The sequence below is a fragment of the Sus scrofa genome, chromosome 8 (assembly GCF_000003025.6).
Source record: "Sus scrofa isolate TJ Tabasco breed Duroc chromosome 8, Sscrofa11.1, whole genome shotgun sequence".
Classification (NCBI taxonomy): Eukaryota; Metazoa; Chordata; class Mammalia; order Artiodactyla; family Suidae; genus Sus; species Sus scrofa.
Genome location: NC_010450.4, coordinates 136,946,886 through 137,880,222, shown reverse-complemented (window position 1 = coordinate 137,880,222; position 933,337 = coordinate 136,946,886). Strand labels below are relative to the sequence as shown.

The following is a 933,337-nucleotide window of genomic DNA, read 5'->3' as shown; positions in this document are numbered from 1 at the left end:
TTAATCTAGCTTGAAACTAGAATATGAGCTGCATTCACTTCATTAACTGCAAATAGACAACATCCTCCAGATTCTTCAAACTTACAACAGATGTACCAGAGTTACTCTAAAATTCTAGAATATATATTTCTTTCATTACTAAAATAATGTACATAGTTCTCTTCTGTGAACAAATATCCATCAAAGTTTGCTAGTAGCAATAAAACACTAATACGCTTCCTAAACTAATGTGATGCTGTATAAAATCTAGCAAAAGTTAACCACAGGCTTTCTGCTGGAGGAGGAAATTACAAGATTTACAGTATTTGTAAATGTGATCAGATTATATTTTGCCCTCTTAAAACTGAAAACTAATACATGTAAGCTGATCAATCAAAAAACATTTTAGACACCTTCATGGCCATAATATAGGCTGTTCTAATTTTTAAAAAAATAAACTAATAAACTGCCTCTGAGCAGTAAACAAGGGTTAATGGTATTTAGATACTCAAGTTCACAGAGACACCCAGATCTTGCATTCAGTAAGGATTTATTAGAAAAAACAAATACTGAATAATTTATGATTTAAAGTGGTTAGAATGAAAGTCAGGAAAAGTATAAGCAAATCCTTTCTTTTCTAACCATTTAAATTATAGGAGGTTTAAACCTTACATACTTTTGCCAAAATAGTAATTATCCATAGATGACAGATGCTGCTCCCTACTTAATGGAGGGTCTCAAATTTTACTCTGCATCTCATTGGGAAAGAAATATAAGAATTTAAAATAGAATTAACTTGGGGAAAGGCATCAGTGCTGCAACTCTTAGCACCAAATGTTTTTTCTTGGAGCACCAAATGCTTTAAGGAAAACATTCCAAGTATCAAAGTTTTCAGATAGATAAATATTTATGGATCAAATCCATAAAGAACAGACATTGTTATGAAATATATATAGATGCCTTCAAAACTTTCTTTCCAGGCAGAGTAGACACATAAGTTAGGAGTCATTTCCCACTTAATTGTTTTTGCAACCTTATGCGACACAAATGGATTGTGGATAAAGACTTAACTCGTTTATTCACAGAAAGTAGATCTTGACTGACACTGTGTCCAAAAAATTAAACAGTAGCTGTTTCTCTCTATAAAATATAAAATGTTATTAAGCTTATAGAAATGGCTTTATTTTAACCTTTTATTTTCTTAGTTGGAAGGTGTAGAGGTTTTCAACTGAGTCCTCTGGCGAGAAAACAGTACTCCTTCAAGCAAATTCTTTTGTGTGTTCGTGAGCACAAGCAAAGAAAATCAGAGCCTAGCTCGGTTCATATCTTTAAGTGCAATAAAATTCCATCTGTCTTTCAACTTAATGAATGATACGTTTTTAGGCTACACATAGACCGCTGCCACTCCCTCTTCAGTGAGTTCTTCATAGTGGTAGGAGAACTGGAACTCCACTGGCATTACCATGTACAGAAAGCTGTTTTGCCATTTACGGGCAGAGGTCTAGTTCCCTTGCTTGTGTAGCAAAATAGAAGTGCCATACAAATGCCATATGACACCAGACAAATTCAAAGCAGCTACCAAAGCAACAGCCTGGGCTTCTGCGGTATCATGATGCTCTTGAGCTGAGGAGGGTGCGGCAGTGATCAGAAATGAAGCACCCGCTTAGGAACGCAGCAGGAGGCCCGGCCCCAGAGGCGCCACAGAGCAACGGTCCACAAGAGCTCGGTGGGTAGATATTTGGTTTCCCAGGCGCACTTGCACATGCGGCTGATTACAGTATCACTTGAGAACATCAGGGACAAGTTGCCACTGGATACACTTCTGTCCCTGAAACTAACCAAGACAACTAAATATTCAACCAAACCAGGCTTGAGTTGATGTGGGCTTAAAGAAAATGAGAGCCAAGGCACAGGTAAAATTTTATTTATGAATAGGTAAACACATGACTGTGGATCCAGCCAGCCAGTGATATAAATAAACTTGAGCCAAGGATTCAAGCGAGAGGATACACATGGCTATATCTATAGAGAGCTATATAGAAAAATCGGTGCGTGAGTAAGGCTTCTTGGAGCAGTGCCACAAATCCGGACACCAACCATCCGAATCACTGCGTCCTTTGAAATTTCCATTGCGAGCACAATGGGGGCAATTACACCGGCTGCTCCCCACCGCTGTTTCCGTCTCGTGCACTCACATGCCCGCCAAACATGCAATGTCCGCCTTCTCCCTTCCAGTGTGATGGTTGTTGAACTTATTTTTAGTGTCATTTGATAAGCCTCTGTGCGCACAGAGAGACATCCCACTGACCCAGCCACTGGTCATTGTCTATACCAGTTCCCATCAAAGCAGGCGCGCTGTGTCAGGTCTCCAGTCGAATATCCATTTCGCCTCTGAAGGACAGTATCGAAAGTGACTGGATCCTCTGAGCTTTTTCCTTCGGCTGCTGCCTCCGTCCTCCCCCACAGTGCTTCCGCTCCCGCTAACACAATTTGGCACCGTCGACGTGACACGAGGGTGGCTCTTCTTCAAAAAAATGATCATACGTACATTTTCGCTATTTTGCGGTGATCGACCCGCCTGAAAATTTAATTTCCAAATTGATGGGGGGAGTGCTTTGTTCTCCCTCTAGGACTCACAACCAAGGTGGGGTGCCCCTCAAACTCCGAGCAATGCTCATACAGTAATAGGTCATTCAATGTCAAAAGGCATAAAAAAGATGAGCAAAATCTTCACAGGCTGCTGCTTGCTGTTGCCTTTAATTATATTAATTAAACTTTGAAATTTTCATGCAAAGAGAGTTGCTGGCTTGTGACGCTGAAGAGCCTTTGGAGACTTGGGGGAAGAAAGACCCTGAGCGGAAGCTTTGTGGTTCCTGCTTCCTTTGCATCAAAAGCAAAATAAACTCCTGGCTTCGCTTAGAGCTCTTACTGCTTTGCGCACTCCTGAGCCCCAAACAGAGAAAGAGGGGCAAGTGCGCCCCTCACAGGGACAGGTCCCCAAGTCACGAGTCCCTTAATTCCACCCAAGGTCTCTGGCTGGAGGCTGCTTCCGTGGAATAATGCGCTATCAAGTTCCTCCTTTTCCCAGGGGCGTGATGAAGGAGAGGTGGCTTCAAACACTCAAGGGCAAAATCTCGCTCGCTCCCGGCATCCTGCCCAATTCCGCCAGGCGTGCGCCTCCTCCGTGTTAGGGGGACACGGTTTCCCAGTCACAAGCTCCCCGTGAGGCACACGGTGAGAGGGACGCGGACGGATTTCGCGCCGACAGAGCTGCGAGGCAACAGCCTCCTCTATCTGCTCGGCCTGGTGGCAAAGATCACACGCCGCCGGGGCGAACCGGCTTGCCGTGTAAAACCCAGTGCCGCGTTTTCACGTGGAACACCCCGTTCTCCACGGCAGGCCCGCCGTCGCCGTCGTTTCGCGGTCCCTATTTTGAGCTCATCCACACGCTTCTGGTTTTGCTTTCTCCTCTTCTACACATTCAGACAGACTCTCTTGCATAAACCACGGCATGGAGTTAACCGTGCTCCTCTTTGTGGCCAGTGTCCTGAATCAGGCGGTGCCCCTGGGTTTCATCAACGCCCATGTAGATGGCAGAACAAGTGTTTGAAAAGGTCTGGTGTAAAGCAAAGCAGAAGAAGGCAGAGGAAACATTTCCTGACTGAGAGGAACAGAGCTGCTCTTCCAACAACTTCTAAATGCGCTGGTTTTCATCTGGATGGAAACCGGCCTTGTAGATGGACCTTCTTCATACCTCTTGGTCTTCCAGATTCGCTTTATTGGGAAGGAACCCGGGAGAAGTTTATGCAGCGGCCCTAGGAAAGACACAAATCCTTATTGAAATACTGCAGTAATTATTGAAGAGAAAAGCATCAGAACACATAGTCTTCCCACTATTACATAATAAATTATTAACCAAGGTCAGGTCAATGTCACGATGAGACATGAGGGCCTAAGTGTCCTTCCTTGGGTCAAGGCATGGTGGTTGCTTCAGGTCTTTTCCACAGCAGGTTCATCTACACAATGGCAACGGGACAAGGAGAGTGAAGAAAACACTTGGGAAAACAGAGCCGTGTTGTCGCCACGTAAAGAGCAGCACTACTATCCTAAAAATAAAAACAGCAAAGCCAGGACCTGTATGTTCCTAGAATGAATGAAAACGAAAGCATTCCTTCATGCAATCTGGCACTTTTGAAACCAAGATAAATTGGGTGCTTGTCAAATGGGTGCAGGAGGAGTGTATTTAAGTAGCAAGAGACCGAGGAGGAGAAGAAGGGAGAAAGGGAAGAAATGCCACCTCAGCTCTTTGGGACTCCGTGCCACAACACGCTTCGCCAAGAGGCTCATTCGCAAACCTGTCTGCTGCCACAACCACTCGCCACCACTAGGTGGTCCTGCGAACGGCGACTTTATTCGCATTCCACGCTTCCAAGGAGAGTTCGCCATGCCAACCTCTGCGCAGTTGGACGAAGCTTGTGGAAACACACTGTGTCACACGTAATTATAGCTAATCCAAGAATTATTTGAAAATAAAATTTCCAACGAGTCACAAAAGATCCCGTTCTTCTCTCCCTTTGGTAGGACACTGGTGACATCTTGTACTGTATAAATCATGTCCAGGTTCCTTAATAGGCCAAAAGCTAGCATACTGCTTTCTAATTTAGGGTCCAGATCATCGCTCTGCCGAGACCTGCCTCTTTCTTAGAGTACCTGTCCTCTAACTTGATACTTTAAAACTTCTCTTTATTTCCCTCCAGACACGAACAATAAGATTGCCTTTAACACCCCGTACATCCAATGTACACGCACCTTCAAAAGGAACAACTGGGGAAAGAGCCTGAAACATAAAAACAAGATTTTGGGAGTTCCCGTCGTGGCGCAGTGCTTAACGAATCTGACCAGGAACCATGAGGTTGCGGGTTCGGTCCCTGCCCTTGCTCAGTGGGTTAACGATCCGGCGTTGCCGTGAGCTGTGGTGTAGGTCGCAGACGCGGCTCGGATCCCGCGTTGCTGTGGCTCTGGCGTAGGCCGGTGGCTACAGCTCTGATTCGACCCCTAGCCTCGGAACCTCCATATGCCGCGGGAGCAGCCCAAGAAATAGCAAAAAGACCAAAAAAAAAAAAAAAAAAAAAAAGATTTTGGTCCATTTTCCTCTCAAAAATAACTGATTAACAAATCTATAAATTTCTGACATTAGAGAAGAGACAGAAAAGTAAAAAAGCAAACTAGTTTGCATTTGTTTTTGCCTAAAAAGCAAATATTCACCAAATTATCTGTCTTCTAAATAATTCTGGCAGCAACATTATTATTACAACTGTCAATTTTATTACTTACATTGTGCCTAATTTTTATAAATAATAGCCATGCAAATGGAAGGGGAGAAGAGCATGGAGACAATTACCTTAGAATGAGGTCAAAATTCCTTGGTAATGCAGTGGGCACAGGTCACACTCAGACTGTGTCTTTGCTATCTAGAACCTTCAAACAAGGTTTTTAGAATAAATACTAAGTGAAAAGATGCTCTTCTCCAAATGAGGTAAGAATGGCATCAAGTGCCAAGGAAACATTTTAAAACGATGTGTCCTTTTACAAAAAGTTTTTTTCCGGGGGCAGTAGGAAAATGACATAATTAATAAATATTTGAGCAGAGCAGTAGATCAGTCCTTCTGAGCCACAGCAGTGTGATCATATAACTCTACGCATGATGAGAAATGGATGTTAACGATGCATATTAAGCAGTGATGAATATTAAACATATCATCTTCTGACAATTTTCCAGGATCGGACACGTGCATGAGGAGTGACGTTACGATGGCAAAGAGATGAATTAATGGCATCTTCACTGAGATATGGGATAACGTTCTGTTCTACAGAAATTTAGAAGTTGGAAACTTAGAGAAAAGGTTCTGTTCAAAAGCCACCTCCTCTGTTGAGCATTTCCCAGCTCTCTCAGTCAGAGGGCTCGTCCCCACAACAGCATCTCTACCGCAGCCGAGCTACACTACACCAAACAGGACAACTGTCTGCTGCAGCATCCGAAGGAACGATGAGAGTGGTTAAATCTGAGAGCTCCAAAGCCTAAGCAGGCGTCCCAGCCCTGCTGCTGCTTCATTGTGTGAGCATGAGCGACTTGCGATTTTTCATCAGTAAACTGAGTATGTGAGTGCCTGTTGGGCTCAGTGGGTAAAAGACCCAACATCATCTCTGTGAAGATGCGGGTCGGATCCCTCACCTCGCTCAGCGGGTTTAGGCTCCAGCGCTGCTGCAAGCTGTGGCACAGGTCCCAGATGCGGCTGAGATGTGGCTGTGGCGTAGGCCAGCAACTGCAGCTCCAATTCGACCCCCCAGCCAGGGAACTTACATATGCCGCAGGTGTGGCTGTAAAAAGAAATTAAAAAAATAAAATCGGTATTAAAATTGGGCTTATTCTTAAGACTGTTATAAAGATTCTGTTAATATACATCTAGAAAGCACTTAGAACAGTCCCTGGCACACAGTAAACTCCCCATTAAAAAACAGTTATTGGAGTTCTCGTCACGGCTGTGGTTAAGGAATCTGACTAGGAACAATGAGGTTGCGGGTTCGATTCCTGACCTCTCTCAGCGGGTTAAGGATCCAGCATTGCGGTGAGCTGTGGTGTAGGTCACAGACGTGGCTCGGATCTGGCATTGCTGTGGCTGTGGTGTAGGCCGGCGGCTATAGCTCCAACTGGACCCCTAGCCTGGGAACCTCCATCTGCTGTGGGTGTGGCCCTAGAAAACACAAAAAGACACACACACACACACAAAAACATTTATTATCCATTTCCCCTCTACAATGTCACTGCAGTGTCTGACATAGAGTTTCTAAGTCGAATACTCACTTAGAAACAAGTGGATGGATAGATTGGGTATAAAAAATGAATACATAATAACTAGACCTTCACTGGGGGAGAAGCCATACCTTAAAAATGGGAAGATTTAGAAAAAAGTATGACTTGAGAGAGGATAAAAGGGATTACAAAGGGAAAAAAACCACAATGATGGAAAAAGACAGAACATTACATAGTGAAAACAGAAGCGAGTAGTTCTAAAGAGACAGAAAAAGAATAATCAAAAAAAAAAAAAAGAAAGAAAGAAAGAAACTACTGGCCAAGGACATTTTCACTTAGTAGTCCATCAGGCATCTCACTCCTAGGACGTAATTTCATGCTAAATGCTACCATCCACTTACCAGAATATTCTGAAGTCAAGGCAACATATCCTGGTTGCAAGTGGCTGCTATGAGGAGTCCGTGGCCCTTCAAATACTATTCAACACCTCCTTACAAAACCCATCAATATAATGGTAGTTATGCTTAAGGTCAAGAATGTTTGGGCTGCTGTTGATATCATGGCAAGTAGTCTATGCCAGAACACTGCACGGCAACTGCTATTCGCAGGCAATGTGACATGACAAGGCTTCAGGTCTGCCATATCCTCATGCGCATAGTGCCCATACAATGAAGGTATGTCACCAAGGTAACAAGCGAAGCGACAGAAAACAGCTTGAGCATGACAGCTCGTTACTGACTAGCACAGAATGGAAAATATTAGCAACTAGTGTATTTTTCTGAGAATATTTCACTTTAATGGCAAAGAACACAAAAGTTATGAAAAGTTTTTAAAAGTGAATCAAATGGCTTAATAAGTAACTATTCGATGTAACCTAAATACATAGAAATATACATAGAAACAGAATTGTAATACTTTATTCTCTATATAGAGGTTAATACTAGTCTCTGGTAACAGAATTATACAGTAACCACTAAAATTGTATAACAATGCTAAACAAATGAACACAAGATTTCTGCTGGCTAAATGTGTAAATGCTAGTTAAATGTGTAACATTATGCTTGTTATATTTTACAAAGTAATTCAAGAAATTTGAATACAGGGTCGTGGCTCAGCGGAAATGAATCTGACTAGGAACCACAAGGTTGTGGGTTCAATCCCTGGCCTCGCTCAGCGGGTTAAGGATCCGGCCTTGTCATGACCTGTGGTGTAGGTCACAGACGTGGCTCGGATCTGGTGTGGCTGTGGCTGTGGCCAGAGGCTATAGCTCTGATTAGACCCCTAGCCTGGAAACCTCCATGTGCCATAGGTGCGGCCCTCAAAAAGACAAAAGAATTAAAAAAAAAAAAAAGAAATTTGAATACAGGTGGCATATGTGTTTAGGGAGTAATACAACATGTAGTATTACATTATAAATCATAATTATTAATAAAGACAAATAATACTAATTTTCTGCACTTTTTTAATTAAAGAAATTTTTTTTTCTTTTTATGGCTGCACCTGCAGCATAGGGAAGCTCCCAGGCTAGGGGTCAAATTCCAGCTGCACCTGAGGCCTATGCCACAGCCACAGTAATGCAGATCTGAGTCGCATCTATGACCTACACTGCAGCCTGCAGCAATGCCCAATCCCTAACCCACTGAGTGAGGCTGGGGATTGAACCTGCATCCTCACGGATGCTATGTTGGCCTCTTAACCCACTGAGCCAGAACAGGACCCCTTGTATATTTTTAATTTTTAATAAAATATTTTTTAAAAATAATTTTCTTTACTTAAAATCATGCTCTAATCATGCATCTAAATTATGGATAAAATCAAAGTATATTCTTTCATAATGCTTTAGGTAACACCCATATTGTTTATTCAATTAGGCAATCACTACAAACAATTTGAACTTGATATCATGCCTTATAAGTCACTAGGTCATAAATTTCAACAATAACAACACATAGTTAATATAAAATGGAGCCAAATTAGTATCTTAGGAATGTATTGGTTTAAAAATGAACTATGAGTACATTCCATTCTTCCGCCTTGGGATTACAGAATTCTTCAGATGCAACGAAGTAATTGTTAAATTTATTCATTTTGCATGACGTAAGAAATTACGAGTAAGATTTCTTACACATTAAAAAAAATAAGGTTAGGTAGAACAATGGAATTTAACTACTGACTCTAGGTGGTAGCCAAATACATTTAAGGTACATTCATTTCAAAACTGTGATAATTCAGACAATGACTGACCAGGTTATAGTTTACCTTCTCAGTATATTTAACAAGCAGTTAGGGCAATTAACTATAAACAAGATTACTATGGACATGGTTGCCAACTTAAAATAAGTTCTAGAATATTAGAAAGTCATTTATATATTAAGAATTGACACCACTGTATTATGATCTTGGTATGACATTCTATTTGCCTATTAAACATTCTGGCTTAAAAAGGATAAAACCTCCTCCCTTTAAACGTCTACTGTCTTATGCAGCCTTATCCTGAGCACGTTACCTAATTAGTGAGCTTCTGTGGCAAGAAAAGAACTCTCATGCATTGCTAGTGAAAGTATAGCCTGGCAAAAACCACAGAGTAAAAAAACGTATGTAATAATAGTCTTTGAAGGCTTACATTCCTTGACTCAGTAATTTCATTTTGGGAATTTGGCCCAATAAAGTAGCTAGACAAAGATTTCAAAATATTTACCATGGGAGTTTTATAATATGAAAAATATAATCAGTCAATTTATATTTATTTCTGTCTAACAATCAGAGAATAGTTCAGTAAATTATGATTCATCTATTTAAGTGTTATGCAGCAATTGAAATAGAAACATTTTAAAAAATTTTAAGATGTAAGGAAATGATAAGTAAAAAAAAAAAAAATCTCAACTTGTACAGCTATATAATCAGGCAATGTATGTCTAAAGAGCAAAAGACAAGACTAAGAGATTATTCCAACCTGCTATGAGTAGTTGAACTGGCTATGGCTTCTTACATTCTATTTTACACCTTTTCTGTATATTCATATATTTGATAGTTTAAAAATCAGTTTTCAAAGAGCAAATTCTATCAGCAGTAATTGAAGAATTCAATCAGGGATCCTTTCTAAACATGTATATTTATATATTTTTATTACTCAATGAGTTTATTACATTAATAGTTGTACAATGATCATCATCATCCAATTTGAAATCCTGTATTTATGTTTTTTAAAGTCAGTCCAGGAACCTGTTGACTACTTACCCCCAGGAATCACCACCAACTATCAACTACGGCAAAGTTTTTCAACATTCAGTGTTGCCACAGGTCAACTCATCTACTCCTGTCTAGGCTGTCTTTTGCAGTTAATACCCTGGTGAAGACGCGTGGATGCAGTTCTTCCCAAGGGTGCAGGAGGGTGGCAGAAGCCTATGCTTAATAAACTTTATAATCCAGTCCATTTTCATTTTTATGGTACACAATCCTGTTTCCATAAGATGTCTGTTCAAGCGTCTGTCTAGGTCACAATTAGCAATCTAAGTTTTTAAAATGTGGTGTGTGTTGTGTGTACATGGGCACACAAGGCCCACCTCAAGCCCTGTACACACTGGAGTTGACTATATTTAAATACTTAAATAAGGGAAATCTAATTTTCATACAACATCAAACTTTCTAAAGACATGCACAGTATCTAGGAGATATATACATATATATCTTTCTATATACATAGTATCTCCATTTGATCAACAACATAGACTATACCTCAGACACTTCTCAATAATAATTTTGGAATCCTTTCTTTCCAGGTCAGTGGGCAAAGCATTTTTGAAAGTGAGGTTACAAGTGAAAGCTGGCCATCAATTTCTCTAGGTCACTTTTTTTTATGCTGTAGTCCACGAAGTCCTGTGGGTTCTATAAGGTACCTCAGGGGCCACTATGGCTGGAATGGTGCACAAGAACGGAGCAAGCAGGCACCTGCAAGCTCTCAATCCTAATTGGAAGCAAGAAGCTGCACTTTCATTTACCCTTTAACACACAATTTAGTATAATATTTTCTTTTTGTTTACACTCAAAATGTACTTTGATAACTATTATTCAAACTATTCATACCAAGCCAGATCACCAGCAAACTGTCAATATACCTGGATTTTGTTTCTTTGTTTCTTTCATTCTTTTTTTTTTTTTTTTTTTTTTTTTTTTGTCTTTTTTAGGGCCACACCTGCAGCTTTTGGAGGTTTCCAGGCTAATGATCAAATTCGAGCTGTAGCCACCAGCCACAGCCACAGCCACAGCCACGCCAGATCCAAGTCGCATCTGCGACCTACACTACAGCTCATGGCAACGCTGGATCCTTAACCCACTTAGGGAGGCCAGGGATTGAACCTGCGTTCTCATGGATTCACTTCCACTGAGCCACGACAGGAACTCCCAGATTTAGTTTCTTTACTTCTCTTTTGAAATGCCTTTCTAAATAAACTTATGACAAGATTATAGCATTATTCCTTCAACTTTTGGCCATATCAAGAGCCCACATGAATTCTGGTCATACATGGAGAATTTTGTATTTTGGAAAACTGCTATTAAGGACGCTGATAGCAAGAGATCAATTCTTGGAGTTCAGAGCTGGCTAGAAAAATTTGTCTTTTCATAAGCTTGTGTGTTTCCTATTTATTATATAATAGCAATTATATAAGACATTCTTTCTGTGCCTTGACTTTCAAAAAGCTCAGATTTACATCATGTTCTAAAAATACTGCTACTCATAGTATACACATTTTCTTGTATAGCAGCTCTATCTTAACTTTGGTCCATGATTATTAAGTTTTATGGTTTTTCTCAGTTTTATGGTTTTATGTTTTTCTCAGTATTTCTTTACAAGTAGATCAGGTACAAGTAAATGTAAACTGATCTATATTTCTTTCTTAATTCTCAACTTTCTTAATCATAAAGGCTTGGCATTCATCTTAATCTTCAAAGCCCTCCAACAAATATATTACCTCAACCTCTACCTGTACAAAAGACCATATCATGTCTAATTCCCTTCTTTGTTGCCCTTTCTTATTCTGATAGGACTTAATGAAGTACCAGTCAAATAGGTGACGTCCAATGATGACTCATTTGAACTTCATCTTAACTGAGTCAACACAGATAATATGAACTTGAAGCTTACAGACACAAGCGTGTTGAAATCACACCCTTCCAAAAACCCCAAAAGTCCTTCTGCAAGAATAAATCCCCTAGGTCTAAAGACTGAAAGCTTAACTTCATTTTCCTTGACTCCTAGGAAAAATAAGTAGAGCGTGATTCTTTATAAACTAGAAATGTATTTATACCCCAGTTCATCTCTTAAGCAGAGATCTTGCGGAGGCTTTGCTTCATTACTCACATTCCCTCAGTATAAGAAGGAACAGAATGTACCAAAGACAAACCACAAACAGAACGCTGGTCATAACAAAGGCTAAAGTCACAATTAGGATCAACTTCACTTAAGTGATTTTTGGGCAACACCAAGTATCTACTGAGTAAGAAGTTCATTGACATTTCATCGTTGTCAGCCCTTTATCTTGGATTTCATAAGGAGGAGTGGAAAGTTGATGCCCCCAATAAAAAAGTCCAGTCCTATCACTGTTCTTCAGTTAACTAAACCAAAAGATAAAACTAGACAAGAGTAGGAAACAATGCATTTGCTATTGTTTAAGTATATAGACCCCAACTTTGTTGCAATATCTGAAAATTGATTTTGCTATTCCTTTTCACTGTGACCAGTAAGAGCAGCATTAACCAGAGCAAGTGTTACATTCCCCATCTCGTGAGCATTAAAATTCTGCTGGCATTAACACCTGCAACTTCCTTTACTAGCTATCTGCACAGGATATATTTCAGTGCTATAACTGTTATAGTTTCATGCTCACCGCATAAATATCCACTGACAAGCGGAAGCATACAACTGCACTTTAGTTTAGACTTTTCAAACACAGATAGATGATTTATTTATATCTCCACTTCTAAAGAGAATTTACTAAACCTTCATGCTTTGTGCAGCAGTAAACAGTGATTCAAACTTAAAATTGCATACAAAGCACAGATACACAAAGAAATAAATACAAGACAATTCAAGACATCCAGGAAATCACAAATATCAGGAAAGAAGGTTGACTTGAGAACACAATAGTTTCTCAGAGTGAAGATTTCCTGTAGCAACCAGAGGTACAGAGTGAAGCAGGGCATATCTCTCTCCACCAACCCCCTCTCTATTTGAATGTCAGAACTTCCTGAAAAGCTTACTTCATTTTCTGTTTAGTAACTGGGCAAGTGAATAGTCCTTACATTTTTACTAATAGGAAGAATAGGACTACATTCAACTCAGCTATACACACACACACACACACACACACATACACACACACACACGTATGGAGAGAGAAACAGAAAAATATATCTATATACCCACATGTACATAACATATATATATAAAAGAATCTGTGTTATCCTCTGCTTTAAAAAACTGATAGATTTCAGGCTGAAATATAAGTTCCATATACTATTTCTAATGGAGGCTCAACCTACAAATGTCTCATTTTACAGTAGAAACAACACACCACATGGATATTCAGTTGATCTCATGAAGGGAAGTACTAAGTTTGCTTGATAAATTCACCTTCGAAAGTTTTTTCTTCTTAATTCTGTTATGGTACTTGCAAAATTTTAGTGATTCTACGCATTCTGTTGGCATTTGTTTTGCAAATATCTATGTATCTTTATTTTCCTTGATATTCAGGCATACAGTTGGCAGTTAATGAAACATCTAGCCCATACCTAATAATAGTAAGATATGAAAACTAAAGTAGCCTTCATTAAGTGCAAGGCTGAACTGCCAAAAGCTGAGGACACAGCAGGAAAGCTGAGAGATCTCCAGAGAGAGAAAGAGTACATGACATTTTCCTTGAGAGCAAAGTAGTAGTGAACTGAAGGCTAGGGAGAAAATTGAGAGGGCAGTGAAATAATTCCTCTTTTCAAAGACATATTCAATCTTTCCTAGGGGAAAGGAAGCAGCCCATTGAAGGTTTGAAGGTTTGGGGAATGGCAAGGGGAATGAGAAAATAAACCTGAGGGACTTAAACCACATGGCAGAGCAGAACTGGGAGCAGAATGGAGAAAGATCCCCCTAAGACTCATGGAGCCTTCTGAGAGTGCAAGGAATAGGGCCAGTCAAAGGCTATTGGAGGAGAATTAATATGGAAACAAGTCTCTTAAGGTACAGAAAGTAGTGGTTGGTGGGGATAGGGGAAGTGTGGTCCTGGCAGAAGGAAGGCAAAGAGAACTCCCCTCTATAAAGGAAAGAGCTATAATGGAGAGAGACAGGGAGAGGCAGAGGATGAGGAGGAGTGGGGGGGGGGAGAGGGGGAGAGGGGGAGAGGGAGAGAGGGAGAGAGGGAGAGAGGGAGAGAGAGAGGGAGAGGGAGGGAGAGAGAGGGAGAGAGAGGGAGAGAGAGGGAGGGAGAGAGAGAGAGAGAGGGAGAGGGAGAGGGAGAGGGAGAGGGAGAGGGAGAGGGAGAGGGAGAGAGAGAGAGAGAGAGAGAGAGAATGAATTCTGCTAAAAGGAAATCCCTGATCCTGTCCTCAAATTTTTGGAAGGCAGTAGTAAACTAAAAATAGCCAAGGATAACAAACTGAGACCCAGCCCAACTACAGATTAGCAACATGACAAAGGAAGTATATGTATATTTCTAGAGGTAGATATAATTTAGGTTAGTCTATTTTTTTTATGTCAGGGTCCAGCATAAAATCACATATTATGGTACACACAAAAAAGCAGGACAAGAATGACTTTAGTCAATGGGAAAGTACAGTTAATATAGGCAAACCTACAGTTAAGAGTTAAGGACTTATGATAAACGTATTAAAAGTTCTAATGAGAAGGGTGCACAAAAATACACCCTGCATGTATAAAAATATGGGGAATTTCAGGAGGAATATGGAAACTCTCAGTGAGAAAAAAAAATGGAAAAACTGGAGATAAAAAAAGCAATATCAGAGCTAAAGAATGTTTTTGATTCATGTAAAAATAGGCTAGATGTGGCTGAAGAAAAACCCACTGAATCTGAAGATAGGAGACTAGAAATTGTTCAAACTAAAAAAAAGAGGAGAAAATAACTAAAGGGAATCAGAGATCAGTGGAACAATATCTTACGGTCTGTCACATGAGGAATTAGTGTCTCAGAAGATATAACAAAGAATGGGGAAGAAAAATTTGAAAAAAAAAAAAAGGCTAAGAATTCCCTAGAATTGATGAAAGGCATAAACCTACAGAACAAAAAAACATAGTGACTTTCAATCACAGAAATACACAGAAAACCTTATCAGGGAACTAAAAAAACCTAGGAAAACCAAAGAGTATCATAAGAGTATATCCCTCTGTCCCTCATCATCCCCGAGCCAAAGACATTCTATACAGAGAACACAACTATAAGAATGACAGCTAACTTTTTATCGGAAACAATGGAAAGCACAAGACAATGGAACTATCTGAAATGCTAAATGAGGAGGAAAAAAGTCAACCTAAACTTCCACATCCAGAGAAAAACCATTCAAGGATATAAGCAAAGTAGACATTTTAAGACCAGCAAAACTTGACATAATTTATCAGCAACAGATTTCAACAACCACGGGTAGTAAATAAAGTTCTTGTAAATAAAGGAAAAGACACTAGATGGAAGCCTAGATGTGCAGGAAGAAATAGAAGCAGGAATAAATATAAGCATAAACATGAAATATAAATATATAAAAGAATTAAAATTTCTTTATGACGCTATTAACTACTTAAAGCAAAAATAATTATCAGGAGTTCCCATCATGGCTCAGTGGTTAACAAACCCAACTAGTATCCTTGAAGACTCGGGTTCAATCCCTGCCCTCACTCAGTGGGTTAAGGATCCGGCACTGCCACAAGCTATGGTGTAGGTCAGAGACACGGCTCAGATCCTGTGTTGCTGTTGTTATGGCTGTGGCGTAGACTGGCAGCTACAGGTTCAATTCAACCTCTAGCTTAGAAAACTCCACATGCCATGGGTATGGCCCCATAAAGACAAAAAAAAAAATCATATATTTTTTGAATCATTACTCAATTCATAACTTATGTAGAAGTACAACATACGATAATAAGAGCTCATAGAAATAGACGGGGGAGTGGAAGATAGCCATGGTAATGTTTATATATTATTTTAAACTAGTATACTATTATTTGCTTATAGAATGTGTAAAGTTTAAGAAGCATATCATTATCTCTAGAGCAACCACTGAAAACCAGTACAGAGATAAGAGCTTAAAAAGATAATACAGAGGATGGAACAGATTATTGAAACAATACTGTATTAATCCAAAAGAGGACAGAAAAGTAGAAACAGAAGAACGAAGAATGGGTAAGACGATTAGAAATAAAATACAGTACACACATAAACTGAAACAAATGAACCAGATATATAACCACATTTACAAAAGGACTATTTCAAGTGACAGTATTTTGTTTGCATACCAACAACAGAATATCATCTCAGGATAAACAGACTGGCAAAAAATGTTTTATTTCATTCATTAGTTTTAGTTTTACTAATACTATATTATCATTAATTTGTAGCTAAATATATTATAGGATAGAGCAAATAAGTATTTTAATATTGGTAAGGCCAAGATTTTTCATGTAAGGGAAAAGAGGTACAAGTATAAATTCAAAAATATTCAATAAGATACCTTAATGCTAAATTAGAGTTGGAAAATATATCATGAACGCATGATTTTTGTTCAAAACTATTGAATTTGCTAGTTTTGCATGCTGAAAACACTTAGAACCAATGAAAACCCAATAACAATTAGCACCCCTACTATCCAAATATGTTCTTTAAATACCATTCTACCAAGAGTATAGAAGGCTCCTTGGAGTTAAGTGATTTATTCCAGAAAATGTAAAAGGTGAGCCTGGGACATACCATGTCAAAACGAAAGACATTTATCAAAGATGAATATGGGCTGTGTGAAAAATAGATAGTTATCAACATGATGAATTGGGCTTTTACAGCATAGTTTATCTGATCATGATGGCTAATTGAAAACTCAATCCATATCTGAGTTACGTATTTAGGTAAGTGTTAGACAAATCCAAATGAAAAGTGTATCACATCACTATTCTTCAATCCGGGGGTGAACAGAATAAATTTATGCACTCAGTCTGGATGAACAATGCATGAAAATCTTAACTTGTACCTACCTGAGTATCTCTAGACTTAAAATTTTAACTTCGGTTGTTAACATCACAGAGCAAAACTTTTACATGCAATGCATATCTTTTTCCTAAAAAATTAGACATTGAAATCATTCATTTGTCCTATCAATCTGAAACTGCTTTCTGACATATCTAAAGAGAAAGCATGAATGCCTATACATTATTATCACTGAAAAACATTTACTGGGGGACTTTGCCTATGTACGCAATCTTAGAAATACAATGATTTATCTCTAGCTAAGTTTAGTCTCTAAGAATTAAATCCTCACTTTTAGGACTCTAAAACAGTCTGTTGCCCCAGTTAAAAAATTAATAACTAAAAATGTGTTGATGAATTCAGCCTGCATGTGATTCATATAGATTTTCACTTGCTATCTCTACTTAAAACTATTCACATATCTTTGGTTATTTGTTAGCTAAATTCCCAGCTAATTTAAGACTAAGGGCAATCATTTAACAAGATCTTTCAAAGGAAAACAAATGTTAAAAACTTCACTTAAAATTAATACTTTAGGAGTTCCCGTCATGGCGCAGTGGTTAACGAATCTGACTAGAAACCATGAGGTTGCGGGTTCGATCCCTGGCCTTGCTCAGTGGCTTGTGGATCCAGGCATTGCCATGAGCTGTGGTGTAGGTCATAGACGCGGCTGGGATCTTGCGTTGCTGTGGCTGTGGTGTAGGCCAGTGGCTACGGTTCCGATTCGACCCCTAGCCTGGGAACCTCCATGTGCCGTGGGAGTGGCCCTAGAAAAGGCAGAAAGACAAATAATAATAATAATACTTTATGGAAAATAACCAGCTAAAGATACCTTAAAGAAATATACAGTTTTTTAAAGCTTCACTTTAGGGAAACTATACATTATAGATTAGAAATTTAAAATTTTACTAAAAATCTCCCTAAAGCTTTAGCTGGAAAATTAGTTATTGAGATGCTGTTTTCCTGCAGCACAGCAAATACGTAGTGAATTCATTCTAGGCGTTCAGTCCTAATAGAAGACGTATGCATGTATTCAACTTCCAGATAACAAATTCATGCGTTAGGTGTATTTTATTACAATTAGGAAAAACCATTTTAACCGATCACGAAGTCATTTTATATTTAATAATGATATCCAAATCCCCGAAGTCAGGATTGGATTTAATTCTGAATATTTATTACAGACTAGTATTTAGATGTATGATATGAAATGATATATGCTTTTCTAAAACACAAAAGTAATGTAGATTAAAATTCTTCACATTTCACTTCTACCATCTAAACTGCTAGCGCAGCAGCCAAATGATTACATTTATTGCTAAATTTATACTAGGGAGAACAAAACTTCAAGCAGCATCTTAAATTGTTTATACTAAAATTAGGTCGGTAACAGTGTGAAGACTCCCCCTGCTTTTATGTGCAGATGCAACTCTGAACTCGCCTTTCATATATAGCCACAGGGATTTATATTATCACAAAGATATATGCCCCTGTGACCCAGATAGCATTTAACTTATCAATGAGGATACAATGGCACTTAGTGGGAATCCCTTATTCATGCTATGAAAAGAGACTAAACATGAATTTTGTCCTTTGATCAATACAGGATACATTCCTAGGTGAAACAATGTATTAGCTAACAAGAAGGACTCTTAAAATAATTGAGTTAATATTAAACCATCTCTAGAGATTATAATTAATCCCCCTCAAATGGAAAGAATAAACTTTCAAGGTTTAAACATTTATACATAAATGAGCAAAGGGATACATTCAAATAAGTAAACAAACATGATTGTTTGTTTAGTATACTAATTACATAGTCATATGTAATAAGTTACTTCTATACAAGGACAGTCACTTCTTCATCCACAGAACTCAAAAATGCTGAAGATTTGTACATTTAAGAGTCAAATAACTAAAAGTGATTGGGCTTTGATTATTTAATTTCCATTTGATTGTCTATATATAATTATTCAACATAAATCCCAGAGCTGGAAACTAGAGTTTAGGTCTGTCTGCAACTCAAGTACTGGTCTAGTGTTGGTGCAAATAGATGATTAATGGACGGATGGATAGACCGGTGGGTGGGTAGACAGATAGATAAACAAATAAAGAATATATAGAGATAGATATGGATATAAAAAGTCAACTTTCAGTTAGCTTAGAAAAGCAAATTCAGATACATTCTAAACCAAAATGATTTTCTAAACCAAAAATAATATAATTAGCCTAATATCTTATCCTACTACCAAAAAAATACAATTAGATTCCAGAGGATAGCAAAGTTTGTTCAGCAATATTAACTCCTCTACTTTTTAACAAAAATATCTTAAGTATTGACTTAAACGCTCCATCTTCTTCCTAGACTCTAAGTTCCATGATTGTTTTTTCACTACTGTTTTGCAAATGCCTAAGATGGTGTTTACCCTGCAGCTTAAGTGTTTAAAAGCATTGGCTGAATGAATGCTAACTACTGGGTTCGAAATACCAAATTTGATCCATGCAGCGAACATCTCTTGGAAAACACGTAATTGACATTAATATATTCAAATGAATATTGAGATGACTCAACCTACACAATGACTGGCAAGCTATAAAATAAGAGTGGTTCACATGCCTCAACATACAAACACAAAACTATGAAACTACACTTCAGTTTTTGCTAAACGACTGGTGATCAAGCAATAGTGGCAGTCGTTCCACAGCAAAAGTCTTCCTGGTTGATTCTGGGACGTGGGTACCACGCAGCTCTGAGGTCTCTTTTTCTGTATTTCAGCCCAACGGTGAGACATAACAGGGAAACGGCTGAACTGGAGGAGAGGACTGCTCTAAGCTGGACAACAGGGAGGCATCAGGGAGGAACGGAACTTAAGGCCAGTTTTAATGGAGAGCAGATGGTGGGAAGTGAGGTCTGCTTCATGCCCGAAACCACCAGCAGACAGAGAGGATAAGACTCTGTATTCCAAGTCCATTACGCTTCTTAGATCCACATAGGACACATGTTTGACAAGCAGGACGTGGTCATTACGAGTAACCTAACCACATGAAAACATTTTATGAAGTAGTGAAACATTAAATCAGTGCCCAATTAATTAATTGATTTTGTGGGTGTTTATTTTCCTTTTATGGCTGAATTTCCTGTCAAAGAAATCAATATTTGAGAAACACGATGTCTGTTCACACAAGAGGCAGAGCACTTTTGCTATCCCTCCGGGTGTCAATAAAATTCCAGAGACCAAGTTACACATCCGGAGGGATTACTCACACCATTAAATTTGAAAACAATATGCACAATTCATGCAGTTTCCCAAAATACACACTTTTAAAACCTCTCTTAAAATTGACGGCATTTGCTGACGAATGTGAAAGCTTAACATTCAGTTCATACTGGACTCTATCAACAAAGATTTAGGCTTAAAAAGAATGAAAAGTCTTGAGAGGAATAAAACATAACTTGCTAAATCAATTTCAGTTACTACTTATTTGAAAAGTTAGTGAGATAAGTCTTCAATCTACAATGATTATTGGAGTTGTTCTTTCTTTGTAAGAGATTATTAGAAAGTATTCATTCTATGGCAGGACTGCACACAGAACAATCTTCAGAGTCAGAAACATCAAAAGAAAAGGTAAGAAGCTGCCTTTTGCAACTGCCAAAAACCCTCATGTTCCTCAAGCTCGCTTTCTTTACGTTCATTCCCTGACACACTTTTAAAATATGACACTGAAAATTCAATTGCACCACCTGGCCCCTTGAAAATGTCTTTGGACTGAGACAAAAGGGAGGTGCAGGCAGTCAGGCATCACTCAGCACCCAGTGAGGGCTGTGCTGAGCCGTCCTCCTCCGACCCAGCACCCTATCATCAGAGACAGCGAGGCTATGTGGGCTGACAATGCAATGTGTTGTCTACATGGCATCCCTGAGAAAAATCCAACTGCAGCAGCACGTTTTTAGATTCAAATATGAAAGACTGGTCATTTGAAATACAGATCATTGCATTTTTTTCCATCAAAGTCAACATCTGTCTTTGGCACTCAGAGAAGACTGAATGAATAAAATATTACTGTATTGGCAAACCCCAAACGTGGACCACTGCACCAGCAGTTTTATTCAGTCTCTTCCGACAACATCGATGCACCTTGCAGAAAGCAAGCCAGATGTTCCCTCTATTTGGTGCTATTAAAAGTCGTTTTACAGACTTAAATTATATTCACTGTTCCTCTTTTTTTTTTTTCCCAAATGATGATGGCATTGAAGCCTCTGATAATGAAGAAAACATATTTTTATGTGGGTTTTTTGGTACTTCTAGCTTTAAATACACAACTTAACATATGTTTAAAACAGAGCATATGGAAATCAGAAAAAAGCAAATCGAAATCCAGGCACAAATATTTCTTTATAGTAATCTCAAACCAGGCAGGTTATTGAGACTCAGAACTAACAAAAATACAATCTCTTTGCCATAATTATACTAACTTTCTGAACCTAAAATGTCCACAGTTATAGCTTATTGTTCAGGCTCTACAACATTCATTCCCAAATTTTAGTAGGAGTATATCAAGAGAATCCTCTTCATGTGGCTTGGGGTCACTTCTCACTGAACGACATTAAAAACAACACCTTTAGAGATCAGCCAGTGAATAAATTAATTCGCAGCAAGCAGTACTACCAGTGTAACTACTTCCTTCCATCTCTCCGCTGAGCTGCATTATTGCAGAGGCGGTGTCCACGAACAAGTCAGTGTTGGGCAAAGAAAAACAACATTCAGCCGTCTTCTAGACAGGAATGTTTAAAGCATTTTTCTCTTGTTGCTTTTCACTTCTATGGGAAAAAGAGAGGTTTCACCTAACAAAATGATCCTACAAATTATTTACCACCTGTCGCTGTGTTCTTAAACAATCACTTCAACATCCAATGTTCCTTTTACCTTGGGAGAACCGCAGACCTAAATCTGATTCAAACTGATAGCTTTGCAGCACTTTCAAGGTGGAAAAAGATCTGCTGAATTATAACACTGATTGATATGTGTTGACCAAAGCGACCACTATTTTAAATGGGAATTTGAATTCAATTCATTTAAGAATTAATAATCTATTAGTTTGCGGTATAGCAGAAACTGACAGCCCATTGTAAATCAACTATAATAAATTTTTTAAAAGAATTAATCATCTATTTATGATTCATATTTTCTTGCACAAGTTTTTGAGAGGATTTAGTTAACCAGAATATTTGCTGCCAAAACATAGCAATCTTAATTATGTCTACTGAAAAAAAGGTTTATTAAACCATGTTATCAATGACATAGGGATACGTCTAACTTGACGTCAGGAGGTTGTAGTTCTAACCTTACCGTTTGACAAGTCGTATGTCAACTTCCATCAAGGGGCTGTTTTAGTTTATGTGGGTTCAAACAGGAGGGAGACTGTTGCCATACTGAAGCAAATAGAGAGATCTGATTTGGGGCTTAGAAATAAAAATGAGGATTTATAAAAATCTGTAAAGACTTGCATGTGAAAATAACTATTTTCTTTTAAAAATATATAAATTTCATCAAATGTGGAGACAGCCAGACAGAACATGTCCGTCGATATTTTTAAATGAACTAACAAGTCCAGCTGTGTTTCCTACACGGAAAGCTGCTATGAGCTTCCCATAGCCTATTACCTACATTTTTTTATCTTTGCATTCCTATGCCAAGCAAAATGCCTCCGTTAGAAGCAGCTACCACCTGTTTACAAAGGGAAAAAATGAGTGGAAAAGTAAAAGCAAAAATCCCAACCTGTCCTTATCCCACTTCACCCCTCTTATCACACAAGCAAAGAGGACCTAGCAAGTGTTGACGAAGAGGTGCAGGAAGGAGGAGCCTCGCGCGTTTCTGCTGAGGGGTATGTGAAACAGCGCACTCTGGAAGAGGGAACGGTAGTTCCTTAAAAATTACAGAATTATCATATGATTCAGCAATTCCACATCTGAGGATACACCCCGAAGAACTGATGGCAGAGAGTCAAACAGATATTTGTACACCTGTGCTGACAGCCGCACGATTCCCAACAGTCGAAAGGTGGAAACAACCCAGACGACCACCCACACGTGAAAGAACAAAGGAATGCGGTACATACACCTAGGCTATCAGTCAGGCTCGAATCGAAGGACACTCACTCATGCTGCCACATGCGCGAGCTGCAAAAATGCTGTGCTACGTGAACTAAACTGACAAAAAGGACAGTGTTGCATGATTCCACTTTTACGTGGTACGCAGCACAGTGAAATTTATAGAGACAGAAAAACAAATATCGGCCTGGAGTGAAAGATCTGTCATGGGCACACCTGTGTCTTCGGTCACTGCTGCGGTGTGAGTTTGATGCCTGGACCAATCCCTGGCGCAGGAACGTCCGCATGTTGCGGATGCGGCTCAGAAATAAGGAAGTGTTACTGGATGGGAATATAGGTAAAATGCTCAACTCTACGAAACTTAGGTCCAGGGGGAATTCGGCAATTAAATACTTTATAAACCAAATCTGAAAAACATTATGAAAAGGATTCTACAATTTTCAAAAGGAACTTACATGAAAGAGACCTTACCTATTTGAGACCGTAGACCGTGAACTCAGATCTCCAGTGCTTGCACACAACAAGCTAACATGTGAGGAGAGGCACGGATTAACCACATTAAATCCTGACACTTCACATACCTTCCATCCAGGGGGGACTCTTTTCAATAACATGCTCGTATTTCTCCGCTCCTAAACTGAGTTGTCTGCACATGTTCTCATATCCCAGACAGAGCTTTTAATGATGATTATCGATTACTATACCAGGATGTAGTCCAGCCACGTCCTTAGGGCATTCTGGGGAATGGGAAGCTGCTTCTTCCCACGTTAAACGCGTCCAGACGGCAGTGTTTGTCTCTCAGTTCTCTCGTTCTCTTCCTTGCAACTCTTACCTCTCACTACTGTGACGTATCCATTTTTTTTCAGCACCCCACCACCGCCTCAATTCTATGGTACAGCTCTGAGTTTGCCACGGGCATGAAAAGCAAGTAATCAAATCCACTAAAACTAAGTATCAGATAAATAATAATAGTGTAAATGAACTAGGACTCTTGTTACCTATTTTTACTCATTGGAAGATTATTTACCTATTTCCATTACAGCTCTAGAGTATGTTTTCGCTATGAAGGTTGCTGGTCTATAATGTATATCCTTTGAAATAAAATAATCTCACAAAGATTCTGCAGAATAAATTCAGTACACTGATTATTTATTCAACATAGAGCCACACTTTTCCTACATGTGACTGTAACATTCTTAAGTCTTGATTTCAACACATTTACCAAAATAGAGTCCAATTCAAGCCGTCTACCAAAGCTAATCAACAAAACCAAACTGACATTATGTATATTCACTATCACAGGAGTGCACACATATTCAAGTTGTACAGAATTTTTCTCGACTTGAAAATTTTGCAAATGTGCTTTGGTGTACTTCCTTATTTAAATGCTTGTTTTTAACTTCTTTGGCATATCATGAGCTAGAAGTCAATAGCTATTGTATATGTACACATATATATAAAGATGCATATATACACACACTTTTAAGAAAAAGCAAATGAACAGAGTTAACTTTATAAGCTTGAAGTCAGAGAAAACCAGCTGCAAATATTTTATGCTATTCTAAATTGCACTTGTGCCAACAGTGAATAAAATAAATGTGCTAGGATCTCTCTCATTCTCTCTCTCTCTCTTTCTCCCTCTCTCTCTCTCCACTTTCAGATAAATGCCAGTCATTTGGCCAGGGCTGTACTCACAGAAGGTACAGCAGGCACAGATGGTACTAATGCATAAATGTAATCTAGCAAAAGAATGCCAACGCCAACCCAGAAAAGGTTCCAAATAACTGCAGTGCACTTGCAGGAAGTCTGTGATTGGCAAGGTTAAAGCTGCAACTGTGAGAGCTCACTATTTGTTCCCAGATCAACAATCGATATTCTTGAGCAAATGAGCATGTTTAATTTGTTTTATTTACCATAAGTGTATTAATTCAGACGGTGTTTAGATAAGTGATACATCCTTAGAAATAACACTCAATGAAGATAACCTAATTGCTGCAACTGTCTGAACACACTCACAAATTCATGCGCATCTGAGTATCTGCAGACTCTTTCCCACCCATTCTCTATTTCCTTACCTCGTTTTGTTTCCTTTTTGCTTGGTAAAATGGTATGTTATCATAACACTATGCAACAACATAAAAATAATAATGACACAACTTTAAAGCAGGATGGACATTAGTATTTACACAGCATGACTGCAACTATATTTTAAAAACGCGTTCAGAGAATTTCTCAGGTAATACTTTCTTCCATGGTTTCAGTTTGTGTGATATGCATAACAAGAGACTTTCTTCTTTGTTCTGAAATTTCTGCAATGTTTCTTTAATAAGTATGTATGTATTTGTTTTGTAATAACAAAAAGTTAAAAGAAAACGTACCACCTTCGTTATCTACATATTTTTATCCCATCTTATTGTGCACCTGCACACAACAAAAATCAATTCCTGGAAAAAGCTCGATCGCCGTTACGGTTCTGAGTTTTCTCTCAGGTGTAAAGTGTGGTACGAGGAAAGCATGTGCGAAAAAACGGAACAGAAGTTCTGGGACAAGGGCACGGTGAATGGCCGTCCGAGCTTCTGAACGAGAAGAAAGCTGTGGCCCAACACGCAGGCGCTTTCTTCCGTCTTCAGAAACCGAGTCCACCGGGCGAGGGTCCCTTGATGGGGAGCAATGTCTCTTTTCCAGTTTACTGTCCTCATTCACAAAGTGGGGACAACACCAGCGCGACCTCCAGGACTCGGCGGGAGAAGGACGCGCAGGCCCAGGAGGTTCGACGCCTGGCGCGGGACGAAGGCACACACATGCCGAGGGTCGTGCGTTCCCACCCGTCCCGCTGCCCGACAGGCGAACCGACGAGAGCCTGGGGCCCAGGGCTGTGGCAAAATAAAACTGTGAAGCAGATTTGGGGGCAAGAATAAAAGCTTTCATCGGGCCAGGGCCAAAGCAAAGACGGATCACGGAGGAGACCCCCGTCGTCTCCGCGAGGCCTCGGCTGAGCGCCGAGGACGGCCTCGCGCCACCCCACCGGGACGGCACCTCGGCGGGGCTGGCCACCGCTGGGGACAGGCCGGCGTGCGACGTGTGCTCCTAAAGCTGAAGCACGGGCCCTGCCCCGATGCGGAGACGGCTGAACCTGTCCGTTCCTTGCGGAGAAAGGCACCGCCAGGGCCGATCAGGACAAGCAGCCTTTCCTGAGGCCGACTCCGCTCGGCCCGCACAAAGCGGCCTGGGTCTCAGCGACCACCGCCGCCGCGCCTCCCTTCGTTTCCACCTTTACCGGGATGGAACTTGCTGGACGAGAAGCGCCATTCCCCAAACCACTCGCTCACCGGCGGGGGCGCGTCGAGGCCACAACTGCGAACACGAAGTCGTGGCGAGGAGTGCGGGCGCCACGTCCAGGAAGAAACCCGGAACCCAAAAAAGCAGCTCAAAGGCCAGCTGGGCGGGAGAAGGGGACCGAAACTGAAGGAAATGCCAGCAGCAGCAGCAGCTAGGGCGCTAGGGCGAAAGGCAGGTCCAACTTAACATGAGGAAGCCAAGTGGGAAGCAAAGAGCGAGAGAGCTCACTGGCAGCCACGCCTCGGGTGCCTGAGGAACGCGGCCCGCGGAGGGAAGAAAGCCTTCCTTCTCTTGGCTGCACAAAGTATCATGTGAAGAAACTTTTTACGATGCTTACAACGCAAAGGACCTGGCTGCCTAAGGCACTGGGAGGTGAGGCTGTGCCGGCAACTTGCTTGGGAAGGAACACTTGCTGTTGCCCATCCACCGCATTAGCAGGTGGTGCCTCTCCCCTGCTGTCCAGCTGCTACATGGCCAAACTGAAGAGGGACACCTGAGTTAACGAACCCTCAGCAGATGACGTAGTTTCTAGTAGGATCTGTCTTCGTAAATAATAAATGCCTGTTCAAAACAAGCACACAAAAGAAAACAAACAAAACACACCAGCAACTGCGACTCCCTTCTAAACTTGAAAGAAAATGGGGTTGAACAGAATTGGACACACGCACAACCGACTACAGGTCACCTCTTCTGACACTAAGATACGACCCACAGTCCCAGACGCAGGAAACCGCCCCGTGGCTGCCACCATCGTTTTCACGCTGCGCCTTAAAGGCGTTCACTGTCTCGGTCGTCACGCTCGGAGTAGTACTACGGATGACCTACTACTTACTTAGGCGCGGGTGCATCCTTTTTGCTGGATATCTAATTCACCTCTATTCAGATAAATTTTTACATGACTCAATGCCATTTAACCGCTATGTTCAGGTCTTCCGTCATCAAAACCTGGCTCCTCGTTCCAAACTATCACCGTCCTCTTTCCTAAATCAGCACGAGTAGCGCCACAGTCATCTTTCCTACCCACAGATTCCCCTCAGCCAACTCAACCAACCTGAGTGCGGAAATATTTGAAAAAAATTCCAGAAAGTTCCAAAAAACAGAACTTGAATTTGACATGCACTGGTAACCATTTACATAGCACTTTCAGGCACCAGGTATAATAAGTAATCTAAGACGATTTAAAATATACAGGAGGAAGTGTGTGGGTTATACACAAATACTACTACTATTTTACCGAAGGAACTAGAGCCGCTGCAGATTTTGGTGTCTGCAGGGGTGGAGGGTCCTGTGGAACCAACCCTCTGTGGATGCTGGATACCAAGGGACTTTAAAATCCTGCTTCGAGGATTCCCACACAAGAAGTTTCCCCTCAATCTCACATCCCAAACCTAAATAAGCTGCCAAAATGTTCTCAACAAATTCTATAAAAGTTTTGTTTCCTTTTAAGATATTTATTTCCTCATAAACATTCAGGTATAACTGCTGATGGAAGGAAGAGTGAACTATTTCAACAGTATTCAAGCTGGTCTCAGGGACTAAAGAATGATGCAAAAAGAAATAAAAATCCCTTATTAAACCTAAAAGATTGCAAAGGAGAAAAGAACTAACATGAAATAATCAGGAAGAAATTAATTTTAAAATTATTGCACAATATTAAAGTAATTCACTTTAAGTCTGGTTATTTATTGCACTCTGGATTATAATGAGTTTTGCACTTACAATCATTCCTCCTAGCACTATATAAGAACGAGAATTCTTCTTTTTTTTTTTTTCTTTTTAGGGCCAAACCCGCAGCATATGGAGGTTACCAGGCTAGGGGGCGAGTCAGAGCTACAGCTGCTGGCCTACAGCACAGCCACAGCAACTCAGGATCAGAGTCACGTCCGCCACCTACACCACAGCTCACAGCAACACTGGATCCTTAACCCACTGAGCAAGGCGAGGAATCGAACCTACAACCTCATGGTTCCTACTCAGACTCATTTCCCACTGCGCCATGATGGGAACTCCAAGAATTATCCTTATATTTTCCATTTTTATATCTCTTGCACAATTCTAGACACAAAGTCAGCAAGTTACGAGTAATTTGACTATGCATTCATTCAATCATTTGGAGACATTTCTTATTTTAATCTTTGTCACAAAGAAAAAAAAGTATTCTTGATTTTTTTTGCTTTATTCTTAAGAAATTAATAAAGGAATGAGCCCTAATTTTATACATTTTGAAATCATCTATAAATTTAATTAAGCTTTTAATTCAGCTATAAAGAATGGGAGTCAATCACCATGGTCTCAATAGTGGCGTTAAGAAAACAAGGTGCCCATTCCCGTTTCTTAATGAGGCAAATTACCAGCAACTGGACAACCTCAAAGGATTCAGATTTGGCTCAATTAGAGTCCCTGAAAATCCATCTCATAGAACCATTTAAAAGAGCACAAAATAAGGCAGAAGAAGAAATTCTCTGGAAGACCATTTGCAATATCCATAAAAGTTTAGGCTCGGGCAGCCAGTTTCTGGTTCTCTGCATTTGGATGTATTTCCACTGAAATTCTCACTAAGGTACGTTTACAGAAAATTGTCTGTCTGTGAGTGACGTTTCTGCCTCTCACTTGAGCCACTTCCTCCCAACTCTACTTTGCAACTCCTGTCCACCCTGACAGAGATACTGCCTGGACTGTGCTGTCTTCCAACAACAGATTTCTATTTCGTCATCGAAACCAGAAATAGAGAAGTCATCAAATGCTGTGTGTCACTGCCAAGTACAACCTGAGCAATCAAGTATCCACTGAGTCAAATATTGGTACCGGGCATCAACCCTGCTACCTAGTACTGTGCTGCTGTCTTAAAAATGCCCTGGCTCCCACGCAGACTCATCTCCCGCTGCGCCATGATGGGAGCTCCCAGAGTTATTCTTACATTTTCCACTTTTCTATCTTCGTTGCTTTTCGGTGAAAACGAGAACTGATATTTCGCCATCTGGTTACTATCGCATTGCACTTTTCATTGATAAATGATGGCCTATCTAGTGCTTACTTTCAGGAGTTTGCTGTTTCAACTCTTTGTAGGCTTTCCCGAGGCCGGTTCTCAACACCACCACTGCCCATTTAGACAGAGACGCTGAGGAGGAGAGCGCGCTGAACGAAATGGAAGCTCTCTTGCTAAGTCTGAAGGCGGAGTGTCGCTCACCTCCGCGTTTGAATCAAGCTAATTAAAACCTGCCAGAGGCTCCGCAGAGCCCACCATCACCGGCAGTGCTCCCCACACAAACGACAAAGGGTCTCCCTCCAGAGGGTCCCCTGCGAGCCGCCGAACAGTAATGGGAAAGCAGGACAGAGAAGAGAGCTCTAGAATTCAAGCTCATTAACCATCTCCAAAACGCTGCTGCATGCGCGCCAAGCCCTCTGTAAGCAATTCGGTCCCCACAGAAAAATCTAAATAATGCTGAAAAAGGAGTACAGTACCTGAAGTACTGCCGCTGTGTAATCCATGGTGGTTAATACGCTGTATTATGTGTGGGAATAATTACTACTGTTAGACTCATTAAAAACCACTAAATCACAAGACCATTTTAAACTGCTGCAGCGGGAGGAGAAAAATGTTCAGATTTTCACAGTATCGCCTTCTGGCACCACACCAAAAAAATGATGTACTGCCCTACTTGGGAGAAAAAATGTGAACGCGAGTTCTTGTACTTAGTGTACATTTCTAATTTGTGTGACAAATAAAGGATATTTCTTTCAGCCTTCAGAATTAAAAAGCACTACCCTAGGCCTGTCATAATATAAAAGCAAGCCACTGGGCCTAAGCCGTAGCCCATATGGTTGTTACACATGCAGTTGTGAGTTTGGTACAGCGAGCTTTGTGTTGGCAATTTTAATTTCAATAGCCTATTAATCTTTTAAATACATTAAGCATGTCCATCCCTGCTGCCAGAGTCTCCTGCCTCTTTGATTCTCCTTCCTTCTAGCCTAGGGTTTTCTCCCTAGAGCTTGAGGTTTCAGCAAACAGCAACTCCTGCCAACAGGAGGGAAAGAAGTTCACTTAAAATTACAGAATGGTTTGGTAACTGCCTCGTGACGCTGCAATTTTCGCTGCATAGACTTTGTAAAATCAAGCATAAGTGCTTTTCAAACAGATAATTCTTGTTTGTTTGGTTTTTTTTCAAATGTTACCCGAATTATTTATTTCACTCATGAATCTAGGCTTCGTTTCAAGCACCGGTCCACACTAAGCGACCTCGATGGTGCACGAGGGTCTCTCGCCCCCCGTCCCCACAGAGAACCGCCCACCGACGGCAAAGGGGAGGAACCGCACAGGCGGGGGTGCCCTGCTCGACGGAAGCCAGCTTCGCACAGTCTTATGCACCGAAGTCCAGTATGGAACTCCCTCTTTTGAGGAGTATACCCCGGAGTTTCTTTATAGAGCAGTAGTTAACCTAAATATGGAAATAATCAAAATCCCCACTTCCATTTCAGCTTCCAGATTTTTAAAAAATGAATGTTACCGGCGTAGAGTTGACTTAAGTTGTATTCGTTTCAGGGGTACAGCAAAGGAAATCCGTTATGCACACACCCCATTTCTGATTCTGTTCCCCGCACAGGTTATTACACAGTATCGAGTAGATCACCTGTGCTACAGCGGAGGTCCAGATTTTTAAGTCAACCATCAGCTGCCTTAAATCATTTTATCGGAAGAAATGCACTGATTTCCTATGTACTCTTACTAACAGCTAAAATATTTGTTCACATTTATTGAGCATTTACTCTATGCCAAGCAATGTCCTAAGGGTTTCACACGTGGGAACTCACACAGTCTTCACCAAAATGAAGCCGCGTGTTGATGTGACATAAAACAATGCCAGGGAAGCAACTTCATGCTTTCTGCCTTCGTAAACCTACTATCTACCAGTCAGAGATCCTCAATGCCAGCTGGCACCAAGGTACTCAGTTTCATCAGATCCCCGGGCATCACAGCCATTTGGCACCACGCTAGAAGTTCAGCTGTCATTCCTATGACAGCGGTAAAAGCACCACAGAGTCAAAAAGGTCTGAATTCCACCAACTAGAACCTAAACTAAATTTATTTTGGTCATCACAGATAGGCCCTACGTTAATATATTTTTTTCTTACACATTACTATATGCCCCAGATTTGTCCACTAAAAATTTTAGCCATAAAAATTTTTAAAGCTGAGAGCAGGGAAAGAGCAGAACATAGGAAGTGGTCAAAGGCAGAGAATGACACTGAGGAACAGACACTACCAACTGCGAAAATATAGTAAGTATGGTAAAAATAATATCAGCAACTATTTAATAAGAACTTTCTGGGGTTCAGTCACTGGGCTATGTGCTTTACTATCTCACTTAGGAACCCTGTATGCTAAGTGCTATTATCACATCATTTTCACGCTAAGTATTAAAAAAGGAAAGCCTAAGAATCTCCTTAAGGGCCCAGAGTTAACAGTACGATTGGGGTAGAACCTAGGAATCCTAAATTAGGTCGTGTGCCCCTGAAAACTGACTAAGATGAAGGTGTGTGTGCAGAACGTTTGCTGGGGGGGGGGTGCTTTCAGAAACACGCCCTATTTCTGTGAAGAAAAGTGAGAACTGGTTTCGTGCTGCATTTTCAACAGAAGCCTCAACCGATCCCGGGGGCTCTCGGGAGCTCCGAGGTGCTGAAGCTTTGCTCTCCTCCGCGCAGTCAGTCACCGACGGGCAGCCCATTCTGCTCCTGCTGAACCTTCAAAGGAAACATCGCTCTAAAGAGCTCTCACGACCGTCAGGAAAAGAAGAGAATGAGGGTCATAGGCACCAAACCCTCCCTGCTGTTGTGTTTGAACTGAAGGCTTTCTTCTTTTTTTTTCTTTTTTTTTTTTTTTTTAGGGTAATGCTCCTTGAAGATCTACACCAGAGAGTGTCTGTCTTATCAGAGGAAGGCCTGGTCCTAAAACTTGAGAATCTAGACATCTTATAAAACAAAACGGGCACCAGGCTTTATCTCTACTCAGGAAAGTGAAAAAACTTATAGAGCCACAAAGACAATGTTCCAAATTGCTATGAGTTTCTTCTGGGTGTAAAGGCCTACTCACTCTACCAGGAACAAATAGGAACCAACTATAATTAATCACTGAATCGTAAGCCCTACTTCTCAGCCAGGTGGGGCTGATTTAGGACCATCGAGAATAGCTACCCTAAAGCAAAGCAGTTCTTTCCATTAGAAATGTTCTCCTCTCTCCAAATTCTAGGCCAAGTGGATTATTTGCATTTACTGTACTTTATTTTTATTTCATTTAAAAATTATATTGAATTTGATGTATGACATTATATAAGTTGCAACTGTACAAAGTAGTGATTCACAATTTTTAAAGGTTTTACTCCACTTACAGTCGTAATAAAATATTGGCTGTATTGCCGGCATTCTACGATATATCCTTGCAGCTTGTTTTATTTCTAGCAGTTTGCACCTCTTCTTCTTCGGCCCCATGTTGCCCCTTCCTTCTCCCCACTGCAACCAACAATTGTTTTCTATTTCTGTGAGTCTGCTTCTTTTTTGATATATTCACAGTTTGTTTGTTTTTGAGATTCCACATATAATTGACATCAAGATTTGACAACAGAATTTTTCTTTCTCAGAATTATTTCACTTAAGCCTAAGGCCCTCCACATCCATCCATGTGGCTGCAAATGGCAAAAATTCTGTTTGTAGCTGAGTAGCATTCCCTTGTATGCAAACACCATTTCTTCTTTACCCATCCATCTGCTGATGGTCACTTAGGCTGCATCCACATCTTGGCAACTGTAAATCATGCTGCTACGAATACTGGGGTGCATTATGTTTTGGAAATAGTTTGGGGTTTTTTGGGGGGATATATACGCAGGAGTGGAATTGCCGGATCATATATGGTAGTTCTATTTTCAGTTTTTTGAGAAACTTCCACACTGTTTTGCACAGTGGCTGCACCAATTTACGGTAGATGAAGGTTCCCTTTGCTCTACATCCTCACCCGCATTTGTTACCTGCGTCCTCTTTGAGGACAGCCATTCTGACAGGTGTGAAGGGATAGCTCATTGCGGTTTTGACTGGCATTTCCCTGATGCTTAGCAATGTTGAGCATCCTTTTGGGTGCTCGTGGGCCATCTGCATTTCCTCTTTGGAAAAATGTCTACTCAGCTTTTGCCCATTTTTTCATTGGGTTGTTTGGGGGGGGTTGATATTAAGTTTTATGAGGTATTTATATATGTTGGCTATTAACCCTTTATCAGTCATATCATTTGGAAATATTTTCTGCCATTCAGTAGGCTATTTATTTTGTCAGTGGTTTCCACTGCTGTGCAAAAGCTTTTAAGTATAATCAGGTCCTATTTGTCTATTTTTAAATCCCCTTTGCTTGAGGAGACAGATCCAAAAAAATAATTCTCAGATTTGTGTCAAAGAGAGTCTGCTGTTTTCCTCCAGGAGTTTAGGGTTTCTGGTCCTACATTTACATCCTTAATCAATTGTGAGTTTCTTTTTGTATACAGTGCTAGAGAATTTTCTCGTTTCTTTCTTTTACATGTGGCTGCCCACATTTCTCTTATTTTAAACTGGCATACGTACAGAGGGAAGAAAGTGCTCATAAGCAAACGATGAAATTAAAGAAAAAACAGGGATCGCGCTGCTCTGCACTGCTACCTCCTCTCATAACCGCAGCCGCTCCTGCACGTTGGCTCCATCAGGTAAATCTGATGGCGCGGCCTACTCACAACGAGGACTAGCCCGCTACGACCACCACTCATGTTCTGAGTGTCACAGAGACTAGATAGCGAGGCGGGCTCATAACACCAACACCAGCATAAAAATGTGTTGTTTCGCTCCGGCAGAGCATTTTCTAACCTACAGCTTCTGATCACCTTCTACTGTGGGCGACGTCAAAAACACTTATGACACAAGCAGAAATCTGTGTTTCCTTTGCCACAGACAATAAATCTTTAGTGTCTTCTCCTGATACGCATCACTCCACTTGCTCTCAAGAGGCACTGTCTTGCCTCCCCTCACCTAACAAGGTCACTTTTGAGTGATGATACAACTTATTGCAAAAGTGTACAGGCAGGCACAGTCACTGTTACCTACTGTTAAGTATCTGGTCAGAAAATATTACAAAACTCTAAAAAAGGTTGCTTTCCAAACTTAATGCATTCATAAATACAGATCTGAATAAGCCCATCTAAAAATAGATTTCTGCCCTGTCCCCTCTGTTCACTATTGCTATAAAGTTGTACTTTATCTAAAAGGTAGATATTAGATAAATTAATTTTAGTACAGAGAAATCTTTTTATCAAGAGATAATTTGGGAACAAAAAAAAAATTGCTAGTTGATGGCATTCACCTCTAGCTTACAAAACCGAAGCTTTTTCTCAATTCATGAGAAAAATAGTAGCAAAAACATGAAAAGCGGAATTTTTTTTTTAACCCTGATTAGCCTTTCTCAGCCAGGGTTCCCCGAGTGCATGAAGACCTTTGGGCATCTATTGTGTGTGACAAACTAACCTCTCACCCGAGCCGTCTGCTAGTTGTGTAGTATCTTTAGGAGAATGAGGAAATAATTCAAAAATAATTCTTTAAATGACTTTCTCTGTTCTCTGATTCGCATAAAAAGCCTCAGTTTAAAAATGCTGTTAAAAAAGTTCAGAGAGGTTAACCAACTTGCTCAGGGCCAATCTGTTGGTAAATTCAAAAGCTGGTATTTGAACCTGGTCATCTGACAAAGAGCTGGGGAGATCACATGATGAATACCAGGGCATGCGTTATTCCAAACTGCAGGCATGACATTTTGTTTTCTTAAAGTGCCAGATTAAGACACACAAAAATTCAGAAGCGCATTTTAGATGGCTTCTCCTAAGTAAAATAAACCAAAACATATGAGTATGAGCAGAGTCTTAAGCAAAAGAAAGATAATACACGTCTAAAAATATAATAATATTACGATCATTTAAAATCTGATGGAGGTCCTTTCCATTTTGATAATTTAATGAATATCCTGGGTTTTATAAAAAGATGAAAGGGAGGGAGGGAGGGAGGAAATTGTCCTTGGAAATAACTCAAACTTTTAAACTGAAACAAAGTTTTTAATACAGGAGTTACAATACCTTCTGTACCTGATTTATCCTGTATAGGTTTGATCGTCATCCTTTTATGAGTCAGCACTACTATGCCTTTCTCTGATTTCTCCTCTCGCTCCCTGATACGTCTAGCAGGATGAAGAGAGACTCTACATCTGTTGACCATGCTTTATGTTCAGAAAGTATGATCCCTTAATAGACGCCTGGATAGTATTTAAAAATCCTTTCCATATGAGTGACAGGATGAAAATGCTCCCATTTAGGTATAAAATGTATTTGAACATCATGAGAAAAAAGGAAAGATAGAGGACACAGGTGTCCAGAAAAAGGATGAGAGCACAGGAGCTAAGATGGGTTTGGTATATTCTCATGTGCGCTTACATGTCTGGGATGACTAAGAGCTGTCTGTTAAATAGAGGATGACAGGTAGTAATTATTCTAATGCACTACATTGTATACTAAACAAGGATGGCTGGGATAAAGTGTCAAATGCAGGTCATTAATGATGACAAGGGCTGGATTCAGCTGCAGCAGCTGTCACCGTCCCAGGTGGGCGACCACACTGCCATCATTCCTATCTCCATGGAGGTCCTTCCTGGGAAAGTGCAAGCCAGTCCTGCAGGTTAAAAAGCAGCAGTAATAATATATACAGGAACATGCACATAAAATCTCAGTGTCTCAGGCACCAAGAATTTACTTCTTGGTAGCTGACAGCTTTACGAGTCACTAAGTTCAGTGTAATGTAAATGAACACCATGATATCATCAAACTCTGAGTTTAAACTTGACGACCTGCCAGCTGTTCAACCCCAGTTAACATCCTACATGCCGAATGGAGAATCTACCTTTTATGAGGACGACAGTGAAGAATGAATACACCATTGCCAGCATGCTGAATGTATGGGATGCCTGGAGTTCCCATTATGGCTCAGTGGGTTAAGGACCCAACATGTCTCTTTGAAGATATGCGTTCAATCCCCAGCCTTGCTCAATGGGTTAAGGATCCAGTGTTGCCCCAATCTGTGGCATAGGCCAGCAGCTGCAGCTCTGATTCGCCCCCCAGCCTGGGAGCTTCCATATGCCACAAGCGAGGCTGTAAAAGGAAAAAAAAAAAAAAAATAGAATGTATGGGATACATTTCGATTCTCTCCTAAATAACTCTGGTTGGTCAAATCTAAATTGCTTTCCGTTAGGGAACAAGTATCATTCCCACAAAGTTTTGCTGGAAGTACCTACATTTACAAATAGTATACTTTATGAATTATGGGTCCAATATTTTAAAAATAAGGCAAATAGCGGATGGCTATATCTGAAATTTGGGGATTAGGGAGGGGCTAGGACAGGTTTCCTATCAGTGCTGCCCTTTTTAAATACGCACAATTCCAACTAAATCTATAAAACTACTTGAAAACGTCCATTCTTAAGAAACCCCCACTCAATACTCATTATTTTATTCAGTATCTGTCCACATTCTTTTGAACTAAATAGTCATCCTAAGACTCTCCGCTGGATTATCAGTTTTAGAAACAGCCGTAAAAACAGCCAAACATACCTTTATCGTATATTCATTCCTACTCTTCCCTGGTCTGCAGAAGACTTCAGTTGCTCCTCTTTGCACCAGTCCTTTCCCAACATCCAATACCATCGTTCGCATCATGCCTTAACCCTCTATTTTCCCATCCGGTGGTCCACAAGAACCCACAGACCCTCATCTTCCAGTTCATCCCTCATTAAATCTATGAAACGCCTGCTGCGTTAGGAGAACGAAGGTCTGTATCTCGTAGCTACACCTCTTGAAAGAATAAGCTGCTGAAAAGAGCTGGAGCAAGTTCACAGCTTCAGAATTTTATAAGCCAAAGCTCACACTTCTTCTTCTCCCTCTTTCCCCCATTCTCTCTGCTGACCCACTCTCCAATGGAGATTATTCAAACAGTACTTCAGTTTTGGTATATTCCATGTTATCAAAAACAGTGGAGAACTGGAAGATAAGAATATATGCCAAGGAGAGGTTAGGATGCTAATTCTAATTTTAAAAAAGTAAAAGAGGCTCATTCTGACCCACAGGAAATAAAATTTCCAGTATTAACAGTAGGAGAGAAACAGTCCCCTCTGTCTCTGGAACACAGTTTGGTTCATCTAAGGAGCCTCTCCAGTCTTCACGTCCAGTCTGATCTTTCAATTTCCTCAAAACCAATATTTCTAACTTTCTACTGAGCATTTCCAACTTTTCCTTCAAGCTCAATTCCATGACCCCACGGGTGCGCCCTCTCCTCCTCCCTGCCCCACACTCAGCTCCTCCTAGTAACCAAGTCCTGTTAGAGGCTCTCTTTCAACCCGTATTTCCCCTTCCTATGGAATCCCACTGTCCCTTGCTCTGGCCGAGGCCCTCACTCTGTGGTTCCTGCTTTAGTTCGGCCTTCTGTCCTTTCCTTTAATCTATCACGAAACTAACACTCTTGTACAAATGTCTTCAGGAAGTCCTAACACAGAACTAGAAAACTAAATTCAATGAAATGTTTTGTCTACCGGGACAAAAGTTTAAAAGCTTGAGAAGCGGCGCAGTGAAGTACTTGCTGGCTCCTGACTGCTAATATACCAGACCTTTCAGAAGCGATGTGACACAGATTTGGTCCGCATGGTTTCGCCACAGAGCTTGGAAGTAACTAAAGCAAACAGCTGAGCCACGGTCCTGGACCAAATGTAAACTCTTCTGCCTTCTCTATCTGTACAGACTCTTCTTGGTTAATTTAAATCTTTCTTTCTCTGTAAACTGTCATCTTACTTCCTCCTCTGAAGGGCTTTTTCCGGATAACTCAAATAGCAATTAATGTCTAGCCCATTCATATGGAAATTAATAAGGTGACACTTTTGCTACATCTCTTGTTACTTCCTTAAATTGGTATTTAAATATTTAAATGTTATTTTATTTTCTATATATGTATTCTGGGTCCTTTGAATAGATTAAAAATTTATTGAAGGCTATGTACTAAATATTTTGGAGTCTCAAAGGTTGCTTAAAAATACTGGGTGCTCAAGAAAAAAATATTAATCCTAATTATAGCTCATTTTTTAAAACTACCAATTGCTTGATGTGGAATTATAATTGTGGATATATATACCTGTATGAATTTATATACATATTTATACCATTCTTTGCTGTATTAATATATACTACAGATTATCTGTAATACCTTTGTTATGTGTTACTAAAAATTAATGTAAAGCTAAAATATTAATACTTCAAAATACAGTACTTATCGAAAGCAGCACTATCAAAGATTTCAAGACCACGCAACAGTAGAAAACCTGATTAGAAATTAGAACCATCATTGTACATGTGGCTTTATTTTCTCCTTTTGTTTTTAAACTGAATTTTGCTTGCTCTGCCTTCAATTATAATTTTTGAGGCTTTACTTTATCCTCTACCCCAAACAAACATACATTTTTAGATGGTAGGGACCATTAAGTCATCATTAAAACTTTAAAAATATTTCTCTTAATTCAGATAAAAGAGTTTATTGACAAGATTACAGTTCATTTTCCTTTCAGTCTAATTTTACTGAACATTTCAACCAAATACTTAGAAAAGACAAAAGTAAAAAATGTGTTTAAATGTGTTTTCCAGCACACCAAAGAGAAAAAGTCTAGCATCAATACTTCTTTAATTCAAAGAGATAGTTACCTGCAGTCTTCTAGAAGGAATAATTTCATTAATGTTATTAATGATTCCAGTGTTTTCCCTGTTTCTTATTCCTAAAAAATTTTCAGAAACAAATCAGGAAATGTTTATAAAGGATTGGAAGAACTGTTTCCTATAAATAAAATAGCTTAAGCTTTAAAACATAGTTTAGGGAGTTCCCGTCATGGCTCAGCAGAAATGAATCTGACTAGCATCCATGAGAATGTAGGTTCGATCCCTGGCCTGGCTCAGTGGGTTAAGGATCCGGTGTTGCTGTGAGCTGTGCTGTAGGTCACAGACGCGGCTCGGATCCCATGTTGCTGTTGCTGTGGCGTAGGCTGGTGGCTGTAGCTCCGATTTGACCCCTAGCCTGGGACCCTCCATATGCCGTGGGTGTGGCCCCAAAAGACAAAAGACAGAAAAAAAGGGGGGGGGATATTGTTTATATGGATATTGTTCTTATGCCTTCAGTTAAATAGTCTTATCATTACTATCCATTTTGATATGAGTATTTCTATATGAGAGCGTGCGCACAGAACGATACCTTGGAAATAAGGGAGACCCTGTCCCTTACAATTGGGTAAAGAGGTATTTTCTCAGCAAAATAACAACAGCAGTAATAACCTCAGCATGCCATGACATGAAAGTTTTTCAAGATGCCTCATCAAAAACAGGATCAAAACCAGTTTTACTATGAGGAAACCCTGTCTCCCCATGGGAAGTGGGTGGAACAGAAGAACCACTTACACTGGAGGCCACTGACCTGCAGCTGTTCAACCTGCAGCTCTAACTACACAACACCCCAGGGATTGCTCTGAAAAGTAGTGACTGGCCGCCCATTTGCTTCAATTTTCACGAATGTATCTGCGAAGACACTTGGAAAACCATTTCAGTGGGCTTTTTGGGATGATCTGGGGCACACTGTGTGTAGCGAGGACAAGGGATGCACTTGACAAGTGCCACCAGTTGCTCCATAGATCAAAATGAGAGCTCAAGCAAGAAAGATAGATGAAGGAAACAAACAATAAACTCAAAACCTAACTGAAGCTGCAAATGATGATGAAATAGTCTGAAAACTAGATTTTAAGAAGGATTCTGAACAATAAATTATACGACTGTGCCAACAGTATCCTAAACAAAAAAATGACGGCCTTTCTATAGCGAATGTGCGAATGTGCGTTTTGATATGAAGCACTCTTGGAAAACATAACTTGGACCTGTGTCTCAGTCTCTGGGTGGGACTCTCCTTTTTAGTCTGATTTCATAGATTAGAAATAACAATTGATTTTAAAAGCTTGATACTGAGTAACCTGTCAATATGTTTTCTACCACTAATTTTATTTCATTTCTTTTTTAAAGGAAAATATATGTTTCCTAATTGTTCCTAAGCCTTGGCCCCTGCATAATATCTGTAGGTGTCATAAAACAAATCCACAGATAATTTTCTGACCCCAATATTTACAAAAATGTGATTGAATACTTAATACTTAAAGTTTTGAATATTTTGTACTTAAATAGTCCTAGTGATTCCTATGCTATTTAAATAGTTGATCAGTAGTTTTCCATTCTATGTCAGATTTTGCAGTGTAATTTCATTAACATAACTTTCTCAATCTAGTGCATAGGCCTATAAATTACAACTAAAACACTGAATTCTAAATGCAGTACATTTTCTATATAATTGGCCAATTAATTTTACAAGATAAAGCAGACATTAAACGGTACACTAAATTTTCCTATAACCTACTTAAAGTTCAAACAAACTGAATACCACTCACTCACCACCTCTATGGCTGATGCTGGCAACTTACCTGTTCTTTCTTATCCTCAGTTTCCTCATCCATAAAAAGGGAATAAGGAAAGTGAGTTGTTTTGAGATTAGAGCACATATGTAAGATCACTAGCGCAGTGCCTGGCACATGGCTGATCTATGCTTCATGCTGGTGTCTCATGTGTTAATAATGGCGGCAACGCAACTTCCACAGAATTTACACTCTTAACCTTTTCGTTAAGTATGTGCTTCAGGCTGTGACTTTCTCCGCTGGCCATTACAGTTTTGGATCCTGACACTGTCCCAACATCAGTGCAATTATCCAGGGCGTGTGTTACATTCGGATTGGGATCCTTCCTGCTTTCTGATCTTCTCTGGTTGTGAAAGTGTAGTTAAACACTACTGTGTTTCCAAGTCTTGCCAGATCCTTGAATCTCCCAGGAACATGTTGCCGTTTCTATCCACACTATATTTATAATGAAATATTTCTGATATACATTGAAAATATTAAAAGTCTAATATTTGTGGTTAAAATAATATTAATTCAGAATTTGTCTCTCTACAAATAACATCTAAAAATACTTTTATCTAACTGATCAAGAGTAACATAATTCTAATACAAGAATAAAGTTATGATCAAGCCATTGTCCTCAGAGGTTTAAGTTAGAAGCATCCAAAGGCTAAAGGTCACTACCAATGTCATCTGTCATGTAATCAGCTATAGGGAAAAAGACCACTTAATAAATGGAGTGTATGTAGCCGATTTAAACTAAAGCGATTAATTTTCATTTGACATTTGTTCCACTATTGTTAGCCCAAGTTGGAAAATCAATTTCAGAATGACCCAATGGGAGAACAGTTCCAAGCAGCCATACATATTTAATGACAGGAACACATGAGCACTGCACTGCTTATAAGAGTATTAAATAAAAGAAACTTTGTGTTTAAATTATTTTGCAGTTGTGACACAAGGCAGAAAAGTGCCACATTTCAAAATGACAATGGAATTAACCCAGTATCACACGTTAGTATCATCACTTCCCTTCCTTTGGAAACAAGCAGCAAAAAACAGGCATACAGCGACAGAACACTGGCATAACGTTTAAGTATATTTCGCTCTCTCAAATCTGTACCCTCTTAACTTTCTCCCATGGGCAGTTATTCTTTAAGGTACTTAAAGCATAATCGTATGAAATATCCATTATAGATCTAGACTGCAGCGTTGTTACAGTCATTCAAGCGTGTTTCCGAATGCTGAGGGATGTGTGTCATTTAAAAATTCTTTCAGTGGCCTGTAAAATGTTTCTGTTTATCAATTATTCACAGCCTCATGAACTGTCTCATTACTAAAAAAGTATGAATTAATGTAAACAGATTTGCACACAATGGACCAAACATCCTACCTCCATAAATTCTTTCCTTCCTCAAGACCATTAAAGCCCAGCGCCTGAGAGGCAGTGCCCAAGACCTGCCTGGAGTTATCCTAGCGCACATCACAGGCAAGGCGCCGTCTTTATGGAGCACAGATAAAAAGACAAGATTAGAGTTAGATAAAAAGACAAGATTTTGAGAATTCAAAGCTATCCTTGTGATCATTTATTCCCTAAATACAAAGGAGAAAACTGAGGACCAGAGGGATGAGGAAATTTGTGCCAGGTTTCAAGCTCATCAATGACAGCACAGAGATCCCACTTCTTTCCACTCAATGTCGTGGTCTTTTCAATATGCTACCAAGGGCTTTAGGAATGGCTGTAATTCTGCCTTCCTCTCATGACTTAACCGTCCTCATAACTTCATCCCAGTTTCCTGCTCCAGCCTAGAAAACGACTTGCAGTTCCGGGGAAATACGAACTATTCCATCCCTCTTGTGCCTTTAAGCCTGTTCTTCCTTTCGGAGCCCAGGCTTTAGGTGCTGGCGGAAGCTGCAGTAGGAGAAGGTGCTTACCTCACCCCGGAGGGCCTTTCTGATGCGACAGGTCCTTATTCCACCCAGCTCAGGAATTTTCTGTGGCATGTAGTACTGCCATTTCTAGACATTATCTTCCATTTATGGGTGAATGCAAAATTAAATTATTTTTAAAATCACACACAGAAATAATAGGTTAATACGCATGCATTCTGAGTACATTTGCCCCTCTGCCCTCAGGATCTGTGGGGCACTGAGGACACCACAATATATTCACGTTCGAGTCCTTCATACAAAATTGTCCTTCCTACCTACACTCTCCACATCTGCAAGCTCAACCACTCGCAGGGTGAATTTCAACTGTACATGCTAAAGTAATGTATCAATACAGACACATACAAAATCGATCACTTTGGCTGTAAGAGAACCAGATTCAAAACTGGAAATTTAAAACGTACTCTTCTACCTGTAATAAAAGCCCTAATGCACTCAGTTTTTGATTGAACAGGGGAATAAAGTGCTGTGCTGGCCAACAGTGGCATGGCATGCTGGGGCACTCCCTAAACTGGAAATAGATCAAACCTGGGTTTGAATCTAGGCTCTGTCCTTTTCAGCAATGCAACCTTGGTAAATTCACTAAATGGCTCCGAGTCTCATTCTTTGTCTGTAAATGGGAATAAAATGACACCTGTCTTTGCACTAAAAGTTGAACCTACCTGACTGAACATACCTAAGACATAGCAGGTGCTCAAAGCCTGATAGCTGAATTTGCACTCTAAATTTTTCCCATGAGGAGAAAGCATTCCCTCTTTCCCAAAACCATGAGTGTGCTCTGCGGTCACCCCCCCCCATCAGACATGTAAATATCGCCCCCGACATGACATGCGCACCTGAGCATATGAATGAATATGTGCATTCATGTGCATCCATATTGCAGGTCTGAGCTTCAGTTATCTTTCTAAATACTCCAAGACTCCTGATAAATCAGGAAAAATGTGTGAAGCCATGACTTTCTGACTTTTGTTTTTAGCTAATGAACCTAAGTTGGTGTTCCAAAAAGCGGGGGCGGGGGGGTTCTATTAGAAAAAGATGTTATTTTATCCAAGAAACCACTTGACCACTTAACAATCCATCAGATCTACTGAAAATTAGAAAATTCATAATTTTCATGTGAATCTTTTTGCAAGTCAAAATAAAAGACTATATATAAAGATAAAAAACATTGGTACAGGGCTAAGCTATACAGAAAAACACATACTATCTTCACTCCTGTCCCAAATTTATTTGAGATACTTTTAAGAGCCTAATTCTAATTTTATTTGATGTTATTACCCAGTTCCAAAGCTTTACTGGCTCTCCACTGCTTATGAATTAAATCTAAACTCTTGATACCTGCAGATTTTCACATTGTCTCTCCAATAATTAGTGACTGCATGCAAAACTAAATAGGCAGATACACAAATACTATTTTATTTTCATGTTTTGTCCAGTTTACATCTATGGCTAATCAGAAAAGGAAGAAAATGCTGCTGTAGAGAGTAAACATAATATATCTCAGAGGCAAATTTGTGATTTTAAATTTGTAGACAACCATATTCGAGTCACTGGCTATAACTTGCTACTGAAATTCAGTTGACAGTCATCAGAAGTAAGATATATGTGTAAAAACTAATTTAGTGTGTTGTATATTTTCATTACAGATCTTTTCATGTTGTCCATATACAGAGGGAATTTGAAATGTAATTCTGAGATCATAAGTCTGAAGCTTTAAGCCTCATCCACTTTTTAATATTTCCCCTGGAGGAACTGCAAGCTAGTTTTCCATAGCCTCCATAGACAAAATATTTATAATATGATACAGTGAACTGCAATTTCACATTGGAAAGTACCATGGAATAACAACATAGATTGAATAGTGAAGGGAGATAAACCCAACAAACAGGAGTGGAGTATCCAGAGTGGGGAGAAAAAAAAGGATTTAAAGGAAAGACTGCTTGGTCATTTCAAGGTTCAGTTTGTTTAATTCCAAATGATAAGTGCTGCAATAGCGGAGTATAGAACCGTACAAGCATATAGCTTGTACTTTATTATTTAAATAAACCCTTAATTCTCCTATCGCCTGCAAGTTTATCAGAGGAATCCTCTCCTCTTTCTTCATTTCTTTTTCCTTTTTATTTGCTCCTTTTCCCCTTTCTGCTTCTGATCTTCCCTCTTTCTATTTTAGCCCATAATCTGACACTTCCTCTTCAGCGAAGTATTTTGTATGCTGGTAAACATGAAAGTAATATTACTCAGATTTACCGCTGTAGCTACACCTAGGAATTTTATTTGGATTTATTGTTACTTGTCTATAATTCCTAACTGCCCTACAGTAACTGTCAAAAGGTGAAGGCCTGAATATTAACCCAGGGAAATCTCTGAAAGATGTAAATGAAAATATTTATGTAACATACACACACACACACACACACAAACATATACTCTTCTCTCCCTCCCAAACCTCTTATCTTATAAAAGAGAATCGGATGCCAAAGCATGAACGGTGTATTAGGGGCTTAACTTCAATATTAATAACTCAGACTTAAACTCCTGGCAATTAATTAAGATTAATGACAGAAGTCACCCCCTTCTCCCCAATGTAACGCTTCCTCCCATCTCTTCAATTCCCCACTCCACTGACCCTTCCATGCTCATTTCAGGCTGTGAAAACCTGAGGGCCTGAAATTTTGATCCTGTTATCTGCTGCCTTTTGTATCTGAGATTAACGAAGAAGACATTAGCAAATTTACAACCAACAGCTCAGACAGCTGCCCCACTTTAAGCAGTTAATGGAAAAGGAACTAATCTAGTTAAGAGCATAGGACTAGTTCATAAATCTGGATTCAGAGGACAGATAAAGCCATCACACTTCTGGAGAGTAGGAACTGAATTCAATCGTCAGCCTCTTGTCAGTGTTTGTTGGGAAAAGCCAGCATTTCTATAAACTGGACTAATGAGACACTCAGAGCTGGCATAAGCCACATGTGGGCCTGCATAAAAGAGGATAATGCAAGAGACGGACATATAATGCATGATTTCACCGAGATAAATACACCCCTCACAAGAATTCCAATCACTGAAAACATCTCTTGGATCAAATACGAAACAAAGATTAAATCTGTTTTAGAAAAAAAAATAAGAAGAATGCAACTGCAAGCAAGAGAATAATAAACATATCCTAATAAAGAGAATGAATAAAAATGATAAGCCTTCATCTATTCAGAATTCGACCTAAGGGAAAATGATTGTGTCATGCTCCTATAACTCAGAAAATGTCCAAGAGATTTAACTGTAAATTAAAAATTAATCATCATCCCCAAATGATAACTCGTAGCTCCATATAAATAGCATCTTTATACTATTTATCAGCATCCTCAGTCATATATTTATAAGAGATAACTCAAATTTGTCAAATTGAGAATTGCTCTCATGTCTTATTTTTCTCAGTAGCTTAGTTTCAGGGTAGAATCATGAAGATAAAATTATGAGTCCTGATAATGAAAAACTATCAAGTTCTGCAAAGTCAAAATGCTCTATCTCTTAAGAATCAGTAGTCTGCTGCATGAATTTATCAATAGCTCGTTTTTGCTTCTAATCAAATTATAACTATAACAAAGCCAAAAGTACTATTAGTACACAAAATTCCACTCATCGTCTCAGTATCTTGTGGGCATCACAGGGAAGACTGATCTGCTGGCCAAGGACATCACGCCCAGACTTAGACAGGTCAGGTCTTGAGTCTTCCCGCTGAGTTGAGGGACGCGTGAGGTCTGCTGGAGCTCAGCTGGGTGCATCAGAGGAAGGGTAGTCAGAACAGCTGAGAGCAGAGTTGGAATGTGAAAGCCAGACAGAAGGAACGCGCTAGCCCAGTTAACAAAGATCACGTGGCGACAGGAGGCCACCCAAAAGGAGGGCTCGTCTGAGCTTCCAGAGAAATGCAAGTGGGGCTGAGGAGGAGGACGGCTGGTCCAAAGTGACGTGCGTAAGGAGGACAGCAGAGCAGCCAAAGTCCCCGCGCCCTTTAGAGACAGGAGGATGGGGGAAGCATCAGACTGGGGCTAGGCCTTGGGAATCAGCCCACGTTAGGAGACAGGAGAGGCAGAGAAACGAAGGCCTTAGAGACAGACTCAGAAAGTAATCGCTCTTTACCTTCGACCGCTTATCTGCACGTCGTGCAGATCGATGCAATACTGGAGGTTTTTAAAAATTTGTATGGCCACACCCATGGCACATGAAAGCTCCTCGGCCAGGGATTGAATCCAAGCCATGGCTGTCATCTCTGCAGCAGCTGTGGCAACACCAGGTCCTATAACCCACTGTGCCAGGCTGGACCGAACCCTCACCTCTACAGCAACCCAATCCACTGCAGTGGGATCCTTAACCCCCTACGCCATGGCAGGGACTCCCTATTTGAATTTTGCTATTAAAGCATAGTTTTGTAGATTTATTAACTCTGTGAGACAATTGAGATTGGACATGATATAATATGCTACAGGGATGTGTGTGTAATTACAATCCAAAATGTGCTTAATACTGGGCAGGCTTATGAAAAAATATATAATAAATATTATTTTCAGTATACTAACCTTCTTTTGAAAAAGCATTATGGGAATCTAAAGTTTAGGAAATCAGAATCCCATTTTTCCCACATTTTCTAAGTGAAAAGAAGCTAAAGGAGAGATAAGCAGTATATAAGTAACTAAAATTATTTTGAAATAGCAAAGAGACTGAAAAACGATCCCAACTTCAGTAATTGGGAAAAAAAAAAAAAGGATTAAGAAAAGTTCTTGTAACCCTTTCAAATAAAAAAGTTAATTTTTAATCCAAAGTCAGATAAATAAAATGGTAAATAAGTGAGGGTCCACTGGCATTCTTAAACAGAATTTGTTGCAAAGTTTGAACAGTAAATAATTTTTTACACCTCACAGTTACAACAGTTTCAAACTTCACAAATGTTAGAGGCTATGATTTGATTCAGAGTGGAACTGATGGCGCACATAAGTAAAAATTAAGTGATGCAATTTCAAAGATGATTTTCTTAGGAACTACAAGTGTATATAATAAAAATCACAGTGTTTCATTGAGAGATAAAAAAGGAAATGAAAGCTATTGAACCGAAAAGTCACTTATTTCTCCTTAGAAGAATATATTTAGGTAGCATGTTAGTATATATTCACTTTTAAGAAGAGCTTCCTACTCAGGGCAATTTCCTTCACTGAGTTATGAAGGTTTCCTTAAACTAAACTGAGAAATGGGAGTCTGGCAGACAGGAAGGCACCATCACTATCACTCTGCTACAGAATAAACTCTCTACAAAGTAATGCACTTTGTTCCCTCCTTGGACCGTGTCCTTTGAGCTCTAAATTGAAAACTGGGTATTTAACATATGCAAAATAATAAAGATTTTTATCAAGCATTAGAAATTGTAAAGTGCTTATTTAAATTTAAATTTAATCTCCTGAAATGAAAAGTACATAAAGACTGTACAAAAAGTACTCAAAAACAGAAAAACAAAACTGTAAAAATTCCGTCTTCACCGACATGTCAGCTCTCCACTGGATGAGGTAATTAATCAAAGCGGTATATGGAGCCTAAGAAAATAATGTCCTTAGACCACCAGTGTTAACGCTCAGTGTTTTAAAGCGTGTGCCAAAGGTCTTTCGTTCAGTGTACCAAAGGTCACTGATGCCAAAAAAAAGTTTATCTCTAAACTCAGTGCATGAATCTGAGAAGAGGGTACATACACTAATTTTTTTCATCTCTTGATTATCAAAAGGTTGCTGATCCATTTTAACCAAGAAATACCTCTACCTAAACTTATAAATTAATATATAACATATATATCATATGCCCCTACAGACAAGTTACTTTGGGTCAGAGAGGTAAGAAGTCAATTAAAGTTCTATGTATACTTTCTTTGAAAAGCATACATCTTTTTTAGTAATTTAAATGATTAAAATTTGCATATTCTGTACTTCACTTTAGGGAACCAAACTGAGTCGACGCTTTTGCCAGCATATATACATAATTAAGAGATGGTTTTATTTAAGCTACGACATGGCATCAAAGCAGCATGCTATTTCATGAATTTGTGATTTTCCACTGAAACAGACATTAGCTGATGATATACACACGGAGAAAATATGTTCTATAGGACTATACACACATATATTTATATTAAACATATTACACACACACATATGAATCAGACAGTGGAATTGTAGTAAAAATGGCATGTTTGTGACGTGAGCTACGCTAGTAAAATTTTGTCTTTCAAATAGGTATAAACCAGGACTTCCCGTCGTGGCTCAGCAGAAACGAATCTGGATCCATGAGGATGCAGGTTCGATCCCTGGCCTCGCTCAGTGGGTGAGGGACCCACCATCGCCATGAGCTCTAGTGTAGCTCACAGACCAGCTCGGATCCCACGCTGCCGTTGCCGTTGCTGTGGTGTAGGTCAGCGACTACGGCTGCAATTCGACCCTTAGCCTGGGAACCTCCATATGCCTCGGATGCAGCCCTAAAAAGACCCAAAAAAAGTATGTATAAACCAAAGTTAATTTCTTCTTCTAAGTTAAACTGGATATTTAAGGTATTTTAAGGTTATCCCGAAATATAAAGAGATACTAAGAATGAGAGGTACTGGTGGTAACACAAAGGATAGAAAATCCAGCGGCAGTCTTTTCCAGGGATGTCACATCATAACTGGCCTAAAGGACCATATACGCTTTCAGCGCTTATAAAATATAATCAGTCACTACAATTTTTTAAATTTTTGACAATTTTGTCTACTCTTTCATTAAGTATAAAAAAGGAAAAGTATGAAAGTACTTGAGGCATTTTGTGTTCAACAGGACTGACTCAGGCTAAAATAAAAGGCTATCTCACAGCCCTAAACCTACTACGAAGTTTGGCCGTATGACACAAAATATTTAGGTAGGAACTAAAAACTAAGTTTAAGAACGCAGTCATTAGCAGCAGAATTCCAAGCACTGAGCACATTTGACTTATCAAAGCATCTGAGCGAAGGTTTCAATCTGCTCAGAAACACCTGCAAGTGGCTTACGTTTCACACGTGATGGGGAATTTAAGGGCAGGGTAGCAAAAAATCTCGGCTTGCCAGATGCTTCTTCAATCAGCAGATGAAGTGGCTTAATAGCATAGAGCACCGGGTGGTTTGTAAACATGACACAGGGTTCAGAGTGATCCTTGGGAAGGTAAGAGTTACTGAAGAGGCCACCAGTGCAGCGGGTGAGGCCTGTTTGTTTCCAGCAAGAGAATTCGGAAGCCAGAATGGCAGAAAAGAGCAATAAATCTAGAACCGGAGATGACAGCCAGAGGTCCAGCCTGAATCCGTTGTCAATGAGATTATCAGGCTTCTCTGGTGCCTTTTAAATCATTTGTTTTTATGGCCACATTGCAGGCATGCAGTTCCCGGGCCAGGGATTGAACCTGTGCCACAGTAGTGATAACTCAGAATCCTTAACCAGCTCAGCCATCAGGAGACTCCTCTGGGGTCTTTTAAATGAACCTGTACTACTTATGTTCTAAGACTGGGGTTTTGTGTTTGTTTTATAGATTTTTTTAAAAATCAGAGTACTCAGAGTTCCCGTCGTGGCGCAGTGGTTAACGAATCCGACTAGGAACCGTGAGGTTGAGGATTCGATCCCTGGCCTCGCTCAGTGGGTTAAGGATCCGGTGTTGCCATGAGTTGTGGTGTGGGTTGCAGACGAGGCTCGGATCTGGCATGGCTGTGGCTGTGGATGTGGTGTAGGCAGGTGGCTACAGCTCCGATTCGACCCCTAGCCTGTGAATCTCCATATGCTGTGGAAGCGGCCCTAGAATAGGCAAAAAGACAAAAAAATAAAAATAAAAATCAGAGTACTAACACTGAATTCTGTCATAATAAACATTTTTTAAAAACAGCTACCATCAGTCATCTTAAAAAATGAAAGTATCTGCATCCTTAATAGATGTCCTCTCCATACAGTGAGTGTGGCTTCACTGGAAACTCACTCTGCGCTTACCTGGCCAGCGACTGAGGAAAAACCTTTCCACAGGCCAGCATCACTTCCCACCACCCAGCTCCACCTCCCCCTACCCAGAGGAACCTCCTGCAACTCCCTTTCCTTTATCGGAGTGGTGGCACCGCTATTTGCTCAAGCCAAGAAGCCTAAATATTATTAACGACAACAGTTTTCATGACCATAGAATCTGTATTCCGTACCATACCCTGGAGCTTTATATGTCAGGCTAATATTTGCACCAAACCGGTTATGCCATAGATGTTTACGTGCCCAGTTAGGAGTTTTTGCCATGTTCCCAGCAAAAATTATCCAAATCCTTAATTTTAGGGGTGGCTGAATCCAGGAGCCTGAGAGGGAAGCTTCCTCCAAAGGCAAAACGCTTCCATTGACGCATCATTCTTCTGACTTTTAATATCCAACTCTAGGCATGAGGCCCTTATCAATGGAAAAGCAAAGGCAATGCAATGTTCTAAATTCTGTCTTCCTAAGAAATTACACACATCTGGAAACCAATCTCATTCTATTTCATCTGCACATAATAAAAAAGCGCCGTACGTTTCAAAACAAAGGAACGGCGAGTGAACGTGGGCGTTCCTACCGCCAGGATTGTTTTACTGCCCTGCTTAAGTTTCTGCCTGCTTCGGGCACCCGAGGGACTGCGGTCTGAAGGTGAACACAACCTCCACGACAGACAGGAAGCTCCCTGGAGATGCCGCTGCCTTGTGGGACAACTCCAAAGCCAGTGCTGCGCTTTCTTCCTCGCTTTGCCGCTTCTCTGGCGCTTGTCGAATAAAAAAGGGGAACGCATGGTAATGCATCATTTATAAATTACCTTGTTGTTGCAAAACAAAACGCCGCTTTGAAAACCAAACGCACGCCTGCTGCGAACTGCAGCATGTTTGATGGAGGCCCTTCAAAAGAGTCCAGGGCTTAACGGGGGTGTTTATGCGGAGCCTCGGATCTGTACCTGCTGTCCCCCGTCACTCCTGGAGACGTGGCGGCAGATGTTGCGGCGTTCAGGCGTCTCTGAAGTGGCTTCCAGCCCTCCTCTCGCCACCGCAGCAGAGTCAGGCGCATTAGATCTCGCTATTTGTGCCCGAGGCAAGTTGGGGAGCGCAGCTGCGGCCACCCCCACTCCCGCCTTTGGTGTTTCAGGCCTCCAGGCAGCGCCCGTGGGACCGAAACGGTTCTGCGGCTCCCGGCGACCTCCGCTGACAATCGCGCCTCTCGCTGCGGCCGCGGACGCGCTGCCGCCGCCGCCAACAGATGTCGGCGGCGACCTGCGAGCTCACACCTGCACGCGCGGCCCCAACCGCGCGCCTGCCGCCGAAACCTCGAGGGCTCCGGGGGCGGCAGCCCCGGCGAAGCCCCGCGCCCGGCCGCGCGCAGGGGCAGGCGGCGCCGAGAGCCGGCGGGAGCGACAGGTGCCTCGCGCCGCTTCGACCCTTGGTGCCTGAACTTCAGGGCCCTGATCAAGGGCCTCGAGTCAGCAGTGGATTCTGCAGAGGAGCCGCGCGGCCTCTGAGCCATAAAAGGAGAGCATTTGGCTCGAAATCCAGCGTGACGGGACTTGCAGAGTAAACGTGCGTGACTCCGGGTTTAGTTCTACACACGCTGATTTGTTTATCACAACTAAACTCTCGAGAGGCAGAATCTGCAGTAAACAATTTATAAATAAATGACAAGATCGGTTTCCAAGGTAGAAAACATGCTGTTGACGAGGCAGAGGTTGTGCAGTTTGGAACCTTCTGCCACAACCCGAGGACTGTTGTGCCTACGGGTCTCTCAGGCAACATCGTTTGCTGCCTTTTTAAAAAATTAGTATATACGAAAGAGCGTGACTATGACTCCCTTTAAAATACAGAAATGAAAAAGGCTCATTTGTTCTTGACAATATAAAACAAAGTGCATCCAAGTCCAGGATCAGAACATGCTTCCAAAAGTCGTCTTATCTCTACAACGCACAGACTGCTTCAAACACACACCCACCCCTTCTTTACACACACCTTTCATAAGAAGCATACTCGACGGCTAACACACATAAGTGTTTACAAGCACAGGAAAGTAACAATTATGTGCAAAATTTATATACCACCTTACATGCTGATGAATGAGGAAGTTTCTTTTCAAAAGAATTGGCCTTGGACAGCTAACATGCCTTCCAATAAATTATTTGTGATGCAGAGACAACGCTTTTTGGTGGAAATCAATATTAATACATAGAGATACCATATATCTATATATACATAAACATAGGTGTGTGTATAGAGAGAGAGAGGAGAAAGAACGCAAATATATATGAAATCTCTCATGAGTCATCTGCGTAGTCTAAGATTTTGAAGTAGTTGCTTCGAGTATTGACTGGTCTCAGAGGAGTGACCCTGAACACACTTTTTTTTACTTTTCCTTATGCCTTAAAGCCCAGTGACTGGTAAGCGTGGTTACCTAAAGCTATCAAGATAAACCTCCAAGCTAGTTTTCTCATTCAATGTTTATGCCCTGGCTTGCCTAAAATAATTAGCAGACACTGCTACTTGGACCTCTTAGACTCCTAAATTTATTTACTTATTTGTTTTTGTCTTTTTAGGGCCACACCCACGGCATATGGAGGTTCCCAGGCTAGGGGATGAATCAGAGCTGTAGCCGCCAGCCTACACCATAGCCACAGCAATGTCAGATCCGAGCCAGCCTCTCTTCGACCTACACCACAGCTCAGGGCAACGCCGGATCCTTAACCCACCAAGAGCGAGGCCAGGGATCGAACCAGCAACCTCATGGTTCCTAGTCAGACTCATTTCTGCTGCACCATGATGGGAACGCCATTAGACTCCTCATTTAAATTCTCTACTCCATGTTAATCTGATGACAGAAACCACGTCTATATAGACTCAATTGGTAAAAACTATGCACAGAGTCCAGGCAGTTTAATTGCTGAGGGCGAAACTAACTAGCCACAATAAAGAGAAGGTAACAGTGAGCCATGGTCTCTTCATGCATAGACAAGAGCATTACCAAAGCAAATCAACCCATCCCAATATCATCCATCAAAACTAACTGGGCCAAATTGGCCTAAAGCTCTTATTCTCTTTCGGCCTCTGTGTCCTCAATTTCTTATTAGGTAAATTAAGTTTCTTAAATGAAAGGTACTCCAAAGCAACAAAAGTACTGGAATTTTAAAAATATTACATATTTACTTTTCCTTATGCCTTAAAGCCTTATTTTATTTTTTAAAATAAAATTTGTGGGATGTGGGACTGTCAGTACAGATTATGCTAAGCACTATGCCAATGCGGTTTTATTTAGACAAATTATTAAACATTACTTTTAGATAATAATATTTGATGTATTCCAGTTTATTATAAAACCTTTTAAATAAAATCCACGAAACATTTTTATGATTAAGTGTCCTCTGATTGGTGCAGACTGTTTGGAGCTAAAGTCCCACAGAGTCACATGGGCTGGCCTTACCAATAGCGATACTTATTGTGCTCATAACGAGAAGAACAGAGCAACTGAAAGCTTCATTCAGAAGCAGCCCAAAGAAAATTAGCTGTATATGAGAAATGCAAAAACTGGATAAGAAGTCAGCAACTGTGAAAGTGAAAGCACAGTGGAGACAGATGTGTTTGAGAAGAGGTGAATTCAGTGAAAGAACGATGGAAGAAAGATGGACAGAAAGGGGTGGGAAGGGAAGGAGGAAAACATTCTGGCATGTTCTGGAGGCCACGCAGCTGAAGCAGGAGGATGGCTTCCTAAAACATAATGTAAACATATTAAAAATGCCAGGCCTTTGTATTTATTTCTGGCTGAGCCCGCAGTGCATAGAAGTTCCCAGGCCAGGGATCGAACCCATGCCACAGCAGTGACTCAGGCTGCTTCAGCGACAATGCCGGATCTTTAAGCCCCTGTGCCACCACAGCACGCCATCAGATGCCCTAATAATGTAGAGAACACTGACTCTGCCAAAGTATTAAAATGATTCTTGCTGTGTAATCCTGCCATTAAATCTCTGGGAAAAAATACAGGTTACCGTTATGTGTGTGGGTGCGACGGGAAGTTTCTACTGGAATTAATTCCGTCCCATGAGGAGCATCCGGTAGATGAGGTGGGGCTGACAGAGACACGGATGTTCTCAATCGTCTCGTGAAGCACGAAAAATGTGGGGTGGGAAATGAAAAAGAGAGGCGGGCAAAGCCTTCCCAGGTGGTCTAAACACAAAAAAGCTGTCTGCTGAAAACTACAGCATACGGTTACAGTCTAAAAAATAATAAATATTATAAAGGATCATAGCAAAAATCAGAAGCAAAGGAACAAATCATGGCTTCTATTGTCAAATAATTTCGCATCATTGGTTTGGCTGGATGAGGGAATACCTCAATATACATTATACCTTAAATTCAGCAAACTAACAATATTTATTATATACCCTTGTGAGTAAGATAGTATATACACCGAGTTTATACTATTGGGGGGCTACTGGCTCTACCATATTAACATCCATGAACTGTGTGCAGGGTCAACCCGTGTATGGAAGACTTGCATGGGGTACCCCATGGAGGTTTCAACAGTGGCTTGAAATAAAGTGACAAAAACTTGCAGTTGACAGATTTTAGAAGGAATAAAGCTATCAAGAATAGGTACTATGAAGAAAGATCAGTGCTTGCTCTGGCAGCACACACACTAAAATTACAGAGAGAGATGACGTCAGGCTATGTCAGGCACACAGAGTCATATATCTGATGGAAAAACATATCAATTAATTGAACCAACAATTGATATTTAGTAAGCTTAAAGTCCCGCATTTAAATAAAAACAAAGTATTAAGAAATAATAAATCACATGTATTAAGTGAAGAGTGAAAAAACTGAAATTTTGGTTAATAACACACAATAAAGTTTTACTATATTTTATCTACATTTTTGAAATATGAAATCTTTGGAAACTGCAAGTTTTGTGTTAAGTTTGTGACCAAAATTCATTTGGAAGCAAAACCTGACCTGAACTAACTTGAGGGCACTTACGGTCTAAATTTATCCACTTGCAGTAATTAATATTATCAATAGCAGACTGTCTCAATAATGAGTTCAGGAGATGATGCTTTACATAGTATATGATGTTTTCAACTACATCAGATTCCTAAATCTGAAAAATTCTGAATTTTGAAACAATTTAACCTCAAGTAGAATAAAAGGCTTTAGGATTATACTAGACAGAAGTGTGACCAAATTACTAAAAACAAAGGAAATCTTGGTCAAATTAATGGGAGCGTTATTCTTCAATTGTGGAAAAAGTAAATAATGCTTTACCCTGCTGGGACACCGTACAGAGTGTTCTAGCACTGTAATTTAAGAATGTCAGCTTTACTTGGTATCTAGCAAAGTGCTTAGTACATACTAGACGCTAGATAGATATTTATTGAATGAATGAAAGAATAAGTATAATGCATTATTCAAAAGCACAAATATCTCAGTTTACCCAAACTCAAAGATTTTTTCACTTCTCTTCCCAAGCTACAATTCTGGTGTTAGTTCCCAAGCTCTATACTACCTTGTACTCCACAAATCACTCTTTCAGAGATTTTCCTTGTGATGCTTCATCTGTAGAAATACTCATTCCACCTAATTCCATCTCATGAAACCCTACCCTTATTCAAAGACAGAAGACCTAGTTTTTAAATTTTTTTGTCTTTTTAGGGCTGCACCTGCCGACACATGGAAGTTCCCAGGCTAGGGTTCGAATTGAAGCTGCAGCTGGCAGTCCACACCAGAGCCACAGGAACGTGGGATCCAAGCTGTGTCTGTGACCTACACCACAGCTCACATAAACACTGGATCCTTAACCCACTGAGCAAGGCCAGGGATCGAACCTGCATCCTCATGGATACTATCAGGGTCTGTTACTGTTGAGCCATGACGGGAACTCCAAGACCTTTATTTTTTAATACGCAGTCCCAAATTCCTCCAGGAAGAGTTAATCTCTCTTCCTCCATGCACTCAAGAGTACTTGACACCTACCTACAGCCCAGATCACATTCTGGAACAGAATTTATTTTTCTATGTGTCTTGTTTCCCAAAGTAGGTTTCTTAAGGGAAAAGGCTATAGTTTGTACCCACCCCTCAGTATTACCTCATGCCATTACTTGTGGATATTTATAATCGAGAAATTACTGAATTAAGTAAAAATTAGTATGAATGATAAAAGGCCAAAACACCAAATTTTAATTATGAGAGTTAAAGGAAATAATAGAAAGTATTGACAAGAGGATGGATGGAACCACCGTCTATTTTTGCTAATACGTCCGTCATCACTGGCACTACCTCCAACACTTAAAAAGAGGGAAATTATTCAACAAATGAGCTAATGTCGAACTTGGGAGAGAGAAAACTAAGATGATGCGTGAAAACAATTCTAAAACCTCCACAGTGAAAGTCTAAATTATTGCAGAACAGTGTTGGTATGCGCTGTTCTAGGAGCAGAACTCCAGATCATGCGTAAATTTAAACAGAGGCATAAATTTCATTAAATATAAGAACTTTCTATTAACCACAGTGGTTTGGTAATGAAAGAGGCTGCTTCATACACCACCTGGTTCTCTCTACCTATCACCCCAGCAAAGGGTAAATGTTCTGCTGGGAGTATTCCAGGAATATTTTCTCAAATTGGCTTTCTAAATGGTTGAACTCAGATGTTTTAAAAATTACCTCCATCTCATAGAAATAAAATCTAAAGATTTCGATGTTTTGGTCTTTTAAACACAAAACTGGAGTCACAGAACACTAAATGTAGCTTGGCAATAAAAAAAATAGGTATTAATCTTATCAATTATTTCATCCTTAAAAAAAAAAATTACCCCATCAGACCTGAACAACCTAAAGTCCTTTCAAGCTGAACGAGCCTCATCCATTTGTCAAAAGAGAAGGATGATCACACCGACACACGAGGAAGCAAAACGAGCTCTGTTACGACTGCTGCCAGTGTTGCAGCCGAGACCAAGCTGCCGTCATGAGCTGTGAAATGGTCTTAAACTATTTTCCTCATATAGATACAACAGGACATGGTGCTGATCTAGGAAAGAAATGATAAAACTACAACGATTCTAGCCAAGTTTCCCAAGACAAAAAAGCTTCAGATAGGCTTCCCTGAGAAGGAAAACGCACGCATGCGGAAGCGTGTGCACATATGTGCGTGTTCTTGGCGACACACGGGAGTGCACTCACCACCGCAGATGCCACACCGTGTTCCGACTGCGGCGGTGCCTACACTCAAGGGATCCGGCTGAACCGTCTCGGAGGCCGCCGCGATTCGCGCATACCTGCGGCAACCGAGGCAGCCGAGGCGCCGCTGCGGCCCGGGCCCCGGGGCTGGTGGGCGTCAGGAGGGCTGCCTACCCCCAGCCTGTCCTCCCCCGTCCCCGGGCCAAACTCAGGACGCCACGACGGGACTGGTAGAGCCTGGGCATGGCCGACCTTCCTTTCCGCGTGTCCCTTGAACATCGACCAGGGTGTTCAACCCCGCTGAAGACAGGGTCTCAGGGCAGGTCACGATGGACAGAGCTCCCGCGAAAGAGGCCAGCCTTGCCAGGGCCCACGGGCGTTCCTTCCTCGGCCATTCCCTGGGATCCTCAGACCTGAGCAGCCAGGGTCTCCCCAGCCCATCCCCACATACAAACCTCGTCTCCTTCCTGAGGCCGCATCAAGGACACCCGGTCGTACTGCCTCCTCAGCAAAGCCCAGAGTGCGTCCAGCCGACCCTGAAGGGAAACGTGACCTGTAAATTCCCAGGGCAGGCACTCAACCTGTTTCTCGAATAAAGGAGCTCCAATGATGACGGTGAGGCCTTCTCCTCCAGTTTACTTGCAGTGAACTCATTTTGAATATGTTTAGAAATGTAAAAGCACACATAATCTAAGACTCAAGCTCGCTACGAATTACAAACACTTTTCTAAATAAACTTAGAAAGTATGTGAATATCATCTAGAGTCTCCTTACTGGTGAACCGTCCACCTAGGATACATTAAAGCCTTCAATAATATTAGAGAAAAAACTACATAGACAGACCACGATGGGAGATAATATGAGAAAGGGCATGTGCATATATATATATATACACGATTGGTTCACTTTGTGTTCCCTTCTTTCATAAATTAAACTACTAAGCAAATAAGTAATAACAAAAATGGGATTTCCCACTGCTAAGAACGTATTCAGTTGTGAGAAGGAAAATTGAATGGCTGCTGTTTGACGGCCCCTGCTCCTCCTTCAGACAGTAGCGGGTGGGGCGAGGAGACAGAGAGGGTTACAGTTTCTCTAGGAAGCTGCAGTCGAGTCACACAAAGCTTAGACAGTCACCTTAATTGGCGTGTACCACTTTGTCTGAGGAGGCTGGTGTGTGGGTTTGGCGCGAGGTGGTCTAGGCCTGACGGGTTCCTCTGGTTCTTCAGGAATCTTCACGACAGCATTTTTGGCCTTCTCCAGTCTTGCACCTTCCTCAGTAGATCCCTTATCACCCCAACGAACCTTTCAAACAAAGAGAAATAGTGGAATCAGACACACACAAGCTCTTCCTTACTCGTTCTCTGACTCACCACCTCAGAGTCAAAAGGTGAGGAAGTATCACAACTCCAAATTCCTCTTCTGACACTCGGCAGGTTTCTCCCCCTCCTTACGCATTTCATATCAAATCCTAGAAATAAAGGCCCTTCGTAAAAAAAAAAAATCTGGCATCAATTAAATTTGATGCAATCATTTCTCCATTGTCGCAAATAAGGAGCTCATAAGTGGTTTCTATACGAAACGCGTGCAGTGTGTAGCGCTCTTCTTTAAATTAGGCACGTGGGCTCCAACCACACACAAACCCATGTACACGGATGGCACTGGGGGAAAGAGAGGAGAACCACGACCTCAAGCAGGACCCGCTGAAGGGTTACTGAGCACCCAGCTGCAGGCAACCCTCACAAAAATGCAAGGAGGTAGACACCGTGTCTTTTGCTTCCAGATGAGGAAAAGGACACACAGGTTTAAGGACGAGCCCAAAGCCACAGAACTAGTAAGTGACAAAACAGGGAGGTGAACATACGAGTCTGAAATGAGTCATAAGTTTCAAATTAGATTTGAATTTTACCAATATATTTTATACAAAGGAGTTAATTGTTCCTTCCAAACTTCCCATCACGTTTGACTAAGTCAAAAAGTATGATTTAACCATTTAGCCTCTGGAAGCAAAATAACTATGTATGTTTATCGCCCTTTTGTCAAGCTCGACTGGGTAATTTTCAGTCCTCTGCTCTACTCGTACAAATGTGGCTGTTTGACTATCAGTTTCCCATTGAGAAAGGCCAATCTGAGAAGACGCTGCTTTGAAGAGAAAAATCTAGGGACATCAGAGAATTCCACAAATTTTAGGGCATTGTCTTCTCTGAAAACTCTGGAGATTGAAAAGCCACAAGGTCAAGTGATGTTTTCTTTATTTTTCCATGAAAATTGGCTAAATTGGAGTTAGTTTTTTTCAAGTGTGGGCATGTGAAGAGGATGTGCCCCCTGGAGGAAGGTTCCCTCCAACCAGGAGTCGTCGCGGAGTCTAAAAACCAAGGGCACCGCCAAAGAAGACAAGGGGCGGCGAAGCTCTAAAAGGAAGAGGACAGCCTGCCCCGGGCACACGTGACTCGCGGAGTTAAGGAATCTCTCCAAGGAAAAAACGATGAGATGCTTTTAAACGCATCTTAACGACCTGAAGCAGTGGGTAGGAACACAGAGGATACTGTGCCCAGAAACATCTACTCATAGCGATTTGACAAGGCTTACTTGGGTGTTTTTACCTTTTTACTACAGTTTTAGCCTAGGTTTTCCATTTCAAGTGGACCCTGTTGAGTCATTAGAGTGTATCTGTATCTTTCAGAGTGACCAGTGGCACTAGACGGTTCTTTACGAGGTTGTTCAAACTGTTTTAAACGCCATGAAACCTTCAGAGCTGGATAGCTGCCTTTCTTTCCGGAGAAATGACCTCCTCTTTCAAATCTTTACCTAGATACACTAAAACTTTAAAAATCTTTAGATATACCTAATTGAACTAAAAAACTCCAAAACCAAGACACACCTCCTGAAGTTGCAAAGTCTCCGTTTTGAGCGGAAAAAAACAAAAGATGATACCTAGTCAAATAAGCCTATGAATAGCGTAACTCAGAGTAGGAATACAAGTAGGTACAATTGAGGTCCACTCAGAAAGCAGTGATTTTTAAGTTCGATTTTAACTGGCCCAGCCTTCACAGTTGGTATCAGAGCTGACGGTAATGGCATCCTTCCTCCAAGGGTCACTGGCACCATTCTTAGACATCGAACACAGAACTGCTGAGCTAGAGGTGGGACCCAACATGGCACTTCTGGGGACTCGGCTCTCAAAGGACTGAACGTGTGATATGCACTTGCTGAAGTCTAAAGAAAATGCACTAAATAAATCCATTAGTGTTAGTTTATGAAGTACCTGCTTCATCATTATCACCGTCACGACAAGCAATACGACAAGCAATTCTCACTCAAAGTCTAAAAGTAGGAAACACTTTATAGAGTTTTCCTAAAACTTTTAAAAGCCATTAAATATACATACACAGTTATATGTATAAATTTTATTTTTTTAGTTTGAGATCGTCAAAAAGGAAAAAAGAATAACAAGAGTAGATTGCCAAAGGCAGCCTGAACAGAATTACTATATCTGACTTTTTATGACTAAAAAAGTAAATAAACAAAAGCAAACCTGATAGCTAAATTCTTCCAATTCTACTTGGCTTTCAAGATCAACAGTAAAATTCCATAATTTCCAGAGCATATGTGGATGACTTAGAAGGTTGTATCATAAAGGAGCAATTTCAGAATTGAGAAAAGAAGCAAACACAGCCTCCCACCGAGCTGGCAGAAACCATTTAAAGTCTTTGGGTGTGCGGGTCAGCTGTGCTAACAGGTGTCATTAACACCAGCTCAGTTCCAGCCTCTGAAAACTGCCGTTACCATAGTGTTTAAATATTTAACGTGAAGAAGGGGTAAGGAAAAATTTATAGGTAAAATCCCTGTACTGGCTTAAAATAAATATTTAGTTATGAAGATTTATCCTTTAATTCAGATGTGCTCATAATTTCTGTAATTCTGTTTACTTTTCCCAGTTTAAGTTATTTCTTAAGGAAGGCACTTTCCAGGTTTGAAAAGATGGTTTTAAAACAGGTTTTGTTTTCTATTTTTCTTCTCCAAGTTTAAAAAAGTTGATGTTTGAATGACACTTCATTCTCAGTTTATTTTTTATCATACAGTTTTGTGTATTATGTTTCCCTCTGTGATGCCCAGATTTACTTTCTCATTTTTTCCCTGATTCTCATTGCCTACTTCCTGCCCACTAATGGAATACTCCATAAAATGCTGCCAAATTATCCATGGCTAAAACGGACTCCAATTTATTAAAAGTAGGTGAGTTCTTCCCATAAACTTTTTACAGCTAAAAAGGGCAATATAATTTCACATTAATTAAGAGTAAATATCTAAAAACACAAATAAATTTCAATTAAATTTAACTTAAAACTTAAAGGGAAAGAGTCAATAACTCTTTAATGGGAGTTACTCAAGCATGTTCATGAGCCCTTGGCTTTTTTTTTTCTTGGACAAATTCCAACACTGTTCCTTTTCACGCAGGACCCATTCAGGAGCTCAACACGTGCTTTTCGCTGCTGTAGAATGAGATCTTTGGAACACTAGAATATCGGAGTAACAAGAGTCTGCCACAATTCTTCATGTTTTTATCGAGAACTAATGTATCCAAACCTCACTGTCACGTGGTATCTTATATGTGAGGATTTCAAAATGGAATTAAGTTTATTTATTATTCCGAACAGAAGCCAGTACCTGCTCATGGTCTAATAAGTTAGGAACAAACAGGGAAATATATAGCACAAATTGAAAATCACTGCATCTAGAGAAGCTGCTAAAATGTTCCGCAGTTTCCTATCCAGCACTTTCCCCCCTGCATACATTTTTACACATAGATTTTGGAACGAGACTAAATACACTAAAAATAAGCTGTGACAGATCATATTTGGATATTCACATGTAACAATTTTATTTATAAGACTATTTTTCATATTTGTAGGACATCCAATCCGCTCTTTCCCCACCCCTCCAAGCCTATGATAACAAAAGCAAAGGGAAGGAAAATGACCTTCCTTCCATATGGAGCAGCAAGAGCTAGCCTAGCCAGGTTCTCTCAGACTGCCTGATACTCCCGGTTACGCCCATGCCAATACATAGGCAGTGTCTTCTCCAAAAGACAAATTCAAAGGCACCTGCCTTTTCCACGACTTACTGGCAGTGAGGTACCTGCCGCAGAGGATATTTAAGCAATAAAGCGGCAAGCTCTTAGGAAAATGTGCAGTATCTTAAGATCTAATGTGGTCAAGGAAATGAGAGTCGCTGTCAGATGATTTGAATAACCACGTCATTCAATGACACGTAATGACAGCCATGTTTAGTCTGGGCTTCTTTTGAAGAATACTGAAATTTATTCTGAAAATGGGAAACTCTCCTTGGGAATCTGAATTTTATTCAAACGTATCAAAAGAGAAAATTGCAACAGTTGCGAGGTTGTTAATTAGCAATTTTTGCTGGCAGTACAGGACAAAGCGGACACGGCAGTGGGAGACATGCCATGATTGTGAGACACATAAAAACTCTTTCTTATCAATACGTAAACTAAAAGAATAACTAATGAGACGGAAATTCCAGTCAATATATCAGTGAGAAAATTCCTCCGCTTGCTTTTTGGGGCGGGAGGCTGGCCTGTCTCTACTGCTGCGAAGAGCTCAGTGCTGACCATGTTTGCTTATTATTTATTTATTTATTTTATTTATTTCTTTGTCTTTTTTTTGCTATTTCTTGGGCCGCTCCCGCGGCATATGGAGATTCCCAGGCTAGGGGTTGAATCGGAGCCGTAGCTGCCAAGCCTACGCCAGAGCCACAGCAACGCGGGATCCGAGCCGCGTCTGCGACCTACACCACAGCTCACGGCAACGCCGGATCCTCAACCCACTGAGCAAGGGCAGGGACCGAACCCGCAACCTCATGGTTCCCAGTCGGATTCGCCAACCACTGTGCCACGACGGGAACTCCCTGCTTATTATTAATTAATCTATCATTCTGAAAAATATTCCTGTGGTGGTAACAAGACGTCATTTGATCTTCAAGACACAATCTTAAATTCAATTTTAATCCACACTTTTTGCCAATCTAAAAATTCAGTACCTTCTATAAATGACATTTAATATTAATTACGATCATTCCTAAGTGGTAACTAAAAGCTGTTTTGTTTTGTTTTTTTTAAAAAAAAAAAGCCTTAAATGTTCTTCCTCTACATTTGTGATAGGGTCATATTCATACTATTGAATATTTTTAACATTTTTCTCCTCAAACTGTACTCAACTCTTGGATCTTTTCAAAGGCGAGCACTGTTGCAACCTTAAGGAGCTGGCTTCTTCAAAGTTGTTCTCTGCAGTAATTTTTTCCAAAACAGAGGGAAAAACCCATCTTTGTTTTGCCTCTTAGAATTCGGACATCTTATCAATGCAATTCTCTGACTAATGAAGTCAGTGCTTCTTGAATAGCTTTGAAATGGCTATGGGATTATTTCATAAGGGGGGAGGGGAACTTGTCTAGAAAAAGACTTAGTGTTAAGTAAAAAATGGACGATATTAGAATATTCAGTTGTGAAAAGTACAGTTTCCATGACTCAATAGTTCTAGAAATACATCTTCCAGATCAGTGGGTTCTTTTTTTTTTTTTTTCTTTTTTTAAGATACCAACCTCCATTCTTTTAATTCCTCCAACCCCTCGGCCACCATAATAGGAAGCATCCACGGTTGGCCATTTCTTGGTAGGCAGAGGTTCTTCTTCCTCCTATGTAGATACACATTTTTAAAATGAGTTAAATTAATTTCTTAACATGTTACTTAGACCTGGCTCACATTTAAACATTCTTCTGAATAATGCCACTCACAGGGAATAGATGCAGTAAGAATTACTTATGCCGCATACAGAGGTACTTTCGCTGACATCCGCACATTTCAAGTCAAGTCCGACAGAAAATGAGAACTCCTTCCGCGCCACAATTTTAGGAATCGACCTTATTTTGCTAGGTTACTAGAAGGTGCTCCTTAACCATGAGCATCACTTCCTTTTTTCAGGTTTATTCATCACTTCATATTTAAAAAGATAAAATGTTAAATTAGGACCATCTTGTGATAATCCTTTAAAGCATCCACCTATGTATAAATTTGAACTCTGCAAAATGTGCACTAAAAAGCCAGGTAGTTGAGAAGCTTTGAAAATGCATGAGGGCGTATTTCCTGTTGCTAACACAATTTTGGCTAACTGAGTAATATTAAATAATCGTTTTGAAGAGAGTCATGATATCTTTAAACTGCCAGCTTGGATCTTCCAACTTTTTGTACGTGACATCAGAACCGCGGATATATCACTATAAAAAGAAAATTAAACCGCTATGTACTATTGCTCTTGATGGCCAGTCTACGTTTATCAATGTGTAAAGATCTCAGTCCTCCAGCACATGAAAGAAATCATGTGAAGACAAAAAAATGACAGCTGATTTTCATAAATTCCAAAGCCAATAGCTAGTAACAATGTAATTGATCAAATTTGGGGATAATGTCTAAATACAGAAGAGAAAAACCCACCCACATCACCTATTAGGCACTCAATTTACCTCTTTTGGTGCAGGAGGTGGTGGTGGAGGAGGATCCTTGATAACCTGTACAAAAAACACAAACAAATGTAGACACTTCAGTGGCACAGGGAGGAGGCAGTAGGATATGCAGAAATAAATGGATTAATAATTAGATTAGTAGAATATTGTGGTGGTGAAACTAGCCTCCCAATACATATGCCTCCCACTCCTTTGAATCTGGGCTTATTTGTAACTAGCTTTGGACCAGCTAGCAACTACTAGGTGTTTCCGACTAACTAGCTAACTCACCTGTACATTCATTCCTTTTATCTCTATGATATAGATACATTATAGCTTTATTTTTCAGGTGAGTAACAGAACAAAAATTGTCAAATACTTTGCACCAAGTGGTTCTTCTAATGTCAAAATGCAAACATTTCTCAGTAGATTACAGTACCTCCCCTCGATGGAGTAAGAATCTACAAGCAAAGTCTTCCTACTACGATTCATTGATTTTTTCACAAACTGACAATACAAATGTTAGCTTGTCTCAGATGAGATATCAGGGAAATTAACGTATTCTCTTTCCCCAGCCCTTAACCTAGAAACACATGATCTTTTAGCCAAGATTCTTTTCCTGTGAAGCATCACTCAAGATGTTAGTTCAGGAAATGTGATATGGTTAATTTTTTATGTGGGAGGAATACAGACTGAGATCTAATTTAAATGACCTTTACTGATACTGGGTATCTGAACTTTCACACCATCATGACAGAAAAATCACTGACCAAGGGCCAGTAGTTTCTGATAATTCAGGTACACATCCAAGTCTCTATGTTAAGATGGAAATTTGTCTGAAAATATAACTGCTTCACATCATCTAAGGTCAAATACTGCAATTATGTTATTAAAAATTTTAAATGTTAAAACAATAGTAGCTTTGAAAATGAATATCATCAAAGAGTTACTGCTACTGTTCAGATATATTCATAGTATCATGAATATATTTTTTTAAAAGCCGCTTATGTTTTAGAGGTATATACTGAAATATTTCCGGTTTAAAATATATAATCCTGATTATTTTCATCAAAATAATTTGGGGTGGGGGGGTGAATAGCGCTATAGATGAAACAAGATTAGCCATAAATTGAGAATCACCAAGCTGAGTGAAGAAGGCATGGGGAATTCATTATTTTACTCTTTTTCTTTGCATATGTTAGAAATTTTCCGTAATGAAAGGGTTTTTTTTTTAATTGTTACTGATAATGTTCAGAGAATTGACTCATAATTTTCTTTATGTGTATTACTTTCATAATTCTAATTCTAGTTTAGATCTAAACCTCAGGGGGAAAAAATACACAAACAGTAACTACAATCACTTAGATACAACTAGGCAGTAATTTAATCTGAGTCGCAAACTCACTCACTGTAGCAAATCAAACTTTTGAATGCTACAAGAAATGCTGTCATTCCTATTTAACCCTTCTATTTAACTCAGCTTTATTTCATCAATAAACATAAAATTCCAGTTCTTTTTAGTAATTTTGAAGAATAAAAATTTGTGAATTTTTACAGTTAGCCCGGAAATAAATGCCAGGAGATGATTAACACTGAAAAGAATCCTGTAGTGATATAACGGTTATAAAGTTACAGGGCCGTTCCTTTTACGAAAAGGAAGCACTCATGTCATTATCAATCTGCCCGTTCAAAATCAGTCGATGAAAACCAGATCTATCAATAGTTCACACTCAGGGTCAACACCAACCTAATCGTTTCCCTTGAAAAGCCAGCTCTTCTTCCTATTTCCATTTCTTTCAAGTAAATCACTCTTTCTTTAAAGTTGCAGCCGTAAACTTGTCTCATAATCTACCAATTATTCTCTCTTCTAAGTGACTTCACCAAAATCATTCACCATGTCCAATACTTTGAAATATTCCTCTCTCTCTCTCCCCCGACTCTCTCCCCATTTCCTGTATTTCCCTCTCCTCTTTCCCACACCGTGAATTCCTCAGTTTCCCAAAGCAGTCCAGACCCCCTTCATACGCATAGATGCTGCTTTGTTCTCGCCTAGCATTGATCACAACTGACAGCTTTATCTAACTCCCGGTCTAACTATAATTTCTATGAGGATGTATTTCATGTCTGCTTTGCCCTGCCTGTATTCCCAGGACTCAGTAAAGTGTCTAGCACAAAAGAGAAGTTAGGAAGAGAGAAAAAGCAGATGAGAGAAAGAAAAAAAAAAAGAGGAAGAGATACAGAGGAGGAGGAAAATAAGAAGGGGAAAGAGGCAGGAGAAGGGAAGAAGGAACAAAGGAAAGAAGAAAGGAAGCAAGGAGGAGGAAGGGGCGGCAGAAGGAGGGAGGGAAGAGAGGAAGGCCAAAGGAAGAAGGAAGGTTCCTTGCCCTCCATCCCCACTCCCATCACCTAAAATCATGAACTCAGGATTCTCTGGACCTTAACAACACCTCCTACAATATTTTTCAACTTCTCCAATGCACATCCAACCAAAACGTCATTCTTCTGAAGAATTCCCACCTAGCTGTAGTCCAACAATGTTTGAATTCCTGCAATAAAGAGAAATTCACTACTTCACGAAGGAATGTGTTCCACTGGCAAAGAACTCACATCATCTGAAAAGGTTTCCCCCAAAGGAAGCCAAAGCCTCCTTCTCCGTAGTTTCCCCTCTTTAGCCCTGGTCCTGGAGTATGGAAACACACACACACACACACACAACTATGTTTAATTCCAGAAGAGAGCAGTTCCTACTTTTGATAATGACCACATATCTATTAAGCCTACTCATTTGGAAGCTGAAACATCACAACTGTCTTTCACGTAAGGATCTGAGTTATTGGGTCATCCTGGTCAGTTTCTTTAGCACATATTCATTGATCAATATCTCAAAGTGTGGTTTCTGGAATGATAAATAACATGTATTCTAATTCAATACATGGTGCTCAGGCAAAACAGATCCACCTCAGCAGTCCTCGCTCTCATCCTATGCCCTTCATTGATAGCATATTGATAACACTGACTGATAGCCGATAATTACCAGAGCTTTATGCTGGCATCCATGTCTGCCTGCTTTACTTGCAGCCGCACTAGACATCCAGCTTGTTTCTCTCTCTCTACCGCATCCTTCATGCTAACCTGCATAGCTAGGTCAATATGTTTCTAACGAAGTTTAACTGATCATTTCTCCAGTCAAAATAGATTAAAGTGTTCACTGACCACAGCTGGAAATCAAGGAATTACCGAACTTTTGGAAGACCCTTACACATCATGCTTCCACTCAGTTTTGCAAATTACCATGAGGTGTTCTCTAGAGTTTTCTCACTAGAAAAGGCCTCACTGAGTATAACGTACTCATTTTCATACCCTTTTGAAGACTTCAAATTTACCCTGCTTATTACCTGTACATCTTGCATATAAATTTCTGAGGCCAAAAACAGCATCCCTAAGCCTGTTCTACATTATCTGCTCCTGAGAATTACCGAACATCCCCCTCCGTAACACTTTGTTTTGTTTTGCTTTTTAGAGCCACAGTCTTGCATATGGAGGTTCTCAGAGCTACAGCTGCCGGCCTACACTATGGCCACAGCAACACGGGACCTGAGCCGCATCTGCAACCTACACCATAGCTCAGGGCAATGCCAGAACCTTAACTCACTGAGCAGCAAGGCCAGGGATTGAACACTCATTCTCATGGATACCAGTCAGGCTTGTTACCACTGAGCCACAAGGGGAACTTCCTGCCTTATCAAAGACCATTCATCTCTTATCATAAGCCACAGCCTGGAAAACAAAAGGTTTATATCTACACATTCACCTCTTATGTTCTCATTGTCCAAATACCTCAGCATTGGTACAGTTCAGCCCAGCACCCTATCTTAAACCTCCCTGCATGCAAACCTCTGCTCCAAGCTGACTGAAGAGCCCTTTGCTGCCCCAAAGAAAACAACCATCTCCACGTCAGGTACATCCAGCCTTCACAGAGTAGTCCACCAACGTTCCTTTGCTTTATCTAAAAACTTTAAAACTTCTAAAAACACACGTTGCTGCCCAGTTGAACCATTCATGCTTTATTAACTTGGGATAATATGTTTATTTTGGAATTTTTCAAACACCTCTCAAAAGTGTAGATTTCTTAGGGGCCATAGCATCTCTCCCTCCTTATAAACATCACAGTGCCTAATAAAGCACTCTGCAAATAACGGATCCTAAAAATATGGTTAAAAGTGAGCTGAAGGAACTAGCTGAGAATGTTCACAAAGGCTCATAGCCAACCTCTAAATTTACAAGAAAAATACGGAGGAAAAAGATATAAATGATAACTGATAGAGATGGAGTTCCATGAAGCTAAAATTTGCTAGTTCCAAAGAAAATGAAATATCAAATTTCTCTTTCAACCAACAATGTCAGAGAGCTAATCAACTCAAAGGCAGATGGGGAAATATAAGACCACGCTAAGTTTCTGCATCTGGCAAAAAGATGTGATTCACTGGAGGTCCTTCCCAAAATGAAAATTCTAATAGAATGATAAAGCAAGACACATATCACAGTATTTCCACCAGGTCTTTTGCTTCTGTGCTTTTACATAATTAAGAAGGCCATATGTCTACAGGCATTTGTGTTCACCTTACTCCAGAAAAGAACATTAGGGTTTGTTTTTCCAATAATGTGTAATTAATCTTATGCGTGACTAAATGCATGGCTTATTACAAATTTAAATGGATTGTGAAATCCTGGCAAGTATATTTCCTACATTGTTAAAAAGGAAAACAAAACCCTTAAAAGTCTACATAACCAAATTGTGACCTAGTAGATTAAGAGACACAACCACCACCACAACAAGTAAGAGCACCTTCAGAAACCCAGCAGAGCTAAGGCTCATCTGTGCGTTGTTAATACTGCTAACAACTACCGCCCGTTATTGGTGCTACCATATGCCACACACTCTAAGTCTCTCTCACTTTCCTAACAGTCCTGTGACGTCACCATGTTTATCTCCATTTTAAACAGGAGGAGAGGGAGGCTCCAGCTTCAGCAGCTTGTCCGAGGACACACAAAGAGAACAACCAGAATCAGGGTTCAGACCGAGGGCCCAGCTCATCTCCCTCCCACGAGTGAGTTCAACGTGTGCCACATCACTTTGTTTTAAGTAAGGCTTCGTATTGCAAAGGGAAGGGCCTCAGAAGAAAAGGCTAAAGCTTTGGTGAGTAGTCAGTCTGTTACTTGTTGGGAGGCCTGGGTGGGTGAATGACTGGATTCATGGGTGATGGCCGGATGGATGGATGGATGGGTAGGTAGGTAGAGACAGATACGGGTCAATATTTACAGTAACCGTGTGAGGCAGATGTGACCTCCCCAGTTTATGGAGACATAACATATTCATTCATATGCCCAACATCACTGCCCTAGGAATGCCAGAAAAGGAAATAAGTTGTGGGCGGGGGGAACGTTTCAAAATAGCCCTCTCTCCATTCTACCACAAGCCTCGAAAGTAGGAAAGGAAGGTGAAAACAATCTGAAGCCGCTCATCCCAAAAGCCAAAAAATGGCAAAAATCTGTGTCACTAATATCCCTACCTTTTAGTAAAACTAGTGCAAGAGAAAAGGAAATTTGACTATTGGTCCAAATACATGAGAAACCCATTCTTGTATTAAATAGTGCAAGAACACATTCATCTCAGAAAAGCATGTATTCATAGGCACCATATTTTATGGGAATTTGCAGATTTTAAAAGGCATAATATTGCCTAGTTGCCAGAATTTTTCCACTTAGCATCCTTCAGCTCAGCACTGAAAATTCTGGAAAACACTTTCACCACTTTATGAACCATATGCAGAGTTTGATTTTTCTCCAATTTTTTTTTCATTTGTTATTATCATCATCAGGGAGGATTACATCTCATCTACTTAGCTGCTAGAGTGAAGATTTCAGTTTGGAGGAGAGCCGATTGCTTAAAAAAAAAAGAAGTTAGCTGCTTCAGGCAACAGTCCTTTTGATCTGCTCATTAACACTTTTCAAATGTTCGAGTGATGTGGGCATTCTTTGCGCTAGAAAATGTCAGCACTGGAGCCTGCAGCCAGCTTGATGCAATCATATGTTCCGATATTCAGAAAAAAGTGAAAAGAACTGTCAACAGCGAACTGCCTTGGATTAAAAAAAAAAAAGATACTGTACAATGACTGTAGATCAAGTAGTATTTCAGAACTGATTCTTGCCAGGGACAAAAACAAATGCCCAATTTATCAGCAATGTCATCAAAGAGCCTAAGAGCCCACAGACTCCTAGAGAAATTGTTCTTGGTGCGTCTACAAAACTTGTTTAAAGTATACATGGGACTTCCTTTCAATCTTCCTTGTCTTTTTTGATAAGATCGGAGCACAAGTATAGTCCCTTTCTTCTCAAGGGCATGAAAACAAAGTTCTGACTTTCGCATTTGGGACGTCCTTTTCTGAATCCCACGAAGCTAGATCAGTCCCAGACACGGGCAGGGTTAGCGTACCTCCCTTCCCTCTCCTCCTCCACAGACTCATCAATGTTCAAAGAGTCTGCGCTGAACACATAAATAACTGGTGGCAAGTCTGGACAATAGATACAATTCTGGAGTTCCCGTCGTGGCTCAGCGGGAACCAATCTGACTAGTATCCACTTGGATGCGGGTCCGATCCCTGCCTCGCTCAGTGGGTTAAAGAGCCGGTGTTGCCGTGAGCTGTGGTGTAGGTCGCAGTCGTAGCTCGGATCCGGCGTTGCTGTGGCTGTGGTGCTGTGGCTGTTGCTGTGGCAGCTACAGCTCTGATCTGATCCCTTGCCTGGGAACCTCCACAGGCCACAGGTGTGGCCCTTAAGAGACAAATAAATAAACAAACAAACCAATATAATTTCAAGCGCCCAATGAAGATTAGGAAGAACAACGTGAGGGTGTGTTCTCTCGGCCTTAGGCAAAGGTGCTGCTGTCAGAGCCAACACAGGAGACGGGCGAGAGTCTGGCACCCTGTTTCGTAAAAGATGCTCTGCCGGAAAAGATCACCGTGGAGGGGCCCCTGACATCACACTCCACTCCAAGGAGGCAAGCAAACATAGATCATTCTAATTAATGGTGCAAGGAAGGCATATTAAAATTGAAATTACGTCTGTTTTATTGTGCACTCCGAAAAAAAAAAAAACCAGGCTGCTCTCAAAGTAACCCAACAAGGGCACCAAGAGCCCTCCTCAACAATAAAAAACAAGTGCGGTGTAGAAGCATTATTACTGTTCAGAAAGAGCCGCACAGCTGTCGCTGGCTAAGGATATGATTCTACAGAGCCCCGATCAGATACATCCTCATCGCGAAAGCACCACTTACTTATAAGGAAATTGGGCTTTAAAAAGATAACTTTTTAAAATGGTTTTTAACATTAAGATTTATGAGCTTTATGTAATGTCTCAAATGCACTAAGGCAAAACGAGCTTGCAGTTCTCCCTTGCGGATGGAGAACTTTGGCCAAGGACGCGGGAGCAAAGTGAACATTTATCATCTCCAGCATATTCAGATATTTATTCGCAGCTGTATAACACACATGCTAATTGACAACACTCCAGAAAGCCTTTGTTTGCCACCTCATTAGCCTTACATCTGTAATTCTGCAGAATGTCTGGTTACTCCAAATGATGCAGCTAGAGGACTGTCAGTTCTGCCATCCTGAGAGTAAAACATCTGCCGTAAATTCAACATAGCTTCTAAGCTAAACAATGATGAAAACATCCAAATCTTCCAACAACTCACTAGTGAGTCAATACATGATTTTTCTCTCTCTATTTTTTTGGGGGGCCACACCTGCGGCATACAGAGTTTCCCAGGCTAGGGGTCAAATCGGAGCTACAGCTACTGGCCTACACCACAGCCAAAGCAACACCAGATCCAAGCCACATCTGCGACCTACATCACAGCTCATGGCAATCCACTGAGCAAGGGATCGAGCCTGTGTCCTCATGGATACTAGTTGGGTTCTTCACTGCTGAGCCATGATGGGAACTCCAATACATGATTTTGTTTTTAAATCTCTCCTGCCCCCTCTTTTAATTGAAGAGAAAAGGAAGGCTGCTGCTGCTGTTTTCGTTACAGAAAAGCAGTTGTAAAGGATGGACTGAGGCTACTCAATGAGTGGGATATGAGCTCCTAAACAGATGGTGATAAATATCTTCACACGAAAATGACAACCTTCCCTCACGGAGGAGTTTGTAAACACAACACTCTCTAACTCACTCCTGGCAGTGCCTAAAGATTCCAGCTTTGCATGAGGGTTCCTTTATCATTCTCATTATTATTATTACAAACGTCCTCGAAAGATCACTGGTTTAGATCCTATTTGTTAGGGAAAGCCGGGGCACACAGAGGACTCAAATCTGCATTTTAAATGTTATCATGTCTCTCTTTTACCTTTGAATGTACTCATTAAAATGAAGAGAGAATTGAAAGTTACAAGAGTCTGATAGTAAAGGTAAATCTGTGGTGGCCAGAGACTCTACTGCAGGGTTTTTCCCCAACCTTTTTTATTCTACGTCCTGCTCTAGCAATCTGGGTGAGCCTATGAACCCCTTCCCAGAAAAAATAAGCTACATTAAAATACACAAGGTTAAAAGGAATTCAATTATACTGAAATATAAAAACAAAGAAACCAAATCTGTGATACCAGAATACCACGTGCTTCTTTATGAATTCATTAAGAAACAGAATAGTAAGCCAAGGGACCATCATAATCTTTTGCAGTTGACTTGTAATGCTGTATTCGTCTTAGTTTCAGGTGTACAGCATAGTGATTCAATACTTTTTGCTTTTCAGGGCTGCATCTGCAGCATATGGAAACTCCCAGGTTTAGTGGTTGGGTCAGAGCTGCAGCTGCTGGCCTGCACCACAGCCACACCAGATACTCAACCCACCAAGCAAGGCCAGGGATCAAACCCACACCCTCATGGATATTAGTCAGGTGTGTTACAGCTGAGCCACAAGGGAACTCGTGATTGAACATTTTCATTCCATACAAAGTTCTAACAACATTACGGCCCATTTTCTCTGTACTACATATTATATCCCCATGACTAATTTATTTTATAACTAGTAGTTTGGACCTTTTAATCCCCTCACATATTTCACCCACCTCCCCAACTCCCTCCCCTCTGGCAACCCCTGATTTTTTCTCTGGTTTTTGTTTGTTTGTTTTTGTCTTTCTAGGGCCGCACCTGCGGCATATGGAGGTTCCCAGGCTAGGGGTCCAATCGGAGCTACAGCTGCCGGCCTACAGCACAGCCGCAGCGATGCCAGATCCTTAACCCACTGAGCGAGGCCAGGGATTGAACCCGAATCCTCGTGGATACTAGTCGGGTTCATTAACCGCTGAGTCACGATGGGAACTCCCTGTTCTCCGTATTAGTATCTGCTTCTGCTTTTTGCTCCTTTGTTTTCTACAGTGCACCGTGCTGTGTGTCGGAATATGAATGGGATTGTACTGGCCTCTTCCAGCAAATAACAAGGAGTGACATCCCAAGGAAACTGACCATGGATCCTTGCTGTCAATAGGTTCTAATAATACATTCGCCTTGGATACTTGCGAAGATTAGAAACCCGTTTCTTCAACAAAATGCCTTGTTGCTCTGAAAGCAGTCAATAAATTCTACTCAGTTTATAAAGCATTATGCATATTTACAGTTACTCAAAACGAAACAGAATGGTAATTCTAATTTTAAAGAATGCACATGGATTTTAACTGCCATGGAGGCTTTGTAAATATTCTGAAGACTATTTCATTATCTCCCATCTTACAACCTCTTGCACTCACTCCATAAACACTGATGTAATGACTTGATCTGAAAACACATCACATGAGATTTCTCCAAATCATTAGCCTGAGCAGTGATTCCAAACCTTGGCGAGTATCAGAATCATTTCGGGAATCTATTCGTTTCTTAATGCTGCTGTGTCGCAAATTACCACAAACTCAGTAGTTGAAAACGACCGAATTTTTTTTTTTTTTAAAGTTCTGGGTGCCAAGAGTCCAAATTGAGAACTACAGAGCTAAAATCAGCTGTTGGCAGACCCTGTCATTCACAGGTGCCCAGGGTGTCTCTGCTCCTTGCACCTTCCAGCCTCTGGTTGCGACCGGCGTCCCTGCCTGGTACCGGCCGGCATCACGCCAATCTTCGCCTCCACCACTGCGCTGCCTTCCCCTGCCCGGGGGTCTTCTCTCCTCTGCCTCCCTCTTACAAGGACACTTGTGCCGGCCTGTGGGGCCCACTTACGTCATCCTGGATCGTCTCCCTATTTCAAGAGCCCTAGTTTAATCGTATTGGTGAAGCCCTTTTTGCCATAAAAGATACCATCCATGGTTTCAAGGAGCTAAGACCTCCTCTCGAGGGTCTGTCGGGCAGCCTGGGCGTGTCTCATCCAGCCATCCTCTCCCCTCGAGAGAAGCGCCGCGAGTGGGAATCGGGCAGCTGCTGCCCTGAGGGCTGTCCAGGTACGAGGAGCAGAAAAGAAACGGAGAACCACCGCCCAAGAGAGAAGCCACTCTGTCATCTCTGAGCCACTAATGAGACGTGGGTGAAATTTTAATCTCTAAACAAGGAATGGCTAAATTATTTCGCAAGATACTTTAAAAACATATGAAATGACTGAATGAAGAACGAGTGACAGACATTGGCGCCTCCAGCTCGGGGTTTTTTTCCTCCAGGATTTCTACCTTGATAAGACCTTCTGAGCATGCCATTCTCAAGGAGGGGCTGCTGACATGATGCAAATGTGCCCGAAAACGGACGCTTTAAGCTGTTGAGTCATATTTCAGGTAGGAGGTGAAATACTGGCCCCAAGACTTAAAAGACAAGCAAAAGAAGTTTGCCCAAGAGCAAAGCTGAGATGAATGCATTCCATTGCCCCTTAAAAAGCAGAATTACTGGTAACAATAGGCAAAGAGCAAAGGGATTCCTAAACAAGTTAATGCTGCTAAGAACTGTTTCATGAACCACATTCTGACGTGAGCAGGGCAGAAATACAGTCTCTAAGCATAATGAAGTGGACCCCCTGCCGCTGAACCACCCCCCTCTGGTGCCCTCGGGAGCTCTGTGTTCACGAGGTTAGGTCTCCTCGCCCCGTTTTCAAACCGCCGCCTCCTCTCTCCCAGGCGCACAGAGCTTCCGTGCGCACTCGACACAGCTCAGGCCGGGTCCTCTTTATGTTAAAGGCTGCACTCCACCTACAGCTGCTACAAAACACTGGCTCTGTTCCTCGTCTGGCATAATACATCTCTGCAGCCTCTTGCCCGAGGGCAGTCTGCACCCACTCCCCACCCCAGGCGGTGCCCCCCGCCCCCGCCCCGCCACATCCAAGGCCCACTCTCTGCCACTGGCCTTGCGTTTCAATTATTGACGGAACTCAGCTGGATGGTTTAACCCCCACCAGGACCAGACCCAGCACCACACCAAGCCAGCAAAACTTCTTTTAGGGGATTACACTGATCAAATCTTTCCAGTGGCTTCTTATCATCCCTGGGGTGAGTACAAATGTCCTCAAAGACACAGGAGTGGCCCCCTTTCCCTGACACGCTAGGCCTCAGCCTGGCCCTTCCAGAAGCGTGCCTGAGTAACTCATGTCAGTCCACACGCTTCAGGGGACAGCCCCTCTTCAACTGCGGTGTCTCACTACATTCAAAACTCGGTTGGGAGTCAGCAGCCCGGCTCCACTTCCCTGAAACAACCCCTTAACTCTGGCAAAACCCTCTTCCTTTGTGCTCCTCACACATCTTGCTACCGGGACACACGCCTCCATTTATAAGCTTCAACCTCCGTCCACACTTCGCCCACGGTTCTGGGCTTCACAGGAAAACGTGCTAATCACGTAATGATTATATAATCGTCGTTGCCGTGTCCCCAGCTCCTGGCACAGTTCTGGCACATGTGACAGTGCTAAGGGCTGAATGCAGAATGCCGCCTCTACCATCTCCCTGGGGTTTCTTGGGGATTTTTGTTTGTTTGTCTTTTTTGTCTTTTCCAGGGCTACACCCACGGCATATGGAGGTCCCCAGGCTGGGGGTCTAATCGGAGCTGTTGCCACCGGCCTACACCACAGTTCACAGCAACGCTGGATCCTTAACCCACTGAGCAAGCCCAGGGACTGAACCCGCAATCTCATGGTTCCTCGTTGGGTTGGTTAACCACTGCTCCACGACAGGAACTCCCCGTCTCCCTGTTTTTAAACTTACTTTAGGAACCATTTGCTAGGGTTCATTTATTCCTAGACCTAAAGACAAGCTCGTTCTCAGGGCTGGCTGCTCTTCAGTCTATTTCTAAGTGTAAAATAAAGACGGTTCTCTCTAGGAAGTAAACGCTCCAGAAATGAGTAAGCACATGCTGTTTCTGAGAAGAGGAAGCCCTTCTGACTTCCTGGAGATACACCTTCATGCTGCCCCAGGGTGCCTCGCACAAAGAAGCACGCCTGATTTGATTCGCCACCGGCAGGGACAGGGACGGGAGGGCTCTACGCTCACCGCCTGGCCACCGAATCCTTTTCTGCAACATCCAGCATGAGGGTGGAGACGTCACTGAGCGCGTCCGGCGCCTCCCGGAGAAGCTCGCTGCAGTCTTCCACAGCCGCCTTTTATTTTTTTGACTGTTTAACTATAGCTGACTTAGGACATGCTGTCCCTTTCGGCCATCCGGCGTGGAGATCCAGTCACACGTATATACACACTCTTTCTGCCACATTCCCCTCCCCCGCGTTCCATCACAGGTGACTAGGTACAGTCCCTGTGCTGTACAGCAGGACGTGTCTTTGTGAAAAATCAAAATGCTTTGACACTTTCGAGCCCTCTGATCAATATTAAATGAAACTGCAAAATAATGCAAGAAGGAAATCTGCCACGGTGAAGTTTAAATTAAAAAAAAAAAAAAAAAAAAAAAAACAAGGACCATGGATCACATGAAGGTGCCTTTTTGCTCTTTAACTTGAGACTCAAGAATGCTCGCTCGCCTAAAAATCACCCTAAGATAATCAAGATTACAACAGGAAACTGAGCAGAAATTGCTACGGCAGGAAACTGATTAGTTCAGCAAAGAGATAGCACACTTCTTGTCTCCACTGGTGTCGCAGTTAATTCTGTGCCTCCTCCCTGGGCCAACTGCTCTGAGATAAAGGACTGCAAAGTTGCCTCATGGAAGCAGACTGAAACGCAATGCAGGAGTAAAACAAAGCACTGCCTGAAGTTGCAAGAAAGTCGAAATCAATGAACAAAGGTAAGGAGAAGAAAACACAGTCACGTAAAACACTAGTGACCTACAGGTGACAGCATTCCATACAATGTGCTGGGAAGAAAAGGCGTGCTATCAAAAGAAGGTGGGATTCCCTTTCCTATGAAGTCTGGACAGTCCAAGTTGCATTGCTTGAAATGTGCTCATGTTTATTACTCAACCTTCCACCCTGTGGTAGGAAGAATCACAGTTCTGTAACCATGTCCACACCCTAATTCCTTGGAACTGTGACGAAATTGCCTTAAAGGGCCAGAGACTTTGCTAGGATCCTGAGATGGGAGATTATCCTGGATTATTCAGATGCGTCCAACCTAATCACGTGGTCCCTTTCCCAGGGGTTCAGAGTCAGAGGGACCAGTGATTACAGAGAAATGGTCGCAAAGACGCAAGCTGGCCGGCTTCAAAGGAGGAGAAGGGGCCCGTGCAGCAAGGAACAGCGGTGGCCTCTAGGAGATGGAGGAGGCGAGAGAGCAGATTCTCTCAACAGCAGGAGAGAGGAATGCAGCCCTATCGACACCTGAATTTAGCCCAGTGGGACCCATGCTGGAGGCGATTACGTAGCAGTTTACACTGGTGTGGCTCTAAGCTACCAGATGTGCGGCAGTCTGTTACGGTCGCAACAAAAAGGTTATACACACCCGGATGCTTTCAGGTCTTCCTCACAGTCGAAAAATGACACAACCTAAAACCAACTGTCATAACATCAAAGTGACTGTTTAACAAATATCCTAACATTTGCACAAGACTTCTTGCTTTTTTTATTGAAGTCTAGTTAATTTACAGTGTTGTGTTAGCGTCCCGTGTACAGCAAAGTGACTCAGTTTCTCATACATTTATTCTCTTTCATCTTCTTTTCCAATGTGCTTTTATCACAGGATATTGACTATAGTTCCCTGTGCTGTGCAAGAGGACCTTGCTGTCGATATGCTCCTTATATACCGGTTTGTATCCACTAATCCCAAACTCCCATTTCATCCCTTTCCCACCCTCTCTCTTCGTGGCAAGCACAAGTCTGTTCTCCTTGACGTGACTTATTTCAAAAATGTTTTTTCCAAGAGGCAAAGAGAGAAGGTCCTAAAATAGCAGAGCTTTCAAAGAGGTAACGAAACATTCGATAAACGCTAAAAAAATCAAAACCAAAAAACCCTGACCGATTACCAACCTCTCTCAATTAATCCGGCAGAACACATCAACTCACGTGAAGTTCTTTTGCACTGGAGCAGAAAACCCTTCATCCCATAACCTCTCCTACCTTCTTCTCCCCTTCTTCCCCCAAACCTGATTGCAAAGTGTCTTCTGGATGAATAAATGTTCATAATAAACATTCTCTGGAATGCATGAATGGAATTTTATTATAGTGATAAAAATTGTTAAAATTCACTTTGCTAATTGAGACTCTGCTGTTGCACAATGTGGCACTGACTCACACTTCAGCCTGACTTTATACCTCAGTGTTGTAGGTCTGCAAGTCTTTCTTACTCACCACTTTGCAGCAAAGGGGCCAAAACCACCACATCAAACCGATACCCAGGAGTAGCAGTAACACCAAAATAGCGATGACGGCTGCAATCCCATTAGACTAGAGGAAGCAGAAAACAAAAGCAAGGCAGTCAGCAAAGTTAAGGATCAAATCCCAAACACACTTTTTTTTTAAGGAAACAGCAGAAAGTAATACAGAAAGCAACAAAATGTCAAACCGGATTTCAACTGCATTTCTTTAAATTCTTTAAATTGTATAAATTACCTTATATCCTATTTATATGATATTCCTTTTTATTACACTTATATATTAAATATACTATAATTTATTTGTATTAAATTCCCTTACATTTATTTCACATATACTATGTTAAGACAGGCCACAATAAATATGAAATCTTCCAAAGTGTTTTGAATTATGCCTTGAAGAAACATAAGGCAAGCAAAACCACAATTTGGAGCTGTTCGCATGGTCCCTGCGGCCCTGTCTGTCTCTGGGGAGGATTCTTCTGGTTACAAGCATGATTACCTCCAGGCAGCACTTCCCCAGACTTTGCGAAAACGGAACACTATTTGTTTGTGTGTTCAAATGACAGGACAAGATGAATATCAAAAATCACCAAGCAGGTGACGATGCAGCAACAACGGTTCTCGGCAAGTGGAACGTGTGCGGCCGGGTAAATGCAACCTCACACCTTCACAGGTCAGATCTCTGAGGGCAGCTCGAGTGCCACCCACACGAGAACCACGCTGGGGTTTTCACCTCCTAACGCCCAGCTCCTCCGGCCCAAAGACTCTGCCCTGCTCTGGGCTCTGCTGCCAAGGCCCAACCCTCTTCGTCTACCGGCTCCCTGTTCATCCTACAGGGCTTAGCTTAAGTCCCTTCCTGGGGAAGCCTTCCTTGTACCTCCAGCTAGAAAATGCCCCTCTTCGCCATAAGGGCATGGTTCTCTGTTCTTTAACCTTTAGCATTTATCACGGTCTCTTGATGGGTGTCTGCGCATATTTATTTATGCTGAGATGCCATTATTTACCTCATTTGCCTTTTTCACATTCACTGTGAGCTCTAGGAAGGCAGGGCCCACGTCCGACTTCCCTACCCAGGCAGACCGCGCTTGGTATCTCCCTCTGTTTACTAAGCGCATGGGCACAGCCACAGCCACAGCAGATCCGAGCCACGTCTTTGACCTACACTGCAGCTCCTGGCGATCCTTAATCCGCTGGGCGAGGTGAGCGACCAAACTGCATCCTCATGTACACTAGCTGGGTTCTTAACCCGCTGAGCCACAATGGGAACGTCTCAGTTTTCAAAGACATTGATTGCTATCCGCTGTAACTGCTATAATTACTTTCAGTTTTAATAAATTTACTAAAAATAACTTTAAAATAATTCTCAGAGCAGTATAGAGTATAAAACATTCATTAATTTCAGAAATTTTTAGGAAAAGATTAAGAAGCAAGTATACATGAACAATTACAGCGGTGCTTTGATTTCTAACTTTGCATCTGGATATAAGAGGGAAAAATCATACAAGCTATTTCTACAGCTACGTTAGGCTGCAAATGAACCAAAACAGACACCACCAAAATATCGCCCAGAATCCTTGATTACTTCATTTATTTTTCAGAAGACAATGAAAATAACTACAGAAACTTCACATACACACAACCTTCATAGAGCTCTACTGTTTGCTAGTAGAGCATTCTTAAGGCACTCAAAGATGCTCTCACATGACAATTACCATAAGGAATTTAAAATATGAGAAATAAAAAGACATGCACTCATCTAGAATTTCTTGATGTACGTTTGCTGAAATGAACATGTAATCTCAACATGCGATAACTGATAAAGCCTAAACATCTACATCAGTGTCTTACACAAGAAAGTTGTGTGTGTGAGTGTGTGTGTGAGTGAGAGAGAGAGAAGATAAATACTTTAAGAGAATTTCCAGGAAAATATTTAAATGTTCTGCCCTCAAAACCAAAGAAAGTAATTCAGAGCACACATCAGGCTACTGAAGAAAATACTGGAGTTCCCGCCATGGCGCAGTGGTTAGCGAATCCAACTAGGAACCATGAGGTTGCGGGTTCGGTCCCTGCCCTTGCTCAGCGGGTTAACGATCCGGCGTTGCTGTGAGCTGTGGTGTAGGTTGCAGACGCGGCTCGGATCCCGTGTTGCTGTGGCTCTGGCGTAGGCTGGTGGCTACAGCTCCGATTGGACCCCTAGCCTGGGAACCTCCATATGCCGCGGGAGCGGCCCAAGAAATAGCAAAAAAAAAAAAAGAAAATACTCAATAGCGCACCTTTCTGTACAGAATTCTAAACATTCACGAGCAACTCCTGCAACTCTCCACAGGCTTGACCACGCTAAGCTCTAAAATCTAGACAACTAAGAGCACGGCAGGAAGAGAATGTCGAAGAAATACATGGCAGCTCTGACGTGCTGCGGGAGAAATGTCGTCAAATGTATAAATTCATGATTCCCCTCCAAAGACAAGGCCCCCCGGCCAGTGCCCGGCCACGCGTGCTCAGCAGTCCTCGCCAGGCCTTTCCCACGTGAGGCCCACGCCACAGCATCCTTGGAACCGGCTCGCCATTCGCCCCGCTGCACGACTTTCAAGGGGTCCCATCGACCTTCGTCCTCCCCTTTCTTAGAACTCAAGGCCTGTGTTCAGAAATAAGGATGCGAAACTGGAGGGTGTAAATACACTAAAAGCCCTAGGGTTAGTTTTCTCTTTCTACAAATGTTTCATGAGCAGGAAATTCAGAAAATCACACTGACAGAAGTTAAAATGGATGAGCTGGCCACGACAGGCGGTTAAAATTCTTGGGTTTTCTTTCCAAAAATGCCCCTGTTAGGAACATCAACAAAACATTACGCACGTCCAGAGGCAGACATACATTTTGCATGACGATATTACCAATTCAACGGATTCTTAAGACTAGTCTACAAGAAAACTGAATATGAAAATACGTGGAGTTCCCACTCTGGCTCAGCGGTTAAGAACCCAACAGTGTCCATGAGAATACAGGTTTGATTCTTGGCCTCTCTCAGTGGGTTAAGGATCTGGCATTGCCTCAAGTTGTGGCGTGGGCCACAGATGTGGCTCAGATCCACTGTTGCTGTGGCCTGTGGTGTAGCCCAGCGGCTGCAACTTTGATTCGACCCATAGTTTGGGGCCTTATATATGCCACAGGTATGGTGATAAAAAGAAAAAAAAGAGAGAGAGGGAGAAAAGAAAAGAAAATACATACTTTCTAAAGATCTAGAGACCTAATCTTTATTTAAGCTAAGTATGATGGAAACAGGTCAGAGGAAGCGAAGAATTTAATGCAACCCAACTTGCCACAAACACAGCCCTGGATGCCCTGGTCCCAGACATTGGCTCACTTAACTGGATACAAATCTAAGCTTTCCCAGTTCCTTTGTTTTGATTTGCCAGAGCTGTTATCAGAGCATGAAAGACTTCAGCCTTGAAGGGGAAATAATTTTATTGTTCCCATCACTTTATAAACAAATTAAGGAAAGGTTAAAAACACACACTGCAGTCCCATGAGAAGACACCATGCTGCAGACTGCAGACTTCGAGTCAGGTGAAACTTCAGCGTGCCCGCTGGGGCTCAGTGATTAACGAACCCGACTAGTAACCATGAGGTTGCCGGTTCAATCCCTGGCCTCACTCAGTGGGTTAAGGATCTGATGCTGTGAGCTGTGGCGTAGGTCACAGACGTGGCTCAGATCCCAAGTTGCTGTGGCTGTGGTATAGCCCAGCAGCTGCAACTCCGACTGGACCCCTAGCCTTGGAACCTCCATCTGCTGTGGGTGCAGCCCTAAAAAGACAAAAAAGACCAAAAAAAGAAAAAAAAAAAAAGAATCAGGTGAAACTAGATATGATTACTCACAGATCTGAATCAGAGGTGGCCCTAACAGCCTCTCACTTCTGTTTAGGCATGCGGCTTTTCCACACCCAAAAGCTGCAAAGTTACCATACTGGACAAATCTTCATGAAGCCACAGGTTATGTGGAAAGAGGAACAAATAATCATAAATGAGAGGCGTCTAGAAGGCGAGCACATGGAAACAGGCCGAGAGGGGACCAGCCTTGCCTGGGGTTCTGAGCAAATCTGAGAAAGCCCAGAAGGGAGTGTGGGTGGAAGGCGTGGCTTCTCCAAGAACAAGAAAAAATAACTTTGGCTGGAACACAGACTTGGAGAGGACTTTGTAGTACCTGAAGCAGCTGAAGAAATGTACAAAACACAAATTTCTAGAAAGCATTAGTCGCCTTTACTGCAGAAAGAGCCAGTTGCTGGATGAACGTCTGTCTGTTAGGTGACCTTCCAATCGGCCATTTCTAACTCTCACTCTGAACAAGGACCGTGTTCAGACGTCTACCAAACAAAGCCAGCTGAGGAGTCCAGTTAAAAACGGTTTCCAGACGTTGATCAAGGCTTGAAGCCAAAATCCTTTTAAGGGTTAACCGAGGACTACTAGAACCCTGAGCTTGATTTTAGGGTCAGAAGAATGTATTTTCTGGGCATCCTGCACCCATTCAGTTTTTGAACTTCATCTGCATCTAATTTCCTTTTTCTCATTAAAAACAAGTGACAACATACAATCAAAAACTTTACTCCACCAAATATAACTGAAATTCCAGCTAACAGAACATCAGAATTATAAAAACACATCAGTCCTACTGCACTTGCAAAATAACTGTAGGAAAAGAGGAATCACTTAAAAATTTCAAAATTGCATGAAAAGTATGTTGCAATCTACCTAGAAAATAATTAATCACAGCACCACATCAGAATAAAACTGACAAAGAAAAGGGGAACTAGGTCTTCACGATTCTGTTCCCATAAATTTGAGCTAGGGGAAGAATAAATGGTCCTGGAATAAGTGATGATTTCATTTACTGGATTCTTTTGAAATATTCCATATCGGGAATTAGTAAACCATGGCCCAAAGGCCAAATCAGCTCATCTATTTCATAAGAAGCCGGGCAAACTAAAAAAAAAAATTTTTACATTGTTACATAGCTGAAAATAATTGAAAGGAAAATGTATCACATGAAATTCAAAGTTCAGTATCCACACCTTTTTGAACAAAGCCACATGCATTTGTTTGTATGTCTACAGTTGCCTTTGTGCTACAGTGACAAAGCTGAGTTGTGTCACTAGATAGCCCCCAAAGCCTGAAATAATTACTACCTGACCTTTTACAGAAAAGAATTTGCCAACCTCCGTCTCATACAAACCAAATTAGGACCTGGTCACGAACGGCAGCTCACGCAAGTATTCGGGCTTGGGGAAGACAGACTTGGGTTCAATTCTCAACTCTAGTGTTTCCTGGACTTTGAAACCGAGCAAGCAATTTAATCTCCACGGCTTCTAGGCTCCACGTCTCCCCTTTCTGGGGGCAGTGAAGGCCGAAAGCAGCCAATATTCTGCTCATCAAGCCCTGTACCGGGCTGAGGGCCGGGTCCACCCACTAGAAGACGCACATCTAATGCGTTTGCATAAATGCGCGCTAAGGATTGAAGGTGGGAGTTCCCTCTGTGGCGTGGTGAGTTAAGAATCCAAACTACAGCAGCTCCGGTCCCTGCAGAGGCTCGGTTTCGATTGCCGGCCCAGGGCAGTGGGTTAAAGGATCCAGTGTTGCCGCGTGGCTTGGATTCAATCCCTAGCCCAGGAACTTCAGTATGCCGCGAGTACGGCCATAAAAAATAATAATAATAAACAAACAAATAAATAAAAAGATTGTTCCTTAGCTTCCTCCTCTGTGAAATTAAGGTGATAGTAATAACCTCTTCTTGAGGGGTGAGAACTAAGTGAAAATGCTTTTAGCGCATGTTCAGGGCTTAGCACAGGGTCTGGCACTTAGTTCATGCTCAGAAAACCTATGCCCTTAGTATATTATGCCAAAAGAACTGGTAGAGCAGTGGTTCCAAGGGGAGGGAAAGCCCTTTCGCTGACTCTTTTTTAAGCAGAGACACATCTGGGAGCTCCTCTGAGACAGACAGAGAGAAAGGGCCGCCTGAATCCAAACGCTCCTCAGACTCTAATCCTCAATCGCTAAATTCTAGACCTTAGTTTTCTCACTTTTAAACGGAATGTGCAGGTACCTCTCCCACTCCTTCAGCCAGTCACCGTGGAGCACCTGCCTTGTGTCAGGACCAGGCACCAGGACGGAGGCAGTGAGCAAGGCACAGGCTGCCGAGAGAGACGGAGGAGTAAACAGGAAATTACAGCCCAGTGACATAAGTGCCTAAATAGGACTGAGCCCGGATGCTCTTGGACAAAAGAGGGACTTCTTTATTTATGGGATTGCCACAAGGATTAATCAGGTGCAAATGTAATGGTGTTTTATTTTGTTTGGCTTTCAAATGCCTGTGAAGAGCCAAAAGCGTCACACTACATGAGTAAGCTCACCAACTGCATCTCTCTAACGACCACATCGAATATGCCTGAAAGGCTGGGTATCACCTAAACACAACGCCTGGCGTTTATCGTAATGTTACCCACTGTCCTCATCTCTTCTTAACAGAGATGCAACGCACACACCGGCAGGTACGTTCCCATCAGCTCCAGTCTATTACCTATAAAGCGGTGATAATACTCCCGCACATCAGAGGTATTTGAGTTTGAATCAAAATAATGGTTATAGCTAATGAGAAAGAAAAAGAATTATCCCACGGTGACAGAGGTCAAATCATTATGCTGTACACACTAAACGTGCACCGTGCTATATGTCAACGATCTCTCGATGAAACTACAAGGGAAAAAACCCTCCAGCCCTTTGTCTCAGGAGAGCTGAGCTCGGTCTCCCGCGAACACCGTGTGAACGAAGAGATTTTCTTTCCTTTTTTTCATTTCAACACTGACACCTCTGTGTACGGAAGCTGAGGAACCACAGACCTGTAGGAAGAACGCTAAACTCTTTTTTTTTTGCGGGAGGCGGTTAGCGGGGGCTATTGATAATCTGGTCTAAAATTTCTATTTGCAAGCTTTCCTTCCACTATTCTATTTCTTTTACTCCAGCCAAATATATATCTACTCTCAGTCTCCTTCTTTTGAGGGGGGGCGTACCCGCAGCATATGCAGAAGTTCTTGGGCCAGAGATCAAACCCACGTCACAGCAGCAATCCAGGCCGCTGCTGTGACACTGTCAGATACTTCACCTGCTGCACCAAAAGGGACCTGCACAAGTTCTTTTTTAATGAATAGTTTATTAACGTATAGTTGCTTTACAATATCATGTTAATTTCAGGTCTCCCATTGAAACTGAGTCAGAATAGTGACTTAGTGTTTTTGCAGATTATATTCCGTTACAGGTTATTACGAGATAATAGGTATAGTTCCCTGTGCTGTATAGTAAATCCTTGTTGCTTATCTATTTTATATGCAGTGGTTTATGTCTTTTAATCCCACATCCCTACTTTATCATTCCCCTACAATTTCTGCTTGCTATTTATCTGTAAAATGCTCTTCCCTCCTCTCTCCTTTTAAGACGCAGTTTATCTTGGTTCCTCCATCAATTCAAAACTTTTCTCTGGTTTTTCTTCCTTTCTTGCTCTACCTCCTGAAAGCTCCTTTTTTTTTTTTCCATTAAAAATCATATGGACTTGGGTTGACTCTTTCATTCCAAATGACTCCCAAGTGTGCCTCTCCAGTCCCTACCTCTGTCTCCAACTCCAGACTTGTGTATTCAGTAGTCTTTCTGACATTCTACGGAGGTGATAAATGGACATCTTTCACTCAGTATTCCAAAAGAGACCTTACCTTTTCCCCAAAACTGCTCTACCTGATAACAACTCATCTATCTGGTCGCTCAGGTGAAAAAGCTTACAACTACCCTTATGGGCTTCTTCTCACACCCACATCTAACCTGTCTAGGTGTCCCATAAACTCCACCTTCAAAATATTTTCAGATCTAACCACTCCTCGCTGTCTCTGCTGCTCTCTCCCTAGTGGAGCCAACCTCCCGGCTCCTAGATTACTGAAATAGCGACCTCACTGGTCTCCAGGTCTCCACTTTGGGCCCTAACCTGCAACGTCTATTTCTGCCCAGCAGCCAGAATGATCCTTTGAGAACACTGTCATACCATTCCACCTTCTACTGGCCCCTTGTCTCACTCAGCAGAAAAGCTCCGATTTTCTTCCGATGACTCACAAAGCCCTTCCTCCCCTCTCTCCTCTCGTCTCAGGACCTGTCTTCCCTCCGCGACTCCACCCGGCACTCGGCCACCCTGCTCCTCCAAGACCAGCCAGATCCGGTCCTGCCTTAGGCGGGTGCCACCCCCCCTGCATGAACTCTTCCCCTGCGTGGCCTTCAGGGTTCACTTCCTCACTGTCCTCAAGTCTTGGCTCAATCTCTCCTCAAGGAAGAGGATTTTGAGCCTTCGTGGAATATTACAACCTGCCTCCCCACTCCCTCATCTCGTCTGACACAACGCAGGCCCCTTTTTCTGAAATCGCCTTCCTCTTAAACACCTCAAGCTCCCCGGAGACCGTGCGAGATCTAGAAAGACCTCCTCTTTCTAGGAAGCAGCTACCTGTAAATTCCAGATGAGTCATTCAACTTTGGCATCCCCGCTTGTTGAAACTGCGTGGGTTGGGGACCCAAAGATTTGTTTCCCTGTTTGTGTGGCAGAGAGGTGAGAAAGGACGCCTGGAGGAGCAGATCGGGAAGGAGGACAGAGAAAGAGCACGAAGGGGGACGGAGAAAGAGCGGGAGGAGGACGGAGAAAGAGCGCGAAGGGGGACGGAGAAAGAGCACGAAGGGGGACGGAGAAAGAGCGCGAAGGGGGACGGAGAAAGAGCGGGAGGAGGACGGAGAAAGAGCACGAAGGGGGACGGAGAAAGAGCGCGAAGGGGGACGGAGAAAGAGCGCGAAGGGGGACGGAGAAAGAGCGGGAGGAGGACGGAGAAAGAGCGGGAGGAGGACGGAGAAAGAGCGCGAAGGGGGACGGAGAAAGAGCGGGAAGAGGATGGAGAAAGAGCGCGAAGGGGGACGGAGAAAGAGCGGGAGGAGGACGGAGAAAGAGCGGGAGGAGGACGGAGAAAGAGCGCGAAGGGGGACGGAGAAAGAGCGGGAGGAGGACGGAGAAAGAGCGGGAGGAGGACGGAGAAAGAGCGGGAGGAGGACGGAGAAAGAGCGCGAAGGGAGACGGAGAAAGAGCGGGAAGAGGACGGAGAAAGAGCGGGAGGAGGACGGCGAAAGAGCGCGAAGGGAGACGGAGAAAGAGCGCGAAGGGGGACGGAGAAAGAGCGGGAGGAGGACGGAGAAAGAGCGGGAAGAGGACGGAGAAAGAGCGCGAAGGGGGACGGAGAAAGAGCGCGAAGGAGGACGGAGAAAGAGCGCGAAGGGGGACGGAGAAAGAGCGCGAAGGGGGACGGAGAAAGAGCGCGAAGGGGGACGGAGAAAGAGCGCGAAGGGGGACGGAGAAAGAGCGCGAAGGGGGACGGAGAAAGAGCGGGAGGAGGACGGAGAAAGAGCACGAAGGGGGACGGAGAAAGAGCGCGAAGGGGGACGGAGAAAGAGCGCGAAGGGGGACGGAGAAAGAGCGCGAAGGGGGACGGAGAAAGAGCGGGAGGAGGACGGAGAAAGAGCGGGAGGAGGACGGAGAAAGAGCGCGAAGGGAGACGGAGAAAGAGCGCGAAGGGGGACGGAGAAAGAGCGGGAGGAGGACGGAGAAAGAGCGGGAAGAGGACGGAGAAAGAGCGCGAAGGGGGACGGAGAAAGAGCGCGAAGGAGGACGGAGAAAGAGCGCGAAGGAGGACGGAGAAAGAGCGCGAAGGGGGACGGAGAAAGAGCGCGAAGGGGGACGGAGAAAGAGCGGGAGGAGGACGGAGAAAGAGCGCGAAGGAGGACGGAGAAAGAGAGCGAAGGAGGACGGAGAAAGAGCGCGAAGGAGGACGGAGAAAGAGCGCGAAGGGGGACGGAGAAAGAGCGCGAAGGGGGACGGAGAAAGAGCGCGAAGGGGGACGGAGAAAGAGCGGGAGGAGGACGGAGAAAGAGCGCGAAGGAGGACGGAGAAAGAGCGCGAAGGAGGACGGAGAAAGAGCGCGAAGGGGGACGGAGAAAGAGCGCGAAGGGGGACGGAGAAAGAGCGGGAGGAGGACGGAGAAAGAGCGCGAAGGAGGACGGAGAAAGAGCGCGAAGGGGGACGGAGAAAGAGCGCGAAGGGGGACGGAGAAAGAGCGGGAGGAGGACGGAGAAAGAGCGGGAGGAGGACGGAGAAAGAGCGCGAAGGAGGACGGAGAAAGAGCGCGAAGGAGGACGGAGAAAGAGCGCGAAGGGGGACGGAGAAAGAGCGCGAAGGGGGACGGAGAAAGAGCGGGAGGAGGACGGAGAAAGAGCGCGAAGGAGGACGGAGAAAGAGCGCGAAGGGGGACGGAGAAAGAGCGCGAAGGGGGACGGAGAAAGAGCGCGAAGGGGGACGGAGAAAGAGCGGGAGGAGGACGGAGAAAGAGCGCGAAGGAGGACGGAGAAAGAGAGCGAAGGAGGACGGAGAAAGAGCGCGAAGGAGGACGGAGAAAGAGCGCGAAGGGGGACGGAGAAAGAGCGCGAAGGGGGACGGAGAAAGAGCGCGAAGGGGGACGGAGAAAGAGCGGGAGGAGGACGGAGAAAGAGCGGGAGGAGAACGGAGAAAGAGCGCGAAGGAGGACGGAGAAAGAGCGCGAAGGAGGACGGAGAAAGAGCGCGAAGGGGGACGGAGAAAGAGCGGGAGGAGGACGGAGAAAGAGCGCGAAGGAGGACGGAGAAAGAGCGCGAAGGGGGACGGAGAAAGAGCGCGCCACACTGGGAAGCTACCCGCAAGCCTCTGTAAGCTCACCCACATCCTGAGGGCCAGGAACTGCCACCTCCACAAAACCTACCAACTGCAACGTGCAATGAAGACTAAAAGGAGGAGAAAAAAAAGAACACCTAGCTGCTTTCAAACTCAAAACAGGTGTTGATAACGAGTTATCTGGGGAATCCAATAGCGACCCAAGAGTCCATGTGGATGTTTCCTTTCCCTGCAGTGTTTTCCTACAGCAGGAGACAAACGATCCTTTATACAGATAATATTCGGCTGCTTTGTTCTGATTTCTGGAGGAAGGCAGTCTCAAATAAAAAGATCAAAATATGAAACCGTGAAACCGTAAGATGTGGGAAAATGTTTAGGTTTGGGATTTTTTTTGTTTGGATTTCTACGTTTTTTACAAAGAAAATGTACTCCTAAGAACATGGCTATGTGATCAGTTCCTTTTAGTGCTTTGTGTTTTCATGTTCAATAATCTAATATCATGACTTTCCGTAAACCAAAAAAACTAACTACAAGGAAAACACTGTCTTATCAATGGAGTTTACATTCCAAAATACCCAATCTTCTCAACTAAATTACCGTTTCAGTGCAGTTTCCAACCAAGATATTATCAAGCTACCAAAATCAAATTCCTTCCTCACATGAGAAAGCCCCAACATTAAAACGGACACAACAATAAGCCTGCTCATTAAGATGCACTAGTAATTTCAAACACACGCATGTCTTAGATACTCTAACGCAAGCTTCATTGACAGAAAGATATTACTTTCATTTACATAGTTAATGTTTAAAAAAAGGCTTCATTCGGAAATCATTCTCCTACCTTATTTTGATTTTAAACATGACTTTCAGTTTTATAAATATCGAAACAAAATGTACACTCTCTTAAAAAATTCCTTTTAAAGAAGACGAAAGCAAAAAACAACCTAAAATAAACGTTTTCTTCTAATGGTCTCCACTGTTACTGCTTCTACCTTCTTCATCGTGGTACATGCAACAACACTGAAGATACAGAAAGTATTTCTGGAAAGGATTATTTTTAAAGGGTAACTTTATCAAACAGTGACTTACACATTCTGTGGCCGTGACAATTAGTGAGCTTGAGATGACAGACTTCCCTCCGTTAAAACTCACCGAAACATCAAGAGTTCTAAAAGAAAATGGAGAAACAATAATTTAAAATAAATTAAAAACTAGGGCATTGTGGGAGATTCACATTTCCTTAAATAATTCAAAATTATTAGCCAGGACATCTGCTAAAAAGTTTTTGATGCATTATCCCAGCTTTTTTCTTTCTTTGTTCCAGTCATTATTCAGGAGCCACAGGCAAATTCCTTAAGTGATTTAACTATTCCTAAAAGAAGCATTAACATAAATAGAAACTGGAAGAAATTTCTATTGTGGCCATTATTTTAGTTTAAAATAATAAATTTTTAGAAAAAATATAATGAAAAAAAATCCTTAATCCAGAGAAATGCTGAGATTGTTTCTAGTTCACAAAAAATCCTTTGATCTCTGTCTCTAGATATTACCGTTATCACAAGATCATTGTTTAAGAATATAAAGACGGAGGGAGTTCCCACTGTGGCGCAGCAGAAACGAATCCAACTAGTATCCATGAGGATGAGGTTGGATCCCTGGCCTCGCTCAGTGGGTCGGGGATCCAGCGCTGCCGTGAGCTGTGGTGTAGGTCGCAGATGTGGCTCGGTTCCCCTGTTGTTGCCGTGGTTGTTCCATAGGTGGGTGGCTACAGCTCTAATTTAACCCCTAGCCTGGGAACCTGCATATGCCGTAGGTGCAGCCCTAAAAAGAAAAAAAAAAAAATATATATATATATATATACATATATGTATATAATGGAAATAACAAGCCATTCAAAGTGAAAAAATAGAGAAAATGATAATGAAAGACAGATAAACTGAAGGAGGAAAAAAGAATTTGATCCACAAATTTGTAGGCAATTTTGTTATGATGTCAGGGTTTTAAAATATCCTGACAAAGGTAGAAAAAAGATAGAAAAATTTTTGTCTGTGGCTAAGAAATATCATAATTAAAATACAGTTCTCATTTTGAAAATATGATTTCAAATTATAACACCACTAAAATAATTAAAATCTCATTAATTCAGATTCTAGTAATTCATTATTTGGGATCAGTTGGTAATTTTTTTTCAAGTTCTAAAAATAAATAAAAGGGAAAAACATGACAAGAAGGAGATTTTAAAGTATTAAGGAAACAGCTCTTTTCCAAAGTTTACCAAGTATATCACCATATAATAATCAGTATACCAACAAATCTGTTCATTAAACTGAAAGAAGGCAACATTTTGTTAACCTAGCTTCCATACAATGCCATGCTCAATGCTCACAAAATATCCTAAATTCCAAGAACTCATAGCAAGAAATTTTGCCTTAATTCCTCTGAATGAGCAGCATTTTATTAAATTTAGATTTCTTCTCTATTCCATGAATTGTGTGCCATGTACTGCTATGGAGAGTTAGAATAAAACAGAAACAGTCTCAAGCCACCGGTAAGATTTTCAATGATGATGCTAGAGAGAAGGTAGAAATGGTATTTAGTCTCTGCCATGTGCTGGATGCTGTCCTGGGCATTTTATGGGTATCACGGCATTGAATCCTTACAAGAACGCTTCAAGTAAGCAGTGTCACAGTTTTACAGCTGAGGGACGTAAGGCACAGAGATGTTAACTACCTTACCCAAAGGCCAAGTGGTAACGCCAGGATTCTCACAAATTTTGAATTCTTTGCATCATCCCACAGAGGTCTGAAGAAATGAACGTCCTTGATGCGTTTTGTTTTTTTTCCTTCAGTGTGATATTTATTTTGGATTCTTACAGGGCTAAAGCCACCAGGAGAGATATGCCTAGCACACTTCTAGCTAAACTCTTCTTCAAAATTCAGGAGCGCGCCTATTATAAAATATCACTCTTATAAAACGTTCCCTTCAAAACATCTCATTTTTAAAAAAATCCAGAAAAGAACAAGAAATTGGAGTATTTATAAAATATCACCTTAACTGAACTTCTGAACTAGCCCAACACTGGAGGCCAAGTGGCCTATTTAAGAAAGAAAACTTAAGCCTACTTGCTTATTCTGCAGAACTGAGTGTCTTGTTTTGTTTTGTTTTTTTGAAGACTAAGCATAACTGAATCCAAAACTAACCTTTCCTCTACTTTAAAGCACGTGCTGAAAGCACAGGACACGGAGGGCATGGTTTTAGTTTGGGGGGAAGATTATCTGATTCCAGATAATGTGTGATTGTTGCAGGTAATCACTGACTCAACTTCAAAGGGGTCAGTAGACACTGACCAAAGTTGTTTCTCAACCGGCTTGCAGAACGGTTCTGCAAGCAATGCAGGAAACACACAGTGTGTTTAATGCTGCTCCAAAGGGAGTAAGAACAGAAGAGACACTGACAACAAAGTTCGGCTGTAGTGTGCGGATGAGATCCCCCGGCAGCCGAAAGCAACCACGTGGTTCCCAAACCTCAGGCTCCAGGGATGAAGCTGGCATCAAATAAAACGGAGTTAAGTCTCCACAAACGGGGAGAGGGACCTGACGATTTTTTTGATACATGGACTCAACTGGAACAGTACGATCTTCACCTTTCTGAGAGCAGCAGTGCATGATCAAAACACTAACAGCAACAACAGTGCTGACAAGGATGGGGTCTCTCCGTTCGCTACTGAGAGCCAAACGCGTGGACTCGTCTTCTCGTGTGCTTCTCACAACAACCCACCTAGGGAGACCCTAGCATCATCTCCATCCTACGAATAAGGGACCCGAACCTTAAAAAGGTAACTTGCCCGAATACTGGGACTTGCCTGACTCTGGAGTCAAAGTGCTTTCCCTTCTACTGCGTTTACCAGATCCCCGATAAATGCTTTGGGGGCTTATGTCCAAGCTCCTCTCATGGGCGTGAGCTTTGTGTCACTCCCCCAGCGTCACACCTTCAGTGTTTTCCTATATTCACAAACGTGTCTCTCGTGGTAACTACAATGGCACTTACTGTCTGCTAAGACATTCATTTGTGACCACATATGCATATTTTATCTGTATATATGTTTGCTGGGAAATCTTTTCAAAAGTGTTGCAAACATGAAAAACCCACTCTAAAAGTTCTTCCTGCTTTAAAATTTTGTTGTTTCTTTAGAAAAACAGCTTTGAAAGCACTGATATGCTATTAGCACTGTTATGAGCTTATCCTTTCTCCAAAGCTCTGCTGGTCCATTGCTGGCACACAGTTTGATAAAACCATCTCACCCTCAAACTCATTACCTTAACCTTACTTTGCCCCAAGACTCAAATATATGGATAGCATATTTTGTCTATTTTATGTGACTTCCATCAGTGTCTACGGACTTCTCATTCTGATCGCTATGTAACTTGTACCACTGGTTAGTATATTTACAACAGTAGAACCCATACTCTCAGTTCAGAAGCTTTATGATGGACAAAAATGTATTAAAGCCATGTTATTTTCACTTCATTCCATACATAAGTGAGAGGTGAGTAAAAAGTTCATCTTTTTTTGTCCCAAGAATGAAGTAAAACTGAAAAGGGGGCTACACTGAACCCACGTGTTGGGGAATCGGGAGTTCTAGGTTTGAACTCTGGTCACTACACTCTCAATCCCGCATCTTCAACCTGTAAAATGGAGATAAATGCACCCCTTTCAAGGTGTTTGGGGAGGAGAGCTTGATGAAATAATGTACATAAAATGTCCAACACGGTGCCTGGACCACAGTAGGTGCTCTGTAATTTCCTGTAATATCTGACTGTTTTTCTAACACATTATCCAGACTATCAAGGTGCTTTTGCATAAATACTTTAGATCCAAGTTAAAAAGCAACACGGATAATATAGAAGAATGTACTGCAGCAATGAAATAACTGCCTAATACTTTTCTGTTTAATTTCAAGAATTTCCATTCTACTTAATTTCATTAAAAATAGAGAGAGAGCTAAACTGTTCCAAAGATGTCTGGCATATAATGTCAAGAAGGTGCATGTAGAGAAATTTTTCAAAGCTGTTTCCTTCCTGTTACAAAATGTTATCTTGATAAAACCCAGCCCTACAACTGTGTTGAGCTCTGTGTTTGAACCTAACACTTAAAACCACACTCCAAATTGCTTTATGAATGTTTGCCAGTAAGTTCAATCAATCACTCAATCAGTCTATTACTAATTACACTAATATTTATAAATTGCTTATAATAGGCCAAGGAGGCCGATGCAGTAATAAAACACAGCATTACAATGTAACTGAAAGGAAGCCACATAAGCAATTAGGCCAGAATGGGCTATTAACTGAAACAGGTGTAAGCACAGAGGTACAAGAGGACAGACCGGGACACACGATCCTCTCAGCCCCGCACAGGGGCATCAGCAAAGACTTCCCGCAGGAAGCCGCCTTTGCCATGAATCCTAAAGAATGATCGGGAGGTAGTTTGGAAAAGAGATCCCAACGGGACCCAAGAGGACGCAGCGCTCTCTGACAGGCTGGAAGGGCAGCGGAAGGCCCGCAAAGCCATTCGCCGTGGCAGCAGCGCAGACGGCGAGAGTACATGACTTGAGGCTGAAGAGGATCACAGAAGAAGGGTCGTACGGAACCCGGGATGCTACATTTCGATATTTGGGATTAGTCCGACGAGTTTTTAAGCCCGGTAGAAGCACGGCCAGCGCTGTGTTTTACGAACCTCACGCCCGCTGCGTCGCAGAGCAGGGGCTGCAGGAGCAGCCTTCTGCAGCAGCGGACCAGGGAAGACGGTCTCCGTGTCTCACTGCTGCGAGGAACACACTTCGGTGCAGCCCCTCTGAGGAACAGTACGGAGGTTCCTCAAAGTTTAAGAACGGAACTACCACGCGGTCTAGTTAGTCCACGTCTGGGTATCATCGGAAGCACACAAACACACTAACTCAAAAAGGTATGTGCACCCCGATGTTCACTGTGGCATTATGTACAAACGCCGAGACATGAAAGCAACCCAGGTGCCCCCTGAGGGATGACGAAAGGCTAAAGACGCAGTACACACGGGCAGGGGGACACTGCCCAGCCACAAAAATAGGGAATCCTGCCATGTGCGACAGCACGATGGACTCTGAGGCTCCCAAGTGAAATACGTCCGATGGAGAAAGATGTACGATTTCACTCATGTGCGGAATAAAACAAAAACAGACACATGGATCCAGAGAGGAGACTGACGGCTACCAAGGGGGGAGGGAGGGAGAACAGCTAAGAGGTCACCTGCTAGTTAGCAGGTGGAGACCAGACTTGGGCGGAGCACGCGCTAGTGTACGCAGAGATCAAGACGCCACACTGCACACATGACGCTTATACAATGTCACCAGCCAGCGCGACCTCTACACAAATTCTTTCACAACACTTTCTCGGTGTATTTCAAATAAGAACCAAAGTAGAACTGAAGCAAACAATGTCAACGAGGAGAGTGTGAAAACAAAAAGGCGGAGACAGGAAGGAGTCAGCATAAGCCGGACGTGGAGAGTGACCGGACGCGGGAGGCAAAGAAGAGCGGGTAGTTAAAGATGACTTCGACGCTTCTGCCTTGCACAGGAAGGTGGGTGACCTCACACCGGGAACGTGAGAAGAACAGACTGGAACAGACGTATACGAGTTTAACTTGGGAACTTCGGTTCAAGGTGGTGGAAATCCAAGTGAGTGAGCTGACCTGTGGGTGGCAGACACTGGCACGGTGGGTTTAAAGCCAAGGGAAAGATCCTGCTGGGAGGTTCGGAGCTCGGGAGCAAGAAAAGGAGGCCTTCGAGAAGATGAGTTTATGGGTCAGGGGCTCGGCCACGGTGAAAACTGAGAATTAAGGCTGTGAGAAGAGGAGCTTGAAGCGAGGCCGTCTGAGGAGAAACAGCAGGGGGGCGAGACTCGCAAGTCATGACCGCCGGGGAGAAGCTGCTTCTGACACCGGCCGGGGTCATGCTGCCGATTATTCCGGGTGGCCAAGGAAAGTAGGCTCAGCGCTGAGGACTCTTTCAACTTCCTTTTCTATACACTGGTTCTTCCTTGCTTAGAACTGCTTACCAATACCTGCATCTGCTCTTTGCTCCATCCTCAGAGCGTTTTTTAAAATACACGGATACAAGAAACCTAAACAACTTAAAAGAGACTGCTTGCAGTTCGTGTTAACATCAAGCTGGTACTCAATTAACAGTAATAAAACCTGGAGTTCCCGTCATGGCGCAGTGGCTAACAACTCCCACCGGAAACCATGAGGTGGCGGGTTCGATCCCTGGCCTCGCGCAGTGGGTTAAGGATCCGGCGTTGCGGTGAGCTATGTGTAGGTCGCAGATGCGGCCTGGATCTGGCGTTGCTGTGACTGTGGTGTAGGCCAGCGGCTACTGCTCTGATTCGACCCCTAGCCTGGGAAACTACACATGCTGAGGGTACGGCCCCAAAAAGACAAAAAAAAAAGTAATAAAACTAAATTCAAGTGTACTTGGAGTTGCCTTGTGGTGCAGCAGCCTAAGTACCTGGCATTGTCACTACAGCAGTTCAGGTTGCTGCTGGGGTGGGGGTTCAATCCCTAGCCCGGGAACTTCCACAGGCTGCCAGCAAGGCCAAAATACATACATACATACATACGTACGTACGTACATAAATTCAAGTGTACTAAATTCATTCCGCCTAAGAAATGATTAAATAGCATTGTGGTATTTAATCAGGTAAGTAAAATTCAATGTGCTAATGGTCACAGTGCTTTATCTGATGTTCAAAGATGTGTGACAATTCCAAAGCAAGAGGCCAGCTCCCCGCCACACGGCAAGGTTGCTGTGATCTGAGAATCCTCATACTCCATGCCATACGGCTGACACTTCAATCCACAGGAACCGATCTGCAGAATATTCATTTGCTGCTGCCTTTATGCACAGCCAACCAAAGACTGCCACTTTATGATCCATTAAAAAAGATGAAAAAATTAAACAAAATTGTGAAAGACATTTGATGGAAGTAATAAATAATTTACCTCCAATTTGCACATACTGAAAATTAAACTGACAACTACTCAAAAAGTTATTAAAATTATGGTGACTTAAGATATTTTGAAATCAAGTGCTACCATTGAATACTCTGCAGAGCTTTTTAAAAGTTAGCTTTATACATAATAAATTATGACTTAAAATAATGCTTCATATTTGTGAAGAAGGATTCCACTTCTACTTATGAATATATGTAAATTAATATTTGTCTAAGGACATTTTCTTCAAAGAGGTTAAAGGATAAAATAATTGAATAAAATAATTTCTTTTTGAGACATCTCTATATATGAATATAACGAACACAAATATTGCAGTCAGGAAGACTGTTAGATTTCAGAAGGAAAAAAGCTATATCAGAGATGTACTGGACATTACACCTAAAGCTGTATTGCAAATGTTTTCAGAATTACACTAAAAATAACCCCTTTTTAACTGCTTTGTATATTTTTAAAAGATAAAAAAAGGGTACTTTGAAATTACCACTCAACTTCTAGTGCCTTCCATCCAAAAATGTCAAATGTCTTAATAATAGTAAAAACTGTAATAACAGAAAATTTAGAAGCAGATATAGAAGATGTAAATACACATTTAAGGAAATATCTTCCATATCATCGCACTGCTGTCCCTCTTTGAACACTTTCAGCTACCAAAACACTCACTAAATGCTTCTAATTGGTACAAAAATCTCCCTACAGTTTGAGCTGAAATGGCCCCTCTTTACCTTCTACTCTTTCTCTTGTTCTTGGAGCAAAAAGAAGTCAAATCTATCTTTCACACGACAGACCTGATGTTTAAAGAGAGCTGATGTGTCATACCTGAGTCATATCTTTTTCAGTGTTTTCACTGTAACCTGTTTAACATTTTCATAATTGTCAACATTTTCTTGGCCACCCCTAGATGTATTTGAATTAACTGTGGTTCCTCTTACAATTTCCAAAGCTGAATGTAATATTTAGGATGGATATGTAGTTCAGATTAGGTGCACTTATCACATTTATAAGTATAATCAGAAAGCAATACACCATGTGAACAAAAAGATAAATATTCCACCACTGGGGGAGGGGTGTAGAGAAATATTACAAACTGAGAGGTCCTCAGCCTTAACCCACTTCACTAAGATTCTAATGTTTATATTCAAAATATATAATTAATTTCCTGGTATCCATGATAAAAAAAATCAAGTCTCATTCCTCATAAGGAAAAGACCAACGCTGTAATTGCATCCTCTGCTACTAAGATAATGGTTCTTGGGGCTGCGCAGAGAAACAGACAGATGATATCTGGCCAGCATGTGGCCTAATGCTCCCAGAATGGGGGCTGGGTTCTCTTGCAGACACTCACCCAGGGTCAAGGGGCTATCCAGGCTGTAGCTTGGTGTCCCCCGCAGTCCGATGTCTTGGCAACAGGAAGGAAACCCAGCGACTGACCCATTCGCATCTGAAACGTCTGCTATCGGGCCTGAGGGCTGTGGATGCTACCAAGTTGCCCATCCTCGGGTAACCCCACCACAAGAAGCTCACCTCTGGCCATGGCTTTGCCCAGCACCAGGGGTTATGTGGAAGGACACAAGCAAGGCCAAGGTGGCTGATCTCAAAGGTCACACAGCTCAGGTCCTACGTCAGACCACCGAGCCCAGATGGGGCCCTGCAGCTGTGATGTGGCTTCGATTTGGACCCTGGACAAGGGATGACGTGGGAGAAGACAGTGTGGCCAGAAGCAGCCTCATCCAGCAAGTCATCCGTTGAGAACCAGCTCATCTCCTCAGTTTTTGTTCATCCTCTTTTTAAGTTTTTCTACTAAAGTCATGTCTCCCTCTCAAAAAAAAAAAAAAAAAAAAATCTGCTAAGTTCACCTAACCATACATAACAGGTATACAGTTTAAGTGTTCATATGAGAAGCTATGCTCAAGGCAGAATTTGTCCAACCAAGAAAGGGAAGCAGAACGAATCAATTTTATTCCAGGCAAAGTGAATTATATAAAAAATAACAATGTTGAGGAGAATAAAAAGACTTTATGGCCACATGCTCATCTCAATGATCTTTCAGTATCAGCCGCATAGAATTTTCCACATACACTGACGTCCCACCACTTCTTACTCAAAACACTCTGTCAACTGTCTTTCTACACTGCCTTTTAAGAGAACTAATATTATCAGTTTCCTCTGATTTAGATATTTATCTCATATTTGCCAGAAGATTCTGGCCAATGTTTTTGAAAGCACATTTAACTATACCATATGCCTCCTTAAATCATCTCTATCAAACAAGCTGTAGGATAAGGCTCTGGTTCATTCTGTTCTGTTTTTCTTTCTTCACAATGTGTTTATGTATATTTACCCAATTTGCTCTGTTCTTCTTGCCAAATTACAGGTTTGAGATCTCAACTATTGCAGAGCAGCTGTGCTATTGTTGATGTCTCACTAAACAAGGGTCAGGGAATAAGCCCATTTTGCAAGAACTGGTGACACCTGCACATGACACCAGGAGGTGACTGCCCTCGAATGGGCGGGACCTACAGAACTTCACAGGGTCTTTCCCATTCAAACGTCAGACATTTGGGTACAAAGGAACCACTGGCAGAAATTAACTCCCAAACCATCTGCAGATTTTTCTAGGTAAGATGATTTATTTAACCATGTTTTTTAAAATTAAATTGTGTCCAATGGAAAAAAAACAGAAAAGAACCATCTCAGTGCCGCCACCTTTACACTCCTTCTGTTTAACAACTGAGATTTGTTCATTTTAGTCTCAACTTCTATAACAAAGAAACGTATTAATTAGCGATGCTGCTCAGAGGAAGTACTCCAAAGACCCATTCCGACAATGCCACAGGCAGTGACATACTGGGTAAGATGCGCCCGGGTATTTTAACTTTTCTTGATTCCACGATGTCGATTTCCAAAGGCACACTTATGCTCCAGCTCTTTTCCTACATTCTCGGTTCCCATCTCCAAGTAAACATCGTCTTAGGAAGCCTTTTTCAAACCCAAATCCACGCGCCCTGGCTTTTTCAACGAATAAATCCTCAAAGAAGATGTAATTCAGGAAAAACAACATAAAGATGAGAAAGGAACTGAAGGAGCACGCTAATGAGATGAGGCACAAGCCCGTGGATCCAGCTCTGAGACTGTGCATCTGGCTTTGAGGCTGTCTGTCTAGGGTTCCTGCACCAGCATGTTAATTATTTAAGTGAGAGAACAGGGGGGACCATCACCACATCTGTCACCCTCACACAGGAAAACCCTCATTCATGGTGGGCCAGATGTGTTTATTTGAAACATAGACTAACTAGCTACTTAATGGGTTTGAGTCCTTAGCCAAAAGCTAATTAGACAAACATATTAAGCATCAGTCACCTCACAAGGCTAAACTGTTTCAGTTGTGTTGATTTTAATCCAATCTCATAAGAGAGTGCATCACCTACAAAGCATCTGAAGGAACATCCCAGGCAAAGGAAAGGTCCAAACTACTCTTTGTGTACTTAGTGGAGCAAACAATGTCGCCAAATGTCCCGAACTTCAACACATGAAATCTTCCCAAACTCTGTCTCAGCAGTAGCATGTGCTTGATACCAGGGGCGGGGAACAAAAGTAATTAGACAGGTCTCCCTGCCATATTCTCAGCTTGCTTATGGGTGAAAAGGTAACGTCAAAAGCCATACAAATGACAGCTTCTCATGCATGATATTTACTATGCTTATGTGATTTTTAAAAACCACATCTCCTGAGCGTTTAGCCAATCTACAAATCACTAAAGAATATCGGTGCTCTCTATGGCAGTCTATTCAAAAGGAAACTATGCCTCAAGGCAAATTCTAGGAAAAACAAATTCAGTGTCAGACGTAACAGGCAACTGCATTTTACAACAACTTTGAAGAAGAAAGTTAGCTACCTTCCTTAACTAGTCATTACTACGAAAAAACCAAGATAATTTTCTGCTCTCTCAAATGGCACGATCCCCAAAACGGAATTCTGGTCATCTTTCCCCTATCTGATAGATCCAAAAATCAAATGCACTCTTTTAGCTCTTTATATAAATAGTATCTCAAAATGTTCGAGAAAAAAGGTATTATTTTTCATGGAACAAACGGTTAGTGAACCTACTGTGTGTCCAGCATTGTTCTAGGTGCTAGAGATACAACAGGACACAAAACAAAATTCACCCTAGCAGGAAGGAGACACAATTTTTAAAAACAAACAAACAAATGCTTTCGAAGGAAAGTAAACCATGAAAAGAGAATCGAGTGTGCTCCACTCAAGGGAGGGGGAAGACGGTGTGATTAGATAGGGAAGGCCTTTCTGAGAAGTTGACATCTGAACAAAACTTGAAGCAGCTGAAAGAGTGAGACATGAGGGGAGGACCACTTCAAGCAGAGAACAGCAAATGCAAAAAAAAAAACAAAACAAAAAAACAAAAAACAGCTGGCGTTCCTTGCAGCACTATTCACAATAGCTAAGACATGGAAACAACCTAAACGTCCATCCACAGACGAATGGATAAAGAAGATGTGGTACATTTACACAATAGAATACTACTCAGCCATAAAAAAGAATGAAATAATGCCGTTTGCAGCAACATGGATGCAACTAGAGACTCTCATACTAAGTGAAGTCAGAAAGACAAATACCATGTGATATCATTTATATGTGAAATCTAAAATATGATACAAATGAACCTATCTCCAAAACAGAAACAGACTCATAGACATAGAGAACAGACTTGTGGTCCCCAAGGGGAGGGGAGGGAGTGAGATGGACTGGGATTTGGGGTTACTAGATCAAACTGTTACATTTAGAATGGATGGGCAATGAGGTCCTACTCTATAGCATGAGGAGCTATATCCAATCTCTTGGAACAGAACATGATGGAAATAATTTTAAAAGATAATCTATCTATGTATCTATGTATCTACATGTATCTATCTGTCTAACTGAGTCACTTTGCTGTGCCGCAGAAATTGGCACAGCATAGTAAATCAACTACACTTTAATAAAAAATAAAAGTTAAAAAAACACTGGGGTAAGAATGAACTCACTTGGTTAACAACAAAGAGGCCAGGGTGACCAATACAGATGGGGCAAAAAGAAGATGAAGCCAGAGACATAATGAGGGCCAGACCCTGTAGAGCCTTATAGAGACTGCAGTGCTTACACTTTCACCCTGACTGTCACAAGAAACTCAATATTGGGAATTTTAAGTGGAAGAGCAACATAAAATGATCTTTTAATGGCATCACTTTTGCCGAGGACAAAAGCAGAAAGCCCAGGTGAGAAGCTTAGTCTAGGATGTGGTGGGGAAGGATCGGATTCTGAACATAGTCTGAAATCAGAGCTGAGGTGGGCCGCATATAGTAGATCAATAGGGACTCAAAGGTTTTCACCTGAACAACAGAAAGGACAGACATTGCACAAAAATAAACTCAAAATGGCTGAAAGACTTAAACATAAGACAAGACACCATCCAACTCCTGGAAGAGAACATAGGCAAAACACTCTCTGACACCAACCTCATGAGTATTTGCTCAGGTCAGTCTCCCAAAGCAACAGAAATTAGAGCAAAAATAAACCCATGGGACCTCATCAAACTGAAAAGCTTTTGCACAGCAAAGGAAACCCAAAAGAAAACAAAAAGACAACTTACAGAATGGGAGAAAATAGTTTCAAATGATGCAACTGACAAGGGCTTAATCTCTAGAATATATAAACAACTTATACAACCCAACAGCAAAAAAACCAATCAATCAATGGAAAAATGGGCAAAAGACCTGAATAGACTGTTCTCCAAAGAAGATATACAGACGGCCAACAAGCACATGAAAAAATGCCCAACATCGCTGATTATAAGAGAAATGCAAATCAAAACTACCATGAGATACCACCTCACACCAGTCAGAATGGCCATCATTAATAAATCCACAAATAACAAGTGCTGGAGGGGGTGTGGAGAAAAGGGAACCCTCCTGCACTGCTGGTGGGAATGGAAACTGGTACAGCCACTATGGAGAACAGTCTGGAGATACCTTAGAAATCTATACATAGAACTTCCATATGACCCCGCGATCCCACTCTTGGGCATCTATCTGGACAAAACTCTACTTAAAAGAGACACGTGCACCCGCATGTTCATTGCAGCACTATTCACAATAGCCAAGACATGGAAACAACCCAAATGTCCATCGACAGATGATTGGATTCGGAAGTTGTGGTATATATACACAATGGAATACAACTCAGCCATAAAAAAGAACGACATAATGCCTTTTGCAGCAACATGGATGGAACTAGAGACTCTCATACTGAGTGAAATGAGCCAGAAAGACAAAGACAAATACCATATGATATCACTTATAACTGGAGTCTAATATACAGCACAAACGAACATCTCCTCAGAAAAGAAAATCATGGACTTGGAGAAGAGACTTGTGGCTGCCTGATGGGAGGGGGAGGGAGTGGGAGGGATCGGGAGCTTGGGCTTATCAGACACAACTTAGAATGGATTTACAAGGAGATCCTGCTGAGTAGCATTGAGAACTATGTCTAGATACTCATATTGCAACAGAACAAGGGTGGGGGAAAAAATGTATACATGTAAGGATAACTTGATCCCTTTGCTGTACAGTGGGAAAAAAAAATAAATTAAAAAAAAATTTTGCAAGTAGGAAGCTGGGAAAAAAAAAAGAAAGGACAGACTTGCCAATGACTCAGATAGAGAAGACAGCTCTGAAAGCAGGTAGGAGGGAACAATCAGGAGAATCAGTATGGAATTATAGATTCAATAAAACAAGACCAAACTTTAAGTCAATAGATGTATCATTGCTAATACGAGACATCATTACTCAGAAAGCCATTGAGTCCCCACTGTGTCCCTGGGATAAAAATGGCTCTGAGCAAAATGGACCTGCCTCAAATTCCAAGGCCAGACTAATTTAGCCATAGGCATGTTATCAGTTAACACTAGATTATGACATGACACAGGAGGTGAATACTTTTTTTATAGAAAGCGTCAGACAGTCTTGCTTTTTTCAGTTACATTATGCAGCTCTTTTCAATCAATTTAAAATAGCTGACATCACTCTAATTTACTTGGCTGATCGGAAGTGATGTCCAGGAGAGACCCTGAATATTTAAGCATCTACGAAAGTTTAAGTGCTTAAGTCCATTTCAAACTACTGATTTTCTTAGGTTCCGCAAAGGAAAATACTACCTTTGCTCTGCGCCAATCCAGACTTCGGATTGGGAGTTTACGCATTTCCGTTTCCTCTGCTCTGGGTGCGAGATCACTGCAAAGTGAGTCCTGAAGACTGAACCCTACGCATTATCCTAAGCACAGTGCGTCCCTCCCTGGACAAGAGAGCAGTGGAGCTCTTTGCAATCACTTCCTTCTTTAGAAAGAGGGCAGAGGAAAACTCGAAAATGGGAATATTAAGTGCTGGTGAATTATCTGTGAACAGGTGCTTAAAAAGAAGAGCCCTTATCCAAAGGAAATAGCTCTTATCTTTGCTAGATACCTTCATTGATTACTGCCACACCAAAGCACATGAGATACAACCCTTAACAGGACTGGGATACAAATTAAAGCACAAATATTTCCTAGCCTTACTGAGCCATGTTCCTTTTGCTCCTTAATCTTAATATTTAAATACTCTAGTAATTATAATTAGTCAAAATCCCACTTTGAAACTCATGCATTTCTGTGCATACCTGTGTGTATGTAAATTCAATACTCCAAAGTTCCAAAGAACATCTATGGTTCTTATTATTTCAACACAGACAACAGTTCTCAAATCTATTCAAATAAATATTTTTAGAGCCTTTTAATCAATATTTAAGAAACAAGATGTAACACACTTTACTATTTTCAACCTAAGAATATGTATAAAGTACTAACCAGAATGATTTGCCTTAAGATTGGTAATTTCATGTTCAATCTTTATATCCGGAAGAGATAAAATAAAACAAATGTGTATTTTATCACCATTACCTAATAACTTGTAGCTAAAAAGTTCTTAAATCTGGGAGTTCCCGTCGTGGCGCAGTGGTTAATGAATCTGACTAGGAACCATGAGGTTGCGGGTTCAGTCCCTGCCCTTGCTCAGTGGGTTAAGGATCCAGCGTTGCCGTGAGCTGTGGTGTAGGTTGCAGACACGGCTTGGATCCCGAGTTGCTGTGGCTCTGGCGTAGGCCGGTGGCTGCAGCTCCGATTCGACCCCTAGCCTGGGAATCTCCATATGCCGCGGGAGCAGCCCAAAGAAATAGCAAAAAGACAAAGACACACACACACACACACACACACACACAAAGTTCTTAAATCTTTTAATGAGGTACTTACTCTCCAACTTCATGCAGGGTAGGTGCAGGACAAAGCATGGAATTATGTTCCACACTCACTGGCATTACACCTAGAAAATACAGTGCCACTGAATTAATAAATGGTTTTAGGTATGTCACAGTTTCATTAATAATATTAGGAGATGCAACAATCAGAGTTCAAGCGTGGAACTTTAGCTATATTATCACGGAAAACCAAAAAGATACTCATATAAAGAAAGAGGAGGAGTTCCCGTCGTGGCGCAGTGGAAATGAATCCAACTAGGAACCATGAGGTTGCGGGCTTGTTGATCCCTGGCCTTGCTCAGTGGGTTAAGGATCCAGTGTTGCTGTGAGCTGTGGTGTAGATCACAGATGTGGCTCGGATCTGACGTGGCTGTGGCTGTGGGGTAGGCCAGCAGCTGTAGCTCCCATTCGACCCCTAGCCTGGGAACCTCCATATGCTGCGGGAGTGGCCCTAGAAAAGACAAAAAAAAAAAAAAGAAAGAGGAGAAGGAATACAGAAATGTAAAATAGAAAGAGATAACATGTCTCATTGATATATTTATGAATTATGAATTACGGTTGTTGTATTTTTGGGGTTTTTCTTGTCTTTTGTCCTTTTTTAGGGCTGCACCCACCCTGCGGCATATGGAGGTTCCCAGCCTAGGGGTCAGAGCCAGAGCCACAGCAACGCCAGATCCGAGCTGTGTCTGTGACCTACACCACAGCTCACGGCAACGCCGGATCCTTAACCCACTGAGCAAGGCCAGGGATCGAACTTGCAACCTCAAGGGTCCTAGTCGGATTCATTTCCGCTACGCCAAGATGGGAATTCCAAATTATGGTGTTTTGACTTAAGTTCACATGTCATTTGGAGATACTATAAAATTATCACCTTCTCCTGCTCAATTTTCCCAATAAGTTAGATTTTCAAGAATAAATGATATTTTTAAAATCAATATAAAAATGGTATAGAAAACTGTCCAAAGGATAATAAATTTATTTCAAGGGTTTAATAAAATAATTGCATCTATAATACATAAATAATTTTATAAAGCTGAATGATTAAATTGCCCTGGTAATTTTAATAATAAATGAGAAAAGTTATCTAGATTATAAATATTTAGAAAAGTTATATAATCAAAAGGAGACCCTTAGAATGCAAATGATGAAAATACAATCTAGCTAAATTTATTTGAGGGTTTTCTTTAATAAACTTAATCCCATGTAGCTAGGTGTAAAATATATTTATGTTATAATCAACTCAAATATGTAATCAGGAGGAATTGGGTAAAGTGAATGCTTAGACAAATCGCTGAATAAAAACACAAATTACTCTGTCCTCTTCAACTGCAGAATCTACTAGGAAGAGAGTTCGTAACAAACAGAGAGGAATTAACGATGGCATGTCCTATGCTGAGAGCCTCGCCCCTTTACCTCAGCCAACACTTGCTGAGCAGTTACAGTCTGTGGAGCCGGGTTTAGAACCATCCGGTAAACAATAAAATTGTAGATGAACCTCTCACAAAATAATTCCACCAGAGTTCAGCTTCTGCCTTACAGTTCAAAATTTTAGAAGACAATATAATCATCAATTATAAGAAAACATCTTGGACCCAAAGTGCTCAGAAATACTAAGATCTATTTTTAAAAGAGGAGTTTTTCTGAGACTGAAGAAAAATAAGCAATACTCATCTTCTGCTTTTTCACTAGCCAAGCTAGGGAACACTAAAAACTAATTCCAGAAATACGACAATTCGCAGCAAACACTGTGCTGGGGGGCGGGGTCGGGGGCACTGGAGAAAAACCGGTAAGGCCAAACACCTATCTTCGGGAAGCTGGCTGACAAATTCTTGGGAAATTAGATAAAGAAAACAAGTGACAATAAAATGAGGCAATAAGTAGTAGAGTAGTCCAAGATAGATCTTCAGGCAACAATAACAAGAAACAGTTTTCAGACGGAATTAAATCAGGCGGTGGATACCGCCCATACAGAGTGCAATCGGGCAAAGCGAGTTCGACTCTCGGCCCTGCCCATAATTAGGTTGTTTGGCTCTTTCAGCCACAAGGTCATCATCTGTATAATGAGACTACTTAGGGGAGGGTCCAGCATTTAGTAAGTTATAAACAAATGTTGCCATTATTAAATAACTGTTAAATAATTAGTGTTGTTACTCCTTTCTTTCCTCTCTGATTAAAAACCACGGCCAGTTGGTCCAAGCTGGGGAAAGGAGGAAAACACGTGAGGCTGACACGCTGTGCAGACATCAAAGCGACGCTGAGGCGACCGACACCTACTCTTGGTGTAGGTTTCATTAACGGTGTAGGTACAGAGGACGCTGCCCTTCCGACTGCCCAAGCTGAACCCTCTTCCGTTCAAAACAATTTGAAATTCCTCTAGAAGTAAAAGGAAAAATAAATTGAATCAATGCTTAGTAAAAAACAACCACCAAAAAAAAAAAACAACTTGAAGCAAAAGTTTCCACGTACAAAGAATGAATTTCTTAATACTATTCAGCCAAATAATAACCTTGAAGAGACGGTTCTACCTGCTTTCTTAGATCCTCCAGGGAAATACAGGGAGACACCAGTTGCTACCATGCAGAAATGCATTATTTTATCTTTTAAACAAAGCATTTTCCAACAGTGACCAAGATAGTAGAACTGAAGCTAAGAGGTCAGTCCCAAGCATCCTATAAAAAACTCGCCCATCCCGAGGACAACAGCCACAGGAAAGAAAACTCTTTGGTTTCCTCTCCTCTCAGGCACGGAGGAGCGGGGTGCAAAACGCTGAATTTGCTGCCGTCTACGAACGCTAGCCAGGGCTCGGTGACGGCCTCTTCCCAGCCGAACCCCGGATTCGTCTTCCGAAGGACCCAGACTCACCATCTTCAGCGGCCCCGCGTTCTGGACTAATCACACCCTAGAGCCAGTCGCTGAAGGAAGGGGACGTGACCTGTCTCTACGCACGAGGCGCCGTCGCTGAATGTCAGGGAGTGAAATAATACGCTGGAAGGACAGGGAGCCCATCAAGGCTCTTGACTGACAAGGAAGGGCTCGCTGCCCAGCAAAGGTACGTCAACTATTTTAACAGTAATTCACTTCCGGTCCTCTCAGCGACGGCCCATCTAAGACAAGCCAACATGGACACAGCAGTTAACTCTAGGAGAAACACCACCGTGTTTTTCCTTATAAATTATTTATTTATTTATTTATGGTCTTTTTTTGCCTTCTTCTAGGGCCGCTCCGCGGCATATGGAGGTTCCCAGGCTAGGGATTGAATCAGAGCTGTAGCCGTCGGCCTACACCACAGCCACAGCCACCCCAGATCCGAGCCATGTCTGTGGCCTACACCACCGCTCACGGCCACGCCGGGGGATCCTTAACCCACTGAGCGAGGCAAGGGATCGAACCTACAACCTCATGGTTCCTAGTCAGGTTCATTAACCACTGAGCCACAATGGGGACTCCCTTTTTCTTATAGATTAAAGCAAAGTGCAGGTGAAACTTAAAATGTGACTCAGTAAAAAGAAGATGAGCTTCAGGAGTCAGAGAGGCAAGAGTCTAAAAGCACCTGCCTCTGTGTCAGTTCCCTATCTATGAATGCGAGATTATAAAACGGTCTGACACTGCTGTTACGGGGACTAGGTAAAATATAAACTCGGAGAGCCCCATCCTGCTCTGGAATGTTCGAAAGCACTATTCCTCTTAAACATCTCAGTTGCCATAAGGGGGGGGTCAAAAAGGTGCAGGCCTTCATCCCAGGTGTTGCGGTTGGGAAGCGTTGCAGAAAACTGCAAAGCACGTCTCCTTCCCCGCCAGACCCGGTACCCTCCCTTTTTAAAGGCAAGTCGGGTTACAACGAACTCCAGGTCCGACTTGAAGAAGACACAGAATAGGCCAGAGAGAATCTTTGGGTTGGAGGGCATGAAAGTGCTAAAACCTGAGTCTGTTTTTAGCACCAGCTGCCGAAGCCACCTGCTTCTCTCCTGCCAGCCACCCATAAATCGCTTCTTTATGAGTCCTGAGCTGCCAGGTACTGGACTTTGGCCGGGTGATCATGGCACGATACACCAATGTCCACAGAAGCATGACTATTTGTACAATCAGACAAAAGAGAAAACTTCCTGTCTTATTTTACTTGTCATAGGAAAGGTCTCAAACATGAACTAAATTAAATATACAGAAGATTTTAAAAGCCTGTCACACAATATGTTCATTATTTAAAATAACACTCCAATCTTAAAAATTTGAATTTAAAATAGAAATATTTCAAGGAATTATTTAAAAATTCTTTCAGAAAAAGATGCCAAAAAAATTAATTTTGCTATTCTCTTTCCAACTTGAGTTTCAAATCATATATTTTAACTAGGAAAAAAAAAGTACAATTTCCAACAAGGTATTTTTAAATTCTAATCACTTACCCCCCACACAGACACTTGAGGGCCGCAATTCCAGGATTTCAGTGCATGACTGAGCTAGTATCTAAAAAGGAAAAAGGGGGAATTATACAATTACTAATAACCTTGTGGCCCTCCCCTTAATTTCAATAGAAGGCAGAGAAAATTTATTAACCATCGCATATTCAGGCACCAAGCTCTTAGGAAATTTCCATGTCCGTCTTTCAGTATATATTCTAAGATAGCACTATAGGAATCTTTATTTGATTAGAGTAAATACAGATAAGCACAGACAAAGTAGGTCGTTGCCTCAAAGTCTGTTCGCCTTGGATATGAAAAGATAACTAAAATTTCCTGATGGCCGTAAAAGCAATGCTGACTTTCCCATCAGGCAAAAAACAAGACAGCAAATCAGACCTTCTGCTTAATTATGCTAATTTGATGTTTTCTATTAAAAGGCTCAATACAATATCAATAAATAAACACTTCTTTATTTGATTCTGGCATTTCTATTCAATTTCTCTGCCTCAATTCCCATGGATGCTAATCCTCTTTACATGCATCAAACATTACACTTGCAGAACACAGGCTCCTTGTATGAGCCAAATATTATTCGCAAAAACACAGGCTCTGTACTCCAGCATTCCCAGAGCACAAGAATAGAGTGGCTCTTCTAAGCTTGTTCCGAGAAACAGAAACCACCATACAAGGCACAGGCTACAAGTGAAAAACAACGATGATGAACTAAGCTGCTCCTAATGGACTCCACAATCCTGCCTTTATTTTTAGAACTGCTCTGCACTGCATCAACAAAGTCAGACAAGCTCCAGAAGATCTTTGAACGACATTCCTGTCTTGACGGAAGCTGAAGACAAATGATGTACAGTAGTTTCTAGCATCTCCTGCTCAAAACTAAAACAGGAAGGAAGGACTGTAGCCGGAAATAGAAACGCTTCCTGTGCTTTCTTTAATAACAGTGGGAATATAAATTGTCAGACTCTAAAAATCAGCTGGGTCAAATCAGGGAATTTCTGTTGCTGAATATGCATCTTCGAAAGAAGGAATCATTCGCCGTTTTTCAGATCACTTCCCAGTGAATCCACTTTTGCGTGGTGATTCGGGGGAAAAGGAGTACAATTTTACATCTGAGAAATTCCAAGTGAGCTCTATTTAAACTCGATGTGACCGAAGAGATTCCGCAGTTTCCCGAAGGCGTAGTCTAGGTCTGCTAGTCTACCTCTGATGCTCAACACTCGCTTCTCTGGAGCGTGACTATGTTTGTTCAAGTAAGAACTGGGGACCACTGTCAAAGGTTAATGTGCCCTTTCGGAAGGGAAGCATCTCAAATAACTCACATCTTTAAATATTTTGACATAATTCAGATAACAAGACTCCGAAGGGAAGAGAATACAAGAGTGGTGCCAAAGAAATACGAAGCCAAAAGCATTCCAACTAACAAACTGGGGCTTTAGCTTTGAAGGATTTGAGACAAACGTGAGAACTGAGCCAGGAAAATGCAAAGTCCACGGAAAACACGAAGCCCCCAAATCTATTTCATCTGCCAGCAGTTCTGAAAGAATCTATTTTAGAATAAATCCCATGAAGGAGACTGACGGTATGTTACAGCTTACAATCCTTTTATTATTTTAGGCACACCACTGTTGGCATTACAGAAAAACGTTTCAAACATCAAGAAAAATAGGAGAGAAGTTTATAGACTGAGTCGACTGGAAATAGAAAACGTTTTTTAAAAATTCCTTAGAATAAGGCAGATCAAGAAATTACAAAGAGAGTTTCCAAAAGTCATGTCAAAGACTATGCCACCCAGAATGACCTGTGTGGGTTTCCGAAATTATGTTGATTTTCCCTCTCCTACCAGAATTGGCCCTGATTAAATCAGATCTCAAAATATTAAGACAAATGTCTGCATACTGACTTCTTCTTTCGATTTGGTGTATTCCATCAAAACACTTCTAAACTGATAGTTCCAATAGCAAGAGCAAATGATCGGTTCTTACGGACCGACTCAACACCGGAGGATAAATACCTCCAAGGAACTTGGTGGTCTGTCTACTGCTCTGAAGCCAGACCCTATCTAGCCCCTGGTAGGTCTTTCGATTTTCAAGAAATAGTTCAGGATAATTTGGAAACTTCCCTTGTATTCAAGTCTGAGGTTAAAGAAATCAAATTACCTTCAGCGGAGATTAAGAATAACTAAAGGTTAGTGGCATCTTGCAGTAACGTGTAGAATATACGTTTATACATAAAATACACTTAATTAGTTTAACATTTGTACTTATCTTAACAAAATGAGTTTCACCGGATGAGTTACTGAGTGAAAAAGTGACTCCAATAACACATTAATTGAAAGACAAAGTGTTTGGACCCCGAGTCACAAAACTGGCATCACCGCGTGACATAATCCAGTTGAATCCCCCTCAGAACATTATGTACCTTTCTCCAGGTTTATTTGGAATTTTTTACTCCTTAGGACCTTACATTCTATTATTTGAGTGTTTGAATCACCTCCTCAACGAGAGGACTGACTCTCTGAGTACAGACATGGGATCACATCACACTGAGCAAGTCTCCCAGGACTCACATGCTCTGTACATGCAGTACAGCCACCAAGGGCTGGGAGAATACAGGCCAAATGCATGAGTTAATGGCAGTATTAAAAATGTCTACTAGTAAGCAAAGCAACAACCCTAAAAGGACTAAAATAAAGCAGAATAAAGTTAATTTATGTGAAAAAAAAAACACCTGGCCTTTCAATAAATTGCAAAGGATGGAAATCCAGAGACGCATAATTTGAAATGAAGTCCGCCAAAGCCATTTTCACAGAAAAAATAATAAGAGAGGAAGAGAATATGAGCGAGGTGAGAAGAGAAAGGAAATGCGGTTTTAGAGAATGAAAATCTGTTCTAAGTTTGGTTTTTCCATCTAGAGTTTTTACCATGTTGCTACACGAAGAAAAACTAGCAGTCGCGGTGATTTCATGTGTGTAGGCAAATAGTTTACATCATTAAATTTCTAAATGATCATTTCTATAAGTAAAAAGTAGTTTATAATCTACTCTCACCAAGTAATTGCACAAGTTCAAATGTTCAAGATATCAAAATGGATCTATTACATTAAAACTGTCATCACTAAATGACAACTGACAGAGAGGCCAATTATTTCAAACACTAGCTAATTTTTACCAAATTAAGTACTGTTATTGATTGATTGAACATTGGATCAGGTGTCCTATCTATTGTAATTGATGCATTATCTTTCATACCCTGCACTTTCATCATTTGTACAACAGAGGATCTTGCAAGGATGTTTCTTCAAATATGTGTTGCCATCTGTCTTCATTAAGTCTCAGTATAAACAGAAAATAGTTTCCAATAAAGGTCAGCCTTAGCTGACATCAGAGAGAGCTAAGAGCACCACAGAACAAATTTAAAGACAAGGCAAATGCTATTAATAAAACCAGGGCACTTTTAAGTCATGGACACAACTAGATGCAAAATTGCATCATTTGAGATTTTGTGGTCCATTTACATATGTGTATATGTGTACATATGTGTGTGTGTGTATAATTTGCAAATAACTTGATGATCACTATAAGAAAAGTATACTACTGAAGCATCTGTTCACCTGAATAATAATAGTATTAAGAAATATTTACAAATTTTAAAATGTGTACATTACTACCTAATCCCTACTCTCAAATCCTCAAATGTTAGTAAGGATGATAAAAGCCAAACTTTCTAAAATTTTAATACCAATACCAGTAGTCAAAAACCCAAAGGAATTTTTAACAATAATAATAATTACCATTTGGGGGGGCACTTATTATGTTCTAGGAACTGGGCTAAGCACTTTACCTGAATTTCTTCAATTAATCCTTCCAAGTCGTAAGAGTACATAGTATTTTTATTCCCATTTTATAGATGAGAAAATTGAGGCTTGGGGAGATTTTTTTTTTTTTTAGGTTGTCCTGGAACAACTAGCTTTTTAAACAGCAGAGCCAGATCTCCCTCGGTTTGACTGAATCCAAAGCCCATTCTTCTAATCAGTGCTCTCTGGCCGCCTCCAGGCCTGTGGTAAACGGTCTACCCATTACAAAACCTAGTACTCAACAAACTAGCGAAACTCAGTTACCTGTTTTGCCTGGATGCCTTTTATACTATCAAAAAACAATCTCACGTGGACTTATTTCTTATTTTCAAAGCTTATGTCACGAGGCTTTCATTTTTTATTGGACTATTTATAGGTTTGTTTTAAAATGCCCAACACCACTGATTTGCATAAATTCAAATTTTAGCTCAGCTTATGAATGAGTAATATACAGGACCTCCAAGTGCTTAGGGCCTCTCTCTTTTTATTTTTCACCATTGTCTTAGTTTATCACGGCTTTCTTTCTCAGATTTGGTTTGTGCAGATGCAACACCTGCACTTTTTACTCCTTAGCACCACCCAGAAGCTAAAGGACAAGCAGGCCACACGGGCACAACAAGCAACCAGAGGCCCTGATGCAGGGATGGGACGGAGCAAGCACTCGGGAACTAAAACTATGCTCTGAAAAATGAATTTGTGCTTTCATCTTAGAACATATTCTTTTCCATAAACACGAGGATGTCCGTGGTATTTAGGTTTCACAATTCAAAAACTCTAGAATTTACCCGAGTCCTGGGAACAGAAAGGACATTTAGAGACAGGAGGCAGAAATTTTGTTCTGCTTTTTGCTGTTTTTTTCTGGATGTGGAGGTAACTTCAGGCAAATTTTTTTTTTTAATTGACTGAGGCTTTATCCCTCCCTTCTCATGTCTCACCTGGGATGCTAAACACACACTCTTTTTCTAAACACAGTCACAATCCAGCTTTGACCTTGCTCCCCAAATACTCCATTTCAACACAGTTGTTCTCAGATCATGAACTCATTCATACTAATGGGAACGGATGACCTTTCAAACCACCTGGACAGGATTATCTATTTTTGAAGCCATGAAATTCACTATTCATGGAAATTCAGGCAGCACAACCATTAGCAAAGCAAGAAATGCAAGTGGCGTGAGAGCAAACGTTTTCTAAACTGGGAGGCCACCGCTGGAAAACAGGCTCTGCCTGCAGGTCTTCCGAGGGAGGTCTAGCCCTCGGCTGTTGTTCCTCTTAGTTTCCTTTCCTCCTATGCTTGTGAACGACAAAGTCTTTAACGTCTTCAGCCTACAGTTGTACCCACGGGGCACAGGTTGGATAGGAGATAAAAGGGTGAACTTCCAGGAGGGAGAGACCTCAGCAGAGTAGCTGACGGAACACACACGACACCCGCAAGATCATGTTTATACATGTACAAATCTGTAAGAGCAAAGCTGCTTTACGAGTTCCCGTCATCGCTCAAAGGAAACAAATCCGACTAGGAACCAGGAGGTGGCGGGCTCGATCCCTCGCCTCGCTCAGTAGGTTACGGATTCAGCGTGGCTGTGAGCTGTGGTGTAAGTCACAGACGCAGCTCGGATCTGGTGTTGCTGTGGTCTGGTGTAGGCCGGCGCCTACAGCTCTGATCAGACCCCTAGCCTGGGAAGCTCCACATGCCGCGGGTGCGGCCCTAAAAGGACAAAAAAAAGAAAAGAAGTTGAATTATATATAATTCTAAATTCTGCTACTTTGTATAAAAGGTCTACATTCTAGCACGTTGTCATAAATGGTAAATTAAATGCCTAAAGATGGTTTTGTATATTTAATCTTTATGACAACATTCATTGTTCTTTCTCACTATCAAAACTTTGTCCTAGTTAAAATATATTTGTCTTGAATGCCTCTTTTAAAATGTATGATAAAAAGCCTGCCGTACACTCTCCTAAGAAAGTGAAAATCCAGGTATTTCCCCTTCTCTGGGTTGTTTGGGATAAAACTGAAGAGGAAGAGCATTCATCCTTACAAATTACAAGTACTTATTTTCTGTTGCTTCTATGCTCGTATACAGTTTTGATACTGTGGAGTTCCCATCGTGGCGCAGTGGAAACAGATCCAACTAGGAACCATGAGGTGGTGGCTTTGATCCCTGGCCTCTCTCAGTGGGTTAAGGATCCAGTGTTGCTGTGAGCTGTGCTGTAGGTCACAGAATGGCTTGGATCTGGCGTTGCCGTGGCTCTGGCATAGGCCGGCAGCTACAGCTCTGATTAGACCCTGGCCTGGAAACCTCCATATGCCTCGGGTGCGGCCCTGAAAAAGACAAAAAGACAAAAAAAAAAAAAAAAAAAACACCAATTTTGATGTTATTGTACTCTTCCGATCATGAGGATGCTCTGACTAGTTGGGTGAACTCTCTAAACATGAGTTTCATGGAACTTCTCTACTTGCCAAGGGCGCCGAGTAAAGTAAGATAAGGCTGTTTATGCCTCCCTCTGCGATAGTTTTGGTTTGCAGGAAGCCCGGATGCAGCCTTAGGAGTCCGCTCTGACCTCACTGCCCACGGGCCTCTGTGAGAGTACAGCTGTTTGGCAGGATGTGAAAGCACATTCCATTGTGTTGTCCTTCTCTGAAGTTCGCCTTGAGTGAAGTATCAGAAAGATGTCTCACCCCAGATGCTCCGGGCATGTTCCAAATTAATCTGGATTGAGTCTGCATCCAGTGTCCTGTGGTCAGGCTGCAGGATCCCACTAAAGGCCAAATTTGCACACAGAGCAAAAGTGGCAGATACGCACTTGGAGCCAGAATTGGCACAATTTGTGGGGGTGTGAGAACCACTGCTAAGTCAGACACACAACTCTCCCAAGAATCTCTGATTACAAAGCAATTCCTTATCCTCTCTGTCCACAGGGTTAGGATTACATCTTTATAATTATTAAATAATAACCAAGTAAAGTGACAATATTACCAAGGAACCATCCACAGCAGAAATAACCAGACAACATCAGACTTGACGTCTTTCTTAGATATTTGAAGACACATATGAAACCACGTTTTGATTGAGATCGTGTAAGTTCTGAACACATTTACCTAATGGACATGTTACGATAACAAATATGGAATGTGTGGGAAGTAGTAAAAGCCATATCATGGCCTGAAAAAAAACTGCATACAATGGATATAGCTGTGGCCTTTTTCTTCTGGTATTGAAAATAAATGGGATGAATTTGTGGAAAAATGCAGTTGGGATACATCCAAGATAAAATTTAGCAAAGGATTAGTTAAGAGGAGGGGATGAAGTCAAGATATGATTTAGCACCTAAAATGCCTTTGAAACAAGTAAAATTTGGGAAAAATATCTAAGTCTTATGCTTTGAAGATCAAGCATCAAACAAACAAAAATTCACTTCCTACAACTAATATAAACAAAGACAGATTTTAAAATCTATATTTTTTTCCAATTTCTAAATGGCAATGGAAAAGCTATTGTATTTGGAAAACAGAATAGAGCCCATTCCAGGAAAAAATTAGGTAAATACTTTTTAAATGAATAATAATACTTCATATTCAAAACCAATCTAATATAAAAAGTGTATAACAATATGTTATCAAGAGCAACTGCTCAATCAATGTTTGAGTCACTTGAAAAAGTAACTATAAAACTTTGCAATAAAAAGCACAAGCATTTTGACTCTAAGAGATATGTAAATAACAATGAAGAGTTATGCATATTTAGGATTACAGAGCTTAATGAGAGGCTACTTGAATTAATCAACTCACATCTTTGGTCCACATAATGAAAGGAAAACTGATTTGGATGGGGGGTTTGGTAATCAAGGCACTGAGCCAAATGCAAAAAAAAAAAAAAAGAAAAAGAAAAAGAAAAATAAGTAACAGTAACAACATGAAAAGAAACAAATATGCATCTTCTCTTAAAAAGAGGGCTGGAGTTCCCGTCGTGGCGCAGTGGTTAACAAATCCGACTAGGAACCATGAGGTTGAGGGTTCGGTCCCTGCCCTTGCTCAGTGGGTTAACGATCCGGCGTTGCCGTGAGCTCTGGTGTAGGCTGCAGACGCGGCTCGGATCCTGCGTTGCTGTGGCTCTGGTGTAGGCTGGTGGCTGCAGCTCCGATTCGACCCCTAGCCTGGGAACCTCCATATGCCGCGGGAGCGGCCCAAGAAATAGCAAAAAGACCAAAAAAAAAAAAAAAAAGAGGGCTAATTCTAGATAGGAAATGTGAAAAGAGAAAAAGGATATTAAATCTCGTTGAATAGTTTCCTCTGTGACTTCCTTTCTTAAGGTCAATTCTGAAGAAAAAGATTTTCCCCAAAAATGCATCATTTCTTCACACTTAAAAAATTCAATATGCTACCCAAACATCTCCAACAGTTTAAAAACTTTATTCAAAATTCAAAATATTCATTCTAGCAACGACTGTCTAACACTGACTTTGGGTATGTAACATCACCCACACCAGAACACTGCAGATAATCCACAAGTACCCTCGGAGTATCTTCAACAAATAGGAACTGCTAATACCCATGACACGCGTACAGCATGTCAGAAAGTATCAGTAAGACTCAGAAAGCCTAAAAAGGCAGGCTCACTCTTTTCTGACTCACTGAGAAGCTTTCAGCACTACAGGAGTCCGTCCCGAATAGGACGGAGTCCAAGTTTAAATTTCCTAAGGAAAAATCACTCACCAGCATTAAAGCACTAAGCCCTAAAATAAAGCTTTAGTAATTAGCCTCACATATGCATAAAATAAGCAGTTAAAACAACTGGAAACATGTTTCTCACCATCTTTTCTTATTTGCTTTTTACCTTACAATATTCAGATATATGATTTTTATTTTTTCTCTAGCTGCCAAACATCCCTCCCAAACATATTTTTTTCTAAGAGGTAATACTTCAGTGAAAAACAACTGTAATTTGTAATCACATGCTTTGGTTGTGCTCATTTAAAAAAAAAAAAAATGCTTGGAGCTTCAAAACACCAGTTGCTCAATACAGCATGTTCTGCACAGACCCATTTCTAAATATGGATTTTTCTCTTCCTTTGCAAATAAGTGAGTAGTATAACCACAAGCGACAAATTCTAAACAAATTTTTACTTTAATAAATCTAGGGAAGAATGTCAGTTATAATCATTGCCTTTTACGCTTCTTAGCTCTAAACATAACAATGAGAAGTTCTGACTACACTGCTGGTGAAATTATGCCCACACCACAAACTGCGAAACAAAACCCAAACGACATTTAAGTTTCTCCACATCTTACAACTGCAGTTTTCAAAAGAAATCACATGAGCAGGTCTTCTTTTCTCACTATAATATAGAAATAGGCCCGCAAACGGATTGTGATATGAAGCAAACGTTTGTATGCCTCTACTTTTTCTTTCTTTTGTTTAGTACAAACTCAGAATAATCATTTAATGCTTTCTTAAAGGATGAACAGACTTTCTATAAAAATTGCATTCAAATGACTGGATAATATAATAGTAAATGTATTATTTGATTCAAAATCTAAAGAAATTGAGTCCCAACATGTTTTTTACTTTGATGCAAATATTTCATACTAGTCTTACTAATTCACTCTCTTTGTTTCATTAACCGAAACATGAAAGAGACCTGCCAAGCATGGTAAGTCTATATTTGTTCTATTTGATTTTTCAAAAATCCAAAGTGGCAAATAAAATATTTCCCTATGCAACAAGAATAGAAAAAAAAAAAAAAAGCTTTATCGGTTCTTTTGATTTTACAAACATATATGCCTAAAAATTGTGATTTAAGAGCAGTCAAGGGTACCACATCCATCCTTGTAACCTAATCCCAGAAAAGTGGCTTGAACACAGTAAGATTCAAAAATAACAAAGCGACTGACAAGGGATTAATCTCCAAAATATACAAACATCTCACACAGCTTTATGCCAAAAAACTCAATTAAAAAATGGTCAGGAGTTCCCATCATGGTGCAGCAGAAATGAATCCGACTAGGAACCATGAGGTTTCAGGTTCGATCCCCTGGCCTCACTCAGGGGGTCAAGGATCCGGTGTTGCCATGAGCTGTGGTGTAGATCGCAGACTCGGCTTGGTCCTACGATGCTGCGGCTGTGGCGTAGGCTGGCAGCTACAGCTCTGATTAGACCCCTAGCCTGGGAACCTCCATATGCCGTGAGAAGCAGCCCTAGAAAAGGCAAAAAGACAAAAAAAAAAAAAAATATATATATATATATATATATACACACATACATATCTATATGCTTCCAGGAGTTCCCATCGTGGCGCAGTGGAAATGAATCCGACTAGAAACCATGAGGTTGTGGGTTCGATCCCTGGCCCTCGCACAGTGGGTTAAGGATCCGGCGTGGCTATGAGCCGTGGTGTAGGTCGCAGACTCGGCTCTAATCTGATGTTGCTGTGGCTCTGGCGCAGGTCATCAGCTGTAGCTCCAATTCGACCCCTAGCCTGGGAACCTCTGTATGCTGCAAGTGAGGCTCTAAAAAGAAAAAAAAAAAAAAAAAAAAAAAAATACACACACACACACACACACACACACACACACACACACGCTTCCAAATAAATTAGGAATTACTACCTGGGGGAAAATGAGATAAAACTAAGAAATTACGTATTCACCCATTATTATATACACCACTGTTACATTTAATCATACATCTTAACCATTTTACCCCCCTTTTCAGTGTCCTCCTACTCAACAGAATTTGCTTTTTCAGAAACAGGGGAACCTCTAAAGGTCGTCTCCTTTTGCAGCCTAACAGATTCACGTTCAGAAGAAACAGCAGGCACTTAATTTTGGCTATGTAACCTGATGGTACCACTGTAGTTGTCTCACAAAATACCACAAAGTTGTAACTATTTATCTGAAGTGGATTTGATTTCCTCAAACTACAATCCCAACAAAGTAAAGAAAAAGGAAAGGATAACGCTATCGCTGAGGCAAGTTATCACGCAAATGCAAACAGACCCTTGGACCGTGGACGTCAAGATTACGAAATTTCATCAGGTTAGATGAGTACTTTAAAGCAAATTTCCTATTTGTATTTTTGAGTTCATTGGAATTCAGAAGTAATAGAGCGCCTTATTAGAATATGTCAAAATGCTTTAAGCGTATTTGAGCATAGTGGACTGTCGTCGCTATCTTACCCGGAATTTTTTCACCTCCTTGTATGTCCACGAACTGTGTTCACCTTTCTGCCGGGGAACCTGCGCTCCGCGCCGTGTGGCCCTCGAGGGGCTCTCAGGCATGACAGCTCCTCCCTCGCCACCTTGCTCCTGGCCTCTCATCATGGGGCTGAGCGTGTCACTCCGACTGGGCCAAACACGCCTGTTGGCCGTAAGTGTTACTGGAATGTGCACTCGACCCATCGAGTCCTTCGGAGGCCTTACCTGGGACCGAGTACATGACGCCCAGACAGAGCAGCTCTCTCCCCCAGGGGGCCCGCTCACCGAGGCCCCGGAAGCCGAACCCCTCGGCGATCGCTTTCACCCGGCCCGCGAGGGGACAAGCGCGGAATGAGGCTACGAGGCCTACAGGCCCACCGCAGGCGGACCGGAGGCCTCAGACCACGGACGGGCGCCCCGGATGCGCCTGTGCTGTGCCTGAAGCCATCTCCTCCTCCGGACCCACCGGGTGAGGGCGCTCAGCCAGTGACTCTCCTTCCCTCTTCAGCGAACACGAACTTGGTTTTTGTCACTTGTGACCGGAAGTCTTAGAGTGGGACACAGAGAGTGAGACCAAAGCACCATGGAATCAGAAGTCAACAGAAAATATTTTCTGGCAGAAAAAAAGGGGGCATGGATTTTACTTATTCGTTCATTGATAAAGAGGAATGAGGCAGTGACGGCTCGCCCGGCGTGGTGACGGGCACTCGGCAAAGAGGAGGAGGAGGGAGACGTGGCCCCTACCTTCCTGCCACTGGTGTGAAAGTTGTGGCAACGCGGTGCCTCCTCTGCACTCGGTACCGAAGAGCCGCAGACAAACACACAATCCCGGAGACGACGACCAGAGCGGGCCTTACGTCGCAGCCAGTCCTTCTTAAAAGGAGTCCTAGAAACTGCCTTCCAAATCTAAGCTGTACCAGGTTTGCGGGGTTGGTTTGTTTGTTTTGCTTTTTAGGGCCGAACCCGCTACATTTGGAAGTTCCCAGGCTAGGAGTTGAATCAGGGCTGTAGCTGCCGGCCTGCAGCACAGGATCTGAGCCACATCTGCGACCTACACCACAGCTCAGGGCAATGCCAACCCTTAACCCACTGAGCCAGGCCAGGGATCGAACCCACACCCTCGTGGATACTAGTCAGACGTGTTTTCTGCTGTACCACAACGGGAACACCCCAGGACTTGGTTTGTTTTGTTTTGTTTTCTGTGAATATATCTCTATAGTTAGCGCGGACTTTAGGTTTTTCATCATCCATGATTTTATAAATAGAGATTTCCACAACTAAGCCGTCAGCATTCATAGCAGAACCTGCCCAAAGCATCTAAGCTAAGGTCTTATCAGAATGCTTATTAAGCATCCTTTTCTATGAAAATGATTTTCCTGTAGAGAAAATGATTTTGCAATGTCTTCTTGTTCCATTAAACCATAGTTTAGACACCTTTCTTAGATCCTCTTAAAAAATAAAAAATAAAAATAAACAATGATGGATATGACTAAAAAAACAACTTGGCCCTGAAGGTTAAATGAAGCTTGTGTTTCCAGAACTATGAATAAAGTCACCTTTTGTCTTTCGAAATGTACACTACACCTTTTCCCTTTGTAAACAATCTAGGACAGTTTTATCTACATTTTCTACACGTATGGGTGGCCATTCCCTTCCTGTTTCTGCTCCTCTACTTCCTCATTAGGCACTTAGGAGCCGGCACTTACTGCCGTCGCCTGGGATGCGGCGTCCTTAATTCTTTTGGATCAGGGTCATTTATAAAACCAGCTTCATAACCGATTCATCTCTTCTGCTTAAGACTTTCTGAGGTACTTTACCCCCAAAAAATGTATGCAAATAACTGCAAAGACAAAACATCCCAAGGCCTTGTTTTTAGGGGAAAAGGGGGGGAGTGGGTTTCCATGGATCATTTTTGTTTTCATTATTTCCCAACTATTCACGAGTCGTGCTTTTGCTTCACGTTTGATGGGCTCCTCCCAGCACCACCTTACCCAAAAGGCTGCACCAGAAAGCACGTGGTACTCCCAGGTTCTATCCATTTTTTAAGGCTTCCCTTTTTATTTCTAGTTGCACCGCCATCACCATTTTAACAGCTAGTATTTGCCGGAGCCTTCAGAGCTTAGCTCAGCAAGAGCAGAGTTTTATACCTAGAGGTTCAGCCCCATCCTGTTCCTGACAGAATTCTGACCAGGGCGGAGAATGTACCAATCAGGTGCCTCCCCTGCAGTCCCGGGCCCAGCTTTACTGTGAAAGCCCCTCAGCCCCGGGGCTGGAGAGAAGCCCTAAGGAAAGATGGCCCACTGGGGACGTGGTTCCCCTTAACAAAGGAACAGTTCGACTCCCAACCTCTGGCCGGCATCGCGAGTTCCGGCACAATTGCGGCCCTTTTCTGAATGGAGGTCCTGAAATTCTTTGTTGCTTTTGTCATGGGCCTGCGGACTCACCTTTGCTAGCTGTTGGCTGGGTGCTGCCCCAAGGCCCAAGGATTTGGAACTGGGCCCAGCCAAATACTTGACTGTGGGCAGCTGCACCATCTAGAAATCCTTGCTGTTTTACCCCGCTTGCTTTACCAGATCCTTGCACACATCCAAACCGTCCCCTCGGAACCGAAGTCATTGACCCACTGGAAGGCCAGGCCTCTCTCGCGCGAACTGCTCTGCAGAAGGATCAACAACCCCGTCCTGCAGGTCCTAGCTCCCTGCCACTCCCCGCTTCTTACCACACGAAGACCTCACCTGAGTGAGGTCCTTCTTAACCATTACCTCATTCAAACCCCGAGCAGCAGGCACACCTTCATCCTCCCTGACTGATGAGACTGTGTGCTGCAGGACGCACCCACCAGCTCACAGGCCAGGCGGTGGCAGAGCCGGAGCCCCTCCAGTCCTCCCTTCCCCACCTCAGTCACCTTCGCGGTATGAGGTTTCCTTCCACCACGTCTCACGAGCGTTTTTGCAAGGCTTCTAACACAGCCTTCCACCCACCCGATAATCCCACATTCTACTATAAGAACATTCTATCTGGGAGCTCCCGTCGTGGCGCAGGGGAAACAAATGCGACCAGGAACCATGAGGTTGAGGGTGTGCCCCCTGGCCTCGCTCAGTGGGTCAAGGATCCGGAGCTGCCATGAGCTGTCGTGTAGGTCGCAGACGCGGCTCGGATTATGCACTGCTGTGGCTGTGGTGTAGACCAGCAGCTGTAGCTCCGATTAGACCCCTGGCCTGGGAACCTCCATATGCTACAGGTGCGGCCCTCAAAAACCAAAAAAAAGGAGCATTCTTCCTGAATGCTCACTGCTCTGTGATAATTCCCATGCCCGAAGGTGACCTTCCCCAGCGGCCCCACGACTCACACAGTAAGTGTCAATTCACCAGCCAGACATCTGAGGGTCTCCGTCCTTGGGATGCAGCCCCCACTGCTCTCCAAGCCAAAAGCCAAACCGTCCTGTGCCTCAGGCACTGGGCCCGAGCTGCTTCTGAAGTTCTGTGCTTCTTGTCTTTAATGCCCACCACCAAAAGCTTCCCGTGACTTCCCGTAACGAAACTGCTTCCACCCGCTGTCAGCTTCACTCCAGCCATGTTGGCATTTCAACACAAGCAGTGTTGCAGGGTTCCTCTTTATCGCATAGGGCGATGACCCACTGAAATTTCCCTTTTCCAAATTCCCACGTCTTGCCAAGTGTCACCATGTTCCAAACCTCAAATCGTCATTTTTGGGCCCCTTTAGAACACAGAATTTGTCATGTTTAAGTTTGTGTACCCTCTTCCAAGCCTAACACAAGGCCCTAAGCATAGTGAGAGCTCAGTAAATGAATAGCGAAAGAATCCATTACATGACGGGAAAAGAAGGGTGAAAAATATCAAAAGTCTTTCATTAGTACCTACCTCCTTGATATAATAATTTCTAAACTTTCATATGTGCAAATTATGACTAGAAGTTAACCCAATACTATAAAAAAAAGTTACATACCATGTTTGCCTGGGTGGAAATCTAGAAATTTTGAAATAACAATATTTGTCTCTAAATTAAAACAGAACATTAAGATGATTTACTGAATCAAATGAATTTTAGAAAAGGTATTATTAACATGCAAAATCTTCCTAACAAAGGCCTTTTGCAGTCCTTTGATTTTTGAAGTTATAAAAGATAGAACTACTACAGCATGTCTCCTTTTCTTTTTTATTTATTTATTTTTGTCTTTTTGCCTTTTTCTAGGGTCCCACTAGCAGCATATGGAGGTTCCCAGGCTAGGGGTCGAATCGGAGCTGCAGGCACTGGCCTACACCATGGCCACAGCAACGCCAGATCCAAGCCACATCTGTGACCTACACCACAGCTCACGGCAACACCGGATCTTTGACCCACTCAGCGAGGCCAGGGATCAAACCCTCAACCTCGTGGTTACCAGTCGGATTCGTTAACCACTGAGCCACAACAGGAACTCCCTTTTCTTTTTTTAAAATACAAGAAGAAAAGCTCCAAAATGAAACACTTATCCCTGCTGATTAAGAAGCTGATTCCAAACAAACTGTGCTGGAGTCTCCTGTGACACAAGAGTTAAGCCTCAGGTCACTGCTGTGGTTTGGGTTCAAGCCTGGCCCAGGAATTTTCTTGTGCCCAGGCAAAAAATAAACAAACAAACAAACAACGTCTTTACAAACTGTGATCTCACACAAGGGGACTCCAGGTTCCTGGGTTTAGTGGCAGGGGAGGGAGGACAAGGAAAACAAGAAAGCCAGGCCATCCATTTGCCTCAACAAAGATGAACGTCAAGGAAACTAAGGCACTGACGATTCATACAGCCAGGTGCGGTTAAATAAATTCTAGCAGGAACAATAACTTATCACTCAGCGTAGCAAGTACTTTGCCTTCAGAGTACCGAAAACCCTGGAGATGTAAGTTTTCTGATTTCTTCCATTTGCTTAGCTTTGTGTAAATACATTCCTCGGGACAATTTTGCCCATTAGTTTCGTAAACCATAAAGAATAGAGATGCTTGCTCTTCTTTCTGCCTCACCCTGAAATAGATTCACCGTACTTGTTTTAAACACCCTATGTTATTTTTTAAGATAAAGTAATGCTTTGTAAGTATAAAGAGCAATTCAAATTTGAGGCAGAAATACACCTTTCGTACATCACCAGAGGTGAGGCTATCTTGAAGAGAGAGAAAGTGCTTGATTGAGTGCCTTAAATTTCTATGAAGCAAGCAGAAATCCCAAGCTACCATCATGTCGATAAACATCTCAACCATTAGTGGAGTTCCCCTGTGGCCCAGCAGGTTAAGTATCCAGTGTCACTGCACCCTACAATGGCCCAGGGTTGCTGCTGTGGTTAAGGTTCAATCCCTGGCTAGAGAACTTTCACATGCCACAGGCACAGCCAAAAAAAGGAAGAAAAAAAGACAAAAGAATCTCAACCATTAGGGAGATCAGCTTTTTTTTCCTTTTGTCTTTTTAGGGCCCCACCTGAGGCCTATGGCTAGGGGTCGAATTGGAGCTACACCTGCTGGCCTGGGCCACAGCCACAGCCATGTGGGATCCAAGCCATGTCTGCGACCTACACCACAGCTCACAGCAACACTGGATCCTTAACCCACTGAGCAAGGCCAGGGATCGAACCTGCGTCCTCATAGAAGCTGGTCAGATTTGTTTCTGCTGAGCCACGACGGGACCTCCAGGGGGATGAGCTTTGAGTGTAACGGCTCCATTTGTGTACTGGCCGCCTCTGCCAGGTTACTGCCAGGATTTCCCCAGAGGCTGCCTCCCTGAGAGGAACCTACTCCTCCTTTTGCGACAAAATAGCTGCAGTTTAACCATAATGAGAAATTACCTATAGCCATCAGCCCCCTCCAGATGAAACTCAAGAGGCTTTGTTCATAATTTGTGGCTCAAATAACCCAAATTTTTCTACTTTCATGCTAAATCTTTCAACGTAACCTACTTGACCTCAAGTCCCTCAAGAACTTCAGGCTAGAAACACTGCAGTTAGAAATTCCATCCTAAAGTTTCCTTAAAACAAATTTTAAAAATTTGTATTGAAACTGAACAAATGAATATAATAAAACAGCAACAACTTTATCTCCTCCAATAATCAACTATCAATTTATTGAAGGAGAAATCTGTAGCCATAACCTACAAAAAGAGAGTTTTCAAAAGCCAATTAGTCACATGGAGAATCTTGAACTAAACTTTTTGTACAGAGAAAAAAAATTCCAGAGGGAAAACCCACAGAGGTCTCTTCTCCTTCCCAGTTTAACTACAAAAATAACTGCAAATCCCCAAGTACAGTAAAATTCTATTTAAAATACAACACGCTGATTTGTTTTTTCATAGGGTCAAATTATCTTCCCTTGTGCACTGTCAGCACGTTTCCCTATATTTTAAAACAAATCACAGTTTAAAGTATGCACCTTGAATCTAGCTATAAAAATATATACTACGTTTTTTACATTTAATTTTTTCCTAAATCTAAACACATGAAAGGAATCTCCCAAAATAACCGAAGTTCTGTTACATTTTGCACTTACGTCTGGCTCGTCCACTAGTCCTACTGATATGTGACAGAATCGAATGGCATGGTTTTCTCTGAAAAGCTCCATGGATTATGGGGAAAAAAGCCTACATGCTTCCAAAAATGAATTCAGTAAATACTACTCTGTGTTTCTGAAAAACATGATCTTCAAAAAGAAATGTTCAATGCCAGAACCAAATGTCAGAAAAAAAAACTGAGACTTTTTTCCCCCTTCAATAAATACCTAGATTCAAGGAAAAGCTTTGGCTTGGAGAATATATGTTATTCGCTTCCATTTTAGGATGTTGTTTACCGAAATATCATAAATACTTAATAGCAACTGTTCCTAGTGCTTCTAGCAAAAGGCAGTAAAACGAAACATAAACCTCAGCTGTGAAAGCCCAGGAGTCTTGCTTCGCATTTCATCACCGCACTTCCCCATACCCTTTTTAGGATGGCCCAGATTCTAATGATCAAGAGGCAGCTCAACTGAATTCCAAACAGAAATATTATGAGCTCCAGTGAAACTATTAATCATTAAAATGGAAAGAACAACAACAGCACTCAAAGACTCAGCCGCTGGTTCAAGCTGCTGACTGATAGCTCAGAAATACCGTATTTGGAGGAAGAGGTAATCGCACATTCCAATCCAAATTTTTATTTTACATTTCTGTAAAGCCTGTAAAACTTTCAGGATATCAAGAGAGTGAGGAACTCCATGCTCAAAGGGTGCTCTGACAATGTTTATGAAACTCTGCCACTTGACACCACAAGCCCAGGCTCACAGAGTTCAGTTTGCAAGAATTATCACCAAGTCTTACCAAGGAAATCCAGGTCTTTAGAATTTCCCTGCTTGTGCAAATCTTAAACAAACTCCTCAACCTCCTTCTTGAAGATAATGACCCCCTGAACAGGATATCAAGATCACCTCCCACAGTTTAAAACACACCTACAATGACGAGCCTTTCCCGCCCCCGGAGAAATACTCACAGAATTAATTATTCCTTTAAGAGCTTGAAATCCACCCGTGACAGGGAAAACCTGTTCCTTGGAATCGGCAATTCTTTCGAGCTTTAGGAAGAGGAGGAGAATTTAATTCAGGGGTGGCTGAGACACACAACACTTGATACACTGCATGACATTTCAGGGGCCTTCATCTGAGAAAGCACTTCACTGTCAGCACTGGGAGGTGCTGGTAAGAGTGTCACCGTCAAGGGCTGCGACAGAGGGAACTGAGATCGAGGCCAGGCCCTTTACAGTGGCCTCAAGTTCCAACCTGGAGATAGCAGAACTCTGCCAGCTGTCAGTGTCATGAGGCACAGGAGTCCCAGGCAGACTCGACCAAACACTCAAATGAAAAACCGTTTTGTGAATGGGAAAAGAATTTAATCAATAAACCTGCAAAAAAAAGCGGGGTTTTGTCAGGAAAATCGTTAAAAATTTCTCCTACACGGGCTTTCCAAATCCCTGCACTTCTAAGAACTGGATTTTCCATCAAACTAAAACATCTGAACAAGATTTGTCATGATAGTCTTGACAACTGAGTTGAAGAAGAATATTCGTATTATTTTAATCCAGAAGTTTTTCCTATATTAGTTCCTTCTAACCAAATAAGTGTCCAAGAAAGTTAGTTTTGTTTTCAGTAATGAAACCTCCTAGAATCAGATATGATTATAGCACAGATCTCAACACATCTGCCCTTTTTTTTTCCTCTTTGGATGCCGTGGACGCCAATGAGGTTCGTTGACCACTGAGCCACGATGGGAACTCCATTTTTTTCCTCTTTTTATGGCCTCACCTGCAGCATATGGAACTTCCCAGGCTAGGAGCCAAATTGGAGTTGCAGCTGCAGGCCTACACCACAAGCCACAGCCATGGGGGATCTGAACTGCATCTGCAACCTATACAGCAGCTTGTGGCAACATCAGATCCTTAAGCCACAGAGCAAGGCCAGGGATCAAACCTGCATCCTCCACGGAGACCATGACAGGTTCTTAACCCACTGAGCCACAAAGGGAACTCCCTGGCCTTTTTTTTTTTTTTTTTTTTTTAAGAGATGCACCTGTAGAATACAGAAGTTCCCGGGCTGGGGGTCAAATGGGAACTGCAGCTGCCGGCCTACACCACAGCCACAGCAACACCAGATCTGAGCGGCATCTGCAACCTATATTGCAGCTCATGGCAACACTGGATCTTTAACCCACTGAGAGGGGCCAGGGATTGAACCCGCATCCTCATGGATACTAGAGGGGTTTGTAACCCACTGAGCCACAACAGAACTCCTCACTGACCATTTCTATAGAAAATCTTTAACAAGTTTTAATAAGTGTTTTAGTAAGTCATCACTGAAGAAAGTTTGATAAACTCTCAAGACAATTAGGTGATTTAGAGTAAAGTTTGCAATTCTGCTGCACTTACCTGAGCTTGTTCGAAGTCAAGGACACCAACACAATAAACTCTGGCCCCCAGTGACCTGGATATCTTTGCCTATTAGGAGAAAGAGAGGGAGAGAGGGAAGCAGAGAGAATTATTCAAATCTCGAACTACAGCACGCAGAGACAAACAGCAGAGTGCACTGGGCTGTAAAGAGCAGATTCGGCTCAACACTCACCTCCTTCTCTGCGTACGATGGCACCAGACCGTCCAACTTACCGTCTGTCAGAGCAATTATGATACTGGAGGTTTTCAAACCTCCTGCTTTCTCAATTTGTTCATTTGCCTGAAAATGAAGAAGAATTGTCCAACTCACAAGTTAATCTAAATTTTAACCAACACATTCAATCAACCTAAGATTATAAGACCAACAAATCAAAATATTACAGACTGGTCTTTAAGACACAGTATTTTGTGTTAAACATCTTAATTTGAAACATAGTCACATTATAGAGTAGTTACTATTGGGTTTAAATGACAAGGACCTTTTTTTTTGTCTTGGTTGACTATAACCACAGAGAAAACGTGGTTTTCTGAATATAACCGCAAAAAAAATGTGAGATTTCTTAAAAGGCAAAATACCATCCAAACTTTACTTATCACCATGGCAAATGTTCGCTGTCTGTCTTATGCCTAGAACTGAAAGCATTTTTTAAATTTTAAGATAAACATGTAATGAAGTCCGTGCGTTTTACTAGAGTTAAAATTTATTTCATTACAGAGTAAGAAAACATTCTCTCCCAAACACGCAAACAGAAAAGAACCTACTAGCTTTAGGCCTTCATGGATGTACGTCTCTCCCACGGGACTGACCCGCTTTAGATTGTCCAAGCCTTCACTGATTTTGCCTCTGAAAATAATATATTATAAAATTACATAAAAGAAAAACAAGGAAAGACCACAAGAAGCAGGTCTCAAAAAACACGGCAATTTTGCAATTCAGGATCATTTCATAAGAAGTAAAGGAAAGAACATGGGCTTTCAAGGCAGGTAGCTCCTCATTTGCTCTGTCATTTTGATGAGTATTTAATCGTGTCTGTATTTCAACCATAAAAATTAAAAGGACTCACAATGAGAAATAACTTGGAAAAGCTAAGCACAGTCCAGGCATTTTGAGCTAAGAACAGATATCTTCTATCTTATTTGTTTTACTAAATTCTAAGGAGTAAAACTTTTCCTTCATTTAAAAAAAAACCCAAGAATTGAATAGTTCAACTTAAGTGAAAAACATATTTCTGAAACACTCACCCTACCTCCATACAAGTTGGAAATTTTCTTTGTAATCTGTAAATTCCTAAAGCACATTATTTACCCCTTAATTACGGAAATTAATACGTCCTACTTTTGTCCCGCTCCGCCCCCCCCGCCCCCGAGTAGTGAATCTCATGATCGAGTCACTTCCGCGGCATCTTCTCACCCGGCCAGACACCAGCTCCTCCTCTAGCATATGTAGGAACTAATGCCTATTTGATGAACAAATCAAAGAATAAATGACTGGATGGATGGGTGGATGCTAATGGATTCTTGAGAAACAAAGAATCTGAATATAAAAGAGGCAAAACCATAAGAATAATCTTTCGTCACGACTAACCAGTTGTCCCAGTAGAGTATATATAAGCGACGTATGAATACAATATTAAGAGCTATTTCGTGTATAAGTTAAAGACTTATTTTTCAGGTTTTTTAAATATGGGTTCCAGAGCTCCTTTGGAAATAGAGAAACCACAAGGATCTTGAGATAAATAGAACCATGTCGCAAAAACAATCCAAAATAAACTCACATCTCCTTTTTAAAAACTATAATTTAAAAGATCAGAAGAGAATAAAATACCCGGGAATACACCTGACCAAGGAGGTAAAGGACTTATACGCCGAGAACTATAAAACATTCATCAAGGAAATTAAAGAAATGGAAAGATATTCCACGCTCCTGGGGTGAAAAAATCAATATTGTAAAAATGGCCATACCACCCAAAGCAATCTGCAGATTCAATGCAATCCCCATCAACTTACCCATGACATTTTTCACAGAACTAGAACAAACAATCCAAACATTTATGTGGAACCACGAAAGACCCAGAATTGCAAAGGCAATTCTGAGGAACAAAAACCAAGCAGGAGGCATCTCTCTCACAGACCCCAAGCCATATTATAACGCCATAGTCATCAAGACAGTGTGGTACTGGTACCAAAACAGACAGACAGACCAACGGAACAGAAGAGAGAGCCCAGAAATAAACCCAGACACCTATGGTCAATTAGTCTTTGACAAAGGAGGCAAGAGTATAAAATGGGAAAAAGAAAGTCTATTCAGCAAGCATTGCTGGGAAACCTGGACAGCGGCATGCAAAGCAATGAAACTAGAACACACCCTCACACCATGCACACAAATAAACTCAAAATGGCTGAAAGACTTAAATATAAGACAAGACACCATCCAACTCCTGGAAGAGAAGAATATAGGCAAAACACTCTCTGACACCAACCTTACAAAGGTTTTCTCAGGTCAGTCTCCCAAAGCAAAGCAACAGAAATAAAAGCAACAGTAAACCAATGGGACCTCATCAAACTGACAGGCTTTTGCACAACGAAGGAAACCAAAAAGAAAAACAAAAAGACAACTTACAAAATGGGAGAAAATCATTTCAAATGATGCAACGGACAAGGGCCTCTCTAAAATATACAAACAACTTATAAAACTCAACAGCAAAAAAGCCAATCACCCAATGGAAAAATGGGCAAAGGACCTGAATAGACAGTTCTCCAAGGAAGATATACAGATGGCCAACAAGCACATGAAACAATGCTCAACATCGCTGATTACTAGAGAAATGCAAATCAAAACTATCACAAGATACCACCTCGCCTCAGTCAGAATGGCCATCATTAAGAAGTCCACAAATAACAAGTGCTGGAGGGGGTGTGGAGAAAAGGGAACCCTCCTACACTGTTGGTGGGTGTCTAAGCTGGCACAACCACTATGGAGAAGAGTATGGAGGTACCTTAGAAAACTGTATATAGAACTACCATATGACCCAGCAGTCCCACTCTTGGGCATATATCTGGACAAAACTCTCCTTAAAAAAGACACATGCACCTGCATGTTCATTGTAGCACTATTCACAATAGCCAAGACATGGAATCAATGCAAATGTTCACTGATAGATGATTGGATTAGGTAGATGTGCTATATATACACAATGAAATACTCCTCAGCCATAAAAAAGAACAAAATAATGCCATTTGCAGCAACACGGAATGGAAGTAGAGACTCTCATCCTGAGTGAAGTCAGAAAGAGAAAGACAAATACCATATGATATCACTTATATCTGGAATCTAATATATGGCACAAAGGAACCTTTCCACAGAAAAGAAAATCATGGACTTGGAGAATAGACTTGTGGTTGCCAAGGGGGAAGGGGAGGGACTGGGAGGGACTGGGAGCTTGGGGTAAACAGATGCAGAATGTTGCCTTTGGGGTGGATTAGCAATGGGATCCTGCTGTGTAGCACTGGGAACTCTGTCTAGTCACTTACGATGGAGCCTGATAATGTGAGAAAAAAGAATGTATACATGTAAGTGTAACTGGGTCACCAGGCTGTACAGTAGAAAAACATATATATATACACAAATAAATTATTAAAAAAATAAGAAGAGAGAATTGAATATATTATTTTCAGAATTTTAGTTTTTAAATAGGAGCAAAAAAAATCCTTTCTAAATAAATGTTTGCTATTACTTAAAACAGTAAACAGAAGTATAATGCTTTAAATAAAACATGGAGAGCATCCCTACTACTGGGGAAGATAGAGGGAGGAGTTACTGCAAAATGTATATTATTTGAACATCAAGGAACTTACAGGGGTCACACACAAAATTATATACATGTATATATACACACACATATATATTATATATCGTATATCATTAAGACAGATGTCAAAAATAGTAAAAAATATATATATTTTGTTATCCTACAGTATTGTGTGTCAAATGAAATAAGTCATTTACCAGAGCCTCATTCACATTTTAAAAGTTACTTATTGATTCTATTTTGATATTGTAATGAAAATTATTATTAGACAAGTTCTCTATCTCAAGAAGTTTTCAGGAAACACAAGACAGCTTTCAAAACATGCTCCTCCCCGATTCTGTCGGCTCTACCAACCACACTGACTGGCTCTTTTAATCCTTGGTTTAAAATCTACCCATGCTGAACCCGTCTCCACCTTCAGCACACTCTCTGTCTCAGGTGCCCCAAACTCATCCCTGTTCAACTTTTACTACAATGCATACTTTTGTTTCTTAAAACATTCCACTTTAAAATAATTAAATATTTTCGCTTTTCAACTAGACTGGACGTCTACAGTGGACTATCAACAGAGCTATTATTTACAATGTATCCCCAAGCTCTGCACTTATTATTTACTGTAATGACTTTTATGAAGCAAGGGTTCAATAAATTTTTCAATAGGAAGAAAATTCATAATTCCAAAGATGATGGAATAAATTACATAATTTATAGACTTGTTTTATCTAAATATTTATGTTTTAATATCTACAGAAACAACTTGAAACTGATTGTCTGAATGCAGATAAAAACGAAATATTTGGGGCTTCCCAGAAATGAGTGGCAGCGTGTCCTCAAGCATTCCTGTTTGCTGCCAAAAGAGAAATGAAAAAGACAACTGAAACTCAGCTTTACACGGACAGATTTTGTATGGCAAAAACCGCCTCCTCCGTTCAGTGCAGATTCGGCCCAGCCTCCTTCTGCGGACCAGACACCACCAGGAAAAGACTCTAAGCTGAAGGGACCTGCCAAACGTGGGATGCAGAGTGTTTGGGAAGGCAGGCCTCCGCTGCGTCTTTCATCGGAAGAAGCCAACCACCTCTTGCTTTTCCATCCACGCCCACACCTGCCCGCCGTGACATTCTCAGTTGCCCTGAAGTGCACCACTGCTTTCGCAGCTTCAGGATCCCAAGAGGGAACACATCCTCGCCCACATCCAGTAACATCCACACACACACACGTCCTCGTCTGTCACTTTTCAGCAGAACCACATACTCTGTCAGCCTCCCTCCATCGAGTGTCACAAAATGGGAGAAGGGAAACCAAAACAAGATGCTGCCTGCGAAAGATCCTAAGCAACTAACAATAAATTAAGCTTCTGTAGCAGTAAATGGTCAACGGGAGGAAAACAAAATCACGGGGTAGGTAAAAACAGAGCCCATCGTCTACACTGCAACCTAAAAAACGCTGAAGGAAACCAGGGGCAAATGGTAAAAATAAAAGGAGGAAGACGAACGCGTCGTGAACATCAGCTCCGATGCATCTTAGAAGATCAGTTTCACTGCCCTGAATTTGGCTTCAACGTTACGTCTTTCAACCACAAGGCACAGAAATACAGTAACTACTTCTGGTGTTTGTTGTGAAGCTGTCGTCAAGGATGCTGCTACCGTGACACACGCGAAACCCCCTATGCGGTCACATGGCAGGAGTTTCTCTGGCATCCCAGAGTCTTTGCTCCGCACTTCCTCCTTTCTGCTAACTACAGCCATGCAAGCTGTTTCTCGCCTGACTCGCAGGAACCCCACGGTAAATTTCCTACTCATTTAGAAAATTCTGCTAAGTCCATACGGTTGTCCTCTTTTCCGAGATCTTGACTTTTCTTTGTAAAAGTTAGTCATTTTCTGCAATGTCATGACATTCTGTACAGCTCGGAGTACTTTCTGGGAAGAGACAATTTAAATAAAGTGGGATGTGAAACCTCTGTTTTGTTGCTGTTCTTGAGCACTGGGGACCAAAATCTATCATCAACCCTTTCTTCTCGACTTTATGTTGACTGAAAAGAGGCGGGTGTGGTGCTTGGGGGAGACAAAAACACACAGACTCATTTTTTTAATCTATAAAATTAACGCTCTCAGCTCTGCTGGTGTCTCTCAAGTTTCTCCGCTGAATAAGGAAAAGAAGAGATAAAAAGGGAAGAGGAAGGATAAGAAGATAAGAAAAGGGAAGGGAAGGAAATAGCAACTACAACTACTGTGCCCTGGGCCACATCAATAGCTTTCCTCCATCCATAGAACACTTGCGACTGTGGCAAGGTTGAATGTCATAAACTAAAGATACATTTTATAAAGAGCGACATAATAAAGTGGTTGGCAGAAAATCCTGACTTGACCAACTATCACAATCGAGCTACACTTTTAAATGCCTTCTATTTATGACCAATGATGTGCATTTGTACAATATATCTGTTTGTTTGTTTGTTGCTTTTTAGGGCTGCATCTATGGCAGATGGAAGTTCCCAGGCTAGGGGCCCAACTGGAGCTGCAACAGCAGGCCACAGGCACGGCAAGGCAGGATCCAGCTGCATCTGTGACGTACATCACGGCTCACGACAACACCAGATTCTAAACCCACTGAGCAAGACCAGGGATCAAACCCGCATCCTCACGGCTACTAGTCAGGTTCGTTACCACTGAGCCACACTGGGGACTCGCATCTATGTATTTACCTTGAGCTTTTCAATGCGCATCATCTTAAGTTTCCAGATTTCAAAGCTCTTTCCAGGCTTCAGTCCGTCGACCTACATACACATCTGCTGGGCACCTGCCACACGGGAACACTGATCCTACACTCACACTTGCTCCACGGCTACCCCCACACCCATCTCCACGGATGCAGAACGGATACGAGAGAAGACAGACAGGCAGGGACAGAGGAGTGAGAAGTACCCACGCAAACTGCTTCATCACAGCTTCTCCCCTGAACGGCCGGGCTGCTCTTCTAGAAAACCTAAAAGGGGGGCAGCCTGGATGTGAGGTGACAGACGGCACAGGGGATAATAAGACTCTGGGCTCTGAAGCCAGGCTGCTCCTTCAACTCATCTGATCTCTGCAACCTTCAGTTGTTTCATGTGAAGCAAAGGCAACACTCCCCCTAACTCCACAGGGCCACGGGACACTTCGAAGCGGTTAATGCACCCAACGCACCGTACACGGTGAGTGTCACGCAGCTATTGGTTGTTGTTATTTCACCACGTGATGTGTCAGGGGCTGAACAAGGCCCTCTGCCAGCCAGCCCTCAGGCCTTTAATTACGCAGCGCGGCGGCATCCACCTACGAACGCAACACACACGTCAAGCAGGGGGCCTTGGCCACCTTCCTTCCCAGCGCTGACACTCACGAGTCTCGGAAACTGCGTGACTTTGGTACGTCACGTAGCCCCTCCGAACCTCCACTTCTCCCGTCTGAAAGCAGGGGTATGGATAGTACTTCTGGTGTTATGAAAATCAAAGGGGCCATGACATTACATAGTTAGTCCACTGCACGGCACCTGAGGCTTCAATTCTCCACACCAGCCACTCACATCAATTCGCTGAACTCCCATCTCTTAACCACACAGGAGAAGGCACGCGTGAGTTACCAGCTTGGTCTGTGACCGTTTGTAAGCCTCACTTGAGAACCTCCCTTCACTGGTCCCTCATAAGACACACAGAATTTTAATGCTTTATATTAAGTCAGACAAACGCTAAATCATACGTGCAAGTGTTCAGTACTGCTCTGGAATGAGTGCCAACCATCTTAAACTGTACTTCTTCAAAGCACAATTAAAAAACATCGTAGGAAAACTACCGTCACTGCCAATAAAGAAAACTTCAATTCTCAAATTCCTACATACTGGCTAATTCTTACGACCTCGTGAGTGTGAATGTAATAATACTATCCAAAATCACGGCAGTAAAGGAAGACGTGCCTTCTAGTCGGACCTGGCTCAAGAAGGAAATAACGGCAATGTTAAAATAATAAAAGTAAAAGAAAAGTACTGATGTTCGTAAATAAACAGTTTCAATTTATACAAAAGAATAAGAGGAATGGGAGCAAAAGGCTAATAATAAATAATCAAAGTAAATAACACCTGTCATTCAAAATTTGCCGAGATGGGTCATGGGTTCACCAAAATCTAAAGACCGAATTACCAAACTAATTTATTTTGTTACACACAGGTTTGTTTTGTTTTCAGATGGCATATTTATTGCTGAAAAATATTCATATTTCACATTTCAGTATTATGATTACTTTCCAGACAATCTCAACTGCAACCTCTATCGACTCCTTCCAGCTCCCTGTGCCCACTCTCCCACCAAGAGATGGAATTTGGTCCCCAGCTCCCTGAATCTGGCCCAGCCCTGTTACTGCCTGGCACTAGAATAAGAAGTGATGTTCTCAGATGTCTGAGTCCAAGCCTTGAGAGAACCGGAGACTTTCTGTATCGTATAACACGTGCTCTCGGGATGCTCTCAGAAGACGCTGTGGAAAGCCTAGGCCACACGCAGAAGAAGCTAACAGCTCGAGGTGCGGTCCGGAGCCAGTCTCAATGATGACAGCACCAGGTCACATCACACAGGCCACAGACACCTTCCATCTGAGCCATCGACCCACAGAACCATGAGAGGGAACAAAAGGTTCTAGGTCTGGGTGCTTTTACCATCACTGTGCCAGCTCCAGGCCCAAAAAGCCTTAATGAAGCTAGGGCATCTCCTCTGCTGTGGCCTTGGCAGCTAGCTGCCGTGTAACAACTCCGACTACCCGGAGACCACTATGGTAGGAGGAAACCCAACCTGGCCGTGCGCAGAAGCCACACGCAAGAGAATAAAGACTCCAGACAACAGCCAGCACCAGCACCAGCACCAGCACCAACTTGCCAACCACGAGAGAGAGGTTATTTCAACTCTTCTCGCCACGCCACCTTCCTCGATGACAACATGCGAAGCAGAAGAACTGTGCCCATTCAAGGCACAGTATCAGGCGAGACAATACATTGTATTCACACCACTAATCTGGGGGTAGTTTATTACGCAGAAATAGATCACCAAGATAGAACTGTGCCTAGTAAAAGCGAGAGGGCCCTGAGGAGATTCGCAGTAAAGACTAGAAGGGCAGTGAGCAAATTTGTTAGTGGGGTTCAGCTTCATGTTCACGTTCATGTCTGATGCATTCTATTGGTTAAAGTAAGGCACAGGCCCATCCCAGATTTTTATCTGTGTGTGTGTACACACACTTATATACAGATATATATGTTATACATACTACGTATATAATCATATACACACATGTATGCACATATGCATGGATGCATTTTGCGTTTCATTGGAAGTTACAGAAGAACAATCGATCACAAAAGCTAAAAGCTTCACACATCCATGCGACCAGACGCCAAGTCAGAAAACTGCATAAACATAAATGTTGCAGGTATTTATATGATAGGTCAGTTCTGTTCTTTGTCCTTAGCAGATTATCAGCTAGAGTTATTAGTTCTTGAAATCAATAAAAACTGCAAACAAAATATAGGAATCCACAAGAAGTTTACAATGATTAGCCAGTTACACAACACCCAGCACCATTTAATGTCTCTCTGATAAGGTAAAACACAGTAGACGGAGTAGAATCTGAAACAAAACAGTGTTCTCCAGATTGTTATTCCTGTCTATGCACAGTGACTCCCGATTTATACTCCACCTCGCACTGCACGTTACCAGCGCGATGACAAGTACAGCATTTAGGAGAACGTCTGACACACAGCAAGTGTTCAACGAGCTTTCCTGCCCTCACTGTCTCCTTCCAGTAATACACCACAATATTAATCAGCCTGGCAAAGCTAGAAAAAAATTACAGGAGGGAAAATCTGTTCATTCACTCAAACATGCCCACTCTAGCTGTCCACTTCCTAGCGTCACTATACGCTGCTTCATTCATTCACGCCAACATGCCCACTCTAGCTGTCCACTTCCTTGTGTCATTATACGCTGCTACACAACATACTATAGGAAGGATAAATTGAAAAACAATTGTTCCCTACTGACTCTTCAACTTAAAATGTTTTAAAAGTTTCAAAAGAGTGAAAGATGATTTTCCGGGCACAAGTATTGCTGATATGTTCTATGACCTTAGCAACTTGTACTTTATATAAAAACTCGCTTACTGTTTATTTCGCATGTCATTCTAAGGCCAATATATGCCAAGGTCTCTGTGGTCCAGAGCCCAGACCCATGAATCCCAGGCAATGGTCCTAGATTCGAAAACACCTGCTTAAAATGCTCCACGCAGTCTGGCGTGTGAAACGTCGTCTCCAGCTCAGTCTACACTTACCGAAGTGTGGCCCACGGACCAGACCTTAAGTCCACGCCTGCTGCACTGCACGTAGTTTCACTCCATATGCCCGCCAACGTCTCAGTGGGCCTTGGGAAACCGACCTCTGCGTCTTCCCAGCTCAGTGCGCCAGGTGTGTCTCCCAAGCACGGGTGACAATGCAGTTAATTTTCCAGAACGTGCGCATAAACCTGTGACACTTGATGGGACCCTTCACTGCAAGTAACGACTCACGTGCCCGCACCTGGAGTCCCGGTTGCTGCCCTGCCCAGACCTCTCGGGACGAGCACAGTGTGTGGCCAAAGCCCACGTTTCGAAACAGGGGTAATTCCTTCCCTAATAGAATCAAAACAACAGCAATTACGGCCACTTCCTCTCACTATGGCTCTGGCCTACAGACTGGAGTAAATTTAGAGGATGACTACATGCCTTTGCACGAGGACAAATTCTGACTAATTATGCAAACCAGGGAAGGAGGAACAGAAAATCTGCGGCAGTGCGACGGTTAAGTGCGTCCTGGCCCCACGACAAATAGCACACTATTGCTGAAATAAAACGGACCAACCTAAGTGTATGGGCCTAAAAAGCTGAAGGCTCTGCCAAGCCTGGACCTCACTGCTCAGCCAATAATGTTGCTGGCAACGGAGGGCCCATCTGCCGGACTCTCTTCCATCATAAAACCAAAAAAAGTTAATTTGTGTGTGTGTGTGTGTGTGTGTGTGTATTTATCATCCTTCACAGAGGTTCCTGCGACCTCCTTTTCTCAATCAGTATCTCTCACATATATTTTCCACGGGACACACGTGGATTTCCAACTTTTTTTTCTTTTTTGGCTTCCCTGCGGCATAGGGAGTTCTGGGCCAGGGATCAGATCTGAGCCTCAGCTGTGACCTACGCTGCAGCTGTGGCAGCTCTGGATCCTTTAACCCACTGTGCCAGGCCAAGGATGGAACCTGCGTTGGTGCTGCACCGACACCACAGAACCTGCTGCACCGCCGCAGGGAGTCCTCCAACTCCATTCGATGCACATGCTCTCATTTAATAACAGCAGCATCGGTTAAGGGGTACTTCAGGTGAATGCAGTCGTCACCACTGTGAACGGCGCTGCAGGGCTTAATTTTGCACACATACCTATATCTTCCACACTGGGGCTGATATTTCAGTAGGACAGAGTCCTAAAATGTGGGAATTTCTGATAGGAAGCTCCTAAAGTTTTACAGACACCGACAGATTTCCCAGTGAAATGAATGAACCAATTTATAAATTACCAACTCTTATGAAAGATTACAAGTAAATTTTTAATTTAAAGAAATTAGAAGAAATCCTTTTAAATAATAGAAGTATGTATAGTATTTACACTTTCATGTAAATTTATTCTAATGACTTCTCTTTAATTTTCTACAAGTTTGTCTAAGGAAGGCTTTTCCTAGTAATTGATTATTTTTCTCAGGTCAAACAATTAGATGACTTTTCAACTTGGGGACAAGTAATAGAAAAAAAGAGTTGAAAATGTCTGTAATTGATCTGTAACTGCAGGAATGAGAAAATTAGCAAATATAAGTCATGATTTAACACTTCTCAAGGAGAGAAAATAAGTGACAGCAGCTAATAACCCAGGTTCTAGAGCCAGACCAACCCAATCATTCATTCGACCAGTATCTACTGAGCATCTGCTCTGTGCCAAGTGCTGTTCTAGGTGCTACGTATACGGGTGAACAAAACACAGGCGACCCTTCTGCTCTCGTGCAGTTTACATTAGGATTCTGGAGATAAAATAAATGGATTAATTAACAGAAAAACTTCACAAAGTCATAACCAAATAGAGTATGATGAGCCATTCCTGGGGAAGTGAGGCAGGATTCCTTTAGACGTGATGGCCAGGCAAGCCTCTCAGAGGAAGGGATGCGAGGATGAGGCCTCAGTAAAAAGAATGAGGTAAGCCACAGGGAAAGAAAGAGCAAAAATGCTAGTGTGGAAACAAGCGTGGCCTGTTTAGGGCATGGAGAGGGGGCCAGGGGGCAAGACTGTGGCACAGGATGTGGTTGGAGAGGACTGGTGGCCATCGGGCAGGGCTTTTCGGCTACTGGGAGCCACGTGCTTTCTAGCCTAAGCCATCGGGTCACCTTCAGCATGAGAACAGCATGACCTACTCCACTCTGTAAGAGACCATTCGGGCCAATACACTGCGGACCACTGACGGCCGTGTCCTTGGACACGCTACGTGAGCCTTCTCACCCCAGCTTCCTCACGGATGACGCTGAGATAACAGGGTCTATGACACGGGCTCCGCGTGAGGATTGAGAGAAGTGACGCGGGCAAAGCATTTTGCACACTATCCAGCACATAATAATGGTTCACTAAATGTTTTCAACGAAATCGCTTTACATGATTAAGATGACACTGAACAGAACTAAGCATAATTCACTTCTCTCAATTAGGTCACATAAGAACTAAAATACCCTTTAAAATCAGTCCTGATTCAAATGCTCTCACATTGAGAGGCTGGACGTTTCCAAACTGAATCAGCACTTGGCGCTTTCCTCTTACCTGACCCTGTAGCACAGCCCTGGGCTATCTGGGTGATTGTGTACGCCCCACTCCCACACGCAGGCAGGCGATTATTCATCCCTGTGCTACTCCCGGAGCCCGCAATGCTAACACATCGCAGGTGAGGTAGCCAAGGCAGGGAGGTCGGTGGGTGGACTAACGGATATGGGAAGGATAAAGATGACGGGGCAAGAGAAAAGGAGAGGGTTTCAAAATAATGAAGTCTTAAATCAGGAGGATGGAAAATGTATGGCTGACCATTTCTTGTGTCATTTTTTCTTATTCTATTCGTGAATTATGCAGCATCAGATTTCATGCTGAAACCTTAACAGAAGATACAGCCCTACCATGGGGACTTACTGCCTTCCAAGCTTGCCCCATTTCTACTGAAAATACTTAGCAACCCTCCAAGAAACAGAAAGAAGTACTTCTCATATCTATCAAGGTGCTAAAGAATCATGAGTAACAGCACCAACGTCGTGAAACCCACTGTGTTTGATCTTTGTGTCTTTCATGCACTCAGATCGAGCTGAGTTTGTATGTAGAGCTTCCCTTTCTAGTCTTTGAAACAAGCATCCCCAATAGCTGTGCAAACATTTGTTCGGTGATCTTGCATCTAAATATGCAAATGGCTTCTACACACTTAAAAGTGAGCAATGGATGAAAAGTGGCCTTATATCCAAACAGAGAAGACCACAGAAATTGGAAAAGTTACAGATGTCATTAAATAAAAATAGTAAAAGAACAACTAGGTTCAAAAAATAATATCCTTTAGTGGAGACTGTTCTGTGATACACAAAATATGTTTTTGTTTTTGTTTTTTTTTTTGCATTGGCTTATTTTCAGGACTTACAAGGCTTTTAAGAAATCATGGTAGATTATGTTTGCAGTTTATAGACATTAAAACTGACAGACTGAGTAGATGATTCACCCCAAATCTCTAAACTGGTAAGTGGCAAAACCAGAATTCTAACCCAGGCCTTCTCGGTGTACTTTCCGCCACCCCAAAATAATGCAACATGCCAAACTGTGCAATTTGTTAAAACTGAACTTATCTCCATTTAAAAAGAGACAGAGGAGCCAACATGTAAAAAATAAGTTGCAGGTAGCATTATTAAAATTCCTCCTGCAGTATTACAAATCTTTTCAAGTGGACAATATCCCTTTATACAAGCATGATTCCTCCCTGACCATTAAAATACCACACACTCCCCGGCTGCAGAAGATAAGAGTAACCACAACAAAGCTCTCATCTCCTGAATACATACGTGCCAGACTCTGTCCTACATTCTCCACATTCAATTCTTACAGCAAAACCTTAGGAGGTAGTAGTATCAGCAGCAGCAGCAGCGTCCTCATCATTACGGAGACGGGACAAGTGCGGCAGAAGGAGCTGAAGCAACTGGTCCCTGACCATTTGGCCAGTTAATTGGCTCAGTGACTTTAGCGTCAACATTATGCTGCCTCTTAAAACAGAGGCCCCTTTATCCCATTCTAACCTCTCTCCCATCAGATCCAACCATAAGGGAAGAATCCCTAATTGAGATTAACGATTTAAACCCCTTCCACGCACGTCTAAGCAGTATCAACCCTGCGGACCACTGACTGTACTTCATCAAAACGATGGAGGACACACATATAAAGTACCCAGCAGAGGAGCTCCCATCGTGGCTCAGCAATAATGAATCTGACTATTATCCATGAGGATGTGGGTTCGATCCCTGGCCTCGCTCCGTGGGTTAAGAATCCCGCATTGCTAAGAACTGTGGTGTAGGTCACAGACGCGGCTCAGATCCTGCATGGCTGTGGCTGTGGCTGTGGTGCAGGCCAGCAGCTACAGCTCCGATTTGATCCCTAGCCTGGGAACGTCCTTATGCCACGGGTGTGGCCCTAAAATAGCCTAAATAAATAAATAAATAAAGTACCTAAGAGAGAACCCAGCCCAGTGTATGCAGGTGACAATTACAGCGTCTTCTCTGTGCCTGGCATCACAGAGGATCGCTTTTCTCTGCACAGGTGCTCCAGAAACGTTAACGTGGGTTTTTTTTCCCCAACGGATGGGCTGGATCAAAAGCTGTTTCTTTCAAAATTAAGCTGGGCAATGGAGAAAACTCCTTTCCATGAAGGCAAGGAATGCCATATGCATGGGTTTCAGAAGCTGTTGTGTGGGGGTCCCTAGGGACTCTGCTGCTGCTCTGGCCCTTGATGAGACCCTGGGGCACGCGAGAGACGATGGACGGAAGGATCAGTGGGACAGCGGAGGTCAAGAGCTGGACTCCCCGCCTACAGAGAGATTCCCCTCCCGGAAAAGGAAAACTTGAAGCACAGATAAATTAAGTTTGATTTTCCACATCCATTCTGCGGATTTTAAATACGTCATCTCCCTGAGGCCTTTTAAATACTATGCATTTTAAAGAAAAAACACTTTACTCAAAGAAACCGTACACGCACAATTTTTCAGAAATCCACATATTATGCAAAACAAGGCACAACAGCCACCCTTGCAACTTCAGTCTGGAGAAGTTTGATTTCAGATCCACTAACCCATTCATTCATTCAACACGAACTGAGTGAGAACTGCCCTGCATACTTGGTGTTCAATGACGCAGACACCGAGAGGAAGGAGAAAACCTCCCTTCCCTTCGGGAAAGCGACCACTCTTCAGAGCATGTCAGGAACCACCTCCAACCTGCTGCAATGATGGCTTCAAATGGCACAGAAATATAAAACGCCGTGACCATGGTTTGGGGGAAAAGCACATAGGTATGAACTGATGGATCCGTGTGTATACACTGAAAGCGAGGTCCTTTACAACGGCAAACCTGTTCAGCATCAGCGTACCTCCGAGGACGAGGTCTGTTCAATCCAGTAATTTATCCAAATCGACCCCTATCTTTCATCTCTCTAATGTTCTTCAAATTCCTAGTTGATTAATATACTACAGCTGAACAAGAAAGATGTAGAACTACTTACAGTAACAGAGAGGGGGAAAGATGGGAAGTAGTAAACACACAGCTAAGGAGAGAGCTGGGTTTCACTGTAAATTCCACAGCCGATATGAATGATATTGATTTTCAGGTTATCTGCTCGTTTATATTATTCATACCTCCTCTCCCCTCTATTAGTGAAGAGAACTAAATTGTCTCTGCACTTGCTTGATTCCACTGAGAGGCCCAAATCACCACTTGGAAGTATCAATCATGCCTTTAAGATTAGTCTCTACTAAAAGCCTGCGGCCAAATGATAATGCACTAACCTGTCTCCAGTTAATGGCAAAATAATGGTTGCTTGAGAAGAAAACACAATGAAAGATAATCTCATTTGAGGGCTGCAAAATAAGAAAAGAGGCAGTTAAAACATTTGTAAAAGAAATATTGATACAATACAGATGTGGAGCTGGGGAGTCTCACTGAAAAGCAGTCTCATTGAATGGTCCAGGCTCCTTTCAAATGGAACTGCCTAAGCAGATCCAGTAACTCTGCTCAACATCACTGCAGAAGTCACTGGGATTTAGTCGGGGCTTCTCAGCCCTCAAGCACTGCTCCCTGACCCACAGGGCCCTCTCGGAAGAGCAGCACGAGCAACACGAATTCCAGGCCAATGTAAAATTCTCTTGTAGAAGGTGCTTCTTCCTTTGGCGTTCTCCTTTATCTCCTTCTAGGAGGCCCGTCCCTTTCAGGGTGTTTCGCATTAGCAGTTTCAGGACTAGAGAAGAGCCGGTTTGATTTAATTGCCACAACCATGAACAGAGTTCATACACAAGTTAGCCTGAAATAAGAGCACCTAAAGGGCGTCATGGACAATGGGAAAGAGACGAACAAACCCCACTCTGACTAGACATTTTCAAATTTTTCAAGTCTCAACATCACACTTCCAGGGGGCAACAGCTGTGCTGGTTAGCCACATCTTTAGGCTTTAGGCCTTGACCTCACAGAATGGGTCTTGTTTCCAAGCCGCTCTATGCAGCTCTTACCAAGACCTGAAACTGAAGATGTGAAACCGAGATCTCTAAACCGAGGCTCAGAGTGATGTCAAAGGGTTGCACACACTTGAAAAGTCATCCTCGCCCCCGACGATGCTCTGCTGGCGAGTAACTGAGCACACCAACGTGGGCCAGGGAACGGGGGGTTATCTTAAAATGCCGCCTTGCACACCAGACCAAAGGAGGGCCCTACTTCCTGAAAGGGGACTGAAATGACCCACTGCTTCCAAGCAAAACCTATGGGACCCTGCACCCTCTTGGATGAAAGCAGAAAATTTATAAACAACGGTCTCCTCCGCCTTTGACATTTAAACAGATAGGGCCTCGTTTATCTTCCTTTCTTAGACAAGTTTACCTCCGACTCTGTCCAGAAATGACTGTTAGGCTTGGCTTCTTGAGCAGGAGCCTGATGATTGAACATGGACAAGCATACATTTTTATAGGGATAAGCTCCCTGCTGCCAATAACGGAAAGCAAGGATTGCCTAGGCCTCCACAGATTGTTTGAAGTTACTTGCAACATGACTTTCAAAATGTTTTGATCATCCAAGCCTGTTTTACAGAAAACATTTGGGCTAACAAGACTGAAAGAAGCAATATTTAATGATACGGCTCCTTTTCATGTCCTTTCCATTATCTTGATAAACTTGCATTTGCTCAGTGCATTTTCTTCCTCCCTTTAAAAAAAAAAAAAAGGAAAAAGGAAAAAGGGGGGAAAAAAAAAGGCCTAAAGAGCCTAGTGTCCTAGGGTTATTTTTAAAGGATACCACTAATTCCTAGTTACCTCTAAATAACAGAGGAAGCTGGATTTCATAGCAGTTATGCTTTTTATAGGAGAGAAACCAATTTTTCCTAGTAAAGCTTATTGCATATATAGAACAGTTAAATTTTAAACCAGCCACACACCCACACATTGTGTAAACACAAGTCGGTTCTTTAAACACACACAAGTGCCTTTTCTGGTGGTGGGTTATTAACACATGTTCATTTGAAGTTTACCAACACTTTTTTTTTTAATAAGGACTTCAACAATACTAAGAATTGTGTGGAAAGGAAAATATATTATGGATACTATTAGCATAAAATTTTTAATGTGATAAATTATGAGAAAGCATAACTGAAGTTCAAAACAGATGAAAATTCAGAAAGGAAAAGACATTTGGAAATTGTATTTGAAGAGACTTCCCCAGAGCCTGAGCCAAGTTTCTGGGATCCAGATGAAATAAGCCCTCAACTACTGAAGGGCTGTCCTAATAACAGCATGTGTGTGATAAGACCTTGAGGCACTTTTTAAAAAATCACCATTTCAGCAACGGCTTTCCCTGCGAATGATTTCCAAAAAGGGGTACCCTTCCTCCCCTTTGCTCTACTTCGCTCTACCTCCAACTCTACTGCTTAGGAAAGGCAAGTGGGAGAAATACCTCACAAATCTCTCTGTAAGTTGATGGACAAAATTGTAAATTTCAATCCAGTTATTGGCCACACTCCCAGACCTGAAAAAGGAAATCGAACTGATCAGAAAAAGAGCGCGTTTGCATGGGGGTAGCCTGACCTCTTCTTCAAGCACAGTAACAGTATCCAAAGCTGAAACTCAGATGCCACCACAGTCTAGGAAGTCAACCCATCTTCAGGGACCACCTGCCTGCTAACTGTCCGGAGGAGGTTCCCAGCTCTTCGAAATAAACACAGCCTTCCTGGGATGGAAATGCAACCACACTGGGTGTGCTGACCTTGGTCTTTGCCTAGCTAAGATGAAAGCTGTGCTCGGGAGAAAAACCAAGCAAACTTGAGCCAGTGTGAGGCAATGAGGCCAAGGGGGGCTGAGAAAGAGTCTTGTCTGCGTTCCAGGGTGGCAGAAGGCTACCCCAAGTGGCCGCACTCCGCGGTCTCAAGAAGCCCCCTGACCGGTCAGCAGTGACTGCCCATCTCCCTAGAGAGCCTAGGGGCTGGGCATCCTCCCCTCACCCCGCACACATCCGAACGCGCTCGCCTCTCGCACAGCAACAGCCCCAGGGCACGGGGCACCCCTCCCCGGGTCGCGCACACACACCTCAACTTCGCCAGCCACGGCTCCCCACCCAGTGCCACGCTCCCCAGAAGCACTCACTTGTCCAGGACGAAGTAGAGATCAAAAGCTCCACTGCAGGACGGCTGCTCCTGGGCGCTCACCAGCGCCCCAGGACCGCTGAGAGCCAGCAGCCACAGCCCCGGGACCAGCCAGCTCCCGGGACGGCGGGCTGGGAACGGCCCCGCCACCATCCTGCGGCCGGGGGCCTGCAGCTCCCTCGGGCTCCGAGCCCCCTCGGCGCGACCCCGGCGGGACGCTAGGGTGGCAGGAGGGACCGGGACGCACCCCGGGGTGGGGGGGCTGTGGGCAGCGGGGGCGCCGGCGCCTGGGTCCGCGGGACCCACTCCCGGCCCGAGGAGGAGGGAGGGAGGGACGGAGGGAGGGAGGTCCTAGGAGGACAAAGGGAGGCTCGCCGCCGCGGCCGCCGCCGGAACTCTCGACGAGCCCCGGGGCAGAGCGAGCGGTCCGCCCGCGATTCCCGAGCGCTGCTGCCCACGCTCAGGGCCCACGGCGGCGGCTCCCCGGGCGAGCTGCTCCCGGCCCGCGGGCCAGCCTCCAGCGGCCGCCGGGAGCGCGGACTCCGGGGGCCGCGCGCGGCGGGACGGGGGCCCGGGGCCCGCTGCGTCCGCGTGGCCGTCCTCCGGCGGGCGGCCCGGCTGCCTTCGGCGCCCCCGCCTCTCTTGCCGTCCTCCGCTCTGGCGGCGCGCAGCCGGGCGGGCCCCGGCAGAGGAGGAGGCCGAGCGGCCCCGGGGCTGCTGGCTCCGGAGAAGCCGCCCACACCAGGCCGGCAGCGGCAGCGGCAGCCGGCCGGTCCCCGCGGGGGCCCGAGCCCAGGCCCGCGAGCCGCACACGCACACTCGTGGGTTCGTGCAGAGTTAAGACGACGAACGCTCGCCGGCTTTCGGGAAGCGGAAAAGTCGCTTCGGAAAACAAACGTCCTCTGCAAAGTGCACGGCCCCTGGCGCCGCCGGCCCGGCCTGCTGCAGCAGCTGCGCGGAGCCCTGGGCGCCGTCGGAGACTGAACTCCGAGCTGTCCCGACCGAGGTGACGGCCCTCGCTCTGCCCCACCCCTCCCTAAGGGAGGCAGCTTCCTCTTTTTTTCTTTTTCTTTTTCAAGTGTATAAACCTACTTTGTAGTTTCATCTCAACGAGCCTAGAAAAGGGGGGGCGGGGGGGAACGGGGTGAGGGTGGTGATGCTTCAGGAGAAAGGAAAAGTTGTAGCACAAACTATTTCACCCCACTGTCATTCACCTCAAGCGCCAGATAGTAAGCACGTCATCTTGGAGCCAGCTCGGCCACCCTTGCCAAACTTGTGACTTCAAACTTGCATCCGAATTCTCCGCTTGCTCCCTGCCCCCTCCTTCCCGCCCCTCCCCCATCCCACCTCCGCCTGGGACTTCGGCCTCCCCCCTTGTGGAAACCGGCTTTCAGAACCTAAGGATCTCCGTGGTACACACACCACGGACTAACAGTAACATGAAGTGTCGCCTCCTCTTTCTCCTTGGAATTAAATCAGTGCTTTATGATAAAAAAGTTCATATCGTGCTTAAGCCCATATGGTCTTAGCAACTGAATCGGTTGTCATGTGTACTTAACTTTTCACTCCCGTTATTTCTGACACAGCACCAGACTCACAAGCTCTTTGAGGGCAGAAACCTGTCACTTTAACAAAGGTGTACTGAGTACCTACTTCGTGCTAGGCAATGTGCTAGGACCTAGAGTTTGAGCACGGCGAGCCCTGGTTTCCATGAAGCTTGTAGTCTGGTTGAGGAGGAAAAACAGACAAAAACATATGAGTAAATGTTCGTATTAGAAGGGAGTTTTCAATTCAGAGGTTTAAAATATGCTGATATGGTAGAGGACAACTGACCGGAGAGCCCACACAAGGAAGACAGCCCCTCCGAGAGTTAGAAGAGGACACATTCCCAGCTACTGCATCTTTCCACGTGCGTTATGGAAAGATAACACATCCAAGAACCACAAAGAAAAACAACGTGGTTAAGTTTTGTAAGAAAGAGGAAGGAAGAGAGGTAGGCAGAGGCTAGATTAGGTCCTTTGTAAACTCGGATAAAGAATTCAGATACTTTATATTGTATGACTAGAGCCCATTAAAAGAATTTAACCCCAGTGGTGGGGAAAGGCATAAATTGGTATTATCTGTGTTTTTCAAAAATCTTTCTGGCTGATACAATGAATTTGGAGGCAACGAGAATGAAAAGAGGAAGACCAGCGAGACAGCTGCAATATCAGGGCACAATAAAATGGTACCTTGGGAGTTCCCATTTTGGCTCAGCAGGTTAAAGGATCTGGTGTTGCCCTGAACTGTGGTGTAGGTTGTAGACACGGCTCGGATCCCGCGTCGCTATGGCTGTGGGGTAGGCCAGCAGCTACAGCTCTGATTTGACCCCTAGCCTGGGGACCTCCATATGCCACGGATGCAGCCCTAAAAAGACAAAAGACCAAAAAAAAAAAAAAAAAAGGTACCTTGGACCATCCTCCTATAGTGGCTAAACCAAGAGACACGAATGGATGGCAGCTTCCATAAATACCGATGGATCCCCACTTAGAAATGTCTGCTACTTAGAGGAGGAAATGGATCCACCACTTCTTTTCTGATAAGGTAAGAGGGTACTGATGGGGCCAGGGGCTGAGTGAGTGGAGGATGACAAACGCCTTTGCTGGAAAGAACTGCACATCCTCCATTGTTTCTACAACAAAATAAACCAGGAAGTCCAATGAGAGGAATGGCTGTTACGAGCATTCTGATTCTGCCCTCCTTGTCCCATCTTAAGGTCCAGAAACTCTGATTCCTCTATGGCCATCAGGCCTCCAGGGCAGTGCCACCTCTCATTTCAAATTTGGTCCCCACTATGGATACATTAATCTCTTGGACTTCCCAGAGCAACACCGAGACAGGCTGGCATTTTCAGGAAACTTGTATTAACAGCGTGTTAAAGTCCCCCCCTCCAAGGTTTTTATTATTTACTACTGGTTAAAACAGCTCTCCATTTTCAACTTTAGTTTTAAAGACAGAATCCAAAATAGCATATCCCTTTAGCAATACCGTAGCGGTACACGACTGAACAAAATCAGGGGGGCGGGATCTGAAATCTGCTAAAAAGTAATGACAAGTGGCTTCAAGTTAGGAGGGACAGAAGGTAAGGAAATAGAGACACGTTGCTAACCATGAACTCTGTCCTCATGATGAGGCATTTTAAACTCATATGTACTGGCTTCCTTTCCCCCAAGCTTCTTGACTCACTTCCTGCTCAACTTCTGGGCCCCCACGAACTAGTCTGAGTCTATCCTGTGCGAGGCCCAAATGAAAGCAAAATACCTTGGGCCTAAAACTGGTTCTTGCTCAAAATCCCTAGGCCCTCCTCGACTTCTCTCATTCAGTTCTTTCCTGACCAGTCAGCAGGTGGTGACTGACAGACGACCGTATATTACCTTTCTTTTGTTTGTTTGAGTAATTAATTCAGCCCAGTTCTGAACTTTTATCATTTCACTCATTTGCTCAAATAAGTTCTTCGGTAAAGCAGGGACGTGGCCGCACCTGGCCCAGACCAATGATTCATCAAATCACTTGCATCTACCAAAAATCAGTGGGACGATCATTCATTACAGAGGCAACCAACAGTCCTGATCTGTCCCAGACTAAGGGGAGTCCAGGGACATGGGACTCCTGGTGCTGAAACCGAGGCAGCCTCGAGGAGGCTCTTGGTTGCTCTATGTCCAGCAATAGTGAGGAAGGTGAAAGGAAGGGCAGACCTGGGGATCTCAACAAGCCATGAAAAAGGAGCAGACACAACAGCAGCACTTCTCCCTCCGCCTCAGGTGGGAGGACTCTCGGGTATTATGTCAGCTGGACACCAGCCAGGTAGGGCTTCAATGTGATTTCTGTTCCGAGACAAAAAAGCTGGAACAACAGTTGACTTTCTCTTTTAAATCAAGAGCAGGATAGGGAATGTAGATTTTTATGCAGAGGGAGCAGTTAGACAATTATTTAAACAAATATAAAATATTTCTATTGGCGTTCCCATTGTGGCTCAGGTGGTTAAGAACTGGACTAGTATCCATGAGGATGCAGGTTCGATCCCCTGGCCTTACTCACTGGGTTAAGGATCCGATGTTGCCGCAAGCTCTGGCATAAGTCACAGACGTGGCCAGGATCCGGTGTTGCCCTGGCTGTGGCATAGCTCAGCAGCGGCCCTCCATATGCGTAGGTACGGGCCTAAAAAGAAAAAACATCTTTTATCAAATCGTCTGCATTTCTGCTGAAGTATCTTACTTCATAATCCACAGAAGCCCCTACTCATTGAAAGTTATTCAAACCAAACTTCTTGTTCAACATTAGAACTTACCACCTTATTACATAAAATATGCTAATAAATCCCTATTTTAAACTCAGTTTAATGCAGTTAGAATAGCTTGACCTTGACACCTAATGACTGAAAGTTTCTACTAGACTCTCTATCCTTGGCCATCTCTTGTACCCACAGAGCTTCTCTGGTCTTCATGCTAAATTTTATGTAATTATTTATTTCCTGATTTTTATTTAGAAAATATTTATTGATACCTACTATGTATCTGGTAATATTCTCAGCATAAAACTTATACCCTCTGCTGTCAGGAGTTCATCGTTCCAATATTCTATCATTAATTTATTTCTATCTCCCCCCAGCCCCAACAAAGAGAGGAGACAAATAAGCAACAATAAACACATGAAAATAAAAATAAATGTATTCTTTATGTGTAAAAACTCATATAATCTATATAATTTACAAGTAGATAACTTTGTGTGACATCCACAATGACAAACATGACTCTCTTGCAAGTAAAGCACCACACTGGAAGTGATTCATGTTCGCATTAGGTGTGGAGTGATTCATTATATGATAACTACCATGATTCAGCAGGAGGAAGTAAATCTACCTATAGATGACAAAGCTCATATATAAACTTGTACCAGTGTAGTCATTAAAGAACTAGATTCCCCAACGTCTGAACGCGTTCCCGAGAGTAAACAAAATGCTTTTGGAAGATTCAGTTACTTCGATTTAATATCTCAATGTATGACCACAGGGGATGTCAACCAATGACGGAAAATAATTACCAACATCCGCATTTGGGATAGGGTGTGTTTTAAATCCATTTCCCAGAAACAGACCTGGGACTCTGGGGTTTTCCTGCAGGAGGTGCTGGGTCATGCTCTTAGGACCAAGGGAAGCAGAAATGGCCAGAGGGAGAGTGGAACCCTGACACAATTGCAAAGGAAGCTTCAGCCAACCCTGGTGGTAGTTCTGGGGCTGGACTGGCCTTTCTTAGTTGTCCTGAATTGAATGAGCCAGTGGGCCAGGGTTTGGGGTCTCCTCCATGGAGCAATCATTCAACGTGGGCTGCCCCTTTAGAGAACGCATGGCCTTGGGTAGGGCAGCTTCCTCTGGCTTAGGGCAATAACAAGGAGGAACTCAGTGATGAGCTGGCAGCTCTCCAGCACTCCTGGCTGTGGGCAATGCATGCCTCAGTCCTGGAGGAGGAAGCTAGATGCAACCACCGCATCCAGAACATCCACGAGAAGCTAGCCACCTGGCAGCTCGTTTGATGGAAGTCTTACATGCCATGTCAGACCTACACAAACCAGTGCAGGCTCAGATGGGCATCCTGGAATGATGAAGTCCTGTGAAGGCATCCCGTCCTCTCACGCCCTCCAAAGTAGACCTGGGCAAGTTTCTCAATTCCTAGTGAAATTGTTCCAATAATATTCCATCTTCCCTTCTTCCCACACACCTCAATGTGATCCATTTTCCTGAAGTGCAAAACCAATCACACCTGTCATCTACCTAACAACTGCCAGTGAGACATCATCTCCTCCGTGAGACCTAAGCCCCTCGGCGACATCACAATTCGCTCGATACCCTCCCTCTAACAAGCTGAGCCCCTCATGGACTCCGTGGTCCAGAGAAACCAAGGATAGTTGTGGTGCTCCCCCCAGGCACACAATTACACCTTTGGGACTGACGTCACCTTGTAGCCCCGTTTCCCTGACGCCAAGTTCTTCCTCTTCCCTTCCACTCTGTTACTGACCAATTCAGGCCAAAAGCCTGAGCTGGGGCCAAGCAAACGGTGTTTTGGGGGAAGGGAGCCATAGCAACGCAGGGCGGAGGGTCAGGCTGGCATGGAACACCGAGCCAGAAGGGCGAGGGAGAGATCCACACGGGCGGGCAGGGGCCAGCGGAGGAGTCAAAGACCAGGCGGGGGAGGCGGGGGAGTGAGTGAGTGTGTGTGTGCAGAGGGGGCACAGCCCAACGTGAAGTTTCTGAGCCTTAAGTGAGGGGAGGACGGCCACTGCGGAGTAGTTGGAACCTACACAGAGACTTTCACGCAGGGAGGCGGCCCCAGCGCAGGGGGTCAGAGCAGGAACAGGGAGGAAGAGAGTCTTGAAGCTGGAGGAGAAGCTGTCCAGAGTGTTGGAGCCTGCGGCGGGGGGGTGGGGTGGGGGGAAGACAAGGCATCACAGGGCCGCGCGTAAGAGCCCGAGCCGTGTGAAAAGGAATTCTGCACAGGGGAGCCAGCCTGGCGCGCGGCGGAGCCCAAGCAGGGCAGGAAAGGCACCTGGCCTGGGTTACTGAAACCCAAGGAACACTTCGGGGGTCTGCCCTGGGGTCACCCCCACAGGGTACCAGAGCCCAGAGGGGTTCTAGAAAATGCCCAGCCAGGGTGGCAGCCAAGTACAGGGTGTCAGGGTGGGGGCGGCAGGTGGACACGAAGGCCTCCCCTCCTGCAGGACGAGGGCCCCGGGGAGGTTAAGGCGATGAGAAGGCCGTTACGGACAGGGGAGAAATGCATTAAGTAACATAGATGACTCACTACCAGAGAAGGAGGTTTACAAATAAAGAAACGCGAAAGAAGTTATTCTTCTCCCAGGCCCCTGATGCGTCTTGACACAACCTGACTCGAAAGCCAGTTTTCCAGTTCTAGTCCTTTTGCCATTTGTGAGCGGGCGACTGCGGGCAGTAGAAGACAACGGAGACCAAAGTTGCCTGAAAGGCGGACCCTGAATGGACTCACTCAACACCGATCCACCTCCCGCGGCGTGTCCTTCCGCATATGCTAGAAAGAGCTTCAAGCGGACACGTCCTCAACTCCCGCATGGGCTCTCCGCCTAGTTTCGAATCCACCCACACGGGCTCACGCCAGACGTGAAATCCGGGTTCCATGCGGAGACAGGCAGGTGCGTCGCGTCCCGTGGCTGCGCAGGTGCTCGGGGCAGCCTCTGGGCTCCTTACGTTCTCCTCCTCCCGCATCTCACAGAGCAGGCAGCTCCCTCACCGCCGGCGCTGGAGCGTGTCTGGGGGGAGCTGGGCCTTCGCGATCCTTCTTCAGCAATCCAGATGACTCCGAGAGCTGTTTACACTGCTACGTAAACCCCCTCCATTCAGAGCAGCTGGACCAGATTCTGCTTTCAAAGACAATGACAAGCTCTGACCACCCATAATCACTGTGAACCTGACATTAGTGACTTTGCAGTATTTACTTACAATCATGATCAAAGGTTACAAATTGAAGAAAAGAAATATAAGAAATTGAGGGGGGGTTGTTTGTTTGTTTGTCTTTTTAGGGCTGCACCCGTGGCATATGGAGGTTCCCAGGCTTGGGGTCAAATCGGAACTGTAGCCACAGGCCTACACCACAGCCACAGCAATGCCAGATCTGACCCGCCTCTGCGACCTACACCACACCTCACGGCAACGCGGCTCCTTAACCCACTGAGCGAGGCCAGGGATCAAACCTGCATCCACATGGATGCTCGTCAGATTCGTCCTGCTGAGCCATGGCAGGAACTCCTGAAACTGAATTTTTAAACTATCCATTGTACTCGTGTTATTACTCCTCTCCTTCATAAACTCAGATATACTGAAGGGAAAAGGGAAATTAGATTTTTTTTAAAGAAGATCTTTCAAAAGTGGTTTACAATTCTCAAAATTTTACACACACACACACAAATTTCTCTATAATCCAATCAAAACTTTTTAAAATCTCCTACCCTTATATCACCCCTCCCACCCTCCCTCTCCCCGCTGGTAACCGCAACCTTGTTCTCTTGAATCTGTGACTCTGCTTTTTGTTTTATTCGCTAGAGAGCTGTATTTTTTTTTTTTTTTGTCTTTTTTTTTTTGCTATTTCTTTGGGCTGCTCCTGCGGCATATGGAGGTTCCCAGGCTAGGGGTCTAATCACAGCTGTAGCTGCCAGCCTACGCCAGAGCCACAGCAACGCAGGATCCAAGCTGCGTCTGCAACCTACACCACAGCTCACGGCAACGCCGGATCGTTAACCCACTGAGCAAGGGCAGGGACCGAACCCGCAACCTCATGGTTCCTAGTCGGATTCGTTAACCACTGCGCCACGACGGGAACTCCCTGTATTTTTTTAGATTCCACATATAAACAATATCATACAGTATTTGTCTTTCTCTGTCTTAGTTCACTTAGCATAGGATTGAAAATTGTCAAGCACTACAGGATTTAAAGAATCTTTCATTCAATAAAAAAGCAACCTGCATAGTAAGCAAATTGATAGGTTTTTACATAGTGAAAAAAATTTCTTTTCTCTTTTTACTGTCACACTTGCTGCATATGGACACTCCCAGGCTGGGGTCAAACTGGAGCTGCATCTGCAATCTACACCACAGTCACCGCCACGCAGAATCCTTAACCCACTGAGCAGGGCCAGGGATAGAACCTGCATCCTCATAGAGACTGCACAGGATTTCCAAAACGAAAATTTTAGTGAAAAAAAGACCCAAACTACCTCTTTGAGGACTCGTAAGGCAAGGACAAATCTTTTTAGACTTCCTAAGAACATGGAAGAAGGATTTCTTTTTCTTTTTTGCTTTTTAGGGCCACATGTGTGGCATATGGAAGGTTCCAGGCTATGGTGGAACTGGAGCTGCTGCTGCGCCTACGCCACAGCTCATAGCGATACCAGATCCTTAACCCACTGAGTGAGCCCGGGGTCGAACTCACGTCCTCACTGATAACTAGTCGGGTTCGTTACGACTGAGTGGCAACCCGAACTCCCCGGGAGCAGGGATTTTAAGTAACAAAACTCAAAGAATGGAAGTTGTTGTATATAGAAACAGACAACTCATAAGGGAGACGAAACAAGTTAAAGCAAAGAAGTTTCCCCCAAAGAAACGAGTAAGAGAGACCAGACTATCCTGTGGACGACAGTCAAAGGACTCCAAGGACGACGTCTCCGGCCCATCCATTCAGTGGAGGGAACTCAAGTTTGGCCGTCCTTGTTCCCGCGCCCGAAACCCACAGCGAAGAAGGGGTCCCATCCCCACATCTCCACCGTTTTCAAAAAGAAAAAAAAAAAAAACTCTCTTCTAAGCTAAGCACTATATTTAAAGACTGTAGGCAATATGAAAAAGAAACTTTTTTTCCCTCTTTCAAACGTGTTTATATAACATTTTAAACAGCCACATTGTTTCTGCTCCAAGATATTTAAACTTTGGTATAAACTATTTTTTTAAGATAAAAAAAGTTTTAAATGTAATTTTTCTATTTGGAGCGCCTACCATAAGTACTACAATTAAAAAGATTTTTCATATTTTGGAGTCCTTGCGTTTCTCATGGAAACCGCTTGATTAGTGCATATCCAACTTCATTTTAACAGCACATATGGCACATAGATTATCTATCCCAGTTTTCTTGGGAAGTTCTTTGAAAGGAGCAGTAGGAAAGTTGTCAATCCCCAAATGGCCAATGGGTTTCATATGGAGCAAATTTGGCAAAAATACCCACTTGAGTTCACCAACGCGAGGCCATTAGTGCCTGGGGATATTTTTTAAAGTTTAGTAAACCAGAGGTTTGCGTTTGAACCTGATCTTTAGGCAGAGTTAACACTTGCTCATCAACTAAAGGGAGTCTCAATTTGAAGAAATTCATTTTTACAATTTTTTGAAGTCTATTTATCAAACAAATATTTAACGCCTCCTCTCTGCAAAGCACTGATCTAAGCTCTCGGGAAGACAGAGTGTATTAAGAGATACTCCGGTGAGATAGTCTAGTTATTGAAATGAGATCATTAAACGACCAGGATACCAAGTTTAAAATGACATGATGGGGGGGTAACAGGAAACACAGAGTGAGAAATTACTCATAGCTGGAAAGATCAGGCTCCGTAGAGGACAGAGCGTTTAATCTGCTTTTCGAGAGGTGGGTAGTGCTTTTAAGATTAGCACAGGTAAGGGAAGAAAAATCTGCAGGAAGCGAAGGCACAACCAGCTTCCATCCGAAGGTGGGGGTGCTGAAAAGACGGCATCAGGAATTAGGTCGGGCGGAAGAGCAAGCGTGTGTATTTTTGAGGTACGACCTTCTTTACTTGTTTCATAGGCTCAGTATTGCGTTTTCATCATGTCTTCTATTGTCCTTTCTCCAGAAAGCTGTCATCCTGCTCTTCACAAGGAGTAGGACTCCATGACGCCCTGAAGTGAACAGTAAGGAACCTCCGTGGGGAAGGTGCTGGCGGAAGAGCAGGTGTCCCTGAGCCCCACTCCCGCCTGCCCGCCAGGGGACAGACGCAGGGAGGAGCGGGTGTGCAGAGGCCGCGAGAGTCACAGGAGAGAAACCTCCTGTCCCTGGAGCCCTGAGAGCATGAAGGGCGAGGGAGACGGTAAAGCTCCCCAGGCTGAGGACGGCCCGAACTGTGGGTCTTGGGTCCATGCTGCCCACCATGGGTTTTTGCAAATAAAGTGTTATTGAACACAGCCTTGCCCGTTTGCTTTCACAGCAGCTACTTTTGTGCTTCCGTCGCAGAGCTGAGCAACCGAGACAGAGACGGCTCACAAGCCTACGTTAGGGCCCTCGAGCCTAAAGTATTTACCATCCAGCCTTTAATGAAAAAGTTTGCCAACCTTTGCATTGATGAAAACTTTCAGCACAGGAACACTTTCGTGGAACAAAGTAGAGGCAGTAACACATTTAAACACCACAGGAGTTCAAACAGAGCTTTGCTTTTAGAAGGATGACCAGGGTGCTGCTGCGGCAAGAAAGGGGAGACTGAGGAGCTGAGAACACTTAAAACTATAATCCAAATAGATACGATTTGGTATTCCTTTAATTTCCTGTTTCTCTTGTGTTCAGCAGAATACCAAAGCTTATGTTGATTCAAAACTGTAAAGAAGTTAACGGTCAAATCAGAAGAATGACGCCTTTTTTTGTCTTTTTTTTGGGGGGGGGTTGCGCCCGAGGCATATGGAGGTTCCCAGCCTAGGGGTCTAATCGGAGCTGCAGCCGCCAGCCTAAGCCACAGCCACAGCAACACGGGATCCGAGCCGCGTCTGTGACCTACACCACAACTCACAGCAACACTGGATCCTTAATCCACTGAGCAAGGCCAGGGATCGAACCTGCATCCTCATGGATACTAGTCAGATTCGTTTCTGCCGAGCCTATGACAGGAACTCTAAGAATGACAATTTTAAGACTGAGACGGTAAAGGATTTCTATGCCTCGGAAAAATACGTGTAGTTGGGAAGTAAGTTCTGCCTGGGAAAAGGTGGGAGACTGGGCAGCTGTGCACAGACTGTGGGTGAGCGGGCTCGGAGGAAACAGTCCGTGGGAAATCCCATTACTGGTGTAGAGTCTCAGAGGCCTTGATGATAGACAGCAAGCCCGCCTTTTCTAAATCGCAGTCTTCAATTCCACCCACAGAGTTTACCCCAGGGAAGAAGTAAATGTGGTTATAGTAGCAGAGCCCAACCTGAACGAGGGAAAGACAAGAGGAAACATCATGCTACAGAGTCTCAGAGAAACTCGCAAGAGACTGTGACGGCACTGACGGAGGGAACGAGAGTCTAATCTGGAAGGTCCACGTTCCAATTTCAAACTCCCAGAAAAGAAGGTCTTGTATGGACCCAGCTTGGATCCAGCGTCCACTCCTGACTGAAACTCAGGTTCAGAGGCAGGAACATGCAACCGACACGCGGCAGACAGGGCGCCCTCCACCCTCTGGGGTGAGGACATTGCCTGGAGATGGCGCACTAGGGAGACACCCTAAAAGGGGTCCTCCACTAGAGGGTAGCCCCTCTTCTATAAAGGGAGTCATCAAGGGAGCAAGGTCCACTTTACAAAAATTCTACTTAGAGCCAAAGTCTTTGGGACACTTTAGTTTCATGGAGTACAAAACCCGTATTGTTTACACTGACCATACGCCCATCTCTTTTCTGTCCAAAAGATTTTTCTCACATGAAGCTCAATTAGACAAAGAAAAGACTGAAAATGACTTCTATAAAATTAATTTTTAAACAATTATAGTGAACATTTTGATTGATAATCTAACCAGCGATTAAAGAGAAAGAAAATGCAGTGCATGGTTCAACCAACAAGCTTCTGTTTTTGAAACTCTGACCTTGACAAATTTGCATTTTAAAGACATTCTTTAATGATTCCCCTTCTGTGGCACAAATGCTGAATATAAACCAAGGGAGCATGAGTAGGCGCAAACATCAGTATGTAAAGGATATTGCAGATAAATGCATTGCACCTTGAGGTGATTAGTTTAAAACTCATTGAATTTCAAGTCTTTGAATTAATGCCTTTTTTGTTCATACATGATATAGTACAAGAAGAATCATGTGGCAGTCAAAAAAATAAGCTAACAAAGTTGATATCTTCACCATTCATCATATCCTTGACACTTCTAACAAAATGGTTTTCCACCCTGAATTGACAGTCAAAACAGAAGGACTTCACATAGAATTTTAAACTGCATTCGTGTTAGATGGTATCAAAACACAACAGCAAACTCATGAGATCAAACAAATAATTTCTCTTTTCCCTGATGCAGACTTAAGAAGTATATCATCCCTTTTAACTAGCAATTTTTCTTACAAGAGACTCTTGTAAGAGGTAAAGTGCATTGACATTCTTCATACATTACTAGAGCCTGGGATTGAAACTGAAAGCAAGTTCTATAGGGAAACAAGGAAAAAAATGTTTCGAAGTCTCCTTGCTGTGGCTTACTGAGAAAGTTAATAGTGCAGACTAAAAATGTGTAGATCGGTATAAAACTAATTTCTGGGAGTTCCCATCATGACTCAGTGGTTATGAACCCAACTAGCATCAATGAGGACGCAGGTTCAATCCCTGGCCACACTCAGTGGGTTAAGAATCCAGATTTGGCGTTGCCTTGACCTGCGTTGTAGGTCGCAGACACAGGCAGGGATCTGGGGTGGCCGTGGCTGTGGTGGAGGCTGCCAGCTGTAGATCCGATTTGACCCATCGCCTAAGAACTTCCATATGCCATGGGTGAGGCCCTAAAAAGCAAAAAACAAACAAGTTTCTGAAGAAATATGGCAAAATGTTTTCAGTCAGGCTTTTACTAAAAGTGATGAGCCCTTCCACTTCCAGAGAATGGGGTGGATAAACCTTGTGACTGTGCCTGTGTTATGGGCTCTCTCTACTAAAAAGACCCTCACTAGCAAAATACATATTCAATATTTTTATCCTAATGATTCATGAGAAAGATGCGGATTTGGAGGGGGTATTTACCCTTTCCAGAGAGATGTCCACCCACCTCTTTCTAATTTATTTAACTATTGCGAACTTGCAGACTTATTGATCCCATATTTATATGCAGATATCTTTCTGAAACATTTGTCTGTGAGCACACATATGGAGATTAATCACCTTGCCTGTATGAACCTTCAAACCAGCCTCAAGTAATGGGTCTTCCTTTCTCACCTGTGCCTTTGATGTTGGCATGCTCAAGATTAAACATTCATTTCATCCAACCTTCCTTCCTTCTCTACAGGACTCTGCATTTGGAGCTTGATATCATCTGGATGAGAAAACTGAGGCACAGACAGTCAAGACTTAGCAGGTACACTGAAGAGTCTTTTGATGGGAACCCTCTGTGGTTTTCCTTCCACTATGCCTTGGCCCTTGCTCTGCAAGGTCTTCCCATCAAAGGGCACAGCTTGTCAAGCCACTTCCTCTGCACAGGTCTAGACGTACTCCTCCCTGACCTGCTCCTACCTCACTCATCCTTTATAAATCACCTCTCCATTGGACCATTCGCTTTGAATATTTTTTATCTGTTTCCTACTGGGAACCCACATGGTATATAGATCACCCCTCAACAGCACTCTCCACCTCTCTCCCAACCTCCATCCCATTCTCACTGCCGCCAGGCTCCATCCCAACTGCTCTCTCACTTGTTCCCATTAAAGAACTCATTCCTATAATTCTTGCTCTAAACAAGTTCGTCAAGCTTTCCTCATAAAAACAAAAGAATCTGGTAAAAAAAAAAATTCACACTAATATATGCAACACTAATAAATACTTAATGTATTACCTTTCCTTCTACCCCATCTCCAAGCTCAGCAACAATATTTGCATTTTTGCATTAATCTCAAAGAATAACTATCTAATGGCAGAATGCCAGGCATCTGTTGTAGTGGTTTAGGGTCAGCTCTTTTTACCATGTAGGCTCACAGGTCTCTAGTTAAGGAGAAGAGTTGTTGGCTAGGGCTGAATTTCAATGCTATTTTTGTAGCATCAAATTCACTCCCTCCCTATGCTGAATCTGGCTGGTGATAAAAGCATCAATAGGTAAAAATTGATAAATAATATATTAATATTAAATAAGAGTAAAAAAGTATTCTTTAGATGGAAAGTTCCAAGAGGGCTTTCTATGTAAGACGACTGTGTGTGTGGTCTCCAGTTCTAATCACATGGGCAATTTGCTTAATCAAAAAATTTTTTCCAGGACCTCCCATTATGTCTCAACGGTAATAAACCCAACTAGTATACGTAAGGACACAGGTTCGCTCCCTGGCCACACTCGGTGGGTTGAGGATCAGGCTTTGCTGTGGCTGTGGCATAGGCCTGCAGTTGCAGTTTCCACCACTAGCCTGGAAACTTCCATATGCCATGGGTGGGGCCCTAAAAGGCAAAAAAAAAAAAAAAAAAAAAAAAAAAAAAATTTCAATGAGATCACATAGTCAAATAATTTTCAATGAACATATTATTTGTTATTCCATGTAATTACTCATTTTTTCCTATTTGATATGAATGCAAGAAGTCTTATGCACATTTCAACTAAATAAAATTACATTTAAAAATATAAAACTAAACACTTCCTGTGGACTTTAATAGACACATTAGAGAGGATTGAAGATTGGATTGTCTGTACATTATCGAATAATAACCCAAATAAAAATATGCTTCCAGACATGTACAGATGGCTGTTTTATAATCACTGAAACTTTAAAAATGGTGAAATATGGCCGGCCTTTAGGCTTCCTGGATGAAGTCTATTGCAGGATGACTTAGCATCTGAGGATCCAGAGGATGTATAACAAGTGTTATCACCAAAACAGTGTTGGATAAAGTCTTCAGCCGAGCAGAAGTAAGAAAGCAGCCTGGGGCCTTGGGAACCTTCTGTCTGGCCTGTGGCACCGCTCTCTGCCACAGTATCTAGTCTGTACAGAAACCTTATTTTAATTTCACTTGGGATCCATATGTTTATGCCGACCTTTCCTTGCAAAGATGACTTTTTTTCCCACATTTTGCTATTTTCTGCTTTCCAAGCATGTGGGTATTTTTTAAAATTCTTTTGGTTTTGTTGAAGTGACATTTCACTAGCAAAGACAAACAAAGCTTCTAACATAAGGGTAGTGATTAAAAGCATTTGATGGCATCTTAAACGCACACATAATACAAAGAATGACATAGGCTGTGCGTTCTCTATTCTGACACTGGCACCTACGCTTCCAGTGCCATGTGTGTTTAATCCAATAATCATCTTTAGCTTCATTCTTAGCAAAATGAACTCAAGCTCATTTTAATGAATTGCTGGGTTCTCTTTGAAGAATATTCAAAAACCATATGGATACATCACTCGTTTTTAATCCCTGCACAAACTGAGTTTTTCCAGTTGTCATCTGAAATACGTACTTCGCATCAAGAAGGCATGACTGGAATGTGGCCTGATGCAAGTGAAGGCTTTCACCTGCCCAACTGCACTAAAAGATCGCTGAAGAGTACATGTCACCAGACGGCCTGCATGAAGCCAGAGCACTCGATTCTGTCAGGGCAGTTTCAGCACCACCCAGAGAGGAAGGTGACTTGGCCACCCGACATGGACACTCTGGCTGCTTGGCAAATATTGCCTTACAGCATGGTGGGGGACAGCATGTGTCACAATTTGATGATATCAGCCATTAAAATCATCCCGCGGCTGTGCTCTGACTGCAGTTTCTACCAACCAATTTGAATTTCCATGGAAACACTGTTTTTACTGGGAAGAGAATATGCAAACCAGGTGATAGGTGGTATTTTAACTCATTTGGCAGTTGTACTTTTCACAGGAAACTAACAAATGGTTACAGTGAGTTGTAAAATAGGTGCCTAGGACACAGAGATGGCCTGTATCTTGCTTCCATAGCTCTGCCAGCGTTTAAGCCACTCATACACTTTCTTTTTTTACCACCTTGCCTCTTTCATGCCTCCTAACAAAACCAACTGAAAGGTGTTATCTATTTCACAGGGGAATTACGAAAATAAACTGAAAGACTATAAATTAAAGTGATGCTACTAAAATTGTAACTACACAATTTTTATAATTGAAATTAGTGCCTGGTACTCAGTAAATCCCTCGGATTTATTTGTATATTACCTTGTTTCACAAAGAAGGTAAGTCAAAAAAAAAGATTACTTAGGAAATATATCTCTCTTTTCCTTCCTTGCTAGACTTGACACTGTTTCTTTTAACATGGTCCTTTAAAGTTAAACACAAAGGCAAAATATAACTGTCCCTCAGAAGTTTTACTCTGTCTACCCCTCACTCACCTACATAAAAAGAGAGTTTTTTAATACTCTGTGTGTGTGTGTGTCCTGAGAGCCAGATATTTATTCCTGTCCTTACTCTGAGTTTATTTTTCTTCTATTTTTCAAAAACACTGTCATAATATTAGTTAAGCTTTATCGAGTACTCTATTGCATAGTTAAACACATTATCACATTTGTGTGCAAAGTAACCCTCAGATGTAGCTATTATTCCCTGAACTCACTGGGAGCTTGATCCTATTTTCCACGTTTTCATTTACCAAGGAGAGAGCTGGAGGGCAGAAAATTTAAGCACCATGGCCAAGGTCACAGAGCTCAGAGACAGAGAAGGTGAAATCTGAATCCAGGTATGTTTGACTCCATGGCGCTCTACTGATTGTTTTTTGTTTGTTTGTTTTTGGGTGTTTTGTTTTGTTTTGGTCTTTTTGGCATTTCTTGGGCCGCTCCCGAAGCATATGGAGGTTCCCAGGCTAGGGGTCCAATCGGAGCTGTAGCCACCGGGCTACGCCAGGGCCACAGCAACATGGGATCCAAGCTGCGTCTGCGACCTACACCACAGCTCACGTCAACGCCAGATCCTTATTAACCCACTGAGCAAGGCCAGGAATTGAACCAGCAACCTCATGGTTCCTAGTCGGATTCGTTAACCACTGCGCCACGACGGGAACTCCAAGTTTCGCCTTTTTATTATGGCATCTCGTACCCACATCCATTCTCAGCTCTATCGAGAATATCTCTACGAGCAAAACGTCTTTCTCTCAACCAGGTAAGCCCCAGGCTTCTGCCTGGGGAGGAGAAGGAACATCGGGGAATGGCCAGTGTGTGACAACACTGTCCACTTGTTTTTCTGCCGCCAGCCGCCCTGCATTCTCAGCTTCAGAAGCAGTGGTGGTTGCAGCTTAGGAGCATCTCCAGGGTTGAGCAGCTTTAATTTGCCTTTTGGTGGGCTTGAGTTTCAACTCTCCCAGATCTGCGAAATCAGTTACCACCTATCCAACTGCTTGGCAGCCTCCAATTACCCGTTGTTCCAAAAATGTCCTACAATGTTACGGGAGTAACTGAGAGGTGAGGCTTTAGATCCGCGAGAGCCCGCTCGACCAATGAGAACACACTTGCCCAAGTGTTCTCAGCATCCTGGCCTTCTCCAAAGCTATCTAGGGAATGGGAATGTCGATTGAGAGAGGAAATGGTAGACTCTCCAATTTCCACTTGAGTCTGTGATTAAATAACCTCATGTGAAAGATGACTTGTAAGAACACGGTCCTGTCACTATTTCACGGAGACTCTGCTCGCTGCCTGCTAACACTCCCTCTCCCTGAGCCGTCGATGCTTCTGTCAGTGTGTCCCCAGTGTCAAGCATGTGCCTGACCAAAAACTGGTGCTCAGTGAACGTTTGCCAGAAGAATGAACACAAAGACCTATCCCTCAGATAGAGGTTTAGTTCGGTTCAGCAAGAGGCTGCACCCACGGCACATGGAAGTTCCCAGGCCAGGGATCGCTCCTGATCGATCCTTAACCCACTGCACCAGGCTGGAGATCAAACCTGCACCCCAGAGTGACCTGGGCTGCAACAGAGATGACACCGGATCCTTAGCTCACTGTCCCACAGCGGTAACTCCAGCAAGAACGTTTTAGAGTTTAAGAAACAGACTCACAGACAGAGAGAACAGACTTGTGGTTGCCAAGGGAGAGGGGCCTTGGGAGAGGGACGGAGTGGGAGTTGGGGTTAGCGGATACAAACTATTGTGTATAGAATGGATAAACAGCAGGTTCTACTGTTAGCACAGGGAGCTATATTCAATATCCTGTGACAAACCGTAATGGAAAAGAATCTGAAAAGGAATGTAAACACGTGTGACCGAATCACTGTGCTGTGCAGCAGAAATCAACACAACATTGTAAATCCACCACACTTCGACTTTTAAAAAGTATTGGGGAAAAAGAAAGCTTTCGGGTTTATTGTTATTGTGTTTTAAAATAGAATTATACTGCATCAACGCTGGCTTCCTGATTACAGAGAACAGCAGTGAAATCCTCATGCGAAACCTCCTGGCACTTCCTACTCACAAGTGTTGCAAAAATATGAATTTTTCTTAAGATATTCTACCTATTGTCTACTCTGTATAGAAACTGGAAATTTAAAAGGAAAAATATTCATGTATATAAGTTTCATGTTTGAATCTCATCCTCAAAATCAAGATGTTCAGGAACTAAATATTACTTGCATTGTTCTAACCACTAAATTTCTGCTGAGGCAGAAGGTCCCTGAAGAAACGAAACAAACTCAGTGCATCTTCGTGATTCCCCTCTCGCCTTTTCGGGGTGCGTCTGCCATGGGCGGGACTTCCTCACCCAAGGGATTTACATCCGCAGAAAGAGTGGAGCACGGACAGGTGGGACCTGGCCCCAGTGTCATGTCCGCATGGCAGGGACCAACCCTCTGGTCTGCACAGGGAAGACGGGCTTAAGACGAAGGACAGCGGGAACGGAAAATGCCACCGAAAACTTGACTGACGTCTCAGAAATACCATCCCACCTTTTCTGGTTGCAATCCCATGGGTTGATCCACTTCAATTTTTATTCTAACACATCCTTGCCCAAACTCTTTTCTTACCCTTCCACAAGCTCTCTGCAGCCCCCTCCCGCATTCCCCAGTGGCTTATTTCGCCTGGGCCAGGCTGTTTGTTTGTTTCTCACAGTTGTCCTGCTGCCAAGAGGGTGGGATGACCAGGCTGAGCCAAGCTCTCCGATAATGTCACTCCTGGCAGGAAGAGGGACTCGCAGCAGCAACACATTTGCGCCTTCCTCACATTCCGGACACGCCCAGGAATCACGCGGGACCCACGCATGCAAAACTGGCTCTGTTTCATTCATCTGGCAGCCAAGACCCACAAACCAGATCTGGTCTCCAGCAACAGCAGTGGCAACATCAATAGCAAAATGGGTTTTGATCCATATTCCACAAACACGAAAGTTCGTTTTTTATTTGCTTTGACAAGTACTCCTGCAAGCAGTGTTTCTGGAGACCACCTCCAACCATGATTTGTGCTGAGAACCTGACTTTTACGAATCGTAACAATAATAACATCTGACCTACAGTGAGTACCGTTCTGAGTTTAGGCTAAATGCTTTACAGAAACGATCTCACTAAATCCACATCACAATCTCATCTCCATTGTATGATAAAGAAACAGGATTACAGAGAGTAGTTACTTTACTTGCCTAAGGTCATATAACATAAATACGAAATCCGAATTAATCGAGAATTTTATCAGAACCTGAATTCTTAACTACTACCATATTTGACAAATCAAATTGATATAAGAATTTACAAGAAACCTGTAACTTAAAATATAGGACCAAAAATTAAGCATCATTAGGAAAAGAGAAATTTGGACTTACGTTAACTGTTCTAGGTTAAAACATTTATTTTTCAATTAAAATATTGGCAGAGATACATAATTAACACCGGAATGTATCCTGAAGAAAGCAAGAGTGAATAATGGGTCCATTTTGTTTAACTTTAGAGACAGGCTCATAACTACCCTAATGGTGAAACCATTAACCAGAAAACCAACCCACACCAAACAAGCCAAACAAAAACCTATCATTCCATTTCCACCTCTACTCCTTTTCATGATTTTCTTCTCCTGGTACCTGGATATAAAAATACACAGAAATATACATTTATTTATCTTCATATTATTGGTTTTGGTTTGGGTTTTTTTGGGGGGATTGTCTTTTCAGGGCTGCACTTGTGGCATACAGAAGTGTCCAGGCTAGGGGTCCAATTGGAGCTGCAGCTGCTAGCCTACACCATAGCCACAGCAACGCAGGATCCGAGACGCATCTGCAACCTACACCACAGCTCATGGCAATGCCGGACCCTTAACCCACTGAGCGAGGACAGGGATTAAACCTGCAACCTCATGGATACTAGTTGGGTTCATTCCCACGGGCACGATGGGAACTCATTTCTTCATGTTAGGAAAAGACAGCCTGAAATAGGAGAACCACCACTAAACCTGGACCTAGAGACTACATTTAGTGCAAATTCATCCACTTACCAGTTCTGAAAATATGGTAGACATGGTTCCTCATCTCTCGGCCTTAAAGAAACATTCTACAGCATAAGGGGGCTGGATTGAATACCATGATAGGTTCTTTCCAGCTTGAATATTCTATCCTATTAGTTACGTAGCTCATGTTACAAATATTCCTTTTCTGAACTAGCAGACGCAGAGGAAGCTCTTCAAGAAAAATATAAAACTAAAAATAATTAAGAACCTCTTATTACAGATTGAGCCCCAGATTCCATATTTCTAAAAGCTGAGTAATGCCATCCTCTCAGCCGTGCCCCCGGGACCTCCCTCTCAAATACCACCCGCCTCTCTTTGTCTTCCTGCCGCTTACTGTTGTCCCTTCTCGTTCTCGTCTCACATGTAATTTACTCCACGAAGTTCTCCCTGACGCCCTCGGGAGGAAGATAAATGCACCCTCTGTGTAACCCAGTTCTCTGCACATTTCCCAATAGTGACTTTTCACAATTTTTTGTAATTGCTTATGAATTGATTCGCCTTCAAATAATATCATAATCTTGAACTGAGAATCTGTCTCTTTTTCTCATCAGCACCTACAACAGTTGCTGACACATGATAGTTCCTCAATAAATGTTGCTTAAAATGTTCTCTAGTCCAGGAGTTCCCGTCGTGGTGCAGTGGAAAGGAATCCGACTGGGAACCATGAGGTTGCAGGTTCGATCCCTGGCCTGGCTCAGAGGGTTAAGCATCCGGTGTTGCCGTGAGCTGTGGTGTAGGTCGCAGACACGGGTCAGATCCCGCGTTGCTGTGGCTGTGGTGTAGGCCGGCAGCTGCAGCTCCGATTAGACCCCTAGCCTGGGAACCTCCTTGCGAGTGTGGCCCTAAAAAGACAAAAGACCAAAAAAAAAAAAAATTTCTCTAGTCCAATTTCCTCACTTTACAGACAAAAACCTGGAGCTCCTCGACATGAATGCTAGACTTCCAGGACAGAGTTCTTTACCACACGGCACTGTCACTCAAACTCATCTGACGTCTATGTTATACATTATCATAGTAACTTTAAGTACAGGTGAGGAGGACGGCAACGATATTACGGCACGCAGATAAGATAAGATACACATGGAGTTAAGAAAAGTCTTGCCATAGATAAAGGCAATCAGAAAAACATTTAAGTTGCTAACTGGTAAATTAGATATGATCAAAGAAATTGCTGACAGGTCCTCAGCTGTTAAATCAGATCACAGGCATGACCAATTAAAGATATAAATATTTAATCCCAGGACCTGGCAAAAAAAAACAAGGCAAAGTCCAGAGTTATCAGATTTAGAGGGGATGAGAAAGTTGAAAACTTTAATAGATGGACAAGAATGATTTGCGCACGCGCGCACACACGCACTTGCGCGCACACACACACAGACCCACCACGCATATGTAGGAGTTCTTAAGGTTTTAAACATGTCCACAGATGTACTTGGGCAGCGTACAAAAACATTTTGCCTAAACACCAAAGTAATAAAAATTTAATTACTTATTCGTACAAGGCAACTATGACTCAGACAGCAGATACATGATTTTATTCCTACCTCTAACTCTGACTCGGTGCATCGGCTCCAGGACTGACCCCCCGAGCCCTCTGCAGGCAGCATAGCACCCAGTGTCCCGCTCATTGACACGGAGCTGCCCACAGTGCCCCCGAAAACCGAAGGGGGAGAAAGGCATGGGGCGAGGGGTGATGAGAGTAAGACGGACGCTGAGAGAAAAGACAGAGAGACCAGAAACGAGGGGCCAGCAAACAGCCCCTTCCTCATCCTTTATCTCCCTGTCTTTTCGGGGCGGGAGCAGTTAGTCACCTGGAGTCCGTGAGGAAAGGAGCATGGGAATAAAACCCACGCTCCCAGGACGACAAAGGCAAAGAGCAAAGGCCTGCTGAATGTCACTTGAAAAGATCCTACGATTCAATGCGGTTTGATAGAACAGAACAATCGCTGAAAAGACGCGATTTATGTCTATCGTCAACCAAGTCAAGCTCACCAAGAAGTTAAAAATAAGCCGTGGACCAGGCCCTCAGCCCCGTCCAGCACTCGCACGTACGCATCGCTGACCGCACGACCACCTGCCCCTCCCAACGCGGATACTAACGTTAAGGAGCAGTTGGGGATGTGACGAAAGGAGACTTCTCGCCTGTTCCTACCTAAAATCTTTCTTCTTTTCCTATTTGCAAAGGGTTGAAAAGTGAAAAGGGAACATATCTTTCCCTGGAAACCCTCCAGCTATTTTGTTACAAAGTGTACCCTACCCTCCGATGTACAAATCCCACACTCACCAGGACATGTCAGCAAAAGTCTGTGTGAGCGCACGTATATGTGGAATCTAATATACGGCACGAATGAGCCTTTCCACAGAAAAGAAAGTCTGGACGCGGAGAACAGACGTGTGGTGGCCGAGGGAGAGGGACTGGGAGCTGGGGGTTCACAGACGCAGACTGTTGCCTTTGGAGTGGATAAGCGATGCGATCCTGCTGTGTCGCACTGGGAACTCTGGTCACTTGAGATGGAGCCTGATCACGGGAGAAAAAGAATGTGTACACGTATGCGTGACTGGGTGCAGTAGAAAACTGACAGAAAACTGTAAATCAGCCATAATGGAAAAGACAAAAACTGCTACAGAAAAATTAAAAGCAGAGGGCTCATGGGAATTCCCTTGTGGCTCAGTGGTTAGCGAATCCAACGAGGATCCATGAGCATGCGGGTTCAATCCCCGGGCCTTGCTCAGTGGGTTAAGGATCCAGCGTTGCTGTGAGCTGTGGTGTAGGCTGCAGACCTGACTTAGATCTAGCGTTGCTGGGGCTCTGGCGTAGGCCAGAGGCCGTAGCTCCGATTTGACCCTAGCCCGGGCACTTCCATATGCTGCAGGTGCTGCCCTAAAAAGGCCCCCCCCAAAAAAAAGCAAAGGGCTCATATTAAAATAGAGCAAAAATGCCTTCCCCATTGGAGGAATACGTCTTATAAATATTTAGAATATTATGAAATAATTTATCTGTTGAAATTTAGATATTATTTATAAAAACAGGACTCGTGCAAACAGTGCTGGAAAAATAAAGATGGAATTTTTTTTCTAGATCTTGACTGACTTTACTGAGGTATAACTGACACGACACACGGCACTTTTTGGCGACGAGTTGCTAACCGCAGTGTGCACCTGTGAGCGCCGTCTGACAGATGCACACGCCCATTAAACCACCTCGCCGTGCGGATGGTGATCAGCGCACCCTCCACACTGCCCGTGGGCTCCTGGCCTCTCTGTCCCCAGTTTCTCACTTCCCCTCTCGCTTCCAAAAACAGCCTGATTTCTGTCAATATAGATCAGTTTGTATAGCATTTTTAAAAAATTATATCCTCTCTTTGGTGTATAGACGTGTGGTTGGTTTCTGAGTATGGGTCTTATATCTACAGCTACCTTGCTAAGTGTTCTTATTTATTCTAATACAATGTCGCTAGATTCTTCAGAATTTGCTATGAAGTTAATCATCCCATATTCCATCAATGATGGTTTGCTTTAAGAAGATGGAACTTCAATTGGAATTTTTTCAAGTATCAAATGTCTCATTTTAAAATATGTTGCAGTTTCTTTTTTTGAGATAATACGTGTGTTTATTATAAAAATCAACTTTTCTGCATATGTGAAATTTTCATAATAAAAGTTGGTATGTTGTAGTTTCAACAAGGCAAAACGGAACATCGAAACTGGAGAAGACAAAGGAAGATCTTTTAGACACCTTAAGGAAAAGAAAACCATCAGAATTATTAAGTAACTGAAAGCTGAAGAACTCCACCACAGTGGTTAACGAACCTGACTAGGAACCGTGGGGTTGCGGGGTTCGGTCCCTGGCCTTGCTCAGTGGGTTGAGGATCTGGCATTGCCGTGAGCTGTGGTGTAGGTTGCAGACACGGCTCGGATCCCGTGTTGCTGTGGCTGTGGCGTAGGCCAGCGGCTACAGCTCGGATTGGACCCCTGGCCTGGGAACCTCCTTATGCCGTGGGAGCGGCCCTAGAAAAGGCAAAAAGACAAAAAAAAAGAACTCCACCAATGTATCTGTCTAAGACTTTTTTAACCTTTAATCATCTCTCCAACTACAACTTAACATTAATATAAGTTATGAGCTATAGGCTGTTGTGTGGTTAGTTACGTGTAAATATGAAGGCCCTGGTGGTGGGGTGAGACCGGACTTCTCTAAGGCAAGGCTATCCCGCCTCGCCTCACCTGACCTTCTGTTCCTGGTCAACTGCCAAACCCGAACAGCTTTTCTCTCCAACTCTTCTCTGCGTCCCTCTGCTTCAGATTCCCCCACAGCTGGGCTGAGGGTAGTTTTTCTTTTTGCATTTGTGGAAAACTATACTAAATGAAAGGTACTGCTCCATCTCACTGTCATTTTATAAAACTCTCAGGTTCCAAGATTTTTCTCTAAAATTCCCTTAAGAAAAAGAAATCTTTAGATAACAAGAGATCACTCCTTCACCAGGAGTAGGTATGGGAAGAAATTATAACCCAAGGGAGAAAAAGTGATAAAAGACAACTGCTTATAGTGGCGTTTGGAGAAAATTATGTAAATATTTATGCAAAGACAGCTTTGCACAACACACCGAGCTGCATCAGAACCGCTTGTGCCAGTGCACAGGCAGCCTCACAGTTGGATCAACAGCCTGAAAAGCAGATGTGCCAATTTCCTGTATTTGATTATGATGATTCCTAATTATGCCAAAGCTGCGGCAATGTCCTTCCCTAGAATGACTCTTAATTTTGTTTTGCTAAACCACATGCACAACCTGCTTTGGATGTGTAATTCATTGTCACGTTAAGTCGATGGACACTCATTTGTTTGCCCAGTAGTTCTGAGGACAATGGCTCACAAGGATGCTGTCTTCTTTTTTGAACGTGTCATCCTCAAGCACACAGGGGTAAAAAGAAAGAAAATATGCCTCATGATGAAGCCCTTTCCACTGCAGTCTGTAATAAAGGGAACACCAGCAGACGGTGGTCCTTGAAAGGGCAATTTTCTCGCTTTACTTGTGTTTAGCTTTACAATCAACAAAAACTCGGCACCCCTTACGATTAGGCATGGCCTATGAGCCGCAGCAACCAGTCTGGTAATAACCAGATGTCAAAACTAGCAAACAGTTTGACCACTGAGGTGCTGAGAACTAACGGTACGATGGCTGGCGGGGGTGGAACGCAAAACATAGTCAGAGAGCCTTTCATGAGCCTGAACTTTCACAGCACACCTGGAGGAGTGTTTGCCAACCCAGACTTCGACAGGTACCCTCTTGCACACTTCTGACCCCACGACTGATAGTCACACTTGCATCGCCATTTAAAAAGTGTGTTTTTCGCTTATAAGCCTTTATTTATCCTGCACTACAATTCTGAGGTCAGTGTTGTCATGACCCTCATTTTAGATGAAGCTATAAGTACGGAGAAGTTAAATTACATGTTCAGAGAAGTAGAACCAGGACTTAAAGGCCAAACTGTACATAAACCAACACTTATTTATTAAGTACCTACCTATTAGACTTGATCCTTATGAAAAATAGCGACAGAGGGAGAGCCTGAGTTTGGCCCCTTCCTACCTCAAACTTTTAACACACTATAACTGTGGCTCTCTCCCTCTGGGAATCTAGTGGCTTCCTGTTTCTCTCCGTGTGAAGAATAGACTTAGGCTCCTCTATCTCAGGTTCTGGATCTTTCTGTCCAGTCTTCTCTCAAATCATACCTCACATACCTTTTTACAAACCTAATCCAGATTCACTCACTGCGGAAACACTTTGAGGATTAATTGTGATTTGCGCTACAGTGTAATCTTCTGAAGAAGGAGGCTTGTGTTTTCTCACTCTGCCCTTCCAGCAGAATACGGAGTGGTGCCTGGAACGCTGCCGGTGAGCCTGTGGCCTCAGTGAACATGTGCAAGTGAACATGGCTGTGGTCCTCGCTTAAACTCAGGAAGGAACTATCTACCTGTCATAAGCTGGGCTCTCCAAACGCAGAGTATCAGATGACGACTCAATGTGCGGTCTTTCATGGGGAAGATGCTCTCCGGAAGCAGCATGAAGGAGGAGGAAGAATAAGTCAGGGAGGAGGAAGGCCGAAATGAGGTTTCACAATCCAGTGTGCTTTCTAGGAGGGAGTTGGTCGCGTTTCCTAGAACACTCACAGAACTGTCCACCGAGACACCGAGGCGGGCGCGTTTGTCTCTGGGCTCTGCGGCAGGTGGGCCGCCCTGGCGATGCTAATACCCCTACGCTGCCGAGAAGCACAAGCAGGTTTGCACAGCTCTGGAGAAGGCCCCGAGAAGTAGAAAGATACAGGACAGTAGATGCTTTCGACATGAGGCAAGTCTGAGTTTACAGCAAACTAAACCTGGTAGCAGCAGCTAAAATTAGACATGGGCAGAGAGGATGTGAAACAAAGAACCAAAGCATCTGCTCTCCAACACAAAAGAAAATAGAGGTTCGTGATATTTCTTCTTCTAAAAGCTAAACGAGGAGGATTTCTGGAAATACTACTAAACCCGAAGGATTTCTGGAATTCTAGTAATTTGGGAAGATCATCTTCCGATGACTAAAAGAATCAAATGTCTCAAGCCCTGCAACTTCTCTTTCACTCAACAAAGTGGAAAAACACCTGAACATCAGCTCAAATGTAGAGATGCCACAAGCTGAATGATAATATTCTTAAACCATATGTTCACATAGGAAAGAGAAGTCCAGAGTTACATGGTTAAATTAACTTCCACATGAATACTGTGATAAGAATTTAGAAATAATTAAGATTTAAAATCTAAAATAATTTGTGGGAATGCAATCAGGTATAGCTTTTTATTCAAGACTGAGAACTTGTGACATATTGTTACCAAGGGAACAAGTAAGCAAGTGCTGCTCAAGCTGAATCTGTACATTTACCGTCTCAAAGTCTGAGGACATGATCTGGGAGGGCTCAGAGGTGGAAGAGGGCACAGCTAACAGACATAGATGCTACATACACACACAGTGGATGTGTATACACGCACAGAGATATTAAATATATATATATATAAAATACATTCCGGATCATCTGGATGACCACGTTATGATGGAGATACCCAAAACACAGAATTTTCTTTCATATTTAAAATTCAGGAGTTCCCTGGTGGCTCAGTGGGTTAAGGATCTGACAGTATCACTGCTATGACATTGATCACTGCAATGGCACAGATTCAATCCCTGGCCCAGGAACTTACGAATGCTGTGAGTATGGCCCAAAAAAAGGAAAGAAAAAGAAATAAAATTTAAACATTCAAATCCTATTTGAATAACAAGGATTAAGCTAACAAGTAAAAAAAAAAAAAAGCCATGAAGTTAATATTTTTGACAAGTGAAACTCATATTATGTTATGGCGTGCACTAAAAAGTGTTTATGGTTTACATGGAGAGAAGTGATAGAAAAATGAGCCATCTCATCTCAAATATGCTGTGGTATAAGCACTCTCAATTCCACAAAACCTGCTCCAGAGAAATGTGTACCAGTAATTCAGTCTTAGCAAAATAATGTCATCTGTTGTATTAAATTAATGTTACTGGTTTTCTAATTTTGTTCATATTTGATTGGTAAATTTGCTTTTATTAATATAAGAATGCTATGCATAGAGAATTTAGCCCCAACATTTGTTTTAATTAGTTAAGAATCATTATAATAAAATAATTCAATTCCTTTTAGAAGGAATCCTCACATTACGTAGAAACTCTGAGAAAGGCTGAGTTAGTCTGTAATATGCACCCAGGACCAATGCCTCTATAAGATTTTACAAAAGCCTCAGAGGGTTAAAATAGATTTGTATTGTTTGAGCAACTATTAAATCCATAACCATTATATATAAAATGTTGAATGCTACAGGAATAATAAAATGAGAGGAGTCAAAGTATAGCTGCAAGGAAACCAGTACCTAGCTGGGAAAATACATCACTGCTGTCCTAATTGGCACTACAGTTAGTGCATTATACTTGCTAAATAAAAGGTGAGGGAAAAACTCCTAAGAGGCAGACAATGACGTCGGCTTGGTCGAAAAGGGGATTTCATAAACAAGATGAAATTCGGAGTAGGCCTAGATGGTGAAAAGAATGGGAATTTGGAAAACAGAGAAAAGCTTTCTAGGCAGAATGCTAGCACAGGAATGAGAAATTGGAAGAGTTTATCCCTGGAGCACTAGATAAATTATTTCACAAAATGGAAGTATATTTTTAAGAATAATGGCAGGTAAGATTAGAAAGGTAAATAGGGGTCATATTTAAGAGAATTGAGAATTACAACATTGTAATTGGAAAGTTCAAGCTCTGGACAATGGATAGGCAGGCAGAAAATGTGGGGCAGGTGATGGGGCAAGGATTGTTTTCAAAATACTAGAACAATGTCGGTGACGGCCAAAGAAAAAATAGGCCATTTTTTAGCTCAGCTTCAAATTTTCCAAACCTCTAAATGAATTAAAGTCATAAAAGAGTGTCCTTAAATCAAAGAAGCCAATATAAAATCTCTTGGAGAAAGATGCTATCTCTTAGGCCTTAAATCATGTCTATAATGTTTTATATACAATGTCAGACATGCAGTTCAAATTAAAGAAGAATAAGAGAAAACAACCATCTGATAAAACACAATAAAAACATGAGCAAATAAAATGAGGGCCACAGAGATGTCAGCAATAACTTTAAAATAACTATGCTTGATATGTTAAAGAAAATAAAAGAATTTTGACAGAGACCTAAAATTCATTTTTAAACAAAATACATTCTAGGAGTTCCCATTGTAGCTCAGCAGGTTAAGAACCCACCATAGTCTCCATGAGGATGTAGGTTCGATCCCTGGCCTTGATCTGGGGGTTAAGGATCTGGCACTGCCACAAGCTGCAGCATAGGTCACAGATGTGGCTCATTTCTGGCATTGCTGTGGCTGTTCCAATTCAGCCCTTATCCTAGGAACTTCCATATGCCACAGGTGTGGCCCTAAAAAAGAAAAAAAAAATACATTTTAAAAAAGAAAAATGCAATAACCAAAATTAGGAGCTTTATGCAGGGATTTATGAGCAGATTAGGTAAGTTAAAGAGCTGGTTAATGAACATGAAGGTGAGTCAAAGAAAAAGATTCTGACAAAATATAAGGAGACAAAAGTATGGAAAATAAGAGAATAAAATGATAAATACAAGAGTTCCCACTGTGGCTCAGTGGTAAAGAACCCAACTAGTATCTATGAGGACATGGGTTCTATCCCTAGTCCTGCTCAGTGGGTTAAGGATCCAGCATTATTGCCATGAGTGTGGTGTAGACACTCCACACTGGTACAGACATGGCTCAGAGCCTGCACTGCTGTGGCTGTGGCATAGGCTGGCAGCTGCAGCTCCAATTCAACCCCTAGCCTGGGAACTTCCATATGCTGCAGTGTGACCCTAAAAAGACAAAAAAAAAAATGATAAAGACATAGAAGAATCATTGAAGAAAAATCTAACGTATGTATAATTGGAGAAATAAGAAGGCAAAAAGAGAGAAAATTGTGAGAGATGAATAGAAATGATGGAAGCCAGAAGGCTATGGAATACTTTTAAACTGCTGAAAGAAAATAACTGTCAACTTGGAATTTGCCACTGAAGGAAAATATCTTCCTAAAACTAAGGAGAAATAAAGCTTTCCTAAGACAAATATCAAGAGAGAATCTGTTGATCTCAAACAGAAATTCTAAATAGTGTTCTTCAAGCAGGAGAAATATGATCCCAGGTAAGTTTAGAGACTCAAGAAGAAAATGAGAGAAAAAAAAAAAGATAATTGTGTGGGTGATTCTAAATATTGACTGTTTAAACAATAACAATAATGTTTTGTGAACTTTAAAATTTACCAAAAATTAGAATAGGTGGCAAAAATAGCATAATAATCATGAGAGTGATGAATGGAGTTCAAGTGAGTTAAGGTCATCCAGAAACAGAAAAAAGCACTAATTTACATAGCTTTGATCATTTAAGGATGCACGCCTTAATCTCTAGTTTAACCACTAAGAGAATAGTAAAAAGTGAAAGGATTATCAAATAATATAAGGGAAATTAGAAAAAAAATTTAAATACTGAATAAATTTAAAGAAGAAAAATGATGAAAGGAAAAACAGATGAGTTGGGATGAACAGACAGCACATAGAAATATGGAAAATTTCAATGCAAATATATCAGTAACTGCATTAAATGTGAATGGCTTAAATGTCCCATTTAAAAAGCAAAGATTGTTAGGGTAGATTAAAAAAACAAAACTCAACTATTTGCCCTCTACAAGAGAAACAAGCAGGAGTTCCCGTTGAAGCACAGTGGAAAGGAATCTGACTACTATCAATGAGGAAGCAGGTTCAATCCCTGGCATCGTTGGATCCCTGGCCCAGCATTGCCATGAGCTATGGTGGAGGTCGCAGGTGTGGCTTGGACCCCACATTGCTGTAAACTGGCAGCTATAGCTCCAATTCCATCCCTGGCTGGAGAGCTTCCATATGCCAAGGGTATGGCCCTAAAAAGCCAAAAAAAAAAAAGAAAGAAAAAAAGAAAAAGCAAATATAAAGATTTAGAAAGATTGAAAATAAAATAAGAAGTTGCTGGGTAGTGCAGTAGTACAGTGGGTTAAGAATGCAGTGTTATCACTGCAGGAGCTGGGGTTACTGCTGTGGTTCTATCCTGGCCCAGGAATTTCCTCATGCCACAGGCATCGCCAAAAAAATGAAAAGAAAAAAGTAAAGAAAAACAGGTAAACTGCAAACATTAACCAAAATAAAGCTGGTATAGCCATATTAATATCAAAGTAAACACACTTAAAGGCACAAAGCATAACTGGGCTCAAGGAACATTTCATAGGGACTAAAGTCTCAATCACAGGAAGATACAACCATTCTAAATACGAAAAACAAAAAACAAGAGAATCAAAAGAAGAAATAAATAAGTCTACTTCCATAGGAGGATATTACAATATACTTCTTTGAGAAACTGACAGAATAAGCAGAAAAAGATTAGTAAAGATATGGAAGATTTTATCAATATGGTTAACAAGTACAACCCAATGTCATGTAATAAGTAGACACTGCATCTAATAATTGCAAAATAATGTAATTTTTGGATGCCTACAGGACACTGACAAAAACAATATAATTTTTGGATGCCTACAGGACATTGACCATATGCTGGGCTGTAAGTTGAAATTGCGTATAAAATACAGTGGAAATAAACTAAAACCAATTTAAAATTCCCTGTATTTGAAAATACACTTTAATAGATACAGATCTGAATAATCAAGCAGTCAAAGAAGAAATGACAATCTTAGGAGTTCCCGTCGTGGCGCAGTGGTTAGCGAATCCGACTGGTAACCATGAGGTTGCGGGTTCAGTCCCCGCCCTTGCTCAGTGGGTTAACGATCCGGTGTTGCCGTGAGCTGTGGTGTAGGTTGCAGACGCGGCTCGGGTCCCGCGTTGCTGTGGCTCTGGCGTAGGCCGCTGGCTACAGCTCTGATTCGACCCCTAGCCTGGGAACCTCCATATGCCGCGGGAGCGGCCCTAGAAATGGCAAAAAGACAAAAAAATAAATAAATAAATAAAATAAAATAAAAAGAAATGACAATCTTAAAGTTAGAAGTTATTTTAAATGCATGACCATAAAATGCTAGTTATCAAAGTTTGTGGGATTCTGCTAAAGCCAAGATTATGACCTTAAATAAACATATAAAACTAAACAAGACTGAAATTCAATTTTCTAAGCATCCATTTCAATCAAGAGAAAAACAGCCTAAAGGAGACAGGGGAAAAAAGAAGAAAGTAAGACATATAAGCAAAAAAAATAATGAAATGGGAACAAAAATAAAAGGATCACACAAGTCAAAAGCAGGTCTTTAAAAATAAGGCACAGATTTGGCCAACAGCAAAAGGTAGGAAATTGGGGATAAATACATTATCTTTAAGTGACCTATAATAGTAACAACACCAAAGATCTGTCTTCCTCTTTTTAATCCTGAAATTTGATCCTCTTGCTTCCAGTCTAAGCAACCTCCTTCAGTCTCTCTCTCCATCTCACTAGTGCCAGGGAGATGATGCACATGCTTCTTGAGCGGAGGGATTAATGCTGCCTACATGTAAGAATAACTTCTCCTGAGGGTCACGGGGATCCCTCCCTCTACACACGAAAATCACACTACCTGACCTAAGTTTCTTCAAGGATTCAGAGAATTATTCAATCTCCACCAGAAGTTACTGCTCTTTCAGCAGATAAGCCCTAGTCTAGACTATGAAGTTTGACCTCAGACTTCTGCTCTGACACATCTTGTTTCCACTTTCCATTCGGTATAACATGTTGCCTTTGGCCTCTAGTCTTCCAGATCTTCAGCAGATTAAGAACCATTCATCTTTGCCGTTATATAAAACCATGGAGAGCTTACTTGGGTAGAGTGACGCCATAACCATCTCCACTTCAAGCTGCTGTTTGCTGCCCCTAAAACTCAGGCTTTCCTTCTTCAAGGTTCTGAGACTATTCTGTGAGGCTATAGTGAATCGCACTGCCCACTCGCCACTAAGCAGCCCTCCCGACCCAGCTTCACAGTCCTCATGCAGGCACTTATAACTACATGTTCACGGGAAAGGCTGAACGGAGAAGGATTCTTAAGGCTCTCAAAATATTACAAAAATAGGCCCCACCTGCAAAAGTTTAACACAGCTATCCTCATACTACCTGCTAATCTAGGCTTCACCTTATGATGCTCAGGTTTGGGCAGGGGTACAGCTCATTTAGACTATAACAACTAAACTGAAAGGAAAATGTTGAAAACCCCAAAAGATGTCCTATTTGTTGCTTTCACCCAGGAATAGCCTTACCCCCAAATTATCATTATGAGGTTTTTTTCAATTCCCCCAATAAGGTAGCTGGGGAAAAAACACATCTGGGCATGGGTTCAAATTCTAGCTCTGTCTTGCATCTGCTGCATTACGTCCAGCAGGTCCATTAACTTCTCTGTGCCCATTTCCTCATACATTAATAGGTAAAATAAAATCTCTACCTATAAGATATTTGTGAGGATTTGATGAAGTATATACACAAGTAGCCTAACAAGGTCCTACCACAGAATAAAGAAACGCACAAGAAACGTAATTGTTAATTATTTTAATGTTAGCATCCTTTTCTTCTATTCAATTGTCACCGTTCTCACCCCCCCTTTCTCCTCCCTTCTAGTCACTTTCTTATTCTGTCTCAGAGCATTTCTATCAGGGGAAAAAGAAAAAGATAAGCTATTCTGGATGAGCAATACCTGTTTATTTCTTATAGTTTGTCTTTGTATTTTAAAAGAGGGAATTAAGTCACTAATAAAGAAACTTTAGGCATGAACACGAGAGCTATGATGCAAACCCGCCAGGTAGTCTGTTAAAGACCTTACTTTAACAACTTTCCCGAGGGCCACCTATCTTTCGAGCACTTTTTTTCCTTCTCTGATGGGAGATTTTCCCTGGCTTGCTTCTCTCTGAGTCATCTCCCACTCCCAGTCTTGTTCATATGACAAACCACCCTATGGTTAATGAATCACCTCTATTTCCTGCCTTATCATTTGCTTTTTTCCCCCTTATACTTCCCAGAGGGAAAACAAGTGGGGGGGGGGGGAGCCATCTAGGACCAGAAAATTGGATGCCTATGGAAATTCAATGCCTTAAGTACCTCTGGATCAAGTTTCAACCCAAATGGTAAAATACCTCTTTCCTCACTTCTCCCTATGTCAGAATACACAATGCTAACCTGTTCTCTTCTTTAGAGTCTTCAATTAAAACCTTGGGTACAAACCCTTATGTTTGTTTAGTGATACATGGCCTACATTGGGAATACTTCGGGAAATGCAAGCTTAAACAGAAGTGGGGTGAAGAAAAAGAAGAAAGGAAGGAAGGAAAGTATGAGACAAAAGGGAAACCAGTAAAAAGGAGGAAAGGGGATGATGAGGGTATAGAAAAAGAGAGAAGTAGAAGAAGAAAGGAAATCAGGAAAGATGAGTGAAAAACGGAAAATGAAAAGTAAAAACTAGACTTACAGTATCCAGTTCCAGGTATAAGAATTTTGGAAGTCATGACTCTGTTCCAACAACAAGTAAAAAGTTAAATAGACTGAAAAATCAACACCTCTTCTTAGATCGATAAGCGATGGGAGGACACAGGGAAAACTCTGCCCTAAGACTGGACAGACAGACAGGTGAACACAGAGACTCATGACTTAACTAGAACAGAAACTCACAAGTAGAAACCACCATGGGAACAACTGCCGGGGTAGGTAAACCTGAGCTGTAACTGATGGACTGTTGGAGGCTCAATGAGGAAGTTAAAACTTCAAAGGGACCCAGTCATAGGAAGAGGCCCCCAAATATTGGGAGTTACCCACAGAAGGAGATCAAGTTCTCACAGTAAATATCGGAGAAAAATCCTCTTGTGTTTCTGGCAAGGGGAGGGGAAAAGGAAACACTTTGAAATATGTCAGAGCACAAGCTGGGTGGCAGGGGAGGCTATGCGATATCTTCAAGACCCACACCCTCGAAGGTGAACCACAAACAAGAGGACAACCGATGGCATAGGTTCTACCCCAGTGAGGGGTCCAAGCCTCATACTGGCTCCCCAGCCAGGGGTCCCACATCAGGAAGATGAGGACCCAGAATGAGTGTCACTGAAAGCCAGGGAGACTTGCTCATGGGAGAGCTGGGGAGCAATAGGCAGAGAGACTCTGCTCTTAGAGGGCACGCACACAATCTAACATACTCTGAGACCCAGTACAGAGGCAGTAATTTGAACGGACCCTGGGTCAGACACAGTTGTGATCTTAGGGAGCCTTTCAGAGAGGCAGGAAGCAAGGGAACTCCTGCTGGGGATGTAGAGGTCAGCAGCAACTATCTTAGGGAGCTCATTCTACCACAAGGGCACTGGTGACAGCAAACACAATTTGGGGGTCTTCCCTCTTAGCCTATCAGCCCCAGGGACTTGCCTACCAACCAGCTAGTTGGTACTACTCCCAGAACTCCCAAAGCCAAGAAGCCAGGTATGTGGAGACGCAGCCTGACCCACCAGCGGGCCGGCAGCCTCTGCATGAGTTAATGCCTGTCAACCAACAGGCCAAGGGCAAGCCACACCTACCAGCATATCTGCAATACTCAGCCTCACCACAATAAAAGGGCCCATGCAGCCCACATAGGGACATCCCTAGAGCATACAGCTCCGGTGACCAGAGTGTGATGTGCTTCTGTGTTCCATTAAAAAATAACATACATAAAGCCATTTCTCCAAGGCTGTGAAATGTAAGAGACTTAACTAACACAGAAAGATGAAAACAGAGAATTAGGCAAAATAAGGTGAAGGAGGAACATGCTCCAAATTAAGTAAGAAGAAGAAACTCCAGAAGAAGAAATGGGTGCAGAGGCCATAAGCAACCTACTTGGTAAAGAGTTCAAGGTAAAGATAGTAAAGATGCTCAATAATCTTGGGAGAAGAATTTTAACAAAGAGTTAGAAAATAAAAAGAACCACCAAAAAGAGTTGAGGAATACAATAACTAAAATAAAAATATACCAGAATGAATCAAAAGTGGATGAGGTGATACAGAGGAACGGATCAGTGAACTGGAAGACAGAGTAGTAGAAATCACCCAAGCTAAGAGAAAAAAAAGAAAAAGGAGTTTTTACAAAACAAGAAAAATTAAAGCAACCCCTGTAACAACATCAAGGATACTAACATTCACACTGTAGGAAACTCAGAAGGAGGAGAGAGAGAGAGAAAGGGCCAGAGAATTTCGTCAAAGAAATTAACAGGCAAAAACTTCCCTTATCTCGGGAAGGAAATAGATGTCCGGGTCCGGGAAGTACCGAGAGGCCGAAACAAGATGAACCCAAGGAGGCAGATACTAGCGTACACTGTAAGTAAAACGGCAAACATTAAAGACAAAAAGGAAATTTTAAAAGCAACAAGTGAAAAGCAATTTGTTATATACAAAGGAACTATCTTAAGATAATCAGGTAGACTTCTTAGCCGAAATTTTGAAGGCCAGTGGGAGTGGTATGATACATCCAAGGTGACGAAAGGAAAAAATCCTACAATCAAGAATACCCTGCCTGGTAAGGGTATCATTTGGATTTGAAGAAGAGATGAAGAGTCTTACAGACGAGCAAAAGCTAAAAAGAACTAAGCATCACTAAACCACCTTCACAAGAAAAGCTAAAGGGGTTTTTCCAAGTGAAAAAGAAAAGATCGCAACTGAATTTGAAATTTACAAGAGAAAATGTTCATTGGTAAAGACAAATACCCACTTAATGAAGCAGGAAGACTAAATACAAAATAGAAAATTACCTACATTCAAAATGAGCAGCTAAGGAAGACCCAAAAGGAAAATATGCACAACATCACGTTAAAAACGATAAACACAGAGGGTAGTTAAAAGACATAGTTGTTAAACTGCATTCAAATTTCAGACATCATCAACTTAAAATGATCTTATATAAATATACATAGGTTGCTATATATAAATATCATGGTAACCGTAAAAAAATTTATAATAGGTACACAAAAAAAGAAAAATAAATCTAAATATAACACTGAAGGCAGTCATTAAATCACAAGGGAAGGGAGAAAAAGAAGAAAAAGGGGGGAAAAAAAGAAGCATAAAACTACAAGAATCAGTTAACAAAATGGCAGTAAGTACATAACTATAAATAATTAACTTTAAATGTAAATAGACTAAATACTCCAATCAAAAGACAGATTCATATATATGCTGCCTACAAGAGACTCACTTCAGCTTTATAAAGCTATAAAAACTGAAAGAAGTTATAGAAAATGTTATTCCACGTAAATGAAAATGAAAAGAAATCTGGGGAAGTAATACTTATACAAGACAAACTAGATTTAAAACAAAGACTGGGAGAGAAGACAAAGACAATACATGATGATAAAGGAATCAATCCAACAAGAATATACAACAATTATAAAAACATGTGCAACCAATATAGGAGCACCTAAATACATAAAGCAAATTTTAAAAGACATAAAGGGAGAGATTTATAGTAACACAACAATACTAGGGGACTTGGGAGTTCCCGTCACACCTCAGTGGTAAATGAATCCAACTAGGAACCATGAGGTTGCAGGTTTGATCCCTGGCCTCGCTCAGTGGGTTAAGGATCCGGTGTTGCCGTGAGCTGTGGTGTAGGTTGCAGATGCGGCTCAGATCCCACGTTGCTGTGGCTCTGGCGTAGTCCGGTGGCTACAGCTCCGATTAGACCCCTAGCCTGGGAACCTCCATATGCCTCGGGAGAGGCCCTAGAAAAGGCAAAAAAAAAAAAAAAAATAGTAGGGGACTTTAACACCCCACTTACCTCAATGGACAGATCAGCCAGACAGAAAATAAATAAGAAAACATTGATCTTAAATGACATATCAAATTGGATGGAATACATTACATTGTATCCAAAAGCAGCAAAATACACATTCTTTTCAAGTGCACATGGAACACTCTACAGGATAAATCACATGCTAGGCCACAAAACACATTTCAGTGAACTTAGGAATACTGAAATCACATCCAGCCTCTTTTTAACTCATAATGCTATGGGACCAGAAATCAACTACAAGGGAAAAACTGCAAAAAAAAAAAAAAAAAAAAAAAACACAAAGACATGGAGGCCAAACAATATGCTACTAAACAACCAAAGTGTTGATGAAGAAATTAAATAGAAAATTTTAAAAAATACCTGGAGATAAATGAAAGCGCAGCAATGCAAAATCAATGGGATGCAACAGGGAAGTATATAGTTATACAAGACTGCCTCTGGAAACAAACAAAAACTTAGTGGGGAAAAAAAAAAAAAAAAAAAAAAAACAAACTAACGTTATACCTAACCTAAATAGAAAAATAACAAACAAAACCCAGAATTAGTAGAAGGAAAGTAAAAACAAAGATCAGAGCAGAAATAAATGAAATAGAGACTAAAAATAAAGAGGATCCGGAAGTTCCCATTGTGGCTCAGCAGGTTATGATACAGGTCCTACTTGTATCCATGAGGATGCAGGTTTGATCCCTGGCCTCGCTCAGTGGGTTAAGGATCCAATGTTGCCATGAGCTTGGTGTAGGTCGCAGATGCAACTTGGATCCCACATTGCTGTGGCTGTGGCATAGGCTGGCAGCTGCAGCTCCAATTTGACCCCTAGCCTGAAAACTTCCATATGCTGCAGGTGTGGCCCTAAAAAGCAAAAATGAAAATGAAAATAAATAGAGAAGATCAATGAAACCAAGAACTGATTGTTTGAAAAGATAAAACTGATAAACCTTTAGCCAGACTGGGAAAGACAAAATGAGAGAGAGCCCAAACAAATAAAATGAGAAGTGACAAGGAATACATTACAATACATCACAAAAAAACAAAGGATCATAAGAGATTACTACAAATTATTATATTCCAATAAAGTGGAGAATCTAGGGGGGGAAATGGATATATTCCTAGAAACATGCACTCTCCCAAGACTAAAATAAGGGTAAAATATGAACAGAAGGATTGCCAGGAATAAATTTAAATAGGCAATAACAATAATAATAAAGACTTCCAAAGAACAAAAGCCCAAGACCAGAGAGCTTCACAGATCAATTCTATCAATCATTTAAATAATAGTTAATATCTATCTTTCTCAAACTAGTCCAAAAATCTGAATAGGAAGGAACACTTCTGAACTCATTCTAGAAGGCATCACCCTGAAGCCAAATCCAGATAAGCACATCACGAAAAAAGAAAATTGCAAGCTAATATCACTGATGACCACATGTGCAAAAATTCTCAAAAATATTAGCAAATTGAATTCAATGATATATTAAATGAGCAATACATTATGATCAAGTGGGATTTATCCAAAGAATGCAAGGATAATTCAATATTCACAAATCAGTCAATGTGATAAACCACATTAACAAACTGATGCATAAAAATCATATTATTATTTAAATAGAGGTAGAAAAACCTTTTTCCAAAAATCAAAATCCATTTATGATAAAAATTCTCAACAAACTGGGTATACAGGGAAGCACATATCAGCATAACAAAGGCCATATATGACAAACTTACAACTAAAATGACCCTCAGTAACATAAAGTTGAAACAATTTTATCTAAGGTCGGGATATAAGACAATAAAGCCCACTCTCTCCACTTTTATTCAACGCAGTATTGGAAATCCTAGCCACAGCAATCAGATAAGAAAAAGAAATAAAAGAGGCCCAAAGTGGAAAGGAAGAAGTAAAACTGTCACTGTTTGCAGATGACATGACACTATATACAGAAAACCTAAATGAATTCAGTAAAGTTGCAAGATGCAAAAAATACACAGAAATATGTTGAGTTCCTATACACTAATACTGTATTATCAGGAAATTAAGAAACCAACCCAATTTACATTCACATCAAAGAGAATAAAATACCTAGGACTAAAACTAAGGAGGTAAAAAGAATGTATTAAAAAAAACTCTAAAAACCTAATGAATGAAATTGAAAATGACACAAACAATGGAAAGATATAACATTCTCATGGACTGAAAATATTAATGTTGTTAAAATGTCCAGAGCACCCACGATCATCTACAGTTTCAATGCAATCCTTATCAAAAATGGCATTTTTCACAGAACTAGAACAAATAATCCTAAAACTTGAATGGAATCACAAAAGACTGCAAATAGCCCACTTTAAATATAAAGACACATACAAATTAAATGGATAGAGAAAATATGTCAGACTAATACTAAACAAAAGAAGCAGGAATACCTATATACATTTCATACAGCAAACTTCAAAGCAAGGACGGTTCTCAGGGATAAAGAAGGGTACTACGTAATCATAAAAGATGAAATTCTCCAATAATACTCACTAACCTTTAACACGTTTGCACCTAACAACATGGAATCAAACTATGTGAGGCAAAAAGTAATAAAACGGCCAAGAAAAATAGGTAAAATAACTATCAGGAGTTCCCACTGTGGCACAATGGGATCAGTGGTGTCTTGGGAGCACTGGGATACAGGTTTGATCCCCAGCCCAGCACAGTGGGTTGGGGATCCAGTGCTGCTGCAGCTGTGGTTTGGGTCACACCTGCAGCTCAGATCTGATGCCTGGCCTGGGAACTCTGTATGCCAAATAAATAAATAAATATCATACTTACAGACTTCAAAACCCGCTATCAGAAATGGACAGATCCAGCAGGCAGAAAATCAGTAAGTGCACAGTTAAACTCAGCAATCCTATAAATCAGTAGACATCTATAGACTATACTTCATTCAGCAACAGCAGAATATACATTCTCCCTAACTTCACATGGAACATTAAACAAGATAGAGCATGCTTTGGGTGACAAAACCAGTTAACAAATTTAAAAGAGCAGAAATCATGCAATGTTTCCTCTCAGATCATAATGGAATTAAGTTAGAAATCAGTAACAGAAAGATCACTGAAAAACCCCAAAATACATGGATATTAAACCACACACTCCTAAATAACAAACAGGTCAAATTATCTCAAGATAAATTTAAAATATTTTGCATTAAAGGTAAATAAAAGCAGAAAATTTATGGGATGCAACAAAAGCAGTGTTTAGATGGAAATTTATAGTGCTGAATTAATACAGTAGAAAAGTAGGAAAATATAAAATTAGTATTCTAATTTTCCACTTAGGAAACTAGAAAGAGAAGAGCAAATTAAATTGGAAGTAAACAGAAGAAAAGAAACAATAAGAAGTAGAAGAGACATCAATGAAATTGATGATAGGAAATCAATAGAGAGAATCAACAAAACCAAAAGTTAGTTCTGTGAAAAAATAAATAAAATCAATAAGCCTCTAGCCAGGCAAAGACAAAAAGAGAGTGGAACCAAATTGCTTAAATCAGAACGAAAAGCGGGAATATTACTACAGACCCTATAGACATTAGAAAGATAATAAAGGAATAATATGAACAACTCTATGCACACAAATTTGATAACCTAGATGAAAGAGACTAAATCCCTGAAAGACACAATTTGCTAAAACTCACAAAAGAAGAAATAGACAATATGGATATGCCTATACCTATTAAAGAAATTGAATCAGTAACTATTAACCCTCTAAATGTAGAGCACCAGGCCCATATGGGCTCACTGCTAAATTTTATAAAAAATTCAAGGAATAGGAGTTCCCATTGTGGCTCAGTGGTTAATGAATCTGACTAGGAACCATGAGGTTGCAGGTTCAATCCCTGGCCTCGCCCAGTGGATTAAGGATCCGGCATTGCCATGAGCTATAGTGTAGGTTGTGGAGGCAGCTCCGATCCTGCGTTGCTGGGCTCTGGTGAAGGCTGGTGGCTACAGCTCTGGTTAGACGCCGAGCCTGGGAAACTTCATATGCCATGGGTGCAGCCCTAGAAAATACAAAAAAAAAAAAAAATTAAGGAATAAATGATACCACTTCTCTATAATCACTTCCAAAAAATACGGAGAGAATATTTTTTAATAAATTCTTGAGTCTGGTATCACTCTAATAACAGACATAACAAGAAAACTATAAACCATAACACTAGTGAACATAGGTACAAAAGTTCTCAATAAAATATTAGCCAATTAAATACAACAATGTATAAAAAGAATTATACACCACAGTCAAGTATGCTTTCCCCCAGGTATGCAAGTCTGGTTCAATATTCCAGCATCAATGAATGTAATACATCACATAAGCAGGATGAAAAAGAAAAGTCATATGATAATATCAATAGGTATATTAAAAGTATTTGACAAAATCCAGCATAAATTCATGATAGAATTTCTTAGTAAACTGGGAACAGAGGAAAACTTCCTCAAATTATTTTAAAAATGCATGAAAACTTACAACTAACATCATACATAATGGTGAGAAACTTGAAGCTTTCTAAGATAAGGTACAAGACAGAGATGTTCCCTCTCACCTCTCTCTCTCAACATCATACTGGAAGTTTTAGCTAATGCAGTAAGACAAGACAAGTAAAGAAATACAGATTGGAAAGGAAGACGTGGTTGTCTATGTAGAAAATCAAACAATCAACCAAAAATGCCTCTCTTGTAACTAATAATTGATCATAGCTTTCCTATATACCACAATGAACAAGTGGAATTTTAAATTAAAACCTTAATACCGTTTACATTAACACCCCCAACCATGAAATACTTAGGCATAAATCTTATAAAATATATACAACAATTATATGAAGAAAACTATAAAACTTTGCTGAATGAAGTCAAAGAACTAAACAAAGGAAGAGCTATCCCATGTTCATGAATAAGAAAACTCAATATTGTCAAGATTCACTTCTTCCCAACTTAATCTATAGATTCGATACAATCTCAATCAAAATCACTGAAAGTTATTTGGGGCATAATAAGAAATTAATTCTAAAGTTTATCTGTAGAGGTAAAAGACCTAGAATAGCCAACACAGTGTTGAAGGAGAAGAATACAGTTAGAGGACTAACACTACCTGCCTTCAACCAGACCCAATCAGAACTAAAAAACTGCATGTGCTGTACAAAGGGCCTCCATCTAAAAAAGCCGGTCTGAGAGTGAAGCCAAACACAGAAGAGAGGAAAGTAAAAAAATTTTTTTAAAAGGTGAGTTCCTGATAACATTACTTAAGGCTTGAACTTAGCAGTTACATGAACTAACAATGTGATAAAAAGATTTTTTGGTTTGTTTTTTAGTTTTTGCTTAAGCTGGGTTGAGTTGGATTTTCAGTCATTAGCTACTGATGGAATCTTACCTAATAAGGCTTTCATTTTAATCAACAAATACTATTAGGTGCTAGAGATACAACAGTAAAGAAGGCACTATTTCTAACTTCAAAGAGTTTAGGATCTAGATGAAGAGGGGAGCAAGTAAATGGTATGTTAAGCGCTGAGACAGGAAAAAGTGAGGAAGCTATTTGAATACATACACTTTCTGGATAACACCGCTTCTCCGCATCAGGTAAAGACTAGATTATCACCAAGGTATTCATTTTATACGAGGTGGTGAAAACTGGATGGAGTTTAACCCCAACCTTAACCCTGTTCAAACTTGGTAGAAAGGCCTTTTTAACTCTGGGAGCGTCAGTGGCCCAGACATCGACCAGGATTCAGAATCCAAGTTCCCTACTGATGGGAAAGTATTGATGAAGCAACTACTCACCAAGGGCCAGGACCCATTTGGCAGAGTAGCCTCAAAACAGTGAGTTTTACGTAGGAGAACCTCAAGACAGTTTTCTCATTATATACCCACAGTGTTCTGTAAGTCCCTTCAAACAGAAGATTTAGGAATACCACAGGGGAAAAAAAAGAAAAAAAGGGAGAGAAAATCATTTAAGTTTCACATTCTAACCTTTATCAAGTTCAAATTTCCCCCTTTCATATATCACTGAGGGGGAAGAGGGAGCTTAACACAAAGTTACAGTAATCAAAAATGTGGTATTTGTGAAATAATAGACAAATAGACCAATGGAACAGAATAGAGACCAGAAATAGACCCATAGAAATAGAGTCAACTGATCTTTGACAAAGTAGAAAAGACAATATAATGGAATAAAGATAATCTCTTCAACAAATGGTGCTGATACAACTAGCTAGCCCTGTGGAAAAAAATGAATCTAGCCACAGCTTACACCCTTAACAAAATTACCTCAAAATGGATCACAGACCTAAATGTAAAATGCAAAACTATGAAAATTCTATAAGATAACATACGAGAAACCCTTGACGACCATAGGTAGGGTAATGACTTTTTAGATTCAACACCAAAGGCATGATCCATGAAAGAAATTATTAATAATCTAGACTTTGCAAAATTAAAACCTCTGCTCTGTATAAGACAACGCCAAGGGAATGAGATGACAAGCCACAGAGGCTGTTATCCCAAATACACAGAGAACCCTTAAAATTCAGCAATGAGACAACCCAATGTAAAAATGAGCCAAAGATTTCAACAGACACCGCATCAAAAAAAGATATACAGATGGCAAATAAGCACATTAAAAATGCTCCACACCATATGTTATTAGGGAAGTACAAATTAAAATGAGATACCACTACACACTTATTGGAATGGCCAAAATCTGGAAAACTGACAACACCAAAAGCTGACAATGGGGTGAAGCAACAGAGGTTCACTGCTGAAGAGAATGCAAAATAGTACAGCCACTTGAGAAGACAATTTTGTGATTTCTTACGAAACTAACTATGCTTCTTGATATTTGTCCAAAGGAGTTGAAACTGTCTACACAAAAACCTGCACGTAGATTCATAGAAGCTCTATTCATAACTGCTAAAACTTGGAAGCAACCAAGTTGTCTCTCAGCAGGTAAATGGATAAATAATCTACGGTACCTCCAGACAATGAGCTGTTATTCAATGCTAAAAAGGAAATGAGCGATCAAGCTATGCATACACATAGAGGAACTTTAAATGCTTACGACTAAGTGAGAGAAGCCAATCTGAAAAGGCTACATGCTGTTTAATCCCAACTATGTGATATTCCGGAAAAGGCAAAGTATGGAGACAATAAAAATATCAGAGGGTTGGGGGGGAAGGATGAGTAGGTGGAGCACGGAGGATTTTTAATGCACTGGAAATACTCTGTATGATACTAGTATGATGGATCCATGTCATTACATATTTGTCCAAACCCATAAAAGGCACAACAGCTAGAGTGAACTTTAATGTAAACTATGGGCTTTGGATAACTATGATGTATCAGTACAGGTGTACCATCTGGTGAGGGATACTGACAAAGGGGGAGGCTGTGCGCATGCAGGGGCATCGGTATATGGAAAAGCTCTGCGCTTTCCTCTCGATTTTGCTGTGGACCTAAAACTGCTCTAAAAAATACAATCTTAATAAAAATAAAGTTAAAAAATCAAGCTAGAGAAAGCGGGATATAATTAACACCGTGGTGAAGAATACCAGTTATAGGTCAGAGTGGCCACCATCAAAAAGTCTACAAACAGCAAATGTTGGCAAGTGGGTGGAGAAAAGAGAGCCCTCCTGCACTGCTGGTGGGAAGGTAAGTTGGCACAGCCACTCTGGAGAACAGTACGGAGGCTCCTCAGAGAACTGAAAATAGAACCACCATATGATCCAGCAATCCCACTCTTGAGCATACACCCAGACAAAATTGTAATTTAAAAAGGTGAAAAGGTACATGAACCTCTAGGTTCATAACAGCAGTATTCACAACAGCCAAGACATGGAAACAACCTGTTCTTTTTTTTTTTTTTTTTTTTTTTTTTTTTTGCCTTTTAGGGCCACACCAGTAGCATATGGAAGTTCCCAGGCTAGGGATCAACTCAAAATTACAGCTGTCCGCCTTTGCCTCAGCCACAGCAATGCCAGATCCAAGCCACATTTGCCACCTACGCCACAGCTCACAGCAACACTGGATCTCCGACCCACTGAGTGAGGCCAGGGATTGAACCTGCATTCTCATGGATACTACTCGAATTCATTCCCACCGCACCAAAAGAGGAACTCCCCTAAAAGTTCATTGACAGGAGAATGGATAAAGAAGATGTGGTACATGTGTATAATGGAATACTACTCATCCATAAAAAATAATGCCATTTGCAGTAACCTTGATGGACCTAGAGATTGTTATACTAAGTAAGTAAATCAGAAAGAGAAAGACAAATACCATATAGTATCACTGACATGTGGACTCTAAAATATGACCAGAATGAACCTACCTATGAAACAGAAAGCAACTCAAAACACAGAGCATAGACTTGTGGTTGCCAAGGGGGAGGGAGCTGGGGATAGGAGGCTGGGTTAGTCCAGGTAAGCTACTATACATAGCTATATGTAGATAAGCAACAAAGTCCTACTGTACGACCCAGGCAACTACATTCAACGTCCTACGATAAACCATAATGGAAAAAAATCTTTAAAGAATGTTTCTATGCATAAATCAATCACTTTGCTGTGCAGCAGAAATTAACACATTGTAAATCAACTATATTTCAATTTAAAATTTTTTTAAAAAAAAAAAGAGTACCGGTTATAGAGTTTCACTGATTTCATTCACACTGCAGCTTCACCACTCACTAGTTACACAACCTGGGGCAAAGGAGTTAACTTCTCAGTGCCTCAGTTTCTTTAAAATGAGGATAACAGTAGTACTTACTTAATAGGGTTGTTGTGATTAATTAGGTAACGTAGGAAAAGCACCGTGAACAATTCCTGGAACATGGTGAGTGCTCAGAAAGTGTAGCTGTGGTTACTATTAGTTGGAATATTAGGGTCATAACAGTAATAGTCCGATTCTTTAAATTATCCATATTTAGAATTTCTGCCAACACCTGAGTATCTACAAATCCAATAATTAGAAAAACTTTTACTAGAGATGTCCAATATATTTGTCAGTGATATTGAATGTTACTATCTCACTAAGAATGTGCTAATGAAAATTCAGCAAAACAAGTCTTTTCACAACTTGTACAAATGTGCTGCAAACACCCAGGGAAAAAAAAAATCTAACCACATTTTGTACTGGATTTAGTGTATCTATTTTAGAATATCTAGGCACCATCCTAGAGGCAGGACCTCCCATTTAAAAATACTAGGAGGGGTGGAGGAGATTCAAGAGCCCATGCGTTAAATGTGCTTCCATTTTTTTCACAGAGAGCTGACCCTAAATTCCAGCATGTGTGTATAACTGTCTCAGATACCTACAAGTAAACAAAGCAGATAACTAGTCCTGCCTATTGAACCAACATAAAAGTTCCGATCAAAAAGATCTCTTCATCAGATGTTCACATATTCAAAAGTGTACCACATCCCATAATGTGTTGACATGTTTACCATGATTTGCTAAGAAGCAGGGAAGACTTTTTTCCACTTAACAGGAGGCTGCTACAATCAGGCTCCTGAAGGGTTTAGCGGTCCAAGCAGGTGAGTGACAAACGTGATTACCACCAACACGAGATGGAGTTAGAGCCGCTTCTTCTCCAAGTGCCCCTTCCCTATAAAATATCTCACATTAAATTGCCAAAATGATGAACTTCAGAAAATACTCACAGCCCAGTGGCACTCACATTTTCAAGTTATTATTAACAACCAGTCGGACACCTAATCCTGCCTTTTTCTTTGTGTAACTGGAAGATCCAAGTGCCTCCTTTTCATCATCTCCTGATACTGTCGTCTTACAGGAGCTGAGGTAAGACAGAAGAACTCAAAAAATGGAAGACAATGTATATGATATTATAGGAAAGGAAACGAGCTGCAGTTAAGAGACCGTGGTTTTCCATTTAAAAAATGGAAAAGAAAAAAGATCTTTCACGTGAGTCGAACTCTGCATTAGCTCTTCACCCATGTGCTACCTCTTATCGTCTTCTCGACCGGGGACAGAAAGGCAACCTCTAAGACTACCCTCGACGAAAATCTCGAGGGATAACCTTCCTCGTGGGCCGAAGAACAAAAAAATCTGAAATCTTGAGGAGCAAATACTTCCGCCAGAGAGTCTTCAGTAGGTCTGGTAAATGCATTATCTTTATCACAGTATTTTTATATACGTTCTCTCTGTAAAAGGAGCATGAAGCTCTCAGGCAACAAAAGTCAGGTTTGCTAAAATGCACCTTTTCATTTTTCTACTGATGGTTTTCCGCATAGCTTTCAAGTTCACTCTGATGGAAAGCCTCATCTTCCTAACTCAAGGTGGCTCAGTCATTTCCAGACATACCGCAATCTCTTTCGGTTTAATGATCTATTATCTCACGCTTTTCTCCTTGTCCTCTCTGCCCAGAGAGTCGAAGTTTTACGAGGCCCACACTCTGTCTCTAGTATCAGGCCAGGAACGTCTATGAAGCATGCGAGCCTCCATTCTCACTAGCCAACGCTGTGTTCGGTTCATTTTGCCTTTGAGCACTGCTTTGTCTCTTGATGTCTGTCCTAACTTGGGAGCCTAGTCTATCCTGTCATTGCCTCTAGTTAGCAGTGGATAAGCCTCTTTCCCCGTAGGATTACTGGTCTACCCCTCGCCCGAGTCTCCCCCACTAGGGTCGTCTTCGGCGGGTCAATGCACCACTCAGGAATACTGCTGCCCTGTGAGCTTCTCCGTAACTCGCATCCTGAAGGCTATACCCTGGGGCAACACCACTCTCGCATCTGCTGTGAGATCCCCACACACTCGACTGAACTTTCTCCCCCGCCCCCCCACGAGGTTTAGACTCCAAAGAATGGAAATAAGCAGGGCCCTTTCTGTTGCCACCAAAGCTCCAGCAGGTCCCTCTTAGATAGCACTCTCCCCATCGACTAATTGGACTTTCATCCCCTTTAAGTGACCTAAAGATCCTCTGATTCTACATCCTACATCTTTGCCAACTCACGAATACTAACAGTTATTGAGTCAAGGGAAGTTACGCAAAAAATGTGCATGCACCTTAAAGTTTGGGGTAAAGGAGAAATTTTGTTCGCAATTACTTGGTTAGAAGGCTAGAGAGTATGGTAGGCTGAATAATGGCCCAGCAAGATGTCTAGGTCCTAATTCCTAGAATCTGTGGCCTTACACATCAAAAGGGACTCAGTACACATGATTAATTTAGGCATCTTGAGACGAGAAATTTTCACGGATTATCCAGGTAAATCTGGTGTCATCATAGGGTCCTTAGAAGAAGACAGCAGGAGATGGAAGGGAAAGTGGAGGATGTAAAGACAGAGGTAGGACGGTGATTGTGAGTCAAGGCATGTACGCAACCACTAGAAGCTGGAAGAGGCAAGGAAACAGATTCACCTCTCAGAGCCTCCATCAGGAAATCCACGCCAACAACAACTTTGCCCAACCCTCAAGACTCATTTTGTACTTCAGACTTCCAGGACCATAAAACAATAAATATGTGTTGTTTCAAATCACTAAATTTATGGTAATTTGTTATAGCAGGAACTACAAAATCAATACAAAAGGTATGAATCAAAAATCAATACATTACTACCACTTCAAAAACAATTTGGCAACTTATTATAAAGTTAAACATGTATTTGCTATAGGATCCAGCAATTCCATTCCTAGGTACTTGCCCAAGAGAGTCTTAAGTTTTCATAGGTGTGCATTTTTATTCATGACAGCCCCAATGAGATAACAGCCCATACGTCCATCGATGGGTGGGTGGATAGACAAAATTATGATATATTCATACAGGGGAGGACCACGACCCAGCAAGAAAGAGAAATGAACTACAGACGTTCACAGCAACACGCATGAGCCCCTAAGCAGTACGCAGGCCGAAGCCGGGAAGAAAATGTACACACGATACAATCCTACTTTGATGAGTTCTACAAAAGGAAAATTAACCTATCGTGACAGAAATCACACCAGTGGCTGCTGAGGGATACGGGGGCACTGCCTGTAAAGGACCATGAGGTGGAGCCAAGAAAACGGTCTACGTTCTGATTGCGTGGTGGACACACGGTTGTGAAAGGGAAACAAAACTCATCAAATTGTCCTGACAAACCAATGGCTCTTGTTCAAGACGAAAAAACGTGAAGGACATTAGTCTACACGACAGGATTAAATTCACATGGATTCTAAATGTTTCCACCTGATCTCCAGGAAAAAACACGGAGAAGTTCCCATCATTGCTCAGGAGAAACGAATCTGACTCGCATCCCTGAGGACACAGGTTCTGTCCAGGTCTCGCTCAGTGGGTTAAGGATCCCGCGTGGCTGTGGCTGTGGTAGAGGCCGGTGGCTACAGCTCCGATTGGACCCCCAGCCTGGGAACCTCCATAGGCCGAGGGAGCGGCCCTAGAAAAGGCAAAAAGACAAAAAAAAAAGGGGGGGGGGAAGCACTGGAAAATTACTGGATAAACAAATATTTACCTGACAATTTATAAGTAGTAAAATAACAACTTAGGGTATTATTCAAATTATAACAAAGAGTTGGTTTTTTTAGGAGAGATACTGTTCCTTTGAGAAAGCCTATATTTTAGGTTGAATCATGTGTACGGCACCACTGTGTAAGTTAAAATTTTTTTAAATATCAGAAATTTCATATGATTCAACCTAATGAAAAGGTACTTTTTCAACCCACTCCACTTCACTGCCCACTATTAAAAAATGACTGAGATATTTTCTTTTTTCTTATGAAGTAAAAAATGATATTCTTGGTGAACAACCTCTTTCAATGCACACTTTAAAAGTTAGACCATAATGATTGTTCTTGTTTTATTCTCTGTCAATTGAGTTTCAAATATAGTATATGTTTTTTAAAGTATTTTTACATACAAGATGCTGTCGGTTTAAAACACCCTGCATATATTTACATCCCAAATCAGTGTCACTTCATCATATGTTCCCAAAGTGGTGTGTTTCTTCTGTGATGCATGAAAAAAAAGAGCAAAAACAGGGTATTCTTAAGCAAACAGACTTTGCCAAGCTGCTCTGCAGAGCTCACTAAAGTGCATGTTTTTGAGTACTTCAGGTATTTATAACTACCTAAAAGCAATCGAGAGATAAGTTATAAGCCAATTCAGGTCCTTCCTTTAAGGCTTCCTGCCTTTAGTTACTGACAAAAATAGTGGTCCTGTTATGTCTGGAAACTGCTGTCCTACGAGTGACTTGGGGTGACAGACATAAGATGAGAATCTATTGTAAAAATAAAAATTTAAACTCAGAACATATATGCTATCTACTTCTATTTGGTAGTAGCAGCCCAAATGGACCCGGGTGAGGCGCGTTCTCGGGGAGACTCGTAACGCTTCTGTCGTCTTGCTTTCTCTATCGACGGGCTTAAAAAGAAAAGAATTTAGACAGACTCTTTCAATCCTTTTGGAAGAACATATCCTGAAAGCATTAGTCCTAGGAATCTATTTCCCTTGGCTAAAAGGAGCCAAAGGAAAGTTTGCAATCAGGAAAAAAAAAATCCGTAAAAGAAAAATACAAAATGATGCATCCTATCAACGTGGGGGGTTTAGGGCTTGGGGGAAAGCCCTATTAAATTCTGCTTTTCATTATTAGAACAATACCCTCATTGCTGAAAATGAAACAAAGATTGGTATACCACCCAGCATGTATTTTCCCCCTGAATATTCAGGAAATATCCAAAATATGTTCTCTTCCATTCTTAAATTCAAAAAAAAAAAAAAAAAAAAGAAGAAGAAGAAGAAGAAAAGAAAAGAAAAAAGAAACAAAAAGAAAAGGAAGAAAACAGCATTACTTTTTTTTTTTCTGAGAAGATTTTCATCTTTGGGAACTCTAGACAGTATTTCATAGAATTTTCAGTGTTTCTCATCAAAGCAATGGATTCCTTTTTCACACATATCAAGCCTCTCCCTTTCTTCTTATTCCCAATATTTAATCATACTTCTTTCCCCATCAAGCCCAAACTAACAAATTCGCTACAACTCCAAGTTAGCAAAAGATACAATGCTCCAGAGTGTTTTCATATGTTTGCTGGTATAGCCAAGGCCGCATATAATCCAATACCGAAAAAACTATGCTTGGGAATAAGGAGACATATTTCAAATACTTCTTTTTTTAAATGAAAATAAAACCCTCTTGAATTGTTTGTTTCTCCTTAAACAGCCTTACTTTTAACCTTCTGTTTGCCAGATGGTGGAACTGAATATCCACTTAATATGAATATGGTCCCTAGATAGGTTAGATTAAGCCCTAACAAGAAGAAAAACAGGAACGCCATATCTCTACGCTTTCAAAAAAGTATGCTTTTTATTTTCTCCTCATTTGTCTGACTCTGAGACAGTGAATACTGATTATAAAAGACACACTGGTGCACCCAGCTTCAGTCCATTTTATCCATCTGGGTAGAGAAAGTATGACAGGCGTGCGTGGGTGTGGATGTGTGTTGTGAGAATGTATAAGCAGGAATCCAGGCTTGAGAGCGCGAGAAAGTGAGAGCGAGAAAATGGACTGTGAAAATTTAAGTCTACCCCAAATCCTGATTAACAAGTCTGTTATTTAATCTTCATTTATCTTAACTCATTTTGTAGTCAAGGCACATGGGCATCATTTTTCTCAAGGAAGCTTTCTCTGATTAGAAATGCAGAACCAATAGAACTGTGGGCTATTATCTGATATGCTTCCCTGGTCTTTGTTTTCGGATGCCTGTCTGTAAATACAGATGCAAATGGGAAGCTCTCAGGTGTAGTACCTAAAACAGGGTAGAGGAGGCAAAACGGTAACACCAGTAGTGGAAACAGATTAAACCCAGAGCTGCCAACTCCCTCTTCAGTGCTTTGCCTGCAGACGCTGATATTTCCTTTGAACTAGACTTGTTTTTTATGGAAATACAGTTGATTTACAATGCTGCATTAGTTTCAGGGGTACAACACAGTGATGCAGTTATACATACAGATACACACTCTTTTTCAGTTTCTTTTCCATCATAGGTTATTACACAATATTGAGTATAGCTCCTGTGCTATCCAGTTGGGCCTTGTTTTCACCTATTTTATATATATATACATATATTTGCGTGTGTGTAACACTAATTCCAAACTCATAATTTATCTCCCCCATCTGCCCTGCTATTCCCTTTAGTTACCATAAGTCTGTTTTCTATCTCTGTGAATCTATTTCTGTTTTGTAAATAAGTTCATTTGCATCAATTTTTTATATTCCATATATAGTGATATTATATAATATTTGTCTTTTTCAGACTTACTTCACTTCATATGATCATCTCTAGGTCCATCCATGTTGCTACAAATGGCATTATTTCATTATTTTTATGGCTGAGAAATATTCCACTGTGTATATATATACCGCATATTTATTCATTCATTTGGCAACGGACATTTAGGTTGCTTCTGTGTCTTGGCTACTGTAAATAGAGCTGCTCTGAACACTGGGGTGCATGTATCTTTTCAAATTAGAGTTTTGTCTGGATATATGCCCAGGAGTGGGATTGAACTAGACCTTTTTTTGGTTTATTAACTTGGCCCTTTTAATGCTTTTCTCCTCTAAACTACCATTGTTGGCCCTCCCTTGGTTTGTCCCTTGATTTACCTTTAATCTTCCACTTACTTTACTTTCTCCAATTTCTTGCCCTCTAAATTTTTTTCTTCTTAAGTTCATATTATCATTTATATCAGTGACTACAACTTTTCTTAATATTTCTTTTTACAAATTCTAAGCTTTCTTTTTCTCTATAAATGCATATTTGTTAAAATCTCATGACTAATGGGTAACTAGGGGAAGTAAATGACCTTGCCAGATTCTGCTTGGATTCACCCACTTCTCATTGAAGGGAAGTACGTGAAGCTAATTAGCTATAAAAAATACTCATGGAGAGGAAAACACCATTTGTTAACCAAAAGCCCAGGGTGACACTTACAAATTTATGTACTGATAGGCAAAAGGTTTTTTACAAAATTCTTCTCATTAACATTATCTCATTTAATTCTCACAGCGAAACACTATTATGGGCTCATTTTATAAGGGAAGAACCAAGACTTAGAGAAGTTAAGCCCTTGCTCAGAATCACACAGGCAGCAGGTGGAAGAGCAGGACCTGAGCCCAGGCTCTGCGTCTTCAAATCCCATACTTTTCTCACCAGAAAACCTTGGGAAGAGCAGCACAGGTCTTAAAAATAGAAGCCTACTATGTATACAGGTTAAACTAAGGACGATTTCTATAAAATACGGGCTTTAAGGCAACACCTTTACTTTTTGCATAAATTACGTTTCATTAACATCAACCCCCCCCCATTGCTTTTATTTTTTCTTGTCTTTCGTCTTTTTAGGGCCACACCCATGGCATATGGAGGGTCCCAGGCTAGGGGTCGAATAGGAGCTGTAGCCACCGGTCTACACCACAGCCACAGCCACGTGGGATCCGAGCCACGTTAGTCATCTACACCACAGCTCACGGCAACAGCTTATCCTTAACCCACTGAGCAAGGCTAGGGATGGAACCCGAGTCCTCACAGATACGAGTCGGGTTCCTTAACCACTGAACCACAAGGGGAACTCCCCCTCCCCTTATTTTAGATGTCAGCTGATCTACAAGCCAAATCAGGGTTGGTTTCTATTTGGGTAGATACAGTTTTATGTGGAGAAGTACCCTCGCTTCTTTGTTCACACACTGTCTAGGGCTGTCTTTGGATTGAAAAACTGCAACAGGGACCAAAGGATCCAGAAAGCCTAAAATGTGCATTATCTAGACCTTTTCAAAAAAATGTTTTTGACCCTTGTCTTAGAGTTTTTTAAAAAAATCCTTTAAATTCTTTACGTGACTGAGACTAGATCAGAGCCAGCAAAGCATGATTTCCTCGGAAGTAGGCTATGTCAATGTGCAGCTGTCAAAGTCACCATTCAAGTTGCTTGTGAATAACCTCAAGGGCCAGTCACGCTACGGCTGACTTATTCTATCGTAGGTTACTCTTGATTAGTGACTGAGAGTCAACAGCACGGGTTGGGGTCCAGTTAGTTGAGATACATAAACTCAAATCACAAAAATACTCTGTAGTTAGCAGGTGTTCGGCAGGGATTTTTCTAATATTGGCCAGGCTTCCTCCAATGAGGATTCCTTGATTTGATTAAGAAAGAATAATGTTGAGAAATGTTTCTGTTTCACAAAGATGAAATCTGTTAGATGCTCACTGCCTTGTCTCAGTAGTAACTAAACAATATGATGTGACAGATGTTTGAGAAACTCATGTACTAATTATACATCTCCATTTTTAACTTCTCGACTCAGGAAACTCTTGGTCCTGAGAAGCTGCTTTTTTATCTCTGATGGCCACCCAAGGATAGGTAATAAGAATATTCAGTTTAAAAAGCTAGAAATTAACCCATGAACATTATTTCCCCCTTAGATAACAATTTACGAATGAGTGTTATTAAATTCATTTTGGAAATTCTACTTGCTTCAAGAACTTCTCTCTGGGAAACGAGTTTCATAAAGTCACTCTCTGCTGAATCTGTTAATTAAAAATCCCTTTGGGTTTTAGCTCTGTTTTGCCTCTTTTGAGAGAGTTACCCAGTGTACACATACAGAACAAAACCCTTCAGGATTTTGCAAGTTTGAGCTCAACTGTCTCTCCAGCTTTGCCATTGGGCATCGGCGTTTGCATCTTTCTAGTCTACACGTCCATGGCAGCATTGTCACTCTTCTTGGTTGTTGCAGATGTCTTAGCGTCTAGGGCTTCTTTTCCATCACATTCTTGAAGACAGTGATCAGACCTAGAAACAGCATGCCCATCTGCATCCTGATTTTCTGTAAGAGGAGGGATACTGTGTTTCACTTTGTTTCCCTACCTTCCTGGTGGTTGTCAGAACTTTCTTAGCCTTTAATAGCCTCGAAACTGTCCTCAGAGAAGATGCTACAATGATCCCTGAGTTATAATGGGCAGATACAAAACCATTACTCCGCAAGTATAGTTTGGATCATTTTCTTCTGAAATGCACTGGCTCATTATCTTACCCTGTCCTCCCTGAGATTCATGTGTCAGTTTTCAGTTCACTAACATAGTTCACGCGGTCTTCCTGCAGCTTCTCCCCATCTGCTTAGAATTTTATTGATGAAACGAGCATGGGGTTATTGGCAAATCTGGGAATTTCATTGTGAATACTTACTTTTCCATATTGTTCATAAATATGTTAATAAGTCCAGCCTCTGAGCGAATCCTAATATTAAAAGGTTGAATAGTTCACTAAAATAAAATAATTCATGGAGACAAATTAAACTCTGTATTTGTTATTCCAGTGCAAGAGATGATGTTTCTCTTTTTTTTTTTTTTTTTTTTTTTTTTTTTTTTTGTCTTTTTGCCTTTTCTAGGGCCACTCCTGAGGCATATGGAGGTTTCCAGCCTAGGGGTCAAATCGGAGCTGTAGCCACCGGCCTACGCCAGAGCCACAGCAACGCGGGATTCCCAGCCGCATCTGCAACCTACACCACAGCACATGGCAACGCCGGATCCTTAACCCCCTGAGCAAGCCCAGGGATCAAACCTGCAACCTCATGGTTCCTAGTCAGATTCGTTAACCACTGAGCCATGACGAGACCTCCAAGAGATGGTTTTGAATCAATGTGATTTAGAAGACAGATGAATTAAACCAACTGCTATAGAAGGTGACACAATATTTAAGGAGACCCTTAACTATTCATGGTGAAACCCGGTGGGAAACTACTACCCCCCTTAAGAAAACACAAATAATGGTCCAAGCCAGTCACATGGACGAGTCTGCGGTGTCCTCCAAAGCAAATAAAAATTGTGAAGCCTTCGCCAAGGGAATGCAGAAGAAGGCATCTTTTAAATCTAATACAGTGGCCCAGCCTGCATCTGTGAGAGGAGGGTGCAGGGTTGGGCACCCGGATGTGACGGGGCCAGTGCCTCATTTACCAGCTGTAGGTCTTGCATGAGGCGCCGACCCCGTCAGGCTTTTGCACGCCTGGTACAGGGGCTGCTGCATCCGATGAACAGTCGCTGTTCTTCTAGGGTTCTTATAATTGGGATAAGTCCCCGCCATGCCTCGGGTCTCAGAGGATAGTGCTTTTGGCAAGGAAACATAACTCGGACTGTTTTGCCTCGGGGATTTGGAGCTGCCTCCTTCACTCGCACAGGCGGTAGCCAGAGAGTTGGCGAACTGCTTACGGTATTCCGTCCGTGGCCGACATTCTGCTCCGGGCGGACGCTGGAGAACAACCTCGGGTAACTTTCAGTTACACACGGACCAAGGAAACGGCCTACAAACACTGCACGGCCAGCAGAGACATCCGAAAAATCATACAGGTTAGATATTTTAATCAAGTGCATCAAATATGGGATCAATGTATGCGCATCACTCCTTTTATTATTTAACCCAGCCCGCATCTATTTGCTGGGAGCAAAATAAACCCTACGTCTGATTGGGGGACGACCCCCATCCTCGACTGAGCTAAAAGCTTTAGGCTATTTAGCAACAGAGCATTGTTTACAAATCATCCAGGTCACACACAATCCCGACAAGACTCCCAGGTGGCCCGGAACGGACTGGGGATCTAATCCTGGCGAGTACACTGCTAGCCCTGAACGAACTTACTGGATGTGAGGAACTAATCTGGGGCCGTGGCTGCCCCAGGATGGGTAGGGCGCTGCTCTGGGACTGGCTTTTGCTCATGGCAACCCTATGAAAACTCTGAGCCAAACGCCAGCCGACCCTCCCTTTACCTGCTAAATGGACCAGATCAGCGTTCCACGGGTGTGAGCCCTCAGCAACGACATTCACGCCTTCACTAGGAACCACTGACCTAATGCTGCAGGTGGAAGCCTTAACTGATTTTACTCCACAAGCTCTTAATGATACTGCAGAAGCTATTTCTACCCTAAATATGGAACAACAACAAATAAGAGAAGTAGTGCTACAAAACCGAATGGCCTTAGATATACTCACTGCAGCTCAAGGAGGTAGCTGTGCTATGATAAAATCCGAATATTGTGTCTATATTCCTGATTATTCAGACAATGTGTCTGATGCCCGGCTAGATCTCCAGCAGCAGATTCATAAACTGTCCCACCCAGCTCCGGCGTTTGGAGCTGCCTCTGGAACGGGCTGACCCCTCCTCCTGGTGGAAACACTTGCTCCCCACAATCTTCATGTGCCCACGATCCTTTCATTCGGACCCTGTATAATTAACTGTATTTCTCGCTTCATTACGTCCCGATTAGAAGCTATCAGCCTTCAGATGGTGATAGAAGGGGTGCCCAGTGCAATGCCCTGAAGCCCACTCGACCGTCCCATGAGTGGAGACCTAACTGCTTTCCCCTGACGATGCCCCTCGTCAGCAGGAAGCAGTCAGAGCAGTCGTCGCCCACTGCCCCCCGCCCCAGGATTAGAGTCGCCAACTCAAGGGGGAGGACTGAGGCAGGATAACAACTCAGGTCGTCAGTGGAGGAGCAGGGGCTGCGATGCCGTCTTTGATGTGCAATGATGAACGTGTGCGGCTTAAGGGCTCCAGGGAGTAGCATCTCCACAGGCCTTGTTTACTGCAGGGAGTGGACCTGCACCCAGAGGGACATTAATCCCTAAGCCCCTGTGCCTCAATCTTTGGGAAGAGAAGGGCAAAGAAACCATGAGACTTAGGGGACATTTCCACCCCTAAGACGCCTATTGGACAAGGACTGATATTGGTAACTGGGCGAGGCCAATGGGAGAAAACCACATCTCTCCGGACCCCATGTTGGTACCCCCATCTTTAAGGGATAAAAACCTCCATAGAACAATAGAGGGGGGACTCTCATCTCTCCGGACCCCGTGTTGGTACCCCCATCTTTAAGGGATAAAAACCTCCATAGAACAATAGAGGGGGGACTCTCCTTCCCAACTGTCCTGGGTGCTGTTTGCTTTCCCGTAATAAACACTTTGCTTGCTTGCAGGAAAAAGAAAAGGAAGGAAGGAAGGAGAGAAAAGAGAGAAAAGAGAGAAAAGAGAGAGAGAGAGAGAGAGAGAGAGAGAGAGAAAGAGAGAAAGAGAGAAAGAGAGAAAGAAAGAAAGAAAGAAAGAGAAAGAAAGAAAGAAAGAAAGAAAACACAAATAAGAGAAAGTCTCCCCAGTGAGTCTCCTACTGGAGAGTCCCTTACTCATGAGCCATCACCAGAACATAAGACATGGATGCTATTTCCCGCAGCATCAAGGGACAATTGTGAACACCAAATCTTTTCCTTAATATCCATGAGCATGACAGACAATGGACTAAAACGCTTCAACAAGGTTTTATTTAAGGCAGGAGGGCAGCAACATCACAAATACACAGGAAGAAACTGAATCTAGAGAATCTGACCATAAATGATGAATTTTTCTTTTCCTGGAGCATAAGTTGCTCATCCTACCTGGATTCTGGCTGGCCTCAGTGCCCACCCTAGGGATGGTCTACGTTCCCTTTCAATACCATTCAGGAGGATACAGATTTTGTATCTAGGAGTCTCTGACTTCACTCTTGTAAAGGAAGTCACTACACGATAACCACCATGTTGAAGTCACAAATGTTTGGTTTGTACTAGAAACACACACACAAGAGAAAGAGGAGAGACTTCCTTACAAGGACCAATTTACACTATTAAGAATGAATGTCAGTACACAATTATTACTGCAGTACTACACACGAGTAGTTTAAAGCCAGTACAACATAAAGGACATCTGGACCGGCCGGGTCAACAGAGTGGTGGATAGATGGACGGAGGTAAAGACGCCCACACACCTGGCTGCTCTGGAATTGGGCAGGACTCAAAGCAACATCATCTGTGAAAAACCAAACAGTTGTTCAGCTGGACCAGGTCAACAGTTCCAGGACTTACTGATGGGATGAATTTAGCAATTGGTTGCTCTCTTTTGACTATGTTGAATATTTCCTGGGTAACACCCACAGCAGAGCCCTGTGCCCCACCCCTTCAGTTCACCCTGGTGTCAGCCGAAGCCACGGCGGACAGATTCCGTGCCTACGGCAAGCATCCCCAGCCGCCTCAAGTCCCTGCTCTGTACACGACCTTCCTTCGCTCTGCCCACACGAGAGCAGCCCAGAAGGTGGGGGCAGTTCATTCTGCCAAGGGCAACCATCCACTGAGGAGCAGGGCCACTAGGCAGAGGACCTGGCCCCTGGGTCTCCCGTCCTCTGGAGGAACAGTTCTGAGGGCATATTCTCCACTGGTCCTCACAGGAGAACCGGGACCCAGGGGCAAAGAGCGGGAATACCGACACTGTCTGTCGCCTTGCCCTCCTTCCTGCCCCAGCCTCCTAGAGTCTAGCCAGACCCCCAACCCAACCCCCAGTCGAATAAGCCAGCAGCACCCTTGTCACAATCTCTGCTTTAAGGGAACCCAAGGGATCTCGGTATCTGTCTATCAGAGTCATCCACACACTTGTCATCGAACAGTCCATTTTAATACACGGAAAATAAAAGGCAATGGTTTGCATCTATTAATCCCAGACTCTTGGAGTGGATAAGCAGTGAGGTCCTGCTGAACAGAACAGGGAACTATACCCAGTCACTTGTGATGGAACATGATGGGGGATAAGGTGAGGGGAAAAAAAAAAAAAAATATATATATATATATATATATATATATATATATGACTGGGTCACTTTGACAGAATACTGCAAAGCAACCATAATGGAGAAAATAAAAATCATAAACAAGGAAACCAAAGGCAACCCGTCATCGTAGCCCTCAGCAAAGTCAACCACAGGTAGCCCAAACGTTATGAACAAATCGAAGTAACTACTGTCCACTAAGGATGCTAAAATGAATAACTTTTGTGAGGAAGTAAAATCATAGAAGAATGACTAAAAGCATGTTGCAGTTCGAACAAAGTGGCGAAATACATGCCCGATTTCGTAAAAGACCGAGCTGGAGACGTAAGGTTTGTGGAAGAGGAAGTACACGCGTAACAAGAAGTCAGCACCACACTGCCGTTTTTAAGCAAACTGAACCAAAAGGAAAGGAAACTTCAAACTGTTTCTATGACTTGAAGACAGAACAATGCTGGACTGGGAATAACAGATAGCACTCTTCTTTTTGTAACCATGTTCTGAACTAAGAGAAAACAAATGGAAATCGAAATATCGCTTTTATTACTCAAGACTGGCTTACAGGCCAGGGACTTTCCTTATCCTTAGTCATTCGACCACAGGGAATAATCTGCCACCTGAGTAGAGAGGCCTGCCCTGCAAAGCTTACCCCGGGAGGAGTCAAACTGTGTGTGTGTGTGCTTTCTGTGCAGCTAGATTCCCAAGAGAAATGAGAGCTGAGAAGAACAAATTCACTTGCCCAGCTTCTCCTTCCAAACTCATCAGATAAATCACGCTCTCCTCTCTAAGGGGACAGGAAGGGCACAGACAGAGGACAAGACCCTCACACGAACCGAACACCTTCCATGTGGAATGAGACCTCAGGAGTGGGGAGAAAGCAAAACGTCTCCCTCCAGCATGTGCTGGAAGAAGCGCCTCTGGATCTGTCGCCAGCTGAGACACCATGCCACATCCCACAGCCCCTGCCATCTCTACGGGCAAAGCACCTCTACCTTCTCTGAGGGGGGAAGTGTCTATTTGTTAAAGTGAATTTGAACATAACATGGGAGACCACAAAATAATTACAGGCCACCATTAGCTCAAGAGTTTCTTTTTTAATTCTTTCACTTGAACTGGAGTTCCTGGGCAGCCAGAAATGCAAGGAGTGCCAAGGATAACTCTCAACCAAATGGGGACAGTCGCTGGAAAAAGTCTTGGCTTCCTGTATTTTATTTTATTTTATATTATTTTATTTATTTATTTATTTTCAGGCCACACACACGGCATATGGGAGTTCCCAGGCTAGGGGCTGAATTGGAGCTGTAGCCATTCACCTGCACTACAGCCACAGAAACATGGGATGCAGGCTGCATCTGCCACTTACACCACAGCTCATGGCAACGCCTGATCCTTAACCTACTAAGTGGGGCCAGGGATCGACCTGCATCCTCATGGATGCCGGTCAGATTTGTTGCCACTGCGCCACGACAGGAACTCCGGCTTCCTATATTTTAGAGAAAAAGTGTATTGTTTTACCTGATTCCACAAGGTCCTCCAGCAGGGTTGGGCTTTAGTCACCCAGCAATAACCGGTTCAATAATATACCCAATATCCAAAAAACTCATCTTTGATTTTTGACCAATAGTTAATATTATCCAGTTTGAATAATGACCATTCAAAGATAATTCAGAAATAATCTTGGCTATGAATCTTGGTTACTAAGAAATGAAAGGTAACATGAAGTGTCTCTAGAAGTCACTCTCATTTACACTGGAGGAAGATGGCCAGGAGTCATGAACAGTTCATAGGCACTTAAAATTCTGGGCGTTACCTTGTGGTTCAGTGGTTAACGAACCCAACTAGTATCCATGAGGATGCAGGTTCAGTCCCTGCCCTTGATCAGTGGGGTTGAGGATCCACCATTGCCGTGAGCTATGGTGTAGATCGCAGATGCGGCTCGGATCCGGCGTTGCTGTAGCTGTGGTGTAGGCTGGCAGCTACAGCTCCAATTCAGCCCCTAGCCTGGGAACCTCCATATGCCGTGAGTGCAGCCCTAGAAAAGACAAAAAACAAAACAAAACAAAAAAGCTCAATTAAATCTACTATTATTAGATTTTCTTGTTTTCTTTCCAGTCGGGTTTGTTAAGCACTGCGCCACAACGGGAACTCCATCCTTTTTGTATAAGATTTACAGTGAGTTTAGAGAATATATCTTCTTAGCAGAACAGTCAACAGAATGAAAAAGAGTCGTTTCTAGCCCAATTAGCAAACTCCAGATTATCTGCCACAGATTCCTTGCTGGGACATGGGACAAGAATGCATGTAAACGTCATTCCTCTGACCTTGCCATTGCAGGCCTGTTAATTATCCGTTGCCACATAATGAATCACTCTGAAACCTCGGGGTTACAGCACCGCCAGCTATTGGTCAGCTCACAGTTGCTGAGGGTCGGGATGTGGGCGTGGCTTGGTGGCGCCTGCGGCTCAGGGTCTCTTATGAGGCTGCAACTGCACGATCATGGGAGAAAAAAGAATGTACACATGTATGTGTAACTGGGTCACCATGTCGTACAGTAGAAAAAAATAATGTATTGGGGAAACTTTAAAAAAAAGGCTGCAGTCCAGGCATTAGCCAGGGAAACAGCCATCACAAGGCTTATCTGAATGAGTTCTCGGCCCGTTCATTGGATTGTTGGTGGAATTCTCCTGGCTGTAGGACTGAGGGTCTCAGCTCTTCGCTGGCTGTTGGCCAGAGGTTACCCTTAGCGTCTTGCCACATGGCTTCTGTGCAGGGCAGCTCATGACATGGCAGCTGGCCTCATCAGAGGAGCAAGCCAAGAAGGCCAGAAAGAGACAGTGATGCCAAGTCGGTCTTTTTAAAACGAATCTAGGAAGAGACAGCATCGCTTTTGCTGGGTTCTATTTATTAGACGGAATGACTTGGCAAGGCCCTCACTCCAAGGAAGAGGGTCGGGCAAGGATACAATTCCGGGGGGCAAGCGTCACCTTAGAAACCTGCCCGCAACAACCGGAGGGGTACTGCTGTCTCGGCTGCATCGCTACGATCCCGAGAGTCATCTAAGAGTTTCGCCGCTCAGCTGAAGAAGGCACAGCTCCTTGGTGGAACATCTGGCTTATCTGCCATCCCCGTGCGCAGGCGAAGCCTTACTCCCCTTGGTTACTGTGGGTGTGACTACTGGTTAGTCATCAGTACCTGAGGAACCACCAGGACTGATCATCGGTTCAACTCACTATTTTCTGTATTCACTCTTCTCTCATTACTCAGAAAGAGGCAAACCTAACTATAATTTTAAAATCCATATGCAGATATAAAAAGGACAAAGCTTTTCTCTACATATCGAAATAATTTTTTTAAATCCTATATTTTCACGCTTTTTTCAAGTTTTTCATAGTTACAACTTTTTGGCATGTCATTATGAATTCACAGGCTTTCACACAATCCACATGTCAATTAAATTAATTATATTATGTTTGGAAGTTCAGATTTTCAAGACTTGAACTTTATTAGTTTCTTTCTCCTTTTAGTCTTCAGCCCATGACATTCATAAACATTTTTTGCTCTCTAATGAAACTATGTGGCTTTTTGTTTGGCCATGCCTGTGGCATGGGGAAGTTCCAGAGGCAGAGATCAAGCCCACGTCGCAGCAATGACCCATGCTGCAGCAACGACACCACCAGATTCTCAACCCACTGAGCCAGAAGGGAATTCCAAGAAAACTACACATTTTAAACCTGCTGTTTCCAATCCTTTTTTCTGCTTTAAGACTGAAACAGCAACTGTGTGAGTTGTGATTCCCCTCAGTGGTAAAGAGTGTTAGAAACAAAATTTTAAGCATTAGAGGTTCATACACTTGTGCAGTTGTAGGAAAAGGGCTAATACTATTATTAAGTTTTAGAGAAAATATGGAAAAAGTTTTTTTTCGAGTCAAGTCACAAACTGACTTTTCTAACATCATGTGTAACATTATGCTGTGATATCCCACTTTTTTAAAATGAGACTTTGCAAACCACTAAGAAGTATGGTTACACGAAAGGCAGTCAGGTAAGCAAACTCCACCTCTTTCCTATAAAGGAAACGAAGAAGTTCCTGGTTTAGTGTAAGCAACCAGGTCTCAGAACAGTAAAAACGCAAACTCATTTCCAGTTCGTCAACGCCGCTGGGCACTCTTTATGTGCACCTCTCTGTTTCTCCTAGTTTTATGCATTCCATTTTTTTCTCCATCTTTTGGCAGTTTCTCAGTGATCTATTATATACCATCTTTGCAGTCTAAACCCGTCTGTTGAAGAAGTATTTTAAATGAAGAAAGAAGTCCATCTGGCACTTCCCCAACCCCACAAACCACTGCCGGTATCGCAGAGGCCCCGCCAGCCCTTCCCCTGAACAGAGACGCACACACCTTCCTCTTTCCGTAACGTCTGCCACCACCTCATCCTCATTCTACACCTTAAAAGATGTGCACTGTTAGAGGAGCAGGAGCTAGAACGAAACCAAAGTGCGCATGTGTGTAATGTTTTTACATATTTTCTTGGTCAAACCTTGCTATGCCCCTCTTCTCTTGCTGCTTCCCACTCCAGTGGGTAGGAAAATGAAATACTCACTTGAACAGTCATCAGCACAACTGGGCTATGCACCACAATTCTGGGCGATGACATGGGAGTTGTCAAGTTTTCATGCAGGCGAATCTTTGTCTTAGAGCACTCTTCCTGAGGAGTTTCACTAAGACGACAATGAGATGGTGGTAACTCCAATAGTACTGTGACAACATAATTAGGCTCTTACCTCTGGCAAATTGGGATGGGATTCGTGTGACAGAGGATCACCAGTTTATGCAACATCTCTGAGTTTTGAGAGGCGAAGGGACAGTGGCAATGATAAGACCTGTGGAGATGTTAGGGTTGTTATGCCATCGAAGTGAAGGAAGAAAATCAAAAGTCATAGCATGGCGCCATTGACTCAAAACAGTGTAAAAGCCACTGGTGAGTTACAGCAGTATTTACAGAGACCCTTCTCTTCAGCAGTCAGAAGACAGACCATGCTAAAATCAGGCTATGGATCTCACTAGGAAAGTAACCATTGCAAATAAAAGTTGAATTTACGATCCCCTGGCAAGGCCTTTTGCTAAATTCATGGCCCCAACGGGGAAGAAGAGGACCTAAAATCCTGAACAAGAAAAGCTAGGTTTATACAGATAAGAATCTTGAGTCACTAAATCCTCTAAAACTCTGTAGCAAAAGCAACTCTCTGCTCCTTGGCAGAGAACCACAGTCTTGCCTTTCCCTGAGACTCTGAAAAGTCCTCACCTAAAGCAGACGACTCCCAAAGTGATGTCTGCACGCCTCTAGATCACGCCTCAAATGTCCCACTTCTCCTCATGTCTTCTGGATGAGTGGTTCTCAAACTCAGCTTGCATCCACATCACCTGGAGTACTTCAAAACTGAGGATTTTTGAGCTCTCGCCCCCAGAGTTTCTAAGGCAGAAGGTCTAGGATGAGACCCGGGAGTTTGCATTGCTAACAAATTCCCAAGCGATGCTAAAGTTGCTGGTCTGGAGACCACACTCTCCGAACTAGTATTTTAGAACAATAATCAGGAACAACTCTAGGTCCAGTCTAAGTTAGGGAAGCACTACCGCTGCTGGAAAGAAAGAGGTTGTTTACCAAAAAAGCCACAGCACCTGAATAATTTATTACCATAGCAACCAAGAAAATGTGCCCAAGAATGGATCTGGGCGTCCAGAATCTAAAGCAGACATAAAGCAGCTTTGAGTCTTGAGTTCTGATCTGCACTCTCTCAGGACTCAGGACCCTGGAAATGAAGGTACCCTGACCCAATCCTAACAGCTGCGGGGACAGCTCTAATGTGATGATAGGGCCTACCGTCCATGAAACAGAATCGCCTCCGAAACGTGTTTACGATGGAGTCAAAAGGCTCAGAGAGATGGGTATGTTTCAGTGGGTCTTTTAGGTATGACCAGAGACCCTCAGCTCTGCTCCTCAGGAAGACACAAAGGAAACGCCCATTGTTAATGCAATAAGGAAGCACCCGCGTCCTTGCGTACAGGTGGCTACCCTCTTTCACTTCCTACTTTCCATGGGGACGACGGAATTCCAAAACTGGAGAGACCAGGTGGTAGCACTGAACTTCCTGAAGCAAGATGGACATAGCGAGCAAAGCCGGAATGGCAATGAGGGGCCCTCATGCACAGAAACCGTGTGGCAATAACTACTATACCCTGGAGTTCCAAGAGGCAAACGTGACAGACAATGTGGGTATTGCCTGTATAACCACCAAAGATGACGAGCAAGTAAGCAGAAGGTTGGTATCAGTCACTACAATGAAATGTCATGACTCTTCACCCAGTTCTTGGACCCATAGGCCATTGGTCAAAGGGGATTCAGCCTCCCTGAGGAAGGACCTTCACGCTACAAGTGTGTACAACCATACGTGTACAATACGTGTACAACAATACATGTACAACAAGTACTGTACAGCAATACTCCCCAGAGTGACCTACAATCACTTATGAGAAATTCTACACTGATAAACATGTGATACCCACACAGTTACAGGGCTGTTGGATACAAAGATGAGATAATACTAATACGATGCTAATATTTTATGAAAGAAGGAAATACATCAACACTGGACCCCCTACCTTACCCTATACAGAATCATCCAGACAGAACATGGAATGACCCCTTAATGGTAAAGCCAATTGCTACCTGGGGTGGCACCCTGCCACACTGGTGCTGTCCTTCCAGATGGGCTGTCTGCTTTAAACAACGGCCATTATATGGTGCTAAATTCACTACCAAGAAGTGGAAGCAGGAACGCCCTCTCACACCGTTATTCCTTGGAGTTCCAAGAGGCAGGCTTGACAATGTGGGGATGGCCTGTTCAACCACAAAAGATGACGACAAGTGAGCAGAAGCCTGGTGCCACTGACTACAATGAAATGTCACGACTCTTCACTCAGTTCTAAGATTCTGGCCAGTTCTCAGACCCGCAGTTGTTCCTAGTGACTCCTTTGAGGGACTCTGTGCTTCCCATTCCCCAATTTAAGACTCTGCAGAACTAGAATGCCTGATTCCCTGGGGTGGCCCTTTCTACTAGGAAATTCGGTGAGTTCTCCAACAAACGTAAAGCTGCAGCTGCCACCTCATTGGTTCAGGCAGAGGAAAGTCCCTGTTCTGTCCGATTATCAATCATGATACTGGCTGAGATCACAGAAGAATGTCTGGAATTCTCTGAAGCGCCTGTTAGTGCCCGTTGCCTGATGATAACCACAAACAGAAACAGTGGAAAATTACAGCAACCGCATCGGACGAAGGCATAGTAGCTAGGGGCTCAGACCCCTCATGGTTGAAGGTTTGGGGTTCTTGAGTGAGCTGTCGTGCATGGGTGAGGAGAACCTACATGTGTGATAGAGCAGGAACACCAACGAATTTCCGTTACAACCACGGTGTAAACTATAGAAGTGGGTTCTGTAATTTGTCACACAAACCCTCTTTTTGAAGCTGTGACCAGCCACAAATCTGAAGAATCAGTGATAGAACAAATTCATCATGAGCCATGAGTGTATCTAAGTGGTGTCAGGAAACAGACTGAAGCAGAACCGCTGAGGCCCCAGCCATACCCCTCAGCCTTTACCACGTGTGCATGCCAGCCTGACCTGCAATACTGGACCTTTGGCTCTTTGCATGAGGGCTTTCTTTGGCCATCAAAGCTTGCTCTGCCTCCACATGCAGCACAGTTCTTGAATATTAATGCCCCATAAGGCCAACCTCCAATAATGACCACTGGACACACTCTGCAAATATTCAAATTCCCTTGAACCACATGACTCTGAGGCTCATGTTCTACTGCTAAAAATCACATCTTAAGCTGTTTGCTAATTCTCTCTTTCCTGGGTTTCTTCCTTTCCCAGTCTCCCTTCCACACTCCCTACCAGCATTTCCGCAGATCCTCTCCCAAATACGTGTGCGCTCAAATACTTACTTCTGCTTCGGGAGCTGGGGGGGAATGCCCTTTGATACATACAAATATACAGAGTGGGAAGGGAAGCGCTCCTCCCCTTTTCCACTTGGAATTCCGGCACATAATCAGCTAAGCTGCCCATCATCACAGGATATGACAGAGATTAGAAACTGTGACGTGACACTTAGGCACAAGAAAAGGGGCCACAAAAATAACACCCTCTGAGTCTTTCTCTGTGAAGTGTGTGAGACATTTAGAAATTCTGAGGCGATGACTGATTGCAGAGCCAGAAGGCCTGCCAGGGTGAGAGGAGAAATGAGGGTGGCGTCAACCATGGAGCTGCTGAGGACCAGCGATGCCAGGCGTTCAGGTGGAGCCGCTTCAGTAAGTGGGAGAGCACAGGGCCACACCTAGCGACCAGACTCCTGCAAGCGATTCCACAAGGGTGTCTGTGGATGAGGGGTGTTGCCTAGAACCCAGGGAAACACAGTCTCTTTCCCCATGACCACAGAAACACACAAGGCCTCTTAAATCCAGCTATCCTTCAACTAGGATAGCAGAGGAGTGATAAAAATTGAACCGTGGGTGTCTGAATAGTTCTATAAACAGGGCTGTTTAAAATCAAGAGACTGAGTTCATTTTAACTGACCTTTTTTTTTTTAAACTTTTTAGGACCACACCCACGGCCTATGGAGGGTCTCAGGCTAAGGGTCGAATAGGAGCTGTAGCTTCCAGCCTACACCACAACCACAGCAACGCCAGATTCGAGCCGCATCTATGACCTACACCACAGCTCGTGGCAATGCCGGATCCTTAACCCAGTGAGCGAGGCCAGGGATCAAACCCGTGTCCTCATGGATACTAGTCAGGTTCGTTAACTTCTGAGCCACAACAGGAACTCCTTAAATGACAATTTTAAATGCTGCGACAGCCACATCAACACCGTCCAGCTAGGGGGACCTCAAGGGGAAGATTTTACATTAATGTCACCCCTCTATGTATAGATTAATGTCTTCAAAGAATAACTGAATTCACACTTTTCCTCATTTAGTAAGGGCGAAACGTTTTTGGTACATATTTTAAAATACAATTAAAACAATATAATACCCTGGAGTGCATCGAGAAGTATATGCTTACACTTACACTTTCTGGAGGTGTGAAGAGAGGGAAAACCAAGCAGAGCAGCACCGCAGGCTGCACAGACAGGACGGTCCTTGGATGCTGTACCCCCCTGAGACCAGGAAAGAGGTGAGGCTGTGTGTTACAGGATGCTGGGCCTTGGGGAACCGGAAGGAGCCAAAAGGCCAAAAGGCAATTAGCAACTGTCCCTGTCTCTCCTCCTTCTCTCGGGAAACGCTGTCCTTTCACTTCTCCCGTACCTGTCCTATGTCTCCTCTTAACAACTTGTAATTCAGCCACTCCGAACCAAAATTCAATTAAGAAAGATAACCTCACACAAAGCGAAGCTTTAAACAACTTAGACCTGAAGAAGTCCATTTAGATGAAGAAGTATTTTGTGTTTTACAACTCTGTGAGGGAGTTCCTGTAGTGGCTTAGTGGTTAATGAACCCAACTAGTATCCATGAGGTTGCGGGTTCGATCCCTGGCCTCACTCCGTGGGTTAAGGACCAGCGTTGCCCTGAGCTGTGGTGTAGGTCACACACGAGGCTTGGATCCTGTGTTGCTGTGGCTGTGGTGTAGGCTGGCAGCTGCAGCTCCGATTGGACCCCAGCCTGGGAACCTCCATACGCCCTAAAAAGACAAAAGAAAAAAATTAAAAAAAAAACAAAACTCTGTGCAATGGATTCTAACACAGAAATTGAACATGAGAACCGTGAGGAGTTCGGAGGTTACCTTGTCCACACAACTGTAAACCTGAGCTTTAAACCTACATCAGGGTGGGTCAGAGATGCCTTCAATCGCGACTCTATAGAGCGCTGTGCAAACCGCCACATAAGCAAGGGTGCTATTACTGGAATCTAAGACAGAGGAGGCACTACCACATTTAACGTTGCTTTTACAGATTCAGTCTGATAACTAGTGTGGGAACAAGGAAAGTGAGAATTGGGCCTTACGTACGGCTGGGAAGTAGGAGAGATGCTGACGAGGAGGCAGTCGGGGGCATCACTAAGGCCTCTGCCAAGGAAAACAGCAAAGTCAAGTCATTCGAGTCCAGTTTGGGTACCAGATGGACTCGTACTTCAATCCAGTTCTGCCATCTGCTACCTGTGCAATCTTGAGCAACTTATTCAACCTTTCTGAGAATTAACCGAATGTCCTGAAGATTAACTGAGACCAGATGAAGTTTAAGGAACATCATAGATGCCCAATAACTATTCATTTTCCCACGCCATTCACACCCTCTGCCCAAATCGCGGAGAGGGAAAGGCTGCCGTCTCAAGTACAGCCTGACTCTATCCGCCTCAGGAAGTGGAATGACTTACTGGACTGGTAGATTTGGGAAGAATGAACTGGAACGTTGTTAGCTCCGCTCCTTCCTGCTGCTTCCCAGGATCCTGTTGCCAGTGGCCTTCTATTGGGAACCTGCCACCTGCGACTTCTTTAGAGACAGACTCTGTCCCTACAGTGAAGCTCCCCCTAGTCCAGCATTATCTGTTCCCAGGCAATTCTACTGACCCTGGGCTCAGTTAGCAGAGGCATTTAGCTTTTGCATGATTGATTTACCTTCTTTAGGCAGCAAGGTTCTATTTTGGCCTACAGCAGCATTCCTTTGTATTATATATATCAGGTTGGGTTTTTTTGTTTTTTTGAAATTGGTTATTGAAGACTGCTATTTAGTAAGTTCCTAAAGAATCCCGGCACTTATTTTAAGTAGGATAAGAGCCATACGATTTACTCAAGAAGTCTTGGTTTTTACATTCTTTGACCCAGAAATTTCATCTAAAATAATTTAAATATAGAATACTATGCAGATATTAAATATAATACTGTAAGCTTCAAATTCTTAACAGATAAAATAAGAGGCCAGATTTACTCTCCCAATTTTAACAACATGGACTAATTGTTGTGAAGAAACAATTTTCAGACGTGGACTAAGAAGCGGCACAGGACTCTGATCCCTCGAGGATCAGAAACAAATTGAGTCTTGCATTTACATGAGCTTACTGCTTGGAGACAGTTTCCAGTCCACAGAACAGAAAGGAAGAATTCAACCAAAATCATCAGTACTGCCTAGTTTAGAAGAAAAGAGATCGCATTCAAGGCAGCTATAATATTCAGGGCAAGGTCATGAAAAAGAAGGAGCTCCATATGGAAAGAGCTCCGTGGCTCTGCAGACGGATCCCACTGAGTCTTTAGGGGAGTGCTGGTCTGCACATGTCTAAGAAAGAACTACACACGGTCATGGGGAAAATACCTAAAATCTATTTGTCTAGGTACCTAGACAAAACAATTCTGGAACTCACGTAAGGCTGGAAACAGTTTATCTTCCCATCAGTCAGAGTGGAAAGATCTCAGGATACATGGTCACCAGTCAGAATCCTCAGAAGGGCATCGCCTTAGTAGTGGAGCTAAAATAGTCCCAGACTAAGAGTTCTCTACGCTGACATACAAATATTAAACCTTGAAAAAGTACAACTGATTAACTGTGGACATGAAAAAAAATCTAAGATTACTTAAGAGAATAAGTAATCCATCAACCAACAACATAAATTCACAATCAGGTATCTAATCAAAAATTGCAAGACATACACATAACCAAGAAAATATGGCTCATAACCAGAATAAAAATCAAAATATACAAACACACAGAAAAATTACATAAATGATGAAACTAGCACCCAAGGATACTTAAAAAATAAATTCCACATATTCAAGAAGGTAATAGAAAATATGACCATGACGAGGAAATAAGTAGGAGTGAGTTATTTTTTAAAAACTGGACCTCTAGAGATTTATAATACTATAACTGAAAAAGAAAAAGGAAGACAACGAAATGGGACCAAGAGCAAATTAAACACCGGAGAAGAACATATGAGTGAATTTGAAGACATAACAATATCAACTTTCCAAAACACAAGACAGAAGGAAAAAAGTACTGAAAAATAAGTGGGCATAGCATTAGTAATCTAGTCAAACTTACAAGTGGTTAGAACCCCAAAAGGAGAGTGGGGTGGAGACAGAATACAATATTTGAAAAAATAACAGACAAAAATTTTCCAAATTTGATTAAAATAGTAAACTCACAAATCTAAGTGAATGAATCTCAAGCAAGACAAACTTGAAAAAAAATGCCAGGACATACAATAATCAAATTGCTGAAACGATCAATTCAATAAATACAAAAAAAAAAAGAATAGCTGATTAAATTCAATATCCATTTCTGATAGAATTCTCCATAAACTACAGATAGAAAGGAATTTCCTCAATCTATAACTCTTTAAAAAAATATCTATCACCAAGAGAATACTCAATGGTGAATGATTATTTTACCTGCACTTTTTGAAAAAAGCAAGGATGAGCACTCTCAGCATTTTCATTCAACACTGCCCTGAAGGTCTAGCCAGTGACACAAGGAAAACGACAATAATCATAACAACAACAAAGTCACGAATTAGAAGAAAATTCTCTCTTTTATCATAAAGGACAAGTGGTCTATGTAGAAAATCCCACAGAATCTACAAAAACCTACTAATTCTAATAAAGGAGCAAAGCAAAATCACAGGATATCAGGTTAACCTACATATGGTGATTTTATTTCCATATCTTAGCAATACACATTCAGAAATTAGGTATTGTCAATTGTTTAAATTTTTACAATTTATTTTTTCCTCCCAAATAAATATTCACCTGCACTTAATTTTCTATTCATCATTTTGTATTCTTATTCTTAATGAAATTCTCCAAAATTTTATAAGCTTCAGGCCCCTGGGTCCTTCCCTAACACAAATGTAGGGTCTACATAAATAATGTCTTATTGGGTACCACTATAATGTGGTGCACCCTTAAGAAACAATTAAATTTAGGGAGTTCCCATCATGGCTCAGTGGTTAATGAACCTGACTAGTATCCATGAGGATGCAGGTTTGATCCCTGGCTTTGCTCGGTGGGTTAAGGATCCGGCCTTGCCATGAGCTGTGGTATAGGTCCCAGACATGGCTCAGATCCCACATTGCTGTGGCTCTTCCTTAGGCTGGCAGCTACAGCTCCTATTCGACCCCCAGCCTGGGAACCTCCATATGACGTGGGAGTGGCCCTAAAAAGACAAAAAAAAAAAAAAAAAAAAAAGGAAAGAAATAAATTTATTAATGCAACATTCTGTATGCTTCCTTCCAAAAGAAAAGTTCTGAATTATCAATGAGATCATAGATGGAAAGCACTCTGCAAAGTAGTAAAACACTATATATCAACGCAAACTGTTATCTTTATCATCCTTTTAAATATAAGAAGCTGGAGCTCTTAACATTTGTTTGATAACTATTTTTGACCTTCTGGTAAGTGTATGACACTCCTGGGGCTGTGGACGGTATAAAGATAAAATACATCCAATACTTGCCCTCAGGGAGCTCAAAATCTCCAGTAGGAAAATACTGCAACTGAACACAAAGTTAAGACATAAACTCTCTGTGAAGTGCTATGAACTGAGTTATGTCCTTCCAGTATTTATGTTGAAGCCACAACCCCCAATGTGATGGTATTTGGAGAAGAGGTTTGAGGAGGTAATGAGGTTTAGATGAGATCATGAGGACAGGACCCTCCCGATGGGATTAGTGCACTTATCGAAAGAGACCCCGGAGAGCTTACTCTCCCTGCCCCCCAAGTGAAGAAGGAGCCGTCTGCAAGCCAAGGAGAGAGTTCTTACCAGAATCCAACCATCTGGCACCCTGATCGCCAACTTCCAGCCACCAGAAATGTAAGAAAATGAAGTCACGTGGTTTAAACCACCCAGTTGATGGTATTTTGTTATGTCTACCAAGGTCAACTAGTACAGTGAGCAAATTTCAACATTTTAAAGATTATAGTCCACATTTTAAAGTGAAAATTACAATCCAACACACACACGCACTCAAAGGTTTCATAAAATAATACTTACACTTATATGCTCTATACACTTTCTCATAGTTTTCTGTTCTGTTCTATCTCATTTTGTAACATGCTGGTTACAACTTCATTAATTTGTTTCATCATCTCCTAATAAATCACATCCTGTCATTTGAAAAATGTGACCATTTTATCCTATGGGGTGTGTACTAAAACTCCATAAATAGAACCTACGCAGAAATCTCCCTTAGCTCTAATAAAAATTGTTCTGAACTCGACTGAGTGAAAGAGACGACACTGAAATCCTAACAGACCCTGTCTCCCAATTATCCATATGCATGTTATTAGAGCTAAGACTTCAGCTGTCCTCCTCCGTGCATACCTGTTCGAGAGTGCTCCCACACCCGTGTGTCTATACATTAAAATTGATTGCTTTTGCACAGTGACAACTGCAATGAAAGCTCCCTGCAGGGACTCACAGGAGTCGGAGGGAAGGGGTTATTTCAGTGGTTCTTCACCATCCGAGAATTGCACTGAGCCACCAGAGCTTTCTGACAGGACTTGGCAAGCTTTGCATTATATTCAAGATTGTTTATTCTATTGGAAAATTAGTCACAAAGGGGTTTGGCTCTTTTCTAAAGTATGTTGTGTGTGTGTGTTTGCAGGCGTGTGCAGGCGTGTGTGTGCATGTGCACATATGTGCATATAAGTGAATATATAAATATTTTATATAGAGATATTTTCTTAATTCTTTAATGGCAACATTTGTACCTGAGTTATTACTATAATGACAAATAATTATTTACTTAGAAAATACATCCCGTTGAGGGAATAATGCTGAGATTCAACCTTCTAACCACAGCGTCTGTCTCTGCTTAGACTGCAGTTTTCAGAATCACCTCTGCATGCCTTAGATGAGCCACGAGAATAGGTACAGTCGTTGTGCAAGTAGAAAATATGTTTTAGAATACAAGAATATTAATAGGTTCTATTGTTCCAGCAGGTGAACACAAGGTTTACCCCATTCATTTCTCTCTTCTCCACTGTTTCCTCGGCCAGAGCTCACTAGGAGATTCGCTCCCTTGGTCACTTCAGGAATGGGTAAGATCGGACTGGAGGAAGGCCATGGCCAGGAGTTTTAGGGCATCCAAGAAGTGTCTCTGCGGTAACTCCTGACATCAGGCACAACAGTCTGTGATAAAAATCAGTTGCTTTCAAGCCCCCAGCGGTTTAACCAGGCCACAGTACCAGGTAGATTAGCTACAGAAATATCCAGTGAAGTCAGAGTTGGGGGACAAATGGAATGGGGGATAAGAGTATGTGGAAATCCAGAATTACAGATATACTGACTGCCAACTGTCATTCGGACCTGTGCCCAATTTATGCCAATTTGGTGCCAATTTATGCACTGCACCTACTAGGTGACTGATCACAATAACTGTACCCAATGATTTCCTCATTCAGCATAGAACTAATACAATTAGTATTAGTACTATGCATTTTCAAGTTCCCAAATCTCTAATTTTTTTCCTCTCCGTAGATTATTCTTCCTGTAATACGTATTTTCCGTACATTTCAGTCTTCCATGTCCTGCCTTTTCCAGTGTGATTCTCTGGGGCCTCTTCGATGCTGTTCACTGTGACTGTGAGGTCTCCCTGCCTTTGGGGCAGACCCGCTCCATCTCTCAAGATCAAGCTCAGATGCTCCTCCTTCTGCGAAGCCTCCTCTGGCCAACACTCCCTACCTCATTCCACGGCCACGGGGCCCTCGGGGTCTTTCGGTTTTTCTCTTCCTTCTCATCTGTTAGAGCATAACCTCGCTGAGGGCTAAGACGGTTTCACATTTATAGTCTGTCCTCAGTGTCTCTTCCAGAATCTGGTTCTAGGGCACTGAGTTGACGAAGCGATTGCTGGATCCGCTGATGTGTCTGTCCTGCTTAACATGTCGGCTGCTCCTGGGAGCCCTGCTTTGTGACGAAGCACTTTCTCTGTCCGTTCTGAGTCTTCCGAAACACATTTATTCCAAGTTCACGAGGGTAGTTTGAACTTCTTCCCCACCCCCACCCCGCCAAAAAAGAAAGGAAGCATCACGACCTAGATTCGCTCGAGCATCACTCCTGGAAGTGGCTGATACTGTTCCCTGGAGCCTGCCTGCGTGACGCCGTCCCCCCAAGGGTCGGAGCAGGCGATCCCGCGCTCTCATCAGCACTATTGCTTCTGTCTTATTGAAGGATTTCTCTGGTAGAGCAGATACAGCTAACAAGTTCTCGTCTACGATAAACCTAGGGTCACAACATGTCGCCGCTTCTGCTAAGTGTGAGGATGCGGTCTCTCTAAAGCTAGATACCTCCGCCGGAAAATTAAAAAACTTAATTGTCAATGGTCTCAGACCTGGCATTATTTCTTAAGTAACTGGAGCCCAGTGAGAGGAGGATCCCTTGTTTCTAAGTGCTGATCTTCTGCGTGTTTGTCCACTCTGCCACAGCTGCAAGCAGAAACAGTGTTCCTGCACCTTCTGTTTTTTTATTATTTTCTCCAGGCAGAAATTTGGAACTATTTCAACTACGTGGAACGATGTGGTGAAAATCAATCATAACATCCTTTTATCTCCCTTGGAATTCAAAGACAAGGTTTACATATATAATTCCTAAACAAAGGAAGCTTTCAAGAAAGGGTTCATTTTGTTTGTTTTTTGTCTTTTTAGGGCTACTCCTGTGGCATATGGAGGTTCCCAGGCTAGGGGTCAAATCAGAGCTGTTGCTGCCAGCCTGCACCACAGCCACAGCAAGGCCAAATCCCAGCCACGTCTGCAACCTACGCCACAGCTCACGGCAATGCCAGATCCCTGATCCACTGAGTGAGGCCAGGGACTGAACCCTCAACCTTGTGGTTCCTAGTCGGATTCGTTTCCGCTGTGCCACCATGGGAACTCCAAGAAGGGGTTCATTTTACTTTCAGTTCAGTGACGAAACTTTTCAAAAAAAAGCCCAGCAACCTTGAGCCACCTTTTTAAAGAGAAATAGTGAGAATTACCAGTCTTATTATCTGTACCCATGGGAATGAAAAGTTATCACTACCGGGCAGCATACCAGGGATTGGGGGCCCATTTGGGGATTTTTCCATAGGGTCCCTGTAACATAACCCCATTGACTCTTCCTACAGAAAGTCTAAGTTCTCCAGTTTCCCAGAGAAACACTCCTTCCAGACAATTTTCACCTATAGGTAAGAAGAGGTTTATCCTCCAGCCCCGATGTCTGAGAGCGAGCCTACAAGACAGGCAGTTCCCACACCTGCTCTCCTGGGAGTTGCTACCGTATCCTAGAGCTCCCTGATCCTTAACCTTGACCTCCTCTGGAATGGCTCTGCACGTCCAGGTCCGAGGCATCCAGTTTCTCCTCCCGACCTTCTGCTAACGTCCTTAACATCTCTTCGTGATTATACCTTGGATCTCAGACCAAACGTGGAGGCAGCTTCTTGGTCCTGCCAGCTCCATTCTCACTTCCCTCCCCAAAGCCCTCAAATTGCCATTGCTGCCACCACAGAGTTGTTAGGTTGAATATTAGGTAGAAGACTATTTCAAAAACCTAAACAGAAATGAAGACCTGGACTGAGGCTTAGTGAAAACGAGAGGTTCGCATTTCAGAAGCACCTGAGTTACAAATGAACTGGTGATTAACTGGGGTGATAGAAAGAGAAGAAGTTATTAGACAGAACTGGAAATCAGACTGCTCTTCTAGCGACCAGTTACTGCTTGAAGGGGGGGGGGTGCGCGTGTGTGTATTATCATGGGGAGTCACAGGGAAAAAGCCAAAGGGAACCAAGCGAAATTTCTGATACTGGACCACGTTTGACCTATAAAATCGTCTATTTCACTCGATTTAAACTTAAAAGAATCAGACCCCGAAGCAGTTGTGTGCACTGCTGACAGTCTCACTGGCGCGTATCCCGACCTTCCTTCTAGGTTGTGTGTACGGAGAAATACCCAGTGGGAAGCAGTCCAAGCCTCCTCAGGTCTCGAAACCAGCAAATCTACAGAGGCTTTCTTTTTAATAGTAATAATGCTGGATCAGAGCACTTCCGCAAAGACTACAGCACATTATCCTCCCAGTAATACCCCCGGGAAGATGACATCCTCATCACACATACGGAAACAGGCTCAAAGCGGCTGAAGGGCCTGTCTGATGACACATGGAGAGCAACGACCTCGAAGGACCCTCGCCGCTGGTCTGCTCTTCTTTCCGGTTTGGGTGGATTCCCTACCTAGGAAACAGAAAATAGACTGGGTGTGCTTCCCACCAGCTATGCCTAAACCAGCAGTAACACAAACAAGGCCAACTTTCATTCTCTAAATTGTGATCATTTCTGGCCTCAAAAGTTACTGAAATGACCACGCCCTCTCTGGTCTGGAGTGTTTACACCTGCAGACGGTCTGTCACATTTCCTCCTGAGGAACCTGGCTGCCCAGAAGACCGCGGAAGAGCCTCCGAGTAAAGTACTTCTCCTCTTCTCCTGCCCAAATCTGCCCTTCCTCGTGTGAGCTGCTTTGCCCTGATGACTGCTGTCTGGAGAACGCGCCCAGTGTGTTGTCTTTGTTTCAGAGAAGAGGCCTGCAGAAGACTTCAGCTTTTCATTTGAAAAATAAATAAATGCCCTTGAAGAAGGATGACTGTATTCCCCCAGGCCTCTTTCATCAGTATGAGCCTCACGAAATGCAGAGTTCAGTGGTGAGATTCAAGGTTAGAAGCAGAAGACCACACAGACTTGGAGAAGCCTTAAAACCAAGAGAGGAAAACTCGGTTTATTAGTTCTACTAGTTACAGAATGAACAGCATATTGTATGTGCTGTGTTAGAGGTATGTTATGAATAACAAAAGCCCTGGAGCATTTACATATTTGTTTTCAGCAATCCTGGCAGTTGGATTTCACCATTCTACGCCTCTTTGCCAGAATCACTAAACACTGGCACATATGGCATCTGAAGTACCATATGCCATAGAAAATGTTAGCTGATGCCTATACTTCTATATTATATTTTTATTTCAGATTTTTGCAGTTTGAACAAAGAATAGTAGAAAAAACAAAATATTGGACAAGCAGTAAACAGTAAAGTGAAAAAAATGCCTTCAGAGAAAGCAAATAAAGGAAATGAATCTACCGCGAGTTAACATGGCTACATGATAATGAATCGGATTCGGGAAGTAATTCTTTTGCGTGAATAAATTTAGCAAGCCTTTTAACTATTATTTAGGAGTTAAAGGCTGCAACATAAATAGTGAGAGTTGACATATTTTTATCTTATTCTTTCTGACATTTCTTGCTAAAATCATAGTCTCCATTGGATTGAAGTTAATTAACAGGAAGCCTACAGTTAGTGACATCTAAATCCAGGTTAAAACAGACAAATTCAAACACCAGGAATTATTTTGCAGTATTTATTTAGATTCTTGACTGAAATGTTCAGCCAGCATCTCGGTTTTTTGGTTTTGTTTTTGTTCTTAGACACAGGAAGACTCTAAAGTGAAAATCTGTATAATTGAATATTTGGCTCTCTCAGAACAGAGAAACAAACAAAAACCCTATGGCCAACTGCAATATTGTGACTTATAAGAACTACGTGTATTTGGTCATTCGGATGTGGCCAGAATTTACTTCTAATATATATTTGCTCTTCCTTCACTGTTTGGGGCTCACCGCTCCCAAGTCCCTCGGAATTTCCTGAGCAATAACAGCAATAGGAGCTTCTTTTGTTATAACATTTGGTCTCTTGTCCTCAGTTTCTAAAAGCCTGCTTCCGAGCCATCAAGGTGAGACATTATTCATAAGAAGCCCTTTCCACCACAACCGAGAGTGAATCAAACACCGACAGCCACTGAGTTCCTCAATCCTGCTTATGCAATGAAGCTCCTTTAAAAACGCAAAGAGGGTCTGGAGAGATTCCAGGCTGGGCAACCAGAACACTTCCACGGGCCACGATTCCAGGTCCCAAGCTCCGTGAGAACAGAAGCTCCTTTGTTTGGGACCTTGCCCTGTGGATCTCTTCATCTGGCTGTTGATCTGTATTCTTTAACGTCCTTTGTCATAAAATGGTAATCTAGTAAGTCAAATGTTTCTCGGACTTCTGTAAGCTGGCAAATTCACTGGACTCGAAGAAGGTGGCATGGGAACCTCTGATTTATAGCCAGGCTGTAAGAGTGAAGGGTAAAACCCTGGACTTGCCATTGGCATCCCGAGCTGGAGGGACCAATGAAATCTCCAGTATGTAGCAAATGGGTCAGAATCACAGGCAACAACCAAGACTTGGCCTCTGCAGTGTAGCACGGTCTTGTCGGACTGAGCCCTTTACCTGTGGACTCTGATGCTATCTTCTGCTGGCATCTGAGAACTGGATCCAGGAACCCACAAGACCAAACTTTACCAATAAGAAAAACATCAAAATAGCTGGATCGCTCTGGTACGTAGCAGGTAAGTGATGGTCCAACGGGTATGAGTTGGTAAATATATTAATCCTAGGAGAAAACTGCTCATTCACAACTGTCCAAAGGCATGCAACTCTTTTTAATAGTCTACAAAACAGGACACAAAATTCTTAGACTGAAATTGGTCTGGAAAAGGCAAGTTATCCAAAACTGCGGAAACTGATCAAAAAATTAGGCTACCTGATCCCGGTTAAATGAAGGAATTTAAAGGATCAAGGGGAGAGAGGACAAGATGGTGAAGGAGTGGGGGACACGCCTGCCCTCTCCCACAAACACAACAAAAAAAGCACATCTACAGAATAAATGACTCGCACAGAACAGCAACCAATCGCTGGCAAAGGAACCTAAACTCCAATAACGGCAAGAAATTCGTGACATTACTGGGCAGAACGGGAGAAAAGAGGAGAGTGAGAGAAGGTGAATCCGAGCGGGACGGGCGCTCCCGAAAGGGAACTGCGGAGGAGAAAGGGATCCCGCACCCTGGAAAGTCACCTACCGGGCGAAAGATCAAACGAACCGGAGGAATCTCCAGATGCAGAGAAGAGTGTAGCAGTAAGTTGGAGTACGGAAAAGCCGATCAAGAACCGAACGGACCGTCTGAACTACGGGCACAGTCACCAAAAATTGAGACGCCTGGGGGGGCTGGGCACCGAACCCTCACCTCCGAAGGTTAGTCCCCGAGAAAGGGCCAGGGGACACCTGGGTGGGGGCTGGGCACTGAATCCTCGGCTCCAGAGGTTAGTCCCCAGGAAAGGGACGGGGGACGCCTGGATGGGGGCTGGGCACCGAGATCTCGGCTCCAGAGGTTAGACCCTGAGAATGGGGTGGGGCAGAGCGGAAACTGCTTGGGAGGTCTAGAAACCATTTGACGGGGCAGAGACTGCCTGGGAGACTAGAAAACAAAGCTGTCGCAGAGGGAGGGAACAATACTCTAGGGGCAGGGAAGTGGAAAGCCGGCCTCAGAGGGAACCTGGGAGAAGAGCCTGGTCTGCGCCCGTGCTGGGGAGGGGAGAGAAGAAGGGGTGGGTCCCCACAGAATACTCCCCACGCCACAGCAAGCTTACAGGCCCGCTAGCTAGCAGAAAGCTGTGCTTCCCAGTGCATCCCCTCCCCCCACCCCCACCACGCACTATGCTCTCACGGACCTGGGGCTGCCTGCCATCCAGGAGGGCTGGCCTCAACAATTGCCTGAAGCCTACCACCGCAGGGGCTGTCCCTGCACAGGCCTGCTTGCCCTTTGAAGGGGCTACACTTCCGCAGAGCAGCACCAAACACCACCAGCCCCCGAGAAAAGGCCTGCAGCCCAAAAGCTAGAACAAGCCTAGCCAGGCCGTGAATAGATCAGCCTAATTCTTGGACGGTTTTTCTGAGTCGGGCTGCCCCGGGGAGGAGCCTCTTGGGTTTCCAACGGCCCTGCTACCCGCCCAAGCCCCCAGGGGGTGCCCTAGTCGATCAGCTGCATAGGACTGCCAGCTCCAGGCAGGACCCCCTGCAGCCCAGAAAAGCTGCAACAAGCCTGGCCGAGTCGGGAAAAGCTCTCAGATGGTTTTTCTGAGTCAGGCTGCCCAGGGAGGAGCCTCTTGGGTCTCCAACGGCCCTGCTACCCGCCCAAGCCCCCAGGGGGTGCCCCACTCCCTCGGAATAGCTGCTCAGCACCACCCGCCCCCTGGAAGAGCCCCTGCAGCCCAGAAAAGCTGTAACAAGCTCGGCCAGACTGTGAAAAGATCCGCCTACATTCTCAGGCTGTCCTTCTGAGTTGGGCTGCCCTAGGGAAGAGCCTCTTAGGTTCTCAGTGACCCAGATAGCTGCTCCAGCCCCCAGGGGGTGCTGCACTCCTGAGGAACAGCTGCCCAACACCGCCAACCCCCTGCAAGAACCCCACAGCCTAAAAACACCAGAGCAAGCTCTGCATGACCAAGTGAAATCTGCTACCATCGTGGGGTGGACCTCCCAGCCCTGTCTGCCCTCAGGAAGTCCTCCCTTTGCTTCAAAGAAACACTGTAAGCCCCATCAACACTCCAGAAAAGCCACACTGCCTCAAAAAAGATTGACCAACAATGCCAGCCCTCAGGAAATATTCCACGGCAGTGACAAGGCAAACACTGCCCGATCACGGAGAGTACAACTCCCTCAGGAGAAAGAAAACAACAAGCAAGATGAAGAAGCTGAGAAACCACCCCCAGTCAAACCAACAGGAGAACTCACCTAAAACAGTCAACAATGAAACAGATCTCGGCAGTCTGACAGACCTGGAGTTCAAAAGAGAAATAGTGAAAATACTGAAGGAATTAAGAGAAGATATGAACAGTAATGCAGATACCCTCAGAAAGGAACTAGAAAATATAAGGAGGAGCCAAGAAAAACTAGAACATTCATTTGCAGAGATGCAAACTGAACTAGGGGCAGTAAAAACCAGAATGAATAATGCAGAAGAACAAATCAGTGATATGGAAGATAGAATAATGGAAATCACTCAATCCGGTCAACAGACAGAAAACCGAATCAAAAAACTGGAAAGCAATATAAGAGACCTATGGGATAATATAAAGCGGGCCAATCTACACATAATAGGAATTTCAGAAGGAGTAGAAAAAGATAAGGGGATGGAAAATATATTTGAAGAAATTATCGCTGGAAACTTCCCAAATCTAAAGGATACTGGGTTCAAGATACAAGAAGCACAGAGGGCCCCAAACAAACTGAACCCAAACAGACCCACACCAAGACACATCATAATAAAAATGGCAAAAGTTAGTGATAAAGAGAGGATCCTAAAGGCAGCAAGAGAAAAACAGAATGTTGCCTACAACGGAACCCCCATAAGAATATCAGCTGATTTCTCTACAGAAACACTACAGGCCAGGAGGGAATGGCAAGAGATATTTAAAGTGCTAAAAGGAAAAAATATGCAACCTAGAATACTCTATCCAGTAAGAATATCATTTAAAATAGAAGGGGAAATAAAAATTTTTCCCAACAAACAACAACTTAAAGAATACAGCAACACAAAACCCAGGTTAAAGGAAATATTGAAAGGGCTTCTCTAAACCAAAAAGAAAGGAAGGAAAGGGAAGAAAAAAGAAAAGAAAAAAAAAAAAAAAGAAGAAGAGGAAGAACTAGGACTGAGGTAACCGCAGAGAGCAGTCACTCAAATGAGCCAGCATACAGATTTAATCATGAACATGCTTCAAACAAAATAAAATTAAAAAGAAAAAAATAAAAAAGAGTCATCAAAACCATAAAATGTGGGCAAGGGATGTTAGGAAGTAAATAACCCTTTTTGTTTGTTTGTATGTCTCTCTTCTTAATTTTAATATAGTAATGAAGTGTTTGAACTTACAGGACCATCAGGCTAAAACACACAATTATGGGAAGGGGTTAGCATACTTAAAAAACAGGGCAACCACAAGCCAAAACCAAATATTGCATTTGCAAAAAATGAAAAAAAAATACACTCAAGCAGATAATAACAGGAGACCATCCAACCAAAAAAAGAAAGGAAGAATGGAGAACCATAGAATCAACTGGAACACGAGGTTCAAATGGCAATAAATAATCATCTATCAATTATCACCTTAAATGTCAATGGGCTGAATGCCCCAATCAAAAGACACAGAGTGGCTGAGTGGATAAAAAAGCAAAAACCTTCAATATGCTGCCTACAAGAAACTCACCTTAGGACAAAAGATACATATAGATTGAAAGTGAAAGGGTGGGGAAAAATATTTCACGCCCATAGACATGACAGAAAAGCAGGAGTCGCAACAGTCATATCAGACAAAATAGACTTTAAAACAAAAGACATAAAGAAAGACAAAGAAGGACACTATTTAATGATTAAGAGATCCATCCAAGGAGAGGATGTTACTATCATCAACATATATGCCCCAAATATAGGAGCACCCAGATACATACAACAAATATTAACAGACATAAAGGGAGATATTGATGAGAATACAATCATAGTAGGAGACCTAAATACCACCCTCACATCAATGGACAGATCCTCTAGACAGAAAACCAACAAAGCAACAGAGATCCTAAAGGAATCGATAGAAAAGTTAGACTTAATTGATATCTTCAGGACACTACATCCAAAAAAATCAGAATACACATTCTTCTCAAGTGCACATGGAACATTCTCAAGAATCAACCACATATTGGGACACAAAGCTAACCTCAACAAATTTAGGAGCATAGGAATTATCTCAAGTATCTTCTCTGACCACAATGCCATGAAATTAGAAATCAACCATGGGAAAAGCAAAGAGAAAAAACCTACTACATGGAGACTAAACAACATGCTACTAAAAAACCAATGGGTCAATGAGGAAATCAAGAAGGAAATTAAAAACTACCTTGAAACAAATGATAATGAAGACACAACCTCTCAAAATCTATGGGATGCTGCGAAAGCAGTGCTCAGAGGGAAATTTATAGCAAGACAGGCCTTTCTCAAAAAAGAAGAAAGATCCCAAATTGACAACTTAACCCTCCACCTAAATGAATTAGAAAAAGAAGAACAAAAAAGACCTAAAGTCAGCAGAAGGAAGGAAATTATAAAGATCAAAGAAGAAATCAATAAAATAGAGACTCAAAAAACAATGGAGAAAATTAGTAAAACCAAGAGCTGGTTCTTTGAAAAGGTGAACAAAATTGACAAACCCCTGGCCAGACTCACTAAAAAGAACCCAAATAACCAAAATTATAAATGAAAAAGGATAAATCACAACGGATACAGCAGAAATACAAAAAACCATAAGAGAATACTATGAACAACTATACGGCAACAAGGTTGACAATCTGGAAGAAATGGACAATTTTCTAGAATCTTACAGCCTGCCAAAACTGAATCAAGCAGAAACAGACCAACTGAACAGACCGATCACTAGAAATGAAATTGAAGATGTCATAAAATCACTCCCTACAAATAAAAGTCCAGGACCAGATGGCTTCACAGGTGAATTCTATCAAACATATAAAGAGGAATTGGTGCCCATCCTCCTTAAACTCTTTCAAAAGGTTGAAGAAGAAGGAATACTCCCAAAGACATTCTATGAGGCCACCATCACCCTCATTCCAAAACCAGACAGATACCACCAAAAAAGAAAACTATCGGCCAATATCATTAATGAATATAGATGCAAAAATTCTCAACAAAATCTTAGCCAACCGAATCCAACAACATACCAAAAAAATTATACACCATGACCAGGTTGGGTTCATCCCAGGTACACAAGGATGGTTCAACATACGCAAATCAATCAGCATCATACACCACATTAACAAAAAGAAAGTCAAAAATCATATGATCATCTCAATAGATGCAGAAAAAGCATTTGACAAAGTCCAACATCCATTCATGATCAAGACCCTCGCCAAAGTGGGTATAGAGGGAACATTCCTGAATATAATCAAAGCCATTTATGACAAACCCACAGCAAATATAATCCTCAATGGGGAAAAACTGAAAGCCTTCTCACTCAAATCGGGAACAAGACAGGGATGCCCACTCTCACCACTGCTCTTCAATATAGTTTTGGAAGTCCTAGCCACAGCAATTAGACAAACAAAAGAAATAAAAGGCATCCATATAGGAAGAGAAGAGATCAAACTGTCACTGTATGCAGATGACATGATACTATACATAGAAAACCCTAAGGACTCAACCCCAAAACTACTTGAACTGATTAATAAATTCAGCAAAGTAGCAGGATATAAGATTAACATTCAGAAGTCAGTTGCATTTCTGTATACCTGCAATGAAATATTAGAAAAGGAATACAAAAATACGATACCTTTTAAAATTGTACCTCACAAAATCAAATACCTCAGAATACACCTCACTAAGGAGGTAAAGGACCTATATGCTGAGAACTATAAAACTTTAATCAAAGAAGATGTAAAGAAATGGAAAGATATTCCATGTTCCTGGATTGGAAAAATCAATATTGTGAAAATGGCCATACTACCCAAAGCAATCTACAGATTCAATGCAATCCCTATCAAATTACCCATGACATTTTTCACAGAACTAGAACAAACAATCCAAACATTTATATGGAACAACAAAAGAGCCAGAATCACCAAAGCAATCCTGAGAAACAAAAACCAAGCAGGAGGCATAACTCTCCCAGACTTCAAGAAATACTACAAAACCACAGTCATCAAAACAGTGTGGTACTGGTATCAAAACAGACAGACAGACCAATGGAACAGAATAGAGAATCCGGAAATAAACCCTGACACCTATGGTCAATTAATCTTTGACAAGGGAGGCAAGAACATAAAATGGGAAAAAGAAAGTCTATTCAGCAAGCATTGCTGGGAAACCTGGACAGCTGCATACAAAGCAATGAAACTAGAACACACCCTCACACCATGCACACAAATAAACTCCAAATGGCTGAAAGACTTAAATATACGACAGGACACCATCAAACTCCTAGAAGAAAACATAGGCAAAACACTCTCTGACATCAACATCATGAATATTTTCTCAGGTCAGTCTCCCAAAGCAATAGAAACTAGAGCAAAAATAAACCCATGGGACCTCATCAAACTGAAAAGCTTTTGCACAGCAAAGGAAACCCAAAAGAAAACAAAAAGACAGCTTACAGAATGGGTGAAAATAGTTTCAAATGATGCAACTGACAAGGGCTTAATCTCTAGAATATATAAACTTATACAACCCAACAGCAAAAAAACCAATCAATCAATGGAAAAATGGGCAAAAGACCTGAATAGACATTTCTCCAAAGAAGATATACAGATGGCCAACAAGCACATGAAAAAATGCTCAACATCGCTGATTATAAGAGAAATGCAAATCAAAACTACCATGAGATACCACCTCACACCAGTCAGAATGGCCATCATTAATAAATCCACAAATAACAAGTGCTGGAGGGGCTGTGGAGAAAAGGGAACCCTCCTGCACTGTTGGTGGGAATGTAAACTGGTACAGCCACTATGGAGAACAGTTTGGAGATACCTTAGAAACCTATACATAGAACTTCCATATGACCCTGCAATCCCACTCTTGGGCATCTATCCGGACAAAACTCTACTTAAAAGACACACGTGCACCCGCATGTTCATTGCAGCACTATTCACAATAGCCAGGACATGGAAACAACCCAAATGTCCATCGACAGATGATTGGATTCGGAAGATGTGGTATATATACACAATGGACTACTACTCAGCCATAAAAAAAGAATGACATGATGCCATTTGCAGCAACATGGATGGAACTAGAGACTCTCATCCTGAGTGAAATGAGCCAGAAAGACAAAGACAAATACCATATGATATCACTTAAAACTGGAATCTAATATCCAGAACAAATGAACATCTCCTCAGAAAAGAAAATCATGGACTTGGAGAAGAGACTTGTGGCTGCCTGATAGGAGTGGGAGGGAGTGGGAGGGCTCGGGAGCTTGGGCTTATCAGACACAACTTAGAATAGATTTACAAGGAGATCCTGCTGAATATCATTGAGAACTATGTCTAGATACTCATGTTGCAACAGAACAAAGGGTGGGGGAAAAAATGTAATTGTAATGTATACATGTAAGGATAACCTGACCCCCTTGCTGTACAGTGGGAATATATAAAAATATATATATATTAAAAAAATAAATTAAAAAAAATAAAGGATTAAGGGGTGAGAGAAAAGAAAAAAACACAACAAAGTACAGAATAAAAGTCGTAATCGTTTGGCTTAAAATCTTCTAATAATATTAATGGTTTTAAAGTAATTTATGTAGTATTTTTGTCAGGGTTCCCCAGAGAAACAGAACCAACACAGAACTAGAACCAAGATAGACAGATTGATAGATAGACAGAGAGATAGACAGCTATATTATGAGGAATTGGCTCACATAATTATGGAGGCAGAGAAGTCCCACAATCAGCCATATGAAAGCTGAAGACTAGGACAGCTGGTGGTAAGTGCAGTCCTAGTCTGAAGGCCTAAGAACCAGAGAAGCCGTTGATGTAAATCCTAGTCCAGAAGCAGGAAAAGGCCAACGTCCCAGCTGAAGCTGGCAGGAAGAAGGGAATGCACACTCCTCCTCAGTTTTCCGCCCTGTTCAGGATGTCGGAACAGGACCTCCACAGATCAGGTGCTGCCTGCCCCCATCTGAGAGCACAACCTACTTCACGCAGGACATCAATTCAAATGCTCATCTCTGGAGTTCCCGCCATGGCGCAGGGGATCTGACTAGGAACCATGAGGCTGCAGGTTCGATCCCTGGCCTCGCTCAGTGGTGAGGATCCAGCGTTGCCCTGAGCTGTGGTGTAGGTCGCAGATGAGGCTTGGATCCCGCGTTGCTGTGGCTGCGATGTAGGCCAGCAGCTATAGCTCAGATTCGACCCATAGCCTGGGAACCTCCATGTGCCACACAGGCAGCCCTAAAAATCTTCAAGATGGATATTAGTTCTTTCCCATTTCAGAGATGAGAAAATCAGCTCAGCAAAGTTGTCCTCTGGTCCTTATGCCTTAACTATATGTTGGAATTACACCCTGTTCTAGAGGTGTTCCCCCCACACATCGAGAGGAAACTGAAAGCAGGTATCTTTTCCGGAGGAACTGCGTATTTCCCAATAAGATGCAAAATATAGATGATACAGAATCTTACACTCTCCCCAGAAATTTTCTCCACACAGGGCCTGTAAAGAGATCTGTGTAAACTTGGGGCTGTATTTTTCATGTCCCAATCATTCCAGAACCAAAACTCTCAGACTCCCAAATTTATACAAAGAAACCAAAACTGTACGAGGGCTCTTCTAGAATGCAAATATGATCCTCTCTTGACTGAGCTGTAACTCTAAAAACAAAGCAGGTGTATTTGCTGGCTAGGGTTTCGTAACAAATTAGGTATAAACTCCATGCTTAAAACAACAGAAGAAAGTGCTGGAGGCCAGAGGTCCAACATCAAGGTGTTTTTTCTCTGAAGTTTAAGGGAAAACGTCCTTGCCTCTTCCAATTTCTAATGGTTCCAGGCCTTCCTTATTCCTTAGCTCACACCGCCCAAGTCAGAGGCCTCTGCCTCCATCTTCCCCGGGCCTTCTCCCCATCTTCCTATGTGTCATTCTTCTGTGTGTCTCTGACAAGGGCACTTGTCACTCAGGTAATCTCCTCTTAAAATCCTAACAATTACATTTGCAAAGACCCTTTTTCTAAAGAGAATCGCATTCTCAGATTCCGGGGATAGAATGCGGCCATAACTTTTGGAGGATAGAACCACTTAACCCATTAGAGTCTACTCCCTGGCCCCCCAAAAGTCACGTCTCATGTAAAGTATATTCACACAATCCTAACACCCTCCGAAATCTCAGCTTATTACAGAATCAACTCTTACGTCCAAAATTTCATCTAAATATCATCAGCTCTAGAGTCCCAAATCTCATCACCTATATTAGATATAGAGCAGACTCTGAGCATGATCCATCCTGGGACAAAAGTTTTCTTTTTCGTTTTTGTTTGTTTGTTTGTTTCATTTTTGGCCATCCTGTGGCACATGAAACTCCCAAGCCAGGGATCAGACCTGAAACACAGTTGCAACCCAAGCTGCAGCTGTGGCAACACTGGATCCTCGACCTGCTGGGCCGGTGATCAAACCAGCCCTTCAGGGCGCTCACGATGCCACCAATCCCATTGCACCACAGCAGGAGATCCTAAAAGTTTTCTTTCTGTGGACATGCGAAACAAGAAAACAAGTTACTTGCTTCCAAAACACAATGGTGGGATAGGCATGGATATTAGATACAGACAAGATGGATATTCCCGTTCTAAAAGGGAGAAATTAGGAGTTCCCATCATGGCTCAGTGAGGACATGGGTTCAATCCCTGGCCTTGTTCAGTGGGTTAAGGATCCAGCATTGCCATGAGCTGTGGTGTAGGTCACAGATGAGGTTCAGATCCCACATTGCTGTGGTGTAGGCCGGCAGCTGTAGCTCCTATTCAACCCCTAGCCTGGGAACTTACATATGCTGCAGGTCTGGCCCTAAAAAGACAAAAATAAATAAACAATTAATTTTAAAAATAAAAGGGGAGTTCCCGTCGTGGCGCAGTGGTTAATGAATCCGACTAGGAACCATGAGGTTGCGGGTTCGGTCCCTGCCCTTGCTCAGTGGGTTAACGATCCGGCGTTGCCGTGAGCTGTGGTGTAGGTCGCAGACGCGGCTCGGATACTGCGTTGCTGTGGCTCTGGCGTAGGCCAGTGGCTACAGCTCCGATTAGACCCCTAGCCTGGGAACCTCCATATGCCGTGGGAGCGGCCCAAGAAATGGCAAAAAGATAAAAAAAAATAATAATAAAATAAAATAAAAGGGACAAACTGGAAAGAATATAGGGGTCACCAGTTCCAAGTGAGTTAGAAATACAGAAGGAAAAGGATGTCCCTTTTGGTCCAAGCTTAGCAGTATCCTGCTAATATACAACATTCTCAAAACCCTTGAGGGTCTCCCTTGTTTGTCACAAGGGTTGTTCTCCAGAGGTATCTCCTGGGTAACCCCACCTCTATTTCTGCCTTCTCCTAAGATGACTGAGGAGATCCATGAGTCACATGCCTAATTGCTCCAGCAAAAGCTTATCCAGAACTTGGCCTTCTCACCAGAACACATTTCCTCAACAATGACTAAATGTTAGCATCCTTTGAAATCTGGATGGGCCGAGAAGCTTCCAAATCCTGAAACACTGGTTCCTTTTTGCTTAATATGTCCTTCTTCAATGTATTTCTTCCCTCCTGTATTTTACTAACCAGAAAAAAAACAAAAAGTAAAAGAAACAAAAAGCAGCATCTTTAATATTTTGCTTAGAAATATCTCTGGCAACATATCCAAATTCAGCATTTCCAATTTCTGCCCTCTCCGCAAGTGCAGAACATGATGAAGCCGTCTTCTGCCGCTGTAACAATCCTTCTCGTTACATGTAAAATTCCTTCCGTTTCCAATAATGAGTTCATCTTTTCCTTCTGCATCCTTACAAGAACTGCCTTTAACACGCATACTTCTCCCGAAGGGCTTCTCAAAGCAATCTAAATTTTTTTCTATTATGTGCTCAAATTTCCTCCAGCCTCTACCCACTATCCAGATGTTATATAAATGAGCAGAGTAGCCTCTGTCTGTCAGCCTCAGAGGCGGCTTTACTTCTTCACAGAAAGCTCCACCATCCACTCCACCACTGGCAAACTCAAATTTTCACATGCCCCGTGGTTTTAAACTTACCCCCAATAAGCAGATTTTCAGCCACATGAAGGCTGCCTGCTTTGCCTAGCCAATAACATTGCACACAACATCTGCTAGCCATAGATAAAACAAACTCCAGAGCCGAAAAGATCCAAACTGCTGCTTCCCTTCAGAACTCTCTGACCCGGAGACCCCTGTTGGGTCTCTGAGCAACACTGCCGCTCCTAACACCTTTGCAATCCCTTGCCCTGCTCCCTTTCAGAGTGGCAGCCCCTACACTGCACCCTCTGGACAACCTCACGCTGTGAGGGATTTTACCTAATACGCACATCTGTCCCCAATAAAGCCTATTCGTGTAACCACCACCTCATCGTCCTAATTTTCCAGAGATCAGCCTCTACCTACCTTGCGACTGCTGAAGGAGTGCTAAGGATGGGGCAGCCACTTCCAAATGTTTAGCATTACAGCAGCACTCCACTTAGCGCTATAGTTTTGTCTCTGAGACTGGCACATAAATAGACATGATAACATATTACCTCTTCATATTAGCTTCTTTCACTCAGCTTAATGGTTTTGAGGGTCATCCACAGTTTTCCATATGCCAATAGCTTATTCCTTTTTCTTCTGAGCAGTATTCCCATCGTATGTATGTACCAAAGTGGTTTATCCATTTACCCAATGAAAGACATTTCAGTTGTTCTCAGATGGGGTAATTGTGCATACAGCTGCACAGTTGAGTTAGATTTATTCACAATGAATGTTCATTTATTCATATACATTTCCCTTTTTAAATCAGCAACTTTTGTAATTTTTAAAATAACTTTGTGACTTAATCATTCACTGCTAGTATATAGAATGACTGTTTTGTGTGTTGACCTTGTAAACTTAGGTTCAGTTACTTTGTCCTAGAATTTTACAAATAAATTTCTGAGAATTTTTTTATGTTGGAAATCATGTCATCTGCAAATATGGACAGTTATTTTGTTCTTTCTACCTCACACATCTTTTATGTATTTTTCTTGCCTTATTGCAATGGCTATGTGGCCAGGACTTCTAAGAGGTATATTCAATAGCAATGATAAGAGCAGGCATTCTTTTCTTTTACCAATCATGGAAAACATTCATTTTACCAGCAGTAAGTACAATTTTTGCTGCAGATTGTTTGTAGTTGCCCTTTACCAGACTGTAAAACTTCTCCTCTATTCCTAATTTGCAGTTTTTATAAAGAATGGATGCTGGGGAGTTCCCTTGTATGTACAGCAGCTTAAGGATTCAGCATTGTACTGTAGCCCTATGGCAAGGGTTTGATATCTGACCTGGGAACTTCCATATACTGCAGGCACAGCCAAAAAAAAAAAAAAAAAAAAAAAAACAGAATGGATGTAGAATTATTCATTATTCAGGATTGATTAATACGATCATGTGGGTTTTTCTTCTTTAGATTGTTAACATGGCAGATTAAATTGATTAATTTTCATATACTGACCCAGCTTTGCCTTCTTTGTATTTTCTATTGATGTGTTTAAACCATTTGCATTTAATGTAATTATTGATACATTTGCATTTACTTCTACCATTTTATTTTTTGTTATTCATTTATCTGTTGTGTTTTTTTGTTTGTTTTGTCTTTTGTCTTTTTAGGGCCACACCCGAGGCATATGGAGGTTCCCAGGCTAGTGGTCTAATTGGAGCTATAGCTGCCGGCCTACACCACAGCTCACAGCAACGCCAGATCCTTAACCCACTGAGCATGGCCAGGGATCGAACCCGCAATCTCATGGTTTCTAGTCGGATTCGTTAACCACTGAGCCATGATGGGAACTCCTATTTATCTGGTTTTTGTTCCTCTGTTTTCCCTTTCTAACTTCTTTTGAGTTATAGAAACATCTTCTTAATTGAAGTATAGTTGATTTACAATATTGTGTAAATTTTAGGTGTAGAGCAAAGTGATTCAGTTATGTATTTTTTCAGATTATTCTCCATTATCAGTTATTACCAGATATGAATACAGTTCCTTGTATTATACAATAAACTCTTGTTGCTTCTTTATTTTATGCAGAGTAGTTTGTATCTGTTAATCCCATGCTACTAATTTATCCCTCTCTTCCCTCTCTTTCTCCTTTGGTAGCCATAAGTTTGTTTTCTGTGTCTGTTTCTGTCTTATATATGGATCCATTTTTATTGTTTTTTAGATTCTACATATAAATGATATCATACAATATTTATCTTTGTCTGACTTACTTCACTTAGTATGATAATCTCTAGGTCCATCCATGTTGCTGCAAATAGCAATAGTTCATTCTTTTTATGGCTGAGTATTTTTTTTTTCACATTTTCTTAAACAAATTGTCTGATGATGGGAACTTGGATTGTTCCCATGTATTGACTATTATACACAGTGCTTAAGTGTATGTATTTTTTCAAATAGGAGTTTTCATCTTTTCTCAGGAGTGGGATTGCTGGATCACATGGTAGCTCTATTTTTAGTTTAAGGAAACTCTGCACAGTTTTCCATACTGGCTGCACCAATTTACATTTCCATCAACAGTATAGGAAGGCTACCTTTTCTCCACACTTCCTCCAGCATTTATTATTTGTAGACTTTTTGATGATAGCCATTCTGACCCGTGTGAGGTGAAGCCTCATTGTGGTTTTGATTTGCGTTTCTCTAATAATTAGTGAAGTTGAGCATTTTTTCATGTGCTGTTGGCCATCTGCATGTCTTCTTTGGAGAAATATCTATTTAGGTCTTCTGCCCATTTTTTGGATTAGGTTTGTTGTTGTTGTTGTTACTAAGTTGTACGAGCTGTTTGTACATTTTGGATATCAATCCCTTGTTAGTCACATAATTTCCAAATATCTTCTCCCACTCCATGGTTTGTCTTTTCTTTTTGTTGATCATTTCCTCTGTCACGCCAAAGCTCGTAAGTTTGATTAGTCATATTTGTTTATTTTTGCTTTTATTTCTTTTGCCTTGGGAGGCTGCTCTAAGAAATACTGGTACAATTTACGTCAGAGAATGTCTGCATTCCCGTCTAGGAGTTTTATGGCATCATGTCTTATACTTAAGTCTTTAAACCATTTTGAGTTTATTTTTTGTATGTGGTGTGAAGGAGTGTCCTAGTTTCACTGATTCACATGTAGCTGTCCAGTTTTCCCAGTCCCACATGCTGCAGAGATTGTCTTTTCTCCATTATATATTCTTGCCTCCTTTGTTGTATATTAATTGGCCATAGGTGTGTGGGTTTACTTCTGGGCTTGCTATTCTGTTCCATTTATCTAAATGTCTGTTTTAAACATTTCCAAGTATTCATTTCAATGTATTCATTATGTTTTTACTATATCCCTTTGTATAATGTTTTAGCAACTGCTCTAAGGATTATAAGATAGTTATACTTTCACAGTCTACTTTAGAATATTTCACCAGTTTAAAAAGAAGATAGATATAATACCACCATATGTTTCTTTACCTCCCCCATGAAAACTCCATCATAAAATGTCCCCTCACTTGCAGTGTGTTAAGATAAAATATAAAACATAAACTTTACCATCTAAACCCTTTTTAAGTATACAGTTCAGTGGCATTAAGTTTATTCACACTCTTGGGCAATTTTTATCATCAGAGCCTTTCCATCATCCCCAAAAGGAAACTGTACCCATCAAACCATAACTTCCCCGCCCCACACCACCACTATTCTACTTTCTGTCTCTGTACATTTCCTGTTCTAGGAGTTCCCATTGTGGCTCAGAGGATTAAGATCCTGACTAATATCTGTGAGGATGTAGGTTTGATCCCTGGCCTCGCTCCGTGGGTTAAGGATTCAGTGATGCCGCAAACTGCTGCGTAGGTCACAGTTCCAACTTAGATCCTGTGTTGCTGTGGCTGTGGCATAGGCTGGCAGCTGCAGCTCCAATTTGACTCCTAACCTGGGAACTTCCATATGCCACAGGTGTGGCCCTAAAAAGAAAAAAGAAGAAAAAAATGTTCCTGCTCTAGTTACCTCAGGTAAGCTGAATTATATATGTCTTTTTATGTCAGACTTATTTCCCATAAGCTTTCAAGAGTCATTCATATTGCAGCTTGTATCAGTACATATTAGTTTTTATGGCTAAATATTATTCAATTGTTTGAATATAGGATAATCTCTCTCCCCATTCATCAATTGATAGCTATTTGGATTGTCTCCACTTTTCAGCTATGACGAATAAAGCTGCTTTGAATATATGTGCACAGGCTTTTGTGTGGACACATGTTTTCAATTTCTTTGAATGTGTATCTAAGAGTAGAACTGCTGGATCATAGATTACCTCCAGTTTAACTTTTTGAGGAACTGTCACATACTTGCCAACACCTATTATTATCTTTTTGGTCATAACCACACTAGCTTGTGTGAAGAGATATCTCATTGTGGGTTTGATTTGCATTTCCCTAATGACCAATATTTTTTTTTTCTTTTTTTGCCTTTTAGGGCCACAATCATGGCACATGGAGGTTCCCGGCTAGGGGTCTAAATGGAACTACAGCTGCCAGCCTATACCAGAGCGACAGCAATACCAGATCCGAGCTGCATCTGTGACCTACACCACAGCTCACGGCAACACCAGATCCTTAACCCACTGAGCGAGGCCAGGGATCGAACCCACAACCTCATGGTTCCTTTCCACTGCGCCACGACGGGAACTCCAGTAAATCTGAGTGTCTTTTTATGTGCCTATTTCTTTTTAGAAAAATATATATTCAATTCCTTTGCACGTTCTTTAACTAGATTATTTACCTTTCTATGCTGGTGATATGGTACCAGCAGGATTCTCTCTTTTGTCACACCCAGCTGTTAAACTCTACTAATTCCTGATCTATTGCTCTAATGTTTTCAACTGCACCTTCACATTTTTCAAAGAAACAGAAAAAACGATCCTCAAATTTATAGGGAACCAAAAGAAACCCTGAATAGCCAAAGCAATCTTTAGAAAGAATAATAAAGCTGGAGGCATCACATTTCCTGGTTTAAAAGACTATTAAAAAGCTATAAGAATCAAAATAGTGTGATAATGGCATAAAAACATATGAAGCAAAAATGGAACAGAATTCAGAGCTCAGAAATAAACCAACGCATACAATCTCAACTAGCTTTTGAAAACAGTGCCGAAAAGGCACAATGGAGAAAGGATAGACTCTTCAATAAATGATGTTACGAGCCCTGGATTTCCACATGCAAAAGAATGAAATTGGAACCCTATCTTACACCACTCACAAAAATCAACTTGAAATAAATGCAAGACCTGAAACCCTAAAACTCCTGGAAGAAAACATAGGGCAAAAGCCTCCTGACAATGTTTTCAGCAATGATTTTTTGGATACGACATCAAAAGCACCGGCAAGAAAAGCAAAAGAAGACCAGTGAGACCACATGAAACTAAAAAGCTTCCACAGAGCAAAGGAAACAATCAGGCAAATGAAAAGACAATTTATAGAAAGAGAAAATATTTGCAAACGATCTCTCTGATAAATGGTTAATACCCAAAGTGAATAATGAACTCCTACAACTCGATATCCAAAATACAAATAATCTGATTTACAAACGGAGAAAGGACCTGAATAGGCAGGTACACAAAAAGATGCTTAATAGACAGACCCATGAAAAGATGGTCAACATCACTAATCATCAGAAAAATGCAAGTCGAAACCACAGTGAGATACCATCTTGTACCTATTAGGGTTGCTTTAGTCAAAAGACAACAGATAACAAGTGTGGGTAAGGATGTGGAAAAAAAGGAGCCCTTGTACACTGTCGGTGATAATATGAATTTAGGTTACACTATTACGGAAAAACAGTATGAAGATTCCTCAAAAAATTAAAAATACAACTACCATAAGTCCAAAGGAAAGAAATCAGTATCTCAAACAAATATCTGTATTCCCAGCGTTCACTGCAGTATTACTCACAATCACCAAGGTATGAAATCAACTTAAGCATTTGCTGACGGGTGGTGAGTGGATCAAAGGGGGGGGTGTACATATATACACATACCTTCTTTTTTTGGCAATATATATACATGCAATGGAATATTATTCACCCATAAAAAGAAAGAATCCGTCAGAGATCCCATCATGGCTTAGCGGTTAATGAATCCGACTAAACCATGACGTTGCGGGTTCAATCCCTGGCCTTGCTCAGTGGGTTAAGGATCCCGTGTTGCTGGGATCCCGTGAGCTGGAGTGTAGGTCACAGACGCGGCTCGGATCCCCCTGCGTTGCTCTGGCTCTGGTGTAGGCTGATGGCTACAACTCTGATTAGACCCCTAGCCTGGGAACCTCCAGGTACCTCGGGTGCGGCCCCAGAAAAGACAAAAAGAAGAAAGAATCCTGCCATTTTTGTATTGGATGACATTATGCTAAGTGAAATAAACCAGAGAAAACAAATACCATATGATCTCACTCATCTGTAGTATCCAAAAAAGAAACTGCACTCCTAGAGCCAGAATGGAATGGCCCCAGGAACCCGGCCGGAGGGGGGCGGGGGGTGGATGGGGAATGCTGGTCAGAGGGTACAAACTTTGAGTTACAGAATGAGTGAGTTTTGGAAGATCTAACAGAGACTAGAGTTAACAACACTGTATTGTGTACTTGAATTTACGGAGATCTTACGCTTTCTCAGAAGATAAAGGTATGAGGAGACGGATGTTTTAATTAACTTGACGGCGGTTATCATTTCACAATATCTGTGTATATTAAATCACCACCTGGTACACTTTATACACAATTTTTATTTGTCGATTTTGCTTCAATAAAGCTGAGGGAAATAATTTTAAAACAACAAACAATTCCCGAGAGCAGAGTTCCCCTACAAACTAACCCGATCGTATTCTAGCTTCTTAGAGGGAACAGTTTCTGAGTCAGTGTTTGATATCTGTACTGACCCGGCAGGATTTCTTCCAGCAGTCATTCCTGGGTTCTCTAATCCAAACTAGCTGGTTTACAGTCTGGGCTAGCTCTCCAACAGATTCGCAGTTCTCGGGACTCGCCTTTCCCAAGACCTCAACTGTTCCGGAAAGGAGCCCTTAGGTTTAAACTTCACCATTCTGTTGCAAATGAAGGCAATTCTTTCAGGAAAAGAATGGGAGCTATCTGCTTCAGGAGCTCATCTGCCCCCTCCCCGAGGCAAAAGTTCTGAGCCTGGGCTCTGGAGCTGGGTGTGGGAACCCTGATGAGCTTCTCTCAGCATTCCTGTTCTAGAAGCCGAGTGCAGTGGGGGTGGGGAGGGATGGCAACATCCTGCACTGTCCCCAGCTTGCTTCCCCTGGCGGGATCTCAGTCTCAACCACTGGAGAAAGGGTTACCTGAGCTCCTGGATTCTCAAGGCTCCACAAGTGAGAGCTGGGCAGAAGGATCACACCCACCTGAGACTTAGTCTCAGCAACAGGCAGCTAGAGGCAGGATGAGAAACGTAGAAATCCTACTCCTATTGCAAAGAAAATCTTCCTGTGTTCCTGGCTGCTGCACTCTACAGTTGAGTTTATGGCTAAGTTAGAAGGTGGATTTGGAAGGGACTGGTCTCGGTTCAAATACCAGAGACTCCCACCTTTCTTACCAAATTTTCATAGATTTTCTTGAATAGGTATTTCTTCATTTGCTGTCTGCCTTTAGGACCATTTTCAGAGGCTTTCAATGATTGGGTGTTTTTTGTTCGTTTTTTCCCTGTGTCAGCAGCACACAGAAGTTCCTGGTCCAGGGATCGAACCCACGCCACAGCTGTAATCAGAGCCACAGCAGGGACAATGCTGGATCCTTAACCCACTGACTGAGCTGAGAGCAAACTCTGATTGGCTTTTATATATCTATTATTTTCACCAGTTTCACTGGGGAATTGGTCAACAGAGTTCCCCATGCTGTCACACCATGGGGAACAGTTATGTCATTGATGGGTTGTATCTAGTACTTCCGAAATTATTCATCTTTGCTTCTCACTCTTTCAATTTTTCTATGGTTAACTTGTTTCTCTCCATTAAAAAAGTGACCACTGGAGTTCCCATTGTGGCTCGGTGGTTAACAAATCCGACTGGGAACCATGAGGTTGAGGGTTTGATCCCTGGCCTTGCTCAGTGGGTTGAGGATCCGGCGTTGCCGTGACCTGTGGTGTAGGTTGCAGACACGGCTTGGATCCTGCGTTGCTGTGGCTGTGGCGTAGGCCGGCGGCTACAGCTCTGATTCAACCCTTAGCCTGGGAACCTCCATATGCTGCGGGAGCAGCCCAAGAAATGGCAAAAAGGAAAAAAAAAAAGTGACCATTAACTTTATATCAGGCTTCTCAATTTTTTACACTCTTAGTTTCTAGAAAATACAGAAAGGAGGCTTTTTTTGGTTTGTTTTGCTTTGCTTTTTAGGGCTGCACTTGCAGCATATGGAAGTTCCTAAGTCAGGAGTCAAATCGGAGCTGCAGCTGCTGGCCTACACCGCAACCACACCACCACCAGATACTTAACCCACTGAAGCAAGGCCAGGGATTGAACCTGTATCCTTATGAATACTAGTCAAGTTGGTAACCCACTGAGCCACAGGGGAACTCCAGAAATGAGGCTTTTGATTGTGCTAAAACATAGAGTGAGCACTCTAAGACTCTGATATTAGTTACAGTTTTTACCTAAAACTGGAAAAGACAATATGTCTCTTCACCATTGTTTCCATTATTTGTTCACAGGTTAGTTCAGGTATAGGAAGAAAGGATAGGCCTGGCAAAATCGGAAGGAGTAAAAGTTACTTAAATTTGAAGTCCGTGCAGAGTTTGAACTCAAGAAAAAGCATCAGTAGGATTTCCTGCTGCGATGAGGTTGACCTGTTATGAAGGAGTCACTTTTTGCTGAATCCCGGCTGGCTTCCTTGAAAGCAACAGTCAGCAAGTGACTAACCAGGCCTAGCAAGACTGATCTTGACACAGGAAGCCACGAAATGATGAGAGACCTGGGGATGCCCAGCGGAAACCAACAGGACGTGCTGGAAAACTCTTCCAGGTCTTGGCTAACAAAGTCTGCCAAGATGCCTGGAAAGCGTTCCTGAGAGCTAGGAGAAACTTTCGGCCAAAGGGCTCTGAGAGATGATTCTTTACAAAACCTGTGGAGTTTTCACTTCCAGATGGACTTGTGCTTTAAAAAGGTGTTTATAGGGATTGCTCTCAGACAATCTTATTGATAAATAATAACAGTCATGTGCTGATTATTCTCCATTTGTCTCCCCAAGATCTGTTCTCCAGCCTTCAATGCCTGACTCGGGGTCCTCAAAAGCTGACCTACGCAGGTTCACCATCATGCTCCAGTACACTGCCAGCTAGTTTCCAGGTGGGTTTGTCCAATGGAAGACAGCCATGCGAAACTAGAAGATGTGAGAAGAGAAAGACTGGGGGCTTTCTTCCCTGCTCCCTCCTTGCTAAACTATGGCCTCTCTGGCAGTACCTCTGTCCCCACGACTCTCACTGAGCCCCTCCCCCAAGTAAGGTTCCAGTGTCCTTACTGGGCTCTAGAAACACTAATTCCTCTGCTAAAAGCTTCTTGTTGTGCTGTTTCTGTATGTTTCATCATCTCATTTGCTCCCATAACAAGGCCCACATCTTTCTAAGTAGTCTTTTCATATGATCTATTTGCACTGAATTCTGATTCCTGCTGGGTCCCTCACAATGACCACATTTAAAAACCTGCCGTTATTTCTAAGTTTTACTGTAGTCCTGCAAGGCATTATTAGCTTTACTAACCTAGTTGCAGATCAGGACAGAGACCTAAACAAGTAAACTACCCAAGGTCACACATCTAGCCTGAGTCACAGAGTTGGGTTTAAAACTCTAGTCCTTCTAACAAAAGCCATTTTTCTTGTTTCATTTAAATTTATAAACAAGTTCTATTTATACTTTTCTCCCCAAAACTAATTTCATTTAGATATGTCAGACTTAATGTCTGCTGTCTTATGAACATATTGATTAAGATTCAGCCCTTATTTTGAAATAGAATTTGATGAAATTCACAAAGAAATTGCTAAATTCAAGTGTGGTATCCCTGACTGATAAGTTTTAACGACTTTAAGGAAAACAAAAGATTTTACTTAAAACAACATGATAAAACTTGCTATCTCCTCTTGCCTGGTGCTCACATTGTGTTGCTCAACCTGAGGTTTTGGCCAGACACCCCAGACTGCAACCCAACAACCATTCCCAAGGCCCCTATCTCTACCTTTTTACATTTTAAAAGTTCATTCTCTCAGATTCCTTTGTAGGTATCCGGGTCCAGGTAACCTAGGTCTGGCTAATAAAAAGTGAAAGTATTTCCTTCACATAAAAGAAAAGAACTACTTTCTTTGTCTCATTCCTTTCTTCGTGCTTAAGAACAAAGGTGTGATGCCTGGAATTACAGCAGTCATTTTGTGACCATGAGCCAGTGTACATATGCCCCAAGTATTTCATTCTATATATTTATACTAAAAAGAGTAGTTTAATTTTATACATAATACATATACATTATATGTCAGTAAAGAGCTGTTATGCTTGACTTAAACACTGAGTTCCGCAAGCCCTCTAACCTTTGACTTTTGTTGTTGTTTTACTAAATACTCAATGGACAGAAAGAATATTTATAAAATATGTGCATGACATAAAGAAAAACAATACACTGACAACCTGTGACTAGGCAATCGCACAGCTTAAGGAAAAGAACACTTCAGAGGCAACTTCTATCCTAGATTTTATGTTTTAATAATTCCCTTGCTTGCTTCTGTTCATATCTATTCTCTCTGAAAAGCTAGACTTTTTTTAATTCACATCGTTAACATATGCAATTTTTACCTTTCAAAGTGCAGTAAAGATAGCCTGACAGCCTCCCACCCTCCTCAAATTACAAGGCAAAGAGGATGGTGCAACCGAAACAGCCGGAAAGGTACTCTTTACATCTGTGATGGGAAAGCCTTGAGGCAGGAAGAGAGTTCCTCTTTACAGAGACAGATAAACAGAGGTACACATAAGGTGGGGCAGGGGTGGAGACAGAGAGGGAGGGTGGGAGACAAAAAGGTCCCAAGGTGGGAGGGGGTTGACCTTGGGGATTTGGGGGGAGCAACTCAACTTTGAGGTTTTCAAGGGGTTCCCCTGGCCCTCCCTCAGCTCCTGCCTAGGCAGGCAGACCCCTGCCCAAGCCCCAGCCCCCTCCTGAGATCCTGCATATGCTTTCTTGCTAAATGACTCCTCGCACCGTTATCTCCTCACGGGATACATCTGTTGGGTGCCTCTCATCCTCAGCTCCGCTTTCATCTCTTCCTATCGCAACACATTGTTGCCTCCAGTCCTTGTGCCAGAGTGGAAGGGAGCCATCCCGCCAGGCCGCGCTCTGGGATTGGCAGCGAATGAATGATTGGCAGCGGGCATCTCTGTCAGGGCTTTGGCATGCTGCAGAGTAGAAGCCCTGTGCTAATGAATGCCATCTACACCTACCAGATGTGCCACTGGGTGACATGCCAGATCTTTTACATAATGCCATTCTGCCGGACAAGAGACAGCTGGGGGGGGGGGGTTGTCTTTTAATGCCTTGGGGTGAGAGTGGGTTTGCCTTTTTTGTCTCACCCAGACTTCCCGCCACCACCCACACACCCAATCAGTCCCCCCTACGTGGAGCTATAACCTATGGCTGAGGTCCTTGCCTTCAGAGATGGCCCAGAAGCAGGAAAGCTGGAGCTCCTGGACCTGCTCCCTCGACTCTCCCCTACACTCTCACCCTTCCTGGAGTTTGCCCCCGCCCCCATCCAAATTTAGGAAAGAGAAATTTTCCTTTTTTAAGTTAAAGCTATAAAAACGCTGGACGCATATGAAATGAAAAAAGTAAAGGGGAGAAACGACGCGTCCTTTCCTCCCCCTCCCCCCAATTATCCTCCACTTCCCAGCCCGAAAGTGGGAGGACGAGCCCCCCTCGCGCCATTCTCCTCCTTTTCCACAGTCCGAGGGGACTAGATGGTGTCCGTCCCGCTTTCTGGCTAAAGCGGTTGTCGGAAGTAACGTGGGGGGTCCAAAAGCCCACGCCGTGTGGAGAGGACTCTTTCCCGGCGTGGGATGGGCACGGCGGGCGGGAAGGGAAGAGAAAACCACTTCCGATGGGAGATGGGCGATGGGCGGCGTGCGTGCGCGCGCGGGCAGAGTTTAGGTCCACGCCACCCCCGCAGGGGCATCTGCAGGTGGGAGGAGGAGCCGCCGCGCCGGTCCCCGCTCTTTCGCTGGACCTGCTCGTGGGGACAGCCCGGGAATTGAAGGGACCTAAGAGGGGCAGGCCTCCCCCCAGCCCCCGGACTCCAGCATCCGCTCCCACGCCCGGCCCCCGGCCCCTAGCGCGCCGCGGGCGGAGCTGCCAGGCCCCTTCCCTCGCCCCCGCCCGCTGCCGAGGCTCCAGATGGCGGCTCCTCGCGCTCGGCTCGCGGCCCCCAGACGCCGCCCGGCAGCAGCCGGCGGTCGCTCCCTCCCTCCCAGCTGCTGCGGCGGAGCCCGCGACCCGCTCGGCGAGGAGGGCGGGCCCCTCGGCCGGCTGGGACCCGGGCGGAAGCCGGGCGCCGAGGGGCGCGCAGGAGCCGTGCCCGCGGGGCAGAAGCCGTGCCCGCGGGGCAGGAGTCCTGGAGGCCCCAGGTGAGGAGGCCGCGGGGAGCGCGCGGGGAGGGGGGCCTGCCTGGCGCTGGCGCCGCCGCCGCTGCACCCCCGCGCCGCTGGGTCTCTCGGCTTTCCTGCCGGCAAGGCGGCCGCCGCGGGCCCAGCGGGCGCGGGCCCGGAGCGCCACGCAGTCGCCAGGAGGGGGCGCCCAGCACCCCGAAGCCGGGGCCCCGGGGCGTCCCGCCCCGCCCAGGGGAAGGCTGGTCCGGGCGGGAAAAGCGCCCCCTCCTGCCGGAGAGCGGTAATGCCCACCCGCCGCGACCAGCCCCTTCGCTTTTTCTCCGCTCTTCTCCCTAAACTCTGCTCCCTCGCTCCCCAAACGCCTCGCTTTTCTCTCGATTGCCAGGTTTCCCTACTTCTCCTCGCCTGACCCCCGCACCCCAGAACGTCCCCCTCCTTCCCCTTTACCCGCGCGGTCAGGGTTTGTCCGCCCCTGGGGCGGTGGGAAGGGGGATGTATTTCGTGCCAGGGCTCCGACTCCTCTCCACAGGTGCCTCCCTGGGAGCCCCCGACATCAATCCCGAGAACGGCGTTTCGAGGGGGTCGAGGCCTGAGCCCGGCAACTCGGTAACCTGGGGGGAGTGATGCGTTTGGGAGCAGCGCGTCCGCTCGACACGGAATTCCCTTTACTGGACGGATGGATAAAGTTCTGCGGCCTGGTGCTGAACCCCTTCTACCCCCAAGTCAGGACACTTCGAGAGCATTTTCCCTTACACAGACCCTGTAAGACCTAACGTCCGTCTCCCTGACAGTCCTCACTGCGGTCCTCCGTAGCAGCCGTGCTGGGGTCGGGGTAGAGGGAGGAAGGCGCTAAAAGGCCGCGGAGCCGGGCCTCCCGCGCACATCTGACGCCCCCTCTAATCCCCCACCCCGCCCGGCGCTCCGGGCGCGTGTCCGCAGACCCTCTGCCGGTCCCTGCGCGCGGCCGTCGGGCATTAGACCCCCGAAAGCAACGTTCCGTAAGCTCCCAGTACAAATCCCCTCGGAAACATTAATCACAGCCACCAGTGAATGCAAAACGTGTGCCCGTGCCTGCCGTGTCTGCCTTTTAATCCCGAAGGCAATTCTGGAAAGCAGCCTCAGACCGGGCTCTATTAATCCCTTACACCAGCAAATGCAATCTCTGACCTACTAGATTTGTTTGCCTGCAATTTCAGGAGGAGTTGGCCTCGACAGAGAAATAGACAGAAAGAAAACTATGGGTGACTCGCGGCGCGGGGCAGTAACGCAACAATGGGGTGCGTTTCCGTCAAAAGGCGCTCCTGCTGTGGCGGGGGCTCAGCCGCCCCGAGTCCTGACACCGCGCGGGGCGGCCGCGGCGTGCGGGCGGGGGTGGGGGGGTAGGGGAGCTGGGTGGCGAGTGCCTAGTGGGGTCGGAGCCCAGAGGAAACCCAGTTCTTTTTCCTCCAAAGGCTTCGACCCCAGGTGACCTCCTTTGGGGCTGTCCCCTTGCGACGGCGCTCGGGCAGGCCGAGGGGTCAAGGTTCCATCCCCTGAGGCCTGTGCCTCGCACTTGAGATTTCACTCTCCACTATTCCATCGCTCAATCAATCATGCTTCTCTTCTCCCACTTTATTCAAAACCGTCTTCCAGTTCCCTCGTAATCGTCATTTGCACCATTGCCTTTTATCTTTGATTAATTAGGAAATCGAAAAAGATAATGGAGGGTCGGGCCGATAAATTAGTCTGAAGAACCGACGGAGGGACGTCTGGGCCGCACGGTGGGTGGGCCCTGTCCACGTGGGCTGGAGGGGCTGCCGCCAGGCTGGCGGGGCAGGAAGGGGTTAAGCAAAGGCGCGGCGCCGGCGAGGGGAGAGCTGCCCTAAGAACCCGGAGGGCTCGGGCGGAGACTTCTCGCCGAGCTAAGTGGGGCGGCGCCAGTGATTTTTAGCTTTTTCTGTTGGGGTCTAGAAAACGAGCGAGGACCAGACTGGCACACGGTTGAGGGCGGGGCTCCTGTTTCCCTCCCGGGGGCCTCCCTGCTGGCGGACGACTGGTTTAAAGCTCGGGGTTTCTAGGCTGGCGACTGTGTCGTCCCGGGATGGGAAGTTGGCTTTACTTTTGCAGCCTCTCCTTCCCTCTCTAGCCTCCTGGTCTGAAGGAGGGTGGGTGGGCGGGAGGGAAGGAGAGAGAAAGAGAGAGAGAGATTGAGAGGTTCTGTTCCTGTGGTCCAATCGGTAACTCCCAGGCCCAAGAGGCCGGCTCCGTCGGCGGAGCTGTTCCCTCCCCTGGCCCTGCGCCCAGCGAGTTCCGGATTCTTTTTTTCGCCCTCCCGCGAAATCGATCACGCCTCCCAGACGGCTGCAGGCGAGCACTTTGCCACTCTTCACAGCTTCGCCCCAGCCTCTTTAGCTTTCAATTGAAAACCAATTAAAGGTTTCTATAAATCTGTTAGTTCCCCTTTTATCTGGAGACCCCGATGCATGCGATATTGCCCTTTAGATGCCTCTTCCGTGTTTTGTTTTACAATTGTTGTATCAATATAATGCGGCCTTTCTTCTCCTGTCTCTATAGATACAGATACACAAGGAAAACCAAAGCTATTCAGTCTCCTCATTTGTCCGGCAGCCTAACAGTGCTGCCCTTTCTCTGCTGCTGCTTTCCCTGCTTCGGGAGCAGCAGTTATGGTAGAAGCAGATGGCGACTGATTGGGGGAGCTTTGTGGCTCTAATACTGAATACTTTATGGAAAAGGACTTTATCATGCTTCGTTGGGCAGAGGAACAAGGGGATGAGATTTATGGCCAGGAAAAATAAATCTTTTCCAAGTTGCAGCTCCTTCTCACCAGTTGTTGCATTTGTGTGTGTGCCCCCCCCCCCGTGGAGGGGGGGTGGAACACTGAGGAACTGGTTTTATTTCATTTTATTCTCTTTTCTGCTAACACACTTTTTAGCCAGGGTCTGAGAGGAGAGCAGAGGAAGAGCCAGAGTTGATGAAGTACCTTAGACTGTCGAGCTGCCTCCGCGTTCTCTGCCCGCAGGAGTAAAGCAGAAGGGTACAGTCCTGAAGGCTGTTTGGGGCCATGTCTCCCCGAGGTCCTGCTGGTTCCCGGTGGAACGTCATCTGCCATTATCCTATTATCCATAGAGAACAAAAAAGGATGTTAGTTCTCCCATCTGAAAACCAGGGGCCGTGCTATGGAGGGAGTGAGGCCTGCTGAGGCATAAGATGAGGTCTGAAGGGCTCTGAGTTCTGAGGATGGTGGAGGGATATCTGGGAATGTAAACTCCTGGACTCTAAATTGAATTGTCAAGCTTTGGGGAATATACAGATTCCAACCTGCCACGAAAGGCCTCATTTACCCCAAGATAATTCACCCACTGTATCTTCCCCTCCCAGAGGCCAGGACATACTGTCACACCGAAATGTTCCCACCAGTGCCCACCTGCAGCCACATGCAGGGAGGGGGAAGCCAGTCCCAATCCTGGGTCTGCCATTCCATTTCAGAGAGACTCCTTGTCTCAGTATCTGAAGTGCCATTTTCTCCTCAGACGTTAGTTGAGCATCTTTTGTGTCCTAAACCCCTTCTCCCCACCTTTCCTGTTCTTTGACCTTTTGCCCCTAGGAACTGAAGAGGAAGGCCAAAAGGACTGGCATGCTGCTTCCAAAATATAACCTAGCTTACGCCACAAGCAGTGTCCCAATTCTGTGTGCACTGCTACCCTACCTAGCGACATGCACCTTTGCATTTTGTTCCTCTCTGGAGAGGATAAAAAGATTAGGAGAGCTAAGGTTTGGAAATTATACCTACCCAGCATTTCAGAGTGGCAAACACTGTGGGTTCGTACTATGTGCTAGACGAAATGTTCCCAGGGGCTTATCTCATTGAATTCTTACGACTCTGTGAGTATTATTAGCACGAGTTCATAGATCCCCTTCCTTCAGAGCAAACAGAAGAACTGAGAAGCTAACCCAAGCAAGTAGGCCAGCTGGGTTCTGAACCCAGGCTTACGTTTAGAATATTCATAGTCATCCTATGAGACAAATCGCCTTTTTGCTGTTTCACAAAAGGAGGAAATTAATGTTCAGAGAAGTTAGGTGACTTGCTCAAAGACACACAGCTAGTAGACTGCAGACCTGGGGCTCACACTGACGTGTTTAGGATCCAAATTTCGACCTCGTAACCACTGGCTCCAGGACCCTTCGGAAGGAAGAGCCCACGCCGACCTCTGTCACCGGTCCCTCCTGGGCAGGAGGTTTGGAAGGACGTGGGAGGGCAGCTGCACCACGGCAGGCAGCATGGGCCAGCGACGAGGCTCAGCCCCGAAGCGGGGAATGGAGGCCCCTCGGTCGTGCGGCCCACAATGCCGCGCGCAGACCGCGTGCGGCCGCCGGGGGCGGGGCCTTCTCTGTGCCGGTCCGCCCAGCTCCGCGGGGGCGGGGGAGGGGCGCCGGGGCGGGGGGGGGGGGGGAAGAGAGTAGGTGGGGGGCGCCGGGGCGGGGGGGGGAGTAGGTGGGGGGCGCCGGGGCGGGGGGGGGAGAGTAGGTGGGGGGTGCCGGGGGGGGGGGAGTAGGTGGGGGGCGGGGGAGAGTAGGTGGGGGGCGCGGGGGGGGAGAGTAGGTGGGGCGCGCGGGGGGGGGAGAGAGTAGGTGGGGCGCGCGGGGGGGAGAGTAGGTGGGGGGCGCGGGGGGGAAGAGTAGGTGGGGGGCGCGGGGGGGAGAGTAGGTGGGCGCGGGGGGGGAGAGTAGGTGGGCGCGGGGGGAGGAGTAGGTGGGGGGCGCCGGGGGGGGAAGAGTAGGTGGGGGGCGCCGGGGGGGGGGAGTCCAGGCCTGCCCCCCGGCCCCAGGGCTCCTCCACTCGCTCCTCCTCCCGTGGTGGCCGCCCGGGCTCCCGGGTGTCTGCCCGGCCAGGCTTCGGCTTTCTGGTCTCGGTACTTGAGTCCCTAGCGATGAGTTCCTGGGCTTCTGGTCCCGTCGCGTCGCACTGCCTGGACTTACCCACGTTTCTAACGCGGCGCCGCTGCCAGGTCTAAAGAAAATACTCTGGCCGGAGATGAGGGATACAAGTCGGGCAGAAAGCTGCTCGCTCCTCCGTTAGAGTCAGTGCCGGGCCCTTCCTTGGGCGTTGGCGGGGATTGCTGACACCTGGACACAATTCCCCCCCCCCCCCACTTACTTTATCCTCCAGAGCCTCCTTCCCGTCTTCCTAGAAACATCCAGAAATCCTCAGCCTCCATTGCGCGGCTTCGAAAGCCGGTGCACAATGCAATTAACTCTTCTGAAAAGCAAGTGAAGGCAGCAGCCTCTTGTTAGGAACACTAACGAGAGCCAGGTGTTTCCTGTGTGGCAGGCATTGTTTTCCGGGGCTGCTAAATATCAGCTCAGCCTTCGTGAAAAGAGTTGCCTATAAGACCGTCAGTTCACAGAGGAAGGCCTCAAGCACCAACAGGTGAAATCACCTGCCCAGCGTCAGGGGTCAGGAACTCTGGGCACAGGTGGATGGTACCCCTCATGGAGTCGTGGCCCGAACCTGAGGTCTGGATCCGTCTTGGGTCAGTTCTCTAGACTAGACGTCTGAGAAGAATGCTCCTTAAGGAAGGCACTGCGACCTCTGGGATGTCCAAGGCTGAAATGAAACTAACCCTGGCTCTTGGAATAATCACTTACCATCTGCTCAGCAACTGGCTTTCCAGACCTGCGCCTGCCCTTGTTCCCTCGCTGAGGCCTCACCTCAGCCCCTGGGAGGCAACTCTTGCCAGACTTACTTTGCCTAAGGAGGAAAACAAGGCTGGGAGAGGTCCCTGGCAGCCCAGCTAGTGAGAGATGCGAACACAGACCCCGGTCCCGGGAAAGGTTGGGGGAGGGGCGGTGGGGCGGGAGAGGACTGCGCAGGCGCGGGGGCTGAGGCTGGGGTAAAAGGAGCTGCGGCTCCTCAAAGCCTGCGCTCCAGAAGCCTTTCCACACAGAAGGCAGTCGCTTAGCAGGAGGCAAGGGGTGGCTCTAATTCCGGGGGGGGGGGGCGGTGGGAGGCTGGAGAACAGGGAAGAAGTGGACGGAAGCAGGGAGCCCTCCTCCCTGCTTAGTCCCACGCGTGTCCGTCCCGCACGAGCGTGGCGTCTAACTTCCCCTCCACATGGTTTGCTAGTGCAGCTTCTTAAAGAGTGACCTTCCGCTGAAGCGTGTCCGGTTCTGTCCAGGTCCCTTCCAGTGTCACTCTTCGGTGACTCAGCCCTGGTGGGAACGCATGCCCTTGGCCATCCTCTCAGGGTAGTGCCCTTCCTCCGTCTCTGGCAGGAGATCTCATTCGCCCACATCTACGTCCCTCTCTGCCGCTTGGCCTTCTCTGCACTCTTAGCGCTGTCGCCCTTTACTGCCACGTGGACACGGGAGGCTCTAGACCACGGCACTGTCTGCAGCAAGCAGGCATTTCCCTGCCCTGCCTTGAGGCCCAAAGGTTGGGCCCAAACTCAGCTGTGAGTAGCTTTGGGGACATGGAAGACAGGGGGCCCACCGCATCCTCAGAGCATTGGCTTCCCCCAGGATATTCCCACAGGTTCAGAGAATTCCCCTCTTCCTGGAAAGTTAAGTTCCTGGGGCCTCAGGTGAACTGACTCTAAAATGTAGATAATGCCATGAGGCCTCTGATCACATGCACAGGGTACGTGATACTAAAATCATCCGAATAAAAAGTTCTTTAGAACTCTATTGTCCTGCTTCTCCAAGACCAATTGCTGTCCTGTATGACTTCACACAAACTGTTTTCTTGAAACCACCTCACATGAAAATACACAGCAAGGAGAAGTGACTAGTTTGTAGATATGCACCCAAGAAAAATCTCACACACACACACACACACACACACACACACGCACACACACACACGATCGTGTCTGATCTGGTATAAAATTGTTCAAACCTAAACTGGATACTAGGCCTTCAGGAAACTCAACATCTAGGAATTCGTGAGTGATTCATTTGACAGTCTGGATATTATTTATTTTTAAAATATGAGTTTTTTCTTTGAAACTTTGGGGAACATTATCAAATTTGTCTTGTTTACCTTTATATTACATCACTAGAAGACTATCAAATCAATCTAGGAATTGGCTTTTCAGGAAGTAAATTCAAGAGAACAAAGATTCAATCCCCCTGCCTGTTAATTTTGCCACTTTGTAATGTACATATAATATTGTTTATAGTAGTTATGCTGTTCCTGTTGTGTTTGACAAGTTGATCTTTGAATTCCTTAAGAAACCACTTCTCCAAGTAGAAAAACTGAAGAGAGTCCTACGTTTTTAGTGCTTATGAAAATCTGTTAAAGGCTAAAGGCCTTCCAGCTAATATTTGGGAAGACATTCCCCACTGATGCTAGTTTAATACCCCTGGATTAAATTATGGAATACCCTCAATTCATTTGAATTGAAATCATGAAAGATGATTTTCACTCAAGCAATTCAATTTGCAATATGATCGAGTGAACAGTTCGGATATGAGAACATAGTTTGTGAAAAAATTAAACTATTTCCAAGGCTCTAACAAAGCAAAGTGAATCATCACTGTGTGGTCACTGATTGATGTATACTCCCCAAATCCTTTCTTTCTTTCCTTTTTTTTTTTTTCCTGCCTTTTCCTTAGAGAAAATCAGATGTCTCTCTCATTTTTCAAGCAAGTATGCCATGGACAGATTCTAAGCTAGGAAGTCCTGGGCACATGTGCCTTCTGCCTGGACCTCATCCCCAGGAGAGGAATGCTTTATGCCACCCATCCTCCAGCAGCTCAGTTTACAATCTAAGTCCACACTTCATACAGCCAGAAAGTCGAGTCTGCCTGGTGTGAACCTACTGTGTTTCAATAAGTGCCTCTCTTTTAACTCAAGAAATACACACCGCATAAAAGAGGAAAGTAGGGGGAACTCAGGTACTAAGTTTTGGCGTAATGTCCCTTCTCCAAGCTGTGTAGGGAAGTTTGACATAGAGCCTCTCGATGACATTCCTGGAGTCAGTTTGACGTTCCTTCTCAAACTCTGGTCCCCCCCTCCCCCCACCCGTCTGAGACCCCGGTGCACCTTTCCAGCCGGGCCCAAAGGGTGAGGAGACTGCAGCCCTCCCTGCCTGCATGTCCTCCCGCCTCCCCTCCTCCTCCTACTAGGGTGCTTGCGAGGGCTGTGTGCATGATTCTGGGGAGGACTTTGCAAGCTGCAGATCTGACAGAAAATGCCCTGCCAGATCTCTAGATACTCATCTGGGTGGGGGTATAAAATCGGGGAGAATTCAGGGGGTTAGGATGCTGGACTTGAGACCTGGCTCACAGATTACCTGCCCACGGGTGGGCAGGAGGCACTGAATTCAGGTCTGTAGAAGGTGCCTTCAGCATCACCACAGTTGGCTTGCCCTGCTGGATGATGCCCATGACCCAGACGCCATGGAGTTGGTTAACCAAAGCTTTTGGTCCAGGAGGGACAATGAATGACACAAAGCTCTCCAAGACTCTCCAGCTTGAAGCCAGACTCCAACAGAAAAGCAAGGGGAACTTAAAACCCCTCAGAGAGAAGGGTTTAAGCTTGAGAAGGATTGGTTATAACTCTAATGAAGATAATTGTAGCAGATGTAGAAACAGCTCCCATTTATTGAGAAGGAGAAGAGCCGGAGAGAGAAATGGGAGTGAGGAGTGAAGGTCCCACAGCTGAGAGCCTGGATCCTCCTCACAGCCCACAGAACCATCCATCCTCTGAGTCGCGAACTGGCCCAGAATGAGCGGGGAAACCTGTATTCACTCCTCACCTACTGAACCAACTGTAATTCTTGCTGAGAAACAGACCCATACTGAGACTGCCGTGGATCCTTATAAAAAAAACCACGCAACAAGGTGCCTGCTCCCCATCCCGGTAAACCTTTATCCAGCTCAGCAAGTCTGCCTCTTCTAGCCTCTAGGTTACCACTTAGAAAGTTCCTTAGTCTCCTTGGGGAAGCTGGGCAATGCAGTATCCCTCCCTGGGAAGCTCCATGGTCTGCCTCCCCGAGACCACCCTGTGGGAAATGAATACATTTAGGGAAAAAGTCTCCACCACCTGTCTGCTGCTTTGACATCCTCTTGTCTTCCAGCGAGAATTTATACACACACGAAGCCCTTGGGGGTGTATCCATCGGCGATGCGATTAGCAGGGGATGTGCCAGGACCTAGAATGGGCGGGAGAAAGGAGAGTATACTGTGTTTTCACTCTTACGCAGTCGTAAGCCCTCTGCGTGAGCTATTCTGAGAGACTTTGCCGCCTTCTAGCACAGAAGTTGAGCTATTTGGGGCCCCATTTCTCTCCTCAGGGAAGAAGGACGTTTTCAAATACTCTCAAGAGTCAGATTTCTTAGCCTTTCTCCACCCTCTCACTTAGGTCTTAAAAGGCACCACCTTGGGAATCATTCACCAGCCTCTTTCCAGTCTTCTCTTCCAAAACAAGACTGCAGTTGTCTGTACACCGTAATTGCAAGAAGCCTTGTTAAAGTGGAACTTCCTCACTCTTCCCCGCCAGCCATCCCTCTCATCCTTCAATTGGAAATGAAATCCTAGGGAAGAGAGCTCCGAATCCATGTATAAGCCCATCGCTCCATGTCAGTGAGGTGAAACTGTTGACTGAGATGCATTTCGATTGTACTCTGTGAGGCTGAATAAGGACTTCGGCCTCTCATTTAGCATCCAGCGAGTTGCAGTGAGTAGTAATGCAGAATGATTTCAAAGTAGTTTATGCCCCATTTTAGCCCATAAGTTTCTGGAGAAATAAAAGGAATCTGTAGATTTTCTTTACTTCCTATTAAGAATTTTCATTCAGACCCTTGGTATTACCTAGCAAAATATGTACCACTTTAAAATACAGAGAGAACCTCAAAGTAGGAACTTCAACCTTAATCTTACCTATATTTGGCTTTGTTGTTGTTGTGTGAATCATTTAATTCCTTAGACAAAGATTTGGTTGGACTCATAAAATGTAGAAAATTCTTTTATTTGGGGATTTTTCATCTAAAATCAATAGGGAACATCTAAGTAGGAGGCAGATAAATGAAACTGAGAGGAAATATCATCTGATGGCTGGATCCTCACTATACCTCTCCCTTCTTTGACGTATAGAATCTTATTTTCTAGCTTGAGATTCGGAAGATCAAGCTTATTCATTCCAGTTTAAGCACCGGAAACATCGGGTGTTTTATACAAATTGGAGTCTAGGTTTCAGTCCCTGGAAGGAGGTACAGACTACGTGCTCTTTACATTTAAGGAAGGAAAGGCCAGGGGGAAGGAAATGCTTGCCATTTAGAGCTTAAGGTTTTCCAGAATGCCCACATTCTGGGATAGACGCTTTACAATATGTAAGAGGATTTTTTAGAGTGGCTTGCGTAGACTAATAACTTTTCCTGGGAAAGGCAAACTTCCTATACTCTAAAAAAAAAAAAAAAAAAAAAAAAAAAAAAAACCCAGCAAAAGAAGGCCCTAAGGACTGTTCTGTTCTATAGTTTAAAGAAATGAGGTTGAAAGCCATTGCTCCCCCCTCCCCCACACCTTTGCTGTCGTTTCTAAGGAACCACAACTCTCCTGGTGGCTCCTTTATCTTAATTCGCTGTTGTTTACACCTGTTTGTCTTCTGCCCTTTTTCCTTTCCTTCCTAAGTGAATTCTTCAACACTACAAGTTATTTTTTCAGGTGTTCGAGGCAATACTTTGGACATTCCTCATCCCATCACCTTTGCTTTAAATAAGTAACGGGGAATGTGTTGGGGGATTAATGGAGTACACAGTTATAAGCCATCTGGTGGCTAAATACCTTTGCAGGTTCTTATAGCAAGACATGTGAGAGACCTCAGCATTAAGCTGTGGTCATCACATGAGTTCCCCTTAGCCAAGCTATTTTAAAGTTTATGCATGCACATGCAACAGAGAAATGATATATTAAGATGAAAGACCACTGCAGTTTGAGAAAGTTCCTTCGAAAAGCTAACCTGGAAATTAAGGGATAATTCTCCCCTTACTCCCTAGTATATGGGAATTTTGCAACCCTCTCTCCCAGTCCCAGCTTAATCCTTAGGCAGCAGCTCTGTCTGGTAAGGAGTTGGAACTTACCGGGGGAGGAGGGGGGCTGACCAGGGCCAGATGAAAAGAGAAGGGACAAGGGGGAGAGACAGAGACAGAGAGACAAAGGAGAAGAGAACTCAGTGGGAAATTCCTCACATTTCTTAAAAATTTTCTCTGTGCAAAATCCTTTCCTTTCCAGACCTCCAAGTACCGGAGGCGCCAGAGGGAAAGGGAGCGCTCTGTGCCTGAGTGGCTCACTGAGAGCCGAGGGAGGTCCCAGGGCCAGGAGAGGATCGAAGTAACACTGCAGGCACCTTTTCCTTTTAAGCTGCTCCTTGCCAACCCCCAATCCACTCACCTTATTTCAACACTGGATAAAAACAAGGCTGACTCCTTCTTAAGCCGTGGTTCTGCTTTGTCCACTTTAGCCACAGCTAAAAGTCCGATTATTCTAAAGCTCAGAGAGTGCCCTCCTCAGTGTCCTGGTATGTGGGGGGGCGGGGGAGGCGAAGGAGAAGGACCGTCTATACCACTCAAAGGTCTTTCTTCCCTTAGGAGCTTGGAGTTGAAAGTTGAGAGAGAACCCCAGGTCCCCTACAGAAAATGTGTTGCAAGCCCTGTGGAAGGAGTCAACTTTCAGGCTCTTAAAGACCTCAAGTCATTAGCATCAGCTGCTGCACCAAAGGGCAAGCCAGCGCCTCTAAGTGGCTTAGCGCGCAAACGAGGCTCCGGAGACGGCCTCGGCCACTCCATCCGCTCTTCCACCACCTGCTGGACGTGAGAAGCTCTCCGGAGCCCATCTCGGCAGTAGGTAATAATTTTTACGTTAACTCACCCTACCCACTCCGGGGGTCTTAGAATACCCGCCTCCCCGGCAAGGGACCCCCTTGGGGACGGTGCGGAACGCACCTGGCAAAGGGCGGAGGGGCAGGAAGAGCCTGAGTCCGGTCCCCCGAGTCCTTCCCACCCATCTCCTCCTCATCCCTTCTCCTGCCCCAGCACTTGCGTCCTGGGACCAGGAAACTCCTGGAAATCCCCTTCCGAGGTCCGGCGGCGCCCCCACCCCGCCTCCGCGGTCGGTCGAGGAAAGACTGAGCCAAGTTCTGGCCAAAGCGCTTCCTTTCTGAATCTATTCCTAAGGGCTTCCTTTCCTGGTGCGAGCGCTCCTAGAGAGCGCCGGCGCCGGTTTCTCCCCCGCAGGGACCCAGCGGCGCGAAGGAGCCGCGGCTCGAGGGCCAGAGAATCGCTCGAGGCTAATCCGCGGCCCCCCTTTCCCTTCTCAGAGCTCGGACTCGGGAAACGCGCGGGGTCCGTGCGCACGCAGAGCGGCCCGCTCCCCGCCGGAGGCTGGGTCTCCGAGTGAGAAACGGCGAAACGGAGACAGGCCCTCTCCGGGGCCTCGGGGCTTCCCTTTCCGACCCTGACACTGATCTCCCGCCCCCCGAGCGGTCCCAGGGGGCCGGGCCTTTCGGAGGCGGCGGCCGGGCGGCGCGCGGACCGGCCTTGCCGCGCGGGGACGGCTGTCGCGGGCTGCGGGGCGGCGGGCGGGCCGGAGAGACGGCGCGCAGGCAGGCGGAGCCGGAGGGAGCGCCCAGCCCAGCAAAGAGTTAAAGGGAGGGGACGTGGGCTGTCACGCGTCATTGGGCAGATTATGTGCAGCAAACAAAAAGTGTGTGTCTGCGTGCCAGTCAGTCACTGCATCGGGTCCATCTGTACAACTCTCTCCCCCCGTCTCCCTCGCCGTCTCTCCGTCTGCCTCTCCCTCGCCCCTGCGCGCTCGCTCCGCGTCTCTCCATCTCTCTCTCCTCTCCTTAGGCAGAGCCTACGCGACCGCGAGCCCGACACCTCCGGACATGGACGTACACGGACGGATACAATAGGCTCGAGAAACCCTCGATCGCAGTTCCCGGCTCCAGGTGGCCTTATTTGGGCGACTGGATCCTGACCTGGTTCTGGGTACGTCTCTTCGCATCCGCGGGGGAGGGGTGGGAGGAAGGGAGGCTTGGTGGGGAGCGTGGAAAATTTTGGCCGCGGGCTCCTTGTCCAGGAGAGGGGGAGAACGACCGGTTGAGGGGCCCTCTGCTGCCCAGAAGCTTCCACAAAGGGAGGGGCGGCAGCCGCGCACTTTGCGGGGAAGCGAGCGACGCGGAGCGCGCGACCGCAGACAATGCCTGGCGCCCGCGGGGGAGGGCGAGCCCGGCTCGGAGGACGCCCGGCGGCCGGGAACCCGGGCCTGGAGGAGGATGCGGAGCCGGGCAGGGCTGGCTGGCACAGGCGGCGGCGCGCGGGCGGCGGAGCCCTGCCAGGCTGTCGTCGCCCAGCGGGTTTGGGGACCAGCCCGAGGCTCGTGGCGGCCGCCGCGGCGACGCGAACCCCTGGCAGCGCGGCGTAGCGAGGGTCTTTGCACCGTATTGTCCGGGAGACTGCATTTTAATGCCTGCGTCCCTGCTGCCGCCCCAAGGGAAGGGGCGACCTCTCGGCACAATGAAACGCTTGTGTGAAAGGGACTTTTAAAAGGAAGACAAAAATTGGGGCATAAAACGCTGGATTGAGGAAATTGAAAAGCAGAGAATAGGATTCCGTTGAGAAGGAGATTCGGAGGGATTTTTTAAAAATGCATTTAAATTTGCAGTTGGAGATCAGAAAGGCTGCCTTGTTTGGGGTAAAATGCCCAGGGATAGATGCTGTAGCCTAACGAAGTAAGTTTCTACTTTGTGGCTATTTCCTCTGATTCCTGTCTGCCAGATGCAGCCTGTTACTTGACATTTGGAGGGTGCAGTAAGAGTGAATGGAAGAAGAGGCTGACCAAAGTTTCAGGCTCTGTTAGCTGGAAAGGGGGGGGGGAGCCCTACCTTGTAAGCATATTTGCAAGATTAATTGGGTAATAGACAGTAAGATTAAAATGGACATTGCTAATATTATTCCATAAAGAACAGCCTTTTGGGAAAAGAATTACATCTCTTCTTTTCTGCCACTTATACAAAATATACTTTAAAAATTGCCTATGGTGACGTCGTTAGGGAAAAATCAACTTGGGGGAATCTTTTCATCAGAGTGAACAATGAAGGTAGTACAAAGCCACTTTAAAATTTAAATATCTGTTTTGTTTGTTAGTGTTTTCAATGATAAGTCTTGTGGGGGGTGTCCAGAAGCAAAGAAAGGGAGACGTCTCTTTATAACAACTTAATGGTAGAGAGCCTCCATCGGGGGCATTACTTTCTAAATTGCTGCGGATTGAACAGCTGGAGAGCCGACCGAGGTCTCCCCAAGCAGGGCAGCCTCCTCTTGCCCAGACTAGGTCCTATCTGGGTGATGGAGATAATTTCCAGTCATTACACACGCGGTATTTCAGACAGGGGATGCATCAGGCCTGCCCTATACCTGCTCACTTCCTGAGGCGCAGGCGACTCTACCCACCCCCTTGTATGACAAGGTAACTGGGATTCACCCTCATCCATAAATAAGCATGTCGTGAAAAAAATAATTACCTCTGCTTGCTGCTTTTAATTAAAGCCTCGGAGGGACAGTGTTGGATTATGGTAATGAGCAGACACACGTCCCCTCTTGGAGGCTGCAGAGAAAGGTTAGCTGACATGGAATCACTGGCCCTGACACTCCACTTGAAATCCATTCGCCATGCTCCGCTGTCTCCGCCTGCTCGCTCATGCTGCTCCCCTCTTTGGAAGAAAAAAATAAAATCGGCTCCCAGGCGCCCAGTTCAATACATAAGAGGAGCTGTCTCCCCAGGGCTAGAAGTTTCTTTCAGTTTGAAAAAGTCTATAAGCTGTTTGTTTGTTTTTTTAATAACCCCCCCATTGTTCTCCCCTTCCTTTACCCCCATCCTGCCCCATCCTCCCCCAAAAGGTAAAGCAAAAAGCCGGCTCCTCTCTCCTAGCCCTCCGTTTTCTTTCTAGTGATCAGTCCACTGTGAGATTTCCATCATAATTTTTTTTTAATTTTTAAAGGAAAAGAAAGTTCTCTTCATTAGCATCTTCAAAATATGCCAGATTTGATCTGCCATTGGCTTTATTTTTGAAATAAGAGCTATGCAAAAACCAGGCAAATTCAAGAAAAATCTGTTAAGTAGCTAAAACATTCTGCCTGGATTCATAGAGGCAGAAGGAGGAGTGTAACGAGCTTCGATTGTCCTGTGTGTCTGTCTCCAGTGATGGAGGACCCCGGCATCCAGCGAGGCATCTGGGATGGAGATGCCAAGGCTGTGCAGCAATGCCTGACAGATATTTTCACCAGCGTTTACACCACCTGCGACATCCCTGAGAATGCTATTTTTGGTCCTTGTGTCCTGAGCCATACTTCCCTATACGACAGCATAGCTTTCATAGCTCTCAAGTCCACGGACAAGAGAACAGTCCCTTATATCTTCCGGGTAAGTCTTGGCTGGTGCTGCGTAGGGTACGAGGGTAATATCCTGTTGCAAGTGGATGAAGAATCATTCTAATGACAGGTAAGAAAGGTTCTGAGTGTAGACAACAGGGATGCATGTGCCATCTTATTTCACACACCAAAAATTAGAAAAGGGTAATTAAACTCAAATTATTGTCAACTGATCTTTAAAAATAAATGACAAAATTTGATGTTGGATGTCAGGTATGTCTAAATAAGTGCCTCAATTCTGGGATTTCCTGGAGATGAGCCCCACTCCCGTAACTCTCTGGGAGATTTCACTAGGGTTAAGGCTTTTTGCATCCTAAGTACTTTCCATAAGTACTTCTCTGGTAAGTTTTGGGTGCATTTGCTTTCCAACCGCAGAGACCTCTGGTTCCCCAGAATATTACTCTTTCTGATTGAGCTACCTAGTGCCCAGGGTATGTACTCCAATCAAAATGTTCACGGTTTGACAATAAAACATCATTAAAGCGAAGTGTGAAAAGTCCTCTCACTTCCTATTCTTACTTTATGAAGAAAAATATTAATTGCTTAAGCCAAGATTACGTAGATGAGTGAATGCCACAGAATAATTTCTAAAATCTAAACTTGCTTTTCCTTCTAAAACAAACAAGATTTCCATACTTTTTGTACCGTGGCATAATTTAGACACGCATTCCCACGAGGTTAACCCTCATTTGAATGGTCAGAAGAAAGGTCCTCATTCGATGTTCACCCAATACACGACAACATCACTGACGTATAAAACGGGTGCAGCTGGCGAGGGACATTCTCTTGCCTGCTGGTCACAGACAGGAGGCCGGCTATCAACTCCGTCACGTTTCCAGAGGCAAGGTCTCAGTTCTTCGGAAGAGAATCACAGAGGAAAAGGCCCTGGTTCCTGGGGGTTCAGGCTCTCCCCAGAGCCTCCCTCCCTCACCCTCGTCCTGTGTTCTCTCTTCTCTCTAAACTGTAGGTAGACACCTCGGCGGCCAGCGGTTCCTCCGAAGGTCTCATGTGGCTGCGTCTGGTCCAATCAGCCAGAGACAAAGAAGAGCAGAACCTTGAGGCCTACATAAAAAACGGACAGCTCTTCTACCGCTCTCTCCGCAGGATTGCCAAAGACGAGGAGTTGCTAGTTTGGTACGGGAAAGAACTGACGGAGTTACTCCTGCTCTGCCCCTCTAGATCCCACAGCAAAATGAACGGTAGGTTGGCTCGCGACCTGCGAAGGGGCCCTTGGCTGGTGGGGAAGCGACGCCGGGAGCGGCGGGGCTCCCTCCGGCGCCTGGCGCGCCTCCCCTCCCCTGGGGTGCCTCGCGTGGAGCCTCTGAGCTAGAGTCTGGAGCTGGGACAGACGGGTGAGGCCGAACGGGGCACGCTTGGCTTACTGGCTGCACCCCCGCCAGCCCCCGCGGGCGAGGCGGCTCGGGTCTCCCAGGCCGTTCTCCTCGCGGGCGCTCGGGCCCTGAGAGGTGAAGGGGGCTTTGCGAAGGGGGCGATGGCAGAGCGGGCCGGCGACGACGCTGAGTAATCCTGTGATATGCGTGTGTGTGCGTGTGTCTGTGTGTGTGCGCGTGCTGTTTGCTCACCAAGCAGGGTCGTCCCCTTACACATGCCTGGAATGCAGCCAGCGTTTCCAGTTTGAGTTCCCCTATGTGGCGCATCTGCGCTTCCGCTGCCCCAAGAGACTTCACAGCGCAGATCTGAGCCCCCGAGAGGAGCAAGGCGGCGGCGTGGGCACCAAGGATCACGGGGGCGGCGGCGGCGGCCCAGACCAGCAGCAGCCGCAGCAACAGGACGCGCCCCTGGGTCCCGGCCCCAAGTTCTGCAAAGCCGGCCCTGTCCCCCACTACCCGGCCCCGGCCCCCGAGGGCGGTAACCCGCCCGCCGCCGCTGGAGGCGGCGGCGCGAAGCCGTCCACGGACTTTCACAACCTGGCGCGGGAGCTGGAGAACTCCGGGGGAGCCCGCCGCTGCTCCCCGGCCCCCAGCCTCCGGAGCGGCAGCGGCCACCAGGAGGCGGAGCTGAGTCCCGACGGCGGCGCCGCGGGCCTGGGCAAAGGGAAGAGGAAATGCGCGGAGGAGGCGGCCGAGGCCGGCGGCGCGGGGCTGGCCGGGGGCCGCGGGCGCTTCGCCGAGCGGCCCCTGCCCGCCTCCAAGGAGGACTTGGTGTGCACGCCGCAGCAGTACCGCGCTGCCGGCAGCTACTTCGGCCTGGAGGACAGCGGCCGCCTCTTCGCGCCGCCCAGCCCCGAGACGGGCGAGGCGAAGCGCAGCGCCTTCGTGGAGGTGAAGAAGGCGGCCCGCGCGGCGGGGCTGCAGGAGGACGCGGCCGCCGACGGCGGGAGCTCGGCCGCCGAGGACCAGGACGCGGGCGGCGGCGGCGGCTCGTCCACGCCCGTGGCCGCCTCGCCGGCCGGCGCCGAGCAGCTGCTGGCCCCGCGGCCCGGGGGCGCGCTGCCGGGGCGGCTGGAGGGCGGCAGCCCGGCGCGGGGCAGCGCCTTCACCTCGGTGCCGCAGCTGGGCGGCGCGGGCAGCCACGGCGCGGGGGGCGGCGCGGGCACCGGGGCCGCGGGCGGCGCGGGCGGCGGCCAGGGCGCCGCGTCGGACGAGCGCAAAAGCGCCTTCTCGCAGCCGGCGCGCTCCTTCCCGCAGCTGGCGCCGCTGGTGCTGGGCCAGAAGCTGGGCGCGCTCGAGCCGTGCCACCCCGGCGACGGCGTGGGCCCCACCAGACTGTACCCCGCCGCCTCCGACCCTCTGGCCGTGAAGCTCCAGGGAGCCGCGGACCTGAACGGAGCTTGCGGGGCCCTGCCGGGCGGCGGCGGCGGCGGCGGGGGCGGCGGGGGCGGCGGGCTGCCCAAGCAGAGCCCCTTCCTCTACGCCACCGCCTTCTGGCCCAAGAGCTCGGCGGCCGCGGCGGCCGCGGCGGCGGCGGCGGCGGCGGGGCCCCTGCAGTTGCAGCTGCCCTCGGCGCTGACGCTGCTGCCGCCGTCCTTCACGTCGCTGTGCCTGCCGGCGCAGAACTGGTGCGCCAAGTGCAATGCCTCTTTCCGCATGACCTCCGACCTGGTGTACCACATGCGGTCGCATCACAAGAAGGAGTACGCGCTGGAGCCCTTGGTGAAGCGAAGGCGGGAGGAGAAACTCAAGTGCCCCATTTGCAACGAGTCCTTCCGAGAGCGCCACCACCTCTCCAGGCACATGACCTCGCATAATTGACCCTGGCGCAGAAGACCCCAGCTTTCCACGCGCGCACACTCACAGGCGAGCCACCTGCAGGGACAAACACTCGAGGACATCCCCCACCTCTTTGTGACCGGAAACGTCGTCGCACCCAGAGAGGCAGACACACACACACACACACACACACACACACACACTCACACAGTGCTCTCTCCCCGCCTTTACCTCCAGACGTTGACCCGAGCCCTACACACACACACACACACACACACACACACACACACAGAGGATGGTGGACTTTTTTGATCTGCTGGGTTGTTTGAGGGGTTTTCCTTTGAATGCACGCATTTTCACTTTCCCAAAAACAAAGGTACATTTTTTAAAATGTCATATATTGCAACATATTGATGCATTTGTCATACGTTTCTACTTAAATTATTAAGCACTTACGGTTTAGATGTAATAATTATATGTAAGGGCAAATTTTATTTTAGATATAAAGTCAAGGAGGAGAGGGAGATGCTTTCTGCATTTCTTGGTTACAGTTTGTGTTCTTACAAAAACAAGCAAAACACGTAAAAAGGGCGTCCCCATTCAATTTAAGTTTCCGAGGAAGTGCATGTATCATGAAATGATTATGGACTTCAGTGAAGAATGTCATCGTTATGTAAATACGTATTTCCTTTTAATACAAAATGTAATTTTGTGCCAGTGAAACGGAGTCTGAATAGTTATGTGTTTCTTTTATCCCTGGAAAGATTTATTAAACTTTATAGATTATCTGGGTATGTTGGATGCTTTGACAATAAATGACTATTTTCTTCAAAGCAATTATTTGGAAAGTGTTTTGAAATTTTTTTTTAATGTGTGGCTACTGAGTCCCTGGAAAGTAGAGGTAGCAGAAAAGAGGGACAATCAATCCTGCCCCACTTGCGCTATTTACTCCACACCACTTTAGAGCCCAAAGGTGAGAAGGCATGGTTTGATTATTACTTGGAGAACCTTTATCTGGAACGTGTTGAGATTCTTGATCAAAGGACAGATCATTTAAACAAAGATGCCTGCCGTTGAAGCTAAGCTGACCCTGGGATGTCAGCATTCCTTTCAGCAGCAGGATACCAGCCTTTCCACAAGTGGGCCAGAGGCTATTTCCAGGCCTGCGTCGGGGAGAGCAGCTAAAAAGCCCACTTGAGGTTCTACTAGTGATGTGGACATGAAAGGGCGTCCTGTGCTCTAGAACCCTTCCGCTTTCATCATCATCCATTAAGAAACCACGTGCAGCGCTTCCCTAGAAACCAAGGTGAAATGACCGTGATGGACTGTCTATTGCAGGGCCCCGCTTTCCTTCTAAAGGCTTGAACAGCTGCACGGCTCTGGAAAGACCAGCCCTGGGGCATTACAATGCAGGACACCCGGATGACTTTCCTCCTCTCCCCATCCTTCCTCTTATAAAAGCCCCTGTGTACTCTTCGCATGCCGACGATGGTTCTTAAACAGGGTGTACGCATGCAGGGGTGTGTGATGTGTCCAGCAGCCGAGAAAAGCAAGACCAAGTGAACATCGATCCTTTAGGTCTTAGGGTCGTGACCACTTCGGAGTCCCTCTATCGATGCTCTAGTAACCGATTCTACACTGGCTTATCTATCACAGGAGGTATTCTCCCCGGGTTTTTCTTCCTTCACGTATGCCAACCCTCCCTTATGTCAGAAGGAGAATATTCGTGAAAATGTCTGAGATGGGAAACGGGCAGAAGTTCTCATTACAGGCCTTAAATGGTCTTCCCTAAAACGATTCTAAAGCTGTCATTATCCTAAGGTGCAGAGACCAGGGGTAGGGCGATGAGAGATCTACAGCGAGACGGAGGTGGGTGAAAAGCAGGCTGACTTTCTTAAGATTATCTGAACACTCTTTGCGCCACATTTCTTTGAGGCCTGCTCTCAGTTTTCCTAGGCAACAGTTGGGTGATTGGAAACAGTGCCCCTCAGCAGAATGTGATGAGAACAGTCCCAGATCCCATTCTAACTCTGCTCTGCGTGTCTCCTATGACCTTGCATCATTATTGGCATCATTAATTCAACTGCTTCTTGGTTTTCTTATCTGTACGAGGAGTGAGACAGGTTCTGCTCTCTTTGCAGCACTTCTAGTACCTCGGAATTGTTTCTTCTAATGGGCTAATCAGGCTCCAATTAAGTTTGAAGGGGGCTTCCTAGAGAAAAGACCAAGGTTGGTTGTGGAGTAAATTTGATGGCAAAAATTGAGAAAGATATCTGAGGACAAATGGAAGGTGGGCCTCAAGGCTGGCTGAATTGTCCATACCTAGAACACTAGTGGATCTCTGGAGCAAACGTTTAAAAAAACCAGTCAAACAACCAACCAACTCGGTTGCCTGGGGCCTAACTTAAAAGCAAAAACCAAATATCAAAAAGGCTTGAATGCTATTTGGTTTCTGTCCCATCCTTCCACTTTTTTGCTATGCTGGCTTTATTACCTGTTGGAGATTCAAAGGTAAACTTAGATTTAAAGAAAAAATAAGCCAAAACTGCAGTTTGCAAAGGACCTCCTCATATAGCCTATAATCCTTTTTTTTTTTTTTTTTTTTGATGGACATGTGGAGACACTTCCCGAGCTTCCCCTGTGTTTCCTTTCTGCAGAGCCACAATCTTCATCACCAGGGAAGAAAGTCGAGCCTTGGCAGAGCTATTGCTCAGGCGGTCCAGGTACGTGGGTTCGTGGCAGACACTTTAGGGCTGGCAGCTTTTCTGACCCATCTGCCCACAAGATCTTTCGGGCAGGATGCAATGGAGGAAGGGTGCCCAAAGCCAGTTTTGCCTTCAGCCAAGGCAAACTGAGAAACCTTTTGTTGTAACGTTGCATTTTCAAGCTTTCAGAGGTACCTTAACTTTCTCAGATGAGAGTTTCTAAGATTCCCCAGCCCCATCCCTCTGCTGAGCAGCTGAGGTTGAGGGCTGAGGCCATAGACAGAAATGTCTGCACACAGCTGCGGAAGAAACAGGTCACAGGGTCACGCAGGCTTGGAGCTGGCTGGTGCCCTGCAGTCCAGGCGAGTGGCCTGCGGAGACCGCAGATCCTAAAGCCTGGGGAAAAGGAAAGCTCGGCGGCTCCTGCACCGCCTTTTGCTGCGTCCCAGTCAAGGGCAGACGGCTTGGGATTGACCTGGCGCCTAGCGTCTGTGATCTCCAAGCCCCCTCGCTCCGCGCGGATTGCGAAGCCCTCTCTTCGGGGGTTTGTGGAGTGGGGGGGGGGGGGTCGGCCGCCTTTCCCAGGATCCGCCGACCGCTTAAGCTCCCAGGCGCGCGGGAGCCAGAGGGCGGAGGAAACCACGCACGCGCATCCCTGCACCAGTTCGTAGGCGCTGGTGAGCTGAGAGCGACTCCGGATTCCCCAGGGAAAGTTCCCCAGGTTCCGGACCCGCTTCTGGGCTCTGCGGCCCCCTGAGGCCCGGATGCCGCTTTGGCCGCCGCAGTCGTGCGCCCGGCGGGTGAGCGCGCACCCCGGTTTCTGGACCGCTCGGCGCCGCCCGCTTCCCATCCTCTAGGAAGTTGGTCGTGCCCGCAGCGGGTCTTTTCAGGCGCCGCCCGGTGAGCGGGAACGGTGGACACCCCGACCTGCCATGCCCTGAACGCGGCCAGGAAGCGCACCCTCGACCCCGACTCCCAGGGTCCGAGCCCCACGGCGGCTCGCCTCGTGGGTCAGGAGCGTCTCCTCACGTTCCCCACCCACCAGCGGCCCGGACTCCGCTCCGCCCGCCCCGCCGGGGCTGCGCAGCCGGCTCAGGCGGGGAGTCCGCCGGGCTCCGCAGGCCCCGGCAGGTGCGCTGGGGGAGGCGGCGCGGGGGCGCGGCGGGGTGGCGACCACGCGGCCAGCAAGGACCCAACCCGAGGTTTTAGCGTTTCTTTCTTTTTTCTGCCCTTGCCCCAGCTCGTGATCTGGACTCCGTTTGGCTCATTCTGTAGCATCTCCTGTTTCCCCTGCCCTCAATCCCTCCGCACGTCCACGCTCTGCTCCTCTCCGTGTCTTAAGTACTTCTGGAGGTTGGGTGTCATTCCTGGAGTTGCCTTAAGACCTCCCCCCCATGATTCTCAGCCATTCAGTCAACCTACTGCTGTGGTGGTCGCACCAGCCCACTGAGCACGGAGGACTTTCTTGCACCCTACCCAGGGATTTGAAGAGACAGACAAGTGCCAGTCCCTCCCCCCCAACACACACACACACACACACACACACACACACACACACACACACACACACACACACGGGCTGGCACACAGTCACTTCTTGAAGAGGAAGCAGCCAGTCTGACTTTTGAACTGATGTGCTTTTGGTCTTGCTTGGAAAATTGTTTTCCCTTGAAGGTGCAAAAATACCTCCGAGGGGTGTGGAAAATTTAGCCCGCCCAGAAACTGAACCGGGACTGGAGAGAGAAGCTGGGCACCTCCCCTTCCACTTCCAAATGTGTTCTGATTGACAGGTGGGCTGTGAGGCCTAGAATGTTGCCGTAGAAACATATGGGTTAGACTGGTGGGCCTGAGTGCCTGCGCTTCCTAATCTGGCTGGGTAGGTGGGAGGGGTGCTCTCTGCACCACCACCCCCACAGGCCCTATTCCTAAGGCAACTTTTGCTTTGCTTTTCTTCTCCTGTGTGTGTGTGTGTGTGTGTGTGTGTGTGTGTGTGCGCGCGCGTGCGCGCGCGCGCGCAGTGGCTGTAACATACAGAAGTTCCCGGTGCCAGGGATGGAACCTGCGCTATATCAGTTGTATCAGTGACCCAGAACCAAAGCAATGACAGTGCTGAGCCCTTAATCCACTAGGCTACCAGGGAACTCAGACTTTTGCTTTTCTTATTTTAAATCAGACCTAAAACTTATAGAAGCATGTCTGTTCTTCAGGACTAGAGGATGAAGAAACTGAAGAAAGAGTTCTTTTAAAAATTCTTTTTTGTAATTCTCCAGGGTTAGAGGTCTGGTAAGTTGTCCTACTCGAATAGCTGAGCTGGTTACAATAATTGCTCTTATCCCTTTTCAAGTTGTGTGTGTACTGGTATATATATGAATGCATATTTGCACAGATAGTATATATTTACATGTGTGTAGGCATAATTACACACATGTGTATTTATATATACAAATGTACATATCCATTTTAGTACACACACAGACACAGAATTGGCAGGCACTCTTCTGAGTACTTTTCCTACATTGAGTTGGTTTCATTCTCACCACCTACCCAGGAGAAATCCTGCTAAGGGTCCCAGTCCGTCATGCTTTACGACTGTACAGTTGGGATGGCTGTCATTTTAGAGCAGGAAGATGAGATATACTTCCATAATGTAATGGCACGAATAGTGGCTCCTAAATCGGAAACCTGTTCCCTATTTTGTGGCCTTTCCATCCATGTGTCTCAGTCTACTGGAACTTGTGAATACTGCTGCCTGTGGGCTCATCACACAGCTGTGTCTTGAAGAGCAAATGAAATCATCCCTATAGACGCTTTTCATACTATTATGCGTGATTGACTTCCAGTTGGTGAGAAATATACTTTTGCCAGCTTCCCTTCCTCAGGTGGCCAGGATGCTCTGGTACCTCTACAAGGATGCTTTTGTGACCTTGACTTTCTTTAATGAACTTTGCCCATTGTTAAGCTGTGGTGGGAGTGACAGCTGGTTCAATTTTGTGGATGTGCAGTTAACTACTCAATGCTCCATCCTTCTGTCCTAAACTTATGGAAGGGTCGGTGAGAAAACATTTGAGAAATAAAATCAAGTAAGCCTGTGGGTCCATCCAGGGATGTGTAGTTTTTGTTGGCTTAGCTAGAATAATTTTAAGTTATAAACACAATGTGCTCCCAGTCCTTAAAAATTATATGCAAGCAAAAAACTAGGAATGAACAGGGCTGTCAGCAGCGTCTTAGCCACAGTTTGCGCTGCTGTTGAAAAGATGGTCAAAATGCAGAAGAGCCACCCGTTTCTCTTCCTGGGTACCACGTAACACATGGCATCTTGCTGAGAAACCTACGCTGTCTTAGTGCTTACAGAAAACCACTGGGTCTCCAGATCATGGCAATCCATGAATGGAACCAATCAATCCGTCAACGTCATTAGAAGGGAGCCTCGACGCCAGCTCACGGGTCTTAGTGTTTTTAAATGGACTTGAGCTAGGCTGCATTGTTTTATCATAACTCCCCCTCTTTTGAAGTGGAGATTTGAAGAATGTCTACACTTTTATCTCTGCCCCAAATTCTCCAGGGAGTCAAGTCTTCAGGGAAATATTAAGATCCTTTGTAAACTAAGAGCAGGAATGAGATTGGGAAGAAAAATTCATGGGTCAAAAGTAACTGTAGCTCTATCAGTTCTTTGTCCCTTCATTTCTCTTCAGCCCTCTAGCCGCTAATTCCAAGTTTCTTTCACTCCCCACTCCTTTTTTGGCTTTTTTGGGGGTGGGGTGGGGTGGGGAAGGACTGTGGGTTTCAGGGGAGAAAACCAAAAACAGTTCCACCCTTGACCAGGATCCCAGAGCACATCCGCTGTGGGGGTTGCAATCTGGGAAAATGCAGTATAATTAGGCTTTTCTCTGGCGATGCATCTCAAATGGGTGTGCCGGTGTCACACCATCGCTTGCAGGACTCAAAGAGTAGCTTTTTCTGTGTTTAGTAACTTTTTCTGTGACGTGTGAAACTTTAAAAAAAAATTGATAACTCCTTTTCTCTTAGAGAAACAAATGAATTAAGATCTGTTTTCCCCTCTGGCAAGATTTCACTGGGTCTTCGAGAAAGAAAACCATAGGCAAACAGCGACACCCAGCCCAAGAAACAATGCAAATCATGCAGTTAGAAAACTCTTAGTATCCACAGGCTCCTGCAGGCTCAGGGGTCCAGCACAGGAGGCAAATGAAGGTGGAGAAAAAGATGAAAAGGGGAATGTAACTGTAGGGTGCCTCCCAGAAAGAGGGTAAATGAGATTCCTCTGTTAAAACGCTTTTGGAGAGAGTGTAAGTTAAACCATTTGCTTAGCAGGGTTAGGGAGAGGTAAATAAAGGTCATGAAGGCTCTCTCTCTCTCTTTCTCTTTTTATGGCTAACTCCCTGGCATAGGAACGTTCCTGGGCCAGGGACTGAATACGAGCCGCAGCTGCAGCCTGTGCAGAAGCCGCGACACCACCAGATCCTTTAACCCCCACTAAAACAGGTACCTCCATAGCCACCGAGCTGCTGCAGCTGCATTCCTAAACCTACTGTGCCACAGCGGGAACTCCTGAAGCTTGTCTTTGTGGACATTTAATCTGCTCGCTCAGAACTTCTCATCCGCAGGTGCCTCTGCCTTTTATTAGATGCCTCTTAGTCCTTCCCGCCAGCCAAGAGGTGGCGTAGAAAATTCCCACCGGTGTAAATAAATAGCAAGAAAAAAACATTTGATTTTACCTGAAGGTATTTTTCCCCCATGGCTCTTTTGGGCTTAATTTCTAATTGTGGAACCATCTAAGGAATGGTGAGCACTGATATGCACAGATACCTCACTTCTGGGGGTGATACTGCCTAAAACTGCTTCCAAATCAGAGATCTTTGATTTGGAGGCTGCACTTGAAAGCGCTGATTAGGCCTCAAAACATGCCTAAACTTAAAGCCAGGGAGATGCTTAGAAAACCTAGTTTTCAAAAACCGAATTCCACGCATAGTAAAGATAATAGCATGGTAAGACAAGTTTCAACAAGTTGCATGATTGCCAGCAGCTCACATCTGAATTTCTTAAATCCTTTAAATATTCAAAATACATCTATTTTGGTATGAAGCCAATTTTATAGTAGCTCAAAAACAGGAACTTGGGATTTCAGACAGCATACATTTCCCTCTTCTCTGGAATGGTGGCTTCCCTTGAACATTTCAGGAGGAAATTTTTCAGGTTTAGTAGGTACAGTTTCTGAGTCTCTGTCCTACCAGCTCTTCCCAACAGCCTACCCAGGGACCGAGGAGCACAGGCAACTGGGAAGTCAGGTAACCGATCCTGAAAACAGAGGCTCGCTAAGAGCAACCGCGCCATGTCATTGACTTGGCGAGTAGACAGCTCCTGAAGAAGATAATTCCCAGAGACTCCTGTCTCCGTTTTCATCAGAGCTGCCAGGACAGAGGAAGAGCGATAATATCCTTGGACATTCTAGAAGTCCTAGAGAGAGAGCTGTCTAAATCGCCTAGGTAGCTGTGCAAATGCAGAGTCTCCAACTCACTCCTGGAAATTGTGTAGGTCTCACAAGCAATCTTGAGATTGCCTAGACTCTTGCATTTTACTTATTTATTTCTTTATTTTAGGGCCGCACCTACAGCGCATGGAGGCTCCCAGGCTAGAGGCCGAACCAGAGCTACAGCTGCCAGCCTACACCACAGCCACAGCCACACAGGATCCGAGCTGCATCTGCGACCTACCCCGCAGCTTGTGACAACGCCAGATCCTTGCCCCACTGAGGAGATCAGGGATCAAACCCGGCATCTTCATGGATCCTAGTCGGGTTAACTTCCGACTGAGCCACAAGGGGACCTCCAGAATCTTGCATTTTAAATAACCAGCCTAGGTGATTCTAGAGAAGGTGGTGTTTGTTGTTGTGGTTGTTTTATGGCCTCACCTGCAACATATGGAAGTTCCCCGGCCAGGGACTGAATCTGAGCCACAGCTGTGACCTACACCACAGTTGCAGTAACTTTAGCCTACTGTCCTGGGCCAGGAATTGAACCCGAGACTCTGCAGCTATCCGAGATGCGGCTTCAGATTCTTAACCCACGTACCACAGCAGGACTCTGAGCAGGTGGTTCTTGATCCACACTTTGAGAAACATCATGAAGGGTTTAGAACAGCAATCCTATGGACACTTAAGTTAAAATGTATGCATCCTCAGCCTAGAAAATTGCTGTTTCTGAAATATTGAAGTTATATTGAATTGTAGTGCTATAAATATACATTAAATTAAAAAATCTTCAGTGATGATCTTTGTTTCAGATCAGCACCCCCCCCCACTTCTGTTGATTCATAACATGTCAATATTTTGCTGTTCTTTTCTCAAAGTCTGGGTCATTTTGAACATCAAAAAAATAAAGGTAGACTAGCAAACAATACAGTCAAGATGGCTAAAGGTGATCCCAAGAAACCAAAGGGCAAGATGTCTGCTTATGACTTCTTTGTGCAGACATGCAGGGAGGAACACAAGAAGAAAAACCCCGAGGTCCCTGTCAATTTTGCCGAATTTTCCAAGAAGTGCTCTGAGAGGTGGAAACCCACGTCTGGGAAGGAGAAGTCTAAATTTGATGAAATGGCCAAGGCAGATAAGGTGCGCTATGATCGGGAAATGAAGGATTACGGGCCAGCTAAGGGAGGCAAGAAGAAGAAGGACCCTAATGCCCCCAAGAGGCCACCGTCTGGATTTTTCCTCTTCTGCTCAGAATTCCGCCCCAAGATCAAGTCTACCAACCCTGGCATCTCCATCGGAGACGTGGCCAAGAAGCTGGGTGAGATGTGGAATAACTTAAGTGACAGCGAGAAGCAGCCGTACATCAACAAGGCGGCGAAGCTGAAGGAGAAGTATGAGAAGGATGTCGCAGACTATAAGTCCAAGGGGAAGTTCGACGGCGCCAAGGGGCCTGCCAAAGTCGCCCGGAAAAAGGGGAAAAAGGTCGAAGAGGACGACGAAGACGAGGAGGAGGAGGAGGATGAATAAAGAAACTGTTGCTCAAAAAAAAAATAAATAAATAAATAAATAAATAAAGGTGACTGAGAAGTCTCCTGTTGAAGAAAACCTTTAAGCTGAATCTTTTTTTGTCTGTTTGTTTGTTTTTGTCTTTTGTCTTTTTAGGGCTGCACTCGCACATATGGCGGTTCCCAGGCTAGGGGTCGAATCGGAGCTGTAGCCACCGGCCTACACCACAGCCACAGCAGTGTGGGATTCGAGCCACGTCTGCGACCTACACCACAGCTCACGGCAACGGCAACGCCAGATCCTGAACCCACTGAGCGAGGCCAGGGATCAAACCCACAACCTCATGGTTCCTAGGCAGATTTGTTTCTGCTGCACCATGACCGGAACTCCCTTGAAGCTAAATCTTTATGGAAAAAATTTAAATGTTCATAAATCATCACCCCCTGGGGGGTTTGATTTTTATTTTTTGGATTCAGTACATTAGTTTTTCCCAAGTCATGTCACAGCTTATTTGTCTGTGTGTGTTGTTACGGCCCTCACCCACCAACTCCGGATTTGACACCAAGCTCCCAAGAGGTCTCTATACCCACGGGTTTTGTTTTGTTTTGTTTTGCTTTTAGGGCCGCACCCCCAGCATATTGAGGACCCCAGGCTAGGGGTCTAATTGGAGCTACAGATGCCAGCCTGCGCCACAGCCACACCAGATTCTTAACCCACTGAGCAAGGCCAGGGATTGAACTCGAAACCTCACGGCTCCTAGTTGGATTCGTTCCCGCTGCGCCACGACAGGGACTCCTATCCATGGGGTTAGGATGGAAAAGAGCAGCCAAATTGAAAATCTCCTGAGCTACACATTTGCTCCCTGATCCAGCTCACCGATCGGCCAGCTGACGCCTGCACAGAGGCCGCTGCTTTCTGACGGTGAGTGATTCAAAACCATCAGCTTCTGCCGCAGAAGCTACTGGTGCCAGGGAAACAGATCCTCCATCGGCTTCATCTCACTGAAGTTGTTAACAGCTCCACCTAGGACGCAGGCCTGAATCTGAGGAGGTGGGGCGGCAGGGCCTGGCAGCCCGGCGTGACGCAGCGTTCACAATGAGCCAGCAGTTCTGATGGTGCCCCTTGCCCCTGCGCACAATATAGCTTCGCAGAAGGCATTTGATTTCATTATCATTATTATTACTATTATTTGGCCACACCCAAGGCAAGCAGAAATTCCCGGGCCTGGGATCGAACTGCGCCACGGCTGCAACCAGAGCCACCGCAGTGACAAGGCCAGATCCTTAACCTTCTGAGCCATGAGGGAACTCCCCGGAATGCACTTGAAATGGAAATATAACGGTAATAATTCTTACCCATGAGCTTTGGATTTGTCAGGACATGCCTGATTCACGCGGTCTGGCACCGGGACCAGAGCGACAAGGTCGTCTCATGTCCACACAGCTCTTGATTAACACAGAGGACCCTCCTGGAAGATGAGATTCGGTTTCAGGACATCTAACATCTGATCTCCTTCGGCTCTGCCATCCTCTAGCTCTGACCTTGGATGAGCGACTGGCTAAGCCTCAGGCTTTCCACCCGTAGACCAAGAGGGACGGACTAGAGCTTCTCCGACTTGGGGTTGATAACCACTACTAGGGTGCTTGATAAATGGACTCCAATTCTGGGGATCCAGAACGAAGGCATTTTAATAAAACTTTTGGCTGAGTTTCTATCCACCTTTGGGAAATATTTGTCTAAATCAGTGGTTCTCCACTCAGGTTTCATTTTAGAAATGATTGGAAAGTTTTTTGGTTTTTTTTGTTTTTTTGTTTTTTTCTTTTCAGGGCAGCTTCTGTAGCACAGGGAAATTCCCTGGCTGGGGTCAAATCAGAGCTGCAGCGGCCGGGCTACACCACAGCCACAGCCATGTGGGATCTGAGCCTCTTCTGCAACCTCCACCACAGCTCGTGGCAACGCCAGATCCTTAACCCACTGAGCAAGGCCAAGGATCGACCCTGCATCCTCATGGATACTAGTTGGGTTCGTTTTGGCTGGGCCACAGTGAGAACTCCCTGGGAAGTTTTGAAAAATGCTAATGACTGATCCCACTCCAGATGAATGCTTCAGAATATCTGGGTGTGGGACCAGGCACTGGCGTGCTTTGAAGGTCCTTCTGCACGGGAAGGGTCAAGAGTCAGGGGATTAGATCATCTCTAAGATCTTTCCCTAGCTCTAGAACTCAGACTTTCAAACTAGGATTTTTGGTTCTGTACCCAATATCTCAATTTCGAAAATGAGGCATTCTGTGTATGGAGATTTACTAGCTGTTGTGGTCTCAACTGTATTCCCCTTACATGCGTTCGCATATTGAAGTCCTAACCCTTCATACCTCGGAATGGGACTAGATTTGCAGTTAGAGCCTTTAAAGAGGCAATGAAAGTAAAAGGGCCATGTGAGTGAATCCTAACCCAGGGTGACTGGTGGCTTTGAAAGAAGAGGAGATGGGAACACACACAACAGAGGTTCAACCACGTGATGACACGAGGAGAAGGCAGCCACCTGTGAGCCACGGAAAGAAGCTTCAGAAGAAACCAACCCTACCAGCACCTTGACCGTGGACTTCTAGCCTCCAGAATTATAAGAAAACTGATTTGTCTTGTTTAAGCCCCCCCGCCCATGCCGGTCTGTGATATTTTATTATAGTAGCCCCAGCAAACTTTAGTCAAACAATTTACTGGAAACTATCTGACTTTATTGTCTCTGTCTTATTGTTTGTTCAGAACCAACTTCTCTCTAGTATGGAAACAAATAAACTAAAACACACACACAGTGATTTGATGAGCATTTTTTTCAGGGTCCTGATTGAAGACAGGCTATGGAAGTAAGTAATGCATTTTAGAATACTATGCCCTAACCTTGAGGATGATGTTTCAAGAGGACTACGAAAATTTTCAGTGCTTATTGCTACTGCTAATAAATAACAAATTTGATTTCAAGTAAACAATGACTATCAAAATTTTAATGTGGTCCTGTAAATTTGAGGTAAATTTTAATTATGAGCATACACGAAGCAAAATGTATTCATTTTTACTCTGGGTTTTATAGACAACCCTGTCCTCTTTCCTAATATATCTCTAATTTCTCATGTCTCTTTCTTAAGGCTTCTTCCATTTCAATTGGGCTGACTCAAAGAAAACTACTCAAAGATGTATGTATTTTTCACCATACCCTGGAAAACGCCTTTAAACTGTAAAGAAAAAGATACATCGCCACCTAGTGGAAACAGGCAGAATGAGCTGACTGCAATTGAGCTTTACTACAAGGCGATTGGTACAGGAAGTGCTTTAAAATGTTTTGGATCATGAGTTGTTACGCTTTGTGAACGAAAGACTGTCTTCCACGTTTAGCTGCAATATCGCTTTTGAATTTTAATTTATATGTTCCTTATTTTTACGTAGCAGCTAGTCACATCCATATGCCAGATGCTGAGTGATAAGGTTGAACGACCAAAGATATTTCGATCAAGTGACAAAGAATTTACAGCTCGGTATTAAAAGCATTCGCTACCCACACACACGTCAGTGATACGGTCAACAACCAATGTAAATACAGCTGACGGAGTTTGACCAAATCACAGCTCCGAGTGTTTCCTCATCGAAAAAAAGTGGGGTTGACGTACATGATTTATAAGACATTTCCAATTCTAATATATTCGGATCCCGTATTTATAACACGCACTGAGAGTTATCACGTTCAGGTCTTCTTAACAATTCGGGGAGTGCCCACACTGTTTGAGACGCAGTGTTGGTGAATTAATAGGTGTGTGGCTTCGGAGTAACATTTCAGTGCGGAACGGCAAGGAGCTTATTAATGGGAAGGAAGTTCCTATCTATTTATTCGGTTGCCAGGTTCCCAGGGTTTTTTCCAGAAGAGTAAGGTGACCTGGCTAATTTTAACTGCAGCCATCACATTCTCTCCAGCTAAGTTGTCCTCGCAGCTTCTATTTGGATGTAGCGTGTTTGATTGTTTCCTGTCCTGATCTTTTAGGAAGTCACCAGGAACTGGTTTGCTGTGACTGACCTTTAAGAAGCTCAAAGGAGGACATTAACAACTCGGTAACCCTGCCTTTCTCACCACAGGCCTGGGAAGGAAAGGAGGGTTTAAAATACTTCCCTTATAATAGCCCTTGGTCTGTCCCAGGATTGTCACAGTCCTTAATGAGTTAACCCTACTCTGTGTCTGCCCTCTGAAAAGGTCCTATTTCGGATGAGGTCATTCGGGGGGCTTAAGTTTTCAAATTGTATGGGCGCCAGCTTATTTCTCTTCTGCAAGAAGGTGGAAGTCTTTCCTTTTTAAGTAGGATGGGCTTATTGTGCAAATGTCAATGGGCGTATAAGAAATAAGAAAGAATGCTAGGTTAGTAGGTGTCACGAAATGCTACAGACAGGTAGTTTGCTATAATCACTCCACTTTTAAATAATTAGCTGGGAGAAAGCACATTTATAAATAAATACAACAGAGGACATAGAAAAGGCTGATAACCACCTTCTGTTAGAAGCTTTGTCCAGAGATAAGGCGCTTGGGAATGCTCATTATATTATTTCCAGTAACTTCCTTTTCTTCTCCCTTTTCCTCTCCCTCTCTCATCCCCCACTCCAACAAAGGCAAGAAAGAGAAGGAGCAGAAGAGAGAGAAATGGTGACATTTTCCAGAGTGCATTTATTCTAGCAAAGTCTCGGAAAGTTGCTCCTGAGAACTGAGGCGAGCAGAGAAGATGGCGAGGGTCTCGTTTTTATTTCCTAGAAATTCCTCCGGCTTGTTCTTTCTAGTAACAACTGATTCTTAGGTGCCTGTTGTGGGATGTGTTGCCCGTCTCACCTCTTCTATTTTCAAACAAGCAGAATCGAAGAAAAAGTTAACGTTCTAAGTCTCAAACACAGTACAGAGCCAACAGTGCCTTCCCTTCAAGAAAGCATATACCTATTCCTCCTCTGGTTCTGTACACATAACCAGATCCACCTAGTTTCAGAGGTAAAATTGTCAATTAATAATGTGCAACACTCTTCATTTTATCCCAGCAGGTGCCTGCTCTGCATCGCTTTCATTATCAATATCGCTGGCCTGTTATCTATCTTCACATTTCTCAATTAGGGCGGTAGCTTCCCCGGTAAAATATGAGAGGAAGGTACTGCATGCTTGAAGCAACAGTTGGATGTGACAAGGACAAAGTAAAGGTCATGACACTTGTCATTAGAAAAGCAATTTCTATAGATTTGAAAAAATTTTCAGATTGATCGGTGACTTAAATTTCAACATAATTTAATACATCTGTTCCTTGAGCAGATACATTTGTCAGCTGATAACCATTATTACTCTCCTTAAGGTAGCATTTCCCCTCTTTGCAGTGGAACAGTATTAAAGAACACGTGTAACAATGAACACCCGTTATTAAAATAGACCATTTCAACTAAAAACGCATCCCGCGTGCAGACCCGCGGAAGCGGAAGGGGTGTTTCACGTGGCAACTTTGTTTTGACGGCATTGGGATTTTTTCTTTGTATTATATCCAAACGCACTTTTATTTGCAACATATTCCAGGGAAGCTGAGTTTTAAAAGTCCATGGTTTTAGCCACAATACGTGAGAAGAAAATTTTGAAGTCATGCCATGTTAAATTCCAGGCATTTTCTCTGGCTCCCAATAGAAAGAAGTTGTAGAATGAAATAATCTGGAAACACTGCTCATACTTAGAATTCAGAGTGTTAAGAGGGGAAGATGTCCCAGAAACACAGGCAAAAATGGCAACAGTTCTTTCTGGTAAAACATTGGTCTGCTTAGGTATAAAATGTTTTATTAACCCTCAGGTCTATTGTTCACGTTTATGTATATACATGATAATAAGCTTATTTATACTCAACCAAACATTCATTGGCAAGCATCCTAGAAGAGTCTAGAGTTCTAAGAGTCAAACAAATGCATCCGGGATTCCGAGCCTTTGTTTCTTTCTCTGCACCTCAAATCATAACAACTCTTTGTCCTCTTGCTGCTGCTCTCTGAAAAGCAGGTTAATTGACGCGCTACTCAGGCTGCCTAAATGGTCTTCTCCAGCTACCTTGGCGGCAGAGCCTTCCCTGGGGGATGAAATCGGATCTCTTTAACACCTCTGCGCACGTGCGTGGATGAATTTGGCTTCGGGGTGGCCTGAGAAACGTCACGCGTTTTCGTTTCATTTGCTTTGCGGTGGTTTCCGTCCCCTTTGGGTCATCGGTGGGCCAAACCTTGTTAGGGTGGGGTTCGCAACGACCGGCACGGGCAGCGAATAAGAACGAAGACTCGGATTCTGAGACCGCGACGACGCGGGCCGTCCTAGGATGCCTTGGGAGGTAGGACAAAACAGGTGCCGGCGTCAGAAAGATCTGGGCATTTCTCTCGGTCGGCGGGGGCCAGTGTGTGGTGTGGGCGGGTCCCCTTGCTTTCTCCAGGGTCCGTGGTCTCCCCGTGAACCGAAAAATCCCATCAGCTCCTTCCAAAGAACCGAAAAATCCCATCAGCTCCTTCCAAAGACCGGAAAGAGTCTGGAAGCCCAAGGCACGTGGTCGGCACCAGCGCCGTCACAGTTCTGGTCATCGCCCCGCTTTTCGGGCCTCGGCGAATTTTCCATTTTCTTGGGATTTCTCAACTTTATAAACTGCTGTCTCCTTTTGTGGAGGAAGGGAGGCATCTTGGGTTCTCTTTCTGCGCAGAGAGGAGGATGCTGCTGGGAAGCTCTGAAGGGAGATTTCCCGGCATACAGACTGTCTCTTCTTGAGCAGTGTAGGTGGGAAGCGAAGATAAACGAAGTTGAGTCTGAACCACGGACTCCTCCACGTGACGGAGCAGATTCCTTAGCTCCTCTGCGCATCTGGGGTAAACCAGCGCTCCAGAAAGCTCTCTTCCCTGGCGGCCTGGAGCAGCCCAGGAATGCTGGCCTAATTTAGGGCCCATCCGCCAGACCTGTTTGCTCACTCAGCAGCATGGGAGGTCCTGATAAGCTGGCTTCTTAAGCACCTAAGGAGGGCACTTTCTGAACACTGGCACAGGCTGGCGAGACAAACTGTCTAGTAGCCACGAAGTCCACTTTTTTTTTTTTAAAGAGTAAAGCATGGATTTTATCAGTACATTATCTAAGCAGAGCCCTCAAAGATGATTCTATATAGAAGGGTTTGCAAGTCTCTGTGTTTAACTTTGGAAAAGAATTATCCTAGCTCTTTAAATACCCTTTCAGGGCTCCAAAATTACACAGGTGCTAAAAGAACCGAAAGCAATAAGGATGAAAAACTCTGGTTCTGTCGTTTTCACTCTAATGGAAAAAGAAACACCAAACATGAAAAGTAGACCAGACCAATGCTAAGCGCACACCCCCTATTCCATTTCAAAATATCGCCGAAGGGGCAGGGGTTGAGCTAGCACAAGTTTTCAAGTTAGGGAAATCTTAGTAGTCTCGTGAAATTGTATTCCATCTGTTGAAGACCTGTGCAGTTCTGCTTCTAAAAATCTCCTCATCTCAAGATGATTATTGACTTACAATTTTTCAGAAATTGATTTTTAATTAACTTTTAATGGTAACCAAACATTACAGTTTTTCCAGGTTACAAAGAGTAAAATGATCATTCTAGGAATTTTCTATGCCCTTTGGAATTTGAAGAATTTCTATGTTTACTTGGAAATATAGCTTCTGAATATACTTCCTTTTATATTCAAGAAATTTCATCTTAACTTTTTTTCACTCTTTGGAAAAAAATGGTTCTCTTTTTTTTTTTTTTTAAGTAAAAATATACTCTAGAGTGATTCTGAAGAGACGTCTCATCTCTAACTTGGTGAGGCTCTTTCCTGCTTTCACTGTTCTTTCATCTTACTGTAAGCCAACATCTTGCTTCCAACTTGTGTGTTTTAACAAATTTCCTTCAAGATGCTGCAGTCAGGAAACAACTGGTGCTGGATTGTGGCACTTGTTCATCAGAGACTCTGGGCCTCTGCAGAGGGACAGCTGTTTCTTTTTTTTTTAATCGGAGCATAGTTGATTTACAATCTTGCGTATTTCTACTGTACAGCAAAATGTTTCATATATATATATATATATATATAAAAATATATATATATTCTTTTTCACTATGTTTTATCACAGGTTACTGAATACAGTTCCCTGTGTGCTACAGTGGATCCTGTTATGTATCCATTCTATGTATAAAGTTGGCATCTGCTCACCCCAAACTCCTAATCCATCTTTCCCTACCCCCTCCTCCCCGGCAACCATAGGTCTGTTCTCTACGTCTATGAGTTTGTTTCTGTTTCACAAGTAAGTTCACTTCTGTCCTATTTTAGATTCCACCTGTAAGTGACATCTTTCTTCCTTTGTCTCTCCTTTTGACTTATTTCCCTTAGCATGAAAAGCTCTAGGTCTGCCCATGTGGCTGCAAACGGCATTACTTCATTCTTCTTATGGCTCAGTCTTCTTTTAGAATGGGAGAAACCAGCTTGTGCTGTGGGTGTGCTGGAGACGCGACTGGCAAAGGGGCGGGTGAAAGACGGGGAGCGCCGGGCCCACAGAGCCAAGTGCAGATGAGGCCACGTCACTCATTTCTCCTGAAGATGAACTGCGTCTGACCTGGCCTGGCTGAAATGAATTTTTGGCCAATAAACACCATTCCGTGTGGGAAAAGTACTTTTTAAAGTTTACCTTTTTAAAAATAAATTAGATCATATTAGAGAATTGGGGAATTTCTTTTGAAACAATGATTTTTACATTTTGAAAACAATCAGAATAAATACATTATGTTACCACATGTGTTTTTGAAATACGTTGTCCGCAGTCTGTGTTCTCAGCAATGTGCATTCATAATACACACTTTTATCTTTTTCAAAATGAAAAGAGCCAGCTTTATACATGAAGCTAAGAGTCCACTAGAGGTCACTTTTTCAACTTATTTCCCTTAAAAATGGGAAAATTTAGCCTTGATTCCTGCCATTGAATCTTTTCTACTTGCCTTTGTTTTCAATGTGGGAATTCTGATTCCTCCGAGAAAAATTTCTTCTGGTTCTCAAAGTTTTGGATTTCCCGTATCAGCAAAAGCTTCCTGATACTGGAGTCATATGTTCTTATATTTCAAATATATTTTCTATTGTGACATTTTTAAGAACCTTCTTAGATGTCTAATTCGGTCTATATTATTTTTGATTATTTAAGTATCTCTGTTTGAACACTGGCGTCTAGAGCACACGTGTCTATTTCCTAAAGTTTTCATGGGCTTTCTTTTCTTTTCTTTTCTTTCTTTTTTTTTTTTTTTTGTCTTTTTGCTATTTCTTTGGGCCGCTCTCTTGGCATATGGAGATTCCCAGGCTAGGGGCCGAATCAGAGCTGTAGCCACTGGCCTACACCAGAGCCACAGCAACGCGGGATCTGGGCCACGTCTGCAACCTACACCACGGCTCACGGCAACGCCGGATCCTTAACCCACTGAGCAAGGGCAGGGACCGAACCTGCAACCTCATGGTTCCTAGTCGGATTCGTTAACCACTGCGCCACGACGGGAACTCCTCATGGGCTTTCTAACGCTGTATTAGTATGAAAGAACTAGAGATGCACAGCCTCCTTAAGAAGACTTAGAAACAGCTGTTCAATTTCTTCTCCTTGCCACAAACACTAGTTCTGATGAAAAATGTATAGCCTCAACACCTGTTGAATTGAATCTCTGAATGTCATCATTCTTGATTTAATTTCCTGAGTGATCCATTAGAACGATGTTTTGAACCCCCCCCCCATTTTTTTGTCTTTTTAGGGCCGCACCACCAGCATATGGAGGTTCCCTGGGTAGGGGTCGAATCGGAGCTGTAGCTGCCAGCCTACACCATAGCCACAGCCACACCAGATCCGAGCCGCATCTGTGACCTACACCACACACAGCTCGCGGCTGGATCCTTAACCCACTGAGCGAGGCCAGGGATTGAACTGCATCCTCATGGATCCTACTCAGACTCGTTTCCACTGAGGCAGGACAGGAACTCCTAAACCATTTTTTATAAAGCCGTGTCTCTAAACTATGAATGCCTAATGTATTCTGGTTTATCTAAGGCTCTTTTTTTTCTTTTTGGCTCGAGGCTCTGACGAGCATGAAAATGTTCACAAGCTGCTGTTACGCTGTTAGTGCACCACTGCCTGTGCATAAAAAGCATGTTACAGACATGTTATATCTCTGTGTATGTATAGTCTTGTGTATTTTCTAAGCCTTCTGGCATGAATTACAACTTTCTGGCTTCCAGTTGAATAAATACCCTCTCCATAACTGTATTGATTTTAAGACATTTTCAGCTACTCTTAGATTTTACCTCAAATCAGCAGTTTGAACTCAGAAATAGTGCAATGTTTCATTTCTCTAGGAACTGGAGGCATTTGTAGGAACATCAGATAGAGATTCATTCTTCCCTTCTCAAACGCCATCTCTTTATATCATTCAGCGACACTCACCTACCTAAATACATTAGAACAGAGGCCCCTGCAACGAGACCTACCACCTTGGAAAAGATCTTATTGAAGAAAATATTTGATATCTGAAATCAAAAGTTAAAATAGCAAGTGTGGGAGTTCCCGCTGTGGCTTCGAGGTCTAAGGCCCTGCCATTGTCTCTTTGAGGATAAAGGTTCCATCCCTGGCCTTGTTCAGTGGGCTAAGGACCTGGTGTTGCTGCAGGCTGTGGCTCTGACTCGACCCTTGGCCCAGGAACTGCCATTTGCATAGGTGTGGATATAAAAAGAAACAAAAGGAAAAAAAAAAAAACCAGCAAGTGTGCTTTAAATCATTATACACATAGTATCTAATTTTAATAGTATTGCTCATCGAATTTGTTTTCATGCAAGCATATAATACATGAATAGTTTCCCATGAGAAATACTAAAACATTACAGAGGAGAGGCAGCAGCCACTGTTCATTCGTGCTAATCTCCAGACTTTCCCAAACACACCTCCTTCTGTGGATTCTTCCACACCTTGTGATGAACATTTACACTCAAATGTTTCAAACACCTAGAATATACAGCGTAGCATTTTGTATTATGTACACATGTGCTTCTTAAACAAGTATTCAGGAACAATAAATAATAACAAATTAATAGTAAAGTGCCCAGAAATGATTCTGTGAAAGCAAGGAAATTATTATTATTATTATTATTCCTGTCTTTTTGTCTTTTTAGGGCCATGCCTGCAGCATACGGAGGTTCCCAGGCTAGGGGTTGAATCGGAGCTGCAGCTGCTGACCTACACCACAGCCACAGCAACACCGGATCCTTAACCCACTGAGCGAGGCCAGGGATCGAACCCACAACATCCTGGTTCCTAGTTGGATTTGTTTCCACTGAGCCACCATGGGAACTCCAGGAAATTTAAATTATCATGGAAGTAGCATTTTAAATCAGTAAGAACATGTCAACTATTCCTCAAAGAGTGTACGGGATATTTATTATCCATTTGGAAAGTGGAATGCAGTGAGATTTATACCCCCCACACAAATAATCCTCAGAAAATCTGAAGACTTAAATAATAATAAACTTCCTATGAGAATTAGATGAAAATATAGAATGTAAGATAAATATATAAAACATATATTTGTTTTGAGAGTAAGAGTGGTCTTCTTAAGCGAAATACCAAAATTAAAGTCACAAGAGAAAGACTTAATAAATTGACAGCATACAAATATTTTAGGAGTTCCTGTTGTGGGTTAAGAACTTGACATAGTCTGCTGAGGATGCGGGTTTGATCCCTGGCCTCGCTCACTGGGTTAAAGATCTTGCGTTGCTATATAAGCTGTGGCATAGGTTGGATCCAGCATTGCTGTGGCTATGGCACAGGCCACAAATGCAGCTCTGATTTAACCCCTGGCCCAGGAAATTCCATTTGCCCCAGGTGCGGCTGTAATAAGAACAAAATTTTTTAATTTTATGATAGAGAAACCATAAGCAAGTTATGTCGAGAGGTAGACTTGAGAAGTTCCTGTTGTGGCGCAGTGGAAAAGAAGCCAACTAGTATCCATGAGGTTGCAGGTTTGATCCCTGGCCTTGCTGAGTGAGTTAAGGATCCGGCGTTGCTGTGAGCTGTGGTGTAGGTCGCAGACGTGGCTTGGATCCCATGTCGCTGTGGCTGTGCTGTAGGCCAGCAGCTGTAGCCCCGATTGGACCCCTAGCCTGGGAACTTCCATATGCAGAGGGTGTGGCCCTAAAAAGCAAAAAAAAAAAAAAAAAGCCAGAAGAGTGCCTTTAAAGGTACTGAAATACAAGCCTTTCCCCTTCTCTTCTGAATCTGTCCCTCAACTTGGGCAGGCCGAGTTTGGTTTTTTCATTGGCTATTTAATATTGTTCTAAGCAAAGAAAAGTTTAATTAATTAATTATTTCATTACTTATTTTTTTGGCTGTGTCTGGAGCATGCCGAACTTCCCAGGCCAGGAATGGAATCAAGCCATAGTAGCAACAATACCAAATCCTTAACTTCTAAGCCCCCAAGGAACTAGGGGAAAATTTATAAATTTAAGTTACTGCATACATTTTACTGCTTATCTTCATATTCTGTAATGCCAGTTTTAAATGTAAATATAAGAATATTGAACTGGTTTGCAGAGTCAATCACTGAAATTACACACTTCTATTTTATACCTCATGCACATGACTTTGCACTTTTAAATTTTATTTATTTATTTATTTATGCTGCTTTTTAGGGCCCTCCCTGTGGCCTATGGATGTTCCCAGGCGGCTGGGGTGGAATTGGAGCTATAGCTGCTGGGCTTACACCACCCCCACAGCAACGCCAGATCCGAGTTGCATCTGCAACCTACACCACAGCTCACAGCAACACTGGATCCTTAACCCGCTAAGCGAGGCCAGGGATCAAACCTGCGCCCACACGGATACTAGTCAGATTTGTTTCCACTGAGCCACGATGGGAACTCCTGTATTTTGTTCTTACCAGAATAGCGGCAATCCGCACAAAACTAACTCAACTCTTTCTGTTTCCTTTCCTGATAGACACGTATTCTACCTGAAGGCTCCACTTTCGGCCTCCTGCTACGTAGGGAAGCCCTGAAGGGAAAGAACTGGTGCTTCAGCCTCTGTGCCCCTTCCCTTCCCCGTCGTTCTGGCGGGCCCGCGTGGCCGGCTGGTCCTGGGCAGCAGCGCTTCTCCAGGGCTTTTTCCTGCTCTCACAGCAAGTTCTGGTTCGGACCAAACGTGTGGCCTCCCAGGCCTGCCGGCAGCGGCCCTGCACCTGGGCCTTGCTCGGTCTTCAAAGCGTCCAGCCCCCCTGGTGCTGGCCGGCAGCCCGGCTGAGCTGCCGCACGGCCCGGAATTCCCACCGGAATATTCCCACGGGCACAGCACGGGAGCGGGGCAGCGAGGGACGCAGGTGGCCAGCGTGCGGCGCGCACCTCCTGCCCTCCCGGGTGACTGCTCGGCCCACGAGACCTCGCTTCCAGACACAGCTTCGAAGTCGCATCAGCAAGAATTTTAAGGCGGTGGCGGGAGCAGAGCCTCACACCAAGGGGCGTCTTTCGGAGCCCGGGGCCTGTGACCAGGAACCCGACCCCACTTCCCGCGTTCCTGCATCAGTCGGGAGACCCAGCTGGTGGGCTTCGGGTCACCGCTCCCTTCCTCCCTCGCTCTTGACCCAGAAACGCTCCCTTCATTCCTCAACTCATCTTCTACAGAGTTTCCACTGTTTACTGAGCTTTTATTTTATTGTATATCGTTTTATTGAACGTCTCTTTGTACCAGTAACACAAAGGACCTAAGGCACCGTGTCTCTTTACGAAACTTCCCGTCTTAACAAAATCATTTATTATGAACACTGCACATTTTAACAAAACTAGCGTCTATTTTTCTTATTCTTTTTGAAGTACTGCTGCAAATACAAGGCATTTCTTCCAAAAAACTTCCCCAGGAGTGTGTCGAACATTAGTTTCCATGTCGGAGGGCGACTGTCTCCATGCAAGAGCAACGGTCATAAATACGTGGCCTTCTTAAACTTTGGACCAGTTCCTTGCTTTTCTCTTCTAAACATTTGTGTTGTCCAAACTTCATTTTTCTCTAAATGGGTAGGAGCTAATGATCTTTCTTTTTATGTATTTTATCACGTAATGTTTTCATTTAGTTGCGCCATCCGTAATGTACATTTGCAATGACTTTGATTTTGGGAGAAATATAATAATATAACACACTATAATAATAATGGAGTCAATTTTCTTTCGTATTTTATACTTACCAAAGCGTGTCATTTTATTCTTTCTCACTTGATCTTCAAGGCAACCCTGGAAAAGATCCACAAAAGCATTTTTAGTCTTAAAATTATTAAATAACATGTTGTCTTATCCCCTTGTCATTGTTTTTCTTTTTCTCCCAATTTGGTTAGGGAGTAACTGACCCACGGCACTGTGTGGGTTTATCATACAGCGGAGTGACTTGCGTTGCGTGTACTGTGCAATGAGTCCCCCAGCCCGGCCCGGTATCCAGATGGAAGAAGAGGAACCGTGTTTTTCCCTGGGATGAGAACACTGAAAATGTCCTTCTTCCTCCTTTTTTTTTTTTTTTTGGCTTTTTTGGGCCGCACCTGCATCTGGAAGTTCCCAGCCTAGGAGTGGAATCGGCGCTGCAGCCGCCGGCCTCCACCACAGCTCAGGCAATGCCAGATCCTTAACCCACGAGCGAGGCCAGGGATCAGGGATCAAATCCGACTCCTCGGGGAGGCTGTCAGGTTCGTAACCCTCGGAGCCGCAACAGGAGCTCCCGGACAGCTCTCGGTCACCCCGCCCAGCAGTTTTAACTGTCGTCACTGTGGGGCGCACGTCACATCTCTGGTACCTACTTGTCTTGTAACTCAAAGTTTGTACCTTTTGACCGCCTTTATCCGCTTCCCCAACCCATAAAGGTTTGAATAGTATATTTTAACGTACTTAGTCCTCTCACGGTGAGGTTTAAACTTTTACGAGAACGCCTTTGGAAATGACACATTAGCCCTCATCTCCCCCTGCTAAAAACAAAGAATATCAGGTCTGCGTGGCAACGAATAGACAGCCGTTCGGAGGTCAAGTCAGCCGGGCTGGTGGCCTACTGCAGTCGGTCCCAGTCTAAAAGCGCAATAGCGTAGCTTTAAAATAAATGCTTTGTCTCATACACGTCAAATGGGCCCTGTGCTTATTTTCTAGGTCAGGTGCAGTGTGGGGTAGAAAGCGGAGCCTGAGCAATCGGGCCTGGTTTCGGGTTGCGGCTCTGGTGACAGAGCAGAACTCCGGACTTGATTGTCACGAAATATGGCTACAAACACCGTACAAAACCAGCTCCAAGCCCCCAGTTTCCTTGACAATATTTCATCCATTTTCTCCTTCCGAATTTAAATTCACTCATTCTCGAAGCCGTAATTGCCGTAACATATTCTTTCTTCCCGTGGAAACGCGTACGGAGAATTTGGAAAACCGTTCGACTTTCACGGCTGGTCAAAGGAACCAACATTCCCGGGTCGCACAGGAGCACAGTCAGTAGCTCCTAAACGCACCGCTATTGTGACTACATCACCGGTGACTCTCCTGGAAACGACAGATATGTGTATTATGCAGTAGCCATATAATATCCATGCTGCAGACCTATAATTAAATGATACGAAACGTCCTATTTAAGCGTATCTCTATGGTCAGGAATCATTTGATAGAGGCTCTAGCTGTCTAGCCTTAGGTGAGCTTTAACAAAGGTCTCAGGGCCTGTTGCCTTCTTTTCATATTACTCGGATGCCCGATTTCTATTGGAAATTCAGCTCTTTTCCCCGGTCACGCTCCGATCCCTCAGCCCAGAGAGGCCAATTCTGGGAGCACCTCTGGAGCTCCCTCTTCCTCCTGCGCGGTTTCCCTTCCCTTCCCTTCCCTCTTCAGGGGCTCGGTCTCTCCTCCCTCAGGGCCCCCTCCTTCCTTCCTTCGGAGCCAACAGCTGCCTGCCTCCGAGCCGTCGGGTCCCGAAGGGAGGCGGGAGGGGCAGAGGCGCCCGCTGCCTGCGGCCCCTTTCCTGCTCTGGCTGCTCCTCTGCCCGCCCGGCCCCCGCCGCGCCTTCCTCTCTGCGGCTGTCAACCCCTTCAGCCTGTCCTCCGCTTCTCTCTTCCTTCGGTGAAGTCCTCCTAACGGTCCCTGGATTCGGCCCCTTTTACTCCTTCTGTACCGTCTACGTGGCGCCATCGTGTAACCGCTGCTGTGGAAAAGGAGACACGCGTGACCTCAGTCACTGAGGGTGGCGCTGACCATCGGTCTTGGGTGGTGTCCCCACTGCTGGGCTGCTCCGGGGCCTCCCATCCTTCTTGTGGATGATGGGTCTTTAAGTGGGTCCTGGCTTTCCACCAGCAAAACCCACATGAGAAGTGGGCGCCCCCACTTTTTAAAGAGCCCAATAGGGCATGAGATAATGACACATTCGTGAAAGCAACAGAAGCGTGGCTATTGCCCGTGTCTTAAGAGAAAAGTCTGCTGAGTGTGCAAAGAAACGCTGAGAATGCCACACGCACGCAGAGACAGGGATGCCTCACGCTTTATCCTCCCGGGCCCCCTGGAAACAGCCACAGGAAAAATTTACCAGCCTGTGCAACTGGCTGATGGCACTGGGAGCGATGAACTCCCAAAGAGGAAGAGGAAGAGCTCGGCAGCTCATGACAGCCTTCCTCCAGTCGCTGAAGTGCCATTAAATGGGGTAGCAATGAAATAAATAATTCATTTCGAGAGGATGGTAATTGGACCAAAAGTAGAAGCATATTTTTACCACTTTAGAGACAGTGAGGGAGTCTTTGGCCTGGTGGCACGTTTCCCTCTCTAGTCAGATTATGTCCTTTTTTCTACGGCTTAGCTACTCTAGGTGAAAGGGGTGTTTTCTGCATCCTGTGGAAGATTCTATGCCTGGCTTGACATATTAAATGGAACGAAAAGCGATTTATTCAATCTTCTGTCAGAGAGGTTCTCAACTACGGGTGGTTTTTCCCCCGGAGGTGTTGGGCAGTGTCTGGGGATCTTTTTGGTTGTCACATGGAGTGAGGTGCTGCTAGGTAGAAGCCGGTGGTGCCGCGAAACAGCCTACAAGGCACAGGACAGTCCCCCCAAAGCAGAGGAACTTCTCTAAGCTCCAGAACCCCCTGTCTATTGGGACAGTAACCATTTTCTAACCAGCCCTGCTGCTTCATCCCAGGAAGCGGTTGCTCAGGCACCTAACTGGTAGTGGAGTCGTGGTTCCTGCAAAGCAGTCCTATGATATACAAGAGAGGCCCCGGGATAAAGAACCTTCCAGCCCAGTGTGCCAGCAGGGTCGAGGCGGAGAAATCTCGTTCCACCCTAGAGCACTCAGCCCCATCCCAGCGTCTCCCCCACTCTCCTGTCATCAAGGTTTTCCTCTCACCCAGGCCTTCCCATCTTCAGACAAACGTATGGTTCCTACCCTTTATCTTTAAAAAAACCCAAACCCAAACCAAAAAACCCATTTTTTTCCCTCATTCTTACATTCCCTTCCAGCTGCCTTTCCATTTTTTCTGATCTGCAGGAAACCAAATTCATGAAGGAATGAGTTTTCCAAAGCCTCTTTTCTTGTTCTCTCTTGAACCCGCTGCACCCCAGCTTCCTGGGTCACCCATCACAGAGTCGGGGCCTGTCAAGGCCACTGAGGAGGATCATGTGGCCGAGCCTGATGGTCATTTCCAGTTCTTATCTGACCTGACCATCTCAGTGAACCTGCATGCTCACCTCCTCCTCCTCGAAACTTTTGCTTCGCTTGGTTTGCAGCCACCTCTCAGTTTCTCTCTTGCCCCCCGGGCTGGGGGTTTTCGCTCTGTTCTGATTTCATCTTCTTCAGAGCTGAGCTTTAAAATCTAATCTGTACAAGTGTCCTGGGTGACTCCCTCTGGCCCACGGATTTGCGTTTTACACCTACGCCCATAGCTTTGGGGTTTATATCTCCAGGGCCAACTTGGCCCTAACTCCAGACTTTTGGAGTCAGGACTCAGTCCGTGTCTGCATATGGGACCTGGGAGCCAAACGGAACACCCCCGGTCTAGACTCTTCCAGGAGTCTTTCCAATTGCGGTCCGTGGCATATCCATTCTGCTAAGTGGCCTGGTTCAAACATTTTTGTATTCTTCCCGGCTACTTCTCTTTCTCTTGTTCTCCATACATTCGATCCATCAGTAGCTCTTATTGCTCTTTTTTTAAAAAAAAAATTTGGGGGGAAGTTTGGGGTTAATAGAGGCTCTATCTCCCCCCGCCCCTTTGTGGCAGTGCTTGCAACCTGTGGAAGTTCCCAGGGTGGGGGTCAAATGGGAGCTGCTGCTGAGGCCTAGGCACCGTCACAGCAACACCAGATCTGAGCTGCCACTGCGACCTATGCCACAGCTTGCAGCAATGCTGGATCCTTAACCTACTGGAGTGAAGCCCGGCAGCAAGCCCACGTCCTCGTGGAGACTGTGCTGGGTCCTTAACCCACTGAGCCACAGTGGGAATCCCTCCACGGCTCTGTCTTTAAAATGCATCCAGCATCCAACCCCTCGAGTTTCTCTCAGTACAAATACCTTCGTCCAACCATATCGTCTCAGCACTGGATTATCCACGGCCTCCTGATAGAACTTCCGGTTTTGACCTTTGTGTCCCCTCCGATCTATTGTCCCTTACCGTCTATTGCCCCCGGCAGCCAGAGGGAGCCTTGGGAAAATGAAGCGAGATCGTCTAGGTCTGCTCCAAAGCCTTCGACGGTTTCCTTCACTCCTCAGAAGAAACTTCACAAGCCCGAGTGTCACCTATGAGGTCACACCTGATAAGCACCCCCACTTCTCGGACCTGGGGTCCCACAGTCTCATTCCTGCTCGCTGTTTCAGTCACCTTGGCCTCCTTGCTTTTCCTGAATTGCAGCAAGAGTGCCTTTTGCAGAGTTCTCCCCCGCATCTGCACAGCTTGCCTTCCTCACGGTTCCCGTCTCTTTGCAACGGCAGTTTGTCCCAGATGCGGCTCGGAACCACTCTCTCTATAAAATCGCAACTGGCCGCCCTCCAGCCAAACAGCTCCGTCCGCCTGACTGTGATTTATTTGTTTGTGGTTTATGTTGTCATTTGCCTCCCTTCACTGCAATGGAAGTTCAATAAATGTCTGGGCCTTCTTTGTTTTATGTTGTTTTTTGTTTCATTACATCTCTAGCACCTAGAACACCACCTAGTACAAAGTAAGCACTAAGAAAACATTTTTGAATGAATAAGCCAATCTTGTCATAGCTACAAGATGCAGCTGAAAAACCACCACTTCAAAAAGTATCATCAAGTGTATCAGAAAACACAATATAGTGTAAGATACTGAAATTAAACTCTGCTTTGCAACTCCACTCTCCCCCCAGCAGGACTGACACTTTGGAATCCTGGAGGAATATCTTCTTACGTGCGACAATTTGTCAAAACAAACATAAGAAAATATTGATGCAATCCCATCACAGTGAATTAAAATGTCATCACACCATACAGTCACACGGTGTCAGAGCAGCCTCCAAACCCAGCACGGTGGCGGTCCTCGGCGACCCCTTGCTTTATAGGACTTTTAATGCAGGAATCTGGCATCAGTAAATATTTACGCAATTGAACGGCACGAGAGAACTGTTCCACCATCGTCTGTAATTAGCTATCCTGATCCGTGGTCTCAGCACAGCTACAGAGCCAATAGATTTGGGGCTGTAACAAGGTGTTTCATCTGAGTCTCCACCTAAGAGCTCTGGGTTCTTAGAGTATGTGGGGAGGCCCGGGCGTGTTCCTTTCAGATCATGGTTCCCTGAGTGGCCACAAAACAAGCAAAGCATCAATGAGAAAGAAAGGAAACAGACAGACCACTAAGGCTCACTTCTCTTTGTCTTCCTCTCTCGGTGTGGCTGCGGTGTGTGGCCTGCCTCTGGCACGGGAGCTCTGGGTGACTTGCACGCCTGCCGGGGCCCCTCAGGCTTCCTGGCCATCCTGGTGTGATCATCCCAAGCCAGTTTGGGGGCTGCAGGCGGGCCATTTCCAGTCGCACCACATTTCCTGTTGGTGCAGGGGGGACCTGTCTTCCTGCCACTACAGTCTGTCCTGCCCCGCTCCTCTCCCCCCACCCCGTCTCGGCTCCTTCTCTGCTCCCGGTAGCGCCTGAACTCTGGTTCCCGACAGCTTGCCAACAGCACCCTCTGTGCCCTTGTCATCTCTCACCTATCACACCTGCTGCTGCCACCTGTTCCTGTACCTTGCCAACATCTCCCCCACCGCCATCAGGGCTGGCTCTGCTCCTTCGGGAGAGGAAGGATTTTTTTCTTTCTTTCTTTCTTTTTTTTTTTTTTTCCCTAATCGGGGGCTGCTGCCGGACAGCGACAACTAAACAGTGACATCTGGGGAAACGCTGCCCTCTGCCCTTGAGATGGTGTACTCACTGTCATCGTTGCCAGGATACTTAACCACCAGCTTCTGAGGGCTGCGGTGTTTCCAGGGTTCTAGGAACACCCCCGCCTACCCCCGCTTTCTAGCTTTCTAAGAACTGCAGCCTCTCCCGCGTCTAACTGTCAATTAAAGCTACTCCATTAAGCTTGTTTCAAAAGCCATTGCCTTTGATTCTCATGTCAAATTTGAGTTGTGGGGAGATGAAGGGAGGGACATGGGCAAAAGTCTGGTTTCAGCATCACTGGCATCAGCGAGGGTGATATAGACATAAATCAAAGAGCCCTGTCGTGCTTCGAGGTCAATCTGAATTCAATGGTTAGATTTTAAAGTGAATATTAAGTTGGTATATGACCTGCAAAAGATACACAATTAGGATGCTGATGACTATACCACATCTGTCTGAGTGAAGAGTGTGCCCCATTAGTCTGTTTTTTTGTTTTTTTTTTCTCCCAAAATGCTAAAGAGAAACTGGGGATGGAAGACAGAGAGAGAAGGAAAATGAGAGAATCTATGAGAGATGGATATCCATTTTCAGAAAGCAAGATTCTTAATAACTTGCATATCTGTAGATTCACAGATGGAGGGCGATCCAAAGATTACTAGAAGTCAAAAGATACGGAGCTGCTCCATAAGCAATAAACTATGATGCGAATATAAGGGTTATTTTAGACAGGTTATTTCCAAAGCACAGCTTCCAGAAACAGTAAACGGGTCTCTCAAAAAGGCAGACTCGGTTTCATTTTTAAATAGCCCTAATTGCTACAAAAATCACACAAAGCCAAAAGCCAGTTTCACTCGTACTAGTTCTGTGTCTAGAAAGATGCAAAATAGTCCAATCTTATTAGCAAATCTTTGAAAGTATTGAAGACATCTTCATAAAATCCACAATGTCCGTGTTTCTGCACAAGTGGAGAGAAGAGAGTTTCATGGGTTTTTGCTGAAGGAGTCTGTGGAGAGGGAGAGCTTTTTGATAAGGAACTTGCCAATATTTATTCCAATACAAATTGTTCATAACCTCTGACCCAGCTATCCAAGTTTTGGGACTCTATCTCACAGAAATTCAATCAAAGTACATTTGAATGGTTTGCATCGTTACTAATTGTGGTTAAAAAAAAAAAAAGTACTGGAGGGAGTTCCTGTCGTGGCTCAGTGGTTAACAAATCCAACTAGGAACCATGAGGTTGCGGGTTCAATCCCTGCCCTTGCTCAGTGGGTCAAGGATCCGGCATTGCCGTGAGCTGTGGTGTAGGTCGCAGACGCGGCTCAGATCCCGTGTTGCTGTGGCTCTGGTGTAGGCCGGTGGCTACAGCTCCGACTGGACCCCTAGCCTGGGAACCTCCATATGCCGTGGCAGCGGCCCAAGAAAAAGGCAAAAAGAAGAAGAAGAAAACAATACTGGCAATAACTTCGACAGCCAGGAGAGACTATGCGTGTACCATGCATGAGTCTGCGGAACACGCAGAGCAAATATTTCAGAGAATGAATGATTGGGATGCGTGTGTGCTGAGCTGGTCTAAGAGGTCGTCCTTAGTACACTCTTTCTGTGAGGGAAGCACAGCCAAGTATACCATAAATCTCGTTTCTCAAAACAAACCCAAACAGCCCCGATGTTATATATTTGGGGATATGTGATTGCAATAGCACAGAGTAAGGCATGGAAGAGCATATGGCAGACCAATGTTGATTATATATGTATTTTTAAAAAACATATAGGTCTCTTTTATTTGAATAGGTTTGCATTCTTTTTTTGAATTTAAATTATCTAATAGCTAAACGCAAAAAATATTTTTTAAAAGTAAGTCTCAATCTATGCTGATCTGTAACTGTACATGAACTTGAAGGTGCTTCTAGGATTTCTTCTGGTGTGGAAATTATACACTAATTTCCCCAGTCCCAGTGACCAATTTACACTAAGGGATTCTTGATCCTCATATAGGAACCCTTAGGGATCCTGTTAAAAGCTGTTCCACTTTCATAAAGTTACGGCCATAAGGTCTCTGTTGTTGTCGTTTTTTTAAGTACTCACTTTTATATTTGGGTTGAAACTGGGAGTACATCCAAGTCAAAAAGTTTTAACTCCAAGAAAAGGTATAGTCCTTCCCATCCTATTTGCTAAGGTCAAGATGCTAAGATCTTTCAATAAAGTAGCAATATTCTCAGATCTTTTATGTGGTAGAGGCTGTAATTCTCTGGTTCTATTCTTAAAATATGCTCCTCTGCCTTGGAAACAGCTATCCACATCTTTCTTAAAGTATCCCAATATTGCAATTGATTTCGAGAAGCCTGGTCTCAACAGAGACTGACGTTGAGATTGCGGCCAACTCATAGCCCCAGGGTCTTTCAGCTGTGTGCTGTGTTTGTGAATGTGCTAACACAAACTAGGTCAGATTTGCTGTCATCGATCTTGGACCTCAGCAATCGATTTTTTCAGCCTAAATGTAAGACTTTATCATTATCCATTTCAAACTGATTGTGTTCCCCATGTTAAGATTTTTTTTTTTTTCTGGTCTTTTTTTGCCATTTCTTGGACCACTTCCCCAGCAGATGGAGGTTCCCAGGCTAGGGGTCGAATCAGTGCTGAAGCCACCAACCTACGCCAGAGCCACAGCAATGTGAAATTGGAACCGCGTCTGCAACCTACACCACAGCTCACGGCAACACTGGATCCTTAACCCACTGAGCAAGGCTGGGGATAGAACCCACAACCTCATGGTTCCTAGTCAGATTCGTCAACCACCGAGCCACAATGGGAACTTCCCCCATGTTAAGATTTTAAAAGGAACTAAATTGTACATACGATGTGATTAAGATCATGTGAAAAATACATCTACCTGTTAAAAGATATAAAACAAGAAAATAAACAGATCAAAATTATTGACTATGAATGTAGTTAGGTGTTTGACTCATAAGAGATTTGCCCTCCCCACTCCATTTTGAAAGTTTTCTGATTATCTTTAATGCTAATTCAATGATATGCTATATTCTTCTAAATAAAAAAAATTAAAATGACCTTCATCTTGTTTGTGTGAACAAATAACAATACACCTGAGGATGACACAAGAGAGAACTTGGGACCATTTAACCGTGGAGCAGCAAGAATTCCTGTCTGATGGGATCTCGGGTGCCGATGTGGCCTAGCCTCCAGCTCACAGATGAAAGGCAACGGGAGAGGGGGAGCTGTGGTTTAAAGGGTGTAAATTTTTAGTTTTGCAAGACAAAAAGGTTCTGGGTGTCTGTTTCACAACAAAATGGACCATACTCAACGCTGCTGAACCAACCTGAGTTTCTTTGCTGTGGAAAGGTTCCTTTGTGCCATATATTAGATTCCAGGGAGAAGTGATATCATCTGGTATTTGCCTTTCTCTTTCTGACTCACTTCACCTAGTAGGATAATGTGAGAAAAAAGCATGTACACATGTATGTGTGACGGGGTCACCTTGCTGTGCAGTAGAAAATGGACAGAACACTGTAAACCAGCTATGATGGAAAAAAATCCTTATTAAAAAAGACAAAAAATAAATATAAATACAGAAAAAAAAGATGGCCAGCTTTATGCTCTGCATGCTTCACCACAGTCAGGAGAAAGGGTGAAAAGATCAGAACGTCAGTATTAGACTCGGCGGCGGAAGAACATGGTCCCTTGAAAGTTTCCGGCTGCCGCGCCTTGGCCGAGGGCCCCCGCGGGCACGGAAAAGCGAGTCGGGACGCGGAGCCGCGCTGCGCAGCGACGCTCTCCGCACATGGTACCTGCTGTGGCATCTCTACCGCCTGTCCCTCGCCCGCCTGTGTCAGCGCCGCTGTGGTGCGGGATCCACGCGGTTCGTCAGGGCTCCATCTCAAATGGGAACTGTTGTGTCTCTGCGTTCCACCTCGGGGCTTTTTTCCAAGGCCTGGGTACCCTCAGGGGGTGCCCACAGGTAGCCTGGACGTGGGAGGGAGGAGGAATCAGGGGGTAATTGCTTCAGCCACCCCTCCTTCTCTGAGACCGTTTGGAGACAGGTTCCACAAGGTGCCCAGCGTGTCCCAGTTACTGATGCTGGTAACCAGTTCAATAATCCATCCTTTTTTTGTATGGGGGGGGCGCTCTTTCCTCATGTCTGGTTTCATCCTCTCATTCATTTTTTTCTGCTTCCCAGGATGGACTTCCAAATAAACTCTCCACACCCCGTTCTTCTCAGGCTCTGATAACATCTAAGCTAAATCTAGGAATAATATTTAGGACATGATGAAGTTTTAGGAGTCTTTGGGAGATTCACTGAAGAGATCCCTTAGAAAGTTTAAACTTAATTGCCACCACCTCAGAAACACAGTCTTCCCCTTGTCTTCACCTGTTTTGCTCCCCGTCCTTTCAAAGATGCTCCTCGTGCCACACATTTACACTTGTTCTGTGCCCCTTCTCCCATTTTACTGTTTGTTTGTTTTTTTGGAAGTCTGAGCTCTAAAGAAAGTTGACGGAACATAAATTTTGCTTCATATGCCTCACGGAATTCCCTGGTGGCCTAGCAGTTAAGGACTGGGTGAGGTCACTGCTGTGGCTTGGGTTTGATCGCCGGCCTGGGAACTTCCTCGTGCCACAGGTGCAGCCAAAACAAAACCAAAAACCAAAAGAACCCACTAGCTAAAATGCCTCACCGCTCACCTCTTTCATCCTCCAGTAGATCACACCTGCCTATACACAGATCTGGCTTCTCTGCAGAGAATCTTTGGTCCCTCTTGAGTTTCTGGCCCTGAGGCCACGGCTGATTTTTTTCTCAATCTAATTGCTCTGAACAAGGGCACGTTCTCTTTTGTGTGCCATTATTTCGTCACACTCAAAATCACGTCCTTCAAAAAGAAAGTGGAAGAATACAATAGAAGATATTTTTATCCTGCCTGGTATGTCTAGGAAAGGTTTACTATTTTAACAAAAACTTGGGATTTATTTTCTTTTTAAACATATCTCTAGGAACCCATTATGTCCATGTGTCATATCTCATTGGATGCACAGTGTGGGAAATGCAGTTAAAACCTGCAGAAATCCTGGGTCTTTGGCACTTTTCCAAAGGCTAAAAGGAATTCTTGCAAAAATGAAAGCTATTTGTGTCCCGGGAGACGTGAAATTGTTCTGCTTGAATTAAAATTGCTGTCTCGAAGAGAGCCAAACATTTGAAAAGTTTGGGAGATGAAATGGTGCTAACCCACTCGTGAAAGTTAGCGCACCTTCCCCCTGCTTGTGGCCGGGAAGCTGCGACTGTTTCCTTTTACCCTAATCCTTCTGTAGGCACAGCGGTCCCCAACTCCCGGCTATCATTGTCCCCCTATGTTGTGTTTCTCCCAGTTTTAGATCGATGTTCTTCAGAAATAACTAATTTTCTATGATACTTATCATCTTTACAAGGTTTAGAGGACTTATTAATTTGAAAGTTTTAAGAAAATCATTGGCAACTAGAATTTTCACAAAAAGAGTAACTTAAAAAAACATATTTAAGAAACTAGAATAATCAAATGTTGGTGATAAAAAAAGGGTCAGAAATATCCTAATTCTCCTCCTAAGTTTGTGTAGAAGAAAGTGAAGATCTGTGCCGCTTATATAATATACAAAGCCACCTACCAGAATCAGCGTCGCCGAGACGGAAACACACGCTTTCTGTCACTTAACGCAGTTTAGCTGAAACAGGCTGCACCATGGTCTGTACGGCCTGAGAAAAGGAGTAGAGATGAGTGGCTACGTCTGGCCGACCCTGCGCTTGTACCATCTGTCTCATTCTTCAGGACTTTGAGTGGGTATCTAATCGAATTGCTTCTAGAGATTTTTAAGCGTTCCAGTTGAGGAAAACCTGATCCATGGAGAAAGTAAGTAACTTGGTCAATTACATAGTTAATCAGCGACGGAGCCGGAACCGGAACCCATCCTTCCATTCATTCCTGCGTTTCTTCGCTCGGTCAGTAAATACTCCCCCACTGCGATCTTAGGCATCCTGTGGATTCATTGGCTCCGGGGGTGGGGGGGGGGAGAGCTTGGTCCCTCCGATCTCAAACTATAAAAGACGGTAGGCTTACGGTTTTTGGTTTCCTCTTACCTCGTCAGGCACTCAAAGGACTGAATAAACCAGTGCGCAGAGTAGCGTGAGGAAGACAGGAGACACGCTTAGTCACATGCAGTCACTCCCTGTAAAATCCTGTGGCGCATCAGCCTTACGCTCGGGGACAGGCTTGTTCTGTCGTAAGAAAGAGTGACAGAAACCTGTGCTAGCATCTCGCTTGCCTTCCTTGCCCATATGTGAACCTAAATGCACCTTTGCGAGGCGGCCAGGCTTCGAGCGGATCATCCAATGAAAGCGACTAAAACTGGAGCTCACTGTGCGGTCGAACCCCAGGCGGAGAGACGCTGGTGGCCATTCGTTGTCTGGAATCAGGTTCATCTCCAAACGCTTCCACACGGAACTTCATTCATGTACCTTGTGAATCCTACTGCTGATGCTCAGCCGTCCACACCAATCCTGACTTTCACACAGCTTCTACCCAACCGTCGGAGGAAAGCGGACATGGCACGGTTAAGAATCTGACAGTATCAGGCTTAGTTTATCTTCGAGCCTGAAGAAAATGTTGGAAAGAAATGCCATTTTTGGAGGGGCTAGATCAATCATATTCTCAGCTCCCTTTTCAGCTCAGGCCACGTGGGAGAAGGACTTGGGCTAATTATCCCATACAAAGCTATGAGGAAGAAGAGCTGCACAGATCCAGTTGTGGTAAGTAGGGACGTTTTGAAAACACAGCACAGGAGGACCTAGTCTAGATGTGGGGTGGGAGATGAGTCAGGGACGGCGCTTGAGAGAAAGCAGCTTTTAGGCTATTTTTTAAAAAAGGAAAAAAGAGAGTTCCCTACGTGGCTCAGCAGGTTAAGAACCTGACGTCTCTGTGAGGATGCGCGTTCCAACCCTCGCCTCGCTCACGGGGTGAAGGATCCGGTGCTTCCGCAAAGCAAGCTGCAGCGTGGGGCACAGACACGGCTCGGATCTGGTGCTGCTGTGGCTGTGGTGTAGGCTGGCCGCTGCCGCTCCGATTCTGCCCTTAGCCCAGGAATGTCTGTATGCCACAAGTGCTCCACTAACGAGAAGAAGGAGAAGCAAAGCAAAGCAAGACAAGAAAAAAAGAAAAGGAAAGCAAAGAAAGAAAAAAAGACGAGAATGGTAGCGCTGTGCAAAGCGGAGGGCGTCTTTCAGAAGACAGGGGCCCACGTCCCTGTGCCCCGAACACTCCCCCGGTTCTTCACGTTTCCCCTGAAAGGACTCCGGCACCTTGCACTTTGTCACGGATATCGCATTACGTATGTCCCAGGGCCGGTTACCACCGGATGAAGGTCTTGATGTACCCAAGATCGGGACACCGAAAAGAACGGACGTCACTCAATATAAACTTTTAAAATAGAGAAAACACAACGAAACAAACTGTGAACGGGGCGCTGATGACTGCGGTCCCGCGGCTCCTTGGGCTTCATGATGAGAAGCATCGAATAACCCAGAAGCGTGCGCAGGATCACGTGTGCTGCCTGGACACTCATCTTCTCTTGGAGAATGGAGGGGTCGCGCTGGCTTTTATTTGCGTGTTTTATGTTTCTAACGCGAGAAGGACTCTTCACTGTGCTCCTAATGTAGCGGATAGGCTAGGAAAATCCCTGGACGAAAAATGTGTTTCATGACTTACCGACCTGGCAAATGGAGTGTCCTTTGAAGGCTTTATTCGGGCGCGACGCGACAGGGCCTTTGCCGTCTAGAAAAGATGTGCTCCGTGCACTGGGAGACCCCGTGACACAGGTGCCTGAACGTCACCACTCCAGTAATGGGGAGACAGGGGCCCACAGAACTTGGGGACTACTGTTCGGTCGGAGGCCTGTCACGTCTCTGCACGTGTCCTGATGACATTGTCGGTGACATTTGTGACCAAGGAAACCCCTCGTGGTTTCACCCAACAGGATACAGAGCACTTTCTTTCCCTTCCCCTGGACTGAAGAAACCTGACCTAGAAAAGGAAAGGCCACGGAGGGGCACTTGTTGACTTGCGCCGAAACGTGAATCTCTCTCTCCCCCAAACTGATGTGCCCCAAAACACGGGAGAGGAAAAAGAGGGGCTGTATTTCTTTGGTCTTTTTGTTTCTTCCAAGGCCCCACCCATGGCATATGGAGGTTCTCAGACTGGGGTTGAATCGGAACCACAGCTGCCAGCCTGCACCACAGCCACAGCAATGCCAGACCCTTAACCCACTGAGCGAGGCCAGGGATTGAACCTGCATCCTCACAGAGGCTAGTCAGATTTGTTTCCACTGAACCACGATGGGAACTCTGGGACTGTATTTTGATGGTTAACAGAAGGGAGGCCCTGATGTGCCAGGAAAGGATAGTACTGGTTTGTTAATGTGCATTAGCTCCTCAGCTTTCACGACAGTAACTGAAGCCGCACTCAGAGCCAGAGGCTGCCATTGTCTCCATGTCACCGATAAGGCCAGTGAGGCCCAGAGAGGTTAAGAAACCTGCTCCAGGTTGCAGAGCTTGGAGCACTGGGCCTGTGAGAAGACTGAGTGTGTGTTTGCGGTGCCAAGGCCAGGTGTGTTTGTGGAGGGAGCAGTGCTGTGAGATTCACCCACGCGGCCTTGAAGGCTGGCGTTTAGGCGTGTGCTGGTGTCTTCCTGGTGGATGCCTGCATCTTGGGTCAATTCACATGAAGATCTCAGTACCAGAGTTCTCACTGCAGCGCAGTGGAAATGAATCCAACTAGTATCCATAAGGATTCAAGTTTAAACCTGAATCCCGGCCTCGCTCAGTGGGTCGGGGATCTGGCGTTGCTGTGGCTGTGGTGCAGGCCGACAGCTGAAGCTCAGATCGACCGCTAGTCTGGGAATTTCCATATGCCTCAGGTGTGGCCCTAAAAAACAAAAAAACCCCGCAAAAAACAAAACCATACTGCCTGGTTCTTCAGCATTTACCTAGAAGGTAGTTTCTGGAGAGTCCCTTTGAGAAGCCGTAACCGGAGGTCCCCCAGATGTTGCTTCGTTGACAACCCCGCGTTCAAGGGCCACAGGTTAGGTGTGACACAATCGCAGTGGAAAGGACAAGAGTTTCCTCCCCAGTGATCAATACAAAGGAAATAGTTTTAATAACAATTTCAAGGCTTTCAAAATGCTTTACCTTGGCGACAAACCAAGTGATCCTTGCTCTGAAATAGACAATTCCTTTATGATTCTCTTTCTCTTAAAATGCATTGACTTTTCAGTTTTTAATCTTCTGAGTTCCCTTTGTGGCTCAGGAGGTTAAAAACTCAACTCGTATCCATGAGGACGCAGGTTGCATCCCTGACCTCACTCAGTGGCTTAAGGATCTGGCGTTGCCCTGAGCTGTGGTACAGGTGGCAGCTGCAGCTCGGATTTGATCCCCAGCCTGGGGACTTCCACATACCCCAGGTGCGGCCCCGAAGAAAAATTTAAAAATTTTTAATCTTAGACATGCTACCCGATTTTCAACATGACGGCTCGTTACAATAAACATACTGATTGGTTGCTCATCTTCTCCAGACAAACCAAAACGTATCACAGATGAAGCTTCGTGTGGTTAAGGGGCCCTCAAATGCTTTCCAAAAAACTGTGAAGATTAATCATATGTGCGGAAAGCTTAAAGCGGGCAAGCTTGTGTTTTGGGTTTTTAAGAGGGATTACTGTTGGAAGGAGACAGGTGCAAACGCGGATCGGGCTTCTTCACTGTGGTTGTATCGTCCTTTCTTCTGGTGGCCTCAGAACAAGGCCAGTGCCTCTCATTCGCCTCCAACCTGTGTCCCTGCAATCGTCTTCCAGCTGCCGCAATACAGCTGCAAGGTGGGTGATCGGAATCCCGCCTTCTAAAAGCTGCTGGACCAAGCTCTTGTGCCACAAGTTATGGCACACTTAATTTCATTTATTTTACTCTCTGCACTTCTCCAAAGGCAAGATGAACGGATTAAAATATCTTTATACTCATCCATTGCTAGTTTTTTTTTTTTTAAAATATGTTAAGCAAGTGCATTTCTTTTTGTCCTGTAGGACACCACCCACGGCACATAGAGGTTCCCAGGCTAGGGGTCGAATCAGAGTTACAGCTGCCGGCCTACGCCACAGCCACAGCAACAAAGGATCCAAGCCACGTCTGTGACCTACACCACAGCTCATGGCGAGGCTGGGTCCTTAACCCACTGAGCAAGGCCAGGGATCAACCCGAGTCCTCATGGATACCCGTCAGGTTCCTAAACCACTGAGCCACAACGGGAACGTCCACAAATGCACTGTTTTGACAAGTTTAACAGAAATATCTATACTTTTTATAATTACATAATTTTCATCGATTAAATGTATGTAATAATTTCATGTTCAGAGTCACACTTGTCTAACTGCTCCACACAAACAGAAATTGTTAGCCCTCTTTTTACAGAGGATGAAAATGTGGCTCTCAAGTTTGACTCACTACACAGTCACTGTGTGTGCGTGTTTAGATCAGGAGGTGAGCTGTGGAATGAGAATTGAGGCACAGATCGGTTCTCATGAGGGACCTTTGCCGCCGCTGCCCCTGCTGTCTTTACAAAGTGAACTAAGTTTTGAAGCGCTGCAGACTTCCACTTTGCTGTGCTGGAATGTTGAAAGGTATGAAGTTTGCTTTGTTTTGTTCTCCAGCGTGAGCACCACAGAGAAGCAGCTGCATTTGCGTCTCATAGTCCACCCCCATTTTCTGCTTCCCGATCCCTCTTTGTGTTGTCCCTGCTCCAAAATTCTTAGAGCAAGAAAGGGTTAAAGGAAGCAGTGTTTAGCAGGCGCGTGTAAGACCAGGCGATGCCTCCTTCTCTCCCCTCCCATTTTCCATCCCAAACTCAGGGAGGAGGAGAGAGTGGAGTAAGGGAAACTGAAGGTGAAAAGAGAGTCAGAGGGAAATACAGCAGCATCCAGGAGGCAGTTACGCTCTTTGAAAAATTATAGGGTGAGGAGTTCCCGTCGTGGCGCAGTGGTTAACGAATCTGACTAGGAACCATGAGGTTGCGGGTTCAGTCTCTGCCCTTGCTCAGTGGGTTAACGAGCCGGCGTCGCCGTGAGCTGTGGTGTAGGTTGCAGACACGGCTCGGATCCTGCGTTGCTGTGGCTCCGGTGTAGGCCTGTGGCTACAGCTCCGATTGGACCCCTAGCCTGGGAACCTCCATATGCCGCAGGAGCGGCCCAAGAAATGGCAGAAAGACCAAAAAAAAAAAAAAAATTATAGGGTGAACTAAAATATGGGAACTAGAATGCTATTTCCCCTTGCTCCACCCTCCCTGAAGCCCCTAGAGCATAAAATGAGATGTGGCTATTTTATAAGCCTGAAATAATGCCTCTCAAGCTGGGGAGCAGACCTTCAATCATTAAGTTTATGTATTCATTCAAAGATATTTGTTGGGCAACCACAATATAGGCCAAACATCATTCTTGGTGTTTGGTAAATATTTGTAAGTAGAAGGAAGATTCTTGCCATCGTGGAGTTTACATGCTAGCAGGGTGAAACAAACCATCCTCAATGAACACAACACACAAGTGCATCCTGCAGTACGTGAGTTCGAAGGCGCTAAGTACTTCAAGCACAGCTGTAAGGGTCCTTGCTTTGAGACTTAGACTGAGTTCTGAGGCTCGGCTCTACCACCTCCAAGCTGTGTGACTTGGGTAAGTTACTTACCCTCTCTGTGCCCCAGTGTTCTTAAGACCTGTAAGATAGACTAGACCATACTGCCTGCTCCATAAAGTTGCTATGCGCATTAGATGAATCAGTACCTGGCAAGAATACCTGGCTGATAGTAAGAGCTACCTGGTGCTTATTAAACAAATAGCTGCTGTGGGAAGAAGTTAAAAAGGAAAGCAGCAAAGGGTCAGGGAGTCTGGAGGGCGTAGTTTACAGCGGGTGGTCAGGAGATGGTTGTGAAGAAAACCCATGAGCAGAACCTTAAAGGCGGTGAAAGCCTTAGCCGGGCAGGTAGATGGGGGCAGAGCTGTCCAAACAGAGGAAGTGAGCTTTGTGAGCGTCCTGCGGGGACCGGAGACTGCTGAGCTTCGGGAATGGCCAGGGAGCCCGTCTGGCTTGGAACCGAGTCGGCCTGCGGTTCAGTTAGGGGCTGCAAGACCACTGGGAGGAGTTTAGCTTTTCGTTTAGGCGTGAAATGAGAGGTGATTGGTGGGTTTTTGTTTTGTTTTGTTTTTTTCTTTGTATGGCTGCACCTGCCGCATATGGAAGTTTCCGGGCTAGGGGTCAAATCAGAGCTGCAGCGGTGGCCTACACCACAGCCATGACAACACTAGACCCAAGCCTACTTCTGTAACCCACACTGTAACTTGCAGCAATGCTGGATCCTTAACCCACCGAGCGAGGCCAGGGATCAAACCCGCATCCTCATGGACACTGGGTCGGGTCGTCGACCCGCTGAGCCACTAAGGGAACTCCAGTTGGTGGTTTTAAGGAGAGGAGTGGCACACACTGACTTTTTCCTCAAAAGATGAGTGCGCTGCACTGACAACCAACTGAAAGGAAGAAAGGCCAAAATCAGGGCCTTGGGGAGGTGATGACGGCTTATGTTTGGGTGGCTGCAGGGGAGACGGTAAGCAGGGCGTGGGTTCTGCATAGGTCGGGATAAAGCCAACAGGAGTTCCTGACGGGTCGTATCTAGTGGATGCAGGAAGGAAAAAACATCAAGAGGGGATCCAAGATTAAAAGGCCTCCTCATAATTTCTCCTCTTTGCTTTCCTTCCTACCTGTGATTTTACTCGTCCACCCGTTTTCTCTCTGTAACTGAGGCCAGGAGAGCTCCCGAGCCTGGAAGGCTGTAACATCGGGAAAGGAGAGTGGTTTTGAGAGAGATGATGGGACAGAAGAGAGAAGCCAGATCCATCTGGAGGGGGGGGTTCAGGCTGGCAGCTCCCCCCGAGAGTCTAGTGGAGAGCAGTTCCAGCTGGGAAGGGGTGCAAGGGACGAGGTTCCCGGGCGTCCTCCTGCTACCCGGCTCTGTGGGTGAGCTTTCCCGGGCGGACGCAGGATCGAGACGTTTCTCTGAGCTGGCAGGGATTTCTGTATATCTTGAATATGGGCAATGAAAGGTTAGGAAATCTGAAAATAAATATTGGCCCTAACACCTCTCTTTGAAAAACATAGACTCTCGATCTCCTCTCTCTCCTTCCGAAACCTTCGTGTCGTCTCATTCTCTTCTGTCTCCACGAATCTATGCATGTGAGCGGTCACAGGAATAACTGCTTAGTTCAGGAATTGACACTGACTTTTTCCAGCAAAGGCTGTTAAGCCGGATAGACCTCTCCCGGCATAGAACACCATGAATGCACTCCAAATGGTGATTTGCTTTTTCTTCTTTTTTCTTTTTTGATTGCACCTGTGCCATGTGGAAGTTCCTAGGCTGGGGACTGAACCCGTGCCACAGCAACAACCCTTGCCGCTGCAGTTGACGATGCCGGAAACTTAACCTGCTTCTTCTTTGAAAATAACCCCGAAAACGATGCTTTTCTGAAGGAGACGGTCACACGGAGAAAAGCCTCCTGTCTCACCGTACTTGCTTTCCCAGTGCTTTGCGGCGTCTCTCTTTCCCTCTTGCCTCCCTTCCTGCACTCTTAAATCAACCGATGAGTCATCCACAAAGGCCATGGAGAGCGTGAGGCCGCAAAGCCTCCTGTCTGCGAAACCACCGGCTCCCTTAGAGAGGAATGTTCCTCGAATCCGACCACATGTTCATTGGCTCCTTAACAGCTGCCGCCGCCCCAGGCTGCATTTCCGGGGCCGAGGTAGAGAAAGGGAAGTGGATTCCTGGACATCTTCCGTCAGAAGTCCAGCAGCCACGCTGCAGCCCTCCTGGGCCCTACGCAGGTGCTCTTTCCTTTCTTCTGACAACAGCAAAGCTTCCCAACACCCCAGATGACAATCTCTGCGCTAGGACTTAGCGGCTCCCCGGACAGGTGTTTCTCTGTACAGCCAGACGACAGGTGTTTGCCCTGCGCAGCCTGCCAAGAGCCGAGGAGCCAGAGGAGAAAACAAAGCCCATTTGTGAAAATGATGACCATAATTAAGAGCTACGGGAACGCCAACGATGAAAGCCCAGGCGCCCTGGACACGGGCGCGGGGCGACTGCGCATCACAGAGCATTGCTGCTGGCGTCGCAGTTCTCACTCCTCGGGGGAGAGATGGAAGCGGTGTTAGAGCATCTTTGAAAGCATCCCTCAGAAGGACCCTCAGTTCGGATTTGTGTCCCCGGGCATTGGGGGCATCCAAGGCAGCGCCTGCAGAAGAGACGGCCTTCCTAGTTGCTTGAGAGACCGATTACACAGGAGAAGCCAACCCACGCCCACATCGCAGCACGCTGCGTGGGGACCCTCATTCCCGGGAGTTTCGCTGTGTTCCTCGGGCTCCCAGCAGGGACTTGCCTCCTTTCCAACCAGGTCTTGACAGTGACGTGCGTGTGCACCTCAGCTCCTCCCTTAGAAGCACCCACGAGTGTCAGAGCTGGGCCCACAGCAGAGCGGTTTGCGGAACATAAACACTTTCTTAAAAAAAAAAAAAATCTGTGGGAGTTCCCGTTGTGGCTCAGTGGTTAACGAACCGACTGGCGACCACGAGGTTGTGGGCTCGGTCCCGGGCCTCGCTCAGTGGGTTAAGGATCCAGCGTTGCCGTGGCTGTGCTGTAGGCCGGGAACCTCCATATGCCGCGGGTGCGTCCCTAAAAAGACAAAAGACCCCCCCCCAAAAAAATAAATAAATCTGTGAACATATATTAGTCAGTCATTTGTTCTTCAGGAGCTGAGGAGCTCCCGCCGCTCCGGCCTGAGGCAGCAACTGGAATGTGAAGCGAAGGGCGGGCTGGGCAGAGACATCACAGACCTCACCGATTCGACTTTCTTTTCTTTTTTAAAAAATATGTTCCCTTGGGAGGTGCTCGCCAGGGTTGAAGGGTTTCAGGATGTTAGCCTAGAGGGTTTCGGAGTTTTTTGTCTCTTTAGGGCCGCGCCCGCCGCATATGGAAGTTCCTGGGCCAGAGGCTGAATGGGAGCTGCGGATGCCGCCTGCGCCAGGGCCACTGCGTTGCCAGATCCCAGCGGCATCTGTGACCTACGCAGCAGCGGGGGCAACGCCGGATCCTTAACCCGCTGGAGGAGGCCGGGGATCAAACCCGCGTCCTCATGGACAGCAGTCCCGTTCTGCGTCACAAGGCGAGTCCCCAACACGATTTTCCTGCTACGTGTAGGTGATCACAAAACACAAAGTAATTGTAACTGCTCGGTCCCTCCGCTCCACTTTTAATCTTTCTTTTTTTGGTATATTTCGACATGGGAACTGAGGAGGGACACGTGTGGGTAGTTCAAGTCTAGCCGTCACATGCTGGGGTTATTGAACACTTTTATGCTGTGATTGCTGCAAGAATGGTCCAGGATTTCCCAGCTAGCTATTTTGCAGTGTAAAAAAAAAAAAACAAAAACAAAAACAACATGAAAGAAATGAAAAGGATGCTTCACAAATTATTCTTCTAGAGGCGTAGACATGGGATGCTTTTTTTTTTTTGGTTTGTTTTTAAACCAGCTTTTAGTTAAGCTGAAAAAAATGTTTGGACTTCTCAGCAAGTTCTTGACTTTAGAAAGACAGGCAAGGAGTGTTTCTCTAGAATGCGAGTCTAAACTCTTCTTGGGAGAAAACTGAAACGGCAGGAAAACACCCACTTAGCACTGTTGAAGCTGTCTTTCAAATTTTGTTTGCTTCCCTGCCAACAGCTGCATCTTTAATTTTGGCCTCTACCCCTTTGACACTGAAGAAAAATAAGCATTTTATTATGGGGGGGGAACAACTTTGTGTGTACTGACTCTCAGATTTAGTCAGAAATCAGCTTTGATCCAATCACTTCCTGAGCAACTGGCTTTGGCCGTCTTGGCGCCAGGATAGGCCATGAGCCCCGGGTTTCAGCAGCTTCTTCTCTGTTTATCACTGGTACCAGGCTGGGTCTCCCTTCTGTTCCCTCCCCACCCCATCTCGATTGGCACAGGAGGAATGTCCTAGAAGAGGCCACCGTGCCTCCTTTCCACCCCCGCCCTCACTCTTCCTGAGCCATTTGCTTATGGCCTGTCTCCCTGGATGGAAACCAAACACCCAGAAGCTAAAGCTATTCCAACAGCAGTGACGCCCCTTCTCTCAGAGGTGACAAACGTCCCCGAACCCTCACCCTTTTCGCCACAGACACACTTCTTATGGAGAATGAAGACAGAAAACACCACCCTCGCCCCCGATGCCCAGGGCAGCCGCTCTAGACGATATTAGATACAGCTTGTGCCAGGAACGAAACCCTTCACGAAGGGCCAAGTAGGCTCTGATTGGGGGCAGGGGATGGTGGCCTGATCTCAAATCACGACTTTTGCACTCCTGTGTGGCCAGCGCAGGGAACTGCCCCCTCCACCGTTCCTGGCTGGCCCTAGACAAGAGGAGGGGCTTCCAGCAGTTTAAGAGCAGTTACTTCCTGCAAATGGATATTGTGTGCTGAGATAACTGGGGGGCCTGCAGAGCTCTGGGACTCAGTACAGGGCCGTACCAGAAGCGAAGGCAAAAATAGTCACCAGGCGTTTTCGTTGTGGCTCAGCAGTAACAAACCCAACTAGCATCCATGAGGAGGCAGGTTTGATCCCTGGCCTTGCTCGCTTGGTGGGTTAAGGATCCGGTGTTGCCATGAGCTGTGGTGTAGGTTGCAGACACGGCTGGGATCCCACGTTACTATGGCTGTGGCGTAGGCCGGCAGCTACAGCTCTGATTCGACCCCTAGCTTGGGAACCTCCATGTGCCAGGGGTGTGGCCCTTAAAAAAAGTCACTGGGGAAGCTGGAAAGCACCAGAGATGAGCTATATGATAAAAAGTAACTGATTTCATTGAGTCCATTCACAAAAGACCTTTCTGCTGGCAAAGGCTGCTCTGCTTTCTGACTCCACAGACGTGGAGGGACCAGCTGCTTGTGGCCATTGCAAAACAGCTGCCTCCGCAGAGAGAGAGGAAGGGACCTGCCGCCGGGCCTGCAGAGCCCCTAATCACTCTGTCAGCACCCTGCCTGCGCGGCCCAGTCTCTGCTTCCTCCGAGCACAGACGCCCTTCCCACCCCTCCCAGCCTGCTCGGGGCTCTTGTAGCCACAGGCTATTTGTTCCTGTAGTTGCTGCCAGCTTGGCTGGTAAGGAGCCAGGCCTGGAGGAAATAGAGGCTCCTGGCAAGAAGCAGTGCTGACGGCCCCCGCAGGGACAGTCCCAGACCCCTCCCGAAATGCAACTGTGCCTCCACCCAAATCCTATGGAGCCAGACGTTGCCTCGGGGTCACCGGGGACCTGGTGAGCAAAAAGCAGTGCTGCTGTCTGGACACATCCTTGGGATGTGTGGCAGGCGGAAGGAACTGGAGAGGAGGCCAGGCCCAAGCCCTTCACTTGGGAAAAAGTCCGAAATCCTCTGGGCTTTTGTCTGCTTGAATCAAGCGGAAAACCAGTCTGCCCTGCAGTGGGACAAACCTCAGAGCCGGCAAAGCTCCAGCCTCAGCCAAGTGAAGAGGCTGACTCTCTTGAACAGGCCCCAGGCACCCCGGCAGCGTGAGGCTTCCGGGACTCTGGCTTGCGGCTTGCGCCGCCCCAGGGCCACTCCTCTGTCCCCAGGACCTCTTCTCCTTCCCTCCGTCCCAGCGTGATGCACCGTAGGAGGCCCGGGCTTTGGCATGCCTCTGGGGCCCTGGTCCCAGACACCTCTGACCTCTATTTATAACCAGAGGAAGGCCGTAAACATTAGGCTTGTCCCTCGGGGGGCAGGGCCCTTTGGCACTGACTTCTTGGCCCGGAACTCTTTCTGCCTAGATCTTTCTAGACTGTTGAGTGCCAGCCTGAGGACACAGGTCTTTAGATCTTGCTTCCAGTTGACTCCTGGCGCTAGAAGCTGCATCCATCGTGGCTACAGCTGCAAAAGCCCTAAGAGAAATTCCCCCCTGGTTTCCCACACGGAACTGGGGGAGCCTGAGCTGGGCGAGGAGCTGAGGGAGGTCAACGCGAAGGGCGGGGGACCAGAGCTGCGGCCTAGATGACTGGTGGGTCCCATTAACTCGTGGGGTAGGTTCTCGGTGTCCTGTCCGTGGCGATTAGGGGGAGCTGGCCTGGGAGGGCCATTCCTTCCTCTCTGCAGGGAGCCAGGAGCGAGCGCGCCTTCTCCCTGACCCGGCTCCTGCGGCTGGGGGCGCAGGCGAGCCCCCGCCTGCGCTCTGGCGCCCTCGCCGTGGCTCCTGGGCCTGGGAGTGGATGTCCGGACCTCTTCTGCCCAGGGGCGTTTGACGGTCCCCAAAGCGGCGAGAGAAAAAGTAGTCCAGGCTTGGTCTTCTGCGTGGAGTTTATGGGAGCAGAACGCGGAGAGTTTATGGGTAGCCGAGACGGGAAAATCAGAGGTTTTCGGACCCCAGACGTGCGGTGAACGCAGGCTCAGCGGATCTGCCGGCGGCGGCGGGGTACGCGGGCCCAGGTGGGCGCAGCGGGAGCGCGGGGCGACCCGCTCCCCTCTCTGCGGAGCTGCAGAGCCAGGGGGCTGGGGGTTCCGCGCGCCGGACAGACGCACTGCTGTCTTCTTTCACTGATCAGTTCTTGAACTGGTACTGACCCAAATACCTGTTCCACCTTCCTGTAGATTTTCTTTTCTTTTTTTTAAGTTTAGCGGCACCCATTCCACTTGCTCCCGCACACTCTACCGATGGTTTTAAGCGCGCACTTTCTAAAGTAGCAGCCAGGAAAGTTGAGAAGGAACTTGGGGTCTGGTTTGTCAGACTCACTCAGGAGAGAGGGTCACTTCCCTCCACGTAGTGAACGCTCAACTTTTGGTAAAGTCTCCCCCTCGGACCCCAGAGGAGGTGGGGGAGTGCCTAGCCCCCTATGGGTTGAGATGGGCTAAAAAGCTGAGCAGGTGTCTTGGCCTCCCTGGGTCGTCCCTAGACAAAAGCGTGGAGTCTTACAGGAGATGATTAGGGATACAAGACTGGTTGTTTCACTGGGGGTGGAGATGGAGGAGCTGAAAGAAAGAAAAGAAAAGGCGGAAGCTCAGCTCCAGAGGCTCAGCCCCCGCCTGGTTTTGGCCTCTAGGGTTTGGGAAAGAGGCAGGTGGGGCCAGCCCCTCTCCTGCTCTTTCAGCAGACTCCTAGGGCAGAGGAGGGGAGACACAAGTAACTGGATTGGCTTTGGAAAGTCTTTGCCACGTGAGGCATGGTGTTCAACGGTGTGACACACGGGGAAACTGACTGATGGCATCCAGCAGCACCAGCAGGCCTCAAGCCCTGACAGCTTTGTCAGAGACCCAAGGACACCACCTGCAGAAGGCACAGCGCCCAGGCTCAGCATTCCACAATCATTCAGCCTGGAAAGAGCCAAGGCCAGTCAAATAGACTGTTCTCAGGCACTGCCTGTTTGTGGTCAATGTCCACTGGCAAGGATTGCCTCGCAAGGGTCTGCCTACCCACGGTGGTTAGGCCGGAAGCATAGAGCTTGAGCCTAGCACAGCAGAAAGAGAAAGCGCATTCGGCCCAAGACAGAATTTTCTATCGTGTCTGTCAGGCGGTTGTGCCCAGGCCACGCACATCTCTGGGAGGCACCTTCACGCCCCACCCCCACCCCCAGCGACTTCGCCAAGTCGTCCAGGTGACTTTCTGTTTACAACTGCCTTGATGTTAAGTATTCTAGCCACGGAAGATTTCCAACCCTGAAAATTTCTCCGTGTGTTTTTCTCTGCTTTTCATTATTGAGAAAGGAATCCTTAAGTGGGTGCTCAGCCACGGATGAAGCGCGTCTTAGCATCCACCTCGGTTTAAGCGAACCCATCTCATCGGTCAAGATCACAGCCGCTTCATTAAAACGACCAGTGACTAACGCCCCAGAGTGCAGTTTAAAGCTTCAGATAGGTTTTCAGGGGGAAATATTTCAAGAATGTAAGCCAGGTATATTTCTCAGATAAATGACAGGAGGGGCATTGCAGACATGGAAATTCTCGGGTCTCAGGTTTCCTGAAATCCAGCGCGCGCATCATTAATCATTCATTGGGGTCGGCCCTTCAGTCAATGGCAGCTCTGAGGAAGCTGAAGCAAGCCGTTAGCTAATCCTTCCTGCCAAGGGATCCTGGGGCAAGGGAAGACAACTGGACAGTTGGTCACATGTGCTGGTGCCCAGACCTTGCCCCGCTCCCCCGCTTCAAGCACGGTGTGCGCTGTGCGTGTGCGCGCACCCGCAGCGGGACGCGGCCCAAGAGCCTCCCAGAGGGAAAAGCAAATTCAGAAGCACTATGTTTAGGCGACAAAGAGTTTGCCGCGGGAGAGCAGCTCAGTCCCTGGCGCGACGACTTAGGATGGCTCTCTGAACCCTCGACACATCCACTCGTTAGCTCTTGGTAAATCGGAAGCAACAACAAGGACAGCAGCCTTCTCCCCACCTTCCCAAAGCCTTCCCAAATCGGGCTGCGCATCCTCGTGGGGCTCCTGCCGTAAACACGTGCAGCCGCGGGATCCGCGGGTGGGACGCAGTTCCCCGGGCCGGGCCGGGGGTCCGGGGGTCCGGGGAGAGTCCGGTCCCCCGGGCAAAGGGAGGGGAACCTGGAAACTGGGTCCCGGGAGGCGAGAGCGCCTTGCTGGGGTGCAAGTGTGCCGCGGCGGCGGCGGCGGCGGGAGAGGACGAGAACTCACTGGAGCGCGTGAACCCCCGTGCCCGCGGCTGCCCCAGGAGGACTCAGCGGCTCGCGCGGAGCCGAATTCCGCGCGGCGCTGGCTCGGGTGGAGGGTGGCCGGGTGGCGCGGGGGAACGGCCGGGGTGCGTGGCCCGGGGTGCGCGCGCCCGGCGTCGGGGTGCAGCCTCTCTCCGCCCGGCTTCTCCTCCCCCTGGCCCTCGCCCATCTCCTCCCTCCCCCCGCCCCCGCCCCCGGGACGGCGTGGCTCCCTCCCCGCACCGGCCGGAGAGAGTACACAAAGCGGCGGGTGAGGGGAGGCTTCGCAGGCGTGCACTGAGCAGTGAGATCACTGGCGTTATAAATATCCCAGTGCCAGCGCCGAGATCCGTTCGGGTGGCCTCTCTCCCCCGCCTCCCTCTCTCTTCCCCGAGGCTATGTCCACCCGGGGCGGCGAGGGGGGCAGCGCCAGAGGCACGCAGCCGCGCGGGGGCTACGGAGCCCGGAGCCAGCCCTACAAGATGCACTTCGGACCCCCGCGCCTGGAAGAATGAGCTTGTCCTTCCTCCTCCTCCTCCTCCTCAGCCACCTGATCCTCTGCGCCTGGGCTCCCGGGGAGAAGCGCCTCGCCTCCAAAGGGCAACCAGGACCGGCCGCCACGGGTAGGAACGCGGGAGGCGCCAGCAGCCGCCAGAGCAGCAGTAGCGCGACGTCTTCCTCCGCTTCCTCCGCCGCCTCCTCCCCCGCGGCTCCGCCGGGCGGCCCGGGAAGCGGCTCGGAGCAGAGCAGCTTTCAGTGGAGCCCCTCGGGGCGCCGGACCGGCAGCCTGTACTGCAGAGTGGGCATCGGTTTCCATCTGCAGATCTACCCGGATGGCAAAGTCAATGGCTCCCACGAAGCCAATATGTTAAGTAAGTTGCTCGCTCCCCCACAGAACCTGCCTGAGCGGGCGGCGGGGACTGGGGAGGGGCAGCGTGTTCTTCTCCGGGCCACAGGCGCACCTTCCGGAGCCCCGGCCCCTGGGATCCCGCCGGCCTGGCGGGTCGGGGGGGTGACGCGTGTCTGTGGCGCGCACACACTTACCCCTCTCGTGGGCATGAGGAATGGCGACTCCTGAGGGGCAGGCTGTCCGCGGAGCCTGGTGCAGACAGGCACCTGGCTTTCAGTTTGCTCTGGTCCCGACGAAGAGCTCCAGCCCCCGTGCCTGCAGAAAAAACACAAACCTTCTCTCTTGATTTCTGCTTCCCTTTGATACTTTTTACCAGACTGGCCATCAGAGTGCACCCATTTTCCCTGCCCGCAACAACAATTTTTATTTTGGAGAATAATCAAATCTGACACAACACCCGCCCCCCCACTACTACTGCCATAACCCCAAATTAAGATTATAAGTAACGTCTATATGTATATGTCTATTGTAGATACGTGCATATTTGCACATTATAAACATACAGAATATAAGTTAATATATTGTACGGGAGACCGGGCATACCCTGCTTAGAAGACGACAGTGATCTAGAAAACTGGACACGTCTAGAGAGGGGACGTGATGGACATTCGAATGATTAATGCGGAGTCGGGTTTAGCAACGTTTAATATCTTGAGACCATGACGAAACCTTGTGAGGACGAGGGGCCAGCCCTGGTCCTCAAGGACGATGGGGAGAAAGGGCTTTCTTTTAGAAGAAACTCCGGGGTAGTTCAGTTGGGCACAGGTGCCAATTTTGTAGGTGTGCTTCTTTTTTAAAGCCAAGTTTTAGACATTCTTTTCAGGGTTTTTCTTTCTCGCTTTCCCTCCTTCTCCATCTCCTCCTCTCTTCCACCGAGTTTGCAGACTGTCACGGCCGCAGAGGGCGGGGTGGCCCGCGGGTGTGTGCGGTGGCTGCAGGACTGCGGACGTGCCTGCGGGCCTCTTCCTCGGTAGGGCCAGGAGGCGCGTCCAGCCCGGGGTGCGTCCACCAGATACACGCGCCGTCCTGGCCTCGGAGGGACGCGGGGGGGGGGGGGGACGCGGCCAGGAGAGGGCGCGGTGCGCGGCGGGCCCCCGGCTCCCGAGTGTCCACCTGGTGGCTCCCAGGCGTACCTAACTTTCTCAGTCTCAAGCCAGTGACCCCACGGGCCGCTGGGCTGCTTCTTACCCAAGCTCGGGAGGAACGCGAGCGTCGCAGCGGGGCTGGCATCCGGCAGCCGCCCCCACCCCCTCCCGGGGGACGAGGTGCTCGGGGGTGCGCACGTCCTCGGGCTGGCGGCTGGCAAGCTTCCTCCGGGGGTTCAGGAGGCGGGACGTGGAAGGCCTGGCGGTTGGCACCAGAAGGGCAGGGGGTGCACGCCCACCTCCTGCCCCTGACCGGTCTTTCAGGCTCGGCCACTCCAGCTGGCTGTGCTGCACGTGGCGAGGTGGCCTGGAGCCCCGAACCCGAGGAGACAGGGCCTTTCGCATCCGCCCCAGCGAATCCCAGGGCCTCCCACACGTTCCTCAGAGGGCTTGCTTTTGCGGCTTAAAGTTCAATGCGCTCCTTAAATACCTCACCATCTTGGGTCATAAAAAAGCAAGGTCAGTTAGGGGAAGGGGAAGTTCCTAAGATTTCAGGGTCAACAAGGGTTATGTCTGTTTCATTATTTCCATTTGTCCTTCTCATTGTGTCCCATCCAACTCTTTCCTCCTCCAGACATCAGAGCTCATTCCCCACTTCTAGGTAATCTTCCCCACTTTGTCCTCACACCAGCAGTTTCTCCTGTCTTCTTGTAGCTTATTCAGGCAATCAGCCTGGACACAGAGGACAGCTTCTGTGGTCCCCAAGGGATACCCAAAGGTAGCCTGCAGGGAACAGCCAGCAGGCTGGATTCCAGGGGAGTAAAAGCTGTGACTGGGGGCTGGGTGAGCTTCCCTGTGCTAGAGGTCTCTGAAAAGCAGACTCACTCCGGGATATTCATCCTCTTCTTTTAGAAGAAAACACAAGACAGAGATGTTTGCATCTTGGGCCTTGGGGAGGGAAAGTTGTGGAAAAGCACAGGAAGGAATGAGAACAGATTGACCAAGACTGCAGCTACCTACAGAAGACATCAGCCTATCGTCATTTCCAGGATCCACTTTCTTTTAAAATCCACTCCGAAAGATAGCTAACAGGCACAGGCACAAAACACTGTTTAATTTCTTAAACAAAACTAGATGAACGTGCCTAAATAAAACTTGTTTCATGTAACTAATACTTTTCTAATTCATTCCAGTTTACGACAGCCTCGTGGAATGTGGTCTGTACCTTTCACTTGGCTTGTGGTCACCCACTTATTCCTTCATCCATTTATTCCTGTGCCCCACAAAGGGGACGTCGCACACCGAGCCTGATAGTTTGGTTAGTGTTGGATGAGTTGGGAAGATTTCTTTCCTTCCGCGGGTTTTTCTCACAGAGGGAAAGTACACTTTAAATGCTTACGTCATGGAGATTTCTGATTTTGTGACGTCTGGAGTGTCCGACACTATTTCGTAAGATTTTGCTGCCATTGACGGATTAAGAATTTATGAGATATGTCACGTTTAAAAGCACAGCATGGAATTTGAGAGCTTAAAATGAATCTCTGTCTTTTAAGTAGCTGTGAAAGAGAGACAGAACCTGCTAATTGCAGTTGGTCCTGTATCTCTTTGAAGATAGGACTTGATGGTTTCCTGATACATGTGTAAACCAAGGCGGCATTTGTGGAATGTTGGGTAGAGCGGATGAGGAAACGTTTGTCCAAGACACTGAGAGAACCAGGACCACAGGGACCATGGAGGGTACATGCTACTGTCGTGAGTGAGCAGTGATAGAACACTTACATTATTTGGTCACAGCTTGTGACTTCAGCAGTCAAAACTTTGCCAGGAAACTGCTTTCTAGCAGGTTCCTTTACACGCAATACTTTTCTGCAATGCTTGTCACAACAGATAAATGTATATGTGTATACATGATTCACAACTGTCATTTCCCAGTAATATTTTGCAAACTGTATGTTCTAGTTTCACCATCAGCAGTACACTGGCCATAGACTTTGAAACATAATGTGTGTCATTAAGGTATACTCACTTGATATAGTCTCAGCTTCTATTATACAATTGTTACCCCAAGTTTTGAAGACAGAAGAAAAAGCATGCTCTTTGCACATTGAATCTTATGATGAGGAAACACTAGGGAAAGATGAAGAAAGACGGGCAAGAAAGACAGATGATACAATCCCGAGACCGAATAGAAAGGCTCTGACTTAATTACTATGCTTTCAAGTTTAGTTCCAATACAATGCCTCTGCTGACCGCTCTTGTGCCACTGAAGAATAGGCAATCGAGTAGCTGTCAATTTCTGGAGCCAAAGTGGAAGGCTATAGCTACACAAAGCCAGGTTTTTCATATACATTATGAAAATTCCCATCATGTATTTTGGCTCTGCTAAAGGGTCAGTTTTACTATTTGTTAAAACATTTGAATTCACTCTTAAGTTTGATGTTAACATGGCATCAACATAGTCCCCAAAGCTAAATAAACCAGAATGTGTATCTACTGTATAGAGAAACTCAAGTGGGAAATCTGTTACTAACGTCATCAGCAAAGACCACTAAGTTGGATATTTCAAGACTCAGATTTGCTAAAGACACGGCATATTTGTCGCTGTGTGGACACAAGTAGAAACACTTCAGTTTGAAAGGATTTTTCTTTGAGGATTTTTCAGATGAGCTGTTGAAAGCTTCTGAATGCTTTGAATATCTGTACATTTTTCTTCCCTAAAAAACAGAAAAGGGAGAAATCTACATAATTGCATCAACCATCATCGTTAGGGTCCTGTTGTATCAAAAATTCTAATGGGACTAAGTAAAAAGTCTAGATATAGATTTTCTTACTGGACTAAGTTTGCTTTGTAGTGCATGCCTATGCTTATAAGTAAGTGGATGCAACAATATAATCGGTTCTTGCATCCTGCAACCTAGATGTCAATCCCAAAATTCTACCCGGAGAAAATAATTCCCTCAGTTAAGCACTGCATTTTTCTTTTGATCCTCTTAAATGTGAACATACTAGGAAAGATAACACAGTATCACTTGCACTTTAATGTGAGTTAATTTATTCTGACCCTCTCCCCTTGGCCCACTCCCCCAGCAGCAGAGGAGCAACATAGAAGGAAAGTAATAAGACATGTCCATGCATGTGGACAGGGGGTGTTCTGAAAAGGAAGAGAGGTGGCGAGAAGGTCAAAGAACAATCCGATTCAGCGAACATCCATGGACTACCTATGATCTGTGAGACACACTTGGCCCTCCCCAGTTTTGCTAAGAGATACCGTCTGGGCTTTCATAATGTGAATTGTAAATTCCCATCAAATTTATTACTGACTCCTAATGAGAGTGAGTGAATTACTGAAAATGAAAAAAATTGGTTTTAGAGAAATGTTTTCTGGGATTTATATAGGTATGATTTAATGCACATGGGCTTAAAATGCTTAGAATTCTTTAATGAGTTACTGAGATTTGGGAAAGTAAGATCGTAGGCCTGTGATCTCTTCGAGGTGGGGGGCAGGGGGTTGGACTGCGGCGCCTGCTGAATCTGCTCCAGTGTCTAAGGAAAAAGACATCATGAAATTACTGTTGAAATTACTTTGGAAACTATGCTCTTAACAGTGTCCCCAGCATTATTTATACCATTAAGATTTAGAAGATCATACCAAAGTTGCCTGTGTGAAAAAGGCTATTTCATCTAAACTCATCTTTTTTCTTTCTTGCATTCTTCATAATCTTAAGTTGAATGATACACGTAAAAGTATATGTTTAGGCTTTCCCTTAAATATAATTTTCTTAAAATTGTAAAATCCTTTCATTCTCAGGAAATATACCATTTTTTTTTATACTGGAACTTACAAGAAAAGAAACCATGCAGTATGTAATAACACTTTCACATATATTATTTCATCTTCCCCATATTTAAATTTTATTACAATGCTAATTTTACATAACATGGACATGCAGACTGTACAGTGTGCTAGGAAACAAGTTGAGCCAAAAATGGGTCTTTCTTAAAAATAGAGTGTTGTCAGAAACCAGTGGTTTACGTACACAAAGCAGCCTTTCCATTAAACAAATATTTAGAGCGCTTCTGTCTTGATCTCTTAAACGTTAGCCTGCAAACACATACCCTTCATGAGAATGTTATCTTTTACTCTACTGTGTACTTTTTTCCACTAATACACAGCAGATTTGCATCCACAAAACCAGGTGCTTTTCCAGACAAGGGTATGAGAAGCCTCTGACAACGGAGAAACAGGAGTGAGTTGAGGGAAACAAGCCAGTCTCCTTTTCTCCCAACTCCACGTTCTCCCTTTTGTGTCTCTCGTTCCTCACCGACAATTTCTCATGTCTTCCTGTCTCAGTTTTTAACCCAAACTTACATAATATTTACAATCACATCCCCCAACTCCCCAACATCCAAAATCATCAATGCTGTTTTCAGTATCTTTCTGTAATTTTGACAGAAATGGAACGTTGTATCAGATGTTCTATTCATGTTTAGTAAGAATATTATTACAATGTATTGCACTGTATAGTACATTTATCTTTACAAAGCATTCTGGGTACTTTGTTACTATATGATAAAATGATGATGCTTCTAAATCATCCGGTGTGCATCAGAGCCAAATCATTTGTCTATCAAAATCTAATATAAATAGCATTTTGAAAACATTTTGAAGAGAAGAATTTATGAGACCGTATTTTTAGCAATTTCTTCCTAAAAGCAAATTGCCTTTAGATCTTTTTTTCTTAATTCTAAAGAAACATCCAGTAATAAAGTGGTAACAGCAGTTTTTTTGAGCTGCGTTTTATTTACTCCAGGCTAAGAACACTTATCACAAGAACAATAATTCCTCCATGAACTTTCTGGTCAAGTATTTTCAAGAAACCAAGTTGAATAAATAAGCAGCAGTGTTTGCTCATTATAGGTATTAGGTCACATCGCACATCACAAGTGCTCTATAAAGATAGTCATATATGTATTTATATGTTATATAATATATATGTACTCACAATACACTGCCTTTATAAATTGAATAATTTTATATGTACTTCAAATACTGCAGGGAGAGACTGCGATTTTAAGAAAAGTCTTGCGAATTTCTCTATTCAGCAGAGTCCTATTGCGTTCTTCCTGTTAGAATAGATGCTTAAAATATTATAGATTGAAATACTGTGATTCCTTTCCCTTCCTTTCTTCCATGACATGTCTCTTTTTTAGTGAACTATGTTGTCTTTTTTCCCCTTCTTTTTGCAATTTGATGTAGGCAGTTAACAAACAGCACTATGATTTTTTTTTCAGGTTCATATAACACTATATACGGGTTTATGGTAAACAGGCAGGAATTCCAATTATAGACAGACTATGAGTTTCATCTTCTTAAAATACTCTGTGAGAACTATGGTGTGTGTCTCCCTTGACTCAGTGGATGTGGACTTTCAAATCAGCACAGGAGACAGAGGGACGTGGACTTGATAATACTGACTATGAAATACCAAGTATAAACAGTAATGTAATAAAATACCTCATTAAATTTTTTTCCAGATAAGTCATTCAAACTGCAGGATGTCTCAAACTATAATTCATTAAACACTACATTGAGCCAGTAATCCCAAATTATTTATATTGCTTTCAGTACCTTGTGATGTGTAATCTTTAAATGAGCTACTCACTAAGCGATGGAGTAGGATATGTGTTGACTTGTACTTTGATAATTATGGTAAGTTGAGAAGAGGGATTTCCTTTACGTAAATAAGCAGTATTTTCAGGCTTTCAGCGGTTTGTACTAATCTTGAGTACAGTTTTATGTGCTTTATTATTAAAAGTACCGGAGTTCCCGTCGTGGCGCAGTGGTTAACGAATCCGACTAGGAACCATGAGGTTGCGGGTTCGGTCCCTGCCCTTGCTTAGTGGGTTAACGATCCGTGAGCTGTGGTGTAGGTTGCAGACGCGGCTCGGATCCCGCGTTGCTGTGGCTCTGGCGTAGGCTGATGGCTACAGCTCCGATTCGACCCCTAGCCTGGGAACCTCCATATGCCACGGGAGCGGCCCAAAGAAATAGCAAAAAGACAAAAAAAAAAAAAAAAAAAAAAAAAAAAGTACCATATTATCTCTCACAGGAAAGACATTGTATAAGCATTATTTTGTAAACCATTTTAAAAAGTCTTTTCCATTCCTTTAGAACTTGAAGAGTCTGTTGTCAAACATTGATCACCAAAAGTGACTTATTTATACGAAAAAAGAATTACTAGTGAAAGCACAACTAAATTTTTGAACCTTGAAACTTATCATTTTAAATGAACACTTGGGTGAATACTAGACTTTTTTTTTCCTACATAAATACATAAATGTCAAAAAATAAGGATGTTAAGTCCATGCCCATTTGAAATGTGTGATTTGCTGCTCCTCCTATCAATAAACAGTCTAATTTTCCAAAAAAAAATATATATAAGGATGTTAAACATTTTTTGAAAAAATCACAGTAATAAGGAATGGAAAGAAATTTAATTCTTCACAATGATATATAGAGGAGTCTGTGTTTTATTTTGGGATTTCTGTCATCCTAGGTATTTTGGAAATATTTGCTGTGTCTCAGGGGATTGTAGGAATACGAGGAGTTTTCAGCAACAAATTTTTAGCGATGTCAAAAAAAGGAAAACTCCATGCAAGTGTAAGTAGAACCACTTTATATTTGTTAAAGGGGTTACAGGGATTTTACATTTGTAAAAGGGAATGAAGTGATTTTTCAGATTGATGGAAAGGAACAATTTGCCCAGAGAACCCAATGTTTTTTGTTGTTGTAAAATTGTATCTCTTACATTTGAGCAAGAGAATCGCATGTTTTTGTAAGTAATCATTTAAATATTTTATGGTCTTGTAAAGCTAAGATACACTCCACAAAAAACTTTCAGGGTAAGTGTATTTGAAAATAGCATTCTCTAAGTGATTGCCACTATTTACTTCTTACAAGTGGTCCAAGTGAGGAGGAATATTATGGAAATAGTATATTTTTAATTTACATGTTTATGGTGATTTTGTGTGTGTCCAGTAGATCATGTTCTTACTTTTAAAACCTGCTCATGATGTCAAAAATGGGGTTTAGTGGAGTTCCCGTCATGCCTCAGTGGAAACGAATCTGGCTGGCATCCTTGAGGCTTCAGGTTCGATCCCTGGCCTTGCTCAGTGGATTAAGGATCCGGCGTTGCTGTGGCTGTGGTGTAGGCCGGCAGCTACAGCTCCAATTTGACCCCTAGTCTGGAACCTCCACATGCTGCAGGTGCGGCCCTAAAAAGACAAAAAAAAAAAAAAAAAAAAAAAAAAAGGAGTCTAAGCAATGTAACATATATTCATATTAATAAGTATGGAGGGAAGAACCAGTAATGAGAAGACTTTAACCTCTATTAGAAAATTTTAATTTGATTTCTTTGAGAAATTTTCATTTGTATTTTTCTTGCATCAAAAACAAGTACTTCTTAAAACTGTGGAGACTAATTTTGCGCTCTTAAAAATGTCTTCAGACCACTTTTATACTTTGTAGTCAGTTCACACATTATACATTTCCACGCTTTGCTCTGAGAATGGTCATTACCTGGGAAGCGTTAAAAATGTTTTAAAGATCCTAAAAGATATTTAGCTTAGTTTTCCCAGCCAAAGATTCTGTTTTTCGTATCAGTATATGAAAACAGCCCTTAAAAGTGATTTATGTTTTTTTCTGTAGCGTACTAAGTTATGCGACTTTAAGCTATTTTATAAAGTAATTCTTTTTTAAAGCTACTCCTTTAATTCTTATTAAATGAATTGGAGAAATATCACTGTTCCAGTTTTCAAAGAATATAGGAAGTTTTAATCAAGTGTAATCAATTGAAACTTAAAAATCATGATTTCTACTTTACAGACTTTTAAAAAATTCAATGAGAATTTCACTTGGTTCAGTGTTTAAGACTTTAAATTTTCCTTTCCCTAGCATCTGAAGGTGGTTTGTTAACTTCTCTTGGAGGAGACAGTAGAATTCAGGCTATTGCTAGAGTTGTTTGAAGATTAAATGAGATACTACATATAAAGCTCTTTAGAACAGTATTAGGTACATTGTTAGTGCTCAATAAATATTACCTATTCCTATATTATAATTTAAATATATCTAAACATAATAAACTACTAAAATCTCAGTTTATTAAGGTAAGTGGAAAATTCTTATGAACCTTTTTGCTCATCCATTGAAAGAATTCTAACCAGATTTACATGTTTCATTTTCTGAGTTGGTTGCTATATTCTAGTAAGGTATTGCATAGTATTCATAAAATAATTGTTCTTTGATTTATTTTTTTATTTTAAGGAGCGAAGTTCTGGATTGCTGTGGAAAAGTAGGGCATGCCATTTTATTTGAAAATATTTGATTTTTAAAATCCATATATGGAATAGAAAACAATGATCAAACACTTCTGCACTGAATAGCTTTTCCTTGGTCTACCTTAAGACTGTAAAAGAAACACCTTGAAAATCTAAGTATCATAATAGTATGCAATGCCTGAGAAGACAATTTCCTTTATTGGTGGGTTTGTTTGGGGTGAAAAATCTTCATTTTTAAAATATTCTGATGCATGCCCTAGTCCATGCAAAAAATAGACTAACTTGGGCCAGCTTTAGGGTAACTGCCACAGAAAGCAAAGTATTACAAATGGATGCCAATTAGGAAGGTCAGACTGAGAGGTTAGGATACATGATTCCTCTGTCAAGTGCAAGTAACAAATTTCCAGAAACTTGACCCAAATGTCTAGGGACGGCTGGCCGAAATAATGCAGATAATGCAAAAACAGCATCTGTTATTCTTTCTCGTCTCGGCAGGCTAAAGTTATTTCATGGAATAATGACTTTTAAACAGTACAAAGCCAGTCTTGCTCTTGTCACTCACCGAAGCCCTTTGATATAAAAGTCATTCCGATGACTTTGAGCTGAATTGTAGATAAAACATTAAGCCCTACGATTATGTGGATTCTTTTTAAGCCAGTGGTCCAGGCCACTGTCTCTTATCGGAGCATTTATTAGCACTTTTTCTCCGGATGGAAACCTAATTAATTTATAAAGTGATTTATTTTTAAGGAAGTTGAATTTGGAAATAGTACTAATCCTAGCAATACGAGTTTTATGCTAGATGGTTTCTGTCTTATTTCCAGTTTCTCATTAAGCATATTGGAAACTTGTTCTTATAACTTTCAATACAAGTATTTGATGTAGTTCTTATTTTTACAAAACTTCATAACCACCAAAAAGCCTTATGACTTTTAGGATTAAATGGGTAGTTAGTGAGTTGCTTTAAGTTAATACTTGTGCAGAGGCATTTAAAGAGCACCTGTAGAGTAATTTCAAAAATAGATGTATAAACTCATTGTGCTGTGCAGCTTAAACTTACACAAGGTTGTGTGTCAATCATATCTCCGTAAAGCTGAAAAAAATTAAATGAATAAATAAGGGTAACTTTAGGGTTTTATTTACAGAGCCCCTGTGAATTATAAATGTAAATTATTCATATAATTCACTCATAGTGTATTGAGAAATATTCATGGATCATAGTAGATTTTCAATTTGGTTTTTATAGTAACAATCAGACTATTAAAAAATAGTAGGCAGAGATGGAATATATGCATATTTCTTTAAAAGCCCTTTCACTCACTATATCTCTTACATAGCTGGGTGGGGAAACAGTCTCAGAGATAGTAATTATTTTCCTAAATTACCACAGTTAACAAACAATTGAACCAGAATTACATACTTTTAAAATTCTCTCTCCTTTTAGAGGCTGTAATGCTTGTTAGGGAAAAGTTATCCTGAAAGAAGATACTTTGTTTCATTTGGAACTCTTTACACTGTTCTCAGCTATTGTTTGATAGCAATGAATAATTGCATGTTTTAATAATAGTTTTATATTACATTTTAAGGAATGAATATTGTGATTTATCCTTAGAATATTTTTGGTTGTTTCTCTCCTTTTTCTCTCTCTCATTCCAAGCTCTTTTTGGGGAGACCTTTTTTCCATCTATTTCTGTGTCTCCAGTACTAGATTTTTTTTGTTTTTTTAGGGCCTTACCCGCGGCATGTGGAGGTTCCCAGGCTCCGGGTCCAGTCGTAGCTACAGCTGCTGGCCTACACCACAGCCACAAGCCACGCAGGATCCGAGCCGAGTCTGCGACCTACACCACAGCTTGTGGCAATGCTCCGGATCCTTAACCCACCGAGCGAGGCCAGCGATCGAACCCGCAACCTCATGGTTCCTCGTCGGATTCGTTTCTGATGCGCTACCACGGGAACTCCTCCCAGTACTAGACTTTGAAGTGTAGAAAGGAAGGGAAGTCTTCGGCCACAGAACCTATCACAAGAGTTTTCTAAACATTGGTGACTCACTGCGATGATGAGTTGCAACGGGAAGCCCTCTAGGATGCACTTTCAGAAGCAAAGAGATCTGTTTTGTTCACAGAAAATCTTCGTTTGGAAAAGGCTTCCTTGTCAGTGGACCCAAAGATGGTAAATAACAGTATCGGCCCAGAGCAGCTCGGCTTAGGCGGCATGTCCATTGATTTCCTTGGTATGCTGAGTTTAATTTGCTAAGAGGAGGTTTTTTGTTGTTGTTCATTTAGGGATTTTTTTTTTCTTTCTTTTTTTTTTTTTTTTTTGGCGGCGCCTGAGGCCTGGGGAAGCTCCCGGGCCAGGGATGGAAGCCGTGCCACAGCAGGGACCCAAGCCACTTCGGTGACAGGGTGGGATCCTTACCCGCTAGACCACGAGGGAACTGCAAGAGACGCTGCATTTAAACTTGGAGCATCTCCATGTGCTCTGCTGCCTGCAGGCCTTCAACCTGCAGCCTCGGATCAGTATGAAGCCGCAGGCCGCTGTCCTCAAGACCGGGCTGCGGTGCCCCCAGTAGCCCTGCGGCCTGATCCCGGGGGTGCAGGTTTACCCGGCCCTCTCGACAAGGACGGAGTGCGGCGTCCCCGAGGGTGGGAGTGGGTAATCGCCTCCCGGAGCCGGAGCCGGGAGGGTGGCGGAGCCTCTGCCGCGGCCTCCATCCTCTTGCTCAGCTCATCCCAGGCGGAGCTGCTCGGCGGCCGGAGCGCCCTTCTCTCCGGCCTCGGTCTCTCCCCTGCCTGTCCGTCCTGGCGCCCGCTCTCCCCTCAGCCGTGTTATCTTGATCCAAAGTCCCATGGGATTTATCTGAGGTGGGTCCAGATAAGAGAGTGAAAGGTTTTGAGTGTGGTGGGGAGCGCTCGGTTCAACCGTGTCATTCTACCTATAAGATAAACTGGGTGTTGGTACTTGATCTTTCTTTTCCTTGGTTTGATCAGCTATAAAAGGAAGAACGTGAAAGTAACAATACACGGCCAGAGCCGAGCATTTTAAATGAGATAATATGTGTAAAACACCCAGAATACTGCCTAGAAAGTATGCAGCCTTGAAAGTTAGAAGAGATTTTCCTGAGTATTTTCAGGCAGCTGTTTGATGATCCTTCACCTCCTCGCTTAGAATACTTTCTGATTTGGGGGTCAGGCAGCTGTGACCCCCTCAGATATTTAGACCGGCTCCAAATCCCATTTATTATTGCCGTTGTTGCTTTAGGTCCAAACTCGTCTTGCATGCAGCGGTCCCTTACTTCCTGGGTTTTCCTTTTTCCAAGGAACTTCACTGGAAAACCAGATTCCCAGGTTTAAGATCTTCGAGGCAAGGATGTCATATGGCCGTAATCTCATAATTCTTTAAGATCCCTATTGTGCATCTTATTTTTTTTTCCCTTAAAAAATAGAAATTTTGGCAAAGGGGGTTAGCGTGAATTCTTCAGTCTTTTCATAAAGTGTGCATGCTAGTTCATTGCCCATTGGGGAAAAACATTTTGGCTTATTTTAAAGATACAGAGAGAAGCATGTGGTGGAATTATTTTTGTTTCTCAGGGTTTTAGGGGATCATGTTTGGAAGGAAAGCTAATTGCAGAGTTTACGAAACAGGCGTGGAATGTATGCTTGATCAGCCCTAAGCAAGGACTAGAGCGTCTTCCTTTCCTGGTTGCAGAGGGTGCCAGCTGGCTAGGCTGGAATGAGAGTCTGGATTGGACTTCCTGCGCTGGGGGCAGAGTGAGGAGGAGTCAGCAGCCCCTGAGCTGGGCATGTTAATTGAGAGGGGAAAGGAGGCTTGAGTAATACTTCTCATCCTCATTAAAAAAATGTTTTATTAGGCACTCCACTCTTTCAGTCAAGACCCTGAGCTTTGTAAGGGCCTTGCCTAGAAACGCCCTTTGCCCTCTAACAGCTCTCAGTTTGCATAGCAAAATGGAATATCTAGTAATTCAGGCTTAAAAATGGGTTGAAGGCTCTACCTCTGCTTAAATGTCCATTTTCCCTTAATTTCACTCTGTGCATCTGGCTGGGGGGCCTGTTTTTATTGAGGAAGTCTGGGCATGATGAATCTGCTTATGGTGAGAGGCGGTGTCCTATGCCTCAGATGGGCTGGGGCGGGACACTGGTTTTTTATCAGTACTTTAACATGGGGCAATTTCAGGGCAGGCTGGACTACATAAAAGCCCCGGAGATGCCCTTGGGTTTGCAGAGTGTCACCGAAAGGGCTTGGATCCATAGGAGTCAGAGATGAGATTTAAGTCCCAGGCCTGCCCTGGTGCTTATAAATGCAGGGCTTTAGACCAATCATCTTCTTTGCTTTTCTGCCTAGAAAATCAGACAATAGTCATAGAATTACGGTGCAAATAACACCTGGCACATTATAACCCCTAACAACCTAGCTTTTTATGTTTTCTTTCTTTTTAGGCCGTATCTGCAGCATATGGAAGTTCCTGGGCTAGGGGTCACATCAGAGCTGTGGCTGCCAGCCTACACCACAGCCACAGCAACGCTGGATCAGAGCTGCATCCATAATGTACACTGCAGCTTGCAGCAACGCCGTATGCTTACCCACTGAGTGAGGCCAGGGATAGAACCTGCATCCTCATGGATGCGAGTCAGGTTCTTAACCCACTTTGCCGCGGTGGGAACTCTGAAAGGAAGCTTTTTGAGCTATTAAGAGCATCAGAAAGGGGCTCCTTAGACCATATATTTCTCCAAGTGCGGCTCTTCCTTCGCCTGCATCAGAATCACACAGGATGCTGGTTAATGACGAATTCGGGGTCTCAGCTCAGCCTCACTAAAACAATCTCTGGAGAGAGGGCCTGGGAATCTGCGTGTGACCTCCTCCTGAGTAACTTTAAGTCCAGTCATGAAGTTTGGAGGAGGAGAAGTCCTGTGCTCGGCATTCCTCAGTGTGTTTTGTCAGGTCGATTTATTATCCAATCCCGCTTATGTATCTCTTTGGTTGCTCAGCATGAAGAAATGAGACACAGAACGGCCAGATATCTGGGGCCAAGCAGGAAGCATGGCCACGCTCTGGAGAGCGCATGGTTAGGTCCCAGCTGATCATAAGATGCTTGCAAAGAATGAAGAGTAAGAGGCAGCCCCCCGGGACCTGCCGCCCTGCTCCAGGGGGCTTTGCGTGGGAACACGTGGGGCAGGGTCTGGCCTTCAGCCTTCTCTCGCCACCAGAGGTGGGTGCTTCTGTGCTGGGAACACCCTGCAGCGCCACGCAAAGCAGCCTGGGCTGGGGGCACCCGGCCCCGGCGGTCCCGTTGGTGGGAGTGTGGATGCGATCCGAAAGCCTGAGTACGGGGTAGGGGCTGGAAGTAGGTGTCCGGCAGCAAGAAAGGTCTGCTTTGGGCACAGTTTGGTCTATAACTGTCGTTAGTACAGTCTGTAACAATATTTTACTCCCTTAATTATAATATATAGCCTATGATAGCATTAGAATTATTCGTATTTGATTATCTCTTGACTTTATAAAGGTTTTCAAGAGAAAGAGGCAAATCAAAGAAAACAAGTGAAAGAATTACAATGGCTTGACCACCCTGCAGACTCTGGGGTCTGGACTGCTGTCAGAACAGAGCCAGCCCTCTTTCATACCTCGCACACTCTGCATCCTGACTTAGACATCTGTCGCACACAGTGAGGACTGGGACAGGTTAGCTTCACCTCAACTCACTTGCTACAAGTTCTCAATCACCATAGAGCATGTTTACTAATGAAAAAACTAGGTTAAGAGGCTTTGGAACGTTTGTGTGAATCCTGTTTCAGAGGAGCTCCTGCTGTGGGGCAGTAGGTTAAGAATCTGACTGCAGCAGCTTGAGTGGCTGAGGGGCCTCAGGTTCAGTCCCCGGCCCAGTGCAGTGCATTAAAGATTGGGCATTGCCACAGCTTCAGTGTGGGCTGCAGCTGTGGCTCGGATTTAGTCCCTGGCCTGGGAACTTCCAGGTGCAATGGATGCAGCCATAAAACATATATATTTTATATTTGTATTTCTGGACTGTCCCAGTCAATCAAATTCTACTTTCTTTGAGTTGGATCTTTCTTTTAACTATCCACTGTGTGCTCGTCCTGTGTGAGACGACGAGTAGAATCAGGCAAGATGTCCATCGAAACCAAAAATTCCTGCTGTATTTAACAGCACTGCGTTGCCCTGCCTCTGAAAAGTTCGGATACGCAAGCGAAAGTAGTTTAACTTTTGTTAATTAAGACTATTTTAAGTTGCATAGAAATTAAGTGATTTTAGTATTTTAATTTTGCAATTATGGCTTGAATGTAAACTGTTTTTACACTTGTAAGAATCAAAGAGAATTTAAAGAGAAAAACGGAGGTAATTTAACAAAGAACGTGGCCGGGCCCATTTCTATATTATTCTTCACTGTGAAAGGAGCAACTAGCACAGTGTCCAGCATGTGACACAATCAGCACCCATCAGCTTAATAAATTCATGAACAAATGAATGAGTTTGAAACAGACCGGGATTCTCGACGAACATCTGAATGACTGGTTTTGTCGTGGTGGCTGAGAGTGGGAGGGTGGCGGTGATGGGGTTCTGATTTCAAAAGCTATTTGAAATTAGATTCTCCTCTCTACTTCACACGGGAACTGTAGTCTTTAAGTCAGCTTCAATTTTTCTACAGAAATAGTCCAGGTCTATTATTTAAAAAGTATGTTCGTATGCATTTTACCAATGACCTTTTTATAATTCAAAGATTTCAAAAATTAAAAGTAGCCTGGAAATTTTATTATCGAAAATTGTGTGATGGGGGATTTCCCTGGTGGCTCAGTGGGTTAAGGATCCAACACCGTCACCGCTGTGGCTTGGGTCACTGCTGTGGTGCTGGTTTGATCCCTGGCCTGGGAACTTCCTCATGCTGCAGGCATGGCCAAAGAAGTAAATAAATAAAAATACAATAAAATTGTGATGGTGAATGCGTACTGACATTTAAATGCCTCTGTTGTTTGGGGTCTGCTTATAAAGAGGCTTCATGTGAAACATTAGGGACAGAGATGCACTGCTTGGGGTCATTATCTTTTCTTTTTTTTGCTTTTTAGGGCCGCACCCACAGCACATGGAGGTTCCCAGGCTGGGGGTGGAATGGCAGCTACAGCTGCTGGCCTGCGCCAGAGCCACAGCAATGCAGGATCCAAGCCACATCTGTGACCTACACCACAGTTCACTGGCAACAGCGGATCCTTAGCCCACTGAGCAGGTCCAGGGCTCAAGCCCACATCTTCCTGGATGCTAGTCGGGTTCCCTACCGCTGGGCCACAGCAGGAACTCCGGGGTCACCATCGTGTCTGGAAAGGGCCAGGAAGACTAACAGGAACAGCCAGTGCCTCTGAAGAAACTAGATCTCCTGATGAAAAAAGATCACGGAAATGTTCCTTTCACACGGTAGCTTTTCAGACAAAACATGAAATTAGAAGTCAATTAAGAAAGCCAAAACAGTCTGACTGCCTTTGCTCCTGTTTTAGTGTGGGATTTGGAACGGCTGGGAGTCTTGAGAAGCGTGGGGGTCCTTAGAATTCAGAACGTCCCCACCCCACGTGACAGGGGGCCCTCGAAAAATCTAGAGCCTGAACAGCCATCTCCTTAAAGGCTTTTCTAAGAAAGAACTTCAGAACATGAATCTTGAGGAAAAATAGGGAAAGTTTCTTCATGGAATAATTTTAAGGAGTGGTCTTGGTGGGTTTTCACTCCTTTGAAAGACTGTAGGGTGGAATTGTTATAGGAGAAGACAGTGTGTGTGTGTGTGTGTGTGTGTGTGTGTGTGTGTGTGTGTGCGCGCGCCACATCAATAAAAAAAAGACATGCTCCTTTTTTATTTTCGCTGACAGTGTCAGGGGAGAAAAGGTTAAATGATGCAGTACACTTTAAAAAAAATCTGTCAAAATTGACTAAAGCCATCACTGCTGTCTCTATTTCAGGAACTGATTGGTGTGTGTGTATGAAACAGAGGCAGAAGTCAGGTCAAAGTATCATGTATTATACATTAAAAATGTTTTTAAAATACATTTTAAGAAAAAAACTGAGGCTGGGTAAATATACCTGCTACGCTTCTTAATGAAATCTCTCACACTTTCTGAAATGCTTGTCCTTTTATGTAGCAGGAAGTATTCCAGATGGCTGAAGCTCTTGTTTTAAAATGAAACTTTGGGATTATCTAATTGAACGGGGGAACATTCGAGTCCTTATAAGAAAGAACTAAGCAGACACATCTATGTTTGACTTGTAAGAGTCTTTGTATCTTTTTGTTTTCTTTTTAAGGGCACAGCTATGGCACACGGAAGTTCCCAGATGAGGGGGTGAACTGGAGCAGCAGCTGCCAGCCGACGCCACAGCCGCAGCAGCATCAGCTCTGAGCCACGTCTTTGGCCTTCGCTGCTGCCACTTAGGGCAGCACGGGATCCTTAACCTGCCGAGTGAGGCCAGGGATTGCCCTGAATCCTCATGAAGATGCAGTTCTTAACCCCCGAGACACAAGGGGAACTCAAGGAAAGTCTTTTTAATTAAAAAAAAAAAAATAGGAACCTTCAACATGTGCTCTTCTCAAGTGGTGTCAGCAGAGCACCACTGTCCCAGACACAGGCTGGTAGCTTATGACAGGATGGAAGAAAGCCACAGGCAGTGGTTCTTTAAAGCTCCAGGCTGTAGCCTCCTAGAGACGCAGTCGGGGACTCGCCAGGAGGCAGGTGGGTGTTCTCATATATAGCTCCATAGCCCTCGAATACAGATCGAACTACGCTTGAATGTAAATGACGTGGGTAAACCGTCGTACGTCAGATAAATGTGCTGTTGGGAAAATTCTGAAATCGGATGTCTTCTGATATTGGCAGTACTTTACACACGTCATACATTCTCCTTGGCCATTCGCAGTAAGTCTATGTAGATTACCTTGCAGGGCTCAGACTTCCAGGTTACAGTGCTGGGGGGTCTGTATTGCAGAAGAAAATCTGGCATGATTAGAAAATCAAGGGGGAAAAAAAGTCAAGGGAAAATGAAAAAAAAATCTAGGGAATTAGAGGACTTTTAATTCCAGTATAGAATCACTTGGTTCGATATGAAAGAATCCTATTTGTGTAAGTGGCCTCTTGGTTATGGGGTCAGGATATTTGGTATCCCCAAGCCCAGAACACTTCTACAAACGGTGCTCCTGGAAACTGTGAAACACGTGGTCTAGTTGAGGTCCGGAGCTGCACTTCTTTGGGGTCACGGATGCGTTTGTATCTGACGAAAGCCCGGGGTCCTTTCTCTGGAAAACACTTGGATTCTCGCAATAGACTTACGGATGTGAGGATGGCGGGTAAGGAGCCCGAAGCTAAAAACTCGAGCGGCAGAAGTGGTGTTTGATTGCACGTTGTCTGGTAACAGCTCACACGCTTCCCTCTTCTGGGTTCGTTCGGTTTCCTCAATTCAGCAAACGCAGCCTTTGCAGAGGTTGCACTGGCCCACTTTGGGGTTTCTTTGAAGTGATTCAGTTTTGTTTTTGTTTTTTTTAATGATTTTTATTGTTTCCATTATAGCTGGTTTACAGTGTTCTGCCAATTTTCTACTGTACAGCAAGGTGACCCAGGCACACGTCTATCTGTGCGTTCTTTTCCTCCCAAGTGACTGGATGCAGTTCCCGGTGCCACCAGCCGGACCTCACTGCTCATCCAGGCTAAAGGCACCCCCAGGCCCCTTTGTCCTCCTCTTCTCGTCTTCCTCTGTCCAAGCACCTGCGTGGAGGCCACACTGAGCTACGGACGGTCGGGTCGCTCTGACCCGCGAACACACTGTTCCTGCTCCCGGAAATCCGGTCGCACCTCCCCTGCCTTGCGAATACCTCGCTGTACTTGAAGACTCAGCTCACAAGTCTCCTTTCCCGGGAAGGCCTTCCTGCCCTCTTCCTGCCACCTCCATCTTCTCAGACGCCCTCTCCCAATGCCGTCACTGTACCCTCTGCATACCGCTGTCCCACTGCCACCGATCAAGCTGCACTGTGACTACTTCTCGCTTTTCCCACTGCTCTGTCAGCCTTTCAAGGGCAGATGGGTGTGTGTGTGTGTGTGTGTGTGTGTGTGTGTGTGCGCCTGCCTGAGAGGGTGAGACAGAGACAGAGATAGGACTGAAGTGCTGCTAGTGACACCAAAAGGTACTTTTTTCCTTCCTGGCATCAAATACACCCCCCTGTACCCCCGTGTGAAGAGACATCTTTTTCCTGAAGGACTCCAACGTATGCAATATTAATAGGGCCATATGCTACCCTTCCCTCAGCACCACGAACCGCACTGATACCACTGAAAAATGTATTCTCGTTTCAAAGGATAACATGACCCCATTTCTCTGAATGAATCCATGTTTCATAGGCAACTGTTTCTTAGTAATACGGTGCTATTTATTTTCCTGATGGTTTAAGAGGGGGAAAATCCTCTGTTGAAAGTTAAGTTTTTAGCTAAAAATTTCAAAGTCATTTAAAAAGAGTAACAGAATTTAACTCTGTTAGGAGCTCCTCTTACCATTTGTATACACAGCGATAGTATTTCATGGTTGTACACAGTAGACAAATCAGCATTACAAAGATGAATAAAGTAAGGATACAGAAACGAAAATGGTCATTTTAAAGTAACTGTACTTATTTTTCATGAAGTCACTTTAAAAGAAGCAAATGTGTCTTTGCAAAAGGGAATGGAGTTAAGAGGACAGGGGAATCAATGGAATTCTTGGTGTCTTCTTTCTAGTAGGAGACCCATGTTATCACATGCTGAAAATATTACCACTCCTTAAACCTCCTCTTTTATTCCCTAGGCCAGATTTACAGACGACTGCAAGTTCAGGGAACGATTTCAAGAAAACAGCTATAATACCTATGCCTCGGCAATACACAGGACTGAAAAAACCGGGCGCGAGTGGTACGTGGCCCTGAACAAGCGGGGGAAGGCCAAGCGGGGCTGCAGCCCCCGGGTGAAACCCCAGCACGTCTCTACCCACTTTCTGCCCAGATTCAGGCAGTCGGAGCAGCCCGAACTTTCCTTCACAGTCACTGTTCCTGAAAAGAAAAAGCCACCCAGCGCCGCCGTCAAGCCAAAGGGTCCCCTCGCCGCCCCGCGGAGAAGCCCCAACACGGTCAAGTACAGACTCAAGTTCCGCTTCGGCTAAGAGTCACCTGGGCCTCGGGAGAGCCACGCCTTCCCCGCAGGAGCCCCCGGAGGGTCGTCCGTGCTGGGAGCCTTAGTCTGGGGCGCAGCTTCGGCTCCGCGACACTGGACTGAAGTCAGGTCGTTTGTTTCAGCTTGACTGGAACAAACACGTTTTCGATGGGAACCGGACTGGAATCGTTTGGACCTACGTAGGGAGTGCGCTGCTTCCGACGTGAATGAAGCCTTTTGCTTTAGGCTCTGTGCACACCGACCGGGACTTGGTTTCCAGAAAGTTGAATGGTGGGGGCTGTGTATTTTTCTGACGTTTACAGATCACTCGGGAAACAAAAACAAAAACAAAAACCCATCCATGATACATTTTTATTTTTGGTTTCCAAAGGATATTTTGATGCAGATAAAAATATTTTATTAACCTTCGTTTTTGTTTTTTAAGTACCTCTGCATTGAGCATATTTTCTTACTTTTACTATTTTTAATTAATAAGACATAAAACCATTTAAATGCAGCTTATGAATTATAAATGTGTTTATAGCCCATTTGTAACGTGGATTTCTTTTTCATTTTTCTTATTCATTGCACTTTTAATTTTTATTATGTTTTTTTTTTTAACCATACCTCAGATTATATAAGTTTAGTCCTACATCTTAAAATGTTTAAATTCTCTGGAACAGCACCAAAGGCTCCACTTGGGGTGTGTGTGTGTGTGTGTGTGTGTGTAAATTCATGATATTATATGGAATCCTATTTCTTTAGTGGCTGGGCTATAACGGGTTAGAAGTAAGGAGAAAATACAAGGGTTTCTGGTGGAAGTAAAAGCTGGAGACAAGGAAAAGGACAGCGGTCCAAGGAGACCGAGGGCGCGGCAACCCTGGCATGGAATCCTGTGCGGGCTTCTGGTCTCTTCTTGTGCCCCCTCCCCCCCCTTCTGTAACAGCTGGATGAATACATACATATTCTTCTGTCCGTCAGGCATCCGCTCTGAAACCACAGTGCTTCAAATACCTCTTCCATGACCCTGGGCCAAACCGACTGCGAAGATCCACAGGGAGCGACCCACTTCGTGCAAAACACAGAAAACCGGAGGAGACCGAGCGGGCAACGTCGCCCATGTCGCGGCCACTGTCCAGAACATGCCTATTACGCAGGCAAACGCTCTGAGCGTTTCCTGCCCTGAAGGCAGCCATCCCAGGGACTAGACCTGCCTTTTTAGGAAGGAGATTTCTGATGCATCATTTTAAAAAGTTGGCCGTGCGACGTGGGCAGCTTAATTTGGGAATTTGATGAGCTGAAAATGGCACTTAATTGTCAATCCAAACATTGAATATTGGGCGTAAGTTATAGAAAATTTAGCTTAAGGAACTCACAATGTATTTTCTTGGCTAATCATTTTTATGGAGTTCTATGAAATATATGTTTATCTTCAGAAATGCGGCAATAAAAACAGGAAAGCTAATGTTTAAACGTATGTCTCATAGGAAGAGCAGAAGCGTTCACAGAAAGTTTGTGGCTTGTATTTAAGCATGCTTCTTTTAAAGAATATTGCTGCACTTTTTTAGAGAAACAAAATATGGTTTGTTTGGTGCACAAGTGCAGAGTCGAAACCCAACAAAACTGAACTTATTACCACGTAAGCAGACTGCTTTGTTTTAATGGAAACAAACTATACAAATACATATTATACATAATATATATAAAATCCATCAAAAAACGAAAACATCACACACAGACTCTACATGGTGTTTTATTAGGAAAGTAATAATCTGATTACACATTGTTTGCATTTAACCCATAATTTTTAAAAAACAAAGTAGAATGCTTCAAAAGTTTTAATTAATTTATACATGAAAAATCTCCTGGATTAAATGAAACAACATTTGCCAACAAAGGTATGTCCAACTCTTGTCCAACTGGCATATCCCCTTGTAGGCACAGAATTTAGCTAAAAACAATCCTCTAGTTCATTCTAATATATCGTGCACTGTATGTCAAGTTCTCAGTACATCCAAAAAAATGAAATTGCCGAACAAGAGCACAGCAGACATGTGTTCCTAACTGGGCAAGAAAAGGGGATATTAATGGTGATTAACAAGGAACTAAATTAATGCGGACACTGCCTTAGGCAAAGGCTGTTGGTAGTTTACGTTCAACTAAAAAATAGTACCTTGTACTCCTCATTGGACTGCATGAGCAGATGAAGGTTAAAGTAGCACAGCTACCAAATATATATTATGCAAGTCAGGAATCATTCATTTCAAAATTTAAAGCCAAGCTAATATTAAAAAAAACTTTAAATTATAGTTTACCCTGGCCATGCACAATTATATTTAATTAAAGCTCACTGAAGTGTAAACTTAACTAGATTAATAAACTGAAAGAACTCATGTGGCAAAAACATGCATAAATATAATTCCTTACTAATACCTGGCACTTTTAAGGGGGCCCTTGCTTATGTCGTTTTGGTGATTTTGAAGGAACTAGACCTACCCCACATTCAATAACCTTGTTTACTTGTGATTGTGTTGACCCCCAAATTTCAGTGACTTTTGCATTCCAGTACAGGAACCTCGCTGGTGTAGAAGAGAGATGACAAATCCCTTCAGACGGACATTCCGTTCTATTATTTACGTTTCATTTCAGAGAGTCTGTAACATAACTAGCGGTAAATAGAGGCTTTCAGAAAGGTGTAATAACACTGTGTCTTTCAATTTCACAAACTATATCATCACTTCCTCCTAAAGAAACTAACTCGAGCACGGGGTGTGTAAAAATCACCTTGGTGCTTTTGGCTGAGTTACAGCAACTCCGCTGTACACAGTTGTATGACAATGACAAAGGGCACTGGGGAAAGTTCTTTCCAAATTTAACCGTTATCATCTTAGATGCTTTTATTTCTTGTACCTGAGAATAAAACACCATAAACCTGGCAGGTAAATTTTCCACAAAGTTGACCTTTGTAGAAAAGTGAGCAATTTTCTTCCATTGACATTTTTATCCTTCCAAAGGAGACAGGAATTAAGCCATCTCACATTTTCAATAACAAAATGAAAATATTCCACTCACCACAAACTTGAATTCTGGCACCATTTCTACAGCTACAGAATATTTCTTGCACAGGTCATTTTTTTCTTTAAATATCTTTTTACTAAATTATAGTTGATTTACAATGTGTGCCAATTTCTGCTGCCAGCAAAGTGACCCAGTCATACATACATATTCATTCCCTTTCTTATGGTATCCTCCATCGTGGTCTATCTCAAGAGACTGGATAGAGTTCCCTGTGCTGTACAGCAGGACCTCATTGCTTGTCCATGCTAAATGTCATAGTTTGCATCTACCAACAGCAAACTCCCTGCCCATCCCACTCCTCCCCTCCTTCTTTGTTCATTTAATTAAAAAAAAACAAAACAAAACAGTATTATAGACATCGCTGCAACAGGAAGCAAACAAAAATATCTTGTCCGAGGAATTCTCACCTTCTTTAAGAATTATTTCAGGAGCTCCCTGTGTGGCTCCGAGGTTAACGAACCCGACTAGGATGCATGAGGATATGGGTTTGATGCCTGGCCTCGCTCAGTGGGTTAAGGATCTGGCGTTGCCATGAGCTGTGGTGTAGGTCACAGTTACAGCTCTGATTTGACCCCTAGCCTGGGAACTTCCATATACTGCAAGTACAGCCCTAAAAAGCAAAAATAAATAAATAAATAAATAAATAAATAAAAGGATTTATTTCATTGTTGCATCTAAATTTTGATCATGTGAAATCTATTTTTAAGTCAATCATCTTTTTACAAATTTTGAAAAAAACTTTTAGATAAATGAACATGGCTCCTCTATTTTTCTTTTAGAAGGCAGACCATACTAGTTCGTTTTGGAAAGTAAGATTATCCCATGAGTGGGCGTCGGGGTAAGAAAAGCGTTGCCTCCTCAATCTCCGTGGGAGAGAAGGGAGGAGAACCCAGCCTGGGTCCGTGGAGGCGCTTTCACATCTAAGAATCACATACAACATCCAGACGACTGAGCTACAAATCATCCGCCCGTATTTAAGCAACCTTAAGTAATGAAAGTGCTGGGTTAGAAATCAAGAACTCTTACATCCTTTTTATCTTATCACGCTGTCTTTTGTCCTGACTGCCGTGTAACCATCACAAGGTCATTCTCCAGGCCTCGTTGCACGTGTGACCTCTAATGTCATGTCCAGCTTTGCCCACTGATGATTGTGTGAGTCTTTTTTTTTTTTTTTTGTCTTTTTTGCTATTTCTTGGGCCGCTCCCGCGGCATATGGAGGTTCCCAGGCTAGGGGTCCAATCGGAGCTGTAGCCACCGGCCTACGCCAGAGCCACAGCAACACGGGATCCGAGCCGCGTCTGCAACCTACACCACAGCTCACGGCAACGCCGGATCCTTAACCCACTGAGCAAGGGCAGGGATCGAACCTGCAACCTCATGGTTCCTAGTTGGATTCGTTAAGCACTGCGCCACGATGGGAACTCCGATTGTGTGAGTTTTTAAATGCAGAGGTACTAGAAAGATGACAGGATTCCTGCTTCAGGTAAAACGAAAAATCTATGTCAAGATGAAACTAGACAACCACATGAAAAAAGTTGTCAAAGAGGTAATAAGCGGATTTTTTTTTTCTTTTGGTCTTTTTAGGGCCGCTCCCGCAGCATGTGGAGGTTCCCAGGCTAGGGGTCTAACCAGAGCTGTAGCCAACAGCCTACGCCACAGCCACAGCCACACCAGATCCGAGCCACGTCTGAGGCCTACACCACAGCTCATGGTAACGCTGGATCCTTAACCTACTGAGCGAGGCCAGAGAGCGAACCCGCAACCTCATGCTTCCTAGTCGGATTTGTTTCTGTTTTGCCACAATGGGACCCCATACACAGATACTTTAAAATGGTGTTGTCTTTGAGGAAAAAGTAGGAGTTACCATTGTGGCTCAGTGGGTTAAGAACCTGACACAGTGTCTGTGAGGATGTGGTCACCCTGGCCTCGCTCAGTGGATTAAGGACCCGGCATTTCATGAGCTATGGTGTAGGCTGCAGATGTGGTGGGGATCTGTGTTGATGTGGCTGTGGCACAGGCGGCAGCTGCAGCTCTCGTTTGACCCCTAGCCTGGGAACTTCCTTCTGCTGCAGGTGAGGCTGTACAAAGAAAACAATAAAGAAATAAAAAAATAAACTGAGTGTGAGATTGGATCAAGAGATTTAAAAAATGGGCATCAATTCTTGGCCTACCTTTTTGTGAGAGACTCTGCAAATCTGCAATAATCTGCATAGGAATGGTCAGAGTAGTATTATTGTTGAGAATAAATAGTTCAAAATCTTAATTAAACATGTAATTTTTGAATATCTCTGTTTTGACTAAAATCCCGCTTTCTCCATGAAGCCCTCTAGACAGTCAGGGAGAAATAAATACAAGCTCGTCCCGACACCGTTCCGTCGAATACGTGTATAGCTCACGACACATCTGTCCATCAGCACTGCCTCTGCCATCCACTGATGCAGTTTTCTTCTGAGATCCTGCTCTGCCGTGACCTCAGCCAGTGCGACATTTCTCTACTTGCTCAGTGCTCGTGCGTCATGCTCCTTGTCGAGGTGAACAGCAGTGTGTTCTCAGTTCTGAACTTCTGCAGGGAACCCAGCCGTTCTCTCCTGGCACATTGTGCAGCCCAAGTTCCAGCTAATCAAAGGAACCCGAGACAGGCTCTCCGCTGACCATTCCGAATGATGCGTTCCTATGACTTTAACCCTTCATGGAGGCTACTGGACAATCTACATATGCAAATACCGGCTACATACATTTATAGGTTCCTGGAATATGTTAGGTGCTCAAAAACGCTTATAGGATGGACACAGGGCTGAATAGGATTTATTTGATGAAGACGCCGATGATGGGTAAGAGAATTACATATATGAGACACGAAAGGGCCCCAACGAGAGCCAGAACACAGGCTGCCACCTCACTGTACCTGGATTTCTCCAACGCAAACCCCAGATTCAAACACCAGGCACTTGCAAGCTGCATTTAAGTACCAATAAATCAGTCATCGTACGAAACTTCCATTTCATTGGCAACTGTAAAAATAGGCTATTGTGCAAATCCTGACGATTTTCCCGTTTGCAGGCCAAACAAGGGTCTAGCGGGGTGTCAGTGGCTATCACTGGCTTTACTTTCTGGTCATTTGTGGGGCTTTTTCCTTTTTCTCAGATAAACCCCCAACGAGAAGACCGCCTTTTTCTGTACCGTACAGAGAGGTTCCCACACGGTGACAGGTGCGGTTCCAGCGCGTTCCTCATTCAATTCTGTTGTTGCCTCCGTGGGAAACTGGAAAACGTATCAGATTTTCAAACCGGGAGGTGAATTTCTGCAGAGGAGGCAACACAAAGCTTTGCACTCCCGGCTCTGCTTCCAGAGTCTGCTCGTTTTTCCACGGGGCTCCCTCTGTGGGAGGGATGTGTGCGTTCCAGAATCTGCTTCCAAACTTTGACGCAGGTTCAATATTTACACTTCTTAAGGCTCAGGGGTTGCCCTACGCTCCTCTGCATAAAGGGTCCCTGAGAGCAAGTGGAGCTATATGAGAGTATGGAATGTACCGGAAGATGAGACATAGATGCCCCGACAGTCCCCTTCCTAAACAGAGAGTGGGACAGAACCAGCCTAAATGCCAGCAACCAAGAGCAGCAAAATGTTCTATGTTCTCCATCCATTCTTTTTTTTCTTTTTTGCATACAAGACGCATTACAAAGAGGTGAAAACACGTTTTCTGTTTAGGTAATGAAAGAGTAACAGACTCGGCAGCGGCTGTGATAAACCTCTTCTGAGACCCCAGTTCCTATAAATGACGATCAGGAGGAAGGCCATGCCCGTGTGTGTCGCCCCCTTCGTAACGGCACTGGGTCATGAAACGGGCAGCTGTGAGTGAGGCTTTCCCCTTAGAAATCACGTCGCCTGAGATATTCAGCCTTTACCATCTGGAGAGCAGAGACCGAGTGGGAAAAAGCCGCAGAGCCCAGCACGCTGGCGCAGGGCACACACCACAGGCTCTGCTAGTCAAGGGAGTTTCATGTTTAAGGATGAGAAATCAACTGGTCCGGCCAACTCCAAAGTCTAAAGGAACCTACTCAGTCTAAAGGGATAATGATGTCTTGGGTGCTAATAACATATGGCGGAAATCTTTAGTAAATTTCTAATAAAAACATTCGATGTTCACTTATCCTCTTAAAGAGTACTTGCATTGTGCCGAGGTTCTAGGGGTAGAACTAAACATAGCACCTGTTTTGAGGGAGCTTACAGTCTTGCTTACAGTATCAAGGCAGTGGATTTTTTTTTTTTTTGAGTGTTATATCCACTACGCAGTTGAAAACGACACTTATTCTTGCAAAGGAATATAATACATTGGAATACTATTTACCACAATTCACCCCAAGGCTTAAGTTTAGGTAACATTATAACTTTGGAAATACTTCAAAAATTCCTTTGGTGCTCTCTGGAAATTTATAGCATGTTTTCCATTGATTATTGACGAAGATGGAAGATTATCCTACACTGATTGAAAGATCATTAGGAACCCAACAGAGCATGGGAAAATGGGACGTGTATTTTCCTGCGGAGATCTCTAATTCCATAACCCTGACCTGACGGCTGGGATGGGAGGGTCCATGGCCACCTAACTGCCGTCTTGCTTAGAAATGGGAAAACTGACTTGTGCTTCCTGGAGTCTGATTTATTTTCCCACGACATTCATGGGATAGAGACAAGTGTGTGGTGAAAAAAATCAAAAAGTGAGTGTGGCCTGAGTCTTGCCTAACTTTTCAGCTCTTTCCTACCTGTTTGCAGGGAGCTGGGAAATTGTTAACAATTTAGCACTTAACACAACCACCACCACACCACCTCCCACTGTCGGTCTTAAACAAAGGATTCTATCAGACTCCCCTTGAGAGCAGCTGCTGCTGTGCGGGCCGCTGGGATTAGTGCACATGAACCTCCCCCAGGACACGGAGGGGGTTGGCAAATGCTGCCTCGTCTGCCTGGAGTGCTCCGGAGGCACCTTGCAGAGCTCTCAGCCCGCGTTCCTCTAAGGTTGGCCTGCAGTCAATAAACATCTCATGTCTCTCGCCCCGAGGGTGTGCTCACAGGACCACCCTGCTTCTGCGGTCACAGCTTCAGGCTGTGGGCGGAATGGTGGGTGCAGAGCCAGAGGCAGGATGTGCAGGCGGGACCCAGTGTGGTTGGACCTGGGATCACTGGTCTGGCTGGAGGGGAGCCGGAGTCGTCTTCAGGTCAACACTCATCCTGGGAGGAGAGGCACGTCCACCAGAGCGTGATTATCAAGCATCGACGTGACTCACTCAAGGGTTAATGGGAGGGAGCTTTCATAAGAGGCGAGGCTGCAGGTTAGGAGAGAAACAGAGGCCTCTCGCCCCCTCACTGGGGCTTGCATGGCCGAGGCAGTGGTGTAGACGGCCGTCGTCCGTCCAGGGAGGGCACGCTCAATATTTCCCTTCAAAGGTGGGTACCCGAAGGGGAAAGAGTTCTTGTCTCTTTTAGCTCTTTAAAACCGGACATGAATCGTGTCCCGAAACAGCAATGCACTCAGCGGATAACTAACGAGCGGCGCGTCACGAAGTGGTCAAGGTTCTAAGCGCCTGATAAAGAGACTCAGAGCCAGAGAGGGTACAGCCAGGTGTGCATCGCGGAAGAAAATAAGAGGAAACAGGAAAACGAAGACTCACATTGATTTGAGGGCCTGCGATCAGCTTCCCTCCACCCCCAAGGGGGTGGGTCTCGCTGTGGTCAGTTATGATGTGGATGCTGACTCGTTTATCTCCTACCTCTCTGCCGTCCACAGGTGCGGGCTGAGTGCCTGCTGTCTGCCTCCTGCAGCACCGAAGGGCAGGTACAGAGAGACAGAGAAGGGACACTGTCTCTTCCATTGAGAAGCATGCAGTCCAGACGGGAAGGTGGACACCTGAAGCAATAAGCCCCAGACATGTTACGGTGGAGAGGCCGGGCCGGGCTGGCCACAGCGTGTCAGAACTCGGCTACTCTGATCACTGCCACCCCTTACATCTGAACAGCACTTTCTGGTTTTGCTTTGGGTGTTCAGAATATATTCAGCTGCCTTATCTAATTAGATATACAGTTAAAAATCCTAAAACAAAATGAATCCTTTCTTTCTTTCTTTTCTTTCTTTCTCTTTCTTTCTCTTTCCTTCCTTCCTTCCTTCTTTCTTTTTATTTGTCTTTTCAGGGCCACACCCACAGCATATGAAAGTTCTCAGGCTAGGGGTCGAATTGGAGCTGTAGCCACTGGCTGGCACCACAGCCACAGCCACACCAGATCTGAGCTGTGCCTGAGACCTACACCACAGCTCACGGCAACGCTGGATCCTTAACCCACTGAGCGAGGCCAGGGATTGAACCCGTGTCCTCATGGATGCTGGTCAGATTCACTGCCGCTGCGCCACAACAGGAACTCCGAAAACGAATCATTTCTAAAGTGTGGGCATTTAACCCTTGGACACTGTGATGCTCCATGCAGATCACAGGTAAGGATGCAGATCAAAGACAACATATTCAGTTTAACCTAAATTCCAGGTATAAAACAAATACTGTTTAGTACTAGTGTATTCAAATACCGCACGGGTATCCTGTATTTTCAGCCACTGCGTTTGGCAACCATCTTTATGGAGGTTCCTCTCAAGAGCAACCCTAACACGTCTTCTGGGCGTTAGTCTCAGCCACAGATTGTTTCAGGGCGTCTGTTCTCTAGGAAGCGTCATCAAGGTGCGTAGACATCAGGGGCTCTTGGACCGCGTGGGAGGACTCACCACTCAGCGAGGAGCACAAAGAAGATCTAGAGGGTGCTCTTTCCACAAGCGGGGGACACACTTCCACATTCTCACGAGCACAGAGGCCTTTATATTCACGAACAATGCCAAATTCAGAAGTTCGCATGGCTGTGCCGACGTTACGCTAGTATTTCTTTATGCCTAGTGATCTTAAGGCATCAACTCTTGATTCCACCCAGGTGTTAGCTGTCAGTTTGTGTGTTTCTGTGTGTGATATAGAAGTTCGTGGATGGTATGGGGTGTCATCGTGTTGTGACTTACCAACATTTCTGCAAGGCTCTTAAAAAGACCACCACGCCTCCTCCGTGAAACGCACGCTTTCGTTCTTTTCCGAAGTTGCCGGGCCCCGGTCTCTGCTCACGCAGCGGCGGCTCCTTCCTTGCCTCTTTGGCCGGCTCCTCTTTCACCTGACCTCTCAACCTTGCAGGATCCCAGGGCTCAGTTTTTTGCCTGTTTCCTACTTTCTCCCCAAACCCACGCCTGCGTGATCTCACTTCTGCTCTCAACGTCACCTGCGTGCTGACGCCCCCACGTTGGTGGCTCCAGCCTCGGCCTCTCCCAGGCTCCAGGGTCACACAATCAGCTGCCTCCTCTACCTTTGCTCCGTGGATGTTTAACAGGAATTCCAGCCCTAACCTGCCCGGAACTCAACTCCGGTTCCCCAACCGGTTAAGCTCCCAGCCTTCCACAGTTTAACAGCGTAATGACACATAGTCACGGACTTGAGCCAAAAATCTAGGAGTCATTCTCGTGCCTCCTCTTTTTCCCCATAACCCTCATCGTTTCTACCAGAATCTCCTTTTGCCTAAACCTTCGGAATAAATCCCGATCCTACCTTGGTCCAAGCTGCCCTCATCTCTAGCTCCATCTATTGCTGAAGCCTCCCAACTGGTCCCGCTTTCTCTCACAATAGTGGATTTCACAGAGAAGTCAATCTGGGAAACATTTTTTAAACTTAAATCTGGAGTTCCCGTCGTTCCGCTCAGCAGAAACGCATCTCACTAGGATCCATGAGGACGAAGGTTCGATCCCTGGCCTCGTTCAGTAGGTTCAGGATCCAGCGTTGCCGGGAGCAGTGGTGTGGGTCGCAGACAAGGCTTGGATCCTGCGTCACTGTGGCTGTGGTGTAGGCCGGCAGCTGTAGCTCCGATTCTACCCCTCGCCTGGGAATTTCCACATGCTGGCGGGTGTGGCCCTAAAAAGTCAAAAAACAAAACCCCCGAAACACAAAAGCCCGCCCCCCCCCCCCCAATTTAAATCATGTCACTGTCCTGCTCAGAAAGCTTTGGTAGCTTCCCGGCCCACCAGAATGGGTCTGGCCCCTTCTTCACACTCTCATCACACCTCTGGGTCTCGGTCAGCCCCACGCCCTCGGCTCCAAGGGCAACTGCCTGGCATGCCTCTCCTCCAGCTCTTCCGACCTCGCTCCTCTCCTCAGAGAGGCCTGCCCTGCTGGCTGTTTCAGGCTTCTTCGTGTGTCTTTAAAGGTGCTCCAGCTCATCCCCTCCTTCTTTTCTTTAGGCTGGCTTCCCCGGGAGAACCTAAGCAGCCTGTGTCCCGCCAGTGGAATGTACACGCCTCGGAGGAAGCCCCCTGTCGGGATTACTCATTGCAGCATCTCGGGCACCAGACAATGTGCCTGGCACACAGGAAGCACCCCATCTTTATGGACGAAAGGAACGAATACAGTCCATTTGCCACACTGCTTCTTTTGAAAACACTGATTTGTTCCAACTCGAATGCCATGTAAAGGAAAATCTTAAAATGCGAATGCGCCTGCTTCCAGGCAATTTCATCGGCGAGGAATGCTGTGCATTTCAGATGAATCAAACTGCAGAGGTATCCACAAGAGATACGGCACCCGCCTCAGGAAGCCAGCGAGTCGCACGGGTCCTCGCTGGGTTTGACAGCTTTCCACCTGATCTCGACAACCCTCCTTCAACCATTTTAGGGACTGAATTGTGTCCCCATCCCAAAACTTGTGTTGAAGTGCTGTCTCCCAATGTATTTGAAGATAGGGCCTTTAAGGAGATAATCAAGGCTAAATAAATTTATAAGAGTAAGTCTCTAATCTGATAGAGCTGGTAGGACTTTTTTTAAAAAATAAAAGTATAGTTGATTTACAATGTTGTGCCAGTTTCTGCTGCACAGCACGGCGCCCCAGTCACACACATGCGTTCATTCCCTGTCTTGTATCATCTCCCATCATCGTCTCTCCCAAGAGACTGGGTGTATTCCCTGTGCTGCACAGCAGGATCGCATTGCTCACCATTCTCAATGGGACCGATTCTACCCATTAAGCCCAAACTCCCCGTCAGTCTGGTGTCTCCATGAGGAGAGGAAGAGGCCGTCAGAACGCTCCCCTGCCCGCGCCCTGGCCACGCGCAGTAGGTACACAGGGAGAGAGGCCACTGAGGACACAGGGAGAAGAAGCCTGCTGGAACCTCAGTCCAGGACCCTCAGCCTCCAGGCTGCGAGGAGAGAAATTTCTGCTGGTCAGGGCACCCCCTCTGTAGGTTATTGCGATGGCATCCCAGCTGATTACAAACCCCTCGAGGGTAACTCAAGCCACACCCCTTCCCACAGCCACCCGGCCACACAGCCCAGCCCCTCCCTCCCTCTCCCTTCCCTCTTTCTCCCCCCAGTCTTTTTGGTATTTTTTTCTCTCTTTCTCTCTCCTTTATGATAAAAGAATTGTCTCTCTTTTTTTTTTTTCTATTGCTCTTTCCTTCTCTGCTACTTAGAGTGCCCTGGAACTTAAGTATAAGCAGCCGTTAAGACTTTTTTAAAAAGGTAAAATGACATTTATTACAGCATTTATATATTTCCATTTTTTATTTGTTTTTTGTTTGCTTTTTTTTTGCTTCTTAGGGCTGCACCTGCGGCATCAGAAGTTCCCAGGCTAGGGGTCAAACCTGACCTGCCTCTGTGACCTACACCACAGTGCATGGCAACGCGGGATCCTTAACCCACTGAGCGAGGCCAGGGGCCAGCTCTGCATCTTCATGGACACCAGCCGGGTTTGTTGCCAATGAGCTTGTGCCCATGCTTCTAAGGCACCATCCAAATTTAAGCTTTAAGAAATTCACGGAACTCCCTAGTTATAAACATGTTGATTGACCAGCTGCTACATTCACAATTTAAGTCAGTTTTTGAAAGTTTCACTGAAGTGGAAAAGCATGGCAACAGCCCTCAAAGGGACTTCAGATGTGTTTCAGTGTTCCAGCGATGAGCCACACATTCAGATAGTGGGGTACTCCTTCAGAAAGCTGGCGACCCTGTCTCTGAGAGTTACAATTCCTTTGCCGAGTCTCTTGAGTGGGAGAAATGAGAACACTCCTGCCGCCAATAACAGCAACAAAACGAGCTGACGGCTGACGTCTACAAAAGAAGGTCTGTTCTGCCATCAAGACACAGCAGGGGCGAAGGAAAGGGCACTTGAAGGGCAGGACGATGACACACACATTTTTCGCAGAAGTCGTGGCCACGCGTGTGATCCAATCAAAGCCACGTCCCATCCACACACCAGCTTGGTGCTGGCTCTCATGCGGACGGAACCGTGTCTCGGGCGCTTTCTCTATTCATGTGGACGTGGAGGCGGCGGCCATGGCAGTGGACACACTGAGAACCTTTCTCCTGTGGCTCTGAGTCAGTCTCCTCAGTGGATTACTAAACACATTCCAGAAATCTCCTCCGTTCCTACTGGTCTAAAAATGGATATAATTAAAGATGAGTAAACCTACCGCAGAGCTTGATGTAATCTGTGAGGGTAATTAACACAAACTATGAACCATGGACTCTCATGCCACTTCTCTAAAGACTGCAATACGCCACCGCAAGTTCATATACCTTTGCCACCGCAAAAGCAGCCCTCCCCCAAGGCAGTCACGCAACGCACAGCGCTATCGGCAATGGGACAGTTCTTGAGCATGTAAATCCAGCAACTGTGGTTTACCCTTTGACCAAAGCCAGGCTAAGATCTGGGGATCCCTCATGGCTTTCAGAACCTCCCAGAAATTTACCAATACATACTTTGGGGTTCAGGAGCACCTCGATTTGGGTTGATAACTTCCAATGCCCAAGCTATGATTGTCTCAACTATTGCTACGCTACCAAGTGGCTTTTCAGGGTCAGGGGACAGATGACTCATTTCTAAAATTCTCCTTTTTTTTCCAGGTCTGGTGGAGTGTTATTAAATTCTAGAAGATAAGGCTCTTTTTCTTGCTGTCTCATAGTTTTCTCTTAATTCAGACAGGGATTTTCCATGGTAAGGCCTTCCATTCTATGTGGACTTGCCAGAAGACCCAAGAAATAAGGCCATTTCTCAATAACGAGCTCCATCTTTTCATCCACAACTGACCGTTACATCTCAGAGGCCGGGTACAGTGCCTCGAGCTTTCTTCTTCGGCGCTCACAGCCACTGCGTGGGCCTCAGGAACTTCCCCCTTTCAGGTTAATGAAGCCGAGGCTGAGGGATTCACTCGTCCGGGATCACGAGGCAAAGCCGACAATCAGATCGGTTTGGGCTTTTTGGCCCCTGTCTTCCAAGTCTTAGCGCATGCAGCGTGCTCATCCTGAAACTCCGTCACGTATCGTTCAAAACCTAAATGTTTCCTTCCCTACTGAGACCGCTATTCCGGGCGGGCGGGGGGGGGGGGGCTCTAGGGTTCAGAAAAGAAGAACAAATGGTCAGATGTAAATGTGGTTTTCTGAGTCGGCAGAAGAGTGTAGGAATCCACGTGCTGCCATACGGGGGAGATGCGCCAAACTCCGAGAAATAACTCGACAGAGTGAGCGGGTGGCGGAGGGCCGCTACTGAACTGACATTCTTTCGTCACCCTATACATCCGGAGGTACCCACTGATCTTTTAGGGCACTGAATCCTTCGTTCTTGTCCACTCCGATTTCTGAGGGACAATACACAGGTTTTCTTTCCATAGTTATACCTAGATACCAGGGAGTCAAATCACCTTTAATTTTTAAATCCAAAAAGCATTTTAACTTAGAGCTCACTTGCAACGCTGTGTCAATTTCTGCTGTACCGCAAAGTGACCCAGTCATACATGTACATACATTCTTTTTCTCATATTATCTTCCATCATGGTCTATCCCAGGAGATTGGAGACAGTTCCCTGTGCTGTACTGCAGGACCTCATTGCTAACTTTAAACTTTTTACATCCAAGAACCAGAAAACACACTCTAAGAAGCAGTCGTCAAAAAGCTCAGGCCCCAAATCCATCTTTGAGATACCTTTGTCTCATTAGAATTTGACCTGATGGTAGCTGAGGAGTAGTTGAGAATATTTCCCTCTTTCTTAGCTGTCAAAATTCAGTTGATACATCACAGATCCCTAAAGCTATGTAGGGAACTCTTCCCTTAATTCCATCCGCTTCATTTCTAAGCTGCAAGAGTCACGGCTGGGTTCAGTGAGAGTTCTGCTTGCCATGAGTGTGAGATCATGCCCTAAGTAATTACAGTGAGCGTGCAATGAAAATATGTGGTGAGTATAATGTCAGGAAATCATGCAAATTTTATTATCATCAGTGAAGTGGTGGCTGGTGGAGAACTTGTCAGTATTTGCAACTTGAAGCTTCTAATTACCTTGATTTACTTGTAGTTCCATTCATAACCTTGCTGCTGAGCTGTTCCTGACAGCACTTTGGCATTTTACAAGAAAGGAATAATGCTACGTAAATAATTTTTACACAATAAATCATTTAGAGTGGCTCTAAACTAAAACCTAATGCAGTAGCTGGCTGAGGACTTGCAAACTTGACAGGTAGCTGGCATGTGGAATTCATCTATGTATCATAAGTATTTACTTTAAAAATTCCCCCATCCAAATCAGGCCGATTGAAAAAAAAAACAAAACCTTAGCCTGCTCCATCCTGAAGAGTCGCTGCTACCTTTTGAGGCAAAATGGGAAACGGAGAGAGGACGCTTACAGAGGACAATTCCACTTAAAACACAGATTTGCTGGGTTATGCAGGAAAATGACTCTTGAGGGCTGCTTCCCCAGGTAGAGCGGGCTGAGCCTCAGGGGGGCACAGAAACACCCCTCCCCTCCCCCACGGGGGGGGAAGGCTGGAGGGGGGAGGGGAAGAGCAGGAGGAGCGCACAAGCGGACGCGAGCAGGTCCCACCTACTCGCAGGCTAGGAGCGCACTCTTGCTCTGTGGGTCATTTCTCTTCACCCAAGACAGAGCAGATAATGAAAAGCAAAAGCCCGCCACGCAAAGCCTCCCCTTAAGAAAAAAGGCAGGACGACGTCCATTACGCCCGAGGGGCAGCTGGGTCTGCCAGCTGCCTTTGGACAACTGACTTCCCACTGGGTGCCAAGCAGGTCATTATCTCTTTTAATCCGCACAACAATTCTCTGAGGTAGGTAAGGACCAAAGCTGAGCTGGATTAAGTCATTTCGCCCCAGACCGCCAGCTCGGAAGGGACCTTCCGAGTCGCCTCTGAAGCTGCCCGACGCGCGCGGCATCTTCGCTCCATCCGCTGCCTTGCAGCCCCCGCCCCAAGCCCCACGAACCCCGCGAGCCCCACGAACCCCAGCAGCCCCACGAGCCCCGCCAGCCCCGCGAGCCCCACGAGCCCCCACGAGCCCCACCGGCCCCACGAGCCCCGCGAGCCGGCTGGGTCTCCGGCACCCCTGTGAGGCCCCCGGCGACCACACGGAAGGGTGGAAGCCGGGTTGGGGAAAGGCACCCACCCTGCCAGTCCCGGGGTGGGGGGGGGGCGAGCTCTAAAACATGCTCCGCCTTTGCACCCGTGCCCTCACCTGACATTCTCCCCAAGTTCCCAGCTATCTTTTCTCACCATGCGTCTTGCAGGGGAGACCGCACCAGACCTGTTAAAATGCCAACATCTTTTTTTTCCCTAAAATACCAACACTCTGATATTTCTTTAGAGTGACGGTTCTCAAACGTTAGTCTGCCTACGAGTGCCTGAAGCACTTGCTAACACACAGATTACCGTCTTGTGAATTAAAAATGTGTAATGCTCTGGCTTCTAGCAGGCACCCAATAAATGTTAGTTCCTTTTTTCAGTCTACATTTTATAAAAAAAAATGCATTATAGTTGAGTTACAACGTTTCTTCAATTTCTGTTGTGTAGCAAAGTGATCCAGTCATAATATATATACATTCTTTTTTTTTTTTTTTTTTTTTTTTTTTTTTTTTTTTAATGGCTACACCCATTATAGAAGTTCCCCCAGCCGGGGACTGAACCCGAGCCTTCACAGCAACCTGAGCCAGGGCAGTCACATTCTCCACCCACTGCACCACAGTGGGAACTTCTCTTTTTTTTCCTCTCATGCTACCTTCAATCACGTTTCAACCCAGGAGACTGGACACAGTTCCCTGTGCTGTACCTTGGCTCCGTTTTAAACGACCCTCCTGTTTGCCTGATTTAATGTTTATCCTGCTGTTCCCCAGAGTTTGGATACCAGTTGCTATGAACCAGCAGCTAGTGTCTTGAATTAACACCTTAAGAAGAAGGAAAACCAGGGGCGTTTTGACCCACTTATTTGTTCTGCATAAAGAAGCAAAATATAACTCACTCGTGCCCTCTCACGCCTCCATGGCACAGACAGGAGGCATAGTAGTGAAACCTCCTGTGCTGCATTCATGGAGAGAGATCTTGTCTTTAAAAGGTTACTCTGCTCAAATGTACTTGAAACGTTTTGAGGGAAAAAAAAGCTCATTCCAGGGGCCCAGGAATCTGCGTTCTAGCCTCCAGGGCATTCTGATGAACCGGAAAGTCTGAGAACACAGCCTAGAGCAAGTTTCCTAAAGTAAAGGACAAAAGGGGGAACGAAGATTACCTTAAGGTATTAGCTCTGACTCCGGCCCGGCACTCCCAATGGTCTTTCTTTCATAGGACGATTCAGCGAACAATAGAGCAAGACTCTCAACCCTGGCTGCACTGGGGACACGTTAAAAAATACCCCAACCCCCAACCCAATGGAAAACCCCACTCAGGGCTGCATTCTAGCAATTTCACTTTCCTCGAGGTGGGACTCTAGGCTTCCCTATATATTTCTGGCTGCACCTCTGGCATGCAAATTTCCTGGGCCGGGGATAGAACCCAAGCTATAGCAGTGACCTAAGCCACAGCAGCGACAATGCCAAATCCTGAACTGCTAGGCCACCAGGGAACTCCCCAGGCTTCCATATTTTTAAGGCTTGCTCAGATGACTCTACTGGATCACTGTGGTAGAGACCTGAAGCTTGGAACTTAAAACACCGTAAGAGAAAGTGACAGTTCTTTTAAGCACAATATAAGTACTGGATAGTAACAGCTACCCGTTAGCTGGGTTATCTGAGCTCCTGCACAGACTGCAAGGCTCCTGCCATTGCTCCTAGGCTGACCCGTCAGCAGCCTTTATGGGCTGCCCGGCACATGCACGAGGAGAGTGAAAACCCTAAGTCCAGCCCACTGGCCCTTCTGCAGCTATGCTCTGCACGAGGGGAAGGAGTCAGAGGCTCACGGAGAGAACGTGGTCTCAGAGGGAGAGAGTCCGCACGGGAGCGCCTGCCTTGCCACCAACACGCTTCGCAGTGGGGTCAGATAACGGAAGCGCCCTGCGCCTGTTTCCTTGTTTGTACCACTCAATATATGCCCCCCCCGCTCCAGCTCTAAAACACAGGCTTCACTCATCGCTCGCTCAGTTTCACGCAAAGTGGACATCTGTACAGTTACCGGTTCCGAGACGGCACAGTCTGACACATCCCAGGTCTCAATCTTTGAATCTCATTCCTTTGGCTTTGTCACTTATTAAAGTTAACCTTTCACACTGTGATAAATGAGTTTGATGCTCTAAGGGAAAAACAGTCCCAGAAATAAGTTCATACTGTGGATTGACAGTGTCCATTCACCCCCCCCCTTTTTGCGGGGCTGGGGGTGCACCTGTGGCATATGGAGGTTCCCAGGTTAGGGGTTGAATCAGAGCTATAGCTGCTGGCCTACACCACAGCCACAGCAACGTGGGATCCTTAACCCACAGAGTGAGGGCAGGAATCGAACCTGCATCCTCATGGATCCTAGTTGGGTTTGTAACCTGCTGAGCCATGATGGGAACTCCCACTTCACCTCTTTCTACTGTAAGCTCAGCTGAAAGCAATCCATTCAGTTACCTGTGAAACAAAGTTTCGTGAAAGGAATGGAACTGACTTTAGAAAATAAGAAGCTTCTGGAGTTCCCCAGAGGCACAGAGGGTTAAAGACCCAGCGTTGTCACTGCAGTGGCTCAGGTTGCTGCTGCGGCACAGATTCATTCCTGGCCCCATAGCTTCTGCATGTCCTGCGCATGGCCAAAAGGAAAAAAAAAATTCTCTGGCTGCCTTTTTAATAAGCTATTATTAGATTGCTTAAACTTGATTTCATGATTCTCTTTTATTATGAAGCCAACTTATAAGCTGATCCTCTCATCAGTGATGGTCCAGACAGTACGTGAGTCTGAGAGGTACCATGCGAAGCGCACACGTCATTATTACGGTCCACTCATCGTGGTTTGTTTTAACTGCTGCATCTGGAAACCACCCAAGGATCAGATGATAATGGAGTCCTCAGGAAGGAGACAGGGGCGGCCTCTATCTTCATTGCTCCTATGCTCTGCCATCTCACATGTGAATATTGTAAATATTCCTCCTGCTGGGGCATAAAGTAACTCTTCTCATCTCTCTCTCTCGTCCCCCTTCCTTCTTTCCTTCTTACTCTAAGATGGCTCCAAGTATTATTAAATCAGAAAAGCTCATGTGAGAGGTACATGTAAACTTGCATTTGGGCTGAGGTGCAGGCCAATGGATAAATGGCACTTTCCATTCAGACGCTTTAAACAAATCTCAAACTACACACGAGTGTGCGGTTACGTACATGCACCCAAGTGAGCATGCACACACACACAGACACACACACACATCTGCAGCCTCGAGAGCTAAACCACTCCCTTGTCTTTAACCAAAACATGGTCACGGGCCAGGACCAGAGGCTGAACCAGGAAGCGCTGGACTGGAGGAGACAGACCTCTTCTCATTGCTAATGCTGGTACTTTCTAGCTGGCATGCAAGACTGTCGTCAGGGAAGACAGAAATACATCTGCTGGATTTCAGCAAGACCCTATTACCTAACAGTGCTATGGTGATTCAGTAGGAGTGTCTACATGGCCCCTCTCCTCTATGGGGCCATGTAGCTTATGAAGAATATTTTTCAGTTACAACAGCTAGTTATTTAATTCATTAATTGAAAAATTACTTTATTGTAGTTGATTTACACTGTTGTGTTCATTTCTGCTGTACAGCAGGGTGACTTTGTTATATATATATTCACTAGGTTTTAAATAATTTTTGTTATTTATCAATAGTTCAAATAATTCAAATATATACATTCTCACACACACACACACACACACACACACTCTTTTTCATGTTCTTTTCCATTATGGTTTCGCCCAGGATACCGAAGACAGTTCCCTGTGCTAAACAGTAGGAGCCTGCTGTTTATCTATTCTACATACCACGGTTTGCGTCCGCTAACTCCAAACTCCCAATCCATGCCTCCCCCACCCGTCCTTCCCCCTGGCAACTGCAAATCTGTTCTTTATTATCTCAACAGTTATTTAAAATCACTTATTGGGGAATGCCCTTTCGGCATAGCAGGCCAAGGATCTGGCCTTGTCCCTGCAGCCGCTTGAGTTGCTGCCATGGTGTAGGGTCAGTCCCTGCCCTGGGAACTTCCACATGCCACAGGTGCAGCCAAAAATACAAAAAACGAATCAAATCACTATTGAAACATGATGAGTTTAGACCGCCAGCTTTGAACTGCTGTGCCATAAACGATTAAATCAAGTTAAAAAAATTACAAGACAATCATATTGCTCTCAATTAAAATATTAATATTAGTCAGAGAAAAAATATTTGAACTATTGATAAAAAATTATTTGAACTATTGATAAATAAAAATTATTTAAAACATAGTGAATTACAAGTTATCCTTTTCAACTTCAATTTCACGCAAGTGTACAGCACATACATGACATATAATTGTTGCATATTCATTTTCCATGTTTATTAGGGAAGGTCACGTATATAGGGGACAATCTCTAACAGAAGATTCGTAACAGAAGAGACCCTACGTGGGTGAGTTGGAGTATTGGGTTCATCCAAAAGCGAGGGCAGCTGCAGTTCTTTTATGGGGACACACAGACCAAAAATAACAACCCAAAACCTCTACAGATCTTACTGAGGACTTATAAGGAGGTAACTTTAATTCAGCAGGAGAGATGCAAACTGTCTGTCAAGTTCTCCAACTACAAGTTGTGAAATATTTCAAACACACAGTAAGAGTCTGATAAGTAGAGGTGCTTGTGACGACATAATTTGTGTGGCACCTATTTCACTTGGGGAATTAGATGCTAAGAGACTTTTCACAATCCATTTTATATCCACTGATGATCAATCATACCTCCTGTTTTCTGTCTTAGGATATAAACAGGAATTTCAGGTGAGAGAAATTTCAAGGTGAAAAAAAAAGATGAACGGATCCATAGGTAGACAGATAGATAGGCAGACGAGAGAGAACTATTTCAACACCAACCCCCACCAAAGTCTCTGCACCTTTGTTGAAAACTTTTTTTATTGCAGTGTCATTGCTTTACATGCTGTATTAGTCCGAGAGCACGCGATGTGATTCCGTTTTCTCTGTATATCGTCTTCACACTCTCCTCCCTGGTAGGTCATTACAAGACACTGAGTAGAGCTTCCTGTGCTCGACACGAGGTCTTGGTTGGTTATCTACTTCGTAAAGAGCAGGCCTATATTTTACTCCTAAACTCCTAATTTATCCCTCCCTCCTCCCCTTTAGGAACTATAAGTTTGTTTTCCATGTCTGAGTCTACTTCTGCTGTGTATAAAAGTTCATTTGTATTACTTTTTTAGATTCCACATATAAGTGATATCATATGATACTGGTGTTTCTCTGACTGACTTACTTCACTTAGTATGAGAGTCTCTAGGTCCATCCATGTTGCTGCAAATGGCAGTATTTCATTCTTTTTTATGGCTGAGTAATAGTCCAGTGTGTGTATATACCATAAAGGCTCCATACCTTTTCAAATCAACCCTATTAATAAAAGATTATTTGAACACAAACCCCAACTTTTATATCTTTGTTTATAAATTGCATGAAGTACTACTGTGCCATTATATAATTATCAATAACGTGAAAACAGAGTAAATGTTTTTATATTGGTTTACAGCATATCCAAGGGGACTTTGTGTCTTACTGTTTTTCAATCTACCTTATCACTCCCCTATCTGTCACCAGGTATGGGATGCTTTTGTTCAGTGAAAACTTTTTGAACTTGTATTTCCGAGGTGCAATACTAAAATCTCCAGTGATACACAGACGAAATAGGCTTGTCACAACTCATCTATTGTGTGCCTAGTGCCTCTGAAAAAGATACTCCCTAGACAGAAGAGCAGCTGTTGAATTAATGTGGGCATATACTGCAATGCAGGCTGTGGTTTGGTATCTGCTAGTCCTCCAACCAGGGGGCACTGCCTTCCTGGAAGCAAAGGAGGTAAAAAAGTGAATGTGAAGGCAGAAAGGTTGGAAAATTACATACATAATATATATGTGTTTTATATATATATAGAAGCATATATATGCTTTATACATAAAAATACGCTTTACATACGGCATATATGGTGTATATATAATATACATTATACATTTATCTTTTAAATTTAAAGTGTTTTATTAATATTCATAGTAGACAGTATCAATGCATATGCTTTAAGAGGAAATTACAGTATATTCTTATTAACTCTCAACTATAATTCAAACAAATGTGAGTGTAAGACAAATTATAAAAGATTTTCAGACAACAGGGCTAACAACAGGAATGGAATTCAAAGTCTATTTGAGAACTTAACCATGAGCCAAGCATTATGCTAAATTTTCCAGCGTGCATTTTCTCATTTCATCCTTTAAGATAACTCGTAAGATACGAAGTTCTACTACTTTCCATTCACAAAGAAGAGAACATGCTCAGGAGAGCTTTTGAGATTTATCCAATATGACTCAGCCACGAAAGACAGATCCAAGATTAAAATTCAGATTATTGTGGTAAAAACGAAGGCTCTGCAGTCAGTTCTGATCGAATTTCCTACTTCTTTCTGAATATGGATGCTCCAGTGTTTTCACTGAGACGAAAATCAGCAGCATTTACATACAGTTTACGAGGGCATGTTCGGATAAGTCGCTTGTAAGTAAGCATTCTTGTGGTTTGTTTTGCTATGAATTAATGATAACTCAGGCTATCAACTCTGCCAAATTTTAATATATGTTCGATAACTGTTTTTATAACAGTTACAGCTTGGTCTTAAAAAATGCATGAGGGGGTAATGGTTAAAAACATGAAATATAACCAGCCAGACGAGGGGACTAATTACTGAAACCTTCCCTGTGCTTATATTTCGTTTAGAGGAGCACATATTACAAAGTATCTCAGGACAGAGCTAAAGTTCTACTACAGATTAATCCACTTCCTTCTGATGAAGGATTGCAACCTTGTCCTAAATGCAGCATCGCTCTGTGTGTGACTCTCCTGTGGGTCAGCTTCCAGATAAAACTCCTTAAAAGGGGTATCTGCCTGAGAGGAACTTCATGGCCATCTTCCTTATAACATTCCCTGGTTCTAGAGGCCACGTCCTGGGGTCAGGAGGGTGCTTTGGTAACATAGCAAAGCCATGGGCTGAGCGCCTTACTGAGCGCCTCGGAAACATCGCTCTAATGAAGACAGCCATATGCGGATGATAGATGGGTTCTGGACAGAGACAGAGAGACATGCTGACAGCCTCACAGTGTTCCCGGAATCAGCTGTATAATTCTTGGCTAATTCTTATTGCTCTGCTATCAGTCTTGTGCCAAATGCTGGTGGTTTCTTTTCTTTTCTTTTCTTTTTTAACTCAGTGTGTTACAAAGCAACTGTAGCGCAGTCTTCTATGTAGAGGGGAAATTAGCCATAGGTGGAAGGTGTTTATGTTTTTTGATGTAGGGGGCACATACATCAGAATTTTACTTGGCCTTCTGTGGACAGACATCCTATTGTCATATTTACATGACTACAAACTTGCTGCCATAGTGATGGGACACGGTTCTTCTGCAGATTGCTGTGTAAAACGCTAAAGAAATTTCTTATTTTACTGAGTCAAATACTATCAAGCCTGTGATTGATTAGATAAAATAATTCTCTCTAAATAAATGGTAGTAACATCCTTCTTTTTTGCAGAAAGGTAACAGTTTTACCAGGGAGAAATAAGTGGTCGGAGACAACAACTGTTCAAGGAATTTACATTAAAAACAGAAAAGCAAAATGAGACATCATCAGAGCTAATCACTTCTAGTGAAAAGTGGGTTGACGAAAATGAAAATCCACGTATAAATTCTCATACATGGACATAGTACTTTCAATGATTTCGTCCAAGGCTAAAACGTTGGAAAGTATTATTTAAAAAGGCACTACTGAGAAGCAAAACTATTTCTATTTGAGATTACATGATATTATTGTAGAAAATACTAAAGAATCCACTAAAAATTATTAGAATTAATGGACACATTCAGCTAGGTTGTGGCATATAAGATACACATATAAAAATCTCTATATTGTATATACATGTAAGGGTAAATATTCCACAGCCTTGAAATGAACAATCCAAAAATGAAATCTTAAGTAATTTCATTCATACAACAGCATCGACAAGAACAGAATGCTTAGGAATAAATTTAATAAAAAGTGTGAAACTAATATTCTGAAAACTACAAACTATTGTTAAAACTAATGATCCAAGTAAAACAGAAACACATCCTGTGTTCATGGATGGGAAAACTTAATATCGTTAACACTGCAATATTCCGTAAACTGATCGAAAGCCCCAATACAATCCCTGCCAGAATCCCAGGGGACTTCTCTGCAGAGACTGACACGCTGATCCTACAGTGCATGCAGACATTCCAAGTGCCCCAAAGAGCCAAAGCAATTGTGAGAAGGAACAAAGTTGGAGGACTTGAATCTCCTCATGTCAAAGCTTCCTACTACAAAGCAACAGTAATAAGACAGCCTGGGACTAGCTATAAGATCGACATACAGATTCACAGACAAACAACCCACATATCGACGGTCAATTGATTTTCAGTAAGGTGCCAGGACCCTCAAGGAGGTAAGAAGACTCCTTTCTACAAAGGTCAGTAGGACAACTGGGCACCCACCGGGAAAGGGAAAGCTGGACGACTACTGCTATTGCCTGGGAAAACGAACCTGAAATGTACTAAAGACAAATAGAAAATCTAACCTATAAAACTCTTAAGAGAAGAGAGGGATAAATCTTCATAATCTTGGATTTAGCAACGGTTTCTTAGACACTCTACCCAAGACATGAGGAGCAAAAGAAAAAGATTAAACGGACTTCATAAAAATTTTACAACTTCTGTGCTTTAAAGGACGCCGTAAAGGAGTACACGTGGTTCAGTGGTTACGAACCTACTCGTGTCCACGAGGTCTCCCTGGTGGGTTAAGGTGGGTTAAGGTAGGTTACGAACCCTACTCATATGCATGAGGATGCGGGTTTGATCCCTGGTCTTCCTCTGTGGGTTAAGGATCCTGTGCTGCTATGAGCTGGGGTGTAGGCTGGCAGCTGCAACTCTGATTGGACCCCTAGTCTGGGAAGTTCCATGTGCCTCGGGTGCAGCCCTAGGAAGCGATAAGTAAATAAATAAACACATAAATAAATGACACTATCAAAAGACTGAAAAGAAAATTGTCAGAATGAGAGAAGTTATTTGCAAACCATGTAGCTGATAAGGGGATTGTATCTCGACTATAGAAAGGGTTCCTATGACTCAATACTGAAAAGACAAATCATTCAGTTTAAAAACGGGCAAAGGGAGTTCTCTTGTGGTGCAGTGGGTTAAGGATTGGGTTGTCACTGCAGTGGCTTGGGTCACTGCTGTGGCTCGGGTTCAATTACTGTTCTGGGAATTTCCACATACTGCAGGCACAGCCAAAAAAAAAAAAAAAAAATGGGCAAAGGATACGATCAGACATTTCTCAGAAAATATACAAATGGCCAATAGGTACGCGAACAGATGGTCAACATTATTTTTAGTCGGATTGGAAGAGCGAATCAAAACCACAGTGAAATACCATTTTCATCCACTAGAATGGATATAATCGAAAAGTGTTGATGAGGATTTGAAGAAACTGGATCCCCACCACTGCTGGTGGGAATGTAAGAGGGAGCAGCCGCCCTGGAAAGCCGTGTGGCAGTTCCTCAAAAAGTTAAACACGGAGTTTTCTCCACAGCCTGAGAATTCTAATTCCAGGTATATATTCAAAAGAAAGGCAAACACATACATGCAAAGACATGAACATTCATCTTCACGGCACCATTATTCATAACAGCCAAAGGGGGGACTCAAATGTCCATCAACTAGTGAATGGAGAGACAGATGTATATCCATAAAATGGAATATTATTCAGCCAAAACCTGCATGAAGTATGGATCCATGCTATACCATAGATGAACCAGATGCTGAGGGAAAGAGGTCAGTCACAAAATACCATATATTTTGAGATTTAATTTATATAAATTGTCCAGGACAGAAAATCTCCAGAGACAGAAAGTAAACCAGCGATTGCCAAGGAGTGCGGGTTGGAGCCTGGCTGGATGGGGATGAGAACTAAAGGGTACAGGGTTTCTTTGGTGGGTGATTAAAGTTATAAAAGCACCTGTGTGGATTGGTTGTTCAGCGTTTTGAATACACTAAAACCCACTGAGTTATATACTCTAAATTTTTGTGAACTGTATGGCATGTGAATTATGTTTCAATAAAGCTGTGAGCAAAAAAACCGATATTTCTTTCTTTTTTTTTTTTTTTTTTTTTTTTGTCTTTTTGCCATTTCTAGGGCCGCTCCCGTGGCATATGGAGGTTCCCAGGCTAGGGGTCAAATCCGAGCTGAGTCTGCGACCTACACCACAGCTCACGGCAACGCTGGATCCTTAACCCACTGAGCAAGGCCAGGGACCGAACCCGAAACCCCATGGTTCCTAGTCGGATTCACTAACCACTGCGCCATGACAGGAACTCCAAAAACCCGTTATTTCTGAGGCAACAATCACACACTCGTTTCCTCTGGCCGAGTCCCTGGCATGGGGAAGTTCCTGGGCCAGGGATCGAACCCAACCTACAGTAGTGAGCTGAGTCACAGCAGCGACAATGCCGGATCCTTAACCTGCTAGGTCACCGGGAACTCCAACAATCACACCCTTTTAATATTAAGAATCCAGCCCTTTCAACGTGGATTTTCCAGTTACGTCTGTACAACATAAGGAATTTTTTGAGGGTGACTTTATTTGGTCTGGATGAGGAAATGTCCAACATACAGCCAAAATACAGATCCGCTGACTCTGTGGTACGTCGCAAAGCTTATCAGCATTGCCAATTTAATGGTTTAAAAGGTCAAGGGACGTGAAATAGGAGAAGGAGTTCTTTAGACTTTTTCCCTTTTTAACAGGTGCACCATATCCAGAGAAACAGTTGCTGTAACCCCTATATCCGTCTTTTTTGGTTGAACATCTCAGTAGAAAATACTATTTTCAGAAAGTATTGTCTTGCCCACAAGTTATCCACTTACAGCCTATCATGCTTGTCCAGCTATGAAAATCATCTCAGGGCACGGCTCCAGGAGCCTAAAGAGCGGGCGCGAGAGCCAGTCCTGTTCGCCTCTTGTCTCCCTTTTGCCTCTGAGCCTTTCTACTCAGCGCATTCGTCACGTCACCGTGGTTTTGCTTTCCTAAAGCTCTGTTCTAAGTGAGCTGCCGCTCTTCTCAACTAAATCCCCCCTCTTTGCCATCTTGCACCCTGTGCATTTCCAGACCTAAAATGTCAAAGTATCAAGCAGATGGGGTTGCATTTGGAACACTGGTTTGGGAGGGAAGGACTCCATGCTGTCAGCGGATCCGTAGTATTTTTAAAAACAACAGACTCTTAGTAAGAGACTCACTGAATCCGGTTCTCTGTCTCAAGTGACTATTCTGTTTAGATAAGATATTCGCTACCATAAGGTAAAATCAGCACTGGCCATTTGGCAAGGTACCTAGGATGTTACAGGATGCCAGATTTTTGTCTAGTAATTCTTCAGAAGAAAGGGTGTTCGGTACACTTGGGTATCATTCAACACTTCTTTTTTTGCTGCATCTGGGCTAAAAAAGCTAAACCCTCTTCTAGCCTCGTTTGAGCAGAAGGCTCGAATAGCTTCCTCTCTGCCAGGGTCTCATGCCCATGGAGCGTCGGGCAAGGATATTTTGTTGTGCCCTCAAGAGGACGGGCATTAGGTTTCCTTTCATTGGAAGCGTACAAAGACGTGTTTCTGCGACTGGGAGTGGGTCCTTTTTCTTATTCGGTTTTGGACCTACGCGACCGCAGCCACGCCGCACGGCACTGCTGACTGCGGCGAAGTAACATGTGGGGGCGACCCGGGCCGAAGCCACTGACCAGGAGCCACAAGTCCTTCTGGCTTCTCGCACCATCTGCCTCTGGCTTTGGGTAACAGTTCCACCAGGCGACCAACATTTGTAAGCACACACTGGGAAGGCACAGAGTCCTGTTCAGATGCCTAAACGCGCAGCATTTCAGCACAAAGCCCTGTTCAGATGCCCAAACGTGCAGCATTTCAGTTTCCTTGTCTGCAAAATGAAACATGGTGTTTTAAAGTGTTGATTTTACTCTATGATCCAGAGAGCAGAGGGCAGTTAACACGTCTGACCTTTCTTCTAGAGAATTCAGAAATTTCACCCGTTTTCGTATGCTTGGTCCAATGCTTTCTCACTCTCAGAGCTAAGCCCCTCCTTTTCTAAACAGTGATAAGAACGTCTGTACTTGCCTTAGTTAAATTCTGAAGGTCACTTTTAATGCAGACTGTGTGTGTGCCCACAACAACACGGTAAAGTCCGCAGTGGAAAGGTGACGCTGGGCATCTAACAGTGTGGTGTCACAACTTAACTGGCTGGAGAGTCCCTCCAGCCTGAACAGAGAGGAATGACAAGATATCTCGTTAGTTGTGAAAAACCGTCAGGTTCTAGTCCATCTGCTCTTTTATTTTTCTTTCCCTCTTCAAGGAAAAAAAGACCAAATGCAATGGGGACCAGGGTGGCTCTAGCTCAGGGGTGGCTGACAGGGGTTCTTAGTCGCAGGCACATTATGGGATGTGGACCACGTGATAAACTGCCCTTTGATGCCTCGGCTCTGCCCACGGCCGATCGTCTTCCTCGTGGTGGGGGTGGGGCCTGGGCCCTGTATTTTCAAGGTACCTTCCTTTTCTCGCCCTGTGGCTCCCGATTTGAAGAGTTAAGTGGCCAAGAGAACAAGCCCACCCGTATCTGGATCCTCTCCTTTCAGACTGGGCTCCAGGTGCTGGGATTCCAGAGCTGTGTTAACAGGGCCTCCACCCTGCAGGTGTATGGACCCCGCCTGGCATGGATGCAGGTTAAACCTGTGTGTGAATCAGGGATGAGAGGGGAACGGGGACGGGCTCCGGGCTGGGTAACGGTCGGCACCGGGTCCGGGAGCAGCTACTGACACCTCTCATTAGACGTCCCCCTGTGTGTACGTCGCCATGGTTACTCCCTCTCCTCCGCAAGGAACACACTCTTCCAGAACAACTTACTTCTAAACCCCGGGCAAAATGGCCAACTTGGTTAAGATCTCCCTTTGGGGAAGGGTAGACTGGCGCAAAAATCAGAATAACTAACATTTTCGTAGGGGAGAGAGGAAACAGCAAGTAGAAGGAGAAAAAGGATTTGGGAGGACAACGGATATATTTCTTGTCTTTGGGGGAACTAATATGGGTACTCACTTTTTTTTTTTGTCTTTTTGCCTTTTCTAGGGCTGCTCCCGTGGCATGTGGAGGTTCCCAGGCTAGGGGTCTATTTGGAGCCCTAACCACCGGCCTATGCCAGAGCCACAGCAACGCGGGAGCCGAGACGTATCTGCAACCTACACCACAGCTCACGGCAACGCCAGATCCTTAATCCACTGAGCAAGCCCAGGGATTGAACTCGCAACCTCATGGTTCCTAGTCAGATTTGTTAACCACTGAGCCACAACGGGAACTCTGGTATTCACCCTGATATAAACCATTTTGGGTGTTTTTAAGTGGTACTATGATTTTCAATAAAGCAACGTTTTTTAAAGCTTCAGAAAGGAAGCTCTCTCTCTGGCCTCCTCTGTCCCTCCTTTATGTCCCCTCTCGGTCATGTCGGCCATTTGGTCCCAGCGGCCCAAGCACACTGGAGTCCCATGTTTATCACTGGCTGCTCTTAAACCCCTATCGAGCAGGTGACTTCACCTGGCCCGGGCTCCCGCCTTTGATCCCTCATCCTCTCCCTGACCCCAAACCAACATGCCCAGGTCTCCATTTGTTTCAGGAAGTGCTGTGCTGCTGTAAGTAGCTTAATTAGTTAAATGCATCTTTAATGATCCATTTGCTAATTAATGTGTTCTTTGTTCCAGGCGACAAAAGGCTTAACCTTGTTAAAATCTACCTCTGCTCACAGGGCATTTATAAGGAAAATAACCTCCACAGTGAAAGGAAAACTCACAACATCCTAGGTTTTAGGACGCAGAATTATCTGGTGAAGACTCTTCCCTGTGTGTCCGTATTTGCTTGGGTTTTTCCCACTCTGGTCACACTTCCGTTATCATCACCTCTTGTGTGCATACAATCTCTTGTCCTTAGTGAGGAGGCAAACTTATTTTTCATACCTTTTTTCTTTCTAAATACTCAAGTAGAATAAAAGAATTACAAAAAACGTAAAACTATTGCTCACCAAGCACCCTCTGTTCTAACACAGTTGTTGAAATCTTAAGACACCTTTCATGCTCAGCAATCATGTCGGGAGGCGTTTCAATAGAAAAGGTAGGAGCAGGGCAAGAAAGATTCATATTCAAACCACCACTAATGATCCCTGGCTGGAACTGCAGGTAGGCTGCCAGGGGAGGCTTTGGCTGGCGGCTCCATTGCCCTTCAAACCACACCATGTTATGGCTTTCACCTGTGGGTAAAGCTGTTCCTGCAGGGCACCTCTGGCAGACACTGAAGCAGCCACTGAATCACGCTTTCAGACTGGGGAGACTCAGGCAAGCGCGCCACCCACAGGAGGCGGGAATAAATGTACTACTTGGGGAAAGAGAAAGCAACATAGAAAACTCCATCTTCGGGCCAGAAGCAGTGGCCAAGATCCTAACTGGGGGAGTAGGGTAAGATATGAGGCAGAAAGGCAAAGCTAGATTGTGAATAGAAGAATAACAATCTTCCTTACTATAATAGAAAGGTCAAAAATTAGTTGGAACACAGTGTATAAATTAGAGCAGGTGCTTCTGGACCTGAACAGTGATTAGAAGCCAGCTGTCATTTGATGTCTTGGATGCAGAGCCATGGAATGGAGAGTGTGTAACTCAAAAAAAAAAAAAAAAAAAGGAAACGTGGTCTCTGTTTTATGTAGCTCATTTCTCTTAATTAACTTGGCCGCTTAACTATGACTTAAAGCTGTAATTTATTATCCCATTCTCTCAATAAAGAAAGATATAAAGGAGTTATAGGATTTGACTATGGTTCCCAACTAAATAAAAATAATTGGGCCATGATTTTCTAGAACCTAAACCAGCACTCTAGCTATTAAATGTTGGCTTCTCAGGAAAATTTGTTTTTTCTTGACCCAACAAAATGTTTAGTTACTTTCTGTTCACATCCAAATTCCTACATAAAAGTCCATTATCCTAGAAAAGCTGTTAATTAGGACTAACAAGTGGGGGAACAGATGAGTTACCCCTCATCTATATCATCATATGGTCAGTAAATTACACAGGCCCGTGACAGAAAGAGTGCAAGTATTTCATAAAAAGAAGACGAGTCTCCACTCTTGAACAGCTATGCAGGCCAAACGTTCAGAAGTCAGTGGAAGGTTTTTTTTTTTTTTTTTTTTTTTTTTTTTTTTTTTGTCTTTTTGCCATTTCTTGGGCCGCTCCTGCAGCATATGGAGTTTTCCAGGCTAGGGGTCTAATCGGAGCTGTGGCCGCCAGCCTACACCACAGCCACGGCAACTCGGGATCTGAGCCGAGTCTGCAACCTACACCACAGCTCACGGCAACGCGGGACCGTTAACCCACTGAGCAAGGGCAGGGATCGAACCCGCAACCTCATGGTTCCTAGTTGGATTCGTTAACCACTGTGCCACGACAGGAACTCCCGAAGTTTTAATTTTTTTTGGGGGGGGGGTGCGGGGGGCTTTTTAGGGCCTCACCTGTGGCATATAGAGGTTCCCAGGCTAGGCATCGAGTCAGAACTGGAGTCACAGGCCTACACCACAGCCACAGCCAGGTGGAATCCGATCTGAATCTGCAACCTACACCACAGCTCACGGCAACCCCAGATCCTTAACCCCCTGAGCGAGGCCAAGGATCAAACCTGCATCCTCATGGATACTAGTCAGATTCTAGTTTCCACTGCACCACAACAGGAACTCCTAGAAGTTTTCATTTTATTTTCAAATCACTTAGCACATTTTTAGTTTGTATTAAATTAGAAATTAGATGTCTCCCTGTATATTAATAATTATTCGGAAAAGTTGAGTGATTTAGTTAATCAGAATGACTGTCGATATTCACGTGTTCTTGACAATGGTGACTGCAGCAATCCTTTCAGGCGAATATACCAGATTTTCATTAAAGTGAGGGATCCTACGCTTAAACCACATTGTTTTCAAATTCCGGAATTTCTACCACTCGTACGCTCTTTCCGGAACAGGTTATCTACTGGGAGGCCTTGTGGAAGAACACAAGGTAAAAGCTGTTGTTCTCCGCCGCGGGTGTCCTGAAAGCCGCTCAGAGACTCTGCAACCAGTTTTTACCATCAGCCCTTCACCAACCCCTCGAAATCCACTGATTGGCCCATAAACGAAACGGTAAATGGAAGGGGGAAAATGAGGACCCAGGGCGCATTACACACGGGATCCCAAACAGACGCCGCCGTTATTATCACTGCGCTTGGTTCCTGAGAAGCTCCACTTTACACGATAAAACCGTAACGATCACAGACTCACTCAGAGCCACTTCCGCTGTGCGGCTGCCATCCCTCCTCTGTCACAACGTTCCATGACGCAGGTCGGAGCCACTAAGATCGATGGGCCCTGGGGGAAAATAATATTTAAAGACATTTGACACGCTGAGAACGGCAACAATTTTGAAAAAGAAAACTGTGGCCAGTAATTATGCAGGACAGTGGAGACCATGAATGAACATGGAGAAGGAGCAGTTTTAGGAGAAAGGAGAAAAGATGCTGAGAAATAAGCATGTGACCGAGGTCCTGACGGAAGAGGCAGCAGCTGGGCACCCTGCAACGTGGTCACAACACCACCTTGTGATATGTTCACTGTGCTACCTTTACTTTCCATGTGCCTGCTGCTGAGACACTGCAGTTGCCAGAAATACTCTCTCTTGGTTATTGAAATTAATATTTTTGTGTGCCTTTGGCTGTTAACCATGCCATTTTGGCAAGTGGTAACAGTGTCTATTGTATCTACTATATGTTTTTCTTTTTTCTCCATAAACTCACTCTAAAATATTAATATATTTAGTGTTCATGTTCTTTGGCTAGGGTTAGCTTCTACGTCTGAATTTTCCTGAAAATAATACCCACCTTATCTGTTTCCATGTTTAAAAGTTAAACCGCTGTGTGGATGTGGGTGTTGGTGGGGGAGGGATGGCGGAGGGGGCAAGGGACAGAGACGAAAGAGACAACTCTGAACAGGAGAGAAGACGGGAAATACACTTTGTTTGTTTGTTTTTTACGGCTGCACCCCAGGCATATGGAGGTTCCCACGCTAGGGGTCCAATCGGAGCTACAGCTGCTGGCCTACACCACAGCCACAGCAACTTGGGATCCGAGCTGCTTGTGCGACCTATACCACAGCTCACAGCAACCCGCTGAGCAAGGCCAGGGATCGAACCCGCCACCTCATGGTTACTTGTCAGATTCATTTCCACTGAGCCATGATGGGAACTCCCAGGAAATACACTTTTTTTTTTTTTTGATGCAGCAAGACAATATGATAGTCTTGCCAAGCATGCCGAGACTTGCGGTGATAAACTAATTTGGTACAATATGTTTTTCCTTTCTTTTTATGGCTGCACCTGAGGCATAGAGACATTCCCTGGCCAGGGCTCGAAGCTAAGCCACAGATTTGACCTACGCATCAGCTGTGGCAACTCTGGATCCTTAATCCACTGCACTGTGCCTGGGATCAAACCCATACCTCTGCAGCGACCCAACGCACTGCAGCGAGAGTCTTAACCCACCGCCCCGCAGCAGGGACTCCCAAGAGGTGTTTCCTTACGGCAAAGTCGTTACAGAAGTACCGTAACGCTTTTCTCCCCGGGGCTTCCTTGGGTTAAACCTGCACACATATACTCATCTCTGTTAGGACGGAACATCACGGGCTTTTGAGGTGAGATGTGATCTCAGAGATAATCAAGTTCTTTCAGAGAAGACGAAATTATTTTCTGATTCTTAAAACACAGCCTTCTTGCACTTATTAAGTTTCTCCTTCATGTAAAGAACCAGCTTTTCTCACCTATATCCCACTCTGCACACAGCAAATATTTTTATCATGGATCCCATAAAATTTTACCTTCCTCATTTATTGAAAAACTGTGTTTCTCAAGCCTGCTTAGTTCAGCTCCTTCTTGTCCTTCACTTAACCAACCACCAGTTCAGGCACGCTCTCCCTTACCGAAATTACACTATCCTCGAAGATACGAAAGACCAGGCTGTATTTTTTGTTGCGCTTTCAGGGCCCAGCACAGGGCCTGATCAGGTTAAGTTACTGCTGAGTGATTCACTGCTCTGATCAGTAAGCATCAGTGGGAAAGATGGACCAAAACATCTTTCACTGTAATTACTGTGAGTAATTTATCTGCAGTTAGAGAATGTCTGATACCCTGGAGAAGTTCTGAGAGTGAATTAGCTCTTAATGGATTTGGCGTCCCTTCCCTGAACGCTTCTCCTGGAGCGTTTGATGAAGTCTAGTGATCTTTCTCCCTTTTTTTTTTTTTGTACTGGCTTAGCTGTGGCCGGAGTCGTATCATCACCACGACTGCAAACGCACTCGGTACCTGGCGAGCTCTGACGCTGTACTCAGAGGCGAGGAAGAAGACGTTGGCTGAAAACAGATCAAGCTTCTCCTCTGAGGAGTTCCGGGGTGATAAATATCCTCCTCAAGAGAAGCAGCTTGTTCCACCTTGCGTCTGGAGTTTCAAAGAGGCCGCTTTTTATTTTCCCCAGAAATTTCGTCTGAATGTTTATTTTGAAATTTTTTTTCAACCTTCAAGTCAGCCTCATTATTGAGCTTATTAAGTACTAGCCAGGGTTCATTAAAAACCAGTCATATCCCTGAATTTCTTGTTTTGAGCAGGCTAAAGTCTGATCTAAAATGAAAATCTTCTGAATCTTATTTGAGGGCTAAAAACTATGTATTGAATTTGAAATCAGTGGCTCCTCTATAAAATTCCTTCTGCAAAGGTTTCTGGAATCCATCTCTCCTACATGTAGCATGTGAGCCGGAGGCTGGAGAGTGGCAGATGAAAGCCAGAAGGTGGAAGGCCTTGTCAGCTGTGCTAAAAAAAAAAGAGGAAATTGACTCTGAGGGCAGCGGGAAGCCAGTGGAGGTTTTCAGAGGAGTGTGACGAGATCAGACGGGTGTTTTAAAAGAATGCTCTGCCGCCGCTGTGACGAGAGGAACAGAGAGAGTCAAAGAGGTGGGAGGAGATCGGAGAAGAGGCCGCCTCCGGACTCTAGATGCCAGTCTCTGCTTGGGCAAGAACGCAAAGGCAACGGGATTAGAGAGAAATGCAAGCCTTCCAGGGATGCAACTGGAACACTGAAATAACAGGTCACATATTCTAGGGCTGAAGGAGAAGCAAGGGTCACAACTGCCTCCCAGGTTTCTTCCGTGGACCACGCAGAGGCGAAGAGAGGGAAGCTGTACAGAGGGACTATGGGGGTGGGGGGGCACGAGTTTAGGAGGCATGGGAAGAGACGAAATTCACCTTGATGTCATTATCACTCGGTGACGTCTGGTAGGCAGGTGGATGTGTGGGCTGGCGTCCGGCTAGTGACACAAGCTGGGAGCCATACGCACGGAGGACAGATGTAAAGCTACGGAGTTGGATATGGTCTCAAAATAAGAGAGTGTAGAGACGGAAAAAGGCCTATGAGAGAACCCTGAGATGCTCCAACTTTTAAAAGCTAATGAAAGGGAAGAGGAGCCAGCCAGAGACATGGAGGAAAAACAGCTAATGGGAAACCCGCCAACCAGTCGACCAACCAACGAGTCTCAAGGCGAAGTCACGTGATGGTTGCAGAGGAAGAGCTCCGAGGAGAAGGGAGTGCTCACGGGCGCAGGTGCTCCCGGGGGTTGAGCAGTGTGGGGACAGAGCCATGCCCAGATCACAACGCACCGTGGGGGTGAACGTTTCAGCGGAACAGTGGGTAAAGGCAGATTGGAATGTGTTGGGCAGACAGTGGAAGAGGATGGAGACAGCGATGGTTTCCAACCCTCCCCGGAAGCTTTGCTGTGAAAGACGAAAGAGCCCATAGCGGAAGTGGGCTGTGGGGTTGAGGGAGGTTGTTTTGGGATTCATGTGTTGAAAATGGGAAAGGAAGGTGGGAGGGAGGGAGGGAAGGACAGAGAGAGAGGGATTGAGAGAGTGAGAGAGTGAGAGGAAGAGAGATAGTGATACAGTAGTGGGAGGGAATAATCAAAATGAGAAATCCTGATGGAGTTCCCACTGCGGCTCAGCGGTAATGAACCTGACTAGTATCCACGAGGACATGGATTAGATCCCTGGCCTCGCTCAATGGGGTTAAGGATCTGGCACTGCTGTGAGTTGTGTAGGTTGCAGAAGCGGCTCAGATCTGGCGTGGCTATGGCTGTGGCATAGGCCGGCAGCTGTAGCTCCGATTGGACCCCTAGCCTGGGAACCTCCATATGCCGCAGGTGTGGCCCTAAAAAGACAAAAGCAAGCAAGCAAACAGAAACCCCGAGAAGGCAGAAGAAGCAAACTAGTGCAGAAGGAATGTCTAAGAGGAAGCGAATCTCTTCTTTTGAACCAAAGGGAAGAATGAAGGGGTTGCTATGTGCGTGCGTTTGTGTGTGTACTGACTGCAGGATATCTGCTCTAATGCCTCTTACTTCCTTTGGGCAGTAGGAGTTAAGCTGTCTGATCTGGGACGGGAGGATGCAGGATTAGAGAGAGAAGAGGAAGCAGGAAACGCCTTTGTAGAAAATGAGCGTGAACTGGGGGCAAACCCAGGAAGGCTGCGGGCGGTGCCCAGCATCCATTTGAAACGGGCAGCTCTGCACGGCTCACGTCGGTCATCCGTCCAGGCGTGATGTCTTCTGAGACCTTCCGGCCACTCCGGGGCAGTGGTGTTTTGGGGTAGAGCTTGATTTCCATGCAGGCAAAGAAGTTGAGGGAATTTTCAGTGACATTGTTAGAAAAACCCTATGGAGTCCCTGAGAGCCCAACTTTTTTTTCTGTTCAAAGCGGATGGGCTGTGGCTATTCTATCCATCAGCTACTGCAAAGCACCGTCATTTCCAGACCTTTATGGGTCACTGACACCTGTCAACTCTACTCCCGGGGAACAGTCCCCTCATACTTGCCTTCCTCTCTTCTGGATCCCTCCTCTCACACTGTCAGACACAGGCAAGGGGAAATCTCTGGAGTCATAACACATGAACACACCAGGTTTCCAGGACCGAGAAGCTGTGGAACCGGAACCCCAGCACTTTAGACAGTGTGGAAGTCCAGGGGTCTCATCACAAGAAATAGCTGAAATAAATTCAGCGTCGTCATTATTACGAAGTGCAAAAGAGCGCTCCTTGCCTGATGATTCAGCAACAGTCCCGCACCTGCAACCCACAGACACTTCATAAGCAACCAGGCACCATCACACAGGCATCTCTTCTCTTCTTGGAGTGAGCGTAGGGTTTTGTTCTTACAGTGAGGTATACGAAGCCCGTTTCAGCAGAGCTGCACATTCTTCTCACTGTTCAGCATCTTACCAACATAATGTGCAAGCCACTCCCCTCCTCTCGGGTCAAAATGCCAAAAGCATGCCTTCTCTTCACTTTCCCAGATGTCATGGTATATTGCTGACTATTTGGAATAGAAAAGCTTAGTTTAATTTGAGATTCTTTGACATACTTCCACCAAGGATTACTATCAAAGCCTGCTGATTTCAAAGAGATTCCGTTGCTTAGATTTTGCCTACATTCCTACGAGCTTCAGTTGTATGTTGTGCCATTTTAAACTCGGTAAACTTAGCTCAAGATGGCAGATACTCTGCTATTCTTCCTTTCTTATGTTTTGGAGTTTTGTTGTGAATATACATAATTCTTGCTCGTCCTTTTGCAAAGAATGGAGTATCTGGGATCGGATGCCAAATCCAGGTTTCAATCTTTAAAAATCCTGGACTTGGAGGAGGAATGCATGTTATCCAAAACAAGGTATTCCCTGACCATAACAAACTTTGCAAGAGGAACTAGAGACTTGCTGAAGTCGCTAATTTCTTTGTTGCCATCCTTTCATGCAATTTCTCAGGCACGGGGCTGAAAGTGGTTTTAAACTGAGAGTTAAGAAAAACGCAACTGAATTAGCCCTACTATCATTCAAGCCTTTCTGTGGGAAACAGGGCTAAATTTATAAATTTTCATTGTTTCTTTCAATATTCACAGGGAAATCAATTTGCTGAACGTTATCCTCAGTGTTTCGAGTTGGATCACATAGCTGGATTCACTGGCTGAAAACACTGTCATGATGTTTAACTTTAGATGTTTAAGAGATTACCTCCCTGAAGAGCTGTTAACCGCATGGTAACTTAGCGAGGTTCCCGCTGAAAATGCATAGTCACAATGGATCATAATAGAATGACAGGCAAACAAAACTAACAAATAGGCCCTTGCAATCAAACTGCTACAGCTGAATGAACCAAAATATTCCCCAGATGCTTTGCAGTTTCTGTAAGTGATGAGACCGTGACGGAGGAGGACTTTGAAGCTCAGCTACTAAACCCAAGCGCTCCGGAGGCTTTAACAGGAAGACGCGTTTTGTCCAGTGTGGTACGTGACCATCACTCAAAGCCTTTTCACCGCGCCCTCTCTTATTCAGGGGCGTGGTGGCCACCTTCGCAAACCCCTGATTCAAGCCTTCTGGCCAATCCTCCTCCTTCACCTTCGACTTCTGCCCCCTGCTCCCCTTACTGGGTCCCTCCCAGCTGGCAGATCAAGGCGCAGCTTTTTCCTGCCCGAACGCAATCTTTTTTGGGTCCACAGCTTGGACCACGCCATCACTTTTGCTCCTGTATTTGTGCAATCTATGTTTCCTTTCACAATAGGACAGGTCCATTTTTTTTTTTTTCCCTAATAAACACACACAAAAAGAACTTTCACAGTTCTGCGCGGCCCTTCAAATCTCTACCTCTGCTTTCGCTTTCAGGGAAATCAGGAGTAATAAGCTGTGTAGCTAGGAAGTGGCTGGAACTTTCTGTCTTTCCTGTGCTCAGTTCATCCAGAATAATGCCTCCTTGGGGGGTGGGGGAGCACTTCCAGAACTCTCTAGATAGCAGAGAATACTGAGGCCTATGGCCCTTAGCAGAATGACTTAAGTCACACGGATTTCTTCTTGTGTTGGGCTCTTCGAATTTTCTCATCTTCTTTAGACATCAGATGATGTCAAAGTATCGGTGGCTGTTCGTTTTGGCGCAAATTCGAGTTAAAATGTAATCCATCGTTGGCATGTAAGACACGGCCTGGCCGGCAAGGTGCCTTCAATAAATGGTATTGCTATTATTAATGTTGTTGTACTATGAGAGTCCAGGACTTCTTTCTCTTTTCTTTCAGTTCTTCTAAATTAAAGGATTTCATTGCATTTAAAAATAACGTCTAATATGTCTTTTTTATTTTTTTGTTTTTTGTTTTTTGTCTCTTTAGGGCTGCACCCACGGCATATGGAGGTTCTCAGGCTAGGGGTCTAATCGGAGCTCTTGCTGCCAGCCTACACCACAGCCACAGCAACGCCAGATCTGAGCCACGTCTGTGACCTACACGACAGTTCATGGCAACGCTGGATCCGTGACCCACTGAGCGAGGTCAGGGATTGAACCCACGTCCTCATGGATGCTAGCCGGGCTCGCTAACCACTGAGACACAACGGGAGCTCCACCAACATGTCTTTCAAAACAACTCAGAATATAATAATTAAAAGACAAGTCAGTGATATGCTAGAGATATTGTGTACATTACTTAAAATTTGTATATTCATGACATTCTGATTTTGAGGTGACCTTTTTAAACTAAGAAGGCTACCTCAAGGTATTTACTAGATGTTTTCATTGATTTGTTTTCACTTCTGTGCAAATCCTCAAAATCAATTCAATAAATACTTAGCAACTACCACAGGCGCAAGTGTTATACTATGTATTAATTCCAAAGACGATTCCTAGAACGTAAAAATCCAAAAATGGATTCTGGAAAGTTCTGCCAGCTGCCAGGCTGGATTACTTTAAATTCCTGTTTTAAAAAGGCAAAACTTTGTTCTAAGGAAAAGTCCTTAGTAAAAAAACCTTTACTTTCTAAATTTCCACAGGTATTTTACCCTTTAAAAAAGGCAGCTTCAACAAGCCAACATCTTTCATTGTGTGCTTACTTTTACTTACAAACTAAACAGACAAGAAACCAACGGCCCCCTCTCCCCCCAGGTTAAGAAAACAGGCACTTGGGGCCCAAAGAGGCCCCAAAGGTATTTTCGTTGGGTGTCTTTCCTTTAGGAAGTTCACAAGTTCTTCCTCGAATCCAAACATTAGCAACACTTTACAAAAATAACAAAATCATTAATACACGTTGCTGTTGGATTTGGTCGCAAGGCTATTTCCAGAGACTTCTGTTTTGAGATACTCTCCTTGCGAAAAATGGAGCTTCGGTTTTACCTGAAAACTAACCTTCACGTTTTTGTCCTTCCCGGCACATTCTTTCCCACTAGATGAGAAGCGCTGACCCACAGCACTTGTCGACCCATCTTGGGAGTCGCAGCGTTTTAAACGTGGGCTGCAGCCTGCACCTGTCCCGCACTCCACCTCTCGCCCCAGTCAGCTGACCTGGAGGGGCGTTCCCCGCAGCCGGGCGGAAGCCCCCCGCCCGACCGGACGCGCCGCGGGGTGTGCGGGGCCGGGGCCGGGGCGGCGCTGAACGCCCACGGCTCCGCCCCGGCCCCGCCCCGGTCGGAAGCGGCCGAGGGGGTGGGACTCTCCGCCCCCGCCCCGGCCTCCGTCGCTAGGGACGCGGCAGCCGGGCAACCGCGATGGGCCCGGAAGAGGGGTCGACGCCGGTGGACAACGTGGTCACTCAGTTCAGCACCTATGAGGACTTCCTGGACTCGCAGATCACCACGGTGGACTTGTACTACCTGGAGGTGAGGGGGCCGCCGCCTTCCAGACCCGCGGCCCCTCCCGCGGGCCCGCGTCGTGGACGTGGGCTCTTCGCCCCCTGCCGGTGGGCCGCGGGGACCGTAGGCCGCGCCGCGTCCGGACGGCGGCGCCCAGGCGGCGGCGGCGGCAATTCCGCGGCGTCCGTCCCGCCCCGCGCTGCCCCGGTGGGTTCAGAGGTCGGGCCCTGGGGGTCCCCGTCCCGCCGCAGACCCCGCGCGTGCGCACGGGGCACGCAGACCTGCGGGGCCCGGACCTGGTGCAGCGCCGCCTCCCGGCCCGCTGCCCTTCCAAAGGCGTGCTAGCTGAGCAGGTGGCGGGGTTCCGAGGCCGGCAGCTCAGGTCTGACACTTTGTTTCTCGTTCCTTTGCCAGTTGGTGTTAAAGAAAGGAAGACGCTATCCTCCCGGGTGGAGCTGGTGTTACCCTGGGCATGTGGGTCCATGAACTTGCACCGCAAGCGGGTTGAGTCAGAAGGCCCTTTCTTTACGGGTACAGGTTGCAGGCAGTTCCTGACTCAGGTTTATCAAGTCGATTGATCACAGCTGATGTGGGGAGTGGAAAAACAAGTCTGCAACACCGCAACGTCGGACATAATTGGGATTGGCGGCTGTCTTCCTCTCCGCACCGCTCCCCCCCCCCCGCCCCCGCACCTGCTTCTTAAAGGTGTGTCAGTGCCCGGGAAGATGGGGAAGGGAGGGAGGAAGCGGAATAGAGTTCGCGTCCTCTTCCAGGGGAACCAGCGTGAGCGGGAAAACGACAGGCCACTGGTCCTGAGAAGCAGGAGGTGCACGGTGGGGCCCTATAGCGCTGATGTATTCCCAGGCCAGGCCGACTAAATGGGCACTGCCCGGGAGCCATGCCACAGCCCCCCAAACTGCCCTCTCTCTGCTCTGGGTCGGCACTCTGCAACTGAGTTGGAGAAGCATTTGTATCCTGCTGCCAACTCCCCAAACTCCTTACCTGCAACAGTGTAATTCTGCATTTTAGTGGATTGAATTTTTGGACTCCAGTGATTATGTTAAAAATGGTATTTTACCCCAGTGTGGATTCCAAGGTCTGAAGAGTGCTTATCCTCCAGTACACACTCATGTGCTAGGTATGAACATAATTTTAAGCAAATAGAAACATCTAATTTGAGTCCTATCTCTGCCACAAACAAGTTGTGTGACCTTGGACAGGTAATTTTATCTTTCTGGAATTATCTAGTAGAAAAAGTCCAGGTGGCATTTCCAACATACCGTCTGACTTCAAAAACAAGCTTTTTAATATTTTATATGGATAATATGTTTAAAATCGTGAAGGTTGCGTTTTATGCCTTTGCAGCAAAGTCACTGAAATGAGGCGAGAAGTAATGGCGCCAAACAATGTTTGCGTCTAAATTTTTGAACATCCAACAAACAAGGAGGAGACAGAATAAATAGTCCAATAGGATATAACCATCTGTGTGGCATGTGCGGAAAACTGTCCAACCTAAGCTTCATCTCATTAAGACGGGTTTCAGTTGTTTTTTTTTTTTAAGTCAGAGTTTTTCGTGTGAATAAGCAACTAAAATCATTAATGTTGACTAGGAGTGAGAAATTAATACTTTGTGTTTCATTACTCAGAATTTTACATGTCTCCAAAATGGAAAATGGTGACTGTGTTTGGGGGGAAGGGTAAAGAAATTTACTTTTAAATTTGGCATTGGTTGAGCTTATTGTACTTTCAGAAAAAACAAGGTGAAGATTTAGCTGAATAGTGATCTAAAAGTATTTGTTTTGGGGTTGAGTAATGGAAAAATTTAAGTGCCATCAGCTCTGGGGACCTGTATTCTCAAATGCTTTCTGTAGATGCCAAGCTCCTTGCCACACAGAGACAGTGAGCCGCTCAGAGTTTTTTCAGTCGTCTAGCTAGTATGGAGGGCAAGCATGGGTCATGGATTGTGTTTTGTGAGGTGATTGCTCTTTTTTTGGGGGGGAGTCTTCTGTCATGACTTGGTCTGGATGGAGCACAGTTTGAGTGGTGAGTGAGAGAGAGCATATTATAGTTAGAAGAGCCTGGAGTCGTGAGATGAGGATTCTAATTCTGTATCATTGTGTTTTAAATCGATTTGAAACTTGAGTTTCTCATCTGCAAAATGAAGGGGCTAGCGTAGAGGACATTCAAGACTCTTACTGTAAAATTTTATGAGTCGTCTGTGCAGCCGTGTGTCCAGCATGCACGTGTGTATTCATCCAACTAATTAATGAGTCTGCCATAGTCGATTTTACCTTCATGGCTAGGGATGGAGGAAGAAGCAGTTCTAGACTTCAAGTCTTCTCTCCTTAGCGTGGTGCTTAGAGGCCAGTCTAAGCGCTTCTTCCTCAGCAGACGGGTCACAAGAACTTAGGGTCATCGTGGTTGGTTTTCCTTGTGGGGAATCTTCCACTGCCAAAAGGTTTGGGTTAATTGAAAAAAATTAATCCCAATGACTCATACACCAAATGGCCACATTGTCTTCGCTGGATTCATTCTCCACCGTACTTTTGGCTGTGCCCTTGGAGGCGGTCCTCTCTGGTCATGAACAGGCCCTTTTGGTTTGGTGTTTGTTTCTGCCTCGGCGCTTGGAGGGATGGAGGAGAGTTAGAGAACTTATTCCTTGTCGTTGTCATTGTGCTCCTGGCTGGGGTTTGGAAGTGGCTGAATTTCTTTCTTTTTTTCTTTTCTTTTTTTTTTCTTTTGCATTTCAGGGCACCCGAGGCATCTGGAGTTTCCCAGGGGTTGAATCGGAGCTGCAGCCTCGGCCTGCGCCGCAGCCACAGCAGCACGGGATCTGAGCCTTGGCTGCGACCCTCACCGCAGCGCAAGGCAACGCCCGACCCTTAACCCCCTGAGCGAGGCCAGGCATCGAATCTTCCACCTCGTGTTCCCAGCCGGATTCGTTTCCACTGCGCCGCGACGGGAACTGCTTTCGGTTCGTGGCTTCATGGCTCAGGGCGGCCAGCTTGCCTTGCCGGCAGCGACAGGCTCTCTCCCGCTGCCCACGCATCCCCTTCTAGGAGCCGCGTCCTCTCCTGCCTCCTTTTCCGTCTCCTCTTCGGTTCGCGACTGCTCACGGTGCTGGCCCCAGGATGCTCCACTCCCCCACGTCGGGGCCCCTTGATCCTGCCCAGAGCTTGGTGAATCGCGCTTTCATTCTTCTTCATCCTCTCTGGAGTTTGCCCGCCACGACCCTGACTCTGGGTTGTCACATAACATTTCAGACCCCTGTCCCTCATGCGTCTCTGCGCTCGTCCGTCTAGTCACTGAAGCTGCGGCGGTTGATAGGACCTTAATTGCTAGGATTTAAGTAAAAGTCAGTTCTTGGAGGTATGAGGGGTGTGTGACTCTAACAGCCACGTGCTTTTTATGTGATGCTTGACTAGGGAAGGAGGGAAGGAGGCGAAGAAAATGGAGACTGGCATCAGCAAAGGGAGGCGGTGGTACAGGAGAGTAGAAGGCGCCTCCTCTGTGTCCTCGGGGCTCTGGTCGTTTCAGTGGGACCCAGAAACATGAACTTGATAGCAGCTTTAACAGTCGGGTTTCCCTCTGACGGCCCGAGCCACACTGTTTGTTCTGGGAGTTAGAGTCATCCAACTTAATTTAACTAGTCCTCTAAATCAATACACAAATACTTTAAAAAGTTTTGGCAAAATTTTGGCATTGTAATTTTCCAGATTCTTTTCTGATGCTTCTTCTTTGTTCAATCAATGCTGTTCCCTCATTTCAGTGGCCGCCTGTGACCACTGGAGAAATGAGTCCTATTGAATTGCTTTTCTCAGGTAAGAAGTCAAAGGGTGTTTCAGAATTATTTTAAAATTTCCCCGATTTTTTAATGGAGCCCAATCATGGCTAAATTATTTACAGAGATTAGCAACGCGGAAGTTTTTTTTGGAGATCATCTTGCCATTATTTAGAAAATAGAAATAAATCATACACATTACACCTTTTTGATATAATCTTAAAAATTTGGCAGCCTTAATTAAGGGAGGTTCTATGAAAAATCCACTAACATAAGTTGTCAAGATTATACAATAAGCCAGTTAACCACCAACCTTTTTTTCCCATTATTTGTTGCGGGTACAGAATAAATTCTGTTTCCTATGAAATAGCTTTATTCATATGTTTCAGAATCGGCTGTAATATTTTCTCTTTATTCAGTAGTAAATTATCTGCTCTCTGCTTGAGAGGAGTCTTGTATTTTTGTCTTTAGGCTCACAGAGGTTTTTGCCTTTAGGTTCACAGAGGTACTTTTCCCTAAGTAAAAATATCTAGTTTGCTCATGGATGTCAATTCTGATGCCTGGGGAGTGGAACTGAACTAGGAAAGCCTCATCCACTGTATTTCCGAATCTTTATCATAATGATAAGATCAAAGTACCGGGAGCCTGATGCCATCCTCAGTTTCTCAGCTGTATCTCCACCAAGCCCCTACAGTCTATATTCTGGGTATTTGAAGTATGTTCCTTTCAAGTTTTGTTTATACTGACTAAGAATTTTAGGATTTGCTCTCTTGGCAGCTGACAGATACGTCACACAGCGGGGGGTAGAGTCCTGGTGGCCGTCAGGTCTCCACTGCGTGTGTCTGTGTACCTGTGTACCGGGAGTTTGGAACCTTTGACCACCTCATCTGTTTCCCCTCCTCTCCCTGCCTGTAACTACATCGCTGATCTCTGCGAGTTTTTTTGTTTTTAGATTCCACGTACGAGGGTGATGCAGTATTTTTCCTTCTCAGTCTGACTTGTTTCACTTAACATAATGCCCTCAAGGTCCATCCATGTTGTTGCAAACGGCAGAATTTTCTTCTTTTTTGTAGCTGAGTAGTATTCCGTCGTGTGTGTGTGTGTGTGTGTGTGTGTGTGTGTGTGTGTGTGTGTGTGTGTGTATTCAGTCATCTGTTGTTGGACACTAGGTTGTTTATTTCCATACTTGGCGATAGTAAATGATGCAGTGAACGTGCGAGTGCACATATCTTCACATAGTGTTTTGTTTCCTATGGAAATATTCCCTTGATTGTGTGGTAGTTGTTTTTCGTATTTTGAGGAAACGGTTTCTGCAGTGGCAGCGCCAATCTGCATTCGCATCTGGAGTGTACAAGGGTTCCTTCTCTCTGCATCCTTACTAGCGTTTGTTATCTCTTGTCTTTTTTTATTTTTTTGTTGGCTGCATCTGAAGCGAATGGAAGTTCCTGGGCCAGGAATCGAATCCAAACCACAGCTGCTACTTACAGCACAGCTGAAGCAACACTGGATCCTTAACCTGCTAGGCCACAGTGGGAACTCTATCTTTGTTTTTTTGATGATGGCCATTCTATCAGGCTGTGATAATATCTCATTGTGGTTTTGATTTGCCTTTCCCTAATAATTAGTGATGTTGAGCATCTTTACTTGTTGCCGAGACCAGCTCAGCAGGATGGGGCTGAAGAACGGGTGCTGTGAAACTTAAGGAAAAAAGTTAACATAAAACAAGACACAGAGGCATTTATCTTAAGTAAAGGTGGGAACCGGGGGACTCGAGGTCTCAGGGACCAAGAGCCCCGCCTCTAGAAACCCCACTGCTTTTCTGGTGCTCTTGAGGATGAGGCCAAGTGAGGAGGGGCTCTGGGTGGAGGATCTAGGGTGTTTTTTTTATTATGTCATAAGTTCTTTTATTATTTTAAAAGTCACTTAGCTGGTAGATGGTTAAGCTTTTACTCGGACCTTTAGGCACTTAACAGTCATTAGCATTTGAATTAGCTATGCAGAGCCTTCCAGAGAATCCTCCCTGTGCTTCCGCAGAGGGCTTGCCTGATTGCAGCAACCCGCTGTGCCTAGGTCTGCACCTTGGTTCTCTTTGCTGCTGCATACTCTGCTAAGGACCGCTCATGAACCCCTTGGGGCCATGAGGTTCCTCTTTCTCTTATTCCTTAGAGGACATATCGTGCTTGTGCAAACGGCGTGCCAATCTGCACAGGTCCCGCGTGCCCAGACCAAGGCATCAGGTCCTCATTCAGCTGACCCTATGAGTAGCTTATGCCTTTAGGTCTTTGTGCTTAAGCTTAAGTCACTTAGCAGCACTGTGACTGTTGTTCAAGCAGGAAGATGGGGTAGAGTAAAGCAGGACAAGACGGAGTTTTCAGCAAAGAGGCTGAGAAAATACGGCAGAAACATGTCTCGCGACACTATGTACCTGTTGGCCACTTGAATATTTTCTTGGAACATATGTCTATTCAGATTCTTTGCCCATTTTTATTTTTTATTTTTGGCTCTTTAGAGCTGTACCCATGGCATATGGAGGTTCCCAGGCTAGGGGTCAAATCGGAGCTGTAGCTGCTGGCCTGCACCACAGCCACCGCAGATCGAAGCTGCATCTGTGACCTACACCACAGCTCAGGGCAACGTTGGATCTTTCCCCCACTGGGCAAGTCCAGGGATCAAACCTGAGTCCTCCTGGATACTAGTCGGATTCGTTACTCCTGAGCCACAGCAGGATGTCCCCTTTGCCCATTGTTAAGTTGGATTATTTGTTTTTCTGCTTGAGCTGTATGAGGTTTTTTTAAAACAATATTTTGGATATTAATCCCTTACCAGATATACGATTTCCATGTCCTAGGTGGCCTTTTTATTTTACTGATTATTTCTTTTGCTGTGCAGAAGCTTTCGAGTTTGATATAGTCCCATTTGTTTATTTTTGGTTGTTGAAGCCGTAGGAGCCAAATCCAAAAAATCATTGCCTAGACCCACCAATGAGCTTTCTTCCTTTCTTCTTCTATGAGTTTTATGGTTTCAGGCCTTACCGTTAAGTCTTTAATCCATTTCTGGTTAATTTTTGTGAGTGGTGTAAGATTCAGATCTAGTTTCATTATTTTATGTGTGACTGTCAAACTTCCTCGCCCTTAGGGACTCATTGAAGAGAGTATTTTCTTGTTTCCCTCGTCAAATACTGGTTTACCAATATGCAGACATGCCTGGGTCTATTTCTGGGCTCTTGATTCTGTTCCATTGGTCTGTGTGTTTGTTTTAAGCCAGAATTATATTGTTTTGATTACTATAGTTTCATAATATAGCTTTGCAATCAGGAAATGTGATACTTCCAGTTTGTGGTTTTTTTCAGGATTGTTTTGACTGTTTGGGTTCCATATACATTTTAACTTGAATATTTTTTTCCCTACTTCTATGGAAAATATCATTGAAATCTTGGTGGGAATTGTATTGCTTCTTTTTTTTTTTTTTTTTGGTCTTTTGTCTTTTGTCTTTTTAGGGCCGTACCTGCAGCAAATGGTGGTTCCCAGGCTAGGGGTCTAATCGGAGCTGCAGCTGCCAGCCAACAGCACAGCCACAGCAATGCCAGATCCGAGCCATGTCTGTGACCTACACCACAGCTCACGGCAACGCCAGATCCTTAACCCACTGAGCGAGGCCAGGGATCGAACCTGCCACCTCATGGTTCCTAGTCGGATTCATTTCCGCTGCACCAAGATGGGAACTCCTCTATTGAATTTTTTGATGGCGTCTTGTGGAATGAATATTTGGTCACAGACACGGGGCTCCGCATAACAGTAGGTCAGACGAAGAACCTGTTTTACAGCAGAGTTGCTGTGGAAATGAGGACCTGACCGTGTGGTTCACCTCTCATAATATGTCCTAAAACATTCAGAGCTGCCATGCGCTAGATCATCGGAGTGGGTTGCTGAAAGCACACACGGGGTGCCAGCTGGGAGATGACTACTGAAGAGAATGGCTGCCATCCACCATGGTACCTTGCATAGCTAGACTCAGACGTCTTGGCAGTGAGCTTTGTTCCCTTGTTCTGGAAACTAAGAGGTTAAAGCATCTTACCCAGTGATCAACGTGGGGAATTTGTACTTTCTTTCCTCATGGTAGGCTCTGCAGGGTTAATTGTCCCTCTAGTAAACGGGGGACCATGCTCTCAGGTGACTGGGTGAGAGTCAATTGAACTATAGCTGTTGCCTGGAATCTTCGGGATCTTTGTCTAGGAATCAGGAGGCAAGAAGAGAATCACCACGTTGGCCAGAAAAATTGAGCCTTATTGTCAGGGAAAGTTAGGACTTACAAAATCACTCATGAAGGAGGGCCTTTGACGTTCTAGCGATTCACTGGATGCCTCTTGATACTCCCTTTCTCAGTTGTGGTGGTAACTGTGCAAGGGCAGCAACCGAGGCTTGAAAAGGGCCCTGGTGACCAGGGGCTCAGACCCTCAGGAGGGAGGGTGGGGCTCGTGCCACTAGACACGCTGCTAAGACCAGCACGCACCTCCCTCCCGCCCTCCCCTCCTTCTTTCCCTCCCTTTTTTCCTCCGTCTTTCTCTTCCTTCCCGTATATCATTTGTCTATCCATTTTCTTTTTGTAAATGTGAAAAAGAATAAATCTAAAACCAGGAAACAAGAAGGGATGCTACTCTAGGGACCAGAAATTGTGCATATTTCTTGTAAGTTGGAGAGCAGATAGTATCAGATTGACAGGGTAGACAAAACCATAGCCCCAAATGAGTAAAGAAGAACAGTACTGGGGAAGTAAAGCAGATTTAGAGAAAAGTCAGAGGCACGGTTGTACAGAGAGCATGAGGGAACCTATAATTGATTAAAGATGTTCATTCTACTTGGCTAGGCCAGAGATAGACCTTGTCCCCGCATATATACTGGCAGGGTTTCACTCAAGGGTAAATGAGAGAACAGCTTTCTGAGAAAGTGAAATACGAATCTAGAAAGCAGTCTTGGAGAGTGTTAGGGGTTGAGAGATAATCAGAACTCGGATGAAGCATGCTGAAGCGTGAAGTAGCTAAGCAGTGCCCAAGTCCAGGATAGACGTTGAAGAGGAGAAGAAAATCTGGAGAGGCTTAGGTCATTTTCGCTTTGGCAGTTCCGCTGGTGAGGATGGCGTGTATCCTAACCTTCCTTTCCTCTTCGCGCCCACGTATCGTCAAGGGCAGTCTGTGCATATTGTCCTACTCTGCTCTTTTACGCGTAACTTCCTCTGGTCACCTGTTCAGAGGAGAGACCAGTTAGGGAACCAGATTTGTTCAACTATGGAGGGAATCTTTGCTAAGGACTTTACTAATTAACCCAGTTCTCTGTTCATAAAAATGTATCCCCAGATGTTTGAGAGAATACAACAGCATGAAAGAGAGGGCCAGAGAATGAGTAAGGACGGAAGTAATATCAGACAAAAGGAGACATTCAGAACTCAGAGATGACGTTAAATAAACCCCAACTTTCTACCTTAGAGGCATTTTGATAAGTGTTATTTTTCTTACAGAATTAACTATTAGCAGAATGATATAGACTGGTGTGAAAAGGGAGCAATCAGAGAGCAAGAAAGAATTCTTGGAAATTAAAAACTTAATTGATGACATTTTAAAAAGGGTTAACTAATAGAAATCACTTTTAAAGGACAAATTAATGATCTGGAAGTTAAAGTTGATGTAATTACCCAGAATGTTTTGAAACAAAACAAAAGAAAACAAAACAACGATGGGGAAAATAAGAATGACATGAAAGAAACTAGAAAGAATAATTTCAGGAGGCTCAATATCTCTCTAAGAGACGTTCCAGAAAGAAATTATATAGAAAATTAAGCAGATAAAATAATCAAATAATAAAATTTTCTATGTTGGAGATAAGTGTAAAATTGTAAGTGCCTGTCTGACAATCAGCTGCTTAGCAGGATGAGTGAAAAAGATCCATACCTTGGCAAATAGTGGTAGGATTTCAGAACTCTGAAAGTAAAATGAAAGCTGAAAAATAATTCAAATCGGGTGACATCAAAATTAAAAACTTTTGTGGAAGACACCGTCAAGAGTCAAAAGGCAACCCACACCATGGGAGGAAATATTTGCAAATTATATGTCTGATAGGGGTTAATATCCAGATTATATAAGAATTCCAACAACTGAACACCACAAAAGCAAACAATCCGATTAAAAACTGAGTAAAGAACTTGAATAGACATTTCTCCAAAGAACACGCACTGATGAGCAACGAGCACACAAAAAGATGTTTAACGCCACTAATCGGTAGGTAAATGTAAATCAAAACCACAGTGACATACCGCTTCACCTCCGTTAGGATCGCCGTTATTAACAAACAGAAAATAGTGAGTGTTGGTGCAGACGTGGCGTGACTGGCACGCTGAGACTGCTGGTGGGGATGCAAAATTGGGCAGCCATTGTGGACCCAGTAAGGCAGCTCCTCAAAAAGTTAAAAAGAAAATTACTTGATGTTCTGGAAATGCCATTTCTGGGTGCTGCATAGCCAACAGGGTTGAAAGTGGGAATGTGAACAGGTATTTATACACCCACGTTGACAGCATCATTATTCACAGTAACCGAAAGGTGGAAATGACCCAGGTGTCTGTTGATGGATGGAGGCGTAACAAAATGCGATATGAATCTGCAGTGGACTGTTTGTTACTCACCCTTTAAAATGCAGGAAATTCTGCAACTTGCTGCAGTGTGGAAGTCTTGAGGACAGTATACTAAGCAGAATAAGCTATAGCTACCAAAAGACAAAGACTGCACAATTCCGCTCATATGAGGTGCCTAGGGTAGTTGAGTTCAAGTGGAATGGTCCCTACCAGGGTCTTGGGGGAAGGGCAATTGGGGAATTATTGTTTAATTGGCACATAGGTTTGGGTTTGTACGATAAAAAGGGTTGTAATGACAGATGTAGTGATGATAACATCACAGTAACGTGAATGTACTTAATACCACTGTACTGTGTACTTCAAATGGACAGTTCCATGCACTGTATATGTTACCACAATTTAAAAGATAATTCAGCGTCCACAAATAGCCTATAAACGAGAATCAGCTTGATCTTAGACTTTGCATTTGTGCCATGATTCCTAATGAAAAGGGAGTAATATCTTTCAACTTCTTAGAAAATTCTAGAATTTTGTCCCTGGCTGTATTGGATATTCTCTGTTTGCCCTTGAGATTCTGTCCGACCTCGAGTTCTAGCCTCCCCCACCCTGCCCTGTGCTCCGTGCCCCACAAGGTTGTCTTATTGGGGCACTGCTTCAACTGGGGGCTCCCTTTCCCTTTGGCCAGGTGGGTTCAGCCAGGAAGAGGCACCAGCAAGAAATCGAAGCCAAGAGCTTGTGCATTTGTTTCCGCCTCCTTCCTCGTGTGCTGCAGGTTGGCGGTGGATGTTTTCCTCCACCGAGCCCGGCCCGGGTTGGAGAGCGCTGCCCTGCAGCCTCACCCCGTGTTCTTTCATTGCTCCCTCACTCGACCGCAACTGGACTGGCTCACGGCTGTGAATAGCTTACTGCCAGGTTGCTGGCTACAGGGTACTTCACAGTCCCTCTTGGATGTTTCTTAACCTGGTCAAGACCTTTGTAAGTTAACCCTGCCATTCAGTTTCCTTTGGTTACCCTATTCGAATGCATCATCTGTTTCTTGCCTGTACTCTGATTGATAAACTAGATAAACTAATATTCAGTGGGATTGCCAAATAAAGACTTTTTGGGGAGGGTGTGGATCAGGGACTCACAAAACCACCTACAGATCTTTTCTGAATTTGTAACGTGAGCAAATGCTTCACATATTTTTGTATAGATTTTCTTTCTTCCCTCCTTCTTTCCTCCCTCCCTCCCTCCCTTCCTTTCTTTGCTTTTCAGGTCTGCATTTGCAGCATATGGGAATTCCAAGGCTAGGGGTCAAATAACACCTGTGGCTGCTGGCCTACACCACAGCCACAGCAGCTCAGGATCCGACTGCATCTGCAACCTACACCGCAGCTCATGGCAACGCCAGATCCTTAACCCACTGAGTGAGTCCAGGGATCGAACCAGCATCCTTATGGATACTAGTCAGTTTTGTAACCTGCTGAGCCCAAATGGGAACTCCCTAGATTTTCAAATTATTACTGTAAACTTGTATATAGTTTTCTTTTATTCGTTTTATGGCTCTTTCCTGATTTCTAAAATTGTTTGTATATGCTTTCTTTTCCACCATCAATCTTGCTACGTATTATCTATTTTATTGGTCTTTTTAAAGATTAACCTCTTGAAATCAATTATACTTCAATTAAAAAAAAAGAATAAGCCCTTAGCTTTCATTAGATAATTAAAGCAGATTGGATTTGTGTATTTTAATTTCTACTTTGTTCACGTTCCTGTTGTTTTTATTAATTCTTTCCTTCTGTATTATTTAAGTGTGTTTTGCTATTCTTTCTCTAGTTGAATGGTTAGCTGGTTATTTTCAAACTTTCTTGTATTTAGTAAATGCAATGATACAGTTTTTTCCTACGTACTTTATTAAGGTTTGAAATGAAATTTCCTTGCCATGAATGACAAAATATAACAAATAAATCAAAAGATAAACAACTGCCTGAGAGTAAATATTCGCAAAGTATATGTTCAACAAGGACTGGCGCAGGGAATAAAGCCCTATAAATTGATAATAGATAAAATCCAATATAAAAATGAGCAAATTTAATAAACAGGTAGTTTTCATACAGACACTAAAAATAGTCAATAATTATACAAAAAGTTGTATATATATGCATAATGTCACTTACAGAAAAAGTCTTTTAAAAATCATGAAACTTGAAGTTCCTGCTGTGGCTCAGTGGGTAAAGAATCTGAATGCAGCGGCTTGGATTGCTGCAGAGGCATGGGTTTGATCCCTGGCCTGGCACAGTGACTTAAAGGATTCGGTGTTGTTGCAGTCGTGGTGTAGGTCTCAGCTGTGGCTCGGATTTGGTCACTGGTCTGGGAACGTCCATATGCCGCAGGCGCAGCCATAAAAAGTAAATAAATAAGTACAAATCATGAAACAATACTAAATATTTTCCCCTTTCACTGTGGGGGTTAGTCTCATGTAACTAATCTGCTACCAAGTGACTGGCTAATCCCAAACCCTGGACTTCTCATGTTTTTTCCCCATGGCCTTTAGCACACTTTGAAGCAAGCAATGCCGTTCTATTTCTTATTGCCGCTGAATTGCCACAAGTGATTGGATATAGTTCCCTTGCTATGGAGCAGGACTTCATTGCTTATCCACTCCAGATGCAATGGTTGGCATCTACTAACCCCAGACTCCCCGCCCTGTCCATCCCACTCCCTCCCCTTCCCCTTGGCAACCACAAGTCTGTTCTCTATGTCCATGAGTTTGTTTCTGTTCGGTGGATAGGTTCATTTGTGCCATTTTGGGGATTCCTTTTAGAAGAGCTTTTGCTTCGTCCTCTAGGTTGTGGATCGCTGTTTTCATTTGTCTCTAGGAGTTTTTAATTTTCTCTTTGGTTTCGTCAGTTATTTCACCATGATTTTTGAAAGACGTTTTTGCTGGATGAGTGTTGCATGTTGACTTTTTACCTTTCAGCACTTTAGAGATGTCCTCCTATGTTCCCGTGGCTTGTGCTATTTCTTCTGAGTTCACTCGTTCCTGTCTGAGCTCATGCTTGCATGCCTATGGTAAATCACACTACTTAAAAGCAGTCTTCAGTTGTCTCGGGTCTATCATTTCTTAATATATTCCTGGATTCATTTTTAATTTCTTTTCATCCAACTCATAAGTAAAATTAGTCTTTAGCTTTCCATTTTGTGGTATCCTTTTCTGGATTGATGTCAAGCTACAGAAGTCCTACAATATGATTTAGGAATATGACATGCTTTTCTTTTTATTAAGTTTTAATTATACAAATCAGACATAAGTACATTCTCCTTGTGAAAAATGAAAATGTAGCTGATGTAGTGAATTTGTATTCTGTCCATGTAGCTAATCTGGAGCTTAGTTTCTATAATTTTGCTTCCTTAGATAGTTACAAGTTAGGTTGGGCCGTGAGAGACATTTGCAGTAGATGCGCAAGACAGAAGAGGAGCGGCCACAGTGTTGGAGCTCTTGCGGAATCTCCTCCATCACCTCCTCCAGCTCCCGGGTCAGGTTCATGCGGATGTATACTTCGGTAACTAAGGGTGTCAGCTCAGGTGGATGGCCTGAGGATGTATAATTCTGTAATTCTAAGGGTGTCAGCTTCTTCTGCAGGTCTCCTCACCATCAAAGTTGGACCTGTGGAGTAGCTGAGGGCCCAATCCAAGTTCCAGTTTGTGTGTGTGTGTGTATATATATATGTATATATATATTATATATATATATATATAATTTTGTGTGCGTATATATATATAATTTTGTGTATATATATAATTTTGTATATGTATATAATTTGGTGTATATATATATATATATATATATATATAAAACTGGGTCAGTTTGCTGTATAGCAGAAATTGACAGAACATTGTAAGTCAACTATAATAAAAATTTTTTAAAGGGAAATATATAACAAAACACGTTTTTCAGGAAGCAAGAAAAACCTCAAATAAAAAACCTAGCCTTACACCTAAAGGAGCTCAAAAGAGAAGAACAAGCAAAGAGAAAAATGTAAACATCAGAGCAAAAATAAATGAGATAGAGACCAAAAACAATACAAAAGATTGGAGTTCCTGTTGTGGCTCAGCGGGTTGTGAACCCAGACTAGTATCTATGAGGATGCAGGTTTGGTTCGATCCCTGGCCTTGCTCAGTGGCTTAGGAATCTGGTGTTGCCGTGAGCTGTGGTGTAGGTTGAAGACAGGGCTCAGATCCCACATTGCTGACTGTGGTTTAGGCTGGCTGGCAGATGCAGCTTCCATTTGATCCCTAGCCTGGGAACTCCCATATGCTGCATGTGTGACTCTAAAAAAAAAGAAAAGATCAATAAATTCAGAACTGTTTCTTTGAAAAGATAAACAAAATTGATAAACCGTTACCCAGTTTCATCAGAAAAAAGAGAGAGGGCCCAAACAAATTAAATCGGGAATGAAAAAGGAGAAGTTATAGTTAACACCACAGAAATACAAAGGATCTTAAAAGACTATTATAATATGCCAGTAAAATGGACAACTTAGAAGAAATGGACAAATCTCTAGAAATGCACAAACTCCCAGGAGTGAAGCAGGGAGAAATAGAAAACATGAACAGACCAATTACTAGTAATGAAATTGAATCAGTAACAAACAAACTCCCAACAAAAGCCCAGGACCAACTGGTTTCACAGGTGAATTCTACCAAGTATTTAGAGAGTAGTTGACACCTATCCTGAAATGCTTCAAAAAAATTGAAGAGGAAATAATGCTTATGAACTCATTGTACAAATCCAGCATCATCTCGATACCAAAACCAAAGATGTCACATAAAAAAGAAAGTTATAGGATAATATCCTCAAAAATCCTCAAAAAGATACCAGCAAGCCAAATTCAACACTACATGAAGAGGATCATACACCAAGATCAAGTGGGATTTATTCCAGAGATGCAGAGGTGGCTCAATATCCACAAATCAGTATAAGTGATGCCGCATATTAACACATTGATGAATGAAAATCATATGATCATTTCAATAGATTCGGTGAACGCATTTGACAAAATTCAATATTCATTTATGATAAAAACTCTCAACAAAGTGCGCATAAAGGAAACATACCTCAACATAATAAAGGCTGTACGTGATGAGCCCAGCTGACATCATAGTCAATAGTGAAAAACCGAAAGCATTTCCTCTGAGATCGGGAATAAGACAAGGATGCTCACTCTTGCCACTTTTGTTCAATGTAGCCTTGCAAAAAAAAAAAATCCTAGCCACAGCAATCAGACAAGAAAAAGAAAGAAAAGCATCCAAATTGGAAAGGGACTAAAACTGTCACTGTTTATAGAGGACATGATACTACACATAATAAGTCCTAAGGATGCCATCAGAAAACCTCTAGAACTCAGTGCATTTGAAGTTGCAGGATACAAAAATTAATAGCAAGAAAGCTGCTGCTTTTCTGAATGCTAACAATGAACTATCAGAAAGGGAAACCAAGAAAACAGTTCTGTTTGTAATTGTGTCAAAAAGAATATGACCAGGAATAAATCTAAGGAGGTAAAAGACTTGTACTCTGAAGAGCTTAAGACACAGATGGGAGAAAACGAAGAGGACAGAGACAGAAAGATACATGGTGCCCATGGGTTGAGGGCATGGAGAGAGGAGAGAAATGGCTGAGGGAGGGTAACGACTCAGACTGCAGCTGCACAGAGTCAGTGAGTCGTGGGTATGAAATACACAGCGTGGGGAATAGACTGTGCATTTCCGTAACCATGTAGTATCTTTGTATGGTGATGTGTTTGTTTTTTCTTTTCTCTTTTGTCTTTTTGTCTTTTTAGGCTGGCACCTATGGCATGTGGAGGTTCCCAGGCTAGGGGTCCAGTCGGAGCTGAAGCTGCTGGCCTACACCACAGCCACAGCAACACCAGATCCGAGCTGTGTCTGCGACCTACACCACAGCTCTTGCCCACGCCGGATCCTTATCCCACTGAGCAAGGCCAGGGATTGAACCTGTGTCCTCATGAATGCTAGTTGGGTTCGCTGACTGCTGAGCCACGACGGGGCCTCCTGGCGATGTATTTGTTCAGCAGATATCGTGGTGATCATTTTGCAGTGCATGGAAATGGCAAATCACTATGTTGTGTAATAGGAACTACCTTAGTGTGGAAAGTCAGTTCTCCTTCAAAAACAGACGGACAGACATGATCGTAGAAAAAGATCAGATTTGTGGTTACAGAGATGGGAGGGGTGGAGGGAGCGGGGGCTGAATGAAGGCAGCGAGCGGGTACAAACTTGGGATTACAAGAGAAGTAAGTACCAGGAATGTAATGTACAACCGACAAATAGAATCAGCGCTGCTTTTTGTTATGTCTGAAAGTTGTTGAGAGTAAGTCCTAGAAGATCTCGTCACAAGGAAAAAATACTTATTTTCCATTTCTTTAACTTTGTATCTATATGAGAGTTACGCAATAAACTTACTGTGGCAATTATCTCATGGTGTATGCAAATCAAATAATTAAGCTGTATACCTTAAACTTGTATAGTGCTATATGTCAGTTATGTCTCAATAAAACTGGAAAAAAATAGTTAAGATGAAATAAATTTTTTTTTCAGTCAACCAAACGCCAAGACAATTTGTTGTTATCAGACCTTGGGTACAAGCTTTGCTCAAGTTTTTTAGGTAGAAGGAAACTCACATCAATAGGAAATTTGGATCTATTTTTTGGAACGAAGATCACCAGAAGTGCTGAATATGTGAATTAATAAAAATATTTTATTTCCTAGTGTTTTGGTAGATAAATTCCTTAAAGATTACTTACTGATCATTTAAAGAAGAGAGATGGTTCGTGATTCCACCAGAACATGGTCAAGTTTAAGTGGGCGACCAGCTTCAGCTTTCTAGCTGTTTTCTCAGTAGATCTTGTTATTTGTTCCAGTGTACATTAATGTCCATAAGTGCAGAACTATTCAAAGGATGTCTTACCTGAGCCGCACAGGAATGCATAATTCACGCCATGTAAAACGTTAATATAGCAGCAGTGGGTTTTTTTTTTTTTTTTTTTTTTTTTTTTTTTTTTTTTTTTTTTTTTTTTTTTTTTTTTTTGCCACGCACTCAGCATGTGGGACTTCCAGGGCCAGGGGTTGAACTTGTCCTATAGCAGTGACAGTGGGACCCTTAACCCACTGAGCCACCAGGGAACTCTTATTACAGCAACTTTTGAATGGTCTTTGTTATATAAAATACTCTATTGATCACGAGGAACTTATATTCCATCAGAAGAGCCCCACAGTCTCACAGAGCTCAGCTGTGAGTTCTCCCCTAAGTTCACTTTGAATAATGTATTTAAGGAAATTTACACTCCAACCATCTCACTTGCGCAAGTCAAACCGAGATCCGCATCGCTTTTTCTGTTAAACGTTAACTCCACTAGGTGGCGGCATTGGCTCAGTTTTGTGGTTCCCACTAAAGCAGCCTGGGGTTGTGAGTGCGGTTTGCAGGGAACAAGTCCAAGGCCAGGAGCCCTCCCAGGGCCTGGTGCTTTGCACTGTATCAACTTGGCAAAGGTATCCAGATTGCTGCAGAGCTCACTGCTTGCTGTTAGTGTTTAGCAAAACAAAGTCGCCAAGTTTTCTAGGTTGATAGTGTCTACATTTTAAAATTTTGTTTGAATAGCTTGCACTTTAAAAGTAGCCATTATGGGGAAATCCAGTGGTGGCTCAGCAGTAATGAACCTGACTAGGATCCATGAGGTTTCGGGTTCGATCCCTGGCCTCGCTCAGTGGGTTAAGGATCTGGCGTTGCCGTGAGCTGTGGTGTGGGTCGCAGACGCGGCTCAGCTCTGGCGTGGCTGTGGCTGTGGGGTAGGCTGGCGGCTGCAGCTCCAATTTGACCTCTAGCCTGGGAGCTTCCATAAGCCATGGGTGTGGACCTAAAAGGGCAAAGAAAAGAGCCCCTATGGGTTGAGTAGCTTCTTAACCACCTCTTAGGTCTTCTCCTTTAATCCTGTGAGGTGGTTCTTGGTTCAGCAGAGGGTGGTCTGGGTCTGCAGCAGTAAAACATGTGCTGTTTTCACTCTGTTTCAGGCATTTCATGTTGAACGCGACAGTGTTTATGTTAACGTGCATATTTTATATGGTCCTTAAGCCTTTGTGTTAGCAACTTCAAGTACAGTGTCACCTCTTCAAGTTGCGGGAACTGCTGTTCTTTTTTGTTCTTTTTTGAGTATGCTATGGGCATGACAAAAATGAGTGAGACGGGAGTTCCCGTCGTGGCGCAGTGGTTAACGAATCCGACTAGGAACCATGAGGTTGCGGGTTCAATCCCTGCCTTTGCTCAGTGGGTTAATGATCCGGCGTTGCCGTGAGCTGTGGTGTAGGTTGCAGACGCGGCTCAGATCCCGAGTTGCTGTGGCTCTGGCGTAGGCCTGTGGCTACAGCTCCGATTCAACCCCTAGCCTGGGAACCTCCATATGCCGCGGGAGCGGCCCAAGAAACAGCAAAAAGACAAAAAAAAAAAAAAAAAAAAGAGTGAGACGGTTATCAAATGAACGAAAACATGAATGGTTTGAAGGGTTGTGGGGAAGTGATTTTGCAGCGAAGCTTTTTTTTTCTTTTTACCTGCGGCGTGTGGACGTTCTAGGGCCAGGGGTCAAACTGGAGCTGGAGCTGCAGCCCACGCCACAGCCACAGCAACACCGGATCCTTAACCCACTGAGTGAGGCCAAGGATTGAACCTGCATCCCCACAGAGACGTGGGTCCTTAACCTGCTGGGCCACAAAGGGAACTCCACTTGGAAGCTTTGTGGCCGTCTGCGTGGTTTTCTACTTCTCTGTCTCGTTAGTGTGAACGTTGTGTGGAAAGAATATCTTTCCTCCCACATTGGAAATTCATCTGCTCTTATTTTGCGTTTGAGGTTAATTGACTTCAAGGAAGTAAGGCTCTAAAATGTTGAACTTTCTGAAAACAGCCTAATTGTCTGTTGTGCAACTGGTTTTAAAAAGTCTTTCTTGTATAAATCCTATTGTCTCTAGTTTTATTGTCTTAAAGACACTTTATTAATTGTCTACAGCTGTTCTCATAAATTGATTAAAAGCACAACAGACTTTTGCCTTCCAATCCCTGAGAGGAAATTCGGTGACTGATGTTATTTTTCTTTTCATCTTACATGTCTGGGAAAGGGAGGACAAATCCGATGTTTACAAAAGTCTCGTTAGGAACTAGAAGCCTGCCTCCTCATATCTACTCGCTATTATCTCATTTTAAAATAACGCATCTTCATTCGAAACAATTGTTCCGTGTAGACTGGGTTCAAATACGGTGCCTTCCTGCATCCGCGTGTCTAACCACTGATTTTCTTTTTAGGACGAAGGCCTGGCCCGCCAGCTGGTGGAGCTAGGCTACCGGGGAACGGGCGAGGTGGTGAAAAGGGAGGACTTCGAAGCAAGGAAGGCAGCTATAGAGACTGCGAGACTGGCCGAGAGGACCCAGAAAAAGTAGGTGTCTGTATTCTGAAGTCGGATTGGATGTTGTCGCGTCTCTGGAGCAGTCCCGTTGGTGGGCAGTGTTGTGTAGCCGCGGTGGTCGGAGCGGGTGGAATTGGGCGGTTGTCGGCGTGAGTTCTGCCCATCAGGAGCCCAGGGCCTGTGCTGTCGCTGCGAGACAGCACCTTGCAGCTTCGAGCTGCTGATTGAAAAACAGACGGCGAACTCCGGTCAGGACGCACCCCTGGAGTCCTGTTCAGACACACCCCGGTGCTGTTGGCTGTACACGCTTAGATACTAAAAACACGAGCGACTTCTGCCTAAGAACTCTTTGTACCTTTGAGGCCGGTGAATCTTTGGCATCATTTACGTTCTCACGTCTTCATAAACACTGATTCTTTGAACTCGATTCGTGATCACTGGCTTTTGTTCATGTGACTCATAAGTGGTCCTATAAAGTGTGAATCCGATAGACTGTGTTAAACTTATAAGGAAAGAGATGCACATGTAAGGTGAACCATATCCAACTGATACGGCAGTTGGAAGAAGATTTAAAGTGATTTACGTTTTAAACATGAATGCCAAAGCTGTGCATGTTGGAGGGGACAATTACTGAGAGTTTGGTGTGTTAGTCTTAGATAGCGTTTTTAAAAATGCCCACTAATGATGAGTAGAAGTCGCCCATGTGTTTATTATGAAAATAGTATTCAGTAGTGGAATGAGAGTTGGTTCTGGGAATGTGCAATTTTAATGGATCGTTCTAGTAGCTCCTTTATTTCAAAACCACAGAATATTGGAATTTAATCTGCTGGCATTCGGTCGTATATTTGCGTCCCATTGCTGCCATGATACATCACTCACAAACTTAGCGGCTTAACACGACACAAGCGCACTCACTCTCAGTTCTGCGGGTCAGAAGCCCGAGTACAGTGGCTCAGGTGGGTTCTCTGCTCAGCATCTCATAAAGCTGAAATCCTCGTGTTGACTGGACCTGGTTCTTTTTGGAGGCTCTGAGGATGAGCCTGTGTCCACATTCCTTCAGGCCAAATTCAGGCACTTGTGAGTATTGGCCTGAGGTCTTGTTTCCTGTCCCCAGTCAGACTGGGGACTTGTCTTTGCTCCTGTAGGCTGCCCACCTTCCTTCTCTGGTTTTCTGCGCAGCTGCCCTGCAGCAGGAGTGGGTCCAGGTCCCTCCCAACCTTGAAATCCCTCTGACTGCTCCTTGTGCAGTGTCTGTCCTGGCTCCAGCCAGAGGAAGTTTCCTCTTTCTAAGGGCTCGTGTGATCACAGTGGGTCCATATAGATAATCCAGGGTCGTCTCCCTTTTCTAAGGTCTGTTACCTTTAATACATCTGCAAACCCCTGTTGTCAGGTAATACAACATGGGAACAGGTTCTAAGGCTTAAGGCATAGGCATCCCTGAAGGGACTGTTCTTCTTGCCGAAGGGAATTTATATACAACGTCGGTACTTTGTTCAACGCGGTTACACCCGATTTCTATTCATAGGAATTGAAGTGGCGCAGAGGACATGTGTACATGAGGTATGTTTTCTGCAAAACGGCAGGGAGTCTTCTCTTTCTGTGGGTATCAGTAAATGTTTGTCAGGAGCAGAAGGAGAGAGATTTTTGTGGGATGTATAAGGCATTAATGTATTTTCATAATTGATTAGAGATGCATCCTACTTTATATAAAGAGAACTTAGTCTTGTTTAAAGTGTAAGTTCTGTCCCTGTGCATGTCCATTTTGTGTTGGAGTCAAAATGAGTATTTACTCTCTGCAGAGTAATGGCCAGAGCTAGACACCATCAGACTTCGTAAGTGCCAGTCGTGGGAGACCTCATCCCCATCCAGAACTGCTGGCATTGGGAGCATTTTCATCTGCGCAGCTTCTCATCTGCCGTCTCATCTGCCATGCGTGCCATCTGCCTTGGGCCCCATACTTTTCCTCTCGCCTGTGGGGGAGTTGCTTTGTTCCCTTCCCTGCCAGCTCCTCAGAGTGTCACTGGCAGCAGGGCCAGTGGAGTGTGGACCCCAGATCTGTCCTGTGCCCGTATCTGCTTGAGGGTCGCTTTGAAAATATGCATGAGCATCTGCCTGCCTGCCAGTTGGTACCAACTCGGAAACACGGGATTCTCGGTCAGATTAGCTCACATCCTCCTCTCTGCTGTGTGGGCGAGCGGCCCCAAGGGGGTCACAGCCCACTTTGCCAGCAATCACGGAGCACCCGTTTCAAGGCGTGCCGGCACCTGAGAGTGGGGTCCTTCCTTAGAATTGTTTCATACATGGTTAAAGAGATTAGAAGGGGTGTTTTGATAAGTATTTGCCAGAAGAAGCCATCAGGTGAAAACAGTTCTTTTGGCCTCTAGTTTAGCCACTGGCTTCGCAAATACTCCCAGGCAACCGTGTTGCCTTAGGCGCTCTTCTGGGCGTGAGCATATGATAGCACCAAAGAGTTGGTCCCTGCCCTTGGGAAGTTTGAGGGCTCGATAGTAAGAGACAGCACGTTGCTGGTGGGACTATACAATGGAAAATACTTTGACAGTTCTTCAAATAGTTAAACGCAGAGTTACATATGACCCAGCAGTTCCACTCCTAGGCGTGTAACCCAGGGAAGTGAAGACGCAGGTGCACTTAAAACGTAGACACCAGTGCTCCTGGCAGCTTTATTCCTGGCCGCCACTGAGCGGAAACACCCAGCTGTCTGCCAGCGGGTGAATGGATAAAAACGTGACACGGAGATTCGGTGCAGTGTTCTCCGATCACGAAAAGGAGTAAAGTAGCCTGCAAACACTCCTAGCAGAAGAAGGTAGACAAAAAGACTGCAAACGGTATAGTCCCCTTTATACAAAATGTCCAGAATAGGTAAATCCCTAGAGGCACAGGTAGATTTGCGGTTGCCCGGGGCTGGAAGGAAGGATGCAGCAAGTGTGACGGCCACTGGCTGTGGGGTTCTTACCCGACGAGCATCCGTGAGGATGTGGGTTCGCGCTCCCTGACCTTGCTCCGCGGGGTACGGATCCCGCGTTGCCCTGAGCTGTGGTGTAGGTCCTAGACGTGGCTCGGATCTGGCGTGGCTGTGGCTGTGGCTGTGGTGGAGGCCGGTGGCTGCAGCTCCGATTAGACCCCTAGCCGGGAACCTCCGTGTGCTGCGGGTGCGGCCCTAGAAGCCAGGAGGCCAAAAAAAGGGCGGTTACAACAGGCGGTAGCAGATGCCGCAGTGGGGCTGTGGCCGCGTCCTGCAGTGGTGCGAAGTCACGATTTGAGGGGTTGAAGGGCAGGGGAAGCGCGTCCGGAGGCGCGGCTGCCGGGTGATCTTCGAAAGGGTGAGCGGGGGTCGGTCCGCGAACAAGGGTGTGGAGGTGGGCACGTCCCTTTGCCGCGGTTTCTTCCCGGCTCGTCCTTCTCTCGCCCTTTATCTTGATGTGCCCCGACTCCCTTGGCGAGACTCCCCGCCCGCCACAAGCTGGGCCAACTAGAGGCCTTTGCTCACTCTTACCCCCCTGGCGGCGGCGGGGGCTCTGCCTTCCCCCGCGGCTTCAAGCTCCGCTGCAAAGCCGGCTCGGCCTCGCTGTCACGCAGACGTCGGCTCTCGTCCCCCTTCCACTGAGATTCACGCCAGCTGGGTTTGGTGGCCGCAAGGCAGAGACTGCAAAGCTTGGACAGAAGGGATGAGATTGGCTGCGTGTCCTCAGGGAGCGCCCACCCTCAGTCCTGGAGAGTCTCATTTTCCAGGAGGAGTTCCGTCGATGCCCACGGTGGTGGAGAGAGAAACCCTGGCACAAAGGTGAAACGCTGGGCGCTTAGGGCCGGTTAATAATTCTAACTGATCCATCACTGGGGCTGAACCCTCTTCTGAAGGAGCTTTTAAGAGCATCTGCCTCCTTACTTGACTCGGCTTATTTTTTTTTTCTTTGTCTTTTTGCCTTTTCTAGGGCTGCTCCCACAGCATATGAAGGTTCCCAGGCCAGGGGTCTAATCGGAGCTGTAGCCGCCGGCCTACACCAGAGCCACAGCCACTTGGGATCCAAGCCGTGTCTGCGTCCTACACCACAGCTCACAGCAACAGCGGATCCTTAACCCATCAGCAAGGCCGGGGATTGAACCCACAACCTCATGGTTCCTGGTCGGATTCATTAACCACTGGGCCACGACGGGAACTCTGAGTCAGCCTATCTTTTGAAGAGATGAATTAGCTCTTCTTAAAACTGCTATTGACATAGTGACCTTATTTACTGAAACACAGCATCTGAGACATAGATGGAGTAAGCGGTACCCTTGGTGGAGCTGGTATTTGTGCTGCTTGGCTATTGCCGTCTCCTTGAGAGACTTTGTGATGAGCCGTTGAGAGTTTCTGTACCGGGAGCTGGACAGGAGCCTCAGATGCTGAAGATATAGGGATCCCTGGGGTCTTCTTTGCCGAAACCAAAAGATGATTTAGGAGGTTTTCTTATGTCCTTTTATCATCTGGTACATCTGGGACTAAATTTAAAAAGCTGGACGAGTCCCTTCCCTCCCTCTGTCTGTCTCCTCTTCCTCTCTCTCTCCCTCTCTCTTTTTTTTTTTTTTTGGTTTTTAGGGCTGCACCCTTGGCGTATGGAAGTTCCCGGGCCAGGGGTCAAACCAGAGCTACAGCTGCCGGCCTCCACTACAGCCACAGCAACGCCAGATCTGAGCCGTATCTGTGACCTACCCCACAGCTCAAGGCAGCGCCAGATCCTTAAGCCACTGCGCAGGGCCAGGGACGGGACCCACGTTCTCACAGATACTAGGCGGGTTGGTGTCTGCTGGGCCGCGGGAACTCCTCTGCCTTTGGCTCAGCAGCAGTCCTGTTTCTTTTGCTGTTCAGCAGCAGTCACTCTTCACCAGATGGTGTCCCTCCTTTCTGCCTCCCGGTCGCCGGGCACAGTGCTCACGTGGCAGCCGTGTTCAGAGGGGCGTCTCCCGAGCGGGCACATGTTGTCTTACGTTTCGTCTCACGTTGCTGCTGCTGGTGGTGGGAGTTCGTGAGATCCTAATGGAGGGGAATGGGCTGCCTCCTCAGCAGGGTCAGGAGGTCCAGGGGCTGGGGAGGTCGGAATCTTCGAGAGCATCTGCTCACGTGTCTCCATCCTGTGGGCCAGGATCCAGGGTTTCCTCACCAGGGCTCTGGTTTCGGGGGAGCCGACCCACGCCTGTTGGCCGTCCACCTGCCTCTGGACTTCAGCCGCTGCGCCTGCCCGGTCTGTGCTCCATCTTCATCTTCTGCCCTCCCGCTGCACGGGACGAGCACTGCTCTGGCTCTCGTGCTTTGTGGCAGTTATTGGCTCATCGCTCTTAGCTTTGCATTATTAATCCATAGGGCAGCGATGCAATTGAACAATAATTACCTGATTCCCTTGTTCTTGCGTTTATCATTCCCCGTACACTCCCAAAGCCCGAATCATCCCCTTGGCTAGGGCGTGCCACTCTGACTGCTAGCACCCCAGCTTATCGCACGAGAACATTTCACCAACTGGACGCCCACCTTGTGGGTTGTCTGCGTACCACCTGCCTCCACGGTCTTGAACCTCATTACCAGAGGGCTTCCGCTGAGACCCCAGTTCCTAAACTCCATCTCAGCACCTGTTTCTCAAGCTACTCCAGGTACAGTCTGTCACAGACTAACCTTTCTGGGAAGCAGGCACAGAGGTGACTTAAGAATTCAAAAGGTTACACATAAAGGAAAAGGGTGGAAGCAAGACTGGGTAGGCGGAGCTGTCAGACCTTCGTGCCCTCTTGGCAAAGTCTCTGCCGGGCCGGTGAAGATCACAAAGCAACCACCACCTGTTGGAAGGGTCCTATATTTGGTGGAAATAGTAGGTCTTTGAACCATTGTCTTGCTCAGTGATTTGTGGGGGACACCCCAAGGAGAACATGACATCTGCTCGGCTGCTGGGGCTGAGCAAGGCAGTTAACTAGAAGCTGCCTGCTGACCATATGCCTTGAAGCCAGGCAGCAAGTCCTTTTTTGTTATACTTTTATAATTCGTTTTTGAAAGTAAAATTTATTGATGTTTTACAAGTGTTTAATTTGATGAGTTACGACAAACGTACCCGGTAGTGTGACCCCCACCACGATCAGGATAAGCACACTTCTATTACCACCCACAGTTCCCCACGCCTCTTTGTATTTAGGCTTTTCTCTCAGCCCCGACAACCACGCCCCTGATTTCTGTACATAGAGTTTTACCTTTTCCAAAATGGCATTTAGATGGATGGTAAAGTATGCAGCCATTTTTTTCTTCATAAATTATGAGGCCTTTGAGACCATATGGTTGCATGCAAGCTTGTCCTTGTTTATTGCTGAGTAATATTCCATTTTACAGATGAGTGGACAGCAATTTGTGTATCTATGCTTTCTCCAGTTGATGATGGTTGTTTTGAGTTTTAGGCCTCTCTGATAAACTTGCTATAAATATTCGCAAATAGGCCTTTGTAAAGACGTATATTTCCATTTATCTTAGGTAAATACCCAAGATAGGATCGCTGATTCACATGGTAGGCATATGTTTATTAGAAAATTTCAGGAGTTCCCGTCGTGGCACAGTGGTTAACGAATCCGACTGGGAACCATGAGGTTGAGGGTTCGATCCCTGGCCTCGCTCAGTGGGTTAACGATCCGGCGTTGCCGTGAGCTGTGGTGTAGGTTGCAGACGCGGCTCGGATCCCGAGTTGCTGTGGCTCTGGTGTAGGCTGGCGGCTGTGGCTCCGATTGGACCCCTGGCCTGGGAACCTCCATATGCCGCAGGAGCGGCCCTAGAAAAGGCAAAAAGACGGAAAAAAAAAAAAGAAAGAAAATTTCAAATGATTTTCCAAAGTGTCTAAATCATTTTACCTTCTCACTAGCAATGTATGAGAGTTCCAGTTGTAGTTCCTTGACACACAGGAACACAGCGTATTTTCAGTTTTAAAAGTTTCAGCCAGGATAGCAGGTGTAGTGGTTGGTATCTCAGTCTGGTTTAAGGTGTAAGTTCTTTACTATTTAAGGGTGCTGAGCATCTTTTCATGTGCTCATTTGTCATCCATAAGTCTTCCTTGGTGAAGTATCTTTTTATTATTGATTATAAGTGTTCTTTATATATTCTGGTTACAAGTTCTTCGCCAGATATACATTTTATAATTATTTTCTCCCTCTCTGTGCATCAACATTTTTTTCTTAATGATGGCTTTCAAATAGTATTAAGATTTTAATTATAATGAAGTTCAACTATCAATTTTTCTTTATGGGTCAGGATTTCTGGTGTAATATTTAATTATTGCAAGGTCACAAACATTTGTCCTTAATTTTTCTTCTAGAACTTTTAGAGTTTTAGGTTTAATATTTAGGTATATAATTTATTTTGAGTTTTTTAAATATATTTTGCATGGTAAGGTTCAAGGATTTTGTTCTGTTCTGTTTTGTTTTATTTTTTGTTTTGTTTTTGCCTTTGCCTGCAGCATGTGGAAGTTCCCAGGCCAGGGATCGAATCTGTGCCACATCACTTTTTATGCATTGATAATCCAATTTTTATTTGATTGCTTTTGTTCCTTGCAGTGTCTTACCCGACCCCTCAGTCTCAATCTTCTTCATCCTCTAACCCCACGCCACCCAGTGATACATCTGTGAAACAGCTTTCAAAACATCTCTTTCCTCCCGTCCCTTCCCCTTTCCAGCAACATATAAATCTGCATCCCTACAAAAGAGTAATGGGGTGGTTTACAAGGCGAAATAGGAATATCTCATGGCAGCAAGACTTCAAGAGGTGGCGAGAAGGAGAAGTGAAGGGGGAGACATGCAGAGATGCTGCGGTTGAGGCGAGTGCCCCACGTGCGTGCCAGATTTGGGAGGATAATTCAAAGAGGACAGTATTTACCTTCCATACGTCATCGTGCTCACCTGGAACAACAAAACCGTCCACAAGACGTGTTGATGTCCCTGGTGAGTTTTATGTTGAGAGTTAAGATCAAAATTATTCAGTAGTTTCTGGATAACTCAGGGTTTTTTTTAAATGATGTTGGTATTAGAAAAGGAGCCTTTATAGAGTTTGGCATTCAGTCAGCAGTGTTAAATTCACACTCTATGACTGACAATGTCCAAATATACTCTTAGTGCCTCGGAAGTCATTTTGTCTGCATGTTAGCTGCTGTGATCACTTGGATGCTGGGGTGAGCTTGAAAGGAATGTACTGGTGCCCATCCCAAGAGATGGGGGGAAACACCTATCTAGTGCTCCATCAGGACAGAAAAAATTCACGCATGATTCAGGAGAGGCGAGTGGGGGAGAGAGGGTTGTTCAGAAAAAGAACATCAAAAGCATCAGTATCATGCCTCCTGGCCCCTTAATTTAAGGACTCAGGAACACAGAGTTGAGTTTACTGTGCTCTTCTTACCGTTGCATGCTCTTTTTGTGAAACCTTGCTAGGCTCCTCTTTAATGAAAAAAATTTAATATTTTCCTTCCTTATCTCACATTTCGATCTTACTTCTTTTCCTCCTAACATTCCTATCCTAGACTATTTATTTTCCTTGTTTTCTTCCTTTCATGCATTTATCTAAATATATGCTTCCTAGAGAAATCGTGTTTAAAATTTTAAAGAAATATGAATTGAACTATATATACCTTATTTCTTATTATTTGTTAGTAGTTTGGGGCAGTGGGGTTTCAATGTAGGTAATCCTATCATTTGCAAATATGATGTTTTTGTCTCTTCCAATAATTTTGCTTAATTTTTTCTTTTTAAATAGAATTTTTGGTTAAAATTTTTATTTATTTACATATATATACACATATATAATATATAATGATTTTTATTTTTTCCATTATAGCTGGTTTACAGTGTTCTGTCCATTTTCCACTATATAGCATGGTGACCCAGTTACACATGCATGTATACATTCTTTTTTCTCACATTCTCAGGCTCCATCATAAGTGATTAGACATAGTTCCCAGTGCTACAGAGCAGGCTCTCATTGCTAATCCATTCCAAAGGCAATAGTCTGCATCTCTTAACCCCAAGCTCCCCATCCATCCCACTCCCTCCCCCTCCCCCTTGGCAACCACAAGTCTGTTCTCCAAGTCCATGATTTTCTTTTCTGTGGAAAGGTTCATTTGTGCTGTATATTAGATTCCAGATATAAGTGATATCATATGGTATTTGTCTTTCTCTTTCTGACTCCCTTCACTCAGTATGAGAGTCTCTAGTTGCATCCATGTTGCTGCATATGACATTATTTCATTCTTTTTTATGGCCGAGTAGTATTCCATTGTGTTTCATATACCACATCTTCCGAATCCAATCATCTGTTGATAGACATTTACGTTGTTTCCATGTTTTGGCTATTGTGAATAGTGCTGCGGTGAATATGAGTGTGCATGTGTCTCTTTTAAGGAAAGTTTTGTCTGGATATACGCCCAAGCATGGGATTGCTGGGTCATATGGTAGTTCTATGTATAGATTTCTAAGGCACCTCCATACTCTTCTCCATAGTGGTTGTACCAGCTTATATTCCCACCAGGAGTGCAGGAGGGTTCCCTTTTCTCCACACTCCCTCCAGCCCTTGTTATTTGTGAACTCATTAATGATGGCCATTCTGACTGGTGTGAGGTGGTATCTCATGGTAGTTTTGATTTGCATTTCTCTTATAATCAGTGATGTTGGGCATTTTTTCTTGTGCTTGTTGGCCATCTGTATATCTTCCTTGGAGAAATGTCATTCAGGTCTTTTGCCCATTTTTCCATTGGGTGATTGGCTTTTTTGCTGTTGAGTTGTACAAGTTGTTTGTATATTCTAGAGATTAAGCTCTTTTTAAAATTGTCCTTGTATGGCACTCCAGTACATGGGTCAATGGAAATGTTGATAGAGGGCTTTCTTATCTTATTCCCGATTTTATTTATTTAGGCTGCAGGTGTGGCATATGGAAGTTCTCAGGCCAGGAGTCCAGTTGGGCCCACATCTGCTACCTACACCACAGTGCAGCAACACCAGATCCTTAACCCACTGAGTGGGGCCAGGGATTGAATCTGCATCCTCATGGATACTATTTGGAACTCCGGGTTGCTCCTGATTTTAAAGGGATCGTGTCTACTGTTTCTCTTCCTATGATGGTGGTGATGTGTGTGTGTGTGTGTGTGAGTGTGTGACATGGAAGTTCCCTTCTATGTGCAGTTTATTGAGAGAGAGAGTCATATTTTTTCCCCTTTATGAGAGTGAAGAAAGATATTTAAGGTTTTTCTAATACGGAACTGTCCTTGCATTCCTGGATAAACTCAAGTTGGTTGTGTTTGTTAGCTTTACCCAGATAATAGTGGCTTATCGGGATTGTTTCTTGGATTTTTCTACCAGTAGTACCTGCTAATCACTTTACCTGGTGTCACTGTACCAAACGAACTCTTCTCTTCAGGGTTTCCCTGTCTAACCATTCCCCCATTTCATTCTCCTCCCGCTCTCCTCGGGGGTTGGTCTTTTATAAGCCCTATTTTAAGCGTCTAAGGATTTTTAAAAACACACTCAGTTACCATAGATCTGGTCTCATACTCGTGGAACTAAAAACCAAGGCAGTCTCCAGCTGTTTCTAAGTCAGTACTTTAGGCAAGAGACCTTTGCTCAGAATGGACAAAAATCAGAGCAGAAGATTAATGGCGTCTGAGGGACGAGGGATGAGTGGGCCCTGTTTTGGTTTTAGCTGCATCAGGGAATAGGGATGAGTAGAATGATAAGACTTTTGCAGAAAATATTTACTTGAGGGCAAAACTTGATTCTGTCATTAAGGAATCAAGATCTACTGCCTGGGTAACTCACTGGCTGAGTCAGAGGCAGTCTTACTTTCTGGCTCCATTGATGAAAACTGTAAACATGACTGAACCCATAGCAGCATTCAGACATTTAGTACTGAAGTGCTTTTCATTAGTATTTACTTATATAATTGTTAAAATATTGCACGGATGATGAAATTGAGGTACAGAGAAGTTAAGAGACATGGCCGAACGTGGATGTAGCTGAAGCGTTAAGTCCAGGCCAGAGCCCACGGTGGCTTTTTCTACTTTAAGAATTGATGACCAGAGATTTTAAAACATTTTCTAAGGATCATGCCTTCAGTGAGAAGCTTGTAGTTTGTGTTTAATGAGTTTTAACCTGATTATTACAAGCTATTAGATAAAAGTTTTGTTAAAAGAAACAGAATAATTTAAATAAACCTGCAGCATGTAGCTTTCTGCTGTATTTATCAATTTGAATGAAGTTTTAAACCCAAATTCAAGCCCATCAAACTGCTCAATTTTTATCAAGTCACTAAATCATTTACAGTTAACAATCTATTAATTCCTTTAACGCCTGCTTACTTTTTTCATTATAGTAGGTTCAACACTGACATGGTATTAAGGTTGTGCCTGGAGAATCTAAAACATGCCATGTCCCCCCAACACATACACACACACTCTGTCTCTCTCTTTCCCTTTTCTTCCTCTCCCTTCTCTTCTAGGGTGTTTAGAGCCACCACTGAGGGAAAATATACTAACAGAACAACAGATATTTTCCACAGTGTACATATTGCTCTCAAGTCTTTTGGCACATTTGATTAACTAGTTTGCTTAGCTGACAAATTATTTTTCTTGTTTTAATTTTCATTTAATGGGAAAATTCTTTAAAATGTAGCTGTCAAGCCATGTATTTGCCCCAGGAGGAGGATGGCAAAACCCCATTGTGTGGTCCTTTCTCAGATGCTCACTTCCAGTTACCAGCGGTGACGTGGGGCGGGGTCCGGAGATGGGGAAAGATTTCTTCTAGTTCCTCATGTGTCAGTTCAGTACCCTGTAAACACTCCTGTTCGCCTCCAACATATTTTCAAGGGTAACTGTAAACATTGATCGAGAAAATAAAGTATATGTTATATGTATGTAACATTTCATATAGATGATATTCACATAACGTTCTAAAATTTTATACTATGAATTTTATTAGCATCAGTGTTAATTTTAGACGTGGGTAATAAGCATTAATTTATTTCAAATGTACTTAATCCTACTAGTAGAATTATTCTGATTAAGACGTTTATAAGTGATCTTTTTTAATTTGAATGTTGAAACAATTTCCAGACGTGAGCTAATTTCTTGACACAACGTACGCATTCTAAAAAAACAGATTTTCTTTTAAACAGAGGGGTTTTGTTCATTTATTTTTGCCATAACATGAAATGATTGTATGGCACATCCTTGAGACAAGTTATCATAATAAAACCACTGGATTTTAAATTAATTAAAATTTAATTTCTGTATTTGTGGGCTAATGCTATGAGTTTTAAATTTTGTGCTTTACATATTCTCTCTATGTCTCTATGTTGGTATGATATACATCAGTGATCTATTTATGTATTTAGAAACAGACTTTCCTGGGAGTGAGTAGTTTGAAGGTACACTGCTCCGAGGGTATTTCTTGTATAGCAATAACAACAGTGACGCTGATGATGGTGGTAATTAGTGGTAACAGTAGATTTTAACTTGGACTTGCTGATATGTGTCAGGGACTGCGGAGCATTTTATGTGTTTTAACTTCTTGAGTGTTTACAGCCGCTTTGGTGGGTGTAAGTATGACTCTCTCCATTCTGTAGTGAAAACTCTGTGCGTAGCGTTTACAGACAAGTTTCAACAACCCTTAAGAGGCAGATGGAGGATGAGAGCTTGAGTGTTGTGGTCTTGGAGCCTGGCCACTCCGGCACCCGCTGCTTTCCCCGCCTAAGGAGAGAGGTCGTTAGACGCCGAGGGCCTCGGCCCGTTCTCCACTCGGGGTCAGGGCCCAGACGGACGAGGCGGAGTCCCAGGCAGCAGGTACTACCCGATAATACTGTGTGTGGAAAAGAAATCCTGAAAAGCGGCTTTATCTTTGTCAGAATCCAAGCAGCTTGTCTCTTCACTTTAAGGAGCAGATGGGGCAGGAGCACTTTTTGATGACTAAACATTCATGTCCTTAATATGTTTACTTTAACATAATATTCAATCAGTTCTGAAAAGGTGCAGGTGTGTTTGGGTAGCTTGTCTCTAAGTGGTGAATTTGTAGCATTAGCAAGAATGTTTTTGCACCTGGATGTGGACAGCGATAACAAACTTTCTCAGCCGAGGAATAAATTTGGACTCCTTTAAAATTTTTTTCTGATTTAAAAATATTCTAAATCTAAATAATTTTAGAAAACCCACAGCAATACAGAAATAAAATTTGTTTACATAGGTGCCACAAAACACTTCCCTTTAAAGGGGGCTGTTTCTACTTGTAACAGGTTAATAATGTGCAAGCAGGAGGAGCTGGGTCAGCGTCCAAGGATGTTAAGCCTAAGGTTAAGATGCTTCTGCTTTTCTGAATCCTTTTTTGCTTTTCTTTTCAGTCATATGCGGTAACTGATGTATTTCTTTTGTGGACATGGCGCTGGTTCCTGGCAGGGGCTCTGTACTGGCTGTTTTTTCGCTTGGAGAACTTCTGCCTGATTGGTCCTTATGTGGCTGGCTTCTTCCGGTCATTCAAACCCCAGTCCGTGTCTTCATATCTCTGTAGAGCTACCCCTGGCTGCCAGTCCAAGCTGGCCATGCAGTCACTCGCTTCCCCATTGCTCTATTTTATTTTTCTCTGGGATCTTAATTCTTCATAGATTTGTGTTTGTATTGATTTATTGATCTGTGTAGTCTTTCTCTTCAGCTTCACATAAGCTCCGTATGAGAAGATGCCTATGGATCCCTTCTCACTACTGTCTCACCAGAGTCAGCGACAGTGCCTGATAAATAGTAGGTTCTCATCTGTTGGTTGAATAAATGACTCTTTTATTCAGGACGTGAGCGTGTCAGGTGCTGGGCAGGGTAGCGGTAAAATGGTTTGTCATTCAGTTGGCAGCGCTAGTGTGTTTACCTGGCATTGACAGTGGGGTCCCAGGTATGGCACCCACAGCTTTACCGGAGTCAGTAACTTAATTCCTGGACTTTGAACCTATGTTATTTAAAAAATCACATTACCAAAACCTATGCCTACATATGTCCTTAAAAAACTTACTTCTGTGTGCAGTTACGTACTTCAAGAGATGGCTCCTAAGTTAGATTGTGAGTCAGTGACAATGATGAACAGGTCATTGGTTCAGTAGCAATTACATGTCACACGTATAATACATATATGTTTTATTTTTGTGCTATAAATACCCATTTCATAAACTTTGCCATCTTCCTCATTTTAACGTACACAGCTCAGCATCGTCTGTTTACCTTATGGTGCAGCCCATCCGCAGGGCCTTCTGGTCTTGCAAAACTGAAACTCTCTATCTGTCAAACAAAACTCCCTATTTCCCCGCCCCGCAGCCCCGGGCAACCCCCATTGCACTTCCTGCTCCTGGGAGTTTGACGACTCTAGGGGACCTCAGGGAAATGAAACCGCACAGCGTTGTCTATTTTGTGACTAGTTTATGGCACTTAACGTGATGTCCTCTAAGGTGGTCCGTGTTGTAGCATGAGTCAGAATTCCCATGGTGATTTTCTGAAGGGCATATTATTTTTTGCATTTCAGTCTTTTTTCAGCTCCTGAAAAAGCGTTCCCTATATCCCAACAGTTATTATCTACGGTCTCGACAATAGGTGTTAACACCAACTCACATGCTTTTTTAATTAATCAAAAACTGCAGAATTATGGGTGATTTTTTATTATTGTATCTGCCTATCAGGATATACTACGTCTTAACTGAAAAGTAAAAGAGGTAAGTCACATACAAGACTCAAGAGGAATAATTTTAGACTCAGGGAGGCTGATACATGCAGCACACAGATTACTTAGTGGGCTTTGTCCGTTTGCTTCCCAAACGTCCTAAGTTTGGGTGCTGGGCGTGTTCTCTTGGAAGAGGCGGGGATCTGAGGGAAGGAGATCCAGGCTTGGAACTAGCAGCTGTTAACTCTGTGCCCCCCTCACCTAAGCGAGTCGCAAGACCAGTCCAGATTCTGGGTGAGGCTTGGGGGCATAGACTCTGCCTGTCGATGAAAGGTGTGAAGTTACCTTACAAAGGGCATACCTGCAGGGAGAGGTATGAAAGATGGAGCCCATTTTTGGTAATAATTGGAGTCATTTTTACAATCGCAAATGAACCCACATCCTGAATTCTGCATTCACCATCCTCTTGCTTCCCTTTTAATATAATTTTATATCTATACGTGTTCCTAAAAGATAAATGTTAAATTTGAGTAGTTTTGACTTTGCCAAGGATGATAGTGCTAAATATACCCTTTTGGGACTGACTTTTTCATATAATAGTTTATTGGTAAGAATAATTCATCTTGTAGTATGTTGTTATATTTTATGTATTCTTGGCCTTCTGTATAACATTCTATTGATGCTGTCACCATGGAGTCTTAAACATTCATGTTAATACGGATTTGGGGTTTTGCTAAAAGGTTTTCCTGTTGTGAACGTAGCTGCTATGAGCGCATCTTCTGATGCACGTTTCTGCTGGGCTCCGCCACCCACGCGTATAGCAGTTGTAGCGGGTGTGAATGTTTAACTTTACTTCCAAAGGAGTTGAGCCACTTTGCCTTCCCACTACCGATTTAAAAACAAAAAATCTTGGCGTTCCCGTTGTGGCGCAGGGGTTAACGAATCCGACTAGGAACCAGGAGGTTTTGGGTTCGATCCCTGGCCTTGCTTAGTGGGTTAAGGATCTGGCGTGGCCGTGAGCTGTGGTGTAGGCCAGTGGCTACAGCTCCAATTAGACCCCTAGCGTGGGAACCTCGGGATGCCATGGGAGTGACCCTAGAAAAGGCAGAAAGGCAAAAAACAAAAAAACAAAAAAAACTACACAAAAAAATCTTTTGGCTCTCCATCCCAGCTGGTACTTGTATGGTCAGAACTCCTTTAATTGTTGCCATTTGAATATTTTAGAGTGACTTTTCATTGTGGTTTTGATTTGTGTTCCCTAACCATTAAAGAAATTGAATTGAAAATACCTTCGTATTTTTTTTTGTTTTTCTTTTGCTTTTTAGGGCCCAACCTGCGGCATATGGAAGTTCCCAGGCTAGGGGTCATATCAGAGCTACAGCTGCCGGCCTGCACCACAGCCACAGCAACACAGGATCTGAGCTGTGTCTGCGACCTACACCACAGCGCAGAGCAACGCCAGATCCCCGACCCACTGAGCGAGGCCGGTTCGCACCTGCATCCTCGTGGGTACTGGTCGGCTTCAGTTCTGCTGCGCCGCAATGGGAACTCCAGTATGTTTATCGGTCATAAAGGTTTCTCTTTTGTGCTTTTCTTGTTTTCTTGCAGGACTGTTTTATTTATACTTATTTCAGCTCTATGTGCTTCAAGTAGCTTCTTCTAGTTTGTAATTTGTCTTCTCCCTTCACAGAAGGCGTCCTCTGACAGTCAGAAGGTGAAATTGACTTGGGTCCGAGGTTGCGAAGAGTCCCAGAGTGGGTGACACACTTGCCGTCAGCCGTGTGTAGCACAGAGGTGCCCACTGCCCTTCCTTCCACACATTCCTTAGACCGTGTCCTGCTGTCTGAGGGAATGGATAACAGTGGCTGACACCCAGAAGAGGCTCTGAAAATATGGGACAAGTTGGGGGAAAAATGCCTACTTAAAAGTTAATTTCTAAAATGAAAAAAATGGTCTTCACTATTTTTCTTAAAATCATTGTAACGCTTTTTTTTAATGTCTTTCAGTTTTAGCATTTCTAAGCAATAAAATGGACACATGGTATCTTAAAAAGAGACATGACTATAAATATGTGTTGGGCAATTGTATAATTCTGGCTTGACATGTTTGTGAAATGAGAATTTGTACATAGTTTGGTATCTTCATGAGGATAAACAGACAGAAGGAAAAAAGGCCGTAATTTCAGCTGGTTTCAAATACAGTTATTTATAATAGTTCAAAATAAAAAAAAATAGCATTACTGGCAACTCTAAAACCCTCAGAAACATATCCCTTGATAAACACATTCAAACATTTAAAGCAATACAGGTATCAGAAAAGATATGCTTACTATGTATTGTGAAAAGGTGGGATCTTGATTAAAATGACTGAACTCCCACCAGACTTAAAATGCGCTCGGACTCCCCGTTTTCCCAAGTGTCTTGACAAATTCATCTGCCAATTTTAACCTTTTCATTTGTAGTGTTATTACCTGCTTACAAGTTATTCCTATAAAATCTGTCAGATGGTATCTTAAATTAGAAGAAAATGGATTTCTCCATACATATGGAGAAACTGTATTTCTTAAACGTTGTCAAGATGTAAATGTTGATAGTTATGTCATGGATTGTATCAGTTTTGACTTTATTTTTACAGCTTTTCGTTGCAGCTTTCATAGAAGGTGGGAAGATGCTCTGAAGCTGTGTGCTTCTGCACTTGGCCCTCACTGACAGGGAGGGACTCCTCGAAGTGCCTCACATCTGGTCTGCGCCTGGAGGAAGGTGCCACGAGATGACAGCATGTACATGATTACAAAGCAGGAGGTTTAGGAAGAGCAATGTATTTTCGGAAAACAGGGCAAGCACACCACTTGGAATGTTTTATCAAGACAGGGATACAGACGTGAAAAGTAATCCTTCTGCTCCGTTTGGCATTATTGCTGTGTTCGATTTTGGTCTTTGCATTTGGCAGAGTATATAGAGACTCTGGAGAGGGTGCAGCGAAGATCCGCCAAAGCCATGTAAGGTGGGGACCAGCTCCTCGGCGAGGGCTCGGTGGGCGCCGGACTGGCTGCCTTGGAGGAGGAGGAGGACGAAGGGGCGATTGAACTGTCTTCACGTAGGTGAAAGGCCATTACCGGGCAGGCGCAGGACAGACGTCCTCTCCTCCCGCGGGAGACGGAATAAGAGAACGTTTTAAATTGTAGCCAGAGAGAGAGTTCCGTTGGTCCTGAGGATGGACATATTTATAGGAAGGGATTAAACACTGAAGCAGGTCCCCAGGGAGCGTGGGGAGGTTCAGTCCCCAGAGATGGTTAAAACGAGCGCCCGACAGCCGTCTGCCCGGGAAGGTGTTCGTGTCTCCACCCCAGTGTTTCTTTCTGAAACTCCTCCGATTTGGAGACTGCGTGGACGTTGTTTCTAGTCTCGTGGAGCTACCCGGAAGACAGTCAGTCAGGAGCATCCAGCCAGGGATCGAAGCTAGAACTCAGCCAAGGCCGAGATCAGAAGGCTACCCGGCGGTCCCCCGATTGCCCCAGAACTCCTCCGACGCCGTAGGTGTTGGCGACTGGACCAGAGGGGAGGAAGCATTCTCGACTGTTCCTTTGTAGGACTATGGTGTACGTGTGCTTTCTTCGCTGAGCTTTCTGAACATGCCGTGGCAATCAGGGCATTTTACTGGCTACTGTTGCATGGAAGGTGACGCTTTGCACTGAATGACCTCAGTCACAGGGAAGGGTATGTGCTGCTTCTTTCACAGATAGGGAGGCGGAGACGTCGGGAATTTAGTCACTGGCTTCAGGTCCTTCAGTGCATCAGTGACAAAGGCAGACTTCTCGGGTGTACTTCTTGTTTGTCTCTTTGTCCCATTCTTAAGGAGAGGCTCTACGTGCGGCAGTCTTCTCTGTTGATAATGGCAGCTTTTGTTAATCGTGAGACTAGAATCTGGGTGCAAAAGTAATAAGCATCGTTAGGAGAGTGTAGGAAAATACGTGGTGAATGGGTGATGACCAGGACTCAGGTTTGCGGTAGAACTTGGTGATGTTTGGTGACAGGTGTCGTGAGGAAGTTGCTCGCTTCCCGAAGGCAGCAGTGTGTGCGACCCACGATGACCACTTCCTTTGGCCCCTTGGGCTGGAATTAAGACAACTGGAGGGTGGCCTCACGAATCCTAAAAACTTCGCAGTTCAGATACGCTGTGGAATTTGAGCGTCTGCGTTTCCTAAAGACGTGAATGACCTGGGACGTGGCAAAACTCCCAGTGTTAGGTTAGACACAAAGTGACAGTGCAACCCAATTTAGAGGAAATTTAAATTAATGACACAGTGTATGTTTACTTTGAAGTTGAGTCACTAAGTTTTAACTGTCCTCAGTCAATACTTCATTTAGTTGTATCACTGCCTAAAGTTTGTCTAGCATTAACTTCATCTGACTTCTTGTATTTCTAGTAAAAATGCTTCTGGGAAAATGCAAATTGACAAAAGGGATCGAACCGTCTGTTTTTTAAACTGAAAAATTAGCAATGAGCATACTACAGCATTTATCTCGATTTTAGAAAAACGGTACCTTTCTTATTAATTTATTCAATGAAAAACGTTAAGAAGAAACTGGGCGTGTGCTGTGTAGACCACGGTGCAGAGGCTAAGTAACTACCCAGCTAGTACATGGAAGAGTAGGGATGCCCAGGCTATCCCGTGAGCATATTTTTGGCCTCATACTGTGCTGCCCGTCTGTCTGAGACCACTTGCTTATGCAGAAATAGCATAATCATTTCGGCCGTCCCACGCTTTCGCGTCCTTATTTCTGATTAAGAGTCTGAATCAACATGCAGTTCTTGTTTTTTTGCTTGGTGAACACGAATCATAGAACCTTTAAGGAACTCGCGGTCCAGAGAGGCGAGGAGCGCCTGCCTCCCACGGAATGTGGGCTCGGAGCAGGAGGGCCGAGCTGGTGCAGAGACGCACCACCAGCGCATCCCGAAGCGCAGAGGACGGAGCGGTTCTTTCCCACCTGGCGAGTGTCGTGCGGGGGGCGCTCGCTTAAGGGAGCAGGAGCCGGAGGATCCGTATTAAACAGGGAACCGCGAGGCGGGGGGCGCAGACCATGCGCGGTGGGAAAGAGGGGTAGCATCTCCTGCAGCTTGTGCGCAGCGAGGCCGCGGGGGCCGCAGCAACGTGCACATGTGTGTTTCAGTGATTTGCTGGATTGTGAACATCAGGACCTGGCGCCTTGACACGGCTCATGTATCCACCCATCCGGCTGTTCACCTTTAAAATCAAGTCTCTGGTTAAAGTCATCTCAGCGTTTAGGCGGTGACTGTCTTCCTCACTGGGTATGCATGTTTTCAACCTTAAGAAGCTTTGCAATGGAGTCTAAAGGGTTTAAGGCCCAAAATTAGAGCATTCATTAATATTGTGTGTTAAGGTAGAAATCTGTTCATAATTAGTATTGAATTTGCTTCAAAAGAGCAGATCTCAGCCTTTTAAAATGATACCCTGGTTGCTTCAAATTAAAATGCGTAATGGAGTATGTAGTTTCAACTTGTGGTTTTATGTATAAATGTTTCTAAATTTGTATGTTGTGTTAGAACATTTGAGAGAACTTAAGATTGTCCTTTTTATCTGTTTAATTTGCTAGTACTTTGGAAAGTTTTTTTCCCAATAAGACAGTCGAAGTATTTTAAAAGGAAGTGACATACATTTGAATTTATGAATACGCTTTCGTATGTTTGAAGGTATTTAATGTTATGAATGGAACTGAATGTCAGTCAAAGACTACTCAAACAGACCCTTAAACATTTCTAGGCTTATAACTAAGCTTTATCAGCAGAGTTTGAAAGGCTTTGAAGAGAAGAAGGTGGTTTGCATCCCAAAGCTGTCTGTGGGATGACATCAGTGGTGGGGTAAAAGTGTAATCGGAGTGGGTTTGAAAGAGAACGAGAGGAGTGCAAGTGGACAGCAAGCGTGCACGGAACTGTAGACCCAGACTTCAGTGTCATTCCCTTTAGGTGTTGACTGTGGCGCTGACTGCAGCTTTGAAGTCTCACCTTTAGATGATCGTGCAAATCATGGGCTTCCTGAGAGGGCCCAGCGTGGAGAGAGAGGACAAGACTTTGTATGAGCTCACCTGTGACAGCTCCCAGGGTGGGATTCAGGAGCCAGAGGTGCTTCCAGCTATGCTGCCAGGGGCTAACACCTGCAAATGCAACTTAGGACCTGTAGGAAAACCCTGTTTGTAATGTACAGACTTCTGAGGCTGAAACTCACTCTATAAGAGTTTAAAAAAAAAGAAAAAGAGGAAGGAAAATCTGGGACAATGAAGGGACCAAGAAACTGGAGGAACTATGGAGAGTAGCTGCTGTAGAATTCTGGATAAAAGGGACAGAAGCCCATTTTATAGCTGGGTCTCATAAGGCACCAGAACCTAGGAACTCAAAAATCAGGAATGAGACTGTAATTTGGAAAGATGTTCACTGCAGCGCTATTCCCAACAGCCAAGACGTGGAGACAACCTAAATGTTCACTGACAGAGGAAGAATGGCAATGGAATACTACGCAGACATAAAAAAGAATGAAATAATGCCATTTGCAGCAACATGGATGCAACTAGAAATTATCATAAAAGTGAAGTAAGTCGGAAAGAGAAAGACAAATACCATATGATATCACTTATATGTGGAATCTAAAATATGGCACAGATGAGCCTATTTACAAAACAGAAACAGACTCACAGATGTAAAGTATAGACTTGTGGTTGCCAAGTGGGGGAGAGTGGGAGGTACTGGGAGTTTGGGGTGAGTGGATGCAAACTGTTCCATTGAGAAGGGATAAGCCGTGAGGTCCTGCTGTGTCGCACAGGGCACTGTATTCAATCTGCTGAGATGGACCGCGATGGAAGATAATGTAACAGAAGGATGTGCATCTATGTAGGACTGAGTCACTTGGCTGTGCAGCAGAAGTGGGCACAACATTGTAAATCAACTACTTTAATAAAAAAAAGCAAAATTTTTACAAAGATAAAATTAAAGGAGGAAAAGGAATGACGTTTACTCTCTCTGTCTCTCCAGTGTCTCGTGGTCCCTCACTTCTGCTTTGGTCTGCCTGTCTGTGTCCTTCCTTTCTGTCTTTAGCTACGCACCTGCTTCTCCGTTTCTCTGTTTTATGCTGTGAAATGACCGACGGTGCTGTTATGTCTTTCTCTTCAGTGAGAAACTCAGAAAAGTCACGAGTCACAACTGCACATTTCCAGGAGCAAAAAGTGTGATTGACCCCGATCTAGCCAGACTTCTGGCTAAGGGAGCAAAGTCTACGGTCCCTTGTCCTCTTAAGAAGCATGAGCATCGTCTCGGAAAAGGAGACCCGGGCATGGTCTTGGAGCGGGGCATGAAGAGCCTTTGGGAAACGATGAGCCTCGCAGATGTAGTGGGACTTGGAAAATACAGCTCAAGAAGACTATCAGTCCCAATCTAATTTTAAAATAGAAAGCAGTTTAAAACTTGATCCATAACAATCAAAGGATACTTACATAGTTCTAGAGTCATTCTAGAGTCAGGTTCAAGGAATAAAATGAAGCACAATTTTAGTTAGGTCAGTGATTTTCAAAGTTTTTTTTTGTGTTTGCTTCTGCAGAATCTTCTTCTGCAAATGAAATCTCATGTGCAACCCCACAGGATGGAACAGCTGTGGGTGGGGTGCTGTGCCAGAAGTATTGCCAAGGAGCAAGGTCCCTCCCGGCCCCATCCTCTGAAAGCTGTATATGTCCCCATAGGCTCCATCTTCTGTTTCTAGCTCCTTTTCCACCCCCGGCATCCATATGAAACTACTTTTGGGGTACCTTCGAGGAACTTCATCCTCTGGACACATTTATATTAATCGGGTACTCTTCATTTTGGCATGTGGGCTCTGTGAATAGTTTCATATATGTTTGTGTTTAAGGACCATGAGGGGTCCTTCTGGGTCACCACTGGGACCCTACCGTCTTAGACCACTGGCTGCAACACAGATGTGCTGAAGCAATAGTTGTCCTGAATTAATATAGATAAATTAATAAAATTACAAAGACAGGGACCGTGTCACACTTAGAAAAATATCCGCCCAACAGAAGTCTAGTAGTTGTGCAATAAGTATTGGCTGAATTCAGTCAACTTAAAAATGAAAATATAACCTCTATGTAATACTACACTTGTGGTTGGGACAAGTGTGGCAGTCATTCTGGATTAGCCAGTGCGTGGTTCAGGCCTGAAAAGTGATTTACAGGCTTAGAAGTAACTTCCATGTTACTGATTTTCTGTTTCTGAGTGCCTCCCCCCCCATAATTCTGGACTGCAGCGGAGGTCCAGTAAAAAAGTCCTCTTGTAAACATTTACCACTTGCATAAAACGTACTGTTACTTGTACAGTGGATTACTGATTTCTGTATCGTCTTATCTCAGTACATTGAGTCTAAATGAAATAATTTTTTGAATTAAAAAACACGTATTCAGATTAAGGCTTAATTTTTGTAAAGGCGTTTTAATTTAGGTTCACAGCAAAACCGAGAGGGAGGTGTGGAGATTTCTCATCCCCTTCCACACACACGTAGCCTCCTGTTATCAGCTGCGTCTGTCACAACTGATGAACTCTGTTGACACCACAGTAATCACCTGAGATTCGTGGCTTACGTAACTTTCATTCTGGATGTTGTACCTTCAGTGGGTTTAGACAAACGTTTTCATTTTTGGGGTATCACACGGAGGATTTTCACTGCCCTAAACAGCCTCTCTCTTCCATCTGTTCGTTCCTTCCATAGCAATCCTTGACCTTTTTACTGTCTCCATAGTGTTGCCTTTTCCAGAATGTCATGCCTTTGTAGCCTTTTCAGATTGGCTTTTTTCATTTGGGAATGTGTGTTTAAGTGTCCTCCGTGTCTTTTCATGGCTTGATAGCTCATTTCTTTTGAGTGCTGACTATTTCGTTGTCTAGAAAGATGACAGTTTGTTTGCCCATTCAGCTGCTGCAGGATATTTTGGTTGCTTTCGAGTTTCGGCAGTCAGGAATGGAGCTGATGTAAGTATCTATCTGCATGTTTTTGTGTGGACCAAAGTTTCAATGCCTTTAGGTAAATACCAAGGAGCACAGTTGCTGGATCATATGATAAGGTTATGTCAGGTTTTGTTAAAAAACACCTGCCAAACTGGCTTCCAAAGAGGCTCTGCTACCAGGAGTGAATGAGTTGCTATTGCTCCGCATCCTTGTTGGCATTTCGTATTGTCAATTTTTGGGATTTTGGCCATTCTAATAGGTGTATTAGAGACGTCTTGTTTTTTTAATTTGCAGTTTGTTGATGACGTATGGTATGAAGCAGCTTTTCCTATGCTTATTTGCCATCTGTATGTCTTCTTAGGTGAGGTATCTTTTAAGGTTTTTGGCTCATTTTTTAAGTCAGCCATTTGTTTTCTCATTTAGTTTTAGAAGTTCTCTGTATACTTTGGAAAACCATCCTCTATCAGATGTGTCGTTTGCAAATATTGCAAAGCCTTTGCTTGTTTTCTCCTTCTTTCTCCATTGGCTTTTTGAAAAACATTCCTTTTTTGAAAATGTGAAAGCAAGTACAAGTTATTAGCATAAATGCTCGAAAAGCTGTTGATGCCCATATTTCCCGTTATTAAAAAGTTATAACAGGAGCATCTTAATTATTGGATGTCTTTACGATGATCCATTTGATTTTACCATGAAAATTATGGTCTTGCCACATAAGAAACGTGTTAATAGTCTGTGTTCTCTGATTGTAATTTGCCTCATACCTATTTTGTGATTTTTACTTTTATGTTGTTTCATTTTTGTTAGGTTTTGACAAAGGACCTACTTTCCTAGAACACTTACAATTTGTCATAAAGCTGAAATGTGTTAAAAGCAGATATATTCTGTATCTTACCGTAGATGTAAATGCCAGGACGACTTATTTGCCTAAGATGAGAAAGCCACACATTCCTGCCCATCGGAAATAAGAGAAAAGCAGCAAGTTTCTCTATATTTCCGTAAGCTTCGTTCTACCAATCGCGCATTTGAGTAAAAAGAGGATGGTTCTCAAAAGACGCAGTTATAATGAGCGAGCCGGATAATACACGAGGCTATTCTGTAAATTGCCTCCTTGCGGTACAGTTACTGACTTAAAAAGTTGATTCAGAGTGACCTCCCCTGTGTCGCTGGTAAGGGCTAGGGACGTGGTCAAGGCCCCGGACGAGGACATTCGGAAGGGAAGGCCCGGGGCAGGAGTGTGTCACAGCGGCTCCCCAGCAGTAAAACAGCCCCTCCTGCACGGAGACCGGAGTACATGCTCTGATGGTGTGGCGGTGGCTCTTTGCTCAGCGTGCTTTGTTTCTCTTTTGTCACCAGTAGGTCATTTTTTTGCCATCATCCAAGGGTTAGTTTCACAGTTAGGTGGCAGTTTGGACTCCAGTCTACTTTCCATGTCATGCCACTGAAGAAGAGTGTGACCAGGGCTTTGCACCTGCAGTGCTGGGCGGTGCCTTGCCAGGCGGGGGGCTCTGACTCTTCTGTGGCACCCAGGCCTCCTCTCTGCCCTTCGAGGTCACACCCTGCTCCTTCCTCGCGCCGCCGCCGCCGCTCTGGTTTGGCTCCTCTCTAGCTCCCAGCCCTTGAACAGCTTCCCCTCTCTCATTGCTCCGGCCGACTTTTCCCGCCTGAGTCCTTGCAACGCCTCTTAGTACCTCCTGCTCCCCGTGCCTCAGGGAGGCCTTGCACTGCCCTCCTGCTTTGCCCTCGCATCTTCTTTGGTTTGTCCGTCCGTGGAAGACGTCGTGTTGGGGCTGCTCTGTGCCGGGCTCCGCTTCCTTCTCCTCCGAAGACCCCTCTGTCTCTGTCTCCTTAGACGCGCCCGTCCCGTCTGTCTCCGAAGCTCCGCTGAAAGGCTGCGGGAAGGCGCCTTGATTACCCTGCTCTCTTCTTCCGGGGCTCAAGCTAGATGGTCATTTTATCTGTGCTTTGCCCGTGACACGTCACTTTCGATGTTGTAGTTTTATTGCGTATGTAAGGCTTTCAGAGCTGTCATGAGACGACCGTCTCCTTGGGGACGTAGACTGTTAGTCTCTCGGCTCCCCCGTATCCCTCACATGGTACTTTGTAGATCATCACAGGCATTTGTGGAGCAAATAATAAAAGCAGCTTGTTGAGAAATCAGGAGACCAGTATCTCTGCTTTATGGCATTTTGTGGTCTTAGTACAAGAGGTTGGATGTGCAAGGTAAGTAGGAAAAAAATATAATTCAGTGTGGACCAAATCATGCTGGAGCCTGGCTTCTCCAGACTCCTTGGAGAGGGGCTCCATGAGTGGACTTTGGAAGGTCTGGGGACTCCGTGGTATTAGGTGTATGTAGATCTTGTTGTGGGTCAGTCAGGTGTTTTTTATCCAACTCTCAAAGAAGTCTCCCACACAGAAGCAAAACAAAACCCCACCGTTCTGTCCTTCTACTTTATCCTAGCATTTCAAGGAATGTCACGCTATACGAAAGGCTTTTTGGAAACTAAATTCTACATATAAATTGATTTAAGAGATTATGGTTGTTAGCAAAAGGCCATGCCATTAAAATAGTTATTTCGTATGACTGGCTAAGAGACCACTTATCAGTAAGACTTAGAGACGCGAATGTCAGAGTTGCTTCTTTTCTTCCCCATGTTAATGAGATAAAATAGCAAAAGGCAAAAAAAAAAAAAAAAAAAAGAAGAGCAGAATAAAAAGACAACCTATGTAATGGGAAAAAATATCTGCAAATCATCTATTTGATAAGGTTTTAATATTCAAAATGTATAAGAAACTCATACAACTTAATAGCAAAGAAAAGAAATAATAATAATTAAGAAATGGACAAGGGACCCGAATAGACATTTTCCAAAGAAGCTGGACACATGGTCAGCAGGTACATGAAGAAGTGCTTCGCGTAAGTAACTAGTTATTAGGAAAATGCAAGTAAACACCACAGGAAGCCGGTTAGAATGGCTACCACCAAAAAGCTATGAGATAATAAATGCTGGTGGGAATGTGGAGAAAAGCGGAACCCCGGACACTGTTGGCGGGATTGTAAACTGAGAGAGCCACTAGGAAAAACAGTATGGAGAGTTCCCCCAAAATTAAAAAGAGAACTATCTTGATCCAGCAGTTCCACATCTGGGGATATATGTGAAGGATGTGAAAACACTGTGTGGAAGAGATACCTGCTACTGTGCCTCGCAGCGCTGTTTACAGTGGCCTAGACCCAGAAACAGCCCAAGTGTCTCACCGTCAGCAAATGAACGGATAAGAAGAGTGGCGTGTATATAAAGAGGAACCTTCCTCCGTCTTTAGAAGAAGGAAACTGCCTTTTGTGACACCACGGAGGGACCCGGAGAACGCTATGCTGAGTGGAATAGATCAGGGAAAGACACTACTGCGTGATCTCATTTATGCCCAAAATCTAAAAAAGAAAACAATCCGGTCTCCGAAGAGATCAGGTTTGTGGTTTTACCAGAGTCGGAGGGAGGTGGGAGGGGCAGCTGGAGAAAAAGTGGCCCAAAGGCACAGCCTTGCGGCTGGAAACGGGCAGGGGGACGCGCTATGCAAACGGTGGGTCAAGTTGGTGCCGATACTCAGCCTCTGTCCACTGGGGCCGAATAGAGACGTGGAGACAGTTGTGGGTGAGGGAGAAAAAATAGCTCTATTGCTGTGCCAGGCAAAGGAGGGTGGCAGCCGTCGGAAGACTGTGCCCCCCCTTGGGAGAGAACAGGAAGGGGTTGTGTAGTTTAGGAGTGGAAAATAGGGCCACAGGTAAGCATCAGGGTAGGTGCCAGCTTGCGTTGTTTTTCAAAGCTGGTGTTAAGCGGTCCCAGGACTGGTTCTGGGGCTCCTCCTTTCCCCAGTGAAGAAGACTTCATTAACATCTTCCGTTTGTGGGCGATTCTAGCTCTGCAGGAGAACTCGCAGACGGTGTTATCTCTGTTCCTTGAGGAGGGACCAGCACCTGCCCAAGGCTGCACCATTGTCTCTTGGCTGCTCTCTGATCTCTGGATTCCCTTCCCTGACGAGCCACTGTTTTAACTCAGGAGGCTGAATGAGGCCTGTTTCCTAAAAAGCTTTGGGGGACGTAGGCTTTTCTGCCGGGGAGCCTCACAGGGCGCTGCTGGGTTTCAGAGTTAACACTGCTGTGGGGTATGTTTGCAAGTTAAGAGAGGAAATCCTGAGAGTTCTCATCCCAAAGCTAACTGTATAACAGATGGCACAGAAAGAATTTGTAACTATTTCTCCACTGGGGGATGATAAAATCTATTTTCCTCTTATAATCCAGCACATTTGCCATCGCACGTGATGGTCTTCGGTCACACTTAGGGAGCTCCGGGGATACCTTTGCGAGATCAAGGATCAGTCTCGCCCCCTCCCCTCCTTGGGGAAGAACTGACTCGCGCTTCTGAGACGATAACCTTTAATGATGTTTTCTCGTTCCATTGTCTGTTCCTAGGCCTTTTCATTTAGAATCTTTGTGAAACAGGTGTATGAATAGAATTGTTTTCAATGAAAGGGAACCTTGCCCTTAGCAAGCCTCTGAACAGTCCTGTCTGCACCTGCAGTAATGAAATTCCGGAGAGATAATGTACTGAATTTTAATTACATGTTGCCTTGTTATATATTCACCGTTTAAAAACCTTTCCTTTAGTGTGGCGTTGTTCGTGAAAGGGCGGTGTTGCCAATTAAGCCACTGACTGGCCTGGGGAGTGATTTTGCCCTGGGGAATGCCTAGAGTCCTGTGTAAAAATAGCAGCTCTCAGGTTAAAGTGAAAAAGACTGGTAAGAAAGCTCGATGAAATGCTGTGTTCACTAGTAATACATTGTGTATGTGTTTAAAGTTATAGATGAAGTTGGATTTTTATCCAAATACACAGAAAGGGGTCATTGGGCCACCAGCAGATATATTGAAATTTTGATAACACCAGTATATTTAATAAAATTGACCCAAAGGGGAAGGGGGCAGATTTAGCATCCCCAAATACGCCTCTTTGACAAAAGGATTATGTTTACCTGTTTTTTTTTTGTTTTGTTTTGTTTTTTTTTTGTCTTTTTGCTATTTCTTGGGCCGCTCCCGCGGCATATGGAGGTTCCCAGGCTAGGGGTCCAATCGGAGCTGTAGCCACCGGCCTACGCCAGAGCCACAGCAACGCGAGATCCGAGCCGCGTCTGCAACCTACACCACAGCTCACGGCAACGCCGGATCCTTAACCCGCTGAGCAAGGGCAGGGATCGAACCCGCAACCTCATGGTTCCTAGTTGGATTCGTTAACCACTGCGCCACAACGGGAACTCCTACCTGGTTATTTTTTAACAGCAAACAGGGGAGGCGCTTTGAAAGTTGACTAGATGTTCCTCCTTTATGAAGGGCATTTGCATTGATGAGAGAAGCTCCTTGTGTAAGGGCGTCTCCCTGTGTAACAGGAAACTCTTATGGGTGGGGAAGGCAGGGGCCCACATCTGCAAAACAGCCTTAGCCTTGTTCACTGGGCTTTGCCTGGTCGTCTCCCAACACTGCTGTCCTTAGCCAGAGATGGCACTAGGTGGTGGCTTGGGCCCTTTTGGGGACTCACTCAGTTTCCCTGTGTTTCGCCCATATTTCCGGAGAGACCCGTCGTCTTTTCTGCTGTTAGTCTTCTGCTGTAGCTGCTCACAGCTGAGACCCTAGAACCATAGATGGAAGGTGATTCTTCCTTTCCTGCACCGCCAAAGGCAGTTTGAGCTCTCAGGGCTGTCAGTTTTCTTTTTGTTATTTGACTTTTCAAAAATATCCGTCTGGTCTGACATTTAACGTGTTGACTGTTCCCACATTTATTTACCTGGACATAGTAAATGCTTGTTTAGTTAGAGATTATTTCCGTTGTATTTTTAAAGAGAATTACGGAAGGGAAAAGAGTTATTATTATTAGCCATTATTTTTTACTGTATATTTTAATATGACCAGTACATTATGCTTTGCTATGTTTTCTGGAAGGCTCTGGATGTTTCTTTGTCTTGGGATCTGGAGATCACTAACAATCTCCTTAGACTATGTAAAAAGGAAAAAAGTATCTGCTGTTGTTCTTCCTCAGATAAAAATGTGAATCGAAAAGCTAAGGTTATGCGTTTAGGTTAATGTATGTCAGAAATGTCCAGGTTACATGTGTGTTAGACTTTTCAGAGTTTCGGTGTAACAGTGTGGGATTTTTCACCTTTGCCTGTTCGTAAGACTCTCCTGGGTGTGTTACCTGGAAACTGGGTTCACCTCTTGGTGGGAGTTGGGGCAAAAGATACAACCAAGTCACAGCCGGCGAGGAGAGAGGAGGAGGAATTACTCACACACGTAAAAGTTCGGAGGGGAACACCGGGGATATATTTCCCAAAGTGTCATTGTTCCTGTGTTGGGCCTCTCGCTAGTGCAGAACTTTCTTTTTGGCTGCACCCGAGGCACGTGGAAATTCCTGGGCCACAGCTGTAATTCCCCGCACGGTGGTGAACAGGCCGGATCCTCAAACCCGGTGCCACCAGCGAGGTCCGAACGTAGATCTTGGGGCCCCAGCCTGCAGAATCAGAATCTCCAGGGGCGGACCTAGAGTGCTTGTTTAACACAGAAACAAGTAGTGGTAGGAAGCAGGCGTTTGGGACTAGACTGTCTAGTTAGAACCTTGATTTCATCGTCCTCACTTCCTAACCGGCTGTCCGCGGGGAAGATGTGAAAAGCTCTAAGCTTCAGTCTTCTCATATATAAAATGGGGGCAGAGTTCCTGCTGTGGCGCAGTGGAAACAAATCCGACTAGGAACCATGAGGTTGCAGGTTCAACCCCTGGCCTCGCTCAGTGGGTTAAGGATCTGGCATTGCTGTGGCTGTGGTGTAGGTCGCAGACGCAGCTCGGATCCTGCGTGGCTGTGGCTCTGGTGTAGGCCGGCGGCTACAGCTCCGATTCGACCCCTAGCTGGGAACCTCCATATGCCGCGAGTACGGCCCTAAAAAGACAAATTAAAAAAAAAAAAAGAATTGGGGCAATGGTAATACCTGCTAAGAAGGTGGCAGTATGGATTAAGCGGGATGGTAAATTATGTCAGGTATTTACCACAATGCCTAGCATTCGGTAAACATTCCATAAATATTAGCTATTATCATTTGTAGTATAATATTTAGGACATACTGAAGTAATTTTTCTCAAAGAAATTATAATATCCACTACTTAGTTTAAATAGAATGGGTATTTAATGTAGGAATCAAGTGAACCAAAATGCTATTTTCAGCTCTTGGAAGCTATTTCAGTCTTTTGAGTTTTTGCCTAAAAAAAGGCACATTTATACCACATGTATTCTGGCATTTAAAAAACTACATAGCATTTTCCTGAAGTAAAATATTGCAACAGATGTAAAAGGGGATTTTTGTTCTGTCGTCTGTAAGTTACTTTGAATACGTATGGACAGAAAGTGTGATACATGTGTAAATTCTCTTGAAACCACGTGAGATGACCTACCCAGGAATCCACAGACTAAGGGAAGTTAGCATTTGAAAAGACAATTATCTGCATCTGTCAGAGAGGGTTTACTGACCAGGCGCTTTTGGGATACGTGGACTGAGTAGCTACTGTACAGGCGCTGCCACTCTTGCCTGGCTGGGGTAGAACAGTGAGGCGCATCCTTCAGCTCAATCCCTTAGGACTGAAACAGCGATTCAGGCTTTCCTTCCGTCCTTTATCCTGCCACTCAAAGGGTGGGCCATTGTGTGACTCACTTGGACACTCAGGTTAGCTCATCCTGCCCACAGAATGCTGTGTTGGTCTCTGAATCTTTAACAGAAGGCCCTTGGAGAGTCCAAGGGCAGGTGAGGACTTCACCTCACTTCCAGACCTGGGTTTGTGCCTCCTTGCTAGCTATAAATGTTTATACATGTGGCAGAAGTCGCTGTGAAGCTGACTTTGTCTTTGATGGATTCTGGAGGTGAGTTGTAGAAAAGGCCGCTTTGAGACTCACCTGCCTTTAATCATCAGAAGCTACTAAGCAAGAGATACTTAGAGAGAAAAATGTGGCAAACGTTGAGTGACCATGGTCAAACGATGAATTGAGGCATGTTAAAAATTTTTAAAGTTTGAGCAGAAATTGGTTCGAATTGGGCAGTGCCAAACTGGAAATGACTAGGAGTGCTCCTGCGACAGGAGCCAGGGGAAAGACCTGTATCGAGAGGGTGCAGAAGCCAAGAAAGGAGATTGTTTTTGATTGGCTGTAGCTTAAAGCCCGGTTGCCTGTTACTGATGGGTTGTCCTTAGCATTTTGATTTCATAACCTTGAGGCATTGACAAGCTTAGATTTGGGTTTGTTTATTAGACCGCCCAGCATTAGCATCAACTCAGTCCGATGGCTTTTCCTCAGTCAATTTAACACCACATAAGTTTATTTCAATTCACAAATGCCTCTTAGTTTAATCCCAAGTTTTATAGCTTGAGGGGAAAAATCTTAGGGGTCTTAGTGCTCATTTTTCAGTCTTAGTGCTCATTTTTCAGTCTTAGTGCTCATTTTTCAATCTTTGGTGTCATATACGCAAAAGAAACAATTCTGCGCATCTGTTCCAGGTTCATGGCCAGCTTGAAGTAGAGCATGGCAGGGTTATTTATAAGTTGGCAAACTCTACAACCCCCGCCGCCCCACCATCCCCCCAGAGCTGCTTGTTGAATATGTACTTGGCCTTTCGTGGTTTAGTGTCCATTCTGATAGGTCCATATTCATGATTCACTGGATTTAAAAAAAGATTCAGAATAGGACCCTTGCAGTAGAAGATAAAGGTCAGCAAATACTTTAAAAGGTCATAACTTTCTTGCTCTCTTTTTTGGACCACGCTATATGTTGGAAGAAGACATGGCATACAGTCAGCTAGAAGCACATGGGATCGGGCTGGGCCTTGGGCAGGAGAGGTTGGTTGAAAGAAATTTCGGGGATAAAACCCAGATAAAACCAAGACAGATGGTGGAGCTGAATATAGACACTATGGTTTGTGTGTTAATTTCCATAAGGAGCTCATAATTTTCTATTGATAATGAAGACCGAAGACATATTTATTGCTGTTTAAGCAAATGACCTTGAGTTAACGTTTTTATTTTGAGATGTTTGTAGCCTTATTTGTAGTAGTAAGGAATAATACAGAGATTCCATGTACCCTTCACCCGTTCTCCCTCAATGGCAACATTCTGCAAAAGTGTGATCGGCCAGAGCCGTGACGTTGACCTTGAAGCCGAGCACTTCCATCACGGCAGGGATCCCAGCGATGCCCTTTGGTAGCCACAGCCACTGGCATTCACCACCGTGCCTTTGTTATCACCCTTGACAGTCACTGATGTGTTCTTCATTTCCGTGATTTTGTCATTTCAAGAATGTTATATAAATGGAACAATGCAATGCGTAGCCTTTGCGAATGGCTCTCTTTCACTCAGCGTAGTTCTCTGGAGCTTCACGGATGTCGTTGTGTGTATCAGAAGTTCACTCCTTTTTGTTGCTTGGTAGTTACCCGCGGTACGGATGTACCACAGTTTGTTTGCTCATTCACCCACTGAAGGGTGTCTGGGTTGTCTTGGCTGTTATGAATAAGACTGTCATAAACATGGGTGCACAGGACTTTTGGTGAATGCAGTTTTTAATTCCTCTGGGACGAATGCCCAGGAGTGCAATCACTGGGTTATATGGTCATCATGTTTCAGTTTTTTAGAATGTGCCAAACTTTTTAGAGCGCCGTATCATTTTGCATTCTCAGCAGTATGTGGAGTGATCCAGAGTCTCTGCATCCTTGCCAGCACGTGGCAGTGTTTCTAGTTTTTATATTAGCCATTCTTGCAGGTGTATAAAGATTATCTCATTGTGGTTTTAAGGAGTTGCTACCAGCTAATGATGCTGAACAGCTTTTCATGTACTTATTTGCCATCTCTGTATCTTTTTCATGGACACGTCTCTTCATGTCTTTTGCCCATTTTCTTTTTTTATTTTTAGTTTTTGTCTTTTTAGGGTCGCACTCACGGCGTATGGAGGTTCCCAGGCTAGGGGGTCGAATCAGAGCTGTAGCTGTTGGCCACAGCCACAGCCACAGCAAGGCCAGATCTGAGCCGCATCTTCAGGCTGCATCACAGCTCCTGGCAATGCTGGATCTTTAGCCCGCTGAGCAAGGACAGGGATGGAACCCTCGTGCTCATGGATACAGGACAGATTCGTTTCCGCTGAGTCGCGACAGGAACTCCCTTTTGCCCATTTTCTAGTTGGAATTTTTTTTACTGTTGAGTTTTGAGAGTCCTTTACGTAGAGACTAGTCCTTTGGCAGGTGTGTGGTTTTAAATGTTTCTCCTGGACTGTAGTTTGCTTTTCACCTTCATCACATGGCCTTTGGTAGAGCAAAAGTTTTAAATTTTGATGAGTTCTAATTTATCATTTTTTCCTTTCGGTGTCATCTAAGAACACTTTTTCTAACTCTAGACCTTTAAGATTTTCTTCTGTTTTTCTAAAAATTTTATAGTTTTATATTTTACATTTTATTCTGCAGTCCATTTTGAGCTAATTTTTATGTAAAAAGTGGGAGGTTGAGTGTTTTTGGCTTATGGATGTTTAATCGTTCAGCATTATTTATTGAAAAGGTGATTTTTTTTTTTTTTTTTTTTTTTTTTTTTTTACATTGAGTTGCTTTTGCACTTCTGTCCAAAATCAATTGGGTATGTTTTTTGGGCCCATTCTGGTTTCTCTGTGCTGTTCCAATTTCATTGATTTTTGCTCTTTACTTTCTTCATCCTGTTTGCCCAGGGTTTATATGGTTCTTGTTTTTCTAGGTTGTTACGGGAGCTTAGATTATTGATTTGAGAATTTCCCCTTTTCTACTGTGTTAAGTTCATGCTATAATTTTTTTTTTGCTCAGCACTGCTTGCGGTCTCCCATCAACTGATGCCCAAATAGTGTCTGTGAAAATTAGAGGAAAACACTCCCACTGGGAAAAGAGTTATAAAAAGTTGCCATTTTTAGGGCTGCTGTAGCTACCCCACGACATACGGGCTGAAGTTTCTCCCTCACCTCTAAGCAAGGTCCCTCTCTGCTGGCTCAACCTGCCCCATTGTCCACCCTGCCTCTCTGAATTCTCTCATGTAATTCAGAGATAACACTTCTTAAGTATGAGTATCCAAAATTATGTGGTTTTTGTTTGTTTTTGTCTTTTGCCATTTCTTGGGCCGCTCCCGCGGCATATGGAGGTTCCCAGGCTAGGGGTCGAATTGGAGCTGTAGCTGCAGCCTACACCACAGCCACAGCAACTCGGGATCACAGCTCATGGCAACGCTGGATTGTTTAACCCACTGAGCAAGGGCAGGGACCGAACCCGCAATCGCATGGTTCCTAGTCGGATTCGTTAACCACTGCGCCACGACGGGAACTCCATATGTTTTGATCTGAAGAAATTTTCTGAGAAATCTGCTCAGATGTATTGTTTTTCTTTTATTCTGATATCTTGGTTTCTTTCAAGAAGAATAAAATATAAATGAAATGTAGATTTATTTCCATTCAAAATTCAGTATTGATCAAAACAACTGTAGTTCTGACCATACTCATTGTAAGTAATTTCCAGCAACAGATAACAGGTATTTCTAGGAAAGGGAATTTCATGGTCCAAAAATGTTGAGAAAATGGAACATAACCTATCCCATCTTTGTATATTTATATAGTAACAACTCTCAAAAGTTGTGTGGTAATGAAATACCTGCTTAACTTTGTTTAATCTAGAATTTAAAATATAATTCTACACAATTAAATTACCCAGGCGTAGTTAATTACATAAGTCCTTTCCAATATATTTCATGTTTTTTAACTTTGCGTATTACCAATTAATAAGTTTTAGTCTACTAATAACTATTAAAACTAATTTTAGCTTGGGGAATATAAATTAAAAGTCATTTATTTGGGTCCTACAATTTATGGGATGTCGCACTATGCACTGATATGATGAATCTCACTTGGCTTTTTTTTTTCTTTTTAGGGCCACACCCCTGGCATGTGGAGTTTCCTAGGCCAGGGTTCAAATTGGAGCTGTAGCCACTGGTCTACACCACAGCCACAGCAACGTCAGATCCTTAACCCACTGAGCAAGGCCAGGGATTGAACCTGAAATCCCATGGTTACTAGTCAGTTTTGTTTCAGCTGTGCCACAACGGGGACTCCCTCCCTGGCTTTTTAAAGGTAATAACAAACCTGTAACTCTACTGTCGTCTCCTCTATAGGAAGTTTACTTACTCTGCATCCTGTGGACCTCTCCAAGTTTCCTGAGTGGCACGAACAGTCCCAAGATCGGGTACGGCACTTTGTGTGAGGCACATACATTTCTCTAGAAAGGGCTCGTTGTTTTAAAATCAGATCTTCAGAGAGTTGTGCGGCCGTCTTGGGATTAAGACCCCTCCTCTCCTGCTGGAGGCCGTTGCTACCTTCGTGTGTTTGTCCTTTTCCGAAATCAAAGCACTGCATTAAACAGCAGTTCAGGTGTCTGAACAAGATACGAAGATACATTATAATATATTGGTGAAGGCATTTAGGACACTTTGTTTTTATTTCAACTGCCTGTAATGCTTAGAATTTGGATAGAAGGGCAGGGGAAGTCATACTATTTATTTCTTAGATTTCATAGCAGATTCGAATTTTACTTTTCACTATCGCTTTAGTTTCCTGATGTGTTTATTTTTTGTCTATTTATGTTTATTCATAAGTAGTTATTAAATGGCTACTATTTGCCATATGCTAGATGTTATGAAATAGAAAGAAGAATCATCAGGTGATTTTAAGGGATAGCTCTTCATTCGAACTTTACATTTCTTAGAAGCTAATTAGTGAGATTAATATGCTAGACAGAAAGCCATTGCAAAAGCTGACCCCTTGTCCCCCAACACTCCCTCCAAAAAAACCAAAAAAACCCAGAAATTGAAGGGATGCGTTTTGAGTAGAGTTTGCTGAGCAGCCAGTTTACTCCTGCTTGTACTCGGAACAGCTGTTCTGATGCTGTTTCTGGCTCTGTTTCACGGTACTTCCCATTAACCATCGTTCTTTTACTTCTAGTTTGATTCTTTTTTTCTTTTCCCTTTTTTTTAAGGGCCACACCTGCAGCATATGGAAGTTACCAGGCTGGGAGCTGAAGCTGGCATCCTACACCACAGCCGTAGCAACAGGGGATCTGGGTGGCATCTGTGACCTACACCACAGCCTGTGGCAACACCGGATCCTTAACCCACTGAGTGAGGCCAGAGACCTAACCCACATCCTCATGGATACTAGTCAGGTTTGTTCCCACTGAGCCACGGTGGAAACTCCCTCTAGTTTGATTATTAATTCTATAAACTTTCTATAGTCATTCTTCTATTCCTGTCCATCCAACACCGTGTTATAAAAGGTCTGTTCTACCTTGAAAACAGGCAGGGACCAATTTTTTTTTTATCTGTATTCTATAAAATGATGTGGGTAGGACTTAGGTCACAGGGTGTAATTTTAATACTTTGGGTGATTTGCATGGGAAGGAGGAATAGCTGGGGGCGCATGATCTGGAACCTTGACCTTAATGACATCCTGCTTTAAAAAGCGGAATTAATTACTCTAAGGAAATAACGTGCAAATGTAGTCACATGTGAAGAAAATGTTTCCTTGGGAGAAAAGTGAACTAATTATGGTAAAAATATTTCAGCAGAAACAACACTGCATTCTTTTAAAGTGAAACCATAAATAGAGGTAAACGAATATTTCCAGAATTATTGACACTCTATATACAATGTGTGTATTTTCCTTGGCCTTCACTGTTTTTTCCACTAAATGAGGTTCATTGCATTTGGCAAGATTTTCAGAAAGAGCAGGAGGTTATTTGTGGGATGCGTATTTGACATGTTCACATAATATACAGTTCAGAGTTCAAAGTTGAAATCACAGCACTATTTTTCTTGACAAGAATTCTCTCTGGCAAGTTGCCTAGGAAAATTCTGGTAGGTTTCCATGCATCCCACCCAATATTCAACAAATATTATAAAATCAGTCGTCAGCTGGGACTAACTAATTGCTCTAGGGTTATTTATCTGAATAAGATGACTCTCCGTTGGCGTTGTTGAAACAATAGGAGACATCTAATTGAAAGACTCAAGTGCATGTTTGCCCAAAAATTGGTGGGACAATATATGTTGAATTTGTATCTTTGAGAACATGACAATTATTGGTAAGTTGGAGTTATAGCAATATCAATCTATCTTAGGATAAAATCTAAGTGGGAACTTTCTAGAAATGTTTCTGCTTTAACGTCATTTAATGACATGTTACTATTGCATTCTTACTATGCCATCAACATTTCTTTCTTGTTAATTTATGTTGGTGGCTACAGCACTGATAGGTTGTCATTTTGAACTATAAACTCTACTCTATGGAAATATTATCCCACACTCAGAGAGTATAGACTCAGCGTGGCTACTATAGTGTGAGCCTAAAATTTGATTTTAAGAGTGCGACTGTATCGCCAAAACCAAGTTTGTGGGCCCCCCCCACCCCCAGTGAGGCCAAACAGATGGAAACGTGAGTTTGGAGCCAGCAGAGGTTTATCGTGAGGCCAACCAGGGAGAACAGACAGCTCATGCTTAAAAAACTCAAGGTCCCTGATGGTTTTCAGGAAGGGGTTTTTAAGGGCAGAATTGGCGGGGGTGGGGGGGAGGCTGCAGGGCGTGCGACTTTCTAATGATGGGTTGGTGGTGAGGTGCCTGCACTGCTCCAGGAATCCTGAGCTCAGCCTGGAGTTCCCATCCGCCACCGGGGGTGGGGGAGGCCTCCCTGCTGTAGAAGAAAGCAAGGTGTGTTATTCCGATGTATCCCTTGAGGAGCTAGGCCTCTGCTTTGTGCCGCAGGGTTGCTTGACTGCTTTTCCTTCAGTTCCCTGGTCAGTGGCTGACTCTGCCCTCCGGGACTCAAGGAAGGTCTAGGAGGCTGAAGCCTTTTTTCTACAAACAGGAAAGGGGGGCGCACAAAAAGGCTTTGGACCTGGGGAGGTCCTGCTTGGATTCAGGCAGACCATGAGGTGTTGAATAAGGAACATGCTTCTGGTGGAGTTCTTCGGTGCCTTTCAGTAGAATTAAACGTTGCTGTTTGAAAGACGTTGGTTTGGGATTAAGAGCTGTGACTTGGACTGTGTCCCTGCACCGTTCCGTAAAAGGGCCGTGTTTGTAGGTGTGCCAGGTTTAGGTAAGATAAGTAACTTGGATGCCAGTGCACAAATTAGGGGTGCGAATTTTTGTTTTATTTCCAAGTTTTCTATGTACTATCAGCTCTGGATTTTGTAGTTCAATTGGTGTCATCTAGAACATGAAGCTTTATGGCCCAGTTCTTTTTTCTACCTAGCAATGTTTACAAACATTTAACCATCCTAAAACTTTTTATTTTATTTTATATTTTTATATTTATATTCATAACAGATTCATTCATTCATATGCATTTATTGATCATTGACTATGTACCAGGCCCTGTTCTAGTCCCCGCAGAACTTAGTAATGACTGAGAAAAAAACTCCTGCCGAAATGATGCTGACATTACAGCAGGAGAGAAGACAAAACAAACAGATCCCCTGGCCAATTCTCAGTTTTCATCTGCTTTGACTTAAAGCAGCATTCAACATAGCTGATCTTTTTTCTGCTTTGCAACTGTTTGTTCCCTTAGCTTTGGGATTTTCTCGGGGTTTCTACTCTGGCTCTTCATCCTCTGTTTCCTTTGCTGATTCCTCCTTGTGGTCTCAGTGTCCTAATATCGAAGGGCTTCAGGGCTGCCCTTGAACTTCTTTTGCTTTTGTCTTTGCATCCTCGATGATGGTATTTATTAGTGCGGCTTTAACTACACTCTCTCCTCTGACCGCCGCCTTCTCGTTTGTCTCCGCCCGAGACCTTCCCTGGGTCTCCGGATTCACTGTGGGATTGTTTGCCCCCTGTGTCTTACTGTGGATCTGATACGCACAAGCTCCTGATCGTCCATTCCAGATCAGCTTATCCTGCCGGCTCTTCCCCTTGAGTAAATGGTAACCTCAGCCCCACATCTAGGAGTTACCGGTCACTTCTCTTCTAACACATCTCTGACCCATTGTCCTTCCATCTCAGGGCCCCTCCCCTCTCCGGCGCTAGTCTCCTTGTGGTTCCTCCAGGACACCGTGTCTGGTTCCACCTTCGTGCCTTTCGCTGAAGTCTTGTCTCCCAGATTTGCTCGTGGCACATTCCCTCACATCCTTCGGGTTTGTTCCCGGACTTCGCTCAGTGATACTTGGCTGCCCATTCTCTTCAAATACACACCCTCTCTACCCTACAGCTCTTGTCTCGTCCTTGTTTATGCTCCTCGGTACCTTTTTCTTCCTTGTATTTATCCCTGCGTGACCTTCTGCGTGCTTTGATTACTTTGTCCTTAGCTCCTCTCCCACTGAGATGAGGGCTCTGTGGGCAGGAGGTTCCACCTCTCCTGTTCTGTGCCTGGAATGGCGAGGGGCACCGGCAAGTCCTCCGGGGAACGCGGGCCCCAGAGCAGAGGGGCCCCGTCTCTGCCAGGTTCCCCCCCCTTCTTCCCTCGGCATTTTCCCACTCTCCCCTCCGCCCGCCCCTCCTCCCTCTCCGCTCCCCTCCCCTCCTTCATCATTCCTAACAGGCTTGGCGAAGCCACCGAGTTAGGGCTGGTTTCCTGCTTCTCGCTCTCTGGCCTGGCAGCCTCTGTCTATGTGGCAAATCGGTGCCTGGTCCTCCCGAGGTGCTGGCTGCCTGGCCATCGCAGAGAAGCCTCTTCACTTGCGGAGTCACTGCCCACTGGCCCTGCAGTTGGGGTTCTGCTGCTGGCAACTCAGCAGCCACTGAAAGCCATTGACGTGGGGCTGCACGTGTGCCGTCGGGGAAGTGGCTTGTCCCCGGGCGGAGGGTCCCGGCTGCTGCCTGCCCTCTTGGCTCGGAGACCTGCTTCAGCACCTCCTGGGACCCCGTGCTACAGTCACAGCCTCTTCCCCGGGCTCCATGGCAGTGCCTTGTAAGCTCTGTGAGGATAGGAACGTTTTCTGAATGTCAAGGCCTGGAACGGCGCCTCCTTCAGGAAAAGAACATACGTATTTGTTGAAAAAAGGAAGGAATGTCTAAATCTCACTCATAGGTAGAAAATTGAAAAACAAATAAAGATGCACACTCCTTTGTGATGATAAAATATTGGCAATCAGTACGTAGTTTTTTCTTTTGTTTCATATGTGTGATTTCTAAAAGAAAGTCTTGGAGTTTTTAGCACAAAGGTTTCAGTTCTTACACAAGCGCCTCCTACTTTATGTGCTTTCGTTGGTGTTGCTGGGAACCCTGGAGTTGGATAAGTGGAATAAGTATATCTTTCCTAGGATATGTTCGCAGGTGTTGATGTTTAATAAAAATATTTTTCAGATTTTTTACTCACCTTATATGCTTGCTAGAGCACTAAATGACTTTGCCCACCTTCGAAGAAAAAAACTTTACTCTCATCAGGGAGACTTAAAAAGAAACCCCTGTTCTTGGTGTGGCCTGGCAGGTGTTGAGCTGTTGTTTTCCTGCACTTATCCTCCCTGGTTTTTTTCTGTTTATCTGTTCGTTCCCAGAGATGAAAACTAAAGAGAAAAAAAAAAGTGTCGTAAAAGGCTAAAGATGTGTGATTTCTCCTAAGCTGTTATTTTGTGGAAACATCTGGATGTCATGTACCAGCATGATTAAAACAAGTATCTTATGTATGTATGTAGACAAGTCATTGCCCCTAGCCTGTGGGCAGTCTGCTAAATAATATATTCCAGGATCTATAGACGTGCATTCCCCAAACCGACCTGCGTGAGAGCTCAGTGTTGCTTCTAGGGATGGAGGAATAGAAAAGAGAAGCATGTGTGGGAAAAGGAGAGGAGCAGTTTACCTCAGTGAAAATACCCATTTCAAGTTCTGGTTTTCTCAGTTCCTCACAACCGCAAGTGACTTATTTTATTCTTCATGTAAAAGCACAAACGGCTTTGACGGTTATAATGACATTGTTCACTTATATATCATTGATTTAAATTACTTGAAAATCCTCTCAATTTTATTATTTTTATCTATTTATTTATTTTGCTTTTTGTCTTTTCAGGGCCGCACTCGCAGCATATGGAGGTTCCCAGGCCAGGGATCCAATCGCAGCTGTAGCCACCGGCCTACACCGCGGCCACAGCAACATGGGATCCGAGCTGCGTCTGCAGCCTACACCACAGCTCACAGCAGCTCATGGCGAGGCCAGGGATCGAACGCGCCACCTCCTGTTTCCTAGTCGGATTCGTTTCCACTACACCACTGTGGGAACTCCAGATCATCTCAATTTTAATTGGATATTTACATGTCATAGTTTCATGCTAAATGTATAGTTACTTTTTACTAAAATCTTAAATCTAAGATTCAGCGTAACATAAATATACCAATTTGGTATAATATAAAAATTATATAAATAAATACCAATGAATTCATTTGCCCTTAGAGTAACCCTCTCACTCAGAGTGAGTTAAAAAGAGGATATCTAGTTTTTGTATTTTATTTGAAACTATAAAATTATTTTAAGAAAAAAAATTTAATTTAGAAAAGTTTTATTTTGTATACAATTATTGGGAATTGTGCTGAACATTTCTTGATGTTACATTTATTATTTATATATTATTATTATTATTATTTTTGGTCCTTTTGCCTTTTCTAGGGCCGCTCCTGCGGCACATGGAGATTCCCAGGCTGGGGCCTAATTGGAGCTGTAGCCACCGGCCACAGCCACAGCCACAGCCACAGCAACTCGAGGTCTGAGCTGCACCTGGGACCTACACCACAGTTCACGGCAACGCTGGAGCCTTAACCCACTGTGCAAGGCCAGGGATTGAACCCGCAACCTCATGGTTCCTAGTTGGATTCGTTAACCACTGCGCCACGACGGGAACTCCTATTTATATATTATTATTTTTTGTACCTTTATTAGATGTGTATAGTGCTTCATGCTGGTGGTTCCGTCAGGGAAACTGCTGCCAAGCTCTTGCGTATGTCATGTCTTTTTCTTTGACATGTCCTCCGTATCTAACGCGGTTATGACCTCATAGCAAGGCCTCCTATTTGTTAACTGGTCAGTTCATTCATTCTTTCATTCAATAGTTATTTATCAAATGCCTATTATGTGTTAGACATTTAATGCAAAAGATAAACTGTAAATTTACATCTATGTATACCAAAATTTATATTTGGGTGTTATGCCTTCTGCAGTATTCTGGAAATATCATTAGGCTGGCCAATGTTCTTAATGTCTAGTCGGAGTTCTGTTGTGGCTCAGTGGTTAAGGACCAGACATTGTCTCCGTGAAGAGTGGGTTCGATCCCTGGCCTCGCTCAGTGGGTTAAGGATCCAGCATTGCTGTGAGCTGTGGTGTAGGTCACAGATGTGGCTCGGATCCTGAGTTGCTGTGGCTGTGGTGTAGGCTGGTGGCTACAGCTCCAATTTGACCCTTACCCTGGGAACTTCCATATGCCATGGGTACGGCCCTAGGAAAAAAAAAAAAAAAATGGAAAAAAAGAAAAAAATAAGTGGTGACAGAGACCATACATAACGTTGGGGGAAATCATAGGAGAGCCGCCGTCTCTTCATGTGCGCTGGCAGCTTCTTGCTCTGCCAGCAAAATCCTATGGCAGAGATGAGCTCAGCCTAGAGTTAACCAGTCTGCAAGCAGAGGTGGAAGGAATACAGTTCTGTTAAGAAAGGCTCTTTGTGCCAGGTTAGCAAAATCATTCACTGAGAGTCCTATAATTTGAGGCCTTTGAGGGTTGAAAAAGTCAACTCCTTCTGTACTCCAAACCAAAGCAATTATAACTGGTAGCTTCAAAGCCACTGCCTTAGTGGGAGATAAGCTCAATGTCCTGCCAGATTTGGGAGCCAGACCAGAGGCAAAATCAAATTAAGAGTATTGCTTTTCCACCCAAACAAAATGGTTTCGATAGCCTGGATGTAGCTTCCACCCAGAGAGGGTTGCAGAGCACGCAGGGTAACAAGGGAAAGACAAGCATCTTCAGGCTTAAAGACTTCATCTCGATGAGATCTTTGGCTAGAGTTACTTACATGTGGAACTAATCCAGAACAAATTGCCTGGAAGCTGCTCAGGTTTTGAGGGAATTGTATGGCTACAGAACAGCAACACAGCCTGCAAAAGCCTGTAATTGTTCAACTCTTTAGGAAATTCCTGGGCCGCCCAATCTAGACCAGCAAGGAGCAGGCTGCACAAACATTGCCGTTTCCAAGAAGAGCAGTCTTTGTCATGCCTGCTTCTTCGGGGCAAGGAAAGACAAAAGATAAGAAAGCACTTTCCACAAGAACCAAGGGCTCTGGAAGAAAGTGGTCAGTTCTTTCAGGAAAGCAGATTCAGGGGCTTCCAGAGGAGATGAAGCCATTGTTGGCTCATGGAATATTTGTAACTCCTACCAAGTAGGACGTGATTATTGCCGTGGCCCAGTGACTGCTGTAAGTTTTCTAATCCTTCTTTGCTCAGTAGGGGCAGTTTAGTTGGCAGTGTCCACCTTCTTCACAAGCGTTAAGTGTATGGGCAGAGATAAGCTTGCTTTAGCCTGTAGGTTGCCAAACCACGAGGCTCCACATCCACAATTAATGAAGGGAAGGGGCTGTACATCGCCCAGAGAGGAGAGTTTTAGCTGCGTGCAGTAACCAGTGGGGTTTTGGAATTGTCTCCCTTGTGGAGGTGTCAGTGTGTTCTTTGCGAAGGAGAGAGACTGTGATAGATATTTGGGTTGCCATGGGAATGGACTGTGGCAGATAATACTAGTTGTATTTAAATTTCCAGTCTCTCTCTTTTTTTTAAATTTTGTTATGGTTGATTTACAATGTTCTGTGAATTTCTGCTATACAAAAAGTGACCCAGCTTTTTATGTATATATTCTTTTTCTCCCATTATCCTCCATCATGTTCTGTTCCATCACAAGTGATTAGATATGGTTCCCTGTGCTCTTCAGCAGAATCTCATGGCGTATCCACTCCTAATGCAATAGTTTGCATCTACTAACCCCAAACTCCCAGTCCATCCGACTCCCTCCTCCTTCCCCAGGGCAACCACAAGTCTACTCTCCACGTCCATGAGTTTGTTTCTTTTCTGTGGAAAGGTTGGTTTGTGCCACATATTAGATTCCAGATACGAGTGATCTCATATGGTATTTGTCTTTCTCTTTCTGACTGACTTCACTTAGTATGAGAGTCTCCAGTTCCATCCATGCTGCTACAAATGGCATTATTTTGTTCTTTTTTATGGCTGAGTAGTATTCCATTGTGTATATCTACCACATCTTCCTAATCCAATCATCTGTCAGTGGACATTCACGTTGTTTCCGTGTCTTGGCTGTTGTGAGCAGTGCTGCAGTGAACGTGGGGGTGCGTGTATCTTTTTTAATGAAAGTTTGGTCAGTTCTCTCCTTTTATAGAGATACCTCTGAGATGTTGCAGGTTCGGTTTTAGACCCCAATAAAATACCACAATTATGTGAGATACACAAGTTTTTTGTTTCCGAGTGCATATAACAGTTATGTTTATACCATACTGCAGTATATTAAATGTGGAATAGCATTATGTCTAAAAAACAATGTGTAGGAGTTCCTTTTGTGGCTTAGTGGTTAACGAATCTGACTAGGAACCATGAGGTTGCAGGTTCGATCCCTGGCCTTGCTCAGTGGGTTAAGGATTTGGCGTTGCCGTGAGCTGTGGTGTAGGTTGCAGACGTGGCTCGGATCTGGCGTTGCTCTGGCTGTGGTGTAGGCCGGCAGCTGCAGCTCCGATTGGATCCCTAACCTGGGAACTTCCATATGCCGTGAGAGTGGCCCTAAAGACAAAAAGACCAAAAAAAAACCCAAAATACAAAAAAAAAAAAAACAACCAAAAAAATGTATAAGCCCTACATAATATCCCGCAAGGAAACTCCTCTAGTTTTTCTTCGGACGTGCACTTTTGTCTTCTTATCTAACTTGACCTCTTAGGGCTCTATTGTCATTTTATCCATTCTCACCTTAATTACCCCATTTTCTCTAAGCCTTGTTCTTACTCCTGTGACTTTGTATTCATTCTTTCTTTCACTCTTCAAATGCGTTTTGAGCACTTGCTATGCTCCAGGTAGTCTGATAGGCACTGAGAAGTGAACAATACAGAAAAAGCACCTTTGCTTTCGTGAAGCTTGCAGGCTAGTTTGGGGAGTCAGGTAGTAAGTGAGATAAATGGTGTATAATATTTTCGGTGGCGGCAAAAGTATTCAGGAGAAAATGAATGCAAGGAAAAGGACTGGGGATGGGGAGATTAATGTGGGTTGCAATTTGAGAACAAAGACTTTCCTGAGAAAGTAATGTTTGAATAAAAATCTGAAATAAGTGAGCAAACCTTTGGTCCTGGTTGAGGGTGGGTGGACGAAGCCTAGGAAAAGCCAACAGAAAGTGCAGGGCCTTGTGTGTCTGAGGAATAGCAGGGAGAGTTCTGTGACTTACCTGTTTATTTCACAGCTTTTAAACGTCATCCTGACTCTGACAATTTCATTTCATTTTTTCTTCTACAGATTTGTGGGTGTGTGTGAAGGTGCGGGGAGAGTGAGAGATGCTTTATCCACTTGGTGTGTGTGTGAGGGTGCGGGGAGAGTGAGAAATGCTTTATCCACTTGTGAGAGTTAAGGTAGAGAATTTTTCAAAAGTTTATCTAGTTTTTCCAAGATAATTTATTGAGTCACCTTTTTCTTTCTCCATTGATTTGAAATGTTACCTTTGTCATTTAAAGTATTAAATTCTTATCTGAGTTAGATTTTTTCTTAAACTTTCTTCTGTTCCATGTATCTGTTTGTCACTTTTTTGGGCCATGGCCATGGCATGTGGAAGTTTCCTCTGGGCCAGGGATCAAACCTGCGCCACAGCAGTGACTTGAGCCACAGCAGTGACAACACCAGATCCCTAACGTATGGAGCCACCGGGGAATTCCTGCCAATTTTCTTTAACTCATGAATAAGTATTTTAATTATATAACATCTTTTTTTCTTTAATTATATAACATTTTTTGATGTTCCTCATTTTCCCAATTGCAAAGTATAATCCTTATGTACAATTTCAGCATCTTCTAGGCATTTTAATTTACATGGCACTTGATAGATGATAAATAGGTAAATGAATATGGTAGCTGCATTAATATTGAGCCCTCTCATACAAGAATGTGATTCATTAATTTATTTAGCTATTCTTTTATACTCCTCAGTAGATATATAAGGTACAGTAATGTGTCTTTTTGGTTATTAGGTTTATACGTAGGCCTTTTTTTCATTTGCATTTAGGTGTTAGTAACGTGAATGTAATAGGGAAATACACATCTCTGGACTCACTTTCAGCAGATAACATGCTTTATTGTCAGCCTCAAGGAATTCATAGAATTCAGGTTACAGTTAGTTTATTATGCTAATGAAATTATGACATCTCCAAAAGAGAAATTATCAAACATGGTTCTTGGTGTCCTGGGCTCTGCCTGTGTAACGGTGGTGAGGCAGTTGCAGATCCTGGGCAGACGCACCCCCAAGTGATCCTCTAAGCGTCTCCCTCGCCCCGGCACCTCGCCCCGGCACAGCTTAATTAAAAACATCAGGCAGAGTAGCTTAATGTACTTTTTGGAGATTTGGGTCAAGACCAGAAGAGCCGCATGTCCCTCTGGCAGCGTCTCCAGCCTCTAAAGTCCTCCTGCAGGTGGTCTCACGTCCCAGTGGGGCGACATTGTACCACCTGCGTTTCTCTATTTTGTTGCGATTCGTAGTCAGTCTGCACGATGCCGTGGAGACTCTCCCACTCACTTTCCTCCCAGAGTCAGATTATCATTAAAGTCATGAGTCAGGATGTTTGTCAGTAACGTTCTTTGTTTTGTAGGTAAAAGTCAAGTCTTCACTTTTTCTTAGGATTTATTTTGTTCTGAATTTTCACATTGAAACTGTTTCATGCTTGAGTTTATTGTTTTTGTGACTCGTCTGTTATTAGTGTTCAGACATAAAACAGAGTCACGTTGTTAATGGCCTCCGCCCTCATCCTAGTTTTCCTTACTTCCTTATTGATTATCGAGGTTAACACCTGGCCAAGTCTGATTCCCGATGAATTTCCTAATCATGTAGAGTAGAGAAGGTTTATTTTTAAAAACAAATAACTGAAAATAATTTAGTGATTTTACAAAAGATGATTTTGTGTCTTACCGGATTCTTAAATTGATTTTTAAAAAATTTAAATAATGATTATAATTGATGATTATATTTTTGGTATTTTCTAGGATAACAATGAAACTGAATAATGTATCAATATTTTCTATTTTTCTAACCATATGTTAGCTATCACTTTTTTTTTGTCTTCCTGGGGCCGCACCCTTGGCGTATGGAGGTTCCCGGCTAGGGGTCTAATCAGAGCTGTAGCCGCTGGCCTACACCGCAGCCACAGCAACATGGGAGCCAAGCTGCGTCTGCGACCTACACCACAGCTCACGGCAACGCTGGATCCTTAACCCACTGAGCAAGACCAGGGATCAAATATTCTATAGTATTATGTCCATGGAAGAAATTTCATGTTTCTTACTAAATGCTAAACTTTTTTGAAAGTTCATTTATAGTCAGTGTTTTAAGTCTTCCCTAATATTCTGTATTTTTTATATATTATAATCATAAAATGCAAAAAAATTGTAGGACTTTTTCCTCCAAGCCTTGTATAGATGATCTGAATCAATTTTGTGAAAATTTTTTGTGTCATTAAAAAAAAGGTTGTGAATCACTTCTTTACGAATCAGCAGGGAGAACAGTGAGTCGAGGAGTGGGGACAGTATAAGGGTGGAAACAGCAGGATCTTTGAAAAGAGGCAGCGAAGGAGGTCGTGGTTGGAAAGACTGGACTGAACCGAGTTGGACAGTTTTCATCAGGATGGAAAGCAAACGAGGTGCACGTGTCCTGCGTTAAGGAAGATGGCAGTTCTTGGGAAGTCGAAAACACTTTGTGAGTTTTAGACTGTGTTTTGTTTGTTCTGTAATTGTGCTTCTCAGTTCTGCAAAGCGTTTCTGTAATGCCTGGAATGGGAGGAGTACCCAGCCCAGCAGCTAGCCCCCTCCCAGCCCTTGATCCTGCTCAGGTACTGTCTGCTGAGTGAATGGGGCTTGTATTGCTTGGCTCAGGCAGGCATGATAAAATGCCCCGGGCTAAAACGACAGAAATTCACTTTCTCCCAGTTAGAGAGGATGCAAGTCCGAGGTCAGAATGTCTCAGGGTTGGTTTCTTCTGAAGCTTCTGTCCTTGGCTTCCAGGCGGCTGCTTTCTTGCTGCTTGTTGCACAGGCCCCTTGGTGACTCTGTGTCTAAATTCCCTCTATGATGCGGACATCAGCCAGGTCAGAGTAGGTCTGTGCATACGACATGTGATGCTGATGACCTCTTCAGAGGCCCTGTATCTTTACAGTCCTGCTCTGGGGTCCTGGGCTTGGGACTTGAGCATATGAATTATGGGAGGAGACAGTTCGGGCCGAAACAGGCGCCCGGCACTGATTGAGACACTGTAAGAGATCATTTAAAATTTTTTAGTTGAGTTGAATTTTTTCAGGGTGGGGATGATATTCACGTTATTCAGTAATGATAAAGGAAACAGTTCTTTCTGGTACACAGTGAAGAGGGCTGATGATCTATTGAAACAGCTACTTTCATTTAAACCAACTTTTTCTTTTAATTGTCTGATTCAGTGTTTGTTTCCAGTCTTGTGACAACATAATCCATCCATGTCCTTTCCTCTTTGACTGCGTTATACAATTAGAGGATAGAAATTCCCACGGATAGGATGACTTGGTCTCCCCCTCATCTCTGCCCATGACTGTAACAACCTATGCTGTGGAGACAACAGGGGCGCAGGTAGGGCTCTATTGATACGACAGTTACTCAGTGGAAGACTAGCTCCATCAGACCTGAAGCCTGAACCTGTCACCTGGACAGTCGTTCCTAGGACACTGACTGTGAATCAGTAAATGCTCCAGGTCCTGCAGTAAACACTCAGAAAATCACTAGGCACGTTACCCCGTGAACTTGTGCCTCATGGGCACAAGAACAGGTGGTGGAGGTAGAAAAAGAAATCCACAGGAAGAAGTATAAAGGGAGCTTCTAGAAGGCCTTCGTAGGCTTCACTGTACAGAGACATAACGTGGTCTTGGTGATGCGTGTTTGGCGGGGTTGAGACCAGGAAGCCTGCCCTCTGCCCAGATGCGCTGCCGTGATGGGGCATGCGGTGAGCTCTGTGTTGTAACCTGAGTCCTTTCCTTACCTTCCAGGAGCAGTGCAGTCTTTGCCATGGCTCCGTGGGTCTCTTTTAATCAGTTACATCATCCTGTTGGGGGCACATGGGCCCTCAGCTATGCATTTCATTCCCTGCTTGTCTCTTTTGATACAGAGGAATCCCCAGCAGAATAAATTACAGGACATGTGAGTCCAAATTAGTTTGTTTCCGGCTACTGTCACTTCTGGGAAAGAGAAGTGGATAGCATTTCTTTTAGAACTTCTGAAAATGGTTGGTCTCTCGGGTTTGGAAAGGCCTTGGCTGTCCTGTACGGAACTAGCTCAGTTATGTTAACGTGCTGCTGTTTGGGTGAAGACTATTATAAAATACATCTGATGGTTTATTTTAGATGACAGACATGTCCTGCCTTTTGGAGCTAGCGCTATTACTGTTAATATTGTTCGTGCTAAAAGGGCTGTCGACCCAAGCTGACTGAGAACAATGTGGTACAACAATGAGTTTGAAAAATAATGTAATTAAGTTATTGCATTTTACTCGATTACTCGTTAAGCAGTAGACGTTGGGGGGGCCGATTATGGGATTTGTTTGAAGGACACATTTCCCTGAGTGAAAACATCTGTCCACACTGGTGTTTCCCGCGGCATCTTCAGAGATGCGCATGTAGCTTAAAACAGTTCACCCACTCTGCTGGTGATCGGTTCGGAAAAGATGTTGCCTTATTAGTTGAAGTCAGAGACGCCATGAGAAATGGCGGTAAAAACAGATGGCCATGAGGACACATTCGGTACCGAGAAAGTTTACATTACAGCAGCCGCTGCTGTTTGCACGGGGATTGGGAGCAGAAGCTAAAGGGGCCGCAGGGTGGTTGCAATGCCTGACTCGAGTCAGCGCAGGCCCCCCGCCGGGTCTTAGAGCAACTGCAGTCCTGGCAGGCCCTCGCCTCCTGCTCTGCAGGGTTTAGAGGAGGCGGGGACGACTCAATCCTCTCATTTATACTTGAGGAAGGGTTTTAAAACCATCAGAACCGTTGGAGGAGATCATGCTTTTGTCTGAGGCACACTGCACGTCGCAAACAGCCCCATTTCGAACAGACAACAGAGTTTTCTGTGCGCATTCAGGCCGAGGTGATTAAACGCCTTTGAGGGCCCCCGTACGAAGAGGTGCATGCTCGTGTTTTATCCCTTTGATTCACCTGTTCCCAAATTTTCATGTGCGAGTATCCTCTCTTAAACAGCTGAATTAGTCAGTATTTGGCCCAGACGCCTAAATTTTTAACAAGCTTTAGATATGCTCTAAAGCATGATTTTTAAAAAATTGACACATACCTCATCCTCAAATTATTTAAAAACCAGTCCCGCATTTCTACCCATTAGCTGTTTTCCTAGCATTTTAACTGTGCAGTGGCTCGAACGCTCAGAGCAGGGTGTTGGTTCATGAGGGCACACTCACCATTTCAGACGCCTCAAAGGGATTCAAACATGTAAACACGCCATGAGGAAGCTCATAGGAGGTGACCAGTAGTAGGTGACAATCTTGGACAATTTTCTGGCGGACAGAAAGCGGTTTGGGGAGAGGTCCTGGAAGAAGCAGGATGGGGAGCCAGGGCCTGGGAGGTCATTCATTGGCCCTGAGGAAGCGTGAGGAGCCTCAAGAATCTGGACCTCCAGGTCGGCTGAAGAGCAGGAGGGAAGGCTGAGCTGAAAAGCAGGACGGCTGAGGTCTGTGTGCTGCAGGTCACGACACCCTCAGACCCCGTAGTGGCGGATGCCCAGCGGTGAGATCAGCCCCTGGGGCCGAGCAGGGAAGGATGCCGCCTCTCGGAATTGCATGGGGACAGCTGGCATGGGCGCTGGCGTCCAAATCAAGGACCTCAGCATCCCGAGAGGTAGGAGTTCGCCAGCCTCAGGACCAGCTCGTCACCCAGAGATTCTTCCGGCATCCACGCACACGTGCCTGCGTGTTTAGGTTTTTGCCGCCTCATTCCTAAATGTGAAAAGACAGCTAAAGCTCAGCGGATATTGGAGGAAAACCTGAAGTGTGAAAAAGAAAAACTAAGGTAAACATACTTTTTAAGTGCCTGTAAACGCAAAGGTGGTTTGCAAATGAAACAAAAACTCAAACTATGTGGGGATTTTGGTGGATGCTTCCGCCACCTCCTCAGACATACTGGCATACTCTGTTCACTTTTCTTAAAAACAAGGATCCGACACCCTGTACGAGCAACAAGAAGTATCTTTTAAAATACGCACAACGAAAGATTTCAAATGCAGGGCTACTAAAGTTGAGGAAAATTCCTAGAGTGTAGGAAAAAAATGACCTATATCATTTTATAACATGTAGCCTAAGAGAATAAGCACGTCCTTGAAATTCCTTTATATTTTTTAATTTACTATTTTTTTTTTTTTTGGCCATGCCAGTGGCATGTGGACGTTCCCAGGCCAGGGATCGAACTGGCACCACAGCAGCAGCAGGAGCCGCTGCAGTGGCAATGCCCGATCCTTAACCCGTTGCGCCACAAGGCAACTCCTCCTTTAAGTGTTTTCGTATTTTCAGATAAAAACTTTGAGAGTCACCAGAATATGATATTCAGTAATTCACACACCAGTGAATCGTCTTTTATTCATTCATTACCTTGTACTGATCAAGCACCTGCTGCTCATCTGCCATCACTCTAAGCACCAAGCAATGATCTCCACAGTGATCGAAGCCCACGGTGTTCCGTGTCCACGGAGCTCATGCTTTAGTTGGGAAAGACAGACGATAAAACCTAAAAATCTGTAGAAGGATAGATTGTCCTAAGTGCTTCGGAAAAAAATAAAGCAGGTATAGGAAGATGCTGCTGGCTGAGGGGCTACAGTTTTAAAATGAATTTTCAAGAAAGACCTCATTGAGAAGCTGATGTTGGAGCTAAAAGCTGAAGGATATGATTTTTCTGGTGGCCGTCTTCACCAGGCTCCTTATCCACCCGTGTCTCACAGGGCTTGTCGTTCCCCGTTGAGTTTCTCGACCATTTCCTGCATTTTGCAGTACAATCCTCCTTCTACTCTGAGATTTATTCCTGACACCCATTCCCATCCTTCTATGACGTATTAATCCATCTCCTGTGTTTGTCAAGAACTTTGGCACCTGTTATTCCAAGGGCTTTTATTTTTCACCAGGACCTCCTGTGGTTCACACAGCTCTGAAAGTTCACAGTTCTTAGGGTGACCTGCTGGGGGGCTCCCTCTCATCCCCAGCACTCCTCTATCTTTGGACTGCAAGATTCTACTCTCCTTACCTCTAGGCGTGACCTCTGCTATTTCCAGCTTCCCCTCCTCTACCTGGCGATCTTACTCTCCAGTTTCTTAACTGCTTATACGCCCAGTCTCTCCTTCCCCTTCCGCCTTAACTGCATTTTCTGTTACTGCTTCAATCTTCCTTTGTGTTCTCCGCTCCTTTGTCTCTGTCTCCCCCTCTTTCCTCCCTCCCTCCCTCCCTCCTTTCCTTCCTTTCTTCCACTTCATCTTTTTATCAGTCATCCCTCCATCCATCCATCCATCCATCCCTCCATCCATCCATCCATCTATCTTCTTGAAACCCACTCCCTGCGTCAGAAACTTGGCTAGCTCTACACCAAAACCCCCGCTTTCTTCTCTTCCAGGCACACAGGCATCCAGTTAGGTCTTGGCACGTGTCTGAGGTCTAACCAGCAGGCTGCGATTAGAAATGATGTGTGCCCTTTCTAGGCCTGGTTTATATAACCCCCTGGCATGACTCTCTGCCTTCTCCCCACTCCCATCCGCCGGTTGGATGACAGCCCTCAGTGTTCTTGGAAGTTACGTGCTGAAGAGGGTGAGCCTTCACTAGCCTCATCTCCTAAACGACTTCATGGATAAGTCCCTACTGTCTGAATAATTTTAAGTGAATGTGAAATAAGCTTCTGTTGCTAAGCCATTGAAATTCCTGTCAGTCTGTTATACCAGGTAGTGTTATCACAACCAAAGACAGATCCACGCCTCTGTCTTTTTAATTTCCTTCCCCGTACTTGACCCGCCACCGAGTGGTTCCTGGAGAAACTCGCGCCATGGTGTGGACTTGTCCCAGATCTGCCACCTTCAGCTTTACCTGGGTTGTCAGTTGTGCTTGGCGGTCACTCTCTGTATCATGTTGCTGCTTCTTCTCGTTGCCTTCAATAATTATTTATTTACTACGAACATCCTCAGCTGGGGTTCTGACGTGCATCCCATGTTCTGGACACAGGCAGGACCTGGAGGTGTGACCTTCTCCGCACTCCCATCCCCCTTCTCTGCATCTGCAGACACGTCTGCATTCATCACGCCTGTTTACCCTGGTTCTGTGAAGACTTGGTTCTCCCTCTTCCTGAGGCTGTAACGACTCCACTTGGACATTCCTCTCGTTTACCTTCTTAGAGTCTCCCGTCCTTCTGGGATTCTCAACAGGGCAGCAACCATGCTCATTTAACCCATCCTTGGGTACATGACACATGGTGGGTGGTCAAAGCAAGTTTCTTTTTGCTTTTTAGGGCCACACCTGAGGCATGTGGAAGGTCCCAGGCTAGGGGTTGAATCAGAGCTGCAGCCACCGGCCTGCACCACAGCCACAGCAACTTGGGATCCGAGCTGGGTCTGCGACCTACACCGCAGCTCACAGCAACGCCAGATCCCCGACCCACGAGTAAAGCCAGGAATTGAACCCGCATCCTCATGGATACGCATCGGATTCATTTCTGCTGTGCCACAACGGGAACTCCAAAACGAGTTTCTCGAATGAGAAAATAAATGCACTTCTTTTATTGCATTTTCAGCAGCACCCTCTCTACGATGCTTTTCCCTCTTTTGCTCCTCAATGTAAACAGTTCTGTCCTCGCGAAAAGCACATGGAAGTGAACAAACTTTCTTTAACCTCCTCCACCTCTCGTCTGTGAGCAGCCTCTCTGCGTGGTTACATGCATGCTGTCTCCTCGACCTCTGCAGCCAGACGTCTGTCTGCATCCTTTCACTGCGCCTTTGCCCTAAGGCCGGCAAGAGGTTTGCAGCTCTGAGCTCAGCAGGACATCAGCATATTCTTCGGGTCTTAGTTTCCTCCATTTCTCCGTGGAATTTCACGCTGCGGTCACTTCCCTACCTGTACCGTAAGGTGTTGCCTTGACACGGGGCTTTGGTTTTCGTCTTATCTCGCCGCTCTTGTCCTCCCACCATGGATTTATCTCTTTCACGCGGGTGGGATGGACTTGCTGCTTCTCTCTTTGTAGACTCTGGGTGATCTCATCCTACCCCTGCTTTCCCAGTTTCCTGAGCTCTGTCCAGCTGCACATCTGCTCATGCAGCTATTCCCTGGATGACCCATATATGCTTCCAACTCCACGTGTCCCTCTGTGCACGCTCCACCCTGTCACCTGGGGAAACTTCCTTTTCTCCTTAAATTTCCCGTTTCAGTGAATGGCAAAGTCCTAATAACAGCCTGTACTAGAAACTTTAGTCTTTTTTTTTTTTTTTCTTCAACATACTACACCCTGGAGTATAGAGAACGAGGGAGGGAGGCCAGGGGAAGTTGCCCCCTGGGGACCACAGACTGGGCCCGACTGGCTCTCTGAGCAGGACAGGAAGTAGAAGAGGAAGCGCTTCACGTCAGGTGGTTTGAAGCTGTGGCTCTGAGAAAACAAATCGCCTACGCCTTCCAAACAGTCTGTCTTTGGCCACGCTAAGTCAGAATAAAATGACTAAATATTAAAAAAAAAAACCCTTTAAACACAAGGCCTAATAAGTCTTTTATATAACAGAGAAAAAGAGACGCCAGACCAAACATTCAAAAGAAAACCAAAACTCTGGAAATCACCTGTGAGCAGATGGCTATTTTAGAAACACGATGGTAGGAATGAATCCATGAAGCGCAAGCACAGTAAAATGATACGAAGAAGGAGCACGGAGCACGAGGTATGGTCAAGAAGTTGCTTGGAAAAATTTCATGATCAAAAGGAAAGAAGATTAAACAAAGTAAACATGTTTAGGTAAAATAATATAAGAATAATAACATATGTTTTAATCTGCAGGGCTACCATAAAGAAAGAAAGAAAGAAAAAAAAAAACACAGGCCGAGGGGCTTAAACAACATCAATTCATTTTCTCACAGTTCTAGAGGCCAGAAGTTCAAGATCAGGGTGCCCTTAGGGCTGGTTTCTGCTGAGGCCTCTCTTCCTGGCTTGTAGACGGCTGCCTTCTCCCTCTGTCCTCCTAAAGCCCCTTCTCTGTGCACATGGAGAGAGAGAGAGGGAGAGAGAGAGAGAGATCCGGTGTCTTTTTCTCTTCTTACGAGTCCATCCGCACTGTCAGATGAGGGCTCTGCTCTTATGACCAAATTATTTCATGTTAATTATTTCTCTAAAAGGCCCTCTCTCCAGATGCAGAGGCATGGGGCATTAGGGGTTCAACAGATGAATTTTAGGGGAACACAGTCTATTCTGTAGCATTATACCAAACACAGGAGAGGTTCATGGAAGTGCCATTTTGCTTCCTGGGTAGTCTTATTACTCCCATGCCACCAGCTCACGTGCACAAACTTCCCGTCTCTGCCAGTTGGACCTGGTCTTCCTTATCTGCAAAAGTCTGCAGCATTTCAGTTTTAAAGCTAAAACTGATTTTAAATAAGAGATGCGTAAAAGTATCTGAATTCAGCCAAGACCGTGTTATTTTTGGCCACCTTTGACTAAATAACAAGAGAACGAATTTTGACTTCATTTTGTAAAGCAAAAGAAAAAACTTTGCACACCCCACTAAAGAACCTTCACGCCAAGTTTCAGCCTGGAGCCCGTGTTGAAACCAGATTGCGACGCCCTAAGATGTGGACGTTTGCGAGACGTGTAGCATTTTCCCCGTGCGGCCAGCGCCCACTGTCAGGTTTCCTTGCTTCACTGGGCGCAAGCTGAAGGAGACTGAGTGCGGCTGCGTAATTCCAGACGCGTGAGACTGTGCTTCCCGGGCAGTCGGCGCTTTGCAGCGTTCGCTGGGAAGATGATGATTTCTACCTGGACGTGAAGACGGTGACGGGCACGGGCCTCTCAAAACACGGCGCGGCGTGCGACGCCGAACCTTGAAACAATGGCTGTCTTTCAGTTTTCCAGTCTTTCAGACCGTGCTCCTAACGTTCAGAGCTTTGCAGATGAGGTATAGCGTCCAGATTCCAAACTTCAAAGGCTTGAAAAATAAACTGCAAACTAGCAAACTTTTCGTTTTCGTTTTCCTTCCATTATTTTTCTAACCTTTCCTTTTAAACACGTTTTTTTCCCTTGCATTTGCCATTTGCAGATAAAGTTAGTAGTATTGAAATGACTCATTTAAAAATAAATTTTAAATGGGCTAAACTTTCTGTGAGTTGTACCAAATGACATAAAACTGTACATTCCAGACATTTTATAGTTTCTGCTTTCTTGTCATAATATTTTGACATCTTCTAGTGAGCTTCACACTAAAAAGGTACCTGGGAGTTCCCGTCGTGGTGCAGTGGTTAACGAATCCGACTAGGAACCATGAGGTTGCGGGTTCGGTCCCTGCCCTTGCTCAGTGGGTTAAGGATCCAGCGTTGCTGTGAGCTGTGGTGTAGGTTGCAGATGCGCCTCGGATCCCGCGTTGCTGTGGCTCTGGCGTAGGCTGGTGGCTACAGCTCCGATTCGACCCCTAGCCTGGGAACCTCCATATGCCGCGGGAGTGGCCCAAGAAATAGCAACAACAACAACAAAAGACAAAAGACACACAAAAAAATAAATAAAATAAAATAAAATAAAAAATAAAAAGGTACCTGACGTACTATTGATTAGTAGAAAAACAAAGATCCAGAAAATACTTTATGTCTTTTATTTTTTCGCTTATTTGATTTTCTACTCTGGCAAGGTAAAACTGACTAGTATTTTTTTCTCCTGACGAGCCTAATCTTTTTATTGGCATTGAAATTATAAATTATCTCACAATTCCATTTAAAAGTTATTTTCCCATGGTTAACTTTTAGGTAGCAGTCAAATTTTATTTATAATTAATAGCAGAATAGAAATTACAGTTCTTGCATGTGTGTGGGACCTAAATAATCCAGATTATTTAGTTAAATTCCTGTGCATTATATGTACTGGACCTTATCTTTAAGCAGGCGTTTAGTCAAGAATAGACAAAAAAAGAATTTGACTTTTTTTTTTTTTTTTTTTTTTGGTCTTTTGTCTTTTGCTATATGGAGGTTCCCAGGCTAAGGGACTAATCAGAGCTGTAGCTGCCAGCCTACACCACGGCCACAGCAACACGGGGCCTGAGCCGTGTCTGCCACCTACAGCACAGCTCAGGGCAATGCCGGATCCTTAACCCACTGAGCGAGGCCAGCGATCGAACCCGCAACTTCATGGTTCCCAGTCCGCCGTGCCACGACGGGACCTCCGAATGTGACAGTACTATTTTCTATCTGCTCTGGTTTCGGGTAAAATGCTGAGATACAGACTAAGCTGACAGGCGAGGAGGGCGATGGTGTTGGGAGGTTATGATTCTGCAGGAGGGGAGGGACCGGAAGGGGCCGAGTTTACAGCATCGGAAAAGGCGGGAGGGGTCACAAGGCGAAGGTTCTAGAGGCCCCCGCAGACCCTCCGGAGCAGCTGGAGATGATGCGTCGGGACTGGCTGGAGGGAAGCCACATCTTGACCTTCCGTATCCTTCGCTGCCCTTCCCCATTCTAAACACGCTTCCAGGTTCTGAGGAACATAAACCCGGTCCCCGCCCTGCCCTCTCTCTCTCGGGAGAGAGAAGGAGACTGAATCCCAGGGAACACGTGGCTGGAGACGGGAAGAAAGCGGGAAGACAGCGCAAACCAACAGGGCCCAGCCAGCCCCGTCCCGTCCCGGGGGAGCGGCTGCGGCTCCGGGGCGTGCACCGCCCCTGCCTGCAGGCCCAGGAGCGGGGCTTTGAGACCCGCAGCCCCAGGGCAGAGCAGGCGAGGCTTGTGCCTGCTGCATAAACACTGTGCGATTCACATTCACGGCTCCGAGGCCTGCCGCTGGGCGGCTCGGCCGTATTTCACACACACGAATGTAAACGCCTCTTTCATTCACAGCCATCATTTCTGGGAAGAAACAGATCCTCTCTGAGGCTCGGAGGAGAGAGGAATTTCCAAGGTTTGAGGGCCCCGGTTGCAATTTCTTAATTTAAATGAGGATACCTGAAAATAATTCAAGGTGCCTTAGAAAAGCCCAGACCATTTTTGCGTCATTTAAAATGTGTAAGAGCTAATGATCAAAGGAAAAAATATCCAGTTTTTATGTAACCGTATCTCACACCTGAATGGCATCTGCTTAAATATTTACAAACATGGCGCAAAGTACAAATGAGAGGCCCTTTTTGAGCCCAGATCTTTCCAGTCCCTTTCTACAAAAAGGGAGTCACAAGTGTGAGTCATGGAAAGACCATCAAAATATTCGTCGTTATTTCCTTCAAACGAAAGGAACCAAGTATTTTAAGGTTTTAAAAGTTCTCTGTGAATTGCTTATCAATGTTTGAAGAAAGGAAATATGTGATAAATTTTCTCAAAGTATTTTAAAAATAAATATGCGTAAGTATCTAAATTAGGTACCAAGTGTCTCCAACTGTATCTCAGGATGTTGAACCGGAAGGCTCAGCTGGGAGGTGCGGTGGTGAGATGCCCGGGCTGGAACTGTGCCCAAGGGTCATGGGGCCTTCTCCTGCTGGCCGCTTGCTGTCTTCGAGTTCCCACGAAGCCCGCTGCGGTGTAGAGACTAACCCCCGCCCCAGCCTGCCCCAGACACAGAGGGTCGGCGGAAGGCAGCAGTTGCCGTCCCTGAGCTCCTGAATCCTCTTTTTGCTGATCTCGCGCCCGTCATAGTCATCAATAAGGCTCCCTCACCCTGGGTGGCTACCGTCTGGCCTCACATCCCCCAGACCCTCGCACTGCAGGGTGGGTGCTCAGCGAGGGCGGCTGGGGACGTGGCTCGGCACCCCGCACTGGCATACCTGCCTGCTGAGGCCGCATCTGGACAGTCGAGAGAAGGTGACCCCTGCCTCGCTCTCGGATACAGAGATGTTCTCTCTTCCACCGAGAGGATTTCAGGGTCAACATTCTAGAAGAGGCTGTGGAAGAGGCGGTAGAGAGCTAGGTCTTGAAGCCGTGTTGGAAAAGCCTGTCCACTGAATTTCTCTGAGGTCGTGTTGGGTTTGGGGCAGGTGCCCACTGGGCACCTCTCTTGCCAGATAAGCCAGCACGTGGTAGCTTGAAATTGGCCACGCTTGAGATTGGCCACTAATGCCTTTACACCATGTATGCTGGCAAATGCTGTCACTCTCTCCTCCACCCACCCAGCCGGGCTTGGGGATATTGACCATGACTCCAGCAGAGCAGTTAAAGCCATTCGAAGCCAATGCCTTGGTGGTACCTGTCTCTTAACCGCTTCCTAAAATGCTAACCTTGCCTCAGTTTTCTCTTTTTTCTTGCATCTTCATTTTGGTGTAGATTCCCCTCCAGACAAAGCCACCGCTCCCTTTGCAATTTTGCCCATTCTGTCTCTCTTGTAAAATCATCTGCCTCCTGAATCTCTTCCCAGAAAGCTCCCCAATTCTTGCCTTGTCTCAGCCCGGCAGGCTTGGAAGCCCGCAACTTTGCCTATATTTACATCCCCCTCGTTCAACAGGTAGGAGAATGTTTTGCTTTCGTGTGCCCTCCAACACTGGAGTATGATGGAGAGACTAAATAACGTAGCTCTAAAAGCCAAGTGATATGATACAAGTATGGATGAGAGTCAGCTTACAGAAAGAAAAAGTCGATACCCCATCGGCATTGTGTTACCTGTTTTGTGTGTGTTTGTTTTTTGTCCTTATGTGTAATCCAGATTTTTCTCTTACAAAATAAGATTGAACAAAAGAAATGTGACCACTGTAGGTGTCTGTAATAGGAGAAGATCGTGAGACCCTGAGTGAGCATTGGCGCCTTGGCTGGCTTTGGAAAACTCATGGGCAAATGTGGCTTAGAAAAGGATGTTATTTCTAGATACCGCTTGGGGCTCCTCTCTTATTATTCTTTATCTCAGTGACTGGGCTTACCACGTAAGTTCTGAATGACTGATAAAAAGTCCTCAGCAAAAATCCTCTCGTAAGTGTGGTACATATTTAGAAACTAAAATGCTAGGCCAGTGGTTCTCAATATGCGTCCCTGACCAGCAATGCCATGGCCACGGGGGAGCGCGTTAGACATGCAGATTCCCCGGCTGCACCTCGCGTCTCCTGAATCAGAAGCTCTGATGGAGGGCAGGGCCTGTGATCTTTGTTTTTCGCAATCCGCCAGGTGATTGATGCCTGCTGGTCTTGAGCATCACTCCTCTGGGCTCTGGCCACAGAGTTGATTGCCAATGCAGTGCTTCTTTTTATCGGAAATGGGATTTAGAGTAGTAAGATGTGCGTAGGTATTTATGATAAAATGCGGAAGTGTTTACTATTTCTGTGCCTGAGGCAAGCTACTAAGTTTTCTTACCATTAAGTGGGAGTAATAACAGTATATAATTAAAAGACACTTTGTGTGAAAACATAAAATTATGCATTGTTATGTATTTAACATGAATAATAATAATAATAATACTACTATCAACAATAGCCAACAATATATAGAAGATGCTAGGTTGGGAAAGGGCATCATTTCCTACGTTATTTGTCGATTTCCAATCAAAGAGAGCAGGTGAGAAATTTCCTTTACAAGTTTAATGGCAGGGAAAGTATTTTATTATTCCTCAGGAAAAAAGTGCTGTCATTCATTTCTGTTAATGAGAATTAGGTAATTTTTTATGTGTTCAGTTTTACTTTGGTTACTGGGATACTCAAGGCCTCATTTGATACTCAATCCCATCAATTATTTAAGGCTTCTTGTGCAGTATATTTCCCTCTCCTTTTTCATGGTTCTTGTTATCCATTTTTTAAAGATTTACCTTATTTTTTATATGTTGCTACTATAAGCTCCCTCACACTTTTTTTTTCCCTCGCCCAAGTGAAAAATAAGACAGAAGAAAAAAACCTGAGAGTATCATTGGCCTTAGCAAAATACCTTTGCTTAAGGACGCTAGGACCAGGGAAGTCGGCACAGCTGAAGGAATGCCTCTGTGCTTTCTGTGGTCAGAAGCTGTCTCAGGCTCAGCCTCTCCTGTGCATAAGGAAAAGGGCTTCTCCAGCACCCCGGAGTGAAGAGAGCAGTAGACAGTGTTCGGGAAGACCAGCCACGAGCTTCTGCCGCCTTGGACACGTCATACATTCAGTTCCCTCACCTCTCACACGGACTGTGAAGATCAGATAAGAAAACATGTGTCAAATCGCTAATATGTGGAATTTAATAAAGTGATAAAAAGAACTTACTCAGAAAACAGAAAACAGACTCAAAGATTTTGAAGCCACATTTATGGTTACCAAAGGGGAGACGCTGGGGGAGGGTGAATGAGGCCGCTGGGATTAACCCACATGCACCCTCACGTCTGTGCGGCAGAGGAGGAGCGAGGCCGACTGCAGAGCCGCGGGAAGGCGCCTCCGTGCTGCGCCATAACCCATGTGGGAAGAGCTACGAAAAGGAGCGGATGTAGGTTTAGGTACGACTGATTCCCTTTGTTGTGCACCCGAAACCAACACAACATGGTAAACGGGCCATCCTCCAGTAAAACTTTTAAGAAAGAAAACGGATGTAAAAATGCTTGGTAAAGAACAAACTCGACACAAGTCGAAGCTGATGTAGACAAAGTTTTGGTGACATAGATGCCGTGTGTTAAGTAAGTAAATGAGCCTTCTCTTTCCCTGGTGCTGCTGTTGTGCCAGAGTGTACTGGTGTCCGGGACAAAGTCTAGGGCAGTGCTTTCGTAACTCAGATTCACTTTGTCCTTAAGAACATGGTGTTGAGTTCATGTGGATATCATCTCCTCAAATGAAAATGTGCTGCCTTTTCTTCCTTTCTTTTTTTTTTTTTTCTCTTTTTTGGCCGCACTTGTGGCATATGGAAGTTCCTGGGCCAGGGATTGAATCTGAGCCACAGCTTCGACCTCTGCAGCAGCTGCGGCAATGCCAGATCCTTAACCCACTGTGCCGGACCAGGGATCGAACCTGTGCCACGTCAGAGAGAGTGCTGGGTTCATAACCTGCTGCACCACAGTCGGAATGCTGGAAATGTGATACTTTTTAAGTGCCTTATACAAATGTAATTGCTGTTATATGTATTATTTCTGAATCACTTGATGTCGTGTCATGGTCCCTGCTTGTTGTTTTCTTCAGATTCAGTTGCAGATATGCTAGTTGTCTCAATGTCATGAGACTATTTTGTTGCCTTAAAATTTGTCACTTATTTTATGAATCAGGAATGCTGGCATGACATATGATTACTGAAATCCTGGGGTGCATTTCAGCAGTTATTTACCAAAGTTCCATCTTTGATCCAGCAGAAAATTGCCTCAAGATCAGTGTTCAAAATGGAGGAGACTGGATAAACAAGGGGAGACAGATTATATTTTAGCAGAGAAATTAATTACAAATATATTTATTTCCATTTTATAATCAGTCAGTTCGGAAAACGTATCAATTGAGTTAAAATCTACATGAAATGAGCTAATATTATTACAGGGTTAAAATCTAAATGAAATGAGCTAATGTTATTACAGGGTGGTAAGACAAGATTAATATTTATTTTGCCCTATTTCCAGGCTCCGTATAATCCACACAATAACCCCCTCCCAGGGAGATATCGCACTTATCTGCATTTTGCAAAGGAAGCCTGAAGTTAGAGAATTTACATCATCTGCTCAAGCCTCAGATTTTGGTTGTCCAGCGAAAATATCAGCTGAGACTGGCCGCCTTCAAAACCCGTATTAACCACTGGCCACCCCAAAGGTTATTGGACACTATGTTAACACTGTTTTCGGCAACAAGAAGACAGATCCATCCGAAAACTAAACAGATCCCCATCACCCCCCAGTAAAACCCAAAACAACTTCAAAAAAGCAAATCCCTAAAAACGAAGCAAACCCCCCAATCCCAAACCTAGTAACAAATGTTATCCTTTTGATGAATTATATTGGTAATGTGTGGCACAGACCTGACATATTTTTACCAAGCACTGCTATGCCATTGAACAGGCTTGGGCAGGAAACCTCCTCCTGTGGCATTAAGTCCATGCAACCATAAAAAGAATCCTTGCTAAATGCCAGCAAATGAGGTGGTGATAACTTCAAACTGCTTTACTCAGCAGGGCGATGCTCAGCGGGGGGGAGAAAGAGCTGCTTTTTTTGCCATCGCTAAATTTTTCAGGGTAAAACAATGGTATGAGGTTCAGGTGTGCTTCATGAACCCTTTGAGCTGAGCCGGTATTAACCTGCGAATTAAAATGCAGCGGTTTTATAGAAACGATCCATTTTCCACGTGTCGCCTTCAGAAGCCACAGCGTGACTGCCCGTGTTTCTTTAGCAGCCGGAGGGGAGAGCGCCTGCGCCTTGCCGCACACCTGTGTTTACCCTGCGCGGCGGCCCGGGCCCCGCAGGCATCCCTCCCTCCCTCGGCCGCTCGCTCTCTCGCTCGCAGCCCTGGGCTCGCTCGCAGCCCTGGCCCTGTCTCACTGGCGCGCCCTGTTCGAGTGTTGACTTAGGAGTCCTGAGCTTGGAATTTGGTATAAATCAGTTTGTTGAATCGCACTCATTTTAGAATGCTACTCAGACATTTTCTTAAATCCCACACTGGAATCGATTATGTCTTGTAAATATCGTTGAACTTGAAAAAGGGAGGGGGGGCGGGGTTTTCTGGGTACTTTTTGCTTTTATAGGGATTTAAGGTATTTCTCCCCATTTGCATCTTTTGGAAAATAGGGGTTGGGGACTTAAAATGAATTAGTGACGGAGCAAAACAGATAGCAAAAACGAGGGGGAATGATGTCTCTTTGAGGCTCCCTCAGTTTCAGGTACAGGATAGTAAAGCAAAAGAAATCAATAAAATAATACGCCTTTGCAGTGACGATTAACGTTTTAAATGCTACTTTTTATGAAAAATTTGATGCATAAGTAGGCTTTTCATCCAATTGTATGCCATTGCTGTCAGAACCTGATACTGAAGAGTGGAGGGCCTTGACCTCTAGGTTTCGTGGGGAATATCAGTTTCTGGGGCCACATTCAACTACGGTGAGTGTGACTGATGTGATTAACTGGTGGTCGGCTCATTGATTTCAGAAAAGCCACAGCAACGACTGTATTTTCCAATAGCTACATTGCTGAAGAAGGAAATCAGCTCTTGCCCACAAGAAGCTTACCATCGTTTAGGGGTAGAGATAAGGGCATAGACTGTACAGTCATATAAATGAGAAGTGCAGAAGGCTCTGAGAATCCATAGGGAGGCGCCCAGGGGGTCGCCAGGGAAGCCTGCACAGTCAGGGAGATACAGCCAAGCTGAGACCTGACAGGTGGGGAGGTAAGGAGCTGGGTAAAGAATATTCGAGGCAGAAGGCAGAGATGCATACATTCCCAAAACCAAACATATGTTTCTCCAAAACAAATTCAGTAAAACCAGTCTGAGGCCTCTATCACTAATCCTTCCCAAGTGGTGCCAAGGTTTAGTTTTAAATGCATAGCTTTTGGTAGGTTTAAATCATCCCATGCTTTTAAGAAAATCCAGGATGCTGCTTACTTAGGGAGGCGGGCTGTCTCTCGTGGAGTATCTCTCTTACTTAGATATTTTGTGCCCCTTTGGAGTAAAAATAGAGTATAACCCCTGTTGGAAAAAATTAGAAATTTTGTTTTCATCAATAAACTACCAAAAAGCAGTTGATTAAAAGCTACATTAAAACTAAAAATCTGAAACTAAAATCAGTTTCTGAACACTTAGGGTTACTACGGTATTATTAGCAGTTCATCTCTAAAAAGCAATCTAGCACCATTTTCTTCTTTGTTGTGGAGGTGGGCTGGAGAGTAGGTTTGTTTGGACATGACCTTCAGACAGTTTTGTGAGGGACTGTTCAAGGTGACCTTGTGTGAGGAGCCTGAAAACTCCCACGTCCCCCTGGACACATCAGATCTACACCTTCATCTGGAACAATTCTTTCTGAAAAGGGCCCGAGAACTAGCTGAACGGCTCCTCCTCAACAAAGGATAAAGGGGCACGTCGAGAAAACCTGCCCTGGAAAGAGGAGCCCCCAACAGGTCTGCCTTTTAAAACCCACGGGATTTGGATCCAAGGGACCCCAAGGGATACAGGGAACAGAGCTCTCACTCCTAAAGGACTCATACCCAGACTCGCCCGGGGACGTAGTACAAAAGCAGCAGTTTGCAAAGCACATAGACCACATGTGAAGGAGATACACTGGATAATCTTAAAACATCTGTCGGGAGAGCAGGAACCTGTTGGGGCCCCCCCTGGGAGCAGAGATGACGGCGGGGGCCACTCTGTGTTGTCCCTGGACTTCGCTAGTGGGCTTGCTGTGGCCCCATGCTCTTCTGTAGTCCCACGATCGCTGGTTGGCGCACCCCAGCCCCGTGCACACCATGGACCTGTTAAAGCCAACTGGAGCACGCTGTTGCCACACTCTTCTGTGGCTCTGCTAAAACGGGCAGAGGCATGCAGTCCACCCAGCTGGTGCATGTTGAGCACCTGGCTCTGGTGGCTTCAGACTATACCTTTCTGGTTCCCACAGAACTGAAAGCAATCAGAGAGACAGTTCCTGGCAGGCTTTGCACAGCCGGTAGGCTGAGGAAACACATCCCCTGTTATCCTGTGAAAAAGGCCTGTGTCCTCGTCCTGGCGCTTCAGCCTGAGGGACAGTCTTCACCAGGCGTGGAGAGTGCTGAGGTGCCCTCGGGGGTGCAGACCCATGATGTCTGATGGTACTTAGCCCACCTGTGCGCTCCCCCTTGGTCTTGCTACAGCCCGCCAGTGCTGCCCGGGTTTGTCCTGGACGGGAGAATTAGTACTGTTAAAGTGTCCGTCCGTGAACCAAAGGGATCTGCGGTTCAAGCAGTCCCTGTCAAATGCCAATGACATTTTTCAAAGAAGTAGAATAAACCTAAGATGTATATGGAACCACAAAAGATCTGAAATAGCCCAAGCAGTGTTGAGAGGGAAGGACAGAGTTGGAAGCACCACACTTTCTGATTTCACACTACATGGCAAGTTCTAGGAATCAAAGCAGTATGGTACTGCCGTAAAAACAGACACAGAGATGATTGTAAGCGAATGGAAAGCCCATGAAGAAACCTGCACATATCTGGTCAATTAATTTCCACAAGAGAGTCAAGAATATACAACGGGGAAAGGACAGTCTTTTTAACAGATAGTTTTGGGAAGACTGGACAGCCACATTCAAAAGGATGAAATTAGACTACTGACACCGTACACAAAAACCAGATCAAAACGAATCGAAGTTTTGAACATTAGAACTGAAACCACCAAGATCCTGGAAGAAAATACAAGGGGCAAGCTCCTTGACTTTGGCCTTGGCAATACTTTTTTGTATTTGACACCAAAATCAAAGGCAACAAACCCAAAAATAAACAAGTAGGACCATATCAAACTAAAAAACTCAGCACAGCAAAGGAAGCCATCAGCAACATGAAAAGGCAGGAATACAGAATGGAAGATGATATATGCAAATCATAAGAGATTAATATCTAAACTATGTAAAACATCATACAACTCAACAATAAAATAAATCCCAATTAAAAATAGGGTCAGAGGATCTGAGTAGACATTTTTCCAAAAAAGACGTTCAGATGGCCAAAAAGCATGTGAAAAGATGCTCCCCATCACTAATCATCAAGAAAATACCAATCAAAACTGCAAAGAGCTATCACCTCACACAGGTTAGAATGGTGGTTGTGAAAAAGATGAGAAATAATTGTTGGTGAGGATGTGGAGAAAAGGAAATTCTCGCGCACTGTTGGTAGAATGTAAATTGGTGCAGCCATTATGGAAACCAGTACAGAGGTTCCTCAAGAAATTAAAACTAGAACTGCCACATGGTCCAGCAGTTTATTTCTAGGTATTTATCCAAAGAAAACAAAAACACCAGTTCCAAAATAGATAGCACTCCTGTGTTGATTGCAGAATTATTTATAACAGCCAGGAGGGAAACATCCTAAGTACACATCAGTGGATGAATGGATGAAGACGCGGTTTATGAAGTACCGTGCGTATATGGAGTTCTGTTCATGCATGAAAAAGAATGAAGTCTTGCCATGTGTGACGATGTGGGATGGCCCTTGAGGGCGATGTGCTAAGTGAAATGATTCAGGCTGAGAAAGACAAACATGGTATGATTTCACTTACATGTGGAATCTCAAAAACCAAGCAAGTGAACAAGTAAAACAAAACACCCCCGACTAGCCGATAGTAGAGTTAGAGAACAGATTGGGGGTTGGTGGAGGGGCGAGGCGTTTGGGGCGGGGGGCGGGGGAGGAGTGGATGGAACGGATAAGGAAGGTCAAGGGGTCCAAGCGGCGTTCCTGCTGTGGCTCTGTGGGTTGAAGATCTTGCATTGTCTGTGTGGTGGTGTGGTTTGATACCCAGTCCGGTGTGGTGGGTTAAGGATCTGGTGTTGCCACAGCTGTTGGCATAGGCCACAGGTGTGGCTTGGATTTGATCCCTGGCCCAGAAATTTCCATATGCCTCGGGTTTGGCCAAAAAAAAAAAATAACGTCTAAGAAAGTACAGTGTGGTGACTGTTGTCAATAAGATTACTTCGTATTTGAATGTTGCAAAGATAATAAATCTTCATAGTTCTTATTGCAGGAAGAATAATTTTTGTGACTTTGTATCTCGGCAGGTGATAACTAATTGTGATAATTTTGCAGTGTATACAAATATTGAATCATACTGTACATCTGACACTAATATAGTATTCTCTGTCAATTATACCTCAGTTTTAAAAAAAGGAAAAAAAAATGCATCTCCCCATCAATGTACTATGACAACTATTTAAATATGGTTTTATATGACGTGATAGAATGCAGGAAATAGGTCAGGTTAGAAATAGTTTGCAGGATGCAAAGAAGAATTCAGTTGAGTTGTGTAAGTCAGTAGAATTGGAGGTTTAATATATAAAGCAACAAAGAGGAATGAGAATGTATAGAACATATTTATAAATTGACCATCGACTTATTCCTCAGTTCTTTCAGCAATATTATTTGGTGATGGAACTGTCTGGGTTTTGGCCAGAGAAGCTGGGTAAATTTTGGCGCCTCTTACTGAGATGAGGGGATGAATAAATCTGAGAAAGCAGACAGTTGTTCTGGGGGTATGAAGGGAGTGAAAATATCTTTTGGACGTGTTAAAATTGAGATGTCTTCTGTCATCCAGGTGAACATGTTCGGTCACCTGTTGACACGAATTTTGAACTCAAGACAAAGTCAGCCTTTAGAAAAATGACTCAGAATCATCAATGAATATTCGGTGTTAAAAGCTAGTTTAGTGGGACTAATCAAGAGCCTCCAGGGAGGAGATGGAAGTAAAGAGGCCAAGGTCAGATTCCTGGACCATCTGGACCACGTCAGACTTTAGGTGTTGGGGGAGGATGACCTGGCAAGGAGGCTGCGAAAGAGCCAGTGAGGCAGGATGGAAGCCAGGAGGATGCACTGTCTCGGAGGCCAGTAAGGAAAGAGGTGTTGACTGGAATAAAAACGCACAACAAGAGAGCTGTGAGTTCCTGTCTTATTAGTGACTTACCGAGGACTAGAGCCCAGCAGACGGCTTCCTCAGCAGCTCCGAGGAACTGCGCCAAAGAGGGAAGGGACACGGTCAGGCTCCGTGTAAGGAAGCGCCTTTGGAGAAGGGGTCAGGCCCACGGCTGGGTGGGTGACCTGGTCACAGGCACGGATGTCTTAGGAATGACTCGTGTGCTTTCCTGAGTATGAGAAGATGCAGGAAGTTGGGCTCACCAACACTCCTCCTGAAAGTAGCCGTCTGAAGACACATCCTGCCTTTTTCCCCAGAGCACCGACTGCCTCCTTCTCCATCTCTGCCTGCACCCGTCGCAGGGTGTGTTGAAGGTCAGCAGCTGTGGTAGCTGATGACTCCGTCCGTCGAGGCAGATGGCAAGGGACATTCTTTAGTTGGCAGAGGCGAGCAAACGCTTAGTAGCCCCTGTTGAGACCAGGTGCTCTGTTATTTATTTATTTCTTTTTTGGTCTTTTTGCCTTTTCTAGGGCCGCTCCCGCGGCATATGGAGGTTCCCAGGCTAGCGGTTTAATGGGAGCTGTAGCCACTTGTCTACACCATAGCCACAGCAACGTGGAATCCGAGCCTCGTCTGCAGCCTACACCACAACTCACGGCAACGCCAGATCTTTAACCCACTGAACAAGGCCAGGGATCGAACCCACAACCTCATGGTTCTTAGTCGGATTCGTTAACCACTGCGCCACGACGGGAACTCCAAGACCAGGTGGTCTGTTCTTTTAATGGGTGGATTATGAAAGATAAGACGCGCACAGGGCTCTTACAAGGCTTCCCTCCTCCAGCCTCTAAAGCATCAATGGCAGGAGTGACAGAGGAGTTCTTGAATCTCCAAGGTCCTGGAAAGATCCCCTGTCCCCAGTCCTTCTTCTTCCTTAACGCTCAACTTCCCTGACCAGCACCATCTGCCCTGAGAGGCTTGGGATGACGACTCGCCCTCTTCCCACTTGGGTCTGGTGACTGGGGTCATGCAGATAAATTGACAACAGACAGATTAACGGGAGAAAAAAAAATGGAGGTTCATTTATATGTTCATGTGTAGGGGATGTGCGGGCTGTTTAGTGGTGGGCAGCTCAGTAGCCAGGATGAAAAGTTTATATGCCGGACTTAACAAGGGTGGGGTGTTGCGTTAGGGTTTCACTGGGAAGGTAGGGACTATTTTGTGCTTTTTGATGCTAACAAGAACGACTGGTCTGTCTTCAAGGCAGCTGAATTCATAGGCAACTCCCTTGGAGGGGTTTAAAGGTAGCTGCATGGTTGGGAGACTCTAGGTCAAGTGGATAATGTTCAGATGGTATTTCTTTCTGCATCTTCTGTAGTTTGAATGTTTTCACTTTAAAGTAATCATGATACCAACTCTTGGGATCCCAGAGGTTCTCCCGCAGTAGCATCAGCATTAATCTAATGCTCTGTTTCCCTGTTTGTCAGTGGTGTGGATACTCGGGATGTCTAGGCGTCCTTACTCCTGGGGTTTCATTTCCTTTTCTGACTCGGTCTTCCTTTCCTTTCCCACGTCTGAGTCCCTTTCACTGTGCCCTCCGGAGCTCTTCTTTGATGGTCTCTTCGTGGCCAACTGGCTCCTCCTCAAGGACACTGTCTCCCTGGAGCCCTCCTGTAATGGCGGCTTTTACGTTTTCATGCCCCTGGGACTTGGGTTTCTAGACCATTTTCCTTCGTCTTCTCCGCTCTCCCAGCTTTGAAAATCATGTCTTCAGACGATAACATCTCTCACCCCTGCTTCTTTTTTTTTTTTTTTTGTCTTTTTGCTATTTCTTGGGCCTCTCCAATCGGAGCTGTAGCCACCGGCCTACGCCAGAGCCACAGCAACGCAGGATCCGAGCCGCGTCTGCAACCTACACCACAGCTCGCGGCAACGCCGGATCGTTAACCCACTGAGCAAGGGCAGGGACCGAACCCGCAACCTCATGGTTCCTAGTCGGGTTCGTTAACCACTGCGCCACGACGGGAACTCCTCACCCCTGCTTCTTGATGTCCTCCGCGGACTTCAGCTTAAGCGCCTGGATCTGTCGGTCTTGTTGAACTGTTAAAATATAAACTGAAGCATATGAAAAATTTCAAGAGTCTACTTGAGCAAAAAATGATTTTAATCAGACAGCGCCAAGCCAGAAATGATTAGGAGAGCTTCCTCGACAGGTGCTCAGGGAAGGACTTTTGTAGAGAAAAGGCAGATACAAGGCAAGGAGGTTATTGATTGACTATGGCTTAAGGTCCTGCTGGCTCTTGTGATTGATTGTCCTTGGGTTTTCATTTTGTAACCTTGAGGAATTCATGGCTTAGATGTTGATGTGGGGAGTTCCCGTCGTGGCGCAGTGGTTAACGAATCCGACTAGGAACCATGAGGTTGCGGGTTCGGTCCCTGCCCTTGCTCAGTGGGTTAAGGATCCGGCGTTGCCGTGAGCTGTGGTGTAGGTTGCAGACGCGGCTTGGATCCCGCGTTGCTGTGGCTCTGGCGTAGGCTTGGCAGCTCCAGCTCCGATTGGACCCCTAGCCTGGGAACCTCCATATGCGGCGGGAGCGACCCAAGAAATAGCAACAACAACAACAACAACAACAACAACAACAACAACAAAAACGATGTTGATGTGCTTACTTGTGTCAGCCTCCAGGACGTTAGGGTCACCTCAGTCAAATGGCCTATTGTTTAAATAATTTAACAATCCCTATGTCTGTCATACGCCTCGAGACTCAGTCAGCGTGGAGATGCACCTTCCAAGACGGCCACTCAGATCTGGCTCTCTTCTCCTCCAATGAACTTGTCGGCCAACCAGCCTCATCTGTCCCACCCCACCTTCAGACCCCAGGTCTTACCAACATCTGCAGTCCCTCTGCAACCTCAATTTCAGCATCTCTTTTCTCAGTGCTACCCCCAGCTCTCTTTAGTTCTCTAGATTTACTCTTTGGCTCTCACGAGTCCTGTAACCCCCTGTTCCCACACCTTTTGAAACGATCCCTTAAGTCTCCATTGTCCCATTTCCCCCAAAACTTAGTTTAGACTCCACGGTCCATCCTTATAATCACTCCCTTGCAGACACTGTCAACTCACTCGCTTCTATTTTTTGCTTTATTATTGTTGCCTGGCAAAACGCCAACTCTGGTTCAATCCAGTGCCCCTCCCCCTCCACACCTGCACTTGCAGGCCTGCATGTGAATGGAGAAAATCCTGCAGAAGTGGCTTGTCTCATTTTGAATTCATGAGAACTAACCTGCCGAACCCTTAGTGCTCCAGCAGTGCTGCTACCTTTCCCTCGTGCCTTTGTTTTCTCCCCCGCTTCCCTAAATCTGTGCTCTTCAAACATATTGTTCCTTTACTCCTAGAAGAGTTTTAAAAAACTCTATAGTCTTCGTGTATTTTTTAAGTTTGTATCTAACATTTTCACCATAATTTAAATTCTTATACAGGGTGTCACACCTGGTATATTGTATGCCACCTTTCAAAATGTATCCAATGGAAACTAAATGCCAAAGCAGATGGAGACACTAGATCCCATTTAAAAACCCAGGCAAGCTGTTCTATTGAAAATGTTTCGCGCTGATGTCCCTTCTTGACTTGAGTTTCATTCCACTTACCCTACAGAATTTTATTTCGTTTTAATGAATTTTTCATATGTTTGATAGCCTTTTGTTTATCACCCTATCATACTTATCTGAAATAAGAATGCATGTAAATAAAAATTTTAAAGTTCTTTCTCTTCCATGAGTGTAGTCCTCTAGCCATTAAGGTAGTCAATGGATTATTATCAGTACTGATATTTTTAGTAGGCAACAGATCAAATAAAAAGATCTTTTATGGGAGTTCCCGTCGTGCCTCGGTGGCTAATGAACCTGACTAGTATCCATGAGGACACGGGTTTGATCCCTGGCCTCGCTCCGTGGGTGAAGGATCTGGCGTTGCCCTGAGCTGTGGTGTAGGTCGCAGACATGGCTCAGATCTGGTGTGACTGTGGCATCAGCTGGCAACTGCAGCTCTGATTTGACCCCTAGCCTGGGAACCTCCATGTGCAGAGGGTGCAGCCCTAAAAAGACAAAAGACAAAAAACATTTTTTTAAAAATCTTTTATGTATTTTAAAAAACAATAGTAAGTTTAAAAATAAAAAATTACTGGAAATTCATTGTCAACAGGGTCTAATTTTTAATCACCAATCACTGTGCACCCAATGAAACCGTTTTGTTTCTGAATTGAGTAATTGGGTATGAGACGATTCTATTTACTGACATGTTCCGTAGGTTGAAAATATAACGCCCTGTCTTAATGTATTTATTATGATTTAATTATGAAATTTAAAATACTTTGCTTAGAGAGACATGGCTGTAGTGGAGTGCCTTCACAAAAAAAGAGCCACGGGGGTGAGGGTTGATACAGTGATTTCACATAAAATTTTCAAAGAATCCCACTTTACAGAGGGAATGTGCAGCAAAATATCTGACCAGGCTCGATGTTTAGAGTGGTTCCTGATTCTTGCAGTGCACTGCATTCACTGGCCTGCTGTAGTTAGTGGCCATTCTTATAATTCGAAATGATTGTAGATATTTTTGAAAAATATAGGGAAAAAAATAGGGCTTTGGTCTATTGAGTCTGCCGACGTGGAAACCAAGGTTTGACGTGGCAGTTTTACGGTGCCAAGCACAGGGCCTTGGTGAGTGTTTGCTGCATTGAGGGGACCATGCAGAAGTTGAGGTTGAGGTCGCCAGTTTATCACAGCCTCTATTAAAAAAAAAAGAATGAGACTTAGTGGGGCTTAAAGGAAAAAAATATAGATTTGGAAAATTTGAAAACAGATTATTTAGGAAATAGAAATGAAGTGTACAAAGAAAACTTGGCCGTATCTTTTCTGTCTCAAGCCTTTTAAAGTACTTTTTGTGTGATGCAGTGTCCCCCATGGGTTAAAGATCTGGTGTTGTCACAGCTGTGGCACCGGGTCTCACCTGCGGTGTGGGTTTGATCTCTGGCCCGGGAACTTCCAAATGCCATGGGTGCAGCCCCCACCCCCCAAAAAGTACTCTTTGCCTGAAGTTAATATGTTTTATGGAATGTAAGGATTCCACAGTCAAATAAGTTTGGGAAGTGCTGAGTTAAACTCGAACTGATTTATTGCAAGATTTCTCAGACCGTGCAATAGGCTAATGTGCATAAGAAGCAGTTGACATCCTCCCATATTCTGTGGGACACGCTCTTGGGAAAAAACAAATCACTCTTTAAATAAATGTTTCCGTCACTAAGTGGTTTTTATCACTGTTGGATAAGACGAGTACACATTTCTGGTCAAAAGGCAGACATTTGCCGCTGCTGAAGTAATGATGGATTGCTTCCTTGCTTTGGCTTGACAAGCACTGGCTCCATGTCAGTCCCAGACCAGGGACCGAACCTGGGCAGCAGCGGTGAAAGCGCAGCATCCCAACCTCTAGACAACTACAGGGAACTCCCAGGAATGAATTACTCATTACGAACACTGGTCTCTTTGGAATAATAACATTCTAAACAGATCCATTCGTTACATAAGTCAGAGTGGGTATTTTAACGTTAGGTGGTCACGCGGAACTTCCCGGAACATCAGCAAGAGCTCTGCCACTTTAGCCAGTAAACGCGTTTGTTCTCTGAAGTTAGCCTACATCTCGAAAGGTCTTTATCTTGGTACTAACTGAGGCAAACGGACACCTGGAACACGGACACATTTCGGGAAGCCTTCAGAGAACCGATGACAAAACGCTCACAGCCTGTTGCCGTGAAGCTAAAACATGTGTTCTGACTTATTCTGGCCAAGTATGTGCTAATAGCTGTGTCCAGATTTTTTCAGCTGTAACAATTCAGTGTGAATGCGGGCAGTACCTAGGTGATGTCTCTTCCTCATGTACTAGGGCATTTTCCCTAAGAACACATTAACACAAAATGTTTAACTCTATTCTTTGTTCAGGTACTGTCCCCATGCTTCCTTGTCATAGTGTGTGGTACTCTGAGGATAGGAGTGTGGACATTGCGAAGATGCTGCTGGTTGTTTATTGGGTGGATTGTCTCAACGAATTACATTTTCAAGATGCTGTATTCCAGTCAAAATATTTCCAGTTGCCGTATGTGTGGAAAAACCTCTGAAGTGCTGGTATTGTGTTTGTTGTGTTTGTTTTATAGCTCAATGCAATTTACAAAGAGTGCCATAAAATACACATTTGTCCATGAAATCATTCTACATTCATTTAGCTCATAAATTTTCTACACAAGTAAACGCTGTTGTTGAACATCAGCTGTGGCCAGAAAGCCAGTCATTATCCCTGGAAAAGCATCAGAATTCCCAAAAGACGTATTTTTAGACTATTGGTCTCATAAAGCCATGTGAGCAGAAATAGCGTGTTCAAAGGCAGTTATGTGGGGCAGATGGGACAGCAGAGTTGCCGAGACGTCTGAGAAGAGGCAGCACTTTGCTGAAAAAAGCTTAGTATTGGAGTTCCCGTTGTGGTGCAGCAGAAACAGTCTGACTAGGAACCATGAGGTTGCGGGTTCCATCCCTGGCCTTTCTCAGTGGGTTAAGGATCTGGCGTTGCCATGAGCTGTGGTGTAGGTTGCAGATGCGGCTTGGAGCTGGTGTGGCTGTGGCTGTGGTGTAGGTTGGCAGCTGTAGCTCCGATTAGACCCCTAGCCTGGGAACCTCCATATGCCCTGGGTGTGGCCCTAACAAAAGAAAAAGAAAAAGAAAAACCTTAGTGTCAGTAGAGGTGGGCAACAGGTGTTCTGAAGAGTTTCAGTCTAACTTTTAAATACAAATAGTATAGACAAGGATGCCAGGACTTCACTGAAACGAAGGCACTCTTGTGAAGCTCATAGCTGGTTGTCTCTGAAAAACCTCCATATGCCACATAGGCAAAATAATGTGCTTAAGTGATTAATTATCGCCAGGTAACATCCCCGCAAACACATAGCAAATATATTTTAAGAGCTATATATGTATTACTTAGCTATTGCTTTTTAAAATTAACAAAATTGAAACTCACTGCAGCGACTGTACTTAGCTTAAGGCATTTAAAAAACCCTATTGGGAGTAAATTCATTTATTTTACTGGCTTAAATGAATTATTTACACATGAAATAATATTGTTAAGAGGAATTTTATTTTCTTTAGAGAATTTTGATTTCTGACTGTGGCCACTAAATGCAGATAAAAATTGAGAGCTAGAAGGAAATTTGGAGGCCTAGGTTTTATTTCCTTATTTTACAGATTGAGGGCTTAAAAGTCACTTGTTTAAGAATTTCATGCTGATTAGTGGCAGAGTGCCGCTAAAGTAAAGCTGTTTCTACTTCCAAGCTGAAAATAGAAAATATAATTGAACAAGTATATATTTTTTATTAGTGGTATGATGATACTAGTGCTACCATGTATTTTTCCCTACATTTATTCTGTTTGTTTAAGAATTTTCCAATATGATGGAGTTCCCGTTGTGGCACAGCGGAAATGAATCTGATGAGGAAACATGAGGTTGAGGGTGCAGGTTCGATCCCTGGCCTCACTCCGTGGGTTAAGGATCTGGCATTGCCGTGAACTGTGGTGTAGGTTGCAGACCTGGCTTGGATCTGGTGTTGCTGTGGCTGTGGTGCAGGCCGGCAGCTGCTGCCTGTTGGACCCCTAGCCTGGGGACTTCCATATGCCCTGGGTGCGGCCCTAAAAAAAAAAGAACTTTCCAGTATGAGCCTGGTTTGTATTTGGGACCTGGTACAATACTCAATATCAGGCATTTAATTAGAATCCTGTTCCAAGAAGTGCAGAAACAATATTTTGTGTTCTAGCATATGTGGCATTATTTGAAAATGCGGGAACACACATGTTTTGAGTGATTATATGAGAAAGGATTACTGTCTAAGACTGGATCATAATAAAAGCAGTGGAAGAGTCAGGGAATCTTGTAAAACGGCTCTGTAACTGCACAGGCGGCAACTCTATCTGGGAATAGAGTTTAAGGAAAGATTTTATGATGCTTGACATTCCTTTACCAGAAACGAGGACTAGATCCATAAGAAAGTACTGGCTCTGCCTCTCTTTTCTTGGACCGTGAAGAGATACGAGAGGATGAGAACAAATGCAGAGTCAAGTCTCATGGACGTTTTTTGTCTGGATGATATTTCTATTGTTTATTAACAATAATATAACCCATAAACTGTTCCTTTTGGAAAGATTAAAATATCATTCAGGGCCATGCTGTTCCTAAGAAGCTCCTTATTAAGTCACCCAAGAAATGAGGACGTTTTAGCATATGAACTTAATAAAATGTCTTGGCAGGCTGGCTGCAGTGACATGGGCATTTTAGCAATTGTTCAAGTTAGTAAACAGTAAAGAACAGAGCAGCAGAAAACAAATTAAGGAAAACAGTCTGAACCCTGGGAAGAAATTCGAAGCGATACTAAATAGAGCATGTTGTTTTCAATAATCTAATAATAGCAGCTAGTGTTTTCCAAGGACTTACTATACCGAGTCAGGTATTGTGTCCAGTATTTACTTCAGTTGCCTTTGTCCTCACAATAATCCTGTGGGATCTTTTTTTTTCTCAGTTTCTTACAAGAGGAAAGCATTGCCCAGGTAATTTCAAAAATAGTAGAAGTTAAATCAAATTGCCATTAAATAAATACTGAAGCTGAAATTTGAATCAGGTCCCGCTCTGACCACTAGCTCTCAGTGAATTGTAATGTCGCATCAACTTTTGTTCTTTAAATGTGTTTATTAGTCTGTATGTAGATTCCAGAGCAAGGACTTCGGAGAGAACTGAGGCTGGCAGAACAGTGGCCCCCGAAGATGTCCGTCCCCCCCCACCCCCGCCAAGTCTGTGCACGTCACTTCCGTGACCAAGGGGAGGAAAGCTGTCCACGGAGGTGGCTTGCTCATCAGCTGACATTAGGGAAGGGAGACTATCCTTGGCTATCCTGGCGGCCCACTGTCATCCCAGGGGTGTTTGGTCGTGGTCCACAGGCAGAAGAGGAGGTCGTGTGATGCTTTGTGAGAGGACTGGACCTGCTTTCTGGCTTTGAAGATCGAGGGAGGCCACAGCCTGGGAATGCCAGGGACCTCTAGAATGTGAAGAACACCAGGAACTAGGTTGTCCCCTAGAGCCCTAAGGCACAGGGCAGTGATATAATAAAGAAACAGTAGTACAGTATAATAAACACATCACTGAGTGTGTGGTCATTTGTTTTAGCAGCAATAGAAAACCAGTTCACCAGGTACAATTTTAGCCTTCTTCTTCTTTCTAATTATGTTTTAGAGGAGCTACATTGATGACTTCTTCTTAGTTTTCCCTCCGGTCGTTGGATTATGGATAAAAGTATTAAAAAAGTCTTTTTGTCATTTTCAATTTTGTCTTTATTATATACTAACTTTCTTTGTGGTCTTTTAAATATGTCTAAGTAAGATTAAGGTGTACTTATAACTAGATGAAATCTAGGATCAATTTTAAAAAAGCTGAATGAAAGTATTAAAAAACCTTCAGGTGTTGTTTGTAGTTGTCACTTACAAGCTGTATCCATCAAATGTTGAAAATATTTAAAAAGTCGTGTTCTTAAAACTTCCCTCCTTCCTTCTTCCTTCTGTTCCATACACAGACCTTTCCGAATCAAAGACCTGGACTCTTGTTGTTGCGATTCATTATTCTTATTTAAATAACAATTCAAAGTTTATTTACTTTGAATCTCTTGTTAAAACATTCTTTTGCGTTTAAATAATTAGACTATTGAATGTTCAAAATTCTGTTTTGTCCTGCCCCAATTGTAATACCTAATTTTTTTGGCAGTGGTTTTGAAAGCATTAGTTTTTATAATAGTCTTAACATTTTCTATATAAGAACAAGCTCTTAACGGTAAGTATGGTGGAGAAAGGATCATTTTATTCAAATATAGAAGATGTATTGAAATAGTACAGTAATTTTTAATGATAAATGAGTTGCTCTCAACTTCATCTGTTTATTTATCTTTTGCTTTTCCTTTTTCTTTCCATCTTAGTGGAATAGAGCATTTTAAACAAATTTTGCTAAATGTTATTAATTTCAATTTCTCTGTAACTTGTAATAACCCAATAAAATGGATAATTGAAGAAATCAAATGTAAAAATTGATTTCTGCTAAAAACATCTAAATCATATTCACTAAAGATACCTAACAAGATGCATTGTTGTGTTAAAATAAGTGCACTGGACTTCCCGTCGTGGCGCAGCGGAAACGAATCCGACTAGGATCCATGAGGTTGCGGGTTCAACCCCTGGCCTCACTCAGTGGGTTAAGGATCCGGTGTTGCCGTGAGCTGTGGTGTAGGTCACAGACCCAGCTTGGATCTGGCATTGCTGTGGCTGTGGTGTAGGCCGGCAGCTGCAGCTCCGATTAGACCCCTAGCCTGGGGGGAACCTCCACATGCCATGGGTGCGGCCCTAAAAGGACAGAAGACACACCAAAAAGAGAAAATAAATGCATTAACTTAGTATTCCTGTGATCTGAGTGAGTGTAAGTGAAGTGAATACTGATGGCAGAAATTGTTTTAAAGTTCAGGGCTAGAGGCTAAAATTTTTTGGGGGGGGTAAGATTTGCCAGAAAAGTTTGTATAACAAATTTTAATTCACCATTATGAATGCAATTTTATAAAAAAATTAAAGAAAAATTATTGCAAATTTCAGCGCCTACTAACCCAGTCCCTTTAAGTTAAAGGACAGAAGACACACATGTATTTTTATATAGCTGGGATAAAGGAGAAGAAGCGTTTTCCAATTTTGCTTTATGCAAATTATATTTTGAGATAGAAATGGCTCCAGTTGCTAAGAGGACATTCTGTATGGGAAAATTCCGTTGAAAAACCATAGAATGACTGTCGGCATCAGCAAATCACCTTTGTAACCCTGCTGAAATAATTGAGTCAGTCGCTAGCAGCAATGATTGCTTAAACCGTTGGGAGAAGGGGTGAAAAGGGAGTTTGTGATGGAAGGACCAGGCTGTAATCACCTAGGCTTCCCATCCCTAAGTGGGGACAGTGAGACGTTAGGTGCCCTCATGCCATGCTGGTATATTTCACACCACCGTCTAGGGGGTAGTCTTGCTAAAGAAACTGAACTTAGCTAATGTAGCCTTTAACTCTAACTGCACCTTTTATGATACATAAAGGATAAAGGAACTAGTTGAATTGTAAAATAAGAAGCAACCACGAAAACTCAGAGTGTGAGATCTTCTCAGGACAACCAACTCCGTTTCTCCAGCAAGTCAGTGGCATGCGTGGGTGGGCGGAATGGGGCGTCCTTAGCGAGAAGCGAATGAAGAAACCAGCTGTACTCTTTGTTTGGATCCCAACCTTATAAGCGAGATATTTTTGAAAATAATTGGGAGAAATCTGAATATGGACTGATAGTGAATGATGTTACTGGAATTTTGTTAATTTCCTTGTGTGGTAATTGTAATTATATGTTTTTAATATGTTTTAATATTTTTTATAATATAAAATTATATAAACTTATTTTTCTGTAATACCTATAGAAATATTTGGGGAAAATTACATTATTTGAGGACGGACATTATCTTATAATTTTCATCCATGGGAAATATTATATATTAAATATTATGTATTATTCATCCACGATACAGTAATTAGAGTTCAGTATCTTACCTCTTTTTTGTATCTGTTGGAAGATAGTATAGTTTACAGCACCTTCAAACTCATCTGCATGCTTATTTTTATTTATTTTATTTTATTTTTTGACCTATAATTATTTTTATTTTTTAATTTTTTTTCTTGTTTTATACTTTTAATTTTTTTCCACTGTACAGAATGGGGACCAAGTTACTCTTACATATATACACTTTTTCCCCCCTCCCTTTGTTCTGTTGCAATATAAGTATCTAGACATAGTTCTCAATGCTACTCAGCAGGCTCTCCTTGTAACTCCATTCCAAGTTGTATCCAATAACCCCAAGCTCCCGATCCCTCCCACTTCCTCCCTCTCCCCCTGGGCGGCCACAAGTCTGTTCTCCAAGTCCATGATTTTCTTTTCTGTGGAAAGGTTCATTTGTGCTGTATATTAGATTCCAGTTATAAGTGATATCATATGGTATTTGTCTTTGTCTTTCTGACTCCCTTCGCTCAGTATGAGAATCTCTAGTTCCATCCATGTTGCTGCAAATGGCATTATTTTGTTCTTTTTTATGGATGAGTAGTATTCCATTGTGTGTATATACCACGTCTTCCTAATCCAATCCTCTGTCGATGGACATTTGGGTTGTTTCCATGTCTTGGCTATTGTGAATAGAGCTGCAATGAACATGCGGGTGACTGTGTCTCTTTTAAGGAAAGTTTTGTCTGGATATATGCCCAAGAGTGGGATTGCGGGGTCATATGGAAGTTCTATGTATAGATTTCTAAGGCATCTCCACACTGTTCTCCATAGTGGTTGTACCAGCTTCCATTCCCACCAGGAGTGCAGGAGGGTTTCCTTTTCTCCACAGCCCCTCCAGCACTTGTTATTTGTGGACTTATTAATGAAGGCCATTCTGACTGGTGTGAGGTGGTATCTCATGGTAGTTTTGATTTGCATTTCTCTTATAATCAGCAATGTTGGGCATTTTTTCATGTGCTTGTTGGCCATCTGTATATCTTCCTTGGAGAACAGTCTATTCAGGTCTTTTGCCCTTTTTTCCATTGGGTGATTGCTTTTTTGCTGTTGAGTTGTATAAGTTGCTTGTATATTCTAGAGATTAAGCCCTTGTCCATTGCATCGTTTGAAACTATTTTCTCCCATTCTGTAAGTTGTCTTTTTGTTTTGTTTTTGGTTTCCTTTGCTGTGCAAAAGCTTGTCAGTTTGATTAGGTCCCATTGGTTTATTTTTGTTCTTATTTCTGTTGCTTTGGGAGACTGACCTGAGCAAATACTCATGAGGTTGATGTCAGAGAGTGTTTTGCCTATGTTCTCTTCCAGGAGTTGGATGGTGTCTTGTCTTGTATTTAAGTCTCTCAGCCATTTTGAGTTTATTTGTGTGCATGGTGTGAGGGTGTGTTCTAGTTTCATTGCTTTGCATGCTGCTGTCCAGGTTTCCCAGCAATGCTTGCTGAATAGACTTTCTTTTTCCCATTTGATGTTCTTGGCTCCCTTGTCAAAGATTAATTGACCATAGGTGTCTGGGTTTATTTCTGGGTTCTCTGTTCTGTTCCATTGGTCTGTCTGCCTGTTTTGATACCAGTACCACACTGTTTTGATGACTGTGGCTTTGTAGTATTTCTTGAAGTCTGGGAGAGTTATGCCCCCTGCTTGGTTTTTGTTTCTCAGAATTGCTTTGGCAATCCTGGCTCTTTTGTGGTTCCATATAAATGTTTGGATTGTTTGTTCTAGTTCTGTGAAAAATGTCATGGGTAATTTGATAGGGATTGCATTGAATCTGTAGATTGCTTTGGGTAAAATGGCCATGTTTACAATATTGATTTTTCCAATTCGGCATGCTTATTTTTAAATGTCATGACTTTTAAAATGGTTGACGCTAAAAAGTTAATAGTAATAATTTCGAGCAGAATACCAATATAATTTACTAGTACATGTAAAATATTAAACACAAATTTTAGACAAATACTATATCCAACTGGTATGAATATATGAATATGTGAAGAGATCTCTAAGAATGTTGAAAAACCTTAAGTCTTCGTTATGTTTAGGTAGTAAAATGAAGACTTAACTGTGACAGCTCTCCAAAGACATAACCCAAGTGAGTGGGTGTAAATGATTCCCGAGGGGCTTTGGAAAAACAGATGTGCAAACCCCAATCAAGGATACTGGAGTTCGTGTCGGGCAGAGCTGGGTCGTGACTGCAACTGAAAAATGTTACACACCATCCATCCGTTTGTTCATTAGTGTTTCTTACCTGTGCTTTGCTGTCACCAGAGTCTGTGCTAGGGAAGAGAGCAACAAACAAAGTAGCCTGGCAATCGATTCCTTGAATAATCAGCAGAGTATATTATATATTTTCCAAAGGAAAACCTGTGTTGAACCAAAAGATGTTGAGCATGGCATCTGGAATCCAGTGGCAAGATTATGCTGATGTCTCTCCTGGCACTGCCCGGATTCCCCTTAATGTTTACCTGACACAAAAGTAATTACTCTGTATTCCTTATCCTCCAAAAACACTGATCGTATTTAACAGAAAGGGTCACAGCCAGAAGCAGAGGTGCTGCGGCCTCCCTGGGTGTTTCTTCTGGGAAACGGGTTCAGAGTTAGATCCCTGCTCATTGGACACCATGATCTTAATTATCCCACAAGGTGCACCCAAAAGTATTCTTCCTGTTACTTTTTGAACGATTTCATGCATAGGTTTTGCTGAATTGGGAGCTACCATTCAAAGACTGCTGCTCACTTATTCTGTGGGTGCGCCCTGAAGTTGGTGATTCTCCTCAATTGCTGAGGAGGGAGGCGGCGTTGAATCTTAGGGCGGTTGGTCTTAGGGCAGCACGGAGATTCAGTCTGCTGCCCGCTGAAGTGCACCCTCAGTGAGCGTCACAAGAAGACAAGAGATAATGGGGAAGGTGGGGGAAGCGGCCGTAGAGAGCAAACGTGGCCCTTCACGTGGCCGCGCTGTCACGGGAGGCATTGGCATGTGCATCTGGCTGCGGAGGAAGGAGCACCCAAGGTTACACACAGAAGAAAGACTTTATTTTAGACACCTGACCGCCCTTTCTCTCTGGTGCCAGGAGTCAGAGTTCCTCTTCCCGACCTCTCGGCCTGTAAGAAAGCACTGCTTTTGTCTAAGAAGTGGTGAAACACGTTCCTTTGATGACTCTGCCAGAGCATTCAGACTTGTCGGTCTGCTTGGCAAATACATCCTGAAGTTATCATCTATTCGGCTAGAAATTATAACTTCATTTTTAGTGGCATTAAGATTATTCAGGTGTCTGCTCTTGTTGGAACCCACCGTTTGACTGTGAATTTGCTCTCTGCAAAGATTCCCTGATGCGAGGACACTAAGTAATAATTGGCTGATGCAAACTTCCTAGTGTACTTGGCAGTTATAGTTCCCAGTGCAAATGAGCTGTCGGATGTTCCGTCAGTCTCTTGGGGTTTTGGTTATAGCAGAAATCCGTATCCCCTGAGCCTGAGTACCTGTGACAACGTGCCTGTGGGACCAGCCAGTTACTTCAGACATTTGAGTCCTAATTGCAGCTCAACGCTTTTTCTAGATCATACAATCTCCTGTACACTGTGATATTCTAGCACGCAGAACCTTCTGGAATGCCACCTCCCGCGTGTATTTGCGCAACTTCAATAGATTGACCTCTTTTCTCCACATGTCTAGGTGCTGCTGTAGTGTAGCATTATTTCATTATGTCAGATACTTTGGGAAATTGTACAGAACTTGTTCACCAAAGGCATGCCAAAAGTAAATTTTGTAATTTCAAGCTCTTAGTTACTGCATTTATTTATTTATTTATTTATTTTTTGTCTTTTTGCCATTTTCTTGGGCCGCTCCTGCAGCATATGGAGATTCCCAGGCTGGGGGTCTAATCAGAGTTGTAGCTGCCAGCCTATGCCAGAGCCACAGCAACGCGGGATCCGAGCCGCATCTGCAACCTACACCACAGCTCACGGCAACGCTGCATTGTTAACCCACTGAGCAAGGGCAGGGACCGAACCCGCAACCTCATGGTTCCTAGTCGGATTCGTTAACCACTGAGCCACGACGGGAACTCCCTAGTTACTGCATTATTTTAGCAAATATGGAAGGTGCACTGAATTAGAAATATTTATCACCCATGACCTTTGCCAGCTATGATGACTTAGGTTTTTGAAAAGGTGATACACATTCATTTCTCTCTGACATTTCTCTTGTTGTTCTACTTAATATCCTTCTGGGAAACTTCACACAGTCTAACTCGGTGGTTTCCGGACAGAGCTATAAGGCTCCTTTCATCCACCCACTGCTGCTTTTTTTGGGTTTTTTTGTTTGTTTGTTTTAAACACGGTAAATGTATGGCTCTCTTCCGTCTGCTTTAGGTGGCTCTTATCACCTGTGGTTTTCAGGATCCTTACTGCGCCTCCTGATGTTGACCTGAGCTTTTTTGGCGCTTGGTCTTGCGGTGGTTTTCCCTTCCGGAGCCTCCTTGCTTTGCTTTCACAAGTCACCCTCCACCTCTGTTCTACTTTATTCATGTTCATCCTGCAAAGGAGAAGATGTGTAGGTGCAGGGGCCTCTCCTTTCTCATTCGCAAGTCCCTGGAAAACAACGGAGTTCGCCTACTGTATGAATGCTGACTCAAGTGCCACCTTATCTAATTTTTCTTCTCTGACATTATTAGAAATGATGTGATTTATATATTATGGGATTTCCCTATTTCCATTCTTTACATTTACCAGAACTTTCTGGATTATTTTTGTTTGTTTAAATTAGCACTTTAAAAAAAATCCAACACATTTATTTTGCGACCTCGTAATTTGAAATCCGTTACATTAAATAGTCATTTTGTATAAGATTTAAACCATTACAACTACCCACTACTTCAGTAAAATATTCTACAAGAGGGATTTCTGTCTTTTTAAAGACAATGTTACCTGTAACTTTTTATGGCATAAATTTCATTTTCTCTAGTAAAGAGGATTTTTTTCTTGGTTAATCAAACGTGTTTGCCTTTCATAAAATGGAGAGACAGAACTTTTACTTTTAGCAGTGCCTGAGTAGCTTGTCATTCTCCCAACAAAAAGCTCAGTTTAGCACATAGCGGGGTTTGCCAAGAGTAAAAGTATTCTAGCCTGAAATGCTTTCTTCAGTGTGTTTCATTTTGTCTAATATGGATATCATTAAGCTGGATCAAGATTATTTAATTGTAATGAAAATAATTGTAATATGCTTTTCAGGAAAGGCCACACATTTTATGTAACGACTGTTTTAATGAGCAAGATTTTAAAAAAGAATTCTAAGGATAATTTCAAGTTTTAAAAATAGAATTAATAGAGCCTGGATACCAGATTTTCTGGAAGCTTCATATTTTCATAAAAATAGAGGTAGCAAATTAAACTTAGAATTCCGAATGCCACTTGATAATAAAAGTTCTTAATAGTGAGCTTTGCTTAGGCTTTAAAAAAGAACGCATCTGGAACGTATGTTATGCAGGACGACGTATGTGACATGCCCGTAAACACTGTAATGGGGCCTAAGAATCCCATAGCCAGTTTCTTCTCCCTTTAAGGAAGTGTTTTGTTGTAGTTGGGTAAGCGCAGTGTCCTTACACAGCCCACATCTCCAGGTGACAGCTGATGACGATTCTCCTCTTCAGTTCATTTTCGCCAAGTTTCGTTGTTACTCTTTCGGCAAATCCAGCAGCAGAAGAGTTAGTCAAGAATAAAGATGTCTGTGAAGGTAGATGAGCACGTGCAGCGGCTCACGGTGAACGAACTCAGTGAGGCTCCAGGGAAAACGGTTGTGACCGAGAGCAGGCCAAAGGCGGAGAGCTCTTTGTGGAGGAGAAAGTGGAGCAGCGTGGAGTGTGTGTAGAGGAGCCAGGAGGAAATGCAGCTTCGTATAGTGTAACGCCAGTTGCCGGTTTCAGTCAAGGGCTCTGGGGTGTGTGTGAGGCCTTCTCTAGTTGGGTGGTGCCCGGGCTGGGTGGTCAGGACAGGAGGATGGTAGCTCGGGGTGTGAGAGTCTGGCACAAGGTCTGAGCAGGAATGGATATGCTTGGGCCTTTGAATTGATTGCTTTATGTGTGCAGGCAGGTGCACTTTCGGGGGAATCCTTCACTGTCTCTAGGAATTGGTTAGCCCAAGGAGGGGCTGCCTCTTCAGGGTCAGAAAAGTCCCAGATGAATAAATTAGAATAAAGAGATCAGAATAAAAAGCACTAGCTCTTCATCAGGATACAGAGATGCGTGATACAGTCTCACCAACCCTCGCGGCAGGTGTAGTGTTTATGGGTTTCCACCTCCATGTGTCACACATTGCCCTGCTCTTAAAAGAACCTAGATGCTGATGTCTCAGTTTTTGTCCAGCTCTGGCCTCTCTTTGAGCTTGACCCTGGTATATCTCCTGTGTCATCTCCCGTCCCATACCTGGTTGTGGTGTATTCTTGAGGTTAACATTCTGCTTGATTTCCAAACCCATTCTTCATCCAAAACGGCTCCCTCTTTCTGTTATCCTCAGCTCAACTTAGACCAGGTACCAGAACTGTTCCCACTTTCTGCTCTCCTGTAGTCCTTCACATAATAGGCAGTGCGATTTTTTTTTTTTTTAAATATGTACCTGATTAGCTAACTTCCTTGCTTAAAACCTCTGCTTGGCTTCCGTTCCTGTAGAGAGTAAAATCGGATCTCCTTGCTGTGACTGGTCAGTCCCTACATGATCTGACCGTTGCCTGGCTTTGCATCTGTATCTCGGCCACTCTCCCTGTGCTCACGTGCTCATGACCCTCTGGCCATCCGAGCCTCACACCCCAAGTGCATTCTTGTTTTGCTGACATTTTTTTTCTCTCCAATTACATCGCTCTGCTCCACGTTCTGCGTGTGTGACTTCTCACCTTTCTGGTCTGAGCTCAAACGGAAGTTACATTGAGCAATCTTCTTTGACCACTTGGCTTAATCAGGCCATCCTTTGCTCCTTAATCCCATGTCAGTTTGGTTTATTTCCTTCATAGATTTTTTTAAAGCTGTAATTTATAGTTATCTTCAGTTCTTCAGGTATTGATTTTCCTTCCCTCCACTGAACTGAAGCCCTTGAGACAGCTGAGACTGCACCTGCCTTTCTCTTGTTCTTTCCCAGTGCTCTAATGTCACCCCTCTGTTTTAGTGACTGGCGCATATACACAGCCACTGTTTGTGGAATGAATGGACATATAAGTGTAGGTGGCAGACTCAGAGCAATTGAAGCGATCACTGTGGCAGGCGAGAGTCTTAATCCCAGTGTCTCTGACCCCAAGTCCAGCACTTTCTCAATTATAATCCAAAGATTGGTGTGTATCTGTTTTACCTCATGTTTGAAAAGAAAACCGTCACAATTTATATGCTGAATTTTATTTTGTTTTGTTAAAGCTTATCCAGGGAAGCTAGATTTTACGGGTCAGTGTGCGCCCACAGTGTGAATATTCGGTATTAGCTTATGTTTTACAATGAAGGTAGCAAGAGGAAGGAGAAGGAGAATTATTTAATTTGGCTGAAACTCTAATTTCCTCCTTGAAATATATCTTTATATAGCTTATTTTCCTAGCCAAAAAAAGGGGGTTTGCAGCAAGAACAGTTTTTACCTACCTATATATTTAAAATAACATTTTAAGAAATGATATAAACATCACAGACACAGTTAGCTGCCAGTTTCTGGTCATCATGAAATTTTTAAGGTAGGTTAAAAATTTATGCTTAATTTCTCTTTATTTAAAAGAAAATTTTCTTTAAATTCTACTGAGGTAATTATACAGTTCATATCAATTTCTCTTTTTGTTTAATTTTCTCAAAGCAGTAATGCTATTTTTGTTAGTTTGCATGTAACTTTGATCATTTTTTTTCACTTAAAATTATTCTTATACCATTTTTAAAGGTTAGTGTTCATTTACAATTATTACAAAATGTTGGCAATATTCTTTCTGCTGTATAACGCGTCCTTGAGCAGAGACCCCCAGTAGTTTGCACCCTTGGCTCCCCGCTGCTCAGCTGCCCTCCCCCTCTGCCCACCGGTAACCACTAACTGGCTGTCAAGTCTTCTTATGCGGCTGTGATAAACGGGCCTCTCGAAATAAAACAGAAACATGTCAACCTAGAAGTTAAGGACTAGAGTATCAAATGAGATAAAGTCAGTAGTCGTTACTCTAAAAGTAAAACCGGTCATAAAAGTGACAAACACAGCGTTCCACGTCAGCTCCATTTCAATAAAAAAAATTTAAAAAGTGACGTACACTCAGTGCAGAAAATAAAAAATAAAAGTGATAAGAGTGCCTGTAACTCTGCCAGCTGGTTTTGGTATACTGATATCCTTCTTTCCCTTCATTTTTTGATGTATATGTGAATCTGTATTTTATGTATTATTTAAAATTTGGATCATGCTATACATTCCATTTTGAAACTTACTTTTTAACTGAATAGTATATTAGGAGCAATGTTCGCAGTCATTGGATATTTTCACTATAAAACATTTTTAATACAAATTTATACATTTAAGGCACGTAACAGGGTGATTCGGTGTACGTAAGTGCTGTGGAGGGTTCGTGGATTCCCACCATTAGTGAACACACCCATCACCCCCATAGTTCCCTTTTTGGGGGAGGGGAGGGGTGACAGCACCTAAGTCCTACTCTCAGCAAATCGCAATGATCCGATACGGTTTTATCAACGGCAGTCATCATGATATACACTCAGAGCAGAACGTTTTGGCCTTTTAACAAGTCTCTCCCTATTTCCCCACACGCCAGCCCCTGGCAGCCACTATTTCTATTGTTTCTCTGAGTTCTCCTTTTTTTTTGTTTTTGGTTTTACATATAAAGTGGGACCACGCAGTACGATCGTCCCTCTCTATCCATGGGTTCTGCATCTACAAGTTCAATCAACCGTGGATGACGAATATTTGAACAAAAAAATTCAGAAATCTCCAGAAAGCAGCACTTGAACTTGCCTCACACCAGCAGCTATTTACATAGCATTTACTTTGTCTTTATATGGTGTTTACTAGAGATGAACTATGGGACATAAGAGGAGGTAGGCACGTAGGCTGTATGCACATATGACACCGTTTTATGTAAAACCTGAGCATCCGCAGATTTCGCGTATCCGTTAAGGAGGAGGTTGGAACCAGTAGCTCACAGATCCTGAGGCGATTGTGTTTCTCCTTCTTTGCTGGGTTCCTCATTCCCTCCAGGTTCATCCGTGTTGTTGCAAGTGCCAGGAGCTTTTTGTTGGTAATGGCAGTCATAGCCGCTGCTTATGGAAACCCCATTGTCTTTATCCATCCATTTGTTGAAGGGCACTTGGTAGTTTCCGTGTCTTGGTAAAGTGAGTAATGCTTCATCGAACATGGGAGTGCAAATAACTCTTTAGGATTTTTGTTGCATTTTATATTTCACATTATCCTTTTCCTGTAATACAGTGTAATAATGATAATTTGCTTCAAACTTGAAGCTGCTCACTGGGACACCAGTAACATTATTTTTGCCATGTAATGATTTCACCTTGAACCTAACGTTTCTGACATTAACTTTCTGCACTGTAGTACCTACCAGTACCATTTTCCCCCAGGCACTTTTTTCATCTCCTTAATTTTTGCCCTTTTTTGGTATTTTGATATAGCCACGTCTCCTGTTAACAGTATGTATGTAGTTTTTTTTTTAATATTCATCTAAGTGGAAAAAACCTAATAGTTACAAGAGAACTTAACCTACTTTCAATACTTTTTTGTTTAATTTGTATTAATTTTAGTGGGTGGGTGCATGTGAGCGAAGCTTAGGTACATGAGGTGCGTTGACCACTTTAGTTCTCCTTTTTTTGTTGAGGTATAATTATATTAGTTTCATGGATACAGCACAATGATATGATACTTTCCTACACTGCAGAATGATCACCACACTAATTCTAGTTAACATCCGCCACCCTGCAGAATTTCAAAGATTTTTTTCTTATGATGAGACCTTTTTAGATTTACGCTTTCAGGAGCTTTCAAATATTTATTAGAGATTATTAATTATATTCACGATGATATTTACTGCATCCCCTTAATTACTTTATTTTATGCTGGAAGTTTTCATCTTTCAACTCCCTTCCCTTTTTTTCACCCGCTCCCCCAACCCCCTGCCTCTGGCAACCACCAGTCCTGTCTCTGTATCAGTGAGGTTTCCTGTGGTGGTTGTGTTTTAGATTCCACAGGTAAGTGAGATCATGGATATCTGTCTTTCTCTGTCGGACTCATTTCGCCTAGCGCCAGGCCCTCGGAGCCTGTCTGTGCTGCTACAGGTGGCGAGACTCCGGTTTTATAGCTGAACGTTTGGATGAGACACAGGCACGCATCCCATTCCTTCCTCCGTCCATCCGTCGATGCACGCATTGGTTGTTTTCTTCTATCTCCCTTGACAGCTGTTTTCATAAGAGTAACAATAAGCACAAGCTCAGTGCTTCTCTGATTAAAGCCCACGTTCCAGAGTGTGATGGCAAAATGTCTCATAATTTCTCATTAGACCTTGCCAGTTTACATCTCAGATTTTACTTATGTAATATAACCAGCCTAGCTCTAAAGGAATTTAGCAACCTACTTACTGAGTTCATTTTTTGGTTGTTGCTATTTCAGTGACACGTCTGTGCTATGCACTTGTGTTTGGCAATGTTAACATTTTATCTTATTTTTTTTTTTGGTGAAGGGGAATCTTAATTAAATTTCCACTTAGTCTTCAGACCACTGCAATCTGGATCGAATCCAGATTCAATCCAGAATGGCCATCTCAACTACAGTTGCCTTGCCAGCATCGTCAGTGACTTCCACGTAATCAATCCATTGGTCATTTAGTGCTGCCGCCTTAACCAGTCTCTCCAATGCATTTGGTGTTATGGAAAAGGGATTCCCCGAAGAAGACGGTGGGAAGCCACGAGAACGTGGTGTCCTAAGGGGCGTTTCCTCCGGGTGGCCTTTTTCCATGCATGGAAAGCAGTTTCGCTCGGTGTGCAATCTCTGAGTCTGTTCTCTTATGATTTATTCATTTCTCCTTGGGAGAGCACATTTAAAAGCTGTTTCCTGATTTTTCACACACGAGAGCCTGATGTATTTTATTATAATAAAATTTTAAGTTTATTTGTGTAGATTTCACAGGATTCATAAAATTAGACTATACCAAACTACCATATTTTAAATTGCAGTAACCCTGCCAGTTCATTGTTGGAATAACCAGCTACTTTTCTGAAACTGCTGTCAAAGCAATAGTAAATTTATTCTAAAATGTTTTAATATTCGTGGTGTTGGCAGCATATTCAATACGTCTTTAATTACAGCTGATAGAAATACATGTTCCATCTGTCTTACACGTGTGTCCTACTCCAAGTATGGCACCAGGGCAAGTCCGTTTCCGATGCTCGTAAATAAGATACCAACACACCCACAGTTGGTACAGACTGTTCTGGACCAGGTTCTAAAGCGTAACCACAGGAAGTGATTTTAGTTCTTTTTTTAAAACCATTTTTCCCTCCATCAGGCCGCCTACGTGCTCGTTGTGGCGCTCTCGATTTCCTGGCTCTTCCAAGTACTCAAAGTGACTGGACAGGCAAAGGGAAGATGGCCTTACTCACTTAAATAGAATGGGGACGTGTAACTAAAATGACAGCTGTCTAAGTCTGGCCGTTCTGAAACCGGGGCTTTAATAAAGGCCGTGGAAGCTTGTGCACTGTGTGGTCACAGCACGTACAGGTCGGTGCATTGCCAAGGGACCTTCCTGATAGTTTGTAAGGTAACTTGGGCCTTCCTGACATTGCCACTGCTCTTGGGCACTTCTGTGTAGGACATGAGTTGTTGCTTATTGACATTTAACGTATTTTAAATGAGACCAAAAGTACTAAAAATGGATGTGGTACATTGTGTTTCTTAGTGGACTCAGTTTTTCTCAGGAGAGGCTTTCTTTTGTAATTAAAATAATGTGTTCATTATTGATTTGAATTTATATATAAATATAAATAAGTATATACTTGTAGTATAGAACTCCACATGGCAACCACTTATTAAAATTAATTTTAAAGTTTAAAATTTGTATTCATATAACTTTGGATGGATTTCTAAGAGTTTTCTTCACAGTTTGAACTTGTCTCAACATTTTTGAACACAGAAAAAAAATTCCACAGTGTTCAAAGGTGGCATTATTTTTTATTTAATATTTCTTCTCTTTATTTTTTCTTGTTTATGATAGAGAAAATGAGGCATATAAAGTTTCATAGTTTGGAAAATACTGGTTTTTCATTTTTTAGCATGAACTTTAATTATTCTCATCATTTTGCCAAGGTTCTAATTCGGTGTCTTGCTTCTGCTCAGTTCCACCCAAGTGCCCAGTGCTTTACCATATGCTAAATATTTTGAAAAGCTTTCCTGTTTTGGGTGGTCCGTTTTAATTATGCTCGATCGAGGAAGACTGATTGTATAAGTGGTGATGGTACGATCCCTCTCCCACTGCTGGTACATGATGAAATGCTTAGATGAGTGAGTCCAAGTTGTGTGGTGTTGGCAAGCCACAGTTTTATTCAGGACCTTTGTGGGCTAGAGTCTAATTTTATCAATATTTAAAACTTGTTTTGATGTTCTGCAGATATCACTTTAGCAGGTGATTTGTTAAATAAAGTAAGGGGGGAAATAGAGTATTATGCTGTGTATTTTGATGGATAATATGCGATAAAAATCACCTATTTGATACCGAAAATCACCTTTATCTAATACTGGAAACCAAAGGTGTCCTCAGGGCTGCTTCGCCCACACAGTTTCCATTAATGCCATAAAAGGCAAGTCAGTTTCAAAACTGTGCCGCTTTCTTTAAGTTTTGCACCACAAGGCACCTATCAAGTAAATTAAAATTGCAGATTTGCTCTGGTGGGGGCAGTTTCCAGAAAGAAAGTGGCAACTAGGAAATGTAGGCTGACACCTGCTCCGTATTTCCTGAGAACGTCATCGGGTGTACCCTTGGGAAAACTCTCCAGGGAAGCACAAGCTTAGGTGGTGGAGTGGACAGTGGGCTGAAAGGTGTTGACTTCCTGGAGAGCTTGTGAGAGCACGTGCGGGGCCAGAGATCTTTCTGCAGGATTTGGGGAGACCACACTTCCTCCCTGGTAGGAATGACTAAACCGACGTGTCACAGAACACCTGAGGAGTTCACGGAACTGGCGAGCGCTGTCGGAACAGGCTACTCTCGCCTCTTGGTTTTCCCAAGACTCCTCTTCACCGTGACGCTTCTTTAGGATGTAGTTCGTGTTCAGTGCTTTGGCTTCTCAGTGCTTAAATATCGGTCTCGTGTCCTCCTGCCGTTTTATGAGTTATTCTGGAAAAATCGAAGTCCACTGTCATTTTTATCTTCATCTCACCGATTGTCTCCTAGCATTTGGCCAGCACCGCCTGGATATCATCTCAGCTCCTGTTTACCAGTCACTCCTCTTAGTTTCCCTTCTGCCTCCAGTGACTTTTTTGGGGGGGAGGGGGAGTTCCTCCAGGATCTGCTTCTGCGTGACCTCACGTCTGCTGTTCTGTTCTTCGTTCGGCATGCTTTTATTTGTCTGTCTCATTTATTCCCATGGCTTCAGCTGCTACCTCCTAGTTTTGCAGGTGTATAAACCCTCTTAGCTGGTGAGCTTGGATGACCCATGACACATGATGAAGTCTGTGGTGGGTGTTAGTCCGCCCCTCCAGGAGAGCTAGGACAATAGATGAATAAATTAGAAAAATAAAAGGGAGCATCTGACCTGGTGGGGCAAGGCGGTTAGGGAGGCCTTCCAGGAGAAACTGAGGCAGATTCCAAGGCAGTGGTAGAGACGAGTCATGAAGCCCCGGGAGCACAAGCCAGAGTCTCGTGTTCTGTCTGCAGCGGAATGTGCCGGATGTCATTCTCGTGGTAAAAGTATTTGACGAAGATCCTTCAGTGCCATCTCATCACTGACGGAAGAAGGTTAAAACCCTTCAGTCTAAGACTCAAAGTCCCTCGTATCTTGGCCTCAAGTTCATTTTCATCTGATTTCTAGCACCCCTTTGATCTGCTTGGTCGGTCCCTAAACAGTGGGTCAAACAATCAGGCTTTGCTGCTGCTGCGGTGCAGGTGGTACCTGTGGCTTGGATTCAGTCCCTCACTGGGGAACTTCCTTTTGCGGTGGGGGTGACCATTAAAAAAAAAAAGATTTTGTTTTCTACTATTTTCTTTTCCCGAGTTGTCTTTTTTCTTCTGCATTTTGTTTCTGGAGAGCATCTCTTACTCATCTTTCAAAGCCTATTGAGATACTCTGCTTCTGCAAGTTTCTCACCCAATCACTTTTTGCAGAACTCTTTTTTTTTTTTCTTTTCGTGGCCTTACCCTCGGCCTGTGGAAGTGCCTGGGCGAAGCACTGAATCTGAGCCACAGCTGCAACCTGCGCTGCAGCCGCAGCACCTCTGGATCCTGTGCCCCTCTCCACCGTGCTGGGGATTCAGATTCAGCGCATACCTCCGCAGCGACAGGAGCCACTGCGGTCCGGCTCTGAGCCCGCTGTGCCACCGTGGGAACTGCGAGGGTTTCTGAAGAACTTATTGCCTGACCTGATTCTGTTCTCACATGTCATTCTCATAGGCAGGGTCGTATTGACGCTAAGAGCGATGGCTCTGGACACAGGAGGCCTGGAGTCAGCATCCTGATTCCTCTGTTTCCTGTGCGATCTCGTCCAGGTTTGTGATAGACCTCCCTTCGCTGGGCAGTGAGCAGCATCCATAGTTGCTTCTTAGAGCAGTGGGTGAGTTGTGTCAAGCAGTCAGTGTTTTGGTTGTTGTTTTCATTACTTTTTTGTTGTTATCATCCTGCATGTTCAATCTGTAAGCCTTTTGGGGGCAGAAGCTGTCTTAGTCACCCTTGTGCTGGCCACGAAGCAAATGAAAAAATAGACATTTGTAAGTTTGAGCTAAAAGGTTTAGCGTGGCATAAATGGTCTGGCTTTAGTTAGTTAATCGGTTGGTACTTCCTGCTGTGAATCAGAACCATTCTTGTATTCATTCAATAAATATTTTTAGAGCACTGAGTCTGTGCTAGGCACACTGCTGGGAGCTAGAGATGAGATGGTGAACAAAGAGACACAGTTTGTGCCTTTGTGAATTTTACACACGGTGGTTAAGAAAGCTGTTAAATAATTATGCAAATAAATATATAACTGAAACTGTGTCTAGTACTGTGAGGGGGTGTGTGTGGCATTTCTTGTGCTTATCATGGGAGGAGGTTGACTTGGTTTGGGGGGTTGTGAATGGCTTCCCTGAGCAATGGTGGATGCTCTGAGAGGGGACGGGTGAGTGACTTGGTGGTAGGGGGACCTGGTAAGCAAAAAGGAGAGATGTCTGTCCCCTGGGACAGAGCGAGCAGGGAGAACATGGTCAGAGATGGGGCAGTAGAGGCAGGTCTTTGTAGAGGGGGAGTGTGCTTTGTATTGTAAGAATAATGGGGAACTATTTTAAGTGCTGGATGTTATCAGTTTGGCATCTAGATAAAACTTTCTCTGCATACAGTGTGGAGAGCAGATGGATCGGCCTGGAAAGGATGTAAATTGATATCTTAGGAAGAAGATGAGATGTTCTCACGAATTTGATGATCGGTAAGTAAGGTATGGAGAGGCTTGGATGGATTTGGAAAAGAGAAAGGAAGATATTGCATGGGATACGTGATGGGCCTTCCTGGAGCTTATGTCCAGGGAAAGCCTTAAAAACACACAAAGTAGCAAAAGGTAGACAGCTGCTGAGCATTTTTTACTTACATTTTGTATTTTATGATTTTTTTTACTAACTTTTTAATTTTTACTTAAATATTTACTTAAATTTTACTTAAAATCCCACTATTATAGATTTATTTTTTTATGTTGGAAGAATGAAATGGATCATCTCTTTTGAAACTTCCATTCAGACACTACTGGGAAAGCACGACATTAAACTGTTTTAGTTTTTGTTTATTAATACCTCGGTTTATAAGATTTTTGTTAGTTTGTGGAAATAGGGGAGAGGAAGGTGCTTTAGTAAGGAGAGATTACATGGGATTTTTTGGCAAGGTCAAGGCAGGCGGGCTGAGAAAAGGGCAGCACGTGATCACTTAAGTTTACAAGGAGCAGGAGTGAAGAAGATGAAGAAGGGGTGTGTGTGTGTGTCGTGTGTGTGTGTGTGTGTGTGCACAGAGAGAGAGCAGGAGATCTTTTCGGATGTATGTATGTGTACGAGACTGGATATATATCTAGGCAGCAGCCGTAGATTAGGTACTTAGAATTCCAAACTTTTACCTCTTTCATCCTCTGAGGAGTATTGATCGGTACCGCTGAGTTGCTCGTGTAGTGACCAAGACCACTTCTTTCCTGGTGGAGGAACTAACTTGTTAACGTTTTAAGGTGATGGTCTTTTCCTTATTACTTCACTTGTGTAGGTGCTAATTCATGTACGAAATAGTCTCCTTTTATTAAAGGGCAGTGCCGTAAGCTTGCATCACTTTCATGTGCAGTTGTATTTGTTTTGAGAGTCTGGGAATGATGTGATAAAACTTATAAGTAATAATGCAAAAATGACTATTACTGTAAAAATAGTCATTATCTGAAGGATTAAAGTGTATATTTTATTACCTCCAGGGGAAATCCTTTGGGTCGTACCTTTGTACTCTTTCAAATAATGTTTATTTGGCATTTTCTGCTTATGGATAAATTTGAATGTACTTATGTTTTTTTCTTTACTCAGTATAGGAGACGATATTTAGATGTAAGTGATAAAAATGACATTGAATTGCTTGAGACTAAAATTCTGCTATTCATAAATCTCTAGACTGAGTTATAGTTGACAGATATATTTTTAACATCAGTCCTTATTTTAAGGACTTTTGGATATAGTAAATGCCGGTGAGACTTTGAAACACGTATTTATGTAAAGAGATTTCTGGATGTGGGAAATCTTATTTTTTTATAGTTGTACAGTTATTGGAGTTAATGGCGGTTGTGTACATGCAGAGATAACACTGTCACCGAGACAGTGTGTTTGTACGGGGAAAATGCCATTGAGGCTGGGCTAGCTACATGAAATTCTGTGATTTGCTGTTTCTAAGAAATTCTTTGAATGAAATTTTTACTGCTACCTTTGTTTTAATATCTGTGCGTGGTTTTGTAGGAAAAGAGACTTGGAGTACCATCTATAATTTCTCTGTCATTTGAATTTTTGGTCAGTATATTGACTGATGTGTTGATATAACATCCCCAGAAAGCCCTCGATTGAATTGTGAGGTAGGTAAAATTTGTCTTTTTTACCTGCATTATTTCCCAAGCTCTTCTCCTATTCTTAACATCAACTAGCCATTCTTTATCTCCGGCTCATGAAGTTCACGTCTCAATTATCTGATGAGCGTCTCAAAATCAGTGGGATGTAGGAAAGTAGCACACAGATTGGTGTGAATTACTGTCATTGTTCTGGTTCTAGAGTTGGCTGTGGAGTCCATTATAGTTCAGCCTTAAGTAAAGGAAAAAAAGAAATGGCCATGCGTGGCCCATGGTGATCAATCTCATTCTGTAAACTAAACTCTCACGGTGTTTTCCACTTGAGATGATGCAACTACAGTACTTTTGAAAGTTACTGGTATTTTAATTGAAACTGAGTACTTCAAGTTAAATGGAACCTGTGTCTCAATCACTTAAAGCTCAATGTCCGATTGTCCCGTTATTTCCATTTCTAGAGATTTTTGATTCTCCTGCACCTTATTTCTGCTCAGATTCTTTCATGAGGGTTTCTTTCTTCATGTTCAGAGCAAACCTAGCTGTGTTTGATGTGGTATAGCTGGGAAAGGAGCTGCCGTTTCAGCTCAGGTCACTGCATTGCTGCACGTTGCTGCAGGTGTCGCTAACAGTGGAGTCTCAGGGTGACAAGCCGTGGGCAGTGTGACGGGAGGGCATTCTTTGGGCCTTCGCATGGTCTTCCTGCTCCATCTGCTTCTACGGCAGATCCTGATTGTGCTTATTTGAAAATACTGTTAGTGTATTTGGGGCCCTTAGAGCATGTCCTGTAAAAAGAACGGGACAGTTTTTCTAAGTGGTGCATTTACGGAGTTGCATTAATTTCACAGTACTAGCTTTAGAAGCATTACTGGCTTGGATCTTTCACAAGTGTTCTTTTGGAAGATTCTCTTTGAAAAAACCAGCCTAATCATTGTTAACACTTTATTGCGTATCCTCTGAGACATTTTCCTATGCATTTGCATTCTTTGAAAAGTTGTGTTATATACTCTGATCTACAGTTTGCTTGCCCTCCCTTTACTGCTAGTTTGTAACATCTTTGGTCTCCATAAATGGCTGCATAGTCTTCTATTATGCACACACTGTAATAGGAAGATACATTTTGTTTGAAATCTAATCCATCACCAAATCATGTTGATTCCAGTTCAGAAAGAGATCTTAAATTCTTTGACACCTGCCGGTTTTCACTGCCACTGTTCTGGTCCAGTCACATCATCTCCTTCGTGGAAAGAGCCACCGCGTGGGCCCCCATTGGGTCTGGGTGCTTAGGCTTCCACTCCTCTTCTCCGCAATCCCCGTCTGATGCTTTTACTGCGGAAATACACTGTGGGTGCCAGACTCTAAACCTCTGGAGCTCTTGTGATGGACTCCTAGGTTCCAGAAGCTCCACTTATTGGGGATTTGTGTTGTATTTCCTTGATGCAAAAATTAGATAAATTACAACTGATTTCCATATAAAGACAGATGACACTTTAAAATAACAGTTTTGTCTTTATACTATACACTGTAATTAGACCAAAAATAACTTTAATTATACTAGCTAGATACATTTTTAAAATTGGTCTCAGCTGGTATACAAGAATAATACATAATTGAGACCTTAAAAATTATGTCATGTCTACTGCACCCTAGGAGAAAACAAAATTTGAGAGAACCTATATTTACACTGAGAAAGGTGTTATTTCTCTAGGGGAAGCAGTTCGTGTGAATTTGATTTCTTCCTACTCATCTACTTATATTCGGAAATTTCCATACTTCTGCCTTTTTAGTATCAATATAGAAATAAATTGTCTATCCATGCAATCAACTGCTTCACAGAGAAGGACTGTGTAGTGATAATAGCCTGTGATACAGTTCTGTAGAATACAGTTATTTTTCTATCATGTGGTGGGAAGATATTTTTTTCTGATCACAACCAATTCTTTGGAATGGACAGTCCCATGAAAGTAGTTTTTTGTTTTGATTAGTTTTCCATCTGCTGTAATAAACAAAATGTGGACACCTTGTAGTGAGTCTTTCCTGTATCAAGGAGATACTGTCTTCAGAGTCTTTTCGTCTTTTCAATTCTAATCAGCCTGACTATCCAAATTAAATTAACTGAAGGAAGACTACTCTGACACACCCACCCACCTGCACACTTGAGGGGTGTGTGTGTGAGAGAGAGAGAGGGAGGGAGAGGGAGGGAGAGAGATAAAACTAAGGTGGATGTGGCGGATTATCACCAAATGTCACGCTTTGTTTCGTAGTGAAGTTTCGTCTTACCTGTTGATTTCAGTAGCCACTGGCTGGACCTCATCTATTCTTTGGTAGTAAAAGGTCTTACAGACGGAAGGCTGTGGTTTATATCCGTTACCATGAAACATTTCTGGGTGGTTTCAGTATCTTGCACTACTCCAGTTTTTTCGTTTGTTTGTTTTTGTCTCTTTAGGGCCGCACCCGCGGCATGTGGAGGTTCCCAGGCTAGGGCTCGAATTGGAGAGGTAGCTGCGGGGCTACGCCACAGCCACAGCAATGCCGGATCCGCAACCCACTGAGCGAGGCCGGGGATCAAACCTGCAACCTCATGGACACCAGTCCGGTTCGTTAACCACAGAACCCATGACGGGAACTCCCGCTACTCCAGTTAAGCAGCTCCTTTGCCTTCCCAGGCGTGTCATCTTCCAGTCCACTCGGTGCCTCCGTCCCAACGCCACAACCTTGTCGGTATCGTTGTTCAGCCTGCCTGTGATCTCAGTTTCAAGGACATCATTCTCCAGCTGCCATTTATGTCTTCAGTTCACTTTCTCAAGGATTTCAGTTCCAAAGATTCTTCAAACTCACTGGGACCGACAGCTCCCTTATTTGATGCCTTTTCATGGTCTGCTCATCTTTTCATATTTTCACGTATGTTCTCCATTGCCAGCTATCCATTTAATTACACGGTCCACCACTGTAACCACGCATTTGTAGACTCAACTGCTTACGCCCGTGCCCTTTTCTCACTCTTTCATTTTTACCTACGAAAAGCCCAGACTTCGTAAGACCCAGTTTTCTGCTTACTGTTGTGCCTGTACTCCTGGAGCTGAACGTATCTAGAAAAAAAATGCTGTGTTAAATCTCACTCCCAAATTCATGATCACTAACCCAGGTGTCTTGTTAGTGCTTCCAGACAGTTCTGTTGCATTTGCCTGATCCATTTGCTTTCCTACTCGGCTAGATGACTTTTTTACACCTTTTGCCATCTGTTCAGAACTCCCCACACCCACTCTCACTACCCGGACTCTCGGCTGATGACCTTCTTCCGGTCTTACTGGGGTAGCAGAAATAATCAACGTAAACATTTAAAAGTTGCTACCAACGCAGCAACTCCTCCATCCACATTTGTACCCGTGTACTTTTAAAAAAAACTTTATTGAAGCACAGTTGATGTACAGTGTTGGGTTAGTTTCTGCGGGACAGCAAAGTGACTGTTTGTTATACACATTCTTGTCCATTACGGTTTATCACAGGATACCGAATATAGCTTCCTGGGCTATATGGTGTATCCAGTCTATATGTAATAGTTTGGATCGGCTAGTCCCAAACTTTCTCTCCTTCCCTCCCCGCCCCCTCTTTCTTGGCAGTCGCTTGTCTGTTCTCTGTTATCTGTCTGTTTCTGTTTTACAGACATGCTTATTTGTGTCATATTTTAAATTCCATGGTTTTTGTCTTTCTCTTTCTGGCTTGCTTTGCTTAGTAGGATAATCTCTATACTTTTGACTTTCCTCCTGTTTTTATCAATGAGCTGGCTGTGCTTTCAGTAAAAGCTAATCTTTTCACTGATACACGAGAGCCAGTCCCCCTTGCCAACTTAAGGACGTGGCTCCAGCTACCCTCTCTGCTTTCAGCATAAACTTTTCTCTCACTGTTAGGTCATTCATGACAGTAGAAAATTTTCTTTTTCTCATCTCACAAATCCCTACTATCTTGAGTCCATATTTCACTCTAGAGATCATCTCATTTCTTGATTCCTCTTTACAACAAACTGCTTGATATAGTTAGTTATATTTTATGCATCCGACTCTTCTTCTCTTATTATTTCTCACTTTAGCAAAAATTGTATTCAGATTTATTGATTACCACCATGTAGCATACAAGATCTGTTTTATTCTTTCAGGATTTCTTGAACTAATGAGTTTTATATAATTTTGCATTTAATATATTGAAATCTTTTTGCTTTCTCTCTCTTTCTCTCTCTTTTGTGTGTGTGTGTGTGTGTGTGTGTGTGTGTGTGTGTGTGTGTTTTAGGGCCACACCCGTGGCATCCGGGGGTTCCCAGTCTAGGCGTTGAATCAGAGCTGTAGCTGGTAGCCTACACCACAGCCACAGCAACGCGGCATCTGAGCTGCATCTGCAACAGCAGCGCCGGATCCTTAACCCACTGAGTGAGGCCAGGGATCGAACCTGGGTCCTCATGGATGCCGTCAGATCCGTTTCCGCTGAGCCACTATAGGAACTCCATTTTCTCACAGCTTAAAAACATGGCTATTAAATAGTCTCTCCCTTTTAAAAATTCCCAATGAAGATACTTAAATGTAACATTCCACTTTTTAAAAAATTCATGGGGCATTTCGTAACTACTTTCGTGACACGATAGTTACATTTCATTGTTGGAGTTGACTGTATTCACTGGCAAGAAAAGCAGTTTATTGACAAAAGGCTGTCTGGTCTGGTCACACTGCAGGAGGCTCTGACTCGACACACATACCAGTGTTTTTGCTGCCACAGAGTTTCGGGGCTTTCTTCTTGGATCCGCTGTAATCAGGCTTCCTTCCATCTGCTTCTCTTCACTGAATCTTCTCCTGCTCAAGTCACCATTGAGCTCCATATGTTGTTTTTTCCAGTGGCTGATCCTCAGTCCTGGTCTGACGGAGACTATTGCTTCATTCCTCTTGAAACAATGACTCCACTTGGTTTCTAAGACTCTTCCAGGAAACCATATTCCCCGCCTTTCCCTCCCACCTCAGGGGCCATTCCCGTTCAGTTTCACTGAACGGTTCCTTTTAATAGTCCATACTTATAAATGCTTGGGTACCCTAGAGCTGAGATCTTGACCCCTTCGTATCCAACGAAATGTTGTTACCGCCAGATTCATACTCAAGATTCTTCCCCTAAGCCTCAGACTTTTATATTCAAATTCCTGCTGGACGTCTCTACCTAGACGTCTGCTGGGCAACTCAAATTTATCCCCAGACCTTCTGCTCTCACAGGCTTTCCTATATCAGGAAGTGGGAAATCCATTCATCCATTTGCTCAGACTAAACAAGAAATTGAATCACCTCGATCCTTCTTTTCCTCTCTCACCCCAAATCAAACCTGTCAGCAAATCATATAAGATCTACCTCTTAAAATGTATCCAGAGCGAAATCATTACTCACTACCTCCACGGCTCCTGGCCTGGAATCGTATGTACCGCATCATAGCCTCTTAACTAGTCTGCTGATTCTGGGCCCTTCCTGCCTCTCCATCACTTTCTCTTGACCTCCTCCCCTTTCTGGCCTCTGCCCCGGACCGGCTCTCCCCCTGCTTCTTCACAGCACCCACGCTGACCTTAGCATTCACGCAGACTCCTACTGATGACTCTGCTCTTGCTGCTCCTGCTGCCTGAGACACTCTTCCTCCAGGTCATACCTTCTTCGTGGGTCATAACCCCTACCTCCTTTGCACCTTTGCTGATGTGTCGCCTTCTCAGCGAAGCCAACCCTACCACCCCCCCGTGACTGAATATGTACTTGTGTCTTCATAGTCTCCCTCCACGTGGGAAAGTCAACTCTAAGAGGAGAGGGCTTTTTAGTCCAGTTCCCCCCCTGATTTTCAAATGCCTAGAACAGTGCCTGGATTATACCAATGCTATTAAATGACTGAGATACAACGCGAGTGTCCTCTATCTTCACCCTGCAATTTTATCCATTCTTCAAGTCTTATTTTATACTTCACATCCTCTGGGAAGGCTTTATTTCCCCTCCTGCCCCCGCTATCAAGAGTAAGCTAGGAGTTCTCATTGTGGGTCAGCAGGTTAAATACCCAACTAGTATCCATGAGGATATGGATTCAATCCCTGGCCTCACTCAGTAGGTTAAGGATCTGGCATCGCTGCAAGCTGTGGTGTAGGTCACAGATGTGGCTCAGATCTGGTGTTGCTGTGGCACTATTCACAACAGCCAAAACGTGGAAACAACCCAAATGTCCATTGACAGGTGAATGGATTAAGAAGATGAGGTACATATATACAGTGGAATACTATTCAGCCATTAAAAAGAACAACATAATGCCATTTGCAGCAACATGGATGGAACTAGAGGTTCTCATACTAAGTGAAGTAAGTCAGAAAGAGAAAGACAAAACCGTCTGATATCACTTACACATGGAGTCTAAAATATGGCACAAGTGATCTGCCTACAAAGCAGAAGCAGATCGTGGACATGGAGGGCAGATTCGTGTTTGCCGGGAGGTGGGGGGAGAGAGGGAGATGGATGGGGAGTTTGGGGTATGCAGATGCAGACTGTTACATTTAGAACAGATGGGTGGTGGGGACCTGCTGTACAGCACGGGGAGCTGAGTCAGTCTCTTGGGTTAGAACATGGAGGAAAATGAAAAAAAAAAAAAAGAAAGAAAGAAAGAAAGTGTGTATATGGGTGGCTGGGCCACTTTGCTGTACAGCAGAAATGGAAGGAACTGTAGATCAACTATACTTTAATAAAAAATTTTTTAAAAATAAAATAAAAAAGATTTAAAAAATTTTGAAGCAGTGTGAGTATTTGGAAAAAATTCTAGAAGGCATCTTCATATCTAGTCTTATTCCTTATTTAAGAAGAGTAAAGATATCCATGTTAGAAGATCTTCATAAAATTTTAAAAATAAACTTGGTTTGTAAAGGTTTACAATTGCTTTGGCTAATTGAAAAATGTGTAAGTAGAGCTATCAATTCTCAAGTATGTTGGATATAGGAAATGGCATTTCACACTTTTATTCTAATTAATTGTATAATACACGTAAAAATCAACCTACATGTCATTATTTTTAAAAAAATATTGTTTTCAAGTTATATCTCTCTCAAGAGTTATTTCAGGCTCAACAATCTTTTATTAAAAACTTGCATAAATAACTGTCAGTCAAGTTTGCTGACCAATTTATAAGCCGTACATGAAATCATTTGTAGCCAATTTTATTTTTAAGTATGTTCTGCTCTTCTTTTCCAGATTTTTGGTGGACCCTGGTCCATCTGCTATTCCGTTTGCTAGGAAAGTCTTTGTTCATTTTTCTAGAGGGGATACTAAAAAAAGAAAAATGTCTAGGGCGCTCCTGTCATGGCTCCGCGGAAATGCATCCAACTAGTACCTGTGAGGTTGCAGGTCAGTCCCTGGCCTTGCTCAGTGGGTTGAGGATCCCGAGTTGCTGTGAGCTGTGGTGTGGGTCGCAGATGCGGCTTGCATCCCGCGTTGCTGTGGCTGTGGCATATGCTAGCGACTATAGCTCTGATTCGACCCCTGGGCTGGGAACTTCCATATGCCGTGGGCGTGGCCCTAAAAAGCAAAAAAAGAAAAAAGAAAAACATGCTGGGAATAAAGGGAAAAACAAGAGCATGCTTTGCTTCAGGAAGGTGTAGGGATGGGGCTGGGAGAACTCAAAGGAGAAGTGATGAAGGCTTTGGCTCGGTCTGGAGGATCCGTGAGAACGAGTCCCGACCCTCGCTGCCTCTGTCTAATCGTCGAGCCCAAGTGGAACTCAGTAGAGATCCCAGCTGAGCTCCCAGGGACAGGGACTCCTAGACCTGACCTTTCCCGAAGAGCCTCGGACCTGGAGAGGGAGGCTGGCCCCCAGAGTGGAGGTGGCAGCACAGCACCTCTAAGCGACTGGCCTGGCTGACCTAGAACTTTCCCATGGACCATGCTTAGCAGTGACTTAAAATCTTCAGGCAGCCAAGAGGGTCGTGAAAATAGCGGAGAGAGCTTCTGGACAACACCTTATGAGCGAGAATTAGGTTTGGCAGAATTGTAACCTCAGTAGACTAACTTCCGAGGGCCAGGCCACAGAGGAGCAAGATTCAGAGAGTGTGAGCACGGGCAGATGTTACCAAGGACGCCTTCAACCCTCGGTTTTAACACCGCACAAGACCCGTGGCATGTAGACTCAATCCCAAGCAAAAAGAGCTGGAGTTTGGTGAGCTCAGAGATTAAATTGTTACGGAAGAATGAAGGTTGTTTTGGTTTTTCCCTCACAACTGAATACACGGCTAGAGCCTCATTCCTGCTTTACGCTTTTCTCCTTCAAACACGTCGAACATTTTAACGAATGTATATCTTTGGCTGAATAGACAACCACCATTCTGTTGACAGCTGAGACTTGCTTGCTTAGCTACATTTCAGGGACCGCTTGGCTGGCATACGGAGCACTTTGCAAAGCTCAGATTGGCAAAAATAATTCCTTCATGGACTGTAGAACAGGGATTTCCCTGACTCTGGGGACATTTGAAACCCATACGAGAGGAGAGGCCAGATCCTCTTTGTCACACACACAAAGACACCACGGCTAAATGAGTTCCCGTCTCTTGGGCCTGAGACTAAGTGAATAAACCACGCTCAGAGATTTTCAGGCTTCCAGATCCGATGCAGAGTGGTTTCTACGTTCATGGTGAATGGCCTCCTCCCTCCACGTTTACAGATTTTCTCTGGAACACAGCTCTCCAGACGCCCTAACAGGCCAGATGACAAGTTGCCAACAGAGAAACGTGGGAAACGGTTGAGACTACTTTTTAGACCGAGAACCATAAACTTCTAGAGCTGAAGGTCAGCTCTAGAAGCTTAGCCTTCCTTGACTACAAATCCTGGAGATAACTTCCTGACCCCGGATGTTGACCGTGGTAACTAGTGAAGAGAACGAGAGAAGGTGTTCACACCGCAGGCTGTGGTGTGGTTGGAATTAGATGCCTAAGTACGGCTGGTATAAATTGAAGATTAAACATCTTTGCTCATATACTCTGTGAAATTATGTCATTTCAGTTTTAAACACCTTATAAAAATAACAGCATGGCCCTCTTTGTTTTTATTAGTTTGTGGCATGGTAAGATATATTGCTAAATCTTGAACTTCTGTGAAAACATTTTAGAACAAGCTTGAGCAGAGGAGATGGGAGTGGAGTACTCTGCATACAGGAAGCAAAAGTTTTAAAGTTTCCCATGAAGTAGCCTTTTACTTAAAGTGAAAGGAAAGCTGAGTAAGGACCAGCGTCTTTTGTTATCTTCATGTGTGAATGTGGCTTGTAGTCAAAAATACATTATTATGTACATCGTAGTAGTTTTCCTTAGTCAAGTCTTCAGCCTTGACCTTTAAGTGTGAATATTGGAACTCTCTATTGTGGTCTTGTAACGTTGCTTATTTCTGAAAAAATAGTAACTGGCAACAGAATTTGTCAGATCATAAATAATTTGCAGAGCACTGTGCATTAGGGATATGTAATTATTATTTGTGTGCATAGAATTGCCCATCTATCACAGATGCTAGTATTCACTAATCAGCAGCAGAAAGTCACCATATGCATTTTAACGATGGAACATTTTGTTTCATTGAGGTGACTCATGGTGAAAGTTAAAAAAAACCGTAGATTTCTCTCGGAACTGATTCCCTGATCATCTTTTTCTTTTCCCAGAAACTACTAAAAATACAGATTGGAGGGAGTTCCTATTGTGTTTCAGTGGTAACAAAGCAGACTAGTATCTATGAGGATGCAGGTTCGATCCCTGGCCTCACTCAGTGGGTTAAGGATCCGGTGTTGCCATGAGCTGTGGTGTAGGTAGAAGATGTGACTCCTAACAGGCATTGCTGTGGCTGTGGTGTAGGTTGTAGATGTGGCTCAGATCCCACATGGCTGTGGCTGTGGTGTAGGCCAGCAGCTGCAGCTTTGATTGGACCCCTGGCCTGGTAACTTCCACATGCTGCATGTGCGCACCCCCCCCCAAAAAAAAGAAAGAAAATTCAGATTGGGGCTTATAACTCATCTCTTTCAACTTCCGTTGGTTCCTCATTGTTCACGGATTCCTCACCTTCAAAGCCAGCTTCATGTGGAAGTGTCCTGTGTAGCTGCGCAGGGTCCCACATCGAGAAGGGGCCCAGGCTTGGTTTAATGCTCTGTCGTTGTTTTGAAGTGACTAATAATTTTGAACAAGGTGTCCCACGGTTCACGTTATACTGAATCCCACGAATTATGTGGGATCCTTCTCCAGCTGCTCCAGTAGAAGTTATTCTTGCTTCCTCTTTGTTCTTATGCTTTATGTGCACCTGTCTGAACTATGGCACCAACTTCCATGCCAACTTGGAAATCATCTGCTTTCTTTCTCGGGAGGTTGTAGTGAGTGCCGCTGCCGCCCACCCAGCCTCTTTGACCAGTTCGCCCACCTCCTCGGTGCTGTGAGTGCCGGCTGCTGGTGGCCCACAACCAGCCTTCCCCGAGCACTGCACCGTTACTGTGCCTTGAGGGGCTGCTCTGCGGTGCCAGCCACCTTGCGGAGCTCCCCGCGGGCTCCCTTAGGATCAGCCGAGGCGAACTTTAGCTGACCCCCCATCCTTGCCTCGCTTTGTCCTCTGACTTACCCTGCGTCCCTTACGGCTGTTCTCCTCTGAGCGTTTCCACAGCAGAACCAAAGTACCCAAATCCCAGTCTCAGGCTTTGCTGCTGGGTGCGCCCGTCTAAGCCGGTCATGAATTAGGACGGAGACCATTCGTTACTCAACTCCCCATCCGCACCACCACATTATAGGTGTCTTATGATATTAGGGTAGTTTATATGAATGGTAAGTTTCTTTCCATTTAGTGTTGACCAAGACATAATTATGGAGGGTATAAATTTTGCTTCATTCATCCTCCTTCATAGATAGACAGCTTCTCCTGGCTTCCTGGAGCGGTCTTTCCAGTAAGGCCTTTATCTCTAGACCGCCTCTATCTCTGACCTCAGGCTTTAAAAATGTCTATGTCTTTGCATATTTTAAACTCAGTTTCTTTGGAAAGGTTTTGAATTCATAGCATTTTAGGATGAGAGAAGCCTTAGAGAATATCCAAAAAGGAAATGATAAAAGAAAAAATCTTGGAGACTCAGGAAGCAAGAAGAAAGAATGGAAAGAAAGAATGGTTACGTATAATGGGCCGTCCTTTTCCTCATGAGCCTTATCAACCCTATTTTGATGATAGTAAAAAATTAAAAATGATCAGTTGTAACTCTCTGATGCATAAGACAAGGATATTTAAAAGGGAGGAAAGTAAAGGGACTTAAGTGGAATTCTAGTGTCCATACTTTAAATAGGACTGGTAAAAATGAGAGCAGTAAATTATTGTAAGTCATGTGTGTATCTGTAATAATCTGAGCACACTGCAAAAACTATACAGAGAGATATACTCAAGAACACTGTAAATAAATCGAGCTGGAATCCTAAAACATATTCATTTAATCCTTAAGAAGGCAGGAAAAGAGAAACAGAAGAATGAGTTCCAGCGGAGAGAATCAGAAAAATTTAATAACATGGCAGACAAGTTCTGGAGCATTGATAATTACTTCAGTGATACCAATCAAAGACAAATTGGCAGAATGGATTAAAAAGAATAATACAACCGTATGCTCTTTACACTTCAAATTTAGTGACATAGTTAGTCTGAAAGTAAAAGGTAGGAAAAAGTACACCTGAAAATATTAATGTAAAAATGCGAAAGTGACGGTATTAACATCTGATGGATACCAGGGACAAGAAAATTACTAGACATGAAGAGCTACGAGAAAGGCAGAATGATCCTAAATGTTTATACACCAAGGTTCAAAATTTAAGCAATGAAAGCCGATAGAGGCAGTGCAGAGTAGTTACGCTCTGAGCCACACGGGAAGTCCCTAAGCTGACAGAGATGAACGGAGAGGCAGACACATCTGCAGTCGTGTGGATGACTTCAACGCCACCCTCAGCAACAGGTAGAAGCACGAGGCAAAATCCACAAGAGTAGGAAAGATCCGGACAACATCCGCGAACCAACAACATCCAGTTGACACATAGCAGAAGACTCCATCCAACAAAAGAAAGAACGCGGTCTCTTCAAGGGCCCATGGCGCATTCGCCAAAATAGAACAGTTCCTGGACCAGAAAACAACCTCAACACACGTGAAAGAACTGAAGGCATACACGGAGGGTTCTCTGATCAGAATGTAATGAAACTAGAAATCAATGACAAACAGATAACAGAAACATCTCTAAACATGTGGACATTACCCGCTTCTAAGTAATGCTTGGATCAAAGAGAAGGACTAAAAGGAAATAGAAGAAAATACAGAGAACTGAATGAAAATGAAAATACAACCTCAGATTAAGTGGACTGCAACTGAAGTGTTGGCTAGAGGTAAATTTCTCACTTATAAACTTATAATTGTTTATGACTCATAGCTTCCATTGAAGAGAAGATAAGGCCTTAAATAACTGAAGTTCTTATCTAAGAACGTGGAAAAAGAAGAGCCTGATAAACCCAAAGCAAGGAAAGCCGAAGTAAAAAAAAAGGTAATAAAGTGCAGAGCAGGAATGATGAAATAATACATTTTTTGTAGATGTAAAAAAGCTTATTCTAAAGTTTACATATAAGGCACAGAAGCTCAATGAGCTGCAAGAGTCTTGACAGAGAAGAGTGCAGGGGGGGGGAGTCACGTACCCAGCACCGTTTGTACTCAGCTCAATGCTATTGACCCCGCTAGCGCTGCCCCGTAGCGTAATAAAGACCTTGCATCATTGGTGGGAGCTCACACCGATCAGAATAGAATAGAGAACCCAGAAAAACACTCATACAAATACGCTCAGCTGCTGTTTCAAGAAGATGCAAGAAAAAAAAGTCAGTGAATTAAGGAGAGCCTTTTCAACAACTGGTGCTGGAGTGATCAACAACCCTCTGGCGAAAGACGAAGGAGGAGCGGGAGACGGAGAAAAAGGAGGAGGAAAAGCAGGAGGAGGAGGAAAGAATCTTTGCCTAAATCTCACATCGTATGCAAAACTTAACTCAAACTGTATCATAGAATTAAACACAAAATGTAAACTTTACAATTCTAGAAAAGACAGTGGAGAACATAGCATTCAGAGACACTCAAAATGTTTTTAGATGTGACAGAAAAAGCATGATCCATAGAACGGAAACTTAGTAAGCTGGATTTCATCAAAAGTTAAAACTCTTGCTATGCGAACATTCGTGTTAAAAGGATGAAAAAAGCTGTAGATTAGGGGAAAATATTTGCAGGCTACTTATCAACAAAAGACTAAAAGGTGAAGTACATAGAGAACTCTCCAAACTCAACAGTAAAAAAAGAATAAACATAAAATGGAAAAAAATGACATGAAGAGGCATTTCAATGAAAAGGATGTACAGACAGCTAAGTAGGCACATAAAAAGATGTCCCACATCAAAGACACACACATTAAAACTTTAATGAGTTATTACTGTACATCTATGAGAAGGGCAAAGACGGAAAAGGAACGTGACAATGCTGAGTGCTCATGAGGATGTGGTAAACTGCGTCCACCACTGGTGGGAATGGGAAACGGTGCGGCTTCTCTGGGAAACGGGTTGGCAGTTTCTTAGAAACGAAACACGCCATCGTCGCGTAACCCAGTAACTGGACTCTTAGGCCCTTTTCCCAGAGAAACGAAAACTTACGGTCACCTAAACTTCTGTGCAATGTTCATGGCAGCTTTCTTTCCCGAACCGAATGTCCTCAGCAGATAAATAGCTAAACAACTTGTGTATATACCATGGAATACTACTCAGCGATTAAAAACAAAGGACCTGATTCATACAACCAATTGGGCAAATCTCCAGGAAGTTATGCTGCGTGAAAAACAGCCAGTCAACCAAAATTATACACGTTGGTTCCATTTATAGAGCATTTTTTAATTGAAGTGTTGTTGAAGTACAATATTGTATGTTACAGGTGTACAGTATAGTGATTCAAAATTTTATTTATGTTTATATTTTTGTCTTTTTATGGCTGCACCCATGGCACATGGAGGTTCCCAGGCTAGGGGTCCAGTTGGAGCTGTAGCTGCCAGCCTACACCACAGCCACAGCAATGCCGGATCTGAGCTGAGTCTGCGACCTATATTCCACAGCTCTCAGCAACACTGGATCCTTGACCCACTGAGCAAGGCCAGGGATCGAACCTACAACCTCATGACTGCTAGTTGGATTTGTTTCCACTGCGTCACAAGGGGAACTCCTGATATTTTTATAGTTATAAAATTCCTTGATAAAATGGAGCTGCTGATACTTTTTTAATGTGTGTCCAGTTGTGGCTTTTTCCTTCCTGACACCCGCCAATTCTGACATTGAATGTCCTACAATTTAATTCTGACGTTAACTACAAGGATTAGAGTCGGACCCCTCAGGTTTCAGGACCTAGTCCCAGGTCTTTCTCCAGTTCAGACACCGGTTTCAAGTGGGGTGCTCAGGATACTCACATTTCTGCTGATTGAGTACGAATTCAGGGATTCCCAAGGCCCCCCACAGGTTTGATCATCCACTAGAAAAATTCCCAGAACTCAAGAAAATTATTACCCGTTCAGTAGAAAGGATACAACTTGGGACAGCCAGGTGGAGGAGATGCACTGGGCTGGGTAGGGGGAGGGGTGTGTGGGGCGGAGCTTCCGTGCCCTCTCAGGCCCCCATCCTCCCTTACCAGCCCAGCAGCTCTCTGAACTACATCATCTGGGATTTCTATGGAGGTTCCATTGCGTAGGCGTGATTGATTGAATTGGCCGTTGCTCGTAAAACTCAACCTCCAGCCCCTCTCCCCTCCCTGGAGTTCGGGGTTGGGACCGAAAGTGCCGACCCTCTATCACTCGCTTGGGTCTTCTGGCAGCCAGCCCCCGTCCCGAAGCTAAGATCCGTTGGACTGAGTTCAAGTCCCACTTCATTTATCTGTTATCTTGGGCAACCTGTTTAGCCTCTTCGTGCCTCTCTGGAGCGGTCGTAAAGGTACCTGCCTGCTTCACGAATGAACTCGGTTAGAACCTATGAAAAGATGAGCACCAAGGACCCAAAGGAAGCCTTCTGCTGATGCCGATGCTAGTTACTGCCGACGCGTAACTCAGGCGGTGCCCGTGGCCTTTGATGGCTTAGGTTCGAGTGCCTCACATCCGTGGTCCATGCTGATTTATAACTGCCTTTTCCTGAAGACATAAAATGATGACATACTTTCACTCAGCTAATATTTTCTGTAAGGAAATAAAATAATGGTTTAGTATAACTCTAATACATTGAGGTATTCAAAACTGCTTGTCTATGTTTTTCCACTAAAATGAGAATGACTGAAATTTTAATACCTATTTTGTTTTGTAAGTCGATAGCCACTAGCAATGAAGATAGTGACTCTGGATTTGGTAATGAAATGGGTCGTTGTGTAGCACTTAGGGTGTATTTCTTTTCTTTGAATGTGTTAAAAGCCAGAATCTTCAGACAAACCATATTGTGGCATTTAGAAAATAGTGACTGATCCCAGGCCCATCCCATGACCTAAAGACTGACTAAAGAGAATCTTTATATATCTCAGTGGCACATGCAATAACTATCGTCAAACCAAGCAGGAAATAACAGGTCCTCTTCTTTTTAACGTTATATTAGCTCGGGAATTGCCTTCATGCTAATTTCTCTTAAGAGCATTGTAGGCATCACAACCCTGAGACTAAGTTGTCCCATTGAAAATCTTGAGAGATTCATAGAGGCCTAGACGTTGAATTTTTAAAGTTAAGTTTGAATGATTGGCCGACATTTATTTTATATATAAAAATACATTAAAGAGAAGGTTCCACCCCTTTCTTCAGTTTCTTCAGGATCTGGGACAAATCAGATTGTTCAGCTCTCACTCCCAACACTTGTATGTGTGTGAAATCAGATTAAATAAAGGTCGAGTACAGCCATAGGAGAGGCAGGTAACAGAGAGGTCACTTCTGCTTGGTGCTGGCGGCAGGCACACACTGTACAGAGGAGACACTGGTACCTTGGGAGTTGTTTTGAGTGTAGGAAATGGAGCACATCTTTAACTGTCAGACAGCCCCATGACTGGTTACCTAGATATCTACCAGGTTGAAGAAGGCTGGAGACGGAGACACCCTTGCTGTGCGAGGAAGAGCTGTGTCCCGCAAGAGGAGCCTGAGCTCAGCTTCTAAAGAGCACCTGGAGAGCAGCACGTGCCGATGCAGCACACGTGGAAAACAGCTCTAGACGGCAGCACCCAGTGTAGCGACGCAGGCTTCGGATCCAGCTGAGGATGCAGCCCTCAGGGCTTTTAGCGGAGAAGTTGATTATGCGTGCGAGCCGCCTGACACAACAACGAGAGCGTTTAGTAGTGGGCACTAGAGGACAGGCGCCACCTGGTTCGCTCAGAAGGTCACACTATCTGAGTCATAGCCCAGCTCTGCCGTTTACCAGTGGGGCCTTGTGTGGCTTAATGTCTTGCCGGCTCTGTATTCTCCTCTGAAACGCGGGAATGACTATAACCACCTGACAGAGTTGTTATAGGGAATAAGTATCATTCTCAGAACAAGGCCTACGACATAATAACCACTCCGTAAATGCTATTTTTAATTTCATTATTTGGCAGTTAAGTAATAAATTCTGTGCAGAATTTAAGAAGAAAAAAACTCCTATTTTGATTTCCACTTGGTAATTTGGTTAACGTTTCAGGTCTCTTTTCTTTCTTTCTTTCTTTCTTTCCTTCTCTCTCTCTCTCTCTCTCTCTCTCTCTCTCTCTCTCTCTCTTTCTGTCTTTCTTATTTTTCCGCTGTACAGCATGGGGGCCAAGATACACTTACATGTATACATTTTTTTTTCCACCCTTCATTCTGTTACAATATGAGTATTTAGATATAGTTCTCTACGCTACTCAGCAGGATCTCCTTGGTAAATCCATTCCAATAACCCCACGCTCCCGATCCCTCCCACTTCCTCCCTCTACCCCCGGGCGGCCGCAAGTCTATTCTCCAGGTCCATGATTTTCTTTTCTGTGGAAAGGTTCATTTGTGCTGTATATTAGATTCCAGTTATAAGTGAAATCATATGGTATTTGTCTTTGTCTTTCTGACTCATTTCACTCAGTATGAGAGTCTCTAGTTCCATCCATGTTGCTATAAATGGTATTATATCATTCTTTTTTTATGGGTGAGTAGTATTCCATTGTGTACATATACCACGTATTCCTAATCCAGTCCTCTGTTGATGGACATTTGGGTTGTTTCCATGTCCTGGCTATTGTGAATAGTGCTGCAATGAACATGCTGGTACATATATGTCTTTTTTAAGGAAAGTCTTGTCTGGATATATGCCCAAGAGTGGGATTGTGGGGTCATATGGAAGTTCTACGTATAGATTTCTAAGGTATCTCCACACTGTTCTCCATAGTCGTTGTGCCAGCTTAGACACCCACCAACAGTGTAGGAGGGTTCCCTTTTCTCCACACCCCCTCCAGCCCTTGTTATTTGTGGACTTATTAATGATGGCCATTCTGACTGGTGTGAGGTGATATCTCATGGTAGTTTTGATTTGCATTTCTCTTATAATCAGCGATGTTGGGCATTTTTTCATGTGCTTGTTGGCCATCTGTATATCTTCCTTGGAGAACAGTCTATTCAGGTCTTTTGCCCATTTTTCCATTGGGTGATTGGCTTTTTTGCTGTTGAGTTGTATAAGTTGCTTGTATATTCTAGAGATTAAGCCCTTGTCCGTTGCATCATTTGAAACTATTTTCTCCCATTCTGTAAGTTGTCTTTTTGTTTTCTTTTTGGTTTTCTTTGCTGTGCAAAAGCTTTTCAGTTTGATTAGGTCCCATGGGTTTATTTTTGCTCTAATTTCTATTGCTTTGGGAGACCGACCTGAGCAAATACTCATGAGGTTGGTGTCAGAGAGTATTTTGCCTGTGTTCTCTTCCAGGAGTTGAATGGTGTCTTGTCTTATATTTAAGTCTTTCAGCCATTTTGAGTTTATTTGTGTGCATGGTGTGAGGGTGTGTTCTAGTTTCACTGATTTGCATGCCGCTGTCCAGGTTTCCCAGCAATGCTTGCTGAATAGACTTTCTTTTTCCCATTTGATGTTCTTGCCTCCCTTGTCAAAGATTAATTGACCATAGGTGTCAGGGTTTATTTCTGGGTTCTTTATACTGTTCCTTTGGTCTGTCTGTCTGCGTTTCAGGTTTCCTTTGCCCGTTGATGCCTACCTGTTTTCCACATTTAAAATACGTTATTTTAAGAGTGTGGAATATGAACTATTTTGTAATCTGTAATTTTTAGATATGATCATATCTGACTATATCAGAGAGAATATTTATTCATAAGCATAATTCTGTAAAAATGCAGTTTACCTCATTATTTCCTCAGTGATGCGTCTCGGAGGCTGAACGATTGTAAATAGGAGGCGGGTGCGATGACTCTTCAACATACAGCTTCAAAGTCATCGCAGATTTTTAACCTAAATGCAGTCACAAATATTTACCTCTCTAGAACCACTGTAATGGAAAGATACATATGGTTGAAGGCCCAGAAGTAAGGGCGTGTTTACATTCTAACACAACTCTAATATTTAAATCCATGCCAAAAGCTAGCTAGTGAAAACACAGTGTAAAATTGGTTGATTCGTACTTCATATTTTTATTTAAAAGGTTACATTCTTAAATAAAGAACATTCAGGGTAATTAAAGTTTTTACTAATTTTAATTAATTCAATAAATTAATAATTCAATTGAATTAAATAAATAAATAAATTCAATCAGGGAGCATTTGAAGTTGTAGCTTATAAAGTACAAATTTGAAAGCTAAATTTTAGACTTAAATGCTAATAGAGTGCAAGTAACTGTACCTTTCCCGCAGTCCCCAACACCAGTCCTGTTACAGGACAGCAGAGGTGTCAAGGGTCCAAACACCAAGACAAACTGCCTGAGTTCAAATCCTCGCTCCTGTCCTTGTTAGACGTGGGATTTTGACCTTGGGAAAATTATTAGCCTCCCTGTGCCTCACGTTCCTTCTCTGTGAAACAGATTGTACCAGGACCCACCTCTGGAACTTCTCAGGCCGTGACTCACAGGCAGTGGTGAAAACTACGTGTGGTCATAGCAGCGTCGGTTCTTCGGCCTGGTCCTTTCTCCCGATGCCGCCTTATGAGGCATCCTCCACATCCTTTGCCGTCCATGGTCTTCGAAGTGAGGAAGTACCGCTCCTTTCTAGCCCGTTTTACTCAGAGCATTAAAAAGATTCAGGTCCACTCTTTCCCAAACAGACGAGCATGTCTAACCTGTTAAGATTTCCACTTGTGCGGCTCTGAGGAGTCTGTGTCATTATTCAGGAGAGGAAAACTGCTTCGGAAGCTACACCTTCATTAGTCAGCTTCATTCTCAGATACACTCTTGGCTTCTGGAAGCATGGCCCTGATGTGGCATCATACCCATTATGCAGGAGGCACCCAATATGTATTTGTTAAATGAGTGAATGAGCAGCAATGATAGTTTTCTAAACGTTAAAAGATACAGTAATTTATTTTAAGTTGATGGCTGAACTTTGCAAGTCATCAAAGCCACAGTGAGAGTGATATAACATTCTTACCTGAGAAAGAGCCAATCACGAGTTTCCACATTTGTTAGGATACATTAGGGACAATGAAATTGTCCAGTGTAGGTAGTAACTGAGGAATTTTATCCCATATATGGTTAAATATGAAGGAGGAAAAAAGACGCCGTACAGAGGAGGTACCATGAAATGACCGAGTCTCTCGTCGTGTCGAATGGGTTCCTAGGAATTTGCTCTGTAGACACTGCTGAAAGCCTATCAGTATTGTTCTGGAGCCCCTTAAAAATACACTTCCCAGGTTGTGTTATAAACTCCTCTTGGTGTAGGAGAGATGGCTCGTGATTTCAGCCTGACGTCGGTTAAAAAATGCCTTGTGTTGCAGAGCCCAAGAAGCAGGGACATCAGCAGGCCGTGAGCTTTTCAGACGATAATTTGAAAGCAAAGTTGAGACCTGCTCATTGAGGAATGGGCTTTGCTCTTTGATCACGTTATGAATCTTTCAGGAATTTAATACCCCTTAAGCCATTGTTTTACAATTTAGCTAAGAGGTAGTCGGTAATTACAATAAACTTTAAGTGTCTGTAATAGCATGATGGGCAAAGAGAAGGACAGAGTGGATCAGACTTTTAAAAGTTTTTAATTCTCCAGGGCAGTTGGAAGAGAATTATTGGTGTAAAATGAGCTAATTCAGGTAAATTACCAAAAGGCGCCTGGCAGGCCACACGGAATGAAGATGGTTGTTTAAAGCCCCCTAGTCCCTTGATGTTGGACCTGAACCCATCAAAGCACTAAGCTTCGCATCCTCTTGTCATTCCTATAACCACACTTCTGTGTTCCTGGGGACGCTTCTCTTACCTTTCTCACTCCTCTCTCTTGGTTTCGCCTATCTTTTTGAGTAGAGACTCCCATTCTGTGTCCTTTTTAGGAAAAATACCTAATGGAGATAAAACCATGGCTACTTCAAAATTCAATAACTACACATTGAAATCGCTGGAATAAATGAAAAAAATTAGCAGTATCTTACATGATTGCGATAAAGACTAATTTGTCTTCCAAATTGAATTTGATAAGAACAGTTTTCTTGATATAAAGGGCACGAAGTATTAATGAATCACTTCAACCCACTCAGGACCATGTCTGCTCTAATAGGGAAGAAAAGCACCCAGCAAACTTTTGCTTAAATGTCTTTTGACTTTGTAACACTCACATATCAAAATCTGCATGCAGACCCTGTGGCATCTTACTGTACAGAGAAAGAAAATGATCTAATTGTTTCTTTAGAACCTTTTGTTTTAATTAAAAGCCCAAGAAATGTTTTTAAACCAGGCGTTAGCTGTTATGCCCCCACTAAGCGCTTTCCCATTAAACCAGACTTCTTGAGGGGTGAGAGTGACAGCTTGAGGAGAACATGGAGAAATATGTCTGTAAGCAGAGTCTGCGAAAACCTGAGCTTCTGTTAAGAGCTGAGATCGTTGTTGAGGTAAGTGGTGCTCAGGCCACTTTGACACACGCCTTCTGTGTTGTTGCAGAAAAAGCCCAACGTTATTATTTTACTGTCCTCTTCCTTGATCCGATGTCCTGGATAATTGCTGTTCTGCCCATTTCATTTCGTCTTTACAGGCACAGTCTTTCTCTTTGAAAAAATATCGGCAAAAACTCGGTTGCATTTAGAATCGCCTGCCTAAATCCTATTTCATTTTATATTTTATTATTTTTATGGCTGCACTTGCAGCATAATGGAAGTTCTTGGGCTAGGGGTCAAATTGAAGCTGCAGCTGCAGGTCTGTGCCACAGTCACAGCAACATGGGGTCTGAGCTGTGTCTGCAACCCACGCCTCATCTTGCTGCAATGCAGGATCTTTAACCCACTGAGCAAGGCCAGGGGTCGAACCACATCCTCAGGGGACTACACTGGGTTCTTATCCTGCTGAGTCACAATGGGAACTTCTTTTTTTTTTTTTTATTCTGCATAGTTTTGTATTGTTTTCCTTATCAGCATATTTAGGATTAGTTGCTGTGCCAACAATTGAGACACAATAGCTTTAAATTTATTTCTGTGTAACTCTCTAGTTAGAATTACGGGAGGATGTGATGTCACAGGGAGTCAGGGACACAAGCGGTTCTAACATATGACGCCCTCATGGTGTAGTGTGATAACACTGTACTCACACTATATAAGTGATTCCTTTGCTTCATGAAATCTATAGGACCCAGTAAAACTGCCTTTCTCTTTTGGGGGGTAATCATGAACTTCACGATTAATCACTGTTCTTCTGTTCACATGTGTATCCATTTATCTGTTCATTTAACCATATTATGTGTGAGGTTCTGGGATGTAGTTGGAAGTCAAAAAGAGAATTTAACAAAATGCCTGTGCTGCAGGAGCTTATGGTTAAGTGTGGGTGACGTATGATTTATCTGATCGCAGTGGAAGAAAGAAGACGAGGTCAAAGGCAGTGCCTTGTCCTAGGGGAGCAGGAAACTTCATCATCTCCACCTTCCGGAAAATCACTGCTCTCTTACAGCTTGTGAGGCACTGTAGGGGTTTAGGACAGGCCTTCCCAAAGTGTTCTACTTTGGCCTGTGGATTATTTTGAGCTAAAGACAATCAGAACCCTTTAGTCTCAAGAGAAACTATTCTTCCTGCCTAAATTACCTAGAAGAAGTTAAATTGGGGATTTTTCCCAGAAAAAAAGTGGGTTTTTTTGTTTGTTTGTTTTGTTTTTTTACCAGAGATGAATTTTATCTATGTGGTCCTACCTGTGGGGCAGTGCGAACATCTCATTACTAAACATCTGCTCTCCTTACTGTCCTGTGAACCTCCCTCCTGTCCGTGGGAGCCCAGCCCCCCTCCCACTTCTTAGCTAAGCATGGCATGTGTAGCTCATTTACTTTTCTGGCTGTGGCCCCTTCATGTATGTGGGATTCTTGTATGTATGAATAAAATTTGATTTTTCTCCTGCCTCATTTTAGTCTGTCTCATTCCAGTTTACCTCTTAGACCAGTCAGAAGAACCTAGTAGGCTAGAGGACAGATTTCGTCCTCTGACTAAACTCAGATTAGAAGGTTTAAAAGGCAGTTTGGGAGTTCTCTGGTGGCTCAGTGGGTTAAGGGCTCATCATTGTCACTGCCATGGTACAGGTTCGATCCCTGGCCTGGGAATGTCCTTATGCCGTGGGCATCAAAAAAAAAAAAAAAAAAAAAAAAATTCATTTGGGCAGGAATGTAAAGAGGTCAGTTCGGAAGTGAAGTTCCTTCAGTAACTTTTTCTCAGTATGTGGTTAGCACATTATCAGAGTTGATATTCACAAGGGCAACAAGTGCGTTTATTTTTTGTTACAGCTCTATCTTTAGTACCTAGTTCCTGGCCTTAAAGTAATGGGACTCAGTAAGTATTTATGGAACGAATGAGTGTAGTGAGACAAAGACAGACGCATTTTCATTGGATTTGGCAGTAGGAAATGATTTGCAACTTTAGTGAGATTGATTTTTTAGTGGCATGTTTAGTTTTGCAATTTGTTGAGGAGTAAATGAGAGAGAATTTAGTATCTTGAAAGGCTGGTGAGAAGCCTCCTGCAGGGAGACAATACAGTTAACAGCGTGAGGTCTGTGAGCAGCTGTCAGAGGGATGATTCGCACGATGGGAAGAAAAATTACCCCTCTCTGGTTGGCCAAAACCCCTCTCCCACTGTAGCAGGAGAGAAGACAGAAGACACGCATGTGGAAGCATCTGTGTTTGTAGGTCTGAGGGTAGAAAATTGAAGGAATTCGTTGGCTTTAATTTTTGGTGTGTAATGTTAAGGGTATTATTTTATATGCAACAAGGACTCAGCCAGACTGCAGTGAGTGAGCTGCTGATGTTAGAGACCCTGGGTCTTTAGTGACCCTGACCTGCACTGCTCATTTCTCCAGCAGGGTACACAGTTTTCCAGAAATAGAAGACAGACACTCAGTGTGAGTCAGTGAGGCTGTATTATAGGGACAAGCAAGGGAGTTGAGGACTTAGTAAGAGTGACTGATACACTGCACTATGGAGTTGAATAAAAGAGGAGATAAAGTGAAGATGCGGTTAGTCTGTTTGATAGGGAGAAAGTAGAAGCATTAGAGATTGGGTGCCTTGCTAAGATCAAAGACCAGGTGCAAGGGGAAAAAAGAGCTGAGTGCTAGAGCAAGAATAAAGAACAGCTGTGGTTGTTTGAGCCTTAGGGTTTAGCAGTGGACCAGTTATGGGCGATGACAAGATCCAGGATATGGACACGAGAGTCGGACAGCAAAGTGCAGTAGAAGTGGGGTTCACTGAGGATGAGGAAGCAGAGGAACCAAGAGGTTGAGATTGTGCTTTTGGAGTTTGGAGATACTCATGTTGCGGTTGATGTACAGGAAATAATGCTGAGAGGATTACAAAGCCTTCAACGTGTGTGTGGGGGGGTGGCTAAAAGGTTGAGAGATAAATAGTCATAAGGAGATTTGGAGAGGAGAAAGATGGAATGCTCCATAAGCCTTTAAATTTCAAAGGCGCTCACAGAATTACATAGGCATAAAGGTCTGGAGACATCATCGAGAATACAGGACAATGCTACCCAGTCGTCCTGACTCCAACATGAAACCGTATGAGAAAATGAGTACATTTTGCTTGTGGGTTCTGTGTGTGGGAGGACCAAGTTTGAATCAAGGCAAAAACAGAGAGAAGGTATTCAGTGAAAATGTTCGGAATGCATGTCTATTCTTCATGAAATACTTGTTTTTTGGAGGGGGTGGGAGCATTCTATGTTAAAATGGAGGGAAATGCTTGACTATTTGGTCAGATGAGAGCAGCCCATAAAATTATGGGCTCAGAACTCAGCATGAGGCTCAAGGTGTGGAGGGACTGACTAGTAGGTTACTAGGCTCTTAGCCACTTTGCTTTTGTAACTTCTAGGGTGCTTTCTTCTAATGCTTCTTGAATATTTGGTCAGAACTGTCTGGAGATATGAATTTAAGAGAGAGGAGATCACGGACAAAGCTTACACCTTGGCCGGAAAGATAACAGGACCGTGTGGGGCAAGCTGGCTTGACACGCATCAGGTTTCTTGTCCTGGAGGGTGGGAATGTGAGACCCTCTGCTTGCTCAGAACAGCCTCCCATGGCCTCGTTTGGCACTGAGGCTAGATCTTGATGAAGGGAGTAGGATTTGCTTAGAAAAAAGCATGGGAGCTATACCAATCAGAAGGACTAGCACTCGCTAAGAAATACAAGTATGAAAGTACTTTTCAAGTCAAGTGAGTGCTGCCAAGTTCAGTGTGGATAGTGCCGCAGGATGTGTGGGCTGCAGTAGTAAACCAGAGGCTTGATTGCAAAGGAGCGAAAAAGTTTTATCAGTGCCGGTGATTAAATGAAAATTAATTTTGTCTTTTTCATCTCTATACCCCTCTTCCTAGTGTAGTTACTGACACACAGAAAGCGCTCCATTACTGTTGCTAAACAGATACATTCGCAGTTACCTGAAGCTTTGGGGAATCAATACACATTTGAATTAGAGTTTATAAAAATGAGAACAAGCTGAAATGGCCCAAACCATTGAGATGAAGTTTAGTGTAAGGACCAACATACAATTTTAGTCTCATGTTCAAGAAGTTAACCACCTAAGTGCACAATGGGTGTAGAGGTGGGGCGGCGAGCCAGGTGGAAGAGCGGTCTAGGACTAGAAAATGCAGGAGCTTTAATTGACCGTAGCCAAATACATGGCAGCACTATTAGACAACTGCCCCAAATCATGGATTCACAAGTATATGCCGCACCCTAGAAGTTACAAAAGCAAAGTGGGCAAGAGCCTAGGAACCTACTAGTCAGTCCGTCCACACCTTGAGCCTCATTTTGAGTTCTAAGCCCGTAATGTTATGATTCATATAGTGTAATAACTATAGTTAGTGAGTGTAGGGATGGGCCAGGACAGAGAGGGTACAGAAGAGAGGCTTTCTACTCCTTGCCTGCCTCCCCGTCTCTATTCTAGGCAACCATTAGTTTGGGGTTTCACTGGAGAGCTGGCGACAGATATTGGGTGGAAGTATGGGAAGAGCATATGTTGGCTTTTAGAGCTCTTGAAAAGCTCTTAATTCTCTGTATGGTCACTCTGTTCGAAACAGAGTATGTTTTAATTGTGTCATAAGACACAACCGGAGAGAAATAAGCCCGTCTAAAACACTGTTCTGGAAGGGCATTCCTTAACTCATTTTATCTCCTCCGAGCACCAGAATATTGACTTTACTAGCTAGGTGGGGCTTATGAGCAGCATACCTTCGAGTTAGTTCACTTGGTCCTGTTCTCTCTCAGCATTCTTTCTGTGATAACCTCCTCTGACATACTAGGCAGGGCTATACTCTGCTCCTATCTGCCAGAAGAATTTGCTTACTGTTTAAGACTTTTTTCCTTAAAATTTCCTCCTTTCTCTTTAATATGGAAGTGTCCAGACATTTCCCAAGATGATCGTGACGTCAGCATCACAGCAGCATAAGACATTCCTGGTTTTTGCACCCCCCCATAATAACAAAAATTTGGCATTCATTCATCCTCAAATAAAATTGCCTCTCTGAGAGTTGTGGGACCCAGCACCATATGCCAAGGGGCCCAGAAAGCATCTTGTCCACCTTTGCACTGGGTAACAGACTGACAGACCTCAGTACCAGCTGTGGACCCTGCAGTCGCCTGTGAACAAGTTCCAGCCCTCTCGGCAGTGGACCAGAGCACCTGGAGAACACCACCTTGGACCGTCGCCCACAGGGACAAGAGAGCCTTTGTGGAAGGCCAGGCTTCCAGAGAAGAAGTTGTAGCACTCTGCTAGGAAAATAAAAACATGAGTTCAGATGAATTGGCGTGAATAAGGAGAACAGCTTGACTTGCCCGCATTACCCCTACCCCCCCAGCTGGCACAGCTTAGGCCTCCTTGAGACCCATTTGGCCTGCATTTCTCCCACAGGGGAAGGGAGAGCTGGTGCGTAAGTGCAAGGCTTCTCCAGCTGTGCAGGATGCTGCCAAAGAGACTCATTTCTCTCTCAGAGCATCCAGTGTCCTGAAACGGGAGCTCCATGATGGGAGGGGGAAGAGGAGATTGGGAGAGAAGCAGATATGAGTTGGGGAGGGTTTTAAAGGATATAGTTTCTGATGACTCCATTAGGAAGTTGGCCCATGAGCCACTGGGGAAGCCTCATGTGTGAATTCCCCCAACTGGGCACCCCCAGTACCTGCATGCCTCAACCTCCCTCCCCCCCATTGCTGGCTCCCATTGTGGCTCAGCAGGTTAAAAACCCAACTAATATCCATGAGGATCCAGCTTTGATCCCTGGCCTTGTTCAGTGGGTTAAAGATATGGCATTGCCGTGAGGTGTGGCGTAGGCTGGCAATTGCAACTCAATTCAACCCCTACTCTGGGAATCTCCATATGCCATTGGTTCACCCTCCCCCCCCCAAAAAAAATAACCACAAAGCAATAACCAAGAGTAGATTCACAAAAGACAGATTATACCACTACGGAAAACCATCAATTCACAGAGGAAGGCAATAAGAGAGGAGGAAGTAACCCTAAATACTAAAGCAAATACTAACACATCTGAAAGGATAAATATACAATAATATCATAATAGTAGGGACATTTAATGCCTGGCTTTCAACAATGGATAGACTATCTGGACAGAAAATCAACAAGGAAATGCTGGACCTGCATCAAATAGACCTAACAAACATATATAGAACATTCCATCCAACAGCAGCATTATATACATTCTTCTCAAAAGCACATGAAACGTTCACCAGGATAGATCATGTGATAGGCCACAAAACAAGTCTTATGAAATTGAAAAAGACTGAAGTCATACTAAGCATGTTTTCTGACCACAGTAGTATGAAACTAGAAATCAACAACAAAAGGAAAATTGGGGCATTTACAAATATGTGGAAATTAAATTACATACTCCTCAGAAACCAGTGAGTCAATGAGTAATTCAAAAGAGAAAAGCAAATCTTGAAACAAATGAAAATGGATATGCAACATACCAAAATCTATGGTATGCCACAGAAGCAGCTCTAAGAGGAAAATTGTAATGATAAATACTTCTATTAAGAAAAAAAGAAAGATCTCAAGTAAGTACTCTACTTTTATATCTCAAAGAACTAGAAAAAAATCTAAGCAGATGGAAGGAAATAACAAAGATCAGAGTGGAAATGAATGATATTGAGACAGGAGAACATTAGAAAAAAATCAAATATATTAAGAGCTTGTTTTTCAGATAGATAAACAAAATTGGCAAATCTTTAGCTAGACTAATAACAAGAGAGACGACTCATATAAATAAAATCAGAGATGACAAAGGAGACCTTAGAAATGATACCACAGAAATACAGAAGATTGCAAGAGTCTACTGAGAACAATTATGTCAAAAAGTTGGATAACATAAAAGGAATTCATACATTCCTAGAACTATGCAACTTACTGACCCTCGATCATGAAGGAATAGAAAATAGGAGTTGACAAATAATGAGTAAGGAGATTAAATCAATAGTCAAAAGCCTCCCAACAAGAAAAGGCCAATAGCTTCATGGGTAAATTATGCCAAGTATTTAAAGAAGAATTAATGTTATTTCTCAAACTCTTCCCAAAAACTGAAGAGGAAGGAACACATCCAGAATCTTTTTATGAGAGCAGCATTACCTTGATACCAAAGCCAGATAAGTCCACTGTAAGAAAAGAAAACTACAGACCAATACCCATGATGAACATATACGCAAAATTTCTTAGCAACGTATTAGCAATTAAATAGAACATTACAAGGATCATACACCATAATGAAGTGGAATTTCTCCCTAGGTTGCAAAGATGTTTCAACATGTGCAAATTAATAAATGTGATATACCACATTAATATAATGAAAGATAACAGTCATATGATAGTCTCAATAGATGCAGAAAAAGTTTTTGACAAAATACATCTTTCCTGATAAAAACTCTCAACAAAGTGGGTTAGAAGGTACATTCCTCAGCGTAATAAAGGCCATATATGGCAAGTTCACAGCCGACATTGCGCTCAACTCTGAAAGTTTGAAAGCTCTGCCTCTAAGATCAGGAATAAGACAAGAGTAACACCCTTAACACTCTCACTGAACAAAGTGCTGGAAGCTGCAGCTAGAGCCATGAGGCAAGGCCAATAAATTAAAGGTATTCGAAGCAGAAAAGGAGAAGAAAAATTGTCATTATTTGAAAATGATACGAATATGTATATATACATATATACATACATATAAAATCCTAAGGACTCAATCAAAAATCTCTTGGAACTAATCAAGGAATTCAGTAAAGTTTCAGGATATAAAATGGGCAGAAATCAGTAGTGTTTCTGTACACCACACATGCACACACAATTTCCTTCCATTGGGCCTTCAATTCAGTCGATGAAACCCTGTGATCATGTGATCACTCAGTATAAACAGTGCAGGGAGATACTCTATACTCTTGGGTACATTTTTTTTTTTTTTTTTTGGTCTTTTTGCCATTTCTAGGGCCGCTCCCGTGGCATATGGAGGTTCCCAGGCTAGGGGTCGAATCGGAGCTGTAGCTGCCGGCCTGCACCACAGCCACAGCAAAGCGAGATCTGAGCCGCTTCTGCAACCTACACCACAGCTCATGGCAACGCCAGATCCCCAACCCACTGAGCAAGGCCAGGGATCGAACCCTCAACCTCATGGTTCCTAGTTGGATTTGTTAACCACTGAGCCACAATGGGAGCTCCCATTTTCCTTCCTTCCTTCCTTCCTTCCTTCCTTCCTTCCTTCCTTCCTCTCTCTCTCTCTCTCCCTCTCTCCTTTCTCTCTCCCTCTCTCCCTCTTTCTCTCTCCCTCTCTCTCTCTCTCTCTCTCTCTCTCTCTTCCTTTCTTTCTTTCTTTCTTTCTTTCTTTCTTTCTTCTTAACAGTTAGAGGGCTACATTATTGGACTTACATACCCAAATAATGATCAGCTATAGAGTGAGGTATTTATATGTAAGTGATAATATTGGTCTGTAACATTAGTTTAAAAACGGGACAGGTTCATTCTGTACATTTTGTTACCTTTTACGAATAATAAAAGAATTACATATTAAAAACTATGAGGAGTTCCCACTGTGGCACAGTGGGCTAAGGGTCTGGCATTGCTATTGCACAGATGTGGCTTGGATTCAATCCCTGGCCTGGGAACTTCCATATGCCCCTTGGGTGTGGCTGAATAAGGAAAAAGAAGATAAATCAAACCAAACAAACAAACATGAAAAAAATACCAAACTTTCTGGTCCTGAAGGTGCAGACCTGGGAATAGCCACAAGCTGGCATGAGGCCACACAGGACATTCCAAGATGTGTGGTCTGGGGCTGGGAGTGATTCCAGGGGTCTCCAAGAATAGCCCTCCACAGGCACGTGCTTCTGGTGCGCTCAGGAGCTCCTTTCCTCAGGTCTCAGAAGGTTTTCGCTCCAGCCCAGGGATCCCAGGTGTTCTGTACACCAGCAACAAAACATCTGAAATAAATAAAGAAAATTATTCCATTCACAGCAGAATCAAAAACAATAAAATGCCTCGGAATACATTTAACTAAGGAAATTAAAAATCTGTACAATGAGAACTACAAGACTTTGCTGAAAAGAACTGAAGACATGAAGAAATGGAAAAATATTCTAGGTTCGTGAATCAGACAGTTAATGTTGTTAAAATGTCCATGCTACTTAAACCCTATATAGACTCATGCAATCTCTCTCAAAATTCCAACATTTTCCTCAAAAATTGACAAAAATCCTAACAATTGTATGGAACTACAAAGATCCCTAATAGCCAAAACAATCCTGATAAGGAAAACAAAGCTTGGGGAACCACACTTCCTGGTTTCAAATTATATTACAAAACTATAGTAATTGGAACAGTATGGTACTGACATAATAATAGGTATATAGGCCAATGTAACAGAATAGAGAGCCCAGAAATAGCCCTGAATATATGGTCAACTAAGTTTTAATTTGGAAGCCAAAAATACTCAATGGGAAAAGGATATTCTCTTAATTAAATGATGTGGGAAAGTGAATAATCATATACAGAGAAATTAACTTAGACGCCCGTCTTGCATCACTCACAAAGATCCACATGAAATGGATTAAAGACTTAAACATAAGACCTAAAACTGCAAAACTCTTAGAGGAAAACATAAGGAAAAGCCTTTTGACATTGGTCTTGTCAATATGACACCAAAAATATAAGCAACTAAAGCCAAAAACAGTAAGTGGAACTACATCAAACTAAAAGGCTTCCCATAGGAAAACAAACAATAAAAACAAAAAAGAAATCTACGGAATGGAAAAAAATATTTTCAAACCATGTATCTGATAAAAGTGTAACTAACTCATACAAGGCAGTAACAAAAACAGTCTGAGTAAAAAGTGTGAAGAGAATCTGAATAGCTGTTTTTCTAAAGACAACATACAGCTGGTCAAAATGTGCATGAAAAGGTGTCAGCACCAGTAACATCAGGGAAATGCAGCTTAAAACCACAGCGAGACGTCACCTTGAACCTGTTAGAATGGCTCTTATCCAGAAGGTAAGAGATGACAAGGGTTGGCAAGGATGTGGAACGAAGGAAACCCTTATGCACTATTTATGGGGATGTAAATGGTGCATTAATGGAGAAGAGTACAGAGATTTCTCAAAAACTTGAAAATAGAAGTATCGTATGATTCAGAAGCCCCACTTCTCGGTATTTGACCAAAGCAAATGAGAATACATACCTGTACTTCCGTGTTTATTGCAACATTATCCACACAAGCCAAGATTTGGACGCAGTCTGTGTCCATCAAAAGATGAAAGGCTAAAGGAGTTGATGATGGAATACATTTAGCCACGCGAAAGAAGGCCATTCTTCCATTTGGGAACAACATGGATGGACCGTGAGGGCATTATGCTGAGCGAAACAAGTCAGACATGGAAGGTAAGTGTATGGTGTCACTTATCTATGGAGTTTTACAAAGCCAAACTTGTGGAAACAGAGACTAATACAGTGTCACCAGGGTCTGAGACCTGGGGAACGAGGCGATGTTGGTCAAGGGTGCAAGCTTCCAGTTAGAAGATGAGTAAATTTGGGGGATCTAACGTAGAGCGTGCTGTCTGCAGTTGAAAACACTGAATTATGTCCTCGAAAGGTGCTCAGAGAGTAGATCTGAAATGGGAATTATGCGAAGCGGTGATGGTGTCAGTTAATGCTACAGTGTAACAAGGTTGCAGTACAGAAGTGTATTAAATCAACACTTTGTACATTTTCAATGCATACAATGTTGTATGTCAACTGTATCCCAGTAAAGGTGGAAAAATGCTTCCCATGGATCATCATTAAGCATTCCCTGGAGGCAGTCACTCAGCTACAACACAGCTTCACCACATCATTCCCCAGTAGCGTGCAAACCCCAGGTACCGAGGTCAGCCTTGTGTGTGAGAAGACGAGAGCTTGATGATCCACGGCTACTCAGGCACAGGTAGCTGGGCTCGCGAAAACACCCACATCATACGCACTTTCAGAACAGTGACTTTAGAATTACAGACACATTTTAAAGAATGAAGACTATGCTATAGTTATGCACCTTTAAGAGGACTTCATGCTGATTTTAAAAATAATAATTTTGTTCTAACTTATGCAAATAATGTAAGGGACATTATAGCAAGCAAATGTGATTTGGGAACAAAAAAGAAAATGAAGAAAAAATACAGAAACATGGAGCTAGGACTGTGGCTTCTGTGAAAACTCTTTCCACAGAGCTCTGTGCTCTTGAATAGCAGGCTCCAATGTAAGGTTTTTATCAGTCAGTGAAAAAGGAGAAGCAGACGCATAGATATAGCGAGGTGGTGATGGCCAGGGTGAGTGGGGCAGCATGGGGGTGAGGGGCTGGGAGGTGCAAAGTATTGGGTAAAAGGCTCAAGGGTGTCTTGCGCAACATGGGGAATTATACCCAATACTTTGTAATCATTGGTAAATGGAAAGCAAACTTTAAACTTTGTATAAAAATTAAAAAATTAAAAAGTTGAACTCATAAAAAAAAGAATTATGTGAGTAAAGAAAAGACGTAAGGAAAACCTTTGCCATTAAAGCAGTGACACCAAATCTGTAGATGAAAGAAGGTCTCGGAGTTCCCACTGTGGCTCAGCTGGTTGAGGACCCAGCATCGTCTCTGGGGGGATATGGGTTTGACCCCTGACCTTGCTCAGGGGTGGAAGGACCTGGCGTTGCTATAATTTGCTGCCTACGTTGCAGATGCAGCTCAGACCTGGCACTGCCCTGGCTGTGGCTAGGCTGCCGAGTTGACCCCTACCCCAGGAACTTCCATATGCTGCAGGTGTGGCTTTAAAAAGAAAAAAACAAGTCTTAGGATCCCTTGAAAAGTTAAAAATAGTACAACAGCTTAGATATTAATAAGTGGAAAGATGGAGATTTTAGGTTCATTCCTAAAGGATTAAACTGACACAAACATTTCTTGTATATATTGCTCTAAGTAAAACTTTCACCAAGTGATATCAGATTGGTTACAGATTTTCCCTAGACACAATGAGAGATGAATTTTCTTCTAATTCTTATAGGACTACCACAAAATTGATGGTCACTTGAATTTTTTACTCTCTGATTTAAATTGCAGTGATTTCTATTTCTGTTACATGAAACTAATATTTTTATACTTAAATTTTATGATGTGTAGGCTTTGGCTATGATGAAAATAAGAGAACGGTTTTATTTTAACATCCATAAAATGTCTCCTTCTGTGCCAAATGTTTTATACACTTTTCTGAAAATTGTAAATTACTTAAGCAAAATATTAAAGTTATTTGACCACTTTCATAAATTTTCCTGAAATAAAAGGTAAATACAACAAATAGATGACATAATAAATTCAGAGGAAATTTTTCATAAATAGTCTAGTGGTTGCAGAACAGGAACTTAAAATTTTGAATCTCATGCCCAGTTCTGAGTTTTATCGCCATATGCTCTTGAACAAATCTGTACTATCTGTACTGTAATTTATGCTTATACAATAGAAATCCATCTCTCCTAACATGAGATGATGTTTTCAAAAGAGAGAGCAATAAAAGTACCACTTACGATAGTAAAACTAGAGACTATTTATCATTTTAAGTAAACTTCAAGGAATGCCCTAAGTCACTGTAGAGGCAGCTGAAATTCATCCAAAATGAATAAGACATCAGATAATTTGCTGACCCATCTTTTGTATATTAGACAGTGTAACCTTGAAAATCAATCCATTCATTCAACAAATATTTAATAAATATCTGCCTCTTCAAAACACTGTGCTGTTTTAAGTGCCAAAAAATAAAATGACATATTTTCAGCCCTCACGGAGTTTACAGTCTAATAGCAGACATTAGACTAGTACAAATGTATTAAAGTGAGACTTAAAGCAAGCTCAGGAGGGAGTCGTAGTTGGAGAAGGGTGAATGTAATTAAGAAGAGTTTTATCAGTGGACACCGTAAGTTTTGACTTCTAGTATAAGAGCTGAAGACTGCCAAGAGATACCTTTCATTAAAAACACCTCCTTCACTATGGCTTTAGGTCCCAAAGACTTTTATGTTATTATGTTTTAAATGGCAGTTTAATCATTAAATGTCTTGGAAATTTAACATCGTCAGATCTAATGATTTTCCAGTATTTGTTTTTGTTGCCCTAGCAAGTGAAAAATCTTGGGGTAGTGGAGGAAGGATATGACTTTGAAGGTCCGAAGAGCACACAAAACAGATTCTGTAAGCTCAAGTCCTATGTGATCTCCTTCCGAGTACTCAACCCAGGTCCTGCTTTATGTGGTCAAAGACAGGATGCCAGCCTGGGACCCTGCATCTTAAAGCTTGTTGCTTATCAGAATGCACTGAGATTGCTGACTGCCGGTCTCCAGAACGTTGTAATATTTTTAAGACTCTCATTGATGATTAACTTGCTCCAGAATTGGTGACTCCACGGACCCCTGTCACCTGCCCAGTGTTCCCAGAATTTATTTTCTGAGTGCTCCTTTACCTTAATATTTAAATTCATTGAAACGAACCTGTGTCTTGCTTGAAATAGAGTCTTCACTATTCATATGCCTTGGGTTCACTCTCATCTCCCAATTTCTGGTCAACTGCCAACATCTCTCAATTTTACCTCCAAATGCATCCAGAGTGCACCTTCTCCTATCTGACTTTAAGGCCATTTATCTGTTTCCACTCTTCCGTGCCACTGCCCCGACCTCTGTTTCATTAGGGCTGCCTTAACAAAGTACCATAAATTGCGTGGTTTAAAGCAATAGCCATTCATGCTCTCAGTTCTGGAAGCTAGACGGGTGAAATTCTAGTGTTGGCGGCTTCATTAGAGCTCCGAGGGAGACTCTGCTCCCTGCTCTCCCCGGGCCCGGGGTGATGGCCAGCAGTCCTTTGGTGTTCCTTGCTTGGCAGACGCACTGGGTCCAGTCTGCCTTCATCTGCCTGTGCTCTCCTTCCTCTCCCTGGTAATGACATCAGGCACATGTCGCCAGTGTCACTTTGTCTTAACTCATCATATCTGCCATGACCCTATTTCCAAGTGAGGTCACTTTCTGGGGACCTGGGGGTTGGTGTGTTATTACGTCTTTCAGGTGGACAGAATTCAACCCATAACAGCTCCTGGCTGAAATGCCTGCCTCTAGGCTGGGATTGTCTTTTGATATAACTTCTGTACAACCACCAAAATAGCTTCCCTAAACTGAAAGTCTGACCTGTCAGTTTGTTCCTTAATGATGTGTAAAGTGTTTCTGTCACATATAAAAGCCCAAATTCTTTAGTGTGGCTGGGACATCCCTTGTTGATCGCTCCAGTTTCAACTCTTGCTGATCTTAAACTGTAGGAATTCCTTACTGCTCTGTTTCCTTGAGTACATCACACTTCTTCTTGTCTCTGTGTGATTTTCTCATCTTTATTTAGAAGTTTCTCTCTTTCTTCCTATTTCCTATTTAACTGGTTTGAGGACATCAAGTCTCAGGCATCAAGTCACCCCAAAGACTTTTGAGACCCTCTGCCTTCTCCCCATGCCAATTTAGAGCCATCGTTGTAATTGCTCCCACATTCCTTAGTATTTCTGTCACTTATGGAGCAAGTCCTTAAACAAAGCTTGGTTGCACAGGCAAGAATTTTACAGGCCTCGTGCAGTTTTGGTTGCAAAAGTTAAAGTTTGATGCTAATGCATCAAGCTTGAGGTTCATATATGATTGTAACAAATTATTGAATCTTGGCTTTTTGTTTTTACTCCCCATGGTCTTTCACAGGAACCTGCCTTGTTTCTCAGAGCCATTATTTGTTGCTTGGGTCTGGTCACTTTCTCTAGGTGAGCTCCCCAAACACTCTGGCAACAGGGCACGTGAAGGGTTGCAGGTACCATGGGTGTGCACGGCACCCGCTGTGGGCTGGGCCGAGTTTGCGCTTGTGTTCATATCCATGGCAGCGCGGCACCTGTTCAGCGGGGCTTCACGGTTCCCACTTGGAACTTTGATGTGTGGCAGTGTGATGTGACTGCTGTGCATATGGTTGACTGCAATGGTATTTACTTGACTAGCAGAAGGAAAAGAAACATAATGTTTTATTAACATATTCTCTTATCATTGAGAAAGAAATAACCTATTAACAGTGTAACGCATAAATCTCTCTTACTGTCTACTCGGGGAGAAATCTACTTTTGTTACGTGTGTGTGTTGAACACTACTCCACTTTTGAAATTTTTGTTTTTTGCATTTTGTCTAATTCAGACCCTTAGAATCCTCCTATCCAAACTACCCCATAAGCATTCCTTTATTTTAAAAAAATCTCGTTGCGGAAGTTCCTGTCGTGGCTCAGTGGTTAACGAATCCGACTAGGAACCATGAGGTTGTGGGTTCGATCCCTGGCCTTGCTCAGTGGGTTAGGGATCCGGCATTGCCATGAGCTGTGGTGTAGGTTGCAGATGTGGCTTGGATCCCATGTTGCTGTGGCTCTGGTGTAGGCTGATGGCTACAGCTCCGATTAGACCCCTAGACTGGGAACCTCCATGTGCCATGGGTGCGGCCCTAGAAAAGACAAAAAACAAACAAACAAAAAACAACCACATTACGCTTTTCTGAATCTCTTCTTTATTCTGGCTTTTATCCAGATTGCTCTTCAACCATATTCAAGTCCTTTTAAGGGAAATATTTTTAAAATTCATTAAATTTTCTGTATCATTTGGTATGTCATTCATATTGGAAAATCTATTTTGTTATTAAATGTATTTTTGAGGAGAATTTTAGATATACACACATATGTAGAGAATTGATTAATCTGTTTTTGAAACTAGCACTATTTACAGGAGTTTTTCAGTTTGAAGTTGCTGTTATTTCTTTTTTTCTTTTTTTTTTTTTTTTTTTGTCTTTTTTGTCTTTTTGCCATTTCTTGGGCCACTCTTGTGGCACATGGAGATTCCCAGGCTAGGGGTCCGAATCGGAGCTGTAGCCTCCGGCCCACGCCACAGCCACAGCAACGCAGGATCCGAGCTGTGTCTGCAAACTACACCACAGCTCCCTGCAACGAGGAATCCTTAACCCACTGAGCAAGGCCAGGGATCGAACCTGCAGCCTCGTGGTTCCTAGTCGGATTCGTTAACCACTGAGCCACTATGGGAACTCCAAAGTTACTGTTATTTCTTATTAAGAGTTTTTGTATTATAGCTTTTCTAAAATATTTTTATTGCAAAATAACATATGTATCATTTTAAAAGTCGAAAAATAAAATTGTGTGGAATAAAGAGCTTTACACTCTTAATCCACTCGTTGGAATAAGCTACTAAAAATATTGTGGTTGTCATTCTTTCAGATGTTTTAAAATAGAAAATATATAGTTTTTATATATGTACACATGCATTTACTTTTTACATGTAAATGGAATAATATAAGGTATTGTGTTCTTTTTCATCATTTACCAGTATCTTCTGAATGTCACTTCACTTGGTCGGTAGAGATTTACCTCTTTACTTTAACATATTGATGTCCTATAATTTGTTTAACTAGGTTCCTATTGGTGGACATTAGATTTTTCCCAATTGTTCACCTTTATCAAAATGCTACAGTGTTTGCACAGCAAAGGAAACTATAAACAAAGCAAAAAGACAGCCTCTGGACTGGGAGAAAACATTTGCAAACAATGCAACCAACAAGGGCTTAATTTCCAAAATATTCAAATAGCTCATGCAACTGAATAACAGCAAAAAGAAACCCAAACAAAAAATCGGCAGATTTAAATATACGTTTCTCTAACGAAGACATATGGATGGCCAATAGGTACTTGAAAAGATTCTCGACATTGCTAATTATTAAAGAAAAGAAAATCGAAAATACAATGAGGCACCACCTCACATTGGCCAGAATGGCCATCATTAAAAATCTGCAACTAGCAAATGCTGGAGAGGGTGTGGAGAACAGAGACCCTCTGTGCTTTTGGTGGGAAGGTAAATTGGTGCAGTCACTATGGAAAACAGTATGGAGGTTCCTCGAAAAACTAGAGTTGCCATATGATTCAGCAGTCCCATTCTGGGGCATATATCTGGACAAAACCATGACTCAAAAAGATACATGCACTCCTCTGGTCATAGCAGCACTGTTTACAATAGCTACGACATGGGATCAACTTAGATATCTATTGATAGATGAGTGGATAAAGATGTGTGTGTATGTTCATATATGTAAAGATGCATATATATGTTCAGTTAAATATATATATGTATTATGTATGTATACATACACACACTCAATGGAACACTACTCAGCCATAAGAAGGAACGAAATAATGCCATTTGCAACATGGATGGACCTAGAGATTATCATCCTAAGTGAAGTAAGTCAGAAAGAGAAAGACATATACCATCTGATATCACTCATACGTGGAATCTAAAATATGATGCAAATGAACCTATCTACACAGCAGAAACAGACTCATGGACATAGAGAACAGATTTGCAGTTGCCAAGAGGAGGAGGGTGGGGAAGGGATGGGTGGGGAGTTTGAGATTAGCAGATGCAAACTATTGTATAGGATAGATAAACAACACAATTCTACTGCATAGCGCGGGGAACTATATTCAATATTTGTAATAAACCATAATGGAAAAGAATATGAAAAAGAATATAGGAAGTTCCCTTCATGGCTCAGCAGAAATGAATCTGACTAGTATCCATGAGGATGCAGGTTCGATTCCTGGCCTTGCTCAGTGGCTTAAGAATCCAGCATTGCCACAAGCTGTCATGTAGCTCACAGATGCGGCTCAGATCTGGAGTTTCTGTGGCTGTGGTGTAGGCCAGAAGCTCCGATTTGACCCCTAGCCTGGGAACCTCCATATGCAGTGCGTGTGGCCCTAAGAAGACACACACACACAAAGAATATATATATTTATATATATATATCTGAATCACTTTGCTGCATACCAGAAACTAATACAGCATTGTATATCAGTTATACTTTAATAAAACAAATTTAAAACAAAAATGCTGCAATGAATATATATTAATATATTTGCTTTCTTTTATTAGTATGTTTGTAAATTCTGAGAAATAGATTTTTGGCCTAAATTATGTATATTTTTAATTTTAATATATATTTCCAGATAGTCCTCCAAAAAATGTTAGCAATTTACATTCCTAAAAATGGGCTATGAGATTTACTGTACTCAGCTACCACAGGTTATTATCAAACTTCTTTTTTATCTTTTCAAATTCCCAAAGGAGAAACGGAACCCCATTATATTTTTACCTATAGGGTTGACTCTTGAACAACACACTTTTGAACTGTGTGGGTGCGCTTACACACAGTGGGTTATTTTCAATAAATATGTACCATAGTGTTCTAAGAGCTGCGGTTGCTTGAGTCTGTGAATGCAGAACTGCTGATAAGGAGGGCCGGAGGGCTGACCATAAAGCTAAAGGCTGATTTTTCAACCGCGCTGGGAGAGGTGGGCGTCCTTAAGCCCCACGTTGTTCAAAGGTCAGCTGTACTGAGTTAATTTTGAGTGATGCACAACTTTTAATGTATTTATTCATGACAAGAAAATTGGAAAAAAGAAAAAAAAAAAGGATTTCCCCTTGTGGCTGAGCAGTAACAAACCTGATTAGTATCCATGAGGACGCAGGTTCACTCCCTGGTCTCGCTCAGTGGTGTAAAGACCCAGTGTTGCCATGAGCTGTGGTGTAGGTCGCAGACACGGCTCAGATTTGGTGTTGCTGTGGCTGTGGTGTAGGCCGGCAGCTGCAGCTCTGATTTGACCCCTAGCCTTGGAACCTCATATGCCACACGTGTGGCCCTAAAAAGTAAAAAAACCCAAAAAACCAAAACAAAAAAACCTTCAAATTACTGCAGTCATGAGCCCCGCTAAAATTCAAGGATGACCTCTCAGAGACTTTCACCTGTCCTAGAAGATGATGCCTGAGCAACCGATAAGACACGAAGGAAGACGTGTAGATTTGTATTTCGGAACCGATGAAATATTTCGGATTCATATTGGACAAGGAAGGACTGAGAGAAGAATTTACGTAAATTTCTCAGACATGGACCGTACGATACACTGAGCATTGGCTGTGACTGTATGATGACATGCTGTCGTGTGTTCCTTATTGGGTGAATGCTTTTATGGGCCAGGCCTGTCGGTCAAGAAGGGAAGTTGACCTGGGTGATTTTTTTTCTCTGCGAATCCACAGATATCTGAGAACATAGTCGTGGGAATCAAACCATACCCCACTGAGGTTCACAACAGCCAAAGCTTGGAATTCACCCTGGAACACTCACTTCTCTTGAAACTGCACAGCGGGTGAGGTCACCGAAGGAGACTACGGCTTAGAAGGGGAGGTGCCAAGGACAAACGCTCAAAGATCCCGACCTGTGACCGCGCAAGCTCTCTTCTGCTTTTCTCGCAACTCCGTCTTTGATTGCTCTGCAGGTTACTCTTTCTCCATCCAGCCGTAAAATGTGGACCTTCCTGAAGGCTCAATTCTGAATTATCTCAGCTTCCATTTTATGCTTTTTTTTTTTTTTCCTAGATCATCTAACACCATGCCCTTGGCATATATTGTTTACACAGCTACGTATGCGTTTGTGTATCTAGACCAGAGTTGCCCAACCTTAGAATTACTGATTATGTTTTTGAGGCATGGAGCTCTGTTCTGTGCATTTCAGGATGCTTGGCAGAATCCTTGGCATCTCTCACTAGATGCCAGTAAGAGAAAGTGCTGCCGTTCATAGCGGTCACACATGTTTCTAGACCTTGTAAACATGTCCCTGAGGAAAAATCACCACTGATCTATAGCCTAAGGCTGCTTTCAGCCCCACACATACAAATATCTAATTGCCGTGCTTCTCGAGCGTGTCCAGGAACCACAAATTCAACACGTCCAAAGCAAAATGAATTGGCGGAACTGCTGTCTCTAACCCCGTGTGTTCACTAGGCTTGGTTCACTCCGTGAAAAGCACCGCAGCCTCTGCCCGTGCAAGTCGGAACCGGATATCATCTCCCTTTTTCTAGATGTATTAGTTTTCTACTGATGTGTGACAAATCACCGCGCATTTAGCAGCTTAGAACCGCACACTTTCATTACACCCGTTTCTGTGACTCAGGCGGCGCCGGCACATGGCTCAGCTGACTCCTCTGCCGAGGGTCCCAGCGGCTGCGATCCCGTGTCCAGAGGCCTTTATTCTCATTTGAGGGCTTGATCAGGTTAAAATTGCCTTCACGCCCCTTTGGTTGGTGCTGAGTGTATTTCCTCAGGGCTGGGTGACTGAGGCCCTCTGTGTGGCTGTCGGTTCGGGGCTGCCCTCGGGTCCTGGAGGCTGCCCCCAGCTCCTGCCTGTGGCCAGCTCCATAAGCCGTTCACGGCGGCGTGGTATTTGCTCCTGCAAGGACCGAAAAGGAACGTCTTTCTTTGTGGCGCGTTGGACAGTCTTCTCGAATATAAGGTAATCAGAGAGTAAAGCCCCACTACCTTGTCCAGATTCTGTTAGAAGCAAGGGAGGAGCTCCATCTGCACGGAAAGCGAGGGCGTTTTCCCGGAGCCTGACTCACGGGGGGTCATCTCAGGGTGTTAGCGCCCCACCAGCCGGTCAGTGCGGCGCCACACCTGTGCCTTGCATCTCAACATGTTTCTATCGGGCAGCTTCTTCTGTCTCCCCTGCGGCCTTTATCGTGAGCCTATCCCAAGCTCTCATCGTCCCTTACCTGGGCTGTTGGCAGCATCTTCTTTGATGAGTTTGTCTGGATCCTCTCTGGAGTCCATTCGCCACGTGGCCAGGGCCGTCTCTTTGGAAGGCAAATATGTTCACGCCCCCCTCCTGCTTCAGTCTTTTTGAAGACCGTCAGGGGTTCTTCGTACTGTGATAAAACTCCTTGTTGAAACTTGCAGGGGCCCTGCAGAACTGCTCATGTCCTACCCAGATCTCTGGTCCCTTCCCTCCGCTGTCCTTCTGTGTTTCTGCTCCCGTCGTGCCGGCTGCTTCCGATCCTCTGCGTCCTCCCGCCGGGGCCTCTGCACACACTTTCCTCCTCGCCCTGCTCTTCAGCCTGCTCACGTCCTCAGAGCTATGGGCAGAACCTCTCGACGACACGTCCCTCGCTTGGAGTTGGTAGTGGTCTCAATTGAGTTTATAGGCAGTGGAGTCGCTCTCTCTCCCACTAGACAACAAGCTTTAGGAAGGCAGGGGCCGAGTCTCCTCTGGCTCACCATTTAGCTTCTGCACGCAGCACTATGTCTGGCACATAGTAAGCATTTACATTTGTTTTTGTCTTAGTAGTTGAATAATTGACCAGAGAGAAAATTCAAGAAATTGTACTCCTGTAGGAGATATGAATACTTTGGTTTTTAATATCAACTGGTTCTAGAAAGACAGCAGTACGTACATGCACGACTTACCAGTTAGTATCTCACAGCTTTGTGGGTCAGGAGTCTGGAAGCAGTTTAGCTGGGCCCTCTGCTCGGGATATTCCATGGTTTGAATGTTTTATGCCCCCTTCCCCAGATTAACCTCCCAGGGTGATGGTGTTAGGCCTTTGGGAGGTGCTGAGGTTGTGAACATGCAGCCCTCATGTTTGGGAGGAGTGCCTTAGAAACAGAGGCTCCAGAGAGATGCCTGGCTCCTTCCTTCATGCAAGGACACAGAGAGAAAGTGCTAAGAACCTGGAAGACAGCTCTCAGCAGAGAGTGCAGCTGTGCCGGTGCCTTGGTCTTGGACTTAGAGCCTCCAAAGCTGTGATGAGTACGTTTCTGTTGTTTATAAGCTACGCAGTCTGTACATGGTAGAGCATCCCAAATGCTCTAAGGTAGGCTGCAGTAAGATACTCTGAAAATTTCAACTCAGATGAAATGCTTAGCAGTTTTAACCAAGAAATTAAGAAAATACAATCCTTTGGAAAGTAGCTTCAAAGACCACATTTTGGCAGAGAAAACAGAAAAGTCATTATAAGAACAAACAAATTCAAAGTGAAAAATCTTTTCCTTTCTTCCTTTAGGGCCCCAAATCTTTCTAATACCCAGTTAAAAAATTCTTTCGTGAACGTTCTACTAATACATACTAAATCAAAGTCATAACTCTCTAGAGACTGGTGATATAATTTCTACTTATGCCAATGTATACTTATTGAAGAGCAAATTAAAAATCTGTATGTTATCGCTTCAATATCATTCTGTCTTAGTGATTAAAAGGGAAATGAAATCTTGTAAATATTGTAGTGATTAAAATTTTTTTTTCTTTTTTTTTTTTCTTTAGGGCTGCACCTGTGGCATATGGAGGTTCCCAGGCTAGGGTTGAATCAGAACTGTAGCTGCCGGCCTATAGCACAGCCAGAGCAATGCAGGATCTGAGCCACGTCTTTGACCTACACCATAGTTCACGGCAATACCGGATCCTTAACCCACTGGGCAAGGCCAGGGATTGAACCTGCGTCTTCGTGGATGCTGGTCAGATTTGTTAACCTTTGAGCCACAACGGGAACTCCTATAATATGAGTGTAGATTTTTTTTTTTATAGTTGTGCAGTTCTACAATGGCTATTTATAACTTTGAAATCAAATGAGGTATTGTCATTTTTAAATTGGCCTTCTTGTTACTGTGTTATTTTAGTAAATAAGGTTACTGTGCAGTTTGTGAGGTAGGTACTGTGATTCTAATTTAAACTAACCAACAAACATAAGCACGTAGACAAACAGGCAGGCAGAGTGGGTTGACTTGGCTGTTCTGTTACAGCTTATGTCCTTTTAATTCCCAGTCCAGTCACACTGTAGACATTCTAAGAGTCTAATCGCTAACTCTTGAATAAACATATATACGGGTACTTTATTTAAAGATATTACAATTAATTAGAAAAAAAGTGTAATTTGAAATTTTTCCGTCTCTTTCTAAAGTACGGTGTGTGACAGCAGGATACCAGCTGTGTGGCCTTGGGATGGCTACTTCATTTTTCAAACTATATTTTCCTCATTCAGTACCTACCTTGTCTAGCACGGTAAGGATGAGATGAGATACAGCGCAAAAGTGCTTAAGAGAGTTCCTGGTTCCCATTAAGCATATTTGGGTCCTATTAGCAATTGTTATTTGCTGTCTTCCTGGTTGACAAATCTCATATTCTCTGCAGTAGGCTTACATCCCACTTTATTTCAAGTTGACTCTGCTCTTTTCATACCCGTACATCCCACTGTGTATTAGATATTTCCTCTTGAAATCATTGAAAATTTATTTATTTATTTTGTCTTTTGTCTTTCTAGGGCTGCACCTACAGCATCTGGAGGTTCCCAGGCTAGGGGTCTAATCAGAGCTGTTGCTGCCGGCCTACGCCACAGCCACAGCAATGCAGGATCTGAGCCGTGTCTGAGACCTACACCACAGCTTACGGCAATCCCAGATCCTTAACCCACTGAGCGAGGCCAGGGATCGAACCCACAACCTCATGGTTCCTAGTTGGATTCGTTTCCACTGCGCCATGATGGAAACTCCTCAAAATTTATTTATCGAACCTCTACTATGTACCAGGAACTTTTCTACATGATAGGAGTCATGATCAAAACGGAGCAGTTTTTTTCCATGAATTTTCCATCCCATACAGTGATGGAGATAATCAGCACAAACATAAATGCGGAACAAATTTCCAGTGGCGATGCACATTATGAAGAAAATTAAGAAGGTTTAAACAGTTGGAAAGGGACAAAGTGATATTTTAGATAGGTTCCAGGTGGGTTCGTCGGGGTTTATCGCTTCCTGATAAAGTGATGAGTACACCAGCGAGCTACGTGAATATCTGAGGGCAGAGTGATCCAGGCAGAAAGAAGGACACATGTAGAGCCCTGAGATGTGGGCATGCGTGGCTTGTTTGAGAAATGGCAAGGAGAACAGTGAGGGGGACATAGAGACATGATCAGAGAGGCAGGGGTTGGGGCGTGACCTGGAGGCTCTGCCAAGGACTGTGGATTTGATTCTGTGTGACCTGGGAGGTCTGTGGAGGGTTTTGAGCCGAGCAACGGCGCCATCTGACGCCGCTGAAAAGATCCTCCGGCTGCTGTGTGGCACATCGCGTGTTAAGGGACAGGCGGCCAGTTGGGAGGCTGCTGTGAGCAGCCCAGCGAGAGGTGGCCTGTCTTGGACCGGGGTGCGGGCAGAGGAAATGGCGAGAGGAGGTCACATCCGATTCCGGATCTGTTTTGACGTTAAAGCCAATAGGCTTTGCTCATGGACTGGATGAGAAGAGACAGGGCTTCCTCCTGGATTTTGGCCCCGAATGTTCCACAGTGAAGACGGCGGACGCAAAACGGTTCTTCCTCTGGTGTCTAAATGTCAGCGTCCCGAGAAGGAAGCCAGTGTCCCCTCTTCGTTCTGGCCACTTTGTCCCCTTTCCGGGTCTGGCAGACAACTCCCAAACCCTTAGGGACCGCAGTGTGTTCACTGCCGTGGGCCCGCGCTCTCAGCCCGGCCGGCCCCGCCTTGGCTGCCTCCCTTCCCGCCTTCGCAGCATCTGCCCTTCCGCCCGCCCTCCGCCCGGGGCAGCCGAAGCCGCTCCCGCAGACGCGCCGCGGCCCTGCGGTGATTCTCGAGCCTCTGCGATCGGATCGGGCGGCCGTTGGCCTGTCCTCCCTGGGGCCGAGCCCTTCGAGCCCTGCCCGCAGGCTCTGCTCGGTTCCTCCCTGCAGGTAGCATCGCTCACGTCCGTCTCGTCTCCGTGTGGTCAGCAAACATCTGAGACGCCCCGGCCCCCACCCAGGTCGCTTTCAGGCGACACTGTGTCGTGCAAGGCACATAGTGTTCTCATTTGCCAAACAGGAACGAGCTCCGTGCTGTTGTGTTTCCTCTCGGCCTGTGCCCGTATTTTCTCTCATGTGCAGTGAAATTGGTGGCGTCTGGCTCGCACGCCCGTGGTTTCACCACTGCTGAAATACAGTGATTTCAGGGGTTTAATCCCTGCTGAAATACAGTGATTTCACGGGTTTCACCACTGCTGAAATACAGTCACGTATTTCTCAGTTTTGTCCTGAGTTTGAGCAGAGAAACGTTTTGGAAGGGCTGTGTTCAGCCTTGTTTGCTGTTGCTTTCCTTCCCTGTGTGTGTGGAGACAGGTCAAGGACTCCTCGCGCCCTCAGCTCAGCGACTCCCTGTTTAGATCCAGTGCCTTCCTTTCCTCGGCAAACAGGTGGGTTGTGAGACACCCCCCCCCCCCCCCCCGCCCCTGGGGGTGAAGGGCACTGGCACGGGCCTCTCCATACGAGGGAGATAACAGAACCGAGCTGTGGACCCCACGCAAGGACCGTGGACGACACGCAGGAAACTGCATTGAAAGACAGCAGATTTTCCTCTTTCTAACACGGTACAGTCTTCAATACCTGGTCTCTTGTTTTGAAAACGTTACCTGGACACGGTGAGGAAGAAGAAACGTGACCTGGGGAACACACTGCATAAATCACCAAGCCGAGCTACTTTCCCTCACGGAGCGTAAATCCTAGTTTTTAAAAACGCGTGGCGGTTAGCAAGGCGGGTCAGACGCTCAGGCGTTTGGCGAGGACATTTACAGGAAGGACGCAGATCTGCACTGCCAGGTGTTTGCTTCGGAATGCGATTGGAGGGACATCACACATGTATTTGAAAACATGTCTGAAACTGTGATCGTCGTTTCAAACTTTGAAATTCAAAGGATAGCGAAATCCGGCTTTCCTTCAGAATGGTACAGCTTTTGTTTGTAGCATCTAAGTAGCTCCTGAAATAAAGTGAAATGTTTTACAGGTACTTTAAAATAATACAGGTACTCTGCTACAAAGATGATATGTTCTAGAAAGTATCATTTGTAGAAATATTGTGCAAAAAAGAAAGGTATTTAATTCAGCAGCAATCCAGCTTTTTTTCTATTTCTGAACTCTAGGGCTTTTCTTCTTTTTATTTAAATAAAAATGTCCAGGAGTTGCTGGCAGCATAGCAGTTAAGGACTCCGTATCACCACTGCTGCGGCTCAGGTTCCATGGGCGGCCTAAGAACTTTCGCACCTGCCTTGGGCCAGGCCAGAAAGTGATAGAGCCCCGAGGAATGAGGTTCAAGGTCTGTGGTGTGGGGGTGGCCGTGGCACAGACCTCGTAGGACCTTGTATGTCCGTCTACAGACTTGAAGTTTTGTTTTGGAAAAAGATTGGAATCTTTTAGCCGGTTAAAAGCAGAGGCAAAATGGTTAACATTTTAGACGTAGGGTAGTGGCCGCTGTGTTGAGAGTCCAAGGAGGAAGTGAGGAGACCAGTTAAAAGTCTAGTTTTAGGAGTTCCCACTGTGGCTCAGCGGGCTCCGAACCCGACGAGTATCTATGGGGATGCGTGTTGGACGCCTGGCCTCGGTCAGTGGGTTGAGGATCCAGTGTTGCTGCAAGCTGTGGTGTAGGTCGAAGATGTGGCAAGAATGAGGCTAATGTGACCAATGATGGTAAGAGAGTAGAAATAGAAAACCATGCCAGGTGCCAGGTTCGTATTGACGGTAACTTTCAAAAAATTTCCTGATATATTAGATGTGAAATGTAAATGAAAGAAGGAAATCATGAATTATTTAAAAATTTTTCACCATCATACCTCAGTTTGTACATTTCTATTTAATGTTCAGAACATAATTTTAAATGTTTCTTGAGGCCCGAAGCCAAGTGCTTGCGAATTTTACTAAATCCTATTATTGTGGCTGTGACTCAAAAGATTTGTTTTCAACAGCTACTCCACATACAGCTGATAGAATTTTTCAATTTGGAATAAAAAATTTAATTGTAATACAAAATTACGGTATCTTATCATCTTTCAAAACCCACAGCAAGAAACAAAGAGACTTTTCTAGTCCGTGTGAAGCAACGGTTGAATATCCGCTCATTCTCTTCTTCATTAAAAATAGATCTGAGATTTGGTTGGAGGCGGAAACAAGCCCGCTAAGTACACGCACGTTCTCAGCTTCCCTTACAAGTGGCCGTGGCCCTGCCACCGGTTTTGGACCGTTCAGGTGTCGGAGGGCAGCAGCGGTGCCTGCCTTTGCTGCCGAGGCTCTGGGAAAGGTCTTTTACGGCGCAAAGACGCCGATGACATGAGTCTCCCTGCTGCCTTTCCCTCTTGCTGCTTTGACCTGAGTCTCTTAACCTCTCGCTGAGGGTTTGATGTCTGGGAGACCTGCTCTTGTGGAGATAGTGCTGTTGACTCCTTCTCTTCTCTTCTGTTTTTAAACAAGAGAAATGAATGCAGGGAAGCGTGTGGCACTTTGCTAGACACTCTCTGCGAAGTGTTGGCGAAAAGTGTCAGAGGGAGCCTGATGTAAGAAATGGTAATTTGTCCCTTGTAAACTTCGTTTTTGTTCCTTCCTTTGCCACATTCTGGAACGTACGGTTGGAAAGCCGTGTTTATCTTGCCCACTCCTCGGTAGTATTAGGTAGAGTTAGAACGGTCTCCTGCCCGGAATTGCCGCTATGGTGCAGCCGGTTACGGGTCTGACATTGTCTCTGTGGTGGGGCAGGTTCGATCCCTGGCCGGGGCGGTAGGTTAAGGATCCCGTGTTGCTGCAGCTGAGGCATAGGCTGTAGCTGTGGCTTGCATTTGATCCCTGGCCCAGGAACTTCGGTATGCTGTGGGTGTGGCCATTGAAAATAAAGAGTTGTTTCCTGTCCTGTTCCTTCATCATTATGAGTTGGATAAGGCTATTTTGTCATTTGTAAAGTAAGATCAGAAGTTATTTTCTCATTAGTTTATTGCGAGGATTACATGGCATATACTGTTGGTAAAGGATGTAAGTCCCGTGAAGTCCTATAGCCTGTGTCTGGCACATGGTAACAGCTAGTTACATACTAACTCCTCTTATAATTGTTATTATTTCATTGATACTCAGACATCTGTATGTTATTTGACTAACACAGGAAAAAATTTTGCAAATGAACTTGACCACATCTTTTATAAAGCAGAAAGAAAACTCCACACAGCTAGAGCGACTGCAGATTTGATGTGGCTGCACCAAAGTCTTCCGCCAAATGAGTAGGAACTTCGTGGATAGCTAAGTACTATTCTTTGCCTTTTTCTTCTCGTTATTTTAATGTTCACTGGGCCAAGCAGGTCAATGCTAACAAACATCTTAATAATTCATTATCCTCCTGTTGTGTCTGTTTTCCACCTGACAACGTCTAAACCTTCTGTGTACTATGCCTCATTGAATTCCTTGAAAGTATTGTCTCTGTTTGAAAAGCGTTTCACCTGTTCTGCTGTAATCTGAGTTGAGCAATCTCACATGCTTGTCTGTAGAACAGGATTTAACAACTCATTAGAAATATTAAATCCAGAGGCAAGCACAGGTGCATGACTTCTGGCTTCAATTTCATTTGCATAATAGTGGCTGGGTAATTGAAGCTGTCAGTGGTTACCTGGCCAAACACAAAAGGTAAAAACACTGTATTCAAGCCTGGTTCCTAAATCTGCCTAAATGTAGTCTTTACGAAGTTGAATGAGTGCCGTTAACATCTATTAGTATGCACAGGTGTGGAATTCTAGGATTCCTATTTATAAATTCTTTTGCAGGAATGTCCTAGTCTCTTCTTTAAACCTTGTTTTTGACTTAGCTAGAAAGGAAGTTTTCCCTGCTAAATACTTTTTTTCCTTTTAGGGTGGGTACCTTTTGCAATTTTAATTATGGAAGTGCCTTAAGTGTTGGCAAAACAAAGCTCCTGGGTTTCCTGCCTCAGGGGAACTTTAAAAAAAGGATTGGGGCCAAGTCTCTGGACTAAATGGGTAAGGACCAGTCATTTCTCACAGTCTTGCAATATTTGAAATAAGCCAAAAAAACTTTTATTCAAAAAGACTTCTAGGAGTTCCCATGGTGGCTCAGTGGTTAACGAATCTGACTAGGAACCATGAGATTGCGGGTTCGATTCCTGGCCTTGCTCAGTGGGTTAGGGATCCGGTGTTGCCGTGAGTTGTGGTGTAGGTTGCAGGCGCGGCTCTGATCCTGCGCTGCTGTGGCTCTGGCATAGGCCGGTGGCTACAGCTCTGATTCAACCTCCGCATGCCAAGGCAGTGGCCCTAGAAAAGGCAAAAAGACAAAAAAAAAAAAAAAAAGAGAGACTTCTACCAACAATTTAGCAACACACATCAGAAGTGTTTTAATGCCCGTGAATTCCATACCCTATGCGCACATGCTCCCGGAACGCTCGCCATTGAGGTATTTATAAAACAAAACCCGGGAAGCTTTGCGCTGTAACCGAAGCCCGCAGGCAGCTGAACATACTAAGATAGTCTTTAAAGTGGTTCTGTTCTAGGACCTGGGAATATATCCTTGGCTTCTTGAGGAAAAAATAAAACCCACAAATATGTTGCATAGTATGCTATGCACGTGATGGGAATATACGTACATGTTGTTAGACCCAGTGCTGTGCCCAGGAGGCTCGTGGGGCAAACACTGTCATCGCCGGGAAGGAATACGAAGATTAATTACTGACACCTGCCGTGGGTAAAGGAGCGGAAGCTAACATCCCGAATCAGGTATATTTAAGATTCTTGCCCCAAACGGTAAAACTGATCATTTCTGTGGACGTGGGACTGAGGAGGATTTTATTTTTCTATTTTTGTTTATCTCTGGTTTACAAACGTTTGAGAAATGATTTTATGAGTTTATTACATTGAAAAATACCCGACAAAAAATTTTAAGATTCTTTCCTTAAAAGCACGTTATCCACAAATAAGTCTTACCAAAGACTAACGGATAAGTCTACCCAGGTTTTCTAATATATTTTTATTAGGGCTTAGAAGGTTCAGATAACTTTTGTAACCTTTCTGTATGAGGTGATTCCACGGGCAGTGTGTGCTCTTCTGGTCTTAGTAGTTAAACGTACTTCACTCCCATGCATGATTAATCTTGATTATTTTACATAGAAAATTATGGCTTAAGATTTTGATGCTTTTCCTAGAGTTTTGCATATTTCCTTTTGTTCTATTTATCTATGGAAATAAAATGATTTACTTCAGTGTTAAAAGAATATTTTCCACAGAGAATTTACTCAGCTTGTTGGCTTTTATTTCGAGACTCAGGAAACATCTAGTCTGGAAAATACAAAGGCGTTTCTAAGAATTGTACAAGGAGAGAAGGTTTTGTAGCCGGAGTGAAGCCTGCAAGAACAAAGAATTTACACGGGGCATTTGCTGACTGGTTAAAGCAGGGTGCTTTCCTCAGGGGAAGCAGAGGAGAGGATTGGAGCCTGGTCAGGTCCCTTGTGCCGAGCAGGTGCATGTTGAGAGTGTGGCTCAGTCCTTCCTTTTCTGAGGGAGCTGGGCGTGGAAATAGAGTTAAGATTTGGTTTGCTGATATGGGACTTCACATGAGCTACTCCATCTTGGGTCTTATCTGGTTACTTCAACCATAGGCATCGTGGAATATAAAACAGTTTTTAATTTATAATTTTATGTCTGGGCTATAAAGATATTTTGTTTCAGAAAGTAAAGCATGGGCTCCTCTTACAAAATAAAGACACTTTCTTTTATTAACCCACTTGTAGGACAAAGATATTTTAAGCGTTCCGGAGTTCCTGTTGTGGCTCAGTGGTTAACGAGTCCGACTAGGAACCATGAGGTTGCGGGTTCAATCCCTGGCCTTGCTCAGTGGGTTAGGGATCTGGCATTGCCGTGAGCTGTGGTGTAGGTTGCAGACGTGGCTTCAATCTCCACGTTGCTGTGGCTCTGGCATAGGCCAGCGGCTACAGCTCTGATTTGACTCCTAGCCTGGGAACCTCCATGTGCCGCTGGAGCGGCCCAAGAAATGGCAAAAAGGCAAAAAAAAATTAAAATTAAAAAAAAAAGTTGCACTGGGAAATTTACGAATGATATTCTCCAATTTAAAGAAAATAAGTGAATTTCTTTATTCATCAGTATTTTTAATTGAACGTGATTCCCCCTCCCCCCCTTTTTTTCTGATATAGGAATGATGGAAATGTTTGGGTGACAGGAATAACCAGAGAGAAACTTGTAAGAATTTCAAGAAGCCTTTTAAAAATTCTAGACTCAGCAGGGTTTTTTTTTTTTTTTTTAACTTTATTTCTGAACAATAAAAGTAATAAAGATGAAGAGAGCTTTCATCCCTCCTGTGTCAGTCCCAGATGAGGTGATGGGGTACAGCTACGTGACAGGAAAGACCCTCGCTTTAGCCAGTTTGTGTAGGTGCCTGTTTCGCGAGGAGAATCATCTTGCACCTGGGCAAGGCAAAGCACACATCATAAAGACATAAAAAGTTGAGAGTGAAGCATATTTTCTAAATCCTATTTTTTTTTTTTTTTTTTTTAGCTCCCACAACTCACATATGGGGTGGCAGGGAAGAATGGCCATTTTGTCCTCAGAGTCATTTCTAAGACGGGAGACCTGAGAAGGCCCTTCCTTCATTTTCCAAGTGGGGGGAGCGTCAATTCAGAGCCTCCAGGCTTGGGCGCTGCTTGGCAATCCCTGGCCCTGTTCTGGAATCTCTCAATAGACAACGGACCAGTGAACACTTAGTGAAGGGGGATATTGACCCTGGAAGAGAACCTTTGGATTCTTAGGAATGTAATTTTCAGCAAATTCTTCTCCTGTTTTGATAAATTTACTAGCTTGGTAGTCATTCTTTTCTCCTCAAAGCTTCCACAGGGTGTGACGGAACCTTGCGAACACCCTGGACCGTTAGTTAAAAGTGACGTTAAGGTTTGTTCAAGTCAGTGTGTGTCACCAGCGTGGTTGATGTAAGTTCTTCCCAGTGTGGGCACAGTACACTCAGTTAACCACCTGCAGAGTATAGTTCTCAGTGGTGGGAACTTTATTTTGTGGGAAAGACTTAACAAATTGGGGGTTGTTCATTTGAGGGTCCTCAAGACCCCAGTGAGAGCCCTAGAACCATGTGACGCTGTTAAGGAACTGGTGAGAGCTCAGGTGGTCCCGGAGAAGTCATCCGTGAATGGTTGACGATATGCCTGATGGATGGACATAATCATGGGCCTTAGAAAACAAGCCTAGAAGAAGCGGGTGGTAATTGCAGGGGGAAAAATTTCAACTCAGAGTAGGGAACTATTTTCTAATGGTTAAAAGTGTTCAATGGTGGCATAAATAGCCTTTAGAAATTCCCTGCCATTTAAGATATTGCCTCAGAATCCAAATTACTGCCTTTCAAGGATGTCGCTATATAGACTCCTATACTGAGTAGGGACCTTACCTTCTCTGGTTTTTACGACCCTCGTTTTGTTCCACATAAACAAAACTGCATAATTATTCTACCAGGAAACTCTGGGTCATGATATATTTGTATCATTTACATATACTCGTAATCATACTGGTCTGAGATTCGTTAGATGAATATCATTTCATTAACAAAAACTCCTGAAAGGTGCTGCATTATCCGTAGCGCTTAGATTGAGTACCTTAAAATGTGTCATGTAAACTGTGATAGAGCTCGCGTTTCCCCGCTGTGCTTCCTTCGTAGATTTTCAGTCGGTCTCACAGCTCTAAGGACATCGTCAGATCAAGGACAAGTTTACAGAACGTAGTAGTGGTTCTCCGGGGAAGTATCCTAAAGTGAAACGTGTCTGCAGCTTCTCTCACTAAACTTAAATGGAAAACTTTCTGCCAGTAAAATGGTCTCATTCACCTATTAGATATACTGGTCGTTGATCATACTTGTGTCCCTACAACGTCTTTGAAACACCTGTCCTATGTTTGGATAGTTCCTCAGATTATATGCCTTGGACTTATGTTCTAAGATTGTGCCCTGGGTTTTGTTTTAATTAGGTGTGGCAGGGTGACAGACAAGGACGTACCTGCCTTTGGAAGAGGAATCTATTACTTACATTTTCTAAGAGAAGAGCAATGCCATGCCTTGGAGGGCTACCTGGAGAAGCACCAGGGTTTTTGTTTTTCTAGGAGGCGGAAGCATGAGTGAGGGGGAGAGTGTGACTGAGAGGCATTATTGTGTTTTCCTTGGGAGAGGCCAGGCAGAGCGAGGGAAACCTCTTGTTTGAATAATGGCGGCAGGCTCTGCACCACAGGGATACTCTCTCATTCGGTACCTGGCTCCAGTGAGTTAGGACAAGAGGGGTATTGGCGTGGTGTGCGAGAGTCAGGGAGAGGACGTGGCGGGGATGATGGAGTAGGATTGGCTGGAGGGTTTGTAACATCATCTTCGTACACCTGCCAAAGCTGGATGACAAGGGAGATGTAAACAATTTCGGCTGTTGTGATAGCCTGTGATTATTGGGTGCCACATAGACAAATACAGAGGGTTTTTTTTTCTTTGTTTTTTAGGAAAACATAGGATGCCTCCTTAAAATAGAAGTCAGGATCATTTTGCTAGCCTCTTTTTCTTCTAGGGCATAAGCATGTGACTTCAGCTTAGAGTCTCTTGATTTGCAAGAGATTTGTATTTGTAGGTGTCCAAGGTGGGGGAATCAAGAACACTGGGGATACTTTTTTTGGTGAGTAAAGTATCTAGTTCTTGAGGCCTGCAGTGGAGAATCTCCTGGAATTTAGTCTTAGTATTTTTGACGTGAGCTATGGAGTCTATACAAGCACAATGTCTTGGTTGAAGGCAGAGGGCCATAGTGTTTTTGCTAAAGGAATCCATTCAGTGTGATTGAGTGTTTTCCAATAGCTTCTGTTCCTGGATTTCTAACATTTATCAAAGTTATATGAGCTCTTAAGAGCCTTTGATAAATTTGATTTATGCTTGAACTGGCCAGAGTGGACTCTATTGTTTGCAACTGAGAACACTGAGATATATACTGACTTTCTAGACGTCTACATTTCCCTGAATTTTCTTTTAATAAATAGAGAATCCAAATGTAAATAGTTGAAAATATGTTTGACTATTTTAAATAAATATGATTATCAGTAAAATAATTATGGCGTGAAACATAACGAGGTACTATATCATGTGATGAAATGGAGAACTTGCAAGCAGATGAAGCAAAGAGTATGTTGCAAGACCATATAATTCCAATATCCCAAACAAGTACAAGAAATAAAAAGTAGGCAAAATAACTTGTAAACTGAAACTGTAAATGTAGAGTTTTGTGACCGTGTTGATGACACGAAGAGACTTAGAGGAAAATGACTCTTTGTAATGAGCAGCTTTAGCTAGAAACCAGAAGAGAGTCTGCTTGTGTGGAACAGAGAGAGGAAGGACAGAGTTGGCAGCCACACGTCGGGGTAGCCAGCACCACCCTCCCCATTGCTCGCAAGCTAAACACCTCTGGTTCAAATAAAAAGGGTGAGGTGTGTATTTTCTCTGCGTGCTGGTTTTGTTTCCATAATGTAAAGTAAATAATGTATACTTGGAACTTAAATTAATGAAGAGTTCTTAATATGCAACAAATGGCCGTAAGTAATTTTTTTCCTGTGCCATGTAAGAAGCCTTGGTGGTGATTCGTAGGGAGCTATCTAACCAACGTTTTCAACTCTTGCAAAACTCCCGTACTGTTTCTTTGGTGGGGATTTTCATTCTTGATAATTATCAGAGCCACTAACCACAGAGAAGGATCCGAGAAGCGGATGATTCAGTTCTTGCTCTGATCCCTGTGTCTTAAGCAAATTAAAACCGTCACCAAAAAGAAACTTGCTTCCTCTAAGACCCTCGATAATGATTTTGCTTTTTCCAAGAAACATGATGGAGATATTACTTTATGTGATTTAGGCACAGTATGAACAGCAATGTTTCATACGACAGGGAAGATACTTGTGAGAAATAATACACATGTCGGTTTTTCTGACTTTCCTTAGACGTCGCAGAAATACGAATTCTCTGTTTATGTATATTCCGTGTAAACATGGTTAAGTTTATTTGAACTCTGTTTCCATGTTGCTTCATTGTGGTTCATAGTTTTCCATTATAAGGATTAAACATTTCTTCAAAGAAACAGAGGGGTTAGTTCAATCAAAGTTAAAAATGTGTTAAATAGGTATATAATAGATACACATATATATGTATGTATTTTTCTTCTTAGCATTTTAAATTAGTTAACAGAACTGTAGGATATTTTTTATGTAGCAGTATATGCCATTTCCATGGGCTTATTTGGCACTCGTTGTGCCTCATAACTTTCATCAAACTTTTAATTATTTGCTTAATGTTCTATCTTCTCCTCTTGCATTTAAAACTTTTTAAAGGAAGGCGCCGTGAGAACTGATGCAGTGGGTAATTTAAATACCAGTTCCCTCCGTTCGCAGACATCTATTGAAGCTCTCTCCTACTCGGGTATCGAGAGTTAAGCAAGATAAAAAGTTCTTGGACTCACTAGATTCAGAGGCACTTAATGAACCCAAAAGTAAATGTTATAATGCAATAAAGACAAAGCAAAGGATTCTCTGTGAATTATGGGAACTCCCAAATAATGTGGTAGGACTTGCAAGGAGTTTATTTGTTATCATGGTCCTGCTGAGCCGCTGGCCAAGGACTCACAGGAAATGAAGGTTGGGAGGCATGTTCATAAGGAAAATAAGAAAGAGCCGTTGTCAAAGCTGAGACGTAGGCTCGGCAAATATCCTCCTACAGAAGGAATTGTGGAAACTCTGCGATGGAAAGAGCTTGTCGCATTGCCGTGTGTTTTCTTTTCCCCGAAAGGGGAGCTGTGGCCTACCAGTCTCCTCTCGGTGTGCGTTTGTGTGAATTAAGACTGATCAGGATATGATGGTTTGCTTAACTCATTCTCTCTCCAGTGTTACTAGCTTTTGTAATAAAACTTTGGTTTTAATCTGCTGTATTTTCAAGCACTGTAATGATGTTTCATTGAAATTCTGTAATTGCCTAAATTAGAAAGGAGTCAGGGTGGCCTCTCTGAGGATGTGACATTTAAGCCGATATGCTATAGTTAAGCAGGAATTAGAGAGACAAAAAAACCCCAGGTATTATTTCTAGTGAAGGAAACATGTTGTAGAGAACACCCTGAGGTGGGGAAAAGCTAACATCTTTCAAGAACTGTCCATGGCCGCTGCAGGCAAAAGAGTGAGAGGAAGACAGTGGCAAGAAAAACCCTGCAAAGCCTTGCAGGACAGAGTCGTGATTTTTGTATTTTATTCTAAGTTCTGTAGGAGACAATTAGAGGGACTCCATCAAGCAAGCAAGCAAGCAACACACACACACACACATTTTTAGGGGAATCTGGCTTCACTGAGGACATTGACTAGAGAGCAAAGCTGGGGATGTCAGCTAAGTGGTGACTGTGCTATTTCATGATGATGATCATAGGTTGGATTTAGGATAGTGGCAAAGAAGATAGAGGAAGTGGAACGGATTCTAGATTGTATTATAAGGGGCGACTTAGCAAGACTTGGTGAAAAATAAGAGGGAAGAACACCACGTGACAAAGCTATTGAGGAGTTCCCATTGTGGCTCAGAGGTTAATGAACCCGACTAGGAACCGTGAGGTTGAGGGTTCGATCCTTGGCCTCACTCAGTGGGTTAAGGACCTGGTGTTGCTAGTGAGCTGTGGTGTAGGCCGGCAGCTGCAGCTCCGATTCGACCCCTACCTAGCCTGGGAACCTCCATATGCCATGGGTGCGGCCCTAAAAAGACCAAAAGTAAAATAAAGCTATTGAAATATTTACCACAACACTTCCAAAGACATGTTTTATATGTTTAATAGATGTTCTGTGAAATGACAGAAACTCATTCTGTGGTCAAATTAATTTTGGAATTAAGTTTAGGCAAAGTTAAAAAGATTTCTTTAAGACTTTTCAGTGTCTTTAGTATGCTAATGTGCATTGTGGATTTTCAGCGGGGTGATAATAAAAACTGTATTTGATGAAATTGTTATAAGCTTAATCTTTTTGAAGTATACTTTGAGATTTACTGCTTAAAGGAATAAATGAGCTCTCATATAAATGCATGTAATTGTTCATGTTAAACTCTATGTTATTAGTTTTTTCTTTTAGCTGATTGAGTATGTGTTTTAGGAATAGAGATAAAAAGGGATTTTGGAAAAACCTTTGAAAGCAGACTATGAGTTTGATAAGTTTATAAGACAGAAAAATGTGTATTATAAAATGTATTTTCTCATTGCTGCAAGATAAAAAAAAATGAAAACTTATCTACAGAAATTATTCTTTGTCAAAATTTTCTTTGGTTTGTTGAAACACCTTAAACTTTAAAGATTCATTAAATAACATATTCATTTTTATATTATGCAGAACTTGATCTACAAAATGCCATTATAGTCAATATATTATAATTACTATATGTAGTCATGGCGATAGCCAAATGCAAGTACTTAAATTTTCACACAATATAGCCTGAATCGATTAGATTTTATTTATCTATTCAACAATCATTTAACAATAATAAATATTGTATTAGACATATATTATATAAAAGTTATAAGTAAGACATGACAATTCTGTCTAGTCAACAGTTAGCAAGTATCCATATTTATTGGTTGATATTAAGTGCAGGTATCCCTTTGTGTTTCAACTGAATCATCTGATTCTTGAGTCACCATATCCAACTCTTTCTGTCCTATGTTTTAATACACGTTTATCTACATATGTTTGACTGATCTGATACAGGCAAATTTTACCATTTTATAGTCTCAATTGAATTTTTTTTGCTTTTTAAGTTCACACCTGCAGCATATGGAGACTCCCAGGGGGCTAATCAGAGCTACAGCTACCGGCCTACCCCACAGCCACAGCAAGGCGGGTCCGAGCCGCGTCTGGAACCTACACCACAGCTCATGGCAAGGCCAGATCCTTATCCCACCGAGCTAGGCCAGGGATTGAACCTGCAACCTCATGGTTCCTAGTCGGATTCGTTTGCGCTGCACCACAACGGAAACTCCAGTTTATATTTTTGACTGGGTGATAACATCTTCTTGTTTAAAGTCACTTCAAAATAGAATCTGTTTTATTATTTGCTATTATTCATTTTTCATGAGTTTGACCCTGACTCCTCTTCTTTTAATCTCTACTATTCTTACCCTAAAATTAACATTGTTCCTAACTTATCTTCCTGTAAGCTTCCAGGGTGTAGCAGTGTATATAACACAGAATATTTTCTAAATATTTTGAAGTATCACTCAACACACACACAAACACATGCATACATACACACACAGGCACACACTCCTACATATGGAATAGGAAGTACAAAAAGTACCGCTTCATACACCCTGGGCTGGGCTGTAACCGCATTAGGAGAGCTACTCAGCTACAGGTTTTTTTTCCCCTTTCTGAAAGTGGTGGGGTTTACAAACTTAGCTGAAAGCTGATAAAGGAACTTTAAAATATATGTATTTATATATTGTTAATGCCGGGTAAGTGACATGGGACATGCTGCTGGTAGCTCTGTTAACTGTTTGAAATGTGTGTGCCAGTATTTGGTCAGGTGTGGACTTCCAGTGTAAAAGCCAAAACGCCGATAACCACGGAAACTGTGGAACTCAAGTGTGTGAGCGGTAATATGTTTTAAATCATTGACTCTGTGGAGTTTCAAGTATCATATCCTAAGCGTAGTTTTTACAATTACTCGTTCATTTTATTAAACAATAAAACATGCGGTATTAAGGTCCTTACAAAGGCATTTCCTGTACCTTAGATTATGTAAGTAGCAATCAGATTTTTACAGTAGAGTTTTCAGCTCACAACATGCCGACAGTGTCAAAATGACGCACAGTCCGAGCTTTAACAAATGACCTCCTAATCCAGTTATTTCTTGTAGAGGACAGCCCGTTGTCAAAGTATCTTTAATTTAGAAATAAGGCACATGATCGAAAGACAGGGTATGCATAAAGAAATTTTGTTTATTCCGACAACATCATTATACCTTGTTATTTCTAATTCATATGTAAGTCCAGATGGCAACTAACTGTACCATAAATAATATCATGTGTTAATTTTTCTTTGAAATTGGTTTAGTTTTATACATGGAAATTTATGTGTGCCGTTCCTCCAGTATTAAATCCAAGATTTCTTCACATGACTAATACTTGAGTTTTTGTGTGTGAAATGTTTTCGTGTAAGTTGTATATCTACTAATGTTTTGATAGGAGCTGAAACCGTTTTACTCAGTTGAGATAAAAACAATAAAATCCTTTGCCTTAAAAACACAATAAAATCCTTTGCCTTTCAAGGAAATATTTAGATACAAATAGTCACTCAAATAATGGAATTGTATTTGTTTTCCTTACTGAGGCAATATAGCAAATAAATGCTTTTTGGGACCTCAGTTCATGAAAAGTATTAAAATACTGCTGGTTTAAATTGAAGTATTCTGTTGGTAATAAGGCAGGTTACCAGGCTGATTGCTTTTGGATTTGGGGAAATGTAAATAGATTGCTTTCGATGGAGTAGAAAGGCCATCCAATGGAGATGAGAAAGAAAAATGTCTCCTCCCCGGCCCTGACCTGTTAAATGTTTTCATAGCCTGTATGTAACTGTGCCACCACCTCTGAGCCAGCCAGGTGAAACTCCCCACCGGAATAGCATGGGCTCGAATGCCTTTCATTGGAAATGAGTGGTTTATTTTATCATCTAGACTCGAAACTCTTCAAACATGTCTCCTAAGCATTTGTATGGTCCGGGATATTACAAAGGAACCTGGAGAGAGGAAAAGAATTATAGGAAAAGGGAAATATTTTGCTAACATGAAAGCTGACTTCACAAAGATTTGAATACGTATTTCGAATGAGAGTTTATGACTACATCCAGCAGTTCTGTTCTTAGACCATGTGTGAATGAATAGCCAGTTATGAGTGGTAGACATATTTATGAATGAAAGATAAAATGAAACGTGGCTTTCCATTCATTGCATGTGAGAATCATTTATTTTGAGCATAAAGGTTTATAATATTTTTTTCCATTCCACATCTCCTAAATAAATATTTGTTCTGGTTATCTCTTGTTTGGCCAAACACACCACAGCTTTAAATATCTGCTTGGTTTTGCTCACGCTTCTGAGTCAGGACCTCACGAGGGCTTGGCTGGGGAGGAGGCTGTTTCCTCAGACGCGGAGGGGCTGGAGCTGGAGGGCCCCCTTCCATGGCCTCTTCACTGATACAGTTGGGGTCTCGGGACTCTGCCAGGGTCAGTCTGCCTGTCTGTCTCTCCCTCTCCTTCTCTTCAGGTGGCAGCTCCTTCCCCAGGGTTCCTTCCTGTGGCTCGGGCTTTTCACAGCGTGGAGATTTCAGGGTAGTTGGCTTGCGTGGCAGTTGTCGTCCAAGACGGTGTATATTCCAAGGGAGAGGGAGAGAGGATACCAGCGCAATTACGAGCTGCGTTTATTCTTTTGACATTGTTATAATTCATTTTTATTTTTTAATTTTTAAGTTTTATTCAAGTATAGTTGATGTACAAGGTTGTGATAATTTCTGCTGTACAACAGTGGGTCAGCCATACATAGGCACATATCCGTTCTCTTACAGGTTCTTTGCCCACATAGACGATCGCAGAATATGGGGTGGAGTTCTCTGTGCTACCCCGCAGGTCCCCCTTGGCCAATCACTCCATGTGCCTCAGTGTACGCATGCCAGCCCCAAGCCCCTAGTCCATCCCTCCCACTCCCCACCTGTCCTCCTTGGTAACCATGCATTTTTCCAAGTCTGTGAGTCTGTTTCTGTTCTGCAAATGGGTTCCTTTGTGTTCTTCTTTTTTTGATTCCGCATATAGATGATATCATGTGATGTTTGTCTTTCACAGTCTGAAGCTTCACTTTAACCATCCATGTTGCTGCAAATGGCATGATTTCATTCTTTCGGTATAGCTGAGTCGTACAAGTGGGATTTAGAGCCGGCACAGTGTTATTGCCCTGTATTCTGCTGTTCCAAGTAATTAGAGTTGAGGAGGTGGAGAAAAAGAGACTATTCCTCTGTTGCAGGGATGGCGTGAGCACAGTGCATGTGAGTTTGTGGGATGGGGGATGTCACTGCTGCCGTTTTGAAAAATACCATCTAGCACCATGTCCTGTGAATTTTGGAAAGAGCAGTGGTCTAGACGGAGACTTTATGATTAGCCTCTTTGGGCTGCCCACGTATCTCCTTGATTGGAGCATAGGGAAGGACAAGTGACGATGAAAGGCTCAAAAGTTGAATGTCGGAGTTTAACGTTACTACACCAGGTGTCTCTCTCTGTTTTGATATCCGTCAAATGATGGTTATGATCGTCATAACAACAGCAAAAATAATCGTATTTACTGAGCGCTGTGTGTCAGGCAGTGTTCTGAGGACTTTGCATAGATTACCCTGAAGCCACAGCAATGCTGTTCCCATCTGTGTTACACTAACAGGTGTGTGCTGTATCGTCAGTGCTCTTTCTTCCTTCTGAGTTGACTCTGGGCTGCCAAGATTTGCCAAGAGGCAGCTGGAATTCTCACCAAAGCTGCATTTGTTTAACGTCCTTTACTTGTTCTTTTGAACTTGGATAGATCAATCAAAGTGAGCTCACCAATCAGAGTGAGATATATTGTTCTTTATACAAAGAACGGAATATAGATAATGTTAATCAGAGAAACAAGCATGTGCATTTCTCATTCTTATAAAATTAAAGAACTAACATAATATAGGAAAAGTTGGAAAAATTCATTTGTGAAGTGAAGAATAAACTGAAGAGAACACAGGTGTGAATAAATGCCATGCACATTGCTTTAGGAGGAAGCGTAGATGGGGGGAAAAACTTAAAGATGATACAGGGTGGAGAAATTCAAAGGACTTGAACAGGAATAACAACATCATAAAATTAAAACTAAGCATTATACTTTAAGGAAACTTTCTGAAATAAAAGACTGGAAGAGCATACCACTTTTTTTTCTAGGAAAAAAACTGCAGAATAACCTACAAGACATGAAAAATGGAATTTCTGGGTTAAAAAAAACCTCTGGCAATACAGGTTTAAAAAAAAAAAGACTTCTAAGGGAAAGAAATTCAGCTTGTCATCAGATTTTTCAGTATTTTGTACAGTAAATAATGGAGTAATATTTATGAGACTCAAAGAAAGAAACTATGCACCGAGGATTCTGTATCCAGCAATCCAAACTTCAGGTACCATGGCTGCAAACATGCCGTCACGGGCGTGCAAAAGCTTGAGATTCTTGTTCCCATGAGCTTTCTAAGGAATTAACTGGAGACCACATTTCAGACCACCAAAATGACCAGAAAGAGAGAAACCAGTGGACTCACGGTCAACAACAAATTTATCTCTATCTGTAAAACGAAGACCAAATGAGATTTAAGGGAGAGGGTGTAGTATTGCATTGCGGTGTGCACTGTCAATAAAAAGTCAGCAATCGGAAACAAGCAAAGCACACGAAGAATGGAATACGTTTGCTAACTGCCTTGTAAGTATTGACTGAGAGTAAAAGGCATATAATTCCAAAGTAGATGTTTAGGGTAGGAAAGAATGAAAAAATGCTGTTAGCCAATTTCAACATTTTTCACAGGAATAATGAACGTTAGCTAAAAAGAAAAAGGGAGATGGCAAGAATTTTACATAAAAGTGTTCTTATAGAAGTAATCATGTGAACAAACTGCGAACCCTCTGTAATGTCAGGGTATATGGAAAAAAAGAAGTAGCTGTCTAGTGAACAGCCTCTGTGTGTGTTATGCAGTATGAATCAATATGGCATATGTATAATACAAAGCAATATGAGAAAAACTAAGACCAAATTTATCAATCCCATCAGTGTATGTAAATGAACTTAATTCAACTTATAGAAATGGTCCGAGTTTTAAATAAAAGATATCTAAATTAGAGAAATGCAGAAATATGAAAATAAAAACCCACAAATATTCTGATAGACACAATACAAGTTATAACTTTGATATCTAACAAATTATTGTTCCCATAAAAAAGCATTAATAGACAATGAAGGAAATTATAGAGCTTAAAGCTGTAATTCACCATTGTAGACATGAGTTTTTAATATTCTCCAATTAATTACCCAGATAAAGCAGAAACTGCAATAAAGGAAATCGGTCAGACAGAGAAAGAAAATCCTGTGTGAAATCACTTAAATGTGAATCTAAAAAATTCACCAAACTGGTGACTCTGACAAAAAAGAAGCAGATGCCCAGATACAGAGAACGAGCCATGCTACAGGGGAGAGGGAAAGGCAGAGAGGAGGTATAGGGTGGGGGAGTGAAAGGTACACACTGTTAGGTATCAAATAAGCTGCAAGGAATCTAGGCAATATTTTATAATAACTATTAATGAAGGGTAAGTTTTAAAAGCTGTGTACCTCTGTATTGTACCCTTATAACTTACAATACTGTACAGAACTATACTTCAATGGAAAAAAAAACAAGAGTTACCTTCAGGCCTGTGTCAATCCGCTGGCACTACAGAGTGGAGACAGGCTTTCTGTCTTCTCTTTCTGCGGGACTGCACGGCATTGAGGGAGCTTTAAGCTGAAATTTAAATGTAGCCTCCACTAGAAGAGTGTAAAGGCGTGTCATGAAACCGGAAACGTCCCAAGCGAGAAAGTGTGCCCCAGTCCTAAGTTTTCTATTAATCTAATACATGTAATATCAGGTTAAAACCGTGTGTTTCATGATTCTGATCACAAAACTGAATTCATAGATACAATCATGTTCGGCACCCTCTGCTTCATTTTGTCTGTAATAAGTTTACTCTTAATCTCTAACAAATTGTGGATAGTTGTGTTTTTCTAGAAAGAATTTATCTATTTCATCTATTGCTTACAACTTTCTTTGTGTTGTGTAAAGTAGCCTCATTGATTTTTTTTCAAGTCCACTTATATTGCTGCAAACGGCGAAATTTGGTTCTTTTTTATGGCTGAGTCGCATGATTCATGGTAGTTAAAAGAGCCTGTTCTTTTCAAAAAAGAGTTCCAGGCATAGGTGGTAGACAGGAATTCCACCAGTCTTTTAGATAAGATAGTCCCAGGTGCTAGACTACTTCAGAATTTTGAAAAATAAGGAAAACCTCTAAATTTATTTTATGAAGTATGCCTAACATTGATTCACAAACCTTACGTGTAAAATATATATGCTAACTTTGCTTATGAATGTGACACAAAAATCTTTTTTTTTTTTTTTTTTTTTTTTTGTCTTTTTGCTATTTCTTGGGCCGCTCCCGCAGCATATGGAGGTTCCCAGGCTAGGGGTCGAATCAGAGCTGTAGCCACCGGCCTACGCCAGAGCCACAGTAACAGGGGATCCGAGCCGCATCTGCGACCTACACCACAGCTAACGACAACGCCGGATCGTTAACCCACTGAGCAAGGGCAGGGACCGAACCCGCAACCTCATGGTTCCTAGTCGGATTCGTTAACCACTGCGCCACGATGGGAACTCCCCACTGCGCCACGACGGGAACTCCACAAAAATTTGAAATAAAGTTTGAAGTAATCCATCATGATTAAGTGCAGTTATCTTAGGAGTACAAGGGTGATCCAGTCGATGTAGACAGGAAACAGTGCAATTCCGCATATAAAGATCATTTCTACGTGGGTAGTTTACTGCTACAAGTCAGACCACCTCTAAACTCAGTGGTTAATTGCAGTCGTTTATTTATTTGCTCATGATTCTGCAGGTTGGGCAGAATTTGGTGGGACTAGCTTATCTCTACTTCCTGCGGCATCTGTAACAGCGGAAATATTCAAGGTGGCTTCCTTAGTTGTCTGTCTTCTCAGCTGGGCTGGCCAAACATCTCGCTCTCTCCGTGTAGCTAGCTGGGGCCTACATATAACATGACAGATTCAGGTCAAAAGTGCGGAAGTGGAAGTTTTCAGGCCCTTGTAATGTCACTTCTTCGTGTCACTCCTGTTGGGTCGAAGAGAGGGTAGATTCTACCTCTCAGTGGGAGGGCACAAAGCTATGAAATAACATGTCCGATGGGAGATACTGTCGCAGCCATCTGCAGACAGGAAAGCTACAACCTGTAGAAACTTAAAGTAGTCCTGGCAAAGGACCATCAGCTTTTAAGGGGTTTGGGCAACTAGAGAATTTAATTATAAAATTAAAAAATCACTTGCTTTAGAAAAAGCAAATAAGTGAGAATTTCCACAAAAACCCTGAAAGGGAATAGCAATGAGAGAGGTAACTTTGCCAGATATTGGAACATATAGCTTCTGCAATCAAGAGAGTATGGTACTAATGCATGAACAGACAAGGCGACTGAGCAAAATAGAAAACACGGAGATAGGCTCCAGTGTATACAGAAATTCTCAATTTGATGAAGACGTCATCTCAAATCAGTGAAAAGAGCAAAGGTGGACTTTTAAATAAAGGGTGCTGGGAGCAGCCCCATGGAAAAAGTTAAAATTGGATCAATTTATCACTCAGTAAGTTATGTTGAATTCCAAGGAATTATAGAGATAAAAATGTTAAAACAAGTAAGAAAAAAACCAAGTTCTAGAAGAAGACATGTATGCATTCCTGCGTAATTTCTCATTCAAAATCTGTAGTCAGTAGGGGAAAGATTGATATTTTTAATAACTCAGAAATAAAACATTTCCTTGGTAAAATGCACTCTTAGCAGAGTAGGATGACAGATGAAAAACTGGGAAAATATTTGCAATTCGTAACACAGAGAATAGCTAAAATTTTTCATGTTTAAAGACGAAAATAGAAAAGAGGCCAAGAATAGTATAAAAAATTAGGTATCAACGTACAGTTCACAGAAAAAGAAATGCAAATAGTGTAAACATGAAAGTGTGTTCACTTTTGCTTATAATAAGATAAATACAAAAAGTGTGCTGAGATAGCTTCTCACCTGTCAAATCAGCAAAAATATAAAGGTTTTGGAACATACTTTGTTGATGCGGTTCTGTAGAAACTTATTAAAGGTACTCTTTTAAATGACAGGGAGGACTGCAAAATGGTCCAGTCAATTGAAAGAGAATTTGATAATATTTAACAAAATAATATGCTCATGTGCCCTTTGGCCAGGAATTCTACATCAAGGAATTTATCCCAAAATATACTGGCAAAAATGTGAAGTGACCTATGCCCGAAGCTATACACCAAAGCAGTATTTCTCATAACAAATAACAGGGCACCACCCAAATGGCCATAAGTAGCTAAGTGACTGTACTATGATATATCCCTATAATAGAGTACTATGCAATTAAGAAAGGAGTTAATGGCATTACTTCATTCTTTTTTATGGATGAGTAGTATTCCTTTGTATACATGGACCACATCTTCTTAATCCACCCCTCTGTCGATGGACATGTAGGTTGTTTCCATGTCTTGGCCATTGCGAATAGTGCTGCAGTGAACATAGGGGTGCACTGCCTTACAGCAGAAATTGGCGCAATTTTGTAAGTCACCTATACTTTAATTTTTAAAAAATCTATTAAAAATGAAGAAAGGAGTGAGACTCTCTTACCACTGTGGGATAATTATGGTATACTTCCCTGAATATAATGCTAAGTGAAAAAGAAAGGTTGAGGTAAAAGAGCATAAGGTGCTGCTATTTGCATAAATAAATACAGAGCCAGCTAGCTGGATGATGGATAGATAGATAGATAGATAGATAGATAGATAGATAGATAGATATGTTTATATTAAAGTAGTTAAAAAGCAATACAAAGTTAATCCTTTTGTTTAAAATGATGATATATATACATAGAAGGGAGGAATAGAACAGGATAGAGGGAACTAGAGAGATGCAAGTTAGACTGCCTTAAATATCTAAATTGTAGACCTGACTTTAGAATTCTAAGAATATTTTCTATAATTACAGGGCATACTTTAAAATATCTTAAAAACTAAAATAGAAGTAATAAATGAACCCAGTTGTATATCATAGCTATAAAGAAGGGAGCATTTTCAAGTGGAGGGACTTCAGCCACAATAATCTGCATCCCTAGTGGGATGTACGCAGAGAAAACAAAGACGGCAACAAGTCTCAGGGTTTTCTTTCGTTCTTCTTTTTTGGTCATGCCTGCTGAATGCAGAAGTTTCCAGGCCAGGGAGCCAACAGGTGCCACAGCAGCGAGCTGAGCCACAGCAATGACAGACGAATCCTTAATCACCTGAGCCACCAGGGGATGCCTTAGAGCATATTGATGATGATAATATTGGCACTTTTATCTGAGACTCTCATTGTGAGAAAGCAAATGAGTTATGTTGGTTTTATTGAACCCTGGGATTTTTGTTTTGGATGAGAGGAGATTGTGGTTGTCAGGAGACTACACCACGTATCAGGGAGTATAATCAACTGAGGCTCCGTCCGAAGCTCTTTGAAACCCATTGTGCATTTGCACCCAGGCCACACCTCCCTCAGGCTTCTTTTACCCACCGCCGGAGTGTGGCAGGGATAGTAAGGGTGGGTCCATTTCTGGGAGTCGTAACTCTTTATGGGCTGACGTTGGTTCAAGGACACAGACATGGCTTGGCTGCACCCTCCTTGGTGTGGCAGTTTAGGATACTTCTCTCTCTCCATAGGCTTCTTGTCCTTTCTAAACTCTGTCTGTCTCTAAGGGTCAGGGTTGCATCCCAGTAATGCAATTTTTATTAAGGGAGCAACACAGGGGTTCCTGCAAAGGACATGGGGCAGCGAGCCTACCTAACCGTCTTCTTTGAGTATCTTTCTCCCCAGTCCCACACCAAATACCTCTCTTCCTCCTTCCAGTGCCCCCATCTATACACCCTTCTGCTCCAAGCACCACATGCCTGCTCTTCCTGAGGCGTGACCGTCCCTACCTCGTTGTGCAGTTGTTGGGAAGTGTGTTGCAGCTTCCGCTTTGACTGCTTTTCTCTGGTGAGGAGTTGCCCCCTGAATCCCCTCATGTCAAATTCTCTCCCTCCTTGTATAGAATCTTTAAAAAATTATTACTAAGAGACACACATGTAGAGACTAGGTGTAAACAGTATAAAGATGTTGAGCCTCAAGACTTTCGGCTTCTAAAGCCTCATCTGCCTGACCGACCTCAGCACTTTATAGACAAGTAATGCTGATTCCCACAGATAGGAATTTAGAGGCAAAAGCATATCAAGCAGGAGGTTACTTTCTTTGCTTTCTATTTTCTTTCTGTCTTTCTTTTTTTTTTTGTCTCTTGTCTCTTTAGGGTCCCACTCACAGCATATGGAGGTTCCCAGGCTAGAGGTTGAATCGGAGCTGTAGCCGCTTGGCCTACACCACAGCCATAGCAACATGGGATCCAAGCCGCATCTGTGACCTACACCGTAGTTCACAGCAATGCTGGATCCTTAACCCACTGAGTGAGTGCAGGGATCGAACCTGCATCCTCAGGGATGCTCGTCACATTCGTTTCCACGGAGCCACGTTGGGGACTCTGCTTTCTATTTTCCCATTGGCTTTGGGTGACTAAGTAGAACCAGAAGATCAAGGAATGTGTTCCAAACCAGATGAAAAGATTTAGCTGCTTCCCAGAAGAGCACAAAAGCAAAGGGGTTTTTTAATGTCTACACAATAAAATCAAACACGTTCAAAACCTAAGAACATTTATTTCCTCCCTGTGTACCCTCATTCTCGCCCGCAGAGTGTGGGAAGGTCTTCACCGACCATACTTAGGGATGACCTAGAGGAGCTCGCCCAGTGGACCCCACATGAAGACCTCAGAGCCCTTCCTCCCGCAGACCGGCCCATTCTCCTTCCCCCCAAAGGAAAGCGCAGGGTTTCACCCAGCAGGGGGGCGTTTGACTGATGGGGGACCCCAGGGATTTCAGGCCTCCCACCTGGGCTTTCCTCAGAACAGAAGACGGAAGGGACAGCCCTGCCTTGTGTGTCAGCAGGGCTGCTCTTTGGTCCGGCTGCCATATCCCCCCGCCCGAGATGCTGAGTGTGCTTTACTGTTCACCTCATCTTTTAAAAATGCTTTTGCATAGAGAGGGCGGGAAGCTGGTGCCATTCACCTGCTTAACGGAAACTCGATTCTCATTCCTCCTCCCCAATAAACGCATCTCATCTCTCAAGTGGTCTTCTGCTTTTCCGAAAGCTATTAGGATATAAATTGATGACCTCCTGGACATTCCAGGGAAGTCACCGTATGTGGTGTGAAAGTTCCAAACCATAAATCCTGACCGACTGGACTCCTAAGGAACATTGTTTCGGCTACACTTTAAGAAAAGAAAGAGGAATTCCCATCGTGGCGCAGGGGTTAATGAATCCGACTGGGAACCATGAGGTTGCGGGTTCGGTCCCTGCCCTTGCTCAGTGGGTTAAGGATCTGGCGTTGCCGTGAGCTGTGGTGTAGGTCGCAGACGCGGCTCGGATCCCACGTTGCAGTGGCTCTGGCGTAGGCCAGCGGCTACAGCTCCGATTGGACCCCTAGCCTGGGAACCTCCATATGCCGCGGGAGCGGCCCAAGAAATGGCAAAAAGACAGAAAAAAAAAAAAGAAAAAAAAGAGAAAGAGAAGCCACTAAGAAAGAGTAGCTCACAGGAAGAGACAGGAGACTCAAAAACTGCATGTTGGACTTCGCGCCACTCTTTTTTCCTCTTTGATTTTCAAAAAAAATGATCCCTTCAGTATTAAAAGTGGGTTCTCTGGAGTTTGCCTTGTGGCTCAGTGGCAATGAACCCGACCAGTATCCATGACGACACGGGTTTAATCCCTGCCCTCACTCAGTGGGTGAAGGATTCAGTGTGTCATGAGCTGTGGTATAGGTCGCAGACATGGCTCGGATCTGGCGTGGCTGTGGCTGTGGTGTAGACCGGCAGCTGCATCTCTGATTCAACCCCTAGCCTGGGAGCCTCCATATGCCACAGGTGCAGCTCTAAAAGGACAAAAAAACAAAAACAAATAAAAACAAAGTGGATTCTCCTATTGAATATATGTTCAAAGGAAAGGACTCAAAATTGTCCACTAGTGATTCTTTTCCTTCTTTACAGCTTCTTGCTTCATGTAGCTTTCCGAGGACACACAAATTACACTGGAAAGTTTGTACATAGAAACCATAAAAGTAATCAGGGAAATGCAAATTAAAGGCATGACGAGATGCTCGTATCAATACACACGAGTTGCATAACATTAAAAAGTCCTAAAATACGACATTTTGAGAATGATCTGAAGCAAAAAGAATTCTCATGTTCTGGTAGTAGGAGCGTAAATTGGTTCAACCATCCTGGAAAGAAGTTGGCATTATTTTGTAAAACTAAAGTTCCACATATCCTGTAGCACAGCTCTTTCACTGTGAGCTACACGTCTTGGTGAAATGTATGCTTAGGACACATATACAGGAAATTCTAACAGCATGTTTTTAATAGACCCAAACAAGAAACAACGTTGAGGTCTATGTTTCAAAAAGAATAAACAAACAGTTGTATATTCATATAAAAGAATACAGTGAAAATGAGGCACAGCCACATGCATTGGTATGTATGTAACATGCGAAAGTATTAATGAAAGAAACAATATTCAGATTACACACGTCCTGATCCCATTTGTAGACAGTTCGAAAACAGGCAAATTAAACCGAATGGTTTGGGGGTACATCCTGAAGTGATGAACGGGAATGATGCTCAAGAAAGTTGAAACCCATAAGGAAGAAGCATGGGAGTGAAGATCGTGAGACTGAGAAAGTGGTCGCCTGCGGTGATGGTGGGAGGAGGTGCAGCTGTGAGCAGGGAGGCATAAGCAGGTGTCCCGCTGTGTGGTCATTGTTCTGTTTTTGACTCCATAATGAGTTACAGAGGTTGCCTTTATTACAAGGGATTAACTCTGTATTTCAGTAGTTTGCTGTTTTTATGTAATCTTGGTTGGAGGTTTTTTCCTTTCATCACGTTAAGTATAGCATGCCACTTCCTCTGGCCTGCAGAGTTTCTGCTGAAAAATCTGCTGATAACCTTATTGGGGTTCCCTTGTATGTTACTTGTTTCTTTTCCCTAGCTGCTTTCAAGATTTTCTCTTTGTCTTTAATTTTGGCCAGTTTGATTAATATATGTCTCAGTGTATTCCTCCTTGGGTTTATTTTATATGGTACTCGTTGTGCTTCCTGGATTTGAGTGAGTGGTTCCTTTCCCATGTGAGGGAAGTTTTCGGCTATTAGCTCTTGGAATATTTTTCCTGTCCCCTTCTCTCTCTCTTCTCCTTCTGGCACCCCTATAATACGGATGTTGGTGCGTTTCACGTTGTCCCAGAGTTCTCTGAGACTCTCTTCATTTGTTTTCAATCTTTTTTCTCTTTTCTGTTCTGCATCCGTAATTTCCACTAATCTGTCCTCCACCTCGCTTATTTGTTCTTCTGCCTCCTGTATTCTGCTGTTAGCTGCTTCTAGTGCATTTTTTATTTCACTGTATTTTGCATCTCTTCTTGTTTAAGTTTTATATCTTGTATCTCTTTGGTCAGTGTTTCCTGTAAGTTATCCGTCTTTGCCTCCAGTTTATTTCCAATGTCTTGCATCATCTTCAGCATCAACAATCTGAAGACTTTTTCCTGGAGGCTGAGAATCTCCTCATGGCTTACCTGTTTTTCTGGGGTTTTTCCTTTCTCCCTCATCTGAGTTATAGTTCTCTGTCTTTTCATTTTTATAGGTTTTTTGGTGTGGTGACCTTTTTACAGATAACAGGGTTGTAGCCTCTCTTACTTCTGGTGTCTGCGCCCCTTGTGGCTGAAGTCGGTATGGGGGGCTTGCTCTAGGCTTCCTGATGGGAGGGGCTGATGCCTGCCCCCTGGTAGGTGGAGCTGATTCTAATCCCTCTGGTGGGTGGGGCTTAGTCTCTGGATGGGTTTAGAGGCAGCTGTGTGCATGAGGGGTCTTTAGGCAGCCTGTTTACTGAGGGGCAGGGCTGTGATCCCACCTGGATTGTTGTTTGGTCTGGGGCTTCTCAGCCTGACTGACTGATGGGTGGGGCCAGGTTTTCCCAAAATGGCCCCCTACAGAGAAAGGCAGCTGCTGAATATTCCCGAGAGCTCTGCTTTCAATGTCCTTCCCTCACAACAAGCCACATTCACCCCTGTTTTCCCAGGATGTCCTCCAAGAACTGCAGTCAGGTTTGACCCAGATTCCTTTGGAGACCTCGCTCTGCCCTGGGACCCAGTGCACGTGAACGTCTGTGTGCGCCTTTTAAGAATGGGGTCTCTGTTTCCCCCAGTCCTGTGGAGCTCCTGCACACAAGCCCCACTGGCCTTCAATGCCAGATGCTCTGGGGCTCTTTCTCCCAGTGCCGGATCCCCACATGTGAGGGTTTGATGTGGGGCTCAGAACTCTCACTCCGGTAGGTGAGTCTTTGTGAACCAGTTAGTTTCCAGTCTGTGGAGCTTCCCACCCAGGAGGTATGGGGTTGTTTATATCACGAAATCACCCCTCCTACCTCTTGATGTGGCCTCCTCTTGTTCTTCTGGAGTAGGGAATCTTTTTTAAGGTTTCTGGTCCATTCGGGTGGAGAGTGCTCAGCCTTTAGTTGTGAATTTTGTTGTTTTTAGGAGAGAAGTTGAGCTCCAGTCCTTCTATTCCGCCATCTTAATCCGCTCTTGCTGTTTTTTTGTATGTTAGTTATTTTTCACACACGTAAAGGTTAAAATAATCCTATAGTGAGTATATTATTTTCGTATAAATTCACATGCAAGGTAAGGAGCAGGACATTTTTCTCTATGCTGTTTGAGGCAGATTCCTTTGGTCAGTCATCGGGGTTTTGGGAGGGGTCACTGTCTTGAAGTTGTTTGCCCCTTGCTACATAAAGATAGCTGGTCAGGAAGAAATAGTTTGCTGCAGTAACTTAATCTAGCATATCTCGAGAGGTACAAACTTGTTGATTTACCCCGCCTGATAAAAAAATACTTGAAATAGTTCCAAGGGGTACACAGAGGTGATAAGGCAAGCACGACAGAATATTGGTAGAAAAATAAAATATGGGAAATGAGGTGGAAGGGAGAAAGAACATGCTATGGGTAGACTTGTGTGCCTCCACCCTGCACTCCCACTCTGCCAAGTCCTAAGTCGACACACTAACTCCCAGTGGGGTGGTACTTGGAGACTGGCCTTTGGGAGATACGATGAGATTATGATGGTGGGGCCCTCATGATGGGTTTACTGCTCTTCCAAGAGGAGACACCACATTTTATTTTATATTAGAGTTGACTTATGGTGTTGTACTAATTTCTGCTCTAGGACAAAGTGACTCAGTTACACACATGTATCATTCTTTTTTTTCATCTTCTTTCCATTATGGTCAATACCAGCCCTCTCTTACATGTGACTAGAGAAGCAAACACGCTAAATAATATATTAGTCAAAAAGAAGAGAGAGAGAGAGACTCTAGAGGGCTTGCGCTTGCTCTTTGCCATCCAAGGACACAGCAAGAAGGCAGCCCTCCCCAAGCCAGAGCGAGCTCTCCTGGGAAACTGAACGTTCTGGGGCCTCACCTCAAACTCCCAGTGCCCAGAGCTGTGATAATACATTTCTGTTATTGAAGCCACCCAGCCTGTGGTGCTCTCTCGTGGCAGCCTGAGCTGACAAATGCAGAGCAAATATGCAGTGGTAAATTGAGAAAAGGAATGCAAAGATTTACCAATCGTAGAGGTATTTATTAAACATTTTACTTGGGGAAAAGTTTTTTTCCCCCCTTATTTATGTAAAGGATAAAACAAAGGGTATCATTGGTCCTGGAAAAAATGTATTCAACCATCTCTCCCTGATAAAGCAACAGGTGCCCTACATCAAAGGGTTGTAAAAACATTTCTCCATATTTCATACTCAGACACTCTAGTGAGCCACTTAAAAAGTCACGCACTGTTTTAAATAACATTATATATTTTTATCAAGTTCCTGAACAGTTTTTTCCCATTTTGGCCTCTAACAAATCAAAATTATATTATTTGAAACCACATAACTACACACACATACAAGTATTTTTATCAGTAAAATTTTCCTGGGAAATAAAGCTGCTTCTGAAAACTGACTTTTCATAAATAACTGTGCTTGTTTCTTAAGACTATATACTAGCACAGAATTTTTATAATAAATATTTTGCTCATCTACTATTTTTTTACTTTACTCTCCACGTTATTTTTCCAAACAGAGTATACAAAAACCTCATTTTAAAGAAACTGAGGAACAGAGAGTTTGAATTACATAATCAAACGAGTGCTAATGAGTTGAATGGGAATTCTAGAAATATGAAATATGAATGTGGGATACATAAACAACATAATTAAATGACAAACCCAGTAGCCTAATTTTTGAGGATTAAGAATATAGTTAGAGTCATTCTTGTAGAATTATACAAATACGTTTAGCTAATGATTAAACCAGGCTGGTAAGAATTAACTCATCCGTACAACTTTTAGCCCATTCTGCAAGTGTGGTGGGGGGTGAGAGACGGAGACGGAGGATTTGCCTTCTTAAAACTTATAACCCTCGGATTTTGTAAGAGAACTACTTCACTTCTCGAGGAAGTAACTCCTTTTGTAATATTTATTTAAGCAAGGTTTCTCAGGTCACTGGCTGTTAAATAAATCTAGTTAAGTAAGAGTAATGCATGTTAAAAACTTAAGAATCCCTTCCCACACCCTCTGTATTACCTTTCTGTTCCAGTATTTCTCCTTGCGGAGAAGTTTCGGGTTCTCAGAACATGCGATAATAATTGATTATTTATATAACTTTTTTACTCTGTGCCAAATAGCTTAGGGGTTCAAGAGCCTCCCAATTTACAAAATAATTTTTTTTGTCTTCCGCATGGAGGTTTAGGAAACGACTAAGTCTGTGTACGGAAGGCTTGGGTGACGTTCAAGAGGAGCAGGATGATCTTAGTGTGTGGTCAGCGTAATGGTCACATTTCTTTCTTTTTCTTTTTTTTTTTTTTTTTTTTTTTTGTCTTTTTGCTATTTCTTGGGCCACTCCCGCGACATATGGAGTTTCCCAGGCTAGGGGTTGAATCGGAGCTGTAGCCACCGGCCTACGCCAGAGCCACAGCAATGTGGGATCCAAGGTGCATCTGCAACCTACACCACAGCTCACGGCAATGCCGGCTCGTTAACCCACTGAGCGAGGCCAGGGATCGAACCCACAACCTCATGGTTCCTAGTCGGATTCGTTAACCACTGAGCCACGACGGGAACGCCAATGGTCACATTTCTTAGATTGATTATAAATTAATGTTTGGTGGTTGATGACAGAGTATGATCATTTTAAATTACAGATTTTACAGCCACTAGGGGTGAGGGATTATTTAGTCCAACCTGAAACTCAGGTTCAGAAAAAACATGGTGCGTTGGACTAATCAATTGGTAAATGAATGGGAGTTAAAGACTGGTGTCTGATCTTACATTTCGGTTTAATTTCCATCATCTCATGCTTCCACTACAATACTTAACTTTCTGGACTTCCCATGTGGCTCGCAGCACATCTGCTTGGCGTTGCTTCTAAAATACTTAACTTTCTGATTATTTAAAAAAATAATTCATTTAAACCAGATAAGTAATCTCCCTGGGTATCCTTAGAATATTACCAATAAGGTTAAACACTACTTTGATCCCCAAGCTAATCCCACAACCCTGTCTTTGTCAGAAGGGTGAGCTTTTCATGTGGTGAATGTATCTGTTTAGATTGTTTGCTTAAAAATAATAGAAGACCCTCAAATGACAGTGGGCGAAACAAGATATAAACTCTTTCCAGTCTCATATTCCAGAAGTCTGGATGGTGTCCACAAAGGCTGGGTTGGTCCTCCAAGGCGTCAGGGGCCTTGCTGCCTCCTCCTGTTTCTCTGTCGCAGTGGCCGCCGACCTGGATGGCAGCTGGAGCAGCCTCATCACGTTGTGTTCCGACATCAGGGTAACTGGCACCCACCCCCTTAAGGACACTTCCTAGAAGTCGTATGTCATTTTCACTTGGGTCCCATTGTGCAAAAGTTAGTCATATGGACATAAATAGCTGCAAAAAGGTTAGGAAACACAGTCTTTATTCCAGGAAGCGGTATGTTCAGGTGGAAACGGGAGCTTTATTTTTATGGCAGATGGGAGAAGAGTGTCTGCCAGAGTGCGTGTCCCGGGGCAGCGAAAATTCTACTGTAATTATTCCCTTTTCCTGTCTTCTCTTGATAGCTGCTAAAAAAACCCTCACGCATTAGCAAGAGAGCCAGGCCTGGCAGAGTATTAGGAGTCCCTTCCCTGTAAGTGAATGGTGCCTTGAACTCTATTCTGGCTGTTTATGTCTGATAAAACTGGGAATAATTTTACTCTTCTTGGCACTCTGATAAACATCTATTCCCAGGGACAGTAACAACAATGCACTAAAGCAGTAAGCTGCAAAATAGGTGATCAAATGAACAACTCCCCAAATGATACCAAAGGAATTATGGGTACACAAGTACATACATAAACAATAGAAAATAACCTTGAAAGATGCATGCAGAACTGATAATGATGTTACCTTTGGTGTCAGGGTTGGTGAGCAAACCGGACTGCAGCTTATCTGGAGTGTTCTAAAGATTTACAACAAAATCAGGTGTGACTGAGGAGGTGGGAGGAATGAGGAGTAGCCTTTTACTGTGTGGAAACCTTTCTGAGCTCTGCAGTATCCTGACCAGATCACAACTGCAGCAAATATGCACTTCGGTTGTGAGCCATAGAAACCGATTCTAATGAACTAAATTAAAAAGGGGAATGTATTGCAGGAACACCGCCTATCGGAGATTCGAAGATGTTGAATGATGAGGCTATGAGGTGGGAACTGAGGACAAGGACTGCAGCTCCAGTCGCTTTTCATCCTTGGGTCTCCCTTTATGATGTGCAGTCTCGTGAGGTGAAGCGACGCTGGTTAAATTTGAGACGTATTTATTAGCTGATGTTTGGGTGGTTAAGAGTTGTGAACGAGTGGGTACCTTGATTGTGTTACCAAGGCATAGGACATAGGAGGGACCATTTGCCAAATAGAATTTAGGATTCTGTTATGAAAAAGCAGGGTGGGAGCTCTGGAAGGCAAAACCAACAGGTGTCTATAACTGTCACAGGAGACCGCATACCAAAGTCTATTTTAATCCTTCAACCATAATTTTCAGAGGTTCTGTGGGTCTGTGGGAAAGGGTTCTGCTTTGGAGCTAAGATGAGTGATCTTAATTTCGAAAAAGGTCTTTATCTGGTTAAGTCACAGTAAACTGTGCTTAGCCAATTTTCTTTGCCTTTCCATCTTGCTTAGAAATTGTTTTCTTGAGGACTCTTGTTACTGAGCTGTGCCCTCTCTAACTGCGGCTGGGATGCCGTGGACGTGACGCTACTTACGAGTGCTTGCTACTCTTCCCTGGAGAGGATTATACCCCCCCCCCTTGAGTTCAGGCACGAAAATAATTGCTTTAAAGCTTCAGCTTAGGTGATTTTCCTTGAATAGGTAGGATATTTCTCTTAGGAAAATAATTGCTTTAAAACTTCAGCTTAGGTGATTTTCCCTTGAATAGGTAGGATATTTCTCTTAGGAAAATAATTGCTTTAAAGCTTCAGCTTAGGTGATTTTCCCTTGAATAGGTAGATATTTCTCTTATGAACTCCTTCTCCATCTGTATCCTGTTACTACAGTCAGCACGTGAGGGATATTCGCCTCCATGAGGCCACAGGCAGCTTGAGAGCAGGAGTTAAGTCTCATTTATCTTTGTCCCTGGTGCGGTTCCTGGTACCTAATAGGCAGGCAGTAGGAATGTTTGTTGGATGTATAGCAAATTGCCAAACACAGAAAGGATTCCTATTTCTCTTCAAGAGCAAATCACTCTTGAATTCACTCTTTATTGTGGTTCAGTGTTATGAGACCACTGCGATAAACTTTCTTTAAAATTTATTTCCAGGGAAAGTTACTTCTCTCTTGAATTCTTAATGCTTTCTTTTATCCGACAGAGATCACCTAGTTTCTTGTCTTGCCTTGATTACTCCACTCATGGAGATAAAATTAGTGTTCTGTTCCAGTAACTACATGGGCTTAACTGGCTAGGACTTTAATTTTCTTATACTGAATAAATACATTGTACTTAAACTACAGGCAATTTAACATTATTGTGGGTAGTGAGAGGAATAAATATATTGAATCTTCGTGGCATGATGAAGAAAACTTTCCTTAAAAAAGGCACACGCATTCACATGTTCATTGCAGCTCTATTCACAATAGCCAAGACATGGAAACAACCCAAATGTCCATCGACAGATGACTGGATTAGGAAGATGTGGTATATATACACAATGGAATACTACTTGGCCGTAAAAAAGATCAAAATAATGCCATTTGCAGCAACATGGATGGAACTAGAGACTCTCATACTGAGTGAAGTTAAGTCAGAAAGACAAAGACAAATACCATATGATATCACTTATATCTGGAATCTAATATATGGCACAAATGAACATCTCCACAGAAAAGAAAATCACGGACTTGGAGGATAGACTTGTGGTTGTCTAGGAAGAGGGCATGGGATGGATTGGGAGCTTGGAGTTAATAGATGCAGACTATTGCTTTTGGAATGGATTAGCACTGAGATCCTGCTGTGTAGCACTGAGAACTATGTCTAATCCCTTATGATGGAGCGTGCTCATGGGAGAAAAAAGAATGTATACATGTATGTCTAACTGGGTCACCATGCTGTACAGTAGAAAAAAATTTGTATTGGGGAAATAACAATAAAAAATTTAAAAAAATAAAATGAACATGTAAATGGAATTAACTCTATCTGGTATAAGTATTGATATTGTTTATAAACTCGGTTCCAGTTATTTGTGAATGAAGACTGTAATTTTATGCAGTTAAATTGAACCATCTAGCAGAGTACAATAATTGTGTATGGTTTATAATGATTGTGTATAATGTATATATATATGGGTTTAGTGTTATAAAGAATTGTCACTTGGAATAAAGAAGTATTATTTTTTGTACCCAGAGTATTTTAAATATATTTGTTATTGATGTCCTAAAACTGAAAGACCTGCTTTTTATAGGACATTGGCAAGCGCTGGCAAAGACCTGCAAGATAATTTTCTGAAGGCTCTGGCAGTGAGAGAAGACGACAATCGCAGTGGAAAAGTGAGCGTGAGTACATGTCATTCAAAGGCTGGAAATGTGCAACTTGCAGTCACAGTACATAATTCACAGTTAGTAGTGATGTGACTTGTAATATTGTCTCTGAAGAGTAACTCATGTGCGATATCACATGGCCTTTTATCATTTATGTATTACAGGACCGTGTGTAGCAAAATATTGCGGTTTGCGTCTATAGACGTAGCAAATGTTAGGAAATGTAGGTAGCAGCCTGTGGGTCTCCTGTGGAGAAAACGCCTGCCTCTGGCAGACTGGTTGCCTCCAGCTCTGAGCAGGTCCCCTGTGGAGACGTCCTGCTTCGTTTCGGTCCATCCCCCGGCGTTTCTCCAAGTCATGTCCTGTCCTCATCCCCAGGTTTCCCCCTCCCTTCCCGGTGTTGTGCTGCCTGTAAAGGTGGCCTGGAGCCTGCTTGATGGCCCCAGATTGGAGCGTGTGACCGAAACCACGGAATGGAGAGACATGATTTGGGATCATCCAAGGAGAACGTGCTTTTGTTTTATTAAAATATTTGCTAGATCAGATTTTTTTAAATCGCTAATATTATTTGGAATAACTCACGTTCACATTTTGCTAACATATCATCAGTGATAGCAGTCTTTCTTTCGTGAGTCTTAAAATGTTCCACATTAAGGCTAAAATAGACAAATATTCATGCTGAAGCCGTAATAAGGAACTTAACAGGAGAACAATCAGAAGTTCTCCAGTGAAAAATTTAGAGCAACTGGAAAATATGTTATAAGGAGTTTTACTTTACCACTTTTCTCAGTAAAAAAGTTGGCATTTTTCTCACTTTCATGTCCCTTGAAAATTTCACATGCAGAAAAATTGTCAATGTACTTCAGAGTGAAAGAAAAACCACGCCTTGGATAGATAATTGTGTAGGTTATCCTGGACTCGTAATCAGGGAGGGCTTCTTGGTGGAAGTGGGCTGAGTGAGATTTAAAAGAGGTGAGGTTGGGAATGTGGGCAGAGGCTGGAGGTGGAAGACCGAATAGTCTGGAATGGATCTGAGGCTTGGTAGGAGGAGCAGCTGGAAAGGCAGGAGGAGGGCAGAAAAGGGTGGTGTCTCGGGAATCCGTGACAAGGACGTCTAAGCAGCGGTAGATGGTCTTCCGTGACCACGCAGGATAAGGACTGAAAAAGCATCTCCAGTGTCTGGGAACAAGCGCATTAAAACAGAAAAGTGACAAGTACAAACTCCATCCGCAGTAAGGCTAACAATCCGGTTTCTTCGGGTCGAGGAAAATGGCTGCTGGGCAGGCAGTAGCACCAACTGACTCAAGCAGCTTTAGGGACCTTAGGCCCGTGCTTTTGTTGCTTTGTTCTGTTTTTACCGCAGTGGTATATGCATCCCCCCAGAAAGGGCTCTTTAGTCTTTCTATCCTGTCGGTATTTCTTTCGACAGTGAAGGCTGGCATCATCCACTCGTTTACCCAGATCTGCTGTGAGTTTATCTATTTTTTCCTACGTTGTTTCTCCAAATTGCCTTTGATGACGCCATGATGATGCTTCCCCTTAGGAAACATCCTAAATTTAACTTTTTTTGAGTCATTTACTGTTGGGTAGGTTGCCACCGATTTCAAAGCTAGAATTGTTTTTAGATTCATCACGTACTGACTCTGAAAATAACATTTGGTCATTTATTTGGGCCTTTGAATTTGTGATACTATTATAATCAGCAGCATTGTATCAAGGGTGGCATTTATGGCTTAATTTCCTATTTTCTAGTCTTGTCTTAATGAGGACTCCGACTGGTTTTATAGCGAACCACGTACAACAGAATGCAACGCATTTTAGAAAGATCTCTTTATCAGGATCGTGGGCATACTTAATGGCCATTTAAAAATGGATATGCTTTTTAAAAAGTAGTCCTATAAAACATACAATATTCCTGAGATTTGGATCTATGTTAATGTGCTGTCAGCAGAAATTATATGTGAGTTTTATGAGGTCTAAACTCTCCAAGGGAAGTGATTATTTCCTGAGCATTGGAAATTCTCTGCATGATGTGTAGGTGCAAAATAAATGGAGAACTTCAAGCCAGAGGCACATTTGTTCCTCTTTTTGTTTCATCTTATTGAAAGTACGTACTAGAAAAATTAGGATCCGGTTTTGGAGCTGATGTGCTTGACCTGCATGGCCTAGTAGAGCTTGAAGGAGTCATTCATTCCAGGGCGCTTTTCCATGTAATTTCGTTTGAACATAGCTAAGAAATGAGAAGAAGATGGGGTTCACTTTCCCACACTCATAACTTTTTAAGGTTGGCGATCCCAGGTTTCCAGGACTGTTTCGTGTAATCGGATCTGTTCTGAGTGTCCTCTTTCTCCCTCTGGTCAACTAATTACACACGTGGTTTATTAGTTTTCTCTGTTTAGGCTTTGAATTCACTCTAGACCCTGGAGCTTGAGAAAACAGCACTTCTCTCCAGCCCCTTCCTCGTGGATCCCCACCCCAGCATTTTCAGTGTGCAAGTTATAGGATTATTTGCTTATTATATACCTTCATTCCATTCCCACAGATCTGCTTGCTTGGCGCTGTAGTCTTGGGCTATGCCCTGGGAGGGAACAGGGTTTCGTGAGAATTAAAAGTTTATATACCTGGTACTTGAAGAATAAAAACTCTTGAAAATGTACTTCCTTTAACGCTTTCAGTGGTTCCGTCAGCCAGATCTTGTAGACATAGGTGTTTATTGTTCGGCTAAATCCCTTTTTAGAAACGCTTGTAGCAAGCCAAAGGTAATTTGATTTAATTCAAGAATTAGCATTACTTTATGAATGCCTCGGAGTTTCATATGTAATGTATACAAAATAACATGCCTTTATACCGCATGTGTGTATGTGCGTGGATGCACAGGTACACGCACTGTATGTAAATGTAGTGTGTGCACATATAGGCACAGTTGTTTTTTACATCACCTCCAAACTCCTCTGTGTTCAATTACTGTGACATTCCGTGCATTTTGTTTCGATGAGACATGGAGCCTGTGTACAATGCATGTACAGAAATGTTTGAAAGGATTAATGGTGTAGCGCCTCAAATGACGGGGAATTAACTATTTAATTTTATTTTAAACGTAAGCTGTTCGTGTGAGAAAACATCTCTACCTCATGCACCGTGTATTTCAGATTTAAAACTTTTTTGAGGAGTGAAACGACCATTTTCTTCTCGTTTGTGAGCAGGCTCGTTGTTTCCTGAGAACGTGCTAGTGTCTTAGTGCGTGTGCCGTGAGGTGTGTAACGCTGCCATCACAAAGCAGCATTTCTAAGTGTATAACCAGGGCTTGGAAGAGCACATTCAACAGGTTGGATTCCAGATACCTAGAAACTCAGATCGGAGGCAAATCGGTGATGCTGGAGGATATGCAGAAAAGCTCACAGAGAGCGGGACGCGTTGCGTGGACATCTGAGGTAGTGCAAAGTGGGTTTTTCTCAGAAAAATCGGTGGAAATATTAAATAACTAAATATTTAAATGAGGGTGAGATTGAGGTTTGTTTTTATTTTTTGCAATTTCCAGAAATGCCATAATAGAAATGGTAGGATTACAGGGGACGCTTGAATGAAGATGTAACATCTTGAGGGCATTTCACGTCTATAACAGAGACTCAGGAAAATATTTGAGGTCAAGATGTGATGGTTGTATAAAGAAAAGACTGAACATAGACAGTCATGTGAAGAGTAAAATGGGTTAACCTGAGACAGCAGTATCCAATTTCTTTTTAAACTACTCTGAGGTATTTGTACAGTTGATTAATCTGTTTTCTTGCCTCTCTTGGTGTCTGCAACATGATTATGTTATATTTTTCCTACTTTCTTATGACTTTTCTTTTTTTTCTTTTCTTTTTTTCTTGTCTTTTTGCCATTTCTTGGGCCGCTCCCGCGGCATATGGAGGTTCCCAGGCTAGGGGTCCAATCGGAGCTGTAGCTGCCGGCCTACGCCAGAGCCACAGCAACACGGGATCTGAACCGCATCTGCGACCTACACCACAGCTCATGGCAACGCCGGATCCTTAACCCACTGAGCGAGGCCAGGGATCAAACCTGCACCCTCACGGTTCCTAGTCGGATTCGTTAACCCCTGCGCCACGACGGGAACTCCTCTTCTGACTTTTGATCTCAGTCTCTTTCTTGGGCCGACTGCTGTACACTTCCATTTGACCTGCATTTCTTCCGCTATGAATGTTTGCCCTTGATGAATCACCCAAACCCATGAACTCACTAACTGTATGCTTCTTGCTATCAAAATGGAGACTTATGTCTTTGCTGTCTTTTTTGAAATGTATTCAATTATTTATTAAATACTGATAATTGGCTCTATGCAAGACATTGTGTGAGCTTCTGAGGATACAGTGGATGGCAAGTGCCTAACAGAGCTTAGAGCTGCTTGGAAAAGAAAGTGTATGATCTAGTAAGCCTACGCATGAAAGCGAAATTGCAACTGTGACAGGTGCTATGAATGAAAAACATAAAAACTTCTAACTGCGTATAAGTGGGTTGAGAGATGATATGGTCATATTTTCCGACGAAGAAGTCATGTGCCTTCGATGTAGAGAATACATTATGGAGAGCATAAAGCAGATGCCAGTCAATGTACTGCAAAGTCTGGAAAGAGAAGACGAATGGCAGCCTGGACCGGGAGGATGCTAGGACGATAAAGAGAGCCGATCTGAGGGCTTTTGAGAAGGCAAGCCCGGCAGGAATTGGTGACGGTTGGGGTGCGGCCGAGGAGAGGGTTGAGGCAAAGGGAGTGGCCGTGGATAATTGGCCCTCACAGCTGGGTAGAAGGTTCTGCCGCCCTTTGAGATGTGGGGCTACCCAAAGACCGGGACTAGAGGACAGAGACCTGAGTTTGAGTTGTCTTGGACAAAAGGAGTTGTCGAGGTGCTAGGTGGAGAGCCGGGGGGCTCCTGAACTCTCTTCCAGGGTCCAGCCCCACCCTGCTACGCCTCAGACACTTAGATTTAATGCTTGCACTGCCTTACAGCTGAACCCACCTGCTTTTCCTTTTCCATTCCTCCCATGTCACATCTAGTTGGTGACCAAACCTGGTCATTTCGACCTTGTAATTACGCCTAAAACAGATGTGGGGCAGGTGGCGAGAAAGCAGGAGCGGTGGGTAGCAGACAGCTCTGAGGGCCCTTGTTGTGCTGTGCTCAGTCGCAGGGCCAGTGCCCTGAAGCCGAGGGGTATCCATGAAAGAATTTGGGCAAATGGCCCATGGGATCAGATTTTTTTTTTTTTTTTTGTCTTTTTGCCATTTTTTGGGCCGTTCCCGCGGCCTATGGAGATTCCCAGGCTAGGGGTCGAATCGGAGCTGTAGCCGCCGGCCTACACCAGAGCCACAGCCATGCGGATCCGAGCCACGTCTGCAACCTAAACCACAGCTCACAGCAACGCTGGATCCTTAACCCACTGAGCAAGGCCAGGGATCGAACCCGCACCCTCATGGTTCCTCATCGGATTCGTTAATCCCTTTGCCACGACGGGAACTCCTGGGATCAGATATGTATTTTAAGGGCCCCTGGCAGCAATATGTAAGGCTAAGTGTGTGTCTGTAGGTAGGACATCAGATACGGAACAGACAGGCCAACTGAGAGGCCATTGCAGCGTTTCAGGTAGATACTAAAAGGCTGGGGCGCTGTGAACCAACTATAATGGGAAAAATAAAAATCATGAAAAACCAAAAGAAATAGCTCAAAGCCTGGGATAAAGAAGCGGCAGAATGAATGGTGGGGGAAAGATGGAGCTGGGGATCAGGAGATGACTCCCACATAGGACGTGGTGAGAGGGAGCCTGGAATCCTGTTGATGCGTTTCTGCCTGGGAGAGTCAGTGGAGCCTGGAAGCAGCTGATGGCAATTTTATTAATGGGAAGAGGAGTGTGATCCTGGCTTTACAGGATTTGGTGTAGGTCAGTGGTTAACAGCATGCAAGCTTGAGGTGGACAGCAGCTAGTCTCAAGTTGCAGATGACTACTGACCCAGTATTACAAATCGCAGGACTGTGCTAGTTTTCTAAGCTGTGGTGTCCTGCTCTGTAGAGATTGAAAGAGCACTCTCATCTTAGTATTGATTATTGACAGGAAAATATAGGTTAAACCCTTGGCACACTGCATCGTACAAGTATTTAACAAATAATGGGATTGCAATTTCTGCAGTAAAAGAGACTTTTTGCTAGGACTAAAATTGTAAGTGGAGAAAATCTGCAATACTTTTGTTAATAGTTTTTAAGGTAAGCAATGAGTAGTTTTGAGACTCTCTTTAGAAAAGAGGTTTCCTTGAGACCTTAGATACTTAGAGATTTTATTAGCGGCCTAAAGACTGTTGGTCATTGGCAAGATATTATAGTATTTTTAAAAGCCTCTGTATTATGGAATTATTTATTGTTACAGGAAACCGTATAGGAAACCGCAGTCCATTTCATTAATTTTCTGCTCTGTGCAAACCACTTGGCGAGTTGCCATCATATCTGCTGTTTTCCAAAGAGGAAAAGGACGCAGGCCTTCCCCCCCGTGTTTCTCATGTCATAGAATTATGCAGCTCTTTCAAGTAGCTGAGTGACAGGGGCCGGGGAGAGATGTTATTTTTCAGATGGTAGTAAACTAAGAGTCCTTCCTTTGTTGAATGGAATAAACAAGAATCCCAGAGTCCCTTCCTCAGCAGGAACTGATGAGACAGAAACGAAGGGTCACATGCTGTTCCAGGTTGGGGAGGGGGAACCTGTTGACACGTGTTTTCGCGCTGAATGTTGACTGTGTAAACAGTTACATGGCTGGCTCACTTGGGCTTTGAAATATGCATTATTGAAGCTGGTATAAAAGCACTTCTCACAGATTTTCCTTCAGAGTCATTCAAAGAAACCACTGTATGTGGGTCAGGAAAGCCTACGAATTGGGCAGTTCCTAATATACCCATTTCCTGTGTTGAAATCTCCATGAAACATAAGATTGTATATGACCAGTCACATTGTGCTGACATGATCTTTTCCCTCCTTTACGATTTTCCAACTTCTATAAAATGTACCCTTTCAAGAAAATGAAGGTATTATACACGTGTTTATTTCCCTTTTTATTGAATCCATGCTTGTCCACTAATAAACCCTATGGAAATTATATGACTCATACAATCTTACCTTCTTTTTAAACAAATTACATCAATGTTTGCAGAATAGAATGCACATCAATTTCCACTTCAGTAAGAAAAAGGTATAGTTGAATAGCTCTTTAATTTTTTATTTCCTGGGGAAAAAATAGGATACAGAGGCAGTGAGAAATCCTAAAGAGCAGAGATTGTGGAGTCTACTCATCTGAGCTTGGTCCTTGGATTTCCCACTTGTTGTGAGTTAAGTACGCGTTCTTCAACTCTGTAGTCTGGGTTGCCCCACCCACCATATGGAGATCGTAACTTTCATATAGCTGAGATATTTCTGGAATAAAATTATATCACATTTAAAGCACAACTAAGCTAATCCTTGGCAGGTGTTTAGTAAATTACAAATCCTATGTGCTGTGTGTCCATGACTGTAGAGAGGAAAACAGTGGGCAGAGCTGTGGTTTTCGTGGAAATCCAGCTCAGTCTGATCACCCAGGGAGCTCTAGAGTGTGGCTGGTATCAGATTTGTTCCGCTTTGAGGCAGGGGATGCGCTTCTCTGCATCCTGCTTCCCCGCTCCTGTCTCCGTCAGTGAATACTCAGCTGCCACAGGGTGGGGAATGAGGGCAGTGGCTCCAGTTGCCCACGGGCAGTCTTTCCTGAGGAGATGCAGGTGCGAACCACTGGCCAGTAACACCTGTAGCCCCTGGAGCTGAGTGCAGCCGCCTGGGAAAAAGGAATCTGGGAGGGGCCCCAGCAACATGGTCTCTCGATACGAAAGCTTGGTTTCAGGCATTTGGGAAAGGGAAGAATACGGCCCCTGCACAAATGTAATCTTATATGGCCGAAAATACTTTAAAGATGCTTAAATTTGTCATTTTATGTAAAAATTTAATAATTGCTTTTAATCATTTGAATTCACATAAAGTGAGTTATACCGCAGAGGCATCTCCATTTACAAGTAATCGGAAGTCCAGACACCATTTTTCAGGTCCAGAAATTCTGTGTTTGTAATAAGCTTTCGCATTTAAATCTAATTTCCCCTCGTACATTTCCCCATATAGAATTGCTGCTGCTTTGTTTGGATCGACAGAATCAAGCCAGTAAATCTATTCGCGAGCGAGCAGCCAGCGTTGTGTTTGAATGCGTTCCCCAAAGATATGCCTGTGAATATAAAAAGAAAGTTGTTATAAGTAACGGAGGCACTGCTTACTACTTTTTCAACTGTATGCATTTTCAGAGCTAGTGCAGTATTTTTGGGGTAATTTTGACTGCTTGTGGAATTTTACAAAAAGTTAAGTAGATGGAAGGTCACCAACATTTGAAAACAATTTCTCTGTCACATTATGTAGTTACTGTATCCCAAATGCTCCATGCAACCAAGTGACCTTGGTTATTTGTCTAATGGGGAAATGTAATAGGATTGCTTAGGCATTAACAGGGCTGTGAAGAGCCTAAGAATGCATCTCTCCTCTCCATAAATGAAAACGGGGCTAAAAATGATTTAAAAAATGCGCCAAATTTACCGACAGTAAGAGCCTTGATACGCAAGGTTATGTGACCTTCCAAGCCCATAATGCCTTAGCCACCAACCTAAAATCCACAAAGTCCTGAAAACCAAAGGACTTTTAAAGGTTGGAATAAGGCATTTTGCTATTGAAACCTCACCTGACATAAGGCTATTTGTAGAGTTTATCTCATTTAGAGTAAATGTCTTTTTAGTTTATCACGAAAAAATTAATGAAATTAAGTTCAATGAGTGGCCCTAGGCTCACCTGGAAATGTTGATTGTTTGAGTATCTACCACATTACCTTACTAAAATCCATATAGTCTGAATTCTAAAATAATTCCAGCTCCAAAGAGTTCAGATAAAAAACTATGAACCTGTATAATATAATATGAAGTATTAATTATGGTGACGTGAGCTGTGTGAAAACAAAAGAAATCTTAGTGGTTTAATATAGTAAAAATTTATTGCTCTCTCATTTCATGCTCCGTTGCTAATCCATGTTGACCTCACAGGAGGGCTCTTTCTATTTCTAGAATTTATTCAGGAACCTATATTGATAGGTGTGCTCCAGTATCTTCACTGTGTTGCTTCCGAAAATGCCCTGGATGTTGAGAAGCAGCTCAGGGAAGAGCGAGAGAGAAGAATCATGACGAAGATTCTTTATGGGTCAGGCCTGGAGTGTGTGGCTTTCAGTACTGTGTCCCAGTTGGTGTGCCTGGGACTCAGTCCGTTGGCCGGCCTCGGTGGGAAGGCTGGGAAGTGCAGCCTAGCTGGGTGCCAGGAGGGAAAGGAAATGTGACTGATGGCCCTGGGATCTGCCACACGTGCACATATGTACCCATGACATTGCGTATATTGCTGCATCGTATTCCCCAAACAAAATACTCACAGAAAAGTTATTTTTTAATTAAGGACATTCGTGACCATAGTAAATGAACAGCATTTAAATTTCTAAAATAGTGGGAAAACCCTGAAAAAGAAGCATAATCGTGTGATTCACTGGTTTTGCCAAATAATAGCCTATATTGAAAAGCTATCGTGGAGTTCCTGTCGTGGCTCAGTGGTTAATGAACCCAACTAGCATCCATGAGGATGCGGGTTTGATCCCTGGCCTTGCTCAGTGGGTTAAGGATCCGGCGTTGGCGGTGTAGGTTGCAGACGTGGCTTGGATCCCGCGACGCTGTGGCCCTGTGTCTACAGCTCCGTTTGGCCCCCTAGCCTGGGAACCTCCATATGCCATGGGTGCGGCCCTAAAAGACAAAAAAAAAAAAAAAAAAAAAAAAAAGGCTATCATTATGAATATATTATGGTCTTGTAGCATGAAAAGAGGCTGCTCATGTGGGCCGGTCATCAGAGGAATGAAAACGGAAAGGAAAAGGAGTTACAGTTCACACCCACTAGGTTGGCAACCGCTGAAAAGCCCCGTCTTTCCAAAGGCAGGTGAGCAGGTGCAGAAGCAGGAAATCGTGTTGACAGGTGGCAGGTCTAAGTGCACCTCAGAGAGCAGCTTGGCCAGTATCTGGCTCTAAGAAAGATGTACGCAGTCTTTAAACCGCTGGCTCCATAGCTAAGGGAGACTGTTAATCATGTTTATAAGGAGAGCCTCAGAGGTCAGTGCATCATAGCATTGCTCAGAAGAGCAGAATAAGCTAAAGGTTCATAAACGGGAGAACAAGTTGTGGTCTGTCTGTGGAATAAGCAATCGATGTGAAAAACTAGGTGTGTTCTTTATGCCAGCGTGGCATCATCTTAAAACATTAAAGGAAAAAGCACGTTTCGAAGTGTCGCAGGCAGGGTAACCCTCCCTCGGTCGCTGACAGCTGTCTTCCTCACTCCTCACCGCGTCTGTTTCCTTTTCTGTCTGTTGGAGTCATGACAGTGCGACGCTAGTAGAATGGGTGTGAGGATTAAAAGGCACCCACACAAGCGGAGTGCTTGGAACTCTATTTGGACAGTAAGTGCTCAACAGATACGGTCATTAAAAGTATTTGCATAAAGTGTTAAAACATCTAAAGTAATTGATGATTTTTAAGGGATACACATGTTCTAATGGTAGTAAAAACTACATGGGGACATTTTCAAAATGGCACATTTTCAAAAATGGTTGCATGGTGCAAGGTAGGAATAGGTGGTTGGAAAGGAAAAAGGGGAAAAGACTAGAATTGAAGACTAGGCTTTCATGTAACGTTTTATTTCTTTAAAATGTATGATGCCAGTTTGGGAGAATGTGAAGATCTGAGTAAGCTGCTTGGCTGGATGTTGGCGTAGGGGCATTAATTATCGTACTTATGTTACTAACTATTACTTATGCCAGTGTCTTTTGTAATTTTATTTATATTTAAAGTATTCTGTGGTCATAAATGAAATTGAAAATGTAGATTATGCTATTTTTGGAAGAATTTTACATGAGTGAGTTTATGATGTCTAGTAAAATGTTTATAAGGAGATAAACCAATAATGCAGCCTAGGGTCAAACTCAACGGACAGACCCCGGGGTGGCAGCTCACGACAGTTCTTTTTCCTCTGGGAGTGGAACCCAGATCCAGACGAGGGCCTCCATGAGCCACAGACGCCCGGCCGTCCGTGCCCATCCTACACCACAGACGCCCGGCCGTCCCTGCCCATCCTCGTGACAGGTTCATGTTGAGCCAATAGGATGCCCTCTGTTGGGAAGCGGTATTAGAAATGCTTCCAAGAAGTCATTGGCACTAAAAGACATGGTCCCTAGACTCTAACTTCTGAGTTCTCTGTATCTACCAATATTTTGAAGACTGAATCCTGCCTTTGAATTTGGGAGATATTGCAGGACCATCCAATAAAACCTCCATTTTGTCTAAATTGGATTCCAGTTCTCGGCTTATGGTGAGGGAACCTACAATCTGAAAATTAGTGAAGTTTGTCTCTAATGCAGAGGGGATAATCATTTAGCAGCATCCTTTTGTGGGAACAGGTTATTTCCAGTTTCATCCAGAAGAAACCTCCAAAAGCATTGGGAAAGTTGGAGTGGATGGATTCATGCTCTCTGGGAATCTAAGAAAGCTTTTACTTCCTCTAAACCCAGGTCTGTGTACTTACTTGTCACACAGCAATTCCAAGGTTAAGTGCTACAAATTTTAGAGAGATTCAAGGCAAAAAATGAAGTAGGTCCAGGAAAATGTAAAATTAATGGATGCGTGGATTATGGTGATAGAATTACCATAATTACCCATTAAAATATTTGCATAAATTTTTAAAACCTCTAAAACAATTGATGATTCTTAATGGATACACGTGTTTTAAACGTATTAAAAACTACGTACGTGGTAATCCATGCCAAAGGCAATAGTTTGCATTTATTAACCCCGAGCTCCCCATCCACCCTACTCCTTCCCCTCCCCCTTGGCGACCTCAAGTCTATTCTCCAAGTCCCTTATGATGGAGCGGGGTCATGTGAGAAAACGGAATGTCTGCAAGTATGTGCAGCTGGGTCTCCGTGCTGGACTGCAGGAAAAAAAATTGTATTGGGGAAATAACAACTAAAAAAAATAATTACAGAAAAAATTAATTAAAAAAATAAAACAAAAAATATGTGGGGACAACATGTGCCACATTTTCAAAAATGGTCCCATTGTGTAAGGTAGGAGGTGGTTGCACATCAGGCTTTTAAAAAATGTTTTCTGTTCGTAAAATTATAAATATGCTACTCTAGATAACCAAGGAAACGGTTACAGATTGTTTTGGATTTGGACATGGCTTTGAAGGCCAAATATATTCAGGAGACTCTTTGACCACTGATGCGACGTGTGGTGGTATTTCTTTCTTCAAATTCCTAAATTTTAAGAAAAAACTTCTGGTTGCTTAATGCTAACAGATACAGTGACTTTCATGATATTAATGATATAAAACAATGGGAAAAATTCTCGATACGTGAAATGTGTTATTATAAGTGATTGAATTAAATAGCTCTTCTGTCCACAAATTGTTTCACTTTTCTGCAGTTAACAGAAGGTCTCCTAAAGTTTCTACTGAAAATTAGCTGTCAGGGAAGATGCTTACTGTACTATGTATAGTAAATAATAGAGCTGCATTCAGAACAATAAGAGGGATTTGACAATGATCATTCTTTAAAATTTATTTACGTCTTGCTCAACCTAATTTGCAAAACACATGATGGTGACTTTGACAGACGTTCTAATACCTAACGGTTCTAAGTAAATGTTTGTACTCTTAGGAGAAAATTGTTACATCGTATTCAAATGATTTTTTTCTTCTGATTTTCCAGTTGAATATAATTCAGTACTTTAAGGTTAAGAGAGATGGTCTCAGCAAGGTCTGGACCACAAACAGAAATTTGGAAGTCACGTTGATTTCTCAAAACTTTCCCTCCTTAACTCCGCGCTCTTGACAGGCAAGCCTCTGAAGTGATAGTCCGTCTATTTAGATGCTGTAAGGAAAAAGGAACAGTTGAGCCTTCCTGCTTCCTTCCCCCCACTTCTTCCAGTCCAGGGAAGTGTGTATTTTATAGCGGTCAGCACGCAGGCGTGTGCTCCTTCCACGAGAAAGACAGTGCAGGGTGGGCGGGTGTCCTTCTGTGGCCCCTTCTCCGTGTCCGACTGTTGCTGGTCTCTGCTGGCTCATCCTGGGCAGAGCGCTTCAGGAGAGGGGAACCGAGCTGAACCACTGTCTTCGCTGAACTCGAGGTAGCGAGAGGGTCTGCTTCCTTTGGCACGCGGGAGCCAGATGCCTTTTCCCTCTGCTGTAGTTCGTGAGAGATGGAGGGAGAGTCTCAGAATGGTGGTTTATCTGCCACTCTTTTTTAGAAATCTGTGCTTCTCTTCATTTTTGTCCACTAGAGAGAGAGCCTTCGCAAGGGTAATGAATCGCAATTGTAATTAAGGAAATTATCTTTTACTGAATGCTCTCACTCTTTGTTGGCACTCATAGTTGGTCAAATTTATTAGCATAAGGTTACTCATAATATTTCCGTGTCATTTTAACATCTGTAAGAGCTGTAGCGTTACCCACTCCCATTCCAGGTATTGGTAATTTGTGTCTTGTTTTTTCTGAGCTGTCTGGCCTGAGATGTGTCAATTTTATTGCTCTTATAGAACCAGTTATTTGCTTCATTGATTTTTTTCTATTGATTTTGTGTGGTTTATGCCACTGATGTCTGCCTTTTATTATTTTGTTTATTCTGCTTACTTTGGGTTTTATGTATGCTTTTTTCTAGTTTCCTAAGTTGAAAGTTGAGGTCATTGACTTGAGTTTTTTTTCTTTTCTAAAATAGGTATTTTAGTACTATAATCTACCTTTTAAAAACTGCTCTAGTTATAGCAGATATTTTGATAGTTCATTTTTATTTCCATGCAATTCCTTTTATATACACTACAAATTATTTTCTGATTTCCCTTGGGATTTCGTTTTGACCCATGAGTTATCTAAAAGTTACTGTTTCGTTGCCAAATACTTGGATATTTTCCAGCTTATGAGGTTGCCCCAGGGTCTAAGATTAATTTATTGACTTTTTTCCCCCCTATTTGGCCATGCTTGCAGCATTTGAAAGTTCCTGGGCCAGGGATTGAACCCACGCCAGAGCAGCGACCCGAGCCACTGCAGTGACAACCCCTGATCCTTCACCCAGTGCTCCAAAGGAGAGCTTCCACCTTATTAACCTTGACTGCCTATTCCTCTTCTTCCTTTACTGTCAAGGTGTCATCCTTTGAGATCCAGGTGGAACAGGTCTATCACTGTTCCCGCTGATGTCCTTTCATCTGATACTGTGTTCTTGTGGGATCTCTGTGGAGACTGGAGGTTTTGTTTTGTTTTGTTCGTTAATTTTCTCTGTTGCCGAAATTACTTCTGTGTCTTCTGGGGGAATCATTTTCTATGTATTTTTGTCTGTCGTGCTGTCTGTCACATCCGTTTTCTTAAAGTCGTAGTGATACGCATGCTCACATTTAGGAAGAAGGCAGCATAAAAGCAGACTGAGCTCTGATGGGTTTACATGAACTCGTAATTGGCCAGGGAGCTTACCATCAGGCAGAAGCCCTTTTAAATATGGAAGAGCCCGTTTGTGGCACCAAGAGCCTGTTCTGATTTTCCCCAGGGACTGTGTTCGGTTTCTTTACAAACTCATCTTCACCGCTTTAGCTGAGTGTTTGAGGGCAAGACTCTGCAGCTACTGATACTGCTGCTCTTGCAGACCGAGTGTGAGCTTTGATTGGCTTTCTTATTTCTATGCCCACTTTTCACTCTTTGACGCTGATGTAACTGGAGTCTCCGAGGTCTGGGCTTCTCCAGGGTTCTGCTGACAAAACTGGTTTCCCGCTTGGATACAGTCCTCTCTCCCCTCCCTCCTGCCACTATTCTGCCTTTGTTCCTTCGTGAATAAGTCCACTTATACCCGGTCCTCTTTTATTAATAATGATAGGGATGCAAACTACTGCATTTGGAGTGGATTAGCAATGAGATCCTGCTGTATATAGCACAGGGAACTCTATCTGGTCACTTGTGGTGGAACGCAATGGAGGATAATGTGAGAAAAAGAATATATATATGTATATGTATGTATGAATGACTGCGTCACTTTGCTGTAAGTAGGAATTGACAACACTGTAAATCAACTGTAATGGAAAAGATAAAAATCCTTAAAAATAATAATGATAGGTATATTTTAATCCTTGATACTTACAGAGCTTTCTTTTTTTACAACAGAATTTTGCCATTATAACCTCACTACCAAGAATCTAATGTTTGATAGGAGCGTAGCATGCTCACATGTATACGTAATTTATAAATTATATAGTAAAATGGTCTGTTCACTTATTAATGTATTTTTGGTAAAGGGGATTTTTCTCATGTTTTTGAAGATTTGTAGAAATACCAGGAAGTGTAATACATGCGCTAAACAACACGGGAACTCTGGGTGTTCTGCTGCAGGAGCTGGCTCACCGCTTTGTATGTAGTCATTGCTTTGCCAGAGATGCTGTTTGATAGGCCAGAACTAAGATGACTTTTTAATTAAAGGCCTTCTACCTTATTGGGTTAAGGTTAAAAGTAATCAAATAAAACGACCTCTCAATTACTCGAGAGCTAATATGTTGAAATGAATGTAAAATTCAGCAAGGAGCTGTTGTTCTGAAGAACTGAGGGGAAGTGTGTCATTGAAAGGAGGCTGCATCTGCTTTGGCGTCTGTAGTCAGGTATGAGATATTTCTCAAGTTATCTAGCAAGGGCAGTCATGCACATATTTTCTTGTGTGCTTTCCGAGGGAGTGGAGTTCTCCGAGGTTCTCGGAATAATATTTGGGGAGGAGAAACATCCAGTTCAAGATGTTTTCTCCTTTGGGGGAAGCGCAGTGGGCAGGGCGTGCAACACAGAGCCCTCTCCCTCTGGCCCGTGGTGGGGGCACCCATCACACCTACCCATCTTCGCATCGCTCGCCGGCAGAAAACAGAATTGGGGAAACAGAGGCTCTTCCTTCCTGTGGTCATCTTTTTGGCGTTTGGGAGCCAGAGGGGATTGTGGAGGGAGGAGAGAAGGACGCGTACATTTGACCCCAATTTCACCCTGAACCACGGCGTCTTAGAAATAAAAAGGGCAGAGTGCGTCTTGTTCAGCCTCTTCTCCAAAACTGAAATTCCTTTCTCAGCCTCTCTGACAGACCACTTTAAATACTTCCGTTGCTAGGTAGTTCATTTCTCTGAAAGTCGTCATGTACACTTCAGATTCTTGTAGTCAGAGCTGGGAAAAACCTGTGTGTGTTTTTTGTTTGTTTGTCTGTTTCTCTGTTTGTTTTTGCTTCTTAGGGGTGCACCCATGGCATAAGGAGGTTCCCAGGCTAGGGGTCAGATTGGAGCCACATCTGCCATCTACACCACAGCTCACGGCAATACCAGATCCTTAACCCACTGAGCGAGGCCAGGGATCGAACCCTCATCCTCATGGATACTAGTCTGGTTTGTTTCTGCTGAGCCAAGATGGAAACTCCCTGTCATCTCTCTGTTACTAGTCTTCTGGAACAATATAAATTAATGCCACTGCCACCCTGATTTTTCGAAAGATAGCTTTCAGTTTTTTTTTTTTTTTTACATTTTCTGGGCCTTTTTAAGTTTTATCTTTATTTCCTTCAATCACCTTTACTTAAACATTCAGTATTCTGGCTGCATTCTTCTTGATACTCCCTAATTTTCAATGCCTCTGAACAAGCCTCTTAAAATTGAAGTATCACGTACATGTGAAAGTGTACAACTTAGAGATGTGCAGCTTCATAAATTACCTTAGAGTGAGCAAACTCTTTGCTCAATACTCTCAAGAAGGGAAAAACATCACAGCTGTCAAATAAGTCCCCCCATGGGCTCATTTGCTCTCCTACCCTCAGATATGATCGTATTCTGATTTCTAACACCATTGGACAATTTTGTCATTTTTGAAGTTTTGTATAAATGAGCCAGATTATCTGTGTTCTTTCACGCAATACTTTGTTTGCGAGAGTCGTCCATGTTGTGTATGGTTGTGTATGCGATTTCATTTCTCTGGTTTTCCACTGCACGATGACAATTTATTTTTCTGTTTTGCTCTTACGAACAGTGGATCGTTGGCAGTTTGACGCTGCTGCGAATAATGGCGAGCTGCAGCTATTCTTGTCCCTGTCTTTGTGTGCGTATGTTTGCAAACACTTCCATGCCCATTGGATATGCTTGTAGGTGACATTGTCAGGTCATGAGTTATGTATACCTTTGGCCTCAGAAGATGATGCCAAACACCTTCAAATGTGGTTGAGCAATTTAAATTCCCAGGCATCGTGTATGAGATTATTGACATTCGTTTATGTTACTTTTCGACTTTAGAAATTCTAGCGAGTGTGTGATGTTATCTCGTTGTGGTTTAAATTTGCGTTTCTCTGATCACTGATGGCGTCTTCCGTCTGCTCCTTGGTCATTCGGATATGCTTTTCTGAGAAGTGTGTCTTTGACACTCTTCCATTTTTCTACTTACCTTTTGCCTTTTTTTCTAATTTCTTTAAGGCATTTTCCGGATGTTCATGATAAAAAACCTTTGTGGATTATACGTGCTGCAAATATCTTCACCCACTCTGTACTTTGACTTTTTGCTGTCTTAATGAAAGTTCCTGATTTTAATGTAGTCCAATTTATTAATAATTTCCTTTATGGCTAGTGCTATTTTTATCTTGTTTAAGACATCTATGATATTCCAAGATCACAAATATATCCTCCTGTGTTCACTCTAGAAATTTCATTGTTTAATGTTTACATTAGATGTGTATCTTACCTGCAGCTTTTCAAATGCTACGTGAAGGAGAGGTCGGGTTCTGTTGAGATGCTATTGTACATCCTAGCAAAGGTGTCAGGCAGGCACAGATGTAAAAATATGGATTTCTGAGGGGCGGTCTGCATGGAAGGTGAAGTTTTAGGCGTGTTCCCTGGGTAAATGCTGCCTGAACTTATGCGATCGGATGCTCTTGTTAGAGAAATGTGAGCATAAATCGAGAAGAAGCCTGAGGACAGAGCCCAGAGGCATTCCGGCGTGTAACCCAAAACCACACTGAGCGCTCCGCCACGTGCCGGTGTCGAGTGCCGTGTATGCTCGCAGGGCATCGAGGGCTACCGGTTCCTCCCATCTGGATGCTAAGGAGAAGTGCATCCCGTGGGCGTGTTGGCTTGTACCACAGTCAAGTCAGAATATACACGTAACTGACTGTCACGGTAAGCCGGAATGTCCTTTTTTTTCGAAATAGTTACTGTGATTTTATTTACGACGTGAAAAAGTGTAGTTTAAAAAAATAAGTATGGAAATTTATAATATTTATTTTTTATTTTTTAATGATTTTTATTTTCCCATTGTAGTTGGTTTACAGTGTTCTGTCAATTTTCTACTAACAGCAAAGTGACACAGTCGCACACACATGTATACATTCTTTTTCTCGCGGTAGCCTCCATCAGGCTCCATCACAAGGGACTAGATAGAGTTCCCAGGGCTACACAGCAGGACCTCATCGCTTATTCATTCCAAATGCAATAGTTTGCATCTATTAACCCCAGACTCCCAGTCCATCCCACTGTCCTGTTTTTTTATGTGAATCGTTACTAAGTGAACTGCCGCATTCTGTACTAACGGAGTAATTAGTTGACACATAACAGCAAAGATTTATTTATTTTTTCTTGAGCATTTTATGAGGTCTCCACATTATCCAGGTTATTTGTTTCAACCTGTGGGGATATTTTGGAATTCTAAATAATGAATCCACATGGTAGCTCTCGCTCATGCATCTAGGTATTCCGTATTTGTAGCTTTGGTACCTGACTAATAGGTCATGCTGGATGCTGTAGGTCACATCTCAAAATCTTTGGTACCTAAGCTTCCTCCTCTAGCTGACACTGCTCCCTGTCTCGAGCCTTGTGTGAGCAGAGCTGCTCAGTTCTATTTAACTTCCTGTCACCGAGGCCGTGTTTCCTTAGCTTGTCCAGGGAGGAGATCATGAGAGAAGCCATTTTCTTTGAATTCTCACCTTATGCAGTCGTGAATGGGGCACCTAATGCTGGAATCTTGCCACATTCTTGTCAGCGTAAATTACTTCCAGTGTCAAGTCCTCCGTGAAGAGGAGTACCCGTAGAGAGGTATGGTGCATGCCCGCATGTCACACTGGGCCTCTGGCCACCTCCAACAATGTGAAAGTAAAAACAGCTTTTATTCAACTGAATCTAAGAGGAAGCAGTCCCAGGGCGTGTGTGCATTTCAGTCGCAGCATTTCCGAAGTGCTTGTTTTATGCAATGCACTGTTTTAAAAGGTCTCCAGAGTATAAGATGAATTATGAATCGCCTCCATGATAAATACCTAATTTACATGTCTGTCACTCATATGACTATTGAATCCACAGCTCTGTATTTTTCTTCATTTTCCACATAATTTCTACCCAAATCATTTCCCATGATATCATTGCTTCTTTAAGATAGTTCCGTAAGTTGTTGCAAGGTGCTTTTCTAAATTCTTACTAGTAGTGACAGTATTTGACTCTTTACGGTAAATGCCTAACATTCATGTCCTTGATTCTCTTTTTTTTTTTCTTTTTCGCCCGCACCTGTAGCATAGGGAGGTTCCCAGGCTAGGGGTTGAATCCGAGCTGCAGCTGCAGGCCTACACCACAGCCACAGCCACGCCAGACCCGAGCCGCATCTGCAACCTATGCCGCAGCTTGTGGCAACCCGGGACCCTTAACCCACTGAGGGAGGAAGGAGACCGAGCCCGCAGCCTCACGGATACCATGTCAGCTCAACTTGCTGAGCCACCACGGGAACTCCCGCGTGTCTTTGATTCTCTGCGGTCACACATAGGCACACAGGGTTGGTACCGAGAAGTAGGAGCACGGAGTCTTTTAGAGGTTAAGCCGTGGGATCCTTGCCCGTGGGATGGAGGCCACAGAGAGCCTCATCTCCGGCTCTGTTATTTTTCCACTAGTGCACAAAGTGTGACTTCAAATTTGCAGAGGCATTGAACTTAAGGACCCCTATTGGCAGGGAGTACAGACTCCAGACTCTCGTTAGGTGTTGCTCATGGCCGTGTTGCTGTGAATTTCATGTAAAGTGAGGTGCTGCCACTCTTACAGGCTCCTTGTGTTACACGCTCAGGAAATCTTTGAGGTCTGAAGCTTGTCCTTCGGTTACAAGGGATCATTTATTCCCGAAACAGTTACAGTCGTGTTTTTATAAGGCATGCGACCAAATCATAGTATGTGCCTTTAGCAAAGAAGGAACAACGGCTGTTGATTATCGGTAGGAAGCGTGGATGTCATACACTTGACATTGGGATACAAAACAAAACAAAAAGCTGAAGATCACCAGGTCTCGGAGGGAAGAGTCAGCAATCCACGAATGATAAACAGAGACCGTACTGTCAAAAGGCTGGGTATCAGAATACCTCTGAGATCCGTTTAACATGTATGACCTGCACGTGCGGGAAGCGGATCACCGAAATTCAGGTTGACCTCGGGCTCTGTATGGGGGATTTCTGAAAGCACGGGCTGCGCTCAAACAGTTTCCGCAGTGTATTGGGCACAGCCGTGCTCTCCTTGCACAACTTTCCCCGCCTGTTTACTTTTCCCGAAACAAACGTATTATCTGATGTAACCAGTCCAAAGAAAATTTGCTCTTCCTCCATGTGAATGAACCCCCCCTTGCCCTTTTGCTGAATCCCGGAGTTGCGAAGCAGGTCGGGATGTGATATTACATCCACGGCACTGTTTGGAATCCCTTCGATGGTGGAGGGACTTGAATCAGCTTCTGTTAAACTCGGTTTTCTCCTTTGGCGGCGTCAATTTATTTTTCAAATGCAAATGGATGATAGTACGAACTGGACCCCCGTGCTGTTATGAGATTAGAAACCAAAAATAAGCTTTATCTCAAAGTCTTTGTAGCTGCAAACAGTGGCAAGATTAAGAATGTTTCGTCAACTCTGTACTGTAGCTCTTGTGACAGTTCTTCTAGCCTGTAGTTGTCAATTTTCTTTCGTCCTAGGAATGGACAGCTCCCGAAGGAATCAATCTGGGTGTCCAGCATATGAAGAAGGTTTCCAATGAATGGACTTCGACTTGTTCTGTGATTGATTAAACAAAATGATGGGTGCTGGAGTCAGCGTTTGAGACTTAGAATTGAGCTCTGATTCTGCCAGTTCGAGTATTTTGAGAAAGTCACATGCCCGTTCTGTACCTGAGTTTCCTCAGCTGCGGAATGAAGGTGGCAGTGGTTCCCAGTCACTGACTTACAGAACATTTCGAATGAGGCAGAGCGTGTGATGTGCTTAGTGAGCGCGCAATAAATAGTAGTTATTACTAAGAGCACACCCTCCTAATTTATCCTTCCGCCAGCAGTTCCCTTGGTAACCGTAAGTTCAGTCTCCGAATCTTCCTGCTCTGTGAATGGGCCTTTTAGATCGTTTCTAAAGTCAGATTCCACACGTTAGTCTTTATATTTGCCTCTCCACACGTTAGGTATTTGTCTTTGTCAGATTTCACTTAGTGGGACCATTTTGCAGGTTAAGATGAACAGATACGCACTGCTAGGTGTGAAATAGCTAAGTAACGAGGACCTACTGTGCAGCGCAGGGAAATCTCAATACTGTGTGATGCTCTAAGTGGGAACAGCGTCTGAAAAGGAGCAGACGCGTGTCTTTATGTACAACGGATTCACTTTGCTGTACATCTGGAACAAGCACAGCACTGTAAGCCAACCATACTCTAATAATATTAAAAAAGACAAATATCAACAAAACAAGGAAAAAAAGATTTACACACAAGATCATTATAAACAGTAGTGACCTTCCCACAGGGCTGAAGAAAGGAATCACTAGGAAGGATGAGTAAGGTTCAGTTATTTTTGGTATACAGATGATGAAATTGAGATGCAGAGGTGACAGTTCACTGTCGCTGCCTTAATTATCTAATAAGGTAAATCGAATTTTATCTTCCTGGTTTATTGTACTGCATTATTTGAAGTGGAAATATGTGCTACTATACCTTAATTTTTGCCTAAATTTTGAGTTTATCTGATTTAGATATTTCTTAAATTTTTCGTCTGATGAACTTTCATTGATGAAAAATATACTGTATTTTGTGCATTTTGAAATTTAAGGGGTATGAATAAACAATAAATACTATTGGAGTTTGAGGACAGTGTATGTTATTTCTCTGTGCCTCACCTAAATTTGGATTTGATTTAGAGAAGATCCTAAAAGTCGGATAGAATGAGAAAATAGTACTGATTTTCAAACAGATAAATAAATCTGTATTGAAAGGTTGTCTTAGAATGAAAACCAATGGGCTTTTGCCTTTGCTGCTTTTTTCCCCCAGGAGAGACTTGGGAACAACCCGCCGAAGGGACAGTTTGCCTAGAGAGTGGGCATTTAATTTTGGAATTGTATTACCTTTAAAAAATTAATTTTTTATTTTAATTTTTTTATTATTTTTTTTTCTTTTTGTCTTTTTAGAGCCACACCCACGGCATATGGAGGTTCCCAGGCTAGGGGGTGAATCGGAGCTGTAGCCACTGGCCTATACCAGAGCCACAGCAACACCAGATCCGAGTTGCGCCTGTGACCTACACCACAGCTCACGGCAGCGCCGGATCCTTAACCCACCGAGCAAGGCCAGGGATCGAACCCTCAACCTCATGGTTTCTAGTGAGATTCGTTAACCACTGAGCCACGCCAGGAACTCCTAATTTATTTTTTAAATTAGCGTATAATTGATTTACAGTCTTGTGTCAGTTTCTGCTGTACAGGATGGTGACCCAACCATATATGTACACTCATATATGTATATGATATGTATGTGACACACACATTCCTTTTCCCATACTGTCTTCCATCATGGTCCATCCCAAGAGACTGGGTATAGTTCCCCGGGCTGTACAGTAGGGACCGCGTTGCTTATCCATTCTCGATGGAATGCCTCGCACCCACCGCATGGAGAGCACGCAGGACCGCTAACTGGACCACTTCTGCAGGGAGGAGAAAGAGGTGGAACGAAGCCATTTTCTTAACAATCCAGAAGTTCCACGTGCATGCGAATGCGGAGCACACAGCGCGAAACCCTGGATGCGCCCATTAAAGTTGGACCACATGGCAAAAGAATGCCAGCCATCACTGTGCTTGTGCTGCGTCATCATTATCCTAAAGGCTCTGGCTCAAGAAATGACCTAGCAAAATAAACAGAAGTATATAAACACGGTAAGGAAGAATTCAGAGAACTGATGGTGGACAATGATGATATTTTGTTCTGAAGCTCTAGAGAACTAATTGGTAAATTATGAAAACTACTATTTAAGGAGACCAAATATCAGATCTTTGCCTTATGCCAGAGAATTCCAAGATAAAAATTTAAATATAGAAAAGATCAACCATTAGATTTATGCTGATGAGAGACAAATCCAGTGTCCCTGGCAGCCAATCTCGTTTCCTCTCCCAGTTGCTTAGCAGAGAGCCGGCTCAGCAGGTGTGAGTTGGTTCTGCGCGAGAAGAGTCCTGGGAGCCCAGATGGCCTTTCTGACAGGGCTGTCACCTGACAAGGAGGTGTCTGCTGACAGGGATCACACAGATTCCCTGACCCTTAGCCTTACAGGTGTGTGGGGTGTAACTGACTCGAGTGTCCCCTCTGCTGGGACATTGGCCACGTACACATAGATAGGAGCACTGGGTGATGGGGGTTGGGAGCAGGGGATGCTGTGTGTTCTGCTGCTTCTCTGCTTACCCGTTTTCTCTCGATAACGTGCATGTTCTGTTTACACTGTGAGGTGGTGGCGGTGTGTGCCCACGACTAGCAACTGGAGAGTAAAGAGGGACACCCCTGTTTCAACGTGAATGCAGGGACAGCAATCAAGAGCCAAGTTATGCACTGTGCAAAAGTATGAATTGCACATCACATCAGAAAGGCGGGCTGGGTAGATTGGAGACCTGGCCCCTGAGGCTGGTGTGGTACAGAAGGAAAACCTTAACCCTAGGTGATCAAAAGGAAAATGGGAAGCGGGAGAATTCTGAGCCATCAGAATATTTTTCTTAAACAAAGGGTGTTTCAGCTCAAAAAAAAAAAGAGCCCAAACCGAGTTTATTTTATGCTGGCAAGATCACGTATTTTGCCACCAGTTGAAATGGGGACTCATAAGGTAAGTTCAGTTCAGTTACAGAGAAAAATTGGAAAAGTTCCATTTTCCATGGCTGAGTTATGAAAATTTCATCTCTCAGTTAAAAGAGAAATTGTTATTTGTAATTCTGCTTGGGGTCCTGTCGAGATAATTTCTTCGTATTTGGGAGAGTGAGAGTTGATTGTCGTTGAGGAGATACTTGCGTGCAAATACGTTTTCTCTTGAGCAGTGCTTACTTTCCAACCAAATGCTTAATGCGCAGGTCTGTGCCTTTTTTTTTTCCAAAGGTAAAAAGTGTCCTAATGGGAGAAGAAAAATATCAAAATGATTTCCCTAAAGTGTTTTTATAATAATCATTTTCCTTAAACATAAAAAAGTTGCAGTAATGCATCCAGCTCTAGATATGACGGGAAAACTAAAAGCCAGATTCTAGAGCCAAAGAGGAAATGACATCCGGAAATACTCTCACTGATTTACTACCTTTTAAATAGAAGAAATAGCAACGAACGTCAGGAATGTGTTTGCTTCAAGAATGAGCTTTTTCCTTGTGGTACTTCATTCTGGCTCTAAAAATAACTTTCAGATGAAGTGAAAAGAGGACGTGTTTATTTTTTTATAGAAAATAAAAACCAGCTTGTTTTGTCACCTACTTGATACCATTTCATTATGCCAGCTTTCTGTGTTTTTGAATCTTTTTTAAAAAGAAATAATATTAAGCTGAAGAAAAGACTCAGGAATAATGCAGACATCTGCCCACCTCTTACCCAGGTGCACCTATTGTTACCTCCCGTTTTGAGTGGCTCTTTTCCAAATCTGATTACACTGAGCACTTGAACACAAGTTAGTCACACCGCGTTGGTGTGTGTTTCACGGGCGCATCCTTGTTTCCAGCAAGGACGCTTTGGCCAGTCCACCCAGTCCTCTTAGGGCGATGGGAGCCAAGTGGCCTTTCTCTTGTAATCCCAAGAGGGACCATTCCATTTGTTGGTAGAATAGTCGGTGAAGCTCCCAGTTATTCTACCTAATGGATAAATTAAAAAACGATAAAGAAACCTTATTTAGGTTTTTGGGTTTTTTTGCTTTTTAGGTTTGCGCCCACGGCATATGGAAGTTCTCAGGCTGGGAGCTGAATGAGAACTGCAGCTTGCAGGCCTTCGCCACAGACGCAGCAGCGAGGGATCCCAGCTGGCCCTGTGACCTACACCACGGCTCATGGCAATGCTGGATCCCTGACCTACTGAGCGAGGCCAGGGAGCAAACCCACATCCTCATGGATACAAGTCAGATTCATTCCGCTGAGCCACAATGGGAACTCCCAGTAAGTCTTTATTAATAGGTATACATTTAAAAGTGAGAGTCCCATTTTCCAATCTCACTGTCCCTTTCGCAACTAACAGTATCTTGTATATCTTTCCAGAAATATTCTCTGACTATACAGAGATGTATAGCCATCATTATAGTGAAAGGCACTTGGTTATAGACATACATAGAAATATAAATAACCGGTAAATTGAATTACAGATGGAGATTTAGAAATCTGCTTCCATACATACTTTTACTCGTCTGCAGCTTGCTCTTTCCATGTGGCGCTGTATCTGAATTAGCTTGTGCTATTAGGCTAAGTAGATCTACTCCAGTCTTTGTAAAAACTGTATAATATTTCATTGCATGTTTTTGCTGTGATATTTAAATCTATACCCTAATTGAAAAGCATTTAATTTTTCCTTTTTGCACTGTATTGTTACAAAACTAGCGAACACCCCTCTCTTATCTGAGAGTTTCTGGAAAATAAATTTCTAGCAGGGTATTTGTGCATTTAAATTGCGGTACTGATTGTGAAATACTTTTGATAATGGTTCTTTGATGTGTCCTGTGTTGGCAACGTAGTGTGCATTCAGAAATGTTTGTGGGAGGGAGGGAGGGAAGGAGGGAAGTCAGCGGGGCTTGTCTCTTGGGGACAGTTTCCTTTCCCTAAGGGAAGGAGGAGGGGGACCTTTCAGGCAGGGTTAGGATTGCCTTTACCCACCGGTTCTCCACTGTGCTTTCTATCTTTGCATTTGCACACTTTTCAACCCTGTGTAGTTTTCCATCTTTTTCCAATGTCCGTCTCCTTAGACAAGCAAGAGGCACCATAGGATGAAGACCGTGCCTGTCTTGCCCGTCGCTGTGTTCTCTCTGCGTGAGGATGTCGAGATGCTCGGCATTTGATGAAAGCAAAACAAAAAAAACAAAAGTGGGGGAGAGAAATAGTGGCACAGAGATGGAAATAGACACACACACTCAGAGACAGAGAGAAAGTGAGGAAGGGCAGGAGTGGAGGAGGGAGGGGGGAGAGAGCCGAGAGAAGGGTGATGCTGCCAGGGGTTGGAGCTGTAAATGGGGGAGAAACAGTTGCAAATCAATGGTAAGAAAGAAAAACCCTCCCAGATGTAAGCCATGAAAAAACAGCTAAAAATCAGTGGTAAGAAAGAAAAAACTCACAGATGCAGGCAGATGTGAGGGATGTAGTTCCCTGTACAGCACAGGAACTATATCCAGTCTCTTAGGATAGCACACGATGAAAGGTAATATGAGTAAAGAATGTATGTATGTGTCACACATATATGTATGCGTGTGGACATATAGATGTTTACACGTGCACGTATGTATGACTGAGGCGCTATGCTGACAGCAGAAATCGGCACAACATGTAAATCAACTACACTTTACTAACTAAATAAATGGAAAGAAAAGAATCGCAATATTTTCCGGCTTTAGAATCGGGAAACGTTGGGTTATTTTTCAGAAAGCCAGAGGCATTGGCCGTAGCTTGATTTCTGACTGCAGAGTGAGAGCTATCAGTGTGGAAGGGCATGGGTCCAGAATTAAAAGGGTGGTTTGGAGAATTTGCTTTTCCGTTTAAGAGAACTGAGAAGATATCACTGTAAAGGTGAAATACCTGCTTTCCATTCCTAATGCTGTGGGACCAGAAATGTAATTTCAATCATGAACCCTCACAGTGGGGGCAGCTTGGAAGTTGCATTGGACCCGAAGCTCATGTAATGCAGCAGCATGAAGATTCTATGAGGTGGTTTTGCTTATTTTTATTTTAGAATAGAGTGTGCTGTAGTGGAGACATTTGTAAAATGTTTCCTAGCTGAACTTTCTTTTTAAATCTACTATATTATAATTATATAACTCTCCATCTATGTATACATATAAAATATTTGTATAAAAAACTATGAGGGATGAGACATTCACATTAAAAATGAACCATCTTGGGAGTTCCCTTGCGACTCAGTGGGTTAAAGACCTGGCATTGTTTCTGCTGTGGCTCTGGTTACAGCCATGGCATGGGTTCCATCCCTGGCCTAGGAACTTCCACATGCCACGGATGCGGCTGGAAAAAAAAAAAATGAACCATCTTAAACTTTGTACCATTCACAAGTGTTGTTAAACCTAAACAGTTTGGAAACAGATTATTCAATTTATAAGCTTCTTGCTTTTCCTATTCCACTCTCTCTCTTTCAGGCCACGTTTCTGTTTTCACCACCACTGGGTTCTGGAAAGGGAATATTTACATAATTGCAAGTTGCCCATTTTTCTTCGTTCTGCTTCTCGATGGCCTCCTCCTCGTCCGTGTGCCTGGCTGAGGACTGACTGTGTGCTCACAGAGGGTGGGACTCAGACTGTGCTTGGCTTCGATTTGTTAACCTGCGGAACGGGCCTCTCTTGGGGTTTCCTCTCGATTTACTGGAGTTAAATCAACAGGAGGCTGATGCCGCTCAGGCCTTGAAGAAGCAACCAGCAGAAAGTAGTGCTCATGTAAAAGTTTCCTTTACAAGGTAGAAAAACATTTTGGCTTCATCCTGCGTATACCACACGCCAAGGTCTATTGCTACTGTTTTCCGAATTACTCACCGGCTTGATGAATGGCAGTTACGAGTGGTGCTTTTACTGCGATGCACAGATGTTGGTTTATTTCCACGAGTTTCTTAAAGTAAAAGGAGGGCTTTCATGCCCCAAAAATTCATTTTGGGTGTGATAAAAGAACCTAGATTTCCACTTTTTGGAAATCCATGCAGCTACGTTTTTATTCTTATTTTTTAAAGAAAGTTTAATAAAAGAACCTGTCTTCCTTGGCATTGATAGAAAGCAGAAGTTACCTAATGGGATGACGCCTGGAGGTTTAGTGAGAATGATAGTGAGTAACAGAAGAGTCGTGTTGTGGGTCAGAAATGGGTTAGAAGTCTCAACCCAGGAAAGGTAACTCTGTGGGTGTGTGTGTGTGTGTGCAGAGAGGCTGAGAGGGAGCAGATGCAGAAAAGAGATAAATATAAGGAAAGACTGGGTGAAAGGATTTCGTGATAAAATTCAGTTCTACGGATGATTTGCGATTACCTATACGTAAAGTTATTTCAGTGTGTGTTTGAGGTTTACCAAGTGTGGCAGACTTTTAAATTAGAGCTTTTTGCTCAACATGAAGAAATATAGGGATGAGTTTCTTGGAAAAAGATTCCAAGGTTTTTTGTTTTGTTTTGTTTTTTTTTTGGTATGCATATATTACTTCCTATTTTAACACCTTACTGTATACCCAGAAACTTAAGGTTGTTTTGGAAGAAAAAGTTCACATTATGTTAAATAACATGATTTTCTAAATCGATAGGACTCTTAGCTTGTGCGTAATTATTGATACTAGCAAAACCTTACAGTGAAGTCGGAAGGATATTCGTAGCTATTGAAGCAGTTTTTCCTCCCCCCGTCACCACCGTGCATCGGCAGAGGGCTCATCTGTGACCGTTGGTGAACCTGCACTGGTGTCTCCTGACCACCCAAAGCCCACGCTTAGCGTTACAGTGGGCTCTTGGTGTCGGATGTTCTATGGGCTTAGACAAATGTGTAACGACATGTACCCATCATCACAGTTTCATGCAGAATATTTTCTCTGCCGGAAAACCATCTGTGCTCATTCATCACTCCCCCACCCCCCAGCCTCTGGAAACCACTGATTTTTTTTTTTTTACTGTCTCCATAGTCTTGCCTCTTCAGAAGGTCGTATAGTTGGAATCACACAGTATGTAGCCTTTTCCGATTGGCTTTTTTCACTTAGCAATATGCATTTAAGTTTCTTCCCCGTCTTTTCATGGCTCGATAGCTCATTTCTTTTCAGCTTGGACTAATAGCCCACAGTTCATTTATCCCTTCACCTGCGGAAGCTCATGCTGATTGCTTCCAAGCTTCAGCACTTGATGCGTAAAGCTGCCGTAAGCATCTGTGCGCGGGTTGTTCTGTGGACATAAGCATTCGGCTCTAATGATTTTTCAGTGGTGCTTTGCATGCTTACAGCGTTCCCTATTTTTGTATATATGGTATAAGTGGAATTTCTTAGAATCTCTATCTTATGTATAACCGTTTATTTTGGTAGCTTCCCATTAACACCCAGCCCGTCTGTATATTTGCCTGTTCGCCGGCTACATTCTGTGATTTTTTTGGCGGCCATATCCCTGTATCCTCTAGTGGGTTTTGTCTGGTACAATAGTGATTTTTGTTTGGATAGTTCCTAAACGACCCTCAAAATGGTAAAATGAAATGAAGCCAGAAATTCTAAATTGTGTTGGAACCACAAATGTATTTAGTAATTATATCCTTCTTTGAATCACAACTGGTCAACATTTTACCTGTAGGAAGTTTCTTAAAACTTAGAAAAGGCAGAATGATACTCATTAATATCTGTGGATTTTCAGACAATTTGCCTATTTATTTAGACTGTATATTTCATGAAGTAGTTCTAAGTAGTTTATCAACTGAAGACATTTCAGTTCTCCTTCGTAGCCTCTTTCTAATCACAGCGACAACTTCTTTAACAAATGAAAATAAATAACATCAGCAACGGGCAGAGGGAAGTGTGAGTCTGCTTTCTGTCCACAGAAGACGTGGCCCTGGCTTCATGGGACGGAAGGTCCCTGAACTCATAGCACCCCCGTCCACCCCACCGGACCCCGTACTGAAGAAGTAGAAAGGTGCACATTCCCAGAAAAGAGCAATTTTTCCAGCTGTCCATGAGCTGTAACTGACAGATGAAAATGACGTCTCCTTAAGCATGCGATGTGGCGATTTGATGCACGTATATATGATGAAATTTCCACAGTCACGTTAGCATACCCATCACCTCACATTTTTTTCTGAGGAGAACACAAGAACTGCTCTCCTGGCCAATTTCAAGTGCTCTTTACATTATTTAGTCACTGTGCTGTACCGCAGACCCCCAGAATCTATTTTGGCGATAACTCTTCCTCTTGTACCCTGACGAATAGCTCCCCACTTCCCCACCCACAGCCACTAGCAACCATCATTCTACTCCTTGTGTCTGTGAGTTTGACTGTTTTAATTAAGATTCCACATATGAATAAGATCATACAGTATTGGTTCCTCTGTGTCTGACATTTCGTTTCGCGTAGTGTCTCCAAAGTTCACCCATATTGTTGCAAATGGTAGGTTTTCCTCTTTTATGGCTCAATAATGTTTCATAATTTTAAAACATAATTATAAAATTATATATATGCATACATACATACATACAGTGGAATATCACATTTACCACATTTTCTTTATCCGTCTGTCCTCTGATGAACAGTTTGGTTGTTCCTCTGTCCTGGCTGTTGTGAATGAGGCTGCGGTGAGCGTGGATGTGCAGCTGTCTCTTTCAGACCCAGACTTCGCTTTCCTTAGCTGTGTGGCCAGAAGCTCTATGGAATCCTGTTTTTAAGGAATCTCTGTGCTGTTTTCCATAATGGCTGTACCAGTTTACTTTCCCATCAACAGGGGGCAGGCGTCCCCTTTCTTCCCACCCTCTCCAACCCTTCTCTCTTAGCTTTTTGAGACCATCCTAACAGGTGTGCAGTGATAGCTCCTTGTGGGTTGATTTGCATTTCCTGATGATGAGCGATGTTGAGCAACTTTTCATATGTTTGTTGGCCATTTGTGTATTTGTTTTGTAAGAATGTCCATTCAGGTTGTTTGCCCATTTTTCAACTGGATTATATGAGGTTTTTGTGCTGTTGAGTTGCAAGAGCTCCTCGTATAATTGGCACGTGAGCATCTTATCAGGTATGTGGTTTGCACATATTTTCTCTCAAAACGGTTATTTCTAACAAAATGCTATGCTAACTTAATGTCTAAAAAGAAATAGCCACTTCTTGTTTTTGTCTCCCGTTCTACCTTCGGTCTTTCCTATGATACTCATTGCATTCTTCCTTATAAGTAATTTCCACTTACATCTTTCTCCTTCATATTTTTAATTTTTCTTAAATTTAGCTGCTAAGCCCAATGTCTTACTGATAAGAGAACAGAAGGTATGCTGGTTTAATTAGTCAATATATTTTAAAGACCTTTTATCTGAATGTTTTATCGGAATGGACTTAAAGCTAAAAAGTCCTATAGGATCTTATTCTCAATACCATACAATCAACAAAAGTGATGTAATGTCCTTTCTAAATGTCCGCGCATGGTTCGTAGTCAGTGATAATTATAAAGGCTTTTTGGACCCCATCCCCGATCTTAAACCCTGTGATTCGCCCAGAAGCCTGCTGTCAGGAGGGTTTCGTCCGTCATGGTTCATTTGCTCTGGGCGGCCTGTGGCAATTATGTCATTATCAGCTGCGAGGTGAGCTGGTCACACTGTTTGTAGTTTCACCAGGTTGTTCCACCAGCTCTGCAGAAGTAAATGCAAACAAACGGGTTCCAAACCCCTGCAGCGCACACTGTAAATCTTTGTAACTTCATGGCCAAATGGTGAACCGCAGGACCACGTGACTAGTTCTCTGGAGACAGTCGTGTTATTCCTGCCGGACTTTTCTCGCTCATTCATCAGCTGGAGGCTTTCATCTCCTGTTAGAGTCGTGGCCTTTTGAGTAGGGGTGAGATTACACCTGTCACTAATAAATGTGCCCAGTGCTCACCGTCCCTCTGCCATTTCACAAACGCCATTAAAAGAAAGCATAGCTTATTCCATGTTAGGTTAGCAATGCTTTTTGTCCTTTTCGCCACATGACTTTTACAGACTTCCCAGTTATGTAATTGTTGTGAGACCTTCAAACATTCTCATCTAGGGTCATTTTAAAAATATTCCCCTAAATCGGGAACCTTGGGGAAATTAGCTTCCATGTGGGCTATACATTATATTCAGGAACTGCATTAAACTTACTTGACAGGAAGATTTAGCTGGATGCATAATCTGCAGTGACCATCTAAACGTGCCCTTCAGCACACTTGTTCTGTTTATTTTTTCTGCGTTACCCTCTGATAACTTTGCGGTTGCCAGTCATACCACACAGCAGGTGCACCTGGACGCCCACCATTTTATTTACACAGAGAACAAAGTTAATATTTCATCAAATACAGGTCACACCTGGGTTGGGACATGAGTAGGAAGCAGGGTTCAAATGAAAATTGCAACTCGCTTTTGGCCTGACATTTGAACTCCACTGAGGAAACTCTCTTGAGTTCTCTTGAAAGGGCTGAGCACGTGGCCCCTTCATTCCCCGTTGACCGAAGGACGAGGGAAGCTGGAACACGGACTGCATTGCTCCGTGTGCTGCCACTCTCTGTGGCAGGTCCTGACCGAAGCAGGCAGAACCGCCAGGATCGTGTCATCACGGCCTGTGCCACTCGCTCCAGAGAGGGTCGCGGCGCAAGCATTCTTGAAACACAAATGCACGCGGCCTGCTGGACGTGACTGCGAGCGAAGGGAGCCGTTTTCAACAAGGTCCTGAAACTCAGCCAGAGGAGTGAGCGCCCAGAGCGTGAACTCTGCGATCCCTGGTCCCGGTCGTGCTGTGAGGGCTTTTCGTCGTTGCTGTCCCCCAAGGAGAAAGTATGTGCCAGCTGTTTTTAGATAGTGACACAGCGAAGAGTGCGTGAGTACAGTTAGCCATCCACAGTCATAAGCAAAACATTCCATTTCCTTTCTCTCAGAGCATCAAGGAAATAGATCATTTTATTTCTCTACCTTGCTTCTTAGCCTGTGTCCTCCTTGTTCTCATGTCCCCGGAGGAGAAAAATATGCAGCAAACCAAGAAACAGAGCACAAACCTTAGTGAAAAGGGTGAGTTGGTTTAGCTTGTTACTAAGTGAAAGAATTTAGTACCATCTCAAAAGCACAATGCGAATTTAATTTCTGTAGAAATGATTAGGGTTTGATGAGAAAAAAAACCCTAAAGTGTCTTTCAGGCTCTATCAACGAATAGTTTATTTGTAGAAACATTCTCCACCATTTATAAGGTTAAAATCAATTACTATTCTTTAATACTGTTCTGTGGAATCTTTTTATCGGTATAAATAAGTTGTGGAATCTTTTTATCGGTATAAATAAGTTGAGTTAGTCCTGTCTCTGTACCCAGACCACCCTTATGCCAGATAATTTTCTGTGGTTCAATTTAAGCTGTTCTAATACGTGTCTACCCAAGCAGAGGTTGAGCAGTCCTCTCAACCCTCTGAATTAAGTACAAGAGGCCCCTGAAGACCCCAAGCCCCAGCACTAGGGCCCTGAGCGCTCACTCCAAGTCTTCATCCATGTAAGTCCTGGTTCTTAGGAAGCTTGTTTTTCTGTGTTGTTCACCTTTAGAGCATAAGCAGCACCAAACTGAAAGAATTAGGTACAAAAACGAGAAAGGAGAAACTGACAGCCAAGCAGATAAAGGAAACAGCAGTGACGTGCTGGGTTCTTTGCCAGTGATGCACGGGCTGCTTTCACAGGCGGTGTCACAGTTCATTCTCGCAGCCTTCCTGCGTGTGATGGTGTATGTCGCAGCCGATGGCGTTTCACGGTCCGTTTACAACCACAAAGACCAGCGCTCGGCCAAAGTGCAGTTGACTGAGACAAAAGTGACGGGAAAACAAAAGTGTGCCTTCCGTTTATCACTCTGAACACCCGTGGCCGTGCTTTGCCTTGTGTCTCTGCCCACAGAAGTGGGCAGGTGCACGTTTGAGTCCCGCTCGCTCGCCAATTGTTTTAAGTTACTAATGGCGTTTCCCAGTTGGTACAGACCTGGGTGTTGTTAACTGGCACTGTTGTTCATGGGCCCTTGTCCTGTTTAGGTACAGCTTCGATCTGTATTCCATTTTTTCCTTCTGTATATTAGCAAATAACCCATTTGTAAGTCAAGTTCACTTCAACAGATTGTTAATGTCAGTTTGCACTGAAATTATCATGTGTCTTCTTCTTAATGGGAAGAGTTTTGATTAAAATTAAGTGCTATCTTAGAATATTTTCATATTTAGTATTTAGGGGGGATTAGAAACAAATAGGAAGAGTGTTCCTGACAGTGTCCTGAGAGGTGCATTTGTATGACGAATAAAGGCCTGGTCCCAGCAGCTGTCTATTTAAGAGAGATGGCAGACGGTCCGTGCCAGTGGGGAGGCACTGCCTCTGAGCGAAGGCACTTGTACCGAACAGGAGGCCTTGAGGTAACAGATACACAGACACCCCAGCTAGAGACGATGGCTCCGATTGGGTGTGAGTGATGGGGCAGAACCGTGCCCAGTCTTCTGCTGGAGGAGCCTGTGTCGGAAGCCTGGGTGCACTCCTGCAAAATGAGGAGGCAAAGTTCCCGTTGCTTGGCAGAGAAGTTAGGAGATATGGGACAGCGCTTTATTTTTTATTTTTTTTAACTCAGAAGACAGCTATGATCCCTGACCTGAGAACTTATGCATTCCGTGGGCAGAGCCAAACAAAACAAAACAAACAAAACAAAACAAAACCTCGGAAAATTAAATGTTGACAGTTTCTGACAATGTGGCTCTTCCTAAATGTGGCTACAAGTCTTAAATTTAAATGAGTAAGTGGCAGATTTGGGTATGGGATTAAGAGATACAAGCTGCCATATACAAAATAGATAAGCCACAAGGATGTATTGCACAGCACAGGGAATTTTGGCCATTATCTTGTAATAACTTTTAATGGGGTATAATCTGTAAAAATGCCAAATCCTGCTGCTGTACACCTGAAACTAATGTAGTGCTGTAACTCAGCTGTGCTTCAATACCAAAAAAACGCTGTTAACTCATTGCATTGAATATCAGTTAACTGGATGTCAGCCTTCATAGAGCTTTACTTCAGAACTAAAAATAAACTTTCTAGTTAACGTCTACCTCAAAAAATAGATGTGTTAGTTCTAGTTATCAAAAATTTTGCATACACATGCTATTAAAATGTTGTTTGAAGTTGAAATGTTTTGAAAAAAATTATTTTTTTTTGATCAGAAGAGAAAAACATGATTTTAACGTCAGCATGAAGAAGATGCCTTTGGTTTCATTTATACCAAATCTTTATGAATGAGTGTATTTAACTATGGCCTCATTTCCGATTTCTTCACTGATATATTTAAATGTTTACCAAGTAATTATAGTTTAAATCCTATATTCTATTATGGATTTCCTCAATGTAAAGCATACTAAAATTTCATTGTATTTCAATGATATACTTTACCTGAAAGTCTCTGTATTCTTTTTGCATCAGTTCTTTCCTTCTCTCTCTGCAGCCAATAAATAACTGAGAACTGAAACTGCTAATATTTAATAATATGAGCAAATTAGTGTGCCAAGCTTGAGAACTCCTGATTTGATCTTAGCGAACTGCAAACAAAGTACAGAATTTCGAAATCGTTGGCTGTTTCCTTATCAAACATTGTTCATTGGCTGTGGGTAAACAGTGATAAGGAAGCAAACTTGAACAAGTGCAAAATAAATAACAATGCATTTACTTTTTTCTAATTTTCCATCTATTTACAGCAACCTATTATGGGTTATTAGAAGTTAAACTTCTTTACAAAGTAAAGCTTTAGAAACATTTTAATACTTAACTGTAGTGTGTCTGTTTGGAATAAAAGACTGACACCACTGGAGAGTTCCCGTGGTGGTGCAGCAGAAACAAATCCAACAAGTAACCATGAGATTGCGGGTTCGATCCCTGGCCTCGCTCAGTGGGTTAAGGGTCTGGTGTTGCCGTGAGCTGTGGTGTAGGTTGCAGAGGTGGCTCGGATCCTGCATTGATGTGGCTGTGGCGTAGACCAGCAGCTGTAGCTCTGATTCGACCCCTAGCCTAGGAACCTCCGTATGCCGTGGGTGCGGCCCTGAAAGCAAAATAGCAACAACAGCAAAAAGTTGTTTGATTGACACCACTGCTTGCCCCTAGGGGGCGTGCATCGTGATACTTCTAGCAGGGATAACTTAGAAGTAAATTATATCTTCCCCATTTCACTTAGCAACGCCTGCAAGACCCTTAGGACATTGTCGCAAGAAACCGCATTATTGCTGGTGGGCCTGGAGAAGAGGAGGCTGAGCTGGGTGGGAGGCCGGGCCCTCTCTCCGTCTCCTTCAGAGTAGAGCACTCTCAGAGGTCACCCTTGGCTACTTGGGGGCTGGTAATTAGCTCTCCTTTTCCACTGCTTAGTTCCTAAGCCTGATAGAAGAGTGAGGCTATTCCTTCTGATTGGTCAGTACAACTTCAGATGTCTAAGAGTTAACTTCACATAAAACTATAACAAATATTGCATTGTATTGTATTATATTGTATCATATTCTGTGTTCATGTAAGTTTTGTTTGTGTGTCTTCCCAGGTAGACTGTAAGCTGTGTATTCTGGGTGCCAAGCCTGGAATCAGACCAAAGTGGCTCTTTTTTTTGTGATCCCAAGCCTTCTGGCCGATCCCAAGCATATAGCATTATAATGAAGGGTTAAGGATCCCTTGTAATGTATAAGCATCTCATGGTCATTAATGGAGGCCAAGTCTGGAAAGAGTAAGTTTGTACTCCTTCAGGTCTTTGAAGAAAAAGTGAGAGGTAGAGCAAGGTATACTTCTTGGAATTAAGAAATAGAAGGTAGCTTATAAAGACAAGTTCTTCTTAAAGAAAAAAGTATTATCTGTAACGTAAAATTTTTTATCTCATGAGCATGTAAATAAAGTAGACAGTTTTTCTTAAACAGAGATACAGAGCTGAAGGACAGCGAAGTAGACAAGTAATGATAATAATTAAATATGTCTTTCAAGTTTGTGATCGTGTACCCTCCATTCAAAAGTATAACGTGGATACAAAGACGTTAAGGACCCCACTGTGTTAGAAAAAATTAGAGCTACTTGAAAATAGCTTAGACATGGAATCATGTGAAATAAATATCAACGAAGTCTTAGAAGATAAAATGGAAGCACAAACCAAAATCATATAAAATACTTGTGAAAAGCATGAAGGGAGGTATCTCTGAGGGTTCTTGCAGCCAGATCAGCCACATGAGCTCTGATTATTCCCATGACTTTTATTACTAATAAGCTAAAAAATACTTTATCTCAATTTTTCCCAAGTGGATTTTTACCTAGAATAATCAGGGTAGGGTTTACTGTGTTATAAGTAGAACAAACTATTAATTAAGGACTTAAATATATTGTAATAGTAGAAATGAAATAAAGTTTTTATTTAAAATATATGTGAAATCCATACTAAAGTTATTTATTAAAAAATAGAGGAAATATGACATCTATCTATGTAATATTCATTATCCTTTTGAATTCCTGGATCCAATTCCAAAGTGTGTGTGTGTGTGTGTGTGTGTGTGTGTGTGTAGGCTTCCTCACAGCAACCAGCAATTCCTGGATACCAGGGTCCAAGAATGTAACCTCATTGTGACACCATCTACTTGGAGATGGCTTCGCATAACACAGGCAAAGGCTCAGTCACACAAGATCACTCTCTACTTCAGATGCCAGTCACAAGTCCAGGCTGTCACCTGTACTTCTGACCCATTGACTGCAAATCAGCTGTAAATAGGTGGCTCCCATGACCTCATCCTTGGGTTTAGTTAATTTACTAATAGCTCACAGACTTCAGGAACACCCATTTACTTACTAGGCTACTGATTTATTACAAAGGATATGAATCAACAGCCAGATGAAGAGATACGTAGGGTGGGGTCCCAGGCAAAACAGCTTCTGTCCTCGTGGAGCTCGGGGCCCAGTTGGGTGGCACCTGGAAGTGTTCTGTTTCCCTAGCCTAGAGCCCCTCTGACCCCCTCCTTTGGGGTTTTCATGGAGGCTTCTTTACACAGGCATGATTGATGAACTCATTGGCCAGTAGTGGTTGACTCAACCTTTAGCTCTTCTCCCTCCCTGGAAGTCACAGGGTGGGGCTGGAATTTCCTCCCTCTGATCACATGGTTGGTTCTCCCGGCCATCAGCCCTCATCCTTAGTACCTTCCAAAAGTAAACATAAACTCAGTTGTGATGGAAAGGGGTTGGTTAAGAATAGCAAAACATGCGTTTCACCTTAGAAGCTCTGAAGCACTTCCAGGGACTGAGGATAGGAGGTCAAATATTGTAGGAAACGATGTTTCCGTTCTTCTTACCACTCGGGAAATATGAAGAGTTTTGAGAGCTGTGAGCCAGAAATCGTGGTTGCAGATCAAGTATACATGAGATGTATATTTTGGTCATTTTGTGACCAAGTGTGATTTATTTCTTATAAATCATCATGTTGTGACTACTAAAGTGATCTTTGGTTACCTTCAGTTTTTCCAAGTCATTCACAACTCAGGGGCAATTTCAAGTTGAAGAGGTCCCACTGTGGCTCAGTGGGTTGAGGATCTAACATTGTCTCTGTGAGGATGCGGGTTTGATCCCTGGCCTTGCTCAGTGGGTTAAGGATCCAGATTGCTGCAAGCTGCAGTGTAGGTCATAGATGCAGCTCAGATTTGATGTTGCCTTGGCTATGGCATAGGCTGCAGCTGCAGCTCTGATTCAATCCCTAGCCCAGGAACTTCCATCTGTCACAGGTACAGCTGTAAAAAGAAAAGAAGGAAGTTGGTGAATATTGTATTTTTTTATAAGATGATTGATTGACTTGTGTGAACATGTGAAAACAGAAACGAGATATGAAAACTAGAGATGAAAACCTATGCAGCATTAAGATTCAGCAAGATTCAGTTTACCACCAAAGTAAATAATTGGAAGATTCCTACTCCAATTCCTAAGTCCTCGGGGTATGTTAGGAATGGATCCCTTATCAAAACCCATTGAATTAAATCTCCACCAGGTGGCAGTGGTCTGCTCAAGGTGAGGCCTTTCAGATGGTACCCTTGGAGCTCATGTTATATTCCCTTCTTATTGTTTTTTTTTAAATTTCTTATAGTTGATTTACAATGTTTTGCCAATCTTTGCTATACAGCACAATGACCTAGTTATACATAGATATATGCATTGTTTTTCTCCTGCTGTCTTCCATTGTGCTCCATCACAAGTGAGTGGATATAGTTCCCTATGCTATACAGCAGGACCTCATTGCTTATCTGTTCTAAATGTAATAGTTCAAACCTGCTAACCCCAAATTCCATGTCCATCCCACTCCCTCCCCCTCCACCTTGGCAACCACAAGTCTGTTCTCTATGTCCATGAGTCTTTCTGTTCCATAGATAGGTTCATTTATGCCATATTTTAGATTCCACAGATAAGTGATATATGGTATTTGAACTTACCTATAAGAACTGTTTTTGTGGCATCCCATAGGTTTTTTTTTGTTTGTTTTTTGGTGGCCTGGTAGCTCATTTATTTATTTATTTATTCATTTTAATTTTAATTTTTTTAAATTTTTTTATTACTCAAATGAATTTATCACATCTGTAGTTGTATAATGATCATAACAATCTGATTTCACAGGATTCCCATCCCACAGCCCAAGCACAGCCCCCTACACCCCAAACTGTCTCCTCCAGAGAACATAGGTTTTTCAATGTCTATGAGTCAGCATCTGTTTTGCAGAGAAGTTCAGTCTGTCCTTTTTTCAGATTCCACATGTCAGTGAAAGTGTATGATGTTGGTGTCTCATTGTATGGCTGACTTCACTTAGCATGATAATTTCTAGGTCCATCCATGTTGCTAAAAATGCTGATATTTCATTCTTTTTGATGGCTGAGTAATATTCCATTGTGTATATGTGCCACATCTTCTGGATCCACTCCTCTGTCAGTGGACATTTAGGTTGTTTCCATGTCTTGGCTATTGTAAATAGTGCTGCGATGAACATTGGAGTACATGTGTCTTTGCGAGTCGTGGTTTTCTCTGGATAGATGCCCAGGAGTGGGATTGCTGGATCCAATGGTAGTTCTATGTTTAGTTTTCTGAGGCATCTCCATACTGTTTTCCACAGTGGTTGCACCCATTTACAATCCCACGCACAGTGTACTAGGGTTCCTTTTTCTCCACACCCTCTCCAGCACTTATTGTTTGTAGACTTTTGGATGATGGCCATTCTGGCTGGTGTAAGGTGGTACCTCATGGTGGTTTTGATTTGCGTTAAAAATGAGTGATGTTGAACATCTTTTCATGTATTTTTTGGCCATCTGTATGTCTTCTTTGGAGAATTGTCTGTTTAGATCTTCTGCCCATTTTTGGATGGGGTTGTTTGTTTTTTAGGTATGGAGCTGCAGAAGGTGTTTATAAATTTTGGAGATGAATCCCTTGTCAGCTGATTTACTTGCAAATATTTTCTCCCATTCTGTGGGTTGTCTTTTTGTGTTGTTTAGGGTTTCCTTTGCTGTGCAGAAACTTTGAAGTTTGATTAGGTCCCATTTTTTTATTTTTGTTTTTACTGTCAATACTCTGATAGGTGGATCTGAGAAGATGTTGCTGTCATTTATGTCAGAGAGGATTTAGCCTATGATTTCCTCTAAGAGTTTTATGGTATCTGGTCTTATATCTAGGTCTTTAATCTATTTGGAGTTTATTTTTGTGTATGGTGTTAGGGAGTGTTCTATTTTCATTCTTTTCCATGTGGCTGTCCAGTTTTCCCAGCACCACTTATTGAACAAGCTGTCCTTTCTGCATTGTATATTCTTGCCTCCTTTGTCATAGATTAGTTGGCTGTAGGTGCGTGCATTCAATTCTGGGCTTTCTATCCTGTTCCACTGATCTATATTTCTGTCATGTGCCAGTACCATATGGTTTTGATAATTGTTGCTTTGTAGTCTAGTCTGAAGTCCGGGAGCCTGATTCCTCCAGCTCCATTTTTCTTTTTCAGGATGTCTTTGGCTATTGTGGGTCTTTGGTGCTTTCAAACAAAGTTTAAAATATGTTGTTTGAGTTCTGTAAAAAATGTCCTTGGTAATTTGATAGGGATTGCATTGAATCTGTAGATTGCCTTAGGTAGTATAGTCATTTTGATAATATTAACTCTTCCAATCCATGAGCATGGTATATCTTTCCATCTATTTGTGTCATCTTTGATTTCTTTCATCAGTGCCTTATAGTTTTCAGAGTACAAGCCTTTTGTCTCTTTAGATAGGTTTACTCCTAGGCATTTTATTCTTTTGGATATGATGGTAAATGGGATTGCTTCCCTAATTTCCTTTTCTGCTCTTTCATTGTTAGTGTATAGAAATGCTGTCGATTTCTGTGTATTGATTTTGTATCCTGCGACATTGCCAAATTCATGGATGAGTTCTAACAGATTTCTGGTAGAGTCTTTAGGATTCTCTAGGTCTAGTATCATGTCATCTGCAAATAGTGATAGTTTTACTTCTTCCTTTCCAATTTGGATTCCTTTTCTTTCTTTTACTTCTCTGATTGCTGTGGCTAGGACTTCCAAAACTATGTTGAAGAGTAGTGGTGAGAGCAGACATCCTTGTCTTATTCTTGATCTCATTGGGAATTCTTTCGGCTTTTCACCATTGAGAATGATGTTCGCTGTGGGTTTGTCATATATGGCCTTTATCATGTTGAGGTAGGTTCCCGTTATGCCCACTTTCTGAAGGGTTTTTATCAGAAATGGGTGTTGGATTTTGTCAAAGGCTTTGTCCGCATCTTTTCAGAGGATCATATGGTTTTTATTCTCCAGTTTGTGAATGTGGTGTATCACACTGATGGATTTGCGGATATTGAAGAATCCTTGCATCCCTGGGATAAATCCCACTTGATGATGATGGACAATCCTTTTAATGTATCGTTGGATGCGGTTTGCTAAGATTTTGTTGAGGATTATTTGCATCGATATTGATCAGTGAAACTGGCCTGTAGTTTTCTTTTTTTGTGGTATCTTTGTCTGGTTTTGGTATCAGGGTGATGGTGGCCTCATAGAATGAGTTTGGGAGTATCCCTTCCTCTGCAAATTTTTGAAATAGTTTCAGAAGGATGGGTCTTAGCTCTTCTCTAAATGTTTGATAGAATTCACCTGCGAAGCCATCTGGTCCTAGACTTTTGTTCGTTGGAAGTTTTTTAATCACAGTTTCAATTTCAGTTCTTGTGATTGGTCTGTTCATCTTTTCTGTTTCATCTTGGTTTAGTCTTGGAAGATTGTACTTTTCTAAGAAGTTGTCCATATCTTCTAGGTTTTCCGTTTTATTGGCATGTTGTTGCGTATATTAGTCTCTTATGATCCTTTGTATTTCTGTGATGTCTGTTGTTACTTCTCCTTTTTCATTTCTAATTTCATTGATTTGAGTCCTCTCACTCTTTTTCTTGATAAGTCTGGCTAGGGGTTTATCAATTTTGTTGATCTTTTCAAAGAACCAGCTTTTCATTTCATTGATCCTTTCTATGGTTTTCATTGTTTCTATTTCATTGATTTCTGCTCTGATCTTTATGATTTCTTTCTTTCTACTAACTTTAGGTCTTGTCTGTTCTTCTCTCTTGAGCTGCTTTAAATGTAAAGTTAGCTTGTTTATTTGAGCTTTTTCTTGTATCCTGAGGTGGGCTTGTATTGCTCTAAACTTTCCTCTTAGAGAGCTTTGGCTGCATCCCATAGATTTTGGAGTATCGTGTCTTCATTGTCATTTGCTTCTAGGTATTTTTTAATTTCCTTTTTGATTTCTTCAGTGATCCATTGGTTGTTTATAGCATGTTGTTTAGTCTCCACGTGTTTGTGTTTTTTGCAGTTTTTTTCTTGTTGTTGATTTCCAGTCATGTAGCATTGTGGTCAGAAAAGATGCTTGATATGATTTCAATTTTCTTAAAGTTGCCAAGGTTGGACTTAAATCCCAGGATGTGATTGATCTTAGAGAATGTTCCATGTGCACTTGAGAAGAATGTGTATTCTGTTGCTTTTGGATGGAATGTCCTATAAATACCTATTAAGTCCATCTGGTCTAATGCTTCGTTCAGGGCCTGTGTTTCCTTACTCATTTTCTGTCTTGTTGATCTGTCCATTGCTGTAAGTGTGGTGTTAAAGTCCCCCACAATTATTGTGTTATTGTCAATTTGTCCTTTTAAAGTTTTTAGCAGCTGCCTTATATATTGTGGTGAACCTGTGTTGGGTGCATAGATATTTAAAGTTGTTATAGCATCTTCTTGGATTGATCCTTTGATCATTATGTAATGTCCTTCACTGACCCTTAAAACATTCTTCATTTTAAAATCTATTTTGTCTGATATGAGTATTGCTACTCCAGCTTTCTTTTGATCCCTGTTTGCGTGAAATATTTTCTTCAATCCTCTCACTTTCAGTTTGTATGTGTCCCTAGAAGTGAAGTGAATCTCTTGAAGATAGCATATATATGGGTCTTGTTTTAGTATCCATTCAGCCAGTCTATGGCTTTTGGTTGGGGAGTTTAGTCCATTAACATTTAAGGTAATTATTGATATGTATGTTCTTACTGCCATTTCATTCATTGCTTTGGATTTGGTTTTGTTGCTCTTTTTTCTTTCCTTCTTCTCTTGTTCTTTTCTGCCTATAGAAGTTCCTTTAGTATTTGTTGTAAGGCTGGTTTAGTGTTGCTGAATTCTCTCAGCTTTTTCTTATCTGTGAAGGTTTTGATTTCTCCTTCAAATCTGAATGAGAGTCTTGCTGGTTAGAGTAATCTTGGTTGGAGGTTTTTTCCTTTCATCATGTGAAGTATATCATGCCACTCACTTCTGGCCTACAGAGTTTTTGCTGAAAAATCTGCTGATAAACTTATCAGGGTTCCCTTGTATGTTATTTGTTTCTTTTCCCTAGCTGCTTTCAAGATTTTCTCTTTGTCTTTAATTTTGGTCAGTTTGATTAATATATGTCTCAGTGTATTCCTCCTTGGGTTTATTTTGTATGGTACTTGTTGTGCTTCCTGGATTTGAGTGAGTGGTTCCTTCCCCATGGTAGGGACATTCAGCTATTATCTCTTCGAATATTTTTTCTGTCTCCTTCTCTCTCTCTTCTCCTCTGGCACCCCTATAATACAGATGTTGGTGCATTTAACGTTGTCCCAGAGTTCTCGGAGACTCTCTTCATTTCTTTTCAATCTTTTTTCTCTTTTCTGTTCTGCATCCGTAATTTCCACTAATCTGTCCTCCATCTCGCTTATTCGTTCTTATGCCTCCTGTATTCTGCTCTTAGCTACTTCTAGTGAATTTTTTATTTCAGTGATTATATTTTGCATCTCTTCTCGTTGAAGTTTTATATCTTGTATCTCTTTGGTCAGTGTTTCGTGTAAGCTATCCATCTCTGCCTCCAGTTTATTTCCAATGTCTTGCATCATCTTCAGCATCAACAGTCTAAAGTCTTTTTCCTGGAGGCTAAGAATCTCCTCATGGCTTAGCTGATTTTCTGGGTTTTTTCCTTTCTCCCTCATCTGAGTTATGGTTTTCTGTCTTTTCATTTTTGTAGATTTTTGGTGTGGTGACCTTTTAACAGCTGGTAGAATTGTAGCCTCTCTCTTTGTTCTACCCAGTTTTGTGGAGGGTTTCTTGCCCTTTTTTGCAACTAAAGGTCTTCTGCCAACATTCAGTAGATGTTTTGTGTGAATCGTTCTGCCTGTGGAAAGGGTGTTTTGGATGTGTTTGTGGGAGAAGGTGAGCACCAGGTCATATTCCTCCACCATCTCAATCCCGCCTCCTGCTTCTTATAGTTTTTGATTGTTGAACTTCCTGGTTAAGACACATGAATTTTCTAGTATATTTAGTGTTGGAAAACATTTAATGACTCATTTCCTTAACCTGAATTATCCTCTTCAATCCTTAAAGAATATATTATATTTAATGTGCTAGCCACCTAACTAGATGCCTTACATATATTGTGTATCTAGAATGTAGCCAAATAGTTAGCAGAAATTTAATACTCGTGAAGGACTGAATATGGTATATTTCCCTTCATCTCAAAACACAGTGCAAACAGGTCTTAACTAAGCGCCTGTTAAAACTCACTCTCTAAGCTCCTATCACTGGTTGGGACAGTTGATTTGACTTGCCTGTGTTAAATATCTGTCCACTCATGCCTTTTATATTTAGGCATGTGTTCCAGGGTGATTGTGTCTGATAAAATGCTTTTGTAATATTTCTTTCTCTATTGCAGTGGGCTCAGGTTGAAAGAATTTTTCATGATACTGTAAACTGTCCATTTTCTGCTATGAACGTGACTAAATGAGCTTTAAAATTATTTTCCAATTTCCATAAAAATGTATTGATATATTAGTGGCAAATACCATCAACAATCAGAAGCATCAAGAGAATAAGATAATGTGGAGTTGTGTAAACAATTTTAAAATACATGGTAAAAAACACAAGGCATTTTATCATTGTCATTGTTCTTAGAGTGAATGCTATGGATTTTCATGAGTTACATTTATGGAAAATGATGCAACAAAACAATCCTTCCATTAGTACACACTTAACTCAGCACCTGCAGCCACCATACAGTGGTCAAGGCTGTGCAGTGAATTTAGTCAGGAATCTTTGGGGGCGATTGTCTGCCATTACCCTTGCTTATTGGGAAGAGCAGTAATACATTGCATATGTGTATTTATGAGTGGCTCATCAGCAAGTGAGTCTAGAGAAGAATGAAAAGAACAATTTGCTGACAAGAGGGGTGACTGTGAAGGTGCCAGGGATGTTGTGTTGATGAAGGAGATGTCGTCCTACTCTCAGAGCAGAGGAGGATTTCTGAAAGGGCTTTTTGATCGAGAGCCATTGTGACTTTCTCCAAAGACATTCATAAACCAGTTTTGAAATGAATTTCATTAATCTTTCCTTTGTCTTTTGTGTTTGATCTACAATCCAGTGAACTTAGACCATGTTCCTATTGCTTCAGGGTGATGGCCTGATTCGTGATGCCATACTGATAAATTCAGCTTGGTCTCCTTATCCCTGTCATCATTCTCATCACTTGACTTAATTAGTTCTTTGAGGTCATGTTTAATCAACTTTACACTGACTGACCGATGGTCCTTTTGCCTCTTTTTTCTCCTTAAATCTGTGCCCTATAGGTAGTCAGAGCACTGGTTTTACAACACTGTAGATCCGTGTTCAAATTTTGGCCTTTACCATTCTCTAGCTATGAGATCTGGGGCTATTTATCCTCTTTAAGCTTTCCTTTCCTAGTGTATAAAATGAGAAAAATGACATCTGCCTTTAGGGGTTGGTTTGTAATGAAAACTAAATAACAGAATGTATAGAGCCGCTGGCCTATGGTATTTGAATACATCGAAGGGGCTGTTTCTGTGACTGCCACTTACAGACTCTGTACTCACTCTGCAGCTCTCTCTATTTTATCACCAAGTGAATGGCCTTTCGCAAAGTCACTGAACCCTTTTCCAGCGGTCCCCAGTGAGTATTTCCAATGGAGAGCTTACCTCATTCAATTTTTGTCTTAAATATTTGATAGATCATAGAATTTTTTTCTCTAGGATCTGGTTATAGGTATGAAGCCACATCCGTTGTATCCAAGATGCTTTGAAACGTGTGCTGTGAGTGTTCGCCTTGAAGATAACTTCTTTCATTTTCCCGAGGACGAGGCTTGGAACCTACTTAAGAGAGTAGTCATATTATGAAGGCTTATGAAAGATTAAATTCCAGATTCCAAAAAATTGCTTTTGAAGTCACTTGGGAAAAAAAATCTCAACTCTTAGTTAAAGACAAACATGGAGATCCTGGGCTGGATGAAATAAAGGCTCTTTCTAGAAGATTTTAATTGTAATTACTTGCTTATAAATAATTAATAGAATATGATAAATTCTTCAGATGAAGTGTGAACCCAGTGTTGGGACATGCACGAAAAGCAGATTTTGTCCTGGGTCTTTAGGGAATTGAGGGTTTTCTAGGACATTCAGTGAAAGTGTTGGCTGCTGAAGGGAATGTACTAAGGAAAAAAGCAAATGTTTGAGGTAGAGCAGCCATAAGGAAGAAGATTTTTATCGTCTCAGAGTGAAGCATTGTCTTAGGAATGTTTTGGTTGACAAGGAAGGCACTCAAAGTTCAATATTACAAGCTGAGACTGTAGATTAAGTTGAGGTCAAATGCTAAAGACCTTCAGTGTCAGAAAGTCATCCTCATTCCTGTAAGCTCAGGGAAAATTTGGATTCTTTAATACAAAGCTCTGCCAGGATCTTTTTTTTTTTTTTTTTTTTTTTTTTTTAGCTATTTCTTGGGCCGCTCCCGCGGCATATGGAGGTTTCCAGGCTAGTGGTCGAATCGGAGCTGTAGCCACCGGCCTACGCCAGAGCCACAGCAACACGGGATCTGAGCCACATCTGCAACCTACACCACAGCTCACGGCAACACCGGATCATTAACCCACTGAGCAAGGGCAGGGATCGAACCCGCAACCTCATGGTTCTTAGTCGGATTTGTTAACCACTGCGCCACGACGGGAACTCCATGATCATTTTTTTAATTGGGATAGTAATTATTCTGGTCATGAAAGAGGAGAAGCTGATAACGGGAGGCTAATTGGGAGACTGTTGCAAATGTCCAGGTGAGCGAGAAAGTGAGATCAGCTAAGAAGGGCAATAGCACTGAATAGGAATACAGCAGCTCATCTGTAACATGAACTATGCAGGGAGCCTCAGTTTTCTTCTTCACATCAACATGGAATGATTTTGCCTGCACCACATCTCCGTGTGCCAAAGTGTTCTTTCTTAGATAAGGACTTTTACATAGGCATCTTTTCTAAAACCGTCTTGTTTCATAATATGTTAACTTCTCTGGTCTTTATTATTTTTCTTATAGATATATTTTTAATAACAACCTGCATTTCTGATTGGGATAGCACAGTGAATTCATATTTAAAGCACCACCTTTGCCTTAAAAAATAGCAGTAAAAGACGAAAGTAAAGAATATCTAACAGATGCAGCTGGGCTCAAGAGCAAGATCAGTATCTCTGTAGACCAGAAACGTTGTCTAAGTCACACAGTCTAAAAATCTTTATGTAATACTTGAAACTAGAGAGAGTGGGCTTATTGCTTCGTGTCTGGGAAGGGAATGACTCTGGTATGTTCCACTTTTACTCAGGAAAGGAGGTTATAGTTATAGTTGCTGTTGTGAGCCTGGGGCTCTGGCTTTATAAGACACTGTAGGTCAAAGTAATCAAGAATACCAATACATCACTTTTTAAAAAAAGTTGGAAATAAGTCAAGTTTCTCATTGGTCTAGTGGCTAATTTAGTATTATCACTGCTATCACCACTAAGAAGGAACATGCTTTTCATTTGTGGCCACCCTGCAGCATATGGAGCTCCTGAGCCAGGGTCAGATCAGAGCTGCAGTCACAACCTAAGTCACAGATGCAGCAATGCTGAATCCTTAACCCACTGTGCTGGGTTGGGGATTGAACATGTCAGTGCTCCCAAGATGCCACATTGGGAGCTCCAGAAGTAGCTATTTTATGGTCTGATTCTGGGCGTAACCCATTAAGACACTAAGTAGAAACAAAGTACAGAAGAATAGGGAGGGCTTATAACAGTGAAGAGAGATGGAAAGAAAGGATGCAGGAGAGGAGGGATTCCTTTCATGCAACGAGCTCGCAAACCAGGATTCCGCACAATTAATGTTAAGAAACAGCCAACAAACGAGATAAACGTTCCCAAGAATGCACTGTAGATGAAATTAATTTTAGGGAATAGTCTGTTAATAATATTCATGAATAAAAAACAGAAATTAAGAAAAAAGAAAGAAAAAAATGACTAGTTATAATAGAATCAATAGATATTGGAAACAGATTTTTTTTTGAAGTTACTCAAAGTTCTAGATAAAATAAATTCTAGATTGAACGTAGTATAAGAGAAAATTAGTGAACCGGATGGTAGAACTGAGGCATTCACCCAGAATGCAGCACACAGAGGCAGAGAGATGGGAAATATGATAAAAACAACTGTGAGGTAGGGAGGAGAGATTGCGAGGCTCAACACACTTTGAATAGGACATCCAAAAGTTAATGGAAGTAATGGTACAAAAGCAATCTTCAGGTATGTGCCTGTTTATTTTTTCTTTGTGGTGGAGAAAAGGAAAACACTGTCTACCGGTAGGGTAAAATCATCTCAGATTCAACCTCATCACTCTGCATCTGTGAACGCTGCATATCATTTTAGCCAGACTTATTTTAGCAGTTATCAGAGAAGTCTATTTATAGTTGTACAACAGTCATCACAACCAAATTTTATAGCATTTCCATCCCAAAACCCCAGTGCATCTCCCCCACCCCCCAACATGTCTCATTTGGAAACCGTAAGTTTTTCAAAGTCTGTGAGTCAGTATCTTTTCTGCAAAGAAATTTGTTGTGTCCTTTTTTAGATTCCACATGTAGGTGATAGCATATGATGTTGGTGTCTCACTGTCTAACTTCACTTAGCATGCGAATTTCTAGGTCCATCCATGTTGCTGCAAATGCTGTTATTTCATTCCTTTTAATGGCTGAGTAATATTCCATTGTGTATATGTACCACATCTTCTTGATCCACTCCTGTCAATGGACATTTAGGTTGTTTCCATGTCTTGGCTATTGTATATAGTGCTGCAATGAACATTGGAGTACATGTATCTTTTCGAGTCATGGTTTTCTCTGTATAGATGCCCGGGAATGGGATTCCTGGATCAAATGGTAATTCAATTTTTAGAGAAAAGTCCTGTCTTTAAAGATAAATGTATTAAAATGAAAATTTACAACCTGCACTAAATTTGTCTTTTACTTTGTAAATTGGTGAATACCATTGTTTTAAAGGCTGTAGCTCGTGTTAACTAAATTAAGAAGAGTGCAATTTTTAAATAAATAATGAGATTGATAAGCTTAAGAAACATGTTTTCAGATGCTTTAGAAAAGACCTTCGTGACAATCATAATGCTCATATTATTTATCTAATGATATTTTTTCATTTCCAAGCACATGAAAGATGTAAGTTTATTTTTAATAGCGAAAGCTCTGATAAATACCACTTCAGTGGATCACTGATAGTCGGTAATCATAATCGCAAAGTGCTATAAGAAGTAAACAAGCTCAGCAATGAACTGACTGATTTGCAAATGGAATTGAGAGGACATATACTGAGCTCAGAAATGCTGGGTTTCGCTGGGCAGGAAAATAAAAACTTCTCATTTCAAACCTTGTCAGTCAACTTATACAGTTTCTTAGAAAATTTAAAAAACAAACAAACCACCAAATTAAGGGATGCAATATGTTGAAATTTTGAGAACATTTTAATAGTGCTCTTGTAGACATACTAGGTTTGCTAAGATAGATGCTGTGCACACATACTGCATCACACCAATAAGCCACTCTATCTCATGATCCTAATTTGTTTTCAGGGCTTGCTTATAGATATGCTTTTCATAGTTTCCTAAAACTTTGTAACTTATGAAGTAGTTTTCTTGGTATAGTATTTGAAAATATCAATTTTATTTTATTTTGGAAACAAATTTTTCTATATTTTAATTTTCTTTCTTGAGGATCTTTAATTTTTATTCGACTTGGATAAACTTGTCAAAAGTCTGCAATAGCCCAGAGACCTGGAAAATGCATTTCTTTAAGGCCAGGGGACTCATTCAAAGAAGGACAAAATTAAGATAAGTTTTTAGCATATACTTTTAATTGATTTAATACGTGGCATTTATATTTTTTATTCATTGCATGTTCTTAATATAAATGGTGAGTAATGATCCACCCATTATTAAGTAATTCATTGACCGTAACTGCATGATGCTTTTATAATGACCTAAATGATGTGACTTGATTCATGGTAGATGTTCCATGAAATAAATTGCAAGAATAAGCAGACTTACACATTTTTTTACCCACACAATGTATTAGCACAATGTATTTTAGAGATTAATTAGGTTTAAAATGAGAGTGTACCCTCACCAAATCCCCTTAATATCAGAATGCCATTTAGACTATTAAAATATTAAACTAGAAACCGTAAGAGAAATGTGATCAATTATAGAACTATTCATAAAATGTAGTTACTTCCTGTATTAGAGTAATGGTGTTCAAATGAATTATATAGTAACATCATGTTCACATCCGCTGGCCCAGTCTTGGATGTTTTGAACTGTTATGGTCACAGGGATTATTATCTTTTTAAATTTTAATTTCAGAGTACAATGACAGTCTTGATTTTGTGAGTATTGAGTGTTAACCAGATTAATAGATGAGAATAGTAAACTATTATTTTATAATAGATTTTACATGAAATATCTATTGATGTAGTGTTATATGATGTATGCTTTATTAATTGTACTTAGATGTATACTATTGCCTAATAAATCATATAACTTTCATAAGATTCAAGGCAAATACTTGAAATAGATGACTGCATAAATACAAAGCACAAATTATGAATGAATTAAAGAGTAGGGCCAGATAGTAGTAGTTGATAAAATTAAATATTGAAAAAAGAAAAATATATATGATGAGATTCCTAGCCTTATACATTTCTCCCTTTTAATAATTTCCTGTTAAGTAAGCATCCTTTCCTTGACGCTTTTTGGTATATTATAATACCAGTGGTTCAGAAGTTCAAGTATTTATCTGTTTCATTTTGAAAATGAGGAGGCACACTCTGCTTTGCCTCTTGGAATGTTCAAGCACTAGCATAATACTGACTGTATGAACATACTGTTTTTAAGTTAATTTACATAAATTTTCTTTAAATTTTTTTTTTTGTCTTTTTGCCATTTCTTTGCTGCTCCCACGGCATATGGAGGTTCCCAGGCTAGGGGTCGAATTGGAGCCGTAGCCACCGGCCTGTGCCAGAGCCACAGCAACACGGGATCTGAGTCGCATCTGCAACCTACACCACAGCTCACGGCAACAATGGATCCTTAACCCACTGAGCAAGGCCAGGGATCGAACCCGCAACCTCATCGTTCCTACTCGGATTCATTAACCACTGAGCCACGATGGGAACTCCTAAAATTGTTTTCTTTTTAATCCATATCATCATGGATTATGATTGCTTTTGTCATGTAAACAATAGTAAAAGCATTTTGGAAAATTAGAATTATTGAAACCATTTTCTTTATAGTTTCATGTTGTACTTCATTTGATAGATTTAGTTCATTGTGATAGGAACATTTTGTGATAAAAATCATTTTCTTGTATCAAAATTATTTTTTAACAATATGAATTTCTTTTCATAAAGGCCAAATATACCCGAAGTTATTATTAACATTTATTTATTTCTTTTCTCCATATTGGCTCATTCGTTCATGTAGTGCATCTACCTTTATTGGGCATCTGCTGTGCACTTTGCAAGTGTTAGCTGCTGGGGATGAAAAGACTGTATTTACAAGTCTCTGGACATTAGGGAAATGAATGCTCCGTAAGAGAGATGGACAATAAACAAGTACATAAATGAATAAAGTAGTGTGATAACTGTAATACTACGAAGAAAACAAAGAAGGAAAAGAATGACTTATGGGGGGCATGCTAATTGACATACACATACTTATGAGCATACATATGCTTATCACTTCATTCATATAATTAGAAGTAAAATCATTTTTTGGGTGAGGAGGTGGCTTTTTACAAGTTTCTTTATATATATTCAAACACAGTGATAATAGAAAAATATATTATCAAGTAAGTAGAAATTGAAATATTTCCTAAGATATCACTAATGGAATTTGTAAACCCATTTACCTAACTTGTAAAAGAAGAGGAAGAAGAGCTTAAAAACTATCTTGCATGTGAAAATGTCACTTTATTATTATTATTATTTTTGCTTTTTAAGGCTGCATCCATGGCATTTGGAAGTTCCCAGGCTAGGGCTGAATTGGAGCCACAGCCGCCAACCTACCCTACACCACAGCCAATGTGGGATCCAAGCCACATCTGTGAGTCTGTGACCTACACCACAGCTCACAGCAGCGCCAGAGCCCTGACCCACTGAGCAAGCCAGGGATCAAACCCGAATTCTCATGGATAATAGTCGGATTTGTTTCTGCTCTGCCATGACAGGAACTCCCTGAAAATGTAATTTTAATAAGCACAATCCATATTGTGTCAAAAACTCACAATATGATGAATGAACAATTTTATATGTGAATTTTATTTGATATAACCATTAAGACATAAAAATTAGCTGAAGGACATATGATTTAAACACAGTGTTTTTTCATCTTTCAAAGGCCATTTTTGAAAAAAAATGTTTAACACTCATTTCTTCTTAAAATGGAGAAACTTGTAAATCATATATGCGTAATGGTAGTAGAATGCTCTTTTCTTAAAATATGACCATGACTGCTTAACTTTATAAATTACGGGTTAAAAATTACCGGGCTAACTTTAATAGGCCTTCTGATTTGTTTCAGTTTTTCATTCTGAGGACACACTTGATTGGGTGATGCCCTGGCTTAAGGGGTTTAAATAGGACGGGCTCGGACCAGGGATGTAGATACCTTCTTTTCTGATTTTTCTCTGAGTCTAACTTAGCCATTAAAAAATAAAATCTTGCTCCTTGGCTTGCTTCTGAATTTCACGGGAGAAGAATTTATTTTGAACTGTGCTGATTTTATACTTTGCTCAGAGACCACGTTTGTACACCAATGCCAATTGTATTACTGCGTGAGAAGCACTCTTTCCCGAAACTAATTTGTCATCATTACGGGTTTTAAACATGGTTCAGTGTTTTCACACTTTAGGCACTTTTAATACTGTAAAGAATAAGAGACCGTGGAATTATTAGAACAAAAGAAAAAAACCTGAATGTAAACTCTTGCTTATTGAGAAGAAAACCCTTGACCAGTACAACGTAATGGCTAAGAGTAGAGGTGGGGGGGCTAGAACCAGATCAAGCTCACTCAGGTCAGTTCTGCTCTCAGCCTCTGGGGCAGGTGGTCCTCAGTTTCCTTGCGTGTAAAGCAGAGAAGATAAGCTCTTCCATATATATATGTGTGTGTGTGTGTATTTATATATATATAAAATAACACGTACACCCACACAGTGACCCATCTGAAAGAACGTGCTTGCTGTTTTATAAGCAGTATGTGAATGTCAGCTATTATGGCTTACGTTTTCACGTAGCTGTGTAAACACTCCACCTTGATTTCAGTCATCATAAAGCAGTGCCCTCTTAGAGCATGGAGGTTGAATGTGTGTGTCAGAACACAGGTTTTTTTTGGGGGGAGGGTAGGGTACTGTAATTGAATCATTAAGTTGTACTCAAAGGCACCCCTCCCAATGGATGTACTGATTTGAATTTTCTAAGCTTCTTAAAGCACTTAGGGGATTTTTTTCAGTTCTTTGGAGACATCGTTATGAACGCATATTGTCATTTAGTTGTAATTGTATTAAATTTATGGTTGACAGGGAGTTGCATTTAGTGAATGCCGGTCAGACTTGAGTTGCTCAAACGTAAACAGTGTCGGAGACCCTTCGTCTAACTGGAAATGGTCAAAATGTGATGGTGAAATACAGTTAACGTCGTATATTCCACCGAGGGCATATAGTAAACCATTTCCTACTGTGCTATCTCCTGAAGGTATTTAGTAAATGAAATGCTTAATTGTACAAAAATGATACGTCCTTAATAGAGGCGTCTTTAGAGTAATCTAGCTTTATTTATTTATTTATTTTTTTGTCTTTCGTCTTTTTAGGGCCACACCACGGCATATGGAGGTTCCCAAGCCAGGGGGTGAATCGGAGCTGTTGCCACCAGCCTACACCACAGCCACAGCAATGCCAGATCCGAGCCACGTCTGCAGCCTGCACCACAGCTCACGGCAACACCAGATCCTTAACCCACTGAGCGAGGTCAGGGATCAAACTGGCAACCTCATGGCTCCTAATCAGATCTGTTTCCGCTGAGCCACGATGGGAACTCCTCTCACTTTATAAAATTCTGTAATTGTTAGAATTATAAAGTAGGAAATGAATTTCATGCATGTTTATGGAAATTTTTCATTTACAATATTTTAGCTCATCTTGCGTTTTATATCCTTGGAACTAAGCTGAAAACAGTTGAAAAAGCTATTGTCATATGCAGCTTTCCCCACAGAAAGTGTATTTCATGTATTCCCCCACAGAATAGTGAATCCGGAATGGAGTCTCCCTCCCATAAATTAAAGATCTAGAATCTGCTTTTTCTTTCTCCGTTTTTCTACCTGCTGCAAACAGCCCTCCTGTAAAAGTAACAGCCACTTTACTTCCATTCTGTTTAAACAAAATAGATAATAGTCAAAGAAAATAATTTATAAACTTGGTTAAATGCAGCATTTTATTAAAAGCTAAGATACGTTCTCCAAAACAAAATTGCTCTCAAGTTTAATGAGTGTTAGTGACTGCTCAGCACTCTTTATCCTCTTAGTCTTAGGACTGAAATGAAAGAAGGAGAAACATAAAGGTAAAATAAGCGGTTACTTCATGATTTTGTATGCTCATTTACATTTTCACAGCCACTCTCAGAGTCCCTTCAGGTAATAAAGCAGGAATTTGTTAGCAAGTGGATTTTTATGACCCATGTTGGTATTGAAAGTAGCAGCAGGCATTCATCTGTCAATTAGTCTTTTAACAACCATGGTCCCTCACGTATTCAACTTTATCACCTGCAGAGAATTTGGAGATCTTAGATCTTTCCTTAAATATGGGCCACTGATAAGTGGATAGTTTTACATTCTTATAGAATTATAATTTGTATGTTTCCTGGAAGAAACTTCTCATAAATTCACTAATGCTGCAAGGAAATGTGCCGTGAAAAGCAAATCTTATCAGCATTTTGGCTAGTTAAAAGGAGTACTATATTATCATCAAAATTTGACAGACCTTTTGGGTACCACCTCGACTGTCATGTTTAATATTCCTCAAAGGGTTTAGAAAATTAAAGGCCCATCCTTCTTCTGAAAGCCCATTCCCTTCTTCAGAGGTACAAATAGGAATTCAGGTGAAAGAGGTCATCTGCCCGGCAGGACAGAACAGCAGCCTTAACCTTGGCCGTTCAAGCAGTGTCTATTCAAGCGGTATCGGACACCACATTCTCTGACCTTTCCTTTGCAGTATTGAAAGCTCACCTGTGGGTGAACAGAGGGTTTCATTAACAACCATTCAGAAATTTTATTGAGGAGTTCTAAAAGTTTGCTTTTCAAAGAAAAGCAGTCAAACAATAAAATATTTGGCAAAAGAGAATCTTTAAGATTACAAAAAACCTGTGGACAAGTTTTGGCATTTAGCTTCTCGGCAAGTGTTCGGGAGCAGTGAAGCAGATGCGGAAGTGACTATTGAAATGTTAGGGTTTGATAACATTCACCTGGACCAGCTACCTTCACATTGCAAATGAGGAAGCTCAGATGGGCTAAGAGACACGTCCAAAGTGTCACAGCTGACAGAGAAGTATGTTCCGGACTTCCCATCGTGGCACAGCGGAAACGAATCCGACTAGGAATCATGAGGTTGTGGGTTCGATCCCTGGCCTCAATCAGTGGGTTAAGGATCCAGCGTTGCCGTGAGCTGTGGTGTGGGTCACAGGTTCGGCTCGGATCCTGCGTCGCTGTGGTTGTGGTGCAGGCCAGCAGCAACGGCTTTGATTCGACCCCTAGCCTGGGAACCTCCATGTGCCATGGGTGCAGCCCTAAAAAAGACAAACACACGCACATACACACACACAAAAAGAAAAGTTTGTTCTGAATCAACCTAAGTCGGCATCCTAGATTTACAGTTTGTGCAACAGCATGCATGGAGTGGGATAGAGCAGGGGTCAGAAGACTGTGGCCTGTGGACCAAGTCCGTCTGTTTGGACAGCAGGGACAGCAGGCCATCGGTGCGCATTCATTTACATGCTGATTTCAGCTGCTTTTGCGGTAGATGGCAAGCTAATTATAATACAGACTGTATGATGCCCCAGACGGAAAGTACGTTCTATCTGGCTCGTTTCAGAAAAAGTTCACCAACCCCTGGTGTAGAGAACTAAGGTGTGTCTGCTAGAAAAGAGGTAAATTGAAATGTTTTTAAAACGTGTTGTTCTTTGTACCTATCAAAAAATAGTTTGAAACTTTACTGTGAAACTCCAGTCAAAAATGCAGCCTATGGCCGTCCAGGGATGTTCTAAAGATGGGGTCTTTCATAAATTCCATTTGTTCACTTTCTGAAAGATCGAGCATCTGTTGTATTATGTCTAATGAAGATAAGATGTTAGCATGGAAAGGCTATCAAAAGGTATGGATAACATTCTCTAAATTGTATTCCGACAAAATAGAGGGAAAATGAGAAAAAAAAATCATTGTCAGCAAGGTATAATAGATATAATGTACAGTAAAAGGGGGAAGTGATAGACATGCATTTTCATTTTTGTGAAATGGTTGTCAGTGCCTGTGCATTTCCTTGACAGGGCATCCCGTGCTGCACAATGGCAGCATTTGTCTTTGGTCTGTGGACCTGAGACGTTTGGTATTGATGGGACCTTTTTCAGTACCGGTAATAATAAGGTGGTCAGTCATGCAACCAGAAGATCGAGTTTAAAGTTAAAATTAAAGAATTCCCAGCACTATAGCATTTCATTGTATGTGAAGCGCTTCCCCAGCCAGGCTCGTTTACTTGTCATAGGTCCCGAATGAGAACATAAGGTTGACATGCACAATACCAACAAGTAAGGTCGTCTCATTCCTTAGAGAAGCCAACAGAAACACTAGAACAAGCCTATTAGATGACCTGGAGGAATGGCAAGAAGAATAATGAACAAAAGTCTGCAATCTCTATCATGTCTTTTAAAAAATAACACGTCCAAGCAGCAGTTCAGCTAAGGGTCATGGTGTCTTACTTCCCAGTGTTTGGCGGAGAAGCCAGTGCTGCAGAGTCTGTACAGGGCGCTTCTTTCGTCACACATAGTTGACGCTCTTAAAACCTGTAGTTGATAGTATCTTAGTTGTTTTCTAGCAGCAAAGACAGTTCTCTTTTGAACTTTCTCCATGCACGTAGCATTTAGACGGGAGGGATCAGGTGACTTTTGCAGTGTTCAGAGCTCAGGGAGAGTCACCTCCCAAACCCTCTCGTGTTGACAGGTGAGGAGACGTAGCTTTATTTCCGGAGTCACACAACGAGTGGGAGCATATGGTTGCTAAGACCAGGAATGAATGAATCCAGCCTTCTGTTAGAGACTCTTTTTGCACAGTACCCCTCCAGTTCCCTGCTTGGGGAACATTAATTTACTTGTTGAGGTGTGGCAGGGAGTCAGCTCGCGCCAAAGGGCACCGATTTGAGGACATTTCCTTCAACGGTCACCTGCTATTGTGCGTTTTGCTGGTATGTGTGCTTGTGATCCTCTAAACGCTGAAGCCTAAATAGCCAGCCTGCTTGGGTCTGGTCAGAGGGGTCCACAGGTGAGACTCCAAGGCTGACGTGAAAGGTACAAACAAGGAAGACGGCCTTATTCTTACTTCTTATTCCAAAGTAAAGGAGCGAGAGACTTCCAGAATCAGAGACACTGGGACCAGCCTATTGGATGACTGACTAAAACATGGATTCTACGACGTGGTCACACCCTCCCGAGACTGTAAGTGCTCGGTTCCAGTTCGCAGTTCCAGTGACTTAGTCAAGTCTCTGACTTGAGTTTCTGCATCACCAAAGCCATCGAAGTCCCCAGTGTTCTGCTGTTTCTCCACCAACCCTCATTACGTTTGAAGTCCCGCGGCAGATGTCAGGTGTGTCCGTGGGGAGCACGCAGCTGTTCCTATGCTCCGTGGACACGGTCGAGCTCTCCTTTGTATCAGGTTGTCTCATCTGCTCAGGCTGCCGTAACAACGTATCATGGGCTTGGGTAGCTTAGACGAGAGAAGCTTATTTTCTCACCTTTTCTGGAGACTGGAAGGCTGAAATCAGGGTGCTGGCACGGTCAGGTTCTGGCAAGGACGCGCCTCCTGACCGGCCACCTCCTCAGTGTGTCCTCACGTGGCAGGAGGAACAGGAGGAAGCTGTCTGGTTTCTCTTCTGACAAGGACACTCGTCCCATCATGACTCTCTCTAAGCCTGATTACCTCCCAAGGCCCCATCTCCGCCTACTGTCACCCTGGGGATTAGGGCCTCAACACATGTGTTGTGGGACATGAATCAGGGCTATACCAGGCACAGAGGGTACAAGGATACATCAGGGTACAGACGTTTCCTCTAGTGGGCTAGGCAGAGTTTTAAAAAAAGGATAACATGGACTTCCCATCGTGGCGCAGCGGAAACGAATCCGACTAGGAACCATGAGGTTGCGGGTTTGATCCCTGGCCTTGCTCAGTGGGTTAAGGATCTGGTGTTGTCGTGCTGCGGTGTAGGTCAAAGATGCGGCTCGGATCTGGCGTTGCTGTGGCTGTGGTGAAGGCTGGCAGGTGTAGCTCCCATTAGACCCCTAGCCTGGGAACCTCCATATGCCATGGGTGTGCCCCTAAAAATGCAAAAAAAAAAAAAAAAAGATAACAATGCAATGTGAAGGGTGGCCTCAGACACTCTAAGGTGTGTAGTGGGCTATGTCACCTCTTCTTCATCTCACAGAAGAGGTGACATTTAAGTAGAGCTCAGAAGGACATGGAGGTGTTTTGGGTATGAGGAAAAGAGAGGAAGGGAATTCTGATTATTCACAGCAGGACTACCTACATAATTGTTGATAAGACCAGCGGAAAATGAAAATGGAGGGGCTCGTGTTCTACAATCATCAAGAATTTCAAGGCGGTGACAGTGACGCATTAAAACAAGTACTGGCAAGAGGACAAAAATTGTGTGCTTCCACTTATGGGGTACCTGGCAGAGTCAGATTCAAAGAGATGGAAAGCAGAGGAAGGGCTACAGGGGCTGGGAAGGGGAGAATGAGAAACTGCCTTTTAAGGAGTGTGGCGTTTCAGTTTGGGATGACGAAGCTCTGGCGATGGATGCCACCGCACCGCAAGGTCAGCGTACGGAGCCCCGTTGGCGTGTACGCTTTAAAAAGGTTAAAATGGTGAAGTTTACGTCTCTTGTACCACAATAAAAAATAAAACCAAGGAGAGGGCTCTTCTGAGTCCGGAGCCCTGTCTGACTCCTGGGAGGCACATCCATGAACCCAGCTCTGATGTGCAGCCCCTGGGGAAGTGTTGAGCGCCCCCATCTGCCGGAATGTCAGAGGCGTGTGTGTGGGCGTCTCAGGGCTGGTGGGAGCTGAGAGCTGGAACGGTAGACTGGGGCTGGGTCCTGCTGGCCCGTGGCATTGCTTGCCTGCCCAACGGGATTTACCCTTCTTTCCTCTTAGTTAGCCACCTGTTAGGCTCAGGTATACATCCCTTGGGCACAGTGACCTTATCTCAAGTTCAGGGCTTCAGTCTGAGTTTCCTGTGAAACGCTCAGGGTGTTCTCGTTACCAGGAGTTAGTTAAGCAGCAGCCCCCAAAATTCATCGGCATATATTTCCTCCATGGAGTGCTAAGAAACATGTGTAATCATGTTTCAGGATTAGTCCTGGGAGTTTTCTGATTCCCCTCAAGTGAGCTCCAGTGGTGACACTAGGTATCACCTAGAATCGCCCTGTATTTGTTTAAATGTAGTCTGGTTTTGCTCTGTGTCTCTTTTCTGGTGAAGTATTATTTTCCTCCTGTGTGCACACTGCTTACATTCTGTGTCTCGGAGGGTTACTCAAGATTAATTAGTGGCCCCTGTGTATAGAAAGCAACAACCCCTGCAATGTATCATTAGGGGATATCATGAGTTACTTTGCTCTACAAAATCCACATGAAAACATTTTACATTTCCATTCAAGTATTAATGTGATATGTAAATAATTATGCTGCATCCACTGATTGAATTTCCTGGGTAATTCTGTCATTGTAGATAGAAATTTTTTGTATCTGCTAAATATGGCATCAGATACATGACACAAAATTGAAAATTTTTATTATACAGAGTATTTTTTTGCAAGACTTGTTTTTTGAGCATCCAAGCATATTTTTAAAGCTAAGTCTTTATATCCTTATGTAACATCACTGTGTCTGTCATTCAAAGCATTTTCTGTCAAGTTGATGAATATATTTATCATAGTACATATTCAGTTATGTGAACAGTTTCTCTTTTAAAGCCAACATCACAATGGTTTCTATCTGGAGATGTGCAGCATTTATCACCTTAGTTTAAGTACTTTTAAAATTAAGTCTTTTCTCTGCACACGGTGTTGTGCTAGGCACTGTAAAGAATTGAATCCCAGATTAGAAATCTCCCCACAGGTTACACTTCATATAAAAGTACGAATGATTGTAACGAGGAGAAGCAGAAAGGGCAGCGTATGAATATGACCTATCGGACCCTTATACGGACAGACAGTGGGGGACATTCATGCCCTCGAGCCAAAGAGGAAAATGTGTGTGGGGAGTTAAGGCAACAGCACGAGGAGAATGTGCTGGAAGCTGAAATGGAGCAAAGTACAGTTCTGCAGGTACTTAGTGAAAGGGTGAGTAAGGGCAGGGAAGAAGCTGCAAAATCAATAATAGGTACTTACTGTAGGAAAAAGGGATGATTCTCTTTCCTGGATATGGAGGGGTAACTAAGCTAGTGGAGGGGGGTGGATTTGCACTTAATCTGTTGCTTTGAAGAGGTTAAAACTTTTATAAATTGCAAATGATCATTCTCAGGCTTCTGTTTAGGAGAGAGTCATTTGTTAATAGTGTGAAGATAAACTATGGACGGACAGAGGCCAAGGGATCCAGTTGGAAGGGATCCAGTAAACATAAACCTTGTGGGAGTTGGCAGCTGACTAAGTTTGGCTTTAAGTATTGTTCTGAATAATCCAATTGGTCAGGGAACTGAATGATGGCATTATTAATTGAACTAGAAGAGTCAGGAGAAAAGGTGGTTTATGAGAGCATATGATTAATTCTGTCCAGCAATTTTACAAGTTAATAGGAACTCTTGGGCCTCACTGTGCCCAAATTACCAATATCTCCCTTTATAATTCAGTGAAAAGTCACTAGGTTTTCAAGCAGACCCTACTTCAAGTGTTGGGATATTAAGCAATTAATAAAACAGAAACAAAACCTCTGCCCTTATGGAGCTTACATTTCAATGGAAGGAAGATATTGAGGGACCCTTGAATGCAGTACGAAGTAAGTCCAGAGAGATGCTAAACTGGGGAAGTAAAGGAATTGCTTAAAATAGGAGAGCGTGATCTTCTGCTGGTGGAATAAGAGGAAGGCAAACAGATGGTCGTTAGGTTTGGCGAAGACGGACGTTTTCGGTGACTTTGTGAAGAACGGCTTTGAAGAGAAGGTGAAACTAGACGCCTGAGTGGAACAGGACCAATAAAAACAAACAACAAACAAACAAAAAAGAGGAGGGAATGAGTGTGGAAGAAGACCTACCACTTGCCAGAAGCCTTTGCCGTAATGGAGGGTGCGTGCATCGGCCAGTAGCTAGAGAGGAAAGAGGGGTCACAGGCTCGTTGTCTTGTCTGTTTTGAAGTAGGGGAAATGCAGGATAATTGTTTATCAAGGGGAAAATCCGCTAGAGAAGGAAACGTGATGATAAATTAGATAAAGGGTAGAATTCCGGGGCAAGGTCTTTGAGTAGGTGAGAGGCAGTGGTATCCAGCACGCAAGTTGGAGAGTTGGCTCTTGGGAGGGACAGTGGGTGATTCATCATGTATGACAAGGGGGGAAGCAGAGTTTTGGGGTCCAGATGCAGGGACTGATATGTATATAATTGGGGGAACATACGGAAATACTGTTCTTACTGCTTCAGTTCCATCTTTGCTCCAGGAAAATAAGAATCAAGGAAATTAGTTGAGAATGAGGAGTTTTCTTATTTAACTCTCATCAGTAATTGGAAAAATATTATCTTATAAGGGAAAAAGAGGAACTATTCATGTTACAATGTTATATGCCTTTTTGAAAAGTATTTGTACAGGTTGCTCTCCTATCTGTGTGAGATACTGATTTTTGCATCATGCAGATTCTGATATAAAATACCTCTAATGGTCATCAGTGGGGAATAGTTGAATGCATTATGGAACATCTGCACTGGGGAATATTGTATCGTTATTAGAAAATAAACTTAAGTTAGATCTATAGCTACTGGACTGGAGGGATTGCCAGTATATCTTTGTCAAGCGAGAGAAGCCAGTTACAGTGTAATGTAGTTACTAAGATCCCAGATTTTATAGACACTAACAAAGCTTGTGTCTTGTATGCATTTTTGTATGTCATGTTACTCATTTGCAAAAACCATGCAAAAGGATACATAGCAAGCTATTCGCTTTAATTAGCTCTTTTTTTTTATTTGCTCTTTTAGGGTCGAGAATGAAAGTATAGTGGAAGAATGAATAGCTTTGTTTTTATAGATGTTTTCACTGTTTCGTTGATGATGGATAAAATTAAAAAAAAATTAAAACTAAAGAGCAAACAGGTCTAGAGACTCTATGAATCATTCAGTATCTCCTTTTACTAACATACCCGACAGCAGAAACCAAACTTTCATTTTATGATTCTTTTTATAAAAAAAAATTCTATTGACTTTTTTTGTATTTTGGACTTTTCATGCTACTACTCTATTTTTATCTTTCTGTAGCCATGTGGAATTACACATCAGTGGGTAACTGAGTTGAAGGAGACAACAACAGGCGTTTGTCGAAGGCTCTCAGAAACCTAATTCAGATGAGCAGACTGTTGAGAGAATGCAAACTTCTGTTTCTTGGGTAGATTCTGCAACCTATTGGGAAGAATTTTATGCCAGAGGCAACTGCTGCCCCTGTAATGAGCCTATGTGTGACTCTGGGCTTGTTGCCTAGCTTCATAGGGCAATATTTCTTATGCTTCATTATGACATAAAGTAATTTTTAGAATGCCTAATTCATTAAAAAAGGAAACATTTATTAGAGGCAGAGGTATTTTTCCCCTCCACTCTTACTGATCTTTCATTGCTGTTTGTTGCTTTTAATCAAGCTTCCCTTCGTATAAGACTTTATTTATCGTAGCCTCTGTGACACAACAGTGTCCCACAGAAATCTTAGCACGTCTCTGTCTCCCAGCTCAGCCTTCCTCCCAGAGTCCAGAGGACCTGCTTTGCATCCTCTTCCCTGAATTGAAACTTCCAACCGGACGTGGCTCAGGCTGAACTCTCCATCTTCCCCATCACTACTCACAAATGTTGAGGTCCTTATAAATACTTGTGCTTCTTGTAGGTGGAACATGGAGGCAGAAGAGGGGAAACCAGAGAGCGAGAGGTGGTGATCATTGATCCGGTTGCGGAGATGTCCTGAAACCCTAGCAAAGAAGGGAGGCCCAATAGCCTGTGAAGGCCTTCGTTCCATCCTTCCAGAGGCTGTGAGATGAGCTGGGCAGTGCATTCTCCCCCAGTCGAGCCTTTAGAAAGTCTGATATTTCACAGCTTTCCTCCGCTTCAGTTTTTCCTATTTTCTTAGACTGTATTAGTTTCCTATTGCCGCTGTAACAAATTGCCACAGACATAATGACTTAAACAACACAAATTCATTGTTTTAAAATTCCGGAGATCAGAAACTTGAAATGGATATCACTGGGGTAAAATGAAGGTGTTGGCCGGGCTGCGTTCCTTCTGGAGATTCAAGGGGACAATCCGCTTCTTTGCCGTCTCCAGCTTGGGGAGGCCACCTGCCGTCCTTGGTTGGTAACCCTCTAGCAAAGTCGGGTTGTGTCTTCCCAGCTGTTGTCCCTTGTTTCCCTTCATCTGCCCTCTCGTCCGTTTTCTTCATAAGGCCCTTACGATTACTTCGGATCCGACGAGAGAATCCAGGATAATCTCCCCATGGCAAAGTCAGCCGATTCGCAAGCTTGATTTCACCTCTAACCTTAATTCCCCTTTGCCACGTAACTGACGTATTCTCAGGGTCTGGAGGTTAGGATGTGAGTATCTTTAGGGGCCGCCATTGTACTTAACACATGGGTTCACCCTAGAAAGTGTATGCCAATCAGATACGCACACACGCACACACACACACACACACACACACACACACACACACAACAAAGGAGAGTAGAGGGCGGTGTCAAATATTTATAAAGTGGTTGGAGAGAGAATGTGAGAGCACCCGTGATCCGAGCAGCAGGAATGGCTGTGGGGTCAGGACTCTCCTTTCCTCCCATATGCTCGATGTTCCAATAAAATCACACCTGCGCCATATGAGTTTAGGGTACGAGCATGGAAACAGTAGACTAAGAGGATAAAATGAATTGGTTCTTGGAGATAATCGATGCTAAGTCCTAGGCTCTTTGTGAGAGTGCATCTCCTGATGCCACACTCGTTCAGGGTGGCTAGCGCTGAGCAGTTGGGAAGCGGAGTGGTGCTGAGACCAGCCCAGTCCCGCCTTTGATCAGCTCCTTTCTTGGGCAAACTACAACCTGTGTCTCCATCTAGAAAATAAAAAATTCTCTTCCACTTCCAAAGCCACATGATTTTTATGGTCAATACTAGCCAAACATGATGTTAGGGCAGACTCTCCTTTGTATTGTGGAGGTAGTCTGACTTTTATTTTACTCTGAAAGGATAGATGAAATGTCATTATTCAAGTAGATGACTTTGAAAGCAAGAAGTCTGACTTTATATGGTGCAAGTAACTGCCTAAAATTATAGCTGATATAAATTAATGCTGTATTTGGGAGCGGAATTAATTTTTTTAGCTCACTCTGTAAGAGTCAGTGTCAAGTTGTCTAACATTTAAGAGATGTGAGATACCTAGGACAAAAGGGAGAGCTAATAGCTCTGCAAAACGTCTTCCTATCGCTTGGCTTCTTTTTGAAGTAAGGAGAAGACGCTTGTCTTCTGTCCTCTAAGGTCTTTCTATTATTTGGATATTTCCTCAGGCCTTCGTGACTTGAAAGGTTACATGACAGTTGTACCTTTTCGCACAAACAACAGCAAGTGAAAATGAGGAAAAGCTTGTAGACATTATCTGCCAAGAATTTTCATTTCGAACCTGTGTTTTTACTGTGGTTGAATTGCTTTCAGTATGAAATATCTGAAATTTAGCATCCTTTCCAAACATGTGTTTGTTTCCGCTCTTTAGCTTTTAGGACTTAGCTTTTAACACACAGTCACTGAAAAGGCAGCATCGTTTCCTACATGTAGTAGTAGCTTTGAACCACAAGTTAATGAAAATGGATGATCTCAGCTGCAACCCACAGCAGTGCCTCTCGCGTCTGTAAGCTTGCTTTGAGCTGGCACAAATTAATGTTCTACAGCGCTATTGGAGAGGTTAGCCTTGACCTTCCTTCGTCCCATGTAATATTTGTGAAATAAAAGGAGGAGAAAGGAGCAGGCATGCTTCACCCGTTGTGCTATGTCGTCAGCCTGGCAGTTCTTCCACCGTGTCTTTCCGGAAACCAAACAGCACCAGCCCAGCGTGGGCCCCTTGCATCTAATTTAAACTGATGATGGCTGGTGAATTGTTACCCTAATTTCTCATCAGCTAATTACAGTAGATCTACTGTCCAGAATAAAGGTGCTGCAATTTATTCCAAAAAGAAGCTTTATTCTCAGTTTCATGTTTACAAATGCTGCCTTTAATTAATTACTTCTTATGTGAGCCACTTTAATTTTTGAGTGTTTTGAAAGGTTAGAAAAAAGCCGTTCAAATCGTTTTGAAAGTTTTATCAGAAAGCAAGGTCACGTATCACAGTTTTATCATACTCTTTTCTGAAAACAGTGCATTGTGACTGGTGACATCCACTGTCTTTTCTCAATCCCAGACTCCAGGAAACGTGGGACTCTCGATATAGTTCTCGTCGCCTTCTTCCTCCTCCTCCTCTTCCTCTTCCCTTCCCCTCCTCATTCTTCTTCTGGCTGCACCTGCAGTGTATGGAAGTTCCCAGCCTAAGGGGTCCGATCAGAGCTGCAGCTGCCGGCCTACACAACACCCGAGTCAAGCTGTGTCTGTGGCCTACACCTCAGCTCACGGCAATGACAGATCCTTAACCCACTTGATCGAGGCCAGGGATCGAACCAGCATCCTTATGCACACTGGTCATGTTTGTTTCCGCTGAGCCACTGACAGGAGCTCCCTGTTTTATTCTTCTTTCCACTTTCCCTTTTCTCCTTCGCCTTCCACTCTCTCTTCCCCTCTCCCTCTTTTTTTTCTTCTCTCAACTATAATCCATGTTTAGTTGTGCTAATGAAGTACCATACATACAGAGTGAATTCATAAAGGTTTTAGTTTTATAATCTATTCTCCAATCTGATGCTGTGATTTTAAAACTCAGAGTGAAAAAAAAAATGGATTTCAACTAGGTTTTTCACTTCTTTGAATATATAAATATTTCAAAGGCACTGAAAAAATAAAGTGTAAGAATATGTTCTGTTGTTCAAGCATATGAACAGCTCTCCTTAAAAGAACACATGTTGAGTGATAAATACTCTAGAGAGAGTATCTGTGCCAGACAGTGCCCTCTGTGGCCAGAACAGAGAGCAGTGGCTTTCCAACCACATGCTGGCCAACGCTAGGGTTTTGCGGAGACTATGAACATTCCTTAAATATAATTTCAAACACTCTCACGTGTGTTGTAAATCTTTTTGGGTCCACCAGTTTGTTACCTTATGGAGGCAGGTATATTTGCTTTTGGTACAGACCAGGAAATAAACTCTCTTTTAGTAACGATGTGCTTGACTCGTCTGATGACTTTTTAATCAAACGGACGACTGCATCTTTGCGCTGGTCATGTTGAAAAGAAACCTCTCTTCGGTGCCTGTCCCTGTTTGTAAAATGGTGGCAGTAAAAAAAAATTCACATTTAGAAGTCTGGAATCCAGAGTTGACGATGCATATTTCATAAAGCATCATACGTGCAAGCGTGCATGCATATAATTTATAAATACTCATATGTGCATATATGTATATTGGTAAGCATAGGTAGAGATGTAGAGAATCTTGGGATACTTTTACTGGTAGCGATGCGAGAACCGAGGCTGGAGGCTGCAAGTCAAGAGTATAAGTTCTATAAAGTAATGGGTCTTTTTATCAGTATACTTCTCGAACTTAACACAGTGTATTAAATGTTTTGTAAGTCAATAATTATTCATTAAATTATTCAGTGATATTCCAAAAGTGATAGTGAGGGAGTGGGAGATAAATTAGGAGTTTGGTGTTAACACATACACACGACTACTGTATATAAAATATAAACAACAGAGACCTAGTGTATAGCGCAGAGACCTAAATTCAAATGTATTTTGTAATGACCTGTAATGGAAAAGAATCTGAAGAACACCTTGCTGTACACCCAAGACTAACACAATATGTAGATTAACTATACTTCGATTTGAAAATGGTTAAAAGAAAAACCAATATGATAAAAAAATTAGCATTGATAGCTACAACTCATTTGCATAGAGCTCAGTTATCAACAGTCAAATCTCAGATACCTCTGTATGCTTTTTTTTTTTTTCGGGGGGGTCACACTCGCAGCATACGGAGGTCCCCAGGGTAGGGGTTGAATCAGAGCTGTAGCCACCAGCCTACACCACAGCCACAGCAATTCAGGATCCAAGCAGTGTCTGCAACCTACACCACAGCTCACAGCAACGCTGGATCCTTAACCCACTGAGCAAGGCCAGGGATCGAACCTGCGTCCTCATGGATGCTAGTCAGATTCGTTAACCGCTGAGCCACGACTGGAACTTCTCAGATACATCTGTTTGATGTATACTCTTACCTTTGTCGTCAGTTGAATAATATCAAATAATGTTTTAGTGGAAATAACTAACATAGTGTTATAGGTAGATTTTACATATATTTTATATTTTCTCTGTATTTTATATTTCTAACATGGAGTCCAAATATCATTAAATAACCAGTACAACAGAAAGCCTGAGAGTCTGCATATCAGGACTCACTGGACCATGAAATGCTCCATTTCCCCTGAAAGCCCATGGAGGGAAGGAGGCTCCATGTGAGGGAGAGGCGTGGTTGCAGGCCCCTGTGTGCGCCTGCTCCCTGTGGCTGTGCTAAATGCTGACCAAGAGCCGCTTTTCGTTATCTCCAAACCTGTGTCTGCTAGTTGTTCTCCTGTTTACTGTCACATTAAATGTAGCATATACTTGTTCACGCAATTGAATGTTACATTAAGGAGACGAAATACAGGAGTAAAAAAAATTGTTGTTTCCAAGAAAAGTAAGTTAAACACTTTGGAAAGTTTGATTAAAATCACAGTTAAATTAGGTGTAGGAAAAACAATTATAGATTATTGGAAAATGAAGCATAAAACTGTAGATAAGTTTCCTGTGCATGTGTGCTTTGAAAGTATGTCTAAGTTCCTGCTATGTTTTAAAGAAACAGATACCAGATTTTATAGAAAATACGTTGAAGAAAGAAGGATTATAAGAAGCTTGGAAGTGCACCTGCTGGCTTGGAAAAGACCTTCCTTACCCAGAGTTTAAAAATGGCAACCACGGGGACCTTTGTGTGTTTTACATAAAAAATTAAGTTGTATTCCCCCTTCATAATTTTCTCCTTAACTGTTTTTTTTTTGGGGGGGGGTTATTTTTGTTATTGTTTGTTTTTTGGCTTTCGGTTTTTTGGGGACACACACAGACTCCTTACCAGGCTGGCTGTGTCTGTGAGGCGGACTTTCTGCCAGAGTTCTGCTTTGAAATTTCCTTGACTTCTCAGGCAATGATACTGAAAGATACCAAGACTGAAAAACAAGGTGTTAAAAAATCTATTACCATTTGCAACTTGATTTTGTGAGTCATGACTGCTTGCTCTTGTACAACCTAGAGAAAATGCAGAAATAAGCGAAAAAGTACAGCCGATAGACGTGAAACTAAATGCCACTCAGGTTCTCTTTTCAAATGTCTCTCAAAAGAGCCTTATGGTTTTTCACTGATGAACTGCAACATGAGTAAAGATAATAACTGCAAACAACAGCAAGAGATTCTAAAGCAGTTTAGTATATTGAGGGATTTGTGTATTTTTCACCGAAAAATGTCTCCTGATAAAAATATGTCTCACATCCTCTATTTTAGAGTGTACAAAAATGATTCAGATCTGGCCTGGGCTTTCTAGAAACAAGAGTAAGAGCAGAACAATATCACAGGGGACGCAAAGGCAACAGGTGGGTGGCGAGCTCACCTCCCAGCAGGAGCCTAAGGGAGACTTTGCCCAGGAAGCAAGGTTTAAACGCAGGCTCCAGAGTTTCTGGCAGACCGAAGCAAAGGTACCTGCAGAGAAAGGAAAACTCAGCAAGGAATGGTACAAAAGAGCAAAGTATTTATAGAGAAGGGCAGAAACCATTGGTCCTGCAGTCAGGGGAGAGAGGGAGGGAGCTGCCTCAAGGCCAAGGCCCTGGAACCTTTAAGTCGGTTGCTTTTTTGAGCCACTGACATTGCCTGCATGGGAAAATAATACTTATTAATTTCTGGAACATCTGTTAAGATGGGTGTAAAGTATCACGGGAGAGCCTCTGAAACCAGGATGGATTCTGCCTTGAGGAAGCTCCTTCATAGAAGAGACCGCCCTTCATTTTAACGTGATAGACACGTACTTGGGGCCCCCTTCCTGGGCCTCATTTGAAGAGAGTTCTGAGGCCGAGATAGCAATGCTAATGGGCTGCGATGCAAAATAGTCCGTGATCTTAGTTGAACAGTTTCCCTTCACTTTAAGGCAATTGCTGTTGATGTTTAAAAATAAATTCCAAATTAGTGGAGTTGAAGGCATTTTCATTTTCTTCTACTTTATGGGTCCTTGTTGCCTTATATTCAGAAGGCCCTCCATGAAGTCAGTGTCTTGGAGGCATTTGACTAAAATTAATCGAGAAAGCATTTCTTTTCAGAACTGATCATTGTATCTAAATAAAATGAAAGGTAAAAATAAAAATACAGTTTCATTGTGTAGAAAAACACAATGTTTGCTCAAATTTTATTGCTTATTAAAAGACCACTAAAGTTGGCATTTGAAGTGTTTTTGAAGGATTACTCATTGTTGTCCTGTGGTTCAGTTTCATGATATGTTGGAGTTTCCTTCCATAAATCAGTAAAGAATATATTCCTTGTGAAATGGACTTTCAATTTTATCCGTGATTAGTGATGGAAAGAAGTACAATGGTACCATTTTTTTCAGGGCTGTACTGCCTTTCAGTTGGGAGGTTAGCTTGTAAATAAGCCAAAGAGTAAGAAAATAGCCTCTCAGTACAGAAATGCCTTATATAATACTTCTGATATAAGAAAATGTGAATGTATTTTATATAGAAAATCATTAGAAGTATGTTGGGAAGATTCATATTTGCAAGAATCTGCAAAATTCTTATTCATCTATTACAGTAATTAAATAAATATTTTGTGTTTTAAATCATTTTAAATTAATACTTAAAGAAAAAATTTAGAAACATCAACAAAAAAAAAACAAAGAAATCACTTTTTATTCTACCATCCCCCCAAAATACTTTGTAGGGTGTATCTTTATGGATACATAAAACTATGTAACCTACCTTCCTTTTTTTTTTTTTTTACTATTTTCTTATAAAAATATAAGCATACATTATTTTTTAAACTTTAGTTCTTTATTTAGCATATCTCTTTGGCATCTTTTAATATTCAAAATCACTTTTCAAGAATGGAATCCTAATGGCTTACGTAGATGTTATCATATTGCGGTATCTAATTTTATTAAGCCAGTCATCTCGGGTCGGCATTTATGCTGTTCGTGTTGTTTCTGATGTAACCGTGAAGGTGACCTGCCTGAGACTTAAAATCTCTGCCCATCTCTTGGAGGACAGTACAGGGATATAGGTGGTAAGCATCTTAAGGTTTTCCTTCCTAGGGTGAGGTGGCCACCATCCAAATTTACACGCCTGCCTTCTCTGAGCTTGCCCAGTCTAGGTAGCATCTTTATTCCGTTATTGTTTTCGCTGTCTTCTGTTCTTTGTAGTTTCCTGCTTTAAAATAATTTCTTTGATATTGAACATGTTTTACCTCTATTGGCTATTTGTATTTTTATGAATTTCACATTAATGCACTTTTCTGTGAATTTACATGCTGCCTTTTGTCATGCAGGTTGCCAGTATTTTTCTTTTGTTCTTTACTTTGATATTTTATGGCATTTTTGAAATGCAGATATTTACAATTTGATTAGTCTAACCTAGATATCTTGCTCCTTTCTCTAGGCTGGTAGGTGCATGCACATTTGTCGGTGTGTGTGTGTGTGTGTGTGTGTGTGTGTGTGTGTGTGGTATGAGGCTGTAAATGGGCACATAAGAGGAAAAAGCATGGTAAATTTTGAAATTTTTCAAATATTAATCCACGACATATTATTCATTCAGGACAAAGTCAAAAGCGTATTTAAATGGTCCATCTATTTATGAATTTGCGGATTCATTTAAATTGCCAAGTTGAGGCTTTAAAAATATTCTGGGACTAATGAATTTTCTCTAAAAGAAAGATAATGCTCTTACTTCCAATCAGAAACTAGGACACATTCTTCTCAAAATCAGTATATTTGGGTGGTTTTGAAAATAGAACAGAAGAGAGAATTCCTAGGAAGATGAAAAGCGACACTTAGACTAGGAGATAAAAATCAGTGGTATGATTAAGTCTCTCAAAACACTCAAGACAAATTAGGCTGTGATTGTCACAGCAAAATTTTCATCTGCTGAGAACATAAAGCTGACTACACGGTTGCCAGTACATGTTTCCTGTTAGAAGTGACACTATACATTTTAGATGATGAAATGCTGCTGTTAATGGATGTAGGACTCCAGCGGCGCCAAAAACATTTCATCAGGTGGATTCTCTGTCTGCAGTAACATTTCACCAAGTGCAAAAAAATTTATGAGCAATATTTTAGAAAATACATATTCAGACGTTTGGCAAACTACAGAGAAAAGTTAAAAAGAAGAAAAGCTTAAGTTTCAGGTTTGTCGTTGTCTCTGGGAAAGAGGGAAGGGAAGGGAATCAGGAAGGGTAAGTGGGGCAACAGAGGTTCTGAGAATGTTCAAGTCGGTGGTGCTTACACAGGCTTTTATTGTTTTATAATTTCCAGATAAACATGCATAGGCTTTGTTTGAATAAGCCATTAAAATATTTAAATAATTCTGTTTTTACATAACAAAAATATTTAGTATCAGTACAATGGAGTCAGTACTTCTGAGTGCATCCTGTGTGCCAGGTACTCCCCTTGCTCTGGGTCCCTCTCCCCTCGTGTTCCCACGTGTTGACCTCCTATCCGCCTCATGTTTCCGTCCCATCTCTGATGCCCCCTCGCTTCTCTCTGGTGGATGCCCTCTTGGTTTGGCTGTTCAGTTTACTCTGCCAAATTCCTCCCCGAGCGGCATATAAATGAGCTTGAGCTTCTGAACCTGACTCACTCCAATTTACTTGCCTCATATGTGCTCAATTGCCGCAGAGTCTCAGATTCAGACCCTCATGTTTTCCAAAGAGAGAATCAATGCGTCTGAAACACGTGTACCGTACGAAAATTGTCGATGAAAAGGTGTCAAGCCACTTCTCCGTCCGCCGTCTCGTGTTATCGATGGCCTTCAAAGACAGTGTCCCACGCTTCTGCTGTTTATTTAAAACTGTGAGACGATGTTCGATTTTTATCGCAAAACTCTTCTCTCAGGTCCACAATTCTGTATTCAGTCGTACACCCTACTCGGGCATCCAACGTCTGTAAAACCGGAGGCGTAGTTTCTCGCTCTTACCCCGGATCGCCTCCTCCTGTGCCATGTCTCGATGAACGTCCCGACTCCTGCCCAGTGGTGCAGAGAAGACCCCTAGCAGAGCGGCTTAACGTTGTCCCCCTTTGATCGCCCCTCTTCTAGCCACGCAGCCCTCGCCGTCTGGTTCTTTTCCTCCTTCCCTCTCCCAGCTGCAGTTTAGGGCTTCTCTTTTTTAGCTCAGCTATATTATGTAAATAGTAAAAAACGAGACATTGCAAATGGCCTCCTTATTGACCCAGCGTGTTGCCCACGCACGTTCCTCTCCACACAGGATGAATATCCTAGAACATTGACCCATCGATACTGTCCTCCTGTTCAAAAATCGTCTCCTCCACGTCTATGTAAGTGGTCTCCAGATGCAAACCTCAGGGGTGGACACGACAAGCCAGGGTAGTGCATGAAGAAAACATGAGCACTTAGGTTTATTTTATATGGTTATTTACTTATTATTCATATATAATCGACATATAACATTGTGTAAATTTAAGGTGTACGATGAGTTGATTTCTTACATTTATGCCTTCCAGTGTGATTAAGGTTGTAGCTTTAGCTAACGCCTTTATGATATCACATAATTACGATTTCTTTGTTGTGCTGAAAACATTTTGTGTTTGTTTTGAATGGCGAGTATTAGGAAGAAGTTAATCTTTATTAGTGTTAAAACATAGACTGACTGGGTTGGCACTGTTGTTGTTTTTTCCCGATCCTTGTAGTCTGTGGGCAGTGGTTATGAACAGTAACAAGACGTACGGAGGAAAGGGAGGGAACTTCAAAACCCCAGCAGTTGGAAGTTGTAGCTTTATTGTTTTCTTTCTTTCGGCATATGTGACATTGCAATTTATGTGTGTCGGGTTCATGGACACATTGATTTACTGATTGTAATATTTAGTTTTAATTAAACTAACCCTCAGAAAATTAATAAGAAACTAACACATATTTCTTTAAAGTATAAGCAAGGTAGGGAGGAGGGAGAAGGAGGAGGAGGAAAGAAAAGGGAGGAAGAGGGGAGGAAAGGAGGGAGGGAGAGGGGAGGGAAGAAGAGAAAAAACGAGGGGGGACAAGAAAGGCTGCCCAGCGGAAATACTACTAATGATGAGCACACGTGGTAATTCGCAAGTGCCAGAGCTGCCCCTTCCACGCGTGGTACAAGCCCGTATTATCACATTGGAGATAAAACAGTAGTGAGCTAATTAGAGGGACAAGACGCTGGCCAAACTAAATTAGATTTTGAAACTGTGGATTTACAGCCACTCTCTTCAACAGTGAGTATCACCAGAAGTGTGTACCAAGGCTTCCGATATGAGTAACAAACATGTGAACCTCCAGCAGTTTGCAAGTCAAGCCCTGAGGCCCTGAAGACAAACCACTTTTTGAAGCAAACTCTTGCTTGCTATAGGAGAGAGTATTTTTAAAATTGAATTGAAAACAGCCTACTATTTCATTGCTGAAAATAATTTTGGGGCAATTCTAAATAATCATCTATGCATTTAAAATTTAAAATTCTTTAAATCTTTTTAAATGAGAGGGTGTGTGTGATTTTAGGAACTATTTGTTGAAAATAAAAAGTACTTTCTCTAAACACTGTCTTTCTCGTACGTAGTAGAATACCTTCTTCTAAATGAGGAAAATCTTTTAGGGACACCAAATCAAACAAAGGACATTTTTTTAAAGGATAAATAAAAACTAGAAGAGCTAGTATCTTTCAATTAATTTGCCAGGAAAAAATTAACTTTAGAAAAGATAAGAAATTTGGAGTTCCCGTTGTGGCTTAACAGTAACGACCCCAACTAGTATCCATGAGAGGGCAGGTTTGATCCCTGGCCTTGCTCAGTGGGTTAAGGATCTGGCATTGCCATGAGCTGTGGTGTGGGTCACAGACACGGCTCAGATCCTGCATCGCTGTGTCTGTAGTATAGGCTGGCAGCTACAGCTCTGATTCGACCCCTAGCCCAGGAACTTCCATATGCCTATGCCACAGGTGTGGCCCTAAAAAAAGACAGAAAAAGAAAAAAGAAAAGATGGAATCGCTCATTGAATTTTAACCAAAACTATTGTGTAATTTGTGGGTGTAATTGAAAAATGAGTGTTGTGATTCAGTAAGTATATCTTGGTTTGGTTTGTCATTTTTCTACTTGCATCTAAGTAAGTTTGTGAATTATCTTTTTTCAGTTTTGACAGACGTAAGGAGTAAATGGGCAGCGAATCCAAATTTAGAAAGACATTTTTAAGGCATTTTTTCACCAAATGTTAGATGTAAATTTTGGAGGGGGATTAGGCATGTTTCTATTTAAAATATTCTGTATTTCATCTTTAGTGAATCCTTTAAAATATATATTGGATGTGTGTTTAAACATTGTAGTAAAGTAATAAATATATATGTGTATATTTATTTAAAATTTTAAAAGTATAGACTTAAAATACTTTTGTGTTTTCTTTTTGCTTATGTGCATATTCTTAAAGTTAATAAAATTAGCATAAATTTAGGGTGTTTATGGAAAATGGGCTGTTAAGGAAAGGCAGGATAAAATTAAAGTTAAAAGTTTTGACAGGATAAAAAGGGCAATTCGTAATCCCGACCATCTAGTTTAATTCTGGTTCACACTCTGGTTTCCCAGCTCTTCCAGAGGAGGGTACTTGGGAGGCAGGCACAGCCGTGCAGGTGTGAAGAGAGAGCTGTCATCCTGAGGGCAACAGGAACATCAGAAGCTCTTTCCAAAGTGGTTACTCAGCTATACAATACTTTCTATAATAGAAGATGGATATTCGTGGTGGTATTGAGAAATACTTCATTTCTGTATTAACTTTTTAAGTTTAAATTTATTGGAGTAGAGTGACTTACAGTGGTTTATTAGTTTCGGGCATACAACAAAGTGAATCAGTTATACACATAAATGGTTTTGATTGCCACTAATATTATTCCAAGTTTATCACTAAAATATTCCACTCCAATACTGAAAATTTTTTCACAGCCTAGTTTTTCTCAGCAAATTAGACAACTGTGTAGTGTTCTTTTCTGGCTGGACATCTCATGTGAGCGTTTCGGGACATCATTCACGGCCATGAAGTCCGTGTCCAGTTTGCTCACGCATTGGTAATGCCTGTTAGGTGTAAGTGGGTATGCATAGTGTGCTCCTTAAGGAGAATTCATTTTTATATATGAGCGTAGTAGGCACGCATTAAGCTTTTTTAATGATTTTATTTCAGATGCTCACTCACTTGTCGTAGCTGCTGCATTTCAGGTGTAAGGTTGGCTTCAAGTTACGGATAACCTGATTATAAAACTCCAGGACGCTGAAGTACCTGGAGGGGCATCTTCTAAAAGCTGATTAGTATGAGCAACAGTATTAGTGCACTGTTGGGTTCATGTGTATCTTTCTAACGTCTTGTGTTCAAGGAAGGTGAAAGCACATTTACTGATTCGTTTTGCTCTCGGGATAAAGAGAGACACAAAAAAGTATTCTTTTCTTGCTGGACATTTGATGTGAGTGTTTTATGAAATTATTCACTGCTACAAAGTGGCATATAGTTAGATGGCAGGTTTTAGGTGGTATTCACTGGTCACTTTAGATGGCTCATGGAATTTTCGTAAACTCTGCAGTGCTCCAAAGACCTGATGGTTTTTATTAGGTCTTGTTAACCTCTGTGCTAAATAATGTATTTGTAGGTCTTGGTCTCTTTTTTCCAGCTTTTTGATCGCTCCGTGTTGTACGTCTGCTTAATGTATTATGAAATTTTCTGATATCAGTGAATGATTATTCAGGAATAAAGTGTCACTAGAAAATTAAACACACACCTGTAAGCGTGTCCATATTACACTAATTTATATTGCCCATATTACACTGATTTATTAATGTGTGCAATTTTGTATTCATTATTCTAAATGATTGATTTTGAATAAAAGGTATTTCCATTGATTCAAGAAAGAAATATTCCAAGACTTCTTTTCCTTGTCCCTTTACCCAGAGCCCTCCCCCACCAAGAGAATATTTTTGTAGAAGAGATTAAAGGATAAATTCTAGGGGTATTACCACCTAATTATCAATATTAACTAATTACTTCCGTTTCTAAAAATAGCATCCCAGGAGTTTGTATTCCGTACAGAATTAATCAAAGGCGGTGAAGGCTTTCAATGAAACTGATTAACTTGAATGGATTTCTCCATTCAATTATTGATAATATCCAAGTTGTCCATTTATCATTTCCCATGATCGGTTATTTACTAAGCATGATGGATGGAAAGAGACGATTTTCAGTATCGTAAAGGTGACCCTGGCAAGAACTCTGATAAGCTGTCTTCCAGTGGTGCCTGGCACAGTACCGCTGAAACACTGAACTTCTAAACAAATATTCTGGCATCATGGCAGGAAATACGTTTCATGTGTCTTAAATTTGAATATATGTAAAAGCCCGAAAGGCTACTGGGTAGACAGAATAAGTATGACAAGTGGGCCTTGCAGCTGTGTTGGCTTCACAAATACTTGGCATGTGTTGTTCTTGAAGAGCAGATAATAAAGCATCCCCTCGCCTTCCAAGGGCATGAGAATATTTTTTTCCTTTTAATGAGAGTCCCAAATATGGTCTTCATTTAATTTTCTTTAAATGTTGGAAACAGTGAGTAGACACTTCCACTTGAAGACACAGCTGTTCGGTTGATCAGGCACAAAAGAAGCCCAACAATATCCTCACAGAGAAACTGAAATTGTAATTATGCGAATTTCAGCTACTGAAATTATAAACGTGGGCCCCTCCAGGAAAGCTGGAAAGCTGCCAACTGCAGTTTATGAAAACAGTCACGGATATCACAAAGAGGTTGACATTCTGTCACCCTCTTCTCTTTATTGAGATGTAAACTGTCACCTGCCCTTTACCACTCTTCCTTCTTCTATTTTAAAGTGGAAGTTGGGTGGTTGGAAGTTGCCTTAATGATTTCCTCTCATCTGCTCAAAATGAGCAGCTGCACTAAATTGTGCAACATCATTTTGAATATGCAAGGACCCGCGTTCAGCTCCGATGAAAAGAAAAGTGTGACTTTGTCTTCTCGGCTCTTTCAGTTTGTACTGAACATTTTTAAGGCACAACAATTATTGTTGCATCTTGGTACGGTACGAAATGGACCGTTATTGTTGTGGGACCTTCGAGATGTATCTTAAATGACTTCCTGTGTCCTTTGAAAGTTCCTAACAACCTCTGACAAAAGCTAGAGAAAGTTTCTATTTTCAAAGTTTCCAAATAATTCTACTCAGTTTTTTTTTTTTTATGCTTACCCCTCAAGAGTAATACTATTTTGGTTGTCAAAGGTAGTCCTTTGCCTTTGTCGCGGCATGTGAAATAACTAATATGCTCCCTGCCATGTATTTCTTGCTATCAAGACAACAAGGTAAGGGTCTAACTTTATGAACTTTATGTTTCTGTATGTGGCTATATCCAGTTTTCTCAATACCATTTGAAAACACCTTCTTTCTCCCCTGAATGGTCTTGGCACCCTTGTTGAATATCATTTGACCATACATGACATGTGAGAGTTTATTTCTGGGCTCTCTATTCCGTTCTGTTGGTCTGTATGTCTCTCGTTATGCTGGCACCGCACTGATTACTTCGTAATAAATTTTGAGATCAGGAAATGAGAGACCTCCACCGCTGTTCTTTTTCAAGGCTGTTTTGGCTGTTTGGCATGTGCCTTGAGAGTCTCTGTGAATTTTAGTTACCGACCACATTGTTTTGTTCTTTTGCTTAGTCACACAAATGGCCATAAGAATAAAAGCAGTTTGTATCCCATTAATTTTTTAATGCAGGAGAATATTGCTATTTTGGGATATTAGTAATACCTGGACCATTAGAAGACAAAGAAGGCAGTATTTTGCAATGGAAATAACCTTGGGATAGCAGTTGAGAGTTGAGAGATTCTGGTTCTAACCTCTAACTAGCTATGTGGTCATCAGCAGACTAGGTCACCCGTCTTGGCCCCAGTTTCTTTATCCTTGGACTGAGGGTATTGAAATGGATTATGTCTAAGCTGAGTTCCAACTCTGAAATTCTTATGAAAAATATCATCTTTGGAAAGCCTGCATGATGGTGTATGAGTTCCTTTCCATAGTACTCCTTGCTAACACTGTGATTATGAAAAATATTCCTTCTCTCCACTGAATGTGTATTCTGTGTATCCCTTCCTGTGGCAGAGGGAGATCTCTTGTGAATTCTGTACACGCATATGTTTGTTAATGTTCCATCAGTCCCGAGATGGATGAGGTGGAAGTTTAACAAAGGGTGAAAGACAAGTTGTACCCAGGTGTGCAGAAAGAAGGAGTGAGTTGGGTAAACAAGAAAACTCACAAGGGGTTAGCACCAGAGACAGTTATGAGAGGCCAGTGGAGGGGGTGGGAAGCCTGTGGAGTTGTGATGCTGGAAACCCGAGCAGTGGAGGACACTTCTGCTTAAGCATCCGAGCTTGAATTAGGACTCCCCGCTTCTTTAGTGGCCCGGGAAGCTAGAGAGATAGAAGCAGAGGAAAGGAGAGAGCTATTCCTGAAGTGTCGAGAGGGAAGAGTGAAGCCTAAAAACAGGATGAACGAGAAAGGGAATGTAATACAGCACAGCATTAGCCAGAGGAACCCCGACAGACGGCAGGGTGATCCTGGCCAGCACCTGCCGGGCACTCCCACAAGTCCCTAAGCTCGTGAATGGTTTGCGTGAGAGACGTCTTGGGCTCATTTTCATGCCTGTACCCGTGCAGCCCGATGCAGAGGCAGCCCTTGGGGGCTCCCGAACCTGGGGAATAGTAGGCCACCAGAAGCTTCCAGAACTTGGAGGAAGGCCTTGGAGATTTACAACTTCAGGCACTGGTGGAGAAAGGGATACAAGGTGCTATCGGAATACATGTGAAAGAGAAGGAGAAGTTAGCTGTTGAATGGGCCAGTTTCAATGGGATATGCAAAAAAGGTCCATTTTATTTTTCTCCAACCACTGCTTTCAACTCTTTCCTGTGGAATCCACCTTCCTATACCCTGGGTACTGTAACAGGCTTAGTTTTCTGTTTTTTTCCCACTAAAAATAGTCTCATGGTTAATTCAGATCCACTTTATGTCTTCAAAAGTCCATGCAGTTTCAATCAAACGTTTAGTCTAGCGTGCAGTAGTTCTTATCAGGTGAGGTCTTACCTTACATTTGGGGTAGGAGCCATGATCTTACATTCTTTTGCGTGAGAACAGTAGCTAAGGTGTGCAAGCTTGGTTGTCTGCGCGTTCTCTACGCGTAGCACATTTATTCTCTGTAGCAGCTTTGCCATTGCCTCCATCACAAAAAAATGAGGGAGCTGAGACTTAGAAGGTGAAGGCCCCTTCTCACAGGTCATGTGTTCATTGCTTTTAAGCTAACTCTTCCCCCACCGAGGCAGCATTTTACACGTGTCACTTAGATTTCATTTTTCAAGTTTCACTCTATCAATTCTGGCCCATTGAGACCCTTCCAGTGTTCCTGTCATCCCCCTCTTTCTCCGAGCTCTTGAAGGCTGCAGTCAGTGAGACCTTCCCACCATCATCCCAGTTGTTGATAATAAGCTTGTCCAGACTGGTGCCAAGACCAGAGCCCTGAGGTCCTCTGCCAGAGAGCTGCCCTTACCTGGCATCAGTTTATCCGTCACCATTCTGTGAGGGCTACTGATTTACAGGTTGTGAAGTAACTCTCATGTAGCCCGTTAAAAAAATCTGACCCAAGAATGCATCAGATCCTTTGTCCTTCTCTAGGATAACACTTCAATCTCAAAGATAGTATGAGAATGAATTTTCTATTCAGTGGGCTGATGTCAGGATGGTGGCAGGAAGAATACAGTATAAATATGAAGCCTCTCTAAACTATTTGCAGATTCGCAAAGGTGAACATATCTCAAGGGCTCTCCCAATACATTCTTCTACATACCAATACATTAACAATTATTACATAGTTCCTAAATATTTACAGGTCCCCATGCTTCTTAGCGACAAAATCTAGCGACTGATGTCTAAATTTTCAGAAATTCAAACTCCTGCAGAAGTTCCCCTCGATGATGCATCGAATACTTTCTTATTCTATCATCTTCAAAAGATGTTTAATAAAGGACACTCTTTGCTTTATAACATGAGAACTGTAAGTATACCTGAAAAATCTCTCTTTTCTTTTCACTAATCTAATATGGATTTATACTAATATCAGTCTATCCATCTAATTCAATGAAATATCTCTTGAACAAATTCGTGTTTTTAGCTTAACTTTTAAAATTAATGAGTTCCCTATGTTTACCACTTAACTTCCTAAAATAAGTATTTAGAACTTTTTTTTATACTTTTAGTTTTGAAAAATAGGAATAGCACAAAATTTATGAGATATTTATTGAGTACATACTATTTATATTGTGCCTTATCCACAGCAGATGCTGAATAAATATTTATTTAAAGAGCTTTTATGTTATCATGGAAATCTAGTGTATTTTCTTTTCTATATTATAAAATGTCTTTCTTTGAGTGTTAAGGAGTGCACATTAGTTCTAGTCTTAATACTTGGGAGAGAAGTCCATTTTATAAGTTTTAGGATTGTGTAGACTTTAATCATATCTCCTTTCACTTTCTAAACTGGAGTCCCAGTTGTTTCCAATATAATCCTATATGAGAGCTACATACCATCCTTGTTAATAGCAGTTGTACGTTTCTGAATCTTTGCTAGATTAGTTACATCTTTCATGTTCTAGAACTGATTAATCAGAGTGCCAGCTTCCAAGTATGAGTGGCCATTAAATGTTGTTTCAGGGCATCTTAAGACTTGTTTCTTTGTTCTATTTCATTTATCCTGAGATATATATTTTTTAATCTTTATTATATGTCTGTTTAATTCTTTACAATCAGGAAGTAATTCATATTATCTCAACTAGACCCCTTCTGTTCCAAAAGAATTCCATTTTTCTTGTTTTTTACCCAGTGGGTAAGATTTAACCACTATTAGCCAGGACTACTAGTCTTTAATGTCACGAAAAGCTCTCGTGACAATCACCTTCACACTTTTCTTTTTTCGAGTAAATGTACCTCTTTCTATAAAGTCTATTGTGACTGTTTACATGGTCTCAAAATTCTGTTTCTCTTCTGCTGAAGCTTAGGCACTTTAGACCTGTGTATATTCTGTCTGTGTCAGTAAGGTCTTGGAAAAAAAAAATTTATAGTAGATAGAAATGGCAAAATACTAAAGTTTATATAAATGGTACAGTGATATTGATATGTACTCTTTGTGTAATTATACACAATTTAAAATATATTAGAAAATTATTTAAAATTTGTATCCGGATATTGCTTTCTCAAGGCAACAACAATAAGAAATTTGTTCACGAAATCAGAATTGAATACTCTCTGCAAAGCTATTGTCCTTTAAATTTTTCAGATAAAAGAGGCGTTGGGGCTGGCCTCACATGTTCACCTAGCATTTCCCTGGTGTTTTCATCACTTATTCTAAGAAGCTCTTGTTCAGCAAATGAGTTTCAGACTGTTATTAAATTTAGGCTGCTCGTTTCTTAGGTTTGGTTTGAGATCTCGGAGGGGAGAACCTGAGCTTCGCCACTAGCTACACGCAGCGCATCAGGTCTGCTTTCCAAACAGTGAGCGGGGAAATGCGACCCGGGCTTGGGACTTGAAATCTCGCCAATTGCCCTGAAGTGTTACATTCATTATGTCACCCCACACACATCTGATAAGGAAGACCCAGTGCTCTTGGGTGGGTTCTTGCACACAAGAGCTCCACAGGTCAAGTAAGGGGCTGTTTTTCATTTAATAACTGAACTGTGCAGGTGCTAATCTGGACCACATGTAGGACACGCAGAAATACGTTCCTCCACCGGGGGATGGTAGCATGTGTGCAAGTTGATAGTGAGGGGGATTTTTTGATTAATTAAGGCGCCTATGCTCTGGTTAATTTAAACCACAGAAATCAATTAACATACCTTTGTAAACAGTAGAGCTCGCAGAAAACTGTCATACCGGCGAAATGTTTCCTGTTCCTCGTCTTCCTACACCCTGACTTTCTGAAGCTCCCAGTGGACCAGTTCGTCTGAGAGAAACATGCTGGACACTGGGAAGGGCCACATGAGAACTGAGGCAGCGACTGACTCTCTCATTAAATCTGCCTGCCATGGGATCTACACAGTGTGTCTGGCTCAAGTAACAGTGAGTGATTCAGGTTCTTAATATTTTTCATCTTCTTGTGGGAACTAAGTTAGAAAAAGGACCCCAGAGGTAACACGCTAAGAACCATTTTCGCAATTTAATTACAGATTTGCACCAAACCCAGTATGGCCTACGTACTGAGGATTAACTAACTCCACAAGAACTTGGAGGAACATTTCATTTGAGTGCTATTAGAATCAACTCCTAGGGGAACTGTTTAGATCTGTTGACCTGCCCGGTGAAATCCGCATCTTGCAGCCTTCTGCCCTCCAGAGTTGCTCAGACGCCTCTCTAGGTTTTTTTGTTTTTGTTTTGTTTTTTGTTTGTTTGTACTTTTCTTCTTGCTCCTTTTGAGATTATGTTATAAAAATCCTCCTATTTGTATTGCAAATATTATTTTCCTCCTAAAAAAATAGATCTAAGTAATTTTTTAGTTCATTATGGTGGTACAAACGTACGGGAAGAAAATTTTTTGTCACGCCCCTGGACACAGAAACGGTGCCCCAGTCCTCAGTGTTTGCTGTGCTTTGCTAGTGCTGAGCAACCACAGGGTCCGTGGGGCAGTGGCAGCATACGGATGGCATGCTTAACTCTGAGAAGCAAGGAGATTTCCAGAGAGTATAATTATAGATTGCATATCTGGCACATAACCAAGACGTGGCCATTCCTGAGCCTAGATTTCTCCTGTGATGTGGGGCATCTGCCCTGCAAAACAAAAATACAGACTCACTTCCTCCAAAGATGCGTGTAAAAGTGGTCTCCGCACTGCGGCGCAGTGATCAGGAGAGCGTGTGCCTGGTATGACGTTTCTGTTTTTCCCTTTATACTCCCAGTTGAAACCCATGAGTCATGCTGCTAACATACCTGATCCTGTGCCCCGAGAGCATTCTGATTGGACTTAGCACCTCTAAGACTCCCATATGTGTCAGTTTCATAGATCTCTATAAAATGTGTGTTGCCAAAGTTACCCCTTCTCCCTGGAAAACACTCTTGCCTCTCTAGTAAATCCTGAACTGCAAGCTGCATAATCAAGTCATTACACCACCTGGCCCAACTTACCAGCCGCCCTTCTCTCCTGCTTCCCTCCGGAGCGTCTCCACTTGCGCAAGTCTGTCCCATCCCTGGACTTACGAAACCACCATGTCAGTTCCTCTCCTCTGTGCTTTGCTCCATTTCATTTCCCTGGAACGTGCTCCTCCCTCCGTCAGTTTATTAAAACTCCATATTTCACATTCTTATCTCAAACTCCAGCTCAACCTCAGCCTCAGAGCTCTTGAAGTGAGTTTTTAAAGCATCTCAGAATGTTCATACCTAAAGGGGGCTTGTAAGTGACCCATCTTAATATCCTCATTACATTTTACGGTACGAAAACCGAGACCCAGGGAAGATAAAATTAACAGCCGGCTATTGCAGAAAGCTTTAAAGATACGCAGAGGAGGGATTTGTCCTGAAGTGGGGCATCGCAGTTGTAAATTCTTTGCGGTCAGGGTTTGGGTCTTCTACCCGTCACCTAGCAAGTGTGTAATGGGTACTTGGCAAATTCCCTGATGAAGACACCCTAATCAGGTATCCCTGCTAGAATATGGTGACCCATTTGTAGGTACCTAAAGGCAACCCAAAGCACAGAGTATTAGCGTCCATCCTTAGAAACTTTACAACAGAAATAATTTGTAAAAATCATTCATTCATCTCAGCAGATTAATGCCCTTCTAGCTATAACCAACGGCTAACCTTAATCGTAGAGGAAGTCATTCCTAGTATTTCTCTAGCATTTATACATAAAATTATAAAAATCTTGTATTTGAAAGTTCCTTGTGAATAAAACTGTCAGCGCCCTAACAACTGTGGTGTTTCTGCCTCACCACTTAATACTGGAAGTACAGAGTTGAGCTCTGAAAGTCACACATGGAGCACATTCTTTTGAACCTTCTTTGTTTGATCATTGCTGAACAACACGCAATGCTTTGTATTTTTTCACCTGAATAAATAGTGCCCTGCATTTCACCCTTTGAGGTCAATACATACGTCTCACAAGCAGGCGTTCTTCAGTTCTTTTCCCGCAGATTCTAATGAAAAGCAAAAGCTCAGCACTCAGGCCCCTGACTAAGAGTGGAGGAGTCTGTGTTTCTTATTCTTGTTTTGCAGGTGGTTGTATACATGGCCGGGTTTTCTCAGTGGGAGACTATGTGCCGCGCTCAACGTTGAGTAACTACTAATGTAGTGTCAAAGCAGACGACTTGCCAGATGCCAAATTCTTCGAATAAATTTCATTGTAATGTGTAATAGCAGGTGTGTGAAAGAGTTGTCGGTACCTGCATAGCGTTTATGAATTAATTATTACTTGCCAGAATAATTGATACTTAATTGATTTCTTGAATTCTAACTTGGCAATAGCTCTTTAAAAAGTTTCAGCTTTCTTTCAGGAGAAATCATATTTATTACTTACGAATGTCAATTGTGGGTGGAAAACATATTTACTATTTCTAAGAAATTTCAGTTTATTTGTACCACATACGAAGTTGAAATTTTTTTTTTTTTTTGGTTGTATCTTGGATTTGACACTTTTAAAAAATGAAGTTAAAAAAAAAAAAACCTACTGTGATCTGATTTTACAGCACATATGCATTCTACGCCTCAGAGTCCAAGGAAGAAACAGAAACAGAAACTTCATTTCCATACATTTCCATAGCTTGGCTGAGTCTCCCTAAGTCGACCTTCTTTTTTTTTGTTTTAGACCTTCTTTTTCTTGTTTTAGATACGAGTGCTGCATTTTGGGGGCTAAAGTTACTCCAGTAGTTACCAGACCATTAAAATTTGCTAACAAACCCTGTACATGCTGTAGCATTTGAAAGCATCTCATCATTGAAACAAAGTAAGTGTGCAGTGGGATGTGATGAGAGCCAAGCTAACGTAAATGTGTGCGTGGTTTTCTTGTTTGGGCACAAGGTAGTGTTTCTACAGCACATCCACACCTCGCATTCATTTTGGGAAGTGTTTGCTGTGTTGGTAACTACTAAGCAGTGTAGACTATTCTGGATAATTCTAGATACGTTAGAAAATTGATTCCATTAGCATTTCTTCACAGTTAAGTCTAGTGATACTATATGCACTACTAGAGGCTGCTTCTTCTTCTTCTTCTCTTATTTTAACCCCCTAGCTTCTTCCCACGTACCTTCCTCCAGGGCCAGCTTCCTCATACGCAGTGAGTTCGGTTGGCGTCCTTGGCAGACACCTTCACTCCCCAGATGGGACAAGCTGTATTCCCTTCATCTACACGCTCTTTTTCGGAGGGAGAATAGGGCCCCAGTGGATGTGAGCATGCCTAGGAGTATCGGCTGTGTTAGTCCACACCGCCACATCCTCAAATGATCCTCTCCTTTCCTTAAACGAGGGTCGACTGTATCCGACCAGACCTTTATCATCTTAAACGCTGCAAACACTTGGGCACTGACGGACAAAAGCCTCAGACGTGTAGAATTTTTTAAATTTTAGAAGGAAAATTTGATTCACGGTGTCTTAAGTACACTCATTTCAAATGAGTCCTTTCTTCAGTGGACACATTGGAAAGAGAAGAAGCTGAATTTATGAAGTATAGTGTGGTCTTACTGCACCACGTGAGAGGAGAAAATCCTGACAACAGTCAGAAGTAACAAGTGACAATCAAATACCAGGGTAAGAAACAGAAAATTAGGGACAGCAGCATCCAGCCTGTGGAAATACAGTGAATCTACAAACTTCATCACCTGGTCTCTAAAATGATTCTTTTTTAAAAATTTTATTGAAATGTGGTTGATCTACAAGGTTGTGTTATAAAATGACTTTTCTTTAATAATTACTGTCTTCTATGTTCTAGATAGGAAGGATTCAGAATGACAGAGATGGGTACAGAACAGCAAGTTAGCATCTAGACACTAAAGAGGTAGAGCAGAGGGTAAAACGAAGTCCTCTTTCTGTATAGTTTATGTTCTGTTTTAGGGAGACAGTTGACTCATAAATAAAAATAACCTTGACAAGTCCAAGGTTACATGCAAAAGGGAGTAAACACGAGGTGTGTGGTAAAGACTTTCGAAGGCTGGTTGTGGACGGCTCCTCTGAGATGGTGATGTTTGAGGGGAGGGTCGAATGGCTAGAAAACCCAAGGGAAGAACTGATGGGAGGGTTCCAGGCAGAGGTGAAGACCTTGAGGCCCAAATAAGCTTGACCTTGGCCTGCACGAAGAACAGTGCGAGGGCCAGTGTGCTCAGACCCTGTAAGCTCTTGGAAGAGTAGATGAGGGTGGGAGGGGTAGGCAGACGCAAATGGGACCTCTCCTGAGGAGAAGCCCTTGGCCTGGTTTTCTGTTGTGTCGGTGGAAACGATGACGAGAGCTTCCGTACTCTGGTGGCACATAAAGGGCTGATGCTTTTATAAAGATTTTAACCAAGGGACGTAAATCTTTAAAATCAGTCATTCCTTAATGCAGTTATTTCTGGTTCCGGGAAAAACTGGGGCAGCTGGTTAAATGGGACCTTAGGTGGGCGAATTTCTTTATAGGATGAGCCGAGGTTTGGGGGTCATTTTCAAAGCCGGTTATGTTTGTAGGTCTCTGTTTTTGCTGTCCTTTTTAATTGCGGCCACTCTCATAATAGAACTCTATCGCCTCGCCTTTCTACGTCTGTTCATCAAAGTCCAGGAGCCACGACTAGCCTCTTTTCCAAACAAATAAAGAGAACAAACAAGCCACAATGGCCAAAGACAGACTGAAACAAGAATCAAGGGGCTCCTGGCCTTTGGGGCTCGGTGTTATGAACCCACCCCATTTAGGCAACCCTCAGCAGTGACCCTGGATGACTCCCTGGGAAGAGTCATGGACGCGCCTCTTAGTTTTGTTGAATGGTGGCCTTGGGCCAGGATGAAGGGGCAGCCTGTTCATAGCAATTAGATTTCTCACGACAGAGGCAGCAAGAGCAAGATTTACGGCTGCTACCGCCGGCTTCCTGTTGGCCGTCCAGTTTCACAAGTGGTAGCAGGGCATGGGACAGTATGCCCTGAGATGACTTGCGGTAGACGTTTAATTTCAGTAGAAAAAGGAACGAACGAATCCAAGTAAGGATTCCATAGACATTCTTGCTTTCAACAAGTAATCTTTAAATGGAAATAGTACCTGACATGACAAAACAATGTCACTGTCACAGCTGAGTGATGTAGGATTGAGGAACGGTAGCACTGACCCAGCACGGACCCCCAAACTGATATTTGGGCTGTCACGTCCTAATTGTGTGACTTCAGCAAATCCCTTTAATCTTTGAGGGGCCACTTCTTATGAAGAGGGAAAATATTCCAAAGTTGGTCATTATTTTGTGAGACTTGAGATGATTTGTTTACGGACTTGGACGTGTTGCAAGTTGGCGGCTGCCTTTGCTGTTTTCTGTCACCGTAAGGCTCCTTGAGGACAAAGGCTTTCTTTTGCACCATTTCCATTGCTAGAATCTAACCAAGTGCTTTGCAATCAATGAATATTCTTGAATAAATGAAAGAATGGCTGAATAAATAAATGAATCTATTGCATTTGTATTTCTTAGTAAGTTAAATTAATTGGATGGGGGGCATGCTCATGGCATTCAGAAATTCCCAGGCCAGGGATCACCCCGCCCCCCAGCAGTGATTTGAACCGCAGCAGTGACAACCCTGGCTTATTAACCACTAAGCTACCAGGGAACTCCAAATCATTGGATTTTTTTTTCAACTTTCGTGCAATCCAGTCACTATCTTGAAGGCGCCTGGCATGTCCTAAGTCGTCTTTTAGGTTAGATGATCATTGCCTTCAAAGCCTTGACTGCATATCCTGCAAAATCCTTCTAATACAGATAAGGATTGGAACAGCAAGCAAGTCAAGTTCACTTGGAAACTTACCAAGTATTTAATACTTCTGGCACGATGTGAATTTCCGCAGTGCTTGTAAGCGTACGGTACCCAAGAAGTCATTTAGCAGTGATCCTTAAGTTGTGCAACTTCTTCCTCCTTTGCGGTGTGCGTGCCTTAGGCTCCTAGACCACAGAAGACTATAAACGATACACCTCTCCACCCGGCAACCTAGTTTTGTCTGAGACGAGTCCGTATTATCTCAAACATGTTTACGTAAAACCTTGTTCCAAATAGGTTCTGCCTTTGCTCTGCTGGGCGGGGCAGGCTCTCTGCTGGGCTGTGGGTGGCCTGTCAACAGTTCACCCTGCAACCCTTCATTGCTGCTCTAACAGATACCCTGTTATCTATGGCTGCTTTTCCAGACCCCACAATTCCCAACCAACTGCCACATTTCTTCCAGACGCACAAGGCACAGTCACTGTTTCACCGGGAAGTACCAGAAACGCTCTGCATCCCTGCAGTGCCAAGGTGGGAAGCAGTCTGTGACAAACGGGCTGCAGGAAGGTGACTTTCTCTCCTCTGACTTACACTCTGTTAGAGTGTCCCAAGAAATGCTGTTTGCTGGTGTTTTATGGCTTCTTCAGTGGTTACAGTAGTCGTGTTCCAGGGAACCACTGAAGAGTGGTCAGTGGGCCGTCTTTGAAATAACTCCTGGCAGTTCCCACTGCGGGTCAGCGGATTATGAACCTGACTCGTATCCACGAGAATGCAGGTTCGACCCCTGGCCTCCCTCAGTGGTTAAGGATCCCTTGTGGCTGTGGCTGTGGCTGTGGCACAGGCTGGGAATTCCGCTGGCCTGGGAATTCTGTGTGGCCCTAGAAAGAAAAGGGGGGAGAAAACCAAACAAAACAAAGAAAGAACCCCTTCCCTCTGATAACCAGGCGTTGTTACTCGTGCAAGTTTGTTCACTGTACATTGCCATAAGGAATTGCCACTGGCTCTTCAAATTCAGTATTTACAAGATTTAACTCATGGTGTTATCTTGCAAACTCACCTTGACTCCTTATCTCCTATCCTTTTTTTTTTTTTTTTTTTTTTTTTGCTGGCCAGATCTTGGGTTGGTTGGTTTGTTTGTTGTCCCTAGGTTTAAATTCTCCAAGAAAGTTCCTAAGTCCCTGCTCAGGAACTGCTAGGTTATCACACGCGCCTGAACTTCAGTTTTGGACACAGCCTACACTCAATTTGGGATCTTCTTATTATTTTAATATTATCAAGTGTGTGATAGAGGCGCCGGTAATTGGAATGGGCAATAGAAGAGGCAAAACGCATTTGCAAATGAAGGTAATTCAGATCTACTGAGTCTGAAGAGCCGGTCACATATCCAGGTAGCAACGTATAGCCAGAAGATGAGGCTGCAGTTCTAGCAAGGATTCTGGCGAGAAGAATGTGAGAAAGTAAGACTGCCTTCTGAAAAATGTGCTAAGGTTTGGGAACTAAACAGGAACCAGTGCGTTCAGAAGTAAATAAGGTGTGAATGTGGTGATAGGATGCCCCACATAGTCTTTCAAGAAATTGTGAAAATAGGTATGGCAGTAGCTAGAGAGGGAGGCATTTTTAAGTAAAGAATTTAAAAATGAAATTGTCACACACTTTAAATAAAAATAGAATGGTTCTAATACACTTATAGACCAAGTTTATACAGAGCCAGAAGCGGGCAAGGAAAGGAAAATGCCTAATAAAAACCAAGATAAAAATTAGCATGTACTCCTGAAAGACTTGTTTTGTGTCTCAGCCGCTGCTCCGAGCACCGACGTGCATTATCTCGTGGGACACTCAGCACCGGGCAAGATGCGGGTTGGACGAGGAAGCTTGGGGTTGGAGAGGCTGAGCTGGAGTCACAGCCTTGACCAGAACGGCCTGCCCCAAAGCGCTTGTCGCTAAGCCCTGTACCATTTTGCTTCCCATACTCGGAATAAAAGGGAGAATAGACAATGATCCCGAAAACAGTAGCAGGGGTCAGAACCCAGAACAAAATGGAAGCGTCAAGAGCATCACCTGGTCACAGGTAAGACGTGAGACTCTGGGCTGGATCAGAAGGAGGGCGTTAAAGGACTACGAGGGTCTGGAAAACCGATTGGTCGCGCCTCAGCCCTGTGAGCACAGAAATGACGTCTCCGCATTAGAGATCTTTGAACGCTCGCGGTTAGTTGTCAAACAGCAGTCATCAAACAAGCTTAATGAACGCACTGCTGTTTTTCAAAGATACCTAAAGCTGTTGGTTCTCTTGAGAAAGTGCTGAGACTCCTTTGGCAAGATGGGTTTGAAAGGCATGTTTAAAAGTCATAATCCTAGATGAGGGTCTGTTTCCCTACACTGATTTTAGGCAGGAAACACAGCGGGATTTACTGATGTGTTTCTTTTCTTCCCACAGTGGTCTGAATGTGGTTAATGCGGTAATTGTTAGCAGAAATCTTTCTTTTTCTTACAGCAGTGTTGGTGGGCTTTAAAATCCCTTGTACTGAAATTATCTTTCTCCCTTGTTTTAGCTATGCAGTATTTACTCGAGAGAGAGGAAAAAATCCCTACTGATTCATACCAGGCTTAGAAAACAGAATGTGTGCTTCTACTTTTTATAGGCAAATGAAATAGAGTGATTATAAACAATGAACTTGCCAACGTGATACTGCTAATCAGCTTGTTTAAACAAAACCCAAATCATGTGCCAAATACCTGCCATCTTGTTAAGGAACAGCTTGTGTTCTTTGTATGTGGCCAGATTTTATTCCCTGGAGATTCGATGCTATGAGGCTGGAATTCAGTTTGTATGCGGTTAGGAATGATATTGGGTGCTAGACACCCTGCCAGGTCACATCTTTCCAAACAGGTGGGAGAATGAGGTGGATGGAAAAACTCTACAGCGATGCTTGAGGAGATGCATAAAGAGATTTATTATTATAACGGCCTTTTAAAAATCTTCTCGGCCCTTTGTAATTACTCCAATTAATCGCAAGTTAGGAAGTTCTCATTACATACTTTTATTGTCCGTTACTTGACGCAGTGTAGAGCATGTATTTCCGTGTCTGTGAATGTTCATTTTTCAGCAGCTCTTTTTACATACATCTCATGAGTCCACACTTGGTTTATTCCATTCTTCCCTTCTGTTAAAGAGACATTTATCAATTCAAAAAACTTATGGCATAGAAAATTCCTCTTGGAAATGCTGAAGAAGTAAATTATTTTTCTGCTTTATGACACAGCACCAAGCTGTTTCTTAGTGGAATGGAGATAAATATCTTACCAAATGTTTGAAATGTTGGCATCAGAGCAGGGTAATCTGCATGCACGTCTGGGTGGATATTAGGTCATTCGAGAAAACTGTACTCAGATAAGACCATATAACTACTTTTGTTTGTCCCTTTTTAAAGTTATTGCTATTTGGGTGAATTCTGGAATTCTACTGAATGTTTTTTTCCTGGCTGTTTTGCCTCACAATGTCTGCTAAGTAAGAAACAAATCTCTGAACATATTTCACATTTTATATTAAAAAAATAAACCTATGAAGTCTCAATTAAGTTATCCTCTCTTTTAAGCATTTCATCCTAGTTAATTGGTAGTGGGACTTAAAATCTTGTCTCATAGCAAATAATCCTCATCAGATGAACTTGGAAACTATTCCAACTGAGTCTGTATCCTGATTCATTGAGCATTTCAGGACTAGCCTTGGAAAAACTGACATCATGAAAGAAAAAAATGCTTAACTTTCTGGAAAGATATTATGGGAATAATCCGTGCTGATGGCATCCTTCAGAGTTAGATCAGCCTCCAGCCTGACGTATAGTCAGCTGTCTTTTTCCCGTTTCCGTCCGTTTTACCTTCCAAGACCTAGACTGACCTAGGGAGCCTCGAGGCGAGACTATTATCCCTGCCCCTTAACACGAGCATGGCACATGTCTATTTAATAAAGACGTTAATAGGTCTTGGTTGCCTCAGGTTCACCCCAGTTAGCATCTGTAGTTTTGTGTTAATTAAACTGAAATCTTTCTGAATGAAGACTGTCTTTGACTGGACCAGGCTCTGCGGATCTACTGCCGTCTGTAACTAGTGCTCTATGACCTCCTGGGAAATGCCAGTTTCTAAAATCTCCTTAAAGACAACGAGCTATTGTACGTCAGGTTATTGAAACGATATGGATAATCAGCATGTATTTAGTCCTTCTGGTACAGAATAATCGCACCTTTCTTGTGACCAAGGATGAATATTTTAAACACCAAAACTGAGACTATGTTAAACTTTGGGAAATTACGACTATAAACAAAAGCAAAATATCTGTAGAAGTTCTTAAAAATATCTCTAGAATTATTTCTGGTCCCTGCCCTTCGCTTCTCTACAAGAAGCTTCTGATTCCCTGTTGCTCTGCATTTGTCCTTTTGTAATCAACACTGCATGAATAATCTTGGCCAGAAAAAGAGTTAAATTTCTCTTTAGTTATTACAGAATATTATCTAATGTGAAAACCAGGTGAAATGACACACACACGTTTGCTTGTTATTGGGAGAAAATAGGACTTCACTTTTCTCAGGTCACTTCCCCTGAGGTTGTGATATTTTTGTGAAAACACTCCTCGCCTCTGTTGTCTATGGAAACTATTTCTACTGAAGCTTAGGGAAGGTTGTCCATATAAGTGGCGACTTTCGGTGCCTTAGGACGGGTCCCAATCATATGATGAAAAGATCGCGGACCAGGTACAGTTTGCCTGGGCAGACCCTGTCTCTTCCCTTTTATCTCGGACCCTTAGCTTCTCTGAACGACTTTTCTCATTTTAAAAATTAAATACGTTCATAAATGCAAAGCATATGGAACGGTGGCTGGAGTGCAGAGAAGAATCCATAAGTCAAAAATCAGTACATCAATTCCTGTAGACAGTTCTGCATATACAGCCCATGGACTTTGTTTCAGCAGGCACCTGGAAAAACACACCTTAACTCTGAGAAAGCGCGAAAGGAACGGTGGCAACTGCATACGTTTAATTCCTAGAAGAGCAGATCTGTTCCTGAGGCTGGATTATTGGCTCTCTGAGCTCCCCGTTAGTGTCACAGCAACCTTGTGAAAGACTCACGCCTCAAGAGGCCCCTAAGAAATACTGGAAGTGGTGTGAACAGTTATTTCTCATTCTTTCAACCAGAAAAACACACTCAGAGTTTTCTTCACTGTATGTCATATATTTTGTGAAGTACATGACAGTGTCCGTTCTGATAGTGGCAAAGACAGCTGTGACTTGCCATCATGTGATAAGGACTTGGATAATTAGATGTGGTATACAGGCCGAAGAACGTAATAATAAGAAATAAGTGATAGGATGTGGCAAAGGACAGAGACATGGGACCGAGAAGAGTAGCTTGGGTCCCTTACCTATTTCCCCGAAATTAATGTGTATGCTCATGTTTTGGCAGTTTTAGAGGTTGTGAAATGTTCATTTGCTTAAAAATAACTACAGTGAGACTGCTGAATATGCTACATAGATGACAACATTCGGGGCCTCTGTACTCTTTCATAACCTACTTTTCCAGCCCTTTCTCCTTTCTTTCCCTGCAACTGTCCAACAAGATAAATACATTTCTCTCCAAACACCTTGTCTCACCTTCGTTCCTCTGTGTCTGTGCCTATCTTTGCCCATCTTCAGCTGACAATATCTAGCCCACTTCCTCATAAATCTCGATTAAGACCAATTAAGAAGCTAGTGGCTGGGGAAGCAAGAGTAGCAGAAAATTAAGTTATCCTTGTGAACATTTTAAGAGGAAGGAGAATGAATGATACTGAGAGTCCCCGAGGAAGATTTTCTTTCCCTTTTTGTCCTTATGGAGAGGCGGAATTTTGCTCTAGACGGAGAGAATTAATCGGGAGGCCGAGAAAGTTGTATATACTGGAAAAATGAGGAAGCTTGAGAGAGAAAACCTGGAGGAGGTGGAATAAACCGACTCAAGGGTGAGGATGGAGGTGTATCGAGGGCCTGGGGTTTGTGCACAATCAGGCTCCCAACGGATGCTGGAAAAGTACTCGTCTGCCTCGGGGCATAAGGAAGAACGTGCAGGTAAAGCTCTGAATCTACAAAAGGTGAAGAATACGAGTGAGCTCCTCATGACGGCCTGCAACTTCCCAGCACGCAACTGCCGAGAGGGAGAAATGCAGGGTCGGGGGTGGACACGGAGAAGAGCAGGAAAGTTCTGGAAGGGCTCTCCTAGGAAGTAAGATAGGCTGTCAGCTGAACTGAAGGGATGCAGAGTTAAACTGAAGACCTGGTTGAGACTGGATACCCTTCGAGATGATGCAGTTTGCAGTTAAGGAATCTCCTGTTTTGTTCACTTCTGAGGTTAAGGCATATGATGCGGAACAGTTGCATTTTATGATTAGGTTCCTGGTGGATACAGCAGACCATAGGCAGAGGTGCATGCCAGTGTTATTCTTGGCAAAAGATCAAACATTCCTGAAATTGCAGGAGCAGGATGCTTTTCTTCAAGCCTTTAATTTTAATAAAATGGATAGATACAGGTTGCCAAAACAACCTAATGTAATACCAGCCTGGCCTAGATAGAGCTACTCTGCAGACGTACCAAAACCTTTTGGAGGTTTCACTCCATTCTAGTATATTCTGCTTTGTAGAATGTGGATATACATGGTTTCACATTACTGGAGTTGCTGGCTAAGAAGAGCCAAGACTATAGGATTAAATTATTATTTTACCAGTTTTAGATGTGATGATAGAAATTGGATAAGGCTTATCCAGTTTTTGCATAGGTAGGAGACCGTAGAACCATTGACTTTAGACTACTGCGGGTTCAAGTACAACCTGGAGACGGTAAAGAGAGTGAAGTCAGAAGTGGTATGGGCATGGGAGGACGAGAGTGCTAGCAGTTTTGTCTTGGGAAGAAGAGAGAAAATGCAACCTCCTTTTTGCCTATAGCCCCAATCATGTAATAATCGCGTGAGAGTAACCTCCGTAAAGAATGGACGGCAGCACTTCCATTTGCTTGACAGCTAGTTGATTTCTTGCTCGCAAAGCAGTCCTGTGCTATTCCAGTTTGGTGGAAAGTGCAGGATCTTTCATTCCACTTCGTCCTTCAGGAGCCCAGGTTAACGGGGTCTCGATCATCTTCAGGACAGGGCTTCCAAGGCTGTTCAGCTGTTGCCTCCCGAAGAAAGAGCAAAGGCCGTCCTGGAAGCTGGCTTCGGGGAAGCTCGATGAGCCGATATAGAGGTGGTGCATGTCGACCGTGCCAGTGTCCTGTTTCCAGACCTCTGCAGTGTAGCCAAACCTCACTGCAAGGGAAGCGAAGAATGTTTCCTGTTGTGCGCCCAGGAAGAGAGGACGAGCAGCGTGGAACAGCTCTGTTTCATAGCTGTTTCCGTACTAGAGCTTGCTTAGCATTGTGGCCACTGCAGCTGGGGTGCTAATTTAACAGGGCAAGTTGTCACCCGTGCAGCCGCAGTCACCACGGAATGACTGGCAACACTTGGCTGGTTTCCTTCTCGTTGGTTCTTGCTGGAATACATTTTTACAATGAGGAAATAGCAATTCGCCTCAATATTCAACAGATGAAGACTGTTGAATATTTACTTAGACCTCATCTACTCAATGCCATCACTATAAACGACCCTTTGTGATGATGATAAGGCAACTCGGAAAATGCTTGTTTTTCCAAGAAGGATGCAAAGTTTTATCCTCGCCATGATTGGCAACTGTAAAAATAATGAGTGCATTTTAACTAGGGAGCTGGATAATATTGATTTGTTGAAGTAATAGGATTTTGCCTAGTTTTTTATTTAAAAATTTCTACTGTCTCATTAGTTATTCAATAAAAACTCTTGCTTTTCTAATGATGAGTAAAAATTTCTCAAATGTGCTTAAGTGTCTGTGTTAGGTTAATGTATATGTTGTATGTAAAAGGTTACTATGGAGTTTTCGAAATTCAGGTTCTACTTCTCTTATAATCTTGACTTTGGATGTAGGCTCTTATTAGCAAGTAGGCTCTTATTAGCAAGTAGGCTCTTATTAGCAAGTAGGCTCGGATGCATTCTTTAAACAATTATCATCATTATTGACTTTTGTTATATGTGGTCTGTGCTCTGTTTTAAGAGAATATTGTTTATTCTCATATTTTGGAGTTGGGTTTGTGTGTATGAACATATCTTAAAATGTCAAAAACTTTAAGGCAAATAAGAATATTCCAGAAACCTTGTATTGTCTAAGGATTAAATGAAAAATTATTTATATTACGTCTTGGCCTCCCCAGTTAGCACAAGCTTCAGAGTTTCAAAAAAATAAAGGTTTTGCCAAAAAGAAAGGTTTTCTGGGGAAAACATGAATTCAAATCAGACTTGAAATTATTATTCTCTTCTCTCCTAAAGCCTTCCCAACATGCAAAGATAGAAATTCCTGCTAACCCTAGGTAAAATCGTGTATGACATTATAGCCTAAATAATTATTAGGAGAAATGTATCAAAAATTATAGGTACATTCAGTTGTTTCTTGCCATGAGAGAGATGATTGTGTGTGTGTGTCTGTGTGTGTACTTTGTGTGCATGTTTACCGTGCATGTAAGCCTGAGTTTTCTGGTTTCCCTTAGTCCTGGTACTGCTTCATCCGAGTGGGGCTTCCTATGTAGGTTTCTGCCACAGTCCGTTTTGACAACAGTCTGTGTAGATAGTTAGATACACGTATGGACTTCTCTGGCTTCACTCATGGGAATGAACCATTATTTGATTTGGTCACGCACAGTACCTACCCAAACATCTCCAAATTAAGCAATTTGTTCTTGAACGTTAGTACACACAAACCAACCAGAGAGATGAGCAAAAGTGTAGATTTCTAATAAAATGAAATTGGAAGGCCATAAATATACATTTATAATAAGCACCCCTTCCAAGAAAGACGCTTACTTCGTGGATCATTTGTCAGGTAACACTGGCCTTGTCACTGCTATGGCTTGGGTTGCTACTGCCGTGAGGGTTCAGTTCCTGGCCAGGGAGCTTTTGCATGCTGCAGACATAGCCAAAAGAAGACGCAACGATGGTAAGTTTCTGAGTCATTCATTTTTTGGTTAAGCAAGGGAAGTCATTTGCTGATGCCGCGTTAATTAAATCATGTTTGGTTGCAGTAGTTGAAGACATGTATCCGAGAAAACGAACGTGTCTAAGACTGTTGGTCTTTCGTAAGAACCATTGCTGAAAGAATTGGGGATGTTGGGAGCAACATCAGTAATTAGCTGGAAAACAAGGCAAGTGATTTTTTTTGTTGTTGTCATTTGCTTTTTAGGGCCTCACTCATGGCATATGGAGATTCCCAGCCGTGTCTGCAACCTACACCATAGCTCACAACAACGCCAGATCCCTAACCCACTGAACAAGGTCAAGGGTTGAACCTGCAACCTCATGGTTCCTAGTCAAATTGGTTTCCACTGCACTGCGGCGGGAACGCCAAGGCAAGTGGTCTTGTTGAGTGATTTCCTTGGCTATCCATCAGCCAACAGACACTGCTGATGCTGCTCAGTACTGCTGTTTATTTGAGGAATTAATATGCCAAGTGTAAAGTGGCTGAAGAATTAGCCTTTATGAAGAGCCTGCATGGAATGATTATGAGCAAGAAATTTGTAATGAAGTTGAAAAAAACTGATTCAATACAACCTGAAGTGGAATCAGCTGGGATGTAACTGTTGGTGTTGAGCATATGTATTTAGCAGAGAAAGGATTAGGTATACAAATGTACAAAGCCTATGAAAATGAAAAGGTGTTTAAGGCATTATTCATCATCAGGTACCTTGTGGAAAATATTTGAATCTATGGTGTATTATTAAACTAATCGTATCAAAGGTGAACTTCATATGGTTTTATTTAACCACCGTCAGTTCCAGGAGCTTTTTGTCAGAAATACGTCGAGTTGCCCCACCACGTGGCAGTTCAGTGGCTGAGCAGTGGTCAAGTTGTGTTATAGTTTTCTTTTTCAACTCAGGGCTGAGATTGATATTTTTATGAGTAGGAAGAACAATGAATAACTTCTTGAATGACCTGAGTGACTGTTTTCAAATATCAGGTGATTTGGGGAGTTAGTTTTACTTCAGAGTTGATGATTTTTTTTTTTTTTTTTGTCTTTTTGCTATTTCTTGGGCCGCTCATGTGGCATATGGAGGTTCCCAGGCTAGGGGTCAAATTGGAGCTGTAGCCGCCGGCCTACACCAGAGCCACCGCAACGCAGGATCCGAGCCGCGTCTGCGACCTACACCACAGCTCATGGCAACGCCGGATCCTTAACCCACTGAGCAAGGCCAGGGATCGAACCTGCAACCTCATGGTTCCTAGTCGGATTCTTAGGAACCAGTCAGTTTCTAATTCCACAACGGAAACTCCCAAGAGTTGATGATATTTTTTAAACTTAAAAGCAGAACAGTGCTTATGTGCGCAATTTTAGTGTAGTAAAGTCATTTCAATAATAACTTACATCGTTTGCATTAAATATGTTACTTTTCATTGGTATGTAACAAATTCTTACAAAGGAGGCAGCTTAAAGCAAAACCTGTTTATTAACTCAACAGGTATTCTGAAATGAAGTATTCTGAAATGAATATGTCAGCCGGGCTGAGTTTTCCTATGAAGGCTTTAGGGAATATCCCACTTCCAAGCTTCTTCCTGTCATTGGCAGAATCCAGTTCCTTTTAGTTCTAGGACAGAAAATCACGTTTCTTTAGTGGCTTCAGCAAAGAGCCACTCTGAGCATCTAGAGACTGCCCGATTTTCTTACCACGTAGCACTGTCCATTTTCAGACCAGCAAAGACGCATCAAATTCTTTTCGTTCTTAGAATCTCAGGCTTCACTTATCTCTGACCCCTGGGACAAACGTAAAGGGCTCCAGTGGTCGAGCCTAATCCCGGGAGTAAATTCCATCCTGTCCACAGCCCCGAGATTGTACGGGGTGTGTATAGCAGAGGGTGAGGCTCTTGGGCGTCATCCTAGAATTCTGCCTCCACTCGCTGGTCATGGGGCTCTATGCACGTCCTGTGCTGTCCGATGGGAAAAGGAAGAGCGACGTCTCCGCTTGCACACAAGTGTTCACTGGCTGCATTTTCTGAACTCGAACTGTAGATCCAGTAGTGTCTCTCAGACCTCTCTATAGAGACAAAGACAATTTCCATGATTAAAAATCCGTTTAACTATGCCACGGGGAGGCTTCTGCATAACTTGCAGTTCAAAGTGATTAATCGGCATATAATACCATGATAACGAGAAAATATCTTAAGAATGATGTAATAAAATTCAACAAATACCTTCCAGGGAATGAATGTGCTCAATTAAAATCACTTTGCAGAGTGGTATCAGTATTTGGCAGTTCCAGCCTGTGTAGGAAGGTATCTTCAAACGTGAAACACATAGACTCTCACTAAACATCAGCATTAACAGAGGAACATTTGGGATTGATTCTGGTGCTATGGAACAATGTATTTGAACGCCAGTCAAATTATTTTAATTATTATGTAAAAACAAGGAATTCCATTCTTGTTAACAGACCTCTCTTACAAAAGGTTGAATTCCATCATTATTTTATTGTTTGAACGTCATCATAAAATTTTTGTTAAATCATAATTACGTAACTACATAATTTCCTCAATTTTCTAAAATGACCGACAAAGCTTAAAATATTTACTGTTGTCATTTTAAAGGAAAAGTTTCCTTGCTTTAGAATCATGAAGTTGTCTGTGGGGCCATGAGGACAGTGATAGCCTATGTATTTTGGTGCATGTCTCTGAGTGACCCCTCATCTGGGACTGAGTATACAACACCCCCCATCCGGGACTGAGTATACAACACCCCCATCCGGGACTGAGTATACAACACCCCCCATCCGGGACTGAGTATACAACACCCCCCATCCGGGACTGAGTATACAACACCCCCATCCGGGACTGAGTATACAACACCCCCCATCTGGGACTGAGTATACAACACCCCCCATCCGGGACTGAGTATACAACACCCTCCTCATCCGGGACTGAGTATGCAACACCCCCCATCTGGGACTGAGTATACAACACCCCCCTCATCCAGGACTGATCCAACAGCCTCGTCAAGATCATCTCTGTGATTGGCCATCTTTGAAGTTCTGCAACTCCTCGACCAACTCAACTCTTTCTTTCCATATTCACTAATTTAATAAATATTTAGCACCTTTTTAGGTGGTGGTCATGGTGAGGAGAAACCGGGTGAACAAGACAGGCTTAGTTCCTGCTCTCATGAGTTTTCATTCTAGTTTGGGAAGCAGAACAAAAATTAAAATAAATTCAGTAATGTAAAGTAACACACATAAATATGTGAAATATTAAAAAATGATAGCTTCTGCTAATCATTCATTCATTCAGAATATTTATTGGGTTTCTTTCTCTGAGCCAGGCACTGTTCTAGGTATTATAGATATAGTGGTGAACAAAACAGTCAAAAATAATTCACAATGCAGTTTACATTTTAGTGGGAAGAAACAGGAGTTGAAAAGAGTAAATGATCAGCGGCTCCATTATATCCAAAGCAGAAGGGGTTCTTTCCTGCGGTGAGCACGGAATTGGACCTAAATGGTGGGAGCTGTTCATGCAAAGAGTGGAAGGAGAGGGTCCTAACTGAGGGAACAGTGTGTACAAAGATCCTGAGACGGGGCCTGTTTTGCTCATCAGCATCCCCAGCACCTAGTAGGTCTCAGTAAATATGTTTTTAAGTTTGTTTTTGTGGGATGTAGCATAGCGTGGAGGAAGAAAGCACCACAAGATGGAGGGAAAAACATATTTTTCAAGGCAGTTCACACTTTAAAAGGAAGTCTGACTTACTCAAAATGAAAGGATACGCCATTACAGAGTTGATTTTTTTTTTTTTTTCTTTTTCTAGGGTTGCACCCGCAGCATATGGAGGTTCCCAGGTTAAGGGTCTAATCAGAGTTGTTGCTGCCGGCCTACACCACAGCCACAGCAACGCCAGATCTGATCCAAGTCTGTGACCTACACCACAGCTCATGGCAATGCCGGATCCTAAACCCACTGAGCGAGGCCAGGGATTGAACCCGCCGCCTCATGGTTCCTAGTCGGATTCGTTAACCACTGAGCCACGACAGGAACTCCATGTATTTTTTTTTTTTTTTGCATTACAGTGTTTTAAGTGAGGGATAAAATCCCAGATTTATGTTTTGCGAAAGTCATTTACGACAACGTTACCACTTCTCACCACCCCTCGCGATCCGCTCCCGCACTCACCCAACTACACGTCACGTCCTTCCCCAAACACCCCAAGCTCTACCTGTACCCCCGCCTCTGCACGTGTCTCCACCTAAAGGACTCTTACACACCCTGTCTTCTCCGCTGTCTCTTCCATGGCCTTTCAGACCAACTTCATGACTGACTCTTTGAAGTCTTTCCCAAATCTCCTAATGGATTTAGTTGCCCCGCTCCAGCAGGTTCCTTAGAACCATAGCACATATTTACATTTGACTCCAGTGACTTGAGCATCAGTTTTCCAAATACAGGCTCCAGATATCTTCTTTGAAGAAACAGCCACTCTTTGATTGTTTTTTTTAATTAATTTATTTATTTTTGTTATTTCTCCTAGCACACTTTTTTTCCCCCTCTGTATAGCACGGGGACCAAGTTACACATACATATATACATAATTTTTTCTCCCATTGTTGTGCTGCATTGTAAGTATCTAGACATAGTTCTCAGTGCTACACAGCAGGATCTCATTATTAGTCCATTCAAAAGCAATAGTTTTCATCTGTTAACCCCAAGCTCCCAATCCCTTCTCTCCCTCCCTCTCCCCCCGGGCAACCACAAGTCTATTCTCCAAGTCCATGATTTTCTTTTCTGTGGAAAGGTTCATTTGTGCCGTATATTAGATACCAGATATGAGTTATATCATATGGTATTTGTCTTTCTCTTTCTGACTCCCTTCACTCAGTATGAGAGTCTCTAGTTCCATCCATGTTGCTATAAATGGTATTATATCATTCTTTTTTATGGGTGAGTAGTATTCCATTGTGTATATATACCACATCTTCCTAATCCAATCCTCTGTCAATGGACATTTGGGTTGTTTCCATGTCCTGGCTATTGTGAATAGAGCTGCAATGAACATGCGGGTGCATGTGTCTCTTTTAAGTAGAGTTTTGTCTGGATAGATGCCCAAGAGTGGGATTGCTGGATCATATAGTAGTTCTATGTATAGTTTTCTAAGTGTTACCTCCATACTGTTTTCCATAGTAGTTGTACCAGCTTCCATTCCCACCAACAGTGCAGGAGGGTTCCCTTTTCTCCACAACCCCTCCAGCACTTGTTATTTGTGGACTTATTAATGAAGGCCATTCTGACTGGTGTGAGGTGGTATCTCATGGTAGTTTTGATTTGCATTTCTCTTATAATCAGGGATGTTCAGCATTTTTTCATGTGTTTGTTGGCCATCTGTATATCTTCCTTGGAGAATGGTCTATTCAAGTCTTTTGCCCATTTTTCCATTGGGTGATTGGCTTTTTTGCTGTTGAGTTGTGTAAGTTGCTTGTATATTCTAGAGATTAAGCCCTTGTCTGTTGCATCGTTTGAAACTATTTTCTCCCATTCTGTAAGTTGTCTTTTTGTTTTCTTTTTGGTTTTCTTTGCTGTGCAAAAGCTTGTGGGTTTGATTAGGTCCCATTGGCTTATTTTTGCTTTTATTTCTGTTGCTTTGAGAGACTGACCTGAGAAAACATTTATAAGGTTGGTGTCCGAGAGTGTTTTGCTTATGTTCTCTTCTAGGAGTTGGATGGTGTCTTGTCTTATATTTAAGTCTTTCAGCCATTTTGAGTTTATTTGTGTGCATGGTGTGAGGGTGTGTTCTAGTTTCATTGCTTTACATGCCGCTGTCCAGGTTTCCCAGCAATGCTTGCTGAATAGACTTTCTTTTTCCCATTTTATACTCTTGCCTCCTTTGTCAAAGATTAATTGACCATAGGTGTCTGGGTTTATTTCTGGGTTCTCTCTTCTGTTCCGTTGGTCTTTCTGTCTGTTTTGGTACCAGTACCACACTGTCTTGATGACTGTGGCTTTGTAATGTTTTTTGCGGTCTGGGAGAGTTATGCCTCCTGTTTGGTTTTTGTTCATTAGGACGGCTTTGGCAATTCTGGGTGTTTTGTGATTCCATAGAAATTGTTGGATTGTTTGTTCTAGTTCTGTGAAAAATGTCATGGGTATTTTGATAGGGATTGCATTGACTCTGTAGATTGCTTTGGGTAGTATGGCCATTTTTACAGTGTTAATTTTTCCAACCCAGGAACATGGAATATCTTTCCATTTCTTTACATCTTCTTTAATTTCCTTGATTGATGTTTTATAGTTCTCAGCATATAAGTCCTTTACCTCCTTGGTCAGGTGTATTCCCAGGTATTTGATTTTTGGGGGTGTAATTTTAAAAGGTATTGTATTTTTGTATTTCTTTTCTAATATTTCATTGTTAGTATACAGAAATGTGATTGATTTCTGAATGTTCATCTTATATCCTGCTGCTTTGCTGAATTTGTTGATCAGCTCACGTAGTTTTTGGGGTTGAGTCCTTAGGGTTTTCTATGTATAGTATCATGTCGTCTGCATACAATGATAGTTTTATCTCTTTTCTTCCTATTTAGATGCCTTTTACTTCTTTTGTTTGTCTAATTGCTGTGGCTAGGACTTCAAATACTATGTTGAATAGCAGTGGTGAGAGTGGGCATCCCTGTCTTGTTCCAGATTTTGTCTTGTTTCCCAAATTTCAATGGAATTTTTCCCCATTGAGTATTCTATTTGCTGTGGGTTTGTCATATATTGCTTTGATCATGTTAAGGAATGTTCCCTCTATACCCACTTTGATGAGAGTTTTATCATAAATGGATGTTGGACTTTGTCAGATGCTTTTTCTGCATCTATTGAGATGATCATATGATTTTTGACTTTTCTTTTGTTGATGTGTTATATGACGTTAATTGATTTGCATATGTTGAACCATCCTGGTGAACCTGGGATGAATCCCACCTGGTCATGGTATATGATCTTTTTGATATGTTGTTGGATTCAGTTGCCTAAAATTTTGTTGCGAATTTTTGCATCTATATTCATCAAAGATATTGGCCTATAGTTTTCTTTTTTGGTGGTATCTTTGTCTGGTTTTGGAATTAGGGTAATGGTGGCATCATAGAATGTCTTTGGGAGTGTTCCTTCTTCCAGAACCTTTTGAAAAATTTTAAGGGGCTGGGCACCAGATCCTCTTTGTACGTTTGGTAGAATTCGCTTGTGAAGCCATCTGCTCCTGGACTTTTATTTGTAGGGAGTGTTTTTATGATATATTCAATTTCATTTCCAGTGATTGGTCTCTTTCTTCTTGACTCATTTGTTTTTTTGATATTAAGTTGTATGAGCTATTTATACATGTTGGATATGGGCCCCTTGTAAGTCACATTATTTTCAAATATTTCCTCCTGTTCCATAGGTTGTCTTTTCATTTTTTTTGATTGTTTCCTTTGCTGAGCAAAAGCTTTTAGGTTTAATTTGGTCTCATTTGTTTATTTTTGCTTGTGTTCCTTTGCCTTAGAAAACAGATCTAAAAACAGTATTGCTCTGATTTATGTAAAAGAGTGTTCTGCCTATGTTTTCTTCTAGGTATTGTATGGTTTTAGGTCTTTGCTTGGATCTTTAATACATTTTGAGCTTACTTTTGTGTATGCGATGAGAAAATGTTCTGATGTCACTGTTTTACATGTAACTGTCCAGTTTTCCCACCACCACTTTTTGAAGAGATTGTCTTTCCTGCATTGTACATTTTTACCTCTTTTGTTATAGAATAATTGACCATAGGTGCTTATGTTTATTTCTGGGCTCTCTATTCTATGCAATTGATCTATGTGTGTTTTTGTGCCAGTACCATCCTCTTTGATTACTATGGCTTTGTAGTATAATCTGAAGTCTGATAAGCTGTCATCTCCAGCTTTGTTCTTTTTTTCCTCAAGGTTGCTTTGGCAATTTGAGGTCTTTGGTGGTTCCACATGAATTTTGGGATTGTTCCAGTTCTATGAAAAATGTCATGAGTATTTTGATAGGGATCGGATTTATCTGTAGATTGCTTTGGATAGTATGGACATTTAAACAATATTAATTCTTCCAATGCAAGAGCACAGAATATCTTTCCATTTCTTTGTATCATTTTCAGTTTCCTTCATCAATATTCTATAGTCTTCAAAGTATAGGTCTTTCACTTCTTAAATTCATTCCTAGGTATTTTATTCTCTCTCTTTCTCTTTTTTGCCATGCCAATGGCATGTGGAAGTTCCTGGGCCAGGATCAAACCCATGCCGCAGCTCTGACCCGAGCCACAGCAATGACAATGTGGGATCCTTAACCCACTGTGCCATAAGAAAAATCATATTTCATTCTTTTTGATGTGATTTTAAACAAAATGTTTAAATTTTTCTCTTTCTGATAATTCATTCTTAGTGTATAGAAAAGCAACAAATTCCTGTACATTAGTATTGTGTCCTACAACTTTGCTGAATTAATTTATTAGTTCTAGTTGTTTTTTTGGTGGCGACTTTAGGGTTTTCTGTATAAAATATCATGTCATCTGCAAACGGTGATGTTAAGCCTCTTACCTTCCAGTTTGGATGCCTTTTCTCTTCTCTTCTTGTCTGATTGCTGTGGCCAGACTTCTAACACTACATTAAATAAAAGCGGTGAGAGTAAGTCTCCTTGTCTTGTTTCTAATTTTAGCTTTTTATCATTTGGTGTGATGCTGGCTGTGGGTTTGTCATAAATGTCCTGTATTTATTATGTTAAGATAGGTTCCCTCTATACCAGTTTTGATGAACATTTTCATCGCGAATGGGTGTTGAAGTTTGTCAAGTAGTTTTTCTCTGTCTATTGAAATGATCATGTGATTTTTATCCTTACTTTTGTTGATGTAATGTATCACATTGGTTGGATTTGTGAATCATCCTTGCTCCTTGGAATAAATCCCACTTGATCATGTGCATGATCCTTTTAATATATTGATATATTTAATATAGTGCTCAGTTTGTTAATATATTGTTGAGGATTTTTGCATCTATATTTATCAAAGATACTGGCCTGTAATTTTCTTTTTTTTGTAGTGTCTTTGTCTGGTTTTGGTATCAAGGTAATGGTGAGCTGATAGAATGAATCTGGGAACATTCTGTACTATTCAGATTTTTGGAATAGTTTGAGAAGGATAAGTTCTAGCTCTTCTTTATATGTTGGGTAGAACTCTTCCATGAAACCCTCCAGTCATGTAACTTTCCTTTTCTGCGAGTGCTTGTTACAAATTTAATTTACTGCTAGTGATTGTTCTGTTCATAGTTCTGTTTCTTCTTGATTCAGCCTTGAGGTTGAATCTTTCTATAAATCTGATCAGACCATTTTTTGGGGGGCAGGGGGCAGTTGTCCAGTTGGTTGGTATATAACTGTCTATAGTATCCTCTTATTTTTTTATATCTCTGTAGTATCACTTGTTATTTCTACCCTTTAATTTCTCATTTTGTTTATTTGAGTCTTTTTTTCTTCTTGCTGAGGTGGGCTAAAGATTTGTCAATTTTGCTGATCTTTTAAAAAAAAACGGCTCTTGGTTTCATTGATATTTTCATCTTAGAGAAGTTCAGTTGGGAAAGACTGTTGGTTGGTATTTTCCTTACAAAGTTTGCTAGGATTCTGTTTTAATGTATTGTAAAATATTTATGAAAAATGCCTTTGATGTTAGTATTTTTTAACATACTGAAAGAAATAACTGTCCAAACAGTTTTTTCAATGAAGAGAGTCATTTTGGCAATTTGCAAAGTGGTTTTACTGTAAACTCTATCTGTGATCACTCATACACAAAAATAATCCAAATAATAATGTAGTTAACAGCAAATTACATGTAGCACCAATATATCATAAGAAAATGCCAGTAAGCTTGGACTTTGAGTTACTGCTGACCAAAAGCACAACGTAAAATATTAAATTTGATGTCTATAAGCATTGTTTTCAAATATAAAGAAAAATATGTTTGAAGAAGGAATCAGGGTATGGTTAATTTGTCATCTGATCTGTAGAATATTGGCCTTAAAACTGCAAAAGTCACACAAAGTAAATGTCAGCTCTGTTTTTACTATTACAAATACTATGACTATTAACACTTATGCTTTTTTTCAATAACTGGGAAAGCATATAAACCAAAGTGAGCCTAATACATGTTTTAATGAAGGCAAATGTATTCTTAGAGCCAAGTATTTTTACATTTAGATATCAGTTAGTAGCTAGAAAAATCCGCTTTTCTTTTTGGAGTTCAGCTGTTCCTCCTCCCATGTTTTACATTTGTTTAAGGACGTGGCTCCTGTGAAAGATGTTTTGGCTGACAGCTTCTCTGCTGCATATGCCTAAAGGAAAGCTAATGATGCTGCTGTAGAGTAAAAAGATGAAAGAAAAATTTGCCCTGGTGGCAAACAAGTGTAAGCCTGTAACACACATAAATAATCTGGGTTAAATGTCAAGGTTGTCAGAAACAATGTTATATATTGTTGCTTTCCTCATTCGTATTTTGATATAAATCACGACCTTTATGATTAAGAACCACTATTGAGCAAGTTTCTTCCCAAGTGTAAATTTGCTTCTTCAGTGTGAGTGGATCAGTGCTTCACCTCCCCCCCCCCGCCCCCCCCGGTAGGTCGGATGTTAGACACTCTGATTCAGCAAAGGTCCGTGGTGTTCCGCCCTCTGTAATCTAGATAACATGTAACACCAACACAGCCTGGGTCCTTTGGGTCATTGGGCACCGGGTTGAACAGACTGGTTGAACAAGAAGTATATTTTGCTGGGTCAGCACTTCTAAATGGTGGTCTAGTTGTCACTCATGTTGTTGGCAGTATACAAAGATCTTGGGTTTTGCTTCAACATTGCAGGAGCTCGGCAAACACCTGAGGAAGAAAGGGAGGAAGATAGAGAGGGCGCTCGGGCCAGTGTGTAACGGGGATTCTCATTTTCTTTGAAATTATTTTAAAGTCCCTTTGATAGTTATTAAGCACATAATGAATGTTAGCAGCTCTCACAGTTATTCAGCCTGAGAACACTAGAACTTGTGTACTTAATATGTATAGCTATGCATATGCAGTAAGTAGTGCATATCTGATTGACTTCTCATTAGATCTCTGATAAGCACTGAAAACCAGCGGCTATTAGGAAACTATTAAATTTATCTGAATGCCAGCTGGAGAAATTGATCTCAGAATGATGACAAAGATATATAAAGATTGAACTGTATAAGACCACGGTGATACCAGAGTAACTGCATGAATTTTTATGGAGTTAAAAATTGGGGTTAAAGGAGTTCCCGTCGTGGCACAGTGGAAACAATCCAACTAGGAAGCAACCATCAAACCCTGGCCTTGCTCGCTGGGCTAAGAATCTGGTGTTGCCATGAGCTGTGGTGTCGGCTGCAGATGTGGCTCGGATCTGACGTTGCTGTGGCTGTGATGTAAGCCAGCAGCTGTAGCTCCGATTTGACCCCTAGCCTGGGACTCTCGAGATGCTGCAGGTGCAGCCCTAAAAAGCAAAAAAATGGGGTGGGGGGGGGCTTGGGAAGTTCCCATTGCGGCTCAGTGGTAATGAGCCTCACTAGTATCCATGAGGGTGCAGGTTCAATCCCTGGCCTTGCTCAGTGGGTTAAGGATCTGGCATTGCCATGAGCTGTCGTGTAGGTGGCAAACAAGGCTCAGATCCTGTGTTGCTGTGGCTGTGGCGTCAGCCAGCAGCTGTACCTCCAATTCGATCCCTAGCTTGGGAACTTCCATATGCTTTAGGTGCAGCCCTGAAAAGCAAAAAAAAAAAAAAAGATTAAAAATTGGGGCGTAAAAAGAGAACAAAGCTGTGTAACCAGCTACCTTCAAGATTAAAAAATCAGAAGGATGTGAGTCGGGAGAGCATTTTATCTGAGCCTCCGTGCCTCGTGTGGAGGTAGGTGAAGTTTTCTCATTGGCCAGGATGGTTGAGGAAAACAGGTTCCCTTTTGTCCAAGGAAAGCAGCATACAAAAAACAGAAAAGAAAATTAGATTTTTTTTTTTTTTAGGGATGCCAGAAAGAGACAAACTTGGACTTGAAAGAAAGAAACTCAAATAAACCTACTAGGGTAGCAAGTGTCTGATTCTAACTCTGCCCCAAAGCTGCTGGGCACTGAGGGCAAATCGCCGCCTCACTGAGCAGTAACTTTCTTACTTTTAATAGAGTCACGTTGGCATATCGGGCATCACAGATTGATAGCCTGGTCTCTAATCTGAAGAACTGAAGTGAGACATTTTTGTCCATGATGTTAAAAAAATTGGGGGTCTAAAGCCTTGAACTGGCTCTTATATACCCCCTGATTCTACCACATTCTACCAAGACTCTCTCACTCTACCTTTCGTCCTCCTCACTCAGGCACCTGCTTTGCCCTTGACAGTGAATTTAAAATCTCTACCTCTCTATTTTCTTTCAGGCTTTTTTTTTTTTTTTTTTTTTTTTTTGCTTTTGCTCTAAAATTTTATCAGTCTCTGCAGATAACTATAGAATGCATAATAATGCTGGCTAATTATTGGCTGCCTTTTACATGCTAAGATTAGCGGTGAGAACCACCTTACAAGATCAGTAACATTGTTTCTTTTATAGGTGATAAGATTGAGGTTAAGGGATGCAGTGACTTGCCTGAGGCCGCATAGCTTGTGGAGGGCAGGACCCAGGTCCTAATTCTCACTAACTGGAACCGAGACTAAAGGTCTTCCCGTTAAACCATACTTCCTTAAACTATTGTTTATTATTGCTATTTTAAAAATTACAGACCGAAAAAGTGAAAATATTCCGTGGTCTTAGAGATGTTCTCATCTCATCTGGAGTGACATATTTTCTAATTATGCTGGAAAAATGAGTTGCTATCCAGATAAGGTCACTTCAAGATTGGACCCTCCCAGTAGCCTTAAGAGATGCTTCTTTGACCAGGCATCATAGAACACAAGTTCCAGGAATTGATATCATACTCTTAAAGCAGATTAAAATGTGAAGGTGCAGGTGTCAACCCAATGTTTAAAGTTCCATCCTTTGCTTGCATTTCTAAAATGGAACATCCTCTGTGGTTAAATTTTAATGTTAGTAATAAAAAAACCCCAATAGTTGTTTAGTTCACAATACATTCAAAACCTCCTCAAAAGTTTAATTAAGCCAAACTTCTGTTGAGTTCGCACATGCTGAGGCTGTGGTTATAAGGTAAGCACACCTCTCAAAAACTAAAGGTATGGGTTTCTGACTACTTGCCCCCTTTATTATGTATTTAAGGCGTTTGGTTACTTCTCAATAGCCGTACTGTGCTGAGAACCTTTATCTCCTAACATTTGCTTTGTAAGTGCTATCTGAATTATGACTGTTCAGTACACTGAGAAAGAAACAAAACCTATATCCAAATCACTGTTCATATTACAAAACCAATATAGCCAGGATAGAGTAGATTAGCTTCATTTAACTTTGTGTATCAACAAAACTTCAGATAAGTACTCAGTCCTGAATCTAGGTTATATGTGATAACGTAAAGTATGATGAAGACCAGCTGATAATGACAGCCTTCACTTCTTAGTGACTAGCTTGAGCTTGTAGTGCTGGCTGTACCAAAAAAAAAAAAAAAAATCTTGTCGTGACTTGTGTAATTTAAATGTGTAAGTCAGTAATGATGACTAATTGTATGATCCATACTTAACAATTTTAAATTATTTTATGCACCAAACTTTGTAAGCTTTCAAATCAACCTCCAACTGTGTTATAATAGAGCCAAAGACTTTAAAAACCAGATACAGAAATGATCTGGAATCATTTGTCTTTCCATAATAACTTGATTAATTCAACAAATCAGTGAATAGTTTGTCCCCAAATGGGTCTGTAGATGTAACAAAATGGCAGTAAAAGGCTAGCTTTGTATATATGAAGACTTTCGTACACTGACCAATACCGCACTTTAACCCTGCAAACAGAAGCTTCCTCATGCTTCCATTTCCTCGTCTGTCTGTAGTAGAGGAGCCTATCAGAGGGGTATCCTTTCACCCATTCTTTGCGAGCCGACAGTGTGCCAAGCACTCTTCTAGGTTTTGGGGAACAGCGGTGAGCCAGCCATTGAGTTGGTTGGTTAGGAGAGTGTGTGAGAACTGACTGTTCCAGGGTACGCAGGAGTTAACCTGATGGATGGGGCATGAGAGTGTGTTCCAGAAGAACAGAGACCGGAGCAAAGCACAGAGGCGAGAGACAACACCGTGTATAAAGGACTAAAGGTTGATGGTGTTAATGGATCATAAAGTAAAAAGAAGAGGCTGGAGAGTTGGGCAGATCCTGGCTGCGAGGACTCTATTAACAGGTTTGAGCCTCTGTAGGGAGGTTATTGAAGAGTCGAAGTCAGGAGAATTGCATATCCAGCTGTGCAACAGGCAGCTGTGTGCCATTTTGAGAAGAGAACGATTGGACTTTCAGGCAAGAGGCCAGGCAAGAGATGATGATGGTCTAAAGTAGGCTGTTCTTGTTCCATCGAAAGTAAACTGTTTTTTATAATGTAGGCAGAATCTGAGGACATCAGGAGAATTACACAGAGGCATCTCCAACAGCAACAACAGCAACATCGGCGGCAACATCAGTGGCAACATCGGCGGCAACATCAGTGGCACCATCAGTAGCAGCCAGAATTTATGGAGCGCTCACTGGGTGCCAGGCATGCTGCCAAGACTTTACATGCTCCAGGGCAATCCTTACTATGACTCTGTGCGTTAGGTACTGTTATTATTTCCATGTATAGAGAAGGTCATACACCTAGGAACTGGGTGAGCTGAGATTCAGAGTCAGGGTCTCCCTTAGAGCTCTGGTCTCAACTACGGCACTGTTCTACCAAGCTTATTTCATTTATAATGTAAAGTTTGCATAAAATAACAATGACTCTCAAAATGAAAACTGGATAAATTTGTCTCCTAAAGTAATCAAGTAAGTGGGCTCTGTGACTGCTTTTGCCCATGCTTCAAAGAGGCATTTAACTTCCAAGTTTGCAGTCATTTTGACAGGTGCTTAAACTCCAGAGAATGAGTCTGCTCATCCCCACACAGAAGTGAGCTGCGAAGCAGGCCCTCTTAGATTCGTGAAGTGCTAGAATAGATCTTCAGCTCTTTTTGTCTCTTCACCTTTATTTCTTGTTGACTTTTATCCTCTTCCCTTAGGGTATCTGTGATGTAATGCTCTCGCTCTCATGTCTTGGGATAAGTTACTGAGAAACTGATGTGAACATCTTTGTTTGTTGGTGATTCAGTGGGATGTCCCTTACAGAGGATTTTTTTATATGAAGAGTGGGCTATAGAGAGGCAGAGAGGACAAGAGAGGTTTCAGAAATGCTTCGAAAGGGTTGCTTCCTAAAGGAACTAACTCTCATTTTAAAATAGTCATCTAGTGCAATGAATTGAACATGCAAACTACCTAGTAACGAACCCTTATTCAGATTCCATCCTTCAACGCAAATGTGTGATTATATTCTGACTTTCATTGTTGGATGGCCTCGAGAGAGTGCTCTGAGTAGAGACTGAAGTACCCGGATACATGGGCAGCCAACAGTTCTCAGTTTTAATCCTTAAAATAGCATCTCATTCTATCTGTGACATGCCTATGAGTTTTGGTTAATGTGAGTCTGCTTCTGAGGTGCAAATCCCTTCCCACATGTTCACATGTGAAATTTCTAAGTCTAACACACTGGAGATAGGCTTGGCGTAATGGTGAATCCTCAAGGAAAATGCTCTCTTTTATTGCTGTTTGGCACTAATCCAGTTTGTTTTCTTACATTACACCTTTACTTTGCTATATGCCTCTTCCCTTTGGAACATCTAACAAGACCTATTTAGAAACTCAAATTGTAAGCATCTCAGGCCTTGGAAGGGAGATAGTGTTTTGAGAAAGCTGACTTTCCCATTACCTCCAGGCCGTATCACGTAGGGAAATTGAGCCAGTTTTGGAAAACCTACTAATCGCACTTCCAACATCAATGACGTCTTACCTTATTCCGAAGAAAAATATCAATTCCGACAGCTGACAATTTTTATAATTGCATTTAATCAAAGAGTTTATTTTATAGCTGCCTAGAGGTCTTACTGCATTCTACTTGGCTGGCTCTTGGCAAAGCTTGGAGTACTGATAGTCTTACTAAAACCTCGTAATTTTCCAGGTAGTTCCCTGGCTTAGCCAATAAATCTCACTTTCTCTTCTGAAGAGTTATTAGACTTCCTGGGCAGTGTACCAAGTTGGGCAGATGTTTTGAAGATGTTCTGATCAATCCAAATTAGGAAATAGGTATTTGAAGTTCACTGCATAAACATAATGGCACTGAAACTTGGCTGTGTGATTTGGGTGGAACGCAGTAAAAGAAACACAAAACATTTTGCTGCCTCTGTATGACCCAACCTTTAAAAGAAGAGAAAAAAATGACAAGTTGGCTTACCTTAGGTATATTTTGATCTCCCTGCAAATCCTGGCGATCCTTAGGCCTGTTTGCTGTTGATAAAAACAAATCAAGAAATATTCTCCACAAAAATGTTTGCTTTGTGTTTGGTCATGGCATAAGTTCAAAAATGTTTGCTTTGTGTTTGGTCATGGCATAAGTTATTTTTTCTTGTTTCTGATGTGGAAATGCCATACCTTTTAATTTCCTGAGGGTTGTCATAAATATTGCACTTCTGAAAGACCTAACTGAGCCTGAAGAGTGTTGTCAAAGAAATATATTCCAGCCCTCATCAGTTTAGTTAGTGTTATGAATAAGTACTTTTCAGAAATAAGGCATTTGTGTTTTTCTTAAATAACAAAGAAACATTGAGTTTAGATATAAAAAAACATTATCCTTTGAATGCATGTCTTCCTTAAAAATTGACTATGTGAATACCCCATACACTCTTCATAACTTTGCTATTTACAATTTGATGGAATTTGATGATTTTAAGACATGTAGCGTTTATTATCCCCATTTTATTGGTGAGGATTTCAGACTAATAGTTGTAGTGCAGGAAGGTCCCTTGTGGTGCAGCAGCTTAAGGATTCGGCACTGCCACAGCTGTGGCATGGGATTGATCCCCGGCCCTAAAACTTTCACATGTCGCATGTACAGCCAGAGAAAAAAAAGATAGCATGAGTTGTAGTGCTAATAAATGCAGAGTTATGTCTGAAAGTCATGCCCAGTGTTGATTCCATCAAACCTTAACTTTGTACCTAGTTCAGTGATAACTAACACATAGCAAAACCTTAGTGTAAAAAAATTGCTATTTTCCTGGGACCGTCAGTTGATTTTCATTATGTCAGAGACTGAAAATAATTCTCTTTGTAAATTTGCTGGGACGACCTTCATAGGACTTTACGAATGCAGGAGTAGTAACCTGTAAGGCTATAAAACTCCCAGTGGGAGAAGGGAGAGAACAGACCTTGTTTTGTTCAGTGAAATAGAACAAGAGAATCAAGATGGTAGGTGTGTTAACAGGCTCTTTAAATCTTTGAAGCTCTGTATTAACACATCTGACTCATATATGGGTTATCAGGTTTCCTCGCAATGACCCTGGGAGAGAAGCAAGGCACACAGTCGATTCACTTTGCAGATAAGGAAAGGGACACTTAGAAAACTAGAATATCTAATGTCTGAGAGCAAACGAATGTCAGTAAGGGCAACTCTGACTCCTAATATATGCTACACCCAAGCTCATTTGAGCCTCAGTTGAGTTCATCGATGACATGTGCAGACCAGCTTACACCCGTGTGCAAACAGCTCAAATACAATCACTTCACTGTGTCTTAAAACATTTCCTCCCAACACATAAGCTTATGTCTTGTATGTGCATCTTCATTCTTATACTAACAAACTACATGGCTTTGCTCAAGTTTTGATATATTTTGTAGCCATTTTCCTTATTTATAATAGAAATGATCATCCTGCCCCCTTATAGTTTTGTGCCGTTTAGAAAAAAGACATGATAAAGCACATGCCTCTTAGCCTGGTATAGAGCTAGTTCCCTACAAACTGGTTTAGTTGACTCTGAATATGTACGCACCCAGTGCATGGCTATGGACTAAGGAGGTCTAGCTGCTGCCACGGCAGGGCCGATCCTAAAGGTCTCCGAAGGTCTGCGATGATTGTCAGCGATGGAGAGGTCGTCCTGGGATGCACATAACATCTCCTCACTCTGTTAAGGCCTCTGGAGGAGTGTGCTGGGAAGTCCTCTGGCGTTTCAGACACAGCTTCTAGAACTACCCGGCTGTACAGTGAAACTGGCACGCCTTTTAGGGAATTTATTCATTTACTCAGTCATTTATTTCATATTTATTGAGTCGCCAACATTGTGCCAAACAGTCTGCATGGTGCTAGGGCAAGAACAGTGAAAAAAGACACGTCTTCTCTTTTTATGGAGTTTGCAACATATTGAGAAGAAATACAGCCTAAAGAAGAACTATGAAAAATGTGTGATGAATCGTATGGTAGGGAATTTGGGATTAGAGCCACTCAGAGGAGTGTAGCCTAAAGGGGATGGCTTCACTGAGGAAGTGAGCATATTTAAGCAGAAAACTGAAGGATGAGTTGAGTTAGCTGTTTTTAAATAAGAGAAGAGAACCAGAACGCCTGGCAACGATTTTCTCCTGTGCAGTTCCAGCTTCTCCCATGACATTTGAGATATACAAAGTCATATTGGAGTGCTTTGTTGTGACCACTGTGTGTTACTGGAAATAAACTCAGGTCAGCAGAAATTACATTTGACTACTACTCTTTCTTTCCAACTACTGGTAGACAAAACATCTAAATTCCCCCAAAATGTATCCCAGAAAGCCCTTTAAGTTATTTATGTCTCAAGATCATTGTTTCAAAAAAACCTTTTTAAATGTCTATCTTTGTGTAAGACTGCATTAATAATAATGAAAACAAGAACTACCATATACCCAGTGCCTGCTACGTGTCAAGAAAGCTCTTGCCTATGTGAGTTCTGATCTTATCAACAACTTATCATATTTTACAAATAAAAACTGAGGTGGAGTTAGTCTAATTTTGTTCTATTACTCATGAACAAAATATTCATGAGTAATATTTATATAAAATATTTAAAATACTGAGTGTGCGACTCTGTGCTACTTGAAGCATTTGACTTTCTCCATTTCACCAATACACTTATTATTAATCATTGTGATTTTTTGACCGTTTTAGTTTTACAATTATAATTGTGTATTAATTATCCCGTATCTATTTTTTTCTGTGACTTCTCCACTGACTTTATACTTAGTAATGGGAATGCCCTACCAATTGTTGAACCCAGAGACTTTGCAAAGGACATGACGAGGTGACAGTGACGCACAGTCTCGTTGCAGTAATCACCAGTACAGTTTTTCTAGACAGGCTCTGCCATACTTTGAGGAACGCTCCTAAGGTAGGAGTAAGTCTTTGAAGCATTGTATTTTGAAATAAGGATAAAGCCATGAGTGATTGGAGCAGAACCCAAGGAGGAAGAAACACGGCAGGTCAGCACACTTCCTCGGGGACAAGGACCATCTTCAACCTGGTATCCGTGGGGCTCACACTAGGCTCACATTTTTGGTGAATTGACGAATACACAGGTGGAGACGAAAGGATCTCTTTAATAGGGAATCTGCCTAAAATGGTTATTCTCATTAATTCAATGTACTGGAGCAGTGTCTCTATTCAGTATGTTGAAACAGTTGTCAAAAGCAAACAGTTCACGGTAGGGGGACTTTAGGGAATTGAATGGAGGTCAGAAAATTTTTAAAATATTGAAAATAAGAACAAAAATAAAATAATTCTTAAAAACACATTTGTGTTTAAAAGATCGGTTATATGTTATTTAGGTCACAAATAAAACATCAGTAAGTGTGCTTATGTAAAAATATTACAAAAAATACTCCAATCACAAGGCCATAAAGTTAGATATAATCCATAACATAAGGACCAAACTGGCCCTTCCATCTGTAAATTAAAAATAAAATCTTCTATGAAACAACCATCAGATGAAAAGGGGAAATTAAACCAAAGTAATACAATTGCAAACAGTAAAAAACCGTTTCCATACTGTATATCAAGACCAATGGCATGTATTTAGTCAGAAGAAAATTTGAAGCACCATATGTTTTTAATCACAAAAGAATGAAAAAATAGTACTTCATGAATGAAGACCGTTGCTGCTTCGTGCATAGGTGGAGAAGTGGGAGGAGAAGCAGACGAATGAGACCCCCTGGATGGTTTACAAATAATTAAGACATTTCCATCCCTGACTATGATGGAGTAATGGAGACCAGATTTACCTCCCTCATGAAACAGGTAAAGTACGTGAGAATCCAGCCATCCTGACATGGGATAGCAAGGAGCAGAGGACAGCTGTTACCCCTGAAAATGGGTGATGAGATGAGCCCTGAAATGTTCCCAAATTGCTGCCCCTGGAGAATATGTCCGGTGGCAGTGCAGGGAGGGGGGACCTAACAGAGCCCAGGAGTCTCCATGAGTTGAAGAGAAGACGGCAGCCTGGGGAGGCCGGGGAACTGCGGTTCACCTGCTAGTAACGTGGTGGAGAAGAGCAGCTGCATCCACAGAGAGACAGCGTCTGAGATCTGGAGAAAATTCCTCTCAAGCAATCAGCTGAGTATCAGTGAACAACTTTTCTGCAGTGGGAAGAATTAATTACCTTAAAGGATGAGAAGGAACAATCTTTTCTTTTTTTTGTCTTTTCTAGGGCCGCACCTGTGATATATGGAGGTTCGCAGGCTAGGGGTCTAATCAGAGCTGTAGCTCCCGGCCTATGCCAGAGCCGCAGCAATGCTGGATCCAAGCCACGTCTGCCATCTACACCACAGCTCACGGCAACACTGGATCCTCAACCCACTGAGCGAGGCCAGGGATTGATCGAACCTGCAACCTCATGGTTCCTAGTTGGATAAGTTTCCACTGCGCCACGATGGGAACTCTGAGAAGGAACAATCTTTAAAGCCAATACAGGACCACTGACTTGGGTGGAAAACCTGACAGTTCACAGAGCCGTAGTTAGAGAGCTCAGAGGGGTTTTGCCCAGGCAATAATGAAAATTAACCCTAGTTAAATGGTGCTCTGACCTAACAAATCTTAAAAGCAAAACTAAATGGATGAAAGTAATCCCAAGTAACTTGACAACTTTCCAGAATAAAACTCAAGAATTTTTACAGGAATTCAGAAATACCCTACACCCCAAAAGATAAAATTCAGGCATCTAATAGAAATTACCCAAAATACAAAGAAACAGAAAAATACTACATGTAGTAGATCCTATTGATTGAGGAGAAAAATCAACCAACAAAACTGACTCAGAATTGGTATAGATGATAAAATTAGTGGTCAATCATATTAAAATGTTTATTATAATTATATTCCTTATATTCAAGAAATTAGAGAAAATACTTAAAAGTTGGAAAATATTTTTAAAGGACCATATTGAATTTCTAGTGATAAAAACTATAGTGTTTAAAAAAATATATACTGGATAGGGATAATAGTAAATTAGACATTGAGGAAAAATATTAACAAACAAGATACAGTTGTAGAATTCATGACAGAATCCATCCAAAATTAAACATGAGGGGGAAAAAAAGAATGAAAAAATATATACCAATTCTCTAAGCTGAGGGATAATGTCAAATGGCCTAATATTTGTGCAATTTAAGTTCACAAGGGATAGGCAGGGACAGAAAAATATATGAGAAGATATAATAGCTGAAAAATTTAGAAACCCACAGATCCAAAAAGCTCAATGAACTCCAAGAGTAAGCGGTATAAAGTAAATTACACAAAAGCACATCAAAATCAAATTCCTTAAAGTGAATGATAGAAGATCTTATCGTCAGGAAGAGGGAGAGGAGAAAGAAGATACATCATATCCAGAGAAACAAAGATAAGGAAGACAGAAATATTTTTGGTAGCAAACAATGCAGGTGGGGAGACAGCGGAGAAGCATCTTTAAACAACTGAAAGGGAAAACTGTCTTCCTAGAATTTCCACCCAACAAAATTATTATTCCAGAAATTAACAAAATAAAGACTTTTTCAAACGTAGAAAATTACTTGCCAACAGACCAGGACTACAAGAAATGTTACAGGAAGTCATTTAACCAGGAAGAGAATTAGGCTAGATAGAATCCTGGATCTACAGGAAGAAACGAAGGACACTGCAGATGATAACTGCATTGGTAAATGGAAAGATCTTTAAGTATTTAAAACATAATAAATTGTTTAAATCAAGTATAATGTAAAATTGTGGGGTTTCTCATATATGTAGTCATATAATCCGTATAAGGAAAATTGATAAATTTATACATATATCCACAGATGATTCCACTTATACAAAATTCATAATGTGCAAACTAATTTATAGTGTAGGAAAGCAGATCTGTGATTGTCGCAGGATGAGAGGTTGGGGAGAGGTGGGAGGAAACACTTGTATGTTCATCACCTTTATTCTCAGAATGGTTTTATGGCTCATGCAGGTAAACATAAATAGTACACTTTAAATATATGCATGTTTTAATTTATGTCAATAGTACCTATTAAAATATAAAAATAAGATGAATAAATGGGTTAAATGCCTTTGGCCACCACCTAAGGAAATGAGATAAAAAAACAACAAACCAAAGGAAGCTCAAAGGAGGAATTATTAAATAGTGAAGATCAATGAGGTGGATAATGGAAAAAGAGTTTTCATAGCTAATAATTCAAATTCTGTTGTTACAATGAACAAAAAAAGAAACTAACCAAATAGACAAGCCATTAACTAATTTCATAAGGAAAAAGGACAGGGGAAGCAAGTTATACAAAATAAGGAATTATAATATATAAATCACTATTAAAACATAAAAGTCTCATTTCACAATAAATTTCAGAAATTTTAGTACTGTCCATATTTTTGTGAGTTCATTTCTTCTTAGACTCAACAGCAAGGGCAACAACTCTTTAAGAGTTAGATGCACACAAACATGTGGGTAAGAATATTTATCACTGACCTGATTTAGAATTGTTGGCTCATGATAATAAAAAGCAGAATACTTTTAGTTGGTTTTATTAGTTTTAAATTTTCTACACACAATGCCCCCTTTCTTGCCTGTACAAAGGTAAGACCACCACTCCCATTGTCCCACCCTTGATATATCACTACGTCTAATTACTTTCTTTCTTTTTTCTTTTTTCTTTTTTTTGTCTTTTTAGGGCTGCACCCATGGCAGTTTCCCAGTCTAGGGATCCAGTCAGAGCTGTAGCTGCCAGCCTATACCACAGCTCACAGCAACACCAGATCCTTAACCCACTGAGCGAGGCCAGGGATTGAACCCACGTCCTCATGGATAGAAATGGGGTGCCTTAACTGCTGAGCCACAACGGGAACTCCTCTAATTACTTTCTTAATATTTCCTATTGAATAGTCTATTTCCATTATTTTTCTAATTATCAAAAGATTTGCCTTATTCTCAGAATGTTTCTTTTTACATCATGGATGAACTACTTTCTTTGAACTCTTGGAGGATATTACTTTTATATATTTTGAGGTTTTTTGTTTTTTTTTTTTGCTTTCTTTGTTGATGACATTTCCTCTGAGTCTCCTTTTCTCATCATCTTTATTTTATGTTAGAAACTTCCCTCCAATGTCTGGAGGTCCTTGGTTTATTTAAATTTAAGAGAAAGCACTACAAAAGATATTTGGAAGGTCTCTGTATTTGTGGCTGACTTTTTCCAGAGGTACAAAAATAGATCTCACCATGGCAGTAGGAGTTGGGAGAAGAATCTACCGAGTTAAGGGATTCTTTCTTTTCACCAGCAAGGAGTTCTCTAATCTTCTGCCGGTAAAGGGGATAAAGAGGTGGCAAGTATAGACCTCACTGCCACCTAAGAGTTAAAGTAGAACAAGGGCTGGGGTCTTCTGACTCAGACTTCAGATTTGTTGACTTTCTCTTCCTGATCCTGCTTTTCATGTGGCTTCTGATCCTCCTGTTTGACTGATCTGAATTCCAGAGACCCTGTGTTTTCCAACTTCTCTAAATTTGAGCAGTGGTAAGGGAAGGAGAGACCCTTTCCTGGCTGCCCAGGCTAGGGAGCGGATGGGATATAGTTCCACTTGGTACCCATAGTGGCTTTCACCCAATTTGGATTTCAGCCCCATAGCCCCCGGCACCTTCATGCACCTCGCGCCTGTAAAGTTCTTTCCCCTCTGCAGAGAACATTTGGGCATCAAGCTCTTCTGCTGTTACGAGTGCCCAACAGTCTGCTTTATGCCATCTATGGTTTTGGGGATTTCTCTCTCTGTCACTCACTTTCACCCTAGTTCTCTTGCCCTTATGCGTCTGTGCAGTTTTTAAGCCATCAGGCTTTGCAGAGGGAGCAGAAGTAAATGGCGTTCCATCTCTCAGGTGTAACCAGCAGCGTGGGCTCTTCCTTTATGACACACTTAGAATAATAACGTTAAAATTTATATGTCGAAGCTGCCTGTAATTTTCAAGTGTTTGGGTGGGTCTTCTTTTGCCTTTTTTTTTTAAAAGAAGTGTCCCATTAGCTGATCACTAATATGCCTGGTCAATTTAATTTAGAAGCGAGAAGAAAATGTCTCTTAGGAAGCATCCAAATACATTTATTTTATACTTCTTTTATACCATGTTTACTTTAAATATACTGAAAACAGATATGTTTATACAACCTGTTTTCAAAGTTGAATAATTATCAAATAATGGGAATTAAAAGGAAAGAAAAAACAAAAGGTATCAAGAGTTATTTTTTTTCCCCACGCTTCACTGGTGCTGAAATGTGTTCAGACCTGTGTTTTCTTGGTAACGCTTTTGGCACCTCACATTCATAGCAAATCAAAACTATCATATGCTCTTTCCCCGATTTTCCGTTTCTTCACCAACTTAAGCGTGGTGGGGACCGGCTCTATTACTCACCAATGAAGGAATAAAGTAGTTGGCTTGGAATCGATTTAAATTAAATCTGGTATTTCAAAGCTATAAGCCATCTTATATACGCAGCATTAGCACAGCATCAGTTGGATGCAGTTATGTGTTTATCAACTGGTCTTTTCTCATCCAGGAATACTTTTCATGATTGTATTGTTTTTCTTTCAGTTCAGAAATTTACTTCAAAGAAAATCTAAAGTTTTCCTCTTCTCCACCCCCACCCCCCAGCCTTCTAGCAAAAATAAAGTACAAATAAATAAAATAGATCATCATGAGGTAGGGCAATGTCCTATATGTCCCAAGAGAACATTCAGGTAGTTTAAGAAAAATATTTACTCTCGATGTGAAAGAACGTCTGTGTATCCTTTCTAGAAAAAAATTTTATTTTGGCTCCCTGGTAAAATATGACATAGTTTAGCATTTCAAGTCATTTAATGAAGGTGTCTGCATGTTCTTATTTTCCTCCTGGGACATTTTATTTACTACTTTACTACTCTAAGAATTTTGAAATAGCAGACTATCTTCAGAAAATGATTTTGCCAGACTGTACTTCACTTTACTCCTCCAAAAGGCTAAAGAATATAGAACGTGAATGGTATGAGTTACATGCACTGCGTCATTGCCTTAGAAACAGCATCTAGAAAAGCATGTAGAGGTGGCTAAGAGTACTGGACTCTTGAGCCAGAGTACCTGAATGCAGATCTTTTGTCTCGTGGAAGCACGGCCCTTGCTGGCCTCATCTTAAAAATAAGGCTAATGAAGGCACCACCTGTCAATGTTAAGAGATTTAAAGAGATAAAGCTCATAAAAAGCATTGCATGGGGTCCGTCACTTAGTAAGGACTCTATCAGTGGTGGGTATTAATTGTCATTATCATCTTCATCGACATCGTCCTTCCAAGTCCGGGAAGCTCACTACAGGATGTCGCCCAGGCGTGTTCTGTTAGATTTGGGACAGATCTTTAGGTCTTGATTCTTGACGCCCTCGGCTTCTGTGGACAAGCCGAGTACGTTTCAGAAAACGGTCCAGAAAACAAATGTGAACTTATTGGTGACATGCATTAGGAAAGTCATCATCCTGTTTTGAAGTGACCGCAATATTAGTAAATTTGTGAATAGAATTTCTTTTCGCAGCAGTTAATTGGTAGTTTAAGAAAAGTGCAAGTCAATTACGCGCTTAGTGAAATAAAAGAGCAGTTTCTATGTCTGAAACCATGAATGTCTGGGATTTTCCTTCAGAACACATTACAATTTAAAAATGAATCGCAATAACACAACTCCAGTTGGTTTTAGAAAGAAAACTATCTGTCCTTAATTTTTCCGTATTCAAACCTCAGTGAGTAATCTTAAAATTTATATGATTTGCTGCACAATAGTGATATTCTTTTTTATTCCCCTTGTTTTTCCAAACCTGTAGAATATTATTTCCTCTATTCTTGGAGCTTTTTTCTTTAATTCTGAGTGTTTTAAACTCTGGCTTAGCACTTTCCACATATTCCGATGACAGTGGAGAGATAGATGAAAAAATATTGTGGAAAAACCAAAAAGAGTTGACTGAAGAATGTTACTATGGATTCTGTTTTCTTAAAACAAATACTCTTTTTTCCAGGAGTACAGTTTGTTTTAGTTTTTAGTCACTTGCTTTTGACCTCAGATTTATGACGCAATTTGGAGCCACATGCGGTATTTTTCCTCTCCGGTTATCATTTCTTTCAAATTTACGTTTCCCTCTGTCTTCCCAAATGATCACACCACGGAAACTAGGAAACCGGGAACCAACCCAAATCCTTCCTTCTCCCATACACTCTGTGCTCAATCAGTCCGTCGTCATCGTGTGCATTTTCCTCCGTGAAAATCTCTCAATTTCATTCGTCTCTTTTGTCCCCGTCTTAGTTCCTGCCACAGTTGCAAACATGAGGTCTTGAAGAAGCAACCATCCCTGAACCATGGCACTCAGACCCATTCTTCCTTCCACGCTTCTGTCAGTGTGCTACCTGAAAAACGTAATCCCTCAGAGGTCACACCTAGCCCACAGCATAAATCTCAGCTTTTTCGTGTGAGAGAGAAAGCCTGTCTTTGCTGGTTCCCGCTTACCTATTCAGCATCTTGCTTTGACCTTTGCACAAATGGTATATTGAGTTTTAAAAGATGCTTCTGCTCCCCCAACCCACATACAAACAAAAGAGATCAACTCCTCTTTCCTGTGATCAGAAACAGTGAATTTGATTATAACCAAGACAGAGTTTCTTAGACGAAAATGAAGATTGCAGGTTGCTGTTGCTGGTTATCCCCGTCAAAGATGAGGGTGAGATTACACAGAGAAATCAAGGTAGATGCATCTTTATTCTAATGAATGTCTGTACTCTGGGTGCTACCACAGAGCTTCGGCAAATTTCCTAGTCATCTGCAGAACTGAGACCCCGGTGGGGTCACATAGGCAGAACAGTATCTCCGTTCTGGGTCAAAGCTTTGTTTTACCCAAGGCCCGCTCAGGGCTCTGTTCAGCTGTTAATTCCTCAGCCTCAGCACTGCCACCTTAAGCTTGCCTGGAAGGGAATTCCCATGTGTTTGTGGTAGGCGGCTTCTTAGGCAGGCAGCTTCCAGGCTTCCTCTCCTCCTGATTTCCATGCACTCCTGCCAACTCCTTCCTTTGAGTGGGTTGGACTCTCTGACTCCCTTTTAATACATAGAATCCAACAGAAATTACAATATGTCATCTTGAGATCGGGTTAGAAAAAGACTGTAGCTTCCTTCTTGAGCATCTCTCGTGGATGACGTATTCTGGGGGAAGCAGGCTGACAGGTGATGAGCAGTCCTGGAAAGAAACCCACTGGAGTGAGCCTGGAAGTGAATCCTTTATTCCCCATCAAGCCTCGATGGACCGTAGCGCTGGTCAACAGCTTGGCCACAACTTCATGGGAGACCCTGAGACAGAGGCACCCAGTTCAGCTGGGACCAGATCCTTGGTTCGAAGGAACAGTGAAGTAGTAAGTGTTTGTTGTTTAATGCTGCTAAATGTTAGGGGCGATTTGGGAGGCGAATAAACAATACGTTGGTTGTTCACACCGGTCGCACCTCCAAGCAATGCCTTGCGTGCTGTTAGCTCATCCCACAGCCAAATTAATGAAAGCCTTTGGGATTCCCACAGACACTGTGTCGTTTCATTTCTTCCTCCCTGTTCCCCCCTTTTCTTCTTCCTAGAGGGCCCTTCACCTCCACGTGTTCTCTGCCTAGAGATTCCCTGAGGCAGTAAAACCTTAAATATAGCACTTCCTCTGTGTTCCTTCTCTGTTTTGTTCCTACTGTTCACATTCTATTGTATCAGCTTGAGAGATCTGCTGACTCAGAAACATCATGTCATTCCACGTGCCTCTTTGTGTGTATTTAAAGATGACACCTGCTTTTCCTCTTGGAAAATATAAAGGAAAACCTTTGTGAGAGTAGTAGGGGCCTGACTTACTTATTTTTTTAGCTTCTGAAACCTTCAACATGCCAATCAAATCACATATCGAAACAGGTAGTTAAAATATTGTTAAACTGAACGTTAAGTTAGACTATGTGGGTAAACCAAACTTTAGGCACAGTAAAATCACCAGAGCTTCTGCGGTTAAAAATGCCCTGTGGCAATTTTCCTTGAAGCCTCCATTGACAATAAAAAGGAAGGCATGCATGAGGAAATGCACCATAATGGCTTGTAAAATAACTTTCAGATTACCAGGAGTCAAACGTTCTGGTTTCTGTCAGGGCCCAGTGGCCATTACCAGGCTTTAGTGGCTGCAGGTGCACTTGGTCCCTGACCTGCTTTTGCTCCTTCTACTTAATCCCCTTCTCACTGGCTGTTACCCCAGCGCCAGTCCCGTCTGTTCCCCCTCAGCACTCACTCATTCAGCACTGCCTTGGCAGAAGCCTGGTTTGCCAACGGAAAGGAAAAAATTCCGCGATGTCGCCATAACCTCGTAGTTGAGTGACCTTGTATTCTTAAGTTTATTGGCCTAAAACTATGGAAGCCTTTGGCCAGGTTGCTTTTCATCAGATTGTCATGCTTTGTCTCATCAAGTTAGATAATTACCTGCTTATTTCCTGGATATAGAATTCTAAAAAAAATCCCTGACTTTTTAGAATTCTCATCCAACTTCAGTTTGGTTCTTTGCTGCTTTATCTTTAGAATTCATAATTTTTATTATCAGCTTCTTATGTGTTGGCTATGCTCTAACCCCGAATTGCCTCATTTCTAAAAGCTTTCATAAACTTTTCTCTTTATTATGAGTTATTTCTCCTTTCAAATGCTGTACAAAGATTTCTGTGCATTAAATATCTATCTATATATCTACATATATAGATATGTTTATATATATAGTGTGCGTGTGTGTGTGTGTGTGTGTGCGTGTGTGTATTTTGAGTGTAGACACTGAAGGCAGGGAAAAGACCATTCTGATTGGAAATGTGCCAGAAAGGGAGGGTTGTTTGAAAGAAATGGGTTCAGTTTCATGATTTTCCTTCACAAATCTGGCTGTTTACTTGGAGAAAAGCCGTAGTTACTCTGGGACTTGCTTTAAGAATCACACACCTTGAACTCTGAGTTCTGCTGGCTGTTTCCAGATGCATAGGTTGACCTGCTGCTTATTCTTCGATTACACATTAACCTTGTTTCCTCAGCTTTTTGATAATTAAGAAATTCTCTTTCCTTTGACTGAACATACAGAAGATAATGAGACCAGATGTGAGGGTTAGTTAGGAAATGCATATGAGTTTGCAATAAAGAAATGAGCAACTGGAGAGAAATTATTTTGCAACACTATAATATTGAATTATTACTGCTCCATTTCAACTGTTAGAAGCAGAGCAGCAATTGTCCCTCCTGGTCATTAGCCTTCTCTTTTTTTCTTGGCAAATTCCTCTTCTAACTTCAAGATCAACCAGTCTCCTTGAGGAATTTCTTCTCTGACGCCCTTTCCTAGTCCCCACACTGAGTAATTGCCACATCGCCTTATTATCTTCTGTTTGCTCTAGACTTTGAGCTGATTCTTGTCCGTTTTCTTTGTGTTCCGAAAGAGTCGGTTATATAAGAGACTCTCAACAGATGTTTCGAAGAAAGGAAGCAAGAACTTAAGTATAAATTTTTTATCATCTGCCGAGAGCTATGACAATAATTTTAGCATTGTCTTCTAACTCTTGATGAATTATAAACCTTATTGGAGTGTTTGGTATGGGTTACTTTTAAAACTCCAAGAATATGCATGTATCCTACTATATCAGTATTAATTGGGCCCACATCAGTCTGTCACTATGCTGGTTTATCATTAGTATGTGGCTGTAATTTGGAGATGATGACATTTTAAGTTCCACACATAATTTTAAAGGCTACACAAGTCTTCCAGTCTGAACTATAACTGAGAATCTAAGAATAAGTATTAAATATACATTAAAATTTGTAAAAAGGCAAACAAACCTTTACTGAACTACCAAGTCCCTCTTTAAACATGTGCCAGTTTTAGTGAACAGCTAATGTTGCCTCAGCTTAACCTAAGGCACTGAAGAAGGAATAGAAGAAGAAGTGCAAAGATGGAGTTCTTATAGAAAAAATAAGGCATTTTCTAATGGAAGTCATTACATTTATTTATTCATTTCCTTATTCACTCCAGAAATAATTACTGAGTTTCTAAAAAGTGCCAGGCATCATTCTAGTTCTAGGCTATAGCAGGAGATAAAACCAATTCCCTGCCCTCCCGGAGGTGACATTATGGTGCTGGAGATGGACCATAAACAAATCTGTTGTAGACTGAGGATAAACAGACACAGTCAGACAGACAGACAGATGGAAAGGATGATGTCAGCCTCCGAGAAGTTCTGTGAAGGAAACCGAGGGGAGGGGTCAGAGAATCCGTGGATTATTCGGGTAGGTAGTGAGGGGAGCACTCTTCATCAGAATGATCCTAGCAAGATCTGAAAAGGTTCTCTACAGGTGAGATCATTTTAAAGCCATATGACTTTGCTACATCTTTTTATTGAAGTGTAGTTAATTCACAGTGCTGTGTTAGTCTCAAGGGTACAGCAAAGTGATACATAGATATCTATGCTTTTCCAGATTCCTTTCCATTGTAGGTTATTATAAGACACTGAGTTGATGTTCCAGTGCCATGTCCTTGTTGTGTACACACTTCATATATCATAGTGTATGTGTAAGCCCAAACTCCTAAATTCTCTCTCCCCCACCCTTTGATAACCATTAAGTTTGTTTTCTGTCTGTGAATCTCTTTCCGTTTTGTAAATGAATTTTTGTACTATTCTTTAGATTCTACATATAAGCAACATCATATAGTATTTGTCTTTCTCTGTCTGACTAGTTTTATTTAGTGTGATAATCTCTTAAGTCCATCCTACCTGACATTATTTCATTCATTTTTATGGCTGAGTAATATTTCTGTGTGTGTGTGTGTATGTGTGTGTGTGTGCGCGCGTGTGTGCGTGTGTGTGTGTGTGTGTGTGTGTGTATCACATCTTCTTTATCCATTCAGGACTATATGATTTTAGAGAAGCGTGAGATGTAGGAGAGCAGCAGTGGATGCCCAGGGAAACCAAAAAATACTGGTCTTAATTCAGTTTGACATGTAGAGAGCTTCAAAGTTCTGTGCTTAAAAGCTTAAAACAAAAAAAAATTCACCTTAGAAACAGTTAATGTTATATCTTTATAGGAAATGTGACTCCCTCTGGCAGCTCAATTGTCTAGGTCCTTTGTATGTGAAAAGGTGATTCTAATATATATGTAGATAGGGGTACTATTTATGAAAATTCGATATTATGTGAAAAAGCTTTTAGAAAATGTGAAATCAGTTGACTTGCTTGCATTTAACTGCATCTGTAGTTCTCAACCTGATTTCGTAGCTTGCTGTCAAATTTAGCATTCATTTTGTCATTGAAAGTTATGTGACTATATATGTAATATGTGTTGATGCACACAATGTATCTGTTATGTAATACTGTGTTTCATTCATAGCAAGGTTCAAACATCTTTTCAGACTTGTGTTGTTAATGATTGTTGAAGTGTTAGGGTTTCTTTGAGAGATATTGGCAGTAATTAATTAATAGCAAACAGTCAAGTAGTATATTTATTTCTAGGAAAAAGTTGGGTTGAAGTCATTGGTTTCTTTTTCAAGTTCAGGTAGCTGGTAACATTTTCAGACAAGATGAAAGTTTATTCTCTTTATCAGCAGATGAGTGTTGGATCTGGGAGGATATATTGCACCTAAAATTAAATCAAACTGTTTGATTCCCACGTGGTGAGATCTTGATTACATAAGGAAATAGTAAATACTAGTTTTGAAAGGATATTTCTAAATAGATTAAACAATTACCTCTTCCTTATAGAGAAGATCTAAATCCTTGCCCCACAAACCATAAAAATAACCATTAATACATTTAAATTCATGAATACGCTTAATTTCAAAGAGTTAATGTACTGTCTTGTGTGGTCCTCAGCTAGGCTTCACTCCACATTAGCAACTCTCACTTATGGTACATAATTCCTTGCGTTTCCTATGCTAATCCTGTAACCTGGATTATAAATGCTAAAGGAGCAATCTCAAACCAGCACAGAAATATTCAGCAAAAAAAATTGTAGCACTATGACTTATACACATATAACTTACTGCTATAAATGACAAAAGAAGAAGAAAAATTTTAAGCATCATAACCCAACTTAATTCTTTAGATAATTTACGCTTATTTTTACTATTTTTTCTGCACACACACATACATGCAGAGATTTATCTGATCCTGTGGTGAGCTTTGACCTCCGATAAAATAGGAAATGCATTCGATGATGGCCATTAATATATGTGTATAAAGAGTTAAAAATATAAAATAGTGTTACACTGAATTTTGATTCCACGGTATGCAATAACTTGTTTCTCATGAACTAATTTCTGGCTTAGCCCAAGTAGGGATCTTTAAAAGAGACCATTCAGCTGTTCAGTGGGATTTGAGAATGAGTGGAATTGAAACATATAAAATATGACTTAATTTGCCACATGTCAGAAGCCATAAAAGCAAATGATTCCAAAGGCCTTTCATGCTGCATGTACAACGCGAGTGGTCTTTTTCATCATTTATAGTAAATATGATTGTTGCCAGATTGTAAATATGGACCCAGGATGTTCCTTGGGAAATTTAGTTCCATCTGTTTTCAACTCTTTACAGATGTGGGTTTTCCAAAAGATAATATCTTCATACTTTGCTACCAACTGTGAATTCGATTATTTCATTGATCTCTTAAAGGTATGTGGTCCCGTTACTTGCATAATTCATGTTGGGACTGAATGTTCATGCTTTTCTGCGAAGGAAGATGATAGGGGAAAGGTAGCACCTTCAGAGGGCAGCTTCCCCACCGCAGAGACGTTTCATCTTCAAGAAGCAACGGACGGGCCTTACCCGAAGTGCTGTTGCTGTCTGTCCATTGGCCTGATGGCCTAGAAAGAATCCGGGGACAGCGTGCCTCATTCGAGTCCTAGTTGTAATCTCTGCTCTGTCCTCTATCTCTGTTTCCTCCTCCAGACGTCACCAGCCGACGCCGAGGTGTTTACTATAGTTCAAAAGAATAGGGGAAACACAGGGGAAAGCATGAGCATTTTCACTTTTGGAAAACTTGTGCATATTTCACGAGTGCAAGTCAGTCCTGATATTTTGCATTTTTAGGGCATCATTTCTGGCAAAGAGCCCTGCGTCCCGGCCTGGGAGCACTCCTTTCTCTCACCGTTTATGCTTTTCTTGTGTTCCTTTTTAAAGTCAGTTTGCTTTATTAACCCTCATTAACACACAAGATCTACCCAGCATAAAAATTATTCCTTAGGAGTCACTTATATGGTTGATCAGGAAGTACATTGCTTTATTAAGAATTTGATCACCTTACTATAAAAATAAGGATATGCCTCAAATCTCTCCTCCACTTGAGGAAGCAAGGGCCACGACTGAAAAGAATCCAAATCATCTCAGATGCAGATCACTGCAGAAAAAGTGCGCCAGTGCTGCTCCACTAAATGGGGAGCTGGCAGAGAATATTCCTGAGGGATTAAAAAAAATTTCTGAGAGATGAATACAAGCATTCTGAACGAAGGCTCACGCGACCAAAAGAGGAGTTTCCAGTTGATTCTTGGCTTCAACCAAGACAAAGCCAAAGATTCATCTGGCTTACGAAAAAGGAAAAGGACAGATAAAAACTGGCTTGGAATAAAGATCCTAAACCTACGAAGCGTCTAAGCCAACGCTGAGTGCAGGTGGCATTGAGTCACGGGGAAGGCACAACCCCGACGTGGTGAGCCAGCAAAGCTTGAGAAACGGTGGCTGCACCTCACTGTGCTGCGACTCCCCCACATTCACGCCTGGCGATTCACAAGGACGCCATGTGCCTTAGCCCGTCTGGCCGTGGAATCGCAAGGGGCTATTTCTAATCTGCTGCACACACCCTCAGAAAGTTTTTAGACGGTTACAAGCAGGGAAGCAAAATTTGATGTCCTAAATTCAAAAATAATGTTTGGGAGTTCCCGTCGTGGCTCAGCGGTAACAAACCTGAGTAGGATCCATGAGGATATGGGTTGGGTCCCTGGCCTCACTCAGTGGGTTAAGGACCTGGTGATCCTTAACCATGGGCTGTGGCATAGGTCACAGACATAGCTCGGATCTGGTGTTGCTGTGGCTGTGGTGCAGGCCGGCAGCTGCAGCTCCAGTGTGACTCCTACCTTGGAACCTCCGTATGCCGCAGGTGTGGCCCTAAAAAATAATAATAATAATAATTTTTGAATAGTTTAGCAACATTTTTTAAGAGCTAACATATATGAAGATCTTCCACTGGTCTTTATGTCATTATCTCATTTCATCCCAGCTGCAGTCTTGTGAGTTATCAATTGTTACTGCACTTTACACACAAAGAAACAGAGGGAGATGAGTTGAGGAGTTTGTGAAAGCTTATGCCCTGATGATAAGTATGAAGCTAATGACATAGGTTGTATAAAAATAATATGTCTGAAACGACCGACAGACCTAAAGCAGAATAGGAAGCAAACCTTGATTAAGGGGCAGCTTGGCGTGTTATACATGGAAGTGATGCACCAAATAAAATGGCCTTTACGTGTTTCCGGTAAGTCTTCAGACGTTTGCATTCACCTGGGCCAGGGGTCGAATCGGAGCTGCAGCTGCCGGCCCGCACCACAGCCACGGCCACACCAGATCCGAACCATTTCTGCGGCCTCCGCCTACGCCGCAGCTTGCAGTAACAACAGATCCTTAACCAGCCGAGTGAGGCCGTGGAACTCTCATTCTCACAGACACCATGTCAGGTTCTTAACCCGCTGGGCCACAATGGGAACTCCCTGCATGCAGTTAGAGAATTGTGTTTATAGGTCTCATTTTGTAAAAATGAATTATAGGGCAGCATTTTTTTTAACTTTTTAAGTAAACTTTTTATTTTGGAATAGATTTAGATTTACAGAAAATTCGTGAAGATAATACCGGAGGTTCCCATAAACCCCACACTGAGTTTACACTATTGTTAATGTCTTCCATCAGTATGAAACATCTGTCAGAATTAATGAACCAATGTTGACTTATTACTATCGACTGAAGTACCTACTTTATACAGACTTCCTTAGTTTTTACCTAAAGTCCTCTTTCTTTTCCAGGATCCCATCTAGGATCACATGACATGTAGTCATCATGTTTCCTTAGGCTCCTCCTGGCATCTCTGTGTTGTTGTTTTTTTTTTCTTCTTCTTTTTTTGGCTCTTGTCCCTTCAGGGCCACACATGGAGGATCCCAGGCCAGGAGTCAAATCAGAGCTACAGCTGCCAGCCTACGCCAGAGCCACAGCAATGCCAGATCTGAGCCACATCTGCGACCTACAACACAGCTCATGGCAACACCAGAACCTTAACCCACTCAGCGGGGCCAGGGATCGAACCCACATCTTCATGGATGCCAGTTGGGTTTGCTAACCACTGAGCCACGACGGGAACTCCACTTCTCTGTTTTTAAAAAGACTTGATGGTTTTGAGGACTGCTGGTCAGAACATCCTTCTGGAATGTGTTTTCATTTGCCTGATACATGTCTTGAGTTAAAATATTTCTCAAGGAATTCAAATTCTGCCCCAGTTTTCTAGAATCTTCTAGCCATTAATCCTGTCTGGGTTGAGACAGTCATGGTATAAAGAACCAAGGTACAGGATTTTAGGACATGGAGCTTTCCTGAACGTAAAAAACTGGGACTCTCACAGAAGACAAAAAGGACCTTTGCTTGAGTATTGCTTCAACAGCTCATTAGATTTCTGTGCTTAGGAAAATAATCTCTCAAAGCCAGTTCACTCCTCAGATAAAGAGCCACCTTCCACTTTTTTTTTGTTTAAACTTGGCAAAACTAATTACTTTTATTTACAATTACATGTATCACTTTAGAAAGTGTTCCAAAAATTAAAAGAAATGAAACATGCTAAGTTCTCGATACAGTTTCTTGACATAGTAAGTTATTAATAAGTAGTGGCTTTAAAAATATTATTAGATACTACATATGAAGAGTTGGGCACAGAATTGGGCTTTATGAGAATCTATTAAAAATGAGTGATTTGAGAAGTAAGCTTACTTAATTTGTGAAAAGATTTAATTTGAAAATATATGCTGTTATCCTAGGGGAAGTAACATTTTTGCACTTGGTTTTCCTAGAAAGACACCATAGCAATTTCTCTGAGTGAAACATCTATTTAGCATTTATAGTGCTACAATTTTGTTGTCCCCCAAATTTATAGGCTGATATTAAACAGGTTGACTTGACTTCCTTCAGGAGCAGAGATGGGTCAGCTCCTCAGTTACTAGTTACTAGTAGTAGTTACTACTACTAGTAACTAGTAACTACTTCTTCCAGTAACTAGTGGTTAAAAGTACATTCATAGTCAAACAATAATTAATTCTATAGAGAAAATAATCCAGTATTGGACCAGTCAGCTGTCTTCACAGACTTCTATTCAGCGAAGATAGAAAAGTAGAGTGTATAGTCTTACTGGTAGTGCATTTTCAGTGAACCTATGAAAAGTAACCTAGTCAAGCCCATTCAAAGCTTGTGTGCACAAGTAAGAGAAACAAACTAGAAACTAGGAAATGGTCGTGAGCATGACAAGCTGGGTAAGACTGAGCAATCATCTTCATAACTACTGGCCTTCGTATCCATGGCTTTAAAGAGACCAGAATGGGCTCAATGGAAATTGGGCTCTGAGCCCAAGAAGAATTAGGCAGGGAGCCTAAAGGAAATTTAATGTTCTCTGCTTCTTCTTTCTGCTTTCTATTTAATTTGGCTTTGGAAGAAATCTCTATTTATAGGACAATTTTAGTTTATCTGAAGCAGGTGGAAGAGAGTTTTAAGTTTACTGAGATGGAGAAGCAGAGAAAGATACAGGAAGAGAGAAATCACCCCTGGTGTATGTCAGAGAGACCACGGGAATCTTCCCAGATAGAATCTGATGCTTATAACTTTCCATGGGGGAGCTGGATATCTGACTGTCTTTGTTTCATAATTTAGGTAACCTATCCTCCATTGTTATAGTATAATTGTAATCATCTCAAAATAGAACTGGTAGAGTTTGATTTACTAGACAACATTTCCACTGAAACAGGTTCCATATCTTTTTAAAGTATATCTAAATATAAAGAGGGGACTCCTGTTGTGGCACAGCAGAAGGGGATCCTACTGGTCTACACGAGAATTGAGGTTTGATCCCTGCCCTCATTAGGGGAACGGGGGTCTGGCATTGCTGTGAGCTGTGGGGTAGGTCACAGACTCAGCTCAGATTACTGCGGCTGTGACGTAGGCCATCAGCTGCAGCTCCCATTCCACCCCTAGCCTGGGAACTTCCATATGCTGTTGGTGTGGCCCTAAAAAACAATAAATAAATAAATAAATAAATAAATAAAGCACTTATTTTACATTAAGCCACATTTTAATTTTTGAGACTGTAAATATAAATGAGTAATGATCTCAAAATTCAAATGGGAGCACATATTTATTGTGGGAGCAAAAGATGTAATACATCCAATAAGAATAAAAATTGGATATAATACATCCAATAAGAATAAAGTTGTTTATACATGTATGTTGTGCCTAAAATGCTCTTTAAGATTTCACTAAGAAAAGTTTCAGAATATATCAAGTATGGAAGAAACTTTAAAATGTGACTTAAACAGAGTGCATAACTAAGAAATTTACAAAGAAACTTACTCTACATCTCTTTAAATCTTCAATAAATGTAAATAGTAGCTTCATTTTAATTTTACTAAATATAGTCGAATTCTGTTTTAAATAAAAGGGCATAACAATTATCACATCAACTACAGACACTGAAGTCTAAGGTGGACTCAGAAATAAGTTGATGGAAATAATTGGCAGAAATATCTCAAATCAACGATTAATGACATTTGTGAATAGAATATAAGTAGATGTTACACAAAATAATTTCTTTCCAGCTCTAGGGACTTGGGTTGCTGTTTTTGAGTGGAAGAGCTCTTACACATAGAGTAAGAGGAACCAAAAACAACACCGAAGATATGCAATTAACAAACTGAATAATAGAGTGATACTAAGATGATGCTTATTTTATCCTAATAAATTGGTTATATAATTAAGATCTAAAGAATGCATTTTGGCACATCAACAGTACTATTCTTTAAGTTTAAGATAAAAATTGAAACTGGAGAAAAAGGTATTTTGACTACAATGCAGGGTTCTACCTAAGTTTGTTGCTTAAAATATCTATTTTGGAACAAACCTTTTCATGTCGGGACCATCTATAAGTTGGAATTGTTTTATCTATAAGTCATTTTGTTGTGCAGATTAGTTGAATCTGGTGTAGGCTCCAAATGAAAACTGGAGAAAACTCTGAAAATTGTAAAGTGCCCTGGAAAGCAAATATTGTTAATATCTCTATTACACAAGAGTGAGCTTCCCAAGTTAGCACATTCAACAGCCTTCACGCTGAACATATTTCTAGATAACAATTATAATCATAAGAAATACAGACTCATTTGGTGGTCTCATTACTGCTTTGTAAAAACAAAACAGCATTAAATTTAATGAATTTCAAGGTACTCAATATGGCCAGTGTTTCTGAACACATTTTGCAAAGGTGGGAAGAAAAAGGACAGAATGGCTAGGTGGACAAAGAAGAGAAGTGTTCTTACGTCCAAGCTTTCTATACTCTGTTAGCTTTTTTAGGAAGGGCATTGTGGAACTCAAAAGCCTCAATTAAATTAATCAGTGAGCAAACAAATGGCAACCTTCTGTTTGGAGCCCAACTGGTTTACAGATGTGTCTGTTCACTCTTTGACTCCAGAGGCCATGACATCCAGTGTATCTTCGGCCAATACCCCGTGTATCCAGCTCTGTTTCCCTAAAGCAGCCTTCATACATACATTGCCAAGGCAAGAGTTCTCAACAGAGTCTGTGATTTCACTTCTAATCAAATTATTTTGACAAGGAACAGTCACTTGAAAAAAAAAACAAACGAGGGTGCCAAGACTGTTGGTACTTAACCACTCAGCCACACAGTGGTGTGCTTTCATGGCTAAGCAGTTGCTAGCTGAGGGCTTTCTCATCTACTCAGTGGAAGTCTCAGTGGAGTAGGGGAGCTAGCCTTTAGTACCCATCAGTTAGTAGGCACACATTTATCACCTGCATGGAAGGATAAAAATTTATCGCACTGACTAGAGTTGCTGGGATTTGACTGGCACTTGTCTGGATGTCTTAAAAATCAGTATCCCAAGCAGAGATTGATGCCTCTCATGATCTTGCTCTTTCTCTTTTTCCGCATCTCCTTGCTTCTTTCTTATAATGATACTTTCCAGATTTCCACAGGTTCCAGCGTGTAGTTTGTATTGGGATAGCAAGTGGCAGCTATTAGCCAACCAGTGATGATTTTGTTTGTATGTGCATGTTACTGAACAGATGCCCGTTCCACTCTGACTCAGCTTCTACCTAATTAAAATTATTTCTGATATGGATGGGGGAAACCCCTTAATTTCAGTGAATTTGATGTGATATATATGAGAGATGAAATAATTTTTATGAAATATGATTTAAAACTGGGTGGAAAGTTTAGGATCAATAAAAGACAGAGGAAGCAAACACCAGGCATTAGAGTGGTTTCTAGTTACAGTGCCGCTATGAAGCTGTGCATACATTTCTATAGGAAATATACATATATATACATACATGCGTGTGTATATGTTTGTGTGTGTATGAAATAGCAGTAGAATTGCTGGACCATAGGCTGTTTTTAGTCCACATTTAGTAGAAAATATTAACCCTCGTCCGTAGTGGTTGTGACACTCCATATGCCCTCCAGAAGTGTCTGAGACTCCCTTTTGTTCTGCAGCCTCATCAAAACTTGGGGTTGTAGACATCTTTTTAGAATCTGATGAGTTTGTAGAGGTAGCACATTGTGGTGCGTTTCCTGGGTTTCTGATTGAGCTGACAGTTGTTTCATGCGTTTTCTGGCTACTTGGATATCTCTCTGGCGAGGCTGTGGAGGCAGTTGTGAATTTTTTATTGGTTTGTCTTCTGCTTGTTGATTTGCATGTTCTTTACATGCTTTGTATTTGCACCTTCGGTCTATTATATGGATTGTAAACATGATTTCTCACTCAATAGCTTGACTTAACATTTCTTAAACGGTGTCTCAATGAACCAATGCTCCTACTAGGAATGTAGTCCAGCTTGTCAATCTTCTTTATGAGACTATTGTTATATAGAAAATAGTTATATAGTAGGTTCTGGAGCAAATTTTGACTTCTTTTTTCCTGAAGATCTTGTGAGCAGCCATGGACAATAAGAATAAGCCTGGCTATGGTTTCTTTTTGTGTTATTTACATTCTAATCATTTATAATGTCTTGGTAGCATTCCACATGCTAGTTTTACTTAATGAGCATTTTCCTTTGTCTACTGATATTTGTAGTACTTACTTGATTTTCTTGTTCCTTCTCAGTCTCTTTTGCCAATTTCTGTGATACCCAACTTGAAATGGTAAAATTCATAGAGCTCTCACTCCTGGGCTTCTTTCTCTCCTCACTGTTTCCTCCCGGGAAGGTGTTCGTACCTGTATTCACGTTATACGCTAATAACTTAGATACTTACATTTTCAGATCAAACGTCTTTTATGATTTCCTGATTTATGGACCCAACGAAGTAAAATCTCTACCTGGATGTCTTAATGGATGCTTGAAATCGCATATGTCCCCATGAACTCACGGACTGTCCCATGTTCCCTCACTAGGTAAATCACATCACCAGGCATTGTCTAGTCCAAGTTCTAGGGAGTCGTCTTTTATACCCACCTCTTCTCTTTCATCTGTTACGGACTGTCACCCGGTCCTGCCTTCACTTACTCAGTGGTTCTCTTTTTTAAGCCACTGTCAAGTTAGGTAGATTACATCAACAGCTCTCTAGTTAGTATCCCCACCTTTACCCTGTAGCCCCAATTCCTTCTTCACATGGAGAAGCAGCCTGCTGAGAATGGAAATGGTAGCTTTCATGGCCTCGCTTAACCCCTGAGCGACTTCTCATGCTTTTGGGGTGAGAAAATTCCTTTTTCTATTGAAGTAGCTTAAACAATCACGTATGATTTAGTCTGCTGATTTCGTCATCCTCACCTCTTTTCACTCTCTTAGAAAGTGTGCGTCTTCCCTGCTAGATTGTAAATTTCATGGAAACGTTATGGTGATCTTTTTGGACACTTAGTAGTATTTCAGTGTATTGTTGTTGAATGATAAACAGTATCGTGGTATTTTCTACATTCTCATTTACAGTGGAGTATCACTTTTTTGAGGTTTTTTATTTATTTATTTATTTACTTAATTTATTTTTGCTTTTTAGGGCCACACCCGTGGTTCCCAGGCTAGGGGTTGAATCAGAGCTACAGCTGCTGGCCTACACCACAGCCACAGCAGTGCAGGATCCAAGCCACATCTGCGACCTACACCACATCTCATGGCAATGCTGGATCCTCAACCAACTGATCAAGGCCAAGGATCGAACCTGAGTCCTCATGGATGCTAGTCAGATTTGTTTCTGCTGAGCCATGATGGGAACTCCCCTTTTTTGGCTTTAGGTGTTTATCACCAATACAGTTCATGAATTTGCTCAAACTCATTTTAATGCAATGACTTTATTTGTTATTCCTAAGACCATCTTCTCATCAGTGTGTTCTGCCTCCATATGCTTATGGGCCTGAGACTGGGTTTGCCCTCTTGGCAGGATAATTCTGATCATTTGCCTGCATGTTCAGGTTGTATATTTTTTTTGCCATGCTACAACAGTGGGTGGGGTTCTTCCTTTCTTTGTGACAAAATTTGGCGGCCCAATATTGAAAGTACACTTCTGCCCAAATACACAATACAGCAGTGTTAACACCATGCTGCTTCCTATTTAATAAGTCTCTTAACTTTCTCTTTCTTGGTAGAGTATGAGTTTTGGTCTCTTTAACCACTTCACATGCTCTGTTTAATAATAGGAAACATTTATGCAGGCGTATATGCTACAGCTCTATTTACATGTCATTACATAAAGAACACTCATCCCTTTATTTCAGAGCATGTGTTGACTAGTTGGGGATCATGAGTAATAACGGCGCATTGTGTGTCGTGCCTGGAATGTAACGCTGAGTACGAGGCACAGACAGGGCTCTGGAGTCCGCAGCCTGGTTTTGCGCCTTCACTGTACCACAGAAAGAAGGTTCAAGCTACTCGTTTTGGTTTCCTGTTATATAATGTAGAAACATAGAATCTCATCTTATAGGGCTGTCGTGAGGATCAAAAAAGAAAGCACCGTCACAGTACCTGGCACTTGATAAGCAATGAGTAAATCTTAGCAATTACTAAAATAAAACGTAGGGTGATAGATCTTTCCTTTTAAACTCTCGCTTATACTATAAAATATATTGTGAAATATGATGATGGCAATACTTGTTTTTAATGGAAAATTTCTAATATTGTATGAATAAGCTATGCAAATACATGACGAATCATTTAAACTGTATAAATGATTTATAATGAATAGTCTCTCTGCCACCCTTATGGAATTACCTTTGAAAATAGTAGTATTTAAAAAATGTACAGGCTGTTCCTTTAAAATATTCATCATATGCTTGACATGTCTAGATGCTCGTTGAGGGCTTTGTATACTTAAAGGGGAGGGGGCTCCACTTAGTTTTCAAGTCATCGTTAGACTGTGCAGTGTGTCACATCCTTTCTCATAATTGCTGGGTCTGCATGTGGGATAACGCCATGACCAAGAGCATCACGTGAACGGTCACAGTGAAATCTGTGACGAAGAATCATAAATATCGTGTAATAGGAATCCACCTGTGGCTTTATGGTCTTGGAACTCAGCCATAATTTTTCAACTCCAGTGAAAGTACACCCATCTATCAGATAAGAAAACACGGTGGTCGTTAGTTGTGTTCTTTCTTTCATTATCTTATGGACTTGGAGCCAGTAATGTTATTTACAGGACAGGCTTTGTGGTTAAGTCACGTTGAAAGCTGCAGCCCATGCGGAAGCTACTTCTGCAATATCGTGGTTTGATCATATTGTGAAGATATCAGAAACAAAACGTGCTTTGGATTATGGGAGGCTCCGCTTAAACTGTTGTTTAAGACAAAATCGTAAAGAATGTTGCCGGTTAATGCTGTGTTCAGAGTTGCAGCGGTTTGCTTCACCCTTGACTTGCTAACTTATAACAGAGGCCTGAGGATGGAGGGGCGAGGAGGAGGAAAGCCTGGATTCCGGGTGGCGTGATCGGTTCCCAAACACAGAGTCTGTCAAGGAGCATGCCTTCCACGTAGAGAAAACTGAACAAAGGGGGGTACTTTGTTCAAAAGGGAGAGAACTCTCTTTCCAATTATTTTATCTTTTAAAATTTATTCATTAACAATTTAAGGTTCATGTTTTTACTTTCATTTTCCCTAAAGTATTTACATTATTTTTTTCTCCCCTGCCTTCTCTGAATATCAGAGTTTCTGCTCACAAATTTTTATTTTTCAAAAACATTCCTGACAGGAGGTCCCGCTGTGGCACAGTGGGTTGAGAATCCCTGGAGTTCCCATTGTGGCTCAGCAGGTTAAGAACCCAATATAGTGTCCAAGAGGATTCGATCCCTGGCCTCGCACAGTGGGTTAAGGATCCAGCCTGCTGCAAGCTGCAGCATAGCTCACAGATGAGGCTCAGATCCAGTGTTGCTGTGGCTGTGGCTCTGATTCGACCCATAGCCTGGGAACTTTCATATACTGCAGGTGGGACTGTAAAAAGAAAAAAAAAAATCCAACTGCAGCAGCTCAGATGACGATGGAGGCACGTGTTGATCCCCTTCTTGGGGCAGTGGGTTAAGGATCCGTTGATGCTCCAGTTGTGGTGTAGGTCACAGCTGTGGCTGGGATTCCATCCCTGGCCCAGGAACTTCCATATGCTGCAGCCATAAACATTTTTTAAAAAGCAAAAACAAACAAACAAAGCCCTCCTGACACGTAAACAAGGGCTGAGAGAGACAGCATGAGGAAGGAGTAGAAGGGGAGGCAGGGCAAGAAGACAAAGACAAGACAGGAAGAGGAAGTAGAACAAGAGGAAAGGCGTGAATCCTTGATCTCCAGTGCCTAAAACAGGTCCAGGTACAATTCTCTTTAGCTGAAGGGTACAGTCGTGTACTCTGTTAGTTGGCCAGAGCCACCATGACAAAGAACCACACCCTGGGTGGCTTCAAACAGCAGCAGTTTCTTTCCTGCAGTTCTGGAGGCTAGAAGTCGAAGATCAAGGTGCCAACAGGGCCGATTTCCTCCAGGGCCATTCTCGAGCATGGCTTGTAGGTGGCCTTCTTCTGGTGTCTTCACATGCTCTTCCCACTGCGTCTGTCCGTGTCGTAATTGCCCCTTCTCATAAGGACACCAGTCATACTAGAGGAGGACCCACCTGTAAGACCTCACTTTACCATAGTTACCGCTTTAAGAGCTCGGTTTCCAAATGCAGTCACATTCCGAGGGTTAGGCTTTCATCATGAATTTAGGGGGAGCACAATTAAAGGTTGTGAAAGAGTACAGCAATTAACTCCAGCCAAAGGAATTTGGGAGAGATTTATGGGAGAGGAAATATATATTCTTTTGTTGTTGTTGTTGTTGTTTTGGGGGGGCTGCACCCACAGCATGTGTAAGTTCCCGGGCTAGGGTTTGAAACTGAGCTGCAGCTGCAGGCCCACGTCACAGCTACAGCAATGACAGATTTGAGCCGCTTCTGTGACCTACACCACAGTTCATGGCAATGCCAGATCCTTGACCCACTGAGGGAGGCCACAGATGAACTTGCATCCTCATGGATATTGGTCAGGTTTGTTACCACTGAGCCACAATGGGACCTCCAAAATAAATATTCTTCTTTTTTTTTTCCTCTTCTAATTTTTATTACTCAATGAATTTATTACACTTATAGTTGTACAATGATCATCACAATCCAATTTTATACGATTTCCATCCCACACCCCCAGTGCTTCCCCCCACCCCCCAAACTGTCTCCTTTGGAAACCATAAGTTTTTCAAAGTCTGTGAGTCAGTATCTGTTCTGCATAGAAGTTCATTGTGTCCTTTTTTCAGATTCCACATGTCAGTGATTGCATTTGATGTTGGTGTCTCATTGTCTGACTGACTTCACTTAGCATGATAATTTCTAGGTCCATCCAGGTTGCTAAAAATGCCATTATTTCATTCCTTTTAATGGCCGAGTAATATTCCATTGTATATATGTACCACATCTTCTTGATCCACTCCTCTGTTGATGGACATTTAGGTTGTTTTCATGTCTTGGCTATTGAAAATAGTGCTGCAATGAACATTGGAGTACATGCGTCTTTGCGAGTCATGGTTTTCTCTGGATAGATGCCCAGGAGTGGGATTGCTGGATCAGATGGTTCTTCTATTTTTAGTTTTCTAAGAAATCTCCATACTGTTTTCCACAGTGGTTGCACTCATTTACAATCCCACCAATAGGGTTCCTTTTTCTCCCCACCCTCTCCAGCACTTATTGTTTGTAGACTTGTTGATGATGGCCATTCTGGCTGGTGTAAGGTGGTACCTCATCGTGGTTTTGATTTGCGTTTCTCTAAAAATGAGTGATGTTGAACATCTGTTCATGTGTTTTTTGGCCATGTGTATGTCTTCTTTGGAGAATTGTCTGCTTAGATCTTCTGCCCATTTTTTTAATGGGATTGTTTGTTTGTTTGGTATGGAGCTGCAGAAGATGTCTATAAATTTTGGAGATTAATCCCTTGTCAGTTGACTCATTTGCAAATATTTTCTCCCATTCTGTGGGTTGTCTTTTCATTTTGTTTAGGGTTTCCTTTGCTGTTCAGAAACTTTAAGGTTTAATTAGGTCCCATTTGTTTGTTTTTGTTTTTACTGTCATTACTCTTAAGAGGTGGATCTGAGAAGATGTTGCTGTCGTTTATGTCAGAGAGGGTTTGGCCTGTGTTTTCCTCTAGGAGTTTGATAGTGTCTGGTCTTATATCTAAGTCTTTAATCCATTTGGAGTTTATTTTTGTGTATGGTGTTAGGGAGTGTTCTAATTTCATTCTTTTCCATGTGGCTGTCCAGTTTTCCCAGCACCACTTATTGATCAAGGTGTCCCTTCTGCATTGTATATTCTCGCCTCCTTTGTCATAGATTAGCTGGCTGTAGGTGCGTGCGTTTAACTCTGGGCTTTGTATCCTTTCCACGGATCTATATTTCTGTCTTTGTGCCAGTACCATACGGTTTTGATAATTGTTGCTTTGTAGTCTAGTCTGAAGTCCGGGAGCCTGATTCCTCCAGCTCCATTTTTCTTTTTCAGGATGTCTTTGGCTATTGTGGGTCTTTGGTGCTTTCAAACAAAGTTTAAAATATCTTGTTTGAGTTCTGTAAAAAATGTCCTTGGTAATTTGATAGGGATTGCATTGAATCTGTAGATTGCCTTAGGTAGTATAATCACTTTGATAATATGACTCTTATTCAATCCATGAGCATGGTATGTCTTTCCATCTATTTGTGTCATCTTTGATTTCTTTCATCAGTGTCTTATAGTTTTCAGAGTACAGGCCTTTTGTCCCTTTAGGTAGGTTTACTCCTAGGTATTTTATTCTTTTGGATGTGATGGTAAATGGGATTGCTTCCCTAATTTCCTTTTCTGCTCTTTCATTGTTAGTGTATAGAAATGCTGTCGATTTCTGTGTATTGATTTTGTATCCTGAGACTCTGCCAAATTCATGGATGAGCTCTAACAGTTTTCTGGTAGAGTCTTTATGATTCTCTAGGTCTAGTATCATGTCATCTGCAAATAGTGATAGTTTTACTTCTTCCTTTCCAATTTGAATTCCTTTTCTTTCTTTTACTTCTCTGATTGCTGTGGCTAGGACTTCCAAAACTATGTTGAAGAGTAGTGGTGAGAGCGGACATCCTTGTCTTATTCTTGATCTCATTGGGAATTCTTTCAGCTTTTCACCATTGAGAATGATGTTCGCTGTGGGTTTGTCATATATGGCCTTTATCATGTTGAGGTAGGTTCCCATTATGCTCACTTTCTGAAGTGTTTTTTATCAGAAATGGGTGTTGGATTTTGTCAAAGGCTTTTTCCGCATCTATTCAGAGGATCATATGGTTTTTATTCTTCAGTTTGTGAATGTGGTGTATCACACTGATGGATTTGCGGATATTGATGAACCCTTGCATCCCTGGGATAAATCCTACTTGATGATGGTGGACAATCCTTTTAATGTATTGTTGGATGCGGTTTGCTAGGATTTTGTTGAGGATTTTTGCATTGATGTTGATCAGTGAAACTGGCCTGTAGTTTTCTTTTTTTGTGGTATCTTTGTCTGGTTTTGGTATCAGGGTGATGGTGGCCTCATAGAATGAGTTTGGGAGTATCCCTTCCTCTGCAGTTTTTTTGGAATAGTTTCAGAAGGATGGGTGTTAGCTCTTCTCTAAATGTTTGATAGAATTTGTCTGCGAAGCCATCTGGTCCTGGACTTTTGTTCGTTGGAAGTTTTTTAATCACAGTTTCAATTTCAGTTCTTGTGATTGGTCTGTTCATCTTTTCTGTTTCCTCTTGGTTTAGTCTTGGAAGATTGTACTTTTCTAAGAATTTGTCCATATCTTCTAGGTTTTCTGTTTTATTGGCATGTAGTTGCATATATTAGTCTCTTATGATCCTTTGTATTTCTGTGATGTCTGTTGTTACTTCTCCTTTTTCATTTCTAATTTCATTGATTTGAGTCCTCTCTCTTTTTTGCTTGATAAGTCTGGCTAAGGGTTTATCAATTTTGTTGATCTTTTCAAAGAACCAGCTTTTCATTTCATTGATCTTTTCTATGGTTTTCTTTGTTTCTATTTCATTGATTTCTGCTCTGATCTTTATGATTTCTTTCTTTCTACTAACTTTAGGTCTTGTCTGTTCTCTCTTGAGCTGCTTTAGATGTAAAGTTAGCTTGTTTATTTGAGCTTTTTCTTGTATCCTGAGGTGGGCTTGTATTGCTCTAAACTTTCCTCTTAGAGAGCTTTGGCTGCATCCCATAGGTTTTGGAATGTCATATCTTTGTTGTCATTTGCTTCTAGGTATTTTTTAATTTCCTTTTTGATTTCTTCAGTGATCCATTGGTTGTTTATAGCATGTTGTTTAGTCTCCACGTGTTTGTGTTTTTTGCAGTTTTTTTCTTGTTGTTGATTTCCAGTCATGTAGCATTGTGGTCAGAAAAGATGCTTGATATGATTTCAATTTTCTTAAAGTTGCCAAGGTTGGACTTAAATCCCAGGATGTGATTGATCTTAGAGAATGTTCCATGTGCACTTGAGAAGAATGTGTATTCTGTTGCTTTTGGATGGAATGTCCTATAAATATCTATTAAGTCCATCTGGTCTAATGCTTCATTCAGTTCCTGTGTTTCCGTTTTGATTTTCTGTCTAGATGATCTGTCCATAGCTGTTAAGTGAGTGTTAATGTCCCACACTATTATTGTGTTATTGTTGATTTGTCCTTTTAAGGTTGTTTGTTAGCAGCTGCCTTATATATTGTGGTGAACCTGTGTTGGGTGTGTAGATATTTAAAGTTGTTATATCTTCTTCTGGGATTGACTCTTTGATCATTATGTAGTGACCTTCCTTGTCCCTTAAAACATTCTTCATTTTAAAGTCTATTTTGTCTGATATGAGTATTGCTACTCCAGGTTTTTTTTGATTACCATTTGCATGGAATATTTTCTTCCATCCTCTCACTTTCAATTGTATGTATCCCTAGGTGTGAAGTAGGTCTCTTGAAGACAGAATATATATATGGGTCTTGTTTTTGTATCCATTCAGCCAGTCTATATCTTTTGGTTGGGGCATTTAATCCATTAACATTTAAGGTAGTTATTGATATGTATTTTCTCATTGCCATTTTATTCATTGCTTTGGATTTGTCTTTGTTGCTCTTTTTTCTTCCCTTCTTCTCTTGTTCTCTCCTCTTGTGGTTTGATAACTATCTTTAGTGTTGTATTTGAGTTGATTTTTCTTGTTTGTGTATCAATTGTAGATTTTTGGTTTGCCGTTATTCTGAAGTTTTGATATGAGTCTATATACATACACAAGATTGTTTTAAGTGGTTGGTTTCTTATTTGCAAGTGTATCTCCAGTGTCCTGCCTGTGTGCCCTCCTTACTACTTCTGATTTTGGTGGCATAATTGTGCGTGGATGCTTTTGTATCTTAATGTATATATACCTTTACCAGGGAGCTTTGTCATTTGTGTTATTTTTGTTTCCAGTTGCGGCCTTTTCTTTTCTGTATATAGACGTTCCTTTAGTATTTGTTGTAAAGCTGGTTTAGTGTTGCTGAATTCTCTTAGCTTTTGCTTATCTGTGAAGCTTTTGATTTCTCCTTCAAATCTGAATGAGAGCCTTGGTGGGTAAAGCAGTCATTTTTGGAGGTTTTTTCCTTTCATCGTGTTAAGTATAGCATGCCACTCCCTTCTGGCCTGCAGAGTTTCTGCTGAAAAATCTCCTGATAACCTTATTGGGGTTCCCTTGTATGTTACTTGTTTCTTTTCCCTAGCTGCTTTCAAGATTTTCTCTTTGTCGTTAATTTTGGCCAGTTTGATTAGTATGTGTCTCGGGTGTTCCTCCTTGGGTTTATTTTATATGGTACTCTTTGTGCTTCCTGGATTTGAGTGAGTGGTTCCTTTCCTATGTTAGGGAAGTTTTTGGCTATTATTTCTTGGAATATTTTTCCTGTCCCCTTCTCTCTCTTCTCCTTCTGGCACCCCTATAATACAGATGTTGGTGCATTTCACATTGTCCCAGAGTTCTCTCATTTGTTTTCAATCTTTTTTCTCTTTTCTGTTCTGCATCCATAATTTCCACTAATCTGTCGTCCACCTCACTTATTTGTTCTTCTGCCTCCTGTATTCTGCTGTTGACTGCTTCTAGTGAATTTTTTAGTTCAGTGATTGTATTTTGCATCTCTCCTCGTTGAAGTTTTATATCTTGTATCTCTTTGGTCAGTGTTTCCTGTAAGTTATCCATCTCTGCCTCCAGTTTATTTCCAATGTCTTGCATCATCTTCAGCATCTACAGTCTAAAGTCTTTTTCCTGGAGGCTAAGAATCTCCTGATCACTTAGCTGATTTTCTGGGTTTTTTCTTTCTCCCTCATCTGAGTTATATATAGTTCTCTGTCTTTTCATTTTTATAGGTTTTTGGTGTGGTAACCTTTTTACAGCTGGTAGAGTTGTAGCCTCTCTTACTTCTGGTGTCTGCCCCCCTTGTGGCTGAAGTTGGTATGGGGGCTTGCTGTAGGCTTCCTGATGGGTGGGACTGGTGCCTGCCCACTGGTAGGTGGAGCTGATTCCTATCCCTCTGGTGGGTGGGGCTTTGTCTCTGGATGGGATTAGAAGCGGCTGTGTGCCTGAGGGGTCTTTAGGTAGCCTGTTTACCGAGGGGTGGAGCTGTGATCCCACCTGGGTTGTTGTTTGCCCTGGGGCTTCTCAGCACTGATGGGTGGGGACAGATTTTCCCAAAAGTGCCACCTCCAGAGAAAGGCGGCTGCTGAATATTGAGAGCTTTGCCTTCAATGCCCTTCCCCCACAAAAAGCCACATTCACCCCTGTTTTCCCAGGATATCTTCCAAGAATTGCAGTCAGGTTTGACCCAGATTCCCATGGAGACTTTGCTTTGCCCTGGGACCCAGTGCACATGAAAGTCTGTGTGCGCCTTTTAAGAATGGGGTCTCCGTTTCCCTCAGTCCCATGGAGCTCCTGTCCACAAGCCCCACTGGCCTTCAATGCCAGATGATTCAGGGGTTCTTTCTCCTAGTGCCAGATCCCCACACGTGGGAGTTTGATGTGGGGCTCAGAACTCTCACTCCTATAGGTGAGTGTCTGTGATACAGTTACTTTCCAGTCTGTGGGGCTTCCCACCCAGGAGGTATGGGGTTGCTTGTATCACATAACCACCCCTCCTACCTCTTGATATGGCCTCCTCTTTGTCTTCTCGAATAGGATATCTTTTTGAAGATTTCCAGTCCATTTGATTGAAGATTGCTCAGTATTTGGTTGTAAATTTTGTTGTTTTTTGGAGAGCAGTTGAGTTCCAGTCCTTTCATCCAAAATATATACTCTTAAGTTCATACACATGATGACAGGTTTGAATTTTAGCACTCTCTGCATTTTCAATCATTACTTAATATATTGAATGTACTGATGATATATGTATGGATAGGATTAATTTTTCAGGAAGCAAACTAAATATAATGTCCTTAGCTTCTATTTATATAGGAGAATTGCTGAAACATGCTAAACCCTCTGCTTTACATTCAATTCAATGAAATATTCTGTATTACAATATTTTTTTAGTTATAAGCATATATATGGGTGACTTTCTAAAATTATTTGCAAATGTATGTGCTCTAATACTTCTCCCTGCTGTTTTACCTCTTTGCACTCACTCTGGCATAAAAATTTGAAATACAAAAGAATTAGGTATATTTAGTTTAAAAGGAAAAAAATAATCCTTTTTTATTATGTTAAAGTTTTTAAAAGTTGTAATCAAAGAACTGAAAAATTATAAAGGTGTGCAGGCATTCTAATCTGAGTTGTCTTCTTTTTATTAAATAGTACATCTTCTTTTAAAAAGAAAATGCTGTATTTTTGTAAAACATAAGCAGGTTGGTGTTAAGTTCAGCCTAAATTTCTATTGTCTGCAACTACTTCTGTAGTGAAACGATGAAGCGTTCTATTTGCGATGTAATTACTTTTATGTTTTCTACATATGAATTTACATGTCTGCTATAGACTGAAGGCTTGTGTCCCCCGCAAATTCATATGTCGAAACCTAATTCTCTCTGCGCTGGTGTTTCCAGGCGGGGTAGGGCTTTGGCGAGATGATTAGGTCCAGAGGACAGAGGCCCCTTCAAAGAGATTAGTACCCTTGTCAAAAGACTGGCAGAGCTCCTTTCTCCCTTCCACTGTGTGAGGACTTAGCGAGAAGACGGCCATCTGTGAACCAGAAAAAAGATTCTCAGCAGACACTGAATCTGTCGGCACCTTGATCTGGGACTTCCCAGACTCCGTTACTGTGAGAAATAAATTTGTTGTTTATGAGAAATAAATTCATGTTGCTTATAAACCCAGTCTCTGTTGGATAGCAGGAACAACTTCAAGAAATTCATCTGTGATTGGGGGGGTAAAAGCCATTTCAACATTTTTAATAAGAAAAATCTTGGAGTTCCCATTGTGGCTCAGTGGTAATGAACTCAGCTAGTATCCATGAAGATGTGGGTTTGCTACCTGGCCTTGCTCAGTGGGTTAAGGATCTGGCATTGACTTGAGCTGTGGTGTAGGTCGCAGATGTGGCTTGGATCTTGCATTGCTGTGATTGTGGTGTTGGCCAGAAGCTACAGCTCTGATTAGACCACTAGCCTGGGAACTTCCATATGCCATGGGTTCAGCCCCAAAAAGCCAAAAAGCCAAAAAAAAAAAAAAGAAAAAAAAGAAAAAAAGAGAACTCTTAATAGAGGAAATCTAATAGATTTTTAAAATAATTCAGACAGATTTGTGGAGACTTTCCTTAAAGGTGTGAAGTCCTTACTTATGGCAAAGTTGAAGATTAGGAGATGATGATGAAGGTGGTGATGAGTAAGTAAAATTATTCAGCACTTGGCGACTCTCTTTGGTTCCCTTTATTACTTTCGGTGCAGAGGAAAGTGGTAGGCTGCTTCAGAGATCTGTCCCCCTAAATATACCAGGTCCAGATAAAAGTAACCTATAAATGTTACTTGATAGGATAAAGTTTCTGCAGATGTGATTAAATTAAAGATATTGGGGTGGGGAGATGATCCTGGTATCCGGATAGAGTGTAAATGCAACCTTCTGTACCCTTTTAAGAGGAGGCAGAGGAAGATTTGACACACACATAGACGGTAAGGTGACAAGGAGTCAGAGCCTGGTCGGTACAGCCCTCAGACGCTGGAAGAGGCAAGGAGCACATTCTCCCCCAGAGCCTGCTGACAATTTGATTTCGACTCTGGATCATTTGCGTTTGAGCCAGAACCGTGAGGGAATACCTTCCTATTGTTTTAATTCACCCGGTTTTTGGTAGTCCGTTAGAGAAGCTTTAGGAAACTAGTACACATGCTTTGCACGAGTCATCTCTGCTTTGTAGTGTGTCTTTTCACTGTGTGAATGGCGTCTGATGACAGGAGGCTCCCACCGTGAATATGCTCCAGTTTATCAGCCTCTTTTTTCCGGTTAGTGCATTTTTCCTGCCTTGTTTAAGAAACGTCTGCCTGTCCTAATGACATGAGATATTCTCCCATGTTCTCATATTTTACCTTTTGGATGTATGTTGACCAATCACCTAGAATGGATTCTTGTATATTAAATGAGGTAGGGAGATTAGTTTGGTTTTTTTTTTTCCCCCTGTATGGATTATGCCTTGGATTTGGGACAGTTTATTAAAATTGTCCTTTTCCTCTCTACCCTTCAGAGGCACCTTTCTTGTAAATGAGATGATTGTGTTTCACAGATCTGTTTCTCTAAATTTGTTTCTATTTAACTGATCTATGGATCTGTCCTTGCACTAACACACCTTGATATTAAGCAGAATAACTTCTCCCACGTTGTTATCCTTTCAGGTTGTCTTGGCTGTTGGACCTTTGCACATCCATAACTGTGTTACAGTCATTCTGTCAGTTTTCACACACACACAAACATTGGATGGAATTTTGAATTTTATTGACTCATGAAAAAATGTGGAGAAAATTGGGGGCCTGTAAAAAAAATGGCCTTTTCAACTCATGAATATGATATCTCTGTCTATTCATTTAGGACTTAATTTTTCACTTAGGACTTAGTTTTTATTAGATTTATGTCTAAGTATTTGATAAATGGTAACTTGAAAATGTAATCTTAACTCTTTGTGGTTGATAAATAGAAATATGGTTGATTTTTTTAGACTCTTAACTTTCTATTAAGCCAAAAGGTTAAACTCACTTATTTACATTTTGCATATACACAATCATAGTATATACAAATAAACCATTTTTTCCTTATAAATCTCATGTATGTTGCTTTTTTCTTTCTTTTTCCATTTTGAAAGTTTCCTTGGCGAGGTGTTCCACAGCAGTTTGAGTGAAAGTGCTGAGAGCTGAGATCTGTATTTTGTTCTGATCGCAGAGGGAAGGACTTACCACTGGGCATGAGATTTGCTTAGGTTTTCTTTTTGATGTTGATCTTCTTCATCAATGAAAAATATTCTCTTCTAATCTTAATTTTGCTGAGTTTTTTTTTTTTAATCACCAATTTACATATGCTTTGTTCTGGGTATTTTTTGAGAGAATAATTTTATTTTCACCCCTTTTTCCTGCTTAATGTGTTGAATTACAACAGTTGATTTTCTAGTATTAATAACCCTAAGCCGGTAATGACATAGTAATCTTTTATATAGAATTATAATTGGTTTGTCAATATTTTGAACATAAGTATGTGCAGCTATATTTATCCATGAAATCATCCTGTAATTTTCTCTTCCTGTAAGTGTTCTTTTCAATCTGAAATATAGAATATTTTATAATATTGCCATCAATATTCTATTAGTCCCATAAAATAAGTTCAGGTGTATTTTCTCTTTTTCAATATTCCAGAAGAGTTTTTACAGTATTGATGGTATTACTTCCTTCAATGATAAGTAAGACTTGATGAAACCATCTGAGCCAGAGTTTTGTGGTAAGACTTTTATTTCTGGATTCAGTGAAAGTATTTTCTCCTTATGTCAGTGTCATAGGATATGCACTTTTCTGGGAAAATGTTATGTCATCACAGACTTTCCGATTCATTTGCATAAACTTTGTATACAGCTTTTATGATCTTTCTAGAGTCTGTATGGTCTGAGGTAAGGTTCCTTTTCCCATGCCGGGAATTGATTGTGCTCGTGCTCTCTCTCTTTCTCTTTTTTTCATACCTAATGAATTTTACCACATTTATAGGTGTACGTACAACAGTCATCACAACCAAAGTGTATAGCAACTCCCTCTCTCTTTTTTGATCAGTATCACCAGGTGACATTTTTATTATTCGTATCAAAGATCCAAATTTGTCTCTGAAATTCTCCTCTATTGCTTTTATCTTTTAAATTCCCTTAATTGTATTGTCCTTTAAAAAAAAAATGTTTTTCTGTCTCATCTCAGAGATGAATACTTAGGCACTATTGATTGCCCCCCCCCTTTTTTAATGTAAGTATTTTAGGCTGCTGCACCCTGAACCGTAGGTGTTTCCTTTGCACGGTGCCTCAGGACTGTCTCCTACAACCTCCTCTCCCCAAGAGTAGGAAGACTGCTGCTGTTCCCTGGTGTTTGCTCTCCTGCCGGGGGTGGGGGACAGGTGTGTTTCTCTTGCTGAAGAACTAGGTTTAGGTAAGCTCTTTGTCCACGGGTATTAAAGTAGAACATTCTCAGTGACCCTGTCCCACCCCCAGATTCAGGTCTGGGCCATACACATGCAGCTCCCTCCCTCCCCCGCCTCCCCCAGGGGCAGAGGAGAGAGAGTTTTTCTTAGCTCCCTTCTCCGAGTTATTTCCAGGAGGTCCCTAAGGGTGACTGTGTTTGTTGTCACTTCCTCACTATTTTAAGGTCTTTTTCCCCCCATAGGGAAATAAGGGAAGGATCTGGGCAGGTGTTGTAGTTTTTCTGAAAGTGGTTGCTCTTTAGCTCCACTAGGCCTAGGTCTACACTTTGTAAGATGCTTTCTCATGACTCTCACTGGTCTTTTTTGGCAAGAGGGACCTGAGTGATTGTATGACTGTCCCTTGTTTGTGGTTCTCACATGTTCTGTGTCCTCTTGCTATCTCACAGTCGGCCTTCAGCAATTTGTTAACTTTTGTAGCTAAATTCTTCTAAATGTTCATTGGTATCCACCGAAGGTAACCAAGTGCTGCTATGTTGTCTGTGGAGATGGCTGCTGGTCTTTTGACTTCATGCTAGTTTGTGACTTCAACTCTCTGATTATTTCGAGAAAAGTTGTCGAAGCTGTTGTCGTAAGGGTGGTGGCAATCCTTTGTCCTTCTCTCCACCTCCTGAGTGGAACCAGGTGTTCAGTTCTAAGTCATTCATTGTCCTCAGACAGCGAAGATCCTAGTCTCAGGGATGGGTCAGGGCAGGCTGAGGTTTTCCAGCTCAAAGGAGAGAGAGTGAATCTGTGACAGTCTAAAGACGGAAGCGGTAGACTGGACAGTGGTGTTATTTCTATTTGCTGCTTGTTTTATAGAAACAATCAAAATGCAGCATTATCTGGCCTGCTCCTTCTTTGAGCGAGGTGAGTAGAACCTACAGGAGTTAGACTAAATGCAGCATTGTCTGTCTAACAAAAGAAAAGAAACAACCAAACAGGAATCCTGGGTGAAAAATGCCCAACTCTTTGTCACAGTAAAATGCAGTATTTCTTTCCCTTTCACTGAATTGATTTTGAAGCCATTCTTTAGTGTTTTCCCAATGAGGTATTCCCACAGATTCCCACAAAATATTTTGAGAATAAAATGAGAGGATCATAAATCATATAGAACAAACACTTAGCAGATTATTTAGAAGATTCTACCATTCAGTTGTTAAATTCACCCTTTATTCTTCAGGATGACAAGTGGATAATGAAAGTAGAAGTTGAACTACAAGGGAAGTGGAGGTCCAAACATAATCTAATGAATTTTAACTCCTAGATGGGTCTTCGTCAATGCTTGAGAAACTCAAAGTCTCAGGTTTGAATTCTTGTGCAATGAAGCAGTGAAGTTTTCATTAAAACTCTGTGGGCAGCAGAAACATCCACTTAATTCATTTTTCTAGCGAGTATTTTTGTGCTTTTATATGAATAAAGAAAAGAGACTGGCTCAAACAGGCCCATCCTTTGGGGCTTTTGCTAACAAAGAGCTAGTCTCAGTTTTAGGGCAGCCCACCCATCTGACCACAGTCTGTCTCATCAGAGATATTCCAGAGGGTGTGGACTCTGCTCTCCTCACCTTCCAGAAAATACCAGTTCTCCAATATGTGGAATGAAGGGAAAAACACGTTCTCCGTTAGACTCCTGGTTGTCCATCAAAATTGTATCTTTTTGAATGGAACCCATATACCTCTGCTTTGTAGCTGAGGTAGTTTTATTTAGTTTTTAGTTTTTTTACACTGCACCTGCATCATATGGCAGTTACCCGGCTGGGGTAGACTTGGAGCTGCAGCTGCTGGCCCACACCACAGCCACAGCAACACGGATCTGAGCCTCATCTGCCACCTACACCAAAGCTTGCAGCAACGTTGGGTCCTTAACCCACTGAGGGGAGGCCAGGGATCAAACCTGCAACCTCACAGAGACAATGTTGGGTTCTTAACCCACTGAACCACAGTGAGCACTGCCCAGGTAGTTTTAATAAAGGAAACAGTGTGCCTCTTTTGAATCAATTCTGAATCTAGATCTCCAACTAGAAAGTCAAATAGCATGAGAGATTAACCTCTGTGGCTTCACTAATTTTGTTATTTTCTGTGCCCCCAAGTTTTTTACTTTTTTCCTTTCAACGAAGGAAGTATGGTTCAGATATTTGGCTGGTTGCCTTTGCACAGTGTCACTGTATCTATTTTTCTTTACCCAAATGTAGTATGTTTGATTGTCTAAGTATAAAAACATAGGATTATTTCTGCACGGTCTGACCCCTATCAGTGAGCTTGAGATGGTTATCCTGCAGCCGGACTCAGTTGATGGGCTCCTCTGTGTTCTGTGTCAGGATCTTGCAAACTGTGGCCCACAGCCCCAGTCCGGCCCACTGCTTGTTTTTGTACACTCAAGAGCTAAGAATGGCTTTTACCTTTTTAAAATGAGTTTTAAAAAACATCAAAAGAAGAGTAATATTTTATGACATATGAAAATTATTACATTCAAAGTTCGATGTCCATAAATAAAGTTTCATTGGAACTTTAACATTTTTTTCAAAAATTTATTGGAACAGCCACACTCATCTGTCTTTGAACTCTTTGTGGCTGCTTTCTGCTACAGTGGCAGAGTTGAGTAATTGCTACAAAACCGTATGGTCCACAGAGCCTTAAATACTTGCTATCTGCCAATTTAGAAGGAGATGTTTGCTGGCCTTCGCTGTATACAGAGTATCCAGATTGAGCCAGATCAAGAACATTTCAAGGGAACTAAGTGAACGGAACAATAGAGGATGCAGATCTATTGTTATTGGGTATTGTTATCATTACTGCAGAATTCATGACTTCCTGAAATGTATTAAATGTTTACAAAATAACCTATTTGACATTTGTGGTTACAAACAGTTATGGCTGGTACCTCCTCAAGAGTGCATGCACTCAGGTTTGGGTTTTCATCATTTCGTGTGAAGAACCATTTTAAAATAATGAGAATTACTGCTCCAACCACAGCTAGACATCAATCCTGTTTTTCTTTCACATAACTCATCAGTGTTTGGTGTGGTTGTGTTCTGGTCACTTTTTATAAAAGCTTGTCATTATTTCACATGAGACATTGAACAGGATTTTTTAAACAGAGAAAACAAAATTATAATTAAAAGTAAATTATTGGATATCTGGTAACTACTGGAAGTTCAACTTTTAAGTTATTAATCAGAGGATTATTTAATATTCAAAATTCAGTAAAAAGTAATCTTAAAATTATATTTCTCATGATTACAAACAGTTGGATTTATCCAATGAGGTTATCAATGTTTCAGGGATTTTTCTGTAGGAATTTTTATTTTATTTTATTTTTTATGTTAATAAAAATTACATTAATATTTTAACTCTATTTTTTTAAAACATTTACTGATAGAAAACTTATTTATACCAAACTTACATTCTTTTTTAATTTTTTAATGCCAAGACAGTGCCTTTCTCCTGAAAGCTTCTATAGTTTCATACTAGAGCTAAGACTCCATTATTCATATTTCTAGTTTAGTATTAGATATTAGCAAGTTAAGATACATATTTCATTATTAAACAGTAGTTTAACTTTTCACAATGTTAGTTTTTTATTTTTATTATCTAAATAAAATTAAACTGATACTTCCTCATAGACCTATGTTTCATAAAATACTCATTCTATAAACAATAAAGGATAAAAGAGAATTTCTAAATGACGTAAGTTTATAGACCTAACTAATATTAATACAAACATAACATTATTTCCCTTTCCGAAGTTTTTATTAATTTGATTGCAAAAATATGTATATCAGTCATGTAAAGATGGTATATTTTCTAAGGCTAGCACAACAGCGAGAATTAGATGTCAAAGATAACCAGAAAACAGATGCAAACTTTCACAAGTATGGATAAAATTAGGGTAGATTGTCTTGGCTACAAAGAGCATCTACAATCTTCCAAATATTAAAATGGCTGGAAAGCATTATTGATGTTTTTTGTACTGTCCTGGGTTCTTAAAATTAACTCTGAAAAAAATGATGAAGCTCTTTCAAATTGCTTTGGAAATATATATTTTTATAAGAAATAAAAAATCATAACCACAAAAAGACATAAAGCTTGATTTGTGTAATACTTGTGCCTAAAACTTCCTATTTCTTTTTAGCGTGGTTCACATCACTTTAATTCAGTAAATCTTTTTGAATGCCTTATATGTGCCAGGCACGGTGTTAGGCTCTGAGGAAGGATATCAAGTTGGTCCGTATGTAGAAATGATTCTCCAGGTGCCAACAGCCCAACAGTTGATGGAGAATTCGGATAATTCCTACATGGCCACATGTGTATCGGATAAGGTTATGAGGAAAAAAAAAAAAAGATTTAAAGTGGTAGTTTGAGATTTGATTAAAGAGTAACACCTACATGCCATGGTTATACTCTGAACTTCATCCTTGACTCATTAAAAACTTGTGAACTGAGGGCAGTTATGATTATGGTTGTGCTTAAAAGCCATAAAAGAAAAACATGAGCGAGTTATCTTTTGCTTTATTGGTTTAGCTTTGTTGTTTTATTTTTCTCCTTTCAACCGTTATTCTCATCTCTGTTAAGAGGTAGGAAAAAAGATCAAGTTAATGATATTGGCTATTTTGTATTCAGGGCAGTTTTGCCAGCTTCATTGTTTCCTTCCTCCGTGGAATTGGCTTACGGTTGTTCTTGTTTTTTGACTGTAGGACAGACTTTCCATAAACATTGAAAACTGGAGTTATTTGATGTCAATGTTACATGTATTTAACAATAAGAGAAATAATGATGATTTGCATAAATTTTACACTGAATTTATTTAATGACTTAATTTCATAACTTTATTCCACATTTTATTCCTTATTGTCCGTAATTTTATTCACCGCTATATGACCCTGGTCTCCTTAGGGTTTTTGTTTTTGTTTTTCTCTTATTATTAAAAAACCCTCTAGATCCCATCACATCACAGCAACTTTTTCTTTGGAATTATATTATGGGGAAGTTTGTCCACAGCTGCAGACAGCCTCTTAACAAGTCTAAGAAACTTGTTCAAAGCCAGAGAAAAATTTTTATTTAGCTTACCCTGATTTAGTCAACGTTCTGGCTTTCCTAAACTCTTAATAAAGCTAGACTGTCTTTTAAAATTTCCTTATTAGTTTAATTTTTTTTCTGCAGTGAAAATCTCCTAGAAAATCCCTAACCTCAATTTAGCATTTTTAACAAAGTGCAAAATAACCTGAGCGAGAAATAGTGGTTATTACTTTTTTTAAAAAATCAATCAGGGTTTCATCAGAAAAGGAGAACTACTTTGAACATTATGGAATAATGGCCCCATTGTAGGAATTAGATCTTACATAGCCATGAAAGAAGTTGAGGGATGATCGGACGTCTGGAAGGAAGAAGTGCCGGACACAGAATAGGGGAGAGACAGAGCCAGCTAGGACCCTCCTCCCCCCTGCATCTGCTTCCACCACATCTGACGACAGTGACATTCAAAACGCAGTGTTCAGTGGGTAATTTCCAGTTTCTATACCTTGTGCTGTTTTTGTTTTTGCTTAACGTTAGCCAGGAACTATCCATGGAAGAGGATGCGGAGAAAACAAAGTTTTGGCTTAGCTGACACAGTACAAAACCACCACACTGCACTTTTAAAACATTCTTTACACATTCTGTCATTTATTTTACGATTATTTAGTTAGCACTTAACAGCCGTCCAAGCTCCTTGTTAGTTATTGAAGGTAAGATTCTAAACAAGAATGCCTCCTCTTCTCAAAATTCAACTTTTTTCAGGGACAAAAATATAAGAAACAAAATAAAAGTGTAAGGAGAAATACAGGTAAAAATGGCAGAGGATGGCCGAGGCCCTTCCAAAAGAGCTCACCAGAAAAGCCTTCCTCGGCGATGAGACATCTAAACTGACGGGGGACAGATGCGATGGATGGGGCGAGAGACAGAGGAAGGAAAGTAGCGTGTGAAATGCCCCCAAGCCAAGACTTACCATGGTGTCTGGGAGAAGCGAAACAAGTTCAGGATAACTAGAATACCGAGTTCCCGGGAGAAATGGGTAACCCACATTCTTTGGTAAGCTGTTATAAGTATATTCAATTTTTTTCCTGTCCCCATACTCATTATTTTTACTTTTATTACAGTGCAGTTGACTTAACCATGTTTATTAGTTTCCATTGTTGTATTAGTTGCAGCAAAGTGAATCAGTTATACCTATACCTACGTCCAGTCTTTTCTCCTACATAGGTTATTACAGACTATTGAGTAAATTTCCCTGGGCCATGCAGTAGGTCCTTGCTTCACAGATTTCACAGTCAGACTTTTGGTTACCATAGGGGAAACCATGGTGGGGGGGGGCATAAATTGGGAGGATGGGTATAACGCACACACGCTCCCGTATATAAAAGAATTAACAAGGACACATACTCGTTTAGATAGTAGATCAGTTTTCTGAGCATTGTCATCTAAAAGTTCCTCTGATCCTACATAAGAGTGTTTTCTAATTGGTATTATTGCCTCATAGCAGATGTTTTAGAAATAATTAATCAGACAGAAACAGCATTTTATTTTAAAATCTCAATTTAAATTTGTCCAAAAGTACAATATAAACAAGACCATGTGTTTAAGAAAACATTTTTTTCCTCTCCATAGTCTCCTAGCAACAAGTCCTTCACTTCTGGGTGGTCAGTATGGTGGCCTTTGTTTTTATACAAAGGAAAATATAGGCGGACTCTCCTGTAAACTAAATCACAGTGGAATTTTGCTTAGAATTAGACTACTAAAGAAACCACAATCATTCATTACTTCCTGTGGTTATTGTCATCATGGTCAATCTCTAGTTACAATGATGTGCTGTACTATTTGAAACTGAAAAATTGATATGTTTGTTTGGGAAGGGGAAAAGAGAGAATGCTTCACCTTATATTCAAATGCCCAAACTTAAACACTAACCTTATTTTCAGTGAAGTAGATGACTACACACTGTATACAGAAGAAAAGCAAAATATTTCCTCTGTATCTGTGATAGCTCTGTAAAGGAAAAATTAATAATAAATATAAAATAATTAAGCAAGTAAATAATAATTAGACAACTAGCTCAACAAAAATACGCAGGTTCTAAATAATGGAATAATCTCCAATCAAATTTCCATTGGTCGTTTTAAAGGTGACTTTAATATTTCTTTTAAGTAATAGCCTGCGTTAGGAGAGCATAAGAGGATCTTGTAGAGTAAAAAACACTCACAATTTCAAAATTATGAAAGTATCATCTATAAATATCTGATAATGTGACATTGGTACAGAAATTGATAAGCAAATTAGTGGAGATGAATAGAAAACACAAGAACAGAAATGTGGTTTAATATCTTTGTGCGTGTTTATGTGCGTTTGATATTCAAATGTAATAAAGTATCATTAATTAATTATTCCATAAATGGTGCTGGATATTTACATGGCATTAAAAATAACAGTATATTCATATATTACTTCAGCTCTGTTCAATTCAGGTTAAGTTTTAAAAATTGATAACCTGCATTTCTTTTCTCACAAGTTGGTGGACTAAGATATAACCTGAAAAACTTCCCACGTATACGTATCAATTCTTGGGATGCAATATAAGAACAAAAAAAATTGACCTCATGGGTAAAAATCATAAGAAAGAGAGCTATTTGAAATAAATAATATACTTCCCCTTTTCCTGGAACAGTCTTGTGGTCCGAGTGTAAGTGGACTTCTAAAAATGTCTCAGTTTGAATGATTCCCGTCATTGTAAACAGGAACTAGACGCCCATCAAGTGTTAATGCACCTGGCCCTGGTGTGGGGAGTAGAATGTGGTGGGAGATGGAGTTTGTGATTTTGAGTCAGAGAGCTAGAGCACAAGTTTAATGCTACTGTAGGAACAGGAGATGAGGTCTTGGGCGCTTCAAGTCGGTCAGGCAGTAAATGAGGTGCTTCTAGATCCCCTTTCAAGAAAGGGCTTCTCATTCCAGTTCTTAGGAGTGCCCGACAGAGGTCCTTTGCTGCCAGCCCCCTGTGTAGAACCACTGCACCAAAACCATGCCCCTTCCCCAAGGCAGCCAGCACCCAGTGACTGACTGACAAGGGTGTCAGGTCTGGCCCTGTTTCCTCAGTGAGAAACGGCTGTAAGGGGCCATCCCAACTCCAACGCCACACGTCGGGTCGGCAGAGGCAGTCGATGTAATTGTATCCCAGCTCTAGTCTTCCACTGTCCAGTCCTGTTTCCCTTCTTTTCCTTCCAGAGATGTTAATTCCAAGAGCATTCCTAGCAAACGACTTGAGCATTAAACTCCTTTTCAGTCTGTTTTTCGAAGAACCCAAAATGTGTGACATGTACACTTGGTGAAAGAGTGGACTAGAAGCAGTTTTCCTAAGGGCGCAGGAGGGCTGTCTGTTTTCCCAAGACCCTGGATGGGAAGGTTAAAAAAAAGGCTATTTGAGAAATCTAACTTTTGGGTATGGGCCGAGACTATGTGAAGGTCCAGCTTTATTTACCATGTGGTTCAGGAAGCCTTATGCTTTATGAAACATATCAAGAAAATTCACTGTGGATTACCGATAAGCATAAATATATTTTAAAAAACTAGAGTTTGAAGAATTTAAGATAAATAGATGAAAATTTAAAATTAGTGTTTTTAAATGCATAGATTAAAAAATAACGTAATTGGGTCGTCAGAAAGAACAAGACACTATGAAAATGCTAAATTTTAAAAGAAGTGGCGAGAACTTCTACAATGTATTAAAAACACTGTCATTAAAGGAGGGGAAAAACCTCAGTGTGTAGATTAAATCACACTAAAGAAATTAAAAAGTAGTAATTCAGAATACGGAATTAAAGAAGTTGCCCAGAATGCAGTACACTTTGTAACTATAAAAGAAGCTATGACACAGAGGTGGTAAAATGAGATGTTGGAACACACATCTGCTGCATAGTTTTCAGAAGGTCAGGAGAGAGAGAGTGGCAGTGAGGCAGTACTTGAAAAAACAAAAACCAGGAGGGGCAAGATGCGGATAGGGGATTAAGAGGTACACACTACTACGTAGAAGATAAATAAGCTACAAGAAGATATACTGTACAGCCCAGGGAATATAGCCAATATTTCATAATAATTATAAATGGAGTATAATAAAACTTTTGAATCACTATACCTAAAACTAGTATGACACTGTAAATCAATGTTTAAAAAATAAAATTAAAAAAATAAACTCTAATAGCCAATTTTTAAATAGATCAAAGTCATGAATCGTAACACTTGAGAATAATAATGAGTTAACAGCAGGATAAATAAAAATAAACCATCCCCTAGACACAAGGCAGTGAAACTGTGTAATACCAAAGACGAAAACTATTCAAAACAACCGTGGAAAAAAATCCAGATCAACTGCAAGAGAAAAACAGTTAGACTGACAAGTTAAAATGTCTGCAATAGTTTGAAATGTCAACAAGAATAGAGATCAAAAAATGACGAGAAAATAGCTTCCACTTTCACAAGGATGATAAATGTTTTACTACAGGATTCTAGATTTAGCTAAACTGTTGTTTGGGTAAAAGATTCTATTTTACAGCTATATAATGTGTACAGGAAATAATTTGCTTGTTTTTAAGTGCTTAAGATAATTGAATTTTATCTTCTCTGCACAGTTGCAATTAGAAATCATTGGCAATGGCCAAAGACTAGTTTTATATCGTTTTTGGTGTCTTTGCAGCTAATACAACACTTAGATAACATTTCTGTACAGCCCTCAGACAGACAGACAGACAGACGCGCGCACGCGCGCACACACACACACACACACACACACACACTTGAAGTCTAAGTAACTGAAATTTTGCCAGATTTCATCAAATTTTGCTTCACAAATGCCGTAAAGCCATTGCCTCATTCCTGTTAACTCTGATTTAAAAATCTTAAATGGGGAGTCCGTTTGTTACAAATTGTGTGTGTGTGTATGTGTTTTAAAGGATAGATTTTTTTACTTTTTTACAGCCACACCTGTGACATATGGAAGTTCCCCGGGCAAGGGATCAAATGGGATCCAAGCTCCATCTGCAACCTACACTGCAGCTTGCAGTAATGCCGGATCCTTAGCCCACCGAGCAAGCCCAGGGATCAAACCCGCATCCTTAAGGAGACTACATGAAGTCCTCAACCTGCCGAGCCACACTGGGAACTCCTAAGAGGGTGGATTTTAATTTTAGCAGATATGGGTCTTATTGCATTTCTGTAAAACCTGTATGGTGTGGTAAAGACAGTAACAGAGTTAGTGCTGTTTTCAGTATTCAGTTGTCTCCTTCTTATGACTTTTATCACCTGACTATTATTGGATGACTTTCATTTTTTTTGAAGAACTTAGGGTGATTTTCCTACTTATCAAAAACAACTCTTTTTTTTTTTTAATCAAAGTAGACTCTATTTTTTGTTTCGCTAGTTAATTACACTTTCCTTTTAATTACCCTTATACACCTTGTCAAAGAAATTAATATTGGCATTGTAGTGCTATAATTTCTAGTAGAAAGCAGTATTTCTGGTCATACACAATTTGTTTGTCTTAGACATGAAAATGCTTTTTGTGCTTTCAGTTTTGCAGGTTAGAGCATTTTAATCAGTGAGGTCCAGAGTGCCACCAGCAGTTTTGGCATCCATTTTTTCCCCTTCAGGAAGGATGAATTTTCAATAACCAAACTTCAGAATGCTACTTTGGATTCTAAAATACAGGTTTTGAAAAAGCAAAGAGGTTTCCACAGATATTCTCAAAAGGTTGTGTGATCTACCTAAAAAGTAAGAAGGCATCATCTGTTGGTAGCTTGTATATGTTTACTATTTTAAGTATTAATGGCTTACCCTAAAGCTAAAGAGATAGAGATTGTTCAACAAGAGATTTTCACTAAGAGAATAAAAATCAGTAAAAAATAAAAATTCCAGTTCATCTAGATGATGTTTTACTTATATCTACTGAACAAAACGTTTGATTTTTAACTGAACTTTATAAAGTAGTTGGCTGTTCCATATACTGTGTAAAAACTGGCATGAAATGAGTAACTGTTAAAGATGTATTCATGTTTTAAGCATGAAAATAAGTTTATTATCCATCAGGCCTATTGTATTTACTTTGCCTAAGTAGGTCCAATATTTAACCATTATAAGTGTGTAGAAAACCACCCTATGTTTTGGTCATTGAAAATTCAAAATGTTTCCTTAACTGAATACATCATGTAGAATTTTCTTGTGGCGATTCATTTTAATTCAATATATAGGGATTAAGTTTCTACTTTGTAGCTGGTACTTTTTAGGCAGGGGTCAAGTCCAAGGCAGAAATATCAAGAAGAATAAAACTTATTTCAAACAGCCTGCCATTTAAGGGAATCTAGGCATGCAAAGAGCCAGATATAGGGTAGGATAAATTATGCCTAAATAGAATTACAAATAACAGATATTGTCGTTGCAGAAATCTTGGAAGCCCTCTCAAAGTTGTGCTTACCAAGGTCTGTTCTTTCAAATGCAAAATGTGTTCACTTCCCTTCTGAAGTGCCCCAAAGACTCATCCCTTCACCCCGTCAGCGATAGCTCAGAATCGCATTGTCTAATAGAAACGGCACGGTTCCTTCAGTCTAGAATTGGATCTAAATCTCCTTAGCTTAAGGTAAAAGCATTTCATCATCTAGGGCATCTGAATTTGGTACCGATGAAGCTCCTGCTATAATCCAGAGCCCAGAGCCCACTTCCCTCCAGCTGTGGACCTCGAACAGTAAACAGAAAAGTTCTCTGTTCACACCATTCTCAACATACGTGATGAGACAGGCACGTCGGAGAGCAGTTATAAACATCTGACTCAAAAGAACACAAGTGGAAGGACAAAGGAGTCACTGGTCTGAAGGAGTTCCGTAATCCAGAGTTTCTTTTCTTTTTTTTTTTCAGATTTTATTTTTATTTTTTAATTTTAATTAATTTTTTTTCTGCTGTACAGCATGGGGACCAAGTTACACTTACAGGTATACATTTTTTTTTCCACCCTTTGTTCTGTTGCAATATAAGTACCTAGACATAGTTCTCAATGCTACTCAGCAGGATCTCCTTGTAAATCCATTCCAAGTTGTATCCGATAACCCCAAGCTTCCGAGCCCTCCCACTCCCTCCCTCTCCCATCAGGCAGCCACACGTCTATTCTCCAGGTCCATGATTTTCTTTTCTGTGGAAAGGTTCATTTGTGCTGTATATTAGATTCCAGACATAAGTGATATCATACGGTATTTGTCTTTCTGACTTATTTCACTCAGTATGAGAGTCTCTAGTTCCATCCATGTTGCTGCAATGGCATTATTTTGTTCTTTTTTAAGGATGAGTAGTATTCCATTGTGTATATATACCACGTCTTCCTGATCCAGTTGTCTGCTGATGGACATTTGAGTTGTTTCCATGTCCTGGCTATTGTGAATAGAGCTGCAATGAACATGCGGGTGCACATGTCTCTTTTAAGTAGAGTTTTGTCCGGATAGATGCCCAAGAGTGGGATTGCAGGGTCATATGGAAGTTCTATGTATAGATTTCTAAGGTATCTCCAGACTGTTCTCCATAGTGGCTGTACCAGTTTACATTCCCACCAACAGTGCAGGAGGGTTCCCTTTTCTCCACAACCCCTCCAGCACTTGTTATTTGTGGACTTATTAATGAAGGCCATTCTGACTGGTGCGAGATGGTTTCTCATGGTAGTTTTGATTTGCATTTCTCTTATAATCAGCGATGTTGGGCATTTTTTCATGTGCTTGTTGGCCATCTGCATATCTTCCTTGGAGAACTGTCTATTCAGGTCTTTTGCCCATTTTTCCATTGGGTGATTGGCTTTTTTGCTGTTGAGTTGTGTAAGTTGCTTGTATATTCTAGAGATTAAGCCCTTGTCCGTTGCATTGTTTGAAACTATTTTCTTCAAGAGTTTCTTGATCTCTTTGTAAAGGGTGTGAATAATTCTCTGTGCCTCTTTGTTCCACTCCCTGGGCTCTTGGTCCACCCTCTGAATCATCCTTTCTTTTTAAGGAAAGTAGTTTGCAGTTGACTAGTTTATCTACCTGCCTCTTGTAGTAGAATGCCGGGGGTCTGACAGGCTCCTTTCTTTTGTACGTCCTCTGTCCTTCTCAGGCCAAGCTTGAGATGCTTCTGCTGATAGATATAATTTCATATATAGATTAGCATACGTCTGTAACCAATTGAGAAAGCACGTTTTCCTAATAGGCACTGTTGTCTTTATCACTGTCATTAGAATGACTTTAATGATGTAACTGCAGAATCAGCATAGCTCTGATATAAGGGGTATAATCAGATATTATTTAAATATTCTTAGGAATTGTGGCCTGGCATACTGTAAATATGAAACAAATTCAGCATAGAATGAGACAGGAGATAAATCCATTGAATCCTAGTAAACTGGTTAAGTGAGCAGAATATGATTGAACTAGGCAAAAGGTAATCTCTGCTAAAGTGTCCTGAGTTGGGAGGCATGAGCTGGTGCTGTGAGCCAGCTCCGTTTGGAAGGTCTGGCCTGAGTCCCTCATCGGCAGCGACTCCCTCAGCCATCCGGATGTCTGCAGTCCATTTTTTTCTTTCCTTCTGCAAAAAAATGATCATCCCAGTTTTCTTTTTTCCTTGGTGGATAACTTTCTTTAAAAGTCTAGAATTATTAGAATTGCAAATATAGTTAGTAAAGGTAAATTGTTGGCATAGACTTACTATGTTTTTCTTGAATCTAGAAATGCAGATTTTATTGTAATAATTTCATCAGTCATTTTATTTTACAGTTAAAATGTTTTAATAAAGAATTGGAAATAATATTTAGCAGATAAGCCTTAGAGTCCAATTAAATGTGTATCTGGGCAAGTTTTTGAGACTTGCGATCTGAAGGTCAAAGGTTGTAAAATAATTTTTCATGTTATCAATGAGTCTTAGGTGTCATTATACTTCAGAGTTTAATATATTCGGGTTACGAAAGTGTTTTAAGTACTCTAGCAAATTACTAACTTGGAGTAATTGAATTACTTCAAAAGAAAGTTAATAACAAATTTATACATGAGCTGTAGTTGAAAGTGCTTCAAGGAATTTAATTAAGTTAGTAAATGGTAGGGATTGTTAAGAAATTTCAGTTTGTTTACGTTAGACTCTGGTTGAAGATTAATCAAAAGCCCTCTGAAAAGGTATTGTTGAAATTTACTCAATTTATGAAAAGAATAATGAAGAAAACTGTAAGATAATTGAAAACTCGATGTTAAAACCGTAAGTAAAAGAGACCTGTGATTTTGTGCACTTATTAAATTTCGTGTGAATTTAAAGAATCCAAATAGCTATAATTAATTTTTCCAGACACAGGAATTACCCTCATGGTCACTAAAATTGGACGCAAATATCTTCTTAGGTGAAGCATAGTGCTACTTATATCTTGAAAAACAAAGGTAATACCAATTTAAACAGAAGTACATATAAAAGCTAAATATTTTTGTGCATTTCTAAACATCCCCTTCCACTGGCATATACCCTTTCTCAAATTCTCTGCTAATATAAAAACATAAATTTATAAATAGTTAAAATTTATTTTCTCTTTTTTTTGAAAAAGCACATTTCTTTGGATAAACTCTTCTATTGAAGTTTGATTTATAATTTATACTAATTCCAGGTGTACAACCTAGTAATCAGTATTTTAAAGGTTACATTCCAGTATTTTAAAGGTTACATTCCATTTTAATTTATCAAAAATATTGGTTATATTCCCTGTGCTATATAATATATCCTTACAGCTTATTTATTTTCTACAAAATAGTTGGCGCCTCTTAATCTCTTACGCCTGTGCTGTCCCCTCCCCATTTCATTGCCACTTCAGGTAACAACTGGTTTGTTCTCTGTATCTGTGAGTCTGTTTCATATTTTGTTATATTTATTCATTTGTATCAGTTTTATATTCCACACATAAGTGAAAACATGCAGTATGTGTTTTCCTCTGCCTTGTTTCACCAAGCCTGCTTCCCTCTAGGTCCATCCTTGTTGCGGCAAATTTCATTATTTTCTGTGGCTAAGATACACATCTTTATCTATTCAACTGTTGATGGACAGGTAGGTTGCTTGGCTATGGTAAATAATGCAGCTGTGAACATTGGGGTGCATGTATCTTTTCAAAGTAGTGTTTTCACTTGCCTTGGATATGTGCCCGAGTGGAACTCCTGGGTCACATGGCAGTGCCCTGTTGAGTGCTGTTTTCTTGAGGGACGTCCATTCCCGTTTCCACAGTGGCTGCAGCAGTAACATTCCCACCAACAGTGTGCAGGGCTCTCTTTTCTCCACACTCACCCTAACGTTTGTTATTTGCTGTCTTCTGAGTGATAGTCATTCTGGTAGGTGTGCATTCTCATGGGGGATGTACTGTCTCACTGTGGTTGTGATTTGTTTTTCTCTGCCAATTAGCAACGTTGATCATCTTGTCATGTGCCTGTTGGCATCTATATGTCTTCTTTGGAAAAAAAACGTATTCATACCTTCTGCTCATCCTTTGGTCAGGTTTTCTCTTTTGATGCTGATTTGTCTGAGCTGTTTGTAGTTTTGGGGATATTAACCCCTTCCTGGTCATATCATTGGCAAATATTTTCTCCCATGCAGTGGATTGACTTTTTGTTTTAGTAATAGTTTCCTTTGCTGTGCAAAAGCTTTTAAGTTTAATAAGGTTCTATTTATTTATTTTGCTTTTGTTTCCTTTGCTTTATGAAACAGATAAAAAATATGGCTACAATTTATGTCAAAGAAATTCTGCTTATGTTCTCTCCCAGGATTTTTATGTTTCTGGTCTCATATTTAGGTCTTTAAACCATTTAGAGTTTACTTTTATATGTATGGGGGAAAAAATTCTTTGATATGTAGCTGTTCAGTTTTCCCAGCACCGCGTATTGAAGAAACTGTCCTTGCTTCATTGTACTTCCCTCCTTTATCATAGATAATATGACCCTAAATCTATGGACTTATTTCTGGGCTCTCTCTTCTGTTCAGTGGATCTATGTGTCTATTTTTGTGCCAGGTTCATGCTCATTTCATTACTGTAGCTTTGTAGTATGGTCTGAAGCCATGGAGTGTGATACCTCCAGCTTTGTTTTTTTTTTTTTTTTTTCAAGACTGCTGTGGCTATTTGAGGTCTCTTGAGGTTGCATATAAATTTTAGGATTATTTGTTATAGTTCTTTGAAAAATTTCATGGATACTTTCTGTTGATTGCTTTGGTAATGTGTATATTTTAAATATATTAATTTTTCCAATCTGTGAACATAGGATATCTTTCCATTTCTTTCTAACACTTTCAGTTTCCTTCATCATGTTCTGTGGTTTTCACAGAATAGGTCTTTTACCTCCTTGGTTAAGATTATTCCTAGAAATTTTATTCTTTATGATGTGCCTTTAAATAGGATTGTTTTCTTGCTTTCTCTTTCTGATAGTTAATGACAAGTGAATAGAATATTAACAGATTTCTGTATATTAAGCTTGTATTTTGCAATGTCATTGAATTCATTTTTTAGTTCTAAAAGTTCTTTGGTGTAGACTTTAGGATTTTCCATATATAGCATGGTGTCATCTGCAAATAGTGACAATTTCACTTCCCTTCTAATTTGGAATGACTTTTATTTCTTTTTCTATCTGATTGCTGTAATTAGGACTTCCAGTACTATTTTAGATAGAAGTAGCAAGAGTGGGCATCCTTATCTTGTTCCTGATTTTAAAGTAAAACCTTTCAACTTTTCACCATCGAATGTGATGTTAGCCGTGGGTTTGTTGAGATATGTTCCCTCTATACCAACTTTGATGAGACTTTTTATCATAAATGGATGTTCAACTTTGTCAAATGCTTATCTGTGTCTGTTGGGGTGGTGATGTGATTTTTACTCTTTCTCTTATTAATGTGGCCATCACATTGATTGACTGAAGATTTAAACCATCATTGCATCTCCGGAATAAATTCTACCTGATAATGGTGTACGACCCTTTGTAAATATTGCTGTATTAAGTTTGATAATACTTGATTGAGGATTTTTGCATTTATATTCATCAAGGATATTGGCCTGTGACTTTTTTCTTTTTGGCATTGTCTTTGGTTTGATATCGGGTGATGTTGGTTTCATACAATGGATGGCTGCCTTCCCTCTTATTCAGTGTTTCTGAAATAGTTGGAGAGGGATAGACACTAGCTGTCATTTATTTGGTAGAATCCCTTGTGAAATCATTCAGTCCTGAAATTTTATTTGTTGGGAGGTTTTTTTTGTTTGTTTGTTTTTTTGTTTTTTGTCTTTTCTGGGGCCGTACCCACGGCATATGGAGTTTCCCAGGCTAGGGGTTAAATTGAAGCTGTAGCCATGGGCCTACACCACAGCCACAGCCATGCCAGATCTGAGCCGCATCTGTGACCCACACCACAGCTCATGGCAACACCGGATCCTTAACCCACTGAGCAAGGCCAGCGATGGAACCTGCAACCTCATGGTTCCTAGTTGGATTCATTAACCACTGAGCCATGATGGGAACTCCGGGAGTTTTTTGATTGTGAATTCAACTTTGGTACCAGTGATCCATCTATTCAGGTTGTCTTTTTTTTTATTCAGACTTGGAAGATTGGGTGTTTCTAAAAATTTACCCATTTCTTCTAAGTCGTCCAATTTTTTTCTTATTTCTTGAGATAGGTTGTAGCTCTATAAAATTCTTTCTTCTAACAGCTTTTGCTACATTCCATAAATTTTGGAAAGTTGTATTTTTATTTTCATTTGTCTTGAGGTATTTTCTGACATTGATTTCCTCATTGAATCTGTTTTTTGTTTGTTTGTTTTTTAGTGACATGTTATTTAGTCTCCACATGTTTCTGTTTTTCCCATTTGTATTCAGTAATTGATTTCTAGTTTCATACTCTTATGGTTAGAAAAAGCACCTGATAGAATTACTATCCTCTTAAATTTGTTGAACTTTGTTTTGTGGCCTAGGATGTGATTTGGTCTGGGGACCATTCCATGAGCATTTGAAAAGAATGTGTATTCTGCTGTTTTTGGATGGACTATCCAATAGATATCTATCACATCTGCCTGGTCTAATGTATCATTTAATGAAATCCTCGGAAGGCTGCCCCGAGTCCCTGGCAGTTTGAGTCTGCTTCCTCCACCTTGTTCCTGGGAGAGAGTAAATGTGTGTGCATTCTTCCTGAGCAGAATCTAGGTTTCCCGCAGCCTTTCTGTTAGTCACACTTGTTTTCAAACTAGCCAAGGAGACTTGTCTTCCCAGGGTCAGACCCCAGGGCTGGGGTGTCCAAAGTGGGGTTTAAAGTGCTCCCGCTACGGGGAGGATCTCCGAGCCGGCGTAATCCTCCTCCGTTTCTGTGCCCTCCTAGGGGCACAGGTTTCAACCTGATTGCTTTTCTTCCTTTTCTACCTGCCTCCATATAGCCTTGGCTGTACAGGAGTCTTTCTGCCAGTCTCTAGTTAGTTCTCAGTGATAATTGTTCCACATTTAGATATATTTTGGGTGTGTGTGTGAGCAGAGGTGTGCTCTGCATCCCCCTGCTCTACCATCTTGCTCTCCTTTTTGGACAAATATCTTAAGTAATCAACTTATAAAAGAAATATAAATGGCCAAAAATGTGTGGAAAAAGTCAAGACTCACCTTCAATTAAATAAATTATATAGATAAATACTTAATTTTCTTATTTTAGTTTGGTAATTGTTTGATGAATACTGTTGGCAAAATTAGTCGTGTGAAATGAGCACTCACACACATGGAGAATGACCCTAAAAGTGGCAGATTCTGGCAGATACCTTGGTGGTATATATCAGATAGCTTAGAATGTTCACATTCTTTAATCTAGTGATTCTATTTCTATATATTTGTGGACAAAGATATTCATCCTAGTCATATTTATTAAAAATGTCATAAATTAAATTTCCAAAGAAAGGACTGACTAAAAATTTGTCTGTGTTTAGTGAACTAGAATATAGCTATTGAAAACTGTGTTTTCAGAACAGTTGTATGAAGATATTGCTTAGTGGAAAACTAAGCTATAAACCTATGAATAAATGTGCTTCAAATCAAAATAAACATTTAATATAGAGAGATATATTTGTAAAGTATAAGAGAAGACAGGAAAGTATTACAACATAATTTTAATATCTCAGGGTGCTAGAATTATGGATTTTTAAATATGTTTTCCTTTGTATAGTTGTATATCCAAATTTTCCTAGTGGTCATACATTACCCTAATAATTATAAATACTAAATTATTTAAAAATTACTGTGAAACTAAATATAAGACCTGACACTGTAAAACTCTTAGAGGAAAACATAGGCCAAACACTCTCCGACATAAGCCACAGCAATATCTTCTCAGATCCATCTCCTAGAGTAATGACGATAAAAACAAAAGTAAACAAATGGGACCTATTTAAACTTAAAAGTTTCTGAACAGCAAAGGAAACCCTAAACAAAACAAAACAGCAACCCACAGAATGGGAGAAAATGTTTGCAAATGAAGCAACTGACAAGGGATTAATCTCCAAAATTTATAAACACCTCCTGTAGCTCAATACCAAAAAAAAAAAAAACAAACCAACCCATCAAAAAATGGGCAGAAGATCTAAGCAGACAATTCTCCAAAGAAGACATACAGATGGCCAAAAACACATGAAAAGATGTTGAACATCACTCATTTTTAGAGAAATGCAAATCAAAACCACTATGAGGTATCGCCTTACACCAGCCAGAATGGCCATCATCCAAAAGTCTACAAACAATAAGTGCTGGAGAGGGTGTGGAGAAAAAGGAACCCTAGGTACACTGTTGGTGGGATTGCAAATGGGTGCAACCACTGTGGAAAACAGTATGGAGATGCCTCAGAAAACTAAAAATGGAACTACCATTTGATCCAGCAATCCCACTCCTGGGCATCCATCCAGAGAAAACCATGACTCGCAAAGACACATGTACTCCGATGTTCACTGCAGCACTCTTTTCAATAGCCAATACATGGAAACAACCTAAATGTCCATTGACGGAGGAGTGGATCAAGAAGATGTGGTACATATACACAATGGAATATCACTCAGCCATTAAAAGGAACGAAGTACCGGCATTTTTAGCAACATGGATGGACCTAGAAATTATCATGCTAGGTGAAGTAATCAGACAATGAGACACCAACGTCATATGCTAACACTTACATGTGGAATCTAAAAAAAGAACACAATGACCTTTGCAGAACAGATACTGACTCACAGACTTTGAAAACCTTATGGTTTCCAAAGGAGACAGGTTGGAGGGTGGGGGGATGTGCCTGGGATTTGGGATAGAAATGCTATAAACTTGGGATGTGATAATCATTGTACACCTATAAATGTAATAAAATTCAAAAAAAATATAGGTGAGGTGGCAAATAAAAAATAAAATAAAGTTTAATGTGGAAATAATGGAAATTCAATTTTATGTATTCATTCATTGTATTCACTGATTCATGACTATGCCTCTTCCATCTGTAACACACCGTATTTATTTTCTTGCTCTTTGGCTCTGTTTAGCTGATGTATTTTTAGATCCTCTAGTTAATCAGTTTGGGGAACAAAATTAGAACACAAAGTCTTCCAAATTACATCCAAGCATTTTTTGCCTGAGACTACACTGCAAAATAATAAATAATTTGAAAAGTCACTTTAAAAAGCACCAGAACACTAAAAATGAAAAAAAAAATCAGTTGCAAATATGTTTGTACAAAAGTTTAAAATCTTGGGCTTGTGAGAATTTTGGAGAATATTTTTAAAAAACTGGTCATCCAAATAAAACACGTTTGTCTGGGATGCAGATTCATAAACAAAATGGTTGTATGAAGTGAGAAAGGCATGAGTCTTTGTTTGCTTCGATATTATTTTTAACACATTGAAATATTCCAGTAAGTGATTTGAATTGCAATTTAGGAACCAACTGAGTCAACAAAATAAATATGACAATTTGATGCCATTTGAGGATATTGGCATTTTATAAAAGAAATTGTCTTGTAGAGTAGATGGTGGTTCTGGCTTGGGTTGCATCTTTTTTTTTTCTTTCTTTTTTTTTTTTTTGGAAATCGTTGCCACCAGGTTCAAAGTATTCTCTTGCCAACTCTAACACCATGGAAATAATTTAAAAGGTGCAATGGATGAAATGCTTCAAGGTAATGAGGCTTTTATGGCTATTTAGGATACAAGGATATCCTTGTACAGGTGATCAAGAGAGGGAGCATACAGATATATCATGCTAATTTGGCAATTTTCACACTTATTTTAGGACCATTGCCAGAAGTTCATCAAAGCTGCTTCTCTGCAGTGTCAGGCCTCAGCGGTTGCTCAGCTTCTACTTAAAAGTTTCTAAAGCAGAGAATTCTCAGCATCTCCTAAAATCTGTGGTCACAGATGCCATAGGAGAGCCTAAAGGAGTTTTGGGGATCAGATAGTACCTTGAAGTTCTAAGCGAATTTTTGGATTCATGTGTTAGTTCTCCTATCTTAATCAAATACCCCGAAGTAGCAGTGTCTTCTGAAGAATTAAGAACCACTGCAGAGTACATTTCCAAAGAGATCTAGTGGTTGGAAAACCACATGTGTATAGACAGATACTCCATTACTCCTGAAATCTCCTTCGCCCTAAACACTCGTTTTCTGAAGCCTTTCCTTTCTGATGACCGGCTGCCCCATCTTCATAACCTCCCTATTTTATATCTACCCCGCTTCGATCACTTACTGCTTCTCGAAGTAAGTTCCCAGCTTGCAGATTTCAGGTGTCATCTAAACCTTAAGCGCCAAAGAGGATTGGCCCTGCTCCTGTTCTGTGTACTTACATTAGTAGAGAGATGTTGCCTGTTGGAGGGGCCGTGGCAAATGTTTTTCCTCTTTGAAAATCAAACAGTCTTTCAGTGTGTTCCGATGATACTCGCTGCCATCCCGTAAAGGGTCCTGCAATTGCGAATCCCTCATCCTGCTCCAGGCCCTAAGGACCGCTTCATCCACGCTTTTGTACCACTGGGAAGTTTGGCTGTTTGACTTCGCCTTCTGTTAAGTCCGTCAGGTTCTTGCTTTGACTCTTTGTTGATGCTGGCATGGGTCTCCGTTTAAAGACATCAGAGATGTTCTTGATCAACCCGCTTAAATTTCCCAGCGTGGTGTGGGAGGAATGCAGCTCACCCAGATGCAAAACACTAAAGCTGATGCTTCGTTCTCTCTCTCATTAGTCGTGGTTAACCTGGGCAGTTTGGTTAACATCTCGAAGCGGCAAGTTCCTTATCTTATCAAGGGGAAGTATTAATATCCAATGCGTAGTGTTATAAAAATAGAAAAGATTACATATTTTTCTCTTTTTGTTTTTCAGGGACACAGCTGTGGCATATGGAGGTTCCCACACTAGGGGCTGAATTGGAGCTGTAGCTGCTGCTGGTCTACACCACAGCCACAGCAAGCTGGGATCCGAGCCGCATCTGCGACCTACACCACAGCTCACGGCCATGCCGGATCCTTAACCCACGGAGTGAGGCCAGGGATCAGACCTGCATCCTCATGGATGCCAGTCAAATTTGTTAACTGCTGAGCCAGGACAGGAACTCCTATACATGCTTTTCTGAAAGAGCTTTATTCTTTCCCTCTTTTCTATATTACATTTTAACAGTGTTAACATATTTATAATATTATATACATAGGAGAAAACTAAGGAATTCTCAGTAAATGTTAGGCCTCCTACCTGTGCATTCCTCTACCCTTTAATGTATCCTTCTTCTACTGTCCCCCCCATTCTTCAGTTTTAGCCATGCTGACTTTCTTGCAATTCCTAAAACGTTCCACACCAACTCCCACTTTTGACTTGCTGTTCACTTTATCAGAATAGTTCCCTACTTTCCCTTCCCTTCTTCCCAATAAAAAACTATTTCTTATTTCTTATCTCCTACTTCATGTCTTTATTTTTCTTTTTTTCAGTTGCATATGCATATGTATTTAATTTCTTTTTTCAGTTATACATATATATATGTATACATATAATGTCTTTATTTTTCAAATGAAGCCAGCCTATCAAGATTGCAACCCTTTCCCTCCTCCAAACATAGCAGTTAAACTTAGAATATCCTGACATGCTCGAAATCAAGGAGGCTCTTGGAGAACCCCAGGGTTGTGTAGAAGACAGTTTCACAATTAGAAAGAAGAATGGCATGCAGATGAAACTTCTGTTTCTGGCCACTATGGAGTGGTCTGTATCAGGGTATCCCTTCTACTGAGTATAACTATAAGGGCAGGGTTAAAAATTCATAAGTAAGTGAATACAGTGTTTTAAAGTTAATCAGTGACCAACTAAAGCAGCCAGAATTTGAGGACTCCACATTCTAGAAGGAAATGTAGCTTACTCAGTTTTCTTTGTTGCCAATTTTCCCCATGGAATATGAGCCAAATTTCAGGCACAGCACAGAGGGGACTCAGAAAGTGATAACCTGAGGCAGGAGTCAGCAAACTGCTACCCGAGGGCCATGTCTGGCCTGTTGAATACACCATATGCTCCCCGGCTTCCCACTGTCCGTGATGGGACAGTGGCAGAGCTGAGTGGCTTTATCAGAGACTATCACGTAAACAGACATGTTTTTATGTCTCTCAACACAAGTGGAAGGACAAATACTGGATTTTCGGGCTGCCAATGCCGTAATAGAAAGGGAAGCTAAACATGTCTCAGAGCCCTGGAAAACACATATTTTTCGGTTGAGACATCTGAAGCAGCTGTGCTCTGTGAATGAGAGGAAACTCGAGCTAGACAGACTCCACAACGCCTCCCACCTGGCCCGGGCCCCCCCCCAGTCCTTGACTGGTAAAGTTCTCCATTTGTAGCAACACCTCTTGCCAGCTTGAAGAGTGGTGATTCCTCTCTGGAAGAGCGTAACCGTATCCACAACGTCTAAGTTGTTCATGCTCCACCCTTGACATTTAGTCAGTAGCTACCAGGACATGCGAAAAACCAGAGACGGACCAACGATGAAAAGGGAACCTTAAAATGTCACAATAGTGAAGCTGCTAGATACACACTTCTAAATAACTGCTTCACATATTTAAGAAAGTAAAGACAGTACCAATAAATTACTGCAGAACCACGGTGTATGCAGAAATTGAAAATTCTAAGTGAAAAATATAGCTAATGAAGTAAAGAACACAATAGATGCGTTTAGCAGCAGAAACCATATGCCTTTGTAGACACCACGTCTTAACTGAACTATCATAAAGGTAACAGCTAACACATATTTATATTTAATATATGCCCAACAGTGTTCTGAGCATCCTGCCTTTTCTCCCCAAATACTCAGAACAAGCTTAGAAAGTAGGTATTCTTTATTAGCTCCATTTTTTTTTTTTTTCAATTTTATGGCCACACGCCCTGCACGTGGAAGTTCCCAGGCCAGGGATTAAATCCAAGCTACAGCTGCCACCTACACACCTGCAGCAACCCTGGGTCCTTTGAACCCACGGAGCAGGGTGAAGGATTGAATCTGCAGCTCCGCAGCAACCTCAGCCTCTGCGGTCAGGTTCGTAACGCACTACGCCGGAGTGGGAGTTTATTATCTCCATTTTAAAGATTAAAAAAGTAAGCCACAGAGAGTTCAAGGACTTCACTCCTCTATCACATAGCCGGGGGCAAAACGGAACCTTGAAATACACCTTCTGATCCGGTATCTGCGCTCTTACTCTTTCCATGTGCTCACAAATTACATTTTTTTTTAAGTTCTTCTATATTTTATAAATGGGCATTAATTGAGAATTTCTGAGTCAACATCCCTATTTCAATCATCTAGTTCTGCCATAGAAAAGTTATTTTTTGTGACTCTAAGTTCAGGTCACACCCTGGTCATCACCTAGCTGTCTGTCCATCCTACCTTGCTTAGAATTAAATGAGATCTGGCAAGTCGACTGTCTAGCAGAGCATTGGAGAGATAACAACAAGAGTTATTTGCCTTCTTTTCCCTTGAATCTGTTGTTTCTTCTTTATTTCACCACCACTGGGTCCAGACCCTGTCATCACACACCTGAATTCCTCGAGGTAATAAATTAAGATATGCAGATATGTTCATATATAAACTGTAACACACCATAGCCTTTTTTTTCCCCCCCTTTGGCAACTCCCAGCCTTGCCCCCACTCTCCACCCACACAATGACACTTACCACTCTTTTCATTCAGCTGCCACATCTTTTCCTAAATCCTCACCCACCTACTCAGCATTTTAGTGTCTTTTTCTCAGTCTTGGTTGTCAGCTTCCTTCCTCCCTCCTTCCCTCCCTTCGTTCCTCCCTTCCTTCCTTCCTTCCTTTCTCTCTCTCTCTCTTTCTTTCTTTTTCATTCTTTCTTTCTTCCTTTCAAGAGGAGTAGTACTCTTTATTAAAGAAAGCATATGCAAAATCCTACTATGTAATTAGCATTTAAAAAAAAAAGCTGCAGAATCCCATTGCCTCTGAGCTCCAGGCTCTGTGGAACACAGCTTAGAAACACCTGTGCGTATAGTCACTCCACCTTCACATTGTTTCTTACAACTCGTTCCCTGCCTCTGGACCTTCCTCTCTTCTCCACGTTTCCACCTGTGTTGTCATGATTGTTCGCTTTTTGCTTTGAGGTAAATGTTTTATCCTCACCTGGGATGTTCTCTTTCCTCCTCTCCGCATTTTCAATTCCTAATCAAACCCTTTCTGAGACATTGCTTCCTTTTCTTACTCTACTCCCATGTATTATTTTCCCCTCCTGCATCTCTTTGACTTCTGTGGCCTGCACCAGTGCATCTTTTTGGCATTTAATAATGTTATATTGTGTTGGGATTTATTGCTGCTAAGGGTCTCTTTGTGCCATTACAAACTCTTGAATGGCAGTGCCACTTTTTTCAGAATGCCTTCTGAGCCAGTATGTAATCTTGGGCAAATTACTTCTTTGCATTCCCATAGCCCTTAGCAGAGCATACTGCATATGGGGCCTGCTCAGACATTTTTTTATTAAATGGATAACTTAAATGTTTACAAGATCATAGCCTGGGGTATAGAAATTATGTGACATACTCATGCTTAAGGGAAATATCATTTAAATTCTGGGTAACCTTAGAAACAAGCAAATGATTCTTATTGGCTTCATAGTTTGCTCAAGCTCAATCATCTTATTCATATCTCTTGCCAGGTATATGGATGGATATATATAAAACGATACTAATAAAATAATTCCATCTATCTAGCAATAGCCATTATTATCCATATCTGTTGCTAGGTATATGGATACACACACACACGCACACACATATATATATATCTTGGTGTCTAAAACAAACTGGTGCTCAGGGATGGAACTAGAACGTCTGTGTGTTTGTGTATTAGTATATTCTGGATACTATTCTATTGGCTTCACATCCATATCTCGTTTAATCCTTACGATTTTATCAGGCAGGGTAGTATATTAGTTACCTATTATGGCAAAACAAATTACACCAAAGTTTAGCATGTATTGCTTCATTGTTTCTGTAAGTCAGGATTTGGGAATGGCTAATTTGATGCTGGTCTGGCTCACAGTCTTTCATCAGCTGTCAGTTATCGTGTCATTTGGGTCGCCAGTATTTGAAGGCTTGCCTGGGCCTGGAAGTCCACTTTCAAGATAGAGTAAGTGATCTGGCAGAGATGGAAGCTTCACTGTCTGTCATGATTCAGTCTTGGAAGTGACACTGTGCCACTTACATATCATCCTGCTGCTTACACAAGTTGCCCCTGGTTGGTGTACGAAGGGGCTACCCAAGGACGTGAATGCCAGGTTACAGGGTCCATTGCGTGCCGTCTTGGAGACTGGCTGACCACACAGGGTATGTTATTATCTCCATGTTGAGAAAGAGGAAATTAAGACTTAGGGCTTTTGCTCACGTTCACATAGCTATTAAGTGATAGAACATGATTTGGGACTTAGCCAGTCTAATTCTAGAACTTGCTCTGTTAACCGCAGTGCAGTGGGGTTTTAGGTAACTGTCTCAGTAAAAGTTATCCTTTATTACTTAATTATAATGTATTCAGCAACTCATTTTCCTTTATAAGTGGAAGTATAAAACTCTAGGATTTAAAACTTAATGTTTGTCTCTATCACTTTAATGTTGAAACCTGTCTTTGTTTTAAAACTGTAATAAACATCAGTAGAGCTTAAAACAATGCATCCTTGCAAAAGGCTGTTTCAAAAAGATTTCATGTTTATTAAGGCATGTGGAGCAATTTTCCTGGCCTCTCCCTTGGCCAAACCCAATGTGGGAGCCTTGAGCGCCCCTCTGAGGGTCGTCCTACAGGGGATGGAACCAGGCAGAAAAGGGCAAAAAAGTTCCTCGGAGGCAAACAGAGAATTATAAGCCCAATATCCCTATGCTTTTAACTCGTAAATAATTTACTTGGAAAGAAACAAATCGTAAGTAAAGTGAGAACTGTGTGTAGAGCACATTTTAAGGGGTTTTCCCCAAATTTATTTTTCCCCAAAATATCCTGAATAGTTAATATTTCATCCCTCTTCCTTCTTTCTTCTTGCTTTAACTAGCCTGTCTCTTCTCATCCTTTCATACTGAATCTTTTTTGGACCAACGGTATATTTAGAAGGCCTTACTCAGTTCGTAAAGTCAAGGGTTTAATAACTTAAATGCCTTTATGGTCTGCTGTTTATGTGGCATTTTCCATAATTATCGAACAGGTACATGCTTTGTAATTGAAAAAGAAGACAAATCGTCTCACATAATTTTATTTTAAAAATTATTTTAACAGAATCAAGTTGTCTGATCTATTCTGCCAAATTTTGATGTCATTTTCAGTGAGAAATTGTTTGTGAATACCCTAATAACGAAAAGAAAACCATTTAAATATGTTCTTGTCATTGTGATGTTAACATCTCTTCTTTAGCTTATTATTTACTTACTTATTTTAACCTAAGAGTCTTATTTTACATGCGTTAAAAGTTCCCTGATGAAAACTCAAGGTTTCGCCTTCATGGACGTGTCTACATACGACACCCTACTTTCCCTCCTCTGCCAGTGGCGTCCCTCTTCACCTTTGTCCTCAAGCGAAGGTCTTTCTTCCCCATAATGTCTAGGATTTTTTTTTTTTTTTTTTTTTTTTTTTTTTTTTTTTTTGTGGAGCGTTTCCAGGACCACTGTTTTCTTTCCACTTCCTTGACCAAAAATTTAACCCATATCCTAATCACTTTGGGAGTTCCTGTTGTGCCTCAGTGGATCAAGAACCCAACATAGTGTCCGTGAGGATGCAGGTTCGATCCTGGGTCTCATTCAGCAGGTCAAGGATCCAGCGTTGCCACAAGCTGTGACCTGCGTTGCAGATGTCACTCAGATCTAGTGTTGCCATGCAGTAGCTGCAGCTCCAGTTCGGCCCCCTAGACAGGGAACTTCCATATGCCACAGGTGCTGTTGGTAACTCTCTACTGGGCTTGTGCATTAAATGTCCCAAACATTTATGTACTAAAAGGAAAATATAAAGTTATGGAGTCTTATGTACACAAATTTGTTTTGGATAATGATGACAAGGTGCCATCTGTAGAATTATTAGACTGCATGGAGCATAAAAGGGCAGGATAGACCTTCTGATCTATGAGGCATATAGAGCTGCTTTATGAAGCTATATGAATATATATTTTTCTCAGTGATTACTGGAGTTAACATTTTTCACAGTGTAACTTTTTTTTTCAACTGAAAGAGTCTATAATTAGTTTCATCAATATAGGAAAGAGCCTTGGTTCAAAACATAGTTAAAGTAACTCAGAGCACTAAAATAATATTTTCGAGGTACCTTCTTGAGTTTGGCAGTAAAACTCAACGTTCAGGGCCAAGCAGAACAGAATAATGAGGAAAAAAAGAAAACATAAGTTTTACTTGTTTTTTTTTTTTTCTTTCAATGTCAGAAAGGACCTCCACATATTTTGTAGAAATCTTGCAATTTGGAATTGCTATTGTCTTTGGCTCTGATCTAACCAATAACCTAGTTACCCTGAATTCTAAGACACTTGTGATAGACGTGTGGCTGGTGAAATAGACCCTCTGGTTAGTGGACTATGGTTTCTTCAGAAAGGACTATAGTACTTCCAGGCTATTTTAATATCATGGCTTTAAAAGGATAACCCTAGTGCAATTAAGTCATAGTTTGGAATGGAAAGGAGGGGGAAAGGAGATATTAAAACCAGTGAAAACACTGCTGACCAAATTGCTTTGGCTGTTTGATGGAGCCGATACATCAGATTCAAAACTGGTGATTTGCAGTGTTATGTACATACTGCAGCCCAAGAGGATTTGACTTTCAGATTCATGAAGCTGTAAAGAAAAATTGCCACCTATGTGCTGGCCGACTTTTCGAGTATGAAATGCTTAAAAACTGAAGTCTAATTATGGACTATAGTCCTTCTGTGAACATTAATAAAAGTCTAACCAAACCTAAATTCTGCTTTCCACAACCTTTTTAAAGTCAAATAAAAAGAAGCAAACCTCAACCAATTATAGTAACAGTTCTGTGTAGGAGGTTTGCAAATATAAGATACATTTTGACAGCTGTTTTTTACTGGACTCCTATCAAGATAATCACTAAAATATTTTGAATGCTTAAAATGAGGGAATGCTAAATTGGAAGCTGTGCCTCGGCCATCAGAGGCCCCAGAGTTCGAAAGAGATTTTTGGTTGCTACAGTGCTACCAGTTCTTGAAGTCAGCCACATCCTGAAACTCAGATTCCCCAATGATTGATACAAAATATTACTGTGAAAGCAATCTCTCACTGCTCAAAATACTTACACCTTTTATGCAAAGAAGTCGTCCTTCTGACCCAGTTGATCAATAAAGTGAACAGGTAAGGCATTCAGAGATTATCCTTATAAAATGGGCTATCAAATATAAAATCATGATTATAAAATAATACTCCCAAGCTTGTAAATAACAGGTTGCTGGCAAGCTACAGGAGGGGATAACTGGAAGTGTGCAGAGCTGCTGCTTGACCCTGACATTGTCAATAGTGTCTCCTATCTCCTGGTCTTTGAACTGTCTGTAGTAACTATGTAATAGCCAGCCATGTCTCTGTGGTTAACCTTAATTTCTCCTATGTTTTGTATTGTTGTTGTTGTGTGTGAATTTTATTTCTAACAAAGTTGATCTGAAATTTAGTTAAATCACCTTTTCCTATCCTTCTACTCCTCCTCTTCCCTCTCTTTGCTCCAAGTCAGGCCCCTTTACTTGGATGTGTCACAACGCAGCGTGGGCCCGGAGATTCTGCATCTATCTGGAAGCTCCTGAGTGAGGCTTCCTTCTGATTCTCTCCTCTCTCAGCACAGTAGCCCTCTCGCGCCACCTAAGAGCATCCTGAGAAAGATCCAGAAAGCTGTGATCTGTAACAGGTAGCAAACAGGAAACCCAGAGTGTGCCTCGACCTCCAGGTCTCCTCACAGTGGATCCCGAAGGATTTGCTCCCGGCCTTGTGCCAAGCATTGTGAGACCAGAGCGGCCGTGTCGAAGGCACACACAGAGAATCTAATTCCAGTTGGTCTGTTACCATCCCCTGCTTCCGAGTTCCAGTTTCTGGGAGTTTCAAGCAAACAGCATTCTTCTCTCTCTCCGTTTATTAACGGTGTCCTCCATTGTGCCTAGAATCAAAGGTATAAATCCCCCCCCCCAAGTGTCAGTCCCTCCAGGAAGCCTTCCCCGCACCCCCACCTCAACCTGCCTACTTCTTTCTAATCCCTGCCTGCTGAGCCCCTCAAACCTCGGTGTGCACCAGACTAAGCTGGAGGGCTTCTTGCAGGACAGATGCCTGAGTTTCTGTCTCAGCAGATCTGGAGTCGGGCCTGGGATTTTGAATTTCTAGCAAGTCTCTAGGGGAAGCTGATGTGGATAATGAAGGAAGACACTGTGAGACTCGCTGTTTCAGGTTCTAATCAAACACGGGAATTGATAAGCAATGTAGAGCTCCCCCAACTCTACTGCGAACTCTTTGGAGGCAAAGGACTTGGTCTGGAATCCGTGGGTGCCGAGCCTGCGGATGCAGAGGGCCTACTATATAAGCCTTTTTATTTTTTTTAATGTTTATTTATTTTTTAAACATCAAAAGTTTAATGTATGATTAGTTGAATAAGTCATAGTACATCATTGAATTGCAAACATATGTTGCAGAATATTCAATGAGATTTTAACCAAATGCAAAATAATCAGTACCAATATAGAGTAAGATTGAAACACCAGTGATTGAAACATACGTTTATAGAAAAAAGAGTGGAACTATATGCACTAAAATGACATCAGCTATATACAAGTATAGTATTTCCTCAGTTTCCCATTTCTGATGTTCAAAATTTTAAATATTTTCTTTAAAAAAACAAACAAACGAATTTATTTGAAGAACAGAACAGACTCTCAGACTTTGAAAGACTTAGGATTACCCAAGGAGACAGGTTGCGGGGAGGCGTGAACTGGGGGTTTGGGATTGACACATGCACACTGAGGTCTATGGGACGATTGGCCAGTGGGGACCTGCCCTGTGGCGCAGGGGACTCTACCCACTTTTCCGTGATAATCTGTGTGGGAAAAGAATCTGAAAGAGAATGGATGTATGTGTCTGTATGATGGAATCCCTTTGTCGTACAGCAGAAATTATCACAACCTTGTAAATCTACTACACTTCAGTAAAACTTAAAATAAAATAAATAAGCCATTTTATAGAAGGGGCAGGAGCATCCAGGGATTTCGGCACTTGGAGAGGTCCTGCAACCCACCCCCTGGAGATACTGAGGAGTGACTGTGCCTGAGCACAGTGCCTAACCCTCCATGAGCAGTCAGTGCTGAGTAAAAGCTCGTAGACTTGGGAGATAGAAAAAAATGGATCTCTAGCTTTACTGCACCAGGAACTAGCTTAGCTATGTGTTCAGCAACTTGGGGATCTAATTCTTATTTTATTTTTTATTTTTGTCTTTTTAGGGCTGCACCCACAGCATATGGAAGGTCCCAGGCTAGGGGTTGAATGGGAGCTGCAGCTGCCAGCCTACACCACAGCCACAGCAATACCAGATCCGAGCCACATGTATGACCTATGGTGCGGCTTGTGGTGACACCAGATCCTTAACCCACTGAGCGGGGCTGGGGATTGAACCTGCATCCTCATGGATACTAGGCAAGTTCTTCACCTGCTGAGCCACAAGGGGAACTCCCATTGGGTATCTAATTAATTTTAGCTACCAAGCCTTCAGTTTCCTGAACTCTATTTAAGGATTAAGAACTAGTACAAACCATATCTGGTTATTTTTCTAAGTTAAATGTATTGGCATATGTTACATCTAGAAATATATGTTTAACATACTCTCTACTGGTTTTGGATAGTGTGTGTGTGTAGCGTGGTGATGAGCTGTTGGCTAGTGTATCTTAAATACTTAGTAAGTGGTATCTTACTGGAATTACAAATAAAGGTTAATAATCAATCAACTGCACAGCGTCTGTGAAGGGTGGCGGTTGGGCAGTGGACGCAGGAGGAGGAAGACAGCTTCTTGGGGAGGAGAGGACACGTGATAGGTTTCTGAAACACGATTTTCTGTGGTAAGTGCAGAGTCCTTGTTTATTAAAAGTGGTTGAGGGTTAGACAATATGTTCTTGAATTTTCAAAGCTTTGGTTTTCATTGGAATGGGTAAGCCTTTAAATTAAATGCGGTTCACGCGACGTAAACATCTAATGCTTTCTTCATCTCCTCTATCTGCCGTCCTGGCACGTTGCCACGTCTCTTGAGGGTTTTGCTGAAGTACAGTTCTTGAATCATGATTCACAGACAGCGGGAGGTTCGTTTTCCATCTGGAGGTTTTTACGCAAGCACTGAGGGCTCTGGGCTACACCGAAGTCTCAAATGCTAAGAGACGTAGGTGAACAGCCATCATCTGATTGAAATACACAGCGGGGCTGTTCCGACCAGCGTTGGGCAGGAAGGAAGGTGCCCCGTCTGTCAGGCCTTTAGGGTGTCACCGAGGCCATTCTTACCACTGAATCCTAAAGACTGGGAACTATCAACTCCTAGGCTGGAGCGACCTCGGTGCCAAGAGTAAACTGATTGCTCAGTACAGTTAGGTGAGGGCTTGGTTGGAAAGCAGAATGACCTTCTGGAAAGGGCAGTTGATCTCCGTTAGAACCTTACCTAGTCGACTTTGCTTTAAATAACCTAATCAACTTGGGCAATCGTTGATACTGATAATTACCTGATAGAGGGTTGTTAGAAGATGAGTTTGTTAAAACTCTGGTAGTTATTCTGCCCTAAATATCCTTACAAATCAATGCTCAGTGACTTTCACCATCTGCAAGTGAAAAGCCAAACATTATCAAGCATGCACTGTGTTTAGGCTCTTTGATATGTTTATTCTTCATGTGGTCGATGTGTGTCACGGCCCTAGAGATGATCAAACAGAAGCTCTCAATAAGAGATATTTGCCCAAGAAGATAACTTTTAGTGAGCAGACGTGGGACCAGTTTCTGACTGTAAATCTAGAATTTACTCTATTTCCGCGAAGTCCTTCTCCTCAACGAAACTCTCTTCACATGTTAGATATTTTAAAGCTGTTAGCTTTCTCCGTATGTCAGCCTTCCGGTTATTTTGCTGACACAGACCACTCACCAGGACTTAATTTGCCTCTGACAAAAATGAAAGTGTGCCTTCTACCCTTACGTTTTCCTCTTGCGGTAGGTAGGTAGAGGTCGGCGCGAACATTCTAGCGTTTATTTCCTTGGTAAGAATCCGTCGAAGACTTGCTCGAGATTATCCAGTACGTCAGCGTCTACAGCACTGTATTCTCTCCTAAAAGCCATTTCTTTGCACTTCCATAACATTCCTGTCATTATTCTTTGGTGCATAAAGTAAGATCAAGTGACATCAGTTTTATGGAAGCATTACTCTCGTTTACTAATTAAGAGTTCCACCAGGTTCCATCTTAAATACACAGGTTTCCTTGAAATACGAACTTACCTGTGGCCAAAGTGTGTTCGTCGCTGTCTTCTGGTTCACACACCGCTCTGCAGTGTGGCACAGACAGGCTTCACAAACTCAAAAAGGTTTGAAAGTCCCTGTCTTGATTGTCACATCATGATTTTCCTTTTTATAAGCCCTGGACTCAACTTGAACCACAGTCAGAAAACACGTGATGAACTAGATTTATCTGCTGAAGCTATCACATGTGAGCAAAGAACATTTAATTAAGGAATAAGATTAGTAATATTTTACCAAAAATCCTCAATAGCAGAAATGGTTCCCATGTTAAAATTCTAATGGGACATTATTTTTGAATATATCTTAAGCCATGGATTACATAAGTGAGGTTTTACAATTTCTAATCTTATAATGCCGAACACACACATACCTCTTCCCTCCGGAAAAGGACAAAACTCTTAAATTTTCAATGACTAGGTCTTAACTTGCTAGAAAAGTTGATTTTGGGGACTGGTTGCAGTTTTTGCTATTATTCTAGAGAAAGAAAATATGTTCCTTAGCAAGTCTACTTTTGTTTCATGCGTATGAAAGATGAAATTTCACCATTATGGATGAGAGGTTAAGGGAAAAAAACGATTTAAGTCTGTGGGCTTTAAAGCCAGACAGACCGGATTTGATTCCTAGCTCTGTTGTCTCCTCACGGTGTGAACTTGGACAGACATATAACCTCATTGAGTCTTAGTCAAGGGCATGTCCATGGGGCTAACACTGCCTACTTTCAAGAGTAGTCACGGGATTAAGTGGGATAATCCGTAGAAAGTGTGTAGTGCCATCCTTGACACCAGAGGTCCTCGATATGTATCGGCAATTACAGCAGGTGCTGAGGTGTGGCGCACATGTTAGAAGAAAGCTGTCCACGCACTTTAGAGCCTAACACTGAAAATCAAGGAATGAATACGTTACTGGTGGAGAAGAAGTAGGACAGCGCATGCTTTACTGCTCCTTTGCAAACCCTTAAATAGGTGCAGGCTGACTTAGAAAGGAAAGGAGTCTGGGGATAAATGCCAGTGAGTGGAGATTTCAAGGAGTTAAGCCAACATAAATGATCCAGCTCATCGAAAAAGGACATTGAGGCCGTATTCCCTTTCAGAATGAAATACTGACACATATATGTTTAAAATGCATAAAATCTTTTTTGTTGGGGGGAGGGGTCTTTTTGGAGCGGTACCCACAGCATCTGGAGGTTCCCCAGCTAGGGGCTAGGGGTGGAATTGGAGCTGCAGCTGCCGGCCTACACCACAGCCACAGCAATGCAGGATCCGAGCCGTGTCTGCGACCTACACCACAGCTCGTGGCAACACTGGATCCTTAACCCACTGAGCGAGGCCAAGGATCAAACCTGCAACCTCATGGTTCCTAATTGGATTTGTTTCTGCTGCGCCAGGATGGGAACGCCAATGCATAAAATCTTAATTATCCGCATGTTCTTAGAAGCATGGAAGGATGACATTATGGAGCAGGGTTATCAAAAATATAACAGACCGGCAAAGGGCTGCTAAAGCAGAAGACCTGCAGAATGCGCTGAAATTAATTATTTGATGTCACAATAAACTTTACCTGGAAATTTAGATAGTGTAGTTATCAGAGTGTTGTGTGTAATTTTATGTATGTAGTTTGAAACTTTATCAGGTAATAATTTTCCAATATGGGCACCTACTACATGTGAGTGTTAAAATTAATATTTCATTGAAATTAAATTAAAAATCTAATATTGGTGATCCTAAGTTAGACCTTTAGTCACAAAAAGAGAGACTATGATCTCTTTTTCACACTCCTGATTTGGGAAGGCTTTAGTAGGCGTCCAGCAGAACCGCAAAGCAAAATTATATCTGAGTTGATTTTGTCTCACAAGACAGTTGAATTTTTGGACTGAGTTGCAATAGAATTTAGTGTTCTTTTAGATTAAATCCCTGAACCATGAGGGACAGACTGGGCAAGTGAGTACTAAAATGCCTCCTAGTGATAATAAAAGAATTAAACAACCTTTAGAAAAGGTAGAAATGCATAGAAATCTAAAACTTTGGGGTGAATCTCAGTGTTGACGTTTGATGCTGTCATTATAGGGATTATGTGTCCTAAGTGTAAATGTTATTTATTTAATCATGAAAATATTTTTTTTTCAGTGGCTGTGGGTTTGAGACAGTATTGATAGGCAAATAGTCCAAGTTTTGTTAAATGAATCACACTTGGAATTTCTTTTCTTTATATCCCTACATAAACAAAAATTGTATTTTGAAATGTTTGTTCGGGTAAGTTTTCTGTATTTATCCCTTTCACAAACCAGTTTGTGGAGGCAAGTTTGAATTTTGCAAAATCAACATATATCCATGTACGACTCTTAGGTCTAAGTGAAAACTTGGTCATCGCATGTTTTTATTTAACTGTGGATCAAAGGGAAGTTCTGAGCTTGGTCCTTCCATAATGTTTATCTAAAAGTAGGGATCTGATGGCATCTAGTTTGTTTATTTTCTGACCATGTAATTGAGGGACACCTATTTCTTGTTCAACAACAAAAACAATGAATTTTGAGCATCACACATCATTTTCGTTATGCTAAATGATTAATTTTTGAAACAATGCTTTTGAGAGTTTTCTACCTGTTATTCCTCCCCCCAAAAAGCATTGTGCAATAGAATTCATGAATAAAAAATGTTAGTAATTTATTGATTTTTACCAATAAAATGGGTATCCTGTATCACTTTAAAAATTTTAGTGAAATCTTCTGTGAAGTGAAATTAAAATGGATAAAGATGGATTGTCAGTCATTACTTAAAAATGACTGACTAGGGGAGCTCCCATCGTGGTGCAGCAGAAACGAATCCAACTAGGAACCATGAGGTTGCAGGTTCCATCCCTGGCCTCGCTCAGTGGGTTAAGGATCCGGTGTTGCCGTGAGCTGTGGTGCAGGTTGCAGATGTGGCTCGGATCTGGCGTTGCTTGGCTCTGGAGCAGGCCCGCGGCAGCAGCTCCAATTCAGCCCCTAGCTGGGACCCTCCATATGCTGCGGGCGCGGCCCTAAAAAGCAAAAAAAAAAAAAAAAGTTGACAAGAAGTTGCTAAGCTATTCATTCAATCTATATACATCGGAGAGAATAAAGCTGCATTTTAAAGCATGTATTCCAAATCGGTTTTATGAATTACTAAGCAGAATCTGGTTTTAGCAGAAGGAGTGTCGGTCACGTCCACTCATCAGCAGTGACTGTTTTCAGACACTTCTCAAGGTCTATGGAGTTACAGCATCAGCTGGGAAGAAGGACAGGAGAGAGCAAAAGAGATTGTCCCTCAGAGTGGAAAAGGACAGCCCTCGTGCAAAAAAAAGTGCCTCTAACGTTCACAAGAATGGGTTAACAGTAAAATCTCCAAACCGTTCTACCCAGCATGGTTGCTTTCATTCTTTGCTTCTTTGCTTTCTCATATTCAAACTCCTGTGAAGTTCAGTAGAAATTCAATCCTTATGTTTCTGATTCATTTTCAACTAATTCAGCACAACACTGTTTTGCAAGCACTTTTTGATGTCTGAGAAACATGTTGTGTGTCTCTATAAAACCATTTTTTGCTGAAGCAGGAAGTCACAAATTAGCATAAAGAACAAGACACTATATTTTTCAAAACATGATTCATATGTTCATATTGATTGGTCTAAAACCTACCAAAATATGATTGTTTATTCATCGTGATTAAAGAATTTGAAAACATACTTATCTCCAATACCTGGCTAATTTGACAGCGGAAAGACTAGATGCAGGGATTGTAGGACTAGGAAGAGGGAGCAAATACCTAATTTTAACTATGTTTTGAATGCCCGGGGATAGAACATTCAGGCTTAGCCATCTTGAGGCTTTGCTCAAAATACATGCTCTTAGTCGTGGGTGGGGGCTTTGAGTTGTGCTGCGTAAGATTGTGGTATTGTTTCTTTTTCACTTCTTATTCTCATTCTATCTCTTCCGAGACCACATTTGAGAAATAGACTGTCCCCACTCATTCTGCGTAAGATTGTGGTATTGTTTCTTTTTCACTTCTTATTCTCATTCATTTTAAAAGAATAATAGACTTTTGGGTCCTCTAATACATGCCTTCCACGTGGTGCCATTATTAGCTGCTGTCGTGTCCGCCCACTGTGGTCATCTCCGAGCACTTTAGATTTTCCTTCCACTGTCTTGGAAGCTCCCAGATGCACTCCGCTCTCTCTGCCATCAGAAACAGTCTTTGCTATTTGAAACCTCCCGTGTTTAGAAGAAATTCTGGGAAAATGATCAGTATTTGAAATGAGCCCTACCACATGCCGTCTTTTCATTTCTTTCCATCTCCTCACTAAGTATAATTTGAAAAGATTATTTTGTCTTTCACTTAGCCTTTCTTCCATATAAGCATTTTTTGTTCATTTCACTATAATGAGTGTCCTAAGGCTAAAAAAAATATGATGTGTAAGACGTTGCCATTCTAAATCATGCATTATTGCATTATTAATTTGTATGATTTGAGTAACTTTTTTTATGCTGAAATCTCTCATTAACCTTAAGCCAAAACCTGGAACATCTTTATTTATAAAACCTGGAAACATCCTTTATTGACAAAATTTAAATGGCAAAGAAGTTGATATAAAGGATGTATTTTTTAAAGGAGGGTCAAATGGTACGTAACAGAATAAATACAGAGTCAGCTCAATCTCTTACACTACCTGCTTATTAGAATTTAAATAAGGTTTTTAAATTCACGTATCTAATTCGCGTTGAGGACATAATTCCAAGAAAATCTTATGTCCTTTTATTCTATGAGCACTTTGGAGAGTGGCGTAGGACAACGCTTACAGTATGGTGCAGTGAGGGAAATTATTAACATAGTGCAGATATGGGAGCATCGTCAGTGAAGAAGGAAGTGGTCCCTGTTACCTGGGCAGAGTGGAGAAGACCTCTTGGAGAAGACCATCGAAGCAAGTTTTGAAGTGCTAGCAAGATTTCCCAGGAGCATAAGAAATCGAGAGGCTTTCCATCAAAGATATCAGGGTGTTTAGAAGTCTGAATATATGTGAGAGTATCAGTCCGGGTCGCAGAGTCTATATACCAAACTGGATTTCAGCCTAGACCACGGGCTGATTCAGTGATCAGCTTAGAGTTTGGAGGGAAGGTGGAAACTAACGCAAAGGGAAGCTTACGTTTATCCTATGGACCAGTTCTGTCCAATAGAAAACAATACCCGTTACATGTGTGATTTAAAATTTTCTAGTTGCCAAATTAAAAAGGAAAAAAGCTTGTAAATTAACTTTAATGATATCTAATATGCAGAATATCCTATATTGTATTTTATACATAATATATCAAGTATATTTTAAGTAAAATGTCTATTACCATTTCAATATAATCAAAATCAAAATCATTAAAAAGCTATTTTATATTTTGTGCACTAAGTTGTCAAATTCTTACGTATTTTACACTCATGGCACCTCTTAATTTGGACTAAGTACATATCAAGTGCTTTAATAGCCACAGAGCCACCCTACTGAATGATTCAACCTAGACAGTAAGAAATATTTTAAGGAGGGGATAATATGAGCAACCCGAGTCACTTTGTTGACAGTTTGGGAGATGGATTAAAGGTGGACAAACTGGAGGCCAAGAGACTCGCCGAGAGGTTGTTGCAGTGGTTCATGCAGTGATGAAGAGGGTTTGAGCAAAAGTGGTGTTGAGGGGAGTGACGTGGCAAGGAGCTTTGATGGTCGAGCTGATGGGACGTTATTCATTTGATGGAGGTTGTGAGAGAGCAGGAGGGGCCGAGAATGACGCATAATTTCTGCTTGAGAAAGGTCTTGGTTGATTATCGTATAAACCTATGTATCTTATAAGATTAATATATATACCTGTCAGCTGCGAAGTAATTGATAGATGCTTCATTACGCCGTAACATACACATTTTAGGCCGTGCTCATCACAAAGAAGCACCTGAGAAAACACAAATTATTCAAGAGACTTTTATTTCATCCTTCAAAAAATTCGGTGACTCAAGTACAATACATAAAATGAGTCAGTCTTTCATAGGAAAATTCCCTCTTAAAATCTGGTCTTTGATGGAGTTCTCTGGGTATCAACCTTAAGTCGTGGCACAATGACTTGAAAAGATGCTCTTCTTTCTGTACTAGCAGTTTAAAGAAGGGCTTTCGCATTGAATAAACATGTCAAAGAGCATTTATTAAAAAAATTCTGGTAGAGATTTACTCTGTTCCCCTAACTAATGACATTTTTCAGACATTTCAGAGGTTAATGCTAGGAAGCCTCAGTTCAGTCGTGATATACCTTGAAGCTAAAATGAAAATATAACCCATTTCCCTGTATGTTCTCATCAAAAGTCAGAGGGGAGGGCGGATTGACCTCATTAGTCGAATTGCCCTATTTCAGAAATTTGCATGTGGATTCCCAAACAGGGAGAAAAAAGGTGAGACCCTTCCTAGGACTGGGAGCAATTTAAACACAGTTGGGAGCAAAGAAAAGGAAGGGGGAGACAAGCATTTCATTTTATAACCTGCAACTTTTAAAAACATTGCGCATCAATGAAAGGATTCTGTACGTAAATGCTCAAAAGTTTGTAAGATTTTATTTCAGGATTTCCATTTTGATGCTGAAATGCTGAAATATTGAGTCAGACCAATTAAATTGACTGTTAAAATGTTCTCAGATGCATGTGTTTACCATTATGACAAAACCATATTCATCAGTTACGAATCAAAATTCAGTTTGAAGATGGAATCTGGCATTCGTAGATCATAATATGCTGCTCGCCTGGATGACCTTCGTGAAGGCACATTCGCAGGCACAACGGTGGAAGCGTTAGCTTAAGCGGAAATACCAAACAGTGATGTGTTGTCAGGCTGTATTTTAAGCTATTTTCCTGCAGAATAGCACTATCAATTCATGGGGAAAAGGTCACGTTTCGTTTTGAATTCGAACGTAACCTCCCTAACGCCCTAAAACGCATGTTAACGGTGGATGACACGCAGGACACTTCCTGGTTTTGCGAAGGGAAGCTCTTCGACTTCACCGTGTGTTACACCGTCGCACTGAGTGTGTCGTGATCCTTTTCTGTCTGTCCGCAGAATACGCATTTCAAAAGCTACTAACCTGCCACTTCGGTGCCGCCCACGTTGGCATTAACTAATAGGACTTTTCAAGCATCTCTTGCATGTGACACATTTGGGACCAAAACGCTTGCAAGAACCTTGATTCTAGGAGCCACAATTACAGGGTAGAGCCCATTCTCCCTTTTTATTTGCGGTTAAGTTTTAATGTGGTCACGCTGCGTATCACATGATTTACAATCAGATGGATTAGCCACTGACTTATGCCTCACATAAGCATTATAAATTCATACGCATACCTTCCAGATGCAGGGAAAATGCAGAGGCATTTTCATAATGGATTATTCAGACCATTTTGAGTGGAGGGAAACCAATCCAAAGCAAAAACAGCTTTTACATATGGCAACCATAGCTGTAACACTATTTTGTAGAAAATGTTCAGATGAAGCAAAAATGTCCTGACAAAGACAAAAAAAAAATTTCAACCCAATAAACTATTTATAGCTATAGCTCGAGCTGTCAAATTTAGAGCAAACCTTTAGCCTGTAACCACATTTGCTGCAGAATTCTTCTGGCTAATTGCAGGCTACTCCTGCTTTGCATGGAGACGTCTGTACTGGGGCGCACCCTACAATTATATGGGGAGGGATCACTCATGCTTTTGTTGATAGTGTATTATAGTTCAATCCTTTGAGTGGAGACAGAAGAATTGTATTATTTCGATCGAGGTGACAAAAGGTTCAACTTTTTTGAAAAAAACTGAAGTATAGCTGATTTACAATGTGGTGTTAATTTCAGGTATACAGCACAGTAGTTCAGAATACAGAACTGAATACATATATTCTTTTAAGAGATTCTTTTCCCATACAGGCTATTACAAAATATTGAGTGTGGTTCCCTGTGCCATACAGTAGGTCCTTGTTGGTTCCCTGTTAAGGTCTGACGTCTGAGGAAGTGAAATTGTCCACAGACTAACCCGGGCAGGTGATCAAGTCCCACACTTTTTCTTTTTTTTTTTTTTGTCTTTTTGTTGTTGTTGTTGTTGTTGTTGTTGTTGCTATTTCTTGGGCCGCTCCCGCGGCATATGGAGGTTCCCAGGCTAGGGGTTGAATCGGAGCTGTAGCCACCGGCCTACGCCAGAGCCACAGCAACGCGGGATCCGAGCCGCGTCTGCAACCTACACCACAGCTCACGGCAACGCCGGATCGTTAACCCACTGAGCAAGGGCAGGGACCGAACCTGCAACCTCATGGTTCCTAGTCGGATTCGTTAACCACTGCGCCACGACGGGAACTCCCCCACACTTTTTCTTAACTGCACAAAGTCTCTTTAGCTTTTGTGAAGGAGACACAGAGAGGGACCTCTCCACAGCCAGGGTTATTCCCTCCAGTATGTCTTTGGAACGAGTCATAATCGCCGCTCCCCTCGAGCAGGCCCTTATCAATCCTTGACTGTTGACCATAAAGGCTTCTTTGTGCAGAGGTCTCCTAGCAGGTGTCATCACGATTCCCATTCCTCAGTCTTTCCTGGACACTCCTCGTTGGCGCCGTCTTCCCACTCCCCTGCTCGTGTGTATCATCCACACATCCTCTCATAAACTTCCGTCACTTGGTTCCTTACAGAACGGAGACCAGAGTCCCTTCCCTGGCTTCCACAAGCTTCCAAAGCTGTCGGAAAAACCCCCTTCTTGGGTGTCCCTTCCTAGAGGCCCGCGTCAGCGCTGGGTTTGGAAATGCCTCTGACCTGCTGAATTCAGATCATCGAAAAGTCTGAGATCCAGTCACATTTCTTACAACCTGCGTGACGGGGGCCAGTGGTCTACCACCTCTGGGGCTCAATGTCTTCATCTATAGAGTGGCTCCAATAATTGCACCCCCATTTTAGGATCTTAGTGAAAATTCAGCATATTAATCATCCACACGCGAAGCACTTCTAACTGAAATGCTTGTAACAGTGCCTGGCGTATAGTGAGCACACACTGGAAGCGGTTTCACTGCTGCTGTTGTTTATCGGAGGACACAAACTGGGTATCCTCTGGCTAAATCTTTCCTTCAGAAGTGTATTACCTGGCAAACCACGGCTTAATTATTTGCATGTTTGTAGACTGACCCATTTACTGGTTGCACCAGCCCTTGCAGAAATGGAGGGCATCCGCCACCTCTGAGAGCACTGCCTGGCCCTCTGCAGGGGACGGAGTAGTGTCCCCCAAGAGTTCCTGTTCATCCCGAACCCCAGAATATGACCTTATTTGGAAAGAGCAGCTGGGAAGAGACAGTTGTTTGACTCTTGAAGCAGTAAAATCATCCTGGGTTGACAGCGAGCCCTAAGTTTCTTGTCTGGGGTCCCTCTAAGCAGAAGAGAGGACACAGGAAGACCCTGAGAAGAAGCGCCTGGGAGGCAGAGGTAAAGATTAGAGGGCACCTCTGCACACCAAGGACCAGTGGGGATTGCTGAGGCATCAGAAGCCGGGGGAGCATGGGGCGCTTTCTCACTCGGGACCTCCAGAAGGAGCCAGCCTTGGTCACACTTCGGTTTCGGACCCCTGGCCTCCAGAAGTGTGATAACTCCCTGTTGTTTTAAGCCATCAGTTTGTGGTCATTTGCCACGACAGCCTCAGGAAACAAATATGTCAGCATCACCCCATCTGTCTTCATGGCTCGGTTTAATTCCCATGCCTGTGGCGAAAGCTTTGCTGATGAAATCGCTCTAGCCAGACACAAACACCCTCTGCTCTGATCCTTCACTGAAACGGGCCGTTAGCTCACTCATGTGGTTCCCATCCTGTCCCCCCTTTTTGCCTTTGCATGTGTCTATGTCTTGGTTCCACAGCGGGACCCCGAAGTTCTTAAGGCTGACACCTGATCCCCATACATTTTTATACTCCTTGGAGCAATTTTAATACCATAGGCTGTCATCAATGTTAACTGATTGATCCGAATCACCTCTGAACTTTGAATAATGCGGTTCTCTAAATTTATTGAAAAATCTGCCATAAAACACTGTAAACCAGCTATAATAGAAAAACAATCATTATATATTACAAAAGAAAAATCTGCCATAAAAAGAATTCACTTAAACTGCAGTCATCTTTTACCAAGATATTGTCAGTATACAAATTATATATTTAAAATTATTCAAAATGTACGTATACACATCAGTACCTTTTCAGTGACATAGGTCACAATGATAGCCAGAAGCATATGTATCCAACATCAGTTGCAGAAACATGAAGATATATTCCCCAAACACAAACAAACATGTAATATACGTCCATTCTAGTATAGCTGCTCTTTACACTGTAATCAGCTATACATTGTGATCGGCTATAACAATTTCTGTCTCGTGTCAGTTCATTAGATGAAATGTTTTCATGCTTGAAAATGTGTGACTCAAATTTGCCATCTACGTTAATATGACAGAGGTATCATGGACTGTTTCCCTGCGTTTTTTGTGATTATTGCCTCGGGACCATGTAAGGCCATGGGTTTGATCTCCTTCTGGCCTGGTCAGTTTTGCAGCTGCACACTGTCCCCTTTATCATAGCTGGTTGACTCACAAATCCGTGGTCACCGAGAGAAGTGACCTACCAACCCTGGGTCGGTTGTGTCCACTTTGCGTTCAAAGGGTAGAGAGTTGAGAAGCTGCATGACTGGAGAGCTGGCTGTACAGGAGTTCAAAGATTGAAGATAAGCGTCTGGCACTTCAGACCTGCGAGGTTAACCTTGATGTAACCAGAAATGATGAAAAGGACAGGGGGCATAAAAGGAATAAAACACAAAGGCAGATTTGGAAAGAATTAGGGGGTCAGGAAAAGCTAGAATAAGGCAGGATTATAGAAGGTCATAAATACATGAAAATGCTATATACGAAGTAGCTGAAAAACAAAAGTTATGTGAAATGGGATTGCAATGGCAGCCACCTAGTTTCACCAATGGGAGAAAAAGTCTCTTTTTAATGACTCAGTAATGTATTTATACATTCCAAAATTCTAAAAATAAGCTTGTAAAAATGGTGACCAGCATGTGGCTATCATCTGTACCCAGTAATATGAGTTGACCAATAAGTCACAGCTGGAGGAAATTGTTTTCTGATTGCCTTGATTTTTTTCTCTTTTTGCCTCAACATTTATTGATCACGTGTTATGTGCCAGAAGCTTCTTTGCACACATCGTCCCCACTCCCCACAAGACTGCGAGGTGGGTGAATGTACTGACACTCTTAGAGTTTAGGAGACAAATGTTTTCATAGAAATTCGTATGTAGAGGGTTGCATATTACATAAGAGGGTCCCTGCCCTTGTCTTGGAATTGAGCAAGGAAAGCCTCCCAGATGGCACACTGAAGAAGGAGGCTCTGAAATTAGTAGAAGCACTGCAGTTTATCATGAAAAGTAGCTTGTGTTTATTCCTTTATTTAGTTAGTAAATTTTTATTGCAGCACCTGCTATTTTCAGAGTGCTACAGAAGGCTTGGAAAACCTTTAGAGCTTTGCAGTCTAATCTGGATGTTGCAGTCCAATGCAGATTACTGATGTAATCAAATTAGTAGGAACAGGTGCTACACTACTTTCAAACTGATAAAAACCTTCACCGGGGGAAAATAGAGCCTTTGTATTAAAAATGGAATATGGCTTCAGAGGAAATACTTTGGTTAATCATAGTTTACCTAAATAATTTTCAGATCACTTTATTCTAAAGACCGGCTGCAATATGGCTGAGACGTCTCTATTAATTACTGCAGCATATGTTGGTTTTAAATTTCGCGTTTGGGCCTGAAACTGTCACTTGCGTGTTTATTTACAGCCACACTCGCTGAAGTCTGCAGACGTTTCTTTAAGAAATTTCACATAAAGTGTTATTATTGCTATCACAGTGTTTTATTAGTCAACTTTCAGAAAAAATGTTAAACTAGAGAAGAAAACTGAATTGTTTTAAAACTTTAAAATATTTTAGCTGAACACTTCATAATATCAGACTAATGTGAAAACCTAGCAGCACGTATTAGCTTATAGTTCCAGCAGACATGCAAATGCTTATTCTACCTGTATGCACAAATGTTGATATGCATGCATAAATCTACATACTTAAAGTGCACTTATTAACACAGGGCAAAAAGTTCATATCATCAAAGTTTAAATCGTCATTAAGTAGATGAGAAAGGTTATTATTACCTTGGGTCTTGGATGTAATAAATTGAGAAGCAGTTTTCTCTCCCTCAGCAATAAGAAAGGCAAGTTTCCTGACAAGGGAATTTTTCTGGAGTTCAGAAGCTCATTATAAAAACTATGTTAGGAGTTCCTGTCGTGTCTCAGCAGGTTATGAACCCAGCTAGCATCCATGAGGATGCTGGTTCTATCCCTGGCCTCACTCAGTGTGTTAAGGATCCGGCGTTGCCATGAGCTGTGGTGTAGAAAGCAGATGCGGCTTGGATCCTGCGTTGCTGTGGCTGTGGTGTAGGCCGGCAGCTGTAACTCCGGTTCAACCCCTAGCCTGGGAACTTCCATATGCCACAGTGTAGCCCTAAAAAAGAAAAGAGAAAAAGAAAAAAAGAAATAAAACTTTATTAAAGTCTTTGAAGGATTTTTTTTTTTTTTTTTTTTTTTTTTGCGAAAATCAAGAAGAGTTTTCTATATAGGATAGCAAGCAATGGGGCAGAGTCGTTTTCTGTGTATTTACAGCAAGGACATCTGTTTCTCCTGGTATATTCATTGGAAGTCGGTATCTTTTCCAAATAATAAGCAGTCTAGCCTTGTGAACAGACATTCTGGCTCATCAACTCTATCTGTATCAAATGACAGAGAACTTAGGTGAATCGTCTTGGATTTAATTCACATAGAATTCCTTTAAACATCTATTGGGTGGGGAATGGATATGTGGAGTAGCCATAATGGGTGTTAGGAGACTAGCAAATAAAGCAAATGAAAATAACACATCATTCTGACAAAAATCATTATTAGAAGTCTCAGTATAGATTTGAAGCCAAACCTAATGCAGCCAAAAATGTGGTATAATTTCTTACTCAGGAAAAAAAAAGCTACTATGAAGGACTATTTCAAAAGCCCTTAGCTTATTGTAAAATCAGTTTGATCAGTTTGTCTGCATTCACTGTTATTGCTGAGATAGGCTGCATTTGATCTTGTTTAATTTCTCTTTTCTAACGAATCGTGTTTGTAGCAGTGAATGTACCATGTGCTACAGATTCTCATCTGCTGTGATTGCTTATATGTTAACGATTTCTCAGAAGTGTTAGTTACCACAACTGCTTTCCTTTTTCTGTCCTCATTGCTGCATCTCAGAGCTCCAGGAAGGGGACGGCCACGTCTCAAAGCTTTGTAAAGGGCGCTCGAACAAGCTGAATTCCAGTACGCTTCATCACTTCTCTTAAACAAGTGAGCTAATGATGCTCTTTCCTCTTCAGACCTCGTCAAGACATCCTCACAGGCTCCTCCACAAGCCCCCAAACTTGTTCAAAGCGCGGGCCTACTTCATGCTTTGGCAGTGTGTTTGATGTTGGCTTTCGGATTCAAACCCAGGTGGACACGAGTGTCCTCGTATCCTTAGCGGAACCCCTAGAGAGGCAGTTTTTCACATTTAGAGTGGATTTTGAAGGCATTGAGATCGTTTCATTGTAAGGGGAATACTTGAGCCAGAACACACATTCCATAGAAAAATATGCAAGAAATCAGGTCCTCAGTGGGTTTTGTGTTTATGTGATTTTTTTCTAAGATTCTTTGTAATTTGGGAGTAATTTCAATGCCTCCAACTAGTTTAAGCTCTAAATATGTGATTTAAAATACTTCCTTTGAGTATTTAGCAAAATTAATTTTTCCTACTTGCTCTCAGCTATTAATTTAAAATGAAGGTTAAAAAAATCTTCATTTTCTTTCATAACAAATTAAACAGATCGGCTGAGCGTAACTCCTTGGTGAATACTGACATCAGGAAAACAAGCAGGTCAAAGCCTGAGGTAACCTCCTGTCCCCGTAAGGACAGTCAAGAAAAAATTAAAGGACAAGATTTGCTCCTAGGATAAAGTCTTCATTGAAAATTCTGACCCAGATATCAGGACTGTGCCCCAAGACGTGTACAATCTAGAAAATGTGCCACCCATGCTTCTGAGATGGAGACACATCCTGTGCGTGCACGCATGTACACACACACACACACACACGCATGCACACACCGGCCAGAAGTTGGCCAGTGCAGCTACCTTGTCCAAAGGCAAACTGGAATTATCAAGTACAAATATGAACAAATAAACCTAACGTGCCAAACATTTGAGGAAAACCACTAGCCAAAGAGGAGTGCCAAGTTCAACAGAAGAATTAGCAACCAAAAAGGCGTTCAGAGTGAACACAGAGAAAGACTTTTAAAATTGGCATTTAATGTTCTTGGCGTTGAGAAGCTATTGCATCCATAAAATAAAGTTAAACCACTAAGAAAGGGAAATAAACATTTGCGAAATTAAAAATATGATCTGGTCCCCGAGGCATCTTTCCTCTCTCAACTCTGTTCCGAGCTCTTTGTAGCAGACCCTGTTGCATCCCAGAGCCGGGCAAGTCTGTAGTTCTCCAGCTCCTCTCCCTCTTGGGTCCTGTGTGGACCTCGCTTGCTTCTGAAAAGGAGAATGTGCTGTGTGCGGTTTGGAAGGCAGACGTGAACATCCCGGGGGAGAGGCCACACTTGAGCTGCTTTTGTTGTGTCTGCTGGCAGGCTCTCTCAGGGAGGCATGTGGCTTTTCTGAGGCAGCTCTAGCAGCGTTCCAAGGGTCTGTCCTCTGGTTTCAGGGCCCTTCAGGAGCAGCATGTGACAGCTATTCACTCGTATGTGCCAGGGCTAAGGCTGCCTGATCTGTGGCCAGCAGAGATATAACGTAATGGCACCTTATTGTTGGACTGGGGCCGAGGCCCTTAAACATGGAGCCAGCGATTGTGGTGGCAGATTCTTCATAGTAGAAGCCCCAGCCTGGCTGGTTCTATCATGTTCTGGAAGTTGTTCCAGAACTTCCCAATTTCAGACACTGCTCCTCTTGACCTTCAGATGATTTTGTATAATGAAATCTGTCAAAAACTTTCTACCTAATGTAGCCAGAGGGCAACTGGAACCCTGATGGCTACACCTGATCATCTAAATATACAGCTTCAGGTGCATGGGTTGGAGCACAAAATAGCTGCCTTTTAAGGAGTCAGTTGACGAGCTGTAAGATCAAACCAAGGCAATCTCTAAAGTGTGGCGCAGAAAGACCTGGAGATGGAAAATATGAAAGAAAAGCCAAAGCACAGAAGGTAAATGTATGAATTCTGCTGTTTATCTAAGAGGACTTCTAGAAGTTTAGGACTGAGAAAATGCAGGGGAAGCAATAATCAGAGAAATGAAAGAAATTCCCAATATTGAAAATAATTTTCAGTCAAGTCTCAGAAAGTCACTAACTACAGACTCTTTCCACTATAATTACTTCTAATTATTATGTGAGAAATTTGAAACAATAAATTTGAATAAATTCAAGAAAGAAGACGACATCAAATTAAATAAACAGGGGTATTGAGTGATGAGGCATTCATTTAAAATTTAACAAGATGGCAGGAAAAAGAAGGTATCAAATATTACTAATCACAATAAATACTAATTGATAACATTTCTCTATTGAAATAGGTACCATACCATCAATTTGTTATAAGCATAATGTGTCCTAAAAAGGTCTCTGAGTCATCGATCACAAAAATAAAATATAGCACGTAGCAGAATAATGTGTAAATTGTGATCAAAATTATGTTTGAACCTGTGTTTGGTATATACGCATAAATGAGAAAGTGCAGGTAAAGGGTTAAAAGGTACACATCGCATTTGTAGCATTTCCCTCTGGGGTAGGAATTGAAGTAGGGTTGGGGGTAGAGATGGAAAACTTCAGTGAACATTTTTTACCCATAAAATATTTTCATAATACTTGTAAATTAAAACTAATGTTGTGCTACTTTCCAAAGATAATGCTCTCAATAACAAATATTTTGAGTTCAGAAAATGATGACATATTTAATCATAAAACTCCTGTCTGACAAACCATTTCTACAACGCCACTTGTAAAGTCAGTGTATTAGTAGAGTACATTAGAATTAGAGGGTAAGGTTTTAAAAAATGACATCATCTTTGGAATAATAATTCATGCAAAATATATGCAAAAATTTCCCAGGAACAACTCATACTGCAAATGATTTATGAATGGTTATGGATAAGGTTCTTCCAAATTTATAACCAACATGTAAACTATAAGAAAGATAAATCCACGTTAAGTCTTGGGAAAAAACTGAGAAAAACAATTTTTCAGTGTACCTTTAAGCAGTAGAGGAAAATTCATCCTTTTAATATAGAAAATGGTATAAGGTGACTGTCTCAATTTGAAAGTAGGTATCTTTTAGTACCGTTACTTTTCCCCCGACACAGCGGAAACCTCCTGTTATCCATTTGTCTTCACAAGGAAATTTTGTCCGACTTAGTAGAGAATGTGCTGTTGGCCAAGACAGTGTTGTGGTTCCCTTGTTACGCATCTCAGTGAAAATGAACAAATCGGAGTTTTGACACATACTTCACTCTTCCGAATTGTGTTCATGTGAACCTGTTCCCTTTGTTCTTATCAAGGGAGAAATGGATAAACTCAGAATAGGAATAACACCTTTAGACCCCTGCTAATTCTGTGCAGACCCGTGACAGCCCTTTGCAGATACCAGTGATTTTCAGCAGGAAACCATCAGTGTGATCGATGTTCTGTTGCTCCACTCTGGTCCCTTCAGATCCAAGACGCTGAGCTCCCCAGCTACCAGCAGCTGAATCCCCCCCCAGGAAGGCGCTCAGCCAAAAGAAGCTGCCCTCTCCCAGATCAGATCCCGTTCCTGGAAGTAACTTGTATCCAACGACTGATCCCTGCTTGGGGTTGGGGAACGTAAAACACCTGCCCCCTTTGCCTCATTTAGGACATCTCTGAGGACCTGCCAGATCTGGAGCTCCCCAGAGGATAAGGCGAAGTTTCTACTGTGACTGCACTGCAGTTTAGCTCTCCCTCCGCCCTGTCCTGCCTCCCTTCCCCTTCACAAGGATTGATCCCTAGAGCGTGCCTTGCAAATACCTCCATGCAAATATTCATCTCAGAATCCGCTTACAAGGGAATTTGATCTAAGATTATCAGCTTTTCTGGTCCATTCTAAGTTCTATAAATTGAATATATTCAATTTACCTTTTTCCCAGTTTTCTTCCTTTATGTGTTATGTATTTATTCCTTTCATTGAAAATAGCTTTTTTGCAAAAGAAATAAATATTTATAATCAAATGTAAAAAAATACAGCAGAAAAGCAAAAACAGGTTTTTTTTTAAAATAAGTACATAAATATGGCTATTACTGTTTGCCATATCTTATTTATTTCAAAAAATAAAATCATTTAATAAAAATGTTTATAAACTATATTTTACCTTAATAAATGATAAATGTTTTTCCATTTTTTGATATTTCTTTATATCCTTCTGGACTGCTGAATGATCTTTCAGGGAAATAACAAATAATGCATCATATATCTGCTTATGGACTTTTGGTTGTTTGAAAGTATTTAGCCATGAAAATGACTTTTCATGGAGTTCTCGCTGTGGTACAACAGGATCAGTGCACCTTGGAGGCACTGAAATACAGGTTTGATCCCTGGCCCGGCACAGTGGGTGAAGGATCTGGCATTGCCGCAGCTGCAGCTTAGGTTGCAACTACGGCCCATATCTGATCCCTAGCCTGGGAACTCCGTATGCCACAGGACAAAGAAAAAAAAAATGATTCTTCAAAAAATATCCTTGTGTTTACATGATAGTGCAGACTCATGATAATTTCCTTAGGACATGTTCTTGGTGTAGAATTCCTGGAACAAAGAGCATGCACAAATTTAAGGTTCTTATTGCTCAGTTTCTCTCCAGAAAGAGTGCACTAATTTAGCAACCACACGTATTTGAGTGAGTACTATACTTGGAAGAAATTTTCTATTAAGCCATAACAATATCTTGTTTTAATTTGTATTTTTTTCATAACAAGTGAGAGTGAATATTTCTCATGTTTATTGGTTACTTAATGAATTTCTTTGATGAGCTACAAATTCATTCAATGGTCTATTTTTCCTATCAAATGTGGTTTTTCTTATTAAACTGAAGAATTCTCTCTATATTAAGAATATAATGCATAGTGGAGTTCTGGTCGTGGCGCAGCAGAAACAAATCTGACTATGAACCATGAGGTTGCGGGTTCGGTCCCTGGCCTCGCTCAGTGGGTTAAGGATCTGGTGTTGCCGTGAGCTGTAGTGTAGGTCGTAGACGTGGGCGGCTCGGATCTGGCGTTGCTGTGGCTCTGGCATAGGCCGGCGGCTACAGCTCCCTTTCCACCCCTAGCCTGGGAACCTCCATATGCTGTGGGTGCGGCCCTAGAAGGACAAAAGACAAAAAAGAAAAAAGAATATAATGCATAGTATATTAATACATGGGCTGATAAACATATGGTAATAATATAATTGACATGTAAATCTTTGGTTTATATGTTTTATACGTACTGATAAATGAATAAATTACGATTAATTGGTTTTACAATATGAATATGAATATACTAAAATTACGTTACAATCCAACTACCTTAAGGTCTTCTTGATTCCAAAATACAAGTTAGGGTGCCTTCATGTTATTTTTTATACCATTGAAGTTTTTCTTCACAGATCTTGTCATAGATTCTAACAGTATATTCGTCCATGTGGGTATTCATCTAATAGAACGAGAATTTGTTTAATTCCACTAGATTGGAACATTTATGAGAGCAAGGGCCACCACTGATTCACAGTTAGGACAAATCTGACACATAGTATGTAACTAGAGTGATTTCTTGTTCAGGATCATTTTCGTAGGTAGGATCAAATAGTTTTTCCCGAAACTGTTCTTTCCCTCTTAATCGTCTCTGTTTTAAAGTCGAGGGTTCAAAGGAAGTTTCTGTGATGAGTATTTCTTCTGATTATGGCTTTGGCGGATGTTCAGCGTGTTCATCATCATGCCGGCTTTTTCCTCGAGTGCCGCTATTTTCTCTTCTAGTGCTTTTATAGTTTTCCTTTTATAATTCAGTCATCTTTAATCTATACACAATTATTTTGATTTTAGAAAGCAGTTTTTAAAATTTTCTTTTGCTTGGGTCCAAATCCTTTGCCGGTTTTCTTCTCAGTAGCTTTGTTTAATAAACGATTCTTCCACCAATGTTTTGAAACACTTTTTTCATATACTAAATTCTTTTAGATGCACGTATGTTGATTATATTGTATTTGGTTCCATTGCTGACAACATCTTAGCTGGTAGTAGGATAGTAAAGTTTAGCTGCAAATGCTTCAGTGCTTTTCTCTTTAACATATCATCAGATTCTCTTACATTCTTTCAAGGAAATATAAGAAATTATTGTATCAAGTCACCCTCACAGAACCAAAAAAAAAAAAAGTAATCTAGATGTGGAATAATTTGCTGAAATTGGAAAAAGTACATCAAAGAAAGCTATTAGAATAGAGATTTGGAGAGTCTTGGTAACAGTTGGACATGGGAACTAAAAACAGTGAGTTTCGTATTAGAATGTCGTGTAGATGGCATCACTTAGCTGTGTATGTGGTACATCAAATCGAGCTGTGTACCTTAGATACATATGATGTGTATTAAAACAAGAGCAGCAACAGCCTAGTAATCCCTGATTCGAGATTGGGAAATATATTCCCCCTAAAAAACCTGTTCCACCAAACCAAAGAGGATTACGTGCTGCCCTGGCAAGTGGTGGCTGGTGGACCTTCCCTTTTCTCTGCTTCTCCCTTCCCTCAGGCTTCCCACTGCCTTTTTTGAAATGCTGTCTTTTTACCCACGCTTCTAAATTTTGGCTTCTGAAGTCATGATGATGTGATTCAGTTGAATTAAATAAAACACACTCACGAGAACGCTTTTTAAAAGAGAAAGAAAAGAAGCACCCGCGTAGCTGAAGCACATTGATGGGGAGGTAAGCTGAGAGGCTCCCCTCCCAACGGGAAGTGGCCTGTGAGGGAAAGAAGATTCTTTCACATCCAGATGCTACAAGCCAGGTGTGGGCAGTGCGTGCGTGTAACTCAGAGGGAGACGAGGAACTGCGTAGAAGTCCAAGGAGAACTGAGGGAGGTGCCTTTCTCTGACTTGGGTGTGTGAGGAAGTCGCTGTATATGCATCTGACGTCATGTGTGGCGAGAGGAAACTGAAAATGATCACAGCTGAGCAGTCAGCCCTTGGCTGGAGGAAGCGCTGGAGGATTTACGAGGCTTCACATCAGCAGCACAAAGTTCAGAGAGTAAAAATGGACTGTCTGTGGGCTTCAGAAAAGTCACAGCAGGATTTTAGAACAGGCTCCGTGTAAAAATACTGACTCAAGGCAGGCCTCATCAGGGAGTACAGGCGACCGAGGGCTTCTGGTCACGCGTGTTCAGAATGTGTTAGTTGAAAGAAGAAATCAAATTACCTGGTAGATTTTGGAAACTGTCAAAAGCATGGCTTCCGACAAAAGATATGTTAAGGGGCTAACCAGGTCCACGAGAAAAAAGCAGATTTTCAGATCAGATAAGCCAGAGGTGATCCAAACTAACGTGAAGTCTACACAAATAAAAGGGGAAATGGCTACCTGGTGTAACGGAGGAAATTGCGGAATCCTGTGACCTCAGCAAGTAGGGGAGCGGTAGAGTTATTCATTTCCAGGTTAATTACAGAAGCAATCTCTTTGGACACTGACCTTAATCATTTCTTTTCTATTTACCCAAACTGAAAAAACCTATTGAGAAACATCTCAACTCAAAAAATCCAAAAAAGCTTTTAGCTAGAGTAAGTCCTGTGAGAGTCTTAATATAAAACTGACAAAAACAAACATGATGGTGTCAACACCAGGCTCCTACTATTTTAGAAACCTTTAAAAAGGCTCCATTCTCATGGACAGCTGAAGGCTGAGGAGTTTTCCTAAGACTAACTCCGCAGACTAACAACTGGCCCGAGTTCTTGCAAACCAGCCGAAAATGGTCAGAGGACAGCCGTTGCTTTCTGTTCTCCCTTCCTTCCTTCTTTCCTTTCTTTTCCCCCTTTCCTTCCTGCCTTCCTCCCTTTTTCTTTCTCCCTTCCTTCTCCCTCCCTCCTTTCTCCCTCTTTTCTTTCTTTCCTTCTTTCTTTTTCCCTCTTTTTTTCTTTTTTGGCCTCCAATTTGAGAAGTGATGAGAGAATTACAGATGAAAGTGGCTGTATCACAGTAGCCAAAAGAAATATTAATAATGTCATAAAGCTTGAAAGAAATGATGCTTTTCTTGACTTCTAAACACTCTTTTAATAGCACACGGATTTACATTTAAGTAAATTTATATTTTAAGAAATATAGACAGGTGTATGATCACTGTAACATCTTACAGCACTAAATATGTATGGTGATGTATTAGGGCTGATTATTCACGTCTCTCTCTGACGGCTTAGAGACCAAGTATTGATGCACTCATTCAGGTATTGACCAAATATTTATTGAAACTGTACTAGATGAAGGACTCTTCAGACCCAGGGGATACAAAAGGGTAACACCGAAAAGCTCTGACCTCCTGAAGTTTGCATAAGAGATGAGACCAGCGCTAGAGATTAGCGACAGCAGAGTCAGGTCAGGAAATGAAGACCATGGAGGTGACAGAGAGAGATGCCCTCAGGATCTGTAGAACAGCAAGTCAGGTGCAGGTGCCGAGTGTGTTTGAGGAGCAGTAGGAAGCCACCGTTGCTTGAGCAGACTGAGGGCAGGAATGGGGCAGGACATGAGGGCGAACGAGAGGGGCTGGCCTTGGAGGTTACCTGCTTTAGGCAGAGGAGCTATGCCATCCGACTCACATTTTCCAGGGATACCTCTGGACGCCGTGGGTCAGTGTAGTGCCTGGGCAGAAAGACACCCTTGTTTGCTTCGTGTCACTGTGCCTTGCCGGCACATTGCTTGGCACACATTGGTGGGTCAGCCAGTGCTCACTGGGCGAGGAAAGGAGTGAGTGAGGAGGTTTACGACCAGTGATGGATTTGGGGATATAAAAATGGCCACTTCTCAAGTGACAGAAGCCATTACTTGGAATCATAGAGGTCATTGGGCAAAGAGAACTGTGTTAAGCCCTGAGAAGCAGTGAAGAGATTCCCAGGCTAATAGCCCCGAGTCACTTTGCCCTTTAAATGCAGAGAACAGGATCTGCAAGGTGATTCGAGTTGTTTTGGGGAAAGATGGCAAAGATGGTCCCGGAGCTGATGTCTCTTGCAACAATGATGCTAAATCATTTCTGCGATGGAGCAGTTCCTTCAGCAGAAACGGGTTTTGAATATTGTAATGAAGACATTAAATTTGATACACTTTGAGTGGTCCTAGTAACCAAACCGGTAACTCAGTGATGAATTTCCAAATACCACTTAATATTTGGATACCAGTAATTTCCAAATATTAAGTGGTATTTGGAAATTCATCGCTGAGGAATCTTGATAAAAAAGCTCCATCTTATTCTTGGGCCACTGAAAATGTAAGCAGAGGAGGAAAAGGTTTCACATTTTAAAAGATGTTTATTATTTCTTTTCATTCGACAGTGAGTAATAGATTTGAGAAACAAAATAGTTCAAAATCATGTGAACGACTCTGAAATTCTTTGCTAGCAACCCCCTCCCTCCCTTTTGGAAAACAAATTATACAAACAAACTTCTGAAGAAGAGAAATGCCTCGGAACCGAGCAGAGGATGTGTTCCTCTGGCGAAAGCTGAAATGAAGAGGCAGCACACCTGCTCGCAGCTGGCCCCCCTCGTGTGTCTCACCCGGCCTCGCCACGTGAAGTCGCGTCCAAGTCAAACAAGTAGCAATTTTAAAGCAGCACCTACAGAGGAACTCGGGCGGAGCTCGCCAGCAAAACCCCAGGCCCTCAAAGTCTCTGCTGCGCAGGCTTTATTTGCATTTCCTTGACCCATTTGCGGAGAGTTATTGCTGATGGCCCGCGAGGCCTCCCTGTACACAGCACAGCCGTAATAAACAGAGGCCAGCTGACACCCAGAGACACCTGCAGAACACTCACAGTGCAGGATTGTTCAGCCGGCGGGGGGGGGGGGGGGGGGGGAGTTTGGGGGTCGGGGGAGGGGTAGCCATCCACTGGCTCAGTATACACACACACACACACACACGCCCTGTGTGCATGCATGTGGACATGCGTGCGTGCACACACACACACCCCTGAGAAAAGTTTGCCCCAAATTCTCCCCAGGGCCTGCCCGCCGGCCAAGAGACCTAATAGGAAGGAACCGCCGACTGTGGGGAGCAACGTGTGAAAAGACCTCTGTATGCAGTTGTCCCCTTGTAGCCCAAGCACTTGGACTTGCTGAAATTAATTTTGCAAAAGTTTGGTGGAAACTGCATGCAGGCATTGACACAAAGACTTGAAGGCATGGAGCGTATTATTCCACTTTCTCAGCATCCAACTTGTTATTTATTCATAAATTACATATTTGCCAATGAAAATACTTTGTTGAAGGTCTGATCAAGCAGGTGCATTCAAGTAACCTGAAAAGCCTTCACTAACATTTGAAAACGTTTCAGAACTGGGTTTCTTGGAATTGACAACAAGGGTCTTTTTTTCTTCTGTGAAGTCAAGTTTGAAATATTTTTCTAAATAATTCAGAAAATATGATTTGGGTTGGTCATGAATCAATAGGAATGTATGTCATAACATTCACCATGTTATGAAAGAAATATTTCAAATATATTCAAATGTAATAATTAACATCTTTAAGGAGACTGCTTAGTATTTAAATATTCATTACACTCAATGCTTTTGATTAACACTTATTCATGACAGGAGAAATAAAGGAAAGCTGATATTTCTAAATGTGTGGCTTCAAAAACCTGAGATTCAGTTATATATAATATTATGAGACGGCATAAGAATAGAAAAATATTGAACCCAAAGATGTATCATAAGATAACCAAGGGCCACATAAGCAGGGAGGGCAGAGCTAGCATGGAAATTAGATCTCAAACCTCTGCTACAACGTGCTCTCTCTGGAGCATAGGAGGGCCTATCTCGGGCATGTCTTCCTTCTGTATTTGTCAGTAACACAGTTGCCTTCTGTAAGGAAAATGAGTACCACTGAGTACCGTCTCTGAAATTGTTTAGGGATGCTAGCAAGTTGAAATCTGTTAGTTTTGTCTCGTTTTTTTTTTTTTTTTTTCTCATTAACAAAGTGCATCTTTCTGAAAGTCTTTAAAATCGCTTACATCAATCTTAGAAATAGTCCAAACCATTCTTGGACAAGAGAGAACGCACCAGCTGCGGTTTAAGCAGCAGTGCAGCTGTAGAAAGTATGTGAGCAAGACCTGAAGCTGGAGAAAAGCCAGTTTGTCTTAAAAAATTCCACCTGGACTTACTTAGCACCTCCTTCCTTGCCCTAACCCTAAACACATGCCCTTGGACTCCTCAGGGACAGGAATGAAACCTGGAGAGAGCAAGAGGCTTGGTCTTAGTTTGTGTTGGCAAGATTTTTCCAGGGCTCTTCTATTTCCTGCTCCCCATACCTCCCTTCTTTGTTCCAACAAACAATTGAAACTCAGTGTAGCTAGTAGTCACTGCTACATATTAATAAGTCAGAAACCATATTGCCTGCTTGTTGTTTCTATAAAAGAAATCCAAGGAATATCCTGGAGACCTGCTTTCACTGCACGTAACCAGAGCAATTTAAATAGTAAATAACTGGGCTGGTATAACACTTACAATAGGTATATTTTTTCAGCTATTAAGAAAAAATTTTCCATGCTCTTATTTTTCACAATGCTCATTCTTAAATAGAGACATCGCTTGTCTACATCCAGCAGCTGAAATATAGATACTAAAGTTCTTTTAGAAGATATAGGAAATTTATTATGCCTTTGTTTATTCATTCACTCATTTATTCAACAAGTACTCATTACTCCAGCTTACACTAACTGTGTGTATCTATTTTGTGCCTGGTAGTAGGTTAAGTGTTCTGCAGGTATTATAACATTTAAATTTTGCAGCAATGCATGAAGTAAGTACTATCATTATTCCCCTTTTCTAAAGAAGGAAACTAAAGTTCAAAAAGCTTAAATGACTTGTCCAAGGTTAACCAGCTAAGAAATTATAGAATTAATGTTTGAATAGAGTTGCTTACAAAAATGTTAATTATAAGATCTAGGCATCACACGTATGAGGGTTCACTGTATAATTCTTTCACCTCTTCTGCATGTTTGTAAATTTCCATAATAAAGTGTCAGGTGTAAAATCACTTTTATTTTTATTTCCACGAAGTTTTCATTGATACATCATATTGTGACTCATCTGATATTCATCTGAAGCCACATTATAAACACTTATCCAAACTTAAGACATTCCGAGACAAACAAAGCTGAGGAAGTTCACTACCATAGACTTGCCCTGCAAGAAATGTTCTGGCATCCTGCAAGTTAAGATGAAAAGACACTAGATGCTAATTTGAAGCCATTGGAAGAAATAAAGATCTCAGGGGAAACATGACTGGTGATAAAATCTTCACAAAATAGTATCAGCATATATTAGAATAGAATTCAGCATATATTAAAATTTATACATCATGACCAAGTGGGATTTATTACTTACTGAATGCAAGGATGGTTCAGAATATGAAAATCGATTAATGTAATATATTAAAATTGAGGGAAAAAATTACATGATCGTCCCAATTGATGCAGAAAAAGCATTTGACAAAATTCAACATTCTTTCATTATAAAAAATATGGAAACAACCTCAACATATTAAAAGCCATTTATGAAAAATCCTCAGTGCAAATCACACTCAATGGGGAAAAACTGCAAGCTTTCCCTCTAATAAGAAGAAAAAAGTAAGAGTACCCACTCTCACCACTCCTTTTCAGTTTAATACTGGAAGGCCTACTGAGAACAATTAGGAAAGAAAAAGAAATAAAAGGGACCCATATTGGAAAGGAAGAAGTAAAATTATCTTTGTTCACAGACGGTATGATCTTATATAGAGGATCATAAAATCACACACACACTCACACCCTCTTAGAACTCGTAAGTGAATGTAGCAAAAGATCAGTATACAAAGTCAACACATAAAATTCAATTACATTTCTATGTAGTAGCAATGAACAATCTGAAAAGGAAGTTAAGAAAATAGTTTCCTTTACAATAGCACTACAAAGTATAAAATACTCAGAAATCAACTTAAGGAGGTAAGAAATGTGTAAGTTGAAAACTATAAATCATTGCTGAAAGGAATTAAAGACATAAGTAGAAACACATTCCATGTTCATAGATTAGAAGATTTACCTTTAGTTATTAGTGTCCATTACTACCCAGAGTGATCTACAGATTTTATACAATACCCATAAATCTCCCAATAAAGTTTTAACACAAATAGAAAAATGCATCCTAAAATTCATATGGGATCGCAAGGGACCTCAAGTAGCCAAAACAATCTTGGAAAAGAACAAAATTGGAAAACTTTCTGATTTTAAAACTTATTACAAACCTATAGTAATCAAAACAGTATAGTACAAAGACAGAGATAGATCCGTGGAATAGAATAGAGAGCCCAGAAGTAAACCCCCACATATAAGGTCAAATGATTTTCAATAAGGATGCCAAGATCATTCAGTGGGGGAAAGGACAGTCTTTTCAATAAATGGTACTGGTGAAACTGGATAGCCACATGCAAAAGAATGAAATTCGACCCTTACCTACCTACCACCATATACAAAAATTGACACTTTTTAATTAACATTAAAGACTTAAATATAAGAGATGAAACTATAAAACTCTCAGAAAACACGAAAAAGGCCTCATGACATTAGATCTGGCAGTGGTTTTTTTGGACATAACACTAAAGGCACAGGCAACAAAAGAAAAAAGAGACAAATAGAATTTCATAAAAATTTAAAGTTTGTTGATCAAAATATTCTATCAATAGAATTAAAGAGAGTTGCCATTGTGGTGCAGTGGAAATGAACCTGAGTAGTACCCATGAGGATGCAGCTTCAATCCCTGGCCTTGCTCAGTGGGTTAAGGATAGGGTATTGCTGTGAGCTGTGGTGTAGGTCACAGACGTGTCTCAGATCCCATGTTGCTGTGGCTGTGGTGGAGGCTGGCAGATGTAGCTCAGTTGGACCTGTTGCCCAGGAACTTCCATATACTGCAGGTGTGGCCCTATTAAAAAAAATTTTTTTAAAGAATTAAAAAGGCAGCCTACAGAATGAGAGGAAATACTTGCAATTCACATATTTGTTGAGATTGATACCTAAAATACATAGAGATCTCCTAAAACTCAATGACAAAAAACAAACAACCAGATTCAAAAATAAACAAAAGACCTGAATAGACATTTCCTCAAAGACGTATAGATGGTCAATAAGCACATAGGAAAAATGCTTAACATTTCTAACCACAGGGGAAATGCACATCAACACTGCAGCAAGATACTCCCTCACAGGATTAGGACGGCTCCTATTTAAAGAAGAAAAGAAAATGCTGACAAGGATGCAGAGAAATCGGACTCATGTGCACTGCTGATGGAAGTTAAATTGTAGAGCTTTTGTAGAAAACAATATGGCAGTTCCTAAATTTTTTTAGATAGAATTACTGTATGATCCAGTAATGCCACTTCTGAACATAACCCCCCCAAAACTGAAAGTAGAGTCTTGAAGAAAACGTATTTGTATGCTCATGATCATGGCAACAGTTCTCGCAAGCATTAAATGGGGGATTCTCAAGGCCCGGGGATTGCATTAAGCACTTTGTATAAATCGTCTTATTTAGTTCTCACAGCAATCTACTACGTATTTACTAATTTGGAAATGCTGGATAGCATTTGCACAGATTAGAAACAGAAGAAGTAGGGCTGCAACAAGGACCATTCATTCCCAAACCCATGCTTACAAGCGCTGCCTAGACTCACCTGAGCCATTTACTGAAGGGTAATGGGAGAGAGTGTGTTGGGAAGGGGGTCAAGATAATGAAAATATTTTTTGAAACTGATGCAAATGAATGTTATATACAGTATTTTCATGATCTAGGTATCAAAAGAAGTTTCACTGTTTTTCTGGAGTTAAATAGGTTACATATTAGAAGAATTTAACGATAAACAGCCAATAGAAATTAATTCTACTTACCCTAGTGTTTCTCAGCCTCGCTGCAAGTCAGAATTTTTCAAAGCAAAGCATGTCTGGACTTCACCCCAAGGAATAAATATATGGAGAGGCATCTGTGTTTTTCTAAACCTTCTCAGAGATGCCAGGTTTGAGAGCCAAAATTATATTTGGTTTATGGCAGTGTTTTTCAGAATGAGACTAATGGCATCAGAAATTTCGAGTACTTATTAAAAATGTAAATTCTAGGTCCCTCCCCATGCTTTTAAACAGACTCTCTGGGAGTGTGGCCCAGAAACTACATTTTATCTAACTTCTCAAGAGACAGTTATGTACAATAAATTATGACAACTATTAATATTTGGTATTTATCTGCATTCGTATTATAAAGGTGTTTTAACAAACTGTACCGTTAATCTTCCAAATGTGTAACACTAATACTATATATTGAGGACCTAACCATTTTAGCATGTAATAATTTTCATTCCTCTTTGTTAGCTGTTTAAAAATGTAATACCCATTTCCCACCATTCCTAAACCAGCCACTGTGTGTGAAAGAGGGAACACAGATCCTTGAATCAGCAGGAGCTGGTACTTGATAATGGTGTTCCAAGTAATTTTGCATGTCAGAACTCTACTATACCCATTCATAATAGATCTAGGTCATGGCGGGGTTACAGGAGCTGTTTCCAAATAAAACATGATTTGTTTTTCTGTGTCAGAACAATGAGCACAATATAAGTGGACTTTTACTCCTCTAATGCTCCAAAGTATTTCTTGTTTATTTCTCATGGACTTCAAGCCCTCCTGGGAATGGACCTCTCTTGTGTCTATTAGTTAGGAATGTCACGTACAGTGGTGCAGGAGGTGCACTGCACAACACCAGGGAGCACCATGCATATTATGGCCTATGATGTGCCAACTCTCAGAAGCAGTAATTAAATCCCAAGGGAATTTTTAAGTTCTAAATTAAGTCCTATTTTATTATTTTCTATTACATTGCGTAGGAAAATATGTTCTTTACTTGAAATGATACATGCACATTGTTGACTAAAATAACTTAAAAGCACATTGGTAAATAGAAAAAAAAATCAAGAAGTGTACTCACCAGAGATAAGATCATTGATAATTTGGTTCAAAAAATGATAAAGAATGTTGCAGCTAGTCAAAAAAATGTTTATACAATTTTCGAAAATGCTAAATTTTAAAGTCCTGACATTTCCTTATTTTGGCTTTAGTTTAAAATGTAAAGATTTAGTGTTATTTATTTTAATCTTGAATGTTTAAGTGAATAATAAATTGCTTTTTAATGCATTCTCAAAGCAGTAGTGTTGGTTATCACAAAAGCTAAAGTTCCACTTAAAGAATATGTTTTTCTACTACAGAAATATATGTTATAATGATTAAGTAAATTTTTTTCTCAGAGATTCCAGTATAGGAATTTTCACTTTACATTTACAGTAGAAGCAAGAAGATAGTATGTCTCAAAATTTCAAGAAATTTAACATAATTGTTACCATTTAGAGATATCTAGTTTAAAAAAAAATTCTTGATCTTTTTTTTTTTTTTTTTGTCTTTTTGCCTTTTTCTAGGGCTGCTCCCGCAGTATATGGAAGTTCCCAGGCTAGGGGTCAAATCAGAGCTATAGCCGCTGGCCTACACCACAGCCACAGCAACGCAGGATCCGACCCACGTCTGCGACCTACACCCCAGCTCACGGCAATGCCGGATCCTTAACCCACTGAGCCAGGCCAGGGATCGAACCTGCAAGTCAGATTCGTTAATCCCTGCATCACCATGGGAACTCCCAAAAAATTCTTATTCTTAAAAAAAAATCTGGTATTTCTCTTTTACTTTTGACTTGTTTTGTTTTTTTAAATATTCTAAATCCCAGTATTATAGATGAGTCTAAATTGGAAATATTCATAACTGGAAGAGAGTATTATACTTTAACATTTGTGGGTTTATAGTAATTATATTTTCTTAACCATATATTTTAACAGTATTTTACTTTACTAAATTAGCATGTGATTATGCAAAATAGATTTTGCAGTATTTACTGAACTTAGTAACCAAAAGTGGGTCAAATATTTCAGATAGTAAAAGGCACATTTTATAAGCCTATAAACTTGTTTTATGAAGTACTATCATTTTAATTTCAGAGTGCTCTAGTGAAGGCAAATATATTAAAATTCTTAAACCTGAACATTATTGAATATTGATAGTTAAAATCAACACATGCTTATCTGGGAACTGAGAACCCACAAGACTCCTCCTAACATTCGTCTGGCCTTCCCCAGCTACATGCTTCACTGTTAATTTATACCATTGTCAACAGTTCTGTGAGGACAGACAAATACCATGCATTGGACCTACTCTGTGCCACACAATGGGTGAGGCAGCTACTTTTATGAAATCTGGAGGGAGAGAAAAGAGGCAAAACATAAATGAGACAATTTTGTCACCACTTGGAAATTCCAATAAGCTTAATAAGGAAATACATGGTATCACTGATTAAAAGTATGTTTAAGGATTTTTCTCTGTATTTCATTTATCTATTCTGATTCTCCCCAAATAATATGACAGCTTGATTATTGGAGATATTTTAATAAATAAATAATTTTAAATCCAAGCACACAGTGGAACCTACCCTGCATGGGAACAGTCTACCAGAGTATGCCTATTCAAAAGAAGGAAACAGCTTCCTTTGTAGACATGAAGTAACATTTGGTCTCTCTAGCATTGACACTGCTTCTACAATAGTATGCAGAGCAACAGTGTACCAACCTTCTCTATGAAATCCAAGGGTAACTTTCGGCCCAGTGTAGAGTAAGAAGTAGAAGCTGGCAGAGAACATCCCAAATCAGTCGTATATTGGAGAGTAGATGAAAGTGGTAAGTCTTCAAGCTTACAGGTAGAGAAGAGTAAAAAGGTAAAGCTCTGAGTTCTCATTGTGGCTCAGCAGGATAAGAACTCAACTAGTATCCATGAGGATGTGGGTTCGATCCCTGGCCTTGCTTGGTGGGTTAAGGATCTGGTGTTGCTGTGAGCTGTGGTGTAGGCTCCAGATGTGGCTCAGATCCAGCATTGCTGTGGCTGTGGTGTAGACCCGCAGTTGCAGCTCCCATTTGACCCCTAGCCTGGGAACTTCCATATGCCACAGGTGTGTCTCTAAAATGGAAAAAAAAAAAAAAAAAGTAAAGCTCTTTTAGTCATTTCAGACAGGAAATAGTTGCTGTTCACTCACTGTATGTGCATCTAAAGAAGAAGATTGCTCAGGTTTTGTTTGTTTATTTGTTTTGGGGGGTTTTGTTTTGTCTTTGTTTTTCCCCAAAGTGCATGTATATTTCTAAGTTCATTTACATTACCTAGCCCTCAACAGATATTTTATGAATGAACTAGACACATTTGTGATTAAAGACACTGGATGATGCCCAGTGAACTAGAGGTGTCCTGAAGTGACTGGGGGCCAGACCTGCAAGAAAGTCCATCGTCTTCTCATTGTGAAGTGCCTTGTAGGTTGCTGTGAGGATTATTTGAGACCATAAAGCTCTTTTAGAGAGAGTGCCAGGGACTAAATAAGCCCTTAAAGGTTGCTAGTATCATCATGTTGTTATCAATACTATAATTGCAGATGCGTTACATGAGGACAAAGTATTCTGGAAACTCTGAAATTTATGACTAAATGAATTTTCACTAGTTCTATGAAAAATACCATTGGCATTTTGATAGAAGTTGCATTGACTCTGTAGTTTGCCTTAATAGTATGGGCATTTTGACCATATTAATTCTTCCAGCCAAGAACATGGCATATCATTCCAGCTGTTTGTGTCATCTTCAGTTTATTTCATCAGTGTCTTTTAGTTTTCCAGGTACAGATCTTTTACCTCCTTAGGTTTTTTCTTAGGTATTTGATTCTTCTTTATGCAATGGTAAATGAGATTGTTTTCTTGATTGCTCTGATAATTTGTTGTTGGCATATAGGAATGCAGCAGATTTCTGTATATTAATTTTGTATCCTGCAACTTTACTGAATTCATAGATAAGTTCTAGTAGCTTTCTAATGACCTCTTTAGGATTTTTTTAAGTATAGTATCATGGCATCTAAAACAGTGACAGTTTTACTTCTTCCTTTCCAATTTAGATTCCTTTGATTTATTTTTCTTGTGTGATTGCTGTGGCTAGAACTTCCAAAACTATGTTGAATTAAAGTGGCAAGAATTGGCATCCTTGTCTTGTTCCTGATCTTAGAGGAAATGCTTTCAGCTTTTCACTGTTGAGTATGATGTTTGCTGTGGGTTTGTCATATATGTCCTTTATTATGTTGAGATAGGTTCCCTCTAAGCCCAATTTCTGTGAATTCTGGGCATAAAGGATTGTTGAATTTGGTCAAAAGCTTTTTCTGCATTTATCAAGATAATCACGTGATTTTATTTTTTAGTTTGTTAATGTGGCGCATCATCTGGATTGATTTGTGGATACTGAAAAAATTTTGTGTCCCTGGGATAAGATCTTTGGGTTCCTTTCCACTGGGCCACAAGGGAACTCCCAGACAAGGGACGTTTTACTCAACTCCTTCTGGTTCCCTAAAAAGTCTTCTCAGAAAAGGATGAGTCTTGATGGCACCAAGAGATAAAAGGAAACCAAACACTGTCCATGAAGATGCAGGTTCAATCCCTGGCCTCACTCAGTGGTTTAAGGATCTGGCATTGCCATGAGCTGTGGTGTAGGTTGCAGATGCAGCTCGGATCTGGTGTTGCTGTCACTGTGGAGTAGGCTGGCAGCTGCAGCTCCAATTTGACCCCTAGTCTGGGAACTTCCATATGCCACACCCGAAGCCCTAAAAAAGATTAGTTTGTTAACTACAAAAACAAAAAGTCCCTTGTCTGATATCTTCATATTACTGCATGACATAACTTGATCATTTTTCTTCCATTTTACTGTTCAATTTCAGATATACGTACATATTTTGTACTGAGAAATTTCTGTGTCTCAATTGCTAGACCTGTTTATTTAATTCTTTATTGCAGTTCTTAAATTGGTTTAGCACTTTTGCCCTAAGCTTGTGTGTAATTGATTATAGGATTTGATTCTTCTAAATAATCTCTAATTGTAGTTAATATGTGAATAACCCCTTCTAGTGTAAAAGCAAAGTAAGTAATCTAAATTTCTTGCTGCATTGTTTTCTATGCAACTCATAACAAATTACCATCAAGTTAGAAGCTTAAAAACCACACAATTAAGTCTCTTACAGTTTTGTAGTTCAAAAATCTGACATGGGTTTTATCAGGCTAAAATCAAAGTGGCAGCAGAGCTGGGTTCCTTTCTGCAGATTTATGGAGAGAATTCGTTTTCTCATCTAGTCTCTAGAGGTTGCCCACATTCTTTGGCTCATGGCCCCCTTCCTCTATACTCAGAACACCAATGCTATATCTCTCTGACCCTTGGTCAAGAGTCACAGCTCTTCCCTGATCACAGCTGGGAAAGATTTTCTTCTTTTAAGGACCCTTGTGAATTCATTGGGTTGTCCCAGATAATCTAGGCTAATCTCTGCATCTCTAGGTTCTTAATCTTAATTATATATTCAAAGTCTTTCGCTAAGGAAAGCCATCTATTTACAGGGACTGGAGATGCAGATGTGGACATCTTTGGGGTCTGTCCTCTAGCCTTCCTAGTTCCACAACCTCATTTTGATGACATAGGAGATGTTAATATTTCATATTACTTTTAGAAAATAGATGCATCTTTTTGATTTTCCATCTTAACTATTTTCTAAGGTCACTCACTTTAAGTACTTATTTAAAACATTACTCATCCAAATATTTTATCTTTGCATAGCACTGCGACATACAGTTCTAGGCGTTCAGACATTTTGAGAATCATTACTTTCTATCCTGGAATGATTATTTTTCCTAAATTAAGTATATATACTCATTTTATTAGTACTATTTAAAGTGTATTTTTCGTAACTTGTTAAATGATCTCTCTTGAAGCATATGATAAGAATTACTCTATTTTTATAAATTAGCAAGCGGAGATGGAGAGATTTGCCAAATCAAAACAGAAAAAAAGAGGTAAAATATGAGGTCACAAATTATTTTACCTGTAATCCCTTTTGTGGTTCTCTGAATTCCACTGTAACCAAGTTATTTAACATATTGCACTTTTTAACATATTGACTGAATGCGTTGCTTAAACATTACAGAAAACTAGCCAGCTCTCATCTGCTGATTTTTTTAGGTACGTGAACACTTCTGTCTCAAATCCACAGGTTCATCAAAATCTGTATATATTCCTCTCTTTCAATCAGCCTATCTTGATTATCCCAGCCCCAGTAATATGGTTCTTCCAAAACTTTAAAGTGCTTCTCTGGTACATTGTTCATTCAGCACGTGTGTGCTGCCTTGAATTATTCATTGCTCTTTATATGGGTAAACATTTTCTTCCAGATGAATTGGGAACTACTTGGTGGCAAATGCTATTCATTATGTTTCTTCATGTTCTTCTGTGCTTGTCATACTGCTCTGCCCATTGTCGGTAATTATAGTTGTTGTTGATTGTTGATTGGTCAGCAGCATCACATCCCCATCCTCATCCTCATTGTTAGCATCATTGGTAGGCTTTTACTGAGACAAGGACCAGTCGTTGTCCAGAACAGCAAAGAACGTCCTCAGGAATGCTTACCGCATCTTTTTCCTGCATCATACACAGGAAAGGAAATACTGTCTCTTGTACTGGTGAATTCATGGGCCAGTTATGAACACAAAAAGGCAATATGATCTAAGGAACACTTTAAGGGGTTGAAAAAAATCAGGAGTCTTGCCTGCTACTCCTTCAGACCCTCATTAGCAAACTAACTCTAGTCAAGATAGGTTATCTTTGATGGAAAGCCTCTCGATTTCTTATGCCCCCGGTGAAATCTTGCTAGCACTTCAAGACTTGCTTCGATGATCTTCTCCAAGAGGTCTTCTCCGCTCTACCCAGGTAACAGGGACCACTTCCTTCTTCAGTGACAATGTTCCCATATCTGCACTATGTTAATAATTTCCCTCATTGCACCATACTGTAAGCGTTGTCCTACGCCACTCTCCAAAGTGCTCATAGAATAAAAGGACATAAGATTTTCTTGGAATGATGTCCTCAACGCGAATTAGATACGTGAATTTAAAAACCTTATTTAAATTCTAATATTCAGGTAGTGTAAGAGATTGAGCTGACTCTGTATTTGTTACATACCATTTGTTACTATGGTATCTGTTACATACCATTTGACACTCCTTTAAAAAATACGTCCTTTATATCAACTTCCTTGCCATTTAAATTTTGTCAATAAAGAATGCATCAACTATTTCTACACTCTATCAAAAATATCTGCCTTTTTAATAGGCTTAAAATGCTTAAACAAGTCATATAGGCAGAAAGGACTTGGATGATTTGATATTTTTTTTTTTTATTTTCCCACTGTATAGCAAGGGGATCAAGTTATCCTTACATGTATACATTGCAATTACATTTTTTTCCCAACCCTTTGTTCTGTTGCAACATGAGTATCTCAACGAAGTTCTCAATGCTATTCAGCAGGATCTCCTTGTAAATCTATTCTAAGTTGTGTCTGATAAGCCCAAGCTCCCGAGCCCTCCCACTCCCTCCCCCTCCCATCAGGCAGCCACAAGTCTTTTCTCCAAGTCCATGATTTTCTTTTCTGAGGAGATGTTTATTTGTGCTGGATATTAGATTCCAGTTATAAGTGATATCATATGGTATTTGTCTTTGTCTTTCTGGCTCATTTCACTCAGTATGAGATTCTCTAGTTCCATCCATGTTGCTGCAAATGGCATTATGTCGTTCTTTTTTATGGCTGAGTAGTATTCCATTGTGTATATATACCACATCTTCCGAATCCAGTCATCTGTCAATGGACATTTAGGTTGTTTCCATGTCCTGGCTATTGTGAATAGTGCTGCAGTGAACATGAGGGTGCATGTGTCTCTTTTAAGTAGAGTTTTGTCCGAATAGATGCCCAAGAGTGGGATTGTGGTGATTTGATATTTTAAATTGACATCAATGTAATTAGATAAGTTTCTATTTTGTCTCAAAAGTAAATCCTACCAGATTTTTTTGGCGTAATTATTATGGTTAAGAACAAACGTATTTTAAATGGGCAGATAAAAAAGATAAACACATATTATCTTTTTAATCTTGAGATCACAATTTTTATTTGCACATTACCCTTAAACCACATCCTGCATGTTTTGAATTTCAGAGAGTTTAGGATTAAGAGCAGTTCTTTTTATCTAATGCTTATTTTCAGAATTTGTTTTGATTTTTTTTCTAGCATGAGACAAAAGAGTTTTAAGTTCTTTAAAGATCCTCTGGACTTATGAGCAAAGGAAGAAGAGGATCAAGATGATTTTATTTTTATTTAATATTTAATAAACGCACAAGTTATTCCAGGATTTTTGCAAAACACCAAACTAAAATAGCCTCAAAAAATGTGTTTGTCTCTCAGATTTTTCGATTCAGATTTCTAATTATTCCAGCTGCTTTCCTTTTAAGCAGGAGGAAAATGAATCACAAAGACCTTAAGTTGCTTATTTCTCATCGTATAGCTGGTTAATGGCAGAACTAAGAGGAGCCGCTGGTATTTTCACTCCTACCCAGTCCTGACTCTTTCCACTGTCCCAAACTGCCACCCATGACAGTTAAGTGTTTCCAAGAAGTGGAGTGCCCATCGTGGCGCAGCGGAAATGAATCCGACTCGGAACCGTGAGGTGGCGGGTTGGATCCCTGGCCTCGCTCAGTGGGTTAAGGATCGGGTGCTGCTGTGGCTGTGGTGTAGGCCAGCTGCTGTAGCTCTGATTAGACCCCTAGTCTGGGAACCTCTGTATGCCACAGGTGCAGCCCTAAAAAGACCAAAAAAAACAAAAAAGTTTCCAAGAAGCATAAATGTGTAATTATAGATGAGAATGTAGGAAAATGAGGGCAAAGACGGTGACTTGCTCATCTGCGCCCCTGGCACACAATGGCAACTAACACTTCATGACATACGTGGAATAACTGAGCTGCCACCAGTGCCCGCTTTGCTGTCACATGGCATTGGCATCAGTGTGTCACCTTTGACTGAAATAAGCATCTCAAGTGAAACCTGGCTGTTCGTTAGCCTTGGTTTTATCTCCCGGGCAATGAAGGTCACAGACCTTTCCTCTCTGGAAGGAGACAACCTCGACAGCGCTGGTCCCGCAGGTCTTGGTGCTCAGAGTGACCGTGACAAGTTCCTGTGCAGATGGTGTTTTACAAGCACGCGAGGTGATGTTCCAGCACCGTCACTGACTGTGCGGACATTTCTATCACAATATATTCCTTAAACAGGGTTTTTAGAAACCGAGGAAGCAATTCAAATATTATAAAATTTTGCTGGGTAACATCAGTTATAGCTAAGATAGGGTAACCATTTTATCCCATTCTAAATCTCAAAAATGACATTTGAGCCCCGGACAACTAAAACTTGTGGAACAACAACCTTTCCCAGTAGGACACTAAACTAGTAACCCAAGCACGTGGGTACCCTCTTTTAAAATGAGGCTTTTACCCGAGATCCCCTGGTGAGCTCAGCTAAACCGCATGAAGGGTGGCTTTTTCTCTGTACCCGATTTTGTCCTAAATAACCCGAGACACCTGGAAGGGATCGAGAGGAACCTTCACCCAAGACTCTTCCATAAATCTTTGTTTACCAGTCTGATGAGGAAGAAAAGAAGCCAGGACTTCTTTCTGGGGCCAAGAGGAAACCAGCTAATCTCCTCACCCCAGTCTTTCTCGGTGGGTAAGCAAAGGGATGAGACTGCCTGCCCCCAGAACCTCTGCTAGACTCGTGTCCTGGAGCCTGACTCATCCTTTCTCCTGGGGGGTGGTGCGGGGGACATGACCCTCGGGGGGTGGGAGAGCTGGGGTACTTTGCCTGGATCTGGCTCTAGACAGAAGCAGCAGATTACACACAGATGAGCAGAGGCTGCAGCCCGCTGTCGGGCAATATCCATGGGTTACTGAGTGCTAATCCCGGCTCCACACCTATTGTACGGGTGAACCTGGCTAAGTTATTAACCGGTTCTACCCTAGACTTTGGGGAATGGTCGGCACCTCCTCACCTTTTCGTGTCTCTGATGGCTTCATCTTTCCCTCACTACCAGAGGAGTAGAGGGGCAGACGAGCATGCGGTGAAGCAAACGGGCTCAGGACGCAGACACACTGGATTCTGATTCTAGCTCTGTCACATATAGCTGTAACTGGGGGAAATTACTTCTCTCAACTCACCGTGTTCTAATCAGTGGATGCGTTAATGTGCTTGTTTAGCAGTTTCATTGCGGGACGCGATGAAATAATGCATCTGAACTGTTCAGCACAGTGCATGACCCAGCCTGATCGTTCAATAAACATTAGATTTTAACGAGAGTAGCTGACTGCCGTGCCATTCCCTAGCATCTCTCCATGGCTTTCTCGTTATTCAACTTTCAGTTAAAACATTTCCTTCTCAGAGAGGCCTGATTCAACCCCCCATCGAAAGTAGCTACATCTTTTCCAAGTAATTTCCACCTCACTTTTCTCACGGCGCAATATCTCTACGTGCAGTTATGTTTTTACATATTTATGCTTCTTCTCTCACTCCTGAAAAGCAGTGTGCTGAGAGCATGAACCTTATCTCACTCACCATTTATCATCAGTGTCCAGAACAGTGATTTGCTTCTGGATTCTCAATAAATATTCACTAAGCGTAAGAATGAATGAATGGCCTCAAGTAGTCCTTTAGTCGTAGACTGGCCGACTCCCTTTTCTGTTTCTCTGAAATACATTCAACATTGAAAACGAATGTTTAGGACTTTGCTGCTTGTGTAACAGTGTCTTTCCCCTAATCCCTTTACCTTCCGCGTAGCCGCCCTGCCTTTCACATTCCAGGTAGTGCTGCACAGTCTTCCCTGGTTCATTTGTTTACGGGCTGCTGGGTGGGGCATCCTCGCCTCTCTTTGGGGGCTGAGGAGGGAGAAGTGGACACTAACTAAACCTTTGGATAAGCCCTGGTTTCCTCCAGAAAGGACACGCTTCCAGACACTGTGGATTGGGAACCGCTTCTAGAGCCAGACAATCGGTGTAAGGGGGTGTGACAGTATCCCTGTGCTCCTAATCTATACACAGGGCTGAGGACGTCTTCCTAGAGTATGTGCTAGATGTCATAGAAACAGGCTGAGGCTCACTTTGAGACTTTCTTCCATGCTTGCTGGTGAAGCAGAGAGTGAAGCCTGCAGATGGCAAACCTCCATGCAGAGCTCCAACTCGGCCACTCACCAGCTGTGAGTCCTTGGGGAAAATCTTTAATTTTTTTATGTGATTAAAAAATGAAAATAGAAATGCCTAACTCACATAGTAGAAGTTCAAGGAAAGCCCCCAGAACACAGAGGATTATCAAACCATTACGGCTGTTACACTTCTCACCACCAAGCATGCACGTGATTCATGCCCACATTGAGGTTAACATTTGGAAACTGGGTAGAAGAAAGCTATTTTTATACTCTTTTTGTTCATTTATGTATGTAATCAATAAATACTATTGTGTATCTTCTCTGTGCTGGGCATGAACCTTGGCTGTGGGGGAGCCAAGGTATGTGACAGCATCTCTGATCACAAGCAGCTTACAATCTCATAGGGGGACAAAGCAGTCAAGAGGCCAATAAGACACAGTATGATAGTTTAGGAAGAGCTAAGAAATGGGCTCGGGGGGGAGGGGGGCACAGAACAGGGGCAGAGAGCATTGGTCCACAAAATCTTCTAAGAAGATGAGCTCTCCAAATAAGAGGAAATGCCCAGACAGGACAGGGAAATAAGTTTTTTTCCCCCAGATTTCTGTTCGGAGAAGTTTTCTGTCTTCTTCGTTAGACTGTGAGCTCCATGAGGTCAGGGTCTTATTTTGCTCAGTATTGTGTCTCCAGCACCTAGGACAGCACCCAGTAGCCATCAGCCTCGCATTAAGTGTATTTGAATGAGACCCTCCAAAGCCTAGGATGATTAACTCTATTCAGAAGGAAGCCTTTGTTAAAAGATACAGATGAGTTTTTAAACGTCAAGTTATATGAAAGCAATGAAGAGATCTTCTGAGGTTGTGACAGGATCCAGTCTACAAGGAGAGCGATGATTTATGGCTCATGCACAGTCGATGAATTATAAAGCCTCACTATACAGTGAGTTCAAATATCAATTTATATTTCTCCTTACTAAGGAAGTGGTTTGAACCCGTAACTCGTGTCTTGTCAATTGATGAGACTCTGTTCTGGCTCTGTCATATCCTCATTGTCAGGATGCAGTTATCCCTCTGGGATGACCACGCGTCTGTCAGCCTCTCTTATTTCTGATTCCTTATTCTTTGACTGTGCCTGAAGCCATTTGATCCAAACCAAAGACACCCTGAAAAACTCAAAGTGCCTATCAGCTTGCTGAAGAGAATCCCACCACCATGGTTGTAGTCATTTTCCTCTTATTCCAAGATTGTCCCTTTTTCTCCTATGCAGTTGTGATATCGCTACAAGATGTATGTTGCATCAGTGTTGATGGTGGAAAGGAAATAAAAATCCCTTTGTCCAAAGGAATGACTTTGTTTTTGGAAACTAAATTGAAAATGAAACCTCCCTTCTTGCCTGCCACCCCATAAGCATGGCATAGGCTTCATCGTCACATGCTTGGGTACAGATCCCAACATTATCACCAACTATTCCTTGTACCTCTTTTGTTGCTTCAGAGGGTCTTCTGCTCTTCTCTCCACGCTGCTCTCTACCTAGGGAGGCTGCTTCTATGGGAATTCATGCATGGTATTGAGGCTTTGGCCCCAGGTAGACTTGGCCAGGTTGAGGCTCCAGCAGGAGGGGATTGATTCCCTTACCCTCCTTCTGAGAGGTTACCTGCAGCTTTCTAATGCCCCTTGACATCCGGTTTCTGCTCTTCCCTAGGATGGTCTCAGCCTGACCCTCTCTCTCTCTCTCTCTCCCCTCCCACCTCGCCTAGGATCCTGATAAACTCTTCCACTTGGGAGTACAGGAGAGGCCTGGGGCAGGGATTGTGTCAGTTTAGATACTAGCAGCCCTGGCTTCGTACAGTATCCTTTGTTTGACCCTACATGCCATCCATTAATCCCTGTGTAAAAAACAAACAAACAAACAACAAATGTCACTATTGTTTTCTGTTGGAATTCTGACTGACACACTAACCAAGTGAGCCTAGGCCCTCGCACCTCCTCTTGCTTCAGTTTTCTTATCTTTAAAATTGGGTTAATAATGGTACCTATATATGGGACTGGTGTTAGGATTAAATGAGAGAAAATTTGGCATATAGTAGACACTCTTTAAAAATTTGCTCTTGGCACTGCTATTATTTTGTTGCATGGTGACGCTTTCTGTGAAGCATGATTAAATAAACACACAACACCTGAACGATTGCCTTGTTGGACTTTGTTTAATCACCTCAAACACAAAACCATGTTAATTATGAACCTTTATGAACCAAGAAGCAGGGGAGGTATTAGGCATACAGAGTTACATAAAGATACGGCCTCTAGCCTGCAAAGACTTCAAACACCACAATATAAAATAGTAAGTGCAAAAGGAGGGCTATTTTAAAAACTGTTACGGGAAATAAGGTGACAAGCAGAGGAGATTCCCAAGATGCTTCTATTTGAGAGAGAAGATCATTGAATGTGAGAAAAAAGGGTACCCTTGAAAGTTTGAGGAGAGAGGATATGAAAAACACTGGGACGGTGGGAGAGGGAAGAGCTTATCCTAGGCAGTTACTGGGCGAGGGCTGTGGGCCCGGAGGAGTGGATGGTCATTAATATTTGTGAGGCCAGTCCTTCTAGTTTTCTTTTCCTCCAACCAAACTCAGCCTTTGTCATGAAAAACAACAAAAGGGAAGTTGGTTTGAAAAATATTGGAATTTATTCAATGAGTGTAACAGCCTGTGTGCAAGGAATTGGAAGAGGTGTGCAAGTGAACAGTTATGAGGCTGCCCCATGAAATCCTAACTAGATAAAAGAGGCAAGTGAATATATACGAAGGGTGATAAATAGTGAGACACAGTTTAATGGATCAGCAGTTCCAAAGATCTGAAAGGGCTTCCAGAGTATGAGCAAGAAAGATAGGAGACGGAGGTCAGAGAGTGCTGCGTTTGGAGAAGAGATTTTGGAATTGGGTAAAGAAAGAGTAGACATTCATTGCAGAAAATTTAGAAAGTATCATGCTGTAGAAAAACATATGTACCGTATGCATACACATTAATGGGTATAGGTGTGTTTCTGAAGTTATTGCTTTCCAGTATCCATCTATCACTGTACCAATGACATAAGATTTTTAATTATTATAGCCTTATATCTAATAATGCAAATTCTGCTATTTATTCTTCCTCTCCAGAATTACTTTAGATGATGTCAGCTACTATCCTCAAGATAAAATTTTAAGTAACCAAAAGTACCCCATTGATATTTTGTTTAAAATTTTAAGACATTTATTTTATAATAACGTTTCCTTCAGCAATGGACCCTCTTTTTGCGTTTTTTACGTTATTTTATAAAAGATTTTCATCAAAAAAGTTTGGAGGAATGTTATAATTTTTAAAAAGCATAGTACAAATAAAGATTGCATGCACCGAAGCCAATAACTTATTGCTGGTGTGAAATGAACCATTAGTTTTTTGTATAGCTATTGTGCATGGGTTTCAGTTAGTTGTCTCTGATTTTCTGCATTAATTATCAGTTTATATACAAACATATTTTTTTCCTTTCCAGTATTTAGAGCTTATATGTATTTTTAATATTATTTTCATTAACTAAAATTTCCAGAACATTTTGGATACTAACAGTGAGGCCAGACATTCCTAAGTTATTCTTAACCTCATTGGTAATGCAAAAAAGGAACCTTTTCAAATATAGATATTTTTATGAACCAGGGGAGAAAAAAATAACAAAGTCAATGTGTCCTCTCAGAAATCAAATCTCCAACTGTTGAAAAATGAGCAAAACTCTTAGGTTCTTTATGGTAAATACTTAACAGTTTGCAAAAAAAGGCCACCTTTCCTTTCTCCGTGCTCCTTTGCAATGACACTTTGGAGCTCCTCCCATTAAAAGTCACTCTGCCTACCTCTTGAACCCCAGCTGGCCTGTGACCTGCCCTGGGCAACAGGATGTGGAAATAAAATCTCCTGGATTTGAGAATAAGCCTCCCACAGGGAGGACAAAGAACGCTCTTCAGCGTAACCCAGCGAATCGTGAGAATAGTGAAAAGATGTGTATAATTGCAATTGAATGAGAAGATGGAGAATTTTGAAATAATTATCAGCAAAAAAATTTTAAAAAAACTTGTTCCAGAGAAATTTATAATGGCAAACCTTTGAAAGGTTATAAAGCAATTGCTTTTCAGAACTTAGACTCCATTTGCAAAATCATTTCTCTTCCAAAACAAAAAGAAGATTCCCTAAAATTAATGATTCATAAAAGCATTCCAGAGTCTTAAAATTCTAGGAGATACATGCTGGCAGTCTCAGAGGGGACTCACGAGAACTTAGCTTGTCTGACAGCTTTCATACCCTAAGATGGATGTTTCAGTTTTCGTGCAGCAACATACTGCTTAGTGTGCTGTTTCTTAAGTAACGTTGGCTTCAGTGTTGAAAAAGTCCCATTTCAGTGTATCAGGTTTATGTCTCCTCATTAGTGTTTGGCAAGAAAAATCAGGCAACACATGTACTCAACTTATAACAAATTTATGAATTTGTATTTTAATCCACTTCTGGGAAAAGACAAGCAGCCAAAAATCCAAATGATATATTAATGGTCTAAATTGTATTTTAATTCATCTTTTCCCAACACATAGCAAATTATGAAGCCCTAACTAAGAATTCCATAAGTTTTTCAAGTGTAAAGCAATGTTTACACTTGAGGTCACAGACCATCTCAGTAAAATCTCAGGTTCCACATGCCTCTTGGTGTCTGAGCCCCCACTTCAATATCAGCAATGCTTGTATCTTGATATTTACAATAGCTTGTCCTTGTGTTTTTCATTGTTGTTGTTTTTGTTACTCAAACAAAACTTTGTTTTCTGCTTAGGTTGCAAATAAATGTAGAACATTATTCATAATTTCAAATGAAGATTATTTGATGTACTGAAATACTTGTGTTGGTTCTACCTTGACTTACCTAGAAAAGATTAAAGGGTGCTATTAATCTAAGGACAATGAGCATTTTGGAAGTTTTCCCTTTATAAGCATAATCTCATCATTTCAAAGAACCCTGAGATATAAAGTACAGTTTTCATGTGTCTTTTGGGAAATTAACTGTGATAAAAAAAGTTATTAGAGTAATAAGATCATATAGTGTATGATTCCATTTATATGAAAAAAATCTAGAAAAAGAAAATCTATAGAGATACAAAGTAGATTAATGGTTGCCTAGGACTAGGGGTAGGAACAGAGACAGATGGACACAGGGGATCCTTTTGCGGTGATGAAAATATTCTAAAACTAGATTGTGTGCACAGTTCTACAGAGTTACTAAAAGTCATTGAATTGTACACTTAAAACTTGAGGAAGAATTGTGTGTTATGTAAACTATACATTAATAAAGCTGTTGTAGTTTTTAAGAGAGAAAGAAATGTTAGCAGAGAAATTTGAAACAATCGTAATATTTTCTAGTTCCTATTGAAATGATAGAGGACTCCAAATAAGAAAGCTTTCAATTACTAAAATATGTCAACTCAGGCAGAAATAGGCCTGATTCTTTAAAGGAGCTCTGTTAACGTATTATACCCATTTTGAATGCCAGTATCATGACCCCTTATTGTCAGTTAGATCCATCCTGTATAATACCTGGAAATGTTGTTTAAATTTTAACTTCAAAATACATCCAGAGTTTTCATTGAGAATGACTAAGTTTAACATTAGGTTCATAAGGAATTGAACCATCTACTGCAAACTAAGCATAATTATACACACTTAGGCTATGGAAGTCTGATAAGATTATTCCACTTCCTTATCTCTAAGGAATTTACAAAAGTCTTAATATGGTATAGCTGCAATAGGGACGGTAATACCAAAATTTTAAAGAGCAGTAGGTAATATTTACTGCGTGTTTACCATGTCCTAAGCATTGCTGTGTGCTTGGCAAAAATAGCCTCATTTAACTCACAAAGGAGACCTAAGAGGCAGGTGCTATGACCATTTTTTTAAAGAGGAAACTGAATTTTTAAAAGGACAGCTCGTTTATTAACGTCACAAAATAAGCAGGTGGTAGGGCCCACGTTTGGATCCCGGTCTGTGTGTCCATTGCACGGTGGTTGGGACATGGGAAGTGTGAGAGCGTGTGTGTCCTACTCTCTAGCTATATGTCCTCGGGGAGGTTCCTCAAATTCTCAGCACTCGATGTCCTACTTTATAAAATGAGGACAATAATGCTATCTACCCATTACACATATTTTTAGAGCATTAAATAAGATGGTAAATATAACCCCCCTAATGTTTTACTCAGGACACAGTGGCTTCTTAATAAATGATGGCTAGTAGTATCAATTGCAGGAACAATTAGTATCACTTTGGAGGAAAATACACGTTTTATAAATGAACACATTAAATTAATTAATCACAAGTGTTAGTTAACGTCATTCTAATTTTTAATGACCTCTTCTGAATCATTGTTTTTCTATAAACTTACACTGTGCTTGCAGAAGGTTGTATTTCTCAAGTTAAATATTGAGTTGTAATTTCTTGATTATCAGCAACTACTATACATTCATAATTCTGATCGATTTTTAAAATAATTTTGTAAAGCATTTGTTCATTAGGAAGATTTTCATTTTTAGCATTTTTTAAAAACTTCACAAAAAAGTTCTTTTAATACACTTTTACATATATAAAGCCATACTTAGAAAGCATGAATAAAGTAATTAGCTCTGTATGGATTTGTGTGAAGACAGAGCCTTGTGATTATTTTTCTACGCTTAAAGTGATAGAAAGTGTAACTGAACATTTTCTTTCTATTAAAAATGAAAGAAATCACAGATAAAATTATCACCAGAATTCCCATTGTGAAAGAAACAGCATTTGTGTATTGCCTGCAAATTCGGTGAATAGGGCAGAAGGTAAGGCTCTGACAGCACCTGAATAACTAAGCGGTTTCATCCACTGCAGAGTTGACACAGAGACAGGGAGAAGGGAGGTGCAAGAAGACTCGCCCACAGCACTGCATTTGCTTTGGTGCACGGCATTGAGATTTTACATTTTTATAGATTTTACTCCAAAATTGTTACAAAGTATGTTCCCTGTGCTGTGCATTACATCCTTATACTTTATTTACTTTGTAACTAGTGGTTTAATCCCCTTCATCTCTTTTGCCCCTCCTCCCACCCCACTGTACTCTGGTAACCACTGGTTTATTCTCTTTATCTGTGAGTCTGTTTGTACGTGTTTGTTTTATTTTTTTTATATCTCACATATAAGTGAAAACATATGGTCTAAGTCAACTATACTTCAGTAAAAAAGAAAAAGAAAAAAGAGAAAGGAGGCCCAACTAACTAAATGCTTAGGTCCAAACAGGCTTATAGCCTCTTGTTTATTTTGTTGGATTCGTTTTGTTTTGTTTGGGGGGATGTTCGGTTTGGCTTGCTGGATTTTTCAGGAACCTACCTAAGGGCACAGGACTTATGAATAGAGAGAGACATGAGGAGTTTGAACAACCTGACCAAAGACACACAGTGAACATGGAGGAACCCACAGTTACAGCCAGTTTGGCCTTACTTGAAGTTATCTAGTTTCAGAAAAACCCCAGATCTAGGACTGACAAAAATCACAGAGTGAACACTTAACTCTCGTAAGACTAAGAGATGCGAGATTTGAAATTTATTCACATTTCCACGGACCAGGGACTTTAACGTACATGGGAGGGCTATTTATATTACGTTTCTATATATAATTTAAAGTAGTGAAATTATGATCAAATACATATCATTTTAGACTGTCAGGTGTTTTACTGCAAGACCATTAAAGACTAAAGATGATTAGGCACTTGATTAAGTTAAAAACTGAACAGTCAAGCTTATGCTTTTAGTTCTTTACCATCTGTATTAATTTTATAATATTTGTGTGTTTATTGTCTTTGATATAGAACATTAAATGATAGAGATAAATTTACCACAGTGATGATAACTTATTCTATAGTTCTATCAAATTTTGCTTTAAATACTTTGAGGCTGTGTTTTCAAAGGTTCATTCAAGTTTAGGATTGTTATTTTTTTTGCGAATTGAGTCTCTCATCATCATCTAGTGACTCTCCATTTCCAGTAAGGCTTTTTACCTTAAAGTCCATTTTGCCTAGTATTAATATACCAAATATCAGCTCTCATTTGGATAGAAATTTTCTTATATGTATTCCTTGATCATTTATTTTTCAACCTTATATTTTATATCATATTTTTGTATCCACTTTAATAATCTTCCTTTTTTAACTTAAACATTTGGCCATTTACATTCATTGTAATAACATAGTAACTTTATTATCATATGTATTCATTTTCTAGCACTACCATAGTGAAATACACAGACTGGGAGTTCCCATCATGGCTCAGCAGTTAATGAACCCAGCTAGCATCCATGAGGACAAGGATTCAATCCCCAGCCTCGCTCAGTGGGTTGAGGATCTGGCATTGCCATGAGCTGTAGTGTAGGTCACAGACACGGCTCAGATCCCGTGCGGCCATGGCTGTAGTGTAGGTTGGCAGCAACAGCTCCGATTAGACCCCTAGCCTGGGAACCTCCATATGCCATGGGTGCGGCCCTCAAAATACAAAAAGACCAAAAAAAAAAAAAAAAGAAAAAGGAAAAAGAAATACACAGACTGGGTAGCTTACATGACAGAAATTTATTTTCTCTTAGTTCTCAAGGCTAGAAGTCCAGACAGACCAAGGTGCTGGCAGATTTGTTTCCTTCCGAGGCCTTTCTCTTTTGCAGATGGTCCCTCCCACTGGCTCCTCATGGTCTTCCTTCCATGCACGTAACCCTCTGCTGTCTCACTGTGTGTTCAAACTTCCTCTTCTGATAAAGTCAGATTAGCCCACCTACAGGGCTCATTTTGACTTAATTACCTGTTCACTGTCCCTACGTCCAAATTATTCTCTGAGGTACTTAGGGTTAGGGCTTCAACATATGGATTCTGCGGGGATGCAGTTCAGCCCATAATACTATCCCTATATTAGTGAATTTTATTTGTCCTGCCTCTTCCATATTCTTCCTCTTCCTGCTTGTCTTCTGTTTCATTGATCGATAGCTTTTTCTCACTTTATTTTTTCTCTAATAATTTAAAGATGATATACACAGTCTCCTGTAGTGACCCTAGATTTATACATACATATTTATCAAGTTTAAAATTGATAAACATAGCTGCCTTCATTCTTAAAGTTTAGATAGTCCAACTTTAACTTTGATAACCCCCTCCAAACATATGTTTATATAAAAAAATGTAGACATACTGTTCTTTTCACTGCTGAAGATATTATTTAATACAAACACTATTTGTTTATATTTATCTATATATTTATAATACTGTTCTCTTCTTTACTCTGTTATTTCTTATCATTCTATTCTTTATTTCTAAACTTCCAGATGAAGTCACTTTCTTTTGTCTGAAGTATATCCTGCAGAATTTCTTCAAAAAAGGATCTGTCGTTAACTAAATCTCTTATTTTTTCAGTCTGAAAATAATCCATATTTTGCTCACTGTAAAAATGTTTTCTCTGGATGCAGAATTTTAGAATGATTCTTCTATTCTATGGACACATTAGAGATATTTTTGTCATCTGTGTGTGTGTGTGTGTGAGAGATTCTCAGTTTTATGTTGAGGCAGGAAGTCCTATTAGTCTCTCTGTCTGAAAGACAGGATTTTGTTTCCTGTCACCCCTACTCGAAATAGTCATGAAATCCTTGCTGAAAGTCCCTGAGGTTGGGCAAATGCCTACAAGACAAAGATGACTACAGAATTCTGTTTTCCTCTCTGGGCTCCTGCTTTCACTTAGTTTTTGGACTCTGAGTACTCATCATTTTCTTATCAGTGTACCAAGCATATTGCAAGTTGGTTTTTTAGACTTTATCCAGAATTTGTATTTGTTTTCAGCAGGAAGTTCAGTCACAATATCTGGCATATGCCATTCTGGAAAAATAAGGCTGGCCCATCTCTCATTTAAAGAGAAAAAGAGACAGAGTTAAAAACAGAGACAGAAGGGCTTTCTTTTCTGTTAATAGAGTTCCATTTTGAAAGTAGAGAACTTATTTTGGACCATTTTTTTCCCTCTCTCTGTCCCTGCACGACTTACCTAATATCAGAAGCAGCCTTACTAGAATAAAGATTATAAGCACCTTTCATATTGCATATGAAATATTGATAGCTCATGGCATTGTTTAAACAAGGACAGCACTGTTAGCTATTGGTTTAGTGGTATGAGAATTTCAAGAAGTCTCTTTGAGTTACTATCCATTTAGATTTTGTGCTGTATAAACTAAAAACTAAATGAATAAAAGCCTGCAGAAATCTACATAAATTTAGCTGGGAGTTATGTGGGGGGAATGAGAAGGACTAAAGATTGAATCTGTATAAAACTGAGTAGGAGAATAACAACGAATGCTAATTCCTCTAGCCATATCTGTGGGAAGCATCACTAAGCCAGCACAACACTGCCTTCCCTTGAGCCAAAAAAGTGCCTCAAAATCTTCGCACAGTGTTCTCAGGACCCGGTGCCATACCAGAGTAGGCTGGAAGATCAAACATCAGCAGAATAACAAATAATTTTAAATTGTGTTTCCATTATTCTGTTTTTTTAGTTGGCACGTTGTTAGCAACATCTTTCCATAGGTGTCACAGGTGAAAGAACTTTGTTTGGAAGCTCTTCTATCTAAGGTAACCCACCTTAGTGCTCCCTGCAATCGATTACACAAAGACCCTACAAGTAGCAATCCAGTAATTTCTCAAGAGGAAAAGGAAGGTTTGTTTACAGGTTCTTTCAAATATAGAATTTTGCATGAAATTCTACACTTTGATCTAGATTTATTAATCTAGAAATCAGTACATTAAGAGCTTTTCCAGATACAGTTAGGGTTTTGTTGTTGCTTCTTTTCTTTTCTTTTTCCTTCTAGAACTTTGCAGTCAATGTCTATTGTCTTGACGGGAAAAGACTACAATTCCTTCGTTGGTATTACCTTGTTGCCACTTTAGGGCCTCTCTTCCAGCTGTTTCCTTTGCCTGGTAGGCTGCTGTTCTGGATCTTTACATGGCTGTACCTCTTCACAGCCTTCAAGTCTTGGCTTAGAGCCTCCTCAGGGTCTTTTCTCATTACTCTTCCTGGAGCAGCCTTCACCACCCCCAAGTCCTTCTCTGGCCAACCACTTTTTCTTAAACTTGCTGTACGGCATTTATCCCTCACTGTAAATACTGCTTTGTTTCCATGTGTGTTTTCTGCCAACCTCAGGAAAAGTTCTGGGGGGTCAGGACCTTGACCGTCTTCCCTGTCCCTGTGTCCTTGGCACCTCCAACAGTGCCGAACACGCAGCGGCTGCTCATGTTATTTGTGAAGGAATTAAGATGAAGGAGAAATGTGTCCTCCTTTCTGCATAGTCTTGACCTGTGAAATTAATTTTGTAAAGAGAGATTATAAATCTCTTAATTTGTAAAGACATTTTAAGTTTATAGAGATTTTTTGACTTTCATGTTAAAACGAAGGGACTGAATTTCTGCCTGTAACAGAAAAATATGCATGTGTTCAAATGGAAAAAGAATGCAGTAATTAGAAAGACAAACGTGTGAGCCTGAGTTTTTCAATTTACTAGCTGTGTGAGGTACTCAACCCCTCTGTTACTCAATGTTGGTTTTTTTGTTGTTGTTGTGAATTTACAAAATGATGACAAAGAGAAGACAATAGGATTGAGGAAAAAGTAAAGAAGTTAATGTACCTCAAACACGGAAAATAATGTCCGCCCTTTGGGAGATTTCTATGACTTATTTACTGATATCGTTATACAAAATTACGGGAAATGCACACTATATGCATGTTCCGTTACCTTTTCATAAATTTCTTCATCTGTCAGGAGAAAATAGTAATACCCACCTCATAGGATCCTTGTAAGGATGGAACATAAAGCACTTAGGGTAGGATAGGACGCGTGTCACTCAAATTGTAGCTTTTACTATATATACTCTTTACTCAAATGGCCGTTGTTCATTTACTTTTCCTCTCTCTGTTTTTCTGCATTACCAGTCGGTGATCTTTATTCGTGACAGAAATTCTCATGGGCAAGAGGTGTCAGGATACATTGACTATGCCCACAGGCTGAAGATTGAAGATTTTGAAGTCTACTTCAGTGGGAAAAAAAGACTTCTTCCCAAACCCACGGATATGAGGTAAAGTGGACCCATTTCTCACAACTTCAGTGAGAGAACAAGCTCTTCGGAGGTAAAGTTAAAGCACTTTTATTTCATCTGCATCGTGCCTGGAATGCTAACGTATATAGAGCAGAAATGCGGTAAGAGTGATTTGAATAAACAATACATTTTAAAACAGGGAAAGAATATAGATGCTTCAGTTGACAGCCTCAGGAAGGGAACTCTTCAGAGGTGACATAAGTAAAGCCTCAGTGACATTCCTTTTAAACGGTAAATAGAGCCTAAAACTGCTCATCTCCAAGGCTCTTGCACCACTCAGAGCTCCATCCGTCTAGAAGCCTCAGGAGGAGTCCATGGGACACATTCCCCTCCCACAATTTTCTGGACAATAACCCAAGTCCAGGTGGAGCTGGTCGATGACCTCACCGCATTTGCTCTCCTTGCCGGCCTGTCCTGGGGTGCCTTCCACTCATCCTCCTTTTACTCTTGACCCTGCCCTTTCCTCTGAGCCCTCTTCCCATCCCACAGAATCTGTTCTACAAGGTCCATCTGTTTACGGATCCTGATCCTTATACCTTCTTCCAAAAAGCTCTCAAGCTAAACGTTAGTCTTCACCTCTCACTGTCATAGACCAGGAAGCAAGCAGCAGCATTCTGCGTTAACTCTCGCCTGCCGGATCCAGGTTATTATTTGGCACTGTCACAACACTCTTCCTCTTACCGTAACCGTCTTTGTGGTTATCATCTAAAGGCTTCCTAACCCGTCACCGTTTCATGAGTGTGTCCATTTCCCACCCCGTACCCCTCACTTAGATGCACGCAAATCGCTTAACCCGCCTCTCGTAGTGTCCCGGCTGCTGGTGGCTTTTGTGCCCAGGTTTTGTCTGTCCTGCTGACCCTCAAAAGTGGACTGACACACTCGTCCCCCTTGCCTGCGCCTATAGCTGGACCCAGTGTCCTGCTGAAGGACTTGTTGGGAGATGGCGCAAAGGTGTGCGTGGCTGCCGCAGTGCGTTAAGGTCTCCAAACTCAGCCGGGCCCTTCGTGGCCCTCAGCCACCCATTGATGGACTTTTTCTCAATTCCTAATTTCACCCTCCTCGTCTCAAAATATTCTGAAGCTTCATCACTCTCTCGAAACCGCGGTTCTCAACTGCTGACCCTGACGCCTCTCTGAGAATGACTTGCCGAACCTTCCACGGAGAAGATTGGATCTAGACGTGAAAATCACCTCCTGATGTGTCTGTCTCTCAATCCACCGAAAGCATCTTCCTCATGAGCCAGTGCCCCCCACCCACCCCTCAGTGTCCTTCTGATTGATCCCAGTGGCAGTTCATTTTGGCCGCTACTGGCCCCTGGGTCCGCCATCCACATTCAGGGCACGCCGGCCCCTAACTCTCGGAACCCCACCGGGCCACCTTGTCCTCCAGCCCACCTCTCACAGGCCCGATTCACTGCGAACTCAGGGCACGGCAAGGCTCGGGCTTCCTCGAGAACCATGAGGGAACAGATACCCCAGGATCAACGCGGACTTTTCAGGTGACATGTCTGACATGAAATAAGCTGGACCCCAGGTGGCTGCACTCTCTACTTTTAGGAACTTCTTAAAAAATTAGTAGTTCATTTTTATTAAGTGAAATATTCCTGTATATATGTGTCTACTCTCACTGCATTTTTCCAGAGTCAGAGAGTAAGCGGGTCCTTGTCTTGTTCAAAAGCTAATTTGTTCAGCTTGGTGTTTATCCTTCTCGCCCCTCTTTGCACTGAAGCCACACTTCATCTATTGTTCTCTCTTTTTCCATAGATTCTCAAACTGACCCTCTCAAACTGGCTCCTTTGTCTTACCGCTAAACAGGCTGAAACCATTGCTATATTTAAAAAATCCTCTTACTTTTTGATTGAAGTTGATTTACAGTGTTATATGGATTTCGGCTGTACAGCAAGGTGATTCATTTTGCATATGCATACATTTTGTTCGTATTCTTTTCCATTATGGCTCATTGAAGGATATTGAATATAGTTCCCCCTGCTGTGCAATAGGACCTTGTTACTTATCCGTTATATGTATAGTCTGCATCTGTTAACCCCACACTCCCCATCCATCCCTCCTCCAAGCGCCCTCTGCTTGGACAAGCACATGTCTGTTCCCTGTGTCTGTGAGTGTGTTTATGTTTTGTAGACAGATTCGTTTGTGTCATACTTTAGATCCCACGTATAAGTAATATCATTTACCTATCTTGGTCTGGCTGACTTCACTTAGTATGATAATCCCTAGTCCCATCCATGTTGCCGAAAATGGCATGATTTCATTCTTATGGCTGAGTAGTATTCCATTGTGTATAAGTATCATATCTTCTTTTTTATTTATATAATGATTTTTATTTTTTTCCATTATAGCTGACTTACAGTGTTCTGTCAGTTTTCTACTGTACTGCATGGTGACCCAGTTACACATACGTATATGTTACACATTCTTTTTTCTCACATAATCAGGCTCCATCATAAGTGACTACACATAGTTCCCAGTGGATTAGCAGCATCTCATTGCTAATCCATTCCAAAGACAATAGGCTGCATCTATTAACCCCAAGCTCTCCATCCACCCTGCTCCCTTCACCTCCGCCTTAGCAACCACAAGTCTGTTCTCCAAGTCCATGATTTTCTTTTCTGTGGAAAGGTTCATTTGTGCTGTATATTAGATTCCAGATATAAGTGATATCATATGGTATTTTTCTCTTTCTGACTTACTTGACTCAGGATGATAGTCTCTAGTTCCATCCATGTTGCTGCAAATGGCATTATTTCGTTCTTTTTTATGGCTGAGTAGTATTCCATTGTGTATATATGCCACATCTTCCTAATCCAATCATCTGTCGTTTCCATGTCTTGGCTATTGTGAGTAGAGCTTCAGTGAACATATGGGTGCATGTGTCTTTTTTAAGGAAAGTTTTATCTGGATATATGCCCAAGAGTGGGATTGCTGGGTCATATGGTAATTCTATGTATAGTTTTCTAAGGTACCTCCATACGGTTTTCCATAGTGGTTGTACCAATTTACATTCCCACCAACAGTGCAGGAGGGTTCCCTTTTCTCCACACCCAGCATTTATTATCTGTAGACTTTCTAATGGTGGCCATTCTGACTGATGTGAGGTAGTACCTCATTACAGTTTTGATTTGCATTTCTCTAATAATTACTGATTTTGAGCATTTTTTCATGTGCCTCTTGGCCATCTGTATGACTTCTTTAGAGAAATGTCTATTTAAATCTTCTCCCTGTTTTTTGATTGGGTCCTTTTTTTTGTCGTTGAGTTGTATGAGCTTTTTTTTTTTTTTTTTTTTTTTGCTTTTTTTCGGGTACTAAGCCCTTATTAGTCACATCATTTGCAAATATTTTCTCCCAGTCTATAGGCTATCATTTCATTTTGTTTTGTTTATAGTTTCCTTTGTTGTACAAAAGTTTGTAAGTTTGATTATGTCCCATTCGTTTATATTATTTATTTATTTTTGTCTTTTGTCCTTTTTAGGGCCGCACCCGCGCATATGGAGGTTCCCAGGCTAGGGGTCTAATCAGAGCTGTTGCTGCCAGCCTACACCACAGCCACAGCAATGCTGGATCCAAGCCACGTCTGCAGCGTACACACAGTTCATGGTAACGCCAGATCCTTAACCCACTGAGCAAGGGCTGAGATCGAACCCACAAACTCGTGGTTCCTAGTCAGATTTGTTTCCACTGTGCCACAATGGGAACTCCCCATTTGTTTGTTTTTGCTTTTATTTCTATTTCCTTGGGAGACTAACCTAAGAAATAAAACATTTGTATGGTTTATGTTTTGCCTGTGTTCTCTTCTAGAAGTTGTATGGTGTCGTGTCTTATATTTAAGTCTTTAAGTCTTAATTAAAGTCATTTTATTTTTATGACTAATGTGAGGATGTGTTCTAACTTCATTGATCTACATGTAGCTGTCCAACTTTCCCAACACCACTTACTAGAGATACCGTCTTTTCTCCATTGTCTATTCTTGCCTCCTTTGCCAAAGATTAATTGACCATAAGTGTGTGGGTTTTTCAGGGATCTCTATTCTATCCCATTAATCCATATGTCTGTTGTTGGGCCTGTAGCACACTCTTTTGATTTCTGTAGCTTTGTAGTATTGTCTGAAGTCTAGGAGGGTTGAGCCTCCTGCTTTATTGCTTTTCCTCAGGATTGTGTCTTTTGTGGTTGCATATAGATTTTAGGTTTATTTCTCCTAGTTCTGTGAAAAATATCGTGGGTGATTTGATAGAAATCTCATTAAATCTATAGATGGCTTTGGGTAATATGGCCATTTCAATAATATTGTTCTGCCAATAATATTGTTCTGCCAATCCAAGAGCATGGGTTATATTTCCAAAAGAAATCTTTGAATTCCAACTATTGACCTACATCTCCTACAGTTTCTAGCTAAGTTCCTCAAAATAACGGTTCTCTCCAATTCTCACTTTTCGTTAGGTGCTAACACATTGTAATTAGCCCTCTGCTACCATTATTCAAGTGAAACAACTACCAAATTCACCAGTGACTGCCATTTCAAAATCCTATGGATTATTTTCAGTTCTTATCTTATGTAACATTATTTGCTTAGTGTTAATTCATCATTATGCCGATTAATTCTTTCTTCTCAAAATTATTCAAATATTCTAACCTTTTGTTTTCCGAATCCCTCACTGAACTCTCCCTTGTTTACTTCATGCTTGTTGGTAATACCCAGAGCTCACCCTTGGGCTTCTTTCCTTAACACCTGGGTGATTCGATCACTTTTCTGAAGTGGAGTCATCTTTGAAACGGTAATCCTAGCATCCTAGCCCAGATCCCTTCTTTGTTTAAGACTCAGTCATCCTGTTGCTCACTTGAGAACCTTCTGGGTAACCAAGTAGCACCTAAAACTTATTTTCAAAATTAAATTCATTTTTATCTATGAAACCTGCTCTTGCTTCTGAGTCCCCTTTCTTGGCAAGTATCACCACCCTTGCAACCCAAGGCAAAAATCCAGATGTTATCCTAGACCTCTTACTCTCTATCACCACCCCATAACCAATAATTTACCTAAAATACTGGATTCTGTTACCTTGACAGGTTTATGTTAAAGCAAATAGAAAACGTGTCATTTCACCTTTAAATACTTCCGTATGAGTATTTATCGGATAACAGTTTAGAAGAAGCTGTCATGACATTACACTGAACAAAATGATTCCTTCGTGTCATCTAATACCTGGTTAGTCCTTATTCATATTTCACTGACTATCTCAAGGTTACATTTTCATAGTTGGTTTACCCAAACCAAAATACAAACAGTACCTTGTTATTCTCTTACTTTATAAGAGTCTCCCTCTTTTTTTATCTTTTATGCTGTTGATTTGTTGGAGAAACCAGGTTATTTGTCCCAAGAAAAGTCTCATATTCTAAATGTGGCTGATCACGCTTATGCTGTTGTTTGTTACATGCTCCCTCTAGTCACCTAATCCCTGTCAACTGGCTTTATGTATGAAATTCAGTTTCAGTTTGGGGGGGTAGTATTTTTTAGTATGCGGATCTCTGAGTTTGATCAGCGGGTTCAGTGATGTCCATCTGACCACGCCACTGTGAACTTCCCATCGAGCTTCACCCAGTGGTTTTAGCGCACAATGATTACGGCTCCCTAAATGTTTTTACGAAGGTTTATACAATGTTGATTTTCTAATTCTATCATGCATTCCACATTTTTAGCTAGACTTCTACCGCAGGGAAGAACTTCTTGAGCATGTATTTGATTGCCCTGAGATAGATTCAATTCATGCAGAAAGACAAAATGAATATTTTATTATTTTCCTAAGTTTATGGAAAAAAATGCAAATCCAAAAGCACAAAAGAGTGTAGAGGCAATTCCAGATTATTTGCACAGTGGCTGTGCTCATTCGTACCCACCGTAAGTACTGCGGGGGAGCCCTTGTTAGCCCTCATCCTTCCCAGCACATGACATCAGCAAACTCATTTTTTCCACTGCGGTTAAGTTATAAATGATCTCTCATTGTGGTTTTAATTCTCTTTTCTGTTGTTACTAATCAGGATGGGTATCTTTTATTGGTTGTTCATATTTACTTTCTGTGAAGTATATAGTGAGACTTTTTCTCATTTTTTCTATTAGTTATTTATTCTTTTCTTGTAAATTGTAAGAGTTCTTTCTTATTTTTTGAATATTGATTAATCCTTTGCCTTTTATATATTTCGCAAAATATCATTTTCCAGTGTTTAATTCTCTTTCTACTTACTTTAAATTGACTTTTGAAGGTCAGAAGTCAGAAGTTTTGATACTCAGGTTAGTTTACTTTATTAGTCTTTTCCTCAGAGGTTTGTATTTTTTTGTTTTGTTTAACAAATCCCTACCTTTCTGAAAGTCATAAAGATATTGTTCTAGAAAGTATTGTAGTTTTGCTTTTTATTTTATGTCTTTAGCCTACCTGACTTTTATACTGTATATGATGGTTAGGTAAGGTCCATTTTTTGGTTTTGTTTTCCATAGGACTAAATGATTTGTCCTATAGCAACATTTATTGAAAAGTCTACTATCTCTTCTCTCATATCTGCAACACTGTGTCAGAAGTTAGGTTCTGTATGTGTGGTCTGTTTCTAGGCTCACTATTTTACTTAATGGTCTCTTCTTAAAATAATAGGATCTTACTCAACTGCTGTATGTTCATAATAATTCTTGATAGAAATTTTATTTAAATTTTCCACCTTATTTTTCTTTGTCAGGAAAACCTAGGCTATGCTTGTCCTTTATTCTTCCATATCAATTTTAGTCAGCTAGTAAAGATCACACACAAAAAATGCTGTCATTTTGATTGAAATTGCTTCCAAGTTATAACCCAATGTACACTTGATGGGCATGTTTATGATAGTAATGCTTCCATTTATTCATTTATATTTATTTATGCCTTCTTTAATGTCTTTTAATAATATTTTATAATTTTCTCCGAGAGTTTTATCATTTGGGTTTTTTTTTTTTTTTTTGGTGCCAGATAATTTCTGACCTTTTAAAGAAAATTAGTAATATTCCAATGATCCCCCTGTATAATTTTTACCACACTGAGTTTAACTTAAGCCATCTATCAGAATCAGACTTCAGATTTTTCACTCAAGAGATTTTATGCCAATAAATGACTTAAACAGTTGTTACTAGGGGAGAAAAATATCTTTGGTATCCATGGCTCCATACTTAGTTTGATCCGGAAGGAAAGCAAAGACTTTAAAATTAAAGCTTTCAGGTTTCTTTCTACTTATTTATCTTTCGACGTGCTATTTTATTCTGTGTGTTCTGTCTTTCATTTTTACTGTGGAAAACATAAAAATCATCTGACAGCTGCAACTGTCATGAAATAAAGCCATGGAAAGGGCTGAGAACTTAAATCACCTTGTCAGTTCAGACTTCGTCTTGACCATGTGTTTACGTTTCAGTAGCTTCCTCTGGGCATGATAGTGCATAACTTACCCGCGCAGAGCGTGTTGCAGTTTACAGAGTTCCTTTACACTTCCCTACAACAACTTCGTGAGACGTTGGTTCCATAAGAGTTATTCTTAACCTCTGAGAGAGGATAAAAGAGGATACACCCTCTTGCGTTCACACGTGAACCAATGATACGTGAGAGTTAAGTTCTTCGGAACTGTAATTCACTCCAGGCCACTCTTGTACGTTTAAAAGTAGGTGTGTCCTGAGGACTATTGCACCATATAGAATTCTTGAGTTACATTCTGCCCCACATTTAACTGCTTAAATTTCCATATTTATGTATTGTTGAACAAAGATCTAAGGTCTGCCTTTAGAGCCTCACCCATCCCTCAAATAGAATGGTCAGGAGGAAATGAAAAAGTTCTCTTTGTGTTTCTCTTTGGAGAGTCCATGAAATTTTCATACCCTTGACTGAGGAATGCCCCTAAACACTAAAGCTTGAGAGTATTATTGTCAAATTTCCCTTGCATTCCCATTGTCTGTTTTATTAAAAATTGAACATGCCAAATCTCTGAAGTTAGAATTTATAAAGTTATACTTATCCTGTGCTTAAGCACATTCTCATGAAAGCATCTGTAATGGATTGGCAGATTCTCAAGTTTAAAAAGAAAAAAAAAAGGAGTAAATGACTCAGTGTTTCTGCAAGTGGTATATAAAATATTTCCTATTTTTAAGTTATTAATATTGTTCCACATCTAAATATGGTGACCAGGCATTAGAATATAAGCTTAGTCTCTTCAACAGATATTTGCTAAATTCAAAGAAGAGGGAATGCCCCAAGGTGGGTGGGGCAAGATGCTGATTTAAAGAAACTTGCCACAGCCATCTAGCTCCTTGCTATTCAGCATGGTCCATGGACCCGGAGCACTGACGCACCTGAGAACTTGTAAGAAGTGAAGTATCTCAGGCTCTATCGTAAACAGTGAGGCAGAATTGATATTTTAGTTCGATCCCCCAAATTTCAGTATGCATATTGAAGTTCGAGAAGCATCTTCTTGACCGGGACTGTCCCATAAGGTTGCCACTAGCCACATATAGCTGTTGAGTGCTTCCAGTGTGACGAACCCTGAGTTAAGATGTGCTGCAATTGTAAAATACACGCCTGACTTTGAAGACATCATAAAAATATAAAATATCACATTAATAAGTTGCATTAATTCAATGTTAAAATAATAGTAAGCTGGAGATGCTGGGTTAAATGAGATATATTATTAAAACTATTTTCACCTATTTCGCTTTACTTTTTTTCAGTATGGCTACTAGAAAATTCAAAATGACATATATGACTCATGTTTATGGCTCAGATTGTATATACAAAACTGTTAGAGTCTACGAGTCCCCGAACCCAGAGGTTCAATCCCATCCTGATATTTAGGATCAATACTGATCTTAGATAAATGTGAAGTAAGAAGCCATAGACCAGACATCACCAGCTAGTAGTATCTGGCTGCAGACATGTTTTATTTGGCCTGCACAATGCATTTAAAATTTGTGTCAGTGTGCTAGAAACAGGAAATGTCATATAAAATATGTTTGAGTTGCAAATTCTCCTAAAAACCAAGAAGGTCTTCCCACACTGAGCCTGCATTCTCTCATTCCAGCCATGATCTTGATTTAAATAGCATCTGCTCCATGAGAGGGGGTTATGTTCTCACAAGATTGACGCAGATTTACTGGTGTCTGCACTGTCACCCGGGAGTCGCTTGTTTTTAGTACCTATCAGATTCTTCTAGACATTTGAATTTGTGACTTCTGGCCTAAAACCGCCTTGGGTCTTTGAAGTCCTTTTTGCCATTAGCCCACTCCTGATCTTTGCTCAACCCCTTCAGGTGGGTTTATCTTCAGCCCTTGGGTTCTCTCAGGTTGTTCCATATGCACTGAGCCTGGACTGAGTCAAAGTCTGAGATGATTGTGATACTGATAAAAATTACCTGAGCGCTTGCCATGCGCGAGACACTGTGCTGAACAATGTATATGCATCATTTCACTTACTCTTCATAACCACCGTATGGGTTAGGGACATTTTTTCACACTTTAACCCCAAAGAACATGCATCATGGTGGCGTTAGTTGGTTTACCTAAAGTTACCTACAGACGTTTGCACTCGCAATCCAGGACCAAAGAGAGATCTGTTGCAACCACTGATGCCATGATTTTTTAAAAATCTATGCTTATAATTCTCCTTTAGGACTTTAGCATGAAAAAGTATTTTCCTCTTTGGTGTCATATCCACATCCTAGTCATTGTCGGGTCATGTATTCCTTTTGCATATGTATATCTGAGTTGACGAGACCTGATTTGGGATTGTTTTTGAGAAGTTTGGCAGTCCTGCTCTCCGCAGCTAAGACTGGGATCTCAGCCGTCCTGTGCCCGCCCTTGCCGCTTCCTTCTTTCATTGAGTTTGGCAGAAAACAACTCTTTGTACTGAACCAGTCTTTTATTTTCGGTCACTGTGAGTAAGAATTACCGTGTCCCACAGCTTTGTGTGTGGAAGAGCTCTGGACAGAACTAAAAGTAGCCTTTAATTGTGGCTTCAGCCTAAACGGCTTTAGGGAAAAATTGGCCCTGACTTGTTGAACCTCAGTTGTGTCCCAGGATACTTTTAGAATCTATTCATATCCTCTGAACTGCGGTTCACATCATTTTTGTACTATTTACTTGAAATTCTTTTACAAATAAGTTTAATTTCCTACAACTTAAGTCATTTTAGTTTTTCCTTATCCGAAGCTAAACGTTAAGTACTGTCTTTCATGGAAAACTCAAAGATGGGTAACAGAGATCTCGAAGATAGCCCCCCTCCTGTGGGTCTATGAACTCAAATATACTCGAGCAGTTCCTGTTGAATTCCTACTGAAATATCTGTCTGCATTATTCTATGGTAGAATTTTATCCAGGCAGTTTGGCTCATTGCTTTAAAAAAAAAGTCAGGATGCCAGAACAATTATCTGGTAGTATCTGTAATTGCCTAGAATAGGCTTCCCTGAAGATTATGTCTCTGGGTAAAGCGTAAGTGAATAATTAAAGATCTGAGACAACCTCTAGTTTATTGACAGTCTTTACTGTGCTCATGACAGTATTATTCTTTCACAAGCTTTCACCAACATTTCAAAAAACTTTGGTAAGATATACATAGCATAAACGTTACCATTTTAACCACTTTTAAGTGTGCTATACAGTAGCATAAAGAACGTTCAAATTATGCAACTATTCCACCTAAAAGTTCAAAGAACAGTACACTAAATACCAATACACTCACAGCGTAGACTAAACAGTTGTTAACATTTTTCCAAATTTGCTTTAACACTTTTTAGTATGTTGGAATGGATGTATGGGGTGTGTGTGTGTGTGTGTGTGTGTGTGTGTGTACCATTTTAAAGTAGTTTGTAGATTTCATCTCTAAATATTTTGTCATGTAGCTCGTAAGAATAAGAGCATTCTCATATAAATTATCAGTATCATATATAAGAAAATTAATAATTATTTCTTATTATCATCTAATATCCAGCTCTTATTCAAATTTTCCTAATTGTTCAAAAATGTGTTTTGTAGCTAGGTTTGTGAACCATCATCCATAAAATGTTCAGAAATTGCATTGCTGGAATTCGCTGCTGGTGCTGGGGGTTAAGAATCTGGTGTTGTCACTGCTGTAGCTTGAGGCTCTGCTGTGGCTCCGGTTCTATCCCTGGTCTTCTGCCCATTTTTCAGTTGGGTTGTTTGCTTTTTAGTTGTTGAGTTGTATGAGTTGTTTGTACATTTTGGATTGCAGTTGCATTGCTTACAACTGTTTTCTCCCATTCCATGGGTTTTCTTTTGGGGTTTTTGTTTGTTTGTTTGTTTTATGATTTCCCTTTGATGTGCAAAAGCTCCTAAGTTTGATTAGGTCCCATTTGATAATTTTTGTTTTTATTCCTGTTACCTTGGGAGACTGACCTAAGAAAACATTTGTATGCTTGATGTCATAGAATGTTTTGCCATATTCTTTTCTAGGAGTTTAATGGTGTCTTGTCTTATGTTTAAGACTTGAAGCCATTTTGAGTTTATTTTTGTGTATGGTGTGAGGGTGTGTTCTGGTTTCATTGATTTACATGCAGCTGTCCAGTCTTGTCAGCACCACTTACAAAGAGACTGTCTTTTCCCCATTTTATATTATTGCCTATTCATTGTCTATTTTAAAAGGTAAGGACATTTGCCTTTTACATTGTCCTGTGTTCTGGATTTTTCTGATTATTTCCCTGTGGTATCATTTGATTTGTTCTTTCATCTCTGCATTTTCTTTAAACTAGGAGATAAGTCTAAAAGCTTGATCATATTAACTGTAAATAATTTTTTCAGCAAGAATACGCTCTTGAAGAGAACTATATGTTGCAACATATCAGAAGCTACTTAATGTCAGGTTGCCCTATTTTTAATGATAATCAATTTGATGCATATTTAAAGAATTGTTAAATATTTCTTCTGAAAAGGTTTAGTTTAATTTCTTAGAAAAATTTTATAGTAGCTAAACTAGTATGAACTAACATTTATGTCTTTGTTTCCTATTTAAAATCTACATTTTTAAAAATAAAGACTATTAGTCACAAATTAACCTTAATATCCAGAGTTTTTCACACAATTTTCTAAATTAGAAGAAAAGATAATATTTGCTATAAGAGAATTCAAATAGAGTGAAAGTTATACCATAGAACTGTCAGGAATCATGGACAACTTCCAACGTGTAGATAAACTGTGCATCCAAATTGCACTTGTTTGTTGTTTGGAAAACTCAAACCATTTTCCTAGAAAAACTATCAGTTAGTTTTCCGTCATCTCACAAAAGGCCAAACCCATTATTTTCACTGAAAAATTAATTTTGTTGTATGTAGTAAGAAATTGGATGTAGTCAAATAAATTTCCACCCTGTTTCAACTTCCCTCCCTCAGCTAAATGACACCTATCTCATTTGGGTTAATTAAATAAATAGGGACACTCCTGAATAACTTCCTTCAGATAACATATCAATGGCCATGATGAAGTCAAAAAAGTAAGGTAACATGATGCTTCAGTGAACACATCTTGCTGTCTGTAGTAGGAGGCAAAATCACTCTCTATTCTTGGAATGTATGTAAACCAACACATTCCAGGTAGATTCTGTGCAAAAGTTCAACATCCATAATTTGGGGAACACTAGATATCTGGTGACGATTGAAAATCTAAAAATCTTAGGATGCTTAAGTATAAATGTCACGAATGAGAAGAGGATTAGTGGCTTGCCTAAGTACAAAAGTGTAGATGTAGCAGAAGCGATGTGAATTACATTTTCTTTCCGTGCTTTCTCTAGAGTTGAGAGAACACCGTGGAGAGAGCAAATGTAGTGGCAGGGGAGAAAAAGCTATTAGAACTAGACTGTCAGCTTTCTGAATGGTAGCCCAATAATTCTAAACACTGGGTTTTCTGACAAAGTTGGTCTAATCTTCAATTCTTAAACTGTAGCATACTCCTGAATCATGTAGAGGACTTGTTAAAGCCAGATTTCTGGGCCCTACTCCAGAGTTTTTAACTTAGTAGAGTTAAAGTAGGACCTGAAAGTCTGTATTTCTAGCAAATCTGCACGTAATGCCAATGCTGCTAGTCCAGGGACCACACTTGAAGAGCCATTTGTCTAGAGGATGTCTCTACTTCCTCCTGTCAACATCAGACATCAGCGCTATCTGACGAAAGGCTGCATCTGCAGTGCTGATTCTCTCAAATTCTTTTAGTCATGCAGCTACAACTCATTAGCCAGCTACCATCTGAAGGCAGTTCGTGAAAGTTAAAAAAAAAAAAATCTCCAAGGAGTTCTGTGCTAATTTTCCAATGCATGCACCTCTCCCTGGGAATATATGGCTCAAAGTAAGTCCGGTGGACACCCTTCAAACCAGTTACTACTTCATGGAAGGCCTCTCGTATGGGAATGTGAAGCAATAGGTTTTTCTTAAATATTTACTTTTACCAAGCCAAATGGTTAAATTCACTATTTTTCCTAGCATTCTTTATTTTATTTTTTTTATTTTTATTTTTTAAATGATTTTTGTTTTTTCCATTATGGCTGGTTTACAGTGTTCTGTCAGTTTTCTACTGTACAGCATGGTGATCCAGTTACACAAACATATATACGTTCTTTTTCTCACATTATTCTCCATCATGCTCCACTATAAGTGACTAGATATAGTTCCCAGTGCTATACAGCAGGATCTATAACTTATCCATTCCAAAGGCAATAGTTTGCATCTATTAACCCCAAATTCCCAGTCCATCCCTCTCCCTTCCCTTCCCCCTTGGCAACCATAAGTCTGTTCTCCAAGTCCATGATTTTCCTTTCTGTGGAAAGGTTCATTTGTGCTGTATATTAGATTCCAGATATAAGTAATATCATATGGTATTTGTTGTTCTTTTTCTGACTTACTTCACTTAGTATGAGAGTCTCTGGTTCCATCCATGTTGCTGCAAATGGAATTATTTCATTCTTTTTTATGGCTGAGTAGTATTCCATTGTGTATATATGCCACATCTTCCTAATCCAATCGTCTGTCAGTGGACATTTAGATTGTTTTCATGTCTTGGCAATTGTGACTAGTGCCACAATGAACATACAGGCTCATGTGTCTTTTTCAGGGAAAGTTTTGTCTGGACATATACCCAAGAGTGGGACTGCTGGGTCATATGGTAGTTCTATGTATAGATTTCTAAGGTACCTCCATACTGTTCTCCATAGTGGTTGTACCAGCTTACATTCCCACCAACAGTGCAGGAGGGTTCCCTTTTCTCCACACCCTCTCCAGCATTTGCTACTTGTGGACTTGTTAATGATGGCCATTCTGGCTGGTGTGAGGTGGTACCTCATAGTAGTTATGATTTGCATTTCTCTAATAATCAGTGATAATGAGCATTTTTTTCATGCACTTGTTGGCCATCTGTATATCTTCTTTGGAGAAACGTCTACTCAGGGTCTTTTGCCCATTTTTCCATTGGGTGATTGGCTTTTTTGCTGTTAGGTTGTGTAAGTTGTTTGTATATTTTAGAGATTAAGCCCTTGTCAGTTGCATCATTTGAAACTATTTTCTCCCATTCTGTAAATATAATGGATAACAATCTGAAAATATGTATACGGATAACTTAAATAACTGAATCAGTTTGTTATACCTTTGACAATAATCCAACATTGTAAATAAACTACACTTCAATTTTTTTTAAAAAAGAATGCTACTTCTCCTTTTATGTCTGTTAGTATTATTCTTTTTTTAAATTGAAGTATAGTTGATTTATAATGTTGGATTATTGTCAAAGGTATGACAAATTGATTTAGTTATTTAAGTTATCCATATACATATCTTCAGATTGTTTTCCACTATAGGCTATTATAAGATATTGAGTATGGTTACCTGTAGGTCATTGTTGTTATCTATTTTACATATAGAAGTATGCATGTGTTAACCCCAAACTCCTAATTTATCTCTCTCCCTGACACCCTTTGCAAACCATAAGCTTGGTTTCAAAGTCTGTGAGTCTGTTTCTGTTTTGTAAATTAATTCATTGTATCATTTATTCAGACCACATATAAGCTATATCATATGATATTTGTCTTTCTCTGTTTGACTTACTTCACTTACTGTGATAATCTCCAGCTCCACCCCTGTTGCTGCAAGTTGCATGATTTCATTTTTAAGGGCTGAGTAGTATTCCATTGTATTTGTATACCACATCTTCTTTATCCACTCTTCTGTTGGTGGACATTTAGGTTGCTTCCATGTTTGGCTACTGTAAATAGTGCTGTTATGAATATTGGGGTGCATGTATCTTTTTGAATTATGGTTTTCTCTAGATATCTGCCCAGGACTGGGATTGCTGATGATATGTTAGTGCTATTTTTATTTTGTCTTTTTTGTCTTTTTTGTCTTTTTTAGGGCTGCACCTGTGACATATGGAGGTTCTCAGGCTAGGGATAGAATCAGAGCTGTAACTGCCAGCCTGCACCACAGCCACAGGAAGCCAGATTTAAGCTATGTCTGCAACCTGTACCACAGCTCATGGCAACTCCAGGTCCTTGACCCACTCAGCAAGGCCAGGGATCAAACCCGCCTCCTCAGGCATCCTAGTCGGGTTTGTTAATCACTGAGCCATGATGGAAACTCCTATTTTTAGTTTTTAAAGGAACTTCCATGCTGTTCTCCATGGTGGTTGTATCAATTTACATTCCCACCAACAGTAACTATAAATTCCTCTGCACACCCGCTGCAGCATTTATTATTTGTAGACTTTTTATTCATGCCCATTCTGATGCTGTGAAGTGATAACTCATTATAAGTTTTGATTTGCATTTCCATAAAAATTAGCAATATTGAGCATCTTTTCCTGTGCCTGTTAGCCATCTGTATGTCTTTTGTGGAGAAACATCCAACTTTGGATGTTTTGCACATTTTTTGATTTTTTTTTTTTTTTTTGGTCTTTTTGCCTTTTCTAGGGCTGCACCCATGGCACATGGAGGTTCCTAGGCTAGGGGTCTAATTGGAGCTATAGTCTCTGGCCTACGCCACAGCCACAGCAACTCCAGATCCACACTGAGTCTGCGACCTACACCACAGCTCACGGCAATGCCGGATCCTTAACTGGCAAGGCCAGGGATCAAACCTGCAACCTCATGGTTCCTAGTCGGATTCGTTAACCACTGCACCACGGCAGGAACTCCTGATTTTTTTTTTTTTTTATATTAAGCTATATGAGTTGTTTGTGTATTTTGGAAATAAGCCTTTTCCATAATTTGCAGATATTTTCTCCTGATCTGTAGGTTGTCTTTTCATTTTGTTTATGGTTCCCTTTGCTGTGCAAAAGCTTTTAAGTTTACTTAGCTGTTTTGTTTATTTTTGTTTTTATTTCTATTACTCTAGAAGATAGATTCAGAAAAATATTGCTGCAATTTATATCAAAGAGTATTCTGCCTATGTTCTTCTCTAGAAGTTTTATAGTATCTGGTCTTACATTTGGGTCTTTAAATCCATTTTGAGTTTATTTTGTGTATAAGGTGTTAGAGGATATTCTAATTTTATTCTTTTATATGTAGTTGTCCAGTTTTCCCAGCACCACTTATTGAAGAGACTGTCTTTTATTTATTGTATATTCTTACTTCCTTTTTTGTAGATTAATTGACCATAAGTGTGTAGATTTATTTTGGGGCTTTCTGTCCTATTCCATGGATCTGTGTGTCAGTTTTTGCACTAGTATCATACTGATGACTGTAGCTTTGTAATATAGTCTGAAGTCAGAAACCTGACTCCTCCAGCTCTGTTCTTCTTTCTCAAGATGGTTTTGGCTATTCAGGGTCTTTTGTGTTTCCATACAACTTTCAAGGCTTTGGTTCCAGTTTTGTGAAAAACGCCATTGGTAATTCGTTAGAAATTGCATTGGATCTGTAGATTGCCTTGAGTACTGTGGCCATTTTAACAATTTTGATTCTTCCAATCCACAATACAGTATATCTTTCCATCTGTTTGTATTTTCTTCAGTTTCTTTCATTAGCATTCTATAGTTTTGGAGTATTGGTATTTTGCCTCCTTAGGTAGGTTTATTGCTAGTAATTTGATTCTTTTTGATGCAATGGTAAATGAGATGTTTCCTTAATTTATCTTTCTGATATTTTGTTGTTAGTGTATAGAAATGCAACAGATTTTGTATATTAATTTTGAATCCATCAACTTTACTGAATTAATTGATGAGCTCTAGCAATTTTTGGTAGCATCTTTAGGATTTTCTATTTATAGCATCATGTCCTCTACAAACGGTGGCAGTTCTACTTCTTTACAGTTTGATTTCCTTTTATTTATTTTTCTTGTCTTATTGCTGTTGCTATGACTTCCAAAACTATGTTGAATAAAAGTGGCAAGAGTGGATGCACAGAGTGACAAATTAGAAGTTAACAAAACATTAGGAAATGTAAGTAACAGCCAAATAGAATTAAAGAATACAATAAAAGAAATGAAAAATACACTAGAAGGAGTTAATAGTAGACTAAAGCAGAAGCAGAAGAACAGATAAGTGAGCTGGAAGACAGAATAGTGGAAATCATTGCCACTGAACAGAAAAAATAATGAAAAGAAATGAGGAAAGTTTAAGACCTCTGGGACAACATCAAGCATGCTAATATTCACATTATAGGAGTTACAGAATGAGGAGAGAGAGAGAAAAGGCCTGAGAAAATATTTGAAGAGATAATAACTGAAAACTTTTCTAACCTGGGGAAAGAAACAGTCACTCAATTCCAGGGAGCACAGAGACTCCCATACAGGGTCAACACACAGAGGTATACACCACAACACGTTATAATCAAAATGATAAAAATTAAAGAGAGAATATTAAAAGGAACAGGAAAAGCAACAAATAACATACAAGGCAACTCCCATAAAGCTATCAGCTGATTTTTCCCAGAAAATCTGCAGGCCAGAAGGGAGTGGCCACTTAGTGATGAAAGAGAAAAACCCTACAACCAAGAATACTCCATCCAACAAGCCTCCCATTTAAATCTGATGGAGAAATAAAAGTCTTTACAGACAAACAAAAGCTAAAAGAATACAGCACCACTAAACCAGCTTTACAGCAAATACTAAATGAACTTTGCTAGGTGAAAAGAAAGAGCCACAACTAGAAACAAGAAAATTATAAAATGTAAAAGCTCACTGGTGAAGGCAAACAGACAATAAAAGTAGGAAATCATCCATGCATAAAGCTAGTAGGGAGGTTAAAAGACAAGAGTAAAATCATATGTTTCCACAATAAGCAGTTAAGGGATGCACAAAATAATTAGATGAAAAATATAAAATCAAAAGTGGCAATCATGATGAGCAGAAAGTACAAATGCAGGATATGTAAAATGTGTTTGAAATTAAGAGATCAGCAACAGAAAAATAGGCATGTATAATTATAGATTCCTTTACGAAAAGCATATGGTAACCACAAAGCCAAAATCTATAATAGATATACACACAAAAAAGAAAAAAGGAATCCAAACAGAACACTAAAGATAGTCATCAAATAACAAGAGAAAAAAAAACAAAAGAATAAAATAAAAAGATACCTACAAAAATCAAAATAATTAACAAAATAGCAATAGAAATATTCATATCAATAATTACCTTAAATGTTAATAGAATAAATGCTCAAACCAAAAGACACAGACTGGTTGAAGGAATAAAAAAAGAAGACCAATATATTTGCTGCCTACAAGAGACTCACTTCAAAACTAGAGACAGTGCACACTGAAAGCGAGGAGATGGAAAATGGAAATAAAAATAAAGTCAGATTTGAAATAGTCATATTAGACAAAATAGATTTTAAAATAAAGACAAAGAAAAATACTACATAATGATAAGAGGATCAATCCAAGAAGAATATATAACAATTGTAAATATATATGTACCCAATATAGGAGCACCTCAATATGTAAGGCAAATTTAACAATCATAAAAGGAGTAATTGACAGTAACACAGTAATAGTGGGGAAATCCAACACCTCACTTACATCAATGGACAGATCATACAGACAGAAAATCAATAAGGAAACACAGGCACTAAATGACACATTAGATCATATAGACTTGATTGATATTTATAGAGCATTTTATCTGAAAACAGCAGAATGCACATTCTTCTCAAATGCCTATGGAACATTCTTCAGGATAGATCACATCCTGGGCCACAAAGCAAGGCTTGTTAAATTGATGAAAATTGAAACCATATCAGGCATCTTTTCTGACCACTATGAGATTAGAAATTATCTAAAAGAAAAGAAAAACTGCAAAAGATACAAACATGTAGAGGCTAAAAAATATACTATTACACAACCAATGGATCATTAAAAAAATCAAAGTGGAAATTTTAAAAATACCTAGACAATAAATGAAATTGAAAAAAAAAGATCCAAAATAAGGCAGAAATGAACCTTTCCACAGAAAAGAAAATCATGGACTTGCAGAATAGACTTGTGGTTGCCAAGGGGGAGGGGGAGAGAATGGGGTGGTTGGGGAGCTTTGGGTTAATAGATACAAACTATTGCCTTTGGAATGGATGAGCAATGAGATCCTGCTGTGTAGCACTGGGAACTATGTCTGGTCACTTATGATGGAGCCTGATAATGTGTGAAAATAGAATGTGTAACATATACGTATGTGTAACTGGGTCACCATGCTGTACAGTAGAAAAAAAAATTGTATTGGGGAAATAACTATTAAAAAAATAATAATAACCTTAAAAATAAAAAACCGTTCTAACAGAGAAAAAAAAAAACCTATGGGATGCAGGAAATGCATTTCTAAAATTGAAGTTTATAGTGACACAAGCTTACCTCAGGAAACAAGAAAATTCTCAAATAAACAACCTAACCTTATGCCTAAAGCAATTAGAGAAAAAAAGAACAAACAAAACCCAGAGTTAGTAGAAGGAAAGAAATCATAAAGATCAGGGAATAAATAAATGAAAAAGAGAAAATGAAAACAATAGAAAAGATCAATGAAACTAGAATCTGGTTCTCTGAAAAAAAAATCAACAAAATTATTAAACCCTTAGCCAGACTCATCAAGAAGAAAAGGGAGAGTGCCCAAATCAATACAATCAGAAATAAAAAATAAGTTACAACCAACACCACAGAAACAAAGGATATTAAGAGACTACTTCAGGCAACTATACACCAATAAAATAGGCAACCTGGAAGAAATGGACAAATTTTTAGAAAGATACAATCTCCCAAGACTGAACCAGGAAGAAATAGAAAATGTGAACAGACCAATTACCAGTACTGAAATCGAATCAATAATTCAAGCAAACAAGCAAAAGTCCAGGACCAGACGACTTCACAGATGAATTCTATCAAACTTTTAGCGAAAAGTTAACACCTATGCTTCTGAAACTACTCTAAGAAATTGTAGAGGAAGGAACACTTCTGAGATCATCCTATAAGGCCACCATCACTCTGATACCAAAACTAGACATGGATATCGTGAAAAAAGAAAATCACAGGCCAATATCACTGATGAACATGAATGCAATACCACTTAACAAAGTACAAGCAAACTTACTCCAACTATACATTAAAAGGATCACTCACCATGAACAAGTAGAATTTATCCCAGGATGCAAAGATTTTGCAATATCTGCAATCAGTGTGGTACACCACATTAACAGCCTGAAGAATAAAAACCATATGAACATCTCAGTAGATGCAGAAAAAGCTTTTGATAAAATTCAACATCCATTTATGATTTTTAAAAAAACTGTTCAGGAGTTCCTGATGTGACTCAGCAGTAACGAACCTGACTAGTATCCATCAGGATGTGGGTTTGATCCCTGGCCCCTCCCCTGAGAATCCAGTGTTGCCATGTGCTGTGGTGTAGGTCACAGACACAGCTTGGATCCTGTGTTGCTGTGGCTGTGGTGTAGGCTCATTCAACCCCTAGCCAGGGAACTTCCATATGCCATGGGTGAGGGGAAAAAACAAACAAACAAACAACCTCTTCAGAAAGTGGGTATAGCGAGAACACACTTCAGTGTAATAAAACCGTGTATGACACATGCACAAATAACATCATAACTCAACAAATGCTGCATTTCCTCTCAGATCAGGAATGAAACAAAGACGCCCACTCTTGCCACTCTTATTCAAAAAATAATTAATTTTTGTTATAATATTACTTTCATTGCTTTCATAAATAGCTAAAAGTATAGAGTGAGATATGTACAAAGTGTCTGAATATCCTTCTGGTTTTAGTACAGAAGTTATTTTCTATATATTATCAAATTCCCATTTGGTTCTAGTTTGTTACATAGAAGTAATACGTTGGGCAGTAAGTTGGGATACAAGAGCTTATAAACTTTAGAACTTCAACTGCCAAATTACTTAAAAAATTAAATTCATTCCATGTCTACTAATATATGAAATTGAATCAAACAATGTGAGAGCAGTTTCTTCAATAATATATGATTTTCTTTTCAAATATTGCCCCCCCAAATTTTATAAGTTTCAAAACCAGAAAAACTATTAGAAAAATCAAGCTGATCCTAAAGATTTTGTTGTGAAAAGAACAATCCCTATGTTATTTTTTATTTTCCCCACCCCTATTTTTAGGAATAAAATGGTCATTTAAAAATTTCAATTTGATGACTACCCAATTTGTGTTCATGAGCACAGGAGAAGAATGAAACCCAAATCCTGACTTGATTATGTCTTACCTTTGTAAACTTCTAGAGGAAGATCCAGGAAGTACAAAGGTTTCACACCTCGTCCTTACTTAGGACTGATTGATCCACTCAGCTGAAGAAGGCAAACGATTACGGTTTCTTGGAGCATTTGAATTCAGGAGCAATTAATGCAATTCTTTGACTTCCTGACTTTCCTGCATGAGCAGAATTAAATGTTATTTAACTGTGGAAACAGCAGTAAAGAGTATATATTCAAACTCACACAAATATCGTAAAGGCTTGTTAGCACATTAGCCTTCTGGGTCATTTAGGTTTGATCTCCATTCATTCGGTTAAAGTCGCAGCAGAAGGAAAGTTACCTTTTGATGACATGCCCCTAAAACACTCTACTGACACCTTTGTTCTTTTAATTCTCAGTATGTTTATATCAACACTTGTGTTTGACTTTTATTTATTTTTTACATAATCACTTCTAAAGAAAGAGTATGAACCAGATAAGCCCTCAAGCCGTGTGATGCTGATTCATGAACACACGTTACAGTCTGGTAACGTGTGCAGGTACTTTCAGTGCCAAAATATAATGAAATGGAATAAGGGCATTTTAAACGGTTTAGCTTCTTTAGTCATAACCCAGACGTCAACCTCTCATTTCCTGTCTTCAAGTAAGGAAAGCAGTAAACAAGCCCAGCGTGAAAAGGCAAGTCATTGGCAATGCCAGCGTACCTTCTTGCTAGTTCCCTTCAGCCGCATCCGTCGTCATCCACCTGAGAGGAAGCCTGCAGTGGAACCTTCGGGATTTCACTGTTGAAACCGAAGAGTGTGCTGGGTGCTTACGTTCTTTGTCTGTGATGCGCTGTCAGGAAAGTGTGGAAGACGAATGTGGTAAAGAAAAGGAAGGAAAATAATATGCTGCTTCTGTTCTTCAACTTCTGTTTATTGAGCCATTTTAAAGGCATTTGGGTGAAATGCCCTGTAGAAATTGGTTAGTCAACCTTTAGGAGATAAGAACAAAATTAGAAATGTTCTCAATTTTCTGGAAAGATCCGTTCTCTTATTTTTCGAAGGCATACTTTTATGTGCTTCATAAATCGAGGCCTTTTCCCCACTATTTTCAAAGCATACACAAGATTTGAAGGACGCAGATCTGGATAATGCTGTTTGGTGCTTGTCTATAGTCAAGGCCACTCGAATACTTACAGAAAATAAAAATATGCATGTAATAACTGTCACAAAGAGATTTCAGTCACTGTGTCTGTGAAAGCCATATAGGACTAGCCCATAGTTTAAACTTGTCTAAAGATGAAAATGAGCTATTTAGCTCATCTGGGAAGCAGCTGTTCAGTGCTATGGAAGTCAGTGGTAAGGAAAAACCACTATTAGGTAAACAGAGCAACAGAAAAATGGTGAAAAGGGTAAAGGAATAAGAAATTAGAATCCACTCAAACAAAACTTACTTGAATGAATGGGGAAGAAAGTCTTTCTGTCAAATCAGTAAATGTTTAATCTGGAAAAGCACGTTTCCGGCTTATGTTTAATATTGTAAATATTACCTCTTTGATTTTTTATTTTGGATGTAAATGTTGGTTTATTAATAAAAATAAAATAAAACTCAGTGGAGAGATGTGGTATTAATATTACAAATGCTAAATATTTCAAATAAAATATTCAAAACACAAAATAATATCTATTCTCTAACATGTGCTAATGAAAGTTTCTAAAGAAGAAAATTTTAAATATTATAAATAATAATCATTTTTATTGTTTGAATATAAGTCACCTAATATATTAAATACTATGAAAAAAAATTCTCCAAATGACCAGAAGAGTAGTTATTTTGGTATACTTATAATGTAGCATGATTTTCAAAGTAAGTATAAATGATTTAAAAGGAAAAAAGGAAGTAAAAATGATCCACTTTTTTTTTATTTGTTTGAGAACAGTATTTTAACGTTTCTGTGCAGGGATGAATTTGTTCCAAATGAATTATTTCTTGATTTTCTGAGGAATTACTCTGAGGGAACCTTCTACTCTTCAAGTCAGCCGCACAAATTTACATGTGGCTTCCAAAGCCTTCCTGGACCTTCTTTATAAGGCTTTTAAAAGTCAGGTCATGCGTAAGTCGGTCCATAAAAAGAAGATAAGTGGAATAAACTGTGGGTCTACCTAGCTGAAAAGAGAAATAAGTGAAATTGGGCAATGATTTCCTCTGCTTCTGCATGTAACAATAAAGATAATATGCTATATTTTTAAATTTGTAGCACATTTTCACAAGCATTTTGCCATGTTGACGCTCTTCACTCGTACGTTGATTTCACCCAGTAATTCTAACACAACGACTCAGAAGCAGAAAAGGTTCTTATTCTAGAAAGGTTGTAATGAAATGTCTACAACATATTGCAGGAACACAGGTTAAAGGGTAATTAATTAATCATTGGGGGAAGTACAAGAAAGACTGCTGCAGGAAAATACTTTGGCTTGTCCTTGAAGAATGAGTAGGAGTCTGTGGGGTGGAAAAGTGGATTACAGGGTATTCCAAATAGGAGCAAAAGCATGAGAACACATGACAAGGTTTAGTACTAGTGAGTAACTGATACCTGTGTAGCAATCTCAGGCTCCTTGATATATGGTATATTCTAGGACCAAGCTGAAATGAAATAAAGAGGAAGGTGGGCTGGCAGGAAGTTTTTTTAGAGGGTATTCCACAGCCGTTTCTATCATTGCAGAAGAAATTAAACATTTTTAAAACTGTTATGAAATTCAGTAATTACATATTAATACCTACTGTGAGCGGAGCTGTACTTAACAGTGGGAATTCAGCAGTCTGCAGTAAAAGGCTAACTTCTGAAATGCTTATATTCCGGTAGATAAGATAGACACAGAAATGATTAGATGCAATGACCAAGGCTCTTTCTTAGTTGCAGACAACATAGTCTACTAAAGCTGGTCTAAGCACAAAGAAATTTAATGAGAATATAAACAGTTCACAGAATCATTTGGAGAACTGAAGAAACAGACTCTGGATTTAGTTTCTACACTTAAGCTACACGACAGAAGTGAGCTGGCAAAAATCTACAGCTTCCACCACAGTCAGGAAACCCCATTATTGAGAAGCTTCCACGGTTGTTAACAGCTCCAGAAACATGCTGCTTCTTCAACCACCAGGAGCTGCAATACCTTGAATCTTCTGCCACACCTGCCGCCTTGAGAATGATGCCTTTCCTGCCATAACCCTTTTGAGTAAAATTGGTCCTCGTGTCCTATGTTTCTCCGAATTAATCTAGTTCCAAATTAACCATTCCTGTGAGGGCTTCTAATTGTTGGAAACTAAATCACAAGGAAAAACCCAGCTTCAGGATAACCTTTGGAAAGGAGATTTTGAACTCTCCCACCTCTGCAGTGTAGGGATGCACGCCAGAAGGGGATTAGAGTGGGTATTGAACAAAACGATCCATGGTGTCTAACACAAGTGATGAGTGAATTGTATGACTTACATTTTATTTCCTCAATGAATTTTATTACATTTCTAGTTTTGCAATGATCATCACAACCCAATTTTATAGTATTTCCATCCCCAAACCCCAACCCATCCCTCCACTTCCCAACCTGTCTCATTTGGAAACCATACATTTTTCAAAGTCTGTGAGTCGGTATCTGTTCTGCAAAGAAGTTCATTGTGTCCTTTTTTTTAGATTCCACATGTAAGTGTTAGCATATGATGTTGGTGTCTCACTATCTGACTCACTTCACTTAGCGTGATAATTTCTAGGTCCATCCATGTTGCTGCCAATACCATTATTTTGTCCCTTTTAATGGCTGAGTAATATTCCATTGTGTATATGTACCACATCTTCTCTAGCCACTCCTCTGTCAATGGACATTTAGGTTGTTTCCATGTCTTAGCTGCTGTATATAGTGCTGAAATGAACATTGGAGTACATGTATCTTTTTGAGTCACGGTTTCCTCTGGGTAGATGCCCAGGAGTGGGATTTTTAGATCAAATTGGTAGTTCTGTTTTTAGTTTTCTGAGGAATCTCCCTGCTGTCTTCCACAGTAGTTGCACCAATTTGCATTCCCACCAACTGTATAATAGGGTCCCTTTTCTTCAGAGCCTCTCCAGCATTTATTGCTAGTAGACTTTTTGATGATGGCCCTTCTGGCTGGTGTAAGATGGCACCTCATGGTGGTTTTGATTTGCGTTTCTCCAATATTTGGTGATGTGGAACATCTTTTCACGTGTTTTTTGGCCATCTGAGTCTTCTTTGGAGAATTGTCTGTTTTAATCTCCTGCCTATTTTTTGATGGGGTTGTATGACTTACAATTTTTAATGAATAATTTCAAATTAATAAATAGGAGGCTGAGATTGAGGATAAGCAGGCAGGAGTTGCTCCAGACAAGATGAGTAAGGACTTTTCTGAATAGGTAAAAGGTAGGCTCATTCCTAAAAGAGGAGAATACTTCCTAACTTTCCACATGAACATTAAGGAAAGATGATTTTAGACAAAGAGATGTTTTTACATAGAGTCTAATAAAGAGTGAGGTCTTTAGAGCAAAAACTGGTTTGAAAAATGTTCTCTGTTCCTTACTTATTTTATCTTGGGAAAATTACTCAACCTCTCCAATTTGTAATCCTTGTTTATAAAACAGGGAATTCAAATGGCAATTTTTGAGGAAGAAAAATGAAAACTATTGTATAACTTTAAAGGAAGATTTAATTCAGAGTTCTCTTTGGACATTGTAAGCTTAATAAACCTTTAGGCATATGTAAGCAAAACTAGGTATCCATAGCTGAAAGAAATGAGCAAGTTGGACAAGTAGCTGCTAATGATTGAGCCAAGCAGATAAAATGTTAATCATTGTTAAATCTATAGTCCAGAAACCTACTACTCTAGACAGGGGAATAGGATGAAAATTCACACAGTGGTCCAATATCAGTGGGTTTTAAAATCCCAAGTAGATAAAACAGGCTGTCATACACCTGTGGCAATACCTAAGGAACTTGAGCACCTTAGGACTGACAAAGTGAAGCCAACCATCTGTCTTTAAAATATTCACTGTGGAGGATAATATGAGAGCAAGGGATTTCTGTGGGTTTTTTTTTTTTTTTTTTTTAACCCTCGGAAAGACCCAGAATGTTTAATAAAAGTATCTGGTAGCACTCATAACATCATTTTACTGCTTTATCCAAAGAAGAGAATTTCTCTAGCAGATCCTGAGAGCTGCTAAAAAGAAACCAATCCTTTCCTTTCTAGAAAAGAAAAAAAGAAAAAAAAAAAGGTAAACACTCAAGAGTGGCACTTTTTTTTTTTTTTTTTTACTGGCCTGCACCCACAGCCTATGGGAGTTCCCAGTCCAGGGATCACATCCGAGCCGCCGCTGCGACCCAAGGTACCGCAGTCAGATTCTAACCCACTGCACCTCAGTGAGAACTCTTAAGAGTGGCACTTGCAAATAGTAAAGCTGTGATATTTTTTCGTCCAAGTCAGGTGCCTCCCTCTTTCTCATTGTGAGATGCCCTGAAGCTGCATCTCTTTGTGAGAAAAGTTTGGACGTTTTCCCTAAGAAGGAGGAGCTGCAGAACGGAACGCAGAGCCCCTTCTTTCTCTGGGGCCAGGAGGGAAGAAAGCGCCCTCTCAACCGTCTGCGTATCCACAGTAAATAGGGGCTGGAAGACGGCTCCTGGTTTTCAGGACCGTTCTCCTTTTTTAAATCTGAGTAATCCCTCGTTAGGACTGCGGTACAGTCAGCCCTCCGTGTCAGCAGGTTCCACATCCATGGATTCCACCAACTGTGGAACGAAAATATTCAGGAAAAAAACAAAATTCCAGAAAGTTCATAAAAAGCAAAACTGGAATTTGTCATACTCTGGCAATATTTCCATAGCATTTAGATTGGACTTAGAGCTATTTACGTAGCACTCACATCGTATTAGGTACTGTAAGTAATCCAGAGGTAATCTAAAGGGGACGGGAGGACGTGCGTCGTTGTCTGCACATGCTGCCCCAGTGCAGTTTGTAGCAGGACGGGGATAGCCACAGAGGTCGGCTTCCCCAGGGTGTGGATGCCAAGGGATGACTGGGATCATTGGTCCATCAAACTTCAGTTTAAAAAAAAAGAATGGTGGTTTTGCCAGTCACGGAAGAATCTGTTTCAAGACAATAGCACTTCTTATAAATTCAGACTTCTCGCAGTAGTTTTTAAAGAAGTTGGTAAACAACATTTAACCTCCAATTCAGTTTTATAACCATTCGAATCCGAGAATAAATTGCTTTTACAGAATAAAATGGTATACAGACATACCTCATTTTATTGTGCTTTACAGATAGTGCATTTTTTATGACTATCAGGTTTATGACAATCCAGTGTCCAAGAAGTAATGGCACCATTTTCCCACCAGTATTTATTTATCTTGTATCTCTGTGTTACATTTTGGTAATTTTCACAATGTATCAAACTTAAATTATTACTGTATTTGCTTTGGTGATCTGTTATCAGCGTTTTCTTGTTGTTACTGTTACAAAAAAGATTAAGACTTGCTGCAGGATTGGATGATGATTAGCATTTTTGGCAAAAAGTGTTTTTAAGAATAGCATATGTAGTGACTGATTTTTTACTGAAGTAAAGTTGAGGCACAGTGTTGTGTTAGTCTCAGGTGTACAGAATAGTGATTCAGTCCTTTTTTTCTGATGATATTCCATCATAATGTATGACAAGACATTGAGTATAGTTCCCTGTGCTATACAGTAAATCCTTGTCGTTTGTGTATTTTACGGGTAGTACTTTGTATCTGTTAACCTAATGCTCCTAGTTTGCCCTTCTCCTTGCCCTCTCGCCTTTGGTAACCCTGTTTGTTTTCTATGTCTTTGAGTCTGTTTCTGTTTTGTATGTGGATACGTTTTTATTGTTTTTTAGATTCCACAATAAGCGATATCATGTAATATTTGTGTTTCTCTATCTTATTTGACTAAGTATAAAATTCTCTAGGTCCATCCATGTTGCTGCAAATGGCAATATTTCATTCTTTTTTATGGCCCAGTAATATTCCATTGTGTATATGTACTGCATCTTAAGCTAATTGATTATCTGTTGATGAGCACTTGGGTTATTGTAAACAGTGCTGCCGTGAGCAGTTAGCAAAAAAGCTTTTTTTTTTTTTTTTTTTTTTTGTCTTTTTACCTTTTCTAGGGCTGCTTCCTGTGGTATATGGAGGTTCCTAGGCTAGAAGTCTAATCGGAGCTGCAGCCACCGGCCTATGCCAGAGCCACAGCAACGCCAGATCAGAGCCACGTCTGCAACCTACAACACAGCTCACAGCAACGCTGGATCCTGAATCCACTGAGCAAGGCCAGGGATTGAACTCACAACCTCATGGTTCCTAGTCGGATACGTTAACCACTGTGCCATGACAGGAACTCCAAAAAAGCATTTTTAAATTAATGTATGTATTTTTTCTAGCCGTGATGCTGTTGCACACTGAATAGAATACAGTACAGTGTAAACATAACTTTTATATGGACTGGAAAAATAAAAAAAAAAATTGTGTGACCTGCTTTACTGTGATATTTGCTTTATTTTGGTGGTCTAGAACTGAACCTAAAATATCTCTGAGATAAGCCATAAGAAAGAACAAAATAATGCCATTTGCAGCAACATGGATGGAACTAGAGACTCTCGTACTGAATGAAGTAAGTGAGAAAGAGAAAGACAAATACCGTATGATATCACTTATATCTGGAATCTAATATACAGCATAAATGAACCTTTCCACAGAAAAGAAACTCATGGACTTGGAGAATAGACTTGTGGTTGCCAAGGGGGAGGGGGAGGGAGTGGGATGGATGGGGAGCTTGGGGTTAATAGATGCAGACTATTGCCTTTGGAATGGATGAGCAATGAGATCCTGCTGTGTAGCACTGAGAACTATGTCTAATCACTTATGATGGCGCATGATTATGTGAGAAAAAAGAATATATACATGTATGTGTAACTGGGTCACCTTGCTGTACAGTAGAAAATTGGCAGAACACTGTCAACCAGCTATAATAAAAAAAATCATTATATATATATATATAAAAAGAAAACATAGCCATGTGATAAATTAGAGAAGACACCCAAAGAATTAATATGAATACTGAAATAGGGTTTTACCCATTTAAAAAAAAAAAGAATGCACACCTACAATAAAAATGATTTTTAAATTAAAAGAAAATCTCTGAGATATACCTATATATAGGACATTATGGCAGTGGTTTATTGAATTACATTTATACATAAATATGTCGTATGTTTATACATATTATAAATAATCATCAATGAATATTATGCTGCAAAGAAATTAAGATTATTTCAATATTTTAGTATGATTTCATATAAAACATTACAGTATAACCAGATCATTATGATTTAATAGACTTAGAAATAAATGCTCAAAGATAACTTTTTTATTTTTTTTTGTCTTTTTGTCTTTTTTTTTTTTTAGAGCTGCACCTGCAGCATATGGTGGTTCCCAGGCTAGGGGTATAACCAGAGCTATAGCTGCCAGCCTACGCCATAGCCACAGCTGCATCTGCGACCTACACCACAGCTCACGGCAACGCCGGATCCTTAACCCACTGAGTGAGGCCAGGGATCAAACCCACATTCTTGTGGATACTAGTCAGGTTCATAACCCACTGAGCTACAATGGGAACCCCTTAAATGAATTTATTGGCAGAGACAAAGTGGAAAAATCCATATAGGTTATTTTCCAAACTATTGAGTAGATTTCCCATCTTGTTAGAAACTCACAGGTTTCACAGTTCCTATTGTGGCTCAGTGCAACGAATCCGACTAGTAACCATAAGGTTGCAGGTTCGATCCCTGGCCTCACTCATTGGGTTAAGGATCTGGCTTGGATCTGGCTTCACTGTGGCTGTGGTGTAGGCCGGTGGTTACAGCTGCGATTCGACCCCTAGCCTGGGAACCTCCATATGTCCTGAGTGTGGCCCTAAAAAGTGGGGGGAAAAAAGAAACTCACAGGTTTCAAAACCAGTCTTAGCGTTACCGTAGGGAAAACCCGGAGGGGGGAGGGAGGAACTGGGAGGGTGGGAATAACATGTCCACACTGCTGTCTGAAGACATGCAGATGCCCAAAACCACATGAAAGAATGCTCGACATCACTAATTATTGGAGAAATGCAAATCAACCCTACCCTGAGGTACCACCTCAAACCAGTCAGAATGGCAATAATCAAAAAGTCTACAAAGCATAAACACTGAGAAGGGTGTGGAGAAGGGTGGGAATGTAAACTGGTGCAACCACGGTGTGAGATAGTGTGCATGCATACACTTAGTAGGAAAATCTCTCACTGTCTGTTTGGTAAGACATTCCATAGACATCATGCTATTTTAAAATAATTCTTGTAATGTGCTTGTATGCTTTAGATCCTGTGTAGAGCAATACATGTACAGGGCAATGAGCTCATCTTGGATTTAAAGTAACATTGAAGGTTTCCCAGTTTTGAATGTATTGTTTTTGGAAATATAGCCTTCCTGGCTCTCTGCCAAGCATGATGCTAAGTGTTATCAGGCCTCATCCTGTGATCCAGTTGGAGGAATGAGTACGTTTGGTCTGAGGGACACTGACGCCAAGCAGTTCTTCTCAAAAAAATGGTTCAGCATCAAGCTGGGAACGTGGAGTACGTATCGGCAAGTCAATGAGTGAGGCCTGATGCAGTAAAGACAGAAAGACACCTGCCTCTCCAGCGCATCCCACCCCAAGGTCCTGGTCAGACTGGCAGGTGGGGGGCCTCTGCGTCGATGCTATGAGGAGCCCTTGAAGAAGCCCTAAGGTGGATAATTTTATATTTTTGTTTTATACCCTGGCAAAAGGAATGCTTTTTTCTTCCTCATTTTTCTTGAAGGACTTTTTCTTGGGGTTTGACTTTCCTCACAATTGATGTGATAATATCTGGAGGAGCCTGTGTGAAAGATGAGGCCCTGAGAAAATGGACAGGGAAGCTGCTCGGCGTAGTTTTTTTAGGGCTTAAGTTGACCTGGTCCAAAGAAAGTGATCCATGCTTCAGCCTCGCTCTCGGGAGAATACACTGGAATCTGGGACAAAAGCCTAATAATAAAAATCGTCCATGTTTACATCTTAGCGAGAAGATATGAATCTTTTGATGTGCAGTAAAACCGATACTGATCCTCAGGGAACCCCATGATAGCTGCCATAAGAAGCAAACGAGTGTCTTAAGTCTTTGTCACAGGCCATAAAAACCATGTGCTAAATGCGAGAGGGAAAAGCATTGTACTTTAGGAGATGAGTAAAAAGTGGCCTTGCAATATGATAATCTGCCGTTCGAATATCCAGCTCTATGATAGGTAAAAGTATGTGTGAGATAATGAAATTCTACATGAGAAAAGTTTGTAATAAAAACATGATCCACATTTTATAAGTTAAAATAATATCCAAAAGACAGTATTCCCACTCCCCATACTTTAAAAAAAAAAATAAAGCTCCTTATTTCTTGAGATTGGAAAAAACTGGAAAAGCTCAGTTCATTTAAAAGAACATTCTTCAGTTACAAAGCAAATATATGTACTATTTGCCGGTGATCTTTCATTTCAGTCCATCAAGCTAATCGCTATATTTGAGTTTAGTCCATTCAGTGAAAAAAGCCAGGAATAAAAGAAAACAGCTATGAAATCAAACTTACTGGTGAATCTGCCCATAAGTATGGAAGGCCATCTAATTTCCTTGTTAGTGGATTTCCACTGTTCCTTCTAATCACCACAATAGTTTTTAATCAGTGTGTGTGTGTGTGTGTGTGTGTGTGTATGTGTGTGTGTACATAATTTTAAAGACTAGAGTTCTAAAACCTTGGATATGCACAGCAGTAATATCCTTATTCCTCAAAAAAAAATCTCCTGACAGTGTTTTTCCTCTGAATCTCCCTCACCCGGAGTGGTTGCCAAAAAAGCATCCAGTCCACCAGGAGAACCCTGCCAGGAAGCTTAAGGGAGTCCGTGTCCCATTACCTTGGTGCTTCAATGGAGGGCGGTATTTTCGTTCTTGGCTTTCAGTGCAGTTTTCTCTGTGGCAAAGAGCCCATCCCTGCAATTTTTCATCATGCTTTTTCATCTCGAGATTAACAGGCAAATGCAAAATATTTTCAGACTTCACTCAGGGTTCCTGAAGTGTCTCGTTTATTGGTGTTCGAATTCCCCAACCCTCACAAACTCTTCTGCTGCTCTCTCGATGGTTCCCAGGAATCTCTGTTAGAGCCTAGAATGAACTGTGGTGTTGTGGTTGACATACCTAACATCTTTATACAATGACCACCTAAGGTCACATTTATCAGTGCTGTGAAAACAGATGCAAAACACAAACTCAATTACACTTAATTTATTTTGCTGATAGCATGTCCCATCAAGTTTAAGCTTTAAGAAGTTATCTTTTTTGGTTCAAGCTTTGTTCTCCCCCACTTCTTTGTTTAAAATTTTGAGATGTGGGCTTAGCATGAAATTCCTACCTGCTTAGATAACAAGGTTTGGGGGAAAATGAATCAAGAAGTGATCCAAATAGAATTGCTCTCATGCTAGAATTTGATTCTTTCATGTTTTGTTTTGGTGATGCACCTGACCCTACACCTAAGAGTCAGCAGAGAGAAAGCATTTCTTTAAATGCTGCTTGTCATTACATCTCCAGATCCAAATGTCCTTCGGAACTGAGTGTGCAAGCCAGATTACCTCGTGGGTACGGGCGTACCACCCTTTGGGTAATGTTGCTAAGGCTGTTTAAATTGACATGTTTTCTAAAGCAGTTTGCAAGTCTGTTGAAGGTCTTTTTAGGTGCTAATGCTCACCTCTGTCATCACCACTTCACTCTTGTGCATGATATGTACCAAAAACGTAACTCTGGACTTAATGCATCGTTTGAAAATGCACTTTCAACACACACACATTCGCGTACCTGGGTGCACACAAACATATACATGGATGTCCACTCTGCCTTCATAACACCTGATTGGAAATTACACCCCGATGCTGACATTAGGACCCAAACTTCTGGAAAGACTCATAGAATGAGAAAGGCTTTGTACTAGACAAATACATATGTAACTTCGTTAAATCTCACGGTTCTCCCCAATTTCACAAATGCAAAACCTGTAATCACTTACTTAAACGTCTGTGTGGTGGTTGTGAATTTAAATCCAAATCTGTCTTACCGATTGCTCTTATCTCTTCTACTGCTTGAGTACCGTCAATTAACTAGGTTTGGTTCAGTACCCACCAAACTTCAGTTAAGTGCCTAAGGATGTCCATAGTCGCAGTAAAAAAGGGTTCAGTGTTTTCTAGAAGAGTTTGTATGGATATTTATTACAAGATTTAGTTTCTGACTGACACCAAATTAAAAGGTGTAATTTATTTGTGATAGTGATTTTAATACATTTATAATTAGCTGTTCTAAAAAGATATGGGTTATGAATCTGCCATGTAATGGTCTAATGATTTCAAAGGAACACATACCAATAATATGTATTTTAGAGTCCCAGAAAATATTTAAATTTGATATGCAGTGCATGCCTTGTCATTCTAAATTTTGTATCCTGAGAAAATACTTTTCATTATGACTTGCCTTTCTTAAACTTCAAGTGGAAAGAGAATTTACTGTCATTTAAAAATTCTTATTCTCGTCTACAAGTTACTTCATTTCAATACTTCAAAAGAATAAATAAAATCTGTGTGATTTTAAAAGGAACAAATGGTCTCTGTAAAATTTAGGAAACAATATGCTTTAAACTCTCTAGTCAATTTCATTATTTTTCTGGAACTGGCTTGCAACCATAACAGGTTTTTTTAGATGGTTCAGTTTAGTCAAATAATTGAATTTTTTGAAAACCACAAATGGAATTTAGACAACCTGTTATTAACTATATTTTTAATAGCAATTACCTGAATTCATACTTTAAAAAGCTCACAAACTAATATTTACACCTAAATTCAATATGGAAGGAAAAACTTTGGAATAATTAAATATATGTTTGATCATAAAAGAGTCCTCTTAGCATAGCAGATTAGCACATCAAAATGTACAACTGAACTTTATCTCCAAATAGACAGTTTATTTTACATAAAGTATTGACTTCATTAAAATAGGTCACTGTCAACATTTTATACTCTAAAAGTAGAAGAGTCTGGGAAATATGAACTGAGTTCTCTGTAAGATTTGTGCCATCTTCTCTGCATCACAAGATAGATTCCTGGAAGTGCTTCCAAATAAAAAACAAAAAACAAAAAAACAAAAAAAAAAAACCCAAACAATTTGGAGTTCCCGCTTTAGCACAATGGGTTAAGGATCAGACTGCAACAGCTCGGGTCACTGTGGAGGGGCAGTTCGACCCCCCTGGACCAGCACAGAGGGTTAAGGATCCAGTGTCGCTACAGCTGTGGCATAGGTCATAGCTGTGGCTCAGATTCAGTCCCTTGCTCTGGAACTTCCATATGCCACGGGTGCAGCTTCCGCCCCCCCCAAAAAACAGTTTGAAAAATTTAATAAATGTCCAGTAACTATTTATCTTACCAAATTTTTCCTAATCTTTGCTTTCAATTTTTTATCTCACCCCAAACTTAATATTTACTTCTTAAAATAAGCATTTGTATTTAAAGTATTTATTCATTTACAATTGAGCACTTCAAAGTATTTATTTATTTTTATTGAAGTTGCTTATCTGTTTTATGTCGGGTAGTTTGTATCCGTTAATTTCATGCTCCTAATTTAGCCATCCCACCCCTCCCTTTCTCCTTTAGAAACCATAAGTTTGCTTTCTATGTCTGTGGCTTTATTTCTGTTTTGCATATAAATTCATTTGTGTTTGTTTTTAGATTCCACATGTAAACGATATCATATATTTGTCTTTTTCAGACTTACTTCACTTAATATGCTACTCTTTAAGACCATCCATGTTGCTGAAAGTGGAATTATTCCATTCTTTTCATGGTTGAGTAATATTCCATTGTGTATACGTATGTGTGTGTGCGTGTATATATATATTTATATATATATATACACATAGATACCATATCTATACCATATACATATACCATATATACACACACCATATAAATATGGTATGTAAATATACATACCAAATTTTTTTAAGCCATTTGTCTGTTCATGGGTACTTGGGCGTTTCCATGTCTTGGCTGTTGTAAATAGCACTGGTATGAACACTGGGGTGCATGAATCTTTTTGAATTAGAGTTTTCACTTTTTCTGGATATATGCCCAGGAGTGGTATTGCGGGATCAAAAGATAGATCTATTTTCAGTTTTTTGGGGAACTTTTGTTCTGTTCTCCAGAGTGGCTGCTCCGATTTACAATTCCCCCAGCAGTGCAGGAGAGTTCCCTTCCTCCACATTCTCTCCAGAATGTGTTGTTTATAGACTTTTGACCATTCTGACCAGTGTGAGGTAGTAACTCACTGTAGTTTTGATTTGAATTTCTCTAATCATTAGTGATGTCTTGCATCTTTTCATGTGCCTATTGGCCATTTGTTTGTCTTCTTTGGAGAAATGTTTATTTAGGTCTTCTGCCCACTTTTTGATTAGGTTGTTTAGGGCTTTTTAAATTTTGAGTTGTATGAGCTATTTGCATACTTTGGATATTAACCCCTTGTCAGTCTCATCATTTGCAAATATTTTCTCCCCTTCTGTAGGTTGTCTTTTCATTTTGTTAATGGTTTTCTTTGCTGGAGCACTTCAAAGTATTTAAATAAAATAAAGCATAAATGGTTTGTCCCTTTTTATGTTTCTATGTCTCTGGTATGATCCATCATTTCAAAGTTTTTCCTCATTTTTGTTTGATTTTTTTAAGCCATTTTGTTTGTGTGTTTGTGTGTGTGTGTGTGTGTGTGTGTGTGTGTGTATCTTCTATTGCAATCACTCTTTTTTTCTAACTTTTCACATCTTTTACACTCATACACTTCTCATGTTCTATTCTGCCAAACTCACATTTGAAAACATTTTTATGACATAAATACAAACTGGTTTACAAGAATCTTCACATCAAATATGCCGGTAAAGATGTTGATTGAAAAAGAAAGAGAATCAAAAGGCTCTTGGTTTAATTCTATGACTAACACAGGTGTTGGGTAGATTTGGAATCAGGTATGTATTCCAAATGACAGATTTTTTTTTTTTTACCATTTATTTGTCTATATGCTAAAAGGAAACTTAAGTTGAGTACATTCATCCTCTAAATTGATGTCAGGCTTAGGTTGTTAGGAAAAAATCTGGCTGCAAGAAGATTCTGGTCAATTCCATAAATCTCATGATGACTTTCATGTCATACCAAAGTACAGCACACCAACCTTGAAAACCATACCACGTACCGGAGGAAGGAAATTAGAAGTGCTTCTGTCAGGATCGACATAAAGCCACAGAATTTCTTGAAAGGGAGAATAATCTACAGAAAAAAAAAAAAGGAAGAGGAAGAGGCACTTGTTTTACATTCAAGAAACCTGTGTTCATTTACTTGGTCTCTTTTTATACCATGCAAAAATAGTTTAGTCTCTGACCTTATAACTGACTTAGAACTCTATTTCAAAAGCAGAATTTGTCTGGAATCATCTGAAGAAAATGTGTATTCTGCTTTTTCTGAATTTAAAGAATGCCGACCTGAACGCAAGAGCCCATAATATTTAAAAGCTTCTTTCAGAGAGAAGATGTTAAGCATCTGATCTTCTGACCAAAACATTTGATTTATTAAGAAGAGTATCCCATGGACCTTTCAGTCAGTCTGTCAGAGGAAAAACACGCAAACAACAAGAATCGCATGCTAGTGCCTAAGAGAGCTAGATGCGGTGGAAAATGCAAGTGGCTCTTCTCAAAGAGCTTATTCTGTCTCCAATGGCAAAATGAACATTCAGGCTAGAGTTGGGCATCAGGTTATCACCACACAGCTGTTTTTACCAGGAGATAGATAAGGGGCCCATGGTCAGAGGGAATGAAGAAGCTGCCACCTTAGAACCACATGGCCTAGGACCGACCCAGGAGACCACCATGTCACCATCTCCGTCAGCGTCAAGAGAGAACATCAGTTGGGAAGGCTAACTGGCAGAGCTGAGCAATGGTGTTGAAAGCCCAAGAAGGTGGCCATGGCCAGTCCTGGAACAGTGCCTCCCTCATTATGTGGGACCTGCAGCGGCCATGGGGGCTCTAGACCTGAGGAGAGCTGCAGTCATAACAGAGAGAGCTGACTCATCCATCATGGTAACCTGGTGTCCTGAGCCTTCCCATGTCAGACATAGGTGAGGCTCACTCAAAATCAACTTCAGCCCCATTCTAAGCAACACAGTATCTTGTGATCCCACACTAGAGGATTCAGCTACTGGTTCCAGGAAGACTGCGGAAGTGTGAGTCCTGAAGGTCCTTACGTCTCCTGGCACATCCCACAAGCACGAGTCAGGGATAACGGAGGGCCAGAGAGCGCCCTCAAGGAGGGAAACAGGTCTTAATGCAGATTCTCCACCCACAGCACTGCCTCCCCAATGGATCTTCACCACTAAGTACGACTGTAAGCGGACTGTGAGGGTACTTTGACTTTTTTTAGAAAAGGCAGTCTTCAAAGAATGGGGACGCTTGAGATGCAATCCTTGCTTCCCTGGTCTCGGGGTAGAAAGAAGGGCTGGAGCTAGGCTTGCAAAGATAGTAAGGAACCAGATAAGAAGAAAAAGTAAGCAAGAGACAGTAAGCAAGAGAGAGATCCCAAATGAGAAAGAAGGAAATAAGCATACTACATGTAGGAAAGAGGAAAGAGACTAGGCAATTACTACTTGAAATTGAGCTGAAGAATTGGGGCAAATACTTTGGAGGGGCTCATTTGTTTGGGGCTCCAACTTCCACTTAGTATATATTAATGTACTATGGAATCTGGATAGCTAAAAATCACATTGCTGCAACTCCAGCACAGCTAGGATCCTGACTGAGAGATGTTTCCTTAATTCAGTTTGGAAGTGTGTTTACGGCAAGGGAGGTAGGCAGTGAGCATCCAGTCTAGGGGTGTGAACCATGCCTTGGGAGGTGGTAGAGGGAGCTGGCATTGTAGACATAGCTTCCAACTTGGGCAGAGGGCTTCCTAATTTTGACAGAGGCTGAGTGATTCTAAAACCTTTAGTTGTAGAAGGGGTTTCCCACATTTGGCATGCAGTTTTTTTTATTTCCCTCTTTAATCAGTTTATTTTGAGATATAATCTACATACCATAAAACTTCTTGATTTTAAAATGTGCGATTTATGTGTTTTGGCAAATGTATGCAGTCACACAAATACCCCCACCACAGTCAAGATACAGAACATTTTTATCACCTCCTAGAATATAATTTTTGCCTCTTTTTTTTTTTTTTTGGTCTTTTTGCCATTTCTTGGGCTGCTCCCGTGGCGTATGGGAGGGTCCCAGGCTAGGGCTCTAATTGGAGCTGTAGCCACCAGCCTACACCAGAGCCACAGCAACGCGGGATCCAAGCCATGTCTGCGACCTACACCACAGCTCAAGGCAACGCTGGATCATTAACCCACTGAGCAAGGGCAAGGATCGAACCCGCAACCTCATGGTTCCTAGTCGGATTCATTAGCCACTGTGCCACGACAGGAACTCCCAATTTTTGCCTCTTTGTAGTCGACCCCCAACGCCCACTCTGGCTGCAGTGATCTACTTTTTGGTACCATAATGTGTCTTTTCTTGAATTTCTTAAAAGTGGGATTAAACAGCATGTAGTTAGTCTTTGAAGTATGGCTTCTTTAACTGAGATTCATGCTTTTGAGATCTGTCCATGCCAGCTGCAGGCATCAGTAGTGTGTTCCTTTCCACTGCTGAGATTAGACAGTTATGCCACAATCTATTTATGCATTAACTAGCTGATTAGACATTTGAGCTCTTCCCAGTTTATTGCTAATCTGATTAAAATGGATATGAGCCTAAACAAGTCTTTGTGTGGACACAGATGTTCATTTTTCCTAGGTAAATACCTAGCGGTAGGATTGTGGGAGATGATAAGCTCATATTTAGTATTTTAAGAAACTGCCGAACTTTTCCAAAGAAGCTATACCATTTTTCACTTCCACCATTTTGTGAGTTCCTTTTGCTCCACATTCTTGCCAACACTGGTACTGTGAGGTTTTTTTAATTTTCACTACTGTGGTGTGTGTGTGTGTGTGTGTGTGTGTGTGTGGTGTTAGTTTCTTAAGCTCAGCACTGTTGACATTTGGGGCCATACAGTTTTTTCTTCTGCTTATTGCAGGATGTTGAGAAACATGCCTGTCCTCTGCCCACTAGATGCCAGTAACAACCCTCCAGCTGTAAAAACCAAAGCTGTCTCCAAACGTTGCCAAAAGCCCCCTGGGAGAAAATGTGCACTTCCTCACTGAGAACTGCTGATGCAATGGTGTATCATCGTGGATGTGATTTGCATTTCTTTAATGATGAGGGCAGTGGGCATCTCTGCATGAGCATACATGTGTATGCTGTTCTTCAGGTCATCACGTTTCTCAGCTGAGCTTTGATAGCTTTGAGCTTTGAGTTTCTGTCTTTTAAAGAACTTTTCAGTCTCATCTAAGTTGTCAAATTTACTTAACACAAGTTGTTCGTAGTAGTCATAAATCACCCTTTTACCATCTCTAGGGTGTATCTTCTCTCTTTTTTCTTGATCAAGGCAACTAGAGTCTTACTGGTTTTATTGATCTTTTCATGGGACAAGCTTTTAATTTCAGAGGTTTTCTTTCTGTCATAATTCTATCCTCAGTCTTATTGATGAATACTTTTTATTATTTCCTTCTTTTTTTCTTAGATCATTGGTTTGAGACCCTTTTCTTTCTTTTCTGGTAAAATAACTTATTGCTCTCTCTCTAAGCATGGCTTTATCTTCATCCTAAAAATTTTCGTATTTCTTTTTTTCACTTCCATTCATTAAAAGCATTTTCTGAATGCTTTCATGATTTCTGTTTTGATCTGTGGGTTATTTGTCATGTCTGGAAATTTCTCTCAATGACCTTTGTAAATATATTTAATTTCATCTTCATTTTTGAAGGATATTTTTACAGTGTATAGAATTTTAGGTTGACAGATTTTTTTTCCATTAAGTACTTTAAAGACGGTGTTTGATTTTCTCTAGCTCACAGTTTCTGATGAGGTATTATCTATCATTCTTACTCTTTTTTTAATCTGCACCTAATATGTCTTTTTCTCTGGTCCTTAAGATTTTTATTTGTGTCATTGTTTTTCTACAATTTGGTGTATTTTCCATGATTTTTGGTGTATTGTTTCCTTGATGTAGTTTTCTTAAGGTACCTTCTACTTGAAATTCATTGAGCTCCTTACAACTGCCGGCTTACAGTGTTCACTAAATTTGGAAAATTTTAGACCTCTGTTTCTTCAAGTATATTTTTTCTGAATTCCCTCTCTACTATCCCCTCTGGATCCTCCATCTCTCTCCTAACCTTTTTTTTTTCTTTCTTCTTCTTTCTTTTTTTGTCTTTTTAGGGCCGCACCTAGAGCATATAGAAATTCCCAAGCTAGGGGTTGAATTGGAGCAGTGGCTGCAGCTGCCGGCCACAGCCACAGCCACAGCAATACCAGATCTGAGCTGCGTCTGCCACCTACACCACAGCTCATGACAATGCCAGATCCTTAACCCCACTGAGTGAGGCCAGGGATTGTAGTCCTCCTGGATACTAGTAGATTCGTTACTTCTGAACTACGATGGGCATTGCCTCTCTTAACCGCCTTTTAGGACTCCAGTCAATCACGCATATGTTGGCTCACTGATCTTCTGTTACTTTTTTTTTTTTTTTTGGATAGCTTCTGTTGCTATGCCCTCAAATTCGCTGGTACTATTTTTTTCCTTTTTCTATGTCTAATCTATTTATTCCATCAAATGTTTTTTTTTTCAATACTAAATTTTCCTTACATTTCACTTGAGTTATTTTCATATGTTCTACATTCTTTTTTATCTACATTTTAAGCATATTTGAAATACATGTACTGGCTCTTTAATAATTGTCTAATAGTCCCATCATCTTTGTCACTTCCGAGTCTGTTCCCATTAACTGATATTTTTTCCTGGCTTCGGATCATATGTTCCTTCTTCTTTATATGTCTAGTATATAGATTGGGTATTGGACATTGTGATTTTATAGTGTGAATACTATATTGTTTATATTATATATAATATAATATATATAATCTTGTTATGTTTATATACATCTTTTTTTATTCCTTTAAAGAATGTAGCACTTTGTCCTGAAAAGAAATTAAGTTACGTGAAATCAGTAAGATCCTTCTAACATTTGTTCTCAAGCTGTGTTTGGGCAGATCCAGAGCAAGGACTCTACCCAGTTACCCAGGTATTGAGATCTACACTCAGCTGAGTGGAACACGAACTGCTTTCGACCCTTGTGTGAGTTCTGGGAACTCTTCCTTTGATACTTTAATAAATTCCCTATTTTTCAGTTCAGCCAGGGAAGGTTCCACAAAATTCTAGCTGAAGGGGAATGACGGTTGCTGGAATTACATAATTAGGAGAAAATAAATGACAAAAGACATTGGAAGTCTGGCTGAGCAGCCCAGGTACAACCTAATTCAAGAGTAAAGAGATAACCATTACGATTTTGTAAAAGTGACTGATACAAAGGAATAAAATCTGGGGTAAAGTCATTCATGTCATGCATTCAAGAAGAGAAAGTCACAAAATTCAAGAAAAGAGGGAGACTGTCTGGGACGTGCCGTGATCCAGGGTTTCCCGATAGAGATGAGTGGGGAGCGGTGGGGACAAAACGCGAACAACACTGGGAAGGAAGAAATTACCTGACAAGCTGGACATAATGATATTAGGACTGGGAAGGGAAAACTCAAAGCCAACTCCAAGATCTCTAGCCGGGGTGGCACTAAGGGAAATGGGGAAGGAAAAGTGGCTTTCAAGGGGAGAGGACGAGCAAGCTTTGGCCTGGGGTCTTGTGATGAAGGGGGCACATCCAAGGAACCCTGTGCTGGGGGCTGTTGACAGACAGCATTCTACTTTGCAGACGGTAGATCCAGGCAGGAGACCCAAGTCTGGACCAAAAAAAAAAAAAAAATGACGTGGTCAGTATGGATGAGCTTAGTCGCTTCTCAGATGTATTACTCTTCAAAATTCTATCCTCATGTCAATCTTACTTTGGTAAAAGAAAGACTAATAATAATATTTTCTCTGTTTTAGATTTTGAATGCCTTTTGGTTTCTAGATTTGAAAAGGAATTAGAAATATCATAATAATGCAAGGGAAGCTATTCTTCTGTGTAATTACTTACACAAGTATTGGAAGCCTCACATAAAATGTTGTGTTTGAGGGAACTCCAACCCATATTCTTTACGAGAATTTTGGCTAACCTTCAGATAAACAAGCCTCCAAATAGTTCAATAGTCACCACCAGCAGTTGCCAGGCTAATGCTTTCATTTCCTTTCCATGGCACAATTCCCAAAGAATCTGAGCCTTTAGTGCTTTGAGGAAAGATTTCATACAGCATAAATCGGCTCTAAAAACACCATGGATAACTCTTTTGTGCATTTCATGATACAGACAACTTCCAGAATACTTCACACAATTTTCTGTACTCTATAATTTCCTAGGGTAGTAATCCATTCACCACGGCTACTCTAAATTAATCATTAGACCAAAACATAAATTATAGCATTCCAGGGAACTCTAGAAATCACCGATTCCAGATGCTTTACTGGGTAGATGCAGCAATTGTCAGTGAAAAGTGGGATACTTTCCCGTCCAGATTAATGGCACAGGTAGAACTAGCATCAAATACGTCTGCTCAGTGCTACATGCTGTACCATGTGCTCCTTGCAAATACTTTTTTAAAAGCTTCTTAAGGTAGGAGCCAATGAAGCATGATTTCTTTGATCTATTCACCTTAAATGTCAGCATCTCATGTTGTCCTGGCTTTCTGTTGCACTAACAAAGCAGCTGGGGTCGTCTCCAGTTGGCCTGCGATGATTCAGTTGCTGTCACAACCCATCTAAAACAAGCATTTTGCCTATATCTCTTCCGTTCCTACATGCCTGTTCTCTCATTATGAGAGAAGTTTCTAGTTTCTGTGGCTGTGAACAACAAAGCACGTTTTTCTTCCTGCTTTAAAATGGTGGGAAAAGCTAACACGTGGTAGACCCCGATTTATGAGTAATCATATCTAGCTCGTCCTTGTAGATCCCAATCTGCAAATGATCTACGGTTCAGAAGTTTGCAGACTGGCTATTGGAAACATTTACTGTCTTTTCCCAACAATATTGTCAGTTCAGTGATACTGTTACTTCTCTAGTGTGTTTGTGTGTGTTTAATGGCAAACTGATAAAGTCTTTTCTCTATAGTAGTGGTTTTATGTAGTAAACATTTTACAAGGCCTAATGTTTATATCGTATGCCTAACAGAATCTAATAATACATAACATCCAATGAGATCGTTTTCTTCACTCTGAAGATAAAAAGGAGACTTTTCTACCCTATCTAGGCACAAGGGTGGGGGGGAGTAGAGAAAAGGGGGAGAGGGAGAGAAGAGGGGCTGATGGAATCTTGCAGGCAATGTTTGGGTTGCTTCAATGGCAGGTGCTAAACTGGGGCAAGCTCAGGTTCAGGAACGTGGTTTCTGAGGAGGTAAGTTCATTTTCAGTGTCCATCTGTAAGGAAGCTCCATGGACGTAAAGGATCTGTGGACTGTGACGATGGCTGAGTCTCCAGCAGCAGTGGGAGCCCATCTGTCCATCAGGAGGGTGAAAGGAGAGCCCACACACAATAACGTGTGTGATCCTGCATTGTGTGGGCAAAAGCCAGGGGCTGTCTGTGCTTTCCACAGTTTGGCACTGAACCCAAAGCCCTGAGGACCTGCACCTATTTTCTTCTTACCATTTCAGCAAATGCACGATTAGTTCTAAATAGTAGTTGCTAAAGCATATACTACAAGGAGCAGATTACAAAATAGAATATTCTTAGTTAGAATGGTTTCCAGATTCCACAATTCAGGATATAATCCAATGTATTATATCAGTATTTAGCCTCCGTATGTTTTAATAACCATGTTGAATGACCATGCAACCCTGTAATTCACCTTATTGGACAAATGTGGTACTTGAAGTTCAAGAATTTATCCTCTGGCCACAATCACGTCTAAGACAGAAATGCAGTCATCTGCAGTTCTCAGCACATTATAATTCAAGTGGGTAGAATTTTCTGTTATAGTTTCAGGCTATTGCAGTGTTTTCCATTTTCAACTATTCATATGAGATCCTCAGGTGAAGTTGAATTATCCATTACTTAAACTTAAGCAGTTCTCCCGTTTTCCAAGCTACATGAGAAACTAGTTTACCTCTGAGTCAAATCCATGACTCACAAATTCAACATGTTTGGGTCATTTCTTTACTACGTGGTTATCATCTTCTGTTGTTTTAGTCCAAATTTTTCTGGTTCACATAGAATCAGGACATCAAGTTCATTCAAGGAAAATGTATTAAGAGTCTGTTAATTCCGGGCCAATGTTAGAAACTACTGTTGCAGAGAGACCGTCATCCAGGTAAAACCTAAGGGGCCGTACTTTCGTTACATAACCCCCAGCTCCCAGGTGACAAAAGGAGGCTGCCCACCGCAGGTCCCTTGCAGAGGCAGGTTTGGTGTGCGCCCAGTGTCGTATGTGGGCCTTCTAGGATTCTCCATCCAGTTCCGCATTATAGGCCACAGACATGACTTCTCTCTCTTTTTTTTTTTTTTTTTGCTATTTCTTGGGCCGCTTCCACGACATATGGAGGTTCCCAGGCTAGGGGTCGAATCAGAGCTGTAGCTGCCAGCCTACGCCAGAGCCACAGCAACGCGGGATCCGAGCCGCGTCTGCAACCTACACCACAGCTCACGGCAACGCCGGATCCTTAACCCACTGAACAAGGGCAGGGACCGAACCCGCAACCTCATGGGTCCTAGTCGGATTCGTTCACCACTGCGCCACGACGGGAACTCCATGACTTCTCTCTTAAAGAGTTATCTGACCTGTTCTTTTTTAAATTCTTATTTTTAAAAAAAAGATGGACTTGGAAAACCTCCTCTTGCGCAATGGTGCTCTTACATTTTTCACTTCTCCATCTCCAACCCCAACCAGTGTCCTCCTCTGAAATCACTTCAACGCTTCGAGGTCCCCTTGCAAACCTACAGAGTGAGACTGACCAGCCAGGTCAGAGTTCCCTCCTGAAAACAAGCTCATAAGCAGAATTTGTCAATCAACCTCAGGCGAACATGAAGCTGGACTACTAGCTCCTCGCTCTGCACGTGCTTCATCTGTCGTTCCTCCCTTCCGTATACCCTGGTCCTAGGGTTGAAAGTGGTTCCTAACTAAACCACACTGAGGCAGAGCTAAGCGAATCCGTGGGGTGGGTCGTGTCGCAGGGGAGCCAGACTGTAGACTCCGCATGTACCGAACCTGCTCCCAGGACCGCCGGACAGGCCAAGATCCAGCCCTGAGGTCTTCAGGTGGCGTCCTTGGGTCTGGAGAGGGTGTGCCCCGCGGAGGTCCCTTCTCCTCGAGGCCCGGCCTCTTCTACCTTCTCTACTGGTGTGATGTGTCTGAGCCAGGCTCCCCGAAACATGTGCCCTTTTATCTCAGAAGAGTGATGCCCCAGCCGCCAGCCTCTTTTCGTTGCTTGTTAATGTTGGTCAGAAGCCCCCGCATGCCCATGACTTCCCTCTGCAGCAGGAAGTGGGTGCTCTCGCCTCAGTGTCTAATGCTTCTTGAGGTATTTGGGAAAGGACCCGTCGAGATGTGGTTAGGACAGGGATGAGGGCTTCATTCTGGGCTGTGGCTGACTTTCTAAAATAACCGAAATGAAGGCCAATTTACCAATAAAGTATGTTCCTACTGAGAGTTATCCAACATAATACTTATAAAACTCACAAATTCCTTCTGTTAACCTGACTTTCATCCTACTTCTCATGAAGTAATAGCCACGTTCCTATCTATTAATTTGCACATCTGTCTCCTTTCCGTCTAAATTTTCATGGTCGTTTGCCCCGTATCACCTGACAAAGCCAAGCACCAAGCCCAGTTTTCACGTGTTTACTCCCCAGATTTGAGGAACACAGTTTGGTTTATCCTCCCACACATTTCTTAGTACAGTTTTTAACTTTTTTCTTATGGTTGATTTACAATGTCATTATTATTTCTTTCTTTTTTTTTTTTTGCTTTTTGGGGCCACACCTGTGGCCTGTGGAAGTTCTCAGGTTAGGGATTGAATCGGAGCCTCAGCTGCCAGCCTACAGCACAGCCACAGCAACGCGGGATCTAAGCCACATCCGCCACCTACACCACAGCTGATGACAACGCCCGATCCCCAACCCACCGAGTGAGGCCAGGGATCAAACCCTCATCTGCATGGACACTAGTCTGATTTGTTTCCACTGTGCCACAACAGGAACTCCTCATTTATTACTTTATGCTTTACATTTCTATTTATGGTGAATAAGCAATGAGATCTGGCTGTGAAACACAGGGAACTGTATCTAGTCACTTGGGATGGAACATGATGGAGGATAATGTGAGAAAAAGAATGTGTGTATATATATATATATATATATGTAAAAATGGGTCACTTTGCTGTACAGTAGAAATTGACAACATTGTAAATCAACTATAACAAAAAATTTAAAAATAAATAAAATTTTAAAAACTATTTATGAACCTGCTATAAGTTGGGCACAGTGTTCAGTGATTCTATAAAAGATATGATATAGTTCCTTTCTTCAAGGAACACATTGTTTATTAAAAAGTTAGACGCAGAGATAATTATGAAAACAGTTTGGAAATAGAGTGATATAGACATGCCTAGGGCACATCCAATTATAAAGGAAAATATGGAAAGAATTCATGTGAGGAAAGGCAGGGCTTCCTAGAGAAAGTGCCCACAGAACTCATTCTTAAGGAATGCATAGGCGTTTCTAGGCATGGAAGACGGAGAAATGGCATTTCAGCAGAGGGGACAGCACAAACAAGGGCGTAAAACTAAAAAACATATGATGTAAGAAAGAGAAACTATTAGCAGTTCAGAGTTGCTCCAGCATAAACCTCAGACTGGGAGCAATAAGACGGACGGGCCAGGCAGACCAAGTTAGGAAGCTTGGAGTTTATCCTATAGGTGATGCTGAGTCATCGAAATGGATTTGCCTTGGAAGCAAGTGGTTAACTCAGAGCATGAGAAACACCCTGGAGGCTGCCTTGAAGGTGGATGGAATAGATACAAGACGGGAAGCAGGAGGCAAACAAGCGAGGGACCTGGATTAGGGCAGCGGTGGAGGGAGTCAGGATGACAAGGGGCCAGACATGAGAAATGTACCTGGAGGGTAGGGGGCTGAACTGAGCAGAAATGGGCTGAGCAGAGAGGGGACAGTCAGGCACAACTCCAAATCGACCAAAAGGTGCCAATGACTGTAAGACAGAAAATTCAGGTAATGGTGGTTCAGGTGGAAGGTCGAGGATTCGGTTCTGGACATGTTGCCTTTAAAGTGCCAGTGGAGTATCTAGAATACGGTAGATGGATAATATAATTCGGAATCTCTAAGATATCCAGGCAGAGAAATGGATGTGGAATTTTAAAAATGTATGTAGTAATTAAACAATATTATCCAAGGAGGCTGATCTTTGTACCATTAGCATGATGCTGTTTTTATAGAGCACCTGTTTTGTTTACTGGTTTTTGAAGAATGACGCTCATTACTCTGGGGATACATGAATGGCACATATGTTTTGAGATATGCAGTTGGCAACTCTGATGAACCTTTGCTTGTAAGTTAGAATATAAAAAGGTAAGGAAATAGGTACACTTTTTTTTTTCTTTTTTCTTTTTTTATAACGGCTGCACCAGCAGCATATGGGAATTACTGGGCTAGAGGTCAAATCAAAGCTGCAGCTGAAGACTGTGCCACAGCCACTGCAACACAGGATCCGAGACACATCTGTGACATATGCCACAGCTTAAGGCAATGCCGGATCCTTAACCCGTTGAACAAGGCCTGGGATGGAACCCACATCCTCACAGAGAAAACTTTGGGTCCTTAACCCACTGAGCCACAATAGGAGCTCTGGTATACTTTTTCTCAATTTATAACTGAACACTTGTGGGGTAATTTTAAATATTATTCTTAAAAATAAAACAGTGACAGTGTTTATAGATAGATTTCATGTCAGTCCTTAGTATCCTGGATAATAACCTCAAGAACACTCTTTCTCAAAATGAACCCCAGTTCATACTTCAAGATTTTTCATATAATCTTACCAAGCATATCACATCCTGACAGTTATCTGGAGCCAAAAGGAAAACATGTATTTTATTTATCTATTTGATATACATATTATAATGAAGAGTTATCTCTTTCTTCTGTTTGAAAAGAAATGCTTTCGCTCCTTTTGGATGTAAAAATGACGTTTACTCATAGTGGGAAATATGTGAGCTATAGAAGAGTATAAAGTGTGAAAGAGAAAACCAAAATTTCTCCCAACTCAAAATCTTAAGTGTTATAAATGTTAAAATGCTATAGCAGAAAATTTTATAAACATTTAAAATGACATAAAAAATAGTATTCATTCATATGTAACATATGTAACACACACACACATAACATGTATAGACACATAATACTAGAGAAAGAAGATTGGCTATTGGGAAAAATGGCATTCACCCCATGAGTGACTGACTGTGGGTCGAATGGGTGCCACTTGCTAAACAAAGACGAGAGCAGCAAACGTTATATTTCTTACGTAACCTGTTCCAAGAGGGAAATACCACCGGCTCAAGGAGGGTTTCCTTCCCGGTTGTCATGGGCTTTGCCTTCCAAGGACTGCTGCCAAGACAGGTTTGCCCCCAGCCCGTCAGGGGAGGGGTTACAGACATTCTCAGGTGCACCTGTTTGTGGAGTTGGAATTTAATCGACCTGGATCCCAAATTGATCCTCTCATGACACCCGCCACTATTCATTCCTTCCACCACAGCCTTTCACTGATGCCTTTCACTGTGGTCTCTCAGTTGTATACAGAACAGCATGCATGGCATGTATGCCACTCTGGGGCCCAGACGCCCTCGGGAACATACGTGCCCATTCTTACTGTGAGGTTACCGTAGGAGGGAAGAGTTCCATCAAAACTGACAGTGACTGGCGGGTGGTCAACCACAGGCTAGGTGCATTCATGGGTGTGTTGGTTTGCTGTCTTGTTGGATACATGAAACTCCGAATCTTATTCTTTCATAATCACTTTATTGTCTTTATGAAAATACCTCATGGTTATCAGTTACGAGAGCTGCCAGTATCTCATTTTATGGTGCTGTTCTTTAGGTAACCAGTTTTCAATGCAAAATCATTTCAGTGCCTTCTGGAGCTCTTTGCCCTCCATTGGTTGAACTATGGACTTTGGATTCTGAGTTGAGCAAACCATACACTAAAAAAAGAATTAATGAATTGGTGAGATTTGAATGCTAACTGGGCACTTGGTGGTGTTGGGGAATTATTGTAATATTAAGGTATGATAAAAACTAGTAGTTATATTATTTAAAAGAGACATCATTTAGAAATTAAATGAAAACCGTTTCTCAATTTACAACACTTCTGAGACCTAATGTGTGGGAGGCTTTCCCCTCACCAATCTTCCAACGCTCAGGACGCCAACTGGGTCTCGCCCCATTGATGCAGGTCTGACACTCACTACCCAGAGCTAAGAGTCAGACTTCAGACTCCACAAGTTTAAGGGCTCCGTCCCACAAGACTGCCCTGATCCGTGGCCAGTCACGAGTAACGGATCCGCAGGGTACCTACACGTCTGTCCTCACTGGCTCTAGAGTCAGGAGCTCCCACAACCCCTTTTCCCATGAGGTCCAATCATTTGCTAGAACTGCTCAAGAGATGAAAGACCCAGACAAGCAGCCAGAGGAAGAGGTTCATGGGGTGAAGTCTGGAAGGATCCATGGTGCAGGAGCTCCCGTCTCTAAAGTCTGGGGGGCACTATCTTCCTGGCAAGGAATGTGTTCCCCAACCCGAGTTCTCCAAAGCCCCGTCCGTTAGGATTTCTGTCAAAGGCATGAATGATGACATCCTTGGCCACTGGTGACTACCTCAGTCTCCAGCTTCTCCAGCCAGCCCCTTTCCCTCCCCTGGAGGCCTGAGGGCGGGGCTGTCCGTGCTGACCCTCTAACGCAAGGTAGCTTCCTGTGGCCATCACCCCCACCCTGAAGCCATCTAGGTCCCCCCCCAGGAGTTTCCTCATCAGCATATGCTCAGGAGTGTACTCTGAATAACCAAACACTCTCCTCTCACCCCTGCAAGAAATGACAAGGGTTTACTGGATGAAGACCCAATGTGTGTGTTTCTTACTTTATGTATATATTTCTTATTTATGTATATCTAAGTGTATATATTTCTTATTATATCACAGTATCAGTGAAATCCATACTGAAGTTTTTGCAGATGAAATGATATAAAGTCAGGAACTTGCTAATGTGGTTGGTGAGGGTGAGTTTTTAGAAGGGAGAGCTGAAACTGAGGGACCCTTTGTGGCTAATGAATGATGCTGGATGATGGATACGTGGGGATTTGTTACTCTAGTCTCTCTACTTTTAGGTATGTTTGAAATGTTTCACAAGACATTTTTTTAAAGGGGAAGAGGAGATTACCTGCATCTCTAAATAAATATGCAGGATAAACATCTTGCCCTTTACCCAGTGAGGTTCCCACTGGCATTTTCTATTCTAGTCCACACTATTCCACATTTTTATTCTGGCTGTTACCCAGCACATCGATTTCGCAATTCAAAAAAAGAAAAAAAAATCACAACAAGAAAGTTCCCTTGTGGTGCAGTGGGATAAGGATCCAGCATGGTCACTGCAGCTACCGTATTGTGGGTTTGATCCTTAACCCCGGGAACCTCCACATAGTGCAGGAATGGTCAAAAATGAAAATAAAAAAGAATGACAATATCTGCTGTTTAAAAGACACTGTTCTTTCCATGTTCGGACTCCTAGTCTGTTTTTTCCCACTACTAACTCTTCATTGCTACTGCTAGTTGCAGACCTAGTTTAAGTAAGAATGTGCCTCTGAATTGAGTTTGGACCTCATAGGCTGATTTCAAACCATCGCTATTATAGGTAATGCTGTGAAGAGTCTTTTCATGCATGCATCTTTGTCTGTAGTTCCTGCAAGTGGGACCGCTGGGTCAGGTGGTGTAAATACTTAGAAGAGTCACTAGGCACGTTGCCAAACCGCTTCCCAAAGTGGAAAGCCTCCTCTCAGACGCTGCCGGTGCACAGGCTTCTGTCTCCCGGCACCTCCTTAGCAGGGAGTGGTACACACAGCTTCACCCTTGTCCTTGTTCTAAAAGCCAAAACACTTATCTTACTGTTAGCACAGCTTAGGCGCATATCGATGACGCATTGGCTATTATTTTATTTTCTATGACTATCTGTCCCTTTCACTTTCTTTGGAGGCTTTATAACATTCAAAGTATATTGTCTCTTCATCTTCTTTCTCTATCTTTACTGAGCAAAATATTGCTAATTCACCTTTTAATGATTTGCCATTGTTATCACATTCAAAATAATCATCAAAGACATATCTTACCAGCTTGTTAATGGCGAAACAATGGGTGTTAAATGCAGTGCATTTTGCCCGACTATAACGACCTTTGCCATTCAGTTTCCAATGGGGTGCCTGATACTTCGGTCATCCTGGCAGGAGAATTATGCTTTGTACAAACAAAAGAGGTTGCTGAGTATGTGATGTGGTTGAAGGAGAATCAGGAAACTGCCTCACCTCACACTCAAAAATGTGTTCTCTTAAAAGTAATAGAGTTGAGTTCCTACTGTGGTCCATGGCTTAAGAATCTGACTGCAACAGCTGGCATCACTGCGGAAGTGTGGCTTCCATCCCTGGCCTGACACAGTGGGTTAAAGGATCCAGAATTGCACAGCTTGGATTCAGTCCCTGGCCTAGGAACGTCCATATGCACTGAGTGCAGACATTAAAAAAAAAAAAAGGAACAGAGCATACATCCCCACATTTAGAGGTGCGTGACACTGGCAAATGAAAGAAGATGCAGATCATTTTATGCTAAGGTGTGAGTAGCTCATAATGTCCTGACCCAAGGCTTTTAGCAGGACAGATGAAAACCAAAGGAGAAAGAAGGCGATGGTAGACCCCAGAGCGAAACAGAAGCTGATGCTGAAGGGGAAAGTGGAGGCGCCTCCCTCATGGAAGTCTCTTAACAGCAGAGAGATAACATGAACATTTGTGGGAACTAACCAAGTGCCAGATGCTGCAAGAAGCTCTAGGAATAGTCACCTGAAGGCAGGTTCCTACCCTTATAGGCTCACCGACTAGTTGAGAAGACAGAATATAAACCAGTTGTAGCAGGACAGAACTGTGGAGCGGACTAGCTATTCATCCCAGAGACTGGAGTATAAATTGGGGTAGGTGATGGTTGTAGGCCCCCTTGGTAGGTACTGTGCAACATCATATTTGGAAAACAATTAGAACTTAACCAGGTGGGAAAAAGAAATGGGGGGAGGGCAGTCCAGGCAAAGAAAACAGCATGAGCATGGTGAGCCTGGACTGGTATGTTGAAAGAAGTGCACGTAGTAGAAAAAGCTTAAGAGAAACATGGGATTGGGAGTGTGGGGTGGCCCCTCTGACAGCTTCCAGGTTTTGGAGAGTTTGTGTGCTAAGCCACAGAGTGTGTTTAGAAAACCGTAGGAGGTAGGAAAGTATTTTAAGCAAGAAGACAGCATCTGATGTTATATTTTTAAAGGCATCTGTGATTTGCGAGGATGACGGAGGAGAAGGGATGCCAGGTTATGATACGAATCGATGTAGGATGCAGCTTTTGGAGAGCGGTAGGTGGACTCGAGGGGTCGAGGAGATTGAATCTGCATGATTTGATGAGAGACAGGATGCGGGAAGCCAGAGGAGCCTGAGGTAATCCACATGTCTAGAGCAGGTGACTGGGTGGGTAGTGGCATCACTCACCAATGACTCATAGTCATCAAATCATGACTCATAAGCATGATAGGACTTTGTTTCTGGTGTTGCACTGTTTTAAAAATAGTAGCAAAGGAAGGCGAAGGAAAATCATGTGCAAGAAGGAGAGCGAGGCGCCTGGTAGTGAAGTGGAAAGAGTTCTGGGTAGAAGTTTGGGGAACAGACATAGGACATGGACTCACTGGTAACCATAAGACCTGGTACATTTTATTAGTGGAGTTAAGAAGCCCTTCCGCAGAGCCTGTCAGGTGAGGAGGGGGCTGACGCCTGAGCAGCTTTGGTTCTTCCGCGCACCCTCCCCCCCTCCCCCATCCCCTCCGAGGCCCAGCAAACAGCTGCTTCCATTTTCATTCTGTCCCGGAGGAACCAGGAGGAACCAGCGCGTCTTGTCGTGGTTTATCTCGGTACAGCTCAGCGGACGTTTCGTAGACATAGCTCTCCATAGCGTGAACAGAGACGTCGACCTAGCCAGTGATAAGTCCAGCGTTAGGAGTATTTGGCTTTTCTTTCCACCCAAGGTTGTTTTTCTACTACATGGGTTCTCATTGCTGTCTTCTTTGGTTCATCGGTTTTTTTCTTCATGGGTTCTCATTCTTTCTTCATGGCTTTCTTGGGTTGTTTCAGTGTTATTTTTGTTATGTGTTATTCACTTGCTATTTATTTTCTCGGTTCTCCGTGATCACATTCTGGTGGTAACACCTATTCCTGCTGCACCAATCTTGCGTACAAAATGAGGTCACATTCCTTTTAATATTCAAAATAAATTTTAAGCCTTGGGTCCATCGTACCTTCCCAACTGTGATAAAGCATTTATTTCCTCCTCAGCTTACTCCCTTAAGGTAACTCCAAAGCCCTTACAATGCCCAATATCTTAGCTTTCTAATGTTGAGTAACAAACTACCATGAATTTTGCAGCTTGAAATAACCTCATTTGTTATGTCACTATCTGTAGGTCAGAGGGCCAGCGTGGTGTGGCTGAACTCTCAGTTAAGAGCCTCACGAGACTAAGGTGTGGGCAGAACTGCATTCCTTTCTGCATGCCCTGGGGAAGAATCTACTCCCAAACCATTTAGATTGTTGGCAGAATTCAGTTCCATATAGTTAAAGAACTGAGGTCCCCGGGCCTCTCCATCTGAAAGCCAGCAACAGGGCCTCAAATCCTTCTCATGCTCTGAATTTCTCTGACTGCTCTTCTGGCTTCCTTTTCTGTTTTTAGGTGCTCTTAGGATTGCATTGATCCCATCTGGACAATGCAGGATTTTCTCCCTATTTCAAGGTCAGACAATCAGTAAGGTCCCTTTTGTTAAGCAACATGACATATTACAGATGCAACACCCTAGGGTAGAGACCACAGAGATTTTGGATTCTGCCTACCAAGCCTACCTGCTCCTCAGGGGCTAAGTCGTGGTTACTATCCTTGGAAGGACACAAACAGCAAAACCTTTTGCAGTAGCCAAGGAGCTCCCTTTCAACATGTTGTCCCTGTTGAAACCCAGCCACCCAGCAGCTCAGGTGCCTTCTCTTTCTAGAGAGTTGTGATTTAAACACAGAAACTCTACCTTTCTCAAAACCATCCTGCTTATGCTGCCACATGATCCCATTTCCTGGACAAGCATGCAGTCCCAGGAATTTAACTAGGCAGACACTGCATCCACCTAGTAAAACTCCTGTCCACTTAAGAAAAGGACTTTAATGACTTGAGTTTCCAGGGCTCATCTGGGCACAGTCTCTCCAGGGAGAGCAGCAGAGAAGGACGCCTCTTGCCCCCAGTAAGTTCCTGCATCATAGCTTCATGCCGCCTAAACCTCAGTTCATAGCACTCACTTATAATATGGTTGTAAATGCACGTCTCTTTCCATTTACACAAATCCAGAGCCACTTCACCTCAAGGCACAACTGCAGTACCTGAGCCCAACGGCGTGGCTCGTCTCCCACACAGCACAGCTGCAGCCCCGTCTGTTCTTTCTTCCTTCTCTGCCTGACCCTCGGGATCCAAGATCGACCAGGATCTCCTCTCCCTAACCTGCTGACTTCTCTTTAATGAAAAGCCTTACCTCATCACACAGTCACGACTAGAAAATTATAATGCTAGAAATAAACCCACAGTTATGACGAAACGATGGTGATTGCAGTGCAGAATTGGCTGCTACGCCGCGGAAGATCAATAAACCTACAGAACATCTCCATACTCATAATGTAAAAATGAGTGATGAGGTTGCTGCTGCAACAGCTCGATGTATTTTCATATCCATAAAATGTGACTTGCCGAGACTTTCCAGGTAAAGTGTACATCAAAGAATGTTTGTTGTTTTTAAATAACAGAATGTTAATTTTGTAACTGCACTGGAAGCAACAAAGATTCCTTATTGATTCAATCACCTCAGCCTAAGATAAATGCATGCCAGCCCCTAAAAGAACAGTTACCAACAGCAGCCAACAAATTTTGGTCATATTGTCATTCTTTTCTTGCATTTGACAAGGGGGATCTCCTCATTATTTTTTTCATAACTTTTATTACTTTTGGTCCTCATGGCATTCTCTTACCCCCCCCCTTACATTTGCATGCAATTCTCTGTCACCTTCTCTGGCTCTTCTCTATGTATATCCAGTATAAACTGTGACATCAAAAACATAAAATGTGTCTGCAAATAACAAATGTTGGTGAGGATGTGGAAAAGGGGAACCCTTGTACACTGCTGGTGGGAACGTAAATTGGTGCAGCCACTATGAAAAACAGTATAAAGTTTCCACAACAAACTAAAATAATAAAATAGGACTACCATACAATCCAGCAATTCTACTCCTATTCACTGTGACAAAAAGAAAAAGAGAGAAAACACTAATTTGATAAGATACATTCACCGCAGTGTTCATAGCAGTATTATTTTTAGTAGCCAAGATACAGAAACAACCCAAGTGTCCATCAAGAGATGAATGGATAAAGAAAAAGTGGTATATATACAATGGAATACTACTCAGCCACAAAAAAGAATGAAATTATGCCATTTGCAGCCATGTAGATGAACCTAGAGGGTATTATGCTTAGTGAAGTAAGTCTGAGAAAAACAAATACTCTGTTATCACTTGTATGAAGAATCTAAAAAATAAAACAAACAAATGTATATGCCAAAATGGCAACAGACTCATAGACATAGAACACAAATTCATGGTTACCAAAGAGAAGAGGGAGGGAAGGAGGGACAAATTAGGAGTATGGGATTAACAGATATAAACTACTCCACATAAAATAGATAAGCAGCAAGGCTTTACTGTATAGCACAGGGAATTATATTCGGTATCTTGTAATAATCTATAAATAAATACTCTGCCTAACACATCGTTATTCTGGACATTAAACAAGAGTATAAGGGTGAAAGTTCTTTGTAAGTGACCTAGCACGACACGGGTGCAAAATAACATTAGCGACAGTTGTTTCAATAATGACATCAGAAAGAAAATGAAATTAAGGTTGGACTCTCTGTGACACCCACCCCATCCCGGCATAATTCCCTCAGGTTTCTGACTTGGGAAAGTGCTTCCTCTTCAGTCTCTTCGCCAGGATTGGCCACTTAGCCCAACTGCTATAGGACGAGCTGGCGGTGTTCTTGCTTGACCTTGAGGTGTCACTCTACTACCTGCAACGGAGAGGTACTCCAGGATGTTTCCAGGGTTTGCTCGGATTCCAGAATCAGAAAGAGCTCATCAATTCATCTCCACAGCCCTATCATAGGGACATATGGTTAGCAATACATCTGTCACTGTCATGCATTCCTCTCCCACGGCATGGGGCTGGTGCGAAGCATTCCAGATGCCCCCATCAGAGGACTAGGGTCCCCAGAGAGGAGGCCAGCACAGGAGTACGGAAGGAAGTAGAGAATCCTTGCTCAGAATCGCTCCCTGTAAGAAGGGTCCTCAGAACAAGGGTTATGTTACTCTCTACTCTAGAGGACCTATCGCAAATAGTCACGTGTCCCAGGTATTGTATAGCATGCATCTCTCCTGCAGCATGTTATGGAAACAACCATATGGAAACAACCCAAGTGTCCATCAAGAGGTGAATGGTTAAAGAAAAGGTGGTGTGTGTGTATATATACACACAATGGAATATTACTCAGCCACCAAAAAGAATGAAATTATGCCATTTGCAGCAATGTAGATGAACCAGGCCATACACTTGACATTGCACTTTTGGTTCAGAACATAGGACATGATGAACAGGCCAGACACCTGCCCATCTGTCTTCTTACTCAAATGAAAATTAGGAGAAATGGCCTGCTGGCAATGAACACTCCCTCTGTCCTTGTGCCATGGTGTGGTGAGAGAGCCAGCCTTTCCAACTCTTTTTGGTTCCTGTGAGCTGAGCACCCTCCAGCCCCCGGGGAAGGCGCACCCAAAGCTCCTGCATTTTGGTAGAAGACAATGAAGATGCACGTTTCATACTTAATTCTCAATCCACAGCAATGAACCTTCTGCTTCATCAGTGGTAAACTATTGAAAATCTCTCGTAAAGGAATACGGACGTGTGCATGGTTTTCAATTCTTATCTAACTTGTACTATCCTTTCTACCTGGAGCACTTGTCCTTGCTTCTTTCCATCAGGAAAATCTCAATAGAAATATGTTTCACCGTGATATGTATTCTTTTTGGACCTCCGCAGTCCAAAAATACCTTCCACAAATTTCGATTGTGTCATTTTCCATGCTGTGTTATAATCCTTTGTTTGCGTTTTTGACGTCTTGAATTGAGTGACCCTTCCGATTCCTTGTCACTAGGGCTTTTAATGTTCCTAGTTATTTTAATAGTTACAATAGGTTGTTCAACAGTTATCTGTATTTTCCCGACTGGCACACACATTTATTAAATGGCTGACTGAAGTCAGAGATATATTATATAGTCATGAATAGGAGCCAAGGGAACTAACTTATGGAAACACTGAATTTTAGGTTTCATGTTCGTACCAACCAAAATAACTGATCAAACCTATATTTTAACATGGAATACGATATTTCAGGAAATTAGTTTTGTTATAAAATGTTTTACTGCTTTGATATTATTTGAAAAATAGAAAAAGGACAGGAGTACTTGTTATTCTAGATTAAATTTCATGTCTCAATACCACAATTGCAGTTTCCTATAATATAATTTTTCCATAGCAATAAAGTAAAATAAAAGGGATCAACCACAAGAAAACATGTTCTAGCATTGTTTAAACATCTTTATCATATTTTTGGCAACTCTGTGGCAAAGCTTGGGAAACATTTGAGACAAACATTGGCCAAATCAACTCTAAAACGTCAGTATTTAAATGAAACGTAGGTGTGGAGCCCACACATCTCAGTTTTCCTGGCATTGTCTGGGCTTACTCTTATTGTCTTGGCACAATTTGTAGCAGCTTTTTTTCTTTCTCAGAAGGATCCTAGTTTGGACAGTAAAGTTGTAAGGACTTCCTACTTACAGACTGTCTACACAGAGATTATAAAGGAGACATAATGTTTAATGCTTCAATGTCCCGATGACTCATACAAAACCCCCTGAATTTTCATTTTTCTATAAAATCTTTAGGTTTCACCAAAATTTGTTTTGTTTGTTTTTAAGTTTGTTTCTGTTTTTATTAATATCCTTTAAGAATGATGATCTCTCTGTCTAAAAATTATATCGTATAAATACTCTTTCTCTCAAATGGAATGTTTTAACTTTATAAGCATATGCAGATATTAGGTACTATAAACGCCTACTAAGCCTGCTGCTTAAAACCCACAAGATTCCATTATTAATGGAGCCTGAAACAAAAACTCCCTCCCGATCCTTGTGAACTGTTGCTTCTGTTCCTGAGGAAAATCTCTTAGATGCTGATAGCTTCTGTTTTAGGGATCTGTGTTCCGTGTGACGTCAGATTTCCTCTTCAAGTGGCAGCGATCTCACTTTTTCTCTACGCTTTGTGTACTAGAGACTCGCTTGTTGCAGTCATTATTTTAGTTCTGTATCTCCCGTCAAAGACCTTGGCTTGCCTTTATTTATTTATTTTGTCTTTTTAGGGCCACTCCCGAGGCATATGGAGGTTCCCAGGCTAGGGGTCTAATCAGAGCTGTAGCCACCAGCCTATGCCACTGCCACAGCAACATTGGTTTGCCTTTAAATGTATTGTTATGTGAAAAATTTTCTAATCGTTTATAACATTGTCCATTTTGTGCTTTCATAATTTCCCTATACATGCACTTTCCATTCCATTTCAAGGACGATATTGCACAAAACTAGGGCACAAGAGGTATGCTGGAGACGAAGGTGTTGAAATTTACTCACCCTGGTGGTTCAAAGCTCTGTTGCCCTGTGATGTCATAAAAATATTTTCTCTGATATTAGGAGTTATCGTGTAAAATAGATGACAGAGGTAATTGTTTCAAAAATATATATGAGGTCCCTTTATCACTTAGTGAATAGATTTCTACAGGTATCTATTTCATTTTGTTATTCCAACTTATTTGTATAAGTTGTTTATAAGTACTGTCCTATACAGTAATTCCTAGGATGTATATCATGGGGAACAAGTGGAAAATTGTTCCTTCATTCCAAAACTTTAAATAATTTTGCATAATTTATTCCCTAAGTTCTTCTATCTATTTTAGATGTAGTATGCTTGATCTTTTCTACACATATTTTCTAGATGTGGACACTTAGACCTAAAGCAAAATAGCATGGAGAGCTCCTGTCGTGGCGCAGTGGTTAACGAATCTGACCAGGAACCATGAGGTTGCAGGTTTGATCCCTGGCCTCGTTCAGTGGGTTAAGAATCCGGCGTTGCCATGAGCTGTGGTGTAGGTCGCAGACTCAGCTCAGATCCGCGTTGCTGTGGCTCTGGAGTAGGCCAGTGTCTACAGCTCCAATTAGATCCCTAGCCTGGGAACCTCCATATGCCGCGAGTGTAGCCCTAAAAAGATAATAAATAAATAAATAGTGTAAAAACTCATTGAATCAGAGGAGGCTTTCGTAATAATAGACTAGTACTATTATAAAGAGCTTTTGCAATATGTAGTTTGACCCCTAAACTTTAAATAAGAGAAAATTAAAACCAATGCGTGAGAGCTTAGATTTCCTAAGCCGCAGATCAATGTTCCAGATCAATTCTCATAATTACCTTTTAAAATAATTTTCCTCGCTATTTCTTTATTTTAATTCTGTAATAACTAAAAATAATATTATTAATCGAATCAAATAACAATAATAGAGACAGACGTATATCATTCATTTAGTCACTGAACACTGATTGATGCAACTTGTTAATATAGATAGTACAGTGAGAATAAATAGGTTTGGAGGGCAAGAAAGAAAAATTTAGTTTTTGATACATTGAGATTGAGGACTCTACAGTTTATCCCAGTAAGTACAGTTGAGCAGGTGAGGTGGATCAGCAGCTCGGGTGAGAGAGCTGAGATGGAATGGGGGTGAGGTCAGTTGGCATAGAGAAGACAAATTTAACTATAATACGTTATGAGAGAACTGTGATGACCTGGAGAGAATATGAATTTGGGGAAATTTCAGATCTCTTTTCTTTCCTTTCCCCTTTTTATCCCTCTTCTTGCCTTTCTTTACTTCTTTCTATCTCCCTCTCTTTCTCCCTTTCTTTTTTTCTGTCCTCTTTCTTTTCCTTGTTTAGCTGAAGTCATTTATATGTGTTTGTTATTTATGGGAAATTTTAATAGTGAAGTGAGTTTGGTTACATCAGAAAAATGTTGAATGACTACTGAGGTAACAAAGAAGGCAACAGGAATGGAATTCAGAAAAAATATAGAAATTATGTTTTATCTTGGAAAGGAAGAGGGGCATTTATTCTGAGCCAAATTAGCAGACATTGTCGGTATGAGTTTGCTAGGGATGGGATGGGATGGGATGGGATGTTGATCATGTTCCTTTTTTTTTTTTCCTTTTTGGTTTTTAGGGCCGCTCCCGCAGCATATGGACGTTCCCAGGCTACGGGTTAAATCAGAGCTGCTGCTGCCAGCCTACACCACAGCCACAGCAATGTTAGATTCCAGCCATGTCTGCAACCTACACCACAGCTCATGGCAACGCCAGATCCTTAACCCACTGAGTGAGGCCAGGGATTGAACCTGCATCCTCATGGTTACTAGTCAGATTTGTTTCCACTGCACCACAACGGGAACTCCATGTTCCCTTTTAATGTTATTTTTCTACAAATAAAGTAAGAGGTAAGATTATCTTTGGAGAATAAGGAGGAAAGTGGAGGAGTAGGATACATGAACAACATAATAAATGATAGAGAAAGATAGCTAGAGACATGAAAAAATTACTCTGCAGTGTCTAGGAGCCGACTGGAGTTAGAGATTTGAAATTTAGAATCCCATCAATGGTACAGTATGTTATTTTTAGAGAGAGTTTTCAGAAAACTATATGCAGGAACAGAGAAGGCCAACATTTGAATTGACCTAGAGCTGGTATTTTTTAATATAAAGAGGGGCAATTGAATTAGAAAGTTGTGATTATTGGCAAGTGTCTCGAGAATAATAAGTAAAGAAGTTAAGAAATTAGTTGTTGCAAATTAGAATAAAAAGGGTGATCCAGGGAACCCAACAGCTCAGTGAGTTAAAAACAGTACTGTAGATGAACTATCAAAGAACACTAAGAGACTATAGAAATTCAAGTAGAGTTAAGAGCTATGATAACATCTAGAGTGTGTATGTGGATGTAGGTGGTGTAATACAAGTGGAATTAAGGTTTAAAGATATATTAACAATTCTGCATTGACGATTGCTTTGCCACTTAAAAGGAATCAAGAAATAGAAGATTAAAAAGAGCATCTAGATTGGCAACATCAGCAAGATAACAGAGTAGGAAGCCCTAGATTCTCCTTCCCTCCACAAATATCCATATTCAGCAACAATTCCCAGACAAATTCCCTTTATGAGAAATTCAAAAACTAATTGAAATATTCCTGAACCATAGGAAAATGCAAAACCAGGCTCACCAAAGCCAGTAGCGAGTTTTGTGACACTCTCTTACTGGAATCCCTACTGCCAGCATAACACCATACTATCAAAAAGAAACCTCTTCCTTCTCAGCTTCTCCCATGGGAGGCAGGAATTGGATTGTGTATCCAGACTCCCAGCTCTTCTAAGGGGGTTTCCCAGATTACTGGCTTCAGTTTTCCCAGAATTGGACTTCTGATGGGCCAGACACAGTCTGTGCACCTACAGGAAAACAGTGATAGCAACTTGGGCTGATGGACATCGTAGGTCCTACTCTCTTCTCATCGTAGAGCAAGTGACAAAACTCACAGCTGCCTCCTTCTCCCTGAAGAGGGAAAAAATTAGAAGAGACCAACAAATCTCTGGCAAAGTTGAGTGGCAGAGATCTTCTCCTGTATAAGCCTAGTCCATGAAGACTGGGAGACGTGCCTGCTTTGTTTAATATATAGGCAGCAACACAGAAAATCAAGGAAAATCAAGGCAAGAATGTTCCTCAAGAAAGGAATAAGATAAACCTCCAGATACTGACCCTAAAGAAAGATAGTAGTCTGATATACCTGAAAGAGAATTCAGAACACCTGTAGTAAAGATGCTCACTGAGATCAGGAAGACAATGCAAGAACAAAGGGAGAAATTCAATAGAGGTATAAAATAATAAAAGGTACAAAATGGAAATTGTGGAGCTAAAGATGATAGTTAAACTTTAAAAAAAATCACTAGAGGGTTTCAACATTTGGTTAAGCAGAACAAGACATTGGTGAACTCACTGGAAATAATTAAGTCAGAGAGGAAAAAGAAAACCATGCAATGAAAAAGAGTGAAGAAAATTTAATTGAGTTATGGAATATCATCAAGGAACCAACAAACTCCTTATGGGATTCCCAGATTGAGAAGAGAGAAATAAAGGATCAGGAAACGTAATCACCTCCTATGCTGTTGGTGGGAATGTAAATTGGTACAACCACTACGGAAAACAGTATGGAGGTACCTCAGAAAACTAAATATAGAACTACAAAATGACCCAGGAATCCCACTCTTGGGCATATATACAGACAAAACTTTCCTTGAAAAAGACACATGTACCTGTATGTTCATTGCAGCTCTATTCACAATCGCCAAGACATGGAAACAATCTAAATGTCCATCAGCAGATAAATGGAATAAGAAGTGGTATATACACACAATGGAATACTACCCAGCCATAAAAAAGAACAAAATAATGCCCTTTGCAACAACATGGATGGAACTAGAGACTGTAATAATAAGTGAAGTAAGTCAGCAAGAGGAAGACAAATACCATATGATGTCACTTATATCTCGAATCTAATATATGGCACAAATGAACCTTTCCTCAGAAAAGAAACTCATGGACTTGGAGAGCAGACTTGTGGTGGCCAAGAGTTGGGGGAATGGGATGGACTGGGAATCTGGCATTAATAGATGCAAACTATTGCATTTGGAATGGATAAGCAATGAGATCCTGCTGTATTGCACTGGAACTATATCTAGTCACTTGTGATGTAGGATAATGTGAGAAAAAGAATATATATATTATTTTATATATATATATAAGTGATTGGGTCACTTTGCTGTACAGTAGAAAATTGACAGAACACTGTAAACCAACTATACTGGAAAAAATAAAAATCATTTAAAAAAAAAGAAAAGAAAACTTATTCAAAGAAATAATGACTGAAAACTTCCAAAATCTGGGGAAGGAAATGGGTGTCCAAATCCAAACACCTTAAAGAATGCCCACTACATAAATCTAAGAAATCCACTTTAAGACACATTATAATCAAATTTTCAAAAGTCAAAGACAGAATTTTGAAAGAAGCAAGAGAAAAGTAACCTGTCACATTCAGCAAACCCCTGCCCCTTCTCATGAGATAATCAGCAAATTTTCAGTAGAAACCTTGCAAGCCAAAGAGAGTGGGATGTTGTAGTTACAGCACTGAAAGAAGAGAGCTGCTGCCAAAGAACACTATACCCAGAAGAACTGTCCTTCAAAATGAGAGTGAGATAAAAACTTTCCCACACAGAGAAAGATGACTTCACTTCAACTAGATTTGCCTTACAAAAAAAATGCTAAAGAGAGTTCTGCAAATTAAAATGAAAGGATACTAAGCAGAAAGATGATAACATAAGAAAGCATGAGAATCACTGATAAAGGTAGATATATAAACAAATATAGACTACTGTATATTTGATGGCTATGGGTAAAGCATTAAAAAAATAAAAGATAAAAGTATTAAAAATAACCTTTTTTTTTTTGTCTTTTTGTCCTTTTTTAGGGCCACTCCTGCAGCATACGGAGGTTCCCAGGCTAGGGGTCTAATGGGAGCTATAGCTGCCGGCCTATGCCAGAGCCACAGCAATGCCAGATCCGAGCCGCGTCTGCGACCTACACCACAGCTCAAGGCAACACCAGATCCTTAACCCAGTGAGCAAGGGCAGGGATCAACCCCGCAACCTCATGGTTCCTAGTCGAATTCGTTTCTGCTGTGCCATGACGGGAACTCCTAAAAATAACCATTTTAATGGAGTTCCCATTGTGGTGCAGTGAAAACAAATCCGACTAGTATCCATGAGGACAACACTCAACTATATGTGATATTAAAAAAAACTATTCACAACAGCAAGATGTGGAAACTACCTAGATGTCCACGGATGGGCGAATAGATAAAGAAAATGGTGTATGGACATACAATGGAATATTATTCAACCTTAAAAAAGAAAGCGATTCTGCAGTATGTGACAGGAGTGAACCTTGAGGGCATTATGAAAAGGGAAATAAGCCAGTCACAGGAAGACAAATACTGCTTGGTTTTACATACCCGAGGTATTGGAAGCAGTCAAATTCGTAGACTCAAAGGATGGAACGGCGTTTGCCTGGGGCCGAGGGGAGGGGGAATTGAGGAATTAATAACCATATTAATAACCATAAAGTTTCACTTCAGATGAATAAGCTATCAGGCTCTGCTGTACAGCATTGTGCTCGCAGGCAATGTAATGTATGGTACGCTTAAACCTTTATTAAGAGGGCAAGTCTCCTGTTAAGTGTTCTTACCATGAAAAAATAGAAACTGGCATTGAGAACTATGTCTAGATACTCATGTTGCAACAGAAGAAATGGTGGGGGAAAAACTGTAATTGTAATGTATACATGTAAGGATAACCTGACCCCCTTGCTGTACAGTGGGAAAATAAAATTTAATAAAAAAAAAAAAAAAAAAAAAATAGAAACTGGGAGAAAGAACACCTGTTTTAGATTCTACAAACTGAATTTGAGACTGTATTCTAGTAGTTACTAGTTATGTAAACTTCAAATTTTTTATTTTCTTCTAGCTCCTGTTCCCTCATGTATATAGTAGGAATATAGTAGTTACTGCAACTACTTTTCCTGTAATATCTTTTCAAGTGCAAAATTCATTGGACTCTTTGCATACCTTGTCTAATTTATGAGGCATTTGGCACTGCTGTCCTTCTGAAAGTGCTGTTTCTTGATATATTCTCTTCTCTTCAGCTATTACAAAATAATTCTCTCCTGGTTCTTTCTGATGCTTCAGATCACTGTTTTTACTCTCCTCTGTTGATTCCTTATAAAATTGATGGTTCTAGATTTTATCCTTATGTTCATTTTCTCCTTTGTTCATCTCAACCACTTCTTTGAAATTAAGTACCACTGATGCTCTGAGATATATTAGACCAATGAAGAACTGTCTAAACTTCAGAAATTCATCCATTATCTATTTATTCAATTAATATGCATTCAGCAGCTACCATGTGTCAGGCATGGGCTCAGAAAAGGAACTGGAAATAGGGCATTAAACGACACAAACCAAAAATCCTCATTTTCCTTTTCTTGGATGTTTCATGAGATTTCAGTTTCAACACATCTAAAACTTAACTACCTATTCCCCACCAGCACCTCCTGCAATCTATTATTTTCCTTGTATTTTATTTCCTAGTAAGTAATTCCACCCACTTAGGTATTCAGGCCAGTTATCTGAGCATAATCCTAGACTCTTACCTTGCCGAGGTCTTTCTCATAACCATTAAATCCACTTTTCAGTGTCTTCTCAAATCCAGTCCCTCATTTTCATCCGCAGGTGCACTTCAAGATCACCTGGGCTCTGCATGTATAAAATGGGACAGTTTTATACCTACTTCATGGGATCAACAGTAAGATTAGTGATCTAATGGATTCATTAGGCTCAGAACAGTACCCAGCACATGGTGCTTCTTAAAGAAATGTTAGTTATCTTTATTAAATACTATTATTAGCTATTAGAATTTGCATATGAAATGAAGCTTGTTTCTCTTCCCTGCCTAGGAAAACAAAAGTATTGGGAAAAAAATCTGAATCACTTCATCAAAAGTACCATCTGCTATACAAATTAACATATGTGTGTGTGTGTGTGTGTGTGTGTGTGTGTGTGTGTGTGTGTGTAAAATCCACCTGGGCTTCAATAAGGCTTTTAATTTGAGATCTGAGCAACAAGATAGGAATGTATGATATAAACCATGCCACTCTGACCACTCTGAACATAACTATGACTCAAGCATTTACTGGGATTATCTATATCTATATATCTCAGAAATAACTATATATATGTGTATATATATACATATACACACACACACATATATTGACCTTCATCCTCTTGGCTGTTCATTTAAGGAATTGACAAATCATGAATTCAGCTGCATTGGGGAATCCAGCCTGGGTGCGTAGTCAAGATGGCTTGTAACACCTTTGCCAGTGAACAGACCTTATCACCGCTACCATAGGCTGCTCTCCTGTCGTCAACCTCCTGGGCACCGAGCCCGCCCTGATAAACTTCACTTATGAAACAGCTACAGGGAGGACTAGAAAGCCATGAACATTCAGCGCCTTTCCTCAATTCACTAATCAGATAGTCATTCCTGCACCCTTGGGTCGGTTTGGCTAAACAGACAGAAATGGTTGGAAGGCAACCTTTCCCAACTCTGTGCCTCAGAAATGTCAGACACTCCTAGGTCTTGGCCGTAGAATGAGTAAGAAGGAAAGACACACACTAGTTCTCACTAACATGCACCCCTAGAGATGTAAATATATGATCCGTGTAATCAGTCTTTTCTGAATACTGAAAAATTTGAGGATAAACATAGTGCCCTTTCAGGTAATGGCAAAAAGTTGATGTCTCAGAAAACAATATAATTCAGAGTGAGTTTAATCCATGAAATCTACTCTTTCAAAAGGAAGAGGAGGAGTAATAGAGGGCAAAACAACCTAGAAAAATGGGATAAGGGGTAAATAATTAAAAATAAATGTTACAAATATCTGAGAGGCACATTGGCCATAAGCTATACATGAATTATCTCTGTGGCTGTCATTTTAAAAGGAAACACAATATTAGAAATGTGTCCCTGGGAAAAAGATTTGTGAAAATAAGTATCTCGAGTACACGTCCTACTTGTATAACAACGTTATATTCAGGTTTGACAAACAAGTATACAAATAAGACATGGAAAAAATGGAAAGTTTCCATAGAACACCCCCCCCCGAAGGAGTAAAATGCAAGAAATAACAGTAGAAGGAATACGCAAATGCTTTGAAACACATAAATATGGGTTGAAATATTAGCCTTACGATGTCCTGGTTGCGGGGTGTTAACTATGCTAGTTGACCTCCCCTAGTCGCCTCGTCCTGCCTGTGAAAGGAGAGCGATTTCATACAGCTGTCATAAAAGACACCGCATCACACGTGGCCTGTGGTAGCCTCTCAAACAAGTGGTTTTCTCACTGTCTGGGAAACGTATTATTAAAAAATAGAGCCTTAAAGCAATGAATTAATTTGAGTGAAAAGAGGTGATTTAGCCTCTCTTTTCTTTCCAACAGACTCTGACTACCCCCAGTACTCAATACCCTGAAGAGTCTGAGCTGGAAGAAACAGCCTTAAATTGCACCAATTTTCTTTTCGACTTCCTGGGAATGTACTGTTGGAATAGGCCCTCCGTCCTAGTGTGTCCAAACCAGGAAATCATGCAAAATCCGCATAAATATGTATCTAATAGATTTGAGAATAACCCAGCCTCATCTTTTCTGCAAGAATTTTAATCCTACATGTGTTGTACGTTGTTGTACTAACTATGATCCTGTCCATTTATCTTGAATCTGAACTGCCCCCAATATTTTCTGAAATGTACTTGTCAATTTAAGGCATTCTGCACACTAATTCCTACTAAATATTTATTTTTATAGCTTTTACAACTGGGACAGTCATGTTGCTGTTTGGAACTCAACTCCCAACTACCAAGTGATTGCTGATAATCCAGAAGGCTTGCTTTTCAAATACAAAAGAGACAGAAAAATCCTCAACGTGGACCCTAAGGTATTTCAGTCTGCTTTTACACTTATGTGTCTCTTTAAATTTTATCGTATCTCTACCATTATTCAAAAACTATTAAATATTTGACTCAAGTTTTCAAAGTTAGAAATGAAAATGTATGTTGAAACTTAGAGCATCTATTATCCTTAAAGAAAAAACGTCCTCAGAACTTAGTAAATTATCAGAAATTAACAAAGAAGAATGGGGGGTGTTAAACAGAGCACTTCTCCATGCCTGGCAGCAGAATTAGATCAGGGAGCCAGTAGGCAGTACACCTTATAGTTCCTTTTGTTCCATGGCAAGACATCAGTCACGTGGCCTTGCCACATGGAAGCCTGGGAAGTCTGTATTTGGACAGCCATGTGTCCAGCTAGAAACAAGAGTTCTGCAAAAGGGAAAAGCGAGGTTTGGGTGGACAACTAGCAAATTTGTTACCTGCTTGGTGTTCCGGGCCCCCATTTGGGCCTCAGCAGGGAAGTTCTTTTCTTGTTGGGATTCACAGCCAATAATGAAACCGATGCTGAGATTGAAACAGTACAAGCTTTATTCAATGGTCAGAGAATGGAGAAGCAGGAACTTAGTTTGCAGATCAACTTCTAGTCAGGAGGTGACCAGAAGGCAAGATTTTTAAAGGTAGGGTTGATGAGGGGAGGCATATACACTGGTTTTCTGGGAGTAGGTGGGGTTTTTCCTGGAACTGGAGTGCCACCTCTTTTTCTTCCTTCTGCCGTCTGGTACTTCCTGTTGTGGCCTCGGGCAGGCCCATCACTTGGCATGCTAATGAATTATGGTGGGTGTGAGCATACAGTGAGGCTCAAAGTCTCCTGGAGATAGGATCTCCCGCCATCTTAGATTTGGTCGGTTCTAACCAGTTCAGGTGGCATCTCGTTTTTTCTCTTCTAGTCAGTTCCTGTAAGACAAAGATAACACTCCTTACAGCTTACATTCCCTCAAGAGACTGGGAGAGTTAGGGTTAACAGCCACGGTAACAGTTTGTGACACAACACTGTCTCCTTCAAAAGAATGCTACTCTTCCTTTATTCTCAGGTTCTCATTAGTAAGCTGAGGGACCTGACCCCCAAATCCCTAGGGCAATATTTATTAGGAATCTGTGAATAGCAGAGAAGTTTATGAGCACGTCTCCTCTCTGGTGGTACGTCTTGATTCATCATAGGTGGATGTCAAAATGTCATCATTTAAGGCGAATTATAGAAAACTTCATAATAGCATTCGCAGAGGCTTTTCCTTTTTAAAGGCTAAACTACATGCATAAGAAAAGGTATAAAATGTTTAACAGCATCATTAAGGTGTGTGAGAGACAAATTTTCAAATCCGTTTTGAATGGCATCACACAGACTATTTTAGGGCTCTGTTTTAACTAATACCCTAGACATACATCAAGAAGGTATGTCATGAATTATAGAGTTTGTGAATGTCTTTGAAGAATCATTATTGAATCCAAATTGTTACTTAGATCGTTCAAATAATTTTAACGAAAACACTCACTTCCAAAATAATCATAAGATTTCAAAGAATTAGTCAACAATCCATAAAATACAAAATCTTTTTTCCTGGAAGATTTTTATCATCACTCAAAATATTCATGACAAGTCTGAAGGAAAAGTACTTTCGAAATCTTGAATAAATAAGGATTTAGCTAATTAGTGATAAAAGTAAAGAATTAGTGACGGAGACATCCAATGATATTTAGGTACCGAGAGTTCTTTAAATGTTATTTTGAAGATAAAAGCTTACCGAAAAAGAATGCTGGTTTCATACAATGAACACATTTCTAGGCCTTACTTTACTACGACGTGGCTACACGGCCTGGAGAAATTCACTTAACCTCCCAGGCTCTACTGTTCACAACCCAAGGTGGGAGTGCGTCGTATCGGTGTTCTCTGATCTCTAGAGTCCCTCTACATCCCCAGTTCCAAGTCGCAGAGACGCTAATTCAGCTGGGCCCAGAAGTTCATATTTTCAGAAGCAGCCAGTGTGATTATGCTGCACGTGGTCCATGAACCACAATTTGAAAAAGCCTTCTCTATAAAAAGCCTTCTCGAGATCTGGGGCTCCGTTTCCAAACACAAGTGCTCTCAAACAAAATATACCACGTATATTTTCATTTTTATGGACTAGGTATAAAATTAGCTTGTACATTGCCTACTTGATTTCTTATTCACATTCTCCAAAGCGCTGTGATCCTTTTGTTTCATGCATCCACGGAGCGTCTCTTACAGGCCTATCGCAGAATCAAGAAGTAAGCCAATAGGTCAAGTTTCTAGAACTGCAAACAATATGAGTTACATTTTTATACTCAATGGTTTTCTTAATAATTTTGCTCAAAATTCTTCGCAAGATGAACACCTTCCTAGAACTCCATAAAGTGCTATAAAATATTGTAAGCAAAACACAACTCAGCTCTTCTTTTCCTTCCTTCAAGGACTCTCTTTGAAATACTTTATGCTTAAAATTAAAGAGGTCAAGGTAAGTGAAAGGTGGCAACAGTGGTAAACAGGATGTGTCTCCCTTGTCTGACACGGATGTAGACTCGTTAATGCCAGAGCGTGCGTGGTTCCCACGAAACATCGTCGTTAGTGAATGGTAAGAGTGGAAAAAAGGAAACTGTGCAGGTCTTAGAAGAAGTAATATGAGTTCATGGGTTTAGAAATTCCAAATGCAATAAGAGTTTGGTTGCATTGAAAACAGGACCACTGGCTTTAACTTCCCTGCAGCTGTATAACATCTGGAACAAATAAGGCCGGTTTCTATTTTTGAGTGAAGAATGCTTGTCTGAGTGATTCACACCCACCAAAATGTTTCCAGTGTATTATCTTTAGAAGGATTGAGTGGACACACTTTGCACTCACTCCCCTACATTATCTGGGAGATTAAAAAAAAAAGGCATTTTTCTTTTGCTTTTGGGAAACATTAAAGATGAAAGAGCCTGCTTTGAGTCTTAGCCTAACATAGGTGGTTTAAACCCTTCACGATATGCTAGTAAGATGAGACGTTGTGTAGAATGGTTAAAACAGGCAAAGTCTTCCATAGTTACACCAGCTTCCCCCCTTCCCTCCCCTCTTCTGTTTACGAATGTGAAAACCCATCGCCTGGAAAAATGTCTGGTTAATAGATACTCAAGTACTCATAGAATAAATGAATGAATGAGTGATTCCCTCGAAACACACAAACATAATGCTATTCTGATTAAAAGTTGAAAGTGGGTTATGTCTCTAATGCTTGAGCCAGAAAGGATACATACAGTTACTCCATTCTATATCGATCCAAGTAAGTCAGGGAAAAAAAAAAAAAAAACTACAGGAATTTATCATTGGAAATAGCTAGTGTAGCCATAATTTTAGGTTTTGTCGAGGTTATACAGAAACTTTTATTTTGGTGGGCACTTTCAAGTGTTCTTGTGCAGTCCTGGAATATGTAATGTAAGCCGCCTCAAATGAAGGCCATTAAGTTAGAATATTAAGACTTAAATTAGAATAGGTATTTGATTTATGAACAAATTGACACAAACAGGTTTAATGACGTGCTCAAGGTCACAGAGATCATTAGGAGCAGAGTCTAGTGATAGAGCTTAAACTTAAATGTGAGACACCATGGAGAGTGCAGGGATGAGCAAGTGTTCAACCCCTGCCTTTTATGTGCTTGGAGGATTTTTAAGGAAACAGGCATGACAAAACCTAACTGCAACCTAAGGAAGAAAATGCCATGTCGCAAAGAAGAGAAAGGCTTTGGGAATTCAGTGGGAGACGAGCTGAGCTTTGACCTGGGGCGGGAGTCAGCCCTGGGGATGCGTAGGTGTTTATCTTTTAGCTGGTCTTGAAGAGTGGTTGGAATTAAACTCATAGAAATGGAGAGGAAGGTAATACCAGGAATGGAAGCTATTAGCAAAGGTGAGATCGCTGACAGTGAAACAAAGGACAGGACTACCTCGATAGTTCCCTTTGGCTGCTGCATTGGTTTGGAGAAGGGGCAGAATGGGAAGGAAGCGTGGCAAGCTCATGAAAAGCCTTGAATGCAGGACTCGTGAGGATCCTGGAAGCATGTCCAGGCTCGTGTACAGGGAAGTAACAGGATGAGAGTTACGTCGTAAAGAAATTAGAAGGTGTGGATTAGGACAGACTAGGGAGAAAGACCGGAGCTGTGAGAGCACGACAGTAATCAGGTAAGGATGAAAGAGGACTGGAACCAGCAGTCCTGCTGTGGTGCAAAATTTTCCAAGTTGGTGCTTTAAATATCGCCATCACCTGAACATTGAGGTAAAGAGAAAATTTAGAGGATGCATCTCTATGTAGAAAAAGTGGCCGAGAGGTCTCACCTAACACCAACACTTGTTGCGGGGGTGGCGGAATTTCTGATGCTGCATGAGGCCAGAGAAGAGGGTGGGCTGGAGAGATGTCGGTAAAATCTGTCACTCTTCACTCTTCCTTCTAGCCGCCTCTTCCTCATCTAACGTAACTGCTGGGCACTGTGGAGTATACACAGTGAATCAGAAAGGTGGGTTTCTTGCCCTAAAAAGCTTACAGGTTAATTGATGGGCACGTGGGAAAATAAAATATGCATAGAAATGGCAAGCTAGAAAAGTGTCTATAAGAATTCAGAGAAGGCAGAATTTACTTTGCACCTAAGGTGTTCCAGGACAAGTTAACCAAAGAGATGGCATCTGAACTGAGAGCTGGGGATGGTGACAACAAGAAGACTGGAGCAGGTGAGGTGTTCTCGTAGGATGGACCATCACATACAAAGGGGAAGCACAGGGCAGGGCTGATGGGAAGGGAGAGGAATGCCTTTTCGCTGAAGAGTCATTCTCAGCATGGGCAAAATATCACAGTCTCCTAGAACATTTTCGAATATTTGATGCCTGGCCTCATCCTCAAAGATTCGAGTTCATTTGGTCTGGGTGGAAGACCTGGGCATTTGTGGTTTTTAAGAGCCCCCGTCCCCATGAGATTCTTAAGTACAAGCAGGGTTGAGACCAAGTCACAGAAAAGGAAGTGATGGCAGAGAAGCCGTGAGAGAAAACTGAACCCCCAGTGTGGAAGCCAAGTCTAATGAGTTCTTAGCATTCTACAAAATTCAGTGGACGCCTGTACCATGTGTTATGACTTGGAATCAAAATTTCTAAGTACGAAAATGATTAAGCCATTTTGAAAAGAGATGATTTCTCTGAGGGCTGACCTTCATTGGTGTGCAAGAGAAAATCAGTTGTATGAAAAAACAAATGCTGTAGGACAGAGCTCCTTTTTGTTACTTTGTTTGGTGTCTAATAGAGTGCATGTTGAATGAAGTTGCTTGATAAATGGCTGATGACAAAAGCAAACCAACCCAAAAAATATGGTCAAAGATCTTAGACCTAATGGTTCTATTAGATGTAGGAAGTTGAAACAAAAGATACTATCACAGCACAAACCTTCTGCTTCACTCCCAGGGTCACAGAACGAGGAAGGGATGTGTGATGCCCCGGTGCCCTGACTTAGCGGATTGCGTTTCTTCTCTCTTTGTATATCAGTATCCTCACTGGGCAACAGGAGCTCCCAATCCAGTCTCCTCCTTTGGAAAAGTACACCTGTTCAAACATAAAAATGTACTACTTTGGAATGCAAACGGATATCAAAAGAGATTTTCAGCAACATCCAGCCCACCATGGCTTGAAGTAGTAGTTGGAAATTGGGAAAAAAAGAAGAGTTGGGGGAAAAGTAGCAATTTCTGTCAATTCTATACAACTTTCCCCCTTCCTCTCTCCTCACACCAGCCAATCAGGAGAACCCTAGGCTCCGCCCTCTTTAGGTTCAAACTGCATTGGTCTGTGGCCAGGCCCAGGAATCTGTATGTTTAAATACCTCCCCAGATGAGCTTAAAGATAAGCTGGATTTGATATACACTGCTTTATGATATTTATTAGCTATGGTTTTATCTTACCGTATGTCCGTAAGGTAACCAAACGTCATTCCTCTAAAACAAGTTTTAAGTCAATGGTCTTAATTTTAAGTGGTCTAATTTACATATTCCTGAGACTGCGCAAATAGACTAGAAAGTACAGGCCATGTACCAAGACTTCTGGACACCCTCCACAGTAATATGAATGACCACAGTGGACGCTTCCACTGATAAACCACTGCTATTTTCCCTTACTTACTTGAATCGTTATAGGATGAAGGTGGTGTGCCCGTTCTCACCATCAAGGCCTCATCAAGACTCATTTTGTCAGGTAGGTTTGTCCAGAGGCTCCTCTGAGACATATGTGACAGGGACTTCTAAAGCGTAAGCTGAAACGTGGGGCAGAAACCCTTTCTGATAGTTTCACCATTGTCTCTCCCACGCCAGCATATGGTAGGTACTCAGCAAATATCTGTGGAAGGAATAGACTGAATACTAAATATTTGCTAAAGAAACCAATAGTAGGGCCAAAAGTAATCCTGGAAACTTTTGAGGTTAACTTTAAAGTATTTTAAGATCTTAGACACTAGAAACATATGTAGAGCTAATGCTATTTTTAGTTGAAAATGACCAGAGTAATTGACTCTGGTGTGTTTCTCTCCTTGGTGGGTGAATGAACCCTAGGGGCAGGTGGGGGGTTCTTTGCTGAAGGTCAGAGTGCTGACTCCAGGTGTGGAGGGCAATGGCAGTGTGTCAGGTTCGTTTGGTTTGTTCGTTTGTTTGTTTGTTAATAAATGGGTAGGCATTGTAGTCATTGCTGTATGTGATACAGACGCATAAAAACAAAAACCCAAAGCAAAAAGCCAAATTTTACTTTCTTTTTCTTTGTTTTCATTAGTAGAAGTCATTTTTAGTTTTAAACCTTGTTCGCTTACCTTCTACTGATGAGAACACATGTAACATGGTGGTTTGAATTTAATCTCTTCAAGCTCCGCCCTCCCGGTGAGGGGCCTCCAGTTTGCACTCTGTCTTCTCCCAGGGCCCACGTCTATTTCCTACCGGACTTAAAAAACAAACAAAAAACATACTGGATAGAATAAGTTTAAGAGAAGCTGTGATTTCTTCAAAGCCTCAGACAGGGTTCCCTCAACTCCACAGCAACTTGACTGGTGGGGCAGAGGACGTACTGAAATCACCAGCACCCCTTTTTTGGCTCCCGGATTTTCCTCTGAGGCCCTTGTAAACGCTGTGTTTTAACTGTGGCATAGTCACAGTTATTAAGTAAAGCTGAGGCCTTGCCCACTTTCTGGTTTTGCTGCCCAAATTACTGAATGTTTGGTTGATTATAGCCCTAAAACACCCACATCCTAGGACACTTTTAAACATTTTCTCCCCTGGGCAATCACCTGGTATACCTGAACGAAAAGTCTGCCACATGTAAATTAAGTATTTACTCAACTAACTGCGGCTCACATCAATGGCCTTGAGAGGAATACATTAAAAATTACACTATAGAGCTTGGCCTTTATGAATTAAAACTCTTAAAACTTAAATGTTATGCCCTCTTCTTGACCTGGAAAACGGGTTTTAATTTTATATGCAGTGTTTTGGAACAACCCCTAGAGATAAGCGTTAGTGTTATGCATCCGATGTATGAACTCATGGGTGTAGCACGGAAAAGTTATGCTGGAGGAAAGAAAAAAATTATATATATAATTTAAAATTACTGTATGTCTATCAATGCTTAGTAACAAAAGTATGAGTGATAACCCTTCACCATCCCAGGTGAATGTCTGCAGTGAAGAGGACATATTTCAATAAAACATACATGACAATGAAAAACTGCTGTTATAAGCTTCTCACTGGAAGAACAGCCTAATTAAACAACGTGCCAAATACTGAAATGAGAATAGAGAAATTTGGGAAAGACAACTTGAGCCCCAAAGTGTGTCACAAATCAGGACAAAGAGCATGGCGAAGGGTGAAAGGTTAGTTTCTTGGCGGAATGAAAGGATTGAAGAACAAAATAATGACTTCCTTTATGACTCTGAAGACCTGCTAACTCATGACAGAGGCAGGCACCGGAAACGCAGGAGTCAGCCGTGGAGCCATTGTAGGTACAAAACCACGGTGAAGGGATGGTTTCCAAAACAAAGAAAGCGTGACTTCTTCTGGGCTTGAAGAGGTGGTCAAGTCCCATCCACCACCGGCAGGTGCTCTCGGTTTCTGAGGCACTGACATCCCAAAGGAGGTTGAAGGATGTGAAACGTGCTGGAACATGGAACTAACAGCACAGCGATCAGGTCTGTGGATAAGAGAGATAATCTCATGTTGACAACTTCTAAACGGTAACTGCTGATTGGGGTATCTTCGGCAGAAACATTGGTGGCTCAAAGAGCTGAAGCAAGAGTGAAAACACAATACAACTAACAAACAAAGGGCAGCCTCAACTTGGTAGCCCGGGACACCACCTCACAAGCACATGAGGCTGCTCCGGAGGATAGGTTCTTAACCTCTGGGGAAACACAACTTCTTTTATTTTTATTTATTTATTTATTTATGTTTTGCTTTTTTTTAGGGCCATACCCACGGCATGTGGAGGTTCTCAGGCTAGGGGTCTAATCAGAGCTACAGCTGCCAGCCTACACCACAGCCACAGCAACGCAGGATCTGAGCTGCATCTGCGACCTACACCACAGCTCACGGCAACGCCAGATCCTCAACCCATGGAGCGAGGCCAGGGATCGAACCCACAACCCCATGGTTCCTAGTCAGATTCATTTCCATTGTGCCATGATGGGAACTCTGGGAAACACAACTTATTTTAAAAATCTAGCATGTTCTATGGATTTGCTCAAAAAACAAAATGGAAAAAATAAAAGTAAAAAACTGCAATAACAAAAAAGAGACATTTCAAAAAAAAAAAAAGAAAAGAGGAAAAAATGCACATGTAGGGCCACACACAAAGTACTGTAATAACATTTTAAGACATTCAAACACTTGCCTAAGTCTCGTGAGAACTGAAGACCTAAGGACTCTCGAAAATACCTGGGAGGAGTTGACAAGAGCTAAGAACTCTAAGACAAGCAGGAAAGGATGGAGAAAATCTACCTAGACTGAGGCAGGAAAAGCCCTTTGAGAGGGGCAGGAGGAAACGAGTTGTCGCTAATAGACCTTATCGGCTTTGTGATTAGGACAAATTACTTGACCTCTTTGGGGCACTTCCCTACCCTCGTTTTCTCATGTGTTAAATCTGTAAAAATAACCATGTGACACAAGGTTTTTGTGAAGATTAAATGAAACAATCCATGTAATATGCTGCTGAATAGGTGCTCAGTGAACAAATATTGCTTCCTGGTGCTGAATGAACTTACAATGAAAGTTCTAAAAGGGTTTCACTTTTCACAGTACTTAAGAAATGGAAATAATCCATATGTCCATGACTGGACAATGATTAAATAAATTATGATACATCAACACAGTAAAATAGTATGCAGCAGTTTTAAAAATGAGTTAAAGCTGCACTTACTGAAGCCTACGTGCTAGTATGAATAGATGTTTGAATTACACTATGAAGTGAAAAAAGCAAGCTGTGGAACAATGTAGACAATATTCTGTAAAGTAGTCATAATTTATACAAGAATTTTCCACCGAGGGACATGTAGGTAGTTTCAGGTTTAACTAATAACTCCCTATAACCAAGTTTGTTTTTTAATTGAAGTATAGTTGATTTTCAAAATGTTAGCTTCAGGTGTACAGCAGGGTATTCAGTTTTATATATATATACACACACACATATATGAATGTTATATATAGGTTCTTTTTAAAATTCTTTTCCATTATAGGTTTATTACAAGATGGCGAATATAGTTCCCTGTGTTATACAGTAAATCCTTCTTGTTTATCTGTTTTATATAGAGTTGTGTGTCTCTTAATCCCTCCACCTAATTTACCTCTCCTCTTCTTTCCCCTTTGGTAATCATACATTTGTTTTCTATGTCTGTAAGTCTTTTCTGTTTTGCAAATAAGTTCGTTCGTACTAATTTTTTAGACTCTTCTATAAGCGATAGCATGTAATATTTGTCTTTGTCTGATTTACTTCACTTAGGAAGATAATCTCCAGTTGCATCCATGTAGCTGCAAATGGCATTATTTCATTTTTTATGGCTGAGTAGTATTCCACTGCGCATAGGTACTACATGTCTTCTTTATCCATTCCTCTGCTGATGGACCTTTAGGTTCCCTATCTGGCTATTAGAAGTAATGCTGCTATGAACACAGGGGTATATGCATCTTCTTTAATTATAATTTTGTCCAGATACATGCCCAGGAGTGGGATTGCTCCCTCGCATGGTAACTCCACTTTCAGTTTTTTAGGAAACCTCCACACTGTTTTCCACCTGTGCCAGTTCACGTTCCCACCGGCAGTGTGGGAGAGTTCCGAATCTCCATGCCCCTCCAGCACGCATCCTCTGTAGACATTCTGAAGACGGCCACCCTGACCAGCACGAGGTGATCCTCCTTTAGTTACCATCTGCATTTCTCCAATAATGAATGATGCTCAGCCTCTTTTCATGTGCCTACTGACCACCCATGTGTCTTCTTTGGAGAAATGTCTATTGAAGTCTTCTGCCCATTTTTTGCCTGGGTTGTTTGCTTTTCTGTTTTGCTTTGTTTTGTTTTGGCATTGAGTTGCCTGAGCTGCTTGTATATTTGGAAACTAGGCCCTTATTGGTCTCACCACTGGCAGATCTTTTCCCCAGCCCATCGGTTGTCTTTTCATTTTGTTCGTGATTTCCTTTGCTGTGCGAAAGCTCAGGTTTTCATTTTTTCTTCCAGATGGATTCCTAAAACTTTAGAGAGATATTATTAAATCAGTTTGCAGTTAGACCATATCAACTTACAATTATAACTGAACTGCTTGAGACTGTCCATTCACCATGCTCTGTTAATTTTGCTATTTTTAATTTTTGTTAATTTTATAGTTCAAATGTATTGAAGTCATTTTAACTTCTCCTTTAATTATTATTAGGGATGAATATTCCTTTCACATGTATGTTCGTATATCATACTTCTTCTGTAATTGTTATTGCTCTCTACACACTTTTCTATAGAGTTTTGCTGGGTTTTTTTTTTCATTAAATTTTAAGTATTTTTTATTTAAAAAGTAGAATACCTTTAGCTGTCATATTTTTAGTGACATTACAATTTTTTTTTGGCTGTACCCATGGCATGTGGAAGTTCCTGGGCCAGATATCCAACCTGCACTGCAGTTGCGACTGTACCACAGCTGCAGCAGTGCTGGATCCTTAGCCCACTGTGCCACGCAGGAACTTCCAGTGACACTGCAATTTAGGTATCTGTATTTTAGCGTTTGTAATGTTTTTTGGAGTGCAAGTTTTCAATTTTTATGTAATCCAAACTATTGAGTTCCTTTTCTAATTTTTTCTGCTGTATCTATGTTTTAAAATATTCCCATACTTAGATTCGGCAAATATTTACCTATATTTTCTTTTAGATTGGTTCATAGTTTCCTTTATACATATAAACTATAGTGTTTCTCAGACTTTGTAGGGTAGGGTTAGAGGCCTTTTACTTGGTTCCATCCATTGTTTCTTTCATTAATTTATACCCGATGATCTTATCGCACCATTTTATTTTTCCCCATATTTCATATTTGGCTTGGAATCCTGTCTCTCTTGGGACCTAGTGATGACATCAGGCAGAGGTCCTTTAGCAACTCCCCACAGTTCATGAATTTGAAGTCAGAGTTTTCTAAGTGCTGAATTTTCTCAACCAACTGCATTATTTGTTGTTTGTTGTGTGTGTGAGATTATTTCTAGCATTCCTGTTACCTATTGCTAAGGAATATTTTTAGAAGAATGTAGAATCATGATTCTCATATAGATTTAAAAATGCACGTGTCAGAGTTCCCGTCGTGGCTCAGTGGTTAACGAATCCGACTGGGAACCATGAAGTTGCAGGTTTGATCCCTGGCCTCGCTCAGTGGGTTAAGGATCCGGCATTGCTGTGAGCTGTGGTGTAGGTCACAGATGCGGCTCGGATCCTGCGTTGCTGTGGCTGTGGTATAGGCCGGCAGCTACAGCTCCGATTCAACCCCTAGCCTGGGAACCTCCATATGCCACGGGAGCGGCCCTAGAGAAAGCAAAAAAAAAGACAAAATAATAATAATAATAACGCAGGTGTCAGCATTTTTTAACTCCTTAATTAATGAGGGACCAGTAGATGTTACTATTGGCTCCAAGAAAAATTCAAAGAGCAGAGACATATAAAGGGAATAAGAAATTTTGAAATGAGTTTACAAACAGACGCAAAACTGATCTATCAAAATCAGTGCAAACATCATCTGCATTCCATCAAATACAACCACTTTGCGGTTATACAGACAAGTATTTTCATTGCTATCAGACTTCTGCATTTTACAGAGTCGTAATGTCACTCAGTGATGAGAAACCCTACATGAGTGAGTGGTCAGGTAGCCACTATTGATTTGAATCCATTTCACAGGCTCACAACTTTCCCTGACAGTGTCCTCTCCTCATTTTATCACCATAATTTCAAAGAGAAGATTATTATAAAGTAAAGCTAGCCTTCTTAGTGTTGCCTAACTTTTTTCATAGATGCTATAAAGGTGTTATTTTACCATATAGGACATCTTAAAGTTTCCTTTGTAAAGTCTAAATCTGTTCAGTTTTGGACAAATAGTAAATTAAGTCATGCCTGGAAGTTTTCGTAAGGAATCTTAAATTGGATTTTAAAACCCTCTGTTATTAGTCAGCCTGAGGCTCGGGAGGGAAGCCCAAGGAACGCCCTCCACCAGATTTCACCTGAAATACCTATAAATTTGGGTAAATCCCTCTCTTCACTATGTCTCCCAAATATTCTAAAGTTAGTTATGTATAATAATAATATTCTTGGAGTTTTTAAGCCAAGAAATAGGTCGGGGCTTTGTAGGCATTTCTTCAGTAAATAAAGACATCTTAATCCCTGAAGAGTGGCCGTTTCTACGGAGTAAATGAGCTTGTTTTCACGCCTGTGCCATCCCAGGCAAGGCCCTGGTGCCACAGGTCATACAATCAGGTGATATTCAATTGGATGCGACAGAGTTTTACTGAACCTATGTGAATGACCAAATGGCCATGGAAAGTAAGGAGACAATTAAATTTCTGAATCCTAGAGGAGTAAGTAGGAATTAGATCTCATTTTTAAATGTTTCATTTCAGTTTACAAAAGAAGACTTCAACAAATTGCAGTGGATTACACATTGCTTCACAAGAAAGAGATAGGTTGGTTTTTATGTCTGTGGAAAATAAAACATTAAACGAATATGAACGATATTCCAGACAAATAGCTGCAATACAATTCGTCCTATTAGGTCATTCAGCCCTATTGTAATTGAGACCTGTTCCACTGGATCTTGGCTTGGCTGTCACATGCGGTCCTCTTTTATGGCCTGACTCAGTCCACTGGTGGACTGAAAGCGGTCTGAAAGTGGTCTCATCCGAATCAGCTCAGCTTTGAAATGTCAATAATTGAAATACCTGGTATAGTCCTTTTCTACAAGATTCCAAGATTGTCTTTCGTTGAAGACACAGGTTCTCACCTATTACCTGTAAGAGAGAGTTCAGGGAAGCATCAGAGTAAAAGGGTACTATCTGTAGATGATAGGGACCAAAATAGCCTCAGTGATTTATAACTAATAATTTTCAAATGTAAACAATTTGATGAGGGTTCATAATAAGAATAGTTCAGAAAACAAAAAAAAGTTCTTTTTGTGACATGCAAAACAAACATGATAAACCATATCTCCCCTCCCCCCCAAAATATTAGACAAACCATCTAAAGATAGTGATTAAGCTTATTTTTAAAAAAGTTTGTGAATGCTATATCTGATTCAGAAAAAATGGATGAAAATAATTTTACAGAGAAGCATTGAGGTATGACATAAAATAATCCTGAGATATAATGGTTTATATCAGGACTATCAAGTAAGGAGATTAGAAAGTCTGCAGTAAGATCTAAATATTTGTATCTCTTAAAACAATAGCTGAGGAGTTCCCACCATGATGCAGTGGGTTAAGAATCTGACCACAGTGCTTGGGTTACTGCAGAGACGCGGATTTAATCCCCAGCCAGTGTCGTAGGTTGCCACAGCTGCAGAGTAGGTCGCAGCTATGGGTTGGATTCGATTCCTGGCCCAGGAACTCCATATGCCATGGGCCTTGCCAAAAAAAAGAGCTGCAGTTATGACAGGTAATGTTGTACTACTGTTGTCTCATATCACCCGGCTCAGCCCCACCAGAACTCCGATAAATTTGGGAAAATCTGATGGAAATTTTCCCAAGAATTGCAGTCAGTGTTTCCCTGAGAGTAATGTCATATGACAAGACAGCAGGCCATGACATAACTCCAGAGACTTTCCAAATGCGCACAGGATTTCTAGAATATTAATATTAGTGGGACTATACCTATAGAAATCTTCTTGGTAAGGCTGAGAACCTCTTCTGATTTCAAAACCCTTTCCATGGCTTTCTATAGAAAAGTCTAATTCTTTCTAGTAGCTCTGGAAAGAGGGGAAAATTGATCTTTGTGGTTTTTTCAGACGCCCGCTGGTCAACCTCAAAGATAGTTTTGGGTGTAAAATATATCTTGAAGGTTTTATTTAATTTTTTTCTATACTTAAGGTCCAATTGTGGAAAGGCAAAAATCAGGGAAAAAATTGTCAGAGGCTATTTGGACACTTAATTAAGATAGGACCAGGGTGCTACAAAAATAATAGAGTTAACCGTTTACTTAAATAAACGTTTAAAACAATAAACATTTTAAAATAAACATTACACTAACGTAATTTTAAAGAACCATAGGTCTTTATAGGTGAGGAATTTTAGTTCTTTGCTTTCTTTGATTTGTTTCCTACTTTTTAATTTTTCTTAAATATTCAAGGATGCAATAAATTCAACATAAAGCACAAAAAAAATTATTCTTCTAAGACACGGAAACTTTGCTACCTAGATAGACTACACAGAAAAAAATTTTTTTAAAGAAAAGAAACACTTTTCATGTAATAGGTAATTAATCAGTAAGCCAAGAAAGCAAGCCCATCAAGATAGAAAAAAAAATTCTGCTAAAATTTTAGCACATTTCATCACTTCTTTTCAGACTCAAGTAATACAAACTAAAGCAAATAAAATTTACTTCCAACTTTTGTCCTTCATTTTTCCTTTTCACATCACAGCAATTCTCAGGGGCTCCCTAAGCCCAAAATACTTGTTATATTTATACTGACATGTTATTTCTGTTAACATTTCGACGTGTATTTGTCATTGCTATGGTCAAAAGAATCAGTGTTTTGAATTTTTTCAATTTTGATTTCCAATATGGCAACTGTTGATAGTTACAACCTACATAATACAATTCAACAACAAAGAAACGAACAACTCAATTGGAAAATGGGCAGAAGACCTAAACAGCCATTTCTCCGAGGAAGACATGTGGATGGCTTGCAGGCACATGAAAAGATGCTGGCCACCACCAGCTATTAGAGAAATATGAATCAAGACTACAAAGAGATTCCACCTCACCTGGTCAGAGTGGTTATCATTAATAAGCCTACAAATAGCAAATGCTAGAGAGGGCGTGCAGCAAAGGGAACCCCCCTGCACTGTTGCTGGGCATGTAAATTGGTACGACCACTAGGGAAAACAGTATGGACATTACTCAGAAAACTAAACATAGAAGTACCGTATGATCCAGCAGTCCCTTTCCTGGGCATATATCTAGACAAAACTATAACTCAAAAAAATAAGGCACCCCTTTGTTCATAGCAGCACTATTCACAATAATCAAGACATAGAAACAATCTAAATATCCATCAGTAGATGAATGGATCAAGAAATGTGGTACATATATACGATGGAATCCTCCTCAGCCATAGAAAAGAAAAGAAATAATGCCATTTGCAGCAACATGGATGCAACTAGAGATTCTCATATTAAGTGAATTAAGTCAGAGAGAGAAAGACAAATACCATACGATATCACTTTTACATGGAATATAAAATATGGCACAAGTGAACCTTTCTACAAAGCACACACAAACTCACAGACTTAGAGAACAGATTTGTGGTTGCCAAGGAGGAGGGGTGAGAGAATGGAACAGGCGGGAAGTCTGAGGTTAGTAGACACAAACTATGACCTGTAGAATGGATAAGACAGCGAGGTCCTACTGTACAGCACAGGGAATCAGATCCAGTCTCTTGGGACAGACCACGACGGAAATAATATTAAAAACGAAGGCATGTATATGTATGACTGAGTCATTCTACTGCATATCACGAATTGGCACAACATTGTAAATCAACCACACTTTAATAAAAAATAAAAAGTAGTGTTTTTTTAAAAGTTCCTTAAGGTCCTCAGTAAATTGCGGGATTTTACACAGGTTCTGAGGTAGAACAATAACAAAAAAAGAAACCTGAAAAGCACTCCCATATATAGTACATATAATACAGTTATTGATAACATATATAGTATGTAATTATAACAGGAAATGGTAGTATTTATATATATATGTTATAAATATATGAAATTATACTACATATAAAATTATAAATATATACAATTACTGCTGCATAGTGTTGGAAAACCTCCAAACTACTTTCTCTTTGAAACGCAAAAGCAAATGGTCGTATTAGTCTTTCCCTATTACTTATTATGGAGTCTCACTCATTAATGTCATTTGTGATTTTTAACCAAGTAACTTCTATTTCAAGAGAAAACCGGAGGTAGATCACTAAGAACGGCCTCTATTCCCAAAGCATTCCCACAGACAAGAAACGGGTAGGTTGCAGCTTTCTGCATCACATACGTATCTTTCTAAAGAGACAAAACATACACATTCGTTAACAGGACCAAAGATAGGAGCTTTCCATAGGATATAAGCAAAAGTATATAAACTTAAAATTATGCCTAATAATGAGGCATCAAATCTTCAGTATTTTGGCTTACTTAGAAACTGTCGCAATGTCATAGGAATATCCATCATGTAATTCAGCCCAATGGCCATCTCAGTTTTTATGTTACCTGAAGGTCTTGGGAAGGACATTCAAACTGACATACTTAAAAAGCAAAATTACTATTGAAATAAAGTTGTAAGCATATGATTTACTTTTGTTGAATACAAACTTACACCTCTCATTATCTTCAAGATTGTGTGGGAGTCATGTTAGCTTATTTGATCAGTGTATCTCAATAAGTTTAAGAAAAGTAAACCCAAATGCAGGAATAAAATGTATGCTTATGTACTAATATAAGCATACATTTAACACTGATAAATCAGAGGATGAGCTGTTTGTTTTAAACCAAAATTATTACACTCGTCTGATCTACCAAATATTTATCTCAGTTATAGGACCTTAAATTTTTAAAGCATTTCTGTGAGAATAACTCATTAGATATAGCACATTTAAAGTATCAAAACTTTAATTTACACATTTTCCTGGAATTTTATAAATATTTGACTTGCATAAGAAGTTATTTATGTAAGAACTCTATAGGTCAATCAGAACAGATTTTCTTTAATTTGGGAGACTTTTAAGTCTAATTTATGAATTCCCTCCAGAGATAGGAAAATATATACCCATACATATAGACATAAAGGCCTTTCTGAATTCTAAGCATATATACACACAGACACTTAGGGAGCTTATATCTTCAAATCTAAACATTAGCCACAGCTCGAAAGTAAACATGGAAAAGTTATCAGTCCGTATATCAAAAAACTGTCCTCTTTCCTGATGAGCATGAGAGTCTCAATTTCTTCCACGCAGACAAAGAAGAAAATACCAACAAATCAGATTCTCTGTTTTCTCTCAGTCAAGAAAGAGTAAATCTCAGTAATCTATTAATCTCTTTACAGAGATCACAAAGATTAAGCCATAAAAGCAAATTCCAAATCATTGCAGTCACCAATGGGGAATAATTTATTCATGGTAGAAGTTCCAAAAACCAAACCCAGAAATAGTAAAAAGGAAAATACGTAAAGAAACAGAGGCTCAGCAAAACTAAAGTTCTGTTGCTCCTAGGGATTTACCTCTGGGAACCAAGAAAAAAAAAAGTGTTTAAAGTTGCCCAGGAAGCATAATACTCTAGCAACACAGGCTGCTCAACCAGCAGGTGAATCCACTGGGCCTCAACATGGAACCTCAAAAATGTTTACAGGACCATTTTTCTTAAAAGGGTGTGATGGGACTCCCACAGTGATACCAGATCAGTGTCAAAGATTTCATTTAATTCACTAACTATGGAGTTAACCAGTAAGATGCTACAGGCAGCACGAAGGAGAATTCAAAGAGCAAGACTTATACAGGGAAAAGAAGAGTTGCAGTTAGTGTGCCAATCAATGCAAAGTAGATCCCAATACAGGGCAAGAGTCAACTGCATGCCGCGGGGCACCATGAATTTGCATCTTTGTAGACAATACTATGTTGCATCACTTTCAGTTTTTCCAACTTAAAGATTTATAAAATAGCACAAAAACAGAAGGAAAAAAAAAAAAAAAACATGGGTTAGTGAGCCATTTCAGACATCACTCTTTTTGTCTCACCCATTTCAAAATCTTTACAATTTTACTCTCTCTATTTAACAAAAGATGAGTCTGATACAGTCTTTCTTGCTGGCACAGCAGATGAATGCCATGAGGGGAAGACAGTATCGAAGCTTATCCCTAGTCTCTGATGTAAATTTCTCTTCATCTCTTCTTATGAGAGAAGAGAGAACAAGCGTCTTTTGTACTTCAAATATAGAAAAAGCCCAATGACTAGGATTTTTCAGTGATAGATACTGTCTAACTCTTCGAGTATCTGTCTTCTCTCTTATCAGCACCACATTAATCAATACTTGCTCCCATAGGAGCTCCTAGGAGCCTAGAAGTATAACAAACTATCCTGAATAAAAGCAAAAGGAGCAAATATTTTTTTTCACAAATTATAATGTGTGGGGGGGAGCAGATCAAATAGTTTTTGAACTGATAAGAAGCATTTCAGGAAACCCACCATGCACAGGTCGTTAGTCCCACTAGTCTGAACCAGTTCCAAACTTGAGATGTTTTTATTTGTCAAACTTAAAATCAATTTAGGGTTCCTTTTGACTTGCTACCCTGCAATCACCTGTTTTTACAAAGCCCTTCCCTGGGAATTCTGCGGAGTTAGTGACCCATGGAGTTCAACAGGGTCTAGACAAGCATGAACCTGGGACATTGCTTTGATCCTAGGTACTTCCAGTAACGTCACAACTTGGAGTCTAAAGACTCCTGATTGGAATTATCACTGCTCCTGAGAAAAAAAATCTAGGAGGAAACATAAACACGTCTCCATGGCCGCAGCCTTCTTAGTTCTGTTTGCTACAATGCTGAAGCAAGAAGAAAATTCATTTAATGCTAATCACCTGCTTGGACTGGGCTGATTAACAATATGATTTGTGTATTTTAGGCTCAGCCAGGTGACAACTCGACCAGAACCCCTATCCGAACAGATCTCTACATACAGACTGTCATTTTTGATCACGTTTCCAGAAGAAAGACTTAACTACCAACATGTTAGATGGTTCCCTACTGGCTTGCTAAGCGGAAATGAATCCTGGACTAGATGCAAATTCGAATAATAAATGAGTCCTGTAGCTATAAGGCAAATCAGAATAAAAAAGTTAATAAAGACATTAGAAGGAAAATCCTAATCTTGACTGCTTTTTTGTGGTACAAATAGCATCTTTTTGTTGTTACTGTTGTACAAATAGCATCTTAACCTGATTTGAAGTTTTGCTAAATTTCTCCCCTAAACACTGAAGCCGATTGCCATAGTTCATAGGAGAAAATCTTGTTCCCGCTTCACAGATATAGTAAGTAGTGACTTATTTTGTACCTCTGATATTCCACATTTCCAAATATTCCAAAAATGTTCCAGGTCCTTACTCTTGCCAAATACCGTGGGCCAAGCCTTATGCCACATGGCGGCGCTGCCTCCAAAAATCATTGACTATTGATGAGCTCTCACATTGGAAGGCGGACACAAGGAAAGAGAAATACCAGATTCCCCGTGGCACTCCAGGAGTAAATACGGCCCGAAGTCTCCCCTGAGAGCCGGAGTAAAATGATTGAAGAGTCTGATATGCTTATGTGCCCAGACAAAGGAACCATGGCTGAGAAGCCGAGAAAATGAAATCTGAAGGAAATCAGAGGATTTGGGGAGAAATGGGGCCGCCAGGGCAGTGGCCGGCGCGTTTTCCTAATGCGCCCTACCGGCGGCTTCTGTGCAGAGACCTTCGGAGGCCGTTTGTGATGTGCAATTCCCGTTTGATTCCTCTTCTCCTTCCCTGTCTTCTCCTCCCTTTCTAAACAATCCAGGTCACAGGCAGGTGGGAAGGGAAAGTTGCTCAGTGGGGGGATGGGGGGACCCAGAGCAGGGCATCCCCGGTTCCAGTGGGATGAGGAGGGCGTGTTCACGGCCGGGTGATGGTGGGGCCAGAGGTGTCAGATGCCAGTCTGGGTGGGGAGAATGGTGCTAAATTGCGTGTCCTGCTATGGTCGCATCCTTTTCAAGATAAACGGCAGGTTCAGAGTATATGCTAATGTGTCTATGCGCCCCCATTCCTGCACTCGGGCGACCGCTGAGAGGCCCTGACTCCCAAGATCCCTGAGCACACCTAGCGCCCAGGTCTGAAGTTTCCCCACACAGCTTCTCCCAGAGGGAAGAGAGCATCCTTGGGAAAAGGACTGAGTCCAGGGCTGATTCGTGGCGGATCTATTTCTGTGTCAGAAAGCAAAGGAGTTCAGGAAGAATGCAGGGAACTTAATCCGAAGAACACAGAATCCACCTTGAAAGGGTTCTCACTGGCCAAAGTGGGGACAGGTTGGCATCAAAAATAAATCCTGGTGAAATAAAAGGACATCAGTTTAGACTGAACTGTGTGGATGAATAAATGGGAAGTTTGGTGAGGAACGGGAATATTTACATGGGTCTCCCGCAAAAGAGAAGGGGCAGCAGAAAAGCTTGGAATACGCGTCTTTCAGGAAAGGATCAAAGAGAATATGAGGAGCCGTGAGGTGAACTGAGTTTGGGCCTCGCCTGATAAGATGCAGCCGAAGACCTCAGCACCCCTTCTGTAGTAATCTTGCCAACGCTGCGTAACCTGAATCCAATCAAGGAAAACACAGACAAATGCAAGTCTAGGGACAGTATTACAAAATGCCTGGCCTGACGTCTTCACGAGTGTCAAGATTATCGAAGCAGAAGACTGAGGGGTCATCTCAGACTTGAGACCAAGGAGACAAACGCAACACAAGCTTCTGGGTGGTATTCGCATCCCGTAAAGGGAACCTGGGGACAGCTGGTGAAAACCGAGTGCTCTCTGAAGACGAGGTGGTAGCAACAGAAAGAAAATGCTTCTGTCCTGATTTTGATGATTATGTTATGATTTTATTTAAAAATGTCCTCGATTGTAGGAAATTACACTAAAGCATTTGGGAGTCAAGGGGCATCATGTCAGCAAATTATTCAAACTGTTTCAGGGGGGAAAAAGTTTTGTGCTGTACTTGCAACTTTTCTGTAAGTCAGATGTTTTTGAAATAAAATAAATATATGATATGATTTATAAATTCAAAACTCCACTTATGTTTTAAGTATATATACAAGTGTATTGTTCTATTTATTGAGTCGATGAAATTTTAGCACTCGTTTTTATAAGTTCCATAGTATAGTTAACTGAATTCCTTTAAACATTTTAAATTTTATTTATGAACTTCATTACATTCAGTTTTCTAATGATTTCAAATTTCCAGTTAACAAATAAGCTTTCATACGCATTTAAATAACTGTCTTAAATTTAGTAAATTAAACTTAGGAATGTAATGACATATTCCCTTAAAAGCTTCAATGTAGTTCACAAATCTATAAAATTTCAATTTAGTCTCAGTTAATTATTCAAATATCATATTTTATTTTAAAATAAAAGTAACTATACAAGATTTACTTTTTTTCTTCCTATGTTTTTAGGAGCTGCCTCCCCAACTGGTCTAGGTCAAATTTTTATTTATTTGTTTTCTTTGCTGAAGTATAGTTGATTTACAATGTTTATTAGTTTCACGCATACAGCAAAGTGATTCAGTTATTTTTTTTTCTTCAGGTTATTTTCTTTTTAGATTATTGCAAGATACTGAATGTAATTCCCTGTACTTTTCGGTAAATCCTTGTTGCTTCTCCATTTTATGTGTAAGAGTTTGCATCTGTAATGTCATACTCCTAATTTACCTTCCCACTCCCACCTTTCCCCTTTGGTAACTATAAGTTTGTTTTCTATGTCTGTGAGTCTATTTCTGTTTTGTATACTTGTTAAATTTGACTAATAAGCCTTACCTATTAGACTCACTATGCTATAATATGCCAGTGGTTTTTAAGTGTTTTAACTCTTTTAAAAATTTTTAAGTATAGGTATTTCCAATATTTCAAATGCTTAGTATAGTTACAGATTATTCCTATTTAATCCCAATTACTTATTTTATAAGTAATTTTTACATTACCTCCCGAACTGAATTTAAGGATGGTAGATACAAACCAGAGATTTGAGCTGGGTTATGGGATGTATTCGTTTGCTAGAGCTGCCGTAACAAGATACCCTAGACGGGTGGCTTAAACAACAAAACCGTATCGTCTGACAGTTCTGGAGGCTGGAAGTCCAAGATCAAGGCATCGGCCAGTTTGGTTTCTTCTGAGGCCGCTCTCCTTGGCCTGCAGATGGCATGTGCGTCTTGCGATTTCATCACATGGTCTTCCCTCTGTGCAGGCACCCCGGGTGTCCCTCCATGGGTCAGAATGTCTTATTTTTGGGAGAACTCCACTCAGATTGGATCAGATTTCACTGTGGTGACCTCATTCTAACGCCACTACCTCTTTAAAAGTCCTTTCTCAAAGTACTGTCACTTTCTGAGGTACCAGGGATGTGTTGTGGGGTGGAGAGGGCTTTTACTGTGAATTGGGGCACAATTCACCCCATAACATGCGTTGTGGACTACACATAGCCCAGACATTCTCATGATTAGAACCTCTCACCCGATACTAAGCCATGTCTAGACTTCTGAGGGTTCCAAAATCATGTCTTTTACATGTGGGTGCCCTTGGATTCAAGTGTCATATTGCCTAATTTTCTAGCCTGATTTAAGTTCACAGCACCCATCCAGGTTGATTGACATTCAATGAATCTATGTAAGGTTTCTTTCTATTTCTGATTTGCTTTTATATTCTTTCTATCAACAGAGCCACAACTCCTATACACGTTACATGATACCTCATTGTGGTGAGCTTATCTCTCATGTCTTACCTTGTGCTGTGGTCACAGTGCTAAGGTCAAACTAATGCAGTTGTTGGAAATTGGAAATCCCATTTAGGGAAGCTCATGAGGTCAATTTTTACCCAGTAAAGAAGAGAGAGCTGTTACGCCTGAGTCTCGGGTACACGAAGAAAGTAATTTTAGCTTGAAGCTAATGGCTGAATGCAGAGCCAGGGAAAGGGAATCTGAAATGTATGTGAGCATCAGCAGAAGAGTGGGCCAAAGACACCGGACCAAAGAAGGAGCTAGCCGACCACAAGGAAATGAAACCAGAAATTGAGCAATGCAATAAAGAGTCAAGAGCATTAAGAACCAGACTATTTGGCAAGCTGATGTTGGTAACTGGCCAAATCACTTTATCTCTCCAGACTTTGGCTCTTGAAGGTCCCTTCAAAATCCAAAGCATCTATGATTTCTCCTTGCTGTTTTTCTAATCTATTTATAGCCTCCCTCAGCTGAATAGAATAGCCTTGCAAATTCAGTGTAATTTTCTCCAAGTGATAGTTCAAGTGCACTGTCCAAGACTCTGGTTGCAGGGATGGCCATCCAATTTGAAGCTTTATTTTAAAAACACTGAGGTGTCTTCTAGAACGAAGGAAAGGAATATGTCTGCATCCTAGGAATAATCATAATCAAACATTTGAACACTGTCAGAAGTCCTTCCCTGTCTCATTACTGTGGTCTTATCTATGCATCATTACTCTCTTCTGACAAAACAGCCTGTTTCTCCAGATGCACCTCTCTTCTCCTTCTCTCTCTCTTTCCCCTTCCTCCCTCTCTCTCCGTCTCTCTTCCTTCCCCCGTCTTTCCATCTCCCTCTCTCTTCCTCCCTCTTTCCTTCCCTCCTTTCCCCACCCCTGCTCCCTTTTTTCCTCCAAGTCCAGAATCCCAGAGAAGGGAAACTGGATGGCATCAATCAGGAGCCCAGCCCCAACTAATATTTAAATTCTAGAAAGGTCAGGTTACGCAGATTTATGTTCTCCTTAATGACAACAACTATGATTCTTGTGAATGAATGAGAATCTTCTGAAAGGCAGGTAACTCTATGACCAGATAGTGCTTCCATTTCAACGGAGTAGAGAGAGAGTGTAGGAGAGAAAAAAGGGAGAAATCTGGGATGCTGAGGTCCTTGGTCCCTGGAGCACCAATCCACACTTCTTGTCACTAGCGGTGGCAAGGTGACTGGATGAGTATTCTTTTTGTAGGATTTCTGCTTTATGACACAGTTTTCTAAGAAAGTATAGAATTAAAACTACTTGATCTGTGACAGCCTCTTCAAATTTTATTGTATATCCCAGAATGATATGATTTAGACAGTCAGCAATAACCAGAAACTATCTTAATCTCAAGGAAACTAAAAGAAAATATCTACTTATTTAATTATGGGAAATGCACCACTTGTTTGTTTATTTGGGGGGTTATTTCTTTATTGTGAGCTAGATACTCTTTTTAGAGGCACAATAATAAATGCGTGCTTCCCTCAAGAAATTCACCAGCTTGGATTAAAAAAGAACCCGAGGATCTTATGTTTTTATTTTTGCTGTGGCTGCTAATATGAATGGATTTCCTCCTCATTCCACCCACCACCAGCTTGTTGTAGACACAGGACATGAGTTGTGTGAAGTCCTGAGAATTATGATGCCGGTTCATTGGGAATACCACCAGAGACGTATTTCCCAAAGAGTATATTCCGAAGCACACTAATCTTTTTAAAGTAGCTTCCAATAGAAAATATTCTGTGGTCAAGGAAGGTTGTGAAATTGCATACCGCAGATTTCTCCTAGAGACTCACAGTGTGACATTTTGTTGACTCTGAGAAGTTCCAAAATAAAGAGAGCTCTGTAAGCTCAAGTCCCCACGCAGATTGTCCACTGATCAACACCCTTCCATTTCACCATCAAACACCTATTAGTGTCTGAGTTACTGGAGGGTTTTTGTTGCTGTTTGCATGCCACAAAAACAAATCTCACACACTTAAGCAGAAGGAGGAGTATACTAGAATCTGAGGAAGATTTAAGAGCCAAGACTCAGGAAAGAAAGAATACAGAATTCTGGAAGTGCCTCTGTCAAACCTGGTCTAATAAAACCGAGCTCCACCTTCTTCCTGGTCCTTGTTAATCCCAAATTTCAAATTCTTTTAAAAATTTTTTTATTATACTGGATTTACAGTGTTCTGTCAATTTCTGCCGTATAGTTATACATATATAAGCATTTTTTTTCACATTATCCTCCATCATGTTCCATCACAGGTGATCAGATACAGTTCCTTGGGCTATACAATAGAATCTCATTGCTTATCCATTCCACATGCAAGAGCTTGCATCTACTAACCCCAAAATCTCAGGAGAGGAAACCTGATCAGCCACAGGAGGGTCAGGTGTCCACCCCTGGACCACCACTCAGCACCATCAAGGTCATATGGTCAGACACAACACCTGGAGGTTCATCTAGAGCTGTTTCTCGAGAGAGGGAGAGTGCCATGGGTTGGGAAGGCACCCTAGGAAATAGCTGGAGGTTCATCTAGAGCTGTTTCTAGAGAGAGGGAGAGTGCCATGGCTTGGGAAGGCACCCTAGGAAATAGCTGCCATGAAATCTCTTGAAACTAGAAACACACCTCGTTAAAAACCATTAGTACGATGTTGACTCTCGACTTAATTTAATTCTTAATATTGTTTTGAGACTTAACCAGGAATGCATGTCAGTATTTCCTTCCAAATGCAGTTTTGTCATCAACTGAAAATATTATTATAAATAAAATCAAGTCATGCAGTATGCTATGGGTACAAATTTTGAGATGCTTTCCAGGTAAAAATGCTTTTTGAAGTATTTGAAAAAAAAAAACTGTTTTGTTTTAATACATATTTAAACTTTGTTAACATATTATCCAAGTACCTATATCTCTTGTTTTATGTGTATATCTATCTGCATATGCATATTTACATGTACAAATATGTATATACTGGCCCATCAAAGACTAGTAGAGATATAGCCAGGCTTTCTACTAAAAACAGTGTTTAGCACTCCTTATAAATCTAACAATTTTTGCTTTATCAATTGAAACTCTTCTTTTGCTATTCTTCGTAGGCATTGTCAGTATGGATTCTACCTTTACTAAGAGAAAACAACTTTCAGTTTCCTTTTTTTGTTTTACCTGAATCCTGTTTTTTTCCAAACTCAAAAATACCAACCATACTTTATTTGTTTTTATTTGTCTGATAAATGAGTGCCCAACTTATTGCCACTCCCAACATTTTTTAGTATTCATTAATGTAATCTGAAGGTATAAGCCTGTATTATTATTTTAATATAGGCTCTCTTTCAATAATATTAACTGAAATTGAAAAATTAGTTTTGTAGCAATATTTATGATGATTGTTCTCGATTCTGTTCTTTAACTTTTTTTCTTGGCCATCACCGTGGCGTGTGGAAGTTCCCAGGCCAGGGATCGAACCTGTGCCACAGCTGTAACCAGAGACACAACAGTGACAGCGCCAGCTCCTTAACCTGCTAAGCCACAGGTTCTATTTTTCAAGAGCTTGAACGTCACCGTCAGTCCTCTTATGGAATGAAATCCCTACTCTTAAATTCTAATTTTCTCAAGTAATTTCTCTGTTAAATTCCAAAATTACATTTACATTCTCATAGTAGATAACTCAAACAGAATTGAAAAATAGAAAAGTGGAAGCAAAGTCTCCCTCCTCACAGGTGAAGTGGAGGGTTAAACAAGTGAGATGCTCCAGTGCAAAATTTAAGGAAATACTTAATCCCAAGGTAGTTCCCCCAGCCTGGAGCCTAGATGTCTCCTTTCACCTCACCCTACGTCTGGCCCTGCTTTCTCGTACTCGTTCCTTTACAGAAAACTACCGCTGCTAATGGTTCCTTGTTGCTTTTTTCATAAAACGGTCTGTGATTGCCTGGGTACGGATGTGTGGCTTTTTTCCCTCGATACTTGGGGTCGTGGCTCCATGCTGCTCCTCATTGCTCCGCCCTTAGAATGGGGGCCACTCACTCACTTCAGTAAATACTACTTAAGATGCCTACTGTTCTAGGCATCTAAGCAACGCAAATCAAGACCAAATGGACATGGGCGTATTTCCATCTTCCTAAGTCCTGCGTGTGGATGACCACACTGTTTTAACCAGTTCGATAGGAGGATATTTAAGTATTTGTTGTTGAAAATGATACTTTTGCGAATGTTCTTTGCCATGTATTTTTCTCCAATAGCTATTAATTTGTCTCAGTATTTTTCAAAATAATTCACTTTTGGAGTTCCTGTCGTGGCTCAGTGGTTAACGAATCCAACTAAGAACCATGAGGTTGCAGGTTTGATCCCTGGCCTTGCTCAGTGGGTTAAGGATCCGGCGTTGCTGTGAGCTGTGGTGTAGGCTGGCGGCTATAGCTCCGATCTGACCCCTAGCCTGGGAACCTCCATATGCCGCGGGAGCAGCCCAAGAAATGGCAAAAAAACTAATAATAATAATAATAATAATTCACTTTTTCTTCACTAATTCAAAATCCCAAATTTATCATAATTCACCTTTTTTTTTTTTTTTTTTTTTGGTCTTTTTGTCTTTTCTAGGGCCGCACCGAGCCACATGGAGGTTCCCAGGATCAGGGTCTAATCGAAGCTGCAGCTGCTGGTCTACGCCACTGCCACAGCAACGTGGAATCTGAACCGAGTGTGCGACCTACACCCAGCTCATGGCAGCACCCGATCTTTAATCCACTGAGCAAGGCCAGGGATCGAACCCACAACCTCATGGTTCCTAGTCAGATTCGTTAACCACTGAGCCACGATGGAAACTCCTAATTCACCCTTTTTAAAGTTTATTTCTAGTATCTCTATCTTATATGTTGCTGGGTCATTGCATGCTTTAATTTCTTTTTTCTTATAATAGTTTTTAATATCTTTTAGGGCAAGTACGTCTTCATTACTTTTTTTGTATTCACACAATGATTTTTTTAGGTTATCTTTAATATCATTTTTCAGATTCCAAAAGAGCATATGAGGATTAAATGGGAAATTAGTGTACGCTTTTAGAATAACCCCTGTCACGTGGTAAATACTCAACACATTTTAGCCACTTAATTTAATTGTCCAACAAAGTAAGATCTGTCTGGACTTCATCCTTGCTGCCAGAGCAGACGGCGCCACTTCTCTGGTAGCACCACTGAGGTTGAGCAACGTCCAAGGGCAGAGAGACGGAGACGGAGACTGAGTCTGCCCTTGGATGTTGCTCAACCACAGCAGAACGCAAGCAGCCGTCCTTAGAAGTCATTTCTGTTGTGCATTCTCCTGGGCTGAGTTAGGACTTTCTCCTTTGCTCAGCATGCCAAACACCGAAAGATACCATGACAAGTGGTAAGTAAGCATGCTGTTTTACCAAGATGCTTCCTGTCTTGTACATGGAGCACAGATACACACACCCCGGCAGGGATTCCCTCTTCTTGTCCAGTTATTTTAAGGGTGATAAAATAGTGGTACCCATGTCAAAAGTACAATTGCTTTTTATTTCTTTATTTTGGCTTTTTTATGGCTGCACCCGCAGCATATGGAGGTTCCCAGGCTAAGGGCTGAATCGGAGCTGTAGCTGCTGGCCTACACCACAGCCACAGCAACACCAGATCCAAGCCATGTCTGCGACCTACACCACATCTCCAGCAATGCCAGAGCCTTACCCAATGACCAAGGCCAGGGATTGAACCTGTGTCCTCATGGATCCTAGTCAGATTTGTTTCTGCTGTGCCACGACGGGAACTCTGCTTTTTGAATTGTATTCTTCAGAGCCCTGAAGTTATGTTAAAAGCCTTAAAGCCCACCTCAGTGGGGAAACAGAAGGCAGAGCTAATGGAGTTTAAAGACTCCTGTGCGTTTTCAGCCATCATAGCTCTCCTTATTTTTCAAGAAATACTTCATTGGGGAGTTCCCGTCGTGGCGCAGTGGTTAACGAATCCGACTAGGAACCATGAGGTTGCAGGTTCGGTCCCTGCCCTTGCTCAGTGGGTTAACGATCCGGCGTTGCCGTGAGCTGTGGTGTAGGTTGCAGACGCGGCTCAGATCCTGCGTTGCTGTGGCTCTGGCGTAGGCCGGTGGCTACAGCTCTGATTCGACCCCTAGCCTGGGAACCTCCATATGCCGCGGGAGCGGCCCAAGAAATAGCAACAACAACAACGACAAAAGACAAAAAAAAAAAAAAAAAAGAAATACTTCATTGGAACAAATAATGAAATTAATTTTAAAATAAAAGTTGGGGATCGGGGGACAAGACCATAGAGAGACTCCAATCCGATGCTCTAATTAGCATAGACTGGGATTTTTCAATATCAGTCCCATGGATGCTCAGAGCTACATGCTGCTTTACTGCAGGGAGATATTCTGCGAACTGTAGAATGGCCTCTAGCTAGTAGCAATCCTTACACAACTGTGACAACTGTGGACACTGCCAAAAATCGCATGGTTGGCAAAATTGTCGCCCGTTGAGAACCACTGGTACAGATCATACCTTCACATGGTGAGGCCGTAACAATGGATGCACGGGCACCTCATATCTTCCGCCAGTTTGACAGGTTTGCTTTTGTCAAGTTATGTTTTTCAATCCAGCTCATCAGACTTTAATTAGTAGAGGTTCCCCCGTCTCTATTATTAGCTCTAGGGATTTAGTGTTTTATAAACCTTCTGGGTTAGGAAACCTGCATCAGATTGTCCCAGTGTGACAGCCTTTAATACCAGCTCTTGCAAGACTTTAAATGCCAAGTTACTGGCCTAGTCGTAAGAACCTTAGTTAATGAGGGACAGAAATCAGCCTAAAACAATCAAGCAGGGTCTTCTCTTCGGCGGCTTTCAGCCGCCAGTAGCCCATCACAAAGCGCGTAGGAAGTGGACACCTGGTAACAACGATGCTTATCCCGAACCCGAGTCTTTGTTGTTCTTTTGCTTCTGTCCCACCTGATCAGTCTGGATCCTTAATTTCTCCCACATTTCGTTTGCTCAGTTCTTATACTTTGCAAAGTAGATCCATGAATACGAACAGCTTTCAAATCTTCCTCTTAGTTCTCCCAATTCTCACCACCGATGCTTCTTATTTTAACAATACCTATTTTAAAAGATCACAACTGTCAATTGTTAAGAAAGAACAATATTTCCTTTCATTTTCAAGTGGTGAGTAACTGGAAAAAAATATCTGAAAGCTCTCCTCTTCTCAGGAATAATTTCCTTCCAAAAATAGGAACATTCAGCCAGTAATGTGTGGTTATTTCTTTCAGGAAATCCAATGAGTAGGTGTCTGCTAATCTGATTATGTAATAAGTAATATTTAAAGTTGAAAAATAATTTACACTTTTTCTTGGAGGTTTATTAATTCCATAGCTGGCAGGTGATAATGAAAAAAAACATGCACTTACTGTATAAGTTATAACCACATATCAAAGTTAAAATATTAGTGAGCTTATAAACCAAATGTTTAGTTTTTAATTTGCCAATTATTTTTAAATTGGTCAGGATGTCCTTCAGATTATCACTGAAAGAGGGATGAACTATTATAAAGATGAGAAATTCCAGCCTAGGTCCTAAAATGTGCTGAGGAAGCTGAAAACAGAAAATCAGATGCACGTGGCAGGGGTGCGGAATCAAACAAGTAAAACCTTCCAGAAGTTCCTGGCAATGTGATAAACAAAACAGCCTATGGTTTTGAAGGCACATTGTCCAAACTCTGCCACTGTTGCTGCTGACTGTCACTCTGCCCAGCCACAGATGTAACACAAAGTAAGAGGGTACCATACGCCTTCCCCCTCCCGCGCCGTGGATACCAACACAGCCCAGGCACCTTCACCGGCCTCAGCCTTAGAAGATCCACGTTCATTTTCTGATGTTCTGCCCCTTGCAATTTACTTGAGTAAGTTCTTTTAATTGAAATATAGGTGACTTACAATTTTGCGTTAATTTCTGCTGTACAGCAAAAATTCAGTTTCTCTCTCTCTCTCTCTCTCACACGCACACACACACATTCTTTTCCATTGTAGTTTATCTCAGGATATTGAATAGAGGTCCTGGGCTACACAACAGGACCTTGTCGTTGTCCATCCTATATGTGAGTTGGCATCTGCTAATCCCAGACGCCCAGTCCAGCCTTCCCTGCCTCTCCTCCCCCTTGTCAACTGCAAGCCGGCTCTGAGTCCAAGTTCTTTAACGGCTCTGGGCCCTTCTTCAGCTGTGCAGCTCTCACATGTCCTAGTTCCTTGAGTGCAGTCACACAAAGTTGAGAATGTTGTGCAGGAACCTCCCCTCGTGTGGGTGTAAGACCGGTGTGTGAGCACTCCTGCCGTTATCCTCTGGGGACTGTCTTCACGCAACTCATGGCACCTGCAGGCCTGCATCTGAAACTGTCCATACCGCGAAATGCCTAGAAAAGTGAACTTTCACTACCTAAGTAATGACATTGTTGAAATGTGTATTCATTTTCTTATCCGTCGATCCAACAGATACTTACTGAGCACCTACTATGTGCCAGGTAATCTTCTAAGCCCTGGGACGGGAGCATTAAAAGTATAGTCAAAGCCCCTGCTTGCCAGGACTTACCTTCCGGGGGGAGCACAGACAAGGGAGAACCAGCCAGGAAGAGCATTTTTCTCTAACTGCGTGTTTCTAATATTGAGGAATGACCGTAGTATATGGTATAAAGAGCAGTGATTTTGGACACAAGGGACCTTCATTTGCGTGTCAGTGTATTCACTTTTCAGCTGAATTATTTTAATTAAATTGCAATTTAATTTTCTGATCCTCAGTTTTCCCCCCATGAAAGGGATAATAATATACACTTTCGTTAGCATTAACTGACGTAAGACTTGAAACAACCCCTGACAACCAAATATTGAAAAACAGAAAATATTTATAAGGATAAAGTCGTCTTCAAACAGAGCATTCTTTCTCAGCATGAGCACTCCTAATTGTCCTTTTTATGGGCAAGACCCCGAAGTGCAGACTCCTTCCTGTTGCCCAAAATAAAGCCTATCCTGGTTCTGCTGGTTTCAGTGGGGTGCCAGTAGCAAAGGGAGAACAACGTAGGCGCAGGGCCAGGAGAGAGGTGGCGAAACCCCAAATTACATACAGATGAGCCAATCTCAGCTGTTAGCATCTTTTTGAGACACAAATCTCAGTACCCTGATATTAGACTGAGATTCCAATGCCTGATACTTTGATGTTTCTTTGAAATAGATGTGACCACTTTAAAAATATGCCAAAGAAACTTACTAAACATAATGAAACCTAGGGTGGAAATATTAAATGCCAGGTCAAATTTTTGCATTTCAGTCTAAAAGCTGACAACGTAAAATAAGGAAGAAATCATGAATTAGAATTCAATACAGGGACCACCAATTTTGCTCCATTAAGTGTATTCATTTGACAAGATGCAGTCTGTTTTTTATTTGTATAATGAAAGTTATATAAGGATACTTTATCTAAGCGGATATGTCACATGGTCAGTAGGGGTACACAGAGGCCCCAGGGTAGGCACATCTATTTTTACTGTAATATTTCTGGGTCTCGGTCTATGTCCCCAGACTCAGATGTGTGTTACCAACTGCCTGTTGAATTTTTCTGCCTGAATAATGCTCTGGTGTGTATTAGCTCAACCAATTCAAAATGGAGTTCACAATATTTCCTTCTAAACCTTGTCCTTCTGATACTCCCCTTCCCATCGACGTCACCCTACCACAGCCCAGAACTTCTCCTTCGTTCAGAGTCTGTCTAGTAGGTCTCCCCTACGTTTTTAGTGCCACCTCCCTAGCCCATTCCATCCTGGCCCTCACCTAGGCCAGATCAAAAGGCACCTAATCAGTTCTCAAGACAAGCCTCCCCCCACTTTCAAACCACCTACGTTGTGGAAGACATAATCATGGCCCCCAAGGATGGCCACATCCGACTCCCCAGAGCCTGTGACTCCATTGCCTCACACAGTAAAGGGGCACCTTGCAGACATGATTAAAGTGAAGGACCTCGAGATGGGAGGTCATTGTGGATTATTCCGGTGGCCCCAACCTGATCACAAATCCTTAACACCAGGGAAGCTTTCCTCATGTGACTCAAAGGCAATGTGACTAAATAAAAATGGGCAAAGGATGTGAAGCTGCTGGCTTTGAAGGTGGAGGGAGGGGACCATGAGACAAGGAATGCAGGCGGCCTCTGGAAGCTGGACAGGGCAGGAAAGGGCCAGGGGAAGGTTTTCCCTACCGCCTCCACGTGGAAAGACGGTCCTGCAGACCCTTTGATTTTAGTCCAGCGAGTCCTGCATCATACTACTAACCTGCGAAATAAGATAATTATTTTGTGCTGTCTCGTGACACTAAATTTGTGTTAGTTCACTGCAGCAGTAATGAAAAGGAATGCTCGTGTGCTGCTAGTTTAATCACTTTAAGAAAGTCCCTCCTCTTATTCCAGCTCAAGACTCTGCAGCAACCCTTCACCTGCCGCGTGTAATTCCAATGACTCGACATTACATGTAACAGAATTTATCACTTTAGTGTAGACCCTCCCACTACTTCCCTTCTCCGTTACATATCTGAGAAATGTCTATGAGCTGCTCTCCAAACCCCAGTCCTTCACTTTCCCCCACTGCTCCTTTGCACATCTTTTGTGTGGAATTTCTTCCTCTTCAGCTCCCCTTGCTAAAAAATTCTAGTTGTCCTTCAAATTCAAAGTCCATTACCCTCTCCTCCAAGTAACCTTTTCTGATTCTCTAGCAGCAGATGTCATTTTTCTCTTCTGTGCTTTCTTTACCATTATGTGTGTCTCTTAATTTTGTTTTAATTCGTTCTACCTTCTTTATACAGAAATGTTGTTTTGTCCTTATTAAATCTATGAGCTTTTCATGAACAGGAATCTTTACTTTTGTCTTTGAACTTCTAATGTGCTGGGTTCAGGTCCTTGCAGTACATAAATGCTGAAGTTTTTTTTTTGTTTTTTTTTTTTTAGGGCCACACCCACAGCATGTGGAAGTTCCCAGGCTGGGGTAGAATCAGAGCTGCAGCTGCCCGGCCTATGCCACAGCCACAGCAACATGGGATCCAAGCCACATCTGTGACCAACACCACAGCTCACGGCAATGCTGGATCCTTAACCTACTAAGCAAGTCAGGGGATCAAACCCACATCCCCATGGATACTAGTCAGGTTGGTAATCTGCTCAGCCACAATGGGGACTCAAATAATTTCTTTTAAATTGAACAAAAAGAATAAAAGAATGAATAAATAAATGTGTCAAAAAATACACAATGGAATACTATTCAGCCATAAAAAAGAATGAAATAATACCATTTGCAGCAACATGGATGGAACTAGAGACTCTCATCCTGAGTGAAGTAAGTCAGAAAGAGAAAGACAAATACCATATGATATCACTTATATCTGGAATCTAATATACAGCACAAATGAACCTTTCCACAGAAAAGAAAATCATGGACTTGGAGAACAGACTCGTGATTGCCAAGGGGGAGAGGGAGGGAGTGGGGTGCATTGGGAGCTTGGGGTTAATGGTTACAAACTATTGCCTTTGGAATGGATGAGCAATGAGATCCTGCTGTGTAGCACTGGGAACTATGTCTGGTCACTTATGATGGAGCATGATAATGTGTGAAAATAGAATGTGTTCATGTATGTGTAACTGGGTCACCATGCTGTACAGTAGAAAAAAAATGTATTGGGGAAATAACTATTAAAATAATAATAATAAAAGAAAATGCACAATAAACAATAAAAGAAAATGACAATTCATGTCATTTCCTCTTGACTGGTTTAAAGAAGCACTGGTCTGCATCAAGAGGAACGCTGTAGATTTTAAAACTAATTTTGTCTTTACTGGCGCTAAAGAGTAAATATTATATTATGGTCTCAGAAGGCAGTCATAATAAGAATCTTCTGAAAGAGGAATATCATCCGGGTCTCTCTGTAACATACAAGGCAATAAATATTGTAGATAATCTTTAGACCGGGAACATTCCTGTAGGCTGAACAATTCCCTACAGTTGATATGGTTCCAATGTTTGTTGCACCATTCTCTGCTTTGCTTGTTTTTCCATCTTTTGAAAATGACAGTGCCCTTGTCTTGAAACCATGTCGGCCCGGAGCTCCAGGGAGACGGGGTGAGACAAATGTGCCAGCGTACGGATGACAGAGGAATGATTTTCCCAGAAACGATAACCACGCGAAAGTTTTAAGGATGTCCTCCTTGGCTGAGGGACTTTTTAGCCAAAGACATGGCAAATTATTTGGGCTGAATTGGGAGCCATAAGAAGGAAGAAGGAACCGGTTCAATATTTTCATAGAAGAGTATCACCTCTTATCATACAAAATAACCTCATTTTTCCTGCAGAATACTGACCCTGCTTTGAAAATGGCAGTGTTGGAAAATGGCGTTTCCATGAAACAAAAGCATCAGTATTGTTGGGACCAACGTTTGGGACACAAAAAGGGGGAAGCAGTTCATTTATGGGGGAGATAATTTGTTGAATGCCTGCTCTGCTCAGCACTGGACTAGGAATTGGGGACACCAAAGTTAATTATGTAACGGAGTTCCCATGTGACTCAGCAGGTTAAGGATCCAGTGTTGTCACTGCTGTGGCATGTGTTACTGCTATGTCTCAGGTTACATCTCTGGCTGGGGACCTTTTGCATGCATCAGGTGCAACCAAAAAAATTATATAAGGCTTTGCCCTCGAGAAGTGTTCGTTTCTAAGCCAGCTCATACTTGTTTAATTCACTAAGGAACCGTTTGGCTTTTCATTATTTATTTTCAGTGTTCAACTTTTGGTAGATTGCCTTGCTGCTGAGAATTTCTGAGAACTGCGAATATGGCAGCAGGAATAGCTAATTAAATGATTTCGATCAAGTGGGGTAATTTGTATGACAGACGTTTTCACAGGACTCTTTGATAGTCTGACGAAGAAGCACCTAGACAGACTTCTGAATGAGATGACAGCCAAGGGTAGGACATGTGCAGTCAAATAAGGAGAGAGAGAAGAGCCTGTGAGACAAGCCCCCCCGCAAAGCGGTGTCTGAAGTCGGATGTGCCAGGTGAGGCAGGAGGGGAGGTAAACGGCAACCCGACCATGGAAAGTCTCAGGCACTCTCCACATGCATCTGAATTTCGTTTTGACGAACCTGGGAAAGCCACACAGGAAATCGCAGTAGGACTGAGGGAAGAGGAAGCGGAAGAAGGGGAAATTTCATTTGTAGCTTAGATGACATGGGATGGAAGAGAGAAAGGGGGAGGTTGGCTTAGTTCCCGAGCCTCTGCAGAAATGTGATGGGATTGCTCAGTGCAGTGGACACGTTGGAGCTGAAGGGATGAGAGACAG

At 42.3% G+C, this 933,337-nt stretch overlaps 5 protein-coding genes, 3 long non-coding RNA genes and 1 pseudogene across 12 annotated transcripts; 6 read left to right on the top strand and 3 right to left on the bottom strand.

Annotated features, from left to right (window-relative positions):
• Positions 1,887-151,374, bottom strand: ANTXR2 (anthrax toxin receptor 2). The gene is made up of 17 exons (XM_003129371.6): positions 150,806-151,374; positions 150,120-150,191; positions 147,974-148,045; positions 132,789-132,870; positions 132,199-132,306; positions 132,006-132,074; positions 130,578-130,658; positions 112,022-112,082; positions 109,896-109,994; positions 107,617-107,686; positions 92,331-92,409; positions 80,457-80,552; positions 65,732-65,776; positions 64,813-64,905; positions 59,332-59,499; positions 58,653-58,733; positions 1,887-3,794 (listed from the first exon to the last, which is right to left on the bottom strand). The coding sequence occupies exons 1-17, from the start codon at positions 150,955-150,957 to the stop codon at positions 3,756-3,758; spliced, it is 1,467 nt and encodes a 488-aa protein (XP_003129419.3). The 5' UTR covers positions 150,958-151,374; the 3' UTR covers positions 1,887-3,755.
• LOC106510569 (translation initiation factor IF-2-like) lies at positions 251,882-258,798 on the top strand. Its single transcript, XM_013998646.2, has 2 exons — positions 251,882-256,004; positions 256,516-258,798. Exons 1-2 carry the CDS (start codon positions 255,482-255,484, stop codon positions 256,608-256,610), a joined length of 618 nt encoding a protein of 205 aa, XP_013854100.2. The 5' UTR covers positions 251,882-255,481; the 3' UTR covers positions 256,611-258,798.
• On the top strand, positions 268,834-275,418 carry PRDM8 (PR/SET domain 8). Of its 2 annotated transcripts, none has more exons than XM_021100796.1 (4): positions 268,834-268,972; positions 271,183-271,403; positions 272,379-272,610; positions 273,002-275,418. In XM_021100796.1, the coding sequence occupies exons 2-4, from the start codon at positions 271,185-271,187 to the stop codon at positions 274,621-274,623; spliced, it is 2,073 nt and encodes a 690-aa protein (XP_020956455.1). In that variant the 5' UTR covers positions 268,834-268,972; positions 271,183-271,184; the 3' UTR covers positions 274,624-275,418. The 2 variants fall into 2 exon arrangements, with proteins under 2 accessions (XP_020956455.1, XP_020956454.1); XM_021100795.1 differs by having other exon boundaries at positions 272,999-275,418.
• On the top strand, positions 283,674-284,313 carry LOC100738242 (annotated as a pseudogene).
• On the bottom strand, positions 297,678-388,123 carry LOC106508356. Its single transcript, XR_002346918.1, has 4 exons — positions 387,936-388,123; positions 379,979-380,065; positions 326,497-326,617; positions 297,678-298,580 (listed from the first exon to the last, which is right to left on the bottom strand). It is a non-coding gene; the product is annotated as an uncharacterized LOC106508356 (long non-coding RNA).
• Positions 325,711-348,417, top strand: FGF5 (fibroblast growth factor 5). 2 transcript variants are annotated; one of them, XM_003129367.4, is made up of 3 exons: positions 325,711-326,324; positions 334,005-334,108; positions 346,612-348,417. In XM_003129367.4, exons 1-3 carry the CDS (start codon positions 325,964-325,966, stop codon positions 346,960-346,962), a joined length of 816 nt encoding a protein of 271 aa, XP_003129415.1. In that variant the 5' UTR covers positions 325,711-325,963; the 3' UTR covers positions 346,963-348,417. The 2 variants fall into 2 exon arrangements, with proteins under 2 accessions (XP_003129415.1, XP_013854110.1); XM_013998656.2 differs by lacking the exon at positions 334,005-334,108 and having other exon boundaries at positions 346,612-346,796.
• Positions 388,205-916,337, top strand: C8H4orf22 (chromosome 8 C4orf22 homolog). Of its 2 annotated transcripts, none has more exons than XM_021101895.1 (6): positions 388,205-388,405; positions 408,124-408,254; positions 586,681-586,765; positions 827,436-827,578; positions 896,574-896,703; positions 916,100-916,337. In XM_021101895.1, the coding sequence occupies exons 1-6, from the start codon at positions 388,295-388,297 to the stop codon at positions 916,193-916,195; spliced, it is 696 nt and encodes a 231-aa protein (XP_020957554.1). In that variant the 5' UTR covers positions 388,205-388,294; the 3' UTR covers positions 916,196-916,337. The 2 variants fall into 2 exon arrangements, with proteins under 2 accessions (XP_020957554.1, XP_020957553.1); XM_021101894.1 differs by having other exon boundaries at positions 586,681-586,771.
• LOC110262202 lies at positions 416,095-424,955 on the top strand. The gene is made up of 2 exons (XR_002346919.1): positions 416,095-416,177; positions 424,594-424,955. It is a non-coding gene; the product is annotated as an uncharacterized LOC110262202 (long non-coding RNA).
• LOC106508257 lies at positions 654,127-677,683 on the bottom strand. Of its 2 annotated transcripts, none has more exons than XR_002346917.1 (3): positions 676,868-677,683; positions 656,687-656,780; positions 654,127-654,840 (listed from the first exon to the last, which is right to left on the bottom strand). It is a non-coding gene; the product is annotated as an uncharacterized LOC106508257 (long non-coding RNA). The 2 variants fall into 2 exon arrangements; XR_001304985.2 differs by lacking the exon at positions 676,868-677,683 and adding an exon at positions 672,035-673,545.

Bases quoted from the DNA above. Each gene is read 5' to 3' on its own strand.
- PRDM8 (XM_021100795.1), top strand. From the start codon at position 271,185: ATGGAGGACCCCGGCATCCAGCGAGGCATCTGGGATGGAGATGCCAAG. The intron at 271,404-272,378 runs GTAAGTCTTGGC...TCTAAACTGTAG, and splicing joins CAGTCCCTTATATCTTCCGG to GTAGACACCTCGGCGGCCAG. The intron at 272,611-272,998 runs GTAGGTTGGCTC...TTGCTCACCAAG, and splicing joins ATCCCACAGCAAAATGAACG to CAGGGTCGTCCCCTTACACA.
- LOC106510569 (XM_013998646.2), top strand. From the start codon at position 255,482: ATGGGAGATGGGCGATGGGCGGCGTGCGTGCGCGCGCGGGCAGAGTTT. The intron at 256,005-256,515 runs GTGAGGAGGCCG...TCCTCTCCACAG, and splicing joins AGGAGTCCTGGAGGCCCCAG to GTGCCTCCCTGGGAGCCCCC.
- ANTXR2 (XM_003129371.6), bottom strand. From the start codon at position 150,957: ATGGTGGCGGGGCCGTTCCCAGCCCGCCGTCCCGGGAGCTGGCTGGTC. The intron at 130,659-132,005 runs GTAAGTGCAGCA...CTCTTCCTAAAG, and splicing joins TTGACTTCGAACAAGCTCAG to CTCGAAAGAATTGCCGATTC. The intron at 112,083-130,577 runs GTGAGTATTTCT...TTTCCTTTTTAG, and splicing joins TTAAAGGAATAATTAATTCT to ATACTAGCTCAGTCATGCAC.
- FGF5 (XM_003129367.4), top strand. From the start codon at position 325,964: ATGAGCTTGTCCTTCCTCCTCCTCCTCCTCCTCAGCCACCTGATCCTC. The intron at 326,325-334,004 runs GTAAGTTGCTCG...CTGTCATCCTAG, and splicing joins CCACGAAGCCAATATGTTAA to GTATTTTGGAAATATTTGCT. The intron at 334,109-346,611 runs GTAAGTAGAACC...TTTATTCCCTAG, and splicing joins AAGGAAAACTCCATGCAAGT to GCCAGATTTACAGACGACTG.
- C8H4orf22 (XM_021101894.1), top strand. From the start codon at position 388,295: ATGGGCCCGGAAGAGGGGTCGACGCCGGTGGACAACGTGGTCACTCAG. The intron at 388,406-408,123 runs GTGAGGGGGCCG...TTTTCTTTTTAG, and splicing joins TGGACTTGTACTACCTGGAG to GACGAAGGCCTGGCCCGCCA. The intron at 827,579-896,573 runs GTAAAGTGGACC...TTATTTTTATAG, and splicing joins CCCAAACCCACGGATATGAG to CTTTTACAACTGGGACAGTC.